Raw genomic sequence first — 1,125,236 nt, forward strand, 5'->3', positions numbered from 1 at the left:
TGGTTTGGCTGTGTCCCCACCCAAATTTCATCTTGAATTGTAACTCCCACAATTCCCATGTGTTGTGGGAGGAACCTGATGAGAGGTGATTGAATTATGGAGATGAGTCTTTCCTGCCCTGTTCCCATGATAGTGAATGAGTCTCATGAGATATGATGGTTTGAAAAATGGGAGTTTTCCTACACAAGCTCTCTCTTTGCCTGCTGCCATCCACGTAAGATGTGACTTGCTCTTCGTTGCCTTCTGCCATGATTGTGAGGCCTCCCCACCCATGTGGAACTGTAGGTCCATTAAACTACTTTTTTTTTCCAGTCTCAGGTATGTATTTATTGGCAGCTTGAAAATGGACTAATACAGCCCCTCTCAGGTCTTTACCATGAATCAGAAAAATACATTCTGAAAATCAATTCCTCAGGCATCTCATTTCCATTCTATTCCTTCTCGTATTAAAACTCATGTCCAGCCACAAAGTACTGTGAGCTTAAAAGTAAGCAGTAAGATAAGATGCATAAACACAATACATAAATTCTAATTAATAATGTCAGCTGAGATATTTCCCCAGTTTTAATCCCAGGCAATTTTCAAATTTCCTGGAAGAAATTAAAGGTTAAATATTTAAACATTTTTCAAGCTAAAATCTAAAGATAGAAAGTTTGAAGCAATTAAAATCAATTATCTTGTTTTTAGAAGTTTAAAATCTAAAATTTAAAATTCTTACGTTATAATTAAGTCAAAATATTATCCTCCCAAATTTCTTACTCAATTTCATCTCACTAATAGGCATTCTTGATGGCTGCCTAAAAGTGTGTTCCTTGCAGCAGCTAGAGACAGCTTTCGCATCTCTCATGCTAATGGGTATGTGTCCTTCAAGGCCTGAGAGATTAGAGATACAACAAACCTCTCAAGAGTTTAAATTTTTCTTGTTTTGTGTTTTACTTTATTGATTGATTGATTGATTTTTGTAGAGATGGGGTCTTACTATATTGCCTAAGCTGGTCTTGAACTCCTGGCCTCAAGCATTCCTCCCAACTCAGCCTCCCAAAGTGCTGGCATTATAGGTGTGAACCACTATGCCTGGCCAAGTTTCACTTTCAGTGACTTAAAAAGCATCCACAAAGCACATAAAATTATTAATTTACCGTATCCATTACTATACATTTTTAAAAAACATATCATTAGCTTTGATAACAATATTCCTAGGTATATTTACATTCCCATAACCTAGTATTTAGTTTTGCCAAAGTCCATAGCAGAAACTGAAGGAAAGGGGAGTCTGCAGAGATAATCTTCATGGAGTTATCCTGGCCAAAATGACGATCAGTTCATTCCTGTTACTCAGAATCCATGCCCTATAAATTTGCATTTGTTTGGAAGCAATAACCCTGCAAAGCAGTATTTTTCACACTATACAATCATTAAATCTGAAAGAAGGTTCATTTTACGCATCTATACACTGTCTTATACACTGGCATTGAAATGCTTCTAGTTTCTTGGAAGTCAAGAAAATTCCAAAGAAACAGGCATCAGTCAACAGGTAATATTTGTGGTGCTTTTTCTTTTATAATCAAAAGTGGTAATTGCTATTTATCCCAACTCCCCTATTTCTGCCCAAATGTTATACCAAGGTTATCATCTATCTGAGACAGCATCCACTATTTTCCTGAGCAGGCTTTTTCATTCCTGCTCTACGGCGGCTCATTCTACTGCCTCTTATTATGGGATAAATTAAAGCCTGTGAAACCTGCCTGTTAGTAATTGGCTCTCTTTCATCCCTTTACTTGTTTCAGTTGCAAAATCTCCTTCAGACTTCTGATCTGGAGCTGCTATTTGATGCTTTTGAAACCTGTGCCAAAAGGAACCTAACAGGAACTGATACCCCTGCTTGTTTCCTTTAAGTCATGGCCCTTTTCATCCACTTTTTCAATATTCCAAGACTTAAGGCACATTGTTTCACATTGCTACTCTTTTTCCTCTACAGTCCTGAAATGTGCTTCTCATGTTTAATTTCTCTGCCATTTCCTTATTCTTTTCAGGAGGGTTCAGCTGGATTCCCGTGAATACAAACATTTCTAACTGAGTAACATTCCCTCTCTAATATATGCAGATTGTTTAAATTTTAATTGTATATGTTTGTGGGATGCAATGTGATTTATTGATACATTGTGGGATAATTTGTTTTTCCAGAATGGAGACTTTCTTTCCTTTAACCTTTTGTGTGTTTTGTGCCCCATAAGTTTGTTGTCTTAAAATATTCTTTCATATTTTGTCCAGATAGTAAAAGGGTTCCAGATCTTTCTAGTGCTTGTGGGTGGTGAACCTTTGTTCAAACCAATCTTGTTTTCATCATTTCTCTGGGCTATGTAATGCCCTCATGCCATCATCTATCCAAGTCGGAACACAATTTGCCATTGCCTGCCTTCTCCCCTTTTCACCTGGTAGGTACTTTAGAGTATTAGTTCCATAAGCATATTAGGCAACTTGCTGAGGGCAAAACTGTATGCCTACCTTCAGTGGCTATACTCTCTTGAAATTACCTAAGAAGATTTTGACTCTTTTTCACTGATATTTCTGGACTTCTCCCTCATACCTGCACAGATAATTTTTGGCCATCACTTGGTAAAGCTGTCACAATCTTTGAGGGGCGGTTCCTCATTTGGTTTTCTTATGGAATCCCTGTTGTAAAGCCCCTTTTCAATGATGTCCTGAATGATTTGGCAAAGAGCCACTCCCACGTGTCTTCTTTGAGGACAAATAAGCCTTAGGTTTATGTGGGTCATAGGTGAAGTGTTTGTCTTCTAATAAATACAACACATATTTTACTAAATTTATCTAAAAGAGCGATTGGTTATGGGGGCTTTTTCCCCATATTTATGTCATCTCCTCTGGCCTTCAATATCATATCAGATTTTTCTCTTCAAATCTGTTGTCTTTATTTTAGGATATCTACCTATTTGCACTGGAATTTCTCTCTCTTAAATATATTTTCCATTGTTTCTATTGCTCACATTATGTCCCTCTACTTATTCTGATAGTAAGCATATTTCTCAAATTACTTGTACCCACAATTTGCATATTTTTTGCAGATTGTTTCTCTAATACCAAAATGAAATATTGCAAGGGTCCTTATTCCTTTCTATTTATGTATTAATAAAATCTATTATCTTTTTATCAGTGATCATAGTTGAAATCTTTTAAACCTGAGGAATTGGAACTGCTATAATTAACAAATCCCCAGACACTTCACTGTGGTATGTTTGCCTGTGTGTGTCTGTGTTGTGCAGGGGCGGCTACCACATAAATAAGACTAAGCATAGATCAAAACAGGATGTAATGGGCTCTGCCCTGGGGTCATTGCTTTGCTAATAATATTCTGACGTGTGGACAATGTTTGCTTGTTGGGTCAGCAGACACCAAGCTTCTCATAGGTACTGACAAGACTGCTGGGAAGCCCAACCCTAGCACCTCTCTGGTGGCCTGTCCCCTTTAGGAGGACATAGTGTGTTGTCCTGAAAAGGAGGCCACCCCTCACCCCATGGAAAGCAAAACAACATGGTAAACCGCAGTCACAGGTCCAGGTCAACAAGCAAATGGCTGATTCAAACCATTTCATCTAGGACACAGCAGTTGAAAGACCACTTCTCAATGCCAAATACTCACTTGACCTAATACTCTACAGATTATTTGGGTCAAAATACCCTACCTTACTCTGAAATTCAAGATTGCAACCTCAGAGCTCAACTCCAAAGCCACCCACATGACTACCATGGCCCTCTAGATGTTTAGAATTTTTCAATATTCTAGCCAATGTGAGTAATGCTGGGAGGCTCCAAAATGCTCCTCCAAAAGAACACCCTTCTTCTTTATCACTATCCTGAACAAACTTAAAAATGACATAAATATAAAAGAAAATATCTCATTTTTTCCCTAAAAGACGCTAAGTCAAGGAAGGTTGTCTGAGAGTACAAATCAGGTTTCACGGCATCTCACTTGCAGGCTTCTCGGGAGCACAGCAAGCAGCTCCTGGTGGAGGAGAAGGAGGCTGCAGCCCAAAATCCGCATTAAGTTCTCTCCTCTCTGTTAATGATCAGGTGAGTAAGAGGGCAGAGAGAAGCCCTTTGTGTCTAGGGAGAAGCTCCTGCTCCCGGAAGCCTGCTCTCCGTCTGACTCCACCTCAGAGGTGAGGAGCAAATGGATTAAAAGTTACAGTAGTATATTTAGACAAGTTCCAGACACATAATAAAGACTCTATAAAATCAAACTGTTTCTTTTGTTTGTTTCTATGTTCTGCAGCATTAGATACAAACTACCGCTTCTTGAAACGATAAAGTCAAGGTTAAAATGCTTTGGTTTGCTGTAGCTTTCAGGTGTATCTTTGATTACCTTTTAATTCCATTAACAGATCTGGCCTCTTTGAAATTTTGTCTTTTTAGCCTTATACAAGAGGGAAATCCTACCATTTGTGACAATTTGGGTGACCTGGAAGTTGCTACACTGAATAAGTCAGTCACAGAAGAACAAATACTGCATGATTCCACTTATGTGAAGTATCTAAAATAGCCACACTCATGGAAGCAGAGAATAGCATCATTGTCGCCAAGGGATGGGGCAAAAGGAAATGGTGAGTTGCTCAGTAGGTATAAAGTTTCAGTTATGCAAAATGAATGAGTTCGAAAGATCTGCTATAAAACATACGGCATATAGTTAACAATAAGAGATGGTGCACTGAAAATGTTGTTAAGAGGGCAGATCTCACATTAAGTGTTCTCACCATACACACAAACACACACACAGAGGGACACAAAGAAACTTTTGGAGGTAACGGATATGTTTATTAAGTAGATCGTGGTTGGATTTTATGGGTACATGCGCATGTCCAAACTCATCAAATTATATACATTAAACATGTGCACTTTTTTTTTGGTATGTCAATTATACCTCAGGAATGCTGCTAAGAGACAAAATAACAGAAAAAGATTCTGTCTTTTCTTGGAGCAAATTAGTAGTTTCTTAGACAATTATCTACATTCTACTATACTTAGACTTTCAGAGGCTTGACATTTCTTGTGGAGAGGAACTTTACAAGAATTTGCCTTTGGTCTATCAATTTTGTTTTTCTGTTGTTCATTTTACTTTTTAAAAATTGATATCTGTGCTTGTCTCTATTAATTTCCCCATTTGACTTCTTTACGTATTTATTTTGTTATTCGATTTCAAACTTATTGAGCTAAATTCTCATTGGTATTTTATTATGTTTTCTAAAAGTTCGCAATTAATGCAATCTATTTTCCTCTATGTATTGCTTCTATCACATAGCAATTTGTAAAACAATGTACTCTCATTTTATAATTTATATTGAAAGAGTGAAAACCAGTCCAAAACTAAAAGATTGAAGATTAGCTTGGATTGAAAAAGAAAAATGCAGTCCCATCATTAACTAGCCTTGGAGACAGACACAGACAAAGCCAGAGGCAAAGTCCACAGGCAGCTATGTACCTCCCAAATCACTCAGCGGCTATGAAATGGCATAACAGCCTGGAGTGAATATACTTTTATATCAATGATGCCCCCAGACACACTTTGCTGTTCCTATTTAGTGGAAGGAAGTCTCAACTGGTTGGAATTCTCTAAAATGTATTATATTTATTATTGCTTTGTTTTCACCCTAGCAATGCAATTGTCTTCCAAGTATTTCCAGTTTAAGAAGCATAAGTCCTAAATCAAAGTATTGAGTGAAAAAAAAGCTCATTTCAGAATGGAAGTTAGTGCTTGCCATAAAAACAAATGGGGACACAATTATGTTTGGTTTATTTTATTATGTGCCTAGAATTCATTGTTTAAAACTTACTAGTGTATGCTATATTTTTTATTAAAAAGAAACTTGTGATCCCTCATCTTGAAGTCCTGGAAAACAGCCCTGGACAGAATGGCTATTTCTTTACAATTGCATCGAACCCACTTATGGAATATAGAGGTAGAACTGTAAGCAGAGGTGAGGATGACGTTTCAAAAGTCTAGAGAGAGTTGAACTTTTCAGCTTAAAAACCAGCTGCAGCCTTAGAAAACTGCCAGAACAAATATTGCCAGAGGCTTCCTGTAGCCTCCACAGCAAGCCGATGGAGAATTCTCTCACAGAAGTCCGTATCTGAGTCACAATTCTGATCTGCCTTCCTATATTGAACCCACAAAAAATAAGGCTCTACCACACGCCCCCTCCCCGCCCTTTATTTTTCTTCAGAGTTGCTATGGCAATCTTTCAAACTCTAATTTTAATCCTAGTACATAGACTGTCATTATATACATTATCAAATTTGAAGCTGTAAATCCTTCAGTGAGAATCACTAGCTGGATGCCCAAAATGAAAGTTTGTAACATATATTCAAATTTTTGAAGAAATGAGCAAGTCTACTGGTAACATAGTTAATATCTGGGCTAACTACAGACCTGTACACAATCTACTCCCATCCACACTTCCTCCAAACCAGGGGTACCCAGTCTTTTGGCTTCCTTGGGCCATATTGGAAGAAGAATTATCTTGGGCCACACATAAAATTCACTACCTCTAATGATAGCTGATGAACTAAAGAAAAATGGCAAAAAGTCTCATAATGTTTTAAGAAAGTTTATGAATTTGTGTTGAGCTGTATTCAAAACCATCCCGGGCCGCACGTGGCCCATGGGCCACAGGTTAGCCAAGGTTGCTCTGAACTGTAATCCTGCTTCATTTGGTTATACATGAATTACCACATAAAGAACTGTAAACCATACTTTATTTTCTTCTCTTTTTGAGCTTCTTAATAAGCAGTATATTTTAAAACTACTTTGTGCCTCATAAGCATGTCTTTTTTACTCAATGGACATAGTTTTTCTGACTCAAGTTTTTTCTTATGATTTCTCTCTTCTTTTACCCTTCTTCCTCTCCACGTCTTTTCTTCTTCTTTGCTTCCTTTTCCATTCTGGTCTTGGACCTCAGTAGCAGCTAGCATTGCTTTATCCATAACAGATCTAGGGTATGTTCACCGACATTTCAGCAGAGTAGTATGAATACTACTGTCTCAACTTGCTCAAACTCAGGCTGGCTAGCAGGAAAGCCCATAGGAAATGGGGAGAAAACCATGTTACTAGTTGATGCAGATCAGCTGGAAAGACATTCTCTCATCTCCAGTGTGACAGTCCCAGTATGCTGCTCAGCATTAGACCTTTGACTGGACAAGTACATTCCCAGATACCTATACAAATGCATTCTGAAATCAATATCCAATATGTTGTAATAGCTGGCAATAATGGTCTTCTTGGAATTCTCTACCATCTTCCACAAACTAATGAACATTTTATTATTTTCAGGATGTCTTCTGTTTTATTAATTTATTTTCACTACAACAAAGAACTTTAGCATTAAACATCTTTGCACATAGCCTTTATTATCAGTTCTGTTATATCTTCATTTTCATACATAAAATAATGGGTCAAAGTGACTGTGTATTTTCAGTTTTGTCACTTGCAGCCAGATTGTTCTCTTCAAGTGTTAGAGTTTATCTCATTTCTTTTGGCAGGGTATCAGAGGAAGGTGGGGGGAGGGGGTGTTGTAATTAGAGGGAGATAAACCCAAATCATGTAAGAGACTTTGTAGGCCCACAAGAGGAATTCAGGTGGATTATAAGTTCAATATAAAAGCATTGAAAGATTTTAAACCGAGGAGTGAGACAATTTTAAAAATATTACAAAAGCACTCTGACGTAAATTGTAGGGGATGGTTTTGGGAAGGCAAAGGTAGCAGCAGGATAATATAAGTTTTGTCAGTCATCTGGATCATGAAAATATTTTGAAACGAGTTCATAATATTACAAGAGTCCTCTGACATTTTTATTTAGTTACACCAAAACTGCTGATTTAACCTGCATAATATACCATATGTTTGTTTTTAATAAATGGATTACAAAATAAATGTCTATAAAACATAAAATGTTAAGTTACACTAAACAAACAAAATGAAATGCATTTACCAGGGCTTTCTTGGAGGAATCTGTTCATGATAACTCAGTCCGAAATAAATCTTTCTCTGTGTTATGGTCTCATGTCAAGCATCCTGCTTTTATTTTACATCATGGCACTTCTCTGATTTTCCTTTGTCTTTATATTTTCCTCTGTTTTCCTTTGAGCCATTTCTGGGTCCATCCTCCTGTCAGACCCAACCTCCAAGGCTGTCTGTTCCCAGTGTATACACAGGATAGAGCCCAGTGTGAGTGCAGGACGCACAATACACACAGCTAAGCATTTGTTAAATTAATAAATCAATATTGGTATCTAAGAGATTAAACAGAAAATCCTATTTGTTTCATTTCCATAGCTCTTAGAGGAAGACATTGGTGGACACTTTTCAGATCTAAATGAAAGAAATTACAGAATCCATCGATTTAGAAATATATTTTAGGCAAATGAATGCATCATTCTTCTATCTCATAAGCTAATATATCAGCCTTGGAAAATGGCTAATGCAGATCTATTTTAAGCTGGCAACATGTTTATGGTATATAGTCATTCCCTTGTTATTATTTGAATATAGTTTGTCTATCAAAAAATAATTTATTTTCTAAATGACTTTTGCTTCCAGTCAGCATTCTTCTAAACAGCTTGTCCAAATGGTTATAAGAAGATAGGAAATTATTATTGCCTTTGAGAAGTAAATAGAAATTAAAATATGTTGGACATATATATGATTGAATATGAGGACAACGGAAGAGTTCCAATGAATTTTTGATATAGTTAAAATTAAAATAGAGAACTGGGGAATAAATACTTTGCCTAATAAGTCTATTGCTAAAATGTCGGAAAAGTTAGAATATTCATGTCTGTTGGCTGCTTCCTGATGCTTTTAACGAGACACCATGAGATAAGCTGAGGAGAGACTTGGCCAGTTACCGAGAAAGATGAAAGGAAATACTTTTGCTAAAAAAGGCTCTCTCTTTTCTAAGGAGCCGTTTAAAGTGACTGAGAAGCCAGTAATTTGCAGCTCACAAAATTGGAAAAACCAACTGTATGTTTAACCCAAGGAACAGGAGATATGATTCTAAAAGCCATCCCAATTGTACCAATCTAATTAAGAGTGTCTCCTTCTTGCCCTAGCCTCTTATTTCATATGACCTCAAGATGCATACCATTAAATCGAGAGGAAGAGGATGGGCAAACATAAAACCCAGTAAATAAGAGACAGGATTCATCAGGTTTAAGAGCTACATATATGATTAACTTGATGTAGAGTTTGCTAAAATAAAATAGATGTTAGCCCGCAAAAACTTAAAGTTTTATTGCCACAAAATAACAAACTTTTATAAATATTGATTGTTCAATTATTAACATTACCCTCTGCCCTATTTCTGTATCAGCACCCATGCATCATCTCTGTCATGAACTTCAGATTAGACCACTGAGGATCATGGATAAGGAAGAGGTTCTCAGAGTCTAAGGAAGACAACAGGCAAGTGAGTTATTCATACACAGCAAAAAAAGAGGAAGCTAGGGGAAATTCAAGAAGGAGGCAGTGATCGCTAACTGCCATAGATTGTGCACTCTTTCTCATTCTTCCTTTTTCTAAAAAGATGTGTGCTTGTTCCTATTCCATCATCATGTAACCAAGGCCATGTTCAGTTCTGACACACTGGTGTAAAACTCTTAGAGTTCATGCTTCCTACTGATGAGAACTAAATATGATGAACAAAATATGAAAAATTCCAACTACCTATAGACTGAAAAGTGAGCAAAAACAGATTGTGTTGAGGAGTCAGAATTTGGAGAACCGATTGCATGAATGTTAAATTTCTTGTTAGATTTTTTTGGTTTTGTTCTTGTGTTTACCCAACAGTTTTCTCCAGAGGTGGGTCCCATTAACATAGTGGCTGGCTGGTAGTGATGTCTAGAACTTCAGGAGAAGTCTCATGTCTGGTCAGAGAAACCAGCAAAGAAAGACCTTGCATTCCAGAGAGTACAGGAGAATCCAGAGCACTGAGAAACAAAGAAGGGCAACTCGAATTTTGAATATGAACATGCTCCAGTCTCAGTCTCACCCTTAAGCTACACATATATAAGACAGACACAAATCAACACAACGAAGGCTTTGAGAAGTGATGATTACTTGAACCTCAGGGCAAGTTAGTTAAATTAACACATGAATTATGCATGTATAGAACAGCACAAGCCAAAATAGCAAAAGTTAGTAGAAGTGAGATTTAAACCATTCATAAGGTCTCACATTGTTTTTTGGAATATACTAAACAGCAAACATTTTGAGAACTGACCAGAGATTTGAACTACCACCCACAAAATGCAAGACAGAAATTATGGTCTAAATTTGACCAGATTGGTTTCTGGCTAAAACTGAAATATCAACATTTTCAGAGGATTCTAACAGGATGCATCATCTTAACATAATATTCAAATGTGTAGGATACAACCCAAAATTACAGAACGTACCAAAAACCAGAAAAACACGACCAAATCCCAAGGGAAAAGACAATCAACAGATTTCAAATATGAATAATAAAGATGTTGAAATTGTAACAGCAAGATTAAAGAGCTTATCAAACTATGCCACATTTGGCTGGGCATGGTGGCTCAACCCTGTAATCCCAGCACATTGGGAGGCTTAGGTGGGCAAATCGTGTGAGCCCAGAAGTTCAAGACCAGCCTGGGCAACATGGCAAAACTCCGTGTCTACAAAAAAAAAAAAAAAAAAAAAAAAAAAAAAAAAAGCCAAGCATGGTGGCATGTGCCTGTAGTCCCAGTTACTTGGGAGGCTGAGGCAGGAAGATTTCTTGAGCCTAGGCAGTGGAGGTTTCAGTGAGCTGTGATTGCACTACTGAACTGCAGCCTGGGTGACAGAGTGAGACCCCCCCCAAAACTGTCACACTCAAAATTAAAAATAAAATAAGACTTTTCAGCAGAAAAATTGAAACTACAATAAACAAAATAATTTAAAAACTAAAAAATACAATATCTAAATATTTTTAAGTCTCTAGTGGATCTCAGTAGTACAACAGAACTAGCAGAGAAAAAATCAATGAACTTGAAGATAGTACAGTAGAAATTATGCAAACTGCATAACACAGAAAATGAAGAGACTCAGGGAACTGTTGGACAATATCGAGTAAATGTGTCATCCTTAACAAAGAAGCAAAATAGAAAGAAATTGGGGCAAAAATCTTATTTAAAGAAATAATAACCAAAGTTTAACAAATGTAGTGAAACATATACATTTACTGATCCAAGTAGCTCAGTGAATCTCAAAAAACAAAAATTTAAAAATCCTGCATATGTTATAATCACATTTCCCAAAACTAAAAATAAAGGGAAAAAATATTGAAAGGAGCCACAGAAAAAATGGCACTTTCTAAACTGAGTGACTGCGGTAAGAATGATCACAAATTTTTCATAAGAAACGCGGAGGCCAGGAGACAGTACCTTTAAGGGAAGGGGGGGAAAACACTTTTAACCCAGATTTCTGTATCTCATGAAAATATACTTCAGGAATTAAGGCAAAATTAAGGAATTAGATGAAGGTAAACAAAAAGAATTTGAAACCAATTGAGCCACTCACAAGAAATTCTAAAGACCTTCAGACTGAAGGGAAGCTATACCAGAGGTCTGAGGAGATCTTCAGCAATGGAGGAAAAGGAATAGCATTGATAAATATCTGCTCAAGTAAGGAAGCCTACTTTTTTCTTGCAAGTCCTTAAAATACATGAGCTTTGATAACAAAAATGATAGCATTGTCTGTGGGGGCTTCCCATGTGTGTAGATGTGATATTTATAAAAGCTACATGTAGAGGTCAGTGGGAGGGACCATAAGAGACTATATGGTTATAATTTGTTACGTTTTAATAAACTGATAAATTATTAATTCTAAATTTAACTGTGAAAGGTTACTATGCATGTTGTAATCCCTAAAGCAACTGGACAAATATAATATGAAGAGTTCTCAACAAAAGAAACAACAAATAAATTAGGATGAATCACTAAAAAAAATTCAACTAATGTAAAGGAAGGCAGGAAAGGCAGAATAAGTTTTGAAAAACAGAAAGTGGTTAATAAAATAGTAAAACTAAATCTAACCATATTAGTGCTTACAGAAATGTTAATGATACGATGAATAAAAGGAGCCTCGTACATGCTGCCTACAAAAAAAATTTGAATAAAATGAGACAGACAGATTGAAAGCCAATATCTGGAAAAAAAGTGTTTTATGCAAACCATAAGTGTAAGAAGGCCAGAGTGGTTGGAGGAGCTATACTCATATCACATAAAATGGACTTCAAGATAAAGTATATTACCTGAGATAAAGAATTTCATAATGATAGAATGGACAAGTTACTGAAGTATTATAACTATTTATAAATATACGTGCACCTACTAATAGAACTGCAGAATAGATTAAGCAAAAATCAACAGAATTTTGAAAGGAAGATAGCAGAAAGTTTTAACGCCCCTCTCTCAATGGTTGATAGAACAATTAGATTAAGAAAATCAGAAAGGACAAAGAAGAACTGACCACAACTATTGAGTACCTTAATCTTAATAGAAATGTATAAAAGATTTATACCTAACAATTGCAGAATACACATTCTTTTCATGGGTACAAGTTTTATTTGACTGACAGTAGATTGGTCATTGTCTGGGGATGAGGATAAAGGGAGAAACTGATTCCAAAGGTGTATATGGAAATCTTTATGAGTTATCAAAATGTTTGTTTTCTTCATTGCAGTGATAATTTCCTGGGGGTATACATATGTCAAACCTACTCAAATAGTACTAAAAATGTATGTCTGTTTAATATATCTCAATTACATCTCATGAAAGTTCTAAAAAATTTCCATCGTTGCATTTTAAATGTTGATTAAAATATTTAAAAGGTTTTTAAAGTTGTCTTATTAGTTGGCAATATATTTGTTTTAAACCTTTCCTTATTTTTTAGTTGTGATGATAGGATGCATACATATCCACTTTAAATTCCACAGTTTACACTCAAATACCCCAAATGTCTATACACTGATTGTACTAATGGTAGCCCATTTCCAAACAGAAAATTATGATGAATTAGATCAGGGTGTTGTCTATCAAGGAGGTGAGAAAATACCATTTCCTTGATAAAAATTGAGGGTATATATAACAAAATAAGATTTTGGCTTACATTTGAATTGCAAGAGATACAGAGGAGGCAGATTCTTTTTGTCTGAACAATGGGAAGAGTGAGTTTGCCATTTAATTTAATTTTTTTGAGAAACCTGGGAAAAACAGGTATGAGGAGCTCAGTGATTAACTTTGAGATGATTATTAGACACTTAAGTAAAGTTTAGAAGTATTTCCAGTCTGGAGTTGTTTGGGAAATACTCAATGTCATAAAATTAGATAACCAGGGAACTGCATTTACATAAACAAGAGTTCCGAAATCCAAGCCTTAGGGTCTCCAACCATTGAAAAGTTGGGGAGATAGTAACAACTGCAAACATTTCTAGAAATAACAAACAGTTCCAGTGTTCCTGGTTACACACACACACACCAGTCTTAACAATGGGTATTATTGTCATCCCGATACATTTATATATTGATGAAAAAACTCATGGTACACTATCATCTATGGTAGATAGTACCCTATAATCTCTTCATGGTACCGTATCAACTCTTACGATAGCTATGGTACCCTATCATCTCTTTATGAGAAAACGCTGGTCAAGATTTCTAGGAAAGAACCTTCCATGAAGACAGAGAAAAAGCAAGACAAAGTGGGGTCATGGAAGCCACACGCATGTCTGCTGGGGGAAGGAGGGATTGGGTAGGTCAAAAGTTGCTGATCGATCAACCGAGCGATGATGAGACCTGAGCATTAAATTAGCCAAGGGGAGTCGCTAGTGATTTGACACAAGCATTTTCTTAAAATAAATAAAGGCGGAGCGGTGATAAGGAATGAGCTTAGAAGAGATTGTGAAGAAAGATAGTAAAAGCAGAATTTGGAGCTCAGTTTCAAGAGCAGAGAAACAAAATGGCAGCTTGAGGGGGCTATGAGTTCAAGAAAAGGTGTTTGAAAGATGAAGTATATTACTGTCAGTTTTTGTGTTGATCAAAATTATGTAACATAAAGGGATAAAAGTATCAATGCTAGGAGAGAGTTCCATTGTTAGGGATTACTTTCCTAAGTGAAAGAGAATGAGACCTATTGCCCAAAAGAGTAGTTTGGTCTCAGATGGGAAGAAGGACAGCTCCTTCTCAGTTAAAGGAAGGAGGGTGGAGCCAATTATCTGGATTTCAGAAAGATCAGTGCTGTCAGAGGGAGCTTTTGCCAGTTCTCTTCTGAATGCTTCTCTTTTCACAGTGTTATAGAAAATGAGTTTATGGGATGAATATGAAGATGAGAGAGAATCTGTGGAATTTTGAGAAGAGAGAATCCAACAAATTGCCTCTGGTGAGTGTTAAAGTAATTTGAGTAGGATAATACAGTAGGATTCCTGGGACAGCACTTAAAACTCAATTATTAGTTATAAATTTACAGTCAATCCAGATTCCTATTGCTGCCATAACAAATTAGCACGATTGTAGTGATTTCATGTAACATAAATTTATTATTTTCCAATTCTGTAAGTCAGAAGACTAAAGTCTGATCAAATTCTAGGTGTCAGCAGGACTGCGCTTCATTCTATAAGCCCTAGGGGAGTATCTGTTTCCTAGTTAGTGAAATTGTTGGCAGAATTCAGTTAGTTGCAGCTGTAGGACTGAGCTCCTTGTTTTCTTGCTGGCTGCAATTTGACAACCATTCCCAGTTTCTACAAGTTGACCATATTTGTCTTGTACCTCTTTCCTCCATCTTCAAAACAAGCGAATGGTCAAGTACAATTTACATCCTTGCATCTCCCTAACCACAAGTGGGAGGGTTCTCTGCTTTTATACATTCACGTGACTAGATTGGGCCCACCCAGATAAGCCAGAATAATCTCTCCACCTCAAGGTCTCTAACTTTAATTACACCTACAAATTACCTTTGCCATGGCTCACATTCACAGATTCCTACAACTAGGATTGAACATCTTTGAGGGCCAATTATTTAGTCTGCCACATCCAGTCAAGATAACTGTGTGTTTTTGCAAGCTGCATTCATCTGCAGCGGTAGAGCCTGCAAAAGTAGGATTGTATACAATGATTTACGTTCAGATTACTGCTGGGTAGGTGTGTGGCAAGCAGAGTGAGTCCTGACAGAAAACAGATATGTTCAGCATTTTCTGGGAAAGCTTTATTATTGAAGGGGCTATTTGAAAATATGTAGGTACAGAGAAAAAAACCTCAAAGTATGCTGTAACTGGTGGCAGTAGAGTAATTCTACCTCTCACCCTGGAAAATGAAGAAGAAAAGATTAGCAGAATCTATGTTCCAGTAGAGTTGGAGCCCTTGAGAGAAACAGGGACCTTTGCCCAAGGGGTATAAACAGTTGAGCATGACATCCCAGGAAGTGAACTGGGAGATAAATACCTGACTTCACTCTCCTCTCTTCTTATGTTCTGCTGGGATTACCATTGGCTAAGCCCAACCATAAGCTAGAGAGTAGTAGAGGTTAACCTCCCCGTAGAGATTGACCTCCATGGCAAAAGTGGAAGAGGAAAAGGTAGAGAATGGGTCAACGTGGACAGAAGGTGCGTGTCCAAAGGGGAGATGAGAATATGAGTGGGATTAGGAGGGTGGGGTGAGGGACACTGACAGGGCGATAGATATAAAATGTGGGTCCTGGTAGGGCTAAGAGATTATTGGAATAAATCGGAAAGAAAGGCAGTGGCTGTTAGATAGTAGGATGCTTGAAGTGACCCCGTGTTTAACATAATCACATTTGTATTACACAATCAGAGTGCCATTCGCCTTTAACAATGGAAAATAATGTTCCATTCAAAATATATTCTGCATGTTTTTACATGCTAATATAATGTTTCAAAATTAATTCAGATTTTCTATATATTTATACTCATACAAGAGATTATTCTTGAATGAACCCTTACATTTTCAAGTATTACATAAAATCTCACCCAAAATACTTAAAAGCATTATGATTATAAATTTCGAAACGCAACAAGTGCAGCACTTTCAGACTGTATCTCTTCGGTTGCTCTGTTTCTGTGCTCAGTTCCAATTCCAAGACTCCTCTATCAGCTCATCTCTCCCTCCAGAATGCCTCAGGTCTTGTCTTCCCTAGATTCCATTTCTTATTTCTAATACTTCAACCTTTCATAGCTCTACAGGTGTATCTAGTAATGTGGTGCTATAATACCCTTCCCTCTCTTGCCATTAATTATTTTTATAATAAATTTACAATCATGATTTATTTGCCTGTACTTCTCTTTTATAATATTTCCAGATTTTCTTCAGCTTAATTTTCTCCTGTAGTCTTTGAAAGCACTCAAAATAGCTTATTCTAAAAACATAAATTCTTTGGTTGATAATATACATCTCAAAGGCTCAAGATGATGTGGAATGCAAAGTTAGTTCAGTTTTCCCCTTGAATCTTGGTCTCAGGACTTTAACACATATGCCCACTCTTAGAAAACAAATGTTTTTATATGTGCTTATAGTAAACATAAATGAATACAATTAGGAAATAATGCTTGCCATTCAATGTCAACCCCATAATTTAAAGGCTATTTATGAGGAATTTCCTATACCTACATATTTTCCCATGATGAATGCCTTGGCTTTGGTCCACTGCCTCTAGTGAAGAGGTGGGGCATTTTCTCTGGTGGATTCTTGATGTGAGAAGCTTTAGATAAATTTGGGATGGCTTCAGGGACAATTGGAAATATGATTAGAAAAGGACACATAATTTGAATACTGTTGCGAGTGTGAACACCTGCTTCATCATTTTGCTGAAAGATCTGATCCTTTCTTCATGACCTTTCCTGAATCCTCAGCTCAATAACTGTATCATCCCACCACTCCATCCCCTCACACTCATTCCTATAGTCATTCTCTCTCTCTCTCTCTTTTTTTTTTTTTTTTTTTTTAGAGACGGAGCCCCACTCTTTCACCAGGCCAGAGTGCAGTGGCACCATCTTGGCTCACTGCAACCTCTGCCTCCAGGGTTCAAGCAATTCTCCTGCCTCAGCCTCCTGAGTAGCTGGGATTACAGGCGCGTGCCACCATGCCCAGCTAATTTCTGTATATTAGTAGAGACGGGATTTTACTGTGTTACCCAGGGTGGTCTCGAACTCCTGGGCTCAGGCAAACTGCCTGCCTCAGCCTCCCAAAGTGGTATTATTTATCTTCACAGAACTCTTCCATTTATTATGGAGCCGGAGTTGCATGAGAAAGTATATTGTGGAAACTTTCCTTAAATCAAGGTGGCATTTAGAATTTATTTTTTATATTGACTGTGGCCAAAAGACATATATTGATTTTCATTGTAATACCGAAAGCTGGAATGCCTTCCTCCTTTTTATCATGTTTTCCTTTGGAAGAACAACAAGGCTAAATGCATTCACAATTTACCGCTCTCTTAAAGGAAACAGTAATGAGCTTTCAGAAACAACCTTCAGAGCACACTTAAATATTTAGCAACATTAAAGCACTCTGTTTTTTTCCACTATAATTTAATGTACCTACTATAAGAATTATCCATATACAAATGCTTAAATGTTGAGTACCTCTACATTAGTCATTGAATAAAGTTCAATTAAATAAATGTTTATGGAATCCTTATTATGTGACAGTATTCCAGGTGCCAATTAAAAGGTGTATAATTCATTTAAAAATATTAAAATTCAAGAAAGAACATGAAAAATATAATAAGAAAGTATGTATACTCCCCTTCACCATCACCACTATCACTACTTGTCTTACTGTCCTAGTTCATTACGGTTTTACTTCCACACCTTGGATTCTCCAATCATCAGATAAAGTGAGTATCAATGCAGGGAACCACAGTTGAAACACAGAGGTGGGGTCCTGACACCAGTGATGAATATTATTTGTGGTACATTTTCTCCAAAAGACCAGATGTGATGGCACAGTGGTTCCCCAAACCGCTGCAATTGACAAACAGGGTTTCAATCTTTAACCTATTTAATGAGGCTTACAAGGAGATCCAAGGCTATTAGAAGTCATTTAAAAGCCACTTTTGTGAAACTTAGGCTTTACTCAGCTTAAAATTTAACTGGGAAAAGATTATAAATTACCTTTTTTGTTTCCAAAGTGGATATTTTTCAGTTTTTCCTGATCACCATTCGTGCCCCATTTATAATAGCAAGCCAGTTTTTAGTGATGGAATTAACTGTCTCCTATCATATGCAAATCAAAGTGCTTCTCTTCCTTCATAGATGTTGAAGGGGTCAAATCTTAAAACTGGGCAAAACAGGCTGTAGCATAATAGCTATCTCAATATCTAGCAAAACATCAACTCTTGAAATAATGTTGCTCAAACCAAAGGAAAGGTGAATACCTTTCCTCTGAGGAGCAGAGCTTATGAGTGCTAGAACAGTGCTGTTCTTCATACTCCCTGCACTCCACGGTTTCTAACCAACACCAGGACCCCCAGCATTCCATGAGCTCCCCAGATTTTTCCAATAGACTATATTATTCTTGAGTTACCAAGAAAGAGTTTATGATGCTTGCTTTTAGCGCTCCTCATGTGATGCATCCTCCAGCACGGACGGTGGGGAGAACCCTTCCTGGAAGCAGACAGGTTGAGGAACAGCACTTGTGCACATGACCGGGAAAACCAGTGACTAAAAAGTCACTGCTTCATGATGCAACCACTTCTATGTCTGGATTTATCAATTTTTAAAAAATCTCTTCTCAATATTATACTGAATCTTCTTCCCTGCCACGTCTTAGTCAGTAACAGATTATAATACTGAAAGCAATAGGTCATTTATGACTTAGGAAAAATAGATTTCATGTAACTCCTGGGTCAGAAATCAAATGGCAAAGGGCTGGAGTGAGAGAGAGGTGTGGGTTTGGGAGGAAGTGAAGATCACTGATGAAGTAGGAGAGAGACATGACATGCTAGTGAAGATGGCAACCAATCACAGGATATATCTTCCAAGGCAGTGAAAGCTAGTGTGTTTTGAGGTGAATTAGATGGAGTGGATAGAAATCGGTTGAAGAACAGCAGGGGGATGAAGGGGATGATGAGGTTACAGAGAGAATAGAAAGCTCCTATGAGAAGAAAGCACCTTTGCTCATGAGGGTACATAAGGGATAAGACAAATGAAGACACAAGATCATCAAAGAGATTTGAGAAACCTATGTGAAATGTCTTTGATTCTTGTAAGGTTATTCATAAATGTATAGGTCTGAAAGCATCTTAAAGGCATCTAAAATAACCTCCTGACAAATGTATGCATTTCTTCCTCAACGTTCAGCAGAAAGAGTCAGAAAGTTTTCTCCTGAAACTTTTAGAAGTAGAGAAATACCATCTTATGAGATATTACTGGCTGTTTCTGTGTAGCTCAAACTGTACACTGTAGTAAATTGGGAAAAAATCCTCCCATTATACTTCTATCGATCTATCTCAATTTAATCCTCTGAGACCACAAAAATTATAAATATTTCTACATGAAGACACATGCACACATATGTTTATTGCAGCACTATCCCCAATAGCAAAGACTTGGAACCAACCCAAATGCCCTTCAATGACAGACTGGATAAAGAAAATGTGGCACATACACACCATGGAATACTCTGCAGCCATAAAAAAGGATGAGTTCATGTCCTTTGCAGGGACATGGATGAAGCTGGAAACCATCATTCTCAGCAAACGAACTCATCTGTTTTTCAGATATTCACTCCAAATACTGACTTACTTGAAGATAATTATAATTCTTACTTTGGTAAAGAAACTCATCCAAACATATCTTTTAAAATATAGCCTGCCACATCCAATCTGTTAACAGAGACACATCATCTGTTCATGTCATCTATTGTTTTCCACTGGACTGGAATAGCTTTAGAGTCTCTCTCTCCCTCCTACTCCCCCTTTCTGTCTCCCCCTGTCTCTCTGTGTCTGTATCTCTTTCTGACTCCTCATCTGTCTCTTCATTTCTCTCTTCTTCTAGTGTATTCTGCCATGCCTATATTTTTAAGTATGTGAACGTGTGCATAGTTAGATGATTTTCTTCACAGGGGAATCTGTAATGACCACATTTTTGGTCAGGCATGTTCCTTTTGAACAATGTGCATGTCTACATGCCAATATTTTAGATCTCAGGATTTAGTAATGTCTATGATTGTGTTTTTATACTTAGATTTGAATCTCAAGTTCACATTATCTCTGACCTAAATGTTGTACTATCCAAAGTCATGAACATGATATCTAATACACTTTACATTAGTTTCTCCCAGAAACTGCTGAAACTTCCTTCTATTGATTTTCTTTATCCCTTAACAGACAAGATGTCCTGGATTCTACCAATATTACAGATATATCAGATCTGTTTTTCTCTCCCTCCTTTTAAACTTACATTTCTTGTCATGAAATCAATAAAACTCAAGGAAAATAGATATATTTATTAAAATCTTCATAACAGTCATCTGGTGTCAAAGTAGAATCCATGTATTTTACATTAAACTATATACCAGAAAGCCAAATCCTGCTATTCACATTATACTTCAAACTTTGTCAAATCCCAGCTTCACATGAAAATAATAAATTAAAGTTTAATATTTAACCTGAGAACATTTTGGCTGTTATCAGGATTTCATAGACATATTTGATGCTTCTTTTTTATTGCTTATTCTCCTTTCTATAAAATGTTACCACACTGATTTTTTCTATAAATTGTGTTAAGTACTTATCATATTCAAGTCACTATGGTAAATTGTATGTGAAAAGGCAAATAAAACACTGTGATTATTCTAATAGGGTGCCCAGTATACTGCATTGGATATGTGAGTCAGGGATTATATTAGAAATACATTTATGCAATCATAACAATTATTTAATTTTACAAAATAAGAAATTGCTGATTTTTGTCTGAAGACATAGCGATGTCAAAAACAGTCTCAAGAATATGTATCATTTTAGTCGAGATCCCAAGAAGAGATGATAGTTAGATTTTTTTGTAATATTATATAGATTTCCCATCTGGAAAGAATGAATATCTTTGGATTGTATCGTGTTAATAAACAGCTACTTTCCATATCTTCAATAATGATTCTTCAGCCATCACAAAAGAAAGTATTTCATGAACCTATAGGAATACGCAAAATGCTCTTTCCCTAATTAGGTGCCTTAGATCTAATATATTATGGCATAAATGAAGAATATTCCTAAATCATCAGATACTTTCTTAAATATTTTCCAATTATTCTATTTTCCTTTCCTTGCCTAAATTACATGTTAAACACCTAATATTTCCCTGGCTTCTGATACAACTCTGTTCCAACTGATATTTAAATTTAGGAAACATGAGCAAGATAACCTCTGACAACTTTTCTGGCTGTCTTTTAGTTATTTGAATTGCTGTGGTATTGAGAGAGGTTTGAAGAAGGAAGACACTGCCGAATCACTGGGGTTTGTGAAAACTTGGTGAGAAATTTCTTCCTTGAGTCACGGCAGACCCAGGGAGTTGCCTAAGAATCTTCTATGATGCGTTAAGCCAGCCAGCCTGTCAGTGAGCCTTAGTGTATTTTGGGTTATCCTCAGAGGAAAACAAAGATCCTACCATTGTCTTTTTAAGGCTCAAGTATAAACTTCCCATAGCTCTTCTCTTTCTTTAAAATCGATATTCCTTTGATTTTAAAGACATGCTGTAAATACTCTCCCTAAGGTGCTTTTGCATACTTATATCCAATAACTATTTTCATTTCTTTATACAGCTATCTGTGTTCAGGACTCCATACTGGATGTGTTAAAATGTTTCTCCACATGAACAAGAAGATATCAGTGATATGTATCTGAGTCTGTTGTTAGAGAGTTAAGTGCAGAGTTTGGCAAAGTGAATGTTCTTTTTCTATATCTTCTAAATATTTTTTAAATCCTTTGTAATAATTGAGGTTATAGGTAATGCATTTTATATTTATAATGTGCTTTAGGGTTATACCGATTTCATTCAACTGTCATTTGATCCTCATACCAATTATATGGAACATTTTATTTGTATTGAATACCAACTTCAATTTTACCAAAGAAACCTAAGATTAAAACAGATAAATGACTTTCCAAACCTTCCCAGTTTACAGAGCTTGTAGGTTCCAGAAACAAATTCTAAATGAGAGCATGTGATTTCAAATCCTATAGCCTTTATTCAGTTTCGAGCTGATTCCTAATTGTATACATGGTCATTTTAAGCATAATGGAGCTCCATAATGAGCTATGATATTAAAAGCTGCATTTATTCCACTAGCACCAAATATATATATATATGTATATATATTTGAGAAGCTGTTAGAGACAGAACAGGAGTGTTAAAAATTGTATCATGGACAAGACAGATCTGCAAATACAGAGTCTACAAAGTCCTAATGTGAAGTCAGCCCTCAGGGGTTGTGGGACTCCAAGATAGAAGCTTCCCCCATCTATCATTCTCTGTCCATGTTTTCTGTTCTAAGAGATCCTGTGCATCTGCTTTCTAACAGAAAAAGAACTTTCCCTTATTTTGGTTCTCTTATATCTGCTATACCTCAAAATATCATCTCACATGGACAAATCACTGGATTAAAATAAAAACTACTAGAGGGTTGAACACGAACTACTGGTTTTATGAAATTAGATATCTGTAGCTAAAAAATAAATTTCTGCAATCCCATTTGACTAATTCTATTTCTCTTAAATTACATGTCTTATAAGTATGTCAATCAATATTATATATTATATATCAGTGAGGATGCCAATTTATTAACATAGATTTTTAATTCCAAATTATTTTTTAATAATTAAACATTACTTTTTAATACCTTGAACCTATTTGCTTGCTTTAATGGGAAATAGAAATAAGAGATACGAATATTTTCTTCCATGATAAGTAAAGAAAAAAATTATTATATTTAAATTATAATAATAAATCAGATCATAAATTTGAATAAAATGTCAAATATATCTTTGACGGAAAAAATATGTTGGAAACAACCAATTTACCACAAGTTATACTTTAAACCTTATTTAGATGGAGAGGGCAAGGAAAAGTTTGCTAAACCCTATCTTAAGTGGAGAAAAATCAAAGATAGTGTTTCAGTTTATCTCCTTCAATTATTAAAATATGTACCAAAATGCTTTTGAAATATTTGAAACAAGAAGTTATAATTTTATATATATATATATTTACATCTTTGGAAGATATATATATCTTCATGTATTGTGCATATTTATATATAATATATATTTCTATATATTATATATATCTTTATATATATAATATATATTTCTATATATTATATATATCTTTATATATATAATATATATTTCTATATATTATATATATCTTTATATATATAATATTCCTCAATATTTTGGAAGATGCTGTATTTTCTAAAATACTGATGAAGATAAAAGGAACGCATACCTAACCATCTAACAAAGCATTAAAAGTAACCACGAAAATAATATGAAAGTAAGAAAACAAAATATTGATGCAGAAAATAGGAGTAAAAATAATTATATTATTCATAAAAACAAAGGATTCTAGGATTAGATTAATAAGAAAAACCCAACAATGCAAAAAACAAATTTAACAAGTGCACCAAAAACAATGTGATCCACAAACATAAAAATAAAACAGAATAGATTAATTTAGACCTCTTTACAAGTATGAATGGGAAAAAAGTCTTAAAAAAAATCAAGCAAAGGGGAACTCAAGGCAAAATGTGTTACCACAGTAACTTTGTTAACAAGTGTCTATTTTAAAGGATAAAACAGACCCAATTTTATGCACTGAATTTCATTGCATCAAAATGTATATGGCAAAACAAAATTTAAAAAAACATAAAAATATATCTGGCATTTACTGAGTAAATATTATATATGATAGTCTTGGAAATATCATATAATACTCATAGACAACTGTGAAATATTAATACTACTTATATTAAGTACAAATATGTGAGGCTCAACAAAGTTATACAATCTCAAACGCCAATGTTTGTGTCCCCTTCCTCATGAAAAATCTTAGAGATAAATTTGTGTGGCAATACACACAAAAAAAATTGTCAGAAACAATAGTTGAAGTTAATACATTCAACTTTTTATGCCAAGGTAGACAGTATATGATGATATAAAGGGTTGAATAATGTAATTAAGATCAATTTGCAACATGTGCACATATTGAGAATTTGTTTTCTCAAAATAAATAAACCCATGGGAATATTTTGAAAAGTTAATTATACTTTCCTAAGAGAAAATATCAATCACTATTCATTTTATAGGATTATAACAATATAGGTTAGCTTATTTAAATAGAATTAATTCCGACAAAAATGCAATAAAAATTGAAATTCACAGCAAAGTGTCATCTAAGACTGAAGTTTTTAGGTTTATTAAATGGCTCTCAAATCAAAAAACGAATCAAAATCTTAACATCTGACTGTTTCTCAATGACTGTAATTGTAATGAGAACAATACGATATAGCAAATATGCACAAAATTGATCTTAGAAGAAAGTGCATAGCTTTAAATGGTTTCACCATGTAAAGACAAACAAACATGCCAAGCAAGGTAGTTCATGCCTGTAATTCCCAACTTTAGGAGGCCGCGGTGGGTGGATCACTTGAGCCCAGGAGTTCAAGACCAGACTAGGCTAAATGGCAAAACCCCGTTGCTACAAATAATACAACAATTAGCCAGGTGTGGTGATGAGAGGCTATAGTCCCAGATACTGGGAAGGCTGAGGTGAGAGGATCACTTGAGCCGGGGAAGTGGAGGCTGCAGTGAGCCATGCTCACAATACTGCACAGCAGCCTGGATGACACAGTGAGACCAAGTTTCAAAACATAAACATAGGTAGTTAAATAAATAAATAAACATGTTATTTAAGCATCTAATTTAAAAGGCAAAAATAGTAAAAACAATAAATTTAAAGAAATTTAGGAAAGACGAATAGAAAAAATACTCCTTTTCAAAATGATTAGCTATTGTCATCTCCATCCTTTTTCTTCTAAAATGAGAATAAACAAAAATATTTTAGAGGTAGATAGTCACAATAGTGAAGAGAGCTGGAGGGGAGCCATCAAGAGATGTTATCTGAGCACCTCTAGAATAAAGAAAGTGGACGGAAAAGAGCTGATGACTGAAGGAGTGCAGAGAAAGTTGCAGTAAAAAAAAAATTAAATAAATAAGGAAGTTGTTGCATTGGAGAAGAAAGTCAGTCGGCTTGGCACCATTCCTAAGAGGCTCAAGTTACAGGCTAGAGCAGAATCTATAGTAGAAAAAGGAAATAGAATAGAAAATAGTTGAAAGATTACATAGGGCAGTCATCACCTCACCCAGCTACTGACGTATTCCACTGAAATCTGGCAATCTGGCGTTTTCCTCAGGGGCAAAAATTCAGAGGGCTCATCTCTAAGGAAATCGAACTAACCGGGAGGAACAAAGCCAACCAGTGTGAGTGCTCCTGATTGAGTAAAGCTCTCCTCATTTTTCACTGGGAAGGTTGCCAACATAAAGGATGGCTCCCCATGCTCTAATCTTAAAGGTAAGTGCTGCTCACACATGCACATCTGCCAGTCTGCCTTCCTATTCATTAATTAAAATACATATATATATATGTCCACCAAGTGTCACTAATTAGCTGAAAATTATGTGAATCATGAACTAGAAAGACAAAGTTTAAACAACAACAAAAATCAGAATCAGATGAAACAGATAATGCAAACAGCAGAAGAGAACTTTAAAATGTAGTGGATGTCCCCAGAGAATAAGGAAAAAATTGCATCTAAAAGACTAGGCAGACTGCTTCTCGGAGGAAAAATCAGAGCAACAAAACTCTGATTGATAAGAAGTATCATGGCCAAAGTAAAAGTAAAATTATTACACAACAGAATGGATTAAATAAAACAGTCCAGAAAATATCCCAAATTAGAAAGCAAAAAGCAATAGATTAAAAAAAAAGAGACAAAATTGAATCAAAAAGTGTAACTTCTGAGTAGTAGGAATTAAAAAAAAAATACTAAGATAACAGAAGAAAATTTCTTATGGTTGCAGAGATTGCGGTCTTCAAATTCAATGTGCTCTAAAGTTCCCGTAGAGAAAAATGGGGAAAACAAAAGGAAAAACTAGAGGATTGGGGCTCTCTCTTTTGCTGCTTACTGCCCCACCTCATATTTTCTGAGTCAAATGGCTAAGAGCTAAGAGCCGGGTGCAAGTGGAGAAATTTTCTCCTATTATAGTCTAAAAAGATTAACTGGTTGTCACACTTTCCTCTGAGGTCTGAAAAACAGCAAAAAGGTAAGACTGGAAAGCCACTGATCAAGAAAGGTTGTGGTGCAGAGAGATCTACATACCTCAAAGGGAAAGGAAGATTCTCAAGATTTATTAATCTGCAACATCTAGACAGGAGCCAGTCCAAATAAGAAGAGTCCGGAAGCCAATGAAATATGGCAGAGCAATCAAAATAAACCACACGAAGCACAACTGATGGAGGAGATGAGTGAGTATCAATAAAATAATACAAAGAACACCTGAGAACATCAAAATGACAGCTTAATGCAGATAAAAGACTTTCAAGAGAGATATACATAATTTCCCAATTGTATGTTTAGAATATGAGTTAAGGGAGCAGAATTACTGTTGACATCTGAGTGTATGATCTGAAACATCAAGTGCAAGAAATGTCTCAGGGAAGAGAGCCAAAAACATAAGGAGACCAAAAAAATAATAAGGGGAAACAACAAAAAGCGTTCTGGATATAATAAAAATTCCAGAAAAAGAAATAGGATAATATATGTATGAGCAGCAAAAATTGAAGAAATAATACAAATAATAGAAAATATTTCTATAATATTAGTAACAAAACAAAAGTGTTAAGTTCCAGGGTGCCTTAATTAGAAAGCACACAGGGCTCTGTTGGTATATTTCTGGAATTAAAGGATGAAGGAAAAATTTGCAAGATACAAAGCAGAAAGAAAAAAGTTACATACTAAGGAAAAGTCAGTCAACATTGCATTTTTTACCTGCACACTGTAGATTGAGGACAATGAAATAACATATACAAATCACTGAGATATAGGACTGAAACCCAGGAATGTACACTGTAATTAACAAGTTATTCAATTTTCAGGGAGAAAGATGTTTAAAGAGGATGCAAAATTCCAAAGTCTATCAATCACATACCCACTTCAGGACAGACTCTGTTCAAAAATAGAGACAGAAGGCCACAAGAAACACCCAAATACCTACAATAGAGGAATATAAAACTGAGAGAAAAATATGCTGAGTACCTTAAGATATGAATGTATACGTGTATGTGCGTGCATGTGAGTGTATATATAAATATATGTGTATATATATTGATATATCATATTTAATATGAGATATATATCATATTAAGATGTAGGAAAAGGGCCTGGAAATCTGTCATACAGTGTTAGTTAAGGGACAAATTATGAAAAATTCATCTCAGAAAAAAATAACTTATAGTTGGAGGAAAGGAAAAGAGAAGAGAAATAACCACATTCTTAATCTCTATTGGGGGTAGGAAAAAAGAGAAGGTGAAAATAAAACTACTCTAAAATTATTTCTTTGGGACTTAAGGAAAAATAGAATATCTTGGTGGGGGGAAATGGTTTTGCTTGGGGAGTTAACTGGTGCATCCAGTAGATTAATCATATGTGTTTGCCTGAGAGGCAAGAAAAAAGATTCATTTCTAGAACAGAAAATTACATTTGACGTTCTAAATTAATGAAGAAAAATGAATAACTAAAAAACATGTCAATGCAACAAACACAGAAAAAAGTGAAAAACAGTTCAATCAATAATAGAAAATATATAGGAAAGGAATAAAATCTAGCATAGCCATTATTATAAGTGTGAATTAAATAAATTATGTGAATTAAATAAATTATCTCATTATCAGTCAAAAAATGTCAAGTTGGGTTAAAGTGTAAAACTTGTTTGAAAGAAATACACTTAAATTAAAATAAAGAAAATAAAAAGTTTGGTAAAGAGACATATGACAAACATAATAGGGAGCAGGAAGAGTACATATTTGAAGGGTAAGAGCACCAAAAGGTATAAAGGATATTAAATGACTTTAAAAGGTGTAATATATGATGAAGCTATAACATTCATAAATCTGGATGCACTAAACAAGAGTGCAGTTAAATACATATGCAAAATCTATTGAATTCTAAGAAAAATAAACAGAAATTAAGTTTTAAAGAGTTCAATTTAACTTTCTTGTAACAAGACATAAGAAAAATATAAACTCAATTTAAAAAATTAATTGTTGAATCTTCACCACTTAAGTACTTGTCCACATATGAAAACTTTATTTTTTAAAAATATTTTTATTGGTTGCATTTTCATAGCATAAGCCAAAAAAATCTATTATGAATTTACCAACTACTTTAGCATAGGTTAAGTTCCAGGCAAATCATAACATCTCTAGAAAACAATGGAAAAGAAGACTCTTTTATACTAATATATATATATATATATATATATATATATATATATATATATATATATAATTTCTTTTCTTTTTGAGACAGGGTCTCTGTCACCTAGGCTGGAGTGCAGGGCTGGGATCCTGGCTCACTGCAGCCTCGACTTCATGGGCTCAAGAGATTTTCCCACCTCAGCCTCCTGAGTAGCTGAGATTACAGGTGCATGCCGCTATGCCTAGCTAATTTTGTATTTTTTGTAGAGACTGGATTTCACCATGTTGCCTAGGCTGGTCTTGAACTTCTGTGCTCCGGCCATCCACCTGCCTTGGCCTCCCAAACTGCTGGACTATAGGCGTGAGCCACCACACCCACCTACAATAACATATTTCTAAAAAACATGTAAAATAAATCATAAGAAAAATTCTCAGATACTGACAAAATTGGACATGTGAAGGGCCTCAAACAATTTCCCCTCTAAAGAAATGTGTTGAATTCTGAAGTTATGCAGCACGGTTTAAAAGGTGAAGTCAAAAATTTCTGAAAAGTAGCATGCAACTTCTTCATAGTCTTACTGTTTTTTATGAGTCAAAGATCCATCAGGCCTTTGAAAACACAACAGATGAGTAAGTATTTAAAGCCACAGAGAAAGTGTTGACATCATGTGTAAGCAGTCATTTCTATTCTAAGAATATTTGGCTATATTGCTCTAACTGGAGACTGAGAATTTTTAGGTTGCTCCCATTGGTGGTCCATAGGTATGGAAATGAGAAACCAAGTGGAATTTTTGGAATGACATGGGGCCTAAGTAACCAACTGGAGACTTGCAAGTGCTTTGAACAGTCTCCTCCTCAATACATTAGCCATTTAATAACATTCAACCTCTATTCATATAAAGTCTACCAGAAAACCAGCAATAGAAATTTCTGCATAACAAAAGCTATTTATGAAGTTAATACCTTAATTAATGTAATATTAGATTTCCCCAAAGTAAGTGAACAGGCGAGGACATTCAATCTTACCAATTCCATTAAACTTTAAATAGACCCTAACCAGAGCAGGAAAAAGTAAAACTATTTTTATTCAGAGATGACATCATTGTATATGTAGAAAACTCAAAAGAATTTGCAAATCTACTACTAGATCTAATAGGTGAATGTAGCAAGGTCAATATATAAAATCAACTGTATTTCTATATAGTAAAATGAAAATGGTATTTCAAAAACATTACTTACATTAGCAGTAAAACATCACATTTAAATGTCAAGAAATAAATTTAAAGAAATATATGAAGGCCTCCACAGCCATAAAATATTTAAGGTAGCATAGTGTAGTAGTTTGCTAGGGCCACCATATAAAAGTACCAAAGACTGGGTGGTTCAAACAACAGAAATTTATTTTCTCACACGCTAAACAACAGAAGTCTTGAGAGCAAAGGATCAGCAGGGTTAGGTTTTTCTGAGGCCTCTCTCCACAGCTGGTAGACGGACATCTTCTCCCCATATCTTCTCATCATCTTCTCCCTCTACCTGTCTATCTCCAAACTTCCTCTTCTTCTGAGGACAACAGACATATTCAATTAGATCCCCTCTCCCCACCAATAACCTAATTTTAACTTGACTGCCTGTTTAAATACAGTCACATTTTACGGTACCATGAATTAGGGCTTCAATATATAAATTTTGAGTAAACACAATTAAGGCTATAATATGCAGTGAAACAATAGTGGAAATAAAGAGAGTGAAAGAAATAATATTTGAAGGAGGTAGGAGAGAGATAGATGTTCTGTGTGTGATGTCCATGGCCCAGGGGTTGGGGACCTCTGTGTTAAAATGTGTTTGACTCTAGGAAGTGGGGCTGTATCTAAGTAAAGACATAGCAGGAAACTAATTATACCTTTTGTAAAAGATTTTGGACAGCTATGTGTATGTGTAAAAGATAAATGAAAAAATGCAATTAAATAATAAAAATATGAGTTGATTAATGAGAAAAAGTAAACCTACTCCTGGTAAACATAATCAAAAAAGAAAGAAGAAAGGGAATACAAAATTTTAGAAACAAGAGACTACTACTGTAAACATCAAAGAGATTTTTAAAATTCTGTATACAACATGAAATATTAATTTTAAAATCCTAAAGATACTTGTGATTCTGTATTACATAAATCACTAAAATTAGCAGAGAAAATTGTTTGTACACCTGGAAGATCCATTGAATTCAGATGAGTTTAAAGCAATAAAAGAATTAACTTGTCAAATATATGGGGCCAAAAATTTTGTCAAACTTCTATAGACCAGATCATTTTTTATTTAAAATGTTTCTGAATATAAAAAAAGGAATATAATTTGCTATTTCTTTTTTAAAACAATACACAGAACACTTCATGGCAACTATAAAGTAATTACATTAATCACAGGTAACTTATCCCATCAAATTGAATACATTAGATTAATTATTAATCTTGATTAACCAAATTGTACTGTAGGAAATTGAAGATGGTCAACACAAATAAATACACTAATGTGCTTAGTTTATCAAACTTAAGATACAAATTATATTATGATTTTCATAGATACAAAAGACACATCTAGTAAATTTTTTTTTTTTTTTTTTTTTTGGAGACAGAGTTCTCGCTCTGTCACCCAGGCTGGAGTGCAGTGGTGCGATGTCCGCTCACTGCAAGCTTTGCCTCCCAGGTTCAAGCCATTCTCCTGCCTCAGCCTCCCGAGTAGCTGGGACTACAGGCGCCCGCAACCAGGCCTGGCTAATTTTTTTGTATTTTTTTAGTAGAGACGGGGTTACACCGTGTTAACCAGGATGGTCTCGATCTCCTGACCTCATGATCTGCCCGCCTTGCCTCCCAAAGCACTGGGATTACAGGCGTGAGCCACCGCACCTCGCCCACATTTAGTAAAATTTAATAAATATTTTGGTTAACAAGTACTTTATAAAATAAGATTTGAAAAGAAGTATTTTATCTGAATAGTTAACATTTTAATCCTTAATCCCTCCTCAAATTCTTATTTAGCAAACATGTTATTGAATGACTGCATTAGCAGTTGTTACTTCACATTGTTCCAGAAATTATATCCATTGCAAATAAAAAAATAAAAAATATTATAGTAAAAATATTGAACAGGAGATAAAATTATTTTTATTTGAACAAAAAATGCAAGAAAATCAATTTAAAATCAATTCTAAATAGTAGGAGCTTTCCATCAGACTTCTATAAAAGCATTTCCAATAATCTAATATTATCATCAGTGATAAAATTTAATAAAGGAAACAATATTATTTATGACAGCAAAAAATGTGCCAAAGAATAAATTTAAAAGAAATATGTAAACATGATGTATATTTTTAAATACTGCAATATGTTGCCAAGTAGTATGATTTATGGAAAAAGGAAGCAGACTCATAATCTAAATAGGAAAATTCAAAATTTGAAATATATGCATTTACTCAAATTTTAATGAAAAATAATCATATAATTGCAAGCAAATCCAATGGGAAATGGGAGGAGTGTGGGGAGGGTATGGGAGGGATTTATAGAATAAAACTTCAGTATCACAAATCTTGAAAAGAACAATTACAATACATACATTGGGATGGGAAAGGAACTTGCAGTGACAGATGTTAACCACCATTATAAGCATATGAAATCCACATTGTAATTATTATAAATGACTAAAATAAGTGGTTCTATAATAAAAATTGACTATTCTATTCAGCTGAATAGAAGGTACAAAAACAAAAGCAAATACATATTTATTTTTAGTAGATAATATATGGGCTATTCATATTAAGTAAAGATCTATTCAAGAAGTGTATATTAAACATTAACAGAAATGTAGTGATGTCAGTTTTCCCTCAAATAAGTTTAAATAAGTGGATTAAATATTTATGTAAAAATTTTCAATTGTAAATACAGTATCTTATAAAGATAGAAGTGGGTGCTCTTTAAGATGGTGTCAGTATGGGTAGCAAAATAATTTGAATATCTTAAATCCTGTCAAATAAACAAAGACAGCAACTGGGATAGAAAAGGAAAAACATTGATAGAACTTCTTAATTTAACTAAGTGACAAGATATGCCACAGAAGCTAAAATCAGGGTGGGTATGGCTAATCACCAACAGCAACAAGGATGTCAGGGGAAAAGTAGTTGTATAGGAGAAGCAAGAGGAAAAGAACAATCTATTACTGACCTAAGAATAAAATATATATATATTGGATATATATATATATTTTTTTTTAGTATATATATATATATATCTCCAATGATACACTTTCTAGAGGAAGATTTCCTACTTAGACTAAAGGAATAAGTAGATCAATCTGAGAACAATTAATAAAAAAAAAAAGTTTAAAGGATTGGGCTTCAGATGTCCCAAACTTCAAGTGGCTGTGTGGAGACTGTAGACAGAGGTGCAAGTGTATAGGAGTTGCTTGAGGATTAGCGCTCTGAAATATGAAGTCCCACATTGAGGAGGTAACTATCAGACATTAGAATAAAAATGAACCCGAACAGGAATCTGTCATTATGAGAAGAAGATCGAGATATTTGTGGGTGAGTGACCTGAGTAGGTTAATTTCAGGAGGTCTCAAAAGGCATACTCAGAAGCCGTATCTTTCGCTACCTCATGGTACAAGTGAAAACAGATGCTAAGGGTACCCTAACTCAGTCTCTCGCCCAGTAAACTAAACATCCTTAAAATACATTTTCAAAAAGCATAATTCCCTAAAAATGAGTGCCAGGAAAGATCTAGAGTGTATTTTTAGATTTCCAATATTTTGAATTAGAAACATGAACTAAATAATACTTTTAGATGACATTCATAAAGAAGGAGTATATTCATTTTGCAAACGAAAGGAAAAAAGGAGAGAGCAAGAGATACCTAGGGAATACACCCGCATTCTTTTGATAACCTATTCTTGAAAATGACATTCTATCACTTCTGCCAGACTGAGAATTTATTCAGTAGTCCAAGCCACACGCAAAGAGGGGATTGTAAGGAGGTGGGAGGTTGTAGACCCATCTTAAAAGCTGCTTCCCACAGGCCGCCCCGGACCCTCCATGCTTCATGTCTCTCGTGTGCAAAATATGCCAACCCCTTTTAAGACCTTCAAATTCTCACTCACTACAGTCTGAACTCAAAGTACAAAATTTTGTTACATGAAACAGAAACGAGGCTTCTCAAGTGTAATGCCTTGGGCACAGTTTTTCAACTGTAGATCTTTTCTTTCAAACCTTTGAAACTAAAGAGACAAGTTATCTGCCTACCATATATCCAACAATGGTGGGACAAGCATAATACAACCACTATACACATTCCTGTTTGAAAAGGGAGAAAACAGAAGGCAAACAATTACTGGTCCATGATAATTCTGAAATCCAGATGGGAAAATGTTGGAAGTTCCCGGACTAGTTCTCAGGGTGTGGGTATAATCCTCCAAGGTTCTTTGCTCTCCCTTCTAGGCTGGTGGTTCTTCCCTCTGAGTAATATTTATTTATTTATTTATTTATTTATTTATTTAATGTAGCATGTTTCTGCACCTGACCTGTTCTCTCTGCCTGCTTCCTGTCAGTAGAATATTGGGGATCCACGTGCCTCTCCTCATTGCAGACTATCTTTGTCTGGCAAAGCTTCAGCATATATAAATCTTTCAAGAATGTCGTGGGTTTCCTGTGACTCTCTTCATTAGATCAAATCAAGAGCAGTGCCATGACAATGTGGTGTAAGGATAAAGCCAAGAATGTGACCATAAAATCATTGATTTTCTGAAATCTTAAAAAATATATTTTGTTGTCACTCCCTTGACATTATTTTTACACTAAATATTCATGGCAGTCAGTGCCCAGGATGAAATCTTTGTTCAGCTGTCATTTATTAATTTGAGCATCCTAGTCTGAAGAAGGTGAGAATATTCGAAACCATCATCAGTTCTTGGCTCCCTTCTGTTCAACAGTCCTTCCCTCAGTGTATCTCTCTCCTCTCAAATTGTACTAAGTGGGGCCAGGCACAGTGGCTCATGCCTGTAATCTCAGCACTTTGGGAGGCCGGGGAGGCTGACATGGACAGATCACCTGAGGCCAGAAGTTCCAGAACAGCTTGGCCAACATGGTGAAACTCCATCTCTACTAAAAATACAAAAATTAGCCGGGTGTGGTGGCGCATGCCTGTAGTCCCAGCTACTCGGGAGGCTGAGACAGGAGAATCACTTGAGCCTGTGAGGCGGAGGTTGCAGTGAGCCAGGACTTGCCACTGCACTCTGCAGCCTGGATGACAGAGGGAAATTCCGTCTGAACAAACAAACAAACAAAAATTTACTAAATGGAAAGAAGAAACAGTTGCACTTCAAATACTGTGGTTGGAGATTTTCTTATCTAAATCAGGGAGTTTATTACATACATTTTCTAGTTTCCACATAGCTGCAAGGAACATTGTTACTAAATTTCCTGCCACTGAATAACCAGTATACTCCTCCTTCCAATTTTCAATCACATTTTCTTCACTTTGTTGTGTGAGCTTACTCAGTGCCCTCAAAGTACAAAATGCTACAAACAGCATGTTGAAGATATTTTCAGCCTTTACTAATACTCTTCTCAAGGCCACTCATAAATTCCAAAATCATTCTCAAATTTTAGGGTTTTTTGTTGTTGTTGTTAAGACAACACCCTACTTCCACATACCAAAGTCTATTTTAGTTATTAATTTACAAATAACTAAAGTTTCCTTTGTTGAAAAACAACTAGTAGCAGCATAGCTGGCTGGTTTTAGCTCAGGCTCTCTCAGTGACTGCCAGGGTGTGGTCACCTAAAGCAACTGGGCGGATGTATTTCTGAGTTTACTCGCATGGCTTTTGGAAAGCCTCAGATGGTCACCCTCCAGGCTCATTTGCATGGGCCTCTCCATAGGATTGCTCACACTGTGGTAGCTGGCTTCTCCAGGGCAAGCAATCCAATAGAAATGACTCAGCATATAAGAAGCCACAGTCTTTTTATAACTTAATTCAGGAAGAACACTCCATCACTTCTGCTGTATTCACTAGAAGTTGGTAGCAGAGTGGGGGTGGGGCGGGAAAGTCCATTCCACACTAAGAAGAAGGAATTACACAGGGCCCGATATCAAGTCTTAGGGCCCAATTTAGAGGCTGCCTACTGGACTAATAAAATGTTGAACAGTATGCTTTTCTTTTTTTTGTAAGAAAGACAAAAATAGGTACCCATATATGTCTTTCCTTATATTGTCAAAAAAAAAAAAAAGCAGTGAAAGGGCAAACCAAAAACTAATAAAAATTGTTTCTTACAAAGAGAGGAAGGGAAAGAAATGAGAGCTATATCTCTCAATGTGCCTTATTTGATATGTCTGACTTTGGAAACTTGTAAATATTTCACATAGTGAGTATCTCAAAGGAAAAGAAGCGATCCTTAAATATGGAATATGTCAACATTAATTTGAATTGAAAATATCCTTTGAAAGTGAGAATTTTTTCTTTTAATATATATTTCTGAAATTAAAAAAAGGTTCCTTGCTTTATAACTGAAAAGCATAAAACTAGTAGCAAAAAACACCACTAGCAACCAAATTATGGGAAATGAATTTCATTTCTCATTAAAACAAATGAAGGTTCCAAAAGAAATAATGAATTCCAGGTCTGCAGTTGGAAATGTATTAGATAAGCATGGGATACCTTGTTATTGATCACAGCCAGGCCAGTAAAGTTCATGGCTACCTGTTCAAAATGCAAAAATGTCTATGGAAGCAGCTCCTTCTCACCTAAGATGGGGTAGTTCAGACACCAAAAAGAATAATGACTGTGACGCCCTGAAATACATCAAATATACAAAACTGCATCTTTGAAAATGATATTCCAAAGGGAGCAGGGATTCATTTTGAGTTTGCTAGAACCCATTCAAGATTTCTAAAACATGGATAATAATGGTTAAGAATCAAGCCTGCCTTTCTTATAGGGTGTCTATTTCAGGGGAATTCTCTAATTTGTGAGGGAAAGAACTTTTGTTTATTTGTTTGATTTTTAGAAGAGGGTATATACTCATAAACTCAAGAATAAAGATAAATTAGAAAATCACAACTTTGCAATCCCTAATGAAATAATGTATCTAAGCAATGATCATCAGTGGCTGCAAAAACCACTAGTTGGAAGGTTGGTGGAGAATTTTATCATTCTACAATTTCATATAATTTATATTTTATAATTTTATAATGTACGGATGAGTGTTGACAACACTTTAATCTTCTAATCAATTGGACAGCTAAATATTTTGTTCCTTTGGTATGATTCAGTAGAATATACACAGCATCTTTTATTAATTATTTTGAAAAAAAGGAGAATGCAGGTAAGTTTCTAAGTCACATTAGTAGGAAACGTGGGACTTGGGTGAACATATTTAATTGATGCTATGCAAGCAAATCCAGAATTGGGAAAATTTACATGACAGATAATCTACTGCTTTCAAGAAGCAAATAAAGATCATAAAAAGAGGGACACACATACATAAAAATTGCTGTATCACAAATTTAAAAATAAAAGATAAATGAGAATATTGAAGTCATGCTAGGGTGTTACAAAGATGTTGATAAACATGAATGTAGGCACAGTGATCACATACATAATCATTAAAAGCTATGATTATTGATCACACCTGTTACTTATGTAAGCACTAAGATTGTTGCTGAGACAAAACTAATCCCTGACTTCAAAGAACTGATAATTGACTTGTGAAACAGATGATTATGTAAATAGGAGAAGGAGTCAGTGGTCATAGAAATCATTGCAGACCTCAAATCAATCTTGAAACGTGTGGCTCTGCAACTGAATATCTGTGAGCCTCAATTTCCTCTAGTAACTGGCAACCACATTTAACATATGTGGTTGCAAAGAGGGCTGAATGAAATCACTTATTTAAAGCATTTACAAACCTAAAGCAGTCTTTACATTTCTAAAAAAAATGGCCATGCAGTGTATGAAATAGTAAGAAGTGGGTGGAATAGACAAGCTGTGCCAGGTATTTAGAGGAAAGAATTACAAGGAGTTATCAGAGAGTTTATGCAAATTTTCTGAGAAGGTCAGAGCTTGAGCCCATTCCAGGGAGTTTATGCAAATTTTCTGGGAAGGTCAGAGTTTGGGCCCATTCCAGAGTGACAGCGGAAAGGATTTTACCATGTTATTCTTAGTATCTGATCTGCCCCAGCATCTGGTACTTTGCACGGCGGAAGGTTTTTTTATTTTAAAAAAAAAGGCTAGCCCACATTAATGAATGAATAGGAATAGTGTGCTGTTAAAGCAAGTAAGAATTTCCATTGGTTTACATGGGCTCTAGATGGAGATTTCTGCAAAGGATGAGACAAAAATCTCCCTCGGATGCTCAGCTGGTTGGAGTGAGCTACCTTGTCCTTCAAGTTTTTACATTCCCCCCACAACCCTATTCAAGTTAGGTTTCCTTACTTTCTATTATTGTGTTTCAAATGGGGTAGGAAATTTTAAATGAGAACCTGGAAAAATACTGCTCACTGAAATAAACATCATCTTTTGAACTTTTACTAAATATAACTCTTGCAGGAGTCACCTTAAAAATTGTCAATCTTTATACATTTTACTAATTAGAAACATCCTTAGAAGTAAGTACTAAATGTTCTAGCCTATAGTAAAAATCCGTATATTGCCTCCGGCCAAAACTCAATATCCCTCTTTTTCCTCGAATCTTTCACAAAAATATAATCCTAAAAATTAAAACATCTTTACAATAATGAAAAACCTACTTGTAAAATGCCATGTGTTTCTACATTAAGGGGAGAAAGTTTTTCATTTTTTGTTTGTACAAGTTGAGCATTTCAAGAAGTCATTGGTATCCATTGATAACAACCACGTTCTCCATTTTCCCAGAAGAGCCAGGAGCCACTTTCAGTCCTAGTTAACGAAAACGCATGCATAAATCAACCACTCGGGTCGGTCGGTCTTCTCCACTCCTTCAGCAGAGGACGTCGGCGCCCGGCTGCCTCGCCCGCCTGCCTGTCTCTAGGCTGCGGGAGGATTAGACACATGCGCACGATTGGTCTCTTTGTGTGCACCAGGAAGGGTCTGGCGTCGATTTACACTTCCTAACGGGGCAGAGACCTGGAACGGCCGCGAGTGCTTGGGAATAAAAATGTACTGTAAACAAGGCCAATGAAATAAGTGTCTCGCTCCCGCTGGCCTTCCGCGTTGGAAGTGTCCCCACTGCCCTTTCCCTGGTGCCCAGCTTGCGAGTGGAGATTTAGAGCCCGGGAATGAGGCGCCGTGTCCTTAGGAATCTCGCGCCCGGGGAGCGCTGCGGGACCGGGGAGCCGGGTGGGGAGAGGGCCTCGGGGCGCGCGGCGGCGGAGGCGCTCCCACCCGCGCGGAGAGGGATGGAGCGCGTCTTGCGAGCGTCTCCGAGCCCAGCCACCCCACGGGCCAGGGGGAGGGAGCGGGGCCGGCGCATCAGCCCGCCCCCCCCCCGGCCCGCCCCCTCCCCCCGCGCCGGGGAGCCGCGGTGGTGCGCTCCGGCCAGCTGTGCGCCGCCGAGCGAGGCGCCAGCCCGTGGGTGCTGCCGGGGGCGGCGGCGCGGTGGGGGCTCCCGCAGCTGGCGGAGGCGCGGGCCGCGGCGCTGGGCTCGCGGCGGGGAGCGAAGGTGAGCGCCGGAACGCGGAGGGCTGGCGCGGCTCGCGGCGCCGGGCCCCGTTCCCCGTCCGCGGCGGCCCTGCAGGCGACCCCGCGTCCCCACCGGCGAGAGTTCGGGGAAGAGCGGGCGGCGGCGCTGCTGCTGGCGGCGGCCGGCTGGATGCGAGACCCGCGCAGACCCGGCGGCGGACGGCGGCTCTCGACTCCGGAGAGCGGATCGCGGGGCGCAGGAGCCCGATCGCGCTGGCCATGGCCTCCAACTTTAACGACATAGTCAAGCAGGGCTACGTGAAAATCCGCAGCAGGAAGCTTGGGGTGAGTGGCTCGCTCGGCTTGCTCCTTCCCCGGCGCTCGTTCGGCCCGGCTGGCTGCCTGGGGGGGGCAGGGAGAGGTGACCCGTGCGGGTACAGGGCAGAGAGGGACCCGGCCCTTAGGCGGATGGCCCGCTTGTTGCTTGGCCAGGTGGGGGCCCACACCTGCCGGGGGGCTCTGCAGACGGACCTGGGGACTCCAGGAGCGCCTGAGTCCCCATCCTCGAGTGCACCGGGCTGTCTTCGACCGTGCGGGGAAGTCAGTAGACGAAAGGGGTTGTCAGTTCCAACGAGGAACGTGCCTTGGAGGAGGTTTCTTTGCGGTGCTATCCACGATGGTCTGTTCTCAAAAGTGTGCGCCTTTCGGGTGGAACTGCTCTGTGTGGCGACGCTCGCGTGTGTTTAGAATCACCATTTTCTGGTCTCCGCTTCCCAAGCTCAATTCGAAATTCCCGTCTGATGCCCTCCCAGCGCCGCGCGTCCCTGCCGGCTGTAGTTTAGGGCGCCTTCGCCGTGGCCGAGGGCGGCTCCCGCGCCCCGCAAGTGCTCCCCTACCCGGGGACCCGCGCCCGCGTACAGGCAGGTGTGTGCCCCGCGCCCGCCCGCGGTCACTGCTCCGTGACGGCAAAGTTGATGGAGACCTTTCCCTACTTCTTGAGAGATGCGCTGCCTGGCTTGGGAGGGAAACCGTGTAGAACCCAAGGGTTCAAAACTATTCTAGTGACCAGACGAGGCGGTAGGAGGGACTCACGGGAGGCAGCGGGACAGGAGGGGCAGTCACCTGGGCGGGAGCAGCCTAGACTTGGGACGCGAGAGGGAGGATGGAGGGACGGGCAGGAGGTCCCTGGGGAGCGCGCGATGTAGGGTGGCCTGGGAGGCTGACCCCGGCTGGCTGGTCCAGAAAAGCGAGGGGAAACTCGTCTGGGAAAGAAAGGGCCCCTGTTCCAGACTCTGGTTGTGTCTACCTCACTGTTCTCCAAGTTCCAGTTCTACCAGGCTCCTGCATCCCGGGGCAAAGGGTCCTTGAGCTAGAACCTTTGCTGTGTTCCCTGATGACTGGATGAATCCTCCAACTTGGAAAAGGGGAAAAAGAGGGGAGGACTTTGCTAATTTTTGTGTAAAAAAGAAAGCAAAAGAAGGGTAGTGTTAGAGGGTAGAAGAAAGATACGGTAGAATCCCCGAAAGAGGGCAGATCAGCAAGCACCAGGAGTCGCTTTGTCGGGAGTTGGCGGCGCCAGGTGTTGGGGACAGGAGGACGGGAAAGGCAGACTTGACTCTTGGTGCTGCCTCTGCTGGGTTTCGCATTAAAGGTGCAGACTGTACCCCAAGGACAACAGGGGCCCATTCTGGAACTTCAGCAGCTCTGTAGTAGGCTGGGAGGCTGCAAGAGCGAGTGCGGAGCTGGGTGACAGCAACGCCCCCCTTCCTCCAGCCTGGAGCCAACGTGCGCTGCCGTGAGCCCCACCAAGGCGAGAGAGAGCAGGCGCCAGAGTCGGATCCTCGGCCAGGTTTCAAGGGCTTTTCTTGGGTAGAAGAAAGCGCCTCATTCTTTTCCAGGGATATAAGGACGAACCCACGGGAAAAGCTGCGGTTCTCCAGGAGTCTGGTTGTTTCTCGCAGCCGGGACGCAATGCTCAAGTCTGTCACCACACAGCTGTCAGCCAAGGGAGGTGCAGAGCTGGAGGTGGAAGGGAGTCGTCTTCTTAACTTGACCTTTGAAGCCCTTTGCTTTACGACTGGATGCTTGATCATTTTTCTCGGCCTTTGATCTTCTTGAAATCGCAATTGTATCTGATGCCTCAGACTATATAAACTAACGGATGAGTTAAGTCCTAGACAAGATGTATGTCTGCGTTCACAGAGTCACCTGCATATGAAAATGAGACTGAAGAATGTAGCCTGAGCATCCCCTTCTTGCGCACTTGGCCCTGGAGTCTATAGGATTCCCCTCCACCCCATCCAAGCCTTCCAGGATTTCACACAATAAAAACTGAGTATGTAACCCAATTATAACATAGGGCCCAAGGAAAGTGCACTGAATGCTTCTTGGGTAACTATGGCATTCACAGCGTTTGAAATGTCATCTTGAACGCCATTTCTGCCTAACGATGTGTGCAAATGTATAGTTACACTTACAAAGCCTCTTTTGCTGTGTTCACTGTTTAGAGCTTTGCCTTTGTAAAGTGCAGCCTTCATAGAAAACAATAAAACTTTTATATGTGTTCATATAAAAGTTAATTGCTTTTGTCCTCCATTTCTACCTGAGAAATGTAAACTTCAAAGTTAGGTATTGAAACAGTTTTGTTTTAAATTAAATCAAAATATTAAATTCACCTTGACTATTTTGGGAACTTTTTTTTTAAGTCAGATACTTTTCTATTCAGAATATTCTAATATGCAGAAGAGTGAATTTAAATGGCAAAACTTCACATAGCTGGTTCTGTGAAGCTTACTAAGTTAAGTGAGTCCCATAAGATAGTAAAACTCTGAGCAAATATTGTGTGCCTTAAAGAGTGATAACCCAAATCATAAAAATTGAAATTATCCAAACATTAATATTTCATTTGCACAGTTAATAATACATATTCCTAATTTTATGGACTCAAAACTATGAACTTTTCCAAATAACATATTTTTTAACTCCAAGGACACGGTGAGTTTTGTATGATTTATGTCCAAAACTAAATTTCAAAATATAAATAATTATAATTGAACATGCATAGATATTTGATTTATTATGGACAGTACTCATGCTTTCAAAAATCAAAGTCTGTGATGTTCTAATGGAGAAAAAAAGGCCTGGATATGAGGCCGATTGCATTAGAGATAATTATTGACATGAAACATAATTTATGATGAAATGTTCTAATGTGCCCTTTGCTCTTCACAGATAAGTGCAATTTTGAATGAGGGCAGTAAGGCATTTCTTGTCCTCTAGGCAGCAAGTCAGCCCTTTCAGAGGGGCTTCCAGATTTAAGAGGTCAAAAAGGCCCTTGCCCTGTGTCTCACTGGGGAAGCTAGCAACCTGTTGAGTACAGTCCCTTACCCACTATTTGGGCAAAGAAGTAAAATTTAGTAAGCAAGGCATATATAGCAAAATATCCAGTCAGTGTTTGGTTTGCAGCCAAACTAAGAACTCAATCACTGAAAGCATTAATAATCTAACACTTTGTGTATTGACCCTAAATTTATCAAAAATAGATGCAGCTTTGTGGAGTGATCATCATCATCATCACCGTCATCACAGTCATTGTCATCAATATCACTGTACAAATTTTAGACTGCTGTACCTTGACTTATTCTAGACACAGACCTCACATCATTTTTTTCAAGGAATTCATTCAAATACATCAACATGACTATTCACAGACACATTGTATGCAGACAAAATAGTGTCTTCTACAGACATTTTTTATTTCTTACTCAAACTCAGGTGAGAGATTGGTGTTGGTATGTGTGGGTTCTGAAGGAGTGTCTCAGGATAGGGTGGTGTGTGTGTGTGTGTGTGTGTGTGTGTATTCAGGTACACACTCAAGTGATCAAATTATCTTGGAGTGCCCGCAGTTTAAGAGGCAGTGTACACTGGTGTTTGTGTGTGTATTACAGAGTCATATTGCGTTAAGCCTGAATTAGTTATAATAAAGAACCCCTGCATCATTGTTACTCAGAGTACATTGGGCCAGTCATTGTCACTTTGCACCAACTTCGCTGTAGGGGAAGCAGGGAAATGTGGAGGGACAGATTGCGAGTTTTGAAGAGCACTAACTTTATGAGCTGAGCACCTGTTGAGAATTTCACTTTTTGCATATTTTTGTTTTAACATCTTATTGTGGATTCACCTACCTCTTGCCCTTTGTCCCTTCTTGATTAAAACCTTAAGACACCTCCATTCCTGGCTTAAGGATAATTGATCTCCTTTCTGTAAACACTGTGAGTTTTCCTTTCCTCTCTCAACAGCTTTCCTCGGAGTATTTGTTCATGAGAGATATTTATGAAAATTTACCCTTTTATAGAAGCTCAATGATTAAAATAAATAGAAATAGCTGGACACGGTGGCTCACGCCTGTAATCCTAGCATTTTGGGAGGCTGAGGCAACATGGTGAAACCCCATCTCTACTAAAAATTACAAAAAGTCAGCGGGGTCTGGTGATGTGTGCCTATATAGTCCCAGCTACTCAGGAGGCTGAGGTGCAAGAATTGCTTGAACTTGGGAGGTGGAAGTTGCTGTGAGCCGAGATCATGCCTCTGCACTCTAGCCTGGGTGACAAAGCGAAACTCTGTCTCAAAATAACTAACTAAATAAAATAAAATAAAATAAATAGAAATGTGCATATGTGCATTTGTATATTTTGTCCTTTAGACCATGTTACAATTTCTTTGGTCTCCAAGTCTGTAAAAACTAGTTTGTAAAGAGAGATTATATCTTGCATGGCATGCATTACCAATTTCCCAAGAATTAGATGCAATAAATATATTTAAGGTAAAACATATAAATAACTTAGTCATTCTGACCATTTAAAAATTCTAAAGAAATTTCAGGATCATTACTTTGTATATGAATTTCTAATATATGGATTTATGGTGCAGAAGTTATAATGAGTGTGTTTCAGTCTTTACTTGTCTGGAATATTGTGAATCCTGGACATTGTTTTCTGAAATGGATCTGTGGTATCTATGTTTATTTATCATTTGTATATTTATCATTTCTCATTAAATACTAATTTAGCAGATGACAATTTCAATTATTTGAACTCTCTATTTGATTCCAGATTTTTATTCATGGTGACAATTATGCATATTCCTTACGCTGTGTGTAGATTTGCCACTTACTTCTGTATCTATACATATTCCTGCAAATAATGCTAGTTCTTAGAATTTTCCAGTAAGCAAAGATCTTATATATCTTCTACCCAATCCCTATATTTTGCATTATCTTCAACTGCATGTTCGTGTGTATGACATCTGATGTATGCTTAGAAACTCTATCTCTATTGGCAATTTTTTCCTTTTAAAAACATCCCTCTGTCTGCAAATGAACATGTCCGATGTTCTTTGAATTTCAAAAATTAAGCCAAAGACAATGAAAATTAAGGTAATTTTTACAGTAAAAACCAAATACAGACGTTGTGGCTGGATTTTGCTATTAAATTATTATGCCTATGTAAGACCTGGCAGAGGCGGGTAAATCAGAGAGAGTTATCAAGATTCACATCTCAGTTTTTATCTTGATAGATTTACAGATGACTGCTGGCAAGGTGAACTTTAAAAATGGCCTTCCTTTTCTTAGAAAACAAAGATAATACTCAGTACTTAAAGAGATCTTTCAAATGACTGAAATTAATAGACAGTGAGCAGGGAAGTGCTACAGTGGTCAAATATCTTTCTACGATCTACATTCCCAGTTTCCTTAAATGTCTTTCAAACACGCACAGTAATGGTGAATATTTTGGATCAGTATAAAATAGAATACGGAATAAAAAATTAGTTTAGGCTGGGTGCGGTGGCTCACACCTGTAATCTCAACATTTTGGGAGGCCGAGGCTGGTGGATCACCTGAGGTCAGGAGTTCGAGAGCAGCCTGGCCAACATTGTGAAACCTCGTCTCTACTAAAAATACAAAAATTAGCGGGGCGCAGAGGCCAGCGCCTGTAATTCCAGCTACTGAGGAGGCTGAGGCAGGAGAATCGCTTGAACTCGAGAGGTGGAGGTTGCAGTGCGCTGAGATCGTGCCACTGCACTCGAGTCTGGGCAACAAGAGCGAAACTCCATCTAAAAAAAAAAATAGTTTACTATGAAGTATATATATTTGACATAAATGTCATCTTTTTGAAGTATTTTTCTTAGGTAGCATTGCCCTCTTTGGATCATAAACCATGTAGAAACTGTTGAGTAGGACACTTAAGTATTTGTATCTTTGGACTGTTTCTATTTACATCAATTTTAGAAACTGTAGAAGATAAAAGGTATGCAATACAAACAAAATTGAAATTATCTGTAGTCCCACTATTTAAAGATAATCTCTAGATTCACATATTTTGAAATGCAGTGCTGGTTTTGAGGAAGACATAATTTCTATCAAATAAGATAAAATAATTAAAAGGGAGCATACTGTAATTTCTTTAGCCTCGGTTTTATTACTTGTACCTCACGTTAGTCACAGTGTTTTCTGTTTTTCTTCAAGGTCTTGTAACTTTGTCCACAGAGTCCACAAATTCTAGATAGGGAACATTTTCATTAACTTTCTGCATAAATCCTCTTTAGATTTATTTTAAGATACAGAGCAGTATTATCCTCTAAGTAATTCATTTTTATATTGTTACACTATTACTCAATGAGAATATTGCACCTGTCAGTCAAGGTGGATAGAATAAGAAATGATATTTTGCTATAAGCGAGAGCAGAAATTAATAAAGAAAACTATTGTTTACATGGTACTTGCAATGATTAGTGATGGTTGTAACCTTGCAACATGTGCAAAATATTTTGTCTGCCATTTTCCTGAATTATTTGCAACAGTTCTTGGTTAATTTTTATTTTTGGCTTAACAGTAAAATTACTGGGAACAAAGACATATTAATGCTTAGTTTGAGACTTCATAATGGTAACATAATCTCACTACATTTTGTATATATTGTGCATCTCACAACTTGTAAAGACTTATCACACATATTATATAAGTCTTATGGTAGGATTTTAAACATATATTCAAATTTTAACCCCCATTCTGTACATAAACTAGAATCCAAAAGAAGTAAGGCAAATCAGCTGGAGTTATTGAGACACAGCTTGGGTTTGTGTGTTTGTGTCTACAAACCTAGGTGTATAACTTCAAGTTCAGTGTAATAGCTGTTATAGAACAGCTACCACTTTGGAGTATATATAGACAAGTTCAACACAGTCATGTGTACCCTTCAAAGTCAAGATGCTTTCTTTGGTATCTTGGTTTAAAGCTGATACAATCATTCACTGTACTCAATGCTAAGTTATTTAGATTGCAGACAAAAATGCTACTTAGTGAAAGAATTTATGTCACAATAAGGAAGTACTATGCAGATACTTGTCCAGGCCACACTGAATTGACACAATTTCATTTTCATTGATACCAAACACAAATTCACTAACCTCTCCTTTCAAAAAAAAAAAATAGAGCACCTTTCAAAATTTACATGACAGTGTCTGGGTAGAATTTTACAAGTTATTTAAATAGTTAAATATCTTTAGTTTAGCATTACCTTTATTTATGGAAGATGATATTTTGTTTAACCTGGCTTTATAAAAGATTATGTTTAAATCAACTTAATGAAAGATGAGTTCATTTAAAGAAAACCTAAATATAAAAACTATACAGATTAATGGGGATCTGACAAATCAAAAAGCAGTATGTGGTGACATAGTCATGCCTCACATAGTATGACAGTGTTAGCTAAATGCCCAGGCATTGACAGTACTCAACCACAGCATGATCTCAACTCAAGAGACTGGATTATTTTGTTTGTTTCTTATTTTTGTTGCTTGCTGCTTTAAAGGGGGCCTAAATCAAAATAGATGTATTTAAATTATGTTCCTTTATTAAAAAACTATTAATTTTTTAAGTTGCCTATATGCCAATCTCTTATTCAAATGTGTACATTTATACATAAAATGTATTACACGTTGATGTGGTTTGGCTGTGTCCCCACCGAAATCTCATTTGAATTGTAGCTCCCATAATCCCCACGTGTCATGGGAGGGACCTGGTGGGAGGTAATTGAATCATGGGAGTGGTTTCTCCCATGCTGTTCTCTAGATAGTGAGTTCTCACAAGATCTGATGATTTTATAAGGGGCTTCCCCCTTCACTGGGTACTCATTCTCTCTCCTGCCGCCCTGTGAAGAGGTGCCTTCCACCATGATTGTAAGTTCCCTGAGGCCTCCCTAGCCATGCAGAACTGTGAGTCAATTAAACCTCTTTCCTTTATAAATTACCCAGTCTCTGGTATGTTCTTACAGCAGCGTGAGAATGGACTAATACACATGTAGAAACCTGTGTAGTAATTTTTTCCTAACGATTTTTCCATTGTAAATATGGAATTGCTTTTTTCTGATTACTCACTACCCTTTGGCATGTTTATGTGTGTATGTATATGTGTGTACACACATATATACATATATGATGTGCTATATATTGAATATGTATGTATTTCCAAATGGCACATTACTACCCATACACATGGAATTGCTATCTTTCCTGAGTGGATAGCAGAATGCACTCCCCACCTCTGCACCAGAAGAAGATGTTCATAAAATGCTTTTGTAGAATACAAGGAAAGTTTTTAATTCTATGAACCATTTTATGTCTACATTAGTCTTTACTTGGAAAAATAGATGCAATATTTGTCTAAAATTGGAAAGTTCGTATTTTTTCCCCAAAACTATAAAAACTATAACTTTAACACCATGGCAACTAGTAAATTTTATATTTATTTTTGTTTACATAATTCTAGTAAATTTTCTCACATGCTATGCAAAAATAAGAGTAAAATTATACTTTTCACATATGTCTCCTTGCTTTGAAAAATATTCCTTTTTGTTTAAACTTACTAGCAAATAGGAATACATTTTCCAGAGTGTTTTAAAGACCGTAGGGTAGTTCTGTAGAAAGCATCCATGTCATTTTACTCTTGCTTTCATAGACTTCACCACATATTTGGAATCCTTAAGTTTTAGCTATATAAGTCTTCTAAACCAAAGTACACCTAGTACCAAGTCATGATACTGAATTTACCTAGAAGCTACCAATTTTATGTATAAGTATGAAATATACTATTCTAGACATTTAAAACTGGACAATTATTTAGCACTGTGAAGGCCACTCAACACATTCTGTTGTTTTCTGATATTTTGAATAATTATCTATATTACCTATCCCTTTATTAAAAAACAATCACTCTCAACCACGACTGCATATAGGAGTGACCTGCAGAACTTGATCCTTCGGCCTGGGCTTTCCTCACTGAATTGGCCTGCCTGGAGTTGAGTGTGGGTTTGCTTTAAAGTTCCCTCAAGTGTTTTTAATGTGACACCAGAGTTGATAATTGTTGCCATAAAATGATACTTTTTTAGGAAACAGAAAATATGTAACATGCTAGACTCCTCTAAACTGCTAATTACACTGTTGTTAGTGCGAAGACCTCTGAAATATAAAGTTAATTATCCATTAAATCCTTTATGTAACACTAATTTCCTGACAGTCTATAATGCTTTATAATGTGAACACAGAAGGAATACAACAAAAAATTTCTTCGATGTACAGAAATTGACTTCATAAACAATGTAACGAACGTGAGTAAATCCTTTCTGAGAACTTTCCAGGCTCTCTTGATACATGACTGATGCTTCTACCAGCAATGTGGATGCTCTTGAAAGATTTCAATTGTCTAATTTGTGTATACTCATCTAAGTAATTAAGATACCACGGCTATTTAAATTGTACTTAATTTAAGACTCACTGAGTTCTGAACAATGCAATCACGATTTTCCCAATGGGAGATTCAGTGCATGAGGCTATATTTTAAAAAAAACCAGTAGCTCAGAGTCAGTTTTGTATTCTACATAAACCTGGGCTCATGGCTGTGAAAGACAGTTGCTACCCTGCAACACCTTGCTCCTGATATCTATGAGGTTTATGTTTTATGTTCTTTTCTTTGTTCTTTGTTTCCTACTTAAAGAGATAGGGCATAGATGGATAGATGGGGGGAGAGAAAATCGAAGCAATATATAGCACATACCTCTCGAGTTCATGCAGATTGTAGGTACCCTTGTGGTTTTTAGAGAAAGTGACCATCAAGCTGAGAAGTCGTGAATTAAGAAGGGTTTGTTAAAAAGTTCTATGCATAAGACACAACATATCCAGGTAACAATATGTGTCTAGATGAGATGAGTGTGGAGTAATGAGAAAAGATCCAGAATAAGGGTGCTTGTAGTGTTCTAAGAAGCTGGGAAGTTACTGATGTGTTTTACAAGAGGGGTTAAATGTTCACTGTCAAATTAACAAAATTCCTGAGCCTGGGGTGTAGAATAGATTGTAGTGAAATAGGACTGTTGGCAAGGAGCCAATAAGAAGTGAGTTTCAGTATCTAGGAAAGGTACTGCATGCTTCTACAGGCTAGCCAGGATGGAGAACCATTGCCACAGAAGTATTTTGTTTTTCTAGCTCTTGGGAAAAATGAGTCTTTCACCTACTATTGTTTGCATTGAGAAGCCATCTGGCAGTCTTATTTTTGCCTTTTGAAAATGATTAGTCTCTTTTCTTCTGTCTGCTTTTAACATGTTCTTTATCTTTGGTTTTCAGGAGTTTTGTTATGACATGTAGAAATATAGTTTTCATTCCGTTCATCTTTCTTGAGGTTTATAGGGCTTCTTGATTCTATGGCTTGATATCACTCATCAGTTTTGAAACATTCTCCACCACTACCTCCTCAAGTATCAGTTCTGTCCATTCTTTCTCTTTGTCCTTACTCGTATGTAAGGAAGCAGATATATGGCAAGTAATTACTACCTTATCTCAAAGTGTCTTTACGCTTTTACTCTTTCATCTCTTTGCCTCTCAGATCTTCAAGATAAATATTTTTCTTGCATTTCTTTCAGTTTGCTAATTTTCTATTCAGCTGCAAATAATCTACTGTTAAAACTATTCATTGCTATCAATTTCGATGATTTTATTTTCATGTCTAGAATTATCATTTGGTTCATTTAAAAATTATACAAATAAAGTATCAATTTTATCTTTGGTAGTTTTCAATGCCTTCGAATATATATACTTTTTGTATGTGTGCAGCATTTGTGATCATGAGCATGTGGGCTTTCTTGAATTACTTAGTACACCACTAACAGAAATGGAACTTTCTCACTGGTTAATGGCTTTTTGTGGAGGTAGAGGTCATGTGATCCTCCAGAACTCCGCTGAGAGACAGGAGAGTTGGCCATGGCTTTTCCTTCATTGTGGGACCCTCTACCTGTGATAATTTTGACTTGGAATATTCTCAAAACAAGTTATCTACCTCCATTGTAGCACTATGGCTTGTGACAATGACGGTGAAGAAAAATAATGATTTTACTTTTGAGGGTTATTTTTTTCTCTTTTGTTTTGGTAACAGCAGTGGCAAGACCGACTCCCAGAGATTCTACCTTAATTGATTTCTGGGCAAGAGAATTATTTGTTTCAGGCTTGGTTTTTATCTCAAGTGATTCTAGAATAAATGAAGTACATTTCACCAGAATAATTTTTAATGCAAGTTGTTTTTCACCATATATTTCCACTGAGCCCTAGAGAGCTAGGATAAATAGGTTAAAGTATGCCTCCGTAAGTAAAAAAATAAAATAAAATAAATGTCTATATCGGCTACTTGTCATTTCTTTATTTCAGCCAAAATTTGAGTCTCTTTCCCATATTTGGAAAGTACTCCCACATTATGAATGGTGAAGGTAGCAAATAAGGTCTTGCGTTATAAAAGATGAAATGCCCAAAATGCTTATCTCCCTTGCAGCTAGAGCACAAGAACATGAGCTGGCTTTTACAAATGCCAGGAACCTAGGACCGACTTTGAGTTAGTGACAAAAGAGGCAATTCAGTGGAGGAATCTTCGCAGGGGAGGAGAGAGTAGTCATTTCTACTGGATCAATGTAATGACACAGAAGTAGAAACAATGCAAATTGCTGCATCTATTGTCTCAAGTGAATACACACATTAAGCCACTTTAATAACTTTAGAGAATATTTATGGTTGCTTAGTCTTGAACCTGGTTCTCCAGTCCTCTATTCCTATTTTGAAATAATAAAAACTTTAATAAATTCCTTTCTGTCTAAATCAGCAAGTGTCAGCTTCTGTTGCTTGCAGCTAATACATATAATTGATAAAACAGCATTATTGGAAGTGACCCAATTTAGTTTTAAAATATCTTAAAATCATCAATGTTTTAGAGTAGTGAATATTAAATAGTTGTCTTTAGCAACAAGTAGATAGAATTAATTTCTCTTTTGTTTACTCCTAGCTTGGACATTAGAGCATCATTAGTGATTTATTCTGTTCAAACATGGGGATTTGTAGGAGCTTTGATATAAGGATACATCCAGATCATATAATTAAGAAAAAAGTTTGTTTTAAATAGGGACCCACACAAATACACATAACATATTTTAGGCAAAGGTGGAAAACTAATTTGATAAAGAGGAGGAATGCCTTTTCAGCAAATGTTACTGGAGTAATTGAACATCCACGAGCAAACTAAGTGAAACTTCACATAAACTTCACGCCTTGTAACTCAAAACAGGTCACAGACTTAAATGTAAAACATAAAGCTATAAAAATTTTTTGGAAAAACATTAGAAGAAAATCTAGGACTAGGCAGAATTCTTAGACTTGACAACAAAATCATGATCCATAAAAGGAAAGATTGACAATTTCATCTTATTGAAATTAAAAACTTTTGCTCTGTGAAAGACCCTATTAAGAGGATGAAAAGACAAGCCATTTACTGGCAGAAAATACTTAAGGACTATACATCTCTGACAAAAAACTAGTATAAGACACTCTAAAAACTGTACATTTAATTTTTAAAAAACCATAATTCAACCAGAAGACGGGCAAAGGACATGAACATACATTTCACCAAAGTTGACATATATACAAATAACCACATAAACAGGTGTCTGACATCATTAACCATTAGGAAGATGCAAATTAAAACTACAAAGAGATATCATTACACACCTATTGGAAAGGCTAAGAAAAAGTGACAACACTAAATGCTGACACGAATCCAGAGAAGCTGGATAGCTGGATCACTCATTACTGGCAGGAATATAAAATGGTTCAGACACTCTGGAAAACAATTTGTCAATTTCTTAACAACCTACATATGCAAAAATGAGACCTGGCAATTGCACTCCTGGACATTCATGTCAGAGGAATGAAACTTCTCACATACAAACCTATTCATGAATGTTCATGGCTGCTTCATTTGAAATAGTAATAAATTGAAGATAAACCAGATGTCCATCATTAGGTGAATGATTAAACAAGCTGTAGTTCACCAAATTATGCAATACTACACAGCAGTAACAAAGGACCAAACTAATAATAAATCTCAGAAAATCATGGTGGGTGTCTATAAAAACACCAATCATCAAATTTACATACTGTGCAATTTCATTCTATTAACATTCTTAAAATAATAAATTGTAGAAATGAAGAACAGGTTGGTAGTATCCAGAGGTTATGGACAGGAAAGAGGGTATGGGGTTTGTGTGTGAGGTAGAAATGGTTATAAAAGCAAAGAATGGCGAATCCTTTTGATGGTTGAAATGTTCTGTATCTTGACTGTAGTAATGTCAGTATTTTGGTTATGAAATGAGATGGTAATTTTACAAGAAGTTACTATGGGGAAAATTGGATAAAGAGCATGCAGGGTTGTTCTGTGCTGTTTCTCACAACTGCATGTGTAACAACAGTTATCTTAAAATTAAAAGCTAATTAGAAAATGTAAGAAGGAGCATCAAAACCTAGCCTCACTTTACAAACATGATAAGCCATCCAGTGGGGCACAATTATAGTGGAAGTAGCGTAGAAAAATGGAAAGAGTACGCTCTTTTAGAATCAACTGAGGGATTTAATTAATAACTTGTCAATTATGAATTGTGTAACCTATAGTAAGTTTCAAATATCTTTAAGTCTCACTTTTCTTAATTATGAATTGGGTAGAAGAACACCAACCTCATTGTTGAGTAAAATAATACTTTACAAGATCAAAAGAGTGCTTAGTCTATGATGCTTCAACCATTGAATGGTAGAATTGATTGACAGATACCAAAAGCCTCCTGGGACAGACCTTTGAAAAGGAACCTATTTCTTGGCAGCTCTTCTGAACTGGGGTTCCATGGGAGAAGAAACTCTTAATTCCTTGAGTCTTCCAATGTATGTAATGAGTTAACTTCCTTCCTGTATGGAAAATGGTAGCAACTGTTCAATACTTGTGAATTGAGGAAAATAATGACTCAAATCATTTTTTTGTAAGTCTTAATTCTCTCATGAAACTCAGGTTGAGAAAGGCCAAATTTTGATCGATGGGCTGTCAATTTCTGCATATCATCAAGAAAACAGATAAAGGGGAAAGGTGTCATTCTGTGATGGTTTGAATCATGAGACCACCCCCAACCTTCCAATATGAATTTTGAATGATTATTACTATCTTAAAGATAGGCACCAGATATTTATTTTACCACAGTTTTACCCCAGTAGCTAAACTCAAAGTCTGATACAGTGAGTTCATGTAGATAGCCGTATTGATATATTATGTAACATTTTGGCTTACTTTTTGCAAACATCTGTCCAAGGATGCATTATGTCATTTTCAGCACCTAAAGGTCAGTGCATTCATGAGATAAATTCTGATTTTGGAAGAAAAATCTTAAAAAAGAAAGCCATATTTTGAGGGTCACAAAAGAGAGGTCAAAAATATTTACCTCAACCTTACGATTCATATATTAAATCCCAAGGTTACTAAACATGTAAAAGATTAATCTATGGCTTACAGAATTTTAAGGGATTTTAGGTTGACTGTATATTCATATAAACATTTCCAGTGAATACACTCATCATTTACAAACCCATCATGTAGTTAGCTTATTTAACTCATAATTAAGGGCATATTTAACAATACCGTCTTCTGTAGCTACTCCATTTTCTTCTGCTTTCCAGATCTCTAGACAAATTTTTTGGAAGGAAGGAAGGAAGGAAAGGAGGGAGGAAGGGAGAGAGGGAGGGAGAGAGGGATGGAGGGAGGGACGAAGGAAGGGAGGGAGGGATGGAGGGAGGGAAGGAGGGAAGGAAGGAAGGAAGGAAGGAAAGAAGGAAGGAAGGAAGGAAGGAAACAAAGGGTGGGAGTGAGGAACAAACACGTCCTTAAAATGAATGAATGTGTTTTTGCTGAACAGTCTTAATAGGACAACAGTTATTCTGAAACTCAAGCCACCATGGCATAGAGAAGCTAAATTTGCATTTTTGCGTAGAATTTAACTATCTGTATAAATATGTGAATACACAAGTATGATTTAGTGGAATAACTCTCCACATTGTCACCTGTGAAAACATAAAAATGTCTTTTCTTTTGGAGACAGTGAGAATTGTTCCCTTCAAAGTGAGGACTTTACATCCTCTCCCACTGTTCTTCCTAGAAATGCAGCAGAAAGTGGGAGAAACATCTGCCTTCTGTTCTTAATAATTTATAGACCCCAGTATGGCCCATTTAGAAATTTCACCTATTTAAGAACATGCTCAAATCCTACTCCCTCCAGACTGTATCACCTATCATCCTCATCCTGGAAGTTTTCTACTGTCTCTGAGCTGATGGAGTTATTATTTGTAACCTAGGCCCACCTCATAGGGCTGTGAGGGCTGTGCTCAGCACAAATCCAAGGGACTGCATTTATATAGACTATGTTCTGATCACTTTGGAGTTGTATATATAATCCTGGCACTGTTTCAATATACTGTTTTCATTCTTGCATGTTTGTCTTTGGTCTCCTAAACCATTTTAGTTGTTGGAATGTTATGGCAATTATGCTATTTTTAATTTTTAAATTTTTTTATGTTTATGGATACATAATAGTTGTCCATATTTATGGAATACATGTAATATTTTGATACAATAATGCAATGTATAATGATCAAATCTTGGTTATTGGGATAGTCATCACCTGATTTTTCATTTATTTGTGTTGAGAACATCCAACTCTACTCTTCTAGTTCTTTTGAAATATACAATAAATTATTAACTTTACTATAGTCACCCTCTTGAACTATCAAACACTAGATCTTATCCTTCTATCTAACTGTATTTTTGTGCCCATTAACCAACCTCCCCTCCCTACTACTTTTCCTAGCCTCTGGTACCCACCATTCTATCCACTATGTCCATGAGATCAATATTTTTAGCTCCCACATATTGTGAGACACGTAACGTTTGTCTTCCCGTGCCTGGCTTATTTCATTTAACATAATGACCTCCATTTTCACCTATGTTGTTGCAAATGACAGGAGTTCATTCTTTTTATGGAGGAAGAACATTGTGTTGTGTATATATAACACATTTTCTTTTTCATTCATCCATTGATGAATACTTAGGTTGATACCATATCTTGGTTATTGTGAATACTACTGCAATAAATATGGCAGTCATGTATCTTTTTGATATACTGATTTCCTTTCTTTTGTATATATACCCAGAGATGGGATTGCTGGATCATATGGCAATTCTATTTTCAAATTTTGAGGAACCTCCATACTGTATTTTAGATGGAAATAATTTTTATTTCCATCAACAGTGTGCAAACATTCTCTTTCCTTTGCATCCTCGCCAGCATTTATTATTTTCTGTCTTCTTAATAGTAGCCATTCTAATTGGGGTGAGATAATATCTCGTTGTGGTTTCTATTTGCATTTCCTAAATGATTAGTGATGTTGAACATTTTTTTCATATACCTTTGACTATTTGGCTTCTTTTGAGAAATGTCTATTTAGAACTTTTGCCCATTTTTAATCAGATTGTTTGTTTATATTGCTATTGAGTTGTTTGGGTTATTTATGTATCCCGGTTATTAACCCCTTGTCAGTTGAATAGCTTCACATATAATTTTTCCTATTGTGTAGGTTTTCTCTTCACTTGACTGATTGTTTCCTTTGCTGTGCAGACGCTTTTAAACTTGATGTGATCCCATTTGCCCATTTTTGCTTTGGTTCTCTGCTTTTGAGGCCTTACTCAAGAAATCTTTGCTCAAACCAGTGTCCTGGAGCATTTCCCTAATGTTTTCTTTTAGTAGGTTCATAATTTTAGGTCTTATTTAAGTTATTAATCCATTTTGATTTGATTTATGTATATATTGAAAGACAGGGGTCCAGTTTCATTCTTCTGCATGTGGTCTAGATAGTTTTTGGTGTTTGTTTTGGACTTTTGGGATTATTTCACTTCATTTTATGTCAAATGCAAATGGATGATCTTTTATTATAATATCTGATAAGTTTTATATTTTCATCTAAGCCTGATGAATAACAGCTTTTCTCAGTGAATTCTGAGAAATATGTAAAGTAGAATTTATATTTAAATATTAAACAGCTTTCCTTTTTAGAGATAGGGCCTTGCTCTGTCATCCAGGCTGGAGTGCAGTGAGTGGGATCATGGTTCACTGTAACCTTGAATTCCTGGACTCAGGTGATCCTCCTGACTCAGCCTCCCCAGTATCTGGGACTACAGGCACGTGCCACTTTGCACAGCTAATTTCTTTTCTTTTCTTTTTTTTTTTTTTTTTGGTGGGGATGGGGTCTTGCTGTGTTGCCTATGTTGGTCTTGAACTCCTAGCCTTAAGCAATCCTCCTGCCTCAGCCTCCCAAAGTGCTGGGATTACAAAGTATAAGCCATTATGCCTAGCCTGAGAGCTTTAAAATAAACATAAAGGGAATATTTATTTAATGCCAGTCAAGAAATGGCTGCTTCTAAATTTCATATGAGAGTAATAGTTAACTAAGAAATAATAGTGAGGAAAAAACTTTTTTTGCCTAAGTACATGTATTTCAATTATTACCTGGGACTTTTTCATTTTATGGTTCTCTCTTTTGAATTGGGGAAAATATAAATGTTAATCATTTTGCAGTTGCAGTTTAGTGTTCTCTGTGAAATGAGGTTTATATAAGCTACATTTGCCCATAGAATACCTTAATTACTAGGACCCAAGTGGTTTGAACACTCCATTGACTTTAAAAACAAACAGCAGTGCAAAACTTCTGTGTCTTTGATGTTGAGCTCTAGAGCCATCTTGACTAAATTTTAGAAGACTTCATTACTTAGAAGATAAAGTTCAATGCCTTTTCAATGAAATTCTATTTTGTAACTGCAGTAAAAGAGAGATCACTGAGCTGCATTCCCATCCAAAACGCGCACATAGCTATCTTGATACTCATGGTTTTAACTAGTCACAACTCCCTTTTAAATGACAATAAAAGTGTGCAGAATACAAAATAAATAAAGTCCCAAATAAAGCATCCAAGAAGTTTAAGTCATTATGCTTTCTGCTGACAGCTTAATGTCAGTATCTGACTAGAATGTGAAGGGGAAACAGTAAAATTACTTTTCAAAAGAAAAGTAATAGCACCTAAAGAAATAGCACCTAATGCATTTGGATATTCATGATTTACCCAGGATTCGGAATTAAAGGTGAAGTAAATAATTGTTTTGCTCTGCAGTTAGAATCTGTAATGTATCTGGTAGGTTTTTCTTCAATTACAAATATTAAGGATGTGTTAGTATATGTTTAATATGTGTTAATTAAGGATATATGCTAATAGGAAATAACCAAGGATGAAGAAGTAAAAAGATGGCATTAATACCAACCCCAGCATTTACTATACACAGGAGGATACAATGATATGTAAGACCCTTTCTGGCACAAAAGAGGGCAGTCAATAAACATTCGTTAAATTGTTAAATAAGTTTACATTCGGAACTGCACCATTATGGTTTTGATTGATATGTACAAGAATATTGGCACCACCTTCGTAGAGGCACTTTGTAATATGCACCTTTGTAATTAGCTTCAGCAATATCAATCGATTGCAATGTAAAGCCTGTAATTGGAAATATGCCAGCGATAATATATTTTATATCTTACCTAAGAGGTGTTATTCGATGTTTAATTTTTACAAACTACATTTTATAACTTCAACTAAATTTATTTTTTGACTTTTTTTTGTGAACATACTAAAATTTAGCTTTTTAACGAATAAAACATACAAAAAAACACAGCAAAGTACATTGCTGTTTTGGAGGGAAGAGATTTTGTTTTAAAGGCTATCTAAATTTAAAAAAATTAGTCCTGCATTGTCTTTAGATGTATTTGTTATATTGTGATTTTTTTCAGTTACTATTTTGACTATTCTTTATGTATATATTTGTCTTTAAAATTTAATGCAAAATTTCAAATAGTATATACAATAAAATTGTGCAGCAACTTTTACAGCAAGTGAAATGCTCTATTAGGAATCATCCCAACAATATGAATTCTTACTGTTTTTTACACACAGTACACCTTTAACGCAGCTATACTGTTCCGTGGGCAGGTCAGATATCATTTTCTCTTTATTTATTTATTTTTATTTTTTTATTATACTTTAAGTTCTAGGGTACATGTGCACAACGTGCAGGTTTGTTACATATGTATACATGTGCCATGTTGGTGTGCCGCACCCATTAACTTGTCATTTACATTAGGTATATCTCCTAATGCTATCCCTCATTTTATACAGGAAGCCCATGAAGTTAAGGAAGCTGAGATAACACAAGAAGGCTCAGATCTGTTACACTGATTTCTAGCGCCTTCTCAGAACACCTGTTTCAACCACTGCACACAATTTCATGACAGTGTATTCCACCCTTACCCCAGAGAAGGTTGGAGTATCTCTGAGGATGCCGATTGGTGTGCCACCCTAGATTAGGACATGATACCCTTTTTCTATATAATCTACAGTAATTCTAAGGCTCCTATTTTATATAGTTTTTCCCCAATTTAATTGGAACCATTGGCTGTATCTATTTCAATTCACAGTCCCTGATGAGTGCCTCAACCAATCTCAAAGGTAATGTCACTAATGATTCCTCAGATCTCTTGATCACTTTCCCTGTTATGTGTGCAGTCTACCATCTTTGAAACCCTAAGATGCATGCATCACTTTAAATGTACTCAAAGATTAAGACAGGTTCTCAATTGTACTTATTTTAAAACCTGAAAAACCTTTACAAAAACATTCTGTATACAGCAGTATGATTCTGAAATGTCTTTTCTTCCATCTCATTGATGTTGGTTTTGATAACGTGATTTTATGACTTAGCTGGAGCTTATCAAAGACTACATTGTTTTTGTCTCTGAAAGAACTCTCCACAGACTTCTGCTTCAGGAAAATCCAGTACTTCAGATTATTAACATTATTTAAGCCCCAGCTCAAGAGTACCAAGTTCTGAATATCACCAGAGTGTAATGCAGACAAAGAACTTTGGAAATAGAGACATTTGGTTGAGGCTGTGGACTTTCCTTCTTCATACCTCATCTGTAAAATGGGCATGAAGTGTCAAATGGCCAACTCCCATAGGGTTATTGCAAGACGTAAATAAGATAAAATTTGCAAAATGCCAGGTGCATGGTAAGCCCTATACCATTTTACCTATTGATATTGGTATTTCTAAACAAGAAATACAGATTTGATTTGCCACAATGAAGGAGTATCTTTACATTTAATTTCACCTCTTTGGGGACGACTTCTTTTTTTGCCACAGGGAAAACAGTTTTATATCTGATACAGTCAAAGTGGAAAGCTATGATGTTTTAATCCGGAGAAATTACTTGATTACATGTGGTTTTAAACATATTCATTGGACAAAATTGTGTGCATGGATTGATGCATGGGAAAGACACAGAAACTGGTGTGGGGTTACCAGGCTGATGATGTCTTGACCACACTCTGCATTGAGGCATCCCAGCTTCCTCACCTGGAGAACTGGGCTTCCTCACCTTCACCTGACTAGCTCTTCCCTGCCATTAAAACAAAGCAAAGCAAAACAAAACAAAAACAACTTCCAGTTTCCCTTAAGTTTTTATCATCCACCAGAAGTCCAGCCAGAATCACTTAGAAAGCCCTCAATTTCTGAACCTTCCATCATGTGTACCCTAACGGTTTCCAGCCCTTCCTCTGCTTCTAATACTTGACTGTCCCATCTGTCTGGAAGGCCAGGGATCCACACATGTGTGTCTCCTGCTGCCTGGCCCACTGGACCGCCTTCCCTGTCTTCTCCTCCTCCTCATGCCCTCTCTCCACCCACCACTACAAGAGTTCTGCTTTTAAAAAAATCTTATCCTCTTTCCCAAAGAACTCCTCAAGTCCTGAGCCCTACAGTTTTATTAGTGCTTCTCAAAAGACTTCTCTGAAATATAATTTTATACTTCAATCTCACTTTCAGTGTCCAGATTGGCATACTCAAATTTTTATAAAATATTTTCTGCTTCCTACTCATATTTTACTCCAGGCCAATGAGTCTAAATAGAATATATTCTGTTCCCTCCTGAACCAGCTACTCTATCATGTAGAAACATATATTAAGTAGATATTTCTGTTAACACTGCCACTCTTTTCGAAGTTATTCAATATTAGACCTCAAAGGTAAAACTGTCTTGTCTTTATCTCAATGAGAACATCCAACTGAGTGCTGTATCTTATTGGTGCTGCCTCAGAATGTCTCTACCTTCTGTGGTCTCTCTCCAGTTGATATATTCTGTTTGTGTAACTTAAGGCACAAGTGTTGGTGTGACTTTCTAATGGTTCTTTTTACTGCTCACTCAATTATCCTTTTACTTCCTGCTAGATTAATTTTTCAAAATTTTGGTTTGAAACATAATTATTCCTCTTAAAATTTCCCATGCTTTTTCATTATCTAGACTAATAATTTAAACTTAAACTTGCAATTCAGAACTATTTGCAACATCTACCATTGTTACATTTAGATTTTTTAAATATAATATTTCAAGCATGATGGAAATTGCAGAGAGTCACATTACAAACCTCCAAGCGCACACTACTATATTTTAGAAAGTTCTTCTTTTCCTTTAAATTTTTTAACATAGAAAAATGTGGCCAGGCGCAGTGGCTCACGGATGTAATCCCAGGACTTTGGGAGACTGAAGTGGGAAGATCGCTTGAGCCCAGGAGTTTGAGACCAGCTTGGGTACATGGGGAAACCCCATCTCTCTACAAGAATACAAAAATTAGCCAGGCATGGTGGTGAACACCTGTAGCCCAGCCACGCGGGAGCCTGGGGTGCCAGGATCACTTGAGTCTGGGAGATCTAAGCTGTAGTGAGCTGAGATCATGCCACTCTACTCCAGCATGGACAACAGAGTGAGATCCTGTCTCAACAAACAAACAAACAAAAACAACAAAAAAATGTTGGGAATTGAAGACCCATTTGAACCTTTTGCTATCTTGCCATTTTCACACTGAAGAGTTGCCTTTGGTATTTATCTGTGTTACTACCTAAGACTAGTCTGTACACTTCAACCGTTGTATTGTCCTCTACTGCATAAGTTAATCACTCTTCCTCTATTAATAGACAGTATCAGGTATTGCTGATTTTGCTATTACAAACCATGCTTCAACAAACATGTAATTATCCTTGATTGCATATATACATGTTTCTCCAGGGTATGTGGATAGAAGTAGAAATACTGGTTTTTAAAATGTGTGTATGTTCACTTTACTAGATGTTTTCAGATTGCTCATGATTGTTTTAATTTATAAGCCTAGAACCAATGAAATGAAAACTTCTTTTGTCCTCAGCAACAACTACTATTGCCAGATTTTTCCAGTTATAAAATATTCCAAACATACAAAGAACATAAACTTTTCTTAAAACATAATTTGCTGTGTTTCAGATTTTAAAAAAGAAATAAAATGAATATAATTGAGGCCTGGTGTATATCCCAATATAGTTATTTCAGAAGAAAACTCATGTTTATAATTCTATGTACAGTTTTTCTACATTTATTAGATTTTTGTATTTCTTTAAATAATATTTCCTATTGAATTACGTAGCTTCAACTTTATATAATCAGAATTGTACAGAATGTGATTTTCTGTTTTTGCTCAAGATTATGTTTTTGAAATGTAATAGTTTTGATATATAGAGTTGTGGTTCATTCATTTTTACTTCTGTATACTATCGCTTTGTATAAATACCTACAATTTGTATTTTAATGCAAATGTGCAAGAGTTTGGTTAGGTTATATGCTTAGAGGTGGATTTGCTGGGCATAGATCGGCCACATACTTACCATCTACTGCAAGTTTGCCAGATGGTGTATCCAAATGCAGCCAAGTAAATTCCAGAACCTTTTGCTCTACCTTCTCAGCAATGACAGTGTGAGACTTTTTCCCCTTGGATAAATGAGTGGGTAAAAGTTGCATTTCTCTGCACTTTGAACATGTTTTCATATGTTTATTGACCAATAGATTTTCTTAGTTTTGAATTATTTCTTCACGTCTATTGATTAGTTTTCTATGTGACATCTTTTCTTAATGGTGTACAAGAATGCCATCTATATTTTAAATATTAGTTATTTACAGTAATACACAATACAGTTGTCTTATGTTATAGCTTGCCTTTAAACTTGCTTATAGTCTTCTATGTCTTACTAACATTTTACATTTTAATAAAATCAAATTTATTCTCTTTGTGACTTGTAAATTTTTGTCTTACTCAAGAAGGCTCTCTTTACAACAACATAAAGCTACTATCTTCTAGTCTAATGACACAATATTCTGTTCTAATTAAACCACATGTAGATCTTTAATCAATGTCTAATTAATCCTTATTTCAGGGTTTCAGTTTGGGATTTATTTGTTCCCATATAGGTAGTCTGTTTTTCTTCTCCATTTATTAAAATTCTTGTGCATGAGCTTGTTAAACATGCACAACTTTTTATGTTTTCATACATGTATCTTCAATATTGTGCTGGATTTACTCAGCCAAATAGAGCAACATGGGCAGGACAAAGGCGTAGGGGTCTCAGAATACTTGCCATCATGCTTCAGTGCCACTTGTGTGTAAAGTGTGCCAGATTAGGTCAAATTAGTTAGGTCAGAGTAACACAGTAATATTTTACATGTGCAGTCTAGATTATTGTGAGCAGGACTGGAAGGAGGAGTACTATATAGATGCCAGGCAAAAAGTGCAAGGAAGGGTTGGCGTGAGCAGCAAAAACAGAGAAGAATTTTGCTGTCGTAGTCAGAGTAGAGCCTTATGTGCATTGTATCATTGTGTAAATATGGATCGATAATTTGCCCACTTCCAGTTTTTTATTATATATATTTATATTTATATAATAATTTTTTCTTTTCCCACTATTACAGCTTGTCACAGTGCTACCTGCTACTTAGGACCATTTAAAAAGCCACCTTGTTTACAAGCTTTTTCTAGATGTCCTAAACACTATGTGGTTTCTGCTCCTCCCCCTTTCAATTATTTATGGCGCTCTGCTTGTGCCCTTAATATACCCTTTTTCCCTGCTTTTCAGTATATTTACATGTTCATGAAATTAATTTGTTCTCAATTATCCCACAATGATATATGTCCTTTTTAAGATCTCACTAAAATGTATTAACTGGAAATTTGAATGTATTATAAAATATTTTATTCATTGCATCATGACTAAAGCAATCATTTTTTAATTTTTAGAAAATAATTTAAAATAAAAATACAAGTTTAAAATAAACTTTAATCAGATATTTGCAATTTTAAATCAGAGTATTCTGATTTAAAGTGTTGAAAAAATGTTGCATTAAAATTTAAAAAATCATATAAACTGGTAAACATATGCTTAATCTCCTGATTGCTTATACTCCTTGACTTTATTTCACTAGCTGTATATTGAGTTGAAATATTTCTCTAAATATTAAGGAGTGGGCAAAACTGTTTTAAAGATTATTTTAACACTAGCATAATAGAGCTAGATATACGTATGCATATTATTTTTATTTCTGGAGAAATTTTTCACTGCCCTAAAATCACAAAGATATTCTCTTACATTTTATTCTAATTGTTTTACTTTTAATTTTTACATGTAAGGGATCCATTCACCTGGATTGTTATTGGTTGATGAGAGATTATGATCAGGTTAATTTTTTCGTATGTGTAGCTAATTTTCTCATCACAATTTGTTAAATAATCTGTCCTTTTCCATTCATGTTCAATGCTACTTCTTCATATACCACATTTCTGCATATGTGTATGTAGTATATGGGCTTCCTTATTCTGCCCAACTTGTTCATTTATGTATAATGAACACTGCTATTCCTCCCCATATCCAAACACATTTTCCTTCCTCTCCAAAGCTGTCCAGGATCTTCCTAATCCTTTACTTTGTCATTTGCATTTTAGGATTTGTTTATTAACTTGCATCAAATACTTTGCTAAGATTTGAATAAAAAATTCATTGACTTTTAAAATTAGAAACGTAATTATATACGCATTTCAGGCATTACATGGTTCAACTTAATTTACAAATGTTGAAATGGGATCTCAAAAGGGTAAACTCAGATCACCTATGAAAGTCGTTTTATTTCTAATTTTTTAGGGGAAGATATAAATGACTAAACTTTGGGCCATATTACTAAACATTGTAGATCATGAGTATGCCATTAAAACATAATAAATTGAGAAACACAGGAAAATCTACAAAGTTAGATATTCAATCAATACAGTGAAGTGATTTTAAAAGTGTCAGAAATGATTGTTTTAACAAACATTCATACCCATTTTTTCACTTTGTAGAATATGATATGTGTCACATTTTGACTATTTTCTCCACCTAGTCATTCTTCATCCCTACTAGTCTGATGTTACCCTACCTTTTATTCAGTTGTTTGATTTTTTTGTACTCTCCTTTATTTCTTTTTTTAACTTTTATTTTAAGTTCAGGAGTACAAGTGCAGGTTTGTAACACAGGTAAACTTGTGTAATGGGGGCTTGTTTTACAGCTGATTTCCTTACCCAAGCATTAAGCCTAGTGCCCATCAGTTATTTTTCCTGATCCTCTCTCCCCTTGCATCTTCTATCCTCCAAAAGGTGCTAGTGTGTGTTGTTTCCCTCTATGTGTCCATGTGTTCTCGTTATTTACCTCCAATTTATAAGCAAGAACATATGGTATTTGGTTATATGTTCCTGTGTTAGTTTGCTAAGGATAATGGCCTCCAGCTCCATCCATGTCGCTGCAAAAGACATGTGCTGTCTCTCTCTCCCTCTCTCCCTCTCTCTCTCTCTCTCTCCCTCTCTCTCTCTCTCTCTCTCTCTCTCTCTCTCTATGGCTGCATAGCACTCCAACAAAGGTCTAATATCCAGCACCTATAAGGAACTTAAACAAAATTATAAGGAAAAAACAAACTACCACATAAAAACGTTGGCAAAGGACAGGAACAGATACTTCTCAAAAGAAGACATACATGTGCCAACAATCATATAAAAAAAGCATAACATCACTGATCATTAGAGAGATGCAAATCAAAACCACAATGAAATGCCATCTGACACCAGTCAGACTGGCTACAGATGCTGGCAAGGTGGTGGAGAAAAAGGAACACTTATACACTGTTAGTGGGAGTGTAAATTACTCCAGCCATGTGGAAGACAGTGTGGTGATTCCTCAAAGACCTAAAGACAGAAATACTACTAGACCCAGCAATCCCATTACTGGGTATATGCCCAAAGGAATACAACTCATTCTATCTTAAAGACACATGCACACATATGTTCATTGCAGCACTATTCACAACAGCAAAAACATGGAATCAGCCTAAATGTCCATCAATGATAGACTGATTAAAGAAAATAAAGGAAATGTGGTACACATACACCATGGAATACTCTACCTTTTTTTTGAGATGGAATTTCACTCGTCACCCAGGCTGGAGTGCAATGGCGTGATCTCAGCTCACTGCAACCTCAGCCTCCTGGGTTGAAGCAATTCTCCTACCTCAGCCTCCTGAGTAGCTGGAATTACAAGTGCCCACCACCACAGCCAGCTAATTTTTGTATTTTTAGTAAAGATGGGGTTTTAATATGTTGGCCAGGCTGGTCTCGAACTCCTGTCCCCAGGTGATCCGCCCGCCTCAGCCTCCCAAAGTGTTGGGATTACAGGCGTGAGCCACCCGGCCTGGCCTGGAGTACCCTACTTTTAAAGTGACTTTACTTTCTTTATAGTTCCTCATGATCTTAACTTTGTCTTCATTGTACTGTACTAATAATTAAATTATAAAATATAGAGAATATGGTTTTTATATACAGAGAAAATAGATTATAAAATATAGAGCATATAGATTATTTCTATAGTAATCTGCACTTCTTTGTTTTTTGCCCACACAATGTGGGCTCTGTATACAAATTTGATAAATTAAAGGAAGTGTATTTAAAATCCTATCGTTTATGTCTTCATTCATTCATTCCATGATACAGATTTAGCATTTACTTGGTGCCAGATATGATTCTAACCATTCTCAGATATTTAAATTCTTACTACAATTGCCCTTTCAAGAAAGATTTCTTCTTTATTATCTGAAATTTGAGTTTCAAACAGAAATTAAATAATGTAAAAATATAAATTTTGGGCCCCAGTAAGGATTAATTCTTAATCCTTAAGAGGATAACTCTAGAGCTTCCTCATGAAAAATTACTAGGTTATGTAGGTCAAAGAGAAAGTGATTTAGAATATAAACCTCTGATAGCTCACTTGCTGGATAAAATACCAAAAATAATAAAATCCAAATAGCTTGCCTAGGATTGTCTAACATGTTCAAAAAGAAATCAGCTTTTTCCAACAACCTCTCTGTTCTCCTTTTATAAACTCTAATAAATTTTTAAAAAGTAAAAATAAAAGGACTTGCTCAAACAAACTCCTAGAGTGTCAGTGTGGTACTATATGTTACATCAATGATGAATAATCATCAGAATCATTGTCTTTAATTGTGAAATCATCATTCATGTTTATTAGTGTTTCTTTATAGGCACCTACGTGATATGTGGAAAAGAAATCTGCAGAATCAAAGGGTAGCTTTAGTGTCTGTTGCTTTTCACAAATGAATGTACTCATGATGAAAGGCCTAACATTGCTTGGACTACTTCGCTCTGGAATAAGAAGAAATATTGCCTGTTCAGAACAGCCACAGGAGAAGTAATTAATTGAGGGCTTTGGAATCAGTGTTTTATAGGAAATGATTTAATTAGTTGTTCTATCCATTGGCTTCAAAAATTTTGTTGTACTCTATGCTTCAGTTTACCCCTGTGACTCAGATGATTTCCTTATGCATATAAGGAAATTATAAGAGAATTTTAGTAGCATGGACATATTCCTGTGAATTGAAGATGTGATGAAAACTTCTAATTTAAGAATCTTTATTCTTTGGAGAACATGTGGTTCTGCCCTGTTTAACTGCACACTAAAATGATTTAATTTACTAAATTTTAAGATGATCTAAAATTCCAGAATTTAAAAATGATTGGCTTTTCCTTATTTACTACACATGGATATTTTGTATTTCTATCAAAAATATATTGGAAATAGTTTCTTAGATTCCTGTTTGTACTTGAGATTTTATGCTTAAATATATGTTGAAAACCACAATGTATTCAATCAAAGTTACATTTAATACAAACAACATCTATATCTATGTTGATTTTTCTGTAAGGAAAATATTGAGGGATATATATATATATATATATCTTATTAACACAACTCAAGGTCTTCCTTTTCTTCCATACCACCTCTAATGCAGTGTCTGTAATTTGTGATGATTTTTGCATTCTCACAGTTGTAATTTCTAAGCCTGGTATAACGATTTAAACCTGTTAGAAAGAGAGAAACTATTGTTTTCATTTAGATGCAAAGTATAAGATTCATTGCTCTTATCTCTGGAATTTTTCCAAAGATAAATTGGTTAAATTATTCATTATCATTATGAAACATTATTATTGATTATGAAATGCGGATAAATTAGCCGTTTTTATCTAATGAAATTTCCTTTTTATGAAAGTGAACCATAAAAACAATCTCAGTGCATAAAGGGTTATGCAGCTGCTTCTGAAATAAATTTCTAAGTGGGCATTTTACATCATTGATCTTCAAAACTCTTAATTATCAAAAAGCTTTTAATCTGTAGAGGGACAATTATAACTATTAGATCTACCTGTGTTGGAAGGTCTAGGATTGACTGATTACGAAGGAGAAGAAAAAGCCATCATTTCCAAAAAGTCTTAGGTTGTCTACATCAAAACTGTCATCTTTTTAACATCCAATTTTAGAATATTTATTATGCCTGTATCTTCAGTCTAAGCATTCAGAAAGGGACTGTAGTTAATGACAAGGAAAGTAGGTCATTTTTGGCTTATTCAGATTTAAGGTACAGGTTATTTCTTTTCACTTTCGCTTTTTTATTATTTTTTGAGAGCAAGGGACTATTCTCTTCAAAACATAAAAAAAGTATTTCATCATAAAAATGAGTTGCTCTTTATTAAAATAGCAATCACACAAAGTAGAAAACGATAAAGAAGTTAGTTGGACTTACCCAAAATCTCCCCCGCTTCCTCATTAGGATTAGTATCATTATTCATTCTTTGAATGAATCTACCTAGATGTTTTTCTTTCCCTAAGTGGAATACATACATAATTTTATTTTGCAAAAATAGCAGAGAGTATATGCAATGCTTTACAGGAATATTTTTCCTGCTTGAAAATAGATTACTGGCCAGGCACGGTGGCTCATGCCTATAATCCCAGCACTTTGGAAGGCCGAGGCTGGTGGATCACCTGAGTTCAAGAGTTTGAGACCGGCCTGATTAACATGGTGAAACCCCATCTCTACTAAAAATACAAAATTAGCCAGGCGTGGTGGCGGGTGCCTGTAGTCCCAGCTACTAGGGAGGCTGAGGCAGGAGGATCACTTGAACCCGGGAGACGGAGGTTGCAGTGAGCCGAGATCGCGCCACTGCACTCTAGCCTGGCGACAGAGCGAGTCTCCGTCTCAAAATAAGATTACTAATGTTTTCCCATGTCAATTTTCCTAGCTCAGTCAACATAAGACCACCATTGACAGCCTCTACTGTGACAAAATCAGGTTTATTACCTCAGTTTAATGAAGGACACTGCACAGCAGAGAAAATTTAGGAGTTCTCACCAAACTAAGGAAAAGAGATAGTTATTGCAGCGTCTAGGGAGTGATGGAGCTTAGGGGAAATGTAAATAAAACAGTACTTTCAGCAGGCACAAAGCAAGACTATTTAAAGGGATTAACATCAGTTCTGAACTGCAGTGTAAACTGAGAGTCCTTTTTCCTTGGAAACTACAGAGTTGAGATAATTACAGAGAGCTGTGTCCAGTTACCCCTTATCTGAATCTCTGCACCTGAGTTGTCAGTTGCTGTAGCTTCTCTGAGTCAAAGTAACTTAGCAACTCTAGGCAAGAGTGGGAGGTTTCATTCTTATTTACACAATTTCAAACATCAAAGTTTCTGACAGCAAACAAGATTTCTCAGTGAGTAGAAAAACAGTACTCATTCATAAAAGAGTATCCTTATGCTGCCCTTGGTTTTATAATAGCTTATCTTTGGGAGAAAGGGTGACTCCTGTTAACTTTGCATCTGGCGCTACCTGTCTCATTCCAGCCCAAGAATGGCAGGGCTGATTTTTACAGTCCCAATTAATTTTTAATTTCTCACCATAAATACAAGTGTACACAATTTTCAATGTGTATGATTTACAGATAATGCATAATTTGTTTAATTACTGCCTACTGTTGAAATCTCCCCACCCCATGGGTAAAGTCTTATAAGTAGAATTGTTGGGTCAAAGTTATATATTTTGTAACTTTTTAATTTGAGATGGTTTAAGGCTTACATAAAAGTTACAAAGATAGTACAGAGAATTCTACATACCCTTCATCTGGCATTCCGTTATGTTAATATCTTACATAAGCACAGAATAATTATCTATCTTAATTTTTTGTTTTGCAGGTATTAAAAATAGCATCCTACATTTAAACATCATACTTTAAAAAACTGCAGCTTAACCATAGGAACTGATGTTAAGTTTTAATAACCAAAAATAAAAAGAAAATTTGAAAAGAAATTACAATTAAACATTGATATTTCACAATATAGTATACAATTAGTGAGTTTTTTCCCCTAAAAATTATTAAACTAAAGAAGTTTATCATTTTGGCTGGGCATGGTGGCCCATGCCTGTATTCCCAGCACTTTAAAAGACCAGGGCATGAGGATTACTTGAGCCCATGAGTTTGAGACCAGCCTGGGCAACATGGCAAGAACCTGTCTCTACAAAAAATTAAAAACCTTAGCCAGGAGTGCTGGTATGCATCTGTAGTCCCAGCTACTTGGGATGCTGAGGTGGGAGGATTGCTTGTACCCAGGAGGTCAAGGCTGCAGTGAGCCGAGATCATGCCGTTGCATTCCAGCCCGGGAAACAGAGAGAGACCCTGTCTCAAAAAAAGAGAAAAAAGTTTGCCATTCTAATTATTTTGAAATGTGTAAAAAATGTGAAAGCCACTCATAAACTGAGTGAAGAGTGAACCTTTAATCTGATTGCTAATAACATAATGCTATTTTGAGAGAAGAGAGGGAACGAATATGCATATTTCTGTATTTCAACAAGGTTTCAATATGTAAGATTAATCTTTTTCACAGTTTGAGTAATTATATAATGACTACTGGCAACAGTGATACATTTTTGGTGGTGTTACTGCATAGGAACTTGTTTCCAAATTTTCCAAATTTAAATTCTCCCCTTCAAAAAAAAAGAAAAAGTGATTAATGAAAGAAAGTACAATTTTATTTAAAATATAAATTCATACAATTTTAAAAAGATTTCATTAGGAAACATTTATTTGTGTTGTGCTTGATATAAAATTAATGAATTAAGCTAAGGAGTCGCCCCCTAGGATTTCATTATTAAAGTGTGTGTGCATTATATTTTCTGGCACATTCCATGTTAATAAATCAAGGCTTTGAGGTTATGGACATGTCTGCTTGACCTCAAAGCACAGTGATTTATTTGTTTTGATGGTTTTGATTACTGCAAAGTCATAGAAGTGGAGGTTTGTGAAAACTGTGGTATAGCTAGAAACAGAAGCTCTCTTCTACCTTATTTAGTCTTATTTAAAAAGCTTGATTCTGTGTGTTCTAATGCATTTGAATCTAGTTTAAGTCTACATATTAATAAAGTTATAATTAGAACACATCCACAATTTTTAGGAGATCTGTTAGCATTTTATTTATTAGTGCTAATTGAACACTGCTTTTGCTTGAACTATCGATAGTAAAACACTCTTAGAAAGCAAGTTTCAATTTTCTTCCTGAATTTTTTTTCTGAGAACCAATGTAATATGTTAAAATATCTCATTGTTAAGTTGAAAGACAAAAGCATAATAGTTTTGACTACATATTGCAATAGAAATAGCAGGAAAATTAAGGATGTCTTTTAAGTGAGCTACATTTTTAAAAATTGTATCAAATTTTGTAAGTAAACTATAATGTAATAAAAATGCATTTAACCAAAATAGCAGCCAAAAATTATTCCAGATAGAGATAAAGCTCATATACATCTAAGTCTCATGCTGTACTTGAAAATGTAATACATTGAGCCACATTGCAGGGAAGAATTCAGGACAGTGAGACTCAGTGTGCACACAGTTTTAGAAGCTTTGCACTGTCTGTCATCTGTATATATTGCAAAAAAACAAAAAAACAAAAAACAAAACAGTTATTCTTCCCTTCTAAAAACCTGGATATAAGTAGTTTGGAAAGAAATGTAGACTGTTTCCTCTGAGAAACTAGTTAAATATATAGTCACTTTTATGACATGAAGTTCAATAGAGAGCACAAATATAGAAAGAACAATGTGCATTTCAGATTTTGAATTTTGTCACATACATTCCTATGTACTTTTTCACTACAGATTTTCTATATACTATATAAAGTTTTCCCAACGCATGGCTAATGTAAAAAGAAAACTACATGTACTAACTTTATAGCCTCAACTACAGCAAAATTTCCTGATCACACATGATTTTTTCCACTAGGAATAATCAGTTCCATCTGTTATCATACATTTTAACTATTTCTTACTAATTTTTAACTTCTCTTCCAAGCATAATTATGTGAGGTCAGGTTCAGTTTTGGCGTGAAAGCAATGAAAGGGTCTGGGAATCCTGGTGGAGCCAGTAGAAGCAAGGCTGACTGTCAGAGTGATGTTTGAGACGTGGTTTTCAATTTCTCTACCATTCCACAAATACCTATTGATTTCTGGTTCTGCTGGCATTTTTCTTGATTAACGTTTCTGCCACATGTTCTCCATGTGATCTTGGACAAGTTAATTAAACACTTTGCACTTTAAACTTCTCATTGAACAAAATGGGGAAAATAATTCTTCCCCTTCAGACTGTGATGAGTCTCAAAAAATAAATGAAAGAAGTAACAAGTGCCCTACATGTAGGATGCACATGGAGATTTGCATGTGGCATGTGTACTGGATTGTTCCTGGGAGATACATACATAAGAAAATGGAAAAGGTGGCCAGGCACGGTGGCTCACGCCTGTAATCCCAGCACTTTGAAAGGCAGAGGCGGGCGGATCACGAGGTTAGAGCATCGAGACCATTCTGGCCAACATGGTGAAACCCTGTTTCTACTAAAAATACAAAAATTAGCTAGGCATTGTGGCACCCGCCTGTAATCCCAGCTACTTGGGAGGCTGAGGCAGGAGAATCGCTTGAACCAGGGAGGCGGAGGGTTGCAATGAGCCGTGATCACGCCACTGCACTCCAGTCCGGCGACAGAGCGAGGCTCTGTCAAAAGAAAAAAGGGAGGGAGGGAGGGAGGGAGGGAGGAAGGAAAGAAAGAAAAGAAAAGAAAGAAAGAAGGAAGGAAGGAAGGAAGGAAGGAAGGAAGGAAGGAAGGAAGGAAGGAAGGAAGGAAGAAAGAAAGAGAAAGAAAGAAAGAAAGAAAGAAAGAAAGAAAGAAAGAAAGAAAGAAAGAAAGAAAGAAAGAAAGAAGGAAAGAAAGAAAGAATTAGCGTAGGGGATCCTGATCCACAATGAGGTTGCAGCTGCGGTCTTAGCCTGCTCCACAGTTGAGCTCTGGAACTGGGATGGGCCTTCAGAGTTCACAAATTGAGGCCAATGAAATAGTATTTGCACTTGCACATTGGCCAGTCACTAGGCTCAGGTTTTCTCCCTCTCCCCTCAATATCCTGACTTTTAAGTTTATTAATCATCTATTTATCAAATATTTATTTAAGCTGTGCACTCTACTGGAAATGTAAATACAGATAAAATCTGGGTCTTTCTATTAAGAATGCATTGAACTGGTGGGTTGATTTAGTAAACGGGCAAATGTTTGGAATCTTGTAGAGCCATAATAAAAATAGAGATGAATGCTGTGCTTCTGAGGGGAGACAGAAAGCGGCCTTTTCATTCGATTGTCGACACAAAGTGGGAAAGGATTCCTTAAACCTTTCTTAATTATGTGGATCTTGAAGTAGATCTTTGGAACAATAAAGTCAGGATGGATACTGAAGTGGTAAGGAGTTCAAGTTGTAGAATAGCATTAAATATCATTTTTCACCTTAATGGAATGTATTTTTAAAAATCTTTTTATTGGCTTACTTTTTTGGCCTAAAGTATTTGCAATTTATTATTGTTTTTATTTTCAAATAATCCATATTATGTGCTACAAGGAAAATACATAAATATATATTTCAGTGATATTTCCCCCTCCCTCTTTCATTTTTATCCCTTTAAAATGTATCCAGTGTTTCTCTTGGCTCATATGTGCTTTTCTTTAGATGTATAAAGATATTATTTAATATAATTTAAGATAATATCCCTTTATTCCCTGCTATGAAAACTGATAAAGTTAATATACTTTTAATCCTTCTTTTCTTTCTAATTTTTGTGTACTATTTTAACTGAAGGTTTTTAATATTTATGTCCTGTCTTATAATTACAGTTCTTACACCTTAGTTCTCTATTTAAAACCTTAGTTCTATATTAAAATCTATGTGATAAATCACCGCAGCCTCTCTATTCTTGAGTTCTTTATCTTGATACATATACAAATTATCTGGATTTTTTTTTTTTTTACTTTAAATTCTGGGATACATGTGCAGAACGTGCAGGTTTGTTACGTAGGTATACACGTGCCATGGTGGTTTGCTGCACCTATCAACCCGTCATCTACATTAGGTATTTCTCCTAATGCTATCTCTCCCCTAGCCCCCTACCCCCTCACAGGCCCCAGTGTATTATGTTCCCCTCCCTGTGTCCATGTGTTCATTGTTCAACTCCCATTTATGAGTGAGAACATGCGGTGTTTGGTTTTCTGTTCCTGTTGCTGAGAATGATGGTTTCCAGCTTCATCCATGTCCCTGCAAAGGACATGAACTCATCCTTTTTTATGGCTGCAGAGTATTCCATGGTGCATATGTGCCACATTTTCTTTCTCCAGTCTATCATTGATGGACATTTGGGTTGGTTCCAAGTCTTTGCTATTGTGAACAGTGCTGCAATAAACATATGTATGCATGTGTCTTTATAGCAGAATGATTTACAATCCCTCGGGTATATACCCAGTAATGGAACTGCTGTGTCAAATGGTATTTCTGGTTCTAGATCCTTGAGCAATTGCCACACTGTCTTCCACAATGGTTGAACTAATTTACACTCCCACCAACAGTGTAAAAGCGTTCGTATTTCTCCACATCCTCTCCAGCATCTGTTGTTTCCTGACTTTTTAATTATCACCATTCTAACTGCTGTGAGATGGTATCTCATTGTGGTTTTGCTTTGCATTTCTCTAATGACCAGTGATGATGAGCTTTTTTTCTATGTTTGTTGTCTGCATAAATGTCTTTTGAGAAGTGTCTGTTCATATTCTTCACCCACTTTTTGATGGGGTTGTATGTTTTTTTCTTGTAAATTTGTTCAAGTACTTTGTAGATTCTGGATATTAGTCCTTTGTCAGATGGACAGATTGCAATAATTTTCTCCCATTCTGTAGGTTGCCTGTTCACTCTGATGATAGTTTCATTTGCTGTGCAGAAGCTCTTTTAGATCCCATTTGTCAATTTTGGTTTTTGTTGTCATTGCTTTTGGTGTTGTAGTCATGAAGTCTTTGCCCATGCCTATGTCCTAAATGGTATTGCTTAGGTTTTCTTCTAGAGTATTTATGGTTTTAGGTCTTATGGTTAAGTTTTTAATCCATTTTGAGTTAATTTTTGTATAAGATGTAAGAAAGGGGTCCAGTTTCAGTCTTTTGCATATGGCTAGCCAGTTTTCCCAAGACCATTTATTAAATAGGGAATCCTTTCCCCATTGCTGGTTTTTTTGTCAGGTTTTCCAAAGATCAGATGGTTGTAAATGTGTAGCATTATTTGTGAGTCCTCTGTTCTGTTCAGTTGGTCTCTATATCTGTTTTGGTACCAGTACCAATACCAGTACCAGTACCAGTACCAGTACCAGGCTGTTTTGGTTACTGTAGCCTTGTAGTATAGTTTGAAGTCAGGTAGTCTGATGCCTCCAGCTTTGTTCTTTTTGCTTAGGATTGTCTTGGCTATATGGGCTCTTTTTATGTTCCATATGAAATTTAAAGTAGTTTTTTCTAATTCTGTGAAGAAACTCAATGGTAGCTTGATGGGGATAATCCAAACAAATTATCTGGATTTTATCATATCTTGGAAATATTGTTCATTCAGGCATATTTTTAAAATGTTATTGGTTCAGTTCTAGACCACCACAGTAAAGCAAATATCAAAAAGAGTCAAACAAATTTGGAGGTTTTCTGGTGCATATAAAAGTCATGTTCACACTCTGCTGTAGTCTATTAAGTGTCAATATCATTGTGTCTGAAAAACAATGTAATTCCTTCATTAAAAAGTAATTTTTTGCTAAAAATGCCAATGATCATCTGAGACTTCAGTGTGTAGTAATATTTTGCTGGTGAAGGGTCTTGCCTCAATGTTGATGGCTGCTGACAGATCAAGGTGGTGGTTGCTGAAAGTTGGGGTGGGTGTGGCAACTTTTAAAAACAACACAACAGTGAGTTTGCCATGCCACATCTATTAAGCCTTCCTTTCATGAAAGATTTCTCTGTAGCAAGTGATGCTATTTGATAGCATTTTATCCATAGTAGAACTTCGCTCACAACTGGAATAAACAAAGTTTACGTAATATTATAAATCCTTTGTTGTCATGCCAACCATGTTCACAGCATCTTCATCATGAGTAGATTCCGTGTTAAGAAACCACTTTATTTGCTTATGCATAGAAAGAAACTTCTTATTTGTTATTTGTTAAAGTTTTATCTTGAGATTTCAGCAATTCAGTCACACCTTTAGGTTCCACTTCTAATTCTAGCTATCTTGCTATTTCTACCGTGTCTGTAGTTCCTTCCTCTGCTGAAGTCTTGAACTCCTCAAAGTCATCCATAAGAGTTGAAATCAGCTTCTTTCAAACTCCCTGTTAATGTGGATAATTTGACCTCCTCCAATGAATCAGAAATGTTCTTCATCTAAAATGCTGAATCCTTTCCAGAAGGTTTTCAACTTACTTTACTGAATTCCATCAGAGGAATCACCATTTGTGGCAGCTACAAACTTATGAAATGTATTTCTTAAATAATAAGATTTGAAAGTCTAAATGACTCCTTGACTCATGGGTGGCAGAATGGATGTTGTGTTAGCAGGCATAAAAATGACAATTATCACCAGGTATAATGGTCACGCCTATAATGCTAGCACTTTGAGAGGCCAAGGTGGGTGGATCGCATGAGCCCAGGTATTCAAGACGAGCCTGGGCAATATGGTGAAACCTTGTTTCTACAAAAACTACAAAAAAGTAGCTGGGTGTTGTAGCACACGCCTGTAGTTCCAGCTACTCGGGAGGCTGAGGTGGGAGAATTTCTGGAGCCTAGGAGATGGAGGCTGCAGTGAGCTATGATCATACCACTGCACTCCAGCAAAGAGTGAGACCTGGTCTCAAAAAACAAAACAAAAACAACAATCACCTCCTTGCACATTTCCATCAGAGCTCTTGGGTAACCAGGTATATTGTCAATGATCTGTAATATTTCAAAAGGAATCTCTTTTTCTAAGCAGTAGGTCTCAACATTAGGCTTAAAATATTCAGTAAACCATGCTGTAAACAGATATGCTGTCATCCAGGCTTTGTGGTCCTGTTTATAGAGTACTGGCAGAGTAGATTTAGCATAATCTTTAAGGGCCCTACGAATTTTGGAATGGTAAATGAGCATTGGCTGCAACTTAAAGTCACCAGTTGCATTAACCTCTAACAGGAGAGCCAGCCAATCCTTTGAAGCTTTGAAGCCAGGCATTGACTTCTCCTTTCTAGCTATGAAAGTCCTGAATGGCATCTTCTTCCAGCAGAAGGCTGTTTTATCTAAATTGAAAATATGTTTTTAGAATAGCCACCTTCATCAATGATCTTAGCTAGATCTTCCGGATAACTTGCTGCAGCTCCTACATCAGCACTTGCTGCTTCACCTTTCACTTTTGTGTTATAGAGATGGCTTCTTTCCTCAAACCTCATGAACCAACCTATGCTAGTTTCAAACTTCTCTTCTGTAGCTTCCTCACCTCTCTCAGCCTTCATGGAATTAGAGTGAGGGCCTTGTTCTGGATTAGGCTTTGGCTTAAGGGAATGTTGTGGCTGGTTCGATCTTTTATCCAGACCACTCAAACTTTCTCCATATCAGCAACCCAGGCTATTTCACTTTCTTATGATTCATGTGTTCACTGTAGTAGCACTTTTCATTTCCTTCAAAAAATTTTCCTTTTGCATTCTCAATTTGATTAACTGTTTGGCACAAGAGCTCTTGCTTTTGGGCTATCTCTGCTTTCAGCATGCCTTCTTCACTGAGTTTATTTTTAGCTTAATGATTTATTAATCATTTGTACCTTTTGATTTGAAGCAAGAGATGTGCCACTTTTTGTTTCACTTGAACACTTAGAGGCCATTGTAGGGTTATTCATTTGCCTAATTTCAACATTGTTGTCTCAGGGAATCTGGAAGGTCTGAGAAGAGGGAGAGAAGTGGGAAATGGCTGGTCAGTGACATCAGAACACACACAACATATTTGTCAATTAAGTTTAGCATCTTATATGGGCATGGTTTATGGTGCCAAAAACAATTATAATAGTGATATCAAAGATCATTGATCACAGATCACCATGGCAGATATAATAATAATGAAATGGTTTAAAATATTATGAGAATTACCAAAATGTGACAAAGAGACAGGAAGTGAGCACATGCTGTTGGAAAAATTGAGGTGATAGACTTGCTTAACACAGGGTTGTCACAGAATTTCAATTTGTAAAAAATGCAATATCTGCAAAACACAATAAATTTAAGTACAATGAAACAAGTTATGTCTGTAGTTGTTTTCAAGAAGGCATTCGGAGTAGCCATGAGTCTGTTCTCTGTTTTACCATATATTTGGGAATGTCAGCCTGATGCTTTCTTACTTGCAGGATAACTTGAGCCCAAGTATATTTCCTGGGTTATAGTCTTTTTCACTGAGACCCTTGTAGACTTTTTTCCACTGTCCTCCAGCATTTACTGTGTCTGTGAAGAATTTCAGTCTCTCCAATATCTCACTTTTCTACACAAATTGCTTTTTCTTCTGTGATTTTTGTTCTTTTATACACATACAAACACACACACACACACACACAATTTCTTTGACTATGAGATACGTTGAACATGAAACAAAAAAATAATGGTCGATTTATGTAGAACTGTGATCCTGGGAGAGAAAAACAACTTGACATTATCTGATTGAAGGTTTAATACAAGTCCTGAGTGAGTAGGTAGTGAATTTCATCAGCTTCTTGAAGTATTTCAAATCCTACTATTTGATTTTCAATAGGCTAATTTAAAAAATTAGTTGACTTTTTTAAGCGTTTGAAATTACAAAGGCAGAAAGATATTAAAATTAAACTTTTCAAATTAATTCCCTATACCACTTAATTTCCAGTAAATTGTGTGTGTGTGTGTGTGTGTGTGTGTGTTTGTGTGTGTGTATGGTTTTGTATTCAGATTAAATCTATCCTTATAGCCAACAACCACCATAAAAATACTCCTTACATGAATACCAGATGAAGTTAAAGTAACATTTTATTACAGTTTTTATCATTATACTGTTACTGTAATGTCAAAAATAGTATAAAAGTATGATAAATATTATGAGTACTTAATTTTTGAAATTCAATAATTATTTGTTTCTTTTCTGTCCATCTTTCTCACAAAGGTTGTGTATATTTTTAGCTAGGCATTTTCCTTTGAGGATCTCAATTATTTTATACTTTCTGAAACATTTTTGCAATTTAAAACATTAGGAGACTAGAGAAGATAAATTTAATACAATAAACTTTGTGCATAACATCTGTTGTTACTCAACTTAATATGAATTACTTATTTTGAAGTATATTTTTTGTAAAGAAGAACTTTCAAGTCTATACTGGACCTACCTCCAATGATTCATTCAAACATGAGTGGCATAAATAACTTACATTTACAAGGTATTTCCGAATTAGATAATTATGTTCTTTGAGCCCACCAGAACATGCACTGGATAATATAGCAATAAACATAGCTGAAAATGTATTCTTCTTTTTTATAATATAAATATGAATAGCCAGGGGATGCACAGAATAACTGTTCATTCAACAGCTGTTGCATTGTGAAAAGCACAATAGGTGTTTTATGATATAAAGAGATGGCCCAGTGGTACAGGTAGAACACCGGTGTGCATAATGTTACACAGAATGTGATGAATGCCTTAAGGAGGAGACAATAAGGCATTTTGGATATTGAGAGAAAAGAAAAAAATGTTCAGGCTGGAAGGAAGGCAGAGTTCAGAAAAATACTTTAAGAAAGGAGATAACATTTAAGGTGGGGATTAAAATATAGTTACCCCGGAACATGCAGAGATAGAGGTAAGAGAACAGGGTAGTCAGAGGATTTGGATAATTCTAAATTGTGTACCAATCCTGAGTAATTAATCAGTCTGTCTTTTACCTTGTGTTTTTTTAAATTCACCATTAATGTTGTTTTTGACTTGCTTAATTCTCTCTTCTAAAAATAGGATCAATTTGTTCATTTTATGAATATTAACAGTATTTGAAAGCATATTTTATGTTCTTTTTATTTTTAAAGATCTTCAAAGACTCTTAATATGCTTTGTGTATTAGTCCATCTCACGCTGCTATAAGGACATACCCAAGACTGAGTAATTTATAAAGGAAAGAGGTTTAATTGTCTCACAATTCAGCATGGCTGCAGAGGCCTCAGGTAACTTACAATCATGGTGGAAAGGGAAGCAAACACATCCTTCTTCACATGGCAGCAGGAAAGAGAAATGCAGAGCAAAGGGGAAAAAGCCCCTTATAAAACCATCAGACGTTGTGAGAACTCACTCACTATCAGAGAACAGCATGGGGGAACTGCCCCCATGATCTAATCACCTCCCACGAGGCCCCTCCCGCAACATGTGGGGATTACAATTTGGATTACAATTCAAGATGAGATTTGGGTGGGGATACAGAGACAAACCATATTATTTTGCAAATTGTTTTTCAACAATAGACGTGGAATTTCTGTTTACTACTTTATACATGTTGCTTATTGTCTTATACTATACTTATATATGTTGCTTATTGTCTTATACTATACTTATATATGTTGCTTATTGTCTTGAAGACACTTCATTGCACATCTTTCATTGTATATCTGTGTGAATATTTTATTAGCGTTTCTCTACCTTACTGGGAGGTGCATAAGATTAGGGATCATTTATTTCTCACTGCATACTAATAGCACAAAGCAGACCCTTAGCAGATGCTCAATAAATGCTTGTTTAATTTATTTACAAATAATGGAGGGAAACGAATGTTGCTTCACACTCATTTTATCTAAAATAATGAAGATCACTCATTTTTTTTCATTTGGTATGCCAAAGATACAAATACGCCTATTTACCTTACAACAAATGCGTCAGTAGACTCAGAGCTTGAATTAATTTCTTTCAGAGTAAAAAGTTACATTTACATAGGATCTATAGATTTCTGAACATGATGTTCCAGGTTGTTAATTTGAAAATAGCTCTGTATGACTAGAAAGATTTTAGTGTTTGAATATGACATTTGACTACCTGATGAAGGCATAGCTCCTCTCAGCAAAAAGCTAGAGGCAGATTCAAGAGATCTTGTGAGAACACCAGAGCACAGTGGTCACGTGTGTGGAGCAAGACCATCTCAGGTTGAAACCCAGCTCCAGCACTTCCAGCAATGTGCCTCAGCAAATTGATCTTCTCTTTTTTCTGCAGTTTTCTGTTCTGCAAAGTGCTACTAGGTGGTGATTCAATGAGTTAAATCATGTAAATAACTTACATGGGAAAACCTGAACCCGTATCTTTTTCTTGTAGCCTATAAGAGAGTAGCAAACTGTCATCTTTGTTCTGTTTGTTTCCAAATTCTGTTTTCTGATATGACTGTGCTTGAGACAGTCTAAACTCCTTAGTGTGACTTCAAAACCATTCAGGAGCCGTCTCTTACTTGTATCTCCGGCACTTCTTGTGTTACTTTCTATCCCTTGTACTAAATGCTCTATCCACAAGGAATTACATGCCCTTGACTCTGTCTTGTTTGAAGGAGTTGCTGATAGTGGTATTTAGACATAGACCCATAGTATTCTTGCTCCTGCGTTTTGCTAGGATAGATCCTCAGATACCACCTCCTGTAGTCATCATAGTCCTCACGTTCAGAGTGGAGGTCAAGTCTGTGTGCTCCCTTAACCTGCTGTGTACACTCTATGCTTGTACTTACCACATTCCATAAACATAAACATATGTACACATACATAATCATATATATATACACACACAATACACATATACATACATTAATACATATACAGATATATGCATGTGTGTATATATATGTATATGCATGTAGATTATATACAATTTGTCTCTACTTGTAAAGCAATCAGGGAAGGTTATAAGACAGGATATTAAAATATGTAAGTTTTAAGATGGCTTTAAATGACTTTGAGGAAATGGCTGAGCTCATGGAGGATCAAGTACAGTAGGCAGTTTAGAATTTTTAAAGCCCTTTGATGTTTTGGAGAGCACGGCACTCATCATTGCAGCCTAGACTGGTTCACTTGCAATGTAGCTAAAGAAACTATTGTAGCATTATCTCATGATGGCTGAATATTTGAAGAGAACTAAAGAAAAGTTGTGGATGTATAACTCCAGGAACTCATTGCCTTAGTGACTGCACAAAAAGGGCACCATATGGAGTTGATTCAATTTGTGGTTGTTCTCCAAGAATGCATTTCCCAACCACCGAATCCCACACATGAGCTATGCCTGTTTTGTAAATGTTCCTCTGAGGTTTACTTGGATGAAAACTTCAGTGGGAAGAATTTGCCGTCTTTATTGCTGTCTCCTTAGTGCCGAATACCATATTGATTTTTATTTTTATTTTTAATTTATATAAGTTATTATTGAGGCAAAGTTAATATAAAATCAACCTCTTTTTTTTTTTCTTTGAGACAGAGTCTCATTCTGTCCCCCAGGCTGGAGTACAATGGCACGATCTCAGCTCACTGCAACCTCCGCCTCCTGGATTCAAGAAATTCTCCTGCCTTAGCCTCCCAAGTAGCTCTTGAAATTGAGAAATATGAGTCCTCCAAGTTTGCTTTATTTTTTACTATTATGGCTACTTACAATTCCATATGAATTTTGGATCAGGTTTTCTCTTTTTTTAATGGAAATTACATTGATTCTGTAGATCACTTGTGGCAGTGGGGTATTGTCATCTAAACACTATGAAGTCTTTGAGTCGGTGAACATATAATGCCTTTCTATTTATTTCTGCCCGCTTTAATTTATTTTGGCAATGTTTTTTACTTTCAGTATACAAGTCTTGCATATTCTTGGTTAAATGTATTGCTAAGTATTATATTCTTTTTGATCCATTATTTTCTTATTTCATTTTCATATTATTAATTGCTACGGCATGGAAATGCAACTGATTTTTTGTGTGTTGATCTTGTATTCTGCCATTTTGATAAATTTGCTTTTTAGTTTAATAGATTTGTGTGTGGGTTTTCAAAGATTACCTATGTATATTATTAGGTTTACCTATAGATATAACCAGTTTGAGTACCATTGATTTATTTTTCTTAACCGGTACTACTAGTACAACATTGAATAGTCCTGGCTAAAGTGTTCATCCTTATCTTGTTCCTAGTCTTAGAGGGAAGGTTTTCAGTCTTTCACTGTTTTGTATAATGCTAGTTATGAACTTTTCATAAATGCCTTTTATCAGGTTGAGGAAATTCCCTTCTCTTCCCAGATTATTAAGTGTTCTTATCATGAAACAGTTTGTTTGGGATTTTGTCAGATGCTTTTTTGGGGGGGGGAATTAATCGAGGTCATCATATAGATTTTTTTCCTTCAGTCTATTGTGGCATATTACTTTAATTGACTTTCATATGTTGAACCACTCTTTCATTTCTAAAATAAATCTCACTTGGTTATTGTGTATATATTTTTTAAATATGTTGCTAGATTCAGCTTAGTAGTATTTTTTGGAGAATATCGAAAATCTGTTTTCTTGGCCAGGCATAGCGGCTCATGTCTGTAGTCCCAGTGCTTTGAGAGGCTGACACAGGAGGATCACTTGAGCCCAGTAGTCCAAGGTTACAGTGAGCTATGACTGCATCACTGCACTCTTGGTGACACAGCCTTGGTGACACAGCAAGGTCATGTCTTTTACAAAATGTTTTTGGTAATATCTTTTATATTCCTTATTTATATAAGATCTGTAATAATGCCTCTACTTTCATTCCTGATTTTAGTAATTTGAGTCCTCTCTTTTTTTCGTGGTCAGTCTATCAGAAAGTTTGTTGATATTATTTATATTTCTTTTTTTATTTCCCATTTAATTAATTAATTAATTTATTTATTTATTATACTTTAAGTTCTAGGGTACATGTGCACAACGTGCAGGTTTGTTACATATGTATACTTGTGCCATGTTGGTGTGCTGCACTCATTAACTCGTCATTTACATTAGGTATATCTCCTAATGCTATCCCTCCCCCCTCCCCCCACCCCACAACAGGCCCCAGTGTGTGATGTTCCCCTTCCTGTGTCCAAGTGTTCTCATTGTTCAATTCCCACCTATGAGTGAGAACACGCGGTGTTTGGTTTTTTGTCCTTGCGATAGTTTGCTGAGAGTGATGGTTTCCAGCTTCATCCTTCATCCATGTCCCTACAAAGGACATGAACTCATCATTTTTTATGGCTGCACAGTATTCCATGGTGTATATGTGCCACATTTTCTTCATCCAGTCTATCATTGTTGGACATTTGGGTTGGTTCCAAGTCTTTGCTATTGTGAGTAGTGCCACAATAAACATACATGTGCATGTGTCTTTATAGCAGCATGATTTATAATCCTTTGGGTATATACCCAGAAATGGGATGGCTGGGTCAAATGGTATTTCTAGTTCTAGATCCTTGAGGAATCGCCACACTGTCTTCCACAATGGTTGAACTAGTTTACAGTCCCACCAACAGTGTCAAAGTGTTCCTGTTTCTCCACATCTTCTCCAGCACCTGTTGTTTCCTGACTTTTTAGTGATCACCATTCTAACTGGTTTGAGATGGTATCTCATTGTGGTTTTGATTTGCATTTCTCTGATGGCCAGTGATGATGAGCATTTTTTCATGTGTCTGTTGGCTGCATAAACGTCTTCTTTTGAAAAATGTCTGTTCATATCCTTTGCCTACTTTTTGATGGGGTTGTTTGATTTTTTCTTGTAAATTTGTTTGAGTTCTTTGTAGATTCTGGATATTAGCCCTTTGTCAGACGGGTAGATTGCAAAAATTTTCTATTCTGTAGGTTGCCTGTTCACTCTGATGGTAGTTTCTTTTGCTGTGCCGAAGCTCTTTAGTTTAATTAGATCCCATTTGTCAATTTTGGCTTTTGTTGCCATTGCTTTTGGTGTTTTAGACATGAAGTCCTTGCCCATGCCTATGTCCTGAATGGTATTGCCTAGGTTTTATTCTAGGGTTTTTATGGTTTTAGGTCTAACATTTAAGTCTTTAATCCATCTTGAATTAATTTTTGAATACGGTGTAAGGAAGGGATCCAATTTCAGCTTTCTACATATGGCTAGCCAGTTTTCCTAGCACCATTTATTAAATAGGGAATCCTTTCCCCATTTCTTTTTTTTTGTCAGGTTTGTCAAAGATCAGATGGTTGTAGATGTGTGGTGTTATTTCTGAGGGCTCTGTTCTGTTCCATTGGTCTATATCTCTGTTTTGGTACCAGTACCATGCTGTTTTGGTTACTGTAGCCTTGTAGTGTAGTTTGAAGTCAGGTAACGTGATGCCTCCAGCTTTGTTCTTTTGGCTTAGGATTGTCTTGGCAGTGCGGCTTCAAAGAGCCAACTTTGGGTTTTGTTGATTCTCTCTATTCTTTATTTCATTCATCTCCACTATAATCTTCATAAGTTTCTTTCTTCTATATTCCTTCAGTGCTCAGCCAGGCCATTAACAGCCCTGCCTTAGCTTTCACCTCCTATTTTCATGGAGTCAGAAGGTGAGCCCGTGATGAAAGCTGAGGTTATTTTCTGCTTTTAACAGAGTATGTGTATAGCCCTGGGCACGTAATTAGTCTTCTTGATATTCTGGTATAAACAGATATTTTAAAAGTCAACATATCTCTTTTCCTAACCTCTTCTTCCCTGGAGTTTGGTTATATTGCCTGTTATATTCCTTATCTCAGGTTTCCAGTGACCTTTAAAGACTTTTGGCAAATATTATCCCAGCCCTGAGAATGTATTGGTTCAGACAAATTAACTGTAGCCCTCAAGCTAGTCATTCAGGGAGCTTTGAAAGACAGGTCAAAACACAGCCACAGTTCTTTGATAATAGCAGTTGCATTGCTCATTTTGGCACTAGCAGCCTGAAGAAGGAGTGTGGTCTGCTGCTGTCTTTATCGCCATCACTCATCTGGAAAGTGGGAGATGGTAGGCAGACAACTTAAAATGCCACAGTGATTTCTTACACTGATGCAGCAAATTCTTTCTTCATTAAACTTTCACCAGATTGTTTTAAGTGTTTAACTAGATTTTAGAATTCTGAAAAAGTTGACTCTGAGACTTCTTGCTGGCATTGTAGTTGCTTTTGTGCAAGGAGGGTTGGGCTGGCATTTCTTACTCTGCCATTTGGGTGATGCCATCCCAAATTGATTCTTTTTTTATTTTTATTTTTACTCTTATTTTTGAGACAGAGTTTCACTCTTGTTGCCCAGGCTGGAGTCCAATGGCGCGTTCTCAGCTCACTGCAACCTCTGCCTCTCGGGTTCAAGTGATTCTCCTGCCTCATCCTTCTAAGTAGCTGAGATTACAGGCATGTGCCACCATGCCCAGCTAATGTTTTTGTATTTTTAGTAGAGACAGGGTTTCACCATGTTGGTCAGGCTGGTCTCAAACTCCTAGCCTCAGGTGATCCACCCGCCTCAGCCTCCCAAACTGCTGGGATTACAGGTGTGAGCCACCGTGCCCAGCCCAAATTGATTCTTAATAGTTGATTATACCATCCTTGGTCCTTAGTGAGAGATTATTAATTTTTGGAACATTGAATAATCAGAAGTATTGTTATATTTGTAAATAAATGTTAGTTGCAATAAAAGTGACATATTTACTATTTATTCTACCAATACTGAGTGCCATGTATATATTTGAAAAATATGGCAATTTTCTATTTCAGATGTGGCAATATATTTCAATTGTTACATTCTTCAAAAGTAGAATATATCAAAATGCATGTTATATAGAGTCGCCAAATAATTTGTCACCCAAATCTGGATACTTTGAAAGTACAAAGAAGAGCTGACAAGACAGGAAACTAGGGTTAAGGTATAACCAGGACTGTATTAGACTAATTTGTACATATGTTCATCCTAGAGATCTTTTGCTCTCTTTAGTAATTGATAATCCTGACTTCTAGTCTAGTTAGTTGTGGTCTTTAATTACTAGTTTTTGTTATTCTTGTATATTTATGCAAAGAGTTTATTGCTAAAAAGTTGGGTGCAAGATAAGTCTACTTTTGGTATAATACTATATGAACAGTAGTTTCCATTATCACTTAAGAATAATCAAGTTTATGGCAGATACAATGTGAGAAACCTTTGCTTCAGCATTGTAGAAATGTGATCTAATATGCAGAATTGAGGAATTAAGAGTTTTTCTCTTAGTTGTAAACTTTGACATAAATCTGTAAATAAGACCAAAGAAAGAAAATAGCTAGATAATAAGTTCATATCTCAATAGCATATGTTATCAAAATACCTTAGCATTTGAAATAAGGAATTTTTCATTAACTACTAATTTAATAGCAAAACTTTATTGGGTCTTAAATAATATATAACCATGTATGAAAATAGCTGTGGAACATTTTCAACTTTGTTTAGAATTCGCCTTTAGGTACTTTTACTGAATAGCTATAGCAAAAAAAGAGAAAAAGAAAAAAGAAAAAAAAAAGAAAAACCAAGCTGAAATTCATTAATGTGTAAAAGCACAGAACATCATGAAAGAAAGAATAGTAACTAGTAGGTATGCTTCTAGCAGTAATTGCAGTGACACACAGGATTGCAGAATAACACTGAAAGGCATTCTTGCAAGGTCAAAAGCCACTTGACCTACTTTATTTTTTAAGTCTGAAGAAAGCTTTTGATACACGGAGAGTCTGTAAGTTTATTTTGCATGTGTGTGTTTGTTTTTAACATATAAAATGAACATTGACTCAACTATTTTTAACAGAAATATATGTGAATAATTCATTCTATAAAATACCTCATTTTTTGTTTCTCTTTCACTCTGTCTCTGATATTACATGTGGCATATGCATTGGAATTGTGTGGAGTCACAATTGTATATTGGGAGATATTTTATCAATGTATCAGTTTGTTTTTACATAGGGATGGGAAGTAAGATACATAGAGGCTTAGGATTTTAACTGATGGCAGATGAGAAGAATGTAACATTTTAGGGGTAAATGCCACAGCATAAAATGTAAAATATTGGCAGTCCTTCTCCTTCAGTAAAATTACCTACAGCTGTATTGGCAAATAACATGTCATTTATATTCAAAAAGCTAAATGATGGGCAATTTGGACTCATTTACCTTTTTAAAATCCATACAAATAATGACAACATTAATCTTATTTCCCCCAAAAAACTATAAACTAGTTTGAAATGCCAATTCTCTAAAGAGACTTACACTGACTATAGTGTATCGAAATTAAAAATCATAATTTAAAAGAGGGATTAAAGACTTCAAATTTGTTTGAAATATACATGATACAAGATTACAAATCTGTTTCTGCCATATAGAAATAAATATTTAGCATTCACCCATTGTAGTCAAGAACCATATCTACTACCTCAAAGCACCCCTCTTTTTTCATGATATCAAAACATTGTTTTTATTCCAGGAATTATGTCAAAAATTAAGCCTTTTTTTCCTAAATTTCAACTTTTATTTTCTATACAAGGGGTACTTGGGCAGGTTTGTTACATGGGTATATTGCATCCTGGTAGTGAGCATAGTACCCAATAGGTAATTTTTCAACCCACGCCTCACTCCCTTTCCCCTCTAGTGTCTGTTGTTTCCATATTTATGTTCATATGTGGTCAATGTTTAGCTCCTACTTATAAGTGAGAACATGTGGTATTTGGCTTCCTGTGCCTCCATTAATTCTCTTAGGATAATGGCCTCCAGTTGCATCCATGTTGCTGCAAAGGACATGATTTCATTCTTTTTTATGGCTATGCAGTATTCCATGGTGTATATATATCATATTTTCTTTAGCCACCTTACTGCTGATGGATACCTAGATTGAGTCCATGTCTTTGCTATCATGAATAGTGCTGCTGTGAATATATGAATACATGTGTCTTTATGGTAGAATGATTTATATTCTTTTGGGTCTATACCCATGAATGGGATTGCTGGGTCAAATGGTAGCTCCGTTTTAAGTTCTTTGAGAAATTCCAAACTGCTTTCCACAGTGGCTGAACTAATTTTCTTTCCTACGAAAAGTGTATAAGTGTTCCCTTTTCTTCAAAGTCTTGCCAGTATCCATTGTTTTTTGACTTCTTAATAATAGCCATTCTGACTGGTGTGAAATGGTATCTCACTGTGGTTTTGATTTGCATTTCTCTGATGGTGAATTAATGATGACGAGCATTTTTCATGTTTGTTGGCCACTTGTATGTCTTCTTTTGAGAAGTGTCTGTTCATGTCCTTTGCCCATTTTTAATGGGATTATTTGATTTTTGCTTGTTGATTTGTTTAAGTCCCTTACAGATTCTGGATATTAGACCTTCGTTGGATGCATAGTGTGTGAATAATTTTCTCCCATTCTGTAGGTTATCTATTTACTATGTTGATAGTTTCTTTCACTGTGTGAATGTTCTTTATTTTAATTAGGTCCTACTTGTCAATTTTTGGTTTTCTTGCAATTGCTTTTGGGGACTTAGCCAAAAATTCTTTGCCAAGACCAACATTAAGAAGGCTATTTGCTAGGTTTTCTTCTAGGATTTTTAGACATTCAGATGTTACATTTAAATCTCTAACTTTTATTGAGTTAATTTTTGTATATTGTGAAAGATAAGGTTCTAGTTTCATTCTTCTGCATATGGCTAGCCAGTTATCCCAGCACAATTAATTGAATAGAGAGTCCTTTCTCTGTTGCTTGTTTTTGTTGGCCTTGCTGTAGGTGTGCAGCTTTATTTCTGAGTTTTCTATTATGTTCCACTGGTCTATGTATCTGTTTTTGTACCAGTAGTATGCTGTTTTGGTTACTCTAGTCCTATAGTATAGTCTGAAGTCAGGTGATGTGATGCCTCAAGTCTGGTTCTTTTTTGCTTAGGATTGCTTTGCCTATTTGGGCTCTCTTTTCATTCATTATGCATTTTAGAATAGTTTATTTCTAATTCTGTGAGGAATGTCACTGGTAGTTTGATAGGAATAGCATTGAATCTGTAAATTTATTTGGATAGTATGGCCATTTTAATGATATTGATTCTTTCAGTCCATGAGCATGGAATGTTTTTCAATTTGTTTATGTCATCTCAGATTTATTTGAGCAGCATTTGGTAGTTCTCCAGCAGCACATCAAAAAATTAATTCACATGCCAGGCGCGGTGGCTCACGCCTGTAATCTCAGCACTTTGGAAGGCCAGGGCGGGTAGATCACCTGAGGTCAGGAGTTTGAGACCAGCCTGGCCAACATGGTGAAAGCTGTCTCTACTAAAAATACAAGAATTTGCTGGGCATGGTGGCGCATGCCTGTAATCCCAGCTACTTGGGAGGCTGAGGCAGAAGAATCACTTGAACCCGTGAGGCAGAAGTTACAGCAAGCCAAGTTACAGCAAGCCAAGGTCATGCCATTGCACTCCAGCCTGGGCAACAAGAGCAAACCTCCGTGTTACAAAAACAAACAAACAAACAAACAAAAACTTTTTCACCACAATCAAGTAGGCTTTATTCCTGGGATGCAAGGCTGGTTCAACATATGCAAATCAACAAATGTGATTCACCACATAAAAAGAATTAAAAGCAAAAACATATATCATCTCAACAGACACAGAAAAAGCTTTTGATAAAATCCAGCATCCTTTCATGATAATAGTCCTCAAAAGACTAGGCATCAAATGAATATACCTCAAAATAATAACAGCCTTGTATGACAAACCTAAAGCCAATATCATACTGACTGGGTAAAAGCTAGAAGCATTCCCTTCGAGGATACAAAGTAAGGATGCCCACTCTCACCACTCCTACTCAACATAGTACTGGAAGTCCTAGCCAGAGCAGTCAGGCAAGGGAAAGGAATAAAAGGAATCCAAATATGAAATGAAGTCAAACTATTTCTCTTCACTATCAATATCTACACTTAGAAAACCCTAAAGATTATGTCAAAATGCTACTAGATCTGATAAACAATTTTAGCAAGGTTTCAGGATACAAAATCAGTGTACAAAAATCAGTAGCATTTCTATACACCAATAATGCCCAGACTGAGAATCAAATCAAGAACACAATCCCACTTACAGTAGCCAAAAAGAAAGTGAAATACCGGCTGGGAGCTATGGCTCATGCCTGTAATCCCAGCATTTTGGGCGGCCAGGGCGGGTGGATCACCTGAGGTCAGGAGTTCAAGACCAGCTTGTCCAACATGGTGAAACCTAGTCTTTACTAAAAATACAAAAAAATGAGCTGAGTATGGTGGCAGGTGCCTGTAATCCCAGCCACCTGGGAGGCTGAGGCAGGAGAATTGCTTGAACCTGGCAGATGGAGGTTGCAGTGAGCTGACATCACGCCACTGCACTCCTGTCTGGGTGACAGAGCGAGACTCCCCCCAACAACCCCCCCCCCAAAAAAAAGAAGGAAGGAAGGAAGCAGAAATACTTAGAAATACCTAACCAAGGAGGTGAGAAATCTCAAAAAAATATTTTGTGTGTGTGTGTGTGTGAAGGTGCCATGTACTGTATTGCATTCCAAACTCAATAAATTAAATTTTAGTAACCCCTAAAATTAGCCTTTTATACTTTCTAGGGCTCATACATTTCTGTTAATATTATGTGCTTGTTTCTTATTTAAAATCTATTCTCCAAGTTTTTCTGGCCCTATTTGTTGGTCCTCATGTTATGGAGTTGATAACATCAATAATAATTATTGACCAATCTTTATCAAGTATTTAAAATGTGTCGATGTTCTTGGCATTTCCATTTTAAAATAATTCATTGTTCACCTGCTATTACAGTTGAGGAATATCACATTTTAAAACAAGAGCAAATCCCAATCAGCATTGTTTCCAGGACTTGTGCTCAGAACAATGAAACTCACTGTCATGGTCATTGTTATAGAAAGTACTGCCTTCTGTTTCTGTATTTATATTCACCATCACTAAGCTTTCATCACTGTACTCAGAACTTTACTATTTTTAGCACAGTAAATAATATTTCATAATTCTCATTTAGGGAAAAACTCAAAAGAAATGTGAAAGCAATATATTGGTTACTTTTGGTGCTTGGCTTGAATATGCAGAGTTTAAAAAAATGCATTTCAGATGATATTTGCTAAATAACCCAACCCAATTTTGGTGTTATATGTGTGGGTAAAAGTTGTTGGAGAAACTACCTTCTTATTGTGTTATTTGTGTTTAAATATTACTTTTCCTATTTCTTTAATAGCATTTAGGAACTCTTTTATAAAATTTAATTTATAACCAATTTATCTCATTAGTTGTTTTAATACTTAAATTGTTCCAAATGTAGCCAGTGAGAGCTTATTTAAGCTGACTTCTGGGCCCTTTTGCCATTTCCTTGTCAGTTTTTAAGCACTTCTGTACTTTCTGGCACAATATATAAGGGATATAAGGGAGAGGAGAAAATTCCTCATTACTAAGGAATGACAAGTGAAAATGCAAAATGATTGCTATAAATAGAAAGACCAATTTTTCACAATTACTAAAGCAGTCACTGAACCACTCAAACATCATCAATCATTGGGTGAAAAACAGAAAACAGGATATTCACAACTTAATTAATAAAACTTATCAGCAATGATAGCTCAGATGTAATTATTGTACACTGACATGATGCAATAACAAGGAGAGATATATGTTAATACATCAATCATATATCAATAAAATATACATATATTGAGGTATATTAATATCAATAAGTTTTATGCAGGTGTAGCTAAATAATATCAGTCAGTTTATGCTTTATATAAAACTGTTAGATGAACTCAATCAATGTATTTGTACATGAATATATTAATGTTTCCATATCTATATAACATCCCAAAATAGTAATTAAATATTAAGTCATGCATACCCTTCATGAACACTGAAGAAATTGTAACAAATTGTTGATATCTGGCAAACTCATTGGTATGATGTTTATATAAACAGTTACGTGTTTTTATTATTTTGCAACTAAACCACTGAATCTACTACTTTTCAACTCATAAAGACGTGTTAAAATAGTGGCTTCTTGCCTTATAATTGTATTGCCCTCTTTCATTTTTCATAAGCATCATTTAAAAGCCTACCTCTGCCTTTCCTGCAGTCTCATCTTAACTTAGCTCATGCCCACTTTTTAACTGTCAGAGCAGGAACACTTTCTGCTTCATACTTGGTCTTTTGAACCTGTCTTGCTTCTCTGTGTGTGTGCACATGCAAAATAATATCGTACTATGTTTGAGGAAAGCACAGAAAAGCCTTAAACTGAGTTACATTTCCCAAAGTGCCTTTCCCATAGCCTTGCTCTTAGGAAGTTCTGAATATTTGTGGAATGGCACTGACATCTTTGTCATTATTATTAATTATTTTTAATAGTAGTAGTGGTATTGTAAAGCAAGCACATTCTTTTCTGGTTCTGATGAACACATATACTTCAGAAACACACACACATTGTCTCTCTCTCAGAAACACACTCACAAACTTATAAATGTATTTTATTAGAAGCACTTGCAATCTCATCTGGAACTCAGAAATGCTTCCCAGAATTACTTTTATGTTTTATGAGTTTATTTTTGCTTATTTTCAAGCCTCTTCTATTTCCTTTAGTTTCTGACCTGCCATATTCCTCATCACTCAAAGCAAATCACCTCACCTCCCACTCCACCATGGGAACAGCTGGCAGGGGCTCCTCAGTTCCTGATAAACACCTGGCAGTCTTACTGGCATCTATTAAATAAATTCCCTTTATTCATCTCATCTGCTTACAGTGGAGCACATATCCCTATTTGGTCTAAATTCCTCCCAGCTTTTCTCTGAATCATATCCCCTCTTGGAGGCCCTATTTAATCTATTAATGTTATGCTTTCCTCCAATCTTTATATTATTTATCTCACCCCACTTTTATTCCAGCTGTTATAAACATCTTTTCAAAACCCTCTTTAAACCTAAAATTAAAAGCATTTTTGATCTCATATCCTCCTCCAGTCATAGTCCTATTGTTGTTTGCTAAGCAAATTTTTGAAATGACTTCATATGTCCTTGTGTATGTGTACATGTGTCTTAAGAATTTGAAATAGAAATGGCAGTGCAGTTCATCATCTTCTTTGATCCCCTCTTACCATCTTGTGGATTAAGTCATCTTGTAAAACTCCAGTTTGTCTTGTCTCTTGTACCCTAAAACTTAAAGTATAATAAAAAAAAATAGATCATAAGAGCTACCAAAAAAAAAAAAAGAAAATATTATGTCATTATTTTGGGGACCAATCCAATGATCATTTACTACAGATAAATAATGATAACATGAATAACTATAATGATGACAACAATTTTAAACTAGTTAGGATAAGAATTTGTCAATTAAATTGTTGTTGAATACCTTCTGAATAGACGTTAAATTTGAGTGAACATGGAAAATGGCACATTATCTGAATTACATTTTTATTGGCATAGATAATAGTGTAACATTGCCCAAAATGACTAAGGATCAGAAGGCTAAACAGACCCAAGCATTAGATATGTGAATATTTAATAATTGCCTCCAATAAAAAGAGAGTTTAAAATAAAATAAATAAAAAAAAACTTCCCACACAGCTCAAAAGCCTTAATCCTTGTTGTCGCCTATAGGATCTTTCTAGGTGCTTATGCCTGTTCTTCCTTTTGTCCAGACTACTTTCCCTTGCATTTTCAAAAGGAAGACAAATTCCCTTGAAATTTCTCATCCTCTTGTCTGGTTAGTTGCTAATAATTTTTCAAGTAGATAGGATATCTCTTTTTGGATATCTTCCTTGAAATTCCAAAGTGTGTTACATTTCCCCTATGTGCTTTCATGCCATTGATTAGATCATATAATAATTGTCTATTTATTTGTCTGTATTTCCCTCTATCATAAGGTTTATGAAACCAAGCGCCCTGTGTATTTTTTTAACCATGTGCTTTCAAAATCTTGTAGGAGGCCTGTCAGATGGAAGCTATTCACTAACCACTGATTAAATGAAATCTTAGCTATTGGCCTTCTTGCATAGGCTATTAAGTGTAGTATATTTCTGTGTGTATGTGTGTGTCTGTGTGTATGTGTGTGTCCTCAAACTATTCCTTGTGCTATGAAGGTTAAGAATATTTACAAAAGTATCCTCAGACATCAGCTTTTCATGAATATTTTGATTACATTATTGCTTCTTTCAGTTTTGGTATTAAAAATTCTAAATGTCATGGGTATTTAAAGGTATATTTATTCAGCACATTGTTGTAAATGATAGAAAGCCCCTTTCCTGTTTGTGCCAGATTTTGGTCTTTATTTTTATTAAAAGCTTCAGTGAATTGCTTTGGCTTTAAAAAATGTTTTTATACAACATTCATGTACGGTACTAACTGATTAATCCTTCTGCTAGAAGATTATGAAACTCTCAAATCTGAACGGAATTCAACAAATCCAGATTAATAGCATTTAAGCATTGGAAAGGTGGTTTCTCTTGGGAGCTTGGGCAATTATTTTAAACTCTGTACCGAAGTAACTCAAGTCATTAAGAAATGTCCTGCCTTTTAAATTCTTTGAGCCCAAAGAGATGACTGACAACTCTGCCTGCTTTTCATTACCCTTCATCAGATCAGCCTGTATTAACAGACTAAAAGGAAATTGGAATTTAGTCTATGGCTAAGCATTTTGAAATATATTTAGTGACTGTCTTAGTCCATTTGGATGGCTGTAACAAAATAACATCAACTGGGTTGCTTAGGTACAACAGAAATGTGTTTCTCATGGTGCTGGAGGCTGGGATGTCCAAGACTGGTGTCTAGTGAGGACCTGCTTCCCGGTTCATAGATGGCACCTTAGCTGTGTCCTCGCCATGGTGGAAGGGATGAGGGGTCTCTCTCAGGCCTCTCCTATAAGGGCACCAGGCCTAATCATGAAGGTTCTGCCCTCTGTACCTAATAACCTCCCCAGGGCCTCTCCTCTCCCCAGCATCACCGTGGCGATTAGGATTTCCACACATCAATCTTGGGAGAACACCAAAATTCTACCATAGCAGTTTCTCCCTCTCCCTTCAGAGGGAGCCCTTGGGAGTGCTCTTCAGCAGCCCTTGGCGTTTGGAGATGAACAGCAACATCTGTTATATTGCTGTTTACTGTTGGCTTCTCCTGCTCCCTCTTCCATATCATCTCCCCTTAGGAATGTTTTCTTTTATGTAAAACACTAGTTTTGCCATTAAACTAACTGAAACACTAAGCTAACTCATTTCTGAGTAAGATACTCGAGAGAGAACTCCACAGAGCACTTCCAGTTCTATTGGCTACAAGACTGTTTCATTGACCTTTGTTGTGTGTGTGTGTATGTGTATCTGTGTGTAAATATGTGTGCATGTGTGGGTGTCTATGTGTGTGTGTCTATGTGTGTATGTGTATGTATATGCATATGTATGTAAATGCATGTTTGTATGTGTGTGTCTCTGTGCATGTGTGTGTGTGTGTGTCTGTGCAAATGTGTGTGTGCATGTGTGTCTGTGTGTGTGTGTTAATCTCAATTGCGTCCTCTTATTTAGATTTTATGGCACTATGTCTGTCAGGCTAATGCTTAGCATTCCATTGACACCAAATAAAGTTAAACTGTAATCACTGTAATTACTGCTACTTTTATTTGAAAATGATATTTACTATTGACTTTTGTCAATATTTTGTTACTTAAATTGCTCTCTCCTGTGTTTCCAGCATTCTGAACTCTGCACCTGACAGCATAAAGATCTGGACCGTCTAAAGATTTGGCAATTTTTAAAGTGCACAGTTTATCCTGGGCTTTAAACATAATTGTAGCACACTTAATGAGTATAATAACCTAACAGCATGAGTGTTGTTTTCATAAACATGTCTGCATAATGATAGACTCACTTCTAAGAAGAAATCATCTAATCAATGTGAATTCCAGTTATTTGTCCCATATCCTGATGTGGGATTGACATCCTGATGTGAGATTTTCTAAAAACCCTTCTTGGCAAAAGCTTGTCTGGGGAGATTGTAAACAATGGAGTGGGTATGTTTGTTTTTCTGTTTAAATTTCAGTTATTAGGGTCCACTTTCCTCTTCTCTAGGCAGTGGCCTATTCCGAACGTTCTTTGTATCTTCAGCTTCAGATATACTGAAAATTTGGTGACAGCAGTTTGATATTTATTTAATTGGACTTTATATTAGATTATGAGAAGAGGAAGCTAATACACAATGGTATTTTTATTTCACCATCTTCAGTCTAGGACAGAGATGTTCAGTGAAGATTTTTGCCCTGCAAAATTAATGAGGGAAAATAATCTATAAAATATTGTGTTGACATCATCTATAAAGTTCTGTAGCTAAAACACTGTGGATATTTTGTATTTTTCAATAAAATGTCTGCAATTTGCGCTAATTGTGAAGAAAGTCAGTCTTCACTATGAACAATGTAAACTACAGAATGTATTTAAAGATCTAGAACATTATTACATAAAATTAATCTGGGCACTTCAAATTAGTCTAGGAAAGTATTGGCAGTTGAAATGCTTGGAGGATCTGTTTCCAAGAACAACAATAAAGACAAAACCTCTATTTTAAAATTTCAGATCACACTTTTCAAAGTAAATCCTCTTTAAATGTAATCCTGATTAACTTGTATTTAAAATTATTTATCTCTCCTTGTAGCATCTTTACATATGGTAATTGGTTATTTAATACTAATAAACGAAAGAAGTTAGACCTTTGTTCATTCAATTTAGTTCCATGTTCTTCACACCTAAAGTTTGTTTAACCCAATAATGGGGGAAAATATTGTACATACATACACAACTGGAAGTCAGTTCACTAATTTTCTTGTATGGCATGTTTGATTTCTATCCATAATTGAAGGAGCTTTAGTTTTCTTAGAATATAAAATAATGGAAATCAGATGTGGATAAATTTGTATTTTCATTTACATAAGAAGATATTGAATTCTTTTTGTATTTATGTGATAGAACTATATAAAGTAAAATTTATTTTATTATTATTATACTTTAAGTTTTAGGGTACATGTGCACAATGTGCAGGTTAGTTACATATGTATACATGTGCCACGCTGGTGTGCTGCACCCATTAACTCGTCATTTAGCATTAGGTATATCTCCTAAAGCTATCCCTCCCCGCTCCTCCCACCCCACAACAGTACCCAGAGTGTGATGTTCCCCTTCCTGTGTCCATGTGTTCTCATTGTTCAATTCCCACCTATGAGTGAGAATATGCAGTGTTTGTTTTTTTGTTCTTGTGATAGTTTACTGAGAATGATGATTTCCAATTTCATCCATGTCCCTACAAAGGACATGAACTCATCATTTTTTATGGCTGCATAGTATTCCATGGTGTATATGTGCCACATTTTCTTCATCCAGTCTATCATTGTTGGACATTTGGGTTGGTTCCAAGTCTTTGCTATTGTGAATAGTGCCACAATAAACATACGTGTGCATGTGTCTTTATAGCAGCATGATTTATAGTCCTTTGGGTATATACCCAGTAATGGGATGGCTGGGTCAAATGGTATTTTCTAATAAAGTTATTCTATTGTCTTACATTTTTAAAGGTATAGTTGATACCTTAAACATTTATAGTTGATAAATAAAAATTATATATGGTGTATGACATGATGCTTTATACATTGTGAAATAGTTAAATTAAGCTTACTAAACTTTCACCTGACATACTTTTTTGTTGTGAGAACATCTAAGATCCACAGTTTTAGCATTTGGTAAGTATACATTATTATTAACTGTAGTTACCATGCTGTACAGTAGATTTCGTGAACTTATTCATCCTGTCGACCTGAAATTTTGAACCCTTTGACAAACATTATTCTATTCCTCCACCCCTCCCTCCAGCCCTTGGCAACCACCATCCTACGCTGAGCATTTATGAGTTTGATTTTTGTACATTCCACATATGAGTGAGATCATGCAGCATTTGTCCTTCTGTGCCTGCCTTATTTCACTTAACATGTTTTCCAGATTCATTCATGATGTCACAAATGTCAGGATTTCCTTCTTTTTTGAAGGCTCAGTAATATTCCACTGTACATCTATACTGCATTTTCATTATCCGTTCTTTCATCGATGAACACAAAGATTGATTTCATATCTTGGCTATTGTCAATAACGCTGCAGTGCATATGAGAGTGCAGAGTTATCCCCGAGATAGTGTTTTTATTTCCTCTGAACATATATCTAGACTTGGGATTGCTGGATCTTATGGTAGTTCTAGTCTTAATTTTTTGAGGAACATTCAAACTGTTAAATTTAAACTTACTATAAAATTTTACATATTTTTGTCTTTGAAAAATTTTTCAAAAACAAAAAAAAAAGCTGTATGAGATCATAAGGGAGAATCTCTAACTAATTCATTGATCAGTTAACAATGTGTGTGATATAATCTGAAAAATCCCAAAGACTCAAGGGAAAAAAAAGTAGGAAAAGTAAGAGGGAGGGAAAGAGGGAGGGAGGGAGGAAAGAAGGAAGGAAAAAAGAAAGGAAAGAAGAAGAGAAGGCCCCCTCTTCTGTGTCCGTAATGAAATATTCTTTTCTGTTGAATAATCCAAGTTACTTTTATATTGATACTGGGAGAAATAGTAACTTTCTTTCATTTTTGTTTTCACTTTTCTTTTTTTCTTAAATAGGAAGGAGGAAAGACCATGAAGGCATTCAGCACCTAGGAAGTAATAAATAAGTAGCAACATCAAAGAGATCAGAATGACGCATTTTAATGTTAGTAAAATTTTTGTAAGGATCAATTCTGTCTGCATAATATGATACAGGCAAGCTATTAGCCACTGCCTTATTTAATAATGTTGTAAACTAAAGAGGAGGATAAGATTAAGAAATGACTGAATAAGTTATGAAAACACGCCATATTCTATTATAGCTGCCTAAAGAGAAGAGGTCATTTGGCAAATACAGTACTTCCTGGAGTTATCAACAATTCATATATAAGATCATAGACCATTTTTAAATGATAAAGATGAATGGAATAAAAAACAATTGCTTCCTGTAACACAAATAAAAAATTCAACAGTGAACTAAATAAGAATTTATTTTGAATCAGGAACATGAGGTGATTCATTTTGAATTTTGAATCAGGAATATAGTCCTATACTATAGGAAGTATAATATATGAAAATATGAGTGGCTTTAGGTTTATGTGAAACATAGTTTATGTGGTTCATTTCATAGTTATCCAAGGAAATACAACTTGCTTTCCTCATCTATATTTGACTAATTTATATTTGGCTCATAATGTTGCAAAAAATAATAATTTAGCACGTTTTCTATAAAATCATCTAGATATTATCCAATCACGATGTCTTATCTCTTGTGTAATGAAAAAATCGGTGCTTTTTAGGAAACCTATCCTTTTGTGTGCCACCAGATAGTTACTTACTGTTAACATAATTACCTGAGGAGTTTGTGTAAATACGCAGTTTCCTGTATCATTTATTACTATGAAGTATGCATTAGCTGTTAGTCTTGCTATTTACAATTATTATTATTGTTGTGATATCTGTATTAGAAGTGACAGACAACACAGTTTCCAAAGGGACTTGAAGGGGTTATGATAGCCCCTGAATTGTATTGTAAATAATAGCATGGAGAGACAGCTTGCATTTTTTAAAAGCACTATGCCATGCAATAGGCAATGATTTAATTTTGAAGTTATATTTTCAAATGAAATGCAAATTCCCCTGTTTCTTACTGTGTTTCTCATTATTAATTCATCATTTATCCTCCTTAGGTGATTATCATGGTTCATGTATCATTCTTTGGCTTATATAATATACCTAGCTGACATTATATATGGTGACAATTTGATATTTCTCATTATAATGGAATTATTTTCTTTGTATACTGTAAAGGAGGTTCCTGTATTTCAGGAAACAAATAATGAATACTTATTTAACAAATAGAAACACGTCACTGAGCAGATTTTGCCATTAAATTCTGCCACACTTAGCAACACTTGGAAGTAGCCCAGTTACCTTAATTTGATCATTACATGTTATATGCTTGTATCAAAATGTCATATGTGCCCCATAAATATGTGTAACTATTATGTACCCCTATAAATTAAAAATAAAATTTAGTTAAGCTCAACGCAATAACGCACACTATAAATTCAACTGCCTACTATACACCAGGTCCTCTGTGAGGTAATTGGCAGTGTCTGTACCCTTGAGGAGTGTATGGCTTGGTATATAGATTTCCCACATAGTCTGTCAGTTTATCTGTGCTCTATTTTCTGAGATCTGAGAAGCAGGGATGTGGCTGCATAGAGAAATAGAAGTTGAAAGATCTTAAAAATATTTCATATCTCATATGATACACAATGTCATATGATATACAATCTCATAAGATATATACAATGTAGGGCAATTTTAGATTTCAAACTTAGATTAGGTGTGGTAATAGTCATAGATTTGAAAAATTTATTGCGGCTGCATGCAAGATGGACTAGAGCAGAAAGAATTTAGAATATAAAGACACAAACTTGAATACTACTAGAGAGATAGAGCTCTGGATAAAAATGGAGATTTTTAAAAATAAAAGCAAAGGAGGAAACTGTGACACACTTCAGAGTAAGCTGCACCCGGATTTTCTGACTACTTGGATATTTGGGACAAAGGAGGTGTGCGAGGAATTACTTTTGAAAATGATATCCTCTCTATCTGATAGGTCAGGGGAGAGGATGAAGATGGTGCCACTGAAGGAACTGCGGGTTTGCTTAGAAAGTGAATGACTTTGATATTGCTGATAGTGACTTCAAAGTAACATAAAGAGGAAGAGTGACACGGAATGGCAACCAGCAATTGTGGGGCAAGGGCCCAAGTAGTCAGAACTAGAAATACAGATTTTTAAATATTTAGCGTGTGCTGAGTACTGATAATTTCATAAAATAAGGAGATTTTACCTTTTTTATTTATTACTAGTAATTATTAGATTTATACAAGTTTAAATAAGAATGCTTTTTATTCTCACCCTTCACTTAAATAATAAACTATATCAAATGCAAGTCATTTTAACTTTGTGTGTTTGCTTTGCAGGATAGGGAAAGGTAATTTAAAAATTCATAGAGATGATAATTATGGCTTTTTGGGGGGGGGGTTTATTTGAAAACTCGTATGATCTATAAGCTTCGCCGGGGGTGATCTGCCGCCACTAGGGTGGCGCAGCAGATAGCCCAGGGGAGACTGACGTCATCTACTTACTCATCATCCGCCGGAAATCACAAACATCATGGTTCCCTGCGTGCTCATCTCAGGCTTGATGCTGCTAGCCTACTTCCTGCCGGCTGCCTCGCCAGAGCCTGGGCACTGCCGCCCCGGAGATCCACTGCTGTGGGGATGCCGTGAACTTCGTGGCCAAGAACATGAGAGGGCAGGACACGAGAGGCCAGGACGCCATCGGCGAGGTTGGACAGGAGCCAGAGGCAGGTGGAGCGCGGCAGAGGCGCCCCCACTGTCTCCCGTGCCACTGGCTCCTGCAGCTGCCCCTTTAAGGACTGTTTGTGCCGACCCTTCCCCAGGAAGTGACGGCATCTGCTTCCGGGTCGCTCGTGTGCTCTTCAGCCTGGGCTCCAACCTTATCTCATCGTGGCCTACTTGAACCGAGTGTCCGATCTCCCCTACCCGCTGGGTATCCAGCCTTAGCGCGCACCGACTACAACTTCAACTTTCCACCCATCTCCAGGGGAAATTGATTTTGAAAAAGCAGGCTGCTGCCACCACAGCATTATGATCCTTTCCGGCTGCTGATCAATCTGTATTTTGTGAACTTCACAAGAGGAATGGTGTGTGCCCATTCCTTGGCGTGTGTAGGTCTGGCCCCAAGTCCAGGGGTCAGCAGGAGGGAAAACGGTTCAAGCAGGCTCTGAGGTGCTAGTCTTCCAGAAAGCAAGGACTGTCCTTCATTCACCCTTGCTGACCTCCCAGCTTTTCTCAGGCCCAGCCCCACGTGACTCTGGAAGCTGGGAGCTTCTGAGCTATCTCTGTTCATCTCATAGCCAAACAGGAGACCCCTTTGCAGGACTTGCACATATGGAGGCTGGAGCCAGGAAACTGTCTCCTTTTCTGGCCTGGCCCTGCTGGAGTGGGTGGGAACCAAACACCTTCAGTGCCGGTGGCCCCCAGGCGCACCTGTTTAGAGCTGGGGATGCCCTGGCCCTCCCTCAGTCATTTATTCTAGGTCTTGTTGGTCCAGCACTGCCCATCCCACCCCATGAGACTCACTCATTGCAGATCCCACTCCACCCTGCCCCTTTCTTCCCCACCCTGGAGACTCTCTGCTTAGTATCCAGGACTGTGAGAGAAAGCAATACCATGGGGCCTGAATAGTGGGGTGGGAGGGAATACATATATATGTGTATAACACATATATGGCCTTCTCCAGAAAGTTGTGTGGAAAAGATGCTGGTAAACGAGCAGAAAACAAAGCGTAAGAAATTTTCATTCACTCAACATGTGGTTGTTGACTTTGACTTAGGTGCTGGGGATAAAGCAGTCAGGTCCTGTTAAAGTTTTCGTTTTAGAGGAGGGGGCTCAGAGTAAATACTTAACAGTAAACAAAAAATAGGTGAAGATAAATGCTGTAGAAGGATTTTTTAAAGTGCGATGCAGCCGGGCGCGATGGCTTGTGCCTGTAATCCCAGCACTTTGGGAGTCCGAGGCAGGCGGATCACCTGAGGTCGGGAGTTTGAGACCAGCTTGACCAACATAGAGAAACCCTGACTCTACTAAAAATACAAGATTAGCCGGGCGTGGTGGCATATGCCTGAAATCCCAGCTACTCGGGAAGCTGGAGGCAGGAGAATCGCTTGAACCTGGGAGGCAGAGGTTGCGGTGAGCTGAGATCGCGCCATTGCACTCTAGCCTGGGCAACAAAAGCAAAACTCCATCTCAAAAAAAAAAAAAAAAAAAGGGTGATTTCAGAGATGAAGGGCAGCGAGGAGGCCGCCTACTGGCTCCAGGCAAGAAGCCACCGGTGGATCAGGGAAGTGCTTTTGGAGGTTAGGGAAACACTTGGTGCACTTGAGGAACAAAAATGAGGTGAATATGGTGGGTAGAATTGAACAATGTGTTTGGAAAGGTCAGTGGGAGACTTAACTGAGTAGGGCTTTGTAAGCCGTGGCACGCTGCTTGGATTTTACCTGCAGTTCTCTGAGAAGACACTGGACAGTTTTAAGCAGGGATTTGTCCTTCTCTGATTTATGAGGTTTTTTTTGTTTTTTGTTTTTTGTAGAGAACACTGGCTGCTGTGTTACAACTGGGTGGGAGGTTGCAGGGAGAAGAGAGAAAAGGATCAGGGAGACCATTTAAGATGCTCTGGTGATATTACAGCTGAAAGAGACGTCTAATCAATAAATATCGAATGAGCGAGTGAGTGAATTGCCATTTGCTTCAGGAAAACTGTCACTTGCTCTATTAAATAGAGAATTGTTCTTGGTTGAGCCTGAAATATAGAGAAACTTTCAAATCACCTGATACAATTTGCCTCTACTCTCAGTGATGAATTCTGTTTTGCCCTATTTTTTATTTCAAGTTTCAAGCAATCTGGTTTCTTATCCCCTAGCACAGTTACTTACTTTACAGTGTTGGTTATGGAATAATTATAAGTAGTAGCATTACTGTTATAGTTTACATTTATTTCCTCAGCAGGGACTGTGGTCAGGGCTTTACATGCATTATCTCATATGATTTACCCAAACAACTCTTTAGTTAGGTAACATAAATATTCCCATTTTACTTATGAGAAAACTGAGACATAACCTCACCTAGGAAATAGTTCCTCCAATTCTTATTTACGAAAAGCCAGAAAACTACTTAAAATACCTGTTTCACTTGAGGTTAAAGAGATATAATAGAAGCAGGTGGGCCTACTAATGTATTTCAGGCCAGATTCTGAGTGTGAGCGCCCGGGCAATGTAAAGTTACCGCGCACACAGTGAGGTTCCCTTCTTCCCTGCACTGTACCACTCTCCCGAGTGTCTTTTTAATGAGAATACCCCCAGGGACCTGCAGACCTTAGAAGAAAAGGTGGCACATCATATTCTTGCCTTAGGGTCTCAGATCTCTGTGCTAAGTCCACTACGTGGGCTCTCCTAGATTGCATGTGCCTTGGAATTGTTATCTGTTCATTGTTGCAATAAACAGAAGGTGGCTTCCTCCTCCTCCCAGGTCTCTGGGCCCCACTCATCCCTAGTGCTCACTGACGCCCACAGGAAAGGAAGTTCTCCAACTATTTCTAGAATCTTTTTATTTGCCTTTTCTCCCAATCCCTCATCAAGAGAATTGAAAACACACACATACACACAAGCACGCACACACATGCATACATACATATACACATAAACATACACACATACACGTACAGATAGACACACACACGGGATCTCATTATTTCTGTAAAGAAACATTTATTTTTTCTTTTCATTTGACCTCAGTCACAAACTCTGGTCTAGAGGCAGACAAGTTATTCAATTCAAAAACTTCTTTATAAGAAACAAAGAATTTCAAACATAGGTCATTCATATCATGTTGTTGTATGTTTTGTTCTTATCCATGTTGAAAAATCTCATACTATTTGAAACCTCTTCAAAGACAGTTGCTGGCATTAGCTTCCCTTGTTTCATAGCAGTGCTAATATGTAAGTTAGAGAGAAAAACATATTTTACGTTTAGTTCATATGATGAAATACAAATGTTACAAGTATTAACTTGGTTGGGAAAAAAATTAATATTTTTTTTATTTTATGTAACTGATATAACCCTGTTTTCCAAAGATGAGAAGGAAGTTCATACTTGCTGTTTCATTATAAATAGGCTTGCCAAGTAAAATATGGGAATACTGTTAAATTTGAATGTGAGGTAAACAATGAGTAATTTTTGAAAATATGTCCAATGAATAATTTTTGAAAATATTGAAAAATACAAATAAAAGTTATTTGTATTTTTATTTGTTAAATATGGCAACCCTAATTTTTAAACAATTTTAAGTGAAAACTTAAATATCAAAAAGATGTTAAAAGGCCCCATCAATTTATATGATCACAATGGTGACATCATGTTCCCTCATATTCCCCCAGAAGCTAGAGTGGTTCCTGTCGTGGTTGAGGCTTAGTGGTCCCTGTTAACTCAGACTCACCTGATTTCTTTCAGCCATTGAAGATCCCTACATATCAGCTGTATTTTCTATCTGGAGTCTGTCTTGCACCCAGCACTGTCAGTCTATGCTCTGGGGACAACTAGACCCTCACCATAGTGGCTCGCTGGCAGACCAATCCCATGTCCTTGCTAGGTCATATGCAGGGATTTTTGAATCCCTTCCATGTTACAATGTTGCTGAGGGAAAGAGACTCTAAACCACTATTTCATGCTCTTTCTCAACCAAATAATCTATGTAATGATTTTAAGTGGCTTTGACCACATGTCTTGCTATGGAATCCACTGGAGGGAAACTGTCTTCTACGATTACAAATAGAAGCAGGATACGTTCCTTCTGTGCTGTCCCTCTTGCTTTTAGCTTCCTATCCACCCTATCTGGGTTTTTCTATCACAGCCCTACTGGAAGTGCACACCTTTCCCCCGTGCACCCAAGCTTTTAGGATTCAGTGAAAATTCAGGAAGGTCAGCTTTCAGACTCAATGACACATTGATTTCCTTCTGTAGAAGCCAAAAATCATGGAAAGAAGCTTCATTAAAGTAGAATTTTTAGGAAATGAAAATACATTGCAAAATATTTTTAAATCCCTCATATGTTAATATAGATTTTATTATATGTGTCCTTGGTGAGGGGGTCCTTCTTTCCTCCCTCTCCTGTTCTCTCACACACTCTCTCTCTGGTTTTTGCTCTGTCTTCTTTCCTCTCCTTTCTTCTGCCTTCTTCTCCATCCCCCTTCCATTCTTCCTTTCTCTCTTTCATTTTCCTTTTTTACTTTCTTTCTTGAAATCATGTGTGAACAATTATAAAAGCAACATGTCCCCCTAAGTATTGGAGAAGCAGAAGAGCTTTGAAAGATTGAATTACTCTGATGCTGAATTTTTCAGTTATAAGGCAAACTCTCGCCTGATTTATTCTAATATCAATAAGAATTGTTCATTTTAGACTCATCAGAAAATATGTGCTTAGATCTTTAAAATAAAAATTTTGCCTATAAGCAATTTGCATTTGACTTTTGATATGGTTTGTACATGGTTTAATGTATTCCAAAGGCCCATTCATTGGAAAATGTGTTGAAACTTCTTATAATGCCATTTTTCGATTTTGAACCAACTTATATAGCACTCCTTGGGGAACTGCCAGTGCCTTCTTTGGCAAGAAAATCTTTGGCTATAGGATAACTAAAATAGTTCAAAAGGTTTCCCAGTGCAAAATTTAACAATCAGTGTATTCAGAGCTAGAATAATTCTTGTCAAAACAAAAATGAATTCAGTTTTGTAATTCTTGTTAGCAAATGGATATAACCCCTTTAGAAATCCTACAGCCTGTGATTTTAATTATCTATAGCAAAAACTTGCACTAAATTTAACAATGTAACAGAATGTAATGTTTTAACAATGTATCCATTCTAAACACTTAAAAATTATTCATATTTAAAATTTATGTTCTTATATCACAAAAATATAAAACTTGAACCAAATAATTATTTCACTTCCAAGTTCCAGAAGGGTACATTTTGCATTGACTTTAACATATCAAGAAAAAAACTCACTAAATCACTCCTGAAGGGATGATGTAGCTAATAAAAACCAGTTATATATTTCAGGAATTTAATCAACTGTAGCGCAACAGAATAAGCATTTGTATAATATATTCCACCATATTGGAAAAAAGAAAATGTGGTTAGGTAGAGGAGAGTATTGGAATCTTACTTTCACAGAGTAAAGTTGGAAAAACAAAAGTATTGATCTTACCAGGAATAAGTAGTTTCCAAGGGCATGCAATAACACTGAGCATTAGGATTGGACCCAGTGGAAATGCACAAATATTAATTATAAATTCCCACTTAGAATTTAGAAATGTTCCCCTAATGAGACTGAAAAAATCAAGAAATTTGACATTAGAAGTATGAAACAAAGAAAAAATAGGAGAACATTATCACAGAATTGGCAAATAGTTTAACTTTTGCAGAGAGAAATTTGGCATTTTCTGTGCTGCCAAACATTGCTGAACATACTTTCCAATGTGAATCCTCATTTAGATGGCCCCGCCTTTACCTTGAATTGTGTTCCTGGAAACAAGAAAGCTCTATTTTTACTGCCATCATCCCAAGCTATGTATCTTGAAAATTCATTGTTCACTTTATATCTTGTTCATAGATATCTTGAAAAGTCATTGTTCACTTTAGATATTATCAGCTCTTCTAGTAAACATGCAACAACTATTCCTACTTGCTTTCACTAGAAAAAAAAATGTCATTCTATTAGACACAAGTTAACTTTCCGGTTTTACTAAACACACATTAAACAATATGAGCCACTTATCATAGCTATTTAATGTTTATTTTTTATTATTTTATTGTTTTAACTTTTATTTTAGATTTAAGGGGTACATGTGTAAGTTTGTTACCTGGGTATACTGTGTGATGCTGAAGTTTGGAGTATGACTGGTCCCATCACCCAGGCAGTAAGCATCGTACCCAACCATTTTTCAGCCCTTGCCACTCTCCTTCCCACCCCTCTCACCTCCAATAGTCCCCAGTGTCTGTTGTTGCCGTCTTTATATCCATGAGGCCTGGGGGTGGTGGAGGTTCCACTTCCTTACAAGTGAGAACATGGGATATTTGGTTTTCTGTTTCTGCGTTAATTCACTTGCTGCCCAACATTTTAAACGCAAGTCTTCACAGGCAGTTTTTTTGTGAGTTTATCATGTATTATTTTTTCCTAGGATATAAGAATGGGTTTTGTTTTCTGGATATACAGATATATGTGAATTTTTTCTACATGAAGAATATACATAAGAGTGAAACATTTTGTAGGTATTCCTAAATTCTTTGTCTAATATTGAATGTAAGTACCTGAGAACTCAGGAATTTTGTTTTTCTTTTCTCAAGAGCGGAAGAGAAATCAGAGGGATTCTTGGAAGGCATGCATAATCGTCACTTGATCAGTCAGAGTTCCCGGAGGAAATCGATGGCATTCTCAGAAGGAGGGATTACAGAAGCCTTACTCTGGACAAGGCAGTTAATAGACAGGTTAGGGAAACCAAAAAGAAGAGAAAGCAGGAGGTGGCCTCTGCAACCCCAGGTCCACAGGAGGAGAGAAGGGATTGGTGACCCTCATTGGAGTTGACCTTGAGAAAGGGGCCACCCATCCGGAATTGGGCTTGAGGAGAAGAGGTAGCAGGAAGCAGGTAGCAGGGCCGACTGCGGCCTGCAGAGAGGGAGTGAGAGAATAAGCAGCGCTCCTCCTTGCTTCCTCCCATCTCTTGCTGGAACTTTCCTTTGTCAGAACCCAATTGGAAGCATGGAACATACTCATGCAATCCATGAAGACCAGCCTCCAGGACAGCAGGACAGAGAACAATGAGACTGAAGGAATCTAAAGGGGCAGTGGAACTTATAGATCCCACGGTAATGGACACAGTAAAAGGTTACTTGGATTAGTCAGGTGATATATGATTTACCTGAAGTCTTAATTCTGTGAGTGCTGTGCACAACCCCATCACTGAATTTATTTATAAAATAGGCTACTTGTAGCATAAAAATAGTATTATTTTTAAAGATAGATTTGGTATATGGATGACTGCGTATTGTTGTGTGCTTTATATGATAATCCCATGGTGACAATGCTGTTTGAAATATGTATTTGACGTTTGAAATAAACTTTAGAACAACATTTATCTTTTGGGGGATCCTATCAGCCCACAGTGTGGAAGCAGGTTTTGAGATCCATTCTAAGCCCAAAGCATCAGTTCCACAGATGCTGAGACAAGTTTGTCCCATTGGAGGCTACAGTGGTAGTAGGGTGTACCTGGGAGCAAGTGGTCCTTAACTTTCATCAAGATCAAAAAGTGTATGTTTTAAATTTTTGATCAAATAAAGCTATGTCTCTAATTGTATTTCTTTGTTTGCCATAGCAATGGAAAACTTAAAGCAAGAGGGAGTCTAACTGTACCATTCATTTTTTTCAACAGCTATGACTTGAGCTTCTATACCCCCAAAAAATATGAAGTCCTGAAGATGCAAACAAACAGTATTTATTCCTCCATTTCTTTATATTTGAATAGAAGCTAATGTATATTTAGTACAGGCTACTCTATGCATGTTTTAAAATTCAAAGATGACCCAATTATTGTTTTTGGTTAGGTATACTGTGACTGTATAGAAATGTCAAAGAAAAATTTTTGAACATTGATAACTTTTAAAGTGATTTCCTGCATGATCAATATTCATTTATCAGTTTAACAGCCAAGAAGATAACTTACATATTAGCATGAATTTGACCTTAAAATCAGGTTTTCGTATCCGTTATCTTCCTTCTACATTTGGTTTATTGAAACCTAACTGTGAAAAGAACACTACTGTAGTATTTGAGCCTTTAGCTTTGATCTCATTTAGGCCGAATCTGTCACAAAATTTTTCAGTGGTGAATGAAATTTGAAAAAGTATTATCGTTAACAAATGGTAAGGAAAACTTATATTGTCTTTCTTTTAAGATACAGAAAATTACACTAATATTACCTTAAATTGAGTGTTCAAGTATTAATGTTCATTGCATTGATAAACTAATCTGTACTTCACAAAATACTTAAATACATGTGTGTTTATTCTATCTCCCCTTAGCTCAGTGTGGTGGAAGAGAGAAGAGGCTTTCCGAATCACGTTATTTTGGGCACTAGACTTAATATTTCATGCATAGTTTAAAAATCAGATTAGCAGTCTTATTTTAGCATAGGGCATTTGCCTGTTAAATTATATCAGCCATCATTTATTCTAAGGAATTTTCTTGTACATCGAACATAAATCCATGTTTTGGGGCTTGAATTTCTAATCTGACACCTATCTAATTTGGTTCTTCCTCCCCTCCCCTTCCTTCTCCTCCTTTTTCTCCTTTGTTTTATTTAAATCATTATTAGAAAGTAGTCACTTTAAACTTACTGTTTTATTTCCTAATCTAAAAAAAATGGGAAAAAAATAATTAATGTTCTAGTTTCCTAACTACAACCTCCTCAGTCAATTTGATCATTTTCTTTGAGAAACAAATTCAATATATGCCATTGTAAGATTAGTGTTGTTTTCTGATTCTGATAGTACACATTTATTTCATGATTTTTTGTTGGAATAAGTTTTAATTTACAGAAAATTCACCAAGATTATACAGAGAGTTTACTATTTATCCAATATCCTCTAAAGTTAACATCTTCCATTACCATGATACATTTATTAAAACTAAGAAACCAATATTGGTACATTACTGTTAACTAAACCCCACACTTTATTTGGATATCATGGGCTTTGCCACTGATGTTTTTTTCTCTGTACCAGGATCCAATTTATGATACAAAAATGCACTGAATAGTTCTTAAATTTAGTACAGGTTTTCAGTTACAGAAAAAGACCACCAGATTGTAGTATAGATTTCAATTAACATAAATTAAGACACAAATTAAGACATTTTCAGTGTACATCCAATTTAGATATTTTGTCCATTTCATTTTTGCTAAACTGTTTCTTGAGTGCTCAGCACACTGAAGGATGCTTGCATTGGGAGGTAAGGAAGCATGTAACTAAGAGATAAATGCATGTTGCCTGTTCTCGGGAACTAGTGGTTATTATAAACTAAAATAGAACAAACCAGGAAATAGGGTATTTGCCAGAGGGAGGAGAGGAATGGAGATATTAAGTTTGTGGTAAACAAGTTTAGTCCTGAAGGATTCCAGTGAAAAGTTGAAAATATGAGAATAAAAATCAAGGAAGGGTTCTTAGGTGACTCAGAGAGGATACAGTAACATGAGTTGGTATACAAGCTAGCAACATGTGGTACATTTCATGGTATGGGCTAGAGTAAGGGAAGAATGCGATTCCCATACCTAGCCCTCAATATAAAAGGGATGTCGAGCCAGTTAATACATGAGATGAAATGTAGAAGCATGTTTTGCAGGGTTCTGGGATTACAGGAATACAACGTTTTCCTCAGCTTTTACTTTGCTGCAGATGTGTTTTCGGTAATATGGTCATCATAATACACTTTTATAGGATTAATTCTGAGCTCCTTGAAAGGAACCAATTCATTAATACAAGTTAATATTATGTAACTTAAAATATTCTTCTCCAAGTAATCATTAACTTTGGCAAATTTTCACACAGAAAAAGAAATACTCCTTATCACCTGTGGTATCAGTTGGAATGGAATTATAATTTCTTACCATGAGCAGAAAAAAGGTATTTAACACTCTTGAGATATAAAAATAATTGAGCAAATTGCTTAGAATTTTATAAAGGGCTTTGAATGAAGGATGCCACTAATATGATTAAACATTTCTTTTGCGTCTGTTTAGTCTCTTGTGAGTGTGTGGTAGGGACCTGATTTTAACTTAATTATCAGAAGCATCAATATATTTAGACACAAATCAAGAGGGAAAAAGTCAATTTCAAAACTTATTAGTAAATTGGCACACTCAAAACTCATTTATTTCTCTAGCATCTAAACTAATGAGGTGTTACAGTCTATTTGTTGACATATTAATAAAACTGAATGCCTTTTTATTAATCAAATATGCACTACTTGAAATGGTAAAATAAATACAAGTTAGTAGTAGTGATAACTCAAAATAAGTTTAACTTTAAGGTGAATGATAAATTTTAGTTTTTAAAAAATATTTTATGGACTCTATCATTTTAAATATCCTTATTGGTATATAATTTAAAAGATTAAAGCTAATAAATGATACATGTGGGAAACTTTCTTTTTATTTCCCAAATGTCATCTAACTTTTGAGATGAAAAGTTTACCACTCATTTTGATATGATAAAATGAGTGTCAAAGATATGAATCTTGACTATAATATTGACAAGAACCAAACAGATTTTTTATTTGCTAGTTACATATCTGTGACTAAATTAATCTATAGAAATTAGGTGTCTAATGTGTCTAAAATATTTCTAAAATATACCTAAAATATTTTAAGATCTTCTGAAATATTTCTGTAGTCTCTTCTGTAATTAATATTCTCTGAATTTACATAAAACTACCTACCCCTAGTGACACATCTAATCTCTTTGAATTAAGATCTATTTGTCAGTTGAACAAAAGGATATTGTGTAATCCCTCTGCGTTCTGCTTTTTGAAGGCGTCTTGGTGTAGTGAGAAATGTCTTACACCTGTGGGGAAGGAGATATGGAGATATGACTTTGATGTGACTGAGGTCACAATACAGTGTGACGATTTTAAAATAGGCACAGAATTATAGGCTGAGGGACAATAATCCATGTATGTGATATTGGTTAGGGCAGGTTTTACTTTTCAGGCAATGGAGATGGGTGGATGTCCCAAGTCAGAGAACTGTACATGAGAAAGGCTCTGGAGGACCCTGTGAAGAATTCACATATGGTCCTGAGATGACTGGATGGCCAGAGAAGCCCAATATATCTACCTCCAAAGTGAGAGTGAAGGAAAGAGATATTTGCCCTTCTCCCACATTCTATTTAAATTCAGTGCCAGAGGAGTAAAGCTTTGGTAGAGGATTGGGAGACCCAGCCAAAACCAGCACACATCTTCTGCCGTCAGGCACTTGGAAGAGAAGGACAGAAATGGCCAAGCCTTTTCTCGTTCACATCCCTTGAGGTTTATATCTGAGAGTGGAGAGGAGCTGAGATATCAAGTCACATGTGTGATGGGGTTTTTTTTATTTTTTTTATTATTATACTTTAAGTTCTAGGGTACATGTGCATGATGTGCAGGTTTGTTACATATATATACATGTGCCATGTTGGTGTGCTGTACTCATTAACTCGTCATTTACATTACGTATATCTCCTAATGCTATCCCTACCCCCTACCACCACCCCACAACAGGCCCCAGTGTGTGATGTTCCCCTTCCTGTGTCCAAGTGTTCTCATTGTTCAATTCCCACCTATGAGTGAGAACATGCGGTGTTTGGATTTTTGTCCTTGCGATAGTTTCTGTGAATGATGGTTTCCAGCTTTATCCGTGTCCCTACAAAGGACATGAACTCATCCTTTTTTATGGCTGCATAGTATACCATGGTGTATGTGTGCCACATTTTCTTCATCCAGTCTATCATTGTTGGACATTTGGGTTGGTTCCAAGTCTTTGCTATTGTGAATAGTGCCGCAATAAACATACATGTGCATGTGTCTTTATAGCAGCATGATTTATAATCCTTTGGGTATATACCCAGTAATGGGATGGCTGGGTCAAATGGCATTTCTAGTGCTAGATCCTTGAGGAATCGCCACACTGTCTTCCACAATGGTTGAACTAGTTTACAGTCCCACCAACAGAGTAAAAGTGTTCCTATTTCTCCACATCCTCTCCAGCACCTGTTGTTTCCTGACTTTTTAATGATCACCATTCTAACTGGTGTGAGATGGTATCTCATTGTGGTTTTGATTTGCATTTCTCTGATGGCCAGTGATGATGAGCATCTTTTCATGTGTCTTTTGGCTGCATAAGTGTCTTCTTTTGAGAAGTGTCTGTTCATATCCTTTGCCCAATTTTTGATGGGGTTGTTTGTTTTTTTCTTGTAAATTTGTTTGAGTTCGTTTTAGATTCTGGGTATTAGCCCTTTGTCAGATGAGTAGATTGCAAAAATTTTCTCCCATTCTGTAGGTTGCCTGTTCACTCTGATGGTAGTTTCTTTTCCTGTGCAGAAGCTCTTTAGTTTAATTAGATCCCATTTGTCAATTTTGGCTTTTGTTGCCATTGCTTTTGGTGTTTTAGACATGAAGTCCTTGCCCATGCCTATGTCCTGAATGGTATTGCACGTGCAGTGATGGGGATTTTAAACTGGGCTTGGCACGAGTCTTCCAAATGGAAAATTATCAGAAAACTAGAGAGGGGTTCATCCAAGTGTTATAAATAGAACGGGACTGACAATTTTCTTACAGCATATTTTGGGGAAAGAATTGAAGAAAAATTAACTTCATGTATGTTTGTATCTCATGGAATTTAGAACATTAAGTGTCCTTATGACATTATATGCTGGAAAAACAATTCTGTTCTAGGCTGAAGCTGCCCATTACCAAAGTGAGATTATATAGTAAAATTGGAAATGACAAAACAAATTAATATTTCATGCAGCATAAATATGATCCATTTTAGAAGTTTTAGTTTGTGTATCTTATGTATATCTCTGCTATGCATCCTTATGTATATCTCTGCTAGCTAGGAGCTTCTGTTATAAAAATTATTCTATAAAATAAGAAACTATATGAAAAAGGATGAAATTAAAAAAAGTGATATAAGAAATATGAGTTCTGTAATTTAAAAGAACCTCTGCAGTAATTTACTAAATGCTGTTCTTTTAAAAATTATTTATTATTCTTTTTATTTTTTTAACTTTTAAGTTCAAGGGTACAAATGCAGGTTTGCTACACAGGTAAACTTGTGTCATGGGGGTTTGCGGTACACAGATTATTTCATAACCCAGGTATTAAGCCTAGTAGCCATTAGGTATATTTTCTGATACTCTCCCTCCTCCTGCCCTCCACCCTCCGACAGGCCCCAGTGTGTATTGTACTCTATGTGTTCATGTTTTCTCATCATTTAGCTCCCACTTATAAGTGAGAAAATTTACTGTTTTGTTTCCTGTTCCTGTGTTAGTTTGCCAAGGATAATGGCCTCCAGATCCACCCATATCCCTGCATGAACCTATATCTAGAAAACCCCCATAGTCTCAGCCCAAAAGCTTCCTAAGCTAATAAACTTCAGCAAAGTCTCAGGATACAAAAAATCAATGTGCACAAATTACTAGTATTCCTATACACCAACAACAGTCAAGCTGAGAGCCAAATCAGGAATGAACTCTCATTCACAATTGCCATAAAAGGAGTAATTGCTGTTCTTTAATGATACAGTGATGTTATTAGATGAAAGAGTTTTGAGGCCCCATCTATCTTAGAAGACTCATTCTCTTTACTCTGTTGAAAGCTGTTTCAGCCTCTTTGGAAGGAATGAGCATCTATCTTTCCATAGCATTGGGACAGACTACGAAGTACTCACTTGTCTGCTGATTTCCTCTCTAGTCTTTGCTTTTCTTGGCTGCTGCTTTCTTCTGATCCCTTGTAACACTAGAGTCCTTGTAACTCCATTCTGCTCAGTGAACTGCAGGTGCCATTCAAAGCTCAAGAAAGTCTTCCCTCCAGATTGTGATAATAAGTTTGCAGGATAGACTTGCTTAATTACAACAGTGCCTTAGCAGGCATGCAGGCTTTCCTCATGCTTGCCTAAACGAAATTTAGAAATGAAAAGGGTTAAAGATGCATTAGTCTTTGTGGTTTTTTCATACTGGTTGTGGCATCTCCGCTGTTAATTGCTTTCCTTTAGTGATTAATATAATTTTTCCATCCATTAATCTATATGCCAAACTGGGTTTGTTCGTTTGAATAATTTAAATATCTACATATTTTTATTTTTTAAATTAGCAAAGATGTTTAACAGTTTAACAATGAATCCTAACGTTTTATTTATCTGTTGTGTCAGAAAACAAGAAGTTGAGGGATCCTGCTCTTAGTGGATATCATTGTGACCCTAATATATATTGAATTATTGTTCACTTAATTTATAAATCCTAAGCCCTGAGCCTTTCCATAAAAAAAAATAATTAAATGTTCAATAGGTCTCTAAAATCCGAGACTGGCTGAAATGTTATTCTTATAAAGCATTTTGATCAACTGGTTTCTATGTAATACGTATATGTCTTTAAAAGACTCAATACTTTCTTTGCTTTAAGTAACTAAGATATTTATTTTATAGAAGGAATCCAAATAAATGTTTCAGCTTCATATGCCTGCATAGAGATACTCAGTTGATTTATTTTTGCTGATGGGAACAAAGCCTAAATTTAGAAGCTATCTTTCTTTTATAACACTGTCCCAAAATACTTTCAGACGTTTTCGAGTTTTGTATTTTGTATTTGTTCAATGAATCAAATAACTAATAAGGCAAAATCTAGAAGGGTTTTAAGCTTTATCATCAAGTAATACTGAACCATTGCTCCTAGAGGAAATACAGGGTTGGGTTCTCAGAGCCTCAGGTCACAACATTTTTACCCACGGATCAATACAGAAACTTGTTTTGAGTGTGTTTCTATTGAAAAACATCTTATGTAATACATATTCTTGATTCATTAACATTGAACTCACGGCCAGCAGCACTGTAACTCATGTCTGAGCTAAGCTTATCTAATCATATTTTCTCCGTAAGGTGCACCACAGCCTTCTCCTGCTTAGGAGTCCTGGACAGCACTTCAGCACTGTGCTTAGAAGTTATTTAAATGGTGACATCGCCAACAAAAAGTGCAAAAATGTGGAAATCATGACTAATAAATAGAACTCTGGAAAAGACACTTGTTTATAGTTAAGAGAGCTGGAACAGGAAGGAAGAGCGTCACCTGCTGGGCTTCAGCTGGGAAACTTGTGTGTTGGGTGACTCAGATTTCTCCCTTTCTCTTTCTGAGAAAGTGCAGTGAATATTGATTGGGGGGTTACGAATGCATTGTAACGAGTAGGAGAATTTGCAAATACAGAGTCCACTAATAGTGAGGGTCACTTGTCTCTTCACAGTAGATCGTTTGCACATCCCTTTGGGATTTGGTTTGGGATTTGTGGAATCAACTGTTCAGCAGATGATGCAACAGCAATGCTCCTGGATTCCCAGTGGTTCCATGGTGAGCACGGGCAGCAAGTGAGAGGGCATGCTGAAAGCCTTGCTAGAAATTTGTCGTGATTTTAGATCTGTTGGATCTATTAGTGCTGTCTATATCATATATATGTATTTTTCTTAGAAATATATTTTAATGTGCTTTATGAAGTCTCTTAACAGATAGGAGATTAAAAAAGAAGAAAAGATCCTTTACCCCAGACCATTGAAGGCATTGCCTCATTCAGTTGGCCATTTCACTCTGTCCCGTGGATGCAAAATAAAGGCAAGAGGGCATAGGATATCCTGCAGTTGAATCCCCTAATTGTTCCCTAATCCCAAGTCTGTGCTTGAGAAGTGAAGGCTTAATCCTTTTTTGTGCCATTTTGTTCTAAGATCCTTCAGAGGAGTGAAGGGTAAACATTCAAACATTCAACTCGGTTTGAGAAGAGATGATGTTTATGTCTAAGGGATTCTAGAATGCAATACAAATTGGTAGGAAATTTTGAGAGAATGTTTTCTAGAAAGAATTTTAACACAGACATATCCTGTCCATTCTAGTAAGAAGAAAATTTAGTCAAATCATTCTGAATAGAATTTTCTGTCTCATTGCAGACTTCAGACATTTAAGGCTCATATATGTATGTGTGTATATATCCATATATATAGTATACATATATATGTGTGTGTGTGTATATATATGTATATCTCCCAGTATCCCCTAAAACTAAGCTTTTTTATTAATATATGTTTCATTTATTGAAATATACCTGATCTTCCTATAAGTATTATTTACTCATTGTCTTTCGGTCTATAAATGCCACTTCTTGGATGAATAACACATATGAAGCAGGGGAAATAGGATATTTCATAGGTAAAAAGCTTTCAGTTCCTTTTTTAATATATAATGTAACATTATTATACTCATTATTATTATAAGTAATAATGTCTACATTCTTCTTTTGCAGAGTATAGACATTTCTTGTTCCTTTATTGATATCTTTAAACATTAGCTTTACTAAGAACATATTTATAATTAAGAGTAAATTAACACATATAAACTGATCAAGCTGTTGAAAAAATTCTACATGTTTAGTTTGTGTTTAATCTGAAGGTACTTTAGAAAACGTTAGGAGAAACAGTTTTAAAATTCATGAAAAGTCTTAGTAAGAATGATAATGGGACAATTAAAACAGTAGTGTGGGTTTTTGTTTTCTATTTTGTAGTTTTTCCTATTTCTCCTGTGTGAGGTGATGTTCACAGAAGTTCACTATTTCAACCTAGACAATAAATCTGCCATCCAGAATGGAGATCTAAAATGTATTCTGGAAACTTACACTGTGTACTTTCTCAAACTTGAAATTTAGTGCTTTTGATCAAATTGTAATGCCAGTGGCTGAACCCACATTTTGTTGAAGGTTTTATTTTATTCAAATCTATCAAATGAAACTTTACACAGAGAAGTCTGGAAATACTAATTTTTCACTCAACAAATGTGGTGGTTAGGTCTCTCTGGGCTAGTTTTTTATTCAATGAAGGAATTTTTATTGGTAAATCTTAAACCTACCACAACATACTTTTCTTTTTAACTAACAATGTTAGGGAAATTTACTTTAAAAATAGCATTGGTTTCATTTTAAAGTTTACATTTCTGTGAGTGTTTGCTATGGAAATACCATCTGCAGTTTATATACACCTATTTTCCTGTTTGACATTTTATATTTTTCTTCATCCTTATTTTTCACCTCCTTTCTTTCTTCTTTCTGTTGTATGTTAATAATGATCTACTTTCTGCTCCACTTTAGGGTTGCAAGTTTCCCAACCCTGCCTTTCCTGTCAGGGCCTGTTGGGATAGAAAGAGGGGGAAAGGAGGAGAGTGAAGGGAAGATGTACTTGTACGGTGTCAGTTGCTGTCTTTATCTCTGATTCAATGATTTCTGTCTACAATTAGCCTTGGCACTGATAGGATATGTGTGTGTGTGTGTGTGTGTGTCTGTCTGTGTGTGTGTCTGTGTGTGTGTGTGTTGGGGGGTATCAGCCCTCACTTTTCAATGTCCTGTTACAGTCTTTCAAATTACCTATTTTTCACCTTTTTCTATTTTATAAATCCAGTGGTCATAAATTAGGGATCAAAGACTGAAAAGGGGCATTTCTAGATTTGAGGAGGTCACTGAGATCACAGGCTTCATTGAGGACAACTGGGGCAAAATCTGCCCCCAATGTGTGAGGAGCTGGAAGGAATCTGATCTCTGGTTTACTTTTTCCAGGTTTATACTTTGATGTGAGTGGATTATCCTTTTATTATTTTCATTAATATGAAACAACCAAAAGTTCCTTTTTTAAACTTTTAGTGCTGACTTTAGATGTTTACCCCTTTGCTGAGGAATGTTCCATCGATGTTTATAGAAGTTATGCAAGGCAATTTCTGGAGAGAGTCAGGAAAGAGGCCCTGAGAAGCAGGTAACAGGTTATTTCATCAGCTGGAAAGCTTTGGACTCTGGATCTCCAATTCTAGAGCGGGAGATCTTAGCCCCTCCACGTTTTGAAGATCTCTGCCCTGCCTGACATCTTTCAGAGTTTCAGGGAGCATCTTGCTTTCGCTTTTGACCTCTGCTTCCCACTCATCTGGGTTACTCCCCAAATGCTTTCACAAAAACTCTTTCTGGTCTAGGCACAGTCTAGGTTCTCTGAGAGTCCCAAACAGCCTTGATGTTCCACTCACATCGAGCCCACATGTCTTAATCTTCTCAGAACCATGGTAAAATGCCATGGACTGGGCAGCTTAAACAACAGAAATTTCTTTCTCACAGTAATGGGAGGTAGACTGTCCAAGATCAAGGTGCTGGCCAGGTAGGTTTCCTTCTCTAGCCTTGTCCCTTGGCTTGTACATGACCACAATCTCGTAGTGTGTTTCTATGACCTCTTCTTGTGCTCAAGGAGAGAGAAAGGGGGTGGGCTGTCTTGTGTCTCTTCTTAGAAGGGCACTAATCCCATAATGAGGGCCCCAACCTCATGACCTCATCTAACCCTAATTGCTTCTTAAAGACCCAGTCTCCAGATACTATCACATTGGGAACTGAGGTTTCAACATATGAAACTGGTCGAGTGGGACACAAACGTTCAGTCTTAACAGTGGGTCTCCCTCCCTCTGGGCTGCTACCCACCATCAATGCTTCCTGCTCCCCACTGGTGCCACCAGCTCATTAGGCCATAGTGTTGCTGCCTCAACATTCTTGTCATGTGTTTTAGTCCATTTTAGTACTGCTATGAAGAAATACCCAAGACTGGGTAATTTATAAAGAAAAAGAGGGCCAATGGACTCACAGTTCCACATGGCTGAGGAGGCCTCACAATCATGGGGGGAGGTGAAGGAGGAGCAAAGTCCTGTCTTACATGGCAGCAGGCAATAGAGCAGTGCAGGGGAACTGCCCTTTATAAAACCATCAGATCTTGTAAGACTTATTCACTATCAGAAGAACAGCAAGGGAAAAACCCGCCTCCATGATTCAGTTACCTCCTACCGGGTCCCTCCCACAACATGTGGGGATTGTGGAAACTACAATTCAAGATGAGATCTGGGTGGGGACACAGCCATACCATATCATCATGATTCACTTATGTTATTATCTTTGTGTCACTTCCTTTTATGTGAATGTCACCGCTACCTGTACTACTACAGCCAGAACTCCTGTTTATTGATCTGTGACCATATTAACAGAGAAATAGGCTCAGGTTTCTGATTGGCTCAGCTCTTATGGATGGAGTCCATAGGGTTCACAGAGCTGTAGCTTAAGTTTTATACACATAGAACTTTTCTACTAAATGGAAGATAGGTGGGTGCATTGAGTGAGTTTCCATAAAGAACCACTGCTGAACTCAGAAACACAAGTTCACTAGTTAGATTGTTTCTAAAATGATCACAGCATATTTGGTGATTTGGCCGTAGGTTGATGCCCCACCCACCTTGTCCAGCTTAAATACTTGCATAGTTCTGAATCCCAACTTTTCAAAATCTCTTCCAGAAAACTTTTCAGACCCTGAAGAAATTGTCAGTACAAATACTAAAGGTTCATCAGCTCTTTTTCTACTTGCTCACATAGGGATAAACAGTCCACTTCCAAGTACTGAAGGTCCATCATCTTCCTACCAGTGATGGGCCATGGGCCAGGGCAGGGAGGGTAAGCCCGTTTCCATAGTGCTGTGTACTTGCAATGATTTCAAATTAATAGCTTGAAATCAGCCATGGTGGGGAAGTGTGTACACCATGGAAATTGACAGTACTACAAATCTAAGCTTTTTTGAGGGGAACGGGTCCAAAATACCAGTATTGTCACCATGATCGATTATAGGTTACCTCAGAAATTTGCCTGGCTTCCCCATTCACATTGGCATTACTATTTTACTTCATTTAGAGTCCTGTTTCTTTTGTTAATTACAGAATAAAATTTACATTTGTAGGTTTTTCCTTATCCTGCTCTTTCTAATGCATATGGAAAGCCCTGTTCAGATTTTCATGAATTTTGTAATTTTGGCCATACACGATTTGATATGTCTTAGGTTGATATTTTATTAGCTGACACAAGTTAATATTTCTTTAGAAGGTGATGGAAGAAAACAGCAGTATTTTTTTCCAATATGTTTCCTCTAAAATACATTAGGAAGAACAGTTTTGAAGTGGTGAATAGTTTTTGGAGACAAAAATTCTAAAAAAAAAAAAAAAATCCTATCTTTACATAAATACAGTTTTAGACAAATTCTGCCATATTCAATGCAACATTGTAGGCTGCCATGTCATCGTTTTACATATTCACAAGACATGCCAATTGTTCATAAGCTGAGATTGCTTGAGAATCAGATTTTGCAAAAGAATTGTCCTGTTATATTTTCTATTTTAAGAGTTTAAGAATGTCTGAAGAAAAAAAAAAAAGCAAAACAAACTTCTTGTTGTAATGGGTGAATGCTCTGCATTGATTCTGACTTCTTGTCAGTGGTGAAACGCCAGACCTCACAAGGATATCATTAGACAGCAGTTACAGCTCATGTCACCATCAGGAGGAACTCTAGTCCACATTGTTTTAACTGGCAAACTCAATTCCTCACAAAGGCCAGAAGCAGTTTGGCTAAATTTGAATTGTTATATAAATATATGTTGGATAGGATACTCAAAATTTAGAAAGAAAAAACTTTAACACTGGACTGTGGAAAGCTGAAGGTAATAATTATGAAAAAATGTTTCAAGTTAAGAAGGGGTTTTAATAAGTTTGTAAAATGGCATGCCTTTTACGGAAATTTGATTCATTAATATATGCCTGTTAGCATATACTTAAGCTAGAAAATACTTTTTTATTACGTAATACAAACAATTCACTTAAAAAAATCTTAAGATCAAAGACAAAAGTTATGACCATCTACATACTAATATAATAATTTCCCAAGTATTTGAATTCCCTCCATTATGTGCAACTAAAACAAGCAAAAACTAAAAATATAAATATAACTGATTCTATTTAGTTTTGTTTCTTTTAATTGAATAAGAACATTTTGAGATCAATGTAATAAAATTGTGAAGTGTTTTTATTTAAAGCCTTGTATTGGGTTTTATATCCAACTTTAGCAAATTTGATCTGCTAATTTCCAAGTGAGTTGAATTTTGCGTATGGGCGATATGTGTGTGTGCTTATTTCTGTCATGAATTTTACAAGAATCACTCATGTCTCATTGTGAATGCCCTCAGAAGGCCGCAGTCCCTGAGCGTTTGCTGCCGGCAGTGGAGGAGCAGATGAAGTTAATTAACATTAACCAATGGCATGGTATATACTAAACATTCAGTAAGTGTTATCTACATTATCTACAATGGCATGGTATATACTAAACATTCAGTAAGTGTTACCTATTAATAGTAATAATAAACACAATGAAAGGAAAATAGTTTAAATTAACCAACCAATGTTATCAGAGCAGAACATCTGTGGAGTTTGCTTAGATGATTAATAAATACTTTTACTGTCTTATCTAGAGGAAATGTGTAATTTTTGCACTTTTCCATCTCGATTGGCTAAAATGCCCTTCACAGCAGAAAGCTAACTATTGAAGAATAATATTGCCTGTCATTTTCTGATATAATAAATACATGTTTGTGTATATAATAAAATAGTTTCTTTTATGCATCATTGTATTCCTTCTAGCGAACATAGTTCTAGGCATTGAAATAATGTTTTCTAAAAAATCAGTAAAAGTACTTATGGCTAAATTTGAGATTCTGAAATGTTATCTCGTCACATTTGTATTATATGTCCTATGTATGATATGAGTCTCATCATCAATTTGCAAAATGTTTAGCTTGTTAGCAGTGCGTTTCCTAAGGAAGAAACAAGAATCTGTGCTGAATATTAATTCCAGGCATGACTGAGGGTTTTCCAAATTGCAGTAGTCATTTAGCAGGCTGTTATTTGACACAAGACTATGGCCTTGGAGATTGTTTATTGTATCTGCTGACTTGGAATTTGTTTAGAATAGGTTGCCCAGGAATGTTTCTGAACATGCTGTCTATAAATATGTAAATCACCTTTTTTCTTAACTATGCTATCTAAATATATAAATCATCTTTTTTTCTTAACTATCCTATCTAAATATATAAATCAAATTTTTTGCCAACTGGCTAGACATTACCGCTGAGTAAATGGCAATCAATGTGCAGAGAACCAAAAGAATATTAAATATGAGTATTTCCAATTAAGAATTCAGATAGTTTTATTATGGCTATATCTGTTACAAAGTGTTCATTCCCAAATCTGTCTCTTTGCAAAGCTAATTGTATGCCAGCAGCAGATAGAAAACTGAAGAAATGAGTAGTGTGAATCGACAATTCTAATTGTTATGTTATTTGCAGATAAACAACGCATGTAAAAAGACTAATGTACTGTATCGACTTATTGAAAATATACAATAGGAACCATAAAAATCACAATACTATTTATATGAAAACAAAGTGTCATACAATTAATTTTAAATTTATGGATATCATACACAATGTAAAATAATGTGAGGTGTCACCTTCTTAGACAGCAAAGAACAATATTGCTTCTGCAGAGACTGTACAATCTGTATCTGCAAGCTCCAATTCTAATAAACCCCTTATTTCTTTTAAAAATTTATTTTATTTTATTACTTTTCTAACTTTCACTTTAGGTTCAGGGCATAGATGTGCAGGTTTGTTATATGAGTAAATTGCCTGTCACGGGAGTTTGATGTACAGATTACTTTGTCATTCAGATAATAAGCATAGTACCTGATAGGTAGTTTTTCAATCCTCACCCTCCATCCTCAACATAGGCCCTGATGTCCATTGTTCCCTTTTTTGTGTCCATGTGTAATCGATCTTTAGCTCCAACTTAGAACATGCAGAATTTGGTTTTCTGTTCATGAATTAATTCACTTAGGCTAATGACCTCCAACTGCATTCATGTTGCTGCAAAGGACATGGTTTCATTCTTTTTCTATGGCTGCATAGTATTCCATGGTGTGTATGTACCAAATTTTCTTTACCCAGTCCACCATTGGTGGGCTTTTTTATAGCTTTGGATTTTTAAGGATGGTGTAAGAAATACTCAAAAGGAATGTTTTCTTTTCTTGAGTATTTAGCTTCAAACCCAGCTCTGTCATTTACTACCTGTGCTTTTTCCTTTTCAAATGAGAATAGTAACACTACCTGCCTTATATTTAAGAATCTTAAATGAAAATATAAACTTATTGTCACAGCAAATGCCCTCAAAATATTAGCTATCACATCTATATAAACATCATGATGATGTCATTGTATGACAGTCACCAACAATATTAAGATCTTTCCAAAACCTCCCAGGTGAAGTTTATAATCTCTCTATATCAACATAGAAGCACAGTATTCATATTCATCTTTGAGTAGCACTTTAAAAGATTATAAAATATTTTAAAAGACATTACCTTATTTAATCCCTTTTGTAAACTTACACGTTTGGCATGGCTAATTGTATAGTTTTTTCTAAGAAGTAAGGGAGGTTCAAACAGGCAGTAAACACAGCCTGTCCAACAATGCACCATGTTTAGTGGCCAAGACATGGACATCCATGCATTACAACAGTCATTCTCATAGTGTGGTCCCCAGAAAAAGAGCACTAGCATTGCCTGAAAACTTGTTAGAAATTCAGATATTCAGCCTCAACCAGACCTGCTAAATCACAAACTCTGGGAGTGGAACACCATAATCTGATTTTTTAGCCACTCTAGGGGATATTAATACATGCTAAAATTTGAGAATCATTGCACTAGACAAGGCAACTAAGGATAATATCTGAAATATGAGCAACATTCAATAATTATCATTTTTTTCAAAATCATAGAGATACATATATGAAATTAGTATGCCCATCTTTTAGAAACCAGCTATATATAAGAATTTTGATATCTCCTAAATTGATGAATATATTTACAAATAATAGAAAATCACAAGCAGCAAATAGGAAATAAATTTTTGTGGCTTTTTTCATGCCACACCCACAATGTTTTTATTTTATTTTATTCCAGCTTTATGGAGCAATCATTGACAAACAACACTGTATATATTTAAGATGTACAGTGTGATGATATAATATGCATATACATCGTGAAATGATTACCATAATCAAGCAAATTAACACATAATCATGCATTCAGATAGCAATTATATTCACACAGGCCATTTTACTTCAAAGGAGAGTAACCTGGGGTCTGTTTCAGGAATGTTAAAGTTCTACATAGAATGACTGAAGCCTAAAATCTAAATGAGATATTTTGTCTTCTAATATCAACAAATTTGGCAAATATAAAAGTATTTTTTGTCTTGCACAGTTTTCAGATTAGAGCTTCTTTCTTAACTGCAAGTTAAACCCACTTAAGATTTTTAAAGAAGATTTGGTAGGCCAGGCTTGGTGGCTCATGCCTGTAATCCTAGAACTTTGGGAGGCCAAGGTGAGCAGATCATCTGAGGTCAGGAGTTTGAGACCAGTCTGGCCAACATGGTGAAACTCCATCTCTACTAAAAATACAAAAATTAGCCAGGTGTGATAGCACACACCTGTAATCCCAGCTATTTGGAAGGCTGAGGCACAAGAATTGCTTGAACCCAGGAGACAGAGGTTGCAGTGAGCCAAGATCAAGCCACTACACTCCAGCCTGGGTGATAGAGTGAGATTCTGTCTCAAAAAAAAAAAAAAGTTTTACTACATAATAGGTTACGTTTTTGAACAATTACTGTCTATAGTTAGGCACAAGGGAGAATAGGGCATTTTATTTTCTGGAATTACTGATAAATTATTTCTTCAAATTCTTCCCTCCCATGATTTCTTCTTGATCGTGTTGTCTTATCTTCCTGTACTCATTAATTAAATGACTTGGTTAAATATATTGGTATGGGGCAATGTATAATCACAGTCTTATTACCTTCTCATTTTTCTCAAAAACTTAAATGATATAATTACCCTTATCTTCTTACATAGCTATTGATGCATTTATTTTTTAATCATGCTGTTGCAGGATCCTTGGGGTGACGCATTTCTGGACAGAAACCTCTGTGGCCAGTGGCACCTTTGTGTGAGTTTTGCTTGGGCCCAATGGGCTCATTGCACCCACTCAGCTTGGCAGGCTCTACTCGGCTCACACTACTGGCCTGGATCCCACACCTGCCAAGTGCAAGCCAGGTGTGGAGCAGCAAGGGGTGTGTGAGGGAGCAAGCATTGGGTCCAGCAACTGCACAGTCAGGCCTGCTGGCTGACACAGCGGGATGGGCACCTCCAGTGCTGGAACAGGTGCCTGCTCTCTGCAAGGCTGTGGCTGGACCAGGTTCACCACAAGCAGCTTCAACAGCTGCCCCCAGGGAACACAGTGGAAGCTTGGGGACTCCAGGAAATGCAAAGCCCCAAAGAGGGAGTCACAGTCTTGGCTTGGGGAGCTCCCAGGTCTGGAGAGGGCCACAGCTCTCCTCTCCCCTTCACCTTCAATGTGGCGAGCAAGGGGCATGTTTCAGCCCTGTATGTGTTACAGCTCTTTCAGCCCCGCCGTTCCGCATTTCTCGAGTTCTTTTCCTGCATCCAGGAAGAATGAGGTATGCAGATAAGTGGAGGGTGAGCAAGGTGAAGAGGAGCTTTACTGAGTGACAGAATACCTCAGAGGAGGCCCTGGAGTGGGTAGCTCCTCTCTGCAGCTGGTTGTCCCAGTGGCTGCTCAGCTCTGGCTGAGCCTGGGGCTTCTATGGGCATTCAAAGGGGAGGAAGTGCACACTGATTGGTCTATGGGCAGCTATAGGCGGGCCCAGAAAAGGCACCACAAGTTCCCACTCCCGTCAGTGGGACCGGTAGCCCTGCCTGCAGCCTTCAGGCCCTTCCCAGCCTGAAAGTAGGCTTCGACATCCCGTTCTGCCCAGAAGCCTGTCTGCCTCTGCTGCCATTCATGGCATCCAGGCTGTTCATGCCAAGAGGAGCCTGCAGGCCAGCACTGAACTACCTGCAACACCCCCTCAACTTCCGTCCTATGCTCATCAGCACCCAAAGTCCAGAGGGGGCCATGTGGGCAGGGGCTGGTGTGTCAGCACTGCCCCAAATGTGCACACACCCAGCCAGACTGGGACAGCACCTGGGCTCAGCCCCAACTTTTCTGAGATTTGAGTGGGTGCCGGGAATGGAGAGAGGGAAGGCAGCGAAAGCAGACACTTCTGAAACTTGCCGGGGGAGATGCCTGACTCTGCAGGGCATTGTGGCTTGTATGGCTGTAGCTGCACCCAGGAATGTGGGTCTCCTGCCTGCTCTGTGGGCTAGGAGGCCCAGATCCGCCGCCGTGACTTGGGCATCTGCAGCTGCTCCAGGAGGGCAGGTCTCCTGCCTGCTCCCAGGCCCCCCACTTTGAGACGTCACCGTCGACGAGGGAGGCCTGGGTTCACAGGCACAACCTGAGTGTCTGTAGCTGTTACCAGGAGGACAGGGATCCTGCCTGCTTTGTGGAGTGGGATGCCCGGGTCCACAGCCATGACTTGGGCAGCTGCAGCTGCATACCGGGAGTTCCCACCCCACCAACTCGGAAGGCGAGGGGCTCCCACTTGTCCCAGCTACCACCAGGTCTATGGAGGGTGCAGCCCCAGCGGGGCTTCCCGGCTGCAGCTGATGTGATGGCAGCCATGGTTCCAGACAGCCGCTGCTGCCATCAATGCTATCTCGTTCAGCTATTTTCAGTGGACCTATATACACTTAAATTTCACACAGTTCCCCAAATGGACAATGCTTTCTAGCACCCATGTTTTTGGACACTATGTTTTTTCTATCTTTTTTCTTGACTAATCTCCATTCATTCCTCTAAACCCATTTCATATGACATTATTACCAGAAAATTCTTCATAATCCTCTCCATAATGGGTAGGATGATTTTTTTTCATATTTTCTCATGGTATTCTCTGAATCCATCCATCATAGCACATATCATATCACATTGTAGTTACTTTAAATCTCTGCTTCCCCATAGAATGTGAGAATCTTAAAACATGAATTATATTAGTAATTTTCAGGCTTCCAGAACTCATTCTGTGGCACAGAACATTTATTGAAAATTTGTTGGATGCAATATACAGGTTGTAAATAATATGGAGTCAGGAATGATATGTTTAGTAGCAAGTACTTATACAGGCAAAAACATGAGTTAACACTGTTGCATTAGAATGTACTAGGCATTGTTCTAAGCATATTACTAATAAAATATTAGTTATTAAAACGGCCTTGTGAGGTTGGTATTGCTGTCAGTCTCATTTTGTATTAAACAGGTTTGAGTTAGTATTGACCATCCATGCCACAAAGACAGTAAGTACAAAAAAAGGCAGATTAGGGTAAATATGTAATCCTTCTAAAATATTGCCTGGAAAGCTACGCATAAGATTATTATCAAACCTTCTAAACAGCATTTGTCTGAAATATACATTTCTTAAACTTGAGCAAAGTCATTAGAACAGCAGTTTTAAGTAGTCCCTATTACTCTAATAGACAAGCTAAAGGGTCAGACTAGAGAAAGAACCAAATGTCGTCTGATGACACACATGCTGTGTCCAGCCCCAATCTCTGGAAACACCCCCCTCTCACACCACCCCAATGCCACGTTTCACAAGCAGGATCCTTGAAAAGGGAGAATCCTTCATGTGGCTGGAAATGGAGTGTTACTAGGTATAGGGGCCGACTTGGTCTGTGGAACGGTGATGTCCCAAGCACTGGTTATTCTGCTCACAGGTTGTCCTCTGAAAGGACGGTTACTAATTTATGAACTCCAAGTTGACAGTCATCATGTCCATCTTATTCCCCTGCGTGGGCCTAACACCTATTGGAAATAGAAGATACTAAATACATATTTGTTGAATTGCAAAATCAATGAATGGATATCCACTTTACTTGCTTGATCTGCAGATTCTAGGGAAATTTAGGTCGCACATCAACTTTTTATTTTAAAAGCTTTTTAAAATATATAACAGTGTTAAAATTAAAATGTGAGATGTGTTACTTTATTCTATGCCTTAAAAAAAGAATATTGGACAGGTATAGTTGCTCATGCTTGTAATCTCACTACGTTGGGAAGGTGACGTTGGAGGATCACTTGAAGCTAGGAATTTGAGGCTGCAGTGAGCTATGATTGCACCACTGTACTCCAGCATGGGCAACAGAGCTACACCTTGTCTCCAAAAAAAGAAAAAAGAAAATGAAGAAAAATAATATTAAGCTTATCTCTCTCTCTCCACGCACACACAAATACACACACACACAGACACACAAAAAATCAATACTTATGTGACTCTTAAAGAAAGAATGTTAATCTTACTATGTGCATAGGAGATCAGAATACTTAGAAAATTCACTTTGGGAAAATTAGATATAGTAAAATGAAATTAATTATTTGATTTCATTCCAATTAATGAAATAAAATAAAATTTTAATTTTAATTAATGAAAATAAAGTATAATAACAAGTTTGTAGATTTTTAACTTACTTTGTAGTATCGAAACAAAATAGAACAATTCTTCTTTGAAACCACAAAGGTTTATTTTAATAATGCCTAAAGACAAATCATTATAAACCCAGAAGATTTTCTTTGAAGAATAGAGTTGGGATGAGTCCCAGACAGGGCCATTCTTATTTTTTATGCAAATAATTTGATATGATAAGGAATACCAAATGATATTTTAAAGACTATAATTCTTTATTTTGGAAAATTCAATTACATATGCTCACATATAATTAGATATGATGACAGTGGCTTACTGAAAATATGAGTGTTCTCAGTGAGTTTTAATTGATAACTTAGTGTATAAGTTACCCCACAACTAAAAGGTCACAGTTAGCCTATATTGGGGGGTAAATTATAATTTTGTGGTGAATTGGTTTAAGGTGATTTTTATAACTATTTTCAGAGTCAAAGCATTTTGTACTTCATGGTTAATTCTTCCAGGCATGGAACAGGGCAAGGGCACTCTCTTGTACAAAGATGCAACTCCAGTGGGAAACATAGTGCCTGGCACATAGTAGCTGTTGAATAAACGTGTGTTGCCTGCCTGAAAACAAATTTTCCCGTGTATCAGGGTGAGTTGTTACATTGATTTTACAAATAAAAGAGAAAATATTTAAATTATTAGGCAAGAATGCCTAAGTAGCTGTTTGAAAAATCTTCCCTTGTTTTAAAGGCTCTGTAACTATAGAGATTCTCAACTGAGTCACTTTGAGATAATAGATTGATGTGTTTATTATTTTGTAATAATTTTGAATATTACATTTCGCAATGGTATATGCTGTGTGTAAATGCCATTATGCTGAACACAATTTTCAGAGACAGAAATGTAATAAAAATAGGATAAACAATGAAATAAATTTCTCTCCATAATTTATGCTTAAGGGTATATATATACATATATATGCGTGTATGTATATATACACATACATATATATATATATGAGATAATGAATATTGGACCAAAAGATGCGATGGGCTAAGAAGATTACTTGTTTAGTTTTTAAAATAATTTTTTATCCTGAAAAATAGAAAACTGTTTTTAACTCTTGAGTCAATCAATCAATAGATGTGGACTGAAAACAATATTCCTTACTGTGGAAAATAGGCTAGAATTAGTGTGATAGAATAAATCAAATCTACTTTTCCTTTGTAGACTGAGTAATTCACGCAAAAATGATTAACTTCAACAAAGGGCAGATTTTTCTCTGTTTTAAAATTTTACTCCCCAAAACACAAGCTAAGGACTTCTGAAAACAGTAATTTGGCAGGTAGATTTTATCTCTATTTCATGTAAATATAATTCCCAACTGTCATCAGTTTCTGATGGCTGACAATTCTGACGTTTGTATCTGCAGCCCAGACTTCGGCTTCCTACTCCATATTCTTTGGTCCTAGCCTGCTATGCATCTCCATTTGGAAGCCTAACAGGCGCTCAGACTTAACAAGTTCAGTTTCCAACATTTGCTTCATTTCATTAAACCTGCTCTTTCTGCACTCTTTCATTTTTATTAGTTGTAGTTATATTCTTCTAGGTTTTCTTGATGAAAGGCTTAGAGTCATTCCTAATTTCTATCTTTCCCTCACATTTTAATTCTTATGCATGAGAAAGTACAGTGCAGATCCTGAATGCTAACATTTTTCATGACAACCATTTGCCCAAGCCACTATTGGACTTCTGCATCATTGTGGTATATGTAGAATATGTAAATGGATAATATTACTACCAATCTGACTTCCTGGCTTCCCTTTACATCACTCCATCGACTTCAACCTCAGTTTTCTCCATATAACAGCCAGAACGATGCTTGATACAGGTACATGAGATTGTGTAAGCCCTTCTTCATGGCCCTCCAATGGTTTCCCATAATTGCTGTCAGTCTACTATTTTCCACCAACATACATACTGTGGGCTTCAAGGCACTGACGTTATCTTCTAGTATTCTCCACCTCTGCTTTTATACTTACTTGGACACATCAAATAAATATCCACATTTCAGATTTTGTACTTGCTCCCTCCTCAACCTTCCCATTCTTCCGCATGGACAAAGGACTTGACTTGTTTCCTTTATTCTTGCCATTCTCTTTCATATGTCACCTTCTCAGTGAGGTCTCTCCTGGCCACCTCTCCATTATACTGGCTCTCAGCTTCCTAACTTTACCTTCCATGTCCTTTTAGCTGTAGCCACTATTGGATGTTCAACTCCTCTGGAATATAATCTCCATGAAAACAATAACTCTGCCTCCTGGGTTCACTGCCTGTAGCCCCAGCACCTGACATAGTGCCTGATACAGAGAAGGCAATTAGTAAACATTTATTGAATGAATACTTTGCTGAGAGTTCAATCATTTAAGTAAATATTAATATATGTTACTGGCAATGTAAGTAACAACTAGTGGATACAGATAAATAGCTAGATAGATGTGTTCACCTTTATTAATAATATGTAATCTTATAATCACCCTGAAATATAAATTAATTTTAGTCAATATAGTTTGACAAATATTATAAATCATCATTTAGTATTTTAGAGTTTGTGTAAGGTGAGTGATCTAACCACTTTGTTTATAAATCTAACTGTCACCATTAAGACAGCTAATGTGATTTATAAACACATGTATTTTGGAATTCATATGTAAAATCTGAAATGCCAACAAACATTTGGTTTTGGGGTATGTGTTAGAGTATGTTAATGTTGCATTCCCTTCTACTTTTTTTGAAAGAGATCCTCGAGAGGAAAACAACTCTAGAAAATGGGGTACTGAACCAACACCAAAGATGGAAAAATAAGTTGAAATAATTATGGTTAATAGCATTCTCATATAATACCTAAAACGTCATATTTTCTACCAAAAGAAAGTACTTTACATTTGGAACACTATTTTTTTAGAACTTATTTTATGGTAGAGTTTTGGATGTTCAAATTTATCATTATCAGGTGATCTCAAACAATACTGAGTTCATGCTAACTTGACTCCACTGACAACTGATTAGTGAACTAGTTTGTCTATGTTGCTTACTAGGTAATCAAGCTCCTAATAAAAGAGTACAGTTTTCAAAAGTTATACTATTGCCAAAACAAATACTATGTGTTGGAACCCAATATCCTCAAATAATTTATTTTCCATGTAAGTGTGTAATCTCAGCTTGAGTTGTCTAATCAATCCAGCACCACAGCCAACATCAGTTCAATATCTTTTCTTCTCAAGGAAGAGCACGTACTGAGAGTTTCTGCTCTTGCAATGTGATCTTAGGTTTCCACGTACTTGTGGGTCAGGGGAGTGGTGTTTAGTAGTCTCCACATTCTTACATTTGCCTAATTAACATATAACAATTGTTGCAAAATGCCTAATTACAGTTGGGACACGTGGAACCTCTTTAGCTTTTCTGATAAGTCTGTAACCATGAACATCATCATAAGATTAAAATGAAACACTTATGTCAGTTCATGTAATGATTCATTTTTTAAATTTCCCACTGAGACACAGGGATGATTTATACTTATATTGGATCCTTAAATATATCTTTATAAAGGTTAGAATATTAGAACTTCAATCTAGAGATTAATAAATGCAAAAAATACAGAACATAGCTTTCATTGTTATTATGATCACATTCTTATTGTATTGATTGTGTGGGAAACAGAGACAGGAAACCCAGAACAATGATCTGTAACAGTGGAATAATATTTCTTCCTTAATGTCTTCAGAAGAGCCAGGAGAGCTATTATTTCAGAAGAGTTGCTTTTGTTTAATACATAGAATAGTTTGTTTTACTAAAATTAAACAAAGTAATTAGATTGACTTTTTAAAAGTGGTAAATTGTGGTTGCAATACCATTGGTAAGACACTAAGTGAAAGGCTACATAATTGGCTAACTTCTTGAAAAGCATGATAATATCATTTATCATAGAAGTCTGATAATTATTATTGTTGGAAGAATGACGAATTTGAATGTCTTTGAAAAATTTAGCGGAATATATTCAACAGATAAGGCTCAGGACTCTGAAACCAAGAAAACCATGAAACAGGAGAGGGTAATTCAAGAAAATACTGGGGAGAGAGACACTGTGGGCCAAGAACAGAATGAGGGTGGCTGCTAATATATTAAAAGTCGAGAAAGAAGAAATAATTCAAAAAACAAAGATAAAATGGTCAAGGAAATACAGAGACTCTCAGAAGAGGTTAGAGTCAAGAGTCCCAAGGAAATAAGAGTTTCAAGTAATAAGTGCTCAGCAGTGCTGAATGCAGAGAAGCTGTTCTAGTATCTTTAATTTGTTAGAAACTAGTAAAGTATCAACCACGTGAAATTCTGAGGTGGTTACTTTAAGCTACAATCTAAGGAGTGGATCAGTTGTCTTATCATAACCTCAAATCCCATGTTATTTAGTATGCCATCAGGAACCCCACACTTCAAAAGAGCATTCACATGTGCTTGACCTCGAGATGCCATATATGTGTATCAGTCAAACAGCACGCTCCTTTATAAAGTACTATGAATAATATTATAAGTAAGTTTTCATTACTGAAACTAATGGTCTTCAAGAGATGTTAGACTGACTGAGCTATTTAAAGATACTCTTAATAGGATAAGGATATAGAAAGTTCTGTAGTGTGCGCTCTTATAGATGGAGCCATTACATTTATCTCTAAATTGCCCTGTGACTGGCTGTGAATTTAAAGGATTCTGCTTGGTGTTAGCCTTAACTAAATCTTGACCTAAGAGTATTGTCACATATTTTTTCTTAAATGAACCTTTCATGCAAACTACAGTTACCAGATAGCTGAAATATCCTTGCATTTTCAAAATAGGTTGTATGATTTTATTGTGTGTATGCATGCTAAAAATATTTGTATAATAAATAGCTACATGTGTGACAGATTTCAATCTGAGACATTCTTTTATTAAACCTAAAAATATAATTATGGGAATAATATCAAACCTTAAAGCAGAGATAATTATCTTCTAAACAGGAACCAAGTGTTGTCCATAACCTAAATGTTTTCCAGTTGACATAGAGACCCATGAACTAGGATAATTGACTAGTGAATTTTCAACGTGGAAGCTGTTGTTTCTTTGTGGCAAGGAGAGTTCACTGCTACTGTGAAAGTGTAAATCTACCTGAAAGAGATTGAGAAGGAAATAAGAAAGTGCAGAAAACATCTAAATTAATAAAGTTCTCATTCTCATTGCCCGGTATATTCTTCTATTTTGGTAAATAGTAAGTATGGTTGAATTTTCCTTCATTGTAAGATTAAAGAAGGCAAAAATATTTAAAATCATAGACTTTAAAACAGTAAAACTACTAAACAATGTCTTAAAATACACAAATACTTGTTTTTCAGTTCAACATATGCTATCTTTAAAAATAAGATATTTTGCTTTAGCTAATATATCCTTATCCTGATATAAACTTAATAATTTAGAGCATGAAGAAAAAATTTTAATTCCAGTTACAAAAATAATTTTAATATATTATTTGACATATGTGTCATTTTATATTGAATAATATTTTAAACCAATATATTTCTTATTCAAGGACAGAAAAAGAAATGAATAGAGTCATTATTCTCTGGAACAATAGAAGAAAATGTTATATTCATAGGTCTCAAACATTGTTTCAAAAAAGGAGTACCTTTTGCAAACTAAAGAACTACCTTTTGCAAACTAAAGAACTATTGAGAATTCTGAATGACTCAGATAATTTTTTATAAGAGCATCCTCAGCTATATCTTCTTACGGATTCACGATGGAAAATTATAATACTGTAGGTTTCCATGTCAAATATTAAGCTAATTACCAATCTAGTTGTCTAGTCTGAGAGTTAATGGGATAAGTTTCAGATAGAGAACTGTCATTTTGTCTAGGCAGCTAGATGAGTAGGTAATTTAAAATAAAAGATAAGTCATTTTAGAAATATGTGAGGTCAACAAAGATCTATCTTTTTGTTGTTTAAAATCTCTAAGTTTTAAAGTTTAAATCTCTAAGTCTTAATTGAAACTGTCCCAACTACCCCATTCTATCTGACAAACTATGAGCAAGAAGATAACACCACAGTTCCTTAAAAAAAAAGCACCAGCACTTTCCACACAATCGCAATTTTTAATGGAAGTAACTTGACAAGGAAATAGAAAGTAAGTAAATTAATATTAGAACATAAACCTGATATTTTTCTGAGCCTGCTTCTCTAGTTAAGGCAAATATAATGTGTGCCATTATATAGCTAGCTGGGGAATTATATGTACTAGTAACATTTTGCATCCAACGAATATTACAAATGGAAAAAGTATATGATGAGCAATATTCAAATATAAAAATCTATCTTTATAGTTTTTAGCAGTCTATGCAAAAAGAAATCTTTTTTCTTCAATAAAAGTGACATTTTTTCCATTTGTTTAACATGTGAAATACCACTTTGTAATAGCTTAAGCCTACCACATGCTATCAAAAAAACACAGGAATAATTAAGAGAAATTATAAAGATTATTCAGAAATCTTGTGATCTAGGGCTTTTGTGATTCCACGAGAGCTATTTAAATATTTTTCCTATTTTCCACCAATATCTTAGTTTTGTTACAGGAAAACTAAGTCTTTGAAGAGTTTAAAGATGAGATTGTCTGTGTCTTTTTCTCTAATCAAAAGCTCCTACTGGAAGCTCTCCATTCTTCTCCTTCTTTACTTATATATAGTTCCCTCTGCACTTACTTTCATGTAATGTTTATGTTTGCGTTTATCCATATAACTGTTTGTAACTTGTGACTTCCTACTCCACTGGAGGACTGAAGAAAAGTTCTCTTTTCTAGTTCCCACAGTCCACAGTCACATCCCATCATGCATATGAAAATAAATGCTACTAAAATATTAACTGAAAAGTAAGGATGATAGGGTTTTCCTTTTGTCAGGTAAGAACTAACTTCTTTTGTCACCTTAAACTTGGAGGTGGAGATAATGATGTTGAAGGGACTGTGTTAAGCAAAAGTGGACAAAAGTGGAGTTTTATCTTCCCTTACCTATCAGTCTTTTTATATAATTGACCAAGTCCACTGCAGTAACTACTATCTAATTCCATTGACTTGTTTCCTGTGTGAAGCTCTGAACTGTAGAAGCCTTAAGGTTTCTAATGCTGTGGGAAAAAACCTATGGTGGAGTGGTTACAAATCATGGCTTCAGAATTAAATGTAGAACTGGATTCTAGTCCTGTCATACTCCCATTCTTTTTTTTTTTTTTTTTTTTTTTTTTTTTTTGAAACAGAGTCTTTCTCTATCACCCCGGCTGGAGTTCAATGGTGTAATCTCGGCTCACTGCAACCTCCGCCTCCCAGGTTCAAGCGATTCTCCTGCCTCAGCCTCCTGAGTAGTTGGGACTACAGGTGCCCACCACCAGGCCAAGCTAATTTTTGTATTTTTAGTAGACATAGGGTTTCACCATGTTCACCAGGCTGGTCTTGAACTCCTGACCTCAGAGATCCACCCACCTCGGACTCCCAAAGTGCTGGGATTACAGGCGTGAGCCACCATGCCGGGCCCATACTCCCATTCTTTACTCAGCAGCATGCAAGCAAACAAAACAAAACAAAATCCTATTTCTAACAACATAAATTCACCAAAATACTAGCAAAATTAAACACAAAATGTTAAAACTTCCTCAAAAAAAAAATGCTGGACACTTACCCATATGCTTTTTTTTCTCTCACATTAAGATAAAAGCAATTATACCTAACTGGTGGGATCAGTGTGACAGTTCCATGAAATAATGAATGTAAAGGTCTTAGCAAGGTGCTTGGTAAATTCTAGCAACAAATGAATGTAGCTGTTATGTTAAGATAATAACATAATACTCTTTGGGTTCAGCAATCTTTGACATTTATTTTCTCCAATTTATCTTCTAATGGACAAATAGATGGAAGTTATAAAGACTCTTTTTTAAAAAAGTATATAAAGTAGCACCATCACTCAGGGACAGGACATTTTTCTGTAAAGAAATTAAGGTATGTTTACATCCAGTATAATTTGCACTTTTAATGTAAAATTTTGTAAGCCCTTAGAAATGGGCACAGTTATTTAACCACCACAAGAATCAAAATACACAACAATTTAATCACTCCCCACAAATTTCCTCATGTCTTTTTGTCATGAACCCACCATTTATCCCTAACCCCTGACAACCTATGATTTGTTAACTGTCTCTGTAGTTCTGCCTTTGTAAGTGTCAAAGAAATGAAATCAGGCACAACATAACCTTTCCAGTTTGGCTTCTTATATTTAATATAATGCATTTGGGATTTATCTACACATTTATATTTATCAGTGGGTCACTTCTTTTTCATTGACAAATACTATTTCTTTAAATGGACCTATCACAGTTTATTTATTTACTTACCTGTTGAAGTATATGTGAGCCATTTCCACATCTAGAATTGTGAGTAAACATTTCACATACATACATAAATTGTGTGGGAACATATTTTAATTTTCTTGATAAATACCTAGACGTGGGGTTGCCAGGTTGTATGGTGTGTGTACATTCAGTATTATAAAAACTGCTAAAGTTTTCCTAAATGATGGCAACATTTTGAATTTGCATTGCCTCACACCTTGTTGAAAATGCACACACACACACACACACACATATATATATACACACACACACATATGTATATTTAAATATATATATTTTTGGATTATATTGTATTTCATTGATCTATATATCCATTCTTTTGTCAATATTTACTTTCTTGGTAATTATAGGTTTTTGTTTTTTTTGTTGTGTTTTGTTTGAGACAGAGTCTTTGTCACCCAGGCTGGAGTGCAGTGCAGTGGTACATTCTCGGCTCACTGCAAACTCCACCTCCCGGGTTCAAGCGATTCCCCTGCTTCAGCCTCTCAAGTAGCTGAGACTACAGGTGCGTGCCACCGTGGCTTGCTAATTTTTTGTATTTTCAGTAGAGAGGGGGTTTCACCGTGTTAGCCAGAATGGTCTTGATCTCCTGACCTCGTGTTCCGCCCACCTCGGCCTCCCAAAGTGCTGGGATTACAGGCGTGAGCCACCGTGCCCAGCCGGTAATTATAGTTTTAAAATAAGTCTTAATATCTAGTAGTCCAAGTTTCTCAATATTGTTCTTTTTAAAAATTGTTTTGCCTCTCTAATTCCTTTGTCTTCTCATATATTTCAGAATCAGCTCATTGATTTTTACAAAAAATGTATTATTTTGGAGAGAATTTACATCTTACTGCTGTTGAGTCTTCTAAAATATAAAGACTATACCTTAATTTATTTAAATCTTTTATTTCTTTCAACATTTTGTAGATTTCAGCATACTTATTCTGCACATATTTGGTAAGATTTAACGCCTAAGTAATTCATCTTTCATGGTGCTGTTGTAAAAGGAGCTTTTTAAAGTTTTTAATCTTCATTGTTAATATGTATAAATAAGTTTCTTTTTTTAACCCTTGTATGACAGTGCTAAACTCACTTGTTAGTTCTAGAAAGTTCATGCATGTTCTTTGGAATTTCATGCATAGATAAAATCCTATGTCTTCCTTTTCAGTCTTTCCAGTCATTATGCCTCTTCTTTCTTTTGAAGCCTTGTTGCACTGACTGGATGCAGTCAGTGCAACTCAAGGATGATGTTGAAGAGGAGAGGGAAGAGAAGACAATTTTGACCTTTTCCCAGTCTTAGGGGAAAAGTGTTCAGTCTTTCACCTTTATGTATGATGTTAATTGTAGGTTTTTTATAGAGGCTATATGTCAGATTGAGGGATTTTCCTTCTAGTCTTAGCTTCCTAGTATATTTTTTTCATGAATGGATGTTGATTATTTTCAAATATTATTTCAAAGATTAGTTGTGGGTTTTTCCATTATATAATCTTTTGATATGGTAAATTGAATTGCATAGCCTTCAATGTTGAACCAGCCTTGGTTACTGGAAGAAATTCCACTTGGTTATGATGGGTTGTGCATTTTGTATATTGTTGGTAATCTTTGCTGCTATTTTATTGAGTTTTTTGCATCTATGTTAATAGGGTACATTGGTCTGTAGCTTTATTTTTTCCTCTTGTGGTATCTTTTCTCTAATCTCAGCAACTGCTATCCTCAAGGACTTACTTGAGAAATATCCCCTCCTCTGTTTTGTGCAGTAGTTAGTATAGAATTTATATCATTCCTTGCAACTTAGTGGAATTTTCCAGTGAAATCATCTGTACCTTTCCAATTTTGTTGGAAAGTTTTTAATTAGAATTCAGTTTTGTTTAAAGTCACAGACTTCAGTGGAGATGTAAAGGTCACATTACGGAAACAATTAGGTAGTGAGTGTGAGGATGGAGGTGGAGATTGATAGCGTTTGGGTTACATGGTTCTAGGCAGTGATGTAAAGACAGGTTTATTAAAATTGGCGTGATGGGTCAAGTTTGGCACTAAGTGTATTTATGGATCTACAGAGCCACTGCATACTATAGCAGAGATATTTTTTTCTTTCATAAGGTCATGCCATGATGCTTATGCAGTCTGTCTCAGGAATTCATGACTGCAAACTAGAAGATCCAGATATGGTTAGGAAAAAAGAAATGAGAATGAGTGATATAGACAGAGCCTGGTGGAAAACTATAGGCGCTCTTTGACCACCGTGGAGGAAAAGGAAACACTTTTGTCGTGATTAAACCAGTCATGGCATCTTTGTTGCTTTTAAAAACAAATTATATATTTTGATAAAAATCTTATTTATATTGCTAAGGTATAGATAGAACAATGATGTGTATTCCACATTTGTGTAGCTAATATTACATATTTTAACAATCCTATTACATTTCCAACATTTACTCAAGTATAACCATCACCAGTGGTAAGACACACCCTGTCCACCTGGTTGTGCTTATGAGTCCCGAGTATTCTTTCCTTCATCAGAGAACCCTTTTTTCTACTCCTCAAAATTACCAAGTCCTGGTTCCCAGAATAATTTACAGTCTTAATTCTTTTTATTCTTTCTGTGTGTTTCTTCAACCTCATTTATATATGAAATTCAGCCACCTTTCAAAGTCTTAACAAAATGTTATGCCGATAATCACAAAATTAATTTTAAAGCCAGGATATGGCCGGGCGCGGTGGCTCACGCCTGTAATCTCAGCACTTTGGGAGGCCGAGGCGGGCGGATCACGAGGTCAGGAAATCGAGACCATCCTGGCTAACATGGTGAAACCCCGTCTCTACTAAAAAATAGAAAAAATTAGCCGGGCGTGGTGGCGGGCGCTTTTAGTCCCAGCTACTCGGGAGGCCGAGCCAGGAGAATGGCGTGAACCCGGGAGGCAGAGCTTGCAGTGAGCCGAGATCGCGCCACTGCACTCCAGCCTGGGCACAGAGCTAGGCTCTGTCTCAAAAAAAAAAAAAAAAAAAAACACAAGTCAGAATATTTGTACTTTCTGTGTCAGACTTTTGTTTCTCCTTACCCCCAATATCACTTTCCCAAATAAATTGTTCACTTAATATTTAAGCTGCACATTTGACAGCTCTCATTTAAATAAAACTGTCTCTAGATATTTTTATTCTAGGGTGAGCACAACTAAACTGTAATTGTGCCATCGTTGAGATTCTCAGGGTGCTATGTATTTATGCAAGAGCAAATGGATGTGAAATGCTTTCATTATTTCAAACTTCAATGCAGAAACAGCAGTGACAGCTGCATTTTTTTGCTAGTAATGTTCAACTTGATCAAACGGTCCAGTTTTATTAAATCAATGTTGCCGCATACAAGACTAATGGAAGAATGGAATTAGATGTAGCTTTTACCCTGAGACTACTTTGCTAGGAGACTAATGCTCAAATTTGTGTTTCAGAAACTTGCTATTATTTTAAAGTCATTTTGGCTAAAGTTTGAATATTCTTGAAACAAACGAATACTAACATTAAGCACAGAGAGCAATGAAATACAAGTTCATTATACTGAATTGGAGCTGCTGGATATTGCAGCTGGATAATTGCAGCAATTAATTCTTCATTACTTGTATATTCTTTTTGGTGCTATTGGAATCATACAATATTGCTTTTAGTTAATATTAACCATTAAGTAATGAAAACATCTTCAATCACTTACCAGGGTATCTTAATACTCACTGTTCAGGCCATAAATCTGCTTTTGTAAATATGGACTACTGATTTTATTAACTTCTTTACTAATTGCCTTTAAGACACTCATGCCCAGTATTTTTTAAAAGTCCAAGTGAGATGAATTGGAGCTTTGTTATTTAGCTTATTACATTTAAATACCAAACAGAGAGCCAATTGTTTTTAATTTTTTCTATGATTTTCTGAATGGCCATTACCAACGTGAATACATTGTGTCATGTCCAAAATGGTCTATATATCTGTATATTGGCCGAAGTACAAAGCATGAGCAAAGGTGAAATTGTCTTTACTAAAATGTATAAAACATCTTATGATTCTGAACTGCTGTGAAAAGGGAAGTCAGATTCAGTTTAGTCAATCATTTGGAAAAATGTGCTTAATAGCCAATTGTAACTTTAGTAAAATAACTTTAGTAATTTAAAATTTGTACTTTAGTGTACATTTATTTTTGCTCATTTCCTCATCATCTTTGTCTTCATCTTTGATCTCCTCTCCTCTTTTTCTTTCTTTTTGGCTAAATTATAATTATATGGAGGAAATTATAATGTTACCAAGTCATAGATGAAGTTAAGTGGTTGAACTGAGGAAGGATACAAATAATTCTGGCAACACTGTCTTATTTATAAGAAAATAAAATGAAACAAAATGAAACTTGTTAACAGAAGCAATGAATTTTGAAGAGAGAGGTGATTGGAGCAAACACATTGATTCCTGTTGCTACTGTTGTTTTCTTTACATTAAAAATTTCTTCCCTCATATCCTATGCACTCTATTATTACAGCATTAGCTGTTGACAGTTATATAGCTCTTCAAGACCTTGAACCATCTTTGTCCCATATCATCTGTTATTTTTGTATCTTGGCACATTGCTCTCACACATTAAAATATTGCTTTTTTGGAATGCAGTATATAAGATGAGGCACAAGGTACAGATTCATAACATTGTTATTATTTTAGAGAGAGAGCTGTAGTCAACTCTCTAAAACTGAACTTCTTTTAGGAGATAAGATCTAATAATTATTATACTTGCCTAGGAAATAAGGGTAAATATTTGAAGGACTCGTAAAACAAGGGGTAAGACATCTTCAAAATCTATAAAACTTTACTTCAATGTTATCATTCATATGCAGATATTAAAGGATATGAAGCCTGTTTTACACATAAGCATTTTGTCATTTTCCCAATATACTATGATTATTTTATACCACAGGAGATAGTAGCAATAAGTAGGATTAGGCCCATACTGTCATTGTTAATATATTAAAGATTTTTCATTTATTGATTTCCTTAACGGTTATTACAGACCAATCTCATCCCATATGTAAATTTATAATTAGCAATGTGTCCTGCAAAATATTAAACCATTTGCCTTGTTAATTATAAAATATGATACCTTACTATCACCAGTGAAACCATAGTTCTTTCACTGAATCTCTTCTAGAATCTGGCTCATTTAATTTTCATTCCAAATTAAGTATTCATTAGACTAAAACCACACAAAATAACACATATCAGACTGTTAGGTAAGCATGAGAAATATGCTGGGTTGGTAAGTATGAATGTGCAATGTAAAGGAGATTGGACGGATAATATCAGTTGGATTATGTTTGGGCAGATGCTTGGGTTGATCCTGACGATCACAATAATGGTGTTTCTAGTGGATTTCAGTTGTCTTTTCCTGTTCATCATCTCCCCACCCCGCCAACACGCACCCCCCTCCCCCACAATCTTTAGGTTTAAAATATATTTTATTTTTGTGGAAATTATATTCCATATTTGCAGATGGGTCTCCTTGTCTCGGTACTCCCCTCAACCTTCTCTTACAAAAAAAGGGCAAGAAACCATACTCAAGCCTTGTCAATCAATGCAATGGATGCTATCTTGAGCGTCATACTTTATTCAAATGTGGGCATTTAGGTCAAGCCAACCCCTTCGTCTTTGCTTTCTTCTTCTTTTTTTTTTTTTTTTTTTGTGTGTTTTTTTTTTGTTTTGTTTTGTTTTTGAGGTAGAGTCTCGCTCTGTCACCCAGGCTGGAATGCAATGGCGCAATCTTGGCTCACTGCAGCCTCCCCATTCCGGGTTCATGCAATTCTCCTACCTCAGCCTCCTGAATAGCTGGGACTACAGGCGCCCACCACCAAGCCAAGCTAATTTTTGTGTTTTTAGTAGAGACAGGGTTTTGCCATGTTGGCCAGGTTGGTCTTGAACTCCTAACCTCAGTTGTTTCGTCCGCCTCGGCCTCCAAAAGTGCTGGGATTACAAGCGTGAGCCACCGCGCCAGGCCAGGCTTTGCTCTTTAATCCAGCAAGAAATAGTTCGTTTTTAATAGTGGGGGTGGGGGAAGGAATCCTGAGTATTAGCCCTTCCTACAGTATTAAGCATGGATATCATCGTTGATAAATCAATCAATATCTCTGCGACTTAGTGCCCCGTTTAGATAATTGAGAATTGGTTTAAATCAATGCTTTCTATGATTATTCTCCCTTAAAAAATGGTTATAACTTTTAACAACAACAAAAACTGGTATGTGGATTGCAGCTATTCAAATTTCCTTTAAAATCTGGTATTTCAGATGTCACATTTCGTTAGTGTGAATATGTATCACTGGAGATGAATGTTAGCTAAATTTTTAACTTTATTTTATTATACACCACAATTAGCTGATTTTATTAAATATATGAGGTAAAATAGTATAGCAGATCGAATTTAATCTTAAGATTATTTTTCATTTTTATATCTATACTTAAAATAACAGTAAAAGCTCGTTCACTAAATGTAATGCATGTTAGTTCAATACTTTATGTTTTACCAATAAATGTACTCATTTCTGTTCACATATTGTTATTAAAAATAAGAAAGAAGAGGAATTAACTCTTAAGATTTATGATTGTTGCCATGTTTTAGAAACTATGCTTCTGTCCTTTGGTCAAAAGCTTAAGCTAATTAAGTTTCTAGCCTGACTGCTAATACTGAACTCAGACACACGCCTTTGAGCATGTGCATGGGTGTGCACACACATATACTCACGCACACACACACTCTCTCTCTCTCTCAGTACAATCTACCCTAATACACCTTGCCATACTTTGCTTATGAGAAGCTTCCAGTCACTCCAGATAATGAGGATTTCCAGCAATAAGTGGTTTCCAAAGAAAATGATAACCCTTTGTTTTCTAACCAACCTGACGTTGCTAGTGAATTGTATTTACCTGTTGGGTTTAAAACTAGATTTCACTGTCTGATAAAATACATAGGAGCCTTTCTATCATCTGAAAATCTTGCATAATGGAGAGATTTTTGGATAATTGTGCATTATGGTAAAATTCTTCAGCAACAAAGCAATATACAGGTGGTGTGACAGTAATTATAAAAAAAATTTCAGTTAAGCTAAATTGCTTAGCAGTGAATCAATGCATTTGTATTTGCCAAAGGATGAACATGCTTCTTGGTGTTATAAAACTGCAAATTATAATTTTGTCAAAGAAAAGATAAGTGAAAATACAATTTTTAATTAAAATATTACTATAATTTGCATTTCAAGTTAGTATTTGTCAGATTAAAATTTAATAAAATGTTAGGTATCTCTTAAGGTTTAAAATACATGTTACCTCTAGTTAGGTTTTATTTTAGCTTCTTGTCAATGCATGTAACTTATTGATTTTATATTTTAAAATATTATATAACAATAATTCAAAAATCAATATATGCAAAATGAACAATGTAAGATCCTTTTTCATTTAGATTTTTTCTCTTGAAATTTTCTTGAAATTATTTGATTACCTGTTTGTGTAAATACTTGAAGCCTGTAAGTATGCATTTTGATTTCTCCAAGTACTTTTTACTGATCACTTTGAGGTCAAAATATTGAATCAAATATAAGATAAAAATGTAAATGAGTAAAAAAAAAGAAAGGGAAACAATAAAAAAGGAGGGAAGAAGACATGAAGACGACATTTAAGAACACTTTTCTCCTTTGCCATCCTCTTGAAAAATTAACAAGACTTGCCTTACATACTATATCGATTTTCAAATCTCCCCTTTGTGCCAAATTTCCAAGTGGAAGAAAGTAACATTCTTGAAAATTTTAATAGGATATTGTGTTGTAAAATATTGTTTAAAAGTCAAACTAGTTGAATGAATCCTGAGCTGTAATAAATAACTCATCTGATTCATACAGGAACTTTAAAATGAAAAACATAGAGTACATATAATTCATATAGACAGTTTTTTTAACTATAAGCAAGTAGGTAGTTATTTTATTAATTTATATTGGGAACAAAATCATGATTAATGTCATTTAACCAGCAAGCATATTAATTTATCCCACATCTTTCATCTAAACAAATTTGGGTAGGTTTTTTGTTTTTAAGAATCTATTTTATTTTATTTTAAAATTAGGCTGTTGTCTTTGCCTATATTATTATACAACATGCTACCTCCTACTTTGTAGACCACTTCATGACTAAAGGTCTCCATATATATATATTTTTTTTTGAAGAAACAGATGCTTGCTATGGGCTTTGCAGGCATTGCCATTCAGCTCACTCAGTGTTGTCTTCTGTTCATAGCCTCAGACTGATTAGAGGCTCTGCTCAGTTAATCAGATGACACGGTGGACAATTTTTTAAATTATTGATGGTGAATCTTCTGTGAGTTGTGTCAGCTATTCATGTGCATCAGCTCTTGGCTAATATTAAGATGATGACAGCTTTCCATTTGTTTTAAGTGTTTAACCTATCTCTACTATAATATTTAAAACACACGAGATGAGACAAACATTCTTATATCGGAATGATTTATCCAGAGTGCTTAATTGTGTAGTTTATTGAGTTCTATGATTTCTTCCTAGGCTTCTTTTAGACCACAGAAGGATTAAATGAGGCATCGTGTAAATATTTATAGCCAAGAAAAATTTTCCATATGTTTGTGGGAGATAACCTTTCTAATGCATATGAAAGGAATTATAAATATTTTTTCCTGGTTCTAAGGTGAACATGATAATAAATTCAGCAGCCTGTGTGCTTCAGTGTTTTCCAATATTCACTAGATAACCTGCTTTTTACTGTTGCTTGGGCGGTCATCTCTCTTTGTTTTCCTTTGTTTCTGGGCCACCTGAGAGTGTCATTGCCATAAAGCCAGTGGCATACTGAATAAATGAGGGATTCAGGCATGAACTAACAAACATAAAAGCTATTTTTAATATTATTTCTTTCTGCTACAGCTCAGAAGAAACAAAAATAGAATAGACTTGAAAAAGTAAACAGCTTTCTAAAAAGAAACAACAGGAAACAAATTAGAGAAAACTATGAAGAAGTAACTTGAAAGTGAAAGATATATGGTTCCTAATCTTTCCACTCTCACTTATTTTAGTTGAGTAACTATTTTATGCCAATGTATTTGAGGGGGAAAAATAAGTTGTGTAACACTAACTTCATACAATAACAATATACACATACATGTACACACAGTCTATGATCAGATAAGTTTGGTAAATGTTACAATTGCAGGATGTTTCAGCATTTTCAAGCATGCAAACAGGTCTTCTGAATTTCTCAGATTTATGATCACGCATTTTTAAACTCTTGAGACCACAGATTAATTTCCACCGATATTCACACTGTTTTGATTTCACTATTTAGAAAATGCTGATCAGTTCTTAATTTTCTGTAACTTTGTAAATTCCAACATTATTTAAGTTTCTATTTCAGAGAAGTTTGTAAGACATTTGCAAGCATACTGAAAGCAGGGACCTTGTCTGGTCACCCTGGAGTGTCTGGTGCACCCTGGTGGAGTGCCTATAATGGCCCAGGTTGTTTTACAAAGTGTGCTATCTCCGAGAATGTTTCACATTCTAGGTATTGTACTATATTCTGGGAGTTAAGAAGATCCTTTTTTAGAATTTAAAATTATACGTTATCTAGTGAGAATAGCAGAAACACAAACACATAAGTATGATACAAATAATTAGTGGTACAAATTAGATTTTAATAAAATCCGATTATAAAATGAGAGAACAACCAACTCTGCCTGAGGGAACAGGAGAGCATTGTACAGTAAGTGAACTGAGTCTTAACTTTCACCAGGTGAAGACAAGAAGGAAGTGTTATGGAAGAGGGTGTATGCAAAGACATAGAGACATAAACGAAACACTTCATTTGCAAGAAACAATGAGATGGTCATTAAAATGTACTAGGCAAACATTTATCTAAAGGCAAAGAGATTTGTATATTGACTTTTTATTATGGAACAATATTCTATCATATTATCTTCTTTAATGTTGTTTTGGCTGCACTAGATAATCTGCATTTTCACATTTAAAAGTACTATACTTTTTTTTTTCTTTTGAGACGGAGTCTCACTCTGTCACTCAGGCTGGAGTGCAGTGGCGCGATCTTGGCTCATTGCAACCTCTGCCTCCCTTCTTCAAGCAATTCCCCTGCCTCAGCCTCCGGAGCAGCTGGGATTACAGGCATGCACCACCACGCACGGCTAATTTTTTTTTTTTTTTTTTTTTAAGTAAAGACGGCCGTTTCACCATATTTGCCAGGCTAGTCTTAAACTCCTAGTCTTAAGTGATCAACTTGCTTTGGCCTCACAAAGTGCTGGGATTACAGGCCTGAACCACCATGCCAGGCCTGAAAAGACTATGCTTCTTATCTCCTCTTTCTCCGTCTACAAGAATTTTGAGGTTGTATTATTTTAAACAGCAAAAGTTTGAATATTGAGATTGTAATTTTTGAATCTATTTCTCACAGTTCCGTTTGTGGATATGAACTCATAGGAGATTCTTGGTCAATAAGTGAGATGTTAAAATACTCTCTGAAGACCCCTAAGTCAGAAGAGAGTCAAAGCCAAGATTAACAAGTGGTCTTATTAAGCTTCAGTAGATGGATGCATTTATATTCACTGTCTAAATATAATGGCTGAGTGAATTAAATCTCCATATGACCATGTGAAACCACCTGACCTCTGCATAGGGGGAAAAAAACGTTTTGCTTATGTATTTTTTTAGATTTTATTCATATTATTAGCTCTTCAATTGGCAACTCTTTTTTCAAACTTATAAGGAAAATTATTGACATTGGTCATTAAACTTGAGACATTCTAGTCTCTCTTTGAATGGTTGATTGAACTATATAGAGCCATGGGAGTCTCTTCTATAATCCGGTCCTCTAGATGAATCATTTCTTGTATGTATGTATGCATTGACTGATTGTAGCTAGAAGTTGAGCTGTGTTGCTTTTATATGTTTTTGTTCATTATTACTTTCAGTTTTAACTTAGTATTCAAAGACCCTGTCTCTAATTCTTAGGGCACTTCATTTGAGATTCCTTTGAATTGTATACAATCTGTATTCAAGAGTTGTGCTATACAGCTTGGTTTTTTTTTTTAATTTCCTATAACCTTTTCTTAGAGATACTGTGTTCCAAGCAGCAAATGACGTGGATGTGCGGATATCAGTCATGGAATAGCATTTATTATATGGAACTGGACTGTCCTCTGTCCCAATTTAATCTTTGCAGGTGCTGTTTACCTTGTAGGCTAGATTTTCTCTACATCAACTTTCACACATTAAATGTCAGCAGCACTACAGCTGCCTCCCCTAGCCAAATTACATTTTTCTACATGAGCTGGAAAGGCATAGCTTTTAACTTCCCTTGGTGGCTTGCCTGCTGGCCGCTGGCAAATTTCCATTTATGCATTTCTTTGAGTCTCTTAATAATTTAGAGTATCATTATTACATGTCATAAATACTACAAGATTTACTTAGGATGCTTTTCAGAACTCCTTAATTTTGGGAAAGCATTGCCGGTCTGATAAATTGAAAATTTGTTTCCATAATATTACAATTTTAAAGGAATCTACTGGTAAAATTGTAAAGACCTGAATACCAACATTTCTAAAATTCTCTCCTACTTATCCTTCCCTTTCCTTCTTCCTCCTCTTCCTTCTCTTTTTTTCCTTCTTCTGCTCTTTCCTTTTCTTTTTACAATGTGCTGTGCCCTTAGTGTGGGCTGAACTCCTCTTTTGTCTGCCTCTCTTCTCTACTTATTATTCTGATCTTGCTTCCTCAACAGCCCCCTTCTTATGGTCAGTTATAAGGAAATACCTTGGTTACTTACAAAAAATATTGCATTGCAATTTAAATATTTTTATGTATTATTTAATAACCAAAAATGTTTGCCTGAAGACATCAGTAGGTTATCACAGTTGAGGTCAATGACTGAGTTTAGAATTTTTGTATCAAAATTACATGAGATGGTAACTGTGGGATATGCAAAAATATTTGGCAAGGTGAATAATATGTGGATAATCTTTCCATGGCATTATTTCTTTGGCTAAAGAGAAAACAAAAACAAAAAGAAAAATCTTTAAAAACATTTCTAAAAAATATGTATCAAAGTTAAAATCATGCTATGTAAAAGGAACATATGATGGAAGGAATCCAATAGCAGATATTGACCTGGTGTAGTGTCTTTAAATTATGTATTGACGTTTCACTGGATATAATGGAATACATGTTGGCAGGTAATCTTACCATTGACAAACCTGATGGTGGTTTTAAAAATTGTCAGGTACATAAAGTTATCTTCTACTGGTAGCATCTTCCTTAGTCACTCTGTATTTGACATGGAAAATCTTCCTTACGCTCTGTGTGTTTCATGTCAATTGCAAGAGGAAATGAAGAAAATTACCAACAGCATATTGTAGTTGGCTTTCAGAAATTTTCCTAAGAAAATATTAAAAATAAGATTAATGAGTATAAGAATGAGAATATTACTCATTTTTTGGCTCCACTGCACAGATTTTGTATTGAGCACCAGAGACAACTACTGCACAAATATTTATGCCATGAATCACTAGAATAGAAAATTGTTTTGAACATAATCACAAATTTTGACAGAGTGTATATTGATGCAGACTTTTGGAGGGTAATTTAGTAATTTATAGTGAAGAAAAAAACACAAACCTCAGTAACCAAATTATACTCATAGCCACTTACTAGTCAGACTAACATAATCAGAATACAGCAGCAGAAGACAGTAAGTCAGATACAAGAATGTTCATCACTGCTTTATTTTTGTTATTCACACATACAAGAAGAAAAAAACTGAAATGCCACAAATATGAAAATATCTAAATAAATTATACAGAATCATAAAATATTGAACATGAAGACAAGAGACTTAGATGTTGGCTAAAATGTTAGGTGTATAAGGAAAATTAAAAGAGTTCCATAATTATTAGAAACATATAAATACAATCAACCTGGAAAAACATACTTGAATGTTTTAAAGAGCTTCTTTGGAGTGGAGACTAAAATGCATTATTTTATCAGTTTTACCATCCTGAATCTTCAGTAGTGACATTATATTACTTTCAGAGTTATAAAAATTTTCTCTCAAAGTGTTTGAAATAATGACTGGTAAGTCACATATGAAATATGGCATGAGAACATGACTATAATGAAAAATAATGGCATTAATACTCATAACTGTATTATGCTGGCATTGTCAATAAACCCTTAAATAGAAAAGTCAGATACATTTAATACATAGTGTGTTTTATTTTTAATTTCCAATTTAAAAATGAAATGTTATTGTTCATGATTATTTTACCACACAAAATAATATTGCCTAAATGTATCTGAGGCACTGTTAGCCTGAGCAGCTTGATTTTAAATAATAGTAAGAAAAATAAAACTTCCTATTTTCTTCAGTGCAGAGGAAATAACTTTCAGGACATTGAATTCTAATGTTAAGTCACCATAAAAAAACTTGACATTTATTATTATTAAAGAGAATTTATGCACTTAATAGTTACTTGCAATTTTAGTTACCCTCAATGATGTTCCTGAAGACTCTTTAAAAAATAATGCTTTTTAAAGAAAATATATTTACTTATTTAAAACAATTTCTATTAGACCTAGTCTAAAATATACAGTGCACTATTGGATTTGGGTAAGGTGTTAGTAATATAAGCTAATGTAATTAAATCCTATTATCCTCTTTGTGTGATATTAAATATACTTGAATAGTATGTATGTCAGTGTGTATGTTTTTTAATCTTACTTCTCTTATTTCTTTGAATCACTGGTAGTTTTAGATGTTTTCTGCTGCTGTTTTGGAATACAGGTAGAGTATTCCTAATCCAAAAGTCTAAAATCGAAAATGCTCCAAAATTCAAAATTTTTTGAGCACCAACATGATGCCTAAAGTTGAAAATTCTACACATAAGTAATTAACACAAACGTTGTTTCATGCAAAAAATTATTCAAATTTACCTCCAGGCTATGTGTATATGATGAATGTAAAACATAAATAAAAGTTTGTGCTTGGACTTGGGTCTCATCCCCAAAATAGCTCATTGTGTACAGTATATGCAAATATTCCAAAATTCAAAATATCCAAAATCTGAAGCACTTCTGGTCCCAAGCATACACAACCTATACTAGGTAATAGGGTGGGGTTAGCCTGAAATTTTTCTTTCAATTCAATTCAATTCAGTTCCGTTCACATCTATGAAATATTCTAGGCTCTACCTAAATAGTTTGAGATATAATGATAAAAAGAGAGCCCTCTTAATTCAACTGTGCATGTTTGTCTGAGTAGAATATGGAAGCAATTAATGAAATGTGGAAAGTGTGATGGTAATAACAGTAAAGATTCTGATTGCTTAAAAGACATCAGTGTACGAATGCTTAGTCTTTAACAGGTGGTCATGGTAGAATATCTGTTGTACACAACAGATATTACTGTAGTTGCAAACTCATTTTCCAGATTTTTCTATTTTATGTAACCATCTATAAACATTATAGAATTGTTCTTAAACATCTAGCATCTCTATGAATAGATTATGGACCATGAATCCGAGTTTCTTATTTTACTGTTGCATGTTTTAAGTAATATATATTTATTTGTCATAGTATGTTAAACAGTTTAAATAATTTGTAATCTCGATCATCAAGGTTCCTGTATTTTAAAAGTTGAGGAGAATAAAGAACCAATCAAATCAAGTGACACCATTCTGGCAGTATTTTAACCAAAGTGTTTTTTTAGGAAGTATGCTGCATCCAATGCCTTAAATTTTACAGTCATTAAAAAAAAAACATTTGAATCAAAAAGTTTATTTCCATCTTTGCAACTTTTATGAAAGGATAGTTCAGTTTTAAGTCAACGCAGTATTTTAAGTCCATTTAAAAAAGACAATGAGTAAAAACACCGATGTTTAATTTCTATGAGTGGGGAATATCGATTTGAGGATTAAATTTTTCCTTAATTCTTCCAGTAGAAAACAGAGTAGAGAATCTATGGGTAGAATATCTGTCCATTATTTGCACATAGAATCATTTCTAATGAGTACAAAGGTACAATTAGGAGAAATAAGTTCTGATACACTATTGCACTGTAGAGTGACTATAGGTAATAATGTATTGAATATTATGCTCACTACAAAGAAATGATAAATGTTTCAGTTGATGGATATGCTAATTATCTTGATTTGATCATTATACTAAGTGTGCATGAAACGTCATGTTGTACCCCATAAATATATACAATTATTATGTGGCAGTTAAAATTAAAAAAAATTTATAATATAAAAAATAAAATCTCCCAAACTGTGTAGATTAATGTCTTGATTTATATTTAAATATGAACCTTCAGCAAAATAGTGAAAATTTCCATCTTTACTAAATAACTAAAAGTTCCAGTGTTTTTCTTTCATATATGTGTTGTACACACTTAGGGGAAGACAATAAAATCAACTGAATCCCTTAGAATGGACCTGAGGGATAATTTTGCACAGTGTCTTTATGTTTGCATGCCATTTACTAACAGTATATTGTTGGTTCAAAACAAACCACACACACACACACCCCCACACACATACACACACACACACACGAGTTACTCATTGCATTAGTAGGAAACAAATGGCACATGGCTGAAGGGATCAGTACTTCAACTTCGGAGGTCCCCAAACACAATAAAGCTTTATTTGGAACTTGTAAGACTTCAACTAGAACCAAATAGAATCCATTTTTTTCTGAAGAGAGTTGATAGCTAAGTAAGATTATAGACAAAGTACATTCAGAGTGTATGTTTGCAATGACTGTGCTATTTCTAAAAAATTTAAATCTATGCATATGGAGTCTTTACATACTTATGGATGGATAATATCTTGATTGTCTAAATTTTTAGGCTCAGTATACATGTATTGATTTAAAAGTTAATGATTAATTAAAGAAAAAGACAAAAAAGTAGAGACTCACAAAACTAAATTATTCTTTCTCAGAGAAATATCATTTTAAACCATACTTCTACATTCTGGATTTATTAGTTAACTAACTAGGTTTGGCTAAAACAAATGTTCCTCATGGATAATTTATAGGTAGTATTCTGTCCAACTTTTATGATATCTCCTTGTGGGACATTGATTACTGTTCCACATTATTGAACTCTCTTCTAGCTATTCAAAACCCAACAAATTATAGTTAAGTATGTGATGGAGAAAAGTATATCTATATTTTCCAGTCTCCTTGCTTCTTTCTTACGAGGGTAGGTTTTAGTGATCAAAGTGTGTCTTTTTCTGGGAGCCAGTTGTTGAGTGTGCTCTGTAAGAATGGAAGCATTAAGGGATAGCTATTTCCTGCCAGAGAAAGACAAAGAGAAGCTGGGAAGGAAGATCTAGAAAGTGGGACCAGAGGGAAGCAGATTTTCTAGGCTTCACCAGGGGAACTTTGGTGTTGTCGGAAATGTGTAATTTAAATTTCTTACCAAGTGACTCACTCTGTGGTGTGTGATGCAAAACCTGTCTGCATCCAAAGAGTATCCAGGAAAGCCATATTTCTGAATATTGATTCAATAAAGTTCTGCATCTTCCACGGATGACAGAGTGAACAATGGAAGCTGTACAGACACATACATTTTCATCTAAAAGAATTATTTTGTGAAATGTGTATAAGGAATAAGAAAAAGTCATAATAAATTAAAATATTTGATTGGAATATTTATACTGACATATTTTAAGTTTTATGTTCCACAAGTGGTTTCTAAACAGTTTTTTAAAGATAATTAAACAATAGCTATAACATATACTTCAGATTGAAAATAATTACCTTATCACCTGAAGAATCAAGTCTAAATTCAAACTCTCTCAAACCGATTTAATGTAAGATACATACAGGAAATCATCTATTGGATTTATCCATTTGTTTTCTTTTTTACTTGGAAACAAATGTTTATTCAATGGTTAAAAACATTTTCACTTTAATAGTTTTATCAAATACTGTAGAATTGATCTCCCACCAAAGAAACAATTTTTTTTTCTCTTGGAAGTTTTTTTCTTGTCTTTTTGGTGTTATTTATTTTGTTTATGTTGTGTTTTTGTAACTGTTTAGGTCTAGCTCAAGTAGCAGTGATCCAAGAAAATATTGCTTTGTCAGCACCAATAATGTGTGTCATGCTGATAACCCCATGAAATCTCTTTTACTTAAAGTAATGGTTACAACGATTTGACCTACAGAGAATGCATGAACATCATCTACAAATGCATTCTCAGAGCATGATCTAAAAGCTAAATATTGACTTGGAAATAGATATAAAGCTTTTCCAAGTTCGTATTTTTATAGTCTCAAATTTTCTTTCAACTTCCATCTGAGATTTTCAGCAATTGGATAGTGAAGAGTTATGTCTAAAACTGTACAGGTGCAGAACCAATTCTATTACAGGAGATTTTTATCCAAGCCTGTGTGCTTTATTCAATGACTTTTGTATTCTGGAGTGGATGAGATGCTTTGTGTTTATTTTGTGTTTGAGAAACATGTTAATTGTGTAGCTCTGTCACTGTTTTAGACAATTTGGACAATTTTGCATAAGAATTAAAGTTACATGGTGAATTAATCATTGAAAATTTAAAAACTGAACATTCTGTTCAATTACACAACCCAAACATAAAAATAAAATGGGCAATACTTCCCAAATGTTTTATAGTGTAGTTAAAGTGTGTCTTATTAAACATTCTTCAACTTTCATATGATTTATGCAATTTAAAGTTTTGTTGATACACTGAGCCTCTGTGTGAAATTAGAGTGTCACTTTCATTGTACTTATACTCCCTAAATACAGTAGTATGTACAGTGGCTTAACAGACTAGAGGAGTGTGGACAATAGCATGTAGTGACTTTTAGTTGGCTAAATAGGTTCTAATTAGAGTTTAGTTTAGACGATTACAATAATCACAAATATACAAAATAAATCTATGTCAGACCTATTCAGACCATTCCGAACATTAGTTCTTTATTTTATAAACAACTAAAAATGTTCATTTGAAATAGAAATGTAATGAAAAACCATTAATTTTGAAGCCACAATAAATAATGATTTTTATTAATATGTGGATTATGAAGGATTTCAACCTAATTTTTAAAACAAAGTAATTGTCCAGTAGTCTGTAATCATTAAACAAATTTTTGATTTGTTTGTTTATAGAAAAGAAATAGGGAGAGTTTTTTCTCTTTCCAGTCATGTATTCCTTCCAATTATTGGACCAGTCGACTTTAATTGCTATGCTTGCAAATTCACTGGAGAGATGAGAAATGCTTTTTCTTTTAATAAACGGATATTAAATGAAGATTTTCAGTGAAAAAAACATTAATTTTTATCTTGTATTAGTATATAAACTAGAATATAAAAATATTTTCTGAATTTAATCCAATCAATATTATATTTCTAATTCATTTTAGATGGATAGGTAGAAATGACTAAATCTTGTACCTCTTTAGAACTATGTAAGAAATGGAAAACGACTTGATTTTGCTAAGTAATCTTTGTTTATAGTTTTAGAGGTAATTATACTTCAGATTTTTTTCTTTATTATGCATAATAAAATGCAACTTTGATTGTTACCATTATCCTCAAATGTCAAATTATTCTATTCTAAACATTTAGATTTTCTTTATTTCAATTTAACTTGTATTTTTTCTTTGTATTTTAAAATTTTAATCCAAAACTCTACATAAATATTTTTGAAATGTGTCATGAATAATTTTGCACATTTCTGGGGGGTTTCTATTTTACATTGAAGGTTTGAGAAATGTCTAAAGAAATTGAAGGTGGTAATTGTTATAGAGAAATGATTCAATGATAAGAAGACTGAGGAAAGATGAGTGAGTAATTATTCTCTTGTCCTCTTTGTCTTAAATCCAACATCTCCTTTCATCTTTAGTACACTTGCCTTGGTTGAGATAGGTACTACTACACTTGCCATTTCCCTGCTTTCAAATACTCCCTGTGAGTGGGAAATTTGGCAATTTCTTCTCTGTAAAAGGCCAGAGAGTGAATATTTTGGACTTTGTGGATCATAAAGTCTCTTTTACAGCTACTCACCTCTGCCACTGTAGCATAAAAGCAGCCACAGACAATACATAAGTGAATGTGCTCCAATAAACGTTTCTTAATGCACATCGAAACTTTCACCTGCCATGAAGTAGTCTATCCTTTAATTTTTCCAACCATTTAAAAACGCTACAACTTTTCTTGGCTTTTGAGTCATGTGTAAATCTGGCCTGTGCCCTGTATTTGTATGGCTCATGAAACACACACAGTAAAGTTTGACAAGCAGTGATCTATACAATTTAAAAATTATTCATTATTAAGCCAGTATGTATATAAATATATTATTTTAAAATACAACTACACATACTCCTACATCCCTCATTAAATTGTTATTACAGCTTTATTAAAATATAATTCATATATTATAGAATTCACCCATTTAATATATACAATTCTGTTGTTTTTAGTGGATTCACAGAATTGTGCATCCATCACTACAATCAATCTTAGAACATTTTCATCACCATAAAAAGAAATCCCATAACCATGAGCAGTCATTCTCCATTTCTCCTCATGCTCCCCTAACCCTAGGCAACCACTGGTTACTGGTTTCTGCTTATTTGTCTATTACAGACATTTCATATAAATGGAATGTACACAATGTCAGCTTTTATAACTGACTCCTTTCACTTAGCATAATGCTATCAATTATGCTTTCAGTTAATCAGTATTGTGGCATGTATCAGTATTGCATTTCATTATATTGCTAAATAATATTCCTTTGTATGAATATGCTACATTTTAATTATTCATTCATCAGATTATGGACATGTGAATTGTTTCTACTTTTTGACTAGAATGAATGATGCCACTATAAACATTCATGTACAAGTTTTTGTGTGTACATATGTTTTCATTTCTCTTAGATATATCCCTGAGAGTAAAATTTCTGGGTCATACAGAAATATGCCACATTTCTTTTCTTAGTGATTTCTAATTTCTTCCCATTGTGCTCTTAGAACATACTTAGTGTGATTTCAGTTATTTTAAACATACTGAGATTTGTTTTATGGTCCAGCATATGGTTGTATTCTGTAGAATGTTCCATGTGAACTTGAGAAGAACAATAAGTGCTGAGAAACCAAGGAAATATATCTGTGTTCACTAACACATGTATATACATATATCCATAAATATTTTTACATGGAACCATCCGTATCTATGTTAAGCTAAATGTGAGTTCCTGCTTCTGTTTCCATAGATCATTTATTATCACATGGATCATTCGATCTCCTTCCCTTGCTTATCTGTAACCTTCTGCTCAGAAGAACAATGGGAAATCCACCTCCCACCATCCACCACCCATTGCTTGTTTAATTCCAGTACACATGTACAGTGGTTTAGCATTGTTAATGTACTCTTGTATAAAACAGCTTTATCAATTAGATTCAGCACATATGCATTGTTACTTCTGTCTTTAGTCTTACAGTCTTCATTCATTTGCAAATCTACTTAATTCAGCGCCAAACCCTCCACCCACTTCACTGAGTTTGTTTCATTTATTTGTAATGTGTATTAGTCCATTATCACGCTGCTATGAAGAAACTCCTGAGACTGGGTAATTTATAAAGGAAAGAGGTTTAATTGACTCACAGTTCTAAATGGCTAGGGAGGCCTCAGGAAACTTACAATCATAGCAGAAGGGGAAGTAAACATGTTCTTTTCACATGGCAGCAGGAGAGGGAAGTGCCAAGCAAAGGGGGAAAAGCCTCTTCTAAAACCATCAGCTCTCCTGAGAACTTACTCACTTTCATCAGAACAGCATGGGGGTAACTGCCGCCGTGATTCAACCACCTCCCACTGGGTCACTCCCAGGACACGTGGGGATTATGGGAACTACAATTCAAGATGAGATTTGGGTGGGGACACAGTCAAACCATAGCATAATGCAATTAGATTATTTGCTCCCATTCTGCATTCCATCTTAAATATACATACTTTCCACTGAAATTCATTTGGCAGCTACTGATTTGTACAAAAAGGAAACCTACTTAGAAAAGGCGAATGCTGAGCTTTTGTTGATTTAACTTCATATTTATAAAAACGACTGATTTTGATTGCTTTTTATAGCTAAATAACAGTCACTGTTGGTGAACTTTAAACCTAGTTATAATCATAAAGGTTACTTCCCAGTAAAAATGCTTCACCTGGCCGGGCGCGGTGGCTCACACCTGTAATCCCAGCACTTTGGGAGGCTGAGGCGGGCGGATCACGAGGTCAGGAGATCGATACCATCTTGGCTAACACGGTGAAACCCCGTCTCTACTAAAAATACAAAACATTAGCCGGGCGTGATGGTGGACGCCTGTAGTCCCAGCTACTCAGGAGGCTGAGGCAGGAGAATGGCTTGAACCCGGGAGGCGGAGCTTGCAGTGATCCGAGAAAGTGCCACTGCAGTTCAGTCTGGGCGACAGAGCGAGACTCTGTCTCAAAAAAAAAAAAAAAAAAAAAAAAAACAAAGCTTCACCTTACAGATGCAGAAACTAAGATGCATAAAGTTACATAAAGTAAATTATCCATATCTCTAGAAAGAATATTCTTTCCTCCATTCTTTCCCATGTTCTATCAGATGCAATTATTGTCACAAATATAACGGTTATATTCTCTAATCATATTGCCTTCAGGACTTAAAATATTCTAACGTACTTAAAGTTAGTAAAAGGAGGAAAACAACTTTGAAATAAGCAAGTATTTAACTCCCCAGTAGGTTTTAATGCGTATTTCACTTTAGAATAAGGGTGAATTAGTGCAGGGAGAACTTTGATTTCTGTGTTTGGCATTTATCCAGGAGATTCCCTGAAGTATAGCCTGACTCATTGCTGGTAAGAATACTTCTCCTAAGGAAAGCTCTAATCTTGCCAATTTGTATGGTGCCAGGGAACTCTAAATAGTCCTGCATTTCAGCATGTACTTATTTAGGCTTTCTGTTTAAATGTAAGGTTTAATAAAATGTATCTCCATAGACTGTATCCATCATCCATGACATAGCTCTATCTGGATCTCATTAATTAATCTTCAGCACAGTCATGTCATATGTAATATTACTCAACATCTATCTTGGTTGGAAACTATTTAAACAGCATCACTTTAGAGCAACTGGCTGTGCTTATGTTTTTACTGAGTCTCACCTTTTGCTAAACAAGGTGAAAACAGAAGTGAATTTTCCTTGCCCTGACAGGTCCACAGGGCAAAATAATATGGCTTTTCCAGTGTAAGAGGGATCAAGAACTGCATAAATCACCTGAAGGAAGTCAACGGCATTTCTAGAATTCCAGCCCTTTTGTAGGCAGACCTTGCAATGAATGCGGTTTCTTGGTTTAGTACTCTTATTCTCCCTTTCTCTTTGTGTGTGTGTGTGCTTTGTGCATAGATGTGTGTGCACACGACTGTCCTCACTACCTGCAATGAAAGGAAATTATTTAGTTAATTAAGTAATTTACTGCATAACCAGAATAGGAGTGATATACCAGGAATTATTGAAAGCATCATAATTTTTATTCCAGTCTTTATTTAAAAATTGAAACCCCTCTTACATGTCTTTTTTCCCTCACCCTCCTACCCACCTAACCAAGAATTCTTTTCATTGCTTTGTGAGGTTTTGTTCTGGCTACTTCTTTCAAATTCCCACAGTCAGCACTATTTTATATCTTCATCTCATATTTTTGACTCATTGTTCAGTGGAATCCAAACTGGGCTCTCCAAAAAGGGTTTTCCTGCCTGCAACCTCCGCAATCTTTATTTATTTGTGCATTTAATGTTTATTTAATGCACTGTGCCATCCACTTGGAAAGGTATACAAATGTTTGCTGAGTCTCAGCTTCTGCTATGTAAAACAGTAGTTGCAAGATAGCATAATGGGCACTCCATAACATAATAAATATACTCCCTGCACTGAATGCCTACTATATTTTCTTCCTTTAAATCTTTGCTCATTATTATTATTAAATTGGAAAGACCTCTTTTCCTACTTAGCTTATTAAAATCCAACACAGCCATCCTTTAACGTTAACTATTAATGTTGCCCTATTCCATGCAATCTTCAGTGACAATCCAAATCAGAACAGTACTCTTAAACTTCAATATTACTTAATTTTGGTACCCCTGTATTTCATATTTCACAATTCTTCAAAATTGTATCAAATGTTTAATAATGATATGTTAGGCACTTTACATATATTATCTCATTTTTGTAGCTTCAGTATAACAAATATGGAATCAGAAAGTCTTTAGTCTATATCTTGTTTCTGGCAAGTCCATTAACCATTACGCATCTATCAAATTAGACTTATGGTTCTTCATAATGTTGTTTTGAGGACAAATGAGTTTATGCATGATCCTATAAAAAGCACTCAAAATTATTATTGTTATTATTAATATTATTACCATCTTAGAGAGTACTAAACTGATGCCCAAAAGGTGCAGTGAACTGAACAAGATCATACCAATAACAAACAGTAGATTCAGGTCTCTGATTCCAAGGCACACCGCTTTTAAATACCACACTATGTTGACTGCTGGACACCTTTTTTTTTATTATTAACTAAAGGTTTGTTGGTAGAACTTTATATTGCAGGCACTGGGCAGACATTAGCTGCATCTTAAAGCAAAAACACTTTGTATGCCCTGTATGCTTTGGTTTGTGTAATATTGCACACCCAAAAATGACATCTACATCTATCTGAATCAACTAGTTTTGACTTTGAACAGGTAAAGTGTGGTTGTCAGCAGGGCCTGGATAGCAGATATGCTTTCAGTGATTCACCAAAGGTTGGAGAACCAAGAAACATGAGAAGTACCAAAGAATAATTAACCAAGAAAGATGAGAAGTATCAAAGAAAACCAAGAAAGATGAGAAGTATCAATGAAAAAAAAATGACTGGATTCAACACCAGTTTCTCATAGTCTTCTTGAAAAGGACTTTGAGAAGTGTTTTACATTTGCTGAGGAGAGCTTTACTTCCAACTCTGTGGTCAATTTTGGAATAAGTGCGATGTGGTGCTGAGAAGAATGTATATTCTGTTGATTTGGGGTGGAGAGTTCTGTAGATGTCTATTAGGTCTGTTTGGTGCAGAGCTGAGTTCAATTCCTGGATATTTTTATTAACTTTCTGTCTCGTTGATCTGTCTAATGTTGACAGTGGGGTGTTAAAGTCTCCTATTATTATTGTGTGGGAGTCTAAGTCTCTTTGTAGGTCTCTAAGGACTTGCTTTATAAATCTGGGTGCTCCTGTATTGGGTGCATATATATTTAGGATAGTTAGCTCTTCTTGTGGAATTTACCATTATGTAATGGCCTTCGTCTCTTTTGATCTTTGTTGGTTTAAAGTCTGTTTTATCAGAGACTAGGATTGCAACCCGTGCCTTTTTTTGTTTTCCATTTGCTTGGTAGATCTTTCTCCATCCCTTTATCTTGAGCCTTTGTGTGTCTCTGCACGTGAGATGGGTTTCCTGAATACAGCACACTGATGGGTCTTGACTCTTTATCCAATTTGCCAGTCTGAGAAGTTTTTTAGTGAGGTGATAGAAAAATCGGGAGGACATTAGGGGCAAGGTTGTCAGTGTCATTAGGCCATCTGTGTTTGCTAATTGGTACTTAAGAAGTTAGACTCCTACCTTCTCACAGAGACTGGGAGATAGGGGAGCTATCTTCCTTGATGATTACATATCAAATGGATGATTCCCAGGTCTTTGAGAAAGACATTCTTGTGTTGTAAAACTGTCCAGAGGCTGAAAGAAGATCTACATCTCAAAAAGGCAGGGAAATAATTTACAATGGAAAGGTTTCCAAAGTAAATTCTCTAGAGAAGAGAGGTTAGGAGCCTATAGTCAGGAAGAAGTCTGAAGCTTGGTCAAGCTGAAGGGAATGTTAATGCCATTTTGTTCAGAAGTTATCCTAGTCCAAAACCTATCCTTCAATCAGTGTACTCCATGTGCACCAGAATCACCTGGAGGGCTTGATAAAGCATATTGATATTAAACTTGATTTTTGAGCATGGTGGAGGAGGTGGGAATGGTTAATAGGTACACACACAAAAATAGAGAGAATGAATAAGTCCTACTATTTGGTAGCACAACAGGGTGACTATAGTCAATAATAACTATAAGAGTATAACTGGATTGTTTTTAACACAAAGGATAAATGCTTGAGGGGATGGATACTCCATTCTGCATGATGTGATTATTTCACATTGCATACCTGTATCAAAACATTTCATGTACTCCATAAATATATACACCTATTTTGTACCCACAAAAATTGCAAAAAATAATTAAAAATAAAAATTTTAACACATGTTGCTGAAACTTACCCCTAGAAATTCTGATTTATATAATTTTTATTAACATGTTCTTATGTGATCCTGAAACTTCTGATCTGTGGGCTACACTTATAGAACCACTGCCCTAGAAAATCGTGTGTCATATAACTGGTTCACTAGCTTACCTTCATCATTAGCAGTTTCTGAGAGATTCAGGCTAGACTATTAGGCCTCACTGATTATTCAAAGTTAACTAAAAAATTAATTGTTCAAGTACATTTTGAATATTTTCAATGAAAAATAATAATAAGGCCGGGCACGGTGGCTCACGCCTGTAATCCCAGCACTTTGGGAGGCCGAGGCGGGTGGATCACGAGGTCAGGAGATCGAGACCATCCTGGCTAACACGGTGAAACCCCGTCTCTACTAAAAATACAAAAAATTAGCCGGGCGTGGTGGCGGGCGCCTGTAGTCCCAGCTACTTGGGAGGCTGAGGCAGGAGAATGGCGTGCACCCAGGAGACGGAGCTTGCAGTGAGCCGAGATCGCGCCACTGCACTCCACCCTGGGCGACAGAGCGAGACTCTGTCTCAAAAAAAAAAAAAAAAGAAAAAGAAAAATAATAATAAAAGGTAAAAATACTATAACATTCTTGATGGGTTCTTATATATAGCTCTAAGTTGAAACAATTACTATATTAACTATTTTTATATAATATAATAAATTTCATATTATATAACATATATTATACGTTATATATTATATATATTTTAATGAAAGAAGGGGTATTTTCTTATTTTATAAAAAAGTGAAAGTAGAAATTTTCCCTGCCAATTTGCTGGACAGAATGCACTTACCCAGTCAAAAATCTAGTTGAATAATAATTATAACTGTCTAGTCTTTACAAAACAAAAATAAGTCCACTACCAAAAGATATTTTACAAATAAATGGGTGAGTCCACTGCCACTGTTTTTTTTTTCTGGTTTGAGAATTCCTTAAATGAAGGACGTGAACAGCCATTAAGAGCCAAAGCCACCTCTTATGAAGTCCAGACATACAGAACCTGTAGTTCACGAAATTATTTCCCTTCCTCCTCATTGTACGTTCATTCCTTTTGTTCTCATGAGATCACTCCACCATTTCAGAGTTTAAGCACTGGACATTACCCACTTGTATCTTTTTGCCCTCTTTTTACTGAGGCCATAATATTTTCATTCCCAAAGAAATATTGCCATTACCTTGAAACATTTAGATATTCCTTTTTAAAGGATATCTCCTACATTTTCATTAAAATTTAAAAATGCCGAAGAGCCCTGTTATGGACTGAGTGTATTCCCCACAGCCATTTGTTGAAGCCCTAATCCCCAGTGTGATGGTATTAGGAGATGGGGTCTTTGGGAGGTGATTTTATTTAGATGAGGTCACGAGGGTGGGGCCTCCGTGGTGGGATTAGTGTTCTTATAAATATAGGAAAAAACACCAAAGTTTATTCTCTCCACCACGTGAGGACACAGTGAGAAGACATCTTTCTGCAAGCCAGAAAGAAGGCCCTCACTAAGAACTGAATCTGCTCCGACTTTGACCTTGGACTTCCTGGCTTCCAGAACTGTGAGAAATAAACGTCTGTTGTTTAAGCCACACGGTCTATGGTGTTCTACTACGGCAGCCTGAGCTAAGATATGCCCTCTTGCCTATCTGAACAGAGCTCTGGTCCCTTCTCCCGGTTTTACTGCCAGTGTTCTGAGGAAGAGGAGCATTTATCAACAAACATTTGCAGAGCTCTCAATGTCATTTTTAGTCTACACAGTAAGACTTTCTATTTTTATGATTCTGCATGCGATAATATCTGTTAATAAAAGAAGGGGTATTTTCTTATTTTATAAAAAAAGTGAAAGTAGAAATTTTCCCTGCCAATTTGCAGGTCAGAGTGTACTTACCCAGTCAAAAATCTAATTGAACAAGTTAGGTAATGGTTTTCTAAATAACTTGGGTAATATTTTTCTTTCAGTTAATATTCACTGCCAGTAGCATTAAGATGTTTACAGAAGGCAGGTGTGGTGGCCCTTGCCTGTAATCCCAGCATTTTGGGAGGCCAAAGCAGGAGGACCACTTGAGGCCGCGACTTAGAGACCAGCCTGGACAACATAGGGAGACTCTGTCCCTATAAAAATTTTTAAAAATTAGCTGGACATGGTGGTCCTCACCTGTGACCCCAGCTTCTCAGGAGGCTAGTGTGGGCGAATTGCTTGAGCCTGGAAGGTTGAGGCTGCAGTGAGCCATGATCATGCCACTGCACTCCAGCCTGGGTGACAAAGTGAGACCCTGTCTGAAAACAAAAAAAGATATTTATGGAAATAAAACTGATTTAGAAATGAAATTTCAGTGGTGGACAAATTTTTGTCAAAGTAAACATTGTTTTCTCAGAAAACAGCTTTATGGAAAACCATCAATTTCAATGTCTGTTCTTTTGGGAACAAACAGTCATTTTGAAAAATGACAATTTTTGATACTCTAAAGGAAATAAGAAGGAATATCGGTGAAGTATCCTCTTAAAAAATATCACATTTAGATGTGCTAACCCAACATCCTTTGCACCTCCAGAAAAAAAAATGATTACTGAAACAAAACAGTTCTTTTCATTGTATGGAAACTGCTTCAAATTTATTTTAAATCGTAAACTACATATGTTCAAGCTGAATTCATGTATAGTATTGCTCACTAATAACATAACTCCAGTATTAATTCAAAATTAGTTCTGACAATTTTTCTCCTTTTTAAGCTATTTTAATTGTGTTCTCATTATCCCCCAAAAAATTATTTTTAGTGTGGCTTGTCATGTCCTCTATAATACAGAATAAGTCATGTCTAATGTCATGCCAACAGATTTTTCTCTTCAAATTAAATAAAAAGAAGATACTAGGCATTATCTCACTGAAAAATACAAACATGAAATGATTCATATTATGCAAATATAAGTATTAATCCGACAACTGCAGGAAAGGAACTTTAGTAATTGTTTTATTTAAATGACTAATATGGGAAACTCAGATTATAATCTATAAAATATGGAAAGAGTTATTTTTATTTCAGTATCCAATAGAAAACTTATGTACTTAAACTTAAGTTATGATATAATGAATTCTAAATGTTGTAAGTTTAGAGTTTTAGTAGACTGTATTATTTTCCTTTTTTATTATTTCCTCCTTGATTTGAAAATTCAGGAAATTATCCCCCTTTTTATAATTTCTAAATGATTTGGTTTTTATTCTTTGATAGAATTGTTACATTGGATTTTAAATGTCATTTATATCATTTGTTCTACTTGTTTAATTTTATATTTCTTTCTCTAAAGAAAAGCTTTTCCAATTCATTCTCTTTAGATAGAGATAGATAGATAGATAGATCAATAAATAAAGACAGATAAAATGTAGATATGCATGCCTACATGACCTCCAGTACTTTCAGACAATAACATTAACCTTTTTGGACTGCTAATATTGTCTCAGGCACTGGCACAAAAGTACATTACACGTATTACCTCATTAAATCATTGCAGCAACTCTTAGAAGCTCTTTTTTAAAATACATTTTTCAGTCTGCCAAATGGAAGGCTAGTAACTTGCCTGTAGTCCCACTGCTATTAAGTGGCAGTTTTAATGCAGGTCTCTTTGACTATGCTATATGTGTCTCATAGATATGGGTTCTATTCTATAAAATAACAATTTTCTGTAATTTAACAAAAATACTATAGTTCATCTTATACAGGAATTTAGAGTTATGAAATTGCAATTGCATGAAAGTGATAATTGAATATTTTAGAAGCTGACAACTTCACAATTATCTATGCATTTGCTACATGGGTGTCTTCTGTATATACATGTATGTGTTTTAGATATATAATTGTTTTCCATCTAAGAATTCCTTCTCAAGCCCAATGTAATACACTTATTATTCTATATTTGCTTCTAAATTTTTTCAAATTTTCTTATTCATATATACAATATTTATGCATGGGAACTGATTCTTTGTATGGTGTGAGTTTGGAGTAAAACTTATTCTTTGTTTTTTTCCATATGAATAGCCAGTATTCTCAGTGGTCCCTCACTCCATTTAAAATCCCAGCTCTGTCATGTATAAGCACTCCACAAAGGAGCATGCCAGCAGATGAGCTCCCTAATAGTTTCCACTCGTTCCTTTATCTATCGTTGCATCAAAACAACATATTCTTAATTCCAATACTTTTATTATAAGTCTTCATACCATAGGCAAAACTTCCTCATTCTTCTTTAGCATCTGCTATGATCATCTTGGATAAATTATATAAGACATAAAATTATTCACAAGGAATATTCCACTTTGATTTTCTAAAGACTTTTGAACCTTAGGCTCACTTCTGCTTTCTGGCTGTGATATTGTCTGATTAACTCAGTCTCACTCATGTCTTCTCTTCCCTTAAGCAAGTTTCCTTCATTTAGGCTTTTCTCCTCGGGCTATATCAATGTGCTTCCCTGTGTCTCAGTGCACCTTCATTCTTTAGCACCTGTTAAGATTTTAGCTTTGTAAAGTTGCACAAGAGATCTTATAAGGATTTTGGTTAAAATTGCATTTATAGATTGGTATGAGGGGAATGAATGTGAATCACTGTACGTTGTGCATGTATCTCTTCATTTCCTTAGCTCTTTCAAAAAATTTATATTTTCTTCATAATAGTCTTAATAGTTTTTCTTATATTTATTTCCAAGCTTTATATTATCACTTTCATTGTCATTGCAAAACTTATAATTTTCTCTTACATTTTCTGTATCTTTGTGCTGGTGGACAAGAAAGCAATTGCTTTCTGCATATTCATGTTACGGTTGGCTAGCTTCCTGAAATCTCTGCAATTCTAATAATTTTCTAGGGATTCACTTTTTATGTAGACAATATAATTTCCATAAACAATTATGGTTTGGGGTGTTTTAAAAAACCTTTTCAACCCCTAGATTTTTAAAAAAATTTTTCTAGGTTAATGAACTTGCTATGAATTTTTACTACTCAGTTGAATATATATATGTGATTCATATATATATGTGATTCATGTATATATATATGATAATGGACATTATCATCATGTTTCTGATTTTTAAGAGTATTACTTCTAATATTTTATTATTAAGTGTCTTTACTTAGGCTATAAAAATATAAATACCTAAAGTTTTCAGGTTTCCAAACAGAAAAGAAAATGACTTACAGCAGGATGATTTATAGGAGTCCCAAATTTCATTATGAAACTGTGGATTTCAGAAAATAAAAAAATATCTACAGAGTTCTGAGTCACAGGAGATGTTATGCAAAAAATATCATACTTGGCCAAATTATCAGCCAAATACCAACGTAACAAGTATAACTTCCTAAAAATGAATGGTCTTTGTAATTATAACAGCTTAAAAGAACTCTTGAAAACCAATTATGAAATCCAGAATTCTGCCAAAAAAGTAAATGGAGAGACATAGGGAAAAGACTAGTGCCAGATTCAATGTCCACATAATTAGCACACTGTCTACAAGGTCCCGTATAATCAGGCATTTACCAAGAAATTTAATCCAGCCAAATAATCCCTGAGTATAAAGAAAGCATATGGTCTTGTTCTTCAAGGATATAAGAAAGGACTCAAAGGATTACACCTACAAGCCCTTCTTGAAACACTTAAGGTGGCAGTAAAATCAGGTTCCACTGACACACATATAATTACCTCAGAAATGCAGAATCTGTGGTAAAAATGACTTGGTAAATATTAAATCCAGTAATATTCAGATAATTTAGTCTAGTATGAGTAGAATGCAAGGTAAATACTGTAGAATTTGCTCTGTAAAAATATGACTGATAAAACATAAACTGCTAAACATATATTGTTAAAACTGCAAAGTAAAAGGGAATGCTTTGTACTTATCAAGTATAGTTTTTATTAAGTATATCTTATCTTTATGAAATTAATTCTGAATATCCATTTACCCATGTATATAAACAAATAATATATAAAGAATTTTGGTTATTTTAATAATTATAGTTATTTCTGGTTGACAAAATGTTTGTGAATATCTTTCTATCTTTTCTAAACTTCTGTATGTTTGAATTTTTATTCTTGAGACCAAGAATAAAATCACTTTAATAAAACATCATCACTTTAATAAAAATTGTTACATATTTTCAATTATTAAGTTTAAACAATGAAAGAGATACACCCTGTGTAGTCACATGTATTGATATATCCACAATATATCACAACATTTTTTGTTTTAAAGGGACTTTTAACAGCGATTTAGTTCACCTGCTTCATTTTACAAGAGAGAATTAGAAAGTCTAAGTTGTTTGGTAAACTGGCCAATATCATGTAGCTGGTTAGTGACTGAAAGAACAAGTGCTCAATTGAATATTATGTTGAATTAAATTAATCAAAATTATCATACAGACACAAGAATGTTCACATTAACATACACGACAGAAGATTTATTATTATTATTATTATTATTTTATAAAATAGACACGAGGTCTTGCTATGTTGACCGGGTCGGTCTGAAACTCCCGGCCTCAAGCAGTCCTCCCACCTCAGCCTCCCAAGGTGCTGGGATTATAAGCGTGAGCCACCTCGTCTAGCCAATACGGAAGTTTTAAACCCTATTCAAGTAAGACATAAAATTATTCACAAGGAATATTCCACTTTGATTTTATAAAGACTTTTGAACCTTGAGCTCACTTCTGCCTTCTGGCTCTGATATTGCCTGGTTAACTCAGTCTCACTCACGTCTTCTCTTCCCTTTAAGTAGAGTTCCTTCATTCAGGCTTTTTTCCGCGGGCTATGTCAGGTGCTTCTCTTTGTCTCAGTGCACACTGAGAATATCATTATCACGGCCCTTTCTTCAGTGAGTTGGATTTATTTATTTGTATGCTGGTCTGCCCCACCAGACTGCCAGTTCCTTCAAGCTGGAATCCTTTCATTCTCATATTTGCCAGTGCCTAACACAGTGGAAAACATTGTTTCATGTGTACATTTATTTAACTGATTGAATTGCATTTAGCAATCTATACACTCAACTAATTATTGAGCACTTATTATGAGAAAGACATATTGAGGAGAGCTGGATTATTCCTTTGTTTCTAGATGAGTCGGTGAATTTTACACAAATATGCAAACTTCTACTTCAGTTCCAATTTTAAGGTTTTGAATAAGGAATCATTTATGATCTTTGCCTAGCAAACATATTTCAAAATTATCATCAATAGGTACCTGGCCAAAATTCCAGTAAAATCTCTTTTTCAGAGGACATTCTTTCTGTTTTTATATTATTTTAATAACACTATGTCTTAAAAGTATATTGACATAACAGTCCAACATGTCTAAGATGTATCAGAAATATGGTTTCCAGTAAAAATAAGCTCCTTAGAAAGCTTTTAGTATTGCTCTTTTTTTCTAGAAGAATGATGAAGGATTTTTAAAAAGGACTTGTATCCAAGCAGAGATTTAAAATAAAACTGTCATGTTCAATTTGATGCTTTATGATTGTGACATGCAAAAAATATTGTAAAGTTACAGGGCTATCATTATTTTATTGAAATCTATGGTAAATAGGCTCTTTTCTCATGTATCTATCTTCTTGTTCAGAACAACTGCATTTTGAGAATAGAAATGTTATGCTGAAATATGAGAACTTACATGAAAGGTAAATATGAGAAGAGTGAGAAGAAAAATAAGTCTTAGAGCAAGCCCTGTAGTATTTTGAATACTAGGGAGACCGCTTGAGGTCTAAATTTTAGTGTCTTTTTTTAAAGCATGCTATTCATTGTTAATATTTTTTCCCAATAAGAATAATTTAAAAGTTTGGGTGCCTTAGATGATCGATTTCTCCTTTTTTTTCCCCTCTGAGACTGGGTCTTGCTCTGTTACCCGGGCTGGAGTGCAGTGATGTGGACACAGCTCCCTGCAGCCTTGACCTCCTGGGCACAAGCGATCCTCTACCTCAGCCTCCAAAGTAGCTGGGACTACAGGCGTCCACCACCATGCCCAGCTAACTTTTGTATTTTTGGTAGAGATAGGAGTCTCACTATATTGCCCATGCTGGCCTCCAACTCCTAGGCTCAAGCGATCTGACCATCTAGGCCTCCCAAAGTGCTACTATCACAGGTGTGAGCTACCATCCTTGGCCTCCATTTCTCTTTACTACACCAACCTTTCTATTCCCACTGCCTTGCTCACCAGGATATTTCCTCCCTAGTTACTCTGGTCACCTCTCTGATTGTCTTCCTCAGAATCCCATCCCTTCATTTCCCTTTAAATGTCAACCTTCCTCCTCCTCCCTTCTTCCTGGATCCCTTTTTCCTCTCCAGCCTCCCCTGCAAATACTGCCCTTGATCCTCCTAGGCTATTGGATGGTTTATCTAAGTCTCAGTTGCTCTCTGTTTCTTCATCTGTAACGTGGAAATAATAGGAGTAGCTTTCACACAGAGCAGATGTGAGAATTGAGGGACAGAGTGCTTGGATATGCTCTCTCAAACATAAACAGAAATCGTGTAATGAGTATCAGCTGTTATTATAATAGAAGTAAGGTCAACTAAGAGATATCCCTGCCTTAGGCTTTTTCTTATCAAACTACACTACAGCACCAGAGTTAACCATCCTGAAATACAAACATGATCATGAATTCTTCATTGGTTGTCAATATAAATTTAAAAAAACAACACCTCACATACCTCTGTCAAACATTTAATCTGTCGTTCATCAAATTTAGTATTTATTACCAGATAGGCAAATCACTAGCACATGATTTGTGAATTGCGAAGTTTGTCTCCTTTCATTTTGGTAGATTCTGCCCCTGAATTCTGTAGTGGAAACTTATTTTTCTTAAATTCATTTTTTTGTAGTTCTAGAGTTTCTTTGTGAAGATAAAAGAAAGTGACCATACATTTTTAATTATTTTTCTTTCTCATACAAAAACAGCTTTTTTTTTTTTTTCACATATAGTGATCCTCCTGCCTTAGCCTCCCAAGTAGCTGGGACTACAGGCACAGGGACTCCAGGATATACATATATATCCTCCAGGAGATACATATGTATCCTGGATAGATTGTCATGTCAGCATATAGAAAGCTTTCTTATTCCAGTAAGTGCATGTACCATTGTTTATTTAATAAATTCATTATTAATGGCTAATTTTATTTTGCAGGTTTTGCTATATGAACAATTCTATAATACATAACTTATGCACATAACATTGTTATGAATGCAGATGTATCTAAGATGTACATTTTAGAATGTGGGAATGATGGTTCAAAGTCACATGTATGCAATTTTGATATATATTTTTCAAATGAAATATGTATTAGTTTGTTCTCTCAGTACTATAGATAAATACCCGGGACTGGGAAAGAGGTATAATTGACACAATTCTGCATGGCTGGGGAGACCTCAGGAAATTTACAATCATGGCAGTAGGTGAAGGGGAAGGAGGCACCATCTTTCACAAGGCGGCAGGAGGGAGAAAGAATGCATGTGTTGGAGGAACTGTCAAATGCTTATAAAACCACGCTGAGAACAGCGTGGGGGAAACTGCCCCCAGGATCCAATCACCTCCCACCAGGGCCTGCCATCAACATGTAGGGATTATGGGGATTACAGTTCAAGATGAGATTTGGGTGGGAACACAGAACCTAACCATATCAATGTTTGTTATACTTCCTGCATTGATTAGAGATGCCACCTTTATCATCATATTCTCTTTCTAGATTTTCTTTGCTTTCCTATTCTGATTACTCATCTGCCATTGCCATACTGTTTTAATTATTGAGGCATTTTGTTTTAATATATATTTGGTCTCCCTCACCATTGTATTTATTTTTCTGAGTTTTACTGGCTATTTCTTATTTTACTGCAAGTTAAATAATGTGTCTAGTTCCCAGGGACTGATTTACTGTTCGTTGCAATCAAAATTTAACTAATATGGGAGAATTTGCCGTTTGTCCGCAATCTTGGTGGATCCTTGTATTAAATCATAATCTATTTCCTCCATAAATGTCTTCTAATGATCCTTTGGTGGGTTTCAACATTCTCTTAAGTGTATTTCTCGACTTCTTCACATTTATGTGGCCATTGTAAATGAAGTTTTTTCTTCCATCATAGTTTTTCAATGATTATGGTATGTATATTCAAATTATAGACTTTCGATAATTAATTTTATTAACACTTATCTTAGTGAAATTAATTACCTTATGCTTTGTTATAGATTCAAGTTGATTCTATTGGGCTTTTAAATATATAGGCATTTCACCTAAAGTTATTTTAGCTCTTACTTTGTAATATTTCTCTCTTTCATTTCTTTCTCTTTTGTAATTGCATTGGTTAACATTTCTACTACCACACAAATCATAGTTCTGTTAAAGAATCTTTGTTGTTTTCTTCATTGGCAGAAATTCGCCATTAAGTTTAATGCTAATTCTTGCACTAATTTGAGTGGGGGAGGAAGAAAAGAGTGTGTATGTTATCCTACTAGCATATATTATAATATATAAAATGCATATCATAACACTTTTCTGAACCTACTTACTAGTATGTTTATTTGTTCCTTTGTTTCCCCAAACTGTTTGCTCCTTGAAGGCAACTATGAGTTTTATTTTACCCAAATATAAGTATGATGTTCCCCCATTGTCAACATGTATTTACTGTACAATTAGAATTGTAAGTTAAGCCACTAAAATTGCAGACTACTGTAATTTGCTCTCATGCTCTGGAATAATTCCTAAGTAGAAATATGTACTTGCTTGTGATGGGGAAATTGATGCCTTATTCATAATGGCTTAATATATAAGCCTTAAAGCAAGGAAGCAGCAGTGGGTGGGATCTGTGCATTGATGATGTATATATATTATCCACAAAGACTGAGTGCATTATTATATATTTTAAAAACCCAACCATTTCCAATCATTTATGAGAGATATTTTATTGGAGATAGGTATGAAAGTGTTATTAATGTATATAATTTCATGTATCTAGGTTTGAAATAATTGATACTGGTCCTTTATGAATCTTAGGCATGAGTTTATGCCTTCCATGAATATATACTGAGCCATGAAGGGAATACATTGTGCCAGAAGCTGTTTGACATACAAAGTTTTACCTTCCACAACCATGCACTCTCACAGGAGAAATGAAACTTCTATATGCTGATTTACAAAAACAGAAGAGTATGATAATGGTCATGTTTGTGGCAAATAGAGCATAGGAAAATGGAACCTGTAGGCATTACAATGAACAGGAAAGCTTGATTTGCCAAACAATTCCTTCCTTGAAAACTCTGTATTGATAGGAAAAAGTAATCAATTTGGCCAGATGTCAGGATACCTGGAAAGCACAAAGAAAGGGAGCTATCTGTGACAGACTCTGTCTCATAAATAAATAAATAAATAATTTTAAAAAGAAAGGGAGTTGACAAGTAGTTGTGAGTCCCTAGAGCTTAGTTTGAGTAAAAAGAAGTGGAAGTTAGTCCGAAAAGGCAGAATGGAGGTGGTGTGGATGGCCTTGTGTGTGGGATTTAGGCAGTTAGAATTTACCTGCTAGACAACTGGACGCTCTCAAAGGTGCCATGAAATTACAAAAGCATTAGTATGATTATTTTTATTGTGGTTTATAGAACAGTTTGGAGAAGAAGAGAAGGCTTAAATAGGAAACCAACTTAGCAAACTTAACAATAATTTAGTATTATGCCAAACTTTAAGCTACTTCGCTTTTCTGCCTAACCGACCCATTTTGTAAGCAGGAATAATGATATTGCCTGCCTTGATGGATTTGGGTGTGGCTTAAACTATGTTAATGTTTGTAAGTCACTTTACAATGGTGGGAAACAGAAGAAATTAAGATGTTAGTTATTATTACTGAAAGTCAAGATTGTTGCTGCTACCCTATGAAAGTGATGACCAAAATGTTGACCCAAGAGAAAAAGTTAAGTTAAGCCATAAAATTAAAATAATATTAAAACAAATATAGAACCCCTCCAAGTCCAGTTATGTAGCGCTACACGAAAAGCTGGTACATTTTACACAACAGCTAACATTAAATTTAGGAGAACAATAAAAATGAAAATATAAAGTAGGAAAGAAACACCGTGTACTTTTTGCAGTTTCAGAGATTGATTTTTTTTTTTCTGAGTAAAAACTCTTGCTTAAGACGTTTCATTTCAAGGGAGCTTTGTACATTTGAAATCAGTCATTCTTGAAGTTATTTCTTCCATGGGCTTTCGAGCCTCTGAAGCTTTCATGACTCGTTCATGCAATGAGGTGAAAAGCTTCTGTTCATACATCCAGCGTGGATTAGTTCCTAAGGCTGCAAGGTGCCATGGTCTCAAACATCATTTAGTTGAGATCTTGACATTTTTTTACTTTTGATTTTAAAACATACTTATTATTGCAGTTGATTTGTCTTCTTCAAATGAAAGGATAGAAAGATTGTCCAAAGGGGTATTTTCAAAGGAGTCTGCTTTGGGACAAAAATCTATTGATAACTAAGTACATGAAGTAGAGAGTTCTTCACTGGTTTAATCCCAAGCAGACCCCGTAATGGCCTTAGATTCCCTAGGTCTTAGAAGGAGGAAAGTAAGTTGTAAACCCTTTTTCTTTCTTTACACTCCTTTCAATTTACTTTTATTTTCAGCTGTCACTTGGGCTTTCAGACATGAAAAATTGCAACTGTGCTGAAATTTTCAGTGTGCCAGAATAAATGGGTGATTCTCCTTCATGACTGGTTTCCAGTTTGAGAACAAGTTCTTTTAGGGAGTTTGGATACACTTCACTCTCAGGCAGGTGAACAGAGAACAAGTGAGAAGCGATAAGTATGAGGAAAGATAAAGAGAGAAGACCTTTACCACACAAAGGTGACTTCACAAAGAAACAAGGATGAAAGAAACAGACAAACATATACAACCTCTCATTTCAACTACATCTCTGTTTCTTCCATTCTTTTTTTCCCCCCAAGTCCAAGTTCTCATTCTTGAAGAAAGCCAACCTGTTTTCCTTGGTGTTGTAAGTTTTCCCAACTTTTAAACCAATACATTAATATCTTGCTTAAGGCTCAAGTGTATAATGTATGAGGGAGTATAATTTTGTAATTCTAAATCCAAGCCCTGAAGCTAGACTTTCAGGGCTTGATTCTTGTATCTCCATTACTACCTTTTTAAAAAATATTTCTGCACCTTGATTTCTTCATGTGAAACGAAATGATAATAATGTAGCCTAATTATGTTGTTTTGTGGACGAGATTAATTTCAAAGACAACAAAGAACAAATGATAAGGGAAAACATTATAAAGCATGTACATTTTTAAAATATGGGAATTTCAGGTAAGAAATAATGCAAGCAAAGAAATGGAAGCAAGTATATTCAAGGGGTAATGATGACTAAACCAGTCCAATTTGAGGAGAGGATTTAATAGAGAAAGGGACAAATGTTCCACATGACTTTGGGGTTAGTTCATGACTGACAGTTCTTGTGGGGCTGAGGTTGGTGGATCAGGAGGGCAGGAGTTTGAGACCAGCCTGGCCAACATAGTGAAACCCTGTCTCTACTAAAAAAAAAAAAAAAAAAAAAAAAAATCAGCCAGGTGTGGTGGCCAATCCAAAATTTTACAAACATTTTTGACAGAAAATAATCATGGATTACCTAAGATTACTTATTTCTTTAATAACACATAAAGTTTTAAAATTCAACCTCTTCTGCATCTACAAAATTCTATTACTAAGAAGCAAAGTCATCATTTTTAGGTATATTTAAACAACAACCTTCCATACATTTTCAGGCACAAAAAAATGCCTGTATGAAAATGTTCCTGGAAAGTAGCACTGGTGAAATTTTCTGATTCTTTCCAATACCAAACAACTCTGGATAAGATAAAAGCACCCATGGGAAAAAAATAAAGCAAAACTAAAACAAAACAGAATAAAAACAAAGATGCTGTATTAATTAATTTGAGAAACAATATATATTTTTCCTCCTTCTCAATGCATTTTAAATGCTTCGAGATTCCCTGAGTAAACAACAATTTAACTTTGTTTAATCCAGCATTTTGCAGAATCATTTACACATGGAACCTTGGCTTCTTTACTCAGCATATACATCAGTATCGAATGGTGTTAAGCACAGTTTGAGAAAGCTTCTTTAGAAAAATATGAAGAAAATTATGAAGTATATGGAGAGCTAAGAGTTATTTTACTTCATGTATATGAGAACAAGTTACATCATTTTGTTTTCCCTAATATATATTTACAGTTTAAGTTTTTTTATTTGTTTGTTTTGTTGTTGTTGTTTCTTTCTTTCTTTCTTTCTTTCTTTTTTTTTTTTTTTTTTTTGAGACAAGAGTCTTACTCCCTCACCCAGTCTGGAGTGCAGAGGCACGATCTTGGCTCACTGAAACCGCTGCCTCTGGGGTTCCAGCGATTCTTCTGCCTCAGCCTCCTGAGTCGCTGGGATTATGGACATGTGCCACCATGCCTGGCTAATTTTTGTGTTTTTAGTGGAGACAGGGTTTCATCATGTTTCCCAGGCTAGAGTTTTTTTAAATCTTAACTTATTTACAGGAAGTAACATTTACTGTACTTTTAAAATATACTAATTTAATCAAAGCAGTAGAAAGGAAAAAAACATTAGTGAAAGGATGAAGTTGAATTTTTGAAGAAAGCTTTCCTTCTTTTATAAAGATATAGTGATAAGTGTATGGACAACAAATGATTCCTTTGAGAATGAGTTGAAATCATAAATTCATTTGTTCAAGAAAATAACACAGTTACAATAAAAAATATGTGTAACATTTCAAGTACTTTTTAGGCATCGTGAAGCTTGTGCCTCGGCTATCTAATAATCACTGGCTTAATATTTTTGTATTAGAATTCCACAGTTCGAAGAAAACAGTGCTGTGTATTTTTGAAATGTGGTGTTCTGCAATCAACAAGATGTAGGGGTTTTAATTTTCAACAACTACCTTTTATTCAATAAATATCTTGATTATCATGTAGTCATAAATCATTGACTTAAAAGTAGGGCAGGTAATATTTATACTGTCTATCAGATATTTGAAATACAAACAATAATTAGAAAAAGAATGGACCCATACGGTGTAAAATACTAAGGTTCCTCTGCTCAGGAAATCCAGGAGGATATGTCAATAAAAAAGGTAAAACATGTATATAGATTAGAAACACTACACAGTCAAAGTAATGGAAAGTCTTCAGTGGCTATGTAAAGAGAATCACAGTTATTTTTCATCTTATGCCAGTGGCTTTTAGGAAATTCATATATTGAAACAAACATCAAAATTTCACTCTTAGCAAAACTGTCTGATTTTAATATATGTGTATTGTTTTTAATGTTTCACTCTTTCCAAAGATGTATTTACATTTTGAATTTTCCAAATTGATTATTAATGTTCTTATGTTTAGAAAATCACTTCTAAAATGTATTGAAATCTCCATAAATAAAAAATAATTGCAAAATGCATTACCCCAGTTCACATACTTGGCTATTCAGGCAAGCCCAATCATGTTCAAGAAAGGCAAGTAGGTTTCACCTACATTTTGCTGAGCAAATTATATTTTGGATGATTGTTATATAAATTAGGAGAGGATTTTAAAAAATCACTTTCCTGGAACATAGTGAGGACTTACTGGACAAAAATGGAAAGGACACTGTTTCTACACTTTAGAAGCTCATTGTCTTGTGGACAAATAAAGCAGAAAAATACTTAGGGATTTTTATATATTACTCAAGATGTCAGAGCTCAGAGTGTTTTGTAAAAATAAATCTCTATGTTTTAAGAACTTGGTTTAGGATATTTGGAAATATATTAATAAGTAGATAAGCATCTTAAATATATAATCATATATTAAAGATGAATTTTAATACAGCAAGCATTATACTAAATATTCTATATTAAATTTATATTATCTATGTTTGCTCTATATTTTGTAGTGACAACATCAATAAAATTTGTATTTGTAAATGTTTTTCCATAGGAACCTGTTTGGAAATATTTAATACATAAATACATCCATAAGTTACCATTAAAATGATATTATACATGTGTATTTATTGATAAGGCATGAAGTTCAGAACATTTGCTATGTGAATAAGAGGATTACTTCCTCCAGGACTTCCACTTCCCATTCTCTTTTAATTTTCTTCATACTGGTTGTTCTTTATTATAATCTGCATGTTATTCAGTTATTTTTTATTTTGTCTTTGTGTCTGTACTGAGAGGTGAACTCCATGAAGACAAGGATGGCAGGTGTTCTTGTTTGTTTCATTCACTGCTTGACACTAAGCAACTGGAAGTGTACCTGGCAAATAGCAAATAGATGTTTGCTGAATGAATGAATTATGAAAGTGGAACTCTTTGAAAAGCTGTACTCATAGAGAAAATGTGTGTGTGTGCACATGCACGTGTGTGCACAGAGATACGGTGTGCTAATTTTAGAAGGCTATCAAAATGCTAGCAATATTTTTCACTGGATGGTAGTGGAATTTTAAAATATTCTTTAATTGGCTTTTTGGTATTATATGTCATTTTAACAAAAAGAGATAAAAATTAAGATTAGAAACCATAATATTTTAAGATTTAACATTGTGATTTTAAAATATCAATTTCTTCATCTCTATTCACCCCAAACATATTTTGAATGCCTATGTTGCTGCAGGTGGGAAAATAATTGCTATTTCTGCCCATAAGTCAATTAATAGCTTAACAGGAAAGATAATAAAACATTGACTGGAGAACAAAGTCAAATTGTAATGAAATCCATAACAGTTATGCATAGTGTAAGTCGATTCTAAAGACTAAGCATTGAAAATAATTTCATTATTTCACACAAGAACAAAGAGACATAAATCATGGCCTTCTGTCCGTGCATCCATTGTTGAAGTGTATGCTTAATTACCACCTCTGGTACAACACAGTTTAGATTAGAGATATTATGATGTGGAAATAGGCGGGCCACAGAGATGGGCTGAAAACAGAGGCTTTGGAGACAGACAAATGCATTAGAGTTTTCATAGCACTACTTGGTTTTGTGATCTTTGCCAAATTACTTGACTTAAGTGGATGAGACTTACTTACCCTTCTGTGCTGTGGCCAGGATTGCCTGACCTAGTATGTGAAGCCCCCAGCACAGTGTCTCCCTGCTCAACAGGTGTGGACTTAACACCCTACGCTAGGTAGAATCCCAGCTTGTCTCCCTTCAGAAGCCCCAGAACAACCACTTTCATACTCCAGACTCCAGTTGAAAATCCAGTCATTTACTTATTTCTTTTAACAGATAAACTAAAGATGTTGGGGCTCCTTAGAAACTTGAGCACCTTAGATGTCAGTACTTCTGGGATGCCTGCATCTTAACCAAAAGCTGTTTGATGTCCACCTGCTCCTTCACAAATTTCAGTCTCATAAGTGATTTGTTGTAACACCTTTTGTAGCACATGTAGCAGGGACTGCCTTCTGCTATCCTCGAAAATCCTAGCAAAGGATCAATTTGTCTGTCTCTATCTGCTCCTATATCACTTTTTCTTACAAATAGGGAGCAAAAGTAAGGAGAAAACCAAAATGGGTCTCATAACATCTGCATAAACTTCAACATGTGATATTTTTAAACTTAAAAAAAATTGTAATTAAGGCACCCATAGAGAAAATGACACAACTGGAGACTAAAATGACTAAATGGAGAGTTTAAAGCAAATACTAGTGTACATGCGAATTATATCAAGAAACAGAACTTTGTTAGTAGCCAAAAAGAAACCCCAATCCCAATACATTCCTTCCCATTCACACCAGGACCTCCCACTAAATGAACCACTGTGCTGATTACGATGGAAGCCACTTTCTTACTCTTTATACACTTGTCACCTAAGCATGCATCTTTGAACAGTGTAGTTGAGTTTTGGCAATTTGAGGAATTTATAGAAATAAGCCTTGTATCATGCTTTCTTTTGTGTCTGGATTATTTTATTCAACATAACGTTTTTGAGATTTGCACGTGAGGGTCTATGTAACCATAGTTCATGTATTTCTTTGATTGCTGCCTAGTATTCAACTATATACATCAATCACAACTTCTGCATTTGAGACTTATGTGAATAATGCTATAATGGCCATTCTTCTTGTGCAATGTACAGATATTTCTGTTGAGTACATAACCAGGAGTAGAATTGCTAGAGCCTGTGTAAATTGTTAGCAGAATTGCTAGATTCTGGGTGTGTATCTCCCGAAGTCATCCGGTGCACACTCTCTCCAGTAGAGTGTGAGACTTCCATTGCGCCATATCCTTACCAACACTTGGTATTATCAGTATTTTTATTTTTTTCTCCATTTTGTTGCAAATGAATTGATATCTTATTGTGCTTTTACTTCAGGTTTCCCTGAGTACGAATGTGATTGAGCATTTTGTATAAGCCTATTGGCCATTTATACAGCTCCTTTTTATAAGCACCTGCTCAAGTATCTTGCCCTTTTTAAAACAGGATTATCTGTCTTCTTTTGGATTCTTTACATATTCTGGATATGTATCCATTTAACAGTTATGTGTGTGGCAAGTATCTTCTAATCAATTCCTTGGTTTTTGATTCTCTGATAATTCTTTCCTAATATGTAAAAATTTATATTCTTATTTATTTCCGCTTATTTTATCTTACAATAATGTTTTGTGTCTTATTTTTCCCTACTTTGAAATCACTGACATACTAATTAACATACTATATTTTCTTCAAAAAGCTTTAATTACTGGAACTTTTACATGAATATTAAGGATCCACCAGATTCCTAAGACTGAAAATGTTAAGTGTCGCCATTTTGGAAAAGAGTAACATGCTTTAAAGAGCAAAAATCCTGTTGAGTGGGCATTGTAGCAGTTTTTTGAAATAGGTGTAGTCTTTTTTTCCGTTAAGAAAAAGAATCCGCCTGATTTTGGGATATCATATCAGGAAAAGGTCAATTTTCACTTTGTTTTCAATATATTTATCCAACTATCCCAGAGCTATTTATTAAAAAGTCTTTTTCCATTGCTTTCAAGTGCTCCTTTTGTCATAAATCAAATATCCATATATGTGTTTATTGATGGTTCTGTTCCTGATCTATTTGTATTTGTCTGATTCTACGGTGTCTTAATTACAGTGTCTTCTAATTGGTCTTGGTATTCTATTTAGCAAGTCTTCCCATCTTGTTACTCAATCTTATTTGAATCCTTTGAATTTTCTGGTTTGTAACCAAATATATAATCAGTTTCTCTCATGTTCCATGTGAGCTTGAAAATAATTCATATTATGCAATCATTGGGTACTGCATTCTGCAGAGGTCTATTTAATCAATTTGATAAATATTTTTGCTCAGATACTGTGTATCCTTCCTGATTTGTTAGCAGATACTGACATTTTAAACAAACAAACAAACAAACAAAACACGTTATTGTGGCCTTGTCGGTTTTTGTCAACTCTGATTTACAATTCTGAGGCTACATTCATGAATGCATATAAATTCAGAAGAGTTTACACATTCTGCTGAATTAACCTCTGATCATTCCAAAGTGTCTCCATCTCTAATAATACATTTTGCTTTGAAGTAGACTTTGATATTAATATGGTTACATCAGTTTCTTTTTGTTAAGATTTAAGTTCTATTGTGTTCTGTCACTGCTTAGAGCTTTTAATGGCATCAGAGAGTAAAAGCCAAGATCCCTTCCTGACCTGGCTTGTCCCTGTCTCTCTCAACTCCAGCCACCTTGTTCTGATTCCCTGCCCTCCACACTGGCCCCTTGCAGCTCTTGAAGCAGTTCAGAAGCTCCCACATCAGGGTATTTACGTGTGCAATTCTCTCTGGCTGAAATGCTCTTTCCTCAGATGTCTGCATCACTCTTTCTTTCATGTTCTCTAATGCTGCTCCTAAAAATCTCCCTGGGGGTTGAGCCTTTCCTCACCACACCCAATGTTCCCTTCTCCATCCTTGTGCATAATTCTCTCCATAGCACATAGCAAAAAAAAAAAATTAGAATAAAAAAAGCTATTTACAAATGTGCTTATTTGTTTGCTGTCCACCCATCTACCATATTGAAATGGTAGTTTCATGCAGCCAGAACTTTGTTTCCATAAGGGCAGAAACTTGGTTTTTGTTGTTATTATTTTATTCGTTTAAATTCTTTTTTATTACTCTATCCAGAGAATGTAAAACTCTCAAGTACTTTTTGAATAAATGAATGAATGAATAAGAGGAATTGTAGCATTATATTTATCTGTGTACCTATCTATGGATCTACCTATCTATTTAACAGCCATTAAATATAAGCTAGTATTAAGATAGAGCAAAACTCATTTCTCTATTGAAAAGATAGGGAAAGCTAAACTTATCAGTGCGTTAAAGTGAATCCTGTGCACTGACTACTTTTTTACACAAACCAAGTGTGTCTTTCAATAGTACTACACACGTTTTGTCAAAGGGCAAACACTTAAGACCAAGTAACTGAAATCACTCATAGCATAAACCTGTAAATAACTCTTCTGGATGGGCTTTGCTGATTTGTTTATTCATTTGTTGTCTTGATGTGTTTGTCTGATACACAGTTATAAATTAATAATAAATCTTATTCCCCAAGATGTCATTCACATGGTATCTTGCTTTCAGAACGGAACACAAACTTAGCCACTCCAGCTACGACGCTTCCTTCTATAATTTTTTAAATCTCAAGGAACAAACTTTCTAACACCCCCTTTAGAGCAATTGACTCTCAGGTTTGACAACTTCTGTAACTGAAAATTCTTCCGAGTTTCTAACCAAAATCCTACTTGAAGTGCAGACTTCATTGGGTCAACAGCTTGTGATAAAACAGGCCCATTAAATCCAACTTCTGGTTAAGGCAGAGCTTGTGAATGAGTCCTAGCTAAATAACGTAATTACGGCTATGAACTGAAGTCAAGAAATCTGCCACCTACTTCACAGTGAGTCTTAAATGGAAACAGGATATCCTTTGTGTAAAATCACCTTGAAAAGGAGAAAGAGCTAAGGAAAAGAGATTGCTATGCGGTAAAATGGTTTTCATCAGATGGAAGGGGATTAAGAAGGTATTTAATGATGGCATGCTGGCTGGCTGGTTAACACAGTGGAAAGCTGAGGGTGTGGACCAGCTGTGATCCTGGGAATTCCTGGAGTCCTAGCAACAACATGGAATTCTCTATATGAGAATCAGAGGGGCACCTAGGAGCCTGTTTGATGAAATAACTGGCATGTTTAGGAGATAGTTTTGAATGAGAAAGTGAAATCAGTTAATCCCCCAGGATAAAGTGGTACAGCATCCTGAAATGATGGGGAAGGAATGTCATCTGCCGTAAGACAGACACTGGGAAGGTACATTTTCTTGTAAGCAATAGGTTCTGTTGTTAACCAGCCAATAGTCTCTGTACCTTGAGATGCCCTTGAAAGCCAAGTAGTACCTGAAGAGACTGCCCCATCTCTTCCCACCTACTGCTAATGGAGGTCATTAATTTATGTCCCATTCTCATGAGAGACAAATAAAAATAAGGTACTGCATTTCATTTATGTGGTGCTCTTTCATGTACTCAAAGAATTTGTATCTTTCATTTACAAGCAAAATAAAACCTATTCCTTTATTATTCTTTTTTCTCCGAGGAGTGATTTCCTGGTCTCGGGCAGTCATTTCTGCTGTTCAGTCCTGGAATTTCTCCAACACTCTCACATAAGGCATCAGTTATAGGGCCTAAAGCAGATCCTAATGCACTAATAAAATCTGGTTCGACGAAGAGTACAGAAAAGGTGATCTCCTTGTACTTCTGCTTATTTTATACTTCTGGTACGGAGGTGGCTTTTAGTGTGCTGACTCATGCTTAATTTGATTTTACATTGACACAGAATGACACTTGCAAATTCTCCACTCCAGCGTCCTTTTTTATTTTACTCCTATTAAAAAGCAAAATACTTTGAAAAATCGTGTCCAAAGAGGGGTAGAAGATGGAACTCCTCATTTATTAAATGATTTTTTTTGCTACTTTAAGTTTAAAATTCAGCCAGAGATCTGATCAAAATATAACTAGTCCATAGCCATGGTGAATTCATATTTCCTAATAAATTATATGCTTTCATTATTTGATGAGATGTTTATTAGACTTTTAAAATATGAAACATAACTTAATTAAGACAAACAGAAATGAAGGACATTGTACAATATACCTAACCATTAGACTTCCAAACTGTTTAAGTCACGAAAAACAAAGTGTCACATATCAGAGGAGACTAAGGAGACAGAACAACTACATGCAACTTGGTATCCTGTGTCAGATCTTGAAACAGAACAGGACGAGAAAAATCTGACAAAATCTGAGCAGAATCTTTAGTTTAGTTAATAGTATTTGACCAATATTAGTGCATTCATTTTGAAAATGTACCATTGTTATATAGGATGCTATCAGAGGAAGCTGTATAGAGTATACAGGAACTCCACCATTTTTTCAACTGTTTATAAACCTAAACTTATTCCAAGATTGAAAAAAAATGATAACTTAAGGGCTTCAACTTGGTAAACAGTCTATTACATAGAATCTTTAAAAATCAGTCTTATCTCTGCGTGATTGCCTTTCTTAATGTAATAGCAAAGAGATAAGACACTGTCAAAAATATTAAATCTATTTTTTCCTTATTATCTATTATTAGGTTTATTTTAAAACAATATTGAGTGCCTACATAGAAATATGCCTTCTGGCTCATGTTTAACTCACTCTTTAATAGAAAATAACTACAGTAACATCAGATGGGGAATTACAGTCAGCAAGTATGTGTATTTACATATTTCCACGAATATTATAAGGTTTCATTTAACATCATGATTGTTCCCAAGCTATGAGTAACAAAGTGGCAGAGAGTACAGGGGAAAGCATTGCTCTGTACAAAAAGACAACAACTATATTACTAGAGATTTGAGTCTCAATTTTACTCCTCAATTAAGACTCCAAATCCATTAATGAATAGCTAAAAGATAAAATATTGATAATCTCTATACATCCCACTTTGCAGATATCTTTTTCTGTTAGTAGTCTCTCAAATCTTAGATTCATGTAACTGTTTTTTGCTTCCCCAATATTATTACTCTGACAACTACCACAACCAGCACTATCCTACCGTCACTGCTAGTTTAAAAAAAATATATCTAAAAGTATCTTAGTCAGTTCCAGCTTCTGTAACAAAATTTCATATAGCTAGTGGCTTGAACCACAGAAATTTATTTTTTCACAGTTCTGGAGTTTGCAAGTTTGAGATGAGGGTGGCAGCCCCATTGGGTTCTGGTGAAGGATTTCTTCCTGGCTTGAACATGACCACATTCTCACTGTGTGCTCATGTGACCTCTTCCTTGTGAGTAAGCAGAGAGAGAGAGAGAGAAAGCAAGTTGTCTCCTATGTCTTCTTGTAAGAGCACTAATCCCATTATCAAGGCCCAACCGTATGACCCAATGTAACCCTACTTACTTCCCAAAGGCCCCATCTCCAAATACTAGCACCTTGGGAATTAGGGCATCAGTAGATGAATTCTGTGGGATGCAGTTCAGTCATGGCAGTATCAGAAACGCAAGAGTTTCAGGTAAGAGTTTGTGGATTACTTTTCAAATTCACATGCCAGATGCTTTCTTCAGGCTATGTCTTGTAATCCTCAAAGAGCATCTTCATGAGGTATATTGATCTTAATTTAACTTCTGCAAGTGAAAGTGTTTAATGAATAGCAGAACCTGCACTAAAAATTAAACTGTTGTGACTAAAAAACTGTTTTTAGACATTACAATATCATATCCTGAATTCTAATACTAAAGTGTGAATTGTACTAAAGAATGAGCGAAATGATTTATCCTGCCCAAAAATTATTTCATGCTATATGGTGAAAAGAGTAATTTTAGGAAAACCAAATTTGATGCCGATTTTTTTTCTTTTCTTTTCAGTCATGTATTAGTGAATGTCACTATAAATAGTTATATTGCTTAACAAATATTCCAAACTACTGTGAAATATAGTAGGAACTCATATGTGTATTCAATGGAATAAACGGTTTTGTTTATTGATACTATATATAACATAATTCTCGTAATTATGAAAATCATTTGAAAACTTTAAAACTATACTGATGGAAGCAATAATTTGTAAAGTACATGTAAATACCCATAATGGTTATAGATGCGCTGAACAAGGTCTGTTGCTAAGAGCATTTTATCCATTTTGAATAAAAATACCCTGTGTTAATTATTGACTACCTTCTATGCACTGTGGCATGAGCTTTACATACTTAATTTTTTAACACTTAACACTTAATTGTCCATAGCTAATTTAAGGACACAAGCTCAGAGAGATAAATGCCTTGCCCAAAGTTATGTGGCTCCAGCAAGGGCTGAGCTGGAATTCCAAGTCCAATATTTGTAGTTTCACAGTCTGTACTTGGGAGATGATTAATATGCTTTCTATTTTAAAAAATTATATGGTGCTCTAATTTTTCTGGTTGCAAAATATTTGCATCTGAATATTCTGGAGCTGAATATTTATTAGAATTGTATATCATTAGGAAAAAAGTGTCCCTTCATATGGCTTTGTCATGTGCAGAAAATTGTACCTACTCTATAACAAAAAGGCGCTTGAGAAATGGCTGAGCCTTGTGGAGAGTATTCTGTGTACTAGAACACAAGCCCATCTTGGTAAATCCTCCGTCTGTTTCTTGAGGTACCCTTCTTTATCAGCTAAGACACTAAGTAATTTGTGTAAGGCTGCACAGCTAGTAAGTGGCATAGCCATAATGTAAACCTATGTCTGTCTGATTCCAGAGCTCTAGTAAGTTTCCACTACATCAAACTGTCTCTTCTTGATGTTTGCATTTCCAAAATCTCTTACCACTTGAAATGTAATTACTTCATTTAAGTTCAAAAGCAGAATTCTACAGCACTAAATAAATCTATGTAGAATTAAGTTAATTAAAGGTAAACAAACCATATGCTGATCATATTCTAATCATCTGTTTTTTTAAATACATTTCACTTTGGGAGTGTGGATAAGTAAGGGGCCAAATAAGCACATAACTACAACATTATGTGTGAAATACAGGAGCTGTATGTAGAAAGAACACCAGGAGCTCTAAAGGAGTAATATAGTTCATAATTTTCAGGTTCATGGTTAGGCAGTGTTTGTTAGGGAAGGTGCATCTGATCCAGGCAGAGGAGAGGCATGTTCATGTGTGTAGGAAATTCAGGGTTATCCTGCACATGCTTTTCAAGGCTCCTGAAGAGGATGTAAGAAAGAAAGAGTAAAATCAACTTATGGATATGCTTGGTTGTTCTACTTTTATAATGAGAGGCCTTTATGTGATTGTTGCAAGAATGCCTTTTAACGTGGAAAAGACTGTCTTCTAGTGAATAATAAGCAATGCACACTTCAAAGGAATTATATTATCTAGGCTATATTTGTAAAAAGAAAAATATGACAACTTTGCAATTTAAATGAAGACATAGAAGAGAAATATTGTGATCTAGATTTCAGAAGTTTCCTTCTATTGATTTCCTCATGGGCATAAAGAAATTATCCACCAGCAAAGAATACACTAGATTTTTAAATTTAAAAGTTGTGGCCAATTTGCATTTTTAGACTTCTTCAATTATTGGAAAGAAAGATTCATTTTATTACCTTGTCTTTAAACATACTTGTTGAGGGAGTGTGATATGGTGGAAAGTAGATAATGAACAATCTACAGGTCTAATATTAATCAGTCCTATAAAATAAAGGCAAGGTTGAGAAATTATGGTTTGTGTTAGTGTAATTAGTAGTCTGGGTTTTTTTTCAATCAAAGCATAAGATTCAGACGTGTCAGGTTTGTCAAAGATCAGATAGTTGTAGATATGTGGCATTATTTCTGAGGGCTCTGTTCTGTTCCATTGGTCTATATCTCTGTTTTGGTGCCAGTACCATGCTGTTTTGGTTACTGTAGCCTTGTAGTATAGTTTGAAGTCGGGTAGCGTGATGCCTCCAGTTTTGTTCTTTTGGCTTAAGATTGCCTTGGCAATGCAGGCTCTTTTTACTTGACAAAAACAAGCAATGAGGAAAGCATTCCCTATTTACTAAATGGTGCTGGGAAAACTCGCTAGCCATATGTAGAAAGCTGAAACTGGATCCCTTCCTTACACCTTATACAAAAATTAATTCAAGATGGATTAAAGACTTAAATGTCAGACCTAAAACCATAAAAACCCTAGAAGAAAACCTAGGTAATACCATTCAGGACATAGGCACGGGCAAGGACTTCATGTCTAAAACACCAAAAGCAATGGCAACAAAAGCCAAAATTGACAAATGGGATCTAATTAAACTAAAGAGCTTCTGCACAGCAAAAGAAACTACCATCAGAGTGAACAGGCAACCTACAGAATAGGAGAAAATTTTTGCAATCTACTTATCTGACAAAGGACTAATGTCCAGAATCTACAATGAACTCCAACAAATTTGCAAGAAAAAAACAAACCACCCCATCAAAAAGTGGGCGAAGGATATGAACTGACACTTCTCAAAAGAAGACATTTATGTGGCCAAAAGACACATGAAAAGATGCTCATCATCACTGGCCATCAGAAAAATGCAAATCAAAACCACAATGAGATACCATCTCACACCAGCTAGAATGGCAATCATTAAAAAGTCAGGAAACAACAGGTGCTGGAGAGGATGTGGAGAAATAGGAACACTTTTACACTGTTGGTGAGACTTAAACTAGTTCAACCATTGTGGAAGTCAGTGTGGCGATTCCTCAGGGATCTAGAACTAGAACTACCATTTGACCCAGCCATCCATACCCAAAAGATTATAAATCGTGCTGCTATAAAGACACATGCACACGTATGTTTATTGCAGCACTATTCACAATAGCAAAGACTTGGAACCAACCCAAATGTCCAACAATGATAGACTGGATGAAGAAAATATGGCACATTTACACCATGGAATACTATGCAGCCATAAAAAATGATGAGTTCATGTCCTTTGTAGGGACATGGATGAAGCTGGAAACCATCATTCTCAGCAAACTATCACAAGGACAAAAAAACCAAACACTGCATGTTCTCACTCATAGGTGGGAATTGAACAATAAGAACACATGGACACAGGAAGGGGAACATCACACACCGGGGCCTGTTGTGGGGTTCGGGGAGGGGGGAGGGATAGCATTAGGAGATATACCTAATGTTAAATGACGAGTTAATGGGTGCAGCACACCAACATGGCACATGTATACATATGTAACAAACCTGCACATTGTGTGCATGTACCCTAAAACTTAAAGTATAATAAAAAAAAAAAAGATTCAGATGTGTGTGTTCAAATCCTGACATTGGCACAAACTTTATCTTGAAATGAAAGTAATGCCTATTTTACATTAATCTCATTTCGAGTATTAAATATGTATATAAATTTTAATTTATTGCACATAAGTATTTAATAAATACTTCCTATTACAAAAGTTCAAAAGTGTGAGACAGATGTGTTCATAATAAAAATATATTTCTTGATGCTTTCAAAATTACTAATGAACATCTATTTCTAAAAATCTAAAATTCTACAAGATAAGTAAATTTTCAAATGTGATTTTTTTCAAAGATAGAAAATTGAGTATTATGTAAGTGCTTCACTTAACTTTGTTAACCTGCCATTGCACTAGCATGGAAGATGGAGAATTGTCTGTCACTAGGCTGGTGATAATAATTTATATGGTATTGACATCCAGATGATTTAGTTATATTAAAGACTACTAAAATCAGCCAGTACAGTGAAAACCTCAAAACAAAATCTTTTCACAAAAAATTATTTTACATGAAATATCATATTTAAAAATACTGTAATCTTAATTAAGAACATGTTTGTCAATCAAAAACAGTTCCTCTCTGTGAAGTACACCTAAAAAATTGATTAATTGAATAAACTCCTGATGTCATAAACTCATGTAAAAATATGGATAATGGGATTCCTTTATTTGCTTTCAGATTTTCAGACGATGCTGGTTGGTTTTCAAGAAGGCTTCTAGCAAAGGACCCAGAAGGTTGGAAAAATTTCCAGATGAAAAGGCAGCTTATTTCAGAAACTTTCATAAGGTAAGTCACAGTCCTGGGAGTCCCTGGGGAATAACTGGGCCCTTGAAGACTTGTGGAGATATTTCTTTGATAGATGAAATCTGCAGTGGCAAAAATTAATGGCTTGGGAAAAATGCCCTTTTCTTTTAAAATGCAAAAGTTATTTTTCTCCTTTAATTATCTGTTGTAAATGCCAGTGCTACCTCTGTGCAAAACCAAAGACTCATTTTTATTGCTACTTTGCAAAATGAGATGACTCATAACTCCACCAAATCCTTTTCTAAGGTGCTGAGTAGGTATTTTCTCTCTATTGAGGTTAATTATGCATTTGTTACTTGGCGTAAACTATGAACAATATTTACTAGATAAAAATTAGGGGGCTGCCTTTAACAGTGCTAATGATATTGTTAATATATATGGCATTTGCTGTTTTGTAAGCTCCTTAACAAGAAAATGATCATCGAATATGCTGATGTGTAGAGATAAGGCATAAATACTAGCAATAAAATATCAATTTCCTAAGAATTAAAAGAATGTAAAATATAACCCCAAAATGACGCTAAATGTATCTTTCATGATAACATCAAAACACAGCTAGGTATTTTATAGTAATACAAAGGATTCATGATCAAAACTCAGAGTTGTAGAACAGTGTTGCTTAATTGGTAGAATGCTCAGTAAAGATTTTAATTTCTCATTGTTCATACATGGAGTAAGTTTTCCTGGATAATGTAATGAATTTGTGGAATTTTATTTTGTGTAATATATTGTTCTAATTTCTTTTTTAAAAATAGATTATTTGACAATAACTAGTATTTATTATTATTAGTTATGAATATTAACTACTCATCATTTAAAATTTGAGCTTGTAAAACTCTAGGAACCATCTTCTGTCTCTATGTGTGTGTGTGTGTATATATGTATATACATAATTTTAAAAATATTTTAAATATAAATAGACATTGGTCTTGCTATGTTGCTGGTCTCAAACTCCTGATCTCAAACAATCCTCCTGCCTTGATTTCCCAAAGTCCTGGGATTACAGGCATGAGCTACCATACCCAGCCAAGTATTCCATACATTGATATAGATTTACTGCCAGAGAATACAACTTTCTGTCCAGTCACTTACTAGCTCATGTATGTTTGGTTTTCTCATGAGTAGACAAATTTTAAAATTGTTATATATCTCTAAAGATTATTTGATATATGATGTCATAAACAGCCAGCATAATACTTCTCAATCTCATTATATGCAATTATTTGAATTCTAAAGTCTTACTGATATGTTTGTGTTATAACTATGATTATGACTTTGGCAATAAAGTGAAACCTAACTTAATGAGGAACTGCCAGTTTGTAAAAATGTGAGTCCATGATATTTAGTTTGTGAGTAAAATTTTGATGGGCTGAGCATATTATATCTTATTTGGATGCCTGGTCAGAGTTCCTGCCTGCTGGTTAGTGACATATACTAGTTGGAGCTCTCTAGCCAGTACAGCTCGGTTTATTTATTTATTTATTTATTTATAGACGGAGTCTGGCTCTGTCGCCCAGGCTGGAATGCAGTGGCGCGATCTCGGCTCACTGCAAGCTCCGCCTTCGGGTTCACACCATTCTCCTGCCTCAGCCTCCCGAGTAGCTGGGACTACAGGCGCCCGCCACTGCACCCAGCTAATTTTTTGTGTTTTTAGTAGAGACGGGGTTTCACCGTGTTAGCCAGGATGGTCTCGATCTTCTGACCTTGTGATCTGCCCGCCTCGGCCTGCCAAAGTGCTGGGATTACAGGCGCGAACCACCGCACCCGGCCCAGTTTATTTTTACTTACAAATGAAACAGGAAAAATTGTCAAGAAGCATTATTATGTTATCTCTGGACTCAGCTATCTTTTATCTGAAAAAAATAGACACACTCTAGTACTCTAACCCCACTATAAGGATTGGTAATTTGGACACAGATGGGCATGGAGTGTCTGCTCTACGCTAGGCATTCCACTCCTGGTTGGGAATTCAAAGATGTGTGAGACACAGTCTTGCCCCGAAAAAGCTTGCATTCTAGTGGAAAAGACACAAATACACAAATAACTTCAATTCAATATAGCAAGTACAGATGGAGAAGTATTTATAGATTGCTGGAGAAAGAGCATTTTACCTAATTTGGAACTCAGGTAAAACTTCTCTGCAAAGATGATATTTGAATGGCCAAACTAATGGTGGTAATGTGTCAGCCAAATGAAGAGAAAGGGTCATCTCTAGGAGGCATGTGGAACAGCCCTTCCTCCTTATTTTATATTCTCTTGATTTTTACTACCTTGCCCACTCCTTATCCCACAGAGGCAATCACAGGCACTCCATGGCAGTGCTCAGAGCTAAGGAAAATGCTAACTCCTATTTATCTTACAGATTGCCTCTTTAAAAATCACTTAGCTTCCACTGTGAGCCGTGAATTTCAAGACAAACTTCATTCCTTGAGTTATTCTGTGAATTGTCAAAACATGGTCTATCCGTTAGCCTGGTATGGAACTCCAACTCATTAACATCATCAGACATGTTTACAGAGCCCTTACCATGAATGTGGCACTGGGCCTTGCACTGGGGATACAGTATTAGAAAGATGGTCCTCTAGTCTATCACTGATCTTCACTTCTTGATAACATAAAACAATGTAAATATGTAATAAATGTGTCTTTATTTTTTAAAAAAAATAGGATAATACAGAATTAATGGATAACAGCTATAGATATGAGTAGGCTAATACTCAACTGAAAAGAAAAAGACTCAATCCTTAACAAATTCAGTGATATAAAGAAAGATCATTCCAAGAAGAAAGAAAAATTTTTAAAAACCATTACCAAAAAAAAAACGAGGCAGGAACAATTCGGTGTGATCAAGAACCTGAAAGACATCTGTTGTGACTGGAGTGTAGGAAAAGAGGTCATAAAAACTGAATTAAACTACAAGTGATGAGAGTCAATGACAGGGTTTTAAGCCTGGGTCTGGCATTATAGTCTTAAAATAACACTTTGTGTTTTCATTTCCAGTACACAACAGTGATCCTCTGACAGTATAATTCTCCCACAGATGACATATAGAAACTCTGGATGTCAGGTTCAAGCCCCAGCTGAGGTCCAAGGGGAGTGAGTGGTTGGGGGTAGGGAGCTGGAAGAACACTCAAGAAACGACAGGTAGATGACACATGGCTTCACTCAGCAGCTCTCTCACACTGTCTGTCTCATCAGCAGCTTACTTACATTGTCCACCTTTATCTCAGCTGCTTTCTCCAGCTGTGCCCTTCTCAGCAGCTTCTGTGGCTCCTGCCGCTCCCACTCACAGCTGCATGGCCAGCTCTCCCTTACAGGGTCAGCAGCTTCACTCTCAGCCCAAGCTGGTTTCTGGCTCCCCGCTGCCTGCCTTCAGGCAACTGGCTCTCCCTTACAGAGTCAGCAACTTCACTGTCTCTCTGGGCACAAGCCCAACCTGTGTCCTGGCTCCCCCGTGTTCAACTGCAAAACTAACACATTTGCAGAGACCACTCTGGCTCTCTTTCTTTCTCTGGGCATGCCATATGCACAGCGTCAGCAGGGCAGTTAGACCTTTTACAAACAATAGTGGCTCCAAGCCAGGTAATGAGCCTTCCCGTGTTATGGCTACATAGCTGTGTTTACATAATGCATGGAATTGTGCACCTGCACTCCAATCCTGCTGAGTCATGCAGGATGTTTACCTCGGCCTTTACTTGACCAAAGCACATCCATTTACCTTACACTGGACAAAATACAAAAACAAAGAAGTCCCTGGGTCTCTGAAAAAAGCAAGTCGTTTGTGGGGGAAAGTCAGATCTGGAATCAAGGGAATGACAGCTTCTCCCTTTCTCCGGGTGCAGCTTTAGGCTGGGGGCAGATGTAGTCATGCCAAAGCAATATTGGCCATGGCAATGGGATGACTAAAACCAGCAGTTCCCAACTACCAGGGCATGAACCAGTGCTGGGCTGTGGCCTATTAGAAACCAGGCTACATAGCAGGAGGTGAGCAGCAGTGGGCAAGGGAGCAAAGCTTCATCTGTGTTTATTTACAGCTGCTCCCCATGGCTGGCATTACCACCTGAGCTCCACCTCCTGTCAGATCAGTGGCAGCATTACATTCTCATAGGAGCACAAACCCTATTGTGAACTACACATGAAAGGGATCCAGGCTGTGCACTCCTTATGAGAATCTAATGCCTGATGATCTGTCACTGTCTCCCATCACCCCCAGATGGGACCATCTAGTTGCTGTAAAACAACCTCAGGGCTCCCACTGATTCTACATTATGGTGAGTTGTATAATTATTTCATTATGTACTACAATGTAATAATAGTAGAAATGAAGTGCACAATAAATGTAATATGATTGAATCATCCCGAAACTGTCCCCCAGCCCCCACCAACCCCCTGGTCCATGGAAAAATTGTCTTCCATGAAACCTGTCCCTGGTGCCAAACAGGTTGGGAACCGCTGACTAAAACAACCACAGAAAGACTTGGCATCATTGTTCAGAAACCACGAGAAATCTAGGCTGCCAGAAAGGGAGGAAGAAACTCCACCAAAGAGAATGCTAGAGAAGAGGAGCTCTTAAATATGTACATAAACTCAGAACGAGAGTGTGGCTGACACTTGAACCAGTTATGAAGTGGCAAATTGAAAGCAACTCACAACTAAAGCTTAAGCATCTCACTGAAGTTTGAGCCACACCCCACCACAGGTGTAGCATTTGGCAATTCAGTCTGAGCAAGGTAATTGCTGGCTGAAACAAAACACTAACCATCTCAGATAAATGCAACAGAATCCAGAGGCTACACATGACAATTACAATGTCCAATGTAAAATCCAAAATTCCTCAAGATAAAAAAATACTATGAAAATGGAGTCCAATCTAAAAGGAAAAGAAAATCAGCAAATGTTCAACCTGATATGATTCAGATTCTGAATTATTAGAATGGGATTTAAAACCAGCTATTATGCCTATGCTTGATGAAGTGAATGAAAATATCATTACTCTTTTAATTTTAAAAAAAAGTATTTTTGGCAGAAAAACAAACATTTTTTTTTTAGAAATCCTAATATAAATCATTCTACCATAAAGGCACATGCACATATATGTACATCGCAACACTATTCACAATACCAAGGACATGGAACCAACCTAAGAAAATGTTGTACATATACACCATATGGTACCTATGGATACTATGTGGCCATGAAAAAAGAACAAGATCATATATAACATGGATGGAACTGGAGGCCATTATCCTTAGCAAACTAATGCAGGAACAGAAAAACCATATACCACCTGTTCTCACTTATAAGTGAGAGCTAAATAATGAGAACATATGGACAGAATGAGAGGAACAACAAACACTGGGATCTACTTGAGGGAGGAGGGTGGATGGAAGGAGGTTTCAGGAAAAAAAAACTGTTGAGTACTATGCTTAGTACCTGAGTGATGAAATAATCTGTACACCAAACCCCCAGTCACAAGTTTACCTACATAACAAACCTGCACATACACCCCTAGCCTAAAATAAAAGTTAAACAATATATTTTTTAAAAAAGCAAAAACAAAATTCACCTGCAAAAAGGAGAAAAAAGAGAAATCTTAAATGGAAATTTTAGAACCACAAGTAAGACATCCAAAATTTAAATTTCACTGGGTAGGATTAATAGCAGGAAGAAAATAATAGAAGAAATAGTGAACTTAAAGATAGAACAACAGCAAAAACAAAAAATCACTGGCTATGAAAAAGAGAATTTTTAAAAAAACAAAGAAGTAAAACCGCTTCTGGGACTTAAGGGACAATTTCCTAGTTAGTATTCCCATTGCAAAGAAAGAAGAGAATGAGGAAGAAAAAAATTTGAAAAAGATAATGGCTGAAAAATTCCCAAATTTGTTGAAAGACATGAATTTACAGATTTAATAAATTCAGTGAATTTGAAGCAGGATGTTTGGAAAAAGAATCATGCCTACCAGGTCTTTCATAAAAGAGAAAGAAAATCTTCAAAGCAGCCAGAGAAAAAAGCCATGACATACTGGGGGCCAGTGATTTGGAGGGCAGTGATCTTGGAAACCAGAAGAGTCTGTGGGACATCTTTAGGACGACAAAAAAAAAAAAAAAAAAGTATCTTCAACCAAAAACTCTGTGTCTGTGAAAAATATCCTTCAAAATGAAGGTGAGATAAAGTCACTTTCAGATTAAGAAGAAAAAACACCTAAAGGTATTTATTTCCTTCAGATCTATACTCCAAAAGTGTTGAAAGTGAGTTCTTCAGGCAGATTATACCAGAGGACTTGAATCTTCAGGAATAGATGAAGGGAATCAAGAATTATAAATATATAGCTAAATATAAAATACTAACTTTGTCATTATATATGTATACATGATTTATAATGTATGAATATGTAATATATGTGATAAATATAATGTAAAGATGTTGGTGGTGAGTAAAAGGGACTCATACCATTGTAAGATTTTCATAGCTTACATAAAGTGGTACAATATTAAGCATAAGTAGGCTTGGAAAAATTAAGGAGTTTATTGTAATCCCCAGAATAACATTTTTAAATTAACATAAAAATATGTAGCTCAAAAGTGAATAAACTAAAATTGAATTTTAAATAATATTCAAAAATTCCAGAAGAAAATAGGAAAGGAGAAAAGAGGTAAAACAACAACAACAAAAATATGCAAAAATGTAAACAAAGAAGAAAATAGTTTATTTAAAGCCAATCACCTGAATAATTACGTTGTGTTAGTAAACATTCCAATTAAAAAGGAAAAATTATTTGAATGGAAATAAATCAAGACCTAACAATAGGCTGTCTACAAAAGATGCACATTAAATATACAGATAGCCTGAATGCAAATGGATGGAGAAAATGATTGGCCATGAAAATAGCAATCATAAGAAATTTGGAGTGGCTGTATTAAATCAGATGAAATGGACTTCTGGACAAAGAGTATTACCAAAGATAAACAGGTTGTTTCATGATGACAACAGTATCAATTCATCAGTACAAATGAAAGTCACAAATTTTATGGAACTAATTACAGAACTTAAAAATACATAAAGCAAATTTGACAGATTTAAAGGGAGAAAGAAACAATTTCACAATCTATATTGAAGATTTTAACCCCCTCCTTTTCTCACCAAATGATAGACTAGCTAGAAAAAATATATATATCAGCAAGGATATGAGATCAGACTTAACACAATCAACCACTTTGACTTGATACTTTTATACCAATACACAAAACAACTATAGAATACAGGTTACTTTAAAGTGCACATGACATGGTCAACAAAGTAGACCAAGTTCAAGAATATTAACAAGTCCTAATAAATTGAAAAATATTGTGTTCTTTGACCATAGATGTTTCTAATGAGAAATCAATAACAATGTATTATCTAGAAAGCTCTAAATATTTGAAAATTAGCATATGCCAAGGAGCAACATGCAAAAGGGCTAAATAGATATCACAAAAGCAAATATTCTAAACTGAAAGATAGCAAAAATAGATTGCAATAAGCCTTATTTCATTGTTTTTGAGTAAAAGGACAAATTTTGGATATGGTGTGTAAAAACGGACAGGACTTACTTATGAATTAAGAGTCGGGTGTGAATGAAAGGTAGAACTCATGCATGATCCGTGGGTTTGGGCTTGAGCAACAATGTCAAGGATGATGCAGTTCATGGAGATGAGGAAGCCTAGAAGATCTGGCTTTGGGTAAAAATCATAAGGTTTTACTTTATATATGTTAAATTTCAAATGTCTATTAGGCATTCAAACTGAAATGTCAAGTAGTCAATTCGATAAATAGCTATGGGCTGAGGTGAGGGAAATGTCACTGCTAAAGTTGTTCCTTTGGTTACCTTTGGCATATTGATAGTACCTTATGCTATAGTTCTGGATAAAATGTCCTTGGGAAAGACAGAGAAGAAAAAGAAGATAATTAGCAATCCAACGTTTGGAAGACTAGTGAAGGAAAAAGGAACAGCATAGAAGTCTAGGGAAAAGAACAGTAAAAGGTGAGAAATAACATTAAGAGTAGATCATTGGAAACCAAGAGAAAACTATTTATAAAGATGAGCAAATGGTATTATGGCTAACACCAACAAGAGATTAAGTAATATGAAAGCAAAGAGACCATTGCATTTATGACACAGAGGTCCTTGATGACTCTGACAAAAGCTGTTTCATTCAAACATGGGGACTAAGTTTACTTGAAGGAGCCTATAAGAGAATGATAGATGAGAAAAAGACAGCTACTTAGAAAATGTTTTCAAGAAGTTTTGAGCCACGACATGTAGCAGGTATGTTTTCAAATATGACATATATGTTACCTACAGGTAACACACCTGTAGGCCTATGGGAATGATCTAGTAAGCAGGAAATGTGATGAGGAGAAAGTTTATGTGTGTAATTATACGGTTTTGTCCTTGACAGAACCCGGGATACTTCATTCATTCTAACAAAAAAGCTGGAAGAGAATATGAGTATTGATATAAGTAGGTTGAATAAAAATTAATATTGGAAAACTGTGATCAACATTTCAGAAACACACATGCTCTGTGTGTGTGATTTTTCCCTCCAATGTGTGAAAACGAAGCAGCAAAACAGCATGAAGAGCCCAATGAGAACAGGAACAGTTAAGGGAATCATCTTGTGATTAAAAACTACACAGAGTTTTTAAATTAAAGCTCCCTGAAGCTCTTTTGTAACTGTGTTCAGTAGATATGACAGCTAAAATTTACCTTTTTGTGGCAATGCTATGAAGAAGAAAGTTTTTATTATTACAACTTTCCTTTCATAGCGTTGGAAAGGTAATTCACTTTCCCAGTGACTTAAGTTTCCCTTTGGGAATTTTATTATTATTTTTTTCTGTGATGGATGGTGAACTGAAACAGCAAAGTTCAACCAATCCTGATATGGAAAAATAACATAGGCTTGATTCATCAGTAGTACAAATTTTAAGGTTTTTTTTTAAGAGTGTATGCAAGGCCCCTTTTCTGATTTTGATTTTATTTTAGTAAATATTACCTAAGGCTTGTGTCTTTGTATCAACCTTACTATGTCTCTTCTTTCCACTATCTTAACTAGTTCAATGATTCTGATTTCTGTTTTTTTTTCCCCCCCTTAGGACGTACATCTGGTTTTCTTCAAATCCTCTTTTACCATCCTTTCATTATTCTATAATGCCACTCTTTATCATTCAACTGTGATCTATTCTTCCTAGTCATCAAAATTATATTACTATTAAGCAACTCTGAATTGCTCAAATTAAGGTAAAAGCCATCAATATGAATATATGCACTTGTTGAGTGAGATAAGTAACATACGGGCACATCCATCTCTAGAAGTTGTTGCCTCTGTGCTACCAAGGAAAAGAGATCTGCCCTCTTTATTGGGGAATTGCTATTAAGCCCAATTCATATATGATGAATGCAGTATGATTATGAATGTAATCATATAATGTAATATAAATCTTTGTGAGACACTATGTGTAGTGACAATGCAGACCCCAAGTTTCAGAAAATGAAGATACTCTTCTTGTTTGTACACTAGGGATCGTAATTGTCCTAATCTTCTAGGACCAGGAGGAGACTTGAATAAGGTTCTACATATAAAAATGCTAAGAGTGTTTGGAGGAGTCAATCAACACTAAGAGTTATTGTCATTATTGTTTTGAAATTTTACAACCTGATGAAGTAAGGTTTATAAATAGCTAACTATAATGAAATATGATTAAATGTAGAGTGCAATGTTAAAAGTACACAGGAACAGTTAATTCTGCTTCTGGCAACTAGGACTTTACCAAGGACGTGACACTTAAGGGACTTCTTAGGTTTACTTAGTTTTGACAAAGTAAAATAATGGGGAAATGCACTATATGAAGAAAAATGTGACCACAAGTACTGAAAAGCTACATTGCACAATGATTTGAAGAGAATTTGAGTCATCTAGTGTTGTCAGGCTCTGAAAGGAGGCCTGGAGTGGGAAAGATGAGCCCAAAAAAAGTGCATGGGGCAATAATTGGGTATAAATACCTTACTATGAGTTTAGTTTTTATCTTTAGGCAGTAGCGAAGTTGTGAAAGGGTTAAAATGCTTTTCGTCATATTCTCAAATAGGTATTTCAAAAAAAAAACCATTTTTGTGGTGTCACAGCCAATGGATAGGGTAATACACTATGTAACAGAGAAACTAGTTAATTAAATATTATAATATTCCCACTTCCCAAAAATAGATGTCAGAGTCCTGAATGGAGAAAGGTACGTGAATGGAAAGGAGGAGATAGATTTAGGTGACGTTCTCCAGGCACAGTCAAGTAGAATTAATTACTTAATGGATACAGTGTACACCCTTCAGGCCATGGTGAAAAGCCTAGGCTTCCCCACTGCACAGCATATTCATGTAGCAAAACTGCACAGGTATTTCCTAAATTTATACAAATAAAACTTTTTAAAAAGACTTTGTAACTGACTGTGTATAGGGGAAATGGAAGAGAGAGGAATGAAAGTTCTGATCTTTTCAAGACAGGGTGGTGGATGCATGATTTTGCACTCACAGAAACAGTTACCATATGAGGAGCAGTTTTCACTGGTAAAGAAAAATGTCATCCTTGGCATGGTATGAGGCATCTATGGTATATTCAGGCATATATTTTCATTAAGCAATTAGAAGTACAGCAGATTGTAGTGAAATTGCCCAGGAAGCCTACTGAATAGAATTAAAGTTAAGGTAGGTGTATATCAAAGCCCATGTGCAAAAGCAGATCCATGCAAAATTAAACTTTATAATAAGCCCTTTTCTCTAAATGACATGGAGTTTGGTATCAGCCTTAGAGTAACATCCGTGGTATTTCACAGGTATTTCAATTCCAAGATTATTGAGAGCTACAAATAAAAAAAAAGTTGAGCCCTGACAGGAAAAAAGCTAATTTAAGAAATGCTTTTAAAAATTGCAAAGAGTGCCACTTAAATGAGTAGCTGTTAGTGGAATAAATGTTAAAAGACTAAACAGCAAAGGTTATAGTAATTATCAATACTATGTAACTATACTCCTAAGGAAATAGTAATAATTCTAAAGAGAGAATATATTTATTTTAACAAAGAGAAAATTGTTTAAAATATTTTATATTTACAAAGGAGAAAGCACATTATTGGAGGCCATGGGTGTTTCCTTGGGACAGGACAGGTGGCTGTGGGTGACTGCAATGTCACCATAGGGATCAGATGGTGTTATTTTGTCCAAGACCTAGACAATCAGCCATCAAGGCAAAAAAATCACAGAAGTTTTTAAATATTTTTATGCCCAAATATACTCTTGCTCTTACAAAATCATGGACTAAACCATAATTTCTCATGGCTTGCTCCATTTCTAGAATCATTAATCCTTTTTCTTCAGAAGTGTACATTGGCCAAGTTGTAAATTTGGTCATAGTTGCCTCTGAGGGTCAGGTAAATAAACGAAGCTCCTTTTATGAGAAAGGCAAGATGTGAAATCTTTGTTTTCTCTTAGATAATTAATGGTCAGTCCAAATATTGGATCTCCAGAATTGGGAAAAAATATTCATCATCAAGATGGCTTAGAGAAATAGACTAGTGTGGATTTCTCAAACTGTTCTATTTGTGAGTGTTTAAATATCTGGATCTTGTAACTAAGCAGTTACTTTGATATACCCTAAAATCAAAGTAACTGGTTAGTTACAAGTTTAAGATATTTATGCTGTAACACTCAATAGCAATAAATTAAAATAATCAATCAAATGAATGAAATGTTTGCAATCTAAATGAGAGATTTCTGAAAAAATAAGCCAACGATACAATTATTTCTTTACCAACTTTAACTTTGTGTTATGCCCTATCTGGAACATACATATTATAAGCTTATGAGTATTAATGGCCTCATTTAGACATTTGATATGTTTACTGTGAGAGAGATCTTGCAGCATAAATCAATTTTTATATGAAACTGCTATAAAATGGTATATACTTTTTAGAAGCTTCTTGGCAGAGAGAAATTTGAAATTCAAATCACTAGCTGCTGAGGGAAGTTATTAAAAATGCATTAGGGTTGAAAATGTAGCTGTATATAATTGTCATAACAGATATTCAAAACAAGTTTATCCTCAATGAAAACTGAACTAGAGCAATTTACATAGAATCAGCTAATAAATTTTCCTTAATTTTCTAAGCAGATGAAAAAGAAGCAGTTTATAGACATTTTAATAAAATAAATATGAGTTCTGTCTACAGGGAGGAAAATATAGATAAAATCCCTTAGAAGGATGAACGAAGGTAAAACAACGTGAAGTTCCATGAAAACTGCATGATGCCAGAAAAGCGATGCTTGTATTGGGACCAATCTCACTTCTAAATTCCCTGGAACCCAACACTGAAAACATCATTTTATTCTCTTTGTTTGGCCTTGGCAGTGTTTATCTTTAGGTAAAGCAAACATCTCAGAAAGTTGGGGAAAATAAAGGCATCCTTGTGAAAAACAGCCACCTATAAATAAACTATTTCTTCAAAACTAGAAGAAAAGGCATTGGTAAATGCAGAAATGGCACATGGGCATAATGTTCTGTTGGACACTCTACCCTCATTTTGATTCCACGAAGAAACGGCCCTATGCTTGGATGAGCACATATGTCATGCGATGTGAAAGCTGTTAAAGGGCTTGGTGTCTCTTGAAATACCTGCTGGAAGTTCCCAAAATGATCATGATTTGTTTAGATTAAGGTGTCTTATCTATTCATTAATGTATTCATCCATCTTCAATCTCTTATCTGGAAGAGGTCTCAATTCCTTGAACATTAAGCACTTACTAATATACACATCGGTTTCTAGGACAGTGACACCTCAATTCACAATCATTTACTGATTGATTTACTTATATTATCAGATGCAGGTGTCTCGGGGAAGACTCCAAGAAATGGAAAATGAAAAGTTCATTTTTATTTTGGATGAAGAGCGGGGAATATGCCCACAGACTGAGCACCATCTGTGTAGAGCATTTCTAGAGGGATGTTCTGGTTATGAATGGAAAACTCGAAACCAGAGATTAGCGAGAGGCACTAGGTGTTAAGACTTTCAGGTGGAGGGGATCTGTAACATTGTGATGTCTAAATTCTAGGAACCTTCCGGAGCTAAACTTGATTTTTGTAATAGTTGAATTAAAGTCAATTAAAATTTTACAAAATCTTAGATATCTATCGCCAATAAGAATTATTCTATGTGGCTTAATAATGCCATGGAAAGCAGATCACTCAGTACTTCGGATTTCTGTTTATTACCCATTTCTCTACAGCAGTTATGATTCAGACTCTTAGGAAACCACCATGGCACATATATACCTATGTAACAAACCTGCACGTTCTGCACCTGTATCCCAGAATGTAAAGTAAAATAAATAAATAAATAAATTATTTAAAAAGAAAAATACCTGTATCACTGATCTGGGATTGACTTAGAGTATATAGCAGCATGATTTATGTTCGCAAAATTACTGTCCTTATTCCACTTTTTGAATTTATCCATTTTTTCTTTTGTAAAGCAACCGTCTATAACGGTACTATATAGGAAAAATCATAATATAATTTAAATAACATATTTCCCTATTTGTAAAATGCAAGTAATAATAACATCATGGCACACAAAGTGAAGAGGTGATTGCGAGTAACATAATATGTAAAATGTAAAATAATTGTTGTGTAAAAGTCATTTCTGCCTTAGAGTTTGCATTTTTGAAATTAAGAAAATAATTCATATCAACTTTAGAAAGTTTTTGAGAGAAATTCGGATGATAATTTCAAACAAGTCATTCTACATGGGAAATCAGATAGTGTGAAAGAATGTTCGGTACTGCAACACTGTTATGACATTATTTCCATCATTTCTGGAGCATTTTTGCATTTAATTCACAGGTTTAGATCCAATGCTTTTCATTATTTCAGAGTATCATCAGTGCATTTTTGAATTTTAAAACTCTCCCTTTTTAATCTATCACCAAATTCTGCCTAATTGCATAATATATGACAGATGCAACAGGAGAAATGCTTACTGCATAATGTCCAATGAGAATAAATTGTTTCCTACAATTAATGGAAAGTTATATATTACACTTTGTTATAAATGCATATTTATTTAGAACTTACAATTTCAACAATATTTCAGTGAGAAATTATTCTTGAATAATACTTTGCACTTCACTATAAATATCTATCTAGCATCCTTTGAAATAAATAATAATGTTGCTTCATATTTACTTCAAATTTATATAGTATTTTAATATTTTTAAAGCTCTTTATTTACTTTAGTAAAAAACAACAGTACACTTTTAATTGACCTTTGAAGTATCTTAATTTGCACACTGAGAAAAAACACTAAACTGGTTTTATTTGAGAGCAGGTCCTTAACCTAGGGAACTGGGGGTTTTGAGACAGTGAAATTACTTGTTTTGATCATAACTGTTTAATTTCTCTACTCAGAATATCGTCACACATAAATTGATCTCCTGAAGAAATGGTTCAATTTCTCCCACACAATATGAAGGCAAACAAGTTTTTGTTCCCTGACTTATTTGGAAGTGGAGAGAGGAAGAGAAAGAAAGATAATAAATTTTTGCTTTTAAATGCAACTATTTCCCCATAGTTCTCCTTTTCTACTTTTTAGAATCAAGTTAATCATATTTAGATATCAAGTATACTATAATATTAAAATGTAACTGGATTTTCAATAGCCTGGAATTCTCTAATTGTTTTTATTCTTTCATAAAAGGTTTTCCTGGGTATAATGGAAACTGTCTTCCTATTTGATACTCTCTCATGCTGGAAGCTATCATGTTAATCTCCTAGTCCTAAAGCTGGTTTGTCCAACTCTCCGAAGGTGGGCCAAAAGAAGCCAACTTTTTTTTTTTTGAGACAGAGTCTTGCTCTGTCACCAGGCCGGAGTGTAGTGGCGCGATGTTGGCTCACTGCAACCTCCAGCTCCCTCGTTCAAATGATTCTCCTGCCTCAGCCTCCCGAGTAGCTGGAATTACAGGCACCCACCACCACGCCCAGCTAATTTTTGTATATTTTTGTTTGTTTGTTTGTTTTAGTGGAGACGGGGTTTTCAGCATGTTGGCCAGGATGGTCTCGATCTCCTAACCTCGTGGAGAGATTCTCTCACGAGGAGAGATCCTCGTGGAGCGGTCGATCCGCCCGCCTCGACCTCCCAAATTCCTGGGATTACAGGCGTGAACCACTCTGCCCGGCCAGAAGTCAATTTTTTTAATGTTTCATTCCAGTTCCATCTTCCAAGCAAACTGATCTGGTCAGTCTCACCATTATCCCAAATAATTGAATTTTGTATGCAGTTCAAATACTAACAATAATTGAAGTACAGTTTTAGTTTTCTTTTGCTACATAATAAATCACCACAAACTCAGGGGCTCAAAAATACTCATTTTTTAGTTCACAGTTCTGGGGTCAAAAGCCTGATTCAGACTGTTTCAGGGTTTCAGAAGGGAGATGTCAAGGTGTCAGGTGGACTGGGTTTTCATCTAGTGGCTGTAGAGAAAAATCTGCTTCAAAGCTCCTTCTGTTGTTGACAGGATTCAGTTCCTTGTAGCTGTAGAGCTGACTTCCTGTTTCCTTGCTGGCTGTCAATAACAAGCTGCTCTCAGCAACTAGAGGCTGTTGCAATCTGTAATTCTCTCCCTCTCCAAGCCAGCACGGCACATCAAATCCTTCTCGTGCTTTGGATCTCCGACTTCCGTTTCAGTGACCAACTGGAGAATACTCTGCTTGCTTTTAGAAAGCTTCCATGATGAAGCCAGGAATGCCTGGGGAATCTTTCTTTCATTTTCATTTCCTTTTTCTGTTTTCGGTTTTATTATTATTATTTTCAATTGGCACATAATAATTGTACATATTTATGGGATACAGTGTGATATTTTGATACATGTGTACAAAGTATAATGTTCGAATCAGGATAATTCACATATTCATCACCTCAAACATTTATTTTTCTTTGTGTTGAGAATGTTAATCATCTGTCCTTCTAGCTATTTGAAAATATATAATATATTGTTGTTAATTATAGTCACCTTATGGTGCCAGAACACTAGAACTTATTCCTCCTATCTAGCTGTAATCTTATACCGTTTAAAAAACAACTTCTCAATCTTCCCCGTCCCCTCAACCCTTCCCAGCCCCTAATAACCACAATTCTACTCTTCGTTATGAGCTCAACTTTTTAGTTTCTACATGCGGTGAGAACGTGTGGTATTAATCTTTCTGTACCTATCTTATTTCACTTAATCTCCTCCAAACTCATCCATGTTGCCACACGACAGATGTTCATTCTTAATAAATTCAGAATTATTTTCTTAATTTCTTGTTTATGGCTGAATAGTATTCCATCGTGTATATACGGCACATTTTCTTTATCCATTCATTTGTTGATGGACCTGGGAACCACTCTTTCTTAAAGTAAACAGTGTCATATGACATGACCTAACTTAAGGCATGCATAGCAGGGGTTGGGGCATCTTGGAGGACGTTTTAGAATTCTGCCCACCACCAATACGCATTTGACATCCTTGCAGGGCCCAGTGGTTGATAACTTGTTTGCTGTGGCTCATCACTCATGCCTTCCCAGCCTTGTGACAATACTTTCTCTAATTTATGGAAAGGTACTGGTAACAGTACAACTTTACTCAAAAAAGCTCAAAACAAATGGACGTGCTTACACTGTCATTTTAGGCTATTTGTTAAAGGAAGAAAGGAGTAAACCTTTAAAGTTCTGCATTGTGATCTAACTCTAGTGGCTACTATTACAATTTTACTTTAGCTTTCTAATGGGAGGGAATTTTTTAGGCCGACAAAATTAAGAGATCCACATTTCCCTCATGGACTGTAGGAAGTATACACCTATAGGCATCATATTTGAAGTGAAACATGATACAACTTTGGCAATTCAGGCATGGGATATAATTTAATTAGTTGCTAACTCAACTCCCATTTGTGACACATTACTTCCTCTCCCATCTCTGCTAAAGGGACTGAAAAAGCAGAATGATCACTTTTCTATACTTCCTACAGGTAGGGAGGTACATTTCTGGCAAATGAGATATAAATTAAAGCCTGATAGAAGCTATCAATAGGGCTTTATGTTTTCTGATATGGCCAATAATGCCCCCTTATTCTTTTTCTAAATTGAAATCATGATGGCTGGACATGCAGCAGTCATTTTGTGGCCACGAGGAAACAAGCCTGTGAGAAATGCTAAGAAAAGGACAGCCAGATGGGCCTGACATGCTGCCTCTTAACAGCATCAAACTGCTGAACCAACACCAGTAACTACCTACTTCAAAGTTCTAATGTGGAACAAAAAAGATCCTGTTTGTTGAAATTAGTCCTCAGAGGAAACTTTTTTTAATGTAAAGGGTCAGCTAGTAAAAAATGTATGCTTTGCAGAACATAGGTCTTTGTTGGAGCTTAAAGTCTGCCTTTGTAATGCCTGAAGCAGCCACAGACAACATGTAAAGAAATGGGCCTGGCTGTGTTCTGATATAACTTTATTTACAAAAACAGAAGGTAGACCTAATTGGTCCATAGGCTATAGTTTGCTTGGGTTTTCTATGATTTAAAGCTATACAAATTTCTAGCTGAATTCGTGAAAGTATAAAGAAACCTGAATATTATGAAATATGCCTAAATGCAATAAGTGTATAGGTGAACATCAGCCAAACATGATTGGCAGTTAACTTGTAGATCTCACCTAGGGTTGGTCTCAAGTTTAGGAAAGTGAAATTTCCTAGCCTTTTTGTAACAAAGAGTTGATATATATTAATGACTGCACAAATACTCTTTTTCATCTTCCTTCCTTCCTTCCATCTTTCTTTCTTTCTTTTTCTAGTGTAGTAAAGCTCAGCTGCACAAGTTGAGTTAATCATATTACTTAGTTAATGGATGCTATCATCAGTGGTTTCTATAATATTTGATTAATCTGTTTTATTCCTATTCCTTAATCCCATTCATCTTTCCATCTCTGTAAGCAATCATTACAGTGAGTTTGATGGAAACTTTGTATTTTATATAATTCTTATACATTTGTACTATTGATTTCTTGTACACTTACTGCATTGTTAACTCATGTACCTGCTATTATGATATAACCCTTATTCTGTTTCTTATTTTTACTCAGCTTGCATTATGGCTTTTAAGATCCATTCGCATTTCTATGTGTCCATTTTGCCAGTTGCTTCTAACTGTTACTTGATATTCCATGGTTTACCTTCACCATATTTTACTTTTCCATTTCTCCTAGTGATAGAAACTAGATTGTTTGCAACTTCTCATTATCTCAAACAGTGCTGTAATTAAGATTTTGTATCCTCTCCTTGTGACCCAGTGTGAGAAACTTTGGGGAATATATATAAGGAATGAAATAATTCTGTTAAATATATGTAGATAACTTACATATGTACTACAGATGGTTTTCCAGAATGGCAGTTCATTCTACGTATTCACCTGGTATGTGAGGATCTCTGTATTCTCACATTCTCATTGATGCTTACCCTCATTCATTAACTTTTCCAAATCTGATGGGTGTAAAGTCATGGTCAACAGTGTTTTAACACGCATTTGTAATTCTTAATGAGTTTGAGATATTCTTCAGGTGCATGGTTGCTTTCAGGTTTTATTAATCCAGGAATTAATTGCCTGATATCATCTGTTTTGTTTTTTTACTGGAGTTTCTACATTTTCCTTGCTGCTTTATAAGGTTTACTTGTCTGTTTTAAGCACTAGACTCACTTTAGTTTTACACATTGGAAATAACGTCTCACTTGTATTATCTGTCATTAACTTTGTGTATGGAGTCCTGCATTAAACAGAAATCTGAAAATTTGATATACTCAAATTTTTCACGGGTTGAGCTGCTGTAGTTTACTTTAAGAAATACTTCCCCATCCCATACACTGCAAAGATTTCATCATAGGCCAGGCATGGTGAAGCACATCTGTATTCCCAGCCCTGTAAGAGGCTGAGGCAGCAGGATCGCTTGAGGCCAGGAAATCAAGACCAGCCAGGCAACATAGTGAGATTCCATCCATACAAAAAAAAAAAAAAAGCGTTATCTTAAATATTATTCAATTGACCTTAAAGTTTTGGCTTTAATATTTGGGCTGGGCGAGGTGGCTCACGCCTGTAATCCCAGCACTTTGGGAGACCGAGGTGGGAGGATCATGAAGTAAGGAGATCGAGACCATCCTGGCTAACACGGTGAAACCCCGTCCCTACTAAAAATACAAAAAATTAGCCGGGCGTGGTGGCGGGCACCTGTAGTCCCGGCTACTCAGGAGGCTGAGGCAGGAGAATGGCGAGGACCCGGGAGGCGGAGCTTGCAGTGAGCCGAGATCGCGCCACTGCACTCCAGCCTGGGCAACACAGCGAGACTCCATCTCAAAAAAAAAAAAAAAGAAAAAGAGAAGAAAAAAAGAAAATTCTAAAGACTCCATCAAAATACTGTTAAAACAGTATCAAATGAATTTAGTAAAGTTATCACCATATAATTTTTAAACATTTTTCATATCTGGGTTTTTTTCTTTTCCTTTCACTTTTTTAAAATCAGCGTTTTTTGTTGTTGCTGTTGTTTTTTCGTATGAGATAGAGTCTCACACTGTCACCCAAGCTGGAGTGCAGTGGCACAACCTCCACCCGCTGCAACCTCCACCTCTGGGTTCAAGCGATTCCTGATTCTTCTGCCTCAGCCACTCGAGTAGCTGAGATTACAGCTGTGGCCACCAGCCCGGCTAACTTGTATTTTTCAATAGTGACGGGTTTTCACCATGTTGGCCAGGCTGGTCTTGAACTCCTGACCTCAAACAGTCCGCTCACTTCGGCCTCCCAAAGTGCTGGGATTACAGGAGTGAGCCACCGCGCCCAGACCATATCTGGTTTTTGCATCAATATTAAACCAGACTCAAATAGCTAAGCAGCTTTTGCTTTTTTTTTTCTGGACTATCTTAGAGAAGAGATTAATTCACTGTCCCCTAAATGTTTGGTAAATTCAATTATGAAACCATCTGGAAATGGGCTCTTGGAAAATGAATATATTGTTTTACTCAAGTTTTCTATTTTTTTTCTGCTGACAATTTTGATATTTTATATTTTCCTAGATATACAGTCTTTTAATTGATGTTTTTAAGTTAATTAATATATAGTTGTTTAGAAGCTGTTTATTACTATTTGGATTTTTCTTTGTTCAGTTTTCCCCTTTTCATCCTGTACTTGATTTATTCCTACCTTCTTTCATCTAGCTTGCCAGAGGTCTCTTATTAATCATTTCAAATGGAGCTTTTGTTTAGATTTTTTTTCATTTCATTGATTTCTGCCCTTATCATTATTATGTCTTTCTTTATGGAAATGCTCTGTTGCTTTATTTTAAATCACATTTTCAGTTGAATGTCTAAATTCTTTGCTGTCAACCTGTTTTGTTCATTAAAAATATTTTTAAAGCTACATGTTTTCTTAAATTGTAATATATACTGTTCAATTTTTTGTTAAAATCTACATGTTTTGTAATTTAACTTATAATTTCCTTTTAACTTATGTTTTTTTTAGAAATTTGCTATTTATTTTTATATATGTAGAATATTTAATTATCTTATAAATTTTAATTATATTGTATTATGGTTATAGGATATAATTTGTATAATTTTGTTCTTTTGAATTTACTAAGACTTTATCACCATCTTTTCAGTTTTCACAAATATTCCAAATGTGCTAGAAGGAAAGTGTCTATTTTGTTTGCTGTTGATAGTGGATGTGTGTATATAGGGCCACATAGATAATATAAAATAGCTTAACCATTTTTTAATTTCATATAACTTCCATATCTTTGCTTATGAGAGTGATAGGTTTACTGCTTAACTTCCTTGTCGGATAATTTTGTCACCTGTGATTAAATATAATGTGTCTTTTTTTTCATTGGACAATATAATTTACTGGACAAAAGTCATGTGCTTCCAAAACCAGTTAGGGTTGTGTGTAGGGATACACTGTACTGCTTTTAGCGTCTATGTAATCTTGCCTGAGAACTAAGTTGAATGTTCTCTTGAACATTCATGATTTGAACTTGAATAACATTCATAGACTGATACAATGTCATCACATGCAAGCAGTTTCTCCTAAGCTTCTCCATTTTTATTTCCACTTAGAACCCAGATTGTGACACTTTTAAAAGTTGATGTATGTCAGCAATCTGTCCCTAATCATAGCCTTGTATCTTTTGAACAGCTGCAACAACATTTTTAAGGCAATGATCTCTCAAGCTGTTGTCAGTGTTTTTCATGCCACCAGAACTTGATCTTTCTATATTTTCTGTCTTATATATAATGGTAGGTCAGCAATCCTGGCCAACTCATGGTAGTTCTTCCCAGCTGTCAGATGTGTGCAGTAAACAGCGAACTTCTTTATTAAACGAGTAAACAATCCTGTTTTGATTCCAGAAATGCCAACGAGAAGCAGTTACAGAAACCACAACTAGCAGAATGACTTGCTTAAATATTAACCACATATTTTCTCAAGATCTTTGTGAAAATCCCAAGTTTATGATGATAGACCACAGGAGTATAAAGGAGCTTTTTGACAAAGAAATGTTTTATCTGTTTGAAGAGGGTGACCCGGAGACTCCTCATAATTTTATTATGGGCAAGAGTGGACCTACTGGCTGTCTTCTCCAGGGTCATTCAGCCTAGCATCTCAGGTTGACAGCAGGCCCTCTGCCGTGCTACTCTTTTGTTCCCTGTTAATGTGCCCAAACCAGAAAAAAGTAAATAAATAAATAAAATAAACTAGGATTGGTTACAAAGAACAGAGCAAGCCATACCCTCTGAAAAATTCAGGACTTCCCATCTGAATGTTGGAATGACCTCTTCTGCAGGTGGATGTCCCCGGACCCTACTGGCTAGTTTCCCAGTGGAGAGGAGGTAGCCCCAGAGGGCAGATGAAGAGCTCACCAGCTCAGTAACAGGTCAGCTGTGCTGCTTGCTGCGGCCCCCATCAGATAGCAGTAAATTATTTTTCCAAAGAGAGGCTTTGTGCTTAGCTGCCTTTTCCCTGCATTTCCTCCTGGGGCCCCGATACTGACAGGGCTCGTTGACAAGGAGCTCTTGCCCGAATGGAACTTCACCTCCCACAGGCTGCCCATCAATCACCTGCCCAGCCTCTGGGGGAGGCACATTAGAGAGCTGTGTGGACTTCCTAGCAATCAAAAATAAATAATAAATAAAGAATTAAAAAAAGAAAAGCATATTTAATGCCTTCAGGTGACACTGAATAAGCAGGGATGTATCCCTTGCTTTTAAAGAAACAAATATCTTACTGGAGAAATGGGGCTATACAGAAAATTTTCGTGGTTGTCTTTCTATTTTACGTTCATGTAATAACTAACTCTAATACAGACGGCACTGCTTATCTTCTCATAATCTGTGTCATTGTAGTAATTGGGGCTGGCCTCACAAATTACCAAAAACTTGGTGGCTTAAAAACACAGAAATTTATTCTCTTACAGTTCTGGATGCCAAAAGTCAGAAATCAAGGTGTCTGTGGGGCCACACTCTCCCAAAGCTTCCAAGGGGGTCTCCTTGCTTGCATTTTTCAGCATCCAGTGGTTCCAGGTCTTCCTTGGTTAGCGCAACGTAACTTCTATCTCTGCCTCCATCTTCTCAGGGCCATCTCCCTGTGTCTTTGTCTCAAATCTCCCTCTCCTCGTCTCTTGTAAAGACACTTGTCATTAGATTTAAGGCCTACACTAAATTTAGAATGATGTCCTCTCAAGGTCCTTAATTACATCTACAAAGACCCCTTTTCCAAATAAGGGCACATACACAGGTTCTAGGGACTAGGACTTGGACATACCTTCCCAGGGCCCCCTGTGCAACCCATTACAATAATGAAGAGATTTAAGTTTGTCCATCTGCTAGGTAAAGCCATAGTAGCTGTATAGTATCTGATAATATCTGTGTGGTAAAATCGCAGCTCTCAAAGTAAGAGCGATGTTGTAACTGACTGAGTTGTTTTGTGAATTTTTGGAGTCAGTGGAGCATGTTATTAGATGTGGTAAATTTAAACACACACACACACACACACACACACACACACAGAGAAGAAGTAAGTACCAAGATTTTCTACTTCAGTGCCTATATTTCTATATACTGATTTTCTGTATTTCCCAGACTTGAATATAGATTGTCTTTCTGTTTTATCATAGACAATCTCATAATAATTTAGGCATAATAAGGTAATGAGGTTTTTCTGGGCTTCTTTTCATCATCCCTGCAATTTGAGTCTCTTTTATAGTTGAATTCTTCTCTGTAATAACTTCTTGTTTAGCTGATATTTATCATTGATAAATCACGTGACTTTCAGAATAATGGCTATTGCATGAATTGGTGGAAAAAGTGTACTAGCCTAAGAACTAAGAAATTTGGCCATTATTCTCTCTATGACATTAACTGTATGATAGAGACCAAAATCAGGATAGCCATTTTGCCATTTGTAAAATGAGGCAAGCTCCACTCTAAGCTTGCTTTATCAGTTAGAAATTTTAGGGACTGCGAATAACAGAAACCCAACGCAAACAAGTTTCAAATGTACATTATTACATATTATAGCAGAAAAAGAAACTGGCTTCAAGGTTGCTTGATTCAGTAACTCTTGCTAAACAGTTAAAACATGTATGTTTTTCCTCTATCTGTGTTCTTCCATCCTTAGGATTGCCTCATCCTCTTCAATCTAGTAGAGTGGCAGCTGTAGCATTTCTTAGTTATGACATTCAGATAGGGCAGCAGCACTAGAGAGGAAGGCTGGTTTTATCATGAAGCTACCACTAGGAGACTTCTATTCACATCACATTAGCCATGTGTGGCTCATATTCCCTTTTCTAAACTAATCACAGGCAAGGAAACTTTACCCTTGGAATAACGAGTTGTACCAAGATACTAGGGCTGAGAGATTCCCACCAGGACACACACTGGCTGCTTGTTGGAGGGGCAGTTAATGGAACAAAATCAGGTTCTGGTAAGAGTGAAGGAATTGGAGCTGGATGTTGAGTAGACAGCCAATGGAGAGAGTATTATAGTTAATTTTAATTCTAATATAATTATGCATATAATTATAATTATATTGACATAATTCATTTTTAGATGAGGCATTTCATAATGTAGTTTATGTCAAAGATGTAAAAGATTAAGCTTGTAATTATTAATAATAAACATATTGGGATAGTCAAGTGGTGAGCCATGGGAGAATTGTGTCAGAGCACATGTCTGTCACAGGTAGCTTTAAGAATGAATTAAATTGATTTCTTTTGTTGTACACATTCAATTTAATCAGCAACAGGAGGCAAATATAAGGAAGCAGCTACTGGAAAATTGATATAAATTTAGTTGGAAAAAAGCAATAGTAAAATTTCTATGCAAATTTCATGATCCAGATATTGAAGCATATAATGTATGAGGTAATACAAATATTTAAATTATTGTTATGAAAGCTTAGGATTCAAGCATAGAGAGATTAACCTATATTTATTGTAATAATGAAAATGCAGTAAAATTTTCATTTTCTTTTCTTAGTAGAAAATAAATATTTTCCATCCTAATAAAGTGAAGTTGTATTAAACTTGCTCCTAGAAGGCACTATTTTACTCTCAAAAGTAAAATCTTTGACTTAATTAAAACAACCATAGGAGATTAGTAAAATACCCAGATTAATAAGAATTATTAGTAAGATTAGTATGAAAGAATAGTAAAATTTATGTTCTAATTCATTTGACTCTACTTGAAAAAATCTAGAAAGTAATTTCACTATTCAAAAGATAGGTTTAAAGAAAGAATATTAGTGCTTTAATGGGCAGATAATCTAATCTCAATTATCATGATGCAAACTGAAAAGAGGCACATTAAAACTAATAATTATAGTAAATATGTGGTTTTGCCTATTTATGTATGTAGTAAATAGTGTAAATGCAATTGTAGTGAGTAAGATCTGCATTGAGTGGTAATATTCCACTTAATTTGCCCAGTTAGGCTAAAAGAAAAGATGCATAAAATAAATAGCATGATGTTTTTAAAATGCGCAGTTAAATATAAATTATATATTCCAAATTTTACCGAGCATGCAAATAAAATAACTGAAAAACTTGGGCTTAACTGGAGAAAATATCGCTATGTCCTTAAGCCCATATCATATACCTCCACTTAAGTGGTAGTAATGGTGGAACAGGTAAAATCTTATTAACCTTTTTGAACTAAAATTGAAGCAAAGTTTCTCTCTGATGTTTGTTCTTCTATTTATAACTCCTAAAATATCTAAATATGCCCTCCCTCTCACAGCATATACCCTAAGAGAATAAATCCTATTCTTCAGTCTTTGCTTCTCCCATAGGCTATGAAAGGAATAATCACTTAATAAATGCCTAGTGCTCTTCACAGTGAACAGCACACTGTCAAAACTCACAAATGAATAAGTAAATAAATCCTATGTTGAAGTCTAGATATGCAAAGAACTAAGTAAATGACATTAATGAATGAAAATTAACTATTTTTACTTACTGTGTCCTGCATAAGAACACAAACAGATTTCATAATGAGCCAGAGGCATCTGAGTTTAGATCAAATTGCCAAGTTCTAGAGAAAAGGTCTGTCCAGGAATGAATTATGAACTCTGCATGAGTCACTCAGGGAAGACCTGCCCATTGGTCTTGAAGAATGATTGTTAGTTTGATAGAAATATGCGAGATCAGCATACTCCAAGTGGATTATTTTGTGAAAACCTTCCTAACCTTTAAATACCATGCTTTTTATTCAGGAAAATTGAAAGACTTTGTATACGGCTGGAATTTAGCTTGTGTTGAGAGTTGGAAAAAGATGAGATTAGATGTGCAGGTAGCAACTAGATCATGGAAAGCCTTCTAGTTCTTGCTAAAGACTGAAAATTTCATTTTTAAGATGTTATCAAATAGGCTTAGGTCCTTGAAGGGCATGATTAAATGTATGGTTAAGAAATATTAGTCTGAAAACAGTGTGATCAAGATAATGAAAGGTGAGGAGCATGGAGGCTGATGGGAACATAATGAAAATATTTCGGAAGAGAAGGAGTGAGGGCTTAAATGAGTCACTAATGTGAAGAGGAAGGAATAGGTAGGAGAATGTTCAAGAAGTAGAACTGACAACATTTCATGACAGAACAGATGTTGTGGGTCCAGGAGGAGGTTATACATGGAAGAGTGGATCTCAGAGTGGTCCGTGAAAACAACACCTTTTCATCATAATGCTTCTGTGTTATTTGTCTTTTCTACTGGTTTTCATTTTCACTGTTTTGGTGCATTTGCAACAGTAATTAAAACTATAACATCCATCAAGGCCGTGGCTCCAAACAATAGTAGCAGTTATATTTTTTACAATCATGCAGTTACCCAAATAAGTAAACACACAAATAAACATGCCAATTTTATTTTCATTTTACTTAAGAATCTCCTTGATGAAGTAGTAAGAAATACTAATTTTACATCTAGACTTCCAAGTGTGTCTTTTTAATATTCTACTTGACAAAATAAATAGAACTCATAGGTCACTTCTGCTGTATACTGACATGGGATGGCTGTCTTGAGGAGGGCACATGTGTGATGGTTGAAGTCACAAGCCTAACAGTTACTTAAAGAAAAAAACAGCTCTTTTAATGAATGAATGACTGACAGACAACTGTGGTCATTCAGACTTTGGTATTTGTCACATATGTTCTCAAAAATGAACTAAGGGAGTCTCATCAAGGCAAACAACTGAGTGCTTACTGAAAATTTGAAAATTTAAGCTTGCAAGTAAAAATTAAAATTTGGAAATCTTGTATCTGCATTTTTCAACGTGACAACTTCTCAAAACTGGACTTTTCTGAAGAGACTAAGGTCGATATTAAATTTTTTTTTAAATATGTATAATAAAATAATGTCAATATTGGGAAGGTTTGAGTAACTGAGTAAATCAGTATTTTCCCAAAGATCGGTCCAAGATGAAACAAAACCATAATGGATAAAAGACTCATTAAAAGTTGAAACTAGACCTATGAATTTTAGGAGTAGGAAAAGCATGTGACATGGTATCAGACTCCCTGTTGCAATAACCTTCAATAAAACATTTGCTGAGCCTAGAGAAAGAATCAAAGGAGACTAATATAGGTTAGTTGACAAGTTCATATCTGTATAAGGCCTTATTTTCTTCATATGTTCTTAATCAAAAGAACATATTAAACAGATTAAATTCAGAAGCAGATATGAGTATTAAGCTGTGTTGTATTAAGCCAGATATTTGAGTTTTGGAAAAATGCAAAAACGTTGACATTCTTCATACTATTTGGGAATTATTTTCATTTTAAAATGCTATTTGTGTTGGTATTAATTCATTTATTATTTTTTAAACACATAATAAAAATATTTAAGAATGTATAAGTTCTAATATCTCTTATAGAAATCACTAACAGATATAACCCACATGAATAAAGTTGGGTAAGAGTAAGGTTTGGGAGTTGGTGGCTTTTGGTTTTTTTTTTCTTTTTTTTTTTTAAACTTACCCTTTAAAATCCAAGTGTCGTGTCTACAAAGAAGTGGCAGAACCCACAAATTAAAATAAAGATCTTTCTTCCTCTCTGCTCCCTTAATTCTGATTTTTCCTTCTTTCATAGGGTTTACTAGAGTTATTTTTTATTTTCCCACTCCAAATAAATTATGAAATCCTACAAAAACAAGATCATGTGTTTCATCTTTGTCTCTACTAGCACAGTGAATTGCTTAGGGATTTCTCTTTAAAATGACAATTAAATAACATCTGTTAGCAGTGTTGTCATTTAGGTAAATTTATACTTAGGCATTAGTCTTGTCATTTATCAGACCTTAATATTTTAAATTTTTCATCATGGAACGTATTGATTTGGATGTGAACAACCTGGATTATTTTCAAGTAATTTTTCCTTCAATTCAATTCAGTCGACTTCATATTTACTTAAAATAATTAAGTTTAATGCTTTTATTAAACTTTAATCAGTACTTTATGCTTTTACAACCATGTGAAAAATCAATAATTTAAAAGTACATATTATTTTTAATGATGCAATAATTTACCGATATTGAAAAGCTCAAGGATTTCACAATTTTAATAAATGTTGATAATTTTTTATGTTACATTGACAGGTTTTAGACTAATAAAAACATAATTTTAAAACATTTTAGAAATTTTGAAAGCTTTCTTTATGTAAGTAAATACAGAGTTTCCCATGATAGTCAATCCATATAGTATTGACAGTAAAAAAAGAAATGAAGATAGGATATTCAAATACATTAGATCTTGTCCTAAATTTTCATGGCTAAAATTTTTTTTTTAAGTGGAATTTGGTTAGGCACAGTGGCATGATGGATTTCATGCTTGTAATCCCAACACTCTGGGAGGCCAAGGCTGGAAGGTAGCTTGGGGCCAAGAGTTTAAGACCAGACTGTGTAACATAGAGAGAGCCCATTTCTACAAAAAAAAAAAATTAAAAAAATTAATTGGGCATGGTGGCACACACCTGTAGTCCCAGCTACTTGGAAGGCTGAAGCAAGAGGACTGCTTGAACCCAGGAGTTTGAGGCTGCAGTGAGCTGTGATCTCACCACTTCACGCCAGCCTGGGCCACAGAACAAGGCCCTGTCTCTTAAAAGAAAAAAAGAAAGAAAGAAAGAAAGAAAAAAGTAGAATTTGATATTCTTCATTATATTTTTCTTTTCTGGTATCTGTTTAATTTCTTAGGGTACACGCTGAAGTGGATAACATCACACTGTTGATCAACAATGAAAAACCTTGCATTATTCTAAAAACTACTGTAACAATGTGGGCTTGAAGAAGCTGTCTGCATTTCTAAATGTAAATTTTACAGAAGAGCAAACACTGTGTTTGACCTACATCATCTGTCAGATAGCCTAAGGCTCTGAAATTAGAAAATCCCTGGGGTTTGCTGCATTTTGCTAGGCTATCCATTAGCTTATTTTGTCAATTTTTATTATAAGAGGACAAAAAAACAGAAATCACAATATCTGTTCTAATATTCTTTTATATTTGCAAGTAAAAACCTTTGGAAAAGGTTCTCAGATTTATAAATGTTTTTGTAATATGGTACAGCTAGCTATTATATGTAATGTAGTTTAACAGTATATCATTCTTGTGTTTACCTTTTTATGTAAATTCTTAAGCCACACATAATTTTCATTAAGATCCTTTGTTCAGGTAAAATTAGTAGCGTTTGAAAATGGTATATCTTTTCAAACATAACTTCAATTTATTTTGTTGTAATAAAATTTGTTGTAAATATCGCTTGATTCCATTAATCATTTAAAAATTACAAAGTTAAGCTTTATTTCAGAACACGATTTAATGTGCTTAAAATACAACCCGTGAATCACTCTTCCTAAAAAACTTCATATTTCTCTCCAGGGTATTAATTCTCAGGAACTGTAAGACATTGATGTTTATTTTTTTTTTTTACTGAAAGGGAAAATGAATGTTTTCAGATAGATGGATGGACAGATAGATAGCAAATTGTATACACATACATGTACACACATACACACACATGCACATATATACACACACACATACATACAGATACATGCATATACAAATATATGTATTTTTATATATAAGCAAACCTCTTTAAGTTTATTTTACTTAAAATCACCCATATTACATATTTTAATTTTTCAAGATAATTTTAAATGATATAATTACAAGTAGGGAGAAAACAAATATAAATAACAGATATATTAAAACTAATTTTCTAAGCTAAAGCCTTTCCTTTAAGAACTGACATAAAACAAAAGAAAACCTACTTTCACCCCTCCTATTCTACATAGCACTAGAAGTCCTAGCCAGAGCAAACAGGCAAAAAAAAAAGAAATAAGAAATAAAAGGCATCCAGATTGGAAAAGAAGTCAAATTGTCAAACTGTCCCTCTTTGCAGATGAGATGATCTTATATTTTGAAAAATGTATATTTTGGCCTCACACAGTGGACCACACCTGCAATGCTAACACTTTGGGAGGTGGAGGCAGGAGGATCACTTGATGTCAGAAGTTCAAGAACAGCCTGGGTAATATAGTGATACTCTGTCTCTTACATGAAAAAAAAAAAGAAAGAAAAAAGAAAAAGGAGCACCTAAAGACTCTACCAAAGTGGATTTAGATATGATAAATTCAGCAAAGTTGCAGGATACAAAATCAACATACAAAAAGAAGTGGCATTTCTATACACCAATAATGAACTAGTTAAAAAAGAGATCAAGAAGGCGGTCTCATTTACAATACCTCAAAAAATAAAATAAAATATCTAGGAACAAATTTAACCAAGGAGGTGAAAGACCTCTAAAAGGAAAACTGCAAAACACTGATGAAAGAATTGAACAAATGCAAAGACAAGCCATGTTAATGGACTGGAAAACTTAATTGTTAAAATGACCGTACTACTCAAAGCAATCCACAGATTCAATGCAATCCCTATCAAGTTACCAATGTCTTTTTTTACAGAATTAGAAAAACAATTGTGCAGCTAATCTAAGCGCAACAGTTTCGGCACTCACTGAGTGGAAAATTTGTTCAACTTTAATTTTTCTGTCAGACTTGTATAAGCTGAACCAATTGAGATGTCTGTGGGTTTGGCTATTGTTCTGCCATTAATTGTTGGTCTTTCTTAAGGCAAGAACAAGATGATTTTTTTCCCTCAAAAATTGATGTGGATGATCTGCCACTGAGGGCTTCATCTTGAACATCATCTTGTCTCTTCTTAAATTGACTTATTTATTTGTAAGCTGCTGATTTCTTTGGACATTGTTTCCCATAAACTTTTTGTGAAGCATCAATAATTTCATTGTTCTTCCACCCAAGCTTTGCCCTAAGTTTGATGTTTGTCTTTGCTTCAATTTTAGCAGAATTCATGTTGCTCTGATAGGAGTTCTTTTCAAACTGATGTCTTATCCTTCTTAGTGCCTCAAACTAGAGTCTATTTAGATATGTTACAACAAAAGTTGATGAGTTTATGTGAATTTATGAGTTATGAGATTAATAATTTATTTTGGTGCAAAAAATTTTTAATCCATGCGTAGTTTTTTCACTATATGCATTCTCTATGAACCTTTCAAAGACCCCTCATATATACTATTCATTCTGTTTCTCCAGAGAAGCCTAACTAAGACACATGGCTTAGAGATTTTTGCCCTAGAAGAATAAAGCTGACCATAAAACAGAGTTCTCAGTCTCTTTCCAAAAACACCTGACTTCATTTTCAACAGGGTGTGGAAAAGTTTAAGCATAAGGACACTATACAAAAGCACAGAGGTTGTGATGAAAAGCAGTTGAGAGAAAATGATAGGTATATGAGAGATATAAGCTAAACGTTAGGTCAGCAAGTTTGCTGGACAGGACCTGGAACATAGACACCTGGGAGGAGCCCATCTGGATTTAGAACCAATGTAAAACAATGACCTCAGGAACTATCACTTTAAAAGATCCCAAATTGGATTGGCCCCATATGTGAAGTAATATATGCCCCCAGGATATTTTTTTTTAAAAATAAAGAAATCAGCCTGCAAATAGTGGAGCTAAATAATTGGGTGTGGTCATGGAAAGAAAGAGTGAAAGGTAGTCCTGATTAAACTACTGTCATTCCACATCCAGAAGCTCAATTAACTCAAAGTAGGATAAATGCAAAGTGATATACCATCAGGAATGTCATAGTAAAAATACTGAAAGACAAAGACAAATGGAATATCTTGAAAGCAGCAAAAGAAAAACTGCTCTTCACTTACAAAGGAACCCCAATAAGATTAACATGTGACTTCTCACTAAAAACACTGTACACTGGAAGGCAGTGGAAAGTATATTCAAAGTGCTTAAAGGGGGAAAAAAAAAACACACCCACAAAGAATCTTGTATTCTTCAAAAAATAAGATGAAATAAAGGCATCGTGAGACAGACTAAAACTCACAGACATGCCTTACAAGAAATAGTAAGTGATCCCAGTCCAACGGTACCAAAAAACAGTATCAGTAAGGTAATTATAAAAGACAGTATAAATGCATATTTATTTTTTTCCCCTGAACTGACTTAAAAGGCAATTACATAAAACAATATGTATATAATGTACTTTTAGGCCTATAACATATAGAGTTCTAATATATTTACCAATAACAACACAAAGGAGGTGGTGGGAGCAAAGTTGTATCGACTATGGAAATGACTTCAGATAGTAACTCAAGTCAATAGGAACAAAAGAAAAGATACAGAAATTATAAAGAAAATGTTAATGTAAAAAGCAATAAATATACACTTGATCTCCTCTCAGCTTCTTTAAAAGATATAAAATTATATAAATTAATTAAAATTATAAATATGATGTAATGTTGGGTTTGTAACATTTATATTAATAGAAGTAATATGTATAAAAATAATATCACAGTAAGGGAAAAAGCTATGTAGATATGAGATTTCTATATTTCACTGGAACACAATATCAATCTAAAGCTAATTCTGATATGTTAAAATATTTATGGTAAACCCTAGAACAATCTCTAAGGCATATAGTTGATTTTCATTATACACTGTAGTTATGGTCTATAAAACCTCTGCAAACATTCAGTTGCAAATCATGAATGAATTAATGAATGACCTCTAGTCACAATGCTTTTGTTAACTGATCATTATATTACCTTGTTTTATTGTTGCTCTTTAAAGATATCTGATTGCTAATAATGAACTTAGGGCAAACAGCACTGTACCTCATGCTGAATAAAGCTTATCTAACACATGTATTTTCTCCATAAGGGGTATCACAGTCCTCTTTAATTTAGGGACACTAGACAGCAGTTTAGGGCTGCACTTGGGGAGACATTTTTAAAAGTGTAGTCAACAAGAAAAATCACAAAAATGCAAAAGCCATGGCTCTACGCAGAGCATGAAAAGGACATGTGTCTACAGTATGACCACAAACACAATAAGACACAGCATCGCCTGCTCAACCTCAGCTGGAAGCATGCATATCTGGAGAGTCAAAGTTTTCACCCCTCTGCACATGCACATGTCTACAAATGACCACAGATGTGCCATGTGTATTTATGTCGGGGTTGTAAATACATTTTTGCAAGTAGGTGAATTCGCAGATACGGAAACCACAAATAAAGATGATCAACTGTAACTTTAAAAAATACCTGACGACTTGGGTGATTTTCCTTGACAAGTAACTTTCAGCCACTCTCTGTAGTCTCCATTCCAACATACTCAATTGCTCATTTCCATCCACATTATAGATTACTTGCCTGTGATTTTTAGTTTTTTTTGTGTTTTTATTGGGGATCTTAGTCTAGTTTACATAGTGTAATGTTAAATACAGCTATAAATGCTTGCTAAACTAACCACACTTAATATTAAAGACAATAAAATATTATTTCCTTAGGAAAATAGATCCTAAGGAATATTACTTAAATATTGATTATATTTGTATTATATATTAGATTATATAACTATAATATGCAAATGTGTATATAAATATGCATGTGTTTCATTATTGTGTTTATAAAAATATTAATCAGCAAAATAGCCTTGAAAAAGCTAGTTATATCCTGTGAAAATTCTACATTTGGAGAAGAGAAATTAAAGCATAGTCAAAAGGTAATGAATTTATTATAAGATCATATAATTATAGATATAATATCATAGGTTGTCATAAAAGAGGATATTAATTTACTGTTTACTATGCTAGTTAATCCTGTCTTCTTTCTGTTAACAGTATGGATCTAGAAATAAGAAATCTTATAAATTAGAAGAAAAAATTCAGCACCTTGATAAGTAGATGTTTAAAAATTAACTCATTGAATATTATCATTGCAATGTTGTGTTTGCAGAGTTGTTGAGGAAATATACATTTGTTTGTTTCTGTTGACTGTGGGGGAAATTAAAGATGCACAAGTTGTAGCAGAAGATCTTGTACCAATAAGGAGTCAACATCCAAAATACATAAGGCTACTAGATATTTATTAATTGCCCAATAAATAAAGTATTGTTAACCTGGGTGCATAAATCTTGGATGGGCTTTGGTGGGAGAAGTGGTGTATGGGTCTGTGAACACTATGAGCATTTTTCTGGAGAGCAAGTCTATTGCTCTAAAACATAACTTTTGGAGCAATGGACTTGCTTTCCAGTCACTTTTCTGACAGATATGTGTCAGTTGCCTCAGGACCATAGGCCTACAGGAAATTTGCAGGATAGGTGAGAATTAAGAGAGAGGAGATATTAAATACAACCAATATTCAGCAGATATTTAATGAAAATCCTCTGTTATACCACAACTGCTATTATTTGCCAGGTATATGCTTTTAATAAAAGCACAAAGTCCATAGAACCCTTCTACATAATGTGTAGGTCATTTCAAAATGCAGCGAACAATATAGTCTGTGACCAAAGTTAAGGGCATAATAGAAGACATTTTGTTTTTTTCTTTACTGTTTTTGGCTAAAGTCAATTCAAAATGAGTACAAATATCCCGTGGAAATTCATGTAAGACTGTGATAACTTATCATTTTGTTTCAGCACTCCAAAATACAGCATACATACTGTACACTAAGTTAAATATATTTTTTCTTTCAAGGTAACTGAACTGCACAATATCAAAAATATAACCAGACTGCCCCGAGAGACAAAGAAGCATGCGGTGGCAATCATCTTTCACGATGAAACGTCGAAGACATTTGCCTGTGAGTCAGGTAAGCTATTATTGGCCATCTACCCCTTGAGGAAATTGAGTTGCTTGTGAGACAATGGCCTAGGCAGATTAAGGTACACTATTGAACAGGATAGCTACTGTCATGAGAATGTGCTGTAGAAGACTTCATTCAGAAGCTCAACATATTGATTTCTACAGATGTTTTGGTGCCTGTTGTTACATGTCTGTGTCTGGATTTGGCTCCCAGGTGGTCTGCCTGTTGAGGTTTCCGTTCGAGCTTTGAGAATTAAGTAAACAATACCTGGCAGGTGTTGTTCGGGTGAGTGCATGACCAATATTCTGGTTCTTGCTCATTGTGTCTCTAGGCATTTTGTAGGGCAGGAATCAGGGTGCTGTGCAAAAGCATGGCAGAGCACAGCCCCAGTCCGCAGACACTACAAAACAGAACTTTGAGGAATTTGTTGCTTTCATGGATTCTCAGTACTACAAGTAAATACATTTCAGATTGAATTTTAGCATCTCAGTTCATAAAGCACTCTGACATTTTTGAAACACAAGGCAGTTTATAGTTTGAACTTGCAGTACTTTTCATGTTGGAATCCCTGTGGTGTGTAATATATTAGTTGGCTTATCACTTTGTAAAGATTTTGCTCAATGCAGTGGTGCATTCGTTTTATAATGGATGTTAGCAGAAAGTACCAAGGGTTTGCAAGATGTGAATTTAAACTGATGATTAGGTCTTTAGGAGAAATTTTATTCAGCATTTTAAAAAAGTAAAATGGTCCATCTAGTTCTGTATACTTTGTTTATGGATGTCATTAATATCAGGCTATATTATTCTAAAACTGATAATGTCCCTTTGCCTAACTGAAATTGCTCACACCTCTCGCCGACCTTATCTTAGTATGGCTAAACTGAACTGGAATTTATCTCCGTGTTCCTCTTTTCTTGCGTGCCTTTATCCATCTGTCCCGGCATATTTCTCTTCACTTGCCATCTGACCTCATTTCATCATTTAAAATCGACATTTTGGAGTTGCACATAAGCCTGTTAAATGATATAAATTCCCATTTTGTAATACCCCCTGTCCCAACCTTGCTGGTGTAATATAATATCATCCAATGATTTTTCTGCCTTCCTGTCAGCTGTCTTAAAATTGGTAAACTACTTTATTTTTGTCTGGGCTCTTAATCTCTCATATTAAAACTACTATTTAAAAAAACTAAAAAGTAATGTTTAATATTTAAATTTCTAATTTTCCCAATTACTGTACATTTTCAAATTGTAATGAGCAATATTTTGAATGTATAGGAAATACTGGAGCCTATTAATTTGTTAAAGAATGATATTTGGTTATATTTCTTTATGTGAAAATCTTATTTATGTTGTGTTTGGAAAGATATTGCCCTAAAATTCATGTTTAGTTAATAACTTAATCTTTCAATATATTGCTGCTTTCAATCTGATTACAATCTTGAATCCGATATTACAGTAGAAAGTCATTTAATGCAATTTTATGTATTTATACAGATGTTTTTTGATTTACATCATTATAATCTACTCTCCATTTAACTTTCTATTGGTTTTAGAATAAACTAGGCTTGAGAATATTGTAAAGCTTACAAGATTTTGCCTTTTCAAATTTCTATATTCTTGGAAGTTAGAGAAAATACATATTCGTAAAATTTTGTCTAAATATCCTTGCTGCTCCATGACTCTTTTCTACCTCATTTATCCTGGTATCGCCTGAATGTCCTTGCCCTCATAGATCACAGAATACATACCAATGGCCCAACTGAAAGCAAAGCTCTGATTTACATCCTGATACTTAGAGCATTTTAATAGAAAAGGTGTATTATTTGAATAGTACATTTGAGTTCTGTGCTCCCATCATCTCAAGTTCTTAGTTTATAAATGTCAGTCTCTATAATATATTGATATTGATCTATTAATTCAGAAACTCATATAAACATAGTTGAAATTCATCAGTACTTGTGTTTATATACTATCTGGAAATTCTGAAGTATGATTTGTTGAATTTTGTTGGTCTATGCCCAACAGAGGACCAGGGTGTTCAAGACGGGAAGTGTGATAACAGAGCAGCACCCCACTCCCAACCAGGGGCTGGAGTCAGAGCACCTCATCGTTACACAAGGTTCTGTGCAAACAAAACATTCTCCCCGCTGCATTGGCTTAACAAAAGCATTTAAATTTTAGTTTAAAGGCCATCAAGATTTAGAATTTTAAAATAAAACTCCCAAGTACACCTAGCATCCAGATCTTTCTTGGTTTTTAGTAACAGGAACCAGGGCTTCTTGGAGAAATGGTAGATTCTAGGACCGGGGCATGAAATACACAAGACGAGCCCAGAGCATCTTATAGTGCCAGAAAGTAAGGAAGTACCACACAAATGCTTCTGTATGTCAGAGGGACACAGGAGTTCCCAATGGCCAAAGATGGAACAATTTGAATGCTAAAATAAAGTAGCAAAGGATTATAGCCCAAATTATAAATGAATATTTATGAGTCCATGCTTTAGCAATGCTTGATGAATAAATACATAGGAGAGTATAGAAAAATATCCCATGCAGAAAATTACAAATAATTTATGTAGATGCTCTGTCCAGAGGAGGTGGAGCATGACTCCCTGTGCCTTAAGTGGGGGCTGTTCATAGTGACTTCCTCCCTAGGAGAATAGGATAGAAAGGGATGGGAGAAAACAGCTTTGTGGTGGAGAAAAGTGACAGACACTGCCTCAGCCAGGTGACCAAGGTGAAGATCAACAATGATAAATCATGCTGATAGACTCTACCCTTGATATGAAGTGATCAAAAATAGCACTTTACCTCTGTGGTCTTCATCCTAACAACCTATAAACCCATGAGAATAACATCAGACACATCCCAATGAAGGGACATTCTACAAATACCTGCCCAGTATTCCTCAAAACTTTCAAGGTCATTACAAAGAAGGAAAGCCTGGAAAACTGTCCCAACCAAGAGGGAGCTAAGAAGGCCTGATGAATAAATGTAATGTGGTATCTTGATGGGATCTTGAAACCAAAAGAGGACACTAAGTAAACACTAAGGAAAACTTAATAAAATGTGGTGATTAGTTAGTAAAAATTTATCAATACTAGTTCATTAATTTTAACAAATGTACCATACTAATGTAAGATGTTACTAATAGGAGAAGATAGATATAGGCTATTTAGGAACTCAGTATGATTTTTGCAATAATTCTTTAAATCTAAAACTATACCAAAACAAGATATTTTTTGTTTAAAAATAATGTGGAAGTGAATAAAAATATATCGATGACCTACAGTAGACTCAAGTATAATAGAAATATAGTGCATTATCAAGGATATATTAAAAATTAGTAAAGAAAATTACATCTTACAATAACTGGTGTTTGAAAAACTAAATTCTTACACCATCCTATTATAGAATGCTTTCAGAATGATGAAGTGATATTCATTATTTCTCAACAATGGAAATGACAATACTAAAATCATTGCCACTGTTCAGTGGCTTGATAGGAAATGTTAGATGTTTACCTAGTGTCATGAACAATAATGAAGAACCAGACTTAAAGTTGTATTGTGAGAGTCCCATTTTTCAATGTAGGTGATTCAGCAGAAGGCTGAGCCTACCACATGTTCTTTTAGCGAACTGAGCACTCCCTTCAGGGTCATTTTAGAATACCGTTTTATTGCTAACTTTGAAGTAATTATCGAGGCCCTGCTTGGTTTTCTCTGAAATGCTGCTGTGTGAGCTTACCACACATCTGTAGGACAAATGGAAAGGTTACAAGATGGCTTACCTTTTGACACTGATTTCATAGTGCAAAAACCTACCCTTGTAGCCCCTAATCCTACAATTCAGCCGGCCTACCTTACAGAGTGCCCTGTAGACATTTGTTACCAGTCTATACATCATGTAAAACCTATACCAGAATCTGCTCAGCACGGTTATTGCTCTTCCATAGATTTCTAGATACCCTAAAATATGGACATCTGCCAGGTGCGGTGGCTCACACCTGTAATCCCAGCACTTTGGGAGCCTGAGGCGGGTGGATCACGAGGTCAAGAGATCGAGACCATCCTGGCTAGCACGGTGAAACCCCGTCTCTACTAAAACAGTACAAAAAATTAGCCAGGCGTGGTTGTGGGCGCCTGTAGTCCCAGCTACTGGGGAGGCTGAGGCAGGAGAATGGCGTGAACCCAGGAGGCGGAGCTTGCAGTGAGCAGAGATGGTGCCACTGCACTCCAGCCTGGGCGACAGAGCGAGACTCCGTCTCAAAAAAAAAAAAAAAAAAATGGACATCTGTGGAAAACTTTACTCAGTTCTTGTTGAGCCAAAAAGTTGAAATTAAAATGCATGTATTTGTGAAGCATAACTTTAGGGAAACTACTTTGGATATTAAGTTATTATACGATTTATTCTCAGTGAAAAACATAAAGAAATAGGATCATAATTTTATTTTAACTAGGATAATTTCAAAATATAAGCCTCAAATTAGGGTCATTAATAGCATTCTTCATTCAAAATGACAAGTAGTGGTCTCAATAAATCACAGTGATAATTTGAATCCATAATTTAAACTGAACCCTGCAATTATTTTTAATATAAACAGATAATTTCTATATCTGACTTTGAACTTTCCCATTATCAATTAGCAGTGGGGAAAAACGGCTTATTTAGTATAGTAATTAAGGAACTAGGATTAGTATAACCACAAAAGACAAGGTTCTGTTTTTTAAAAATTTTTGAACACACAGAAACCTCTTGCTAACAAAGACTGTTTCTTCTCATGTCTGAATTTCACACGCACAAGTCTGAAACGTGAAGGTTTCTTAATGTTGGTTTTATGGTTCGTGTAAGATTTTTGGGAAATGAAGGGCTCTCTTCATTAGGATAAAATGGTCTTAACTTCCCAGAGAAGAATTTCCTGACAACGTGGCTGAAGTTAGATACAAATGTTAATATAGAAGAATGCTTTTATTTGAATTTCTAGCAAATGGTTTTCAACTACTTTAAATATGACCTACTTGAAAGTATTATTTCTTTTTTAAAACTACTTTTTGTGTATAGATCTAAGTCTGCTTGAAGCTAGTAGTTAAAGTGTTTGAGAAATAAAGGCAAGATTTTTTTAAATTGTCTCAACTTCATGACACACGCTGATCGGGATAAAAAAGAACTTGAAAATCATAAACAAGAAATTTTACTACTTTGTAATGCAAATTATTTTTAGATAAATGTTAAGCTACAGTAGTTTATATCTGTTAATAAAATTTTATTCTCCAAGAAAATGCTGTGTCAGGTAGATATTGTATAGATTATTAAATACTCAAAGGAATTGCCAAGTGATAACAAGAAATCCACTTTCATTTTATTTGTATAAATTTGAGGGTACAAGTGCAGTTTTGTTATGTGGGTACATTGTGCAGTGGTGAAGTCTGAAGAAACCCACTTTCTAAAGTTTAATAAGAGTGTCGCTTCTCCTTGTCGGAGAGAGTATCTGCACCATGGCCTCTGGAGAGAAAATTTCAAAAAATCCCTGTAGTTTTTTGAGACCCCTGTTAGGAGAGATCCCTGTGTGTGTGTGTGTGTGTGTGTGTGTGTGTGTGTGTGTGTGTGTGTGTGTGTGTGTGTGTTTCAGAATCAGCTGAGACCAAATCATTTTGCAGCATTCGAGAAGTATTGGTCATTTTTAAAAGCTTAAACATACAAAATGATAAAAAGTAACAGTAATTTTACTGAAACCTTTCTATAAGGTTAGGAAATGTATTAATAAGAGTAGGAAATGTATTAATCCAAAATGTCCTCCCTGCAGCCCCATGCGAACTGACCTGTCCGTTTAACCAAAGAAGAAACAGAGGTACTTTGAACCTCAGCACATGCTCTTAACAACTAGGTCACCTGTGCAAGTTTTCACCTAAGTCCTGATGCTAATTACCAAATATATATTCAGTTAACATAGATGACAGTCATATGCTGTCTTTTCCTTGAGGTCTCTCCTTAAGCACAAATTATTACTAAATCTAGGATAAAAGTTAGAACATCACTTTTTTCTGGTGGATGACTTGAGAAATGAAATGTAACAACAATAAAAGGTAGTATAATTTTCAATATTCAGGAAATAATCCCACTCATAATCTAAAGAATAAAAATTATATTATTATATTGTCACAGAAAAAGTATTTCACAATATTCAAAGACATTCATGATAAAAACTATGAGAAAATAAAAAATAGATGGGAACTTCCTCAACTTGATAAAGAACATCTGCAGAAACCTACGGCTACATCACACTTAAGATAAAAACTGATGCTTTCTCCATAGACTGGGAAGACGCAAAGCTTTCCTGCTCTCCTCTGTGCTGTGCAAGACAGTTCTGGAAGCTCTGTTGCCACAGTAAGGCAAGAAAGAGAAATAAAAGACATACAGATTGGAAAGCAGTGAATATAACTGCCCATTTTTTGAAGGCGACATGATTGTCTATATTTAAAAAATCCCGGCCAGGTGCGGTGGCTCACACCTATAATCCCAGCACTTTGGGAGGCCGAGGCAGGCAAATTACCTCAGGTCAGGAGTTCAGGATCATCCCAGGCAACATGGTGAAACCCTGTCTCTACTAAAATACAAAAAATTAGCCGGGCGTGGTGGTGCACGCCCGTAGTCCCAGCTACTTGGGAGGCTGAGGCAGGATAATTGCTTGAACCCGGAAGGCAGAGGTTGCAGTGAGCTGAGATCACGCCACTGCACTCCAGCCTGGGCAACAAGAGCAAAACTCCATCTCAAAATAAATAAATAAATAAATAAATAAATAAATAAATAAATAAAATTCCCAAGGAATTCTAAAATTATATGGAAAGAAAGACAACTCTCAATAAAATACGTATAAAAGGAACAAACTTCAACAGAATAATGGCCACTTACGAAAAGCCCACAGCTAACATCATAATCCATGAATAAAAACTGAAAGCTTTTTCTTAAAGATGTGGTACAAGGCAAGGATGTTCACCCTTGCCACTTCTATTGAACATAGCACTGTAAGTCCGACCCAGAGAAATTAGACAAGAAAAAGAAACAAAAGACGTCCAAATTAGAATTACCTCTGTTTGCAGATGACATGATCCTACATGTAGAAACCCTAAGACTCCATTTAAAAACTGTTAGGACAAATAAACGAATTCAGTGAAGATGCAGGATACGAGATCAACGTATAAAAATCAGTACCATTTATTTATACTGATAACAAAAGATTCAAAAAGGATTTTTTTTTTTTTGGAGACAGAGTCTCTTTCTGTCACCCAGGCTGCTGGAGTACAGTGGCACAATCTCGGCCCACTGCAACCTCCGCCTCCCAGGTTCAAGCAACTCTCTGCCTTAGCCTACCTCAACAAGGAAATTTTAAAAAATAAGCCTATCTATCTAAATTGTGTTAAAAATAATAAAATACTTATGAGTAAATTTAACCAAAGATGGTTTTATGTGTTACTCTTTCATGGATCCCAGCACATGACAAAAGATTCCTGGGTCAGATACAATAATTTTTTTTTCCCCAAGTCCCAAAGAGGCAATGTGATTAGCCCAGATGGATGCCTGCACATGCAATGGGTTTGTGTCACAGTTGCAGAACCCAGAACCAGAAACTAGGCCCTTTTTGAACAACCAGCACATATTGCAACAAGCAGCAAACAAGCCAACCCCCTTACCCCCAGGGGGAGTGAGCAGTTTCCTGGTAGTCGCACTTGATCTACTTTGTTGCCTTTGAAACAATAAAACTCATAAAGAAGGAATATGATCTAATTTATTTTATGAAGCCAGCATAGTAACATCTGATATTATTTTGTTTTAACATATTTTTAACTTTAAATTTAAAAATTAACAAAAAGCTACAGCAATATACCATAGCAGGAAAAAGGTAAATATTCAGGAGCGATTTAATTACTATATAAAGGAAAATAACAAGTCTTATTTATAAACAAAATAGATCATTTTCTTGGATATAAAAAAATATTAAAATAATAAACTTCTTCCAAAACACAATATTAAAATATAAACTTCTCCCATGTTAATACTGCATTTTAATATAGTTCCTACTTGGATGTCAACAAAATTTTACTTTTGGAGTAGGGAAAATTATTTAAAATTTATATGGAATAATATCTATGACTAACCAAAGACAATATGTTAAAGTCTAAAAAATTTTCAAAGAAAATTTGGAAAACTGTGTGCATAATCTAGGGAGAGACCTTCTTTATAAAGACAGAGCTCCAAAACTATAAAACACGACAACTGATACGTCTGAGCCTAAAAAATCAAACAGCTCTCCTACAGCAAAGGATTCACAAGCAGAGTCACTACACAAATTAGAGTTTTAGAATAATATTGGAAATGCAGGTAACAGATAAAATGTTAAAAACTATAATGTGAAATAACCCTTATAAAGTGATAAGGAGGAAATGTTAACAATTACAGTTATGCAAAGATTATGACTAGGCAATTCACATTTTTATAAATACAAATGGCAAAATTGTTTTTTTAAGAAGACTTAAATTATAAAATTGTTAGAGATATAAAAAATCAAAATGATAATGAGAATAAAACCAAGATTAAAAGGAACCCTCAGTTCAAGTTATAAATTTATTTAAAATCTTATAACAGCCTTTAATCTATTTTGATTTGATGTTTGGATGTAGTATAAGATAAGGGTCCAATTTCATTATTTTCTATGTGGATTTCCAGTTTTCCAACACTATTTGTTGAATAGCTTATCCTTTGACCACTATGTGTTCTTGGCACCCCTGTTAAAGATGAGTTGACTATATATGTGTGGATTCATGTTTGGGCTATTCTGTTCCATCAGTCTATATGTCTGCCTTCACGCCAGTATTAAACTGTTTTGATTATGGTAAACTTGTAGTATATTTGAAATCAGGAAGTGTGATACCTCCAGCTTTATTCCTGTTTCTCAAGATTGATTTGGATATTCATAGTCTTTTGTGGCTCCATAAGAATTGTAGAATTTTTTTTATTTTTGTAAAAAAAGTCATTGAAATTTTGAGAGGGATTGTACTGAATCTGTGGATTGTTTTGGGTAGGATGATATTTTAACAATATTAATTTTTCAAATCCATGAGCAATAGATGTTTTTCCATTTGTTTGTATCTTTTTGAATTTCTTTCATAAATGTTTGTATTTTAAAGCATAGAAATTTGGGAGGCCGAGGCGGGTGGATCATGAAGTCAGGAATTCGAGACCAGCCTGGCCAACATGGTGAAACCCCGTCTCTACTAAAAAATACAAAAATTAGGTGGGCGTGGTGGCAGGCGCCTATAATCCCAGCTACTGGGGAGGCTGAGGCAGGTGAATCGCTTCAACGCGGGAGGTGGAGGTTGCAGTGAGCCGAGATGGCACCACTGCCTTCTATCCTGAGCAACAGAGCAAGACTCTGTCTCAAAAAAAAAATAAAAACTTGCACTTAACTTTTATTTATTTAAGATTTTTTCTTAACTATTTTCTTAACTATTTTATTCTTTTTGGTGCTATTGTAAAACTCCAAGAAGAAAACTTAGGGGAAAAATTTTGTCTCCTTGCTCTAGAAAAATGATGTCATGGCTATAACAGAAAGCTCAGATAACAAAAGCAAAAATTGGCAAATGGAAATTGTGTCAAACTAAAAAGCTTCTAAACAGTGAAGAAAGACATCAACAGAATGAAAAGGCAATCTACAGAATGGGAAAAATACTTGCAAACTATCTACCTGATCAGCAGTTAATTTCCAGAATATATTAGGCATGTGTACATCTCAATAGCAAATAAATAAATTATCCAATTCCAAAACAGAATAAACATCTTTCCAAAGAAGACATACAGATGGTCAACAGGTGTATGAAAGGTGCTCTGAACATAACAAATCATTATAAAAATGTAGATCAAAATCACAATGAGTATTATGAAAATGTAAATCAAACCTGCCAGGATGGCTATTACAAAAAATAAATAAATAAATAATAAAATGACAACAAGTGTCGGCAAAGATGTGGAGAAATTGGAACCCTAGTGTATTAGTAACGGAAATGTAAATTGATGCAGCTTTTATGGAAAACAATATGGAAGTTCCTCAAAGCATTAAAAGGAGAATTACCATATGATCTGGCAATCCCATTTCTGAGTATTTATCCAAAAGAATTAAAACTTGGATCTTGAAGAGATGTTAACACTCCTATGTTTATTGCAGCACTATTCACAACAGCCAAGATATGGAAACAACCTGAATGTTGATCAGCTGCTGAATGGATTAACAAAATGTGGAATATACATACAATAGAGTATTATTCAATCTTTAAAAAGAAGGAAATTCTGCAATATGCAACAACATGGATGAATCTTGAGAGCATTATATTAAGTGAAATAAGCCAGTCACAAAAAAACACATGCTGCATTTCACTTATGTCAGGTATCTAAAATAGTCAAATTTGTAAACCCAAAGAATGAAATAGTAGTTACCAGAAGGTAGGGGCTAACCAATGGGCATAAAGTTTCAGTTAAGCAAAGTAAATAAGTTCTAGAGATCTTCTGTACAACATGGCACCTCTATTCATCAATAATGTATTGCCTTTTTAAAAATCTGTTAAGAAGGTAGAGCTCATGTTAAGTGTTCTTATAACAATAAAATAAAATTTTAAGAAAGGGGAAAAATGAGTTCTCACATTTATTTCCCATGAAAATGTAGGTAAAAGTATATTCTCATAATGGCTAATAGGAATATGGATTGTTTTCCTTAGGTTTTCAAGAAAACTGTCTATTGCTATTAAATAAACATGCGTACCCTTGATTCTATGAACCTCCTTGGGAATATATCTCATATAAGCATATACACTAATACATGAGGATACAGGTACAAGAACATTAAGTACATTATGTATAATGGCAAAAAAATTAGAAATATATGCCTCTCAAGAAAACAGTTGAGCATTTATGGTGTATCCTTATTCCATGAAGTATTTTGCAATCACTAGAAAGAATTCTAATTAAATCCTTTGAGAAGATTTCAATCAAACTTAGTTCTTCAGGCAAAGCAACCACCCAAGAAGTATATACAATGAAAACAGTCCGGCCTCCATATCTGCGGACACTGCATCTGTGGAGTCAACCAACTGTGAATTGAAAATATTTCAGAAGAAAAATAACAATACACCAATAAAAAACAAGAAATTAGGAAATACAGTATAACAATGATTAACATAGCATTTAAATTGTATTACATATTATAAGTAATCAGGATGTACTTTAAAGTATTGGGGAGGTTATATGCAATCACTGCAGCATTTTATGTAAGAGATTTGAGCATTCATTGATTTTGGTATTTGAGGGTCAGAGAAGGGGTTCCTTAAACCAATCCCCTACGTATGGATATTTAGGAGCAACTGTAATCACATATTTAAAGGAAACAGAGAGAGAGACAGAGTTTTAACAACTGCTACCTGAGGTAAGGGAGGATGATGGTGAGGTGGATGGAAAAGGAAAAGGGACAAAAAAGGCAACCAAAAAAAGAATTTTAATTTTTATGTACCCATAAAAATTAAAATTACAAAAAAGAAAGAGAAGATAAAATGAGCAAAAGAAAACATCAAGTATACAATTTATCACATTCACATGAAATTTTGCATTTGTGAATTTGTGCATGAATGTGTTCAGTATTTTTAAGTAAGTTAATCATCAGGAAATGCAAATTAAAACTGCAATGAGGTGCATAGTGCCACATCTGACAGCATGACTGACAGTTTTTAAAAATTAGCGACACCACCAAGTGCTCGTGAGGATGCAGAAGAACTAGATCTCTCATGTGTTGCTGATGGGAAATGTAAAATGGTACAGTCAGTTTGGAAAATCGTTTGGCAGCTTCTCATAAAATTAAACATGAAATTACCGTACAACCTAGAAATTACACTCTTAGGCATTTATCCCAAAAAAGGAAAAAGAAACAAGTACACGTACACACACACACACACACCTGAATGTTTATACTAGCTTTATTTTTAAGAGCCCCAAACTGGAAAGAACTCAGATGTCCTTCAACAAACTGTGGTATCTTCACACCATGAAATAAATACTCTTCACCAGTACAAAAAAGAACAGACTCAATATATGCAGCAGCCTGGATCAATCTTGAGGAATTACACTAACTGACAAAAAGCACGTCCCAAAAGGTTTTAGATACCATGTGATTCTGTTTACATATCCTTTCAATGACAAATTTTAGAAATGGAGGACAGATTAGTAGTTGCCAAAAGTTAGGAATGGGGCTGGAACCTTGGGGACAGGAGGGCTGTATGGTCACTAAAAAGTAATAGAGCTTGTATTGGAACTGTGCAGCATTGATTGTGGTGGTGCGTACACAAACCTCCACAAGTGATAAATTATATAAAACTTACACACCACACACACACACACACACACGTATAAGTAAAACTGGGGAAACCAGAATAAGATCAGTGGACTATCAATGTCAACACCCTGGTTGTCATATTATACTGCTCTTTTGCAAAATGTTACCACTGGGGGAAATGGGACAAAATGTGCACAGGATGTCTCTATCATTTCTCATAACTACATGTGAGTCTATAATCATCTCAGTAAAATTTTCAACAAAAAGTAAATTAGGTATATGTCTGTGATCTTAAGGTTGTCTATAGTGTATATTTAAGTTAAAAAAAAAAAAACCCAGGATGGGAAGACAGTTGCAGAAAAAATTGTTTTCCTTAGGTTTTCAAGAAAACTGGCAATTGCTATTTCATATAATTCTAATATGGTAAAAAGAAACTAACTACAAAACCAAAAACAACCCTCAACCTGTGCCTGTGTGGCTTGTGCATGTTTATGAGCACGAAGAGACTTTGTGTGCAAGGGCGCGTGTGTGCGAGCGTGCATATGTATTTCTTGCTCTTGTCTAACATAGAGGCCGTGCATGAGCTGCTCTTCTGCCTCCCCCAGCCTGGCACCAACACCTCACCCAACCGACTCCTACATTTCCTTCCATTTTCACCGTAAGGTTCTCCTGCTTTCTTCCCCCTCACGCTGCTTAGTGTCTTTGCTCCCCACTCCCACAGTACCCTAAAGCGGGGCTTCACACTGTTCACGGTCTCTCTACTCTGGCAGATTTGAACTCAGTGAGGACATGCACATATTGGCTTGCTTACCCCTGTATTCCTAGCACCACATGCTAATAAAAGTGTGTTGAATTATTAATTAATACCTGAATTAGTAAAATTTATACTTGTTTTATCTTAATGATATATTTATATTTTTTGGATAATTATTTTTTTCTTTTTTGCTTTTCTTTCTTTTTTTTTCCTTTTGAGACAGGGTCTTGCTCTGTTGCCCAGGCTTAAGTGCAGTGGCATGATCATGGCTCACTGCAGCCTCCACCTCCCTGGCTCAGTCAATCCTCCCACCTGTAGCCGGGACTACAGCTGTGTGCCATCATGCCCAGCTAATTTTTGTACTTTTTGTATAGATGGGGTTTCGTTATGTTGCTCAGGCTGGTCTCGAACTCCTGGGCTCAAGCCATCCACCCGTCTCGGCCTCTCAAAGTGCTGGGATTACAGGCGGGAGCCACCGTGGCTTGCCTATTGCTTTTTTCAAAACAAGTTTTAAAGACTATGTGCTTTGTGCTAGTGATGTGAGAGTGAACGACCAGCGTGCTGTGTATGTGTGTGTGTGTGCATGTGTGTGTAAAATTGGTTATGGCAAACCAGGCCTGTGGCAGTAACTCTGCAAGTAAAACATTGCTGTATACAATGAGAAATTCAACATTTTGCCTGTTCATTAAAAGGAGAGCCCTTCTTTCTTTTATTATGTCCCAGTCTCAAGGCAATGGCTAGTAAATGAAAAAGGAGATGACGTAGAGAAACCCAAAGTTTGGCTAATAGATTCTGCCACTGGAGAAATAAACCACTAATTATTTTTAAAATTAATAAATGAAGAGAAATAAAGGGAAATAAAATTAATACTTTGTCATTCCTTTCCTATGAGCGGTTCTATTGAGGATCCAAAAAAATAGATGAAGAAAAATTTCTCTTATAAAAAAAAAGATTATTCTTACCTTCATTAAGAAAAAGAGGAAAAAAGAGTATAACTGTGTCAGCATATGAAACCTAAAAACTTATCTTCAAATGATTTTGGACAAGTAAATTTTTAAGTCTGAATTACCTGTTTAATTTCCTAAATAATTACATGAAGCATTGAATGTATTCCAAATATAATGAGGATATTTTTATAGGTTCTTCCCTCTAAAATATGTAATGGAATATGTATTAATTGAATAAATTCTTCCACATGAAAAATTGTAAAAATGAATTTGGGTAAATCCCAGATCTCAATATATTTATATATTTATAATTAATTTTTTATTTTTTATTTTATTATTATTATACTTTTAAGTTTTAGAATATTTTTAAGTTTTCTGAGTATTACCTCGTACCTGAAATACCTGGTTATCAGCTTATCACATTGCAGTTTATTCAAATTTTATTTATCAAATTCTATATCTTTATTTCAAAGAGAACATCATTTACTAAAGTAACACCTTTTCCCCATAACAATTTGTGTTAGGCGATATATTTGTATCTTACAATATTATCACTAATTTTTCTGAGAATATTTTCCAGAGGAATCTCTGTAGTTTTCTGCTTCTCAGACTTGGCATAATCTTTCCTACCACAAGTCATCTAGAAAAGATGCTGTCAAAAATCATCCTTGAATTCAAAAAAAATCATCCTTGAATTCAAAAAAAATCATCCTTGAATTCAAAATGACAGGCAGTAGGCATACATTTCAACCTTTATTTTCATTAGCATTTTTCAGTTTTACTGCGGCATAGTTAGCAAGTAAAAATTCTGCTTATTTAAGGTATGCAACTTGATGTTTCAATATATGTATAGTTCATAAAATGGTCACCACAATCAAGCTAATTAAAATATCTGTCACTTCACGTAATTATCACTTTATTTTTTCTTTGTGTGTGTGTGTGTGTGTGTGTGTGTGTTTTGAACACTTAAAATCTACCCTGTTAGCAAATAGATGCTATCACAAAACCTGTATTGGTTTCAATATGTGGCGTAGAACCTGTAAATAGAAATTAATTTGTTTTGCATCCATGTTACAGCTGTAGACACTAAACAAATAATCCATACTTAGACATAGGTGAATGGAGCCTACTGTAAAGTCCAATTACTATTCATTAACATTATAATAAATAATATATATATACACACACACATATGTGTGTGTGTGTTATTTCACCAAAAATATTTTTACTTGATTTTTTAAGAAAGCATTTCTATTACCTTATTCGGAAATCCTTTTGAAGCATGTAGATTATTAAAGATTGGAGGGGCTCACTTTCTGCTTAAGAATAGAGGAAGGGTCCCTCATATAAAGGTTGTATAGTTCAGGTACTCATCCCAGATTATAGAACTTTTCATCTTTATGGCCACAAAGCTGATTTAATAAATGTAAGATAGTAAAACAACTAATAGATTTTATCGATGTTAGATCAGTGGTATAGTCAAATATGACTTTAAGTTGTTGCAAATATAGTATATATAACCCCAAATAATAGCTGGTCTGTATCCAGGACAAAGGAGAAAATCAATTTTATTGCATTTAAGAAGCCAACTTAGGGTATGACATTAGAAAAAATATTCACTAATGCTGCTTAGAGTTATATGGTCTGTGGGCAAACATAGTACTTCAGTTTCAAGTGATGTCAGTCCAGCACTTTTATGAACATTCCATTACTTTGGGGATAATGGGAAACATTTCTGTTTACTGATTGTTCAATACAAAAGACAACTTGAATAAAGCTGGAACAACTTATATTTCTAGCTGACTCAGTCACTGTGGAATAAAATTGCTGGTTTATAACCATCTGCTTCTCAGCCATCCTGCTAAGAGATGTGGAAGAAATCATTAAAAACAGAATATAGTGGCCTTATGTTATCTGAAATGTATTGAGATTTTGAAGTTAATTCTTTAGAGAATGTGGAAAGCTATATAGCAATGTCAGTGTAATGAGACTTTAAATTTTTAATACTCTTCACAATTTCACATTGAAGAAAAATACCAAACCTTAAGCTGCACACACCTCCACCAAAAGTTTACATTATTTTGGTGAAATTTGGGTATGCCATTGTCAGATTGGCATAACAAACCAGAGACAGAACTGATTTGAGCAAAGTTTGATGTAACTAAACTGCCCTGCAGTGTCCAGCCTCTACCGTGCATGGGGTATCAGAGAAATTGGTGTGTTCAGTTGAAAGTAGTTTCTCTTTGAAACCAAAATCATAAGCACGGTGAACTGATTTCATTTAGGATGAGTGTGGCTAATGCATTTTTTCTAAAAGAGGTGCTTGGATTTGGGACATTGAAAATAAGAAAGAAATGAGTTCCCAGTGGGAGAAAAACATATTGGCTGCTAAACAACTAATTTAAGGATAGACAATACAGTTAAGTGTGACATGGAAAATACTGATGTATCCTGGTGTCATCACTCACTAAACACTGATGAACTCTAGAAATTAATGGCATAAGAATAAAATCCAGAAATCCAGTACATATCCTGAGAGGCTTCTCTTCCTGTTCCCAGCTTCAGTGGAGTGTTACTATCACACTGGTGCTGCTTTGTTTCCCTGTCTTTGAACTTGATGAAGAGTAGAAAGAGCTACCACTCATGACTGTCTGCTCTGCGTCGGTGTCCGTGTGTCATCCCAGCACCCCTCACCTCCACCATGCCATGCTCATTGCTGGGCTGCCCAGGTCTGGGCTGCCGAGGCCTGGCCTTCCCATCACTTTACACAACGAAGCCCTAGCTGGCCCTGTGCTCCTTCTCTAAGTCAACCAAGCAGATTTTTCCAAAAGTCAACCAAGCTCCAGAAAGTAACTTTAGAACTAACTACTAGATGTGCAAGGATTTAGAAACTACTTTTTTTAAAACGTTTTATGAGCAATTAACATACAGTATCAGCTGGAAAATGGTTGCTGAAGAGTTGTCATTGCAATTCCTTATTTTTGTATGTTAAGAAAATATACTTCTGCTTTATTTGCAGAATTTAAATAAAGCATATTACCTTGCTATCTCACTTCCAAGTTTTACCATATGATACCCTGTTACACAGAATTGTGCTTTTTTAAGAAACTAAGCCCTCGATAATTGGGTGCCAGACTTTTTGAAATCTTTGTAGCAAAAAAAATGGTTTGAATATTTTTATGCATATATAAACAAAATCTTTCATTTGAAATGTTGAATGAGGACTTAAAAATATCTTTCTTACAGTAGCAATCTCTTAATAAGCTAACAAGAATATCTGAGACTTTTAAATTTAAACTTTCTAGCAAATGTTCTAAACAATTAATATCCAGTAGTACGATAGACCTCAGGACTGAGTTTACTTTTTGCCAACTTGTCCCTTGTATATCCATATATTTGTAAAAGAAAAAAAAATTCACTACAAACAGATTAGGAAGAGGTTTTTAAAATGCAATGTACTCTGGTATCACAAAACAGAGCCTTAGGCTGGGAGTGGTGGCTCACGCCTGTAATTTCAACACTTTAGGAGGTCAAGGTGGGAGGATAGAGTGAGCCCAAGAGGTTGAGGCTGCTGTGAGCTGTGATTGTACCACTGCACTCCAGCCTGACAGAGACAAAGAAAAGAAAAGAGAGAGAAAGAAAAGAAAGAAAGAGAAAGAAAGGAAAAGACTGAGCGATAGGAGAAAAAGAGAGAGAGAGAGAAAAGACTGAGTGATAGGCGAAAAGAAAAAGAAGGAGGGAGAGAGGGAGGAAGGAAGGAAGGAAAAAGACAGCAATAGGAGAAAAGAAGAAGAAAGAAAGAAAAGAAAGAAAGAAAGGAAAGAAAGAAAGGAAAGAAAGAAAAGAAAAAGAAAGGAAAAGACTGAGCGATAGGAGAAAAAGAAAGAAAGAGAGAAAAGACTGAACGATAGGAGAAAAGAAAGAGAAAGAAAGAGGGAGGGAGGGAGGAAGGAAGGAGGGAAAAAGACAGAGCGATAGGAGAAAAGAAAAAGAAAGAAAGAAAAGACAAAGAAAGAAAAAAGAAAAAAGGGGAAGGAAGGAAGGAAAGAAGGAAGGAAGGAAGGAACGGAGGGAGTGAGGGAGAGAAAAGACAGAGTGATAGGATAAAAAGAATTTGTAGTGGGTTGATTTGTGTCCCCACAAAACGCATGTTCAGGTCCTAACCTCCAGTACCTGTGAATGTGATGTTATGCAGAAGTAAAGTGTTTTAGATGTAATCAAGTCAAGATGAGTTTATACCAGTTTAGTGTCAGCCCTAAATACAAGGACTGATATCTTTGAGACAAAAGAGAGAAAGATTTGGATACAGAAACACACAGGAGACATGGAAAGAAGAAAGCCACGTGGAGATGCAAAGAGGCAGCTACAACCAAGGAATGTGAAGCCTTGCCAACAACCACTATGAGCTAGGAGAGAGGCATGGGAAAGATTCTCCCTCAGCCCTCCAGAAGAAGCCAACCATGCACTTAGAAATTCCATCCTAGAGAACTGTGACAGAATACATTTCTGCTGCTTTAAACCACGCAGTTTGTGATCATTTTTACGTCAGTCCTAGGAAACTAATATAGAGCTCTTCCGAATCAATTGTTCCTTGTGGAGGACTAAAGGGCTTCCAACAGGTAGGTGCATGGAAAAAAGGCAAGCTGTGTATAAAGGCAAACAAGAAATGATGAAATTCCTCTGTGTTTTTAAAGAAGCAGTTTTAGAGGCAGGGGCAGAAGAGTGGAAACAGCTGAGAAGGGTTTAAGAGTTTTGTATTAGTCCGTTTTCACGCTGCTGATAAAGACATACCTGAGACCGGGTAAACTATAAAGAAAAAGAGGTTTAATGGACTCACGGTTCCACGTGGCTGGAGAGGCCTCAAAATCATGGCAGACAACGAAAGGCACGTTTTACATGGCAGCAGACGAGAGAATGAGGGCCAAGCGAAACGGGTTTCCCCTTATAAAACCATCAGGTCTCATGAGAGTTATTCACTACCATCTTCTTATAGAAGAGTACAACAGTATGGGGGAAACTGCCCTCGTGATTCAGTTATCTCCCACCAGCTCCCTCCCACAACACATGGGAATTATGGGAGCTACAATTCAAGATGAGAGGTGGGTGGGGACACAGCTAAACCCTATCAAGTTTGGACTTTGTTTTGAACACAGTGGTCCAAATGAAAATTATTTCTCTTTAAATAAAAATAACGATTTTTTTTCTGATTGTCAAAGTGATACCGAACTTCTATCTCCAAAAATAAGGTCGACATTATGTACTAAAAAAAACACACACACAACACAAAACGCCTAAAAACAAGTCCTAAGTAAAATATAACAAACATTTAAATGCATAGTTCCACTTACAAGAAAGAAAAGAGATGCCACAAAAAACTAAATGGAGAGAACATTTTCAAGAGGAGTAGATTGGAGAGAAAGCAAGTAAAGCCAAAGACGAGTAAGTTGGACCTGGGAGCCTGGGCTCACCCCAGAAGAACGTGGAACGCAATACTCATGCATTTTCACGGCTGTGACTGTGGACCAGGAGACAGTGCCTGGGGCTTCTACAGCTTGAGGACACAGAACTGAAAGCTTTCAGTAAGAACTGATTGAAGAAAACAAATCCAAATGCCAGCAGAGCAAAATAACCAGACTGCCGTTTCCAAGATAGGCTCTGTGAATAGGTCAATCCCACACCTGCCCTGGCTGACATTTTTGTGCCGTCACACCACCTTCATGATCGTGGGTGTCCAGAACCATGTTAAGGAATTTCTCTAAAGTGACCCAGGATTGTTAATTCACCTTCGGCACTACATGCCTCTTGGAATTCCCATGTGCAACTTCTAAAATGTGGATTTGCCAGAATGAGGACCAAAATCGTGAGTAAACAAGCACCTTGGGTAAAAGTTAGAAAACAGACAAATTCGTGGCAGCGCTTGATATAAAATAGGAAAATAAATGAACTAATTGTCCACCAGTTTGTTATTGGCGTAAAATACAAAATAATTTGCATCAATTAAAACTGATGATGTAAATTGTATTTCTTGGCTGAAGAAGATGTACATTGTAAATTAAGTGAAAAATGCAATTGGCAGTGTGCACCATAAAGTTATCCTGGTGTTGCGAACATGTGTGTAAACATACACACACACACGTATACATATACACACAAGTATATATGTTCGTCATAAAGCACGAGGTACCAAAAATTTATGTTAATGATTGTGTCTTGGTAAGAAAATATCAAGTAATAATAAGTGATGTTTCCTTTATATTTTTACATTCTAAAAGTTGTTAAATTAGTATGTTTTGATTTTATGTATTATTAAAACATACATAAACAAATAATAATATTACAAACACCTGTGAACTTACCAACCACCTTAATATAATACAATATAAATATGTGATGTATGCTTTTAATACAATTATATCAATCCCTAAAATTATATTATAATGCTTTGCATACTTTCTTTAGTAGACACTTGTGATTATACTCACATAGTAATATGTATTTTTAAATTGCTTTGCATTTTTTGAAATTTATATAAACAAGTATTATACTCCATTATTTGGCAAGTTGCCATTTTTTTCCTCCAGATTGTATTTGTGAACATCTTCCACTTTGATAAATATCACCTACTTCATTTATTTTATATCATTTCACAATTACACAAGGCTATATTTTTGATAGCTAAAATATGTCAATTCACTCAAAGCTTGCATCCATCAGTATAATTACATGGTTCTTTTCCTTTAAGCATTTATATGATGAATTATGTCAATATGAACACATTTCCTGATATTGAACCATTTGAGAGGACAGGTCATGGGTAAGAGCATACCCTGCAGCCAGACTGAGTTCTAATTACCCCTCTCTACACCTCTGATTCCCCTTAGGTGAATGGGGCCATAGCAATCCCACCTCATGGGTTTGAAAGGAAGATTTAATATCAAAAGTACAATGTCTGGCATTTGATAAACAATAGTTAATAATAAATATGATTATATGTCAATAATGAATAATCGTAAGCATTATTCTTAACTTACTTGTAAATTCAAATTTCTGAAACTCATAGGTTTTTCACAATCATATTCATAATTGAGGCACGCCTATAAACCTTGTGTACTTTCCTAGTCAGGTTTCGGCATCAGGACGTTGTGTTTTATGTACAAGAAACTTCAAAATGTTTTTAAGCACAACAGCTGTTTAAATAACAAGTGAAATATTATTTTCATGTTGCTTTGAAACCATCTTAGCCTAGTGCATTTTTGAGGGGTGTTTTTTACAAAGTTCATGGTCACTCAGGCATTCTACATCTACTTGAATGCATTCTGGTTATCTACATCTACTTGAATGCATTCTGGTTATCTGTATCTACTTGAATGCATTCTGATTTTTCTGGAACACTGTTTCATCCTGAATTTAGGGTTCCTTTGTATAGTGAACTGGACAAGATCATACACCTAGCACCAACTGCCTAGGTTTAAATCCTGGCTCTCCATGTCCTAGTGATAAGGTTGGGAGAAAGTGACTATTTCCGTAAGGCTTTGCCTTGATATTTTTTAAAGGGTAATTATAGAATGTACTAAAATTGTTACTGACTGAGACTCAGTAAGTGCTCTATCAGTGTCAGCTATTATTACTATATATCTTATTATTTTAATTTCTTTCTGTTCATGTACCCTTTCTTATCTCATTACTGATATCATGTATTTCCTTCTCCTTCTCTTTTAAAATTATATAGGATCTGTAGGAATGTATATATTTTGCTGTTTTGTTTTGCCAAATGTATATGAGGAAACAAGAGGGATGACTGAGGAAGTTGACTTTGCAAGGAAGTGATTCTAATGGCTGACTAAGGAGTTTAAGCTGGATAAGGAGGGGAGTGAGGCCATGGGGGTGACTGAATTGAAAAGATCATGGGATTCACAATGGTTGGTGATCTTGATGGAGTTAAAAGAGTGCTGAAACAGACACTCAATGGAGTAAACTGGAATGACAGGAGGCATTTCGATGGGACTTTATGAAAACAGCTTTAATGAGAGATGTGAACTTTGATTATTTGGATATCTTTCTTTTGGAACATAGTTAATTCCTCAATAAAAAAAGATGGTGCCTTACAAATAAAAGACACACATTTATTGTTGCTGATCACAGTGTTTTGAAAAAGAAAAAAATGATCTTACAGTGTTTTTAAAATAATGTAATTAAAAGTTCATTCTGATATATTTATTGTACTTGCTTCTTGGGAGAATTTAATTTTTGGAAAGAAATATAGTAATCTAATTTCGTGACTTAAAAATACTGTACATATAGTAACAGATTTTGTGTTAATTTCCCTTTTGAATTTCAGTTTCTACAGATTCAAATGCCAGAAATACGTAATACCCAAAGTATCTGATGCTGTGCTAAGAAAGACCACATAGGAAATCCTGTTTAATTTTCCAAAGAAATCCTTCCTGCTTATTGTGTTTTCCAGGCACACATCTTATTAGCTTATAAGCTCATTGCCTTATCTTTATTACTTTCTCCAGCCCCATAAAGAGAGAAAATAGAAACTAGAGAATTATATGTAAGTTCACAGTTTGATAACCTTTGTCTCCTGTGAATTCAAGCTTCGTATTGTGGAAACACATCACATTGGCATCTGCAGTATTCTTTTGTTTTGATAACCATTATTTCTTGGGCAGAGTATGTCACAAAGCTGCCTCTTATGTCACAATGCAGCCAAAAGCATTTTTCTTTAGTGTGACACTAGAAATGCTGTGAAATAAGCAATAGGATTTTTTGTTTAAGTATACTGTTGCCATTTGCTTCAAGCTATATTTTTCTGTCTTTAAATGTACTACTTCTAAGAACATAGCTGTGGTTTGCTAAATTGTACTGACTTTGTTTATAAATAGTGAGGCAGATGTCAGCAGAAAATTAGATTTAATGCAGGTCACCATGGCCTCCTTAGATAAAGAACTTGAAGGTATTGAATGGAAATTGCAGAATGACACAAAGAAAATTGAGATTCAGAGTTCTGAACAACTGGCAGGTGCAACAATATTATTATTGTCTAAGGCATATAAATGTGAAACTTTAAAACAATTATTGATCCTCTTGAAAATTTCAGAAAGATAAGGATTTATAGGAATGTACCTGACTAGGAAGAAAAAAAGAAAATTGCTTGTGTTTACCAATACCATTCCTGAATCACACGGAAGTGAAATAAACCCATTTGAGTCGGAATTGCCATTTCACTATTTCCACGTGATATGGTTTGGCTCTGGGTCCCCACCCAAATCTCATGTAGAGTTGTCATCCTCAGTGTTGGAGGCCTGGTGGGATGTGATTGAATTATGGGGGGTGGACTTCTCCCTTACTGTTCTCATGATAGAGTTCTCGGGAGATCTGGTTTGAAAGTGTGTAGGCCTTACCCCTTTACTCTGTCTCTTTCTCCTGCTGGCCGTCTGAATATATGCCAGCTTCCCCTTCACCTTCTGTCATTATTGTAAGTTTCATGAGGCCTCCCCAGAAGCAGAAGCCTGTATAGCTCACAGAACCATGAGCTGATTAAACCTCTTTTCTTTACAGGTTACCCAGTCTCAGGTAGTTCTTTACAGCATTGCAAGAACAGACTAATACACCACACTTTGTTTTTACACTATGTTAATTATTTGTGGATACTTCATCCATTACATTCAATAAAATTTTCCAGCATATGAAATAAAAGATAAAAATCTACCTAAAAATTAACAAAGAAGGTAAAATTCAACTTCAGTCTAAATAATGATTGAACATCTATATTGTCTGGATGAAACTGGCTCATAATGTGCATAATCACCTTTTCAAGAAAAGTTATTTGTCTTCTGTGAAAGTAAGGCAGTGTAGGGCACTGGAAACAGAGGGATCTAATCCAGCCAACTGTTAGCTCTATGATGCTGGGCAAACTTCTAAATTCCTCTAATGATTATTACTACTATTTATTGAATGCTACTGTGTTTCTCTTACTGTGTCCTACACTTTGAACTCATTTGAATCTCATAATCATTCTCACAACACTCTTATAATGTCATTATTTCCATTTTAGGGGAGATGAAACAAAGACACAGAAACGTTATAATCACATAATTAGTAAGTGCTAGAACCAGGATGTGAATTGAGGGAGTATTACCTAGAACCTCTACTTCTAGCTGGTATACTGCATACATTTCAGCTTTCATGTTTTCCTGTGCAGAAAGGAGTAGTTTATAGTGCTTCTAACAATTAGACATGATAGACATAGAGCCTTTGGCACTGAGTGAAACCTTAGTGAATGGTAACTGCCAGTATTATGGCTCCACACAACTTGTCTTCTATTGATTTTTGACATAGAGTAGGGAACAATGAACAATATTTCATTATTTGAGGAGTTCTAGTGTTTAATAAATCTAAAAGCAATTCAGAAATGATTTATTTAATTTATTGGACCCTATAATTATCTTCTTCTTTCCAAAACCCATCCATAAAGAGATTAGTTTTAAAACATTTCATCATCACCATCATCATCGTCATTATCAATCAACCTTATCATCTGATTGTGCCAAATAGATTTAGTAAATCATAATCATTTTCATCCTATCGGTTAAAAATGGCAAATATCTAAAGTATTTTTAAGATATAGCAAAATTTTGCAGCCACTTCTATAAAACCTGCTAGCAGTATGTTTATGTTTCAAATTGTGTTCCTCTGTAATTTAAAACCAGCTAGTAATCCATTGTATTTTTCTGTAATCAGGTAAAGGAAAAAATAATTTTAGTCTCACTGCTAAAAATTGTTTAGTGGCATTTTTCACAAATATAAAATCTGTCACTTTAATCATTTGGCCATCCCATTTGATCTCTAAATGACATACAATTAGCTGAACAAAAGCTAAGCCAGAGATGTATCATTAGAGTATTACTTACTGGTTCTTTTTAGGAGCCAGATTTTTGAATTAATTAATGAATTCTTACATGTGTGGGGTTATTTTCTAAGTTAACAAAATCATTTTTATTTACTATTCAATTTATAATGAATCCTGGCTTTGGAATCATTTTATCATACATATTAGAAGCCAATTCTTTCCTAATTTTAAGTATAGGATAGTGTTTTGTATATTCTTTTACTTTACGCTGCAGGAGTTACACCTAAACCTATTAAACATCGTCTTTTCTTCTTTACATGTTTTCCCAAACATTTTGAAGATTAACATTATTTTAAAGTTCCTGTACATCCCACTCTACTAAATATCACCTAAAAATTTTTATTAAGTATCACTATGAAAGTATTTATGAAAATATATTGAAAGTTGAAACACATTCTAGAACAACTTGACTTGGCAACTCTAGTGAAGATCTGAAAACTAGTTCTCTTATTTTTTTCTGGCATCTTCCGTGTCCTTAATACATATGTAGTAAGTGCTCAAAATGCCATTTAAAAGGCTAGAAAGCAATGCAGTAGGTGACCTAAGAATGCTGTAAACTCTTTATTAGTGTCAAGACCAAATTAAAATTCATTTAAGGTGATAAGTTGGAGTTGTTTTATTACATTTTCATGAGTTAACACCCTAAGAGGAGCATGTTTTATGGCCAGAGAGTAATTTGTTATAGAATTTGTCAGGGAAGTAAATCTATGGTTTGCTTAGGTTCTCTGGTGATGCACCTTGGGAGGGTAACTTCCCTGAAATTACCTTGGTTGAGACTTCTGCTTTTAAAGATATGTTTTACTGTAGCCCATACACATAATAAGGGACCACCTATACCTAGCTAGCATTGCAGTCAGATACATCATGTCTATTATTGGTAATAAATATTTGTCTTTGCTCTGAAGGTATATAAGGTCAGATGCTCACATGGTAAGGTTCATGTGTGTAAGTTCAAATCAAGAAGCGTTCAAGTCTTATGAAGTCTGTAAAAGCAGGTATCTTAATTGCTTCAGAAAATACACAAATCATTTAAGTATTTCCCATGTCAGCAGTAGCAATGTTCTTACTATTTATTGTATGAACTCTTTGGGCCAGGCCCAGGACTCAATATTCACATAAAATATTGGAAGACTAAGAGAAGATGTTCGTAAACTCAGGCTTGATCATTCTGAAACCAGTTTTTTGTTTGTTTGTTTGTCTCAGTTGATGAGTCTGTGTTTTCATGAGTAGAACCAGGGGGATTCTGACATATGGAATAGATAGAAAAAATATGGTCTGATCCCTGTATTTCTGGACAAAGTAAAGATGAACACTGTATTAAAATTCACATCCAAGATGCATCTGACACCCTGACTTTCGACAATGACTGATAGCACTGCCAATTCCCAAGCAGAGAAACTTAACACTGCCTGTAATTTAAAACCAGCTAGTAATCCATTGTATTTTTCTGTAATCAGGTAAAGGAAAAAATAATTATAGTCTCACTGCTAAAAATTGTTTAGTGACATTTTTCACAAATATAAAATATGTCACTTTAATCATTTGGCCATCCCATTTGATCTCTAAATGACATACAATTAGCTGAACAAAAGCTAAGCCAGAGATGTATTTCATGAGAACATTCCCACATTCCCCTGACCACTTCAAACCGCCTCTCGGTCCATTCACATTTGCTTCTGTTAATGATTACCAGAGAAAAGAATATATTCACCTTTCTTCATTTCTTTATTCATCAAGTCAAAAAATACATACTGAAAGTCAACCTTGTAAAGTTTTCATTCAAGACATTAGGAATACAGCTGCAAACAAGCAAAGAAAAATCCATGCTGGCAAAAAGCTATAAGCTAAATGCCTATAACCTAATGGGAAGAGGCTAAAATATGCACAACAAATGAGTAAAATGTTTAACAACTTCCTGATAAATGCTTCCAAGAAAATCGAGGCAGGAAAAACTGGTCTTAACCAAAGGAAAAATAAACTTTCTCATAGCTTCATGACAGGAGATCGAGGTGCTCATCAAAGTTAGACCCTTACCCTGTCACAGAGACTGAGAAATAGCGGCACTGTCTTCTTGGATTACTGTATTTCAAAGGAATGGTTCCCAGGTCCTTGAGAAAGACATTCCTGGCATGCAAAACTGGAAAGAGGTTTTAAAAAGATTTCTGTCTCAAAGAGGCAGTTATAGTTACCAGTTTTCTAAAGTAAATGCTCCAAGGAAAGGAAGGGATGGGGCCTCTGTGGTTAGACTGCCTGGATCTGCAAGGACTGGGGAGAGGGGTCAGGCCTAGAGGTACCTAGGAAGTTTTTCTAAAGTATAGTCAAGCTGAGGGGAAGTTAAGACTCTTGCTGGCCTTATAGACCTGGGTAAATACTCTCACGCAGTGAGACAGGCAGTCATTGAAGGGCATGGAATCCTGCCCAGTCATGGCCTGATTCATATTTGTAGTACCCTGTTTAATCCAGCATTCACAACATTTTAGAAAAACAGCAGTGCCAAGAAGCAAAAGAAAACAAAAACAAACAAACAAACAAACAAAAAAGACCCAGAGAAGAGAAATGCCTTCTTCAGGTGCAGAGAGTCAGAGAGTGCTGATTGAGTGGCAGCCAAGGAAAGACATTTCAGTTGGTTGTTTGCAGATGGATTTAACCCAAAAGTTGTAGTAGTGTCCATGGTGCTTTAGGGGGATGTTTCTGCTGCTCAGTATGATACTGGTGTAATAATTTATAAATAATTCACCTTCCTAAACTTTTTTATTTTTATTTTATTTATTTATTTATTTTGTGACGGAGTCTCGCTTTGTCCCCCAGGCTGGAGTGCAATGGCGCCATCTCGGCTCGTTGCAACCTCTGCCTCCCGGGTTCACGCCATTCTCCTGCTTCAGCCTCCCGAGTAGCTGGGACTGCAGGCGCCCGCCACCACACCCAGCTACTTTTTTTGTATTTTTAGTAGAGACGGGGTTTCACCGTGTTAGCCAGGATGGTCTCGATCTCCTGACCTTGTGATCCGCCCACCTCGGCCTCCCAAAGTGCTGGGATTTACAGGCGTGACCACCATGCCCGGCCTCACCTTCCCAAACTTTTCTATGGTCTTCAAAGCACTAATGTCCTGGATGTCAAAATCAATCAAGTATGAGGATGAAGAGACTTTGAAAAAGTAGGAATCTTAATAACTTAATGAAATGAATCTTTTGGGACAGCACTCTTTTTCAACATCATTATCCACAACTTACCTTTGTGTGTAAAATACAGATGTCACTTCATAAAACTGCATAAAATAGAAAAAATAAAATCCTCATTTTATCCTTTAAATGAATTTTATGCATAATGTACAAAACAATGTTCCTTAAAATGATTCCTGTGGAGTCAGTTTTTACCTTTTACTTCTTTATAAATAAAATTTGAATAAATTTGTTTTATCATACAGTGTTTCCCCAAATTGTCTTCTGTAAACCATTCATTTTTTGCAAGGTAAATAGCTGGATTAAAGAAAGGGTTGCTGTGCCATCAAATGTTTGGGGAGGCTCGGTGTGGTGGCTCACACCTGTAATCTCAGCACTTTTTGGGAGGCTGAGGCAGGTGGATCACTTGAGGCCAGGAGTTTGAGACCAGCCTGGCAAACTTGGTGAAACCCCATGTTTACTAAAATATAAAACTTAGCCAGGTTTCATGGCCCATGCCTGTAATCCCAGCTACTTGGGGGGCTGAAGCACAAGAATCTCTTGAAACTGGGAGGCAGAACTTGCAGTGAGCCAAGATCACGCCACTGCACTTCAGCCTGGGTGACAGAGTAAGACTCTGTCTCAAAAAAAAAAAAAAATATATATATATATATATTTGGGAAATGTTAGAATAAACAGAGTAGGACAATTTTATCTACTACAGAACTCCTCAGAGCAGTTAATGTTATGATAAGCTATGTTCTTCCGGGAGGGATATGGTATGAAACTTTTCCTAAACTTTTCCTAAACATATATTGATTTTTGAATTTTATGAACATATTTGCCTAGCATATTTTGATTTATGAATACCTTTGTAAACATCTCTGAGCATATCTCTAAACTGGAGTTCTGAAGAGGCATCTAGAAACAATTGTTACATTTGTTAGCTTGGGAATGCCTTAAAACTAGATCCAAGTATGAGAGTAATTCACACCTTCATGTAGGAAAGGCTTGTTGGATGGATTGGAGTAGGATGCATGTACATTTAAGAGTTAACTGAAGGCTGTGTACGCTGGAGCTGGTGATGGAACAATATGCAAGCCACAAATATCAAGGCTTAAGTGCTCAGCAAAAGAGCCCAGCTTATCCAAGTTACAGACAGCACCTAGCTCCTGGCTGGAGAGATGATCATATAATAGCAAAAAGTGTCAATTTAGTCACAAAGGCTGAAATGTTCTAAGGTCTCCTAGCCCATCAGAGGGAATGTTGGGGGTTTGCCAGTCTGAGGATCACGGTTGCTGCCAAATTAACCTGGCAGCTGTTCTGAGAGAGTTCAGGCAGCTTCATATCTATGCAGAGGTTCATTTGTATGGTGTTGATAGCCTGGCACCCCTGGAGCAATCCAGAAGACTGTCGTGACCTTTAGTGACACAGCAAGTGGCAATGTTTCAGGAATTTGCTCAGTATATGAGAGTTCAGTTGCCGAAGTTTCGAATAACATATCAAATATTATAGCTGCTTATTTTTTTTCAATCATACTCAATGGCCATGAATTATACTTATGACTGACATGTTGCACATCCCACATATGGTGTCTAATTAAAAGAGCGGCATTCTGACAGGCTCTTTTTCTCTGACATCTTCCTCTCTTCCTGCATCTGGCACTTTTATTGAAAGAGAAATTTGCAATATAAATGTTTTCTAATGTTAATTTCTTTAGAAGTGGAATAAAAGCATTATTGAGACTTGGCACTGAAGAACTAGTTAATAGAATGAAAATAATGTTATATCTCCAATCATAACTCAAAGGACTGTTTTTATCCTAACAGGCTGATCATTTCCACCCTGAAGGACTGACTCCTCCCCCATTTCAAGAGTGGTGGGCAAGTCATCAGGATTCTGCTTCCCAACACAAACCCTCCTTCGGCCCTATGGGTTTTTGTTTGTTTGTTTGTTTTTGTTTGTTTGTTTGTTTTGAGATAGAGTCTGGCTGTCCAGGCTGGAGTGCAGTGATGCGATCTCAGCTCACTGAAATTTCTGCCTCCCAGGTTCAAGCGATTCTCCTGCCTCAGCCTCCCATGTATCTGGGATTACAGGTGCTAATTTTTAGTAGAGATGGGGTTTCACCGTGTTGGCTAGGCTGGTGTCGAACTCCTGGCCTCAGTGATCCACCTGCCTCAGCCTCCCAATGTGCCTATGGTCTTTAACATACCCTCAGCACTTCAGCACACTTCCAGCAGAAACTGTAATATACAGTCAACTCTGCATTTGATGGTAGTTTTTTTTAACAATGTGTTAATTCATAATGAAAACCTATTAGGTTATATAAGCCCACCCTGTACACATAGTCACCTGGCATGTATCTCTACATGCCAATAACAAGTAACCAAGAAAGGCCAGAAAGACCTAACACTTGACCATTTTACATGTGATGTTTCAAAAGCCAACTGGAAAATTGATTATGGGTTTTCTGATTCCATTGTTCCTTTTATTATACTATGCTTCCTTGGAATTAAAAAAAGGAATGTCCCACCTTGTCACATTTTAGTTCCCTTGGATTTTTTAACATTTAGTAGCATTTATGTTAAAATGTGTTTCACTTTAAAATTTTTTGCATGAGTGAGGAAAGCTATATATTTCTTCACTTTCTTTCATTCATTATTCATGAAATCAGAACATAAATAGACTGTCAGAATACAGCCAAAGGGCTGAGTGTAGAGTAAGAAGGTTGCTGTTACCATATAAAGTGCTATAAAAAGTCAAAACAATAATGGGGGATAGATGTATAATTCTTCTTGAGAAAAATGTGCCAAGTTTCACAAAGCATTAGTCATTATATTCATTTCTATTTTCAAAGCCCCAGGCATTAGTTTGGATTTATTTGTTCTTTGTTGAATGGTCAAATTATACTGTGACTGCATGTATTGCACTGTATAATACAAATCATTACTGAATTCCCATGAAATGCTTCTGTAAAATACTTCTGGTATTGCTGAACATTTTTTGTCTTACTCAGAAAAGTATAAATTTATAGGCATTTTCTTAAGATAGCTACTTCAGGCTATAAAAAGTAGATGCCCCAAGTAACTTGCCAATTTTAGAAATGCAAGTAACTGAGAAGTAGCTTGGCAAACTAAAGGAGTTCACTCAAATTATTAAATAATTTGCATTCAAGGTGTTATATTTCTTGTTGAATTAGGAGATACTTATTTGCCAGGATATTATTCCTATTCATAGCTAAAGATAAGGTATTTTTAGCTATGTCTTCTAAAAAAAAAAAAGCGGTTCTCATTTTTGCATTTCAGCATATTTTACAGTATTCTTCCTGGATCAAACATCAAGGAAATATATACAAAATGTACACAATATGAGAAGACATGTTTGCTAATTGTCTCTTTGTATGGGAAAGTTCTCACAACTCCATTAGGGATTTGGAGATGATGTAATTGATAATATATAAGCCCAGTGTCTTTTGAGGCTGCTGGATTCCTTAGAGTATTGCCAGCCAACAAAATCCAGACAGTAATTTGAAAGTGGAATTTGAAACACCATCAGATAACGTGTGACCAGCTGGGCCCAGGAGACCTTCAGTGAATAGCATGGTAATTCATGGCACCTAACATGAAACTCCAACTTTATCCATCTGTCACTGTTCAACCTCAGTTTGGTCAGCTGAGTCATGTACAGTACATCATCCTGCAAACAGACTAATCGATCTAACCTCCCCTCTTTCAGGGCTCTTTCATCATTACTGGGTGAAAAACTCACCCTGCCAAAGGAATGATCAGTATGAGCACGTTACTGTAGCTAGAACATGTCACAGACTGTTCAGATGTTCTCCACAATATTAGACGTTTGATACCGTGAATACATGCACAGGAAAAAGAAATTGTTCATGTATAAAACCATCTGACTTGAAAACTACTGCTAACAAATGGACATGTGTACATCCATTAGACAAAGTGTCCAAAAATCCAAGCGCTATCCTCTAGATTTCACAAACCTGTTTCCTGAAAATACATTTGTTTATGTAAGCCTGCTTACTTTCATCTCCAATTCTTTTTATCATAAGTCACATTGACTCTATTTGAAAATCTTTATGTTGGTTATGTGACTAAATTTTGATTCATTGTATGCCTTAAGCGTTCAAATATTCATATATTTTCTTGACTACATGACTATTGAATAAATGCCATTGTAAAAAACCCTGAATATTTCTCCTTAAAATTTAAGAAATATTTACCACTATTTGGTAATTTAATAAAATGCATTTGTATTTCCCTTGATGACCATGCAAAAACAGTATAAAAACTTGGTACATACTTTATCACTAACAAACCAGATTTGCTTCATTTGTCTTAGGAGACATATTGGCTCAGCAAATAGACGGTAGAGCCTTTGACAGTGGGAAATTGAGTGTAACATATAGTGTAATCAACACTTAGGTTTTCTTGCTGTGTGGGTTTGAAGAACAGTTTCATGCATTTTCTAGTTTTTAATATATGTAGCTCTCCCATTTTGTTCTGAGTTTTCCATTTGAAACTTATTATTTACAATTTTCCAAAAGTCTTGAGGTCCAGTATTTTTTCCCTCTAAAATATTAGAACAGACTTCTAAATTCTAGGATTAAGGGATTCTGTTATCTTGAAGATAACATCGGTGTATCAGAATACTGTATATAGGAAGGAACCTGGGTCCACCTCCCCACACGGGTACAAATTTTAAATATTTAAGTCACCTGGTGTCCTTTGACAACCAAGATGATTGTAGCAGAAGGTACTGTCCTCTTGATTGGTAGCAAGATGATTGAAAGTAAAGTCTCCCGAGGTATATTTCTATATTTAGAAATACACAATTTCAGTAGCCACTTTTCAACATTTTGTTCAAAAACATATATTGATCTATTTATATCTGCATACATCCTACAAATGCCCATGCAATAAATATAAAAAGAAGCATCATTTGGAGCAAGACAAAATAAGCATTAGAATCCAGCCAATTCAGGAAGCAACAGTAATCTAATATTTTCTTTCTGATGGCACTTTGTGTTGTCATCACTTGTAAGACACAAGTACCCATAGAAACCACTGTGATCAGACACCATCCTCTGTGGCCTCCCCTGAGTCCTCAGTTTGTATGGGGAACATCATGGTTTAAGCTCACAGCTGTGAATCATAGATTCTCCATGTCTGGTCCATGCATGGACTTTATGGAACCCGTGTATTCCCTGACTTTTCTCATTTATGTATCTATGGCTTTCATTGATTTGTCAAGAACTATTGTTTTAATTAATGGTTTTCTTCCTGGAGTACATGTAATGTCCTCATAAGAATAACAATAGCTAATAATTATTAAGTATATTCTATTTGTCAGTATGCCTGTAAGACTTGAATTAATTTATTTTTCTTCACAATAATCAGATGCAGCAAATATTGTTCACACCCATTTTACAAATGAGAAAATCATGGTAAGATAGTTTAAGAAATTGTCGAAGCTCATACATCTCATTAGTGACAGAGCAAGAATTCAAATGTCAAAACGCCTATGCAAAGTCTATACTGTTAACCAGAAAGCTAAGCTTTCTGAAAATGTAGCTGGTTTTATCCTGCAGAACATATTCTGCCTATGGGTTTCCATGTATCTTCTTAGTATACATATCTTGCAACCAAGGTCTAGCTTATAAGTTATTTTTGCCATAGTTTAAAATTATTTACCATATTTTTATTGAACGGGGATTTCAAATTTAGTAAAACTAATCAAAAATTTCCTATTTTGTTTTCCTTTAAAGCCTATTTTACACAAAGCAGGACCTATCTAAATACATTTTAACTTATGAAACAGAAGTTTACTTATTGAATGAGAGGAAAACATCTAATTACTCAGTGATGGTCAGGGTGCCCTTTTCACTCTCAAATTCTGGCAAAATATATGCTTAGTGGAGACAATAAGGAGTATACGTTGAATAAATGATTGTGAGACCATTTAACAAATATTTCAACTCAAAACAAAAAAATCCTGTACTAAGTACTGAGTAAGAGAAACAGAATTTGAAGTGACCTTTCCCTGGCTCACCAGTGGTTTTAGGATTTAGAGGAACAAGAGAGTATAAATATGGAAAAGTAATATTGAAAGTCTTATAAGAAAACATAAATGAAAAGAGACTATTAATTTAGCAGTGACTTTGATCTAATCATAACTAGAGGAATATAAGAAAGTTATCTCCCAAACCAAAAAATAAAGTACAAAATGGTTTCATATCCTCTCCTCTAAAAAATTAGTCCAAACATAAAATCTCTGAAAATGAAATTAATTGACTTGAGTTCAGCACTGTGTCTAGTATAATGGTAGTATGGTCTTGAGTAAGCCAGTTAGATTCCTAGGATTATCTCTCAGTGTGGAAATAATAATACCTTTTCACTCACATATCATGAAGGTCATATGAAATTTTCTCTTTGCACAGTTCTAGAACACTTTAAAACTTTAGTGTACTTTTGTACACCATTTTAAAGTAACCCTACTCCCCAGCAAAGACATTTAAAAACTGATCATGCTTTTTGCCATGTTAAGAAAACAAGAGTTGTCAAGATACTTGAATTTTAGTCCCGGTAACTTCGCAATCTAAGTTGTGACTTCAGCATGTCACTTAAGTTTTCCAGTTCACAAGCCAAACAAGTGAATTAGATAAGATGATCTTTAATACTCATTCCTTTTCTGTGAATTGAATACTGTGTAAGGAGAGGAGGAAATTTTCATTCACCAGAAATAATGTATTTGATAGTATTTATTTATTCAATAACTATTTATTGGCTGCTGACTCTTTGCTTGGACTTAGAGAACTGAACAAGAGAAATAAAGCCCAGACCCTGAGAGAACTTTCTAGATGGGGAGACAGACAACAGACAAGTAAACAAATAAATAGGTAATTTCAGAAAATAATAAGCACAATGAACAAAAACAAGGCAGGGTAAGAGTTTTTTTATTAGCAGATTCCTTTACCATATTACTGGTAAAATTAAACATCCTTGGTATTTTGTAATTTTTTTCCCTTTCTTAAAATGTCTTTCCTTCTCAGTAAACTCTTTCGACCTATGTGCTTAATTTCCTCCCCAAGTAATCTCCTTCTTAATTTTCTCCATGTTCATTGACTTCTTCCTGCCGCAGACAGCCAGGCACACCTGTTTCTTATGCTATTTACTGCCGCATCTGCCAGCCCCAGGTGGGCTCCAGTTGACACAATCCAGGTGCAAACATGCAGTGCACACACTCTGTGGCTCTTACTTCTGCTCCATGGCTTTCCTGTTGACACCGGGGCTTAGAATTCCATGTGACCCTGATGGGTACTTATGCATGGACAACTAGAAAGTGTAGGGATGTTAACGAGCCATAGTATAAACCTTTCTCTAATGCAAGGTGGAAACCAGAGATTCGATATTTCTCTTTTTTTTTCTCCTCTTATGGATTGGCTTGAGGCACAGTTTTGTGGCGTTTTACAAGACAACTGTGCAGGACGTAGAAATGTTTTGCTCTGAGATGTGTATAAGCTTAATAATTCATCATTATATTGGCTTTCCCTTTCTTACCTGTCCCTTGGTGCTCCTTCCGTAATTGTCCTATCTAATAAAGTAGTACCACTTATGCCTTTGCTTCAGGCTTTGCGTTTTCTAACTATTCGTGCTTCCGTGGAACCAGGAATGGCTTTAGACAACATACCCTCAGGACAGATTTTAGGAGTTGGATTACTCCCCTATGTGACAGCAACGAGGATCTGAGTTCTGGTTGTAAACACATGGTGATAACTCTAGGCATGTGGTAGCATCACAATTACCAACACTTCCTCTTGTGGTTAACTGAGATGTGGTGCAGGTGGAAGAAGATGTGTTGGGATCCTCAGTAGCCGCATACCTAGACTTCCCTACTCAGACAGAGGACTCAGTGTTACACTCAGCATCTCCAACCCTAAGAAAGAGGTGCAATGTTGGGGGTTTCTTTGGATTTTGGAAACAACATATATCATAATATTTCAGAATATTTTTTTCAATGCATTTATTGCTTTACTTAGAAGGTTGCCCGTTTTCAGTGGAGTCCAGAGCAAGAAAGGGCTCTTCAGCATGTGCTGGCTCTGCTGCAAGCTTTCTGTCCCTGGAAGTCTGTGACACAGTAGAGATAGTGCTGCTGATGTCTGCGGTATGGAAGAATGGTGAGTAGAGGTCTCCAGCAAGCCCCAATAGGAATTCTGTAATGCAGACACCTAGAGATTTGGAAGGAGTTCATGCCTTTTATGGAGAACTGTCCTCCATTGTAAAATTGTCTTTAGCATGATTCTGGCACTAGTGGGGACTGATTATTGGACCATGGGGTACCAAGTGCCTATGTGACAGAAGCCACCCTTTGTAAGTTGAAAAAACTGACCAAATCTTAAAATGAGGTGGACATAGCAGCAGTCCACTTTATAATGGAATATTCGGGATCAAGCCCTAACTAGTACAGATGACACAAGATATTATGTGGACAAGTGGCACAGACCCACTTGTCACATGTCATTAATTAATGCCCTGGCACCTTTCTTCTGTCTATGTATATGGCCTCATAGAGGATTCCCTGTGAACTACTGAAGAAAAAGGAAGCCATCCAGGCACATCCAGGCATGGCTCACAAATAGTTAACAGGGTAGTCTATGCTAGCGAAAAGTTGATTTTTGCTGCATTTAACTCCACTCATGAATGTCCCAGGAGGACAATAGCAAAGAAGAGTTGTCTTAGTGACCAGAGTTGTTTGCCTTGGGCTCTGCTTTCTGGGGCAACATTGGTTTGCTCTCTTCAAAGATCTGCTTATGTTCCCTCTCACTTCTACTAGCTGCTCTTCTTGCAGTTACTGTATCACTCCTTGCAACTGTCAGTATTTGCCTTAAACTTATGATCAGGGCTACCAGAAATACAATGATTATAAGCCACATTTTCGGTTCCAGTACTGTAGAGTACATTCATTCATGCAAAGGAAGTCTGGTTCAATGAAGTTCGAAGTCAGCTGAAAGGCCAAAAAATGGTGCAAAGGCAAAATGCAGACTGGGAAGTGAGGGTCTAAGTAAACGAGGTGAGTTGACTTTGGTGGAGTAGATGGTGTGTTTATAGGATGATTGTGTACATAGATGCCTTAAAGGAACTTTGTTTTAGTTCTGAATGGCAGCACCGTCTCCCCACCGCCATACCCCTCTCCTCACTCTGGGACCCTGGGTCATTACCCAGAGCAGTCAGCAGGGAGCTCCCCAAGCTTGGCCTCCGCTCTGTGTACCCTGTGATCTGTCTTAACCAGGTTATTCTTGTCTTCCACTTGTCATAAACCTACCTAAATGACAACCCACTGATCGTTATTATTTAAAGCTTATTTAAAGCAGTGTTTTCATTGACAAAGAGTTCACAAGAGATGTTCAGGAAAATAAATTTTCACGGTCACGTGAGTTTAGGAAATGCAATGTAACATGTCTCCCTTTTTTGAAAATTTGTCAGGCACATTTACATATTAAAAGGCCTTAAAAAGAGAGTAAAAGGCAATAAAAAGATACTTTTATCCTTATTTAATTCAGTGATTACCAAACGTATGAGCCTACATAATTCCATTTTATCTTTGTTTTAAATACCATCTCCACTCCTTCCCCCGCAAATGTTTCATCCCTCTCTCATCATTCAGGGAGAAAGAAAAGTCATCATAATAACTTTGAAGTATTCATGTGGTACATTAGTGTTCAAAGAATTTTGGAGTTGAAAAGGACCTTAGAGAATATCTAATCTATTGGGTCACAAACATTTTATCACCAAAAACCATTTTACTTAAATCTCTCCACATATATACAAGTTTTAAAAGACAACTTCTACCACTTAGAAAATTATAATATTCTCTCTCTTTTTTTTAAACCAGCAAAGGGGTAGACAGCTGCCTTCCAAAGCCTTTTATTAACGTTGAGTTATATATTTATTTTGGCAGTTTAATAATACTTTGAGCAAAAAAATCAAAGGACCTTGACATTTCGGTTGGCAAACTTTTAAGTTTTTTTTTTAATGACTTCTTATTTCTATGATCTCATAAGGATAGGAGATCTATATTATGCCCGTCCTCAACTATTTATTGATAACATACCTTGGTTTCGAAAAGTTGAGCGTCGTACTCTAGGCCCACTGCTGTTTGATAGAACTCAGAGCTCCTAATTCCCTGATCAATATTCTTCCTATTGCCTTTGATGTTTCTTTAGAGCAGAAGTTGGCAAACTTTTTCTGTAAGTCAGATAGTAAACATTTTAGCATGTGTGTCATAAAGTCTCTGTTGAAACCATTCAACCTCGTTGTTGTAGTGCGAAAGCAGTGATAGACAATATGTGACAAATGGGTATGACTGTGTTCTAATAAAACTTTATTTACAGAAACAGGCCACAGGCTGTGAGCCACAGTTTGCCAACCCTTCCTGTAGAGCACTTTGCCATACACTTGCCTGATTATAAGAATTATCTGGCCTATGAAGTAAAATATGGATTCCACTGTCTCTTCTGATTCTGATTGAGGATAAGGCTTATAAATCTGTGTCCTTTTCAAACACATCAGGTGATTTTTATTTTTGGAGGAACAAGTTTGTCAAACATTGATTTGGGTATACTTATTCTTTTTTTTTTTTTGTAATATTAGAAAACCACATGTATTTATTTCCAGGTTGAAGTATTTAGTATTTTCCAATTTGTACCAGATCAAGTTTGAGTCAAAGAAACGGAATATTTGGCTTCAGTTTGGTTTAACAGATTAATTTGAATCAAATCATTGGCTTGTGGTGCTTGTAGTTTAGTTTATGGTACTGCTTCTTATATGAACCCTTAAATGATTTATTCCTGGTTCATTTGCGGTTCTTCAATGGGAATAGCTTGAAGAAGGATCCAGAATCATTCTCTAAAGGATTTGATTCCTGTTTAAGAAAATATGTTAATGTACACTGTATATCATATACTTGTTTTTATATATACATACAGTATAACCTCACAAGAGAAATTATGGCTAGTTAGAAGTGGGGATTTATAAAGGAATTAAAAGTAATCAATATTAACATGATGTTGTACAGTTGAAAAAGTACATTTTTCTCATTTGATATTTATAATCTGGGAGGTCTTTTTGTTTTTTCTTGTTTTATAGCTGAAGAAATTCAGGCTGAAATCACAAAGCTGGTAAATGGAATTGGGACAGAAACTGAAGACTTTAAATCTCAAATTCTATGTTCTTTTTCCTGCAGTCTAGAAGATACAAATAAAAGAGGCATAATAGCAGAAGTTAGGAAAAACAGATGAACCAAGGAAAAGCTTTCTATGAGTGTCCATCTCTCCAGTGATCCCTGATCCAAACGGAATCCTAGACTCTTAAGAGCTACTTCTCCACTGTCTTAAAACAAAGCTTGAAAAAATATCTCTAAGTGTCCTCCCATCCTCTGCTCTCTTAGAGAAAACCTTTTACAGCACTGAAGGACCTTCTGCAGCTTGAAAAATCCAAATCAAGAGTCCACACTTGATAAGGCCATGGAGGGATTCTGTAGAGAGGAGGACTAGGCCGATGAGGAAGGGAGGGCTCCTGAGGATTTGGCAGAGCTGGGTCCTCACCTGCCTTCTCTATAAAGTCTTTCCCAGTTTTCCTTTTCATAGCTTTCTGAAAACCTGGTCAACTCTTCTTTGAGTCTTCGTGCAGCCTTTTCATGGTTCTTTTAATACTTTTCATACACTGCCCTCTTGTAAGGTGTTACAGGATCCTAATGAATGCCTTCTGTATTGTTGTATTCCACACTAGTTAGGGCCTAACAAAAGCATGGCATCGAATTGTGTAGAGGTGACTGATAAATACAAGAAGGAAAGAAGAAAGAGTGGGGAGGAAATAAGGGGAAAGGAAGACAGAAAGAAAGAGAAAGGAGAGAAAAAGTCAACAGAGCATGAGACATAGCATTACTAATTGGCTGAGGAATATCAAAGTTAGTATCTCTACCCTATTATTTTCCTATTTCTTTCGTGTCCCAAAACTAAGCAAGAGTGGAATTATCTCCCCAAAGTCCCTTGTCCTCCTCTGATTGTTACAGCTGGATCAGGGTCCTATTAATTGATGATGAGGGTCACTTGCCTGTTTCCCCAGGTAACCATGAGCACCTTGAGCTAAGTCCCCTTTCTTAGATACCATTTTAACCAGTTCCCCTGACTCCAGCCTTTCTGCTCATTTTATTGCATACACAAATGTCAGATTAACCTGCAGCGCAGTTGTAGTAAACAGACAAAGGCTTGCGATGTCTCCACACTGCCCAGGATGGCCTGCATACTTGAGCTGACCTACTAGCCCTTTGCAATTCACAATGATGTGCAAAATATTGCCTCAATCTGGTATTCCTCAATCTTTGTTAATTCTGTCTTTCAAAATACATTCTGAAAATACATCTCAAAGAGAATCTCACAGTCCTCAAAATCTCAAAATTTCCTGTTTCCCTGATATGTGGTATTCCTCTCATTCTTATTTCATGAGAGGTACAATTGTATAAAAAAAGTGCTTGCAAGCCTGAATGATGTACCCTTTGCCACATTCAGTTCTATGCCCTTAGGTAATTTGCTTAGCCATTAGGAATCTGTGTTTCCAAATCTTCAGAAAAGTGTCTTAGTCCCTTTTTGCATGCTGGCAACAAGTGAAAAACTACCCTGCTTGTAGCAGAAGCTTAAACTCCTGTGATGAATGACAGAAGCAACAGCATCTAACCCTGGGGGCACAGAGAGACAGGGACTGAGAAGAGTAAGGGACAGGGCAGTTGGATCCAGATGGGCTTCTGTTTTTGTACGATCATGATCCCTTCTTTACTTGTTAGTATGACCAGCAAGACATTAAAAAATATTTCCTTTTTCCAAGACCATATAAGGAAATAAAACTATTTAGCAATCTGATCTCTCTTCAGAATGCTTTTCATTAAATGATATGAGTATTTATTGCTTAATAGTGGACTCTTCAATGCCAGCATCCCCCAGTAACAAATTAGTATAACAGTATGCTCTTCCACTTGCTTCAAAATGTGCTTTCTGATTACTGTCATAAAAAACAGGCCAGGCATGGTGGCTCACGCCTGTAATCCCAGCACTTTGGGAGGCTGAGGTGGGCGGGATCACGAGGTCAGGAGATCGATCGAGACCATCCTGGCCAACATAGTAAAACCCCGTCTCTACTAAAATACAAAAAATTAGCTGAGCGTGGTAACAAGTGCCTGTAGTCCCAGTTACTCGGGAGGCTGAGGCAGGGTATCGTTTGAACCTGGGAGGCGGATGTTGCAGTGAGCCGAGATCATGCTACTGCACTCCAGCCTGGTGACAGAGCAAGACTCCGTCTCAAAAAAAAAGAAAAAAAAAAAAAGAACTCAACCTAATGATAAAATAAATATGAAGTAGTGCTAATGCTGTTCCACAAAAAACTTCCACTTAATCATTGACTAAACTGATTACAAAAATATTTCATGGGAAAATTTAATCAGATTTATTTTTTATATTTGAACAATAGCAATAACACCTTATGCCAGTTGCTTACAAAACCTTAGCTAATTAATGTTATTGGAAAAATTGGATAAAAATTTAGACTCTGGAGCCACCCACAGACTTTTTAATTCATTAAATCTGGAACAGGGCCCAGGAATTTACATTTTTAAAGAAGCAGATGCTTAAACTGTGACAATAATTTAAGCTTGTTTTCATTGTGGTTTCTTCCTGCACCTAACATAATCATTATTTGACTTATAAGCTAGATATCAGCTGCCCATACTAATTGCATTGCTTGAGAATCTCTGCAATGAGAATGCTGCCTCAAAATTACTATTATTTTAGAATGCAGTCTCCTGACTTGAATTTTCAACTAGCTCCTTAGTGATAACAGTGATATAGGATCTATATAGTGATATAGGATCCTAGTGATATAGGATCTAAATTTCCCAAACATCCAACTGCTACCACAGCCATCTTGCTGTGCACAAGCAGCAGCTTGGAAAACACAAAAAAAAGATTCTGCAGAATAATTATCTGAGATGTGAAACTGCATGTTCTTTCCCCCTCTCTCTCCAGCCACCCTCATTTAGACTGTTTAAAGCAAAGATGCCAGTGCATTTTTATTTCGTTAGGGGCATTTATAACCACTGGATTTGTTTTAATTTTGAAGAATTACAAATACAGAAAACTCGAAGAAATAGAAGTAGTAAAAACCCATTTACATTCTAACTCAGCAGTTAATATTTATCTTATTTACTTATTTCTCTTTCCTCTTCATGTCTCTGTCTACCTAACTGTACTTTTTTACTGGATCTTTGAAAGTGAGTCGCAGACATGATGATACCTACCCTATATATTTCAGCATCTCTTCTAATTAAAAAACCTTCACTTACGTAAATGCAATACCATGATCACAACCAACATATTTAATACTGATAAAAGAATACAGGTACATTTGATGTTTTCTTCTTCCACAACTGACCTATAGAGATTTTTATTTTATTTTATTTTATTTTTTGCTCCAGATTTCAGTCAAGAACCACTTATTTGCTAGGCATGGTAGTGGTACATGCCTGTAGTCCCAGCTACTTTGGAGGCTGAGGCCAGAAGTTCAGGGCCAACCTAGGCAACATAATATAATGAGACTTCATCTCTTAAAACAAAACAAACACTTAAACACTTATTGCATTTGGTTATCATAATCTCTTTAGTCTCCTTTGATTTAGATTAATTTATCTACCTGCCTTTTTTTCATTTTTATTCTTTTTTTATTTCAAAATATTGACATTCTGGAAGAGTTTAGAAACTTGTCTCTTATAATATCCTCCAACCTGAATTTGTTGTAATTTTTCCTCAAGTTAAACATCTTTCCAAGAATGTCTACATGTATCTGTTTCTCACAGCCTGACATGAGAAGGTACACGATGCCAATTTGTCCCCTTATGGGCAATGATAGTTTTAGCTACTTGGATATGGTAGATGTTGCCACATTTCCTTATTGTAAACATAACTTTCTTTTTGTAATTAATATTTTGTTCCTCACAAACTTAAACCCTATAGATTAAGTACCTATTAATGAACCTTGCATAGATCAAATAGCACACTGATGATTGCAAAATAGAGACTCTATCATTATTTCCTATTTTTAGATGGTCTTAGAAAAAAGTACATACATGTTGAGGAAAAGCTCTTTACATACTTTGTTTCCCAATCTTTGTATCATTATGGCCCTATGGATTCTTTTTATATTCACTGTAATAAACCATTACTATTCTTCTTTTGTTATTGCTGTTTTTACTGAAGTAGCTGTACATTCATATGAAGTTGTAGGAAATAACAGAGAGCCCAACGGTAATGTTTTGCAAAACTATAGTATAATATCCTCCTAAACAGGGTGTTGACATTGATGCAATCCACTGATCTGATTCAGATTTTCCTAGTTTTGCTTTTATTCATTTGTGTGTGTGTATGTTCTATACATTTTTACCACCTGGTCCGTTTGTGTATAAACAACACAGCCAAGATACTGAACAATTCCAACTCCACAGGGAGTCCTTGTGTTGCTTTTTAGAACCACATTCACCTTCATGCCATCCCACCCCATCCCTAACCTTTGGCTTGTATCTTCCATTTCTAAAATTTGTCATTTTAAATGTTATGTAAATTGACTCGGGTACTATGTAACTTTTGGGGATTGGCTTTTTTCTCTCAGTCTGATTCCCTTCTGACAGATCCACACATGTATCAGTAATTTATTCCATTTTATTGCTAAACATTCCATGGTGTGGTTACATCACAATGTATTTAACCATTCACCTACTGAAGGACATCTGGGGCCATTTGGGAGCCTTTAGAAATAAAACTGCTATAGATATTCATGTGCAGGATTTATGTGGACATGTTTTCATTTATCCAAGATAAATGCTCAAGGGGCTAATTGCTGATTCTTAAGGTAAAAGCTCATTTAGTTTTATAAGAAAGTGCCGAAATGTTTTCCAAAATGTATCATTTGACATTCCCACCAGATGTCTATTAGTAGTCCAGTTTTCACAACCTTGCCAGCATTTAGTGTTGTCACCATTGTATTATTTTTAATTTGGCCATCCGGATAGGTGCGTAGTGACATTTCATTTTTGACTTAGCTTATCTTTCCTTGGTGATAAGTGATTTTGAGCATATTTTCAAGTGCTTATTTGCCATCCATATATCCTCTTCATTCAAATGTCTGTTCATGTATTTTGCCCATTTTCTAGGTGGATATTGGTTTCATTTTTACTATTGATGTTGGAGAGTTCTTTATAAATTCTAGATATTTGTTCTTTGTCAGATATGTGGTTTGCAAATATTTTCCCCTAGTCTATAGCCTGTATTTTCTCTTTTCATCCTTTCCATATAGGTTTTTACAGAGCAAAATTTTTAATTTGTATGAGGTCCAGTTTATTAGTTTTTCTTTTTATGAGTCATTCTTTTAATGCCAAATCTAAGAACTCTTTGCGTACTCTTAATTCCTAAAAGTTTTTCTTCCACTTTTAAATACATTTTACAGTTTTTCATTTTGCTCTTAAGTTTATGATCCATTTTGAGTTTGTTACTGTAGAAGTTGTGAGGTTTAAGTCAAGATTATCCCGCCTATGGATGTCCAATTGCACCAGTGCCATTTAATGAAAAGGTTACCGTTCCTCCATTGAACTGCTGTGACACATTTGTCAAAAATCATTAGGACGTAATTGTGTGGGTCTATTCTGGGTTCTCTATTCTAATCATTAATCTATGTATCTGTGCCCTGCCGAGACCACACCATTTTGATTACTGCAGCTAAATTGTGAGCCTTTTTATTAGGTAGAGTGATTCCTCCCACTTTATTACTCTTTGTCAAGATTGTTTTAGCTGTTCAAGACCTGCTGATACTGATGCTAATTGCTGTGTCTTGAGTAATAAAGTTTTTCTCTGATCCAGGAGTCTTGTCAGCTGCCAGGATTTATGAAAGAGTAACAGGTGGACTTGTTATCTTCTAAGTAAAGCAAATCTCAGATCCTTCCCAATTCTTGCTGCATATTTCCTTTTCTTAGAAAATATTAAATGAATGCTTTGGAAGGACCAATATTAAAATAGATGTTTTAACTTTTTATTTAGAAATAATTACAGATTCATAGGGAAATTTCAAACATGGTAGAGAGAGCTCTTGTATACCTTTGATTCTCAAAGATATGCAATTTTTGTGTTGTATATCAACCCCCAGTGGTTGCCTCTTACATAAGTGTAGAACACCACTAAAACCAGGAATTTAATATGATACAATGTGTGTGTATAATTCCATGCCATTTATCACGTGTGTGGATCTGTGCAACCACTGCTGCAGTCTAGATACAGAACTGCCCCATCCCCACAGAGATGGGCTTATGCTACCCTGTGAGAGGTGCATGCACCACACTCCTCCAATCTTCCCAACTGCTGACAACCACGAACCTGTTTTCCATCTCTCTAATTTCATTATTAGGAATATTATATAAATAGAATCATGTGTCCTTTTTAGAGTAGGTTTTTCACTCAGCATATCTTCTGAATATTCATCTGTGTTCAATATAATACACACAGTGAATAAAACATAAATAAGATGACAAAGTCGGGACCAATTGTATCAGATATAGCCATGATTTTAAGGGAGTAAGCTCATCTATTAAAAGAAAAAGATTTTCACATTGGCTTACTGGGCAAAATACATGCTAGTAGGAATGTAAAATTGTAGACATAGTGTGAAAAACAGCTTGGCAGTTTCTTCATATTAAAAAAATGCATTCTTACTATATAACCCAAAAATGACATGCCTGAGCCTTTATCCCAGGAAAAAAAAAATGAATACTTAGGTCTACAAAAAAAAAACCCTGTACATAATTATTCATAGCAGCTTTACTTGTAATATCCTAAAACTGAAACAATCAAGTTGTTCCTCAGAAGGTGCGTAAACTTCTCAAGGAGATAAACAAAGACAGCATTTCCCGAGTTTTTCTTTTTTAAATGTATTTCTATGATGTTTAGAGTTTAAAGACCCTTAATAATTCTTTTGCCGATTCTTCTGGAATGCTCCACTACTGTCTTATTTTGTATTTTGTAATCGAGGAGTCTGATTTCAACCTTTTCTTCCATTATAAGTGACTTAGTCTTTTTACCTGGGATCTAAAAGGAATATATATTTGTTCTAGTATTTATTATATGTATTTATTCTCTGCAGTTTTACTAGAGTATATCTAGGAATTAATGATTTTTTTTAATTTCCCCAGTATATAATAGACCCCTTCAAAATGTAGATTTGAGTTCCTTGATTTTGAGCAAGTTTTCTTGGGTTATTGTTTTAAATATTAGTCTGGTTTTACAGTTTTGTTTTTTCTTCTTCAGGGATTCCAATTATGCATATTTTAGTTACTTTTCCTATTTGGATATCTGTATATTTTTTCCATATCTTTTCTAAGTTTTTGACATTCTGACAGAAGGTGTTTGCTTTCATTATGTCTGCAGTTGCTTGTTTGAGAGTATTTAATGCAGACATGAGTATGATGTTACAGTTTGCCTCTGATTTCTGGTTATTTTAGGGAAAAAAATTACCAGTTATTATGTATTCTCTTTTTAAAATTTCTTGTTAGTACATTGATTTTTATTCATTTTTAAATACTGTGTTTTTCAAAATCTTAAAGGTAAATTCAGGGATATAGAGTTTGAGGGGCTCCCTGGGTTTAATTCTTGAGGATTTCTTCCGTGGTGCCCATTTGGTGGAGAAGGGCTGGTAGCTAAACTTCTGCTAATTATAATTCTGTTTACTTCTTTAGGAGTATTACTTTTCACCACTTGCTTCCTTTTCCTTTACCACCAAACGTCTAAAGGATGCATCCCTCTGCTCTAGAGACAGGGTGTTCACGACCAGGCCCCTCCTGGTCTATGCACTTCCAAGACTCTTCCTTTTGATTCCCCAGTCAAGGAGGATCTGTCCATCAAGTCTCAACAGTATTACCTCTATTTCTCCCTCAGGGTGGGGCCCCTTATATCTGATCAATATCTTGATTAATTGTCCCACATTGCTAAGCATGCTCCTCCACTCTCTCCTTTCTTCATATGGTCTATCTATTTATCTATCTAGCTATATAATCTATCTAGCTATCTAATCTATCTATCTAATCTACTCTATCTCATCTATCCATCTGTCTATCCTATCTATCTGTCTATCCTGTCTATCTATCTACCCTATCCATCTATCCTATCCATCTATCCATCCATCTATCTATCTCCTGTCTTCATTATGTACTCCAAAGCTGGTCTTCTAGTTTCATTTTTTTTTCTTATGTACTTGTAAAGTGAAGTTTATATGTTTGTTATTTCTTGGTTATGCTAGAAGTACAGGTTATGGTGGTTTCACTGGCTCTTTTGGTTGAAAGGTATGATGTTGGAGGGTATGTAGAGAAATAAGGCAGTCATCATTATCCTACAGGACCCTGGAAGTCCCACAGCTCGCAAATTCTAAACCGCTAGTTGAAAGCACGTCACTTCCAGTAGGTGACCCGTTAAGTCCATGAAGATGCAAACAAACAGCCAAGAGATCTGAAAGTAAATGGATTTTATCAGGCTAAACAAGGTACTCAGTCCTTAAAGAGGGATCAGGCCTTGGGTTGTAAGCGTGTGTGATGTACTGTGCCCTTGTTTCTTGAACACTCTACTCCCCACTCTGCCCAAGCACTCCCCACTCCCTGGACTCCCCATAAACTTTAGAGCAGAATGTGGGAGTAGGAGAAATGAAAGGCACTAGAGAATCTGCTGGTGATCTGGAAACTTATGTCTCCTACTTAAAGGCTTTTCTGAAAATGAAATGCCATAGATCAACTCCATGTCATCAGGCTGGGGCGGAGGACAGAAGTGGTGATGTAGCAAATTGGATGAGAAGCAGAGAAATGCCTTTCTCTGCCCGCAGGCAGGGATATGTTAAACAGGACCCTGCTAGTGAAGGCTGCAGTTTTAGCTGCCCAGGGAGAGCCAGAATGAATTTATCTTTATTCATTTGTTTACATACTGCTTTATTTTAGGACAGGATTACAGTGACTAGAAGCCTATCAAATACTTGTTTAGCTATCATATAATCATCATGAAGCCTGGCACATCCTTGTTTCTCCTTTTCTCGTTGAAAAATACTTTCAAATTTTACTTTGTTTTTTACGTTACACATCCAGAAAATGAAACTACGGCCACATTCAGGTCTTCATTAATATTTTAGCTCCCTATAGTTATTTACTATAATTATTGAAGAAAATATTAAAAAGAAATCAATTCAAAATGTTATTGTGCTGAATTTCAGAATATTATTGGTAAGTTGGGTACAAACCAAGGTTACAGTGTATTTGTGTCTGAACAAAAGCAAAACAAAACCAAAGCCCATTTTCTAATCTGTACACCAAACCCCTGAGTCACGAATTTACCTGTATAACAAATGTGCACATTGTATTTTAGCTTTAGGTACCTCTGAACCTAAAATATTTTTTAAAGCCCATTTTCTTTCTCTTTTCCATTGAAAAGGATGTATTCACCATCCTATTAATGAGAGTTTATGTAAATGACCTTTACTGAGAATTTTAAAATCATAATAAAATGGCTTATTAGTATCTCTAGCATAAGGACTAGGAAATAGAGGACATGGCGATGTGAAACTAAGTGTACTAAATATCGTCTGTTAATTGATAGGTAGAACATCATTGCCCTGGACTCAGCAGTTCTGAGCACTCCAGTTTGCTTTGGCTACGTGCCAGTGCATGCTCTGGTTATGCCTAGGTGGAATTTGTAGAAAATAATCAGAACAGCCCCCTGTTCCCATCAGCAATAAAATAGCTGTTCATGCAACTGGGAACAGTAGTAAATTCTTTTTTATTTCCTAGTTCCTATGCAGAAGGTCAAATCCGTGGCCATTTTCAGATGTACATTATGTTAAACATCTATAAATTAAGAGCAAGAACATGAGCTGAATCTTACACTAAAAGAGAGACATGTTTTCTACTACAAAGCACTTAATCCCACTAGATACGATATTATTAGAGCATAGCATCCATATGGCATATTCTTGCATCCTGATCATTTTGTAGCAAAGAAGTGTTCTTGACTTCTCTTACCATCCACACAGCTTCCCACTGGAGGAGTCTGTGGATATGTCCATTCCCAAGAACACACTCAAACCTGAGGCAGGAAAGGGACACTAGTATTTTTTCCAATCACTATTTGGAAAGATCAGTATTTTTACCTATCACTAATCCAATTTAAAAGGCTCATCTAGTTACAGAAAAAGAGGAAGGCTATATCCTGTTCATTTTTTAAAATGGTTACAATAAAGCTTTTCTCAAAGTCATTTATTCTACAATGAAAGCTTCCTTTCTCAAAGAAATAATTTATGTCCATGTAAACGAAATCTCCTTGTCAGAGATCTAAAAAATGACACCCTTCATTGCATGGACTAGACTTCCACAAATCCATGCTAATGATGAAAATAGGGGTATTTTAGTTTGGGATGGATCCTAGGGTTGCCTCCCATTCACTGCCAGGGATTTGCGGCTTCTTTTAGGATAAATGAACGTAATTTATCAGCCTCAATAGATATTCCTAGAATTCATATTACTATGAACAACTTTTTCTGCATCCCCCTTCTTAAAGATAGTGGAGTCTTAACAGACTTTATAATTGGAAAATGCAAAACAAAATCAACTAAAAATGGATTTGAATTAATGAGATTAGTAAAGGGCCTGATATAAGGTCAATGCATGGAAATCAAGGACAAAGAAACATTGCATATTTAGAAAAGGCAATAGAAACATTATTTTTAATGACAAAATTCTAAGATTTTAATAGTAAAATATTTGAGAAATGTGCAAGACCTAAATAAAAACAAGTATATAAATCTTTATGAAATATAAGATTGTATAATTATTGAGATTGTAAGATATGATGTCTCTTATGCAATAATATTATGCAATTGCAATAATCATGATTTTTAAAAAGTAAAACTTGACCCACTGATCCTAAAATACATCTCTTATGGGACCCCTTCCCTTCCTACAGTCCTCTACATAAGGCTTAGACAGCCAAAAATCACCACAGAGCGACTTTCCTTTCCAAGGAAAGGACAAGGCAAGACTTTTCTTGCCTTGTCACCCAGTGAGATTAACACTTTGTGCCTACTGTCTATTGTTCTTAGGCCAGTATGATAGGAGGCATGTCTAACAAGAATTTGTGAAAATTTTAGGATTTTCTATGAAATTATCATCTTTAAAAAAAAACGTGGTTGGTTGATTTTATGTATTTGTAAAGAGGATGCAGGGAATACTACTGCTCTGTGGGTTGAAGACTTTATAAAGTAATCTTAAATGAGAGTTTCAGTCTCTGAGCTGGAAGTCATCCAAAGGTTCTAGATGCCTCCTGCTTTGAGTCAGGCGTAAGGTTCTGTTCTAGAGGATCTGCTACGAAGAGTGAGCAAAGCCCTAGACATCTTCCCTATCACATATGAGCCATGTCAGACCCGGAGTCCTAAAAAGGAAGGAATATGCAGGAAATGCCTAGATATTGCTTGGCATACTTTCATAAGAAATAAAACTGAAACTTTTTCCTCAAGTTTAATTATGTTAATTTTCCAACTTTTCAGAGCTATTTTGGTTCAAATAGATTAAAAACTATCATATCCAATGAAGGGAGGTGACCCTTGCTGTTCAACGGGTGTAAAGCTTCAGTTATGCCAGAAGAATAAATTCTAGAGATCTTCTGCACAATATTGTGCTTACCTTGAACAGTACTGCGTCATACACTCAAACTCTGTGATCTCATGTTCAGTGTTCTTACCACAATTAAAAATATATAACCAAGACAAGAAAAAATTTGTCTTCCAACTCCATCATTTTTTTCATGCTGCTATTACTTCTTCTAATTTCCAAATACCCATACTTTTCCTTTGACTGTTCTCTTTGGTATAATAGCCTGTCCATATTTTATTCATTGCAGCGTCTAAATGCCCTTCATCAAAGCGATGGTTAAAATTTAAGAACAATCTTGATATGGAATATGCTGCAGCCATACATTCATACATAAACATTTTAAAAAGCAGTCTTAGACTGTATGTGGAGAGATGTAGAAGGCATATTGTTGGTAAGCAAAAGGACTCTCTCTCCCACTTTCCAGAGGAAATAGAAGTCATCATCATAGCATGCTTCCCAGTACGAAGCATACAGACATCTGTGCCCGTCCTCCCCACTTGAGCCTCCTGTAATAACAGGGGAACCATAATAACGTCAATACCTCCACCTATAGTTTTGATCATTACCACCTCCTTGAAGCACAAATAATCTTCTCTGCCTTTTATCCCATGCATAATCCAATGGCTCCCTCAAGACTAGATCCTTCCCATGATATTTTAGATATAGTCCAATTTATGCACTTTTTTCCAAAACTTGTCCCTGCTTTCCCTTAAGATATTCCTTACCTTCTCACCTTCACAGCTGGACTTTTTGGTTCCTCCTTAGGGAACCCAATCCTTGCCCTGCACTGCATCATCAGCCCCCCGCTCCTTTTTTTTTTTTTTTTTTTTTTTTTTTAAAGACAGAGTCTTGCCTTGTCACCCAGGCTGGAGTGCAGTGGCGCCATCTTGGCTCGCTGCAACCTCTGCCTCCCGGGTTCAAGCGAATCTCCTGCCTTAGCCTCTGGAATAGCTGGGATTACAGACATGTGCCACCACACCCAGCTAATTTTTGTATTTTGAGTAAAGACAGGGTTTCACCATGTTGGCCAAGCTGATCTCAAACTCCTGACCTCAAGTGATCTGCCTGCCTCAGCCTCCAAAGTGTTGAGATTACAGGCGTCAGCCACCACGCCCAGCCCCATCAGCCCCCTTTAATCTCTTTTCTGCACTATCTCCTTGCAAAGCAGGCTGTTAAACATCTCTCTGACCTCCATTGGTTGAATAATACTAATATTTTAAGTCATTTGATTATTCAGAATCCTTTCGATACAAAATTTAAAAAGGAAACTAATTTAAGTTAGCCTTAAAAGTGAATTGATTTGATAACCAAAAGAGCAATGGGAGAATGGCCTTTGGTCAGCTAGTGTCCTTGTGCTTCTCTCTGCTTTAACCTTGCTGTGTGCTGGCTTCTCTTATGACAGCAATGGCTCCCATAGGCATTTACACACAGCTTGTGGAAAAATAAGGGTGTCCTTCTTTCATTACCAAGGAGCAATTGTGTGAGTAATTTTGCTTTCAAGCCAATCCATGAAACAGAGAGGATTAGGATGACAAGTGAATTACTAAATAACTTTCAGAGAAGTTGTTTTTTATACAATACACTAAAAATAATATAAAAAGTACCTATTTATTGAAATCTAGAATCAACTATTTTTAATTTTGTTCACACTTGTTTTAACTCCTGGTTTTAAAAGATGAATATTCCACATAAATATGAGATGTTGACTCACACAGGCTCCCTTCCTTTTACAAAGAGTGTGATGGGAAAATCCCAGGACAGTACAGAACATCCCTCAAAAACTGGGAAGGAGCTGAGAGACCAAAGAATGACTTGGGCAATTCCAGCTTGAGGAGTAGATGAGTTTATTAGGATTCACAAACAGGACATTTTCGGGCAGCATCAGGAGAACTCTAGAGATCCACCCACCACGCGCCTCTAAGCTGCTTTTAAGCTGATTTTGTGGCTCTTTGGCTGCCGCATGTGATGAAACTGTTTTCCTTGGTATGTTCCCAGATACACTCTAGGATGTTTGGGTTCTCAAGGACACCTGCTCCTCAGCTGAGCACCGTGGCCTTGGCTCATTTCCCAGCTTTTAGGGTTCAAGCAGCGGACATACAGCCTTAAGTAAACTGGTAGGAGAAACATCACCCTACAAAGAAACATATTATTTTTACTACATAGGCAAGCTTGAAAAAAGCATAGAGATTATTCTAGCTGCAAGAAATTGAAAATCAATTTCGAATAGTAAGGACAAACAATTATCTGACAGTCTATGTTATTTTCAGACCCACGTATATTCCCTGAGGGGATGATGTCTGTAGTTTGAAAGATTCACGATGGAATTCTACTTCTGGCTATGGGGGACTCACTTTTATCACACCAACACTCTCGTTAAAAACATGGGTAAATAATGGATATTTTTCAAAATCATCTATTTGAAAGTATCTAAGAAACATCAAAGCAACTGGATTTAGAGAAGCCAAGATTCAAGATAGAAAGCCACCATGTTTGGGTGAGTCTAGCCTTTAAGACCATCTATACCTTGAAGCGTTTGCCAATTCGTAAGTAACACAGGCTGCAAGCCCACCCAGAAAGAAGAGGCTATGGCAGATAGCTGAGAAGAATTTTAGGCAGTCTTATGAGACTGAGACTGGGACAGAAAAAAAAAAAAGAAGAAGATTTTAGCTAACTTCCGAGGCAGCCAGGACTTGGGGAGCTGAGGTCCTGGAGAAAAGGAAACACAGAGAACTGAGCCTGACGTTTGACTCTGTGTTGCTTCCCGAGGTACTTGCCATCTGGTAGGTAATCACTAAGGGACTGAAGAAGCCAAGCTGAAGGTGGTGGCTAAGAGAACTTCCAATTGACTCATGATATTGGGAGTCAAATTCAGATTTCAGAATCCACCAAGGAAGAGGGACTTCTGTAAATATCCCACATTTCTAGTGGGATTCTGAAGGGCTATACCCCAGAAATGAAGACAAACTGAACAAAAACTAGTCCTTACAAAAACTGAAACTCAGATTTGAATGAGCTGAGTCCCAGACTGGATAAAATTGATATATCTCTAACCACATGCAGTGAAGCGAACTGATAAAGATAACATCATTCAGACGTTTGTCATCTGGGCAGAGATAAACATCATTGAGATCCTCAAATTATCGCTATAATGTTTCAAACATACAAATTATCCCTATAATGTTTCAAACATCTCTATAATGTTTCAAACAAGCATTCAATTAAATATCACCAATCATTCCAGGAGAAAAAAAATGGTTAATAGAAACGGGGCCACAGATTATCCAATATGAGAGTCAAAATAGCTGTGATTAACATGCTCAAAATGTGAATGACAAGATGGAAAACTTCAGAGAATTGAGACGTCTAAAAAATGAATGAAACAAAGATTCTGAAATCCTACAAATGAATGTAAAATGTAATGAAGATTTGATATTGATTAAAAACAGGTGAGGAGGGTGTTAGTAAACAGAAATGGGTCACTAGAAATATACAGACTAAACACAGAAGAAAAGAGCAAAAAAATATATAAATGACGGATAAGATGCAGTGGAAAAGTCTAACATACTTGTAATTGGAGTTGCAGAAGTTTAAGAGAAAAAGAGATTGTGTCAAGGAAATATTTGAATGGAAATTGGCAGAGAATTTTTCCAATATGACAAAAGACATCAAGAAACAAATCCGGGTTGCTGTGTACTTGAACAGGGACACACACACACAGACACAGACACACACACACAATTGTAAACTTCTCTGGGGCAGGAAATTTGACATTGACATTGAGTCGGCATGAAGTTAGGGCTCTGGACTTGAATTTTTTGCATAAAATCTGGCTCTTCCCTTCTTTATAAAAGAAATAGCAAAATTTCACTCACCCTCAGAAAGTAATGAGAAAGGCTGACACATCTGTCTCAGAATTAAAATGGTGAATTGTCATCCAAATGAAGGCTTGCCCCTCTTATGAATATCATATCCCAATATAAACTACTTGCATAATAAAAGAATTCCAAGCTAATATTAAACTCAAAGTTGTTTAGAATTGCTGACTGCTGTAGGGCTTTGACAGAGGAAAAGATTAAACTGTTTTGTTGAGGCCCTTTAAAGAATTCTAGGCTCATTGGACACAGTGGTGCACGCCTGTAATCCCAGTACTTTGGGAGGTGGAGATGGTGGATCACTTGAGTCCAGGAGTTCAAGAACAGTCTGAGCAACATGGCAAAGCCCCACCTCTACAAAAGATACAGAAAATTAGCTGGGTGTGGTGGTGTGTACCTGTAGTCTCAGCTACTCTGGAGGCTGAGGCAGGAGGATAACCCAAGTCTGGGAAGTTGAGGCTACTACAGTGAGCCATGACTGCACCACTGCACCCCAGCCTGGACAACAGAGTGAGACTCTGTCTCAAAACAAGACAAAAAGAATTCTAGGTGTATGAGTTTTCTACAGAAGAGAAAAACCTTCTGAAGGTGAGCTTACTTTAAGAAAATAGCACCAACCACATAAATAAATCACAAAGAGGGAAATTCACCAGGTACAAGACAAAAAAGCAAATTAGCATCTTAAGAACTGCAAGTAATGGGAAAAGTTTTACAAGAATAGAAAATAATTTTATTTAAAATAAATATAAGAAAAAATAGACATTATATTGGAAGGGCATAATATAAAAGACAGAATATATGTAAAAGAAACAAATAGAACTTTAAGATATTTTAAAATGCCATTGAAATGGAAAGGATTAAATAAAATTAGTCTATCTGAGAGGATTCTCAATGCTTAGAAGATGAATCTGGATAAATCATCAAGAATGCAGCACAAAGGCTGGGCACGGTGGCTCAAGCCTGTAATCCCAGCATGTTGGGAGGTCGAGGTGGGTGGATTGCCTGAGCTCAGGAGTTTGAGACCACCCTGGGCAACATGGTGAAACCCTGTCTCTACTAAAAATACAAAAATTAGCCAGGTGTGGAGGCAGGTGCCTGCAATTCCAGCTACTCAGGAGACTGAGGCAAGAGAATTGCTTGAACCCGGGAGGTGGAGGTGACAGTGAGCAGAGATCACACCACTGCACTCCAGCCTGGGTGACAGAGCGAGACTCCTTCCCCCACCGCTCAAAAAAAAAAAGAAAAAAAAAGAACAAAGCACAAAATATGAAGATATAAAAACCTTAATCTAAAATATGAAAAATAAAATATGACATACGATAAAAATAAGATATGAAAGAGTGAGAATGTCCACCATACATCCAACATATGTCTGACAGGATTTGCAATGAAAGAAATAATGGTGAATAGGAAAGAGGCAAAAGTCAAAATGGTAATTGCTGAAAAAAATTCCAGAATTGAAGAAAGACTTGTATTGTTGAGAGTTACACCAAGTCAACAAGTAGACACATAATGGTGAATATGTAAAATTAAATATAAAACAAAAAGTCTTAAAAGCAACCCCAGAGAAAAATCAGACTGCTGTTAGAATGGAATGACAGAATGAATAGATGACTCAATGTCAGCAACAATAATAAGACAAAATACCCTAAAAAAATTCTATAATGCTGGAGAAAAGCAACAGTCAAGATAAATTAACACTGAATAGTAAGGGTAGCAAGAAGGATATTTTCAGAAACATAAAAGCAAAGAAAATTGATTAACCTAGATCTTTACAGAAAGGAGTACCAAAAACATATTCTTTAGGAAGAGGAAAGTAAAACAGAAAGGAGGGAGATGCAAAGCACAATGATGAGACGATATCACAAAGTGGTTTAGAGTGTAGGTGTTCTAGTCAGCATGCTGTGTGACAAAGAGTAAATTACTCCACCTCTCTGTGCCTCCATTTCCACATATGTTCAGTGGAAATATAAATAATAGTGGCACTTATATCATAGGTTTGTCACCGGCACATAGTATAAGTTCAATAAATGTTGATTAAAAATAAGTCAAAAAGTTGCTAAATTTAAAGTAATATTGATGTAAAATGCTAAGATAACTATTTTAAGAATTTAAAAACAACAGACTTAAAACAAAATATAAGTGTAATGTTGGACACTGATATGGTAAAAAAGAGGAAATTTGATTAAAGTATTCTAAGATCATTGTATTTTTTTCTTATACATGAAAAAGGGAGAAAATAAAGACAATGCAATTGATAACTGCAGAAGAGTGAGTGTGGGCTCCAGACCACCAGCATCAATATACCTGGGAGCTTGTTAGAATGCAACTTCTCAGGTTGCACTCCAGATCTTCTGAATCAGAAATTCCAGGGTTGGAGTCCAAGAATCCACTCTAACAACCCTCCAGGTATTTCTAATGCATAGTAAAGTCTGAGGTGCTCTGTTAGAGAAGATAGGAAAGGAGGACAGAAAAAAAGAAAATTCATGACAAGCGGAAAACACAAACTGAAATGATCGATAATAATCCAAGTAAATGCAAATACGTAGGTTTTTCTAAGATATCTCCAACTGAATTGAAAACCTAATTATATACTTTTTACAAGATAAATGCACATAAAAGAGAGGATCCACAGTGATAGAAAGTGAAAGGATGGGAGGGATGACTGCGATGTGTTGGGTTGGATTATTGTTCCTCATGCCTGCCTGCCTTTCTCTGTTAGAATATTAAACCTCCCTTTCCGTTAACTTGCGTCTGTCAGTGGAACCTCCAACAGTGACACGTGCCACATATGAATTTTAACTACATGACATGGCTCTGCCTTAGCTTTTATCCCCTTTGCCCTGAGACTGGGATGGAAGCTACCCCTTCAGCCTGGTCCCAGAATGAGAGAAGCTGAGCAGAGTTGAAGCTGACCAACATCCAACAAGGTCAGGAGTAAGAAATAAGCATTTTGTGATAGGAATCCTCTGAGATTGCAGGGCTATTTCTTACTACAGCATAATCTAAGTAAAAGTTGATTGATACAGAAAAATATAACAGGCGAAAGCTACCAAAGAAAGTTGATGTAATGAGATTTTTGATGTTAAATCATGTATTAGAAACAGAGGCTAATAATTCTTCACCCTTATACACCTCACAAAATAGTCTCAAAATAAAAATTAAGTGCTGATAACTTTTACAAGGGGAAAACTGGCCCAACACAAGAAGGAAATAGTAAATTCGTGAACTTGATAGGAGATTTTCACCTGTTTCATAAATTCTGGAATTAGGTCTGCATTCTACCAGACCTAAGGTACAAATTAACTGGAACCTTTCTGTTGGTTGGTTGGTGTGTAGGTGAGTGAGTGGGTTTTTTGTTTGGTTGGTTGGTTGGTTGGTTTTGGGTGGGTTTTTGTTGTTGTTGCTGTTGTTTTTGTTTGTTTGTTTGTTTGTTTGCTTTTGAGAGGGGCCTCCCTCTATTGCCCAGGCTGGAATGCAGTGGCATGATCATGGCTCACTGTAGCCTCCATCTTCTGGGCTCAAGCGATCCTCCCACCCCAGCCTCCTGAGGAGCTGGGACTAGAGGCACCACCACGCCCAGCTGATTTTTTAATTCATCATTTGTTGAGATGGGGTTTTGCTATATTGACCAGGCTGGTTTTACACTCCTGGCCTCAAGAGATCCTCCCACCTCTGACTCTCAGAGAGCTTGGAATACAAGCATTAAGCCATCATGCCCAGCCTGGGTTAAGAGCATAGACCGGGGCTGGATTGCTGGGTTTGACTCCTGAATCTTCACATGCACTTTAAATTCTTTGGTCTTGGTGACATCATCTGCAAAATTGTGAAACAGTGTATATTTCTTGTTGGGAGTCATACATAAGTTAATATATGTAATGTAAATTTCTTAGACTAGTGCCTGGCACACAGTAAATATTTTTAAAATAAGTATTGTTGTAATATTTAGTATGTTGACAATAATTACTACTACTATTACTATTGCTATTATTATTATACAAGCTTATTCCATTTGAAAGCAGCATGGGAAAGACATGAAAGCCAAGAACAGGCTTTTATTCACTCATTTTCATGATCAAAAATAAGGGGTCTCTCTGCTTCCTCAGTTCTGCTACTTATATCTGCCAGTAGCAGTTCGCTGTATTTCTCTATTTATTTCATAAACAGAAATGAATCTTTTTCTGCTGTCTTTTTCTCAGTATTCCAGAATACAGCACAAGCTAATATACAGAGGCTCAAAATGCTTTATTTTTGCATATATAACTCTCTTTTTTCAACAAGGAAAAAGATTAATTGGTAACTGGTTTTCCAATAATTCATTCCTCTCAATATTCCTGGCTGCAGCTTAGCACAGCTATAAAAGTAAGCCTGCACATAATAATTAAACACAATCCCTTCTCAGCCTGTAGATGGTAAAGACTAGCTCTTAAGAATTACAACACAATATTTTTGGTCTAGTTCCCTTAAGAAGGCTATTTTTTCTACTTCGAATATTTGAAAACACATTAAAATCAAATTCAGGCAAATTGAAAATTTCCTTAACACCCTGAAATCAAATAGTAGAACAATATAAACATTTAATCATTACATCTGACTTTGCTGCCACTGAATCTTTCAGGCGACAGGGGCTTCTGGCACCCTGAGCTCTGCATGTTCTCTGCTGCTCCAGCATTTAACCTTCATGGTCAAAGGATGCTGTCCTGGCTCTCTGGCCTGTTCAGAACAAACAAGCAGCATTCTGGCCTTTCATATTACATAAAACGATTTCAAAAGTCACTGCTGTGCACGTCTACGTGTGCCTCCAAATGGTTCAAAGTATTGAAACAATGATGTCCATTAGAAAAAGATAAAGTGACAAAGCAGCAACAAGAAGGTTACATGCTGTGGTTTTGCAAAACTAAGAAGATATCCAAATGTAACAGGTTATGTGTTTCTGCACAATGTATTTCATTCTGTTTGTATTTAGGAATTAATCCCCTGAGAAATTGAACATTGCTCACATTTGCCAGCTGAATCCGGTTAATTACACAGGCTGAGATAAAGTCAAGGGCACTAGGGACATGAGCAAACAGGTCGTTAAATGCAGTAACTGGAGTGGAGGATCAGGATGGAGAGAAGACACATTGACCAGTGTTTTACAGCCCTAATTTGTTTTGGAATGTCTTAGAAAGGGGCTAAAAAGGACGTTAATCTGACTATGCCTGTAATTATTTGCTGGGACAGTGTCACTCTGAACATTGAATAAATGCCAGATTTTAAATATTATTAGATGGCCATCTGAAATCCTGGTGTTTCTTTTTTTTTTCTTTTTTTTTTTTGTTTGTTTTATATATATATATATAAAGAAAATCACAAACCTAGTCACTCTATTGATGCAAATGATTTGGGGGTGTCTTCCTAGCTTCACAATAAGAGGAGGGACCTCTGCTGCACCCTCTGTCTCAGTTTCAGGGCAACATCTGGTCTCTTTGGAAGCAGCTTCCATGCATGACATAAGCAAACAGGGCCCCGACTTTCTTCCTGAAGGCCACTTTTCACACTTTTCAAACTAGTTTCTGTACGTCTGAAACAAACCCTCTGCATGGAGGCCTGCAATGTGCATAGATTGTTCATAACTCAGAAAATTGACTTTAATCAATTGCTAAATGTGTTACCTTTTGTTTGAAGAAAAATAGGATGCAAGTGTCTTTGTATATTCAAATAAAAGCTAATGAATGAAAAATTTCCAATAACATAAATTTCAACTCCACAATACAAGTCTCAATGAGGCTAACCACTTTCTCTCATTGTTTCTTTTATCATGGTATGTGCTAGTGCAGGATACTGACTTTTTTTTCAGATTGGTCTTAGCACAATTACTAAAATAATTTCATTTTTCTACTTGAAATGACAGATTTAGCAGGATTAACATCTCATAAGGGATACCTCCATAACCAAAACTGGATAGATTTTGGAGTTTTCACACTGACCTCAAGGAGCAATGCATTCCTTTTGCTATTACTTTTGAAGACATGAGACACCTATATCTGATTTTTTTTTGAGATGGAGTCTCGCTCTGTCACCAGGCTGGAGTACAGTGGCTCAATCTCAACTCACTGCAACCTCCGCCTCCCAGGTTCAAGCAATTCTCCTGCCTCAGCCTCCCAAGTGGCTGGGACTACAGGCGCCCACCACCACTCCTGGCTAATTTTTGTATTTTTGGTAGAGACGGGGTTTCACTATGTTGACCAGGTTGGTCTCGAATTCCTTACCTCGTGATCCACCCGCCTCGGCCTCCCAAAGTGCTGGGATTACAGGTGTGAGCCACCACGCCTGGCCTATACCTGATATTTCTTATGCTTTGATTACAAATTCAACTGAGGAGACAGCAGATGCTGAAAGTCTGAAGAAGTAGAAGGGACATGTAAAAACTCAGCAAATTATATCCTGTTTTTGTTCATTCAGGCTGCTATAACAAAAATACCATACCCTGGATGCTTATAAACAACAGAAATGTATGTCTCCCAGTCCCCGAAGCTAGGATGTCCAAGATCAAGTCACCAGCATATGCAGCATCTGTTGACAACCTACTACTTCTTGTTTCATAGGTGTCTCTCTTTTCTCTGTGTCCTCACATGCTGCAAAGGGCAAGGGATCTCTCTGGGTCTTTTATAAGGACGCTAAATTCCATTCCTGCTGGCAGAGCCCTCATGACCTAATGACATCAACAACGGCCTCACATCTTAATAGCATCACCTTGGGAGTTAGGTTTCCACATATGAATTGTAGGAGGACACAAACATTCAGTTTATAGCATATGCATAAGCAACTAAAGAGCAAAAAGAAGAGACTATGGGCATCTCCTAGATAGAAAATTGAAGTTCAGAAAGCATAAGTAACTCAGTCAGGTGTGAGAAATGATGGAGCCTCCTTCCTATTATACTCTGTAGGAACAATTTAAGGTTCCTTCATGTGTAATTGTCAGGATAGCAGCTCTAAATGTTAGATCATTCTTATCAGATAATATAAAAATGCAACATGATTCAATCTGGTCAATTTTGTTCTTTCCACCTAAAATAATTCTTCATTAAAATATAGTTTTAATTTACTGAATTAATTCTTTAAGCTGAATAAAAACACAGTTGCAATGTGAAGGAAAAGTAGAAAGCTTACATAATATATGTAATGTGGACTGTCACCAGTGACTCCTAACTGTAAATACATGCTACAGATGTTTTCTTACTTGTCTGAGTTGGAGCCCTGAACTGTACCCAGGTGTGTCCACTCTGAAAAGCTGTACTTCTGGGCTAGCACAGAAACAAACAGTAATCAGAAGGGGTGACTAACCTATTTCTCACCTTGGTTCTTCTGAATAAACTCAGAATTTAATCTCACCATCAATATATTGATGCAGATCTCGGCTCACTGCAACCTCCTCCTGCCAGGTTCAAGTGATTCTCCCGCCTTAGCCTCCTGAGTAGCTGGGATTACAGGCGCCTGCCACCATGCCCAGATAAGTTTTGTATTTTTAGTAGAGATGGGGTTTCGCCATGTTAGCCAGGCTGGCCTCAAACTCCTAACCTCAGGTGATCCACCTGCCCTGGTCTCCCGCAGTGCTGGGATTACAGGCATGAGCCACCACACCCAGCCTCCAGGAGCTACTCTTTATAGTCTTCTCTCTTCTGTCTTGTTTCTCCTGTGGTTCTGTTTTGAGGCTTTCACACTTTAATCAGGATGTGTACTTATCACAGCTACTTTTGGAAGGATTGCTGCTGATGTAATTTATTACTCTCTTTACCTCGATTTTTAATAAAGAAAGCTCTTTGAAAATGTTTTTCTTTTACTCTAACTATATTCTCAGGAGTTTAATACTACTTGCTCCAAATCTGGGTTGTTTCCCTTTTGTTCACTTTGGACTTTTGTCTAAAGACCTCTGTTAGTAGATGAATATTGCCTTTGAACAAATCAAAATATTTGAACACAGTTTTACAATGATCTATTTTAATGAACCAAAGCAAATTTTGCATGAGTGTGCAGTAATAGATTTCCAATGAGACTTTTAAAGTCAGTTTTAAAATCCACACTTTTGAAGATTCATTTCTTGTGCCATGCCAATGAAACACTGTCCCATTGCCAACTCCACAATGATGTTTAGCTTTACTAGACTTCCTCCTGTGAAACTGATCTTCAAGCCAAGTTAAACTTGTTTCCTTCATAGAAATAGTTATAGGGACAAACGACTTTAAGCAATAGGATGGATCCAGCCTTCCAGGTGACATGTATTCACCTTAGCTCCAAAGCCAATTAAGTAAACCAAAGGATCCTTTTTTTGAACTATCCTAAGCCATTCCAAAATTATTTGTTTTATCTCATGGAAAATGTTTTGAATCTCAAGTCCCTTAAAACGTACTGCAGTTATTAACAAAGTCAAGGAGTTAAAAGGCAGTCTGCCTGCAGAATCTGCTGAACAATGTGTCAACCTTAGGGATATAGTTAAAAACTGGAATGGATCTGGCCAGTCCCTTTGGTCTCATAGAAATTCCTAAACCACACTGTACTTTGAAGCAATTTTCCAGGCACCCCTCTTTGCAAGTTCTGCATTGCTTCAGGGTCCTGACTTCTGTGGTTTATTTTAAGATCTTCTAAAAAGGGATTAGAAATCGGAGGATGAAGGGTGGGAGGACGGAGAGAATACTAGGCTTAATAGCTGGATGGTGAAATAATCGTACGACAAAGCCCCATGACACCTGTGTAATAAACCTGCACATGTACCCATGAACTTCAAATAAAAGTAGAGAAAAAAAAAGAAATCACAAGTCAGTTGACCACAGAAAATCCCTTCAGCCTAAACCCCACCTGGAATATGAAAATGGGCCCCAATGACAGATAATAATTAAATGGTCCGTGGTTGATTATGATAATAAACACATTGGAGAACACTGTTAATCGGGAAAATGTTAACTAAGAAATTGTGGAGATGCATGGTTCTGAGAAGAATTGGGGAATTTTGTTATCCTTTCCCCACACCCTAGGCACAGTATTGTGTTTGGCATTAACTACAGTGGAGCTTTTAATAAAATTGAACAATATTTTGGAACCCACTGAAGGCAACCAGTGAAGGCAACAAGCCTATCCTCAAATCTCTAATTTTAGATACTGTGTGACTCTGGTGGCTGTCTTTAGAACGTTTGTGGAATGTGCGGCTATTTAGTGCCTATTGTTCTCAAGTGGTAGCTTTAGAGGGCTCCAAACACAAGAAGACAAATCCCATTCAACAATATTATAAAGTTTACTTTAATAAAATTTCTGATTTATAATAAAAATACACTCCTAATTTATCTCATTTCATAAGCCGTTAATTTTTTTTAAAGGGTGACTAGGCAACAAATACATTTTAAAATAAAATGCTGTGTGATGTTTGGATTGGGGTACAAAGCTACTATATAAAACAAAGGTTGAAATTTTAAATGTACTAATGCATTAAATGTTTGTGTTAATTAATTTCAGAATCCAATATTTGAAATTCTTATAGTTTTAAAAAGTAACCAGCTGGTTTATTTTCATACTTCTGTATGTTGTTTTCATACGAATTTCATCATTACTCAGAAATCATTTTTCAGACCTGTTAGTGCTTTTCCGCAAATATATATGATCTTTCATTCCAATGAATGGAAAATTAATCTGAATATTTATTATAGGTTCTCATTTGATACTGGCTTTTAAAAAGCCATCTTTATGAGCTGTACAATACTTCATATAACTGGAACATGTAAATCTTAATGATCATCTTTATGCAAATTATCAGAATAATTATACTTTTTATGCTCCTCAATAACTATTTGTATTTCAACATCAGTGGTCCTTGTGCTTTCTTCTTTTATGGATGTATGACTAGAAGGAAAAAAATAATTCCTAGTGGTGTAATGGTCAAAACTACTAGCAGCCCTCTTCTTGGAAATAAACAAAGATACTCATCACATTCCTCCCATGTACTAACTGCAAGCAATATCACCCTGTAGGCACTCAGGGCTTCTCAGACTGTGTGCATTTAAAGGGAAACATATGGAAAATATTTCACTTACTTTTCATTCACTCTCTGACTACCCACAATGTGCCAGGCACCTACATCCAAAGAGGAGAAAATGCCATCTTGCCATGTGCCCAAAAGCAGCAGCTCTAAATCCAGCTGAACAAGAAACTGTGCAAAGGATCCCACCAAGCATGCTTCTGCTCACTGAACATCATTTTCTTCCTAAAAACAAAATGTGGCCAGGCGCGATGGCTCACGCCTGTAATCCCAGCACTTTGGGGGGCCAAGGTGGGTGGATCACGAGGTCAGGAGTTTGAGACCAGCCTGGTCAATATGGTGAAGCCCCCGTCTCTACTATAAATACAAAAAAAATTAGCCAGGCATGGTGGCGCATGCCTGTAGTCCCAGCTACTCCAGAGGCTGAGACAGAAGAATCGCTTGAACCCAGGAGATGGAGGTTGCAGTGAGCCGAGATTGTGCCACTGTACTCCAGCCTGGGTGACAGAGCAAGACTCTGTCTCAAAAAAAAGAAAAAAAAAAATGCATGCACTCCTCCCCAAAAGACACTAACTCAATGTCTCATCCAGTCATGACTCCAGGATTCTGGGCAATGCCAGGTTGTCCCTACAGCCAGTCCAGATGTGACTCTTTATGAGCTAGAAACCTATGACCCAATGCACACTTGTGAAATGAGATGGGATAGACAGTTTCAGAGCCTCCTTGCTATGTGGAATGAGGTATTTGATTATTTGTACCTAATTATAGGTACCTAATTATTTGTACCTAATTATAGGCACCTAATTATTTGATTAGGTAGTAATTTTGCACTCTGGGAGGGGGCCACCAGTCCATTGTTATCTGAAGTGATGTCGTTTTCTGGGAGTTTTCCAATTTTCTATCGTCTGCCTTAACTCGACCTCTGAAGCGGGCATGGGAGTATACACTTTCTTTAGGAGCTAAGAAACTTCTTCAGATGCTTTCTGCTCTAGAAGCTCAAGGATGATTTATAAGCTCCAAAAGCGATTGACATTCTTAGAGAAGTTTTGGATTTCTTTAGCAGTTTAACTCTTTAAAACTTTGCAGTTTTGTGATCTATTTGATTTTACTTGGTTCCATGGGCCAGTAGTTACACCCACAGTTTTGATTTTTTTTTTTCTAGAAGTACTTCTCTTCAATCCTAAGCCTCCTGCTGTTTCTCTCTCAGACCTTATGCCCTCAGGTTTTGGTGGGAGAACCACCCCTTTGCTCTCTTTTCCCTGAACCATTTCTCTATTAAGCAAGCATATTGGGCTTCACCTTTGAGCTGACCTTTACTCTGACATGCTTTCAACCATTCACAGGCTTTAAGAAAGGGCATGTAGCTCAAAGGCTTATCATTTTTATTTTATCAGTATTGACTTGGAGTTGAGAAGCAGTTGCCTTTTTCAACCTTGAAAAGCTCCAAGTTTTAAATACACTCTATCTCCTTTTGATCCTGTGTGGAAACTGACCAATTCTTTTTCTTAATACCCTGCCAAATACAGCCTATGGCAACTAACATATGCTGATAAGTTTGTTAATATTCTATCTTCCAACTCCTTTTCCTAGGGTGGATATTTTCTAATCCATTCACCAAGTTACTACAGGTGACGTTTTAACCAAATATTTCCCTACTGCATAACATGGATCAGCCTCTATCCAACGCCCAGTTTATTTCCTTTCCCTTGCTGACTGAGCACCAAGACAGTGACACATAGCATCACCCTTCTCAGCTGACTTCTATTCTTTATTTCTTTTATTTTTTTAAATTAGACAGGAAATGTTAGGCATGCACCCATAACAAACAATCCCAAAATTTCAGTGTCTTAACCCAATAAATTTTTTTTTTCTCAATTACACAGTGAGTCTGCAGAATGGCTCTGTTAATCATCGACATCACATATTCAGACTGATGCAGGCACCATGTTGCTATTTGCTATTATATTGGCCCATTTATGGTGTTTTCCACATAGTGGAACTCAAAAACATGTTCATTGAATGGAATGGATGATGTGAGATGAAGGAATGGAATGAGTTAGATGACAGATGTCAAAAATGACCCCAAGGTTTGTTACATGGACTGAATAAGAAATAACTATCTGCTGACAACCCTGGGTCACCTCTGGCAAAAGTTGCCTGCAGGCTGCCATCAGCAGGGATTCATAAGCTGTGCACTCAGCATGAGACCAACTCAAGGAAGCTTTCCTCTGCAGCAATGAGGAAATAGCTTCGTTTTAAGGAAATAAGTCTGCCCATCTGCAGGCTCCACCTCTGTCAGTAGGAGCCACCAGGGACACTGTGCTCCCAGAAGGACCCCCCTATCCCCCGCCATCCCAACCTCCCTTTAGTTCTCATAATTTTCCACAGAGCATCAGCATGGGGCTGTCAGAATTAATCTCAACGTGCCCTTTATCTCTGTCCATGTCAGCTACATGCTCTTTCTCCTGCCTCTTTCATCTCTAGAATCTCATATCTTGGGCTTTATAATGGTCTTTCCAACTCCTTCTCACGCCCCTGCACACATCCTGATATTCTTTTTATGCTACTAGAAGTCATCATCAACCAAAATTCTTGATGTCACTTCCCTCAGCAGCTATTGTGCCAGATATTTCTCTTCTTGACCTAAAAAAAAATTACAAAATAAATAACTTCTAGATTGAGTTGTCTATTATTTAACTGTCTGCACTGACTCCAACTTCTGTTTCTCTTCTCTCCTGCTTTCTCTTGCACCTATTCAAGCTGTCTTTTGTCTTCCAACAAAGACAATAAGGGAAGCCTAACAAAAACTTTCCTTATTAAGGGAGCTAATGCTACCTTAAGAAAAAGGTAACAAAAACTTTCTAACAAAACTTTCCTTATTAAGGTAGCTATGCTCTCCAGGTTGGAAAAATCTTACAATCAATTTTTGGACTTCATTTGACTTGAGCTTTGCTAGCATGAAAAAGTCAGCTACTCTCTCCTCCTTGAAACATTTTTTGTTCTTGGCTTTCAGCATATTGCACATTTTTCTGGTTTCTTCTTCCTTAAATGTCTGTTATGTCTTAGTTGCCTTCCCTGTTTGTTTCCCAAATATCGAACTGTGGGAGTATCTCAGGTCTTAGCCCTTAAGTGTCTTCTTTTTTTCTACCTACTCAGACTTCTTGGTGATCTCATTTAGTTCCGTGACTTTAAAAGGAATCAATATACTGTTGACTCCCACATTTATAAGTCCGATCTGAATTTCTCTCCTGAATACCAAGCTCATATAGTGAACTGCCTATTCATCCATCCACTTCAATAACTAATAAGAATCTGAGAATTATTTCTAAAACTGAACTCTTGTTATTTTCCTCTAAATCTGCTTTTCTCATAGTCTTCATCATCTCACTACATGATAAATCCATTTTTCCAGTTGTAAAGGCTGAAAATTTTGTATTCATCTTTAATTTCTCTTTCCCTCATACCCTGCTTGCAAATCTTGTAGGCTTTCCTGAATATATCCTAAATGTGAATGATTCTCATCGCCACCATTCCCCACTCCACTGCTATATTGATCCTAGTTACCATTCCTCTTCTCCTGTTATCCATTTCTACTGCTTCTCCTCAACCCTTTTTACTTCTTTTTTAGTGACAACTTTATTTTTGTATTTTACTCAATGCCTCTTCGTACGTGTTCATTTGATGCTATTCTACCTTACATACCTTGTACTTTATTTTTCATTCCTAGGTTTGTCTTTTTTCACTTCTTTCATGCTATTCTTTTCATTTTTCCTATAGTTTTTGTTCATTTCCATTCTTAGTTTATGAATTTTTGATTCAAGTTTATACTTTACACCCTCAATGATTGAGCACATTCAACTATTTTTGGAGTGTACTCATAGTTTTCTTCTGCTTCATGTTACTTTTGGGGATTGAGGTGTGGTAGGAGTTTATTTTCCTTAATTTATTTGAATTTGTGTGAATTTTCTTGTCTTGAATTTCTGCAGTAGTTCTCTATGGACTTTTATTTTCTTTGCTGATTTTTATGATATCGGGATGATGTATAAGAGTCCTAGTTTGTTGTTTGGCTGGATTTGATCATTCCACAATGTATGTGACTCAAAGCATCATGTTGTACATGATAAATACATAAAATTTATATCTCAATCTTTATAAAATTAAATATTTGAACAAAAAAGGTTAAAACACAGCATCTGACTACTCAATAGTTAACAGAGTTTGTAATTAAAAGTACTTTGTCAATGAAAAAGTCCTAGTTTAATATTGCCCTTTTTCTGTCATTTTAATAAGGCCCAGGAAGTATGGTAGGATTTGTTTGCTTGCCTTTTGTGATAGGGATGGTCAGTTCCCTGATACTATGGCAACATGTTACTTACAGGACCCTAATCTTCTACTTTTTCTTCTTTTCCCTCTACCACCCAATTGCTAAAGGGTGTTTCTTCCTCTCTCTTTGCTTTTATTCTTTTCCCTTCAACTTTTATTTTAGGTTCAGGGGAGTGCATGTGCAGGGTTGTTACATGGGTAAATTGCAGATTATTTTGTCACCCAGATAATGAGCAAAGTACCCGACAGGTAATTTTTTGATCCTCTCCCTCCTCCCACTCTCCACCCTCAAGTGGGCCCTGGCGTCTCTTGTTCCCTCCTCAGTGTCCATGTGTACTTCGTGTTTAGCTCCCACCTAAAAGTGAGAACATGCAATATTTGGTTCTCTGTTTCTGCATTAATTCTAGTAGGATATTAGCCTCCAGCTGCATCCATGCTGCTACAAAGGACATCATTTTGTTCTTTTTTATGGCTGCGTAGTATTTCATGATGTAAGCTATACAACTGGAAGACTTGCTCCTCTAAACCCAATGTGTTTTTTAAATCACATGCTTGGCCTTTTATATAACACCCGTCCTTTATACCAGATGTCCTTCGAAATCTCTTCCTTCGTACATTTTCAGTACTTTCAGGTTACTGGTGGATCTAATCTTTCTGGCGGTTGCTCCAACTCTCCCTCGGACCCCTTCCCGCACCCCCCCTCTGACCCTCCTGGCTCTTGTTCTTGGTTGGCTTCTGGCAGATCAGCATTCTCTGCCTTGAGATTTTTTTTTCCCCTTCATGTTAATAATCCGGAAATTCTTATTTAATTTATTAAGCTTCAAGTAGATTTAATCACACCATATTCCTTATATATATTTCTAATTGTTTTCATAGATCACATCCCATGAATTAGCGTGCTTGGAAGCTTTCCTATTAGAAAGGAATAAAATATTTGGCCTTTATATTTGTTTTGGTGTTTTGTTGCTGACATAACAAATTGCCACACACAGTAGCAGAAAGCACTAAAAATTTATTGTCTGATAGTTCCGAAGGACAAAAGTCCAACACTGGTCCTCCTCAGAAGAAAATCAAGCTGTTATCAATTTGATTTTTTTCAACATATTTATTTATTTATTGTTATCAAATTTGATTTTCCTTCCTTTCAGGAGGCTCTGGAATAAATACACTTTCAGATTTGTTGGTGTCGTTTGGCCAAATTCAGTTCCATGTTCAATAGGGACTAACGTCAAAATGTTTTTGTAACAGATTTGGTACAGAGAAACAGTTTTAGAGCTCTGTATGATTTCAGACTTCCGGTTTAGATACTCATATCGTTGGCTATGTTTTCATATTCCTGCACACAGCTCCTCCTGTCTGTTTCTCTCTCAACTGCCAACCACCTCAGAAGAGTTGCACAGAAAGCAATTGCTTTTGGGGTCTTAGGAAAGTATGACTAAGATAAAGGGTCTTGATAGCACCTCTTCCTCAAAAAGTTGTCTGCTTGATTATTGTATTCTTGAGAAACCTAAAAAACTTGTGCATCAATTTTTTTTTTTTTTTTTTTTGGTCAGAGTCTCACTCTGTCACCAGGCTGGAGTACAGTGGCATGATCTTGGCTCACTGCAACCTCTACCTCCCGGGTTCAAGTGATTCTCCTGCCTCAGCCTCCCAAGTAGCTGGGATTACAGGCACATGCCAACATGCCCAGCTAATTTTTGTGTTTTTAGTAGAGACAGGGTTTCACCATGTTGGCTAGGATGGTCTCAATCTCTGGACCTCGTGATCCTCCCACCCCGGCCTCCCAAAGTGCTGTGATTATGGGCATGAGCCACCGTGCCCGGCCTATGCATCAAATTTTCTATTGGCATCTATTAAGAATTCTCCCCCAATGCTGGCTTTCCATCACAGAAATGCATTCATTCTCAAGGTGAGCTTCCAAGTTGTCGGAAAGGATCCTTTTTAAGCTCGTAATTTTTTAAAAATATCCAATTCCCATCTTTGCCTCCCTCCCCCAACACACTCACACACACACACACATACACACACACTACACCATTCTTTTCAGATCATTTACTGGTGTCCATTTCTGTTCTTTCTTGTTTTCTCTGGATTGTTTTAAGCTCTTGTGTCATTCACTAACCTCCGTATTAAAGAATTTTACAATGAATTCTTGTCAGGCAAAAAAGCAGCACATTTGATTGTTCTATCAATTGCAGGTGTTTGTCATTTGTTACTTTGGAAAATAGGTAGGGGCAATTTTCTCTTTGGCCATGTTCGAAAGCCTAATCTCACTCCTTTAATTCATAAAAGAAGTAGCAGAATAAGGTTTTCTCTATTGAGTCCAGAAAGTTGATGTATCAACCTGCTGTTAAATCAAGGAAAACAAGTCTTGATTATCTGCATCAAAGATTCATTTAGGTGGTAACACATTTCCTTGGCTCTAAGTTGACTTTTTCTAAGATTCCACTGTCATATCTATATAGAAAATAAAAATTTAATCAAGTGCTGATCACAAATAAAATTAGAAGAGTTTATGCAAAACCTTCGGGTTGCATAAATATTCCTAATGAGGTTGAAAGAAAAAATAGCCAATAAAATAAGAAACCTTTTTTGAATAGATGATATTTTATCATTACCTAAGTTCAGTAGGGAACCATGTCAGGTAGTGCTCTGTTTCTTTTTCTAAAGATCTATTTTATCTAGCTAAGCAAGACTTATAAACTCTACTTAAATGGAGACAATAGAGACCTCAAAATATCCTCCAAGAGACTACTCACCAAATTATTTGCATTTGGCTTTAGAATTTGTTTTGAATTTCTGGGAATAAACTGCAAATGATATAGACCTAATTGTTCCATATTTATGTATTCGTTTCCATATCCAGGTGCAGTTCTAGGGTAAAGGGTGACTAGACCAAGTAAGTTTCCTGCACTACAATTTCTTAAAGTTGACTGGGAAAGGCAGAACAATCGCTCATTGATACGTAGGGGCGTCTATGGCCATACCACCCTGAATGCACCCAGTCTCATCTGATATCTAGGGGCTATGATAAAATTCTCTACACTGTTATGGAAATATAGAGGAAAGGTGTCACATCTAAACATGGGTCTGAAGAGCTAAACTAAGAAGGCCATATTTGAACCACATTTTAAAGGACTATTAGGTATCAGTGAACTTTGTGGAAGGGAGGAAATGAGGGGAACTCCACAGAAAGGAAATAAATGCACTTCCTACTTAGAAAACTAATCGTTCCCCCATCTCTACACTGGTCAACTCTACAAATCTGACTTGAACAGAAAAAGCTTGTTCCTGTAGGCTAACCAGAGATCCATGCTTTTGATCTTTGCTGAAACAAGCATTTAGGTGGTTTTGTTTGTTAGTTTGTTTGTTTTGTTTTGTTTTGATGGAGTTTTGCTCTTGTTGCCCAGGCTGGAGTGCAATGGCACGATCTCAGCTCACCACAAGCTCCGCCTCCTGTGTTCAAGCGATTCTCCTGCCTCAGACTCCCGAGTAGCTGGGATTACAGGCGTGCGCCACCACGCCTGGCTAATTTTGTATTTTTAGTAGAGACAGAGTTTCGCCATGTTGGCCGGGCTGGTCTCAAACTCCTGATCTCAAGTGATCGGCCCACCTCAGCCTCCCAGAGTGCTGGGATTACAGGCGTGAGCCACTGCGCCCGGCAGTGTTTATGTTTTAACTGGTTTCTCGTCTTCCCACTATTAAAAAAAAAGGGGGGGTGGGTGGGGAAGGTGGGGAAACAAAAGTCCGTGAAACATCAGCAAGGCCAGTTAAGTAGAAAGTCACGCCAGTTTTCAAGAATGAAAGCATCATCAAAATGTCTTATATTTTAATAGTTCTATAAATTTTAAATGACAATAAGGGAGAGTTTTATATTCTCTAAGCAATAGCCTGTAAGGGAAACATTTTTCTTCACTTCACAGCAAAGCATGTATTTAAGACGTTAATAAATATGAAAACAACTTTTATCATCAAATCATAGCAAATCTGCACAGAACATAAAAATTAGATAGAATTAAGAATTTCTGCTTATGCTGAAGACAAAACAGGATTATTTTGTCTACATTTTCCAAAGATTATTAATAAAAGCTAACTCCAGTGGGAACTAGATACAATGATTTATTATTTTCACACAAAAAAGTCTTACTTGCATCTTCTAATAAAATAACATGAAACTGATGCAGTGCTATTTTTAATTCTGCCACGTAATTTTGGGCTGATAGCATATTTTCTGTGTATATATATATATATATATATATATATATGATGAAAACTTTTTCACTCTGTTTTCAAATATAGCTCATTTTGGATCATTTAACTTTAATGTCATTATCTTAAGGGCTAAATTTAGTAAAAGCAGTAAAGCTTGAATCTAATTACTTAGTCAATAGGCATTTATTAAAGGCCTTCTATTTAAATACCTCTTCTCTGATCCCCTTCGAATCAGAATTAAAAATAGCACTGCATCAGTCCCATGTCACTGTATTGTAAGACACCATACTTTCCCCAGAATTCTGTGGAGAAATGGAAAGACACTGAAACACAGGGAGGAGCCACCATCTTTGACTGAATTGGCTTTGGACTCCCATCATTTTCTCTGCAGTCAGTCAACCCATTTGTCACATAATTCACCATTTTATTTAATGTCTAGTCTCCATTTGTCTTATTATTCCCAAATGACTTTCAATTTTCCTTTTGGAAATTACCAAATTTCTTCATTTAACTAATCCTCTATATAATGAAAACATTATTTGTGTTTCTAGTCCAGAGAAAAAGTTATTTACTCAATTAAAAATTTGAACATAGCTGCAAGCTATCTGAAAAAGGCATCTTAATGAAAAAGCACTTCATCATGAAGAGAAAAATAGAAAACTTTATAGAACCCTTTAATGTCTTTATTCTCCCATAATGAAATTTAATTATTTACACAGTATGTGTAGACTGAAAAGTTTGAAAGATAAAGCAAATTACAAAAGGCACTCGGTCTATGGGAAAATAAACATTTTAAAATGCAGTGGGTGGGTTCAGATTATTGCATTTGTATTGAATCTCTGTTCTGTAAAAAAAAAAATAAAAATGAAAGGTGAAAGATAATTTAGAGAAAAACACCAATTAAATAGTGATAGAAAAAAATTAACATTCAATAAAAGATTAAAAGACTTCAATACATAGAGCTTGCCTAAGAAAGAAGAATTAAAAAGCATAGTTGTAATATTTGAAAGGTGGTGACTGTCCAAAACAGATTTATAAAACCAAAGCTTTGTCTAAAAGTCAAAGAAATTCAGCTTATGTGCAGCAAAACTGTTAGCTCCAAGTATACAGACTACAAAGGTTAATACTTTTGAGGTGAAGTTTTAGGGCTGATCTTATTGAGCCAGATACTAGAAAATCATGAAAAGAATGGACTGATACTGTTTCTCACATTTTTCTACATGAACTCAGAGCTATCTCCAGCTGTTACAGGATGTCACTCTTGCTACCCTGCAAATGTCTTTCCCTCTCCACCCCAGGCATCTCCCTCACTCCTCCCAGACTCCTCCAACACACACTCATACACTCACAAAATATGACTACAAATGCACACTCACACACACTCATCAAAACTGCTGTGTGCACACACACCCACACATTACACATACAGTGCTATGCACACTCACACCCACATACTCACACACACTGATATACACGCACACTCACTCACTAACACACACATCATCATTTTCTCTCTGCTTGCCCTGATACTTTCACTCTGCTGAGCCTTTGGCATAGTTCCTCAGTTACTGCCTAGCTAGGCTAACAGCCTTCCAGAGCACCATATACTAAACCCACCTGCCCATCCCACTAGACTCTATGATTATTGAGAGCAGAAATGGTGTGTTTTTCATATAACCTCCTAGCACAGTGCCTGGCATATGGAGAGTTCACAATAAATATTTGTTAAAGGAATGAGCCCTGAATTGTAAGAATCTCTCTTCCTCTCTCTCTCTCTTTGAAATAGTTTACAGTTCAGTCTTTAGTGTGACAGTATGTACTCTACTTTTATTATTCTTGCTATTCCTATTCTTATATGCTATTACACTACTAAAATGCTGAAGCACTGTCTGCAAAAGACATCTTTATCTGCTGGTAGGAGCCCATGAATACCTCTCATTGCTGTGATGGGAGACTTCTTTGTTCCAGCACTTACAGAAATTCTGCATTTAGTTCTGCTTGAAAGAGTCCACTCCAGTTTCATAGAAGCCTTTTACTGTATGATTGCTTTCTTCGTCTCATTAAACCCTGGGACAAAAGACTTAACACAAAGAAGGAGTGAATTATATATTTCTTAAATGTCTGGGCATGCACCGACTTACTGCTTAAAGAGAATATTGGCACCAAGGTGCTCTGACATATTTAACGTTCTAATTTTTACTCCCAAATAGCACATTAGGTATTTTCATCCTTATCTGTAGAGAACTGGAAATACTATTACAAAGAATAATGCAAAAAAGATTTTAATTGCGTGTGACTTCACATTATTTTTACATCGTAGAGTCTTCTGAAAATTTTAAAACATTAAAAATTTAAAAGAAAAACATACCTAATGTTAAATGACGAATTAATGGGTGCAGCACACCAACATGGCACATGTATACATATGTAACAAACCTGCATGTTGTGTACATGTACCCTAAAACTTAAAGTATAATAATAAAAAAATAAAAAAGAAAAAAGAAAAATAATCATAGTGTCTCCCTTGACAGAAATTTCAAACATTTCTTGATACATAGCATGTAAATTGGTTTAACCTATACTATTTTGATTGACTGTTAGAAAATATTTTAAATCTTGTATACATTTTATAAATACTTATATATCTAATAAAAGTACGTTCAATAAATGCTTTTGTTGCTCTATAAATTTTTTCTATGAAGTCTGGCATTTGCTTCCTAAAAGAAAAAAGTTTTGTTTTTGTTTTTTGTTTTTTGTTTTTGTTATTTTTAGTAGGCCATAGCCTCCACAAATGGTGCATTTATTATATTGGTAGCCTTGTGGCTGGAAAGGATTATTTTCTGGGTTCCTAAGGAAATGCCTGAGCAGCTAATCCCAGGCCTCTGACTCCACTCAAGTGAGGGAACCAGGCCCTCTTGAAAATCTTCCTGATCCTTGACATAGTTTGATAGTATGCCTTACATCAGTGAGCGGATGGTCCCTGACACATGCAAACTGTACTTTCATAAATAAAAGTGCTTCTCATGATAGGAACATTGGAACTATTATTTTTATTAGAACAGGATCCCATGGGGAACTACATGTTCTTTCTTTTGTTATTTTTAGAAGTATGTCATGGTCTTGAGAAAACTAAAAATAAATGATAAGTTTGTCTTCACATCTCATTGATGAAACTTATTTTTGCTGCAGCATGACTAAGCTCAGAAAGAAAACATTACCCAAATTTGATGGTGTTGACCATCAAGGAGAGCCCAGTGTTGGTATTCAGATCCCAAAAGTCAAGAAAACCTGTCACAGATAACTTTTCATGGGGAGTTTAAAATGCCAAGACAAAGGGTGAGGTGTCATCCACAGAGAGCAACAAGAGATTTACAGAGAATCCATATTACACTATTCTAGTACAGATTTATGCTGTATGGAAAAGTCAGAAACTTCTCTGGGCAGACGTCAATGGAAAGTTCTTATCCAATTTCTGTACAGTGATATTGGAGCTTGGCCTAAAATATGAAACCTGAGACTGCTTTTCAAATTTCTGCGTAGTAAAATAGCTGGAAGACTTGGTTGATTTCCAATTCTGTTTTGATGCTGACCAATGATTTGAGACACAGATATGATCCTAACCCTTGGCTACCTCACTCGCACGGGGCTTACACCAAAGTCAAATTCATTTATGTTTATGAAAGCCTGTGAATACTTTAGATATGACAGGATTTTGTGTTGATGTAACACATTCTAATGTTTTAAGCAAGAGGAAAATGTGATTATAAAGAAATTGGGAGGTAATCATAGGAAAAAAAAGCAATGATCTAATCAACGTCTTAGGTAATTGGAATTTTCCAAAGAGAAGAGATACTTTTAAATTCTACCCCAATTTTTTTACAAAATAAGAATAGCCTAATTTGTATTGTTTACAAAGAAAAATGATCACATTCTAGAGCTGATTTATGATCCATTACAATTCAGAATGACTTGGGGATCAGGTCTTCAACTCATACAAATCTAAGTCCCTTTCAGGAAAACGTTCATTTGTTTAATCTAACCTGACATTTTTTAAACTATTCACTTATATATTTATTTTCTATTTTATATTTACTTACTTAATTTACATTGACATAAAATTAAATGTATTTATTATGCAAAGCACGTTTTGAAGTATATGTGTATATATATATTATATATGTGTGTGTGTGTGTGTGTATGTATATAAAATGTAAAGCATGATGGCTAATTTATTATTTTAAGTAAATTTTCCTCCCCAAATAAAATCAATCTAAACTATGCTATATAGGAAACAAATATTCTCAGACTATTATTTGTAAATAAGGTAAAGTACTACAAATAAGATAAACCACTTAAAAATATAATGTCAAAGAGTAGGAAATAATTTTTCGGACTTATTTTCACTTCCTAAATACAGTTTTTTGTTGTTTTTTAAAGGCAGGTTCTCAACTCTTGCCAGTTACCTGGGAAAACGGTTAAGGGAATATTCTTCTTCCATCATTCCTAGGGAGCATTGCTTGACTGGTGATGTTGTGGTTACTTTCAGAGCTGGAGGCCGAGGAATGGTGCAAGCACCTCTGCATGGAGTGTCTGGGGACCAGGCTCAATGACATAAGCCTTGGGGAGCCCGACCTTCTGGCCGCAGGAGTGCAGCGGGAACAGAATGGTAGGTGTGAGATTGCCTTCCATCACTTCAGAATACCCTTGTAATTGTAGAACTTTGAAACTGGAAAGGATCTCAGAAATGTTTCAGACCAATCATATTTTTTAAATCAAAAAGGCTGAGTGCAGTGGCGCAAACCTGTAATCCCTGCATTTTGGGAGACCGAGGGTGACCCATCCCTTGAGGCTAGGAGTTCAAGACCAGCCTGGGCAACATGGTAAAACCTCATCTCTACTAAAAATACAAAAATTAGCTGGGTGTGGTGGCCTGCACCTGTAGTCCCAGCTTCTTGGGAGGCTGGAGCACGAGAATTGCTTGAACCTGGGAGGCAGAGGTTGCAATGAGCCAAGATCACGCCACTGCACTCCAGCCTGGACAACAGAGTAAGATCCTGTCTCAGAAACATATATATAAAATAAACTGAACAGTTCAAGTTATTAAGGAACTTTCCCACAATGGTGTAACAACTGGAGAAAATGCTAAGGTACAACCCGGGTCTCCTGGCTTCTTGTCTGTGGCATTGCCTTTTATCCTAATAACTAATAGGTTAACTTGTTCTTCAGAAGGCTTTTGAATGGCTAGCATCCCTCCAGTTTCTTCTTGGAGACTTATTATAGATTTAGAGTCTATATTAACAGATTTGGCTTATCAGGTTATCGGTAGCTTTTAGGACATTTGGCTAATATTACAAGGAAGAAAGTAGTGAGTAAAATCTCAGGGTTTCACAAAACTGAGGTTTTTGTTTCTAATGGTGTTTACTTACTACACTGTTCTCTAGTTTAACAAGCGTTTCTAATGTCTCATAACAATTTATGCTGCATGTTCTTGACTAGCAACTCTAAATAACAGAATTGGAGTAATATTATTCAGCCTGTCAGTATTCATTGATTGTGAGCTCATTTATAAAAATATGATCATCACCACCAGATGATTGAATAGTGTGAAAATAGAAACTTTTTAGTGTTGCTAAGTTTTGATGATCGGTGTTTTGAAAGGTTGAAGGATATTGAGGAAACTTGACATTATTTATTAAGAAGAAATTCTGGGCCGGGCGTGGTGTCTCACACCTGTAATCCCAGCATTTTAGGAGGCAGTGGTGGGTGGATTGCTTGAGCTCAGAAGTTCAAGACCAGCTTGCACAACATGGTGAAACTCTGTCTCTACAAATTACAAAAATTAGCAGGCTGTGGTGGCGTGTGCCTATAGTTCCAGCTACTCTGGAGGCTGAGGTGGGAGGATCGCTTGAGCCTGGGAGGCGGAGGTTGCAGTGAGCCAAGACTGGGCCACTGTAGTCCAGCCTGGGTGACAGAGTGAGGCCATATCTCCAAAAAAGGAAAAAGAAAGCAATTCTTGAATTATCTGTGGGTCATAAACTAAATAGCATAGGTAAAAGAGCACATGATAGCACATGATGATTATATTCTCATTATTACTAATAACAATACTGTCAACAGCCATTGCTAGCTCATGGCCCATTGTAGCACTATTTTTTATTTGTTGCTAAAATGAAAAAAGTTTTTTTCTGCTCATGGATCCAGAACATGTATAATAAGTTCCAAATATTGCTTCCATTTGAGTTTTTAGAAAGTCACAAAAGCATTTCTGTAGCTCTTTATCTAGCTTCTGGTTTATATTCCAGTTCCTCTCCCACACTCTCTCAAATTTCATCTCTGATTTGTTTTCTGAGAGCAGTGCTAAGCAGAGTCCATAATCGTGCTGTTTAAAATGTATGCTCTCCATTCACAGTTTAAGAAAAGGAAACACCTCTTACTGATAAAAATTTGTCAAGTACTACATAAAGCAAATATGAAAAAAGTGAATAAATTAAGCTTGTAAATAGAAATACTGTGCCTCTTGTAGCATGGACTGTATGCTTTTTACTTTGAAGATTTGGAGATATATATGGTTTCCATCCAAATGTATAATGTACTTCTTTGGTTTATCATAATTTTATTTCTAATTTGATAATAAGGTCAAAGTAATTTGTCTAGAACATAAAGAGAAATTTTTAATATAGGTTTATTTTAGAATAGGACAAACACAGAATAAAATGCCAAAGCTACATAAAAAGCAGAAGGTGACTTTAAAACACACACACACACACACACACACAACACACATACACACACAAGTCAAAATAAAGAGAAAAAATAATTCCTGCGTATACTTTACAGTGGACCTAAAATTATATCACCAATGCTATAAATGCTTTTCTTAGATTAATTATGTTTAATAATCCTAACTTCAAACAAAAGGATATATGTGCTTTAAAAATATAGTTAACAAATCTATGAGTAATTTAGCTGGAAAAGGTAATACTGGGTTTATTTAAATGGCCCACAAAGATACATGCTATCCTATAAGGAAATTTGCAACTTTAGTACACATGCTGGGAGACAGACATGTCCCCACTAAGACTCTTCAATGTTCAGCATTAAAAGAAAATTCCTGGATAGGGAGGATTTCCTGTCCCTGGGAATCTCCTTCCCCTTGAAGGAAGTTCCTTATTTGACTGCCAAGGCCACGGATACAGCCATTGCTCAGGGTTCGTCAAGTCTGCACCCCCTCTTTAAAGAACTTCCATAACTTTTGATGATATCCCTTTTCTGTGTTCCTCTTGGCCCATTCAGAGGCAGCTAGAACTTTTTAAAATTTGCATCAACACGTTAGGAGAATAATAAAAGGAATAAACATTGAGGCAATATCAAGATTTCAGACTCTACTCTTGCTAGCTCAATAATCTAGTGTGTATACACAGAGACAACTATACACACACAGAGATTGGCACAATTTCTTAGGTGTATACCCCAGTGTTCTCACTTTCTAATCAACAGGCTTCCCCCATACTTATGATAATTCCAATTTAGAATGCTCTCTCAAAAAATTACCAGTAGGCTATAAAACCTCATGGTAAAGACTAAGATATCTCAGCCGTCAATTTGGACCCTCCCACCCAGTCCTTGGAGTAGGTAGCTATTTCTTAGACAATATACTCAGTTATTTTACTTAAATGTGTAGGGAAAGCATTTTAGCTAACTAAAGTCTTTAAAAATAACATTGACTTTTAAAGCTGTCATTTCACTGACTCTCAGTCACTCTTCCAGACTCTTCAAGCATAACACCTTTTAAAATAAAATCATTAACTTCCTAATACATGGTTGAAGTCACTAATATATATAGATTGAATAATCTTTTATCAAAGAATTAGCACGATAGATTGTTTATTAAGACATTTTAGTATTAAATTACATAGCTGAATCTTCATCAGGAACATGATTTTATTATTTTGCCAATAGTGTGCTTGGATAGTTTGAACTTCTTCTACTAAGAGATATGTGTGCAGAATTACTGTAATTAATTACATTAACGTGGTTTGTGGTGATCTTGTGTATTCTATCAGTATCAAGTCACACCGCTTAGTCTTTACCACAGCATTTTTTTGACATTCAAAATTGCTACTTCTCTTCTTGTGTTTTCCTGCCTCTTCAGACAGCCTGGTCTTATTTACCCTGAGACTAGCTAAGAAGAGACATTTATGCAAATAATTTTTAAAGGTAAAAGATAATGTGTGTTGCTGAGATAAAAGTGGTTATTGATTAAATCCTTTGCTGTAATCATCTTTATCTACTGCTGTCAGCTGTTTTCATATCGACCCAGAATCCCACGTGGTATGGGGAAAGTTACATGAACACAAGTTCACATGCACACGTGCATAAACAGACACACACACACACACAGAGGAAAATGTGTTCTGATTTCAGATGACACTGCCACAGGAAAGTACATACTTGGTAGACATTTCAAAGTTTAAATTCTTAAAATTTCCAGGATCTCCAGGTCTTTCAAGTAGTATTTAAGATAGCCTATGCTGACCATAAAAAAGATTAATATATGGCATTACAGTTATTTATAAAGGATTCACAACACATAGTAGCAATCGTGGAAAACAAATGTTGCTTATTCATCATGAATAGCAAAAGTGAACGTCGTAACCAAGAAGCAATTCACTTGTAGGAAATTCCTGCAAATGCAGTTGGAAATGGACACAAAGGATAGGTCCAATTTGCTACTGATGCAAGAGATCTCCATCTGGAACAAAAATAGTGGAACCTCAGACTTTGCCATCTGGTTTATTCAAAGTCAGATTGAAGGGTTTGCCTTTCTCTGGGACCCAGTGTCTCTGCTTATGAGTGGGCTACATACATTTCTTCTTTTAGCCTAAAGACCTGTATAACTTGTCTCAGAACCAAAGCAATATGCTAGTGTTGTTTCTAAATTATTACCTGGTTGCCATGGTAAACATGCTTCCTACATTCAACTCAGACACCCTTGAATGTCATTCATTCATTCCGGACTCATCAAACATTGTGAGGACCTATGATATGTAAGAACTAAACAAGAAATGTAAAATTGAACAAAATGCTTAGAAGCTCACAAAGTAGTAAAGGAGACAAACATAAACAAAGTGTATCAATTAATGTTTTGTAAAATAATGTTGTGTTACCAGTCAACAAAAATCTCAGTAGTACAGACCTATAAGCAGATCTTCGTTGTTCAGGCACAGGTAAAAAGGCTAAAGTTGGGCTGAGTTAGACTGGGTTGTGCTGAGACTGGCTCCAAGCTGCAGACAATGCCAGTGTCTATTTCATCTGTCTTTCAACCTCCTTACACTTGCAACTTCCCAAAGCGCATTTCTCAAAACAAAAGATAACAGTAATGCATGATAGTATACCCAGATTTGCAACACAATTTGAGCCTTTGAATATTTCATGTCCATTAACATTCCATTGGTCAAGGCAAATCCTATTGCCAAGCCCAAAGTCAAGAAGCACAGTACACCCCATCTATGAAGCCACAATAGCAGTTAGAATGTATGACATATGGAAAGGAAGTGAAAAGCTGATATAAAAAATGATACAATCTACCATCTCAGGTATAATAAAACATATGCCGAAATAAAAACAAAAGGAAAGAACTGTGGTAGAGGTGAGATTAATTCTAATCAAAGTAGCTTGCACTTTCCTTTTTATAATTATTTTTTATTCCTCTAAATTAGCTTTCTCAATCAGGCAAGTCTGAAACTCTTGATGTCCATCAATGATTAAAGCCAATATTAGCAGCACCTTACTCATGTGGGAAATAACCAGTTAATGACAAAACAATGGCCACAGTAACAATAGGCCTCTCTCTGTTTTGAGGATTTTCCCCCAATATCTTACTAAGGATCTGGGGTAAACCATATTCACTTATATACATATTCTTTATAACCAAACAAAAGAGTTTTCCAGGGCAATAATTTTATCTATGGGATGACACTGAACAAAACCAACTTTTGCATCAGGAAAAAAAAAAAAAACAAGCATACTCACGTCTGAGTTTCTAAAACGCCATTCATATGCTCTAGCCTTACCCAAAGTGAGTTCCTGAAAATACTCCTCTGACAATGATGACGACCTGCTCTCTGCAGTGAGGGAATCAATCTGTTGAACTTAACACTGTATCACAATTGTGTCCCTTCCAAGAAGATATGTTGAAATCCAAACCCTCCATAACTTAGAATGTGAATTTATTTGGAAATAGTTTCTTTGTAAAGGCAATCAAGTTAAAATGAGGTAATTAGGGTTGGCCATAATCCAATGACATCTAATATGTCACTGTAAAGTGGGAAGGTTTGGACTCAAAGATAGATATGGACAAGTGAAGATGATGTGAAGATGCACAAGAAGATGGCCATGTGGCTGGAGTGATGACACGTCCACAAGCCAAGGAACATCAAGCATTGCCCATTAACACCAGAAGCTAGAAAAAGCAAGAAAGGAGTCTTCCGTTGAGCAGCCAGAGGGGATGGCCCTGCCAGTATTCTGATTACAAACTTCTAGCCTCCAGAACTGTGAGATGATATATTACTGTTATTTTAAGCCAACCAATTGTTGGTACTTTGTTATGATAGCCCTAGGAAACAAATACCAGCCCTGTATGATAGTCACAATATACATTAGTAAAGCTGTTGAGAAGTCCTATAATAATCTGTTTAACTTTGTATAACCCAACATTTCCCAAACTCACGTGACCTAGGTGCCTCCTTCTGCACCTAACATGTATTCATATCCTGTGGGACTTGTGTTCCATGAAACACATAGTTACAAATGCTGATATAATCAGCAAAGGTTATTATCTACAGGGAAAGCTGAAAGGCAATGATTATGGAAGCAGCCCCTCTAGAAGAAATAAGATGACACTAATAGATGCAACACAAAGTCTTGAATGGACCGTAGCAATTTTGCCTGCCATTGTGTTGTACCATTTTACTTTTATTATTTGATTTATATAGACACCACATATAAATTTGAAAAATACAAATTATAACCACCACTTTTCTCACTTGGTCTTCAATACACACTACACCAGAAAAAGGTCAAAGCTATATTTATTTCTCCCTATACTTTGCCACAGATGCTTCAGGAAAACAAAAGATGTTTTGTAGTGCTTCTCTTCTCACAATGTCAAATCTAAATGATCCATTTGTCCATGTCTAACTGTACTGTTATAAAGGAGGTGTATATGTGAAGAAATATCTTGAAGCACCAAAGGACCGATCCTGGTTCTTTTGCCCTGGGAACATGCCCTCTGTACAGTAAGAATAAAGATGCAGATTTTGAAAGTATTCACAGCTATGTAAGGAGAAAAGCTTATGGGGGAGAATACTGAATCCAGAATTACTGCTCCCAGGTATGTGCAACAAGATGAAAAGAGTGGCTTGAAAAGAAGAGTTTTATGGAAAATAAGAAATAGATCCCTTCCTTGCCTTTCCTCTTTTCATGGGAGGTCAAGTGGGTAGTGACACGTGCTTATATCATCCCGTATAAATTGGAGGTTTCTTCAAAAGAAGACTAGAATGTGATTTTCCCTGTTGGGTTTAACGAAAGGCATAGGACAAGTAGCAGACAATGTTATTGGAAGCCAGAGAGATTTAAGAAAGTAAAGAGCCTCAATTTTCTCAAAACTGAGTGTGGCATGGAGAGGGTGCTCAACTTTTCCTTAGTTACAGACTGGACCCCAGATATTATCTGGAAGCAGAAACTGACATGGCACAGGAAAGCAGGGACAAGGAACTTTATTGGCATACAGGCGCATACAAATGAGATAAGATGACCCATTTTCCTCTGCCAGCTCCTGTGACTAAATCACTTCTGCCAGCTTTCAATTCAGCCTAGAGGAAAAGGCAAGGGTGCTCAGGGATTGAACTTTAAATAACAACAACAAAAAAATGGGTTAAGTGAGTCCTCATTTGACAGAAAATTAACGCAATTTAACACAAAAAGAAACAATATAATCTTTCTAAATTCAATATATAATATTGGGATTTCATTTTTTGGTATACGTAAGTTTCGATTATCCATTTTTTTTCCTGCTGTACTAAAACAAAATATTGTATGAAGCTGGAAAGTCAAATACGTAGCCTGTCACAAAAAAGTTGACAACTTAGTATGTCATCAAGTTCTATTCTAGTTTTTACATGCTATGGGGCCTTGGTCAGATTAGTGAAATTCTCTTAATCTCTGCTTCCTACTCTGCACATTGAGGATAATGATAGTCCTTATTTCAGAGGATTGTTGTGAGGACTAAATAAGATATGACTTGGAAAGCAGGCAGCACAATGCCTGGCAGGAAAGTCAGTTTCTCTGGGATGTGCGTGAACATCTCCATCACATTCACATCGGGTGCACATTAAACAAGGGAATTCTGGGCTCACCCACACCTACAGAGTAAATATCTGGAGGTGGAGCCTAGACATTTCTATTTTAACAATTCCAGTGATGCTCATATATACATTAAAGCTTGAAATTTGGGGGTAATGTACTGTCAATTATAATTGGCTTTAAAAAATCTACCATTGATTTTAGGAATTTGCCCATTGCTTGAAAAGTTTCAAAATTACTGGCAAAAGTTTCATCGTAGTATCTTTGCATTATAATTTTAACATCTTTTTATAGTATGGTGGCAACCTTTGCATTCATTCCTTTTGGTCATGTGTGGCTTCTTTTCTTAGTCGGCATCACTAGACACGTGCCTATGTGTTAAACCTCTTTTCTGTATTTTGTGGGCTGAATTTTGTTTCACACAAAATGTATATGTTGAAGTCCTAACCCCTGGTACCTCAGAATGTGATAGTACTTGTAGGTAGTAGCTTTAAAGAGGTAATTGAGGCAGAGGTGAGCCCTAATCCAATATGACTGGTGTCCTTGTAAGAAGAGGAAATTTGAACACAGGCAGAGACAGAGGGAAAACCATATAAAGATATAGGAAGAAAATGGCCCAGTACAAGCTGAAGAGAGAGGCCTCAGAAAAAAATCAACCCCGCTGGCACCTTGATCTTGGACTTCCAGCCTCCAGAACAGTGAGAAAATAATTATCTTTCTTTAAGCCACCCAGTCTGTGGTACTTTGTTATAACAGCCCTGGCAAACTTTGTATATTTTTTTTAATTTTATTAATGTTTGCTCTCATTCACTATTACTAATAATTCAGTTGCTCTACAGTTTTGGGCTTAATTGCTGCTTATTTTTCAAATTTCTTGAGATAGATATTTCAATAACTAATTTGTAGCTTTTCACTCTAGTATATTCTATAAAGCTCCACATTTTTCTTTGAACATGGATTAAGACCTTAATAGCAACAATATTATTCCCAAATCCCAGATGATACTACAATAAATATTAAATTTGAGGGGGGATCTAGGGGAGGAAGAAATGCCCTAAATTTCCCATCTGCCATAATGGAAACATCAAAATAGTATCTTACAGCTCTGGAAAATAAAGCAATATATCATTTATACCTCAAAGTTCACTGGATGAAGATAATTAAAATATAAAAAAGGAAACAGGAACCACACATAATAAAACAAGATAATATAAGTAAGACACTAGTTTTAATAACAAATTTGAATAAATTATTTTTATTTAAACAGTTTTTCTCAGATTGAGTTAAATAATCTAATTTCATATCATTCAGTGGTTTCAAATTACACAATCTTACTCAAGGAGAAATAGAAAATCCAAAAAGCCCTATAACCATTTAAAAAAAAATGTTGTTATGCAACTTCCAATACATAAACTTTAGTTCCAAATAGTTGTTAAGTTATATCAAACACTTAAATAAGAAATAATACTAATGCTATGCAAAAGTATTCAGAAAACAGAGGAGGAGATATCATTTCACAACTCATTTTATGAGGTCACTATAACCCAGATACTCAAAACCAGACCAAGTTTATACAAGTAAAGGAAATTTCACACAAATATCTTTCATGAATCTAAGCCTAAAATTACTTTTAAAATATTAAGAAATTGAATCCAATATTATACAAAAAAGATAATACACCCTGACCGATGTTGGCATAGCCCAATAATGCAAAGAATCCCAGAAATCCATCAAAATATTTCCTTATGTTAATCCACGGAGGGTGAAAAATTATGTGATTATTATAATTCATCTATAAAAAGCATTTGATAAAATTCAAAATTCATTTATGAAATCAACTCTCAAAAACCTAGGAATAGAGGCCAGGCATGATGGTGGCTCACACCTGTGATATCAGCATTTTGGGAGGCTGAGGCAGGTGCATAATTTGAAGTCAGGAGTTTGAGACCAGCCTGGCCAATATGGTGAAACCCCATCTTTACTAACAGCACAAAAATTAGCTAGGTGTGGTGGCGGGCGCCTGAAGTCCCAGCTACTCAGGAGGCTGAGGCAGGAGAATTGCTTGAGCCCAAGAGGCAGAGGTTGCAGCGAGCCACGATCACGCCACTGCACTCCAGCCTGGGTGAAAGCTAGATTCTTTCTCAAACACACACCCACAAAACCTAGGACTAAAATGAGACACTAACAGACTGAAGAACATCATTGGAAAGCCCTCAGTAAACATCATTCTTGAGAGTAAAGTACTCAATGTTTTTCTCCTAAGGTTGGGAATAGGGCAAAGATGTCTTTCTCATTACTTCTAATCAACTTTTTACTGAAAGTCTTTATCTATGTAATATGACAAGAAAATAAACTAAAATTATAAAAAATAATAAAGAAGTATAATCTAGATTGTGTACTCGGAAAACCCTAAAATTCTACCAGAAAGTAACTATAGCTAACAAGTGAATTCAATGATGTTGCAGGATAACAAGTTGGTATTCAAATTTTTAAATATATACTTATATTTCATATAATGCAATTAATATTATAAAATTAAATATTAAAATACCTTTTATAAACCCATGAAAAACCATCACATACTGAGGGATAAACTAGCAAAGGATACACCAAGCCCCCACACTGGAAACTAAATATTTCTGAGAGAAGTTTTAAAAGATCTAGGTAAATGAAATGATAAACCACTTTAATGATTGGAACACTCAATATCATTAAGATATCAGTCTTCAGAGATTGATCTGTAAATCCAACATAATCCCAGTAAACCAGACATGTTTCTTTCTAGAACTTGACAAGTCAATTTTAGATGAATTTGGAAGGCAAAAGACCAACACGAGCCAAATAATCTTGAAAAGGAAAAGCCAAGTTGAAACCGGTGTCTTTCCTAATTATAGCACTTACTACAAGTGATAACAATTAGGACAAAGGCTACAGAGATCCAGGGAACAGAATAGACAGAAGAAATAGACACACGCATATGTAGACAAATAGTTGTGGTGGTGGTGGTGGTCGTTGTTGCTGCTGTTTGAGTCGGAGTCTCGCTCTATTGCCCAGGCTGGAGTGCAGTGGGCAATCTCAGCTCACTGCAACCTCCGCCTCCTGGGTTCAAGTGATTCTCCTGCCTCAGCCTCCCGAGCAGCTGGGATTACAGGCACCCCCCATCACACCCGGCTATTTTTGTATTTTTAGTAGAGATGGGGTTTCACCATGTTGGCCAGGCTGGTCTCAAACTCTTGACCTCAAATAATCCACCCACCTCAGCCTCCCAAAGCAAGGGCAATACTCTTTTTCATAAGCTTATTAGTCATTTTAATGAGAATAGTAAAACATCTGAAAATAAGTTGTTCTAGAATGACTGGATATCTGTGTGAAATGATGAAGCTGAACCCCTATGCACACCACAGTTAAACATCAATTTAAGATGGATGCAACTTAGAGATATATAAAGATTTCTTATATAAAACACTGGAAGCACAAACTATAAAAAGAAATGTTGAACTTCAACAAAACTCAAACTATTGCTCATCAAGAAAGTACCATCAAAAAATTAAAAATAAAAAGGGAAGTGACAGATGAAATCAAGTCATGATGTGCGCATATCAGTCCACAAGAACCTTGTAGAGAATAAGCAAAACTGACCTAAAAGTGTTAGAAATCAGATCAGTGGTGGTTCTGAGGGCCTGGACAACTGAAAAGTGGTGTAAGATAACTTTCTGTGGGGACAGAAGCATTACATGTCTTGCTGTGCCTTTGTCAAAACTAACAGAACATTATACGTAAGATATGAACATTCCATTATATTTCACAATATAGTTCACTCTTTCAAGAATGAAGGACTTATTAAAAAAATTAAAGAAAATTGTTTTCTAAATAATGTAAACAAAACCAATGAAAATCTGAGATGAAGTATTTGTCATAAACATCTAAAGAAAAGTTTCCAATATACAGAATTCTCACAATCAGGAAAACAAACAGTAGATGTAATTTTTGATAAATCTGGCAAAAGACACTTATAATGACCCACTCTATATGTATTTTGAATATTTATTGGTAAGGGATTTCTGGAAAGCAATTTGGCAATGTGTGATTCTTATAAGAGTTTATAGTATTTGCTCCAGTGATTCAGATTTTAGTACTCAATGTAAGTTTATAATCAAAGATATTAAAAATTATCTAAAATTTATATAGAAGAATATAGTACAGTAAATTCTATGAACCAATATAAAAGGACTGAATTATTCAGCAAATTAAGCTAAAAATTGGTTATTTTATTGCATCTTAATTTACATTAGATTAAAACTGGCTTACTTTTAATATTCATTAAACAGATAATTTAAATAAATTATAGCACAGCTATATAGTGTAATATTATGCATTTCTTAAAAATTGTGGCACCTTAAAATATTTAATAGTGTCTGAAAATGCTTATAAGTGCAATATACAAGGTTAAATACTTTCAGTGTCATAATAATTGTGTGTGAATATTTTTGTATATTAAGATACAGTATAACAGAAATCTCTAAGGTTTAACAGTTAAATTTTTAATTTTTAAAAATAATTTTCTATATTTGCTGCCATGAACATGCTTTACTTGGAAATGCAGATAAAATCCATGCAATAGTCAATTTTTGTAAAGCGAAAAAGAAATTTCTGGGGAATTTTAAAAAGATACTGTGGAATTTTTTTTTTTTTAAGTACTGCTGATTGTTCAAGAAATGTAAGCATTCCAATTCACAGTGATCTTCGACACTGAGCAGATGGCACCTAGCAACTAAATCTATTGCTATTTCCACATAATAATAAAATAAATTTTGATGAATTTTAGTTCTGTGGTAGAGATGGAGTCACAGTTTCTGAAGAGTTCTACAAATTTTGACAAGCATAAATCATGTTTTGTTTATTCGTGGTTTAATTGCATTATACAGATCTAAGGATGGGTCTAAATGTGTAAACATCTGCTTTTTCAGTGTGGTTTCAGCTTCTAAAGCTGCTAGAATTGAAGAGTGACCACTGCAATAATCGTCTATTATAGAAATTTTGGAGATAAGATTATAAAGAACAGAATGATCTTGAAATGTCTCATCTTCTGTGTAATATCTGGCTCTATTTAATTCCTTTAGCATTTCAAGTAACTATTAAGAAAAAAACAAAGCAGACTGGTTAAACAATGGGATGAATCTAGATTCCAAATTCATATGAAACTCAATAATAAATCCCAAGCATTAGTCCAGTTTTTCTAATACCAGATTCTTGAGGACTTACTCATCAACACTTAATATTAGACTAATGTCTCTGGTCTTTTGCCTAAATACCATTTAGTAGTTTTGGATTCTTACTAAAATTTCATGTTTTAATTGGTATGTAAAAAGTGTTAAAGAATATAGAATTGGGCTGGGCATGGTGGCTCACACCTGTAGTCCCAGCACTTTGGGAGGCCGAGACAGGAAGATCACCTGAGGCCAGGAGTTCAAGACCAGCCTGTCCAACATGGAGAAACTCACCCTGTCTCTACTAAAAATTCAAAAATTAGCTGGGCGTAGTGACAGGTGACTGTAATCCCAGCTACTCTGGAGTCCGAGGGAGGAGAATCACTGCCTCAGGAGGCGGAGGTTGCAGTGAGCCAAGATCGTACCATTGCACTCCAGCCCAGGTGACAAGAGCGAAACTCTGTCTCAAAATAAATAAATAAATAAATAAATAAATAAATAATAATATAGAATTGGACTTTCTTGTTGTCTCTGTATTGTGGCCACAGAGCTGTGGATAGTGGGTGAAAAGAACCAAGAAGTGTTAAGAGAGACGTCAAGATAATTCATTGAAAGTCTTTTATAGGAGAAGGGCAGAAAGGAGGGAATATTCACCCCTCTCAAGCCCCATGAAAGAGGAAGGGCAAGAGAACGACTTGTAGAATTTGGTTGTTTGTCAGGAGGACAGACTGGCTTCTCACCTCACCCATGCCGGTAGAACTGTAGAATCAAGTAGTGCTACCCAAGCTGGTACCTGGGCAGTGTTCAAGAGAGTTTGGGGAAGAACTTGAGTTTGGGGAAGTAGTGGTTTCAGTTTTCACCATGGTGAACCTGAGGTCAGGATGCAAGATGGGTCTGAGGCTGTTTGTGATAGCCAAACAAGGAGAATGGGTCAGCAACTGGACAAGATACACTGCCACATTCAGTGGGACAAGTGCACACCTTATAGTTAGCTGAGCTTGATTCCTCTTGAAAAGACCCACACCAGGACAACTCTTGCCTGTGAGAAGGAGCTCCAGCTGAAAGATGATAAAGGTGGAATGCAGAAAATAGAAGCTAAGGGTAATAGGCTCCATGTCTAATCAAGGCACCTCCCCTTCAGGGAGCAGGGGAGATATCTGAGGTGTTGGGATGGTTTTTCTGAGGTGTTGGGATGGTTCTTAGGAACATACCATATGCCTCAAAGACAGAGGTAGCATTTGAATACATCTTGTCATTAAGAATTCAAAAGTAAAGAAGAATTTTCAATAGTAACTATTTAGAAGGAATTTACCCCCTTTTCTTTTCATTATTCTTACCCTGGAAAAGTCAAAAGCAAAAGAAAGTGGGGTGGGGGGGAGTCACCGTGGAAAGACGGTGATGGAACAAGCAGGAAAGAGCATATTCTATCTTTCTCATTCTCATTGCTGGACTCTCAGTAATGGACTTGACCTGAAAGAAGAGGAGAAACTTCCATTTATTTGAGACTTTAAAATTATCAATTACACCAGTCATCTCATCTGAGACAAAGTTGACAATATCCTTATAGGCAACAGTGAATTAAACACTAATCTCTGCCTGAGATACCGCCAGGGGCAAGAAGTGGAAATTTCACAGTTGTGTGAGAGCAGGGTTGGAAGAAAAACCATTTTCCTAAATTGCATCCTACTAAATCTGGGTCTTTTAATGAATTAGCTACAGTAACAGATTTAACCTAAACAATGTCTTCCATAAATACTGGGTTTTTTATCATGTGATATTTTGAAACAAATTTGAAGCCTCCTGCCATCAGAGAATCTAAGTTAAATCTTTAAAGTAATTTTGACCAGTTGATTGTATATAGAAGTGAGTCTTAACTTTATGGAATTACTCGTTAATAGAAACAATGAAGTGAAATTCTCCTATTTAGGGTTGACATTTGCCATTTATGCTCAGATAGGCCCAGGCCATCCAAGTTTTGCCTGTGACTCTAGTTATGTACACTTATGGGAAAAACAATAGATGGATATAAACTACAGCAGAATGAAAAAATATGTAAACAAATTATCCAATACTTACAGCTATTTTAAATCATTATATAACCAGTTTACAGCTACTATATATATTTATGTAAGTATTAATTTTATTTATGTTAGTTAACTTAATAATGCCTAGATATTTTAATTAATAAATTTTAATAAATATTTAAGCCTCATGAGGGATAAAGGTTCAATTTTACACAAGGCATTGTTTACAGCCTAAATCATTATGTCACCAACGATCTAAATCAAGAATGCCTTTCCTTTTGTACAGTTTCTTCTTTTGAGCCATTTTTGGCTTTTAAGAGGAAGACAAGCTACAAGTATAAGGAGTTCACATCTACTTACTTAGCTGAAGATATTGTTAGATTTAACTCCTCTCTGTGGAAAACCTAATGAGTTAATATTTATACATCTCTTGGTTTCTGAATATTTAGGTATAATACTTTGTTCCATGTTCCATTGTTTTCTTTTGACCCAACCTTCAAACCCATGACTTCTGAAGCAGAGGAAGAAATAGAATACAGTGGAAAAAAGTCTTCTTTGAAGAAAAAAAAAAAAAAAAGAATCTATTGGCTTCCAGTAGACATTTTTCAAATTTCTTCTAACATACAAAAATGCATTTTATGTGTATGCAGTCACAATGCACTGAATGTTCACCATGTGCTAGATGCACACTTATTTAATACATAAATTCCAAAAGCCTCTTTATATATATATATTTCTACTTAGTATAAGGGAAATTTAGCTGAACAGATATGTCTGTTTTCCTGTACGGTTCTCCATTAAACATAGTTTTCCATCTGTATTCTTACAAACGGGAAATTATCAAGGGGTTGTTTGAAGGACTTCTCACCCGTTTGTTTTCTGTCTGTTACTTCTTGTCAGAAATCCCCATCTCTGATCCTTTGCTTCTCCAGGCAACTGCGAGATCCACTTACCTCCACCTGCCAGTCTCAGACTCACAGCTATACTTGGATTTGTTCCTGCATAAAATAGATCTATTTAGGCCGGGCGCGGTGGTTCACGCCTGTAATCTCAGCACTTTAGGAGGCCGAGGAGGGCGGATCAGGAGGTCAGGAGATCAAGACCATCCTGGCTAACATGGTGAAACCCCGTCTCTACTGAAAATACAAAAAAATTAGCCGGGCATAATGGCGGGCGCCTGCAGTCCCAGCTACTCGGGAGGCTGAGGCAGGAGAATGGCGTGAACCCGGGAGGCGGAGCTTGCAGTGAGCCGAGATCGCGCCACTGCACTCCAGCCTGGGCGACAGAGCGAGACTCCGTGTCAGAAAAAAAATTGATCTATTTAAAAACTCACTGGCTGACAGGGAAGATTTCAGTTCTTCTCGGCACTGATGACCCATTCAGTCCCCTCTCGTTCCACCTGGAGCCTTGCTGCTCCTTTTCCCTGAGTACACAGTCACCCTGTCTTGCCAGACCTTGATCTATTCAATTCGTCTAAGCCTTGTTTTGTAGCCCTGTCTAGACTCTTGTAGTTGTAGCCTTACCCCTGTATCTCAGGCCTTCTCTGGGCATGGTCTATTCCTTTGGACCTCATCATTCAGCCCCAGTGAAAAAGATGCCCTTGTAAACATAATTGCAAATTCAATACTAGCATCTTTGTTGGATGCAATATTTTTATTATTTATTATAATAAAATCATATACTTCATTATAGTATAATTATATATTTATAATATTTAATAAATATTCCACCCTTGGTTTTGGTTTCAATCATTTAAAATAAAATTATACTTTCTCACATATTAGCTAATATGGGACTCTAAATTTTACCAACATACAAATTCACGGGCAATGTGTTTGGGACTTTTTAACTCTGTAGTTTTAAATCTTATATGAATGAATACATTTTGATTTGGTATTTGTTTCTACATAACCTTTTCAAAAATTTGTTTTTTCCATACATTCAGCAGCCTTCACAGATTAGCAGAATATTTATGTTTTAGGATATTATTATCATTATTTAGACAATTAGTTTCCTTTTCAGTACTTTTGGGTATTTGGGAATGGGTTTAGTTTTCTTTAATAATGTTTTCTTGTTATTGTCAATCATCTGATAAGGAAAATAGTTGGAATACACATATCTTGATAAATTGTAAACCATCTTCCATATATCTTTCTTTCTATGCTCCTGTCTCTTGTTTTGTTCCAATTAGCCTAAGAACTCTTTCTTACAAAATCAGACATGAATCAGTTGAGATGGGATTAATTTATTTGGGCAGATATTAGATAACACTTTTGAAAAAAGCAAGTGTTCTTTTGTGCTGCTGGTACATGGCATCATTTTCCAAAGTCATTCCTCATGATTTCTCTAATACTGCTACTTCCCTGGCAATATTTTAAAGTGAGTTTCACAAATCAACAGTTCTCAAAGTGTGGTCCGCAGAGCAGCAGTGTCAACATCTCTTAGGAATAAACAGAAAATGTAAGTTCTCTGGCTCCCACCCAGCCCTATTGTACCAGAAATGATAAGATTGGAGGGGGCCCAGCATTCTGTGTTTCAACAAAGCCTCCAGGTAATTTTAGCACACTGAAGTCTGAAAAACCAACAGTATAGGAAATAAAAACCGAACATGGGTTCTTAAATTTAAAAAGCAGCATAATTAGAGAGTGATTTAAAATGCCTGCTTGATAGAATTGTTTCACAAAGATAAACATTTTTAAAAAATCATTTTGATGGAGCCAATTTTAACCACTCCATTTTGAAATGGTCTTTCTAGCAAAGCCTTAACAAATTTTTCAGTAAAACAAAGTGTATTATGCTACTAAGAGAATACACTGATAGAGTCATTGAAAAGGCAGAAAGCTTCCTTCCTCATTATAATGGAATTCGGTTAAGTATAGTTAGGTAACATAATGTGCTGCCTTCATCTTTTTGTGCCTAGTTTTCTGCTGGATTAAATTTGTTCACTTTTTAATTGAATCTGAAATTCTTAGAAATTAGCCGTTAGGAGAGAATAGATTTTGAATATTTGAAAATTGAAAATATAAATATAATCTTAGTATAATGTCTTTCTAAAGTTGCAAGAAATAGCATCCAAAGGAAGACTGGAGAGTTCTAAACCACAACAAGAAGGGTTGACTTGAGTTGCTGGGTAAAAAAGTATGTGAGGACAGGGAAAACAGAAGACAGGCAAGAGGGTAGGGGCACCACGGGTAAATTTCACCTGCTTGTATTGACTAGAGATGGACCCGGAAAAACTCCCTTAGGGCAAGTTGTCCAGTTGCTTTTTTTTAAATGGGCCTTGATGATATACATAGAGAGAGACAGAGACGGAGACAGAGATAGAGATTCATAGAGCCCTATATCATGTGAATCTTATTAAATTTACTTACTTGATTTTTTTCAGCTTTCTCCAGTGTCCAGTGTGATGCTTGTACTCTCTCCTTGCCTATTTTTCCTAAGCTCTATCTGCTAACATTTGAGCACACAAACATTTCAGTGAAAATGTGATGGTCCTTCTGGGTCCACTGTTACAGGTCATGTTTCATGTACCATCCATTGGAAGGACACTCAATGTCAAGATCCTTTTTTTAAACATTCTATGTTTTTAACTATCAAACTATGGGCATGAACATCAAGGGTCAATACAGCCATAAGCAACAATAATACTGGTTAATGATGTTTACTTCAATATTTTGGAAGAAATGTTATTTAGTGGCATTTTGGCAATTATTTTTTCGGTTGCTAATTCCGACTCTGGAATTGATGGAAAGGAAAGAATGTAAAGAAATGTTTTACTTTCCATTTCTATAACAGTATTTTCTCTATGCACAACAGGTGCCACTGACATATGATTAATTCCAAATGTAGGAGCTGAACTTTATCAAAAGCTTCTGGGCCAAAGAAGAGAAGATTGATGTTCGGGCATTGTCTATATTCCTGTGTAAACCCTTTGGGTCCAAGTTTCATTTATAGTTTTATATGAGATCATGCCCCCTTTGATTTACTACTAATCCCATTGGAGTGGGAATTATGATGGGAATGTTCCTGATGTGTTTAATGCTAAATGTTAATACTTCAGTTGGTTGCACATAAGAATTTTAAGCTATTGGGAATATGTATATATTTGGGCTTTTCATTGCAGATAATTAATGAGGCAATGTTCTTTCTTCAGCTTTCAGCCATAGAATTGATTGCAATTTGTCGTTTCTTAGGAAATGAATGTGAAATCCATATACATATTAGTTTCATGGGTCAATAATCTAAAAGACTGAATTATTAGATAAGCTATTGTCCAAAATATCAAGACACATGAGTATAAATATTGTTTGTATGGCTAGTAAATGTTAAGCTATCATGATTATGTTAATTTGTAATTCAAATATTTTTTTTTGGCATCAGAGAATCCTTACTAAGTAAAATATCTGCCAGAGAGAAGAATCTTTCTATTATACAATTTCAGCTCAGTACCAGCAAACATGTAGCATTTAAGATTATGCTGTTATGATGTATAATAGTACATTCCTAAACATATCAATCATTTTCCATCTGCAGCTGCACTATTTCATCTCTCAAAATAATTAATTCAACAGCACTGACTTTAAAGCACTATTCACAATTAAATCCTAACCCACAGAGGTATATCTGCCGGTAATTCTTAAACTTTTTCCTATGACTTTTTTTGTAATTCTTCAATTCTTGCATCTCATAATTCATCATGGCATAGACGTATTTTATTCATACAGTTATCAAATATTTCTTGGACACTTAATGTAAACCAAGGATATGGTGCTAGGAACTAGGGATACTTTATAGAGTATGTTGTAAGGCATACCAAGTTCTTTTTACTTCCTGGAACTTGCAAACTAATCTTATTTTTCAAAAAAAAAAAAAATCTATTTAATGCATCTAAATGGGAATCAAAGGCAGCATAACTTTGCAATAGCCTTTAAGAAACACAGACAGTTACAAAGTAAGGTTTGGAATGATTGCCTAATAATTATATTTTCAGCCATAGGATATCCAGGAATGAAAAAAGTTAAGTATTTTTATTTTGCTTACCAAAGCAATGTCTTAAGTTCTGCGGAAGGCTGTAATGAATATCTGCAATTATCATATGCTAAATTTGACCATGACTACAATTTGTTTTGAGATACAAACTAAATTATTTTTGCAGTGCTTAAGTAGTTAGTGAGTCAGTCTGAGGGTGCATTAAATACTTCACATCAACAAAGGTAAAAAATCAAATAAGATCATGCCTAAGGAGAGCAAATAAGACATCCCTCACTGGAATCGTATCTGTGATATCCACTTAGATTGTGTGAAGGAACAGACCATAAGCACAATTTGGGCAGAGACTCCCTTAACTTTTGCCCTTATTTTTCCATTGTACAATTTAACTACTTAATCCTCACCATAGACAATACATGCAATGAAAAGTTGTTGAGTGAGTGAATGAATTAATGATTCAGAACACTTTAATGAACTCCTTTTCTCATACAAATTTGGAAATATGTCATGTTCTGTAATGTTTATCCATATCACCTAGGGAGGATGTGGTCATGTTTCCTGCAGTCTGTAGATAAACAAATTAAAATCGTATGGCCATAGACGGTCACACCTCTTTTCACTTAACCTTCTCCATTCTTCGTTTCTTCACAGAGCGATTCAACGTGTATCTTATGCCTACGCCAAACCTGGATATTTATGGTGAATGCACAATGCAGATCACTCATGAAAATATCTATCTCTGGGATATCCACAATGCCAAGGTCAAACTGGTGATGTGGCCTCTCAGCTCACTGAGGAGATACGGTCGGGACTCAACGTGGTTCACGTTTGAGTCAGGAAGGTAAGATCTAGTGCAGCAGCCAAGTGCGGGAGTTGTCTGTATAACAGACTCTGTATAACAGAGTCCTGAAAGAAAGTGCTGTCCATCATTGCCCCCGGTGAGCACTGTTTTCATTCAGGGTAAAAGTTACCAAATACATAATTTCTTCAGATTCTTAATAACATGAATACAATTCTGTTAGTTTTTTGGCAGGCTAATTACCCCATTCAAAATAATTTCAGTCTCTTACACTACCATCAAACTCAAACTGGTTTTGTAATTATTTTAATAATGTAATATGTTTTGCAAGATTATTACAATACTATATTTTTGGTGTGCCTGTAGGCAAAAGGATCTCCATAAAATTAAAGGCAGCATGTCCTTGCTTGCATTGTTTTTGTGAGTGTTTTTTAATAAGCAAACAATCTTTTTTTAAAGTTTTAAATAAATTTAAATATTGCTTTTAGGCAAATATACTGCTTTCTTGATCATAGCATATGGTTGGAATCCATAAGTGTCTGAAATGAATCCTTGCTTCACAATCATTATTAATAAACACGGATTTAGACATAAATTACAACCAACCAAATCATTGTCTTTATGCTATGACCCCGTTGTAATATTGTCACACATCCAAGATAAGACTTAGGTTTGGGGATTTTATATGAGGAGATGTTTAATGCTTCCGTCTTCACCCAGGGGACATGATTTATCACATTCTTAACATGAATTCATGGTCTTATAAGGCAATTATAGTGAGGTTTTATTGCATTTGATATAATATTTTTAAGTTTATAACTTTCTTCTTAAAAACTGCTAAATATTTACTCAATGTCACATTCTAATAATATCTATCTAGCCAGCTAGGGTAGGTCCCATGTCTCTTAAAATTTTAAGGAGGGAAAAAAAAAACAAAAAACCTGAGCTGGAGTAATTTTACCAGTCTGGGGCCGTTTTGCACTACGGTAATATTAAAGTCTCTACCACACTGATTTCTCTGAAAAGCATTAGATCCTGTGTTTACTTAGTAGTTATGAGCTTGTTCAACTATTTCTGTCTACCTAGATATTGAGAGTGCAATAGTGTAATCACATTCCGATAGCCATTGGGAAATACAAATTCTAATAAGAAAATGAATATTTTTAAGATACGTTTACTATTTTAAAAATTATGACTATGAAAATGAGTTGACATGTTTTAGAGATTCACTGACCTAAAATCTATGATGCACCTTATTTTTTTACTGGCTTTAAAAAGGTAGTATATTAATCCATTTTCACACTGCTGATAAAGACATACCCAAGACTGGGCGATTCACCAAAGGAAGAGGTTTAATGGACTCACAGTCCCACGTGGCTAAGGAGACCTCACAGTCATGGCAGAAGGAGAAAGACACATCTCACATGGCAGCAGACGAGAGAAGAGAATGAAGCCAAGCGAAAGGGGTTTCTCCTTATCAAAACATCAGATCTCGTGAGACTTATTAACTACCATCAGAACAGCATGGGAGGAACTGCCCCCATGATTCAGTTATCTCCCACTGGGTCACTCCAACAACACGTGGGAATTTTGGGAGCTACAATTCAAGATGAGATTTGGGTGGGGACAGAGTCAAACCATATCAGTTAGTTTTACATATATATATATATATATATATATATATATATATATATGTGAATTGAATGTTGTTGTTAAGGTTTTGTCGGGGTTGGGGTTTTGTTTTCTTTTTTGCATCATTTACCAGCACTACCTCCAGGATCCCTTCCCTTGGATCCTTCTAGATATACCTATCTTCCTCTTTCTATGGAAAACAATTTAACTATTTTGTCTGTTACAACGTTTCAATAGACTTCCACTCAAAATTTTAAATAACAAGTCATTTTCTTTCATGAAGAATGGTTATTCAGAATTTTCACTCCATTTATACCTGTCCACATTAGTTTTTTAAGATCTTTCTATTTGATAGAGGAATTTGGTACCTATTTTTTTCCCTCTGTTTATTTCCTTGTCTTTGAGATTAGAAATCTGTCCTTTGGACACAGTTCAGTTGTGTGTTTCTCCTTCTCTGAATTTTGGGTGTCATTTGCTCTTTAGTGACTGAGAAATTGTCCATAATTTTGTGCATCTGTTTTGTAAATTCCAGATGACTTCACTGTTGTTAAAATGAGCCAGTAGGGGAAGGTCTTGCCCATACTTGATCTAGAGAAATAAAAGTGGGACATTGTGTTCCCCAGGTCTGGACTGATGGGGTCACTGGTGATGAGACTGGGGACAATTTAGAGGGCAGATTGGCAGGTAAGGCATGGCCAGTCATGCTAGCAAACCAAAGCCAAAGGCCAACACTTTCTAGGTTTTATTAGCTCATTGCCCAAGGCTTATCACTTGGTATAAATTTTAGCTATTTATTTATACTACTATATGCACTAATAGTAGCATTAGTACAAATAATACATATGAAAATAATACAATTGGATATGTCAAAATACTTTTTTCATTGACACACTTTTTCAAATGCATTGTTAAATTCTGCTGTAAACCTGACATGTAGACATGAACAGTAGGAATGGATATACATCGTTTATTCTGGAGAAGCATCCTTCTGTCACCCTCGTAATTATAATTATATGCCATAAGTCTCAAGGAGCACTCACCTAGTGTGGGGCAGAAGGAGAACAAGGAGCAGGAAACTCTCCGTGGTAATCATCCTCAGCGCAGCATGGCACCTGGGAGATGTATTCATAGTCTCACATCAGCTCGGAGCAATTGCTCTTTTACCATAAGGATCATAACTTTGCATTTTAAAGGTAGAAACAACCAATTTGCCGTGCAAGCATATTTTCTCAAGATAATCACAAAAAAATACCAGACCTTCAGAGGAAGTGATAAGATTCATGATTATGTACAATTTTATCCTGTGAAAGACAAAACTCCTTTATTTAACTGCTGACTTGACATTTTTACTTCGTGTTACCTCATAAATATTGTAAGCAAAAATCAAGATGAGTGCAAATGCCTGCATGGCCAAAATTCAGGCGAGCCCCTGATCTTTTGTATGAATTATTTTTCAAAACCTAAGCACCCATATTCAGCATGATGTTTACTAGTAGAAAACTGGTGCTTAAAATATGTGTCTCACTAACTTTGATAATATTGCTTCCATTTAGAAACCTGGGAAAAACCCAGTTACTAATTTTTAACAATTAGAAATGCAAAATAATACTTAAATATTGCAATATAGTTATTATGAAAAGGTGGTTAGTGGAAGCAAATGTTATATGTCATACAATTAAGGATTCTGTGATGTCATAGGTAGGCTTAATTTATTCCTAAACCTTCGTTGGTCAGGGATGCAAAGAGAAAGAATCTTTTCTCTAATGTATAACCAAGTGGTTAAGAGGAAAGATAAAACAGAAAGTTCTTAAATGTGATACAAAAGCATAAAAATATAATTAATACATAATAAATATGAATTATGTTATATACGCTATAAGGTCTAAGTTAGTTAAGGAATTTCTCACATATGGACTCCAACATTTCTGTACTAACCCAGAGTTATCAATGCCCTTCTGGGTTTGTTTGTTTTTTTTTAAATATCATTTGATTTGCCATCAAGGGTGTTCGTGGTACACATTTCTTCATAAAAGAGTGTACTGCTGGGACTCTAAGATTTTCTTCTGAACTACTGATATCTGTCCTGCAAGATTTTTATGCTTGTTGGCACAAACTTTATCTACCAGAAGGTGTACACAGTAGGTTTTTAGCCAACAAGGTCTCGTGTTTCTCTTTCAAACGGTCCTAAAACATTTCTTGACTGAAACATTGAAGAGTTGCAATTAACTAAAATATAGTCAAACACAAGACATGAAGTGCCAACATTGCACAGAGCTTCAATTGAAGTGAGGAAATCCTGAACCTGTACACAGAGGCAACAGCAGCCACATCACTACCACCACCTGGCAGCCATCATTTGGAGGCTGCTGTTCCATAGACGATGTCATAACAAAATATACCCCAATTTCAGAAATACTAAAATGTAAAAACATGTGCTTCTGTTGAATGAAGGAATTAATCAATGAATGGCTTCATTGTTTGAATAAAGCCAGCTGGGGGTGGTATCCTGGGATACAGAAACCTAGGAGTGAATGTGGTGACGTTTCACAAATCACGGGAGGAGATCAAACCAGAACTTCACAACTCTCTTGACTTTATCTTCTTGATTCCAGAAATCATTCTTGATTTAATGACTATGAATGAAGTTTAGGAACTTTCCGAATGAGAATAAAAGAAGCCTAAAAGGCGACCGAAACTGTCATTGTGATTCCTACAGACCAATTAGTAAAAAGCAATTCACATTAAAGTATGTGTGGGTTCAATACAAATGTATTGAACTTTAAAGTTAATTGAGCAATAACGAAGATCAGAGTCTCCATTTCTCGATAAAAACAGTTTCCTAAGTCATTTAATTAATGCTCTCTCCGAGGGGGAAAAAAAAAATCAGACCTGGTACTATCATAGCAAGAGATTTACCAGATTAGACACACAGAAGGAAAAGGCACCAGGTTCCTAAACACTTTGTCTTAGCATTACCTCTTTGGAATTAAAGCAAGGGTTTATGTAGACCTATGATTTTAAAACATTGAAAACATCACTGATGCAAATTTTCTTCATGGAGGCCTGTGCTACTCTATACTTCGTAATTAAAACCCAATTAGATATTATGATTTAAATCTTTTTGTGGCACCAGAAACCTCATTTATTCTCTGGGCTACTTTATTTCATTTATTGAACACTATGGTAAGAACTAGAGAAATAAAGATAGGTAACACATAGTCCCTTCCCTTAATGAGCACATAGTGTACTTAGTAAGATAGATCAACTAATGATTTCAATATAATATAGGAATTGTAATAAAATACATCCCAGGAGGGTTATGTATTAGGAACATAGGTTAAGTTGTATCATTTTAAAAACGTTAATGATGTCAACCCCCAATCTCAATAGCTCAATACAACAAAGATTTATTTCCCACTCAAGCTATGCCTGATGCAGGCTTGGACGGATCACCAGGGCACCTGGATTCAGAAACCTAGGATGCTGCAGTCTTGTGATTCAGACATCTTCATGCTAACCCACCTCATTGCCACGCATAGCAGGGGAAGAAGGTGGGAGCATTCTCCAACAAGCATACTATGGACTCAATTGTTTCTCCCCAAAATTCATATGTTGAAGCCCTAACCCCCAAACTTCTTATATCTTTATGGCAAGAGCCAGAGATGATAGGTCCTTTATAGATGGAATTAAAGTTAAATGAAGTAATAAGGGTGGGGTCCTAATCTGATACGATCGGTGGCTTTATAAGAAGGAGAAAGAAACCTCTCAGTCCCTCTTCTCTGCCATGCGGAGGAAAGACCTCAAGAAGGTGACCATTTCCAAACCAGGAAGAAAGCCCTCACCAGAACCCAACCATGCTGGCACCCTGATCTCAGACTCCAGCCTCCAGATGAGAAAATTAATTTCCGTTGTTTAAGTCCCCCACTCTGTGTCATGTTTTTCTTATGGCAGCCTGGGCTAATACAAAACATTTAAATACTTTAGTACAGTGGTAATGCATGTTATTTCTATTAATAGCCCACCACTCAGAAGGTGGCCTCCACAGCCCCCCCACCCCACATCTGCGAGGGGACAAGTGGGGAGTATGTGGAATGTTTGGTAAGTATATTGTCTCTGCCACAGTCATATCTTCTGATGAGCGAAGATCCCTTTTCTCTCTTCTTCCTACACATTCAATTGTTCCTTAAGGGAAACAATCCAAAAAGCAGTCCAGCAAGCCACTGATGATAGCTCAAAGTCCAGAGTCTGCAGGCGATTTGTAGCAGTATGTACATCAGGTCCAGATATGACTTTTTTTTTTTTTTTTTTTTTTTTTTTTTTTGGAGACGGAGTCTTGCTCTGTCGCCCAGGCTGGAGTGCAGTGGCGTGATCTCGGCTCACTGCAAGCTCCGCCTCCTGGGTTGACTCCATTCTCCTGCTTCAGACTCCTCAGTAGCTGGGACCACAGGCGCCCGCCACCACGCCCGGCTAATTTTTTTGTGTTTTTAGTAGAGACGGGGTTTCACCGTGTTAGCCAAGATGGTCTCCATCTCCTGACCTCGAGATCCGCTTGCCTCGGCCTCCCAAAGTGCTGGGATTACAGGCGCGAGCCACCGTGCTCGGCCGATATGACTTCTTATACTTCCAAAAGAACGATCCAGAAAAAGATGCTTTTTTTCCCCCCTCTACCCACCCTGGCCCAAGGAACAGTGGTTTAAGAGATGTGGGATGCCTGCCCCTGCAAACACTCCCATTCAAGGGAAAGTTTGGGAAGCAAGCAGGCAACAGTCACTGGTCCTGGTAATTCTGAATTGCTGCTTGCCAGATATCTTCAGGGTCTTTATCCAGAATTAACAAGGATATGCGGCTGGGCCCTCATTCTGCTCTTTGGGAAGAACGTGCCAATCCTCTATTCCACTTGGTTCTGCCCTCGGCCCGCCAGGAGGATTTTCCTTTATCATTATCCTCCTTGTCCATATTCGAACTGGACATTGGGAAAATGTTCTCTTTGAAGTGTTGCACGTTCCTCAGTCCACATTCTACCCTGAGAAGTTGTAGTAGAGATCTGAAGGTTACTGAATCTTAACAAGTTATAAATATTTTTTATTTACGGCCTGTTTTCCCTGTAAAACTTTGTCAAAATATTACTAGATTTCTTGTGTATTTAGTGCCAATCACTTGTACCAAGGAAGTGTTTTCTTGGTTTGTTTTTGTTTTGTTTTGTTTTTTGTTTTTTGAGCTCTATTTCTCAGATATGCTCTGATTGTTTATTTCTTCCCTCAAAACTGTCTTTTGATTTGAAAGGTGCCTTGACTTTGTCAGGTTCTTGTAGGAGCAGCACTCACTTAATTAGATAAAAATGACCCAGGGCAAAGAATTAACAGATTATAATGGGTATCCTACCCTTGAGCTGCTTTTTACCTTGACGCACCTTAATTGAAAGGTTTTAGCAATAGGTGTGGAGATTACACTTAATCTGCTCTTTTCCTTGAGACTGCTTTAGCTTGCTTTTGTCACTTAAAAACATTAAGTGTCTGTCTCAGAGTTCTCTTTTCCAATTTTAGAAGGTTTTGAATTTTTCAAATGCCTTTCGTTTTGCTTGAAAATTCTCAATTTCTTTCTAAGATCCTTTCTTTTTAGTACCTTATCAGTCAACAAACACTGTTAACATTTTGTTATCTAACCGTTTTCCCTAGATGTTGTTGGAGGAATAAAATTAAAAACAAAATCTCCCAATGCAGAAATCTTCTCCATAAATGTGATTTAAAAAAAAAAACACTCCGTTATTTCTGCTAAGAAACTGCAGACAGAAGGAGAATCCCACCCTTTGCTATAGCCAACCAGGTACAACTCAATACATGCAGGTTCTCAAGGTAAACAATTACTGGTCTCAAGCGAGAGAACTTGACAGCACTGTTTGTCACACATGCCTCATCCTTGTAACTGGGGTAACCATTTGTGTTGGCTAATTGGCTTTATGCAGAGGAAAAACAAACTTCTTGTATCTTTATGACAAGAGACAGTTTTGCAAGTTGGAGAGAAGTAGCACCTGAAGTTAGGCACCCTCTCTGTCACAGAAACTAGGAGATGGGGGTGCATCTCCCTTCAGATTTACATGTCAAAGGCACGGTTCATGAGTCCTTGAGAAAGGCATTTTAGGGTCTTAAAGCTGACAAAAGACCTATCTGGTTTTCAGAAGAATTATTTACATTTCAAAGAGAGGAGGAAGTGCTTACAACCCAAAGTTTTCTAAAGTTATATGCCCTAAAAAACAGGAAGGACAATTGCCCATTTTCAACAGGGAGAACAGAGCCTCTTATTTTTAAATTTCACATTTGTCCATACAATCTAGAAACTCTTTTTTTAATTTTATTATTATTATACTTTCAGTTTTAGGGTACATGTGCACAATGTGCAGGTTGGTTACATATGTATACATGTGCCATGCTGCTATGCTGCACCCATTAACTCGTCATTTAGCATTAGGTATATCTCCTAATGCTATCCCTCCCCCCTCCCCTCACCCCACAACAGTCCCCAGAGTGTGATGTTCCCCTTCCTGTGTCCATGTGTTCTCATTGTTCAATTCCCACCTATGAATGAGAACATGCGGTGTTTGGTTTTTTGTCCTTGTGATAGTTTACTGAGAATGATGATTTCCAGTTTCATCCATGTCCCTACAAAGGACATGAACTCATCATTTTTTATGGCTGCATAGTATTCCATGGTGTATATGTGCCACATTTTCTTAATCCAGTCTATCATCGTTGGACATTTGGATTGGTTCCAAGTCTTTGCTATTGTGAATAGTGCCACAATAAACATACGTGTGCGTGTGTCTTTATAGCAGCATGATTTATAGTCCTTTGGGTATATACCCAGTAATGGGATGGCATGAGTGAACTCCTATTCACAATTGCTTCAAACAGAATAAAATACCTAGGAATCCAACTTACAAGGGACGTGAAGGACCTCTTCAAGGAGAACTACAAACCACTGCTCAATGAAATAAAAGAGGATACAAACAAATGGAAGAACATTCCATGCTCATGGGTAGGAAGAATAAATATCTTGAAAATGGCCATACTGCCCAAGGTAATTTATAGATTCAATGCCATCCCTATCAAGCTACCAATGACTTTCTTCACAGAATTGGAAAAAACTACTTTAAAGTTCTTATAGAAACTCTTAAGACATGAAATTGGCCTACCAAGTTATCACAAGTTCTACTAAGAGGCAAGAACTTTACCGAATATCTCACTGCTAAATATCATTTTCCCAGCTTGCTTACTAGTTTCCTTTATCCCTGGCCCAGCCACTATTTCAGTGCCCTGTATCTTAGGGCTATTTATTCATTTACCACTGCACCACTATTAGGATCAAGTATTAGGATCATCACTTATCCTTAAGTGATGAACAAAGTCTCAGTGGTTTATGCAACTGGAACTGATCTCTCACTCATGCTAGTCCACTCTGATTCTGGGCAACTATCCTAGGCAATTAGGACAACACTCACATCAAAAAATAGATGCTTTGACTTCAGCAGGTGTCCCTTCTGTTCATAGCCCTTTCTTGGGAACTAGTGATAAGGTTTCCAGATTGTGCTGGGTGCAGGAAATGAAGGGGGGAGCATGAGACATTTGGAGAACAGTCCTGTCTAGGCAAACGGGCACCAAATTTAATTGTAGGGACTCAGGAAAAGCTTCCTGAAGAAGACGATTTGCACGGCGAATCATAAAATATGAGTTGGACTTCTTCAAGGTAGAGTGTGAGGTTGGCATGAGGATAGAGGGGTCAGGTTACTCTCCACGACGCACAGCACAGGCAGAGCATGGATGGTTCCTTCTTAGCGGATTTTAGCTGCTGGAGATTAGAGTAAGAATAAAGTGGGCAGAGAGTTTGTTAAAAGTCAGATAAAGCTCAAAACCAGGAGTGTTTTCTATGTCATGTCAAAAAATAAATTGGACTTTATCTTATAGGCAGCAAGGAGTTGTTTTTTAATGTAGCAAGTAAACATAGATTTAAATTTTAGGTATGTCTATGTGATGACTCTGTGGAGGATATTTTAATAATGAATCCTTTAGGTTAATAATTTATAATACGCAATGTACCTAGGGCAATATTGTCTGAGCAATCGTGGTTTGAAATGACATGGGAGAATGAATCAGACCGCTCAGACTCTGCTTCTGCATGAGCCAGCACTTTCCCTGTGCCTTCAGTTATATTCTATTAACCTTTCCAAGGCTTGATTTCCTCATCTGTGAGAACCTGATAAAAATATACTCTGCTATGTCCACCTTCAGTGCTGATATGAGGATCAAATGAAATAATGTGCTTTGAGGCCGGGTGTGGTGGCTCACGCCCGTAATCCCAGCTCTTTGGGAGGCCGAGGCAGGGGGATCATGATGTCAGGAGCTCGAGACCAGCCTGGCCAACATGGTGAAACGCTGTCTTTACTAAAAATACAAAAAATAGCTGGGCATGGTGGCGGATGCCAGTGTCCCACCTACTCGGGAGGCTGAGGCAGAAGAATCATTTGAACCCAGAAGGCAGATGTTGCAGTGAGCCGAGATCACGCCATTGCACTCTAGCCTGGGTGACAGGGCAAAAATCCGTCTCAAAAAAAAAAAAAAAAAAAAAGTGCTTTGAAACAAGGGCTTTGAAAGCTGTAACACAGGTATAAGAGATGATTAAATTCGGCAAACACCTATTTTTACCTGCACAGCACTGGACAGGGCAATATAGGGAATCAAAAACGAGCCTTTCCTTTGAAGAAATCAACATTCTTTCATGAAAAATGCTAAAACACCAGAGCATGATTTTGTAGCTTGAGCTGCAGGAGAGTGATTGTAAACAATGAACCGAGTATGAACTCACAGCAGGGCTCTGTCTGTGGGAGAGCAATGCCAATATCACTGCTTTGTCCTTATTTAGAACATTTCGTGAAATCTTCTTTAAGGAGACTTTTCAAAGCAAGTTCATGTGCCCTTCAAGAACATCCATCGTATGACTCTGGTGTCACTTACTTTAATGGTGGTAATAACCACATGAATTAGCCTCACAACTTGTGAGGCTTGAAATCTAAAGTGCTAGGAATGGAGTCCTGAAACTATTATTTTTAAATTAAATAGCCAAAGTCTTGTCAAAATTCCTTATAAATGAAAATATTTTTCATTCTTAATTAGTCAAATAGATTAACTTATCCTTGACACAAATGTTAATTTTTTCCCATTTTTTATTGCAATATTTTTTTAAAAAATATGTTGATAGATGTGGATTCAAGTCATCTACTTTTGTTGGGAAAATGTTAAAACTCTCACAACAAAAGTCTAGGAGGAGGGTCAAAATTATAGTTGCCCTTGTATTTACAAGATTTTTTTCTTGGTGTTGAATAAATTCTAGACAAAGATTATAAATTCGTTATTATCTTTATCTTTTACAGACACACATCATATTATATGTACTCGATCATGGTAATTAACTCACAATGTCTTATGTTTTACTACAATTAAAGAATTTAAAATTATCTGGGTTATTTAGCATTAGCAAAAGAGTAAAGAAAAAAGATATTTTTCTTGTTATAAATAAAATTCAAATTGTGTTAAAATCTGTTCTTTCAAAACTATTTTTTCTCTTATATTTCCTTCTAATATCTTTACTTGCTTAGATTTTTCACCATCTGATTATAACTTCTTGGCCACTTGATTTTTTAAAAAATTATAAACTTACTGGCTAGGCACCACTGCTCAAGCCTACATTCCCAGCACTTTCAGAGGCCAAGGCTGCCAGATCGCTTGAGCTCTAGGAGTTCAAGAGCAGACTTGGCAACATAGTGAGACTGCTTCTCTACCAAAAATACAAAAAATTGGCTGGGCATGGTGGTGTGCACTTTTAGTCCCAGCTACTGCGGAGGCTGAGGTGGGAGAATCACCTGACCCCGGGAGTTTGAAACTGCACTGAGCTATGTTCATGCCACTGCACTCTAGCCTGGTCAACAGAGTGAGACCCTATCTCAGAAAAAAAAAAAATTATAAACTTACTATTTTTAATAATTTTCATTACTGTAAATGAAGCACATCAGAAGAGGTTTAACAAAACTTAAAGGGGAAAAAACTGACTTTTTGAACACTGAATATATTCCAAACATTTTTCTAATTTTTACATATATTATAGCACAAAAGTCCTACAAAATAGGTATTATTCTCATGCTTCTCACAAATGAAGGGAATACAACTCAAGAATCAAAATCAATTTGCACACACATAGTAAAACCAATCCAAACCTCATGGTGCTGCAAAAACACATGTTCTCATGATAACATAGCTTTGCTAATATGTCTCAGGTTTTGTGTTTGGAGGTCAAAGAACTTAATTTGTGTGGTAGAGGTTCCAACAGCAATTACTAATAGATGGGAAAACATATTATCTTTTGACCGGAGGAGATATTAGATTACAAAAAGCAAAATTAGTGCTAATGTAGAACAAAATTAGTGTTAAGTGTAGAACTTCCAGACACTAGATTTTTTTCGTTAATATTTCTAAGTAGATCATGGATTCATAATTGTCTTAAAAGATAATGCAGTCCGTCATAAGATATTCTGCCATGAGAACAAAAACCGATTAAACTACAAATGAAATTGGGTATTTTTTGTTTGCTTATTTTACCATGAAGAGTTGACTTAGATGAAATAGGTAGCTTGGTTTATTCAAAACAAGTTCTACTTTCACTTGACCCAAGCAAGGCTGTGTCTTAATAGGAGATACAGAGACACTAGAGGTGATGGGAGCATAAGGCTCAACATTTGCTGCTCATCTTAGATCTGCCCTCTAGCTTTGGTTTGTCTGCTGTTACTCTTCAGGCTAGGTCTACAGTTCCAGAGAAATATTTTAGAGTTAATCAACCCTTCAAATAGAGGTGAGAAAAAGCTTTCAAATTTGTTTTCCATATATGGCACCTGGAACACCGGCTTTATAAGACACCTCCAATTCATATCATTAGAGGAGCAAAGAAAACAAATGCACAGAGATCCTGAGTCCACGATATGCTTTCCCTCAGACCTATTTCCAAATAAATATTTTCATTTATAAGTAAAATTAGTAGGCAATTAGCACCTATGGAATTCATTACCTTTGGAAATACAATCCCGATGATAGTGGAATCTTTTAATGACGAACGAGGTAACATATTCAAATAAAATCATCCTTAATGAAGCTGTGCTTAAAAACCACTGCAATTTTCATACCGTTGTTAAAAATTATGTTACTTGTAGAACTTTACTAAATTTTACTTTTCATGTTGATTAAAAACAAAGCCATTAGTTGGTATATTCTCTGAATCATTTCTTTGGAAAATCAGCATCTACTTGGATTACAATTAGTATATATGAAAAAATAATGCTACTCTATTCTTTAATATGAAAATGTATTTGCTCCTTGAAATTCTGAACAATCCATTTTCCTTTCACATTTGTTTGTCCAAATACTCCTCAGGGCATCACATGTTTATTTGCTCATCTATTGCCTGATGTGTTTCAATTATTTAATTGTATAATACATGAAAAGTGCCAAATAATTAATTTTATCCTACTTTGTAGGGCTGATGTCAAGTCAGTTAGGAAAATAAACAATACCACTTTGTATCAGAAGAAAAAAACTTTCCTGACTTTTAATACTTTGTGAATTCTGTAGGCGAAACCATTCGTGGCAGGCCCCGTACTTGTTTTCTGTTAGTTTTAGGTACTTGTCTTTTTCCTTATAGTCACCCTAAAAAACTCAAAATAACCAGACAATTGATTATTAATCATTCACTATACTGGCATAAAAAATGAACCTTTTCTGAATCACATTTGTGTAGAAAATCAATTCTGTGAAGGAACACTTTTATGAAAGAGGCGATGGATATTATTGTGTTTATTTTGAAGGGTGCAATTTACAACTCAGAATAAAATAGGAAAATACTAATTTTCAGGTGAAAGAACACCTAGACAGATAGTGTATAAATGTATATAATCCACCAAACTCTCTGGGCATGCCAATTATCTTTCTATAAATGTACATTGGGGCCTGGCAAGGTGGCTCATGCCTGTAATCCCAGCACTTTGGGAGGCTGAGGCAGGCAGATCACTTGAGGCCAGGAATTTGAGACCAGCCTGGCCAACATGGCGAAACCCCCCATCTCTACTAAAAATACATAAGTTAGCCAGGAGTGGGGGTGTGCACCTGTAGTCCCAGCTACTCAGGAGGCTGAGGCAGAAGAATCTCTTGAAGCCGGGAGGCTGAGGTTGCAGTGAGCCAAGATCACGCTACTGCATTCCAGCCTGGGCGACAGAGTGAGACTCTGTTTCAACAACAACAAAAATGTGCATTGGAAGCTCACTTCTCCAAAATCCCCAATAAATGAAGTGCTGAATATAAAATTATATCTTTCCTGATTTGATTACATAGGTGGAAAAGATGCTTGAAAATATTGCTTTCAAGATACACAAGACTGACCTTGAAATTACAGCTACAATTTAGAAACTCGGATATTTTTTGCATGCCAGATTATCTAAAGGGTATCAGTTACTCTCTCACAAATGATCACTGAGTTTCTATTATGTCAGAGATATTCAGGATGCCCAGATCACAATCTATCCCTAGCCAGTTGAATGAGAAAGCTATTATTTATCATTTTAAAATCATGATTAATCCAGTTGTGGGAAAAGCACAAAGAAATGAAAGGTAGAACTTGTGACAATTACTCAACGAGATCTGAAATTCGTGAAGATTTTTGCTGAATTGGGGAAGAAAAGATTTAGAAGTATGCAGGGTAGCTAAAAAGTCAGATATGTTTATTTCTGTCATCATTATACCAAAATAGCATTAAAGAACTAATACTGTGGGAGGTAGCATGGATTGTGGAATAAGCTTCCTGCATACCAAATCTCTTTTATTTATGTGTATTCCAGAGGTTCCTAGCAACTGAATGCAACTCTCTTCACACAAATATACTTCTGTACAGGCAGAATTTGCTGAGATACTAACGAGCTATGGCTTCAGGACCCCTCTGTTAAAGGTGACCTTGCACCCTGTTCACATGTGATCATATATTTTTGTCATTTTGCACATGACAATTATTTTTCTGTTCTTTATATTTAAGTAAAACAGCCTCTAAAATTGTATAAGCTTTCAGCCTCACAAAACTTGCATCTGTACCTTCTTACTCTTATATCTGTTTAATTATCTTACTGAAAGGGGTGCTGGATTTCTAGAACTATATCATACCTTTTTTACACCTCCTCCTTTTCAAGTGGAACCCGTGAAACTCCCAGGATGGTAGATCTGCATTGGTGTTATGGTATATCACCATGAAACGTGATGCTGCTGAATCACATAGGATTAAGCTCCCAGTCTTGGCTCTAAGCTCATCAGTACTCCCAGCAAAGTGGTGAAAATAAATTATAGATTCAAGGATGTGTCCCACTATGGTAGAGGAAGGTACACACCTAATCTATGATCATTTCTGTCTCGAGTACCACTAAAGGGACCTCCAGCGGGACAGGAGGTGATGCAGTCTCATCTCTTTGTAAACGTGCTGGTGAGAAAACTCCTGGTAAATAGACTACTGATCTTTACTAAAAAGAGACTCCCTATATACAGACTGCTCTTAGCAGGATGCTTCTAGTTTAGGATTACCTATGGTAAACAGACCTACAGCTTCCGGATTTAGGAGGCAGAGCTTTCTGGAGAATGACAAACTAAATAGTTGGGATATAAAATAGATTTCCTAACTCACACACTCCTTGCTGGGGGCACTAGTGCAGACCTGGTGTAATCTGAGCCAGACAATGCACACCCGAAGGCAGAAGCAGGGCCCTGGGAGCTGCCTGGACAGCCTAGACCTCTCCTGCTTTGTCCTGGGCCTCCTGATTCTTTCTGTCAGTGTTTCTATATTTAGATTGTTTCTAAATATCAGTAACTTGATATTTAGTAAATTCTGTTGATAATTTCATCCTTTTTATTGGCTCATGCACCAATATGCTCAAAAATGGTTTATGTGGAATAAGTAAAATAAACTTAGAACAGAAATTATGCTCTGTTAATGTTCTTTTATAAATGAGTAAGCCATAAAAATAAATATTTTTTAGCAATATATCTGCCTCAGAAGAAAAAAACTAATAAACGTTGCAAAGAGATTGTTTTAAATACCAATATACCACAGAAGCTGAATAAAAAGAATTTAGAAGGAAATTTTGCAAGGCAATTCACCTTGATCATTAAATATTTAGCAATATTTTCATAAAAGTATTTTTCATCTATGCAGTGCAAAATGTGATGAGTGTATTCATATAAATTTAGGTAAGTTGGATTATACTTTCATTGACTCATAGAATTACTCCAATAATACACGAATCAAGAAAGATTTGGCATGAACAATACGTATATGCAGAAATCAAATCATACCATAGAAACTTACTTTGTATATTTATTTAATGTGTTTTTTTGTAATAAATACAATATGAGACACTCATTACCTAGGGAAAAGCTCTAGAATGAAAAATCCTTTATATATGACTAAATGTGGCACTATTACGTTATACATGTCTCACATTAAGGCCATGTAAGGAAGTGCTTTGAACAAGAATATAAAATCTACAAGCCAAAATCTACAAGATTCTCAGGATACTTCACTTCTTTGGGGATTAGTTTCCTAATCTAAAACCTGGAGATTAATTTTGCCCAGGCCACGCAGTTGTTTTTAGAATTAAGTGAGATGATGCACACGTAAAGAAATGATGACATCCTGGCAAAATGTAAGCACACCATAAATGGAAGCCACATTTATTATTAATTGGACCCATTGATGTCTTCTTTAAAACTTTAAGACAGTAGCAGAACTTAAAGGGCACCAAGGTTTTATATTTTTAAAGATAAAGTAGAAATCAGGTCCCAGGGCAGGATGCACACAGGCTAAACTAAGTAGCATATGGTCTGGCAACTTTTCAGACTGTAGAGGCAGAGGCATCAGCTCTCGCGATCTCACGCACCCTGTTGCATGACAGAGCTGTCAGTCGAGTGCATTGTTAACCACAGGCCTGATGAGGAGTGGGAAGCACAACTTTTGACATTTGACTTTGCGGATGAATGAATTCTTCCAACTTTACAGTCTTTGAAATAAAGGACTCTCTCTCAAGTTTTGTGTGGCAGACTCATGCTCCATTACTCTGGAAAGAGATTGTATTTGAAACAAGTCAGATCAGGATCTGAATTGGTCTTGTTGGCGTTGAAAGTCCCCCTTGACTTTCTATTTGCTTTCCTATTACTGCTCCAAAACCATTCTACTGGTTCACTTAGCGATTTTTGAGGCTGATGAAGGAAGTGATTGGGGTATGGACTGTGAATTGGTTGGTTTGCATTTGAGGTTGCATTCATTATATCACTACTCTATTAAGATAATTGGCAAAACTGTTCATTCAGCAGAGAACTAGAAAACAAAACCATTCGTTATTCTGCTGGAATTAATTTTTTTGTAAACATGAAGTCTAATCAAAAGAAAAAGGAATGCTTTAGCAACATCATTTTAGCAGCTGCGTCCCAGATCTATTCAAATCAAGTCATTGATATTTTCTCCAATCGTGCTAAGCAGGCTAAGATACTGATACATATCTCCTATGGAGGTCAGAGAGCAGCATCAAACCCTCCCAGATAAAGCAGGGCCACAGTGAGACAGTATTCTTTTCTACCTACTGGATTATTGAGGGAATTTGTAATTTGAGGCTCATTTAATCCATGTTATTCTGTAAAGCCATACTTTGAGGCATCAACAGGAAAAATTTAGTTGAGAATGTCACCATGCAATGCGAACTATGAGGCAATTTAATATGCAATTATTTTAAGCATAATTAAAAGTGGCAAACTATAAATATGTTGCAATGATGTTCTAATACGAGTGTTTCAATTTCCTCTTCACTTTGGAAATGATGAAAACCTTAACCCCTGAAATAGCTCGGGTTTTATTTTGTCTTGTGTCTTCATTTGTACAGGTTCTCTTAATTCTATACCGTGTACAGCCTGCTTTTCCTGTGCTAATCTGCCTCAAAATGTCCCTTTGTTTCAGAACCCTTATTGCCATTTAAAGAAAATTAGACTGTGTCTGCAGTTTTCATAGTTGTTTTGGATAACAGATTCTCTGCAGAATTGACAAAAAAAAAAAAAAGTCTTCTGGTTACCTATAACCAGGAACTGGCTTTTTAAAAGAATTGTTCTTGCGCCCTGAAGTGGTGTTTCAAATTCTGCTCCTTTTCCTAGGAGTAATTTCTTAATTATTTCTGATTTCCAAATGGGTACCCAAGTGATCAAAGCCATCCACTCCACCTAGCACCTGAGTAACACTGACTTCATTTCTATCCCTATAGTCTTGCTTTGTACTAGAATGTCATTTAAATGCATGTCTGGCTACTTTCACCCAGTGTAATGCTTTTTAGATTCTTCCATGGTATTTCACATATAGGGGTTTATTCTTTTTTATTGTCATATGAATATACTATAATTCCTTTACCCACTCACCAGTTGAGAATTTTAAACATATTTTAGTTGATTGCTTTATATAAACTCGTGAAATCTGGTCTAAAGAATAATTCTGTCACACCCTTCCTGCAGCACAGGTGGAGAGATTGACTCGTTTTATTCCATAAACTCCTAAAATCCAATGTAGATATATTTCTGGGTTTTAATATCTATACATGTTATTTTTATGACAAAAGTTTTTGTAATATAAACATTAATGTGTAAAAGTATTCATTAAGCCTATTTATATTTCTCAGTGGGTAAAACACAAGCCTTGAAAAACTTTTAAAAATATGAAAATGATAGAATATGTGAAGAAATATATTTCATATGGTACCTAATAAGTGCTTATAAACAAATAAAAAGTTGCTTAGAGCACATGGGTGATTGTTTTAATGGGTTTTATTATTATTTAAGCATGATGAGGTCAATAGATAAGGACATCATTTTCTTTGAAAATATAGTTTGTGACTCTGTTCCCAAGAGGAGGGAGCATGCCATGGCTCCAAGGGGCCACAAAGAGAAGTACTGGGTTTAGTCACAGGCAGAGAGAGAGGGAAACTGGTTAAGAGCCTTCATTGTGTAACTGGCAAGCCAAAGTAAGCAGGTTAGGATTCCTTAGTTTGAAAATTTCAGCATGCTCTGGAGCGTAGAAGCTGTGCCTCCTGATCTGATCCTTGGCCCTGGGGTGATCAGGGAAGAGAGATAGTATCTTAGAGTTAAAGAGTCTGATGAAGAAGGTGGTTGTGAGTGTGGGCTGTATATTGGTTGGTTTGCATTTGAAAAGCCCCTTCAGGGAAGTTATTTACTATCTGTAGGACTTGACTAACCATGGTAGGGGCAGTCCTTCCAGTGGCATCGAGGCCTTAGATGTCAAAGAATCGGAATATAGAAAATAAAAAAATATTAATAGAGTAATATGTTTTCTAAGTATGTTCCTTTAAGGAGCTTAACTCTTAAATTGGGTTAATGCCCTTTTAATATAAGTTAGAAAGTTGCCTTGTTTAATCTTCTGTGGCAGGATTCCATATCCAACAGCTGATGAGGACAGCAACAGAGAATCTGTGGAATCCACATTGAGTCTTAGAGACATTAAGGGGTGGATTCGCCTATTCTTGCATTTGAAATTCCCTAAGCAACCAAAGTAATTTTGAATGGGTAGAAGGGGAGAGTTGGGAAGACCCATTCAGGAACCTCCCTCTGTCACAGGAGAGAGAGCTATTCTACTTTCTCTTTCTGTTGCCTATTAAACTCGGATCCTAAGTTCCCAACCCCCCAAAAGAAGCTGAGAGTTGGGGTGAGAGCACACAGCAGTTGACTGAAAGATGAGGGAAACATACAGTTTCCATGCAACAAGAAGTAACATTGAGAAATTTAATTCTTGATTCAGAAAACAGTAAACTCTTATGTGAGTTGAAAATAAAAATAGGGCACATTTTATCATGAAAGGAATTATGAGGCAGGGATTGGAAATAACAAGTTAATAAAACAGAGAAATTGTTTCTCTACCATTATGAGGCCCCTATTTAGCTTAAAAAAGAAAGGATATTATGCCATTCTCAAAGAGTGAGTAATCACTTTGTATTATGTTCATAGCTTTACCTCTCATGAACAGAGGACAACTTGCTTCATGTTTTATACTAGTCATGAATTCTACTACTAAAATAAGCCTAACAACATTCACTGTGAGCACCTACTTCATCCCAATCTGTTGGATCTCTATTTGCCCCTAGTTTTTTTAATGGAACCCACAAAACCATTGACCTGGATAAATACTGGAAAAGAGAATCAAGATGACCATGCAAATTAATATATGAGTATACTAGATTCTAACAAAAGGAAAACTGGAATCTCTGCTCTAAATCTAAATAAAAGCTAAGAATTTGGTAGTATAATATCACAGTTTAATATATTCTAGATCTCAGTAAGTCTATGATCTTAGAAGTAGAAAGAATAGAGCTGAAATAGTTGGAAAAAAATGTAATTATTACAGCCCAATGGGTTCTTGCTCTTGGCACAGAAATGCCAATACACTGAGACAGTCGTGTTGCAACAGAGAAAGTTTAATTATTGCAAATCAGCCAAATCGAAGGACAGGAGATGTTTCTCAAACCTGCCTCTCCAAGAGTTCCAAAGCTAGGGTTTTTAAAGAAAATTTGGAGGGCAGGGGGCTAAGGAATAGGTGCTGCTGATTGGTTGGGGATAAAAATCATAGAAGTATTGAAACTGTCTTCATGCACTGAGTCAGTTTCTGGGTGAGGGGTCACAGGACTGGTTGAGCAAGTTCCTTGGTATGAGTCACAGGTCAAGTGGAATCAGTTGGTCTGTCCTAATGCAAAGTCTGAAAAATACATCAAAGACTTAGGTTTTACAATAGTGATATTATCTGTTGGAGCAACTGGGGAAGTTACAGATCTTGTGACCTTTGGCTACATGACTCCTGAGCAGTAAGCAATTATAGAAAGGCAAACTAAGGAACAATGGCTGGTTATCACTTAACTATGCCTGCATCTTAGCAGATTTCAGGCCCCTACCATAATTCTAACCTTGGGCCTTTCATTCATTTTGAAAAGGTACTTTTAGTCCTCAAACAAAGAAGGGGTCAGTTTGGGGAAGGGACTGTTATCATCCTTGCTTTAAAGTTAAACTATAAACTAAATTGCTCCCATAGTTAGTTTGGCCTATTCTCAGGCATGAGCAAGGACAGTTATCTTAGGAGGTTAGAAGCAAATATGGTGTCAGCTATTTTAGATTTTTCTGACTCAATTTTGCAAAGACAGTTTCATAATCAGTACCTGAAAGTCCCAGGCCCCATGTGGTTGAGGATTCACTTATATTACCATTAATTCTCACCAATACAACAGGCATCGAAATCATCGAATCATGCACTTTGGGAAGCCAAGGCAGGCAGATCATCTGAGGTCAAGAGTTCGAGACCAGCCTGGGTTACATGGTGAAACCCATCTCTACTAAAAATACAAAAATTAGCCAGGTGTGGTGGCACACGCTTGTAGTCCCAGCCACTCAGGAGGCTGAGCCATGAGAATCGCTTGAACCTGGGAGGTGGAGGTTGCAGTGAGCCCAGATTGTGCCACTGCACTCCAGCCTGGGCAACAGAGGGAGACTGACTCAAAAAAAAAAAATTTTTTTTTTTGAAGCATGAAACCATGATCTAACCAACACAAGACTTGCGTTGATGTTTAGGCCAACTTTCAACTCATTACCTTTACCTCCCAATGTCTAAAAGGAAAATTTGCTAGGCAATAAAATTATAGCAAGTGATCACCATCAGGGAAGGTATGTTTTCATTTATGTTTGCATTCCCCTTTTGATCCTATATGCTAATTCCATATTTAAATACGCTTAAGACAATGAAGAAATTTTCAAAAAATTGCTCAGGTGATGAATAGAATCTTAATCCAAAATGCAGATCATTTAAGTTTAAGTTGTTATTGGCACAAAGCTTCAAAGTCGACCGATTTCCTAAAGGGCTACTCAGATATGAATTCATATAGTTGAAAGTCTTCATCAAATTTTTTGCCACGATTTACATGGATATAATGCTGACTCAATCCTTTTATCTAATCAAATAGTCACAAAAGTTCGGTTATTTTATTTTGGTTTTGCAATATGCTTAGCATAGTGATTGTATAATTTTGTCCCCTTAAAATACTTATTTCTTTTAGTAAGTCAGCTTCCCAGGGCACAGTGCCAGATAGACAAGTTTTATTTTTATCAAAATAAAACGAAAAAATTCTCTGTAAGGCAGTTCAAAAGTGATCATTTTCATCAAATGTAGCTACTTTAAAATCTAAAGAGATGAAATATATGGATTCCTATATAGAAGACTAAATACAACCGGAATGGAGGGAATTTTTTACTTTTGTACTAAAATGCCTTATATACAGCCCACCCAAAAAGGATATTTGTAGGTTAAATCTTGACTTTATCATTTTTATTATTAATGTTGTTTGTGTTCACTAACATAAAGCTTACATACAAATTCCAAGTCTTGCCTTCTTCAGTTTATAAAAAAGAAGTAGCTATCCTCACATACCCATGATTATATACAAATGTTAGATGAAAGGTTCCCTTTTGTATTATTGTCAGGAGCTCCCTGCGATAAAATGTTATAGAATATATACCTAACATCCTTCTCTGAAAGTTCTTTTCTCCTACTAGCATATGTGTTCCTGGCACATAATAGGCCCCAAGAAATATATGCTTAATTATTTGAAGACATGCATAGCCTAAGCTAACTATTTACCTGAAGAGCGAGAATTTTATTCTGGCTTACTCCCTCTTCAAACAGCAGGTGCTTGATGAAGTACTCAGCAGAGGTTCCAAGGCAACTGGCTATAGATCTTTAACAAAAAATAAACATCAAAATTTCCATAAAAATATGCTTATGACAATATAAATTATAAAAATAGGAACAATCATGTTTTAGTTGTCAAAAACAAAATTATAAGTTTAATTTATTTTCTTCAATCACATTGTGCTATTGTTTGCAGTACACATTCAGGTGCATTCTTTAACTGCAATAAGCATTTTCCTCTCTGTGTCTTGACACTAGTCATCCATCAGAAAATGCTAATTATATTAGTTCTTTCATAAGCTGTCTCCCTTGGAAGGAATTTTTAAAATGCAGTAGAAGCACTATTATGAATTTACTTAAAGTATAATATTTCATACATTAATGAGAATAAAAATTATAGAGACTTACTGAAGAATTATTTTTCTTCCAGTTACAAAAGACAACCTAAAAAAATAAATAATTTAAACAGGGCTGTCTTTTTAAATAGAATGAAGCTAAAGGATCATTGAAAGTTTATTCTCCATAAGGCAAACTGTGAATATACCATATAAAACCAGTTTGCTTTGTCTTTAACGAAAAGCCTTAATTAATAAGAGAAAATTTAGACTGCAAAGGGTCACTTCCAGAGTTTGTATGGATTTGGAATATTATGATAACTCGTGGGAAACCGAAACCTCCCTCAAAAAAGACGTGGTGTTATTTCCAACCTCTTTTCAATGGAAATCTTAATTCCATATTATAAAATGAAATCATATGTTTGGGTCTATGTGTCACTTTTGATCACTGTTTGAAGAGCTTTGATATTCTTAATACATTCTTCAGGGAGGAAAAGGATGCTAATACTATTCACATTTACACCTTTGAACTTTTAGTTCATATTTATAAGAGAGGGTATTATCCCAGTAAGTTATTCTTATCTTCAAATGAGTGCTTTCGAAGAGCCTAGCAACTCCTCATTAGTGTGGGGGACATCCTCATTAAGTGTAAGCCTACTGTTTCAGCCTGGACATGTTTTTCCTTTGATCTAGAACTAGAAGGACATTAATGACCAAGTTTTAGAGACAGCTACTACATCCTCTCCCCAAAATGCCCATCGCTTTGGTGCCTGTCTCAGAGAGGCTTGTAGAAGTCAGCTTCCCAGGAGGGAAGCACCAGATAGACAAGACAAGGAAGGACAGAGAATAGATATCAGGGCACAGTCAAGGTCAGTCAAGGTCACGTAAGTCATTATTCACACAACCCTGAATATAAACCTCTATCTATGGAAACTGAATCCAGTATGCTTTTGTTCAACTCTGAAATTTAAATTGTAAATTAGATTTTCTTTGTCATGTGTTTGCATTAACAGCAAAATACTTCATATCTCTAAAGTTAAATTCAGTCACATTTATGTTAATTTAAAATATTAACAAATAATCAGCACCAAAATCAAAAATAACAGCCCAGGATCCTGAGGGAATAGATAGCATTCCTTTAGCTACTAGTAAGACTGGTTTAAAATGAACTCTGCAATAACTCAAAAATACTAAAGAAATTAGAAATATTCTCTAAAAGAAATTATGTTTTCTTACTCTTTGTGTTAAGGAAAAGTCATGTTTTAAAAAGAGCCCCAGAGAAAAATCCATAAAGTCAGCCAAATGCAAAATCAGAAATTAAGTATTTTTTATTTATTCCAATCCTAATCAACTATAAGTATTTTTATACTGCATTTATATTAAATATGCCGAAAGCTGACAATAGGTATAGGAATGGGTTATTTTGCCTGCAATGCTAACTACATCATCTGCATGCTCTGCTGCACTAAATGTAATGAAACTTGGTCTAGGTGGAAGACAGCACAGCCCCTGAGAACAAGAATGAATTCAAGAAGGCAACATTACTAGAGCTATATAATCAACACCTTCCACTGCACAAGAAACAGGTTGAGAAATGACCTTTACATGAGCTAGTGAAATAGCAAAGTGTTCTTTGTTCCCTTCTCCATTGTTGTCTGTGTTGGTGAAAGCACAGGCAGGTTTCCTCCGTGGAAAGCTGCCACTTTACCAGGGGAAGCAGTTTTTCACAGGCAAACTCTCTGATGGGGACAATTGCTAGTCTGATAGAACACACGCTCGGGTGTGATTGGGCCTGTCAGGGGTATTCTGGGTCACAGTCTAAGAACAGGAAACACCATCTCTAAACATAGAAAATGCAACACCATTGGGGAAGGTGGCAGAGGCCAATGATATTCTAAAGCACAGCAGGAAAATATTTGCAAAGGAGGATGTTTTAGCTCTCTAGGCAGTGTAGTGCTCCTGTGAAACCATTGCTCATAATCACACTGATAGTATCTTTTATTTCACAGTGCCTGACGATGTTCAAAATGTGTTCATATTTTCATCCTCATAGCAACCCTCTAAGGTGTGAAAGGCAAACAGTTTTAGAGATGGGCAGCCACAGACTTGGAGGTCAGGTGACTTTTCCAAGGCATCCAAGCTGAGCCCAGGGCCTTCGATTCCACATTAGTGTGTTTCCGCAGGATGTCACCTGCCTTCAGAAGGCAGTGTTTGAACTTTGCAGGGTATCCTTTCCACTGCTCTGTGCATCCTAGTGCACCACAACCTTGTAATCTGGTCTCAAAACCTTTACTTCTTTCTTGACATAATATTAATTGAAAAGAAACACAGGAGATTTGCTTTTTAATTCTCTCATTTTCTACCTTGCTAATTCCATCTCCCCTTCAATTTGTAGGAATGCTTAATGAAAACAGCGAGAGAGATTATCATTGGGAACTGAAATGTGTAATCAATCCCTGAATAGAAAAAAATAGTGGGAATTATATAAATAAGATAATTTTATAGCTCAAGTACTTAAAATCAGACAACAGAGCAATACAAAATTTTATATGATGGAGTTTCTATAATTCATCCTTACATACAATAAGAAGCGAAACCCTATAGATATTACTTTAGATATTGCTTAGGAGCAGACAATCTTTTGTTCATAGAGAAGATAGCATTGGAAATGAACATTTCATGGAGCTTTAACAACTAGCAAAGCTGAAAGAAATATTTTTCACTAAGATTGCTTTGATCCATGATAGGTATTTACAATATGCAGCCAAGGGCTTTGACCATTAAGAAAAATAAAATAAAATATATAGTGCTTGAATTCCCATTAGGTCTTAAGGGTAAAAGAGTAAATTTCTCTCAACAACTTTCCTTATGACATTTTTATCCCATTCTTTATAACAGTTGGTGCTGGGTTGAGAAAAGTAGAAGAGATTCCAGTAAGCTCCTACCTTCTTTACTCTTCCATAGAATTTCATCTCACGCTGGGACCGGAGCTAGAGAGGGAGTGAGACAGCCAGCTCATTCTGTCTTCTCCCCCATCTTATGTCACTGCTCAAGAAGCGGGTGTTTGGAGTCCAGAGAGGATCCAGTTGTTAAAACACTTACCTGAGGCACTTAAGACCAGCTCTCTCCAAGATTATATGGAATGCTAAGTTGCTCTTGTCTGCTACTGACGAGTGCTGTCTCCTTTTCTCCTGACCCACCAGGACTCTGATGTTGTCATAAAGCCCAGTGGCTTGTAAAACCAACATTGTAATGGCTCTTACTTCTAAATATCTGAAATTACCCTTTCCAGAAAACCAAAACTCTTTCTGTATAAATACTTCTCAGTTATGTACATGATTCATTCATTTCTACCATGAGCCCCTGAATTCTCCTGAAGGTGTTAATAACTGAAAGTATTTTTGGAAATATGAAATAACTTTATTTGGGTCCAGTCATGGAGATGTGGTGATCTGGAGGTGGTAGACAGAGGATAAACTACTCCAAACAAGCGTCAGAATCTTACTCATTCGGGCAGCTTTCCCGATCACCACCCATCAGCCTGCAGTCACATACTTGGCTGGGCAGAGCGCCTTGCATGCAACGAGGGATGGATAAGCGTTTGTTGAATGAGAACAAGCTAATGAGACTCGGGTTCTGTAAGGAGGCTTTCTGCAGCCCTTGGTTCTTTCCTCATGTTCAAAAGAACAGGAAACTATCCTGGGCTTGCTCTAAAAGTAGTTTGAAACTTAAATATGCAGAAGTCACCTAAAAAGTGTGTTCATTTTTATTTTTATTAATTTTTAAATATGTATTTATTGAGACAGTGTCTCACTCTGTCACCCTGGCTGGAGTGCAGTGGCATGATCTCGGCTCACTGCAGCCTCCGCCTCCTGGGTTCAAGCAATTCTCCTGCCTCAGCCTCCCGAGTAGGTGGGACTACAGGTGTGAGCCACCACATCCAGCCAATTTTTGTGTTTTTAGTAGAGACAGAGTTTCACCATGTTGGCCAAGCTGGTCTCGAACTCCTGACCTCAGGTAATCGCCCACCTTGGCCCCCCAAAGTGCCGGGATTACACGCATGAGCCACCCCGCCCACCCCTGAAGTGTATTTAAAATACTCAGTCCCCATTATCAGAAAACTATGGAATCTAAATATATGAAACAAAGTGTGCCTTGCATCAGGCAAAACTGAATGGAGAGCTAACAATGGAGGAAGGGGCTGTGCACCCTCACTAAGGACCCATCATCTTCCTTTGCTTCTCTTTCACAACTGAACTTCTCTCGCTGGTGGTTACTCCTGTGTCTTGTAGACGAAGTCACTCAGCAGGGAGAATTTGATTGTCTCACCAGCCAGCAGCTTAAGTTATCAGGAAAATGCAGTCGGTACACCCAGCCAGAAGTGTGGGCAGCATGGAGAGAGGGATGTCAAGAATATTCCATGAGGATGAGACTTTGAAAATCATTTTTATAAATTTAACTTCACTTCCTCTGCTAGTTCAGATCTTCACTCCCCTCTTTCTTGCTTCTTTGGCCTTTTTCTGTCTTCACATTATAACTAGCTAGTTCACTGAATAACGCTCTTGTTTGAGTCGTCACTCTGGACTCAATCCTTGTTGATTTTTATCACCATTTGACTACTGACCTTTCCCATTCATCTTTTGTTCTTTAATCTTTTGTTTATTTGCTACTCTCTCTTTCTCAACCCATACCGTTCCTCCAGTTTCCGGCTAAGCATTAATCTCACTGGGGAGAATATTGTTAGCCTCCAAATTCAAACTGTCTTAATGTCGCGTGTGAATGACCACAGCAGAAAGGAGCCCAGTGCCTAAGTATGCCTTGCCCTAGTGACCTCGCTTTGTTGTTGGACTCTTAGTCCATTTGGACTGCTATAATAAAATACCATAAACGGGGTGGCCTATAAACAACAAATTGTGTATATATATAAACACACACACATATATGTACATATATGTATATATATATGTGTGTGTATATATATTTTTTTTCTCACAGTTCTCGTGGCTGAGAGGCCTAAGAGCAAGATGCCACCAGATTTGGTGTCTGATGGGAGCCCACTCCTCTTAGGTGGTGGTTTCATGCTGTGTCCTCACATGGTAGACGGGCAAACAAGCTCCTTTGGGCCTTTTTGTTTTGTGATCCTTTTTAAAAAAAAAAAAAAATTGAGACAGAGCCTCACTCTGTCACCCAGGCTGGAGTGCAGTGGCACTATCATAGCTCACTGCAGCCTTGACCTCTTGGCCTCAAGTGATCCTCCCACTTCAGCCTCCCAAGTAGCTGGGGCTACAGGTGGATGCTGCCATGCCTGGCTAAGTTTTTTTATTTCTTTGTAGCAACAGGGTCCTACACTACATTTTCCAGACTGATCTCGAACTACTGGGCTCAAGCAATCCTCCTTCTTTGGCCTCCCAGAGTGCTTGGTTAACAGGCATGAGCCACTGCACCAGGCCTGGGTCTCTTTTATAAGGGCACTAATCCCATTCATGAGAGAGCTCTGCCCTCATGACCTAATTACCTCCCAAAGGCCGCACCTCTCACTACCATCACATCAAGAATAGGGTTTCAACATATGAGTTTTGGGGAACACAAACATTCAGACCATAGCAGACTGTTCTGTGAAGTGGCTGAAATCTAAGTCATTGGAGCCTGTTCTAGCACATATCATTCTACATGCTCAACATTTAAGAATACATTTTTAATTTTGGCTTTTTGTGTGTGGCTTTCTGACAATGAAAAGAGCCTCTTTAGTGATAATGTGAATCAAAATAAAATATATTCAGTTCACTCCATACCCCCAAGTGATTGTAGAAGGCAGGAATGAAGTAGTGGAAGAATTTGAAAGATGTGTGGGCAGAAACTTAGAAAAAATATTTTTCCCCAAATTTAGGGAGAGACTGTAAATCTGGCCTGATGACTATATAAATGTGAGACCACGGTAAATGAAAACCTTTGCCAATTAATTTTCACAGACAAGGGAGTAAAAGTTTTGCTATTTGAAATTGCAGATGCTTTACAACTGTAGCAGGTTCAAGAATTTAACACAACCTGATTCAGTTAAGAAACTGTAAATTCTTTGTTTCTTGTTGAATATTTCTCAGGAACCCCTTCTCACTGGGAAGGGGATAATTATAGCTTGCCATTTCAAATCACCTCTTTCAAATGACTCACCTTGGTGTGATACTATTTTCTGCCCCTTCTTCCCAGTTTTATGTAGTTTGATGTTTAAACATACAAAAATCTTACATGACCTTATGGAATAAAAGGAAACCCAGATTCAAGCCTCATCTGGTCTGGTCTGTTCCAGGCTGGCATCTGCTGTAGTAAATATAACTGAACTGATTTGGGCTTTGCAGGGATGCGCTGTCACGCTCCACTGAAACCCCTGATCCTGACCAGTTTCCTCGATCCTAGATTTCTCACACCCTGCTCTTTGACTCCAGTCCTCCACACTGGAATTTTTGGATGCCCTGAAGCCAGATGTAGGCACTGGGGAGTCAGGAGTGTAACCTTTAGCTCACCTATCTAGAGAGCAATTTATTTCACATTCCTGCATTCTCCAGAATTTTCACTCAGATAAGAGACATCCAGATATACAAGTCTCACCCAATGCTTTCTAACTTTTTTCCCCACAGTCACCCAGGTCCAGATGGAAAAAAGTTGCCTCTTAAATCATGTTCTAATCTCCGTCTAGCTCTGATTTATAGCAAAGCTGACTTAATCATCTAGATTTGGCTTTTACAAATTCATCAAAGTCTGCCTGGCTAGTGACTCAAATCTTACTCCGAATCTCAGAAGTGAAATGTTGACTTCCTATTTCTTTTGCTGTAATAATACTTTCCATAGCAAATCAAAGTCCTTGGTAGATTAGGGGAAAATGTCCACAATAATTTCTCAGTGGAGAAAATTCCTTAGTATACTGAAAAAAAAAAAAAAGTAAAGCCATTGTACTACAGTAACTTCCTGCCCCCCTTTACCCAAGTTCTGCTGTGTCTGTAGCTGTTTGTGGAAGAGAAAAGGTCTCCTTGGATCTACTGGGCAGCATTTTTCTTACCTTCTCAACTACAAGCTGGTTCAGAGAGTGAAAGTCTACCTGGATCTCAGGAGAAAGACAACTTGAAGAGTAATGTCTATAGTGATGCAAACACAGAAACAGAAGAAACTTCTTCATTTAAAATACAATTTTTCTTTATTCTTTGATCTCTCAAGAACCACCATGATTTTTGTGACATCAAGGACAGCCCCTGCAGTGCATCCCACTCATCCTACTCACCCCTCACCTGACCAGGGCCAGGATCAGATTTCCATGGGGTTAGCAGAGGGCTGAGAAGTCAGAAGACAAAGATCTACAAGCTATGTTAATTAGGAAGCCTCTAGAGAAACAGACCAAAATAATATGCATATCATATGTTATACATATACACACAAACACATATACATATATATAATACATATATACATGCACATATATACATGTGCACATTCATATATGCACAGACATACATACAACATACAAATACTAAATACAGGTCAATTCCCTTCAACCAAAGATTCTGTATTCTGTGAGTTAAACCTCGCTTTGTTATTTCATTTTTTCTTTATTCTATTAAAGGACTCAAGTTTTGTATTGTTTCTGCTTTTTTACCATTACCTGAATTAGCGTCAATTAAGAAATTATTTTTCCTTCATTATATCTTTCCCAGTTGTTCTTTCCTACCAACATGTTTGTCTTTCTAGCAAGAAGTGAAGGTTTTATTTTCAAAATATTAACTGAAATCAGCTTGACCAGACTTTAGTATTTTTTTTTCTTTTACAGTTAGAATCACGAAGTCTAACAGCAGGAGGTGGGAAACTATCTCAATTCCATTCCCAAAATGAGGTAGATGGGCACCAGTAAGAAATGAGGATTCGGAGCAACTCTGTGCATGTTGGTTGAGACTCCAACCAACCAAAGAATAGGAATTGGCTGTCACCGAAGTGAAAAATACACCCGCCAAGGGAAATTCCCACACACAATCTGTTCAAATACCAAATCTGGATATATGCCCCCAAATGTGAGGGCAGATAAAAATGTAAAAATGGGATCTAGGAAGCAAACAAATCAGATAGGTAAAAAAGACATCATTCTCAAATTTAAGAAAATGGAGTGGCTCTAAAAGTTTTATTGTAAAATCTAATAAAGGCTTTCAAAAAGAAGAATCTTTAAAGGTCAAAGAAGGAAGCCATAGGAAGAAATAAGAACAAAAGAAACATATGTTAAGATGATGGGAAGGACAAATATGACAAGGTTTTTCAGAAAGCTTAGAGAAAGGATAAATCAATACGGAAGGAAAAGAGGAAGATAATCCATAGGGAAGATACACTACATAAGAGATACAGCCAAGTAAAAAGCTAAAACAACTGGAGTCAAAACAACAATTAGGAATGCTCCTGTTTTTCCAGCCACCAAGCAGCCTGCTCTGACATCTGCAGGATCCTGGGTGGAAACCCACCACCCTGTCTCAAACACCAACATCCTCTTTCATGGACTGAGTTGCCAGCCTCTATAGGTTTTATTCTAAGTTTTATTTTCCTCCCTATCTACTTGTATTTTCAGGGGACAAGTCTAGTTGGGAAAACATCATGTAAAAATAAAGATAATGAGATATTAGAAGTACTATAATACAGATTTATACTTAATTCAGCAGGAGAAACAGAAGTGGTTGGTCCATTCCTAAACTAGAATTTGTTAGTATGAACTATAATGAGACTAATACTGTATAGCTAAGAAGATCAAAGATATCAAGGAACAATACAAACTGACTGATACTTTTATTTTTGATAGGGAGATATTTACTCCACTTCTTAGCTTCTACATTGAAGGTGATTCAAGCTATCTATTCACTAACATTTTCGATGAAGATTGTTTTAAGAAATACAATCTAATGTGTTAAAATAAGTTAAAATTTTAAGGTTGAAAATCCACTAAGCTGAAATGAACATTTGACATTTGAAATTATAGAACATCTAGGTGATTGCATTTGAAATTATTTAATGTTTAAAACTTAGATTCATTTTGTTCATGATTTCAGTAAATTTTAATTTCTGTTTCAAAATGAATTAAAAATTGGTAGTTTAGGCAGGATGTGATGGCTAACACCTGTAATCTCAGCACTTTGGGAGGTGAGAGAATCTCCTGAGCCCAGGAGTTTGAGGCCAGCCTGAGCAAGAGAAACCCTAGCTCTACAATAAATAAATATATGAAAGTAAAATGTTAAAAATTTAAAAAAATTCAGTAGATCAAACATATGCCTACATCTTTTATAATACCAGTCAGTATTTGCCCTGAGTATCTTAGAATGATTTGTGTTTTGTTGTTTTACCGGGTAGCTTGTTTTGATAATCCCAACTAAAAAAATGTGGTACTTTATCAGTGATCTGTCAACTGAAAATCTCTAGAGAAAACTGTAACACAATAAGGTAATAAATTCAAAAGTTCTTAATCTCCATATACATTTATGTAATCATCTACTCACTGAGTTTTTAAATAAAAAGTTAAATGCATATATATGAGAACAAATATAATTCATAAAATAATGGTAACTATGTTTTTAAAAATATGATTTTAAAAAATATTACATCTTCCATTGAAAAAAGTAATATGGTTATCTCTGAAAATCTAAAATCTAATACAGTGCCTGACAAGTAGACAAGTGGGTAGTGCCCAAAAATATGTTGACAAATGAATAATTATAACCTGAGAAGAAAAGTCAATCCTTAGTCAAATCAAATCCAGTCTTATATTTATTTTCTATTTGGCTATGATACTTCGTCTTTTTTCTATGGTCAGTTGAAATGCTGAAAGGATCTTTCACCTAATTAAAAAATTATCTTAACTACATTTAAAGCAAAAGAGGAATATGAATATAATTGTAAACCCTGATTACACATGATTACACATGCTCTTTTTGCTCTGAAGAAATATAATTCTTATTGATAGGTTCTCCTCAAAATGGTGAAAAAAAGCATAACTCTTCTCTAATGCAGAGACTAAATACTATTAAAATTTGGGACAAACTAAAAACTGTCCCAATCGTAACATGGCAGTTAAATTCACGTTAAAAGGAAAGTATACTTCATAAATGACAGAATTCAAGTTTCTGCTTGTCTTCTTTTGTTATTAGCTCTTCACCACAAAAATAGGTGTGAGTATAGATCAGTAGCTGTTCCATGTGATACACACAGATGCTCTCAAACAAGTTTAAAGTAGAACAAGTCTTCCACCCAGGATAAGAACGTATCACTTCTCTGTATTTAACTGTTTTATCTACCCCATTTGGAAGAGCACACTAGCACCAAGGCACCATTCTTCAAAACAATGTTTCTTTTATAATTTGTTTTGCTTTTTTTCCTATCAGAAACTAGAAAATCAATACTTTTTATTTAGCCATTATATTGATAATTTTCATTTGCTTGGGTCAACATTTAAGGAGTACACGAGGTGCTTTTTGTGATTAACATTGGGAGTTAAAAATGTTAAAATTCCTGATTGTCAGGGAATATCTGATATGTTTACAATAATGCCTCCAAGAGCTATGTATATAGGGCGAATATAAAATCATCTGTCAATCTTTTAAAATTTTTTTCCCATTAAACCCTCATTAACGTGTAACCATATAATAAGGATAATGGTAATTTGTGATCATATATTGAGGTAATTCAAGTCTTATGACTTACATCACATCTTCACATGGTGGGTTTTTTTGATTCTGAATTTTTGAAGCATAAAGATAAATAGAAGAGCATCTTATATGTATATATTTTCAAAGATTTACTAAAGCCAAACTCCAGAGTGTTCAAGGAGACTCAACTAGTCATCTTATTGAGTTAAAGTAAAAGAAAGAAAAGAAAAAATAAACAGAATAGGGTAAAATGAAAACTTTGGAAAGATGTGAAAAGATAGATTTTAACTAATGTGATTGTAATTGTGCCATCACTGAGTACACAGGTGGAAGAATTGTAGAGTTTGAGTACAAATGTGTACCTTAGATATGGTTTATGTTCACTCTTTCATTTAAAAGCTGAATTTTAGAGAGGGTTAAATGGCATTTCACAAAGCTACTTGGCAGCAGAGCCCAGACTAAAACCAAGATTTCCTTGTAGGCATGTGTATTAGTCCATTCTCACACCGCTAAGAAGAATTATCCGAGACTGGGTAATTTATGAAAACAGGTTTACTTGACCCACAATTTTTAACAGGCTTAACAGGAAACGTAGCTGGGAGGCCTCTGGAAACTTACAATCACAGCAGAAGAGGAAGTAAGCATGTCTTACCGTGGTGGAGCAGGAGAGAGAGAGAGAGGCATGGCAGTGTACGCCTGTACTAACAGCTACTCAGGAGGCTGAGGTGGGCAGATTACTTGAGCCCAGGAGTTCAAGGCTGCATTGAGCTATGCCTCTGCACTCCAGCCTGGGTGATAGAGTGAGACCTTGTCTCTATGGGAAAAAAAAATCATTTAATTTACTTTAAATAAGTCTATAACTTTCCTTATTATTTATGTAAAGATTTATTAGTGAAAATGTTCCTTCTATACTTAAACCCCATCTGCTTCACTTCACGCCCAATAAATAACAGTTAGTAGGTTTTGTACATTCTTCCAGAGTTTAATGTACATACATGCAAAGATGCATATAAATTCTTCCCACGCACATTTTTACAGTGACATAAAATTGTATTTATTGTGTACAACCTGATATTTTGAAGTATACCAACATGTGGAATGATTAAATCTAGCTAGTTAACATATGCATCACCTCACATAGTCATCATTTTCCATGGTGAGAACAGTTATCCACCCACTTTACATTTTTAAGTATACAGTATATTTTTATTAACTATAGTCACCATGTTGGACAATAGATCTCTTGAACTTATTCCTCCTATTTAACTGAAATTTCGTCCCACACATCTTTTTTACACAAACATTAGCACGCTCTACATATCACTTTCACCTGAAAAATACTTTTCGTAATTTTTTCATAGAGTTCTTTGAGCATTAAAAAATTAATGTGTGTAAACCCTAAAACCCTGTAACTTATCATCCTTCACTGTATACTACTATTATTACGACTATTACTGAAAAGTAGTAGTCTTCAGTAGTTGAATTTCTAAAATATGTTGCTAGATGAAACAAGAGAAATTAGTGTTTTGAGTTTCAATCTTTTTCTTGTTTTTGTCTTATGATACTTTTTAAAAATAATAGATATCAAAAGATATTTTCACTGGCAAATTCATCTATCTTTTCTTCTGTGACTTTATTTGAATCCTCGCTTGAAATCCCTTCTCCTTTCTGAGTTTATGTAGAAATTCTTCGATATTTTCTTGTAGTGCTTTTTTTACCCCATTTGCTTTCTCTGAAATTTATATCAATGGAGGAAGATACATGGATTCAAATATTTTTTTTTTCCAAATGACTACCATTCAACAGTTTATTGAAGAGGTCAGCTTTCCCTAACTGACTTGAGACTCTACTTGGACCATATATTTAACTATTATATGAACTGGGTCTATTTCTTGACTTTCTGTACTGTTGCTTTACTGACTTTTCTGTACTGTTGTTTTTTACAAACTGTCTGTCCATTTTGCCTGGAGTTTCTTAGATTAAAGTCTGACTCAGAGTAACCAATCTTTTCATAGCAGCAAAAAAAAAAAAAAAAAAAAAAAGAAGGAAAATTCTAGCATCGTTAAATGACAATAAAGATTAAACTGTTAACAGAATAAAAGTGTTAATTGGTTTTAACTGCTCTGTGGAAAAGCTGTGCTTTGAAGAATTTCATTATGTTCTATAATTAAACGTTAAATTTTAAATACTGAATAGAAATACCACTGGGTTTTTAGGAACATGCTCCTACTCTACCCCATTACTGAGAGTTTAAAATTTCTGTGTTCACAGAGACTAAATATTTGGTTATTAAATATGTACACAATATTGCAAAACTTACAGTGACAATGAAATTATACAGCTGTGAAGATGGACAAAATTGCCAGATGTCAACTAATTCATCTGCAGCAAAGTTAGACCCACAAAAAATTATCTTAAAGTATCTACACTTACTTTAAGTAAAATGTCTCCATAATTTTTGACTTGGTAAATTTCTTTCACACATCATGTGGGAAGAAAGAGTGGCATTTCAAAGTCACGCCTTCATAGAGAGCCAAGTTTGAGAGTTACAGACAAGAAAAAGAGGGCGTGGTCTAGTAGTTCAATGCTAGGAATATTTTCTCCAGAAAATTCCTCCACGCACCATGTTAGGGCTAATTCTGCCCTTGAAGGCAACTAAGAGAACCTTGAATAGTGGAGCACCTCCTCTGGAGTTCGGTTTCCTTCAAATATATACATCCACATGATCCCTGGTTATTTTTTATTTGTTAGAACATAACAGAGATAAGTCTGACAGTACTGTTATCTCAAGTGATTCTGGATGCGAGTGGTGAGGCTGGATAAAGAGGATATTCTCTTAGATTCCATAGAGGAATGTAATTTGACAAACAGACATTTAGGGAAAAGACTAGGAATTTTACACTCTTACTGCATTATTGACTCCTTAGCACATGCTGTCAGTGTCAGATGGAAGGGTTCCCAAGGCCACCCTCCAGCTCAATACTCCTCTAGAAGACTCACAAGACTCAGAAAAACACATTATGCTCACAGTTTGTATCACCACAGTGAGAAATAAGATTAAAATCAGCAAAGGGAAAAGTCACAAGGGATAAAGGCCAGGAGAGACCAGGCAAAAGCTTCCAAGGCCCCTCCCAGTGGGGTTGCATGGGGACACCCTTAATTCTCCCAGCAATGACATGTGACAACACATGCAGTGCCATAAACCAGAGAAGCTCCCCTGAGCCTCGATGTCCAAGGTTTTTATTGGGGGTCAGTCATGTAGGCATGCAGCACCCCCAGGACTGACTCAGCTATTCAGGCTCCAGGCTGCATCAGAGTAAAAACAGGCATCCCCGCTAGGCTGTCCCTTGTTGGGATTAATGTATCTGGTCAAATGGGTATAGCATGGCCCAAGGTCTCAGACTTACAGAAACAGGCAGAATATTCCAAAGGCCCCAGAAATCAAATCCCAGAAGCCAGCCATAGGCCTATCCTAAAAATGGGAATGGAGAATGTGCAGGGTTTGAATAACCAACTGGTGCCTACTAAATTAACCCCTTCCTGCCCACTATCACATATATTACTTCATTTAATTAAAAACAAACTGATAAATTCTTGTTGCCGATTTTATAGGTGAGAAGTTAATAGGTAAAATAACTGGCTCAGATTGATCCCCAGTTGTCCTCCTCATGGCCCTGTACTTCTCCCTGGTAGCACATATCACAGTAAGTTTGTGATTCTTGCTGGCCTTTCCTGACTACTCAAAAGCCTCAGAAGCAATAGGCCATATATATTTTTCCCTCCTATTCAGTTCCCAGGCCCAAAACAGTGCCTAGGTTATAGTAGCTACTTGAAAATTATATGATACATTTATATGACAGGCTAGAGCATTGTGGTTGAAATCGGTGCCCTAGTCTTTTGAATCCTATATTGTTATAATTTCCCTATATCACAATGTCGAAAACAAACAAAAACAAAGAAAATTCTGGAAACAAGTGTGCCAGTTCTGTTTACCTCTTAGAATTTTTATGAGGCCCTAGAATATTCCTCAGAGCTGAAAGAAACCTTAGAGATTATATTATCCAACATCCTATTTTAGATAAGAAAAAAACATTCATTTTGTACAAAGACATTGTTAGATATAAAGAGATTACAATTGCAATTGTCTACAAATATCAATAGAACTCTAGTTTGAAGTCAGGACAAACACACGTCATCCATATTTTCCCTGTTTCACAAAATAAATGCAATTGAGGAATATGCATCTTGTTGGCAAGGGAGTTGGGGGTTCAACTGTAACACCTATGTTTTAGCTTTTCCCAAGTTAAGGAAATAATTCTTTGCGTTCATTTGCCCTTTTTGACATATTTCTTTATAATATTAATTTTATATATCACAGTCTTAAAAAGTTGTGCAAATACGTCTTCTAATATGTCCTCCTGTGGGTCTCATGTGTCATCTCCCACTCATCTTCAATGAAATGGTGACCTGTGAAGAAGGTTCCAGAGTCTAGTCATCATCAAACATAATGTGCATGTGAGTCACCTTGGGGTGTGTTAAATGCAGATTTAGATCTGATGGTCTGGACAAGCTCCCAGGGAGGCAGATGCTACTGATCCGTGGACCATGCTTTGAGGAGCAAGTCAAATGCCATCTAAATTATTTCCTCTTTCTCCTAATTACATTCTCTAGTATTGGCTTGTTACCACAAGACTGTTTAGACAGATATGAAACAGTCTATCTGTTCCCTAACAGCCCCAAAAGAACACATTTTAAATAATAAGGGAAACCTAGAGTATTAGTGCATTTTCACACTCCTACAAAGAAATACCCAAGACTGGATAATTTACAAAGGAAAGAGGTTTAATTGACTTAGTTGCACATGGCTGTGGAGGCCTCAGGAAACTTACCATCATGGCAGAAGGTGAAACGGAAGCAGGGACCTTCTTCACATGGTGGCAGGAGAGACAAGAGCAAAGGAGGAACTTCCAAACACTTAAAAACCATCAGATCTCGCGAGAACTCACTCAATATCAGGAGAGCAGCATGGGAGAAACTGCCCCCTGATCCATTCACCTCCCTTCCTCCACATGTGGGGATTACAGGTCCCTCCCTGGACACATGGGGATTACAATTTGGGATGAGATTTGGGTGGGGACACAGAGCCAAACCATATCACCTAGCCCATTTATTCCAACATGGCTGACAAAAAATCATAAATATGACCTTCATCTAGGCTTAGGTACAAACACTGAAGAAAGAACATCTTCTACCTAAAGTTTCTTTGCTTTTTATGCTGTTTTAAATGCCTTATTTCATGATCAAAGGATGAAGTTTACAGTAGTTTTTACTTCAGAGACAAAAATCCCTCCTGTAAGCATGCAAGCTCTTGCGCGGGGCAGAGTCAAATCACAGGAAGTGGACAAGCACTCGACCTTTACATCTCAATGACTGAGTGTGAAATAACAATTTGTGTCTTCATTATCTCATTTCCAAAGACTAATAAGCACTGTTTTTCAGATGACTATGAACAAAGCTCAACCTCAAACAAGATGCACTCGCTACTTATCAATGGTTTTGTTGCTGCTGCTCCTTACTCCTCTGAATCAACAAAGAAAGCTCATTTGTTTCACTTTGTGAAAACTCTTCATTTTCCCCCCAGACTTTCCATTTCACGCTGTGTGAATTTTATTAAGATCTCTTTCAGAGAAGCTAAGTGCTGGCTCTATAGGGCCCTAAGGGATCACAGTTGCAGCCTCTGTAATGTCGGAAGCCTCTTGAGACATTTCTTTTCTATTGAAAACTTGGAGAATCATAAAGAATCTAAAATCTTTTTGGTGCTTAAAGAAATAGTTACCCTCATGAATATTTTTATGTTATAACTTGAAAATCGCTTGATGTTGTAATCTGAAAAATCAGCAACACAGAAATCCAATTAATATCCAATATCCAAATATTAACATATTGATATTGGGTGGGTCTTTCTGAAGACTTTCTTAAAAGCTAGCTTAAAATATTAAAATATTTTCCATTTTAGAGTTAGCCTTTGTTAATAAAACTTACCTATAATCCTATTGAATAACAACTTGTCAGTGGAGTTTTCCTAATTAAAAAAATGTTTTTAAAAAGTAATTCTAATTAGATAGTTGAAAAAAGAATTTGCATTCTGATTTTTCCCTGAATTGACATAAGAATTTTAATATTATATGCTCTCAGAAATGACATGGTGATAACTGCATAACAGTTTGCCCATAATATTGTATCATAACAGTCTATGTCATAATGGCAGATAAAAACACTAATTCATTTAAATATTGGAAAGCATCCACTGTCATTGCCTAAATCACCTTTTTTTCTGTTCCTTTACACTGTTGTGAATGCTTCCTTTTTAAACATCCAAATACACATGGATTTTTATTTCCATTTTCACGTACCATTTAAAGATGCACTTTTTGGTTGGTTTGGTTACGGCTGAATCAGCCTCACTAACTCCTGTGGAGGTCAGGAGGAGGAGGCACAAGGGCAAGGGCTTTGTCTACGTGGAAAACTGTTACGCACTTGAACACATGGAGACCCATCTCTTTCCCTATCTCTATTCTCACAGAATGTGTGACACAGGAGAAGGACTATTCACTTTTCAAACAAGGGAAGGAGAAATGATCTATCAGAAGGTTCATTCTGCGACACTGGCCATAGCTGAGCAACATGAAAGATTAATGCTAGAAATGGAACAGAAGGCCCGGGTAAGGCCCCTTCCTTGGTAACCTATCAGCTTGGAAATGAATGTCACTGGGATCTGATGTACACCGTGTATGTGTGGGGCCATTCATGTCAGCGCCTGGGTGTCCACCCTGCCCTGATCCTGAGGGCTTATCCTACCCTGTCATCTCTCTAATACCCTATTCAATATGTCAAAAAAGAAGTTATTGTGGCCACCAACTGTGAACCCTGCACTTCTGGCATCTACCTATGTAAGACCTGTTGCCTTGGATGTCAGAGAGTGGATTGCATGAAATAAGAAGCAATGCTGTCTGCATGTCCCCACATACAGTTGGACAATCAGATTTAAATATGGGCTCAAAATAACTAGGAAAATTAAGTTCTCACCAGGAAGGGTTCCACTTTTTTTTTAACCTTTATGTTTATCCTAGGTGCTCTAAAACTTCTAGCTCTTCCTGTATGTATAATAAAATGTTTACAGAAGGAGGTTATGCTGGTTGACAATAGAATAATTTGTCTATCGTCTTGTCCTGGAACTGTAGTCCAGTTTTAGGATCAAGCTAAAAAATAATCTAGTAAAGAATCTAAAGTAGTAAATTTTATTAATATGACAAGCTGAAAAATAATTATAAGCTTTATTACTAATTTGCTTGAAAAAGCAAACAATGAAATGACTATTGATTATGATCTTAAGAGATAAGTATTTTTTCTCTAGGATTTATAAAGACGCATCAGAGTTCATCTATAGAAGGACAGGTAGTGTTTGGGAAGCATCTATAATTCTCTTTGTGAAACATCAGTAAGTCTATTGTAGTTTAAGAAAGTTTTATATTACTATTATTTTAGTTTTTATCTCTAAAATTCTATGAAATATTTTGAAGTATAAAATAAATATTTTTAAAAGAAAGAACAGAAGTAGCTTAAAATCATATTTTACTCTTATTGCACTTTTAACTTTCTCAATACTATATTTATCTCTCCACCTGGGGTACGGTTAAAAAAGAGCCTTCCTAACACCTCAGGAGGGAAAGGGCAACACAGGACATTGGACTCCCCATGGAAATGAAAGAGTAGCTTCAGCATTTGTAGGATGATTAGGATGAGACTGTGGGATTGACTGAAGAATCATCAATTAGAGAGGGCTGGTAAAACAAACTTCTAGAAAGATTTGGGTTAACTTTAAACCATTGTAACAAGTATCTAACCAACGTGATGTTTTTCTAGCGATTAAAATCAAGTGGAAAAATATAACTATCAAATTTCAAATTATTTCAGAGTCATGCATATTGATCATCAGCCCATATTTTCAATCTGCTGGTTTTTGTTTTCAACCAAGATTTACCATGGGGCTAACCATGATGTCACTTGCTATTAGTTAACCTCTGTACTTCTTTACTTATAGTTGTTTTAAACAAGCAAAAGCTCATAGAGTGATTTAAATTATATTTTAATGATGGAAATTCCAAGAGCTCTTTCACATACTGTAATTATCTGCCATAAAGAAGAGTACCCCGTTGGTGCTCTGGGCTTGCATCCCAACACCACCACTTACTGGCTGTGTAATCTTGGGCAAATTATTTAACTCTGGTTTTCCTTTATCTGTAACAAGGGCATGTAATAGTTCTACTCATTTGGTTGTTATGAGGTTTCTGTGCATTCATCTATATAAAGTGCTGAGAATCAGACCAAGCACATAGAAGTACCATGAAAGCATTCATTATGGATGACGGTGATGTCGGAGTGACATTGAACAGTTATAAGAGTTGCTGTTATCGCTACATAATATCCTTCACAATCTTTCAAGTATTTCTAACAATGTTGTGCCAAAATATTTGCTAAACAAAACTTAATTCACTTTTGTTGTTGATGTTGTTGTATGTTTCTCGTGTCCTGTGCCACTGAGAAGCAAGTCAAAGGAATGGAGCCAAGTAATTGCTTTTAATGGCTCAGTGATGAGATAATGGATCCAGTCAATGTAACCACAGGCAGTCTAAAACTAGGGTGTACACCACAGGCGTGGGTGCCAATATCAGTGCTGAGACAGAGATAGAAGGGAGAGCGCAACAAATGTTTAAACAGCAGGCTCAGCAAGGCTCAACAGAGAAACAAAATGTTTCTAGAAATTACAAAATCAGAGACTCCATCACTTGGCCCATACATGTCAATAGAGTGTTTGATTTAATTCAGAAATAATTTCCCAACTATGCTTTTCTCTGCAGGTTAATGCTAGTAAGAACTACTCCATGGCTAATTTGTTCTTCAGAGTAAACTGAACCAATCCTTTTCAAGTGCAAGCTGCCTCAAGTTGATAAATGCCTAAATTTCCAAAATACTACAACCAAAAGCAAAGTTTTCCAGTTCTCCAGATACAATTTTTTTTATAGATACCTCAACATGCACAAAACTTTTCTTTGTTGCTGCTGTTTTTTGAGACAGGGTCTCGCTCTGTCACCCGGGCCAGAGTGTAATGATGTGAACACAGCTCACTGCAGCCTCAACCTCCTGGGCTCAAGCTGTCCTCCAGCCTCAGCCCCCAACTAGCTGGTACTACAGGCCTGCACCACTATTCCTAGCCAATTTTTGTATTTTTTATAGAGACGAGGTCTTACTGTGTTGCCCAGGCTGGTGTTGAACTCCTGGGTTCAAGCAGTCCAACTTCCTTGGTCTCCCAAAGTGCTAGGAATACAGGCTTGACCACCATGCCTGGCCACAGAAAACTCTTTTATAAAAATTTCCAACAAGTATGAAAGAATGTTTAAATACTCTCTAACTCTTCATTTGCTATTTAAAATAACAAAATTGTAACTTGAAAGTTGGATAAAAAAACTCAAATGAGAAATAATGTCTCAACAACCGTTTCTTACTATGAAAGAAAATTCAATATGATCTTTTCACATCATATAAGACCTTATTTTTGCCCTTGTTTATAACCTTCTTTCTTTGGGGGGCCACATGAATAAACATATTTAAGATATATCCATAGTCTGAATTAGGACATTTCTATTCTTGCTTGAAGAATTTGATGTTTAGAAAAATTTCTCAGCATTGGCCAGGCACAGTGGCTCATGCCTGTAATCCCAGCACTTTAGGAGGCCGAGGCAGACAGATCAGCTGAGGTCAGGAGTTTGAGACCAGCCCAACCAACATGGAGAAACCCTGTCTCTACTAAAAATACAAAATTAGCCAGGCATGGTGGCACATGCCTGTAATCCCAGCTACTCAGGAGGCTGAGGCAGGAGAATCTCTTGAACCCAGGAGGCAGAGGTTGCCGTGAGCCGAGATCGTGCCATTGCACTCTAGCTTGGGCAACAAGAGTGAAACTCCATCTCAAAAAAAAAAAAAAAAAAAAGAAAAGGAAAAATTTATCAACATTGTGAGAAAACATTACATTTGCCACTCAACAGTAACTGGACAAAAGAACCACTAAATTGGTAAGATAATTAGAAGTGAATGTCTTGATTTCCTTCACTGAGAAGAATAAAAAATTAATATTAACTGACAACATATTAAGGAGAGGTTATTGGTTTATTAACCATTCACAAGATTATAAAGTGCTTGCACTATGCTAACTACCCTGCACAGTGGTATAGGGAAATACAAGAGGAGAGCAAGAAAGTTCCTTCTCAAGTAGCCCAGAATTGTGTGGGATCAAATAATTTGTACTGCTCAGAACAAGATTATTGCATGTCCTTTGACCCCTTGAAATATCAAAAGTTTTCCATACCTCAATGTATGTATGGGTAAGACATCACCATCATTGAATTTTGCTACATGATAATAAACACACCATTTGAGCTTGTTCATATTGTCATGGCAGTAGAACCTGACAGATTATTTGGATAATCAACTTATTGGAGTCAGCCCTCCATAGAATGATCTCTGTATTAGAAGATGACATGCTGGCCATTTTGCATTCAGATGTACGGCAACAGCTTCTCATTCCTGCCTCCAAGTGAGAATCAGAAAGTGGTCTTGGCAGAAAAGGAGACAGCAATCTTAAGGAGTCTCTATACCTTCTTCATTTTCAAACTACAAACCAGTCTAATTTTAAAAGAGTTTTAAGATACATGGGAGAATTAAGCTAGGGTAATACATATTAAACTGGAACTATTTTTGAGGAATATGTTTCAAATATTTGAGAAAATGATTAAAGCTAGATATTTGAATACAACATGTTCATCTCTAGAAATGTTTCCATTTCACAGAGATCATTCTTGTTCTTAGAGCTAGCAGAGTTCTTTGGATTCCATTGCCAAAAGTATCTGTAGATGGTTTGACATGCATGTGCAACATTATCAAAGAAAGTTTTGACATTGTGATAGAAGCCACTCATCAGAAACTGTATCACAAATGCACCCATGTGACTTAGCCTGTTAAGGTTGAGTACAGGCTGAAATCATCATGGACACGGCCTCAACTGGATTGAAATAATTTAATTTTAGATTTTCATGGATCTGCTTTACACGCACACACATGCACATTAAATGAAAGGTGCTTTCTTTTAAAATGTACCTTTTATGTTCTAAAGCAATTTATTATAAAATGCTCACATGTAAAGAGCAGTTGAGAAGACAAGAATGAGAAAAAAAACAGATTTTTTTTTTCTGCTATATCCAAAATAAGTAAGCAAAAAGAAGTGTGGGGGGGATTGTCAGTAATTTCCAATCTTCTAACATTGCAAGTAATTTAAAAACATTTGTATACAAACACCCTCACAAAATGAGAATTTCAGTGTATTAAAAAAAAAAAACAGCATTTAGGATGCTCCTGTTCTGTAATCCCCATCTCCTGCTCACCAGAAAAGCTCTGTATACAGTGTAAGGACAAATAGCATGAGTGCTGATGAAACGCCAGGAAGATATCAAGACTTTGTCTAATGCCTTAAAAACATCATCAGTGGGACTTGTCAAATCGGCTGCCCTCCAGAGCTATCAATCCTGTGATTTTCCTAAGCTCTGGTGGACAGAAAAAGAAAGAACATTGGGAGGCCAAGGCGGGCGGATCACCTGAGGTCAGGAGTTCAAGACCAGCCTGGCCAACATGGTGAAACCCCGTCTCTACTAAAAATACAAAAATTAGCTGGTGTGGTGGTGGGTGCCTGTAATCCCAGCTACTCAGGAGGCTGAGGCAGGAGAATTGCTTGAACCCGGGAGGCGGAGGTTGCAGTGAGCCGAGATCGCGCCATTGCATTCCAGCCTGGGCAACAGAGCAGGACTCCGTATCAAAAAAAAAAAGAATAACTGCAAATAAAGTTATTATTCAGAGTTCTAGTCATGATTTTATCACTCAGTATTATCAATGTTAATCATAAGATTAGAGCTTTTGATTGCTGACAGTGATCACATTTGCATATTTGTGATTTTTTTTCTTTTTTTACTGATAGTCATGGATTGTGATGAAACAACACAAGCTGAATTAGAACAAATTATTATGGTTGATAACGAAAATGTGAAAATGGATCTGTGATCCCAATTAATCAATTCACTTACTGTTGTTCAGTTTCAGAACGCTAAAGAAAATTTAGTCTAAACAACAACAAAATCTCACTTGGCTGGGCGGAGTGGCTCACGCCTGTAATCCCGGCACTTTGGGAGGCCGAGGTGGACAGATCACTTGAGGTCAGGAGTTCAAGACCAGCCTGGCCAACATGGTGAAACCCTGTCTCTACTAAAAATACAAAAAGTTAGCTGGGCATGGTGACGGGTGCCTGTAATCCCAGCTACTCAGGAGGCTGAGGCAGGAGACTCACTTGAACCTGGGAGGCAGAGGTTGCAGTGAGCAGAGATCACACCATTGTACTCCAGCCTGGGTAACAATAGCGACACTCCACCTAAAAAAAAAAAAAAAAAAAACACCCACACATACACATGCCCAAGGAGAAACATGTATCTCTGCGTAAGGACACAAAGGAGGTGGAGATAGTGAGAAAGCAATGTGTAATTTATCTAACCAGTGGTGTTCTTGCATGATGTGAGTAAAAATTAGACTATCATGTTCTTTTTTCTTAAAATTTGTTTCCTTAAAATTGATACTTTAGATGTCACTTCAGAAAATGCATTTCATTTATGTATGTATGTACATGTATGTACTTCTCAAATGTAAATCAAATAGATCAGAGTTGGTTCTGTGTAAGAAAAATCATTGCCTAACACAAAATATTGCAATTTCTGTGTTTAAAAAAATACAGTTTTGATTCTTTGCTTTGCTGGAACTGAACAATATAAAGAAAGCTGCACAAGGATAGTTTTCTTAAATGAAAATAACAGATTTCAAAAGGTTCATCAAAATGACCCAACAGACAGACATTATGACAACATACACACATATAACCCAATGGCTCAGACTATCTTTTCTTTGGAACAATGCTATAAAACAGAAGTATTTTTTAAATGTAGGCCACGAAAATCTAAGGAGTTGATATAAGCATTGCCTGGGAGGATAATGAAGGCCACATCCAGTGAATGTGATAGGAAGTGTCAGTTCCTGGGATGTGTTCAGTGAACACAGATGCAGATTGTAGAAGAAACACAGTAGGATTTCGGAGATTGATTCCAGGGAAAGACTGCAACAGAGCTATGTGACCTTGGGCAAGTTACGTTCTCTGTGCTTCAGTTACCTGTACTTAAAAGGTGTTGAGTGAAGCACAATGATATCATAATATGTACTTCACAGTGTTAGAACACCACGTGGTCTTTAGTAAAAGCTCAGTAATTATGAGCTAATTCATAAGATGGCTAGCAAGAAAATTTAGCTTTAAGTGGGAAAAACTGTTTTAACCATCACTAAAGATTCATCCCAGCTTTCATTACGTGCAGATATTGGAAATTAATTTTATGAACTTAACGATAGCCTCTAGATATTTACATTTTTTTAATTTAGAAAGAGCCCAAAATTTGATTTTAAATCACTAAGAAATTTAACGTTTTATGTGTATTTATCATGTTCCTTATATTCAAAGAGCAGCTCTGTAAGTGTGTCTTACTTACAAATAGATAAACAGAAATAGAGATAATAGAGATTAAGAATATACATGTTGTTAAATGCATTACTGATTGCAGACGGAAATGATGTTGAAAGTGAACGACAGTTTCTGCTGTTATTCCCAAACTCAGCTTATTTTCAGACTTCCTGAAAGTATTTTGGTCCATACATGATTTTATTTATTTATTTATTTATTTATTTATTTATTTATTCATTTAGAGACAGAGTCTCACTGTTGCCCAGGGTGGAGTGCAGTGACATGATCTTGGCTCTCTACCTCCTAGTTTCAAGCGATTCTCGTGCCTCAGGCTCCCCAGTAGCTAGAATTACAGGCACATGCCGCCACGCCTGGCTAATTTTTTGTGTTTTAGTAGAGAGCGTTTTGCCATGTTTCCCAGGCTGGTCTCAAACTCCTGAGCTCAGGCAATCTGCCCAGATCGGCCTCCCGAAGTGCTAGGATTACAGGCATGAGCCACCGCACCTGGCCAATACATGATTTGAAATATACAATAACACTCATTTCTTCAGGTTTAATGAAAATATCCTACAAAGTTCAATTAAATGACATCTAGCAACTTTCATTCAATGACCATGTAAATATTGCCTTTTATTTGTCATTCTGGTTCCTTTCCATTTATCTTGAATAAAATGGAAGATTAAGGGTGAGGTGTCACTTATTGAAAATTAAGCCAAGTCTGTGATAAGCCAATTGGTGTTCTTCTTGAACATGAGAAGGTGTTCTGTCTTGAACATGAGAAACAGGCACTCGCATTCCTGCTCTGGTTTTGTGAAATTTACCCAATTGGTGTAATTCTCATCTTATCTGTATCCTGGAGAAGAGAGATCCAGTAATTTATTTTACAGTGAGTCATGGGGAAGAGGGAAGAATATCAAGACTCTGAAACCTCAGAGCCATCTCTCATTAGCCGTGTCACCATGAACAAATTATATTATCCCTCTGTACCTCATTGTCCTTGTCTGTAAAGTTCAGATGGCATATTTGTTGACAATTTATGTGAATATTCAGTAGTATAATATATGAAACCAATTTGCACATTGCCAGGCACATAGAGAATGGCTCATAAATGTCAATTTATAAATGCTGAATTTCTTCTCTCAGTTGTATATAGATTTGTCTCAACTGCTAATCCAATTTTTTAATTTTTAGGCAATCACTAGAGAGATAAAGAGCAAAAGGAAAGTCAGTTAACAGTTTTTTTATACAAATGAATTGTATGTAAATGAACACAAATTAGCATCAATGTTCATCACAGGGGGAAGAAAAGCCTCAAATCAACAAAGGAAAAAATTTCAGAGACAGTAAGATTACCTAGGTCATATTTTTGGTAAAAGCATGAAGAGGTGTGGGTTGCCAATACCTTCATAAAATTCCCAACATTTGTCAGCCCCACCTTCCTAGTAACTTAGGTCTTCTCAAGGGATAAGGGTAGAATGTCCACACTGCAATATATTAGGGAGGAAGCTCTTTCCGCTCCCCCCACCCCCCCACCCCCCCCCCCACCAGAAGATATCAGCATCAAAGTCTAAAGAGCAATGGGCTCAGAGTCTAGAGAACTGTTTTCTATTGGGAGCTCTGTAGTTGAGATTTACCTTGAGCAAATTCTTGAATTTTTCTGCATGTTGATTTCCCATCTGTAAGAAAATTGCTAGGTTTTCTAAGAAGGATTTAAACCTTGAATTGCATGACTTGTCCACATAGTTACTTGAAGCTTCCTCACTCCATAGCAGTCTTACATGTATGCAGCCTTACAAGGTGACTCAGAAGTGAGAGGAAGAGGAGCTGTCATAAGGGTCTTAGAAGTCATGTCCACAGCAGACATAATGTCACACCTACCATATGTTACACTAGTCAAAACAATCACCAAGAAGCTCAGATTAAAGGGAGGGAACAATCTTACATGCAAAGACACACATAGACTCAAAATAAAAGGGTGGAGGAAAATTTACCAAGCAAATTGAAAACAGAAAAAAGCAGGGCTTACAATCCTGGTTTCTGACAAAACAGACTTTAAACCAACAAAGTTCAAAAAAGACAAAGAAGGGCATTACATAATGGTAAAGGGGTCAATTTAACAAGAAGAGCTAACTATTCTAAATATGTACGCACCCAATACAGGGCACCCAGATTCATAAAACCAGTTCTTAGAGACCTATAAAGAGACTTAGATTCCCATGCAATAATAGTGGGAGAATTTAACACCCCGCTGTCAATATTAGACAGATCACCGAGACAGAAACTTAAGATATTCAGGACTTGAACTCAGCTCTGGATCAAGTGGACCTGATAAACCCACCCACAAAACAACAAAATATGCATTCTTCTTGGCACTGTGGCACTTACTCTAAAATTTATCCCATAATTGGAAGTAAATCACTCCTCAGCAGATGCAAAAGAACTGAAATCATAACAGTCTCTCAGACCACAGTGCAATCAAATTAGAACTCAAGATTAAGAAACTCACTGAAAACCACACAACTACATGGAAATTGAACAACCTGCTCCCAAATGATTTCTGGGTAAATAATGAAATTAAGGCAGAAATTAAACAACAGATGCTGGCAAGGTTGTGGAGTAATAGGAATACTTTTACACTGTTGGTGGGATGTAAATTAGTTCAACCATTGTGGAACATGGTGTGGCAATTCCTCAAAGATCTAGAACCAGAAATATCATTTCACCAGTCATCCTATTACTGGATGTATCCCCAAAAGAATAGAAATCATTCTATTACAAAGATACATGCATGCATATGTTCACTGAAGCACTGTTCACAATAGCAAATACATGGAATCAACCCAAATACCCACCAATGATAGACTGGATAAGGAAAATGTGGTATATACATACCATGAAATACTATGCAGCCATAAAAAGGAACAAGATTATGTCCTTTTCATGGACATGGATGAGCTGGAAAGCCATTATCCCCAGCAAACTAACGCAGGAACAGAAAACCAAATACCACATGTTCTCACTTGCAAGTGGGAACTGAACAATGAGAACACATGGACACAGGGAGGGGGACAACACACACTGGGGCCTGTTGGGGGTTGGGGTGGGGAGAGGGAGACCATTAGGAAAAATAGCTAGGCTTAATATCTAGGTGATGGGTTGATAGGTGCAGCAAACCACCACGGCACACAGTTTACCTATATAACAATCCTGCACATCCTGCACCTGTACCCCAGAACTTAAAAATGAACATTTAAAAAAATGAAGGAACATAGGCGGTTTCTAAGTGCCAGCTTTTAAACGAATTTGCAGCCATCTTCAATCTTTCACAAAATAATGCAATATTTAATACTATTTATGATGTAACATTATGAGGAAACATTATACAGAATCTCTTGATGATGAAAAAAAGGACAAAAGCATAGAGCAGAATCATGATTCCAGTTTTGCTTCCACAGGATATATGGTCTTAGGAATGTCGATTGATATTAATCAATCAAAGCTTCAGCATCCTCTCATTTTAAAGAGGGATACTTCATCCCTTTCTTATCTTACAGGAATTTTATGAGGATTTAAGTAGATAAAAATCAATGAGTTGGCCGGGTGCAGTGGCTCACGCCTGTAATCCCAGCACTTTGGGAGGCCGAGGCAGGTAGATCATGAGGTCAAGAGATCGAGACCATCCTGGCCAACATGGTGAAACCTGTCTCTTCTAAAAATACAAAAAAAAATTAGCTGGGCGTGATGGTGCACACCTGTAGTGCAGCTACTTGGGAGGCTGAGGCAGGAGAATTGCTTGAACCTGGGAGGCAAAGGTTGCAGTGAGCCACCAAGATTGCGCCACTGCATTCCTGCCTGGTGACAGAGCGAGAGTCCATCCAAAAAAAAAAGTTCTGGGTCAAATACCGGGTAAAATGACTAAAGGGATATAAAAGTGTAGAATACTTGAATTTGGCTGAAAATAAGGAAAAGGCATTTTATATATATAATATATATATATATATAATATATATATATATATATATAAACATGTATGTGTTAAAAAGCTCAATAATTTCTACTAGAACAAGTGCAGATGAAACAAAGAAGATATTAATGGATGATGAACAACACTATTTCTTGAAAGGAAAGCCCAGACTTCCTAGGAGAAAACAGAGGAGATTCTTATTCATTTGGAAGGGTAGGGGCTAGAAGATGGAGGTGAGGTTGAACATTAGCCTGGGCAGAACTTTTAAAGGAGAGTTTAATAAAATAGCTAAGGAGGAGAAATGTAAGTTATAGAACCATAGAACAGTCAGAAAGCTTTGTGAATTAAATAAAATACCATTTTCATGTATAAAATAGTACTTGAAAAATGGGCAAGGAACATGAGCAGACATTTTTCAAAAGACATAAAAATGGCTAAAAAGGTTCATAAAAATGCTGTACATTGCTATTCATTAGGGAAATGCAAATAAAACCACAATGAGATATCTTCTCACACGCGTCAGAATGGCTATCATAAAAAGATGAAAGGTAACAAGTGCTGGTGAGGACATGGAGAAAAGGGGACCAGGACCCTGAACACTGTTGCTGGGAATGCAAATTAGTACAACCATTGGGGAAAACAGCATGAAGTTTCCTCAAATATTTAAAAATAAAACTACCCCATAGGCCAGCAATTCTATGTCTAGGTATGTACCCAAATGATTTGAATCAGTGTCAAAGAGATTCAATTCTCTTATATTCACTGCAGCATGTAAGTTTATGGAATCAGCATAAGTGTTTATCAACAAATGAATGGATTAAAAATGTGGAATACATACACAGTGGAATAGTACTGAGCCTTAAAAAGAAAAACTCATTTGCAGCAACATAGCCTTACAAAAAAAGAAAACTGACATTTGCAGCAACATAGACGGAATTGGAGAACATTATGCTAAGTTAAATAAACCAGACACAAACAGACAAATACCATGTATTCTCACCTACAAATGGAATCTAAATCAATCAACTCATAAAAGTAGAAAGTAGAAATGTGGCTACAAAGGCTAGGGGCTCGGGGACAACAGGGAGATGACGGTCAAAGGGTACAAGTCTCAGGCAGGAGGAGCATGTTTTATTTTGATTTTGAGTGTTCTATTGTGGCAAATATAGTTAGTAATGCTATATTGTACATTTCAAAATTACTAAGTAAATTTCAAATGTTCTTATCACAAAAAAGATAAGTATTTGAATTAATGGTTATGTTAGATTGATTTATTTCACTTGTATTCATAAATTATAATATCATGTGCCCCACAAATATATATAATTATAAATTGTCAATTTATAGTACAGTTAAAAAGTACTTAAAGATACAAGAGGAAATGGACAGAAACATGCTAATCAGTCAGTTGAAATTAACACTTTCATATCTTGATACAGTAGATTAAAAATTGAACAAATATATATAGAGCAGGAAATGCAGAGTGAATAGTGTTTATTATGTGTATATTTGAGTGTGTGTAGAGATTCTACATCAGTGTGTGTATCTTTTCAAGTACTTATAAGATGTACAGAAATTGGCCATATTAGTTAAAAATGAAAAATAAATTTTAATGTACGGAAACTACTCAGTGCATGTTCTCTACTACAAAACATTAAATAAAAAATAAAATTTGCACAAATGGCCGGGTGCAGTGGCTCACACCTCTAATGGCAGTGCTTTGGGAGACTGAGGTGGGAGAATTACTTGAGGCCAGGGTTCCAGACCAGCCTGGGCAACATAATGAGATCTCGTCTCTACAAAAAGGAAAAAAAAAGTGCACAAAAAATCATTACCTTAAGAAAATATACACAAGCAATACTTTATGTAAAAAAGGAAATAAAGCTACAATTTACAATTATGTAATTTTAGGAGAGAATACTTTCTGTTCTACTTCATTCAGAAGCAAATGCTTTTATTAAACAAATACAATTTTAATTAAAAATACTTAACTTGAGAAGGTAAAAAAAAAGATCAAGAAGATAACCTAAGAAAAACAGCAGGTGGAAATTAATTAGTGCAAGCACAAAATATAAGAAGAACTGAAAAGTATAAGTTATTTAGATAAATGAAAACACAAGTCTCTCTAAAAGATAAATATAAAAATATAGAAACATTATCCAAAGTAAAACCCAAATATATAAATTCAACATATGAAAGGACTTATAAAAACATGCATTTTTTTAAAAATCCTACAAGAATTTGATGGTTTTGTATTAAAATGTGAACACCAAATAACCTTAGGAGAATTGATGACTTTTTAGGGGAACAACGGTCATAATTCTACTTATACATACATCAGATAAAGTCCCTAGATGGCATAACTAACCTAAATGTTTAAAATTTTTCTCAAAATTTTTTAGTTTTGAGATTTTTTAGTTTTTAGTTCCAAAAGAGCAGAAATAAGTTAATGCCTTTCAGTATGGATATAGTGAATACATTTGGGGCATAGCAAGGTAGTCCTTTGTATTATTCAGGGTCCACTTAAGTAAATGGAGCCTGTGATAGAGTTCAATGAAGGAAATTTAATACAGTAATTTAGATTCAAGAGATAGGAAGAGTAGAGACAATCAAAGATTAGCAAAAGCAGGAAAGATGCTACCAGCCCTGCTTCCCTTGCCTATTAGTTTCATGGATGTTGGCAGAAAACACAAAAAACTCCTGAGTCAGAGACAGAGGACTTGATTCCTGAGGTACAGCGAGCATCATGAGTTTCACGCTTCCATAGGTTTTCCTGGTCCCCCCGTCCCACGGGGTCATGTGGAGCAGCCAGGGTGGATGGTGCTGCATATTACCACAGCCAAGGGATCTGAGTTAGCAACTCCCCATCTTATCAGGGGACTGCTAGCAACCCTGCCCAGCCTTTGCCTTGGAGGAAAATAGGATCTGTATTGTCCTGGTCAGGAAACAAATCTGCCCTCTGCCTGGAGGCTGTTTGCTGTACAAACATACTTGAAAAGATAGTAACAAAAGAGCAAAGCCAGAGTGACACAGGACTCATTGTTTCCTAAAAATGACCTTTTCAATGAAATGTGTTCAAAACAATCTTCCGAAGTTTAGGGGAGGAGAGAGAGATGAGGATTGGAATCTCTTCGATATCATCTGCGAATCTCAAGTATTTACAAATAAAAGATAAGTGTATTTATATATTGCCTAAATGGGAAAAACACAAGGAACCCACCCCCTTGTTTCTATCTTTACAAGAGCCCTCTAAATCTAAACTTCTTTTCTGGTTGGGGAAAAGGGTCTATTCTCATCAACTTGAGGACAGCATAACTCTCATCTGTGTTATACTCAAACAAAGGTATCAATGCAGTCTCCATACAGCACACTTGGGGGCTAAATTATTTTCTTAGAATGTTGGCTTTGTGATGAGATGTGTCGGTTGTCCCTCTCAAATAAAGCACAAATGTTTTAACTACTCTCCAGGCTTATTTGAGCTGTGATCCCTACTCTTTCTAGATGCTAAGTAACTCCTGATTCATTGCTCATATCCTAGAAAACTGACTGCTGTTTCAAAAGAATAGAAGGAAGAGAGAGTTAGAACCAAAAATGGCAAAAAGTGATGGCAAGTATATCAAGAACTGAATCAATGCTTCCTAATCTAGTTGACTTCTGCATGTATGCTAGAGCATCCTTTCTAAATCCTGACCCTATGCAAAAAGGAGAAGCATCGCCTACAGGAAATAGTCTTATAAATACCAAGGGAATTCTGGCACAAAGATTGCAGAATTTTGTATGGCTGTTTGAGACATTTTTTTACTAAGTCCACTGAAAGAATCAGTACAGCAGACCCTTGCAGAGAAGGAGTGAAAGAACTTCAAACACATGTATCCATCTTGTTTAATTTCTTAAAATACATTGTTTAGAAATAAATATTTATATAAAAAATTATATTATGAGATTATTTGCAATATAAGTTGTCTTATATATTTTGTTGATATACATACTTTTATGATCCTAAAAATCCTCCTGGTCAAATTGATGCATTGCTTTTTCAATGAAGGCATTACTATAGCATTTTGTTTTTTCTTAATACTTTTAATTGAAGCACTATAATATGAAAATAGTTAAGGATGAGTTTTAATTAAATAGTTAAGGATGTGTGTCTTCTTTGTTGAAGCCTGTCATCAAAAAAAGTTTTACACCTGTAATCCAGGCTACTCGGGAGGCTGAGGTGGCAGAATTGCTTGAGCTTGGGAGGCGGAGATTGCAGTGAGCCAAGATTGCACCACACTCCAGCCTGGGCAACAGAGTGAGACCCTATCTCCAAAAAAAAAACAAAAAAAAATTATCAAGAGTGCTTGAAATACTGTCTTAGTCACTGCACAGATCAAACAGGTCAATTTCTAATACATTGCTTAAAGTTCATAACAAAATTAAGAATTGCTGGTTAAATCAGACAGATTCTGCATTTCTTAGATTCCCCATGAGAGTACTCATAATAGTTTGCTCAGCCTGCTATAACAAAATACCACAAACTGGATGGGTTAAACAACAGAAATTTATTTTCTCAGTTCTGGAGTCTGGAAGTGCAAAAACCAATATACCCGCAGGGTTGGTTTCTCCTGAGGCCTCTCTTCTTGACTTTCAGATGGGCACTTCCTTGCTGTGTCCTTAATAGCCTTTTCTCTGAATATTTATCCGTGTGTCTCTTCCTCTTCATCTAAGGGCACAAGTCCTATTTGATTAGGGTCCCCACACTTACATCTTCCTTTAACCTTCATTAAGCTCTTTAAAAGCCTTGTCTTCAAATACAGTCATTTGGGGGATAGTGTTTTAACATATGAATTTGTGGGGGAACACAGTTCAGTCTACAGCAGTACTCAATACATAGGTACACATGGGGAATGGACTCTATTTTAAAAGTCCAGGGGAACATTTAGACATCTGAGAAATGGGGGACTAGATTTGTATCCCTGGCAAAGATCCCAAGAAAATCCATGATCAATTTTTTAAATACAAATTTTCCATTTTTCAGCAATAAATTATGGAAGTAGAATAAAGAGAAACCTAAAGAAATAGAATATCATTAAAAGCATCCTAGAACACGAAAACAATGAAGAGGGAAGAGTAGAGAAACATGAGGTGTAAAACAATACAGGGTGATTCAGAAGTAAATCATGTGGAAGAATTATTATCCAGTGGCTTCCAATTATATTTCCAGCAAACAAAAAATGCTTACTCTATTTCCCTGATGCTTAAAACTGACCATTTGGGAAGAAAAATGTCTCCCAGAATAAAAAAAGAGAAGAAAAAGCACTTTCATCACATTTTGGAAAAATTAATTTACCATCAATGATCTACTGTATGCTGAGTAATAAACAAATTATAATACATTAGAAAAAGGAATAAAGAGTAGACAGTAGGCAGAACGGTGATTAATATGAGACTGAATCTATGGATTGTTGTTATTAATGGGCATTGCTGACGTGAATTGAAGATTTATGCGTTTAATTAAGTTTATGCCTCATATGGGAAATTGGCTTTAAAGACGAAAGTCCTATCTTTTCTCCTAATAATCCTTTCATAAAATGAGCCTTGCCTCTAGTTCTTTATGGTGGTGGATGATGGACTTCCATCCATATGAGGGTGTAATGCACGTTTTTAACGTGCATAGCTCTACCTGCAGAGTCCCCCACTGTTAGGTCCGGGGTAAAACTGGAGGCCTCCATTGTTGATGCAGGATTTTTTTGCTCCTTAGTTCAGCTAAATCCAGGTTCTTGTCTCACAACCAGGAAAAATTAAGCATGTGAACACATTGAAGGGTGAGGAAAGCGGAATTTATTAAGCAAAAGGGGAGCTCTCAGCAAAGAGAGGGGTCCCCTGCCAGCCAGCTCCCACCTCACAGATTGAACACAAGGCCACCACACAGGACCTGAAGGGGCCAGGCTCCTCCCCTGCATCAGGTGTGATTTCCTGGTAGCTCCGCCCCATTTTTTCCAGTGCACATGTGGGCCCTTGGTCTGAGCCACCCCAATTCATTTCCTTTACTACGCATGTGTTAAGGGACAGAATATTTTTTACGTGGGCTTGTTTAGACAAGTCCCCTATGAACAATGACCCGGGTGGGTCAGAGGTTCCCCGGGGAGCCTTTCTTATCTGCCTAGGCATTTCGCCGTCTCCTGCCGTTATTATTGTTACCAAACCACCCAAAGATTCTGAAAGCACTACTCTATGATAACCCAGAAACTTGTCTCCTTAGAACCCCACCCCTATAAACACCAACCACAGGATGTGGATGTGGATAGTTCACCTGTTTATGTAATAAGCAGGAAAACTTTGAAGTCTACCAAATTTTGAAAATCAAAGAATGGCTGCAAAGTTACCATTTGGAGCCATCTTTAAAAAAAAAAGATACCTCAACAGTGCCCGACTTTTAAATAGACTGAGTATGGCACTTCTGTGACAAGACGTAGCAGCTCCAGAAATGCCTTACTACTAAGAAAGTAAAATGAAATAAGTAAGTTCAAGCTCTATAATTCCACTTTCTATTAAAATGTAAGAACCTCTTAGTTTTATGTGGCCTTGAACGACCCGGTGTGTCATATCAGGTACTTTCCTGATAGCATCTTCTATGAAGGGTGGTAAGAGTCAAATCCAATGCTGGATGCAGAAGTATGTGACCCATCCAAGCATCGAGGACCAGGCACGGGGTGTGCAGGTGCACTGTGGGAGGTACACACCACAGTAGCAGAAAGGCACGCAAAGCCTAGATTTGACAGAGATGAAATTGCAACTCAGTTTTGCCAGGAGTCAGGCATTACATAAAGAGAAAATGTGAGATTTTATTCATTAGAGGATTGCTCATTGTCTGTCAAAAAGTAAACATTTCCTCAGGTTGGGTCAGAGACATGTGTGCCAAGACTAAATAAAACCATTTCTGCATGCTTCTTGAAATTTCTTCTGCATTAATAAAAATAAAGCTATTTCTTGAAAGTCCAATGTAAACTATTATTTTCTTTGAACTAATCATGTGCCGGAGCACGTGATATTGTGTGAGTCTTCTCAGCAATCCTTAAAATGTATGTTTCGAACAAACATGCCACAATTTTATCACAGTGTTTCTCAGAGAATACCTTTTTTAATATGTACAAGATTCTATAACAGGGGCAAGGAAAAAGGTCTATTTGAGAAAATATCCATTGTGTAAGGTTGGGAGGAAGTGTAAGGAAAAATGTTTAGCGATTGAAATGGGTAAAAAAAAAAATAACGGGTATTCTGTAAACCTTTCATGGGTCTCTGCTTCTGAAGCAGCTGGCACCTTTATTTTTTGAGTTATTTTACAACTCTGTAAATTGTGGAAAGCTGAGAGTAATGCAAATAATTCTTGTCCATAGAAATGTAAATAACTTTGTCAGGTGGAGTGAGTACAACTGATCATGCCCTGAGTGTTTGCCAGCATTCCCCATTGCTACAAGTCATTGGAATCATTCGTACCATCTTAATGTTCTCTTCTTAATTAATGAGTAAAATTGTTTACAAGTATTCCTTTCATATTTTTGAGTAATGATTTTACTTTAAAAGTTATCCTTACACCGGGGATCATGCAGGTATCTATAGCAGATTCTATCTGTCACTCACATTTAACCCTGAATATTTAAAAGAGCAGATTTCAGTTTAATATTTTAAAACAAGGCCTAAAACACATTCTTTTCTCTTTTAGCTTCAGACAAGCTTGACTGAACCAATGACATTATCCAAATCAATATCTCTTCCTCGCAGCGCGTACTGGCATCACATCACTCGTCAGAACAGCGTTGGTGAAATCTACAGTTTGCAAGGCAAGTCACTTTAAAGTAAGAAAGCAGTGTCTCCATTAGCTTCCTCCAGGTGGACTGAGTCATGCAAATTGCTTTGTATTTGCATTGCTTGCTTTTCCTCCCATTCCCATTTATCAGCTGTCACTGGCCGCAGTGGGAGCTCTGAGATTTACAGTGGCTTTTTAAAAGCTATCATTTCATATACTCATGGTAAAAAATATTTCAAAAATTACTGTGAGGGCTAAGGACCCCATTTGGCATGAGAACTTGACTAAAACATTATACCAAGCACATTATCAGAAGCTAAAAGCTAATGCTGAGGTCTGCTTCATGCTGTTGTTTTATGAAGGATTTCTTTTTTCGCATCTTTTTTCCTTGAAAGGATTCAATATCAGTTCAGGAGGCTGACTTCAGGCTTTAAGGCTCTGCCATAAACTGGTACATAAACCTACCCATGAAAGTCTTAAAGTTTAGTCAAAGCCTTAATATAGAAACCATTCGGAGAGGGTGCAGGGTAGAAGGGGCCACGTGTAGATACTTTGCCTTTGTACTTCTTCTAATGATAAACGGTCAATTAGCTAGCATAGGAATAGCTTGCCAGATGAATCAAATTAATAGCTAGCAGATTTTTTGACTAACAGCAGCAAACAACCCAGCTTCAGCAGTTGTCTTCCTGTTCCTTCCCTTTTGTTTTAAACTGAATAATCTTACCCTTCAAATAAAATATTTGATTGGCTACAAGCAACTGACTAACAGCTAGCCAACACTGGAGGAAGCAAGAAACTAAGAAAATAAGGCTGAAACACACACAGCCAAGAGCATTTACTCATCCAACAAACATTTATTGAGCACCATAGGCTTGAATGTAATAAGCATCCAATAAATATCTGGGGAAAGAATGACCAAGTATGACCCTCTAGTAGTTAGACATTCAGACTGTTTTTCTTTCACACGTTAGCTTTTGCTCACAATTAACAATGCTGTAAGTTTTGACAAAAAGAAATATTTCCGTTGCAAGCAAACTGAAGTAATGTGTCTTTTTATAGCAATATTTGCTTGCCAGGGTTTCCAAACTAGACTAATGGAGTTCGATCATGGAAATTGATGGTTAAAGATACGTTCTACAAGGCAAAGCAGTTGGAATGGTTTTAGTCAATTACTGAAGGCAATTACATTTTATATTTTAAAGGGACTCTCTTACGGCCAACTTGACTGCCTGTATTTAAGAGTTATTATCTTTGTTATTTGTATGATAAAATATTTAATAGAATAAGGATTAGAGGGTTAAGAAAAGTGAGGAGTGGGGACTGGTTTGGCAGTTTCAAGAATCGGAAAGAGAAAACGAGTATCTTATGCTTTTATTTCCCTGTTCAAATGCCAGCAGCCACACACTCAAATTGCCTGAGTCATGATCATGCAAAATTAACCTTGCCTATTTCTGGGATGAAAAATAATTTGAAAGTATGCTTGTAATATAAGATTTTTGTCTAAACATAATATATGTGTAAACATTGATATTCACTTGAAAACAAACTATAAAATGTTTAAATAAAAAAACTATCAAATTTCTAAGCAATAAAAGTGAGATATTAGTGCTCTTAATACAAAAAACGTGGGAATAGGTCAGAAGTAGTATAATAACTCTAGTTTTTGTCAAGGGTTTGGCCTATAATTCCAGAAAATAAAAACTCTTGTTTTCATGGTAGTATGAAGGAAACGTTTTCTGAAGACAGAGCTAAGATTTAGACTGATACACAATTTCTGCAATGATTTGTTTTGCATCTGATAAAAAATTAGAATGCACTGGAATACCCTAAAACATTGCCAGAGACTTCTTGAAGATGTTGATTTATGTTGTATAGATATAATAACTGATCGAAATACTCTCACTGATGTTAACTTCCAGCAAAGTCAAAGGCTTGACATGCCTTTTCAATTACAATTTAATCTCAGTATTTCATGTTTCTCTGGTTGGTTGGTGGTGATTACAGAGTAAAAAATATGCATTGACTAAGGTAATTACTTAAGTCAAATATTTATAAAATGTATTCAACGGAAGTTACGTTTCACTATACTGTGGGTTTACTTTTTGTACTGTGTGCTTCTTAGAGCAATACAATTTACCACCCTGTATACCCCTCAGTGTTATAGATATAAAAATTTAAGTATCCAGATAAGGGGATAGAGGTTGATAGTAGGCAGTAGGCAGGCATATAATATAGAGATGAATAGATAAAGTTGTTAGTTATACTTTGATAATGGTCGCGTATTTTATTCTTCCTTTGTTCGGTTGTGATAGTCAAAACAAGTAGAGAGCAAGGAGCCTCAGTAGTTTACTAGGTGCTAGTCCCTAATGGAATCCGGGTAGAATAAAACTATTGAAAATAAGGAAGAAATAAAAAGAGAAATTCAGAACCTCAGCACCCTTCCACGAACACGTACGTTTTTCACAAAACTACATTTAGAAGTCTAGTTATCCACTGAGTACGGTGGCTCATCCCTGTAACCCCAGCACTTTGAGAGTTTGATTTTTTTTTCCCCCCAGAGCAGAAGCAAGAGTTTATTAAAAAGCCTTAGAACAGCAAGGGAAAGAAAAGAAGGAAAGTTCACCTTGGGAGAGAGCAAAGCAGGCGCCTTGAGAAACCAAGTGCGCGGCTTGACCTCTTGAATTCGGGTTTTATACTTCGGGTTGGCTTACTTCCGGGATCTTGCATTACTTCTCCCTACTCCTGAAATCTTATTGGGAAGCTGCTGATCAGTTTCAGGTGTTTTCTATCTAGTATGAGCCTGCCTTTCCCGGGGGCTGGCTGTGACCAATTATTACTACTCCTGAAATCTTATTGGGAAGCTGCTGATCAGTTTCAGGTGTTTTCTATCTAGTAGGCGCCTGCCTTTCCCGGGGGCCGGTTGTGACCAATTATTACTACTCCTGAAATCTTACTGGGAAGCTGGTGATCAGTTTCAGGTGTTTTCTATCTAGTAGGCGCCTGCCTTTCCCGGGGGCCGGTTGTGACCAATTATTACTACTCCTGAAATCTTATTGGGAAGCTGCTGATCAGTTTCAGGTGTTTTCTATCTAGTATGAGCCTGCCTTTCCCGGGGGCCGGTTGCGACCAATTATTACTACTCCTGAAATCTTACTGGGAAGCTGGTGATCAGTTTCAGGTGTTTTCTATGTATTAAGAGCCTGCCTTTCCCTGGGGCTGGCTGCGACCAATTATTACTTTACCAAAACAGTTAACAACCGCCTGACCATCAGCTGATTGTTGCCCAACACTCCTGGTGTGTGTTGGGAGTGGGGCTTCTCTCTCTTGCCCTGCTCATACATGACTAGCTACCTGCTGTAACATTTCTCACCTCAAGAGTCCAGGACCTCAAATCTTTGGATGAAGGTCTGTCATCCAAAATGGATGACTTCTGTCTTCTGTAACTGCTTCCTGCTGACAGAGGGGTGGTCGTGGTCGGGTGGATCTTGGCTCCTTGCTACCCGTCAGGGCTGAGTTGGCTGCATCAGTTGGTGAAAGTGGTATCCAGCCAGGTCCAAGGGAGACAGGGGCAGGATTTCACCACTGTCTTGTCCCACTGATGGGAAGTGCAGAGGTCCTCTCTAGAAGGGTGACTCTTGAATATTGAGAGGATGGCTTTCCTCATTGAGGATTGTCTGGAGCTCAATGGCCACTAGGAAGGTATCTGAGTCATGTGGACCAAATATGTTAGCAGTGGCAGATATCCGAGTTACGCAAGTTACCGGCGGCGAATCCATACGGGTCCACAGCAACCTCAGTCCTTGTCTCCTCAGAAGAAAGAATTCTACTGAGGGGCATAAGGCAGAAGGAGAGACCTAGGCAAGTTGCAAAGCAGAAGTGAGCATGTATTAAAAAGCTTTAGAACAGTAAGGTAAGGAAGAAAAGAAAAGAAGGAAAGTTCAACTTGGAAGAGGGCCAAGCCGGCAACTTGGCAGAAGGATTGCTTGAGCCCAGGAGTTAAGACCAGTCTGGGCAATATAGTGAGACTCCATCTCTGCATAAATAAATACATACATACATACATATTGCAGGGTATGATGGCACACGCCTGTAGTCCTAGCTACTCTGGAGGTTGAGATGGGAGGGTCACTGAGCCTGGGAAGTTGAGGCTGCAGTGAGCCATGATCACACTACTGCACTGTAGCCTGGGCTAAACAGCAAGACTCTGTCTTAAAAAAATAATTTTTTAAAAGTCTAGTTCTTTTGAATCTCGCTTTTTCAGCTATGCTCCTTGAAGTGGCATTACCTCTTCTTTACAAAAAGGAGAATATCGTCAGCCAACTGTCATCACTGATTTTACCAAATCAAAATAAAAGTCTGGCAATGTGGGAATATATCATTGTCAAGTAAACCGCAGGTAGCACTGAGGAATAAAAATATATCTTTAGAATTTTCAAATATTTTTAGGTGAAGCTGAGATCAATATGAATTAAATTTAGCAGACCTCATTCAGAAAACAGAAGCAGAAAACTTTCATATATTTAAAGTTTAAGAGATTAAGATTCATTAATAAGCAGCACATGTACTCAAATTTTTTTAAATGTATGGCATGGTAACAAATTCATTCTATAGTAAGACACCTATAACTTCAGTTGTCTGTCAGCCTCAAAGCTTTGACTTAGCTCAGTTTTGCTGTATTCATTTCTCTCATCCATTGCTAGATACATACGTAAAGATTGACATAGCAGGACAGAGATCCTGCATCTACCTTCATCTTTGGAGAATGTCTAATGGTGATTAAAAGTCAAGGTGAGAGCCCTAAAGTAAGAAAAAGTCAGTAATCTGATTTCCTTGTTTTTTGTTTTCTTTTTCTTTCTTTTTACCCTTTCCTGTGCTCCCCTCCTCAATTGGAGAATAAGAATCTCCAACACAATCTGCCTCATCTTTCCATGCTACTCCCAGAAGGGTGCTCTCAAAGAATAAGTTAATGTGATTTCCCCATTGTATTCTAGTAGTCTGGAATCAAAAGAGTGAAAAAGGGAATAATTAGCTTCTAACAAGCACATGTTGTACTAAGTACTTGGCAGCCACTGTTTAAAAATCTCTGTCCGTAAGTGGTTTGCAGCAGGTTGAGTTATGCCACCTCTTCTTGCAGAAGTGGCAAACAGACATTACTTTTCTTTTTTTGCCAGATTATCATAAGGATAGTTGATTTGTATTTGAAAGTAATTTCTTATTTATACTTCTCTAACTTCCTCTGTGCTTATGAAAAATGTTTATATCACGCTCATACTAGAGATGTTGTCTCTAGACTGAGAGAAACCTAAACCGTAAAGGGATGAACGTGATTTTAAACTCACAACTCTGAAGTGAATACATACTATTTGTTTTAATATTCATACAATTGTATTTCCAAGGCATTGGGAAATGTAGTAGGAATGTTTTGAAAGCCCTGAGGAACAATCACTTAAAAAAGAGAAAGAAAGAAATACAGAGAAGTTGAGGAGGGGAGCACAGGAAAGGGTAAAAAGAAAGAAAAAGAAAACAAAAAACAAGGAAATCAGATTACTGACTTTTTCTTACTTTAGAGCTCTCACCTTGACTTTTAATCACCATTAGACATATTTAGTTGACAGGCTATACAGCAGGGTTTTTAAGTCAGGATTTCTGAAGATGACAAAAGCATTTATTGAAAATGAAAAATCAAACCAGTAAAAGCCATTGACGGTACCAGGTGTACTGCAGGCACTCAGTAAAGCCTATTGAATTCTAAAGTGAATTAGCAATGCATTATAAAGCATACATGGAGATATGTGACATCAGGACCACATCCTCCTCCATGAGGGTGGACCTGAGAAAAATTCTCTTCTATATCAAGGAATCATGTCTAGTCCCACATGTGAGCCCCATGCTCTTCTTGTGCAAGGTGAGGTGTTTGTTGGCATTTCTGCTTTTTGCTTTAGGATCATTTTGACTGAGCACAGATACTTGCTACTACTAGTCTTTATTTTCATGAACACAGGGAGGACTGTGAAATGCTAGATCTGCCCCTTTAACATGATGGCTCAAAATCTGTCTCTCTGCACCTGCTGATTTCTCTCCGGTTAGTTCACGTTCTTCTTTTATAAACTAATGGTGAGAACAAGGGCCAAGAATATGAGCTGAACACAGTGCCCAATGAGCAGGTTTATGGGACTGCACGTGATGACTAAACTTTCTCTGATGTATGATGATATGGTCTGGCTCTGTGTCCCCACCCAAATCTCATCTTGAATTGTAATCTGAATTGTAATCCCCACATGTTGGGGGAGGGACCTCATGGGCGGTCATTAGGTAACGGGGGCAGTTCCCCCCATGCTGTTCTTGTGATAGTGAGTGAGTTCTCATGAGATCTGATGGTTTTATAAGGAGCTTTTTCCCCTTCACGCTCCAATTCTCTCTCCTGCCACCATGTGAAGAAGGATGTGTTTGCTTCCCCTTCTGCCAGGATTGTAAGTTTCCTGAGGCCTTCCCAGCCATGCAGAAGTGTGAGCCAATTAAACCTCTTTTCTTTATAAATTACTCAGTTTCAGGTATTTCATAATAGCAGCATGAGAACGGACTAATACATATGATAATCCCTTATTTTCACACAAAATAATGTGGAATATACTTTGACTGCTTTTTTTTAAACAGCTTGAACAACTACACTCTTTGAATCAAGAATGATTGTATATACCATTTGTAAAGGTGGTAGCTTTAGGAGTTCTGCTTTCAGTAACACTGATTAATATCCACAGGCCAGCTTTGCCCCTGTATATCCGTAATTAAGCTACAGACCACCAATGTCAGCACGGACGCATACCTAATCACCAGAAGGCATTTGACGCTCACGGAAAGGGTGTCTGTGGCTTCATTTTCTCAGAAGGACAGGATGGAAATAGGCAATTAGAATTAGAGATAACCTTCAGAAAATGGTAAATAGAGTTCTGCCATAGATTAAGGAGGTAAATCAAAGCCTTTGTTTCCTCTTTGCTCAGCAATGACCTTCTGTCCTTCTCTACTGTCCATTCAAACTGCATTGTATATAAATTGCTTCTATTGAGATTTTCTATTTTGTTTTTCAAGTTCAAAGCTAATAAAAGCCTCTGATAGCCAGTTTTAAAAAATATAGAAATTTGCAACAGAAGTAAAATGAAGCCTGGTAGCTGTTTGGCAACAGCCATTAAAACATGAGCCACTTTCTAGAAGCAACACTTCTGTCTATTAAACCTTATTTATAAACATTTATTGTATGCCCATACCTTAAGAAAGGTATGTCAAAGGCAGGAAATGTATCCCTGGATGTCAGTTTTTAGAGATAAATGAATCGGTTATTCCCTAAAGCAGACATCATAAAAATGCACAAAATATTCCCACTGTGAAATGATCCTCACATCCTGCAGTCTTAATTAATTGCCTGCTTTTCCGTGCTCCCAGAGACATTTGTGTTTAACTTTATTAAATGAATGTGCTTATTTACAAACCTGCTTATTCCACTGGATTGTGAGGGAGTAATTTTGTGAAAGATTTTATCAAACAAATTTTGGGGCTCAATTATCTTGAAGATGTTACCCCTAGAGGTTAAAATCTTGAGTTCTGGAGTCAAATATACCGGAGTTTGAATATTAACTTTACCACTACTGACTGATGTGATTTTTGGGCAATTTACTCAACCTTTCTAAGCTTATTCCTTGATATCTAAAAGAAGATAGTATTATCTCCCATGATCTCATTAAATGAGATCATCAACATAAGATGTCAACATTCAATAATTATTAACTATTATTAATATATTAAAGTACAGTTGACCCTTGAACAACATGGGGGTTGAGGTGCCTACCCTACCCCTGCACAGCTAAAACCAGTGTATACAATAGCAAAGACATGAAATCAACCTAGGCGCCCATCAACAGTGGATTGGATCAAGAAATTGTGGTACATATACACCATGGAATACTACACAGCCATAAAAAAGAATGAAATCAGGTCCTTTGTAGCAACATGGATGTAGCTGGAGGCTATTAGCCTAAGCAAATTGAACAGAAAACCAAATACCGCACATTCTCACTCATAAGTGGGAGCTAAACATTGGTTACGCATGGACATAAGTACGGCCATAGTAGACACTGAAGAAGGAGGAGGGCAAGGGTTGAAAACTAACTATTGGGTACTATGCTCACCGCCTGGGTGATGGGATCAGTCGTAACCATAACCTCAGCATCATGCAGTATACCCAGCTAACAACCCTGCACATGTACCCACTGAATCTAAAAGAAAAGTTGAAATTGTTTATTTAAAAAAGAAAATCAATGTACAACTTTTGACACCCCCAAACTTAACTACTAGTAGTCTGCTGTTGACCAGAAACCTTTCCAATAATATAAATAATCAATTAATGCATATTTTGGTTTACACATATTATATACTGTATTCTTACAATAAAGAAGCAACCTAGAGAAAAGAAAATGTTATTAAGAAAATCATAAAGAGGAGAATATATATTTACTATTCATTAAGTGGAGGTAGATCATTAAATTGAGTAGGTTGAGGAGGAGGAGGAAGAGGAGAGGCTGGTCTTGCTGTCTCAGGAGTGGCAGAGATGGAAGAAAATCCACACATAAATGAACCCATGCAGTCCATACTGTGTTGTTTAAGAGTCTGCTGTAAACCAAACTCTCACTATGAAGTTTCTTTTTTCTGGCAGAGGCAGATAGGCTGTCCTACTCTTATTTATTCCAGTGTTGATTTGGAAATATTATTACAGAGTTCTTACTGTGCTTGGGGAAATTTGTTTGGTTCTAAGGACTATGAAAATCTAGCTTTAGGCCAGGTGTGGTGGCTCACTCCTATAATTCCCACACTTTGGGAGGCTGAGGCAGGCAGATCACTTGAGGCCTAGAGTTCGAGACCAGCCTGGCCAACATGGCAAAACCCTGTCTCTACTAAAAATACCAAAAAAAATTAGCCAGGCATGCTGGCTCACACCTGTAATTCCAGCTACTCAGGAGGCTGAGGCACAAGAATAGTTTGAACCCGGGAGGCGGAGGTTGCAGTGAGCCAAGATTGCACCACTGCACTCCAGCCTGGGCGACAGAGTGAGAAAGTCTATCTCAAAAGAAAAAAAAAATCTAGCTTTAATAAATGGTTTCTAGTTTTTAAGGTTTTAGAAAAACTAAAGCTAAGCTTAACTCTCACTCTAAGTTTTTAATACAAGGAAAAAAAATTCAGTCTGAAGTCTTCATTTAAGTTTTTTCTTCTCATCAGTGAGTATAAACAAGACATGGCACCTTAAACAGATAAACCACCTCTCCCATGCCTTATATTGCTCAGTCCAGGTAGCCTAAGGCAAACTAGAGCCTCTTTTCCAACCCAAGGTTTGCAGAACTCATGGAAGGACTGTGTTTAGCTCAGCCCAGTGCAGAGGAGATGCCCCCACCCAAACATACTCATCCACACCCACCCTACTACTTACCCTCCCACCCCAAATCAGTTCTTACTAATTAGCTTACCCTAACTGCCCAGAAGCCTTTCAGAGACCTTTCTTCCTCCATGAGGCCCCAGCCTCTTTCCTAATGTGGACTAGCTTTGTCGAGCCAATTAATACTACACTGATTCTCTCTCACAGTGCATTCTACTGGCTGGACTAGAGGCGAGCAACAAGATTTACATTACTAATTGAATTCTTCTGCATCACCCAAATTAAAATCCGAAGAGGATTCACAGTGCAAAATATACCACATCAGCCATTTAATCACTTTTTACCAGATATGTACAAGTAATTACTAAAAGATAAAAGATTAAGAGTTTCCAGATGTTACACTGGATTAGTATAATCCACCAATGGTTTTATTAAAATGAATTGCTTCACTCTCTTTAATTCAAATTTGGTGGAAATTAAAATCTCTGTTCAGTCTCTATATTTTTCTCCATCAAGCTTCCCCTACTGAATTTTTTAAATAAAAGAAGTAACATACTGAGTTCTCTATTAATCAAATTTTGTGGGGAATATATATTAAAGACATGTCAAATAAATTATACATATATATTCGATTTTATTCAGAAGGGAATAAACAGTACATAATATTAGTTCAGGGAAATGTCAATACAACCAGATCAATTAATACAGACAAATGTTAATGCAGACAGATTTTAACACAAACGGATGCTCAACTGTCTTTGTCATATATATGTATATACACACACAAACACATATATACACAGAGAAAGAGAGGAGCATCTGGTTCACCATATATGGCTTCTCATATACTTCCCTCAAACATGTATGTATTAGGCTAAGCTTCACAAATTGTAAACTACAAAGAAGAACCTAGAGGGAAAAATGTTCAATTACTTTTTTTCTTCTTGGTCTCTATTTCTTGTTTGATTTTTCTTAATCTCATCTCTGTCTCTGGCCCTTCAACTAAATGTTCCCCATCCCTAATTATAGGTTCAATACATGTATTTTGAACAAGTTTTCCTTTATTTTCCTCTGCCTGCCAAGCAGAATACGGCAGAGACTTGATAATGATTGAAAGATAATAAAAGATGAGAAACATCAGGAAATTAACATCCTTAAAATTACACTTGCCAGAGAATAAACTGCAGAGTTGATGTTGATTTAACCCTGGATATGTCCTTCACATCTAGCACAGTGGTGGGCAGGTGTGAAGAACCTCTTTGAAAGTTCTAGCACCTGCCAGCTATCCAACAATTAATAGACACTAATTGGAAATTTGTTGCTTCGAACTTCGAACCACCCAATATTTTGAAACTCAGGAGCATGGTTATATGTTTATATAAGAGGAATTTATGCTAAGATTTGAAGCGCATGTGTGTGTGTGTGTGTATGTGTGTGTGTGTGTGTGTGTGTGTGTGTGTGTGTGTGTTGAATGCCTGTATTTAATTTAGGAAGAAGAATAGAGTTTGGGAGTGCTCTTAGAAATTTTTGGTTGCCATTGCTATATTATGTTGGTTTGGTAAGAAGTTTAGAACTTTTGTGTTATTTTTTGTTTTACTATTCATAATATTAGAAAGAGGAGTTTGATATGAAACTCTCAGTGACGTAGTATGTCATTTACATATATGATTAATGATAAACATTATCAATGTCTTTTACATATATGTAAAATTATTTTAGAACAAAATTTCTTACTGACAATTACAACTCTAAGACAAAAGCTGTACTTAGGTTTTATTCATCAGGAAAGTTCATTCGTCCAGATAAACATGGAAAGTTTCCTCTCTAGTGTATATTTGAAGAGTAGCCATTGTCTGTGGCTCTATCATTTCCAGTTTAGGATTCTGTATGTGCTCAAAAAAGATGTTGTCTAAGAAACATCCTGTGCTTGTATCTGTAACTCTAATATGATGAGTTGAAACTTTTCTTTGAGAATGATTTACTATTTATAAATTTCTTTTTAAAATATTTTTAAAATTGTCCAAACTTCTGATAGTATAATTTAGCATTGTTCTTACATTTACCAAAAACCCACATTTTGTGCAAAAACAACAATAGAAAAAGCAAATTGTAGAGCATAATCAGTTTTACTGTTTGAGGATGTCTCTACATTCATGTCCCAGCTTCTTTAGAGGCATGTCTAATAAACTGATGTATGTAAAATTAAAAATCCCAATAGTTAATTTCCTAATCTACTACTTATTTCCTGGATCTCAGCACTGAATTCATCCTTCTGAAAGCAATGAGACACTAAGAGTCAGGAAGCCAGAGATCTCACTCCAGTTCAGAATTTAACAGCCATTCAATGTTCATTTAACTTTTCCAATCAGTAAATGGGTGGGAGTGAACCACTTACCAGAGTTCAAACAGATTGCATGGTCTGAATAGCAAGAGACGAGGTGTAACATGTTTGAAAAGTTTTGTAGGAAGAAGAAGGGTATTTTATTGAGCAACCTTCTATGAACAAGATATTATGCTAGGTGTTATCACAAATATAATTTCATGTAAACCACAAAAACCCCTGAAAGGGTAGATCGTTAGGAGTGGCGTTTTTATAAATGGAGAGAGGTGGTGTCATTTTCAGCTTGGCTGATATTTACTCAACACTTGACAGTTTCATGATATTTAATCTTCCCAACAACTCTCCAAGGTAGGGGCTATTATTGTCCCCATTTTACAAATAAGATAACCGTGGCACACAAAGATAAAATAACTTGCCAAAGGACAAAGAGTGGGATTATCAACGCAGGCAGTCTTGATTTTCTAGCTAGATTGTCACTTGGATAGGAAAGTTACATAACTACCTTGAGGCAACAGAGTTTAAGCAGAGAGAAAGAAAACATGTATAATCTCTACCCTTCTGCCCAAGGACGTTCTCTTTGAACTATAATCAAGGTTTACAAGAATGATTCTTCTGAAAAGCAAGCAACAGCTCTTCTCAAATGTGCTTTAAATGAGACAACCCAGATGGAAGCCATCTAAGCAATTTGTGTAAAGTCCGTGGTGTCCAAAGATGACTTGTATACAGTTTGGGCACTGCTTTTAAAAATCTCGTATAACAGCCTTGCTCCTTTTGTGGAACAATTTAAAGCACACCGTATATGTAAATTAATGGGTTTAACTCATGAGGGTTAACATTACTTTTCATTATTGCTTTTCAAGCTTTTTAACTAAGCTTTATAGCACATTCAAATGTGTTCCTCCCTCATTTCAACTTCTTTAGAAGTGTCTTATTTTGGAGATTTCAGAATCACTTTTCCTGTTGCAAACCCCTTCTATTTCTTAAACTTTCCACTCTCCTAAATATTTCCTTTTCTTTTCTTTAGGCATTAATGCTGACATATGGAGCCTCCCTGTTGTTATTCTCTGTTGTTAGTTCATATGACTTCCATAACAAAAGTGTAAATGTCTTCTTAGACAAGCTTTATTTCCCTTAAACAATTTCTGTACCTTCCATTGAAAAGTAACTTTTTAAGTTAAGGCAGTATGATATCTGAAAATCTGATGGAATTCCAAGGTATAAATACATTAAATTTAGCTGAAATTAATAGTCAAATTTATAAATTGCAAAATAAATATAGCCTAGTTGAGAAAACTCAAGACGTGAAGAAATATGTGAATAAAAAGGTAAAAATCATCACTACCATATATTAACATTTTTAAATATGGGTATAGATACATAGATAAAAGTATAGGTCAAGATAAAATTCATATATGTATTTATAAAATTAAGATCATACTACATATGCACTTACTTGCTATGTTTTTGTATTCTGGTAGAATTGAAACAAAGTCTAAGTGGCAATTAAGGGCTGCATAATATTCTACTGCAAACTCTAGTTTATTTAACCATTACTCTATTGTTTAGCATGCTGTACCTTATCCTTTGCTTTTTACTATTATAAACAATGTTTCAGTAAGCACATGTGTATATAATATTTTACACATTATACATATTATATGTGTATAATGTTTATAATAACATTTCTAGAAGTGGAATTGATTTTTTTTCAATCAGAATTTATAGTGCTGTGTCAGATCCTGGGGATGTATCTCATTTACAGAGCACAAAATCACTGTGGTCACCAGCTCTATGTATATTACCATCTTATTTTTTAAAAAGGCACATAGCTAACTACAGCAGATTTATTAATTTGTTCATTTATCCATTTAACACCTATGCATTGAATTGCTTTATGTCCTATTTCTAGATAGCTGGAGACAGAGAGGTGAAGAAAAGAAATTAGGTATTTTACATGAAAGTAAATACCAAAAAAATTAAGTAAAGAAAATAATATGTGGGATAATTTCAGACCTTGATGAATGTTACGAAGAAAATATATCAAAATGATGACAAAGATAAAGGAACACTTAGGAATAAATTTAAGGATGTGAAAGACTGGTAAACTGAAAACATAGAACATTCTAGGCAACACACTGAGACCTCAGTAAAAAAAAAAAATGGTTTTTAGGTGAACACCGTAGTCCCAGATACTCGGGAGGTTGAGGTGGGAGGATCACTTGAGCCCCGGAGTTCCAGACTACAATGAGCTATGATTGTGCCATTGCACTCGAGTCTGGGTGACAGAATGAGACCCCATCTCTAAAAAATAAATAAATAAAACAAATATTGAGGAAGGAAAGTAAAATAGATACAAATAAGTGGAAAGACATCTTGTATTCACGAGTTGAAAGAGTTAATATTGTAAAATGTCTATACTACTCTAAAGCATCCATAGAGTCAATGCAATCCCCAACAAAATCCCAAGGTATTTTTCACAGGAATAGAAACAATTAGCAAATTCACGTATCACCACAAAAGACCTCAAATAGCCTCAACAATCTTGAGAAATAACAGAGCTAAAAGGATCACACTCACTGATTTCAAAGTATATTACAAAGCTCCAATAATTAAAGCAGTATGCTTAAAACAATAAAACATAAAGATAGACAAATAGAGTAATGGAACATAATAGCCCAGAAACAAATCGCAACATTATAAAGCCAACTGATCTTCAGCAAGAGTGCCAAAAATACACAATGGGGAAATGATAGTCTCTTGCTGGGAAAACTGGATATCCACATGCAAAAGAATGAAATTGGACCCCTATCTTACACCATGCACAAAATTCAACTCAAAATGGTTTAAAGACAAAGGTTAAGGCCTGAAACCATGAAACTCCTAGAAGGATAAGCTTCAGGCAGTGGTTCTGGCAATGGTTTCATGAATCTGACACCAAAAGCACAGGTAACAAAAGCATAAGTAGGTAAGTGGGATTATATCAAACTAAAAATCAACTGCACAGTAAAGAAAACAATAAACAGAGGAAGCAGTCAACCTATGGAATGGAAGAAAATATTTGCAAACTGTATATCTGATAAGGAACTAATTTCTAAAATACATAAGGAACTCCTATAACTCAATAGCAAAAAACACCTACACTAATAATTTTTTGTTGTTGTTGTTTTTTTTTTGAAAAGGTAAATAAAGGATTTAATTAGTATAAAATTTCCAGTTTCATTTCAAGTGCAGTTAGATTTTTGTGATTCCACTTTTAAACTGTTCAAAGAAAATTTTATTTTCATGGACATTTTACTTACCTTTTAACCCTTTACTATTAACTAATTTCTCTTGTAATATTTATATGTCCATACTTCTTCGCATTAGGGCATTGTAGTCAAAATATTAAAAAGCCAAGAAATGACAAAACAGTATACAGAAAACAGGAAAATTTTGATACAACTCTAAAATTATGCTAAAAAAGCAACCACATTTTCAACAAAATGCTTTAAAAAATCATTTCTGAGTGTCAGAACTGTACACTAATAATTTTTAAAACAGCAAAGGACTTGAACAAACATTTCTCCAAAGATATACAAATGGCCAATAAGTACATGAAAAGATACTCAGCATCACTAATCAGCAGGGAGATGCAAATCAAAATCACAATGAGATATCCCTTCACACTTGTTAGGATGGCTAATTATCTAAAAAACAAAAAACAAAGTATTGGTGAGGATATGGAAAAACTGGAACTCTTGTACACCATTGATGAGAATGCAAAATGGTACAGCTGCCATGGAAAACAGTATGAAGATTCCCAAAACAATTAAAAATAGAAACACATAAAATCCACAACTCCACCTACGGGTATTTATAAAAAAAAAATGAAAGTAGGATCTCGAAGCGATATTAGCACTTTCATGTTCATTGCAGTAGTATTCACAATAGCCAAGATATGGAAACAAACGTTCGTTGATGGATTAATGAAGAAAGAAAATGTGGTATAAACATACAATTGAATATTATTCAGCCTCAAAAAAGTAGAAATCCTGCCATATGCTACGTCATGGATGAGCCTTGAGGACGTTATGCTAAGTAAAATATGCCATTCACAGAAGGACAAATATTACATAATTCAATTTATGTGGAGTATATGAAATAGTCAAATTCACAGAAGCAGGGAACAGAATGTGCTTGCCAGGAGCTGGAAGAGGAAGAAATGAGGAGTTGCTGTGCAACAGGTATAAAGTTTCAGTTATGCAAGATGCACACATTTTACAGATCTGTGCTTAGTTAACAGTACTGTGTTGTACACTTAAAAATGTGTTAAGACTGCTGGTGGGAATGTAAACTAATACAACCACTATGGAAAACAGTCTGGAGACTCCTTAAAGAACCAAAAGTAGAATACCATTTGATCCAGCAATCCTACTATTGGGTAGCTACCCTGAGGAAAAGAAGTCATTATACAAAAAAACGATACTTGCACATGTATGTTTATAGCAGCACAATTTATAATTGAATGTGGAACTAACACAAATGCCCATCAATCAATGAGTGGATAAAAAATTTGTGAGAGAGAGAGAGAGATATGATATATATGATATATATATAGATATATATATATAATGTAATACTACTCAGTCATAAAAAGGAATGAATTAGTGGCATTTGCAGCAACCTGGATGAGATTGGAGACTATTATTCTAAGTGAAGTGACTCAGGAATGGAAAACCAAACATCATATGTTCTCACTCATAAGTGGGAGCTAAGCTATGAGGATGCAAAGGCCTAAGAATGACATCAATGGACTTTGGGGACTCGGGAAAAGGGCGGGAAGGGGGTGAGGGATAAAGAACTACCAATTGGGTTCAGTGTATACTGCTCAGGTGATGTGTGCATCAAAATCTCACAAATCACCACTAAAAAACTTACTCATGTAACCAAACACTCGTTCCCCAATAACCTAGGGAAATAAAATTTTTTTAAAACATGTGTTAAGAGGGTAGGTCTCATGTTAAGTGTTCTTACCACAGTTAAATTAATTTAACATTAAAAACTGAATGGTGAAAGTGGTAACTTAGTCACAAGTGCAGAGAAAATGAGAGAGTTGTAGGATAGGAGGAAATCATTCAGCATGCAACAGAGAGATATTAAGGAGATGGGAAATATAAAATATCTTTAGACATACAGAATAGAGTATGAATATTGAACACAGATTTAATAATCATTCCTAAAGGAGATGATACAGCAAACGGGGATGAGGTAAATATATAATAACTGGTAATTCTACAGACTAGACAAATGGTATGACTTGTCAGATTGAAGAAGTACATTGAGTTCCAGCATGAAAAAAATAAAAAGCAACTCATACTTTGAAACACGAGGGTAAAATTGCCCAATTCTAAATGCAAAAGGAAGTTTTAAAATCAGAGAGATGAGACAGATAACCTACAAAAGAACAGCAAACCAGATTGACATCAGATATCTCAATAGCAATGAGATAGAACAGGAAGTGATGAAATGAAATCCCTCGTTGGCCAAGAATTTTATAACCATTCAAGAAATGAGGCCAGATGCAATAAAAGCCAGAAAATAATGAAAACCATCTTCAAATAACTAAAAACTCTATCACCAACTGAAATATGCAAGAATAAATACTAAATTGATTCATCTTTGGAAAATGCTGAGTTTACCAAACAAAAATTCCCTAAAGAAAATAAATAATGGATGTACTTAATGGAAAATAAATTTGAACTCACAAAGAAGAACTGGAATACAAGAAGTAAAGATACTGTTAAACGTGACCAAACCTAATATACATTAACTTTAATAACAGTGATGGTAATAAAGAGTAAGTTTTAGATGTTTAAAAGAAAGGTAGCATTAAAATAGTTGATAGCAGTAATAAGAAATGGAAGGTAATAAAAAGAGAAGTATGGATACGTTTATATTTTACATTTGATATTACTTTTTGGTCAAGCGGGCACATTAAGTAAAATACTAAAAGATTATAAATACATCTAAACAAGTAAATAGGAGAAAAGGGGAAATTTTTAAATTAATGTAATTAGAAGTAGAGAAAATATAGAAAGAAAAAAGAGTAAATAAATATTATAACAGACACTATAAGAGAGAGAGAAAATATAAATATGTAGAATCAAAAGAAACAAAAATGATTACATTTGTCTGTTATAAAAGAGAAGGAAGAAAACCTTAGATTGAGTTTTAAAAGCCCAACTTTGTGCTGTTTCTAACAGAAAATATCGAAAGTTTAAGATACAGGAATGTTGAAAGTAAACTGAAGGCAAGGCAAAACACAAAGTTTTGGGAAAAGAGGGTCATTACATGTTATCATTAGAAAAAAATGATTCATCAGCAAGATGCAATATATCTGAACTCTTGATAAAATATTCCCTTCAGTATATTTTAAGATGGTACACACACAAAAATGGACACAATCATTAGGTGGAACCAATTGAAAGTGCCATAATTGTAGGTCAGTACTGTTAAATAACAACCATTTCATATGATTCAACCAAAAAAATTGAAAACATGACAATTATAATGAGACTTTTAAAAAGGTACAACTTATAAATATTAGACTGCATGAAAAAAGTTTCTAAGGAAATAGAAAATTAAACAGCATAAAACAAGCTTAAGCAAAAACAAAAATCAGAGACTATACATTGTTTTTAAACATTCTTGGAACATTAACAAAATTTGACAATATAAGATGCCACAAACACATCTTAACGTGTATAAAATAATCAGGAGCCTATAGAACATGGGCTCATGTTTTCGGATCATAATGCAATACAAATAAAAGCCAAAAAGCCTATACTTTTAAAATTAAGAACACGTCTGTAAGATCTTTAATAAAAGACAACACAATAAGGGAACTTATTACATATTGGAACTACACGATAATGAAAACACTACATCAAAATTTATGAGATGTGGCTAAGTTGGTAGAGAAAATTTTATAGACTTAAATACACGTATTTAGAAGAAAATAGGGATGGAAAATTAATCAGCTAAGCACTCAACCTTGTAGGTTAGATGAGGACAATACAAAAATAGGATAAAATCAACTAATCTCACAAACATCAATACTAAAGACATCATCACAACCTAATTATGTACAGTCCAGAAAGTAAGGCTACTTTAACAATAAAATATCAATAAATGATTTTATGTTAGGAAATGGAAGCTAAAATTATGAGATGATCTCTATAGCTACAGAAAAATATTTGATAAAATTCAGTATTCATCAAGAGGTATCAATATATTCTAAAGAAATGTAGGCATGTGAAATCTATATTAGACATGACATCAGTTTGCCTCACTTCTACTTTAATTATCATAGTTCTTTAAAAAGACTGCATGTTCTTACTCATAGGTGGGAACTGAACAATGAGAACACACGGACACAGGAAGGGGAACATCACACTCTGGGGACTGTTGTGGGGTGGGGGGAGGGGGGAGGGATAGCATTAGGAGATATACCTAATGCTAAATGACGAGTTAATGGGTGCAGCACAGCAGCATGGCACATGTATACGTATATAACTAACCTGCACATTGTGCACATGTACCCTAAAACTTAAAGTATAATAAAAAAAAAAGACAGGATAAAAAAGTAAAACTAACTTTTTCAAAGCCTCAGCATTCCATCACTTACATATCAATTTTTTGTAAACAAATTTTCCTTAAGATAATTATTTTCATTAATATTAAGAAAAATGTCTTACTGTATTGATGGAGATTTCTTTAAATAAATTATTCTTAAAGTTTCAGATTTATTTAATAGAAATAAAATTTTGATGAATTATATTAGAGGTATGATATTCTCAATAAGTCCTATTATTTATGCTAAAAATACCCTTTGGGTTTATACATAAAGTGCTTGGCAAAGCAGTTTTTCACTTTCACTTATAACTCCTTAACAATGTTCCTGACATCACCACCAACCTCTCTTTTATCCAGGCCTGCAAAATGACAGCCATCCTTAGTTTTTTTCTTATCCCAGCAATTGACTCAGTTCTATCAATACACATTAACAGACCTATCACAAAGGACTACCCAGTTTGGCCAGAGAGTTCTGAGATGGTATATTTAATTCAAAATGGCCTCCTTCCCAATCTCCCACCTCTTCTCTCTCCTCAGCCCCTACACTTCACAACAAGTATTAGGTCTAGACAGGACTGTCCCATTCACTGACAAAAAAAAAAAAAAAAAAAAAGCAGAAAGAATTCAACATGATATCTGTTGGTGGATGACAAAAAAATTTTAAAAGAGAAAATCAACAAAGGGAAAAATGAAGAAGAAACAAAATTTAAAAAATATTTATCTGTACATCCAGGAAATCATGAAAATCGGCACTCCGATTTAACAGGTTGAAAGAGTTGCAAGAAATCGGGGAACAGGTAAGACAATGGGAAGGATATAAAACAGACTAAAGTGCTCATCAAAGTAAATTGAAAATAATGATAAATGCTTCACACAAATAAAACAATTTTTATAAGCACTTAGAAATCCAATAATTGTAGCTGAAAAGAGACTATAGTAGCTTCAGAAAATAATAGGTATTAATAAAGTAACAAAGAAAGAAATTCAGTCAGAGAGACGGAAAATACATGGGTATGTGCACAAGTCAAATAATGGATTGAACATACAGGTTTTCCTGAAATAGAGAATAAATACAAGATGTATATAAAAGTCTTTCCTGAAATAAAGGAAGACCTATGGCTTAACTCAGGTCCTCCGAGAAGCAGATGCCGAGATGGGTTGAGATGCACGAGAGTTAGCCAGTTAGGGGTCACCAGATATTTGAGGAAAGTATGAAACAAAAAACAGAGGCCACAGCAAATAAATTGCGTCAAAAGGAACCTCGAAGAGACCGAGGCAGTGCAGAAAGCAGAATAAAACCATGCACACAAGCAGGCTTACAAACAAGGCAATAAACAACTCACTCAGAAGTTAACTCAGATGTTTGAGAAAAACAGACATGAAACCACTGTAAACTCCATGGCTGGCTTATAAATCATAACTGGATTGGTGATACTAATGCAAATGCTAAATACTGCTTTTGAAATGTACTTATTCTGAGCATGAAAGGAGGGAAGGTGTGTGTGAGGAAGGGAGTGGTTCAGACCACTAAATCATCATATTCCATAGTAGGAAGAAAATCTATAACGTCTAAAAATGAAAAATCAAAACCCAGCTTTTAAAACCATTTTCATTTAAGAATATGAAGGTCCATATCTGAAGAGATAGCCTAAAGGATTGTGACTGCTAACTTCTGAAAATATAGCATAGTACTGCCGTTGTTAGTATGTTTGTCTTGTTTGTTTTTAGACATGGAACTTCAAACTCCAGCCCCCTCATGAGTGGAATGGGGATGGAAGGAGCAGAGTGGTTAGAAGAATTTTACCGGCTCACTTCTGCTCTATTTGAATCTTTTACAAAAATCAAGTTATCATTTGTAATTTGGAAAATGATTTTAATATACAAAATACAAAAAAAGAAAGCATTAGATGCTTATTGCCATCAAGATAATTTCTAGATTTTTCTTGATATTTACGGTGCTTCATATTCTGACCTCATCTTCATGCTGTTGAAAGGGCTCTTTCCAGCGCTGTCTCCCTCAATAAATCTGTTGCCCAGGACTTAACTGTCCCAAATGGTCATGTACTTTCCCATTTTTACTCTCCTTTTATACCATTGCTTTCACTCAATGCCTTTTTCACAATCCCTACTTGTGATGTGGCTAAACGTACTTAGATGTCTGGATAACAGCGGATTAATTTTACCCTACTGCATATATGTCCCTGCACGCTCACTAGATATCAAAGCAGAGACTATCTCCACCTCCTCCAGTACCTACTGAGCATAGTGCCCTACACAGCTTTATGGCACACACACAGTCTACACACACACACACACAAAAACAGTATGTTTCTGGCAAGAAATGTCAGTGTTGTTAAGCTTGCTATTTATTAAATTCTTGTAATTATGTTGACTTGTAATAGAAATTGTAAATAGAGAGAATATGTATCCCAAGTTACTACTCTTTTGATTTGTAAGGAAAAAAATAAAAAATATTACGAGTGCTTAAAAGATAATTTAGCTGTAACAATAGGAGAGGTCTCCCTGCCCCGTGTGTGTGTGTGTGCGTGCATGTGTGTGTATTTTTGTGTTCTTAATCTGCCACTGTATCATAGTCCATTCAACTTCATATGCAGGGGACTTTTAATTGGTCTTCTTGGCAGAAGATACTATTGATCATGCAACACCTCTGATGCCCTTCAAACCTGGACTTACCCTTTTCTATACTGTGAATAAAATATTTGCCATATTTTTCATGTTTTCACAGTTTCATGAAAAAAATAACTCAAATTCATAGTATCCTATTTATTGTGTTATTACTGGAAAAAGAAAATATTTTATTTAGAATTGTACAAATAACTATAATTATATAAATAATAGAGCATGAAAATATGGTCCTACCTTCACATTTGAGAAAACAAAAATTTCTGAAAATATAATTGTTTAAAAAATTCTAAAATACAAAAGAATAAAAGCATTAGATACTCACTGCCATCAAGATAATTTCGGATTTTTCTTCATATTTTTGGTGCTTCTTATTCTGAGCTCATTTTTGTGCTGTTGAAAAGGCTCTTTCCAGCATTGTCACCCTCAGTAAATCTGATGCCCAGGATTTACCTGCCCCAAATAGCCATATATTTTCCTATTTGAAACATTGGCTAGGCGCAGTGGCTCATGCCTGTAATCCCAGCACTTTGGGAGGTTGAGGTGGGAAGATCACTTGAGGTCAGGAGGTCAAGACCAGCCTGGCCAACATGGTGAAACCCTGTCTCTACTGAAAATACAAAAATTAGCCATGCATGGTGATGTGTGCCTGTAGTCCCAGCTACTCTGGAGGCTGAGGCAGGAGAGTCACTTGAACCCAGGAGATGGAGGTTGTAGTGAGCAGAGATTGTGCCACTGCACTCCAGCCTGGGCAACAGACCAAGACTCCGTCTCAGAAACCAAACAAACAAAAAGAAACATTGAAACATTGAACATTATGTTTCAGTAATATAGAATATAAAGCTTTCATGGACACAATCTCTCTTTCTATACGGAATACAACATTAAACAATCAATTATCTTCTGCTATGTATGCGAGTATATTCATTATTCAATTGAGACCTTGGTATTGGCAAGTTACAAAACTGAGCTGAGATTTTAAGTGAAAATCATGTGACCATGTTATATGTGTCTGAAGGTATACAGGATGAAGAAAGCTCTGTGTTTCTGTTCTCTTTGTTTTTCAATGGACACCAAGATGTGGATATTTATGGGCTGTCTGGTAGAGCCATGTGTAGTAGCTATGGGATTTCTTAATTTAGCCTGTAGATCTCCACTGATTTCTCTGTTCACTGGATGATAGACGGCCATTTGTCAGAAATATTATGGTGCACACTGTGTCTTTGCAATCCCCACAAGCAATTTCAGCTACCAAGAGAAAACACTCTGAAAATAGATTCCAAAATTCAACTGATCATCTGCTTGTCTCCCTTTAAATTTTTCAGAGGAAACTGTCAGAAGACAGTTTTTTCTAGACTTCATCTGCACTCTTAAATAAAAGAGGATTTTTTTCTATAGTGCTATAAAAATAAGAAGGTTTGCCAAAGGAAGAGTGAAGATTGTCTAGTTGGTAAGCCTGACTGATGTTTTCTCCCATGACATTCCTAGATTTCTTGAAGAAAATGCACCCTTGGTTATGTATGGCATCACTCACCATCTGTTCATGGATACTTCTACATGCAAAGTTGTACATGACTTGGAATAAACCAGCTCTAGTTTTATCATCAGTGTTAATTGTAAATACATTATCTGTAATCAGAAATAAATGTTAGTGATACCATGATTTATTTATGACATGACTTACCACCTAAACATATGAATATGCCAAGTAAGTGAAATTATAGTGGGTAAAGCTTATGAAAAGTACTCTATTACTAACTGTATCTGCATGGAAATTTGTATATTCTAGGAGTAATTGTCTCAGCTACAGATTGAAAAGCTAGGTTTCAAAGTAGATTTAAAATGGTGTTATGCAGGATTATATAACATTCGTTATTTTAATTAACATTTTCATATATTGAAATCATTTACCATTTTATGCAAATGACATCATTTGGAAGTTTAATTTCTAAAATTGTGAAGTTTTTCCTGTTAAATAAAAATTTATCAGGGTAAAAGTGATCTTTTCATCCAGACGAGTACCTTGACTTCATAGTTACCTTTGAAATAAAACTTTGTTATGGTTATAAACAAGTAAAATTATATATTTTCTAGCAAAAGAGAGATTTCATTAAAGAAAAATAATTACTTCTGGAACTGGGCAGTTTATAATTCACATTTGTAATACAGAATTAGCTTAGGGCAACTAAGAAATAAGAATGAAAAATATAGCAGTTCTATTACAGCCCATGGTTAATAAAATAATTACTGTGAAAAAAGTGGAAAGATTATAGGAAGATTAGCTATAGAGACTGCAGAAAGAGTGGATGTTTTGAAAAGTAAGTTCCTTTTTTTTCTGTCAGTGACTAGAGTTTTTTAAATCCAGAACTAACTGGAAATTTTATGTGTTCTAAGATTTTTTTTTTTTTTTTTTTTTTTTTTTTGAGACGGTGTCTCGCTCTGTCACCCAGGCTGGAGTGCAGTGGCGAGATCTCAGCTCACTGCAAGCTCTGCCTCCCGGGTTCACGCCATTCTCCTGCCTCAGCCTCCCGAGTAGCTGGGACTACAGGCACCTGCCACCATGCCCGGCTAATTTTTTATATTTTTAGTAGAGACTGGGTTTCACTGTGTTAGCCAGGATGGTCTCGATCTCCTGACCTCGTGATCGCCCTGCCTCGGCCTCCCAGAGTGCTGGGATTACAGGCGTGAGCCACCGCACTCGGCCGTGTTCTAAGATTTTCTAAAGCTTCATGCATCTTCCTGAAGAAACTATCTTAGAAGTTAGTTCCACAAAGACAATAGAACAAGTTGTGTTTCATTAAACTCTTGCAAGACAGGTGCAGTGGCTCACACCTGTAATCCCAGCACTTTGGGAGGTTGAGGCAGGAGAATCGCTTGAACCCAGGAAGTGGAGTTTGCAGTGAGCTGAGATCGCACCACTGCACTCCAGCCTGGGCAACAGAGCGAGACTCCGTCTCAAAAAATAAAAATAAAAAACTTGCAAGAAAATTCCTATTTTAAAAACATATCAAAACAGGTCACATGTGATTTAAAACACAAGCTTGCTATTCACTCCTACTATCCTCTCTGAAGTGTGACCCATCCTCTTTTTCCCTCTCTGTGGGTTCCAGATTGTCATTTCAGTAGCCAGCATGTGTGTGCCCTGTAGCCCACGAACTTTGGAAGAAATTGACAGCAACTCAATTCCAGGTGTGGCCACACTGGTGAGCTTAGTTGGTATATTTTGTTTGCTTGATCAGAGCCATTGATTCAGGGATAGACATGACCCAGGCAATGAAAGAGACTTGCATCTCAGCCTTTTGTTCAAAAGTACTTCTCACCCACCAGGCTTAACTGAGAGAGCAGACAGCTCCTACTGTGGCTGTGGCCAACCTCTTTCCAAAGGAGTGGCCACGCGACAGTGAAGCCAACACTAGCACTGTGCAATAACCAGTACAATAACCATTGCCACACGTGGCTGTTGAACACTTGAGATATGATTAGTCCGAATTGAGATATACTATAAGAGAGATACACACACCAGATGTGAAGATTTAGCATGAAATAAATGTATCTCATAATTTTTATATTGATTACATGTTGAACTGATAACATTTTGGATACATTGGGTTAAAAGATGTTACCAAAATTAATTCCACCTCTTCCTTTTTGGATTTTTAATGTAGCTACTAGTAAATTTAACGTTACATTGGTGTTTTATATACTGCGTGCATTGGGCAGCATTGTTCTGGGATGATCCAGGTGCTGATGGCATTCTTGAGTGGCCACATCAACCAACTGTGAGTTCCGCATGACCTCTGGATTTTCTAGAGACAATTCAAGATATTTCTTTATTTTCTAAAATCACTTTGGATTTGGATTTTTAATTATTTATAATTAAAAACATCCAAATCAACGCTCTGGTTTTATATTTAAGCACTTGATTTATCTGTACAGTTATTTGAAAAATACGAAGGCCTATACTCAATTTTTCTTTAAAATTCTTATAATTTTCAATGAATATCATTTAATTTTTCAAAAAGCATAAAATTTTAGTGCATTCATGTTTCTAAATTTATATTTAAAATATTAAATGTTCAGCAAGTGATATTTAAAGATTTTCTGCCCTTGGCTGGACGTGGTGGTTTATGCCCGTAATCCCAGCACTTTGGGAGGCAGAGGCGTGTTGATCACTTCAGCCCATGAGTTTCGAACCAACCTGGGTAAACCCCATCTCTACCAAAAAATACAAAAAATTAGCCAAGTGTGGCAGCACGCATCTGTAGTCTCAGCTACTCGGGAAGCTGAGTGGTGGGAGGATCACTTAAGCCCAGGTAGAGGCCGCAGTGAATTGCCATTACACCACTGCACTTCAACCTGGGTGACAGAGCAAGATTCTGCCTCAAAAAAATAAAATAATAAAAATTTTCCACCCTTTTGTTAATATCATTACCATCATAACGAATTACAAGTTAATTTTTGATATAAAAATGATAAATGTATGTGGGCATAATAATATTTGTATTCTAAAGTAAGAATCCCATAATTCTTAGGCATGAAATATGGACTTATCTTTAATTAAATTGTTAGCTTTGCCCTAGACAAAACATCATGGTTTTATATGGAGTTTTTTATATATAAATAAATTATTCTCATAATATTACAGTATCAAAAGAGCACACTTTATTTTATAATTTAATATAAAAAATATAAAATTTAATATAAAATATGATGCACTTGTAATTTATTATGCAAGTAAAATTGTGATTAATTTCTTTAAAAATTGCATAAGATTAAGTGAAAATGGCTATCCGTCATCACTTTATGTTGGACTACATTTTATTCCATCCAAAAAAATTCATTAGTTTAATTTAATTCCTAAGATATTCCTAAGCACTTATCAAATATGGCAATGTAGTTATTCCATAGGGAGAAAAAAATCTATTTCCACAAGATAGATAATTCTTGTTTTTATATAAGATTTTCATGCTGTGTTTTTCAAAAGTTAATGAGAGATTCATCAGATTTTCCATTTTCTTGGTCATGGATCATTAACCTTAAAGAAATGCAGGTAAAATTGACTTTACTATGTTTTTTATCATTGTAAATCTCAAAGTCATAGAGACTGTTTGTCACCCATGCTGGTGCTGAAAATGCAGTTCATAACCTGATTCCATAAACACTACGGCAACACTTTAAACTGAGAAGCATAATCTCATGCTACACGCTATAATTAAAGTACACTCAGTGTCCTTTTGATGGGATGGCAAATGACGGTCTGTGGTGACTTGCTTTTCCCATTATTGCTGTCATATAGGACACATAATTCAGCAAATGCTTCCATTTCTCAGAACTTTTATGTGTGTAATGACAGCCCAACATCAGCAATGTTCTGTTAATATAGTAAAGAAGATAAGATTGTCTGTTTGGAGCTGGACACTAAACAGATTATTTGGATGATGTCTTACTGAGCATCTTATTCATCAAATCTAGAATTTAATTCTAAGATGTAGGTTTGCAATTATGCATTTGGTTCAGCAAAACATTTTTATATACTGGGTCTTGAAATTCTGTTCGTCCTGTTTTTCCCAGACGTCTATAATTATCTCCTCAAATTATATAACTATGGTGGTCTCCGTTTCAATTCTAATAAAAACCTATGACCCTCGTTCTGCAGCCAAGGCCATGGTGGTTTAACAATAAAAAGGGATATTAACATGAAAAATATCGAAGAGCATCAAGACATTAAATCAAGGCAGGTTTTTTTTTCCCCTAAATTGTACCAGTTATTGGGAATCTTCTTTTAGGAATAGATTTGTCATTAGTTCATGGGTATGCAGATCTAGAAACCTCAAGAATTCTTTTTGTTCCATTGCCAGATTTGAAACTCAGTCACTGCCTTTTTATCTCAATGTGCTTTGTTGCCATATTTCTGATGTTTCTTTCCTCATTCCTGACATTACATTGTCCATTATATTATTCATTTCTCAGTTGCTTCCTTTCTTATGATTTATGCTATAAGTTACCATAATACTTTGTGGAAAGTCTTGGTATATAGTTATTAAATGTGAATGCTAATTAAATATGATTAAAATGCTCTTCTAGCTCTCTTTGTTAGAAAGGTAATGCTCTCTCAGAGTTAGACCTTCAAATTAAGTCATACGTACTCAGCTATTCTTAATGCCATTAAAATATCTTCAGGATTATAGAATTGGGGAAGTTATACTAAGTAAAAGACTTTTGCATATTTGGTTTGTTTATTAATTGTGCTTTCCTGTTGTATGTGTTTGATATTTAAAATACTCTTATGAGGAAGGGGAAAGAACACCTATATTTATTTCTTAATGGTTTCCACATGCTTGAAAAAATAAATCAAAACTTGACATGGAGACCATCTAAAAATTCATTGACTTACGCTTAATATAAAATCTGAGGCCTATATTCTCAGAAAACAACCAAAGCACATGATAATAATCTAGCAAAAAAATCCTATATTTGATTTTTGAAATATGTGTTGGTCTTAAAAATTATATTTTGATACAAGCATATTTCATATGTTAGACTGCTTCCCTTTATTTTACAAGTCTGAGCTTTCAATGAATGAGTCACTTGTGGCTTAACCTAATTCCTATTCTGAATATAATCTTTAATATAAAGAGTCAGCCTTATGGAAAAAAGAGATTGATGTAGAGTTGAAATAACGGTAATGTTATATTACAGAAAGTGTTGGGGAAAATTTGAGTGGTGAGATCAATTAATTTTCCTCAGAACTTAAACACAAGAGAATCTTGCACAATGAAGTGCTATTTCCTACTAGTAGCAAGTGTTCATTTTCTGGCTTTGACATACAATGTACAGTTTCAAAAATACTCAGAAGTTAGTGCCTTAGCACAAAGCTTGCAACAGTTGCAAAAGGCACCTAAGGAACATTTCCACTGTGATCAGTAAAACACTGAGACATGCACAATAATTAAATACAGTAAACTTTGACATTTTGCAGACATTTTGTTATATAAAATTCATACATATGGGTACATTATGTTGAACCATGTGATTCCTAATTTTGTAGGTCAAAAGTGATTAAGTACCAGCAATTTCAGATTGTTTGACCTAATTCAAAAATGCACAGATCCCAAGTGTACAATTTGATGGCCAGGCTTGGTGGCTCACGCCTGTAATCCCAGCACTTTGGGTGGCTGAGGCAGGCAGATCACTTGAGGTCAGGAGTTTGAGACCAGCCTGGCCAACATGGTGAAACCCCATCTCTATCAAAAATACAAAAATTAGCCAAGCATGGTGGTGCATGCCTGTAAACCCAGCTAGTTGGGAGGCTGAGGCAGGAGAATCGCTTGAACCTGGGAGGCAGAGGTTGCAGTGAACTGAGATCACGCCACTGCATTCCAGGCTGGGCAACAGAGTGAGACTTGGTCTCAAAAAACAAAACAAAACAAAACAAAACTTGATGAATTTTCTCAAACTGAAAATATTTTTATAACTAGCATCAAGATCCAATATACTTTTTTTGGTCATAATTATGTGTCTTTGTCAAAATAGGACAATATAACATATTTCCTTTTACAGTGTGTTAACTTTATTTGTAACATACGTATTTAGACAGGTGGCATGTCCATTCAGATTCTCACCTTGGGTCCACCTCTCTGATAGTGGAAGAGAAAATGGAATCAATACATTATAAGGAAGAATCATGAAAGTCATTTTATTTGTTTTTTTTCTGTCAAGGGTCACAGTCTTGTGCTGCCTGTTGTCCAGTGTGTGAAATCAATTGTTTTATATGTTGATACAGTTTTTTTAATTCTTTACAACCAAAAGGGAAAGCCAGCTCATTCCTAGATATTCCATTATGACCAGAAACAGAAATCTAGGGCACACTGCTAAACAACCTCAAAGTTAAAAGTAGTTCTAGTATGATACAGTACCTGTTTTCAAACTTTTTAGCTAAGACAGATACATGAAGGGAAGGAATATGTGCTTCTCTAGAGCCTGGGAGAAGACCCAAATGAGTTCCGAAAAAGACAAACTATCTTTATTGTCATACTTAAAAGGTTGCAATTAATCTGCTTTCTCCTCCATGCTCTACCTTTAGACTAAATATATATGCACTTTAGACTAAATATATTCAGCCTCGGCAATTAGCTTACTTTTGAGGGTGTCCATACCCAACAGGTGCTACCACTTATAAATGTATTTCTGCAGAAGTTGCTGAGTCAGCAGCAGCTCTAAGATATTATGAAATCCTCCAATGCCCTTCTGGAGCCACTTGGGGGACAAGGGTTTTAAATGGCAGAGAACTCTTGCGTGGAATCCTCAAGTCTCCAAACATCTGTACTTTGTCTAGAAGTCAACTCCCAAGTGCCTAAAGGAGTATTAAATAACCAGGGGTAATCTAGGTCTCTTCTGGATTAAACTGAGTGCCCTAAAGTTCTCCTCACAAAGCAGGATACACACCCAACAAGGTACTAGAACTGGCACATTACTAGTTGTGTGTGTTAATGTCTTTAGGAATCTAGAAATCTCCTAAGTCGTCTTCTCACTCACTTAAACAATTGTATAGTTCACAAACATGGAGGGATGACTAACTTCCTGCAGAATGCAGCCACAATTTGTAAGCATAAATGGGCTCTTTGTAATGAGAAGAAATTAGAGGGTTCTGTTCCATTTTTATTATGTAGAATGGAAGTTTTCAATGATATGTAACACATAAAAATTAAGGAGTAGGTGGAGATTCCAACATTAAGGTAATGTTAAGCATATGATCTATTTAAACTTGGCACTAAACGAACAGAGAGTAAAGCTATCCAAGGCGTCCTAACCGATCATTTGGAAGACTGGCAAAAGTGTTCGGCATAAAACAATATGCATTAGTGTAATCAGAATGTGTAAATTGTAATCATAATGCCTCTTAAATGTACCCATGTCAGTAACAGAATCGCTGCCAGGTAATGAAGACAGACTACTTGGTGAGAAAGAGCTATCTCATTTACTTTTTGTTATGTCCCAATCTGTAAATTAGGAGCACAAAAAATTGGTCCAGCTGCCCTGTGTTTTCACTTTCAGCAACACTATCTCATGAAATAATGGAAATGTTTTCCCGTAAATAACCAAAGAACAGAAATAATGGAACTCATTAAAATACAATAGTGTATATGACTTCAACTCGTCTTAACAAGGTTGTTATTCCCAATAAACAGTTCTGTAAAACAGAAAATTAGTGGGCATTTATGGAAGTTCTTTAAAGATAAATGATGTTTTGTTATTACTTTTTAAGAAATTCTTTCCAATAATAACCAAGACCATGTATTTGAGTTACAAACATCACCATGATTCAAAGCGACAATTGTGAAAATGATGCTAGTACAATTTTGTCTCCCTAATTCTGAATTTCTTCTTCCATAGTGATTAGTACTTATTCATAGGCTTAATGGAAATTATTAAATATTTGTTAAATAATATATGGTGTATATGCATATAAAATCTGTCTTTACAAGTAAACTAAATACCTCTTATAGGACCTTTTACTCTTATTTCATTCAGTTTGTTCTTTCAAACCAAAAATTAATGCTTGCATTATATTGATAAATCTCCCTAAATGTTCCCAACTCAACTATAAATAAAGTGGATGACCCATTATATTGGGTCAGGTGTGTGTATGCGTGTGTGTTTGTGTGTGTGTGTGCGTAAGTAAAATAAAAAAGAAATTCAACAAATAAAACTAAAATTATTATCTCTATTTTATAATACCACAAGAAACTGCTGGTCACTGTACTCCTTTTTATAGTGGGGTGGTAAGCAACTGAGAACCTGAGATTGTTTATGTTCCCAAAGATGACATTAAAAAGAAACTTTTTACAAACATTCTTGGCAGTATTTCTTTTGCCAAAATTTGTATCAATTTATTAACTACATGAAACAGATTAAATGTATTAAACCTAGTATTTTCCAAACCTGTCCATGGCTAACCATTAAGATACCAGCTGGAACTATTTGAATATCATCTTCAGAATAAATTTGTAAACACTTTTTCTTCTTTACTTGATTATCCAGCAAGTTTTCTGCCACTAAGTCCTCCACACAACAGTAAGCACATTAGGGGAGGCTGCAGTGTAAGTCTGTGGTGATATTCCACTATTTCTGAAACACAAAGACACTTTTGATCCCCTATGACTTCACATGCACGTTACTGAAAAGGCATTATTGACTTCCCTTTGTTGCTACAATGGAGTAACAAGATCAAGGTCCTCAGAGTTGAACAAGAGGTACAGACTAAACCCCAAGTCCTCTATTATCTGTGACCAGAGATTTTGTCAAAGGAGAGGATGTCTCTTAATCCATCAGGAGAGGCACCAGGCACCTGTGCAATTTTAAAAATTGCTGTGTTTCACCATGTTTCACTCATAAGCGGGAGTTGAACAATAAGAACACATGGACACAGGGAGGGGAACATCACACACTGGGGCCTGTCGGGGGGTGGGGGGCAAGGAAGGGGAGGGATAACATTAGGAGAAATACCTAATGCATGCAGGGCTTAAAACCTATGATGGGTTGTTGGGTGCAGCAAACCACCATGGCACATGTATACCTTTGTAACAGACCTGCAGGTCCTGCACATGTATCCCAGAACTTAAAGTATAATTTTTAAAAAATTGCTGTGTTTCTGAGAACCACTAAATTATAAAGTCTAGAATGTGTTTATAATTAATTATGCAATCTGAAGCGTGCGCTAAATAAGAATTTTTATATTCTTAAAATACTATATGGACAATATTAAGATCTTGGTTTTCTATATTTAGTAATATGTGCAGTAATGCAGGGTTGCATTGCTACTGGGCTTTTTTCTTTTTAGAAATTTTATTTTATTTTTGTAGGTACATAGGTATATATATTTCTGGGATACATGAGCTATTTTGATATGGGCATACAATGCATAACAATCACATCAGGGGAGTATTTATCACCTGAAACATTTATCTTTTCTTCATGTTACAAACAATCCAAATATACTCTTCTAGTTATCTTTAAATGTTCAATAAATTTTTGTTGACTGTGGCCATCCTGTTGTGCTATCAAATACTAGATCTTATTTATTCCATCTAACTATATTTCTGTATGCATTAACCATCCCACCCCACCCCCACCCTTCCCATCCTCTAGTAACCACCATTCTACTCTCTATCTCCATGAGGTCAATTGTTTTAATTTTTAGCTCCCACAACTAAGTAAGAACATGCAAAGCTTGTTTTTCTGTGCCTGGTTTATTTCAGTTTAAATGATGACCTCAAATTCTATCCATGTTGTTACCAATGACAGGATCTCATTCTTTTTTATAGCTGAATATGTCTTTATCCATTTGCCTGTTAATGGATACTTAGGTTGCTTCTAAATCTGGGTTATTGTCAATAGGGCTGCAATAAACATGGAAGTTCAGCTATCTCTTCAATACACTTATTTCTTTTCTTTTGGGAATATACCTAGTGGTGGGATTGCTGGATCATGTGGTAGCTCTACTTTTGGTTCTTTGAGGAACCTCCAAACTATTCTCCATAGTGGTTATACTAACTTACATTCCCACCAACAGTGTGTGAGGATTCCCTTCTCTCCACATCCTCACAAGCATTTGTTATTGCCTGTCCTTTGAATAAAAGCCATTTTAACTGGAGTGAGATGATACCTCAATGTAGTTTTAATCTGCATTTCTCTGACGATCAGTGATGCTGAGCAGCTTTTCATATACCCGTTTGCCATTCGTATGTCTTCTTTCGAGAAATGTCTATCCGGATCTTTTGCCCATTTTAAAATCAGATTACTAGATTTTTTTCTATAGAGTTCTTTGAGCTCCTTATATATTCTGGTTATTATCCCTTATTGGATGGGGAGTTTGCAGATACTTTCTCTCATTCTATGAATTGTCTCTTTACTTTGTTGATTGTTTCCTTTGCTGTAGAAGCTTTTTAACTTGATGTGATCCCATTTGTCCATTTTTGCTTGGGTTGCCTGTGTTTGTGGGGTATTACTCAAGAAATATTTGCCCAGTCCAATGTCCTGGATTGTGTCTCCAAAGTTTTCTTTTAATAGTTGCATAGTTTCAGGTCTTAGATTTAAGTCTTTAATCCATTTTCATTTGGTTTTTGTACATGGTGAGAGATAAGGATCTAGTTTCATTCTTCTACATATAGATATTCGGTTTTCCCAGCACCATTTATTGAAGAGATGGTCCTTTCCCCAATGCATGTTCCTGGTGACTTTGTCAAAAATGAATTCGCTGTAGATGTATGAATTTATTTATGGGTCCCCTATACTCTCCCATTGGTCTATGTGTCTGTTTTTATGCCATTACCATGCTGCTTTGGTTACTATAGCTCTGTACTATAATGTGAAGTCAAGTAATGTGATTCTTCCAGTTTTGTTCTTTTTGCTCAGGATAGCTTTGGCTATTCTGTATCTTTTGTAGTTTTAATAGAATTGTCTTTTCTGTTTCTGTGAAGAATGTTATCGGTATTTTGATAGGAATTGCACTGAATCTACAGATTGCTAGGTAATATGGAAATTTTAACAATATGGATTATTCCAATCCATGAACATGGAATATCTTTCCATTTTTTGGTGTCCTCTTCTATTTCTTGCATCAGCAGTGTTTTATGGTTTTTGTTGTAGAGATCTTATCACTACTTGTTTAATTCCTTTTTCAGATTGTTTGCTGCCGACAAATAGAAATGCTACTGCTTTTCATATGTTGATTTTGTATCCTGCAACTTTATTACATTTTTAAATCAATTTTAATAGTTTTTTGGTGGAGTCCTTAGTTTTTTCCAAATATTAGATTATGTCATCTGCAAACAAGGATAATTTAACTTATTCCTTTTGAATTTGGCTGCTCTTTATTTCTTTCTCTTGTCTGATTGCTCTAACTAGGTGCATTGCTACTGTGACCCAAATTCCAGTATGTAAGAGAATCTCACCCATCAAAAATAAGAACAATAAGTCCTTTGAACCTTGTAATTACAACATATTACATGCTTTTCCAGGTTTTGCTGTCCTTGATCAATTTGCTAAATCGTCCTTCAGGAGATAATAAAAAGTGATGCAAATTATAGAAAAACAAGAAATAATAGTCTCCATTGAAAATTAGTAATGATCTATTGAAACAAAGACTGACATTGAAAATGAAGAATAACTTAGTGACAAAATGCATTCAAATTTATAGCCAGTCATCTCTAAGAAATAGATAAATATCCATATTAGAAACAATTATTTGCAGCAGAATTTTACTTTTATTGTATTAAAATCTCCTAGTTTTAATAAATAGTACCAGAGGATCTGGTAAACTGTATCATTTGTATACAGCCTGAAAGCTGTGACCAGTAACTCAACAGATTGACTTATAGTTTTCTGGTGAGTTTTCGGACTTTGACCATGATTTTCAGGTTATAGAATTTTTGAAACAGTAACAAAAACAGACATATCCATTTAATCTAGAATAGCATCCACAAATAGTTATCTACAAATACAAGGCACTGTCCTAGGCATATACTATTTTTACCTATCTCCAAGGAATTTGTGTCCAACTGATGATCCAAACATAAAGAAAGTGTTGGCTAATGGTGAGATCAAGGTGTTGACAGAAAGGCCAGCTAGTTGATTACTGCACCAGAGTTTCATAAAGTGACAATGCTTTAGTTCCACACAACTCCAGTGCCACTTTACATGTGTAATTATGGTTGCACTGACACCTATAAAATAAAAGTTTTATTTTAAATACAATCTTTTTTAAACAGGGGAACTTAAGACTCCTAGGGATCTGAGGAAAGGGTTCAATGTAAAAATTTTCTTATGTTTAGGAAACATTGAATTAAATCATATAACTGGAACGTGACAGAGCCAGAATTTAAACCCAACTTTTCAGAGTTCTTTTCACTACCAGAGAGAAAAAATTTCTTAGAAGAGCTAGCACTTTCCCAACATCTTTTGCACATCTAGAGAGAAAGAAATAAGCACTATGGGAAAAATAAATGGTATTTTCATTGTTCCTTGAAAAAAATAACCCTACACCAAGAATTATAGGACAAAAGCCCAATGGGATATTAAAGTAAAAGCCACACTCAATGAAACTGAGGACTCTTTTCTTGTTTTGTTGAGATGCTGTGATATCATAAACATTAAGTTTAGCCAAATACTCCTCTTCCTATTTATTTTTATTTAACATCCCTGACAGAATTATGAAGCTTCAGATGAATACTCAGAGTGATAAATGACAGACCGCTCTCCCAACACCCTGAATGGGTATTTTTCATTTTGCTCAGTACATTTATGGAATAATCCTGTTATGTGTCTTATGGTGGTCATCACTTGGATCCTGCCTACTTTCCATGTCATTGGGGCCCCATAGTCATGTCTTCCTTCCCAAGCATCCCCAGTACTGTTCAGCTATACATAATTCTATCAAATACTCAAATTCCTTTTAGCTAGCTTTCTACAGAAGTATCTGCCTGTTGCACTGTTCTAGGGTAAGCACCCTGCCAGAGGTCTGCATTGATGTCATTAGCGAAAGGAGAAAGTAATTAAATGGAAAATGAATGCCTATTTTCAATTCCACCAAAATATGTTTTTTTAACCATTATGATTTTTCAGCTATAATATCCATTGTTTCTGTTTCGTTAAATGAGGTAGTACTTTCCCTTAGGAATACTGGCAGTGGGAACATTGACAATGTCTCTTATTTCACAGAATGGGATTTCAGAACAGATATGCCAAGTAAGTTGAGTAAGATTCCACTCCATCACCATACTCATCATATTCTACTTCCAGATAGGATGCAAAGCAGGGGTCCCAATCACCAGGCCAAAGACCAATACTGGTTTATGGCCTGTTAGAAACCAGGCCACAGAGTAGGTGAGCAGCGGGCAAGCTAGTGAAGCTTCATTTGTATTTGCAGCCGCTCCCAACCACTCACATTCCTACCTGAGCTCTACCTCCTGTCAGATCAGCGGCATGAGATTCTCAAAGGGGCATGAAGCATGAACCCTATTGTGAACTGCGCATGCAAGGGATTTAGGCTTCGTGCTCCTTATGAGAACCTAAGGCCTGATGATCTGTCACTGTCTCCCATCACCCCCATATAGGACTGTCTAGTTGCAGGAAAACAAGCTTAGGGCTCCCACTGATTCCACATTATGGTGGGTTGTATAATAATTTCATTATATATTACAATGTAATAATAGAGATAAAGTGCGAAATAAATGTAATGCACTGGAATCATCCTGAAACCATCCCCCACCCTGATCCATGGAAAAATTGTCTTCCATGAAACTGGTCCCTAGTGCTAAAAGGTTGTGGGCATCTGATATAACTTCATTTACAATAACTCCATTATTCTTGGAGTTCGGACACCTGGGTTTTCAACCCAGTTTGGTCACTAACCTCTTAAACAACCAAGACAAGCGGATGATCATCTCTGAGCTGTACAATTCTCATACAAGATATACACCAGATGATGGCAAAGGCTGTTTAAGCTTTAAAGTGCTTAGCCCTTCCATTTTTTTCATTCAGAATATGTTTTACAATGGGCATAGAAATCTTTCAGTCTTTAAAAACGTGATGAAGGATATGAGACTATTTCTATAGAGCTAAAAATATATTTACATTTTGAATTATGAAACAGTGTGTAGGAACATCTTACAAAACTTAATAGTAATATATTGAAAGACAGCATAACCCAGTTGCCTGAGAAAGCAGAAATCAAGACAAAGATCTTGGAACAACATTGTTTAATGTGAGAACAAGGTTCCAGTTCTCTGACGCCTGTATTCATTTAACAAATGTTTACTAAGCACCAACTGTGTGCTAGGCAAAAGGCCAGGCCCTCTTTATAATAAAGTTCGTTCATGATACACACTGATTGATTTAATGACAGCCCGTTTGGGAATTTTCTCCATTTGGCAAGCAGGATAAATGGAATGTCTTGCAGCACTCACAGTAAAGGTCTTTAAGGAGAAGTTTTATCTGCTTTTAACCACCTCCTAACAAGCGGGAAAGAAGAGAGAAACAACTCTATGTGTCTGTTCAGGTTTATTTTTCCTCTGAGTAATCAAACTGTGGAAAGCAGCTTTGACCACGTAGGGAAAGAGCCAGCCACTGAACTGTGATCCGAGCTCATCCTGTAACAGAGGGCCTGAGGCACTTTCTAGAAGAATGAGTTTTCTGCCTGAGTGTTTCAGAGAAGAGAGAAATGAAATGTCACAGCAATTATCTGGGCAGCGGCAGTGCAGGGAAGGCTGGCTGTGGCCAGAGTCCCAATTACTGGATTAGGCAGAGATGGATCCCAGCAACTCCTGTTGCTTCAAGGTGAGCTCAGTAACAGCGTGATGGAAAGGATGAAAATTCCAAAGAAGGGTCCTGGAAACTCACAAACGAGCCTGGCTTGCTTTTGTGAGAAGGCTTTGGGATCCACATTTACAAACAATTTCTCTAATCCCGTTCTGCCATTCCACATAATGAGAAACTGTTACCAAGGATCTGTCTGCAACAATAATAGCAGAGTGCCCTCCTTGTCCATTCCTTCCATTCTAATTAACTTCTTATTAATATACATAAGCCTAATACATGCTGGCCACAAGACAGCAATTTCTATTCACTTTCACCTGTTTGCCAGCCTTCTAAGAACATGAGACAGCAGCATCTTTGATGGTACTTTGTCAGTAAGAGTTCTGATAGAGTCCTTAAAAATAGAGTGTGCTGTGCACAAAACATAGCACACACCAATTTCAAAAAAAGACCAGTCTTTCTCATGAAATAAAGTTTATGGAAAGATTAAAGTCACTGGCAATGCCCCATCATGAATGAATTTAAAAAGTGTACCTGTCAAATGAGCTCATGTGTACAAATACTAGACAAAGCACACATGTCCAGAAAAGAGGCACAGTCAATCTCCACAACTGTGAAGCCAGCTGCAGGACTCTGTGAGGCATTGGCTTGTAATTCTCATATGCTTGTTTCTTGAGTAGCCTAGAATATTGAAGTTATTTGATGTTACATAACTCCTCCTAAGGCTGATGTCTTGAAAAGAGGGTAAAGTTTAGATGAAATAAATCCTGAGTCTGATTCAATGTTTTTCTTTAGTAAGATTCTTGAAAAGAGCTTATATTTGATGAACTGACTAAGCTGGACTGTAGTGATAACTCTTTCTAGAAATTGTATCTGTCAATCTACTAATTTCTTTGAAATTAATCGATTATTTCCAATTACTAACTTACCTCCTGATAGATGAAATTGCCTGTATTTATCAGGAAATAATTAGAAAGCAATACTTTACACCTGCACAAAACCTGCCCCAAATGATAGGGCTTCTCACCAACCGAAAGGAAGAATATAAATGATTTTAAATTTAATTATGTGTTGGCATTGCTCAGATATAACTCGTCTAAGATTCTTTGAGAAGAGTTACATCTTTTTTATGGTAATGAAATGCCACCATCACTGTAGTCGGATAATTTTACCCACTGAAAATGCATATTAAATGTGAAAAATATAAAGTTGTAAAGTTGTTAGAGTGTTGCCTCAGGAAGTTAACATCTTGAGATTATATTAACCTTTACAAAATACCCTCATACATTAAGGCAGAATATAAACAAAAGCAGAGGCAGTAATCCTCTATTTTAATAACACAGGAAAAATAATAGCCCAGTTTTTAGTCTACTAATTTTTAAAATAATATACAGAATAAATTTGACATAAGTAAGTATTATTGCAAATCAGATGTCTTCTACTTATTTTATTAAGACTTTATCACTGTTTTCCCAATGAGATGTAATTTTTCCTCTTTTGAATTGCCATAATATTTTTTTCCTTCTTTTCTTATTTGGCACTTACTGTTTTCTATTTGGTGTTACAGATAACATTGCATAGAGCTCTTAGGTTGTAATATTTTCTTACTTCCTCACAGTGCTATCACTAAGCCTTCTATTGTATTCATTTCTTCTTACTATTCGTTCTTTCATCAAATATTAAGGCAGGCAGTAGTGCACTAAAAAAAGTGATTATTGCCTCTTTGCAATGTTCTCTAAATAGCAGTTGTTAATATCAAAGAAAAGGAGTGAAAACCAGACTGTGTGCCCCAGGTGAAAGAATCTAGAACTACCAATAGCCTTGACAAAGATTCAAAGCCGAATCTAATCAAGACTCTATATCTGCTACTAATTTTCAGGAATATAGAGAGGAGAAAGGAATATAGGCAGCAAAAGTGTGCAACAGCAAATCTAGTCTGTGGACATATCCGCAAGTTAGTCAGTCTGGGATCTTTGACAGATGAATTGCAAGGAAAATAAAGGGATGAAGAGGGAACCTGTAGATTAAAAGAGACATGCAAGACATATAAATGGGTCTAGGGATGCACACTTAGGTGGTAAAACAATGGAGAATTGCAAGGAAGTGATTACCATAAAGGTCAAGACTAGTTATTTTGGAGAGAAGAAGTCTATGATAAGGATGGACCTACTGAAGGGCTTCTGGGTAGGAGGGCAAAGTTCCATGACTTATCGTGAATGATGGTTATACAGGCTAAAGGATTGTAAGAGTTACAGACGCTTAAGATAATTCATTAAGCTATCATTTAATGTGGTTTTCTGTATCTGTGTCTTATTTTAAATAAAATGGTTAAACTCTTGTATGTGTAATACCAAATTATACATACAACAGTTTATCTACTGTTAAATCTTTTTTAATTTTAATCAGCTGTATTTATTGTATAGCATTTGTGCATTAGATCGTGTTTTCAAATCTCTGTGAAAGTTTAGGTTATCTGAAATGCCAGAAGTTAATCTTACCAGATTTGGGGAGAAATAAAAAAGGTTTTTGTTTTCTGTTTTATGTTATTTTTAGAATCTCTTAAATAAATTAAATCAATTGTATCATATGTTATTTTAAAATTATTATTATTATTTAGAAATAAATGTTCTGCATATTACCATTTACAAGTTTTTATGTTATAGAGACAAGCATTTTCACTTCATGATCTGTTCTTTAGCTTCAACTTATTCCTACTGTTATCCTTCATAGCAGAGAGGATGGTTTTGAGATGAGACCAACTTCACTGGAATCCTCTGTCAAGTACTAGCAATACAACTGCAGGCAGGACACTTAACAACTGTATTGTCTCTGTTTCTTAATGTACAAAATAGAACTAAAAATCGTTTTAGCAAGTCACTGGATTGTAAACAGAATTTAATATAATTATTGAAAACATGGACCCTAGTACATAAAAAACTTACATTCAGCATTAACTGTCATCATTTTTGCTATTATTATTACCAAGCATTACTATTATTACTAGTATACTGACCTATAAGAAAAAAAAATGGAGTCGTGAGCTAAAAGGAAATACTTCTTCATTTGACATTTTAAATGTGTTCAGATTTTCTATAATCGATTAAGATGTTTCAAAATTAGAAATCCCTATTCTTTAAGAAGTTTATCGTCAGCAGCAATATGCTGAAGACTAGCTAAAAAAGATTAAATATTTGAAATTTAGGAACACCTAACCTCATTTTGTAAATGAGGTTATTAATCTTGACTCGTCTTTAACCTAAAAACTAACAGAATCAACTATGAAAAGCACCTATCATTCTGAAATCACTAAAATTGTCCATTATTGGAAAAAAGTGAAAAAAAGCATAAAATGTTTCTTCGTTAACTCCGTATAAAAAGAAAGGTGCATATAGTTCTTCAGCATTGCTTATCTCCAATATTTTCCTGACAAGCATTCAAGATCATAAAATGCCCCTAGCAAGTCAGTAAACTCTATAAAGAAAACTACTTCCACAACAAGTTTTGGCCATGGGTTATAAATGTGATAGCTTTATCAAGCAGAATCAGTGTCTTCAGTAATCAGACTGCTTCAGCCATTTGTGGAAGATACAGCATAATAAATCTGAGGTGTGGTTCTATTCCGAGAATCAATCAGTTTTAGGGTGCCCTCAATGACCGAGGCATTTTATTACAGTTATCTCACACTTCAGTGTCTCCAGTCTCAGATATCAGCTGAGCAACTCTAAACTTAACCGCACAACTTGATTCTCCAAGCCATTTGACTTTAATATAAAAGCAAATAAATTAATTATAATAGCTGTCTTTCAAGGGGTGGGAATCGGTTCCCAGCATATACAATTTTAAGGCAACAAATTGAAATCAGCAGGAAAGAAACATTTGCAGTTCAGCTTATTTTTATGGAGTTATTTTTACTATTTTTAGTTTTTCTTTATTTCTCTACGTTCTATTAAAAAAACACACACACAAAAATGGAGCCATTCAATTTGGCTTATTTTTTCTATTGCATTGAAACAGTAAATGAAATATAAAGCCACTAATCTATGGATTTACCTAATTTCAGAGTATTTTAATATTTTCCTTTAGATACTCTGCTTACCAAATGGCTTCTCGTTAAGTGGGATTTAAAAATTTTCCTGTATTACAGTTAGTTTCTTCTCTTCCCCATTATATTTTCAAATTGCTTATAACAAAGAAGCTAAATCATCCTGCACTTATTTTGTTTCTTTTTAGTTCTTCTTTTCATAAATCACTTATGCTAGAGAAATTACCCATTATGCCTCTGGAAAAGATATTAAGTGCTATTATTAAACATGATTCATCCAATGTACTTTATCAGTATACAATTGCTTTAACACAATACAATTGCTTTAACACAAAAAGCTTTGTTAGTTTATTTTGTCAGAACTGGTTATTTGGGGGGGAAAGGGTTCATGTGACTATTTTGCCTTCTTCAGACTTTTTCTATTTCAGTTCTATAATAGTTTCAGAAAGATAGATTGTTTTTCTTATTTATGAAAGTGACCTCTGAAAAGCATGGGACATCATTTTTACAGTGGTTCATATCACGTGCCCTTATTTAACCTGGCCTCTCTGAATCAACCACTGAGCAGTTTGGACACTGCACAGATTAGAAATGTTATCACTATCATTTTGATGAATTTTATTCTTCAAGAAATGTGTGACTTTACATTACATTCTTTTCAGATAATGTGATACATGACTTCTGAAATATTTCTTTAATGATTTTTCTTGTTATAACAAACAAGTTTATTTTAAAGCACATGTTCTTCTGAGTAAAATAATGCATAGCCACCAAAGAAAGTTTGGAAAAAGAAAAGAGCACCAAGGATAAAATGAATTTTTTTATTTTAAAATTGATTCATATCTCCCAGAGACAATTGTATTGGTATTTGGGTATAAACATATGCCCAGCCTTTTTCTTTACTTTGATTTTCTTTTGTTTTGTTTTGTTTTGTTTTGTTTTGTTTTCAGTGACTCATGGCTTTAAGACTACTTTTTAATCAGCCTTTTCCTTAGCAACATGCCTTGGGCATTTTCCCCAATCATGAATGTTCTTAAACAACATCATTTATAATGGCTATATAGTATTCTAGTCCATATGTCTGTAGCATAATTAACATAACCAACACTCATTGTCAGGCATCTAGGTTGTTTCTTGATCTTTTGTTTGTTTGCTTGCTTCTGCTATTAAGTGCCAAAATTAAAAATCATTAATTAATTTTTAATGAATAGTTCTAGTTTTAAATGATAATTTCAAGGCCACCAAATATCGGAAGATTATGTAAACTATTAAAACAGCCACATAAGTGGTTTCCCAAACTCGTCTCCTCCTCTACAGCCTGCTTCAATCCATCCGTTGCTTTGCAGCAAGCATGATCTCAGTAGAAATGACTGCTGTGGTCCCATTGTAATGACTCCCTTTGGTCATTGTGTTAAAGTCTAAACTGCTTTCCAGGACTTTTAAGGCCCTTTACACTGGGGGCTGTATTTTCTCTCCAACCCCTTTGTCCCACCTCTTCACACGGTCCCTCTGGGCTGCCAAGTCAGCCATACTGATGTTTTAATTACCAAAAGTTACTGTTCTTTCTCTCAGATTAAAACCATCTTATGTGCTTTTCCCTTGCCTGGGCAACCTAACCCAGGCTCCTTATCTCTGCTGTAGGTAAAAATGATCAGAACTGTTCTTGCAGAGTGTTGAGTAAAAGAAAGTAGGGCTTATATAGGAAACAATTTCTGTTAGCTATTGTCAATACATATTATAAATAACATTGGCAAAGGAAGAAGGAAAAATTCAAATTTCAGTCCTCTTCTTTAACACCATCACTTTCAGTGGCCTTTTATGATGCTCTAGTTCTGGGAACCCTTTTTCCTCCATCCTATGCACTCCATGGCCCACCCATGCCAAGGGTTCTTTCATATCATCTGAACCCCACCCTCCCATGATAAGGCACATAATGTTTTATATGAATATATGTTTAATGGTGCAATCATCTCTTTCTACAGTAGATCACAAGCCCCCTGAGAACAGAAATGGTGTCTTTTTTCTCCTGGTAAAGAGTGCCCACAACAAATAAATATACATAGTGTCTGATTTACCATGGTTCAACTTGAAGATTTTTCAACTTCATGATGGCAAGAAAGCCACATGCATTCGGTACGCTCCTTGACTGATAATGGAGCTACATCCTCAAACTTTTCCAGAAGTTACCCCATAGTAAGTCATGGAGCATCAGTACTTGTTACAGAAATAAATCTTATCTCAAATTTCTAAAAAGAATTATGTCTTTCTTATTAAAATTAAAATGCAAGATGTTATGGTTTGGATGTTTTGTCCCCTCCAAATCTCATGTTGAAATGCAAGCTCCAGTGTTGAAGGAGGGTCTAGTGGGAGATATTTGGATCATGGGGGTGGATCCTTCATGAGTGTCCTGGTGCTGTCATCACCGTAATGAGTGAGTTCTCACTCTGTGAGTTCACACAAAATCAGGTTATTTAAGAGTCTGTCATGGCCTCCCTGTCTTGCTCTCTCTTTCTCACCATGTGATATGCTGGCTCTCCCTTGGCCTTCTTCTATGATTAAAAGCTTCCTGAGGCCTCACCAGAAGTCAAACAGATGCTGGCACCATGCTTGTACAGCCTGCAGAAATGTAAGCCAACTAAACCTCTTCTTTTTTTTTAATTAAATTACCCTAGTCCTAGGTATTCTTTATAGCAACAGAAAACTGACCAACACAGAAGATAAATTACAATATTTTTCTATAAAATTTAAGCCAAAGAAAGTAGGAATTGATATAAGAAACTATCTCCTTTAGCTCTTATTTTTAATAACATTAAAAATGGAAGAAATGATAATTAGTAGCTATTAAATGATATATGAAAGATAGATTGAAAGTCCATTATTAAAAATTTGTTTGATTTTATGATGTTACATATACTATTTTTGTATTGATTTATCTGATTATAAAGCCTCCATTTTCACCTAACAAACACTTTGCAGAAGCATTTTACCATATTATTAAATAATTATTGAATTTAAAAGTAATTATGTTGTTGAATTAAAATTTCTAAATGTAAATCTGGTAATTATAATAACAATTTTATGAAATGCTCTTTTGTTAATATTAATTCCTAGCAATATCACAGACATTTGATAATGGTTTCCCAATCACAATATAGTAAGGCAAGAAAAAAGGAAAATCCATTTTGTACAACATTCAGAAAATTCTTCTTAAATAAGATGCAAAACCACCTTCAATAAGAGGTTAATATGTCAAATGCAAGAAAACTGTATAAAAATGCACCAAGCAGGAAATAAGATGACTCACAATTTTATAGAATTCATTTACTCTTGATAAATCTAATGAAAGAAATTCCAAAGGGAAGATTTAGTGAGTAACAGAGATTTATTTTTTAAAAATAGCTATGACCAGGTGGCTCACGCCTATAATCCCAGCACTTTGGGTGGCCGAGGTGGGTGGATCACGAGTTCAAGAGATCGAGACCATCCTGGCCAATATGGTGAAACCCCATCTCTACTAAAAATACAAAAAAGCCGAGTGTGGTGGTGGACGCCTGTAGTCCCAGCTACTCGGGAGGCTGAGGCAGGAGAATCACTTGAACCCGGGAGGCAGAGGTTGCAGTAAGCCAAGATCACGCCACTGCACTCCAGCCTGGGCACAGAGCAAGGCTCTGTCTCAAAAATATATATATATAGCTATGACCCACACTGTAGAAGAAGTATAGTGCAGAAAACTTGAAGGAAGAAATAGAAAGTCACTTTAGTTTAAATTACCAAAAACTCTACCTTATTTCTCTATTTCACATGAGTTTTGGTTAAATATAAACCAAAAACAATTCAGCCAAATGAAAACAGAGGTAATTCAAACTAGAAATGTCAGAAAGAGGATTGATTTTCCCTAAACAAAATTTTTGAGGTTAATGTCTGGGTTCCCAGAAGAGAGCAATACAAAGAGAAAAATGACCTGGGGGAGAGCATGTTTGTCTGTTGTTTTAACTTGGTGAATAAAGATTTAGGTTCAGATGACTTGAGGAGTCTCATTGAAAACTTGTTTTCACTGAGACAATGAAAAAACAAGACTTTTAACTTTATCATTCATTATCCCAAAGTGGGCTTATGATTTCTAAGAAGGTCAGTTGCTCAGAAAAATGAAGACATTTTGTGCTGTTGAGGTTTAGAAAATCTCCTTTCAATTATATTGACAAATGGTTTAATTCTTCAATTTACTATGTGATGACAGAGTTTTCATAATCTGTAAGAATAGAATATACACATATATACAATCATCAATTATTCCTTTTAACTCTGATTTCAATTAGAAACAGAGATACTTTTTAAGGAGATACTATGATAAATTATACACATTATATGAACTGTCCATGTTTTCTAAGTCTGTAGGCTAGAAAATCGGTGGCATGTATTAACAAAATTGTTATTTATCTGTGTTTATGGATGAACACATTAACACATTTGGGACAATGATTTTTGTGACTGTTATTTCTATCTTCATTCTATGGCCAGAATTATGCCATAGAGGATGAGATTCAGGACCAAACCAGTTCAGCCTTCAACGAAACTACTTAAGCTTCCTCAGAAAATCTTAAGTCAAATGTTTTCATATTAACACATATGCTTGTTCTGCAGCCTCAGTTATGGACACAGACTACCAATTGGTATTGGTGTTGTGTAGTCAAATTTTCCCTGACTTTGACTTTGGTGACGAGTATCTACCAAAGGGAGTATATGCCCTGTTGGATAAATAACGTATGAAGGAATATGAACAGGGGAAAGGTCAAAAAAATTTCTGCTCAGAGAGTAAGGTGGAGTCCTTGTACTGTGGAAGCAAAGGCAGTAATTCCCAGCAAGCTACATTTAAAAAATTTCATGGCTGAAACGGAGGCTTATGATGGAGAGATTCGAAACCCACTCACTTAGTGATTATTATGATTAAGAGCTATGAATAAATCAGGAACTACACAGCACATAAAGAGATAAGCTCCTGCATTTATGGTTTATTCTCTAACAGAGGCAAACATACTGTTGAGACAGTAAACTCATCATGAAGAAAGTTTTTTTTATCTCAAAGGGTAAAAGTTCATGAGCATGTATAGGTTGGTTTTATTTCACAGGTTGTGTCCTTTTATAGAGGGTGGAGATGGGGGACAGGGTGTGAAGGTGCTCTTGAAGGCCCTTGTGAAGTTTTATGAAAGCAGTGAGTAATGAGAAATAATGGCCTGAGATATATTGATTAACTAGTCTATGCAAAATAAAATACATGTAATCCTTTTTACAATACCTATTTCTGTATTCTGGATGTGTTCAAAGTAATAAAAAATAAAACAATTAAACTGCAAAGTAGGTGGTGCTATAATTTTACTTGAACCTGTTTCTACAGTTTGATGTTCTTCACTTGATATTCCATAAAACCATAACACTGTTAAGAGCCGTCTCATGCATATGTGGGGAAACAAACAAAATAAACCAAACAGACCATAGTATTTCCAAATAGATTTCTCACCACAAAATCCTGATCTAATGCAAAGCATATATATGATAATGTTTGAGAACTGTCAATTAACAAGCAATACACATTTTCTTGAAATACTGGCTGAAAGTTTACAAGCTTAACTGAAACTTCTTGCAGTACGAGTATACAAATAAGCAGTTAAGAAAAGTAATATGAATGGTGCCTATCCTTTCAAACCCGTTTTTTACTTTATTATGAAGGTAAAGTCTATTATAATAATTTATCTTAATTATTAATTATATGGTTTTTGGAACTAAGATTATGTATGCATATGGGAAGTACATGTGTGTATTTAAATTTCTGCTTGAAAAAGTATAGGTTTTTTGCTTTCTTGTTTTTTCTTCAAAGTTTCTTGGACACATTTTGAAGTTTTAAACCGAAATTTTTATTGTACCCATTTAAATCCCTTTCTTTTCTGGGATCATTTTTAGTCTTCTAGCCTTGTATAGCCCCAGCCATAGAGAAGTACTTGTTCTATTATAATTAGTATAATAAATGATGTCATTAATGGTATCCACATAGCTTAGAAAATTAGTTTTACTTATGTTTTCTTAAATGGTTTTGCTGCCAAGAAATTCTTATTGGAAGATAGTTGAACAAAATATAAAAATGTTCAGAAGCATGCTAATTCTATTTTTGGATTTGTGCTGTATGTTAAATTTTGGCACTTTCTAACTTTTAATAATGTAAAAGGTCAAACACTCAATGCAAATATATTTTAGAGTATCTACACTAAATGCCACATTAATCTCAGTGTAATTAATGAGCTTACCCTGTATGTATTAATCAGGAAAATAGGATTATTTCCCTCAGAACTCATGAACCTAGCAGAATAACAGATAAGAAAAATAAATTTTGCAACTTCTGTCCTGACTAGAAACAAACTAGATGGTCCATAAATGCATTTTGATTTAATTTTCTGAGATACAGAAGTACAGTATAAATCTCATTTATCCATCACTATAGTTCCATTATCATCAGCCTAAGGGATCAATATTTTACAAGGAAGGTTAGGTAATCAGAGACTCACACCACTGGGCAGGTTATAATATAATATCATTATGTTAAATGACAAGCTCATTTAGTAATCAGATTGCATGCAAATTGACTGTTATGTCTACAAATTTCTAAAATGTAAACACGATCCAATCAAGTACATCATGTATTCAGATGGAAAGTAGAATCAATATTGGACTTACATGAAGTTTTATACAGACCTTGTCAGGAGATGCTGATGAATATATTATGGGCAAACTATATCTTAGTTGCTTATTATCTAAAATGTCAAGTTACATAGTTTTATTGTCAGTTTATTGATAATGACCACTATTTGTTACTCTCAATCACAAAATGTCAAAGCCTATAGAAATTTAGAAATGTTCTAGGTCAGTAGTTCTTAGAGTGTGGGCCCCAAATTAGCATCATCAGCATCACCTGGGACCTGGTTAGAACTGCAAGTCCTCAGTGTGGAGGTTTTTTTTTAATGCAATCAAAGTTAAGCTGTTATCAGCTTAAAATAACCTGTTATAACTATAAGATGTTTTATATAAGCCTCACAGTAACCATAAAGCAAAAACTCCTATAGTAGATACACAGAAAACAGAAAGTAAGAAATCAAAGTATGTCACTGGAGAGAATCGTTTAATCACAAAGGAAGACCACAAGAGATGAAGAACGCAGCAAATGATCTACAAAACAACCAAAAAACAATTAGCAAAATAGCAGTAGTAAATCCTTGCTTATCAATAATTACTTTGAATGAAAATAGATTAAAATTGTCCATCAAAAATATGGAATGGCTGAAGGTATTAAAAAGAAAGACACAACTATATGCTGCTTATAAGAGACTCACTTCATTTTTAAGGACACACATAGACTGAAAGTAAAATGATAGAAAAACATGTTCCATGCAAATAGAAACCAAAAGAGAGCAGGGGTAGCTATACGGGTATCATATAAAATAGACTTTAAGTCAAAAACTGTAAAATGAAACAAATAAGATCATTATATAATGACAATGGTGTAAATTCATCAAGAGAATACAATTGTAAACATATGTGCACCCCAAATTGGAGCACCTAAATAAATAAAGCAAATATTAATAAATTCTTGAAGGGAGAGATAGACTCTAAAACAATAATAATAAGAGACTGCAATATCTTACTTTTAGCAATGGATAGATCATCCAGAGAAAAAAAATCAATAAGGAAACATTGGACTTAAACTATACCTTAGACCAAATGGATCTAACAGACATATACAAAGCATTCCATACAATAGCAGCAGAATATACATTTTTCTAAGCACACATGGACCATTCCATGTTAGATCACATGTTAGGCCACAATACAAGTCTGAACAAATTTAAGAGGATTGAAATCCTGTCAAGTCTCTTTTCTGACCACAATGGTATAAAACTATAAATTAATAACAAGAGGAATTTTAGAAAATTCACAAATACATGGAAATTAAGCAGCATGCTTTTGAAAAACAAATGGACCAGAGAAGAAATTAAAAGAGAAATTTAAAAATACCTTGAGACAAATAAGGGACACAGCATACCAAAATTTATGAGGGGCAGCAAAAGCAGTTCAAAGGTTAGCTAATACCAATAAATGCCTACACCAAAAAAGAAGAAATGTTTCAAATGACCTAATGTCACACCTCAAAAAACTACAAAAAGAACAACAAAATAACCCTAAAGTTAGCAGAAGGAAGGAATAATAAAGATCAGACTCAAAGTAAATGAGTTAGAGACAAGAAAAACAATAGAAAAGAGCAACAGAACTAACAGTTGGTTTTTTTTGAAAGATAAACATAATCAACAAACTTTTACCTAGACTAAGAGAAATAGAGAAGAGACTCAAGTAAATAAAATGAGAACTGAAAGAGGAGACATCACAACTGATGACATTACCACTACAGTAATGCAAAGGATCGTAAGACACTGCTAGAACAATTATACACCAACAAATTGGATAACCTAGAAGAAATGGAAAAATTCCTAAACATATACAATCTATCCAGACTGAATCATGAAGAAATAGAAAATGTGAACAGAACAATAACAAGTACAAAGATTGAATCAGTAATAAAAGTCTCCCATCAGTGAAAACCCTAGGACCTGATGCCTTCACAACTGAACTCAGCCAAACATTTAAAAAATAGGGAACACTAGTCATTCCCAAACTCCCGTCACTTCCAAAACACAGAAAAGAGAAAATACTTGCAAACTTATTTTACAAGGCCAGCATTACCATGATATCAAAACCAACGACCTACAAGTAAATTACAAGCCCTTATCTTTGATAAACATAGATACAGAAATCCTCAACAGAAAACTAGCAAACAGAATTCAACAGGACACTAAAAGGGTCATTCACCATGATCAAGTGGGATTTATCCCAGGGATTCAAGTGTCATTCAACATAGGCAAATCTTATACTCACAACATATGCAAATGTAACATACCACATTAACAGAACGAAGGACAAAAATTATATAATCATCTCAGAATGCAGAAAAAGCATTGGACAAAATTCAATGTCCTTTCATAATAAGAAAAACCTCAATAAATTAGGTATAGAAAGAATATACCTCAACACAAGAAAGGCCATCTATGACAAACCCACAGTTAACATCATATTCAAGAGTGAAAAGTTGAAAATTTTTCTCTAAGATACAGAACAAGACAAGGATGCCCCACTTCTCTGTAACATAGTACTGGAAAAGCCTAGCCAAAATAAGCAGGAAGAAAAAAGAAATAAAGGGCATTGAATTGAAAAGGAAGAAGTTAAATTGTCCCTATTTGCAGACAACATGATCTTATATATAGAAAACCCTAAGACTTCACACATACACACACACACACACACACACACACACAAGAGAGAAAAAACCAGACAAAACTGTTAAAAATAATGAATTTGGTAAAGTTGCAGGATACAAAATCAAAAGTCAGTAGTGTTTTTATACACTAACAAAAAAATCAACAAAATAATCCTATTTATAATGGCTATAGAAAATTAAATAAATCAAATACTTAGAAATAAATTCAACCAAGGAGGTGAAAGACCTGTACACAGAAAACCACATAACATTGATGAAAGAAATTGAAGAAGACACAAATAAATGAAAAGATATCCTGTGTTTATGGATTGGAAGAATTAATATTATTAAAGTGTCAGTACCATTCAAAGCTATCTACAGACTCAATGCCATATCTATCAAAATTCCAATGACATTTTTTATAAAATTGAAAAAACAATTCTAAAATTCTGACAGAATCACAAAAGATCCTGAATAGCCAAAGTAATGTTGAACAAAAGGAACAAAGCTGGAGGCATCACACTACCTGACTTCAAAATATACTACAAAGCTAAGTAATCAAAACAATATGGCACTATTGTAAAAGCAGACACACAGACCAATGGAATAAGAGAGCTCAGAAATAAATCCACACATTTATGGTCAATTGATTTTTGACAAAAGTGCCAAGAACAGTTTCTTCAATAAATGGTATTGGGAAAACTGTATATCCACATGCAGAAGAATGAATTTAGACACATCTCACATAATATACAAAAATCAACTAACAATGGATTAAAGAATGAAATGTAAGACCTAGAACTGTAAAACCACTAGAAGAACACATAGACGAGGAGCTCCATGATATTGGCCTATGCAATGATTTTTTTGATATTATATGACCCAAAAACCACAGGAAATGAAAATGAAAATAGACAAATGGGATTACATCAAACTAATAAGCTTCTGTACAGCAAAGGAAACAATCAACAGTCTGGAGAGACAACCTACAGAATGGTAGAAGATATTTGCAACCATCCGTCTGATAAGGAGTTAATATCCAAAGTATATAAGGAACTCAAACAACTAAAAAGCAAGAAAACAAATAACCTGATTTTTTTTTAATGGGCAAAGGTCCTGAATAGACACTTCTCAAAAGAAGAATGGCCAACAGGTACATGAAAAATGCTCAACATCACTAATTATCAAGGAAAAACAAATAAAAGCCTCAATGAGATATCATAATGGTTATTGTCAAAAAGACAAAAAAGAATAAATGTTAGTGAGGATATGTAGAAAAGGGACCCCTTGCACAACTGCTAATGGGAATGTAAATTAGTAAAGCCATTATGGAAAACAGTATGGAGGTCATTCAAAAAATTAAAAATAAAACTACCATAGGGTCCAGCAATCCCAGTATTGGTTATTTAGCCAAAGGAAATGAAATCAGTATATCAAAGATATATCCATACTGTCATGCTTACCATAGCATTATTCACAGTAGCTGAGATAAGGAATCAACCTAAGTGTCCATCAAGAGATGACGAATGGATAAAGAAAATGTGGTACATACACACAAACGAGTAGAGTAGTATTCAGGCTTTAAAAAGAAGGAAATCCACCATGTATTACAACATGGATGAACCTGGACAATATTATGTTAAGTGAAATAAGCCAGACACAGAGCAGAAAAAAATACCATGTGATCTCACTTACGTACGGAATCTTAAAAAGTTGAACACACAGAAGCATAAAGTCCAGTGGTGGTTACTAGAGGCTGGTGGGGAGCTGAGGGATTGGGGAGAGGTTGGTCAAAAGATACAAAATTTCAGTTACATAGGAGGAACAAGTTCAAGAGATCTATTGTACAATATGATAACTATAGTTAATAAAAATGTATTCTTGAAAATTGCTAAGAGAGTGGATTTTAAGTTCTGTCTCTATAAAAAAATGTTAAGTATGTGAGGTAATGCATATACTAATTATCTTGATTTAACCATTCCATTTTATATATATATATATATATGTATATATATATATTTCAAAACACTATGTTGTACACAATCAATATATACAATTTTGGTTAACTAAAAGTGAATTAACTTATAAAAAGAAATGTAAGTGCCACCCAGACCTCCTGAGCCAGAAATTCTATGGGTAAACCCCAAGAATCTGTGTTTTGCAAACCCTTTGGGTGATTCTGATATATGCTTAAATTCCAGGCAACACTGTTCACTTCTTCCAGTTTTGTGAGAAAAACGCAGAGGTACTGGACAGCAAAGTCAGAAGGAACCTCAGATCTCCTGATTTCCCTAAGAATATCCCACTGCCATTTAAGTTACCTTGACTTGACTTTGTTATGGCTCAAGACAAAATAAATGTTTAGTGAACATCTTCTATGTGATATATATGATATACAAAGTCTGCCTTCATGGAGATATATTTGCAAAGAGGAGGCAGGCAACAAACAAAAAATATGGAGACTACAATATATTTAACAAATACATACATACTCGAATAAATTTAATAAATTATATATACACAAGAATATATTTAATAGAATGTTAAAGAGTGCTCATGCCATAAAGACAAATAAAGCACAGTGAAGGGAAAATTAACCACAGAGGGTGGAATCTTAGCGTTGTCAGAGAGACCCTCTCTGTAAAAGTAATTTCATGTTTGTTGTTCCAGAGTTACATACTCTCAGCCTGTATCTTGGTTAACTCAATTCAATTGCAAGATACTTTTACCCTGTACTGTGTGTTCCAGTTAATAGGAAATATAGTGATAATACTGTACTGTCTCCGCCATCCAACACCCTTTTTTGTGATAATAAATTATATCATTTTTCATATATTTTTGAAAAATCTTTAAGAACAAATTGCCATGCAAAACTGAGGAATGGTACATCTCCTAGATCGGACAGTTGTCAGTGGCAACAAACGGGCTGCTGTCAGCTCCTGAGGATCTGAAGGCAAATTGCAGATGTGCTGTGATGGACAGCTCCTTACCAGAACCTACCTCTTGAGGGGATGCATAGTTGAAGGACAACACTACCGGGTTTGAATAATCAGCATGAATGATCCTGACTTAATGAGTCAAAGCATCCTACATTCTTCATTCTCACACTGCTAAAAACCTGAGATTGGGTAATTTATTTTAAAAAAGAAGTTTAATTGACCCACAGTTCTGCATGGCTGGAGAGGCCTCAGGAGACTTAAAATTATGGTGGAAGGTGAAGGGGAATCAAGGCACCTTCTTCACAAGGGCAGCAGGAAGGAGAAGTGCTGAGCGAAGTGGGAGGAGACCCTGACAAAACCTTCAGATTTCATGAGAACAGCATGGGGGAGAATGCCCCCACGATTCAATTACCTACATCTGGTCTCTCCTAGGTGGGGATTATGGGGATTACAATTCAAGATGAGATTTGGGTGGGGACACAAAGCCTAACCATATGAACGTGACACGTAAAAAAATAAATTGCAAGATACCAGTATAGCATCAAGCACGTTTCACCTGATTACTAGAACACAGTAGCTTCATCTTACACAGATAGACAGTGTCAAGACTCTACTTCATGCCTACCTGACTTCCAAACTTGCACCTGACAAGGGCACTACTTTATTTTACAGATGAGGAAACTCAAGCCCAAGAGACATTAAGTGACTTGTGAAGTTCCAAAATTTGAGGTGCCCTTATCAGCCATTGTTTTACATAGTAATGAAAAAGGATCATACCAAGGGAAAAATATACATGTAATTAATTGAAAGTTGTCACTGTGTGGGAGTTTCCAGGTTGAACATATGTCCTTATGGGGATGTTCAAAATAGTATTTAATAAAAGGCTGTGAGAAGGCTAGATTGTTGTCCTGCAGTGCCCTGGGAGTATAAAAATGTTGTCCCTAATGTTTCTATGCTTACTGATCCAGTGCAGTATGATTGGGGAGGCCCAAAGAGAAGCATGGTTTATGCCAAAAACAAGAAATAAATAAATTAGGAGAAAAGGAAACCCTCTAACCTTGATGGGCATTTTCTTTAGGTGGAAATTAAATAATTTCTAGAGATTGCATTTTTTTTAATAAGCAAGCTGGGTTTCATCTTGGGGGTTAAGTGATGGGATAGGGGAACCTAAGGAAAGCTTTGTCTTTAAAAGGATCATGGTGTTTCAGAAGCTACAAAGCACAGCACAGAGGACATCTAAAGCATGGTACACAGGAGCAAATACACAAACTAGGAATTGGGCAATCTGGGTTTTAGACCTTACTGTAACCTAACAATCCTAGCAAAGGCACTAGCAAAATCATGCAAACTCCTCCAGGTTCAGTTTTTCCGAGTGCTAAGTAGGAACAAGGCTTACTCTCATTTCTCAATGCTATTTTCAGAATTAAATGAAGTAATTATATGTGAAAATATTATGAAACTTAAAAGCAATATACATACATGTTACTACCTCGATTAAGCATGTGACCTGCCACCAAGAGGATGTAGTGCCAAAGGGAGGAGACACCAGCAGAAGAAGGCCAGGAGTGGCAGGTGTCTGAACCAGGGAGGGCTCTGGTAGCAGAGTAGGGATGGGAGAGACACCCAGGGAGGAAGTCAGAGAAAGCCCATGGCCTGGAGTGTGTGACCTTGAGAAAATCAATAAAAGAAAATCCAAGGAAAAATACAGAGGCCAGTAGTCAGCAGCAAGAGCCAACTGGAAAGAGAAATGAAAAAGGTCGCCTAGACCAGATACTCCTGATCAGAAATCTGCAGTGCAACCAAAGTGTATGTGCACTTTTCAGGCTATGTTGGCCCTGAGTGAGGTGAGGGAGGCAAAGTGTGTTGCCGTGTCATTTGAGGCAAAGGCCCCTTCAGGTGGATAGATGGTCCCATCTGGAGGTGATGGGAGACAGTGACAGATCATCAGGCAATATATTCTCATAAGGAACACACAATCTAGATCCCTCTCCTGCATAGTTCACAGTCGGGTTCATGCTTGTATTAGTCCATTCTCACACTGCTATAAAGAACTATCTAAGACTGGATAATTTATGAAGAAAAGAGATTTAGTTGACTCACAGTTCCACAGGATTAACAGGAAGCATGACTGGGAGGCCTCAGGAAATTTACAATCATGGTGGAAGGTGAGGAGGAAGCAAGGCACGTCTTCTCATGGTGGCAGGAAGGAGAGAGAGTGCAAGGGGAAAGTGTCACGCACTTTTAAACCACCAGGTCTCATGAGAACTCACTATGATGAGAACAGCAAAGGGAAAGTCCACCCCCATGATTCGGGTATTTTCCACCAGGACCCTCCCCCAACACATGGAGATTACAATTCAAGATGAGATTTGGGTGAGTACACAGAGCCAAACCATATCAGGTGTCATGCGACTAGCAGAGTTTGAGCATCCAGATAAGAAAAAAAAGGTAAGATGGAGAGGTGGCGAGGTAATCCCTCTTCTCTGATATTTTTTTTCTGAGGTCATTGTGGTCAAACCTGACACCCATAGGAATGAAAGGGGAAGGAGCTGCGTGCTCTGTTCCCTTTAATTCCTACCCCCAGAACAATAACTTGCAATGCAGTAAATCAGGGGAATCAACACACTGCATCAAGAAAAGCAAGGCAACAGTTAATGGGAAATGAAAGACAGCACAAGGAAGAAAGAAGGGAGGGAGGTGGGCCACACATCCTCCTGTGAGATAAGATTCCCCTAAGGGAAAACTAAATAGAGATGTAGAGATACTTCAAGGCTGACATAGAAGGAAGGGAGGGCAAGGAGGGAAGATTCACTTTGCCTTTGTTCACCTTTATATTGTATTATCTCACTTGTTGTGACAAATGTGCATTCCTTCTGTGATTTGGAACTCATCAGAGGAAAAACGTTAAATACAAAGCAGTAATATACGATAGAGATAGGTGCTAAAATTTGCATTGTGGCAATTACTTGGGACTACGAATAAGGTTAGACCCATCTGCAGTGTCAACATGATTAGTGCTGCAACTCTGTTTATATTACGATCATGCTTTCACATAAGAATGAAGCTGCAGGAAAAAAATAATTTAAATAAAAGCAAATGAAATGACAAGTAAGAGAAAGTCTTATAATAACCACCTAATTCTTTATTCTGTCTATGTATTTTAAGTTGAACTGTGTGAAATTACTTATATTTTACAGTAGAGGTGTGATCCACTGTAATTTCATAGGATTCAATTTTATTTTTTTATCTAGACAGACCGATGGGTAGATATAGATAGTAGATACATACATACAAGCATACATGCACATATATATGTATATATACAAACATATATGTGTCATTTGAGGCTTTTAATATTTGCTTAAAATTGTTCGTTTTGGTCCTACTTTCTGTTTCATTAAGTATATTTACATAAAGATCATCCTGCCAGTTATATGCTTATCCACTTGCACTTTCTATCCTACATTTTATGTCTTCTAGGATTTATGGAAATCACAAGTTTCTGTGGACATGATTATGTTTTCCAAAAATAACACACTGTGACTTAAGAGGAGAAATGGAGCAGAGCCAAATATATTGATAATAATGACAATGTTAGAAAAAGACCAAACATAGCAATTCATCCTCTATGTAGTGATATTTTCAAAACATAAAATAGGCTCATGAATCCATTAGGAGGCCCTCTCCACTCCCACTGCTCCTATTTTGGGTTATTGAAGAGTCAAATTCCAGACACGAAAGGCCTACGGCATTGCCAGGCCCCTTTCCAAATCTCCTGATCTACTGGACATTGAAACGACAGCAGCTGCTCCTATATTTTTCTCTGCCAATAGACTTTACCCTTTTATGTCTCTTGTGCTATATGTTCCTCTTCGAAATAATAGGAACTATGCGTAATGACAGTCGTGACCACACATCTCATTATACATAGACCACAGTCCCTATGAGCAAATTAGTGAATTAACCATACAACCTTAAAACAGATTAGCAGTAAAGAGACTATGTTTTCAGACCAAAGTCTGGAGACTTGTTACTTTGGAGTATTATATCTTCCTCCACGATAAACATAAATATTATGTATGGAGCATTTACAGGAGTAAATAAATACTATACTTTTTACTTAGCCTAAGCCATGAAGTAGGTATTATTATCCCCTGTTTTAAAAACACAAAACCTGGAGCCTTTCAGTGACTTCTCATTAAAGGCAAATTAGGGTTTAAACCAGATTAGTCTACATGGGAACCCTGTACTCTATCTTAGACTTTGACTTGGAGGTTAACTTCAGAGCCGCTGGTGGTGGAACTGTTCTTGACCATTGAATGAAAGCAAATAGGACACACGAGGAGAAGAGAAGGTCAAAACCATAGCAAATTTTAACAGCAAAAGCTTCAACAGGGTCTTAGCAAAAATTGCAGCAATATCTACCAGTAGGAACCTGAAGAAAACCCCAAAAGGAAAACATTCTGTATTTGGTGCTTCATGTGAAGAGGACAGCAGCATTCTCACACATTTCTTTTTGCCCATGTAAGTAGTAAGTAGACACATACCTTCAATAAACACCAAAGGATGTGCATGTTAAACTGCTAGAGGTGTTATCTTTTGACTATTCTTGAAGAGTAAGCTTTAGTTCCTCGAGTATGGAGCCCAATTCATCCATTTCTTTCTTATTCTTTCATAAAACATTTTTATACAACTATGGCAGCTGTTCAGTAAATGTTTACGTCTTGAACTGACTCTTCATTTGTGATCAGTACCATTGATCATTTCAGATATGTTTCAACTTTATTTAGTGAAAGAAGTCCATTTTTCTTCTTACTTAAAAAAAATGAAAATAATAAAAATAATCCTTAAGGTTATTTGACCCTAAAAGAGGTATCTCCAACATTTACCAAAGTCAGTCTTTGTCTTGCTCTACTCAGATTGTCATAACAAAATACCACAGACTGGGTGGTGTAAACAACAGAGATTTATTTTCTCACAGTTCTGAAAGCTGAAAGTCTGGGGGCTCTCTTCCTGGCTTGCAGACAGCCGCCTTCTCACTGTGTCCTACAGGGCCATTCCTTTGTGTGTGTCATGGAGAGAGAGAGGAGAGAGAGAACTGCATTCTCTCTCTCTCTCTTTCTCTGCTTCTTATAAAGCCATCACTTCTATAGCCTTAGGACCCACCCTTGGGACCTCATTTAACCTTAATTACTTCCTAAAAGTCCTGTCTTCAAGTACAGTCACATTGTGAGTGAAGGCTTCAACATATGCATTTTGGAAGGAACGTGATTCGGTCCAGAGTCATCCTCTAACAACGGAGTGTAGTCCAAGATGCCAGTAGTCACACGCTAGATGCAACATGAGCATCCAGAGACCAGTTCACCACCAGCTGCAACATCTCAGAGAAACTGCCTGGCTACACTTAATCCAATTATGGATTTTATTTCTAGACTAAAGCAAAGGCCCATTTAAACTAAGAAAGCTTGCCAAAAATCAAAATTCTGAGGTTTGGACTTTCTTAGAGAACTGAGAAACTCAGGAAGATTCCTTGGGACTCCAAACAAAACATACACCGTACACCTCCTTCTCCTACAAATACCTATGGAAGGAAGGATCCCCTTCAAGTTTAGAACCCATGAACTTTGAGTACCTTATAAAACCACCAGACTCCTGACACTTGCCCAAGATACAAAGCATCCCTGGCCTGCGAACAGGGGGCATTTTGGCAGCAGGGGCTCTCCCAGAATCATTCTCCTTTGCATGTCCCATTCCAGTGCAGTTCCTTCACATCTTGGGACATCTCAACCAGGAGGGAGTGGTGAGAGGAATGTGCTCTGAGATGGCTGAGTTTGTTCTCAGTGGACACCCCTGTGCACCAGGCATGGTTCAGGCAAAGAAGCAGAACCAATAGAAGATAAATATTAAGAGGCTTATTTCAAAGAACTGGCGTATGTGATTGTGGGGTAACACTAGGCAAATCTGAAGTCCAGGGGCCAGGCCTCCAGCAAGTGTAAGCTGGATATGGCCTGACGTTGCTGTCCACCTGAAGGATTTCTCCTTCACCAGGAAATCCTCAGCCTACTTTTCAGGACTTTCAACTGATACAATCAGGCTCGCCCAAATGACCTAGGATAATCTTCCTCATAATGGACCTTAATCACCTACAAAATACCTTCAGAACAACACCTACATGAGCATTTGATTGAGTAACTGGGGCTGTAGCCTAGCTATGTTTACACATCCAAAGACCACCACAGCCTGTATACAGTCCCGTGACACTGCTGAAGGCTACCAGGCCCCAAGCCAAAAACTGGAGCCACGTAGAGATGATAAAGGCCCCCTAGTTAGATCCTGAGAAGCAACGAGAAAAGCCACAGTCATAGCCCTGGGATTTGGCACAACCACCAATAGTCACACAAGCCTCCCACCATCACCAGAAAAACCTGAAGGATACTTCCCATTGGGCTTGCCTTCAGCAGGCTATTGTAAGGGTTAAGTGGAAGAAATTTTTTAAAATACGGTGAAAACCAAAGTTTTACATACATATAAAGGAGTGCTGTTTTTACTATTATTATTTTTTGCTATCAGAGAATGTTCACTTTTCATCTGGAACCTAGGAATGTCCTCACAAGCACACAAGGGTATTAGGCAGTATCATCTCCATAAGAGTAAACTCTTTCTCTATTGTGGAGTTCCATATATTTCTTACTTTTAACCAGTATCACTCCATCTAATCCATATCAGTATCTTAATCATAGGATAGTAGCCATCTCTTTTAGCATGTATTTCTCTCAATGGATGAAGAGTATGCATACAATCAAGAAAAAAAATCCCGAGTAAAATGTCATTAATGCACATTTTTAAACCCAAAATGTTTTGCTGCTCATCAAACAAGCAAGCAGCTCCTCACAATTCTGCTATCCTGGCTGCAAGAATATGTGAATATCTCTCCTGGGGGAACTCATGCAACTTGCCCAGGATTCATTTTCATTCCAGCATGTACAATCCCAGAAATTTAATAGGATTTCAGGCCATCTTTTTGCTTTCTAACTGTGGTAAGAACACTTAACATGAGATCCACCTTCTTGAGAAACTTTTAAGTGAACAATACAGTGCTAAAAGGACAATGTTATACGACAAACCTCTAGAACTTATTCGTCTTGCATAACTGAAACTTTAGACCTGTTGAACAGCAACTCCCCACTTCCTCCTCCCTGTAGACCTTGAAAAGCATCATTTTACCCTGTTTCTATAAGTTTGATGATTTTAGATACCTCATATAAGTGAAATGATGCTGTATTTGTCCTTCTGTGTCAGGTTTATTTCACTTATTATGATGTCCTCCAGATTCATTTGTGTTGTAGCACAGGGGTGTCCAATGTTTTGGCTTCCCTAGGCCACATTGGAAGAAGAAGAATTGTTTTGGGTGACACATAAAATACACTAACACTAACGATAACTGATGAGGTTTACAGAAATTGCAAAAAAAAAAACTCATAATGTTTAAGAAAGTTTATGAATTTGTGTTGGGCCACATTCGTAGCTGTCCTGGGCTGCAGGTTAGACAGGCTTGTTTTAGCAAATGGCAAGATTTCCTCCTTTTTTAAGGCTGAATAATATTCCATTTTGTGTATATAGACATATAGTGTGTGTGTTTACTATATTTTCTTTATTCATTCATCAGTCAACAGACAATTAGGTTGTTTCCATATCTTAGCTATTGTGAATAATGTTTAGGCCATGATCTTACCACTACCTAGTATCCTATACTAATACTTAACACTAATACCCCAATCACAAATACTTTAATGAACAAAAATTATTATGCTTGTATTTTCTGCTACATAGATTTTTATACATGCAAACTTAATCAATCTCTGTAAAATAGCAAGTGTCAGAAGAAAGCAAAAAGCAGAATCCCAAATAATTTTTCCTAGTAATACACACCAGTGGACTTCAAGCAAGAATCAAGCTGCCTCTGTGCATGGGATCATCTCCATAGGGTGCGTAGATTACTACTAAGAATGAAAAGTAACAGAGACATTTGGCCTTAAACTTGCTATTTTTATATCATGTATCTTCCCATCCAGAAACTTAAAGCAGTATTAACATATAAATTTAAACATACAGCAGCAATACGAAAATATCATCAGAATGTATTGTTATTAAACTAAAAAAAGCTAATTCACTCAATAGTTTCTAAATACCAAAATAACATACTCTATACACCATGGAATACTATGCAGCCATCAAAAAGAGTGAGATTGTATCCTCTGCAGGAACATGGATGGAGCTGGAGGCCATTATCCTTAGCAAACTTAGGCAGGAACAGAAAACCAAATACCGCATATTCTCACTTATAAGTGGGAGCTAAATGATGGGAACACATGGACACATAGAGGGGAACAACAGACACTGGGGCCTATAGAAGGATAGAGGGTGGGAGAAGGGAGGGGATCGGGAAGAATAACTAATGGGTACTAGGCTTTATACCTGGGTGATGAAATAATCTGTACAACGAACCTCCCCATGACAAAAGTTTACCTATATAACAAACCTGCACATGAACCCCTGAACTTAAAATAAAAATTAAATTTTTAAAAAATATTCATTGGCCATTACTTGATTATATTATCATATTTTTGTTAATACAATCATGTGAACCATGCTATGAAAATTATATATATATTGGTTAAAATGGTCTAGAATCCTGAGAAAAGTCAATAATTGAAAGTTACCGATAGGACATACATGTCTGAGTCTCGACTTGCTGCTCATACTCCCTGCATCACACTTCCTATGTGGGCCCACATTTCTCTGCTTTCTATTGCACATTCTAACAGCCAGTACCAGATTTCCCTAAAATACATTATGTCTGCATCTTTTAGGTTCAGTTCAACTGTCTGTTACGGGGGTGGCAGTGAAGGGAATAAAAAGAAGCTCTCTTAACAAAAGAATTCTGATAAGAGATATATTCTCTAGTGAATCATCCCCTGAATGTTAACCATCACAGTTTATAGGATATTTACCCCGTAATCTCTTTATTTTCCATCTTTAAAAGTACCCTATTGTGGTATAGCAGTAGACTCTTAGAGCAATTTTATGGGGCAGCAAATCTTTGAGAACAATTTTCTATATTCAGAATTAAAACACGCTTCACTCTTTTTAACAATGGCTCTAACAGGATAAAAGCTTGATTCCAAAACCACAGGAGTCATTCATTTTCTCTTCTTTGTGTCGGTCCTAAAATAATTTTTCCCCTGTGAAAATCACATGAGCTCTCTGATTTTTTTCCATTTCATATTTGTTGATAGCATGCTATTGTTTTTTTTTTTTAAATCCTTTGAAGACTCTTGCCATCAAAACAATAGCACCAACAAAACTCTATGTGTCTTACGAGAAATAATTTAAACAACACTTCTCAGGTAACTGAACTATCCTTACCAGAAATTAATTGTGATTAATAGTTTAATTCAGTTCTCTGAATTTTATTGGTAAGAGGGCCACTTACCTAATTTTCTCTTCTCTAGTGAAAAAAACATTGTCTGTATTCATTCTTTCTTTCTCATATATCACGAGGTTATTCAGCTCTCCCTATGAAACTATCCAGTTGGTCACTATTACATAAATTATCTCATCAAGACTTGATATGCATTTCATATAAAGGAATGATGGCACTGAAACTTACCAGAGTCTTACTAAATAATGGGTAAATGTCAAATCCAGCAAAATTTTGAAGCCTCCACCTTTAGCGTGGGAATTGTTAAATATCACTCCTTATTGACATTGTCAAGAACTATGAAGGGCCTGAAATTTTACCCTACTTACAAGCTAACAAATTAGCCTGCCACAGTTTCATGGATGTTGGCAGAAGACATGAGACTGCTGGGTCAGAGACAATGGGCAGTTTATTACTCATAGCAATTGCATTAACAAGAGTATTAGCCTTTTTGATGGCTAATTGAATCCCAATTCCCAAAAGATGATGTAGAAAGGTTCAGGTGGCACCTGCACATGAAGTAGCTTGTGTCACAGGAGGGAAACTACAAGTTTGGGGAACCCCAGTGTTTTATAATAGGCAATAATCCAGCCTGACATTTCCCCAGAAAGAGACATTATCTTTTTTGTACTGGAATAAACAAATCTTCCTTTGGCTTCAGAGGAAGACCTTTGAAGGCCTATGTTTCTTGACATATCCTCAAAAAGATAATCCAGAACAAGGCAGTCATTGCCTTTGCTCACAAAACATGCAGAAATGCAAAAGACTCACGGAGAACAGTCTATCAAAAAACGTTCTTCATTTTCTCACTAAATCTGCATCTGTTTACATTTTTTAAAAATACTTTAAATTGTTATACTTGTTGGGACCAGTGTGTTATAATGAAGTTATGAAAGTTTTTTTAAAAAGGAAATAGTAATTTCCTTATTCTCATACCTATAGCATACATTGACAATCACATTTAGCTTTATAGTATTTTTACATTTTTATTTTATAAAGGATTGTCATTTCCCCATGTCAGGACCAGGCTAAATAATTAAAGTACTTTGATTCAACAGGTAATGATTAACAATCAAAAATGTGCAGGGCAAGATGAGACATCTGTACTTCATTTTGTGTTCCACTCTATCTGTGTACACAGGAGTGAGCTGCTGCATCCATTTTTCATAATTTTACTCATTAATATTTATTGAGTGCCTGCTGTGTGCCTGGCATTTCACAAGGCTCCAAAGACACAAAAGTAAATAAGCTTCCTCTTCTCAACTCAGTATAATCTTATAGAGGAGAGACAAAAGCAAGGAGATGAGAGATGAAATAGAGGTATGCAGAGGATGCTAACAGACAGAGTGAAGTGGCTTCCAACTCAGGCCGGGCAGGATGGTGGGGAAGAGCGTGTAAGCCTTCCTAGATAAACTCTTAAGGAAAAAATGGTAATTAGCATGGTAGGAGTTGAAGTTCAAATGAGTGTGAGGGCGAGCATTCCTAGTAAAGAAAGAAGCCCATGCCACAGCTCAGAGAGCCTGCTTTTTCTGGAAACTGTGTAGTTTCTAAGAGGGCCATTAGAGCAGAGGGTGTCAGGATGGTACCGGAAAGCTGAAGCTGGAGAAGCACATTTCAAACCACAAAGAGTCCTTAGGAGAAGGAGAAGTGTGTGTGTGTGTGTGTGTGTGTGTGTGTGTGTGTGTGTGTGCGTGTGTTTTAAAGACAAAGGAATTAATTGTGAAGCAGGGGTATTCTCCATTCTCTTATATCAGCATCTTCCTGGTGCCTTCCTTCTATGACTCTGTACTTTTAGCTCCCCTGAGACCCGTTTGCGTTGCTTCACTCATCTCTATCAAGGTTCTTCTATGATCATTTCATAGGATTTATATTTGGAAAGAACTGTCTACAAAAAAAATAGCATTTACTCTAAAAATACAATTTGTATTTCATTTGCACAAGTCAGAAACTTACATGTTTGAAGATCAAAAGTTATAATCATTAGATGATAGTGCTACCAACCTGACCTGTGTGTGGTATGTGTTCCAAAAAAAGCAAACAGAAACTTACATCAGACAGCCTTGTTATAGCAGTTATTTTTCTTTTTTTTTTAAATTATACTTTAAGTTTTAGGGTACATGTGCACAACATGCAGGTTAATTACATATGTATACATGTGCCATGTTGGTGTGCTGCACCCATTAACTCATCATTTAACATTAGGTATATCTCCTAATGCTATCCCTCCCCCCTCCCCCCACCCCACAACAGGCCCCGGTGTGTGATGTTCCCCTTCCTGTGTCCATGTGTTCTCATTGTTTAATTCCCACCTATGAATGAGAACATGCGGTGTTTGGTTTTTTGTCCTTGCGATAGTTTGCTGAGAATGATGGTTTTTAAAAAAAAAAAAATTTTTTTAAGACAGGGTCTCACTCTGTTGCCCAGGCTGGAGTGCAGTGGTGTCTCAGCTCACTGCAGCCTCAACCTCCTCCTGGGCTCAAGCAGTCCTCCTGCCTGAGCTTCCCAAGTAGCTGAAACCAAGGCACGTGCCACCATGCCAACTAATTTTTGTATTTTTTGTAGAGATGAGGTCTCACCATGTTGCCCAGGCTGGTTTCAAACTCCTAAGCTCAAGTGATCCTCCCACCTTGGCCTCCCAAAGTGCTAGGATTACAAGTGTTAGCCACTGCACCCAGTGTCCTTTAAATTTTTAACAAAAATAGTTTACAAACCACTTCAAACCCATTCACTGTCATGACCCCTTGTGAATCCAGGCTGAAGTGTTAATGAACACCCAAATGGTAGTTATTAAAGGAGATTGGTACCGCCCTGTCCTGAGAAAGCCACTTTAAATTGAGGCTCCGCAGGACTGAATGAAGTGAAGACTGAGAGGAGTTATACCCAGGGTATGATTCTTTTAGTCTTAGTCTTGAAAAATGACAAATGACCATTCATTTCAACTTCAACTGCTTTTGTACTTAGAAAAATCTCACAATTCAAACTATTTTTCTAAATTTCTTTCTAATGTTACTTAATGCTTATCTACTTCCTTATTTCTCAAGGTCTTTGTAATTTCTTTTCATCTATAATGTAGAGAGAGAACATAAACTAATATGTTTCTCCAAAGAGCTACCCAAATTTCCCAGTACCGGAAGTTTTTTTCAAATTTGATAGAGGTATAGAGACTTGTGTGTAGGCTTAGAGACAAAAAGACTCGAACAAACATAAACTGTTTCTGTCTTTGATTTAGTAAGATTTAGAAAAACTTAATTTATGTGACTTACCAATTTCCACTAACTCAATGTTATTAATTATGTAAACATAAATGGTTTACATTAAAATACTCTTATCTTCTACTGCAGTAGTGAGAGCACAGAGTGAATTTAGGAACATTAGCCAACCCATTGTCACTGATGTAATCCAAGAATCCAAGAACATTGCAAATGGTTTATCAATCATAACTTCTTTTTTTTGTTTTTGAGACGGAGTCTTGCTCTGTCACCCAGACTGGAATGCAGTGGCGCGATCTCGGCTCACTGCAGCCTCTGCCTCCTGGGTTCATGCTATTCTCCTGCCTCAGTCTCCCGAGTAGCTGGGACTACAGGTGCCCACCACCACGCCCGGCTAATATTTTTGTATTTTTTAGTAGAGACGGGGTTTCACCGTGTTAGCCAGGATGGTCTCGATCAATCATAACTTCTATTCAAGATTTAACTTTCTATTCTATTAAATGATTATTACTCATAAAACAAAACAGAAACACTAATGTTTCTGACTTTCACAATTATGAAACGAAAGTAAAACGTAAAGAGATAACAAATGTTTGGGAAAAAATATTCTCATAGTCAAGTACATACAAAATACAAATAATTCAGATTATGCTGTGCTCTTTTGAAAATCTTGTAACAGTGTGGCATTAAAAAAAAAGCACGATGCTTGCCTTGCACCTTTGCCTGTAAAATATGCTTTTATTTGCAAAATATTGTCCTTTTCCCCAATCACTGTGCTGTATGGCAGTGTTAACATTTTGGAGGTCAGTGAAGAGTTTTGAGCTGGTGGCCTGAGTTCCACCATTACTGTCTGTGTACTTCAGTGTCCTCATCCAAGAATGAGCATAAGAGCACCTCTCCTGTAGGCCTATCAGGTCTATTAAGTAAATTGACATAAATGGGATGTCTGACACTGTTAGTGCTCACTAAGCTTTCAGTATTATCGCGAGCCTAACACTCTGCTACCTGATATGTGATTATATTTGACCCAAAGTAAGCTGGTAAGTGCTAGGACTGGCCTTGGCATCTGTACTCTCAGCCTTTTCCATATCCTGCAGGCTTTCAGTTCCATCAGAACATGGACCAGAATATTGTAAAGTAGCAGTTACTCTGAACATACATTTTTTAGCCAAAAACATTAGTATTTAATATGAAAAATAATTCATAAAAATATATCTCAAATATATTCTTCCAATTAATTAAACATTAAAGACTAATAAGGGGTTAAGATGACAATTTTTATTGCTGCCCACTGGCAGAGTGGTACTATGCCTAATAAGAGTTGCTAAACCCACCTAGAAAAGTGTTCTCCTAAAACATGAGGAATGTCAAGAAAATTCCTTCTTTCTCCTACAATCTTGACTCCATTTTCATGAATCTCTGATCTCTTACTTTCTATTGGGATGGTTACAATACTAGTAGAAACATATTGCAATATCCAGTCCAGTAGGTGTTACTAACTAGAAAATTATTTAGATTTCAGATTTCTAGGCTCTGAAATTATTGCATGGTTTATTCATTGTATAATTCAGACCTTAGAATCATGAACTTAACTGTAATAAATAATTATAGATTTTTCTCGGTAAGAATAAACTTTTTCAATTCCCTATCATACCCACCCCTTCTGGTCCCATTCTTATATAGATCTGTGTCCACAATTCTCAACTCTCCTATTGGATGCTAGAGGATTATAATTTGCTGCAGAAAATGGGGAATTGTTACTAAACCTTGGGAAATGCAAATAAAACCAGAAGCTTCTTTTTAATCTCTGTACTAGTCTTGCATAAAAACAATTGTTTGATCTAGGGATAAATTGTTACTCATCAGATATAGTATAGTGGAAACAGAGTTGAAAGCAGCTACTTGGTAGTCCCATTGAATGAGCTTCCAAACCATAAATCTGATCCAATCACTCACTTTCTTAAAATCATTCAAAGCTTCCTATCACCTATTAGAAAAAATTATCCAATCTGTTTGGTAGAGTATAACAAACTTTCCATGACTGATTCCCTCTCCATTCCCAATCTCATCTGCTACTACTTGCCATTTGGATTTGGGTATAATTCATAATGGTGAAACATAAAAAGTTTTAAAGCCATGACCATTTGGACATTGTAGCCTTATAAGAGTGACAAAGGGAATATTTACAAATATGAAAGTCAAAATTTTGTTCCTGATGATCAGAATGCTTCCCAGATCTCTGAAAATTAATCTAATCAGTTATCAGAAAGAAAAGCCCTAGGCAAACTTCTTCTTTGGTAATTCATTTTGATAATTACATATTAAACTTCTAGAAAGTAAGACGAAAATTCAGATCTTTATCAAGTTAAGCAAATTTTTTTAACACATATCATCGAAGTCATTTCAGAAGCCCTTGGACTAAATGCAAGCTTAACCTTGTATCCACCACAGAATAAAATTGTGCTACATTATATGAATGCCAGATAGTAAATTTTAAATAATTTCATGATGTTTCTTATATGTAGCCTGAGCTTTCTGCATACTGACTCCTCTGTAAATGTACGTAACATTCAATAATTTTGTCTATACTATTTCTTTTGTAACAAATCTTTAAGTATATATTGCGCAGAGAAGTCTCATTCTCATGAAAATGTGTTTTCTTGCATTCACTTAAATTTTTAGAAAAGAATTGTAGCAAAATTTTCAAGTTTTTTCTTAATATATCGTTTTAAGAACTATAAACTTACATGTATTATTCTTGTTATTGATCTGTAGGACATTAATGTGTTGTTTCAGTAAATTTCTTTAAATAGCTCACTTTATAGTTCAGATCTCTATCTAAACCGGGAATGCTGTACTTCATCATCCTAAGTAGTTCCTTGATTATTAAAACTCTCTAATAATATGTTCAGAAATTAAAACAAAGATACTTTAATATAATATTCTTTATAACTGAGCCTTTGAAGATAGCAATGAAATATTTATAGTTTAAAAACTAAATACCTGAATTTTTCATTATGATCTATTTTCCCATTCCTCTTGTTAATCAACATTAGTGAATTTTTATTTCATGTATTCTCCAGTCTTTATATAATGTTTTCACTTAGATTATGCCATTTTAACATTTACCATTTTACTGGCTGTCACAGATTGCTTATAAACTTCATAATTATTCAAATGAATTATCTATTTGCTAATGGTAAAGAATTCATCTAATCTTTGCAAAGAGATCGCAGTTGTAGAAAATTAATATCTCACTAGGTAATTACAATAATTAAAATACAAGAGAAATTAAATGCAAGCAACAGAAACAAATGAATGCTACATTGACTAAAATAAGAGATATAAGACTATTTTTATTATGGAGAATTTATAAAATAGCTATGAAAATATAATTCTATTTGAATCAAATTAAACCATCTTCAAGACAAATCAAATTATTATAAACTACATTATATTCACTATATTTTAGTGTTTGGATATTGTTGTTAACCTACCAGTCTTTTTATAACTGTGGGCTGAGCACTACATAAAATTAAATGATAGGCAGTTTTCCCACTCAAATATTTCTATCTAAGGTTTAAAGATATAAGTAAAGAATAGTTGCATATCCACTTATGAGATAAACAAAAAAGAACCACAGCTTTGAGATGAAAATCCCATTGTTAATAGCAATACATTTATGTGTGTGTACGTGTGTGTATATATATAATGTATGTACGTTAGAGAAAGGAGAGGGAGAGAGTGAAGGGAGAAGGGGAATAAAAGCCTTTATAAATTAACATTTGGGTAATAGAATGTTTTTTAATTCTGTAAATCTCAAAGATGAGGTTAAGGAAATCACAAATCTCCCACATAGTAAAGCGGCAAAAAGGAGAGTGAAAATAGACAAGATTAGAAAAGTACCAGATCAGTACAGCACTTGAACATATAATTAAGAAATGATCCAGAAAAAGAGAACAGAGGTGGAAAAGAGGGAGAGAAAACAGAGAAATGGAAGGAAATAATTAACAGGAAATTATTTTAATAATTCTAAATATTTCTTGGAAATGAGAGACTTTGGTTCCTTAATTAAAAAAAAAAAATACAGCTTTTCATCCTGAAGCTTAAAATACTGGAAACAAAGAGAAGTTTCTAAAAATTCTAAACCGGACAAAAACTAAAACAGTTGTTATCTAATAGTATCCTGCACCATTATGTACTAACTCATTTAATACATGATTCTATTAGTAGAAACTATTATGATTGCCATTGTACAGCTGAGGAACTTGAGGGAAAGAGTAAAGAACTTTCTGGATGTCACCCAGCTGGTAAGTAGTGGAGCTGGAAGTCAGACCAAGTAGTCTTTTAGAGTTTATACTATTAACCATTACACAATATAGGAATCCTTAATTTAGGGTGAGAGCCAAGATAAATTCCCAATGAATTAAAGAGCTAAAATTAGAAGAAATTTATGAAAGTATTAAGAAGAAAGTAGGAGAAAATATTTTAATATTACTGCAATGAAGAAAGACTTGTTATCAAGACAAAAAAACCCAGAAAACACAAAGACAGATTGACCACGAGAAATGAAATACTTTATATAGGAAAAAAAAAAGAAATTAACAAAACAATGAGATGTAGTTTTTTGTATTCAACTTGGAAAAAAGATTTTTAAAAATCTAATAATATTCATATCTAATGTTAGGAAAGAAAGTACTTTTATATCTGTTAGGTGGGAATGTAAATTAGTGCAATGCAATTTGACAGTTTATATCAGAAACCTAGTGACATATAACAGCCATTAAATTAAAAATAATTTTTTTGACAATTTGAAGAATCAGAAATTACATGCCATATTTAATCATTGTATGTAATTTTAAGCCAAATTATATAATTTCACAAACAAGTGCAAATACCTCCCAGAGAAAAGGCCAAGAAAATAATTGTTCCAATGTCCAAACCCACTAAATTATGTACATTAATTATGTTCAGTTTTTGTTACCAATTATACCTCAATGAAGCTGGAAGAAAAAAAATCCCTAGAAAAAGAAAAGATGTTATGAATTAATGTATCCTGATTCATTTTGATTTTTATAGCTTGTTATAGACTGACTTTATCCCCCCAAAAATACATAGGTTGACTCCCCAAACCCACATACAACTGTATTTAAAGATAAGATCTTTGAAGAGATAAGTAAGGTAAAATGAGATCATATGGGTAGAACCTCATCTGATACAACTGGTGTTCTTATAAGAAAAGGAGATTAGGACACTGACATGCTCACACACAGAGGAAAGGCCGTGTGAGGACACAGCACAAAGATGGCCATCTGCAAACCAAGGAAAGAGGCCTCAGAAGAAAGCAACCCTGCCAACACCTTGATCTTGGACTTCCAGCCTATAAAACTTTGAGAAAATAAATGTGGCTGAAGCTACCCAGTCTGTGGCATTTTATTATGGCAGCCCCAGCAGACTAAGACATAGCTTTACCTGTTTGAATTGTTTTTTGTTATTCAGCAACACACTTCACAAGTTTGAAGGAATGTGAATCAAGTCTTAAGCCATTGAGTTGTGAAAACTGACATTACTTCTTCTCTGAAGCTGTACTGTATCCTAAAGTGACCCATGTGTTTAAAGAGCTTCTGTAAGGAAAAGGAGAACATGTTCAGGGCAATGCTTTGGCTTCTGTTTCCAGGAAACCTAGGTCTGACTTCTTCTGCACTATCCAGCTTGGCAAGTTGTTAAATACCTCTGGGCTTCTAATTTATTTTTTTTCCACATGTAAAATGAAGATATGTGTATGAGTAAGGGTTTTCCAGAGAAATAGAACCAGTAGGATACATATAGATATATAAGAGGAGATCTATTATGGGAATTGGCTCACCTTATTATGGAGGCCAGGAAGTTCCATGATCTGCCATCTGCAAGCTGGAGACCCAAAAGAGCCAGAAGTGAGATACGGTCCAAGTCTGAAGGCCTGAGAACCAGGAAAGCCAATGGTGTAAGTCCCATAGTCCAAAGGCCTGGAGCTCTGATGTCTGAGGGCAGAAGAAGATGGATGTTCCAGCTCGAACAGTGAGAAAATGTGCCATTCCTCCTCTTTCTGTTCTATCCAAATGGACTGGATGATGCCCGCCCATATTGGTGAGGGCAGATTTTCTTTACTTAGTCTACTGATTCAGATGCTAACCTGCCCTCAAATACCTACACAGACACACTCAGAAATAATGTTTCACCAGCTATCTGGGCATTCTTTAACCCATTCCTGTTGACACATAAAAGCCATCACAATATGCAATCTCACTGTACAGAGTTGTTATGAGGATTTTTAAAATATGATTTCTAAGGTACTTAGCACTGGATCTACATGAAATACATGCTCAATGAACAGTGGTTATTATATTATGGCTTTTCTACATCACTGTCTTTATGGATTGAAACCATTGATCTTCATTCCCCATTTCTCAAATGTGCTGAACATGAGCCTGGACACCCCCAACAAATCTACTTAAGGTCATGAAGCTACTGAGACCCTGAGATCTCCAAAGGAATTTCAGAAGCACTCTAGGAGAGCACAGTGATCAAATCATAACCATACTAGTCTGGTTTGACTTATAATTAAAACAAATTGAGTAAAATTCAGACACAGTTTATAGAAAAGATGTTGGCAATAAGTCCTAGTATTGCTAAGCATAATTAATATATGGTATATTGATTTTGTATCCTGCAACTTCAGTAAATTTGTGTACCACCTCTAAGAGTTTTTTAGTGGAGTCTCTAGATTTTTCTAAATATAAGATCATAACAACTTCAAACAAGGATAATTTGACTTCTTTTACAATTTGGATGCCCTTTCTTTCTTTTGCATAATTGCTCTGACTAGGGCTTCTAGTACTATGGTGAATAAAAGTGGTAAAAGTGGGCATTCTTGTTTTGTTCCAGTTCTTAGTGGAAAGGCTTTCAATTTTTCCCCATTCAGTATAATACTAGCTGTGGGTTTGTAAAAAATAGCCCTTATTTGGTTGACATATGTTCCCTCTATACCCAATTCGTTGAGGGTTTTTATAATGAAGCAATGTAGAACTTTATCAAGTGCTTCTATAGCATCTATTAAAACGATCTAGTTTTAGTTTTAGTCCTTGATTTTGTTGACGTAATGTATCATGTTTATTGATTGTTAAACCATCCTTGTATCCTGAGGCTGAATCCCACTTGATTAAGGTGAATGATCTCTTTAATGTGTTGTTTAATTCTATTTGCTACTATTTTGTTGAGACTTTTTGAATCTATGTTCATCAGAGATATTGGCCTGTAGTTTTCTCTTTTTTTCTATATTTTTCTGGTTTTAGTATCAGAGTCATACTTGCCTCATAGAGTAGGTTTGGAAGTATTATCTCCTCTTCAATTTTTTGAAATAGTTTAAGTGAAACTGGTATTACTTCTTTACATGATAGGCAAAGGTTGGCAGTGATTCCACTAGGTCCTGGGCTTTTCTTTGGTGGAAGACTTTTATTACTCCTTCAGTCTCATTATTCATTATGGCCTGTCAGTAGTGTTTCTATACACTAACAGCAAACAATCTGAAAAAAAAATAAAGACAGCAATTTCATTTACAATGGCTACAAAATATAAAGAAAACAATTTCATTTACAATAGCTATTAATACAAATATAATACCTAAGAATAAATTTAACCAAAGAAGTGAAACATCTTTACAACAAGGGACAATATAAAATACTGATGAAAGAAATTGAAGAGTACAAAAAAATGGAAAGATATTCCATGTTCATGGATTGGAAGAATAAATATTGTTAAAATGTCCATACTACCCAAAGCAATCTACAGATTCGATGCAATCCCTATCAAAATACCAATAACATTCTTCACAGAAGTAGAAAAGACAATTCTAAAATTCACACGGTACCACAAAAGACCCCAAATAACCAAAGCTATCCTGAGCAAAAAGAACAAAGCTGGAGACATCACAGTATCCCAATTCAAATTGAACTACAATGGTATAGTAACAAAAGCAGCATGGTACTGGCAAAAAACAGAAACACAGAACAATGGAAAGAGTTGAGGACCCAGACATAAATCCACGTGCTTACAGCCAACTCATTTTTAACAAAGATGCTGAGAACATACCTTAAAGAAAGGACAATCTGCTTAATAAATGGTGCTGAGAAAACTGGTTATGTATACACAGAATTAAACTAGAGTCCCATCTTTCACCACATATAAAAATAAACTCAAAATGGAGTAAAGATTTAAATGTAATACCTAAAACTTCAGACTATTAAAAGAAAATATTGGGGAAATGCTACAGGACATTGGTCTGGACAAAGATTTTGGGGAGTAAGACCACAAAAGCACAGGAAACAAAAGCAAAATAGACAAATGGTATTATATCATGCTAAAAAGCTTCTGCACAGCAAAGGAAAAAAAGCTAACAAATCAATGAGACGACCTAAAGAATGGGAGAAGATATTCCTAAACTATTGATTTGACTAGGTATTAATAACCAGAATATATAAATAACTCAAACAACTCAGTAGCAAAAAAAAGCAAAATGTAAAAATAAGCAAACTCCTGAATAGACATTTCTCAAAATAAGATATACAAGTGGCAAACAGATATGTATATATAAAAGCTCAACATAACTAATCATTAGAGAAATGCAGATCACAACTACAATGGGATATCATCTCACCCCACTTAAACTGTTATTATCAAAAAAGACAAAAAATAACAAATGCTGTCAAGGATGTGGAAAATGGGAATGCTCAAGTGTTGTGGGAATATTAAGTAGTACAGCTATTATGGAAAATAAAATGGAGATTTCTCAAAAAAACTAGCAATCCCACTTCTAGGTACACATCCAAAAGAAAGGAAATTAGTATGTCAAGGAGATATTTGCATTCCCATGTTTATTGCAGCGTCATTTACAATAGCCAAGATAGAGAATCAACCTATGTCCATAAACAGATGAATGGATAAAGAAAATGTGGTACATATACACAATGCAATGCTATTCATTCATAAGAAAGAATGAGATCCTGTCATTTGCAGTGACATGGATGGAACTAGGGTCATTATGTTAAGTGAAATAAGCCAGGCACAAAAAGACAAATATTACACGTTCTCACTCATATGTGAGAGCTGAAAAAGTGGATCTCCTGGAGATAGAGAGTAGAATGGTGGTTTCCAGAGGCTTGGAAGGGAAAGTGGAAGAAGGAGATAAGTGAAGTTGGTTAATGGAAACAAAAATACAGTTAGATAGAAGGAATAAGTTTCAGTATTCCATAGTATAGTAGATAAATTATAGTTAACAATAATTTATTGTATTTTTCAAATTAGCTAGTAAAGAAGAACTCCAATATGTCCAACACACAAAAAGAGATAAATGCTTGAGATGATGAATATCCCACTTACCCTGACTTGATCATTACACATTCTATACATGTTTCAGAACATCATGTGTTCTCTCAAAATATATGCAACTGTAATATATTAATAAAAAATATATAAACCATACATTTAAATAGTAAGTTTATTTATTACAAGATATTGTAGAGAGCCCTGGGTTGCTTCTACTTCCATCTGGTTTTCACATTTACTTAACTGCCCAATTATTAGATACTCTGTATGTATTAGTCCATTTTCACACTGCTATAAAGACATACCCAAGACTGGGTAAGTTATAGAGAGAAGACATTTAATTGACTCACAGTTTTGCATGGCTGGGGAGGCCTCAGGAAAGTTACAATCATGGCGGAAGGGGAAGAGACACATCTTCCTTGGCCTCAGGCAAGAGAGAGCAAATGATCAAAACAGGAACTTGCCAAACACTTATAAAACCATTAGATCTCATGAGAACTCACCCACTATTGCAGGAACAGCATGGGGGGAACCAATCCCATAATCCAGTCACCTCCCATCAAGTCTCTCCCTCAACACCTGGGGATTACAATTCAAGAGGAGATTTGGGTGAGGACATAAAGCCTAACCATATCACCATAAGAAGCTTCTGGGCCGGGCACGGTGGCTCACGCCTGTAATCCCAGCACTTTGGGAGGCCAAGGCGGGTGGATCACGAGGTCAGGAGATCAAGACCATCTTGGCTAACACGATGAAACCCCGTCTCTATTAAAAAATACAAAAAAAATTAGCAGGGTATGGTGGTAGGCGCCTGTAGTCCCAGCTACTGGGGAGGCTGAGGCAGGAGAATGGCGTGAACCCGGGAGGTGGAGCTTGCAGTGAGCCAAAATCGCACCACTGCACTCCAGCCTGGGCGACAGAGCGGGACTCCGTCTCAAAAAAAAAAAAAAAAAAAAACAGCTTCTGGCCCCCAATTCATTGCAGTAAGAGCCTGTGAAATAAAAGGGCTCTCTTCTGTACCCAAGTCGTTCCTTCCATTCTGTCCTCCACCATCCATCCATGCTTACATCTGCAGCCTGCCTGCTCCTTTTTCCTCTAATGGCTACAAGCTACTTGTTAAAGGATGACAGCGTCTCCTCTGTGTCTATCTAGGCCCATCTGTTAATGCTTTGACTCTGGGCTGCTTGTGTCCTCATCAGATGACTTTGTTATTTATTTATCACATTGTTTGTTGTTTTCTTTGTTATTTATGGGGACAGTACCCTTTTATCTCCCCCAGATTCTAACAAAGTAATAAAACACATAAATTCAAACTATTAAATAGCTTTACCAGGCTCATTGTCTTTTACCAATTAATACTGCAAGTTTTATGCTTTGGGATCTTTCTGACTTTCTACAAAAACAATTTCCTTCATAGTGTATATCAAGAATAAAATCAGTGTTATTAAGGTAAAAACTCAGAGACTAGCCAAAAGGGAACCCTTGTTGGTCATTCTGTGTCAGCAACAATGCATTTCTTAATTCCTCGGGAAGGAGAGGATATTCACAATGTGCTGTCAGTCTCCATCTTTTCTTCCATTCATAATGTGAATCTCTGGTCTTGCATTTCAATTTGATTGTTATTTTCTACTGAATTTGTGCTCCTTCTAGTTCATTACTGGTTTGGATTTTTTATGATACAGCAGGGAAGGTTCTTTTTAAGGCTAGAGTGGTTTTGCTTTTATTGTGTGATACTCTTGAGTTCCTGGAATTAGAGAGAGGGTCATATAATTTTGGCAGAATAAAGCAAATGTTTTAAATGTCTCTGTAGCCAATATATTTTCTTATTTATGGAATGGGACTACATTTCTAGGGCATGTATACATACCCTAGTGAGAAGCTGGCAAGTAGTGGTAGTATGAATGTCATTTCAGAGTATACTTGAACTACGAGATAAATGTGATATGTTTTTTTTTCCCCCAGATTGTCAACATTACCTAGATATATGGGTAGAAAATAGTATTTTCTATTAAAACAAACATGAATACACAATAGATTAGAAAAGGTAAGAGGACTTTTAAAATAAACCAATAACCATTAGCAATTTTATTGCTTTTAAATTGTAGCATCCCTTAGATTCCAAAGGTACATATTTGCCTTATTTGTCTTTAGTGAGTGATCTGGAGGAAAAGTTTAGGAAGCATTTAACTAGAGTCCTTGTATAGTGTGATGAGCAAGGCTATTGCATCAGGTTTTTAATTTAAGCCACAGAGTTGATTTTTATTTTGTTTTGCTTCCATCAACACTGTCTAGGGGCATAATTCAAATGAACATTGAAAAAATGCTTAATTATTTCTTTTTTATTCTCATACTCATTGTTGCCAAAATCAGACAGCATTTACAAAACCTTCATATATAGAGTACTGACTGAGGTATGCTATTTTTGTAATATGTATTAAATAGCATCATTTGTGAATTATCTGTAAAGAAATGGTTGCAGTAAGAAAAATCATAATTTTATTTCTAATTAGACTAGAAATTCTTCACAGAGGAGGTGAAGAAAGCGATGCTGACCTTGAGGGGGAAAATATTCTAAGTATTTCATAGTGAATGTCTTAGTCTTTTTTGTGTTGCTATAACGGAATACCACAGACTAGGTAATTAATAAGAAAAGAAATGTATTTGTTACAGTTCTGGAGACCGGGAAGTCCAATATTGAGGGGCCCACATCTAGTGAGGTCCTTCTTCTTGCATTATCCTATGGTGGAAGGCTGAGGGGCAAGACAGGATGAGACAGCAAGAAGGAGCAGAACTCACTTTTATAGCAAAGCCACTTCTGTCATAATTAACCCACTTCGGTGGCAGTGAAATTAACCTATTCATGATGACAGAGCCCTCATGACCTAATAACCTCTTATTAGGCCCCACTGCCCAACACTGTTGCATTGAAAATTAAGCTATCAACACACGAACTTTGGAGGACAAATGTGAACCAATTACCAGTGAGAGACAGCATATTGAGATGGTGGAGAAAGCACAGGTGTTGAGCAAAAAAAAAAAGTGCAAGAATATCACCCCTTTAGTGCAGAAAAAAGAAAATTAACATTTATTCCCTATCTATCATACTAGGTGTCTCCTATATGTTGTTTCATTTAAATCCTGAAAATACATTGGGAAACTATATTCTCCCCATGCAGAAAAAATGAGGCTCCAAAAGGCATGGAAGAACTCAAGTCTGTCTGTTTCAAAAGCCCATGGTAGTGGGGGAGTTTGCACACTGTGCAGGGGAAGTTATTTGTGATTATTGAAGTGACATGTACAGTTTTATAACATGCTTTTCTAAGCCCCATTGGCTTTCCTCTGTGACCCTGTATAGCACTGGCTGTATGGACTCTTGATTTGATGTTTATTGTTGTCTGTCTTTGACCATCATTCAAAACGGCATGTGGACTCTAAAAGTCATACTTCCACACTTTGCCTTTCCTGTGGAGCCCGGAATTTTTTAATAGATGATGGTCAATATTAATCGCATGATTGACTTTTTACATCTAAGATTCTAGGATTTAAAAAAACGTGTTAATAAGCAAAGTCTAATTTGAATTTTCTTTTTTAATTTTTTTATTATAACTTAAGCTTCAGTTCTCAGCCCACAAGTAGTGTGAATTAAAGCTGCCTCAGCATTTGTTCTCTTTCAGATACGTCTAAAACTTTAAAAAAAAAACAGGATAAAACCAAGGCCAGGAGCATTATCTTAATATTATACTTTCCAGCTATCTTATGCTGATAAATGCCAGTATCCCCAATTACAGAAACTATGAATTATCATCTAAAGTCAATGGTAAGATGAGACAAAATCATCAAAACTTTTAAGTGCTTTTTCCCATATCAGCTTAGTGTATCAGAACTTTGTCATTTCATCATGCCAAAATGCCACCTCCTTAGGGAGGCCTTTGCTGACCTCCCTAGTTACCAATCCTATTTGGCGACTACCATGACATGGTGGCAGCACTTAGCATGGATTAACTCATTGATTTAATACTCAAAAGGATCATATAAGCTAAATGCCACTATACCATCCAGAATTTTTAGATAGGGAAACAAACCCAGAGATGAAGTAATTCCCTTAAGATGGGTTACAAGCTAGGAAGTAGCAGAGGCAACATATATACCTGGTGTTCTAGCTCCAGAGATCCTACTTCTAACCTCTAACTACTCCCTTAAAATCTCCCCTAGCCCCTCCCCTAGAGCCTCCCCAGCTCCTCCCCCTTCCCTAATCCCTTCCCTAGCTGCTCCCCTAACTCCTCCCCTAGTTCCTCCCCTAATTCTTCCTGCAGCTCCTCCCCTAGTTCATGACTGCTTCTTTCCCTAGCCCCTCCATTAGCTCCTCTTTCCCTAGCCCCTACCTTAGTTCCTTCCCTAGTCCCTCGAACTCCTCCCCAAGCCTCACCCCTAGATTCTCCCCTAACTCCTCCCCTAGATGTTCTCCTAACTCCTCCCCTAGCTCCACTCCTAGTCTCTCCCTAACTCCTCCTCTAGCTCCTCCCCATCCCCTCCCGTGTCGCTCCCCTTGTCCCTCACCTAGACTCTCCCTAGCTCTTCCCCAATCTCTCCCTAACTCCTCCCCTAGCTTCTCCCCGAGCCTCATCTCCTTAGCTCCTCCCCTAGTCTCTCCCTAACTCATCCCCTAGTCCCTCCCCTAGTCTCTCCCTAACTCCTCCCCTAGTCCCTCCCCTAGTCTCTCCCTAACCCCTCCCCTAACTCCTCCCTAGCACTTCCCCTGGTCCCGCCCCTAGTCTCTCCCTAGCTCCTCCCATAACTCTTCTCTAGCACTTCCCCTGGTCCCGCCCCTAGTCTCTCCCTAGCTCCTCCCATAACTCCTCCCCTAGCCCCTCCCCTGGTCTATCCCATGACACCTTCCCTAGTCTCTCCCTAGCCCCTCCCCTAACTCCTTCCCTAGCCCCTCCCCTGGTTCCGCCCCTAACTCCTCTCCTAGCTTCTTTGTCAATCACTACCTTAAACCATCCTTTAACTCTCTTAACTCCTCCCCTCCTCTGCCCTGCTGCATTTTTCCTTCACTATATCATCAGCGTCTTGCAGGAAAGAAGATGGACTCAGCTGAGATTAAAAGAATTTGATGAGGAGGCTGCTTCAAGAGCTGGGGGAACCGATGAGAAAATGCAGACATGCGCAACAGCAGGAAGCATCACCACCCTCAGGCCTGCGGGCCAGGCGAGGAGTGCGGGGCAGGACCCTGGGAGCGAGGGGAGGGAGGGACTAGTAGAGCCTCCAGGCGCCGTGGGGCAGAAAGTTCTGGAAGCTCAGAGGACTGGCGGCGGCAGAGCCAGGGGCGTGGGACAGGAGGTGCGAGGGAAAAGCCCCTCTTCTCTTTGATCCCCTCTTCCTGAGCCTGGTGCACTTTCCTTGACGTGGACAGCAACAGAATCCAGGACATAGTGAATCTAAAACAACTTTTTTTTTAATGCAAGATTTTTCTCTCAGTATTTTGACATTTAAGTGGTTCTACCGCTAAGTGGTTAGGTGGTTCCGTTCTAATTAGCCTTTTACCACCCAGTTCATCTGAGTTTCCTCCCTGCATCCCAAGCTTCCCACAGTGAGAGAGTATTTTCCACGTCGCCAAACACACCTGGCAATAAAACAGGCTGAAAGCGAGTGACATTGCCAAGGACAGAGCCACCTGCGGAGCCTGACACAGAGATAGTCGGTGCTCGGCGTTAACAGATGGTCTTCTCTGTGTTCCTCGCCCAGGCGATCAGATGACACACAAATCAGACTCAGCACAGCCCCTCCTTTGGGTAAAATAGAAACTCTGAAAGAGCATGACTTACCACATCTATTTTTCTTCTCCCTCTAAGCTCATCCATTAGATACAAGTCATTCTCAAGTATGAAGAATAATTGCTGGCTTAAAAAGGATGAGGGGGAAAAAACAAATAAAGATGAGGAAACGACTGGAAAGTTCATCAGAAGCCTTAGTTAGCATGCATGCGTTTCTCTGTACATTGTTAGCATTCTGAAAAGTTTTCGGTAATCACTTCTGTTTTTGGTTTGCGATAGACTATTTCTCATGGCAGGGGTGCAGCTGAACAACCGAAAGCATAGACAGAATTTTCTTTAAATGTATTTTGTATGGAATTTAATTTTTGGCCATTTTGGTAGCCATCGAGCTTAATTGTTTGGGTTAACCATATCATGAAGTGAGTTCAGTGACGGTGACTCACACACCGGCTAGGATAAGTCAGAATCTCTACCTCTATCATTGTAAAAGCTTTCTTCCTGATAATTCATGGTTACTGGTTAGGGTAAAGCACAGCTTGCCTGTTCCCAGAGATTTTAAGAAAGTGTGTAATTTGCTTTTATATGCTGAAATTGAGCATAAAGGAAAAGAAAGCAGCTTATAGGCTCTCCATTAAAAACAGCTTTTTCTGGGGAAAAGCTTTTCTGCTTTTATTTCAAAAGTTGAAGAACAGCAGAAGTTTCAGATTCCCTAGAAAATCTACCTAGCTCTCTGGCATCCAGAATTTTTGGCAAAGTACATTTGGAGGAAATATTGAGCTCTGAATACATTTTAACTCATCAAGGATCGAGGCAACAAAATTGCTCAATTTTTACCAACTTATCTTGAGCTCAATATTGAGGATATGAAAGCTGCCTTGTTTATTGTTCTTAAAAATATAGATATATAGATAGATAATAGATAGATGATAGATAATGTATCTTTTGTGCTTCTGAATCTGTTTCTCAGTAGAGCTCTCCTTTCTTCCTCTCTAGGTCATGGGTTTGGTTCGTCAAAGATGTCTCGTGCACAGACATTTCCCAGCTACGCCCCAGAACAGAGTGAAGAGGCCCAGCAGCCGTTGTCACGGTCCAGCAGCTATGGATTCAGCTACAGCTCCAGCCTCATCCAATGACACACAGAGAGCCGCTGTTGACTAGAGAGACAGTCTGTCCTGGACCCGTCTGCGGGGTCATTACCCTCTGCCTCCTGGAAGACCAATTGCAGTACAAATTGAAATGGGTCGGCTCTAGCCCCAGTCCCATTGGAAGGTTAAAAACTGGAGTTCTGCTTCCTTGATTCAGTGGCTAAGTCCTTTATTTATTGAATTTCTTTGGGGGAATCTATGTTTTACATAAATAGAATCCAAATCGTATGAACAGTTATTTAAATAAACAAAATTCTTTGGGTCTGACAGTAACAGAAACCTCAGCACTGGGAAAAGTTGCCCACGCTGGGGTATGCCTGGGTGATGGGCAACTCTCACTGACCTCACAGCGCAGTCCGCCCATCTGAGCACAGGGTCTGTCCTTAGACATAATGGTGACCCTCCACAAGCTCTGTGGCTTTTAAAGTTCTGACAGGGATAAATACAGTAAGCTCTGCAAATGACATCATAGCTGCATATAAATAAACCCAGTGACAATTAAAGGAACATGAAATTCAAAACACACTATTAAGCAGGGCCCTGTAGCTCTACTCGTGTGTGTGTGTGTGTGTGCGTGTGTGTGTGTGTGTGTAGACAAATGGATATTGCTATATCCATCTATATATAACAAGTATATATCAAACATGTGCTGAGGGTGACAGGATATGCTCACTTAAATTGTTGAAAACCATAATTTGGTGCATTAAAATTAAGATTGTTATGTTGAATAGCTATTTTTAAAATAGTGCTGTAAAAAAAAAAAAAGGCTTCTTATTAGCAAAAGTATATGTAATCCAGTCTGTTCCTAACAAGTGTAAGCAAAAATGTGAGAAGGGGAACATTCAGAAGCAAAAGAACCAGTCTAGCTGTCCTACACATCATGTCATACCCTGTCTTTCTGGTGAGCGTTTCCTTGTTGTTGACATTGTTGCTCCCTGTGGCCATCCATCTGAGCTACGTGAGGAGGATTCCATGTGAACGCCGATCAGCTTCCATTTAACCTTGAGAGAAAAGAGAGGTTCTAAATGAAGAACTCTTTAAGAAAGAAATAATACACCCATAAAGAACTCAGCTATTTTGCAGTAAAGAGAAGAACAAAATGGACACAGGATTGTGGATATCAATATTTAAAATGTCATAGATGCTGTTCTCAGACAACCACTGGGGGCTTGTAATTTACTGTGTAACCAGAACTTGCAGGGCTTTATTTTTTCTTTTACTGGACACAGGTGGTCTGAGATTATAAGAAATAAAATAGATCAATAATTTTCATCATCCCTGACACTGATTACAAACCTACAGTGTTTAAAGGGAGGTAGTGAATTCCACGGAAACTGAAAGAGTTTGGCTAATTCAGGTCAACAAAGATATATTTGCCCTTAATTCTGGAGTTAAGTAAAAATAAAAATTATCCTGCCTGAATCATCTGATGCTTTGTGCCTAAGATGGTTATCTCTCAAATACTCTAGGGTGGGTTTAAAGAACAGTGAGCTCAGGTCACGCAAGATGAAAACCCAGGTTTTTTTTTTTTTCTTAATAGGAAAATTTTTTAAACTATCCAAATTAGTCTGTTGAAAGGGTACCATTTTTGCTGATCTCTGATGAGTTGTCTTTTCATCCCTATCTGTAGCTTGAGTGCAGATTGACAATTCATTTCAGTGAATTACTACCGAATAAAAGTGGTTCCGGATCCCTCCTAGATAAATGTGCACTTACAGCAACTACCTAGGCTCTCCAAATCACTCCACTAGGTATGAAAACCCCATCAAGATACTAATCATAAGAGTTAATGTGGCTGCAAAAAACAATTATCCTAAGCTTTCAGGGATAAAAAGAAAATTACCCAGGTTCTCTGCACTGTGAATTTTGCTGACACAGCGGAGGAGCAGATGACCAGTTCCTACAACTGTACAGCCTTCCTTGAAATCACAGCTTTTGGGGTTAAACCTTGTGAATTTCTTTTGCACATGGCATTTGCTTTTGAAATGCCTTTAGTCAAATACACCAGAGCAACTCCCAGCTGAGACCATTTGAGCACAGTTCCTAGTGGGGCCACATTCAGAGCAAGCCTCTCGCCGGCTCACTCAGTTGAGCTGTTGCTTAGACACCACAAGTTTCTACAAGGGACTTATGGGGAACGGCCCTCAGGGGTCCTGGTTCACATCTCAGCTTTATTCATGTGCTGGAAGCACAAACAGCGAGTCCAGGGAGGGATTCTGCTAATTAGATGAGTCTGCTCTTGTGTCTCTTTCTTAGGAGACAAATACCTGTATGTAATTGCTTCAAGAACTCCATTTGGTTCTGATCATTACCAATGAATATAACTGAAGGAGCACCAAAGATCAGGCATAACCTCGGGCCAGTTCATTCTGAAAATGATGTCGTAAAAAGAGTATGTGTGAGAGAAATCTACTTCCGAAGTTTTTAACCAGATCTCATCACAATGAGGAGAATGCTATAATCTATCTCATGGTACATTTTTGGAGCTTAATTCTAGCATACTCCTCCAAGTACACTCACAATTGTAGCTGAGTCAAGACTGCTAAATGAACAGATAGGAGAACTTATATTAGACTAATATATTTGACATGAAGCAGGGTTCATTGTAATAAAAATGGCAAACAGATAAATCTTCTACCAAAACCAAAGATGGAAAGTCACTGCACCAGTCTCCTGGAACTTCATAAAATCAATTTCACTGGAGCAACCAGAAGGGTCATGGATATGTATACCACTCGCTTGGGCTCGTAGGTTTTTGACTGGGGATGCCTCTACACTTTGTAAGTCATTTCTCCCTTCAAAAATTGTATTATATCTTTCATATACGTGTATTTTTCAATGTGAGGGAGGAATTACTACGAACCAAAGATATCTTTTGGCTCCTTCTGAAAGTGACTCAGTTTGAATTCCATTCAGATTTGTACAGATAAATAGATGGTCACCATTTCTGCATCAGGTTGGAAGAGACCAATGATAAAGGAACCCAACGTAAGGAATAGCAGTTCTGAAAACAGACAAAGCCTAGAGGAGGTATCCATTTCACTGAGAGATTACATGAGGGGACTTATTTTTTATGTTCCCAATTTTTTCTTCTGATAATATTAATCAATGTACACATGATTGATGCATGCTTAAAATGCAGGAAAGTACAAAACAACCTTGATCCAATAGTTTCCTATTCTGGGGGGTGGGGGCAGAGGCGGAAAAGAAAACACATCTTTCACTTACTTATTGAACAAACAATAAGCACTCAGAACTAATTTATTTATGCAGGTTGCAAATATGTACGAAGCAATAGGTTCTGGCCACTGCCACAATTTGAAATCAATAAAATAAGAAATATATATTTATATATGAGGGAAGATGCTGTTTGATAGAGCATGTGAAATCAATGGAAACATATTTATTAAACGTAAACCTCACCTTTTTCACCAAATAGTAACTAGAGAACTAGTCCTAGTATCTTGCGTAATTCTTCTCCGTCTTCATTGGGAAATTATGTTTGAAAATCTTTCATCACCTATAAAATGGTGAGCCTCTTGTACTTTCTATTCAGTATAGAAACAATGGACTGATAAATAACTTTACATTGTTGGTAGTAGTTTCTACAGATCCAGTTTATTGCATGTCGTATCTTTATTGTAGATATTAAAAACACATGATAAAAATTGATGTGTGCCCCTCCTTGTTTGGCCAGTATCTCAGAAAACTTTGTAAAAAAGCATGGGGACCCTACTCCCTAGATTATTTGAGCCATTTACTAAAATTGGCCATTAGCGATACAGTGAAAACAAGCTAAGGAAATGATATTCTCCTAAAAAGTTATATTCCAGTTTTGATTATTATAACACAGCACAATAAATGGGCAGTATACATCTAATGGAACTGAGATTTAAGGCTTTAACAATTCGTGTTTTAAAATATTATATTGAAGACTGCACAAAGAGAAAATTATACATGTTTCTCCAATCCTGTGATCATGTCTGTAAATACCTTGCAATTTCAAATTACTTCATCCGTCATTAACTATATGATCTCCCAAACACAGCCTTCTCAAAATCGCTAAAAATTTGCCACTGAATATGCATTAATAGCTATAACAATGGGTGACATGCCACACAAATTTAGCTTATGAAATTTATGGGGTGTGTGTTTGTAGACTATGAAATTTATGAAGTGCAGTTTCCCATGGAGAGAATAGAGAGGAAGGATGGCAACTAGTCATGAAAGCAACAATTTAGGTTAAATGAAAAAGAATACAATGAAATGTCGAGAGTAACACTTGGTCTCTACCTTTCTAACATTCTAACCCAAGGCCGGTGTCATGGGCTTGGCTTTCTTCCCTGTCGCCTCATACTGAGTATGCAATTTACAGAGGACATCTGTTGCTTTATGTCTTAAGGCCACTAGAGGAAGTCACTACATTCCCAACAAAGATGTGTCTTTCGGCTTAGTGAAAAACATTTAACAAGAAAGAATGTGTAACCAAGTCCCCATAGTAAAATGTGTCTTCAGAAACATGAGAATCACTTTTATATAGCCAACCTCATTTGAACTTTATCATGAACATAAATTATCGGTGAGACTGGTGTGCGGGGCTGGATCTGTGAGACGAGCTCACACTCTCATGTGTGCATTCTCTATAAACATATTTGGAAGATTACCCACATTTTCTCTGTGGACCTGCCACAAATCCTTACCTTCTTACTGAAGAATGTGAATATTGTAGCATTCGTGCAATTATGCCAGCAGAGGAGGCACTAGACAGTTTATAGACTCTTATGGAAGTTGGGCACATTTCCCAGGCAGGTGGAATGCTAGCTAGATCTAGAAGCACCCTTAAAGGTCATGTAGAATCAAGGTCCCACTTTATGTTTCCCTTGGGAGAAAACTGAAACCCATGGATGCTGTAATTTGTTTAATGGCAAAGAAAGAGCCAAGAATTGTTTCTCGTAGTTCCAGGCTCCTGATCTGGGAATGTTTCCTTGGCTCCATGGCATCTCCCAGTTTGACATAGTGGGAGCTGAGAAATGCCATATGGCCTCAAAATAAATAAACCCTTGTACATGTAAGTGTTTTCCCAGATTTTCAGATGCCTCTACTCTTGCTGAACTCATCACCAGCTGTATCAGTAGAGAGGTGTTATGGGGCAATTCATTAGATTTCTGGTAGGTCATGAATGGTTGGTATAAGCTTTATTTACTCGTATATTGTCATCCAGTTCTTTGAAATTCAATCTTATCCTAAAGTGGTAGTCAAACTAAAACACATTAAGTAGGTGTTTGTGTTTAGCAGTCCTACTAATTCATCACAATCACATAGTAATTGTGATTATAATTTTTGGAATCTTTATCACTTTCTAGCACTTTACGGTGTCATTATTTATGGCATTTTTAACAACTTTGTTGCATAATTGATAACACCAGGGCTACATTTTTTTTCATGTGAGCCTCAAGAAGCTTCCATTATCAACAAGAATTGGGGAAATGACTTTTTTACATTATAATACCTTATATATTAGGTTTTTCCTGATAATCTTCAGTAGACAATGATTTAAATTAACTGAAGTTTAAATAAGAAATATGTTAAAATTACTAAATAATATGAAAACCACATTATACTTGTAATTTTCAGACACTTTTCTCCTACCTTAAGATTTTAACATCTTGTAAATATTAATATTTGAAGGGGAGAGGAAAAATACATTTCTAGTAGAAATATTCCCTCTAACAATTCTGTTTAACTAGTAAGTTTTTTTTAAGTTATCTTCCATGCCTGCTTCCCTAGTCTGAACTCCACATTCCAGTTGTCAGAAGAATGAATGGATTTAAATTTTCTAATCATTATTTTGGGCCCATGTTAGCAGTTGAAACAATTAAGTTCCTCACTCTTTCCTGCTTTTAGGATGATTTTAGACTGTGAGCATAAAATCAACCCTTTCTGTCAGCACAGAATTGAACATCGAATGGAGCAAGGTCTACACTCTCAGCCTGTAGCAGTGCTAATGTTAGGATTGAATTGTTATATTAATTCCCTCAAGAGACCCACAGCCTCAAAAGAGTTGCTTATTATCAGATGTCCGAAATTCAGAAACCCAAAGTCAGGCAAAGAAGGAAACTGAGATAATGATTTAATTTTTTTAAGTCACTGCAGGATTTCTCTCAAAGAAAACATCTGAAAATGGTTGAGAAAGTAGTTCCAGATCATTAACTATTTTACAGAGGGACTGAAAGCCAGGGAAAATAAAGAACAGAATGATAGTAGTATCTTGATATTAAATTTGCATCAGAAATGAGCAAAATATAAGTCAATATGAAATAATTTGAAATCAAATTCAGATTCACATGTATAGTGATAGTTCAAGAAATAATGCTTGCTCTTGCAAAAAAAAAATATATATATATATATGTATCAGCGGGTAGAGCGGGGGAGCTCCAACTTTGTTGTGAAAACTGATAACAGAGTATGATTCTTTCCAGTTACAAAATACTGTATTACTTTAGTTATAGCAAGCAGTACATAGATGACATCAACAACTCAGGCTGCTCCCTGACATAAAAGCCAGTTCCATCTTTACTGCAGATGACAGGAGACTTTCCAAGACCTGCAGAGGCCCCCTCCACCCCAACCTTAGTGCATGCTCACACACACACACACACACACACTCACACATACACACACATTTTTTGGCTTTTCACCCACTCTGTGTGTTCCACTGAAGTTATCTTTTCCTTAATAGATTCACACAGAATTACCCCATCCTGCAAAATCCTTATCCCTATGAATCTCTAAAATATATTAAATAATGTGTTATATATTTGCTTTTTGTAAATCTTTATTTAATTAATTTATATATACTTTGTGAAGTCTTATACTGTACATCATAAAGCAATGTCATCTGTAGTTGGTTCAATATAATGTTTATGATCATTTTGATAAGAAATAACTTTGGACATTAGGCCCTTGTTAAGAAATAAAACACCCATTATAAATTTGCTTCTGTTGGAAAATACATGATTTGGCATACTTCATTTTTAGTAACAATCTATTCTAGATAAATGATAATTTGGGGACATCTGTACTTAAAAACTAGCTGAACTACGTTTTGGGATGAGATGCAAAGCAACAGCTGTCCCTGGAACTGAAATGTGAATTTATGGCAGAACAGAAAATATTATAATAATGAGGCAATAATAAAATTAGGAAATTAAATTATTTTTAAATCTGTCTGTGTGATTTTTTTCCCCTTGGTAAAAATACATGAAATACATAATTGAAAAATTACCTTCTTCTGAAGTCATAGTTTTTATCTTAACCATCAATAAATAAACCTAATCTATTGTTAACAATGTCTTATTCATAATTCTAAAAAATTTACAAATGATATTGCTATGAGGTTGTGCACTATTAAAGTTTGCTCCATCACTTAAAGGTAAAGCAGTTCAAAAATACTACTTTACATCACAACTTTGCATGACTGAGATTTTGAACAACTAAATTGATGGTTTTACCCACAAGTTATTTCATAAAGCTAACACTGTAATATTACTTGGTTTTCTTATATTTTTGTTATCATGTGATGAAATGTAACTATGTAATTAAAGAAAATTCTGACAATCATATTCTGCTAATGTTTAAAATGTTACTTATTCCTTCACTTATTAGCTTGCTATTTTGAAAATAAAGTGAAAGAAGGCCCTTTATTAAATGAAAGGTTACCGATAATTTATTATGTATTTCCAATGTTTTCCTAACTCCATCTTTTAATATAATTGAATTTTTATTAGGTTGACTCTGGTTTGAAGGAATTATAGAATTTAACATGGAAAATGACACTAGAGATTAACACTTTTGGATATCCAGGCCGGGCGCGGTGGCTCACACCTGTAATCCCAACACTTTGGGAGGCTGAGGCGGGTGGATCACTTGAGGCCAGGAGTTCAAGACCAGCCTGGCTAACACGGTGAAACCCCGTCTCTACTAAAAATACAAAAATTAGCTGGGCACGGTGGCAGGCGCCTGTAATCCCAGCTACTCAGGAGGCTGAGGCACGAGAATCGCTTGAACCTGGGAGGCGGAGGTTGCAGTGAGCTGAGATCGTGCCACTGTACTCCAGCCTGGGTGACAGAGTGGGACTCGGCCTCAAAGAAAAAAAAAGATATCCAGAGAGCTTAACTGGCTTGCATAATGTTGCACAGCTAGACAATGGCTTTTCCTACAGAACTCTGCTCACTCTCTAATAGGCAAAAAAAAAAAAAAAATTTGAAAATAAACATCATTTGGTAGATAAAGATTTAACTTCAAAAGTGAAATGCATGCAGCTGTGACTATCATGCTGTTATCAATGGCTTCTTTTATTTTTCAGCCCATGATTAAGGAGCCTTTGCCACTCAGATTTAGACCTGTTTAGAAATACACTTACAGAATCTGTTTTTCAAACTTAACCTTTAAATATTAGCTGGGCATTTCTTACGGGCTTACTAATTTGTTATGAGTATTTTTCCTTTTAGAGAATAATGCTTTTAAAGAGATTGTGAAGCTCCAATAATATCAGAGAAATCAAACTAGGTGAGAGAAAAGGAATCAAGCAGTCAGTACTGTTAAAAATGCCCTTCAATAGGTAAGTCTGGGCCAAATTCATGAATTGAAGAAAACAATGAAAAATGTATGAGACCTTTTCATTTTATGCAGCCAATAGAAATTTGAAAAATGTTCAGGGGTGGCAATGATGATGAAATCACCCATTCTTTGTCAATATTGAATGAAATACAGCTTATTCTGAATATGAATTTTTAGTGATACATTTTCGTAACAAATTGGTTGTACGAACTTGATGAATTTTCTTTCCTTTTTTGTCACTATTAAAATCATGGAGACTATATTTACTTGTGAAAATGTATTTAGAAATAATGTAAAGGTTTATATAAGCTTAGAGCTAACATCAAAGAAGGTATTTAATAAATATATGTCACGAGGCACAGCTCAATAGCAATTATGCTGCTATTTTCGTAATGTACAAAGAACATCAACTCTTTCTACTTCCAGTTTAGTCAAGAAATATATTTTTAAAAGATTTATCTAATTTTAGCATCCATATGGTGAATTATTAAAATAAATATTTGAGTAAGAGCTGCATAGAATATCAAAACATTCATGGAAGTATGAATTACACTAATATGTAGGTATCTCTAGGATATTAGCCTGCTGATTTCATCTGATCTCAAAGGCCAGTCAATCACTACTTTTTGAGTAATTGCTACCTCCAAAACATGAGTGGAGGACAAACAATATCTCCTGATCTTTGTTCTTGCCTCCTTTTAATTCCATTTGATATGCATCAATGACAGTATGGAGCTGTGACAGCAAATATGTACATGGCTTTCTGTAGGAGACATGAAAATGGATAGAAGTAAGGAAGGAAGGAAGGCAAGAGAGACCATCCTCACTAGCTCCCTAAATTCCTTTTTCAAAGCTATGTCTGAACTTCTCTTTCCTTCTTCCTCCTCCTCCTTCTCCTCTTTCTCTTCCCCCCCGGCCACCCCACCCAACAAATAGGCTGCATTTTAATCACAAAAAAATTATTAGACACACAGTCTAACCTAACTCCAAAATTGTCTCTTGTTATTTGAATTGTATAAATGTTTTAAAGCCTCTTTTTTTAAAAAAAGAAAAAATTTATTAGATGCCATAATCTAACAGAACTCCAAATGTATCTGTTGCTACTTGAGCTCTATACATTTTTAAAACCTCATTTTAAAAAAATCCTCTATTTCTTCCTCTCTTGACACAAACTTGCATATAAGACAAACATACACTCATTGTAATTTTTTTTTTTTTTTTTTGAGATGCAGTCTCCCAGGCTAGAGTGCAGGGGCACGATCTTGGCTTACTGCAACTTCCACCTCCCAGGTTCAAGCGATTCTCCTGCCTCTGCCTCCCAAGTAGCTAGGACTACAGGCAAGTGCCACCACAACCAGCTAATATTTTTGTATTTTTAGGAGAGCCGGGGGTCTCACCATGTTGGTCAAGCTGGTCTCGAACTCCTGACCTCAAGTGATCCTCCCACCTCGGCCTCCCAAAGTGCTGGGATTACAGGCACGAGCCACCACTCCTGGCCTCATTGTTACTTTCTATTCATGTGTGAATTACAGAGATCCATTCTAAATATTCAATACTCCCTGAATATTTGCAAACTTTGGTTACGAGAAAGCCAAAGGGGGAAAATGTTATTCCGAAATTCAATTTTAAAAGCATGAGCTGAATGTTCTAATTACTGGGAATTCAAAAATGGGTAAGATTTGGTCCCTTCTGTAAGATTTGGCTCACCATCCGGAGAGGAAGTGTATTCCTCAAGCCATGAGGCAGATATACTTAGTCTAATCTTGCTTAATGACTGTCCTTTGAGTACCATTTGACTTAAGAAATTCCTTTCTTGTTCCAGTATCTATTAAAAGTTACAGATAACCTGCTGTTTTTAGGTAACCTGCTGTTTTTGAGGCTTACGGTTTTTAACAAATCCAAGTACATTTCAAAGAACCAAATATAGAGCTAGAAATTCATGCTACCCCCCAAAAAATAAATTATTAAGACCACTACTCAGAAATAACCCATTTTACTTACTGTAACTAGTCACTTTACTCTCATCAGAACAATCTAAAGAAAAATGTTACAAGAAATAGATTTAAAATGTTCTACTCAGCTCTCCTCTCCTCCCTCCCTTCCTCTCCCTCCTCATATCTGACCCTTTTTCTCAATAGTGAAAAGGGATGGCATTCTAAATTCTAAAATGCATGGATCATCAAGAGATCTGACTAGGAAATGTAACTAAAATGGAATTGTTGTAAGTCTAGAATTTGTAAGTGGGATGAGTAGGCATTTAATGGGAGATAATGTCCATTGCACTTTTAAGATTATGCACAACTTAGACTGATTTGGGGTGACAATTGATATCTCAGGTAAAACCAACATTACATATAGTATAAAATGTTCTCTAAATTCATGAACAAAACATAACTCCATCCTTCATGTGACATTTGTAGTGTCCAACTCTTTAATGGAGATGTTAAACACATAGGTATCTAAGAGACACTATACGCCAAGAGATGTTACATTATGGTGTTTTACCTTGTAAATGATAACATGTTGATGGTATATTTAACCATGTGTTTAACTTAAGCTTATGGGTGGGGTTTGGGACATTATTTTTAATATATAAGAACACTGTGATCTCTCATGTAGTTCAGATCATTACCGTTCACTATTTAGTAAAAGAGATCGCATTTGACTTTTTTTGTTTCTATCTAGACACAATATTCTTCCTGAAGCTAAAATGCCATGTGATTCTTACTGGTCAGTTATTATTTAAGCTTTTTCTTAACCTGGAAAAGATAGTAACATGTTTTGGGCAGTATTGGGTTTGTTTGTTCATTTGTTTATCTATACTAACAGAAAATATTCAACACTACTTCCACTAAACTGTAGAGAGAAAAGGGGTTCAGCTTTAAGAAATTATTAAATGATCTGTTTATAAAAGCTTTGCACTATTTACATATGACCATATGGAGTGAACAAACTATGAGGCAAGTCTGTAGACGTAGGTCTTTATTTCACATTAAAATGACTCTCACACATTCTTAAAAAACATTCCACAAACAAACATTGCATAAAAGGCCTCAGGACGTATAGACCTTCTGCCCTCTGTTCTGTTCGTCTTCCTTCCTATTGTGTTTTTTTCTCAGAAGCCTAATATTTAAATATATAGACATAGAACCCTTGACAATGCTTTACTTCTGTGGCTCCTCTTACCCATGGAGTCTTCTAATTCTCATTTACCTTTTGTGCAACTAAACCTTAAAATGAATTAATATTGAACACATATGATGAGTGAAACACCACCATGTGTCTCATATTTCATTTTAACAGAATTTCCCCCAAAAAAAAGCTTATGAAATCTGGTGCTTTAGACTGAGCTCTGTGATGAGTGCGCATCCCCAGCAGTTCATCGTTAGTTTATTTCCAATCGCATAGACTTGACATGTTATCTCCTTGTGGCTTGTGCTACAAATTTTCCTTATTACCTTTTGCCTCTGGACTTGAATATTTGTATAAGGCCTGATGTTGATCCAAGCACAGACAGTGAAACTCAGTATGATCTACTCATCTTCAGTTTGATGTCTATACTTCATTTCATATTTATTTAAAAAATAAATATGTTCCTCATTTTGGATCATGATTTATAAAGATGAGCCAAAGAGCAGCCTAGGCGAGAGCAAGTCATACGGAATGGAGTCCAGCAACAGGAACCCTAGTGCAGTATCAGAAAGTCAGGGCAAAGAGACAGGTCAGAAACCACGATAACAAAAAACATACGTGTTAAAATGTTTATACATGGAGATTGACTTCTGCCTTTAGTGTCATCATGTTAAGAGCATGGAAGATGTTGCTGCCATGCTTATAACAAGACAAAGCTGGAAAGCTGAAAATCAATGACTTTTCTTAGACCTATTAGAGAACCAAGGTCCTGAGCAAACTGCCACCCCAAAATCTGGAGATACAGATACATCCAGAGAGATACAGCAACCAATAGCCATTTATCTGGAGTCAAAGCACTGGAGCCATAAACTAGTATGAGCCTTTATATGGTAAGTTGGGTGAATTGCTGGCATCTGTTTGTGGACTGGTGCGAGCAAGAAACCCATGGGGGCTGTGCTCTTGAGGCACTCCACACATTCAAGGGCTTTTCCAGTAGGAAACTCCAAGGTTCTCATTATGAGGATCCAAGAAAAATTTCCTTGTGGCTCTGGCAACAGATAGAGAGGTACATCCATTGAGAAACAAGCCATGAACCTTCTTGGTAACAAAGATGGAAAGGACTCTGCCAAGCACGATTCCCAAACCTCATCCCAGCCCCTGAAGTCTCCCTGTCCCACTTAAGGAAAGAGGGAAAATAACAGTCAACAGGGGGCAGGCCTTCAAAGAAATACGTTGGGAATGCTGCAGCCAGGAAAGGGAGTTGAGGATGAGGAAGCAATACCACTGGAGACGCTCTGTGAATGTCCCAGACACAGACCCACTAAAAGACTGAGATTTCACTGTAAGATTACAGAGCACTCTCCTTTCCCACAGCTTAGTACTACACCAACAGGGCTCCAGTATAGTAACAGTGAATTGCAGAGGAAAGAGCTGCAAGACAGAAAGTCTCTCTGAAGAGGAGCACTTAGGGAAGCCTGAACTCATGAAGGGGAAAAACACATAAACAAACAAAACAAAGACACTAGAGGAATTTGAAGAAATTTAGCACCTATGGTTATAACAGACTTTAAACACAGTCTAATAGTTAGTCAGATTAAGATAAGTCTGCAAGCTAAAGACCTATTTACCTGTTCCTATTACATAACACACCAGATCTGGCTTGCAACAAAAAATTCAAAAGACATGTCAAAGAACGTCAAAAGGCAAGAAAAGTCATGCTCTGAAGAGATAAAGCAATCATTGGAACCAGATAGAGACATGACACGTGTCAGAATTATCAGACATGGAACTTATCATTAATATGTTAAGAGCTCTCATAAAAAAATAGACAACAGATGGATAATGTAAGAAGAAAGATGGAAACACTAACAAGGAATAAAAAAGAAATGGTAGCAATAAAAAACATAGTAATAGAAAGGAAGGATATCTTTGATGCAATTATCAGTTGACTTGGAACCCCGAAGGAAGAATCAATGACTTTGAAGCTAGGCCAATAGAAACTTTTCAAACTAAAATTCAAAGAGTGGGAAAAACCCAGAACATTCAAGACTATGGAATAATTGAAAAAGAAGAAAGAATGGAGCAAAAGAATGTTAGAAGTAATAATGTCTGGGAACTTGCCAAAATTAGTGATAGACACCAACTCAGGTAGCTCAGATAACACTAAATAGAATAAATACCAAAAAAAAAAGAGGGGAAAAGGAGAAAAACCTAGGTTGATCAATGAAAGATATGCCAAGAGAGAAAATTAAATCATGTAAAAACCCCAGTTAAAATCAGAGAACACAGAAAAAGAAGCGAGGTTAAAAAAGAAAGAACGAGTGCAAGGATAGAAAAGTTACAAACATAGTCGATATTAATCCAACTATATCAATAATCACTTAAATTTGAATAATCTAAATGTACCAATTAGAAGTGGTGGGTTTAAACACACAAAAAAGATGAATGTTAGAGGTGATAGATATCACGATTACCCAATATGATCATTACATATTGTATACAGATATCAAAACATCACATGTACCCCCCAAATATATACAACTCCTATATAACATTTTTAAGTAAGAAAAGTGGGGAAATTACAAATAGACGCAACTATACATTGTCTATAAGAAAGGCACATTAAATATAAATATTTAGATAATTTAAAATTAAAAGGATAAAGATGTGAGATGCTAATGTTAATTTTTTAAAAAACTGAAAGTTATGTTAATATCAGAAAAAGCAGACAGAACAAGAAAGATTATCAAGAATAAAAGGGACATTACATGTGGTAAAGGGGTCAATTTTCCAAGAAAACCTAACGATTCTGAAAGTATATGTACTAACAAGAGTATCAAGATACATGAGACAAAAACTAACAAAACTGCAAGGAGAAATAGAAAAATCCACTATTATACTTGCAGTCTTTAACGAGACTTGATCACTTGATCTGTCAGTATGTGATAGATCAAGAAGAGGGAAAATCAGAAAGGATATAGATAATCTGAACAGTGGTATCAATCAGTTTAATCTAATGGACATTTGTAGAATATTACACTCAACAGCAGAATGAACATTCTTCTTAAGATCACATGAAACATTCTGCAAGACAGACCATATTCTGGGCCATAAAATACACCTGAAAAATTTAAAAGAATAGAAATTATACAAAGAATGTTTTAAAAACATGATGAAATTTAGAAATCTGTAAGAGATATAAAGTAGAAAAATTCCAAAATATATAGAGATTAAACAACACATTGTAAATAATTCATGGCTCAAAGAAGAAATATCAAAAGAAATTTTAAAATATTTTGGACTAAATGAAAATAAAAATAGAGCTTACCAAAACTTGTGGAACAAAGTGAAATTTATAGCATTAAGTGCCACTATTGGAAAAGAAAACAACATATAAAATCAATAATCTAGGCTTCCACCTTAAGAAACTAAAGAGGCCGGGCGCGGTGGCTCACGCCTGTAATCCCAGCACGTTGGGAGGCCGTGGCGGGCAGATCACGAGGTCAGGAGATAGAGACCATCCTGGCTAACACGGTGAAACCCCGTCTCTACTAAAAATACAAAAAATTAGCTGGGCGTGGTGGTGGGCGCCTGTAGTCCCAGCTACTCGGGAGGCTGAGGCAGGAGAATGGCGTGAACCTGGGAGGCGGAGCTTGCAGTGAGCCGAGATCGCACCACTGCACTGCAGCCTGGGCGACAGAGCGAGACTCCGTCTCAAAAAAAGATAGCTATTCATTAGACATTGAAAGAATTATAAAATAGACATACAAAATTACAGAAAGGTTAGAAGAGTAATCTATATCTCCAGAAGCTACTGAGCCATTACATTTCTTTGTACATTTTTTATGTGAGCTAAAAAGAAATCAAAATTTGCTTCTGAGGACCATTATACGATAAAAATAAAGTGTGGGATAAATCAGCTCAACTGAAGCCACATCCAAAGCTGTTACTCAGAAAACTTAGTATCACTAAGAGTATATTGGAGAGCTCAAAGTCTTACTCAGGCAGCTGATCAAAGAATAATGCTCTGTAAGTACTTTTGGATACCTGGCATAAAGGATGTAATGAATACATGATTGAAAAAGGATATATCTTAAGAATGCATTTTCATAAAACCATAAAATCAGTTGAGATTATGTAAATTTTGAAGAATGAAGAAAGTAAGTTATCATAGCCTCTTCTCAAGTTTTATTTTTATGTCTTACAAATATGGCTGGGCAATACAACACAAGGCTTCCTTTTCAGGAATTTGGAGAACTTATGCTTGGTATTTTAAACTCATGAGAACTTAGTCTACAAAGGGCCTCCACTTATTTGACCACAGGTAGAAGATTGGCTCTGCTTTCTTCCTGTAATAATATTGGTTTCTATAGGTCAAATGATACACAGTATAATTTTGTGGCATTTTGATTACAAGTTTTCCATTTAAAAATGGACAAAAATCAACTTCTTACTTGAAATTTTGGAGGTAGTATGTTACCAAAAAAAAAAGGTAGTTCTTGTAAAGGTACACCTGTGTCTAGACATAAGTTGCAGGTTTAAAAATCAATAGATTTTAATAAAGTTAAAGTCTAGAAAAATATGCAATGTATACATGCAGATGATTAGTAAACCCTAATATCCAAATGCAATGTCAATAGTGTTACTAAAAATGAACTATCGGCCATCATTGCAAAACTGCCAATTGAGAATATTGATATAGATACTAACTGTATTTATTTGTTTCTTCAGCAATTTATTTTAAAACAATCCTGGATATATTTAGTTACATCTGGAATAAACTCAGGTATTACACAGGGCCTTGAAACATTTATAAAAGGGTATATTAAACCCTGCCTTTAAGAAAACTATCATCTGGTCGAGTAGGGACATTTGTCAGCTGAAGTTCTTCAACGAGCCTGGAGGGAATGTTGCAGTGTGTTCTGTTTGGAAAGTAAGTTGTACCCTCACTGCCACTATGGAAGCTGAAGGGGGAGATACCAGCTGCTGCCTTCCAGATATATTTAAGAGACACTGATTTTGGAATAAGTCAGTGAATAAAAATAGGGGCTCAGGACTCATCCGAACGTGGGGTACTGATGCTGCTCAGATTCACTGCCCTGTGTTCTAGGGAGGGTGTTGAAGCCCAAATTGTTGTTTTCTGCAGGAAACAAGTGTTTCCTGCCTCGTTTCCCACTGGAGTTGCCACATGTTGTATTTTGCAAGCCTACTCCATCGGGCGTCCTGGGAATTCTATGAGCCACCCCTATGTTCAAATACTTAACTTTTTTTTTTTTTTTTTTTTTTGAGACAGAGTCTCACTCTGTTGCCCAGGGTGGAGTGCAGTGGCGCGATCTTGGCTCACTGCAACCTCTGCCTCCCGGGTTCAAGCGATTCTTCTGCCTCAACCTCCCAAGTAGCTGGGACTACAGGTGCGTGCCACCAGGCCTGGCTAATTTTTCTATTTTTACTAAGACAGGGTTTCACCATATTGGCCAAGTTGGTCTCAAACTCCTGACCTCGTATTTTTTTTTCCTTCAACAGTCAATATCTGTTTTCGTGCTTACAACCAATACCCCCAACTTTTACAGACACAAAAGCAAACATAATAGACTTATTATTCCTTGTTATGGGCACTTGTTAAACATTTACAACGTGGAAACACATGTCCTTTTGTTCTGGAAAATGTTTTAGAGTGGATTCTAGGTTTCATATATTCCTCCCCCTTTTTCTGGATGAAGGGAGACACCAGGATGGCAGTTTTGTGCCTCTCCTTCTAGCCCCAAGTCAAGCTTCTAATGGAGTCTTTCTAAGGAAGTTGACATTGCTAGAATTCCTGCTGCATCACTGAGGAGTTTCAGGTCAATTTATGGTAAATACAGAAAAAGTCAGTCCCCAGAATGACAATTATTAGCTCTAGGTGGAAAAAAAGTTATGTAGGAGGGAAAGCAAAATCATTTTTACCATGTAGTTTAACTAAGAGCACTGGCAAGGTCATAAGAAATAAATGCCAAATATTGATATAATCATATTTTAATACAAATATTTCTGAAAGAGACATGAGAAGAGTATTTTATGTGGTGAGTCTGGGGAGAGAAAGACATCTAAATGAATAATGAATGTCTAAAATTGAAAAAAAAAAGTATTAGTGTCATAAGCATGCTATTCAGAAAAGTGAACATAAATAAAATAATGAGTTAGAAGTAGTAAAATTTGTTGTCTCAAGGTAACAAAAATGAGGAAGGGCAAGGGACTACTATGTTTCGGGAAAAACAAACAAACAAACAAAAACCTGTAAAGCCCTTTGATCCTTTGCACTACATGCACTTATAAAATACAAAGAACAAGGCCAGGAGTGGTCGCTCATGCCTGTAATCCCAGCAATTTGGGAGGCTGAGGCAGGTGGATCACCTGAGGTCCAGAGTTCAAGACAAGCCTGACCAACATGGAGAAACCCCATCTCCACTAAAAATACAAAATTAGCCAGGCATGTTGGCGTATGCCTGTAATCCCAGCTATTCAGGAGGCTGAGGCAGGAGAATCACTTGAATCCAGGAGGCAGAGGTTGTGGTGAGCCGAGATTGTGCCATTGCACTCCGGCCCGGGCAACAAAAGTGAAACTCCGTCTCAAAAAAATAATAATAAAATAAAATACAAAGAACATTGCATTGAGATAAAAATTACAATGTATCATTGATTTGAATTTTTTCTGCATGTAATTCATCAGTTAATTTTATTCTGTAGAAATTTTTCCCTGCTATTTCTCTATGGCAAATGAAAGTAGTGAGCGTGAAACATTGTGTTTTATTCATTCAAAACAACAGAATACAAGACATCGAGGAAAATATTTCTATACCCTACAAGAACCAAAAATCCAAAAGTACACACTAACACTAGAAAAAGTGTTCTGAACAGGTTGACCATATAACTTATTCTAACAAGGATAATACGAAATAAACCAGAATTATCCCAGACATTTATTACTCATACTTCCAAATAGACCTTTTCTTACATCTTACAACATAGTTAGTGCTCTGAATCTGGAAAAATATGTGTAAACCGACCTTGAGGATTTATAAAATTTCCTTAGAAAGCATTGCAGTTAATTCTAGAAGCTATTTTTCTACCTATTGAATCACTAGAAATAGAGAAGCTTTCAAAAAAATAAACCTGTTTTTAGTTTTCAGATACATGTTTTAAGAGCCCAGAGTCTTGGCTGGAAGAATTCTAACGAACAGATCAGTGAAAAAATATACTTATACAGAAGTCTGAAGGTGGAGGTCAGTACTTTCTAGATGTTACATTTTAATAGTAGCTAAACTAATGATGACATGTTTATATTGTCTTATATTTTTTAAAGATATTTTCTTATCACTGTTGTGAAAAAGAAACTTTGTACTCACAATTTAGCGTCTCCGCTTACACTTTATAAGCATCTTTATAATATCGTCAATCTTGCTGAAATTTCATATAAGCAGTACAAAATACAGTACATCATTATAAATCAAGGAGAAGCATTTTGGTCACAGTGATCTCTAATTACAATGTGGACTCTCTCAATTTAGAAAACTACAGTTATACAGCTGTAATTTTTACTTCATGCCGTTCTATACAAACCAATATAACTTGGATGTTCACAATCAAAGAATGCCTACTAAAAGTATTTTTACTTTGTCTTTTAAATTGATAACCCATGTATTTTAAGTTTATATATATAGTATTTTAGTAATACACTGAATTACTTAAAACGTAAATTGGAGTTTTTACTAAAAATTATATCCTCACCTACCTGCCTCCCATTTTAAGCATGATTACAAGTAAATGAAATTTCTATTTTATTTTCTCAACATATTATACCTAAAGTTCTTTAAATAAAGTTTGAATGTATCTCTTATAATAATATAGTCAATGCATTAGTCATCATAGTTCAATAAGATGTGCTCTTTCCCTGACAAAACTGTGTACTCCATTAACAAGTCTCCCTATCTTATTATAACAAAGTAATTTCCTTTCATTGGTTACTTTAACATAAATATTAATGGCATTCAAAGGAAGCATAGATTCTTAATGTATTATCCATCAATATAAATTATATGTGTATATATATATATGTATATATATATATATATGTAAAACTTAAGAAGCATTTTGCTTCCAAAGCAGCAACTTGTAAAAAGTATCTGTATTTAAAATATAATTTACTGGAATTCTGATCTTTTATTCTGTGGATCTGTTTTTAATCTGCTTTCTTAGTAACAATCAGAATCATAGGTGCAAAAGAGTAGAGGGGGAGAAACATATACTAGGGAGAGTTCCAAAACTATCACGAATTAGGGATGATGTTAAAAAGATGACAATGAAAGTGCTTTGGTAAGTAAAGATGTCCAGAGAAAGAAAATGAATGAATGGAATTTCACAAGCATTACCCCTGAGGGTATAACAGGAGCATCAGAAGAGGTCAGAGAATTTTCGGGAGGACTTAGGATGGCTCCAAATTCCTGAAAAAATCCTACACTCTGTAGAGGAAGAATATATAGAGAAGAAAGGACAGAGTAAATAGTTCTCACCAATATTTTGAATGAGAGACCAAAAACACAAACACACACAAGGAAAAAGAGACAAGTTCCAAATGTTCTGGAGGCTTTGCAATACTGCAGTGGTTTGCTACAAAAGTCTTTCATGAAGTTCCCAGTAAAAACCACCATGACAATTGTATCTGACTATACTGTCCCTTCCACACCCAGTCATTATTTTCTCTCTTAAAATTGGATTTATATGTCCCCATACTACAACTGTAAAAATGTTTTCCTGCTCACATACACTAATCATTGAGAATTTGGTTATTGGAGTTTTCCAGAAAGTAATATTTTGATTGTCTTTACCATTCAGAAAAGAAATTATTTACCTTTTAATTGATGTTAAGCTTGCTTCACCATGCAAACCAATAAATTCACTCACGGAATCTTTGATTGATCTGATAGTAGTGTGCTTTCTTGTAAACTGCCTTTCAAGTTTGTTACACTAATATATTTGTGGAAACATTTCATGAATCCAGGTATAAAAAGATCTTTAAGCAAACATAATAAAAATGAGAGTTTACCCTTCTTGCATATACTTAAGTACAACCAGGAAATGGTCGTTTTTATTTTTTCACTCCTGAAAAGTGTTAAAAGAAACTCACAAATTTTATAATTCACAGAAATGTGGGCACTTACCATTTCTGTAATTCACAAAACAAGTGCATTATTTGGCATACATGGTATTTAAGGCTAAAATCATAAAATTCTCACTAATTAGCTTAAAAGTGTAAATTACATCTTAGAATCTGTCTAGGCAACAGGAGAATTTGGATTTGCTTCATTTAAGATTATCATGAAGTCCACAACTTTGATATTTAAATACAGCCTTCATAATGCATCTTTTCTAGATGGTGGTCTTTAGAAATCTTTAGAGATAAATAATGAATCTTTTAGACATGAATGATCACTATATTTAATAATAACCATTGTCCTTTCAAGGTAACCATGACAGTTTTATTCAGTTTGGCAAATACTTTTCATTGTTTGCCTACATCTAGAATTTAAACAATATTAGGTATGGTCTCTAATTGCTTTGACTGTTGGTGATGTCATTAGGGCTGTCTTTGTCTGAATAGTGAAGCAGAAGTCTCCCTTTGTATTTTTCTGTGGTTTGACTCCTTTCTCCTGTTGCCTGTACCCTCCCAATTTCTTTTTTCCCTCCCAAATTTCTACCCTACCATCCTATGCCACCACTTTCAACTGTCACTTTTAGTGGTATATTATATTCAACTTTCACATAATCGTTAAAAAATAATAACTAGGTGCCTGACCCTTTTGAGAGAATTTACATATTAAAAATAATTCTCAAAAGTAGACAAAATATGTCCAAAACATTAAGTTATTTATTATTGGACTATCTACTACATTTGCTCCTAAGGCTAGACCTGGGATGGCGGCAAGAATTCTATACAGAATGAGAGATAAATATATATGAGAATAGTAAGGGATTGCCCTCTCACATTTATCTTTCTCTTGAATATTCATTTCTTCTATTGCCAGGTACTCTTCTGGACTATGCTGATAGAGTGGATTCTAGAAGTATGGACAGAGATACCCCATTTCTAGAATCCATCCCATATTTCACTTTTTAGTTAACCAAGAATGTCTTGGTTAATCACTGCAGTCAATATTTGTCTCCAGTTTTGAGACTCCCCTTCCCTCTTCTAACCATGCTCCGAATTGCCCAATATTGTGCTTTGACCCTGCTTCTCAGCTCTAGAAGTGAACCCTTAGTTTACTTAAGCCATTCCATCCTTTCTGGTCATGATGCCTATTTAACAATGAAAAAATAATCAAATTTGTTTGCTCCATTTGAGAAGCAAACTCTCTACCAGACAGAAACAAGGATGTATGAATTGCCAAGAGTTGGCAGCCATCTTGCCAACACAAGAGGAAAGCCTGCATGAGAGTGAGGCCAAGACCAGGGAAATGGATCCAACACTCTGGAAAGGGATTCAGAAGCCAGTTTATGCCCATACTTAATTCTAGACACAACATTTAAGCCCTGGTAAATAGCCCTTGCCCAAAGCTTAATCTCCCCTGGATCATTCTGTTATATGATACAGTAAGTTTTCTTTTGTATATAAACAAGTTAGAGTCAGGTTTTCTGAAACAGTTCTATGAAAAATGATTTTAGGTAATGAAGTATTTTTCCTATCAAAGGAACTCAATTCAGACAACTAGTATCTAAGGTAGACCTTGGGTAGTGGAAAAAATTGCATAAAGATCCATGCATGAGTACATTAAGAGTCATTACTAATGCACTCATGTCAAGAATAAGCTTAAACTCTAGTCTTTGGTCTGCGAGAGAAGGTTGGATAGTTGACATAAATATCCTCTCTTGTATCATCCATGGATTGATTGGTAGGTTGACTGGTAGAGATGGGACTTCTATAGTTATTGGGTGCCTAGAAAGACAAACAGCAGAGAGTGTCAATAATTCACTGCATTTCAACAACTAATGAAGACATTCAAAACATATCTCTCATAAATGCAGGCATGATATGGGACAAGTTTCCATTATAATTAATTTGATAAAACATTCTCATTGTATTGAACTTCTGTTAGAAATCATATTCTTGACTGAGATGCAACAGAAATCTAGTCTAGATTAATACTTGCTGTATTGTGCTATGAATTACCTGTTTCAATGTAGAACTCCCTCTCCCAATGTTAAGCTATTTTGATAAGAGCAATTATTACCATTTTTATATGGAAATTCTAACACAGTGTCTGAACTTTAAAAAATTAGCAACTTAACATACAAAAAGTTAACAAAACAAAACTGACATCAAGATGATATTGTATAATCATTAATCTTCTCTACCGTAATCAAGTCACTTTGACCACATATGTATGTATGTAACAGAAAATATGCAGGTGTGAAAAAAGAAAGACAAATTAAGAGACAAAAGAAACTAGAGAAAGGTCTTTTGATGAGTAATTTAAAAATTTAGATTGACCTTAGTGTTGTTGGTTTTTTTTGAGTCAAAGTCTCGCTCTGTTGCCCAAGTTGGAGTGCAGTGGCGCAATCTCGGCTCACTGCAACCCCCACCTCCCAGGTTCAAGCAATTCTGCCTCAGCCTCACGAGTAGCTGGGATTACAGGCAAGCACCATCACGCCCAGCTAATTTTTGTATTTTTAGTAGAGATGGAGTTTCGCCATGTTGGCCAGGCTGGTCTCAAACTCCTGACCTCAGACGATCCGCCCACCTGAGCCTCCCAAAGTGTTGGGATTACAAGCGTGAGCCACCATGACCAGCCAGACGTTAGTGTTTTTAAGAAGAAAGCAAAATGAAAATTCAAGTGCCATGATTCCTTATACAGGTTATCTTTTAAAAAAGAGAATGAAGTAGTTCTAATGTCTTTTTTTGACAGTCCAACCTATTAACTCTTTAATAATCCTTCAAAATATTATTCTACAAAAACCTGAAAAAGTTGGATACCTAATATAGACAGTTGCAAAGCTCCCTTTCATTCCCCAAATTCACAACAATAAATGTGACTGGATTGGCATGAGTAGACAAAGGCTAAGGATGAAGAAGGGAATCCCAAAATTGTGTATGACAGAGCACCAATTTATTTCTTGCTGAAGTGGCTGATGAAATAAAGCAAGGTTTCTTGATTCTACAGTTGGCATCAAGAAGCAATCCATGTTTTTTGCCAACAAACAAAAAAAATATTTTTTGCAAAAGTAACTACTTAATAAACAAAAAGTTAAACTGATAAATTATGAAGGCATCTGATGAACACATGTTGGATTGTCAGAACCTTTTTAGTACTTGGCTTTTGGCCATGTAGAATTCCATTGCAAATAGTTAAAATGAAAAGAAATTTATATACTTTTGGCTAGGAATTGGGGAATTTTTTGTCTTAGTTTGGGCTGCTGTAACAAAATACTGTAGACTCGGTTGCTTAAACCACAAACACTTATTCCTCACAGTTCTGGAGGCTGGGAAGTCCAAGATTAAGAGAATATTTTCCTAACTTGAGAAAAAAAAAGAGTCCAGTGAGGGCCTGCGGGCCTGTTTCTTGGTTTGCAGACAACTGTCTTCTCAGGATCCTCACATTGCAAAGAGCAGAAAGAGGAAGCAAGCTCTTCTGTCCTTAAAAAGGCACTAATCCCATTCACGAAGATGCCACCCTCATGATCTAATTACATCCCAAAGTCTCCACCTCCTAATATCATCGCATTAGGCATTAGGATTTCAACATATGAATTTTGGGAAGACATAAATGTTCAATCCATAGCAACTTTTTTTGCGAAATTTCATAAACAGGATGCTATGCATTAAAGAAAGAGATCTGAAGTATAGTGGGGATAATGAGCATGAAAATACATATCCCTCTTATCTGCAAACCCAGAAGGAAGTTTCTAGTCTTTTAGTTAAACACTAAGGGGCAGGAGCAAGGCAGAATAAGGAAGAAACTTTTACAGCTCATCAAACTCCTGCAGCCCATAAGGAAATAAAAAAGTTCTTTGGCTGTATAACATAAGTATACACTAATTAATAACTTAACTCCAAAGATAATAATAATAATGAATATCATTACGTTCTTCTACGTGCTTGCTACGTTTCTGGTTCTTTTATGCAATTTAACCATCACAATAACCTTATGACATAAAAATATTATGTCCTCTCCTGGGTTGGATACTGTCCCCTGCAAATTCATGTCCTCCTCAGAACCTCATAATGTGACCTCATTTGAAAATAGGATCCTTGTAATTAGCTAAGCTCAAACAACGCTGTGCTGGAGAGGGGTGGGCCTTTAAGTCCAAGATAACTGGGGTCTCCATAAGCAAAGAAGGAAGGCAGATACACACACACAGCTGAGAACAGTGATGAGAGGGGCAGAGACTGGAGCGATGTGTCTACCAGCCAAGGATCGACAGCTCCACTAGAAGCTGGATAGAAGCATGGGATGGATTCTCATCCCACGAAGAAACCAGTACTTCTGACACTGTTTCTTGTACTTCAACCCTCCAGAATTACGGAAGAATAGATTTCTGTTGTTTTAAGCCACCCAGTTTTGGTAATTTGTCATAGCAGCCCTAGAAAAGGAACAAAGATTTAGGGAAGGCATAGTGTTGATTGTTATTACGCCAGGGTAATTGCTCCTTTATTTATATTCATATAAAAAACTTAGTTTCAAAGGGTATTAAAAATAGAATAGTTCAGAAAATAACTTTCTCCAAATAGCCGATATTTAAATTACAGGCAACTGCATGGTCAGGTTACTGAAAGGACAATAAAATATAAGATTGCTAACTGCAAAAGAGACTGACTTTGCATCTGTAAATTACAAAAGAAAAAAATGACAGTTCCGTATAAACTTACCTTCTGTGTATCCCAGGACTCTGTAAATAGATCTCTTCTCTCTCTCCTTCTCCTTCTGGAATGCATATTCAATAAAGGATATAAAGATATGATATTCCAGCACTAATATTATTTTGAAGACTCTATACCTCACTGTACCCCTAGCCCACATGCACTTTCTAATATGTTGAAGTAGCTTTATGCACATTTATCCAAAATTCTGTTACCCTACAGTTTTTTTCATTTTCCCTGTCTTCTCCAAATTGCTCCCAGATGGTGAGGGCAACTAAATGGATATCTAATCACTGTGCATTAGTAATTAATCTCAGTGGTTTTACTAAAGAATGATTTATAGTGACTTATTACATAAATGACTTATAGCTTTCTCCAAATAACCTCACATTTAAGACATTTTCCACAATTAAAATTTCTTTTAAATGCCAGCAGTGTAACTTCTTGGATGACAATATAATGAAGCTTTATAAAATCTTTTGGGTGTTATTCTAAATCACTCGTATGGATTATTTTATTAAATCACTTATGTAGATTATTTTATTAAGATTTCATATAAACAGGTTTAGAAACTAAGGTGTGAAGAGGAAGAGTAACTTGCCCCAAATCACATGATCGGTTGGTGTAGTGCTGGAATTTAAATCCATCGCCCTCCCTCTTGACTATTAAGCTCTACAACTTCTGGAATCACTTCGCCGTGGCTGAAAGCACCACCTGCAACCACAGTATTCAATAAACTCTCCACAGTTCCAATGAAACCCATAAAAACCTAACCAGAGGAATCATAGAAGAGAAAATACCAGAGAAGAAGAAAAGAGGCTACTGTAACTGAATGCAAGAGCTGATATAACTGTATCCAACTATATAAAATAGTTATTATAGGGAGATGGTGACTCTTTTTATCTCCCTAAAGAAAAGATTCTTATTGAACAACAGACTCCTCTGTTAGATACAGAAGATACAGAAATGTAATGTTTTGGGAGTTCTCTTTAAGGTGAGGTTGTAATTCCTTTGTGAATATCTTGAAAATAAGATGGTCTTTCTCCAGGGAAAGGTTATGCAGGAAATGGATATTGACTCCAATTGTCTCTTCTAGTTGCTTTGAAATCTTCCTATCATGTCAATATAATCTTACCTTATTCTATGTGCATTTATTTATTTTCTTATTTATTATTTTGACCAATTATTCATTAATTAATTTATTTATTCTATGTGTAAATTTACTATACACAAGGCATATGGCTAGGTGTTTTATATAAATTAGATAATTTACTCCTCAAAATAAATCTATGATATAGATGCTATTATTATCCTCATTTTAAAGATGAGGAAAAGATCTATGATCTTTGACCTTTTGTTAAATTGTGGTTCACAAGGCTTGCTATCTCACAACGTGCAGTTAACGTTCCCAACCAGGTCCAAATGCATGCACACGCACATGTGCACACGTGCGCGCGCGCACACACACACACACACACACATTTAAATAAGCCTGGAGCATACAATGTGATGAAACAAAAGAGAACATGGAACTTAGAGTCAAATGATCTATGTTTAACTTGCACTCTGCAATTTACTAGCTGAGTTATTTATGTCTTTAAAGTTCAGTCCTCTCATCTGTATTATTAAAAAGTCAAAAAATATTAGATGCTGGCAAGGTTGTGGAGGAAAAAGAACACTTTTACACTGTTGGTGGGAATGTAAATTAGTTCAGGCATTGTGGAAGACAGTGTGGTGATTCCTCAAAAACTTACAGACAGAAATACCATTCCACCCAGCAGTGCCATTACTGGGTATATGCCCAAAGGAACATAAATCATTCTACCATAAGACACATGCAAGCATGTGTTCATTGCAGCACTATTCATGATAGCAAAGACATGGAATCAACCTCAATACCCATCAATGATAGACTGGATAAAGAAAATGTGGTACACATATACCACAGAACACTATACAGCCATAGAAAGAAATGAGATCATGTCCTTTGCAGGGACACGGATAGAGCCGGAGGCCATTATCCTTAGCAAACTCATGCAGGAACAGAAAACCAAATACCACATGTTCTCACCTATAAGTGGGAGCTAAATGATGAGAACACATGGACACATAGACGGGAACAACACACACTGGAGCCTACTGGAGGGCAGAGGGTGGGAGGAGGGAGAGGATCAGGAAAAATAACTATTGGGTATAAGGCTTAATACCTGGGTGATGCAATAATCTATACAACAAACCCCATGACACGTTTGCCTATGTAACAAACCTGCACATCCTGCACATGTATCCCTGAACTTAAAATAAATGTTAAGAAAATAAAAATGAAAATAAAAAAATAAAGAGAGTAAACATATCACAATTGGATTTACGTTGACCAGCCACTCTGGTTTGCCTGGGACTAAGGAGTTTCCCAGGATGAGAGATTTTTTTTTTTTTTTTTTTTGTGAGATGGAGTCTCGCTCTGTCACCCAGGCTGGGATGCAATGGTGCAATCTCAGCTCACTGCAGCCTCCGCCTCCAGGGTTCAAGTGATTCTCCTGCCTCAGCCTCCTGAGTAGCTGGGATTACAGGCGCCCGCCACCATGCCTGGCTAATTTTTTTTTAATTTTTAGTAGAGATGGGGTTTCACCATGTTGGTCAGGCTGGTCCTGAACTCCTGACCTCATGATCTGCCCACCTCGGCCTCCCAAAGTGCTGGGATTACAGGCGTGAGCCATTGCGCCCAGCCGAGAGATTTTCAATGCCAAAACCCAGAGAGCCCTGAAAACCAAGGTTCCCTATCCGTTAATGCCAGTGTTCACAAGGAATGTAAAAATATATATCTAACATTTTTCTCCCTAAATATTAAATTTCTTCCTACACTCAGGTGCACATCTATAGAACACAGTTTGGCTCCTTTTTTTTTTTGGAGACAGAGTCTTACTCTGTTACCCAGACTGGAGTACAGTGGAGCAATCTTGGCTCACTGCAACCTCCATCTCCCGGGTTCAAGTGATTCTCCTGTCTCAGCCTCCTGAGTTGCTGAGACTACAGGCGCCCACCACCACGCCCAGCCAATTTTTGTAGTTTTAGTAGAGATGGGGTTTCACCATGGTGGCCAGGCTGGTCTCGAACTCCTGACCTCAAATGATCCACCCACCTCATCCTCCCAAAGTGCTGGGATTACAGGCGTGAGCCACCATGCCTGGCCATATTTTGGCTCCTTTCACACTTGCCAATGCGAGGCCCTTTCCCTAGCCATGGTCACTTAGTCATGTTACTGTTGCTATCTCTGCATGAAAACAGCACAAACCAGGAGCAGAGAAGCTGCTGCCAATTCCTCCAACACACAGGCTACCAGGCACTGAGTGTGAAGTATTCAGTTTTGTTCAGGGACACTGTCTGATTTATGTTGGCTTCTATCCAAGTCAATACATCTGAAGCTGCAGGATTATTTTAAACAGTCAGTAAAACGGAGTTCAGAAGGTCATTGTTGGAGCCCTTGGGTCATCTTTTGAAGCATTTCTATTGGAAGTAACAACCACAAACAGATACTAGTGACAAGGCAGAAGGAACAAGTGCTTTTCCCTTGTGGTGTATATCCATGATTACAAATTCAAGTCCACTAATCTCCTTTTATCACATTTAACCAAGTGGGACAATATATTCTACCATTCAATTTAGCTATTCATGTAAAAGTAATGCATAATGCATTTTCATGAAGCAAAATTTTTCATGAAGCAAAATCTATCATGTCCAACATCTGTGACCCTGTGGAGGTTTGTCACCACTCACTGTCTCTTAGTCACATTTGCCCGGTTCCCATGTGCTCCCTCTGCCATCTCTGCCCCCAGGATGTGTCCCATTGCCAAGGTGAAAAAGTGGAAGAGTCCGTGGTGCTACTAACACCTCGGTTCCTTACTTCAATTTGCTAATTTCTGTTCAGGGAAAGACTTAAGGGCAGTCCGTGATGGGGAAAAAGGTGAAATGACCTGACCTCCTGTTTCAGTTTAATTAGACAAATGTTTATTGAGCATTATTTGGACAGATTAGTGCTAAACGCTATCAAATGCTAAAAAATGAATAAAACACAAACTCTGCCATTATGAATAAAAGGGATGGCAAGCATGAAAGTGATTAAAATACAAAGCAGGATGTGAGGAGTAGCAGAGACGTACACGATGATTCCAGATGGTGACATCATGTCTATTTGCAGGGACGGAGAACAGCACAGAGCTCACAGAGGGGACAGGTGGTTCACACCTTGAATGATACATAGGAATGCAGCCAAATGTGGGGAAACAGCACTTTGGTAGCAAACCAGATGGGGAGAGCAACGGGTGTGCTTCAGTTTCCACAAAATTTATCAAAATCCGGGAGATTAAATAAAGTAGAAAGTATGAATAAAAATTAGGCTTCAGTCAGAATATAGGGCAACTTCAATGACAGGGTTAATGAGTTTTAACATTATTCTGGTAGGAGTGGGAAGATAATCAAAGATATTGAACAGGAAGATGACATGCCAACCCAGCTTTCCGAAGAAGACCCAGGGAAACTGGATGGGTTAGAGAAAGAGGCCATAGCTGAGAGCAGGCTGGAGACGTTACCAAAATCAGGGAACAGTGATGACAGCTGCTAAAGAGCCAGAGGTCAAGGATGAAGAGACAAGATGGAGAGACACTGGAAATCCTATTAACAAGGGGTGTGTGTGTGTGTGTGTGTGTGTGTGTGTGTGTGTGTGTGTTGCATTTGGTAACATTACTGAAGGAGAGGAGTGCAGATGGACATATTCACTTACCCAGCAAACATATATTAAGTATCTATGATATGCCAGACATGAAAAATATAGACGTCAAAAGTGTGGTCCCTTCCTCCCTTAAGAAGATAACACTTTAGCTGTAATACATTATAAGGAATAATTTCAACCTGCTGTGATTACAGCAAGGATATGTAACAAATACCTACACAAGTGAGTTGATAAGCACAGGAGAACTAGAAGGGGAAGAAAAACTCAGCCAAGAATATCCTAGAAAATTCCCAACTGTGCTACAATACAGTAAAAGGTTTTTTTTAATTTTTAATTTTTGTTATTGACAGGGTCTTGCTATGTTGCCCAGGCTGGACTCGAACTCTTGGACTCAAGCAATCCTCCAGCCTCAGCCGCCTGAGTAGCTGGAACGTCAGGCACATATCACTGTGACCAGCCAATAAAAGATACAAAAAAACTTTAGTATAGGCCAAATGGCTCCCTGCTGTCTCTAAGGCAGCACCCTCCAATTCCTTCTTCTCAGTAATTTTAAGCACCTAGATTTCTTGGTTCTGAGAATATACAACTATTTGAAATTATGCTGTTTGCTTATTGGGATGTGAGCTTCATTATGTCTTGTTCACTGCTGTGCACAATAAATATTTGATGAATGAATAAACGAAGGCTTTATCACTGTTAAACCTTCTTCTTCCCCTTCTCAGAATCTGTATCCATCTCGCGCTGTGTCATACATGCACACACACACCACCCCCTCGCTGTCAGCTTTTTCCTTGGAGGAGGAAGACAGGGCAGGATAAAGAGCAGAGGCATCAGGCAGAATATAACAGGGGCAGACCACCAGCTTCTACCAATTCTTAAATGAACTATTCCAGCTCTCCCTGTAACATTACCACAGCTACTTCTCCTCCTTTGTGTTAGAACGGTACTCACAAAAATGTATATGTGAATGCTGAGACAGCCTGACAAATTACTGGGTTATTAATAGAGAATCTCTAACATGCTGAATAAGATTCAGGATAAGTTGCACTACTCACCTGTTAAGGAAAATGACAATGATGGTGGTAATTGAGATAACAAACAACAACAATAAAACTGTCCCTCCAGCCACAAAGAGGGTATATTGGTTATCGGTTTTACCTAGGAGAAAAAAAAAATATTGTAGGAATTAGGAATTCAGCCAAAGGCAGTAAAAAGTAAGGCAGGAAAATAAAGAAAAGATACATTAATTATTGAGTAACAAAAACAAAGAATCCAACGAAAAAAATAGAATGAGTTACAGGAAAAAGAGAATTTTTCTTTTAGAGTCTCCTAAATATTTCTAACTCCTAATAGATTTTTATTTGTTTTTTGATTAAGCTGAGTTTTACACATTAAGAAGAAAAAAAATATAAAGAGCATGTGTTTGCCAAAGACCCCATTCAAATAAGCTGCCAATCATATACACAAAACCTTTTGTAGAAAAAAAAAACTATTAAAATAGTAAATAGGCCAGGTGTAGTGGCTCAGACCTGTAATCACAGAGGTTTAGGAGAGTGGATCACTTGAGGCCAGGAGTTCAAGACCAGCATGGGCAACATGGTGAAACCCCATCTCTACTAAAAACACAAAAAGTTATCCCAGTGTGGTGGTGCATGCCTATAATCCCAGCTACTCATTAGGCTGAGGCACGAGACTCATTTGAACCCCAGAGGCGGAGCTTGCAGTGAGCCCAGATCTTGCCACTGCACTCCAGCCTGGGCAACAGAGAGAGACTCTATGTAAAAATAAATAAAATAGTAAATAAACAAAGATTATCTTTTATGCCTGATATATTAAGTACATTCAACATACAACAGAATATAACTTTGATGTTTATAAGTATAATTTAAGAAAACTAGATATTTTCTATTCAATTTGGTAACGATACAAAAAATCAGAAAAAAAAAATGTTACTCCAACTCAATGTCTGAAAGTTTACCATGGTCCAGTAATCTGAAATTCTCATCCTAAATCTTTCACAATTCAACTGACCGACTCCAGCAAATTCCTTACTGTGTATGTGTCTCTTCATTTGTCAACTGATGGCAATGGCAGCAGCCCTAATTACATCACAGAATTGTGATGAGACTCTCATGAGTCAATATTCACAAGAACAATCAACTGCGATTAGAGAAATGTCCCCTCTGGAGTGTGAGCCCAGTGAGGTCAGAGAACATTTTATCTTTTTGTTACATCCTCCTGCCCACAACACACCTCTCACCCCCCAACCCACAGAGCATGTTGTGAGCGCCTCCCACAGAGAAGAATCCCATCAACATCTGCTGCTGGGAATAGGACTGAATTGAAACCCAATGGTCTTCATTGCTGTCTCTCTTCGGGAAAGCGAACCTGTCCATCACCCCACCATTAGGATGATGCCAGGCTCTGAGAGGGCAGCACAATTTCCCTCCCTCCTGAAATCAGAGCTTGAATGTTTGTACTGTGACACCCCGGCTGTCTGGAACCCTATTGCAGCTTGAAAACCATGACTTTCAACCAATTCTTCCCCATCTTTTCCTCAGATAATTTCTTCTCACTTTATCCACTATGTAGCTGCATTTTTTTCATAAGAACTCAAAGTATAGGCCCACCTATTCCTTTACAAACTTTACTGCAAAGAGAAACTAAGACAAATAAGCAAACATTTTATTTTTAAACGTTTTAGACCTAGATTCCACAAATAAGTGAAGTCATACAAAATTTTTTCTTTTTGTGTCTGGCTTATTTCACTTTTCATAATGTCCTCAAGGTTTATCCACCTTGTCACAGATGATATGATTTCCTTCTTTTTTAAAGGGTTAATAGTACTACATTGTGTCTATGTACCACATTTTCTTTATCTATTCATCTGTTGATGGACACCTAGGTTGCATCCACATCTTGACTACTGTAGACAATGATGCAATACATACATGGTGCAGGTATTTCTTCAAGATACTGACCTCATTTCCTTTGTATATAATACCCATCAGATTGCTGGTTCATATGATAGTTTTATTTATTTTACTTTAATTTTATTTTATTTTTGAGACAGAGTTTCGCTCTTGTCACCCAGGCTGGAGTGCAGTGGCACAATCTCAGCTCGCTGCAAGCTCCACCTCCCAGGTTCAAGCAATTCTCCTGCCTCAGCCTCCAAGTAGCTGGGATTACAGGCACCTGCCACCACACCCAGCTAATTTTTGTATTTTTAGTAGAGATGGGGTTTCACCCTGTTGGCCAGGCTGGTCTCGAACTCCTGACCTCAGGTGATCCATCTGCCTCGGCCTCCCAAAGTGCTGGGATTACAGGCATGAGCCACCGCACCTGGCCTATTTTTAATTTCTTGAGGAACCTCCAACCTGTACCAATAACGAGTGTACCCATTTCCATTCCCGCCAACAGTGTACAAGGGTTGCCTTTTCTCCACATCCTCACCAACACTTGCTATCTCTTGTCTTTTTGATAACAGCCATTCTAATAGGTGTGAGGTGGGAGCTCACTGGGGTTTTGATTTGCATTTCCCTGATGACTAGTAATGTTGAGCAGCTTTCCATATACCTATTGGCCAGTGTTATGTCTTCTTCGGAAAAATGTCTATTTTTGCCCACTTTTTAATTGGGTTATTCTTTTGCTGTGAAATCCTGCCATTTGCGACAGCATGGATGAATTTGGAGGACATTATGTAAGTGAAATAAGCCAGACATAGAAAGATAAATACTGTATAATCTCACCTGCATGTGGAATCTAAAAAAGTCAAACTTATAGAAGCAGGGAATAGAACAGTGGTTGCCAGGAGGTTGGAGTGCAGAAAATAGGGAGACGTTGGCTAAAGGGTACCAACTTTTGGTTATAATGGGGACCTACTATACAGTATGGATGGTGATACATGAGTTAATTAATTGTGGTGATTACTACACCATGTTTATATACATCAAATAATCACATTGTATGCCCTGAATATATTCAATCTTTATTTGACAGTTAATTATTTAAAAAAAAATTTAAAGCAATTGTTTTCTTTGGGATTTTTTATATTTTCCAAATTTTCTAGACAATGTGTTCATTTTGTGATCAGGCAAATACAGTACCAAAAAAAATAAAGATCTGCAGGCTTAAAAAAGAATATTTTATCAAATCTTAGTGGTTAAAGGACAGGACGTAGAAATCTTTTCTTTAGAAATAGACTCAGAATACTTAACAATTAAGATGGCTTTCTTTATGAAGGTCTAATTTATATGAATTTAACAGTATAATCCCCTTGAAAGTACGACCACTTGTGACACACTGTTCAATTATAAATCCAAATTTCAGATGCATTGTTTCATAGGAAATATGTTACCTATTTGTAACCTGTTTTTAGTAATGTTTGGCCTCTTGGATCAGATCCATTTATTCACTCAGTCTTTAAACACAAAGTATTTCAAGGTGTACTGTATGCCTGGTACTATAGACAAAGTGGTAGGTAAAAACAAGTTTGACACCTGTGTAGAAAAAAACTCTCAAATTGTGTTTTTCCTCTGCTCTCACACTACCACAGCAATCGTCAACAGACTTCTGTGACCAAAGGTGTGGGTGGTTTTCCCCCACAGTAACAGGCACCAGCTGAGTGTCCGCCAATTCAATTCTGACACGATCTACCCAAGGACAGTATCAGATCCCACAGGTTGGGGGCTCAGTCCCAAAGACATCGCACCCCCTCCTCCATTGCCAACCCTGCCCTTCAGACACCAATTGCAAGTCCAGGCCTCTAGAACTTTTTTTTTTTTTTTGAGACGGAGTCTCGCTCTGTCACCCAGGCTGGAGTACAATGGCAGGATCTCAGCTCACTGCAATCTCCGCCTCCCAGGTTCAAGTGATTCTCCTGCCTCAGCCTCCGGAGTAGCTGGGATTACAGGCACCCGCCACTACGTCCAGCTAATTTTTGTATTTTTAGTAGAGACGGGGTTTCACCATGTTAGTCAGGCTGGTCTCGAACTCCTCACCTAAGGTGATCCGCCCTCCTCGGCCTCCCAAAGTGCTGGGATTGCAGGCGTGAGCCACCGTGCCCAGTCCCAGGCCTCTAGAACTTCTGACCAATGGGCCTCAAGCTGGGGTTCCCAAGACCCCTTTTTCAGGTTTGGTTAATCTGGTGGAGCCAGTTATAGAGCTCAAGAAAACACATTTGTCAGTTTAATATCAAGGATATTGCAAGGGATGCAGATGAAGAGATTGGTAGGGTGAGGCATGTGTAAAGGGGCACAGAGTTCCCATGCCCTCCCTGTCCACATCACCCTCCAGGAGGCTCCACATGTTCAGCTGTCCAGAAACTCTCCAAACCCCATCCTCTTGGATTTTTATGGAGGCTTCATTACGTAGGTATGACTGACAACCTTGTAGAAATGGGATTGGGCAAAAAGCGTATCATCTAAACCCAGCAAGGCCTGTCCAGACTTTAGGTATGGGGTGGGATCCTCTCTGGAATGAGGGTCTTTTGACCCATATTCAGATTAGAGTCTTACCTTGGTCAGGAGAAAGGACAGGAGAAGGTCAGAGAGAACTTCTGTTTCCTGAGGCCTGAAGTGCCCCAACATTATAACAAGGACCATGTGAATTTTGAGCCAGGACCCGTGGATGCAAACCTATAGATCTGCATATCCTAATACCACAATACCTGATTTAGTGGAACATATATTGTTTTGAAAAGTCCTAGACAATTTAAAAGTAGTTAGGGAAAAAGGATTTTTTCTTAAGAAATAAAGGTGAAATAAAGCATGGAGTCAGGTAGAAATTCAATCCAGAGACATTTCAATCTAGAGTGGCCCAGCCTGTAGCTGACATGGCTTCTCAGTCCATTCCCTGCCTTGCCTGCAGCTTCCACATGAATGACCACTGGCCCATACAGGGCTTGCACCTTGCTGGGCCCTGTATGGCTGGGGAAAATAAAAAGGAAAAGCAAATGGGTATGGATGCTTTGGGAGTTAATCAACAGTTCATAACATTTAGTTTTTTAAGTTTTGCTAATAGATCTCAGATTGAGTAATGTCAGCCCTGAAGCCCTTTTCTTTAAAAAGGAAGCCCTTTTCTTTAAAAAAGAATTGTTTCCAGAAGCCATTTTTTTGCTAACTTTTTTCACTTATATCCCAATGCTGTGTTGATTCATAGGAGGAGAAGTGTCTTGAACTGTAAAACCATTACTTTTCCTTACATCACAGAAGATAAATACAGTTAAAACAATTTAAAGCAAGTCAGTGAAATATATAAATGAATAATTTACTCCAGGATTGTGACTCTCTAGGCTAAGTTTCTGGCAGTGACAAGTATTTATGGCTGAGTTATAAACTCTTAGAAAAGGCTCATGATAGAAATATTGCCAGTCCCTTCCCTCAGAGTTCGGGAGGCAAGAGTGGCCATTAATGTCTATAGTTTATCCTCTATTAGGGTGGGGGTGGAGTTAGGGAGTGAAGAAAGCAAGTCACTTAGAACCTAAATAACTGGGTCAAAGACCATGCCAGGGAAAACCCGCAGGTCCTGACTCTCTAACATCAAGCGTTAGGCTGGAAACTGCAAATTAAAACCACAGTGAGACCACCTCACACCTTTTTGAATGGCTTTTCTCAAAAAGATGAAAGAAAACACGTGGTTTTTGCCGCCATCATGGTATGTGTGGTTGACTCCATTCCTCACCACGTCTTCTCCCAAGACTTTCAGGGTCAAGCAATTCCTGGCCAAGAAACAAAAGCAAAATCATCCCATTTTATCGGGGGAACCTGCCCCTGATAATTCAATGTAGGTTCTTTTCTATTTTCCCTAAGTGTTGGCCAGTCTGAGAAATAAAGGGAAAGAGTACAAAAGACAGAAATTTTAAAGCTGGGTGTCTAGGGGAGACATCAGATGTCGGCAGGTTCCGTGATGCCTCCTGAGCCGTAAAACCAACAAGTTTTTATTAGCAATTTTCAAAGGGGAGGGAGTGTATGAATAGGGTGTGGGTCACATAGATCACATGCTTCAAGGGCAACAAAAGATCACAAGGCAAATGGAGGCAGAGCGAGATCACAGGACGGGGTGAAATTAAAATTGCTAATGAAGTTTCAGGAACACATTGTCACTGATAAACATCTTAACAGGGTTCAAGAGCAGAGAACCAGTCTGACTAGAATTCGCCAGGCTGGAATTTCCTAATCCTAGCAAGCCTGGGGGTGCTGCAGGAGGCCAGGGTATGTTTCATCCCTTACCTGCAACTGCATAAGGCAGACACCCCCCCTGAGGGGCCATTATAGAGGGCCCCCCCCCCCCGGGAAAGCATTCTTTTCCCAGGGCTGTGAATTATTAATATTCCTTACTGGGGAAGGAATTCAGCGATATTTCTCTTACCCGTTTTCGATAATAAGAGAAATATGGCTCTGTCCTGCCTGGCCTACAGGCAGCCAGACTTTAAGGTTATCTCCCTTGTTCCCTGAAAATCACAGTTATCCTGTTCTTAAGGTACCCAAATTTCATATTGTTCAAACACACATGCTTTACAAACAATTTGTGCAGTTAACACAACCATCACAGGGTCCTGAGGTGACACACATCCTCAGCTTATGAAGATGATGGGATTAAGAGATTAAACTAAAGACAAGCATAGGAAATCACAAGAGTATTGATTGTGGAAGTGATAAATGTCCATGAAATCTTCACAATTTAAATTCTGCTGCCATGGCTTCAGCCAGTCCCTCTGTTCAGGTTCCCTGACTTCCCACAGCACCATTTCCCAGTGGATTCAGATGAAAGCTGGTAATAAAACCAGGTACAGCTCCAAAACGGAGCCACTGAAGAAGAACCAAGCTGGGTTTATACAGAATTGTACGTGAGATGGCACACAGGTTTACGCTGTGTCAAAGTCATGATCATGTCACCATATCGATCTGTGAATGTCACCACTATCTGGACAGTAGAACATGTTTTATTGGGAATATGTTTTTTCTCTTTGTTTATATGCTCTGCACTAGTAGGTAGGTTCAGTAATAAATATGTGAGAACTTTTGTTTCAGAAAAAGAAGAAAGAAAGAAAGGAAAAAGAGAGAGAGAAAGAGGAAAGGAAGGGAAGGGAAGGAAAGTGGGGGAGGAAGGAAGGAAGGAAGGAAGGAAGGAAGGAAGGAAGGAAGGCAGGCAGGCAGGGAGGAGAAAGAAAGAGAAAGGAAGTAAGGAAGGCGGAAAGAAGGAAGGCAAGGGAAGCGAAAGGAAGGGAAGAGAAAGAAAGAAAGAAAGAAGGAGGGAAGTGAAGGGGAGAAAGAAGAAAGAGTTGGCAAGGGTATGGAGAAGAGAGAACCCTCGCACACTGTTGAAAGACAAATACCACATAATCTCACTTAAATATGGAACCTAAAAAAATTAATGTCTTAGAAGTAGAAAGTAGAATGATGGTTACCAGAGGCTGTGCAAGAGAATGGGGAGGGAGATAATGGGAGTTGTTGGTCAAAGAGTACAAAATTTCAGATACACGAGGGGAATAAGTCTTAAGATTTCTTTTTTTTTTTTTTTTTTTTGAGACAGAGTCTCGTTTTGTCACCCAGGCTGGAGTGCAGTGGCACGATCTCGGCTCACTGCAACCTCTGCCTCCTGGGTTCAAGCGATTCTCCTGTCTCAGCCCCCTGAGTAGCTGGGACTACAGGCGCCCGCCACAATGCCCAGCTAATTTTTGTATTTTAGTAGAGATGGGGTTTCACCATGTTGGCCATGCTGGTCTCGAACTCCTGACCTCAAGGGATCCACCTGCCTCGGTCTCCTAAAGTGCTGGAATTACAGGCGTGAGCCACAGCACCTGGCCAAGTTTTAAGATTTATCATACAGCAGAGTCTCTATAGTCAATAATAATGTATACTTCAAAATAACTGAGTAAATTTCAAATATCTCACAGTAGAAATCATAGGTAAATGAAGTGGTGGATATGTTAACTGGCTTGATTTAATCACTCTACATTGTATACATATGTCAAAATATCACAGCGTACCCCCAAAATATGCACAAATATTATTTGTCAACTAAAATAAAATTAACTTTTTTTAGATTTTAAGAAAATAAACTGAAATATTAGACCCTGTTTTGTGTACAGATGGACCATAGTGAGTGAGTTCACACAGAGCAGATGTGGGTGAGCTGACAGATTCTGCATTATCAGGTCATTCCAAGTTTTGACTTTCTATATAATGTAAACAAATATTCAACCTTTGTCCCACTTTAGACATTGGTTTATTGAAAACAGAGATTGAGGAGAAAAGCCTTGGGGCCTAGTCCTGTCTTCTAATTCTTTCCCCTGGAAGACTTCACATAGGACACTTAATGTTTTAAACAGTTTTTTTTGGCAACTGCATAATGATGATAAAATTAACCACAAGGGTAGCTATGAGATTTAAATCAAGCATGCAGAGGTGGTTTCAACATTTTAAGCGCCAAACGATTTAAGTTATTAATCATGCATATTTAATATGCATTTATATTTTACGTAGACACATTCCAAATGAGGGTTAATCAGATAACTTGTTTCTATTTTTTTCATGTTGAGATGTCACACTGAAGTAGTCATGTACAGCAGAGCATGCTTGCTCCTGCAGCTAGACTCACCTTCCTGGGGAAAGGCACAGGTACTGTTGGTAAACATCTATACAATAACTGTCGCCTTGGCAGACCACCGGAAATAATAGTAGCACAAAGTGTGTTGAACTTTCCTGTATGCCTGAAATACACATCACGTGGATATTGGTATGGTAATATTATTCCAAGTTTTCAAAGGTCAACTTTCTTTGTCCAGATAAATCAGTTTTATACTCTGTATTTCAGAAACCTTTCTGTGTTTTATAGCTAGAAGGTCCTAGAGCGTAAATTATTTTCAGAGAATTAAAGGGCCATGGCTTCAACCTCTAATCCTTCTTCTGAGTAAATAGCAACTACTTTTCCTCAAAATAAAAGTATTATCAGGTTTTAACTAAGAAACATAAGGCCCAGAGAATCTAAATAATTTTCCTGTCATTACAGAGCAAACCAGTGAGGGAAGCAAACTTCCTACCTGATGTAGAAATTTTGCTACAATTTGCCTCTCTTGATGGCAAATTATAGCAAAATTAGTATATCAGGTGGGAAACTTTCTTTATGTTGAAAATACTTGTCCCAAACAGTTTAAACACTAAAGGTTTATGTCAGTTGAGAAACATATACCCTAAGATAGCTTGTGTGTACGTTTTACCTACACAATATAGAATGACTGTATTAGCTACTTCTTCTGGTGCGATAATGTAGCATCATTCAGTACTGTGGGCCATAAGTTCTCTACAATGATTGGTGTATGGCAAGGATATTTAAGTCAGCACATGAGGACAAAGAGATGGGAACATCTTCAAATTGACACATTTATTGAGAAAAATGTTACGGCTGACTCCTTTGTATTAGATATCTCATACTTTTACCCAAATATTTCTGAGTCTTATACTTCTTGCACATTTACCTCAATTTTTATGAACATATTATTTAAAGAGACTATATAGATGCTTCAAAAGTCAGAATGTCAAGAGCTGCACATACCTTTCTCACTGTCTTAGTGAATTAGTGTGCAGAAAAGAGTTCATGTAGCAGGCTTGGATTCTGAGTGATCCTCCTGCCTCAGCCTCCCAAGTAGCTGGGACCACAGGCACATGCCACCAGGCCCAGCTAATATTTTTTTAAATTTTTTGTAGAGACAAGATCTCGCTATGTTGCTCAGGCTGGGGTTGAACTCTAGACCTCAAGCAGTCCTACTGAATTGGCCTCCCAAAGCATTGGGATTACAGGCAGGAGCCACCACGCCTGGCTCCAAGGGATTATTATGGACACTTGACTCTGAGTCAAAGCCTAGCCAAGACTGTTTCTGTTTAGCTTTATTTCTAGTGCTCTTGTGTTCATGACTGTAGACATGTCTTGATTGAAATCAGGAATTAGAAATTAAATGCCAAGTCCATAAAAAAGAAAATGAAGTAGATGCAACAAGTTCTCTGCTTGGATAAGCATAGCAGTGAGACTGTCATGTAGATGCTGTCACCTTTGACTCATAAGGTGTCTCTTGGGAATCTGGCTTCCTGTCATAACAGAAGTTATTTTTTAACTTTAACTTTAAAACCATTGTTTTTTATAACAATAAAAAACTAGAAAAATGGCAAAAAATAGACTATGGAATATTGAGGAAAACAAACGAGGTAGGTGAAGCTTTGTAGTGAGCGAGGGGACCAAATTCAACCAAACAAACAAACATACAAGAGTATAATGGCACAAGGTAATTTAAAGCGGGGATTAACCATCTTGCTTCTCATTATAGCCCACCACATAGAGCAAAGCGCAAGACTTGGTGCTCAGAGGACACCAGGACAGCCACAGGATGGTTATATCTATTGTCCTCTGTTTAGTAAGGCAAAGAAACATGCTATCCAGCTTTGAATTCTTTCCATCTAAAAATGATAATTTAAAAACTTGGTACATAAAAGGAATAAGCTTTACTAAACTTAGAAGATGTATGTATATAAGACATGTCATTACTTATTGCCTACAGAAATAAGGCCTATTGTATATGTAAACTGTGTTTCAAATAAAACAAGTATGAGAATGTATATGTTCTTATAACAATAGAAATATCATCTTAAAATGAGCCATCAGTATTAAAAGGCAACCAACACACTATTTCACAGTTGTGTTCAGGGTGCTCCCTCCCCAGGATCTGGGATTTGCTGGAAGGACACACAGCTTTCAGCCTGTAGCCACGTCACAGCTCAGGTTTATGACAGCAGAAGGATCCAAAGCAAATCAGCAAAGGGATAAACTGCCTGGGCAAAGTCAGAAGGACTGGCTGATGTCCCTGAAGAAAAGCAGGTGTTTAGCATAAACCACATGGGTTGTATAAACATTTAGACAGAATAAGCCACCCCAGCAGTCAGAGAATTGTCGAAAGCCTCCAAAAATCCAAGTTCCCACATGCCCACAGAGAGCCAACCTTGCAGGCAGGCTGTCCTAAGGACTGTAGTCCCAGGCCTGGATGACAGAGCAAGACCGTGTCTCTAAAACAAAACAATACAAATGACCACATGGAGCCTTGTGGAATATCACCCTGATTCCTAGGCCTGGGAACAAGTCCCAGGAATCCATGTCTTTCAGCAAGCACACCAGATGATCCTGATGTTGGTGTTCCACAGAACGGCGTTGAGAAACACTGCTCTACTCTAGAAAGCACCTTCCAGGGGAGCTCCAGCTGCTGAGCCCCAGCCTGCAGTGGATTTCTCCTCCCTCCTTTCTTAGGGTATTGACTTTAGAAAACTTGTAATTGGCAGTTCTGTCTCTCTCTCTTTGAAAGACATGCACATCTTTTTAACAGCCAGATAAGTCTCTCGTCAGCTTTTGATGGAGAAATGTCTTTCTCGAGGACCTGGGAGCCATCCCTTTGAAATGTAACCATCAAGGAAGACAGCACCCTTACCTCCCAATTTCTGAGAGGGTAGAAAACTACCACAAGCACCTCACTCAAGGTTCAAAAATACCTCCTGTCATAAAGATGTGAGAAGTTTGTTTTTCCTTTGGATAAAGCCAATTATTAGCTAACACACACAGTCATCCCCAATTACCAGTTGAATCTAGGATGAAGCATGTGTGACAAATGTCTGACAAGCCCTCTTACTTGAAGACTAGTTATCATTCATCTTTAGAGCATGTATGTAATGGGTTGTATCTACTTGGCTGTATGAGAGAGTGAGATTTCTTTGTCTTTGCAGTCTCTTAGGAGGTTGCCTGTGACATGCATTACATTCTGATTTAGTGCTTATTCAATAACAAAATTATTTTGTTTTTTACCTTTGTGGAGCAGTTTTCTGGGTAGGGAGGAGATTTTGCTTCTAATTATATTTCTCCGGCACATTTTTATTATTACTGTTGTTTAATCAGGTATAACTCTACATTACAGTGTTACCATTATGCTTATCCTCAGGAAATAGGAAATTTTCCAAATGCTGTAGTGAAATCAAGATAAACAACCTAGTGTCTGCAGGTTGCAACAAGACACACAATAGGCATACCATACCATTTAAATATATTATGTATTTAGCTGTACAATATAAACTACATAAACATGAGAGACCATAAGTGTTCAGAATGTTTTAATATGGAAAATAAACTTTTGTTTTTGGAAGGGAGATTTTAGAGGTGAAGCCCTCACTGTCCCTAAGGAAGGAGGGACTAGTATTCTGATTACTCCAGCTCTGGTTTCAAGAAGCCATTACGGTCTGGGCACAAGAGCAAGAGAGCAGGATTTGACAGGAAGAGAAGAAGGGAGAAGCCTCAGAAGGAGGAAGGAAGGGCGTGCTTGGGAACTTCTAGCAGATTCCTGGAAAGCTGTTCAAGGGAGTGGACTTTCCCACACAGGAAGCGTCCAGTGGGTGGATCTGGTGAGGCCATGAGAACAGGTGCTTTGTAGTGGCCAGAAGCTGTGCCTATGAGACCTGAGCCATCACCAGGTCTCCTTTGCCCAGAGGCTACTCCTAAAGTTCCCCTAATCTGTTCCTGGTGTGGATTTGACTTCACCAGCAACCAGCACCTCCCCTCCAGGCCTTCACACCTGCTACCTGATTGTGCCTGTCCCTCATGGCACTGTGTGGACAGCCTGCCTCACGTGACTCCATGACATGTGCACAAGCCCCTAGAAGGAAGACAGGAAGGAAGGGGAGAAGGTCCCCTCATAGCATTGGCGTCAGCGAAGGATCCCGAGCTGAAATAAAGTAGCTGGAGACCACGCACCACCCCCGCTCCCCGACTCCTTTGCCTAAACTCGCTCTAGACATTGGTTCAGCCTGAAACCTATCACTTGTATAAACCTCTTGAAGAAGGACGCTCTGTAGCTCCACCGTCACCAGCTTCTGTTGTGATGAGTCTCCTGATGAGAGTAGTTTTTCTCTTCCACTTTGAGCAGAAAAGTAGTGCTGGGGCCAAGAATAGGAACTCTGAAGCCAGTCAGCCCGGATCTGAATCCCTGCCCCTCTATTTATTAGTTACCAAGCCTGAGATAAGTCCCGTCAACTCTCCATACCTCACTCTCCACAGACGTCAAACGTGGGCAGTCAGGGGGCTGTGACAAGTAAATCAGTAACTACGAGTAAATTCTCAGAACAGCCACTGGCACACATAGAAACATGGTATGTGTGTTTATCATATAGCGACCAAGACAAAGCCCTGTGACACGTAATTCTTAGAACAGCTACTTATAACTTTTTCCCTGGGTCCTTAGAAAACTTCAAAATGTGACCAGGTGCAGTGGCTCACGTCTGCAATCCCGGCACTTTGGAAGGCCGAGGTGGGTGGATCACCTGAGGTCAGGACTTCGAGACCAGCTTGACCAACGTAGTGAAACCCCGTCTCTACTAAAAATACAAAAATCAGCTGGGCATGGTGGCAGGTGCCTGTAATCCCAGCTGCTCGGGAGGCTGAGGCAGAAGAATCGCTTGAACCCAGGAGGAGGAGGTTGCGGTGAGCCGAGATCGCGCCACTGCACTCCAGCCTGGGCAGCAGAGTGAGACCCTGTCTCAAAAATAAATAAATAAATAAAAATAAAAGTAAAAATAATTTTTTTAAAAAAGGAAACTTGACAATGCAAACCATATAGCATTTACAAAGACTTATATCTAAAGGGGTTATAAATGTTGTACAGATCTTTTCAAAATATGAAATTCAGCAAGCCTTAGGCTGAATACCTCCAAATAGTCTATCCAATTTTAAACCATTTTATGAAAAAAATTCCCTAAGTGCTCTACAAAACATGAAAGCCTATGCCTGGCTATAAGAAATAATAACTAGGAATAATTTCAAAATCTGCTGCTTTATGCTCTAGAGTTTAACAACCCATCTCATCTCTCTTTTTTAAAAAGAGCCAATAATTTAAAAATGAATTATATGATTAGATTTCAAAACTGATACCTTTATTTGCTGGATCAGGACGAGAAAATAGTCAATATAAAAGCAAAATGACTTGTCTGGATTAAAATATATGGGATTTGGCATGTGTGCATATGGTAAGTGTGGTTATAAAGTTGCCCACACAATCGTGTGTATTTGTTGAGTGTTTACCATATGGCAGGTTGAAAAATAAACTTGTTACTCCTCCTAACAAATATTCATAGATATCTCAGTTCATACACCTACACATACACACACACACACACAAATTAAAAGAATGAATAATCAATCCTAATGCTCCACATAAGATGTGAAAAACTGAAGACACAGTGACATCAGGATAACTGTACTTGGTGACCCTGTATTTTTCTGTATGAACTTCCCTCCCATGGGTTCATTGACACATTGCGTCCCACAGAAAATACCCCACCCTTTGTTAATGAAATCTTCTCAACTCAGCATCTACTTTTTATTTTACCCGTGTCCATCATCATCACAATAAGGTTTTTTTATTGTTTCACTCACTGTCCAACATAGCTAAAGCCAATTTCACTTTCCACCAATCCAACTGAGAGTATTAACATTTCAACTTGATACTTGTGAAAGAATCTCTCCCTGTGAGTTAATTAATTAAAATGCCACTCATATCTAAAGGATTGTGAACACCATGGCCTACCTTTGAGTTCTACCAAAGTTAAAAACATTGAATTAATCCTGGAAATGAATTTTAGAGTGCTCAATGAAGATTGCAAAATATTTATTTTATAAAAGTTGTACCAAAAAAACTTATATTCCTCTGTTGAATAAATGTATTTTTAAAATCCCTGAATCATTTTAGTATAAATAATAGCTTAAAGATACAAATTGGGGTTCAAAGATATACCTCTACTTATGACAGATCTGTTTATTCTTCATTTTCCGTCCTCTTAAACAACATAGTCCTCCACAAACCTAGTACATCACCTTTGAATATTTATCAGGAGCCATGTCAATAATGTTTGAAATACTTCAGATGAAGTTCAAAGTAATCGACTGATTGAGTTGTAACACTTAAATTAGAATTTCTATTAAGAATGAAATGCTATTAATCTTATAAGAATAACTTTTTTTTACATTTTAAGTAATTTTCTACTTGCCTTTGGAGAAATCTTTGCACAATCATTTATGTTCAGTTTTTAATAAGGCTCTAAGAGACAACCTCAAGCTGTTAACAATTCCCAGGTGCTTTTAGAATGTAAATTCCATATACGACAATAAAGTATAAATGGTTATTTCACAGTCGGAGTCATTTGAAAGGTCTCAAATAAATGTAGCCATGCATTGACTATTTTTTCCTTTCTCTTTTTTTTTTTTTTTTTTTTTTTTTTTTTTGGAGACAGGTTCTGGCTCTGTTGCCCAGGCTGCAGTGCAATGGTGCAGTCATAGCTCACTGCAGCCACTAATTCTTGGGCTCAAGGACTCCTACCGCCTCAGCCTCCCAAAGCACCATGTGTGAATTTTAAGTAGGAAGAAAATCAGTACATTTGTCTGAATTTGAATCCTGACTTGCAGTCTAAGTTCCCAGGGAGAGAAAAACTTTATGAAAAGAGTTGAAAATTCAATCAGAAGATAAAGGTCCACCTGTAGAACAGCAGTTCCTAGGATCAACTGCTTTCTAATTCTACAAACTTGCATTGTTTATAGTGGTGTTCTGTTAGAACTTACTTTATGTACATGAGGTAGCAATGTACAGTCAACAATGTTCTTCAATATAATAGTGTCATCAGATAAATTCAGCATGTAACCTTTTAGAGTTTCATTCCCTCTGACAATGACTTATCACTATTATTCAATATCTTACTTATCTATACAATAATAGTATGTATAAAAAATGACTTCAGGCAAACATTCTAGGTTTTTGTGTGTTCAAAAAATGAATAGATCAATAGTACGGCTTACAAAACAAATTAACTGACCGGTTGCATTTTTCTGAATGCAATAGATCATTAAAAAAAATGATCTGGGCAGAGGCAACAGTAAAGTAAAGATTCAACCACATAATAGCCATGATTAAGTAATCAACTCACTTGTGATGCTGGAAACTATGTTTCATCTGGATACCCAGTTTCACCGAGAAAACTAAATTGGGCTGAAAATTGTGGTTGATCTGTTTGAGTAGAGGTTATTTTAGCTTTTGAGCAGTGACACGGTGCTCTGGGATTCTGGTCATGTTGCTCCATCATATAAATTAACTGTCATGGACATTTTACTTTCCATGTAGGTAAAGATAATAAAAGGCTGAGGTTCACCACACAATGTCATGGAAAGGGACATATCTGTCAGCCCAGTGCACACCAGCTCAGACAGTCCTCATGTCTACAAGCTTTATATCTATTCTAAATTCATAGGAGTGGGACAGAAGGTTCTGGATTAATGGAATCCTTAAAAAAAAAAAAAACTGTCTTGTCTACAACCTGAAACTCTTCTGGAATCCAAATGGACTGGGAGCAAACTGGTTGGTTTTTGACAGAAATAAAAGGCCAAGGAAATAAGCAAAATTTATTTCCTTTCTTCAATAATTTTATAATCCAACTCAGGAGCACAGAGTCTCAAAGTCAGTAACCTCCCACAAGCCATCTACAGGCAAGATTTATAATCTGTATAAATAAGATGTATCATCTATATAGGGATGTATTTATAACTTACAGCACTCTATTCCCCTGTCCTTCCTCCTTGTCAATCCTATACCTCACATCGTTGCAGAGGAAATATCTGGGAAGATTCTCTTAGCTGTGGCACTATGATTTCCTAGTGAATAGTTTTGTAATCTTAATTTACTAATCCCATCCTTCTATTCAGATGACCAGCAATTATGTGCCACTTATATTAAAAATTCAAAATAAGAAAATGAAAGTTAAAAAAGTAAATAGCCCTATCTGAAAGTTATATATGTAAACAAGAGTTCATGAAAGTTTTTTCTCCAATCATTGCAGTTGATCTTTTGAAAGTTTAGTTTCTTTGATCAAGAATCAGTAAACCTCAAAGGTTAAACATTGAAGGAAAAAATCTGGAAAGAAAAGAGGTAGAAAACTTAAAATTAAAATGGACACAGTCCCTACTAGAATGAATAGAAACATTAACATAATCAGTCAAGAACACTTACTGGGCATATTCTGAAAAGATGCTTTGACAACTTTAAGCAGACGCCATAATCCTTAATCTCAATTAATTTCTGATAACCAGAGTTTGGAACATTACAAATAGATGCAGGCCAGGTGTGGTGGTTCACACTACCAATCCCAGCACTTTAGGAGGCTGAGGCAGGGGGATTGCTTGAGCCCAGGACCATCCTTGAAACCCCATCTCTACCAAAAATACAAAAATTAGCCAGTCTCATAACCCGGTCTCAAAAAATAAATAAATAAATACAAATAGATGGAAGTTAATAAGTCACTTGAGGGTAGCAATTTTCAGACTATAAAAGTTTGAGAAATCCAAGATGCTTAATATTTCAATGATGGGGAAGCAGTTTGGTCTGATGTGGAAAAAAACATAGACATTGAGACCTGGCTGAAACTCTATAGGAAAGAAAGCAAATGTGGTGGAAACTTAGTCAGTTAGAAAAAGGAGAAAGTAGGAAAGTGTGAGTGTTTTGAGGCAGTGGAAAGCACAAACTGAGATTCAAATCATGCTGACAGTATCTCTCTACCCTGTGTAGGACACCTTTGTGCCTACAAAGGTAGGTGGATCAGGGGCCTATGACCCATCACTGATCCCAGGACCAGATGGCTTCACAGATGAATTCTATCAAAAATTCTAGGAATTAATGCCAATCCTGAGTTTAGAAACAGTTCTACATTATCATGTGTAATCAATAAATGATTTAATTTTTTAAAAAAAGAAGCAGTTCTAAACTCAGTTTATGAGACCAGCATCACCCTGATACCAAAACCAGACAAAGACACCACAAAAAAAAAAAAAAAAACTACAGGCTGACATCCCTAATGAACACAGATGAAAAAATCCTCAACAAAATACTAGCAAACTAAATTCACCATCACATTAAATGGATTGTATATTCTAATCAATTCTGATTTATCCCTGGCATGCAAAGATGGTTCAACATACGTAAATCAATCAATGTAATACACCACATTAACAAAGTGATATAAAAAGGCCACATGATCATCAAAATAGAGCATAAAAAGCATTTGACAAATTAAACATCCTTGTGTGATTAAAAAAAAAACTCTCAACAAATTAGGTACAGAAGGAATTTACCCCAACACAATAAAGGCCATCTATGAAAAGCAAACATCATACCAAGTCATATAAGACTGAGAACTTTTGCTCTAAGATCAGGAAAAAGTCAAAGGTGGCCACTTTCAACACCTCTGCTCAACAAAGTACAAGAAGTCTTAATCAGAGCCATTAAACAAGAAAAAGAAAACAAAAGGCATTCAAATCAGAAAGGAAGAAGTAATATTATCTCTGTTTGCCGATGACATAATCATATACGTATAAAACCCTAAAAGTGCCACAAAAAAACCTGTTCAAACTAATAAATGAATTCAGTTAAGAGGCAGGATACAAAAATCAACATATAAAATATCAGTCAGGTTTCTGTACACAAACAGCAAACTATCCAAAAAAGGAATTAAAACAAAATCCCATCCCCAATAACAATAAAAAGAATAAAGTATTTAAGAATAAACTTAACCAAAAATGTTAAAGACTTGCACACTGAAAATCATATAGCAACTTATTCTTTCTTGATTATTGTTTTGCCATCTTTGCTCAAGAACTAATGGTAGCTTTGCTTGACAATTATATGAGATGCAGGTTTTCACTGTCATCACTTAATTTAACCTACCTCGTCCCATATTAATACATAACTTAGACTCTCCATACCAACCTAGTCATTTGACTACAGTCTCCCATGCACCATCTCCCCATTCCTCCTGCATATTTGGGGTTACTCTTCATAACCTGTTTCATGTCATTCCTCAGCTCTAATCATCAATGCCTCATTTGAACCTTGATGGTCCCACCTGACTGGTCTCACTGGTGGAAGACGATTATACAAGGACATGAGTAATTATACTTATCAATGGCAAACAGAAGTTTTTTCAATATTAGCCTCCTCCAGAAACTTTCTGCAAGAGCTGATTTTATTTCTTTTGCCTTCATTCTTTTTATAGCCAATAAGGTCAGTTTAAACAATAGTAGTCTGCAAATCATTCAGCTAATATTAAAATATTTGACAAACTATTTTAGTGGCACCTAAAATACTTCTCTTATGACAAATGAAAATCGAGAGGATGTTAAGGGCCAAAAATAACTGTAGTCACTGTCAATAAACAGACATTCCCCTGTGCTCCCCCCGTCCCCACTTTCCTTGCCCTTCAGTTCAGGCAAGTTTCAAATTCAGAAAAGTCAGTCTGGAATTATTTCATTCTACATTTCAGGACATAAGTGCAAAGGACAAGAGAAATGTATTTCTTTTCATTCAGCAAAGAAAGTCAGTGGTAAATGTGAGTTCAGTTCTTGCTTCTGCCATTTTCTCCTCTGTTCAAAACCAATCAAGGCCTGGATACTTGACCTGCTGGTTGGCAGGGGTCCTCTGTTGAGTGACCTGGTACTTGTCTGAAGATGAATGCAGGCAGGTAGGAGTCAGAGGAAGAGCCCCTCTCTGTGTGTGTGTCCATGTCTGTGTGTGCGTGTGTGTGTGTGTGTGTGTGTGTGTGTATGAATATGAGAGTCCTAAAAATCTCTCTTTTAGATCCAATACTATGTGCTATAAAAGAAGTCATTGAGAACTAACAAAAGTATGTACAGCAATTTATAAAATCTGCCACAATCACCTTTCCCTTGGCAGTTGAAATAAATTAAATCTGTCCCACATCTTATATCTGTCTCTCTGCTTTAATCTCCACATTGATTTTTGACCAAAGAGCCTCAGGACGTGAAATAATCAAATTGCACCAGAGAAAACACAAATGATCTGTTTTGCTTTGCATCTAAGTTTTATATTCAATCTCTCACTTATAAAAATTGAAAAAAGGAATTAAACTTCAACATACAGTCAATGGCTGTCATCTTCTGTCAATGATAACTCTTTACTAATGGATACAAGGTCCAGTTGACATTCTTTCAATCTGTCAACTGAATGTCAAAAAGCCATTTGCAACTGTTCAAAACACACGGACACTAACAATACTGACCATTACATTTAGTCATCTTCATTTCATTGGCAGAGTTTGACACTGTTTATAATTTACATACAAAGAAATAGTTTTGTGCAAGAAACTTAGTCATCTTTGGACAGATGAATGACATTTTTATTAATTAGTAAGAGTTAAATAACCATATCTCCTAAAAATCTGTTACCTTCATTTTCTCTATAATTTAAGATGTTTACAATTACTTTTTCAGCATATAATGGGCAAAATCTTATACGTGTTTGAAAGTGATTCTTTATAACACTTTTCTGAATAGAACATTTTTTTCTTGCCTTGGTCTCTAATCTGTTTTCACTGTTTCTTTTTCCTGACCAGTTTCAAAAAATACTTCCGTAATGCAAGGGATTTTTAGGTAAGAAGTACTTTTTGTCTGTGTCTGAAGGAACAGAGTCAACATTTAAAATGAGGAGTCTCTGCTAATTTTTCCTCCCCCAAATATTTCACCAACCACTCATCATTTTCATTAAATTCTAAGTCCAATGTATGTCTCACCACAGTTCCTAGAGGAACAAGGGAGGCTTGATGTGGTCCAAGGTGATTGTGTATGAAAAGATGCTATTCCCTGAAAATGCTCTCCTTATTATACACAGAGCTATAGTGGAGGCTTCTGTTTATACAAAACCTTTTCTTCTTCATTTTCAACACAGGAAGAAATATCAGTTTGCAATATGAGCAAAGTCTATAAAGGGACAGCCAAAGCCTAGCAAGCATTGGCTCTACAAGTCTAACTAAGTCAAAGGTAAATTAGCTGGCTGAAAGCATGTGGAAGGGAGAAGGGAAGGAAGAAAAGAAAAGGGAATGGAACAGAGTGAAAGAAGGAAGGAAGGGAGGGAGGGGAGGGAAGAGAGGGAGGGAGGGGAGGGAAGGGAGGGAGGGAGGGGAGGGAAGGGAGGGAAGGGAAGGGAGGGGAGGGAAGGGAGGGGAGGGGAGGGAAGGGAGGGGAGAGGAGGGGAGGGGAGGGAGGAGAGGGGAGGGAAGGGATGGGAGGTGGGGGGAGGTGGGGAGGGGTGGGGAGGGGTGGGGAGGGGAGGGGAGGTGGGGAGGGGTGGGGAGGGGTGGGGAGGGGAGGGGAGGGGATGGGGGCAGGGGAGGGGAGGGGAAGGGGAGGGGAAGGGGAGGGAGACGGGAAGGGGAGGGAGATGGGGAGGGGGAAGGTAGGGGAGGGAAGGAAGGGGAGGGGAGGAGGGGAGGGGAGGGAGGAAGGAAAGGAAGAAGGGAGAACAAAGTGAAAGGTTAAAAATAAATTATTTTCTCTTCCATGTCCCGACAGTGAGGAAGCTGGCCCAGAGGCAGAGCTGGGAGAGCCTCGGATGGCCTTCCTCTCTCTCAACTGTAATACAGGCCTCTACACAGACCTCTGTATGGGCCTCTCTATATTAGCACTTCTGTAAGTGAAAGAAATTACTTTTTCTCATACTCATGCAAAGTGGATCTAGGTTTTGCAGGTCCTGAAACACAATGAAAGGCTTCATTGTGACAAAAAAAGACAAATGCCTAATACACAAATAGTGTGGTGCCTTGGAGGAGGCCTTGGAGGAGGTGGAAGCCCCAAAGGCCAATTTCACCAGCACAAAGATTATACTCAGTAATGGTCACCAAAGATCTAAGTCAGTGGTTCTTATAGTGTGTTTGGGGGTCCCTGAGGATCCCTGTGTCCCTTTTGGGGATCTGCAAGGTCAAACCTATTTTCCTAGTAATATTAAGATGCAACATCAGTCTGTTTCTGCATCCACATCTGAAAAAGACTGAGAGAAAAAAAGGCACCTGTCTGGCAAACTGGCAACCACATTCTCAAACACCTGCTGAATTGCACTCAACGCAGCCCTGATTCAGCCATATCAACCTAGCACTGTCTTGTATTGCTGGGGTATGTGGGGATTCTAACACCTTATCACCACCATCAAAAATATTCATGTAATTGGGAAGATAGGAGTTCTACAGCTGAAACCTGAAGGCTGGTAATACCATATGTTTTTCAGCCCTTTACCAATTTCTTTTTAAGTTTCAGGATGGTGGCAGATAAGAAAATTCGAAAGATTTTTATCAATGTATCTGTGATTGATGGATTCACAAGATAAAGACACCCTAAATACTAGAATAATGGCCAACTCAACTAAATTCAGCCATTTAAAAAAATGCTGAATATGCGCATTAAATGAACATGTTTACCATAAATAAAAACAGAGACCAGCCCACGGGGCTGGCTTTTTCCATGTTTGACACTAGAAGATGTCTGGTGCTCACTCACCCTCGGCTACAGTCAATCTCATCACGAAGGTTTCATTTTCTCCTGCGCTGGCCTTCAAGTGGCAGCGGTAAAGCCCCGAGTCTGAGGCCGTGACATCAGGGATGACGATGACGCTCCACCTTCCGTGGCTGCAGTTGCTCACTATTTGTCTTGGGAACTTGGAGGTGAAATTTCTGCCATGGACCAAGTTGCAGTAAGTTAAGAGGTCGATCTGACGGGGCTGGATCTTTTCCCACCTCACTGCCTGCACAGGCCATGTCATCTGAGGCTGACAAGTGAGTGTGACATTCTTTCCAGGTTCCGAGACAATGTGTCTATTTGATGGCACAGCTGCCTCAAAACTATCTGAAAAGAAGAAGCAAATGATTAGATCCAGGTTGTCAAATTTTGGGACACCCAACTGGAAGATACCTAATCATAAAAATAATTGGTGATGTTACCTAACACAGTTCTTCCATTGTGAATGACCTCTTTATACTACTTTTTTTTTCTTTTTTCTGAGACAGTCTTGCTCTGTCGCCCAGGCTAGAGTGCAGTGGTGTGATCTCGGCTCAATGCAACCTCCACCTCCCAGGTTCACGCCATTCTCCTGCCTCAGCCTCCCGAGTAGCTGGGACTACAGGCGCCCACCACCACGCCCGGCTAATTTTTTGTATTTTTAGTAGAGACGGGCTTTCACCGTGTTAGCCAGGATGGTCTCAATCTCCTGACCCTGTGATCCGCCCACCTCGGTCTCCCAAAGTGCTGGGATTACAGGCGTGAGCCACTGTGCCCAGTCGTGAATGACACATTCTTGTAAGACAAAGGGTTTTTTTTTGTTTTTTGTTTTTTGTTTTTAAGTCCGGGAGATAAATAGAAAAGAGGATATGATTGTTCACACATAGTTCCGTAAGTGTTACTTGGTTAACCATGTAGTGAGAAACACAGCCAAAACCCCTGGTGCTTTTCTTGGTATCATATCAAGAGGCTGAATTTTACAAAGAGACTGTTAGACAATAATGCTGGGCTGGTGTCTCTGACACTGACCTACAGTATCAAATGTTCAGGTTATAATCATTCTGGCTAAGACTCTGACAGTTATAAAAAAGATACCATATCATTCTCACTGAATATACACATGATCTCATTCTTCAGATATACAGGGTTGTCTTACACATGAGTAGTAGGGCCCCACATGTGGTATCAATTCTTGATACCGTGAAAGTCCACCAGTATTCTCCCACCTTCCTCACACCATTTCTGGAATTCCTAGCATAAAGTACTCAGTAATTGTCACTAAATATCTAAGTCCATGGTCCTTAGAGTGTGTTTGGGGGCCCTGGGCATCTCTGTGTCCCTTTAGGGGATATGCAAGTTCAAATCTATTTTCCTAGTGATATTGAGATGAAATTCCCCCTCTTCACTCCAGTTCTCTCACAGGTATACAGTAGATATTTCCAGAGGCTCTGCCAGCTAGTGGTATGCATGCTTGAAAATTCTTGTGTTTTAAATTTTGCTCAATATTGATTTCTAATACAGTAAACATGACAGATATAGCCTACATAAACAAACACTCCCCGAGGGCCTTTATAATTTTTAAAATAGCATAAAGGGGTCTTGAGACCAAAAAGTTTGGGAATCTGATCTAAAGAATAAACTGTGGTAATTATTTCTTAAAATTAAGATAACCCAGCAAGGTAACAAGTGGATCCATTTATTAGTGATGAACACCTTCTTTCTTCTGATGGCATCACTAATGCCAACAAATCCTGACCTGCTATTTCAGTAGAGTGAGGCCTGGGCAGTAATGATGTCACAAAACTCTCTGGCACTAAGGGAGAAATGCAAAAAGTGGGAAGTCATCTGTCACTTCAACTATGTGACAGTTACACTCAGGACTGGCCCAGGAGCCATTGTCTTGGCATACAAACAAAAGAAAAAAGAAATAGAGAAAGAGAGAAAGGAAGGAGGGAAGGAGAAAAAGAAGAGAGAAAAAGAAAAAAGGAGGGAGGAAGAAAAAAGGAAGGAAAGGAGACAGAGAAACAAGAGATGTCACATTTCGAAAGAGAGAATGAAAGCAAGTCTAAAGTGCAGTAAGATTTGCCATCTATTGAACTAGAGTATCATGTCTACGATAGTTTCAGCCGCACCAAAAACTAGCTTCTCATCTTCAGCATGTGGTTCCATGTGTCAAAATGTTGTAAAAAGAAAACCACAGCACTCCAGCTTTCTCCTCTGTACAACCGTTTACCAAAGGTAGCAATTTACCCACATAACACACACCCGGAAAACATTTCGTCTCTAAGTAATAAAGCAACACAAGAAAAGGGGAAGAAAGAAAAGCAAAGGAAGAAAATTCATTAAAAAAGGGAAAAAAGGAAATAAAAGCTTAAAAGAAACAAAAGGAAAATTAAAATAAAAATTAAAACAGGGAAAGGAAGATGTGAGAAAAGAAGGAAATGCGTGACAACATAAAATCAGATGCTAGCACACCATGTGGAGAAATGAAAGAACATAAAAGAAATGAAAAAAAGAAGGAGAAATCGACTTTCATGTGAGCCCTTCTGGTCCCTGGGAAGTAAGAGGCAGTGTGGATGCGTGTCCTCAGTGCTCACACGCACAACTGTTTTGTGTTTTTCTTCTTCTTCTCTCTGGATGCCGCCCCGTCCAATCTCAGGAGCTTCCTTTGTCTGCCTATCTAACCAAAACCATGCTCTCAGGCCCCCGTGAACCTGCCGACTCAGGTAGAAACAGGGGTCTACTCATAGCCGTGTCTGCATTTGCACAAAGGACAATGCAGGAAGCAATGGGGAAAATCCTAGAGGGGATGCAGCTGTCTTTGGGGAGCAAAGTGCAGGGAGGTTACAGCAGAGGCTCCATGTGAGGACCTAGACCCGCCTCTCAATAGACTCAGCCTGGAGGTGAAAGAAGCGGTTCCCAACCCTAGAGCCAGGTGGTTCAGAAGCTCAGAGTAGCCCCTGATTAAGCTTTCCTGACAAACAGAGTAACTGAGTGGTGTTAGATGAAAATCAAGACCTATTACGAGGTCGGCCAAACCTGCCTTGCCTCAGATATTGCTTGTGGCTTCTCAGACCACAGGCTCTTCCTGCAAAGCTCAGTGGAAGGCAGCTCAAAATGACCTTGAAAAGAACTGCCAGAAAGAGCCCACACAAACAAGAGAACCCTGGGATCCTGATGAACTTGGAATTGGAAAGTGGATTCACGTGAAACAGAGACCAAACTGTCGTAGTTAATTGGGAAGAAAAAAATTTGATTTCAATAAAACAAATACAAATAATGAAAACCAGCTTATACTTATATGTGGCTATGTATTAATACTTAGAATAAACATTGAATAGACTGTGTTGTTTTCCCATGATTTTTATTGCAGGATATCATGATTAAATATTCTCTATTTTGTATGTGGCTTCTCTGGCTTGACCACAAATCATCCTTGGAAATTATTTCAGTGCTTCATCACTTTTCCAACCACTGCTCATGCCCTGGGTACCCCAAACATTGCTGGGTACATCTTCACATCATGCCACTGCCCCTGCCCACTAGCACCTCCCTGGCTACTGACCTGTCCTCCTCACCATCCTCACTGGTCAACAGTTCTGCATGCAGTTTGAGCAGCTCTGCAAAATCCCTCACCAACTTCACAAAACCCTGAGTCATTTTACTGTCAGCTTCGTAAACCCAAGCCTTTGTATAGCTAGACCATTTTATACTACTCTGTACTTAGCACCTAGAACCATGCTTGGCATAAAGTAGAGAAGTCAATCAATATTTTTTGGATAAAAAATTTGCCAACCTAAAGAATGGGAGGAAATATTTGCAAACTATGCATCTGACAAAGGTCTAATATCCAGCATCTATAAGGAAGTTAAGCAAATTTACAAGAGGAAAATGACCCCATTAAAAAGTGGGTAAAGGACACAAACAGACACTTCTCAAAAGAAGACATATACGTGGCCAACAAGCATATGACAAAAAGCTCAATATCACTCATCATTACAGAAAGGCAAACCAAAATGACAATGAGACACCATCTCATACCAGTCAGAATGGCTATTACTAAAAAGGCAAAACATTACAGATGCTGGTGAGGTTGCAGAGAAAAGGGAACACTTATACACTGTTGGTGGGAGTGTAAATTAGTTCAACCATTGTGGAAAGCAGTATGGCAATTCCTCAAAGAGATAAAAGCAGAACTACCATTTGACCCAGCAATCCCATTCCTGGGCATAAACCCAGAGGAATATAAATCATCCCACTATAAAGACACATATGTACATGAATGTTCACTGCAGCACTAATCACAATAGCAAAGACATGAAATCAACCTAAACGTCCATCAGTGACAGATGGGATAAAGAAAATGTGTTACATATTCATCATGGAATACTATGCAGCCATAAAAAAGAATGAGATAATATGTTTTGTGGGAACATGGATGCAGCTGGAGGCTATTATCCTCAGTAAACTAATGCAGGAATTGAAAACCAAATACCACATGTTCTCACTTTCAAATGGGAGCTAAAGGATAAGAACTTATGAACATAAAGAAGGAAACAACAGACACTGGGGTGTACTTGAGAGTGGAGGGTGGGAGGAGGGAGAGAAGCAGAAAAGGTAACTATTAGTTACTGAGCTTAATACCTGGGTGATGAAATAATATGTACAATGAACCCCTGTGACACATATTTACCTATGCAACAAACCTTCACATGTACCCACAAACCTAAAAGTTTTTTTAAAAAATTTTCTAATAAAATAAAACTGTATTTTTGACTTTAAACACTTGAAAAAATTAATTTGCAATTCACTTTGCACTCAATGTGATTGTATTTTTACTGATTTTGGGGGAGATTTACATCTATAATAACCCTAATATTAAGAAATATATTTAAAATAGTATTAGTCATGCCTAAACGAATTGATAGTTCTAGGCAACAATCCTCAGTGTCTGCAAATTCACAAATGCCATTTATGTTCCCACAGTACCACCTTGGAAGCCATAGCCTTGTCAAAATAATCAAACCTGATGCTAATCAAGCCTCCAAATCTAACCACCAACTTACAGAACTGCAAAGAGCAGAGAAACGTATCAAATGCCACCATGGGAAAGCAGCCCATGGGAATATGAAAAACTCAAGGTGACAACAACAACAAAAAAATGAAAGGTGGAGAGGAATAAACCTACAGGTTAAAGGGAGGTATTACACAGTAAAAATGTGTGGAACTTAAAAAGGAAAAATTTATAGAATCGGAGAAATGCAAAGTAGACACTTAATAATTTTAAGAAATTATTGCTGTTTTGTGAGGGGTGAAGGTAATGATGGTATCATGTTTATGTTAAAAAGAACACTCATCTTTTGAGATTCAGGCTAAAATATTTATAGATGAGATGACTTAATGGCTGGAATTTGCTTCAAATTAATCAAGGGAAAGAGAGAGTGTGAGAAATAGAGAACAATAACACTGACCCAAACTTGATAGTCGGCGAAGCTATATAGTGGTCACAGGGGAACTGATTATGCTATTCTTTCTATTTTTGTATATGTTTGAAACTTCCATTAAAAAAGCTTTAAAAGTATTTGTTTGTGGCCGGGCACAGTGGCTCACACCTGTAATCCAGCACTTTGGGAGGCCGAGGCAGGCAGATCACGAGGTCAGGAGATCAAGACCATCCTGGCTAACATGGTGAAACCCCGTCTCTACTAAAAATACAAAAAATTAGCCGGGCATGGTGGCAGGTGCCTGTAGTCCCAGCTACTCAGGAGGCTGAGGCAGAAGAATGGCGTGAACCTGGGAGGCGGAGCTTGCAGTGAGCCAAGATCGCACCACTGTACTCCAGCCTGGGCGACAGAGCAAGACTCTGACTCAAAAAAAAAAAAAAAAAAGTATTTGTTAGTACAAGATTTGAGAAGCAAGAGAAGGAACCTAAATTGGAGTCCCTGCCTGTGAAAGGTACTTCACACACCCAATCTCTAATCTTAACAATAACATCCAATCAGTATTAATGTGCCTGTTTCACAGTTGAAAAAATATATATACTGAAGTAGCTTTCCCAAAGAGCTGAGCTGGCAAAGAACAGAATCAGAAACGCGACAAACTAATTTGGTTTTAAAGCTCATACATTTTTCATGCCAGAACACCACAAATGCTAAACTCTCCTGTATCTTTAACCTCCAATTCTAAGTGGACTGTTCTCTCTCTCACCTCTAAACAGGATCTTTCTCCCACTCCTGAAAACCAACTTTGGACCTTTTGGCGCCATCCAGTCCTTGTTTCTTCTTCCCTATTCATTCAAAATTCCAGGAGTGGGTTCCCATCCTGCTCGGCCTCATCCTTTCCCATGTGTGCTTCGACACAATCGAGCATCCATTTCCACCCTTCTACCAAGACTGCAAATGTCATCAGTGTTCTTGACCTGAATGCTGGATGTCCAGCCCTCCTGGAAATACTCCACCCCTTGGCTTCTGTGACATTGCACTTGCCTGCCTCTCCTCTCTCCTTTCTGACCTCCCTCTGCTATCTCCTTCATGCTTTCTCTTCTTCTGCTTGTCCCTAAAAAAAAATGTGTGTTGTGCCCCCAGGAGTCCACTGCCCTTCCCTGTCTACTCACCATTGCTGAGTGAGCCTATCTACTCTCCTTGTTCAACCATCTCTTAGGTGCAGATCAAGTGCAAATCAATAGCGCCTGCTCAGTCAGACCTCTCCCCAGGGTTTCTAAAGCATGAGACGATAACTTGTTCTTACGATGCTTCAAATAGACTAAAAATTAAACAGCCCAGCATTGCCCTAAGCCATCTGCAGGAGCACTATTATTACACTAGCTAATTAGAAATGATGATAGTAGTAGCTCCAGTAGCTTCACGTATTCCCAACTGTGCCTAGACTATGAATATGCTCAATTAAGAACTTTTCTACAAACTCTTACTAGTCACCCAAATAAATGCAAAATGAAATGTTGACTGCATGATGACTAAGGAGGTCTCCTAAAGTGCCTGAGATAAAGTTCTCAAAAATAAGCAAGCAAAAGAAATAGAAAGGCAAATTCCCAGTTACAAGCAAGCAACAAAGTCCAGAAAGTGGAAAAATGGCACTTTTGAAGCTCATAGGGCATGCAGTGTGGGAGGACGTACTGAGGACAGAAGGAGAAACACAGACACAAAAGGCAGAATTTTCCAAGGATGCCTTTGCCTCCCTCATAGTTCTGGCTGTGACAGCCAAAAAGTGAAAAAGACAGTCGTGGTGGACACTGAACTGAGCTGTCAGGCAGCTTCAAGCAGAATAGAAACAGAAGCCTCTTCCCTAGAACGCATCAGCATTCCCAGAAAGAGAATGCAAGCTCCTGCCTACACTGTAGACTCCCTATGTGCATTCATTTCAAACACAGACAGCAATGACAGTATTGGATGGCATTTCTCTAAAAAGCTGCAATGTTCCCAGATGGCCAAGTTTGGGGATGTTACAGGTGGAATTGTCTCCCCCAACATTCCTATGGTGAAGTCCTAGCCTCCAGTACTTCACAATCTGATCTGATTTGGAAATAGGGCTGTTGCAGATACAATTAGTTAACATGAAGTCATCCTGGAATAGGGTGGCCCCTAATCCAATATGACCGTGTCCTTATAAAAAGGGGAAATTCTGACACAGGCATGAATACAAGCAGAACGCCATGTGAAGATGAATGCAGAGATTGGGTTGATGCTTCCACGGGCCAAGGAAGGCCAAAGATTGCCAGAAATTGCCAGAAGCTAGGCGAGACCTCTCCTTGCAAACCCCAGAGGGAACCAACCCTGTTGACACCTTCACTTCGGACTTCAAACTGCAAGACAACACATTTCTGTTAAGTTACCCAGCTTTTGGTATTGTGTGCCAGCAGCTCTAGGACACTAATAGGGAGTAAGGACCATCAGGATGACATCTTGGGTACAGTCTGGGCCTCGCCAGCACCCACCAGAAGCAGCAAGTCCACCCTGCTGAGAAAATCGGCTGTCTTCACAACACTGCTTCCCACGCATTGCCATTTCTGTCTTTCATCGAAAGTGCAGATAAAAGGGAAAGGACCAAACAAGATAAAAAATAAGCTAAAAGACCGCTTAACTGAAAGGCACAGATAAAGTGGGAAGAATGAGTTACAATAAAGAGATAAAAACACAACCCGACAAAGCCATCATGAAGGAAAGCCAGGCAAGGCCATTTGTGGAAATAAAAAAAAAAGGGACTAGATTCAGGCTGCGTGTCCTGCATGGCAAATCAGGATTCAGCCCAGAAAATCCATATTAAGAGATGATTTGCAGTATGTCCAAAGAACGATTCCCCTGTCTAAGCACTGAACAGCAAAGGACTTGCAATGCAGGCCCCGGCAGGTTTGTGATTCAGATTACCCAGGAGTCAAAGCAACTGCTGAGACCACCTGCCTCCCCAGCTTCAGAGCCCAGGCTGCCTCCAGGGGCAGCTCCATGGAGCTCCAGAATCTTGAGATTGGCTCCTGAAAGGTAACCGTGGGTCCCCTTGGTGTAATGTGTGTTCAGGTTCTAATTGTTAAAAAAAATAACTTTCAATCTCTCCACCACGGTACAATGAGAATGATGCTTTTTATTATAGTCAGTATCATAAGATTTGCTGAATCACATGGAAAAGTCAAACTTTGGAGCCATTCTGCAGTTTCTCTCAACCAGAAAAATTACTGACTAATGGGATATAAGAATTTTAAATATAGGTAGTACATCTCTGAGGTCTCATAAAACCAAAAAAAATAAATAAAATGCCCAAGAGCATTGGTCTGTTTTCTACTAAAATGTTACCAATTGGCCCCCCAGGTTAGACAATTTAATGTAGACTTTCTGCATGGCAGGTTTTTAACAGAAAAAGACATCAAGAGATTAACACCATCTCTAATGATTCCCTACTAGAGAATAGATTGTTAGTGATGGTCCCTGGAGACTACATTAAGCATTTTGTCCCATATACTTAAAAATATTTTCAGTATATTTTTAAAGTAAAATAATAAGGCTTGAACGAGTCCTTACTAAGTGCCAGCATTAAATGCATTACCTAAGCTAGTGCATTTAGTCCCCACAAATAAGTCACCCAGCTGTGAATGGCAGGACATTCTTACCTAGGCAGGGCGTCTAGGGAGCCAGTCTCAAACCAGCCCTGAGAAGGGACTCCAGTGACAGCCAGAGTTTTCTTTTCTACCCTGCAGCAGGGCAGGATCTCAGAGGCAACATCAGCTCCAAGGACGCCTCTGCTCCTAGATAGCTTATTTTCTGATGCCTTAACTCTTATAATTAGAAATCAATTTCTGCACTTGTCCTTGTTAAAATGCATATAAAATTTTCAATTCCTGGCAGGCACCAACACATTAGTGTGAAATTGTCCATTAGATTGTTTTCCAAGTAGAAAGCAAGGAAGATGTTTCCCACAGGAGAGTGGCCAGCAATAGACTTGCTGTGGCAAAGGAGAGACAGGAGAGCCCAGAACTAGCCTTGTCCCTGCCAAGGTGAGTGCACCACGGGGCAGAGGGCGGAGAAGGAGAGTGAGTGGAAGTGCGGGATTGGTGGGAGACTCATGCAGAAAGATGGACTGCAAACCAGAGGCGGTGAAATTTTACCTCCTTTATTTTTCCTTCCTTTATTCATTCAACATTCATTCCTTCATCCACAAAGATTACTGGGTGTAAATAAAACACAGACTGGGTTAGGGGGGAGACACACAAGCAGATAATTGCTGTAAAAAGACGATAAGTCCTCCAAAGAACAAAGTGATGAAAGCACAAAGAGAGCCTGTAGAAATTCCCCACTAACGCCCTGATGGCATCTGCAGAGATCCAAAGAGACGGAGCTGTGAGTTTCAGAAGCAGCTATTGCCCGACGGTGCTCACCAAGGTCTGTCAAAGATTCTCTCACCAAACACAAGGGTATTTGCCAGAAGAAAATCTATTTAGGACTCCAAACTTAAGCTGTTCGATTGCATAAGTTTGATGCCTTCAGAGCATCTACTCCGGGTTCAATTTCCTTCCTCTTCTCATATTTTCTGACCATGTCACTATTTTAGTATCTACTTCATTACATTTCTTTGGTATTTCCAGATGGCTTTGTGGAGAACAAATAAGTACCATTTGTGATGCATGACATATGAAAAATGACTAAGAACCAACTGATATAATGTTAGAAATGGGAAACCAAGAAACAGTACCTGCACACCCTCAGAATGTACTCTACACATACTATATATGCCTAGATGTGAACTTACATATTTTGACTTCCACTGAAAAAAAAGATGTAATAAAATTAATTCTAAAACTAAGTTTTAAAACACACTGCTCAGAAAATCAGAGGTTCACCATTGCTAACAGTGTGATTCCTATCCAATTAAAATTGCTCTGAAAATTGGAAGATAATTTCTGCAAATTTCTGCAGGCAAAAGACATGACCTATGAAATAGAAGCCATTTTCTGTAGGGAAAGGAGAACACAAGGTCCTCTGGTCTTGCTCAGCGCTGCAAAAATCTCCAGTCAGGAATAGCAACAGGACTTAAAGAAAAGCAAACTAAAAATTCACCCTTACAGCTCTCTCCTGAAAATGTGAATATGAGTCCTATTTTGCCTAGCAAAATATTTCACGCTGTAACTGGCCGCAGGCAAGAAAGGTGAGGATTTCTTGGAGGACTTCGAGTTTCAGACAATATTCACGTTCGTTGTAAGGGAAAATGGCAAATGACGAATGGGAAGAACTGAAAGATGAAATCTTTGCTTGGGTTTCGCTAAGCAGTAAGTTCCAAACACCCTGCAATGCAGGGAAGTCCATAAAAATGGAGCAGGAGCCAGGCTTGACTCGGACAGTGAGCAGATGCTGTCAAGCTCTATGGACACCTCCTGGGACCTTTCTGCCTTCTTGAAACACCCCAACTTCTGTGCTCTCTTCTCCCCTAACAGCCAGCACCTGCCCCGCTAGGTTGGAGCACTGCCCAGGGTGGCTGGAGCCTGCCTGAGAATGCACACACTGATCAAGGGACCCTGATCCAGTGACTGACCCTGGTAGAGTTTGCTTTTCCTGACCAGGCAGCTTCCCTAGACTTCACTGGATCCTGTGCCCTTGCTGGATCTCTCCTTCCCTTTCCAATCCAGATCCCCTGATGGGTTTCCCTGCGAACACTTCCTAATGGGTCCTTTTCACATTTATCCTCTTCTCAGGGACTGCTTCTGGTGAATGTAATCTAAGGCAAGTACAATTGTAGAACTTTACTAAATTGTACTTGGAGCCTAGAATCTAAATTTCCATCAGTGTGCCTGGAACCACATTCCTAAATGTCTTTTTTGTTTGTTTTTCAGATGGAGTCCCACTCTGTTGCCCAGGCTGGAGTGCAGTGATGGTATCTTGACTCGGCACCTCCTGGGTTCAAGCAATTCTGCTGCCTCAGCCTCCTGAGTAACTGGGATTACAGGCACGCACCACCATGCCCAGCTAAATTTTTTGTGTTTTTAGTAGAGATGGGGTTTTGCCATGTTGGCCAGGCTGGTCTCGAACTCCTGATCTCAAGTGGTCCGCCCACCTCGGCCTCCCAAAGTGCTGGGATTACAGGTGTGAGCCACCACACCTGGCCCTTGAATGTCTTCTTGATAACATGACCTGAGTCAATGAAATCTCTCTTATAGAAGCAGGAGGTAGGATGGTGCTTACAGTGGCTGGGGATTGGGAGAATGAGGGGATAACGGTTAAGAGGGTACAAAACCTCAGTCAGACAGAAGACATAGGATTCTTCCTTTTTTGAGCTCCGTCACACAGCTTGATGCATATAAATAAGAGAGTATTGCTCATTTCAAAATTTCTAGAGAGTGAATTTCAAATATTCTCACCACAAAAAAAGTTAAGTATTTGAGAGGATGGATACGTGAACTAGCTTGATTTAATTATTACACATTATATTTATAAGTTATAACCTCTGTTTGTACCCTATAAATTTATAGAATTATAAATTGTCAATTTACAATTTAAAAATTAATAACAAAACAAAACCGACTCTGTCTTTGACTCTCTGTTTGGCTCTATCACTCTCTCAAGTCCCAGCTTGACCTATCTCTCTCCCAGGACTTACCCACAGTAATCTCTCAGCCACTGAATCCTACGGCTCTCTCTTTCCACACTTTTGTGTAATTGGATATAACAAAGTACTGCACTTGCAAAATATAAACTGTCGTGTTTTCTATTTCTGTGGCTATGTCTTGCTTTTCTCAGTTATGCCAAGCTCCTTGGAGGCAAAAATAATTTCTAAAATATTTGTTTGTTTCTTGTTACTCCACCATGTTTCAAAAGCTTGCCAGTTAATTGTAGGGTGAATTGTACTCCTTCTAATCTCAGGAAAAACCTTATATAATAGCTTGTACATATTGGATGATTAATAAATACTTGAGAATTCATTTACTACCTCTGTAGGAGTTAAGCACAATCTCAAAGAAATCTGCACAACAGCAAGAATGACTAACACAAAGATGATGAACGGTGTTCTTAACCAAACAGAATGAAAATTTGAGATATGGTTATTAGAGGCTTCCCTACATTTTTTCAACTGGACTATTAAAATAGTTGTCAAAATGAACTCTAATTGTAGCCCCTTTTCCCTCCAATTCATATTGCATCAAAGACTATATAACTAACATATAAATCTTATCAGGCGACAGCTGTACTTTGAAAGGTTCAGATGTTTCCTATTCCTACTACAGGACAAAGCACATGTTCTTTAGCAAAATCCTATATGATTTTATTCTTGCCTTTGTCTCCATTCTCATCTCCTACTAGAATCTGCCATATACTCCAGTTTCCCCAAGAACAATATTCACCTTTATGATCTTGCATCAGCTATCTCTTCTTCTGGAATGCCTTCATATAATCCTTCCACTTCATTCCAAGAACACTGCTATTTATCCTACAAAATTTATCCTGTGATGCCACCTTATCCTGTGATATCACTTATTCTGTGACATCACCTATTTCAAGGAAGTATTTTCTTACTCATTTCAAAATAGGCTAACTACTCCCTCCTCTGTTTTACCTCTACCTTCTATTGTGTTGTTTTTTATTTGTTGTCATTTACTTCCTGCCCTAAGAAACTATCCACTCCTTAAAGACATTGTACCTTCAATATGTCTAATCTTAGCAAAATGCCAGGCACATTAAGTCTCCCAATAATTTTGGGGGGACTAAATGGACGAGAAAACATCTCCAAAGATGATGTGTTGTAAATTTAGCGAATGATACCAGGAACTCAGAGCAATATTTTCCACTCCAGGCCCTACATGAGTTTGGGTCTCCATTCCCACTTTTGCCAAATGGAAACCCACACAGCAGATTTCCCTCCTGGCACCACACACCCCTGAGCATCAGCCAGCACTGCAAATTTATGGTTTTAATACCTCCTCTCCAAAGAGCTCCAGGTGCTTTTCAAACCACAGAAAGATCAACAGTATTTCTCACAACTCCCTGAGGTAGAAGAGGCTGAAATTATTTAGTTCAAACCATAATGAAGTTAAAATGAAAAATATAACAATATTAAAAAACCAGTGTGAGTACAGCTATTAGCAGGGATAGTTGTAATCATCACATCGATTCAGAAAAGCAAGTAGCCCAGAAAAAACTAACAGCAAGAGGGAAACAAGAGTGTCCGTGGTATTTATTTTGGATTTGCAATGAAATTTGGGAATTAAAGGAGATAATAATACATGTATTCAGCATTTAATTTGTGTTCTTTATACGTCAGAGGAAATGTCTGCAAATTAATCCTACGCAACAATAATTCTTTAAAGCATTAAATATGTGAAGATGACTACACCAAGCATTAGTTGAAATAGAGAATACTGGAAAGAATCTAAATGTCCAGAAACTTAACAAGGTGAAGCAAATTATGAAAAGTAAAGATCAGTCTATCAGTATTGGAAATGCTTATGACATAATGTACAAAAAAAATTTATCAACAACATGTATGTACACTTTGCTAACAGTTAGAACATGTGTGTACTCTGAATGAGAGTTGAACAGGAAATGGGAAGAGGAAACACAAGAATGGCAGCCTGAACTTTTTTCATTTATTTCTTTTATGCATTTTAAAATTTCTGTAAATGTTTTGATACTCTTGGTGCACTGTGTTAGTAGTTTTCTAAAGAAGGAGGCAGCCCTGTGAGGATGGGCACACCTTGGAGACTTGAGTCCAAAGACTAGAACACAGAAAGGAAAAATAGGAACTTCACTTCACAGTGGGAAAACGTGGCAAACACACCTTAACCACATGATGGAGACCAACATCTCAGTGACGCTGCGTGGATATGAGGTACCCCTTGATATGATGTGATGAGAAGGGGTTCATGACTCTGGTATTCTTTCCAAAATTCCATATTCCCAGTCTAATCATGAGTGAAACATCAGACAAACCCTAATTGGGAGATGCTCTGCAGGACACTGGGCTAGTATTCCTCAGGCCTCACAGGGTTGTGAAAAGCAAGGAGAGACAGAAACTGTCACAGATCAGAGGAAACTGGGGAGAAGTGGCAACTCAATGCAATGTGGTGGCCTGGTGAAGGAGACCCTGGAAAGGAAAGAGGACAAAACATAAACACTTTGGATCCAAATAAAGTCTAGAGCTGAGTTAACGGTAGTATACTAGTTTCAGTTTCTTTGGTTTAACAAACATACCGCAACAATGTGAGATGTTAACAATGGGGGAGACTGGATAAGGGGTATATGGAAACTATCTGTACTAGTTTTCCCACTTTTCTGTAAATCTAAAAATATTCTAAAATTTAAAGATTATTAGAAGGGTAAGAGGGCCAGATTTGGGAGTCTATAAAAGAAAAGAAACACAAGACAGATGGTAGAGCAGAAGGAATGTTTTTGCAACACCATCTTGAGTGGTACAAGGCAATGGAGTAAACACCACGAGACGTTGGGACTACACTGCAGTCGGTTAGGAAAGAGGAATAATAATGAGTTCTCATGGGTGGAACCGAGGCCATAAATAGCAAACTGGGTGTTGGCGAAGTGAGTTAGCTCAACATACTGGTGCACAAGAAACAATGTTAATTGAAATGGTCCAACATTTTGCTAGCTAAAAAGTATAAATTTCTCTGTCTTCCTTGAGATAGGTCTATGTTGGCACATGTGAGTTAATCTTATTTTTTAAAGTGAGTACTGTCAAAAAATTCAGAGAAGGCTCAGTGGAACAGGTTTGGGGTGCTGGAGATTGCCACAGAGCCCCATCTTTCCCTTGAGGAAGGGCAATAGAGTGGATTAGCAAAGAGCAACTGAACACCGGCATCCTTTCTCCAAATGCTGACATTTATCCAACTAGAATATTGAGCTATTAAAAGTCTATTAGCCTAGCAAGCCCTGGGAACTGCCTTCTTCATTTTTGGAAGTTGGGACCAAAACAAATTGAAAATAAACCCTAAACAGATATTGCTACAAACCACATATGAAGAGCGACCTTAAAGTCCATGTTCATAGAGTGGGCACAACTGATGCGGCCAGGCACTCCACTTCACCCATCCCCGCAGGTCGGCAATCCTCACACACACGAGAATGCTAACACTCATATAAGTTTGGAATAACACCCAATTGACTCAAAATGAGGCCAGAATTCTCAACTCTAATCCAAAGCAACTCTTTTCACCACACTTATCTGCCCCATGTATTACTTTTTCATGTATTTTCTAATCACTTGATTAAAATAAAGAGGTAAATACTTTGGTATACATTTTTAACTGTGATTTTTATTCTTTTCTCAAAATAAAATAGAATATGCTCATTTTACATGTGTGTATGTGTGTGTGCATATGTGTGTGTGTATTACTAATAAGCATACTGAACTAAGAGTCTTTGCCCACAAAAATATATCTCTTAATCATATTTCTTGGCTGTGGACTTAACTTTTTGTTCAACTGAATACAGTAAATTCTTCATTTTCTTATATCTATTCAAAGTGTTTCTTTCTTTTTATTATACTTTAAGTTCTAGGGTACCTGTGCACACATGCAGGTTTGTTACATATGTATGGTGCTGGGAAAACTGGCTAGCCATATGTAGAAAGCTGAAACTGGATCCCTTCCTTACACCTTATAAAAAAATTAATTCAAGATGGATTAAAGACTTAAATGTTAGACCTAAAACCATAAAAACCCTAGAAGAAAACCTAGGCATTACCATTCAGGACATAGGCATGGGAAGGACTTCATGCCTAAAACACCAAAAGCAATGGCAACAAAAGTCAAAGTGTTTCTTTCATTTCTTCATTTAAACATAAAATGGTTGAGCCTTCTTACGGGAAGAAATTTGTGAAAACCCAGAAGACATCAAAATCTGCAATGTTGTCATAAAGTGAGTGGCTATTTTTAAAATGATGCCTCTTCTATGTTTTTGTTTGTTCGCTTATATCCACATATCTTTTCCTTCCTGAGTTCTGAGAAAGGGTATACAAAGCTCTGTACATTTTGAGATTGAGATGTCTAGACTACAAAATTCTTTAAATTTTTGGACACAAAATTCCTCTCTACTGAGGGCTAGAACAAATGTCACCTCTGATTTGCTCAGGGATTTGGCTATATTTCATGATCCTTATTAAGAAAGATGATAATAATCTAGTCTTTAGGTCTGACTAATAATAACAGCTATAGTTTGAGGACTTATTATCTGCTTGTGACTATATTCAATGCTTTGCATATGCAGTACTATTTCATTTTCACATTTACAATTCAGTGAAGTATGGATTATTGTATCATTTTACAGATGATGAAATTCAGGGTAGAGAAGTAAAGAGAAGAATCAGTCTTTGGATCTAATCACTTGTAACAAATGGGATCTGTTTCTCTCTCTCTCCTCAGCTTTAGGAAAGGAACCACACAGCACAAGCAGGAGCTAGCAGATAAAAAGCATTTAGGGAACTCAGTGCAATAAACAGTTTGTCTCAGTGGTTTCTTATAACTAGAATAAGGTACTCTCAGATCTAAATGACACTCTGCTTATTATGAATAGGGACAATAGAAAAGATCACTTCTGATGGGCAGATTCCTCTAGCACCAGCACCAGACAGTGGGATAAACGGGCTCTGGGATGCGCCGTCATACCTGCCAGCCCAGCAACCACAGCCATCTTCCCTGTCTCCACCCCCTCACCTTTCCCAATAGCAGTGGATGACAGAGAGAGACATCACCAGAATACCAAGGATATCATAGAAAGAAAAATGAACGTGGAAACATTTTAGAAAATAGATCGCCAGAGCTCTGAAAACCAAAAAAGTCCTTATTGAAGAGATAAGTGTGCCTAAAGGATTTGTTATTGTCACAGAGCACAGATCAAAGATGGGATTATTTAAGCTTTTTATTTCTCAGAGTGAGAAAAGGACAGGTCTGGTCATAATTAGAAAACAAAATAAACTTTTTATTTTCTAAACATGTGCTTTTTTCTAAATGAAAAACTGCCTAAAGCAACTCTAGAATTTTATTAATCTATGTTTATGCATTACATGTGAACATTATTTAAAAAAAATAGATCATCTTAGAGCGAACTCAGTAAACATATGCCATACTCTTAGAGTAACAACCTTTGTAAATTACCGTTTAAATTACAAGCGTGGGGTAAGTTGGTGCTTAGAGTAGTTGGGAAGGAGGCAGGAGAAGTCTCTGCAGGATGGACCTCACGAGCAGTCAGGAGTTCAGTGTGCGCAGAGAACTCTTTTTGCAGGGCTCAAGTGTCCTAGTGAAATGCTAAGCCTGCATATTATGGAGTAAGGGACCAGCCCTCTGAAAGATGGGCTTCAGATGTGCTAAAAGAATTGGAGAATTATAGACAACCTCACAGGAAAGGGAGAAAAAGGAAGAAGATGTTTCTTATTAAAGTGTGAAGGGGAAAAAATGGCATCCCATGACTTCTCTATCATTCTATTGATCTTAATGAGGTTTCTGGAAACAAAATGAGTTGGGGGAAATGCACTACTTCTATTAGAGAGATTTCCAAAATTTGGAAAGCTGTCTCACTGTGATCATATTTTCATAGCATGATTTTGGAACAATAATCTAAAATGTCCAGTATTTATACTACCATCTATGAATTCGGTTTGTATGTATTATGTCAGAATGTGAAAAATCTCTGGCTCTGAAATTCTACCTTTCTATATAATATTTCAGATCACACCTGCAAAACTACTCTATGACCTTGACATTTTTGATGAGTTTGATGAGATCTTCTTTGACTGCTTCAAGTCAATCACCTCATATCAGTGCCATTGGCAATTCGAGGAAGACAAAGAGGAGCTTGGTTCAAGCTGATTAGCACTACCAGAAAAGAAACTCACAGTGAACACCATATATCAATTATTCCATTGAGTTCATGGACCAAGAGGAGAATATTTATTTTCAAGTTTTGTGGTTAGCAATTCCTTGTGATAGTTCTGCCAGTTTCCAATTTTCTCACTGAAGGGCTACAGAGTTCAGCATTTGTGCCAAGTCCTATATATTGCTCCTTTACAAAAGCATTTCTACTGAAGTAAATTGGAAAAAGAAGAAAAGGCAAGATAGACTAGACTTTTGGCCCTCCTTCTAATTGAGAATGACAACCACAACCATTTCAGTTGCATTCAGCTGTCATTCTGTTACTCCCAATAAAACAGAAATGTTCATGCTCTAAAGTAACTAACACACAAATAACCATCAATTGAGGACCTACTATATTTAAGACAATGTCCCAAATTCTGAGCCAAATCTCAAGGAAATTGCAAAGGAAAGTCAAAGGAAATAAAATCAATAATGCAATAGGTCCTCACTCGCCTGAAAGTAAACTGGCACAAGAAAACACCCAAAAAAATATTTTTTTACTATCTTAGCATACTCTGATTTTCTAGAAATTCTACTCTTGTTCAGTTTAAAGTGAGGGAAGATTTTACTTTGAAGTATTAGAGCTTTACCAGAGTTGTTCATTTTGGAAACAGTATCGTTAATGATTGACAATGCCATTCAGGGTAATCACATCTTCTAGTCATAGTTCACAGTGATTCTAAATGGAGGTGAACACATTTCACCATTTCATTTTATCCCTCTCACACAATAGCACCTGGACATGATTTCAAAATGGTTAAGGAGACTTATAAAGTATTTATTACAGAAGAGAACATTGGATCTGATAGGGTTGATAATCATTGCTATTTGCTTTATTAGTAACAGAATGAGTAAAAATATGCAGAAATGCATATACACTTTAGCAAATGATCAAAGAGTCCATATGATGTATTTTTAATCTAATAAATGAATTCAATGTTAATGTAACTAACCAAAGGTCCCCAGGTACTTTGTATCATGCCATGGTTCTCCATTTGCCAGAATTCATCTAACAGCCCCATTAAAATTGTAAACACTGGAAGCAAAGATGAAATGGAGAAAACAAACAATTCTTTTCCAGATTACAGTTAGTTCTCAAATATACCGTTGGAAGCTAGGTCAGAAAGAACTTAGATAAATATACTTCCTATGAATTGGTATATGTCCTATTGCTACGTGCCATTTTTTAAATGCAGAAACTAATTGAAATAGTTGCTTTGAAATATTTAAGCTCAGTGTTTGCCATTCTCCTTGGCTCTTTTATCTCACTACACACTCTTTTTCTAAGTTAGGGATGACTTCCATTTCCCCTGCATAGTACGCACTTTCCCCAAAGTCTGCAATTTAATTTCCACCTCCATAATTTTAAATATTTTAAAGTTATCATTTTACACTCTCAATTTTCCTCCACAATTGCCTTCAGTAATGGCTTCCTAACTCTATTGTCTTGGAATTACATTTTTCACATTTATAGGTTTGTCTTTTAAAAGCAAAACAAAACAAAAAAGCCATAAAATTTGGGGATCAGAATCAAATCACAGGATGTGCCAGAGCCAGTGGTAATGATTACAGATATACCCTAATGTGAGGTTTATTGCAGTTGTGCTATTTCATTTCAGAGGTATATTACTGTAGAATAACAGTTAAGAGAACAAAGCATATTTTTTGCCTGTGAATAGATTCAGTTGCATTTTACAGCAAAAATAATTTACTCGCAGGTTTAAATTAGACATCTAAGTGATGCAAATAAATAAATCACTGATGATTTCACCAATCAGAGATAACCACACAGATACTGATTTGTGATTTATTTGTAATATACCACAAACAAAACTAAAAACTTCAATGTATATTTCAGGAAAAGATTAATTTGGTGTGTGGTTACTTATAAAATCATGTAAGAGTAACAAGACAAAACCAATTTTAAATAATAGAATTTAAGAATGCTCTAGCCCTAAGGAATAATTTAGTATGACATTGACCATCTAACCATCCCTCTATTTCCTCTCCCAAAATATAACTCAGATGCTGAAAGTGAAATACATCTTAAAAAATAAAAGGTAAAATATAGGCTGTCAGACTAATCTGTACTGAATAAAATATCCTCCAGAAAGCCATGACTCAAAACATTTATCATCTCAACAAGAAACAATGATGTGTTTGATTCATAAAGTAATACAAAAAGTATATTTGTTTTCCTGATGTTTAGACAAGCATCAAACCACACAATATTTTTTAATGAGTCATTGGACTAGAAATCTTAGCTTTATTTTTCATACTGAATACATGGTTCATCCACTAGGGTATCAACCTACTAGGGGCACGAACTGTCCTTTTTATACATTTTGTACATAAGGGAACAGACGAGATTCTTATACTCAATATGAGCACCCAATGGGCACTCATTATATGCTCATCAAGTTTGCTTTAAGGGATGTTGAGAGAGCAGTATAACTTTCTGCATACGAATTCTCAACCTTTGTGACATGGTATCCTTCTGACAATCTCTATCTCGGTTAATACCATCTCCCCACATGACCTGCTATCAAGATTTGAAGCCAAGCTTCACTCCTTCCTTTGTGCATCCCTCCCATTTCACTCACACCCAAATCCTGTCACTTCCTCCTCCTTAATAGCCTTACATCTGCCTACTTCTCTGCTCTCCCACTTGAACAGGTTCTTATCATCACCTCTCCCCAGGTGGTAATGACAAGCGCCTTGTCATAATTCTCTATATACATTACATAGTACAGCCAGAGTAATCTTTGTAAAACAGATCTGGCCCTGTTAGTCCCTAGCTTAAAATTCTATGTATCCCCAAAGCCTCCAGGATAAAATTCAAACTTCTCAGCACATATTCTAAGGCCTAATAGAAGTAGTCATGGTTTCTCCAAGGGTCAGCTCTGGTCCACCACTCACCTTGCCCCTGGGCTCATTCTCAGATCCTCCAACTCACCACATACACTCCATCTCACATCTGAACTCTGGACCAGGCCACTCCCTCCCCCAGCACCGTCTTTCCTTCCCTCCTTCTCCTACTTTCTGCCTCTTCCATTGAGCTTTCCTGGGTTGCTCCTCCTCCTCAAGCTAGGTTACACACACCCCCAACACACGCACTTTATGCTCATATTTTAGCCTATATGCACCTCTTCATTTACAGTGCTGCTCCTAAGATATGCCTCTTGTGCAGCTGTTGACTTTTTAAAAATAAAGCACAGGAATTTATATGTTCTCCTACCTGATTTTAGTGTGTTAGCGCTGTTAGTTTAGTTTAGTTGTTAGTTTGAGTTTACTTTTCCAAATGGGTGCTTTCGTCTATCATTGAGAACTTCAGGTATGACCTGAGTTATGTGTATAAATATATCTTTAACTCTTCATACAGCTTCTTGGACAAGGGGGGAGTCATTGAAAAGGATCAAAGATTGAGTCTCCTGTCTAATACTTAATCCATTGTTGATTATGCTTTGAGATCACAGAGGGAAGTTATAGTGAAGGAAAATGAGTGGTTTGAATTCACTCCAAAGAGGAGCAAAAGAGCTTTATAATGACCAAGAGCCCCTGGCTCTAAAACCTTGAAAACAAGTCAGTTACCCACTGAACCCACCTACCCAAGGCCATATGAGATGAAATTTGTGTCTCACCAGCCACACCAAGCAAGGAGAAGGGGACAGCCAATTTAGTCTTCAACATGGAGATGAGTTCATCTCAATTAAACAAATCTACTCTTAACGGTCTATTGTAAAATATGTGTGAGGCAATGTTGATGGGACAAGACCTATCATGTCCCTGAAAGAGCTTACAAAAAGAGTCACCTACTTCAATTACAAATTCAGTTCAAAAATATTTGGTAAGGGCCTAGCACATGAGAAGTACTAAAGAAGCTATTAGGGCCAGGCACGGTGGCTCATGCCTGTAATCCCAGCACTTTGGGAGGCCGAGGCAGGTGGATCACCTGAGGTCAGGAGTTCGAGACCAGCCTGGCCAACATCGTGAAACCCCATCACTACTAAAAATACAAAAATAAAATTAGCCAGGTGTGGTGGCAGGCACCTGTAATCCCAGCTACTTGGGAGGCTGAGGCAGAAGAATCACTTGAACTTGGCAGGTGGAGGTTGCAGTGAGCTGAGATTGTGCCATTGCACTCCAGCTTTGGTGACAGAGTGGGACTCTGTCTCAAAAACTAAATTAATCAAAAAGCAGCTATTAAGGATAGAGTGGATAATACCTCAGGCATGGTCTCGGTCCTCACGGGGCTTAGGAACTAATAAGGAAGCCATAAAACTAAACAGATGATTACAACGTAAAATGCACTGTGAGCTCTGTGCAGGGGCACAGTAGGAAAGGAGCCAGATGCAGAGCAAGGAGCAATGTCTTGACTTGGGGCAGAGCCACAGCCATCAGCAGGCATCCAGGGCACTTATAGACACCCCTGTGCAAATAGGGGAGTCATGGAAAATACAGATGGAAAGTGGAAGGCCTGGACTGTTGCCCAATACGCATCTGTATAATTTCGTGGACTGAATGTGTGGGGCAGGCTAGTGATACTTCAGGAAGGGCTGAGATTGTTGCTGTACTGATACAGACGTGGGATGCAATCAGAGGAGGCGGGGGCCATGGGCCCTCCCAAGGCCTAGAAATGGAAAGATGAAGAAGTATTTAGGAAATAATGTCACTGCCAGAGGACCTGGCAGCCAAATGAAGAAAAAAGAGCTGAAAGGAAATAAATGGCAAACTGAGAAAAAGGTTAACACTTTAAACAGAAAATGTTCAGACAGTTGAGGCTTCAAGCACTGCATCCAATGAGTATTGGATATTATCTCAGCTAATTTGCCACTTCGTTTCTCAAGGATAACCAAGAACTGGTTGTGGCCTCTCTGTTTCCATAATGCTCAAACTGAAGAAAAATAACGGAGCAACCCAGGCAATTAAACATTCCAGAAACGCTGTCAGGGAGCTTTTTTCAAACATAGGAAGGAAAAAACTGACCGTTTACATAGCTACAAAAAAATATCTAAAATATTGTCAAAAGAAGTCTTGAACCAAGGAAATTTATCACATAAGACAAACCATTTCATTTTCACCATAATATTTAAAGGGTCATCCAGGAAGTAGACAAAACTCTTCAAACAATGTCTAGTATCAAAAGAAAGTGAATAACTCTACTTTCTGAAAGAACTGAAGGCAAGGAGATTACCTAAATTTTAAGAGTAAATAAATGCTGAAGAGACAAAACATAATATCTGTCTGTGAAGTAAATGGCACCAGGCAAAGCACATTTTCATCTTATTTCTCTGAACAATGCAGGCCAGGGTTATTAAGTCTGACAAGGCAAATTGTTTATCATGACTGAGTCATAAATACTAGTACCAAGACATGTGATTTACTAAACAGTACCAAACACCGAATGAGGATTTTTTAAATGAAGTTATTTCAAAAAAGAGTCAGTTACTATAAGAAGCATGAGTTATCCTCTTACTTTCATCTACTTTTGTTGTCACTCTTTTTTTTTTTTTTTTTCAAAGACAAGGTCTCGCTCTATTGCCCATGAGCAATCACAGGTCACTGAAGCCCCGACCTTTCAGGATCAAACCATCATCCCACCTCAGCCTCCTAAGTAGCTGGGACAACAGACATGTGCCACCACACTCAGCTAATTTTTATATTTTTTTGTAGCAACAGGGTTTTGCCAAGTTGCCCAGGCTGGTCTCGAACTCTAGGATCAAGGGATCTGCCTGCCTCAGCCTCCCAAAGTGCTGGGATTACAGGTGTGAGCCACCATGCCTGGCCTTGTTGTCACTCTCTACACAGGCTCAAACCCAAAAATAGAAACAGGAAAAACTGAAGATATTTTTTAAACTGCTTTGCTTTCCTGGGGAAGATATTACAAATGAACTTACTTCTCTACTTCCATTTGCTTTGATAAAAAGAAGACTAGAGGTCTCTTTGTTCTTCACATTATGAAACAGGAATTTTCCATAGAAAATCCATCCCCTACTGCCTTGAAATGTCCATTTATATACAAGATAAAAACAATGCTCCATGGAGTTTATAATATAGAATCACTTATTGTCTCACCAATGCATTCATTTCATTTTTATATAAGAAAACTTGACACTTCTCCTTTTTACTTACATGAAAATTCATTCCTCTGTATTTTTCTTTATACCCAGTAGTACTTATAATTACTCCTCAAAAGAAAAATAACTTTGCTTCATTCTTCTTTATGTTGTTATTTGGGCCAATTAATCATAATAAAAAATTTAATATATACTAAGTATTTATAATGAGGCACGATGTGTGATAAACACTTTGCAGCGGATGTTTACTGAATCTCACCTTTCACTTGAGGCACTGTTATTATGACTCTCATTTTAAAGATATTGTAACAAGGGTTATGGCTAGCGAAGACAGAGGCAGTATTTGAACACAGAAATTTGACTGAGTTTCTTAAAAGAACAAAAATAAAAACTTATGTACCCAAATAGTAGATGAATAGCATCTAGCACAACATGTTCCCTAAAATGATAACTACAAATTATTAATTCTGGAATCCTTTATACAAAAAAGTCATCTCGCTTATGCAGCACAACTCAGCCCTGTGTATTTGTCTTTTTCCCATCTGCAGGTCACTGCCGTCACAGGATGCAATTGCTCAGTTCTTCATGCCGAGGCAATGAAAACTTATACCCAATGTTTCCTCTGGGAGGGCAATTCTTCCCAAATGTAAATCTGATCATGGACCTCTCTGCTTGCAAACCAGTTTCAATACTTGGAGCTTCTTAGACTCATGCAAGTATAATCTCTCTCTAAGCCTCCTTCTCTCTGCCCTCACCTCTCACCACATCTGTCCATGCCCCACAATCACCACCATTAATCACCACCACTCCAGGCCCTCATGTGTTCACCTCTCTTGTCCACACCTCCATGCCCCGTGCAGGTTGTTCTGGCTGCTGAGATCCTCAAACCCTCAAGGCCTCCTCACATGGGATCATCTGGGAAGCTTCGCCAGCTTTGAGTGTGCAGTTTGCATCCTATCCTATCTGCACTCTGGCCATCTCTGTGAGAAGCTAACACATCTTATTGGGCCACTGGATTGTAAGCATCTCCACAGAAGGAATGACTTCTTAGTCATATAAGAAGGCACCACATCTTTTAACCTTCCTACCCAATCTCTTTAATAAGGTGGCTGTCCTCCTCCCCCCAGGCCGAGCCACAAGGCAGAACATCACACCTGCCTTGTGGGAAGACCCATGAGGCCCTTCGTGGATTGGTCTTATCTTTTGAATATTATTTTAAATCACTTGTCTCCTTGTTAGTCAGTTTAAGTAACTGTAAGTCAAAGGAAAGGATGCAAATCTACACACTCCAAGTTTTATCCAATGCTCTTTGGCATAATTTGCCTCCATGATATTCTTTATTCTTAGTCTTATTGCTCTACTGACTTCTTTCCTCCGGGTTTTCTGTTTTGATTTACTTTGGGCTTTGTTTGGGGATTTTAGGGGTTTTTTTAATTTGAATTTTTGTTTCTTTGTTTCTTTTGGTAGAAATTAAAAACAAGCTCCCATTTTTGTCTTTGGAAAACTCCACTTGAGGAAGTACCAAGAATCTTCACTGTTTTAGGGACCTCGTTATTACCAGTCACATCAAGCATAAGATAAGCATAAGAAATCCCCATGATAAAGGACTAGTTACACTTACTAAACGGAGCACTAAGGTGTACAAAAGGCTGGAAAAATAAACATGCAGGAGGTTTTTCTAACAGCATCAGAAATGTGGCAAATGTATTGCAAATGTTTTTATTTGTTCTATCTAAAAAGCATAAATATTATTTTAAAAATATTAATATAGGCCTAATACAAGGAATGGCAAATGATTTCATTGTCAAGAAGTAAGGCCTTGAGTATTTGTTGAATGTCTATAATTTTTGTTTGTTTATTTTTTGAGATAGGGTCTCACTCTGGCACCCAGCCTGGAGTCCAGTGGTGCGATCATAGCTCACTGCAGCTTCAAGCACCTGGGCACAGGCAGTCCTCCTGCCTCAGCCTCCCAAGTAGCTGGGACCACAGGTGCATACCACCACAACTGGATAATTTTTTATTTTCAATCGAGCCACAGTCTACTATGTTACCCAGGCTGGTTTCAAACTCCTAGGCTCAAGCAATCCTCCTGCCTCAGTTTCCCAAAATTCTGTGATTACAGGCATGAGCCACTGTGCCCAGCTTTGTATAATGTTTTACACTAAAATCAGACTTCTGTAAATAGAACAATTATGGAAATGCTGGACTTGAGAAATGAGGACTCATCTCTCCACAAATCTTATCTAGTCAAGAAACAGACCAGGCCATTGTGAGGATGCACAGTGCTGAAAATGAACCCCCTGGGAATGGGGCCCTTCGCAGTCTACCCAATTCCACCCTCATACAGCTTTCAAGTAGTGAGAGCTGATAAACACTGGCATGAGAGCAGTTTTGAAAAGCAAATCTTATAACTGGCCAGGTCTGGTGGCTCATGCCTTGTACTCCCAGCACTTTGGGAGGCCAAGGCAGGCAGTTCACCTAAGGTCAGGAGTTCGAGACCAGCCTGGCCAACATGGTGAAACCCCCATCTCTACTAAAATTACAAAAATTAGCCAAGCATGGTGGCGGGCACCTGTAATCCCAGCTACTCAGGAGGCTGAGGCAGGAGAATGGCTTGAACCCAAGAGGCAGAGGTTGCAGTGATCCGAGATTGCGCCACTACACTCCAGCCTGGGCAACGGTGAGACTCTGTCTCAAAAAAGTCAAAGAAGAAAGAAAGAGAGAAAGGAAGGAAGGAAGGAAGGAAAGGGAGAAAGAAAGAAAGAGAGAAAGAAAGAGAGAGAGAAGGAAGAAAAGAAAGAAAGAAAGAAAATCTGATAACAAAATAGCAAAACATGGCATCATAATGTTGGAAGGCAAGTGTCGTGTTGCAGGAAGACAAGAATTGGGGGCCAGGAGTGGGATCAATGCAGGGCTGAAGTTCTCACTGGTTAGAATCCTGCCCCCTCCTCAACACCAACTGCGAAAATGTCCTCTTTTTATCCCTGCCTTACCCCATCAGCTCTGGCCTTTTTAAAAATATTTGTTGTTCTCTAGTGAAGCCTCTATCACCTTCTCTATCTGAGAACTGACCAATGGAAATTCATAACTTTATCTCCAGAAATCCCAGAGGCCTAAAAAAATTAAGAGGATTAATGGGAAACTTGCAAGAAAGTGACAACCTCGATAGAAGTGACACATCTGATTTAGGATGGAAAAAGGTTAATCAATAAAAATCAATGGAGTATTGCGCCCTCAGACTTCAAAATAAAAACAGATGCAGCATCATTTATCGAGGATGGCTTCCACAAAACTCATACCTAAATAGCAACTGCCAACAGAAACCTCAAAACTTTACAAGGGAGAAACGAGCTTCTTGAATTATACCATAGACCACCGAGCCAACGTCATAGAAGAAAATATTATGCAAAATGAGACAGATGGAAAAATTAAATTAGGAAGGACTAATGGACTACTTCCATTATCTGCATCGTATCTTGAATTCCACCTCTGAAAAAGCTATAGACACATTACATTTGTACTGCACATAACTGGCTCCTGAATTTATAGGAATAAAAATATATGGAAATTTATATTGCATTGTGGAATGAAATAGATATATACAATATGCACTTTGAAGCATCTGTCATGATCAAATGACAAGAGGCGATTCTGACTAGAAAGGCAAAGTCAAAAGTTCATTGGAAATTTTTGCATAATTACAAATGAAAACTACAATAAAATGCAAATATTCTGGTTAAAAAAGTAAAAGTATAGTTGAAAAGGTAAAAATCCCAAAGAAACCCCTAGACTTACCAAAAAAAAAAAAAACCAAAACATGTTTTTGAAAGTCCAGGGAAAATATGTGCCAACAGATCTAAAGGGCCAAGTGCTTCAAATAAAACCCCTTATGGCTGAACTGACAAAGTCAAAGGGCAACAGTAGGATGAAGGTATTGCCAAAAAAAAAAAAAAAAGAATCATTCAAACTGGGGAGAACTGCAAAGCCCAGAGGTACAAATAAGCAGTGAGGCCGGAAGAGTGTTTGAAAACTATCTCACATAAGACTCCAAAGTAAATGCTGAAAAGTTTTTCAGCACATCAAAAAGAGAAAGAGAGGGAGAGAAACTGCATGGCATTTGAAAACAACATACACAACAAAAGTTTTTCAGTGAATAAAAACAGAGTAACAAGGACACTAAAGGGATTCCTTTCATCTTTTTGGAAAAAGTGATTAGAGAATTCCTGAATTTTCCATTAGAACAGATAGGCAACATATATTACTTTAAATAAATAAGCCTTTGACCTAACTCATGAACTGAACAAAATGTTCTCACCAGGAACAAAAATCCTCCACTCAGCTTGCTTTGCAGGTGCTACAAGACAACCTGTTGGACAAAATGCACTTCCGATATTTGCAAATGGCCACCATGCTTCAGAATGAGTGCGTTTTCAATGGGTGCCATCCAAAAGGGGAACTCTAGGTAGGTCATGAAATTAAAGCCAGAGAGTCTCACTGCTATGTCTAAAAAACTGAGAGAATGTGCTGGGACAAGTACTTTGTGCATAACCAAATACAAACTAGGATCAGAAATGCAGAATGATCTCTGCAAAGAAAAAGAATGCAAATTCACCTGCTAGAATTTCCTGAGTAGATAAATCACGTCAAAGGAGAAACAAAAGAAAAAACTCATTTAGATTTTCAAGCTCTTTTTTTTTTCCACTTTCTATTCACAGATATTCCAAAACCATATTCCCCTCTCCAAACTGGCTCCTTTTTACTCTCCCCACTGTTCAGAAACTGGGTATCCTTCTTAACACCTCTTCCCTTTCTCACTCATCCAATCAGTTGCTGGATCCCGTCAACTCTACCTTTGAAACACCTCTCATACATGGACCCTACACTCTCTATCCAAATTGCCCTATTCTGCTCCATCCCTACTATATTACTAAAATAGACTCCTGCCCAGCCTCCTTCACTCCAGTCTTGGTCCCATATGAACGACGGTCCACGATACCATCAATCTGATCTCTCTCTCTCAAGACATTAAAACCCTTCAATAAACTCTCAGTCCCCTTATGGTGAGTATGCACTTCTCACCACAGCACATAGCATCACTTAGCAGGCTGGAAACAGTGGATCCTGCCTGTAATCCCAGCACTTTGGGAGGCCGAGGCGGGCAGACCACCTGAGGCCAGGAGTTCGAGACCAGCCTGGCCAATATGGTGATACCCCATCTCTACCAAAAATACAAAAAGTAGTCAGGTGTGAGGGCGCACAACTGCAATCCCAGCTACTCGGGAGGCTGAGGAAGGAGAATCACTGGAACCCGGGATGTGGAGGTCGCAGTGTGCCAAGATTGCGCCACTGCACTCCAGACTGGGCGACAGAGTGAGACTCCATCTCAAAACAACAATAACAACAAAGAACCACTTAGCATCAGGTCTTTGCCTACCTCTCTGCTTGTATCTATCCCATTCCCCCACCTCATACATTATGTTTCAGGATGATGGGCTGCTTTTCCATCCTCTTACATCTCCCGCTTTGTTTTTATTCTTGGGACCTTTGCACTTGCTATTCCTACTGCAAGGACACCCTGCCCTTTCTTTGGCTAACTCCTACTTCTTTAGTTGTCAGATGTGTTTTCCATCCAACTTGAACAATGAGGAACGACAACAGTCATCTTAAGGACTCTGAGAGTCCCCTTTATGGCATTATCCCCATGAGAGCATTATTTCATACCATCATGTAATGTCTACTTACATATGATAGGGAGGAGGGCAGGAGCTATAATATCTCATTCATCCTAATATTTCCAGTTCCTGATGGAATGCCTGGCAAGTGGTAACAGCTAAATATGTGTTAGTTGAAATGAGTTGAAGTTTCAGACTCAACAAGATATCTAATTATTCAGGGAACATGGAAAGGGAATTCAATGGAACCACCACGTGCTGAGCAACTTCCATGTGCCAAGTATTATATAGGATCTTTGTATATTACCTCATTAGCTCTCATGCCTCCCCTAAGGTACATATTATACATGAGTACTTTCTATACATGAGTAAACTGAAGCTCAGAAAAATGAAGAAACTTTTCAGACATCACTAGATGAGTTAGGAGCAGGACGGAACTCAAAGCTCTGTGTCAACAAATCCTTTTTTGTTTTTGTGTAATAAAGACAAGAACCAAAACAATAGATAGCAGGAATTTCTCTAAATAAAGAATTGTTAACAATGAAATTTCCCTTGAAATAATCCTGGAACTAAGCTCACTGCTATGATCTGAATGTTTCTCAAATTCATATTGAAACCTAATCCCCATTGTGGTGGTATTAAGAGATGGTGCTTTTGGGGACATCATTAAGTCTTGAGAACTCTGCTTTCATGAATGTGATTAGTGCCCTTCAGAAAGATGTTGAAGGGAGCTGCTTTGCCCCTTCCACCATGTGAGGACGCAGCAAGAAGGCGCCGTCTTGGAAGCAAAGAGCAACCCCTCACTAGACAGTAAATTTGCTCGTGCTTTGGTCTTGGACTTCCTAGCCTCTAGAACGGTGAGATATACAACTCAATTATTTATAAATTACCCATCTAAGGTATTTTGTTATAGCAGCCTGAACAGACTAAGACACTATACACACACACACACACACACACACACACACAAACACACATACACACACACACATATACCATCTTAGCCCTTTTAAAATGTACAGCTCAGTAGCATTAAGTATATTCACATTGTTGTAAACCCAATTTTCAGAACTCTTTTTATCTCGCAGAATCGAAATCCTTCCCATTAAACAACTCCCTGCTCTCCCATCCCCCACCCCCGACAACTACCATTCCACTTTCTGAATCAATGAATTTGACTACTCTGTGTACCTCATATAAGTGGAATCATAAAGTATTTGTTGTCTTGTGACTGGCTTTGTTCATTTGGAATAATGTCCCCAGGGTTCACCCATGTTGCAGCATGTGTTCAAATAGTCCTCATTTTTAAAAATGAAGAATATTCCATTGTATATATTCTACATGTTACATACATTTTATATACATATACGCATACTAGATATACACTGTAGATATTCTGCATTTTGTCCATTTATTCCTCCGTAGACATTTAGGTTGCTTCTTCTTTTTAGCTGTTGTGAATAATGCTGTTATGAACATGAGTGTACTAAGTTCACATAATATGTTTACAAATAATGTGCTAATAAATATCCCTATCAAAAACTTGCAAATGACACTAAACCATTCTGAGTGGTAAAATAACAAACTAGTGGGTGAAATACTGAAGAATCTCATTAAGCTATGAAATATGCAGAAAAGCGGTAGATAAGTTTCAAACCATTTGGAAAGACAAATTCACATCCAAATACACTTCAAACCATGTTTCACATATGATGAGCTATAAACCTTTGTTACCACCCAGGGGAATACTTTTCACTTACTCAAAAGTACTCATAGGCAGCTGTTCTATTCTACTTAATTACATATGGAATTGATACGTTTCCTATGTACAGATCAGCAATTGGTGCTGATCATTTTCTATCACTCCCCCTACTTCACCCCAACTCTTTTGCTGTTTTATTGAGCATGTCTCCTAAGGGCAAAGCTCTGTTCCCAACATTATTGAGATCATAAAGAGGGAAATGGGATGTGGCCTGCCCTCATTCAGGACAGGAGGCGGTGAGGGAGATGGCAATGGTAATCACTAGATGGAATGCAAGGAAAGTAAAATATGTTCAATGAAAAGGTGGCCACAAACAACATCTGGGGGAATGCAGGAAACATGGATTCCTGTTTTAGGGGTGGGACAATGTTTCCTTAGCTGAAGGATGAGTACAGGTTGAGTATCCCTTATCCAAAATACTTGGGAACATAAGTGTTTCAGATTTGGGATTCTTTTGGATTTTGGAATATTTACATCATACCAGCTGAACATCCCAAATCCAAAAATCTGAAATCTAAAATGCTCCAATGAGCATTTCCTTTGAGCATCATGTTGGCATTCAAAGAGTTTTGGATTTTGGAGCATTTCAGATTTCAGATTTTTTGATTTGGGATATTCAGTCTGAAGTACACAGAGTTAAAGAGTATTTAAGGGAAAGAAAAGGCACAAGCAAAAATACCTACAATTCAGAAATGCAGAGGATGCCTAGGGAATTTGCACTTAACCATGTTTGGCTGAAAAAAAGGAATGCAAAGGTGACTTTGGAAGGTATGCAGGGACCAAGCCTTAGAAGACCTTGAACAGCACTTGTAAGAATCAAGATTAACCACGTAGGTGAGGGCTGCAAAGACAAATTCCCAGAGGGTCCAGGAAGATCATGGAAATGTCCAGAGCCAAACGTATTACAATAGGGAAGAGTGGGGATTGTGGGTGACTCAGGAATATATTATTTACAGAAAGGTTGCTGCTACCCAGCCTAGAAATGCTGCCAAGCAGAAAACTTATGGCAGTATTAATAGTCCATCCAGATGTGTATATGAGTGTTTCTGATCTTCCAAAAATGTGTTGGTCAAATGAAATGGGTGTTACAGGCCACTTGTTTGCAAACTCTGGTGTGGATCGTGAGGACACCCTGGATCTAGTAACATCCCTTCCATCTTGATTTCTTCATGTACTTGTAACATCATTTTATCAAGTCACTCTCACGTGCTAGGTCCTTTTTCTCCCTATATGCTCCATAGTCTATCCTTACTTTTTTAATTTTGCTTTTTAAATTATGTATTAATAATACTATCTCCTTCATAGGGACAGTGTGAGGGTTAAATGAAATAATCAATGTAAAGCCTTTAGAGCCCTGCCCAGGGCTGCCACATAATAAACATTCAATAGTTATGAATGTGAAGGAAGGCTAGCCAAAGCTCTCTGTGCACACTTGTACACACCCATGACTTTACCACATTTGCATCTCCAACCCAAGTTCTCTCTTGGGTTCTGATTAAAAAATCCTCCTGCCTACTAGAGAGCTTCACTTGGATGTCTAAACCTAAATGATTCAACCCCACTCCGGAGCTTCTCATCTCATTCTCCCTGATGCAGTCAATGACAGCACCATCTACTCAGGATCCCAAGTAAAACCTGGTGCCACTCTTGAGTCCCTTTTCTATTTCACACGCAACATTGAATATATTATGAAATCTGTCATTTCTCAATTTCTCTCTCTGTCTCTGTGTGTCTCTCTCTAGCCTATTGTCTGAGCTCATTCCCAGAAATATGGAAATTCCACAGGCTGCATGCCATCTCTGGAGGTGATCGAGAATGAAGGAGGTCTGGCATCTCTCCTGTGCACCATGAGCACGGGCAACTACCAACAAAATCCTACTGGGACTGGAGAAGAGTCCAAAAACTGGGGTATTTGATACATCATTTCTGGGAAGATGATGGGCTACATTATTCAGATCAGACTTTCAGGTAAAAGCATCTAGATGACAAATACTTTTTAAAAAATACAAAGAGGTAAAAGATGAGTGTTTTGAATGAAGGCTGTTGCAATATGGTTTGAGATAAATGGATATGAGGTGTCTATTTTGCAAGTCTAGACACTTAGATGTGAAAAATGAGGCAAAACAAACCATAAAAGATGACTTCTATGTTTTTAAGATGTGGGAATATTGACTCAAATGAGAAAGACTGGGAGCAGGACAGATTTGTGAAAGGAGCAAATGTATTTGTGAAAGGAGCAAATGTATTTGTGAAAGGAGCAAAAGCATCAAATCTCTGAGAACACAGGGACCACCAGAAAAATCCAGGTAGAAGTGAAAAACTAGAGACATAGGGACGTGGAAGCCACTTCTGCCCTGAGCACACATGCCAGTCTAAGCAAACGTGAACTCTGATTTTTGAACCTCATACAACACGAAAGAAATAGGTGTCAAAACCCAGGACCTACCTGAAGTGAGAATTAAAAAGAAGACCTTCCTCTTGTCGAGACTCTAAGTGATACTCCTTCATGGTAACAATGACCTGGAAATAAGCATGCGCTCACCCGCATCCCCAGGTGAATAAGGGAAAGAAAGAAAATCCTTGAGTAGTTCTAAGCACAAATCAGTCCTCATGTGGATTTATAGCCTAAATTCCCATAGTACAGGTGCTCCGTAAAGCTCAGGCTGAAAGTAATCCAGGTTTCGACTCCTCTGAGAACAAAGGTCCCTTCATGTTAGACTTCAGAGAATCCACAGAAGGCTTTATCAAGGACTATGAGCAGCACACAGTGAAAAATAACCACAAACTTTGCGGCACTATTCACAGTAGCAAAGACTTGGAACCAACCCAAATGTCCAACAACGATAGACTGGATTAAGAAAATGTGGCACATATACACCATGGAATACTATGCAGCCATAAAAAATGATGAGTTCATGTCCTTTGTAGGGACATGGATGAAACTGGAAACCATCATTCTCAGCAAACTATCACAAGGACAAAAAACCAAACACCTCATGTTCTCACTCATAGGTGGGAATTGAACAATGAGAACACATGGACACAGGAAGGGGAACATCACACACCGGGAACTGTTGTGGGGTGGGGAGAGGGGGGAAGGATAGCATTAGGAGATATACCTAATGCTAAATGACGAGTTAATGGGTGCAGCACACCAACATGGCACATGTATACATATGTAACAAACCTGCACGTTGTGCACATGTACCCTAAAACTTAAAGTATAATGATAATAAAATTAAAAAAAAAGAAAAGAAAGTAATGACAGGAAGAAAAAAATCTGAGTAAAGAAGAAAAAAAACAGACAATAGAGATAGAACTACTTTAATATTACAGCATCAGACATAGATTACAAAATAACTAAGTGTACTAATTCTGGGAAAGATGGTGTGTGCACTGCAAAACACAAATTTTTTTTTAATTATACTTTAAGTTTTAGGGTACATGTGCACATTGTGCAGGTTAGTTACATACGTATACATGTGCCATGCTGGTGTGCTGCACCCACTAACTCGTCATCTAGCATTAGGTATATCTCCCAATGCTATCCCTCCCCCCTCCCCCCACCCCACAACAGTCCCCAGAGTGTGATGTTCCCCTTCCTGTGTCCATGTGATCTCATTGTTCAATTCCCACCTATGAGTGAGAATATGCGATGTTTGGTTTTTTTGTTCTTGCGATAGTTTACTGAGAATTGGAAATCATCATTCTCAGCAAAACACAAATTAAGGTAGAGAGACAGACAGAACCATGAGTGAAACTTTGACAAAGCAAGTAGGCGGGGAGCAGTGTTCCAGCAATTTCTGAGCCAAAGCTCTGGCAGTTGTAATAGTTTTTTAAAATGTAAGACCTGAATCTTCAAGAGGGGAAGAATTCAGAATAATGAAGAACACACTAGGAAGAAAATTCATCCTGAATATGCCCCATCTGCTTTATCCCCACTTAAGCTGCCTCAGTTTAATTCTTTTTCATCTCTTGTCTGACTTATTCCCATCACCTCTGCATTAGTTTGCTAGGGCTGCCATAATAAAGGACCACAGACTGGATGGCTTAAACAACAGAAACTTATTTTATTGCAATTCTGCAGGCTAGAAACCCAAAATTCAGTTGCCAGCAGGGTTGATTCCTTTTGAGGCCTCTCTCCTTGGTTTCCAGATGACCCTCTGTGTCCTAATCTCCTCTTCCTATTTGGAAACCAGTCATATTGGATTAGATCCCACCCTAATGACCTCATTTTAACTTAATTACCTCTTTAAAAGCCTCATTTCCAAATAGTCACCTTCTGAGATATCAGGAGTTGCGACTTCACCAAATAAACTTGGGGATACAATTCTCCTGACTTGTCTTTCCTCTATTCTCTCTTACTTCCGATCTCTCTTCTAAACCCTGTCTGAGTGCTCTTTCTAACTGCAGACTAATGGAAATCCCTTGCCTAAAGCCTAAAGTCAAAATATCTTAGAATAGTGTACATTTGTGACATGACACGACAATGTAACTAGAGGGAAGTAAAGCTCCTACTCCCAGCCCACTGCAAAGAAAATGCATCTAAGTAAGCATGTGGGTTTGCTGTGAACATGCAGTTCCAAATCAAGTGTTCTGAATGCCCCCTCTTCTAAGCAAAAATCTGGAGCTCCTGCTGATCACACATCAAATTTCTTTATCACCACTATCCACCCCTCCAAGTTCACCACCTGGCACCTCTACCCACTTAAATTAGCTTTTACTCAGGCTTTATGATCCATCCTGCAATTCCCAAGCACACCAGCCTCATTTTGCTTTTGCGCCATTAGCATGATTTCCCTCCAGCAGGAATGCCATCCAGCTAACAGCATGACCACCCTTCAGTCCGTTCTCATCTTCCCTCATGAGTAAGCTCTAGTGTCTTCTGATCTCTGAAGTTCCTTGAATGACCCCTTCCCTCACTCCACAACCCTCCTTCCCACATGCACACACATACTGTCACGACCCACTCCTAGCTCCACCAATTCCCGTCCTCTGCACACGAACAATGTAAGCATCAAGTCACACAGTGCCTTGAGCTTGAGATGAGGGACTGGGACATTTCTCCTATATGCCTCCAACCTCACACAGGCCCAGCATATGACAGACATTCAATAAACATTTATAGAATTAAAGAGCGGGGAAATGGGAAGGAGAAACTTGCAGCAGGGGAGCTTTCCTGGTGTGTAATTTGGAAAGACTGCTCTGGTGGGCTGCACCATGGGGGCAGTGTCCTCCCTCACTGCAGGGCCACAGGCCTCCCACTTTCTTGCCTGCTTTTGTGCCTCCTATCTGCCTGCTTTCGTGCCTCCTATCTTTCTGCCTTCCTACCTCTACATCATCCTCCATGCTGTTGGTAGGGTCATGGCTCCCAATCATGGCCAACATGAGACTTTCACTATTTGAAAACTTTACTAACAACCAAATGAAGTCCAAAATCTGGACCTTCCACCCTCCGACCTTCCCCTAAGCCTCTGGCCAAATTTGTTTTTCATGTGCCTCAAACACAAAGAGCATCTCCCTGGTATGCGATGTTTCTTGTGATGCACTTTCCTGTTTGAACTTCCTCCCTCTTCCTGCCAGCCCTTGTCTCCATTCATCCAAATTACACCTATATTTCCAGGCCATGGTTTCCCCAAACCAGAAGTAACCTCTGTCACCTCCAACTCCCCAAGCCTTGCTTTAAGCTACTTTCCAAATTCCACCTTGCATTACAGTCACTTGGCCCATACGTTTACATGGCGTATAGGCATACATTCTTTCTTTTCCTCACAGCAAACAATATTATCTATTCAACAGATTTAGATAAGATTTACAGGGATTTTTAAATTACTGTTATCATCCTTCATCCAATAAAGCAGATTCAAATACCTCTGTGTCATTTGAGCAACAACAAGGTTTAGCCATTTTCCCTTTAGTTCAATTCTGCTATTTTCACTGAAAACAGAATAATCAGACCATGTTAAGAATGAAAATTCAAACACTGTGTCAGCACAAAGAAACACAATGCGAGTAGTTGAAAATATTTTCATCTTATTAAATGTTTGCTCTTTCCGGAAACATTTATAGGATTTAAGGAGAATAAAAGGAAGAAGTTACAAGCCCTATGTTAAGTATTCTTTATTTCACTTAAATGAGCAACTATGTTTCTTAAAAGATAATAAAGAGATATTTTGAGAAATCTGATGTCAGGAGTTAATGGGACTTTACAAAGGATCTCTTTTGGAGACATATACTAACATTACCAATACAACAACTGATTTCTTTGGCTGTTTCTCACATGAAAAAGGTATACATTCAACTAGAGCTTCCAGTTTGCAAAGAGAAATAAATGTATCCTATTAGTGAAATAAATTAGGTAAATGACTTAAAATTTGCTATAGTCTCCAGTTCTTTATATATCATGAAGGAAATGATCCTGTCCACACAGATACACACACACACACACACACACACACACACACACACACGCACATGCCTTCACTAAGCAATTCTGGAAATATCGGTGTTGGTAGCATATAGAATTTTATGTAGCTGGCCAAGAATTGGAACAAGTATGTTCTTAAGAGCCTGTCTGCTAAAACGAAAATGTTAAGTTTCTTAGGATTCTGCTCATTAAATGGTGCACCTAAATGCTCCCAGAATTAATGCGCAGATTTTATTCTGTTTGGCCACGGTCATCACTGTGTGCAGATATGATGCACATAGCTATTTACAACAGTAGTAAGTATGAATATTGTGTATTACACCTCCATCCTTGGAAGTCTTCTTATATCAGTATTCTACGAAACATGGCTCTTTCTCTCGAGGCAGATTACAAAGAAGATTTTTTTAAAGTGTAAGTTGGTTAAATAGCTGAAGTCAGGAAAAATTTTCTCACATTGAGAGTTATTGGATTGTGAATAATCTCTCAAGGGAAGTGCCAGAAGCCCCATCAACTGAGTTATTTAATTAAAACTGCTCAGGAGTAAGTAGAAGAGATGTTGCCTGAGGGAATAATTTCACACTGATCCCTGAAGGATTGACTTGATGGTCTTGAAATTCTTAACAGTTTCAAAATCTTAAATGTCTTCAGAAATAGTCTCCTACCATTTTCTCCATGGAAAGAAAAAGCCATTCTGCCTGCAACCTCCTCTCCCTATAAAACCAAACAAAAACAAAAACCAGCAACAAAAACCGTAACTTAGAAACCAGATCTTTTTATCGACTCTACCTAAACCATCACAGGACAGCATTAACTCAAAGAGAAAGCCACAGAGGAGCTCCAAGCATCAGTAAAAACTGAGAGCTTTACCAGCCAAGAGCTTTTGGACTTTCTTCAGTTACTTATTTTCTTTTTATTTGCTTTTGAATATCTCAAATCTCACATTTTTTATTTTATAAAATGCAATTTATAATGTTACTTTCAGTTAATAATGTGATCTGTTAAGAGGTAAAGTCCTATAAGGCCTTTTTGAAGGTCACTCACACCTACTCGCTAATCCTATAAGGAAGTTTCCCAGAGCAAGTGCTGGAGAACAATGCCCACTATCTGCAGCTCTCAACCTTTGAAGTGAGGAATTTTTTAAAAGATCACTGAAGCCGAGAGATGGTCTGAGGAGGAGTCTCAACGTGTGTGGGCTGAACATGTTCCACAGTTATTTGACAGGCATTGAAGGCTATAGGACACCAGCTCTTACTCATGTGTGAGGCCACAGTCCCCACGCTGCATTGGCACCCACACACCACCAACACCCATTCTGAAGAGGAAATGTATTCCTCATGTTGTGGTTGGCAGCCGCCTTCAGTGCTGGGTAAACAGCTGTTGTGGTAAAGGTGTGAGTTGTCTTGATCACTGAGAGTTGAAGGAGGAAAAACCAAGAACTGTGTAGTTTCCAGCTATACTCACAGAATGTTCTGAGGTCACAGGAGAATCAGTGTCCGAAGCTTCAGCTGTAGCCCATTCTCTATCAATTCAGCCAAGCATACCCCTACTCTACAATCATCTTGAAAATATAAATACCTACAATAAGAAGGGTACAGTTTCAAGTTTACATAGGCAGTATAAATAAACAAAATGGCTGCACACAAAGATGGCAGCCAATTCCACTCCCTGCTCTGGCTCGCCTGAGTGCATTTGACAACAAGCCCAAAGTAAAAGTTTCCTCTGGATTTTGCTACAGCTTAGAAGTGTCAAAGACTGGGGTGTCTCACGGGGCATAAAGGAGGTGAAGGAGGTAGAGAGAAACCCAGGCATCAAGACAGACAGACAATCTCACTCCCCAAAAATCCAAGCCTGTACCCATGCCTGTACGTGAATTCCACTGTATCAGCCATTCGATTATTGAATTCAATTGTGTACATAAATTTAGTATTATCTTGCTTTAGAGAGTTTTTAAACTTTCTCTTTTTTTTGATTTTTGATTACAGAGCTTTACCTGAAAGCCTGAGGGTTGATTCCCACAGTGACATGTGTTCTTGTGCCTGTTCCTTCCTGGGCTTAGCACAGGGAAAGCACGTCGATAAAAACAACCTTGGCACACGTTCTGGTAACCATCCACTTTCAGTTTCCCATTTACTTCACCCTTGAGAAGTGCAGTGACCATAACCTTGCTTTCTGTGAGTCTTAAAATGTTTTTTATCGTCTGCCTTCTTTATATACTATTTTATTTCATTACGGAGTGAGATTTTTAAGCCTTTAAAATGTTTCTGCTTCATCCCTTGTGGATTCCTTGTAGGTACCATTTAGTATTTTTTTCTTTAAATGAAAAACTGCTAAAATGTAACATTTTTTAGTCTTGTGTGTGTGCATGCATACACACACACACGGATATATAAAACCTTTATGACTTATTTCTAATCTCGCCAGAATGGGCCTGAAGAGAGAGCTTATGGCTTCATTCTCTAAACAGTTGACTTGAAATGACATTTTTTCATATTTCTCCATCTGACTTAAGAAAATTAAAAGTGATAGATCACACTCTGGGGACTGGGAATATCACACTCTGGGGACTATTGTGGGGTGGGGGGAGGGGGGAGGGATAGCATCGGGAGACATACCTAATGCTAGATGACGAGTTAGTGGGTGCAGCGCACCAGCATGGCACATGTATACATATGTAACTAACCTGCACAATGTGCACATGTACCCTAAAACTTAAAGTATAATAAAAAGAAAAAAAAAAGAAAATTAGAAGTGATAGAGATACATATGATAGACAAAACTGAAAAAGGTCTACACAAGGACTAAGGAAGCTAGCAGGAATTGGTGACCCTTATAACAGGAGAATAAGAAAGACTCTTTCTCTGTGGCCTTCTTAACCTTGTTTGAAATTTCCTTTGACAGGCAATAGCCTTTCAGACCAAATCTCCTCCTCCATCACTTTCACCTGTCATTAATAGATATGATAGTGTCATTTTCGTATGTTTTCTTTCTTCCTTCTGAATTTGGGATAGGCAAAACAAACGCCAAAATGAAAGTGTGCAAATACCGTTAGATAGGTTGTAAAATACAATTGCATAGTGCATCTGGCTTCCCTTGCCTTTTGAAGCAGCAATTCAACATGTCAACCAAGCCATGAATTGTAAACCGGAATAAATTGCATTAATTTGTTGATCAATTCTATGTGTTGGTTCAATTTTAGAGGTTTTTGTGGTTTTGTTGTTGGGGTCTTTTTGAACAATGAAAATTATCTTCCAAAGTAGGTTACGCTGGAGCCATAGACGTCTATTTTCTAGATAATTTTCTAAAGCAATTCTCCTGGAATAGTGCCTACTAATCTCAACATCCAAATTTTCTGGGTTGGAAGTTCAAATTCCACTTTTTCAGGGACTCTGCCCTGAATTTCCTAGGTAAAATAAAATTATATCCTCTAGACTACAATGCGACTTATTTTTTTGCCTCAAATAATAATTTGTGATATACAACTTTTCTCTCTCCCAATATTCTGCATCCTATTTAGAGCTAAGATCTATGTCTTTCTGTCTTCCAAACCACTGAACATTACATTGCACATTGTAGATTCTCAAGAAAGACTTGATGAGTGAATTAATGGGTAAGTGGGTTCAGCTCCTGCAAATCAGCACACCCATTTATAAAAGCCAGATTTGAGACACTTCCCTCTCCCCAGCTTTAAATCAAATTTAAAGGCTGAGATTATACCCCAGCATTAGAAAAATGTTGGCCATGCTGGCCTCAACTAATATATAGGCCAGCATGATCTTTAGTATCCCTTTCATCATAGGATTCCTCAGAACTGCCATCAATTCTGGAGCCCTTAATATTAAAGGAATCTCTTTAGTGCCACTAACCAGCAGATATATACAAGAATGAAAGAAAACTTTGGCTGCTATGTCAGCTGCTGGGAACCTGGACAGAGAACACTTGTCCCTGAAGGGTATAGAGATAAGAGCCTTCTAAGAATGTGCATGGATGGCATATAAGGAGCCTCATCCCACCTGGGAGAGAATGAGACTCTTAAAGGGAAACAGTGAGGAACATCTCTGTGCCCAGTTTGAGATAAATGGACTGGAATATGGGAGATCACAGAGTCAGCAAACATACAATACAGCCAACACAAAGTACCTGCATGTGTGGAGCAAGAAAATCTAACCCTCTACTATAAATATGAGTTCTATGTGTCTTCTGCTCTCACATCAATAATTCGCCTGTTCACTTTCCTCTCCCTCCCGACTCTCCCTCTCTTTTCTCTATGCCCTCTACATTCTTTAACGTGAACACCTTCTTTAACACACTACAATGTGACCATCCTCCAAGCCACAAGCTATGACCTTAGACTTCTGCCCCCATCCATTGGTACTTTCTTAGTTAACCCTCTTGTTCACATGTGCTGGATGATCATTCGGATGACTTCAAATTGGATATTTTCAATCCTGGTTTGTTGTTCCATAATTTCAATTGTCAGCTGGTCAAAGGCTACTTTACAATTTAATACTCCTGAAACAGACTTAGTTCCACTCTTGCTAGCCAAGTTGGTCTCTTAATTTCACATGTTTTTCACTAAAATCATCATTTTTTAGTCCTTGGATCATAAAAATTTGAAACCATTGCTGAAACTTACCTCTACCTGGCCCCCAGGCCATATCAGAATGAAGATTTCATCCTTACCTTAGACCTTTGAACTGCTCAAAAATTGCAATTGCATCTCTTTTCACCATTAGAAATCAGTAGATTTGGCCAGGCAAGGTGGCCTATGCCTGTAATTCCAGCACTTTGGGAGGCCGAGGTGGGGTGGATCACCTGAGGTCAGGAGTTTGAGATCAGCCTGGCCAACATGGCAAAACCCCCATCTCTACAAAAATACAAAAATTAGCTGGGTGTGATGATGCAGGCCTGTAATCCCAGCTACTCAGGAGGCTGAGGCAGGAGAACCACTTGAACCCAGGAGGCAGAGGTTGCAATGAGCTGAGAACATGCCACTGCACTCCAGCCTGGGCAACAGAGTGAGACTCTGTCTCAAAAAAGGAAAAGAAAAAGAAATCAGTAGATTTGAAAGAAATCTTGTAAAACATTTTGAGACAAATGCGAAATAAAACACCTGTATAAGGAAAACACCCTGACTATGAGCCTTAAAGACCCTTTCAGCCCTTCCTGATTCTATTCTATCCCCCACCTACCATGTTTCTGCACTTTGCTTTTCTTTATGGTTTTACCACGTTTGTATCTATAAATAACGTATTGTTTAATTATGCATATTTCTAAAACTTTTAAAGAAAAGGAACCCTAGTTTGCCTATCTTTTTGGTAACTTGCTCTTTTCTTTCAACACAAAGTTCATGAGCTTCATCCATGTCGGCGAGCAAGTGATAATTCACTCATTTTAGTGATGTAGAGTATCCTAATGTGTGAATAGACCTCAGTGTGCTTTTCTGTTCTACTGTTGATGGGTATTTGGGTTGTTACCAATTTTTTGCTGTTGCAATCACTGTTGCTATAAATATTGTCAGGAATTTTCCCTATAATGAGAGAACTCTTGGATACCAAACAGAGTAGAATTATTGGATCATAGGATTTGGGGTTTTTAACTAGCTAATGCCATATCATTTTCCAAAACAGGTATGATGGTTAATTTTACGTGTCAATTTGAAGGGGGTTTTGGGATGAGATTAACATTTAAATTGGTGAATTTTGAATAAGCAGTTTGCCTCCATAATGTAGGTGAGCCTAATTCAACAAAAAGACCAGCCTCCCCAAGCAAGAGGGATTCTGCAGCAGATGACCTGGGCTTCATCTGTACCATCGGCTCTCCTGGGTCTGCAGCCTGCAAGCCCACACTGCAAATTTGGGCTTATCAGTCTCCATGATCATATGATATAATTTGGCCGTGTGCCCACCCAAATCTCATCTTGAGTTGTAGTTCCCATAACCCTCACGTGTCGTGGGAGAGACCAGGTGGAGATAACTGAATCATGGGGGTGGTTTCCCCCATCCTGTTCTCATGATAGTGAGTTAGTTCTCATGAGACCTGATGGTTTTATAAGGGGCTTCCCCTGCTCTGGGCACTCATTCTTCTCCCTGCTGCCATGTGAAGGACATATTTGCTTCCCCTTCCACCATGATTGTAAGTTTCCTGAGGCCTCCCCACCTATACTGAACTGAGAATCAATTAAACCTCTTTCCTTTATAAATTACCCTGTCTCAGGTATGTCTTTATTAGCAGCATGAAAATTGAGTAATACAGTAAATGAGTACAGCAGAGAGTGGAGGGTTGCTGTAAAGATATCCACAAGTGTGAAAGCAACTTTGGAACTGGGTAACAGGTAGAGGTTGGAACAGTTTTGAGGGCTCAGAAGAAGACAGGAAAATGTGGGAAATTTGGGAACTTCCTAGAAATTTGTTGAATGACATTGACCAAAACGCTGACAGTGATATAAACAATGAAGTCCAGGCTGAGGTGGTCTCAGATGGAGATGAGGAACTTTTTGGGAACTGGAGTAAAGGTCACTCTTGCTATGCAAAGAGTTTGGTGGCATTTTGCCCCTGCCCCAGAGATCTGTGGAACTTTGAACTTGAGAGAGATAATTTAGGGTATCTGGCAGAAGAAACTTCTAAGGGGCAAAGCATTCAAGAGGAAGCAGAGCATAAAAAATTTGGAAAATTTGCAGCCTGATGATGTGACAGAAAAGAAAAACATCTTCTGGGAAGAAATTCCAGCCAGCTGCAGAAATTTGCGTAAGTAATGAGGAGCCAAATGTAAATCACCAAGACAATGGGGAAAATGTCTCCAAGGCATGTCAGAGACCTTCATGGCAGCCCCTTCCATCATAGGCCTAGGAGGGAAAAGTGATTTCCTGGGCCAAGCCTAAGACCCCCTGCTCTATGCAGCCTCGCTGCCCTGCATATGGTGCCCTATGTCCCAGCCATGGCTAAAAGGGGCCAACATACAGCTCAGGCTGTTGCTTCAGAGGGTGCAAGCCCCAAGCCTTGACAGCTTACACGTGGTGTTGGGCCTGCGGGTGCACAGAAGTCAAGAACTGTGGTTGGAGAACCTCTGCCTAGACTGCAGAAAATGTACAGAAACACCTGGGTGTCCATTCAGAAGTTGCTGCAAGGGCAGAGCCCTCATGGAAGACCTCTGCTAGGGCACTGCAGCAGGGAAATGTGGGGTTGGAGCCCCCACACAGAATCCCCACTGGGGCACTGTCTAGTAGAGCTGTGAGAAGAGGGCCACCATCCTTCAGACCCCACAATCTGAATCTGATCCACAGACGGCTTGCACCATGCAAATGGAGAAGCCACAGACACTCAACACCAGCTTGTGAAAGCAGCCAAGAGGGGAGGCTGTACCCTGCATAGCCAGAGGGGTGGAGCTGCCCAAGACCATGGGTGCCCACCTCTTGCATCAGCATGCCCAGGATGTGGGACATGGAGTCAAAGGAGATCATTTTTGGAACTTGAAGTTTTAATGACTGCCCTACAGGATTTCAGACTTGCATGGAGCTAGTAGCCCCTTTGTTTTGGCCAATTTCTCTCATTTGGAATTGGTGTATTTATCCAATGCCTGTACCCCCCTTTTATCTAGGAAGTAACTAACTTGCTTTTGATTTTACAGGCTCATAGGCAGAAGGTACTTGCCTTGTCTCAGATGAGACTTTGGACTGTGGACTTTCAGTTAATGCTGGAAAGAGTTAAGACTTTGGGGGACTGTTGGGAGGGTATGGTTGTATTTTGAAATGTGAGGGCATGAGATTTCAGAGGGGCCAGGGGCAAAATTACATAGTTTGGCTGTTTCGCCACCCAAATCTCATCTTGTAGTTCCCATAATCCCCATGTATTGTGGGAGGGACCCGGTGGGAGGTAGTTGAATCATGGGGCCAGTCACCTTCATGCTGTTCTGGTGACAGTGAGTGAATTCTCACAAAATCTGATGGTTTTATAAGGGGCTTTTCCCCCACCTCACTCTGCACTTCTCCTTCCTGCTGCCATGTGAAGAAGGACATGTTTGCTCCCCTTTTCACCATGATTGTACGTTTCCTGAGGCCTCCCCAGCCATACTGAACTGTGAGTCAATTAAACCTCTTTCCCTTATAAATTACCCAGTCTTAAGTATTTCTTCACAGCAGTGTGAGAATAGACTAATACATCATGTGAGCCAATTTCTTATAATAAATCTCCATGTATATACACATTGGTTCTCTTTCTCTGGAGAAGCCTGACTAAAATAATAGAGGTACCAATTAATCCTCCTGCTAGCAGTATGTAAGGGTTCCAATCCACAGATGCCTATTTGCTTACCTTGCCTGCAAACTCTTACTCTCCTACAAGGCTGCAGCTAGTGTAATCTTTTAGGTGGTGAAAGAAAAATCTGGTTTTATTTTGTGTGTCTCTCTAAAAACTAGTCAGAGACGTCCCCTGGTCTGCATTACAGACGGAAGTCAAAATTCCATTAGGCACATCAATAACTTTTCGGGTTTATTTCTGACATTCTGCTGCCCTAGTGAGCTGCAACTCCTTTTTCAAGCACAGAATCTACTGTACTAAAGCTTTTCCTGAAACTCTAAAGTATCATAAGCTGAGCCCCTTTGCTGGTGCAGGCAGGGAGAGAGTCTCACTCTCACAGTGTCTTCCTTTCCTGGGAGGCTGCCTCTCAGGCCACCTCTGTGGGTGTAGAGGGCCTCAGAGCCCAGGGTGAGAACCACATCTTATCCAAATCCAGTGCCCTAGTCAGAGAAGGCCAGGCTCTGCCTCTTGCATGAACTTTACACCTCCACTGTGCCCTTCTTTAAGCCATCAGTATCTCCAGGACACCCTTCCCTCTCTGTCTTCTCTCTTCCCCAGACCCCGGCCTCTCTAATTAAAATATTCCTTCCAATTCTTCAAGGTCCAGCACGACTTTTCTCTACCATGGCCCTCCCTGGTTCATTCCGCTGGAGTTAAGATCTCTGGCTCTTCAGAAAAATCAACTGGGGTCATTCTGGTGCTGTCACTTGGCAGCTTGATAACCTTGGACAAGTGAGTCTGCCACCCTGAACCTCAGTGTCTTCTGTTGTATTACGGGAACACATTACCTCCCCATACTCCTTCATAAAGATTAAATGAAATGACACTCAGTTGCATCCTACAGAGCAGGCACCCAGTAAACACTAGGTGGCAGAGCATTCTGAGTGGGTCACTCATTTTGGGGGTATTTCTGTAAATGCAACTATATTTGCTTTAACTGACTAATAAAGCCAGAGACACGTAGGTGACAGTAGTTTTCTCCATGACCTCACAAACTCTGCTAGAAAGGGCTACCTTGAAAATGTGGTCCCCCAAGTCATCTCTGCATATTTTCTCACAAACTAGGTAAAAACAAATGCATTTATTCTTACCATCAGAGTCTCTAAATCAATTGCTAATGAAGAAATGCCTGTTCTGGAAAGAACACATATTTTCAAATAACTTTGTATTAGTAGTACCATTTATTCAGAATAAGATGTCCTGTTTGCTCCTAAACTCTAGGCTGAAAGCTGGAGAGGGGTAGCATTGATAGGAGGTACAATGGCCAAGGTCTCCTTCTTCAAGGGCCCTGGTGGGTTCCCATGTCCCCCAGGCTGACAGTTACATCAATTTGCAACTTTATCTGCTGGGACATATGTGAAACTTAGGGCCTTGGAAAGACTACTAGACCTCACTGCACTTCAATGTCATCATCTGTAAAATCAGGCAATACAAACGTTCAAATGCACACAGGAGATTCAAGGAGGAAGTCTATGAAGATTCAGACTATGTAAAATTCCGCACATAATAAGCTATCAATAAATAGCAAAAAATCAACATATTTACAGAGCATAGGGCCCAACTCCTTCATCCTTCTGAAGTTCTTACAATCCATTATACAAACTAGGATTTCTAGATTCCAAGTCTGACTTTTTTTTTTACTATTTAATGTATTTTCAACTCCCCCTTTACAGTATACAAAAGTACAATATTTGCAATCCCAGTATGTTGTTACTGAAGTACATAAGAAAATTTTAAGCACACCTAAGGTTAATTTTGAAATACAACTAATATTTTTTAAACTCACTATCATTCTTAGTTTAAAAAAGTGAAGCTCTGAAACTCTCAAAATAGGGTAGAATGCCCTCACTAGCCCATTGCATCAATCTGCTCTTTAAAATACAAATAATCAAAACAAGAGCAATGGATCATGGCTAAGGATACCATCATGAAGAATTCAAACTAGATGGACAGCTGGTATTCCTTCCTCAGACTGATAACTGCTGAAAATCTCCACATTGTATTTTTTTAAGCCCCATGAAGGGGACAGCTCTCTTTTCCTAACCTCAAAAACTAGCAGTAATGACAAATCTGGATGAAAACAACAGGAAATATTCCTAAGACTATTCATATGTGATGTTAAAAATCCTACCTTTGCATAACAACCATCATTTAGTTCTCTACAGGTTAGCTCCATCCTCTATCCTGAAAGGTTGAGCTGTTTTCAATTGGTTGTCCTGTGACAGAAACCAAAACAGCTAATTTGGAACCCAAACTTTAAAGGCACACCACACAAGGCAGCAGTGGGGAGTGCATCCTGTTCTAGCTTTGGTGGCTCAGGCCTTGTTTCCAATGGCTCACTCTACGTTAAAGGCTTTGCCAATCTTCTACTTTGCCTGCCTGACTGATTTATAGCGAACTACACAGTAAAAACTTCCAAGCAGGATTTAACAGGTGTCTACATACAACAGCAAATGAGGACTTGTATGGTGAAACAGAGTCTTTAATAAATAAACATTTAACTAAAGAAACATTGTAAACTGACACTCTATAAGCCTCAGCTATATACACAAAATTAGTCTTCACCCTAGCTACACCTAAAGAGAAAGGGAAAACTAAATATATGAAGATGTTTCTTACCTCCTGACCATTTGATATTCCTCATATAATTCTGTACTTGTTCTTTTAGAGCACAGATCCCTTAAAAATAAAGCACTATTATGTCAGATGTCATAAAATGTTCTTCTCTGTACAGCCATGAGTATAATTTGAGAGACACCACACAAGAAACACACAGTTCCAAAAATATTCCCTTCTTTAGATTGTCACTAATATCTGAAAATTTCATTATTAGTCCTTTTGGATCACAAGCATAGGAAATAATAATAAGATGTATCATTCTCTGACTACCATGGACCAAGTTCTTCAAATATATCGTCCCTCAGCCATTCAACAAGTAGAATGGCACTACCAACCCCATTTCCTCTTCAGGAACCTGAGATTCAGAGGGATCGAGCAACTAACACCAGGTTGATGGAAAGTGATGACTATAAACCCAAGTGTTTCCAATATACTACAACCAGTTCATGTAGTCATCACTAGAAAGACAAAACCACAATCTCTGGTAGATAAAGCAAAAAACACTCCAAGGGATCATTGGGTTCTTTCTGACACCACAGCTCACAATTTATGAAGAAAGTGTCCTCTCTAGCTAAACCTGGATGAGGTGAAAGATAGAGCCAGGGCCAAACTTGGTGGTTCATGCCAGTAATCTTGGCACTCTGGGAGGCCGAGGCAGTTGGATCACTTGAACTCAGGAGTCCAAGACCAGCCTGGGCAACATGTTGAAACCTCATCTCTACAAAAAAAATAGAACAATCAGCCTGGCATGGTGTATTAGTCTGTTTTCACCCTGCTGATGAAGATATTCCCAAGACTGGGCAATTTACAAAAGAAAGAGGTTTAATTGGACTTACAGCACCACATGTCTGGGGAAGCCTCACAATCAAGGTGGAAGGCAAGGAGGAGCAAGTCACGTCTTACATGGATGGCAGCAGACAAATAGAGAGAGCTTGTGCAGGGGAACTCCTCTTTTTTAAACCATCAGATCTCATGAGACTTATGCACTATCATGAGGACAGCATGGGAAAGACTTGCCCCCACGATTCAATCACCTCCCACCAGGTCCCTCCCACAACACATGGGAATTCAAACCATATCACGTGGTGGTGCACGCCTGTAGTCCCAGCTACTTGCGGGGCTGAGGTAGGAGAATCGCTTGAGCCCGGGAGCTGGAGGTTGCAGTGAGCCAAGATCACGCTACTGTACTCCAGCCTGATGACAGAGCAAGACTCCATCAAAAAAAAAAAAAAAAAAAAAAGAAGGAAGGAGAAAGAAAGAAAGCAAAGAAAAGAAAGAAAGAGAGAGAGAGAGAAAGAAAGAGAAAAAGAAAGAAAGAAAACAAACTTAGATTTGGTACTGTAGGAAGAAACCTTGAACACACAGGGGTTGATGTGGGTGCTGAGTGTCCAGCAGAAGGGAATGGTGCTATGTCACTGTGATAAAACCCTGAAAGGATCCTGAACCCATGTGTTGCCAACATCAGTTTAATCAAGGCTCAGGTTATCATTAAGACAACATAAAACCTGTGCTTTCTTCTACTACATTCAAATTTGAAAGGCACTTCTACTCGGACACAACAGCACAGTCAGAAAAATGAAACAGACTCCCAAGATTGCTCCTTCAAAGCAGTAACATCAAAGCATCTAGAAATGGAATTGGAGAATGCCACAGAAATACGAGAAGACATTCTATAGCTTCTACTTGGGCTTTATAGAAACAAATGTTGTAGGTGGATAAAAAGGGATTTAAAAAAAAAAAAAAACTTGCCCTTACCTGACTGAACCACCCGTATCACCTTCTGCCAAGTTCCCTGTGGGTAAGTGTAAAGAGAGCAGGAATAGTAGCCAACATCATCTTCAGAGGCATTCCGAAAGAAAAGAGTCATGTTATTGGAAGCCATCGTTGAATTCAAAAAATAAACCCTCTCAGCATAGGGCTTCCTTATGACCATGCCATGAGTAGGGCTGAAAATGGCTATGGAATCCTTCTTGGTCCCGATCTTGAACCACTCCACCTGTGTTAAGATGCCCATTGATGGATACACACATTCTAGAGACATGTTCTCGGCAAAGGGAACTGATGTATGCCAAAGCACCTCTTCACATAGAGCTGAAATATACAACATCACATTAATCGTTAGCCTTGATGATGGAAACACCAAATCAATATCTTAAGCTTTTGAAGACCTAGTGCGTTGAGATCACAGTAAAGGCTGACAGTTTCTGCCTTTGTCTAAAAAGGTGTCCTGCTGATAATTGGAAAATGTAAATTTAGTTTTTCTGAACAAGTGAGAAATTATCCTAGCCAACCAAAGAACATTGTAAATTCTGGATATGCCACAATGTACAAACAAAAACAAGAGCAAAAATTTTAAATGAAGATATCAAGATCATCTTTACCTCTGTATACATGAAGAAGAGCCAGAAGTAAAGTAGGATAATCCATCTCTGGAAACTGTTTGAAACGCTGGTCTATTAAAAAAAAATTGCTTTTTATAATGTGACATGCAGATCCCCGGCACAATGCAGTTTCCTTCCTCTCAGATGTTATCAGTCGTGTCTTCTTTTTCTAAAGTATGAACACAGGAAAAAGGCCTTAGCTTAAAAGACAGGTTTGCTCCTTTACGAGGATGGGCAGATTTGAGTTTCTTCTCTCTCGGGGAACCAGTCGGCTTATTTTCAGGCTTTCATTTTCTACAAGGAGTCATTCATTCAACAAACATGTGCTGCACGCATTCTCTGTGCCTAACTCTGCTGTAGGCAATGAGGATACAATAATACAAAAAAAAAAAATATCGCCATGATAGAACTTACATTCTATGCGGAGGAGGCAGAAACTAAAATAAAGATGTAAAAATATAAATAATAAGTGAAAGGTGGTGCATGCATGGAGCAGAGAAGTCCTCACTGAGAGCATAAGATGAGGCAGAGGCTGAAGTGGGTGGAGGGAGCCTACGCCCAGCGCTGACAGCCCATCCTGTGGCCTTCCTTTCACCTCTTCCTCCTTGCTGATCTCAGGCATTTGCTTTGATGAGGACCAAAAAACAGATCAAAAGCCCATCAGATACAAAAGTATGGTGGCCCAGGGCATATGCAGATCTACCATTATGAGAGATTTAACTTTTGATTTTGAAATAATTATAGTCACAAGAAGTCACAAAGAGAGTACAGACAGGTCCCTGCGCCCAGGTTCTGTCAGGGGTCATATCTTACATAATTATAGTACAATATCAAAACAGGATTCATTTTTCAGGTTCATCATTGCTCTCTTCTTTCTCTTATAAAATACAAGTTCCAATTCTTAAGAACTTGTTAGGTACAAGTTCCAAGTCTTAAGAACTTGTTAGGAACATATCAGCATGTCAGTATAAAAAGTATACCCCTACAAAAAGAGGAATTGTATAAATGCATTTGACCCTGGTAAGACTGTCAAAATAGAAGATGAGTAAAAATTGGGAAAAGTAGGAGCAGAAACCACTGAAGACAATTTTATCTAATGCCGACCCTGAACTTGTTTGTGACTCAGTCTCAAAGTGTATCAGCAAGTGTCGACTACTCAGCATGAATATCTAATGTGGGAACTTTCTCAGGGAACATAAAATCAACAATGTAATGATAATCAGAACAAAATTGTAATGTGTACCTATAATCAAGCACGGTGTCACCTTGTGTTTATACGGCATTATATTTTCTAAAAGTTTTCACACCTATGATATTATCTGTGCCTCTAGTTGTTTTGTGATGTAGTCAAAAGAGGTATCTGTTATCTCTGTTTTGTAAATCAGTCAACCCAACAATTCCTCCAAATTGTACTGAGTTATGTCAGGTCCTCGCTTAGTCCCTTGGAAATACAATCATAAAGAGGACACATCTCTGCTCTCAGGTTATGCATAATATAGTGGGTCATATTAATTTTAAAAGCAATTTATTGTAGCAAAACATGATCATCTCTATACAAGTCATTTTCTAAGTTTTATGAAAGCCACAGAGAACAAATCATTCTAATGGATTGTGGAAAAGGTTTTACAGAAAAAGTGGGGGAAAGCCAGAGGCGTGACTATGCGGGTGTTTCAGGAAATGGTGTGACTACAGTCTAGTGGGTGGGGAAGTGACCGAAAATGAGACTGAGTCTGGACTGAAAAGTGACCTGAGTGACACACACAAAGGAACTGAAACGTAGCAATCAGAAACCGTGGCGTCATGCTAACTTCTGTAACTCCAGCACCCAGCACAAGTCCTCAGGCAAAGCAGGCTCTCAGTAACGCCTGTGACGTTAACACATTCCTGAGAGGAACATGGAGCCGCCGAGGAGCTGATGGAGAAAGCGGTGCACACAACTTCGCGTTTTGGAAAGATAATCTTGGTCACTGTACAGAACAAACTGAAGTGGCAAGGACATGGAAGACTTCCATCAGAATTGGAAAAATTAATTTCATCTATTATGTCCTAATGACAAGATTTTCCCCTGACAGGCACCAGCAAAAATGAAACTACAAATCCCGGGCTAAACCAAGTCCAGAGAATTCCTGACGTCCTGAGGACAGGGTCCCCCTAAGTACTCCTCCTGCACTCATATCTTCTGTCTCAGACCTGTGTCCCTTCACACACACACGGATACATGCACACACTGACACACACACTCACGTGCTCAAATGCATGAACCCACACATGCTGTCTCCCAAACATGCATGCACTCACACACACATGCACAGTCTCACATATGCACTCACACATGCTCTAACACACATTCACACACACAACATGCACGCACATACACATACACCCACACACACATGCTCACAGTCTCAGACACACAATCACATGCATGTGCACACATACTCTCACATCCACGCACACTCACTCATGCGCTTACACGTTATCACACTCACATATGCACACTCACACACTCATACACTATCTCAATCACATGCATGTGCACATATACTCTCAAACACACATCCACACACACACGCATGCACTTACACATGCTCTCACACTCACATATGCACACATTCACACTTTGTTTCTCACACACTCACACACTATCTCACACACACAATCACATGCAGGTGCACACATACTCTCAAACACACGTATACATGCACTCACACACATGCACACACACACGCATGCACTTATACATGTTCTCACACATGCTCACATATGCACAATCTCACACAATCACATGCATCTGCACATATACTCTCAAACACACTCATACATGCATACACTCACATGCACGCACACATGCATGTGTTTACACATGCTCACACACATGCATGTGTTTACACATGCTCACACACATGCATGTGTTTACACATGCTCACACACACATTTGCACACACTCTCACACACTCTGTGTGTCTCTCTCTCTCACACACACATACTGCATCTGGCGTGATCTCAAAACAGAGTGTATGGCCGAAGTCTAACATACCACCTGCTCTTTTACAGAAAAACTTTTTCATGCCCCTAGTCTAGTTGGAAAGACAGACATCAGACGAACATACAAATAAATGCACAGTTATGAAGTGCATGTCACGTTATGAAAAGGAAGAAACACAAACAGGCATGGGAGAGAATGGCTGGGGCTGCAGCCAAGCAGAGGCTGTGTCAGGTTGGTGGTTGGGAAAGGCTCTCGGGCAGTGAAGTGTGTTCTGGAATCTGCAGAAGCAGGAGGCTGTGGCCACAGGCAGGGTGTGGCCAGGTGTGTGAACGAGCAGTCCAGGTGGATAGGAGAGCAGGTGCACAAAGTCAGAGACTTTGTGGAAGTTTTTCAATCATTGTAGCTGGATACATTGAGGGGAGATGGAAACAGAAAGATGTAGAGATGAGTGGGGTGGGAGTACATTTGCCTTATATACTTCCTGGTACAATTCTAAGAGCAATTGGAGATTGTTAAGCACCAGAATGATATGATCAGATTTCAATTATTAGAAAGATAACTGACCATCACCCATTTCACTTTCCTCACTCCTAGCAGTATTGTACCTGAGTTTGAGTATCCACCCCTTTCCACAGGCCACAGAGATATTATGACAAATCGAAGCTATTGTACTGAAAACTATGATTGTGTGTGTGTGTGTGTGTGTGTGTGTGTGTAGAGGTGGGGACTTGCTATGTTGCCCAGGCTGATCTCAAACTCCTGGTCTCAAGTGACCCTCCCACTTCAGCCTCCTGGGTAGCTGGGACTATAGGCGTGAGCCACCACACTCAGCTAATTTTTTAAAATTTTTTTTTTTTGGAGACAGGGTCTTGCTACATTGCCAAGGCTTGCTTGGAGCTTCTGGACTCATGTAATTCTGCACTTGTACATGTTGGCCTCCTAAAGTGTTGGGAGTACGGGCGTGATCCACCATGCCCAGCCTGAAAACTATGATTGATTTGAGGGGTCAGAGAAGCCAACTATGGCCTGAGTTGGCCCATCAAAGTGAAGGAAGTTATTCACATTCCATGCCAGAAAAACAGCATGGAATGTGAACAATTTCTCTTCTCTCCATCCCTGTTTCTATCTTTATCTCCTCTCATTATGCATGAACAAGAATGCTGTCCTGGTTACCACAGGCAGCCATATTGAAGGAAATCAGCCTGAGGACAAACAGGGTGGTAGAGAGAGACAGAACGAATGTGGGACTCAGATGGCATTACTGAGCTACTGAATCCACCAACTCTGAAGTCTGAACATATTACATAGAATTGCAAGGGGTCCTGAATAGCCAAAATGGTATTTAAAAAGAAGAAAAAGCTGAAAGACTAACATTTCCCATTTCAAAACTGTAGTACACAGCTACAGTAATCAAAACAGTGTGGGTATTGGCATATACATAGACAAATAGACCAAGGAAATTGAAATGATGATCAAAACAGATGTTAGGTAGGATGTGGAGGAAAGAGAACATTTATACACTGTTCATGGGAATGTAAATTAGTACAACGTCTATGGAAAATAGTATGGCGATTCCTCAAAGAACTAAAAATAGAATTACCATTAGATCCAGCAGTCTCACTACAGGGTATCTACCCAAACGAAAAGAAATCATTATATTAAAAATATACCTGCCCTTATATGTTTATTGCAGCACTATTCACAATAACCAAGATATGCAATCAACCTAAGTGCCCATCAATGAAGGGTTAGATAAAGAAACTGTGGTATATATCCACAATAGAATACTACATAGCCCTAAAAAGAATGAAATCATGTCTTTTGCAGCAACATAGATAGACCAGGAAGCCATTATATTAAATGAAACAACTCAGACACAGAAACTCAAAAACCACATGTTCTCACCTATAAGTGGGAGCAAAATAATGTGTACCCATGGACATATAGTATGCAATAATGGACACTGGAGACTTGGAAGAATGGGAGAGTAGAAAGGGGTGAGGGATAGAAATTACTTAATGTGTACAACATATATTATTCAGGTGATGGTTATATTAAAAGTCCAGACTTCACCACTACATAATAAAACTGCCCTTGTACAAAACTGCCCTTGTACCCCTTGAATTTATACAAATAAAAATAACAATAAGCCCATACATCTATGAACAATTGATATTCAACAAGGTGCCAACCCCACTGAGTGGGGTAAGAATAGCTTCTTCAATAAATGGTCCTGGGACAACTGGATAGCCACATGCAAAAGCATGAAATTGGATCCCGACCTCCGTGAAACACAAAAATTAACTCAAAATGGGTTGACCTAAATATAAGACCTCAGACTGTAGAAATCTTAGAATAAGCACAGGGGTAAATTTTTAAGATCTGGAAGTTGGCAACGGATTCTTAGACATGACACCAAACCTATGGGCAACAAAAGAAAAAAATAAATTGGACTTACTAAAATTAAAAACTTTTGTGCATCAAAGGACATTTTCAAGAAAGTGAAAAGTCACCCTACAGAATGCAAGCAAATATTTGCAAATAATCTATCTGATTATGGTCTAATATCCATAATATATAAGGAACTCTCACACTTTAACATAAAAGAAACAACCCAATTTTCAAATGGGCAAAGTACTTGAATAGACATTTTTCTCCAAAAGATGCTCAACATTATCAGTCAATAAGGAAACACAAGTAAGAACCACAATGAGAACTCACTTTATATTTACTAGGATGGCTATAATCAAAAAGAGAAAAATAAATATGTTAGGGAAAATGTGGAGAAATTCGAACCCTTGTGTACTGTTGCACAAGCGTTGTAAAGAAATGTAAAATGATGCAGCTGCTGTGAAGAACAGTTTAGAGATTCTTCAAAACACTCAACGGGATTACTGTATGACCCAGAAGTTTTACTCCTAGGTATATACTCAAAAGAATATACTCAAACCAATACTTGTAGACCAATGTTTATAGCAGCATTATTCACAAAAGCCAGAAGGTGGTAACGATCCAAGCGTCTGCCAACAGGTGAATGAATGAATGAAGAAATTGTGATCAAATCCATACAATGGAATATTACTCAGCCATAAAAAGGAATGAAGGGCTAATGCATGCTACAACATGAATAAGCCTTGACAACATTATGCTAAGTCAAAGAATGCAGAAACAAAAGGCCACATTTTGTAAGAATCCATTTATATGAAATATCCAGATAGTTAAATCCATGGAGATGGAAAGCAGATTGGTGATTTGCCAATTGATTGACTGTTGGAAGGAGGGAATAGGGAGTGACTGTTTAAGGTATGGGGTTTTCTTTAAAATGATGAAAATGTTTTGGAATCTGATAAAAGTGGTCATCACAGAACACTGTGGATGTACTAAATACCACTGAACTGTATATTTTAAAATGTTTAATCTTGACCTGGTGTGGTGGCTCACACCTGTAATCCCAGTACTTTGGGAGGCCAAGGCAGGTGGATTGCTTGAGGTCAGGAATTCAAAACCAGCCTGGCCAACATGGTGAAACCCCGACTCTACTAAAAATACAAAAATTAGCTGTGCGTGGTGGTGCGCAACTATAATCCCAGCTACTTGGGAGGCTGAGACAGGAGAATCGCTTGAACCCGGGAGGTGGAGGTTGCAGTGAGCTGAGATTGTGCCACTGCACTCCAGCCAGGTCAACAGAGCAAGATTCCATTTCAAAAAAAAAAAAAAAAAGTTTAATCTTATGTTGACTAAATCTTAGGTGAACAATGTTATGTGAATTTCACCTCAATTTTAAAAAATTATTACTAGTGAATAGTATGAGTCCACATTCACCCCAGGTCTTACCAATGAATGAGGCCACCCCATCTTGCTGTTGGCCACGTATTAACTGATTTCATTTGATCCCCCAACCACCCCGGTCCAAAGATGCCAAGTACATTCTAAGAATACAGTGCATTACCATAGTACAGTCTAAGCACAGAGTCCACAGACACACTCTGTCACAACTTTGTGATAACAGCTGGAAATCAATAATGCAAAAGATCATGATAGTCGAGGTTGTCAGATAAATGATTTAAGATATTTTAAAAAATCATTATGTGCTTATTAAACAAATGCCAAAACATATATATTTTCGGAGGGAGGGGTCAGGGTTGGGTAAAGTGGGGTAGAGGTGCAGGTAGAGAGGTAGAAGGGCTGAGGGCCAAGCAGGCATCTGCAACACCGTGCTGCCTCAAATCCTAAAGGAAATGAGATGAAACCTAGCATCATCCACTCTCAGTGGCTTCTATGATCAGGCCCAAAGTGAACTTCCTCACCCAGGATAAAGAAATGAGGTTCATGAGAGGAGGATTGGAAAAGGGGTATTAACTGGTAATAACTTGTACGAACTCCTTATTCCCAAGGCATCCAGAGCCAACTAGTCAAGAGAGGAAGAGAACTTGTGTATTTGCACCCTGGAATCGAGGGTCCTAGAGGTCAAGGATTCGAATGAAAGGGGCAGAAAGACTTGCAGCTGAAGACAAAGTCCAGCTGTTACGACTTTGCTAGAGATGAGCCCTATTTATCAACATCTAACCAAAGACAAATAGAGACAGCGCTTGAGCTATTTTTGTTGTGTCAGCAGCCATTTTTTGCATGATTTATGAAGGGATTTTGGCTTGAGGTTTTTTTTCTAATAGAGCTGTCTGTATAAAAGAGCTTTGTCCTCAAGGAAGTCATTAATCAAAATATTACTGGATTTCTCTACTATTAAAAATGTCTCAGCTAACCACATGAGCATGAATTCATCTCACTAGCTTGCCTCTGAATGCAGACTCCTAGGTGGCCTGGGTGGTTGGGGACGGGGAACACTCTTCAGCCACACTGTTCTTCTTCCCGTAGGCTGTCCACGCAGGTAGAACCTTCCCTGTCACCTCAGTTTCGTTGTTTCTGCTACCTACAATATGTCCTGCTTCCCCAGATGTCTCTATGGTTTCTGAGCATTGGGAGGAGTCTCCTAGTGTCTACTCAATGACCCCACCTTCCCCAGTTTATGCAAAAACACCTGATGTGTGTGATGGAGAATCTGCCCTGATACCTTTCGACACTTGCTTGGAAAACTATTCACATGTTGGAAAGCAGAGGACTGCAAACAGAAAATCTAGCTAAACTCAGAACAAGTGACTGGGGCTGGGAAGATTATAGTGTGAGAGGTCGTTTGCTCCCTCCACTCCTTCTCAGATGCGAGGGTTTGCCTGCCTTCTGCTGGGATGCCCCAGCTGTTAAGAGGCTCATACTTCCAGTAAGATTTCCACAGGAGGCCGGGCGCGGTGGCTCACGCCTGTAATCCCAAAGTGAAGGCCGAGGCGGGCGGATCATGACGTCAGGAGATCGAGATCATCCTGGCTAACACGGTGAAACCGCATCTCTGCTAAAAATACAAAAAATTAGCCGGGTGTGGTAGCGGGCACCTGTAGTCCCAGCTACTCAGGAGGCTGAGGCAGGAGAATGGTGTGAACCCGGGAGGCAGAGCTTGCAGTGAGCCGAGATCGCGCCACTGCACTCCAGCCTGGCAAAGGAGCGAGACTCCGTCTCAAAAAAAAAAAAAAAAAAAAAAAAAAAATTTCCTCAGGAACACAATAGTCTGGGTTTCTGCTCCCTTCCTCAAATAATCTCATTAAGAGAACCTTTCCAATGTGGGCCACATGGTCTCCTCTAGACCATGATACCCTTAGAACCTTGGCAAGTCATACACAAGTCCCCAGGAGTGAGGCTACTGCTGAGTGACCAGTAGAACCCCACTTCCAGTCAACGCAAAGACTCCAGTTGGGGTTCAGCAGGGATCCTCTAAGACAGGGTTCTGAAACTATGGCCTGAGGGCTGAGCGTAGCCCACTGTCTGATTTCCATAAACAGTTTGGTTGGTGACAGCCATGCTCATTTGGTTACATACCATCCACCGCTGTTTTTGTGCTGCAATGCTGGAACCAAGAGGTGTTAGGTCACAAATGACAGACACCACACAGCCCACAAAGCTGTAAATATTAACTATCTGGCCCTTTACAGAAAAAGTTTCCCAACACTTGAGTAGGATAATAAATCTTTGGATCATGGACATTTATTATTTAAGTTCATCCTTGTTCAGTCTTGCTGGAGAGAAGGAAGATTTAGCTTGGCAGACCAGATGCCGGTAAAATTAGCTCAGTTTTCTTATTCTCAAGAACTTTACGATCAGATCTATTATAAATACAATTCTAGAGACAGACTGAGAAAAAGTACTTAACTGGCACCCTTTTACTACAAACTGCACCCCTCATTAAACTAACAGTTCACAGAACACCGAGCACTTAACTTACTCCAGCTTTTTCCGGCAACTCTCTCGTCCTGCTGCATCAACTTGCCATGGTTTCACTGGCAGCCCCCACCCTTTCGCGCACGATTCATTTAAAAAATTGAGCTCAGACACATCCAGTCTTTTTTCTGAGAAGGTTACTAACCTTGAGATGTGAGTGCTGCTTGCTCTAACGCTTCTTCCCATCTGTGTCTTGGTTAAGGGCTTTTATCGTATCCTGTTTATCGTGGCCTCTTAGCCTCAACCCCCTCTTGGTCACTGCAAGCTCCCCGCTGCTCCTTCCCTTAATTAGCACTGCAGGAGCTGAGGGGAGCGTTCAGCCCACTCGGGAGCTGACTCTGCCCATGCTCTTGAGCTCTTCTCTCTACCAGAACTTCTTCAGATAGCAACTGAAGTGAATCACTAATATTTCGTGAAGCGGGGTTTTTTGAAGTCAAGTTTACCTGCTTCTGGAAACAACTTTACTATTGCAGCTACTCAGACTCATTCCAAACTCAGATAAAGTTCTGTCCCTCTTTTCCCCCAAAGAATCTATAATTTGAAAGGACGCACTTCTCCTTTGTTCTAGCTCTAAATAGAAACTACACTCCCCACCGAAATGAGTTTGTTTCTTTGCCTTTTCTTCCCCGTTTCTTTTCCTGCCAATCAAAGCACATTAGATTCAGCCGTCTCTTTAAGTCAAGAAGCTTCCTTATCTCTGCCCATATCTAAGTATGTTTCGGTCTTACTTTCTAGATACTCTTTTTTTTTCTTTGTCTCCCATTCTCCGACAGAAAAAGTACACAAGTCGGTGTTTCCTGAGAACTAACCCTGCATGTTTAGCAGCTTTTGTCTCTTAGAAACACTAGGTTTTTTGCTGCACCAGGCCATGGCAACGTTAGTTTTATTGATTCCTTTGATTTATTAGGTTATGGAGGTTCCCTGCTGGTTAAACCACCATGAAGGATTGTGGCTGAGGCTTTAGTGTGTAAAATTCATAGAAAGACTAGGAAGGAAGGACCACGTTTGACAGGTGAGAAGGCACTCATGGGGCTGCCCTACCCTGCACATTTAATTATGCATCGCAGGTACAGGACTGGTCTCTTCTGCTGGACCACTGCATATACGAAAGCAAGGGAGAAGAAAGTGCAGTACGGCCTCTCATGACACAAGTGTTTACTGAGCCTTATTGTGGGCCAGAGGTAGCCAGAGTAGCCTTCTCAAACACCTGCCTGACTCTCGTCACTCCCTTCAATGCCTCACTGTCCCCAAGAGAATATCCAAATGTCTTACTGACTTGCAAGGCCTGCGTCATTGATCACTGCCATTTTCCCAGGGTTATGTCTTATAAGTCTTCTGCTCACTCCTAGCCTTTATTGCTCATCCAACTTACATTGTGTAATTTGAGGACAATGCTCTAATGGGGCAGGGCCTTTGCACGTGGAGTTTCCTCACCTCTTATCCCTCTCCCATCCAGCAGGTCTCAGCTCCAATGTATCTTATACTCTCCCTGGGGCCCACATCTGTCCTGTGAGTTTCCTGAGAACTCCAAATATGTCCTCACTGAAATACTTGCCACATTCTATTATGCCTATTCACTCGCTGCATTTTTTACTAGAGCCTGACAGGCACTTCCAGGCCCAGGTAAAGTCTCTTATCCCTGCTCTATCAGATCCTTGCACAGGGCCCTTGACCATGTCAGGTGCTCAGTCAGCACTTGTAGAATAGGACGAAGCCATGCAATGACTTCCATCTGTAAGGTTTCCATATTGTGATCACAATCCCAATTCCATCTTGTTTCCAATCTGCCATCGTTGGGGCTGCTTTTTTGCCTCAATTTTCGATTTTCTCAAGGAAAAAGACAAAAACAGTCTTGACCCAAAACACCCACTGATTTTTGCAGGACACACCCAAAGACAAGTTTTCTTTTGAGTCAAAACTCTTCCTCAAAATTATTCAGTGGGCCCTGAAGTGAACCTCACACATCGGCTGAAACAGTCACCGTCTACCCACATGCTTCACAACAGGGTGAATGCAAATCCTATCTATCATGACAGTAGCTGCTGCTCATACCTACAGGGACCTGGCTTGAAAGTATCTTTTGCTTACTCCCTGACTCACAAAATCCAGATTGATACAGGCTGGGGGGTTTTCCCAAATTACTTTTTCATGGTCACTCCCTAATTCAGTGTTCACAGGCAAACACACACACACACACATACACACACACACACACACATCCTTCTCCTTCTTATCACCCATAATAAAGCTATTGCTATTTTGTTTGTTTTTTATTTTTATTATTTAGCTATTGCTATTTTTAAGGGAGGCACAATGGAGATATTTTTTGTTGTTTCTCTGTAGAGGTTTATCCTCTCTGGTTTATTTAGCTTCCTCTTGGAAGCTCTCGAAATCTTGTAATAAATACAAAGAACCCAAGACTTAGCTTTGAATCATTTCCAAAGAAACACAGGCATCCCAAGATCTTGGCCCCAAGGATGCAACATTGTTCCCCCAACATGGAACTACAGAATTTTACTCAGCAAACAGGGGAAATGTTGAAATATCACATGATCGATAATAAATTACAAAACAAACAATAAAAATAACCTGAGACAAATTAAATTGCCCTATCCCTCCAGAGAATAGATGTCTTAAATGTTCTAACCAGCAGAACAAATGGACGTAAAGACGGAAAGTAGTGAGATAGAATGAAGATTACCACTCAGAGATCAACAAGAGCCCTTTCTCCAACATTTTTTCATGACCCTTACAAAAGGCTTTTTGAACAACTTAAAGCAAAGACACTCTTTAACCTTACCAGTTGTTGACAGAAGCAGGAAACAGCAAAAGTCATCACATCCCTAGTTGCAGCAGCGCATCAGCTACCTCCTTCCTCTTTTTTTCTAAGGTCACCAAGGCACTAACTTGCTGTTCTAACAAAGGGTAAGGAAAGAAAGAATCAAGCATTTACTCTGCCTTTCCTGTACAAATTATAATTCAAGGTGACCCGAGTTTCTCTTTATAGGAAAATTCAGCTACTAAGTGGAAAAAACAATCATAGTTATTTTTTAAGTCACCATTTTGCAACCCCTATTAAAATAACAGATGGAGACAATTGTTAATAGATGCTAAAACCATGAGGTGGAAGGTTAATGGGGAACCTTATAATGAAAGGTGCTGCTGATTGACAATACCTGAGCCCTCAGATCAGCTGTAATCTTGCTAAATATGGCACAGCCAGGCATGAGGGGGGACTCCCAACACGATGCAGGAGGAAGAAAGCAGCGCCACCTAGGAAGTCCTCTTCCCCGAGTAGCTGAGCCTGAATGCAGCCAAGCCTCTAGAAGTAACCAGCAGTGCACAGAAAATACAGGCAATGGCTGGGCACGGTGGTTCACACCTGTAATCCCAGCACTTTGGGAGGCCAAGGCAGGCGGATCACATGAAGTTCGAGACCAGCCTAGCCAATATGGTGAAACCCCGTCTCTACTAAAAATACAAAAATTAGCCGGTTGTGGTGGTGCACGTCTGTAATCCCAGCTACTTGGGAGGCTGAGGCACGAGAATCACTTGAACCTGGGAGGCAGTGGTTGTAGTGAGCCAAGATTGCGCCACTGCACTCCAACCTGGGTGACAGAGCGAGACTCCATCTTAAAAAAAAAAAGAAAAGAAAAGAAAAAGAAAATAAGAAAAATACAGGCAATAAAAGACTGAGTTAAAGGACAATACGAGACCACAAGGAAGCAATGAACTGAACATAGAAAGCAGGAGCTACTGCAGAACAAATATCTCAGTTTCCTCCAGCAACAAAAGGCAATTATGATGAACACAACCAGTAAATGCCAAAAAGATACTTGACAATTTTCGTTGTTGTTGTTGAGATGGAGTCTTGCTCTATTGCCCAGGCTGGAGCACAGTGACACGATCTTGGCTCACTGCAACCTCCACTACCTGGGTTCAAGTGATTCTCCTGCCTCAGCCTCCCAAGTAGCTGGGATTACAGGCATGCACCAACACGCATGGCTAATTTTTGTAATTTTAGTAGAAACAGGGTTTTGCCTTGTTGGCAAGGCTGGTCTTGAATTCCTGACCTCAAGTGATCCGCCTGCCTCGGCCTCCCAAAGTGCTGGAATTACAGGCAAGAGCCACTGTGCCTGGCCAGATACTTGATAATTTTAAATATCCTTTCCTGGGAAAGACTCATAGCAATTTTACAATTTCATCAGCATGATAAAGAAAATTTATGAGAAACTAACAGCAACCTTGATAGTGAGACACTAGAAAAATCTCAATTCAATTTTGAAAGAAGACAAGGATGGCCACAATCACTGTCAATATTTAACATATTCTGGAGGTTTTAACTAAATGTAATGGATTTTAAAGAGGAATAGGAGCTGTAAACCTTGAAAATTATTTAAAATGTAGGATTTGTAGGTGATCCACCTAGAGAACATGGTCAAATAAAACAGAAAAGAATTTAATAAGCTGCCTAGCAAAATAATTTTATAAGACTCAGTAGCTTTATTGTATATCCTATCCAAAAGAACAGCAAAATTTACACATGTGTATGTATATGTAGGTATAAATGTGTGCCTGTGTGAATATATATGAATGTACCTCAAGAATTTGTAGGATTTAAACAAAGAAATTTACTAATTTATCAAAGGAAATAAAAGAAGTCTTGAACAAATGGAGGTATGTCCTATGCTCCTCTATGGCAAGACCCAATTTTGAGAATGCATCAAAAATATTTTTTTAGTTACCTGGAATTTTATACTCTTTTACATTATTAAGCAGGTCAGGCTATGAATGGCTATTCATGAGGCACTTATCGACGGCACTCTGCAAAAAGGTCTTCACCTAGTATATTGTGGAAATGTTATATGTTTGCACAATCAATCACTGAAGACCTTTTACAACACACATATCCCCATGAAAGTAAGCAACGGATGAACTGCTGTGAAAGGTGCTCCCTGGAGCAGAAATCCACACCCTGGTTCTTACCTGGTTTTAGCATTGCCAAGGGACCAGCAAACTTCACCCACGACTCCCTTAGCCACTGTTCTTTACTTCCTCCACTGTTTTTAGTCCCCCTCTCTTGAGGGTCTCAAGGTTTCAAGGAAATAAGTACTTACACACACACCTTAAGGACTCCAGACCTCAAGCATCAGGCCCGGGTAAGTGCTAAGTTCTTCTTTGGGAATTTTTCTAAATGACACCAGGAAGCAGCAGCCAGCAGTACAGCTATATGGACAAACAGGGACTTGCAGATACCCACTATCTCTTTCCCCCAGTCCCAGTTCCCTGACAAAGCTCATGCCTTTCTCCTCTGCATTCCACATCCCTTTCTGCTGCAACTATTTGATAACATTGCACACTGCATTGTGGCTACTTAGTAAAGTGGGCGAGAGCTGCCATCCTGTAAGTAAAAGAGTGTGAGCTTTGCAGAGAGACTTGGGTTCAAATCCTGTTCCACGCCTGGCTAGCTGTGGGACCTCCAGTCCTCAGCACATTGATGGCAGCGCAGATCCCAGCTAGGCCACGGCTGATCGTCCAGGAAGGCAGCCCCCACCTCATGTTATCCGTGGCCCAGTGGGCTCCACTCTTGTCGGGATCCACTGAGAGTCTTTTAACACTCTCAGTGTCAAAAAGGTTGTTTTGCCTCCTGAGTTCTCAATACTGCTGTATCTCAGATTATTTAAAGAAAATTTCATTTTCCAAAATGGCAGAAACCTCATATTGTTTAAATTAAGATATATTCTTTCTAGAATATTTTACTGAGAACATTTTCATCTGCAATTGGACAATGTAGCTTATATCTGAACTGCTTAGTTAGCATCTACAGAACAGTCACTGTCCCCAAAACCCACCACCTTAGCAAGGTGCCTGAATGAGGGAGGGTCTCCAGCCTCAGCCACACATTGGCTGCACCTCCCTGGAATCTGAATCTGGTACAATGTTATCTAATGTGGTTAAGATCACATCTCTCGGGCTCCCTGAATCCAGTCCAATATACACCTTGTTGTATGTATTAACAACCTTGCATTTCACTCTCCAAAGTGTCTTGTTTTGGGTGACAAACTCTTTGGTCACCCTAAGAGCCACCAAGGGGGCTGTGGGTTTGAAGGAAACCCCTCAGTTCTAGGAAAACCAGGACAGTGGGTCATCCTTGATATAGCAGGGACCAGGAATCCCTGGGTCCAGCCCACATTCCCTCATGGCCAGCTCACTTGAGGGGATGGGGTGTGTCTTCTACCCACTCCTCAGTAAGGATTGCCCTCAGCCATCAGAAAGCGTCTAACAATTCTGGCTCCAAAAGGGAGCAGTGCCAGAGTCTCACCCTCCTCTTCCTAGGACATGTGGCCTATTTGAAAAGTTGCCTCCTTGGCCCCAAAGACTACACGGATTCAGGAAGGGCAGGCTGCATCAGCCGGAAAAGGTCCTTCCATAGACTTACCCCAGGCAAGGGCATTTATTCACCCTTACCTGCACCTGCTTGAGGCAGTCAACAGTGGTTCCGAAAACCAAAGAGTGTGCTGAGGGAACCAGCTCTTTCATCCACTGGAGAAAGAAGAAGACAGCTCATTTTATAAAATAAACAGATAAACCAATATACATATAAATACTTTAAATTCTTCCTAACCTGCTGGCACACTCCATGTAAAGTTGTGCCCTTTGTCTTATGTTTGTATTTTGTGTTCGTCTCTGGACCCTCCAACTTGAATATGTGTTCCTTGATGTGAAGACTGCCTCATTCACCACTGTAACAAACCAACCGTCTGTGTTTGCCTGGTGCCAGGTAGTTTCCCAGGACTCAAGACTTTGAAGTGCTGACTCCAGGACATCCCCAGGCAAACCCAGACAGCTGATCACCCTAGCTGTATCCCCAGTGCCAAGAGCAGTGCCCAGCATATAGTAAGAGCTCACAAAACAATTGCTGCCTGGCTATGATCATAACTCTTATTTTGCAGTTTTGTTCTTAGAATTTAAAGAGCGGAGAAAAGAACTGAAGGAGACAGAGACACAAAAAACTATTCAAAAAATCAATGAATCCAAGAGCTGGTTTTTTGAAAAGATCAACAAAATTGATAGACCACTAGCAAGACTAATAAAGAAGAAAAGAGGGAAGAATCAAATAGATGCAATAAAAAATGATAAAGGGGATATCACCACCAATCCCACAGAAATACAAACTACCATCAGAGAATACTATAAACACCTCTATGCAAATAAACTAGAAAATCTAGAAGAAATGGATAAATTCCTCAACACATACACCCTCCCAAGACTAAACCAGGAAGAAGTTGAATCCCTGAATAGACCAATAACAGGCTCTGAAATTGAGGCAATAATTAATAGCCTACCAACCAAAAAAAAGTCCAGGACCAGACAGATTCACAGCCGAATTCTACCAGAGGTACAAGGAGGAGCTGGTACCATTCCTTCTGAAACTATTTCAATCAATAGAAAAAGAGGGAGTCCTCTCTAACTCATTTTATGAGGCCAGCATCATCCTGATACCAAAGCCTGGCAGAGAGACAACAAAAAAAGAGAATCTTAGACCAATATCCCTGATGAACATTGATGCAAAAATCCTCAATAAAATACTGGCAAACCGAATCCAGCAGCACATCAAAAAGCTTATCCACCATGATCAAGTGGGCTTCATCCCTGGGATGCAAGGCTGGTTCAACATACACAAATCAATAAATATAATCCAGCATATAAACAGAACCAAAGACAAAAAACACATGACTATCTCAATAGATGCAGAAAAGGCCTTTGACAAAATTCAATAGCCCTTCATGCTAAAAACTCGCAATAAATTAGGTATTGATGGGACGTATCTCACAATAATAAGAGCTATTTATGACAAACCCACAGCCAATATCATATGGAATGGGCAAAAACTGGAAGCATTCCCTTTGAAAACTGGCACAAGACAGGGATGCCCTCTCTCACCACTCTTATTCAACATAGTGTTGGAAGTTCTGGCCAGGGCAATCAGGCAGGAGAAAGAAATAAAGGGTATTCAATTAGGAAAAGAGGAAGTCAAATTGTCCCTGTTTGCAGATGACATGATTGTATATCTAGAAAACCCCATCATCTCAGCCCAAAATCTCCTTAAGCTGATAAGCAACTTCAGCAAAGTCTCAGGATACAAAATCAAAGTGCAAAAATCACAAGCATTCTTATACACCAATAACAGACAAACGGAGAGCCAAATCATGAGTGAACTCCCATTCACAACTGCTTCAAAGAGAATAAAATACCTAGGAATCCAACTTACAAGGGATGTGAAGGACCTCTTCAAGGAGAACTACAAACCACTGCTCAACGAAATAAAAGAGGACACAAACAAATGGAAGAACATTCCATGCTTATGGATAGGAAGAATCAATATCATGAAAATGGCCATACCGCCCAAGGTAATTTATAGATTCAATGCCATCCCCATCAAGCTACCAATGACTTTCTTCACAGAACTAGAAAAAACTACTTTAAAGTTCAAATGGAACCAAAAAAGAGCTTGCATTGCCAAGTCAATCCTAAGCCAAAAGAACAAAGCTGGAGGCATCATGCTACCTGACTTCAAACTATACTACAAGGTTACAGTAACCAAAACAGCATGGTACTGGTACCAAAACAGAGATATAGACCAACGGAACAGAACAGAGCCCTCAGAAATAATACCACACATCTACAACCATCTGATCTTTGGGAAACCTGACAAAAAGAAGAAATGGGGAAAGGATTCCCTATTTAATAAATGGTGCTGGGAAAACTTGCTAGCCATATGTAGAAAGCTGAAACTGGATCCCTTCCTTACACCTTAAACAAAAATTAATTCAAGATGGATTAAAGACTTAAATGTTAGACCTAAAACCATAAAAATTCTAGAAGAAAACCTAGGCAATACCATTCAGGACATAGGCATGGGCAAGGACTTCATGTCTAAAACACCAAAAGCGATGGCAACAAAAGCCAAAATTGACAAATGGGATCTAATTAAACTAAAGAGCTTCTGCACAGCAAAAGAAACTACCATCAGAGTGAACAGGCAACCTACAGAATGGGAGTAAAATTTTGCAACCTATTCATCTGACAAAGGGCTAATATCCAGAATCTACAACGAACTCAAACAAATTTACAAAAAAAAAACCAACCCCATCAAAAAGTGGGCAAAGGATATGAACAGACACTTCTCAAAAGAAGACATTTGTGCAGCCAAAAGACACATGAGAAAATGTTTATCATCACTGGCCATCAGAGAAATGCAAATCAAAACCACAATGAGATACCATCTCACACCAGTTAGAACGGTGATCATTACAAAGTCAGGAAACAACAGGTGCTGGAGAGGATGTGGAGAAATAGGAACACTTTTACACTGTTGGTGGGACTGTAAACTAGTTCAACCATTGTGGAAGACTGTGGCGATTCCTCAAGGATCTAGAACTAGAAATACCATTTGACCCAGCAATCCCATTACTGGGTATATACCCAAAGGATTATAAATCATGCTGTTATAAAGGCACATGCACACGTATGTTTAATGCGGCACTATTCACAATAGCAAAGACTTGGAACCAACCAAAATGTCCATCAATGATAGACTGGATTAAGAAAATGTGGCACATACACACCATGGAATACTATGCAGCCACAAAAAATGATGAGTTCATGTCCTTTGTAGGGACATGGATGAAGCCAGAAACCATCATTCTATGTCACATGATAAAGGAAAAGGAAATAAAATGAAGATATTTTCTTAGTACAAGTGTATACATGCACAAACATGTTTTTAACAAAAGAAGGAGGAAATATGACAGTTACAGTCCTTGTTTCTGCAGCTGGTCACGTGGTTGTTGCTGGTGTTGATGACTACCTTCTTCTACTACCCATTCCGTATTCCCTTTGCCTTCAGCAAGGATCTCAGCAGGTCATGGCTTTTTTCCTGGTGAAGTGACCCAAACCTTCAATCCTGAGGAGTCTGGACCATTTGTAGCTCTGCCTGGATTGGGCTGTTGTAGTTTTCCATTGACCTTAATCACAGGGCATGGTAATCATAAGGGATGCCCTAATGGATCTGCTGTATTCCATGCATACTCTTCCTTACCTCCATCGAGGAGAAGTAGACTGATTCGACCTTGATAGTCCAGGTCAGCCACCCCGGCCAACACTGTAATTCCCTTCTTAGCCTGTTGACTTAAAGGTAGGAGGAGCCCAAAGTGTTCAGGTGGCAATCTTAACTTCCCGTTTAATGGAATTGTTGTTGTATCTCCCTCTGGAACTAAGACTTCTAGGCCAACAGAATGTAATGTTGTGGGAACAGGAAGCAAAAATTTTGCTAGTGGATCACTAGGGGTCATGGTGAGTGGTGCCACTTCCACTTCCACCCCTTGATTCCTGGACCCATGAATCCTGGCTATAGGAGACACAGTACCATATATTGGATGCTGATTCAGAGCACACACGGCCTTCTGGAGAATTTTGCCCCAGCCCTGCAAAGTATTGTCACCTAGTCGGTATTGTAATTGTGACTTCAAAAGGCCATTCCACCATTCTATCAATCCAGCTGATTCAGGATTATGGGGAACATGGTAAGACCAGTGAATTCCATGAGCATGAGTCCATGCTGCACTTCTTTAGCCATAAAGTGAGTGCCTTGGTCAAGAGACAATGCTGTGTGGAATACAATGACAGTGGATAAGGCATTCTGTGAGTACATGGATGGTAGTCTTGACAGAAGCATTGTGTGCAGGATAGACAAACCCATATGTGGAGTAAGTGTCTATTCCAGTGAGGACCAACCTCTGGCCTTTCCATGATGGAAGAGGTCCAGTATAATCAATCTGCCACCAGGTAGCTGGCCAATCACCCCAAGGAATTGTGCCATATCAAGGGCTTGGTGTTGGTCTCTGCTGCTGGCAAACTGGGCACTCAGCAGTGGCCATAGCCAGGTCACCCTTGGTGAGTGGAAGTCCATGTTGCTGATCCCATGTGTAACCTCCATCCCTGACACCATGGCCACTTTGTTCATGGGCCTATTGGGCGATGACAGGGGTGGCTGGAGAAAGAGGCTGAGTGGTGTTCACAGAATGAGTCATCCTATCCACTTCATTAAAATCCTCCTCTGATGAGGTCACCTATTGGTGAGCACTCACATGGGACACAAATATCTTCACAGTATTTGACCACTCACAGAGGTCCATCCACATACCTCTTCCCCAAATTTCTTTGTTACCAGTTTTCCAATTATGCTTCTTCCAAGTCCCTGACCATCCAGCCAAACCATTGGCTACAGTCCATGAATCAGTATATAATTACACATCTGGCCATTTCTCCCTCCATGCAAAGTGCACAACCAGGTGCACTGCTCAAAGTTCTGCCCACTGCGGAGATATTCCTTCACCACTGTCCTTCAGGGATGTCCTAGAAAGGGGCTATAGTCCTGCAGCTGTGCACTTTTGGGTGGTGCCTGCATATCGTGCAGAATCCTCTATGAACCAAGCCCTAGTATTCTCTTCATCTGTCAATTGATCATATGGAACTCCCCATGAGGCCATCAGTGCAGGATGGGGAAGAGAAGGCAAGGTGGCAGAAGTGGAGACCATGGGCATTTGAGCCACTTCCTCATGTAACTTACTTGTGCCTTCAGGACCTGCTCAAGTCTGATCACATATATACCGCTTCCATTTGTTGATGGAATGCTGCTGTGCAAGATCTACTTTATGGCTAGGCACCCAGTTCATGATAGGGGTCCAGGTCACACGGTGACCTGATGACCCATAGTCAAATGTTCAGTTTCCACCAAAGCCCAGTAACAAGCCAAGAGCTGTCTCTCAAAAGGAGACTAGTTATCTGCAGAAGATGGCAGGGCCTTGCTCCAAAATCCTAGAGGCCTCCACTGTGATTCACCTATGGTGGCCTGCCAAAGGCTCCAAACAGTATCCTTATCTGCCACTGCCACTTCAAGCACCATTGGATCTGCTGAGTCATATGGGCCACGTGGAACAGCAGCTTGCACAGCAACCTGGACTTGTTGCAGAGCCTTCTCCTGTTCTGGACCCTACTTAAAACTGGCAGCCTTTCGGGTCACTTGACAAATGGGCCTGAGTAACACACCCAAATGAGGAATGTGTTGCCTCCAAAATCCACATAGGCCCACTAGGCATTGTGGCTTCTTCCTGGTTGTAGGAGGGGCCAAAGGCAGCAACTTATCCTTCACCTTAGAAGGAATATATCGACAGGCCCCACACCACTGAACTGCTAGAAATTTTACTGAGGTAGAAGATCCCTGAATTTTAGTCGGATTTATTTCCAATCCTGTGGCACACAAATATCTCACCAATAAGTCTAGTGTGTTTGCCACTTCTTGCTCACTGGATCTAGTCAGCATAATGTCATCAATGTAATGGACCAATGTGATATCTTGTGGAAGCAAAAAGTGATCAACGTCTCTCTGAATGAGATTATGACACAAAGCCAGAGAGGTGGCATACCCCTGAGGTAGGACAGTAAAGGTATATTGCTGGCCTTGCCAGCTGAGGGCAAATTGCTTCTGGTGGACAGGAATGGAGAAAAAGGCATTTGCCAAGTCAATGGCTGCATACCAGGTACCACGAGATGTGTTAATTTGCTCAAGCAATGAAACCACATCCAGCACAGGAGCTGCAATTGGAGTCCCCACTTGGTTAACCTTACGATAATTCACTGTCATTCTCCAAGATCCATCTTTCTTCTGCACAGGCCAAATGGAAGAGTTGAATGGGCATGTGGTGGGAATCACCACCCCTGCATGTTTCAAGTCCTTGATGGTGGCACTAATCTCCACAATCCCTCCAGGAATGCGATATTGTTTTTTATTTACTGTTTTTCTAGGTAGGGAGTCAAATGGCTTCCATTGGGCCTTTCCCACCATAGTAGCCCTCCCCCTATCAGTCAGGGAGCCAATGCAGGGATTCTGCCAGCTGCTAAGTATGTCTATGCCAATTATGCAAATGACCACAGGATGAGTCTGGGGGCCCACTGGACCCACTGTTAAGTCAGACCTGAGCTAAAACTTGGAGAAGGATGGGAGAAAGAGTCACTGCATAAATTTCTGGTAATATAGTGGGGTCCTTCCTCAAGAGCACCCAGCTTCCCTTCATTCAAGGGGTTCTGGGTGTGTAAACTGGCTCAAGTCTGGAAACTGACTGAGGGGCCACGATTTTCTGTTTTTATAATTCAAATTAGTCTTTTGTCCACTCAACCTAGAAGTTTTCTTCCTATATAGATTAAGTAGAAATGCAGTAGGCTTCCTACCCATTTTACTTCTAGGAACATTGTGATTAATTAGCCAATGCCAGAGCTCTACACAAGTCAGACTATTCTGATTGCTGCTTTGTCTCTGCTGTCCCTTATAGTATCTATGCCTGCCTTGCCTTTGATGGTTGAGTGCTGCCACTTGGCCCCTGCCACCTCAGGATCCAATTATTCCCATTGTATTTAAATTTTCTAGTTGAGTGACTGTGGTTCCCACTGTTAGATCTGACATACAGAGAAGAGCAATTTCAGGGCTCTTCAAAGATGAAGGTGCTGCACTCAAAAATCTATGTTGCAAGGCATTGGTCAAGGGTATATCTTCTGGACCCTCCTAGCTGGGATGAGTAAAACTAAAATGACTAATCCACTCCACCATCCCGATCTCCCTAAGCCTTTGGATCCCTTCCTCTACATTAAGGGAGATCAGGCATTTCCAGCTTACCCACAGTGGGCCATCTTTTAATCCATATTTCAGCTAACCAAGCAAATAAACTATTAGAACCTTTTTAAACTCCCTGAGCTGCAACATTAAATGCAGAGTCCCTACTTAGTGGACCCAAATCAATAAATTCAGCCTGATCCAACACCATGTTCCTCCCACCATTATCCCATACCCTTAATATCCATTCCCATGCCTGTTCTCCAGATTTCTGTTTATATAGATTAGAAATCTCAAGGAGTTCTTATCGAGTGTAGCACACCTGCTTATGGATTACACTCTCAACCTCACCTCTAGGGGCCTGCGAGGAGTTTAGTTTAGTTATAGGTCTAGAAGCAAACAGGGGTGTTGGGGGTGGCACCTGAGGAGAATCAACATTATTTTGCCTGGCAACTGCTTCAGGGGAGGCCGTCACTGTTGCCTCAGGCAGTGAAGGGTTTATCTCCTCAGACAAAGGTGGAAAGGCTGATGGCAGCATGGTAGGGGAGAAGGTGTTGCCACTACTGGGGATGGGGAAGCTGTTCCTTCTGGCAAAAATGGTTCATCAGAGTTTACAAAGTCAGGGTTCTCCCACACATCCCCATTCCAAGTTGCAGGGTCCCATTCTTTCCCAATCAAGGCCTTCACTTTAACCGTAGACACCTGGGGAGGCTGTGCATGCACCTTCCATTGCAGGTCAGCCACTCACATGATAAAAGTTTGTGTCTGTTTTACCATAATTTCAGCTCAGGATAATCTTAGCAGATTTGCGGCTCAGTATCTGCTTCTGAAGCCAGAAGACAGAATCCCTGAGTTCATCATTTTCTCTCATCACTTTGTCCACTGAACTGAGGAGCAACCAACCAGCTTCATTATGTTCCTTGGTTCCCCACATATGGTCAAAGATATTACGTATAGAGTCACTAAACTCCTTGCCTCTCATGAGCAGTGAAGCAGGAGTGTCATGTCAAATGCATTTATTTTGCATAATTCTCTAAACAGTTCACACCAAAGACTATCAGTGTTTTCCACACTATTAGAAGTACTTAGCATTTTTTATATATATATATAATATATAATATTCCTATATAATATATATCCTATTATATATAATGTATATAGGTGTATATATAATGCCTATGTGTGTGTATATATAATGTATGTGTGTGTGTGTGTATATATATGGGAGTTTATTAAGTATTTACTTACATGATCACAAGGTCCCACAATAGGCCATCCGCAAGCTTGAGGAGCAAGGAGAGCCAGTCTGAGTCTCAAGACTGAAGAACTTGGAGTCCGATGTTCAAGGGCAGGAAGCATCCAACACGGGAGAAAGATGTAGGCTGGGATGCTAGGCCTGTCTCTCTTTTTCACGTTTTTCCACTTGCTTTATATTTGCTGGCAGCTGATTAGACTGTGCCCACCAGATTAAGGGTGGGTCTGCCTTCCCCAGCCACTGACTCAAATGTTGATCTCCTTTGGCAACACCCTCACAGACACACCCAGGATGGCTACTTCGCATCCTTCAATCCAATCAGGTTGACAGTCAGTATTAACCATCACAGAACTAAAGTTGTATCTGCTTGTCCTTGGTAATAGCACTCATGTAGTAATTCTGAAAGCACTTTGTTCAAATTGCATATGACAGAGGAAATGAGTAGATACATTTGACTCTGGTATTACAAGGAACCAGGGTTCTCACTATGGGTAAGAGATACAAATATGCAGTGGGGAAGGGAGAAGAACTCTGAGTTACTGGACTGAAACTGAAGTTATCGGTGGAAACGTATGAATTTTAAAAATGTATTTCTAGTTCTGGTTCTAGTTCCACTAAAAGGGTCTAGAAGTAGCATAGCCCAGTAGCAACACCCACACCTACCTACTTCCCATAACTTAGTTGGTAGATGCCATCTCCCACTAACCAAGCCAGGGCTCCTTGGGGAAATTCTGATTACAATCTGGCATGGGGAAATACAAGACCACAGTGTAATCCTTTGTGGGCACAGACAAAAACAAAGTCCTTGTGCTACAGCCATCACCAAACACTGCCCTCTCCCAGATAACCTGAGTGACAGCTGCTTCTGCTCAAGCTGCAGCTTTAGCGTCACTCTATTTCCCTACCTCCTCTCACACCACACCTGATCCAGAACAAACTCCTCACCTCCTCAGCACCCCACTATCTCCTAACACAAGTTAAATCCTCACAACCAGGCCAGGTGCTGCCCCACCCTTTGCCATCGAGAGTGTGTGTGTGTGCGTGTGTGCGCGTGTGTGTGTGCGCACGCACTCTCCATTGCTGTTGCAAGCATCAAAAAGCCTAACTTTGTTGTGGCTGTGGTCTTGACCGAAGGGTGTAAAGCCTTGTGTATGTATATGAGCTGAGAGGCTTTTTGTCCACAATCGTGCTGAAACTCATTCCTAGAACCTCCTAGAATAATGCAGCCATAACGGCATTTCAGAACCTTACTCCACTCTGCACCTCTCTGCCTTGCATTTCTGCTCCTTAGAAACAACAACTATCAAATCCTTTGGCTGTTTTTCTTACGTCATGTTTCTAAATAATATGCTCATTCTGTTACTTCTGGATTTATCTATTTTATGCATTATTGCTTGCCTTCCTTCAGTATATTATTTCTCTTTCACAGACCAAATAAAAACTTATGCAAACTGAGAGCAAGACAAAATGCTGATTTCCTGATTGTTTTGAAATAAAAAAGGCATTTTCTCCTAAAACTGTTTGACCCTCATCTTATACTCTTGGGGAAGGTTTTACTTTGTTCAAAAAATATTTGATTGGTAATTCACAATAGATGAGGTGTTTCCTTTTACACACATCTACATTCACTTCCTCCTCCCCCCATCTTCCCAATACATGTTAATTGTGATTTTTAAAATACTGATTATCAGTGTTGACATCATTATGGCTATATAAATGCTGATCATTTCTTTCCTGAACAATTTCTTTAGCCAAACACCACCTCTTCTCTTCTCAAACATCAAAAATCCTCGTTTGGGCCATGGCGTCCTCACACAATGCACCATGCTCTTGATCCCTCCTGAAAATATCTCAACTTGGATTTGTAGTAATGTACCATAGCTGGAAGGGTGTGATTCCCTGCAGACGACAAAGGATCATGGGCTTCCCTATGATGCACATGGCATACAATGAATGGTGTCTCTGCCAAGTGGTCTCAGGCACCCTGGACTGGAGTCTGGTAAAAATCTCTCTCTTATCCATCCATCTTTGTTTGGTGGATTGATTGAGGAGAAGCTGGATTTAGATGATCTGGCCTCATTATTTAAGTACATTTGGTATTAGATAGAATGTCACTCTTCTCTCTTGTATTATCAGTAGGTGAAAGATAAGAGCCGACACCAGTTCCATGTGGGTTATGTAGATAAGATTTTATCTTTATCTTGCAGAGCTCCAAGTATATTAATAGCATCCTATATTTGATTACATAATTGGGTACTGAGGCTCCTTTTACTTCCACAGGATAAGGTTGAATTCATTTTCTGAGACTAATTAATCTGAGACCTTTGAAGAGGAAGTGGGGTTGAACGTGAAGAAGGAACCATTATTGACAGTATCCCAGGAGCTACGCATTGCCAGGCATATTCAATTATGCTATAGTTTTCATAAGGTCAGCAGATATGAGAGCAAAACTGTTGCCCATTTAAGATTTGGAAACATTTCAGAACAGGGGAAAAACATGAACTTCTAGTGGTATATTTTATTCTTTTTTCCAGCTCAATCATTTATCTCTTCATTGTTCCTTAATTCCCATAACTTCTTTTAAAATATCTGTGACAAGAAGATCCAAAAATTCCTTCAAATTTCATTGAGTGATCTGTTGCAGTCCCTATACCTCCTGCTGTGGCTCTTTGTCAGGAACTGTGGTTGTGTGGTTGCTGCTGTGTCAATTTGAGCAAACTGTACTTTCAGGGATAAAAGAAAATGCTAACACCTGGATAATTCTTAAAGTTATTGCATGGCATGTGGAGGAAACTGAAATCCTTCTGCGGGGAGGGGATTATTTAGATCTAAAAGGGCTTGAGAAGTCAGTCATGGAGGAGGCAGATGGATAGCGGGAAAAAGCAGTGAGGAATTAGACAAACTGTTTCCAAGTAAATCTGGAATCTTCCCAATAGAAGTAATAACTAAAGTCAAAAGAGGTAATGCGACTTCCTGGGGAAAGCACATACAGGAAAAAGAACTGAAGAAATTTACAATAAAACTAAACCAAATATAACACAAACCAGATCGTAAACCTCAAATTTCTAAGGGGTCCTTGAAAGTTCAGAAGACAGGTTTTACAGTGGGTTCAGGTTCTCAGAAATGAGAACTAGTTCATAGCTGAATAGAAGTAAAAGTGAAACATCACATCTTGTCAGAAATGTTTCAATTTAGCTATCATTCTACAATGAACAAGAAATAATAATATTGTTCTTCTATAAGACAGAGTATCAACCAGGTGTGCTAAATAAGATCTGGAGAGTAAATTATAGAAATTTATCCATTCTAAAATGCCAGAATAATATTAAAGCGCCACAAGACAGACAGACAGACAGACACACACACACACACACTAAATTCAAATATATGAAATGTGTTACCTATATCCAAGGGAATAGGTAAGCCAAGGGAATGAAATTAGTGGCTGTTTCAGAGCACCTAGAACCTACAATTCTAAGTATTAAATAAAAACAGATCTGCAGTCATTTTCTTTTTAATTGAATACTTGCATTGACTTGATCTATGCCCTTAGCTCTAAGTAGGCAGGAGACAGACCTTTAACTCTGATCCAGCTGTAGAATAATGATTCATAATTCAGTTGTTCCAGGAAGTGAGATGGGTGTACGTGTGCAGGTTGTTCTATAGATAAATTGCGTGTCATGGTGGTTTGGTGTACACATTCAACCAAATTATTTCTCAGTTTCTTTCTGTGTTCTGCATGAAACAGTACTTTATTCCTGTGCTATTCATATGTAACTGGAATAACGAACTGGGCAGTGTTCAGTCAAGCAGTATGCTGAAGGGACTTGCAGGCCCTATCAGTATATATTATCAAGGTTTGTTCTGTGAATTTGTGACATGTGAACTTTTTCAAACCCATTACTACACCATTATATAGCTTGAAAAGGTAAACTGAAGGGATTCTACAAAATCAATGAAATAAAAAAACTACAAAATCAACGAAATAAAAAGTACGAGTGACTACTTTTATAGTTCGCAATGCAAAAGGAAAAGAGAAACTTCCACTGTTAGTACACACATATCCACTCTCACCTAGAGACTGAGCAGCTCCTGCAGACAAGGGGATGGGGCACATGATCAGCACATTTGGGTCACAGGCCCACCCCTGTAGCCACTGGAATTACTATGGGAGGAGAGAGAAGGAATTGTTTATACAAAAGGGTGCTGAGACAATCTAAACAAAAGGCGTTCTGCAGACACCTTGTTGTTGGAGGTTAGAATGCTATTCAGTCTTACTGGCCTGGAATTTTCGAAAGGTTAATATTGCAAGTTCTTCCTACAAACCTGTATGCCCCCTGGCTTCCTATTCACCCTACCTACATAGCAGTTCTATTGTCCATCGTAACAATGGCTCACCAAAATTTACCTCTAATTCTCATATGCATATTTCAATACCTCCCTGCATGGCATAATTAGGCAGCAATTAGAAGAAACTTTGGAATATAAATTGGTACTATTTTCTAACAGCAACTTTACTGAGTTGTATTTTTTCTCTGTTCCTCAGGTGTACAGATATGGTTTACTCACAAGTCTTAAGTGAGGACATATTTCCATCACTGATTCATACAGTGTCGGTTTTTTTAATTAATTACTTAATTGATTACTGAAAGTAGTATAATAAGTACCCTGAACCCGTCACCCTAAACAAAAACCAGGATCTTGGTGCGACCTACATTTACTTGCGTTCTCCCCATGTCAAAACATCCCACTGCTATTCCCCTGCTAAAGTCACCATCGCCCTCTTGATTTGCCTTTTTATGTAGTTTTTGTGCACATATGTGTGGTGAAATTGTTGTTGTTGTTGTTGTTATTGTTTTAGCTTTCACCTCTATGAAAAGAATATATAAATATTTAAGACACATTTTTCTTCATTGAATATTCTACTACTAACAGTGATGGGAATGAGATGGCAGAATAGGAAGCCCTAGACCTCCTTTCCTCCCCACTCCCCCACAAGATGCAACAACTATGCATGGATGAATTTGAGAATTCCAGAAATGTGAGAAATAAACAAGACGGGGTTCCCCGTCTTGTTCTGTGCTGGGCGGCAGAGTCTACTTGAGAGGCTCCTGTACCCTGAGCAAGCGTGAAACCAGCGGTCTTGAAGCCAGCAGAAAAATTGGTGGCACCCTCGCTCCATAATCCTTTCTCTGGCACCTCTCACATGATTGGGAGGAAACCCCAGGTCATAACTTCTCCCAGGGGAGGGAAGGAGGGGACTTGACCATATGTCCCATGTTCTGACATTCTGGGGGGCTTCCCAAGGGACTGATTTCTGTCTTGCCTGAATCTGAGAGTTGACAGAAACTGCCCTAGGTTGGGAGCCACTGAGAATAAAGGACATAGTTGACACTAGTATGCACTCACCAGTCATACTTTCAGCAGCCCAGCACTGAACGAGAGGGAGAACCCCCAAATCCTGAGTTCTCCCTGGGGTGGGACAGAGCTGCAGCAAGTGTCCGATGTTCTGGACTTTCCGGGGCTGCCTGGAGGACTGGCTCTGCATCACCTGTCCTGGAGGAGGGACAGGTTTGGCATATTCTAGACACCTGGGGCTGCTGAGAACAAAGCCACCATCTGGACTAGCACACACTCGCTGCCAGAGCCCCTCACCTGTGCTCAGTGTTTCTGTTCACCTGTATTGTTCCAACAAAATACCTTAGACTGCGGAATTTATACTAACACAAAAATTTATTTCTCACATTTCTGGAGGCTGTGAAGTCCAAGATGAAGGAACTGGCAGATCCAGTGTCTGGTGAGGCTCGTGTGTTGCTTCCGAGAACTCTGTCTTTGTTGCTGGGTCCTTACATGGCAGAAGCCAGGAGGGCAAAACGCACCAGGCACTCCCTTCAACCTCATTTATAAGAGCAGCAATCCATTCATAACAAGCCGTAACGCCTTCATCACTTCTCAAAAGGCCTCACTTCTTAACACTGTCACATTGGGCATTAGGTTCCAACATGTGAATTTTGGAAGGCCACATATATTGAAACGATAGCACTCCACCTCTGGCTCCCCAAAATTCATGTCCTTCTCACGAAGGACAAAAAAATGTGTTCATTTTATCACAAAAGCCCCCAAAGCCTTAACTTGTTCTAGCACTTAAAAAGTCTGAAGTCTCATCTAAATATTGTTTAAATCAGATAACGGTTGACACCCTACGTACAATTTATTTTTTTATTATATTTATTATTTTTTTGAGATGGAGTCTTGCTCTGTCGACCAGGCTGGAATGCAGTGGTGTGATCTCGGCTCACTGCAACCCCCGCCTCTGGGTTCAAGCAATTCTACTGCCTCAGCCTCCCGAGTAGCTGGGATTATAGGTGTAAGCCACCGTGCCCAGCCAATATACCATTTATTCTGAGGCAAATTCCTCTTAAGTCGTAAGACTGTGGAACTAAACAAGTTACATTTCCAAAATACAATGGTGGGACAGATGTAGGAGAGATATTCTCATTCCAAAAGCAAGAAATAAAAAGGAAGAAAGGGGTAACTGGCACCAAATTAAGTCCAAAACCCAACAGGGCCAAACCAACACTAAATCTTAAGGCTTCAGAACAATTTTGACTCAGTGTTCTGCCTTCCAGACATACTGGGGCAAGGGTTGGGCCCCCAGGCCTGGGCAGCCCCACTCCCACTCCCACTCCCACTACTTTGCTAGGAGCAGCCCATGCGGCAGCTTTCACACATTGCAGTTGCATGCCTATAGCTCTCCCAGGCTGGAGTCGTCTGCTGGTGGTGCTACAGTTCTGGAGTCTCAGGGGCAGCCCCAACCCCATGGCTCTGCTGGCCATTGCCCTAATAGGGGGATCTCTGTGGCTGTGCATGCCTGTGGCAGTTCTTCTTGTGTGCCCTGAGGTTCTCTGAGGTAACTTTTGAGAGCTAGAAAGCCATGTCTCCACACCTTGTGTACTCTGTGTGCCTACAGAGTCAGCACCATGTGGATGTTGCCAAGGTTTATCACTTACACCCTCCAGAGTGGTGGCCCAAGCTGTACCTGGGCCCACTTGACCACAGCAGGGAGCTAAGGAGCTCTGTGCTGGAATGCATGGAGCAGAGACTTGAGGTGACTCTAGGCAGTGAGCCTGAGGTCCCAAAGGTACCTGGGCACTTCCCTTGAAACCATTCTGCTCTCAAGGTCATGGCACTCTGGCCTGTGATGGGAGTGGCCATGATCTCCAGAATGCTTTTGGGGTCATCCTTTCATTGTCCTGATGAATAGCATCTGGCTCCTTTCTATCCATCCTAATCTCCTGACAGTCACTGGGCCACACCCCCTGGACAGAACTTCAATTCTCTACAGAACATGTCTTTTTATTCTTTACAAGTTGGCCAGGCTGAGAATTTTTCAACTCTTAAGTTCTGCTTCCTTTTTAATTAGAAATTCCATCTTTAATTCATTTCTCTCTTCTTACATTTTACTATAGTCAAAAAAGCCATGCCACACTCTCAATACTTTGCTTAGAGATTTCTTCAGTCAGATATCCTAGTTCATTTCTTTTCAGTTCTGCCTTTCACAAAGTACTGGGACACAGAAACAATTCAGGCAAGCTCTTTGCCACTTTGTAACAAGGATGGCCTTCCCACCAGTTTCCATTAACATATCCCTCATTTCGGTCTAAGACCTCATCAGAAGCACCTGTACTTGACTGAGCATGGTGGCTCATGCTTGTAATCCCAGCACTTTGGGAGGCCAAGGCGGGACAATTGCTTGAGACCAGGAGTTCCAGACCAGCCTGGGCAACAAGGTGAGCCTTCATCTCTACAAAAAACTTTTTAAATTAGCATATATAGACCCAGCTGCTTGGAAGGCTGAGGCAGGAAGATCACTTAAGCCCAGGAATTCAAGATTAGTCAGCTGTAATCTCACCAATGCACTCCAACCTGGGTGACAGAGTGAGACCCTGTCTCAAATAAATAAATAAACAAACACCTTTACTGTTCACATTTTTACCTATATTCTGATCACAACCACTTAATCTCCAAGAAGACTGAGACTCTTCCTGCAGCTCTCCTTTTCTGAATTCCCTCCAGAATCCCCCTCTATGGTCCACTCATGGCAATATGGGCTTTTTCTAGTCTGCTCCAGCTTCCACCCATTACCCAGTTTCAAAATTGCCTCCACATTTTTGGATATCTGTTATAGCCACACCCTACTTCTCAGTACCAATTTCTAAGTTCATTCAGGCTGTTACAACAAAATGCCTTAGACTGGGTGCCAGCAGATTCAGTGTCTGGTGAGGGCCTGCTCTCTCTGCTTCAAAAATGGTGTCTTGTTGCTGCGTCCTAACATGGCAGAAGGGGGAAAAGGGACAAATGCTCTCTGAAGCCTCTTTTATATGGGCATTAATCCCATCCATGAGGGCAGAGCTCTTGTGACCTAATAACCTCCTAAAGTCTTCCTCTTCTAAATCCATCACCTTGGTTGATGAGGCTTCATCATATGAATTTTGGAGGGCCACGTACATTGAAACCATAGCACTCAGCAAGGCAAGATCATGGAAACACACAGCCCCTGGCTTCTCCCTTAGGATGGAAAGAGAAGACTGAAACATACTTCCAATGTTCAGACTTTTTGGAAGGCTGTTTGAGGGACTAGCTTCTGTTTATCCTGGCTCAGAGCACTGATGAGACTTGGCAAACTTTAGATATCTGAGGGCTTCTGAGATAAACAACAAAAAAAAGAGCTGGGTAGTATGCTAGTGCTTCAGAGGACTGCAGTACAGCAGACAGGCAGCAGACAGAAAAGAGATTATGAACTTCTAAAAAAAGAAACTGGGAAATCCTTCTACTTATGATCTATATACAAAAGTCCAAGGAAGTCATACCCATAGAAAAGATTTAAGAGGACCACAGAATCACTAGCAAGGCTGACTGGTGAAGGTCATCACCTATACAAAGCCAGGCTGTAAAGACTGGGAGAGGCAGCTGATTTTTCCAATACACAGACCCTAATATAAAGGGTTAAGAAACACAAAGGAACAGGAAATCATGGCCCAAACAAAGGCACAAAGTAAATCTTCAGAAATGAAGGTGAATACAGAAATGAAGGACCATACACCATGAACAAGTGAGATTTATCTCTGGGATGCAAGGATAGTTTAACACAGGGAAATCACTTAATATGATTACCTGACAAAGAATTCATAATTATCATCATATATATACTCAAGTAGCTTAGAAAAATGGTGCATGAACAAAATAAGTATTTCAACAAGATAGAAAATTGAAGAAAAAAATCCTAAAATTTTGGAGCTGAAGAATACAATAAATGAAGAAAAAAAATCACCAGAGGCCTTCAACACCAGACTTGATGTAGCAGAGGAAAAGAGTCAGCACACCTGAAAATGGGTCATTTGAAATTATTCAGTTAGAAGAGCAAAAACAAAAAGAATAAAAAAAGTAAAAACTTAAGGGGACCAATGGTACATACTATAATATACATGGTACATTGCAATGGCACCTCATAAGGACAGAGAGAAAAATGGCAGAAAGCTTACTTTAAGAAATAATGACTGAAAACTTCCGAAATCTGAAGAAGGAAATAAACAGCCAGATTCAAGGAGTTCAAATGTCTCCAAATAGGATGACCCAAAGAAGTCTACACAGAGACACATTATAATCAGAGTCATGAAGGAATAGAAAATCTGAACATATCTATAGCCAATAGGGAAATTGAACTAGCAACCAAAAACCTCCAGAGAAAGCTCAGGACCAGAAGACTTCACTGGTGAATTCTACCAAACATTTAAAGAATTAATTTCAATATTTCATAAATGCTTCCAGAAAACAAAGTAAAGGAAGAGGGAACATTTTCAAACCTATTTTCTAGGGCCAGCATTACCCTGATACCAAAGCCAGACAAAGATATACAAGAAAAGAAAACTATAGTTCAATATCCCTGATAAGCATAGATGCAAAAATCCTCAAAAAAGAAAAAAAGAAAAAAAACTTGCAAACCAAGTTCAACAGCATAATAAAAGGACCATACACCACAACAAAGTGGGATTTACCCTGGGATGTAAGGATGGTTTAATGCAGGTAAATCAATTAATGTGATTAATAGAATGAATAATGAAAATCACACAAATATCTCAATAGACATAGAAAAAGGATTGGATAAATTCAACACTATTTCTGATAAAAACAATCTCAACAACCTAGGCACAGAGGGAACTTACCTTTACATAATAAAGGTCATGCGTGACAAATCCACAGCTAACATCATACTCAACAGTGAAAAACTGAAAGCTTTTTTTTTGTCTTTACTTTTTGAGATGGAGTTTCACTCTGTTGCCTAGGCTGGAGTGCAATGGCATGATCTTGGCTCACTGCAACCTCCACCTCCCAGGTTCAAGCAGTTCTTCTGCCTCGGCCTCCTGAGTAGCTGGGATTACAGGTATGTGCCACGATGCCTGGCTAATTTTTGTATTTTTAGTAGAGACAGGGTTTCGCCATGTTGGCCAGGCTGGTCTCAAACTTCTGACCTCGGGTGATCCACCCGCTTCAGCCTCCCAAAGTGCTGGGATTACAAGCATGAGCCACCGCGTCTGGCCTGAAAGCTTTTTTTTCTAAGATGAGGAACAAGAAGAATGCCCACTCTCAGTACTTCTATTCAACACAGTACTTGAAGTCCTGACTAGAGAAATTAGGTATGAAAAAGAAATAAAAGGCATTCAAATTAGAAAGGAAGAAGTAAAATTGTCTCTGCAGACTACATAATCTTATACGTAGAGAATCCTAAAGACTCCACACACACAAAAACGTTAGAACTAATAAATGAATTTAATCCAGTTGCAGGATACAAAACAAACACATGAAAATTAGTAGTGTTTCTATACACTAGCAATAAACCATCTAAAGAAGAAATCAAGGAAACAACCCCATTTACAATAGCAACAAAAGTAATAAAACACTTAGAAATAAACTTAACCAAGGAGGTAAAATATTTATATACTAAAACTACAAAACATTAATGAAAGAAACTAAAGAAGATAGAAATAAATGGGAAAATATACAGTGTTCATGAATTGGAAGACTTAATTAGTGAAAATTTCCATATTATCCAAAGCAATCTACAGATTCAATGCTATCCCCCTCAATATTCCCATGGCATTTTTTTTTTACAGAAAAAAAAAATCCTAAAATTCATATGGAACCCACAAAGGTCCTGAATATTCAAAGCAACCTTGGTAAAGAAGTACAAAGCTGGAGGCACTAAACTTACTGGTTTCAAAATAGATGTATTATAATGTTACAGAATCCATAAAAACAGACATATAGATCAATGGAGCAGAATAAAGAGACCAGAAATAAACCCATACATATCTGGTCAACCAATATTCAAAATGGTGCCAAGAATACACAATGGGGAAAAGTTAGTCCCTTCAACAAATGGTGCTGAAAAACTGGATATCCATATGTAAAAGAATGAAATTGGAATAAATATTTAAAGGTAAGATATGAAAATGTAATGCTTCTAGAAAAAAATCGTAAGAGAAAAATTCCATGACATTGGTCTAGGTAATGATTTCTCAGATATGACAACAAAAGCAAAGCAACAAAAGCAAAGAACTAATAATAATAATAAGTGGAATTACATCAAGCTGATAAGCTTCTGAATGGCAAGGAAAAACAACTAACAGTGAAAAGGTAACCTACAGAATGGAAGAAAATATTTGCAAACCATATATCTGTTAAGGAGTTTATATCCAAAATATAGAAGGAATTCCTACAATGCAATAGGAAAGAACCAAAAAACCCAATTAAAAAATGGACAAAAAACTGGAATAGACATTTCTTCAAAGAAGACATACAAACGGCCAACAGAAATAGGTGATCAAGCAGCATTAATCAACACAAAAATGCTAATTAAACAATATCACCATTCCATTAGGATGACCATTATAAAAAAATAGTGCTGGTGAAAGTGTGGAAAAATTGAAACACTTGTGCACTGTTAGAGGGAATATATAATGATGCAGCTACTACAGAAAACAGTACAGAGATTTCTCAAAAAAATACTAAAATAGAATTATCATATGATCCAGCAATCTTACTTCTGGTGTTTATCCAGAAGAATTGAAATTAGGATCTCTAAGATATTTGCACTCTTATGTTCAGTGCAACATTATTTAAAATACCTAAGATGTGGAAACAATCTAAATGTCCATCTACAAATGAATGGATAAAGAAAATGTGGACCAGATGTGGTGGCTCATGCCTGTAATCCCAGCACTTTGGGAGGCGGAGGCAGGCAGATTGCTTGAGCTTAGGAGTTTGAGACCAGCCTCGGCAACAGGACGAAGCTCTGTCTCCACAAAAAATACAAAAATTAGCCACGCATGGTGGCACAGCTACTTGGAAGGCTGAGGTGGGAGGATTGCCTGAGCCCAGGAGGCCGAGGTTGCAGTGAGCTGAGATCACACTACTGCACTCCAGGCTGGGTGACCATAATGGAGTATTATTTGGCTTCAAAAAGGAAGGAAATTCTACTGTATATAACAACATGAATGAACCTTGAGGATATCATGCTAAGTTAAATAAATCAGTTACAGAAGGACAAATACTGAATGATTACACTTTTATGAGGTATCTACAGTAGTTAAATACATAGAAAAAAAGCAGAATGCTGGATGCTAGGGTCTGGGGGGAGGGAGAAGTGGGGAGTTGCTATTCAATGGGTATAAAATTCTAGAGATCTGCTGTAGAACATTATGCTTATAGTTAACAGTACCACACTGCACAATTAATTATTTAAAAGGGAAGGTCTTACATGATTTTTTTACAATGAAAGATTCTACTATTACAATCCATTCATACTGTTGAAAATTGTTATTGTTCATTCATTTTGACTGCTGCATAATGTTCCACTGAGTAAACTGAATCATATAAACTGCTTATTCATTAACTATCCGATTGATGGGCTTTTGGGATGTTTCCAGGTGGTCATTACTGTAAAGAATACTGCTATTAACACTTTTTTACATGACTCTTGATGCTCATATTCTCTTGAATATTTTGGGGATGCATACCAAGGACTAAAACTGCTACATCATAGTGTATGTTAATGTTGAACTCTAGAAATAATGTCAAATTGTTTTGCAAAGTGGTTGCAACTACTTCCATTTCCACCGGGAATGTATAAAAACTCCCATGAACTTATATGCTCTCCAACATTTTTACCATCAGACTTTTAACTTTTTGTCATCATTTGAGTGTAAAGGTAACTCACTGTGGTCTTAATTCCTAATTCTTACTTTCCTAAATAAAAATTACATTGAAGACCTTTTTATATGCTTATTGGTCGATGAGTTTCCTTTTCTTGAAAATGCCTGCTCATGATTCCTATTTTTTCCATTGGGTTATGTTCCACTTATTGATTTGTAGAAGTTCTTTATATGTTGTCGATATTAACTCATTGTCAGTAACATATATTGCAGATATTTTCATCCAGTTCATAACTTAACCTTTTTAAATTTCTTTATGGGTGTTTTCCAATTAACAATGTTCCTAATTTTTATATATTGAAATTTGCCAATCTTGTCTATTATAGTCAATGCATTTTTTAAATTCTAGTTGAAAAAAATCTTTCCTAGCCCATGGTCTAAAATAAGTTTTCTACTAAGAGTGTTAATATTTTGTTTTTGACGTATATGTCCTTAATCGTTTTGAATTGATTTTTGCATATGTTGTAAAGAAGGAATCCAATTTCATCTTTTCTCACATGAATAATACTTTTTCTCACTCTATTGATCAAGCAGTCTCTCCTTTCTTCACTGATTGCACACCATTTTAGTCATATATTAAATTTCCATGTTTTGCTTATCCCTGCCCCAATATCAAACTGTTTTAATCACCATAACTTAATATTGTTCTAAAACCATTGCTCTTCAAAATTCCTCTTCTAAAATGTCTTGGCTATTCTCAGATATTTATTCTTTCATATAATGTTCAGAATAATTGCATAAAACTCTATAGTAATATCCTGTTGAAATTTTGACTAGAATTGTGTTAAATCTATCAACCAGTTTGGGAAGAATTGACATTCAATGATGTAAAAGAGCAATCATTTTATGATGCTCAATGATTTTGTGGGCCATGATTGAGCAAAAGCCCAGCAGCAATGGTTCTCAATTTACCATGACATCTGGGACCTCAGTGGGAAGGCAAAGGCTGGGGTGACTCAATGACTGGGAGCTGGAGTCATCTGAAGGCTCATTCACTCATGTCTGGGGTTGAAACTCAGCCATGACTGTCATGCAGAACTCATGGCCTCCTCGTGTGGCTGCATGGCTTTCTCACAACACGGTGGCTTGGTTCCAAGGGAACCAGTAGGAAGCTGCATCATCTTTTATCATCTAACCTTGGAAGTTATATCATATCACCTTTGCCATAGAATTACAGACCCCACCTCTAGAGTGGGGAAGCATCAAAGTCACTTTTTAAGAAAAGTAAGTGGGATAGGAAATACTGTCCTGGCTATCTTTGGAAAACAAAATCTAAGTAAGTCTCCCTCTCTATTCACACAAAGCCTAACCATATCAAAAAACAATCTGTCTTGTTTTTAATAGGAAAATTATAATCATGACGTTGATTTCTTTAATAGCTATAGGACTACTGAAGTTTATTTTTGAGGCCATATGTAGCAAATTATATTTTCCCAAGAACTCATCCATTTCATTTATGCTTGCAAATATTCTAGTATAGAATTGTTGATAATATCCTAGTAGTATCTCTTTAATCTCTATCTGTATGTATGTCCACATTTACCTTCATTGTATTATTTGTACCTTTTTGCTTTTTTAGTTGATCATTTTTGGCAGAAATTTGTCTAATTACTGCTCTTTTTTCCAAATAACTGATTTTTTTTTGTTTGCTTTGTTGATTTCCTACATTGTGTCTTTGGTTCTATTTCATTGACTTCAGCTCTTGTTTTTTCATTATCTCTCAAACTTAATTTAGGTTTAGTCTTTCATTATTTTTCAAACTTCTTAAAATAGACAAAAATGTAGCTCACTAATTTTGAGACTTTCTTCTTTTATATCATTTAAAGCTAAAAATTTCCCACAAAGATTTTAAAAAGGGAGAAAATTTTCACTTTTACTGCATCCCACAGGTCTTTAAGTGCGGTGTTTTCATTATCATGCAGTAAATTTCCATTGTGGTTTCTGCTTTAACTTTTGGGTTATTTAGAAGTGTGTCTTTTAAACATTTCCAAATATGTGAAGATACTATCTTATTGTTAACTTAATCACATACTGGTAAGACTTCTTCACCTATATGGACCTATTCTTTGGAATGTATTGAGACTCTGTTGCCTAATACCTGATAATTGTAAATTCTTCATATGAAAAAAGTAAAAATGTGTTTTCTTTAAATTTTGGTTGCAGAACTCTGTATATACCCATTAGATCAAGGTTATCAATTGCATTATTTAGATTTTCTATATCCTTTCTGAGTTTTTACCTGCTTAACCTATGAGCATGTGCAGAAATCTAGTCCCTGTGATGGCAGGTTTATCAAATTATCCTTGTATTTCTACCACTTTTTCCTTCATATACTTTGAGGTTATTTTATGAGATGCATGCATGTTTAAAATTGTTACATCTTCTTGGTGAATTGAATAGTTTATCATTATAGTGGTCTTTCTCATCTCCATTTCAAAAAAATCTTGAAGTCAATTTTATTCATGTTAGTATCAGTTGACAGTAACTTCCAATTTTATTTGGGTTACTTTTTTTCACTCTTTTATTTCACCCTTGTAAATAATATATATTTAGATTTTAAAACTCTATCTTTCAAGTAAGTTTAGTAAATGGACTAAACTCATAAAATCAAGTTAATCTTTCATTTATAAGTTTAGTCCATTTACTTTTACTAATATGCTTTTAAGTTTCTGTCATATTTATTCTTTTAATTTGTCTGTTTTTTTCATCTTTTCTTAAAAAAAAAACCCACCTCAATAACAAGGTAGCATTTTCTTACATCCTTTGTCCTTCCCTTACCAATGTCCATCATGCTGCTATCATCTAGTTAATTTTCTTTCAGTACCTTATTGAATAATGTACATATAACATGCACAATTTTAAAGACATTTTACATATGCATACACCTGTGTTACCATAACCTGAATCAAGGCATAGAACATTATAAGTCAAGGTATAGAAGACATACGGTTGCTTTGTACCTTTGGGTCAATACTCCACCTCTAAGTTACCGTTATTATGACTTCTGTCACCAGAGATTAGTTTTGTCTGTTATTGAACCTCATATAAATGAAGTACGTATAAACTTTAACATCAAGCTTTTGATCAGTTTCTGATTTTTATACATAATGTTGTATTTCTCAGTATTTTATTTTTCATTGTTGAACAGTATTTCATTGCTTAAATATATTGCAATTTATCTATCCATTCTTTTATTGATAGGCATTTGGGTTGTTTCCCAAATCTGGGGCTTGGGACTATTATAGTATCATTTCTATTTAGTATATATCTAATTCTCAGAGATTTCCTCAATCTTGTTTTCTAATTCATTAATTCATAACTCAACTGTATCTATTCTTAGTTCTACCTATTGTAGTCTTTCAACTTTTATATTTGTTGCACATATTTTCTGCTCTTTTTATGTTTTCTTGTTTGGGGTTCATATTTTTAATTTCTTTCTCATCTCTTTCAATGACTTTGACTAATTTTAAATTTTTGTTTCATCTGTTTTAATGTTTCTGCTTCTTTTTGAAAACCTATTTTCAGCATGTTGTTTTCCTCAAATGTCCTGTTATTTTGCCCGATAAGTTCATTTTCCTCTGGAGTATCAGGCAGGTACAGTGGAAGGCCAGCCCTTAGTTGTACGAGTCCAAGACAGATCAAGGGGTGCATAAGCCTATAATAGATAACTAGATCTAGGCTTCAATCAGTCACTCCCCACTCCCAAAGCACCTTCTTCTCTGTCAGGTCCTCACCCTTTGCTCCCCCAATGAGAAGCATTAGGAAGAAATGTTTTGAAACTGTAGTGTCTATGTCTGTGGGGGTCTGAAGTGGCAGAGAACAGAAGAGCCTAATGGAGATCAGGGAGACCCACCCTTTTTCCCAGCTCCTCACAAGCACACAGGTTGTGTTGCTGCCCAGAGTTTGCTCATGAGCACACTTGGACCAGAAGTCTAAACTGCCAGGGGCAGGCATTGTTTTCCCCAAGGCAATGGATGGGAGAAGTAAGAACAGCTCCCACTACTGCCTACCCCCCTTACACCTGTCTTCCCTCTCATAGTCTTGCTGGGCTGTCTGCAGCCCCTGAACAAAGATACATCCCCCACCCCCAACACAGCAGTTCCAACAGCTCCCCCATGACTCAGTTGGTTTCTTAAAATTCTCTCTCCATCCTAAAGAAAATTTTGGGAGAGGGATCAGCAGTCCTGATAGGTCAATGTCTTGGTCAGCACTAGCCCCATTTCCCTAACCATTTCAAGGCTTTAAATCATACCTAGCTCATGCTATACATGTTGGATCTACCAATTGTGAATCATACTTTGTATTTAGAGCTTCTTAATTTGGGTCAAAACTCAGAATCACCAAATGAGAGATGCAGTATCCTCATTCTTCCACATAGCAGCTGCTGCTAAGAAAGATTTAAAGTGATACAATGAGAGATGTTATTCCCTATTGTGATGGTACCAAGAGAATATGCATTTCCACCAGTTTTCATTAAGTCAAGTTACTACGTTCCCTTTCAGCCTTTACTGCTGCCCCGTCCTCTCTTTCCGTGCAAAGAAAATACTGTCACATTTATTTTAGTCAAAGTCAAGTTCTTACAGTGCCTGCTGCTGCACACTAAGCAGGGCCTGGAAGGAAGCTGACAGGTGATCTGTTGATTTGTACCTTTCACACAGCATGGGTAATGCAAATTGCCTGCTTCTGTTTTCCCACACTGCTGGAGTCGCAGCTTACACATTTTTCAGAATTTACTGTTGTTTCAAAAAGCTGATGCCTACACTCTATTCCCCAAAAGAATGTACAAGTAAGATTCCTAGTAAAAAAAAAAAAAAAAAAAGGATCCTTAAAGTTTAGATTGGCATCTGTTTCATGTGGGTGCTAGTTTTCAAATCCTAGCAAAAATATTGTTTTTTTCTCCCTCTTCATTGAACTAAAAGATAGTTTAAGAATTTTAAGTGTTTTAAGCTGTACTTTTTTTTTCAGTAGACAGAAATCTATTCCATAAAAGAAACACTTACGGTTCTGCAAATTTTGAAAAAGTCAATAAATTTTGAACCTAACTTACAGGTGAAATTCTGTAGCTTTGCCTAATAAAGTCATATTCATTCATTCGATATATATTGAGCACCTGCTTTGTGCAAGGCGCCATGAGAGGTGGGGAGTTACAAGCTCAGTCAAAGGTCATGTCTTTATGGAGATAATGGGAACAATGTATGAGAATCAACATAATATGAGGGCAAAAGGGCTAAGGGACATAAAGATTTAAAACAACAACAAAATTAAAATCTAAAAGAGTTGTGGAAACTCAGAGTGAACCATTTCTTCCCAGGTGGGGAATCTGACACAGCTTCATGGGAGAGGTGACATTTTGGCCTTTTACAACAGGCAGAAAAATGTAAATGTGAAAGTGGGTGGAGGTGCACTCTGGGGGAGGAAAGTTGAACAATTAAAGAGGTAGGAGAAGAACAGGCATAGGATGAGCAAGCCAGAGAATCTGAAGAGGGCATGAGGGTAAAAGGTGAGTTGAGAATAACGTCCAGGCAAGTACACATATCCTCGGGAAAACTTTGTTCTAACAATAGGGAGCCAGGCAAAGGAGTAACCACGAAAACAAACAAAAGGCAGTTCAAAGTTTGAAGAAATCTCAAAAGGTCATAGAATGGCATAGCCTCTCTTACTTGGCCACCACAGAACAGGTTTGCTCAGATTAAAGAATTCTCTCCATTCTCCCAACAAAACATCCTGGCTGATGCCAGAGCACATGAGCAGGGGAGGGACAAAGTGGGTGGGCATTAGTGCCACTCTCTCTGGCTTCCCTTAGGTGAGTTTCATGCTTACAGAGATTTGGCTGTGCTTGTTCCGACACTATTTACATCACTTAGACTTGTTATTGGAATTACAGAATTTGGTGAAATATTAATGACAGAAGTGATCAGAAAAATAATTGTTACTGTAAGAACTAAGTTGAATGTTTTGCAAAGAATTGGTAACAAGGAGTCACTTAAAAATTGCTATTGAATCTGGTGTGGCAAGTCAACTACAAAATAAAGTAAAAAATGGTAGAAATCTGGAAGAATTCTTATAGGAAAGAAAAAGATCTGGAAGAGGTTAGTTTGGGTTGCTTTAATATGTGCCTTATTATTTGCTCCACTTTCAGAAACTGAAACTGGAAATTGTCCAAATGCATTAGGTGTGATTTATGATAAAAAAAAAAAAAACAGTATTAACACCAATAAGGGAACTATACTCTAAAAAGGCCTCAGCCCTTAATCAAAAGTTTGTGGAATGAATATATATTTACATACATAAAATATATATATTTAGATACATACATATGTATGTAATATATATTTAGATACATATATATGTATGTAATATATATTTAGATACATATATGTAATATATATTTACATACATAAAATAAAATGTTAAAGGTACATATTTAAAATGTTGCAATTAATTTTATTTTTCAATTAGCCAGTTTTAAATTACTGTCTGTGAAAATGCTGGCAATCTGTTCACATCAACCATTCTATTTCCCAGCCTCATTTCTCCCTGAGGAGAAGGTGGATCCTGACAGCTGATGGCTGCATTTCATAGGCATAAACTCCACAGAGGGCATTTGGCTTTACACTGGAAAGGCAACTGACTTCTTTCTCTGACACTAGTATTTTTAGCTCTGAATGCAGCTAGAACTAATCACAAAGTCTAAATGCAGACTGAATAAATTCAATAAGCATCTAATCTTATTTACTTGGGAAGATAATATGTTTTTTTTTTTTTTTACCCCTAATTACATCAGTTTTCTCTCAAATCAGGAACACTGGTGGACACTGGTGGTTGCTGAACCAAACACCACCTCCCCTTCTCTATTAGCAGTGGCCTGTGCTACTGGATCTGGTGATGTGCCCAAATGAGGGACTACAATTCTTGGCCTCTCTTGAAGCTTTGAGTGACCATGTGCTGTTCTGTCTGAGATGTGAGCTCTAGTTATTGGACCTGTCTTTTGGGAAGGCTCCTTAAAGGGAAACACAGCTGAGGAAGTCCTTTTCCAGCCTTTCTCCTTCCTGATGTCCATGAGGTAACTTCCTAAAGGAAACGTGCAAAGACAGAGAGAGCAGAAAAGCAGGCAGTTGAGTCCCTGAGGACACTGTTAGCTATAGACTGCCCATGTGTGCATTTCCTGGGACGCAAACAACAACAAAAACAATAAAAATAAAAAGAAACTCCTCTCTTAGTGAAGCCATTATTATTTTGGAGTTTCTCCTCAGTGAAATGTGGCTATTCCTAGCAGATACAGAATATAACTTTAAACCAGGTATTATACCCATAAACTGATTCTTTGCAATTTGATCTTTATGAATATGACCAGAAAACAATTAAAAACAGTAAGTTCCCATTTTATAATCTGTTTACTTCCATGGTAGGCCAAAGAAAGAATGTTCCAATAAACTGTTTGAAGAAACAATGATTTCAGAATTTACACAGAACTGCAAGCAATCTGCTACCAGACTACCAAGTTATCGCTGCCCAGAAGAACCCAAATGGGTGCAGATACTCCAAAGGCACAAGCATTGGCAGAGGCCAAAGTGAGGTAAGGATGCCACTGAAAAGTAGAAATGTGTCAAAGAACATTACCTTGGAGTCTGTACTAAAACACTTTTTTTTTTAGCTTTCATGCAAAATTAGTTAAAAAGAAATTTATTGAATGTTATTACCATATGGGTATTTTGTAAAACATGGATTTAAAGATTTATTTTTTTCTGAAGCAGATTCCTCCAATGTGGAAGGAGCAAACAAAATGCAAAAACGAACGTTGTTGGACACATTTAAAGTAGGATCACACTGAGCTCCTTCTGTGTTGCTGCCAAATCTCAGACTCCCGGGGTCTTGGCATAGTCTTTCGTACATCTGAGCCTTGAGGCCCGGCGAAGTCCCACACAGCCCTAGGTGCGGGACTTGAGTTGTATAAGGAAACTTGAGTTGTATAAGAATTTCCTAAGAGAAATTTTAAGTTAGGAAGAATAAACTCCACATTCCCCAAAACTAAGTTTCCTAATTGACCAAAGCAATAGCATTTTATCATCCATGCCGCTTAGTCTTTGGATAACAATGATCAATGGGAAGAAAAAAAAAAATAGCTACTCCCAAATTGAAGGATTTTTTTTTTAAGCTAAGATTTTGTTTTGGTTACTAAGGTTATAATTTTTAAATCTTCCATTTACATAAGTCGGATGGAAAAAGAGCAAAATTTTGCCAACTGACACTCAATCAAGACAATATGACAAGCAGAACAAAATGTGCACACCCCAGGTGTATATAATGCCTGTATGCAGTGCTTTGTGAGACTCAGGTTCTCAATGGCGCCTTGCCAAGTGTCTGGGCAATCAGTCATCCCAGGACTGTGGACATGCACTCCACCAGGAACCAACAATCCTTTTGGGATGCTGGAACCTTAGTTTTCACAGCCCAACTCACTTTCCAGCACATCCCCTCCCAGAGGGGAGGAAAGTTTGCAAGGACACAAAAGATTTAAAGTTTTTGCTTAAACAGATGTTTTTGAGAATTTTGTAAGAATAAAAAATCACTGATAACATCTAAGGGATAACTATGTACCAGGCTAAGCACTCAGTCCTCTCACCAACTGCACAAGGTAGGTGTCCTCAACCCCAGTTAGCCTTGAGCCTGTTCCAGGTTTCCAACAATTGCAGTGGTGAGGCCAGGGTTGATTCCTGGTCCACAGGACTCAAGAGCCCTCTACTCTTAATCGCTCTATTATGCTCTCTCATTCACTGAGATAACTGCAAGCAGATCTTAATGCAGAAGCGGGGATGCCAGTCATTACTCTTACCCATCACTCTGGCAAATCCGAGGAACATCACGGGTCAAGAAGCAGACTTGGGGCTCTGGCAACCTCAAGAAATGGGGAATACACAAGGTGCAGCCCCAAAGACTGATGATGCAAAATGACACGGATGATGAGTCCATTTAACACTACAAAGGAAAATTGGTGATCTGGAGTTAAATAGGCAAAATTCTGTTTTGTTTTGTTTTTTTTGCTCCATTCTTTACAGAACACCAAAAAAAGAGGTACATTCAGCTATTCATTTCTGTAAGTGTTTTTAGGAAGAGTGGGAAAAGGGTCTAGCCAGGTCTGCTAACACCACTTTCCTACTAGCTTCCTGTTTTCAAAACTAATGGCTGCCTCCTCCCTCAAACTGCTCAAGTCTTAAGCCCAGAAGCCTCAATATCAATGTCTGCACTTCATGTGTGACGTGGCACTACCTTTTTGTGCTTCCATAGCGCACATACACTAACTCAGCCCACCAAAAATGCTAGGATATGGAGAAATTGGACACCATGAAGTATGAACTAGTCCCCTGCACCTATTTCCTGGATCCTTGCTTAAACTTGGGCAGGTGTGAAAGAAAAAATACTTGGTTCACATTCAAGACACCCAGATTCAAGTCCTGATTTCATCAGGCAGCAGTTAAGTGATATGAAATAATTTTCGTGTTCTAGGCAGTTTTCTGTAATCATGGGGATTAATCAGTGGTTCTCAAACTGTGGTGAGCAGAACCTGGAGAGCTTGCTAAAAATTCTCCTAGACACAAGTCTGCCTCATTGAGCCCAGGAATCTGCATTTCAATGCACACACCTGAGGATTCTGATGCTGGTCCGCAAGGGAGAGGCAGGGCAGCTGCTACAGCAGTGGGCCAGTCACCTCAAGGCTCCTGCTGAAACGTCTTCCCCACTGGCTGACGGGGCACAATCCCAGGAGACCCAGTTGCAAGGACTGTCCCCCAGGATCTGGACCACAGCGTGCACCCAAGCTTCACATTCCTGGACACGAAGAGAGGCAAACGCAAGTTCCCCCAAAGCCATGGCCCCTCTCCTTTCTCCAAGGTCTGCAGTCCTCCTGGGCTTTGGCAGGTAACATTTCTGGGTAGTTCTGACTACTAGGCTACAAATCTCCCTCTGGTACTACTGTGAACTGCTAGGGAAAATGATCAGTTACAACAATTCTTCCTGGTTCCAAGAAGATGAGGTAGTGCCTACTCTGATATGTGAATCAGTCAATCAATGAACCGTAATATAATTTCCCTGAAGAGAACAAATTTTTGTTGAAAAATGGTGTTTATAAGATTCAAACACAAAAAGAGATATTTCAGTGGGGGTGGTAGAGGGGCAGAATAAATGGTTTATAAAGAAAAGTGGTTTATAAAGAAAAGCCAAACTTCTTCGCAGTTATCCTGGGTTCCAACCTCCACTTCACTGATAACCAGCCAGTCAATGAGCACATTACTTAACCGCTCTGCGCCTCCGCTTATTCACCTGGAACACAAAGACATTAGTAGTATTTTAGAAAAAGATAGATTAAATGATAAAAGTTCCGAGAATAATAGCTGGGACATAGAAGGAGAAGTTATAAAGGAGTTATGAAGGGAGTTAGAAATTCATTTCATTTATTTATCAGTGAGGGCTGATTAGAGAATTCCAGAAAAATGGCAAAAAATATAAGACACCGGGAGAAAAGGGAAAAATAACTCCCAAGATTCCTGCTCTCAGAATTGACGAGTTTTCCGCTACGCATTAACTTGGGCGGCTCAGAAACTTCTGAGCTTCCTAGATTTATTTTTCAGATCTCGAATCAATTAATTCTCAGACATTACAAACTTAACTGTTACTATTTCTGTATTTAACATAAATTTTGTCATACTTCCAGCTTAAATAACATCATTGCTTATTTTATTGCTGTTAGCAATTTAACAGCACTTAAAATGATTTTCTTTCAGTTTTTCTGAAAACATTATCCTAAATGAATATATATGTATACATGTATATGACATATATGTATATACAAACATATATATTAATACTTCACCTTTTATTTCTCTTACACACAATTTTGTCACTTTCAAAAGTGTTGGGAAAGTTGCTGAAAGTGATTAGTACTTGATTTTGGTTTAAGTGCGGAATTCAAAACTACAGGTTAAGTAAGATTATGTAATAGAGTATAGAGCTTGTTCCTCCTGCATTTTTTTTTTTTTTTTCTTTTTTTGAGACAGAGTCTTGCTTTGTCACCCACGCTGGAATGCAGTGGCATCATCTCAGCTCACTGCAACCTCCCTGCCTCCCAGGTTCAAGAGATTCTCGTGCCTCAGCCACTGGAGTAGCTGGGATTATAGACGCTTAAGACCAGGAATGGCTAATTTTTGTATTTTTAGGAGAGATGGGATTTCACCATGTTGCCCAAGCTGGTCTCAAACTCCTGGCCTCAAGTGATCCACCTACCTCGGTCTCCCAAAGAGCTGAAATTATAAGCATGAGCCACCAAGCCCGGCCATCTTCTGCATTTTTCAGTCTTACTCTATTCTTCATGATGTTTTGGGCTGAGCTAAATTTGAACCCAGGCTTATACAGCCCCAACTCTATTTCTTTCTTCTTTATTACACAGCCTTGCAGAAGACAACGGTGAAGATTATAAATCTAATGATTTAAGAGTCATCTAGAAAGAAGATTACATCACTAAAACTTGCCTAAGAAAGCTACTTACAAATCATGTACATTTACTTCCACACAGCCCTTTAAAAATAATGCACACTTACTTCTACATAGCCCTTTTCCAGTGTGGATGCTCTGGATAACAGAAAGTTTTGAAAATAGGGATTTGCACTGACAGAGCCAAATTTTACATCAGTTAAAATTTAAAAAAAAGAGAGAAACAACCAGGACACAATGTCTTATTTCAACTCCTAAAATTAATATTCATGAGACTGATAAAAGTCTGTAAGCAGCAATTATTAGTCAATTTTTAGTTTCTAAAAATATTGTTTTATTAAATAACTGTTAAATAGGATTTTTACAAAATAAATGGCATAGAAAAGGGTAAAAATGTTTATGTTCCCAGAACTTTCTGTGCCTTTTCAACAGAAAGGAAAAGGCACAGAAAGTTGTCAGCTGCTATTACTTCTGGAGAGCTGCCACAACTGGACGGTGTTGGAGTATCACCAGTTCTCTCTCTCATGGGAAAGAAGGGGATCAACACTTTGTAGAGAGGTAGCACATCTTCAGGTAACAGCTGCTACACACAGCTGGCTTCAACTTTAGCTCCCCTGTTGATGACTGTCAGCTTCAAGGTGTAGCATCCCATGGCACTCAGGAAGAATTAAGGAGCTGCACGAGGTTTTCAAGACATTTCAAATAATAGGCATTTAGAGGGTTTGCTTCTGAGTTTGGGAAAGCTGAGATAGAAAAATAAGAGTACAGAAATACTAGTTTATGAAACTTGGTACTATACTTAAGAGGCACACACATAAACAAATACATATGAACAGGATTTATATATAATTTAAAGCTCTAAGTTCTTGATGTAATAGCATTCCAGAATATTTTGCATTTTTAAAAAAATAAACAAGTTACAAAATTAATATTTTTAAATTAACAGCTTACCAAGAGCATTTTTTAAAAAGTACCCCCCATAATGGATACCATTAACTATAATTCCAAATGAACGCCATTAATCTTTTTTTATGTACCATCCTTCCTAAAGCATAAACTTTAACTTCACTAGCTCCAGAAATTCATGGTCACAGCTAAAACAAACTAAAACCTCCCCTGCTTAAAAAAAAATCAGACTATAAAAACACAAATAACCAACAGATGTATTACAGTACAGGAAAGACACAATTCAGTGTTTTAGCATAAAAAATGTTCAGAGAATAACGCTCACTGAAATTTGGTGTCACTAAAAATTAATAATGTGCTTTGAAAAGAAAACCGTCTCTAGTATTGTGACCACATCACAGGGAAACGTGGATATAAGGGTAACAGGATCAATTCTTGGAAGACTGTCCTCCAGCTCCCTGATGTTAGATCCAGGTTTTCTGCTCACAGTTAATTCTAATTGGGCCAGTTCTTATCACTAAGAACATACTTCAGCACAGTGGTCACTGTTGGCAAAGAAAATTTAGTACAAAAATAAGATGAAGATCACAGATGCATTTTTAGAAGCAATCACATCTTAAACCTTCATCTATCTATTTTATTATTTTTAAAAATGATATAATTAAAGCACATACTGAATATTGGCACATTTTACAATGCCATTTTGCTGTGGCCTGTCCAAATATCTCATTAATCGGAAAATCCATTTAACAGCTTCTAAGTTTAACTATAATCTCTTTCTTATTGCAACTTACTTTTCTTTGCTAAGGAGTATGCTTCATCCACTCTTCTTTTTACTGATGGGCTTTTCAAAGCTGTTTTTGCCTAGAACAATCCATTAATTAGGTTTCTTGCCATGTGTTATGGATCATGATAGCAAAACACTAATTCTGCCCATTGCTAACTACAGTATTAAACAGAATATTATGAAATATAATAATATAACTAGAGAGTTCTATCTTAGCATAATACATCCTATTGAGCCAATCCCCTTGCACATTCTGAAGTCTTGCCCATATCCTCTTAACTAACTTGATTCTTTCTCTATTCCCATTTTCTTTCTTCCCTTCTCTTTCACTCCTTCTCCCCTAATCTCAATTTGCTATTTTAAACTAGTCATCCTTGGTTTCAGTTTTTCATATTCCCTCGAACCCCAGATTTCTGATCACATATACCAAATATTAGCAGTTGGCCAACAAATATTTACAGAGTGACTACAAAGTGCCAAATCCTGTGCTAAGCTCTGGGGATACCCAGGTGAGAAAGAAAACAACACCCTCTTGTCCTTGTGTACGTGACTCTGGCCAGCAGGGAGAAAACTAGCCCCGGCAGAGACAGTCAGCTGAGAGAACACCATTCTAGGATGGCTGTCTATCCTGACACTGTCACTTGGCTACTATTTAATCACTAGATACTTATGGGTATTTCTCTTGGGAGTGAGATGTCTGCAATAAAGTGCAAGTCCAAAGGCCAGAGAAAGACTAGAACACAAATCTCCACGTTGCCTGCCCTTTTCTCAGAGCAGGCTTTGTGCTGCAGTCGTACAAGAACTGAGCTAGATAAAGGGGAATTGTACAATTGGATAAAACTTTTGTTACTCAGTTTTACTTTAAGATGTGTTTTCCCTTGATACATCTTTTAGAAGAAACAATCTATACTAAAATTGCAATAATACAGTAAATCAATTTAAATTAAGAGGAAAAAGTCAGTTCAGAGATTCTCTTCTAAACTGAGACATTCTGTTGAAATGATTAAATAAAAAGATTTCAACTGATGGTTTACTAATTGTATGAATCAGCAAAGGGAACATGGGTCTTTGATTTTGTCTTTTTTCTTTTGCTGTAAATCTTGACACCTTTGGATGTATCCTAAGAGTTTATACCTGGGTTATACCTTGTTGTTTGCTCCCCAGGTGTAACAATGATTTTTAAAACTGACCTTCTGATAATTGTAAATCAGAGCCCAAAGGGCAGCTGCTCCAATCCTCTGAGCATTTTGATTCTCACTTTCCAGACAGGCAGCAAGCACAGTAATGACTTTTTCTAAAAATGAACATATATATTTTAAAAGTTCAGTCCCAGACACTGCATTGTATTCTTATCTTGGCCTAGTCAGACACCCTCCTCTTTTCCCATTAGAATGCATACATAAAGTTGGTATCACTAGACTATGGCAAAACCAATCTTTTATGCCATGTGATATATGGGAGGACAACCTCAAAACATTGTTTTCATGTCAGGCATAGAAGGGTCAAAGACACTGAAGCTGCTTCATTTTTTGGCCAGAATTCAAGAAAAGGCACATTCATTTAAAGACCACAAGTGTGCAAAAATAAGTATACAATTAGTTACATTAATGAGTTACTCAATTACAGCTAACATTCTGGCAGGCAGAAAAACAGATCTGCTTTCATGATAAATTATAAAGACTATCATACAAACACATCAGTAGCATGAGCTACTATATAAAAACGATCATCAAATATCACACTGGTTGATGTTTTTTAAAAATGACTAGGGTGGCTGGCAAGATGGCTCAATAGGAAGCTCCGGTCTGCAGCTTCCAGTGAGATCAATGCAGAAGGCGGGTGATTTCTGCATTTCCAACTGAGGTACCCGGCTCATCTCACTGGGGCTGGTTAGACAACGGGTGCAGCCCATGGAGGGCGAGCCAAAGCAGGGTGGGGTGTCGCCTCACCCAGGAATCACAAGAGGTGGGGGAGCTCCCTCCCTTAGCCAAGGGAAGCTCTGAGAAACTGTGCCCTGAGGAACGGTGCATTCCGGCCCAGGTACTATGCTTTTCCCATGGTCTTTGCAACCCACAGACCAGGAGATTCCCTTGGGTGCCTACACCACCACGGCCCAGGGTTTCAAGCACAAAGCTGGGCAGCCATTTGGGCAGACACCGAGCCGGCTGCAGGAGATTTTTCATACCTCAGTAGTGCCTGGAATGCCAGCGAGACAGAGTTGTTCAGTCCCCTGGAAAGGGGGCTGAAGCCAGGGTGCCAAGTGGCCTAGCTCAACAGATCCCACACCCATGGAGCCCAGCAAACTAAGATCCACTGGCTTAAAATTCTCACTACCTGCAGAGCAGTTTGAAGTCAACCTGGGACGCTCGAGCTTGGTGGGGAGAGGGGTGTCCACCATTAATGAGGCTTAAGTAGCCTGTTTCCCTTCACAGTGTAAACGAAGCCACTGGGAAGTTCAAACTGGGCAGAGCCCACCACAGCTCAGCAAAGACGTTGTACCCAAACTGCCTCTCTAGATTCCTCCTCTCTGGGCAGGCCATCTCTGAAAGAAAGGCAGCAGCCCCAGTCAGGGGCTTATAGATAAAACTCCCATCTCCCTGGGACAGAGCACCTGGGGGAAAGGGCGGCTGTGGGCGCAGCTTCAGCAGACTTAAATGTTCCTGCCTGCTGTCTCTGAAGAGAGCAGTGGACCTCCCAGCACAGTGCTCGAGCTCTGCTAACGGACAGACTGCCTCCTCAAGTGGGTCCCTGACGCTCATGCCTCCTGACTGGGAGACACCTCCCAACAGGTGTCGACAGACACATCATACAGGAGAGCTCCAGCTGGCATCTGGGGGGTGCCCTCTGGGATGAAGCTTCCAGAGGAAGGAGCAGGCAGCAATCTTTGCTCTTCTGTAGCCTCTGCTGGTGATACCCAGGCAAACAAGGGCAGGAGTGGACCTCCAGCCAACTCCCAAAGACCTGCAGCAGAGGGGCCCATTACAAAGAAAACTAACAAACAGAAAGGAACAGCATCAACATCAACCAAAAGGACATCCACACAAAAACCCCATCCGATGGTCACCCACATCAAAGACCAAAGGTAGATAAATCCATGAAAATGAGGAAAACCCAGTGCAAAAAGGATGAAAATTCCCCAAACCAGAATAACTCTTCTCTTCCAAAGGATCACAACTCCTCACCAGCAAGGGAACAAAATTAGACGGAGAATGAGTTTGACGAAGTAACAGAAGTAGGCTTCAGAAGGTGGGTAATAACAAACTCCTCCGAGCTAAAGAAGCATGTTCTAACCCAATGCAAGGAGGCTAAGAACCTTGATAAAAGGTTACAGGAAATGCTAACTAGAATAACCAGTTTAAAGAAGAACATAAATGACCTGATGGGAGCTGAAAAACATAGCATGAGAACTTCGTGAAGCATACCCAAGTATCAATAGCAAAATCGATCAAGCAGAAGAAAGGATGTCAGAGATTGAAGATCAATTTAATGAAATAAAGTGTGAAGACAAGATTAGAGAAAAAAAGAAAAGGAACGAACAAAGCCTCCAAGAAATATGGGACTATGTGAAAAGAAGAAACCTATGTTTGATTGGTGTACCTGAGAGTGATGGGGAAAAATGGAACCAAGTTGGAAAATACTCTTCAGGATATTAAATGCAAGAGAACTTCCCCAACCTAGCAAGACAGGCCAACATTCAAATTCAGGAAATACAGAGAACACCACAAAGATACTCCTCGAGAAGAGCAACCCCAAGACACATAATCATCAGATTCACCAAGGTTGAAATGAAGGAAAAAATGTTAAGGGCAGCCAGAAAGAAAGGTCGGGTTACCCACCAAGGGAAGCCCATCAGGCTAACAGCAGATCTCTCTGCAGAAACCCTATAAGCCAAAAGAGACTGGGGGCCAATATTCAACATTCTTAAAGAATTTATCTTTTTTTTTTTTGTGGGGGAGGGGGATGGAGTCTTGCTCTGTCTCCCAGGCTGGAGTGCAGTGGTGAGATCTAGGCTCACTGCAACCTCCGCCTACCAGGTTTAAGCAATTCTTCTGTCTCAGCCTCCTGAGTAGCTGGGACGACAGGTGGGCACCACCACACCTGGCTAATTTTTTTGTATTTTTATTAGAGACGGGGTTTCACCATATGGGCCAGGCTGGTCTCAGACTCTGGATCTCATGGTCCGCCCACCTTGGCCTCCCAAAAGGCTGGGATTACAGGTGAGAGCCACCGCGCCTGGCCCAAGAAAATAATTTTCAACCCAGAAATTCATATCCAGCCATACTAAGCTTCATAAGTGAAAAATAAATAAAATCCTTTACAGAAAAGCAAATGCTGAGAGATTTTGTCACCAGCAGCCCTACCTTACAAGAGGTCCTGAAGGAAGCACTAAATATGGAAAGGAAAAACCGGTACCAGCCACTGCAAAAACATATCAAATTGTAAAGAACATTGATACTATGAAGAAAAACTGCGTCAACTAACTGGTAAAAAATAACCAGCTAGCATCATAATGACAGGATCAAATTCACACGTAACCATATTAACCTTAAATGTAAACGGGCTAAATGCCACGATTAAAAGACACAGACTGGCAAATTGGATGAAGCGTCAAGACCCATCGGTGTGCTGTATTCAGGAGACCCATCTCATGTGCGAAGACACACATAGGCTCAAAATAAAGGGATGGAGGAAGATTTACTAAGCAAATGGCAAGCAGGGGCAAAAAAAAAAAGCAGAGGTGGCAATCTTAGCCTCTGATAAAAAAGACTTTAAACCAACAAAGATCAAAAAAGAAAAAGAAGGGCATTACATAATGGTAAAGGGATAAATGCAACAAATAGAACTAACTATCCTAAATATATATGCACCCAATACAGGAGCACCCAGATTCATAAAGCAAGTTCTTAGAGACCTACAAAGAGACTTAGACTCGCACACAATAATCATGGGAGACTTCAACACCCCACTGTCAATATTAGACACATCAACAAGACAGAAAATTAACAAGGATACTCAGGACTTGAACTCAACTCTGAGCCAAGCGGACCTAATAGACATCTACAGAACACTCCACCCCAAATCAACAGAATATACATTCTTCTCAGCACCACATTGCACTTATTCTAAAACTGACCACATACTTGGAAGTAAAACACTCCTCAGCAAATGCCAAAGACCTGAAATCATAACAAACAGTCTCTCACAGCACAGTGCAATCAAATTAGAACTCAGGATTAAGAAACTCACTCAAAACCACACAACTACATGGAAACTGAACAACTTGATCCTGAATGACTACTGGGTAAATAACACAATTAAGGCAGAAATAAATTAGTTCTTTGAAATCAAAGAGAACAAAGACACAATATACCAGAATCTCTGGGACACAGCTAAAGCAGTGTTTAGAGGGAAATTTATAGCACAAAATGCTCACAGGTGAAAGGGGGAAAGATCTAAAATCAACACCCTAACATCACAATTAAAAGAACTAGAGAAGCAACAGCAAACAAATTCAAAAGCTTGCAGAAGACAAGAAATAACTAAGATCAGAGCAGAACTGAAGGAGAGAGAGACACGAAAAACCCTTCAAAAAATCAATGAATCCAGGAGCTGGTTTTTGGAAAAGATTAACAAAATAGATAGACCACTAGCCTGACTAATAAAGAAGAAAAGAGAGAAGAATCAAACAGACACAATAAAAAATGATAAAGGGGAGATCAGCACTGATCCCACAGAAATCCAAACTACCATCAGAGAATATTATAAACACCTCTATGCAAATAAACTAGAAAATCTAGAAGAAACGGATAAATTCCTGGACACATACACCCTCCCAAGACTAAACTAGGAAGAAGTTGAATCCCTGAATAGATCAATAACAAGTTCTGAAATTGAGGCAGTAATTAATAGCCTACCAACCAAGAAAAGCCCAGGACCAGATGAATTCACAGCCGAATTCTACCAGGCATACAAAGTGGAGCTGGTACCATTCCTTCTGAAACTATTCCAATCAATAGAAAAAGAGGGAATCCTCTCTAACTCATTTTATGAGGCCAGCATCATCCTGATAAAAACCTGGCAGAGACACATACAAAAAAAGAAAATTTCAGGCCAATATCCCCGATGAACATCAATGCAAAAATCCTCAATAAAATACTAGCAAACTGAATCCAGCAGCACGTCAAAAAGCTTATTCACCAAGATCAAGTCGGTTTCATCCCTGGGATGCAAGGCTGGTTCAACATACGCAAATCAATAAAAGTAATCTATCACATAAACAGAGCCAACGATAAAAACCACGATTATCTCAACAGATGCAGAAAGGCCTTCAAAAAAATTCAACACCCCTTCATGCTAAAAACTCTCAATAAACTAGGTATTGATGCAACATATCTCAAAATAATAAGAGCTATTTATGACAGACCCACAGCCAATATCACACTGAATGGGCAAAAGCTGGAAACATTCCCTTTGAAAACTAGCACAAGACAAGGATGCCATTTCTTACCACTCCTATTCAACACAGTTTTGGAACTTCTGGCCAGGGCAATCAGGCAAGATAAAGAAATAAAGGGTACTAAAATAGGAAAAGGTTCAAGGCAGGGTCTGTGAGCGTAGCATCTGCTCACTGGTATTGGTTAGAGGGCAGTGTCTGCTCACTGGTATTGGTTAGAGGGCAGCATCTGCTCACTGGTGTTAGATAGAGGGCAGCGTCTGCTCCTGGTATTGGTTACAGGGCAGCGTCTGCTCACTGGTATTGGTTACAGGGCAGCATCTGCTCACTGGTATTGGTTACAGGGCAGCGTCTGCTCACTGGTATTGGTTACAGGGCAGCGTCTGCTCACTGGTATTGGTTACATGGCAGCGTCTGCTCCTGGTATTGGTTACAGGGCAGCGTCTGCTCACTGGTATTGGTTACAGGGCAGCGTCTGCTCACTGGTATTGGCTACAGGGCAGCGTCTGCTCACTGGTATTGGTTACAGGGCAGCGTCTGCTCACTGGTGTTAGAGGGCAGCATCTGCTCACTGGTATTGGTTAGAGGGCAGCGTCTGCTCACTGGTATTGGTTACAGGGCAGCGTCTGCTCACTGGTGTTAGATAGAGGGCAGCGTCTGCTCACTGGTATTGGTTAGAGGGCAGCATCTGCTCACTGGTATTAGTTACAGCACAGTGTCTGCTCACTGGTACTGGTTAGAGGGCAGCGTCTGCTCACTGGTATTGGTTAGAGGGCAGCATCTGCTCACTGGTATTAGTTACAGCACAGTGTCTGCTCACTGGTACTGGTTAGAGGGCAGCGTCTGCTCACTGGTATTAGTTACAGGGCAGCATCTGCTCACTGGTACTGGTTAGAAGGCAGTGTCTGCTCACTGGTATTGGTTAGAGGGCAGCGTCTACTCACTGGTATTAGTTACAGGGCAACGTCTGCTCACTGGTATTAGTTAGATGGCAGTGTCTACTCACTGGTATTAGACCAACCACAATGCTAGTGTATTTTAGGAGCTCAATAAATATTCGTTGTGTGAAAGATTCCAGAATAGAATAAACAAAAATTTTGTCTACATAATTCAATTTTTTTTATTTTAAGGGATTTTAAATATTTAACAAAAACAAAACAAAAAAAGTTGCTCCCTAAAGTGAACTGGAAATGTGCATCAGGACAATGTGAAAGGCAGGTGCAGTGATGTTACGGGCACGCTGCAGCCGACTCCCTGAACACCTCATCTGCACTATCTGATGCCCTTTGGTTGTCATGTATCATAACCTACCCAGAACCAAGCCATGTACATAGCTTGCAGATGCAATTTATCACGTGAGGTTATGGCTGCAAGTGCTACTCATTAGGGCACATCAAATGTCCCCTTATTAAATGGGAGGGTGACTTCCTTATGTTCCATCTGAGTAGCATCAAGTGATGTTTTTAAATGTTGTCTCAAACACTCAGAATATATAACTCCTCTGATCTAAGTAAGTTTATAACTCCTTCAACCAGCTGCTATCCCTTAAAGCATTTTTAATAAAGTACTGTGTGTGTATGTATATATACATATGTGTGTGTGTGTGTGTGTGTGTGTGTGTGTGTTAATTAATGTGGTGGGCCCCTCTGATAATGCAAGTGGATCGACTTTTTTAACAAAACAAATGTTATTGTGAAACATGCATATAACAAAGCGATAAGACAATTTTGAGTTTAACAAGTAGGTCTGAACTCTCATATAAACATTTAAATAACCTAAAGTGAATACACGGTAGTAAAATGTAAATAATGAGAAAGTATTTTTGAATATTTGAACTGAATATTACCTTAATATAATAATTGAATATTACCTTCTTAATACAATTGGTTTAATTATAAGTTTAGGGATGTCGGTTTGGTAATTACAGTGAGTTGTCAGTTATGGTGACATTAATGTCTTAGAAAAGTTCTTAAAGTTTTTACCCATCATTTCTTCAAATATTTCCTCTCCCATTCTCCTACGACACTTCATTAAACACAAAGACTGTCTTGATATATCTGCTGTGTCACTTACCTTTGATTCTTTTAATCCTTTCTCATCTTTTTAGCTTTCTCTGCTGCATTCTGGACAATATTTTTCTAATCTATCTTCTAATTCCTAAGTTCTCTGCTATACCTAACTTGCTGTCAGACATGTATATTAAGTTTTCAATTTTGGCCACTGAAGTTCTAGATTACTGTTGTAAAACAGAACTTCCTACAATAATGGAAATATTTATATCTTGCTATTTAATAAGATAGCCACTAGCCAAATGTAGTGAGTACAACTGAATAATTTTAATTAGTTTAAATTTAAATAGCTACATGTGGCTGATTATCATACTGCACAGTAAAGTTCTTGAAGTTCTGTTTGGTTCTTTTCAAATATTTCAACTTTTCAGTTTCCCATTTCCTAAAATTTTCAAGCTTGTCATTTATTTATCTAAATATGGTATAATTAAAGTTATTTTTAAACCCATGCTTTGTAATTCCCATATTCAAAGTCTGGGCAGATAAGCTGGTATTTTTATTCTTCTGCTGTTTCTTACTACATGTTGCCATGTCTCCTAATATGCTTGATTATCTCTAACTTTGTACTGGTTAATGCTTTTGAAAAATTATTTGTAGAGGTTCCCTGAGGCCCAGTATGAACTTGTCTTTCATCCATCACCAAGGCAGTTTGCTTTCTGCTAAGTACCCACAGGCACCATCAATCGAAGACACCTCAAGCCAAGTTTACAGCCAACTTTGGGTGCAGAGCCCTATCAGAAGCAGTCTGTAGTACCCATTCTCACATTTTTTTTTTCCTTTTCTTTAGAGTCCCCTTCATGAAGTTTGGGAAACCAACTTATTTTTGACTCATCCATCTATTAAGAGAATGGTTCTTTGGAGGTCCAGCTTAATACAAGCAGGATAGCCAGTAAGAATCCCCACTTTGGGGAATCGCAGCTTCTGTTCTCTCACCCCTCGATACTCCTCAACAAAAACCAAGCATACAACCTTGGCAAATGCACTTGGGGCAAAATAATTTTCTATATAATTCTTCCTTGTCTGGGCAAGACTTTCAATCAAAACTGGACTGGAAGTTTCTATCTTTTCAGTTTTTTTGATTATTTTGAGGTGCATTTTAATACAGCCTGTCTAGCATGTTACTGTCGTTTTCAGAGACTTAGTCTGGCATTACCAGAAACAAGGAATGTTCCAGATCTTTTTTTTTTTTTTTGGAGACGAAGTCTCACTCTGTTGCCCAGGCTGGAGTGCAGTGGCTCGATCTTGGCTCACTGCAACCTCCGTCTCCCCAGTTCAAGCAATTCTACTGCTGGGGACTACAAGGTGCCCGCCACCATGCCTGGCTAATTTTTGTATTTTTAGTAGAGGCGGGGATTCACCATGTTGGCCAGGCTGATCTCAAACTCTTGACCTCAAATGATCCACCCACCACGGTCTCCCAGAGTACTGGGATTACAGTTGTGAGCCACCATGCCAAGCCCCAGATCTATTTTTACCAGCAAGGTCAAGCTCCACTGCACACTCCACTCCTGACCATTTAAACCAGATGTGTGGGTGCTACCGATCAGAGGCAGCCTTTCCTGGGAGACTTTTAAGCTGGCTGACTCTGCTAAGGCCTCCTCCGTAAATCCCCAAGTGGAAAGCGAGGCATAGCCTGTGACATCCCTTTATAGTTCCACACAGAAACTGCACAGCTGATGTCTCTTATCTTACTCCTGCCTGAAAAGCCCACTGATCTCTAGTCTGTGGGCTAGGGGAAGCTTCTCACCAAAGTTTATCCATCTGCTTTAAGCTAATGAAGGAGAAAAAGCATTGCTGACTACAAAGAAATGCTAAAAATAATTCTAGAGGGGTCTAGAAGTGGAAAATGCAGACTTCTCTCCTTCACTTCTCAAAAAGCTTGACCTTTTTCCAACTCTCAATAATAAACTGGAGTAAGTAGTCCCCAAAGAAAAAAAAATCATTCTAAGAAAGGTGAATAAACAATAACAGATGTTACTAAGTAGCTGCTATATACCAAGAATGGTCACAAACACTTCACAGGCTCTCTCATTGCCCTGAGGAGGGATTATCATCACCCTCATTTTACAAATGTGAGGGCTGAAGCAGCTACAGTGGGAGAGGATGGAAATAAAACCAGTGATGTACATCACGCAGCAACAGAGAACGCAGCATCAGCACAGCAGCCACCGGAAGGCAGAGTGCAAAATCCACAGTAAGGTTAGGTCTGGTACAAGCTAACTGAACTTTAAACATCTTTCTATATCATATCTAGCAGTTGATTATCAGAATGCTTATCAGAAAAATAGAATCACAACTATATACACCACAAAATGTAAGAAGAATCATTTTCGTACACTTAGAAAACCCTTGATTTCACAGAAAAATGCTTCTGAGAAAAGTTTAAGTGAAAAACATGAAAGAACAAGAGAATGAATCTATCTTAAACATTTATCATGTACCAGAAATAGTGCTAGGCACTTTATGTGTGTTTATAAACTGATTCTTACCAAACCAAGAAGAGTGGGCTTCTTTTATAGATGAAGAAGCTGGGCCCAGCGAGGCTGCACCAGGCGACGCTGGAGTGATGCCCTGGTGCTGGCATTCAAGACCAGGTGTGTAGGGGTCTGGAGCCCACCTTCTGTTTTTCACTAGAACACATGTCTTTTATAAAACTCACTCCCCACGAAATTCACATACTCCCCACAGAGATAACACATGGTTGCAGAAAAAGATCTTTCCGATTCTTTTTGCTTCAATTTTTTTCTGAATCCTTACCAATCCTCGCCTCCATCTGTCCTACATCTCAGAGAATGAAGTCTCTGCGAGGCTAACTGCACCATCTGATCTCAAGCCCTTAACTCTCTCCGGTCTGCTTGGGATCTCTCTCAATCATCAAATATTTATTGAGTGCTCGCTAGTTGCAGGCACAATTCTAGGTGCTACACATAAACAAAGCAGACAAAAACCTCCTGACCCCATAAGAGCTTACCTTCTAGTGTGGGAAGACTAGGAATAGACAGATACATGAAACACATAATCTACCAGATGGTGATAATACTACGGAGGGAAATAAAACCAGGAAAGGAAATAGTGAGTAGGAGGAAAGAGAAGGCCCCCTGGGTGCGGGGCTATTATATTAACACGTGGTTCCCGAGAGGCTTCATTGACATAGTAGCATTTGCTTGAAGATGCAGAGGAGGGGAGCTTGAGTTAGAGGAAGAGCAAGGAGAGAGGAGAGGAAGCAGAAGGTAAGGCCAGGGAGCCCTCGTCCACGGCTCCCCTTCCTCCAGGTGTCCAGTATGTGCACTGGAATGACTTGATTTGCTAACCTCAGGAGACTCCTGGAAGCCCACGGAAGGCTGAAGCCATGCCTGATTCATTCCCATGCCTTCCACAGTGCCTTGAACACAGTGGGTGCTTAATAAATGCCTAGAAAATTATTTATAAAATTATTTGGTGTTGACCTGAACAGTCTATGAATAACTACATATATAAATGTATGTGTGTGTGAATACTTACCATTAGCCAGGATCTTGGGTTTATTAGAAGGACTGAAGCAAACATTATGAAAGATAAGAAGAGGCAATAAAGGGCTGCTCTTGTGCTTGTATTTGCTCATCTCTGTTAGTAAGTCTAGACAGCCATCAAGCCTCAGAATCATTTGTTGCCCATCTTCTCCAGATGATATATTCAGGAGTAACTTCAACCAAAGAATAGTCAGATTACTTAGATGTTTATTTCCTCCTTTTGGCAATGCTAGAGAGAGGAAGTTCTGTAAGAAGTTACTCTGTGGATAAATAGAGAGAATATTATTTTCTTCTCATCTTTTTCATTATTTTCCTAGTCCCTTGGTGACCAATTAACTAACATTCTGATATACTCTTCCCCTACATTAATTTCTCCTTCTTTCTAATAGCTTCTGAATACTCCATCTATATTATTTCCAAGCATAAGTGAAAAAGGTAAGAAGAACAAAATAGTGCTCAAGTTTTAATTCCTGCTAATTATTTCCTCATGATGGATGAAGTATACTATAGTTAACTCTTAATTATTTAGAATTGGTAATTAAGTTTGGAGATTATTTCAGGGCTCTTGAGTTTTCTCTTCTCTCTGCCTTCTGGTGATTTTGCTATTCATTAAAAGCTACCCTATGGAAGGAAAAAAGGCAAAAATCCAAATCAGTCTTGAATACTAGTTAACAACTCTGGAAGTAGTGAGGGTATTTTGAATTATTGTAGCTACAGGTGTTGTTGTTGTTTTTATCAAATCTATAGATACATCTTACATTCACTTTATCCCGGGTACTTATCATTACAAGTAAGAATTTCTGATGGCTACACGTCATTCTATTATGCTTACAGATGAGAAAGCTCTATTATTTGAACTGTAAGAGTCTTTTCAACCTCCAAATAAAGCCCCTTCCAAAAAACCCCACCAAACCCTTAACTATAAGAAAGATAATAAATTATTGCTTAGACTAATCTATATGCAAAGTATAAAAGTGCTGCATCAAGCTGCAGCCCATGGCAGCATGGAAACCACAGTTAGGTGGACATTTTAGAAATGAAATGCAATCACTTAACTTTTATGATTGCACAGAATAACTCTTCTCTCTCTCTGTTTAAATCTACTCCAGTTTATCTCTTAGGTTTTCCTAGACCAAAATCAAGATGTTGGCTTTAATCTATAAAATAAACTTAACATTTTTATACAAAAGGACTCTGAGTGTTAAGAATGAAATGAGCTACAGAAATATTATCAACATTACCCACACAATAAGTAAACTGTAAAATTACATGCCCACTTTCAGCTGCATTTGCTGTCACTCACACCTACTCTCAGCCAAATTGACAGTTTTTAGATTCAACCCTTGCTGGATTTGGGACTGACAAGGGTGATAAAGTAGATGTCAGTGCTCTCAAATATAAATGTGCTGTGGGCACTCCTTTTTTTTTTTTTTTTGCTGCTTCTAAGGATGTTTTCAGACAATTTCCTACACCAGGTAGAATATGTAGAGATGTATACCATGGTAGAAAAAAAAACAAACAAGCAGGATATTTCGGAGCCTGAGTTGTACAATAGCACCTGCTGCATTTTCTACGTCCTAGAGATGAGTAATGAAGAAGTAGAAGTGTTAAGTGTCTGGGCTCATTATTACTTAATGCAGCAGAGGAAGTCTCAGGCATTTCCTAATTAGAGCAGAGGAAAAAGACTTGATTAATCCATCCCTGGAAAGAGAGTCTGATCACACTTCATCAAAATATTCTTAAGTATAGCACTAGAATAACAGATTAGGAGTTGAACATATCTTAGAGATTATTTTGTTTAACCCAAATGAAGCTGAAAGAGAATAGGTCTCCAGCTCAAAGTCACAGACCAGACTCGAGATTGGCACTTACATTCCTTCTGGGTGCTCCCACTTAGCTTCCCACCAACATGCTCTATAAGGAAGTGGTGGAAAGCACTGCCCCCGCTCTGCTCTCAGATTCTGCTCTGCATATGCAGAATCTCTCATTCTTATGGATGCTAATCACATATATCCAGTTCAAGAGAATGTCTCATTTTGGAAATGATGCATGTATATGAATACATATATGAAGAAAATATATTCAAATATATATACATATATGACATACATGAACATATACATGAAGAAAATATCCAGCCATGTGCTGGTAAATAAACAACTGATTGTGGTGAGGGTAGAAAAGATCCATGATTTGTACAGTTCGCTGAATTACGTGGTGTGATATGCCCACTGTGGCTGATTTCAAAATAACAATGTAACATCAACTGGAACTTTTATAAAATTCCTGCAAATTTAAGATGACACTCATGAGTCAGTAGGAGGCTGGCTCCAACGTGCCACTGAAAACATCTTTCCTTGGTAAGACTGATCTTTCCATTTCCTTAGAAAGACCGATCTTTCTATTTATGTGGTGATAACAAAGTATCTTCTGAGGAGTTCAGGGAGAAGAAACAGTAGAGGAAAAGGAGACTCAATTCTTATAAATGCTCTCAACTTTTGCAATTTATCTTGGCCTTCAAGTAAAAGAAATGGAAACACTCAAATTACAATACTAGTAAGTAATACATAATCTGAATACATTCAAATTTGAAGGGATTTTCCCAATTAGGGATTCTGTTTATACACATCTAAATACAGAATATAAGTGCACATGTGTACTAGAATTTATTTAACTCATTACATCCCTTTTAAATTACCTTAAGTTAAAATCAGTGATGAGAAGTCTAGATTGGGAACTGGAATCCTAGAGAACTCATAAAATTGCTTAATATGCCATAAGGAAGTTAAGTCTAACTGGGGGAAGTGGGCTGTGATTTCATAAACCATTTTGTCAATGAAATTAAACTGAAATTGTTACTGCCCAATTTGGTCTGTTTAAAAACCAATATATTACTTTTATTATTTCCAATAAATGTAAGACGGCTATCTTTCTAAAACCCTCATCTTTGAGAATGATAAAATACAACCCAAAAGCTAAGAAGATAAATGAGAAGGAAATGGTATGACTCTACTCTAGCTCCTGTCCCTCTGCACATGTCATCTATCAACTGATGAACAAAGTGAACCTCTTAACCCTTTTATAAGCCTTTAAAATAAAATGCCTCAAAATCATAATATATTACTCTTAGAAATTGAGTTGTAAACTTTTGATTGGAAAGATTATTTCACTGAGTACCCTTTTAAGATATGTGGGGAGTTTAAGTGCGTACCTTCTGAATTACTCCTTTACAGTCATGCGACAAGGCCAGGTTTGAAAGAAGCATAAAAACCATCTGCTGAACCGTGGTGTTCTCCAGTGGCATCTGGGAAGCCAACTTTAGGATACACAGCATCAGAGAGTTGCTCACGGCTCCTCTATGTGTAGCTTGAACAGGGTGTTGTCCACAACTTGACCAACAAAGAGAACTGCAACCTTCAAAAATAACAGCCTATCACAATGTCTTCTCAGTTTCCCTGTTCAGTTTTTGAAGACACTAAGTGGCAAAGCATATCTGTCTAACAAAATGACTTGGCCATTAACCTGTGAACTGCAAATTAGCAATGGAGGCTAATGTTGGTGTCTACAGTCAACCTAATAGATATACTGTCCTCACTGAGGGCCTAATTATCTCACTAAAGCACTTTAAGACACCAGGTTTATTTTTAAAAAAAGAATAAAATAAGCATACTAGGGTTTTTAATAGTTGCTAAAGAAAACATCTAAATAAGGGCCTGTGTAAAGGAACAGAATTTTAGAAATGGGAGATAACTTGTCTAATGCCTTCATTTTACATAACATACAAATAAGGAACATAATATCCCTGGGAAAGCGGACAAAACAAATACTATTTTCTATATTTGGTCAACAAAGATATGGAGCTCAGAAAAGCCAGTTTGTTGTTCAAGGTCATACAGCTTAGCATGGCAGGAGCCAAAAGTGGCATCTACAGGCTTTCCAGGGTTCAGTGTTTCTCAGGAAATTAAGTAACTGAATGAGACTTATTGAGGGAGAAAAAAAAATTAGAAATACATTTTAATGTTAAATCAATAAGACTGTATTATACATAAACCTAAGGTATAATTGACTTATGAAAGTTCATACGAGGAGGCCAACTTAAGTATAAACTGATCAGAATCAAATACATTCTGTAAAAGAAACTCATAAAAGATGAGTAAACAAACAAAAGATATACTAGTGGAGCTGGAAAATGCACTGAAAGGAGACATTCCCACCAGACCTAAGGAATGGAGAAAGTTAACAGCACAGAATGAAGGCAAGGACAATCCTGTACACATATGCTTCAATGACAGTTCAAGTTCAAGAGCTTGAAGGTCTATTTATATATCTCTTTGTGCTGACTGGAGACAACCTGAGTTGGGTATCGAAATGGACAGCTCCAGAGATGTCAGATTATTCAAAGGAATAAGCCATCATCAGCATCTGGCAGATTATTCAAGGAATAAGCCATCAACAGCAACTGGCAGTAACTAGATGGGCTCCTTAACTGTTTTGAGTTCCAGTCCCTTCTCTGTATAACCTTTGATATTCAGAGACCCCAGTTGCTGGGCTACTGAGTGTTGTTAGAAGAAAGCACAAAAACTTGCTAGTCAAATCTTAAATTTATGACCATAAATTATGACCATAAATTCTAATTTATTTTCTTAAATTTATGACCATAAGTGGTACTTAACACTGCCAGCAATCCTACTTTGCTTCTCTAGTGTGTTTACTTTCCTTCCTCTAAAAACAGCTGCTTCACACTTTCTCCTCTTCTCACATCACCTCTACTCCTTGTCTTTGCTCATTCTTAGTGGTCAGTGTTCTCTCCTAAATGAAGAAAGCAGAAGTATTCAAAATGGGAATTTTCTCATCATTCCCATCAAGTCTACCAGCCCTCCTAAATCCACATCCTTCCTCTCAGCCTTCCCTCTGCTTCTGTTGTCAGCTGTGCTCTAGCTCTCACCATTCTTACCCACTCAGGCTGGGCTCTTACCTACACTCTTTCCTGCACCTCATTCTCCCAATCCCTTAAGTTAATAAACATGCCTTAAAAACATACATCTTTAAAAACGAGCAAAAACTCCTCCTTTGACTCCACATCTGTCTCTCGCTGTTGCTCCATTTCTTTGTCCTCTTAAGAGTAGAACATTTTGGAAAAGCTGTCTTCTCTACTTCTTCATCTTCTCTCCTCAACTCACACTAAGTAGATTTCTGTTCTGGCACTGCACTAAAATTACCCTCAAGGTCCAAAAGAACATCAATACTGCTAAGTCCAACAGCCATTTTTTCTATCCTCACTTTAGCAGAATCTTCGATAGCATTCCACACAACTGAGCATGCCCTTCTCTGACTTTCTGTGACTGTGTACTGTTATCTCATTGGCTGCTCCTTCTCTTTTTTTTCTGCTGGTTTCTCATCTTTTGATTAACTCCAAATGTTGATGTGCCTCAGAACTTGGTCATGGGTTTCTGCTTCTCCATCTACACATTCTCCCTGGGTAATCGCAAACAGCCACATGGCTTTAAATACAATCTACATGACAACGACTCCTGTGGTAGCCAGCCTCCAAGATGGTCCCAGTGGCGCCTGCCTCTGTACCAGGGTTGGTATGTGTGACCCACAGGAGCTAGGAGTGCTGTTCAGTTACTTCTGAGACTGGATTATAAGAGACTATAACTTCTGCCCTCAGCCCTCTCATTCTGGGTCATTTGAGACAGCCCTAAGTAGCAAGGAATTGAGGCTCCCATAGTCACACTGGATCCTCTATCCCAGTCAAGACTTCAGATGATTGCAGAGACTCTGAGCGAGGACCACCCAGATTAGCCACTCCCAGATTCCTGAGCCACAGAAGCCGTGGCATAATGAAATGATTAATGTTTGCAGATGCTAAATTTTAGAGTAATTTCTTTTGTAGCAATAAATAACTAATAATATTCGCAACATTTTAAATCTTCAAACTTACCTCTACACTCCATTGAATTCAACTCCAGCTTACTATTTTCACTTGAGTGAACATCAACACCTTAGACTTAACAAGACCAAACAGAACTCTTGATTCCTACTACTTTCTCACTTCAAGTCTGCTTCTTTTAAATCTTCCCCATTTTAGTAAATGGCACTACTGTGCACTCAGGCTCATTTCTCCAAATGAAGTTCACCCCGGACACCTTTTTTTCCTTCCTACCTCCCACAACAGGTATCCTTGACTCTACCTTTGAGCTATATACTGAATCTGTCTACTTCTCTCAATCTCTCCAGCTACCACTCAAGCCCAAGCCACCATTATATCTCCATGACAAGTCTCCCTGCTTCTAGACTTGCTCCCAATCATTCATTCTCCACATACCACCCAGGGCAATTTTTCTTTTCTTTTCTTTTCTTTGTGAGACAGAGTCTCACTCTGTTGCCCAGGCTGGAGTATACTGGCGTGATCTCGGCTCACTGTAACCTCCGCTTCCTGGATTCAAGTGATTCTCCTGCTTCAGCCTCCTGAGTAGCTGGAACTACAGGCATGCACCATCATGCCTGGCTAATTTTTGTGTTTTTAGTAGAGACAGGGTTTCCTCATGTTGGCCAGGCTAGTCTCAAACTCCAGACTTCAAGTGATCCGCCTGCCTGGGTCTCCCAAAGTGCTGGCATTACAGGCATGAGCCACCGCACCCAGCCTAATCCTTCTTAAACACAAATTAAATCATGCCACTCACCAGCTTACAACTGCCCGTGTCATCCTGTTACACTCACATAAAAATCCAAACTCCCTACTCTGGCCCCTGAGGCCCTACATGACCTGTCCTCCTATCTCATTTCAGATCACTCTCACCAGAACTCACAATGCATGGCCCACCACAGGCTCTTGATAAAATGTCTATCAAGTGCATGAGCGAAAGAGGAGCCCTAGTGATATCAAGTATCACCAGACCAACTGTTATGAGAACTAACTTTCAACATGCCAGTCTCCTGCTCTAGAATCTATGAGAAGTTCTAACCTTCAAGTGGCTTTTGAGGTCTTACATCATAATTTTTATCCTCTCAATTTTCCTACTAAACTCAATTTCCCATTGCTAGATAATCAGACCAGTCCTCCCTCTCTATTCCCTGCACTGCCAACGACTCTCTCATGTCAACAAACACACTAAAATATCTGTCTGCTCTCATAATACCTACGAGAAAGCTTGCCTTTGCCCATCATATCCTCAATAAATCAGAGAAATACTTCAAAATATGTATTAGTTTTTCCAGTCCACCTTAACAACATTTATAAAACTAGTATTTTGGTATATTATTGAAAGGCAGTATTGGATCCTATTACCATTTGGAAAATTTGCAGTATAGACACAAAGGAGCTGCAGAGAAATTTGCATCAATGAATCATCCATCAAAATCCAAGGCCAGAGAGAGTGCAAGACAGGGACAAGGTGAGCTTCAAGAGCTGCTTCCTGTTGAAGGAAGGGAAAAAGACAGCATTAGTCTGAATATATGAAAATATAACATTAAAATCAAAACAACAACAAAAAGCCATCAACATAAGACCCAAGGAGAACCCTGTGGATGGCTTCAGCATCCTGCCCCAGCCCCACTGGGCTCCACACATGGCTGCCCTGACCACGAGCCTGACCAATCTCAGGACGTCACTTCAACACCAGGGTGGTTAAGATGTACCACTAAGGTAGGAAGCATAGAAAATAGCCTGTGTAACATGTAAATTAAACAGCAAAGTGATATCTCACAACACTGAATACATTCCTGTAAATGCTATGAACTGGCCAAGAAGTGAGAATTTCTGGTTAAGTAAACATTCTGATCAACTCTGAGTCCTCTTTGCCCACCCTCTCTCCCTCTCCTTCTCTCTCTCTGTGTGTGTATGTGTGTATATACTCAAAGTAAATTACAGTTTTTGAGTAATTTGAATATATAAAATTCAGTCTAAATATTATGATCAATTGATAAATTATGAAGTAACTCACAGTCTTTATTACAAAGATCAGTTACCCCAGGATAATATTGCAGATAAAATATAGCTGCTTAAGTGCAGCAATATCTATTTTAAATGAACAAGAATTCCGAGGTAATTTGTAGGCCCATGTTTATGCACGTGAGCATGCACATAAATACACACACCCTATACAATTTCACATAGCATCAAGTGGCAGAAGAGGAGAAGTGATTCCCAATGTTCAACACTCTCCGTAAGCACTGAAGTCATTCCCAGTGCTCTCCCTAAAGTTCTTCCCTTGTTCACCACTCTCTGTGGCACACGGCCCTCCATCTGCAGCAGATGACCTTGTTTACTATTTCACAGAGAAGACAGAAACGATTAAGTACAAACTCCTTTATCTACTCTGCCATTCTGTCCACATAGTTTATCTGTATTTTCATCCATTCATCCTTCCTGTCTGCCTGGTAGTGACAAAGAGGTGTTCCACTTCTTGCCTGCCAGAGATTGATACATCCATCTGTGTTCTGAAACACAGCTCTTCCTGCCTCCTCAGGGATCTTAATCCACCAGTTAGTTCTCCTCTTGCTATCTCTTAAACAACTCATCCCCAATTTGCTCATTTCTGTGCCTGTATTCAAGTAGTTTACATGTTAAGAGAAACACACTCATTTCCTTTCATCTTATATGTCCTAAATTATTAATGCCACTTTTCAAGACCAAACTTCTACATTATTATTGCTGTAATTTCCCTGCCTCACATTTAATCTTTAGCTCATTTCCGTTTATTTTCTGCCCTGATGATTCTATTGAGGCCACTTCTACTTTTGTGGTTGCCAACAATGCTTAAGCACGGTGGCATTTGCTATATGTCTTTTAATTTCCATGCTGCTGCTCTATCCTGGATCATTTCTGATAGAGTCTGGATATTTGTCCCTGCCCAAATCTCATGTTGAATTGTAATCCCCAGTGCTAGAGGTGAGGCCTGGTGGGAGGTGTTTATATCTTGGGGGTGGATTCCTCATGGCTTGATGCTTTCCTCAAGACAGTGAGTGACCTCATGAGATCTGGTCATTTAAAAGTGTGTGGCACCTCCTCGCCAGCTCTCTCACTCTTGCTCCAGTTCTAGTAATGTGATGTGCCTGTTCCCATTTTGCCTTCTTGTCATAATTGGAAGCTTCCTGAGGCCTCCCCAGAAGCAGACGCCACTGTGCTTCCTCTATACCCTGCAGAACTGTGAGCCAATTAAACCTCTTTTCTTTAATAAATTACCTAGTCTCAGATATTTCTTCATAGCAAGGCAAGAACGGCCTAATGCAATCTCCAAATTCCTTCTCCAGTATTCCCTTCTCAGTTGTTTTCTGCCCCCTCTTAAATGTTCCTATTTTCCAAAGATATGACCTTGGTTTTCATTACATACTTTCTTGGGAAATTTCAACAATAGTGAGGACCACAAACACCATCTACACATTGATAACTCCTAATATCCCCAGCTTGTATCACTCCTTAGAGTCCCAGACCCATAAAATCTATAGGCCACAAGCCATTTTTCACCTGGATGCCTCAAAGACTCTTGAGGCTAGCACGTGCAAGCATGAATATCGGGTCTCTCACACCTGCGATCTGCTCTATCATGCACTCTTAATGCATGATAATGCAGCGGCTTAAACTGGAGTTTGGAAGTCATTCTACATTCCCCCTCTTCTCAATGCCTCAAATTTACTCCCTACCCTCCTTCTCCTTTCTACCTGCTCAAGTTAAGGTGTCATCATCTCTTGTCTGGACTATGACAGTCCCCTCCGTCTAACCTTGTCCACTGTTTAATTCATTTACCTCACAGCCACCATGCTCCTTCCAGTATGAAAACTGCTTAATGTTATGCATATGCAAACAGCAGGGTGGGGTGGCAGTGGGTGACCTGGTGAATTACCCAATAGTGGCCAACTATTAATAATGAGAACATGCCATACACCTGATAAAAGCTGAAATTGAAATTAACAATCTCTACCTCCATAATATTATATTTATACTCAAGGATAATCTTAATATTCTTTGGATTAACTTCTTATTAAACAACTTAGAAATATAGAAATACTTTGACTTATTGAGATATTACACTTTTATAAATGGCTAATGTGATACAAATTGAGGACAATATTTATAACTAGTAGCCAGGTTAACACTTCATAAATCTTTATAGGTAGATCCCACATGTAAAGTATTCCAGAGTATTTCCCTGAATAAGGTGTCATGAATGAATATTAACTGCACATACACATGAAATTTATATATTTAAATTTACACACAAATACTGACTGTACATCCAGTCACAAGCATAATATCATAAGCATGAAGGAATCATTAAGTTTATTAATGGCACTTTTGTCTTGAGAAAAAGTTCATATAAATTCATATATAGGGAATTTTAATAAATTGCATAAATAAATACTTAATTTCCATCAAACTACTTTGAAATATAAATTGTGAGTCATGTATCTGGCTTTTTAACATCGCTTAAGGAATAAGTGTGTTCAACATGTCCATTTTCCAGATGTGGTATAGTTTTTCCAGCTGTGCTCTTACCACAAGTAAGAGCAAAACAGGTAAAAATTTATAAGGCAATAAAAGCTTCTATAATTTATCTTTGCTTTCTGTATTAAAGCTTTAATTTAGTATTTTTTAAAATTTTTATTTTCGTGGCCAGATTTTATAAAGAATAATCTAGTATTTCTGCATTAAAGCATTAATCTAGTGTTTCAAAAGTGTTGTAAAACTATAGACAAAGCAAATCAGAGTGTTCAAAAGATTATATCCTCTATAGTAGTGCTGATACAATGGTTTAAAACATCATCAATGCTTACAGACGAAGCAAAACATCTCAGTGATTTTTAGACAGAAGGGCCATGTAAATGGTCACAGGGAGTCAGCAGAGCTAGAAGAAACTTCCTCTCGGTGGATGTGGCCACACTAGGTAGCAGCACTAACTATCTTCTCCTTTGAAGCAGGAAACTCTTCATTTTCTTTCCTTATAGATACAGATAGCTTCACTTATTTCCTTGAAGAGTTGTTTTGACAACCCGTTTTGAAAGAATCTACCTTATAAAACACATCCAGCCATTCATTCCATATGTAAAACATTTAAAATACCTAAGAGTACAGAATGAGGCTGAAGTTTGCGAAGTTAAAGTTTCAATGATAAATCAAAACACTGATATACACAAGAAATGTAATCAGTGTTGATGAGTAACGATTAGATACACAAATTTCTGACAATTAACACTGAGTTTAAGGACCAATCAACTGTGTGTCTAAAAATTTAAAAGTCAGAGCTTTCCATTTTTCCTACTACATTATCTCACATAAAAATTAAACTGCTTAATACCAGTACTCCTATTAAAATTTTGAAAAGTAGTTCTACTTACTTTACATTCCTCATTTTGATAAAGACAGTTTCTTAGGAGCTGCATGGCAATGCTTAACTCTTTAATAACACCATCCTCCTATTTAAACAAAAAGCAGTTGAAAACTGTGAATGCAACAGCATACTTCACTTTTTGTGTATAGTAATTCCCTCCCCTTTGGGTCACGGGACAATGCAGGTGTGCTCTAATCATGCCCAACCACTGTAACTTTGAGGGAACTGACAGGCTAACGATCTCTGAAAGATGACCATATCTCAAGAAGCACATTCACCATGAAAAAGCTATTTCTGTTCTATCAAGCATGGAGGAACTCTGTTATATGATAGCCTCCATGTTTCATCTCAATAAAGTGAGGCAGATACTGAGAGATTTTCAATCATATCAGGTGTTGGCTGACTTTCTCAATGATGAAGGGCCTTTGGCTAGGGAGGAAAAGAACTGATAAACATACAATCAATCTCCTGCATCAATTACATTATTAAATAAGACTTTGTCTTGGTTTCTTATTAAATGCAGTAGAAACAAGTTATTACATAGAGTGCTGCTATAACGGCCTTACCTACACACATATATGTATATTTATATATTTATACTATTCACACACTTTCATTTGTTGAATAAGTGGGTGGCAGACCTTGTTAACCACAGTAGTTATTGTTAATCATAGCTACTATATAATAACCATGTTATTTTCAGTTTACCTGAGCATGCAGTTTAAACATGAGTCCAGCAGATTCAATGCTAGAGGAGATATTCAGAAGGCACAGGAGGAGATAAACAGAGATGAGGAATACCAGCTCTGCAACCACCCAGATTTGGGGCAAATATTCGCTCCATCAATTACCAGTTGTGTGACTATGCTGTAATGAGTGTTTGTTCATGAGATAATAAATATGAAATGTTTCAATAGTGGCTGACATATAGAAAACTCTTAATAAATTATAGTTGTTACAGATCTCATTCCTAGTTAACCTATGCTTGTTTTGAGATAAAGATTTTCTTTTTGTAGTATAAAAAATTTATCTGGCATAGTATCATGTATATGTGGATATTTCCAATGTTTATAATAACAACAGTACATAATAGACAGATGTTGTCTAAAGATCTTCAAGTAAGAATTAAGACCAAAAAAAGCCAACAATCTGCTAATGTAGAAGTCTCATTAATTTATCCATCTGTACCTTTCTTCTAAATGAGACACTCATTTCAAGCTCGTGCTCATTTCTAGGCACAAGAGGACTGGAGAATGGTCTCTATATATAGCCATTCATTTATCCCAGAATGTTACCTTTTTTTTCAATGCTGCTTTCCCAGGCCTCAGAGAATCTAGGTTCAGTTGTGCATTTATGTGTTTCATCTGCTCCATGCAATTGTCTATAAGATTGGCTGAAAGACAAAATCTGCAGTAGTCAAAAGGATATTCTATTTCCAAGCAAGTTATAACCACATATACCAATCAGATTCTCAAAAAGGTAACATTTTCTATTTCTGACCCACTTCATTTTAGAATTTTCAGTCAGAGATTAATGAATCAGAGGGGGGAAAAGTAAGAGGACTAAAATGCTGAAGTCCACTTGTTTTCAGTTTTTAGTAAGATACTACCCAAATCCAATTTACAACTTGAGGAATACATCATTTGTTGTAGTCGCAAATCACAATTGATATTAATGGACTTGATGTTGCCATTATTCTCTTTTAATTCTCAGATCTACATTCTCCGATTCCCAAATGAGAAATTACAACACTCAAGAGGGAAATTTATACGAAAATATGGAATCATCTGTTGCTGTTTTTACCATCAAAACTATGTGGGTTTTGTTCAGGTATGCAGTGAGTGCTTCTGGATAGTAATATTTAATTATAATGAAACTCAATGTGTTATCTTTTAGCTTGCCTAATATTTACATATAGGTTCTTTAGAGCAAGAACCATCACATATTAAACAAACAAAAACAAACTATGTCTAATCTTTTTATTTGAAAAGTAATGCATATTTACTGCTTCTGTATGGAAAAAAATTATTTTTAGTGACACTGAGATTATACTATATGTTTTTTACATTTTGAGTCCAAAGAAAATTAACTTGAACAAGCAACAAAACATATGAATTGATAATGCCATCAAAACACCTGATGTGTCATGTGGCTCACCTTTCAAAGCATGTTTCTGTGCTCTTCTACTGACAGCCAGCAGTGACATCAATGCATTTGCAGCTACTCTTTTCAGGATATCTTTGGAGGATTTCCCTTCATAGCACTGCAGAGAATATAAATCAAACTGCCTTGAAGAAATATTTAATCTGGAGCAAAACTGTTGTGAATAAAGAACATTTTCCACTTAAAAGATATTGCTAGGTTTCAACTATCATGTGAAATTCACTGGATTTTGATAAATCATTAATATTTGAGAATGTTCTGCGTGGATAAGACTGTATAAGTTGCTTATAATATGGAAAAGAACAACAATCATTCTTAAAGACTCATCATCTACAGAAAAAATCTTTATTTAGCTTTCACGTAGCAAGCTCATATACTGACTCAAATTCACCAGCGCATATTGTATATATATGTGTGTACCTTATTAAAATGGGTCCTTGTAAAACTGCTGAACAGGAGAACTGTCATCAATTTCCTCCTTTCTCCTTCTGGGGACACATTCCCCTCTCTCCATTTCTATCTAAACTACCCCTATATCTCAGGTGATTTGGTTCTTTCCATCTTTCGTTTCTATGGTAACATGCACCTGTCATATAACATTTTCTCAAAAAATAGTGCATAACTTTTTTGACTTTCAGAGAAATGGAAAATCATTTGTAATTCCGAAACTACTATTTCTGTATATTTCCTTTATACATTTAAATTTATGAGCTAGAAAAATTTTCACTTAAAAATTTCTAATACGTACAAAAGTAGACACAATAACAGATTCCATACATTTTTATTAAAAAACAAAACTAGAAATTTCTGCTCCAAGATGGCCAACTAGATACAGCCAGGAGGAACATCTCCCACTGAGGGACTGGGACACCAGGAAGACTGGCACACTCCTAGCAGATCTTCAGAGGGAGGGCATCGAGAGCAGATGGAGGGAAAACACAGAGCTGGGGCTGAAGGGGGAGGAAGCTGGGGACCCTGCTCGGGGCTACCAAGCACCACAACTTGTTCCTGGCCCCCAACAACTCCTGCAGAGGGGGAAGTTGAAAAGGCAAGGAACAAAATTCGCTCTCCCCACAGGCCTCTGGAATCCTGGTAGGAAGGAACCCCTGGACCACCATGGACATTTGAGTTGTCAGGGAAAGCTGCTTAGGGAAGCAGTGGAAGCAGAACTCCAGCTGGGGCAGAGCCCAGAGAGTTTGGTATGGGAGTGTCTACAGCGGAGCACAGCCAAGGATGCCCATCCCCTTAGGCTAGACTTGCTCCCATAGGAGACTTTATCCCTAGGGGAACTGTGGGACCTCAACTCTGCAGGGTGGTCTTGCCCATGAGATGGGGCCAATCTGGTCCACCCTTTGGTCTGCTGGCTTCTCCCAGAGCCCGAGCCTAGCCACACCTGCTTGGAGTGAAGCTCCCAGGTACGGGCCCACACGGTAGCTCCTGCACTGGCAGACTGCCTGACTAGCAGAGTGCTCCAGCAGAGTGACCCCAGTGGACACGCACCAGCATTCTTCCCCCACTGCAGCCTCCTTCATGCTGCCTTGCCTGCAGGCATTCACCCATCTCATGCAATGACACACATAGACTCAAAATAAAGGGATGGAAAAAGGCTACCAAGCAATGAAAAACAGAAAAAAGCAGGGATTGCAATTCTAATTTCAGACAAAATAGACTTTAAACCAACAAAGATTAAAAAAAGACAAAGAAGGGCATTACAAATAGTAAAGGACTCAATTCAACAAGGCAACCTGGCTATCCTAAATATATATGCACTAAACACAGAAACATCCAGATTCATAAAGCAAGCTCTTAAGAGATCTTCAAAGAGATTTAGACTCCCATAGGGTAACGTGGGAGACTTCAACACCCCATTGACAGTATTAGACAGATAATCCAGGCAAAAAATTAACAAAGATATTCAAGACCTGAACTCAACACTGGACCAAATGGATCTGATAGACATCTACAGAACTCCCCACCAGAATACGACAGAGTATACATTCTTCTCATTGCCACATGGCACATACTCTAAAATCAACCACACAATCAGACACAAAACAAATTTCCGCAAATTCAAAAAAATCAAAATTATACTGATATGGTTTGGATCTGTGTCCCCACCCAAATCTCATGTTCAACTGTAATCCCTAATGTTGGGAACTGGATCATTGGGGTAGATCCTTCATGAATGGTTTAGCACCATCCCTTTGGTTCTGTTCCTATAACAGAGTTCTCATGAGATCTGGTTGTTTAAAAGTGTGTGGCATCTTGCCCCTCTCTCTTCCTCCTGCTCCCACCATGTGAGATGCCTCGCTCCCCCTTCTGCCATAATTGAAAGTTTCCTGAGGCCTTCCCAGAAGCTGAGTAGATGCCAGCACTATGCTTCCTGTACAGCCTGTGGAACCATGAGCCAATTAAACCTCTTTTCTTTATAAATTACTCCGTGTCAGGTATTTCTTTACAGCAATGTAAGAATGGTCTAATACATATACCATCCACACTCTCAGACCATAGCACAATAAATACAAAGAAAATTGCACAAAACCATTCATTTACATTGAAATTAAGCATCCTGCTCCTGAATAACTTTTGGGCAAATAATGAAATTAAGGCAGAAATCAGTAAGTTCTTTGAAACTAATGAGAACAATGATAACATACCAGAATCTCTGGGACACAGCTAAGGCAGTGTTAACAGGAAAATTTGGAGCGCTAAATGCCCATATTGAAAAGTTAGAAAGATCTCAAGTTTGCACCTAACATCACAACTAAAAGAACTAGAGAAGAAAGAGCAAACCAACCCCAAAGCTAGTAGAACACAAGAAATAATCAGAATCAGAGCTGAAGGAGACTGAGACATGAAAAACCATTCAAAAGACCAATGAAGTGAGGACCCAGTTTTTTGAAAAAAATAATAAAATATATGGACCACTAGGCTAGATTAATGAAGAAACGAGAAAAGATCCAAATAAACATAAAGAGAAATGACAAAGGGGATATTACCACTGACCCCAGAGAAATAACCATCAGAGACGATTATAAACACTTCTATGCACACAAACTAAAAATCTAGAAGTGGATGAATTCCTGGCCACATATATCCTCCCAAGACTGAACCAGGAAGAAACTGAATCCCTGAACAGACCAATAATGAGCTCTAAAATGGAATCAGAAATAAATAGCCTGCACACCATAAAAGCCATGGATCAGATGGATTGACAGCCAAATTCTACCAGATCTATAAAGAAGAGCTGATACCATTCTTACAGACACTGTTCCCCAAAAAAATGAGAAATAGGAACTCCTCCTCAATTCATTCTATGAGGCTAGCATCATCCTGACCCAAAACTGGCAGAGACACAACAACAAAAAAAAGGGTCAATATCCTTGATGAACAGCAATGCAAAAACCCTCAACAACATACTAGCAAACTGAATCCAGCAGCACATCAAAAAGCTAATCCACTACGAACAACAAGGCTTTATCCCTAGGATGCAAGGTTGGTTCAACATACGTGCAAACAAATAAACATGATTCATCACATAAACAGAACTAGAAACAAAAATAACACGATTATCTCAACAGAGGCTTTCAGTAAAATTCAACATCTTTTCATATTAAAAACTCCTAACAAATTAGGTATTGAAGTAACATATATTAAAATAACGAGAGCCATCTATGACAAACCTGCTGTCTACATCATACTGAATGGGCAAAAGCTAGAAGCATTCCCCTTGAAAACTGGCACAAGACAAGGATGCCCTCTCTCACCATTCCTATTCAACACGGTACTGGAAGTTCTGGCCAGGGCAATCAGGCAAGAGAAGGAAATAAAGGGCATCCAAATAGGAAGAGAGGAAGTCAAATTATCCCTGTTTGCAGATGACATGATCCTATATCTAGAAAACCCCATCATCTCAGCCCAAAAGCTCCTTAAGCTGATAAACAATTTTAGCAAAGTCTCAGGATACAAAATCAATGTGCAAAAGTCACTAACATTCCTATATACCAACAATCAAGCCGAGAGGCAAATCAGGAATGCAATCCCATTCACAACTGCCACCAAAACAAAACAAAATAAAATAAAATAAAATGCAATACGTAGGAATACAGCTAACCAGGGAGGTGAAAGATCTCTACAAGGAGAAATACAAAACACTGCTGAAAGAAATCAGTGGTGACACAAATGAATTGAAAAACATTCCATGAACATGGCTAGAAAGAATCAACATCGCTAAAATGGCCATACTGCCCAAAGCAATTTGTAGATTCAATACTATCCCTATCGAACCACCAATCACATTCTTCATAGAACTAGAAAAAACTTTTAAAATTCATATGGAACCAAAAAAGAGCCCAAATCGCCAAGGCAATTCTAAGCAAAAAGAAAAAAGCTGGAGGCATCAAGCTACTTGACTTCAAACTATACTACAGGGCTACAGTAACCAAAGCATGGTAATGGTATAAAAAATAAACACATAGACCAATGGAACAGAATACAGAGCCTAGAAATAAGGGTGTACACCTAGAACCATCTGACCTTAGACAAACCTGACAAAAACAAACAATGGGGAAAGAACTCCCTGTTCGATAAATGGTGCTGGGATAACTGACTAATTATATACATACATTGAAACTGGACCCCTTCCTTACATATATACAGAAATAAACTGAAGATGGATTAAAGACTTAAATATAAACCCCAAAACTATTAAAACGCTGGAAGACAACCTAGGCAATACCATTCTGGACACAGAAACTGGCAGAGATTTCATGATGAAAATGTGAAAAGCAACTGCAACAAAAGCAAAAATTGACAAATGAAATCTAATTAAACTAAAGCGTGTCTGCACAGCAAAAGAAACTATCAACAGAGTAAACAGACAACCTACAGAATGGGAGAAAATATCTGCAAACTATGCATCAGACAAAGGTCTAATATCCAGCAACTACAAGGAACTTAAATTTACAAGAAAAAAACAACCCCATTAAGAAGTGGGCAAAGGACACGAACAGACACTTCTCAAAAAAAGACATACACATTGCCAACAAGCACATGAAAAAAACCTCAACATCACTGATCATTAGAGAAATGCAAATCAAAGCCACAGTAAGATACCATCTCACACCAGTCAGAATGGCTACTAAGAAGTCAAAAAATAACACACGCTGATGAGGTTGTGGAGAAAAGGGAATGCTTATACACAGTGGGAGTGCAAATTAGTTCAACCATTGGGAAGGCAGTGTGGTGATTCCTCAACAAGCTAAAAAAAGAACTGCAATTCAACCCTATAATCTCATTACAGGGTATACACCCAAAGGAATATAAATCATTCTATCATAAAGACACATGAATACAAATGTTCACTGCAGCACTATCTGCAATAGTAAAGACATGGAATCAACTTAAATGCCCATCAATGGAAAACTGGATAAAGAAAATGTGGCACATATACACCATGGAATACTATGCAGCCATAAACAAGAGTGAGATCATGTCCTCTGCATGAACATGGTTGGAGCTCGAGGCCATGATCCTTAGGAAACAATGCAGGAACAGAAAACCAAATACTGCTTGTTCTCACTTATAAGTAGGAGCTAAATGATGAGAGCACCGGGACACAAAGAGGGGAACAATAGACAACGGGGCCTACCAGTGGGTGAAGGGTAGCAGGAGGGAGAGGATCAGAAAAAATAACTATTGGGTACCAGGCTTAGTACCTGGGTGATGAAATAATCTATACACCAAACCCCCATGATACAAGTTTACCTATATAACAAACCTACACATGTACCCCGAACCTAACAGTTAAAAAAGAATCGGCTGGGTGAGTGCAGCAAGGTGGCAGAGTAGAAGCCTATACTGTTTGTCCTCCCCCGACAGGAACACCAAATTTTAACAACTATATGCACACAGAAAAGCACCGTCACAAGAACCAAAAATCAGGTGAGCAATCACAGTACCTGGTTTTAATGTGTACGGCTGAAAGAGGAACTGAAAAGTGTTGGAGATACAGTCTTGAATCACCACCCCTCCCCTATCTATCAGCAGCAGCTGCCTGGTATGGCGAGCTAACTTGCACACTTGGAGGAGGGAGAGAGCAGCAACTGGGGGACTTCACACTGAATTCAGTGCTGCTCTGTCACAGTGGAGAGCAAAGCTGTGCTGGGCTCAGCCAACACCCATGCATGGAGAGATCATTTAGATCAACTGCCCAAACCAGCAGTCAGAAGTGGAGTTTCTTGGCAAGCCTTGCCACCGTAAAGCCAGTGCTCTGGGGTCCTAGGTAAACTTGAAAGGCAGTCTTGGACACAAGGCCTGAAATTCCTAGGCAACTCCTAGTATTAGGCTGGGCTTAGAGCCAGTGGACTATGGTGGCATGTGACACAGGGAGACAACAGCCAGGGCAGCTAAGGGAGGCCTTACACCATTTCTCCCTCAATCCCAGGCAGTGCAGCTCGCAGCAACAAAAGTGACTCCTTCCTTCTACTTGAGGAGGAGAGTAAACAAGACTTTGTCTTGCATCTTAGATACCAGCTCAGTCACAATAGAACAGGGCACTGGGCAGAGTCGTGAGACCCCCATTCCAGGCCCATTCCTGGATGACATTTCTAGACAAAATGTGGGCCAAGGGAACCCACTGCCTTGAAGGGAAGAAACCAGTTCTGGCAGGATTCATTACTTGCTGACTAAAGAGCCCTCAGGCCCTGAATAACCAGCAGCAATATCCAGATAGTACACCACAGGCCTTGGGCTCTGGGACGTGCTGACTTTAGGTATGACCCAGCACATTCGCAGCTGTGGTGGCTACAACAAAAGACTCCTTCTGTTTGAGAAAAGCAGAGGGGAAAGTAAAGGGGACTTTGTCTTGCATCTTAGGTATCAGCTCAGCCACAGTGGGTAGAGCAACAAGTAGGCTCTTGGGCTCCCTGAATCCAGGCCGAGGCTCTTGGACAGTATTTCTGGACCATCTCTGGGCCAGAGGGGAACTGACTGTCCTGAAGGGTGAGCCCCAGGTCTGGCAACATTCGTCACAGAATGATAGAAGTGCCCTTGGGCTCTAAGTGAACATTGGCAGCAGCCTGGTAGAACTCCCATGGGACCGTGGCATTGGTGGCCAAAAGGAGAGTCTCCTTTTCCTGTGGAAAGGGGAGAGAAGAGCAGAAAGGACCCAGTATTGTGGTTTGAGTGCCAGGTTAGTCACATTAGAATAGAACATCAGGTAAAATTCTAAGGTTTTTGACTCTAATCCCTGGCTCACAGATAGCATCTCTGGACCTGCTCAGGGTCTGGGGGAACTTACTGCTCTGAAGGGAAGGACAGAAACCTGGCTGGCTTTGTCACCTACTGATTATGAAGTCCTAGGGCCTTGAGTGAACACAGGTAAGCAGGTAGCGACTGCAGTGGGCTTGAGAGAAACCCAGTGTTGTGTTGACATCAGGACTAATCCAGCGCAGTTCCAGTGGTGGTAGCCACAGGGATGCTAATATCACCACATCCCCAGTTCCAGGCTGCTCAGTATATAGAGAGAGACTCTGTTTGTTTGGGAGAAAGTAAGGTGAAAGAACAAGAGTCTTTGCCTGGTAATCTGGAGAATTCTTACAGATCTTATCCAAGACCACCAAGGCAGTACCTCTACAAGTCTGCAAGAAACGAAGTGTTATTGGGCTTAAGGTCCAATTCCCTTGGAATGCCTGGAAAGCCTCCTCAAGGAGGACACACACAAACAAGCCCAGACTGCAAAGACTAAACTAAATACCTAACTCTTCAATGTCCAGATACTGACGAACATCTAAAAGCATCAAGATCATCCAGGAAAAAATGACCCCACCAAATGAACTAAAATAAGGCATCAGAGACCAAGCCTGGAGAAACAGAGATATGTGAACTTTCAAACAGAGAATTCAAAATTGCTGTGTTAGGGGAACTCAAAAGAAATTCAAAATAAGAGAAGGAATTCAGAATTTTATCAGATAAATTTAACAGAGAGATTTAAATAATTAAGAAGAATGAAACAAATTCTGGAGTTGAAAAATTCAATTGGCATACTGACAAATACATCAGTCTCATATTAGTAGAGCTGACCAAGTAAAAGAATTAGTAAACTTGAAGGCAAGCTATTTGAAAATACAGAGTCAGGGGAAGGAGACAAAAGAAAAAGGAGAATGAAGAATGAAGCATGCCTATAAAACCTAAAAAATAGCCTCGAAAGGGCAAATTTAAGACAAAGAGATAGTGGTAGAAAGTTTACTCAAAGGGATAATATCAGAGAACTTACAAAACCTAGAGAAAGATCAATATTCAAGTACAAGAAGGTTAGAGAACACCAAGCAGATTTAACCCAAAGAAGACATTTAAGATATTTCATAATCAAACTCCTAAAGGTCAAGGATAAAGAAAAGATCCTAAAAGCAGCAAGAGAAAAGAAACAACATACAATGGACCTCCAATATATCTGGAAATGTTACAGGTCACGAGAGAGTGGCATGACATATTTCAAGCACTGAAGGGAAAAAAAATAAAACAAAACAACAAAAAAACTTTACCCTAGAATAGTACATACGATGAAACTATCCTTCAAGTATGAAGAGAAATAAAAACCTTAGACAAACAAAAGCTGAAGGATTTCAACAACACCAGACCTGTCCTACAAGAAATAGTAAAGTGAGTTCTTCAATCTGAAATAAAAGGATGTTCGTGAGCAAGAAGAAATCATCTGATGTTACAAAACTCACTGGTAATAGTAAGCACGCAGAAAAACAGAGACTACTGTAACACTGTAATGCTGTTGTGTAAACTACTCTTAAGTAGAGAGTTTAAATTATGAACCAATCGAAAATAATAACTACAGCAACTTTTTAAGACAAAGACAGTAAAATAAGACATAAAGAGAAACAACTAAAAGTTAAAAAGCAGGGGAGATAAAGTTAAAGTGTAGAGTTTTTATTAGTTTTCTTTTGCATGTGTGCTTGTTCATGCCATCAGTACTAAGCTGTCATTAGTTTAAAATAATGGGCTATAAGAAGGTATTTGCAAGCCTCATCATGGTAACCTTTTACCAAAAACGATACAAATGGAGACACAAAAACTAAGAAGAAATTAACATACTACCAAAGAAAATCATCTTCACTAAAAGAAAGACAGAAGGAATTAAAGAAGAATGAGATCACAGAGCAATTAGAAAACAAATAACAAAACGGCAGAAGGCAGTCCCTATTCGTCAATAACAACATTCAATGTAAATGGACTATGGACTAAACTCTACAATAAAAACACACAGAGTGGCTGAAGGGATGAAAAAACAACGCCCACTTATCTGTTGCCTACAAGAAACATATTTCACCAATAAAAATATATACAGACTGAAAATAAAGGGATGGAAAAAGACATTCCATGCCAATGAAAACAAGAAAAAATTGGGAGTAGCTATACTTAGACAAAATAGATGTCAAAACAAAAACTGTAAGGACAGACAAAGAAGATCATTATATAATGATAATGCAGTCAATGCAGCAAGAGGATACAATGATTGTGAGTATATATGTACCCATCACTGGAGCACTGAGATATATAAAGCAAATATTAGAACTAAAGAGAGAGCGAGATCTCAAGACAATAATGGCTGAAGACTTCAACACCCTACTTTCAGCATTGAACAGACAGATCTTCCAGACAGAAAATCACCAAAGAAACACTGGATTTAATCTGCACTAAAGACCAAACGGACCTAATAGATATTTACCGAACATTTCATCTAATGGCTGCAGAATACACATTCTTCTCCTCAGCATATGGATCATTCTGTAGGATATTCCATATGTTAGGTTCACAAAACAAGTCTTAAAACATTCAAGAAATTGAAATAATATCAAGCATCTTCTATGACCAGAGTAGAATAAAACTGGAAATCAATAACAAGAGGAATTTTGGAAACTATACAAACGTATGAAAATTAAACAATATGCTCCTGAATGTCCAGTGGGTTAATGAAAAAATTAAGAAGAAAATTGAAAAATTTCTTGAAACAAATGATAATGGGGCCAGGTGTGGTGGCTCACGCCTTGTAATCCCAGCCCTTCGGGAGGCCAAGGTGGACGGATCACCTGAGGTCAGGAGTTCGAGATCAGTTTGGCCAACCAACATGCGAAAAATATAAAAATTAGCTGGGCACGGTGGCAAGCGCCTGTAATCCCAGCTACTTGGGAGGCTTGAGGCAGGAGAATCACTTGAACTCGGGAGGCAGAGGTTGCAGTGAGCTGAGATCGGGCCACGCTGCACTCCAGCCTGGGTGACAGAGTGAGACTCTGTCTCAAAAATAAATAAATAAATAAAAATAAAAAATAAAATAAAAATATATGTAGCAATTGGGAGCAGGGTTGGGTCGGAGTTAAGACTCCTAAGGAAATAGTTGTGTGCACAGATATGTCTTTTATTCCCTCCTGAAATCCCATTAAAATGACAAAAATGGGATTGCACACACACACACACACACACAAGCCTGAAAACGAGGAAGCAGATGGATGAGTGGCAAGTGTATTAGGCTTGGGAAACCTGAATTCTAAGTGGTGAGTGGGGAAAGCTGAAAACTACCCCAATCTATCCACTGAATTGCCCAAGGCTGAAGAAATTTAGCACCAGGTATCCCTGGATGTGAGGATGAAGGATTGCTTAAAGTCTCTAAAACGCAGTTACATGCCCAGATCCTGCCTGCCAGCCACCAATTTCTATGTAACTAAGCCACTCTTCCTCCCAGCCCTTGCAAAATCCTGGATGTTTAGTCTCTGGAGAGGATAAATTAGGATTCTGAACTGGCAGAGACGGGAAAATTTGTGGGCAAGGGTATTCTACTAAAACCTTTGAAGGATTAAGTGAAATTGTGCAAACTAAATTCTGAGACCTCAGCTGTCGTCTCCTACTTGGCTACATAACATTTGGCAGTTGGGTTTTCACCTCCAGGAAAGAGATCGGAAGACCATTCTCCAGGGAATCTGATAAGCCCCAGAAGACAAGCCTACAAAATAACCCCCATTGGTTCCCCTGGACAGCAATTGACAAGTTGCACTCATATGCTCAGGGATGTCAATCTGCTTTGAGTTTCCCAGTCTTAAATACAGCACATAATCAAGATTACCAGACACCAAGAAAAGCTGCCAAACAGAAAAGAGAGACTAAAATAAATAGAGGAAAAGACAGCAAAGAGAGATTACATAGGGAAAAAAAAAAACTTCATAGGAGTTCCAAATGTACAGAGCATACAAAGTACAGGGAATGTCTCTGAAGTAATTTAGAAAGCATGAGTTTATAGATGGAAAGAATCCCCAAGAGAGCCCAGTACAATGGCTAAAACAGATCCACACCTGGATGCTTCATCTAAACATTTTAGAATACGAGAAAAAATAAAGATTCTAAAAACTTCCAGGAAGAGAAAAACCAGGAATTCTAAGGGCTTTGGAATTTTCTTTTTTTTTTTTTTTTTTTTTTGAGACGGAGTCTCGGTCTGTTGCCCAGGATGGAGTGCAGTGGCGTGATCTCTGCTCACTGCAAGCTCCGCCTCCCGGGTTCACACCATTCTCCTGCCTCAGCCTCCAGAGTAGCTGGGACTACAGGTGCCCGCCGCCATGTCTGGCTAATTTTTTGTGTGTTTTTAGTAGAGATGGGGTTTCACTGTGTTAGCCAGGATGGTCTCGATCTCCTGACCTCGCGATCCGCCCGCCTCAGCCTCCCAACGTGCTGGGATTACAGGCATGAGCACCGCGCCCAGCCAAGGCTTCAGAATTCTCTATAGTAACGTTTGGAATTAAAAAGAACAGACTATGGCTTCTAAATTCTGAAGTAAATGATTTCCAATCCAGAATTCTCACTAGCCTAACTATAAATTATATGTAAGGGAGATAAAGACTTTCAGTCATTTAGATCTCAAAAGACCTCCTCGGTACCTTTTCCCTGAAAGCTAAGGGAGAAGAGACGCTACGCAAAAATGAAGAGCATTAACCAGGAGAGAAGGCCACGGGAGATGGGAGACAGCATGCGGGATGCAGGAGACTGCACATAGCACAGAGGTAAAGGAATTCCTGGAACCAGGTTAATGGATATCCCAGGATGACAGGAAACTGCACCTAGCACAGAGGTAAAGGAATTCCCAGAAACTGGTGAACGGATATCCCAGGATGAAAACAGGCACCAAGTAGGTTAGAAGGAATTGGGAAGAGATTTCTTCCAAAAGATGAAGCGATGAAGTTCTGACAATTCTGAACACACTGAGAGGATATTTAATTCTGGCAAAGAGCATGGAGCTTATAAGTGATAACAGGAAAGTCAGCACATTTTAAAATAATACAATAATTACCTCTAAGGCAAACAAAAGCTGTGCAAGAAAAGAAAAACACTCTGCAACACGGTTCAACTGTGTATAACACTGTCATAAATTTAATACCGTTCACGCTGCCTATTCTCTAATTGGCATTATGGTGTATCAATATTAGGAGAATGAGAAGGGAACCCATTTTGGCAGGGTAGGTGGGTGAGGCATGAAAAAAAAGCTAAAGTCTCATTTTCCATAGTAGGAATTCAACAGATAATATCTATAACTGAATAATCAAGACAAAAAAATATAAGCATGTTATTTAGAAACATGAAAGAGAAGCTATAAAAAGTAGCTAAATGAGGTGTAAGTGGTCACCTCTGAGAAAATGAGGAATGAAGGCAGAAATCTCCTACTTTTAGTAAAAACTTACAGATACAACTGTTTGGTTCTCTAAAATGTGTACGTGGTAAAACTAAAATCAAAGCCCCAAACCAAAACCAAACAGACAAAAAGGAAACAAACAGGATTAACCTATGGTAAATTCATATACTTTCCAACATATACTGAAGGAAAGGCTGGAGTGAAGAACTGACTTTCTATCAGTTTGCATACAGTACTTACTGCAGACTGAAAAGCAGTCTGAGCATCACTGCAAAGAGCAAGTGGACACGACTGGAAGTGTGAGGAGCCTGGAGGCAGCAAGGCTGAGAATAAACTCGAGCAACAGATAACTAGCTCCTAGATGATGCAAATACACAAAAAGAGAAAAAGAAATCAAGACGATACAGAGCAAGACATAATGTCTTTTCATCAACCAAAATTCATTTAAATGTCATGCTCTTTCTAGATTAATCCCTTCTGTACATTTAAGTGATGTAGGGTATTCTAGGTCAAGACTTTCTTGCTTTCTTTCCAAAAGGTACTTAATGTAAAAAATAGGCTTTTTAATTACAGTGAACATTCATCAACACAACGGGATCTTAAATATATAAGCCTTTCTTTCAACAGATTTACCCTTGAATTTTACCATTCACTAAATGTGAGCACAAAATACATCTAAAATAAGGCACAAGAGTTCCTCATTTGCATTACTACTTTTAGATATCAGATCAAATATAAGGAGCAAAATTAATTCATTATCTCAACTGATTATCAATTATAGACGAAATCTACTACATATAGAGAGATTTTCATTGATCTTGTTATCTACATGTATTTGCAAATAAAACATATTGAGCACAGTAGCCCCCTTATCCTTGAGGGAGCCATTCCAACACCCCCAGTGGATACCTAAAACCATGAATAGTACCCAGCTCCATATATTCTAAGTTTTATTCCTATACATATGTAACTACAATAAAGTTTAATTATAAATTAGGCAGGTAGGAGATTAACAATAATAATAACAGAATAGTATAATAAAAATTATGCGATTGTGGCCTCTCTGTCTCTCTCTCTAAAATATCTTACTACAATGCACTCATCCTTCTTCGTCTTGTGATTCATCAGTCTGATAACCAAGATTGCTATACTAAGTGATGAATGGGCACGTATCATATGCAGCACGGGTAAGCTAGACATAGGATGATTCACGTCCTGAGGGGAGACAGATCATATTTCATCATACTACTCAGAATGGCATGCAATTTAAGACGTAAGAATTGTGTATTTCTGGAATTTTCCATTTAATATTTTTGGACTACAGTCAACCATGAGTAACTGAAGCCATAAAAGGCAAAACTACAGATAAGAGGAGACTACTGTATCTTCATAAACTAGGGAAGGTAAAATCTCCGCTAAGTCAAATGTGTTCAGTATTTTATGGACAAAAGACAGCTGAATATTTCTTAGAAAATGCTCAAAGTCTGAAACCACCTCAAAATGGACTTAGAAAAAAACACTTACACATGACTAAAGATGTAAGTATGAATACTTTCAACATGTATCCCCTATGGGATAGTGCTATAAAGCACCATTTAAAAGATAACTCTGACCAGACATTTAACTGAAGTTCCAATACAGTGATTTGTTAGGAGGATGGAGATTTTAGAGGCAGCTGAAACTTAGTAATAATGTAATAAAAGCCTATCATTTTGCACTTGAAGAACTGAATCCCAAGAAGTTAAGTGATTTGCCTAAGGTCCCACATCAAATGTTTTTTGAGTATGACTTTACAGAAAACTTAAATAGACCTTTGAAAGACATCAATTTTAGAATATAATTTCTTCAGATAATTTAAAGACTGTAATTTACTTTGCTTCATACAGCACCTGGCCCAAACCACAGCCTCCATGGACATATAGTAAGCTACATTTATTACTTATCAAAACGCGTTGCTGTTGAATGTATTCTAATAATATTTTAATTCACATATCCTATTTCTATAAGGCAAAGAAAACAGTGTTTGTAATTTAATAGGCCCATTAACTGTCCCAACTTACATTAGGTACACATTTTGTCATGAGTGTGCCAGGAGTATACTTCCTCTCTTCACTTTCTTTGTCTTAAACTTGCCTGTGCCTTTCTAACAGATGTCATGTATCCAAATTCTACTGCTTACACGAACACAAAGAGTATGATTTATTAGGAAACATGGTTTAAATAATTGGTTAATGTATCCATACCCTCACAAAATACGTGATTTGTAATTTAGAGAAATAAAGAGGAAAATTAGCTAGTCATTAGGAAAACCATTGAGATATTCTGTGACTGTAGGCTATCTCATTTTCTTTGTCCAAAAAGGTAACAAAAAAATTATAAACAAAAGCTTTTATAACGAATAATATTACAAAGTATTAGGTAAAAATAAGGACAAGGTAAATTTCACAAATTCCTCTAGCACAGATTTTTTTTTCCTGTGTATACTATTATAAACTGATTCATTACCCTACAAGGATCCATATGTATCATGACTCTCATCAGAGACCCTTCAAACACAGCACCACAAACAACATTAAAGAGTTGGGAAATAAAATAGCCCTGGCTTTGCCTGGCTGGAAGTCTTTAAATTTCCCAGGTCCAGGAGGATTGGTTGCAGGACACCCACAGTCATCCATGCAGAGCCAGGCTCCCACAGCTATTGCCATTTTGGCTTCAGCAGGGAGGGCAGGGCCCAGCACACTGCTCTCACTGCACTCAGTCCTCTGAGTGAAGTCACTGAAATTCTCTGACGAGCCAAGTGTGTCAGCAAGAGCAAAAGCCTTTCCCCAAACAGTACCGTGCTCCAACCAAAGCCAAAGTTGGGAAATTTATAATTAAATTAGATAGGGGTTGTGGTTGGGAGACTTTTGAAAAGGTTTGAATTTTCCTCCTTACAACATTCTTTAAAGTGCAAAACTGGAGACTCAGTTAATCATTGGGAAATAAAGTCTGTTGTTCTGACGGGGAATGAGAAAACTGGAACAACGTTCAGTTTTTGTTTTCAACTAAGAAAATTTGAGTGAACTGACAGTGAGGTAGTAGGTACAGGAAAGCTATGGCCTCCCAAGAATAAGAGGCTTTTAGAGAAATGCTTTGAGGAACGCTTCTCCCCTAGAGCTCTATCCAGGCTTCTGAAGGCACTGCTGGAGATGGATGAGAAAATGGGGGATGCCTTAACAGTCTTCTTATCTATGCTGGAAAGACAACCAGATTTTGTAGCACAAGGGAGACAAAGTCCCCTGAGGACCCTGTGACACTCTCCACAGGACAGCTCCTGGGTGAACCAGAAAGCGTTTTCTTCTCTCTTACTGGCAATCCTTTCTGCATCTCAACATCATCAAGCCTTGTGCCCAAAATGCACAAGCAGTCATACCAGAAATATCTGCATGACCATGACTCTCACACGCAAAGAAGTGGGTAAAAATCTCCAAATTCTAAGCAACAAAGGGACTATAACAAATCAGCACAGGAACAATCTTCTAAGCAACAAAGGAACTATAACAAACCAGCACAGAGACAATCTTCTGTCTTTGCCAAACGTGGCTGGCTGATTGGGAAGCTGAAGCAAATTCTTCAATCAACAATTCTACTACTTTTCTGCCTTTCAGTGAGAAGACAAAAATCATAAAACCACATGATTAAAAAGAATAATTCTAAATACTGAAAAATCTAAAAATATTCCTATTTGTAAAAAACAATGTACAACTTTAACTTAGTAAACACACAGTTTTTAAAAAATTACTAATCTACTTATAAAATAATACTTTAGTGATTTTAGAATGTTTTCTGATTAACAAAATTCTTGATTCACATTTTAGACTGTAAACATAATTTTATAAGATAAAACAGGCAACAGGGCTTGGAAAGGGGGCATTTTCTTCCAAATGTGCCAGACAGGTCCACTTACCTATACATGTAACCAACCCCAAAAATCCGTGGTCCATTTCTAGAAATCAAATGTCACTTAGAATATATTTTCAGAGACGTAGATATATCTTTAAAATTACAATAAATTTTGAACCATAACTGCATTCCTGAAATATATCCATTTTGGTCATGATATGACACACTGTTTTGATCAACTGTTAGATTTAGATTAGTAATATTTCACTTCAAATCTTTACATCATATTCACTGAAGAAACTGGTCAACATAAGCGGGTGGGGCTAAGGAGGAGATAGTTAATTTAACTTTATAAACTTTTGTATCATTTAAACAGTCATAATAAGCATTACTATTTCTTAATTTAAATGACTGACACAGTTTTTAACAAGACCATGACTGAAAGTCAATTTATTTAAACGCTAAATAAAGTTTTTGAAAAACCAAGAAATGACGTACCTGGAGGATTACATCACTAAGTCGTTCTAGAGATTTCTGATTTTCCTGACAGTCATCAAGAAGTGAAGCCACTGTTGGACTACAGCATAAATGTGTTTTGCTCTTAGCCTGGAGATGCCCTTTTGCTTCTTCGGTCAAGAGAATAGAAAGGAATTGCAAGCTGGCAGTATACAGGGCAGGACACGTGGCAGACAAGCCTGCACATTTGCAGAACATATCTAAAGGAATAATTTCAGATGTGAATGTTTGAAAATTTCTTCAAAATTCAACAAAAAGGAAATCAAATTGATTTTAAAGTAACTATACTCTGGATCATCTAGATTACCAACTTGTGTGATTGTGTTGCAACTTTTAAAGGAGCTGGTGCCAAACAGAACTTAAAAGCAAGACTTAGTATGCAGTGTTGGCACAATGTACAAACAAATATTTCATAGCAGTTCAGACAGCACATGAGTGATCACGAACTGATTCACAAACTTAATACAGAGTGGAAAGAACAGACCAAACTGAAAGGAATTTACATTGAAACAGTCATTATTAATTTCCTGTTGTGAGAACTGATTTTGTTTAATCAAAATTACATGTGTTGTTTTACATTTTATAAACTTGAAAAATTGGATTCATAATTTTGTTTGATTTTATATTTTAGATTTATGCTTGTGTGATAATTATAACCATAAAAATTTTTACTTAGATTTTGGCTTGTAAAAATTAAAGTTACATAAGAAAAATAAAGTAGTCAGCAGTAGGGTTTCATGAGAATTATGTTCATTTAAATGATGTCCAAATATTAGTCAAGTTTGAGAAAAGACTCTTATAGATAACACAAGTTACGGAGTGACCACGAGATGTTTTAAATGTATATGGGAATATGAGATGGAAATTGATTTAAAAAAATAAAAATAAAAATAAAACCATGGCAAAAAAAATGATAATTGTTATTAATGTTTTCATTAACATTACTATTATGAAAACCATTTATGCAGTAAGTTACTTTTGATTAGTACTATTATTACATAAAACTGTACACTTATTTTGAAGGAAGGTTTTGAATTTAACATGTATTTATTTTATCACTAGAGAAATAGTGTTAGATAAATAAGTTTAAGTCAGAGGTCAGAAAACTTTTTCTGTAAAGGTCCAAGTAGTAAATATTTTATACTCTGCAGGTAACTGGCTTTTTCACAACTATTCACCTCAACTTTTGTAGCATGAAAGCAGCCATATGCAATATGTAAGTGAGTGTGGCTATGTTCCAATAAAACTTTATTTACCAAAACAAGCTGCAGGCCAGATTTATCTAATGTGGGTAGCATCATGCTTTCTATTGATATTATCGGTGATTCAGGTGATAAACTAATTTTCCCCCAATAAATACAAGAAGAAAATCCCAACGTCTTAATCAGTCAATCTCTTTCAATTATTATATTTTAAACAAAATAATGATATCCTACGTGGACACTGTACTCCATGGTAGACTCAGAACTCCTACATCCAGAAAACTAACAATTCTGTTCCTTCTTAAACATGCATTTGCCATAATTCTTACTATCGCTTTGGTTAAAAATTGTATCATGCATTTAAGTTTACTGAATGATCAAATGATAAAGTAAATGTCAAAAAAAATCGGTCAGTTGAATTAGCAGGTACTTTGGAAGCTTAAAATAACTCAATTTTGAGTACATTTAAGCAGGTTGTTTAAAAAGGTTACATAAATGTCAGTTATGAATATTTATGTTAAAAAACAGCTTTTTTCTATGCTAAAATTTAGGAGGCTTCATGAAAAATTAAAGATTAGTTATTTTAAAATAATCATGTTTATTTTAGTGGGCAACTATCATGAAAAACATCTTATAAAAATAATTATACTATACTCTTGGCATTTCTGCACTATAAGAAAATTCTGATGTGATGAGAAAGTTATTTTTATCATAACTTTCCATGTTATCACGTATACCAGATTTTATATATGAAGATGTATCCACATACAATGTACATATGTCAGAAACGATACTGGTTTCCATACCAACACAGTAAAATTTATCTCATTATTTTATAATCATATCATATGTACCTTTATAAAACCACAGGCTTACAACTGACAAATGGGATCTAAACTAAAGAGCGTCTGCATAGCAAAACAAACTATCATCAGAGTGAACAGGCAACCTACACAATGGGAGAAAATTTTTGTAATCTATCCATCTGACAAAGGTCTAACATCCAGAATCTACAAGGAACTTGAACAAATTTACAAGAAAAAAACAAACAACCCCATCAAAAAGTGGGCGAAGGATACGAACAGACACTTCTCAAAAGATGACATTTATGCGGCCGACAAACATGAAAAAAAAACCATCATCACTGGTCATTAGAGAAATGCAAATCAAAACCACAATGAGATACCATCTCAGGCCAGTTAGAATGGTGATTATTCAAAAGTCAGGAAACAACAGATGCTGGCGAGGATGTGGAGAAAATAGGAACACTTTTACACTGCGGGTGGGAGTATAAATTAGTTTAACCATTGTGGAAGACAGTGTGGCAATTCCTCAAGCATCTAGAACCAGAAATACCATTTGACCCAGCAATCCCATTACTGGGTATATACCTAAAGTTTTATAAATCATCCTACTGTAAAGACAAATGCACACATATGTTTACTGTGGCACTGTTCACAATAGCAAAGACTTGGAACCAACCCAAATGCCCATCAATGACAGAGTGGATAAAGAAAATGCAGCACATATACACCATGGAACATTATGCAGCCATAAAAAAAGAATGAGTTCATGTCCTTTCAGGTACATGGATGAAGCTGGAAGCCATCATTCTCAGAAAACTAACACAGGAACAGAAAACCAAACACTGTGTGTTCTCATTCACAAGTGAGAGATGAACAATGAGAACACATGGACACAGGGTAGGGAACATCACACACCGTGTCGGGGGATGAGAAGCAAGGGGAGGGAGAGCATTAGGACAAATACCTAATGCATGCGGGGCTTAAAACCTAGATGATCGGTTGATAGGTGCAGCAAACCACCATGGCACATGTATTCCTATGTAAAAAACCTGCACATTCTGCACATGTATCCCAGAACTTAAAGTAAAATTTAAAAAAACCAACAGTGGCCAATATAATGTTCTCAATAAAACAGAGCTTCAGGGATGACATCTTTAAAAAGCTTAAAAAATAATAAAACCACAGGCTTTCCTAACTCGCTTTTATGTTATCTGAAAATGTGTTTCAATTTTTCAAAAATGCATTTTTGGGGGGCTAAAGAACACTGCAAATTTTTCAAAGCAAGCACCCTGATACCTCTTTTATATGCCATGCTATAATTACTTAACTTTAGTGAATTTACATACCTAAACAGGCAGAATCATTATCTCATTTTATTAGCAGAAAGCCCCCAAGATGATGCAAGTATCTTCTTACCAATCGCCGCTGTCCAGTGCTTGGCCAGGGCCACGGTAACAGACGGGAGTGTGACGGTACCAGCTTTCCTCAGGAGCATGGCCAGAAGATTAAATAAATGTGTCCATGTGTGACAAAAAGCTGATATTAACTCTTTATCTATAAAATTAATCAAAACACTTCAAGTTATTAACACAAAGAAGGAAAAGAACCTTTCAAGATATAAAACTTACCACAGACACTTCATTACACTTAAAATGAGGGGTGTGCACTTATCAAATGAAGACAAATCTAATTCAGCATTATCCAAAATTTATTTCAATTAACTTCTTTTCCATTGCTTCTTAAGATATCTCCCCTCCACCCTCCTGCATATAAAGCCACACTCACAAACTCTCCTCTTATTAAAGCATACTCAAGAACAATCAGAAGGTGTGACAAACTAAATATTAAGCCATGACTGCAGAACTACATATTGGCACATTATAAAAATATGTCATTGTTTGTGCTACTTTTGTCAGAGTAAGTTTTCCCCTATTTCCTTTATCCCCTCCAGCAGCTTTGGGCAGGGGTGAAAGGAAAGCACAGTGTGCCAAGGTCAAGGTAGAAAAGAAAGAATTTCTTTGAAGAACCAAGAAAAGTATCATCCCACAAAGAAAAGTATGACACAAAAGAAGATTCTGCAGCTCTTCCTATGGCTAAGGATGCAGCAATTCTAGGATGAGGACCCATTTTCCCTTCTCTCCACTCAGGTAAATGGAAGCTGGAGAGCAGTCGCTGAGGACTCTCTCTGACCACGCCATCAGAAGGATCTGTCATCTTTTATCTAATTCCACTATAATGTAAACTTTATAGGACGTTAACCCCGAGGACATCCATCTAGGTGTACTTCAGCACCTCTGAGGTACTTGAAAACTGCACCTTCCCCAGGGCAATCCTTGGTGTTTCTCAACCCTTTTGTCATTAGTGGCTCTCTAAAGAGTTTATTTTAGAAAATGTTTCCTCATTGCCATCCCCACAAGATTTTAATTCCACACATATACTGTATATCTCTTTATGTACTATATATATATCTGTACTTTGTACATAAAAAGGCTAAGTATAGAGCTTACTGTTTTTATTCAATACAGGCTTCAGAATAGCCGAATAAAACATTTAAGCTGAAAATTAAATTAAAAATTAAAGACCTATTAATACCAAATTTAGCTTTGCACCTATACTTGCTGAATAACTTTTCATGTAATTTATTTACTTATATATATATATCATCACAATGTGTCAATTTACATACATAAATTAGCAATTCATATAAAAACATAACAGCAATATAATAAATTCTTATAAAATCATTTAAAACTTTTTTCAGAAAAAAATTTTTAAAACTTCTTTAAAAATATTCTTAGTGAACTTTTAAAACTTTTTGCTAGATATGAGAAAACAATTTTTAATTTAACCAGCTAATAGATGTACATTCAGATATTGACATTTTTTCCTTTCAGCGCTTGATATAATTAATGATGGGTTAAACAACTTTTATGTAATTAAATATATACTACTTTCATTTAATTTTCAAAGCTCAAATCATACAGAAAAGCAAGAGGATCAATAAAAAGCATTCACAAGGCAGCCAATAGCAGCCAAGATACACAGACCACCTTTTGCTATATGACCTTGGGATCAAACAATCAACCAAAGGTCCTCCAGCTGCTGTCATCTATTCACCACAGTTTTGTGGCACTAGTCTTGCATACATCTTGTGTATCTTCCATGAACTCAATGTCAATGCTTCTCAAGGAATTCTCAAGAAAAACCAAGAAGAGAAATAGTAATAAGATTGTCTCGGGTAGAGTTGAGCTTTGGAAGCCTACAAACCATTCTAATTTCTAAGATGTTTTTGCCTCACCCTCTTCTCCCCAGAATCAATTTTCACTCCTTAGAGACTGGGGGTGATATCACCTTGTTGAGCTTGTCCAGTCTAACCTAATAAGCTTAGTTAGGGTATCACTGCCACTTGTTGAATTTCTAAGGAATTACTATTCCTTTAACATCGAGATCATTTTAACACTGATGAGATGCTGAGAACTGGCTTTGCTGGGTATCATAACACACTTCATTTTCCAGACCTAAAACCAAGTAAATCCATAGTTCAAATAAAACTGAAAGGCAAAGAGAATTACCAAATGGTCAATTACTTCATTATAAATGATTGTTTCCATTTTTAAAACAATTATATTAGATTTTCACAAAGATCCTACTTTGCTTTAATTTTCTCCACTAAGCATTACATTCGACTTTTCATCATAGAATATTTTCCCCTGGAGATAACATTAGATCACAAAATATATATACATTTCAATAATTTAGGACCTTAGGAAATTTTTGATATATTCTAGATTGGCTTATACTTGTTATTGGGAATGTTTTATTAAGCTTTTGGCCTTAGCCATAGTTTATAAGAATAATTAACACCCAGAACTCACTGTACTTTCTAACATCATACAGAGAGCTTTGCCCTCATTTAAACTGAAAACTCAAGGGTAGTCCTTGAGTTTGGTGCCACTTAATTGGTACCACTAAAAGGCATCCAAACTATAAAACACATTATCAAAGCCTTCCAAAATACTAGCAAAAAAGAAACTCAAAAAGTAACCTTCAAGTGAATATCTGAAACAGAGTAAGTTTTTTTTTTCTCAATATTATTCACTTACATTCTAAACTAAAACAATTAAGCTTACCTAATACATCTTTGGTACATATGGTGAGAATTCCAATGATATTGGTGATAAGAGGTTTCACAAGCTCATCCTGAATCACAAGGTCAGGCTCCACCAATAAACACGACTGCAGAAGCCTGGACAAAGAGGATAGGTATTCCAGGAGAAAGGAAACCTGTTTGAAAAGGAGACAGGGTCAAATCAAACATGCCATATAAAAAGCCCATCTCAGTGATACAGCATTTTACTTCTGTAACACAATAAAAAATAAAATATTAACCATAATTTTTCAAGATCTGAAATTAACACATAGCAGACAAAGCATTATTTTTCTCATAAGCATGTCATTAACAGCCATATTAATACTGTCAACTACACACCAAACAAAGCAATGTTTTCAAAGTCAAGTTTTGAATTCCATTTAAAGAAGTAAAGTCTTGGCCAGGTGTGGTGGCTAACACACCTGTAATGCCAGTCCTTTGAGAGGCCAAGGTGGGCAGATGGCTTGAGCCCAGGAGTTTCAGACCAGCCTGGGCAATATGGCGAGATCCTGTTTCCACAAAAAATATAAAAATTAGCCGGGCCTGCAGTCCCAGCTACTTGGGAGGCTGAGATGGGAGGACCACTTAAGCCCAGAAGGTAGAGGCTATAGTGAGCTGTGATCACACCACTGAACTCCAGCCTGGGTGACAGAGTAAAACCCTGTTTCAAAACAAAAAAAAAAGTCCCATATTTTTCAAGTAGTCAAATTATGAAATCAATATTATGGAAGAAGTGGAAAAGTGTATAACAAAGCCATAAAGTCTATAATTTTGTAAAGAAAGAAAGATTACAAAAACACCCTTCAAAGTGCATAAGCAGGGGTGGGGGGAAGCTAGCCTAGTTACTGCTACAAATAAAATGCAAATATGTTCTATTTTTGCCCTCAGCATAAAAATACTATTATTAATTATAAAAGAAAAAATTAAATCATCTTCAATATTACCAACAAAACCATCTCTGGAATTTGCCCTATGCTAATACTGTTAAGTATTAACTGGCAAAAGTACTTTTCAGAAAAATAATCCTCTGAATATGTAACAATTAAAGAATGAGCTGTGATGTCTCATTTGTCCACTACCCTCAAGCAATGAGCCAGTTACATATAAATGAATTTTATAAAGATATTCTGAAATCAGTCATTCTCTCTCTCTGTACACACACACACACACATACACACACACACACACACACGCTTTTTTTCCTCTCACCTTATTCTGGGGTTGTAAGAGTGTAATGAAGAGTCGAGAGCCTGTTGTAAATTTGTGGAGTATGTGTCTCTGAGGTCAATGGTCTCAGACTATTTACAAATAGTTCTGTCCTACTTCTCCTGATGAATACGTCCTCCCTTTATCTAATCTGCCAACTTACTTTATATAAAAGTGTAGGTGGCTCCAGGCTTCACAAACTCTTCAGTTTGTGAAATTTAATTTGTTTACTGCCGTGAAGTCTTGAGACTTCATATTACATTCATACTCTACACTACTGAAATTATAGCAAGTCTGACCTCTGGATGTATGAAATATTACCATAAATAGATAAACCGTGCCAGGTGAGGCAAGAAGAAGTGTTATAGAGAAAAAGCTGAATTGCTAAAGATTCTTTTGTATATGATCACATTCAAGATTAAATAAAATATTAATATCTTAAGAGTAGTTGATAAAGTAACTCTTTTTCTATGTATGGCCCTCTTAAAAAAAAATACCAACCAACTGACCACAAACTTTAATACATCATACGTTTAGCAGAGTATCACCTCACCAGCAGGGTTCTGACCACCCCACCTGCCGCAGGCACTCGCAGCCTGCTCCCTCACCTCCCCAGGTTTCTGCTTAAGTGTCACCTTCAGGAGGCCCCTCCCCTTGCTGACACACCCTTTCACCCATCCTCAATTACTTTTTTCCATACCATTTGTGACTATCTGATACAATGCATTTTATTTACTAGTTCACTGTCTGTCTCCTGCATTTATGGCACAGACTCTATGTGAGGAGAGATGCTCATCTGCTTTGTTCAAGGATATATCACTAGCACCTAGAACAGAATCTGGTAAAGCAGAGGCTCAAGAATTTTCTGAAATGAGTGAATGATCTTATATAAATACCAAGAGCCCAGAAGCATTTAATCTACATAAGGCCAGCTAGTGCAGTGGTTAAGAATGTGGGCCCTGGAACTGACCTGCATGGGTTGGAATCTATGTCAGAGACCTTGGACAAGTCACTTATCTCTCTGGGCCTCAGGCATTTCCTTTATAAAATGACATTAATGATAACTTCATGATTCTTGTGAAGATTACATGAATTAACAAAAACAAATGCCCATAAATGTTTGCTACTGCTATTATTCATTCATCCCACAAGTATCAAGTGAGCACCTGTCATGAGACAAGCCCTGCGCCAGACACTCAGAACACAATGGAACATAACAGCCAGCAACGTCCTGACTCCATGGAGCTGACTGTGCCCCTCTGGCCTCATCTTGCCCTCATAGATTCTGCTCCAGCCACTCCACCCTCCTTGCTGTCTCTTGGATAGGCCAAGCATACCCCAACCTCAGGGGTCTTGCAATGACCATAGGACTAGCTTCTTCACTAACTTTGGGTCCCACGACATGGCCTAATCATCCTAAGTGGAATAGCCCTACCCTTCCAACTCTGACATCACTTCCTGTCCCCTGCTTTAGTTTTTCTTCTGAGATGTCTATCATCTTCAGGCATATATGGATTTTCTAATTATCTATTCTCCCAACTTGAGGGAAGGGTCTTTGTTTTATTCACTTGGAGAAGATACAGGCACACAGCAAGTACTCAACAAAGATTTGCTGGATGGAGAGCAGAAAAATGGAGGAGACAGTCATTATGCAATAGGCATGCTCAGGTGAAAACACTGCACCAGGACAACAGCTTCAAAGACCATGTGTGTAGCATTCCCAAACTTTGTAATGGGGTCCGTCTTATTCAGCTCAAAGAACACATCTCAAAGCAAGAGATATTGGTCTACTTCACCTTTAATTCATCACCTCCTAAATAAATCTTGTAGCCCTTCTTAAAATTTGATTTTGAAATAAAATTTCTGTTAGCAACAGCTACATGAATAATTGTTAAGCATGTTTTATAAATAGATTCTAGCTATAGGCAAGAATTTAAAACAGTAAATATCTGTGAAGGAACAAGAATAAATCATTTTTATCAAATTGGGTTTTGAAAATACACATAACTTAGCCACCAAATATTTTAACAACTTTAACTTTGGTGTAAATAACAGAGCTAGCCTAAAATCACAGAAGCAGGAAGTGAACTATACCAATGTCCCTCTTTATTAAAGTGGTGCTCCAAGATATCCAGACACTTGATCATACATTTAAAAGCTGGTTAATGATGGAGTCAAGAATAGAATCTAGGTCTTCAAACCCCACCTCTCTTTTCTAACATCCAAACATGTCCCATATTAAAATTTTAAGTAACATATTTCAAATAATCTCATCATACCATGTATATTTTGAGAGGTTTTCATCCTTTTCCTATGACTAGTATCTCCTCAGCAAGATTTTTATTTTTGACACCTAACGTAAACAAACCCACAAACAGACTTGAGATGCTTACCTGAGCCTGAGTGTGTTCAGCTGGAGGTGATGAAGGCAGCAGGGCTCTGAGTTCCTGGACACATGTCTGTATGAGGGTAGCATCTGCAATGCTGTGACGATCAGAAAAAGAAAATCCTTCAGAAGATTAGTATACTTTTTATTAAAGATTAAGAAATCAGAATTTGAAGTTTAAAGGTAACTCGAATACAATTCAAGAGAAAGGATCTTTATAAGCAAAGAAAATGTTTATAAAAAGATATCTCAAAGAATTTCAAATTGTATCCTGGGTTACCTTCAAACAGGAAAATATCTTGTCAGAGAAAAGTGAGAAGCAAAGAGTTGTGAAGAAAATATCTAAGGAAACCTAATTAAAAGCAGAATAAAATATAATACAGCCCATTCGGAAAGAAAGCAAATGAGTAACAGGAAACTTGGTGGTTATTTTCCTAATAAAATAGCAAAAATACTGGCTAAAATAGCAAGAACACTGTTCATATTTAGAAAGTAAAAAACAAAATAAAGTAAAACAGGCCGGGTGCGGTGGCTCACGCCTGTAATCCCAGCACTTTGGGAGGCCAAGGTGGGTGCATCACCTGGGGTCAGGAGTTCAAGACCAGCCTGGCGAACATGGTGAAACCCCGTCTCTACTAAAGATACCAAAAATTAGCTGGGTGTAGTGGCAGATGCCTGTAATCCCAGCTACTCAGGAGGTTGAGACTGGAGAATCGCTTGAACCCAGGAGGCGGAGGTTGCAGTGAGCCGAGATCGCGCCACTGCACTCCAGCCTGGGCAATAAGAGTGAAACTCTGTCTCAAAATAAATAAAAATAAAAAAATAAAAATAAAGTAAAACAAGTAGGATTTTTTTAAAGTCAAAAATGAAAAACAGGTATGGAAATATGATAAGCCTTTGCCATAAAAGGTCTTTTAATGCCCCTGTGGCCTCAATGCCACATCAGACTCTTAGCTGACTCATAAGAAGCAAAGAAGATCCTATCCCTAGAGCTCTATTTTGGTCATCTTCAGGCAGGAGCATCCAGGAAGGAAAGCCAACTGACTAGCAGTTACTTTTCCAATCCGAGTAGGTACAGTAAAAAAATGACCAATAAATATTAAAGCCAGAACAAACTCATAGTCCACTGCGTATCATACACGTTAAAGGAATAATTACAATTGAATGAGGTGAAACAAGGAATACTTCTTTTAGAGTTTATATTTTTTAGAGTTTTCTTAATATTCCAGAAAGAAAGAGAAGACACTATGATTTGGCAAAAAGACGCAAGACATTTCAGATGGTGTATGTTCAAAGGTAAAGGGACAGAGAGACAGAGAAATGCAAATAAACATGTGGTCAAAAGGAGGTGGGTATGGTTGGCTAGAATAAACTGAACACCAGAAGAAAAGAGAAGTAATACTTAAGGGGGTATCCTAGATACCATCACTTTTAATTCTCACACTAACCCCATTAAATAGGTGTTAATGACACACTAGGGAGTAATTTCCCAAGGCTGCAAGCTACTGAGTGAATGAACTATAATTAGACCTTAGGTCAACCTGAATTCAATATCTAGTCCTTTTCTACTATACCTTACTAGAAATTCAGAAAAACTATGTTACAGACTGATTAATATCAAATAAATGAGTAATAAAAATTCAAATAATTTTTCTTTGAATTTAATTTCCCTAAATTTTATCAGAATACTTTTTGATGAAAAGTTTAATTTCCCTTAACAAAATAACTCCAAATGAATTTAACCAATAATTTTTCAACCCAGGGACATTATTCTGATATGACCACTAAAAAGATGAATTCCCAAAGTCCCTCACATCCATTAAGAACAGGGGATAGCACCATATTCCTTAAGTGTGCTGGAGGATAAATAAGGTTTAGAATCCATGAATTTTAGAAAGCAGGAGTTTTTCTTTGGCCTTAATGGTCGAGATAACAAACTAATACAAGTGCTTTAATAGATGTAAAATAAAAACCACCAAGACAATTCTGGCAAAAGCAAAATCCTAGAGTTCAATGAGCCTAAAAAAGAATAAAGCTGTATTCCCAGGTCACATGAAATCTTGTATCAAGTCATGAATACAGTTTGTGTAAATTTATCTCAACTAACATGCCTCTCTAGGAGTATTTATCTCTTACCTACAGAGAAGTTCTATGAGATGAGCTTGTCGAAAAGCCTTTGCAGTGTCTCTGGGAGCAATCGTCAAGAGGTTGTCCAAGAGGCTGCACATTGCTGAAAGAAGAGATGGAGTAACAAAAACACACAGTTTGGGCAGGGGAGCAGAAAGAGATGAATCATGAGGTGGCCGTGGTGATGTACTTTCCTGGTGACCTATTATTGAAAATAAACATAAGAATTATTATTTTATTTACCTTACAGCTATGTACAATACTCAAAAGTTCTTATAATCATACAAAAGTTCCTGAAAATGATAATGTATAGTTGGGGAATTGCCTTAGCTGCTTGGCTCATCTTAACCTTGAGGTTAGGGGTCAGGCTACCCCTACTACTCCTGACCTCCACCCTCCACCATGTGTGGATGTAGATGCGTAGATGTGTACACACGGACATTGTCGTATGCAGAAGAGACAAGTCAGAAATGGCAGAACATGACTTCATGCCCCAAGTATTCAGACACTGAGGAACAAAAAGATGATTTACAATCCTTTTTCTGAAACTCGAGGGGCCAAAGGTGTGTCCAAATTCAAATAATCTTTAGGTTTTTTTCAGAGTAAAATCTTACTATTTTTATTATTTTTTAATTTTTAATTATGGATATATAATCATTGTACATATTTATGGGGTACACATGATATTTTGATACAGGCATACTATGTGCAATGCTCAAATCAAGGTAACTGGGACATCCATCACCTCAAACATTTACCATTTCTTTGTGTTGGGAACATTCCAACTCCATTCTTTTAGTTATTTTGAACTATACAATAAATTATTGTTAACTATAGTTACCCTGTTGTGCTACTGAACACTAGATCTTATTCCTCCTAACTGTATTTTGTACCCACTAACCATCCCTTCTTTATCTCTGGCTCTCCACTCTTTAGCCTCTGGTAAGCCTCATTCTACTCTCTATCTTCATGAGTTCAACTTTTTTTTTTTTTTTAGTTCCCAAATATGAGTTGCAATATTTGTCTTTCTGTGCCTGGCTTATTTCATTTAACACAATGGCCTCCAGTTCCATCCATGTTGCTGCAAATGACAGGACTTCATTCTTTTCTCTGAGTAGTATTTCATTGTGTACATATATGGTTCATTTTCTTTATCCATTCATTTGCTGACGGAACTTAGACTGATTCCCTATCTTGGCTATCACGAATGGCGTTGCAATCAACATGGGAGTGCAGCTATCTCGTCGATATACTTTTTTTTTCTTTTAGATATATACTCAGCAGCTGGATTGCTGGATCAGAGGGTAGGTTCTATTTTTAGTTTTTGAGGAACCTGCATACTGTTCTCCACAGTGGTTCCCAAAAACACTGTATGAGAGCTCCCTTTTCTCCAAAATACTTTTAGACTTTAGAACAGTAATAAGGTACCTGCACCCTACATTAGTGAACACCTCCATTAACCTTTGAGCATTCCCTTACTTTCTGGCACAGCAAGATGTTCCAGGTTCATCTTGTTCTTTCCTCGTCCAAGCTCTAAAATTGGATATTTGTTCCAAAGTGTCGATTCCCTAAAGTGGAGAATGGAGTTTGGAAAGCAAGATTTGGGCACTAAATGTATACATTGCTATTTAGAGTGTCACTGTTTCTAAGCTAGAAAACATGTGTGTATATACGTATGCATGCACATACATACCCCTGGGCACATAAACATATATTTTATCTACGAATTAAAAATCATTAATTTGCCTGTAATTCCAGAATTTTGTGAGGCTGGGGTAGGAGGATCACTTTAGGCAAGGAGTTCAAGATCAGCCTGAGCAACATACAGAAACCTATCTCTACAAAAAAATTTAAAAATGAACCAGGCATGGCGGCACATTCCTTTAATCCTGGCTACTCGGGATGAGGTGGGAGGATTGCTTGAGCCCAGGAGGTCGCAACTGCAGTGAACTATGATCACAGCACTGTACTCCAGCCTGGATGACAGAATGAGACCTCATCTCTTAAAAAACAAAATAATTGATTCATACTGAAAGCTCCAAATATAATCCAACACTCCAAATATAATCCAACATTAAACATCTTCCTCCTTCCATATTTGTAATTTCCGTTATGTGAACGTAAAAATTCTGGCTTTCATTGTCTACAATATATTTACTTATTTGCCTTGCCTTATGAACACAATAAGTAGTTTCAGAATTTCTAACTAATAATACTGCAAAAAATAAAACTAGTAACTAGAGTTCAATGCTTGGTTACAGTTCTTTTTGCCAATAGTGTGAGGACTAAAGTCCTAAAAATATGTCTGAGAGTTACTGGGGTTACTTCCTCTCTCACTTCAATGCTATTCATGTGAAATGTAGCTGGATTAATTGGTTTGTATTCCATGTTATTGTTTCCCATTTTTGTTGATTTTATTTTTCTTTTCAGCAAGTAAAACATACATGGTTACAAAAGTCAACCTATACAAGAAGATACATGCAGAGAAGGGTCACCATCCCACCCCTCAATCTCTTCTACACTGTTCCCATCCTCTCTTATTTCCTAACTAACTCCCACCCATTCTCATAATTAATCTCATTCATTTCCAGCTGTTCCTTCCTGTTTTCTTTCTACAAAATAGATATACGTATGTTAAATTTCCCCTTCTTTCATATGCAAAAGTAGAAAACTGTAAATATCATAAACTATAAATACTCTTTTTCATTGTGCTTCTTTCTGCAGTTGACAATATTTCCTAAAATTTGTTCCATATCTGTTTGAAGATATCCTCCCCTCTCTCTTTTTTTTTTTTTTTTTTTTTTTTTTTTTTTTTTTTTTTTTTGGAGAAATGGTCTCTCTGTTGCCCAGGCTGGAGTCTGGTGCAATTATGGCTCACTGAAGCCTCAAAGCCTGGGCTCAAGTGCTCCTCCCACCTCAGCCTCCTGAGTAGCTGAGACCACAGGTGTATGCCACCATGCCTGGCTAATTTATTTTATATTTTGTAGAGATACAGTCTCACTATCGTGAGAAGTATCTCCCACCTCAGCCTCCAAAAGTTCTAGGATTATTGGTGTGAGCTGCTGTGCCCAGCCCCCTCTTTCTAATAGCTGTAGTTCTCCATTGTTATTTTAAAAATAAATTTTATTTATAAATAATTTTGTTATATGTTTATCATTATCTATATATTGTTATATATCTATCAAAAACTATCCTTCTACTTACAGGCATTTGTGTTGTTTCCATGTTTTATAATTACAAACAATGCTTGCTAAATTATCAAGTACATATGTATTTTTATATTGCTGGAGATAAATAAAAGAGAATTCCTAGAAGTGGAATTGTTTAATCAAAAGTAAATACATAGTTTTGTTATCTATTGCCAAATTCCCTTCCAAAATTATACTAATTTGCATTTTCTCTAACAATGTATGAAAGTGCTTATTTTCCACAGCCTCGCCAAAAGAATGTACTGCCAATACTTAATTGTTGGCAATTTAATAAATAAAAAAGTATCTTCGGGTAGTATTAATTTGTATAATATTTTTCCAAAGATAAAGGCTACTTTTAGGTCCTTTGTGAATTATCTTTTCATGTTTTCTGCTCATTTTTACATGAGAGTTTGTGTTCTTTTCCCCTCAAATATTACGCCTGTAATCCCAGCCACTTGGGAAACTGAGACAGGAGGATTACTTGAGTCCAGGCGTTCGAGACTACAATGAGCTATGACCATGCCACTGCACTCCAGCCTGGGTGACAGAGCTAGACCCTGTGTCTTAAAAAATAATCATAAATCTTTGGAAATAAAAATGGAAAAAATTAAATTGAGATAATTCTAATGAAAATTGTCCAAATGATTTCAAGGGAAATCTTTCAGTATTCATAAAATATGTATTACATATCTTCAGCACTTCTAGAGCAAGCATATATAGAAATCTTTTTTGAATTTTTCTGTAAAGAGAGCTAGTTCAGAATATAAATTGATACATATTTTTTCAATTTTCTTGCTAATTTATTTTGTAAAACTAAGGAGGATATTTGACACCCTGATCTCTTATTTCCAAGTTTTGAAAAAAAAGGAATATACCTGATAGTGTCATATATCACCAAAAAATTGTGAGGATTAATCCTCTGTTCATGCCTCCCCTTTCTGTGGGTATTCTTTCTTTTATATGCTTTTTTTTTTTTTTTGGTCATATATATGTCCTGAAATGATTGGCAAAGAGTAAAATTGCATAAATATACCTTGAAAGCATACTATTTGTGGACGGGCATGGTGGCTCATGTCTGTAATCCCAGCACTTTGGGAGGCCAAGGCAGGTGGATCATCTGAGGTCAGGGGTTAGAGACCAGCCTGGGCAACATGATGAAACCCAAGCTCTACTAAAAATACAAAAATTAGGCAGGTGTACCGGTGCACCTCTGTAATCCCAGCTACTCAGGAGGCTGAGGCAGAAGAATCTCCTGAACCCAGGAGGCAGAGGCTGCACTGAGCCAAGATTGCGCCACTGCACTCCAGCCTGGGCAACAGAGTGAGACTGCCTCCAAAAAAAAAAAAAAAAAGCATAATACTTGAAAATAAAATAAATTTAAAATCAAAGGTAATCCAAACAAAAAAACAGAAAGCCTGTATATCCACACAAATGCCTATATCACGTGATGAATGGGTAACTGTAATATATTCATACAGTGGAATATTATTTGTCAATAAATAAATGAAGTTCTGATACATGCTAGCACATGGATGAACCCTGAAAAGAGCACACTAAGTGAAAGAAGCCAGTCACACAAGACCATGTTATATGATTCCATTCATACAAAATGTCCAAAACGGGCAAATCTATAAAGAAGGAAAGTAGATTAGTGATTCCGCAGAGTGCCAAGAATGGGGGAGAGAGGGAGTGACTGCTAATGGGTATAGGGTTTTTTTGCAGGATGATGGAAATATCCTAAAATTGATCGTGGTGACGGTTGCACAACTCTGAATATACTTAAAACCAATAAAGTATACACTTTAAACAAGTGAATTATATGGTATGTGAATTATATCTCAATAAAGCTGTTAAAAATCAGAGTAAGGCAACATGCTTTTAGAGATAAATGTTCATGAAATTCATGATCCAATTTCATTTCATGCCCTATGTCCTGAGCCATTTAAATAATCTGAGTTTGCTCCTTTTGTTCTTAAGAAGATCAAATGAGTATTTTCTACAGTTAAATAATTTTATATATAGTGAACATGAATTACTAAAAACCAAAATGGAACACTGTTTAGGAAATTATTGGAACAAATATTGTAATGAAAGTTCAAAGTTTTAATTCAGCAAGTTTTTCTTAATGTTTCAGAAAGTATTTTTTCTGCATATGCTTATATGTATGCCAGTGTTTAAAATTACTTTCTTTTTAGATAGTATAGTCCTTTCAAGTCAGGAATTTAATGCTACTGAATAAGGCTTATATACTCTCTAGAATTTAAAAAAAAAAAAAAAAGCAAAGTTGCAAATTTGAAGCACAGCAGGGTTGGAAGCAGTTCCCAGTACAAGGAGCAAAATTTATATATTACCATTAATAAAAATAAGTCCCAAGTTGTGTATTGTGCATTTCTAATAAAATAAAGACTCAATACATTTTATGTGCCTTTAAATGGAAGCATAGCCTTAGAAAATACTTAAAACCAGAATCGCTTTACTTTCAAGTGGATTACTTGTAGCAAAGTGTTTTCTCAAAAGAAGGGAAAAAATAAAGTTAAGTTATACCCATCAGTTCCCAAATTCAAATGTCAAATACCTACGAGCGTCTAATAAGGAGCCACACAGGAATTGGACTATTTATTTAAGAGCCAAATTCCATTTATTAGTTAAGAGCATTTATTTTATTAATTTCTGATATATTGGTTCTAAATGTATTTCATAATGGTCTATAACTTATTTCATTAACATTTTGTTCTTTAGACATTTACTTTCAAAATATCTGTCTGGACCAACTTGTCACTTTTCTTTTTGAAGGTAGAATGTCTTCACTAAAAGGATACCTTGAGCCACAAACTGGTCATGGGAGGCTTCAGGTAGAAGTGTTGTTGACTGCACAAGTGGCTGAACTTCAGTACTCTCCAATGAAGGTGCCACCTATGAATGAGTAAATCCTTTTACTTATTAATGTTACAGTACGGAAAATGAAACACAGGCAACATACACACAAGATATCCTTAAACAAGGAGGTTTAAAACAAAATTATACTAGTCAGGACAACTAGAAAAGATTCCATATCTTGGGAGTTACAGCAGTTTTTTTAAATGGCATTTCCACTTCTTAAAGGAATTGTTATCATTTACGTAAATCAGTAACTCAAAGGAGCAGTATTGACTTCAGGCCCATTTAGGAGTTTAAGGTTCCCACAAGGCCAATTCCCTCATTGCCCAAATGTTAGAAAGGCTAAAATATACCACCTTAACTATAATTTATTGTGATATTTTGCATTTCTTGATTCACAATAAAGATATTTTTAATGTTCCAAATGGCACATATAAATTTTAATAGTGCCTAAAAAATTAGAAGTATTAAAAGATTTTTCTCTACCTCACCTCCTATCAAGGAAGAACACTAAAAAATTGTGCCAGTTTGCTGAGATTGCTTCAGAATACAACATTAAATATAACAAAATCCGTGGAAAGCAAGTACAATTTCACTTACAGGTTTATAATGAGCGGACCGACCTTCTAAGACTGAAAAAGCACAAAGTGATGTGTCTGGCACCTCTTAGGTGAAAAACACTTACGTGGTGAGGTCAGATAACTCTTTTCCTTACCATCAATTTCTCTTCTGTGAAGTAACACGAAGTGCCCATACCTGGGTAGCCTCCGTATCAGTACATGCAACACAACATTAGCTATCCATAGAAGTTATAAACCATCATCCCAGACTCAGATCCTATATAGCTCACAGTATTTGTACATTGATTGTGTATGTATCTTAACACTTAGAGTACCTTAGAATTACCATGATGAAATGAAAGCAAAAACTAAGGTTATTTTCATTTGCAGTTTCTAATAGTAAAGAGAATATAAATTTGAAGAAATTACTAAAAATGGAATATACAGTTTTTTAAATCCCCCTTTTAACTTGAGCCCTTAACCATCTTTCACCACATTAAGTAAGTATAACAGTCATGATGCCAAGAAATAAGTGAGAAAGCTGCAGCTAAAAAATGTAAGCTAAGCACATAATCTAAAAAGTAAATCTGGAAAAAAGTTCAGTCTAAATAAGTCAATCATAAACAAACATCGAATGCCTTATTTTATATAGTATTAAATCCAGATACTAGGTAAAAATAACCTAAAGCTTGTTTATTTTTTACTTTTTTTTTTTTTTTTTGAGACGGAGTCTTGCTCTGTTGCCCAGGCTGGAGTGCAGTGGCGCGATCTCGGCTCACTGCAAGCTCTGCCTCCCGGGTTCACGCCATTCTCCTGCCTCAGCCTCCCAAGTAGCTGGGACTACAGGCGCCCGCCACCACACCCGGCTAATTTTTTGTATTTTTAGTAGAGGCAGGGTTTCACTGTGTTAGCCAGGATGGTCTCGATCTCCTGACCTCGTGATCCACCCGCCTCTGCCTCCCAAAGTGCTGGGATTACAGGCGTGAGCCACCGCGCCCGGCAAGCTTGTTTATTTTTAAAAATATATTTGCCTACAATTTGGCAATGAGAGGTATGTGAAAAAATGTTCCTGTCAACAGATATCAAGACAACATTTATAGTTCTGTGAAGAAAATAATCCTATGCCAAGACTGATATCACAAACTATGCACAAGCTAATATATCTGGCTCCTGCCACAACTCTTTTGGTTGTATAAGAAAAGTTAAGGGGATAATGATGCTGAAATCCTTTATCATTTCACTGAACATTCTTTCAACTGATAAAGACTCAAGAAGGCCTTATTACTGATATAAATAGAATAGGTACCTGGTTTGTGGTTTCAACAATCGGTGTAGGAAAAGAAAGCTTATAACGGCCCACTAAATACCTGGCTCATTAGAAGAAAGCAAAGTTGTGATTCATGACAAAGGTCAGGCATTAATAAAGATGTGATTTTCCTTAGTATAGTCCACAGAAGGGATACACAAGTTTACAAAAGATGGTTTTAGAAAGTACCTTATTGTATTATAACTTACCCCATGTGGTGGGGAAACACAATGATTGCTTTATATGGTGCTTTAAAATTGATTATGATTTATATTTCTACTAGCCTCTACTTTTTAAGTGTGCTAAACTAACATATTGCTATTTTAATAACTAAAAGCAAAAAAGTATTAAAGCAAATTGTCCCAGTTCTATGCTCAAATCTTTGCTTGTTTAGATATAATCTCCAATCGATAGTATTTGGTTACATTTGATAAAGTACATCGATATGTAAATATGTTACTTTTCACCTTAAAATCCAAGTAATAACTAGACAATTTTGGCATTAAGTATTAGCTACTGGAAGGTGCGGTATGAGCCTACGAAGCTACAGGCAGAAAAAGCCTGACCTAGTCCACGTCCTCATTTAGAGAAAACGACCACAAGTTAAGGGATTTGTCCGAGTTGAGACTAATTAGGATTCTCAGTCCGGAACTGCATTCATGACAGCATAAATTCGTTAAAATCAGAGGAAGTCCTCAGATGTACCTCTTGAGAAAGCTGGCCGGCCTTGTTTGAGAGGAGAGGCTTGCTTCTTTCTCCCTGATCCCCCTGTGTCCCCGTGGAACTTCAGTTAGACTAACTTCACCTGCCCCATCCCAGGTGAAGGAGGAGGAATTGGCTTAGTTTAAGAGCAAACTTAGTCTGCTGAAGTCATCCGTTCCTGTCAAGCTTCTCGTTGCTCTGTACCTCACAGTAAGTAGGATAACTAGGGTTGTCCTCTTACAACAGCGAGAGTCTAATTCTTGTATCTATCACTTGCTTAATTCATTAGAATGGTCTAAGTGCAAAATCACAATCTAGACTTTTCCCTCGCTTTCACATCTGCCACATGACATATCCTGAGATCTTCAATTTATAATCCCTCGGTAAGACAAAAAAAATCTGAATCTGAATATATTTCTAGCCTTATTACTTTACAGATATTACAAAAGACAATACAAGCTTTTTAGAGCAGGCTGATGCTACTTATAGGTACTGTCCTAAAACAGACTCAGATTAGTGTAATGATGTTGCTAGGGGATAGGAGCTGGGGAAAAGGGGAGATGTTTGGTCAAAGAGTGCAAACTTTCAGATAAGATGAGTATGTTCTGGGGATCTAATGTGTAGCATGGTGAATATGGTTAATATGGTCTAATGTGTAGCATGGTGAATATGGTTAATAACACTGCATGCACAGTCTACTTGAAAGAGAGTAGTTCTTAAGTGTTCTCACCACAAAAAAAAAAAGGTTAACTCTTAGGTGACAGATGTGTTAACTAATTTGACTGTGGTAATCATTTCATCACATATACATATATCAAGTAATCTCACTGTGTATCTCAAATATATACAATTTTATTTGTCATTTTAGCTCAAAACTAGGGGAAAATATAAAATAAAATGGACTCAAATCTTGCTTATAAAAACTGAAAAAAATTGTTCTTCAATGTGTTTGTAAGCAGATTTGGTAACTAAACAAAGTTTCTAAATTATGCTTCAGTGTAAAATAAGCAGCTAAAATTAAGAAAGTCCCTTTGAAATCACTGAAAATAGCAGAGTCATTTGCCACATCCAAGTAGAATTGGAATGTAAAAAACAATTTCTGTCATATAAGCAAAAATGCATCAATGTACAAAAATGATTTTCTTTGTATCTGCCTTACAGAAGCAAGTGATTTCACTAGACACTTTAACTTTTTTTGAAAGTTAATTCAGAACTTGAATATTGTATTTGCCAAAATGATCTTGTAACAGTTTCATCATCTTCCCTCAAAAGCAGTACTGGTGCCAAAAAAGTTTATTTAATTGTTTTAAAGGTACAAAGGGAGAAAAATAAGGATTGTAGTGTGAAAAAAATAAAGTACAAGTCTAGCCACATTTTGAAAACATGGAAAAATATAAGATATGAAGGGTTTCTAAGAGATTCTAAGCTTCATGTGCTCATTTTAATAAATAATACCTTTCTCTATATGCCCAAGAGCAGGAAAGCTTCGGCATGCTTCTCAATTTGTAATCATTAATTCTAACCAAATTATAACAAGAAGTTTAAATTATTTCAACTAATAGATTCATAATTCAAATGGATTATGTACAATATATGTAAAAAAAAGAAAGCTCAGAAAAGTCCTCTGAAGGAATGAGCAGAAGATGATAGACGATTCTTGCATGTCTAACTAAAGGACCACTTAAAGAGACAGATTATCACCACAACACAGTCACAGTTCCTGTGCCGTCCTGTGTGTAATCTAAGAGCACAAATTTCCAAGAGCTTGTCTCACTTGTATTTTCCTCCTAACTAAATATAAAAGGTTGTTAGACTCTGGATAATCCACAGGTAGCTGAAATTTATTTAAACAGAGTATAACATTTTCTTTCTCTCTCCACCATCACACAAACTGCCACCTCCTCAAGTTTTCCTGGGGTCACCATGCTGGAGGTATTTGTATGTCCTATCAGTGATGCCTATGTCAAAACTATTTTTCTTTTAGAAAGCCTCTTGGATCCATCCCTGCTTAAACTGTCCTCTGTCTACTCTTCCTTCTATAAAACAATATTAACTACCATCAAATGAGTGTCAATACGTTATTTCTCTCATATCAGTTGTAATGTTTCATGCCATTCCATGCTGCTGAAATATCCTTACATCTTTATCTTTATAGCTATTATATCTTACATCTTCAAATCCAAAAGCTGATTCAACTTTCTTAACTAACTCCTATCTGATTAGTCAGGTCATCAAACTTTAGCTTTCCGTCCCACATTCTACTCCAAACAACCTCTTGCATTTTCTGAATGTTAATGCCTTCAGTACAACACAACTTCATATTTAGTTAGGAAGTCTAAGTATGCTTTATGTTCTCAAGTAGACTTTTGTCATTTGTTAAGTGGTCACTGAATCCTAAGGAATATTTGAATCTTTTCAGTCCCTTGCAAATGTTTGTATGCATATAAAAGAAAGGGGATAATATTTTAAAGCCCATTTCAGTGGCCAGTTCCTACACAAAATCACTTTTCTTTTTTTTTTTTTTTTTTATTATACTTTAAGTTTTAGGGTACATGTGCACATTGTGCAGGTTAGTTACATATGTATACATGTGCCATGCTGGTGCACTGCACCCACTAACTCGTCATCTAGCATTACGTATATCTCCCAATGCTATCCCTCCCCCCTCCCCCCACCCCACAACAGTCCCCAGAGTGTGATATTCCCCTTCCTGTGTCCATGTGATCTCATTGTTCAATTCCCACCTATGAGTGAGAATATGTGGTGTTTGGTTTTTTGTTCTTGCGATAGTTTACTGAGAATGATGGTTTCCAATTTCATCCATGTCCCTACAAAGGACATGAACTCATCATTTTTTATGGCTGCATAGTATTCCATGGTGTATATGTGCCACATTTTCTTAATCCAGTCTATCATTGTTGGACATTTGGGTTGGTTCCAAGTCTTTGCTATTGTGAATAATGCCGCAATAAACATACGTGTGCATGTGTCTTTACAGCAGCATGATTTATAGTCCTTTGGGTATATACCCAGTAATGGGATGGCTGGGTCAAATGGTATTTCTAGTTCTAGATCCATGAGGAATCGCCACACTGACTTCCACAATGGTTGAACTAGTTTACAGTCCCACCAACAGTGTAAAAGTGTTCCTATTTCTCCACATCCTCTCCAGCACCTGTTGTTTCCTGACTTTTTAATGATTGCCATTCTAACTGGTGTGAGATGATATCTCATTGTGGTTTTGATTTGCATTTCTCTGATGGCCAGTGATGATGAGCATTTTTTCATGTGTTTTTTGGCTGCATAAATGTCTTCTTTTGAGAAGTGTCTGTTCATGTCCTTCGCCCACTTTTTGATGGGGTTGTTTGTTTTTTTCTTGTAAATTTGTTTGAGTTCATTGTAGATTCTAGATATTAGCCCTTTGTCAGATGAGTAGGTTGCGACAATTTTCTCCCATGTTGTAGGTTGCCTGTTCACTCTGATGGTAGTTTCTTTTGCTGTGCAGAAGCTCTTTAGTTTAATTAGATCCCATTTGTCAATTTTGTCTTTTGTTGCCATTGCTTTTGGTGTTTTGGACATGAAGTCCTTGCCCACGCCTATGTCCTGAATGGTAATGCCTAGGTTTTCTTCTAGGGTTTTTATGGTTTTAGGTCTAACGTTTAAATCTTTAATCCATCTTGAATTGATTTTTGTATAAGGTGTAAGGAAGGGATCCAGTTTCAGCTTTCTACATATGGCTAGCCAGTTTTCCCAGCACCATTTATTAAACAGGGAATCCTTTCCCCATTGCTTGTTTTTCTCAGGTTTGTCAAAGATTAGATAGTTGTAGGTATGCGGCGTTATTTCTGAGGGCTCTGTTCTGTTCCATTGATGTATATCTCTGTTTTGGTACCAGTACCATGCTGTTTTGGTTACTGTAGCCTTGTAGTATAGTTTGAAGTCAGGTAGTGTGATGCCTCCAGCTTTGTTCTTTTGGCTTAGGATTGACTTGGCGATGCGGGCTCTTTTTTGGTTCCATATGAACTTTAAAGTAGTTTTTTCCAATTCTGTGAAGAAAGTCATTGGTAGCTTGATGGGGATGGCATTGAATCTGTAAATGACCTTGGGCAGTATGGCCATTTTCACGATATTGATTCTTCCTACCCATGAGCATGGAATGTTCTTCCATTTGTTTGTATCCTCTTTTATTTCGTTGAGAAGTGGTTTGTAGTTCTCCTTGAAGAGGTCCTTCACATCCCTTGTAAGTTGGATTCCTAGGTATTTTATTCTCTTTGAAGCAGTTGTGAATGGGAGTTCACTCATGATTTGGTTCTCTGTTTGTCTGTTGTTGGTGTATAAGAATGCTTGTGATTTTTGTACATTGATTTTGTATCCTGAGACTTTGCTGAAGTTGCTTATCAGCTTAAGGAGATTTTGCAAGGAGGAACTGGTACCATTCCTTCTGAAACTATTCCAATCAATAGAAAAAGAGGGAATCCTCCCTAACTCATTTTATGAGGCCAGCATCATTCTGATACCAAAGCCGGGCAGAGACACAACCAAAAAAGAGAATTTTAGACCAATATCCTTGATGAACATTGATGCAAAAATCCTCAATAAAATACTGGCAAACCGAATCCAGCAGCACATCAAAAAGCTTATCCACCATGATCAAGTGGGCTTCATCCCTGGGATGCAAGGCTGGTTCAATATACGCAAATCAATAAATGTAATCCAGCATATAAACAGAGCCAAAGACAAAAACCACATGATTATCTCAATAGATGCAGAAAAAGCCTTTGACAAAATTCAACAACCCTTCATGCTAAAAACTCTCAATAAATTAGGTATTGATGGGACGTATTTCAAAATAATAAGAGCTATCTACGACAAACCCACAGCCAATATCATACTGAATGGGCAAAAACTGGAAGCATTCCCTTTGAAAACTGGCACAAGACAGGGATGCCCCCTCTCACCGCTCCTATTCAACATAGTGTTGGAAGTTCTGGCCAGGGCAATCAGGCAGGAGAAGGAAATAAAGGGTATTCAATTAGGAAAAGAGGAAGTCAAATTGTCCCTGTTTGCAGACGACATGATTGTTTATCTAGAAAACCCCATTGTCTCAGCACAAAATCACTTTTCATTTCATCTTTCCCTCTAAAGAAACCTCACTGTCCCTTGACTACACCATCTTTTATGGGATCAATCACATCTGGCCTTAGAGTGAAGGAGGAAGCAAACATACTTCTGGACTCAAAAGAATGGTCTACCAGTTACCATGCTAGGAACTTGAACAAGCATGCACTCCATGGAGTGGGACCTCCCTCCATGCCCTAATTTCCTCTTTTGCAAAATAGTAACAATGCTTTTCAGTTTTTTTAATACTATGAAGTGTAAAAATTCTCTTTAAATGTTTAGAAAAACTAAAATCAGTTTTCTTTAAATCTGTGTTCCAGAAAAAAGTTTGAAAGTATCACATATTTCACAAAGAAAGGCTCAAAAAGAAAGGAATTACATTTCCCACACATTTTATTTTGACAATTGATAAATTTAAAAAAATACAGACATAGTTCTGCTCAGGAACAACAGAAGAGACCAAATTTTGGTCATAAAGCTGTTGCTGCACACAGGTGTGTAAGAGGCACAAACAGCTATCCATCTTGGATATAAACGTGATTTTGAGAAGAAAAACAACACCTAATGGCTGCATCCTCCTACCCTAGAGGAGGAGAATACTGAGTTCGATAGAGGCCACTCCTGAGGAAGCATTTACAAGGGTGATGCCCCAAAGCCAACAATGACACTCTGCTTACTCTATCTGCAGTTTATCAAACATACAGGACCCAACAATCCTTACGAAGCTTGCCAAACAACAGAACTAATACACATTAGGTAACAGCATGAAAGTCCCTAACTTGGCATTAACAGCACAAAATGGATAGTGACCCAGGAGAGCATGCTGGATGACATGACCCAAATCAAAAGATGATGCTTTCCTTGGAAAGATAAAATGGAAAAACCAGCCAACTAACCAATAAAGGATTGCATTTTTTCTCAATTCTGAGATAAACAAAACAAAGATATAAATAAGCAGATAAGCTGATTAATAAGATTTACATCCACTCAATTTATACCTCAATTTGTAACTTCAACATTTTCTTATACATAAGAAAGTATGACTTGGTCTAAGTACTGACAGCTTTGGTTTAAAGTAATACTGGCAGAATGAAAACACTCTCCAGATTTTTCTCCTGTTGGGACAAAGATACACATCATCTTGGGTATGGTAAAGAAAATATAACTAGTAGAATTAGGGTACGAAGACTATTTTTGTAACTAAAAGTCACCCATTCTAAAAATTCTGTTTGGAAACCTCCCGAAAAAGAAAGTAAAAAGTAAACTCTACAAAAATTCTAACAGAATACACTAGCCTTTAGAGAAAATAATAAGAAATAAATTTTACACATATTACAAAATTCTTTAAAAAAACTGAAAAGATTCCATTGGTATATATTTCTAAAAGTCTGTGTTACATTCAAACACAAACAAGTTAAAGACCTTCACTTTAATTGGGGTGCTTCTTTCTTTAATAATGACTACAATGAATAACGTATTTCCAAATTTTCTCAGAAAATCTAGTATTCTAACCTGTAAGATTAAATGTTATTACAAAATAGAGAAATTCAAAAGGTTGATATGCTTTTGCTTTTTGTATTTAGGTTTTCTTGTATAGGATAAATACGACTTCAGTGCTCACCACAAAATAGCTAAGATAACTCAAAGTTAATTACAGCAATTATTATTTACTGAGTACCTACTAAAAGCAAAAAAACTGAAATATGTACAAAGATTTCAAGGCTAGTCTATAGCCCTTTTGACAAATAGGCTAACAAACAAAATTTACTTTTAAGCACACATTCATGCTGTCCTTCTGTGAACTAAATAACCAATTAAGACAATTCAGTTTGGCATTTATCATATTACTGCTCTTGTTGAGACAAAGGTATACACTATCTCCACCTTGGAAAGGAAAGCATGACATCTAGTGGAACTCGGGTAATTATCTTACTTTTCCATATGAAGGTCCAATGTAGCACTACACACAAATACTTCTCTTGAATCTAGGGAAAAAAAGACTTAAAACTGTAGCAAAAAGTATCAGTCTTTTGAGAAACTAGGAGATAGATTAAACATAATCTTTACATTATAATGTCTGTATAATAATTATTATTCTCATATTATTTTTGTTCCTGGAAACAGGTATATCAAATCTTTGCCTTCCTGATATGTTGTATAATACACTATTTCAAAAACACTTTAAAATTAAAAGTAACGTTTCCCAGTTGAGAATAAATGATTCTGTATGTTTGTAAATAACTGAAACCTAGTATCAATCATTCCTTATAAATACTCAGTGTTTCAAACTTTTCTGCAAAAAAAGCAACTAATGCACTAATGAAAGGGGAAGGAAAGAAGGCATGCAAACAGGCATATATAAATTTCAGGTATTCCAGATAAACTTCTATGTGATGCAAGTATTTAGAAGTGTGTTTAAAGTTGTCAGCACCACACTAGAATCATTTGAATGTTCTTCATATTGCCCTGCCCTTAAGCACAATTTCAGGGTAATCAACCATTTTTAACATGTAGGATTTGTTCTCTTCTAATACTAACGAAAAACATATTTTCACACTTTCGTACTATCAGAAAAGGTAGGAAAGAGAGGTTGAAAATTCTCAGCTAAAGGGATATTCAGTGTAGCTATACCGTAACAAGACACACGCTGGTTCAAACTCCAGTTCTGCTACCTATAGCAGTAATGATCACAAAGTTACTTTACTTCAGAGTGGCTTGCGCACACAGAAAAGCAAGACAAGTATCTATAATGTATGACTGATGTGCAGCTTGAATACAATAATTTAGCAAAATTCTGCAGACAGCACTTCGAATAAATCATAGCTGTTACAACCTTACACTTTGTATTCTTAACTCTCCCACTAGGCAAACTCAAATTTTTTCAGAGATTCAAAATAAAGGACTTATGCATTCTTTGCAAGTACCGTTGTTTCTGAAGTGGAGAGAGAACTTGGATCTCGATCCTGACTTATCCTAGATGGAGCCCTCCAAAACTTGAATGAGTCATCTAAACCTGCAACAACGAGAAAACTGTTAACATGGACACCCTCCTAGGAACTGTAACAATTAACTAAAAGGGTACTCATTACAGGAAACCAATTCAAAACTAAAGAAAGAAAAAAACTTATATGGATCTGGCTTCTGAGATAGACCACTATTTAAAAAAAAAAAAAATCTAAGGAGAGTTTTTTTTTTTTAATGTGCATAAGAATCACTGAGAGCTTGCTAAAGCAGCTGCTTCAGCCCCAGCCCCAGAGGCTCCAATACCCCAGGTCAGAGTGGAAGCCCTGAGTGTTCACTTCTAACAAGTTCACAGAAGATGCCAATGCTGTTAGTTTAAGGGCCATGCTCTAAGTAACTGATCCAGAGAAATCTAAACAATTAAGTGAGTCACTTTTCTAAGAGGGATATTTAAAATGTTCAAAACTTCATCAAATCTCATTTTCTTGATTCCTCCAAGAAGTAAACAGAAAAGTGAATCACACATTCACACTTAATTATTTGGGGATAAAGGAACTTCATGTCTTCAACTTACTCTTAAATGGCTCAAAAAGAGTATATATAGATCATACATATCCGTTTATTTATACACACATACACACACATGTGGCAGGATGTAAATACAGTAAAATGTTAACATTTGAGAATTTTTTTATACTATTCCTGAAGCTTTTCTGTAAGTTTGAAACTATGGCAAGATTCTAAAAAATTATTATAAAAATGAATTTAAAAATAAAAGCTATTTATATTATTAAATTACTATTACAAGATATAATTATTTTTATGCGCTCAGATCTTATACTTAGCAAATCTACAAGAACCTACAAACAAAAGGAATAAAAAGGTTTCAGGAAAATATTGTGACAAATAAGTAACATACTAAAATAAATAACTTTTTGATACATGAGCAAAATGAATTAGAAAATATAGTGGGAAAAAGTCTCATTCACAAGAAGGATAAAAAAACTGTACATTGCCTAGAAGTGAAAGTTCCAAAACAGTTTGAGACGTTAATAGAGAAAGAAACTATAAAACTGTACTGATGGGCATAACTTATAAAGTATTAATAAGATGTCAAAAATAATTTCCATGAAGAATTTATAACATAGAAAAATGCTTGCAGAATATTTAGTGAAAGAAGGAAATACAAAAATGTACACAAGATATGAACATAATTACATAAAACAAACGAAGGCTATACAGAGAAAGAAGACGGGAAGAAAATACATCTCTCTGGGTGGTAGAACTGGAAATGAATGTTTTCCCTGTATACTTTCATTTTTCAAATTTTAAAAACAAATATATATATTTTTAACAGTTTTTACAAGTTACATATTACAAAAATAAAAATATAAAGATATCGTACTTACCATTTAAATCATTGCTTTCTGAATTTCTATCAAAAGCAGAAAAATTCAAATCAAACATACACCGTCCTAGGTAACAATGCTTTACCATCTGATTCAAATGTTCATAAAAATGGCAGTGATATAAAAGAGCCTGAAGGGCAGGTTTTCCAATGAGCGATAGGCCAGAGTCCTCATCATGAACACAGGGACCCTGTAGGAAGAGAGGGAAAGAAAAAGGAGACACTGATTTATCCAACAATTTCCTTAAAAAGATCCATTGTCTCCTCTCGAGGAAACAAACGGGTCCCAGATGCTCCCATCTCCTTCCACTCTGCTTTTGTCCTTACACAGTTACAGCAGCCTGACCTAGGACAAATTATTCCATAATACTCTAGGTCTTTGCTGCCTAAACACCCCCGTGAAGGGACAAAGCTGATCTTTCTCTTGAGGGGCCATTTCATTTAAAATGTTTCTATGGAATGATCAGCTTTAACCAAGAAATCATATACTTGAGCCAAAAACACAATAAAAGCAGTATTTTTCAACCTACATATAATAGTAAAATAATAGGTGTTAAAATATATGAAGGTGGTCCATATATTATGTTCAGAATTATTTTTTATACCTATCACTAAGCCAGGTAAAATGAAAAGGTCCATCAATATCCATATGGCAAAATCTGTCACATTACTTCCCACTGAATTAATCCTGACAAGGAAAAAAACACACACATGTATACATACACACACATGAACTGCCACCAGGAGGCTGAAAAGAATCTGCTATTACACAATTTTTCTCTTTGCATTTTTCCCAAACAATTTTTTGCATTGTCACTTACTACTTTTCCTGGAGTATCTAATAGCAAAAAGCAAGCAATAAGGATTGGTTTGAAGTTTGCAAATAATCCTATCATTAGTTTATAAATATTTCTATTTTCTGGGAAATTATAATAAAGTTAAGATTTCAAAACAGGCCATAAGAGAGAGAAAAATAGAAGACAGCAAACAGAAATCTAAGAGCCAACAGGAAAGATATGTTCAAAACATATTGCAAGTTGACCTTTAACCATAAGATTTGTATGTGTGTCTGTTCTCTCACCCTCCCCATCACCAAAAGAAGACGGATATTTTAACTTACTCTTCAGGAAGACAAAGGAATTCACAAGTTAAAGGCATGATTACACTAACAAGGTTATTTCTATTAACACTTCTTTTTAAGGACATTTATATACATCATTATAATTAAACCTCTTCAATATTCAATGTCTTTTATGACTATGAAGTTGTTATTGCTGTGTTGTAATAAATCTACCAACACTGTGAGCTTACTCGTCCTAAACAGAGCAATTTATATAAGAAATAAGACTACTGTAATGAACAGCCAGCACATGGTGGTCACTGTCGTTATTTTAAATGCAGAGGTCTAGAAGAATCCGGTAAAATAGAGAGAAATACAAAGTGAATGGGGTTATGTGGCTCCTGTTTATTAACCAAGGTATATGTGACAGGTACTGGCACCCTTTAATACACTACCTTATTTTATTATATAGAATGAAGTATTCACCCAAAATCACAGAGTCAATCTTAACATTCACAGCTTCAAGAAATTCTTTTAAGCAAGTTATAACATACTTGAACGTACAAAACATGCCAAACACCCAAGAGATTTGCAATAAACTGCTTAACATCACAAATTAGAGTCCTCATTATAATAATATAGGGAAGGAATTAACAAATAAGACAAGAATTGTAGAGGGTTTACTAGCTTCACTCCATCTAAAAAATTCAATAAATCAAAAGTGATTAATCAAAGTTGTACAAAAACTATTTTTCAAAATATATTTTATGATACAAAGAACCACTTAAAAATATTTTGCCATACAGATTATATAAAATTATGCAATTTTTCATATTTTTGCAAAATTCTGTCTACATGAATGCTTCCTCTATCAGTTACCACAACCCAAAATTCACAAACCTTTAATGAAAATAGAGAAGAGAATGTAAACTGTATAAATCTTAAAAACAGAAAAAAATGACATCTACAGCTCTTTGAGAGCTCTTAAATCTGCTGATTCTTTATTCTGTTCAAGGCCTACTGAGGCTGATGGCTATACCAACTGTTAGGAAGACAAGAGTTACAAACCCACTGTCTTCTAAAATCTAACATTTCTTTAGTTTTTAAGTATTTTAGAAGTGAGAAGTTATACATGTAAATATGATATTAGAACTCTTGCAATTATTCTCTAAATATGTAAAATTGTCACAGTGATAAAGAACCTAGTTCAATCACATTTTCCCTTCAATAAATTAAAAATTCTTTTCTAGTTCCTATTAATATAAACACAGACTTAGAAAATATAGGTAAGAAAGTCATAATAAGAGACACAAATTTATAACTAAATCTATCTAATAAAGTTTAGAATCTGTTCTATTTTTCCTCTGTTTATAAATCATGGTAAAAATTATTTAGCCTACCAAGATTGAAGAAGCTAATTTAGCTTATGAACAAAAAATTTAATATCATAGAAAATAGTGCAAAAAGGTTTAAGATATAGAAATACAAAAGGAAATAAGAGAAAATAAATTCAAGAGGCCTAATAAGGGACTTACAATTTCTGGAAAGATAAAATATAACACAAAAAAAAGGAAATTCATCTTAAAAGAAATAAATATGAAAAGATTTGTCAGAGCCAAAAAAATATATAGAAGATCCAAATCTTCAAATTAAGGAGCTTAATAAATGTCAAGCAAGAAAAATGGAAAAAAAGATACATAATAAAAAAATTCTAAACATTGAGGACAAAGAGATGATAATGAAAGAAAACATCAGCCATGAAGAAGTAAAAAGAGTCAGATGAAAATTCAACTTCTCATCAGTAGCACTGGATGCTAGAATACAGTGAAGCAAATTCTTGGGAGGAACAATCTTCATCAAACATATGGTAACTAACCACACTATCAATCCAGTGCAATTTAAAGACATTTTCAAATATGCAAGAACTTGTGATATTTATCTCTCATGCACTTGTCACTAGTTACCAGTACAATCATTTTGAGAATTACGACTAGGAAAAGAAATTCTAACAGAAGAGAAAGGATGATTAAGAGCTTAGAAAAACTTTAGACATTAGACATGATATGGACCCACAATATAAGAAAAAACAAACAGGAACCTCAAGGGAAAATAAATCACCCAAATCAATTTTTAAATTATATTTTTATATATACATATATACACACACACATATACATGTATACATACATACAAATACCAGAAAACTTTTCCTCTGAGTATTAGATGAGTTGGTCCTGGAAGCCGAGATAAGAAAGTGTAATCACAGCCCACTAAGTGTCTCTGTAGTGAGTTACGGTTTTCAACTTTTAGAAGCAACCTACAGATAAAATTGAGACTGCAGATGAGAATGTAAACATAATCAACGCTCACAAAACAAAAGTAAAAATAAAACTATTAAAGATGGGTATTAGAAATGGAAGAGGAAAGACTGAAGAAAACGACAGGTACATCTCAGCCATGTCTTATTCATCTCAAAATGGGTTGGGGTCAAAAGATATGATGCATGGGTGACAAAACCAGGAAGAGCAAGTGTGACCAGTGGAGAAATAAGAGCAGTAATACCACTATGGTACTATGAGATACTGTGGTATCTGCAGGAAATTGTGTACATGAGCTAAATCCTTAGGTACTAAAGTAGTATATGAATAAATATATTATTGCAAACATGCTATTTAGATATACAGTGGTAACTCCCTGAAGAATTAAAATCAAAGGTAAAACTGTCCCAGTGAATGGAGAGGGATAGTGAATTTCACTATAAGCTCTATTAGCTTTTTTTTAACCATATGTATTTATTACTTGAAAAAAAAATTTCTTCTAAAAAGTTCAATTAGTGCATTCAAAATATTCTTGAACTGCTCAAAAGAAAACCGAGTAATCTGAAATAGGCACATATTACATAAAAATTATTTTATTTTTTATTTAACTAAGCATTAAGCCTGAATCCCCATTCTCTACACTTATTAAGAGAGCTTTATAATGGAGCCAAGCCCAGGATATGCACAAAGGATGGCCAGGCTCAGGCTTTCACAGATAACTAATGGTTCAAGGGCCAGAACAATGAAGTCTTTCATGCACAGACTAGGCTCTGCTCCATACATCCATCAGTAATTGATGGGGTTACCTTCTAGCATAGTGGGGAAATTAGCGCAATCAGGTCTAATTGCTCTGTCTCAAGACTTCTGTATCATGACTAGCCTTGCCCTCAGGTGAGTTCTGGGGCTGCCAGATCATCTGCCGAATTGCCAGAGAGAGCTGAGAAGGAAAGTAAGAAAGCTCTTCAAATCACCAGAATGCCATTACAAATACATTTACAAAGAAAACTGCAAATTAATTATGTCATATCAAGCTCCAATTAATTTGAAAACATCTTTATCAAGAATGCAATAAATCAGAATACTAATTTTAAAATGCATATTATACTCCTAGTGTCAGTGCTAATATACCCGTTAGCTATAATTGAAAAGGTACTAGAAGCAAAGAATAACATCTAAGAAGATATAATATTTTCAAGGAGAAAAATGAATTATTGTCATATATAACAAAAACGCTATAATCCAAAGACTGTAGAAATGACCCTAAATACATTAGAAATCCGAAACTACATGTAAAATATGAATATCATTACAATGATACCAGTTTACCAAGTACTCATGGTCTTCTGGAAATACTCATGATGCTTCATAACAAACATATTAAAAGATAAAAATAATACATATTAATCATATCAAATATCAAAATAATATACAACTATAAATGTGTTGACTATTTAAAACATATACACAGACAATTACTAACTTTGTTCACTGACAGGACATAGAAGCAACGACACCCCAGGAACAATGAATACATCGAGAACGCAGATCTTGGTTTCTAAATACCATTCTCCATGAAAAGAAACCAGAGACCTTGGAGCAAATATCTGATTCCAGGATGGAGCTGGACAGTCTAGAACACTTTGCTGTACCAGAAGTAAGGAAATGGCTCAAATATTGATAAAGACACAAGAACCATTATGAAGAAATTTCCCCTGGCCAAAGCAAGAATGATTTGAACATTGAAACAAATAATGATAGAAACAGATTATAGCCCATTAAACAAACTTAAGAATCTTCAATCCATGCTGGTGCAAATAAGTGAATCACTAAATAAGCAAGGAAGAATGAAAAGTTCTTCCTTACAGTAGCATGTAATAAACATAGAAATGATGGAATTAGGAAATCATTTGGCAACAATTCTGTAATAACTGTTTCAGGTAAGAATCATGAATGGAATTTAAAACTAGGAAAACAGTGTGGAGATTTCTTAAAGAACTAAAAGTAGAACTACCAGTGGGATTCAGCAATCCCACTACTGGGTATCTACCCAGAGGAAAAGAAGTCATTATACAAAAAAGATACTTGCACACACGTTTATAGCAGCACAATTTGCAATTGCAAAAATGTATAACCAATTCAAATGCCCATCCACCAATGAGTGGATAAACTGGTGTGTGTGGTATCACACACACACACACACACGATGGAATACTACTCAGCCATAAAAAGGAATGAATTAATGGTATTTGCAGTGATCTGGATGAGATTGGAGACTATTATTCTAAGTGAAGTAACTCAGGAATGGAAAACCAAACATCATATGTTCTCACTCATAAGTGGGAGCTATTCTATGAGGATGCAAGGGCTTAAGAATGACACAATGGACTTTGGGGACTTGAGGGAAAAGGGTGGGAAGGGGTGAGGGATAAAAGATACAAACTGTGTGCAGTGTATACTGCTGAGGTGATGGGTACACCAAAATCTCACAAGTCACCACTAAAGAACTTACTCATGTAATCAAACACCACCTGTTCCCCAATAACTTATGGGGGAAAAAAAAGTAAAACAAAACAAAACAAAAAACTAGTGAAAGAAAGTTTGATGAGAAACAGATACTTACAGTCTCAGAGCACCTCCTTCCAAAAGAAAAAACTGTAACTTTCCAAAGGACAAAACAGGCAGATTCTATCTTTACTAAGTAATCAAAGTTAGTATCACCAACAATGGGAAAGAGCGATATAATATCTCTTGCATTATGCACTGAGAACCCATCACTTCTATGGTTTTTCTGCCAAAAATGCGTAACTCAAATCTAAACCTGGGGAAAAGGACAAATCTAATTGAAGTATATTACAAAAAATAAGTAGCCTGCATTCTTCAAAAATGTTAAGATCATAAATATTTAAAATTTTGAAACTATTTCAGATGAACGAAAGCAAATATGTAAGACAAGTATATGCAATGTGTATTCCTGAACTGGATCTTAGATCCAGGATTGGATTTTTTTTCTTTTTTTTTTCTATTAAAAACAGCAGTGGGACAACTGAAAATCCTTGAGTAATCTCCTAATTTTGATAATTATTATTGTGATTATGTAAGAGGATATCCTTATTTTTAGGAAATCCACACTTAAGTGTTCAGAGGAAAAGAAGCATTATGTCTACAACTCTCCAATAGTTTAGAAAGAAGACACTAGACAGAGCTGAAGTAAATGTGTAAAATAACATTTGGGGAATCTGTGTGAAGAGTACATAAAAATTGTATTGTTTCTACAAATTTCCTATAAATCTAATTTTTTTCAAAATAAAGTTTAAAAAGTCTGTGTACCAATTCAAAGTCCTGTCACAAACATGGAAAGCAACTACAGCATGAACAAGTTTATTTAAATCACAAACTGACAACCTATTATGTTATTTAAGTGCATGAAATTACCCTTTACATTTAAATGTGAGATCATTTTCAAGTGGAAAGAACTGAAATATTATTAAAATTGTGCATAAGCTACCATCATCATACATAACATGATTATAACAATGTTTCCTGGGTACATGTCATCCCCTGTAGGCCATAAGCCCAAGAATACTAAATTGGATTATCTGTGAATCTCCAATATTTAGACACTCAACAAATGTTTACAGAAATGAACTGAGATAAATTACATCAATAATCCATCTCTAATCAATAGATTTCTTGTTATAATCAACTCTAAAATTGGTTGTTAAAGTTTCAGGGATACGGATTTGTGACATTAGTCTTCAAACTAAACCCAGTTATGAAACCATTCACATTCAGGAGTCTTAACTCCTAGTCAGACTGTGGGAAACTGGTCTGAAAAACACTGGACAGTTGGGAGCCACAATACAGTTTCGTGTCAACTGAATATTGGCTCTGTTTTCTCTTCTTGGCAGAGAATGTAGTATGCAGGGTTTTTGTTTTTAGAGACAGGGTTTTGTTCTGTCACCCAGGCTGCAGCACAGTGACACAATCATAGCTTACTGTGGCCTCAAACTCCTGGGCTCAAGCAATCCTCCTGCCTCAGTCTCCTGAGTAGCTAGGGACTACAGGTGCATGCCACCATTCCAGGCCAATTTTTTAAATTTTTTTTTAGAGATGGGGTCTCACTATGTTGCCCAGGCTAGTCTCAAACTCCTGGGCTCAAGTGATCCTCTCACCTCAGCCTCCCCAAGTGTTGGGATTACAGGCATGAGCCACCACGCCCAGCTGGGATGTAGCTTTGAATGAGGCTGAGTTTGACTCAAGAACAAGACCAATGCTTGTAAATATCCCTCTGAAAAGTTAGTGTCCTGAATATAAAAGAGCTGTGACACACCAAAGACTGACACAGCAGGAACTGGGTTCTCATATCCAGCAGGGGCCTGGTATCAAGGCCCCTGGTAGGAGTGCTAGATGCCAAGGGAAGACAGGCCGAGATACTTCATCTGCTCCTCCTCTTGGTGACCACCCCACTTCCAGTATGCTTCTGCATCCACAGAAAAATAAAAGGGGACTTATGCTATGAAAATTAAGGCTTTATTTCTAACTGTATTTACTTATGATATTAAGACCAAAAGGATAACTCAAATGTTTTGCACATTTTAATGAATCAGTCAAGACAGATGGAGCACTTACTTTCTCTGTGGTAGGGGTTGGGAGAAACATTTTTAAAAATATAAAAAATGTAGCCCTGTCAGAAACAAACATTCTACACAGGAAGATTAAGTTAAATGGTAAGAAATAATGCAAATATGGAAAATAACCTAATTTAGTGGTAAGACATTAAATGTTAGTGTCTTTAAAAGGAAGGCTAAAATGGGAATTGCAGTGGTTGGTAAAATGATTTAATACTTTAAAAAAATCAATTGTTTTAAATTATTTACTTCCTATCTTGTCCGAGAAAAGATTTAAGGCCCATTACAAGGAAAGGTAAATTGTAACATGATAGTAAATGCATACCAGGAATAAAAGAAAGAAAAAAGCCAGAGATATGGAAAAAGTGCAACCATGAATAAAGCTTAGAAGGTAAGCTGGGTGTGGCAGCATGTGCCTGAGTCCCAGCTACTCAGGAGGCTGAGGCAGGCGTTATCACTTGAGCCCAGGAATTCAAGGCCAGCCTGGACAACACAGTGAGACCCCATCTTTTTTTTTTTTAAGTCATACAGAAAAAGTCACAATTGATAAAAGGGCTCTACTTTCTGGCATCTAACAATAAAAGGGAAACTCGGCTATAATATTATTCATAATTCATATATGCGTATTATTACTATTCACAAGTACAACAATTCTATGTCATGACATGAAGTAGGAATTTATGCTACTGTGCAGAGGAAGGAGAGGAAAAGGAGTAGTAATTATAAAGAGAATGCTTCAGAAAGCCTATGAAACAAGAGCACTAGCGGGCATTAATTTAGACTGCAGGCAGGAAAACAAAGTGCAAAGCAATAGAAGCAATTCTCTTTGTTAAAAAAAAAAATCAAATATTTACCTCAACCAAAATAAAATTTTAACAAAGCTCCTAAACATGCTGTTTCATGCTATATCCTCCAAAATACTATGAAAGGTACACTAAAATAAGTAAATGAAACATTTTGTTGAATAAGATTATTACTCATAATTCTACCAAAGACTGTTTGAATTTTAAAATACTGGCTATGTGGCCCCTTTTTCATGGTTGCAAAGGACCATGTGCCCCACTAGCTGCACCCAGAGACAACCATCTTGTTTCCTTCTTGCAGCAGCTATTTCTACTTTGGAATTTCAGACCCCACTAAACTTTCTGAAAATTGGATAACAGATATACTGAGTTAACTATTTTCACTGCCAAGGAAGGACACTTACACAAACAAAAATAACCAAAAAAAAAACTGAAAAGAGAGGAAGAAAATCTGAGTTTATTAAAAAGCATACAAGATTGTCCTTATTTATCTAATTTTTCTTAAGACTAGCAAAAGTTGTAATGAACTATTGTTTGAGACAGCAGTGGCTCTCCAACTTTTTTTATTTTGGCCAACGTAGCAAGGCCAAAACTCCAAAAGCTAACTTAAATCACTGTTTTCCACTTTTTAGTAGAAAAGGATTTCCATGATGAAGACTGGAGAATAACAAAACCAATAAACTGCAGTAAGCATGCCACCAGCAACAAACAGGAACTTTACTATTTAATTTCTAAGAGAAAGATATGAACAGCTACATACGGTTCTGTATTATAACATAATGTCCCAGGAACTTTAATATACTCTGCCTTTATACTTATTTCAATAATTAAAAATTCATTGGTAGTACATCATCAAGTATATCCATGTACATGGGTCACTAGTTTAACAATGGGAGTAGAGATGATTTGTATTTGAGCCAAAAACAACATGTTTTAAAATGTAGTCTCCAGATAACAGGTACCAAAACTACTACACTATTAATATAACTATTAATCCTGCATATTCCCTCCAGTTTTGTCTCCTGGTTTTATTACAACATGGAAAGTAGATAAGCAGCCATTATCAGAAGGCAATGTTAAAGAAATTATGAGCAAATTACAAGCTTGGGATTTACAATGACTGGCAGGGTTACCCTGGGTTTGTAAAGTTTGGAGAGGTAAGCCTTCCAAGAGTTAAATGCTACCTGGGCCTTGACAACCACCTGGATTCATGCTTCGGGTCATGTGCGGAAACTTGCCCTTGCTACGGCTCAGCTTGTTTCACTAACTCCTCTAAGAGTATAGTCTAATTAAAACTTAAAAATAAACCTTAGATTTATACAGGATTCTGAGGAGTGAGGTGTAGCAATATGATAAATATATCCCTATAAGGTGGAAATATATGGATAGGTAAAAGGACAGAAACAGCACATCTTATATCCCCAATAAGTGTACTTTTGTATCTTCCAAATTACCTAAAACTGCAGCAACATGGATGGAGGTGGAGGCCATTATCTAAGTGAACTAACTCAAAAATAGGAAATCAAATATTGCATGTTCTCACGTATAAGTGGGAGCTAACCAATGAATACACATGGACATAAAGATAGAAATAACAGACACTGAGACAGACTCCCAAGGAGGGAGTGGGGGAGGCGGCTGAGGTTATAAATTACCTAACTGGGTACAATGTTCAATATTTGGGTAATGAGTACACGAGAACCCCAATCCCCACCATTACGCAATATACTTATGTAACAAACATGTACATATATCCCATGAAGCTAGAATTTTTTTAATGTAAGCTATAAAAATGTTAGGTAACCATTTACTGATGTGATATTCAGAACATGAAAAAGAAAGTTAACCCAACAGAAATCAAAGCAAGATAAACTATAACCCGCACTGTGCACTAACCTAGAAAAGGAAAAAAAGATGTTAACATCAACACATATTTAACTATCTACAAATTTGTTTATTATTACTAAATTAGAGAAGTAATACAGCAAAGTGGGTAAGAGACTGCCTAGACTCAAAGCAAAGGCGTACCACTGACTAGCTGTGTGATTTAGGACAAACTATTTAAACTCTCTATGCAAAAGTTCCTAAGCTTAGAAAATAAGGATAGTAACAGTTCACAATTCAAACAATTATACAAGTTACTATGTCTTACATTTCTAGAAGGGTGCCTAAAACATAGTAAACATATGTTAACTATTATTATTTGCTTTAAATTATTTTGAACACTATAGAGAAGAATTTTTAAGTATGGTCAGCATAAGAAAAAATTCTACATTCTATTTTAAGAGACCCTTGTTGTCTTGTATATAGTTTCATCAATAATGAAATATACTACTTATACTGAAAATTTATCACCAATTAATTTGAAATATCTACTAGGTTGATAATTGTTTAAAATCACCCACCTGCCAAGTATAATCCTTTATAATTTCTGTAGGCATTGGAATTACAAGGAGATTCTGAAGAATAAATGCCGCCTGAAAATGTAAAAAAAAAAAAAAAAAAAAAAAAAAAAGGTCAATACTGCCATCTTGTGGTCATCTCTGAAATAACCAATATATTGTAATGTAATAGCAAAAGACATCTCTGGTCAACTGCACATACTGAGAGGTCATTATGAGAACTGTCAAACTGTATTTCTTGTTAGGTGATGACCTTGTTAGGTAATGACCTAACGGTATATGAAATTATTTCATCAGGAAATATATCTTTTCCTATTTCAGAATTCAGCTTTATTAAAAAATGATTTGTATAACATAAATTCTTCTGGTAGCATTTAAGAAATATAATTTTAGGTTTCTACTGTCCCCTTTCAGATTACACACACACACACACACACACACACACACCCCTCTGCCCCACTTTCTCCCTTCTCTTATACAGACTCCTTTCAATAAAAACTTGCTAACTAGAAATACAAACCACAAATGTCCAACTTGACTACATCCTGAAGATGATCAAATTAAATAATCATACAAATAGGAGCATTGATAGTCTGCTTAATGAAAGATGAAATAACCATAATGGGAGAATGACAGGATTAACAAGAGGATTCTAAGAAACTGACATTTCCAACCATGATAACTAGAAGTGATGGAAAAGCTTTAAAGTTGATAAATCAAGAAGCAGCCATAAATATAAACATCACTACTTAAAAACATGAAGGCAAATAGCAACAAAACTAGCCTTTTGAGCTTGGAGCTGGCAACTGCTAATGGTGGACCCAGGAGCTGCTGTTTTTTTTCATAAGCCTCTAAGTACAATTTGATTATTGTTTTAAAACCATTTACATGAATCATTACTTTAACAAAAGCAGCAATAAAAAAAAACCACAAGCTATTCAGAAAGAATTAAAATAGGGTTTATTTTTCCCTCTCATGTTATATGATAAATACTACAAAGAGTTATTTTGACAGCCTCTTATCTATACTAAAGCTTCATAAATATCAGAGACCCATAAATGCTGAGATAATATAAAGTAATTTTTCCTGTGAACTACCTTTCAACGCATAATAAAAAAAGTTCACATTAAAATATAGTATATTCCGATTTTATCTTATCAGAAGGAAGGACTCCAGTTTTTCCTGTGCATGAATACCTTTTAAATCCTCTACTGTCATTTTGTTTGGGTGTTCACAGACAGAAGAGATCATGGTCAGTGGTCAGTCCACCATGTTGAGCAGGAGTCAAGTATCGCTTACGGATACCATCACAAAGAATTTCTAAGGAAAAAAAGGAGAAAAGACAGACATACCTCCCGGCGCACCATACTACATTCTGACTGGTCCAGAAGAATGTTCACCACAGTTCCCCACAGCCCACCGGAAATGTTCTGACAACTGTTTGCTAAGGCCACACAGCCAGTTTCAAGGGTGGTCAGTGCTGATCCTAATCCCAGTGAAGTGAATCTCACCTGTTCAAATTAAAGAGAAAGTTGTTGAATCAAATAAGCCTTTTTCCTAACATGAATTCTTAGTTTTTCTGGTACATAAATATCATACTTTAAAAAAATATGCCATTGGTTTTATGATCCTAAATTATAAGAGACACCTATAGAAGACACTGTCCTCCATTCCATGATTCAAGAAAGCAATAATATAGGAAAAATTAAATATAAGCAAATTTCAAAGCAAACTGGGTATAAAAAGATGCATAAAAATTATAGTTTGCAAGCCTTTTTCTAAGGAAAGCATAGGGCACTTACATTTTATGAACACAATTTCAATTTATTCTTCATTCTTAAAAAAGGTAGCTATTCTTTGTTCTACCTTTCTTAATTTTTTAATGTTTCTTCCAAATAAATGATTTTAACTTTCTTAAAACTTCTAAACAAAGAGGTAATTATCATTTTACAAGGCATTTCGTATTTTCCTCAAAAGTTCTTCAAGAGAAAAACGTTCCCAAATAAAATTGATGTGGTATATAATATGCTTGCTGTAGAACCACTGCTGTTCAAGCCACACGTTTTGGTAAATTTCTGAATTCCAATCCAAAATATAGTTTCAATGACAGCTATAGAATTTTTAAAAAATGCAGTCATAAAATAGTCAAGTCGTAAGTCCAAGTTCAATGTGACTAAAAAATGTATTTCAAATATTTCTATAAATTTTATCATAATAGCATATTTTGCTTGAAAAAAGTAAACAACTGGCTAAAACTGGAAAGAAATAATACAAAATTTTGTATTGTAATGCAAATGCAATTTTTTGCATTTAATTTAATTTCATTACATGACACTTAAGTGTTGCATGTCTATAATTTCCAGATCCTTTTCAAATGTTTCAAAATCGCTAAGCTTCTCCAATAATTTTCCACTCTTCTGAAGGTAATAGATACTATAACATTTTCTCTTTTATATTTTCAATCTATATTCGAACAAATTTGACTGAAAATGAGGGTGCTGTGTACTGAACTGTGTCTCCTCAAAACTCGTATGTTGAAGCCCTAATCCCCAACCTGTATTTGGAGACAGAGCTATTAGGTGATTACAGTTAAATGAGGTTATAAGGGTGGGACCCTACTGCACTAGGAATGGTGGCCTCAGGAAGGAGAGAAATCTTTCTCCATGTGCATGCTCCAAGGAGAGGTCATATGAGCACACAGTGAGAAGGTGGCCCTCTGTAAATCAGGAAGAGTGCCCTACCAGAAACCAACCATGTTGACACTCTGATCTTGGACTTGCAGCCTCTAGAACTGCAAGAAATAAATTTCTGTTTTTAAGCCACCCAGACAATGGTATTTTGTTATGGAAGCCTGAGCACACTAATACAGATTTTTGTACCAAGGAGTGGGGATGCTGCTGAAACAAATGCCTGAACACATGAAAGTGACTTTGGCACTGGGTAATGGGTTACAGGCTAGAAGAGTTTTGAGGTGGATGCCAGAAATGTAGACATGGGTAATTCTCATGAGATCTCAGACAAAAATGAGGAAAGTGTTATTTAAAAAAGGTTATTTGAGGAAAGGCAATCCTTGTTATAAAGTAGCAAGAAAACTGGTTAAGCTGTGGTCATGTTCTAGTGTTTTGTTGAAGGCAGAACTTGTGAGCAATGAAATTGGATATTTAGCTGAGAAGATTTCTAAGCAAAGTGTTGAAAAATTGGCTTGGTTCCTCCTGATTGCTTATAGCAAAATGCAAAGGGAGAGAGATGAATTAAAGAAGGAATTAAGAATGGGTAAGCAAAAAGAAACAAGAACAAGATTTGAAAAATTCTCAGCCTATCTGTGCAAAAAAAATGAGAAAGCTTGTTCTAAAGAGAACATGGAGGGTGTGGCTGAATAACTATTTAAGAAAAAGATCACGGGTGCAATTCATGGACTTAATCAGACATCTCAGCAGAAGCCAGGAATAGAGATGGGATTATATCAGCAAAGACATTGCCAGTTTGAACTAAAGAGGATAGAGAAAGATGCAGAGAATGAAGGAAAGCTGTTGGACTTCCTGGATTCTGTAAGCGAATATGTGCTACAGTGGTCCCTCCCTTATCCATGGGGAATACATTCCAAGACCCCCAGTGGATGCTTGAAACCACAGATAGTGCTGAGCCCTGTAACTACTATGTTTTCTCCTACACATACATATCTATGGTAAAGTTTACAAATTAGGCACAGTAAGAGATTAACAATAACTAAAAATAAACTAGAACAATTACAACAATATGTTATAATACAAAATATATAAATGTGGTCTCTCTCAAAATATCTTACTGTATTGCACTCAGCCTTCTTATATTGATGTGAGATGATACAATGATTACATAAAGAGATGAGGTGAGGTGAATGATGTAGGCATTGTGAGGGAGGGTTTGGCTACTACTGATCTTCAGGCTGCTTTTGGAAAATGAAACCTCTGATAAGGGAGGACTACTGTATTCTTCAATGAAAAGTAAGAATGACCCAAAAAATGATTCAGAGATCACCACGCTGCTAATCCCACCACAGGACTCGAGCGTGGCTTTTCCTCCTTGGTTTCAAAGACCTCTGATTTCTGTGGGCCAGAATGATAACCCTGCCCAGTGCTTCAGGAACATGGCTGCCCTTGAAGACAGCTTTATGGGCGGGGCTCTTGAAGACAACCAAAGGGGTGGGGTCACCCCACAGAGCCATCTAGATAGATGCTGTCACTCTGGTGGGCCTGTAAGGCACAGCATCAAGCCAAAGAACATTATCCTTGAGCATTAACATCTAATGAAATTTGTTTTGCTAGGCTTTGGACTTGCTTGGGACCCATCACTTCTTCCTTTTTTCCTATTTCTCTCTTTTGGAATGGGAATGTCTATTCTACCATCATCTTTTGGAAGCACATAACTTGTATGGGTTCACAGGTTCACACCTGGAGAAGAATTCTGTTTCAGGAGGGTTTATATCTGGAGACTTACCCAGATGTGGTTTAGATGATATTTAGATGAGATTTTGGACTTTAGACTTTACAGTTGATTTTGCAATAAGTTAAGACTTTTGAGGTTGTTGAGGGAGAATAAAAGCATTTTGCATAGAAGAAGAACATGAAGTTCAGGGGCTCAGGGATGGAAAACTATGAACTGAATTGCGTCCCTCCAAAACTCATATGTTGAAGTCTTTATGCTCAAGTGACTACATTTGAAGATAGGGTTTCTAGGAGATAATTAAGGTTTAAAGAGATAATAAGGGAGTGGTCCTATCTCAATAAGACTGGTAACATTATAATAAAAAAGACAAATCTGTCTCTATACCACCCCTCCCTCCCCTGCCCCACATGCATGGACCAAGGAAAGGCCACGTGAATACACAGCAAGAAGGCAGCCGTCTACAAGCCAGAAGAGCCCTCACCAGAACTTGACTATGCCGGCACCCTGATCTTGGACTTTCAGCTTCCAAAACTTCTATGAGAAAAGAAGTTTCTGTTGTCTAAGCCACCCGGTCTGTGGTATTTTGTTATGGCAGCCTAAGCTAAAACAGGGCTTAAATAAAACATAAGGTAGAGTCACTACAATAATCCCATAATATAACTATGTATATGTATATATGTTTTGTATCTTTCTTTTTTGTTTTTTGAGACGGAGTCTTGGCTCTGTTGCCCAGGCTGGAGTGCAGTGGCACAATCTCAGCTCACTGCAAGCTTCACCTCCCAAGTTCACACCATTCTCCTGCTGCAGCCTCCCAAGTAGCTGGGACTACAGGTGCCTGCCACCACACCCGGCTAATTTTTTTATATTTTTAGTATAGACGGGGTTTCACTGTGTTAGCCAGGATGGTCTCGATCTCCTGACCTCGTGATCTGCCCACCTCAGCCTCCCAATGAGCTCGGATTACAGGCATGAGCCACTGCACCCGGCCCCATGTCATTTGTTTTTTAATCTAAACACAATACACTTGATTCTCCTTCACACTCACCTCTGGGTCCCGATCAACCCATAATGGAATCAACCAAGCCAATCCTTGTTGAGTAGGAATATGTTCTTCACTATGACTACCCAAAGGCAAGAACCAAAGTGACATCCACTCCTAGAGGGAAACAAGGGAAACAGAAATACTTTAGGTAAGTTTCTAAAAATAAAATGCAGGAAGGTTAAAACAAGAATTTTTAATGAAAACAATGTGAAAATGTATTTTAGACTTGGTTTTAATCCATTATTCAGCCAAAAAAGGCAAACAAAAAAATCTGTTTCTCTTTAAAAAGTTAAACATAACAATTTTTTGACAGAAGCTATTTTTCCCATAATGTAGACAAAATGTAGTTTTTCAGTGAATGCACATTTGAATCAATTTCAAATAAGATTCAGATTTGTTAATATACAACTTCTAAGAAATATTCTAGTCAAAAACCATTCTTGTTACCTAAAAAGAAAAGTCAAAAGAGACATTTTCATGTGGCAAGTTTATATGCTTGAAATGTGTTGGACACAGCACATTCCCTTTCAAGCAAATGTTCAGAAGATAGACAGCTTTAATGCGCTCACCGAGCTCCCAGCCTGGGCCATCATCTCATGGGATAAGTGAAGCAAGCAAAGAATTGTGCTCTTTGTAACACCTTTTCCCATGAAGGACATAGCATTTCCTCCACGCTCCACATAAAAAGAAGTAATGACCTGAAAAACAAATGTAAACAATTTCATGGTGGCTTTATTCTCAATGGTATATAAAGATAAATATATAACTGTCTACTGACTTGTATGAATTGAATCCTTACCTTATAAAGTTGTAATATTTTTAGTTTATATACTTATAAATGAATAAGATGGTAAATTTTATGTTATGGGTATTTTACCATTGTTAAAAGAAAATATTCTTCAGCCTACATAACATAGCAAGACCCAGTCTACTTTAAAAAAGAAAAAAATTAGCCAGGCATGGCAGTGGACACCTGTAGTCCCAGCTACTGGGGAAGCTGAGGAGGGAGGATCATTTGAGCCTGGGAGCTGGAGCTTGCGGTGAGCTATGATTGCACCACTGCACTTGGCCTAAGTTACAGAGTGAGATCCTGTAATTTTTCAAAACAAAAACAAAAATTCTTAGTTTCAATATTTTTCCTTTTAAAGTCTGTAAAAAAAAAAAAAAAAAGATGTGTGGTGCCCTCCTAGTACACAGTTGTAACTTAGAATATGCTTATAATGTTTTTAAAAATGTTATAGCATCCTTTTAAAGAGTTTATAAATAATTTGTGCTGGTTTTCAAGGGGAATGCTTCCAGCTTTTGCTCATTCAGTATAATATTGGCTGTGGGTTTGTCACAAATAGGTCTTATTATTTTGAGATATGTTTCATCAATACCTAGTTTATTGAGAATTTTTAGCATGAAGAGATGTTGAATTTTATCAAAAGACTTTTCTGCATCTATTTAGATAATCACGTGGTTTTTCTCACTGGTTCTGTTTATGTGATGGATTACATTTATTGATTTGCGTATGTTGAACGGGCCTTGCATCCCAGGGATGAAGCCAACTTGATCATGGTGGATAAGCTTTTTGATGTGCTGCTGGATTCAGTTTGCCAGTCTTTTATTGAGGATTTTGCATTGATGTTCATCAGTGATAATGACCTGAAAATTTCTTTTTTTGTTGTGTCTCTGCCAGATTTTGGTATCAGGATGATGCTGGCCTCATAAAATGAGTTAGGGAGGATTCCCTCTTTTCTATCATTTGGAATAGTTTCAGAAGGAATGGTACCAGATCCTCTTTGTACCTCTGGTAGAATTCGGCTATGAATCCCTCTGGTCCTTTTCTTGGTTGGTAGGCTATTAATTACTGCCTCATTTTCAGAGCCTGTTATTGGTCTATTCAAGAATTCAACTTCTTCCTGGTTTAGTCTTGGGAGGGTGTATGTGTCCAGGAATTTATCCATTTCTTCTAGATTTTCTAGTTTATTTGCATAGAGGTGTTTATAACACTCTCTGACGGTAGTTTGGATTTCTGTGAGATCAGTGCTGATCTCCCCTTTATCATTTTTTATTGTGTCTATTTGATTCTTCTCTCTTTTCTTCTTTATTAGTCAGGCTAGTGGTCTATCTATTTTGTTGATCTTTTCCAAAACACCAGCTCCTGGATTCACTGATTTTTTTTGAAGGGTTTTTTGTGTCTCTTGTCGCCTTCAGTTCTGCTCTGATCTTAGTTATTTCTTGTCTTCTGCTAGCTTTTGAATTTGTTTGCTGTTGCTTCTCTAGTTCTTCTAATTGTGATGTTAGGGTGTCGATTTTAGATCTCTCCCCCTTCCTCCTGTGGGCATTTGGTGAGATAAATTTCTCTCTAAACACTGCTTTAGCTGTGTCCCAGAGATTCTGGTATATTGTGTCTTTGTTCTCTTTGGTTTCAAAGAACTAATTTATTTCTGCCTTAATTGTGTTATTTACCCAGTAGTCATTCAGGAGCAGGTTGTTCAGTTTCCATGTAGTTGTGCGGTTTGTAGTGAGTTTCTCAATGCTGACTTCTAATTTGATTCCACTGTGGTCTGAGGGGCTGTTTGTTATGACTTCCGTTCTTTTGATTTTGCTGAGGAGTGTTTTACTTCCAATTATGTGGTCAATTTTAGAATAGGTGCGATGTGGTGCTGAGAAGAATGTATATTCTGTTGATTTGGGGTGGAGAGTTCTGTAGATGTCTATTAGGTCCGCTTGGTCCAGAGCTGAGTTCAACTCTGGAATATCCCTTTTTTTTTTTTCTGAATATCCTTTTTAATTTTCAGTCTCATTGATCTAATATTGACAGTGAGGTGTTAAAGTCTCCCACTGTTATTGTGTGGAAATCTAAGTCTCTTTGTAGGTCTCTAAGAACTTGCTTTATGAATCTGGGTGCTCCTGTATTGGGTGCATATATATTTAGGATAGTTAGCTCTTCCTGCTGCATTGATCCCTTCATCATTATGTAATGCCTTCTTTGTTTTTTTTTATCTTTGTTGGTTTAAAGTCTGTTTTATCAGTGATGAAAATTGCAACTCCTGCTTTTTTTTTTCTTTCCATTTGCTTGGTAAATCATCCTCCATCCCTTTATTTCAAACTTAGGTGTGTCTTGCATGTGAGATGGGTCTCCTGAATACAGCACACTGATAGTTCTTGCCTCTTTATCCAATTTGCCAGTCTGTGTCTTTTAATTGGGGCATTTAGCCTGTTTACATTTAAGATTAATATTGTTATGCGTGAATTGATCCTGTCATTACGATGTTAGCTGGTTATTTTGCCCGTTAGTTGATGCAGTTTCTTCATAGCATCAATGGTCTTTATAATTTGGTATGCTTTTGCAGTGGCTGGTACTGGTTGTTCCTTTCCATATTTAGTGCTTTCTTCAGGAGCTCTTGTAAGGCAGGCCTGGTGGTGACAAAATCTCTCAGCATTTGCTTGTCTGTAAAGGATTTTCTCCTTCGCTTTTGAAGCTTAGTTTGGCTAGATATGAAATTCTGGGTTGAAAATTATTTTCTTTAATAATGAATATAGGCCCCCACTCTCTTCTGGCTTGCAGGGTGTCTGAGAGAGATCCGCTGGTAAGACTAACAGGGATGGGCTTCCCTTTGTGGGTAACCCGACCTCTCTGGCTGCCCTTAACATATTTTCCTTCATTTCAGCCTTGGTAAATCTGATGATTACATGTCTTGGGGTTGCTCTTCTCGGGGAGCATCTTTGTGGTGATCTCTGTATTTCCTGAATTGGAATGCTGGCCTTTCTTGATAGGTTGGGGAAGTTCTCCTGGATAATATCCTGAAGAGTTTTTTCCAATTTGGTCCATTCTCCCTGTCACTTTAAGGTACACCAATCAAACGTAGGTTCGGTCTTTTCACATAGTCCCATATTTCTTGAAGGCTTTGCTCATTCCCTTTTGTTTTTTTTTTTTTTTTCTCTAATCTTGTCTTCTTGCTTTATTTTATTAAGTTGATCTTCAATCTCTGATATCCTTTCTTCTGATTCATCGATTCGGCTATTGATACCCATGTATGTGTCACGAAGTTCTGGTGCTGTGTTTTTCAGCTCCATCAGGTCATTTATGTTCTTCTCTAAACTGGTTATTCTAGTTAACAATTCCTCTACCCTTTATCCAAGGTTATTAGCTTCCTTGCATTGAGTTAGAACATGTTCCTTTAGCTTGGAGGAGTTTGTTATTACCTACCTTCTGAAGCCTACTTCTGTCAATTCACCAAACTCATTCTCTGTCCAGTTTTGTTCCCTTGCTGGCAAGGAGTTGTGATCCTTTGGAGGAAAAGAGGCATTCTGGTTTTTGGAACTTTCAGCATTTTTGCACTGGGTTTTCCTCATCTTCATGGATTTATCTACCTTTGGTCTTTGATGTTGGTGACCTTTGGATGGGGTCTCTGAGTGGAAGTCCTTTTTGTTGATGTTGATGCTATTCCTGTTTGTTAGTTTTCCTTCTAACAGTCAGGCCCCTCTGCTGCTGGTCTGCTGGAGTTGGCTGGAGGTCCACTCCAGACCCTGTTTGCCTGGGTATCACCAGCGGAGGCTGCAGAACAGCAAAGATTGCTGCCTGTTCCTTACTCTGGAAGCTTCGTCCCAGAGGGGCACTGCCAGATGCCAGTGGAGCTCTCCTATATGAGATGTCTGTCAACCCCTGCTGGGAGGTGTCTCCCAGTCAGGAGGCACAGGGTTCAGGGACCAACTTAAGGAGGCAGTCTGTCCCTTAGCAGAGCTTGAGTGCTGTGCTGGGAGATCCACTGCTCTCTTTAGAGCCGGCAGGCAAGAATATTTAAGTTTGCTGAAGCTGTGCCCACAGCTGCCCCTTCCCCAAGGTCAAAAATTTAAAATTTTAAGTGACTACTTGAAAAATAAAATATCTAAATGATCAGGTCCTTATTATCTTCCTCTAAGTCATCTTTGGAGATATCTAACATCTGTGATCTGTGTAATGATTTTTAATTCTAGCTTATAAATGACAAGCCAAGACCTTTGCCAGTATTTTCTTTCAACTTGATATTTTTGTCAGACCTCTGGAATTACACATCATGTATCTGATTTAAAGATTTAATTATCATAGTTTATTCACCTATCATAATTAATCATGCTTAGTTAAAAAGTCTCATTTCACAGCTACAAAAAGCAAATACTCATATTCAAATTTCACTGTGCAGAAACAAGCTAATCTTTTATTAGAAATATGGCTCCCTTCCAAAAAGGAAACAGCTTTAATTACTAAGAAACTATGAAGCAAATCATTTGGACCAACAATGACTTGTTTCAATGTTCTCTCACATAAGCCTTACTTTATTCTTTAAAAGATGAATTTAGTCATTAGTAGTACAACAGGGATACCTGTTTATGTAATTAATAAACTAAGCAGATAGTCCCAAGATTAAATGTTACCCTGCTACAATTTTTAACAAAAGTGACGGATTCTTTCCTAATATTTGCCTGCCATTTAACATAAAGTCATAAAGATTTTCTGCTCGAGATGTTTTATGAAGCACAAAACGACCTCCTTTTTAAACCAAAGCAAGATTGGCTAATCAAATTTTTTATAACTGCGAAACATTACATAACAGGGACTGTGCTTTTTATGTATCCTTTAGCTAACAAACTGTTACTAAATTTTATTACCTCAAAGACAACTGAACACAGAATGGACTACTGCCTTTTTGCCTACACTTCTTACCTAAAACTAAGCCCTTTTGTTCTCCAATACATAAACAGTTCATTTCAATTTCTGGTATTTGAAACGTAGGTGTGATCTAAAGTCTTTGCATGTAATTTTAAAACAAAAGCACTTCTGATAGTTTCTAAACATAAATGAGGCAACACTTCACTTCTTCTTTAGTTACCGCTACAGCAGGTCCTCATCTATTCCTGATTTCAAAGAGTAAAACTCACTTTCTAGAGGAGACTGACTCTGTAAAAGGTTGATAAATAGAGTATTTATAAATCACATTACAAAAAATGCTATAAACTAGGTACTTATAGGTTCAATTATATATTTTTTTAATTTTTAAACTTTTAGGTTCACGGGTAACGTGAATGTTTGTTACACAAGTAAACTCATGAGAACAAAGTTACAACACATCAGAATCTCTGGGACACAGCTAAGGCAGTGTTAAGAGGGAAATTCATAGCACTAAATGCCTCCATCAAAAAGTTAGAAAGATCTCAAATTAACAACTTAACATCACAACTTAAAGAATTGGAGAAGCAATAACAAATCAACCCCAAACTAGCAGAAGACAAGAAATAACCAAAATCAGAGCTGAACTGAAGGAAATCAAGATATGAAAAACCATTCGAAAGGTCACTAGATCCAGGAGTTGTTTTTTTGAAAAAATGAGATAGATAGGCCACTAGCTAGACTAACTGAATTATATTTTAAATGCACTAGAGGAGCTGACTTTCTAAGAAATATTATCATTAACTCTTTAATATATCTGTTTTTTAAAATTTTTACATTTCTAATAGACAGCAGAAAATAACTAATTAGTATACTGACAGTTGAACCTTTTTTAATATTTATAATTTAAAAATGAAGTTTATTTTTTTTTATATACTCTAAGTTCTAGAGTACATGTGCACAATGTACAGGTGTGTTACATATGTATACATGTGCCATGTTGGTGTGCTGCACCTGTTAACTTGTCATTTATATTAGATATATCTCCTAATGCTATCCCTCCACCCTCCTCCTACCCCATGACAGGCCCTGGTGTGTGATGTTCCCTACCCTGTTTCCAAGTTTTTCATTGTTCAATTCCCACTTATGAGCATGAACATGCAGTGTTCGGTTATCTGTCCTTGCGACAGTTTGCTGAGAATTATGGTTTCCAGCTTCATCCATGTCCCTACAAAGGACAAGAACTCATCCTATTTTATGGCTGCATAGTATTACATGGTGTATATGTGCCAAATTTTCTTCACCCAGTCTATCGCTGATGGACATTTGGGCTAGTTCCATGAATATAGCAGCATGATTTATAATCCTTTGGTTATATACCCAGTAATGGAATGGCTGGGTAAAATGGTATTTCTAGTTCTAGATCCTTAAGGAATCACCACACTGTCTGCCACAATGGTTGAACTAGTTTACAGTTCCACCAACAGTGTAAAAGTGTTCCTATTTCTCCACATCCTCTCCAGCACCTGTTGTTTCCTGACGTTTTAATGTTGCCATTCTGACTGGTGTGAGATGGTTTCTCGTTGTTTTGATTTGCATTTCTCTGATGGCCAGTGGTGATGAGCATTCTTTCATGTGTCTGTTGGCTGCATAAATGTCTTCTTTTGAGAAGTGTCTGTTTATATCCTTTGTCCACTTTTTGATGGAGTTGTTTTTTTCTTGCAAATTTCTTTAAGTTCTGTATAGATTCTGGATATTAGCCCTTTGTCAGATGAGTAGATTGCAAAAATTTTCTCCCATTCTGTAGGTTGCCTGTTCACTCTGATGGTAGTTTCTTTTGCTATGCAGAAGCTCTTTAGTTTAATTAGATCCCATTTGTCTATTTTGGCTTTTGTTGCCATTGCTTTTGGTATTTTAGTCATGAAGTCCTTGCCCATGCCTATGTCCTGAATGGTATTGCCTAGGTTTTCTTCTAGGGTTTTTATGGTTTTAGGTCTAACATTTAAGTCTTTAATCCATCTTGAATTAATTTTTGTATAAGGTGTACGGAAGGGATCCAGTTTCAGCTTTCTACGTATGGCTAGCCAGTTTTCCCAGTACCATTTATTAAATACGGAATGCTTTCCCCATTTCTTCTTTTTGTCAGGTTTGTCAAAGATCAGATGGTTGTAGATGTGTGGTATTATTTCTGAGGGCTCTGTTCTGTTCCATTGGTCTATATCTCTGTTTTGCTACCAGTACCATGCTGTTTTGGTTACTGTAGCCTTGTAGTACAGTTTGAAGTCAGGTAGCATGATGCCTCCAGCTTTGTTCTTTGGCTTAGGATTGTCTTGGCAATGCAGGCTCTTTTTTGTTTCCATTTGAACTTTAAAGTAGTTTTTTCCAATTCTGTGAAGAAAGTCATTGGTAGCTTGATGAAGATGGCATTGAATCTATAAATTTCATGATATTGATTCTTCCTATCCACAAGCATGGAATGTTCTTCCATTTGTTTGTGTCCTCTTTTATTTTGTTGAGCAGTGGTTTGCAGTTCTCCTTGAAGACGTCCTTCACATCCCTTGTAAGTTGGATTCCTAGATATTTTATTCTCTTTGAAGCAATTGTGAATGGGAGTTCACTCATGATTTGGCTGTTTGTCTGTTATTGGTGTATAGGAATGCTTGTCACTTTTGCACATTGATTTTTGTATCCTGCGCTTTGCTGAAGTTGCTTATCAGCTTAAGGAGATTTTGGGCTGAGACGACGGGGTTTTCTAAATATACAATCATGTCATCTGCAAACAGGGACAATTTGACTTCCTCTTTTCCTAACTCAATACCCTTTATTTCTTTCTCCTGCCTGATTACCCTGGCCAGAACTTCCAACACTGTTGAATAGGAGTGGTGAGAGAGGGCATCCCCTGTCTTGTGCCAGTTTTCAAAGGGAATGCTTCCAGTTTTTGCCCATTCAGTATGATATTGCCTGTGGGTTTGTCATAAATAGCTCTTATTATTGTGAGATACGCCCCATCAATACCTAATTTACTGAGAGTTTTTAGCATGAAGGGCTGTTGAATTTTGTCAATGGCCTTTTCTGCATCTATTGAGATAATCATGTGGTTTTTGTCTTTGGTTCTGTTTATATGATGGGTTACGTTTATTGATCTGTGCATGTTGAACCAGCCTTGCATCCCAGGGATGAAGCCCAGTTGATCATGGTGGATAAGCTTTTTCATGTGCCGCTGGATTCAGTTTGCCAGTATTTTATTGAGGATTTTTGCACTGACGTTCATCAGGGATATGGTCTAAAATCCTCTTTTTTTGTTGTCTCTCTGCCCGGCTTTGGTATCAGGATGATGCTGGTCCTGGACTTTTTTTGGTTGGTAGGCTAATAATTATTGCCTCAATTTCAGAGCCTGTTATTGATCTATTCAGGAATTGAACTTCTTCCTGGTTTAGTCTTCAGAGGGTGTATGTGTCCAGAAATTTATCCATTTCTTCTAGATTTTCTAGTTTATTTGCATAGAGGAGTTTATAGTATTGTCTGATAGTTTGTATTTCTGTGGGATCGGTGTTGATATCCCCTTTATCATTTTTTATTGCATCTATTTGATTCTTCTCTCTTTTCTTCTTTATTAGTCTTGCTAGTGGTGTATCTATTTTGTTGATCTTTTCAAAAAACCAGCTCCTGGATTCACTGATTTTTTTTGAAGGGTTTTTTGTGTCTGTATCTCCTTCATTTCTGCTCTGTTCTTAGTTATTTCTTGCCTTCTGCTAGCTTTTGAATGTGTTTACTCTTGCTTTTCTACTTCTTTTAACTGTGATGTTAGGGTGTCAATTTTAGATCTTTCCTGCTTTCTCCTGTGGGCATTTAGTGCTACAAATTTCCCTTTATAAACTGCTTTAAATGTGTCCCAGAAATTCTGGTATATTGTGTCTTTGTTCTCACTGGTTTCAAAGAGCATCTTTATTTCTGCCTTCATTTCGTTATCTACCCAGTAGTCATTCAGGAGCAGGTTGTTCAGTTTCCATGTAGTTGAGCTGTTCTGAGTGAGTTTCTTAATCCTGAGTTCCAGTTTGATTGCACTGTGGTTTAAGACACAGTTTATCATAACTTCTGTTCTTTTTCATTTGCTGAGGAGTGCTTTACTTCCAACTATGTGGTCAGTTTTGGAAAAAGTGTGATGTGGTGCTGAGAAGAATGTACATTCTGTTGATTTGGGGTGGAGAGTTCTGTAGATGTCTATTAGGTCCACTTGGTGCAGAGCTGAGTTCAAGTCCTGGATATCCTTGTTAACTTTCTGTCTCATTGATCTGTCTAATGTTGACAGTGGGGTGTTAAAGTCTCCCATTATTATTGTGTGGGAGTCCAAGTCTCTTTGTAGGTCTCTAAGGACTTGCTTTATGAATCTGGGTGCTCCTGTACTGGGTGCATATATATTTAGGATAGTTAGCTCTTCTTCTTGAATTGATCCCTTTACCATTATGTAATGGCCTTGTCTCTTTAGATCTTTGTTGGTTTAAAGTCTGTTTTATCAGAGAGAGGACAGCAACCCCTGCCTTTTTTTGTTTTCCATTTGCTTGGTTGATCTTCCTCCATCCCTCTTTTTTGAGCCTATGTGTGTCTCTGCACGTGAGATCAGTCTCCTGAATATAGCACACTGATGGGTCTTGACTCTTTATCCAACTTCCCAGTCTGTATCTTTTAATTGGAGCATTTAGACCATTTACATTTAAGGTTAATATTGTTATGTGTGAATTCAATCCTGTCATCATGATGTTAGCTGGTTATTTTGCTCGTTAGTTGATGCAGTTTCTTCCTAGCATCGATGGTCTTTACAAGTTGGCATGTTTTTGCAGTGGCTGGTACCGCTTGTTCCTTTCCATGTTTAGTGATTCCTTCAGGAGCTCTTGTAAGGCAGGCCTGGTGGTGACAAATCTCTCAGCATTTGCTTCTCTGTAGATTTTATTTCTCCTTCACTTATGAAACTTAGTTTGGCAGGATATGAAATTCTGGGTTGAAAATTCTTTTCTTTAAGAATGTTGAGCCTGGCCACCCCATCTGGGAAGTGAGGAGCGCCTCTGCCCAGGCGCCCCGTCTGGGAAGTGAGGAGCGCCTCTGCCCAGCTGTCCCGTCTGGGAAGCGAGGAGCGCCTCTGCCCAGCTGCCCCGTCTGGGATGTGAGGAGCGCCTCTGCCCAGCCGCCACCCCATCTGGGAAGTGAAGAGCGCCTCTGCCTGGCCGCCCCGTCTGGGAAGTGAGGAGCGCCTCTGCCTGGCCGCTGTGCAATCTTCCAAGCATGAAGTGACAGCCTTTCTGCAGGTGTACCCAACAGCTCTGAAGAGACAGCGACCATCGAGAACGGGCCATGATGACTATGGCGGTTTTGTCAAAAAGAAAAGGGGGAAATGTGGGGAAAAGAAAGAGAGATCAGATTGTTACTGTGTCTGTGTAGAAAGAAGTAGACATAGCAGACTCCATTTTGTTCTGTACTAAGAAAAATTTTTCTGCCTTGGGATACTGTTAATCTATAACCTTACCCCCAACCCCGTGCTCTCTGAAACATGTGCTGTGTCAACTCAGGGTTCAATGGATTAAGGGCGGTGCAAGCTGTGCTTTGTTAAACAGATGCTTGAACGCAGCATGCTGGTTAAGAGTCATCACCACTCCCTAATCTCAAGTACCCAGGGACACAAACACTGCGGAACGCCGCAGGGAACTCTGCCTAGGAAAACCAGAGACCTTTGTTCAAGTGTTTATCTGCTGACCTTCTCTCCACTATTATCCTATGACCCTGCCACATCCCCCTCTCCGAGAAACACCCAAGAATGATCAATAAATACTTAAAAAAAAAAAAAAAGCAAATCATAAAAAAAAAAAAAGAATGTTGAATATTGGCCCCCACTCTCTTCTGGCTTATAGAGTTTCTGCCGAGAGATCCGCTGTTAGTCTGATGGGCTTCCCTTTGTGTGTAACGGGACCTTTCTCTCTGGCTGCCCTTAATATTTTTTCTGTCATTTCAACTTTGGTGAATCCGACAATTATGTGCCTTGGAGTTGCTCTTCTCAAGGAGTATCTTTGTGGCGTTCTCTGTATTTCCTGAATTTGAATGTTGGCCTGCCTTGCTAGGTTGGGGAAGTTCTCCTGGATAATATCCTGAAGAGTGTTTTCCACCTTGGTTCCATTCTCCCCGTCACTTTCAGGTACAACAATCAAATGTAGATTTGGTCTTTTCACATAGTCCCATATTTCTTGGAGGCTTTGTTTGTTTCTTTTTATTCTTTTTTCTCTAAACTTCTCTTCTCGCTTCATTTCATTCATTTGATCTTCAGTCACTGATACCCTTTCTTCCACTTGATCAAATCAGCTACTGAAGCTTGTGCATATGTCATGTAGTTCTTGTGCCATGGTTTTCAGCTCCATCAGGTCATTTAAGTTCTTCTCTATACTGTTTATTCTAGTTAGCCATTCGTTTAATCTTTCTTCAAGGTTTTTAGCTTCTTCGTGATGGGTTCGAACATCCTCCTTTAGCTTGGAGAAGTTTGTTATTACCAATCTTCTGAAGCCTTCTTCTCTCAACTCGTCAAAGTCATTCTCCGTCCAGCTTTGTTCCGTTGCTGACAAGGAGCTGTGTTCCTCTGCAGGAGAAGAGGTGCTCTGATTTTTAGAATTTTCAGCTTTTCTGCTCTGTTTTTTCCCCATCTTTGTGGTTTTATCTATCTTTGGTCTTTGATGATGGTGACGTACAGATGGGGTTTTGGTGTGGATGTCCTTTCTGTTTGTTAGTTTTCCTTCTAACAGTCAGGACCCTCAGTTGCAGGTCTGCTGGAGTTTGCTGGAGGTCCACTCCAGACCCTGTTTGCCTGGGTATCACCAGCGGAGGCTGCAGAAGAGCAAATGTTACAGAACAGCAGATGTTGCTGCCTGATCCTTCCTCTGGAAGCTTCGTCTCAGAGGGGCACCCGGCTGTATGAGGTGTCAGTTGGCCCCTACTGGGAAGCGTCTCCCAGTTAGGCTACTCAGGGGTCGGGGACCCACTTGAGGAGGCAGTCTGTCTGTTCTCAGATCTCAAACTCTGTAATGGGATAACCAGTACTCTCTTCAAAGCTGTCAGACAGGGACGTTTAAGTCTACAGAGGTTTCTGCTGCCTTTTGTTCAGCTATGCCCTGCCCCCAGAAGTGGAGTCTACAGAGGCAGGCAGGCCTCCTTCAGCTGTGGTGGGTTCCACCCAGTTCGAGCTTCCCGGCCGCTTTGATTACCTAGTCAAGCCTCAGCAATGGCAGACACCCCTCCCCCAGCCTCGCTGCCACCTTGCAGTTCGATCTCAGACTGCTGTGCTAGCAGTGAGCGAGGCTCTGTAGGCGTGGGACCCTCCAAGCCAGGCATGGGATATAATCTCCTAGTGTGTTGTTTGCTAAGACCATTGGAAAAGCACAGTATTAGGGTGGAAGTGTCCCAATTTTCCAGGTACCATGTGTCACGGCTTCCCTTGGCTTGGAAAAGGAATTCCCTGACCTCTTACGCTTCCTGGGTGAGGCAATGCCCCGCCCTGCTTCTGCTCACAGTCCGTGGGCTGCACCCACTGTCCAACAAGCCCCAGTGAGATGAACCCGGTACCTCAGTTGGAAATGCAAAAATCACGCGTCTTCTGCATCGGTCATGCTGGGAGCTGTAGACTAGAGCTGTTCCTATTTGGCCATCTTGGAACCTCTCCGAAATTTATTTTATTAAAGGGACTCCAGTGAAATTCATATTAAATTTTATAGTACAGCAAAGAGTATTTATAATCTTTAAATTTGTTTTAAAAACAATATGTGCTTTTGGGAAAAAGTTCTAGATAAGACCAGATAAAAATATATATATACATTATTTAAATCATTATTTAGTAATAAAAATACAAAAATAAAACATATTTTTATAATCATTTATGCTACATTTCCAAAATGTTTTTCAAACTGTATCTTAATTTAAAAACTATACACAATATATATGTATTATGTAGCACATATATTAATTAGCTGATTCACTAACCACTATGTAAAAACCATGGTGCTAGGTCAATGAAGTAGCCATGGGATAGTAGAAATAGCCCAAAGATGATACTTATAAGCTCATAGTCTACTAGAGCAATGCAGAAAACAAAATAAAGGTCCAGGTACAGTGGCTCATGCCTGTAATAGCAGCACTTTGGTAGGCCAAAGTGGGAAGATCATTTGCGCCAAAGAATTCAAGACAAACCTGGGCAACATAGTGAGACCCATCTCTACAAAAAAATTAAACCAGCCAGGTGTAGTGGTGCACACCTGTGACCCCAGCTACTTGGGAGGCTGAGGTGGGAAGATCACTTGGGCCCAGGAGGTTGAGGCTGTAGTGAGCTGTGATTGCGCCACTGCATTCCAGCCTGAGCAACAGGGTAAGACCCTGTCTCAAAGAAATAAAGTAAAATAAATAAAAATATAATGTATTAAGTAATAGCCACATATATAAATTGTTACAGGTATATAACCTACAGGAAAGGCCAAACAGTATTAGGTAAGTATCCAACCTTGGAAGAATAAGAAAAGGTTTACTAAATGAAGGTAAATAAGTAAGTTAGATCTTAAATTTTTTGTAGATATTGCCATCCGTAAAAGAGAGGAAACTATGTGAAACAAGCAGTCTTTTTAAAGTGCATTTTTATTTTGGAAAAACAGCCAGATATAACTGAAAATTCAGAGACGTGGGAAAAAACTACAATGGAGGCAAATCTCTAAATGCAAAATATTGAGTCTTATGCTCTTGAAAAAAAAAAAGACGTTTGGATTGAAAAATTTATGTTTCTGAAAAATAATCTGGCAGTAGGTAGAGATTATATGATGGCAAGAAGTCACCCACAGCATGAAAAAAAACAGGAGGTTATAGATACAATTTTATCAGAAAATTCCATGTCTAGAATGTCTATTGCTATCATTATCAATTTACTTATCTTTCAAAATCTAACTCTGCAGTGCTTCCTACAAGAGTCATTCTTGAGGTCCGAACACAGTTAGCAATCAAAACAAGGCTGACAGATTTGTCCAGTAAGAAAACAATGAGTAATTTTTGGATTCAGACAGTTTATTACCTACATAAACAGCAAAAGCAAGAATAGTCAAAGGTGCCAGCTACTAGTATCCCTTGCACAGGATGACATTGAAACAAAGGGGCCAGATGACTGTAACAAAGATATAGGACACCCTGTTGCGGAGAAGCCCATGCCGTGTTGCAGTAAAGCAGTTTTATAAGCTGTAGCTATGCCCAAAGGAGAGCAAGGCAGAAAGCCCAGTGCTCGTCGGAACCTAGGAACCAATAAGAAACGGGCTCCTAACTGACTTCCTAATAGACTGTGAAGTAAATGAGAATCAATCTTGCATAGTCAGCTGCTCATAAGCCTTTCATATTCTCATGTTCCAGAAGGATCACAGGAAATTCTGCCAAGATTTAGATTGGCTGTAGTTAAGCCTTGTCTATGAAGCCCAAGGGCAGATATGCAAAATTGTCAGGCCACTGTGATGAGGCTGTTCTCATAGAAATATGTACAACCATATCATTGTCATATTTATTATATCACAGTAGAAATATTTTGACCTAAATGATGATAAAAACATGGCATAAGGCCATGCTTAGAGGATTAGAGCTAAAAACACTCATTTGAGAAAGACTTTTAAAAAAATCAATGACATAAGCCTCTACCTTAAAATATTAGAAAAAAAAGAGCTGTAAACTAAACTAAAAGTAGAAGGAGATAATAAATATTGGCAGAAATAAAACAGCAGAAAAACGTTAAAGAGAGGCTCAACAAAGCCAAAGGTTCATTCTATTAGAAAGATAAACCAAGAAAAATTGAGAAAGGAATAATTAATGTCTGCAATGAAAGGGGACCTCACTACAGATTCAGCAGACATTAAAAGTGTAAGATGATTTGATGAATACCTTCATAGTAACAAATTTTAAAAATTAGATAAAAAGTTTTTAAGTTCTACAAAAACATAACTTACTAAGGCTGACACACATAAAAAGAAACTCTGAACGATTTTAGATCTATTTAAAAAGTCATTTCAGGCCAGGCGCAGTGGCTCACACCTGTAATCCCAGCACTTTGGGAGGCCAAGACGGGTGTGGATCACCTGAGATCTGGAGTTCGACACCAGCCTGGCCAACCTGGTGAAACCCCGTCTCTACTAAAAATACAAAAATTAGCTGTGCGTGGTGGCAGGCGCCTGTAATCCCAGCTACTTGGGAGGCTGAGGCAGGAGAATCACTTGAACCCGGGAGGCGGAGGTTGTAGTGAGCTGAGATCACGCCATTGCACTCTAGCCTGGGCAACAGAGCAAGACTCTGTCTCAAAAAAAAAAAAAGTCATTTCATTTCATAATTTACAATCTTCCCAAAAAGAAAACTTCAAACCAAGATTGTTTCACGATCAAATTCTACCTAACATTAGAGAACAAAATCACACTAATGCAAATCAGCTATTCCAAAAAAGAAAGTTATATAAAGGAAAAAATTTAAAATGGTTGAAAAAGTCACGTTCTTACAATCTCACATTCTCCCATTTTAGTCATAAGAATGGAATGATTTTGATTATTAAAAACCTGACAAATTCTTTAAGAGAAAAAAGATGCAAAATTCAAAAAACTTTTTTACATGAGGAAATAGGTAGAATAAGTCTAAAAACTTCAGAATTCTAAAAAATTGAGAAACGAAATCCACTAATATATAAAAAGACTAATACATCACAACCTAACTGAAATGTTTCGAGAAATGCAAGGTTGTTTAACATTTTAAAATCAATCAGTAATGGAATATAAGCGAAAAATCATGTGATTATCTTAAAAGATATAGAAAAAAGCAATATACAATTATGAATTAAAAAACAAAGCTCCTAGCAAAACAGGACAAAAGAAAACTTCCTTAACTTGATTTTTCTTAATTGACAAAAAAAAACTATAAACAGCATACTGAAGGGTGAAAAATTAAAGGCTTTTGTTTTGATATTGGAAATAAGCATTGCTGGATACATGGTCAACATATAAAAATTGGCTATATTTACATATTTCAATAACAGAAGATAAAACGTCAAAAAAGATGCTCATTTTCACCAAAAGATAACAATGTTCATAGCAGTAGCATCTAAAACTGCACAAACTGGAAGAAAAAGAAAAAACAAATATCCTTTAACATTGTACAGCCTGAGTATGCCGTATACAAAATGCTTGGGACCAGAAGTGTTTGAATTTTGGAGTTCTTTGGATTTTGAAATATCTGTATCATATACTTACTGGTTGAGCATTCCTAATCCAAAAATCCAAAATCTGAAATGCTCTAGTGAACACTTCCTTTGAGCATCAAAAGTTTCCATTTATTTCTTTTGAAAATGAGGGTATTTATAAAAGTGACCTTCCTTACTTAACTATTAATAAAAATCACTAAAACATTTCACTATTATGACTTATATAAATAATGTATAATATTCTACATTGAATAGAGTAACATATAATGCACTTGTGGCCTGGCATAAAGTAAAAGCAACTAATAGTAAATAACTACCATATGCTATTTTTACTTACCTCAAGGAGACCTGACAAGTACTTCACACAGATATCTAGAGGGTTTGTGAGAGGAGAGTGTGAGCTCCATCCTGGAAACGCAGTGAGGTTAGCCATCCCTCGTAAGGTCCGCTCAAGGGACGGCAGGCCATAGAAATGAGGCGCATCCGTCACTTTCAGACACTGGAGCAGTTTCAGAGCCAGCTGCGTTTGAAAAACGTAAAGAAGTTCCGAGCATTTCCTATGTATGCAAAAGAGGGAAAATCAACCACCAAGGAAGTATAATGGGCTTAATGGGCTATCTTACTGGCTATAAAAGGTTACTTAAACTCATAGTAATAGAAGAAAATGAACCAGACAAAATGGCAGAAAAATAGTCTCTATCAAAATGAGACTTTTCAAGGAAAGCATAAAATACCAACTAGAGAATGTCATATAAAATACAAGTAACAATTACACTGGGCCGGGGCTGTGGCTCACCCCTATAATCCCAGTGCCTTGGGAGCCTGAGGTGGGAGGATTGCTTGCGGCCAGCTTGGGCAACACAACACAGTGAGACCTCATTTCTAAAAAAATGAAATAAAATAAAATTAAAATAAAAAAAATTAGCCACGTGTGGTGGTGCACACCTATAGTCCCAGCTACTCAGGAAGCTGAGGCAGGAGGATCTCTTAAGCCCTGGAGCTTGAGGTTACAGTGAACTAAGAATGTGTCACTGCACTCCAGCCTGGGTGACAGTGAGACCCCCATCTCTTTTTTTAAAAAAAAAAAAAAAAGGTTGGGGGGATTGCTGGCAAGATGGTCAAATAGGAATAGCTCCAGTCTGCAGCTCCCGGCAAGATCAACGCAGAAGGCGGGTGATTTCTGCATTTCCAACTAAGGTACCCGGTTCATCTCACTGGGACTGGTTGGACAGTGGGTGCAGTGCACAGAGGGCAAGCTGAAGCAGGGTGGAGCATCGCCTCACCCGGGAAGCGCAAGGGGTCAGGGAATTTTCTCCACCACCCAAGGGAAGCCGTGACAGACTGAGCCTGAGGAACTCCTGCACAGATACTGCGCTTGTCCCACGGTTTTCGCAACCTACAAACCAGGAGATTCCCTCAGTTGCCTACCCTACCAGAGCCCTGGGTTTCAAGCACAAAACTGGGCGGCCATTTGGGCAGACACCAAACGAGCTGCAGTAGTTCTTTTTTCCCATACCCCAGTGGCGCCTGGAACAGCAGCGAGACATAAGTGTTCACTCCGCTGGAAAGGGGTGCTGAAGCCAGGGAGCCAAGTGGTCTGGCTCAGCAGGTCCCACTCCCACGGAGCCCAGCAAACTAAGATTCACTGGCTTGAAATTCTCGTTGCCAGCACAGCAGCAGTCTGAGATTGACCTGGGACGCTAGAGCTTGGTGAGGGGAGGGGCGTCCGCCATTGCCGAGGCTTGAGTAGGCGGTTTTACACTCACAGTGTAAACTAAGCCACTGGGAAGTTCGAACTGGGCAGAGCCCACTGCAGCTCAACAAGGCTGCCATGGCCAGATTGCCAGATTTCCCTTGTCTGGGCAGGGCATCTCTGAAAAAGTGACAGCAGCCCCAGACAGGGACTTATAGATAAAACCCCCATCTCCCTGAGACAGAGCAACTGGAGAAAGGGGATGCTGTGGGCCCAACTTCATCAGATTTAAACATCCCTGCCTGACGACTCTGAAGAGAGCAGTGGACCTCCCAGCACACCGATCAAGCTCTGCTAAGGGTCAGACTGCCTCCTCAAGTGGGTCCCTGACCCCCATGTATCCTGACTGGGAAATACCTCCTAGTAGGGGCCAACAGACACTTGATACAGAAGAGCTCTGGCTGGCATCTGGCAGGTGCCCCTCTGGAATGAAGCTTCCAGAGGAAAGATCAGGCAGCAATATTTGCTGTTCTGCAGCCTCTGCTGGCGATACCTAGGCAAACAGGGTCGAGAGTGGACCTCTAGCAAACTCCAGCAGACCGGCAGCACATGGGCCTGTCAGAAGGAAAACTAACAAACAGAAAGGAACAGCACGTCCACTCAAAGACCCCAACCGAAGGTCACCAAGAAAGGATATCAGTGATTGAAGATCAAATTAATGAAATAAAATGTGAAGACAAGATTAGAGAAAAAAGAATAAAAAGGAACAAACGAAGGCTCCAAGAAATATGGGACTATGTGAAAAGACCAAATCTATGTTTGATTGGTGTACCTGAAAGTGACAGGGAGAATGGAACCAAGCTGGAAAACACTCTGCAGGATATTATCCAGGAGAGAACTTCCCAATCTAGCAAGACAGGCCAACATTCCAATTCAGGAAACACAGAGACCACCACAAAGATACTCCTCAAGAACACAAAATCATCAAGACACATAATCATCAGATTTACCAAAGATTAAATGAAGGAAAAAATGTTAAGGGCAGCCAGAGAGAAAGATCAGGTTACCCACAAAGGGAAGCCCATCAGACTAACAGCAGATCTCTCGGCAGAAACCTACAAGCCAGAAGAGAGTGGGGGCCAATATTCAACCTTTCTAAAGAAAACAATTTTCAACCCAGAATTTCATATCCAGCCAAACTAAGCTTCATAAGCAAAGGAGAAATAAAATCTTTTACAGACAAGCAAATGCTGAGAGATTTTGTCACCACCAGGCCTGCCTTACAAGAGCTCTTGAGGGAAGCACTAAATATGGAAAGGAAAAACCGGTACCAGCCACTGCAAAAGCATACCAAATTGTAAAGAACATCGACGCTATGAAGAAACTGCATCAACTAATGGGCAAAACAACCAGCTAGCATCATAATGACAGGATCAAATTCACACATAACAATATTAACCTTAAATGTAAACGGGCTAAATGTCCCAATTAAAAGACACAGACTGGCAAGTTGGATAAAGAGTCAAGACCTATCAGTGTGCTATATTCAGGAGACCCATCTCGCATGCAAAAAACACACATAGGCTCAAAATAAAGGGATGGAGGATGATTTACCAAGCAAATGGAAAGCAAAAAAAAAAAAAAAAAAAAAAAGCAAGAGCTACCATCCTTATCTCTGATACAAAAGACTTAAAACCAACAAAGATCAAAAGAGAAAAAGAAGGGCACTACATAATGATAAAGGGATCAATACAGCAGGAAGAGCTAACTATCCTAAATATATATGCACCCAATACAGGAGCACCCAGATTCATAAAGCAAGTTCTTAGAGACCTACAGAGACTTAGACTACCACACAATAACAGTGGGAGATTTTAACACCCCACTGCTAATATTAGACAGATCAACAAGACAGAAAATTAACAAGCATATTAGGACTTGAACTCAGCCCTTGACCAAGCGGACCTAATAGGCATCTACAGAACTCTTCACCCCAAATCAACAGAATATACATTCTTCTTAGCACTTCATTGCACTTATTCTAAAATTGACCACATAATTGGAAGTAAAACACTCCTCAGCAAATGCAAAAGAAAGCAAATCATAACAAACAGTCTTTCAAACCACAGCGCAATCAAACTAGAACTCAGGATTAAGAAACTTACTCCAAACCGCACAACTACATGGAAACCGAACAACCTGCTCCTAAATGACTACTGAGTAAATAACGAAATGAAGGCAGAAGTAAAGATGTTCTTTGAAATCAATGAGAACGAAGACACAATGTACCAGAATCTCTGGGACACATTTAAAGCGAAAAACAAAACAAAACAAAAAAGGAAAATTTCAGGCCAATATCCCTGATGCACACTGATACTAAATCCTCAAAGATGTTGAATAGGTATTTCTCCGAAGAAGATACACAAATAGCCATAAGAACATGAGAAGATGCTCAAAATTATTTTTCACTGGGGAAATGCAAATAAAAACCAAAATGATACCAGTCTACACCCATTAGGATGCTATAATAACAAGCGTTGGTGAGGATATGAAGAAAATGAAACACTCATACATTGCTGGTGGGAATGTAAAATGGTATAGCTGCTGTGGAAAACAGCTTGGCATTTCCTTGAAAAGTCAAACATAGAGTTACCATTACAGTTACCATATGAACCAACAATTCCACTCCTAATTATATACTCAAGAGAACTGAAACACATGTCCACACAAAAATTTGTATATGAGTGTTTACAGCAACACTATTCATAATAGCCAAAAGGTAGAAACAGCTCAAATGTCCACCAATGAATGAATGGATAAACAAAACATGGCATATCTATAAATAGAATATTATTCAGTCATAGAAAGAAGTAGTGATATTTGCTACAGCATGCAAGGAGCTTGGAAACACGATGCTAAGTGAAGAAGCTAGACGCTAAAGGTCACATTATTGTTTGATTTCATTTATGTGATATATCCAGAATAGGCAAATCCACAGACATAGAAAGAAGACTAGTGGCTGCCAGGGCCCAGAGGAATGTGTGAATAGGGAGAGACTTTTTCATGGATACAAGGCTTCTCTTGGGGGTGATTAAAGTTCTGGAATTAGGTAGTGGTGACAGTTGCAAACATTGTGGATATACTAAAACCATTCAAATGTACATTTTAAAATGGTTAAAATAGTGACTTTCATCTTAATATTTTTATTTTTAAAAAACAGAATTCATAACTAGAGATATGTATTTGAAAGTCATCAGTGTAAAGATAATCATAAAGTCATAGGCATAGGTATGACTGCTCAAGTAGATTTGTAGATAATTAAGAGAGAACCAGGAATTAAACCCTAGAGAACAAAACACTGTGTGTGTGCATATGTGAGTGCATGTGTGTAGTGAAAGAGACCAAGCAGGTACAATCAGGCTGTAACAGATTAAACTGAAACAAAAACAAACAGAACACTATAACTGATTATTATTTAAGTATTTGAAAGAAGTATTTCTTAATTTGAAAGAAGTACAAAGTAAAACTTTGAAAATCAAAGAAAACTTAGGTTCTATATAAATGCACCTAAACCTGCAATGTTACAAATGGTACCTGTCAGTAACTTCCATGAAATTGAGCAGCAAGGTATCAAAAAGAGCAATCAGTTCTTTCTGAAGTTGTTGCCTGACAGCAGTCCGGATATCATCTGTTTCTTCTCGTGCCTGTGACTCTGTCAGAACCAAGAGGTCTAACAGTGGGTTTGCACTCTAAAAAATGAAATTTGTAAAAAATGTATTTACTAATTGAACTATATATTGTTTCCTATAAAGGGTTTGGTTGCTAAGCAAGTTCTAGTAAGAGCTATATTACCTAACTAGTAGGTGTAGGCCTTTACTGCATTAGTAGAGATGTTCTAAATTCAAAAGATGTTTAATATGTTCTCAACAAAAGAAAAACATATTTATCATATAAAATAGAAAAAAAGGACGAGAAAAACAAAACCACACATAATCATGCCACACAGAAATTGCCACTATTATATATTGATATATAACTCTCCTTTTTGTTTCTGAGAATATAAACAGAATTAAAACTGTACATTTTTCACAAACCCGTATCAAGTGAAAAAAATCACTACTGTAACCATTTTTTCCTACTTCCTGTTATTAACAATATTTCTGCAAAAACATTAGTTTAATATCTGATTGTTTTTCAACAATAAGGATTTACCCCACTAACTCCTGGATAATCAATGATGCATAATTTCACTAACCTGCAACACACAGTGTACTCAAGTTGGATTTTATCTTATGTATGAATTCTGCAATAAAATTACTAAATCAAAATATTATAGTAGTTTTAATTTTTTGATATATATTGCCAAATTGTCCCTGTAAAAAATGTACCAATACATACAATTACACAGGACATGAAAAGACCCACAGCACCCAAGCCAGTGCTACGTGGATTATTACTGCAATAATCTTTGCCAACTTGATAGGCTAGTAAACAAATACTAGTTCTTTCTAAAGTTTTTCCTCTTTTCCCAACTAAAAAAAAATAGATAAAGGAATATAAGAGGATTATTTCTAATAATATTGACAAAAGAAAATGTTACATTAATCAGAAGCATTAATAGAGATATGGGATATTTATTAATCATCTATGATGCCTCAGGCACTGTGCTAAAAAAAAAAAGTAAGATTTCATTTGACTTTTTGAATAAACTAGAAGATTTGCATTTTCATTCCTGTTTTACAGATGGGAACACAGATTTATAAAGAGGTTAAATAATTGTCTAAGTCTTAGACAGACAAGGGCAGAGCAAGAAGCATCTTACTCCAAAGCTAGTTAATATTCCATCCTCAGCACAGTGTCACATCACTAGTGCATGTAAAAACATACAAAAAGAGATACAATAAAATGTAACTATTGTTCTTATAAAATCCTTCACCTAAAAGAGCTCAACTCAAAATTAATTGCATTCTCTTTAGGGAAAAGAAATGAAAATATGTAAAGAAACCTCTAAATTGCTTATAGTATATAGAGATATATACAATTATAAATAATATAACTGAGAGCTTTTGGAAACTAGTATTGACATTTTGCTCTTATTTTACAGTGTTTTAATATCTAAATAGTTTCTTTCCCAACTTTTTCTTTTATCTTAAGCAATATATGTCTTTGGATAAATTAAAATTCAATAAGACATAACTGCAACTTTTATGTTTCATACATGAATAAAAGAATCGAGATACACATTTAGTAAATCATAAAAATAAATAAATTTTCTATAATGTTCTGAGCCCTAAATATCCAAAAGCTGACTCACATTCACGTGCCTTGTGACTCCCAAAACTACTGACAAAATGAACAAATTGTTTATACCAAGACGCAAACTCCATCTTGTAAAACAATTTTATTATTAGGAATTATTAATTCTGATATGCTGATAAAAATTAAGTAGAAGCTACTATTAATACATGAATATACTGAAACAGTATGTGTATACCTAAAAATTAAGATTCTCCCAAAGAATCTCATCCTATTAATAACTTGCTTCCACTTGAAGATTACTGAAGTTTTTTTTTCTCTTTTCACCTTTGATTTACATGTTAACACTGAAATTCAGTGAACCTCAGCAATGCCAGTTGTAAAATATAGGGTGAATTACCATTTCTCAAGTACAACAGAGTAGATTATAAGATGTCTCTACTGATGCCTACAGATGTCAAGTGCTTAATCATATCTGAAGTTTTTGTCTTTAGACGTTAGGATTCAATCCTAATTTTAAACCAACTACTTGGGCCATTATTTTGTCACTGTTGACCTCCAAAAGGCAACCATTTCTATAATGATGGCTCATTTTGTTTACACACACAGTTACCACTCATCATATCCAACTTTATATCCATCAGCAAGCTATGCCAAAAATAATTGCAAGACCCTCAATAATGTCTGAGTGCACATTGAGCCTGTTACGGGAAAGTCAGCCAAGGAAAATATGTATGCTGTGTAGTTCTGCTGAGCTTCACCAAAAGAAGAAAAAAACTAACAGCCCCACATTTGTGAACTTCCATAAAAAAAAACGCATTCCAAAAAGAAAGGTATTCAAATTCAGCACTTCTAGGTTACTATAAACAAAATATCATATTCAAAACAGATTAGAGGTGCAATAAACTCCTAAATTGCCTAAGAATTACAATATGTTTGTAATAAATGAATGTCTTGATAAAACACATGGAAAAAAATTTCACAAGTTCCTAAATCTTCCCTCAGGAAGTTAGCTGATTTTTCTTTTCACTTCCTCTTAGCATTCTTCTGACTAATCAGGCGTTCATATCTGCCTAATTTTGTTTTTGCAACCACAACTTTTGTATGTCTTTTCATGTATGTCCATACATTCAAAGCAATTTACTTGGAAATGTTATTTTACTGAGCTTCTTAAATCATTTCTCACTTATTTTACTCACTTCAAAGGATAAACTTTAAAAGGTACTTGATTTTCTATTTCCAGGTTCCCTTTATCCTAAACATTGGTAGTTATATAACATATATTAATTTATCTTGTAGCATAATATTTAGGGAGCAAACCCAACTGATAGTGAACACTTAAGTTCACTTTTGTGCACTCTTAAAAGTAGTATTATTTATAACACTTGTGGTGATAATATATGAGATAAAGTAGAAGCTTTCCGAAGAAAGGTTTAATACCATACAAAACCAAATAAGTAAATGTAACTGTACCAAAAATCCTTTTCAAAAACTGCATTAAAATTATAGTACTATCATCTAGAGTCTTGTAGGAATTTAATTTTAATTTCATAACTATGAATAAATTATAAAATATACATAAACCTTATGACATACTACAAAATTAACAGTACATGTATGGTGTTACAAGTCTTAACAAATATAACAAGACTGAAATCATATCTAATATCATTTCTGACCATAATGATAAAAAACTAGAAGTCAACAAAAGAAGGAATTCTGGAGTATTCACATATACATAAAAATTAAGCAACACGCTCCTGAACAATCAGTGGGTCAAAGAAAAAGCTAAAAGGGAAATTTTAAAATGTCATGAGACAAACAAAAATGGACACAAAACCAACCAAAACTTATGGGATACAGCAAAAGCAGGTCTAAGAAGGACATACATAACAATAAACATCCATGTCAAAAAGAAAGATATCAAGTAAACAACCTCAAGGAACTAGAAAAAGAAGCATAAATGAAGCCAAAACTTAGTAAAAAGAAAACAATGAAGATAAGGGCAGATACAAATGAAATAGAAACTGCAAAAACAATAGAAAAGAGCAACAGAATCAAGAATTGAGATTTTGAAAAGATGAACAAAATTGACAAACCTTTAGCTAGACTAATAAAAAAAGAAGACAAAATGAGAAACGAAAGGGAAGACATCACAACAGATACCACAGAAACACAAGGAATCATAAGAGACTATTACGAACAATTTCATGTCAACAAATTGGACAACCAAGTGGAAAAAATTCTAGACACATAGAGCTACCAAGATTGAATCATGAAGAAACAGAAAATCTGAACAGACCAATAATAAGGAGATTAAATCAGTAATGCAAAGTCTTTCACCAAAGAAAAGCCCAAGACCTGATTGATGGCTTCACTGCTGAATTCCACCAAACATTTAAAGAAGAATTAATACTAATCTCTGTACTCTTAAAACCAAATGAAGAAGGAATACTTCCAAACTCACTTTATGACGGCAGCATTACACTGATACCAAAGCCAGACATGGGAACTACAAGAAAAGAAAATTACAGGCTAATATCCCTGATAAACACAGATATAAAAATCCTTTACCAAATACTGGCAAACTGAAACCAAGAGCACAATAAAAAGATCATTCACTATAATCAAGTGGAATTCATTCCAGGGATGCAAGGATGGTTCAACATACACAAATGTGTAAATGTGATACACCAAATTAACAGAATTAAGAACAAAAACCACATGATTATACCAACAGATGCAGAAAAAGCATTTGACAAAATTCAACATCCTTTCATAATAAAAACTCTCAATAAATTAAGTAGAAAAGGAATCCCAACACAATAAAGGCCATATATGAAAAACCCACAGCTAACATCATTCTCAATGGTGAAAAGTTTAAAGCTTTTTCTCTAAGATCAGGAACAAGACAAGGATGTCTACTCTCACCATGTCTATTCAATATGGTACTGGAAATCCTAGCCAGAGCAATTAGTATATAGAAAGAAATAAAAGGCATCCACATTAGAAAAAAGGCAAGTTAAGCTGTCCCTCTATGCTGATGATATAATCTTAAATCTAGAAAAACCTACACTCCACCAAAAAACTTTGATCTTAAAAATGAATTCAATAAAGTTGCAGGATACAAAAATCAACATATAAAAAATCAGTAGCATTTCTATACACTAACTGCCCACCCCCCCAAAAAAAACCTCATTTAAAATAGCTACCAAAAAAAATTAAGATATTTAGGAATAAATTTAATCAAAAGGTGAAAGATCTCTACACTAATGTCCAAGTTGCAGGTACCAGAATGAAATCATGCTCCAAGGAAAGGGGAGGGGAGGGAAGAGGAAAATGGAAGGAAAAAGCAAAAGAGAAAGGGAAGGGAGAAGGGAAGGGAGGAAAAGAAAGAGGACAGGAAAGGCAGGAAAGAAGAAATGAAAGGAGACTAACAACCCAATTGTGGCGGAGAACCAGCAAGGACATCAAGATACAATTCATGAAAAGACCGAATATGAAAAAAATCTCCATCTAATTCAAAATAAGTTATCTATTTATAAAACTACAAAAACCTCAGCACACATGCACCTCTACAATTTGACTCAGCAATTACAATTCTAGAAATTCAGTCTATAAATATACTTGCATATATAAGTAACCTTGAAAGTAATACATGGTTTCCATTTTTGTTAAATCTTAACAAGTTATAAAATTAAGGTTGTGTGTGCTTCTTGTAATTAACTACATAGCTTATTACTGAGTTAATAAATGTTTATTGAGAGCTCACTATGTGCAAGGCACTATAGTAAATGCTGGGTATGTAATAATGAACAAAACAGTCCCTACTTTCACCAATCTACAATAAAGGAAAAGATAATTACTATGGTTTGAACGTTCCCTCCAAAATTCATGTTGAAATTTAATCCCCAAAGTAACAGTATTGAGAGGTGGGGCCTTTGGAGGTGACTGGATCATGAAGGCCCTACCCTCATGAATAGACTAATCCATTCATGGATAGTGGATTAATGGGTTATCATGGAAGGGGAACTGATGGCTTTGTAAGAAGAGAAAAACCAGGAGATAGCACATTAGCATGCTCAGCCCCCTCACCACATATAACCTGCATCACCTCGGGACTCTTCAGAGAGTCCCCACTGCAAGAAGGCTCTCACCAGATATGCCCTCTTAAACCTGGACTTCCTGCACCCCATAACTGTAAGAAATAAATTTTGTTTTTTATAAATTACCCAGTTTCTGATATTATGTTAAAAACAACAGAAAACAGCCTAAGACGATAATAAACCTCTAAATAAGTTTTATATACACACAAACATTCATATCAGTTAGCATTTCTGACAACACAGTAATTCATATTTTTACATAAAATTATCTCTAAGTTTCGCAAATGTGTTAATATATAATGAAACATATTTGCCTTATAAGATCCACTATGTCCTATATCAGTTTAGGCCCTCTTTTCTAGTTTTGTTTTGTTTTTCTTCTTATTTGTGTAAAGCTTTATCTTAGCTAAGTTGAGTAAATTCATACGGTATTTGCAAATAAATACATAAAGAGACAGATAGACCAACAACAGGGACCTGGCTTCTTGGGTTCTTCACACGCTTCTCAGAATAAGAAATCTGAATAGCCAAAATTTTTAGAATAGCTATTTAGAAAATGTTAGAGCCAGGCGCGGTGGCTCACGCCTGTAATTCCAGCACTTTGAGAGGCCAAGGTGGGCGGATCACCTGAGGTCCGGAGTTCAAGACGAGCCTGGCCAACACGGTGAAACCCTGTCTCTACTAAAAGTACAAAAATTAGCTGGGCGTGGTGGCAGGCACCTGTAATCCCAGCTACTCAGGAGGCTGAGGCAGGAGAATCATTTGAACCCGGGAGGCGGAGGTTGCAGTGAGCCAAGATCGCACCATTGCATTCCAGCCTGGGTGACAGGGTGAGACACCGTCTCAAAAAAAAAAAAAAAAAAAAAAAATTTAGAATTTTTAGAAGAGCTAAAAATCTGAGAGTAGTGGGGGCTAGAAGGGTAAATATTCCAGTAACCGTTATTTAAGGCCTGAACGCACTTTATCTTTATAACTGCACCATCACTATACCCCCTCCTGCCTCCATCTGGCTTTGTTAGCTAACTCTCAACATGCCTATCTGGACATCCACCCTGTCCCCTGCCACCTGAACTGAAATCCCCACTTAAAAATACAGTTGCAGCGGAAAGTTCACATGCAGAACAGGTTTTATTAAACACAAGACTGTAGGTCCCATTCACTGTACAGAATTTTAATAAACACATTCACAATCGTATCAGGAAAGTCATGTTGTTATGAGCCATTCATTACATGAAGACTACTTTACCAAGCATAGACAATATAAAATTATCCTTTTCCATAATATAATGTTAATGATTTCTACAAATAAGTTATTTCCCAAACTTAAAATCCAAATTCCTTAACACCACTTACATGTCTAAGAAGTAATTCGAGAATCCAGTTTAGAAGTTCTAGTGAAGAATTTTTTCTTTGTTCCTTTATTAATTTATTTAAAAAATGTACGATATCTATTAGCAGTTTCTCATCTTCAGTACAAGCAGGAAGCACTTGTAAAAACCTATAATGAAAAGACAATAATCATGGTTTCTGGTGCTTTAAAATACACAATACCACTGTTCATCATAGATATGTGGACTTAACAGATGTCTTGTGAGGATGCTATTTTATGAGACACTGTTTTAAATGCTTTGGAAAATGCAAAGTTGAAACAAACTGGGTATCTGCCTTCAAGAACATGAGCTTATAGTGGAAAAAACATGTGGACAAGTAACTAAAATAACTAGAAGTGACAAATATCACATAAGAGAAAAATAACAAATTCAGAAAAAGTACCAAAAAAATACCAAGGGGAAAAACACTGACTCTAATAACCGCCCAATGAAACTTGCTTTTCATACTGGGAATGTCATGTTTCACTGATAAGAAGAATTAGTACTTCAAACCTAATTCTGACCAACTCGAAAAAATAAGGTAATAAAGTGAGGGGGAAAAAAAGGCCTGCAACGACGCTACTAGAGTTTGTAACAGGCAAGGAAAACACTGAAGGTAGACTTAGGATGAAATTTCTTTTTAAGTTCAGAGCAAAAGGATATGAGCCAATTTTCTGAGATTTCTTTAAAAAAAAAACTGGTTTAATAAGAGAGCTAAAAGATTAGTAGACAATAAAACTTTTATTTAAAAGGCAGAAGTAGTTTGGAAATCGTTTTTTTAAAAAGCAATCAGGAAGAGATATGAGATCTAATTTTATCTGTAATGTTTTATTTTTTATAAATCTAAAGCCATTGCATCAAAATATTAATAAGAGTGACAATAATACGAATCTTAATACTCAGCATTTATTGAGCACCAACCTTGTGCCAGCCTATGTTCTAACAGCAGGGTTTCTGTCAAACTTCATAACAACATTATGAAGTAGGCACCTCTATTTCAAAGACAAGAAGACCCAAGCAAAAATATGGTTAAGTCGTTTTTCCACAGTCACACGGCTAGCAAGTTTTAAAACAGGAATACTAAACTAAGCAGTCCAACACCAGGGATATATAATGCTGTATTTCTTAGTAATGTGGTGTTTGTCTCATTATTTTTCCTTACTTAAAATTCTCACATCCCCAAAATGACATTCAGCTGAGTAGGATGGCAAGTGCCGGATTATGAAAATTGAGAGGTGATTCTAACAACCATAGATCTTTAGGAGATTTATGATTTAACAATCACAAAGATTATAAGAAGTCCTCCATGATATCCAGTGTAACATTAAAATATCACCTCTGTAACCCCATTTTATAACCACCCTCATATCCCTTAAATCTAAGTGTACTATCCTCTTTTCAATTCCTCTTGAAGACACAAGACACTCTTTCCTAACTCAGGGCCTATCCCTTTGCCTGGCATTAAAAAAAAAAAATTAATTTGTATAATATTTGTTGAATATGGCATTTTAGTCTAGAGGAGAAATAATATATTCTGCAAGTGGTTGTGAGTCAACTGACCATCCATTTACGGATTCAAAGTATCAAATTTCTGTCACATAACATGCACCAAACTATATTCCATTTATTTGTTTTATTTTTAACTGACAAATAATAATTGTATGTATCTTTAGGGTACAATGTGGTGTTCTGACACATGTATACATTGTGGAATGATCCAATCAGGCTAATTAACATACCAATCACCTCAAATACTTATTTCTCTGTGGTGAGAACATTTAACATCCATTCTTTGAGCTATTTTGAAACATATATTATTATTAACTATAGTCACTATGCTGTAAGAGATCACCAGAACTCATTCCTCTTGTCTAACTGGAATTTTGTAACCTCTCAGCAACGTCTCCCTTTTCCCTACCCATATCCACCTGCCACTTGTCTCTGGTAACAATTCTACTCTACTCCTTTGAATTCGACTTTTTTAGATTCCATATATAAGAGAGATCATGTGGTATTTGTTTCTCTGTGTGCCTGGCATCTTTTCGGCTTCCAATCCCATAGACTTTTAGCATCCTTCTACCTGTTATGCCTTGGCTTAAGCTTCATTCTCTGAACCACTTTCTCTCTACTGAAGAGGGATAGGGTGCTCCTCTAATGCAGTTTCCTAATAGTCTGCTTGGAAGCATTTCTACTTTTGATTATACTTTTAGCTGTCTTGATTCCCAGTTCCATGAGAGCAGGACCCTATCAATTTTGCTCACTGCTATATTTCCTACAAGAGTGACACCTAGTAGGTGATCAATAAATGTTTGTTGAATGATGGAAAAGCAGTAGGAAAAGAAAGGCAGTAGCCCCTTTCTTCCTATTCACCCCATGCCACAGCACCACACGCATATAAGGTATCATGTCCAGATCTCACAGAGAGTCCTAAGAAACACAATACCCTTGTAAAATAGCATGAACAAATGAGAAGTCTGGACACTGTGGCTTTTAAAGTCTATCTAAAAAAAAAACAAATCATTTAAAGCAGGGTGGGGGGAATAGAGAAGAAATTATAGTTATGTTTAAATGAAGAGTTGTCACATGTGAAGACAGTATTTATTCTGTGAGTTTAAAGGACAGAATAACAGGTAGAAATGATCAGGTACAGTCCAAAAGAACAAAAACTTACGAATAATCACAGCGCAAAAACAGAATGAATATCCTTCAAAGGAGGTGTTCACGCTGAGGCTGCATGGCCAACTGTATACCATGACTTATGCCATATGTGAGGGATATAAAAAGGAATGTAATAAACCCAAGGCACATGAGAAAACAAATATTTAAACAACTGTAGAAGTAATGCAGGAAAGCCACATGACAATCATGGTAACTACAATTCCACACACATTACAGAGTAAGAAGACCTTGGAGCTCAAGGAAGAGTAGATATTCACAAGGCAGCCAGGGAGTTAACTATGTAAAAGCAAGGAAGTATAAAACAGAAGTGTATGCCCTAAAATATCAAGCAGTTTCATAAAACCCCAATATTTGCACTTCATAGAAACACAGCATATGTTAGAGAGAGAGGCGGAAACTGCAGCTGAAAAGTTAAGCAAGAGCCAGATCAAAAAGAACTTTCTACAGCATGCTAACAGGTTGGAATTCTATTAACATCTAGCACACCATGGAAGAGAATCCACAGGTGACATGTATTTCAGAAGGATCATTCAGGAAGCAACATAAATGAGTGGCATAAGGTTAAAAGCAGAAAAACCAATTCGCTAGTCAGTCTACAGTCTGGTGAAAAATGGAGAAAAACAGTAGCAATAGGACTTCCAGTAGGAAAGGAGTAGAGAGGCATTAAACATGCAAACTCAAAAGAAACTAGTTGAAAGAAGACTCTAGATACCTCTAACAACTTGTAATCCTACTGAACCAAGACTATCATCTGTTTTCTTAAGTTTCCAAAATGACATTAGATTATAATTGTATGCTTGTGTGTTAGCATACACATATAAAAACATACACATAAATTAATGTTGGACTGTTAAAATAATCATCTTGGAAAGTTATGTTTAGAAGCCATAGTACCGTAAGTAAAAAGATTTTAGAAACCATTTTTTGTTGTCAAACTGAAATATACTTTTGTTAATAGTGACAAATAGTCATGGTTTAGGGTGGTGTTCATTTTGGTATATATGTAAAAATCATTTTTACCCTTTTCTGGATAGTTGAGTTTGCTAATATCATTTTTTGGTAAAAAATTAAATATAACTTCAAAATATAATAAGACTTCCTTACATCTGTTGTTTAAATGACCTGAGAGGACAATTTCAAAATATCTGAGCAAAGCCAGAATTATTCTAACATACACACTCACTCCTAAAAGGACCCCTTTTGCAGAACATTCATTTGGATATATCATATATTTGAAAAATTAGCCTCAAAGTATATTTACTGACATGGAAAATGTCTAAAAAATAACATTATTTTTAAAATACAATAAAAAACCATTCACACAGGTATGAACATGCTTCTCTATATTTTGTTTCGTCTAGAATGATATAATTTGAAATAGCTGTATTTAAAAAATATTAATAATGTTCTCAATATCTCAATACTTTATACAGCCATAATTTATGGGAATTTTCTATCTCCAAGCACCCTTTAAGCTGTTGGTTCATCTTATATAATCAGTCAAAAAGATAATGTTCCTTTCTATCATTAAACTGAATGAAAGCAAAACTAAAGTTTCCCAAAGCCTCATTAGTACATACATTTCTGGAAGTAAAGTTTTTAAAAAGTTTTCATGAAAAAAGGTGGATTCTGTGATATATATTTTTGATACATTCCTTAGTGAAACATAATACAGCAGAAATACATGAATATTTATAAATTAGGCAGTAGTGTCTGTGCTGCCATGATCAAACACAGGCCTAAAAACCAAATACAAGATGAATATTATATATGCATGTGTGTATATATTAAACATATACACAGTCTATACTCTCCACTTACACTAGTCCTGAGGAAACTAACCATAAAAATGTGATGCTCACATACAGTTACTGCTATTGGGCAATTTGAAATACTCTAAAGGCTCCCACTGGCCCACAGTTTCAGAGTCTTTCCTGTAATGTGGTATTGCATACTATTTCTATGGTTTTAATTCACAAGAGAAAGAAAACTTAGTGCAATGAATTCAATCAGCTTTTATGTTAAAATTCCTTTTGACAAATAGGGACATATTACATTTATTTAAAGTGAAGGATTTATGCATTCTTCAACTGGCGAGACTGTTTAAATGCGGGAGTGTGCTGATAAATATGTAACTGAGAGTGCTGACTTATTGTGTTTGTCAATTTCCATGGTGTAAATATACTACTCTAGACAATTTGGAGCTACCATGTAACATGAAGTTGTGAAGAGATGCACAGTGGTACTCCATTGTAGTTATTTCCATAAAATACATACCCCTGTAGTGCATATGTATGCATAACCTCAAGAACAAAGATAACAGTAAAATGTTGCCACATAATTAGAAAGTGATGTTTGCATATTCATTACCTTTTGTCTTCATATAATTTATTTAATTGTAAGTTTATATGGTTAAGAATGGCTGTGTTTAACAATCACCTTACAAAAATCCTGAAAATTCAACCATCAGCTCTCTCACAAGGCTGTATTAGTGGGCACCAGCACACCACTGGAAAGCCTAATCAGATAAACTAATTTTTAAAGCTAAACTAATAAAGGAATTCATATTTTGGAAACTCATTTAACCTAGCAGCTTAAAAACTGCACATTTTATGTTAAATAATAAAGTTACACGTTTTATACTAAAGTCACATGAAGAATAAAATGAAAACCTGCTTACAGTGGTTGCTTATCAGTCTTGTTGCAAATGCAACCATCTGCTACAAGTTAAGCATGTTAAATTGACAAGCTAGAGCCTTCTCAATTAACTGCTATAAAGGACCTCCACATGGCAATCAACTTCATGAAATTGAGAGTAAAAAGAAAAATGATATAATTTACTTAAGAACAAAACAAAAGCAAAACAAAACAGCCTGTGGCAGGTGTATCACACCTATTAATCAATTCACTGATGTCTCAACTCATTTATAACATGGATAGAAATAAACATTCAATTTGTTTCATCCATGTCTTATCCTAATCATTTGCTTTCGTGAGGTAAAATTTTCTAAGAATAAATTGTTACAAGTTTATTAATAATCCCTTCAACAATGCAATAACTAAATTAAAAATTTCTCTTTGGCTATTATTACAGATGATAAAAATCCTGGAGTTTTTCTTTCTATGATAGCAGCAGTAAGGGCATAGACTCTTATCTTCAAAGGTTAGGAGATGAACACAATACAGTGCAATCCAGGTCTTTGAAACTGGCAGCCTTGACCTTACACTGACCTGTTTAGTGCGGTGTGCCAAGCCAAGGACTTCAAGGTAACCCCACATGGACCAGGGCAACCCTTTAAAGACAATCTGTCATTCAGAAGATAAAAACTCATCCTGGTGACAGCAGCCCTAACTTCCCTGTGGGTTGCAGCCTGAACAATGGAATGGAGGCAGTCCTGCAGCCCACTAGCCATGTGTGTTATCTTCAGAGTGAGGATGTCCTCTGTAGATAACTTCAATGCATCTAAAATTCTAGACAAAAAGAAAAAAAAAGAAGGAGGAACATAAAGCTATTTAAATAAAAGCTCACACTTATTTCTATTATAAACTCTCCCAAAAGCTGTTTCATCTTCATTTTCTTTTAACAAAAGGTTGACTTACAGCCAAAAGAAAAACTGATACATATCTGTCAATATTAGGATTTTACATTGGCATCCCAAATGTTTATATTGACTTTTCCTCCTTATAAAAATTTTTATTCACATAAGACAGACAGGTTAGAATATTAAGATACTCAAAAGTAATCACCATCACACTAATGATAACACTCATGCATATACTTACTGAGATTTTGTTCTAATCCAGAACCCTTTTCCTAGTGATTCACATCTATGAACAAATCAGACTTTAACCTCTAAAACAGTACAGAGTAAAATGCTTTTTCATTTAAAATTTTCCCGTATGACAGATGGTTAAAAGTAATAAACACATGTAATATTTAAAAGAAAGTAAAAATTATAACTGTTAAAAAGCAGAATCAGGTGATACCAAGGGAAAAAGCTACTGGACCTAAGGAAAAAGTGAAACTTAACTAATTAATTACAATTAATTAATTGCAAACGCTTTTTAAACTAATATAAGAGCTTACTCTTGCGTTTTAGTTTCAGAGTTCATTTGCTTCAACAGGTTATCACTTCCATGATACCATGACAGGTTCCAAGCTATTCTCAGCATATCTGACACCGGCTTCAAGGCCAAACAATCAGCAGATAAGGGCAAAACTATGGAGTAAGGACTCACAGCATGGTGTCCAATTACATGAACAGGTAGATGATACCTAAAGAAAATGTGTACAAATAATTACCAACTTTCAAATTCTTAAATGCTACTCAAAAAGATGAGCCACAAATGAGGGCTAGTTCAATGCCTCCCAACCCACAATAATGCAAAGGTTTCTCTTAGTCCCTATTTTAAACAATTATCATAATTTATACAGTATTTCAATTATTCTTTTCATCTCCTCTAAACTCCCCAGAACACTTAAACCCTTTCTTGAGGACTTACCACATTCTATGCTATATTAGAGTTGTTGTGGAGATAACTAATGCTCCTTGAAGTCAGGGACCATGAATACAGTGAACCAAACATAAAAGGTGTTCAGCTAAAACACTGATATTTACTTTATGCCAAACACTGCTTATTTTGTATCATTCATTCACAGTTACATGGTATGGCACTATGATACCTATTTTACAAATGATCAAAATGAGGCTTAAAGCTGATAAATGAATTGCCTATGATCATACAGGTCACTAAATGACTGAATTCCAGCTTATTGTTTTCACTTGAGAACATGGTTTCATCATCAATAAATTCAACAAGAACCAAGAAACATGTTTAGAAATAAAAACAGATTCAATAGCAGTATCTTTTAAACCAAAGTTAATTTTGTTCTACCATAAAGACACATGCATGTGTATTTTGTCTCAAGTTTTTCCTTTAACATGGTGAAATAATCTAACATGCATGTAAATTTGCATCCTAAAAGGAACAAAAAGAAATTTTAAAACTCCTAAAATGTATATGGAACAAAACATGGTCCTAAATAGCCAAAACAATCCTGAGCAAAAAGAACAAAGAGGGAGGTATCACACTGCCTAACTCTGAATTATGCTACAAAGCTATAGTAACCAAAACAGCATGATAGTAGCATAAAAACAGACACACAGACCAATAAAACAGAATAAAGAATGCACAAATAAATACACATATTTGGTCAATTTTCAACAAAAGCACCAAGAACATAATTTGGGGAAAGAACAGTCTCTTCAATGAATGGTACTCAGAAAACTGGATATCCATATGCAGAAAAATGAAACTATATCTCTCGCCACATATGAAAATCAAATCAAAATGAATTAAAGACTTAAATGTAAGACCTGCAACTATGAAACTACTAGAAGAAAACATTAGAGAAATGCTTCAGGACATTAGCCTGGGCAAAGCAAAGATTTATTAAGTAAGACCTCAAAAACACAGGCAAGCAAAGCAAAAATAAGTAAATGGGATCATATCAAGCTAAAAAGCTTCTGCATAGCAAAGGAAACAGTCAACAAAGTGAAGAGACCACCTACGGAATGAGAGAAAACACTTGCAAACTATTCAACTGGCAAGAGATTAACCCACCAAAATATATAAGGAACTCAAACAACTTAACAGCAAAATAATAATAATAATCCAATTAAAAGCTGGGCAAAAGATCTGAATAGAAACTTCTTAAAAGACATACAAATGACCAACAGGTATATGAAAAAATTCTCAACATTACCAATCATCAGAGAAATGCAAATCAAAACCACAATGAGATATCTCACCCCAGTTAAAAAGGCTTTTATCAACAAGACAAAAAAAAAAAAAATAACAGATGCTGGCAAAGATGTGGAGGAAGGAGAATGCTCATACACTGTTAGTGGGAATGTAAATTAGTAGAGTCATTATTGGAAACAGTATGGAGTTCCTCAAAAAACTAAAAACAGAACCTACATATGATCCAGCAATCCCACTGCTGGGTATATATCCAAAAGAAAGGAAATTGGTATGTCAAAGAGATATATGCACTCCCATGTTTATTGCAGCACTATTCACAATAACCAAGATATGGAATCTACCTAAGTGTCCATCAACAGATGAATGGGTTTTTAAAAATGTGGTATAAATACACAATGGAGTATCATTCAGACGTAAAAAAGAATGAAATCCTGTCACTTGAAACAACATGGATGGAACTGGAAGTCATTATGTTAACTGAAATAATCCAGGCACAGAAAAACAAACATCACATGTTCTCCTTTATATGTGGGAGCTAAAAAATAAAATAAAATAAAATAAAATAAAATGATCTCATGGAGATAAAGAGTAGAATGATGATTACCACAGGCTGTAAAGGATGGTGGGGAAGGGGGGAATTAAGAAGGGATGGCTAATGGGTACATAAAAATTTAGATAGAAGGAATAAGATCTAGTGTTCAGTAGCACAATAGGGTAAAAATAGTTAACAGTAATTTGTTGTATATTTCAAAATAACTAGAAGAGCAGATCTGAAATGTTCCTAACACAGAGAATCAATAAATGTTAGAGGTAATGGACATCCTAATTACTCTGATTTGATCATTATACATTGTATGCTTATATCAAAATATCACATGTACTCCATAAATATGTACTATTATATACCCATAAAAATAAAATAAACTCCCCCAAATAAATAAGCAAGCAAGCAAAGTGCTGTGGGATATAGCTGAAGGAACTCCTAAGAGAATGGGGAACACAGTTCCTTCAAAGAAGCAACAATAAAACTGACAGCCAATGTTCCTACAAAAAATGGACTCCAACTGCCAACCTAGAATTCTACACCTAGTGATAACATTTTTTAAAACAGAAAGAATTTTTAGATTAAAAAAAAAAAAACCTGACAGAAATCATTCCTAATGTAAGTGCACTACATTAAATAATAAAAAACTCTTAAAAAAAAATTCTCAGATGGAGGCAGAAAAACCAAAAAAGCAATAAAAAGTAACAGAAACGACCAAGGTATACAAATCTAAATGACTACTTACTGCATAAAATAATTATAATAACATCTTATAGAATTTAAAATACGTATAGAATTTAAATACATGACAACAAAAGAAAAAAAAAAGAAGAGCAAATAAATGGAATTAATGTGTTCTAAGGTCCTTGCATTGTCTGGGATGTGGTAAAAATACTAGTTCACAGTCAAGGAAGTAAATTATAATCTCTATATTATAAAATAATAATCATCTGTATAAAATATATAGAAATAATGTATATAGAAGAATACTTAGCTGGGCACAGTGACTAATGCCTGTAATCCCAACACTTTTGGGAGGCTGAGGTGGGAGAATTGCTTGAAGCTAGGAGTTCAAGACTAGCCTGGGCAACAAAGCAAGATCCCAATCGCTACAAATAAATAAGTAAATAGAATACTTAATGTACATATAACTACAAGTTAACAGCTGGAAAACATGGACTAATTTTAAAAATTAATCAAGAAAAGCCAGAGAGGAAAAAGAAAGAAAAAAACCACATTGGACAAATAGAAAATAGCAAGCTAATAATCTGTATCCAAAAATATTAGTAATTCTAGTAAATGTAAAGTGCATTAAAATATTCCATTAAAACTGTAAATAATGTCAGATTGGACAAAAAAACTCAACTATATACTTCTTTAAAAAAAAAGTACATTTAAGGACAAAGAACAGCTAAAACTACAAGGATGGAAAAATACATATCATGCTAACCACTAACCAAATAAAAGCTGGTGAAGCTACAGTCATAAGAGATCAAGTGAATTCTATATGATGAAGCACTGCTAGAGATAAAGAAATAATTTCATAATGATAGAGACAACCCAGCAGCATGTTTACAAACTAAATTACATGGCCTCAAAATACATTGTCAGCCAGAATGACAATGTCATAGTGGAGATTTTAACATGCCTCTCTGCTACCTGAAAGAACTTCACACACATATAATAAAGTAGACACAGGGAAGATCTGAACACTATCAATAAACCTGATATATTTTAATACTTATAGAACAGTATATCCAACAACTACTACATATACATTATTATTTTCAAGTACACATGGAACATTTTAAAAAGCTGACCATATGCTGGGCCATAAAGTAAAATTCAACAAACTCTAAAGAATTAAAATCATAGAAAATATTTTCTAATGTCAATATTAAGCTAAATATTAATAATAAAATAACTAGAAAACCTAATAAACTAAATCTTCACTAGTTACCCCCAGTAACTCTAAACAACCCTTGCATCAATGAAAAAAATCACAAAACACTTAGAAAATATTTTGAACTAAATAATAAAATATGGCATATCAAATTCGTGGAATATACCAAAAGCCATACTTAGAAACACTGATAGCTTTAAATGAAAGGGCGGCTAATAATCAACAGCCAATCCTCCAGTAAGTTAGAAAATGAACAGCAAATTAAGTCTGAAAAACATAGAAGGAAGAAAATAATAAAAAGCAAAGAGTAATACATCAGGACCACTTTGAGATACCACTATACATCCATCAGATGGGCAACAATTTTTTAAATGCCAACATTACTGTGAGTAAAAGAGTAATAAAACCCTTTCTCCTCTTTACGGACAAACATGATATTGAGGTAACTCTCTGTCCCTTTACCCAGTAAAATCAGATAGATATGGAATGTCAAGAATTACTAAGCTGCTTTGCTTATGATGAAAATGACTCCCCACATCTGGACTGAGACATCTAGGAATAAACTATAAATGCATGATAGGATGTCACAGCTCTGAGCAATCTTGAGTGCTGTGGCTCTTATAAGCAACCTGGAAACTATGCCTACAGCACACTTACTAGAGAACATATTTTCTATTTGGGACATGAGGCTTCCAAGGCAAGACAGATCCCAGCACCCACAAATGTGATCTCATTCTAAGCATGACTACTGCAGTCGTGTGAGTTTCATTATTTAGCCAAACTAAACACCATTAAGACTGGTAATGCAAATACCAAAGGCTAGTGAGGATGTGGGGCAGCTAGTACTTTTCCACTGATGGTAGGAATGTAAATCAGCACAACAACTTCGTAATACTGTCTGGTAACATCTACTAAAGCTAAACATAAATATCCTATATTCCAACAATGACACATGTTCAAGAATGTTCTTAGCAGTCATTTATTCATAATAGCCCAAAACAGAAAACAAATTAAACATCCACAAATAGAATGGTAAATAAAAGTGTTGTATATTCTTAGAATACTACATAGAATAAAAATGAACCAACTATTGATTGCTTCATGCAGCAACATGGACAAATCTCTCCAAGTTGAGCAAAAAGCCAATATAATAATGCACTCTATTTATAAAGTTCAAAAACTAGCAAAAATAATGTACAGCAATAGAAATTAAAATAGGATTACATTTTGGGGTGGTAGAAGGTAATGAGAAAGCACAAAAAGGGTTTCCAGTCTGTCAGTAATATTCTATGTCAATCTGTGTGAGATAAATAAGTACGTTTACTTGGAAAAATTCAAGGGCTGTACCCTTATGACTTGTATGCTTTATGTACGATATATGTCAATAAAAACAATTTACTTTTTACAAAAGTCTAAAGAGTCATGAAAACCAAATACAATGCAGAACCTTAACTGGTTATTGCATTCTGAAAAAATACACACAAAAGATACTTGGAGATAACTGGAGAAACCACACCATGTTATAGAATTATTTTTAATCTTGTTAGATGGGATCATATTGTAGCAGTTATGTAGAATAATGTCCTTAACTTAAGGATGTGCATGCTGGAATATATAGGAAAGGAGTGAATTTATGTCTGAAACTTATTTCCAATTGGTGGGTGAGGGAGAATTAAATATAAATAAAAATATATATTAGGAGAGACTCATATGTAAATAATTGATGACTCTAGGCTGAACGACATACAGGTATGCACTGTATAGCTTTCAACTTTCCTGTAAATTTGAATGGTATCAAAATAAAAAATTGGTGGTGGGGAGATATACTTACTGAAATCTTCAAAGCACCATTGTGAAGGAACCATGAAAGCCCAAGTTATGGGATTTAAATGCTAAATGAAAATTGTGACAAATTATAGATTTTGATTTCCCTTTCTGTAACAACATTTCTTCCTTCAAGAAAATCAGAGAAATAAATCCTTTACCTTCTAAAAACGGAAACAGGCAAACTGAAGACCGATGGCAAAGAAGGTTTATTGGAAGGATTAACAGACCTATTTCATAAAAGAAAAACAAAAACAAAGAAACAACTGAGTAGACCAAGTTTTGTCTAACAAATACAACTTAACTCACTTCGTTGACTGCAAATGAAATCAAGCAGTGCAACTGAGTCTATCATTTAGTATAGAAACAACATGTTTGCTACTTCCTAGATTTGCTTATGAAGAGTAAATTATGCTTTAAAAAAAAAATTCCACATAACAAATGATTCATACAATGCAGTGGTGGGACAAGCAGGTAGACTTTGTGTGTCTCCTCCCACGGATCCTGCTCAAGATCAGTGCTAATCATATACTATCGTCCTAAACATCTTCTGAGGTTTTTTAAAAATCATGAAATATTAAGAAAAAAACACATAGTTCAAGGTATGTACTAAAAATGTATTAAAGACAAAAATTACTGCAGTCATTTTAAATTTTATATTTAGTAATGTTTAAAAATAAAATTTGAGATAGACTTTCTGAGCCAATAGGCTTTTGAATACTGTTTATTCAAATCAAAATTCATACCACATATGTGTAGCATGGACAGCATAAGCTTCGTAAATCAGAAATTTCCATGCCTTGCTATAAGATTACACCAGATACCTGAGATAAATAGTTAAGAGTAAAAAACTTATAAATTCTTATATCTCACCACATATCCATTCTTGATACTTCATCAAATAATAGAAGACAAAATAGTGCTCCAACTTCAGTCACGACACTACAATCTTCATGAAATATTAAGGAAACTGAATAAAAAGAAGCACAACTTTATGAAATATTTGTACGTCTAGAAAGAATGAACTTCAAATTTAAAATATCTTGATTTGAAGAGAAAAGAAATGCAACATTAACCCAGATAAGGTGACACTAAAACACAGGCTTTCATCTCAAACTTGTGGATGTACAAGAATCACCTGGAAGGCTGGTTAAAACAGTTTCTGATTGGATAGGTTTAGGGTGGAGCCTGTGAATGTGAATTTCTAATAAGTTCTCAGAGGATGCAGATGCTGCCAGTCCAGGAGCCACACTTGTAGATACACTCACTAGACACTGTCTAGTTTTAGGTAATTAGAGAAACGAACTGATACAGCCTCTAAGAAGGTTATGCCGAGTCAGGTAATTCTAGCTAAAGTTTCCTCACCAAGAGATCTTATTTTATAACTTTTGCCCTTTACTACAAACATGTGATCACAGAACTTGGATTTGACTTTAAAATGTTATCCTTGGGCTGTGTCATTGTTTTGGTTCCTTTTAATTATGACAGGATGATGGAAAAGGGAAGTGCTCTGAATGGACAGACTTAACACTAGCTCTACCACTTACTACTTAGCTAAGTGCCCTGGTGAGATTCTTTAACATTAAGTCTTAGTTCCCACTTCTGTAATGATCCCAATGCTACAATTTCCTTGAAACCTATGAAATTCTAAACAAAGAAGTACGATGTTATCTCACAGGAATAACAACATAATACACAGTTAGCAAATTCAGGGAAGCAGCAATAAGAAGTTTTGAGAGAAGAGATTTTTCCTAACTGCAGGAAAAGAAAATCATCCTTATGTAATTGGCATGATTAAAAATAGCCATAAACCAAAAAGTAAAGAAACAGAGAACATGTAAAAATTAACTTATACTAAAATAGACATTTCACATCAGTGATGAATAGGATGAACCATAATATTTCCAAATAAATAAGAAATTACAGCAATGCCTTTGCCTGATTTAAAATTTAATTTTTTTAAACAACACTCGAAACACAGGAAAAGTGTTTTCAATCTGGAACTAGAGAAAGTCCTACTTGAAGAGCATGATAAAAAATTGCCCAACTGCCATAACAGAAAAGTTCTATATGTTTCCATAAAATATTTAAGTTTAAGGTTAAAAATATAATAATAAATAAATTTAAAGGATAGAAAAGTTGAGAGAAAATATTAATCACATAAAATCAAGCATAAGGATTGTGCCTATCTTATAATAAAAAAACCCTACAAGTCACTAAAAAGAAATTAAATACAACAGGAAAATAAGTAATCCATAGATTAAGAAATTTGAATATATATGAAAAGATAACTTCACTAAAACTAAAATAAGAAAATAAAACAATTATATATTTTTACCTATAAGATTAAAAAAAATTAATGAGACATATTCAGTGTTGGCAAAGTTGTAATGAAAATAAGCATTTTTAAACACCTTTGGTGAGAGTGACTTGGAAAGGAACTTAACCATTATCTTATAAAACCTCTTTGACCTAGGAATTCCAACACTGAATGCACAAAGATGATCACACAACATGATTACTGTCATGGTGAAAAATCTAAAACAAATACCCAATAACATAGCAAACTGAAATTCTGAAACACCAGTGCAGTAGTTTTTAGGGTTTTTTAAAGAATGTATACTCACATGAAATAATATAGAAAGATATTCAAGTTACATTTCCAGTTGAAAAAAGGAAGCAACACAATACTGTAATATACAGAATGAAAACTACATGTGTATGTAGAAAAAATCATTCGGAAAAATACATTCCTAATGATAACTAGAACAGTCTTCTTTGGGGAAATTGAGAACGAGAAGAAAATGAAAACTTTTAGAATTTGTATAGTTCTATATTGCCTGAATTTTTACAATGGGGATGTATAGGTCTGTGATTATTTAAAACAGAAACAAACAAAGGTAAGGAAGTTTCGATTCTCTCTCAGTAGCAAAGTAAATAACCCAATAACCATTTTTTGGTTATAGCCTTGGCCAAGTTGCTAAATCTCTCTAGACCTCACACTGAGATGGTATAGTAAATGATTTCTAAGTTAATTTCTAACCCTGAAATACACTATAGAATTCTGTCATAACATAGTTTATAATTCAAAGCAGTGTTATCTGAGAAGTTATTTATTGTACTCCTTTGATCCACTATCCATGCTACAGAAATAATCTTCCTAAAACACATACTCCCCTGTTTAACAACCTTAAACGGCTCTTCACTGCTGTTTAATAAAATCTCCCAGGCCCTGCACGAACTGCCCTCCCTGCCTCATCCCATCATTTCCCCTTCACTCCACACTCCCCAAATCCAGCCAGCTCCATCTCAAACACATCAATTTCTCATACACACAACCACGGCTCCATCTAGAAGTCAATCTTGCCTATTTGAACTCCAACTCATTTCTGAAATTCCATGTTAGATGCCACATTCCCTAGAAACAATCTCTGATACTTTTCACCAACCAATCTGACCAGCATGTCCTCTGGCACCAGGAATCCCCAATTACAAGTAGTACTGTGGTGTACTGTATATTTACTTGTCAATGTCTCCAACTCTACTGTAAGCTCCATGAGGGTCATTTACCATGCTCATCAATATAACCCAAGGGCCTAGCATTGCACATAGCACAAAGCATGTGCTTAATAAACATTTGCTGAGAAATGGGTTTTCTTGGTTAAGCAGCTGGTTAAAAATTAATTTTTCGGCCAGGCACAGTGGCTCACGACTGTAATCCCAGCACTTTGGGAGGCCAAGGCAGGTGGATCACATGAGGTCAGGAGTTCGAGACCAGCCTGGCCAACATGGAGAAACCTAGCCTCTACTAAAAATACAAAAATTACCCAGGCATGGTGGCAGGCACCTGTAATCCCAGCTACTCAGGAGGCTGAGGCAGGAGAAATGCTTGAACCCAGGAGGCAGAGGTTGCACTGAGCCGAGATTGTGCCACTGCACTCCAGCCTGGGTGACAAGAGTGAAACTCTGTCTCAATAAATAAATAAGTAAGTAAGTAAAATTTTTCCTGAAACTAAATCCATTAATGGAGGATACCATATTCATTCTCAAACTCATTGAAAGTAATTTCCACAAACAGCAATGAAATAGAAAAACTGAAATACTGAAAAGGGTATAGATTATATTGCCTTGAAATGTGCTTTTGAATCCAATAGGTGTTCATAATAAGTTCCATGCTTGAATAATTTAAATGAAAATTATAAATGAAAAGGTAAACCAGGAACTAAATTCAAGTGAATGAGGTTAATAAGAAGACAATTATTAACAGGATTAAAGAAAACTAAAAATCCGTAACTGCTGCTCTTTCAGATGATCAGTCTATACAATCTTATAAAAACGTTATAGTCTACTCAAAATGTTATGAGCCTAAACACACTGAATCTGTTTAGAGCTTTACCTGGTTTTAGGGCTGCTACTTAAATAAACTGCATCTTACTCACTCGGCAAGCAGAAGCCAACAGGAGGAAAAAATGTTAAAATAAAATGACTACATTATAACAACATATTTTGAACATAAATCTCACTTATCTCCTATATGCCTGATAATAGACAAGATGAAGCACATTCAGATGCTTGTACGTGACTCTTCAGCACATTCAGATGATTCTACATGACTCTTGCAAAATATTAAAAAGCAGTGGCCTAAGTCTCTAAGAAAAAAAATAGTACAAAATGTTACCAAGCTCTCCATTGAGAAAAAAAAAAACAGAGAAGACAGGAAGGACAAAACTACATGAAACGTGTTCATCTAACACCTTACTAAATTAGAATCAAATTGAAATGGGTTTTTAAAAACCACATTTTATAGAATATAATAAATTTAGGCTCAGAGTCATTTAGGATGGTCTAGTTTCTACCCACACAGGTTGAGCCTATACCCTTAACATCTGTCAAATGGAATAATCAGACAAAATGTACCAAGATCCAAAGGTATAAGCAAAACAAGAAAGATGAAAGAGATATTGGAAAGAAGATAGTAATAACAGCAGCTGCAACTTTCTCTCTTTATAGATAATAGTTTACTGTCTGAGCACCAGATGACATCTACATCAAGGTACAAAGAACAATCAGAGGTTTCAGCTTTTCTCAGCTCTAGCCTCCACTCAGCAACAGGATCATAAAGCAATTTCCACAAAAATATTAAACATTTTCCATTTACGTTAGTAGTGTATTCACTAATAAATGCTGTTGTTCTAATAGTAAAATAAAAAGTAAATGTGACTTACAATTAAAGAAGAAACACTTAAAACTTAAGAACAATCTAATTATTAGCAGATTTTCTTTTATTTACCTCTGAATAACACGGTCAAAAGAGAAGACTGTTGCGAGAGCGAAACACGCATGACTGGATCACCACATAAAACCTTCCTCAAGAGTGTGAGGCATGGTTGTACCAAACATTCTACAACCTGGGCCAGGAAGAAAAACACAGCTATTTCATTTTCACCAATTATCAGGTGAGATCAAACAGACCATAATATTATCTTACTCTAAATTTTATGCGTTTTCATCAAAATTATCTGAAACTAACATGTAAATAAACACTAGGAATTACTTTCCACTGAAAGTAAGTTTCGTATATACTTCTATCATCTATCTTATGGAAATTTTAGGATTAGTTTTCCTTTATAGAGACTCCATTTTTCGAATTAAAAAAAAAAATGAATGAGATATGAGGTGTTACTTAGAATTTAAAATCCAAGTACTCATCCAAATTCTGCTCAGTTCAATTTCAGATCTGATTAATCAAAACAGCCTGTAAAACCATGTCTAGATGCACATTAGCCTTACCTTGCCATCTTGACTCACACATTCATTTAAATACTCAATTATTTTGTCAATTAAGCATAACTTTTTCACCACAGCATGCATTTTAATATCTGTAGATAAAAAAAGTTACTAAAAGTTAAAGAACATTTTTTGTAGTTTAAAACACGTATTTTGAAATACTCAGAACTGATATCCACACAACCTTCAAACTATTAAAAATACTTAGACCTGGGGTTGACATTAGAGTATGAAACTTTTAACTTTTTACTTTACGTACACCTGTCCAATTTGAAAATGTTTAAGTAAAAAGCATATCTTACTTCTGTCACATAAAATACAAAACTATAAAAAAAGAATTATGGAACTAGTTCAGACTCTGAAAACTACGAGAATTTAAGTGTACAAATGAATGCTTATATGTATACATGCAAATTATCTTCTTTATATTATTTCATTGACTCTTCCAAATTTATCACCTTCAAATGTTTATAATTCTCCACAAGCTCATGTGTAAAATATGACTTACAACATGAACATTTTTCTATCTATAAAAAAACTCTAACCTCAAACTATTAATAGCAAATATAAAAGGAACAAGATTATAATACACTATATATTTCTGGAGAACATGAGCTTCTTTTTAATAAGCATATATTCACATATTATGTTTGTAATAAAGAAGTTTTTGTATATACATAAAAAAATCTTATATGTATAGACATGCACACACGCACACACAAATGTTACCAGAACCCAAAACTGTAATTGCTTATATATTCATTACAAGTATTTAACAACTTGCAGACAAATTTTCTCCTATATTCTCATTAGGAAAAACACATACACTCACATACTGATATTGAAGTGGTAGCTATCACTGTAACAATCTTTAGCTGCTACTTAAAAAAAAAAATTTCCATTGCCCCCCAATATAGTGCATACCAAAATTATAAGGCATACTTTTGAAATGTTAGCAATATTGAAGGAATACTCTTTAACGAGTTTTTCTTGATCTTTTTTTTAACCAGGGCTTTCCACATTTTCTAGTCTTCTTTTCTGTAGTCTGTGTGATTGTTGTTAAAACTACAAATACATGGAACATGTTTTTTCAAATAACTCTCTCATTCCAGTTTCCACTAATGTCAAGACAAGAAGTGCTAACCATAAAAATCTTTTTACATAAACTCAAAGTTATCACTTCTCATAAATATTAAAGTACATACATCACATATGGGGAAAAATTCAAAACTAACCCAAAGAACAAAAGCCTATGGAATAACAACACTACAAACAAAGCTAACAGTGTATTACACTAGTTGTTTTTAAAAATAAACATTTATACACCATGGAATACTATGCAGCCATAAAAAACGATGAGTTCACGTCCTTTGCAGGGACATGGATGAAGCTGGAAACCATCATTCTCAGCAAACTATCACAAAGACAGAAAAACAAACACCGCATGTTCTCACTCACAGGTGGGAACTGAACAATGAGATCACTTGGACACAGGGCAGGGAACATCACACTCCCGGGCCTGTCACGGAGTTGGAGGCCGTGGGAGGGATAGCATTAGGAGAAATACCTAATATAAATGAGTTGATGGGTGCAGCAAACCAACATGGCACATGTATACCTATGTATCAAACCTGCACGTTGTGCACATGTACCCTAGAACTTAAAGTATAATTTAAAAAAATAAAAATAAACGTTTAAAGAAAAGGCATAGCTACAGTGTACTATTTTTCTTTTACCTACCACAAAAGTATTATTTGATTAATTTCCCTAAGCAAGATGGTACAGATTGAAAATATGATGCATGCACTCAGTAAACAGAGGAAGGAACATGCACTTCACTATTGGAAGTACACTAATATTTTAGAAAGAAGATAATTCTATCAAATGGCATTTTACAGGTCAAATAATAATAAGGCATTAGCAAACTTCTTCTGTAAGGAACCAGGTAGTAAGCATGTTGTTAGGCTTTGCTAGACACACACATATGGTCTCTCGCATATTCTTTGGTTTTGGTTTGATTTTGTTAACAACTCTAAAGATGCAAAAACCATTCTTGAGGGCTGTCAAAAAAAAAAAGGCCACAGGCTGGATCTGGCGCATAAACCATAGTTGCCAACTCCTGCCAGTACCATATGGCAATCTAAAATTCTATTATCAGCAGTACAGCAATCATTTTCCTTAAAAGACATTACCTTGCATAATCACAGCTAACTGTTCAGCAGCTGACTTTCTCAAAACGAGATCAACATCATCTGAGGTGAAGATTTCATATACCTTTTCAACAGTCTCCAACTACAAACCAAAAAAAAAAAAAACCCAAAATTACGTTTATCTGCTTTCAATTCTCCAATAAGATTTTATAGTTTGTGCCCTATGAACAAAAGCTCAAAAAGTCAACTTATTTCAACAACCAACATATTTACAGGTAAATTCACACAATGCTGGGTTAAGTAGCAGTTCTGTATTTAAGTCTTCAAGGAATTGCCACACTGCTTTTCACAATGGTTGAACTAATTTACACAGTCATCAACAGTGTGTAAGTATTCCCTTTTCTCCACAACCTCACCAGTATCTGCTATTTTTTGACTTTTAATAATAGCCATTCTGGCCGAGTGCGATGGCTCACGCCTATAATCCCAGCACTCTGGGAAGCTGAGGTGGGCAGATCATCTGAGGTCAGGAGTTCAAGACAAGCCTGGCCAACATGGTGAAACCCCATCTCTACTAGAAATACAAAAGGCCAACATTGTGAAACTCCATCTCTACTAAAAATACAAAAATTAGCTGGGTGTGGTAGTACACACCTGTAATCCCAGCTACTCGGGAGGCTGAGACAGGAGAATCGCTTGAACCCAGGAGGCGGAGGCGGCAGTGATCCAAGATCGCACCACTGCACTCCAACCTGGGCAACAAGAGTGAAACTCTGTCTCACAAAAAAAATAAATAAATAAATAGCCATTCTGACTGGTGTGAGATGGTCCCTCGTAGCAGTTTTGATTTGCATTTCTCCAATGATCAGTGATATTGAGCTCTTTTCCATATGCCTTTTGGCCACATGTATGTCTTCTTTTGAAAAATGTCTGTTCTGTCCTTTGTCCACTTTTTAATGGAGCTGTTTGTTTTTTTCTTGTAAATTTGTTTAAGTTCCTTATAGATGTTGGATACTCAAAGAAATACAAATCATTCTACCATAAAGACACATGCATGTGTATGTTCACTGCAGCACTATTCACAACAGCAAACACATGGAATCAACCTACATGCCTATCAATGGCAGACTGGATAAAGAAAATGTGGTACATATACACCATAGAGTACCACGCAGCCCTAAAAAAGGACGAGATCATGTCTTTTCAGGGAACATGGATGAAGCCGGAGGCCATTATCCTTAGCAAAATAACACAGGAACAGAAAACCAAATACTGCAAGTTCTCACTTATAAGCAGGAGCTAAATGATGAAAACACAAGGACACAAAGAGGGGAACAACGGACACTGGGGCCTACCTGAGGGTGCGGGGTAGGAGGCGGGAGAGGATCTGAAAAATAACTATTGGGTACTAGGCTTAGTACCAGGGTGATGAAATAATCTGTACAACAAACCCCCATGACACGAGTTTACCCATATAACAAACCTGCACAGGTACCCCTGAAACTGAAATAAAAGTTTAAAATAAATACATAAATAAATAAAATTTGCAACAATGATGCAGTAGGTCAGGAAGGAACTTAAGATCTAAAATAAAGAGTCATCATGTCAAATAAGTTTTCCTTTTTTTTTTTTTTTTTTGAGACAGGGTCTCACTCTGGTCACCCAGGCTGGAGTAAAGTGGTGCAATCTCAACTCACTGCAGACTCGACTTCCTGGGCTCAGGTGATTCTCCTACCTCAGCCTCCCAAGTTGCCGGGACTACAGGCATGCACCACCAAGCCCAGCTAATTTTTTGTATTTTTAGTAGAGACAGGGTTTCACCATATTGCCTAGGCTGGGCTCAAGTGGTCCACCCATCTCAGCCTCCCATAGTGCTGGGATTACAGGCATGAGCCACTGCGCCCGGCCCCTCTCTTCTTAATATACATTTTTGCTAGGAAGTTATTCATAACCCATTAATCCATTAGCAACCTTACAAAGGTAACAGAAAACAACCATGTTCCCTAACATCTTTACAGGTAGTACCAGGCTAACCTGAGAAAAGTGACCCAGACCTATGACTCAAGATTTCCCTGTTGCTCCCAGAAGCCACTAGCTGGTATTCCCGTGGACCTCTCCATTCTTTCTTTTAGAAGACCCCAGAGCAAACAGCACTCTGGGACTTGCTGTCCAGCACCCCTTCAAAGCTACCCCCCAGACAAGTCCCTTACTGTCACTTCATGCTAGAACAGAATCTGAGGTGGCAAAACCAGCATCAGGAAAAAGGGACAAGAAAATAACAAAGATGAAGCTCCTTTCTCCCACTCACTGCTATCTTCCAGTCCTAACATGGACTCACAGAAGACGTACTAGAATGCCCTCTCCCCACCTTCCTCCATACATCAGGGCACAGGAGTGACTACCAATGGCTTAGTACTCAGGGAAGTCCCAACCAGACCTGGTATGTGGCCAGTGGAAGACTCTCCAATCCTCCTGCCAGCACTGTCATACAGCCCTGAACATTCAGTTTAGAAGAACATAATGTGTTTCCCCATTAAAAAGCAAACAAACAAACAAAAAAACCGACTGTATTACATGTGGCTCTACCATACCACTACAGGCCTTGGCAAGTTAGTCTAAAATAAAACAGACAGATTGCAAACTTGAGTGAAAGGAGAAAGTACAAAACACAGGAATGAATCCATGAAAACAGTGGACTAGTGGACAGCTTTCTTTATAGAATTCTCCATCAGTCCAGTATGCTATAGGTACAGTCCTAGCTAAAGACAGGAAAATGTATTTACAGCCGCTGCCCATTGCTGCCATTACCATCTGAGCTCCACCTCCTGTCAGATCAGCGGCGGCATTCAATTCTCATAGGAGTGCAAACCGTATTGTGAGCTAGGTGTGTGAGGGATCTTGGCTGGCTGCTCCTTAAGAGAATTTACCTAATGTCTGATGATCTGTCACTGTCTCCCATTACCCCCACATGGGACTGTCTAGTTGCAGGAAAACAAGTTCAGAGCTCCCACTGATTCTACATTATGGTGAGTTGTACAATTATTTCATTATATATTACAATGTAATAACAATAGAAATAAAGTACACAATAAATATAATGCACTTGAATCATCCCAAAACAATACTCCAGCCCCGATCCCTGGAAAAATTGTCCTGTGAAACTGGTCCCTAGTGCCAAAAAGGTTGGGACCACTGCAATAAATCAACGTATCTAGAAGCCAGATAAAGCCAGAACACAATTTCAAACCAGCCCTGAATCCCCATACTTCTCTCCCTCCCCAGGACATACACAAACTGAAGAACGTCACATAAAATACATGATATAAAAATGTATCAAATTACCACACAGTAATAAACTCAAAATTTTAGTCACCTTAATAACCAGCTCTCTTCTGTCATCCAGTTTGAGTTCAATAGGTTTCTTCACAATGAATAAATTAGTAACTCTGGAGAGAACTCTGGAGTCTATTAGAGGACGCTTTGTATCAGCCCCTTCTTCACTGGTAAGATGGAATGCTAAAAGCTTTAATGCTAGTGAACGGACCCTAAGAACACAAAGTACTTAAGTTGAACTTTCGTGATATACAAATGTCTATTTTAAAAGGGCTTGTAATTACAAGTAATTATATATCAACAAAGTACAATAAGTAGTCACAATTATACTGCCATTACTAGTAATAATATACTTTTTCTACTAAAAATTCTTTGATATATAATTATAATGATTTATTCAATGTAATAGTTATAAAATAAACATCAGAAACAAAAAATAATAACTACAAATGAGACAGACTCCCTGAGATTAAATATCAGTAAACTTCAATAAGTACATCTGCGAATTAAATCAATAACTCCTGTCTTCAAATCTAGTGAACTATTCTCAACCATAAAAAGTATCACAGACCGCTGACCACAGTCCAAACGTTAAGTTGAACCCACAGGAGAGTAATGACGCTCATAATGGAAGTGTGATAACACTACAATGTATCAAAATCTTCTCATATTAGGGGTCAAACAGATTCCTGTCAAATATGAAAATACAAATACTTTTTCCTTATCTGGAAGGGATTAGGAATAAGGTCAGCTGAGTGGGGAGGTGGGAGACTTTTCAAGAAAAGAGTAAATACTGTATGCCACTAAACAATGAAATAGAGAAACAGAAAAACCACTGAGTGGACAAAGGTCACTGAGGCAGCAGATATTGAGACAACCATGTATCTGTCACTCCTCTGACAGGTTCTTGAACTACCTGGAAACTGGACAGATTTTAAGCAGTAATACAAGTTGCCAGGTTTTAAGAACTACCTATAAGACAACAATTAAAACATGCATCATTAGGGTGGCCCTCCTACTACAGACTAGAGCAGGTTGCCTTCTGTATGCAGGCCTGCCACCTTGAGCCCCTGTATCATAACTTTTATCTCACTTTATGACAATTAATAATAAAGAATAATTGATAATAAGAGCTGTATTTCCGGTTACACACTAAATGCTGAAAGCGCAGGGCCCATGTCTGTGTTGTGTGCTGCTACGTTCCCACAGCTCATAGATATATAGTAAGACACCCAATAAATACTTCCTGAATCTAACACAAAGTAGATATTTACTGCAATATTGTTAACTGATATCATCTCCAGAGGACTAATAAGTCACGCAAACTTTCTCCCTCTCCATTTCCTGAGTTACCTCAAGAGAGCTTAGAAAGGCTAAACACCTACCTAATAGTTTTCCTTTGTTCCTTACATTCTAAGCCAATGGTATCTGTATTCACATCTGGGGTTGTCAGTTGAGAGACAGGTATAAACCCTAGCAAAGGTGGCTAGAGATGAGATATGTAAAGCATGTATTTATGCATCTTGTTCTCTGGTATATACATTTAGCATCTTTTTAGGTTTAGCATAGGATGCCAGAATCCGGTTATTCCTATACATGTATGTAATTCTTTAAAACTTTTGAGTACAGTCATGTACTGCATAACAATGTTACAGTCAACAGTAGATCACATATACAACAGTGGTCTCATAGGATTATATTACTATATTTTTCTAAACCTTTTCTATGTTTAGATACACAAATGCCACTGTGTTACAACTGCATATGGTATTCAGTACAGTAACATGCTGTACAGGTTTGCAGCCTAGAAGCAATAGGCTATAGGATATAGCCTAGGTTATGTATGTAGTTAAGTTATTATTGCTTAGGTTTGTGTAAGGTACATTCTATGATGTTCACACAAGGACAAAATCACCTAACAAAGCATTTCTCAGGATGCATCCATGTCATTAAGCAACGCATGACTGTGTATTTATGTATAAGGTACACTATGAAGTTCTGAGAATATAAAGATTAGCCAACGGACAGGGTTCCTGTCTACATGGAGTTTATGGATGGGTTGATGGGATGGGGTAGAATTAATACAATAAGGAAAACAAATATGTCACTTGAATTGTTTCAAGTTCTGTATAATAGAGACTTATCTTACCCAAAGAAAGATCTGGCCTTTCCTTGCACTATGCTCCTGGGGGTGTCCTGCCTTAGAATGTCTTTATTAAACTGAGGACCTTGGGCCCGAAAAGCAAACAAGAAATGCCCCCTATTGTGTTAATTCTCCAAACTGGGGGTTTGTTCAAGTAAGGAGTACCACACTAGCATGTTAATTAACAGGGAACAGCTTTCCTGCATGTGTAGAAGACAACCCCTGAGAACACAAGCACATTAACTCCCTCTGCCCTACTTCTTCCTGGATCACCCACAACATTACTCTCTACAATACAGAGATATTTTAAAGACTATAATTTTCCTCCTTCCATTCTCTTAATAGTTTAGTTAACTTCCACCTACTTCCTTATTTTTCAGTCCAATGATCTGTCTATAAATAAGCTGCTGTATTTTCCTGATGTAAGGTTTGGGAAACACAAATCATCCATTGTGAAAAGAATGTCTGTCCATTCTTCCTAGCCTTTTCAACCAACTATTCCTCTTTATCCCTGCTTATCCATCTCGATTCAGCATTTTTTTCTTTTTTCAGTAAGGGAAAATCTAACCACTGTTACCTAAAAATAATAATAGAAAAGATTCATGTTGCAATGACAGAGAAGGAAGAAAAACAGTATCATTCTCCTTCTTTTCATTAATTAAACCAATGCTTATATTAATGGCAGTCAAAGAAAGGATACGTTTTCAGTTTCCCAAGTAAGAACACAGCTATATGGGATTAAAATACCTGCATAACTCTGGTATTTGACCTCAACTGGCCTACTATACTTATGAAAAACTTAATATTCAGAACAGATGTTTACAAAAGGATCACTCTGGAAGGCTAACAATTTCTAAAGAGAAGATGGGAATGCACTATAATTTTTACCATCTATTTATCTCCATGGCTCTCCAACTTGCCTAGGGCACTACTGAGCAGCACTTAGTAGCAGTCCTATAACACAGGCTGATCTGGCAAGGAATAACTTGGCTGTAAAGTGGATGAAACGTCAGCAAGTACATAAAAGACCTTGTATCTGCTTAGTTTCACGCATTAGTTTCCTCTAGTAATGGAATAACACCCTCCCTAAAAATTCTTTAGTTTTGTTTCAAATTATATATAGTTACTATACTTTCTTAGCATGTTTCCATTAATCTTTGATGTTCACAAGATTACGTTGTACTCACGATGGCTTTTTCACTAGCAAAAGTCGCAGCATGGACTTTAACCGGGTAGTACACGGAAGAATCTCTTCTGTGTCAGAACTTGCTTTGCTTAGAAGGAGAATGCAGTTACCCAAAGGATCTTCTGTGTCGGCATAGCCCTAATAGATTTGTTTTTAAAGAGAAATTATTGTCTAATTGTATACATAACTTTCAACTTGAAAATAAGAATTGTATTGTCCTATCAGCAACTCATAAATGTCTTTGGATTCAGTTGAATAAAATCGTTATTTTTTAAAATAACCTCTTTGAGCCAAGGAGCCTAAATAAAACTGTATTTAAAAGAAAATACACATACATACAGGAGAACTTCAGGAAAACATGCCAACCTTCTTGACACTTGCTGATTTTTCTATTTTCTAAGATTCTAATAGTGGCACCTCCCCTCGGTGAAGCACCTCACAGATCCTCAGCCCATCCCCACCCTAAGAAGATGGAGTGCTCTAAATGCTACATGCATGGAATAGGACCCTGTGAGTCTCAAGGCACAAGGCCCAGGCTCTCTCTTCTAAAAGAGGACTGTGCTTATGATGGCATTTCTGAACTCCACCTTTTCATCCAAAAGAGACAGGAAACTGACTCCTTTAATGTCCAGAAGGATTGCTTTAAAAAAAAAAAAAAAAGCTGTTTCTAGGAGCATGTTAATTACGGTATCACTCTAATCATACATATGCATGGATAGAACTCATGAGGCAAGTTAGTTATGTAAGGTCTCCTTAAAAAGCACTGTTAGCGCTGCCTAAAAGCCTTTATATAAGGTTGAGTTCTATTTTTCACAGTCAATGCTGTGAATGCACCTCACTTTTTAACCTCCCACCCAGATATATAAAATATATACAGACAAATTAGCTATCCTGGTTTAACTTTCTGCCAGAAACAAGACAGCCACCCACTTCCTGTTCACTTATCCCCAGCGCCTTCACAGCTTCTCTTCATTTCTCTCACAACTTGACAGTTTAGCTGTTTGCATGCATTTAAATCAATCACACCCAGCCAAAGATAAATGGTATCATAAAAAGTGAATTTCACAGAATACCTGTAGTACTGGGATGACAGGACAGAGAGATTCAATAAACTTGTTCCAGGTCAATGCTGTCATCATCAATCGTCCCTGAAGCAGGTATAACAGAATGGCCTTGGCAGCAGTGTTCACCTGCTCAACAACACAGACCCGATAAACCAGTCAAATGAGATGTCCCGCTAGGTCACCTGACACACTTGGAACATTTTATAGCATGTGGAAAGATGCTATAATTAACATCTCTTTCTTTCAAATGTTCGTACTTCCACAGCATCATCTTACATTCTGTTCTGTTTTTCTTCCTTAATATTTCTAATTTTTTACCTTTAATGTACATTTGTCCCTTGAGGAAAAATTTCCCTAACTGAAATAATCTGCTTACTACCTATACTGTATAGTTCTCTACATCTTAGATGAAAAATGTAAGTAAACTGATCTGAATTTTTTGAAATCACATGTGTCCTGTATTTTTATTCCCACATTTTATGTAACATTTATTTTTATTTAAATAACACTTCAACTGAACCAATGCACCAAAGACAGGTTTCTTTTTAGTTTCTCACCATGCTATCTAAACTATATTAGAATATCACCTTGATTTAGCTGAGTATCTAAGTTACTGTAATATTTTCACTCATGTTTAATGTCATACCTCACTTTTGGGCTCTTGAATGCCAAATACAGAGATTTCATACAGAACTTTTGGATGAAGTAGAAAATGAATTCCATTGCAAAGTGAAGACACGGGTTTAGTGACATTATGGACACCTAAACATTCCTGTAAAATAATATTAAAAAGTATTTTTAAATTAGCAACACTGATTTTTCCAAAAGATCCATCTTTCTTCCGTTTATAATCCCATTTCTATTTTAGTTTTTACTTCATTGAAACTTTTTTTAAGAGAGAATGAAAAAGATTCTCCTGTCTAACAGTTTCTTAGTTTGTAGGAGATACATATTATATTACTTTCTGCCAACAAGCACAATCATGATAAATTAAGTAAACAAACGGCTGAGACAACCATAATCTCTTAAAGTTAATTCATCATGACAGACGCAAAGGACATAAACACAGTAAGAAACTTATCCCAAGGTGTTTGCATTTTACTTACAAAGGTTGGGAAAGAAAAATTCAACATGAAAAGACTTCAAGGACTTCAAGTTATGGGAGACATAACTTTATATACTATATATATTTATATTCTATATATATATAGAATATAAAGAATACATATTTTATATATAATATACCTATTATATATAATTTTTTATGCTACATATTTATATTCTATATATGTGATATAAAGTTATCATCAATACAGCTACGTACCTAAAATACAATTACTTTGAACCAACACTTAGAGTAACTATCAGGAATTTCTTTCTCAATATGTGATAGAGAATAGTATTTTGTTAGCAGCTATTTAAGGTGAGAGGGGAAAAAAAGCTACTTGAAATATTAATGGAATTTAAATACAATATAGAAGGTAAAAATACAATAAATAATGAGTTACATGAATACTACTTTTTTTCATTCTGCAAATTTCTACTTCCTATTATCAACAATTCAAAGGTCAAAAAGTTACACATATACACTCACATATGTATCTGCATACATTATTTTTCTTTCAACTGTTAACTTCATGCCACAGACAGCAACTTCGTTCGTATTACAAGCTTTTCAAAGATCTAAAGCCTCAGCCCTAAACAATAGCTGTCACCTACTTCCTTAAGATACTTATCTACCATCTAAACTGTGACTATCCCCTTCTGAAACCAAGATTTACTTCCTAAAATTGTCTTATTTTTCTCCAGCACCTTTATTTTTCTTCACATGATTATTCTAATCACCATATGAGATATTCTAATGTGTCTATGGCCCTGGCTTTCTCCTCTTGATAACAATTCATTTTTCAGCTCTCCTTCCCACCACGAGTCCTCACAAGAGTTCGCTGTCCTCAGTCAGTACTTCCTCATTTGCCAAGCCCTCTTCAATGCACATCAGCAGAACTTAGGTTCCTACCATTCCACAGGAGCTTCTCATAGAGGACACCAACAACCTCAGCGATGCCAAATCCAACGTGTTCATCTCTGTTCTCATGTGACCATGTGACTCTTCCTTCTAACCTCTGTCTCCACTTCTGGCTCCCTCTGTTCCCAACTTCTAACTGGTTAGATCCTAGACAGCCTTCTCTTCCCTAGTCTCTCAGTAGTTGATCCTATCAAGGCTTGTGGCTTTAATATCATCTCTAAGCTGATGACTGAAAATTTTATACCTAATCTGGGCTCCACACTCCAAAGGTAGTGTGGTGCAATGCTTAAGAATATGGGCTTTGGAGTGAGCCTATAGGGTTCAAAGCCCAGTTTCACCACTTTTAGTTGAATGACCTTGGACAAATTCAAAGTATCTCTGTTTTCAGAAAGAGGTAGTACCTAGCTCACAGAGCTGTTAGGAGGATTCAGTGAGATAATATACTTATAAAAGTACTTGATACATAAGAGTAAATGCTCAATAAATGTTAGCTGCTATCATTATCAATGAAATTATTAGCATTAGCATTATTATATTTAACAGTCTACTTAACATATGCACTTGATATAAAAAGGCATGTCAAACTTAGGTTCAAAACAGAATTCTACCCAATCCACAATCCCATATGTGGGACATCAATCCAACTGCTAAATCCAAAACCTTAAAATTCATCCTTGATCACTCTCTATCTCCTACTCCCATTATCAGCAAGACCAATTAGCTCCACGTCCGTAATACCTCCTAAATTCATTTCCTTCTCTTCGTCTCCACTACACCACCACATCTCATCAGGGCTACTACAATGAAACTGGTCTTCTTGCTTCCATCCTGACCCCCTACAATCCATTCCCCACAATGGGAGAGTGATCTTTTCAGAAAGATCATCAGATCACGTTAAAATCATTCATAGCATCTCACTGTACTTAGAATACAATTCATAGCTTTATAATGTTTGGCACCCTGCCTACTTTTCAGACCCAATCTGGTACCATTTTTCTATTATCTCATTATACTGCCCTTATTTTTGTTCATGAAACACGCAAAGTACATTCTCATCTGAAAAGCAGAGGCTTTTCACCTGTTGTTTCCTCTGGCTAGAAATTCTCCCTCCCTCCCTAGCCAGCCTACATAAATTTAGTCCACATTACTAGTCATTCTCTAGTCCTTTATCGTTTCATTGTCTTTACAACACTATTTTATTTAAAACACTATATATATTGAATGTATATGCAGTGTTGTAAACTATATATATACATATTCTATACATATAGTGTTATAAAGAAAACTATATATACATATATACACACACACATACACATACATACTTTTTATGTATTTAAAGAATTTTTTTTAATTATTACATACATCTCTCTCTGTCCCCTATCAGAACGTAAGCTCTCTGATAAGGCTCTTTTCTGTACTTTATATCACTACAGTCTAGCATATGGTAAAGTGTCCAGTAAATATTGCTAAATGAATGTTAGATGTAGGTAACATGGAAGTGGTGGCCATTTAATCATCCCTAAATTTAAAAGCTATTTTACCTCTTTACCATACCGTCCTCAAAGTTAAGTCTTACAATAAAAAGCTAACTTGCCTCTTCAGAAAAAGTAACCTCCACATTACTAGCACGCTCCTACATTTAGGTAGGTAAAGCTGCAGCAATGCCTTGGAGATTTACCAGAAGACACTGGAATAATATCATCTGACAGACATAGCCAATTAAAGTGAAATGCCTTTACAAATCCTTATATCCAAACCAAGATACTATATCTTTATGACACAGGGGCTAACCACAAGAAATCTCATCATTTGGAGCTTTTGACTTGGATTATTATAACTCCCTGATAGTAAATACACATGAATTTTTTAAAACCACATTGCACTATACAGATGATTACCTTTTGTGACAAAAGAAAAATCACAATATTTTGCAAGAATAGTGTCAACTAATATAAATTTCCAAATAGTTAACAAGAAAATAAAACATTAAATGAAAGTTCACATTCTTTTATTTTATCTCCTTCTACAACTAGGATAATAAGGTGAGTTTTAACAAAAAATATTCTTTCAGTTTAAATTTTGCAACAAAATGTATGACACTTGGTTATAAAAACTATAGTATATTACAATTTAGAATTTTCAAAATTACTAAAATTCAGTGCATTTTTTTTAAAAACAAATTCGAAACTGACACATACATATTTATTTCTGACATTCCTTTTTTCCTATCATTCTATGACAGGAAAAATTATCTGGATGTTAATTTTTTAGAACTCCTCTAAAAAATTAACATCCAGATTATTCCTACTTGAAATTCATCATATACCAAAATGATCATATACATCAATAACTCAATTTACACCAAATATTTTCCTATCTGCAAAAATTTTTATTTCCAATAATTATTTAAAATCTGCCTCAAGAAAGATATCAAATCGTATTCCACCATTTTAAAATTCGGGGTATAATAACTATCCCAAATACAGTGATCTTAGTTTCTTGACCTATTTATCTCAATGATACTCACCTGCCCTATAACTGAGGAACCCTTCTCTTTTCACTTGTTCTACCTCTAAAATCATAAATGTAGGTTTCTAATCTTCTTACTCAACTTGAAATATGGTCCTTCTTTGACCTCCAGTCCATAAACCCTTCTACTTTCTTCCCTGTAGTCTTTACAGCCTTTGGTTCTACAGTCGACATGTCATTTCAACTACTCAGCTCACTTGCACCACAGGCATTCCCTCCTCCCTGACAGCAATGAAATAACTCAACCCTTGATCGATCGCAATGTTCACATTCCCAGAAACCACACCAGCTAGCCAAAGATAAACATGCAAAGTAGAAGAGTCTCCCTATTAAGATTATAGACACAATTGACTAAGCTCTTTATGCAGCCCAGAAATGCTACTATTTGATATTATCAAATATCTACTCATATTAGTCATTTCACACACTCAACATCTCACTTTCAATCTCAAAGAAAATACAGACTCCTGCATAGAAGGAGGCTCCTGCAACTTCCTGTGATATCTAAGCCCACCTAACCCCAATTAGCCATCACGTTCAAGGTCCCACTGCCTTCAACTTTCAAAGGCACTAGCTTCTTTTAATTAGCTACTTGCTACCCACTATCTTCAATCTTTCCTCCTCTGATTCTTTTTATTATTTCAACATACACAAATGAAAATGTAACTTCATTACAAACCCCTTCCAAGGTGCGTCACCACTAACTGTCAAAACCCTAAAGGCAAGGCAGAAACAAATATACAACCACCATCTAGAGAATACAAGATCACAAGAAAAAGCTACCCTGCCAAAGAAGACCTGAAAATCAAAATAACAGTATCTGCTAAAATAAACAACATAAGGAAGATTCAATAGCCATAACAAGTGGGAGGATTCTAATACCATAATCTAAACAAGATTATAAAATAAATGTGTTTAAAATTCACAACAACACAAAAGAAGAAACTAGAGGACTTGTTCCTGGCCTTGAGCAGCTCTTAGGGAAGTGGCAAGTGCAACAGGCATGGAGCAGCCCACTCTTGCAACGATCCTCTAGGATCCTAACTATGGGAGACCCCATGACCTGCACAGACCTTTGAGTTGCAAGGGAGAACTGCCCAATGAGGTGCCAGAGACAGAATGCCAGTCTGCACAGAGCCCAGAGGGTCTGGCACAGTAATGGCTGCAATGGGGCATGGCCATAAGTGCCTGTTGCGGGAAGTCAGGAACCTCAAACGGAGGGACCAGCTGAAGCCATGGGAAAAGAACGTGGATTGTGAAGATTTCATGGGCATTTATTAGTTCTCCAAATTAATACTTTTATAATTTCTTATGCCTGTCTTTACTGCAATCTCTAAACATAAATTGTGAAGATTTCATGGACACTTATCACTTCCCCAATAAATACCCTTGTGATTTCCTATGCCTGTCTTTACTTTAATCTCTTAATCCTGTCATCTCGTAAGCTGAGGAGGATGTATGTCGCCACAGGACCCTGTGATAATTGTGTTAACTGCACAAATTGTAGAGCATGTGTGTTTGAACAATATGAAATCTGGGCTCCTTGAAAAAAGAACAGAATAACAGCAACGTTCAGGGAACAAGAGAGATCACCTTAAACTCTGACCGCCGGTGAGCCGGGTGGAACAGAGCCATATTTCTCTTCTTTCAAAAGCAAATGGGAGAAATATCACTGAATTCTTTTTCTCAGCAAGGAACATCCCTAAGAAAGAGAATGTGCCCTTGAGGGTGGGTCTCTAAAATGGCCCCCTTGGGTGTGGCCGTCTTCTATGGTCGAGACTGTAGGGATGAAATAAGCCCCAGTCTCCCATAGCGCTGCCAGGCTTACTAGGAAGAGGAAATTCCCATCTAATAAATTTTGGTCAGACCGGTTGCTCTCAAACCCTGTCTACTGATAAGATGTTATCAATGACAATGGTGCCCAAAACTTCATTAGCAATTTTAATTTCGCCCGCGGTCCTGTGGTCCTGTGATCTCGCCCTGCCTCCATTTGCCTTGTGATATTCTATTACCTTGTGAAGTACGTGATTTTTGTGACCCACACCCTATTCGTATACTCCCTCCCCTTTTGAAAGTCCCTAATAAAAACTTGCTGGTTTTGCAGCTTGTGGGACATCACGGAACCCACCGACATGTGATGTCTCCCCCGGACACCCAGCTTTAAAATTTCCTTCTTTGGTACTCTGTCCCTTTATTTCCCAACCCAGCCGACACTTAGGGAAAACAGAAAAGAAACTACGTGACTATTGGGGCAGGTTCCCTGATAGGTGCCCATCACCCAAAGCTTGATATACTCCTCTAGGTGGCTTTAGCCTTAGTTCACTGCCAGAAGTAGAAAGAGCAGGGCTATCTTTCCCACAAGACTGGGCCAACCTGATCTGAATGCCACCCTGTCTGCCAGCCTCTCAAAGGGTCCTGTCTGTCTCACTAGCTTGCAACACAGCCTCAGCTGCCCTGCCGAAATGCTCCCCAACAGCCACCCCATAGGTCTTTTGCCAACAGCCTCTGCCTTCCTGTCAGAGCGCTTTTGCAAGCACACACCCACCCACAGCCAATCCCTACTGGTGTGCACTTGCCTGCAGCCTCCCCTGCCAGTGCGCACTTGCCCATGGTTACCCCCACCACAAGTGCACTCTCCCAAAGCACCGCCCCACACCCCACCAGAGCACTTTTTCGGGCAGTCACCATCGGAAAGTTGTTGCCAGCAGTCTGGGAACATCTCGGCTCCTCCAGTGCAGCAGATGCTTGACCTCAAGGGACCAGAAATCAAAGCCACTGGCCTGTTCAGTGCACCCCCAGGGTTAGAGCACACAGCCCAGGAGTGCTGAGCTGAGCTCTGGCCCTGAAAGCACACAGAAACCAAGCCAATTGACTAATCCCAACTTATACCACAGTAAAATCCTCAATGGCATCAAATAATATAAAAGCAAAAGGCCCCATCCAAAGTACAGCAACTTCAAAGATTAAAGGAACATCTGCCCACACAGGTAAGAAAAAAACAGTGTAAGGATTCTGGCAATTCTAAAGGCCAGAATGTCTTCTTACTTTCAAATAACCACACTAGCTCCCCAGCAATCGTTCTTAACCAAACTGAAATGGCTAAAATGACAGAATTCAGAAGCTGGAAGGCAAGGAAGCTCAACAAGATATAGAAGAAGGCTGAAGCCTCACCCATGGAAACCAGTAAAATGGTGGTTTGATCCATGATCGGATCTGACACAAACATTTTAAGTAAGAACAAAACTGAACTTCTGGAAACAAAAATTTCATGATAGGAATTTCATAATGCAATTGGAAGCATTAATAACATAACCGAGGAAAAAAATCTCAGAGCTCAAAGACTACTCCTTTGAATCATCACAGGCAAACACAAATAAAGAAAAAAGAATTAAAAAAAAAAAACTTCAAGAAATATGGGATTATGTAAACAAAACGAACCTAACACCCATCAGCATTCCAGAAAAAGAAGGAGAGAGAGCAAGCAACTTGGAAGGCATATTTGTGGATATTTTCCACGAAAATTTCTCCAACCTCACTAGGCAGGTCAATAAGCAAATTCAGGAAACTCAGAGAACCCCAGTGAGATACTATTCAAGATGACCACCCCCAAGACACATAGTCATCAGATTCTCCAAGGTCAACAGGAAAGAAAAAATCTTAAAAGGAAGCTAGAAAGAAAGAGCAGGTCACATATAAAAAGAACTCCATCAGGCTAACAGCAGACCTTTCAGCAGAAACCTTACAAGCCAGAAAAGATTGGGGACCTATAATCAGCATGCTTAAAGAAATTCAAACCAAGTATTTCATATCCAGCCAAGCTAAGCTTCATAAGCAAAGGAAAAACAAAATTATTTTCAGAGAAGCAAACGCTAAGGGAATTCATTACCATGAGACCTGACTTACAAGGGGTCCTCAATGGAGTGCTAAAAAAGGAAGCAAAAGACCATTACCTGCCTCCACAAAAACACACTAAAATACATCTCCCACTGACACTATGATGCAACTATACAATCAAGTCTACATAACAACCAGCTAACAACATGGCGACGGAATCAAATCCTCACATATCAATACTGACCTTGAACATAAACGGGCTAAACACCCCGCTTAAAAAGCACAGAGTGGCAAGCTGGATAAAGAACCAAGACCCAACTACATGCTGTCAAGAGACCCAACTCACATGCAATGACACCCACATGCTCAAAGTAATAGAATGGAGATAAAGATCTATCAAGCAAACAGAAAACAAAAAAAGAGCAGGAGTTGCTCTTCTTATTTCAGACAAAACAGACTTTAAACCAACAATGATCAAAAGGATAAAGAAAGGCATTACATAATGATAAAGGGTTCAATTCAAGAAGAAGATTTAACTATCCTAAATATATATGCACCCAGCATTGGAGCACCCAGTCATAAAACAAGTTCTTAGAGACCTACAGAGTTTTAGACAACCACAAAATAATAGTGGGAGACTTCAACACCCCACTGACAGTGTTAGACAAATCACTGAGGCAGAAAACTAACAAAAATAGTTGGGACCTAAACTCGACACCTGACCAAATGGACCTAGGAGACTCTACAGGGTACTCCACTCAACAAAAGCAAAACACATTCTTCTCATCTGCACACAGCACACACTCTAAGATCAACCACACACTCAGTTGTAAAGCAATTCTCAACAAATTCAAGAAAACTGAAATCATACCAACCACACTCTCAGGCCACAGTGCAATAAAAATAGAAATTATTACCAAGAAGATCTCTCAAAAATGATACAATTACAGGGAACTTAAACAACCTGCACCTGAATGACTTTTGAGTAAAGAATGAAATTAAGGCAGAAATCATAAAATTCTTTGAAACTAACAAAAACAGAAACACAACATATCAGAATCTTTAGAACACAGCTAAGGCAGTGTTAAGAGGAAACTATACAGCACTAAATGCCTATATGAAAAAGTTAGAAAGATTGCAAACTAACAACGTGACACCACACTTAGAGGAACTAGAAAAGCAAGAGCAAACCAACCTGAAAGCTAGCAGAAGAACCAAAATCAGGGCTGAATTGAATGAAACTGAGACACAAAAATTCACACAAAAGATCGACAAAACCAAATTTTGGTTCTCCAAAAGAATATACAAGATTGATATATCATTACTAGATTAATAAAGAAAAAAAGAGACAATCCAAATAAACACAATCAGAAATGACAAAAGTGACATTATCACTGACCCCACAGAAAGACCCTCAGAGACCATTAAGAAAAACTCTATGCATACCAAATAGAAAGCCTAGAAGAAATGGATAAATTTCTGGAAATATACAAACTCCCAAGATTGGACCAGAAAGAAATTAAAACCATGAACAGAACAGTAATGTGTTCCTCCAAAGTTGAATCAGTCATTAAAAAATAAAAAAAGCCTACCAACCAGAAAAAAACACTGGGCCAGACAAACTCACAGTCAAATTCTACCAAATGTAAAAAGAACTGGTACCAATCCTACTGAAATTATTCCAAAAAATGAAGGAGGAGTGACTCCTCCCTAACTCATTCTATGAGGCCAGCATCATCCTGATACCAAACCCTAGCAGAGACACAACAAAAAAAGAAAACTTCAGGCCAATATCTCTGATGGACATAAATGTAAGAATTCTCAACAAAATATTGGTATACTGAAACCAGCAGGACAGCAAAAAGCTAATCCACCACGATCAAGTATGCCTTATCCACTGGATGCAAGGTTGATTCAACATATGCAAATCAATAAACATGATTCATCACATAAACAGAACCAAAAACAAAAACCACATGACCATCTCAACAGACACAGAAAAGGCTTTTGATAAAATTCAACATTCCTTCTTGTTAAAAACCCTCATCAAACTAGGCACTGAAGCCTCAAAATAATGAGTTATCCATGACAAAGCCACAGCCAGTATCATACTGAACAAGCAAAAGCTAGAAACAGTCCCCTTGAGAACCAGAACAAGACAAAGATGCCAACTCTCACCACTTCTATTCAATATGCTATTGGAAGGCCTAGCCAGATCAATCAGGCAAGAAAAATAAAAGGCATCCAAACAGGAAGAGGAAGTTAAACTCTCTCTCTTCACAGATGATTCTATACCTGAAAAAAAAAAAAAAAAAAAAAAACAACCATATTCTCTGCCCAAAAGTTCTTAGAACTGATAAATGACTTCGGTGAAGTTCCAAGATATAAAATCAATGTACAAAAATCAGTAGCATTTCTGTACTCCAATAACATCCAAGCTCAGAGCCAAATCACAATGAGAATTGTAAAACACTGCAGAAAGATATCAGAGATGACACAAATAAATGGAAAAACATTCTCTGCTTATGAATAGGAAGAATCAATATTGTTAAAATGGCCATACTTCCCAAAGCAATTTACAGATTCAACACTATTCTTATCAAACTACCAATGTCATTCTTCACAGAATTAGAAAAAACCATTCTAAAATTCATATGGAACCAAAAAAAGAGACCGAATAGCCAAAGCAAACTTAAGCAAAAAGAACAAAGCTGGAGGCATCAGACTGCCTGACTTCAAACTATACTATGGGGCTACAGTAACCAAAACAGCATGGTACTGGTACAAAAACAGATACACAGGCCACAAGAACAGGTTAGAGAACACAAAAATATAGCCAGACACCTACAACCATCTGATCTTTGAAAAGACAACAATAACAAACAACGGGGAAATAACTCCCTACTCAGTAAACAGTGCTGGAATAACTGGTTAGGCGTATTCAAAAGATTGAAACTGGACCCCCTTCCTTTCACCATATATAAAAATCAACTCGAAATGGATTAGACTTAAATGTAAGACTTAAAACTATAAAAACCCTAGAAAAATACCTAGGAAATACCATTCTGGACACAGGCCTTGGAAAATATTTCATGATGAAGTCTCCAAAAAAAGCAATTGCAACAAAAACAGAAATAGATAAGTGGGACCTAATGAAACTAAAAAGTTTCTGCACAGTAAAAGAAACTATCAACTAAGTAAAAATATCAACTAAGTAAAAAGCCCACAGAATGGGAGAAAATATTTGCAAACTATGCATGTGACAAAGGTCTAATATCCAGAATCTATAAGGAACTTAAATCAACAAGTAAAAAACAAACAACCCCATTACAAACGGGCAAAGGACATAAACAGACACTTCTCAAAAGAAGACATACACACGGTCAACAAACACATGAAAGAATGCTCAATATCACTAATCATTAGAAAAATTCAAATCAAAACCACAATGAGATATCATCTCATACCAGTCAGAATGGCTATTATTAAAAAGTAAAAGAATAACAGGTGTTGGCAAGGTTGGAGAGAAAAGGGAACACAGTACTATAAGCCCTATACACTGCCTGTGGGAATTTAAATTAATTCAGTCACTGTGGAAAACAGTTTGGAGATGTCTCAAAGAAATTAAAACAGAACTACCATTTGACCTAGCAATCCCTTACTGGGTATAGACCCAAAAAAATATAAATCGTTCTACCAGAAAGACACATGAACCCAGATGTTCACTGCAGCATTATTGACAATAGCAAAGACATGGGATCAACCTAGATGCCCATCAACAGTGGATTGGATAAAGAAACTATGGTACATATACATCATGGAAAACTACTCAGCCATTAAAAGAATAAAATAATGTCTTTTGCAGCAACATGGATGCAACCAGAGGCCATTATCCTAAGTGAATTAACACAGAAAAACCAAATACAGCACATTCTCACTTAGAAGTGGGAACTAAACACTGCATATACACATGGATACAAAGATGGGAACAACAGACACTGGGGCCTACTTCACAAGGGAAGGTGGGAAGAGAATGTATTAGCCTATTCTCACACTGCTATAAGGACATACCCGAGACTGGGTAATACATAAGGAAAGAAGTTTAATTGACTCACAGTTCTGCATGGCTGAGGAAGTCTCAGGAAATAATCATGTCAGAAGGCACCTCTTCACAGGGCGGTAGGAGAGAGACAGAATGCCAGCAGAGACAATGCCAGATGTTTATAAAACCATCAGATCTCATGAGAACTCACTCACTGTTAGAAGAACAGGATGGGGGAAACTGCCCCCATGATTCCAATTACCTCCTCCCATTGGGTCCCTCCCACGACACGTGGGGATTACAGAATTACAATTCAAGATGAGATTTGGGTGGGGACACAAAGACAAACCATATCAGAGGGTGAGGATCAAAAAACTACCTATTGGGTACTATGCTCACTACCTGGCTGACAAAATCATTTGTACACCAAACCCCAGCAGCACACAATTTACCCATGTAACAAACCTGCACATGCACCCCCAACCCTAAAATAAAAGTTGAAAAAAAAAAAAAAAACCAGAAACTAATGAAAGATTACATGAAAAAAGAACAAGTCAGTTAAAGAAAGCAAAGAAAAGGTATAGACATGAAAAACAGTGTAAGTGATAATCAAAACTTGATAAATTTAAAAAAAACTATGATGGGAAATGACTTGGCACCCATTAGGATGGTTACTATTATTTAAAAAAAAAAAAAAAAAAAAAAACAAGGCCAGACAAGGTGGCTCATATTTGTAATCCCAGCACTTTGGGAGGCCGAGGCGGGTGGATCATGAGGTCAAGAGATCGAGACCATCCTGGCCAACATGGTGAAACCCCATCTCTATTAAAAATACAAAACTTTGCTGGGCATGGTGATGCACGCCTGTAGTCCCAGCTACTTGGGAGGCTGAGGCAGGAGAATCACTTGAACCCGGGAGGCAGAGGTTGCAGTGAGCCAAGATCGTGCCACTGCACTCCAGCCTGGTGACACAGCGAGACTCCATCTCAAAAAAAAAAATCCAGAAAAAAAGTATTGCCAAGGATGAAGAGAAACTGGAATCCTTGGCACTGCCAGTGGGGACATAAAATAGTACAGTCACTATGGAAAACAGTATGGCAATTCCTCAAAAATTAAACACAGAATTACTGTGTGATCTACCAATTCCACTTCTGGGTATATAAACAATTGCAAAAAGATGGAAACAACCCAAATGCCTATCAATGGATGAATAAACAAAATGTAGTATAGGATGAGTGTCCCTTATCTGAAATGCTTGGGACCAGAAGTGTTTCAGATTTTGAAATTATTTGGATTTCTTAATATTTGCATTATACTTTCCAGTTGAGCATCCCTAATCTGAAAATTCAAAACTGGAAATGCTCCAACGTGCATTTCCTTTAAGTGTCATTTCGGCACTCGAAAAGTGTCAGATTGTGGAGCCTTTTAGATTTTGGATTTTCAGAATTGGAGTGTTCATATATACAGACAATAGATTATTATTAAGTCTTAAAAAGGAATGAAATGTTGATACATGTTACAACATGGATGAGCCTTGAGAAGATTATATTAAGTGAAATAAGCCAGTAACAAAAAGACAAACACTGTATGATTCTACTTATATGAGTTACCTAGGGACCTCAAATTCACAGAGACAGAAAGTAGAAAGGTGGCTGTCAGGGGCTGGGAGAAGGGGAGAATGAGGAGTTATTGTTTAATGACTGTAGAGTTTCAATTTGGGAGATGGGTAATGGTGATGATGGTACAACAATACGAATGTACTTATGCCACTGAATTGTACACTTAGAACATAGTTAAAATGGTAAAATTTTTTCTTTTTTTTTTTTTTTTTTCCAGAAATGAAGTCTCACCCTGTTGCCTAGGCTTGAGTGCAGTGGCATGATCACAGCTCTCTGTACCTCGACCTCCCAGTCTCAAGCGATCCTCCTGCCTCAGCCTCCCAAGTAGTTGGGACTACAGGCACATGCCACTATGCCCAGCTATTTTTTTTTTTTTTTCTTGTACAGATAGGATTTCCCTATGTTGCCCAGGCTGGTCTCAAACTCCTGGGCTCCAGTGATCCTCCTGCTTTGGCCTTCCCAAATGCTGGGATTACAGGCATGAGCCACCACACCTGGCCTAAAATAAATTTTATGTTATATATATATATCACCATCAAAAAAAAGTAAATTAGACAAAGCTGAGGAAAGAATTAGTGTTCTGAAAGGACAACACTGAGAAATTCTACCCAAATAAAACCTAAAAAGATGTGGAAAATATGAAAGAAGGCTTAAAAGACACAAAGGGTAAACTAAGAAGGTCTAACACAGGTCTAATAAGAGTTCCACTTGGAGAAAACAGCAAGGATAAGAGAAAAGCAATATTCAAAATAAGCATGACCAAGAATTACACAGAAGTGAAGGCAGATGGAGTGTTCAAAGCGAAAAGTCCTAAGCAAGATAAATGGAAAATCATGTATGCATGGAGACATATTTTAATGAAACCGCAGGGCACCACAGAAAAGGAAAATATTTTAAAACAAACTAGAGAAAAAAATTAAAAGAAATCATAATTAACTGATATCAGACTTCTCAACAATGATAGAAGCCGAATAAGAATTAAGCAATACTGGCAAAGTGCTAATAAAAACTAGCAGTCAACCTGTATTTTATATGCAGCCAAATTACTATTCAATATAAAGTGAAATCATGACACTTTCAAACGTATGCACACAGTCACAGACTGTCACTGAAAATACTGAAAAACTTACTTCAATAAAAAGGAGACTGAACCTAAATATTTATCATTCAATAAAAGGAAGTATATTCAAACTTAATAGCAGTTAAGGTGAATGAACTAGGCAAATCTCAAATCCTGCTATATATACTAATCATGCTATATATAAAATTCTTTATATTATTTAAAGATAATATCTATATATAAAGATACAGCTTTATAAATAATATACACCAACTGGATGGGAAGAATATACACCAGCTGTGTAAGAGTGGCTAGGCTATGCCAGTGGGAGAAGAGAAAGCAAAGAAGCTTCCTCTATAACTAGTATTTTTCTTTGAATAAAAATGAATCAGAAGTAAAAATGGCAAAATGTAAACACTTATTATAACCAAACAGTACTTACAAGAGTGTTAAATACAAAAGGACACTTTCAAGAGTACACAGTAATATATATACTTTTAAATATTGTCCTATGTACAGTGTTCTTTTCAATATTGAAATATTTAATATTCTATGCTGAAATATTTTATCATTTAAGAAGACAGAAAAATAAATATTTCAAAAGAAAAGAAAAATAAAAAATAACATTAAAAAAACAGAACTAAAACCATAAAATCTGGGCCATAACAACCTAAAAGGTTTCCTGGGCATAGAAATCACTTTTGAATACCTGGAAATCAATTTTCCTTATAATTTTTCCATCATTAATACAACATAAATGTAATTCTTAATAAAACTTCGAATAAAGCAATTCAATTGCTGGACTTACTAAGTTAAGAGAATTTAATAGTACAAATTTTCCAGAATTGACTAGTAATTATCATCTACTTTTATGGGATATAGTTCTTATATCTCATACAAAAGGTCAAGTAAATTAAGTTTGAAGGTATAACAAGAGAGTCTACTATTTGTTCTCAAAAACAAAACATACGAAAAAACAAAACCTCACCTCCGTGATTTCCAGACAGCGGTGGTAAGTTTCAGCTTTCACTTGTGGCAACGGGTGAGACAACATATGGAGAAGCACCTTCTGACTTTCTCCTTGTAGTAATGGACTGGCCTGAGCAGATTTCCAGCTGGTGAAAAGGTAAAACAACCAAGACATCTGAGGCAAGTAAGTTAGTAAGCAAAAGACTGCAAAGCATACTGGAAGGGATTTCTTCCTACTCCAACTCCTCAAACTGAGATATTATTAAAAATAACCAGTATTAGCAAGTACTCACCTAAGCACTTATTTGTTTCAGGGCAGAGGAGGTTCTGTCTTAAAGAGTATTTTTAAAAACCCAAAATGTCTTTAAAATCCCCTACTCAGTTAATGATTATCACATCACAGAATTTATTCTTTCCAAAAGCAATAAAGACACTAAGTTCTAAATAGAAATTTGCTGATGTCCTCAAAATAAATTAACCAATACACAGTCTTTTCTAAAAATCCACATAAGAAAAAGGTACAAAGTAATAAAAGTTACAAAACTCTCAGTTTAAGTTATTAATTAAAACTTTAAAGATAAATAAACAATGTGTGTGAATAGTCTGGATGGATACCAAAAACAAATGTATAAAAATCCAAGGATTATTCATTTTGATTGTAGGCATGACATTTTTGAAGTTTAATCTTGAATATAACAGTTAAGTATCCTAATGCAGCTGTACATATACCCTTTAAAAATCAGACACATATAAAAGCAATTAAACTAAAAAATAATAACAAAGATATACAGTCAGTTTCACTTTCACTGTTTCTAAGTTTACACACACCCTAAGTGTCCAATAATAACGTAATCACATTAAGAAAGAAAATATTACATCTTTGAACAAATGCTGATGATTTCCTTTATTAGGGGGAAATGCTGATGATAGGAAAAGCTACGCAAGGCTTGGTCTGCCAGCTCCACTAATTCTAAGAGATTCTTCTCTCCCTACAAAAGAAGCAGAATGGAACAATAAATGTCAAGTTCATGTGCAATGATATTCTCAACAGCTAACTAAGCAGCTTCAAGAAATTAGACTATTCAGAGACCATGAGACTGTTTACATTTGTTTAAGTCCACTTTCTCATCAAGCAACCTAAAAATGTCAGCCTAGGTGGAGAAATGTAGGAAAATTCCCTAGCTAAATGCCACATGAGACTTTCTATTATTTAACTCTGAGTAAGCTTAAAGTTACAATCAAGTTGCCTGGTTCTTTGATTACTTCTTTGTAGCTCTACCTCCCCTAATAAAAGTAGGGCTAATGTATTTATTTTATTATAAACCTGCCTCTTGTAGCAGCCTGACCACTAGAAACACACAGGACATTGAACACATGTGTGATTAACTGACCACACAAAATGCCACAGAGGCCAGACCCAGTGGCTCCCTGCACTTCGGGAGGCCGAGGCGGGCAGATCACTTGAGGTCAGGAGTTCAAGACTAACCTGGCCAACATGGCGAAACCCCGTCTCTACTAAAAATACAAAAAATTAGCTGGTTGTGGTGGCACGAGCCTGTAATCCCAGCTACTTGAGAGGCTGAGGCGGGAGGTGGAGCTTGCAGTGAGCCAAGACTGCACCACTGCACTCCAGCCTGGGAGACAGAGTGAGATTTCGTCTCAAAAAAAAAAAAAAAAAAAAGCCACAGAACTACTTCAACTTAAAGACACAATTCAAAATTCTATCACAGAGAAAACAAGAAGACAGTGGTACTAACATGGCAAAAGGAAAGGAAAAAAAAACAAACTATAGTGGTAAGTAAGAAAAATCATAAATATCAAGTTCAAGGCCAGGCACAGTGGTTAACACCTTTAATCCTAGCCAAGGTGGGAGGACAGCTTGAGGCCAGGAGTTCAAGACCAGCCTGGGCAACACAGTGAGACCTCATCTCTACAAAACAATTTAAATATTAGCCAGGTGTGGTAGCATGTGCCTATAGTACTAGTTGCTTGGGAGGCCAAGGCAGATGGATTGCTGGAGCCCAAGAGATCAAGGCTGTAGCCTAGGCAACTGAGAAGACTGTCAAAAAAAAAAAATTCAAAGAAAATAAATAGGTTCAGATAGATTCTACTGTAGGCACCAAAATGAGTAAGAATTTTATCCCTAATTCTTCAAGATCTTCAGGATCCATGTCCTTATTTTCAAACAATAAACAACTCTCGTATCAATGTCTGTCTCTAAGACCCATTAACCCTTTCATTGATAACATACTAATATTCTAATAGTATTTTTAAAAGGGATAAATACTGACACATAATTATTGCTGTAACACTGCCATAAAGTCATCCTAATACATTATAAACAATGTAGTTCATCACTGTACTTAATATATTTCAAAAATCAGGCTTTATATATATGTAATAACTATCTATAAAATATTGAGGCAAAAATATGTCTACAAGTAAGCACTAAAATAGCCCTTATAATTTTGGTTACATCAACTGTCATTCAGTTCATATCAGTAAGTCACTTAATAGAGGTACTCATTATTAAATATTAAGACATTTGTAATAACCACTGCTTGTTTGTAAATCACTGATATTAGGAATATACACCATTAATTAAAGTCTTCGTTTTACTTCTATACAAATCATATCCTTACTTTAACCTGTTAAATAACAGGTTATGTATAATTGACCCACTCAGGAATAATGTATCCCACCTGTGACAATTCAACTATATGTCCATCAATTTCAAAAGTATAGATTAAATTTTCAAAATATGTCAAAGGGATTTAAAAGAGATGTTGAAAAAGCTTTTTACCTCTTTCCCAATATCAGACAGGAAGTTACAGGTGCATTCAATTGAATAAACGGCCTCTGCAGTTCGTTTATAAATACTGTAGTTTTCAGAATTCAGCTGTTCCAAATAGGCCACAACAGCTTCATGAATATTTGGATATTCCAAAGAAATAGGCATGTCCAAAGAAAGGAGAAACAATGCTGTTGACATAGGCTCTGATAAAAACTCGCTTGCCTTGGTGAATTAAAAAAACAAAAAAATTAAAACTTTGTTTAAAAAAACTTATTTTAGAGAAACATAGTGGGCTATAGTCTTAATCTAATCCAACTTCCTTTTTAGCAATTCTTTGTCAAAAAACTGAAGCTTTTTCCAAAGAAAATCCCATTTCCCAACACATCATCTACCTCTACCTCTATGTCTTTGTTCAATACAAAATGTCTCAAGTCCAAATATCAACTCTTTCTCAAAGCCTAAGATACTAACTACTTTCTTCTTCCCCAAACCAACTTCTTCTCTCCCTGAGCCCTGCACCTTGTATATACCTCTGCTATTGAACTAAGGCATGAGGCCTTTTTCTCTAAGTATTTTCTGTACATGTACGCAAATCTCCCCAATAACCTGATAAACTGAAGACAAGAACACTTCCCCATCCCATAGCTGAACATGACAGAGCTTATTAATGACATATTAATAACACGAAATCAAGTATAGCTATAGATTGATTTGAACAGAAACGAATTTTTTTCTTTGGTTTTGTCTTTTAGAGGGGATAGTGGAAATTCAATATAATATTTTAAATAGTTCTAAAATACAGAAGACAGCCCCTTAATTAGTATAAAATCAATATGCCCAAATGAAATATTATACACATTATAACCTTAAATCAATAGATTTAAAACTGAAAGAATTATGGTTTTTAAAAAAACGGTTCTAGTTTTGTGACGGGATTCTAAATATCAATTAAAGGAATAAAAAGGACTAAAAATTTGACGTTCAGAGAAAATCTCTTGACAAGACCCACTATTACGGCTGAAATGCTGTCTTTACAAAAGTGGGTTTGCTCATGATTTATTTCATGGATAACCTATTTCAAGGATAATCATTAACTACCTGAAAGTCTAAGAGCTGAATCAGCTAAACAACAATACCTTTAAATGAATATAGTTGCTAAACGAAGATCAGAAACTACAGAAATCAAAATTTTAGATTACACAGACATGACAAACCTCCAGATTAGTAAAACAGCAGCTATTAGAAAGTAAAGAGAAATTTCATTATTCTGTGAAGAACTATCCTTTTTTTTGTGGGCAGGGGAGGAAAAAGAGAAACTCAATTATCTGCTCACCTATTATTCACTCACTCGGCGAATATTAATTAGGCCTTACTGTGTTCCTCCACTATATGCCAGGTACCTCTCCAGTCCCGGGAACCCAGCAGAGAGCAAAATAAAACCTCTGCCCGCATGAAGCTCACATCCCACTGAAGAAAGTAGAGTGTAAATCGATATACTTCCTAAGATGTTAGGTGTGGCTAAAAAGTGTTTTAAAACAGGATAGGAAAGATGAAGAGGAACAGAGAAGTAATGGGGAGTGCAGGCAGGGAACTGCTATGTCTCCAAAGTAGTAGAGGAAGGCCTCGCTAATAAGATGACATTTAAGTAGAACCCTGGAAGGGTCAGGAGCCACGTGGCTATCTGAGGGAAAGCATTTATAGAAGAGGGAAGAGCAATTACAAAAACTATTATTTGGTAGCAAGAAAGCCAGTGGAGCTGGTTCTGAGGGATGGAGTCAGAAAGGAGTGGTGGGCCAGATCAGTTAAGGCTTTGGGTCATCATAAGGAATTGTCCTCTGCTGAAAGCCACTGGAACATTTTAAACAAGTATCAAAATTGGTCTGTAGAGAACTGATGGTAATGTGCAAAAGTGGAAGCTAAGAGACAGAGGACTTTACTGCAGTAATCCAGGCAGGACAGAATGGTGGGCTTAACTCAGGTATTCAGATTCTGTATAGGTATTCAAGGGAGAAATGACAAATTTTGCTCAGGGATTATATCTACATATGAGCAAAAGAAAGGAATCAAGGCTGACTCTAAGGTTTTTGCCTGATCAACGATCAACTTGAACAACAAAGTTGACATTTACCGAGACAGGCAAGACTATAGGAAGAACATATTTGGAAGGGGAAACAAAGAATGAAGTTTGGGACATGTTCAGTTGGAGACATTTATTGTCACCCAAGTGAAGACATCAAAAAGGACACTGGATATAGGTAAGTTCAGAGTTCAGGTTATATGTCTGGTCTGGAAGTATAAATTTGGCAGGCATCAACAAATAGATGGCATTTAACAATCACAAATGGGATGTATTTCATGAGGGCTACTGTCAGTCCTGGGGTTCCACTCCTGAAGAGTTAGGAAGATAAAGAGAAATTAGCAAAGGCGATTTACACTGTGCTAAGAGAGTAAATCCTAATGGATCTAACTCTAAAGGCACTGTGTTCTAGTTTAAGAGAGTTCTCTCTGACTCTAGTCAGAAAAATAACAGCTGCTGTGAGAATTAAACAAGCATTAAGCAGAGCATATGGCATATAGCACTCAATAAATATCAATTTCCTTTTCTCGCTTCACCACAAAGGAATTCCAATGTTTCACCCTGCGTACTTGTATTTGAAAGTCTTGCTATCTCAGCAACTCAAAGCCCCATGCTAATGTCATTAGCTAATCTTTACATGGCCCAATGGACTAATCACAATTTACACCCCTAATCTAAGATAGCTGTCCTGCATATATAAGCATTAGTCACATGCCGTCGGAACTAAAAGTGAAGATGTTTCAGTGCAAATCCATCACCCCTATTAGATAAAAAATAATCAGCAACATCACCTCATGTGCATTGGGAGGAGGGGCTATAAATGTTTCCTGTAAACTAGTCACTCAGCAGCCATGGCATAATTCTATGAGTCTGTTAGAAATGCCAGCTCTCAGGCCCTACCCTTTACCTGATGAATCAGAATATGCAAGATGTGATTAACAATATCTCTAAGTGATCTGTTTGAACATTACCCTTTGAAAAGCACTGCTCTCAGTCACTCAACTGGCTTCACCAGGTCATTAGATCTTTTTATATACCTCCCTGAAAAACTAAAGACCTTGTGTTACAAATTCTTCCTTAGCCTTGGTGAGCATCACTAGCTAAGAGTAACAGCAGTTCCTAGAATGCTCTGTGCTTCTGCTTCCAGAACAGGGCTAGTACTTTTAGCTCTTACTTCCCAGATGTTTCCCCAAATGAAATTACCTTCATTTGTTTTACCAATTTAGTTTACTCAACCACAATATTTTTCACAAGATTACCAACGTATCATTTTAACCTATACATGAGTATTCTCCAAAATCATTTAAAATCACCAAATATCAGTTTCAAAACAGGCATCAGAGGACATTTTGTTAAACTTAAGAAATCTCTACATAGATTCATATTTATTTTCCAACATCCAAATTACCTACTTGGTCAGTGGCAACTCAAAAAAACCACTTTAAAGGCAAAAAGTTTCAGAGTCCAAATTCTACTTCAATTATTAGTGGGCTAGCAACAGACAGAGGGCAGCATAACCTTACATTTATATAAACCAAAGAAGAAATTTAACATCAATGAAATAGCATTTTTGTTTAGATCTCATTTTAAAGTACTTAGTCAATTAATCAAAATAAATATAATCATCTAAAAACAAATACCTTAATTACAATCTCCCACAATGATCAAAATTGTTTTAACAAAGTTCCAAGTTATATATTTAAAATAACTACCAAAAATTAGATAATTGATTTGTTTTTAAAAACAGAAACAATAAAACAATAACTACCTTTAAAAAAAAAAAGCATGGAAAATTAACTTTACATTATTCTGGCACTAAGTAAAATAAATTACTGATTTCTTTTTGGTTCCTGTCCAAATAAGCACATAGATGAAAAAATACAATCAAAAACTACATGATGCAACTGATAGGGTAAGTTTTCCATCAATACTTCGACCCATAGATAGATTGACCATTTGCAATACTTAATAGCAAGCAATTGTAGCACCACTAATTTTTCATTTATATAATATTAAGGAAGACACCCATATTTTAAATTCAATTCCTGTCTTAAGAGACTGGAATTCTTCCATTCTTGATGCTTATGCCTTGAAAAATTGTCACTCTTCAAAACAGAAAAGGACTTCAGAAACATAACGACTAGTGAATACAACTTAAAAATTAAAAGTAACACAAGTGATGTTATTTTCCTTAAAGCAAAATACTATATTTAAAATGCAGTGTTTTATCCGTTTTCCTGGATCACCTGATAATACATTGTGTATGTGATACTTAGAAAATGGAGTTTGGGCCAGGTGCGGTGGCTCATGCCTATAATCCCAGCACATTGGGAGGCCAAGGCAGGCAAAACAAGAGGTCAAGAGATCGAGACCATCCTGGCTAACATGGTGAAACCCCATCTCTACTAAAAATACAAAAATTAGCCGGGCATGGTGGGGGACACCTGCAATCCCAGCTACTCGGGAGGCTGAGGCAGGAGAATGGCTTGAACCCAGGAGGCGGAGGTTGCAGTGAGCGGAGATCAAGCCACTGAACTCCAGCCTGATGACAGAGCAAGACTCCAACTCAAAAAAAAAAAAAAAAAAAAAAAAGAAAAGAAAATAGAGTTTGGACTATATGCTCTACAGAATTCTAGGAAACAAAGCTGCAAATGTTTAATAACTAAGGGCAACAAAGAGGCATAAGGAATAGTTTTCTAGTTTTCATAATTTCTCCCATACCTGCATTTTAGTGTGCCACTCCTTTGTTTTTGTAATAAGTACACCACGAAACACTGATGTCTGAATGATCTGAGATATTTTTACCACTAACATTCAAATTCAGAGATAACCTCACGTTTAAAAATACAATCAGTAAGAAGATTTTAAAGAAATATTTACACATATTAAAATCACTTTTAACAGACTTCATACAATGGAATATTTTGTAATAAAAGTTAACAAATTAATGCTATAGGCAACAATAGTTATGAACCTCAAGAAGGAGTTGAGAGAGTACATACTTTATAATTTCATTTAAACAACATTCAAAACAGGCCAATTGATCTATAGTGACAGAAGTCAGAAAGGAGTGTGGCTTGGAGAAGGATGGGAAGGGGTCTTTGGAATGCAGGTAACATTCTATTTTCTGTTATGGGGGTGGTCACTTTTTAAAGACAGATGCGTTCACTTAGTAGAAAAAGCACTGAACTATGTACTTTTCTGAATGTATATGAAAGTTTAAAAAAAAAAAGCCTTTATACAATTAATGTTTTTTTCTGATAGCATTTTAAAAATCATTTAAAAATTTAAGTGTTCTAGTTAAACTAACAGTGCACAATTTCAGAAACTGTAATTGGCAAACACACAGAAGAGACACCAGCCTTAGGCACTTTCAAAAAGTGCTTCTTTTTAGTAATTTCCCGGCCATATATTCTCACAATTATCTTTTCCGTGTACTACTCTTTTTATCCATTCTTTAGTTAAAAACAATGAAACTCGTGAAACTACAATATTTTTAAATTATGCTTATAATAAAAACATGTTTAAGCATTCAGCCTTTGAACTAGTAATGGCACTAGGAATGTAAGAATCCAAAATATGAGTAAACATGTGTAAGTAGCAATTCAGCATAGTGTTATTTATCAAAATACCAAAAAAAGAAAAAAAGAAACCTAGAAGCTTAATTTCTGGAATCCTTGTGGAAATCATAGAACATCTTGCTGGTAAAATATTAGTACCCATTAAAATTTATGAAGTGTTTAATTAAATGGAAAATGTATGTTAGATAATAAGAAATGGTTAAAAAAAAAAAAAGAATAAACAGGCCAGGTGCAGTGGCTCACGCCAGTACTCCCAGCACTTTGGGAAGCCGAGGCGGGCACATCACCTGAGGTCAGGAGTTCAAGATCAGCCTGGCAAACATGGCGAAATCTGGTCTCTACTAAAAAAAATACGAAAATTAGCTGGGTGTGGTGGCTCACACCTATAATCCCAGCTACTTGGGAGGCTGAGGAAGGAGAATCACTTGAACCTGGGAGGTGGAGGTTGCAGTGAGCCAAGAAAGTGCCACTGCACTCCAGCCTGGGTGACAGAGTGAGACTCCGTCTCAAAAACAAAAACAAAACCAAATAAAAAAGAATAAGTAACTTTTATAGATGCTGTCAATTGGACTTAAAGCAGAAAAGAAAAAAGCCTCAAAACTAACTTGAAATTATAAATGAATTTTTATTCTTCTTTGTACATCAAAATGTTTTTTAAATGAACATTTTATTTTCTGAATAAAAGTTAAAAACTGAAAACACCAAAGCTTAAGAAAAGAAAGGTCTAGGTAAAATAGAAAAGTAGGAAAAAGAAAAGTACTAGAATAAAGACTAGCACAGAAGATAGTTTATTGCTATCATGGGCAGAAAAGCAGCTTTGTGAAAGACACCTAAAGCAACATGTTAATTAAAAAAACAACTTTCAAAAGACATACTAAGGTATGAAATCATATATTACGTAACTCAAACTACAAATATGGTTTAGACATAAACCAAGTTACCAAATATTAACTAGATGAATCAAATAAAAATCAGGATATTTAATCCTACCAAAGATGACTTCTGAAATTCTTTTGATCAGGTGCTAAAATAAAAATATTAAGCAATTAAGTTGCTGACAGAAAGGAAATAGTGGGATACCTTCAAGAGAAATGTATGGGACCAAAAAAAAAAAAAATCCCTTAAGTTACTAAAATATGCAACACACCAGCAATATACATAAAGTACAACAAATACAAGAAATAGGACAGTCCTCAGAAACCAACTTGACCAACACTTAGAAACTAAAGCACTGCTAACACTATTTTGAATAGATAAAACAAGAAAAAGAAAAGGTTCCATGACATTAAGATATGCTAACTATAAAATAATTTCTGGAGCAGCAATGGAAACTATTGTTTGTATTCTGTGTGTCAAGGAACCTGGGAAATAGTGAATAAGTAAAGAACTCTGACAACACGTACCTAGCTGAAGAGAAGGAAAGGCTACTCTTGATATTAATGATAAGAACCAAGACACACACCGCAGAGATAAGATCAGTAGGCTTTCAATGCCCTCCAATCAATTAAAAGATACAAGTGTACCAATTATATATGTATATATGTATGGAAAAATGTATTCGTATATTAAGAAATAATCTCTTCCCTCAAGTGATCCCAAAGTTATTAAAGAAACCAAAGAAGTCAAACATATACATGTATATGTATATGTATATGTATATGTATATGTATATGTATATGTATATGTATATATAACAGCCAAGTCTTGTCTTTTACAAAACTAAGTTCCATGAGGCCAGGGACTAATTCTAACCTATTCAGTTTTACATCCAGCAAGTAATACTGTTAGTCCACTGTAGGCAATCAATAAATTATTCACTGAATGAACAAGGAATAAACAAACAAATGTACAGACTGCAATAAAACATATGCAATAAAAGCAACAGCAAGATTAAAAAATAATTTCCCATCAAATGATTTGTCAAAATTATTCAAAATGTTAGCCATTTCTCAATTTCTACATTTCCCATATAACCTGTTACACTTATTTTGAAAATGGCCTAAAGCACAATACCTTCACACCATGAAAAGAGCAGAAGAAATTTACAACAGAGCATTTATTTATAATAGTCTGTAAAGTACAAATGAGCAGCATTGCCTGCCTTACCTTTTCAACAGGGAGAAGCGTTTGTAGCAGTCGAACTGCAAACAGGGAAATGCTGATAAAGGCCATTCTGTGGTGCACAAGCATCACCTCTGGTTGCTCCAAACTGATACTACTTTTATGGTAGCACATGGTTTCTCCAAGGGCTCCCAACACCAGGAGTAGTTTCTCCTTCTGAAAACATTTACACAACATGAAACAGAAGAAAACAACCAATTTTAGGGGCCAGTATACAAAAGCCATGGAGAACAGTTTAAAATATTATCATTTTCATTAAATAGGAAAACAAATCAAAACAGAATTTATTCCTCTGAGAATTACCAATGCCTGCTGACATAATTTAAAAAGCACAAAAGAATGATAAACCACCTACATTTTAAAAATACAATAATCTTTAAGTATTTAATATGATGAATCTTAACAATGAATAAATACAAACAATAAAATATAAAAGGTAAATGAACCATAAATTCCTCCTAGTTTCTAGTGCCTAATTGTTCCAATTTGGAACACTAACACGCAAACCCCTCGTCAAGTATTTCTTATGCTTACTATACGCCTAACACAGTGGCAGGCATAATGAAAAAACAATGCATTAGTACAAGAGACATGAGGATCTCTGTCCTCAAATTGATACCAACATTTCTAAAGAAATGCATCAAGGAAAGTCAAATAATTAAAAAACAATTAAATATCAAATTTTATAAACTCTCTTTAGATAATAAGGTTTCAAGTGGAAAATGTTATGCCATCATAAATTTAAATAATTTACTACTTCAAGAGAAATCATATCTTTTAAACTAAAAGGTATACATTAAATATGAAGAAGAATCTATGCATAGTAGACTGTCTTGTAAGTCACATCAATATAGACAAAGTATATCCCAGATATACTGATATGCCCCCATAAACTAGCAGGTAAAAGGACACCCTCAGTAAGAAAGAAAAAAAAAACTGAAGTACTTAACTTTCAATTTTCCATTGAAAACATATGAAAAGAAGAATGAGAAATACCTGCAAACTAAGAACAAAAATCTGATATACCAGAATTTTTTCAATTCAAGGATGACTATACAGGGAACAATTAAAAGGTATGAGGCCCAAAAAGCACAAGTCGTTGGCAAGAATATGGAAAAAATGGAAGCCTTGTGCATTGCTGGTGGGAATGTAAAATGGTGCAGCCACTGTGGAAAATATAATGGGCAGTTCCTCAAAAAAACACAGAATTATCATATGATCCAGCAAATTCCACTTCTGGGAATATACCCAAAAGAACTGAAAGCAGGGTCTCAAAAAGAGATGTATACACACCCAGGTTAACAGCAGCACTATTCACAACAGCCAAAAGGTGGAAACAATGAAAGTGGCCACTGACCAACAAATGCAGAAACAAAATGTGGTATGTTGTATATACATGCAAGAAAAGGAGGCCGGACGCGATGGCTCACGCCTGTAATCCCAGCACTTTGAGAGGCCAAGGCGGGCACATCATGAGGTCAGGAGTTCAAGACCAGCCTGACCAACATGGTGAAACGCCATTTCTACCAAAAATACAAAAACTAGCTGGGCGTGGTGGGGCGTGCCTGCAATCCCAGCTACTCAGGAGGCTGAGGCAGGAGAATCACTTGAACCCAGGAGGCAGAGGTTGCAGTGAGCCAAGATCACACCACTGCTCTCAGGCCTTGGCGACAGAGCAAGACTCTGTCTCAAAAAGAAAAAAAGAAAAGGGTGTTGAGCATTCAAAAGGAATTAAATTCTGATACATGCTACCACATGGGTGAACCTTTAAAACATAAAATAAAATAAGCCAAATACAAAAGTAAAATAAGCCAGATACAAAAAGACAAATATAGATTCCACTTATATGAGGGTACCAGGGGCTGGGGGATAGGCAGAATGAGGGGTTATTGTTTAATGGGTACAGAGATTCCATTTGAGATGATGAAAAAGTTGCATAGATAATGATAATGGTTGTACAATAATGTCACTGCAGAAGTAAAAGGAAGACAAAATGATCTACATAAGCAAAACAAGGCAAAAACTTTTGAGAGTAGACCAAGCATAACTATACTATAAAAAGTTTAAATTTTCCTATAAATGAAACAATTTCATATTGAAGTAAAAAACAAAAATTAAAATTTATATATAAATCCTTAACTGTCATGGGATTATAAGTAAAAAAAGAAAAGAAAATTCTAAAAAAACTTTGTGAATAAAAGGTTAAAAGTTCAATGAGTAGTAGAATTAAAACAAAAATTCTAAGCAATATGAATAGTGAATAATTTAGGGCAAAATAAATTAGAGTAATTTTCTACTGATGACATGTTTAACAATAAAGACTCAATAAAAATGAGTGTAATCTGAATAACACAGGACATCAACAAAACATGTTATTGATATGGACTTATAAATTTTAACTCAGTCTTTTTGAACGTAATTAAAATTAATAGACATAAACTTTGAACACTGCAAAGAATATAACTTCTCTTTAAGTTTCCAAGAAACACTGACAAAAATTAACTTTAAACATACTTTACCACAAAGAAAACTTCAATGTATATTTAAGGCTATATTTCTCTGATCCCCAAGAAATAAAACTAAAAAGCAATAAATATTTAAACCGAAAGTAGAACAATCCTTACAAAATTAAAACAGAAAAAGTAAAACGCCCTCATACAAACAACTACTGGTCTAGAGAAAACAAATTGGAAATACGGTGACAGTCTTATTATACTGACAGGCAATTAATTCCTCCATACAGTATTTCTCCATGAAAACAGTACTAGGAACAACATCTCTATTATTCAAGTCTATTTACTTGTGAAATTGTTTAAAATAATCTTGCTAATTCTAATGATGAACTGAGTACTTCTCAAAATATCATAAAAAGAAAATACTTTAAGAATGAGTTTTACAGTTCTATTTCCAACATTTCTTCTAAGCATAAGAAAATGGCTTTTTGTATTGTTTTGTTTTGTTTTGTAGGAAAGGATTGAAAAACAATAGTAACTGGCCCACATTTTTTAATTCTTTGGGCTAAAGATGTTTAAGCAACAACCTTAAAGGAGTTGACGGTGGGGGAAAGACCAGTCCTCACAGGATACTCATAGTTTTTACAACAGAAGGTACAAAACTGAAATACCAGGTTAGCAAAATGTCTTAAATATTACCAATAAAACAGATTTTATAGTGTAAACACAACTTACACACTACCTCTGCAATATACAATGGGTTGTGGATTCTACAAGGCACCTGGAGTAAGAAACTGCAGCAGGCTCTGCCCCTCACATGCTTCCAATGGACCTTCCACACTGCAGCCAGTCACAGTTCCTCCTGCCAGTCTCACAAGGCACTTCTCTGATTAAAAGCAATCTCATCATGCCTTCAGAGGAAAGGCAGGACTACTCAGCATCATGCCAAAAGACCCCTACCAGCAGACCCTCATTTATCCCACCAGTCTCTCTCCACTATTTGCACCTCACATTTCATGCTCTAGGTGCTTGTGTTCCATCTACTACCAGCCCTATCCTTTATCTCCGATCAGAACTATCCATGCCTCTTTGTCATGGCTCATGGTTCATTCTCACGCTCCGCCAGATTAAAAAAAAAAAAAGCTATTTTATTTGCTTGGCCAAATCCTACTTATAATTTAAAACTCAGTTCATTCAGATCTACAAAAAGCCCTCACTGAGGCCGGGCACGGTGGCTCATGCCTCTAATCCCAGCACTTTGGGAGGCCAAGGCAGGAGGATCACTTGAGCCCAGGAGTTTGAGACCAGCCTGGCCAACATGGCAAAACCCAGTCTCTGCTAAAAATACAAAAATTAGCCAAGAGTGGTGGTACATGCCTGTAATCCCAGCTACTTGGGAGGCTGAGGCACGAAAATTGCTTCAATCCAGGAGGCGGAGGTTGCAGTGAGTCAAGATCACGCCACTGCCCTCCAGCCTGGGCAACAGAGTGAGACTCTGAGTCTGGGGAAGAGAAAAAAAAAAAAAAAAGCCCTCACTGACATCCCAAGTTCATAGTTCATAGTGTTTTCAAAGCACCATTGGCAATAAAACATAATGGCTATAAATACAAAACCACAAGTGACCCTGAAAAATAAACTGTGCCTCAGTTATGGAGTTTGCAGGGTCATGATAATTAAATGACTTCATAAATAGTGCTTAGTGTCTGACATATAGTAAGTGCTATATTTAAACTATCTTAGTTTAAGTGTTATTCCTTTATGCTTATCTCTGTTTTACTAATGTCATATTAAAAGTATCTATCACCCACAGGCATAAAAAGCACTACATCTTATTTGATATCCCAAGTGCCTAGCATATATTAATAACGGGCAATCAAGAAATGTGAGTTAAAATAACTGTCTTTGGAATGGTGGCAGCAGCAGGGAAGGTCTATGTAATTAGAGATCCCACTACACCAGTTATCAATTCACAATCTGGTCCAAATATCCTTAATGAGCCCTTACTGGATACAAAGATCTTTAGTTTCTTTCACAATCCTCTTAGCCCCTCTTGAAGTCCTACCGACATTCTACAATTCTACCAACATGCCTTGATGTTGAAGTTACCAGTTCACAGCAGGTCAGATGGGAATTTAGAAGCAATGAGTCATAAAGATGAAAAGACTGCTTTCCAATGACTGCAATGACAGGAATGACACAGAAGAAATGCGGAAAAGAAACAGAATATGGACCTAAGAGTCTAGGTTATCTGGCAGGAGGTGAAAGCTACTTTCTCCTTGCATCTTGAACCTGACTTAGCATGTAAATAGGGAAAAAATAGACCTGATTTGATGATGGAGGACTAGGGGGAATGACATATGACATACTTTAGGTCAGCATAACTAATTTTGGTGAAAATATTTTTTCTTTTATTTACTTCGAGTAATATAAAAATATTCAATTAAGGGGGGAAATTGAAATTCCCTTCCATGCTGAGTTACAGGATTCCAGACATGATTGATGTTACTGATATTAGTACTGTGTGGAAATACCTAGAGATTTGATTATATATCCTCAGGTACTTAATTTCTAAATTGATAGCAACATTTATTATTTTGTTCCTTTAATGACTCAACAAAAATACTGCTTCTTTCTTTTGAAAACTGGCAAAAGTATGAACATTAAGAAATTTTACTTGTTTGCTTCTTTTAAAATATAGCCAAAGAAAAGAGACATTTATTCTTTTTAAACAAGTAAAAGTAAATCAAATATAATTTGAAGTACTTCTGTTTTATTTAGCATTTGTAACATACCAACTGGCACTTGTACAACAGAATTAACCTTTAAAGTAAAAATAATTCATTGAATCATAAAGTACCAGCAGCCAAAAGTTAAAAGTGAATGACTAACTTTTACAGATAAATGTTCTGGCCAAGAAAATTTAAGTTAAGAAACAACTGATAAAGCATTCCTCACACTTCAAAGGAAAAATTTACTTGTTGAAAATCTTCAATATGTGAAAAATCTCCTAAAAGTACTACAAAATAGTGTGATAACCTTAAGGACTAAAGAAAAACCAAGATTCAGAACTATTATCAGAAAATGAAAGACTTGAAAATATACCCATTTTAAAATATGCAATTTGTTTCTCTTTTTAAGAGGTTCGTGTTATGAAAAAAATAAAAGTTTGGGTTTCTTTCTTACATGGGTATTGTTATTCTGTAAATATCTGTAATTTATTTTTTTTTATATTCAGACCTCTATTCACAAGGATTTCAGACAGCCTGTAATAATGTTTAATTAAATATAGACCGACTTACATCAAAATAGCATAAAGAGAAAAAAACTGATAAATGTAAGAGTCAATATATATTTTTATGACTAATAAATTTTGATTCTACTGCCCTGACAAGGCAGCAAAAGGGAAGGGAGGAAGGGAGAGGGGGAGGAAGGAAGACCAGACATTAGGAATTCACATTAACAGAAGAGATAGAATGCCAAATCTTCAAGGAAGGCAAGGTTATCCGATGACAATTTCAAAATGAAAGATATTAAATGACAAATGATTTATGATATTTTGAAATGTTAAAAAAGATATGGTTTCCAGTTACATGGAGACATACTCTGGTATTCCATAGATCTCTTAAATATTATGTTGTAATATAACATTCTTAAGGCTACTACTGTACACATGTTGATTATTCATGCAAAATATTACTTATCAAAACACTTCTTGCAAAAAAACAAAATTTAATTCCATATTTTCTAAAATTATCTACTCTACTGAAATACAAACAGCAAAAAACAAGGTATCCTGAACTCTCCACACTTTGAATGATTATTCTAAAGTTGATCCAGAATTTTCACTCTAGATAAATGTACATTTAAGCTCCTAATAACTCACAGATAGGCCAGTTGCTTAAATGACATAATTAAAAACTTTACATAAAACTTCCAATTCTGGCCATGAAATAATAACAAGGACATCTCCTGTCCTTCCCCAGAAATCAACTAGAAAGTGGCATAGTGTCATTGCAGGACTGTGATGCCAGAGAGAAGGAAAATAAGCAATGAGAGTCCTACTATACCTGAAAACAATTACTGTACAGCAAACACAGGCAAGAGAAATCCAAAGAGTCTGACAGTCTCGATGACTTTAGGAGATGAAGATGCCCGTGGAAGCTGATATGGTTAGGAATTATGGGAGAGCTATGCAAAGAAAGAATTTCAGAGACCTAAACAAGTTTCCACCCAGACCATGCTGAGATTAGATGGCTTAGATTATAGGTAGATACTCTGTAAATACAGGCCAAAGATGATTACTGAGATTTAAATTGAACAACTCCCAGGGCTCACACAAGACAATAAAACTCTATCTTCAACCAGGCAGAGTAGACAGTCATCAATCGTCACTTTGGACATTCAATAGAAGTCCCAAAGGATCACATCTCAGGAGCAGAGTTTAACCCCAAGCAAAGGTTCTTCTAGATCAGGGTTTCTCAACCTTAACACTTCCTCAAGGTTTTTTGACATCTTGAGCTTTAGCTCAGTCATTCTTTGTTGTGGTGAGCTGTTCTGGCTTCTATCTACTAGAAGCCAGCAGCACCACTCCAGGTATGACAATCAAAAATGGCTCCCGACGTTGCTAAACATCCTCTGGGAAGCAAAATTACCCCCCAGTTGAAAACCACTATTTTAGACCCATTCTAGCAAAACTTTTTTAAGTCTTGAGAAAATGAAACTGCTCTACAAGTAACATAACCACCTGTCAGCCTCAAACTTCTGGGTTCGAGTGATCCTCCTGCCTCAGCTTTCCAAATAGCTGGGACTATAGGTATGCACCTACATGCCCAGCTAATGTTACTAATTTTTGAAGAGACAAGATCTTACTTTGTTGCCCAGGTTCATCTCAAGCTCCTGGCTTCAAGTAATGCTCCCATGCTGGCCTCCCAAAGTGCTTCAGAACCCTCCCAAAGTGCTTCTAAAAGGGTAAAATAAAAAATCAAGACACTCAACATGGTAACATTGAAAAGGTCCAGCATCCAATCAGAAATTACTACACATATCAAATATTAAGATCCATAAAGAGAAAAGTCAGCCAGTGGACAAGACCCAAAACTGAAATACTCAAATGTATAAGACCTATACACTGACAACTTCAAAACAATGCAGAGACAAATTAAAGAGCTAAATAAGGCTGGGCACAGTGGCTCATGCCTGTAGTCCCAGCACTCTGGGAGGCCAAGGCAGGCAGATCACCTGAGGTCAGGAGTTCAAGACCAGCCTGGCCAACATGGTGAAACCCTGTCTCTACTAAAAATACAAAAAAATTAGCTGGGCATGGTGGCACATGCCTGTAATCTCAGCTACTTGGGAGGCTGAAGCTGTAGTGACAGTCACTTGAACCCAGGAGGCAGACATTGCAGTGAGCCAAGATCATGCCACTGCACTCCAGTCTGGGTGACAGAATGAGATTCCATGTCAAAAAAAATAAAAATAAATAAAGAGTTAAACAAGTGAAGACATATATATGGTATTCATGGATCAGAAGATTCAATACTATTAAGATGTCAATTTTTCCTGAATTGATCTACAAATTCAACTCAATTCCATTCAAAACCACAGCAGGTTTGTGTGTGTGTGTGTGTGTGTGTGTGTGTGTGTGTGTGTGTGTGTGTGTGTGTGTGTGTGGTGGCAGGCACCTGTAGTCCCAGCTACTTGGGAGGCTGAGGCAGGAGAATGGCGTGAACCCGGGAGGTGGAGCTTACAGTGATCCGAGATGGCGCCACTACACTCCAGCCTGGGCGACAGAGCGAGGACTCCACATCAAAAAAAAAAAAGAAAAAAAAAAACAAGAACAAAGTTGAAGGACTTATACTACCTTATTTCAAGACTTACAATAAGCTTCACTCTAGCTACACTATAAGCCTTCACTATATGCTACAATAATTAAGTCAGTTGGGTATTGGCATCATAAGAGAAAACCGATCAAATAGATTCCAGAAGTAAACCCATATATAGTTAGTTGGTAAGGAATTCAGGAAAGAAAGGATAGTCATTTGAACAAATAGTGCTGAGAAAATAATTGTATACCCATAAAAAAAAAAGTTCATTCCTTACCTCGCACTAGATACAAAAATCAACTCAAAATTAATCAAAGATATAAAACCTAAAACATATGTAATAATTCTAAAAGAAAGCATAGGAAACATTCTTTGTATTCCAGGTTAGGCAAAGATTTCTTAGATAAAATATCAAAAGCATGATCCATAAAAGAAAAACTAAGAAACTGAACCTCATCAAAATTAAGTATTTCTGCTCTTCAAAAAGCTAAATGATCATCTCAATAGAGACAAAAGATTTGGCAAAATACAATAATCATTCAAGATCAAAACTTTCAACAAACTAAGAATACAGGGAACTTCCTCAACTTTATAAAGGCATCTACAAAATACAAATGTACTAGAGCTAATATTGTATTTAATGGTGAAAGATCGAATGCTTCCCTCTAAATCATGAAGAAGGCTCTCACCACATCCATCCAACATTATACTAAAGCTTCTAGCCAGGGCAATTAGGCAATTTAAAAAAATTAAAGGTATCCAGAGTGAATAGAAAGAAATAAAACTGTCTTTATTCACAGATAAGATGACCTTAAAACTGTTTTTATTCACAGATAACAAGATTTTATAGGTAGAAAATCCTAAGGGATCTACCAGAAAACAAAACAAAACAAAAAAAACTACCAGAACTAGTAAGTTCAGCAAGGCCACCAAACAGACGATCAATACACAAAAATCAATTGTATTTCTATATACTAACAATGAACAATCCAAAAACTTTTAAAATTTTCATTCACAATGGCATTGAAAAGAATACTTAAGAATAAGTGTTTTTTTAAAAAAACCTAGACTTGCTCTCTAAAAATTACAAAAGATGCTCATAATCATCAGTCACTACGGAAACGCAAATTAAAACCCACTAAGATACCATTGCACATCTATCAGAATGCCCTCTCCCCCACCAAAAAAAAAAAAACTGAACGTAATAGATGTTGAAGATGTGGAACAACTGGAATGTCCATAGGAATGTTATTTGTAATAACTAGAAACAACCCCATTGTCCACCAACAGGTGAATGGATAAACAAATTGTGGTATGTCCACACAATGTAATACTACTCAGAAATAAAATGAATAAACTACAGTAAGCCTTCACTTAACTTGGTCAACAGGTTCTTGGAAACTGACTTTAATGAAACAGCATTACAAGTTCCATGCCATTTCACTAAATGCTGATGAGAAAAAATAACCGGGTTTGTTATAAGTCAGTTTGCTTAAAGTCACAGTTTCCGAAAACCTATCTATGATGCCAAGTGAGGAACTTCTGTACTGCTACATAAACAACATGGCTCAGCCGGGCGCGGTGGCTCACACCTGTAATTCTAGCACTTTCGGAGACCAAGGCAGGCAGATCACTTGAGGCCATTCTACCATAAAGACACATACATGTGTATGTTCACTGCTGCACTATTCACAATAGCAAAGACATGGAATCAACCTAAATGCCTATCAATGGGAGACTGATCAAGGAAAATGTGGTACATACACACCAATAAATACTATGCAGCCATAAAAATGCATGAGATCATATCCTTTGCGGCAACATGGATGGAGCTGGAGGCCATTATCCTATGCAAACTAATCCAGAAACAGAAAACCAAACACACATATTCTCACTTATAAGTGGGAGCTAAACAATGAGAACACATGGACACAAAGAGGGGAACAACAGACACAAGGGATTACTCGACGGCGGAGAATGGGAGGAGGATCACAAAAATTACCTATCGGGTACTATGCTTATTACCTGGATGACAAAATAATCTGTATACCAAACCCCCATGACACACAGTTTACCTATATAACAAATCTGCACACGTACCACTGAAGCTAAATAAAAGTTTTTTAGAAAAACAGCATGCCCACTTAAATAAATCTACCCTAGAGACATACCTGCACATTTATGAAATAGCATAAGCACATTATTCATTGTACATAATTTATATTAACAATAATATCCATCAAGAGACTGAGTTAACAAATACACAACGTAGCATTTGCTACCTATAAAAAAGAACGAGAAAATCTCACGTATAGATAGATAGGGAATAATCCCCACACCTACTATTCCATGCACATAAGACGTATTTTTAAGTTATAAAAACAGGGTGCAAAACAGTGTCTATAATATACCACCTTTTATGCAGGATGGGGAGAGGATAAGAATCTACATACTTAGTTGCTTACATTTGCAAAAATAAAATAAAAATAGAAAAAAATAGCCAGAAAATAAAAATGACTACCAATAAGGAAAACATCTTAAAGGTAACTGGATGGGAGAGAGGCATCTCTGAGCTACATTTTTATGAAGAAAAAACAATTCCCAATAGTGAAAACAAACAAAAAAAATCTAATTGTATGCTGAATGGGTAACGGTAGCTTTAAGGCACAGTATTTTGACTGTATATCCTTAGTGAGATTAGTCTATCTCAAAAAGAACTGCCAGGAAATCTTGAACTTTTCATTAGAGTTGTTCATAGTAATGCTAATATTGCTGTTCTGAAACTATCTTATGTATGTTTAAGGTCAAAGCTAATAAGCAATTATGCTGATACTGCTAGGAACGAAGACTTTCTACAAGCGCAAGGATAAGAAATACAAATTTAAAATAAGAAAAATAGCAATATAAATTCACAATCTTTAAAAATACGTATTTCCTAATTGTTCCTGAAAGAAAAGAATGATATCGCAGTAGCTATAACCACCTCTAATGGCCTGGTTTTGGTCTTAATATACCTTCCCCTATTAGAAGTAACCAGAACCTTTGGAAAAATAGGCCTGTTCCGGGCTATTTATAACATAAGCCTGGGACATATTGAGTCAAAAAGAAAAAAGATTTTGAACACGAATGAGACAATGAAACTGGCTTAAAAGATCCAAAATCTTAAAAAATACTATTCCCTATATCCCAAAGAAAACATTGATTCTTACCATATCTATACCAAAAAGGCTGCTGTCATCCCAGATATCTGTTGAAATTGCTTCACCAATAAGTGTCATATCCTCTGTAAGCAATTCCAGAACTCTTATTATCACTTGTCTGCTACCTAGGAATACAAACAGAAAAAAGTAAAGGAGAAGAAGTTACTTAACTTTAAAATAATCAGCTGAATATCATATTGCTCAATTTTCTAGTTAGTCATGCTCCAACATTTTCTCTTTTTTCTTAATGTTCTTAGAACTGTAGAGAAATCACAATTTACAATCACACTGAAGGCTTCTGTTCCAGTCACAGTACTACTTTACTATATAACAAATCAAATACATTTATAATTGGAAAAGATATTGAAAGTAGCAATAATCTAACAAGTACTGTGAGATAGATTAAAATAATTTTTCGAATTTAAGGACCATCCATTTTACATGTAATATGTGACAAAGCACCAGAAGGGTTTAGAAAACGTATTCCAATAATTTCTACTTAGTACTAGAAGGCGTGAGCCTTCTCATAAATTATTATTTTCCCACACAGGAGTTGCCTGGGAAGCTAAGCTTGGACTGGAGCAACTAAAGGAATAAATGAACACGCTGACATTTGCTAAAGAAACTATTTGTACTCACCTTAAACTCAAAAAAACTTCCCAAAGTCACACCCACCAGAGCAACCTCCTTTCTCCACAGAGACAGAATAACAAAGACTCCACTTCCATTATCCTGTGTGAGATGAACATTCACACGAGACTTTCCCACCCCGCATCCCAAAGGTTAAGTTCTAATGAATCAAAGTAAAACAAACTACCAGATTGGAAGGATCTAGATTAATTTTTTCACTAGAACAGCTGGACCAAATTCTCTTACAAATCTCTTACGATATTGAACAGTTACAAATCATGCCATAATTTACCACAAAAGGGCAGGAGAACATCTAGTTTTTATGTACCAAGATATAGCTTTATAATTATCAATCTGACTTTTTAAAGCAAATTAAGGAAAGGTTAAATGCAAAATCATTAAAGTCTAAGACTGTTCTTCTCAGCTTACCAGACAGATAAACATATGTACTTTACGATGCCAAAGTTCAGATCTTTCTTCATTTCACATTATTAGTATATGAATTAATATATAGTTCCAGCTAGTAGAAGCACTTACTGAGTAAAAAGTATGAGTACAGTTTTCCTCAGGATAAAAAGATTTTAAATGTTTTCCAAATATATACCTTCCTGCTTCTTTCTCCTCCATCACCTCCAAGTGGCAAAAAATAGACATGGAACTTAAAGAACCATTAACTTGGAATATATATTTTTACTTTGCCAGTATAAAGTAAAAAGGGCAAAACTTGCTTATCTTATTTATATCCTGATGAGTTTATCAAACATTGAAAATGTATAGATTTTGAGAATAAAAATCATGACTGTTTTCTTTCTAAAACTTTCTTTACACCTTGCAAAATGCTAAAGTATTTAAAAGCATGGACTTTAGATTCAAAAGAATTGTGGTTCAAGTCCCTGCTTTTAGCCGTTTGACTTCAGGCAAGTTTCTAAACCACTCAAAAACTCAGCTTCATCCTTTGTAAAAATGGAGATAAAATTAGTTAACTACCAGTGAAAAAACAAAATGGGTTGATATGAAAAATACATGAAATAATGCACACAAAACCAAGTATGAAGGCAGAACCCAGTAGGGACACATGCTAACTGTTGTTTCATTACTAGACTCAGTAGACATCTGTCATATTGTTATTGCTGTTACCGTTGTTCAGTACAATTACAATTAAATGCCAGTGTATACTTCAGTAAACCTCTTCAAATTTTCCTAGTACATCTGAACAAAAATGGGATCTCAAAATATTTGCGGCTTTTTTAAGAAAAATTACTACAAAGGTAAGAATCCAGTTTTGGAGTTTTGTTTTTAACATGTTAAGTGGCTTAAGTAGCAAGAAATGAATGGGAAGAGTGAACAACTGACAGCTAATCAAAAAGTTTCCAAAGAGCAAAAGCCAAAGATTTTTTTATTCTGGTCTATTCATGCCAGTCCACCTTTTATACCTTATTCCAGTTGCTGTATGTTATCACTGCTCCAATTTAAAATAGCCATACAATCCAAAAAAAAAAAAGAAAAAATAGATGACACCAAGAATAAATGCAAAAAATAGATAAAAATTCTAAAAAAAAAAATAAGCGTGAAAGCCTGTGCCAATAAAAACTCATAAAATGGAAGGGCAAGCTGAATAGCCCTCCATGGCATCCACATTTAATTTAAAAATAATAAAGACCTTATTAGGTTTTTAGAAATTTATATCCCAAAAGATAAGTAAATACAGATTCCAAAGGCCCTAACATAGAAGAGAAAAAAAGGAAAATCCTAACGAAATACAAAACAGACACAAATTATATCAGAATTACGATTTCAAAAACAACTAACCTGTTCTTAAGAGAGGAACAGCTGATTCCAGAATGGAGACACAAAACTGGGGAAGACTGAGCTGCTGGAATTGCAGTTCCAATGTGTCTTCAGTTTCCAGCTCTGGCAGATCTATGTGTCCCATATCCAAAGGTGAATGAACGGATATCCTGGAGTTTACATGAGCATGACTACTACTTCCACTGCAAGATAAACAAATGATAAACCTTGCATACAGAAACAATCCCCAAACAGATTTACTGCATATCTGCTGCCTGGCATATTAGAAGCCTCATACAAGTCACAACTCTATTGCTTCATTCAACTCTGGTCAGATTTGTAGAAACTTTGACAAATTTACGAAATTAAATTCCATAAAGACGACTCAAGGCCAGGAGTGGTGGCTCATGCCTGTCATCCCAGCACTTTGGGAGGCCAAGGCAGGCAGATCACCTGAGGTCAGGAGTTCAAGACCAGCCTGGCCAATATGGTGAAACCCCATCTCTACTAAAAATACAAAAAAAAATTCACTGGGCATGGTGGCACACACCTGTAATCCCAGCTACTGGGGAGGCTGAGGCGGGAGAATCTTCTGAGCCCAGGAGGTAGACGTTGTAGTGAGCTGAGATAGCGCCACTGCACTCCAGCCTGGGCGACAGAGCAAGACTCCATCTCAAAAAAAAAAAAAAGACTCTAAATTGTAAATGAAGCCAAAAATGCATCTATATTCTGCTTGTCAGGCTGATATCTCAAAACATGTCAACATTCCTATAGTAGCAATCAATATTAGCACTGATAACCCATTCATTTCCAAAAGAAAACAAGCAGATTTATAGGAAAGCTCTTCTGTAATCAACGTGTAAAGACCAAACCAATAGTTCATACAGTTTCCTAGATTTTCTGAGTTTCACCACTGTTCTGAGTAAGCCAGTGTTAGTAAATGAAGGATGTTTCTAGAAAAACATCATGGGAAATGTATTACTTCATTTAGTACATTCGACATCATGTAGTGACTTCAAAAATGCACCCAAAAAAACAGAACATCCCATTGTCCTTGGCTTTCTTCATTAAAAAGTTCTTACCTCAGATGTAAAGTGCTGGAGTAAGGATTTAAAAAGTGTAGAAAGGCTAGAGCCTCACACTTACAAAGAGCCTCAAAATTTTGTCTTTTGATGTTATCCACAACTGAAGCTGGATCACAAGAGATATATTAATGCTATGGAACATTTAAATCTGCCCAAATTATAAACCAACTTTGTCGTTTCTTCAATTTCAAGATACCAAGCACCCCAAAATATGGAAACAACTCGGGCTTCTCTGTAACTCTGAAAGGAAGTTTCAGTGAGGAAGCTGTTCACTCAGGAGTGAAAACTTAGAAGCATGAAGCACACCAGAGAATGAGGCAGAAAGGCTTCAGGAGAAAGAGAAAAACATGGCTGAACAACCAACTACAATATAAGGACTAAGAGCATAGACTCTCCTATCATTTTATTTAACCCTAGCTCTGCTCTTTACCAACTGTTATGCTCTTAACCTCTCTAAACCTCAATGAGGATGATAATAATAATACTAATCCTATATATAATATCAATCCTATTCTAGGACAACTAAAGGAGACAAAGTATGCAAAGCACAGGGCATAACACCATACACACAGCAGGTATGAATTGGTATTAGCTTGTTAACAGTAGTAGCAGTATTGCAAGAAAATAATTAAGCCAACAGACCAATGCTTAACTTAGTGAACATTTTTTAGAATGACACTAAAGAGACTAATATGTTTCTAACACGTTTGCACCCAAGGATAAGGTAACATACAAATACCACACCAATCCTTTTAAGCAGAGTTGGTGTATGAAAATCTGGGTGCCAAGCACTGGGGGCCAAGCATGGTGACTCATGTCTGTAATCTCAGCACTTTACAAGGCCAAGATAGGAAGATCACTTGAGCCCAGGAGTTCGAGACCAGCCTGGGAAACATAGTGAGACCCCATCTCTACAAAAAATAAAAGGCTTAGCCAAGTGTGGTAGTGCACATCTGTGGTCCCAGCCACTCAGGAGGCTGAGGCGAAAGGATCACTTGAGCCCAGAAGTCAAGGCTATAATCGTGCCACTGCACTCCAGCCTAGGCAAGAGAGTGAGACCTTGTCTCAAAAAAAAAAAAAAGAAAAAGAAAAAAATCTGTATTTACACAAACAAATACCATAAACTGTTCACCTTGAAGGAGTCCTTATTTTATAAAATTCTCCAACCATTCCTTTTAACAGTAAACACTTATCCATTTGTTATAAGACTTACAAAAATATGTGTAAAATACTATCAACAATGTATCTATCATTTAAAGCTATGCTTTTAAACTTGATCATATTCCGTTTGCGGCTGGTAAAAACAATTTATTGGGTCAGAATCATTTCTTTTTTAATGAAATTGGAACTGAAAATATAGTTCAGTGTGTCAAATATAGCATCAGAATACTATTTTGTGAACATTTTGTTTTGGGGGACACATACACACACATATATACATAAACAGAGTATATGTTCAACTACTGAGCACTGAGTTGCGATGTAATATTTATCTGTCCTTACCGTGGATCATGGTCAAAAAAAGTATGAAGCCAGGGTTTAACACAAGGCCTATACCTGTGTTAATGTTTCAAAAAAAAAAAAAAAAAAAGGACAGAAAAATAATTATCTCCTTCTGAAATTAACACACACACAAGTTAACCGGCATTTCTAATTTCCCCAGAGACACTGCTAGCAGTCACCTAGAGGACGCTGCATCCCAGTCCTGGCCATCTCCTCTGGGTCGCTGGCCTGTGCGCCCAACCACAGAAGGCCGAGGGCTGCTGCTTCCTGGGGAAGGATTCTGGGAATGATGAGTACCTCTTGCTTCATGACAATAAGACAAAGAAGAATTTTGGGAAACTGTGTCTGGGGAAAAAAAGAAAAAATAAAATTATCCCTTAGTAGAAACAGACTTCTGACTATGTGGTATTTATGTATCATTCTTCCAAAAACATTAACAAATTAAGATAGTAGGAATCCTTCTACAGGGGTAAAAACAAAAGCAAAGATCAAACTTTTCTATAAGTATTCACTTAGCACATTTAGGTTTATATCTAACTGACTTGATTACATGGGACCTTCTAGTCAATGGCATTCAGTTACAACATTAGAGACTACCAAAGCAGAAAAACACTAGATCATGCACTCGTCTGCTTAAAACTCTCCAAGAATGGCTACCTCATACTGTACATAAAAATTAATTCAAAATGGATCAACAACCTAAATATAAAAGCTAAAGCCATAAAGCTCTTAGCGGAAAAAATAAATCTTCATGACCTTGAATTTGGCAATCGATTGTTAACTATGACATCGAAAGCACAAACAACCAAGGAACACACAGATAAGCTGGACTTCATCAAAATTTAAAACTTTGGTACACCAAGGGAACATTACAAGAAAGTGTTAAGATAACTTACAGAGTGGGAGGAAATACTGGCAAACCATATATCTGATAAGGGTTTAATTTTCAGAATATATAAGTAACCTAAAACCCAGCAATAAAGAAACCAGTCCAATTTTTAAAATGGGCAAAGAACTTTAATAAACATTTCTCCAAAGAAGATATATATGAACAAACAATAAGCACATAAAAAGTTATTAGAGATTCATTGGTCATTAATCATTAGGTCTTTAGAGAAATGCAAATCAAAACCATGAGATACAACTTCACATCTACTAGGATGACTACGATTATTTTTAAAAAAGAAAAAAATGAACAAGTTAGTGATGATGTGGAAAAACTGGAAGCTTTATATATTGCTGATAGAAATGTAAATGGTATAGCTGCTGTGGAAAATAGTTTGGCGATTCTCCAAAAAGCTAAAGATAGAATTTCCATATGACGCAGCAATTTCACTATTATTCACTAGGTATTACCCAAAAGAATTGAAACCAGGCACTGCACAGATACTTGCATGACAATGTTCACTGAAGCATTATTCACAACCGCCAAATGTGGGTACAACCCACATGTCCATCGACAAATGCATAGATGAATAAAATGTGGGATATACATGCAATGGAATATTATTCAGCCATATAAAGGAATGAAGTTCTGATACAAGCTACAATGTGGATGAAGCTTGAAAACATTACAAATAAACCAGACACAAAAGGACAAATACTGTATGATTCCTCTTAGATGAAGTACCTAGAATAGACAAAATCAGAGACAGAAAGTAAATTAGAGGTTACCAGCTTTGGGGAAAGGAAAAATGAGGAATCACTGCTTAATGATTAGAGTTTCTGTTTAAGATAATGAAGAGGTTTAGAAACAGATAGTGGTGATGGCTGCACAACAATGCGAATGTTATTAATGTCACTATATTGTATACTTAAAAATGTTTATAATGGCATATTTTATATTATACCTATTTTACCCCAATTTAAAAAAAGAATTAGGTAATAAAAGCATTTACAGTCAGAGAGAGGGGGAAAAAAAACTCTCCAAGAGCTTCTCACTACACTTCAAAGAAAATATAAAATCTTTAAAAAGATCTGCAAGCCCCAATATACTCTGGCCCCTAACTACCTCTCTGATGTCACCTCATTCTCCTCTTCTGCCCAGCTCACTGCAGTCCACTCTCATGGGCTTTATTTCAGTTGCTCAAGGACATCACCCTCAGTGCTAACTTTGAGGCCTGGCCTTCCCTGGAACACTCTTCTTGCAGCTCTTTGAGTGACGATTCCTTGTCACCCTTCAGGTCACCTCCTCTGAGGGACTTTCTCTGACTATCCTAAATGAAGCTATGTTTACCCAACCACATTGTGTCACATCACCCTTTTTATTTCCTTCAAGTACTTCTCCTTATCTCAAGCAGACTTGATTGTTTATCACCTGTCCCCAGCCTTTTAAAATAGAAGCTCATAAGGGCTTGGATCTTATTCGTTTGTTCAGTGTTATACTTCCCTAGAGGCTAGAATATCAGGGGCATAAAACAGGTAACAAATACATACTTATTAAATACGTTAACAATTCTTCAGAGATATCAACTTTTTAAATCAACATTGTAACTCTTTTTCTGTTGAAGTATGGGGTACCCAGACGTCCTCTATTACCAGTCATTTGTACAATGCCATACCCTCTAAGATCTAGAATAAAACCAAGGTAAAGCATAAATATTCAAGTAGCACAGGATCAGTGAAACTCCCAATGAAATAGGGATTAACTATGAAACACGATGACAAATGACTATAATATTTGACTTTCGATGCAGGTTGCATTAAGCACACAAAAATCCTAAATGGTACTGTTTTGTCGAAGCCAGGCTGGTACTCTATTTGGCCATTAGGTGGCGCTTTTTCTCTGAAAAGTCTCACATTGCTGTAACACTTGACTACATCACAAGTTGCATAAAAATACTTTTCATAAAATTCAAATCAATATTTTTCAAACAAAACAATGTATTAACACTATATGTAACTTGCTAAATTGTCCAAAGTCCTACATGAATAGCCATACCAAATATCCGAGTCACTACGTCCCAACAACACTATATAGAATCTCTGCAAGTTTGGGAGAAAAAAGAAAAACACCTTGTAAATCTCTCTTATCCAGAAAAAAAAAAAAAAAGCCTCAAGAGATCATGGCAGTTTCTGTCATTCACGCAATCTGTAAAGATAATCATTTGAATACATTTAGGAGTGGGGAGTTTATGTTGTGAAAATGCGTACACAATAAACCCTAACAGTAACTATAATGGAAGATTCCCAGAAGAATCTACAAATAACACCAGTGGCTAATGAACAGATAAAAATAAATACCGTGTTTATTGGAGAAAAAACCTGGATCTCGGTGAAAGTTAAGTCTGTTTCTTAAATACATGCACAGCTGCTGCAGGCAGGACACTGACTGTAATGCCAGGCGATGCTTTCCATCTCCTCCAAAGGCCAGTTTCAACAGAGATAAAAGGCTCTGAAATCAAGAAGAGCCGTGAAAATGATTAAGGGAACAAAGAGCTCAACTTCAAAGCAGAATATGGAGCTTAAGTAAGTAAGCCTAAGTGAATAATCAAGAGAAAATAAGTTGCCAAATATTTGTAAGACATAAGAAACTGAAATGGGCAAATATGACTTGGCATAAAGCAAGGAGATGGGTCAAAATAAAATAAGACAACAACATTTAAATAGAATAGTCAGTGTTTCCTATTTCTAAAATCTGTTAGTTGAGTAACCATTCTGAGAGAAGACAGAAATTATTCCCCACTCAGGACATTACATTACAGAGAACATTTTAAAAATCACAGCAAGCCCTTTTCATCTCAAGCATCTAAACCATTTAACCACATTTTAGTAATTAACAGCTTTCCTCTGCGATCATTTGCCAGCTTTGATCCTAGGTATTAACAGTTGGCACCCACTGGAGTCCATTTCAGCCCTGGGAGTGTGGAGCGAGAATGCTGAGCCATTACTGGCTGCTGTGAAGATGCTGCAATTCCCCACCCTGGATCCCTCTCTCTCTACTATATAAGCAATAAACTAGAAAAAAAGAAAAGAATCCATCTGTGTTACTCACCGCTACTGTATTTTCCCAGCATGTAGCACTGTGCGTTAAATAAACGAGATACTCAAGAAGCAATGCTATTCTTACTTTTAATAAGGGCTCCTGCACAACCTCAATGTCCGAAGTCTACTCTACCATTTAGGTGATCCATAAATGGTAACTCAAGGTGGCCAAACTGGACCGCAAGTGTCAAATGAAACTACTACTATTGGAAGAACTATATCCACCCAAGTTAGCGAATAAGTGCTTTACATAGCCAAATACTTCACTTTTTAAAAACATGAGTACAAAGTTCCTTCCCAAGAACTCCTACTCTGCAAAATTTGCTTTATTGCAAAAAGTTCTCTAGTTCAAAATCTAAAACAATTACAGAGGGCACTGACCTGAACAATTTTTGGCCTTTGAAGGAAAATCTCAGCAGGAAAATCTTGCATGATAACATCCTTCAATAGTTCACAGGTGTTCCAGATTAAAGTGTGGTTACTACTTCTTAAAGAGCTACAAAACATAGCGTTAATCATTTTTAAGAAGAGTTCATCTATTCCAGATTCTAAGTAGCCTACTGACACAATGACTCCATTAACAATCTTTTGGGTCTCAGCTGAGATATCACTTCTCCAGAAAAGCCTTCCTAGATCTTTTCCCTAACCAATAAACAACTCTAGGGCAGTGCTTCTTCCGTTTGTCCATTATTTGTGATATTGTAACTGCCTGTTGATTTTGCATTCCCCACTAGACCCTCTCAAGAGCAGGAACGACATCATACTAAACACTGTACCCTCAGAGATTATCATAAGTCTGCAAAATGAGTTCAATGAGGTCAAAGAGCACACAATTCTAGGAAATCTGCCAAATAAATTAAGAAATGAGACAGAACAAAAGTACAGAGGCAAATTCTAAGAATTAAAGTCCTTACTGATCTTCCCCACTCAAGGTGAATCAGATTAGGACTCCCCTCTTATCCCATACGGAGGATACCTATCAACTTCTGCCCACCTAGGATTGGCAGTTGTTCACTCCCCACCCCAAAAAAATCACACCCCTTCTCTCAGCCCAGTTCCATTACACTATCCACCATTCACTATCTAGAGGCATGCATTAGAAATTATCGCCATCTCTGCCTTTGGGACTGACTCAAAGCTGAGAGATCATACAACCTCCTAACCCTTTCCCATGTGCACTTTGCCTCTTGAATATGTTGTTCCAAGAGAATTCATGTCATTATTAAAAATCATTTAACGGCATCCACCTGTAATCTGGACTTAGCCCTAGTAAATTGGTCTTTATTTTCCAGATTTATACCCCAAAAAAGCAGATAACTCATGTATTGTGGCATTTATGAAACTGCACAAAGTGAATCTGGACATTAAAATACTCTCTAAATTTCTATATATCAGCTATTTACTCTTGTGGGTAGCAATCAATTAACAGTCATTACATTAGATTGGATCAGTGGTACCCAACCTTATCCATATGGTTTAATTTGTCTCCTAACGAAGCCCAAATTTTGAAATATATTCTGCCAAAAAGACTACATTTATGTTTAATTTTCCATTTTTATTAATCAAGGGCATAAGCAACGGCCAATAAGAGAATCTGGCCAATAAGAGAAAACTCCTGTCATCAAGGACTACACAAGAGTCCAACCACAAAAAGAAACGTGGGCCAAATGCAGTGGCTCACACCTGTAATCTCAGCACTTTGAGAGGCCAAGAGGGGCGGATCACTTGAGATTAAGAGTTGAAGACCAGCTTGGCCAACGTGGGGAAACCCCATCTCTACTAAAAATACAAAAATTAGCTCAGCGTGGTGGTGCGTGCCTGTAATTCCAGCTACTCAGGAGGCTGTGGCACAAGAATCGCTTGAACCCAGGAGGCGGAGGTTGCACTGAGCCAGATGGTGCCATTGCACTCCAGCCTGGGTGACAGAGTGAGACTCTGTCTCAAAAATAAATAAATAAATAAAAGAAACTTGATGTGTAGATTGATTAAAAGCAAATAGGAATTTTTTTCTGGCTAGCTTTTTGAAAAATAAAAATCATTTAAATATGACCATTACTACCTTTCACTGCCACTAGTATCTTTTCCTGGTAAAACATATCGTAATAACTATCAAACTTAATGACTATAAGTGAACAAAAATAACTGAAAATACATCAAGCACCGTACCTTTCATTAGAGGAGAGGACATGTCTGTCTGTGGTGGTCAGGGGTAGCCAAGGAAATGTAGAAAACTTCAAGCACTTCACAGTCTGATTTACTGTCAATGAAAGAGCAAATCTTATGGTATCAAAGAATAAAGAGATGACAGATTCACAATGTTAAGAGTAAGTTTTCCCTTTAAAACAAGTCCCAAAATAAAGGCTACATCTTACAGTAACCTAAAATATACCAAACAAGGTCAGCTGCAAATTTGTTCTATCACAGGATAAATAAAAGAGTTCTCTTTTCATAATTTAAACAGAACTCATATGATATCAAAATAAGTATTAGAAGAAGAGCATTAAACACAATCCAATACAGACTGACATATGAAGTTTCCATTAAATTTTCTGTTTTACTCTGTGGCTGACCAGAACATCAAACTTAAATTCAACATAAAAGGAACTGACATTTAGGGAAAACCTTAACTTTTCAAAATTAAAAATGATAAAACATAATGATATACCGTATCTAGCCATGTTCAAATATCCTATATGGTGTCAGGTGTTTTAAACCTGTGTGAAGATGACTTGAAGACCGTAAGGTCAAAAAACAAGTATCAGTGTTCAAACAAGATTAAAAGAAATCTGAGAAAGCAACAGTTTTAAACTATCCCCATGCAAGTTATTTTTAACAGATCTTATATAGTACAAGTTAAGGTGGCAACACTGAGAAATAGCATCTACATAAGTCCTTCCAAATGGCAGTCTTTCTGCCAAGTGCTTTGAAAAGAGCATGGAATCGCTAAATGTGGATAGCAGTATTATTAAATTCCCAAACACAGCACAGTTACTTCTTTCAAAATTGCTAACATAAAAGCAGGATTTACTTTCTAAGGAAATAAGGAGAGGTGGGTGGAGGGAAGGACAGGCTTACACCACACAGTAAAAATGTGTCCAAAATAAGCCAGACCCTCAATCAAGACAAACTGCAACTCACATAAAAGTGTAACAATCTCAATCCCCCTTAATGTTTTCATTGGCTTCATTCAGACACCCATCCTTTACCAACCCTAGAGATTCCCCCTCCCTTCAGATGTCTCTCATCTTGATGGAATTAAGCCTCTCAGCCATCTGGCCTCAAAAACAAAGCTTGCTAAAAGCCTAACAATGAATGAAAAGGTAAAGTATTCTAATGGCTTAACAAGTTTTCAGTTCTTTCTTGTTATTCCACCTGTGAGTTTCCATGAAAGCTTTTTAATAACAGAGGCTTCCAAATGGAGTTCATTTGAATATGTGACATCAGCAGATATACTCTTGAACATATCCTTTTCAACTTAACTGTGCAGGCAAGAAAATGGTAAGTACGCGATTACTTAACTACTTCCTAACTGCCTCACCAAGGACAAAGTTTTCAACCTTTCTAATCTCAGTGTCTTTATTAGTAAAATGTGGTCACTAATAATACCAATCTCAAAGACACTCCAGGAGGATTCATTCATTCCTTCAAAGAATATATACTGAGTGCCTAATACATTTTTTGGTATTGTTCCAGACACTGAAAATAATGCAATGTTCACGGCTATTATCAAACTTAAAACAAAAATAATAAAAAATAATGTGTCAGGAAGAAAACTACACATAGGAAGTGATCACTGGCTAGAATCACCAGGAAGGTCTCTGATGAGGTGGCATGTGAGCTAAGGCTGAACACAGCCAGATACAAAAAGATGGAGATGAGATTCCAGATTCCAGAAGCCGGGTTCTAAATCAGAACTTTTTAATTAACTGGGTGTTGAGGAAATGGGAAAAGAAACTAAAATGATCTTCAGCCTCTGGCTGGCGTAACTGGATAGATGGGGCCATCGTTAAGCTGGAGAACAAATGAGATGACATGTGTAGTGCAGGCCACAATGCCTCAAAAAACTCATGTTCATTCAGTACGACATACTACTGCCATTAATACCATCCATCTACACAGTTGTTCAAATATGGTTAGAATAACACAAAATTTTATCATTTCTACTCGATATCCTAAACTAACTTGAAACAACTAAAACATTTAATGGTAGTTTGGTGCTGAAACATTCAAGTTTAGTAAAAATACATCTTCACAATAACGAAGAAAGTACATTAATTTTCAACTTCCCAAGTCAACAGGATTTACTTCCCGACATATACACACCCACTGGTCGTAGCGGCACTTCCATCTGCTGGAAATTACTTTTGTCTTGGGGAAAATATCCTGTTAAGATTTCAGGGTTTTTTGACAATTCTGAAAAGGAAATAAACATTACTGTATTCTCGATTCCTTATTTGCTACAAGTGAAACTTACTTTCTTTAAATGGTAATGTTTTCTCTTAAGTATTGGAATCATTTTAAAAATTAAAAAAAAGTCCAGTTTTTTTTCTGAATGATCTATCTTCCCAAAGAGGAAAAAATGTGCACATTGAGCCCACTTCCAGTTAAGAAGCTTTTTCCCTCTCACTTTTACTGTTAGCCAAACACAGTTATTTGTTAGAATGTACACGACGAATCTGCTACAAAGTATTCAAGGACTATCCCTCTCTACTTCCTAATCCATCTCCCTCTCCCTTGACTCCAATTATATAGTTCCTGATCACTTCAATTTTCATTCATACCTTAAAAAGAAAGTTGTCAAAAACAAAGGAGTCAAATATTATCCTTCAATACCTTTACAATTCCCTGTAACATGCGATTATATGTTCAGCAGTTCAGCTGCAATGAAAATGAGGAAAAGGCTAAAACTATAGTTTGTAATTTTAAGTTTTCATGGCAATAGTTCCCAACACTAATAAAGAAAAATAACATTTAGCCCTAAACCATTCCTCTACTTTCACCCGCAAGGAATCAGATTAAAAATTCACAGTGTAAGACTCTACTTTATTTGTGATGTCTTAGAAACTGTAAAATACATTTTTAAAAAGCACAGGTTTGGGAGCCAGATAAAGCAATGTTAGAATCCTGCATCTGCTACAGGTTAGAAAACTTGGTACTGGGGGGCAAGTTACTTTATACTTTTATTCTCAGCTATAGAGTAAGACTAATAACATCTCAGTCAAAGGGCTGCTTTAAGATTTAACAAGATGATGTGTTTAAATCAATGTATTCAATGCCCCACAACAAAACTGAATAAATGACAGCGGCTATTGTTGTTGTGAACCGCAGTACCCACAGCTGAAGCTGTAACAGTACTGGCAGAGAAGAAAATATGGTCTAACAGGTTAAGCATCAAAACTTTTTTTTTTTTTTTTTACTTTTACTACTCAGTCACATAAATTGCATGAAGATGTTTTTCTTCAAATCAATTCAAATGCATTCCCTGTGCAAGGCACTATACTAGGCATTAACAACAACACAACAGCAGCAGCACAGCAGCCAACAGCCACATTTCATACATGCTCGGCCCTGTGCTTAGCACTTTACAGACATTGTCTCATTTAATCTCATGACAATTCTATGAGAAAGTGTTCTTTTTTTTTTTTTTTGAGATGGAGTCTCGCTCTGTCACCCAGGCTGGAGTGCAATGGAGTGATCTCAGCTCACCGTTGCAACCTCCACCTCCTGGGTTCAAGTGATTCTCCTGCCTCAGCCTCCCTACTAGCTGGGATTACAGGCGCCCGCCACTATGTCCGGCTAATTTTTGTATTGTATTTTTAGTAGTGACGGGGCACCATGTTGGTCAGGCTGGTCTTGAACTTCTGACCACCTGCCTCGGCTTCCCAAAGTGCTGGGATTACAGGCGTGAGCCACCATGCCCAGCCCGGTGTTCTTTCTTATTATCCCAGTCTTTGAATGAGAAAACTGAAGCCTGGAAGGGTTAATTACCTTAGCCAAGGTCACACAACTAGCAGCAGAACTGAGACTTAAATCCATGTCTCTTTGACTTGGATTTCAACAAGTATATCATGATGGACTGCAGCATATAAAAATACTTGCATTATGTCGTTTTGATTGGTCCCCACAACAAGATCATGAGCTAGGACAGATATCATTATACTCCAATATGACGAACAAGGTCAAAAATACAAATATAAAGCACTAAGAACAATGAGCACTCATGTGCTCAATAAAAATACGTTGTTATTGTCAAAAAAATAATCTGTCAAACTGGTCTCATAAAAGCAAAGTCACTGGCATCCTTTAGGCCTGACCCAAAAAGCAATTAATGCAAATGTACCATCCTTTGACTAACAGTAGAGGAGGGGAAAAAGGTCAAAATCATGCAAGTTAACACAAGAAAAATAAGTTTGAGGGAGGTGGGAGAAATCCTTTTTAAAAAAATCTAATCTCCCTTTCCTTAAAATTTACCATTAGAATTAATATATTTATATTTAACAGATTCCAAAGAGTTACCAGTTTGATTGGTTTGGTATGACGCAGAAGATAGTGCAGGAACTTCCGAAGGAAGAATAAAAAGTCCATCCAGAATGCCATCAATTTCAGCCTGCAGATTTGGCTCCACATTAGACCGAAGCTTAGATAAGAACTCTACTGCACCAACGTCAACCAAATGTTGGACTGCTGGGGGATACTAAAATAAGAAGAGGATGATCTTGAGAATAACTGTATCAAAATCTCTATAATTTATGGCAATCAAAACATAAAATTATTTTTGGTATATCAGATGTTCCTTTTCTGAAAAACAAATCCTTCATGGCTCTGCCCCGAAGTAAGGCACTTCCATGAGGAGCACATACACCTATAGAGACATACATCCAACACTTGATAACATTTATGAAAGATGAGCCAACACACTGAACGCTAGAAATGCACATTATCAATCCCTACTCTTATTTTTTTAATGGGTTACTTTTTTCCACTGACACTCACCTTATGGTCCCAGCCCCAACCGGTCAACAGGATGTCAAAGTAGTTTAAGATTCCTCTACCATTGTACAGTGATTTAGTTTTGAAAGGTTAAACTTACACTTTGATATCTGACCCTGACAACTAACTACTCTTGAGGTAGGCATAAGAATACCAATCTAAAAGCATATGGGCAAGCAACTTAACATTGGTATTTATGAATCACGGTTATGTAACGTTATTTTTAAAGTGCTCCCTTTCATACTGACATATCTAGTTTTTAAGATGTACATGTCAGAAAATAAAAACAGAATACAAATATTAACCTCCAAAGATAACTCAAAAACAAAGAACATACCAAAACTCAAAAGAAGTTCTGTGTTACTTCTGAGCACAGCAGAGACCATGTGGGATTCAGTATCACAAATAAAAGATGAACCATATACCCACATTAATTAAAATTAAACATCTCTGGTTGATTAAAAAAACTTTTAACCCCAATTATTTAACTTTCAGTAAACGCTACAATTAAATGACTGAGAAACAAGTCACTCGTCTGATTATTTTCTTTATTTCAAAATGACCCTACCTTAACCAATCTGCTTAACAGGTTCAGAACCTCTTCCTTCATCGGAACGGACGGGAAATTGAACCATTCCAGCAAATGAAGAAAAAGTTGCCTCTCCTGAATGAGATCAGCGTAGCAGATTAAGTTGTGTTCAATCTTGCAGAGAATACTCTTGAGAGCGCGCTCCCTGATCTCGGCCAGCTGATGACCTGTCAACGAACGGCACAAAACTATTTTATTTCCCGACTGCAAAGAGACTACGTTATTTATGCTGTGGGCAGGAGCGGCGTGAAGACGGAATAAACCAGTTTTTTCAGAAGCAGGCCACTGGTGCCTTCGGGACGCGAACCGCGAAGTTTACACAAAGTCCGAGATGGGTCCCCGGGGGCTATCCTGACAAAGCGGGGGTGAAAGAGGGAGCGGTCGCGGAGCGGCCGGCCGCGGAAACGTGACACGACCATTCTCAGCAAGTGGCTAGAGCGCGGGGGGTGCCTTGGGTGAGGGGCAAGCTGACAGTTACCGAGTTTCCTGATGAGCCCCGCCAGGACCATCTCGTCCCGTCAATCTGCAGCCGCCGGAGAATTAAACTGCCGCGCCACTGCGTCCAGCCACAATTAATGTACCCCGGAAACACGTCCTGTGGGACGGTGAGTTCCGCAACGCCTGCGCTCACCAGGAATAGGAGGCATTACGTGAGCCCTTCGCGGCCCCAGTGTCGCCAGGAGAGCTTCCAGCCTCTCTAGAATCACTACTGCGCACTTCCTGGACAGCAGTCTCCGTCGCAAGAAGCGGAGGGAAAAAAAAAAGCAACAAGCAGGGATAGAACCAGCGTTGGCCGCCGCGCACGTCGGGAGTTGTAGTTCTGGCTCGGCCGTGCGTCCTGCGCCGATCTCCGGGCCCGCCGCGGCGCCCGCTGGCCTGGGGTTCCGGCTTACAGCGCGGGAATTCGGGAACCCAGCGCGGGCTGCAGAGGCCCCAGCAGGAGCCCCGCCTCCTGGCTCGGCGACGGATTCGTTCTTGGCCCTGCCAGTCTGATTCTCAGCTCCCAGAACTTCACGATTTAGAATGTAGACTTTTGCTTTGTGACAGTTCTCCCCATCCTCGACTACTAAATGACGAACCCTCTTTAACTGTGAAATGTACCTGCAAAGTCAAGCAGTGTCTTTGGATACCCAAGTTCAGATATGAACAAGCAAGCTACAAAAGCGGGGTGGGCGGGTATGAGTGAGCAGAAGAGAGGAACCGGGCTGCAAAAAAGGAAAATAAAGGCGGGACGTGGGGGTATGATTTGCTGAATGGCACCAAAGTTGATTTTTTGCACCGTGCACAGTGATCGAGCTGAGCAAATCATTTTTTTTTTAATTATAAGCAGCGGTAAGAACAACAACAAAATTACATTTGGAAAATGATTTGCATTTTCTCGCTCTGATCATTTCACTTTCCCTGGGAAAGGGATGTCAAGGCAGGTAAAGTGGGCCCTCGGTATCCCTAGGTAATTGGTTCCAGGACCCCCGCAGATACCCAGATCCACCCATGCTTAAGTCTCTTTTATAAAATGGTGTAGTATTTGCATATAACCTACACACATCCTCCTATATGCTTTAAATCATCTCTAGATTGCTTACAATACCTAATACACTGTAAATGCTGTGTAAACAGTTGTTACACTGTACTTTTTATTCATATTATTTTTTAATTGTTGTATTGTTATTTTCAACTGTGGGGTTTTTTCCCGAATATTTTCCATCCCGTGTGTTGAATTCTCTGTGTGCAACCAGTGGACAGCAAAGGCCTACTGTATTCCCATTCCTATTTTGCCAAAGAGGAAACTTAGAATCACAAAAGTACCCCCACACAAAGTCACATTAACTAGTAAGTGACAGATTGAGGAGCTGACCTGATGTTTCTTTGTTCTATTTAGAGTGCCTTGCTGCCTCCTCATGTGTGTCAATAGGAGAGTGATGATATTTGAGTTGGATCTTAAAGAGTAAGTAGGAGTTTGCCACACAAAGAAGTTGGGTAAGGAAATTCCTGCAGGAGAAACCTGTATTTGCAAAGGCAAGAATCCAGACGGAGTGTGTCAAATTCGGGAAAAGAACAAAATTCAAGGTGGCCATATTATCTCTGAGAAGAAGAGAGGAAGGGCAAGAGAGCTGCTAGCATGCTGGATATTCTCCATTCCACCTTCTAGTGGTTCCTCCCAGCTCTTCCAGCTCTGCATCAACTGACCTGAACAGGCAAAAAGACTGCACTATCCAGGCTGCCTGGCCCTCTGGCTTCCAGTTGGCTGCCGCCGATAGGAGGCATCAGCAGGAAATTGGAAAGTAGGAGGAAAGAGATACGGATATTAAACCAAGATTCCACTAGCCCATGCCTAAGGCTGCCTGGCCAGGATTGTAACAGTGGCTGAATTCCTTGACCTAAAGACCTCATGTCCTGATGGATAGCATACCACAGTGGACACTGCAGAACCAGTTACACCAACTCAGAAGTGTCTGTAGTTATCCAGGAAGGAAGGTGTTAATTACGGATTTGAAGTGTCAAGGTCAAAAAACACATGACAGTACAGAAAAATAATAGAAATAACTTGTCAGTGATGTTTCTGAGATGAACAATCTTAGATGATGAGAGACTGTAGATGCAGTGGGGTAAGGGGCGATAATACTGTAGAAGAAATATAAAAAATCCATTGACCTAAAACAAGCATGTTACAAGTAAAATGGGGGTCAAACTATGAAAGGGTTTTATTTATGTTGCACCCAAGGTCAACATAAACATTTTATTTTATTTTCATTGTTGAGCATATATTGCTCCTGTAATTAGACAAAAATAATTAAATCCCATTCATTACATTCAAAGCAAATAATCTATCATTCTCCTATTAGACTATTGATTCAGCAATTTTTCCTAAAAAAAAAACCTTCGATTTATTAATTCTACTATTTAAAAACACACACATATATTCTAGTGTATTAACTGTATTATTTTTTACCAGTTACTTCAATCTGTCGCCCAGGCTGGAGTGCAGTGGTGTGATCTCCGCTCACTGCAACCTCTGCCTCCTGGGTTCAAGTGATTTTCCTGCCTGCACCTCCCACATAGCTGGGATCATAAGCGTGAGCCACTATGCCCAGCTAATTTTTGTATGTTTAGTAGAGATGGGTTTTCGCCACAATGGCCAGGTTGGTCTCGAACTCCTGACCTCAAATGATCCTCCTGCCTCGGCCTCCCAAAATGCTGGAATTACAGGCATGAGCCACTGCACCCGGGCTACATCCTTCTTTAAGTGTGTTTTGCTGTTCTTTTTTTAACTTCTTAAGCTAAAGGTCTTGTTTACATTCTTCCTTTTTTAGTTATAGAGAATTTTAAGTCCATGAATTTGCATGTAAAAAAAGTTTTAATCATGTATCATGAGTTTCAATTTGTAAGGTTTTGTTCTCAACCAGTCTGAAACTGCTGTTTTGATACTTTCTGTTTCACCCAAGATCCATGTAGGAATATGGTCTTTAATCACCAAGTCTTTCTTACATACACTTTAGTTATTAATTTCGACTTTTATTATATCAGAGTCAGCAACAATTACAAAAGGTCAGGGCCTTTTGTAATTCGAATGCTAACGTCAAAGATTTTAGGTGAACTTGAAAAAAATGGGCAATAGATGTCTGCGTGGATGTATAGAAAACTACATAATTTTCTTCTTGTATTTACAGTGGTTTTTGTTGTATTTATTTAAATGCTATGTATAAAAACTTATGTTGAATTTTACACGATGATAAATGATGGTCACTCAACTGGTGATATATACATGGATTGGGAAGGGGTCATGGGTAGAGCTATTATATGTTGAGATTTGCTATGATCACAAGCCACAGGACATTCAGGACACATGAACCCAAAGGCGGAGGTCAAATTCTACTATCTAATTATCTACTGATTCTGCTATTTCCACTTGAATCTGATTCATCTTCGACCTCTTGATCATACCTGTAAAATCACTGGCAGTCATTGCCTCAGTGTGCTGAATCAGATCACTTAGATTACATGATATATTTATACCCAAAGTCACAGGAAATAGTTACTCTCCTAAGAACTCATATTACTATCTGTAGGAATTGATTCTAGGGGGAAATGAAATGCTTTTTTTCTCTTGGAAAAGACATACATTTTTGCTCTTCCTCACACTTTGGACATGAGTTTTCATATTTGGGGTTATACATGGTGGGTCTGTCAGTTGTGATCATGTGCATTTTACACTCTTTCTTTCTGTTAATATTTGACGAAATCTGGTTCATATCAGTATAAGCTAAAATATTGTATAGAGCACAAGCTTTGGAGGTAGACAGACATGGATTTAAAAGCAGTGTTTCGCCTTCCCTAATCACACAACTGTGGGCAAGCTGATTAACTTTCTCGGTTGCAAATAACAAAGCTGTAAGTCAGGCAAGTAAGCAAAAATGGGTTATCTATTATCTCACTCTAGAAGTGGATGTAGCCTCAGAGACTCAAAAGAATACCAGTGTTTCTTATTCGTCTCTCGGCTTTGATTTTCTCAGTATGTTGTATGTTTCTCTTCTATTACAGGCAGAATTTCCTCAAAATGTAGAGGAGGAGAAGATTGTGGTCCAGACTTCCATCTTCCCATATAATGACTCCAGAAGAAAAAGAAAGCTTCTCTCTGAGCATCCAGATACAAAATCTATGATAAGAACCCTAATCAGGATTACCAGTAGGAGATTACCTGATCCTAGGTTATTTGTTCATACTCTCTGAACAGCAGGGCAGGATATTATAATTATTAAAATTAGAGTTACAGAAAGTGGGGCAGAAGACTTCCACTTAAAAAGGTATGTTATTCACAGAAAATGAGGGAAAAGAATCTTGCACAGAGGGAAGAAAAAAATGATATCTCTATACTCACTAAGCCTCAGCTTCCACAAGTAAAAATTAAGATTAATAATAATACCTACTAATAGGACTGCCTGGGGGCCAAAGAAGATGATTTAGAGAAAGGATTTGTTCCAAGACCTCCCATAATAAGTAGTTACTACAAATAATAGCTCTGTTTTAACACCTGTCAAACTTGGAGGTACCTCCCTTTCCAGGAATCAAATGCAATGTCAAACCATGTTCATGTACTGTCTGTGAGTGTAACTGCAAGTTAAACGCTCCCTTCATCAAAGGGATCTTATGCCCCAGAAAGAACTTTGCTACGTAAGTGATGGAGGCTTGCAGATTGGAGGCGCCCACAACCTTACTGCCATTTATTTGTGCAGCCATATCGAAAACATTTCCAGCAACAGAAAAAGGGGGAAGGAAGCACTCTGATACTTTTTTTCTTATTCTTCGGAGGGGACAGATTATTGGCCCAAGAGGGAAATCCTTTTACAACCTACTTTTACATTGACTGGGATCATAATTTATTTATGAAAACGTCATATAAAAAGAGCAAGCAAGCAGGATTCCTAAACAAAGGGAGCTCAAACCAATATATGTGTAGAAGTTATTCATTGTCCCCAGGGCAGGCATACGTTTCGTGTGTCTTCCAGGAAAGTCACTGGCACCCCAGCCTTCCTTCTTGCAGAATAAAGGTCATGATTTATTAATAATTCTGATCTCTAGGAAGGAAAAATGACCCCAGGTTTCATCCCTCACTTACGAATTTTCCTAATCATGCCCCATAACTTTGTCCTATGAATTCACATATTTAATTTTGAAGGGCATCATCAAATTCTAATTTATTCTCTCAATACCAAAATAGAAAGTTAATATATATTTTATGCCATTTTGAAGTGGAAGGATTGAAACAAGATGTATTCACTTTCCATTTCAATTAGAGCAACATGATTTGAGCCCTGCTTTCTTTTCACAATTTAATAAATAGTTGTCTTAATTATAAAAGGACAGACGCAGATAAAGTTGTCTACTTTCACCACATCCATTCAGCACTGTACTGGAAGTGTTATCCAGGGTAACTAAACAAGAAAAAGAAATAAAAGGCATCCAGATTAGAAAAAAAAGAAAATTTATATATGTAATCGACATCACCTTATATATAGAAAATCCTGACTGGGTGTGGTGGCTCATGCCTATAATCCCAGCACTTTGGGAGGCCAAGGCGGGTGGATCACCTGAGCTCAGGAGTTTAAGACCAGCCTGGGCAATATGGTGAAACCCCGTCTCTACCAAAAATACAATAAAATACAATAAAATAAAATTAGCCAGGAGTGGTGGCATGTGCCTGTGGTCCCAACTCCTTGGGAGGCTAAGGTGGAAGGTGGGAGGATTACTTGAGCCTGGGAGGCAGAGGTTGAAGTGAGCTGAAATGGCACCACTGCACTCCAACCTGGGTGACAGAATGAGACTCCATCTCAAAAAAAAAGAAAAAATAATCCTAAGATATTCACAAAGAAACTATTAAAGCAAAGGAGAGACTTTAGCAAGGTTGCAGAATGCAAGATCAATGTACAAAATCAATTCTTTTTCTATACCCTAGCAATAAACAATCCAAAAGTCCAATTTAGAAAATAATTCAATTTCCAATAATATCAAAAATAATAAAATACTTAGGAATAAGTTTAACACAATAAAGACTTCTGCACTAAAAATTATAAAACATTATTAAAAGTAATTAAATATTATTTTAAAAAATTGAAGACATCTGTATCATGCACTGGAAGATTTAGTATTGTTAAGATGGCAATACCCCCAAAATTGAACTACAGATTCAAAGCAATTTCTATCAAATACCCACCTGCCTTTCTAGTAGAAATTTTTAAGATTGTCCTCATATTCATGTGGAAATCAAGGGAATCAGACTGACCAAAACAATCTTGAAAAGGAACAAAATCAGATAATTTATACTTCTGAATTTCAAAACATATTTCAAAGCTACAGTATTCAAAACAGTGTGATACTGGTATAAGGACAGACAATGGAATAGAATTGAAAGTCCAGAAATAAACCCTCACACTTCTGGTCAATTGATTATCAACCAGTGCATCAAGGGAAAGAATAGTTTTTTCAATAAATGGGATGACTGGCTACCATATGCAAAAGAAGGAATTTGGATCTGCACCTCACACCATATACAAAATTAATTCAAAATAGATCAAAGACATAACTGCAAGAGCTAAACTAGAAAGTTTTAGAAAAAACATAGTCATAAATCTTTGTGAATTAAGCAACGGTTTCTTTGATCTGACAGCATAAACACAAGCAAAAAAATAGATGAACTGGACATCAACAAAATTAAAAACTTTTGTACTTCTAAGTTTTAGCAGTGGGTCTCTTCCAAGCACACCTTCCTTTCTTTGCTGTTCTGAGGCCTTTTTCAATAAACTTCCATTCCTGCTCTGGAACTTGCCTTGATCTCTTTTTCTCCTTCATGCCCCTCAGTCAAATTCTTTGTTCTGAGGAGTCAAGGACTGAAGTTGCTACGGACCCGTAAGGGTAGGTCGCCAGTAACTTGAGGTCTCTTCTACTGTGCACATAAGGACATGATCAAAAAAATTAAAAGACAATACACAGAATGGGAGAAAATATTTGCAAATCATATATCTAGTAAGAGACTATTATCCACAATACGTAAAGAACTCTTACAACTCAAAAATAAGAAGGCAACCTACAGCCTGGGAAACACAGTAAGACCCCATCTCTGTAAAAAATAAAAGAATTAGATGGGTGTGGCAGAGCAAACCTGTAGTCCCAGCTACTCAGGAGGCTGAGGTGGGAGGATCACTTGAACTGAACCCAGGAGATTAAGACTGCAGTGAGCCATGTTCACACCACTGCACTCAAGCCTGGGCAACATTGTAAGACCCTGTCTCAAAAAAATAAAAATACAAAAATACAAAAGACAGCTCAATTTTAAAATGGGCAAAGGATCTAAGTAGTCGTTTCATCAAAGAAGCTACATAAATGGCCAATACACACATAGAAAGGTCTTCAGCATTATTGGTCATCAAGGAAAAGCAAATCCAAAGCCAGAACGAGATATCAATTCATACCTACTAGAACAGCTATAGTCAAAAATAAGGGAAATAACATTATTGATGAGGATTTGGAGAAACTTCAAGTTTCCAATTTGGACAAATTGGAAATCTCATACATTGTTGCTAAGAATTTAAAATAGTGTTGCCACTGTGGAAAACAGTCTTGCAGCTCCTCAAAAAGTTAAACACAGAATTATCATATGACCTAGCAATTCTGCTCCCAGGTATATACTCAAAAGAAATGAAAACAGATGTTCCAACAAATGAATTCATTGCCCATGAATGTTTATAGAGGCACTATTTACAATAGCCAAAGCTGAAAACAGCAAAAATGTCTATCGATAGAGGAATATAGTAGTGAGACATGATACAGAAAACATCATGCTAAGTGAAGAAACAAGTCACAAAAGACCACATATTGGATAATTCCATTTACATGTCTATTAGTCTGCTTGGGCTGCAATAACAAAATATGATGGTCTCATTGGCTTAAACAACAGAAATTTATTTTCTGACAGTTCTGGGGGATGGGAAGTTGAAGATTAAGATGTGGCAGGTTCAGTGTGGGGAGGCCTCTCTTCCCAGCCTTCACATAGCTACTTTCTTGCTGTGTCACGTGGTCTTTCCCCTGTGCATGTGCAGAGAGAGAGAGATCTCTGTTGTCTCTTCTTATCAGGACACCAGACCTATCAGATGAGAGTCTCCCCCTTATTACCTCATTTAAACTTCATTAACTCCTGAACACCCTTATCTCTAAATACAATCACACCACACTGGGGGTTAGGGCTTCAACACGTGAATTTGGGAGGGTGAGAGGACCACAATTCAGTCCATAACAAAATGAACTAGTCAGAATAGGTAAATTCATAGATGGACAAAGCAGATCATTGGTTGATAGGGACTGGTGGAAGCCGGGAATGGGAAGTGACTCCTTGGCTTTGCTGCCTTCTTTTGGGGATGATGAAAACGTTTTGGAACTAGATAGAGGTGATGGTTGTACTACATTGTGAATGTACTAAATGCTATCGAACTGTACACCTTAAAATGTTAATTTTTTGTTCTGTGAATTTCCCCATTTAAAAAATGAAACTCTAAAAAAATAGAAAATAATAAGTGTTGACAAGGATGTGAAGAAATCAGAAAGCTCATACACTGCTAGTAGGAATATAAAATGTTACAACCACTTTGGAAGAGAGTTGGGAGTCCCTCAAAAGTTAACAGAATGTTACTATATGGCCAAGCAATTTCACTTCTAGGTACTTGCTCTCCAAAATGAAGGCATAAGTACACACAAAAGCTTGTCTACAATTGTTCATAGCAGCATTATTATAAGAGCCGAAAGTTAGAAACAAGCCAAATGGCCATCAATTCATGAACAAACAATAGACTTATGGAATAAATAAACCATATCTATACAATGAAATATTATATAGCTAAAAATGGAAGGAAGTACTGATTTATGCTGCAATGTGGATGAACTTTCAAAACATCGTGCTAACTGAAAGCTAGCCATGAAAGTACACCTATTACAGTATATGGTTCCATTCATATGAAATGTCCAGAAAAGGCAAATCTATACAGACAGGAAGTAGCTTAGTGGTTGATTAGATTTGGGGGTCATTGGGGAAATAGAGTGGTAATAGCTGAAGCATAAGGGATTTCTTTTTGAGGTAATGAAAATGTTCTAAAATTGCCTGTGGTGATGGTTACACATATCTGTGAATATATCAAAACCTACTGAGTTGTACACTTTAAATTGGTGAATCTTGCAGTACCTGAATAGTATCTTAATAACGTAGTACACAAAAAAGCAATAGGCTGATATTAAGTTAAACACAAGAATTTATTTTGTAAAGACACAAAAACTTTGCTAAGGAAAATCATTGTCTTTTCTTCGGGATTTATGAGAGCATTATTTTCCATTTACTGATGACGTTTAGATGTAGTCCTCCTACAGTGACAGATCAGATGGCTGGCCCTTTTGTGAACCTTAGAGCACCATTGCCAGTTATCTACATTATTCAGCAAATGAAAGATGTTTCTGCCCCATTTCCCTTTGTCCTTCAGGTTGGGGTTACTGTTCACTCTACCATTTAACCTCTCAAAAACATTCTTTTTTGGTAAAATGAGGTAAGTATGTACTTTGATTTCCAAATTGTGAGATTTGATTAGCAAGATGAGAAAGTCCTTCCATGAAGAGTGCAGTATAAGTTCAAGGTAAGATTATTATAATGTTAAGAAGTTTTTTCAACAGATAAAGACATATAACTTCATTATTACAGTCAGATATATGATTCTGGGCAGGAAATATTTCCAGGAAAAAGAAAGAAAGAAAAAAACCAGCTCTTTAGATATGTAACACAAAGATCTAGTTTCTTGTGATCTTCAGGCAGCTCCTACGAGCAGCCCCACTCAACTTGAACAATAATGGTCTCCTTTGGGGCTCCAGCTGAGTCAGATCTATTTAGGTGAAGTTCAGAACCTGACCCTGACTTTCAGCTCTATCTTGGCTAGTGATACATCTATGCTGAATGTGTGTCAGGTCTGTAAATAAAATACTGATTTCAGTCACTTCTGCAGAATGTATTTTGATGCTGTGATACTTTTCAGTGGCAGCTCCATTTTAAAGCCAGTTATCACTAAGGGGAAAAGTCAGTTACTCAGTTAATCTAAAAAAGCAGTGGAGGCCTAACACTGGTCATTTTGTTATAGAAGTGTCTGAAGTCCTCCCTTAATTTGGGAAGGTAACCCTGCACAGCACTCAGATTTAAACGCTGTCAAACGAAGACAAAAGCCTTGGAATTCTAAAGAATCTCTTCTCATGAGGCCAGTCTCCACCATCTAATAATAATGTTTTTATTTATAGCAATTTTTGCACACCTCATGTGGCCCAGGACAGGCTGGCCCTCGAAGGGGCCTACAGCTGGTCGCTTGAAGACCCCTCCATCTTTGCTTTGCTATGAGACTCCACCCATGTCATCTGCTTCATAATTTTTTTTTTTTTTTTTGAGACAGAGTCTCGCTCCGTTTCCCAGGCTGGAGTGCAATGGCACGATGTCGGCTCACTGCAACCTCTGCCTCCCAGGTTCAAGTGATACTCCTACCTCAGCCTCCTGAGTAGCTAGGATTATAGGTGCACGCCACCACACCCAGCTAACTTTTGTATTTTTAGTAGAGACGGGGTTTTGCCATGTTGGCCAGGCTGGTCTCAAACTTCTGACCTCAGGTGATCTGCCCACCTCGGCCACCCAAAGTGCTGGGATTACAGGCATGACCCACTGTGCCCAGCCCTGCTTAGTAAGTATTCTGATTGAATAAATGAACAAACTTCCAGGTGATGCTTAAGATCATTTCTGTTGGGAAGTGAGTTATTAAGTCATGAATCAGAAGAGACTTAATCTTTTTAAAAGAGATTTTATGAAATTGGAAAATAAGTTGAATTGTTTTAATATGTGTTTTCTCTAAATCCTAGCACTAAGGGTAAATCTCCTTCACAAACCAGTAATCTTGGAAGTTCTGAAATTCTCAAGCCGGGGCCCATGCTATTTGCTCTCACTCCCTAATCTCATTCACATTTTTTGTTTCAGTTAAAAACAAACACAAGCAACTTACACATTTATTTATATCTCCATTTCTTTCTTTTGAGATCCAGACCAGGGTACTCAACTGCCTGCTCAGCATCTTCAGTCTGACATCTCAGAGGCATCTCAGACTCAACACACAAAAATCTAAACACGTGGTCTTCTCTCCCAAACATCATATTCCTTCAATGTTTCCTGTTTCGGTGAACAGCTGTGCTGGCTCCCTGTTTCTGCAAGCTAGATACTGGAGGAACCCTCATGCTTCTCCTTCCTTACTCCTATATAGAAAATATCTCCAAAGCCAACACAGGTTGAACATCCCTAATCCAAAAATCAGAAGCCAAAATGCTCCAAAACCTGAAACGTTTCGAGTGCCAACATGACACTCAAAGGTTTTTGCTTGAAGGAAATGCTCATTGGACCATGTGGGATTTGGGAATTTTAGATTTGGGTTGCACATATTCCAAAATCTGAAAAAATCTGAAATTTGAAACACTTCTGGTGCCAAACATTTGGGTACTATTTCAGGGAGCATCTATCCTTCTAAATTATCAATTTACATAAATACACATGTATGTCCCCTCAAATCGATTTTCCGCAGGCAGCTAGAGCAATCTTTTCAAAATGTAAATCTGGTAACATCACCCCTCCCCACTTCACTGCTTGATATACTCTGTGGCTTCCAATTACTTTTAGTGTAAAGAAAACACTAAACATGATGTTCAGGGTGTGGAACAAATCCTCTCTCCACCTCATCTCACGCCACGCCCCCATTCACTCTCAGTGTTCCACCCACTCTGGCCAGATTTACAGCTCTGATGTTTTTTTGTGTTCCTTTAAGCCACGGAGCTTTTGAATATAGTTTTATTTCTGCTTGAAATGTTTTATTCTCCCTTATTTGACTCATAAACTCCTCTCTACCCTTTATATTTTCATAGGCTCAAGCATAACCTCTTTAGAAAGGCCTTCTTTGACTAAGTTCAAAAACCTCTGTTATACACTCCTGAAGCACAATATTCTTCACCTTTGTGACATATTATAATTCCAATTTTACATGTATTTGATTAGTATCCATCGTCTCTTCTGGAATGCAGATTCTGTGAGAGGAAGTTTTCTGTTTTTGTTTGCTACTTTATACCTAGAGTGTAGCCAAATTCTTAACTTATAGGAGACAATAATAAGTATATTTAGTGCATGAATGAATAAACTGAATGCTATTGTCCTATAAGAGCGCATGGCTACCGTATTAGTCTGTTCTCACACAGCTGATAAAGACATACCTGAGACTGGGCAATTTACAAAAGAAGGAGGTTTATTGGACTTACAGTTCCATGTGGCTGGGGAGGCCTCAAAATCACGGTGGAAGGTAGAAGTCACATTTCACATGTCAGCAGAAAAGAGAAGAGAGCTTGTGCTGGGAAACTCCCATTTATAAAACCATTAGATCTTATGAGACTTATTCGCTATCATGAGAACAGCACAGGGAAGACCTACTCCCATGATTCAATTACCTCCCACTGGGTCCATCCCACAACACATGGGAATTATGGGAGCTACAGGATGGGATTTGGGTGGTGACACAGAGCCAAACTACATCAGCTACCAATGGGTTGCATTCTAATAAGAGAGTTATTTTAAGGGGTATTTTCCCTAAAAAAAATCCATGATTTTTTCACACCACTTGGAAGAAGAGAGAGTATGGAAATAGTGTGAGCAAGCTGCTAGACTGAGGATGACCTTTCTTCTGGCTTAAAGCTGGCCATCTTCTCTCTGTGTCCTCAGGCGGCAGACAGAGAGAGAAAACTCATTGGTGTCATTTTTTTTTTTTTTCGAGACAGAGTCTTACCCTGTCACCTAGACTTGAGTGAAGTGGCACAACCATGGCTCACTGCAGCCTCACACTCCTGGGCTCAAGTAATTCTCCTACCTTAGCCTCAAGAGTAGCTAAGGCTACAGGCATACACCACTATACCCAGCTAATCCGTTAACTTTTCATAGAGACAGGGTCTTCCTCTGTTGCCCAGGCTAGTCTCAAACCCCTGGCCTCAAACAATCATCCCCCTCAGCCTCCCAAAGCTCCAAGGTTACAAGCATGAGCCACCATGCCTGGCCTGTCTTCTTATAAAACCACCAATCCTATAGGATTAGAGCCCACCCTTGTGACCTCACTTAACCTTACTTACCTCCTAAAAACCCTGTCTCCAAATACAGTAACATTGAGGGTTAGGGCTTCAAAATATGAATTTTGGGAGGACACAAACATTCAGTCCATGGCAAAATGTAAATGTATTAATTGAAAAGAGAGAGGGCAGGGTGCAGTGGCTCACGCCTGTAATCCCAACACTTTGGGAGGCTGAGGCAGGCTCATCACTTGAGGTCGGGAGTTCAAGACCAGTCTGGCCAACATGGTGAAACCCTGTCTCTACTAAAAATACAAAAATTAGCCAGGTGTGGTGGCGCATGCCTGTCATCCCAGCTACTTGGGAGGCTGAGGCAGGAGAATCACTTGAACCTGGGAGGTGGAGGTTGCAGTGAGCAGACATCGCGCCACTGCACTCCAGCCTGGGCAACAGAGTGAGACTCCATCTCAAAAATAAAATAAAATAAAAATAAAAAGAGAAAAAGAACATGAATAGATATTTCTCCAAAGAAGATGTACAAATGACAAATAAGTACATGAAAAGATGCTCAGTGTTAAAATCATTAGGGAAATGGAAATCAAAACCACAATGAGATACCACCTCACACCCATTAGGATGTCTTCCATCAGAAAGAACGAAAACAAAAAGTAACAAGTGTTCTCCAAGATGTGGAGAAAGTGCAACTTTTGTGCACTGTTGGTAGGAACGTGAAACAGTGCAGCCATATGGAAAACAATATGATTATTCCTCAAAAAATTAAACCTAGAATTATCATGTGATCCAGTAATTCCACTTCTGAGTATACACCCAAAAGAATCAAAGGCAGAGACTTGAACAGATATTTGTACACCATTGTTCATGGCAGTATTATTCACAGTAGCCAACATGTGGAAGCAGCTCAGGTTTCTATTGACAGATGAATGAATAAACAAGATGTGGTATATACAATTAATGGAATGTTACTTAGCCTTAAAAAGGAACTAAATTCTGACACATGCTACTACATGAATGAGCCTTGAGGACATTATGCTAAGCAAAATAGGCCAGTCACAATTTTGGTTGGAATCAGACAAATACTGTACGATCGCAGTTATACAAGGTACTTAGAATAGTCAAATTCATAGAGACAGAAAGTAGAATGGTGGTTACCAGGAACTGGAGAAAGGAGGAATGGGAAATTCCTTTTTAATGGGTACAGAGTTTCAGTTTTCCAAGATGAAAAGAGCTCTGGAGATGGATGGTGGTGATGGTTACATAACGATGTGAATGTGCGTGATGCCATTGAACAGTATGCTTAAAAATGGTTAAGATGTGCCAGGCACAGTGGCTCACACCTGTAATCCCAGCACTTTGGGAGGCCAAGGCGGGTGGATCACCTGAGGTCGGGAGTTCGAGACCAGCCTGACCAACATGGTGAAACTCCATCTCTACTAAAAATACAAAATTAGCCGGGCGTGGTGATGCATGCCTGTAATCCCAGTTACTCGGGAGGCTGAGGCGGGAGAATCACTTGAACCCGGGAGGCGCAGGTTGCCGTGAGCCGAGATCATGCCGTTGCCCTCCAGCCTAGGCAACAAGAGCAAAACTCTGTCTAAAAAAAAAAAAAGAAAGAAAGGAAAAGTTAAGATGGTAAATTTTATGTTATGTATATTTTAATCACAATTTTTAAAAACAAATTTTTTAATAAGAGAAAAATTTCAAAAGTGTAAAGAAATGCCTAATGGTAGAGGAGTCCTATAGTGTCTCATCGCAGTTTCATGATTTTGCCCAAAGGTGACCTTTTCCAGTTAACTAAGAGGAAACCAACACTTTGACGATGTCACAGGAATGAGGCACGAGGGACTCATCGGTGCTGAGGACTTTCTGAGTCAGGTCAAGAGCCTTGACAGGGAGGTTGGAATCACAGACTATAAGGCTTCAAAATGAATTTGGAGATTGTGTTCATGGATCTGCTTGCTTTTCTGTTTTTGTTTGTAACTCAGTGCATATGGACCTCCAGAGTGTCAGTCAATCCCCAACCTGTTCATAATTGTTTTATATATTTGCACGTGTGCGCTATTCTAAGGAGAATGTCCATGGCTTTCACCAGATTCCCAAAGCATTCTGTCAACCTGCACAAAATAAAGAAACGGATCTAGTCTGCTCTCACCTTTTTCAGATCTGGAGACTGAGATTTGAAGAAACGTGGCTTCAAGTCCTAGAACAGAGAGTCAGTTTTAGCAAATTCTGCTTCTCCCTTTCATTGAGGTATTTTAAGTTTCAGGTGGCTTCCCCCACGGGAGTATTTCCGTTTTTAAGAGAGCGATGCTGGAACTAGCTGTCCTTAGAACAATGGGAGGGATTGTATCTCAGCCCCTTTCTCTGCTGACCCTGCCTTTAGTGATTCCAACAGGAGTTCTTTAATAAGGGAAAGAGGAGGGTGACTAGAATAGAAGCAGAGGAAGGGAACAGGATTTGCTGACAGGGCCGGGTGGAGGGGGAGGTGCAGACTGTAACTCTTTGGATGTCCTTGGACCCAAACGACTCCCCTGAGATGGTAGCAGGAACTAGAACCATTGTGTTCGTATCACAGCACAATCTAGATGCAGGGCTGGGCACAGCGCGATCTGGCCTCCAGGAGGGAGAATGGAGAGCGATTCACAGCAGGACCTTCCCAGAACAAAAGGAGAAGGAAGAAATTTGGGCTAAGCACAATGACTACAAAGACCAAACAGGCAGCCTGATAAAGCATCAAGCCAGCCAAAGAAATTTAAGCCCTTTTCTTGGCAAGAACTAGCTATGTTTTAGTAATAAGATCTTTTCACAGGAAAGCAGGTGCTTTGTAGACAACTGGTCTTAATGAGCACACATCAATAGGTTTGGCTGAAAACCTTGTAATACCAAAGAGCAGAATACTTAAATCAAATATGAAAGTACCATAGTTGTTCAGTAAATTAAGGCACACTGCCCGGAAACTGTGCACTTTTCTGTTGTCTTAAAATGTTGCGCCAAGTGGCACAATGCTCAAAAGAAGAGTTAGTTAGGTTAGTAGATTAGAATTATCCACTAATTAAATTGTGGCACATAGTCTTCCAGCATGAAGCAGTAGTCAGCAGCAAAGAGCGTTTTTCAATTAATTAGAGAGCAGTGGCATTTACCAGATCAGACGCCACGTGCTCCAGGCTCTCCACAGCATCAGCTCCACAAATTCACTCAGTGACGACGAGAGACAACTTTTCAGATGTAGAACATTCTAGAAATAAATCATGTTCCAATACAGAACTATAAAGCTGCCCTTTTTAGGAGATGTGGACAACAAATAGAGATGCTGGTTTGTTCTTTCTTCTATCCATGAGATGGAACAGCCAGGAGATGTGGGGCGTAATAGAGACACCATCCTGATAAAGACTTGTGTGCTGCAGCCAGAATGTGAATTGTTAACCCCATGAAAAATAAAAATCACTTACAAAAATTATTTAAAATAGCATCAAGAAGAATTTTATCATAAAATTCTTAAGAATAAACTTAACAAAATAAATGTAAAACTTGTACACTGAAAATTACAAATCTTAGTGAAACAAACTTTAAAAGAACCAAATACATAAATGGAAAGATATCTTCTGTCATGGATTACAAGACTAAATATTGTCAAGATGGCAATACTCCCAAACTGATCTGCAGATTCAATGCAACCCCTATCAGAATTCTAACTGCCCTTTCTACAGAAACAGACAAAGGTGATCCTAAAGTTCATATGAAATGCAAGAGAACCATAATAGCCAAAACCATCTTGAAAAAGAAGAACAAAGTTGAAGGACTCACACTTTCTGATTTCAAAACTTACCCCAAAGCTACAGTCATCAAGACAGTGTGGTGCTGGCATAAGGAATAGACGAATATAGATTAATCAAATAGTATTCAGAGTCTAGAAATGAATCCATAAATATATCCTCAATTGATCTTTGACAGGCTGCCAAGACCATTCAATGGGGAATAAAATTAGTCGTTTCAATAAATGATGTGAAGACTACTGGATATCCATATGGAAAGAATGCAGTCGGTCCATACCTTGTGCCATTTACAAAAATTAACTCCATGGCGAGGGAGAATCAAAGACCTAAGCATAAGAACCAAAAACATAAAACTCTTAGAAGACAACATAGATGTGAATCTTTGTGACCTTGGATGAAGCTGTTTCTTAGCTATGACACCAAAAGCACAAGCATCCAGAGAAAAAAATAAATGTGAAAAATAGGACTTCATCAAAATTTAAAACTTCTTTTGTGTCAAAGGACACCTTCAAGAAATGAAAAGGCAACCCACAGAATGCAAAAAAAAAATTGCAAATTAAATAAAGATCTAGAATCCATAATACATAAAGAACTTTTACAACTCAGCAATAGAAAGATAAATAAACCGACTGAAAAATGGCAACAGATTTGAATAGACACTTCTCGAAAGAAGATATACAAATGACTAATAAACACGTGAAAAGATACCCAACATCACTAGTATTTAGGGAAATGTAAATCAAAACCACAATGAACACTTGTAGTCCTAGCTACTCTGGAGGCTGAGATGGGAGGATCACTTAAGTCCAGGAGTTCAAGTCCAGCCTAGACAACATGTCTCTTAAAAAAAAACACAAAACACAGTGAGGTATCACTTCACACTCACTATGAGGTCTATAAAAAATGGAAAATATAGTAGTCCCCCCTTACTCACGGTTTTGCTTTTATTCTTTAACACATTCTGTGAGTTTTGTCTATAACTCATAAGCTACTACTTTAACACTTACACGTTTCATCCACCCATTTTTCTCTCTTGCCTTCTGTAGCAGAATTGGATATTTGTAAATAAGACAGCAAACTTACATTACAAGAACTGAGAAAAGCTGCTGGATTCAGCCAATTTTTAAAGTACTTTCACATTACCTCCCTCTTCTTAAAATATTATAAACAGCCATTTGATCTTCTAAATCAATATGGTTCTTTGTAAAATTCTAACCCTATTATTTGACTAATTTTTGTAGTTGAGTTGTTTTGATCCCTTTTCTCCTATTATAATTGTATCAGCCAGTAGACAGAAATCATATGAGTTATTTTAACAGACACAATTTAATAAAAAGAATAAATAACTAGGTATGTGAAATTGGTAACTACATTTCAAAGTGCCGAAAAGATAAATAGAACATTAAACAACCACCGCCCTAGAAACTGTGGGAAGCAGAGGGCCCTCCTCTTTGGGGACTAAAGTGAAGATTGGAGCGGGGTGTAGTTCCAAGTACTCAGAAGGATGAGGTGGGAGGATTGCTTGAGCTCAGAAGGTCAAGACCATCCTGGGTAACATAGCAACACCCTGTCTCTATGGGGAAAAACAACAACAACAACAACAAAGCTAGTCATGGTTGCATGTACCTGCAGTTCAAGATACTCAGGAGGCTGAGGACATAGGATTGCCTGAGCCCAGGAGTTGGAGGCTGCAGTGAGCTATGATTGTGCCACTGCACTCCATCCTGGGCAACAGAGAAAGACTCTGTCAAAGAAAGAAAGAGAGAAACAGAGAAACAGAGAAGGAGAAACAGAGAAAGAGGAAAGAAAGAAAGAGAAGAAAGAAATTAAGGAAAGCTTGAAGCCCAGACCTCTGAGAAGGGGATGCTGCTTGGTCCTGGTGACTCTGAGCTCAGAGTTGGGCTTCATGGCACTGGAATCTGAACTTCTGAGAGCTGGCTGATACTGGTGGTTCCTGAGGAGATACATTGAGTCTAGCTCTTCTAGGAGAAGAAAAACTGCAAACTGGATTCAACTGTGCCACAGGAATCAGCTGCTGCTAATGAAGTGCAGCATTACTGCTGAGGTGATGCTCACAGTGACGGGGCAGACATGAAGGAGAAGCCCTTTCCTTGCCCAGCCATGGAGCCTCCCTTCAAGCCTTCCCAAGGACAGGACCAACAGCCAGCAGACCAGAAGTGTGGGTTGTAGACACTCGGCCCCAACATCACCAAGCCCAGTACAAAGGGTGGTTTGAAGCAGAGGAGCAGTGGCTTAGTAACTGGCAGAACAACCCTGAAAAATGCAGTGACACCTTTTGTATGTGCTATTATTACTGACAAATGGGTGGCAACTTCTCACTGGCATCAAAGCTCCAGTATGAACCGAAGCCGTGAGGGCCAAGTTTTATTTCCATATGCAACAAAATGGCATTTTATTCCAGGTGAAGCCTAAGCGGATATCTTTTCTCTCTTGAATGGGGAATCTATTCTGAATTTTCAGCAAATAGTCAATACTTTATTCACCTGCATGTTTAATTTATGACTCATACTTCTTTCAGCCTTTCAGAATGGTTTACTAGTTGGTGGTTCCTGCTAGGGTATAATAATACAATATTTATAAGCATTAGACCTCGGGTAACTGCCTCATTTCCCTACAAATCTATGAAGAGTGACTCGATTGTCCTGTGAACTTTTATCTCTATTCCATAGGATGCAAAATTTGGCTGGAAATTCTTTCTTCAGTCCCATCCCCTACTGAACTTAAACTATAATTGAAAATGAGCTCAATCCAAAGTATATTATACTGGTTATGTTTAGTTATTTCTGAAAAGCAAATCTCAGTTTAACTATCAAGGGAATTATCCCCATATCATTAATCACAGATATACAACTTGAATTGTTTTTAAACATCAGTAGAAATTCAAGCCTATATTGAAATTTTAATAATTAATCAGAAATATGCAATATTAATGAAACCCAATATATTCTGTATGACTTGTAATAACACAGCATGGGCATAGAAAAGCATATCCCTAAATAAGACCACAGAGTTGAGGAGCACCCACTACTTGAAGTAGCATCTTCCCTGTTTTAAGTTTAAGCAGGTTTGCATCATATTATGAAAAGCAAAGTAAAAATCATACATGGGATTGAACACAAAGAGCTATTAATGAGATACTCTAGTTTTTATAAAATGCAACCAAAGTAATATTATTAATATAAATAATTATATTAGTTAATTTTATATATCTGCTAACAAAAAAATTTAAAACGTTTTCGATAATAGAAAATATGCAAGAATGTTAGTCATGGGAAGAGCTTTTTTTTCATGCAGCACAGTTTTAATAATGATATTAAATAATGGTAATTTCTTTTTTTTTTTTGACAGAGTCTAATTCTGTCACCCAGGCTGGAGTGCAGTGGCATGATCTCAGCTCACTTCAACCTCTGCCTCCTGGGTTCAAGCAATTCTTCTGCCTCAACCTCCCAAGTAGCTAGGATTACAGGCACCCACCACCACACCCAGCTAATTTTTGTGTTTTTAGTAGAGATGGGGTTTCACTGTATTGGCCAGGCTGGTCTCGAACTCCTGACCTCATGATCTGCCCGCCTCAGCCCCCCAAAGTGCTGGGATTAAAATGTGAGCCACCACACCCAGCCAATAATGAAAATTTCATTTGTGAAAATATTTTTATGATACATCTGAATGTCCAGATTTTAACTATTTTGTGTGTTTGAATTAACGATCACTCCACACTTATTAGCTCATCCATTCAAAACATCTTTTTGAAGATATATAAAAAAAATAGGTTATTGCCCATGCCCTAATGGAACATAGAGTTTAGTAAAATCTAGGATTTTAGCTCTGTCCCTTTTGTGCATTCCTTTTTTTAATGCCATCCTTGAAAACAATTATTGGCCTGAGAAATTCCTTGATTTCAGATGGAAATGTAATATTTGCTAATTTGTTTTACAATGGCACTCATCTGGTTTTAGCTATAATATGTTATTATTTAAATGACTTGTTTAACCACTATTTATGGAATATACACACAGTTATATAAAAGGTGAAAGTACTTTTTCAGGCAAGTAAAAGCGAACAAGAATCTCTTGATCAGACTCTATTATTGATCAAACTCATCAGATCACATCCATCAGATCACATCCACCAGATAATTTATTTGATAATACTACTGAGCCACAGAAAGAAAGAAAGCTTTTCTCCTTTTATCCCTTCATTTTAATTAGCTTTTGGTTATCAAAACCACCTTTGCAAAAATTATGAAAGTGAGAGAAATCTGACATAAATACTCCCATCTTGCTTCCAATAGGACAAACTAACTGACTTTGTTAAAGATGATAACAATTCCTTCCTGAAACGAACTCCTTCCTTGCTCAGGGACTGAGACTGCCTTTGTAAGTCTCATCAAAGTCTACAAGGTTAGGATTATGGGAGGGGCCTGAATCCTGCTAAGATGTAGGCACAGTTAAACAAAAACCAGCCATTATTCCATAGCTTGCCTTTCTATAATTGCTTACTGCTTGAGAATCACATAGTCAGGGGTCACAGGATTAGTAACTTCCCCAATTTCTCCTATAAATAATGTCACTATTGTCAAACCTATGATTGATCTTTGAGATGTATTTCAGACCTTTGCATTGGTGCAGGCTCACCGACACCACCATGACCCATCCAGACCCATGACTCAATCAGTCCTGTGACGTCCCCCACAAGAAACTGACACCTGCCAAATTTCCTAAAAAACCATAGCCTCTGAGCTCTCAGGAGGTGAATTTAAGAAATATTTCCCATCCTCTCACTTGGCTGCCTTGCAATAATTAAACACTTTCTCTGCTGCAACACCGCTGTCTCAGTGCATTGGCTTTATCTGTGCAGTGGGCAAGAAGCACCAGGCTGGGCAATTACATTATTTCTAGGAACTTCTAAGACTGTATTACTGCAGGTTGCAGTAACTGAGTCTAATTAAGTTTTAGTTTAAAGACATAAACATACACAATGATTGTACCAGCAGTAGAGAAAGATTTATTTTGAATACTTTAAATACTGTATTTATCTTACAATCAGAAATTTCTTGCAAATTTTAGACAGCTGATTGTTGTGCAAGTTACTCAATCATAATAACACAGTGAATGCATAAAATATATTCTATTCAGTAGTGGGGCATTAGGATTTCAAGATTATGAAATGATTATTAAATTTGCAAAAAAGAGTATCCATTTTGAAAATGCTTATTTTTAATAACTACTATGACTTAAAGTTAGTATATGTGTCAGGTACATCTTTTAATCTCTCACTTAATAGCCAGAATGTTATAAGGAGGTTGTTATTAATCTCCATTTACAAATAAGGAGAATGAATGAAAAGGCTAAAGGCATTTGTCTAGGATCTCACAACTAATAAATGACAGTTTCATTCCTCCCATTGAGTTACCAAAGACCTGGTTTTCCTGAGAGCAATTTTATTTTCCCACAGTATCCAGGGGACATTGCATAAAGTTAAAACAGTGTAAAAATCTAGAACCTGAAGGAGCAAGAGAATCTCTTGCTTCAAAGCTGGTGAGCCTAAATTCAATAACCTGCAAGACCAAAATAATTCATGCCTTTTATCTGGCATCTCCAGTGGCAAGAAAACTCCATTCATTTCTACCCATAACCTCCTGAGATGTGCAATTCAGGCTCGCACTAAAGCCCTTTCCATATAGTTGTTCCCTTTTATTCTTCTTAAATTCTGAAGCTAACTCTCATATGTCCAATTTCCCTTTCATCTGCTAATATAATCTCTGCTAGGGTTTCAACTGTATTGTTTAGTATTAGTTATTATTGGCTCATGAAATGAACTCATTCAGAGATCTAGAAAGTTACAACCAAAATGGCTGATGAAGGCAGGTTTCTCAATCAATTGAGGTTTATTGAACCAGCTTGAGGGTGTGCCTAGGAAAAGCATGAGTCACAGATGCCCTCTGTGGCTGTTTTCTCCAAAGAGCTTCTTAGAAAGTCTAGTATTTATGCATTTTCATTAAAAGGGAAGTGAGACAAATTGTTACATACTAGTGAGACTTTAGTTAGTCCCCAAGAAATCTGTATTTTACATAGGTGAACATTTGAAGAAAAAGAGAATAGAAGAGGCAGGTGTCTCAGCTAAGGGTGAAGGAACAATTAATCTCATCTTGTCTTTGTTCTGTGCCTGGGAAGATAAGCTGGTAATTGACATTATCAATGTGAAATCTTTTGAAAAGTCTAGCTTCTGTTTCCCCTTAGGGAAGAGACCCTAATGGCAGTTTTTGAGGGAGTGGGTATAATAAGGTGTGTCTGACCTCCATCCTGTCATGGCTGGAAATTCAGCTTCTAAGGCATTTCTGGGGTCGCTGTGGCCAAGAGGGGGTCCAATCAGTCATTTAGGGGCTGAGAATTTTTATTATTTCTCAAAAGTCTAGAAACTGGATAAGCTTTAGATGTATCCTCAGTGTCAACCACTGGCACCTGACACAAAGCAGAATGTGTTAATGAATAAATAAATGAATAAAAGACAATGTGTTACGATGACAAGGGAGAGGTTGATATTTGTAAATTTACTCTAAGTTTGCCCTGGCAATCAAGACTAGAAAAATATTTAAGGGGTGTGTGTGTGTGTGTGTGCGTGTGTAAATATATATATGTTAAATGACAGGGAGGGCCGGGTACAGTGGCTCACTCCTATAATCACAACAGTTTAGGAGGTGAAGGTGGGAGGATTGCTTGAGCCCAGGAGTTTGAGACCAGCCATAGGGAGACCCCCTTCTCTACCAAAATAATAATAATAATAATAACCATGGTGCATGCCTGTGGTCCCAGCTACTTGGGAGGCAAAGGTGAGAGGATCACTTGAGCCCAGGAGGTTGAGGCTGCAGTGAGCCATGATCCCGCCACTGCAGTCCAGCCTGGGCAACAGAGAAAGATCCTGTCTCAAAACAAACAAACAAACAAGTCAGGAAGAAGGGAAACAGCATTTCTATTGCATTGTTGTAACTGCCCAATGGGTTCACCTTACCCGCTGCCTAGACAGAGCTGATTTCTCAAGACAGGGGAATTGCAGTAGAGAAAGAGAAATTCACTCAGAGCTGGCTGTGCAGGAGACTGGAGTTTTATCATTACTGAAATCAGTCTCCCTGAGCATTTGAGGATCAGAGTTTTTAAAGACAATTTGGTAGGAGGTGAGGGGCAGTGAGTCGGGGAGTGCTGATTGGTTGGGTCGGAGATGAAATCATGGGGCATCACCGTCTTCTTGCACTGTCAGTTCCTGGGTAGGGGTCACAAGTCAGATGTGCCAGTTTCTCCATCTGGATGGTGCTGGTTGATCCATCAAGTGCAGGGTCTGCAAAACATCTCAAGCACTGATCTTAGGAGCAGTTAAGGGAGGGTCAGAATCTTGTAGCCTCCAGCTGCGTGACTCCTAAACCATAATTTCTAATCTTGTGGCCAATGTTAGTGCTCTAGTCCCCAGGCAAGAAGGAGGTTTGTTTTGGGAAAGGGCTGTTATCGTCTTTGTTTTAAACTATAAACTAAGTTCCTCCCAAAGTTAGCTCAGCCTATGCCCAGGAATGAACAAGGACGGCTTGGAGGTTAGAGGCAAGATGGAGTCGTTTAAATTGGACCTATTTCGCTGTCTCAGTCACACTTTTGCAAAGGTGGTTTCACTATTACTATTCATCTCCTTCTGGTCATCTGCTCAGTGTTCTGCTGGGAGCCCTAAGACAAATAAATCATCTCCAACTCTCTCTCTTTTGCCCACCTATCCCCACAGACACATACTTCTAGTATTTAGGGAGTGTCTTAGTTTGATCTGGCTGACATAACAAAATACCATAGGCTGGGTGGCTTAAACAACAGAAATTCATTTCTCAAGTTCTGGAGGCTAGAAGTCCAAGATGAAAGTGCCAGCCAATTTGGTTTCTGATGGGAGCTGTTTTATGGATTGCCACCTTTTCACTGTGTCCTCACACAGCAGAGAGAGTGAGCTCTCTAGGGTCTCTTCCTACAAAGACACTGATCCAATCAAATCAGTGTTCCAGCCTTATAACCTCCTTTAATTACATACTTATTCCACATACAGCCACATTGGGGGTTAGGGTTTCAACATAGGAATTTTGTGGAGGACACGATTCAGTCCATAGCAGGGAGTTAGTACAAAAATCAGCAAATCACTTCTAACCAGTGATGGCTAGAAAATGCTTAACAACTGGCAGGGGGTAATAAGGGCATAGTGAGGGCTGGTGCAGACTGCGGAAGATTCCTGCAGGAACAGAAGAGCCTAAAATTTCAGAACTAAATGCCTTTGGGCATTAGGACACATTTGAGACACAGAAGGTACTTTCCAGTACCTTCCATGTCTTACAAGAAGAACCTGAGATCCAGCAAGAAGTGACTCCTTTAGGTCATAGAGTTAGTGGCAGAGCTAGGACTAGAAACCAGATCTCCTCATGCCTTCTCTTTATTGGTGGTTCCCAAAGGTTGGTCTGTGGATATTTTACATAAGAGTTATCTTTCGATATTGATATGGTTTGGCTGTGTCCCCACCCAAATATCACCTTGAATTATAACTCCCACATGTCGTGGAAGGGACCCAATTGGAAGTGACTGAATTATGGGGGTGAGTCTTTCCTGGACTGTTCTCATGATAGTGAATGAGTCTCATGAGATCTGATCATTTTAAAAATGGGAGTTTCTCTGCACAAGCTCTCTTTGCCTGCTGCCGTCCATGTAAGACGTGACTTGTTACTCCTTGCCTTCCACCATGATTGTGAGGCTTGCCCAGCCATGTGGAACTGTAAGTCCACTAAATCTTTTTCTCTTGGAAATTGCCCAGTCTTGGGTATGTCTTCATCAACAGCATGAAAACAGACTAACACATACAGCATACTGTAAAAGAAGGTAAGTGTGTTTACTTATTTTAACTTATTTAGGACTTCTTCCCCTCATGAATAACATCAGATTAAAATGTCCCATTCCTTTCACATTGGAGAATAGTCTAATCCACACCGTCATGTACCACGCCTGTCATTATTCTTCTAATTAAAACCAATACTAGGTCTGAGAGGAAAATCAATTGCCAAGGTGGAAAAAGAATAAAAATATTCTTTTTCTCATAACCATAACTTCCTTTGACTTTAACTCATCTAAAAGTAGGCCCACATCTGATATTTTGTTGCTGTTGTTGTAGAGGTAGGGACTTCCTATGTTGCTCAGGCTGGTCTCAACCTCCTGGCCTGAATCAATTTTTCCTTCCACGTTGGCCTCAAAGAGTGTTGGGATTAAAGGCATGAGCCACTGTCCCCAGCAGGTATGACAGTTTTTAAAACTCTAAGATAGTTTTTAGGCCTTCACCAGAGAAGATAAGGATCTGTAGGGGAGACAAAATTTTCCCTCTACCATCATAGGGTTTTTGGCTAGGTCTGAGAATTAAACTGACATAAAACTGATTAACAGAAGAAAAGCATACAAATTTATTTAGTAAAAGGTTTGCATGACACAGGGGCAAAGGAAATGAAGACTCAACAAAGCAGTGAGAGTCAAACATTTAATACTGAGTTGGACAAAGGGTAGTAGATTGTAAAAACATGACAAGGCAAAGGGGCTTGGGGCAGGGTAATTAACTGGGTGGTGAAGTCACTGGGAAGATAAGGGTTAGTTAATTGAACAAGGTTTGTTTGCACGGATTTCTCTTGGCTTTGCCTTCCCATCCTTGATAACAATAACCTTACTTTCTTCCTGGTATAGGGATTTCCTCCTGGTGTAGGGAAAGCATCTTCCACATGAGAATTTTATCTCCTGCTCACAGGAAGAAAGAGGGGGGTCACAGTGACCCTCTTGCACCTGCTGCTTTTTCAAGTATTTTTAGCTCAAAATAATTCTTATGCCTAAGAGACATATTTTGGGGTGGTATGTCCTGAACTCCTTTGGACCAGCAAAGGTAGGTATCTAAGTTCCAGATGTTCTCTCATTGCCTTCCCCGTCAAATATTTACAGATTAAGAAAGAAACTCATATATTCACTTTTGTTCTCTTTGTTAACATTCCTTCCGGTCAGACGCACAGCTGCTTATTTAAAAAGACCAGAATCCAGGCATGGTGGCTCATGCCTGTAATACCAGCACTTTGGGAGGCCAAGGCAGGTGGATCACAAGGTCAGGAGTTCAAGACCAGCCTGGCCAACATGGTGAAACCCTGTCTCTACTAAAAGTACAAAAATTAGCCAGACATGGTGGCAGGCATCTGTAATCCCAGCTACTTGGGAGTCTGAGGCAGGAGAATCGCTTGAACCCGGGAGGCAGAGGTTGCAGTGAGCCAAGATAACACCTCAGCACTCCAGCTACTGAAGTCAGAAGATCTGAATTCAAGATCCGACCTCTGGGCTGGGAAACAGTACATCTCTGCACCTCCATATCCATCCGTAGAGTGAAAATGATAAGAACTCCCCTTGTTTTCCAGTACTCAAAAGGACTGATGCATGAGAAAAGGCCTGGTAAACATAGTGCTTCAGTATTTACCAACGTATCTTCCAGGGAGGAAAAGTAATAGTTTAAAATAGACCAGTAGAAAGAACAAGTCAAGACAGTTTTGTTGATAATCTGCTTGCAAAGTATACTAATTTCCAGTTTTGAGAACTGATCATCACAGAGAAGATAAGCAAAATGTGATATATCTGTCTGAGTCTAAGATCAACATTAGACCGATTCATTTTGATTTTGTCATATATAGGCAAATGGTAGTAACCTTCTTAGATGCTTCTGGATTTCCCACAGATCTTAAGAAAATAAGTTTACCAAAAATTGCATTGTTTTTGACAATGGGATTAATTTACTGCTTTCTCCACAATATTATAGTTTTAGACTTTTTTTAATCACAGAAAATATCTCAAGAAAGAAAAAATGACTTTAAGAATTTTAAAACTCTGAGTAAATATGTATTGAATAGTGCATACATTTTTTCATGGCAATATCTATAGTTTGCTCAGTGTCACTTTACATTAAAGAATTGAAACCCATGCATTTTCTACTCACAGTCACTAAAATCCTGTGGCTATTTTCAGATAAGCTTTTCCTGGCTTATTCACATTTCTGCACACAGAGTCATAAGGTAACGAACAAGTGTTATTCTTAATTGAAAAGTTGTCTTCAAAACAGTATTGAATTCAATACTCTCAAAACAGTATTGAATTCAATTGCAATTAAGTAGTTGTTGATGGGTAATGATCTTCTTTTTTAAGTTTCAGTGACCCTATTTGTTTCACTAAAGTAGGTTTTCCACTTGGAAGTATTTATCAGTTTGGGTGGGGAAACTATTGTGGTAGTGTGTTTATTTTACTGCAGGAAAACACATTTTTCACTTGGAAATTGTTAGCCTTTTTGCAGTAGTAAGCTAAATTTGGGAACACATGGTAAAAATAAAGTAAGTTCATTGTGTGCAGCTGGCTAGGTTTATGCATGCTGTATAAGACTTAATCACTGTATATTCTAATGACCTTCCATATTTTGTCTACTGTAGGACCTTAGCACTACAGTGTTTAGCTAAAAGGACATATCCCATATATATTTGTTGAATGAATATCAAAGCTGATCGGTCTCTGTTAAAAATATTGATATATTCTTTTTACTGGATGTAGAATTGCATAAACCACTGCGGCAAATGGTGTTCAGGCTGCCCCCTCACCCATTCACATCCTGCTGCCTGTCCTGCGGTTCTGTTTGGTTCTCAGGAAGATAAGTCCTCCACGGTCCTAGGTGAGTGGGGCTTGAACCCTGGTAGTCATTCTGCTGGTGGAAAGGCTGTGATGCGGCTCCAGCCCATGAGACAGGAGGAGGAAGGAATCCATAGGGGACTGATTCTAAAACTAGGGCATGAGCAGGAATGTGCTCCTCATTGTCCATCCTGCCGCTGGATATTTTCGTGTGAGCACATGATGTCTGAAGCTGCCACAGTCAACTTGTGACCACAGGGAGGTGGAAGGAGGTGGCTCACATGCTCTGAGAGAGGCGGAGCAGAAAGAATGGGAAATCTTTTCCCTCGATAATGTCTTGAGCCTTTCACTTAATGACCCACAGACTCACCCTCTCTTCCAGACTGCTTGTTGTAGAAGAATTTCCCCCTGACCTTTCGAGCTGGGTGTTCTGTTATTTTCAAGCAGAAGTATCATCGCTGATAACCGACACAGACTACAATTAGTTGATGGATTTTTGGAGCTGACTGCATGGTTTTTGGAGTTGACTGTCAGAATGCTCAGAGTCAAATTTAATGATAAATCATTACCTTATGCCAGTCCGAGTTCTAACAGAACATCAAACTGACATTAAGTATGTTCTTTTCTTCTTTCCAGAACCCAGTCTAGACAGACATACACCAGGAACCTTTACCATGCAGTAGAAGTAGAAATGGGTGTTTCTCTTCTGTAGCTTGCCAAGTATCCCCTCCAAACCTCGTCAGTCCTTCATGCAGGTAATTGGGCAACTCATGTGCTACTGACAGCCCCAGTCCTAGACAAGGGGAACTGCAGGCCTCTGTCCCCTGAGCGAGGCCTCCTGCTGGGTGCCGACTCCTCAGGCACACAGCTCACAGCACTAGTCCTGACATTTCGATTTATCTTTGTCTGTTTCCAATGGGAATCCTGGCTCATCTAGCATCTGGTGGACACACAGTTTTCACTCTGCAGTTTCACCTCCTTTATCTGGATTGGCTTTCTCTTCTGACCCTGCTTATTGGAGCTACCGATGTAGGTGAAGGAGTTTGGGTTTCATCTAAATGGAGTGAAAAGCCACTGGCGGTTTTCAACAGGAGACCCGGCCCAGAGGATCTGCTGATTTCCAGGGCTCTGCATTCCCCAGCCAGCTGCTTCCATCCTTTACCTGACCGGGGCCTCCACGCCTTGGAGGTTCTGAATCCCAGTGACAAGAAGGCCTGGGCAGTCACACCAGGCTCAAATCAAATGTTCATGCTAAAGCACACCAGCAGTAGTAACCTGGGCAAAATTATGGAATGCCTTTCACTCACAGTCCCCATTTAGGCCACATGGGGATGAAAAGGAAGTGTAGGCAGAGGAAGGAAACCAAATCACAGAATTCTCAATAAAAAGTGAGTGGGGAAATTAGTTGAAAGGAAAAAACACACCAGCAGTAATCGAAAAAGACATGACTTCCTGATGAAGAGTACAGTTTAATTCATAAGCAAATCCTGGAGAAACTCCTGATCCCAGCTGGGTCATCCAGTTAGTAGCTGTCTCATTAATTTATCCCAATTGTGGAAACTGTATTCTGGAGTAGCTTTGTCTTTCTTCTGCTGTGTGTTTGTGTGTAAGTGACAATAGCCTTTGGGTGGAATTCATAAAACGATAAAGGAGAACTAGGGGGCTGGCTCTCTCTGCCTGAATCAGAGATGAGAGGGTTTTTTGCTGGTGTGAGGGAACCACCTGAATCCTGAGATGTCTCCCCATGGGCTACAGCACATATCCTGCCCACCCTCTCGACGTTAAAGGAACAATAGTGTAGCACAGTTCACATTTTAAACCATTCTACTTGGCCATCTTAAATAACCCCAACTTGTTAGTTCATAAGAAACAAAACTGAATCTAAGATTTAAAAAAATAAATCTCAGGATTCCTGGGCAAGATGGCCAAACAGGAACAGCTGCAATCTGCAGCTCCCAGAGAGATTAACGCAGAAGGCAGGTGATTTCTGCATTTCCAACTGAGGTACCCAGCTCATCTCATTGGGACTGGTTAGACAGTGGGTGCAGTTCACGGAGGGTGAGCAGAAGCAAGGTGGGCTGTCACCTCACCCGGGAAGTGCAGGGGTCAGTGAACTCCCTCCCCTAGCCAAGGGAAGCCATGAAGGACTGAGCCGGGAGAGACAGTGCATTCCGGCCCAGATACTGCACTTTTCCCATGGTCTTCGCAACCCGCAGACCAGGAGATTCCCTCGGGTGCCCTGGGTTTCAAGCACAAAACTGGGCGGCCATTTGGGGAGACACCCAGCTAGTTGCAGGAGTTTTCTTTTTTTTTTTTTCATACACCAGTGGCACCTGGAATGTCAGCGTGACAGAACCGTTCACCCCCCTGAAAAGGGGGCTAAAGCCAGGGAGCCGAGTGGCCTTGCTCAGTGGATCCCACTCCCACAGAGCCCAACAAGCTAAGATCCACTGGCTTGAAATTCTCGCTGCCAGCACAGCCACCTGAAGTCGACCTGGGACATTCTAGCTTGGTGGGGGAAGGGGCATCCACCATTACTGAGGCTTGAGTAGGCAGTTTTCCCCTCACAGTGCAAACAAAGCCTCCTGGAAGTTCAGGTTGGGCAGAGCTGACCACAGGGCCACAAAGCCACTGTAGCCAGACTGCCTGTCTAGATTCCTCCTCTCTGGGCAGGGCATCACTGAAATAAAGGCAGCAGCTCCAGTCAGGGGCTTATAGGTAAAAGTCCCATCTCACTGGGACAGAGCACTTGGGGGAAGGGGTGGTGTGGGCCCAGCTTCAGCAGACCTAAACGTTCCCGCCTGCTGGCTCTGAAGACAGCAGCAGATCTTCCAGCACAGTGCCTGAGCTCTGCTAAGGGACAGACTGCCTCCTCAAGTAGGTCCCTGACACGTGTGCCTCCTGATGGGGAGACACCTCCCAGCAAGGGTTGACAGACACCTCATACAGGAGCACTCCGGCTGGCATCTGGCAGGTGCCCCTCTGTGACGAAGCTTCCAGAGGAAGGAGCAGGCGGCAATCTTTGCTATTCTGCAGCCTCTACTGGTGATACCCAGGCAAACAGGGTCTGGAGTGGACCACCTGCAAACTCCAGCAGACCTGCAGAAGAGGGGCCTGTTAGAAGGCAAACTAACAAACAGGAAGCAATAGCATCAACATCAACAAAAAGGATTACCACTCAAAAACTCCATCCAAAAGTCACCAACATCAAAGACCAAAGGCAGACAAATCCACAAAGATGAGGAAAAACAAGCGGAAAAAAGGCTGAAAGTTCCAAAAAGCAGAACACCTCTTCTCCTCCGAACGATCACCGTTCCTTGCCAGCAAGGGAACAAAACTGGATGGAGAATGAGTTTGACAAAGTAACAGAAGTAGGCTTCAGGAGGAGGTAATAACAAACTCCTCCAAGCTAAAGGAGCATGTTCTAACCCAATTCAAGGAAGCTAAGAACCTTGATAAAAGGTTACGGGAAATGCTAACTAGAATAACTAGTTTAAAGAAGAACATAAATGACCTGATGGGGCTGAAAAACACAGCACGAGAACTTTGTGAAGCATATACAAGTATCAACAGCCAAATTGATCAAGCGGAAGAAAGGATATCAGAGATTGAAAATCAACTTAATGAAATAAAGTGTGAAGACAAGATTAGAGAAAAAAGAACGAAAAGGAACGAACAAAGCCTCCAAGAAATATGGGACTATGTGAAGAGACCAAACCTATGTTTGATTGGTGTACCTGAAAGTCATGGGGAGAATGGAATCAAGTTGGAAAACACTCTTCAGGATATTACCCAGGAGAACTTCCCCAACCTAGCAAGACAGGCCAAAATTCCAATTCAGGAAATACAGAGAACATCACAAAGATATACTCCTCGAGAAGAGCAACCTCAAGACACACAATCATCAGATTTACCAAGGTTAAAATGAAGGAAAAAATGTTAAGGGCAGCCAGAGAGAAAGGTTGGGTTACCCACAAAGGGAAGCCCATCAGACTAACAGTGGATTCTCTGCAGAAACCCTACAAGCCAGAAGAGAATGGGGACCAACATCCAACATTGTTAAAGAAAAGAATTTTCAACTCAGAATTTCATATCCAGCCAAACTAAGCTTCATAACTGAAGGAAAAATAAAACCCTTTACAGACAAGTAAATGCTGAGGGATTTTGTCACCACCAAGCCTGCCATACAAGAACTCCTGAAGGAAGCACTAAATATGGAAAGGAGAAACTGGTACCAGCCACTGCAAAAACATACCAAAAAGTAAAGACCATTGACACTATGAAAAAACTGCATCAACTGATGGGTAAAATAACCAGCTAGCATCATAATGACAGGATCAAATTCACACATAACAATATTAGCCTTAAATGTAACTGGGCAAATGCCCCAGTTAAAAGACACAGACTGGCAAATAGGATAAAGAGTCAAGACCTATTGGTGTACTGTATTCAGGAGACCCATCTCAAGTGCAAAGACACACATAGGCTCAAAATAAAGAGATGGAGGAAGATTTACCAATCAAATGGAAAGCAAAAAAAGGCAGGGGTTGCAATCTTAGTCTCTGATAAAACCAACTTTAAACCAACAAAGATCAAAAAATAACAAAGAAGGGCATTACATAATGATAAAAAGATCAATGCAACAAGAAGAGCTAACTATCCTAAATATATATGCCCCCAATACAGGAACACCCAGATTCATAAACCAAGCTCTTAGAGACCTACAAAGAGACTTAGACTCCCACACAATAACAGTGGGAGACTTTAACTCCCCACTGTCAATATTAGATCAACGAGACAGAAAATTAACAAGGATATTCAGGACTTGAGCTCAGCTCTGGAACAAACAGACCTAATAGGCATCTACAGAACTCTCTACCCCAAATCAACAGAATATACATTCTTCTCAGCACCTTATTGCACCTATTCTAAAATTGACCACATAATTGGAAGTGAAACACTCCTCAGCAAATGCAAAAGAATGGAAATCATAACAAGCAGTCTCTCAGACCACAGTGCAATCAAATTAGAACTCAGGATTAAGAAACTCAGTCAAAACTGCACAACTACATGGAAACTGAATAACCTGCTCCTGAATGACTACTGGGTAAATAATGAAATTAAGGCAGAAATAAATAAGTTCTTTGAAACCAATGAGAAGAAAGACATAACATATCAGAATCTCTGGGACACAGCTAAAGCAGTGTTTGGAGGGAAATTTATCTCACTAAATGCCCACAGGAAAAAGCAGGAAAGATCTAAAATCGACACCCTAACATCACAATTAAAAGAACTAGAGAAGCAAGAGCAAACACATTCAAAAACTAGCAGAAGACAAGAAATAACTAAGATCAGAGCAGAACTGAAGGAGATAGAGACACAAAAACCCCTTCAAAAAAAATCAATGAATCCAGGAGCTGGTTTTTTGGAAAGACTAACAAAATAGACAGACTGCTAACCAGACCAATAAAGAAGAAAGGAGAGAAGAATCAAATAGACGAAATAAAAAATGATAAAGGGGAGATCACCACTGATCCCACAGAAATACAAACTACCATCAGAGAATACTATAAACACCTCTACAAAAATCTAGAAGAAATGGATACATTCCTGGACACATACACCCTCCCAATTGAGGGTGCATGTTCCTCAATACACAATTGAGGAACATCGATGCGAAAATCCTCAATTAAATACTGGCAAACCAAATCCAGCAGCACAGTAAAAAGCTTATCCACCATGATCAAGTTGACTTCATCCCTGAAATACAAGGCTGGTTCAACATACGCAAATCAATAAATGTAATCCATCACATAAACAGAACCAATGACAAAAACCACATGATTATCTCAATAGATGCAGAAAAGGCCTTCGACATAATTCAACACCCCTTCAGTCTAAAAACTTTCAATAAACCAAGTATTGATGGAGCGTATCTCAAAATTATAAGAGCTATTTATGACAAACCCACAGACAATATCATACTGAATGGGCAAAAACTGGAAGCATTCCCTTTGAAAACCAGCCCAAGACAAGGACGCCCTCTCTCACCACTCCTATTCAACATAGTATTGGAAGGGCAATCAGGCAAGATAAGAAATAAAGTGTGTTCAAATAGGAAGAGAGGAAGTCAAATTATCCCTGTTTGTAGATGACATGATTGTATATTTAGAAAACCCCATCATCTCAGCCCCAAAACTTAAGCTGACAAGCACCTTCAGCAAAGTCTCAGGATACAAAATTAATGTGCAAAAATCACAAGCATTCCTATACACAAATACACAGAGAGCCAAATCATGAGTGAACTCCCATTCACAATTGCTATGAAGAGAATAAAATACCTAGGAATCCAGCTTACAAGGGATGTGAAGGACCTCTTCAAGGAGAACTACAAACCACTGCTTAAAGAAATAAGAGAGGACACAAGCAAATGGAAAAACATTCCATGTTCATGGATAGGAAGAATCAATATCATGAAAATGGTCATACTGCCCAAAGTAATTTTTAGATTAAATGCTATTCCCATAAAGCTACCATTGACTTTCTTCACAGAATTAGAAAAAACTACTTTAAATTTCATATGGAACCAAAAAAGAGCCCGTATAGCCAAGACAATCCTAAGCAAAAAGATCGAAGCTGGAGGCATCATGCTACCTGACTTCAAACTATACTACAAGGCTATAGTATCCAAAACAGCTTGGTACTGGTACCAAAACAGATATATAGACCAATGGAACAGAACAGAGGGCTCAGAAATAACACCACACATCTACAACCATCTGATCTTTGACAAACCTGACAAAAACAAGCAATGGGGAAAGGATTCCCTATTTAATAAATGGTGTTGGGAAAACTGGCTAGCCATATGCAGAAAACTAAAACTGGACCCCTTCCTTACACCTTATACAAAAATTAAGTCAAGATGAATTAAAGATTTAAATGTAAGACCTAAAACCATAAAAACCCTAGAAGAAAACCTGGGCAATACCATTCAGGATATAGGCATGGACAAAGACTTCATTACTAAAACACCAAAAGCAATGGCAACAAAAGCCAAAACTGAAAAATGGGATCTAACTAAACTAAAGAGCTTCTGCACAGCAAAAGAAACTATCATCAGGGTGAACAGGCAACCTACAGAATGGGAGAAAATGTTTGCAGTCTATCCTTCTGACAAAGGGCTAATATCCAGAATCTACAAGGAACTTAAACAAATTTACAAGAAAAAAACAACCCCATCAAAAGGTGGGCAAAGGATATGAACAGACACTTTTCAAAGGAAGACTTTCATCATCACTGGTCATTAGAGAAATGCAAATCAAAACCACAGTGAGATACCATCTCACGTCAGTTAGAATGTCAATCATTAAAAAGTCAGGATACAGGCCGGGCACTGGAGCCCAGGAGTTCAAGACCAGCATGGGAAACACAGGGAGACCCTGTCTCTACTAAAAGTTAGCTAAGTGTGGTGGCTTAGCTAATCTGTAGTCCAAGCTACTTGGAAGGCTGAGGCAAAAGGATGGATTGAGCTCAGGAGGTTGAGGTGGTCAAGGCTGCAGTGAGCTGTGATCATGCCACTGCACTCCAGCCTGGTGACAGAGTGAGATCCTGTCACAAAAAAGCAGCCGGGTATGGTGGCTCATGTCTGTAATCCCAGCACTTTGGGAGGCTGAGGCAGGTGGATCACAAGGTCAGGAGTTTGAGACCAGCCTGGTCAACGTGGCGAAACCCCGTCTCTACTAAAAATACAAAAATTAGCTGGATGTGGTGGCAGACACCTGTAATTCCAGCTACTCGGGAGGCTGAGGCAGGAGAATCACTTGAAACCAGAAGGCGGAGGTTGCAGTGAGCTGAGATCACACCACTGCACTCCAGCAACACTTTTACACTGTTGGTGGGAGTGTAAATTAGTTCAATCATTGTGGAAGACAGTGTGGCAATTCCTCAAGGACCTAGAACTAGAAATACTGTTTGACCCAGCAATCCCATTACTGAGTATATACCCAAAGGATTATAAATCATTCCACTATAAAGACACATGCACACGTATTTTTATTGCAGCACTATTCACAATAGCAAAGTCTTGGAACCAGTGCAAATGCCCATCAAGGATAGACTGGATAAAGAAAATGTGGCACATATACACCATGGAATACTATGCAGCCATAAAAAAGAATGAGTTCATGTCCTTTGCAGGGACATAGATGAAGCTGGAAACCATCATTCTCAGCAAACTAACACAGGAACAGAAAACCAAACACTGCATGTTCTCACTCATAAGCGGGAGTTGAACAATGAGAACATATAGGCACAGGGAGGGGAACATCACACACTGGGGCCTGTCAGGGGGTGGAGGGCAAAGGGAGGCATAGCATTAGGAGAAATACCTAATGTAGATGATGGGTTAATGGGTGAGACAAACCACCATGGCACATGTATACCTGTGTAAGAAACCTGCACAGTCTGCACATGTATCCCAGAACTTAAGTATAATTAAAAAAAAAAGAAGAAAAAAAATCTCTTTGAAGGGCATGTTCAGTAAATAAATGAAGGTATTTGGCAACGTACAACTCCTATTTGAATATTTATAGCCATTCTAGCCATTTTCAACAACTACTCTTTCATTAGAATAAACAAGAAATTATTATTTATTCACCATTGCTTTACTAATTGCTTAAACAACAAGCGCATCATTTGCTCAGTGGTAAGATTGTACAACGAGGAAAAAGTGACAGAGCGTGCTGCATACTTTTCAGAGGCGTGCCTTTGTTGTTGAAATGTGGCTAGGGCGTGGCAGGACCCACAGTTGGAATGAAAGCAAAAGCTTAGAAAAACTCAAGCATCTGAGGGCACCTCATTCACCGACAATGGAAAAACTCACAAATTAGTGTGATGCTTACGCTGATATTCAGACTGGAGCCAGGCACAAACAACAAAAAATAGTCGTATTAAAAGTTTCGGGGTAATTCTTTCTGAAAGGTCTTTTTTTCTCTATTTAACAATGATACATTGCTTTATACAGATTTGCAGAGCACTACAATACAAAACAAAACATTGGCGGGGCTTAAAGGAGCATGGAATTCCAAATAATACAATTACTTGAATTTGTAGAAAGACTGATAATTAGCAGTGAACAGCAACAAACGACATCATTTGCTATTTGGACAAGCAGGAAAACGTAATGGAATCTGGCTCATGATTGTAAGAGGAACTGCCCTATTTACCTTTCCCATAGCCAGAAACGAAAGATCCACACACGATTTAAAACTGTGGTTACAAATAAAATAGTTGGTGCTTTAGTTGTTTGTTTACTCAAAACTATTTTTTCTCAAAATTTAACTACAAGGGTACATAAGGCCATGATCTACAACATAATATTCCCTCCCCTTTGCCCTAGCAAAGAATTTAAAAAAAAAAAAAAAGAAAGAAAAGAAAAAGAAAAGACTATCGCATGAATTTCTGACAATGTTTTGAGGGAAAAAAGTGACTTTTTTTTCAGTAGCAATGGAATGTTTTTTTAGTGGGTGGAAACAGTAACAGCAGACACTTCGAAACATAATACTACTTTTTTATTTAATGGAAAAAATACTTTCAAACATATTGCAGTTTATAAAAATGTCTGTGTACAGAAAAGTGAAATGTATTACTAGTTTTCAGAATTATAAAAATCAGACAAAAACTCAAGAAAATTTACTTACATGAACAATAGAAGATTTGTTTTGAAATCTAATATAAATAAATATTTTCAAATAGTCATTGTGTTAAGGTGGTTAGGTAATTAGTGCTTTGCTTTTACAAACAAATTCTGTAATGTATGTGTGTGTATGAAAAAGAAACAATATAGATCAGTATTTTTTCATATGGCTATTTTAAGTATGGGGGTGCATTTAAGACAATATCATTTATTTAAGTTAAAGCCATATTGCACCATATGTAGTCCTACTTGTTTAGATTCACAGGTAAAGTATTGATATAATTATCAATATCTATTGGATGTCCACAGTACTCTATAAAACAAATACTCAGGATGGGCACAGTGGCCTGTAATCCCAGCACTTTGGAGGCTGAGGCGGAAGGATCACTTGAGCCCAAGAATTCAAGACCAGCCTGTCTCTACTAAAAATTAAAAAATAAACTGGGTGTGGTAGCATGTACTTGTATTCCCAGCTACTGTGGAGGTTGAGGCGGGAGGATCGCTTGGGCCAGGGCGTTCGAGGGTGCAGTGAGCTGTGATCCTGCCACTGTCCTTGAAGTTGGGTGACAGAGGGAGACCCTATGTCAAACAAACAAACAAACAAACAACAACAAAAACTGAGACATTTTTATACCAAAAATGCCTTAAATGAAAAACAATCCAAGCTGACCATTTTCTTTGTGCACCACCCATGTTCCCACAACCTCATACAGGAAGACTTCTGTCGAATTCCTATCATTTGGCCATTCAGTCTTTGCTATCATTTTAATTCCAATATTCTGCTGAGAGAGGAACACAGAAATAGACAGTAGCCAGTGATTCCAAGTCTAGCTGAGCATCAGAATTACACCGGGAGCTGTTTGTGAGAAACATTATAAAGTTATATATGGTCATTCAGGGGAAGAGTAGAGAATTGTAAAAATTAAAAATTAGAAGTTCTTTGTTTCTTTCTTTTACCCCACAACCATTTCCTAGAGTTAAATCCTGTTAACAATTGAATGTACAGTTATGCATTACATAACCACATTTTGGTGAGCAATGGATGTAGTACAGGGTGTCCCATAAGATTATAATGGGGCTGAAAAATTCCTGTAGCCTAATGATGTCATAGCTGTCCTAATGTCATAGTGCAATGCACTAATCATGTTTGTGGTGACGCTGGTGTAAACCTACTGTGCTGCCGGTTGTACAAAAGCATAACATGTACAATTATGAATAGTACATAATACTTGATAATGACAATAAAGGACCATTACTTGTTTATGTATTTACTATACTATTTTTTTTATTATTGTTTTAGAGTGTACTCCTTCGGATAGGGACAGGCAGCAGAGAAATTCTAGGCAGAAAAAGGTGAGTCCCTGGCAAAGTCCCATACTCAAGCCAAAAAGCCTAAGACCACAGCCCAAGGTAAAAACTTACATCCCTGTTTCTGCTCAAATGTTGCCTTTTCCTAAACTACCCGTGGCCCACCCCGCCTCCCACCCCACACTCAACCGACAGAGAGAGGAGAAGCAGCTGGACATCGGACTGGGCCCCTTTGGATTGGTTGCTGTTATTCTCCTCCTGTTTTGGAAACACCCATTTCTAAGTTCAGTTTGATTACCTGGCACTTGGCACAAGTGACCCATTCTGGTTCGGTCTGGTCCGTCGGGGTCTAGTGCAGGAGCTCAGTCCAAAACAATAGCCTCCCATAAACTTTATTTCACAAAGCATATAGGAGGCATGTGGAACTGGAATGCACGCACACTATTTTAAATTATGTGAATCTTATTATGCATATACTGTTCTGCAACTTTTTTTGGAACATTTGTTTTCTCACTTAATCTGTGGCAAAGACTTGGTGGTTTATTCATTGAATACACTGAACCAGAGGGGCTCTGGACAAGAGATTTCTGGCACAGCCAAAAGCTTATCAGGCAGGTTCTTGGCAGGAAACAGATGGCACACTTTTCTTAAACTGCAATGAGGGAGAAAACTGGAAGTCTTCATCATGACAAGTGTGTCCCAGTTTCACTCCCAAACACATAGACAGCCACGTATTCATTCCTTTCTAAGGAAACTGACCACCCAAAAAAGAAAAAGCAAATGTAAAGATAGACCTTGTCACAATATCCCCACATGATACTCACAATACAAAAAAACGCTGCCTGAACACACACAGCTTCCAAATTAGTCTTTCAGAGCCTCATTTTAAAATAGAAACAGACCATGCGGGATCACTGAACATTTGAAGAAACCCAGACATGAAAGAACAAAACAAAGAAACTCACAGGGACAGAGAAAGCTCAGGAAGCAGGAGGAAATATACATATATAGATAGATATTCTTAAAGTTATGAAAAAAATTTCCTCCATGAAACAACTGATCTTAAAAAAAATAGGAGCATTCAGATAACTAAAACTACTCTGGGAAATTAATATTATGATAGCAAAAATAAAACATGCAATAGAAGGATTGGAAGATAAAGTTGGGGACAGCTCTCAAATAATAAGGTTAAAAAGCAAAGAGATGCAAAATAGGAAAAAAAAAAAAAAGGATACAAAAATAAAGTCAGAAAAGAGATAAAAATTTCCTTGGTAGGAGTTCCAGAAACAAGGAACAGAGAAAATTGAAAGAGAAATATCAAAGACATAATGTAGGAATATCTCTCCAAACTGAAAGGTAAGAATTTTCAGAGCAAAATTTCCTGTTGAGGGCACAGCACAACGAATGGGAAAAGACAAGTATCAAAGAATATCTTTGTAACATTTCAAAATAACACGGATAAAAAAGAAGACTCTAAATGTTTCTACAAGGAAAAAATAGGTCATATGTTTCCAGAAGGAGAATTCAAATACCTTGAAGACAATGGGGCAAAGCTTTCATGCTTTTGAGGGCAAATTATTTCCATTCTAGAAATATAAACCTAGTCTGAAATTCAATTAGAAATGAAAAGGAGCTAAATGCACTCTTCCCTAGGAGTTCTCTAGGCTTTCACTGCAACCTCACCTGGAGTTGCAAAACCCTGTGTGATATAGGCTCTGCTTGATGCACTGAGAAGGATGGCAGAAATCTCATCTCAGAAGGCCCTGTGAGCTGTCTAGAGATCAACACCAACTTTGCAAGTCTGAAGTTCATAGATGTTACCTTACATTTTTGAGATGAGAATATTTATACATGCCCAGCTTTCTATTTCTGTGTTCTCCTGATGCTTCAATAGTAAGTCAACATTGCTATTTAAATATAAACTCATTAGACTAGACCAAGCCCCAGAGGAGACGGGGAGATGTGGCAAGGGGACAGTGCTCCTTCACAGGAACCCAGCACAGCGTCTCACCCACTCAAAAAACGCCTATTGGGCCAGGCATGGTGGCTCACGCTTGTAATCCCAGCACTTTGGGAGGCCGAGGCAGGTGGATCACTTGAGGCCAGGAGTTCGAGACCAGGCTGGCCAACATGGTGAAACCTCGTCTCTACTAAGAATACAAAAATTAGCCGGGCATAGGGGTGCATGCCTGTAATCCCAGCTACTTGGGAGGCTGAAGCACAAGAATCACTTGAACCTGGGAGGCAGAGGTTGCAGTGAGCCGAGATCGCACCACCGCACTCCAGTCTGGGCGACAGAATGAGATTCTGTCTCAAAAAAGAAAAAGAAAAGGAAAAAAAAGTCTATTGACTGGCCAAGTTAATAACATATTCAAAAGACTTCTACTCGAGAGGCTGAGGCAGGACAATCGCTTGAACCCGGGAGGTGCAGGTTGCAGTGAGCCGAGATCGTGCCACTGCACTCCAGCCTGGCGACAGAGCGAGACTCCATCTCAAAAAAATAAAAATAAAAAGACTTCAGCTTGGTAAGGGCTGTGAAGTGAGCACAAGCTAGATTCTCTAAATTTGCTCTAAAATTCTGATTTAATAATGTATATTTGTCTTATCTTTTCTAGTCTGAGAATCATTCTAAATGATAGGGAAAACATGTACAAACTTCAGTGGATTTTTTTAAAGGAGGGTTTTCTGATATGTTGGCCTATGCTATTTAAAATTCTTCCTTCTTGTATCTCTCTTTTTTTGGGGTTTTTTTTTTTTTTTTTTGGCGTTTGTTTGTTTGAGACAGAGTCTCTCTCTGTCGTCCATGCTGGAATGCAGTGGCATGATCTTGGCTCACTGTAACCTCCACCGGGACCGACCACAGGCATGTGCCAACACACCGGCTAATTTTTGTTTTCTTTTGTAGAGATGAGATTTTGCCATGTTGCCCAGGCTGGTCTCGAACTCCTGGGCTGAAGTGATCCACCTGCTTCAGCCTCCCAAAGTGCTGGGATTACAGGCATGAGCCTCATGCCTAGACTTGCTTCTCGTATCTCTAAAAATGTTTTTTTATTTTGCTTTGTTTTCAGACTTATTGCAATTTAGCACATTCTGAATATTGGCCTTTCTAACAATATTTTTACAGGCCTGGGCTATCCTTCTAAATCTATTTTTGATTAGGCTTCCTTTTTTTTTCTTTGTTCTATATTCATGCTTTTAAAATGTGAGCTCACTGAAAACACATTCACAGTTTGGGGGACTTCTGGCTATTCTCTTATCAGAATCACTAATGATTATATTGATGTAATTTTGGCTTCTGAGAGGTTCCCATTCACTGTATTTGTCAGCAGAAGTAGAAACAAAGAAATGGTTAATAGCGCTCTGCAGACTCTCTGTAACCTCATGCAGGCTGTAGGATGTAGCAAACCTCCTGATGGCTGGTGACAAGGGCACGTAATTGACCTCCAGAACAACTTTTTTAAAAAATTATATTTATTTATTTAGACAGGGTCTCACTCTGTTGCCCAGGGTGGAGTGCAGTGGCATGATCTCAGCTCACTGCAACTTTCGCCTCCCCAGGTCAAGCGATTCTCATGCCTCGGCCTCCTGAGTAGCTGGGATTACAGGCGTGCACCACCACGCCTAGCTAATTTTTGTATTAGTATTTGTATTTGTATTAGTGAGACTGGGTTTCATCATGTTGACTAGGCTGGTCTTGAACTCCTGACCTCAACTGATTCAGTGCCTCAGCCCCCAAAGTGCTGGGATTACAGGCGTGGGTCACCGAGCCCAGCCCAGAACAGTTTCTATTTTTTCTGTTTTTTTCTATGCATCATAGCCTGCTGCTTCCCAGAAGTTTAGGATCTACCCTTTGTGGCAGTGGTTCACAACCCTGCCTGCACATTTTAATCACCCAGGCAGCTTTTAAACTATACTAGTGCTTGGGCCTCACCTCAGGCTAACAAAATTGGTATCTCTGAGGGCTGTGGCTGTACTAGAATGCCAGACAGACCATCATCCTGATGGCTTTGTGACTGAAAGAACACCACCCTAGGAAACGGGCGTTATTTGTTGTAACTTTAGTTCTGCTGCGTATGAACCATGCAACCGTAGACAAGTTCCTTACTTAATAGAGTGGAATGGCTAATAATATGATTCCCAGAATCCAGTAAGCCCAGAGTGCATCCTGGCTCTGCCACTTACAAGCTGCATGACCTTGGGCACGTGATTTAACCTCTTCCAAACTGTGAGCGTTAATAACATTATCTACTCGTTGAAGTTTTGAAAGGATTCAATGGGATAATGTATGTAAAGTACTACAGTGACTAAGTAAATACTAAATGTTAAAAATGTCTTAACAATTGTTGCTCATTTACTTAATCTATCTTCCTTTATTTTCACATGGAAGTGAGAATAATAATAAAACCTACCTCATAGGGTGGTTCCAAAAATTAAAGGAAATGAAAGATTCCCAACATTATACGTAGCCCATAGTAAACACTCAAAAGGTTGCAGTTGTGATTACTCATGAGCATATGAAAAGCAGCAAAATGCGGCCGGGCGCGGTGGCTCACGTCTGTAATACCAGCACTTTCGGAGGCCGAGGCGGGCGGATCACGAGGTCAGGAGATCGAGACCATCCTAGCTAACATGGTGAAACCCTGTCTCTACTAAAAATACAAAAAAATTAGCTGGGCGTTGTGGCGGGCGCCTGTAGTCCCAGCTACGCGGGAGGCTGAGGCAGGAGAATGGCTTGAACCTAGGAGGCGGAGGTTGCAGTTAGCCGAGATTCTTCCACTGCACTCCAGCCTGGGCGAGAGAGCAAAACTCCGTCTAAAAAAGAAAAAAAAAGAAAAAGAAAAGCAGCACAACAATACCCGTCTGGTCTACAGCGCCGTGGTGTTGTGATGTTACAGGCGATGAATCCATACGGGTCTGCAGCGACCTCCGTCCTTGCCTTCTCATAAGGAAGAATTCTACTGAGGGGCATATGGCAGAAGGAGAGATCTAGGCAAGTTTCGGAGCAGGAGTGAAAGTTTATTAAAAAACTTGAGAGCAGGCCGGGCACGGTGGCTCACGCCTGTAATCCCAGCACTATGGGAGGCCGAGGCGGGCGGATGACGAGATCAGGAGATCGAGACCATCCTGGCTAGCACGGTGAAACCCTGTCCCTACTAAAAATACAAAAAATTAGCCGGGCGTGGTGGCAGGCGCCTGTAGTCCCAGCTGCTTGGGAGGCTGAGGCGGGAGAATGGCGTGAACCCGGGAGGCGGAGCTTGCAGTGAGCCGAGATCGCGCCACTGCACTCCAGCCTGGGCGACAGAGCAAGACTCCGTTTTAAAACAAACAAAAAAGCTTGAGAGCAGGAACAAGAGGAAGTAACGTACACTTGGAAGAGGGCCAAGCAGGCGGCTTGAGAGAATGTGTGCAGTTGGACCTTTGACTTGGGGTTGATACGTTGGAGTACTTCAGGGGGTCGCTTCCCTTCTGCCCTGATTCTTCCCTCGGGGTGGGCTGTCCGCATGCGCAGTGAGCTGCCAGCCCTTGGGAGGGGCCACACGCGCAGTGTGTTTACCGCAGCTTTGCACATGCTCTGTTGAGGCGTTCTTCTCTTACCAAATGTTCCTACAGGAAGATCATATACAAATTAAACTCTGCCATTTTTCTCGTACTGTTCATGCTTGGGCCCACTCTCCCAACTCCTGAGATCTTATTGGGAAGCGGCTGATCACCAGTCTCAGGATTTTCCTATCTATTGGGAGATTGCCTTTCCCTGGCGCTGGCTGTGACCAATTATTATTCTAGAAAGACAGTTTAATAACCTCCTGAGCATCTCCTGATGGTTGCCTGACACCCCTGGGGGTGAGGGGCTGTCTCCTGGCCTGTTCATGTCTGCCTCACTACCTACTCTAAGAGTAATACTCAAATTAATTCTTGGAAGTGAAAAGCACTGCGGTTAAAAAAAAAAGACTAACACTCTGTAAATGTAAGGTATGTGTGTACGTATATAATTGATTTATAATACAGATGTAGAAATGTATTGTGAGTTTCAATTTGCCAATCCCTTTCTATGGTAGGTTGAATAATGTTTCCCTAAAGGTTCACATCCTAATTCCCAGAACCTGAGTGTATGTCACTTTATATAGTAAAGGAAACTTTTCAGGTGTGGTAAAGGAAACTTTTCAGGTGTGGTAAAGGAGATGGTGAGATTATTGTGGATTATCTGGGTGAATCCAATATAATCACAGGGGTCACTGTAAGAAGGAGACAGTGTGATCAGAGTAAGTAGTAGGAGATGTAATGATGGAGCACAAAGTTGAATTGGAATAAGGAAGGGGCTTTGAGCCAAGGAATACAAATGGCCTCTACAAGGTGAAAAAGGCAAACAAATGAATTCTCCCTGAAACCTCCAGAAAGAACCAGCCCTGCCAACACTTTGATTTTAGCCCCAAAAGAATCATTTAAGGCTTCTGACATCTAGAACTACAAGAGAATAAATTTGTGTTCTTTTAAGCCACTAAGTTTGTGTACTTTGTTACAAACAGCAATAGGAAAGGAATATATTTCCCTTGAAGTCAAGGAAAATGAAAAGTAAAAATCAAGATGGTTGACCTGCTGACTGCTTTGGGGCACAATATGTTCATGACCTTTATTTACTGGTATTTATTTTTTTTCTGAAGTAGAGACATAAATTGACGGAATGGATTTTTAGTTTTTAATTCTTCCAAGAAAGAAAGGAGTTGCAAATTAATTGAATATTTGTTGAAGACTTAGTCTATGCAGAATTGTGTGTACATACTATCTGGTAGAAATAAAATTGGATAGCAAATATTACACATTTTTATACAATGGGAATTTGAATGGATATAACCTGATTATCTCAACACAAGGTCAAAAATACAAATCAATATTGTTTCCTGGTACCTACCAATATAGTTATTTAAGAGTACCAAAATCCTCAAAAACATATTTTTAAAAATGATTCATTGTAATAAAGGAGATCTTTGTTGATAGTAGGGAATTATGTGGTTGTTTTGACTTTGTTACTATATAGGTATGGTTGCCAGATTTAGTACATAAAAACACAGAGCACACAGTTAAATATGAATTTCAAAAAAAACAAATAATTTTATATATAAGTATGCATATAATATTTGTAGAATATTTATACTGAGGAAAAATAATTGTTTATCTGAAATTCAAATTTAATGGGGCCTCCTATATTTTATCTGGCAACCCTAGTTGTATAGCTATTGGTAAAACCAGTATGTTAACATTTATGAAAATCACATCAGAAGAGAGAACTGTAAAATAAAGATCACTTTAATCCTACTAAACATAAGCTTCTGCTTAACCAGAAATGACCATTTATATGATCAGATACCACTGTACATTTGGTCAATTAAAATGCAAATTGAGGCTATTTTTCCTGATGAACATACTTCAGAGATGGATGAAACTCATGAATAATGGATTAATGGTGAAAAATGATATATGGGTTTTAATGACACTGTTACATAAGTAAATCAGTGAAATTTGAAGCAGGAAAAAGAATGAATGGTTGTATAACTATAAGATGTTCCATGGATTATGAAACAGCACGACATCTCCTTAGGGGAATTTGGCCCACAGGGTCATTTCTAGGAAGTATTGGGGCACACATAACCACATTATATGCTTCCTTCTCTTCCTAACCATCCATTTTATACAGCTGAAATCTAGTTAAATAAATGTCCAAGGCTGTCTGGGGAAAAAAGAAAGGTCACAAAAAGGCAAAGGAAGAATAGCCTCCTCATTTGCTTTAGAAATTTGGGGGAGAGACTGTAGAGTGAGGGTATTGTTGTCCAATGTAGCAATAACCAACAGGGAGAGGAAGAGAAAAAAATTTGAATAAACCCCTTTATTTTCTCTTGCATTTCTCCGACAACGAGCCCCTCTAAGACAAATGACTGATGCCATCTATGGTCTAGAGATGGCTTCAAACATGAAATCAAGAAACTGTAAAGTATGACCAGCTGTAGTTTTTAACAGATGTCAGAGTTCCAGTAGTTACAGATTTTAGGGAGCAAGAGACCAGTCAATTGGTAATTTGCAAATAATAGATATATCTTGACCATCAACAATGTTCAAAAGAATTATTCCAAGATGTTTCCAAGCATCAGTTCATAAAATGCACTTGTTTTCATGTGCTTTTTGATGTTCTCTCCTAACCTTCTCCCCCTTCACCCTCAGCACCCTGGACACAGCAAGCACATGTCAGGCCCAAGTCATAGCCCTTTCTCTGGAGAGTGCCTTTTTAAAAGCCAGCCATGCTTCCTACTACTTTCCAATTCACCATCACCAGTACTGAGAACCTAGAGCTAGTCCTCATTTGCATTTTTTAAAATTATTCTTCTCCATAAAAATATAATTTTGCTCAGGTCTGTGGCTCTATGAAACAGATATCAAATGAATTAAATGAAAGTTTTGCTCTTAATAAATACATTCGAATGTAACAAACTGTCTTATAATTTTGATATATTGGTCATCAATTTTCAAGTTTGAGAGATAATCATACTTAAATTGTCTCAGATTGATGAAAATAAAATGTGCTTTTCATTCACAGAGGAAACATAAAAGATTAATGATTTGAAGGAAAGCTAAAGCATAGAAAAAGCAAAACCCTACAAGTGGTTAAGAGTTAAACAAAACTATGAATGACCGCAGTGTGATTACAGTTTCTCATACTTGGTTCTAAAGCTGAAACGAATGTAAAATTATATAATAGATGCCACGTTATTGATATTTTCCCTTAATGAGGTAGTCTTTTTTACTGTCAAAAATAATCTTATATTAAAAGCTTGAAATTGTTTTACTTAAACTTCTATGAGAGTAGTTTCTTTGACGTAATCATTTGAGAGGAGGGTGTCTAAGGAGCAAAGAAGTAAGGGTAAGGTTAATATATTATTACTCAAGAAAAGACCAGAAGCCATAAAGACTTCCCAATGTGTCTCTTAGAACTAATATTTTATACAAACATATTTATAGATATTGTGTTTGTTTTACTTTAACAAGTTCTATGAAAAAGTATTTGCTCAGCCGGGCGTGGTGGCTCACGCCTGTAATCCCAGCACTTTGGGAGGCCGAGGTGGGTGGATCACCAGGTCAGGAGTTTGAGACCAGCCTGGCCAACATGGTGAAACCCTGTCTCTACTAAAAATACAAAAATTAGCCAGGCATCATGGTGCACACCTGTAATCCCAAGCTACTTAGGAGGCTGAGGCAGGAGAATTGCTTGAACCCAGGAGGTGAAGGTTGCAGTGAGCCAAGATCACGCCACTGCACTCCAGCCTGGGCAACAGAGCGAGACTTCGTCTCAAAAAATAATAATAATAACATTAAAAAATTTAAAAAGTATTTGCTCACTTTTTCACAGCAATGCTGTGGTTCCTCAGAATACCCTTCTCACCGTTATAAGTCATTTTATCATCTTAGGCTACACATAAATAAATCATTTCTTTGCTTCATTGCCTTCGATTACAATTCCCTGAAGTTCATTATCCAATGGAGTGGTGCTATATTTTTTAATAGCAGGCATTTTAATGTTGAGTTGTCAGCAATTAGTCTATTTTTTTTCCAGTTAACAAATCTGGATATATATCTCATACAAAATTTACACAGATATTTCAAGTAGGAGTAGACCACAAAAATTACATTTAACCTGAAAATATCGTTTTACTAATATCCCTTTCCCAACACTCTCATTCACTTTTTAATGATATCTTAATTAATTTTTCAACTATTTATTTATTGCTAAATCTTTAAAACTTAATTTTAAAAAAGAATAGTATTGTGAGCACCCCCACTGCACACATTAGGATATTTTACCTTGATTTTAGTAAGCATCTCCTAAGAAAAGGATATTCTTCCGTATGATGATGATACCATTATCATACCTAGGAAAATAAGCAATAATTCCCTATTATCATCTAATGCTCAATCTATTTTCAGATTTCCTTAATTTTCTGCAAAATTTTTTCATCACGTTTTATTTTAGTTCTTATTTTCAAATTTAATGTAATATTTGTGCTAAGTGAAAATTCTGAGCCAATCCTTTATGTGAATATATAAATATATATCCTATTTTGTTTATGTATAAAGTCTTGATTATATCCAACTAAGACATTTCTGGCCGTTTTATAGGTTATGTGTGTACATCATATTGCATCCCGTCAAGAGGCACGTAATGTTAGATTATTGATTATTTCATGTAAGGCAGATACAGCAAGATCACTCTATTGTGGGTGCTTGTAAACTTTGTGATTAGCAAATACAGTGAGTCCACTATAATTTAGCAGATGTGGTACTAAAAATCATCAGGTATGAAAAATTGCAAAACAAAAACCACAGGGTTTATGGGGAAAATCAGGTTAAAGACACAACACAAAAACTTCATCAATTACACATTTTTTTAAAAAAGCAGGAGCCCAATAAAAATGACAGCACAGTTTTACACATGTTAAATGGTAAATAAATACATGTAAACTATATAAATAGGGCACTTTCCCCTGAAGAGACCTGAAGTTTGCATGTAGAAGCGGGTGACAGGATGACTCTTCTGGATTAAATCAGGTATAAGCAAGTGCAAAATCTGCATTATGTTCAAATTGTTCCCTAATATATTTATATAGAAGTAAATTGTGGTATTAAAACAAGCTGTAGAAGAACATCATCTGTGGGTTAATACTTTGACACCTTATGAATATCCTATTTCTCACCACCCTTTCTCTTATTGGTTTTAGCATCCATTGATTATCCCTGTCTGAGTCAATTACTGCAACGGCAGTTGCAAAATGGTGACTTTCTAATTCCATCAATCCTTCTACATTTATGAGCTGACATTGGTCTGCAGAAAGAGACTTTCCACTTCCGTATGGGGGATGGTCTCAGTATTACCCTTTGTACTAGGCACAAGTCTAGTCCTTCTTCTTTTGGGGCTGTCCTTGAAATGTTTTAAAGCCATGATTTTGGATTCCCTCAGTCTTCTTGACTCCCAATTTCTTTAACTGTTCCTCAGATCACATGCTTTAAAATTATTTCACTGTCCTGATCACTTTCGTTTGAATAACCTCCGATAGCACATAGACAATATAACTTTTCAGATGGGATTTGATGGAACAGATTGAGAAAGCTGCCTTTCTCACTCTGGACATTACCCTTCTTTTCTTGCAGCTCAAGGGCAGCGTAGCTTTGCTAAGAGTCACATCTTGCTGTTGACTTGTATTTTCACTACAATTGCTGAGCTACATTTCCTCCAATCTCACTTGTTCATTTTTTTTTAGGACCAAATATCATGAACTTACTTACTGTGTTAAATCTCATCATAGTAGATTCAACCCAATTGTGCAGATCTTTCTGTTACTCAGTTTTCTATGCTGGCTATAAATCTATGGAGCTTCATATTTTCATCTAAGCCATTAATAAATTTGATCAGCAAAGGGCCAAGGACAGAGCTTGCCCTTGATTATGGTCATTTTGACATGTGCTGATTATGGTCATTTTCACATGTCCTGATTATGATCATTCACCGAGGGCTCAATCTATCACACTGTTCTTGCCTCCAGCTAACATTTCTTCCTTTAATCCTCAAAGATATCATATGAGAGACGTTGTCACATGCTTTGCTGAAGTTCAAATACCCTGAGTCTACATTTTGCCCCTTAATTACCCCTTTAGTCACACTGTCTAAAAAAGAAATAAGACTACTGTGGCGTCACATGGTTTTGGTGAAGCCATCGCACAGCCTGCACAGCCCTGTGATCCTGGCTTCACTTTCAAGGAGCTTACAAACTGCTGAGTATCAACCAACTCATTCATCAATGCAACAAAAGCAACTGTTTTCAAGAAGTGAAAATGAAATATTTTTAGAAAGAATTACCTTAAAATTAAAATAAAATATGAATTTCTAATGCTTGCTTATTTAAAATTTTTTAAATTTTGACTGTGCTTTGACCATGGATGAATGTTACAGAATTATGAAAACATAATAAATGGCAGTATGCCTACTTGATTCTAAAAGAAGACCTTTCCTTTAAGTTTTTGATGCACTGTCTTAAGTTTAATTTTTTAACATATTTTGAACAAATTCCCATTATTGTAAAGGATTTACAGTTTTTTAAAGGATAAAATGTTGAAGTCAGTTTTATTCCCCAAACCTGCTTTTAAAATTTTTACATCATTAGTTTGTAACACTAGCTATGAAGCCTCATTAAATAACATTTCAACATTACTGACTTTATGTGATGTTTGCTAGGTCTATAAATCTACCTAAACAGAGAAAGGAGAAATCAGTTAACAGAGTTCAACCAAAGGGATCAATCAGTAATTTTACGGCAGGCGATCCTGAAAATGGATCGATCTGTGTTAAAATTCTAGCATTGCAGTTAGGGAGAAATTCGTGCAGTTGAGTCTATGTAGCATTATTTCATAAAACTAAAATATGAGTGAGAAAAAGTGTGATGACTAATTTTGTATAAACTTAGAACTCTAAAGAAGTGTTTTTGGCAATACATTTTACTAGACCTACGACAACACTATCTTTGTCTTTGAATTGATATAGGAAAATCAGTCTGTAGCACAATTCTCAGATTTCTCTGGTGAGTTAGTACTTCTGAAAACCAACAGAAGAAGTTATGTGATTAAAATTTTAGAGACATATATATGTACTCACTCTGATGCATCTAAGTGTTTGTTCTGTTTATTTTAGGATGTTAAGACAGTTAAAGAGCTAACACCCAAGCTTAAGAATCTTGAGACATAATGTGACTATGTAAATCACTTAGTAGTATAATATATCATATGTATAATATATAATCCTTTCATAGTAGAATGTCAGGCATCTAATCCAAGAAAAATAATATGCTTAATGTTATCACAATATGTGGAAGCATAATTTCAATGTTACAAAGTAGAAAACATTGAAATCAACTTACATCAATTCAAGAACTAATAGCATCAACCCTATTTAAAAGAGGATAATTTAATTACTTTGTTTCCTGGAAAAGGAAACGAGCACTTTACCTTTGATTTATTTCATGGAATTCCACAAGGGATTCTGAATCTAAATATTACTTGGTAATTTTCTTCTTATGTTGAAATATCAATCTTTTTTCTAAAATGTCCAATAGTGTAATTGTTACATTAATCAAGAAATAAAACCCATAAGGCAAATGATTTCCTTCTCTTCACATTGAAAACAGAATATAAATCATCTGCTTCTTTTCAGTGATTTTTAAAAATCTAGATAATCACTATATATTTTTAAATCGAGACAATATTCTAGTATTATTGTTTATCATGCTAACCTATATTTTAGGGAATTATGGGATATATATTATACAAATGAAACCAATTGGTTAGTAATAAACTACACAAAATATATTTTATTATGGAGAGTTTAACATTAATTTCAGCTGACCTTCCTATGAATTTATTTATTTCTCCTCCCTTCCTTCACTCCATCTAAATAAACTCTATGTTAATTACAAACTGAGCTCTGGCTCAGGAAATTACTGATCCTGCTTTTTATCTATTTGTAGTGAGTTACCTAGGACTATAAAATTAGTACAATAGAGCACTGTCCAGGTTCCATGCCAATTACTTTTAAAATAAACCTCTTTTAAAATGAACCTGTGCTAATATGTGTATTTGATTTAGAAAATGATTTGTAAAATTAGAAGAAAATCTCGGCTTAGCTTTTGTAATGCCCTAACAATCCAAGTCCATTATCTTCCTCGGATTGATGAGTTCCACTGTGAATGGCATTTAATTAAATAAGGTAATGCATGTTCTTATTAATATGAATGTTCTTATTTATCTTATATGAGGGCGTTCACATAGTAAAGAAAGTCAGATTATAATGGTTACATTAAAAATATTTTTCAGGCTGGTGAATTCGAAAGGGTTTTGAAATGTAATTGCTCTCTATACATTTTTTTCTCATAACTTTTTTCTCATAATTATCTCATAATTATTTGGTTCTAAATTAATTTCATAAATTGATAAATTAAGCTTCTAATTTTTTTCTCATCTATTTTTAGATAAACAAAAGGTATTTGATTCTTAGATATGCTGGTCATGTTTGTTTTACTTACTTTTACAAAAATAAACTTCCCCCCTTTTTAATATAAACATATTTGTGTATAATTCACAGTATTAAGTGATCATAAAAGCAAAGACATTCCTGGAAAGGAAAATCCTGACATAATTTGTTCTGAATGTTAACATCTAACATTATGTCACATTTTCTATCAGAAATAGATATCAGATAATGCATATACTCTATGAATTAGAGTCTTAGCTTTGACAAGTAAATTCCAAATAAGAAAGAAAATAGGAATGTAGCCATTTCTGGAATATAAAAAACATTTAGATTAATTAGTATCCTTTCACATACACAGACACACACACACACACACACACACACACACATGCAAAATAAATGACATAATAATGGATTTCAAATTATGGAAAAATTTATATTAAGAGAACATGGAAAAAATGTCTATTTGCAATAAATGTTACAATAAAAAAATGGGCTCAGGTGGAGGGGATTTTTATTGGCCCAATGAAAGAAGGTTTTTACTTTCCACTGATAAACAATGGAAAGAAAGGAAGTTGCTTACTAGAAGTAGTTTATCAGAAGAATAGATAACAGAAGAAGTTTTCTGACCAATTTAGACATTCATTTAACTAGAAAGAAAAAAGAAGAAAGAGAAAGGGTAGTTAAGAAAAAAAAAGGAAAGAATGGAATTCATGGATCAGTGAAATGTACAGGTCATTTAAAATTATAAGTTGAACAATTTTTAAATATTTTCACAGAAACGTAATAATTATTATACAATAGTTTGAGAAATAACAGAAAAGCCAATTTGATTTTAGTTTAATTTACAAATCATAGCCTCTGTGGGATGCTAATGGCCTCAAAGCAGGCATCCAGATTGATGTTAATTAGTTAATTATGTTCTCAAAGGAATACAATTTCAGAGTGTTATTTCTAAGATATTTTAGAAGGTAATGAGGCTCTGAAATTATAGTTGAAATGGCATTAATAAAGAAGAAAAACCAATGGCAGAAAGTATTAAAACATCTAATGTACATATGTGAAGATAAAAGAATGATGGTATAAGTAAGTATGTCAGAGTTTGATGGGAGACACAGACCCACTCTACATATTATTTATTATACAAATATTGTGTGTTACAAGAATTGACCTAATACCACCATGGGAAAGGGTTGGGCAGTCGCTGTAGGACTGTAGTCTTTCTGTCTGGTGTTTGACCTTCAGTCTGCAGGGCCACAGCAGGAAGGGAAAACAGATGGAAAGTGGAAAAGAATAAAGGAAACTGGAACACATGGGCATAAGCTGGAGCCCACAGAGACAGACTGGAGCCTGGTGAGTCTTGTGTCTGCCAACGCCGATGACGTGGGTGTCCTGCAGGGGAAGCTGGCATTTTTATTTTGGAGCTGAACACACATGTGGCCCAAGCATCAGAGAAGCTATGGGAGGATCTGGGGTTGACAGAACAGCTGCAGGCCCAGGTACTTCCCACACCAGTGAGGGCAGCCAGCAGGCAAACGCCAATGGGCACGAGTCGCCACAATATCTGGTGCCTCCACAGATCCTCGAGCCTAAAATTTACTCTACTTCCCCTTTTCAAATATATCTGTGACCCACACTAACTAGAAACATACAGGGACGAGAATTTTGGAAACTGTCATCCAGCTTAGCCAAGGTAGCATATTGCCAGGCCATCAGAGTATGCTTAGGGATTAACCAGGAAATGAGATGACAGCATGGTTCTAAGATGTAAGCTCCTATTAAATGCCTCCAAGCTAGAGACTTGCATCGCATCCACTTGCGTGCCGTATGAAGAAAAGGTGCTGTGTCAATCAGAGTGCTGGCAGAAACAGAAGGCAGTCCCAAAGGGTTTAACCAAAGAAAGCTTGGGAAAGCAGCCGACCACAGAGTGGTGAGCCAAAATAAAGACACTAACTAGGGATAACAAAGCACCCATGAACTGGCAACAGTGGGAAGCCATTACCACCCACAGGCTCCAGGCAGCAAGAGGAAAGAGCAGCTCCAGTGAGCCACGGAGGGTGACAGAGGGAGATCTCAACAAAGCCTAAAGTGGAGGAAGGCAGCCTCTGTCCAACCTGCACCTAGCAAAGAGGGGGCAAAGGGAATCAAACACCCCAAATTCTTTCTGCTCTGGATCTTCCATCACATACTGTTTACCATCAATGCTAAACCCACATGGAAGCCAGCAGGCAAGGAAGCCCCAGGCAATGCCATCCATAGACAGCAGCCTCCTAGACCACAGAGTATAGTGGAGATGAGTGAAGGGTGGATTGGAGTGAGAAACAGAGTAAGCAGCACACACAATCGATCTCAAGTAAAATGACCTCCTTTCATAAGCACACATGGTTTTTAAGTGACATTTGCTGCTTCTGCTGAAAACCTTACTAGTCAATAATGCAATTTTGTAAATGTTATTTAGGGATCAAATTTCTAGGAAATACTAAATCACTCAAAATGTAGTGTTGTTCCAAAGAGTCTGTGCTCCACCAGTTTCATTGTTTTTTCTTTGCTGTTTAATGTCATGCTCTCTCAGGCACCAGGATAATACCTGTGAGCAAGTGCGGACTCTACGAGTGCACCCTCCCCACTGCTTGATGGGCTTGCAACTCACCAGCTATAGGGTCCCAGCTCCCTTTCCCACTCTCCAGTCCTCCACCCACCAAACCCATGTCCCCTGCCCTATCTAAGGATGTTAAGTTGAGGCAACATCTCCTCTTCCCATGGGCCTGGTGACACCACCCACAGTGGACCCATGATCCCTAAGGCTATTGCAACTTCCATTCAGGAACAAGTGAGTTACCTGGAAAGAGGGTGGGCAGATCTCTCCTCCCCTCCAGTCACCCTGAATGAACCATGAAGCTGACTGTCCAACGTGGGGGCACGATATGGTTTGGCTGTGTCCCCACCCAAATCTCATCTTGAATTGTAGCTCCCATAATTCCCATGTGTCATGGGAGGGAGCCGGTGGGCGGTAATTGAATCATGGGGCAGGTCTTTCTCATGCTATTCTCATGATAGTGAATAAGTCTCTTGACATCTGATGGTTTTATAAAGGGGAGCTCCCCTGCACATGTGCTCTTGCCTGCCACCATGTAGGACATGACTTTGCTCCTCATTTGCCTTTAGCCATCGTTGTGAAGCCTCTCAGCCATGTGGAACTGTGAGTCCATTAAACCTCTTTCATTTATAAATTACCCAGTCTCAGGTATGTCTTTATCAGCAGCATGGGAACAGACTAATACAGTATATTGGTACTAGGTAGTGGGGTGCTGCTGTAAAGATACCCAAAAATGTGCAAGCAATCTTGGAACTGGGTGACAGGCAGAGGGTGGAACAGTTTGGAGTGCTCAGCAGAAGATAGAAAAACGTGAGAAAGTGGAACTTCCTAGAGATTTGGAGGGCTCAGGAAACAGGAAGATGTGGGAAAATTTGGAACTTTCTAGAGATTTGTTGAATGGCTTTGACCAAAATGCTGATAGTGATATGGACAATAAAGTCCAGGCTGAGGTGGTCTCAGGCTGAGGAACTTGTTGGGAACTGGAATAAAAGTCACTCTTGCTATGCAAAAAGATTAGCAGCATTTTGATCCTGCCCAGAGATATGTGGAACTTTGAACTTGAGAGAGATTATTTGCGGTATCTGTTAGAAGAAATTTCTAAGCGGCAAAGCATTCAAGAGGTGAGAGTGCATAAAAGTTTGGAAAATTTGCAGCCTGACGATTCAGTAGAAAAGGAAAAACCATTTTCTGGGGAGAAATTCAAGCCAGCGGCAGAAATTTGCATAAGTAAATAGGAGCCAAATGCAAATCACCAAGACAATGGGGAAAATGTCTCTAGGATATGTCAGAGACCTTCACAGCAGCACCTCCCATCACAGGCCTCAGGCCTAGGAGGGAAAAATGGTTTCCTGCACTAGTCCCAGGGTCCCCCTGCTCTGCACAGCCTTGGGACATAGTGCCTTGCATCCCAGCTGTTTCAGCTCCAGCCATGGCTAAAAGAGGCCAAAGTGTAGCTCAGGCCATGGCTTCAGAGGGTGCAAGCCCCAAGTCTTGGCAGCTTACATGTGGTGTTGGGCCTGTGGGCAACTATGACAGCCCAGGGTAGGGCTTTAGAGTTGTTGTTTTTTTTCTAAAAATTCTCTCAGTGATTTAACCATAAGTAAAATGATGCCAACTTCCTGAAGAGATGCTACCCCTTGTTATTGGAAATTTTTGTGAATATTCATGAAATGGAACATAATTATTGAATATCATAGGCCTTGAGATAAGGATTGTTTTTGGTTTGCTTTTATTTTTCTCTAATTTGGTGATGGGATTTTCTATTTGTTAATTAGGCATTAAATGATGTTTTCTTCTGACTATATTTCCAGTAACAAGATATGTCTAATACTGTCATAGGGTGACAAGGACTCTTGTGAACCAAGCCTGGCTCTGATAAAAAGTTGGAAGATATTTTATAGAGTTAGAGTTTTTATTCCTGTTCTCTAAAAAAGCCACTATTTCACATCTTTCCAGATGTTAAGGTGTGGAACTTTATCCTGACACTGATAATGTGAATTACTCTTAGACAAATGTTAACTTCCCTTGCCTTTTTTGGAGGGATGGGGTCTCACTCTGTCATCCAGGCTGGAATGCAGGGGTGCCATCGCAGCTTCCTGCAGCCTCAACTGTCCAGGCTCAAGCGAACCTCCCACCTTAGACTTCTGAGTAGCTGGGATCATATGTGTGCACTACCATGCCCGGCTAATTTTTTTTTATTATTTGTAAAGATGAGGTCTTGCCATGTTGCCCAGGCTGGTCTCGAACTACTGGGCTCAAGCCATCTTCTCACCTGTGTCTCCCAAATTGCTGGGATTCTAGGTGTGAGCCACCGCGCTGAGCCAATCTTAAAAAAAAAATTAAAAATTAAAAGTAGAAGAACTCATGTAAGCATTTTTACAACCTACCTATGTTTCTCATAGCTGAGCTATTGGTACCAATTAATTTAATTAGAACTGAATGTCAATTTGAATGTGTCTATTTCCACTGGTTTGACAAACCGAAAGTCAACAAAATTTTGCCTAGTCATAAAATTTTTTTATTTTTGGTTAGTTAAAAATTAACATAAAAGCTCTGCTCTTGGCTTAAAAGTATTAATTAACATAAAATGATTTGAAAATTTTCTTTCTTCCCTTGGAGCAGTTACTTAGGAAATACATCATTCCTTTAATAGTCCTGATTTACAAGATGGATTTTTTTTTAATCAGGTGATTGACTTAAAAGGAGAAACTGAAAGATATAAATAAGATTTGGGAGGAAAATAATGTTGGGATTCTTCTATTCCCTGATTTGAAAAAAATAAAAATAAAAATTCAGCCAAAATATTTTGAGACAATGTGTCATTCTGATGTAAACCAAAAATAAAATTCTAAGCTTCTCAACCATCCAAATGGACCACTCCTTTCAGCCAAGGGCATTCCAAAGTTAACCTGAAAAAACTAGTTCAGGCCATGACAGGATGGGGGGAGTTGAGCACGCCTCATTATAAACCTTTCTCCTTAGAATTCAGGCCCAGCTTACCAGCATTTACATCAACACAGACCTTAAGACTGATAGAACAGACTCTTTAAGTCTGGTAAGAAACATTTATAATCTAGTCTCTGTGAAGCATGTTACCTGGAAGCTTCATATGCATGATGAAACCTTGGTCTCCACAAACCCTTATGGTAACCCAGACATTCCTTTTTATTGATTCCATGTCTTTAGACAATAACTCAACCAACTGTCAATCAGAAAAATCTTTTTTTTTTTTTTTTTTGAGATGGAGTCCTGCTGTGTCACCCAGGATGGAGTGCAGTGGCGCTATCTTGGCTCACTACAACCTCTGCCTCCTGCATGCAAATGATTCTCCTGCCTCAGCCCCCCAAGTAGCTAGGATTACAGATGTGTACCACCACGCCTGGCTAATTTTTGTATTTTTAGTAGAGATGGGGTTTTGCCATGTTGGCCAGGCTGGTCTTGAACTCCTTGCCTCAAGTGATCTGCCTGCCTTGGCCTCCCAAAGTGCTGGGATTACAGGTATGAGCCATTGCACCCAGCAGAAAAATCTTTGAATCTGCCTATGACCTGGAAAATCCCACACCTTTCAATTGTCCCAGCTTTCTGGACTGAACCAATGTACATCTTACATATATTGATTGATGTGTTATGTCTCCCTGAAATGTATAAAACCAAGTTGTAGCTCAACTGCCTTGGGCGCATGTTCTCAGGATCTCCTGAGGGCTGCGTTACAGGCCACTGGTCACTCACATTTGGCTCAGAATAAATCTCTTGAAATATTTTACAGAGTTTGACTCTTTTTGTTGAGACTAAATAGGTAGCATTAACATTAAAATGTTTAATAGTAATATTTCTGAAGATTAGCTGTAATTTAAACCTTTCTATTTATTAATTTTACTATATGAACCCTCATCTCTTCTTTCAACATAACAGTAACCAAAGTGTATACTAACCAAGAAGCATTAAGTTCTAGAAAACATAAAGGGAATTTATTTCATCTCACAGAAAACGTCTCCTGTTTTATATTACATCTGCTTTAAAATTTGGAGGGTAAACATTTTTGCATATTCAAGCATGGCTTTGAAATTTGAGACTCGTGTTACTCGTTGGTATGACAGAGCAGAAGTAAAATGTTTGAAGGTATCTTGGCCTTGCTCTCAGAAACATCCTGGGACAACCTGGGGCCAAGCTGAGAATCTCCTATTCAGATCTATCCTTGTCTGGTTCCTCAAGATCTACAAACTTGGCTGGCCTATCCTTGGCCTGCCTGAAAGTTAAACCTATTGCTCTGCACCAACCAGCAATAAAGACTAAATATTTTATATTCCAGCCATTTGTCAGGAATCAAGGGATTTATCTGGGTGCCACTCAATACTTATCAGCAACTCAGTTGAGAGATAGTATCTTTACAGAGATAACCTGTCTGAAATCCAGTGAGGTAGTCCTCTGAAAAGCTAACTAATTGGACTACAGTTGTTTCCTCCAAGATCCTCCCTGCCCAACCCTAAAATTGTTTTCACACAAAATTGAATCTGCAAATAGCTAATGACAGAAGGAAATCTGAATCACACTAAATAGCTCCCTAATAGTTTCCTAAATAGCTCCCTAGGTCTCTCTTTGTTGTTTTATCTTTTCGAGTTAAATCCTGGGGTTGCCAGATTTTTCCTGAGTTTATGCAGATGCACCAATATTTTTAAAGGAGAATCCAGATTCTATAGAATCTATAGAATAGAAGACTATTCCAGAAGGTACTGGTCAAAATTGCTCATTGGCCATTTTTGATAGATGTTAGTTTGCTATTGTGATGAACTATATACTATATGCCAATAAAATATAATTTTCCAATAGGTATTTACTTATTCCTTTAGGAAATGAAGACTTGTCTTTTGCCAAGTACTTTTCTTAAGTTGGTGCACAGCCTATTGACTGTGTCTGGGTCTCATCTGAAGCAAACTTTTTCCTAATGACAACGTAGGGATAATGAAGAGAGTAGAAGGAGGTGCATAGGTGGCTGACTTAGCATTGATTGTTGTGACAATTATTAACGAAAAACTCAAAGTTAACTCTTCCCTAAAGCTCTCTTGCCTGCCACCATGTCAGACATGCCTTGTTCTTCCTTCACCTTCCGCCATGATTGTGAGGCATAAAGTTTAGGGATGAGACAGCAATAAAAACTGGTTTAGTCCCCCTTTCTCATGTAATTGGTGGGTCACTTCTTCCCATGGACATGGAAAGATGATTATTTTGATGTCAGAAGTAAAGAGAAAACCAAGGAGATAAATTAGAGTGTAGGGGCAAAGAGAAAACATCCCCTTTACTGTGAAGCTGAAACCCCGTCTCTACTAAAAATACAAAAATTAGCTGGGCATGGTGGCGAGCAACTGTAATCCCAGTTACTTGGGAGGCTGAGGCAGGAGAATCACTTGAACCCAGGAGGCGGAGGTTGCATGAGCCGAGATCCCACCATGGCACTCCAGCCTGGGTGACAGAGCAAGACTCCATCTCAAAATAAATAAAAAATAAAAATAAAAAAATTATCAGCTTCTGAGTAAATTCAAATATAAACAAAGGGTTGATGACTAAAAATAATATGTAAATTCTGCCCAATTTTGCTATGAGCCTAAAACTGCTCTAAACTCTATGTAAAATTCTGGAAAACAAAATAATAAAATTCTGCCCAATTTTGCTATGAGCCTAAAACTGCTCTAAACTCTATGTAAAATTCTGGAAAACAAAATAATAAAATTCTGCCCAATTTTGCTATGAGCCTAAAACTGCTCTAAACTCTATGTAAAATTCTGGAAAACAAAATAATAAAATAAAATTCTGCAAATGAGCATACTTATGTACCTATCGGCCACTTAGAAATCCTCTTTGTTCCTCATGCTGAACATCATGCCTCACTCTCTTTAAGCGGCAGAGGCATAGGGTATGATGGTTCAGGAGGGGAGCCAAACCAGACAATGTGAATTCAAATCCTGGTTTTGCCACTTTTAGCTGTATGATACTGGGCAAGTTACTTAACCTCTCTGTGACTTATTTTCTTTATCTATAAAATGAAATGTATTGTCTACTACTGCATAACAAATCACCCCAAAACACAGTGGTCAAAAACAATAAATACGTATTATCCCACAGTTTCTTTGGGTCATGAATTCAGAAGAGGCTTATCTGGGTAGTTCTGATTTGGATTCTCTTCTGAGGTTGCAGTCAAAATGTGGGCTGGGCTTCAGTCATTTAAAGACTTGTCTGGGGCCAGAGTTTCCAAGGTGGCTGCTATCAGCTTGAATTTCTCCCCAGAAAATGGGGTTTTCTTTTCTACTACATTGTCAGGCTGCAAATTTTTCAAACTTTTATGCTGTCACTCATGTGGTGAGTTTCTAACCACATAAGCTACTCCACGAGCTGCTTGAGTTTCCTCACAAGATGGTGACTGGCTTCTTCCAGAGCAAGTAATTCAAAAGAGCAAGATGGAAGCCACAATGTTTCTTATGGTCTGGCCTCAGAAGTCAGGACACTAAATCACTTCTGTGATATCCTATTGGTTACACAAGTCAGCTCTCCTCACTGTAGGAAGGGATGACACAAGAGCGCAAATACCAGACGATGGGGATCATTGAGGATCGTCTTAAAGTCAGGCTACCAAATGGGGATAATAATAGTATTTGGACTTCACAGTGTGATGTGTAACATATTCACTAATTTAGTATGTAAGGCATTTAGGGCTTATCTAATATGTAAAGCACTCAGCATCTATGATCTATTATTATAATTTTAACCTTCCCTCATTCTTGCTTTTCCTTTTTCACAACTAAGCCTATTCAGTCAGAAACTCAAATATCTTTCCAATTAATTGGCATTATTAGAACAAGAGCATGCTACACTCTTACATATTTTATTCATGTCTAATCAACTGCCTATTTAACATTTTACCTAGAAATGGCAAAAGAACTTAAACTCAACCAAACCAAGAAAATGATATTATCCCTGACGAGCCAGTGTCTCCTTTCTCAGCAAAAGGGACCACCATCCATCTACCCAGTTACATGTGTAACCCATCTTCTTCCAATCCCATAACTCCCTTTGTTCATGTAATAATCATCTCATTTGTACTAATGCAGTAACTTTTAACTTCCTGCTTCTGCTTTTGCCTCCTCTTAATCCATTTTTCAGTCTGAAGGCAGCACAGTATTTCTTTACTCTATCCTTTCTTGACTAGGTTAAATCTGCTTATTATATGCTCTCATAGTACTTACCACCCACATTTATTTGTGTGATTTTTTTTTAGGATAGTGACATTGTATTAGTTAGGATTCTCCAGAGAAACAGAACCAATAGGATATGTGTACTTAGGTGCATTTATTTGTGTATATTTGTTAAAGAGTATTATAAAGAGTTTACTCACACAATTATGGAGGTTGGAAAATCCCAAGATCCACAGTCAGTAAGCTGGAGACCCAGGAGAGCTGATGGTGTAAGTTCCAGGATGGCAGACTCAAGACCCAAAAGGGTCAATGTTTCAGTTTGAGTCCAACTTTAAAGTCAGGAAGTAAAAAAAAAAAAAAAAAAAAAAAAAAAAAAAAAGATATCCTAGCTCAAGCATTCAGGCATCAATAGTAGTTGTCTTGACTTTTTTGTTTTACGCAGGTCTTCACTTGTGATGGTTATTACTGAGTGTCAACTTGATTGGATCGGGGGATACAAAGTATTAATCCTGGGTTTGTCTGTGTGGGTGTTGCCAAAAGAGATTAACATTTGAGTCAGTGGACGGCAGAAGGCAGATCCACCCTTAATCTGGTGGGTACAATCTAATTAACTTCTAGCAAATATAAAGCAGGCAGAAAAACATGAAAAGGAGAGATGGGCTTAGCCTCGCAGCCTACATCTTTCTCCCGTGCTGGATGCTTCCTGCCCTCGAACATTAGACTCCAAGTTCTTCAGTTTTGGGACTCGGACTGGCTGTCCTTTCTCCTCAGCAGGCAGATGGCCTATTGTTGGACCTTGTGATCATGCAAGTTAATACATAATAAACTCCCCTTTATATATATATATCCTATTAGTTCTGTCCCTCTAAGAGAACCCTAATACATCACTTGATTGAATGATGCCTACTCACATAGAGAGAGCAACCTGCTTTACTCAACTGATGAATTGAAAAGTTCATCTCACCCAGGAACACCTTCACAGACATAGAATAATGTTTGCACCATTTGTTTCAGTACAAGTTGACACGTAAAATTAATCATCATAGTCATCTCCCATGATGTCCAGGAAAACATGCCTGTGTATCCCCAGTACCTAACACAAAATAGACTGTCAATACATAGCTGATCAATGGGGGAAATCTTCATTTTCATCATCTGTAATATATTCATTGTATTAGTCTGTTCTCATGCTGCTAATAAAGACATACCCGAGGCTGGGTAATTTATAAAGGAAAGAGGTTTAATGGAGTCACAGTTCCACATGGCTGGGGAGGCCTTCACAATCATGGCGGAATGTGAACGAAGAGCAAAGTCACGTTTTACATGGTGACAGGCAAGACAGAATATGCAGGGGAACTCCCTTTTATAAAATCATCAGATCTCGTAATACTTATTCACTATCATGAGAACAGCACAGGAAAGACCTACCCCCATGATTCAATTACCTCCCATCATGTCCCTCCCATGGCACGTGGGAATTATGGCAGCTACAATTCAAGATGAGATTTGGGTGGGGACACAGCCAAACCAGATCATTCACTTTTCTTTTTTTTCTCATTTTAACCACAAAAAAACATAGTTGACAATGTGTGGTACTAAGGAATTCATGTATGTAAACTTAGGCATCTGTTAAGAAAGAAAACATTATTCTTTTCCAACATCTCTCATCAAAACCAATTAGTGGACATAAATGTTCCCACTCCTGACTCCAGGCATTATCAGATAGTAAAAAATTATCTCATCACTTCTAGATTTAAAAAAAAATCCAGTCCTTGGTCATATCAAAACTCAGAACCATTATCCAATGTCAAATGTCTCTCTACTCCTCTAAGAATCAGAGCTTCAGGTTTGGAGGACAGGATTGTGGTCAGCTTCTGAGTCATTTCCTCCCTCCATGTCAACCCACATTTTCTAGCTACTGTCTTCAGACCTACTAGCATAAGAAAAAATAATAATAATTATTATTATTGACAGAAAGGTCTTGCCAGAGATAAAGTTGTCACCTGCCATTAGTGAGCTCAATGTAGCAGATCCCCAGTGCTGATTTTTTTTCTCATGAGGTACCTTTGTAAAACTGCCTTTGCAAAAATTATAACAATGAGAAAATTATGAACATGAACGAGATCTGACTGAACTGTCTTCATCTTGCTTCTAACCTCCAAGCTGTCCTTGTTCATTCCTGGGCATAGGCCAAACTATCTTTGAAAGGAACTTAGTTTATAGTTTAACTTTGAAGCAAAGATGATAATGGCCCTTTCCCTAAATAAATCCCCTACTTGTCTGGGGACCAGACTGCCTTTGTAGGAATGACAAACTAGCCACAAGATTAGACGTTATGGTTTCAAAGTCACGCAGCCAGAGGCCACAAGTTTCTAAATCACCCCAGTTGCTCCTAGGGATAACATCACTATTGTAAAAACTAAGATTGGTGCTTAAGATATTTTTGAGACCCTGCACCTGATGGATCAGCTGGCACCACCCAGATAGACAAACTAGCCCTCTGATCTTACAGCCCTCACCCAGGAACCAACTCAACACAAGAGGACAGGCTTACCTTCCTAAGATGATCTCTGACCTGATCAATCAGCACTCCCCACTCCTTGGTCCCCCTGCCCCCCAAATTATCCTTAAAAAACTCCAGTCTCCAAATTTTCAACTTTGGGGGAGACTGAGTTGAGTAATAATAAAACTCCAGTCTCCCATTCATCTGGCTCTGCAGGAATTAAACTCTTTCTCTATTGCAATTCCCCTGTCTTGATAAATTGGCTTTATCTGCGCAGCAGGCTAAACGAACTCTTTGGGTGGTTACATTTGTGGTTCTTTAGAGACATTTCTTCCTTCCTCTTCCCTTACTCAACTGGGTTCGCTCACCTACAGTTCTCCTGATTCATTCGGGGCGTGCCTCTACCAACTGACCTGCAGACTTGCACTCAGCTCCTGTCTTTCCAGACAGGCACTGAACTGCTCCCCATCTGATACAGCTATTTCAAGTCCTGGCAAATAAAAGAGATCCAGACTTAGTGAAGAAAGACTTTATTCAAAAACATTATTGAGAATGTGGGGGTATTACTGGGAAGTGTGGGGGTCCTTGATTCTTACCTTCTTGAAGGAAAGAATTCAGCCAAGAAACCAATTAGTAAAGTAAGCAAAGAGGTGTACTAAGGAAAAAAAGAGTACACTCCAAGAGCAAAGTGGGCTGACCTTCCCAGGAACAAACCTGAGAGTTCTGTGTTGCAGTTTTTAAGAGGTCAGACATTTCCTTTAAGTTCCTGCCTCTGTCTTAAGTCTTTGTCTAGTTTCCTGCTTCTGTGTTAAGTCTCTGCCTTTGACCCCGCCTAATTCCCTGCTCAGGTTTGTGGGATTCTCCCTTACTGCCAGTTGATGCACATGTGTGGGACCACGTGATCAATATTAATCCTACCTACTGGTGGTATTGCTCATTACCACCACCCCAGGAAGGTTGTATAGTGGTCAGATCTGTACTTATCGCGCACACGTATCTCTTATTAATTTCCCTTTTTGCCCTTTTGCCCTTCTTATCAACATGTAGCTAGCTAGATTCTGACAATTTTATCTGCAGAATGAGCATCGACTGGACATCCTAAGGGGTGTTTCAGGGTGTTTCTCTCTGTGTAGATATTTCTCCTCTTCTCCGCTCATACTTAGTATGCAGGTTTCAGGTGGTCTCTGGGGCTTGAGATTTCCCAGAGCTTCCTCCCCCACGGGCTTCCTTTCCTGTTCATGTCTAACTATCTGCCTACTCTAACAGGGAGAGTGACTATTGCACCATGGGAGACCAACTATTACAATGGATTTAGATATCTAACATCAGTCTCTGCACCACTCAGACACCAAGGGCATAGGTCAAGCTCTCAAATTTGTTTCTCTCTAGCCTTCTCATCACTTGCCTTAAAATGGGGAGGAAACAGTTCCACCTCTCCCTCATTACAGGATGAAACACACAACTTCTGTTTTCTATGGGAAGCTAGGCAGCTGGGCCAATTCAGGCAGAACAGGTTGTTGAGCAAGCCTTCTGCAAAGTCTGGCAAAGATAGCCAAGCACTTAATATAAAGGTACTTAGCACCTATTATTCCCAATCTCAGCCAAAACTCTGAGCCAACTCTGACAATAAAATGGGTCCTGGCAGGGGAAAGTCACACACACTGAAACCTCTTGTACAGTACTTAGTTCAAAGAGAGTGACTTTTGATCTTAAGTCATTTGGTGAGCCACTACTAAAATGTGACTCAGGATGGGAAATTTATATATACCAATGTCTAAGGTATGTTTATTATTGTACAAAACACTGAAATGACCAGCACTTTTACCTGACCTAGCACAAATGTCATACTTCTTAGATACGGATGCTATTAATTGAAGAGAGTAAAGTTACTTCTACACAAATTATACTATTAATCTAAGTGCCTCAGTAATCATCGATTGGCCTATGTATCACTATTTACATCCTATATGTTTGTTCTGGGTTGCTCACAAAGTGAAATAACACCACACTGCTCCATTTTCAATATCTGCTCCTTTCAATAGTTCTTCTTTCCTCTCTTAATGAAATAAATCTGACTTTCATTGGATTTAAAGTACTTCATAATCTATGACTGACTAATTTCATTCTCAAGAATGTGTCTGAGGCTGGGTGCGGTGGCTCATGCCTGTAATCCCAGCACTTTGGGAGGTCAAGGTGGGCAGATCACGAGGTCAGGAGATTGAGACCATCCTGGCTAACACAGTGAAACCCTGTCTCTACTAAAAAATACAAAAAAATTAGCCTGGCGTGGTGGCGCATGCCTGTAGTCCCAACTATTCAGGAGGCTGAGGCAGGAGAATCGCTTGAACCTGGGAGGCGGAGGTTGCAGTGAGCCGAGATCACGTCACTGCACTCCAGCCTGGGCAACAGAGAGAGACTCTGTCTCAAAAAAAAAAAAAAAAAAAAAACCCACAAATCAAAACAACAACAAAAAAAGAATGTGTCTGAATTGCAAATCGTAGGACAACTACTTTAAAATAATTATTGACAATGTGGGAGACCGGAATATGACACTCCAAAATATGAAAGATTGTTGAGCTAAAGGCAATTAAAAAGAAGCCCATGTAGCAAAGCTCCCTGTGCTCCCCGTATTCACCTAAAAGCAGGACATAGGCTTGTGAAGACAAAGGGTATCCCGCCTTCCTTTCTACCAGGGAGAATGAAGATTAACCACTGAACTCAACCATCTGGAGATGGTGTAAGAGGAATCTACATGAATAAGCTTTTCTAACTAGCTTTTATCTATCATTTATTTGCACTCAACCCCGTTTGCCACCCCTACAGACTAACAGTGCTTTTCCTTTGTCCTGTCACTTCTCTCAAAATTTACTGTGTTTTGGTGGAGATGCTGAAGGAGCTGGAATTCAAAGCCACCTCTTTGAGAAGTACTCACTCCCTGGGTTTCCCACATGTAGATGTGAATTATACATGTAAATAAAACTGCTTTTTTCTTCTTAACCTGTCTTTTGTTACAGGGGTCCATTCCAACTAAGAACCTAGAAGGGTTGAAGAAAAAAGTATTTTTCTTTTACCTACACCATTCTAACAATTTGTAACTTTGGTTTAATACCTTCTGAAAAATAACAGTGGAAAAATAAAAGGTTTGTTAGTGATGGAAACTCTCATCTTGACCAAACTTTAGTCAAGCTCCTCTAAATTCTGTTCTTGACAAGCCTCCATCCTTGTCAAACCTGCATAGCCCAGTTTAAAAACTCCCATTAAGTCAATTTAGAGAGAATTCCCACCCTTGATATCTGATCACTTCCCATATCTAATCCACTTCCTCATCCCCACCATCCCGCAAGTCACGTCTGATCACCTTGGCCATCTTCAGCAAGAATTCTATCAAGTCTGTTTAGCCAGAATCTCCCCTTACCCCGTATGTTTCCTCTTAGCAATTTTCTATCCACTGGCCCCACCCTGCTCTTTGCTATAAATCTCCACTGATCCATGCTGTACTTGGAATTGAACCCGGCTCTATACTGAGGTCTCTTTTCCTCTATTGCAATAGCTCCTGAGTAAAATCTGTTTCATCACTTGCTATGGTCTGAATGTTTGTGTCTTCTCAAAATTCTTATGTTCAAATCCTAATCCCCAATGTGACAGTGTTGGGAGGTAGAGCCTTTAGCAGGTGATTAGCGCAAGAAGGCGCCTTCACGAATGGGATTTATGCACCTATAAAAGAGGTGCTGAGGAGCTCCCTCACTTTTTCTGCCATGTGGGGACAGAGCAAAAAGATGGTTGTTCACAAACCAGTAAGTGAGGACCCAACCAGACACTGAATTTGCCGACGCCACAATCACAAACTTTCAGCCTCCAGAACTCTAAGAAATACATTTCCATTGTTTATAAACTATCCAGTTTATGGTATTTTGTTATAGCAGCCTGAACAAAGATGCTACTTGAACTACTGTCACTTTCTAGTTCTCTTTAACGTAAGGAATTAGGCTTTGTAAAAGTCATTAGCCTTAGGCCATGTGTGGTGGCTCATGCCTGTAATGTCGGCACTTTGGGAGGCTGAGGTGGGAAGATAACTTGAGGCCAGGGGTTTGAGGCCAGCCTGGGCAACATTGCAAGACCATGTCTCCACAGAAAATATTGAGCCTGTCATGGTGGCAGTACCTATAGTCCCACTACTTGGGAGGCTGAGGCAGGAGGATCAGTTGAGCCCAGGAATATGAGACTGTAGTGAGCTATGATTGTGCCACTGCACTCTAGCCCGGGTGACAGAGGAAGACCCTCTCTAAATAAATAAATAAATAAAAGTAAGTCATTAACCTTGAACATATGTTCTTGTTCTAATTAAAACCTTATTTATATCTAGAACCTAAAAATCTTTCTGAGTGGGACTTTACACATGACTTGAGATAAATAAACAAAAATCTGATTTGAAAATGTGTTATAAAGTTTGTTAAAGAGTGACTAAATTAAAAGCAACTGAAAAGTTTGGCAAACTTAGTGACTCTTACATAATTAGTTCCATGTATGATCTTCGAATAAATTACTCATCCAGATTCTCATTCACAAACTGGCAATAATTTTACTAAGCACATCTGGAAATTTTGTGAACGGAAATAAAAACACTGTGAAATAAATTTATCATCAGTCTTTTTTCTATCATCCATTTGGTCCCACACAAAATTAGTATTTTCACATATATTTTTTAAAAACCAAATACGATGACATCATTAAATCCTTCATTTATTCAACAATGTTTCACTAAACACCCACTGAGTACCAGCCCACTCTCAGGTGCTGAAGATACAGTGGTGAATGAAGAAACCTCTGTCCTTTCGGATTTTGAAGTCTCCCATGAGAGAAAGACTTTACCAAACAATCATGTGAACAATTACATGATTACAGTCATCATAAGGCCCATGAAAGAAAAGTAATAACAGCTGCCATTTATTGAGGATTTACTCTCAGCCCACCTCTGTGCTAAGGGTATTATATAATCATTTAATCCCCTGAGAAACCCTTGGAGGTAAGATCTATTATGTCTGTTGACAAATACTCTCTCCACCTAACTCTAGTCAGGCTTCTCTTAGCCCTCTAGCCCTCAACAATCAGTGGACATCCTTGGTTTCTGTCAGTCTGCATCACTCAGTTGTAGCAAGAATCCTGTTAAGTCAGTTTACAAAGGACGTTCATCCTGAATATCTGGTCAAATTCCTTATCCCCACCATCCCCCAGGTGATGTCTGATCACCCTGGCCCGCCTTCAGCAAGAATCCTGTCAAGTTGGTTTAGCCAGAATCCCCCTTACGTCTGATGTTTCCTCTCAGTATTTTTCCAACCACTGACCCCACCCTGCTTTTTGGCTATAAATGACCACTTGTCCATGCTGTATTTAGAATTGAGCCTGGTTCTATACTGAGGTCTCTTTCCACTATTGCAATAGTTCCTGAATAAAATCTGCACTCACAGCGTTAACTCCTGCCCAGCTCCGGTTTTATTTAACTGTGACTGGCTTCCATTTTTTTTTTTTTTTTGGCTTGCCCTGTGCCACTGCCATCTTTACCTTATGGGAAACCCATTCCCTAGAGTTTAAGTGGACTGCTCCATGCCTAATTCCACAGACATGCATGGACACAGGGCCCAGCCTGGCCAGCCAGAGAACCGCATTTCCCTGATGACATTTATTATTCAAGTCAGCCAGTTAGAACCTTCCCTGCGGGAAAATTTCCCTCTCTCCTCTGGCATCACAAACAGATAGAGTCAAAAGCAGAAATGGCTTCTGGTCTCTGAATGCAGGTGTGGGTTCGAATCCCAGTTCTGACAGAAATGACTAAAGACAAGTGCAACGCTTCAAAAGGCAAGAAAAGAGTGGGCTGGACCTCAAGCTCCCAAAACAGCAAAGAATCCCACCTCCAAGCCTGCTCTTTAGGGACCACTTAGACCTGATTAATAGGATGTCAGGGGAACCACGAGGAGAGGAAGATGAGAAGGCCCTGGGCCTGCAGGAATCACATTAGCAGATTCATGTGTAAACCTAGAGAAGGAAAACAAACCCCATTTTCTTTTTCTTTTTTTTTTTTTGAGATGGAGTTTCACTCTTGTTGCCCAGGCTGGAGTGTGATGGCGCGATCTCAGCTCACTGCAACCTCCACCTCCCAGGTTCAAGTGATTCTCCTGCCTTAGCCTCCAGAAAGTAGCTGGGATTACAGGCGCCCGCCACCACGCCTAGCTAATTTTTGTATTTTTAGTAGAGATGGGGTTTCACCATGTTGGCCAGGCTGCTCTCAAACTCCTGACCTCGTGATCCACCCGCCTCAGCCTCCCAAAGTGCTGGGATTATAGCCGTGAGCCACCATGCCCGGTTCAAACCCCATTTTCAATAATAGTTAAGTGTTGAATGTTTCTGCCAAGCCAGTAAGATAAAAGCTCTGGGCTGTATTTCACCTGATTTAAAGCAAATAAAGAAAAAGAGCCGGGCATGGTGGCTCACGCCTATAATCCTAGCACTTTGGGAAGTCGAGAGGGGCAAATCATTTGAGGTCAGGAGTTTGGAACCAGCCTGGCCAACATGGTGAAACCCCGTCTCTACTAAAATACAAAAATTAGCCGGGCATGGTGGCACATGCCTGTAATCCCAGCTACTTGGGAGTCAGAGGCAAAAAAATCACTTGAACCTGGGAGGTAGAGGTTGCAGTGAGCTGAGATTGCACCACTGCACTCCAGCACTCCAGCCTGGGTGACAGAGCAAGACTCTTTCTTAAAAAAAAAAAGAAAAAAAAAGAAATAGGACTTTTCCCGCTCACGTGTATGTGGTTGCCAATTCGTAACTTCTTTAGCGGCAGAATGGTATTTGAGTACTAGGAGCAGTAGAGAAGGGGTTTGAATTTGGGTTTGACTTCAGAATCCTCACATAAATTTTTTTTTTTTTTCAATTTCAAACATGCTGAAAAAACACAGACTAATAGAATGCACAGCCACGTACCCACCACCGAAATTTAACAAATGTTCGCATTTCACTTTGTTTACTTTTGGGTTATTTCTTGAAGGAAGAATATGTCCTTCCCTTTTTAAGGAAAAATCCCCTTTGTATGCCTCTCTGATGATTCTCCTGTCTCTGTCCCCAAGGATAACACCTACCTTAAAGTGTGTATCTTTCCAATTCATGTTTATATACTTTTGCTTTTTTTAGACAGAGTCTTACTCTGTCACCCAGGCTGGAGTGCAGTGGTGCTATCTGGGCTCACTGCAACCTCTGCCTCCCAGGTTCAAGAGACTCTCCTGCCTCAGCCTTTCTAGTGAATGGAATTACAGGTGCCCGCCACCACACCCAGCTAATTTTGTATTTTTAGTAGAGACAGAGTTTCACCATGTTAGCCAGGCTGGTCTCGAATTCCCCACCCCAGGTAATCCACCTGCCTCAGCCTCCCAAAGTGCTGGGATTACAGGCCTGAGCCACCACACTCAGCCTTGTACTTTTTCTATATATGCATGTACCCATAACATTGTATATTATTAGTTTGAATGCTTCAAACCTTACATATATGGTTTGGTTTTGTATGTATCCTTCTAGAACTAGTTTTTTGTTTCACTAAATAATGTCTTTAATATATATACATGTTGATACATATAATCTAGTTTACTCATGTTTTTGTTGAAATGGGAGTCATTTGGTTTATCCCATTATCCAGCTGTAGACATTTGCATTGTCGTCACTGTGTTGTTTTGAGGTTTTCACTACCACAAACAGTGCTTCATTGAACAGTTCTTGTTTTCTTTATTATCTTTTTTAAAACAGGGTCTCTCTCTTTTGACCAGGCTGGAGTGCAGTGGCATTACCATAGCTTACCACAGTCTCCAATTCCTCTAATTCCTGGGCTAAAGTAATAATCCTGCCTGAATCTCCCAAGTAACTGGGACTACAGGCATGCGCCACCATGCCTGGCTAGTTTTTAAATATTGTATAGGGATGGGCTATCACTATGTTGCCAAGGCAGGTCTTGAACTCCTAGGCTCAGATGATCCTCCTGCCTTGGAGTGGGATTACAGGTGGGATTACGGGTATGAGTCACCATGCCTGACTCATTTCTTGTTTTCAGATCTTGATGGCATACATCTAAAAGTGTCAGTGCTTGGTCAAAGTGTATTTACCCTTCAAATTTACTAATATTTCAAGATTACTCTCTAAAGTAGTTAAACCATTTTGTAATTCCATCAGCATTTTTTAAGTTGTAATCCCACCACTAATTTTAATATGAGGCCTCATCTTTTCCTTACATCCTCACAAACACTTGGTATTATCTGACTCTGGGTTGTATCAATTTTATTCCCAGTTCCCTAGTTAGGTTGAGGATATTCTTATAAGATTTTTATCATGTTGAGTTTCTGTAAGTTGCCACTCAAGTGATTTTCCGGTTTCCTAAATAAGTTTTTTGTCTTTTGTATTTTGTGTGTGTACGTGTGTGTGTGTACGCACATTTGTTTTTTGATATACAGTTTAGGTGTCTATGGCAGCCTCAGGCCATTTGGATGTGTGGCTTACACGTCAGTTTAGGGATCCAGAAAGAGTGATCAAGCAAAATAGGTAGCAGTCACATCCCCTTTTATGACCTAACCTCACAAGTCATAGAGTATCATTTTTACAGCATTTTATTGGTTAAAAGTGAGTCACAACAGTAATCCTAGATTCAACGGAAAGGGACATAGGGTATCAAAGAACTTCTGGGCTGCTTAGCTTCTTCCACCTATTGTTACTTCTTGATGATTATATGTTAAACAAGGGGTGGATTATTCATGAGTTTTCCAGGAAATGGGTGAGCAATTCCTGAAACTGAGGGTTCCTCTCCCTTTTTAGACCATATAGGGTAACTTCCTGACTTTGCCATGGTATTTGTAAATTGTCATGGTGCTGGTGAGAGTGTCTCTTAGCATGCTAATGCATTATAATTAGCCTATAATCAGCAGTGACAACGACCAGCAGCCACTTTTGTTGCCATCTTGGTTTTGGTGAGTTTTGGCCTGCTTCTTTACTGCAACCTATTTTATCAGCAAGGCCTTTATAACCTGTATCTTGTGCCAACCTCCTATCTCATCCTGTGACTAAGAACACCTTAACCTCCTGGAATGCAGCCCAGTAGGTCTCAGCCTTACTTCACCTAGCCCCTATTCAAGATAGAGTCACTCTGGTTTGAATGCCTCTGATAGTCTCCCTGGGAGGGAAAGCAGTGGTGGCAGTTCAAGACCCTGAGCTGGTCATAGGAATCCTTGTGTCTGGTTATTGTAGAGAAGAATTCTAATACATTCTTCCATTGTTGGGTTAATAGGGGGAATTGTAGATGATATTATCCTCTATCATAGGACATACCTCCTACATTTTCTAAAGTGGCAAATACATGCTGTTGAGTCGTAATAATGGGTATTTGCTAGATTTTTGCACTAAATCTATAGGGTTACTGACATGGTTTGGCTGTGTCCCCACCCAAATCTCATCTTGAACTGTAGTTCCCGTAATCCCCATGTGTTGGAGCAGGGACCTTGTGAGAGGTGATTAGATCATGGAAGCGGTTCCCCCATGCTGTTCTTGTAGTAGAGAGTCAGTTCTCATAAGACCTGATGGTTTTATAAGGGGCTTTTATTCTCTTTGCTCTGTACTTCTGTCTCCTGCTGCCACATTAAGAAGGACATGTTTGCTTCCCCTTCTGCCATAATTGTAAGTTTCCTGAGGCCTCCCCAGCCCTATGGAACTGTGAGTCAATTAAACCTGTTTCCTTTATAAATACCCAGCCTCTAGTATTTCTTCATAGCAGCATGAGAACCGACTAATACATTACCCTACAGTGAAAGGTTGAGTAAGCAGTCAGATGGGACCCTGAATCCTAGAAGTAAAGAGGGCAGGCAAGAGTAAATTAAAGCACTTTGGGAGGCCGAGGTGGGTGGATTGCTTGAGGCCAGGAGTTCAAAACCAGCCTGGCCAACATGGCAAAACCCTGTCTCTACTAAAAATACAAAAATCAGCTTGTTGTGGTGGCGGGTGCCTGTAATCCCAGCTACTCAGGCAGCCGAGGCAGGAGAATCACTTGAACCCAGAAGGCAGAGGGTACAGTGAGCCGAGATCGCACCACTGCACTCTAGCTTGGGCAACAGAGTGAGACCCTGTCCGAAAAAAATAAAATAAATAAAATAAAATAAACTTATCTACAAGTGAGAGTCTTTGATCTGAAATAGAGAAGAATGTTAAGCTCAGCTAACTGTACCAGGGACTAAGTGGGAAAAATAGTTTGCTAAATACCTTTGTTTACCTTTCTGAGTAAACAAACAGGTACCCACACAAACAGCACCACATATTTTCTGCCAGGTCTTAAAAATCCTCAGAGCTCATTGTTCAGGGTGGTAGACATTCCTTTGACTCTGGCTTGTTCCCATCTAGCAGAATCTAGCTGATTGAAACAACAAAGACGCTTTCCCTCAATAATTATGCTCTGGAAAGCAGGCATTTGTCGCTGCCCGAAGGACAAACCAGCCACACCTATATCTTGAAGTGGAGCTTTTAAAGGATTTGAGAGTCCATTTCTCACAGGGATGCTCTTAAATAGATGCAGAGAGGAATGGTATACTCATATTTTTTCATCAAATATTTCTTGAGTGTCCATTGTGTGAAAAATTATCTTTCAAGGTACTAGTACAAATAATATAAAGAGAAATAAGACAAAACATCTGCATTCAAAGGAGGAGACATAAGAAATATTGCAATTCAGGGTAGAGTGTGAAGTGGACTCTAAAAAGGACTGAACCCAAGTGAGGTTCACAAATGGGATTACATCATTTCTGATGGGACAAATCTGAACCTTGACTGATGATGAGTAAGATTTTCTATTTATAAACATAATTAGGTGGTAGGGAGTGAGAAGGAAGAAAATTCTAGGCAGACAGAAAAGTATATATTAAGATACATGGCTGGATCTGTCTAGAGATTGAGTTACCCATCTTGGCCTGGCAAAGTGAAGCAGAAAGAAGCAGTGAATTGTGAGCCTGGAGAAGCAGGAGGGGGCCACTTCTCCAAGAGCTTTGGATGTCAGGTCAATGTGTCATGATCTTACCCTGAGGTGGAATTTGCTACATGAACTGGGATGATTTCGAGATGAAAGGTGGCATGATTAACAGTTGTGCCAGAACAACAGTTATGACCTGGTATTGTCCTGAACAAACTGGGATCTATGGTCACCCAATCATTGGAAAATTCTTCGAAGAGAAGTTTTGATTGGGAAGTGCCATGGCTTGAATATGGTCTGTCTGCACCAAAACTCATGTTGGGACAGCAAGTTCTCGCTCTGGGAGGACTGGTCTAGTAATAAAGTGAGGCTGCCCATCATGTTGGGTCTTTCTCACATGGACTAGCCTCCTCTTCTGCTTCTCCGCCATGTTACAATACAGCATGAAGTCCTTACCGGAAGCTGACCAAATGCAGCTGCCTGATATTGGACCTTCAGCCTCCAGAATCATGGGCTAAATAGGCCTCTCATTTATGTTTTTATTTTATTTTATTTTTCCCAAGATGGAGTCTTGCTCTGATGCCCAGGCTGCAGTGCAGCAATGCCATCTCGGCTCACTGCACCCTCTGTCTCCCAGGTTCAAGCAATTCTCCTACCTCAGCTTCCTGAGTAGCTAGGATTACAGGCATGTGCCACCATGCCCGGCTGATTTTTGTATTTTTAGTAGAGACAGGGTTTCACCATCTTGGCCAGGTTGGTTTCAAACTCCTGACCTCAGGTGGTCTGCCCATCTCAGCCTCCCAAAGTGCTGGAATTACAAGCATGAGCCACCACACCCGGCTGCCTGTCGTTTATGAATTACCCAGTCTCACATATTCTGTTATAGCAACAGAAAAGGGACTAAGACAGGAGGGGACTGCAGTGAGTTCATTACAGAGAACAGGCACCAAAGGTGGGCAGGCCTAGGAGCACTGTGGTCATTTCCTAGAGCTACCACAATAAAATACCTTCAGCTGGAAATGGTGGCTCACACCTGTAACCCCAGCACTTTGGGAGGTTCAGGCGGGCAGATTGCTTGAGTCCAGGAGTTTGAGAGCAGCCTGGGCAACAGAGTGAGACCCCATCTCTTAAAAAAAATGAAAAACAAAACTAGACAGGCAAGGTGGTGTGCCTGCAGTCCCAGCGACTCAGGAGGCTGAGGTGGGAGGATCGCCTGAGCCCAGGATGTGGAGGTTGTAGTGAGCTGAGATCCTGCCACTGGGCATCAGAGTGAGACCCTGTCTCTAAAATAAAATAAAATAAAATAATAAAATAATAAAGTACCTCCAACTAGGTGGCTTAACACAGTAGAAATTTATGGTTTCACAGTTCTGGATGTAGGAATTACAAAATCCAGGTGACACCAGGGCCATGCTGCCTCAGAAGGCTCTGATGAAATCCTTCCTTTCCTCTTCCCAGTTTCTGGTGTTGACAGCAATTCTTGGTGTTCCTTGACTTGCAGATGCATTGGTCTAGTCTCTGCCTCCCCAGAGTTCTCTCTATGTGTCTTTACCGCCTCTCCTCTCCTTGTGTGTCTGTCTCTGTGTCTCTTGTCCTCTTATAAAGACACCAATCACATTGGATTTAAGGGCCCACTCTATCCCAGCAGGACCTCATTTCAACTTAACAGTGGCAAAGATCCCACTTCCAACAAAGTCACATTCTAAGGTTCTGGAAAGGACACGACTCTTTGGAGGACATTATGTAACCCAGGACAAGTACCATGCAAGGGAAATTTGTGTGTGTGGAGTATGGCGCCTAAACCATCAAGACAGGAAGGCAGGAACAGCAGAAGGGCAATGGGAGGGAGGGAAGGAAGTGGAGGGTGGTAAATTTTGCTTGCTTTGCAGCTTTTCACAGGGCCCCGAGAGTGCTTTTAGCACTGAGGATGTACAGTCACGCACCGAATAATGGTTTGGTCAACGGCATACATGACTGTGATCCCATTATAAGATTATAATGCTGTATCTTTACTGAACCTTTTCTATGTTTAAATATGTTTAGATACACAAATACCATTGGGTTACCATTTGCTTACATAATTCAGTACAGTAGCATGCAGTACAGGTCTGTAGCCTAGAAGCAACAGGCTATACCCTATTATTCTAGGTGTGTAGTAGGCTACCTCTAGGTTTGTGTAAATACAGTCTATCATGTTAGCACAAGGACGAAATCACCTAGTAACGCTTGTCTCAGAACATAGCACTTTCGTTAAGCGAGGTATGACTGTACTTGAATCACCAGGACTAGGATGGAAGGCTGCACACTGTAACCCACCCAGCTTCCACCCAGTTTTCTCAAGTCTAGACTTCTCTTTTTCCCCTTTTAGATGAAGGGAAGAGGTTTAATATTAGAAATCAAACAAGACTCAAAATTGGGAAATGTCAAAACTTTGTCACTTTGGGCAAATCATTTGATCTCTCAGTCTGTTTCCTCCTCCTTAAAATGAGGATGTTGGACTGTTTTCATGTCTGTAAAAAGAGGATGTTGAGGATGATCAGTAAGGGTGCTTCTGGCTCTATAAGCTATTGCTCTAGGAGGAAGCAGTGGAACTATGCTCCCCTGTCACTGTTAAGAGGATAGATTTTCAATATGACCAGTGGCTATCCCCATTTTTTAACAAGCACATCTATCAGACAGCATTTGTAACGGTAAACAACAGAAATTGGTTATCTTGAGCAAAACAGGGATTTATTAGAAGGCTTTGGGGACTGGCACCAGGATCAATTTGGTGCAGGTACCTTATTACAGTAGATGTGATCCCATCCTCTTCCAGGAGCTTTCCATGATTATATCACTTGCACAACATTAAGCATCTGGACAAGAGTTTTTTTTCTTTTCTTTTCTTTCTTTTCTGGTTTCTTTTCCTTTCTTGCTTGCTTGCTTGTTTATTGAGATAGAGTTTCGCACTGTTGCTCAGAATGGAGTGCAGTAGCATGATAGTGGCTCACTGCAACCTCTGCCTCCTGGGCTCAAGCAATCCTCCAGCCTCAGCCTCCTGAACAGCTGGAACTATAGGCATGCGCCATCACGCCCAGCTAATTGTTGTATTTTTAGTAGAGACAGGGTTTTGCCACGTTGCCCAGGCTGGTCTCAAATTCCCTGGCTCAAGCAATCCACTGGCTTTGGCCTCCCAAAGTGCTGGGATTACAGGTGTGAGCCACTGCGCCCAGCCTGGTTCTTTTTGTAGACAGAGTCTTGCTCTATTGCCCAGGCTGGAGTGTAGTGGCATGTTCATAGCTCACTGCAACCTGGAACTGTTGGGCTTAAGTGATCCTCCCACCTCCATGCCACTACGCCCTGCTAATATTTTAATTTTTTGTAGAGATGACATCTGGCCATGTTGCCCAGGCTGGTCTCAAATCACTGGCCTCAAGTGAACCTCCCGCCTTGGCCTCCCAAAGTGCTGGGATTACAGGTGTAAGCCTCCCTGTCTGGCCTAGGCAAGAGTTTAAGTAGGTGAGTCATGGGCACATATCTTAGCTGTGCTGGGTGTTGGTAGGGCAAAGATAAGATTTCCTCCAAACGGAGAGTGAGTGCTGATGGAAAAAAGGGTTCATTGGCAGACAGCCAAGAAGATATCACATGTTTATGGCCAAGAAGTGTTTGGAATTCAGCCATGCATGGAGATTTTAATAGTATATCTAGACACTAATATCTCTACCCTGAAGTTGTTGCTATGTTATTGTTATCACTATTTAGTGGTAAAGGGCTCATATTCTGAAATCACAGAGGCCTAAGCCTGAATTCCAACTGTGCCCCAGAGTAGCTGTGACTTTGGGAGAGTAAATTACTACTTTCACACTGCAAGTCTCAGTTTCCTCATCAGAAATATGGGGGTGATGTTAATACTGACCTTATAGGATTGATATGAAAACTGAAGGATATGACATATTCAAAAGAGCTGAATGCAAGGCCGGACTCATGAAGTTTTATTACCTAGATTAGGCCCCTAGGGGTTTTTGTGCATTATTTCATGTAATCTTACAACTATTTGACATAATTAATATCGAGCCCCCTCACTCACCCTTTACAAAAGTAGAAACTGAGGTTCCAACTGAGAAACTTGTTTGAGGTCACACAGCTGTATGACCTGTCAAAACTGTGCTTCTGCACCAGCTCTGCCAGACTCAGAACCCCAGGGTCTGAGTAACCATACATTTAAGTGTCTCCTAGAAGAGTCAACACTTCCCCATCCTGCACAGCCCCATTGCTGCGTGAAAGGCTCACTAACCCCCTGCTGCACAGCTCCTACTGGTTGTCATTTTAGAAAAACTAGGGAGACACTGGAACCCCGAGGCAGTAGGATTGAAACGTTTGCTTCTTTTTTTTTTTTTTGAGACGGCATCTAGCTCTGTCACCCAGGCTGGAGTGCAGTGGTGCGATCTCGGCTTACTGCAACCTCCGCCTCCCAGGTTCAAACGATTCTCCTGCCTCAGCCTCCTGAGTAGCTGGGATTACAGGCAGCTGCCACCACACCCAGCTACTTTTTGTATTTTTAGTAGAGATGGGGTTTCACTGTGTTGGCCAGGCGGGTCTCGATCTCCTGATCTTGTGATCCGCCCGCCTCGGCCTCCCAAAGTGCTGGGATTACAGGCATGAGCCACCGTTAATTACTGTTTGTTGTGTTTCCCACTAACTTCTCTGACAATTCTGTTTCAACCTACATTCTCCAACCACTGTAATTAGATATTTGAGAATTGTGTTGCATTTCAATCACGGTAACAATAATGGTAGTATTTTATTAATAAATTCAAGTAAAAACTGAAGATGACAATGATAGTGTATGATACATGACATCAACTTTGTATCACCTAAAGATCCAACTTTTCTGTTATGAATCTAGATTTCTTGGGGAAATCTAGATTGTATATTGGACATAGGAATTAAGATTACTGGACTTGAACTTTTTTGTAACTAACAACTTTATTGAGATATAATTCGGGTACCAACTCATACCTGAACAACTTTTTAGACTTTTTTTCTAGCCCTTTTTTCTCTGTACTTTCGGTTTTCTTTTAAAAAGGTCCATACTATTCAAGAAACACAACTTTTAAAGTCCACAATAATTCTCGTTAGATTTTAATAATATTTATCTCCCCCAAGCTTTATTGAAATACTAACGATACTCATTTTTTTAACCACTTTTCATCGTAAGAGAAATACAAATTTTCCTATTGATTCTTATGGACAAAAATCAAGTTTTTGTGGTACTGCTATACATTAGTAGTATGTTCAGCCAGTTTCCAAAGAAATTAGTCAAGATCCCAACATGCAACTTGTATACCACACTACCTTGGAATTCGGCGGCACAAACAACTATTCCTTGTACAAAACCTCCCTGAAAACGACTAAATGGAAAAGTAGATGGCTTGAAACAAGGAATGTTTGGTTTTTTAAAAAGCATTTTTCACAATTTAGTCGAGGTGTGGGGAGGGTTTCCCCACTTGTGGCTCTGCACAGCGTGCGCGCGCGTCTGTCCTGGGGTCCCGTCCCTGCGGGGACGAGGCCGGGGTCCCCGCGCGAGCCCAGCGGACCTGGGCAGTGCGGGGGTCCGACCGCCCGCCACGGGGGGACAGGGACCGCAGCCGCCAAATCCGCGGGGCCGGGGGCCGAGGAGACTTTCCTTTCCGCGTTAGCCGGGGCCACCCCCGCCAGAGGGAAAGCACCAAAGGAAAAACCAGGACAGGGACACCGGGGGCGGGAGGAGCGGCCGCCTGCAGGCACCAGCGGAGGGGCGCGGGGGTGGGGGAAGGGATCAGGGCTCCGCGCTCTGTCCGCCCCACGACCCCGGCCCGGCGCCCCTCCCCTCGGAACCCCCACTTAGTGCCCGGCCCCCGCCCCGCCCCGCGCGGCCCCCGGCCACAGCCCCGCGCGCCCCGACGCCCCGCCTGCGCCGCGGGCCCGAGTAGTGGGCGCGGGGCGGCCCGCTCGGCTCCTCCGCACCCGCTCCCCGCTCGGGCCGAGGCGCCGCGGCCGCGCGCCCCTCCTGGAGGAGGAGGAGGAAGGAGGCGGGAGGAGGAGTTGCCGAGAGGAGAAGGCGAGCGCGGCAGTCGCGCCGGCGCTGGGCGAGGAAGCGGAGCCGGGCCGCCTCCGGGTAAGCGTCCGGGGAGCTCGGGAGGGAGGCAGGGGCAGGGCTTCGCCGTCCGCCTCCGGCTCGCCCGCGGTCCGGGGCACCGTCCGCGGGGCTGGTTTTCGCCTCGGAGTGCAGGGGGCGGATCCGGCGCGGGCCGGGCCAGGAAGGCCGCCGGGCGCGGGGCTGCAGCGGCGGGTCTGGGTCAGCGCGAGGCCGTGCGCCGTCTCGGCGGGTGCGCGGGCGGGGGCCAGGGCCGGGGAACGGGGGCCGGGGCCAGTCCCGGGAGCGGGGACGCGGAAACCGGGGAGCCGGGGCCGGGGCGCGGCGGCCCCTGAAGGGCCGAGGCCTGTGCGGCCGCGGGCGGCTCTTCTCGACCCCTCGGCCTCTTCGGCCGCGGCGCGCCGGCCTGGGCCGCCGCCTTTGTTGCCCGCAGCTCGCCCGGGAGAGGCCGGGGCTCCGCGAGGCCTGGGCAGCGGCGCGGGGCCTGCGCGGCTCTGCGCCCCGGCCGGGTCCCTCCTCGGACCTCCGCGGGCTCGGGCTCGGGCTCGGGGTCGGGGCGCGGCGAGGCCGCAGGCGCGAGGGCGGGCCTGGGGCGCGGCGCTGGGACTCGGGGACGCCCCCGCCCCACCGCGAGGTCGCGCCGGCGCTGGTGGAGGTGCAGGCCGGGGCTGCTCTGCGGCTGAAGCTGCCGCCGGCCGGCCGCGCACTCACCCGGGTGTAGGGACGGGACGATTGTGGAATTTAAACCGCTCCTGGGACCGACACGGGCCTGAATTTTCAGTTTGCTTCGGGAGTTGGCAACTTCAGGTACACCCTTGTGGCTCACGGAGCAGAATTATGGACGTTTCTCAGGGGCAGATCCTGGCACAAAACTTGGGATATGTGCAGTAGTGTGTGTGCCAACTTAACGTTCAGTTGGAATGTGAAATTGGGGTTCCCATCCCCACTGTTTGGAATGAAGGGCCAGGTGGGAATATGTGGCGGGACTCAGTCTTCCGGTAGCAAAATAAATAATGTTGAATTCATTTCAACAAATGTTTCTCCAACGTCTGCCCGGATAAGGCAGCATGCACTGTGCATGAGGACAGAGAACCCAGTAATGACAGAAATAACGTGAATTACACACTGAACGTCTCCCAGAGACATTTTAAATTTACTGTGTTCCTTGGGATAAAGATATATTTGGAATCAAACAAAAGTAAACGTTCTACTTCAAGATAAAATATCCGACATCTTCTCAACCACTGAAGGTAGCAATTTATCTTGACTTGTTTTTAACCAACTACCACAACATTAAATCCATTTAGCTTACTTGAATGAACGAATCTTAATTGTAATATTTAATGCTGTGGACAGCCTTACTTAAAAAATGCGAATGGCATTGCTCACCAGGTTTCACAAAAACCGGAAAAAAAGTCTGCAATACTTTTCCGTGGGCTTTCTAATTTCTCCTCCTAGTGGGTTTTGTGCACGCGTGGATATGGTAAGGTCTAGGATCCATTCAGCTCTAAATTAAATATGTGGCCTTAACCCTTTTGTTCAAACACCCTCCCTAAGCCTGCCTTGGTGCCTTGGAGGAACCTGGTTCGTGGACAGTGGATGTGATAAGGATTCCTAGAAGAACTTCTATCTGGAGTTTGGCCAGGGCTTTCCGCTTGTGCCTGGGTAAGGGTCAGCCAGGTATTCACCCGAATCTATGCTTTTTTAGAACTCCATTCAGCATCTCTTTTGAAACACTGTTTCTCTCTTACCTTTATCATTATCTTCTAAATTACCCTCTAAATTGGTAGTCTTGCCCCTTTCTCTTCAGCAGGGCCTCCCACCCAAGCGCACACCCTCGGGTCATCCCATGACCCCCTCTCTTGGTGGGCCCCCCCCCCCCCCCCCCCCCCGCAGGGAGTGGCAGGGAAGGAATTCGAGAGCCATTGACTGGGCGTAGGGTGGAAAATGGTGCTGTACTGACTGGGTTTCTAGTCATTTTGCCTTCCAGTGTTTTTCTTCATTCTTGCATTAGAACTGGAAAAGGTGTTCTTTTTAATGGCCCCTTTTTTTTTAGGAAACAGAAAGCAAGTATCTTCTTTTTTGTTTTTCCTCTGTCACCCAGGGTGGAGTGCGGTGGTGCAATCATGGCTCACTACAGCCTTGAACTCCTGGGCTCAAGTGATCCACCTCCCTCAGCCTCCTGAGTAGCTTGGACCACAGACATGTGCCACCACACCTGACTGATTGTTTTTTGGAGAGGTGGGGTCTTGCTGTGTTGCCGAGGCTGCTGTCAAACTCTAGGCCTCAAGATCCTCTCACCTCAGCCTCCCAAAGCCCTGGGATTACAGGCACGAACCACCACACCCAGCCTGCAAGTGTCCTCTTAAGCCTTCTTGTGTAACTACACTCCTTAGAGAAAAATCTTGCTAGTTTTCTCCATTATGGCCAGTTTTCAGGAAACTTTTGGGTTATTGATCATATCTTTTATTTTGCTCATAGAGGTGTGATCTTATTTAAAAGTCCAAACATATAGATGGTCCCCAATTTTGGACTTTTTGACTTTTTGATGGAGCAAAAACGATACACATTTAGTATGCACTTCGACTTACATCCAGATAAACCCACTGTGAGTTTTGACTTTAAGATATTTTCAATTTATCATGGGCTTATTGGGACTCAATTATTGTTATTCTCTTAAAAATATGCACTCATGACCTCTTCCAATTCTGGAAATTATATTTACATCTGTGGTGCCGAAGTACTTTTGTAAAATTATTCATTTTATAAGGGAGAAATTCCAAATACTAGTATATGTCATAAAAAGGAGAAACTTTCTTATATGGCTAGATTGATAGAAATAATTGTTCAGCTGTTAAAAGAGGAACAACGTAAGATGTGTTTGATATTGTTTTGAAGTGAAATTGTCATTAATGTTTTTATGGGTAATTTATTATGCTGTTTGGCGTGTTGGTTTAGCTAATAAGTCGTGATGGTTTTAGGACTGAGGACACAGTTTACTTAAACTGATTTCAGGTCTTTACCCACCCATACAAACCTTACATTTTACTTCGTTGGGGCAGTTGTTTTTAGGTGGCCGTTGGTCTTGATGTTTCGAGAACAAACATACTTAGAGAAAGTCACGTAAGATTTCAGTTCTCACCTTGCACACTCTGGACATGTTGGGGCATCCGTTTACCCGCTCTGTCACTTTGAACACGTTCTGTATGCCCTCTGAGTCTTATCTGGGGCTAAAGTGGGGACAATAATTTATCTCACAGTTATAATGAATATGTATTTATGGTAAAATCCAAACTCTTGTTTTGTTTTGAGATGGGGATCTCACTCTGGTTGCCCAGGCTGGAGTGCAGTGGCACGGTTAGGACTCACTGCAGCCTCGACCTCCCAGGCTCAAGCGATCTTCTTGCCTCAGCACCCCCTCTGCCAGTTTTTGGGACCACAAGTGCATGCCACCATGCCCAGCTGATTTTTTTTAATTTTTGGTAGAGATGGGGTCTCCTTATGTTGCCCAGTTGGTCTTGAAATCATGGGCTCAAGTGATCCTCCCACCTTTGCCTCCCAAAGTGTTGGGATTGCAGGCATGAGCCACTGTGCCCAGCCAAAAATCCAAACTCTTCCTCATCGACTATAACATTTCTGCCTAGTTCTGAAATGTGTTTTCATTTCTCCCTAATTCTCATCTTGAGCAACCATCTCTGCCTTACCAGGGTTCTGCCCTAGCCTTTCTGTTCCTCAACAATCTAAGCTGCTTCCTGCTCCGCCACCTTTGACACAGTAGTTCTGTTTGCCTACAGTGTCCTTCGGTGGCTCCTGTGGTTGGTTCATTCTCAGATCTTAATGCCAGTGGCACCACCTCAGAGCATCACCGCCTCAGAGAAGACTTCCTTGACTACCTTACGGCTCCTTCAGTAATCCCAAGTAATTGACTTGTATGGTTCCTTCATAACCTCTATTATTGTCTGTAATTACTTTGTTTACTTGTTTCTGCTGTTCCCCCGCCCCCCCCCCCCCCCCCCAATAAGTTCTGTGAGGGCAGAATGTCTACTGTGGTCCTTCTTTTCTGTGTCCCTGACACATCCCAGGGGGCCTGGCCACTGAGTAGGAGGGGTGTGGGTATGAGGTGTGGCACCACTTCAGAGCATCACCGCCTCAGAGAAGACTTCCTTGACTACCTTACGGCTCCTTCAGTAATCCCAAGTAATTGACTTGTATGGTTCCTTCATAACCTCTATTATTGTCTGTAATTACTTTGTTTACTTGTTTCTTCTGTTCCCCCGCCCCCCCCCCCCCCCCCCAATAAGTTCTGTGAGGGCAGAATGTCTACTGTGGTCCTTCTTTTCTGTGTCCCTGACACATCCCAGGGGGCCTGGCCACTGAGTAGGAGGGGTGTGGGTATACAGAAAGTACTTGCGGTTTTCATGTTGTTATCTACACCTTAAAGGCAGAGACATGCTGTGTACATGTTAGAAAGTTGTTGGTATTTCATGTCGTTTGTCCTTTTCTGAGCTGGTCTGCTTGCCTGGCTGAGTAAATCATAGCACTAATAAAACCAAAGTCCTATCATTACATGGCCCCAACAGCCCCACAGAGAGAGAACTGTCACTTCCTGTAGAGCTATGATGTGTGTCTGAGTGACTCAAGTACCAGACTGACTGGCAGTGTAGACGCCCAGATCTCTTTCACTTCTGGAAGTATAGTCATGTATAGTGTATAGAAAGTCACCATCCCAAAACCCATTTCTCCTGCTTACATAGCTTAGTAAAGTGAAACCTCAGTTATCTGAAACCTGCTGGTATCCTCAGTTTTCTGCTGTAGAATTAAGCCAGAAGGAAAAGCTCCTTTGGAATTAGAAAAGCCAGAGACTTAGAAGCCCTCCATGCTAACTAAGGAAGACAGTCTCTCATGGGGATGCAGATCTAGGTTTGAATTTCAGCACTTAAATTTTATAGGGTAGATTAAAACAAAAAAAAAAATAAAAGTTTTTGTTCCTTTACGTATATAATAACAATGATGTTTCTCTCAGAGCTGGTGTGATAATGGAATGAGATAGCCGGGCGCGGTGGCTCGCGCCTGTAATCCCACCACTTTGCGAGGCTGAGGCGGGTGGATCAGGAGGTCAGGAGTTCGAGACCAGCCTGGCCAACATAGTGAAACCCCGTCTCTACTAAAAATACAAAAATTAGCTGGGCATGGTGGCACACACCTGTAGTCCCAGCTACTCGGGAGGCTGAGGCAGGAGAATCGCTTGAACCTGGGAGGTGGAGGTTGTGGTGAGCCGAGATTGTGCCACTGCACTCCAGCCTGGGCAACAGAGCGAGACTCCGTTTAAAAAAAAAAAAGAAAGAAAGAAAGAAAATGGAATGAGATAATGCATGTTAGTGTATTAAGTGCCTGAAATATAACAAGTGCTAATACTTTAACACTAGTATTCTACTCCTTTATCTGACTGCTTTTGACTAGTCAGATTATGTTTTAAAGTAGTAATAATTCCTATTTAAAGTAATTATTACCATTAATAATTCCTATTTAAAGTAATTATTACTATTAATTCTTTTCTGTGTCCCTGACACATCCCAGGGGGCCTGGCCACTGAGGAGGAGTCCGTTTTTCTTGTCAGTTTTTTTTGTTGTTGTTCTTTGGAGGGGAGTTCCCTCAATTTTTCTTTTATTGGATGTTTACTTTTTGGCTGTGGGAGTTTTGTTTTCTAACTGTTCTCCTCACCCCCTCTTTTATAATATATAATAATGGTAATAATTCCTATTTAAAGTAATTATTACTATTAATTTAAAACAATCTGACTAGTCAAAAGTTGTATTCTGATTAATCAGCCACACACCTGTGTTAGACTTGAGTGTTTTTGTTAAGGAAGCCTAATGTGGGAAAAGGGTTTGAGACCAAAGGAGCAAGAGAAATGGAAATGAAAGCGGTAAGTGAATGGGCGCCTTCAGAAGGATTGCTAGTGCAAGCTGCTATACTGGTGAGGATTACAGGTGGTCACAGTGTTAGCAGCAATTGCCTGACCTGGCTGTGGGGTCATTGCAGTTCATTGGTGGGAGACCGAGAACAAAAAAGATGCCGCACTTGCCTTCTCTGCAGAGCCTTCTGCTCTGATTATGTTTGTTCTGATACTGTTTTATCACTCCTAACAGCGAACACACTAAAATACTGTCTAAAATTGTTAAAAGGGCATCACACTTGGAGACTAGGGAGTGATGATTATCTTATTTTCCATAGCATCGGACTCTTGAGTATAGAGAAGAAAAGAAAGAAGACAGGATATATCTGAAGGCCTGGAAGGCAGGCAGTAATCTGAACATCAGTAAGTCCTAATGGTGTCATTATGCCATCCTGAAATTTTCCAGCAGATAAATTTGGTCATCTGGAGAGGCATCCATTTATATACAGCAGTTTGTGACAGTCTGAGATTATACTTAATATACACACTTGCGCTTAAAATACCTTTTTGAAGACAGGAGTGTATGGCTCCTATTAGATAAGATTTCCATCAAAAACAATTTCAATAGTTCAGTGTTAATCTTTAGACAAGGTATTTTTACCCAGCGCTCTGGGTAGCCGATTATTTGGTGGTGTTTATGGTGGCACTTACAGTGATTTTTGTGGTACACATTGTTCTGACCATATCAGTAATATGGTAGATGGTTGAAGCAGCTGGGTTAGCGTGCTTTGAAAGTCAGATGAATTCTTACTGGTAGATTTTTACTGTATCTGTATGTTACTTGTTTAAAGTTTGTTGTGATGTGTATAATAATGGTGTTTGTTTTTAAAGCTTAATTTTGGTTTTCAGTAATGTATTACCATCCCTCAGACAATAGTCATTTTTGTTTGTTGACATTGCTTTTAAAGTTAAAAAAGAAAAGTGACATATTTAGGAAATATTTTATTGCCAAATATCACAGACTGGCAGAAAATGTAAGCAAATACCAGTGCAGAGAATTTCAGTAGGATTTTAGTGATTTTATACATTTGCAGCAGAATTACTGCATTTTAGAGCTAGAAGGAACTGCTCTGATTATAGATTATCTTCGTCCTTGCACAGATGAGGAAATTGGGTCTAAGCAGGGTGTCATCTGCCCAGAGTCACACACCACATTAGTAGTCGATTTCAGAGTGGACTCTGGTGTATGCAGCCCTTCTTGCTGTTGATGCTTAAGGTTTTAATTTAATCCTGGGAACTGGGGAATTTGGATTTGTGTCTTCCTGGAGGATGTTACAGTTGAGCTGGCTCTTGCAGGGTGACGTGTGTGTGATTGGAGAAAGATACAGAAGGCAGGAACAGTATCTAAAACAGGACGAATCACAGGAGCCTCTACCGTCAACTTAGAAATTCTTTTCTCCTTCCCAAGTGGGGTTCCTTGTTTTCAGTTCCTTTAGTTTACCTCCTTGATATGATGAAGCTCATCCTCCTAGTGACTTCCTGTGAAAGGTGATGGAGAAGATGATACTTTTTTTTTGAGCCTTGTGTGTCAGAAAATGTCTATGTTCTAAGTATTTGGTGTATGCCTGGCTGTGTATAAAATTTCAGGTTAATATTTTAGTTCAGATCAAATAAGTTATTTGGCAGTGACAAATTAACTCTGAAATCTCAGTGCATGAATAGAGGTCTGTGTCTTGCTTTCACAAAGTCTGCTGTGGACGCTGCCTCCCTTGGCCTCTTCCTTTGGGTCCAATCTGCTTTCACCTACAGTTCCTGTCTGTTGTCCCCATGGCGGATGTGGGTGTATCTGCAGGTCGCACGCTGGTCACCATAGGCCAGAACCAGGCCTAGTCCCTGCAAGAATTCCAGACGCGTGCAAGGGCACAAGGAGAGTCATTGAACTGTCAGTGGGGGTCATAGTTGTAAGTGTGTTTCCTCTTGGAATATTGTAGGCGTTGCTCCGTTGTCTTCCGGTTTTCAGTGTTACTGTTAAGTCACATGCCGCCAGTTTCCCAGGCAGTTGTAAGCCATTTCTTTACCCCCTGGAAGCTTTTGGGGGATTTTTGTGTTATTGCCTAAATACTAACATTTTACCATGGTGGGTCTGGTGATTGTTCTTTTCTACTTTGGATGTGCTGAGCATTCCACAGAGCTTTTCAGTCTATAAACTTGTGTTTTTCAGTTCTAGGAAAACTATTAAAATGACTTTTATAATTTCTTCCCTTTCATTTTCTCATTTTCTTTCTTTTTTTTTTTCTGTCTTAAGCTCTTCTTCATTGGACATAGGAACTCCTAAATCCGTCTACTTATTTTCTTAGCTTTTTTCTCCATTATTCTTGTCAGTTTGTTGTCGTTGTTGTTGTTCTTTGGAGGGGAGTTCCCTCAATTTTTCTTTTATTGAATGTTTACTTTTTGGCTGTGGGAGTTTTGTTTTCTAACTGTTCTCCTCACCCCCTCTTTTTTAAACAAATAGCGTCCGCCTCTCAGTTCAGATTTGTGAAACCTTTTCTCAGGCTGGTTTTTCGTTGTCTTCCTTTCCAGCAGTCTTAGATTTTGGTTTACTCCAGTTTGTTTTAGCCACTTAACACTGTTGTCATCTGCCATAATTCGCTTTGTGATTTTCTTCGTTCCTGTGTTTTTGGGGAATGATGGAGATAAAGAAGTGTATGTTTAATCAGGAGGGTTTTTTTTCCTTGTTTTAAACAGTTTTTGTTTGTTTTGCTAGCATCAGTGAATATTAAACCCTTCTTTTTTTGGGAAAACCAGATCTATTTTTTTCTTTAAATAAAGGTAGTGTTTTCAGTTAGTGCTCTCATGAAGCCGCATCTGTGTCACTGAGTTCAATTAACTTAGTCGATGAAATGCCTGCTGATCTGTAGTGGGTGGTAACATAATTATTTTAATTTGGACTATTTTAAAAGCATCAAGAGATCGCATCTTTGGGAACCCACAATAAATGGTTACTTTTGGCAATCAGATTATTGTTTTATAATACAAGTAATCTTTTCATTTTGTAAGATTTTTCTATTATTTGCTTAATAGGGATATATTATTAAATTGAATAATTATTGCTTTCCAAGATTCCCTTCAGCGCTAATGATCAATGAATGAAGTTTATGTTGGCTCTTAATGTACATTTAATAACAAATTTCATGTGGATTACTTTTTGTTCCCCAAATCTGCTATTTAAAACTCCATTCTTCATTTGGATGTACTTTAGAAATGGGGAAAAGATTATTTTAACTGAAAACTCAAATTCTCTACTGCAAATTGAATGACAAAATCTTGTATGTTCTATGTGAAAGCATTTGAATAATGGGCAAATTGCTCTTTAAATTAGAGCTTTTGTGTTGATCTGAAAGCGCTGAGAGCAGTCATAACAGTTGTGTTATTTTTCAGTTAGTTTTACATGCATGTTGCCTTTCACAAGTTAGATATTTTTGCTTTAGTAGTTCATTACATTTAAGATATTTTAATATATAAACAAATTACTTTTAATCTTAAAAAAGCAATGAAGAAACTATTAAAACACTTTGCTACAGTACAGAATAAAAACAAAACATCTTTGCTCATAATTTGTCAAATTCTGAAAGAATCTTACCTACTTGGTAGTTTATAATTCATGAGGTCATTCTTTTTCATAGACAATTAATGTGGTGAGATTTTTAGGGAATTTGCTATATTTTTAGTTAAAATAATTTTGTTTACATTAAAATGTTAAATAATTGTTTTTTAATTTGTCATTGTCAGCTATGATCATATATAGGTGAATGGTATTAAAAGAACTATATATAAGATAGTATTTTACATTTATCATTCTGGAGGTCAGGATGTATTACATATATATCAGAAAGTATTACAATAGCTGTTTCTAAGCCACCAACTGTAATTATACCTTAGCCAATAAGGTTGCAGATGTGGACATCATTAAGGATCTTACTAGTAGTAAGTTGGGGGCTGTCTTTTCAGTGTGCAAATGATTTCCATTATCAATGTTGCCCAGGTCTCCACTGATTTAGAGTTGATACCTATATTAATTTGTTGAAAAGTGTCATAGTTATTTCATAGGAGTCTCAGGCCTGATACACACAGTGGTAAAGATAAAAGGCTGATTTATTTCTTGAGATGTGTTTCCAACACCAACAACCACTTCTTCATTGTGAAAACTGAGTGTCCAGGCTGGGTGCGGTGGCTCACACCTGTAATCCCAACACTTTGGGAGGCCAAGGTGGGTGGATCACTTAAGGTCAGGAGTTCGAGACCAGCCTGACCAACGTGGCAAAACCCCGTGTCTACTAAAAATACAAAAATTAGCCAGGCACGGTGGCACATGCTGTAATCCCAGCTACTTGGGAGGCTGGAAGGAGAATTGCTTGAACCCGGGAGGCGGAGCTTGCAGTGAGCCAAGATCATGCCATTGCACTCCAGCCTGGGCAACAAGAGCGACCCTCCGTCTTAAAAACAAAAAAAGAAAACTGAGTCCAACATTTCAGTTAATTCAGACCCTACCCAGAGTAAGTACAGTCCCCACAGGCAATGGGCTGAGTCCCATAAGACTGCCCTGTCCTCAGATGCCAGTCACAAGTCCCAGGCCTCTCATACTTCTGACCGACTGGCTACAAATCAGGGGTTCCCACTACCTCCTCAGATTAGATAATTTGCTGGATAAAACTCAGGAAAACATTATTAAGGGCACAACTCAGCAACAGCCCAGTAGAAGAGGTGCACGGAGCAAGCACGGGGGGACGTGGAACTTCTGTGCCCTCCTAGGGTGGCCTCCCGCCCAGCTCACCCTTGTGTGCGCAAGGTCCCTGAATCTTGTAGTTAGAGTTTCTGTAGAACTCAATCTCTAATCCTTTCCTTTTCTCTTCATTTCTCTTCAGGATAGGGACGGGGGGTCGGGGCTGAAATTTCCACACTCTAGGCACTGGGTCTCTGGGTGACCAGCCCCATCCAGAGGCCATGTAGGAGGGCTGCTTTTAATCACAGCGTTAGCATTAACAGTTGTGATTGAAAGGGGCTTGTTTTGAACAATAAAAAATATTTCTATCTCAGGAAATCCCAAAGATATAGGAACTGTGCCAGGAACTAGAGACAAAGATGAAATATGTCTTATATCACATTTCTTTGAATTGGTTAAGTGCAAATAAGACAACAAAAAATAATATAACCATTTATATAACACTTGTGTTAGGTGTTATAAATAATCTAGAGATGATTTAAAGTATGGGGAGGATGTACATAGGTTATATGCAAATACTATGACGTTTTATATAAGGGACTTGAGCATTCGTAGCTTCTGTTATTCCTGGAGCCAATCCCCCGTGAATACTGAGGGATGACCGTATACGTATAAAGACAGTGATGAATTGGCATATATGTGTACTACTTTTTAAATGCAACTTGTTAAAATCTGAATTAAAAAATTAAGGAGAGGTGTGCAGTCATTTAATCAATTCTTTATTTTTTTTTTTCCTTAAGACTTAGTCTCTCTCTCGCCCAAGCTGGAGTGCAGTGGCATGATCTTGACTCACTGCAACCTCTTGTCTCCTGGGTTCAGGTGATTCTCCTGCCTCAGACTCCCAAGTAGCTGGGATTACAGGCACCCACCACCACACCTGGTTAGTTTTTGTATTTTTTTAGTAGAGACAAAGTTTCACCACGTGGGCCAGGCTAGTCTCAAACGCCTGACCTCAAGTGATCCGCCAGCCTCAGCCTCCCAAAGTACTGGGATTACAGGTGTGAGCCACCGTGCCCAGCCTCATTAATCAATTCTTATAAGCCAACACAAATAGCATTTTTACATGATTGACGTTATGAATATTTGTTTCATATTCAGTTTAATAATTGAATAAGAATGCATTGAATACAATTACAGTGAAGGATGCTTAGAGATGCTCATGGGAAAGTTGTTCATTGCTGGTTAGATATCTAAGTCTGTACATATTTTTATTTTTCATTGAGTCAGAAGCTTTTAGAACTGGACATGATTTAGAGATTATCATGTATTTTATGTGGAGATTCACTTAGTATCCCCCTGCAAATTTAAGCTAGTGCTACCCCATATTTTTGTGTCAATAGCCTATAAAGTAGGAGTGAATCACTTGAAAATTTATTAGAACTTTTGTTGTAAATATAAATTTATTCTTAAGTTTAAATTATTTGGCAACTTTAAATTCATTTTTCTTAATTTGGCTATATTTAACTTTTTTTAATCTACCTTTGTAGCCATGCAGTGTTCCTATTGCATTTCAATTAGAGGTTATTGTGGTAAGAGCTAAGGGCCCTGAAAGAAGTCAAAGCAACTGTATTCCATTTATTATGCAAATGTAATTCTGTTTTTATATAGTTGTAAATATTTATTATGTTTGAATGTAGTTGCCGAGAAGTGTGAAATGTCTGAGATTTTTGCCTTCAATACAAGCTCAAAGGCAGGCTCACCAGTTAGCCAGCTACCAGTTGGATGCTGGCAGAAGACATAAGACTCTTGGGTCAGAGATAAAGGACCTTATTACAGTAGTAGCCAGAGTGTCAGCATCTGTCCCAGTTTGCTGAGACATGTTGAGAATAGAATGGGGCAGGGGAAAGAAAGCAAGGAAACTTATTAGGAGGTATTGCCATAATGCAGGAGAAAGAGGATGGTAGCTTGGACTAGTATAGTGGCAAAAAGTAGTTGGATTCTGCATATGTTTTGGAGGTAGCTGAAATTGGGATTTCATGACATACTGGATGAGGAATGAGAGAAAGAAAGGAGCCAAGGGTGATTCTGAATGTTCTGATCCGATCATTGGAAGAATGTAGAGTAGCCGGAAATGGAAGTAGGATAGAGAAGATTTAAACCTGCAAGTGGGGCCGGTGTGGGGGTGTGCTGGGAAACAGCCCGAGTTTAGTTTTGAACTTGTGAAGTTTCAGATATCTGCAAGACATCAAAGTGGCAGTGTCCTGAAGGGAGCTGAATATAACTGGTCTGTAAATGAAGAGAGAGAATTTGGGAGTGTAGGGCACATCGATGCTATACAGTGTCATGAGCATGAGTGAAATCACAGGTGGAGAAGAGGGGACCAAAGTCTTGAGTGCTGGGGTACTCCTGTTAAGACTCCAGAGGGAAACTAGCAAAGGAGGCAGACTGAGGGACCGTGAGAGTGTGGTGTGCTTAGCAAAGAGGTAAAATGATATGAAAGGAAAAGGAGTGGTCAGTGGTCACACAGTGCGTCTAAGATTAGGACTGTGAACTCACGCTGGGCAAGGGCTGCTCTGTGCGATGATTGGTAGAGAAGGCTTTGGTGTGGGTGTCAGAGAAGATTGGAGAGGAATCGTGGGCATCAGTAGACTCTTCTCCTAAGGCATTTTGCTGCAAAGGGAATCAGAGAGATGGGGCTGCAGCTGGTGAGGAAGGTGGGGTCCCCACAAGTTTGTTTATATATGAGAAATAACATTTTCAGGAATGAGCCAGTGGAGTGGGGAAATTGTTGGGAGATTAAGTGTGCCAGCTGACGGTGGGGGCCCTTGAGCAAGGTAGCAGAATGGAGTAGATGGAAACATGGTGCTGAGTGGGTAGATGGGGGCCGAGTCCAAGGTCTTCTGATGTCGTTCCTTTTCTCGGTGAAATAGGAAGTTGGGCCATCTGCTGCGATATTAAATGAGGGAGTGTTCCAGGGGTAATGGGAGCGTTCCAGGGGTGGAGAAAAGAGAGGGAAGGTGTGAAATGGTAGGCCGGGAAGGAGAAGAATGGACCAGGGAAAAGTAGTTGGATTTCCAGACAGCATTAAGGACCCACCTGCGGGTCATGGCCTTGACTACAAAGTCAGACCCATCAGACCAGTTCTCTTTGTCTCCAGCCTTATTTAGCTCTGTGGGTGCAGGCGTGACATAAGCGGAGTTGAATTTACTAATATGGTGTTACCAAGAGAGTTTTTCAGGAGAGTAGTGGAAGGGAATAGAAGTATACACAAGGAAATGATTACAGTGATGAACTGTGGAATATAAGCTGAGTAGGAAGGGAAGAGGGTCTTGAAAAGCTGGTAGGCTTATCACTCTTGTCATTTAGACTTTGAATATTCAAGGCCGGTTCCTAACTGTATATATATACACCAGTATAAAAAAAAATTTAAGTCAGATTTGCAAAAAGTTATTTTGAGCAGGTAAAGAGGAGGAGGCTGTCTAGGTTCTACCAAAGCCAAAGAATAATAGTAAAAACAAAAAGCTACAAAAAAACCCAATAGTCTCATCTTTTGATTTATTTTTTGTTTGGCAGTCATGGTATAACTGAAAGCCAAGAAAAGGCCCTGCATTTTTAATGGATTTACTCAACCATTTCCTTTTAAAAAAAGTAAGAACAAACAAGCTCACAGGTTTTATTCTTATAAAAACACTGCATGTTCATTATAGGATGTTTTGAAAATAATGTTTACAAAAATTCTGCCATCCAGTTAACAGTTCTGCTGTACTTTGTGGTCCAGTTTTCCTCCCTATTCTTTCTATGTAATTGAACCACATACATATAATTTTGTTTCCTGTGTTTTTGCACTTAACAAACGAACAATATGAATTTTCCCCTCATGTTATTTATAACTCTGTATAAATATCAATTTCACTGGTTCTCTAAAGTTCCATTGTGTAAATGTGCCCGGATTTTGTTTACTCATACTGTTGGAAATTAGGATGTTTCCAATTTTTTTAATTTAAATTTACTTTTTGTCATAAATAATGATCCAGGGAATATTTTTATGTTTTTTTCTTTAATATTTATAAAAACAGCATTATTGGGTCAAGGAGTATGGTTATTTTTCAATTGCCTATTGCCAAATTAATTTTTATGGCTGTATTAAGATCCTTCAGCTGGGCGCGGTGGCTCACACCTGTAATCCCAGCACTTTGGGAGGCTAAGTCAGGTGGATCATCTGAGGCCAGGAGTTTGACACCAGCCTGGCTAACGTGGTGAAACCCATGTCTATGGGTTTCAATACAAAATTAGCTGGGAGTGGTGGCATGTACTTGTATTTCCAGCTACAGGAGGCTGAGGCAGGAGAATCGCTTGAACCTGGGAAGCAGAGGTTGCTGTGAGCTGAGATTGCACTACTGCACTCCAGCCTGGGTGACAGACTGAGACTCTCAGAAAACTAATAATAATAAATTTTTTAAAAAAGACACGTTCAGGCAATCAATACAACCATTTAGAAAAATCTTTGCTGATTTGACTTTTGGAAAATCATAGTGTTAATAGTTTAATTTGTATATCTCTGATTCTTGTGAGGGTTAATATTTTTCCATAAATGTGTTGAGTGAATTGGTTGTATGTGTGGAAAAATGTAAATCCTTACCTACCTCACACATAAATCAGTACTAGATTAATCAAGGACTTAAATATGAAAACCAAAACTTCTTTACAGCAAATACAGGAGGATATATGATCTCAATGTCAGATGAATTTTTTTAAGACAATAGAAGGGGCAGATAGTAAAGGTAAACTGATAAATTTGACTAAAATAAAATGGACAAACTTCTGATCCTCAGGTACTAGAAAAAGAATAAAAAGTCAAGATACAAGGTCAATGCAACAGTAAAGAAAAAAGAGAAAAGACACAGGATGATCTGTATGAACTGATACAGAATGATTTCTAGGGGTCTGAAGTTTACCTGCCATATGATAAATTTTTTTGTTCTCTATATTTAGCCACACACTTCAATCATCACTTTCCCGCAATCGGGGAAAAAAAAACTTTGCTTAAAAGCCAACCCATCTTACATTCCCACCAGCAGTGTATAAGGTTTCTGGTTTCTCTGCATCCCTGCCTTTGTCATGATATTGTCATGATAGTGGTTGTGCAGTGGTATCTTTTTGTGGCTTTAATTTACATTTTGAATGACTAATACTATTAAGCACCTTTTCGTGTGCTTATTAGCCATTTGTGTGTTGTCTTTGGTCAAAGGTTTGTTCACATCTTTTGCTCATTTAAAAAATTAGGTTTTATTTATATCTTGGTATCATCTCTTGTCAGTTACGATACACAGATATTCTAGCCTGTGGCTTAGAAGATATGATACACAGATATTTTCTTCTAGCCTGTGGCTTATCTTTCTTTTAATGGTTTGTTTTGAAACACAAACACTTTTAAATTTTAGTTATTAAATTTTAATGATGTTTAACTTAGCAGAGTTTTTCTCTTATATATTGTGCTTTTGGTATTGTGTCCAGGAACTCTTTGTCCAAACTAGAGTCACAAAGTTTTTTTAAAGAAGTTTTATAGTTTCATGGCCGAGCACGGTGGCTCACGCCTGTAATCCCAGCACTTTGGGATGCCGAGGTGGGCGGATCTGAAGGTCAGGAGTTCGAGACCAGTCTGGCCAACATGGTGAAACCCAGTCTCTACTAAAAATACTAAAAAAAAAAAAAAAAATTAGCCGGGCGTGGTGGCGGGCGCCTGTAGTCCCAGCTACTCGGGAGGCTGAGGCAGGAGAATGGCGTGACCCAGGAGGCGGAGCTTGCAGTGAGCCGAGATCGCGCCACTGCACTCCAGCCTGGGCGACAGAGCGAGACTCCGTCTCAAAAAAAAAAAAAAAAAAAGAAAATACAAAAGTTTGCCGGGCATAGTGGCATGCACCTGTAATCCCAGCTATTCGGGAGGCTGACGCAGGAGAATTGTTTGAAGCCGGGAGGTGGAGGTTGCAGTGAGCCGAGATCGCGCCACTGCACTCCAACCTGAGCAACAGAGCAAGACTCCGTCTCAAAAAGAAAAAAAAAAAAAGTTTTATAGTTTTAGTTCATACATTTAGGTATATGATCCATTTTGACTTAATTCTTACCTATGGTGTGAAGTAAGAGTTTACATTTTTGTTTTTAGTTATTCAGTTGTCCCAGCACCATCTGTCAAGAAGACTTTCCTCATTGACTCGTCTTGGGACGTTTCTTGAAAATCAGTTGACTTTAAGGATTTATTTCCAGACTCCTTTATTCTGTGATGTGTATGCCAGTCTCTATGTCAGCAGCACACTGTCTTGATTCCTATAGTTGTATAAGCACTTTCGAAATTGGATAGTGTAACTTTGTTCTTTTTCAAAACTGCATTTCAATATAAATTTTAGGAATATTGTATCAATTAATATAAAAAGCTTACTAAGCTTTTGATAGGGATTGTTTGAATCTATAGATCAATTTTGGAAGAATTGCCATATTAATAATATTGAATCTTCCAGTTCAGAAACATGGAATCTCTAATTATTTAGAATCTCTGTATTCTCTTAGCAGTGTTTTGTGGTTTTGACTATGAATCTTGTACTACATGTGTTAAATTTATTCCTCAGTCATTTTATATTTTGTGAACAGAATTGTTTTCTTAATTCACTTTTGGTGTGCTAGTCGTTTTATTGTTGCTAGGTTTGTAGGCTCGTAGGGTGGGTGTGTGGGGGTGTGTGTGTGTGTTATGTGAGTTCCTTGGGTTTTTCTACGTATAAGATTTTGTCAGCTGGCCAGGTGTGGGGGCTTATGCCTATAATCTCAGCACTTTGGGAGGCCAAGGCTGGAGGATCCCTTGAGCCTAGGAGTTTAAGACCAGCCTGGGAAACATAGGGAGACCCTGTCTCTATTAAAAGTTAGCTAAGTGTGGTGGCATGCATCTGTAGTCCAAGCTCCTTGGAAGGCTGAGGCAAGAAGATTGGTTGAGCTCAGGAGGTCGAGGCTGCAGTGAGCTGTGATCATGCCACTGCACCCCAGCCTGGTGACAGAGTGACATCCTGTCACAAAAAAGCAGCCGAAGTGGGTGGATCACGAGGTCAGGAGATCAAGACCATCTTGGCCAACATGGTGAAACCCTGTCTCTACTAAGAATACAAAAAATTAGCTGGGTGTGGTGGCGCACGCTACTGGGGAGGCTACTGGGGAGGCTACTGGGAAGGCTACTGGGAGCTGAGGCAGGAGAATCTCTTGAACCTGGGAGGCGGAGATTGCAGTGAGCTGAGATCGTGCCATTGCACTCCAGCCTGGTGACAGAGTGAGACTCCATCTCAAAAAAAAAAAAAAAAAAAAAAAAAAGCCAAAAACTAAGATTGTGTAGATTATGAATAAAGATGGTTTTATTTCTTCCTTTCCAATTCATATGCATTTTTTTTCTTGTTCCACTGGCTCAAACCTTCAGTACAGTGTTGAGTAGAGGGGGTGAGCGCAAATGTCCTTGTCTTGCCCCCAGTCTTAGTGGCAAAGCATTCAGCCCTTCAGCATTAAGTATGATGTTAGCTGTAGGTTTTTCATAGTTGCCCTTAATTAGTTTGAGCGAGTTTCCTTCTATTCTTAGCTTATAAAAAGTTTTTATCATCAATAGGTGTTGTCAGTGCCTTTCTGCAACTATTAAGATGATCATGTGTGTTTTTTTCCATCTTTATTAGTATGCTGTAGCGCATCAATTGGTTATTGATGTTAAACCAACCTGGATAAATCTCATTTGGTCAAGGTATATAATGCTTTTTATATGTTGCTGAATTCAGTTTGCTGATGTTTTGTTAAGAAGTTTTGGCCAAGCATGGTGGCTTACGCCTGTAATCCCAACACTTTGGGAGGTCTAGGCAGGAGGACTGTTTGAGCCCAGGAGTTCTAGACAAGCTTGGGCAACATAGGGAGACCCCAGCTTTACAAAAAATAAAAAAATTAGCCAGGTGTGCTGGTGCGTGCCTGTAGTCCCAGCTATTTGGGAGGCCATGATGGGAGGATCACTTGAGCCTGAAGATGGAGGCTGCAGCGAGCCATGATTGCATCACTGCACTCCAGCCTGGGCAACAGAATGAGACCCTGTCTCTAAAAATAATAAATAATTTTTCTATCAGTGTTCATGATGGATATGGATTTGTAGTTTTCTTGTGATGTCTTTGGCTTTGTTATCAGGGTAATACTGGCCTCACAGAATGGCTTGTAAAGTGTTCCTTTCTTCTCTATTAGCTGAAAGAGTTTGTGAAGATTTGTATTAATTGTTTAAATCTTTAGTGGAATTTACCAGTGAAGCCACCCGAACCTGACCTTTCTTTATAGGAAGGTTTTTAATTATCAATTCATTCTTTACTCGTTATAGGTCTATTTAGATTCTCTCTTTCCTTTTGAGTCAGATTTGGTAATTTGTGTCTTTCTAGGATTTTGTCCATTTTCTCTTAAGTTTTCTAATTTGTTGGTAAAAGGTGATTTATAGTATTCCCATATAATCCTTTAAATTTCCATAGGCTTGATAGTGATAGCCTCTCTTTCATTTCTGATTTTGCTAATTTATGTCTTCTCTCTTAATTTCTTTGTCAGTCTAGCCTAAAGTTTTGTCTGTTTTTTATCTTTTCAAATGACTCACTTTTGGTTTTATTTGTTTTTTCCCTCTTGTTTTTCTGTTTTCTATTTTATTAATTTCTACTCTAACATTTACTATTCTGCTTTCATTGGGTTTAGTTATTTTCTTTTATTTTCTTTTTTTTTTTTCTATCTCTTCATTTTATTTTATTTTATTTTTTGAGATGGAGTCTCGCTCTTGTTGCCCAGGCTGGAGTGCAATGGCGCAATCTTGGATCATTGCAACCTCTGCCTCCCGGGTTCAAGTGATTCTCCTGCCTCCGCCTCTTGAGTAGCTGGGACTACAGGCGCTCGCCACCACACCTGGCTAATTTTTTGTATTTTTAGTAGAGATGGGGTTTCACCATGTTGGCCAGCCTGGTCTCAAACTGACCTCAGGTGATCCACCCACATTGGCCTCCCAAAGTGCTGGGATTACAGGTGTAAGCCACCGCACCTGGCCTATCTCTTCATTCTTTTTTTTTTTTAATTTTTTTTAATTTTTTTTATTTTTTATTGATCATTCTTGGGTGTTTCTCGCAGAGGGGGATTTGGCAGGGTCACAGGACAATAGTGGAGGGAAGGTCAGCAGATAAACAAGTGAACAAAGTTCTCTGGTTTTCCTAGGCAGAGGACCCTGCTGCCTTCCACAGTGTTTGTGTCCCTGGGTACTTGAGATTAGGGAGTGGTGATGACTCTTAACGAGCATGCTGCCTTCAAGCATCTGTTTAACAAAGCACATCTTGCACCGCCCTTAATCCATTCAACCCTGAGTGGATACAGCACATGTTTCAGAGAGCACAGGGTTGGGGGCAAGGTCACAGATCAACAGGATCCCAAGGCAGAAGAATTTCTCCCAGTACAGAATAAAATGAAAAGTCTCCCATGCCTACCTCCCTCCACACAGACAAGGCAACCATCCGACCTCTCAATCCTCTCCCCACCTTTCCCCCCTTTCCACTCCACAAAACCGCCACTGTCATCATGGCCCGTTCTCAATGAGCTGTTGGGTACACCTCCCAGACGGGGTGGCAGCCGGGCAGAGGGGCTCCTCACTTCCCAGTAGGGGCGGCCGGGCAGAGGCACCCTTCACTTCCCCGACGGATCGGCTGGCCGGGCGGAGGGCTGACCCCCCCACCTCCCTCCCGGACGGGGCGGCTGGCCGGGCGGGGGGCTGACCCACCCCACCTCCCTCCTGGACGGGGCGGCTGGCCGGGCAGAGGGGCTCCTCACTTCCCAGTAGGGGCGGCCGGGCAGAGGTGCCCCTCACCTCCCGGACGGGGCGGCTGGCCGGGCAGGGGGCTGACCCACCCCACCTCCCTCCTGGACGGGGCGGCTGGCCGGGCAGAGGGGCTCCTCACTTCCCAGTAGGGGCGGCCGGGCAGAGGCGCCCCTCACCTCCCGGACAGGGCGGCTGGCCAGGCGGGGGGCTGGGGTTTAGTTATTTTCTAATTTCTTAAGGGTGAAAGCTTAGGTTATTGATTTGAGACCTTTTTTGATATAGGCATTTAAAGCTGTACATTTTTTCCTAAGCACTACTTTAGCCACATCCCATAAATTTGTGTATGTTTTGTTTTAATTCTGTTCAAAATATTTCTTAACTTTTTCTTGTGATTTTTAGTCTTTGGCCCATTGGTTATTTAGAAGTGTTTTGTTTCATTTAGAAATATTCGGTGTTTTTCCAGATTTATTTCTGTTGTAGATATATCATTAATTTACTTCCATTGTGGTCAGAGAACATACTTGGTATAATTATAGTATCAGTCTTTTTAAATTTATTGAGGCTTTTGGAGACAGTCTTGCTCTGTCACCCAGACTGGAGTGCAGTGGCGTAATCATGGACAAGGTGCAGCCTCAACACTCCTGGGCTCAAGTGATCCTCCTGCCCCAGCTTCCCATGTAGCTGGGGCTACAGGCATGCGCCACCATACCTGGCTATTTTTTTTTTTTAATTTTTTGCAACAACTAGGTCTCACTATGCTGTCCAGGCTGGTTTTGAATTCCTGGGCTCATGTGATCCTCCTGCCTTTTCCTCCCAAAATTCTGGGATTACAGGTGTGAGTCACCACACCTGGCTGTTGAGGCTTGTTGTGGTCTATCTGGAAAAATGAAGCCTTGAATAAATATTAATTAGGTCAAGTTAGTTGATAGTGTTGAAGTATTATGTACCTTGCTATTTCATCTTTATTTGTTCCATCATTTATGAAATTGGCTTTTTGAAATCTTCAGGTATTATTGTTGAATTGTCTGTGTCTCCTTTCAGTTCTCTCAGGCTTTGCTTTATGTATTTTGGGGTTTTATTAAGTGCATATGTGTTTACAATTGCTGTGTCTTCATTACGTATTGACCCTTTTATCATTTTGAAATGCCCCTTTTTGCCCCTGGTAATACTAAAAGTCTATTTTGTCTGATATTAATATAGCTATTCTAGCTCTCATGATTATTATTTACGTGGAAACTTTCCTGTCCTTTTTAAGTGGTTTGTGTCTTTCTGTGTTAGGGGAGTCTGTTGTAGCCAGCACATAGTTGTTTCTTTTTTAAAAAAGATTTAGTCTGACAATTTCTACTTTTTGAGTAGAGTGACATCAGCAAACTTTTTCTGTAAGGGTCAGATTGTAAATGTGTTAGGCTTTACATGCTTTGTGGTCTCTTAACAATGCAACTTTGTTGCAGTGAGAAAGCAGCCATAAAAGATATGTAACAAAGTAGGAGTGGCTTTATTCCAAACTTTTATTTATGAACATCGAAATTTGAATTTCATATAATTTCCATTTGTCACTTTTTTGTTTTTTTATCATTAAATAATAAAAAAACATTTTTTAGCTTATGAAATACACAAAAAGGATGATGTGCTGAATTTTGCCTGTGAACTAAAGTTTGCTGACTCCTGGAGTAAGGGTTTATTAGTCCATTCGCACTTAATGTGATTATTGATTCCATTGGATTTATGTTTATCATTTTGCTATTCTTTTTAAAATTTATTTTTGTTTATTTGTTCCTCTGTTACTGCATTCTTTTGTGTTAAGTGCATATTTTTTGGTGTGCCAATTTAATTCTTCTCTTGACGTTTTATTTTTTAAATAATATTGTCTAAGTAATTTTATTTGTGATTGCTCCACAAATCACTCCATGTATCTTTACTTACCACAATCTGCTTCAAAATAATGCTACCTTAATACTGATAAAATACAGACACTTGGCTTCATGTCTCCTTTTCCTCCCCTAACTTTATGCCTTTATTTTTATTTTTGAGACAAGAGTCTCGCTTTGTTGCCTAGGCTGGAGTGCAGTGGCATGATCTCAGCTCACTGCAACTTCCACCTCCCAGGTTCAAGTGATTCTCCTACCTTGACCTCCCGATTAGCTGGGATTACAGGCATGTGCCACCTCACCCGGCTAATTGTTTTGTGTTTTTAGTAGAGACAGGATTTCACCATGTTGGCCAGGCTGGTCTCGAACTCCTGACCTCAAGTGATCCTCCTGCCTCAGCCTCCCAGAATGCTGGGTTTACAGGCATGAGCCACCACGCCCAGCCTGTGCTATTATTTACGTAAATTACTATATGTTGTATGTTATAACCTTAACACTACTGTTAACAGTTATTAACTTAAACAATCTCATGACCTTTGAAGAAGAGAAGAAATGAAAAAATACATTTATAGTATTTTAAATTGACGTACACACTTACCATTCCAGTTGTCACCAAATGTGATGAATTCAAAGTACTGAAATGGTTGCTATTGACAGTTTAGTCCAGCTTCATAGTTACTTTTGGGAAAGGAGATTTATTGGCCTCCTCATTCCTTTTTTTAAAATATAGTTTTCATAAATGATTTTTTTTTTGAGACAGGGTCTCACTCTATTGCCCAGGCTGGAGTGCAGTGGTGCAGTCACAGGTCACTGCAGCCTTGACCTTCCTTTCCAGGCTTGGGTGATCCTCCCACCTCAGCCTCTTTAGTAGCTGGGACTATAGGTATTCGTCACCATGCCTGGCTAATTTTCTAATTTTTTGTGGGTTTTTTTTTTTTTTTTTTTGCAGAGACAGGATCTTCCTGTGTTGCCCAGGCTGGTCTTGAACTCCTTGGCTCAAGCAGTCTGCACACCTCGGCCTCCCAAAGTGCTAGGATTATAGGCGTGAGCCACCAAGCCCGGCCAACCACCTCATTCCATCATGCCAGAAGTGAATCCCCTAGGTATATACTGCTTTTATCCCCACTTTCACATGAGGAGACTGAGACATGGATGTCCAAGGTCATTAGGAAATAGTAGTTGCAATGTGGACTCTTGTCTCCCGTCTCCTGTTATGCTCTTAATCATGAGGTTCTGTGTTGCCATGCCTGATGTTAAGTGAGTGCACATTCAAGTAACATGACAGTTTCTGAATTATGCACCAGGGGTTCAGCACTTGTATCCATTACTTGGTAACTTCTTTTGTGACTTTGGGCAAATTATTAAACTAAGGTTCAGTTTGCTCTTCTATAAAACGGAGATAAAAATAGTGTCTTCCAAGTAGAGCTCTTATGAGGATTCAAGAAGATAAACATAACATTTGTTAGTGCATAACCTCCAAGTGAGTGGCGGTTGGAGCAGCAGCAGAAGTAGCAGCCTTAGTGATAGAAAGCCTTCCCTCATTCCTCCTGGTCTGAGTTAGGTGTGGCTCTGAGTGCTGATGGCATTCGGAAATATGTTTCTCTTAGAGCACTTCTCACAGTCTCCTGCAGATGTTCCCCAATGTATTCTACACTAGAATCTAAGATCCTAGAAGGTAATGAGTTCATCTTTCATCCTTGTGTTTTTGCTATTGCTTGAAGAGGGAAGCAAAAGGCTGAAATGAGGTACTTGGAATGAGGCAAGGCATGAGGCTGACACTTTGCTTCATGAGATTAAAAGCGAGGAACAATTCCAACAGTTTGGGAAGGCTTATGGGAGATGGATTAAGGAAAGTTGTTTATACCTTTGGCCCTGAGAGCATCACAGACCTGCTTTTCATGATAACCGAGTAACTGAAACACAGAGACAGGGTTTTTTACTTAGAGTGCCTTATTTTACCTTAAATTGTACCTGAACACTTGATGGGGTGGAGTGGTCATTTTGTAGTAATGTAAAATCGGCTCGATGGTTACAGAAAAGTCTAATACAGAAAATAAAAGTCAACTTCCTGATCCCTTTTACTGTTCACTAGAGATGTAATCACTGTTACTTGTATATTTTTTGAAACATTTATTTTGCACTTTAGGCATATAAATATATATACAAATGAGATGATCTTTGCATTTAGTTTTATAGCTTCTTTCCCCAATAATGTGTAGTGGACATCTCGCTTTATCTCTACAACATTCCCTTGTATTGATTATCATTTATTAAACTAGTCTGATGATTTTTTTATGGTTACTGTTGCTTCCTGACATTTAGGTTCCACATTTTTGCCAAAATGAATTATGCAGTAAATGTTTCGTGTAGGGAGGTGAGCTCTAAAATCAGTTGTGTGATTTTAGGCAAGTTCCTTAACCTCTCTGTATCTCAGCTTCCCCATCTATACATTGAGAATATTAGTACTACTACTTTTGCTAGCTGCAAACATCTGTGTAGCCTAATATGAGCCAGACATTGTTTTAAAAACATCACATATATTAATGCATTTAAACCTCACAACTAGCCTGAGTGATAGGTACTGATATTTCTAAGATCACAAAATTATTCAGTGGTGGAGCCAGAATATAGTACGTGAACTTATGTAGTCTGGTTCCACAGTGCACAGTACCAAACTTACAGGGTTATGACAAAGACTTGGCACATAGTAGGCCAATATGTGGTCTGTATTTACCAATATTAGGTCAATGATCAAGTAATGTTTGCTTTTTGTTTTGTTTTTTTTTTCAATTAATGCAATAAGGAACATTGTTGTCCATATGTCTTTGTTTTTGGCATGAGTATATATCCAAAGAACAAATCATTAGTAGCATAATTACTTGGTTAGGTGTATATCAATTTAAATTTTTGATAAATATTTTCAAATCATCTTTTACAAAGTTTTACCAATTTACTTCAATCATGAGTTATGAGTGCTCAGTTCAGGATGCCTTTCCCAACGTTAAGTGTTACTAATTTAAGTTTTTCAGACTCAGATGAAGAGGTTATCTTGTTTTGGTTTGAATTTCCATTTCAATGAATTTTAAAAATTGAGATATAATTTGCATACAGTGAAATCACCTTTTTTAGTTGTATTTTGTTGAGTTTTGACAAATGCATTCAGTTACGTAAACACCACCACAATCAAGATATAGAACAATTGCCATTACGCCAAAATTCTTTGGATTTTTTTTTTTTTTTTTTTTTTTGAGATGGAGTCTTCCTCTGTTGCCCAGGCTGGAGTGCAGTGGCGTGATCTCGGCTCACTGCAAACTCCGCCTCCCGGGTTCAAGCAATTCTCCTGCCTCAGCCTCCTGAGTAGCTGGGATTACAGGCAAGTGCCACGCGCCACCATGCCTGGCTAATTTTTGTATTCTTAGTAGAGACAGGCTTTCACCATGTTGGCCAGGCTGGTCTCGAACTCTTGACCTCGTGATCCACCTGCTTCAGCCTCCCAAAGTGCTGGGATTACAGGCGTGAGCCACCACACCGGGCCCATGGATTTTTTAATGATGAATGAATTGAGAATATTTTAGGTTATTGATTGGCCACTTGAATTTGTGTTCTCCCTCTTGCTTTTGTGATTTCTTTCTTATTCTTACCTTTCTTTTTCCTTTTCATCATTCTTTTTGTGTGATGTTTGTTTCTGTGCTTTGCCTGTTTGCTTATAGAATTGTTTGCCTTTCTCTTACTGATTTCTAACAGCACAGTTTATGTTACAACATTAATCCTTTGTCATATATGTTTGCAGTTTTTCTCTATTTTTTGCTTTCTTTATGCCAATTTTTGGTTATCAAGAAATTTGTACATTTTGCATTGTCAGATTTATTCTTTTATGGATTCAAGGTTTTATGTTATGTATTAGAAGGCCTTCTGCAGTGCAAGCCTTCTAAAAAATATTTTTCTCCAACTTTTATATTTTTAAAAAATAAATATGTATATATTTGATGTTTCTGGAATTCATTTTGATACAAGAAATTAAGTAAGACCCACTAGTCTCGAAAGTTTCTCCCACCTACTCATCATCATTCATTGATAGTTCACCTATCCCTGGTGGTCTTAAGATGTCTTCTTAATGACAGACTCTTCCCATATGTCTCTTGGTCTATTTCTTGACTTTCTATTCTGTCATTTCCCTCCTCCAGCGTTAAGCTGTTGCAGCGTGTTTTAATATGTCATGTAGCTCATTCTCCTTCAGTTAGTCTTTTAGAATTTTTCTCTTTTCGTTGTTTGCATAACAAAGTTCACTGTCATTTTGTTGACTTTCTTGAAAAAGCATTATTGATGTTTTCTTGGGATCTCGAGTCAATATTTTGACAGGATTGGATTGTTTTACCTGAGAACAAGATTTGTCTATGTATATTTGATCTATTATGATTCTCTGAGTTTTAAAGTGTTTCATGTAGTTTTACATTTGCTATTATTTCACCTTTTTTGAAGCTGTTACAAATAGGATCTAGTCTTTTATTATGTTTTCTTATCTGCTTAAAATTATAGAATCCACAAAAATTAGCCGGGTGTGGTGGCACACACCTGTAATGCCAGCTACTCGGGAGGCTGAGGCAGGAGAATCACTTGAACCCGGGAGTCAGAGGCAGGAGAATCACTTGAACCCGGGAGTCAGAGGTTGCAGTGAGCTGAGATGGCACCACCACACTCCAGCCTGGGCGACAGAGTGAGACCCCATCTCAAAACTAAAAATAAAAAAGTTATAGAATTTCTAGTGACTTGTACATATGAATTTTGTAATTGGTCACTTGACTGAGTTCCTTTTTTTCCCCCTGATACAGTCATGCCCTGCAAAATGACAGTTTAGTCTATGATGAACCGAGTGTGTAATGTGGTCCTATAGGATTATAATACCATATTTTTACTCTACCCTTTCTTTCTTTAGATATGTTTAGATACACAAATACTTACCACTGTGTTACATTGCCTACAATATTTAGAACAGTAACATGCTTTACAGGTTTGTGGCCTAGAAGCAATAGGCTATACCATAAAGCCTAGGTAAGCTGTACAATCACGGTTTGTGTAAATCCACTCTATGTTTGCTCAATGACAAAATCACCTAACGACATATTTCTCAGAACATACTCCTGTTCTTCAGCTGCATCTATTGAAATTTCAGGTGTTTAATCATTTCATAAGGATAATTTTGTCTTCTCCTTTCCGATATTTATATTTATTTCTTGTCTAATTCATTGGCTAATATGTTGGGAATAAGGCTAATTAATAATACAATTGATGTCCTCGTTGCTGGCTTTCAGCATTTCTTCATTACAGCTCTGATTTTGTGTGTGTGTGTGTGTATATATATATATATATATGTCTATCTATTCCTATTTTACAATGGGTTTGGGGTGTCAGGAATTGATGTTTAGTATTTTTTCAGATCCTTTTTGTGACTCATAGCTATGATCATATTATTTTACTCCTTTGATCTAAGGTAATATATATTAATAAACTTCCAAATTAGAGCCACGTTAGCAATCCCAGGATATACCTTATCTAGTTGAATTGTTTTCTCCCTACCACTCCCAATGTTTGCTGGTATTTACGGTTTGTACTTCAGTGTTCATAAGTGAGATCAGTTTGATTTTTTTTTTTTTTTGTCGTCTTTGTCAAATTTTGGTATCAGTATTCTTTTGACCTCAACAATAAATTTGGGAGCTTTCTGTTTTCTGTGTGCTCTGAAGTGTGTTGTGAATTTTGGACCTATGTCTTTATTGTCCTCCCCTTTTTTCTTTCTCCTGAAGGAAAAAGAGCCGTGGTAGCTCCTTGATCACTTTCTCAGTTTCCTTGACAATTATTAGCTTCTTTTGGATTTCTATGTCTTCTGCTGCAAATTTTGATGATATATATTTTGCTATAAAATTATCCTTTTCATCTGAGTTTCAAATTAATTTTCACAGAATTTTCAAAGTAGTTTTACACATTTTGATTCCTCATGCATGTGTGGTTATTGCTCTATTTCTGATTTTGTATAAGCACATTCCCTTTCTTGATTATGCCAGCTAGTTGTTTACCAATTGAGTTTTCTCTTGTATAATCAAAGAATCAACTCTTGTAATGTTTAATGCTGTTACTTTTTATTTTCTAATTCATTAATTTGTGCTTTTATCTTTATTTTTTCTGATTTTTCTTTTGCTGGCTGGGGGTTTATAATTAGTGACTTCTTGAATGGAATGCATAATTTATTTCTTTTAATTCCTTACCAGGTAGTTTTGTAAGTGTTTAAATCTTTGAATTTTTCTGTGGACCCAGTTTTAGGGTCTTACAAAATCACATAGATTTTGATATTTTTTTTTTTTTTTTTTTTTTTTTGAGATGGGGTTTCGCTTTTGTTGCCCGGGCTGGAGTGCAGTGGCGCGATCTTGGCTCACTGCAACCTCCGTCTCCTGGGTTTAAGCGATTCTCTTGCCTCAGCCTCACTCCTGCCACCACGCCTAGCGAATTTTTTATTTTTAGTAGAGACAGGGTTTCAGCATGTTGGCCAGGCTGGTCTTGAGCTCCTAACCTCAAGTGATCCGCCCGCCTCAACCTCCCAAAGTGCTGGGATTACAGGCGTGAGCCACCTCGCCCGTCTGATATGTAGCGTTTTCATTATGTTAGTATACATTTTTGTTCGCTTTGAGATTTTGTCTCTGACTTGAGTTATTTAAAGATGTTTGATTTTAATTTAATTTACTTAATTTTTTTTTGTTTGTCCTATTTACTTTTATTGCCTTGTGGTTAATTAAGGAGATCTCTCTGACTTTTAAAATTTATGAAGGTTTTCATTGGGGCCTTTAGTAACTATTCCATAAGTTCTTGAAAAGGAGATGTGTTCTCAGTTTTTAGGGTACAGAATCCCGTATGTCTAAAAGATAAATTAATTTTGTAATTTAAATTTGCTATATTCTTCATTTTTGTTTACTTCATTTTCCTGGGCTGAAAGAGACATTTTAATGCTGTTCCATTTTATGTTCAAAGATTTTTGGCAGATTTTTTTCTTCATTATATTATGGAGTATACTTTTCATAATGTGCCCCTTTTCATTTTGTTTGACCAGTTTATCTTGAATGCAGTGCCATCTTACCATTGTTACTCTAGCTTCCTCGTTGCCAGCCTATGCCTTTTTCCATTCTTTTCTGTTAGAGGACTCTTTTTTCTTCAAAATTTTTCAGAATTGAATTTTTCAGTTAATTGAAAAACTTCACTAAACTAGGGACTCGTGTACTTTAAACATTTTATTTTAAATTAAAACAAGTAAATACACTCTTTCATTAATTTCTAAATGTAGGACCAGTGTGTTTTCTTTAAATGTCTATTGACTCTCTGTATCAGTCTAAATGATACACTCTATATCCTTACGTAATATGTCTAGGATTTCTAGTTTAGCACTTCTTTTAAGTATAATTAGAAGTTTAATTGCCTTTGCAAAGCAATCTTTGTACAAAGGCCCAGTTATTTTTTTCAAGGTAGCATAGTGGAATTTACTTATTTTTTATAATGTATTTTTTATTTCAATAAGTTTTTGGGGAACAGGTGGTTTTTGGTTACATGGAAGTTCTTTAGTGGTGATTTCTGAGATTTGGGTTCAGCCATCACCTGAGCAGTGTACATTGTACCGAGTGTGTAGTCTTTTATCCCTCACCCCCTCCCTGAGTCTGCAAAGTCCATTGTATCATTCTTATGCCTTTGCATCCTCATAACTTAGCTCGCACTTATAAGTGAGAACATACGATGTTTGATTTTCCATTCCAGAGTTAGTTACTTCACTTAGAATAATGGTCTCCAATTCCATTCAGGTTGTTGTGAATGCCATTCTTTCATTCCTTTTTATAGCTAAGTAGTATTCCATGGTATGTGTATATATGTGTGTGTGTATATATATATATACACATATATACATACATATATACACATATATACATACATATATATACATACATATATACTTATATATACACATACATATATACATACATACACACAGACACACCACATTTTCTTTATCCACTCATTGGTTGATGGACGTTGGGCTCGTTCCATATTTTTGCAGTTGTGAATCGTGCTGCTATGTGTGTGCAAGTACAATTTTTTTTTTTTCCCCTCTGGGTAGATACCTAGTAGTGGGATTGCTGGATGAAATGGTAGATCTACTTTTAGTTCTTTACGGAATTTCCACAGTTTTCCGTAGTGGTTCTAGTTTACATTCCCACCAACAGTGTAGAACTGTTCCCTTTTTACCACATTCACACCAACATCTTTTTGTTTGTTTGTTTGAGACAGGGCCCTACACTGTCGCCCAGGTTGGTGTGTGGGTGTGCATGGTGTGATCCTGGCTCACTGCAACCTCTGCCTCCAGGGTTCAAGCAATCCTCCCACCTTAGCCTCCTGAGTAGCTTGAACTGCAAGCGCACACCATCACACCCAGCTAATTTTTGTAATTTTTGGTAGAGATGGAGTTTCAGCATGTTGGCCGGACTGGCCCTCGAACTCCTGACCTCAAGTGATCCACCTGCCTCAGCATCCCAAAGTGCTGGGATGACAGGCGTGAACCACTGTACCTGGCCTATTATTTATTATATAGTTTTTTTTTTAAAGGAATGTTTCCCTAGTCTTTTTGCCTGTACCTGATTCTGCAGAAAACATTTTTAGCCACCGCATTTATTTATTATTTCTAAATCAATTTGCACTATTTTTATATAATTTTCAAAAATATTCTTATTTGTTCATATGTTTAAATTGCATAATGAATTTAAATACAAAAAACCTTTGCATCTGAGCATCACCCATGCCCGGGAGCTGTCTTTGGTGTTGGAGATACAGTCATGACCACTACTGAAAACATTCCTGATCTCAAGTAGAACACACTTAGTACAACTAGCTGGTAGCATAAGAAAATCGCAGGCACAGTGAAGAAGAGAATAGTTGGAAAGAGTGGAAATACTGGAGAGATTTTATGATATTTTGAAACTTTCTGAGATAATTTTAGTGTGTCCTTTCTATATATAACATACTGTTGTTGTTGTTGTTTTTTAATCAGATCTTAAAATGTTTTTCTTCTAGGCCGGGCGCGGTGGCTCACGCCTGTAATCCCAGCACTTTGGGAGGCCAAAGCGGGTGGATCACGAGGTCAGGAGTTTGAGACCAGCCTGGCCAACATGACAAAAACCCTCTCTACTAAAAATACAATAATTAGCCGGGTGTGGTGGTGGGCGCCTATAATCCCAGCTACTCAGGAGGCTGAGGCAGGAGAATCGCTCGAAACTAAGAGACAGAGGTTTCAGTGAGCCGAGATGGTGCCATTGCACTCCAGCCTGGGTGACGCGAGCAAGATTCCGTCTCACAAAAAAAAGAAAAGAGAAGAGAAAAGAAGAAAGAAAGAGAAAATTTTGTCTAATAGTTGAATTTACTCCATTTATATGTATTGGTATAACAAACATTTTGGAGCCTACATCTTACCATATTTCATGTGGTATTTGTATTGTAATTCTTTTTTATTATATGGTCTGTTCTATTCTTTCTTTTTCTATTCTCCCTTTCTGGGAAGACTTTGGTATCTCTTTTTTATTTTTCCTTTTTTTCCTAAGGGAATGGCAAATAGTGTTCTCACAGGTTTAGGAGCGGTGGAGTAGAATCTAAGAAGCTGAGATGAAAGTACATGAACCATGCAGGTTCAGAAATTGACAATGCAGCTTACAGTGTAGAGAGATATTTACAACGCTATTAACTTTTTATGTGGATTCTTTGCTTTATGTTAAAGTCTTTCTTTTTGTTCTCTTAAATTGCCTTCACAGATAATTTAAGCCTGTGGCTCTGGTCTGTGGATCCTCTTTCATCGTAATCCTGAAACATCATTTGTCTTTTTCACTGATGGTACAGAAAGCAATGATGGATGATAAAACTGATGATGCCTTACCATGAGTCAAGGCAGCGGCACCAAACTGTAATAGTAAATGTAGTAATAGTCGTATGTTCTTTAGTAAGAACCAAGCACTTCAGTAAAAAAAAAAAAAAAAAAAAAAATTGGTTCTACTTACAGATGCCATTGATGAAGCTATAAAAATTAATTTTATGAAATCTTCACCCTGAGCTTACATCTTTCTAAAATTCTTTTTATGAAATGTGAATATTTCAAAGACACTTTCCAGTACATACTGAAGAAGGAAGAGTGTCTCCAGGGGAAGCGCTTGTTCGAATTGCTGGCTACACTAGCTAACTAGCTCCTTTTTTTCTGTGAAATAACCACTTTTACTAAAAACAACGATTGACAGACACACATGATTATTCCATGTGTTTTAACAGATATTTTCCCATAAATAATCAACATGAGTCTGTCACTTCAATAAAAACAAATGACAGTATTATTGCCAGTGATAAAATTCAAAGTTTCTTTCTTTTTTTGAGATGGAGTCTTGCTCTGTTGCCCAGGCTGGAGTGCAGTGGTGTGATCTCAGCTCACTGCAGTCTCTGCTTCCTGGGCTCAAGTGATTCTTCTTCAGCCTCCAGAGTAGCTGGGATTATAGGTGTGAGCCATAATGCCTGGCTAATGTTTATATTTTTAGTAGAGACGGGGTTTCACCATGTTGGCCAGGCTGGTCTCGAACTCCTGGCCTCAAGTGTTCCACCCACCTCGGCTTCCCAGAGTGCTGGGATTATAGGCATGACCAGTGGGTTTGAATGTTATAGAGTAAAAAAATTTCGTGTTATGGTTTCAGATTTTACAGGGCAATTTATCATTAAGAAACTATCATTCATTGAGTTTTGATATAGTATCAAAGAAAAATATCCGTAGTTATATGAAAAGGTTATTAAATAAAATATATTGTTCCTTTTTCCAACTATGTATCTGGAGGAGGCTGAATTTTCTTCTTACAGGTAGTCCCCTATGCACAGTTTCAATTACCACGGTCGATAGTCATCTGAAGACAGCGAAGTGCAGTACAGTAAGATATTTTGTGAGAGAGAGAGTCCACATTCTCATAGCTTTTATTACAATATTTTGCTATAATTGTTTAATTTTATTATTAGTTATAGTTATTAATCTCTTACTGTACCTAACTTAAAAATTAAACTTTATCATAGGTATGTGTGTATAGGAAAAAAGCAAAGTATACTTTATATAGGGTTCTGTACTATATGTGGTTTCAGGAATCCACAGGGGATCCTGGGATGTATCCCTTGCAGATAAGAGAGGGCTACTGTACTGTAACAGATTCAGTGCAGAAGTAGACATGAGAGTCTAGCTGTCTTCCTTTAGTCAGGCAGAAGAGATTTACAGTAATGTCATGTGGTACCACTTTCACTGATTTTTATCATTCATGAAAATATTATTTATGTTAACATGTCATGAGTATATTGTCATTTTAAAATAAATATAAAATTAGGCTGGGCATAGTGGCTCATACCTGTAATCCCAGCACTTTGGGAAGCTGAGGTAGGAGGATTGCTTGAGGCCGGGAGTTCAAGACCAGCCCGGGCAACATTGACCTCATCTCTACAAAAAGTAGACAAAATTAGCCAGGCGTGGTGGTGCGTGCCTATAGTACCAACTGCTCAGGAGGCTGAGGTGGGAGGATCTCTTGAACCCAGGAGGTTGAGGCTGCAGTGAGCCGAGATCATAACACTGCACTCTAGCCTGGCCAACACAGCGAGACTCTGATTCTGTGTCTTCAATAAATAAATAAATAACAAATTTTCTCAGTTTTTTTTTTTTTTTTTTTTTTTGACAGAGTTTTCGCTCTTGTTGCCCAGGGTGGAGTGCAGTGGCGCAATCTTGGCTCACTGCAACCTCTGCCTCCCAGTCTCAAGCAATTCTTCTGCCTCAGCCTCCTGAGTAGCTGGGATTACAGGCACACGCCACCATGCCCGACTATTTTTTTTTTTTTTTTTGTATTTTTAGTAGAGATGGGGTTTCACTGTGTTGGCCAGGCTGGTCTCGAACTCCTGACCTCAGGTGATCCGCCTCGGCCTCCCAAAGTTCTGGGATTACAGAAGTGAGCCATCATGCCCGGCCTCTCGGTTTTATTTTCTAGTAGGGCACATTTCAAGAGATGCAACCCACATAAACAATGCTTCTTCCTGTCTTCCAATAATTTTTAAGAGAATAAAGGGGTTCTGAGACCAGAATGTTTGAGAACCACTGATGTAAGCAGTAGAATGACAGGTAGAACAGGTTGGCATAGGGGAAGAATGTGAGCTTTGCAAATAAACAGCCAGGTTCAGATTCTGGATCTGCTGTTGCTAGTAGCAAATTGTTTAACTTTGTTGGGCAAATTCCAGTCTCTCTGATAACCAGTTTCCTCATTTTATAAAATGGGGATAATAAAGCTGTTTTGTTTATTGAAGGTTAAGTAGTTGTTTGATCTTTTTAATTTTTTCATTATGTGTTATGATGACTGACAGACATGACTACCTCAAGTCATTTAAGAAAAGGTTGAAATTATTTGAAGAAGTTATCCTTTACCCATATGGATAAAGTTTATGTCTAAAGCTTTTTCCCTTGAAACTTTATATACATTTTCAAGTATATGTATAAACTTAAAATTTTACAATTAGAAAAGCAGTAAAACTAATTCAGAACATTTACTTAGGCACGAGACAGATGGTAATCCTATAAAAAGATGGCATATATTTTTGGATGTGCAAACAGAAAAACAGATACTCTTAAAAATTTCAGAGTAATCTTTGCCTAGAATATGAAGGGAAGAGATAAAAGACCATATGGCCTAATAGAACTTTTATAGTTTGTAATGTCTAGGATTGAATTTTGTTTCTTTAATATTAGTATTGATTAATAGCTTACTAATATGGATTGGTAGTTGAAAAAGGAATAATTTTCAAGCAGGTAATTGCCAAGTACTTTTACCGTGGTTGCTAGTCTCTCGTGTTTTGGGGTATGGGTGTGATAGTGGGAAGCACAACTATTTGAATCTCACATTTAGTAGGGTTAATCAGTTACTGATTCTGGCAGTTATAATAGTTCATTATGCTTGGGTAGAAGACATGCTACTAAGACACTGAGTTCACCTAATATACAACTTCATTTATTATTTAAAAGTAACTGGTGCTTCAAATATTTTAAGTTTTTTATTTTTTACAACTTATTCAGAAACATAGTACATGACAGTAGACTTTTAAAAACTGCTTCTTCCTTTTGGGGACATGATAGTACTGATCCCCTGATAGGTTGTCTGATCTGAGTGGTTTTTAGTAAGAATGATTCCATCTGCACACCACCTGAATCCTATCTGTAACTAAAAGGGGGCAATTGTCAGATTCTCTCTCTCCTGTTAGTTCCCACCTTGTGTACCATTATATTACTGAAGGGTTGATACTACAGTTTATCTGTTCATGCATCTGTCTCCTACTGGATTAGGTGACCATCAGTTATTCATCAATCTGTGTATTGCCACACAGGGCTGAGCCAAGCTGACTCAGCAGAGGCCGAGTAGGGGCTTAGTAAATGCAGAGTGAATTCATGAATGGGATCAAAGCTAGAGCCGTAGTCTTGTGCCAAGAAACTGAGTGGTGCTAAACTGCTGATTTGGGAGGCCAGAATCTTGTTCTGGGCTTTATTAGCATTTCGCTCAAGTCAAGCGAATCACCTTGTCAAGTCATATGCAGAGAAGGCAGAACATGACGTTGGAGGAAAGAAAACATTCTACACAATTTAAACACAAGGCCTTTGTAAAGTAGTGTTAGGATCACTTAACGTGGTTTATGGAACCAAGATTTTTTGCTGTGAAATGACTTTCAGAAAGTCTTTACAGAATTGAAATCCTGTCATTTCAGTGTAGAACAATGTACAAAAAAAGTTTAGAAAATATATTTCTGGATATAGAAGTAAACATTTGCCATGGGAAATTGCAAAAAAAGAAGAGTAAGAAATAATAATTCTGGAAATATGTTTCATAATCTTCCAAGTAGATCAAAACTAGACACGTGGGTTTTTATGGGTGTACTTCAGAGATGAAGCTTTTCAACCCGCGCGCGTTGAGCTGCTTCCTCCTCTGTGCATTGGGAACTTGAAGGTAAATGATTCTTGTTCTCAAGGAATTCTCGAGTATAGAGGAACATCTCTAGATAGTTTATTACAGATAATGAAATTCTTTTTGTTTATTTTGACACATGCTTAAGTATTTAAAATATGCATCAGTTGTTGAGTTAGGTTTGTTATTGCAGTTCTATGGAACGCCTTTACTGTCGTGCCGGGACACAGGCTGGGACATGGCGGGCAGCGGAGGAGCAGTCGGAGTCAGTGCTGAAGGAGTGCACAGGTCTAGCTAGAGTCCAGCTGGGAAGGATGTGGACACTGGCCCACACGTTAGAGATTATACCAAAAAGCAAGGTGCCAAGAGAACAAAAGGTAGATGCAGGCTTGTTCTTTATAAACATCATCGGGCGGGGCGTGGTAGCTCAGCCTGTAATCCCAGCACTTTGGGAGGCCGAGGCGGGCGGATTATAAGGTCAAGAGATCGAGGCCATCCTGGCTAACACGATGAAACCCCGTCTCTATTAAAATACAAAAAACTTAGCTGAGTGTGGTGGCGGGCGTCTGTAGTCCCAGCTACTTGGGAGGCTGAGGCAGGAGAATGGCGTGAACCCGGGAGGCAGAGCTTGCAGTGAGCCGAGATCACGCCACTGCACTCCAGCCTGGGCGAAAGAGTGAGACTCATCTCAAAATAATAATAATAATAATAATAATAATAATAATAATAAACATCATCAAATACTTGCCAAATGCTCATTGTGTAGTAGGCAGTGATCTGCTCTGCTGGGTGCAATAGAAAGAAATCCCGGTCCTGACAGAGCTGACATTAAGAAAAGACTGGGGTGTTCTTGTTCAGAAGTTAAAGGATTAAAACTGACTAAAATAAAACTTTTGTGGAAATATTTTTTAATATGACTCTTTTTATATTTTTATTTTTTAGAAAATGGCTCCAAAGGTTAAATGAAGCAGGAAAAATACATAGATGCAGCCTTGCAGCCTCTCCAGATGTTTGGGGATAATATTCCAGATAGAAATATTGATCCCTTGGATTAGGTAACTAGTCATAATGAAGAAAATTAGTCTTAAAACCTTACGGAAATCTTTTAACTTGAATAAAAGTAAAGAAGAAACTGATTTCATGGTAGTACAACAACCATCGCTAGCCAGTGACTTTGGAAAAGATGATTCCTTATTTGGTAGCTGCTATGGTAAAGATATGGCCAGCTGCGATATCAACGGTGAAGATGAAAAAAGCGGAAAAAACAGATCAAAAAGCGAGAGCCTGATGGGTACGCTAAAAAGGCGGCTTTCTGCAAAACAGAAGTCAAAAGGCAAGGCGGGCACACCCTCTGGGAGCTCTGCCGATGAGGACACCTTCTCCTCCTCCTCAGCACCCATAGTCTTTAAAGACGTGAGAGCTCAGAGGCCGATAAGGTCCACCTCGCTCCGCAGCCATCACTACAGTCCCACGCCGTGGCCTCTGCGGCCCACAAACTCCGAAGAGACCTGCATCAAGATGGAGGTGAGAGTCAAGGCCTTGGTTCACTCTTCCAGCCCGAGTCCAGCCCTGAATGGCGTCCGGAAGGATTTCCACGACCTCCAGTCTGAGACCACGTGCCAGGAGCAAGCCAATTCACTGAAGAGCTCGGCTTCTCATAATGGAGACCTGCATCTTCACCTGGATGAACATGTGCCTGTCGTTATTGGACTTATGCCTCAGGACTACATTCAGTATACTGTGCCTTTAGATGAGGGGATGTATCCTTTGGAAGGATCACGGAGCTATTGTCTGGACAGCTCTTCTCCCATGGAAGTCTCTGCGGTTCCTCCTCAAGTGGGAGGGCGCGCTTTCCCCGAGGATGAGAGTCAGGTAGACCAGGACCTAGTTGTCGCCCCAGAGATCTTTGTGGATCAGTCCGTGAATGGCTTGTTGATTGGCACCACGGGAGTCATGTTGCAGAGCCCGAGAGCGGGTCACGATGATGTCCCTCCACTCTCACCATTGCTACCTCCAATGCAGAATAATCAAATCCAAAGGAACTTCAGTGGACTCACTGGCACAGAAGCCCACGTGGCTGAAAGTATGCGCTGTCATTTGAATTTTGATCCGAACTCTGCTCCTGGGGTTGCAAGAGTTTATGACTCAGTGCAAAGTAGTGGTCCCATGGTTGTGACAAGCCTTACAGAGGAGCTGAAAAAACTTGCAAAGCAAGGATGGTACTGGGGACCAATCACACGTTGGGAGGCAGAAGGGAAGCTAGCAAACGTGCCAGATGGTTCTTTTCTTGTTCGGGACAGTTCTGACGACCGTTACCTTTTAAGCTTGAGCTTTCGCTCCCATGGTAAAACACTTCACACTAGAATTGAGCACTCAAATGGTAGGTTTAGCTTTTATGAACAGCCAGATGTGGAAGGACATACATCCATAGTTGATCTAATTGAGCATTCAATCAGGGACTCTGAAAATGGAGCTTTTTGTTATTCAAGGTCTCGGCTGCCTGGATCTGCAACTTACCCCGTCAGACTTACCAACCCAGTGTCCCGGTTCATGCAGGTGCGCTCGTTGCAGTACCTGTGTCGTTTTGTTATACGTCAGTATACCAGAATAGACTTAATTCAGAAACTGCCTTTGCCAAACAAAATGAAGGATTATTTACAGGAGAAGCACTACTGAAAGATTGAGAACCCTGCATCTTGCACTTTGGGAATAAGAACAAGAGATTGAAATACAGTTTACAAACTTTTCATTGCCATCAAAATCTTTTGCTGCCATAACTATTTCAGTTTTATGTGTAAAAGAGTCATCAGTTTGTTTAGGGGTGGGGAAGTGTCAGCAAGGTGTCTTGGGTTTATTTTGGTTCTTTAAAAAAGGGAAGTCTTGAGGTTTTAGAGGTGTGAATTATGTTTCATCAATGTGCAGAATAATCACAATGTGAATTATTAAATTCTCCTCAATGCCCCCCCGCCCAGTCCTTTGCTGCTATCCACTGTGATTTTTATGCATTAAAAGCACATTTCATGTGTATTCAACCCTAAGTAAAGTTGAATGAAACTTAACAGAATGGAAATTGCTATGTCTTTTTAAATGGTCCATTTTCAAAAGACAGTGTTGAATAAACATACCTGCGTGATAAAACACAGAATTTACATATACACTGAAGATGAGTTTTTAATCTCTTACTTTAAAAAGATTTATTTAGAATCGTGAATTGACATAATCTTGGGTAATGGAACGGAGATCTGCATCATATCTTTTAACAACACTTTTTTCTAAATTATTTCTAAGGTTGTGCTAATTCTTTTGGTTGTGAAAAGTTGAGTTTTTCTGTTGCCTTCGTTTTCATCTTCTAGTTTGTCTATTTTAATAAATGGCCTTACATTAAAAAATTGTAAAGAAGTGTATACCACCAATTTAGAAATTGTTGCCTTTTCTGTAATTAAACTTGGGTACAAATTGGCATAACATGAAAACCTATGGAACTAGAATTATTATTAAAGAAATATTAGATGATCATAGCTTCCTGTGATAGCATTTTTTTGTGTGTTACCTGTCCTTTTGGTAAAATGTTTTATCTGTGATTTCTTTAGCTTAGTCAACATTTTCTTGGGTGAACTTGATTGTCAACTAATTTTCATAAATGAACTGGATTCTCTTGCAACATTAATGTTTATAAAAAGTTTTAAATTGATTTGAATAGAAAGAAAATGGTTTTAAAGTTGGATTTATATTTTTCTTCTATGTAGTTACTATAAAAGTGTGCTGGATTTGACCAATCCTTACCCCCACTATAAAGAGAACCCGTGATGACTTTAGTTTAAAAATTGTGGAAATTGTGGAGCAATTTTTCTCACAATGTGAGAAAAATTCTAAACCATATTAGATAATGTGGAAGTCATATTGTCTATCATATATACTGCCATTTAAAAATAGGTTTTTAAAATTTAGCTAAGTCTTAAGTAATTTGCTGTTGCTAATAATTTTATCTCCTTGAGTCAGTTGTTGGGGAGGGATGTTATATTCAATAATTTTTAGTTATTTTGAAACACAGAGTGTTTATTCATTTCACAGTTGTGCAATGGATGTAGTATTTTGGGATTGCCCTGTCCAGAAAATTTTCAGCTACACACCTTTAAAGGAAAATGTTTCTATCTCAGATGAAACATATAATTTGGGATGGTTCTTCCTTTGTCACTTAAAGGAAGAGATAGGAAAAGTCTCTTACCCACTTTAAACATGAGGGTAAAGGTTTAGGTCAAACTTACTGGCTTTGTCATTCAAGCATATCTGAATCCTCACTTTTTTCTCTTTGTTTTTTAGGGTCAGAACTGAGATATTACCAAGAAAAGGCACAATGCCATAATATTATGGTGTTATGGTATTTTGACTTAAAGGGGAAAAGGTACTTAATTTTGGTGGGATGTTGATTGTACCTTGTTACAGAGACTCTCATTTTCTCATATGTTTTCTCCTAATAAGATGGAATATGGAGTATACTGTAATAATATAAGTGTTCATTATAAGCTATTTGGATTAAGAACTATTGCAGAGTTGTAAGCTTGTTATCAAATTAATGCAAGACATTTAAACTATTTTTTTGCGAAACTATTTATTTTTAAAACAACTTAAAGTATATCTAGGGTGAGTTAAAAGTCCCTGTGCATCTATATTAGATGGCAGGTTTTGTCACAGAGTCACTGTGTATTAATAATAAATGTTGAAATGGCTTCTCCGTGTCTCCAGAAGCATTTACATGTCCTCCTTGTGAGATCATGGTGCACAGAGGTCTTTGGACTGCCCTGAACCCGTCTTATGTGGACATAACCTATTCCCTTCGTTTTCTCATCATGCCATGTGTTTAAGATCTACCCGCTTAGTGTCAAGATTATTGAGATTTTCATCTAAATGTTTTTAAAATTGTATTTTGTGTTTTAGTGGAGGACAGTCTTGATACTGTTCTAATTCAGAAAGCCAAATTTTGATGCGCTTTTGTATATTCATAATATATACTTTAATATGCCCTATTCTAATCTAGTTTGAAATTGTTAGATTCTGATAGTATAATGATAAAGTCAAACTATTTGCCAAAAAGTTAAATTTACAAGCAGAAAGATGTTTTGTGATATTTTCTACTTTTGTGTAGAAAGATAACCATTTGGGGTAGGCAGCACAACAGAATGTGAAAGATTGGCTTTATATGATACTAACACAGTCCGGTTAAAAGTGGAAACAGGGAAAAGAGAGAAAACTCATCATTTAGTTTGGTCTAGACACAATTTGGTTAAATTTTAGGATTCTATTGGCAGTTAACATAGATGACATGGACACAGCCTATGAGTGCTTTTTAAATACGTGCTTCTAAAACTCTGAGCTCAAAGCAAGAAAAAGAAAACAGGAAAGCTGTATCCATTTGCCATAATAGATGAATCAGAATTGTTTTCTATTAAATATTTCATCACGAAATATGATGGAGGCCAGAAGCTATTTTTAGGCTTACTATAACACTATTATGCATTTTTATAAATAAGAAGAAGGCTGTAGAAAGTACTTGAAAAATATCTAATTCTCTTTCTGTCTAAGGAAAACTCTTTCTACTTGGTGCAATAATCTGAAAATTTAGAAGGTCAAAATATGTCACAGGAAATGATCATAGAACTAAAAATAGTTTTTAAGGAAACCAGCTACACGGGGCAACCAACCATCTTGCTGTTGAAGAAAACAGTTCCAAAAGGCTAAATCATTGGCATAAAGGAAACAAAACCCAAAGTATGCGTTGTAATTCTTGAGCCAGTATTACTGAAACAGGATAAAAGTTATAAAATCTAACATAGGTTAATGCAATGTCTCTGCTAGTGCTACAAGTCTAAAATATCTTTGTAACAGTGCTTTCAGAAATGCCAGTTTTAATTACTGTACATTTCACATTGTATATGAGAGATACTGCTTTATGAATGAATCAGAATAATACATTTTCATTTAAATCTTAATTGCTTTTCATTAAATGCGAAGTCTTAATTTCAAAATGAAATCACACTACCAGCAATAGACAGTTTTCTTGAAAACTCTAATAAGGAACAATAGCCAGTTCCGTAAATAACTTTAAAATTCTAAAAGTGTTGGTACACTAGCAATCACAAATATGGTTTCTTTTAATACTTTTTTAATCCTGTAAAGAAGGGTTTTTATAAACATTCTTTTTATTAATCAGTCATAACATGGCGAAGTGTGTAGTTGCTGTTTCTGAAAAGTGATCCAAACTCTACATCCAGAGATTATGAAAAATTCTTATAGAATTTTGTAATAAGTATTTACATGTTGGGTGAAAGAAATTTCATAGTCGTTGGAGTGCCACGAAATTAATACTTGCAATTCAGATTGCAGTAGTTTACACTTTTTCTGTATGTTTCAAATCAGGTGTGTACCATTTGTACTGAGAACACCACAGAATGAATTATCCAAAGTCCATTGATTTTAATACGTGTTTTGGTTTGTAAACAAATTATAGTAATTTCTTGCACATTTTTGGAAATTAATTGTATAAGAATTTATGTATCTGCTTCTAGATACAGTGTGTAAATAAAAAATTTCATTCACAAGACCTGCCTTGTAGTCTGCTTAATACCCTGAGAGGTGCCTGATTTTAATTAGTATGGGGTTAACGAGAAAATTTCTGGGTGTCCCAGGAACTGTGCAGGGGCTGGAGGATGAGAACCAGCAAATTTTAGTAAAAATGGGAAAGCAGAATCATGTCTCTAATAGAAGATGTCAGCTAGTGGTGCTAATCTATGAAAGCCTTCCCGGTGAAGGCTGGAGTGAGTTTGGAGAGCTTGTACTAAGCAAAAAGACTAAAAACTGACACAGTAATGAAACCTCACTGAAAGAAGGCTAGGCTAAATGATACAATGTTTGGATTGTGACATTAAAAAAGCATATCACTGTTAATATTTCATTGAAATAGAACCAGGTCATTAAAGTTTATATAGGGGTCATTTAGAAATTTTTTCATAGATAAGAAAGAGTTCTTATATCCACTGTATTGTGTCAGAGTTCTTAAACATGGGATTAAACACCCACTTTATTTTGTTTGAATACTTTGTAAACAAATTCTTTTTTAAAAAAACCATGGCTAATTCAAAGATGAATTTTAAACTGATCTTGTTTAGAATGTATCACAAATTTTCACTTCAGTGAAAGCCAATTTGGAATCTGTGATGATAACGTTATACTTTGCTGATGATGGTGCTAACGAAATACTATATTATGAGATTATCGTGGGATCAAGAATTGTGCAAAAGAACAGACTTCACAAATGTACACCATTACCAGGTAAACAGACTTTTAACTTTTTTAGAAAATGTTTCATATTCATCTACCTCTTCTCTAGGGGTATTCATTTAACAAGATAGAGGAACAGGGAAGTTTGTTGAGGCCAAGCTGCATTCCCTGTAGGTGCTCGTGGTCCTGAAAGGCCACCTGTGAGGAGGGCGAGGGTGAGAGCAGGCAGATGCTCTCAGAAGATGAAAGACCTGCTGCTAGGCTGCCAGATAACACAGAAAATACTGGCCCTGCATCAGAACTTCAATAATAACATAATTTTGTTTGCTATAGCCAATTTTTTTTTTACTCCCACCTTTAAACTTTTACCTTTTTTTATTTTTTAAGCTTCACAGATTTTACTTATGCTTTTCTTAGGCTTTCAGCTTTCTGGGTCAAAAATAGTTTAAACCTTTATTTCTGTTTAATTTAGCTTTCATGTCTGCTGTTTTGGCCTAGTGGCTTTTCTGCTTTCAAATCTTCAGCTTCATTTACAATTCATTGTTGTTGTTGTTTTAATGGTTGTTTAATTCTTTTAACTTTTTTTGTATTTCAGTTTCTAGTTTTGGGATTACCTAACCTTTTGAATCCTCTTTTTAGCAAAATGTGACTCTTCTCTTCCTTCCCTTTGTGTATGGCTCATTTTGCTGATGGATTTACAGCTGCTTTGACCCTTGCGGCTCTAGTCAGGCTCCCCCTCATGTTGGAATTTTCCAGGACAGTTTTCCTAGACCTTCACCTGTGAGACTTTATGGTTCCATAGGGTCTTTGTGTTCCTTTGTGGAAACGGCAGATTGGATGGAGAAGTGTTGGTTTATGACGTTACGTAATTCAGTCCTAGTAGGAAGATCAGTCATAAACCCCAGGAAACAGCCAGTGGATTTGAGAGTGAAAAGGACCTTTTGCTTGTTAAGATTTGATTACAGAAGTCAAATCCAGAGACCCCTGGGAGTGTCCCAGGACTGACGCTGGCAAAGAACCAATAATAGTGAATATCTGGGTGGGCATTCATCTCGGAGCACAGCTGAGTTTTGTAGCCAGATTCCTAGAACACTTTTATGCCAGCCTATATTCTTCCCTCTTTAATACCAGGCAGTCTCACCTTGACCAGTTTTGGAGGAGTCGTAGGAGGGAAAGGCTCCCTTCCATAGTAAGAGCCAAGCAGAGCTTGCTAGATCAGGGTTTATGAATAGGGCCAATTATCTTGCCTAGAGAGAACTGTGGGCTGTCAAATCCTGTCCTTGGTTAACTATGGCTTACAAACAGGGTAAATATTAAATTGAGCCGGGCACAGTGGCTCACGCCTGTAATCCCAACACTTTGGGAGGCTGAGGTGGGCAGATCACAAAGTCAGGAGTTCGAGACAAGCCTGAGCAACATGGTGAAACCCCGTCTCTACTAAAAATACAAAAACTAGCCATACATGATGTTGTGCACCTGTAATCCCAGCTACTCAGGAGGCTGAGGCAAGAGAATCACTTGAACCCGGGAGGCAGAGGTTGCAGTGAGCCGAGATTGCGCCACTGCTCTCCAAACTGGGCGAAAGAGCGAGACTCCATCTCAAAAAAAAAAAATTAAATTGAAAAGGAAGACTCACTTTGTAATCACAAGCAATGGATTTCCCCACACCAAGAAAGCTCTAGGAAGCACAGATAAGGATATAAGGGTTTTTCCGGATCTCTCACTCGGTTTCATGGGTCTAATATGGTGGCATCCAGGGGCACTAGGATTTAATTACACTAGGTCACAAGGTGAATATATAAGCGTCCCTGCGTATCTGCAGGAGATTGGTTCTAGGACCACCCTCTACCCTCCCTACCCCCCACCACCACCTGTGGATACAAGATTCTAGCGATGTTCAAGCCCCTGAAAGGCCTCTAGCTCTGTGGATTCAAACCAGCAGATACAGAGTCAATAGTAACAAGTGCTTTGCCTTCCCCAAAGTAAGGGATAAAGAAGTATGAACAGTAGTGGCTGCCTGTAGGCTGCATATTTACTTTGCATAATAGTGGCTTGAGTAATCATGACTTAGCCACCCAAGCAGAGTCAAGAAAAATTATTGCATTTATTCATCTGTCTTTATTCAATCTTTCCCATCCCACCCAACCAGACACTCAATACTCATTCTCCAAAGGTAATTCAAGACTTATCTCACAATGTCATCTCTCCTTATCCCAAATCAAATTGATTAACCTCTCCTCCTTGAAATTCTCATAAGCCTTAGAAAGAAGAAAGGAAGGGAGGAGAGATACAACCTGCTTCACTGTTGAAAATGAGGAAGAATATGTTCAGTGATCCCTATAAGGATATATGTCCTCATAGGACAATTTAATTTTAAAGATGACAGAAACGCACATGACACTGTTCAGTTTTTTCTTTTTCACACCCCATGAAAACCTTCAGGTTTTACACAGAATTGTTGCTATGCTTCTTACACAGTTCTCCAAATTTTCTAATAGAGACTCTTAAGCTATCCCATAATTCTGAATCAATAAAGCTGATGCAAAAGGGATGAGCCAGCAATGTAATACCCACTCAGTGCATCAGGTTTTTTGGTCATTTTGTTAAATAGGATTTTAGAGTTTCCCTGTGGGTATGAGATTATGAAATCTTCCAGTTGAAGCTATCAGTGTAATAATAAGAAATACCTTTCTTACATGTTACTCAAAACTGGCAGATTTGTGAGATAATGATTGTCTCAGCTTTAGGTGTCCACATTTGAAAAATGTGGATGTGGCGCCCTAGGATTCCTGCAGGTGGGGAGCTGGAAAAGGTCTTTTTAAAGTCTTTCCAACTTGAAATTTCTAATAAGATTTCTAAGACAAAACCTAAATAGAGGAGAAGAATAAAAGATTTGGAGGAAAAAAAAAAAAACTAGAAGGAAAAAAAAGTTCAAATTTGTAACATAGTTGCAATAGGCTGAGTCCACAATGAGTCCATCGGTTTGGTATGCCCATTTCATTTAAGTTCCTGGGATAAGAGCCTTGGAGTCATGATGTAACCAGGCAGTGCATAGAGCACTTCTCCAGCTCTGTTTAAATACACCATTGACTTGTTGCCTATGACACCATCAAGAGTGTTCCTACAGACACAGCCAGACAGCTAAGTCAGGCTGAGCCCAAAATAGGCCACCCATTGACTCAGAAGCTGTTTTTCAGCCTTGAGTTCAAATTGTTTCCAGGTTTAGTCAGGGTTGAGGGGCCTTGGTTCTAAAGGGTAAAGCCAAGGTGCTCAGACAGTGTAGCAGGGAAACACAGCAGTCCCAAGATGAATCCCAGACCCCTTTGACAATCCAGTGAGTTTTGTCCCTCTGAAGCTCACTTTACTATCCAAATGGACTGAATGTTTAAGTCCTTCCAAAATTCAAAAGATGAAATCCTAATACCCAAAGCGATGGTATTAGGAAATGGGGCCTTTGAGAGGTAATTAGGTCATGTGGGCTTTGCCTTCATGAATGGGATTAGCACCCTTATGAAACAGGCCCCCGAGAGCTCATTGGCCCCTGGAGAAGGTGCCATCTATGAAGCAAGAAGTGGGTTCTCAATGGACACCAGATTTCTGGTGCTTTGATCTTGGACTTCCAGCATCCAGAACTATTAGAAATTTCTGTTGTTTATAAGCTACCTAGTGTATGGCTTTGGGTTACAGCAGCCCAAACAAAGACACAGATCTTTACTTACTCCCACACCCCAAAATAGAAATATATGTAAAATTGTGCCTATAAAATAAACTTCTTCTCAAAGGTGAATGAGTAAGGCTGCTATTACTTATTGGAAAAACAAAATAATATGGTAGATCAGTTTTTGATATCTAATCATTTTGGCTTACGTTTACTATGGCAATAGATGTTGAAAGTGATGACTAACAAATGAAATCATAGACACTACACTTTGCCTGGCGATGATGGGTGTGGTGTACACTGCTAGTTGCTGAGGCAACATCATGTCTCTATTTCATCCTCATTAAGAAAACTGTAATTTTTACAGGAATGTCAGTGTGCCCAGTGAAAAAACTACAGTTACCAGACTCTCTTGCAGCTAAAGGTGGTTGTGAGATGTAGTTCAGGCAAGATATGCATTTATTGGGGTTTCTGGAAATGTTCCACTTCCTGCTACAGCCACTTATCCTCCCTTCTTCATCTTTCTTCTTCTTCTCCTGGCTTGCTAATGTAACTCTCCGATGCTCAGCAGTTACACATGCAGGACAGAAAAGCTGAAAGGTCAAATGAGCTGGCCCTGGAGCAGCTGCACTGGGCCCTGAAATGAATAACTTCATAGTGTTTGCAAGATAAATAAACCTCTTATTTGTTTAAGCAGCGTCAACGTTTCTGTTACTCTCAGTTAAATCAATCCCAATCAGAGAGTGCAGATTGAGAAACATCACAATTTTCCAAAATTCTATGGGTTTTATTCATATCAAGTTGTCATCTTTACTTTCAGATGAAGGAGAGCTTTAGAAAGATGCGTTTGTTGTCTGCATGCTTCATTGCAACAGCCCTGCCACACTAGGAGGAAGACAGGTTTTGGGTCCTGTCTTGGTGATAAAGGTAAAACTAAAGGACAATCAAATCTCATCAAACTTCTCTCTGAGGTAAGCTGTTGAATACAATATTTTATTGAATATAATAAAAGCAAAGAGAAATGTCAACAATAATGATACCAGAATGCATCCTGTATTTCCATTAATAAGGAAACTGTTCTGGAATTAATACATAGAATTGATTGTATGGTATATTGCCTATTTGCAGTGTCATCCCATGCCATTATCTAACTATTTACAGAAAAAAAAAAGAAAAAACTTCTATGTAAAAGCAAGGAAAATGAGAGAAAGAATAATTTCAAAGGGGGATCTAATTTCAGATGATGAATGCCAGCTGTCAATGAACCTATACCGACTGTGTTTTTGATAAAACTAATAGTCCAAGCACCTAGAACTGTTACCCCTTTAATTGTTGATCCCTCATTTTTTAAATCATAAATATGAGTGGCTACCTGCCTCCTTCACAAGGTCGTGGTGAGAAGCAAATTGATGCCAGTGCCATTTTTTCCACCTCAATTCCTTGGGTTGCACAATTTTGTGGGAATTTCCTGGGAAAACTTCAAAGCAATTTAAATAGATCTGTCCCAACCATGCAATTACAGGAGCTGATGACGTTTCAGAAACAGTGACAAAGTTCAGAATCCCATTCTTCCATCCTAGATGGGAAACATCAACTTTCCTGATGGTGAGTTTGTCAGAGTCCATTCCCAAGAGTGGGGGTGGGGGCTGTTGACAGGCAATGATTTCTGTGGAGTAGAAGAGAGGAAAAAAGAAAAAGAATTTGTTAGCTGTGACAGACACTTTGGTTAATTGGTCTTCATCCACCTTTTCCTTGCCTGCCTCTCAATGTAGATGCTGAAAAAGCAAGATACTCATTTTTTCCAGCCACCCTTGCAGAGCCAGAAAGCCCATGAGATTCAATAGATGTAAGACAGAGAGATTTTCATTCCTGGATGAAAGGAGACAGGCCTGGGAGAAGAGTTTTCTCTTGCCATCTTTGCAGTCTCTCCACTCCTGATGTGTACAGGGTCAAGTAAAGACTTGCTGTCTAGAAGTGTGGCAACAATTGGGTGGCCATGAATCATGAAACTTAAAGACAAAAACTAAACATGCTGCAGATTTGGAGTGGAAGGAAAAAGAGCATGGGACCCATGACCAGTCTGGGAAAATCTACCTCTGAACATCTTATTAAGTACACGTTGAATGTCCTTCCTTAGCAAGTAGGTTGTTCCTGCCAGGTCTCGTATCCCTCAGTCTTGAAGAACATACACTGACACAGATGAGTGGGATGCACAAAATCATAGGGATTCAAGAAAGGTAACCCCAAAGAAACTCAAAAACAATACAACTCTAACAGTTAAATTATGAATAACCCGTCTCAAACTTAGCATGTTAGTTCTTGGAAATATTTACCTGGCGGAGTAAGAACCCACTGGGACAATTTCAGGGTTCTTCAGCCACTGAATCGATTTTAAATCAATTTCTCTCTGGGAGAAATTTGGAATATCTCCTTCATTGAGAAGGGGCACAATAAGCACAGCTATAAAAATCAAGGAAACCACGAGAATAGTTTCTTATATTAATACAGCAAACATATTCCTGAAGGGATTGATAATTTCATTTTGTTTTTAATAATAATTAATCTTTGCAATATCCTGGTGGAGAGATGGAGAGATAAAGGATGATTACTACCACTTTAGAGGGGGAAAGATAGAAAGAACATGACATTAAATGATTACCTGTAAGCCACAGTTAAAATGTAGCCCCATGTAGACAGCCAGTAAGACAGCAGAGGTAAGATTCCAGATAGCTTAAGTTGTAGTCTGGCCTCTGTCCCTCAGGCACTCTCTCTAATGACTCAGCAGGTCCCAATGAGTCACTCAGTGCCTTGCACCTCCCAGAAACTAGGCTAGGATATAAAGAGAACACAGATTAAAAAAGAAAACCAAACTAACTCATTCAAACCATTGTAATTAAGGCAATCTAGTCATTTTTTGACTCAAACCTTTAGAATAAAAAGGCAGCAAAGGAGAAAAAACGAAATAAGGAAATCACCAATATAAAGAAATATACAAGAATACTTAAATGTCAGCAATATTGTCAAACAACTTCTACAAAGTAAGCAAAAATGGAGTAACTAGAAGTAGCAGAGGAGAGAAATATCATAAATATGTTAAGCATTGAGAGTTAGCTAGGGTTGTCAGCAAATAAAACTTTTTGTTTGTTAATATGGCATGCTATAACTCTTTCAAAATAACGTAAGTGGCTTGAAATAAAGTCTACATAAGCCACATGGCCTTTAGAATATAAATAACACTGCCTGAGTGCAAACCCTTGCCTTACCACATACTAGCAGTGCCATTTAGCTTCTCACTGCCTTAACTTTACTGATTAAGTTTATTGCGGTAGTAGTAACAGCTCCAGCCTCAGAGGGCTCTCACTTAAGAGTTAATTTATCTAAAATTTCTGAAACGGCACCTGGCCCAGAGTGAATACTATGCAAGCGTTTATTATTACAAGAATTGAATAATGTAATTAGCAGGTATTTTAAAACATATTCATATATATATTTAATATAAACATTTGGAAGATGTAAAGAACTGATCATATCTTAGGACTTTAAGAATATCTCAGGCAGGGTGCGGTGGCTCATGCCTGTAATCCCAGCATTTTGGGAGGCCGAGGTGGGCGGATCACCTGAGGTCAGGAGTTCGAGACCAGCCTGTTCAACATGGAGAAACTCCATCTCTACTAAAAATACAAAAAAATTAGCCAGGCATGGTGGCAGGTGCCTGTAATCCCAGCTACTCAGGAGGCTGAGGCAGGAGAATCACTTGAACCTGGGAGGCAGAGGTTGCAGTGAGCCGAGATGGCACCATTGCACTCCAGCCTGGGCAACGAGAGAAACTCTGTCTCAAAGAAAAAGAATATCTCAGCAGATTCTAAAAATTACAAAATATGAAACCCACATTCTCTGGCTACACTGCAATAAGTAACCAATAATTATTTTTTTAACGGTAACATTTAAACACACCCTCTTTGCCTCAACCCTCCACCACTGAATAAGGCATGTTGTTTTACAGGGGTGAGAAGTTGGTTGATTATTGGTGGTAGCATTTTTCCTACCATGGGACCACGAGAAATTTCCCCTTTTTCTTTGTTAAGCAAGATAGCTGGTCTTGAAGTCCTTGAGTTCTGGATATCCCTGACCTAGAGGAAAGCTAATATTGTTTTATGAGGCACATTAGGGGAAACAAGTTTTGTTCTGGGGGTGCAAAAAGAAAGTGGCCCTTCCTGGGGAGATAGTTGGATTTTATGAGACCAAGAGTTGGGAGTGTCTTCAGGTACAGGACCTTGGTTGGGGACCGGCTCCTGTCCTCCAATAGAGAACCAAATACCATGGCTTTTGGAGCTCAGCCAAGATCCCCAAGGCCAGATTTGATGTTAAGGGTGTGAAAGCCATGATCAGAACCTGTCCTCTAATAAAATTATATTGTAGGCATCTATTGTTACATAGCAAACTGTCCCAAAACTTTAAATTGTTGACTTACAACAATTTATTACATCTCCTGATTTTGTGGGTCTGGAATTTGGATAGGGATCAGCTGGGTGGTTCTTCTGTTCTAAGAAGGGTTGGCAAAGATCATTCAGTGTTATTCAGCTGACAGGTGGGCTGGGCTGGAGGGTTCTAAGATAGTTTCCTACACAGGAAGGCTTTGTGCATGTGTCTGGTCAAAGATGGCTGAAGAATCCACTTAGGAGGGTTGGTTGAGCAGAGCACCTACATGTGGCTTGTGCAGCATGACGATCTCAGTGCAGCCAGACATTGTAGATGGTGGCTCAGGACTCCAAGAGTGAATGAGACAGAGCACCATGGTCTTTTATAACCTACAACAGAAGTCCTCTACGGTCACAGGTACTATTTACTGGTCAACTCAGTCACAAGCCAGCCCAGATAAAAGGGAAGGGCTCATAACCCCCTTAATAGTAGGAATGTCAAAAACTTTGCAGCCACAACTTTAAACCACCACAGCTATGTCAGTATAAGCTTAGGGGAACATCAGAATGAACTGGGAATCAGGGTCCTTTCTCCCATTTCATGGACTGCATAAGCCACCAGAATTCATGTGTAAATGTACCTGATGGAAGAGAAGCCAGAAGGAGGCTGATGGTTTTAATTAAATATATTTAATCGCATCAAGAAAATATCCATAAATTCTTACTTTACTGAAGTTTTAAAATTGTTACATATTTAAAACAAATGTATTCATGTAAAAAGTACCACAGAATTTAAAATATCTCTTCTTCACTGTACCTCAACAGATTTCTGTTGGCTGCTGTGGCAAATGTCACACACTTAGTGACTTCAAATAACACAGATGTATCATCTGACAGGGTGGAGATGGTAAGTGCAGCATAGGTCTCATTGAGCTAAAATGTACATGTTCAAAGCACTGAGTTCCTTCCTAGAGACTCTTGTAGAGAATCTGTTTACTTGCTCATTTAGGTTGCTGGCAGAATTTAGATCTTGGAGGTTGTAGAACTGAGATCCTCATTTCCCCATTCCTAAGTTCCAAAGGCCATCCACATTCTTTGGCTCAGGGCCTCTCCTTCATCTTCAAAGCCAGCAATGGCAGGTCCAACTCTTGTCAGACTTCGCATCTTTCTCCCTCTTCCTGACTTCAGCCAGAAAAGATAACCTGCTGTGAAAGATTCAGGTGATTAGATTGTCTGCATTTAGATAAATCCAGGATAATCTCCCCATCTCAAGATCCTTAACTTAATCACACCTGCAAAGTTCCTTTTGTCAGAAAAGGCAATACACAGTTTCTGGGGATTAAGATGTGGATATGTTTGGGGGCCATTTTTCTGCCTATCACACTCAAAGCTCCCTATCTGATTTCTAAAATCTTCTTGCTCTATTACCAGTGTAATATATATACATATATATATATTAGAAACTTGCATGGTTCCCTTTGAAAGATATGAATTTAAGATATATATGCATTTTAGATTTTTAAAAAGACATCTTTTTTTTTTTTTGGGACAGAGTTTTGCTTTTGTCACCCAGGCTGGAGTGCAATGGCACAATCTCAGCTCACTGCAACCTCTGCCTCCTGGGTTCAAGCAATTCTCCTGCCTCAGCCTCCCGAGTAGCTGGGATTACAGGCACGTGCTACCACACCTGGCTACTTTTTGTATTTTTAGTACAGATGGGGTTTCACCATGTTGGTCAGGCTGGTCTTGAACTCCTGACCTCAGGTGATCCATCTGCCTCGGCTTCCCAAAGTGCTGGGATTACAGGCATGAGCCACCGCACCCAGCCAAAAGACATCATTTTTAAGAATTCAAGTTAAGAAGGAAAAGAAAGACTTCAATAATTTTCTAATCACCTGTATCTTTGTTGTGAGCAATTTTGGCATATGTGCCTGCTAACGTCATACTAAAAATTATGATTAATTTTAGAAACATTTTAAAGGAAGTAATTAAGTCCTAGAGACTAGGTATTATGGCAGTGTTATAACCTTACGCTAAGTTTTTTATTTTTTTTTTATGTTGGCTACCACTTATTTGTGTGTGTGTATATGTTTTCTTTTTTTATTATTGTTATACTTTAAGTTCTGGGGTACATGTGCACAACGTGCAGGTTTGTTACATATGTATATATGTGCCATGTTGGTGTGCTGCACCCATTAACTCGTCATTTACATTAGGTATATCTCTTAATACTATCCCTCCCCCTGCCCCCACCCCACGACAGGCCCCAGTGTGTGATGTTCCCCTTCCTGTGTCCAAGTGTTCTCATTGTTCAATTCCCACCTATGAGTGAGAACATGCAGTGTTTGGTTTTTTGTCCTTGCGATAGTTTGCTGAGAATGATGGTTGCCAGCTTCATCCATGTGCCTACAAAGGACATGATCTCATCCTTTTTTATGGCTGCATAGTATTCCGTGGTGTATATGTGCCACATTTTCTTAAGCCAGTCTATCGTTGATGGACATTTGGGTTGGTTCCAAGTCTTTGCTATTGTGAATAGTGCCGCAATAAACATACGTGTGCATGTGTCTTTATAGCAGCATGATTTATAATCCTTTGGGTATATACCCAGTAATGGGATGGCTGGGTCAAATGGTATTTTTAGTTCTAGATCCTTGAGGAATCGCCACACTGTCTTCCACAATGGTTGAACTAGTTTGCAGTCCCACCAACAGTGTAAAAGTGTTCCTATTTCTCCACATCCTCTCCAGCACCTGCTGTTTCCTGACTTTTTAATGAACACTATTCTAACTGGTGTGAGATGGTATCTCATTGTGGTTTTCATTTGCATTTCTCTGATGGCCAGTTATGATGAGCATTTTTTCATGTGTCTGTTGGCTGCATAAATGTCTTCTTTTGAGAAGTGTCTGTTCATATCCTTTGCCCACTTTTTGGTGGGGTTGTTTGTTTTTTTCTTGTAAATTTGTTTGAGTTCTTTGTAGATTCTGGATATTTGCTCTTTGTCAGATGAGTAGATTACAAAAGTTTTCTCCCATTCTGTAGGTTGCCTGTTCACTCTGATGGTAGTTTCTTTTGCTGTGCAGAAGCTCTTTAGTTTAATTAGATCCCATTTATCAATATTGGCTTTTGTTGCCATTGCTTTTGGTGTTTTAGACATGAAGTCCTTGCCCATGCCTATGTCCTGAATGGTATTGCCTAGGTTTTCTTCTAGGGTTTTTATGGTTTTAGGTGTAACATTTAAGTCTTTAATCCATCTTGAATTAATTTTTGTATAAGGTATAAGGAAGGGATCCAGTTTCAGCTTTCTGCATATGGCTAGCCAGTTTTCTCGGCACCATTTATTAAATAGGGAATCCTTTCCCTATTTCTTGTTTTTGTCAGGTTTGTCAAAGATCAGATGGTTGTAGATGTGTGGTATTATTTCTGAGGGCTCTGTTCTGTTCCATTGGTCTATATCTCTGTTTTGGTACCAGTACCATGCTGTTTTGGTTACTGAAGCCTTGTAGTATAGTTTGAAGTCAGGTAGCATGATGCCTCCAGCTTTGTTCTTTTGGCTTAGGATTGTCTTGGCAATGCGGGCTCTTTTTTTGTTCCATATGAACTTTAAAGTAGTTTATTTTCCAATTCTGTGAAGAAAGTCATTGGTAGCTTGATGGGGATAGCACTGAATCTATAAATTACCTTGGGCAGTATGGCCATTTTCATGATATTATTTCTTCCTATCCATGAGCCTGGAATGTTCTTCCATTTGTTTGTGTCCTCTTTTATTTTGTTGAGCAGTGGTTTGTAGTTCTCCTTGAAGAGGTCCTTCACATCCCTTGTAAGTTGGATTCCTAGGTATTTTATTCTCTTTGAAGCAATTGTGAATGGGAGTTCACTCATAATTTGGCTCTCTGTTTGTCTGTTATTGGTGTATAAGAATGCATGTGATTTTTGCACATTGATTTTGTATCCTGAGACTTTGCTGAAGTGGCTTCTCAGCTTAAGGAGATTTTGGGCTGAGATGATGGGATTTTCTAAATATACAATCATGTCATCTGCAAAGAGGGACAATTTGACTTCCTCTTTTCCTAATTGAATACCCTTTATTTCTTTCTCCTGCCTGATTGCCCTGGCCAGAACTTCCAACACTATGTTGAACAGGAGTGATGAGAGAGGGTATCCCTGTCTTGTGCCGGTTTTCAAAGGGAATACTTCTAGTTTTTGCCCATTCAGTATGATATTGGCTGTGGGTTTGTCATAGATAGTTCTTATTATTTTGAGATACATCCCATCAATACCTAATTTATTGAGAGTTTTTAGCATGAAGGACTGTTGAATTTTGTCAAAGGCCTTTTCTGCATCTATTGAGATAATCATGTGGTTTTTTGTCTTTGGTTCTGTTTATATGCTGGATTACGTTTTTTGATTTTCGTGTGTTGAACCAGCCTTGCATCCCAGGGATGAAGCCCACTTGATCGTGGTGGATAAGCCTTTTGATGTGCTGCTGGATTTGGTTTGCCAGTATTTTATTGAGGATTTTTGCATCAATGTTCATCAGGGATATTGGTCTAAGATTCTCTTTTTTTGTTGTATCTCTGCCTGGCTTTGGTATCAGGATGATGCTGGCCTCATAAAATGAGTTAGGGAGGATTCCCTTTTTTTCTGTTGATTGGCATAGTTTCAGAAGGAATGGTACCAGCTCCTCCCTGTACCTCTGGTAGAATTCGGCTGTGAATCTATCTGGTCCTGGACTTTTTTTGGTTGGTAGGCTATTAATTATTGCCTCAATTTCAGAGCCTGTTATTGGTCTATTCAGGGATTCAGCTTCTTCCTGGTTTAGTCTTGGGAGGGTGTATGTGTCCAGGAATTTATCCATTTCTTCCAGATTTTCTAGTTTATTTGCGTAGAGGTGTTTATAGTATTCTCTGATGGTAGTTTATATTTCTGTGGGATTGGTGGTGTCATTTTTTATTGCATCTATTTGATTCTTCTCTCTTTTCTTCTTTATTAGTCTTGCTAGTGCTCTATCAATTTTGTTGATCTTTTCAAAAAACTACCTCCTGGATTCATTGATTTTTTGAAGGGTTTTTTGTGTCTCTATCTCCTTCAGTTCTGCTCTGATCTTAGTTATTTCTTGCCTTCTGCTAGCTTTTGAATGTGTTTGCTCTTGCTTCTCTAGTTCTTTTAATTGTGATGTTAGGGTGTCAATTTTAGATCTTTCCTGCTTTCTCTTGTGGGCATTTAGTGCTATACATTTCCCTCTACACACTGCTTTAAATGTGTCCCAGAGATACTGGTATGTTGTGTCTTTGTTCTCATTGGTTTCAACGAACATCTTTACTTCTGCCTTCATTTCGTTATGTACCCAGTAGTCATTCAGGAGCAGGTTGTTCAGTTTCCATGTAGTTGAGCGGTTTTGAGTGAGTTTCTTAATCCTGAGTTCTAGTTTGATTGCACTGTGGTCTGAGAGACAGTTTGTTATAATTTCTGTTTTTTACTTTTGCTGAGGAGTGCTTTACTTCCAACTATGTGGTCAGTTTTGGAAAAAGTGTGATGTGGTGTGAGAAGAATGTATATTCTGTTGATTTGGGGTGGAGAGTTCTGTAGATGCCTATTAGGTCTGCTTGGTGCAGAGCTGAGTTCAATTCCTGGATGTCCTTGTTAACTTTCTGTCTTGTTGATCTGTCTGATGTTGACAGTGGGGTGTTAAAGTCTCCCTTTATTATTGTGTGGGAGTCTAAGTCTCTTTGTAGGTCTCTAAGGACTTGCTTTATGAATCTGGGTGCTCCTGTATTGGGAGCATGTATATTTAGGATAGTTAGCTCTTGTTGAATTGATCCCTTTACCATTATGTAATGACCTTCTTTGTCTCTTTTGATCTTTGTTGGTTTAAAGTCTGTTTTATCAGAGACTAGGATTGCAACCCCTGCCTTTTTTTGTTTTCCATTTAGTTGGTAGATCTTCCTCCATCCATTTATTTTGAGCCTGTGTGTGTCTGTGCATGTGAGATGGGTCTCCTGAACACACTACACTGATGGGTCTTGGCTCTTTATCCAGTTTGCCAGTCTGTGTCTTTTAATTGGAGCATTTAGCCCATTTACATTTAAGGTTAATATTGTTATGTGTGAATTTGATCCTGTCATTATGATGTTAGCTGGTTATTTTGCTCGTTAGTTGATGTGGTTTCTTCCTAGCATGGATGGTCTTTACAATTTGGCATGTTTTTGCAGTGGTTGGTACCGGTTGATCCTTTCCATGTCTAGTGCTTCCTTCAGGAGCTCTTGTAGGGCAGGCCTGGGGGTGACAAAATCTCTCAGCATTTGCTTGTCTGTAAAGGATTTTATTTCTCCTTCACTTATGAAGCTTAGTTTGCCTGGATCAGAAATTCTGGGTTGAAAATTCTTTTCTTTAAGAATGTTGAATATTGGCCCCCACTCTCTTCTGGCTTGTAGAGTTTCTGCTGAGAGATCTGCTGTTAGTCTGATTGGCTTCCCTTTGTGGGTAACCCGACCTTTCTCTCTGGCTGCCCTTAACATTTTTTCCTTTATTTCAACTTTGGTGAATCTGACAATTATGTGTCTTGGGGTTGCTCTTCTCAAGGAGTATCTTTGTGGCATTCTCTATTTCCTGAATTTGAATGTTGGCCTGCCTTGCTAGGTTGGGAAAGTTCTCCTGGATAATATCCTGCAGAGTGTTTTCCAACTTGGTTCCATTCTTCCCGTCACTTTCAGGTACACCAATTAGATGTAGGTTTGGTCTTTTCATAGTCCCATATTTCTTGGAGGCTTTGTTCATTTCTTTTTACTCTTTTTTCTCTAAACTTCTCTTCTCGCTTCATTTCATTCATTTGATCTTCAATCACTGATACCCTTTCTTCCACTTGATCAAATCGGCTACTGAAGCTTGTGCATTTGTCACGTAGTTCTCATGCCATGGTTTTCAGCTCCATTAGGCCATTTAAGGACTTCTCTACACTGGTTATTCTGGTTAGCCATTTGTCTAATCTTTTTTCAAGGTTTTTGGCTTCTTTGTGATGGGTTCAAACTTCCTCCTTTAGCTCGGAGAAGTTTGATCATCTGAAGCCTTCTTCTCTCAACTTGGCAAAGTTATTCTCCGTCCAGCTTTGTTCCATTGCTGGTGAGGAGCTGTGTTCCTTTGGAGGGGGAGAGGCACTCTGATTTTTAGAATTTCTAGCTTTTCTGCTCTGTTTTTCCCCATCTTTGTGGTTTTATCTACCTTTGATCTTTGATGATGGTGACGTACAGATGGGGTTTTGGTGTGGATATCCTTTCCGTTTGTTAGTTTTCCTTCTAACAGTCAGGACCTTCAGCTGCAGGTCTGTTGGAGTTTGCTGGAGGTCCACTCCAGACGCTGTTTGCCTGGGTATCAACAGCAGAGGCTGCAGAACAGCAAATGTGGCTGAACAGCAAATGTTGCTGCCTGATCATTCCTCTGGAAGCTTCATCTCAGAGGGGTATCTGCCCATGTGAGGTGTCAGTCTGCCCCTACTGGGGGGTGCCTCCAAATTAGGCTACTCGGGGGTCAGGGACCCACTTGAAGAGGCAGTCTGTCTGTTCTCAGATCTCAAACTCCGTGCTGGAAGAACCACTACTCTCTTCAAAGCTGTCAGACAGGGACATTTAAGTCTGCAGAGGTTTCTGCTGCCTTTTGTTCAGCTATGCCCTGCCCCCAGAGGTGGAGTCTACAGAGGCAGGCAGGCCTCCTTGAGCTGAGATGGGCTCTACCCAGTTCAAGCTTCCCGGCCACTTTGTTTACCTTCTCAAGCCTCAGCAATGGCAGGCGCCCCTCCCCCAGCCTTGCTGCTGCCTTGCAGTTAGAACTCAGACTGCTGTGCTAGCAATGAACGAGGCTCCGTGGGCGTGGCACCCTCCGAGCCAGGCACAGGGTATAATCTCCTGGTGTGCCGTGTGCTAATATCATTGGAAAAGCACAGTATTAGGGTGGGAGTGGCCCAATTTTCCAGGTGCCATCTGTCCCAGCTTCCCTTGGCTAGGAAAGAGAATTCCCTGACCCCTTGCGCTTCTGGGGTGAGGTGATGCCTCGCCCTGCTTTGGCTCATGCTCGGTGGGCTGCACCCACTGTCCTGCACCCACTGTCCTACAGGCCCCAGTGAGATGAACCTGGTATCTCAGTTGGAAATGCAGAAATCACCTGTCTTCTGCGTCACTCACGCTGGGAGCTGTAGACTGGAGCTGTTCCTATTCGGCCATCTTCCGCTTTAAGTTTTTTATAATCTTTTTGGGAAGGTAAGACAGTTATACAGTGAACAGTTAAGCAGTCTATGATTAATTGCCAAAATGAGTGCTATAAAGATATAATCTCTGATTCAGTATCAGGAAAGACCAGGGCTGTTAGGGAATTTGCCCCAGAACTTTATTTTATAATCTATTTAGATTTTTAAAAAAATCCTAAACTATCAGGTAGTGAGAAACGCAATCGAAAATTTCATACTAAAATTTAGATTTACCTTAGTTATATTCTTAACCTCTGGGTCCAGACATATTCATTTCTACAACAAGTTCTGAATAGAAATAAACATTAAGATATTAAAATTGAATTTTCACCCTAAGGCTAATATGGAAATGAAATTGAAAAAAATACATCTATTGCTTTTACACAGAGCTTCCTAAGAGATTTTAGTTATATGAACATTTATATGTCTTGCATTTTAACTTCCTGAGGGAACAATAGAAATATATTCCCACCCTGCTCAGGGCTTACCACCCAGTTCCTATAGAGAGGGAAATCCTTTCAACTCAAATAGTTTAACAACAGTGTTACAGTTTAAGGCTCTATCAATTAGTGATGAAGGATAACAATTTAGTAGTTGATAAATATTACATATTTGATGTCTGTAGATGAACTCTTTCATGCCCTTGAGCTAATAACACATATTAATTAAGTTAAATGCAGATTTCACACTTAATCTTCCCATTACATGGCAAATGTAGATAGCTTGAAAAGTCACAAATGACTTGAAACACTATAATTGTGTAGGTATTTCAGTATATAAGTCACAAAGGAAAAAAATATTCAGTTCAAATTGTTCTAAAGCTCAAGTTCAAATTTCCCTTTCTAGTTGACATTTGCTGAATTTCTGGAATCCACCAATTGTCTTTAAATTCTAAACAGGGAAAAACTACTTCCTTAGGAGTAAGGAAAAAAAAACTGATGAAAAATCACTTTTTAAGGCAATCACAAACCAACCATCAACTATCATTACTAGGGAAATATGTAGTTAGGATTAGGAAGTGAGAACTCTTTGAGTGGGACCCTGAAGGCATATATATAAATATAAACTACACACCACACCTTGGCTGTACTTGCCAGCTGAGGCTTCAAAAATTACATGGTTTCTAATAAGTAAATTACATTCATATTTTTCCCATAATCAAAGGATATAGATCAAAGTTTGGCTTCACAATCTTGTTGCCTTCTGAAGAGGCATTCTCATATGAAAAAGAGGTCATTGCCTAGGTAAATCAAGAGACCAGCTTAGAAAGTGATCAAAGCCATGAAAAACCCATTTTGTTAATTATTCAGGGACATGCAGACACACTTATTGAGAGCTCCAAGGTCACAGCAAAGCAAAGTATTGGTGTACATTTCAGCCTTGTGCCTTGGCATTTTTTTTTTTTCATTAAAATGGCTTCATTTGGAAACCCATAAGAAAAAGCACTGCTGTACCAGAAGAAGAAAAAGAGGTTGTAGATTTTAAACTTCAATAGAATTTGTTTCAGCAACTTACATATATTTTTTACCTTTAACCTATTTGAATGTGACAGCTGTAGGAAATACGTTGGAATTGAATCTTTAACAACTACAAAAGTCTTGTTTTTGAAAGAAAATTTTGTTAGATACTGGAACAACCTGAATGAATGCAACACAGAATTATTAAAAATGCTATTTCTGGAGATAGAAAAAAGCTGTGCTAGGTTTGGAAGACTTCTGGATTTAAGGTGGCAAGAGCAGAGCAAAAACAAATTAACTGCAGGAATGTTTTCCATTCCAGAGTAAATCTGCCTGCTCAGATAATAAAAGAAAACGAAAATCCTCTTGGTTATGGTTGGGTTTGTGCACATTTTGTTGTTGTTGTTGTTGTTGTTGTTGTTGTTGAGATGGAGTCTTGCTCTGTTGCCCAGGCTGGAGCACGGTGGTGTGATCTCAGCTCACAGCAGCCTCTGCCTCCCGAGTTCAAGCAATTCTCCTGCCTCAGCCTCCTGAGTAGCTGGGATTACAGGCACGTGCCAATGCACCCTACTAATTTTTTATATTTTTAGTAGAGATGGGGTTTCACCATGTTGGCCAGGCTAGTCTTGAACTCCTGACCTTAGGTAATACGCCCACCTTGGCCTCCCAAAGTGTGCACAATTTTTAAACCACTAAAACATCATATACACCATGCAGAAATATTACAACTAAATATCTAACCGAATGGGAAAAAAGAGAGGAGTTGGGGGCTACACAAATAGGACAAGAGACCTCAGGTTAAAAAGCTGAGGTGGCCCACCCAACCACCAGCTGGGATCTGATCCACCCTCACTGTTATGAACTGAATGTTTGTGTCCCTCTAAAATTCATATATTGAAGCCCTAACACACCCATGTGATGGTATTTGGGGCTGGGGCCTTTCAGGGGTAATTAGGGTTTGATGAGGTCATGAGGGTAGGGCCCCCAATAGGATTAGTGCCCTTACAAGAAGAGCACGGGCCAGGTGCAGTGGTTCACACTTGTAATCCCAGCCCTTTGGGATCCCAGGCCAAGACAGAGTATCACTTGAGGCCAGGAGTTCAAGACCAGCCTGGGCAACATAGTGAGACCCTGTCTCTATTAAAAATAATAATAAAAAATAGCCGGGCATGGTGGTGTGTGCCTGTAGTCCCAGCTACTTGGGAGGCTGAGGTGAGAGGATTGCTTGAGCCCAGGAGGTCAAGGCTGCAATGAGCTATGGTCACATCACTGTGTTCCAGCCTGGGTTTTAGTGCAACACCCTATCTTTAAAAATAATAATAATAGTAATAAGAAAAGACACCAGAGTGCACTCATGTTTGTGCATGGGTGTTCTCTGTCTCACTTGCTTTGTCTCTCTCTCTACCTGCATACACTAAGGAAAGGCCATGTGAAAACATGGCGAGAAGACAGTCATCTGCAACCCAAGGAGAGAGACTTCACCAGACACTGACCCTGCTGGCACCTTGATCTTGGACTTCCAGTGTTCAGAACTATGAGAAATAAATTCCTGTTATGTAAGGTGCCCAGTCCATGGTATTTTGTTGTAACAGCCTGAGCTGTTGAAGATGGATTTTCCTTTCAAGATCAGGTCTTGGGCCTCAGAGTCAGCCTCACTATAGAAAGCAAGGGCTAGTCTCAGCTTCCCACAGAAGACTTGGTTTTATTAGAGGCAGGTTTTGTCTTGCTTACATTGAGGTTATACAAAGCATAACAAAATTCACATTTTATAAAGTGACTACTATATGATCACTCTGAATTTTATTTTACCTGTCATTTCTCGGTATCAATAGGTTTTACTTCCCCTTGTTCTGGATTTCAGTGATAGATGACTGAATACAATAAATATTTATTGAGCGCCTTTTATGAGGATATATTAATTGAACAAAATGCCTGTCCTCACAGAGCCGACATTCTGACGGAGGGTGCTAGGAGAAGAGAGGGAAAGACAATAAACATGTAAACAAATAAACATGGCATACCCAATGTCAGATTATGACTTCCACTTCTGGCTGTGAAAAGCCATCTTGTAGCTGATTAACCATCCCACCTAAAACACTACATCTGAAACATAAAGAAAACACTGGGGAGCAGCCAACTTAGGCAGGCGGGACTTGATGGGTTACAGTGCTCCAGACAGAAAACCCAGGGAGGGAGCTCCACGATTACCCTGGTTTTTCCCCGAGCACATTTTCCACATTGCAGCATGCATGAAAAGACTCGAAGCTGCAAGTGGCAGTCTTAGCAGGTAAAGGGACAACAGCCAGTGTGTAGAGCTATCAAAGTATCTTGAACTTGAGGGACAAAACCTTAGAAAGTGAGGAATCACAAACAAACAACAACGACAAAAAATAACAAAAAACAAGGAACTTCATACAATTTCCCTCAAGCCATTGTTGGACACTTTTTTTTTTTTTTTTTGAGACAGAGTCTTGCTCCCATCGCCCAGGCTGGAGTGCAGTGGCCAGATCTCGGCTCACTGCAACCTCCACCTCCTGGGTTCAAGCGATTCTCCTGCCTCAGCCTCCCGAGTAGCTGAGACTACAGGCGCCCAACACCACGCCCCACTAATATTTGGTATTTTTAGTAGAGACGGGGTTTCACCGTGTTAGCCAGGATGGTCTCAATCTCCTGACCTCAATCCGCCTGCCTCAGCCTCCCAAAGTGCTGGGATTATAGGCGTGAGCCACCGCGCCTGGCCATTGTTGGACCCTTAAAATATTCATGCAAAGAGTAAAACTTCAAGAACCTTAGAAAGAAAAAAAGCCTAAAAAAAGAATCTTAGAAGAAAACAACAGCAGGGAGGCTGAAGAGCCAAACAGAGACATTAGCAGCTATGAAATGCTGGGGAGACAGTTGCTGGAGTTCAAGTAGAGTGGGGTGGGTAAGCACTTAAGCTTTAAATCAAGACCTCAGGGTGGCTGTGCCAGAAGAGTAAGGAAAACCTAAATAGGCCAGACTTAACAATGCCTACAACCAAGTTTCAAAGGAATCCATTACCTAGCCTTCCTTCAACAAGAAAACTTAACCCTCTTTGAAGGAAGGTAATAATAGTTCAGAGCTTCTAAAATTTTTCATCCACCATGTTCAGCATCTAGTAAAAAATCATCAGTAATGCTAAAAAGCTGGAACAAGGGACCCCAGGCCAGACAGTAGGAAAAAAGAAGACAATAGAAGTGTGCCCAGATGGGAAATCTCAGCTGAGAAATGGAAACTCCCAAAAAGAATCAAGTGGAAACTCTACAACCAAAAAATACTCTATCTGAAATTTAAAACTTGATTGCATAGGTTTAACAGCAAATTGGAGACTGAAACTGTCAGAGTTGGTCAACTTGAAGGTAGATCAATAGAAATTGTATTCTGAAGACCTACAGAAGAAATGGTTGGAAAAAATTAGGAGCCTCAGTAATACTTAGGAAGTTATCAAACAGTCTAACATAACTCAAATAGGAGTCCTACAGGAAGAGGAGAGCAAGAAAAGGATAAAATATTTGAAAAAAGATAAAAAATTACCTAAAATTGGTGAAATAATAATTTACAAATCCCAGACAGCCAACAAACCCCAAGCAGGATAAATGCAGAGAACTATACCTAGGGACATCATAATCAGACTATTTAAAATAAAGAGAAAAACCTTATAAGCTTCTGGGAATGAGAGGATGACACATAATTTCCAGAGGAACAACAATACAATGACAGCTAACTTCTCATCAGAAACAATAGAGTCCAAAAGACAATGGACTTTTTTTTTTTTTTTTTTTGTGATGGAGTCTCACTCTTGTCATCCAGGCTGGAATGCAATGGCACAACGTTGGCTCACTGCAACCTCCACCTCCCCAGTTTAAGAGCTTCTCCAGCCTCGGCCTCCCGAGTAGCTGGAATTACAGGCGGGCGCCACCAGGCCTGGCTAATTTTTGTATTTTTAGTAGAGACAGGGTTTTGCCATGTTGGCCAGGCTGGTCTCAAACTCCTGACTTCAGGTGATCCTCCCACCTCGGCCTCCCAAAGTGCTGGGGTTACAGGCGTGAGCCACCGTGCCCAGCTGACAATGGACTATCTTTAATGAGCTTAAAGAGAAAAAGTCAACTCAGAATTCTATTTCCATTAAAAATAACTTTCAAAAAGAGGGTAAAATAGTTAAACAAAAGGTGAGAAAACTTATTTACCCTCAGACCTGCATTATGAGAAACATTAAAATGTATTTTAAGTAGCAGTTAAACACCTTCAGTTTTCCTTAGTTGCCCTAATTCCCTAAGCTGCCCAGGCCTATCACATGTGCTGATAAGGGCTTAAGACAACTATTTCAAGGTTCCTAATAAAATGATTGCCTCTGTTTTAATGATGTTGAGCTAGGTATAAAATAAATTGCCATTTTCCAGAACAGAAATGGGGAGGGAAATTTCCTTTACATTTATTATGACAACTAGCCATATGAACACAGGTGGTTAACTTTTCTACCCCTTAAGATGTAGGTAGAGAAGCCAGTACATCCAGTATATTTAGTGCAGCTAGGCCTGCTTCTATATGGAAGTTCTTGCTCAGCGTGTGCTTACCACTAAATGACAGAAAGTGGAAAATAATTGGCTGAGCAGGAAAGTTAAAGGAAAAGGGCAGAGTCTCTGATCTGCTATAAAGCATAAAAGCTTTGCTCCTCGTGAAACAGCACAATGACTGTCTCAGGAATTGACCAAACACATTAGCAAAAAAGCAGAATTGGCACTTTTCCTCCTGTGCCAATCATGGAGAAGTCTGTGTCCCAAGAGTTATGATTGAACTTTACCAAATCTTATTCCGATATTAGTATATGAAGCAGTTTTCTTTTTAAGTAAATCTTTATAAGGCCATACAAAGGAAAGCAGTGTTCCCCTTCCATATTAATAAAAGATGAAGCCCCACAGCCAGGCTACCAGTCAGGCATTCATAAATGGTTACCTTGTCATCGCTTATGTAGGGTATCTTATTTTTTTTTAAGCTACAGAATAGTCCCATTGAGGAGAGAGTAGTTGGTAATTTTTTTATGCTAATGTTTTTTCCCCTGACATTCATAGAAATAAATGCCTTAAATAATATAAAACCCTAAGTAGAGGAAGTGTAGCATACTGGATAAGAGCATAGATTTTAGAAGCAGACTGAGTTTGTAACCTGGTTCTGTCACTTGCCTTTGTGACCTTGGGGGAAGTTCACTTTTGTGCCTCTGTTTTCTATCTATAAAATGAGGATAATGTTGCCTGCTTTGCCTGGGGCTGTTGTGAGTATGTGAGTTATTTCTGTTAAGTATCAGTGGCATATATTAAGCACAATTCATGTATTTGCTGTCATTGTTAAGAGACAAGTGGTGTAAGATCCAGCTCTCTAGTTTCATCTGTTGATCTCACTAACTGGATTCCAGGAGAAACTCAGTTTATTGCAGAGCAATTGATTCTATTTTGTTCAAAAATATAGGCACCAACCCATAGATGCGTCAAGTTGAATACTCAGTGGTCCTCAACATTTTTCGCCTGGAAAAGCACAGTATAGACGACCTTCTCGAACAGGGAGGCACAGTGGGTTATATGCCATTCTAGGCAAGCTACCTGTAACTTGATCCCCTTCTCTGTTAGAAGCAGACTGCAGTACAAAGGAGTATGGAATTACAGAGAAAAGAAATGTAGGCACTGTATTTGTTTTTGAAGAGTTGTCACAACTGATTTCAGTTAAACATGTAGATGACTATAGTTGAGGAATATCAAAAGGATGAAGATGCCTGTTGAGTTCATCAATGGCTACTTATTCAGAGCTTACTATAGCAAAGGAGTGAGCTGCAATTGCAAGGAAGGAAACTGGTAGAGACTCAAAGAGATTTGAAAGGACGGTGGGTTTTGCAGAATAAAATGAGGAAGGCTTAGGCCAATATTTGGTTGGTCAGTGTTCTATTGGGTGGCATGCTCTCTTCAGGTAGGACTTTTGGAAGTGATGTGGAGGATATGGGAGTGGGTAATGGAGCTTTCTGATTGGCTTTTCAATCAGTTGTTCAAAGTCTTTGATTGGCTCACTATCAACAGGCACATAACTGGGGACCCTCACCCCTGTAGGCTGGGTAGGCTCAGAGGGGTTTTCCTGTTTCAACTAAAAGAATATATGGGCAAGGCATGGTGGCTCATGCCTGTAATCCCAGCACTTTGGGAGGCTGAGGTGGGAGGATCACCTGAGGTTGGGAGTTTGAGACCAGCATGACCAACATGGAGAAACTCTGTCTCTACTAAAAATACAAAATTAGCTGGGCGTGGTGGTGCATGCCTGTAATCCCAGCTACTTGGGAGGCTGAGGCAGGAGAATCGCTTGAACTCGGGAGGCAGAGATTGCAGTGAGCCAAGATCACGCCATTGCACTCCAGTCTGGGCAACAAGAGCAAAGCTCTGTCTCAAAAAAAAAAAAACAAAGAATATTTGTTCCTCAGCTTTGGGTTCCAAGTTCAACATAAGCCAATTCTGCAGGATTGTTGCCTTAAACTGTAAGCTCCTTTGCCATCATATACCAGTGCCTGGTATACAGCAGGAGTTAATAAATATCTGTAGAATATATGATAAATATTTTACAAAGGAGATTTTAAACATTTTACTTTAAAAACGTTCAAATTTAAAAAGTTGAAAGAACTATACAGTGAATATTCATATGCCCATCACCAAGATCTACAATTAAAATATTACTATATGTGCTTTATCAAATATCTGTTCATCCCACAAGAATAATTTTCACATGGCATATTTGATTAAGCTAATAAGAAAAAAATGAAATTAAACTGTTTATAGCCTTACTAACTTACATGAGGACAGATCTAGTCTGAGGGAATAATGAAAATAGTTCTGGAGATTTCTCAATTACCCTATAAACCAGGATTGTTTGGCAAACATAGGCGGGACTCAGATTCTATCTGAGGCTGTTGGCATCCAAGGGCTGTAGGCAGTTGAAGTATGGATATGCTAAAGGTTCATTTGTAGATATTATTATGGAGCCTGTATTTACCCACACCTTTAAAAAATACATTATTAAACTTGTAAGGAGAAATGTAGGAAGTTTAAGCTTAACAGAGCTACAACAATCAGTGTTTATAATATGATTTTTTTAAAGATTCAGTGGAAGTCATCTTCATTCACAGATGAAAGTCAATCCTGTAGGTGAAATGAGGCAAGTTAAAGTTGAATGAATATGCCTGCTGCATCAGAAACTATTTAAGAGATTAGTCATCAAAATATCTTTGCTTGGCCGGGCACGGTGGCACATGCTTGTAATCTCAGCACTTTGGGAGGCCGAGGTGGGCGGATTACTTGAGGTCAGGAGTTTGGGACCAGCCTAGCCAACATGGTGAAACCCCATCTCTATTAAAGATACAAAAATTAGCTGGGCGTGGTGGTGCATGCCTGTAATCCCAGCTACTTGGGAGGCTGAGGCAGGAGAATTGCTTGAAACCGGGAGGCAGAGGTTGCAGTGAGCTGAGATTGTGCCACTGCACTCCAGCCTGGGGGACAAAGACTCTGTCGCAAAAAAAAAAAAAAAAAAAAGAAAAAAAAAGTTGAATGACTACGCCTGCTGCATCAGAAACTATTTACAAGATTAGTCATCAGAATATTTTTGCTTGGCCGGGCGTGGTGACTCAGGCTTGTAATCCCAGCACTTTGGGAGGCCGAGGTGGGCAGATCACTTAAGGTCAGGAGTTGGAAACCATCCTGGCCAACATGGTGAAACCCCATCTCTACTTAAAATACAAAAATTAGCTGGATGTGGTAGAGCGCACCTGTAATCCTACCTACTTGGGAGGCTAAGGCCAGAGAATCACCTGAACCTGGGAGGCAGAGGTTGCAGTGAGCAGAGATCGTGCCACTGCACTCCAGCCTGGGTGACAGAGCAAGACTCCATCTCAGAAAAATAAATAAATGAAAAATCTTTGCTTGTTTTTTTCGTTTTTTTCTTGAGTGTTAATATATTTTCACATTATTACTGGCTAGTGTCTTATAATCCTACCAGCTGAGGTGTTCTAAGATTGAATGAGATGATAAGAATAAAACACAGTACATAAAGCTGCAGCATATAAGTTCCCCATTCCCATTATGGTAGCTACTCTTAATAAGATAGGAAAAAGAAGTGGAGAAGGAGACAGGAAAGGAATTTTAAAGGAAGAATACTTTCCCTAATTCTCATAATAGATCATGAAAAGCTTGAATGCTGAAAAGACCATGGTACCACGTTCAGGTCTAAAATGATGATGAAGTTAGAAAAAAAGAAGAAACAAAGTAGAAGAATGGAAGATGGAAAGAAGAGGAGTAGAAAGAAAAAATGCTGATGGAAAGAAATTGATGGTCATCAAGATTTCCGTTTACTTCTGGGGGTTTATTGGCTTTGGCTAGATGTAGAAGACCACAAACATGGTGCAACTGGACTGCACGCAAGGTCTGGCTTGTCCACACTCAGTTTTCTGCCCTCTGTCTCACACCTGTGCCTGTGGTCGCTCTCTCTTGTCTCCTACCTGAGTTTAACTTTGGGCGTACTCTGATGTAAAATCATTGTCCCAGAGGGGCCGCTGTTACAGAGCATCAGAGCCAGGAAGTATGTAGGAGGTATTTGGGTTCCATGATTTCATTTCACATCTAGTGAAAAGGTCCTATAATATAGCAAACAATACAGTGCTTCCAGCGAGTCACAGATTACTTACACAGGCTCTGGTCAGATGAAATACATTGAGCCACGATGTGGGTCGGTGATTCTGCGGGAGAAATGTAAAGTTGTAAGCCATAAGAGTGCAAGAGAATATTTGGAAAATAATTTTTTAGTAGTTAAATTTGCCTGTAATAATCATGTCTTTCTACGATCTCGTGGATTTGTTCCACTGGAATGGAGCATTGCCCCATTGTGGTAGGCACCGGAGAATTCACTCACATTATTCAAGTAGATTCTCAATTTTTAATGGCAGGGAACATGTTTCCTGTCTGCCACCTTTGGTATGTTGTATTGAATAGGTGGGTAAAATGTAGGCCTTAAGTAAACTACTTGTTCAATAGAAGAATGAAAAATTTTTTTAATTTGTTTTGAATTCAAGGGAAACTATGACAATAGACAGGCAAAGTAGGTACACTGCTAGAGTCCACGAGGCAGTAAAGTGTCATGGTTAGGAGCACAGACAACAAGGCTTTGTCTATGCCACTGCCGTCCAATAGGACTCTCTGTGATGATGGAAGTGTTCTATATCTGTTCTGTACAATAGAAGCCACAGGCCTCATGTGGCTGTTGATCTCTTGAACTGTGGCTAGTGCAACCGAAGAAGTGAGTTTGTAATTTTATTTAATTTTAATTAAGCTAATTCAAATTTTAAATATGTGCACATGTGACTGACTAGTGGCTCCCATATTGGGCCATGCTGAACACGGAATGTAATAGCAGAACACAGACACTGTACACATGGCCAGGGTTTGCATCCCAATCCTGTCATGTTGCTACTCTTGACTGTTCATTGCATGGTGCTGTCCTCTGTAAGAGCTGTCATCAATACCATGAGTCAATATATGGAGTCCATATATGGAAATTCATATATCAAGCCAATATATGGAATAAGTAAATACATGGAAAAGAGAATCACTATGTGGAAGGTACTTAGAACAGTGCCTGGAAAATACATACAACTTTTAATGGCAAAAATTGCAATTACTTTTAAGTAGCAAAAACTGCAATTACTTATGCACTAACCTAACATATAGGTGTGTGTGTATATATATATATACACACACACACATATACACAAACACACATATATATATAATGTATATGTTGTCAACTGAAGAATCATGAGATTTATAAATTTGGAAAGGAGAGCTTTATTCTTTTTTTTTTTTTTTTTTTTTTTGAGACGGAGTCTCACTCTGTCACCCAGGCTGGGGTGCAGTGGTGTAATCTCAGCTCACTGCAACCTCCGCCTCCTGGGTTCAAGCGATTCTCCTGCCTCAGCCTCTGAGTAGCCGGGATTACAAGCGTGTGCCACCATACCTGGCTAATTTTTGTGTTTTAGTAGAGACGGGGTTTCACCATGTTTGCCAGGCTGGTCTTGAACTCCTGACCTCAGGTGATCCACCTGCCTTGGCCTCCCAAAGTGCTGGGATTACAGGTGTGAGCCACTGCGCCCGGATGTTGTAAGTTGCAGGCTGACCATCTGGGAAGCGAAGTCTCCCACAGAAGCCAAAAGCAAGCACTTCAAAGAAGGGAAGGATGAGACAGGACTTTATGCTGAATGGGCTGACCACGTGTGCATATTCAACAGGTTACTGGGGAAGATATGAATATTCATGACGGGGGTACACACGTGTAGTAAGCAAATAAGCATGTTACCTGCATCCCATGTTGATTTTGGGATGGAGACTTAACACTTAAATGTATTATGATTAGGCCCTATGTGTCCAAAGGTGAAGGCATTTAGTGCGCTCACTGGTCTCTGATCAGGAAAGAATGCTGGTCAGTTGCTGTGCCAGAGTTCAGCAAGTCTTTAGAAAGGGCTGGTTTCTGTTTAACCCTTAGGAAAGAAAGTATAATGGTAGTTACTGAGGAACTGGATATAACTAGGCATGTCCTACCTCCTACCCAGTCATAGCTGGGAACTCAGTTTTTACATTTTTTCTGGAGTCCCGTTGTCCAAGAGGGGGTCTGTTGAGTCAGTCGAGGGACTTAGGATTTTATTTTTGTTTCTCAATGTATATACACGCTTGCTATTATTATTGCTTTTATGAAGAGGCTATGAGACCTGTTTTAAATAACTAGGTCAGTAAATAAATATTTGGCCTGATGTTCGGCCTCTGTTGACTTTCTGGGCCTTAATAGTTGTGTCAGTTACACACTGGGGTTAGTCAGTGTGTTCTCTTTTGGCTCTGAGAATTAATGTTCCTATGGATTGTCACTTTTAGCTTGTCTAGACAATTGATACAAGGGAATTTGGATTTTCTTTTTTTCTTTTTTGAGACAGAGTCTCACTCTGTCGCCCAGGCTGGAGCGTGGTGGCACTGTGTCGGCTCACTGCAACCTCTGCCTCCTAGGTTCAGGCAATTCTCCTGCCTCAGCCTCCCGAGTAGCTGGGATTACAGGCACCCACTACCACGCCCGGCTAATTTTTTTATATTTTTAGTAGAGACGGGATTTCACCATGTTGTCCAGGCTGGTCTCAAACTCCTGACCTCAGGTGACCCACCCGCCTTGGCCTCCCAAAGTGCTGGGATTACAGGCCTGAGCCACTGCGCCAGGCGGGAATTTGGATTTTCTTTTGCCATAGTGTTACCTCTATTGGTATGTTGTCTTCTATTCTCAGTTTTTGCATTTGATAAATGAGGAAGGTTCTACCTCAGTTCTCAGCTATATACATTTAGAGTCATGTGGGGGTATTCAGTAACTAATGGCTGCATTTCAAGTATTTGGAACACATTTTCTATGAATTGTTACAACAATAGCAACAATTTTTTTTTTTTTTTTTTTTTTTTTTGAGATGGAGTCTCACCCTGTCACCCAGGCTGGAGTACAGTGGCGCTATCTCGGCTCACTGCAACCTCCACCTCCTGGGTTCAAGCAATTCTCCTGCCTCAGCCTCCTGAGTAGCTGAGATAGGTGGCATGTGCCACCATGCCTGGCTAATTTTTGTATTTTTAGTAGAGATGGAGTTTCACCATGTTGGCTAGGCTGGAACAAATATTTACTGAATGATTTTTCCAGACACTGGACTAAGTGTGTTACAGGCATTGCTATTTCAGTTGATCTTCATGGGAACCCTTTTAGGAAGATATTGTCACCAGCATTTTAAGGGAACAGGACAGAGGTTAGGCAGTTAGCTCCAGCCTTATAGCCAATGAGCAGCAAAGACAAGATTCGTTATCTGATTCTGAAGCTTGATGAATGGCCTTCTCTCACGGTATGAGAACATACTTGTTAACTCTCAGCGTGTCTGCCACATGCTATAAAAAAGTTAATAATTGAGAAATCAGTTTTAAACTTGGAACAATTTTGGAAACAGGAGGCAAGATAGCTGTTGTAGAATCTGGAGATGGAAAATTTGGGTTGTTTATACTCCTTTGGTGGTGAAGCTCTATTCATTTGGAATTTGCTCTGGACAATTTTTCCTGAGAAAGTCTCTTGCTTTAGGATGTCTTATGCTGTTGCCAACACAAAGAATTTTTCCTATGAAAATGAACTCTTGATTATCCTGATTTAACAAATAAAGAATTTCTTGTTGACTTGACAGAATTTCAATATATATATTTTTTAAGTTGTTGATCTGTACATGTAGAAAGTAAAGTGCTTGTGGTGGTGGGGGAGGGGGTGAATATATTACTGAATAAATTATTTCAGGTAAAACTGGCACATTTTAGCTGGGTGAAGTGGCTCATACCTGTAATCCCAGCACTTTGGGAGGCCAAGGCAGGCGGATCACTTGAGGTCAGGAGTTTGAGGCCAGCCTGACCAACATGGTGGAACCCCATCTCTACTAAAAATACAAAAATTAGCTGGGCGTGGTGGTGGGTGCCTGTAATCCCAGCTACTCAGGAGGCTGAGGCAGAAGAATGGCTTGAACCCAGGAGGCGGAGGTTGCAGTGAGCAGAGATCATGCCACTGCACTCCAGCCTGGGCGACAAAGCTAAACTCTGTCTCAAAAAAGAGAAGAAGAAAAAAAAACCTGGCACATTTTATAGTCGTCTTTTGCCAAGAAAACCCTCTCCAAGAGGCCTGGGGGTTTTCACACAATCCTAGTGTCTTTAGTACTTTCTTCCTTAGAACGTGTTGTCAAGGTGGTCCTTATTGTCTTACTGTCTTTCTGAGTAAATGCTGCAAAGCCCTCACGGAGAGTGCAGTGCATGTGGCCACCTCTCCAACAATCATCTCTTCATTCTTTTTTCTCACAGAGAGCCATGATGGTGGGATTGGCCCCACCCAGTACCCAGGGAGGGACCCTCAGTGGTTTAGAACAATATGTGTTTATCATTGTTAAAAAAGAAAACTGCTAAGCCCTAAGCTTGCACATGGTAAAGTGCCACATGAGCCAAACAGAGCCTGAAATATCTCACCTGAGATCTCTTTGAAAACCAGTCTCTTTGATGTGGCACTCTGTCACATCAGTTTTAAAAATGGATCACATCAAAAAGAGGAATTTTCAATGTTCTCCTCTACCCTTCCAAAAAACGATTGGTACTTAAAGCCTAGAATCCTTTCTAATGTAGAATAAATACCCTCTTGGTTCTGTAGATCCATTCTTTTTTCTTTTAGCCATGCTTGAATGAGGGACTCTCTTTTGCTGGGCAAGGAAATAAATTTAGCTTTGCTCCTTTACTTTTTTTTTTTTTTTTTTTCACATTCTCCTCCTGGATTCAGTGATTCATTTTATTATGGTGAAATACCAAAGTCAGCACAGTAAAGGTCATCGGTTATCACTTCCTGGACTTTGAGTAGGCTACCAGGGACTTAAATGAGGAAGTTTGTAGCTCTAGAAATTACTGGAAATCATCTTAGGAACAAGAAGAAATCAAGTCATGGGTCAAAGTTTTATAAGAAGAACAGAATTGAGGCATGAAAAGAAATTGGGTCCTTGCAGACCAATCTTTACCTGAAGTAAAATCTGCACTTCTTCAGTCAAATGGACCAATAATTCCTTTATTAGTTAGGTGAGTCTGAGTCTCATTTTTCTTAATTGATAATATGAACCTTCCTAACAGAAGCAGTATATGGGCTAGGAAGCATAATAATTACTGTTCTTACAAAGATGAATAACACATAACCCATGCCCTCAAAATCTAGGAGTTCATAATTTAAGAACTTTCTTTTCCACATCCAATGCTTCCTCCATAGCATGGGCAGGCAGGAGTTTTTTTTTTATCATGCTATTAAAATTTTTTAATATATGTATTTAATTGAGATGTTCACATGCCATAATATTTACCCTTTCAAGGTGTATAATTTAGTGGTTTTAGTATATCGTAAGGTTGTACAAACATATGCACTAATTTTAAAACCTTTTTATCACCCCAAAAAGAAACCCCATAGCTATGAGCAGTCATTACCCATTCTGTCTTCCCCACAACCCCTAGTAACCACTAATCTCCTTTCTTTCTAATGGATTTGCCCCTGCTGGACACTCCATATAAGTGGAATCATTAATATGTGGGCTTTTATGACTTTCTTCTTTTATTTAATGTAATATTTCAAGGTTCATCCATGTTACAGCATCTGTCAGCATCTATCGGTACCTTCTTATGGTGGAATGATATTCCATTGCGTGGATATACAACACTTTGTTGACTGATTCAACAGTTGAGGGACACTTGAGTTCTTTCCTCTTTTTGGTTATGAATAATGCTGATATGAACACTTACATACAAAGTTTTGTGTGGACATGTGTTTTTATTTTTCTTAGGTGTATGCTGTGAGTGGAATTGCTAGGTCATATGAAAACTCCATATTTAACTCATTGAGGAACTGCTAAACTGTTTTCCAAAGTAGCTACACTATTTTGCATTCCCACCACCAATGTTTGAGGTATCCAGTTTCTCCACATCTTTGCCAATACTCGTTATTACCCGTCGTGTTCGTTAGGCCATCCTGTGGGTATGAAATGCTATCTCGCTGTGGTTAACGGGCAGGGTTTTGAGAAGATCTAGCCTGAACTCAGCCAATCCTCAGATAACGTGCTGGAATCACAGCTCCAGGAAAGTGGTCATGGCATTCTTCCTGTTCTGTTTCCCCCATCTGGCCTGTTTTCGTTCCTCAACCTACCCACTCTTGCTTAGTGAAAAATCAAAAAGTATAGGGATGGAAAGGAGATTCCTGGTAGAGCAGGTCTGCGTGGATTCTTTGGAGTCTTTCTTTTTGTGAAGCTCTGTGACAATTCTGATGAGAAGCCAAGTTCTGGAACTATTGCTCTGGACTTAAGCTCCCTTTGGGCAAGCAGTGTTTTCTGCTCATTACTCATATCTAGAACAATTTCCAGTCCAGTGGATGCTAAATGTGTACTTATTAAATGAATGAATGAAACATTAGGATACTGAGGATTATGATAGAAAGATCTAAAACTCCGGAGAAGTCCTTCTATTTTGTTCACTAACAAACTGGTTATAAAATGAGCAGAAAGCATTTGTTCAGAGTTGCAAAGAACTTGAAAACACTCCATAAAATCACAAAAACCTCCCTCTTAAATATTTATGCCTCATGATATGCATGAGAAATACTGGCCTTTTATTTTTAAAATCAAGGCTCTGAGGGTTGGCACTTGGACATCCTCAGCAACCAGGCATTTGAGGGGGAAGCTAAAGAATTGGAACCCAGATGGCATTTGAGGTCACTCTGCCTTCCAGATGTTGATAAAATAAGCTGTGATTCCCTATCCCAATTTATTAAAAGGCCAAGTTTTCTGCCAGATCCTGGATGTTTACATTATCGAGACCACTCTGCCTCACAGGTCCTGCTCACCTGATTGTGGATCATTTTACATTTACGACTCATTTTTCAATGCCTTGGCTGTTCTCTTTTTCTACCACCCCACCTATAGAACTTAGCCTCTGTCTCTATCCTTTGCTTTATTTTTTAACTCCATCATCCTGCATTTGGTAGTTCATTTCCTTGAGGGTACATGACCCAAGGCAGGCAAGTTTCTTTGCAGCCGACCACTGAAGGTTTGGGGATGCAGTGGGGAGGCTTATGCCACAGCAAAGCATGGGGATTAAAGCTGAATAGTAGACATTCTTTCCAAAGGCTTTCAGCCTTCCTGCTGTTTGGAATTTCTCACAGGAAGCTCCCTCCAGCCTCCTGCATGTTGGCTAGACTTTCCTCTCTCTTCCTTTCTCGGTCATTCCTTCTACTTATCCACATGCCTCTTTCTTTCTTGTGCAGAAAAAGTTGGCAACCCATTTGTTTCTCCTTCTTTGTTTTAACCCAGCTATCTGGGCCCACCTTTCACACCCTAAACTTGTTTATATTCAGCAAAGATAGTACTCTGTGACTAGTGATTTATCTCTGTCTCTCTCTCTCACACACACACGCACACACATGTACACACACATACACATGCATGTATACACACATGCACACAGAGTTTTCTTCATTGTGTAGCTAACTGGTAAGTGCTTAGAATCCAGATTCCTCAACTTACATGTAATATTCTGCTTTCAAAGTTCACACAAAGATGTGAGTACATTCCAGCTGCCATGGTCAAGCCCATTTGTAATTGGTTGCCCGTAAAATGCAAGTAGCTGGACTTGAGATAATCACAGTCTCCACTCACGTGCCGCCTCCTTGTCTTGTCCCTCTCTTCTCTGGCTCTTACCCACCGATGCCTAACAATCAGTGAGCCTACCAACGTTCATCGCATACCTACTATGACCAAGCCCTGTGTTAAGCACTGAATAAGATAAAACACTAAACAAGAAAATTATGACTTCTGTTTTCAGGAAGTTTATAGTTGAGGACTAAACTCTGATTTTTTTTATTTTGCTCAGATTTCTATTTAAGGGGTCTGGAGACTCATGCCCTCCAAACCATAAATTCTCATCAGATGGGTTTTATTTAACCCTATATATCATGACTTTACTTTCCAATCTGACTCTGGCATAACATTATGTGACAAAGAAGAAAATAAAATTATTTTACCCCGAAACATGTTGCTTTGCCATATTTTGAAGTGGTCCTGCAAAGCCCTCCTTTGTGAGGGAAAATGTGCACCTGTAAAGAATCTCTAGTAACATAGCTAGATCTTTTTCTTCCAGGCCCTCCCAATCCTGAAGAGATTAACTGAGAGTCTAACACCTTTTACAGGTCTGATTAGGAAACATTTGTCATCTATTCTCTAAGGGCAGCCAGTATGAGACTTCAAAAGAAACTTGATCTCCGCAATCTTTTATTTATTTATTTTTTTTGAGACAGAGTCTCACTCTATTGCCCAAGCTGGAGTGCAATGGTGTGATCTCAGCCTCCTGGGTTCAAGGGATTCTCCTGCCTCAGCCTCCTGAGTAGCTGGGATTACAGGTGCCTGCCACGATGCCCGGCTAGTTTTTGTATTTTTAGTAGAGACAGGGTTTCACCATATTTTCCAGGCTGGTCTCGAACTCCTGACCTCGTGATCTGCCCACCTCAGCCTCCCAAAGTGCTGGGATTACAGGCGTGAGCCAACGTGCCCAGCCTGTCTCCCCATCTTAACCTGAACTTTTCCTTTCTATTAATCCCAGGTCTTTAGACACTCAACCAATTGTCAACCAGAAAATATTTATTGAATTTACCTACAGCCTGGAAGCCCCCACTTCCCTCAAATTGTTCTGCCTTTCTGGACCAAACCAGTGTATTTTTCAAATGTATTTGTTTGATGGCTCCTGCCTCCCTAAAATGTATGAAACCAAGCTGCACCGCAACCACCTTCGGCACATGTTCTCAGGACCTCGTGAGGGCTGTGTCACGGGCCATGGCCACTTACATTTGCCTCAGAATAAATCTCTTCAGGCATTTTACAGAGTTTGACTCTTTTCATTGACATAGGTAATAATGTGTAATAGATTGTGAGTATCACCTTTGTGTAAAACTAGAATAGAAATCTGTACAGCATTCTGTGCACAGTAGCCTTTAATACAATAAAAACTTCCTCCAGAATTCTTCCTATAAAATAGAGATTTGGTCCCCTAGTAGCCCCTGGGTAAATAGTGATGTGTAGTGTGTTTTTCCCATTATGACACTAAAAGCCTTTAAATTGGGTGTTTTTTATTCTATCACAGCTAAAAAGTTAGACTTTTATAAATCCTGCTAAGCCCCTAAACAAGGGTGTATGTATTATTACAGTGGAACACTGCGGAGTTATTAGGTCAATAAAAACCTTAAAATTCTTTTAAAATTTTCATAGAATCAGAAATGAAAAATATTAGCAGCATTCTTTGGATTATAGGAACCAGAAAGTGTAATTAGTGGAACTACAATATGTAAAATGACTAATACTGCTCAAGGAGAATATAAAATAAAAGCTCCAGAAAGCATATGTGACCCAGTTCACATTTACTGTTTACAAAAAAGTTTTTATTGCAATAGCTAAGGTGTGTTAGCTTATCTGTGGTACCTCATACATAGTGATTATCACAGGGTAGACATTAAAAACACAACAAACAAAACACAACTTACCTTCACAGCTTCATTTTATGATAGCTATGCCTTTCCTAAAAGATAGTTGAAGTCATTTTATGATAATTCAATTGTGACAATTAAAAAAAGACTTGAGGAAATGCTAAGGAAATTTTTGTACATGCTATAGACTCCTTCATCCATTCACTGTCTTACTATAGTTAGGATACAAAGGGGTATGGAAGAATTACCCTCATCTTACAGAAGCTAATAGCTTCATTAGACACACAACACATTATTTCATAACAAGTTAAATCAAAGGCAGTAATTACGCCAGTAAGTGATGCTTTGGTTAGGCAAAGACAGGTTACATCACTGGGCTGTAATGAACTGGATGGCCTTGTGGAGGAAGTAGTAGGATTTGAATCAGGTCCAGGAAAATGAATGAGTTTGAGACAGGCATAGAGGGATGAAGAGTCAGCTGAGGTGAAGGCACAACATGAACAAAATTAGGAAGTAAAGGCACCATAATGAACATTGGGTTAATTTCCTTTCCTGTGGCAGAAGATTTGGGTTGGAATTATACAAAAATAAAGGATTGTAAATCGGATAGGAATGTATGGTGGAGAAATCTGACAACCGGGGAAGGAGATTGGGTTTTATCTTGTAGATCGAGAATTCTTACCCTCGTAGTATATATGAGGATCCTGAAGGGAGCCCGATAGGAATGCAGACTTGTGGGCTTCTCAGTGACTACATCAGAAACTCCATGAGGTTTGAAGCCCTAGAACCTGCCATATTTTAAAGTTCTTGAGATGGTCCAGCCTGTGGACCAAAGTGTGGGAGCCACTATTGCAGATGATAAAGAAATGCAGGATGTTTTTGAGGCAGAAGTTTTAATGTGAATTCCAGGAAGCTTCGTTTTGCAGAAGGGAGCGTCTAAGTTGACTTACTGGAGAAAAATATACCTGAGTTCAGGAGGCTAGCTGAGAAGCTGTTTCCCAGGCCTATTCATTAATATTTCCCAACAATTATTTATTAAGTACCTTCTATATGTGAGACATTGCTTTATAATATAGTCTCGAGGCTTCCATCCTTGGTGCCCATCAGAATCATCTGAGGTTTCTTAAGAGCCCAGTACCCCAGGCTGCACTCAAGGCCAATTCTCTAGGGGTGGACCCAGACATCATGATTTGTAAAAGCTGCCAAGTGATTCCAGTGCAGAGAGACTCTCTGCTGAGAGGAAACAGATGAATAAGAATTAGCGCTTCTTCCCTTCAAAACTTGCAGTCTTGTAGGGAAAATTAAACATGTGCAGAGAAGTGAACATATTTATCTGCAACAAAATGTAATCATTAGAGGAAGATTGAGATTCTGAGTACCACTTTGAAATTTGATAGACTTCATCTCTGGGTCAAAGTACTTGTCTGGGTCTAGGGGGAAAAAGAGGAATCAAAATAGAAGTGGGAAGAATTATTGCCCTAACAGCCCACACTTGGGTCCAAAAAATATTCTCTGAGTGCTCTGCAGGATCTTACACCCTCAGACTCCTTACTGCTCTCCCTTCTTTGTTCCATCTTAGCAAATCCAAACCTCCACTTACTTCTACCTACACATTTACAGCTGGCCATGGCTGGAGAAAAACCTGCAACCAGTTGATGGGTCTTATTTCACATTCTTGAGCACACAGTGCGAGTGGTATTGCACTCCTGCCTGGAAAGTCATCCTATTTATTTATTTATTTATTTATTTATTTATTTTGGAGATAGTGTCTCACTCTGTCACCCAGGCTGGAGTGCAGTGGCGCGATCTGGGCTCACTGCAACCTCCGCCTCCCAGGTTGAAGCAATTCTCCTGCCTCAACCTCCCGAGTAGATGGGATTACAGGCACCCGCCACCACACCTAGCTACTTTTTGTATTTTAAGTAGAAACAGGGTTTTACCATGTTGGCCGGGCTGGTCTCGAACTCCTGACCTCAACTGATCCACCCTCCTCAGCCTCCCAAAGTGCTGGGATTCCTTTTAAAACTTAGGTCCTGTTACTCCTGTCCTTGAAACCCTACAATGGCTACCTAGTTAACTTAGAGCAGCAGTTCTTACAGGGCGCACATGGCCATACTGTTCTCCACTGTCCCTATGTCCCCGGCCTCCACCACACTCAGGGGCTCCCTTGCAGGGCTTGGCATCAGCTCTTCCCTTTCCCTGGAGCATATCCACTTGGCCAGCTCTCTCACTTCCTGCGACTCTTGCTTAAATATCTCAGAGAGGTCCACCCTGACCACTGACTTAAAATTGCAACTCCTCCTACCCCCAAAGGCATTTCCATCCTCTTACCCTGGTTTACTACTCTTCATAGCACACGTCTTTTAACATACTATGTATTTTCTTTATTCTTATATTTATTACCTGACTCTTTACTAAATGAAAGCTCTTCAGGTAGGAATTTTCTTCTGGTTGTGATCACAAATGTATCCCCAGGGCCAGAGTAGCAAGTGGTACAGGGTTGGCCCCTGGATGAATGGATCAAAGGGGAAGTGCTTCTTCTGGCCACTTTGATGCAGCCGCCTGGGGACAGAGCAGGGAATCCTGAGCCAAGAAGAGTCCTGCTTTAGGTGGGGAGGGGGTGCCTTGCCTGAGGGAGCTGCTGACAGTAGGCTCCATTGTAAGTACAAGTGGTTCCTTTTTTGAGAACACCTAGAAACACCTGGAGGTACCTCCAGGGCTGGAGGATAGGAGTAGGTTATACCAGACTGAAAGTAAGAAGTACTCTAAGAGATAAATTGCTACAGGAGCTCAGATGATCAAAGAGAGAGTGAGTCATCACTTCTGAATGACGTCTGGATGTGGAGGCAGGTGAACAAGGTAGCCCAGAAGTAGGGGAGATGGAGGATGTTAAAAGAAAAGCTTCAGCCACGTGTAGTGGCTCACGCCTGTAATCCCAGCATTTTGGGAGGCCAAGGCAAGTGGATCACCTGAGGTCGGGAGTTCAAGACCAGCCTGACCAACATGGAGAAACCCCGTCTCTACTAAAAATACAAAAAATTAGCTGAGCGTCGTGGCACATGCCTGTAATCCCAGCTACTCGGGAGGCTGAGGCAGGAGAATTGCTTGAACCTTGGAGGCGGAGGTTGCGGTGAGCTGAGATCGCGACATTGCACTCCAGCCTGGGCAACAAGAGTTGAAACTCTGTCTCAAAAAAGAAAAGAAAAGAAAAGCTTCAGCCAAATTAAATTTAACAGAGTGTAATTGAGCAAAGAACAATTGGTGAATCAGGCAGCCTCCTGAGCCAGAAGTAGGCTCAGGGACTCCAGCACAACCACGTGGCAGAAGACTTACGGACAGAAAAAGGAAAGTGACATACACAAAATGGAAGTGAGGAACAGAAACAGTGGGATTGGTTACAGCTTGGTGTTTGCCTTATTTGAAGATGGTTTGAACAGTTGACCACATTTGATTGGCCGAAACTCAGTGATTGGCGCAAGAGTACGCTACAGTCTGTCTGTTTACACCTCCACTTGTTATAGTTTGCAATGTACAGAAAAACCTTTAGGGCAAACTTAAAATATGTAAGGAGGCAGCTTTAGGCTAAACTTGATTTAACAAGGAAGAGAGGAGGCTGCAGGAGAGTCATGTAAATTTCAGGAACTAGTGCAACAATAGAAAGATACTTGGGTGCTGGGCTCAGGAGTTGAAACGCAGGTTTTTGGCTCAAATTCTAGTTTTATTTTTATCAGCTGTGTGATCACACGTGACTTTTTAAGCTTCTTGCTCCTTGGTTTCCTCATCTGTGAAATAAGAATAGTAACAGTGCCTTCCTTATAGGGGCTTTTTGAGGATTAATGAACTAATATATAGCAAATTTAGAACAATGCCAAACATATTGTAAACACTCAAAAAATTGCTTAAAAACGACACTCAATTTATGTTGCGCAAAAGCACTGATGGAGACAAACTATCCTGCTTCAGACAGAACGTTCCAGGATCAATTTGGTCCCAGTCAATTTACAAGGGAGTTTTCCTCATTTTTCCCCCTCATTTTCCTTCCCTCTTCTCCCCTTGTCTTCTTATGGAGCCAGTTAAAATAAATATCAGGCAAAATGCAGACTCAGATGAGCAAAGGAGGAGGCTGTGCAAAGGAGAAGGCTGGGTTGTGAGCTCTGGGTCTATTTTGGAGTTCTCTGCAATAATTGCCTCTTTCTGACTTCCAGAGTCATTATATAGAAGCAGCCACCCCTTCAAATTTGTTTAAAACTTAGAGAAGTTTTGGTAACAGTAGGAGTTGAAATAAAGAACCTTATTATGAAAGAACAGACAGCCAGGCTTTGACGAGAGACTGAAAGAGGATGAAGCAAGGAAGAGCTGAGAGCCAAGAGCGATTCTGAGGTTTTGAGCCTTTGTCACTAAGAGCATGATATATGTGGCCACTGACGCAGATTAGGAAGTCCAAGGGACAAACGATTCCCTGAGGATAATGACAAGCTTGCTTCTAGATATGTTAACTATGAAATGCAGGTGGGTAATACAAATGGCCTGGGGTCATTGTGCAATAAGAAACTAGATGTGAATGGAGAGAACAGAGGAGACAGCAGTCTCTTAACAGTTCCTCCTCCTCTCTAGTTTATTCCCAATGCTGCATCCAGCCTCATCTTTGTAAATCACCAATCTGGTCAGGTGACACCTGTGTTTATCTAGAAAACGTACTACTCTATCTGGCTTTGTTTCTTTGGTAGATTACTCACAGTTCCCTGCAAGTCACAGTATGGATGAGCCTGAGTTTGCTTTCCTTTTTCCCCCCTAATCCAGATAGGCTGCAGGTTTATCAGAGAAGATGAATTTAATTCATTGTCAACATGATGAGTGTAGATGGATGTCACAAAAACAGGTTAACAAACTCCTTGTTAGGGTAATTGTGAGGATTAAATGAATTGAAGTGACATGATAACATAATGGGATTCTACAAATTATATCTTTTATTATTTATAGCTTCCCTAGAATGAGACAGTTGCTCAGTAGAACAAACACAGCCTGGTTTTTGTCTCCTGGTAGATTCAAACCCAGTGCTGTTTGGGTCACACAGAAAAGCAGAATCTCAGAGTGTCTAATCATGTCCAGAGGAACTTTTGTATATGTACTCATCCACCTCGAAGCTTTAGTACCCTAAGTTCCCTCTGATACTGAGGCTTCTCTCTTCCTTCCTTCTTCCTGATTCACCGGAGATAAACAATCAAGACGGCCTTTTCAAAATGTCCTATTTTGCCCAGAGATAGTGCAGGTCCATAGTGGGCCTATGAAGCTTAGACATCAACTTAGTTCATCGTCTAGGATGTTGTGTCTGAAATGCCTAGTAGAGGTGTCCTTTTTTGTTTGTTTGTTTTTGTCTTTTCTGATAGCGAGAGTAGCTTGTGCTCTGATTTTGTCTTCATGATCCTGGAATCCTTGCTATCCCTGATTTTGAACAATTCTATTGTAAATATGACTGGTTTGAACATCAGTTGTCTGATTGGTATCTAAGTGAGATCACTTGAGGTTTTTCTGATGATGGAGGGAATCATGGAATTTAAGGATAGAAGGAATATTAAAATTTTTTCAGAGTAACATCACACACACACACACATAAACACAATTACTGGAGTGACAGCTTTGTGACAAGGTTAATCTCTGGTTAAACATTTCTGTTCTGGCCAGGCAAGGTGGCTCATGCCTGTAATTCCAGCACTTTGGTGGGAGGCTGAGGCAGGAGATCAAGGCTAGCCTGGCCAGCATAGTGAAACCCCATCTCTACTAAAATTACAAAAATCAGCTCGGTGTGGTGGCACGTGCCTGTAATTCCAGCTATTAGGGAGGCTGAGGCAGGAGAATCGCTTGAACCTGGGAGGCAGAGGTTGCACTGAGCCAAGATCATGCCACTGCACTCCAGCCTGGGTGACAGCAAGACAAGACTCCATCTCGAAAAAACAACAGCAAACGCAACAAAATATTTCTGTTCTGTAAGCATAAAGATATAATAATTACAGCCCCATGTGCAATACCAAAACCTCAGGAGTAAACAAAATATCTAGTAGAGAAATAAGTCACCATTATACAAGAAGTAGAAATTATATCTGTGGATATTTGTGAAAATATTTGTTATGATTTCAAATGAAAAAAAGAATATAAACTTGGATTTATATGACTCTTGAAACTAACCATGGACAAGAAGATGGGAAAACATGGAAAATAAAAACATTGTTATGCTTGGGCTATAAGGGTAATTTTTATTCTCTTTTAAACATTTATAAATAATCTATAATTGTACATATTCAGGGTTCATATATCAAACTAATAAAAACAATAAGTTGGTCTTACATTTTCTTTTTTTTCTGCTTGAAAACAGAAAAAGTAAAAAGGAGATATTAATTTACAGTGGAATTCTCCAGGGGTCAGAGGCAATGATTAAAAAAAAAAAAAAAGTTTTAAGTGATTAGCTTTTTGCTTTTTTTTTTTTTTTTTTTTTGAGACGGAGTCTCGCTCTGTCGCCCAGGCTGGAGTGCAGTGGTGCGATCTCGGCTCACTGCAAGCTTCGCCTCCCGGGTTCATGCCATTCTCCTGCCTCAGCCTCCCGAGTAGCTGGGACTACAGGCGCCCGCCACCACGCCTGGCTAATTTTTTTTCGTATTTTTAGTAGAGATGGGGTTCCGCCATGTTGGTCAGGCTGGTCTCAAACTCCTGACCTCAAGTGATCTGCCCACCTTGGCCTCCCAAAGTGCTGGGATTACAGGTGTGAGCCACGGCGTCTGACCTCTGATATTTCTTAAGTAGCAAATGTACATCCTATTTAGGTGCTGAATTAAGTAAAGTGCAAGTAAAAAAAAAAAATTAGTTTTAGTCTAAATTGGTTGTAAACCTAGGCATCTAGAAAAGTTGTACCAGAGAGTACAACTCCGTACCCTTCAGAATAATTCAACGTAATTTTATGAACACCCTCTTGGCACTTGGTTAATTGGATAAATGAAAAGAACTTGTAATCTCCACTGTAAAGTTGTAACCAATGATTTGGCTTTTCCATTTGGTTAAACTTTGCTCTCATCTTAGTGCAAATTGTCACTCTGCTGTGTATTCCTGTTTCCTCTTTGCTGACATTTTCCTTGCTAATGATACAGGAGTTAAAAAGAAATCACTTAGGCAGATAACAAAGGTATGGGAGTCCTCAGTAAGGCTTTGTTTTCTTTTTCATGAAAAGCAGCCCCAGATCATTTTTTAATAAAGAGCAGCCTATAAAGTCGAGCTCAGGGTATAGACCCCAGACAACGTAGCCGCTTCACTGGGGAGGTGACCAGTTCATGGGACTGCTGACTTTACCCTTTGGCCCAGAGGGACAGGCAAGTGAATGCCTGCAGGAACTAGGGAGTAGACATGTTCGAGATGGCGGCGCCATCCTACCTTCCCTTTGTCAGTCACATGTGCAGTAAAGACCAGATAAGATGGCACCCATCAACTGGAAAGCCCATTTGCATAATAAAATTAGCGTGGCGCGACCAGCCTTCCCCACACGCTATCTAAACGTCTTACCTGATCAAACCAATCTGTGAACCTTATGTAAATCAGACACAGCTTCCTCAAACCTGACTGGTCCTTTCCACTGGGAGACCCCCTTGTCTATGGAGAGATCTGTTTTTCTTTCTCTTCTGCCTATTAAACATTTGCTCCTAAACTCCTTGTGTGTGTCCATGTCCTAAATTTTCCTGTCGTGCAACGACGAACCTCAGGGTATAGACCCCAGGCAACGTAGCCGCTTCACTAGGGAGGTGACCAGTTCATGGGACTGCTGACTTTACCATTTGGCCCAGAGGGACAGTAACTGAAAGGGCTCTTTTATCCAGTGTCAGCTGGTGGATACATCTGCCTACAAAAAATGTGAAGTCAAACTGAATCTCTTTGAGGTGACTAGAGCAGAGCTGGGAACAGAGAAGTAGAGCATGAAACGTTTTGAAATAATTTGAAATTTTGCCACTATGTTTTTTAATAAAACTATTTTAATAAAGACTGTTTTTAAGTAAAAAATCCAACAATCAAATAGGCTTAAAAATATCAATTCATTCTCTAAAGGCAAATGAATTCGATATTTAAGGAAATGCAAAGGAAACGGCACTTCAGACTACACAGATATCCAAGCATATAGGTGGCTGCATGTTACGTTATGGCTTTAATGGCCTGGTTTAAACAGTCCTGGATAATGATTAACCAAGAAAATGGACTTTGGGCCTGAACCTAACTCTCCTAAGGTTGTGGGCATTTGTACTGATGTAACAGTGTTGCTAGATCAACGGGAAAAACATTTCCAACGAGACAGAAAAACACACTTACTGCTGTCTCCACCCTCTCACTCCAGGGTCCATCTGTGTGTTTGGAGAATGGAAACACTTAGATTGGTTGCTACCGTCTTGAACATGTCATTTAGATTTCCTTGATAAAAGAAAACTAATTCCTCTTCTATTTTCTCTTCCCAAAGTGCATGGTCCATGTGCTTGCTCTTCCTCCCTCCCCACCACACCTACTCCTTTTGATTTGTTCATTTATTTTTATTTATTAATTTTTTTAACTTCCATACTTGGTATCTGGTACAGCTCATGCAACTACACTGCAACATAGCTGCACGGTGTGGCTGACACATCTTCCCAGTGAAGCCCCTTCTACGGCTTCAGTCCTGATCTTTTCAGTGTTTGGTAAATGAGGCAGCCTGGCATAAGGTCCTAATGTCGAAAGAGTTCAAAAGGAAAGTTATTTGTGCAAACATCCTCCCTCTTGCAGAGGATTCTCCATAGCCCGCCAGAGCCCTGGCATGTAGGGATGATGAATGTGATGTCAACAGGCCTCAGAGCCGGAAGAACCCCTGTGCCACTTTGTGGACTGTGTATCGCCTTTTGCTTGTCTCCTGCCAGATTCCTTCCCTGGTCCTCTGAGACTCCAGAGAGTGTGTGGGAAGCAATTTTTGTACACAGACCCAGATTAATGTGTCTGTCTGATAAAAGCATGAGGCTTAAGGTGACTCTAGCATTTTCCTTCCACAAGGTTAGCAGTTTTGTTAGTGGAAATACATCTATACCTATCAATTAAGTTATAGCCTGGAAGATACGTGATGAAATGCTTCTAAGTGAGAATAGCCTCGAATTCGACTGGAGAAAACCAGAGATCCCATTCATGATTAGGAAGCACCAAGCCAGGTCAGCTTGGAGGTGAATTGATTTCACCACGTCTGTTAGTTTACTAGGCTGCTGTAACAAAGTACCATGAACTGGAAGGCTTACAACAACAAAAACTTTTTTTCACATTGCTGGAAGCTGGGAAGTCCAAGATCAAGGCAGATCTGGCGCCTGGTGAGGGCCTGCTTCCTGTTTCATAGACGGTGCCTTCTCATTATAACCTCATGTGGTGCTAGCAAGGAGCTCTCCGTGGGCTCTGTTATAATAAGGGCACTAAGCCCATTCACAAAGGCTTCACCCCCATGACCTAATTACCTCCCAAAGGCCCACCTCGTAATACCATCACCTTGGGGGGTTAGGATTTCAGTATGGGAAGAACTAAACATTCAGACATTCAGGCCACAGCAATAAGATGTCCATAGCAATCCACGCCTTCATTCTCCAACCCCCACTGCTCCCTGAGTGCATGTACGTCTGGGCATCAGTGCTCTTTGGAAGTGTTTAGCTGAATGTAAAGGTTAATGGCACCTTATCCAGGGAACAGCTGTTGTAGTCCCTGTCAGCCCGATTCTGGAGAGAACAGATAACAGATAGTGTTTAAGAAGTAGGATGGTCTCTAAGTTAAATGACTGTCTCTGTCCCACAGCATCCGTGTGTGACCAGGGCTCACACCCTTTTTTTTTTTGAAACGGAGTTTCACTCTTTTTGCCCAGGCTGGAGTGCAATGGCACGGTGTTGACTCACTGCAACCTCCGCCTCTCGGGTTCAAGCAATTATCCTGCCTCAGCCTCCAAAGTAGCTGGGATTACAGGCGCCTGCCACCATGCCCGGCTAAGCTTACACCCTTTGAATTTCCCCTTTTCCGTCTGCTTCTATGAGAACTTGGCTAACTCCTGATAGATTCCATCATCCCTGCACCAGTTCTTAACTTCTGACAGATTCCACAATGCCAGGTCTTGAGAAATGGGAACCTATATCTCATCAGGTTTCCTCCTTTAAAAGTTCAGATCGGCATTTTATCTTACTTTTTAAAAAGATCAAATTTGGTAATGTTCAAGAAATAAAAAACTTTTAGCCAATTTATGCTGATCAGTATACAGTTGTGTTTGATTTACAATAAATGTTAAGTTAAAACATGCTATCAAGCTTAAATATAATCATAAAGGTTTTAAACATGAGAGAATACATATATTTTGTAGAATAGAAAGTTATCTTTGTATACCAAGTCCGGCTTCATACATATTTGAATATATATTTATGTGCACGTGTGTATAGATGTTTATATACATCTACATATTATAATGATATTTTGGGCAGGGTGAAAGTTATCTCTGTATACTAAGTCCAGCTTCATATATATATATATATATATATATATATATATATATATATATACACACACACACACACATATTCAAACATATATAGATGTATACACACACACACACACACACACACACACAGAGACAAATATATATAGAGAGTCTACTTGACCTGTCAGTTTGAGAGAAGTATATAATACAATACTGTAGACCAGGGCTTCTCAGTCTTGGCACTGTTGGCATTTTGCACCATGTATCTCTCTGTTGTGGGGCTGTCCTGGCATTTCAGGTGTTTGGCAGCATCCCTGGCTTCTACTCACCAGCTGCCAGTAGCACCTTCCTCCACCCTGTCCAATTTGTGAGGACCAAAAATGTCTCCAGTTGTTGCCAATGTCTCATAGGAGGACAAAATTGCTCGAAGTAAGAACTACCAGTCTGCAGTGATCACAGTTACACTAAATTATCTGTGTATTCTCAGAGTTGTTTTTTTTTTTTTTTTTGAGACACGGTTTCACTCTGTTGCCCAGGCTGGAGTGCAGTGGCATGATCTCAGTTTACTGCAACCTCCGCCTCCCAGATTCAAGCGATTCTCCCACCTCAACCTCCCAAGTAGCTGGGATTACAGGCATGTGCCACCACGCCTGGCTAATTTTTGTATTTTTAGTAGAGATGGGGTTTCACCATATTGGCCAGGCTGGTCTCGAACTCCTGGCCTCAAGTGATCCACCCACCTCGGCCTCCCAAAATGTTAGGATTACAGGCGTGAGCCACCAGGCCAGACCAGAGTTTTTGTCATATATATTTACCACTCTGCTATTTAGTACCTAAAGGTTCATCACTATAATATTTTTTTCATGGCTTTTTTTTTTATCATTACCGAGTCACTCTCTGACGTTTTAAATTAAATGCCATATTATCTTTTCATGAATATTGCTATTTCCACTACTTCTATTTGCATTTTCCTGAATAAATTATGGCTCATCCCTTTATTTTCAACCCCTTAATACAGTTCCTAGTTCAACATTTCCACCACTACTGCCGCACATAACTTAGCCTTCTGCAGATGTTGTAAAGCTGAATCCATTTCAACCACAGTTCTTTGTAAGCACAGGCAGAGTGGTGCTGTTAATAGGGAAAGCACCTTTTTTGGCCTCTCATCTTAGTCAGTTTTGGCTGCTATAACAAAGTACCCCAGGGTGGTTTATAAACAATAGAAATATATTTCTCTGATTTTGGAGGCTGGAATTCTGAGATCGGGGTGCAGCAATGTCAGGTTCTGATAAGGGTCCTCTTCTGGCTTGCCAGCCAGTTGTGCACTCACAAGAGGAAGGAGGGCATACAAGCTCTTTAGGGTCCCTTTGGCAAGGTCACTAGTCCCATTGACAAGGGCTTCTCTCTCATGACCTAATCATCTTCCAGGGGCTTCACCTCCTCATACCATCGCAGTGGGGGGTTAGGGCTTCAACATATGAATTTTGGGTGGACACAACCCTTCAGTCCATAAGGCCTCACCTTGTGTACTGATATTGAGCTGTATTACTGAAAATCTGAGAATCTTGTATCCTACAATTTTCTGCTCTTAATGTATTTGTTGGACTTTAAGTAGAACACATTAGGTATAATATTCTTTTCAGTGGAATTATTTCTGATGTTTGATGCTGCCAAAGGAAAAAAATAGACTCTTTCTAACCCCAGTGAATAAGACACTTGATTTTTGAATCTGCTCGTCTGGGAAACAGGATGGGTACAGCAATGCTGCACTCAGGTGCAGCCCCACTCCTCCTACTTGCCTCTGATTTTGTGCTTAGGGCGAAAAGCTTCTGAGAATGCAGTCTCTAGAAATGAACATGGCTTCCGTGCACTGAAAATCTTACTGAAAAGCTCCTTTTGTTTCTGGGATATACCAGATGGAGTGTTCTCTGTACAAACAAACATTTAAAATCCTTGAGAAGAGATATGTAGGTTACAGTTTAACATTCACTATCTCTACTAGGAAGGGGACAGATTCCTGAGGCAAAGGAGTTGCAATAGAAATTCTTGAAATTTAGGTCGGGCATGGTGGTTCACACCTGTAATCCCAGCACTTTGGGAGGCCGAGGCGGGCGGATCACCTGAGTTCAGGAGTTTGAGACCAGCCTGACCAACATGGAGAAACCTCATCTCTACTAAAAATACAAAATTAGCTGGGCGTGGTGGCTCATGCCTGCAATCCCAGCTACTTGGGAGACTGAGGCAGAAGAATAGCTTGAACCCAGGAGGCGGAGGTTGCGGTGAGCCGAGATTGCGCCATTGCACTCCAGCCTGGGCGACAAGAGCAAAATTCCGTCTCAAAAAAGAAAGAAAGAAAGAAAAGAAATTCTTGAGATTTAAAGAGTACGGCGAATGTTCCATTCATTTAATCTTGGGTAATGAATTGGAGGTGCCCTTCCTGGTCCCGCCCCAAGGGTCCACCCCTTCTGCTAGGACTGGTTTCCGCCCACTCATCTGTCATCTTGCTCAGTTGTCACCTACACAAAGCCTTCCTTTCTTCTCCGCAGGCAGTGCTGACGGCTTCCTCTTCACTGTCCCCAGCTCTTTTTGTGTGCTACATTTAGAATGAAACAAATTGTTCTGTAATGATTTGTTTACATATCTGTCTCTCCCAGTAGGTGATGAGCTCTTTGGAGTCAGGGACCACATCTTCGTCATTTGCAGACACCCATCTCCTTTTGTTGAAGAAATCTTTGAGTCTATTTTCAGATCTTTCTGAACTCCTTTTAGAGATTCCCATTGTCGGTAGCATAAACTCCAAACTTCGCTTCTGTGCCTTGACACCCCCGTCAGACTGAATATTTACAGCTCTCCGAAGACTCTGGGCTCTCAATCCCCTTTCTTCTTTTACCAATAATATTCCCTTTGCTTGGAATATATCTGCCCAAACACTAAACATCAACTACCCTTTCTTTGTTCTGGGTTAACTCTTCCTCATTCTCAAGATGGGTGAGAGCACACCCTGGGTGTTGCGACAGTATTCTGTGATTTTCCCAATGTATCATTTAGCACTCGCTGTTATGATCACCCACTTACGAGTCTGCCTTGCCCTCGAGGCTGGATGGTGCTGGAGTTGCTGTATGCAGTTTCCCTGCCTCCTAGCAGAGGGCCTGGTACTCAGTCAATGTTAGTAGGATTATGTTTCTTACAAAAGCCGCATAAAATATCTTGAAACTTCATAGTAATATGGAAAGAGTGTGTAATCTGAAATAGAAATGTTGAGTTCTTGTCCAGATTCTGCTATTTACAACTGGGGAGGAAAATAAAATATAAAAGTTTGTCTACGTTTAGAAGAGCAGACATAAGTAAAGAAAACAGTGAAGAAACAGACAGGCTAGCTTAGCAGCAACTGGGGTTAGCAAGGTACAACAGGAGAGGCCAGGCGCGGTGGCTCACGCCTGTAATCCCAGCATTTTGAGAGGCCGAGGCGGCGGGTGGATGGTTTGAGTTCAGGAGTTCCAGACCAGCCTGGCCCACATGGTGAAACCACATCTCTATTAAGAATACAAAATTAGCCGGCAGTGATGGTGCACGCCTGTAATCCCAGATACTCGGGAGGCTGAGGCAGGAAAATTGTTTGAGCCTGGGAGGTGGAGGTTGCAGTGAGCCAAGATCGTGCCACTGCACTCCAGCCTGGGCGACAGAATGAGACTCTGTCTCAAAAAAAAAAAAAAAAAAAAATACAACAGGAGGGAAAGGGGCATCAGCTCCTCGTGTCACCAAATGGCCTGGCAATGCAGGAACAAGTACAGGCCTCTGGCCCAGGCAGATGGGTGACACCAAGATGGCCCCAGGGAAGAAAGGAAAGAAAAGAATTGGATTTTGACTTTGGATAAAGAGAGGATCTCAAGCCTGAGGTTTATTTATTTGTACCTATGCCTGCTGTTTATTCCCTGGTGAAGCTGCTGGAACAAATCTGCGTCCGCCTCGTGTGGCCTCGCTGCATGGAAGGGAGACAGCAGAGCTCATGCTTTGGCGAGGCTTTCCACATGTTGAAAATGTGACAGCTGCCTGGACTGCTCGTCCTGGGCTTTGGCAACACTGACCACCTGTGTGTGAAGCAGCAGGTCATTCAGTGTCTTTGAGCCTCAGGATTTCTCTGTAAAAATGAGGATATATATTCACAATATGAATCTCAGACAATATTAGCTTTGAAGTTTTTAGATATAAAATTGTTTATGCCATCTGTCCATGGCCACTCATAGAATTAAACGAAGATCTAGGAGGGCAGGCGTGTGTCTGAGGCCCTCTGTGTCCCCATGGAGCTGTCCAACCTTGCTGTCACACACAGTCAGTGTTTTAAAATGGAATTTACTCCTTGACGATGTGCTGCCATTTCTCTTTCAGTCTCTCTCTCATGGTTTAGATACCTCAAGCCTAGATGGCCAGGGCAGTGCATTGCATGCAGTGCAGACAGATGAGCATTCAAAAGGTGGCACGGTGGGGGCTCCTGGACATTGCATGGGCTCTGGAGTCAGAATGAATTCTGTCCTTGCTCTGTGTGACCTTCAGCAAGCCTTGTATTACTTCTCCAAACCTCGGATTACTATCTGCAGTATGAAACTAACAAAGCACCAGTCGGAGTGCTGTGGCTCATGCCTGTAATCCCAGCACTTTGGGAGGCCGAGGTGGGTGGATCACAAGGTGAGGAGATCAAGACCATCCTGGCCAACATGGTGAAACCCCGTCTCTACTAAAAATAAAAAAATTAGCTGGGCATGGTGGCAGGCACCTGTAATCCCAGCTACTCGGGAGGCTGAGGCAGGAGAATCGCTTGAACCCGGGGGGGGGGGGGGGGGGGGGGCGGAGCTTGCAGTGAGCTGAGATCCTGCCACTGCACTCCAGCCTCCAGCCTGGTAACAGAGTGAGACTCTGTCTCAAAAAAAAAAAAAAAAAAAAAAAAAAGAACAAAGAGCCTACCTCCTGCGTGATGTGGGGAGTCTCTGGGCCGATGCATGTAAAGCACTTCCCTGCAGGCAACACCCCAGCATAATCAGCAGGCAGTGGATGCCGGTAACCCTGGCTCCTCAGTGAGTCCTGATGTGCACATGGGAAGTGGTTATTGTTATCCCTGCTTTGCATGTGAGGAGAATGAGCCTTTTCATTAAGTGGCTGATTTGGGATTTTTTATTTTTTTTTCAAGACAAGGTCTCACTCTGTTGCCCAGGCTGGAATGCAGTGGTACAATCATGGCTCACTGCAACTGTAACCACCAAAGCGGCTCACCTTGCCCTCTGCCTAGACAGAGCTGATTCATCAAGACGGGAATTGCAATAGAGAAAGAGTAATTCATGCAGAGCTGGCTGTGCAGAAGACTGGAGTTTTATTATTACTCAGATCAGTCTCCCTGAGCATTCGGGAGCAGAGTTTTTAAGGATAACTTGGTGGATGGGGGAAAGCCGGTGAGCCAGGAGTGCTGATTGGTCAGAGATGAAATCACAGGGAGTCGGAGCTGTCTTCTTGCGCTGAGTCGGTTCCTGGGTGGGGCAGAGGGGCACAAGATCAGATGAGCCAGTTTATTGATCTGGGTGGTGCCAGCTGATCCGTCAAGTGCAGGATCTGCAAAATATCTCAAGCACTGATCTTAGGAGCAGTTTAGGGAGGGTCAGAATCTTGTAGCCTCCAGCTGCATGGCTTCGAAACCATAATTTCTAATCTTGTGGCTAATGTTAGTCTTACAATCTCGTCCCCACACAAGAAGGAGGTCTGCTTTAGGAAAGGGCTGTTATCGTCTTTGTTTAAACTATAAACTAAATTTCTCCCAAAGTTAGTTCAGCCTACACCCAGGAATGAACAAGGACAGCTTGGAGGTTAGAAGCAAGATGGAGTCAGTTAAGTTAGATCTCTTTCAGTGTCTCAGTGTCTCAGTCATAATTTTGCAAAGGTGGTTTCAATACCTCAGCTTCCCAGGCTCAAGTGATCCTCCTGCCTCAACCTCTCGCATAGCTGGGACTAGAGATGTGGATTACCACACCCGGCAATTTTTTATTTTTTGCGGACATGGGGTTTCACTATATTGCCTGGGCTGCTCTCGAACTTCTGGGCTCAAAGGATCTTCCTGCCTCAGCCTCCCGAAGTGGTGGGATTACAGGCATGAACCACTGCGCCCAGCTTGATTTGGGTTTTGAACACAGTTCTGTCCGACCCCTTGAGAGGAGCACTTTTCACCGTGCCATACTGAATGAGAAGTAATCCTTAAACTTAAGGGAATTCTTTTCGACTGTGGAGAAGCCATTGCCCTTCTTTTCTTCTTCCTTGCCTTCAAGGAAGTTCTTTTGTACTAGAACCCCAATGTGATCAGGGCCTTTTTTCCTATCCATGGCCAGGTTCTCAGGGACAGTGATCCTATTTCCCCCAAGCATAAGTCCTGGTGAGTTTAAGTCAGCTGTAATGATAATGATCACATTCTCTCTGGGGAACAGGCTCATGGCAGTTCTGGGGGAGTTGAGAGATAGGAGGAGTCTTTGGGCCAAAAAATAAACACAGCTGGTAATGACCCAACAGAATGGTGGAGAGAATCTGAGTCCTTGAAGTTGCTGTGGATTTGTTTAATAAAACCATTCTGCAACCCACTACCCCACCTATTTTTATGTCATATAATAGGACTTTTTGTTAGGTGAGATAATACAATTCACTTAAAGTTATTTTATTATTATCATTATTATTATTATTATTTTTTGAGACAAAGTTTCACTCTTGTTGCCCAGGCTGGAGTGCAATGGTGCGATCTCGGCTCACCGCAACCTCTGCCTCCCTGGTTCAAGGATTCTCCTGCCTCAGCCTCCCAAGTACCTGAGATTACAGGCATACACCACCATGCCCGGCTAATTTTGTATTTTTAGTAGAGACGGGGTTTCTCCATGTTGGTCAGGCTGGTCTTGAACTCCTGACCTCAGGTGATCTGCTCACCTCAGCCTCCCAAAGTGCTGGGATTATAGGTGTGAGCCACCACACCCGGCCAAAGTTATTTTTAATTAGGATTTATTTTATATTTATTTGTCTGTCAGTATCCACAGGGGATTGGTTTCAGGACCTCCCTCGGATTCCAAAATCCACAGATGCTCAAGTCCCTGGTATAAAATGGTGCAGTATTTGCATATAACGTACACACATCCTTCTGTATACTTTAAATCATCTTTAGATTATTTACAATGCCTAATACAATTGCTATGTAAATAGTTGTTATACTGTATTGTTACAGAATAATGATTAAGGAAAAAAAGTCTGTACATGTTCAGTACTGTCACAACCATGCATTTTCTTTCCCAAATATTTTTGATCTGTGGTTGTTTGAATCTGTGGATGCAGAACCCATGAATATGGAGGGCTAGCTGTATTTACAGCCAAAAGTATCTCAATGGATTGATCATCACAGGAATCAATCAGGAGGGCTGATTAATGTCGTCAAATCTTTGAGGGATTTGTGAACACCAGAACCACCATTTCAGATCTGCAATAGGCGATCTGTGAGTGAATTATGGCCTTTTGGGCTTGGAGGAATGAGAGGTCATCAAGCCTAGTGTTTACCAAATCTTTTTTTTTTTTTTTAATGATCTAGACTCAGAAGTCATAGAGCCTCCATTGAGCCATGCTTTATTGGTAAAGGCAGTCATAAAGGTCTATTCAGGCTGAACGCAAAGAACACAGACCCTGCCACTCTATGGGAGGAGAGTTCATGTCACACTGTAGAAGAGTGTCTGCCACAGTGAACAGATTTTTACCGATTTATGGTTGGATGACAACAATCAAATCAAATTATTTCTATTCGGAGGACAATTTAGAGGACAGTCCATTATTCTGAGCTGAAGTTTTGGTGCTAAAATATCTATATTTAGTGAAATGGTGATAATTGTATATCATTTTGTGATTCATTTTGTAAATGTACTTAGTGTGCAAACATAAAATGCTGGTGACTTCAGGTCAGTCCCCAGGGTTTTGTGAAATTCAGAATTTGGCAATTTGATTGCATCCACTTTTCTACTGAGTGTTGTGAGGACATTTGCAGCATTCCCCGTAGTGATCATTTATTCTCTGGACACTCCTGGTGACCTCAGTCTCCCCTCATTGAAAGATTTATCACTCTCATTGTCAACAATCCTTACCAGTGTAAAGTTCTTACTGTCTGCCCTGCTGGTCTGAAATCTTTCCTCTATTCATTTAACAGCCTTTCTACTTTCAGCACCCCACCATTAGGTCTCCCTTTTTTAGGGTGAACAATCTTAATTCCTATACATATTCTTTATGTGACCCAGTCAGTATATTGGGTTCCAGGTAAGCTTGTGTATAATGGTGATTATATAGCTTGAATGTTCGTCCCCTCAAAAGCTCGTGTTAAAATGTCATCCCCAGTGTTGGAGGTGGGGCCTGGTGGGAAATGTTTGGTTAGAGGGGTGGGTCCCTCACAAATGGCTTGGTGTCTTCCCCCTGGTAATAAGTGAGTTCTTACTCTTAGTTCACGGGAGAGCTGGTGGTTTAAAAGAGCCTGGCATCTCTCTTTGGCTCCTCTCTCACCATGTGACATACATGCTCCCCCATTGCCTGCTGCCATGTTTGGAAGCTTCCTGAGGCCTCACCAGAAGCAAATGCCGGCACCACATTTCTTGTACAGTGTGAAGAACCATGAGCCAAATAAACCTCTTTTTTAATAAATTACCCAGTCCCACGTATTCCTTTTTAGCAACAAACCCCAATAAATACAGGTAGTATTACTTCAGTCTTATAGGATCTCAATAGTCTCAATTTGTTTATCCTGGAATTATGATCTTCAGGGTATCTGTTGGCTGTAAATCTGTGTTTTTCAATGCTGTCGATGCACTTCTAGAGACACTACAGTTTGGTAGTGTTCTTCCTTAGCAGGTGATTACAACAGAAAACACGTTCTGAAGAATACTGAATATAATGACTGTATACTACCTTTAACAAATATACCATACTTCTTCTTTTTTTTTTTTTTTTTTTTTTGAGATAGAGTCTCAATCTGTCACCCAGGCTGAAGTGCAATGGTGCGATCTTGGCTCACTGCAACCTCCGCCTCCTGGGTTCAAGCAATTCTCCTGCCTCAGCCTTATGAGTAGCTGGGATTACAGGCACCCACCACCATACCCGGCTTATTTTTGTATTTTTAGGAGAGACGGGGTTTCGCCATGTTGGTCAGGCTCGTCTCGAACTCTTGACCTCATGAGCCGCCCACCTCGGCCTCCCAAAGTGCTGGGATTATAGGCATGAGCCACCGCACCCAGCCAATAAATAAACTATACTTCTATGAATATATCCTAAAACTCTTACTTCGAAAAAAACTACGTATGACATGGAGATGGTACATATTAAATAGGTAGTTAATTTTTTAAATAGCAAAATGAATAGCACATATTTTTATTTAATATAAAAATTAGAGCTTCCCATTATTCTGCTGTTTTCTGAGGAGTCTTCACATTAAGCTAAAGGTAGATTTTTTTTTCCATAAATTATTGGGGTACAGGTGGCATTTGGTGACATGAGTAAATTCTTTAGTGGTGATTTGTGAGATCCTGGTGCACCCATCACCCGAGCAGTGTATACTGCATCGTATTTGTTGTCTTTTATCCCTTGCCTCCCTCCCACTCTTCCCGCCAAGTCCCCAAAGTCCATTGTATCATTTTTTTTTTTTTTTTGAGACAGAATTTCACTCTTGTTGCCCAGGCTGGAGTGCAATGGCGCGATCTTGGCTCACCGCAACCTCCAGCTCCCGAGTTCAAGTGATTCTCCTGCCTCAGCCTCCCTAGTAGCTGGGATTACAGGCATGTGCCACCCACGCCCAGCTAATTTTGTATTTTTAGTAGAGATGGGGTCTCTCCATGTTGGTCATGTTGGTCTCGAACTCCCGACCTCAGGTGATCCACCCACCTTGGCCTCCCAAAGTGCTGGGATTACTGGCATGAGCCACCGTGCCCGGCCCATTGTATCTTTCTTATGCCTTTGTGTCCTCATAGCTTAGCTCCCACATATCAGTGAGAAGATACTATGGGGTTTTTCATTCCTGAGTAATATGTAGTTAATTTTAAACCTACATTAAAAAAAAGTAAGTTTCTAGTTTTCTTCAAGTTTTGTCTTTATGCAATTGAATATTTTTACCTTAAATTTTCTACTTTACCTTTATTCCTATTTTAATTACTAATATTTACTATTCTTATCACTACTATTGCTGCTAAATATTAATAATAATGCATTTCTATTGCTAGTTTTTGTCCCTCAGTTTCTTCTCTCCAGGTATAGTTGGTTCGGGTGCCTTCCTCTATACTTCTCTCTCTTTTTTTTTTTCTTTGAGATGGAGTCTTGCTCTGTCACCCAGGCTGGAGTGCAATGGCATGATCTCGGCTCACTGCAACCTCCACCTCCCAGGTTCAAGCGATTCTCCCGCCTTAGCCGCCTGAGTAGCTGGGATTACAGGCACCCACCATCATGCCTGGCTAATTTTTGTATTTTTAATAGAGACAGGGTTTTACCATGTTGGCCAGGCTGGTCTTGAATTCCCGACCTCATGTGATCTGCCTGTCTCAGCCTCCCGAAGTGCTGGGATTGCAGGTGTGACCCACCGCGCCTGGCTTTTTTTTTTTTTTTTTTTTTGAGATTGAGTTTCACTCATGTTGCCTAGGCTGGACTGCAATGGTGCGATCTCGGCTCACTTCAGCCTTGCAACCTCTGCCTCTTGGGTTCAAGAGATTCTCCTGCCTCAGCCTCCCAAGTAGCTGGAATTAAAAGTATGTGCCACCACACCCAGCTAATTTTGTATTTTTAGTAGAGATGGGGTTTCACTATGTTGGTCAGGCTGGTCTCGAACTCTTGACCTCAGGTAATCCACCCGCCTTGGTCTCAAAGTGCTAGGATTACAGGCGTGAACCACTGCGCCAGGCCTTGATTTTTGCTTCCTTTGCAAATTTGACATAATCATCCTGTAAATCTTCATCTAAGTCATTAACTGAAATTCTGAGCGGGATGGGCTTGAGTACAGAATTCTGGCTCACTTCTCTGGCTGATTAACACTAACTGAGTGGATTTGTCCATGTGGCTTTAAGTGCACCTTAATGCATTACCGTGTTAAATACCTTTTTGAAATTAAGACGTCCTAGGCTGGACATCCTCCAGATTCTACCTGTCTATCTTTTCGTTGCCCAGAAGCCATAATATGTGAACTGGCTGACTTGTTTTTGGTGGTGATTTAAGGTGCCAAGCAGGAGTTTCAGAGCCAAATGTTGCGCATGTAATTCTAGAATTTGGACAGCTAAAAATTATCGGCAAATGTTTAACAACACATTTAACCGCCAAACATGAAATGAAGTCATGGATGTTTGGGTTTACAAGTGAATCAACCCACGGAACAGCTTGAAAAAAGAAAGAACCTAGTAATCCTAGTAATGTCAAGGGCAGGAGACAGAGGTGGGGACAGCTGAATTTTATTATTCCTGTGCCTCCATGAATGTCCATGCTGATATGGTCTAGGGAGACATAAAGACTTAAGTAGCTCTAGTTTGAACTGTGATATTCTGATATGACATTTTCACGTTCATCTTAGTATTCCACCATGTTCCTAGTCCCAGCTTGTTCTGAGTCACTCAGAATTAATTCCAGATTGATGATGGCTTTACTATGTTTTCAAACATTTGATTGATGAATTATCTTCACGGTATTTCTTAAGGCATGTCAAGTATTTATCAGAGGTTTTGCTTTTAGAAAAAAATGAATCTAATGGTTAAAATTTTTTTTCCGTGAATTGTATCTTGGCACTTTATACCTTTTTTTTTTTTTCTGTAGAGACAGAGTCTCACTATGTTGCCCAGTCCAGTCTCAAAATCCTGCCTCAAGCAGTCCTCCTGCCTTGGCCTTCCAAAATGCTCGGATTATAGGCGTAAGTCACTGCAGCTGGCCCAGCCATTTTTGTGATTTATTGGAAAAATATTGTTATGTATTTATAATAATAAGGTAAGAGGTCTGTCAGACACTGCTACAGTCACTTGTCTGTCTCTCTTTAGCACTAGCCCAATATTCTGCATTGTTTTTGCACGCACCTGCACGTTAGAATATTGCTCTCTCTGTACTTTAGCACACAGTATTACTTTAAAATTCTTTCTTCTTTTTTTTTTTTTTTTTTTTGAGATGGAGTCTTGCTCTGTCACCCAGGCTGGAGTGCAGTGGCACATCTCGGCTCACTGCAAGCTCTGCCTCCCGGGTTCATGCCATTCTCCTGCCTCAGCCTCCCGAGTAGCTGGGACTACAGGCGCCCGCCACCACTCCCGGCTAATTTTTTCCATTTTTTTTTTTTTTCTAGTAGAGACGGGGTTTCATGTTCTAGCCAGGGTGGTCTCGACCTCCTGACCTCATGATCCACCCGCCTCGGCCTCCCAAAGTGCTGGGATTACAGGTGTGAGCCACGGCGCCCAGCCTCTTTCTTCCTTTTTAAAAAATTGAGTATATACTCTTCCATTTCTACATTCCAGAAAGAAGTAGCAGATACTCAGTAAATTTCTGTTAGCAATTCTCTATTGTTTAGCAAAACTATAGTTTCATTATATAGCTTTATATAATTTTAATAAGACTGCATTAGTTTTGGCCGGGCGCGGTGACTCACGCCTGTAATCCCAGCACTTTGGGAGGCCGAGGTGGGCGGATCACGAGGTCAGGAGATGGAGACCATCCTGGCTAACATGGTGAAACTCCGTCTCTACTGAAAATACAAAAAATTAGCCGGGCGTGGTGGTGGGCGCCTGTAGTCCCAGCTACTCCAGAGGCTGAGGCAGGAGAATGGTGTGAACCCGGGAGGCGGAGCTTGCAGTGAGCTGAGATCGCCCCACTGCACTCCAGCCTGGGCGACAGAGCAAGACTCCGTCTCAAAAAAAAAAAAAAAGACTGCATTAGTTTTTAATGTAGTTTGCTATAGTTGCAAATTTTTTTTTTTGCTGACTTAATGTGTACTTCAGTTTAGGTGAGGAAGAGCTCTTTTTTGGTACCACCCTGTTTTTTTTATTTATTGTTTAAATTTTTTTTATTTTTTGCACAATTTGTTTTTCCTACTTTGGATAAATTCACATCTACATGAATTTTTCATTTTTTTGTGTGTGATTTTCACGGTTTTTTTCTGCTATTTGGATATTTCTAAGAGTTGAGTCATGTCCCTTAGGTTTTAAAAATTTATTTTTGAGGTTAAGTGTTTTCTTTCAAAAACACTTTATTTAATTTTAATCAGTCTCACGTGGGTTATCTCTAGGGGCCATTCTCAGACCTAATGCCATAACAAAGTTCCATCAGCTTGGTGGCTTAATACAACAGAAATGTATTGTCTCACCATTATGGAGTCCAGAAATGTGAAATGAAGGCATTGGTGGGGGCATGCTCCCTCTATAGCCTCCAGGGAAGAAGCTTTCTTTGCCTTCTGTAGCTTCTGGTGAATCCTGGCGATTCCTGGTGTTCCTGGCCTGTAGCTTCATCACACTGATCTCTGCCTCCGTCTTCACAGGGCCATCTTCTTCATGCCTCCTCCATATCTCTGCATCCAATTCTCCCTTTTTTTTCTCTTCTGAAGATGTCAGTCATTGGATTTAAGGCCCACCCTAACCAGGATGACCTCATCTTGATTACATCTGCAAAGACCCTATTTCTAGATAGGGTCACATTCACTGGCACAGGGGTTAGGACGTCAACATCTTATCAGGGGACACAGGTCAAGTCACTACACTAAGTTACTTCATGCTAACTTAGTCACTACACTGTTACTTCATTAAAAAAAAATATATATATATGTATATATGTATGTATTTGTTTGTTTTTTGAGACAGAGTTTCGCTCTTGTTGCCCAGGCTGGAGTGCAATGGCGTGATCTTGGCTCACCGCAACCTCCTTCTCTCAGGTTCAAGCGATTCTCCTGCCTCAGCTTCTGAGTAGCTGGGATTACAGGCATGCACCACCATGCCTGGCTAATTTTTTGTATTTTTAATAGAGATGGAGTTTCTCCATGTTGGTCAGGCTGGTCTTGAACTCCTGACCTCAGGTAATCCACCCACCTTGGCCTCCCAAAGTGCTGGGATTACAGGCTTGAGCCACCGCACTCTGCCTGAAAGTATTTTTACATAAGCTTTTAATGAGTTTAATGAACTAAGCTTGATGATGAGACTATACTAAAAACAAAAACAAAATAAGAAACAAAGCAAAACGAAAACACACAATGTGGATGTAATCGATCGTATCTCCCTGTGTAGTTGCTGCCACAGTTAGGTCCCTAAGTATGTCATATGTCATATGACTTTTCACGTTAGTTTTACCTCTTATGTGGGTTTTTTTGAGGGTAGAGGCTCCATCTTCCATTTCTTTTGTAACCTTTTAAGGATTCTTGCCCACTGCTTAGCACAGAGTAAATTCTGAGAAAAAACACCCACATTTTGATTAGTGGGTTGATATTTTAAAAAATGGGTGACCATTTTCTTTGTGCTGCAGGGCAAGGGATTTATGTTTCCTGATATTGAAAACAGTCCAGTGCTTAGCTTAGGGATGCATTCTATGCTAACTCACTGACCCTGAGAAGTCTCCATTGTAAAACACATTGTAATTATACGTATCACTAAGAAGGAAAAAATGTTTTCAATTATACTTGCAAGGCATTATGAACATAAGATGCATTGTAATTTCAATTAAAAATAAAAACAAAGCCAGGCACAGTGGTGCGTGCCTTAATCACAGCACTTTGTGGCACTGAGCTGAGGCAGGTGGACTGCTTTGCCCAGGAGTTTGAGACCAGCCTGGGCAATGTGGTGAAATACTCACTCTACAGAAAGTACAAAAATTAGCCAGACATGGTGATGCACACTTGTTGTCCCAGCTACTTGGGAGGCTGAGGTGGGAGAATCGCTTGAGCCCGGGAGGCAGAGGTTGCAGTGAGCTGAGATTGCACCACTTGCACTCCAGCCTGGGTGACAGTGTGAGGCCCTCCCTCAAAAGAAAAAAAAAAAGGAGACAGAAAAGAGGGTTGTATTAGGCTGTTCTTGCATTGCTGTAAAGAAATACCTGAGGCTGGGTGCAGTGGCTCACGCCTGTAATCCCAGCACTTTGGGAGGCCGAGGCAGGCAGATCACAAGGTCAAGAGATCGAGACCATCCTGGCCAACATGGTGTAACCCCGTCTATACTAAAAATACAAAAATTAGCTGGGCATGGTGGTGCATTCCTATAGTCCCAACTACTCAGGAGGCTGAGGCAGGCGAATAGCTTGAACCCGGGAGGCAGAGGTTGCAGTGAGCCGAGTTCGTGCCACTGCACTCCAGCCTGGTGACAGAGTGAGACTCCATCTCAAAAAAAAAAAAAAGAAAAGAAAAGAAAAGAAAAAATCCTGAGACTGAGTAATTTATAAAGAAAAGAGGTTTAATTGGCTCACACTCCTGCAGGCTGTACAGGAAACATAGCACCGGTATCTACTTCTGGTCAGAGCCTCAGGAAGCTTCCAATCATAGCAGAAGGCAAAGGGGGATCAGGCACACCACATGGGGGAGTAGGCACCTCACATGGCAAGAGCAGGAGTGAGAGAGGGTGGGGGAGAGGTGCCACATATTTAAACAACCCGATCTGATGAGAACCTACTCATTACCGTGAGGACAGCACCAACAGGATAGTGCTAAACCATTCATGGGAAATCCATCCACCCCCATGATCCAGTCACCTCCCACCAGGCCCCACCTCCAACAATGGGGATGACATTTCAACATGAGATTTGGGGAGACAAGTATCCAAACTGTATTAGTCTGTTCTCACACTGCTATGAAGAATTGCCCGAGACTGGGTAATTTATAAAGAAAAGGGGTTTAATTGACTCACAGTCCAGCATGGCTGGGGAGGCCTCAGGAAACTTACAATCATGGCGGAAGGTAAAAGGGAAGCAAGGCACCTTCTTCACAAGTCGGCAGGAAGAAGTGCCGAGTGAAAAGGGAAGAGCTTCTTATAAAACCGTCAGATCTCGTGAGAGCTCACTCACTATCATGAGAACAGCATGGGAGAAACCACCCCCATGTTTCAGTTACCTCCACCTGGTCTCTCCTTTGACATGTGGGGATTACGGGGATTACCATTCAAGATGAGATTTGGGTGGGAACGCAAAGTTTAACCATATCACAAACTATGTCAAAGGTGAATCCTAGTATTGATGAGATATGGTATTTAAATAGAAAATAGTCTCTTTTTGTCTTTGCTACCAAAAGACTGAGGAGGCCTTTGGGCAGGATGGTGGTCTTTCCTAGGCCCCTGAGCCCACGGTGTGTTGGAGCCTAGGATTTTATTTGCAGTAGCCTGGCGTATTGATTGAGCAAGGGCTTTGCAGTCTGAGAGGAGTGTATCAGCATTGTATCTTTAATGCTTGGAATCTCCATTTCTTTATCTGTGAAGATGGGACAATAAAATAATTGTTACAGGACTTTCTGTGAGGATTCAATGAGATAATCTAGGGGAAGAGTCCCATCTCAGCTCTCAGTACTTAGGAAACACATATGAGTTTCTCCTTCCCTTCCCCATGCTCTCCTTGCCTCCTTCAAAAGCTCACAATGAAAAGGTGAAAAAGAACTTAGAGTAGATCATGACCTCAGAAATTTTAAATTCAGAAAACTTCTTAGGATGCTAAATAGAATCCTGTAGGTCTCATCCCTCTTGGGTATTGTGTTGGTTTCCTGCTGCTGCTGTCATAAATTACTGTAAGTGTAGTGTTTAAAAACAACACACATCTGGCAGGGTGTGGTGGCTCACACCTGTTATCCCAGCATTTTGGGAGGCTGAGGCGGGCAGATCACTTGAGGCCAGCAGTTTGAGGCTAGCCTGGCCAACTTGGTGAAACCCTGTCTCTACTAAAAAAATGCAAAAATTAGCCGGGCATGGTGGTGTACACTTGTAATCTCAGCTACTCAGAAGCCTGAGACAGGAGAATCGCCTGAACCTGGGAGGTGGAGGTTGCGGTGAGCTGAGACCGTGTCACTGCCCTCCAGCCTGGGTGACAGAATGAGACCGTCTCCAAAACAAAGCAAAACAAAACAAAAGAACCCCACACATTTATTATCAAACAGGTCTTGAGGACAGAAGTCCAGGCCACGTTCATTTCTGGGGGCTATAGGGGAGACTCTGTCTCCACTGTGTTTCCAGCTTCTGCATGCTGCCTGCATTCCTTGGCTCGTGGCCCTTTTCTCCATTTCGAAGGCCAACAGTCCTGCCTCTCTTTGTGCCTTTCTTTCATAGTCATAACCCTCTGGCTGACTCTGACTCCTTCTGTCTTTCTCTTTCATTTTTAAAGATTTTAAGGATGTTTACATGGCCCTAGCTGGATAATTCAAGATAGTCTTTCTAATTTAAGCAATCTGACTGGCATCCTTAATTCATCTGCAACCTTAACTCCCTTCCGCCGTGTACCCTAATATATTCACAGCTTCCAGAGATTAGGACATGGACATTTTGGAAGCCATTGTTCAGTCTATTACAAGTACTTAAAAAAAAAAAACCACTATATATCTCCCTTGCTTCTTGTTTGATTGAAAATGTGTTGTGTATGGATTTTTAAAATTCCGTTATTTGAATACTTACAATTTCAACTGATGCCTCTATCATAGCACTTGTGCATTACATAGAAATGTTCTATTTAGCCCTCTCCCTCTCCCTCTCCCCACGGTCTCCCTCTCCCTCTCTTTCCACGGTCTCCCTCTGATGCCGAGCCGAGGCTGGACTGTACTGCTGCCATCTCGGCTCACTGCAACCTCCCTGCCTGATTCTCCTGCCTCAGCCTGCCGAGTGCCTGCAATTGCAGGCGCGCGCCGCCACGCCTGACTGGTTTTCATATTTTTTTGGTGGAGACAGGGTTTCCCTGTGTTGGCCGGGCTGGTCTCCAGCTCCTAACCGCGAGTGATCCGCCAGCCTCGGCCTCCTGAGGTGCCGGGATTGCAGACGGAGTCTGGTTCACTCAGTGCTCAATGGTGCCCAGGCTGGAGTGCAGTAGTGTGATCTCGGCTCGCTACAACCTCCACCTCCCAGCCGCCTGCCTTGGCCTCCCAAAGTGCCGAGAGTGCAGCCTCTGCCCGGCCGCCACCCCGTCTGGGAAGTGAGGAGCGTCTCTGCCTGGCCGCCCATCGTATGGGACGTGAGGAGCCCCTCTGCCTGGCTGCCCAGTCTGGAAAGTGAGGAGCGCCTCTTCCCGGCCGCCATCCCATCTAGGAAGTGAGGAGCGTCTCTGCCCGGCCGCCATCCCATCTAGGAAGTGAGGAGCGTCTCTTCCCGGCCGCCCATCGTCTGAGATGTGGGGAGCGCCTCTGCCCCGCCGCCCCGTCTGGGATGTGAGGAGCGCCTCTGCCCGGCTGCGACCCCATCTGGGAGGTGAGGAGCGTCTCTGCCCGGCCGCCCCGTCTGAGAAGTGAGGAGCGTCTCCGCCCCGCAGCCACCCCGTCCGGGAGGGAGGTGGGGGTCAGCCCCGTCCCCCAGCCAGCCGCCCCGTCCGGGAGGTGAGGGGCGCCTCTGCCCGGCCGCCCCTACTGGGAAGTGAGGAGCCCTTCTGCCCGGCCAGCCGCCCCGTCCGGGAGGGAGGTGGGGGGGTCAGCCCCCTGCCCGGCCAGCCGCCCCGTCCAGGAGGTGAGGGGCGCCTCTGCCTGGCCGCCCCTACTGGGAAGTGAGGAGCCCCTCCGCCCGGCAGCCGCCGGGTCTGGGAAGTAACGAGCGTCTCCGCCCCGCAGCCACCCCGTCCAGGAGGGAGGTGGGGGTCAGCCCCCCGCCCGGCCAGCCGCCCCGTCCGGGAGGAAAGGGGCGCCTCTGCCCGGCCGCCCCTACTGGGAAGTGAGGAGCCCCTCTGCCCGGCCAGCACCCCCGTCCGGGAGGGAGGTGGGGGGGTCAGCCCCCCGCCCGGCCAGCCGCTCTGTCTGGGAGGGAGGTGGGGGTGTCAGCCCCCCGCCCGGCCAGCCACCCCGTCCGGGAGGTGAGGGGCGCCTCTGCCCAGCCGCCCCTACTGGGAAGTGAGGAGCCCCTCTGCCCGGCCAGCCGCCCCGTCTGGGAGGGAGGTGGGGGGGTCAGCCCCCCGCCCGACCAGCAGCCCCGTCTGGGAGGTGAGGGGTGCCTCTGCCCGGCCGCCCCTACTGGGAAGTGAGGAGCCCCTCTGCCCGGCTGCCACCCTGTCTGGGAGGTGTACCCAGCAGCTCATTGAGAACGGGCCATGATGACAATGGCGGTTTTGTGGAATAGAAAGGGGGGAAAGGTGGGGAAAAGATTGAGAAATCGGATGGTTGCCGTGTCTGTGTAGAAAGAGGTAGACATGGGAAACTTTTCATTTTGTTCTGTACTAAGAAAAATTATTCGGCCTTGGGATCCTGTTGATCTGTGACCTTATCCCCAACCCTGTGCTCTCTGAAACATGTGCTGTGTCCTCTCAGGGTTAAATGGATTAAGGGCGGTGCAAGATGTGCTTTGTTAAACAGATGCTTGAAGGCAGCATGCTCGTTAAGAGTCATCACCACTCCCTAATCTCAAGTACCCAGGGACACAAACACTGCGGAAGGCCGCAGGGTCCTCTGCCTAGGAAAACCAGAGACCTTTGTTCACTTGTTTATCTGCTGACCTTCCCTCCACTATTGTCTTATGACCCTGCCAAATACCCCTCTGTGAGAAACACCCAAGAATGATCAATAAAAAAAAAAAAACAAGAAAAAAAAAAAAACTGAGTTTTGGGGCCAGGCATGGTGTCTCATGCCTGTAACCCCAGCACTTTGGGAGGCCAATGCGGGATGATCACTTGAGGCCAGGAATTTGAGACCAGCCTGGGCAACATTGTGAGACTCTGTCTGTACAAAAAACTTTTTAAAACTAGCTGACTGTGGTGGCATATGCTTGTAGTCCTAGCTACTTGGGAGTCTGAGGTAGGAGTATCATTTGAGACCAGGAGATCAAGGCTGAGCTATGATCACACCACTGTACTCCAGCCTGAATGACAGAGTGAGACCCTGTTCCCCCTCCCCAAAAATCAAAAACACAAAAACCTGATTTTTTGGGGCCAATCTAAGAGATGATCCACTAATTGGTCCACTTACCACATACTTTTAGATTTGATACCTTTCATTAATAGCCTTTACTTTGCACTCTTTTCTTCCATTGTTTTTTTTTTAATTGATTTTTCTGCTCCTAGCAATCAACATTCTTCATTTCCACAATCCTTGCCAAAGTAGCATTCCCTTTCCCTTGGGAAAAGTAGGCATAGACCTGCCTCTAAATCAAAGGCTTCAAGTACCAAAGGTAACCTCATGGCTTTTTGTGGGCCAGTGAAAACACACAGTCATTACCACAAATTGAATTCTATTCTCAGAAGAAAGATTTACCTATTCCCAGCGATCTGCTTCTAGTTATACCAGCCTGTGTTCAGTGACTTTATATGAGCTAAAACTGGTCAATGGGATAGGTCCCTAAAGCATGTGCTTCTCTGGTAGAAAATTCTATCATTTCTAGTGATACTACAAATTTGAAATAAAATTGGAGTAAATATTAGAACCGTGCTTTCCTCTAATGTACAAAAAGGGAAAGGAGATGTAGAAATATATTTCTGTGTTTTAAAAGCATTATTTCATTCTTTATTTCAAAAAGAATCCATACAAATACAGATTTACAAAAGAAAAAATATCTATAATCTCACCAACCAGGGGAGAGAGTTAACATCTTAGTGGTTGTTCTTTCCAATTTTTATATAAATATGATGTATGTGCTTTTCTATGTATGTACCCTTTTATTTTTAAATAACAAAAATGTCATCATATACACAATCTGTTCCCCTCCTAGAATGAACTCACTTTGGGGACAGGGACTGCCTTTCTAATCTTATTATCTGCTCTATTCTCATTCCTAGAAGAGTGTCTGGCATACTGTATGCTAATCCAACAGGACTGTGGTCTTATAAGAAGAGGAAGACTCTCTCTCCACCATGAGAAGACACAATGAGAAGGCTGCCATCTGCAAGCCAGAAGGAGAGCCCTCACTGGGAGGTCAGCCATGCTGGCACCCTGATCTCAGACTTCCAGCCTCCAGGGTTGTAAGAAAATAAACATCTGTTGTTTATAAGCCACCTAGTCTCTGGTATTTTGTTATGGCAGCCCAAGCTAATACAGATGAATAGCCTTGTTCAAACGTTTTTCTTCCTCACTTATTTACTTAGGGTATATGTCTAGAAGAAAAATCGTGTTGGTTAGAGAGGATGAACAGTTTTAAGGCTTTTGATACCAGATGGTAAATCGACCCTAGAAAGGTTAGATAATTTAAATGTTAATGGCAGTGTATGATGATGGTCCCTTTATCTCCCTACCTTCTTGCTATCGCTGGGAACGTTTGTTGATTTATTTTTAATTTTGATCAACTTTATGGGGAGAAAAAGGTTTATTATTGCTTTCACGTTTGTGGCACATTGATAACTGCTAACATTCAACATGTTTTCATATCCCTATGGAATATTTGTCTTTCCTCTTTTGTTAATTTTTTATTGCAGTCCTATGCCAATCTTTCTTTTGAGGGTTATAAATTAATAGAAAGAAAGTCTAATTGTGTGTCTACAGACTATTTTTAACCTTTTCTCACATTGTCAGTTCTGGTCTGTATTTTTACTTTATTTTTTTTTTAATGTAGAGAAATATTTATATTTTTGTGGTTAAATCTGTCAAACTTATCAATCTTCTGCATAAATTTTGCATTTTGGAGTTATGCTTATAAAGTCCCTTTGTATCCCTTGAGTGTACAACCATTTAGCTAAATATTTTTCGAATGCTTTTTAATACAAAAGATGTTAACCTATTTGGAATTTATTTTGCCACCAAATAGATAATGTAAACTGGTGGCCTAGATCGGATTGGGCCTGCAGATTGTTCTGCTTGCGTAGTGGGTTCGTGAGCCCCAAAAGAATATGTTTAAGTCCTAACCCTTGGTACTTGTGAATGTGACCTTATTTGGGAATAAGGTCTTTGCAAGTGTAATCAAGTTAAAATAAGGTCGTACTGGAATAGGGTGGGCCGTAACCCAAGGACCACTGTCTTCATAAGAAGAGGGAAATTTGGACACAGATGACACAGAGAGGAGAATGCCACAGGATGAAGGAGGCAGAGACTGGACTGACGCGTCTACAAGCCAGGGCTACCGGCAACCACGAGAAGCTAGGAGAGAAGCAGGTAACAGATTCTCCCCCAGTCTCCAGGAGGAACCAACCCTGCCAATACCTTGACTTCTGACTTCTTGACTTCAGACCATAAGAGAAGAAGTTTCTGCTGTTTGAAGCCACCCAGTTTTTGGTCATTCCCTATGGCAGTGCTGGGAAACTAAATACAGCTCATTTCACACACTGTTTTAAAAATATTTGACATGGTTGCCAACAGCTAAAATTTGGAAGACTTCATATAAAAATAGAGATTTCTCTTAAAAGCATCCAAAATTACGAGCCCTCATGTTATTGTGGCCCCTGCCTAGACCTCCTATTTATTTTCTCTGTATGGAGCAGAATTGCCATGTTTCCCTATGCCTGCAGGAAGGTGGGGGACAGATACCTTTTAATTTTTTTTCTTTTTGTATCTTAACGGTAAACATATCCCAACACCATTTATTAAGCAACCCAACAAATCTGTACAGATATGCTTTTTATCTTCTACTATTTGCTCATATAGCACTTGAGTCTATTTTGGGTCTTTCTATTCTGATGCTCTAATCTGTCTAAAGAGTCTCTCATCACACTGCACAGTTGGACTTATGACAGTTTAAAAATATGATGTTAAATCTCATAGAACTAGTAGGTGACCAGAGTTCCTTTAACACTCAAATTCTATCAATTAGGATAAGTGAGCTTAACAGCAGTGAATACAGATTCTGCTTAATAGGCTTAAAAGGGTGACACCAACCGCTTAAATAGGACTTCCCACTGAACATGTCAGCCATTTGTTTTCTGACCACAAGTTGGTTTTCCACTTCTGATTTCTTTTGTCTGATAAAAATAATGTGAGTAAGAGCCATATGATTATTTTTGCAATGGTGAACATCACTTCTCATCTGAAAAAAATGAGGCATTAAAATATGGAAGACATTTCTCAGTCTTGTAAACTTCATTAAAACTCATATGAATGTCCTTTTTCTTGAAGCACAGTGTCACCTTCTTGAATTTTGTGTGTGTAAAATGTGAATTAGTAGAAAAAGGAATACCTAAGAGAATGATGTCTGTAGAATCCATAAAGGTGTGCTTAGAGTGATTAGCTTATAATACTTAGAAAATCCTTTTATTAAATTTTTCATATTTTAAAAAAATGATTATAGATTCACAGGAGGTTTTACAAAGAAGTGAATAGGAAGGTCCTCTGAACCCTTCCCCCCAGCCTCTCCCAGTGTTAACATTGAATGTAAGTACACCAGTACCATTCATAGAATTTACTTGGATTTCTCCATTATATATATATATATATATATATATATATATATTTGTATGTTCGTGATGGTGAATTTTAGGTGTCAGCTTGACTGGGTTAAGGGTTATCCAGATAGCTGGTAAAGTATTATTTCTGGGTAGGTTTGAGAGGATGTTTCCAGAAGAGACTGGCCTTTGAATCAAAGGACTGAGTAAGGAAGAACTGCACTCACCAGTGTGGGTGGGGACCATCCAATCTGCTGTGGACCCAGGTAGAACAAAAAGGCAGAGATAAGCCGAATTCATCTCTCTCTCTCCTGGAGTTCGGACGCCTACTTCTTCTGACCTTGGACAGTAGAATTCCAGGTTCTCCCACCTTTGGGACTTGCACCAGTGGCCCCCTGGATTCTCAGGCCTTCTGCCTCAAACTGAGAGTTATACCATCAGTCTCCCTGTTTCTCAGGACTTCAGATTTGAACTGAGCCATGCTACCTGCTTCCCTGGTTCTGCAGCTTGTACAAAACCTATTTTGGGACTTCTTAGTCTCCATAATCACATGGATCAATTCCCCTAATAAATTTCCTCTCTCTCTCTCTCTCTCTCTCTCTCTGTCTTTTTCTCTCTCTGTTTGCAAGCCAGGAAGCAGTCCCTCACCAGACACCAGATCTTCAGGGGCCTTGATCTTGGACCTCCCAGACTCCAGAACTGTGAGAAAGAAATGTGTGTTGCTTAAAGGGCCAGCCTATGTTAATTTCTTTGTTTGTTTGTTTGTTTTTGAGACGCAGCCTTGCTCTGTCGCCAGGCTGGAGAGCAGTGGTATGATCTCGGCTCACTGCAACCTCCGCCTCCCGGGTTCCAGTGATTCTCCTGCCTCAGTCTCCTGAGTAGCTGGGACTACAGGTGTGCGCCAACACGCCAAGCTAATATTTGTATTTTTAGTAGAGACGGGGTTTCACCATATTCGCCAGGATGGTCTCAATCTCTTGACCTTGTGATCCTTCCGCCTCGGCCTCGCAAAGTGCTGGGATTATGTTAATTTTTTATAGCATCCTGAAGTAAGATACATTTAGCATGAATGCTTGTTTATTGTCCTATGTCACTTTGTTTTTTTTTTGCACTTCAATTTCTCCCTTCTTTTGTCTTTCCACATTTTTTCCTTTATGTAGCCATAACTTGTACCCATTCTTTTCACTCAATTTTGCTTTCTTTTAACATTTACATATACATGTTCCTGTTTCTTTCTTTTCTCTGTCTGTCTCTTTCTCTTTCTCTCTTTCTTTCTTTTTTTTTTTTGTCTCTGTCGCCCAGGCTGGAGTGCAGTGGTGTGATCTTGGCTAATTGCAACCTCTACCTCCTGGGTTCAAGTGCTGGGATTACAGGTGTGAGCCACCGCACCCGGCAGAAGTAATTTTATTTGTGAAAATTATTTGTGTAAAATGCGGATTCCTCTTTTGAAACGTGCTGTAATTAGATACATGTTAACTGTCAAAACATTCCTTCACATTTTTGAGGTTCCTTTCTTCCAAAGAGACCCAGCATTAATTTTGAACACTCCTCTGGTGACTCTTCTAGGAGGCAGTTTTGCATTTTCTTACATTATTTCTAACTAGGTAATTTATTTCAAAAAGTGTGGGCCTTGCAAATACCAGCCAAGAGGCACTGATGCTGTGTCTGTAGAGAATCCCAGTGGTAATCTCATGTCTTAAAAAGTTTTCCAACATCATGGGAGTAAACTACTTCTTTTTGGATAGGTTCTCCACACTCCTACCCCAGAGACTGTTCAGCTTTTGAGTTTCTCAGTTAGACCTCAAATGGCCTGGAGGTGAGTACTGATGGACAGCTGCAGCAAGGAGCTTAAAGCTTTCTGTGTCTTTGGAAGAATTTCTGCAGAGAAGCTGGGTTAAACTCAAGCCAAAGGTCCAGTCAGCCTGGGCCTGGAACAAAAAATTCCTCACAGGGGTTTTAGCCTTGGAGGTAATCTTTCAGGTAGTCATAGGCAGTTTAGTAAAATTGAAGAGGCTATTAAACTCACTGGCGTGCTTCCTAAGGGTTCCTTGGCCATGCAATGATTCTGTTTTGGATGAAAGGCAAGTGTTCTACAATATTTAAATTAGCCTGACCTCCCAGAGTAAGCTGCAGATGAAGGCATTTTAGGAAATTTCATTACAGTGGGAATTAACTTCAGGTTCATGATAGGGTTGAGGCATTTATGAAACCACGTTCACATACATCCTGCAAAATTTGCAGTTTTCTGGGATAAGGGGCATATGACTTCTAAGAAAAATAATAATTAACCTGCTTTTCAAATTGAAAGTTATGTTTTTAAGGGATATGCAACATTATGTTTATTTGTATAATAATTGGATGTCGAGTTAATATTCAAATACTTGAATAATTTATTTGGATAATGTTTAAAAACCCATAGACTTGTTCATGATTATCTGGGTGACCTCTTTATGTCCCATTACTACTATTCAGTTTTAGCTTCTGTGTTTTTTATTTTTATTTTTTTGAGACAGGGTCTTGCACTGTCACCCAGATGAGAGCTCAGACACCATCACAGCTCACTGAATCTCCCAGGTGCAAGTTATCCTCCCACCTCAGCCTCCCGAGTAGCTGGGACCACAGGCACATGCCACCACTCCTGGCTAATTTTTAAATTTTTTTTTGTAGAGTTCGGGTCTTGCTATGTTGCTCAGACTGACCTCAAACTCCTGATCTCACGTGATTCTCCCAACTCAGCCTCCTAGAGTGCTAGGATTGCAGGTGTCAGCCACCACACTAGGCCCTGTGTTTCTATTTTTTTTGCGGGGTGTTGGGGGGGACAGAATCTTGCTCTGTCGCCCAGGCTGGAGTGCAGTGGTGTGATCTCGGCTCACTGCAACCTCTGCCTCCTGCGTTCAAGCGATTCTCCTGCCTTAGTTTCCTGAGGAGCTGGGATTACAGTCATGCACACCATGCCCAGCTAATTTTTGTATTTTTAGTAGAGGCGGGGTTTCACCATGTTGGTCAGGCTGGTCTCGAACTCCTGACCTCATGATCCGCAAACCCCCCCCCCCCCGTTGGCTTCCCAAATTGCTGGTATTACAGGCGTGAACCACCACACCCAGCCTTTTTGTGTTTGTATTTTTAAACAGTTGAACTAATGCTCACTGATCATTTAAAGTGATGCTATGTAACTTGAAGGTAGCATTTCCCACACTAGGTATAGAGAACAGCAGTACTCTACATTGGCCTGTGAATTCTCAGGTATGAAAATAACTGCTCTAGAGATTGATTAATTAGCTCAATAATTGTTTTAAAAGTTGACTATGTCACCCCAATTGTTTCTATTATTGAAATACAAATATGAACAAGGTCCAGTCTTTATTCTCAAGGAGTTTATGTTCTAATGGGGCAGAGGGATGAAAAACCAATGTTTGGGATATAATAGTTCCCCTCTATTCTCGAGGGAGACGTTCCAAGATCCCCAGTGAATGCCTGCAACTGTGGATAGTACCCAAACACATATATACTATGTTTTCTCCTACACATACATTACATACTTATGAAAAAGTTTAATTTATAAATTAGACACAGTAAAGGATTAACAATAAATAAAAGTAAAATAGAACAATTATAACAATATGCTGTAATAAAAGTTATGTTAATGTGTTTCCAAAATATCTCATTGTACTATATCACCTGTTTTTGGACCAGGGTTGACTGCAAGTAACTGAAACTGAGGGAAGCAGAGCCATGGATAAGGTGAGACTACTATATTTGGGAATTACGGCAGGGTAGTAAGGAATTCCAGAAATGAACTATGAAGGAGGGTCATCTGCTCAGTTTAGGGCGGTCAGAGAGAGACATGGGAGGGCTTCTCCTAGATTCTCCTAGAAGTGTTACTAGCATGAGCTGAGAGCGATGCATAGGTGAGTGACTCAGAGCAGAGCAGGCATGGGGCAGAGAAAACTGTGTGCAAAGCCACAGAGGCATGAAGAGCCCGGTGCACTGGGAAAGGATTCTCTTTTTTTTGAGACAGAGTCTTGCTCTGTCACCTAGGCTGGAGTGCAGTGGCTCAATCTCAGCTAATTGCAACCTCCACCTCTTGGGTTCAAGCAATTCTGATGCCTCAGCCTCCCAACATACCTAGGATTACAGGTGTGCACCACCATGCCTAATTTTTTTTTTTTTTTTAAGTAGAGACAGGGTTTCGCCATGTTGCTCAGGCTGATCTCGAACTCCTGGCCTCAAGTGATCTGACTGCCTCGGCCTCCCAAAGAACTGGCATTACATGTGTAAACCGCCGTGCCTGGCCGTCAGGGATTCTATTTGGATGAAATCTCGGGGAGGTCATACAGGTAGATTGGGAGGGAAAGTGGAAGACAAAGCCAAGGGCTGGATGATGAAGGATTTAAGAAGTTTGTAAATGGTGGAACACTGATGAATAATCTCAAACACAAGACTGGCAGGATCAAATTTTTTATTTTATTTTATTTTTTTTGAGACAGAATTCTCACTCTGTTGCCCAGGCTGGAGTGTGGTGGCGTGATCTCGGCTCACTGCAACCTCCGCCTCCCAGGTTCAAGCCATTCTCCTGCCTCACCATCCCGAGTAGCTGGAACTACAGCCGCCTGCCACCACGCCCAGCTAATTTTTTTGTATTTTTAGTAGAGACGGGGTTTCACCGTGTTAGCCAGGATGGTGTCGATCTCCTGACCTCGTCATCTGCCCGCTTTGGCCTCCCAAAGTGTTGGGATTACAAGCGTGAGCCGCCGCGCCCGGCCTTAGGGTCAAATTTTTAATCTTGGAAGATAATTTAGAGCAATATGGAAGACGGATTCTGGAGTCATGAAGATGAGTTAAGAAATTGTTGTTTTTAAATGTTTTCAAAGATAATAGAATAAAAATAGAAATAAATGTTCTTGTGAGAAATGGGGAGATGGAGGGATGGGAGTTGATAATTGGTGTGAAATCAGCGAACTAAAAAGGAGTAATTTTAGAAGGACACAGCTGAGTCAGCTTGTCTTGATTTCAAGTCTTTTATTGGGGCTCTGGATCAAAATTAAGTTCAGCTGTGACTGATTGAAAGCACCAACTAACAAATCCTAAACAAGAGCCACTTTCCCATGAATGTAGGTTTGTCTAGGGCTCCATGGTTGCCCCATACCATCCTTAGAGACCCAGATTTTTCCATTTTGTTACTCCAGCATCCTCAGCACAGCGTCTATGTTACAGGCAGGATGGCTGTTCCAGCTCCACCTTCATATGCTCAGCCTGGAGGAAGAGAGTGGAGGGGGCCTACCTCCTGTCTTTAAGGCCCTCTCCTAGCCTTAATACATTCCACTTTTACTTAAACCCTGTGCTCTAGCATTTAGCCTAAAGGTCATACTTACCTACAAGCAAGCTTGCAAAGCAGTTTTAATTCCGGTTGTCTATACACCCAGCTAAAACATAGGAGCTGCATTACAGTTTTCTAACTGACAAATCATTATTATATGCATTTCTAGGGTACAATGTGTTGTTCTGATATATGTATTCGATGTGGCATGATTAAATCGAACCCATTCACATATCCATCACCTTGATTACTGATTTTTTTTTTACAGTGAGACATTTGAAATGTACTCTCTTAGGTATTTTGAAATAGATAATACATTATTATTGACTATAATCAGTGTGTTGTCCAATAGATCTCAAAACCTATTCTTCCTTTCTATCTGAAACTTTGTACCCTTTGATGGGACATGAGGAACAAATGGCAGTTTTTATCACAGTCCCTCAGTAGCATTTAAATTTGTTTTATTTTTATTTTATTTTATTTTATTTGAGACTGAGTTTTGCTCGTGTCGCCCAGGCTGGAGTGCAAGGGCGTGATCTCGGCTCACTGCAACCTCTGGCTCTCAGGTTCAAGTGATTCTCCTGCCTCAGCCTCCCGAGTAGCTGGGATTACAGGCAGGTACCACCACACCTGGGTAATTTTGTACTTTTAGTGGAGACAGGGTTTCACCATGTTGGTCAGGTTGGTCTCAAACTCCTGACCTCACGTGATCCACCTGCCTCGGCCTCCCAAAGTGTTGGGATTACAGGGGTAAGCCACCACAACTGGCACATTTAAATTTTAAAAAAGAATAGGCCTTGTATATCTCTTGTTAGGTTTATCACTAGATCTTTCATCTTTTTTTGCTGCTGTTGCAGAAGCGAGTCTCTTCTTCCATCATCTTTTTTTTTTTTTTGGAGACAGAGTCTTACTCTGTTGCCCAGGCTAGAATGCAGTGGCACTATCTCAGCTCACTGCCACCTCCGCCTCCCAGGTTCAAGTGATTCTCCTGCCTTAGCCTCCCGAGTAACTGGGATTACAGTCGTGCGCCACCACACCTGGCTAATTTTTGTGTTTTTAGTAGAGACGGGGTTTCACCACGCTGGTCAGGCTGGTCTCGAACTCCTGACCTCAAGTGATCTGCCCACCTCAGCCTCCCAAAGTGCTGGGATTACAGGTGTGAGCCACCTCGCCTGGCCCGTCATCTTTTTTAACTTGGTGTTGTTTACTTGTGGGTAAGTGACTTTTAAAAAAATTAATTCTATGTCTTTTCTTATTGCTTGTGATAATTCTTAGTCAATTCTGTAGGTTTTATTTGTATACAAGCCCATCATCGGAAGATAATTTTGAATGTAATTTATTTAAAATTTTTATATTTCATATTTCATTCACTTGCCTACTTTCATTGGTTAATAACTCCAGGACAATTTTAATAATATTTATACTACTGATATCCTTGCTTCTTTTTTTAATGCATTAATTTATTTTTTAATTGGCAAATTAAAATTATATATTTATAGTATACATGTTTTGAAATATGTACACACTGTAGAATGATTAAATTGAGCTAATTAAGATATAGTTTACTTACATACTTATTTTTTGTGATGAAAACATTAAAATCTATTCTCGGCCAGGCACGGTGGCTCACGACCGTAATCCCAGCACTTTGGGAGGCTGAGGCGGGCAGATCACCTGAGGTCAGGGGTTTGAGACCAGCCTGGCCAACACGGCGAAACCCCGTCTGTACTAAAAATACAAAAATTAGCCGGGTGTGGTGGCATGCGCCTGTAATCCCAGCTACTTGGGAGGCTGAGGCAGGAGAATTGCTTGAACTCGGGAGGCAGAGGTTGCAGTGAGATGAGATTGTGCCATTGCACTCCAGCCTGGGTGACAAGAGCGAAACTCTCTCTCTAAATAAATAAATAAATAATCAATTCCTCTGTTTTTGGACACTTAGGTTGATTCCATATCTTAGCTATTGTGAATACTGCTACAGTGAACTTGGGGGTGCAGACATCTCTATGACAGACTGATATGGATGTACTCCCAGTAGTGGGATTGCTGGATCAGATGGTAGTTCTGATTTTAATTCTAATTTTTTAATGAGCTTCCATACTGTTTTCCATAATGGCTATGCTAATTTACATTCCCATTAACAGTGTACAAGAGTTCCCCTTTCTCCGCATCCTTGCCAACATTTATCTTTTGATTTTCAAGTAATGGCCCTTCTTACAGGTGTGAGATGGTATCTCATTGTGGTTCTAATTTGGATTTCTCTGATGATTAGTGAGATTGAGCATTTTTCATACATCTGTTGGTCATTTCTATGTCTTCCTTTGAAAAATGTCTATTCCGCCTGGCATGGTGGCTCACGCCTGTAATCCCAGCACTTTGGGAGGCTGAGGTGGGCGGATCACGAGGTCAGGAGATCTAGACCATCCTGGCTAACACAATGAAACCCCATCTCTACTAAAAATACAAAAAATTAGCTGGGCGTGGTAGCATGCACGTGTAGTCCCAACTACTGGGGAGGCTGAGGCAGGAGAATGGCGTGAACCCGGGAGGTGGAGCTTGCAGTGAGCCGAGATTGCGCCACTGCACTCCAGCCTGGGCGACAGAGCCAGACTCTGTCTGAAAAAAAAAAAAAAAGAAAGAAAAGAAAAAGAAAAATGTCTATTCAGGACCTCTGCCTATTTTTTAAGGAGGTGGTATTATTGCTATGAGTTGCTTGAGTTCCTGCTTTGTTCTTCATTCCCACCTTGTTAGTGGGTCTTAAGGTCAGAGAAAGAATGTGCTAGATGACTAGACACAAAAGTGCATGAAGTCAAGGGGATATGTTGACTCCTTTAATCCTTATAAGACTGTTGAGGAAACAGGCACAGCGAGGTTCAGAACTCCTTCAGGGTCACATAGCTAGTGAGGGAGAGCTAGGATTTGAACACACATTCCTAACTCCTTCATTGCTGACACCCCTTGTCTTGAAGTGCAAAGTATGTGTTATTAACTACCATTATTATCACCTTGATCTGAAGAGAATGTAGACAGCTCAAGTTTCTCTTCTTGATTGTAAGAATAATCTTTCCACAGGAAACTGATTCTAACTCCCAAATATCTCCCCCTTGCATTTGCTTATTTCTCTGTCAGTCATCGGGTAACACTGCAGTCCAGGCTACCATTATTTCTGACCAGGATTGCAACAGAACGCTCTCACTCTCCATCCTGCCTCCAATCCTGCCTCATCCCATCCTTTCCCCAGGGTGCAGACAGCCATCTTGCTAGCCTGATTTCATTTGCCTAATTAATCAAGCACCAACAGACAATCAATAAATAATTATGAAATGAACGAATGAAATGTAAGGCTTCATTGGCCATATTCCCTCCATGTAAGCAGTGCATGAATGAACACTACCACATTCCACTGTCTCATTTTTCCCCCAGCTTCCTTTGCTCACAGTTCCTCTTTTAAGCAGTTAATTCTTTCAATATTTTTTCAATCCATCAAGTGATGCCATGCGACTTAAAAAGTACAATCAAGAGTAATAATAATAGCGTGGTTTAACTGGGTGAGGGTACTTTATACTCTTCTTTTTCAAATTGCACTACAACTTTAAGTAAATGACTATTCTTAATACTGGTTTTAATTTCACATGGCGAGATCAAAGCTGTAATTTTTTCCTCTCAATTTTGTTGCTTAGCTAATATCTGTGAATTTTCACCACGACCATCATCATCATTGCCCTCAGCATCCTCCTCATTGTAGTCATTGCGTGTTAAAGTGAAAGTTTCAAGAATCTGACTCCTGAACCCGTGGTGCCTTGCCCAGAACCTCTCCAGTTCGCTCACTGTTAGGGGTGGAATGTTTCTGTTCCCCCGAATTCATATATTCAATCTCTCTTTTTGTTGTTGTTGTTGTTGTTGTTGTTGTTGAGACGGAGTCTCGCTCTGTCACCCAGCTGGAGTGCAGTGGCAAGATCTCAGCTCACTGCAAGCTCCACCTACTGGGTTCACGCCATTCTCCTGCCTCAGCCTCCTGAGTATCTGGGACTACAGGTGCCCGCCACCACGCCTGGTTAACTTCTTTTGTATTTTTAGTAGAGACGGGGTTTCACTATGTTAGCCAGGATGGTCTCGATCTCCTGACCTCGTGATCTGCCCGCCTCGGCCTCCCAAAGTGCTGAGATTACAGGCATGAGCCACCGGGCCCCGCCTCAATCTCTAACTCTTAATGTGACTGTATTTGGAGATAGGATTTTTAGGGAGGCAATTAAGGTCACATTAAGTCATAAGGGTGGGACCCTAATCTGATAGGACCACTCTCCTTAAGAGAAGAAAAAAAGGCCAGGTGAGGTGGCTCATGCCTGTAATCCTAGCACTTTGGGAGGCTGAGGCTGGTGGATCACCTGAGGTCAGGAGTTCGAGACCAGTCTGGCCAACATGGCAAAACCCCATCTCTACCAAAAATACAAAAAATAGCCAGGCGTGGTGGTGCGCACCTGTAATCCCAGCTACTCGGGAGGCTGAGGCAGGAGAATCACTTGAACCCTGGAGGTGAGCTGAGATAGTGCCACTGCACTCCAGCCTGGGCAACAGACTCCATCTCAAAAAAAAAAAAAAAAAAAAAGAAAAAGAAAAGACTACCAGAGAGCCTGCTTGCACCCTCTGGTGTACTCTCATGCTCTCCCCATCTCTCTCTTTCTCTCTCTCCCGCTTCCACCCTCCCTCTGTGCAAGCTCAGAGGAAAGGCCCTATGAGGACGGAAGTAAGAAGGCAGCTGTCTGCAAACCACAAAAAGAGGCCTCACCAGAAACCAGCCCTGGCACCTTGATCTGGGACTTCCAGCTTCCAGATCTGTGTGAAAATGGATGTCCAGCCACCAGTCTGTGGTGTTTTGTTATAGCAGCCAGAATAGACTAAGGCACTCGTGGTGCTGGGAGGATCAGCAATCCAGCATCTTTCTCTTTCTTCTTCCTAGGACCCAGGGCTGTTTCCTGGAGCCTGGCATTGTAATTGCTGGGCTTGAAGGGGAGGAAAGGGACAAGAAGAGAAAAATGATGCCTGGATATCCAGCACCTGGAGACCTTGGGCTTTCCAGTATTGAAGAGGGAAGAAGGTTAAGTTAATGGAGGAATGTGAAGGAAAAAAGCAGATAGTTTAGTCTGGAAACAGGAGGAAGGGCCACTCATCCTCGGACATGCTGCCCTGAGTGCAGGCTTCTCAAGACCATGGGCTGCGGCATCCCTCCCTGGGAGGGTCTCCTGAGCAAAAGACCGGCTGCAACTCTTCTTTCAGATATTTCTTCTGATTGCCTTAAAACACACACAGAGAAAGTGAGGGCTCTTGAACTGTTTAGGAACTTAAGCTTTATGTAGGTTTGATGAAACGTTTTCATGAGTTGCAAAAAGTTGAACGATTTTTACACGAATTTTAAGTCAGGAGTGATTTTGTACAGAATACTTGGCAGTGATCCCAGAAGTTGTTTATGTTGATTTCTAGAAGGAGATACAGAATGCCATGCTAGGTTTAAAACTCCTGAGAATGTTCAAGCAGTAATAAATGCACACGCAGAAATTAAACAGAAACACTGCTTGAAACTCAAGGTCCTTCCTGGTGGTCAGAACAGGCATCACCGGGAGATTTCAGCTGATAGACAGGCCCGACTTGATCAGCCTCAGGAAAAGCTTGCCAAAAGGCACTGAAAGTTAATCACTAAAGCCAAAAAGATTAGACTGGCAAAGACTCGACAAGCAAGTAAACACATTAGATTTTCTGAATATGACTAAAAACAATTACAGTTCACTTGTTAATATTTCACTGGATACTCAAACTGTTCTTAGGAAATTCACTTTTGTTGTGGCAGGACTGCATAAGAAATGTTTCTGTCTCTCTCTTTTTTTTTTTGAGATGGAGTTTTGCTCTTGTCACCCAGTCTAGAGTGCAATGGCACGATCTTGGCTCACTGCAACCTCCGCCTCCCGGGTTCAAGCAATTCTCCTGTCTCAGCCTCCCAAGTAGCTGGGATTACAGGCCCCCACCACCATGCCTGGCTAATTTTTGTGTTTTTTAGTAGCAAGGGGGTTTCACCATGTTGGCCAGGCTGGTCTCGAACTCCTGACCTCAGGTAATCCACCCGCCTCGGCCTCCCAAAGTGCTTAGATTACAGGCATGAGCCACCGCGCCTGGCCAAGAAATATTTTTCTAAAACCTACATTTAACTAAAAGGAATACTTTTGTTCCTCAACTGATAATTAAGACTTATTTTTTTTTTTTTCTAGAGACAGGTCCATTGTATACTATAATTTTTCACTATACGTTTTATTTGTTGAAATTGTCTTATATAAGTCAATTGAAAGTGATTTAGTAAATCAATGTGTTTTGAACATTAAAATCAAACAAACAAAAGAATGCACACACAGATATTCCTTTAGAGCCACTTTTAGGCCTATGATATTATCAGTAATAAGCTTGGCTTACCAGTAAGCTTGGTTTATACTTCTAAACAAGAGGCAAAGGGAGAATTTTGCATACAAACAAGTTTCATTCAAAGGTCATAAAATGTATCTGTTTTTTCAAAGCGCAGGGTTTAGTAAACAGGAGTGACTGGTGAAGATGAAGGAGTTGACGCCAGTAAAATGGTAAAAGGAGGCCCGGCACAGTGGCTCGTGCCTGTAATCCCAGCACTTTGGGAGGCCGAGATGGGTGGATCTCTTGGTCAGGAGTTCGAGACCAGCTTGGCCAATATGGTGAACCCCCTTCTCTACTAAAAATATAAAAATTAGCTGGGTGTGGTAGTGCATGACTGTAATCCCAGCTACTCAGGAGGCTGAGGCAGGAGAATCACTTGAACCCGGGAGGCGGGCTAAGTGAGCTGAGATCATGCCACTGCACTCCAGCCTGGGTGACAGAGCAAGAGTCCATCTCAAAAAAACAAACAAACAAACAAACAAACAAAAAACGGTAAAAGGAGCAGAAAGTGGAGGCTTTGTCCAAGCTCCCACACTTACATTCACTGGGACATGAACAAATACAGATGGGGTAACAAGGAATTCCTGTCTTCTTGGTCAAGCAGAACTGCAATCATTAGTTGGGAGAAGAAAAAAAGAAGTGGACACATTTTCTTCATTCTTCATGTTCTCCCTGGATTTGACAAAGGGTGTCCCCAGACTTGCATACCTAAGGCCCTGGTCACACAGCACATCCTGGCTTTTCAGGCCAGCCATTGACCAGGGCCACCTTTTGAAAGGACGGCCACTTGGGCTCCAACTCAGTGTTTCAGGATCATCCTCCTCGCCTTCAACTCACAACCCTTTAACCCTCCTCTTAGCTTTAGGCTCCAATTCTAAAAAACTTTAAGCCACCACCTAAGGACATACATGTGGACTAGGTCTTCAGCATGTTTTCATGTAAAGTCGAGAAAATGGGAGCTTATCCCTGAAAGGTAAGGTTGGGGTCTGTGGAGCCTATAAAATTCTATTGGTAAAGCAGTAATGATCATTCCTTTTTCTCAAGAGCTCTAGGAATTCAGGATTGTCTCTGGTGTTTTCTACCCAAACTCCATCAGGGTCTTGAGTAATTCACCACGGTCCCTGGTTGTTCTAGATTTGGCAGCAGATTGCCTCAGATATGTGGGAACCAAGGAGCTTTCCAGAGTCTATGGATGCTGATGTGAGTCTCTTCCCATCCTCTGCTTGGCCTCTCTTCCATCCGTCTAGACTGGGCCCCCGCCATCGGGGCAGGATGGATTGCACTCGTGTTGGTGTCAGGGGTGCCTCGCGTTGGTGTTAGGGGTGCAAAGGTCGCTGCTGCCCAGCCTGCAGTGGTTGATTTCTCCCACAGAAATACTCAATAGGCGTCACTGACTGAGCCTTTCAGTGCTGCTCTCCTAGACAACTGAAGGACTGCAAGAACTTTTTTTCCTTGGAGTTACCAGAGAGCAAATCCTGCACTTCTTTTATCTCTTGACATCATTTCCTAATCAGGTTTAGCTTCGTTTTGTGCCCAGGCTTTGAATAAAAATAGCACACTTGCTAGTGCTCTGCAGGCTTTGTGTGTGTGTGTGTGGGAAAAAAAAGTTTATTAGAAAAAACGAGTTGTTTCCAAATTCAATTAAGATGGTATGTTAGCTGCCAAGTATATATCTTAGATTAACTGAAAAATGGCATTTGTTTCAGTCAAGATATTGAAACATTCACAAATCCCTCATTTAAAGACACCAAACTACTTAAAACTTTAACTCATTCATTAACACATTGCTTCTCATAAATATGTGAACTAAAAAGTATATGAATGAAAGTGGCTTTTCAAATATGCAAAGAATATTATATTGGTTTTCAGCAGATGTGAGCAATACAAGTTGGTCTAACTAGAAAAAAAGAGAAGTTTAGGGGGCAGAATGGTTTTGTACCTACCATAGTATAAACAGTTTTTTTTTTTTTTTTTTTTGAGATGGAGTCTTGGTCTGTCTCCCAGGCTGGAGTGCAATGGCGCAATATCGGTTCACTGCAACCTCTGCCTCCTGGGCTCAAGTGATTCTCGTGCCTCAGCCTCCCAAGTAGCTGGCATTACAGGCACGCGCCACTGTGCCCAGCTAATTTTTGTATTTTTAGTAGACACAGGGTTTCACCATGTTGCCCAGGCTGGTCTTGAACTCCTCACCTCAGGTCATCCACCCGTCCCGGCCTCCCAAAGTGCTGGGATTACAGGTGTGAGCCACCGTGCCCGCATAAACAGGATTTTCTTCAAAACATTGAAACATTAGTAGACATGCCTCATGAGCTCTTGGAATGCTAATTAAAATCTAGTCAAAAAGGAATTGAAATAGAAAAATATTATCTTCTGAAAATACCATTTAAAAGTTTTTAGTTCATATGTCTTGTTTTGTGTATTTATGTGCATATTTTTATTTGCAAAACAGCCAGAGATCAATCCAGTATTCAGCGTTGCAAAGTATGTGGGTGAAATTAATGAAAGGATTAATGAAAGCTATTGCTATAAAGTTTACATATATGAAAACGAAGTCATGTTTCTAAGTCACATGTAAAGACAATCATGATAAATATATTTAAAAATCAGCAACCAATTCTAAATTAGCTAATTTCAAGGTTAAGAAGTGATGTAGCAGAACTTAGAGCATCCCAAAATAAAATTATTTTCACTTTACTTTCAAATTTTAATACATTTAATGAGTTCCCTAATCAAGTCAAGCAGAATAATAAACATTGAGCAGAAAAAGTACACCTATTACTAGAATACTTATTAGTCTGTATTCAGAGTACTTATAAAATAGAAAGCTGAAAGCATCAGGGTAACAACTCAGCTTCATTTTGTTATTGTTCCCTGCTTAGGTCTTCAGCAAACTCTTCAACAAAGCAGTCAGGCTGAGGAGGTGAGCCTCTCCCTAGAGGGTGACTCAGGCTGGCGAAGCTCCTGCCCGGGTAACCACACCCCGCAGGAGGCGGGTCTCATCCTGGGCGATGGGGAGCAGGAGGTGATGGTGGTGGTGTTATTTGAAATCGTGCTTCATTCCACTCCAGGTGTGACAGTGACAGTGATGGTGACAGTGAAGCAAGGATAGAAGCGTGTTTTATAATCAGGGCTGCCAGGTGATCAGGGAACGGGGAGGGAGCCAGGGCTGTACAGGGCGGTAGCAGTGAGAAAGGCAAGGGCTTGGGCCGAGGCGGATTTAAAGGAAAACAACCAGGCCAGGCCAGATGGCTCACATCTGTGATCCTAGCACTTTGGGAGGCTGAAGCGGGAGTATTGCTTGAGGCCGGGAGTTCAGCCCAGGCAACGTAGTAAGACCTATCTCTACCAAAAAAAAAAAAAAAAAAAAAAAAAAAAAAAAATTGGCAGGTGCGATGGTGTGGCCTGTAGTCCCAGCTACTTGGGAGGCTGAGGCAGGAGGATTACTTGAACCCAGGAGGTCAAGCCTGCAGTGAGCTATGATCACGCTACTGTACTCCAGCCTGGGCAACAAAGCAAGAGCCTGTCTAAAAAAAAATAAGATAAAACAAAAGAAAGAAGCAAACGCCCGAAGGCACGCTCAGGCACAGCCTTCCAGTGTGACCTAGTTAGTGCTGGGCTGTGGGATGTGAGGGGCAGAGGCTCGGCACAGCCCTCGGAGACTCCAATACTGTAGTTTCTCCTCTCTTCACTTCCATTTGTTTTAGCTGCGTTCAGCTATGCAATGATGATCAGACAATGACGGCCAGACCTACCCTACACACGATGCTCCTGGTGACAGGCACATTCTGCTTCCTTCTTATTTGATTCGACTAATATTTATGAAGCATTTATCAGTGCATGGCATCACGGTGTAGGCAAAAATATATGTGATGCACATTCACTGAGAGCTTGCTTTACATAGAACAGGAATTGGAAGTTTGCAACCTGCGAAAATTACTTTTTCTGGTTGCAAAAAATGTATGTGTACTATGAGAAAGTATATTATCTCTGAAAGAAATTCAAACATACAAAATATAGAAAATAAAAAAGTAGAACTAATCCCATAATCTCTCCCTCCGGATGTAGCCACAGTTAAAATTTATCTTCAAAACTTTTTAAATATCCTTAAGTCTCTGGGAGTGTTTTATTTTTGAAAATTAAGAGAACAGGGCCAGGCATGGTGGCTTTGGGCTGGGCACAGTGGTTTATGCCTGTAATCCCAGCACTTCAGGAGGCTCAGGCGGGTGGAACACCTGAGGTCAGGAGTTCGAGACCAGCCTGGCCAACATGGTGAAACCCCGTCTCTACTAAAAATACAAAAATTAGCTGGGTGTGGTGGCATGCACCTGTAATCCCAGCTACTTGGGAGGCTAAGGCAGGAGAATCGCTTGAACCCGCGAGGCGGAGGTTGCAGTGAGCCGAGATCATGCCACTGCACTCTAGCCTGGGCGACAGAGTGAGGTTCCATCTCAAACAAAACAAAACAAAACAAAAAAACCAAAATAATACTACTACTAAAAAAAGACAATTAAGAGAACATTAAAATTATACAGTATATGAAAGCATTGGAATTCTGGTTAAAGAAAATAATCTCAAAAACCTTCCCCAATTTTATTTTGTTATTTCATTAAAATGATTTTATGTTACTGGAAAAAATGTTATTGGTCAATTCATCGATGAAAGTCCCATGGAGCGGAGGCTCGCGAGATGTCGGAGGTGACACCTGCTGTCCTGCCACCTTGGAGCTGTTGCCTGAGCTGAGTTCTGGAGACTCTGCTGGCCCCACCTTCCTCTGAGATTACGGATTCAGGTTCAGTGCAACACAGTGCAACATATCTTTCTAGAACACGACTCTGCCCAGGACCCTTAAGCTTGAAATTGAAGAGCTAATTTTCCCCAGACAAATAAAGCAAATACTTGATGTGATAGCATCTCATTTCCTGCAGGTCTGAGAGATGGATCATGATGCTGGGATCTAAAGGCAACGCACTTATCAGAGGAGGCAATGTGTTTGCTCATCCATTGAGTTGGCTAAAAAGGATGCTTAGGATACAAGGGGTGCGTTTACTCAAGATGCTATCTAAGTAATTGTCTATTGGTAATAAAAAAAATAGCTAGAAATAAATTAAAATTCATTCCTCCAGGAATATCTTTGGTCTGAGAGCAATAAATGTGTCAAATTACCATCTGTAGTACAAATGTCAGCGATCTGTATGTACTGTTATTGGTGGATACTATAATTCCCAGACCCAAGTAGAAATAGGGATTTTGCAGCTGGCTAGGTGCAATGTATTTAAATTTGTTTTGGGGGTTAATCTGGAGAATAGGTGTATTGTTCTTTGTAAAACAATTTAATGGTAATAGGCAAAATGGCAGTGATAAAGTAAGGAACACAAGAGGACACAAATAAAAATAGGGAGACCTCGGTCAGGCATCTTTGCTGGGATGACTCCACATTACAAGTATAGAGTTACACACACATACACACACACACACACACACACACACACACACACACACACAGAGTTGCCTGATGTAGCAAAGAAAAATCCAGAACGTCCTTCCCTCTCTGAATTGTTCCTCCTATGTGCTCCTTGGGCTCTCATCACTCTGTCTGACCCTGTTCAGTTCTCTTCATCCGTCAATGGACTGTAAGTTCATTCCACCAGTTTATCCCCAGTGTGTTTCACTGCGCCTGGCTTAAGTCAGATATTCAGTTAATATCTGTTGACTGAATGGATGAAAGAGTGAGTGGCACAGAAAACACACTCACGCTTGAGGATCGCACAGCCGTGTGAAGTTGACTGTGGATTGCACTGAAGAACGAGGCTGGGATAGTAGAGAGGCCCAAAGGAGGAGACCGTGAAGGCAAGCCTGGATTCTGCCCTGCAGCCCCTAGATACCAGGGCTGGTCCTGGGCACAGGAGAGACAGGTGAGCATTGATGTTTCAGAAAGAATATTCTTCCAGCAGCATGAAGGGCAGCTTATGGATAGGTGAGGCGGGAGGCACGTGGGAGATGAGACAGAAGGGTTTGCACTTTATAATCTGAGTTGGAAATGTGGGTGTTTCTTTTCTGTGGTCTGTGGGTTTCAATATTAGTTATATTCTGCAGTTGAAGATGACAGTGATTTAGAGCAGGGTTAACCCTAAGTCTCCCCTGCCACCTCCCACACCAGAGCCATATTGTTACTGTTATGACCCCCACCGTAGGAGGGGCAGGAAGACTTCGCAGGGTCTCAGCTGAAGGAGGTTTTGGGTGGAAGCGGCCAGAAGGCACCTGTGTTAGAGCAGTTAATCATTAAAAACACACACTAATGCTCCCTTAGAATATAAATGGTGTATGTTAGTGTGAACAGCTAGGAGGGCAGAGAGTGAGTTACCTGAAGAAGAGGAGGACACAGAGGAAAGAGCTGTGACCCCAGTGACTGAGAAGAAAGGTGCCGAGACAGCTGCGGCCGGCAGAGCCCGCGGGTTCCAAGATTCCTCTCCACTCAGTTCCTAACTCCTGCCCCACTCCCCACCTCCCACAACAAGAAAACATTCTTCAAGAGTAGCTGGTGCCTGTGATTTCTTTCATAAGAAGCAGAGTCTTTAATTCTGCATTGGAGATTAGAGGTTTACTCTAAAAGGTCAGCTCAGGAGACTCTTGAAAACAGCTCCAATCTAAATGCAACCAGTTAATAAATTCCTGTCCTATGGAGATAAGTTATCGCAGCAAATCCAACCACAGGCAGTACAGCTCCTGAATCATCAGGGAGAACTAAAAGGAGATGATGAAATGGGTAGCTTTTAGATTAATACAACGGTATAAAACCCAGGGAATAAGAGAATCTTGGGACTGTTATTTTCTGTATCTGACATGACAAACATTCCTTAATTCTTTAAACACTCATTAAAGAAATGAAAATTACTTTCTCATTCTCTAAAAACAATTAACAAACTTGCAGAGGGGAGAGAGTCTGGGGTAATGGGAATTGAAGATGAAGGGACGGGGGAAACGTCCGCTGGAGAAAAGCGAGAGACACACTTTTTACCAGAAATTGAGTGCTTAGGATTTTTGGCATTGCTGTTATGAAGACAGGAAGTTCTGATGGACATTTATTAGGATTGCCAGATAGAACACAGGACGCTCAGTTAAATTTGAATTTCAATTAAACAACCAATAGTACATGAGACAGTTGCATTCCATATATTTCTTGGGACTAAAAACATCATTCCCTTCCAGGAGAGAGTGATGTTGCACCATAGCAGGGGTTAGCAAACTATGACCTGTGGGCCAAATCCAATCCTCTTCCTGTTTTTGTAAATAAAGTTATATTGCAACACGGCCTGCTCATTCATTTAAATATTGTTCATGGCTATTTTCACAGCATAACAGCAAAATTGAATAGTTGTGAGTCAGACCGCATAGTCTTCAAAGCCTGAAATAATTACTTTCTGTTCTAGTGGAAATCAGGAGTTTTCTAGGTATAGAAGTTTAGGAAAAAACTGTTTCTGGTCCTGAGGTTTCAGAAAACATGACAAATAGGAGGATGCAAGAAGTTTGGTGAGTGGGGAGAATTATAAGCAGGAAATTTAAGTGGGGATCAGCTTTTTTTGTGTGTCTGAGACAGATTCTTGTTCTGCCACCCAGGCTGAAGTACAGTGGTGAGATTATGGCTGACTGTAGCCTTGACCTCCCAGGCTCAAGCAGTCCTCCCACCTTAGCCTCCCAAAGTGCTGGGATTACAGACAATGAGGCACTGTGAGTGGTGAGGTCAACTTTGGAAGGGTTTTGTAAACCATTTTAAGGAATTCCTTTGCTCTTTCTGTTTAATCTTCCTAGAATAGTTTTCCTCTCAACATGCCTGTTAAAATCTTATCCGTTCTTTGAAGCAAGCTTTAATCTCACCTTGAGCATAAGATTTTTGGTAAGAATATTTTTGCTCATTGTTCTTTTTATTTATAAATGCAATAGTACTTATAGTGGGTTATCATTAGCTGTTTCCCTTACTTAACAGAAAAGTTCTTTTTTTTTTCTTTTGAGACAGAGTCTCACTCTTTCACCCAGGCTGGAGTGCAGTGGCATGACCTCGGCTCACTGCAACCTCTGCCTCCCATGTTCAAGCAACTCTTTTGCCTTAGCCTCCCGAGTAGCTGGGATTACAGGTGCCCGCCACCACGCCCAGTTAATTTTTATATTTTTTGTAGAGACGGGGTTTCTCCATGTTGGCCAGGCTGGTCTTGAACTCCTGACCTCAGGTGATCCACCTTACCCCCCAAAGTGCTGGGATTACAGGCAGGAGCCACCATGCCTAGCCAGAAAAGTTCTTAAATGCAGAAATTATTCATCTCTATAGGTACTAAAGTGATTAAGGTAGTTATGTATAAGTAGATGTTCAGTAAATAAATATTGAATAAATATATATAGCGATGGCCCTACAAGAGTGTAAGAATAATTACAACATTGTTTGACTACAACAGTTGAATGCTTCCGCAGGGACAATTTCTCCGGCATGGTCCACATCTTCCAATGTTCAGTGCTATCATTTACACCTGCTTCTTTACACTGCTGACTAATGGGGCAAATCCTTTCTACTTTATTATTGTTTTTGCCTTTCTTTATTATGACTAATAACCCACTGGCCAACCTAAATGTCAGTCGTCATCTTCTTTGCTCATTTCCTTCTCCTTCAAATTGTGCTGTCAAGCATTCTAATTTTGGCTGGCTTAGGTGGGATTAATGCTCCTGACTGTAAGGCTATTTTCCCCCGCTTTGCACAAATATTTCTTTAAGCAATGATCATACTTCTTTGGTAGCTTTGTTACAATCCGGTAATACCTGGGCATCTATTTTCTGTATTGAAAAAAGAGCATGGTCAAAGGATTCAGTATCGAGCTCCATGTTTAATGACTAAAGAAGACATTTAATTTGAAATACCATTTGTCTCCAAACTGACATTTTATATATGAGAAACCTGAGCTCCACACAGAGATCAAATGACAGACAGCTGGTTTTCATGGAAGTCCAGAGAAGCACCTTCCAGCAGGTTGCAAACTTCTCCCTTTAGAAGATAACAGCTAAAATCTTTCTGTCTCCCACTCTTGGCTCTAATTTGTTTATCAGACAACCAGCAGTTTTGTCATTGTTTCTTCATTTGGAGACAGAGCTAGTAAGTCTTGGTCAAGCCCAGTGATTCATTTCCTTATTTTTTTTCACTGCAGTTCCCATTCAGGGTTCTGCCAAGTGCTCTTTTGCACGGGGGAGGGGGGTGCAGCCTGTGCCCTCTTGCCCTAAAAGAGCTCTGGTTGGGCGGTGAGTCATTAATTCCCTGATGTCTTTTCCAACTGTAGATAAAAATCACAGTTGATTAAATGATGGGGCAAGGTGTGGAATGAAGGTTGGCATGGGTCTAGGAAAAAAAGTACATTTCCTTTTCCAAAGTACAGTATTTATTTTAATTGGCTCACAATAAATAGTAGGGGTAATTGTAACTCACAAAAGAGAAGTGCCCTTTGGAGAACTGGCATCACATAGAAAAGAACAAAAGGACATAGAAAAGTTTTACAGCAATCCTGATATTTGTGACTTAGAGTGATTTTTATAGGATTATAAAATTTGCTGGAATTAGTAGCTCTGTAGAGAAAATAGGAATCACAGAATTTCAGAGCCAGAAGGTATTTTACAAAGTGAGTCAACCTCAACCTCCTTAGATTGCTGATAAGAAAAATGAGGCAATGAAGTGCTCAGAGGTAGGATTTGTCTTGCAAGTCCTTGGGGTACCTTCATTTGCAAAGCTGCAGATGAATCACAAGTTCTGATGACCTCTGACCTCTAGAATCACCTAAACACAGTGAAGAAACTACAGCTGGCTACAGGGTATCCAAGGTGGGTTAAGGGGACAGCCCTCTTTCAGACATGCTGTACTCCCAAAGTCTCATCACATTTAGCGGGACTTCTCCCATATATGTGGGGGTTCAGGCTCCCCAGACCCCTCTGTGTCTCTCCATTAACATTTCAGTTTGGTATTGGGCTTCCTGGGGCTCTAACAATGCTCTGAGAATTCAAAATGTAGTATAGAGAGGATGTGTGAGATGAATATTTCTAAAACATAATGATGTTACTCTTTTGCTTAAACGTCTTTGAAAGTCCTTTCTTGCCAACACCAGTATTTTAAATTGTAGTTTTATTGTTACTGAGCTATGGTAAGGCCAACAGGCTGGGAGATGATTGGTATGGAAAAGACAGTTTGTTACTAACAGTTCCCAAGAGGAGGGGGCAAGTGTCCCGCTGGGCCCCACGAGGAAGCACCAGGGTGTGTCGGGAGGCAGGAGAGAGGTGGGGCAGAGTGTGGGCAGGAAGCTTTATTGTGGCTTCCACAGGAAAGGCAAGGCTAGGCAGGCTTAGGATTGGTAAGCCTGAATAATTTCAGTGGGTTCTGGGCTAGAGAGGCTGTCCCTAGTTGTCCGGTACCTGGCTCTTGGATGATTAGCGCAGATGAACATTGTCTCCGGGGTATGTGTGCCAGGTGGAAGATGTGGTGGGTGTTGGCTCTGGATTGTTAGTTTCCATATGAAGGATGGGCTCCCAGGTGAGTTGTTTGCTATCTCTAAGAATTGTCAAGCCCCCAGAGAGGCAGTCTGTCCCCTGTCAGCAAGGCCCCAGATGCCAGAGCATCAAGAATGCAGAAAATATAGATAATACAAGCCTCATTTGCAGGAGTGTGCACCTCGGAACAGTTTTCCTGGGAGATGCTCTGAAGCCAGAGGATTCTGTCCTCTATTTTGGGAACTGCTGCCTGTGGGTCCCCTCTGGCAGTGTGTTAGCAGATTAAGGTCACTGGGGGAAATCCTGCTTGAAAGAAACCTGTTAGTCTTTATTTAACCCTGTTTTCCAAACTTGTTTAACCATAAAATCCTTTTGAAAAACATGAACTGTCATTTTTAAGATTATCTTGAATATGTGGTTTAGAGGTAGAATCCAGGCTTTGCTTTGTTCAAAATCTGGCCCTCACCTTCTCTCCTGGGGATTCTAGTAAGAACCATTCACGGCAGGCAGGCTGGTTTAATTAGGGTTACTATCACAAGCTTTCTTCCTTCCTGCCTCCAAGCTTCGCTCAACCGGTTTGCCCATGATTCAGGATAGTACCTCGTGCTCCCTCCCCAATCCAAGTTTTTCTAGCATCTCCTCCTCTGTGAAGTCCTTGCCAGCTTCCCCAGCCCACAAAATAGATGTTGCATACCACATGTCAGACTATTCTAAGCACTTTGGAAACCTTAACTAACTTAATAATCACTGTGGTCCTACGAGGCTGGCACAATTTGTAACCCTATTTTACAGATGAGGAACCTGAGATGTAGAGGTGTTGAATGACATGCAGAGTCATTGATTTGGTTTGGATCTGTGTCCCCACCCTAATCTCATGTTTACTTGTAATCCCCAATGTTGGAGGCTGGGCCTAATGGGAGGTGATTGAATTGTGGGTGTGAATTTCCCCTTTGGTGCTGTTCTCCTGATAGTGAGTGCCTTCCCGGTGAGATCTGGTCATTTAAAAGTGTGTGGCACCTCCCCTCCCTCTCTCCCTCCTGCTCCACCATGCGAAGTGCTTGCTCCCCCTTTGCCTTCCGCCATGATTGTAAGTTTTCTGAGGCTTCCCCAGAGGCAGAAGACACTGCTTCCTGTACAGCCTGCAGAACTGTGAGCCAATTAAACCTCTTTTCTTTATAAATCACCCAGTCTCAGCTATTTCTTTATAGCAGTGCAAGAAAGGACTAATATAGTCATAAAGCTGAAAGGTGCTCAGGATGTCATCGGCATTCAGTGAATGCTGTTAGAATAAATGAAAATATGGGAATCATGTAGGTCTCTTCTAAAATGTGTGTGTGTGTGAATACCTGCTTTAAATCAAAGAGAAGGTGCATCTTTCACTCTCTCCTCTCTCATTTAACATTCTGCAACTTTATTAAGACTCCACTCATTCATAATTTGTTCAGATGGAATTTACATTTAGAGTTTACTTGGGCTTAGCAAGATGATTTTCTGAGTCCTTCCTCTGAGACAGTGTAAGTTCATAGGTAAATGGGAACACAGGGAAAAATTTAAAACCACTTAAATGTACTAGCTTTTATATCAGCACAATATACTACTAATTCATCCTTATACATTAATTACAATAACATTTTAACAACTGTATCAGGGTTCAGCCAGAGAAGCAGAACCAGTAGGAGACAGATATTAAGAGGCTTATTGCAGGGAATTGGATATTTAACCATGGGGCTGGATAGTCTAGTCTGAAATCTGCAGGGCAGTCTCCAGAAGGGGCTGGAGTTGCTATGCACTGGCAGAATTTCTTCAGAGAAGCCTCATTTCTGCTTTTAAGATCCTTCAACTGACAGAATCGGGCTGCCCCAGATTATCTCGGATAATCTCCCTTAACAAATAAAGTCAACTGACTATGGAATTGACTGACATCTACAAAATACCTTCCCAGCAACCCCTAGAGTAGGGTTTGACTGAATCACTGGAGACTGTAGCCTCACCAAATTCACACATCCAAAGGCAGTTACAAGAACCTTTACTAATTACCATGTTTTTAGTCTATTTTATGTTTCTATTTGTATTTTAAAATAAAAAATAATTTATCTAGAAATAAGCTATTGAATACCTAAGATGTTTTAATCATCCGAATGGACTTCCCTTCAGTTGGTAGGGAGGTAATATGACACTAGTTACTGGTATTTCCTTGCTTTTCTGTTATCTTCAGATTTCTATTTATTTCTGTTTCTCTCTCCCTTCATGTTCCAGGTGTAAGTATCTCCAGTTGACATTAACCTTGAGCCTCAGTCACCTTACCGGAAAATGAGGATGATTACAAAGTACTGACGTCATAGGGTGGACTGGAGGATGAGATGAATTAATGAAAGCACCTGGATGAGGGTCTGGTAGGCAATGAGTGGTGCCCTCTTTGTAGCAGTAGGAATTGCTCATTACCCTCTGGTTAATTTCCTCTGGCCATGACCATGCGTATGAGTGACAGAGGTCTTTCCAGAAGACATCCAGAGACTGTGGCATCATGTGTTGAAGAATTAAAACATTAGTATATACCAATGCCTTCCTAATGTAAAATGTGTCATTTTCAAAGACCTGTTTTCCATTACCTTTCTGGGGTGCTAGAGACTCACGCATTCCTCCCGGCTGTCAGCTGGACTGGCTTTTGAAAATTCATGGCAGCTTTGCTGTCAGGCCAGGTGGATGGTCTTTCACAGGGAGGGACTTTCTTGCCACAAAATTTGACATGGTCACACTGCTCCTCAACACTGAATGTGTTCAAAGACCCTGATAGGCAGCAAGACAGTTTTACTAGGTAGCTCCCTCTTGAGGTGGAACTCACTATCAGGAGAACAGCAAGGAAGAAATTCACCCCCATGATCCAATCACCTCCCATTAGGCCCCACCTCCAACACTGGGGATTACTATTCAACATGAGATTTGGGCAGATCCAAACTATGTAAATAAGTAAGTGTGTTTTATTGTCATCTTGGGTTGGAGGAAGATACTAAGACGCAGAGAAAGGGCCTTTTCCTCTAGCCTCAGCTCTAGAATTAGACAAAGCAGGCCAGACATCTAGGCCTTTGCCCACCAGCTCTGGGTAAAACTTGACTGTTACTGAGCACTAAACTCACTCTTCTTTCTAGGTGGGTACCAACACTCAAGCATAGGTGAGGTTGTGGGAAAAAACCCTGATTTTCTTCCCCAATTCTTTTTCCCTGGCACTGCTGGCAATGGCAGGAAGACACATTCAATTTGCCAGCGGGAATGCTTTCCTAATTTGCTTTTCGAAGAGTACAGCAAAATTTCTTCTGAAGAGTGACAGTCACTGCCATGTAAACAGGAGGCAAGGACTTGTGGCACTACCAGAGCCTCCTCTTTGCAGAACGCTCTGAGCTGCTTTGAGGCTTGTGAGGGGAGGGGTGTGAGTGGTGAGGAGGATGTTTTCTTTACACATCCACCTCCATAAACTGTCCGTGCCATCTGGTAGAGACTGTATATGCTGTTGTCCCAGACGCAGGAAGAATCATCTCTTCTGCGATGATGTCTTGACGGAGAGCTCCTGTGTCAGAGCTGCTGACTGTGTACCTGCAGCCAGCAAAGCAGGTCCCCTTCCTTTATCTGCTTCTTCCTGTCTGCAGCCCCTTGCATTTCCACCTCAACCTGAGACGGTGAAGCCCTCACTCACATGGGAGAATGCAGACTTGCCCCTGCGTGCATTGCCATACTTCCTAGAGGAGAGCTCAAAGCAGAGCAGGGGCTCAGCAAATGTTGGTTGAATAAATGAATTAATGGATTTACTAAGGTGTTTCTAGGTTCACCCAAATGAATAGTTTACGAAGTTTCTAAGGGTCAGGTGTGGTGGCTCACGCCTATAATTCCAGCACTTTGGGAGGCCAAGGTAGGAGGATAACTTGAGCCAAGGAGTTCTAGGTTAGATTGAGCTGTGATTGAGCCACTGCACTCCAGCCTGGGTCACAGAACGAGACCCTGTCTCTAAACAAGCAAACAAACAAACAAACAGAAGTTTCTTAGGACCCAAAGCCACTAGGAACAAGAATTCAGCCAGGTGCAGTGGCTCACGCCTGCAATCCCAGCCCTCTGGGAGGCTGGGGCAGGTGGATTTTTTGAGCCCAGGAGTTCAAGACCAGCCTGGGTAACATGATGAAACCTCACATCTACAAAAAAAAAAAAAAAAAAAAAAAAAAAAATTAGCCTGGCATGGTGGTGCACACCTGTTGTCCCAGCTACTCAAGAGGCTGAAGTGGGCGGACTGCTTGAGCCCAGGAGGTCCAGGCTGCAGTGAGCTGAGATCATACCATTGCACTCCAGCCTGGGCGACAGAGCAAGACCTTGTCTCCAAAAAACAAACAAACAAACAAAACCTGAATTCAGAAATGGTTGTCACAGATGAAGTATGTAATAAAGGGAAGAGCATTTCTGACTTAGAAGAACAAGTACCTAGAAACAATGTCCATGTTACAAGGGAAAGGCACTGCTACTGTGGTGATGGATTTTGGTGGCATTAAAACCAAATGATTTATGTATTGAGATAATGAGACTGTATCATCCTGCTTTTCATTTAAAGGCTGTTATTTAGTTTAATGATAACTTCAAGCTAGAAGGTAGGACTAGGAGTGCGGATTAAGTATTGAGCAATGGTTAAGAGAAGAGTTGATGGTAGGTACCATGAAGAGTAATCATGAGATGAAATTTTCAAAGGTCACTCTAATTCTAATCTGAACAATCAATGCGTTAAATTATCTCAATAATTTATTTAAATCAACACTTATATAAATAGGGGTGAGTACATCGATTTTGACCATTTCCTGAGTTCCAATTCACATAAGTGCTTGTGGCCAGAGGTAGGTAGATGGAGAAAATATTTTACCCTCTTCAAGAGCTTTAGCCTGAATACTAGCACAGGTGTTTCAGTGGTGTCTGAAAGTCAAAGTGAAACTGTATTGCTTGTGGCTATCTAGTTCCTGAATTATAAAAGAAACTGCTGATCTTCATTGCTCTTTTTTGAATATTTTGTTACTGACAGATCAAATATTCACTAGGCTTTATCAAGTATGCCTGTGTGTGTATTCACATCATTAAACTAATATTTACTGCACACTCCTCTAAGTACTATATGTGTGTTGACTTATTTATTCTTTCAACAGTCTGTGAGGAAGTCCTTATCATTCTTTATGTTAAGATAAGGACCAGCCTGGCCAACATGGCGAAACCCTGTCTCTACTAAAAATACAAAAAATTAGGCCCAGCGCGGTGGCTCACGCCTGTAATCCCAGCACTTTGGGAGGCCGAGGTGGGCGGATCACCTGACATCAGGAGTTTGAGACCAGCCTGGCCAACGTGGTGAAACCCCGTCTCTATTAAAAACACAAAACAAAATTAACCGGGTATGGTGGCAGGTGCCTGTAATCCCAGCTACTCAGGAGGCTGGGCAGGAGAATCGCTTGAACCCGGGAGGTGGAGGTTGCAGTGAGCCGAGATCACACCACTGCACTCCAGCCTGGGCGACAGAGCAAGATTGTCTCCAAAAAAAAAAAAAAAAAAAAAAAGATAAGGAAAGGGAAGTACCGGGAGGTGATCACACAGTCCTAGTTCCACACTCAACACTGACTGCCACAGCCAGTGCTGTACAGGGAGGGCCACTGGCTGGCCTGTCTACACGTGTTCTTCCAGGGAAATGATGCAACTGTCAGACGACATTCAGACCCTGATAGGGTATCATCCACAAACACAACCTGGAGGCACAGTGTACCCGCTTCAGCTTTTGAACTCAGCTTACAGTATTATTGGAGTGGTCAAAATGGGGATGGCTTCTACAACAAAACCTCTGAAACCAAAGGAACAGGATTTGTCACAACTCCTGGTGTCCTCAGGGACAAATGCACCTTGGTGATGCTGAGGGCTGGGACCCAGGCTGCGCCTGTTCCGCTGCTGCAGCCTCACTTTGTCCCGTCCCTGACTTGGAATGAAATACTTGCCTCCAGCCGGGATGTAAACATTTTGGAGTCTTTCGATATTTGTTCCAATTTAGCCAGTCATCATTGACATTTTCCTGGAAATTTGCACAATATTCTTTCATTTGTTTTAACACTGGGATGAATTCCAAATGAAGAAGGCTCACTATTCTTGTGTGTTTTTAAAAAAAATGTTGAACCTCTCCCTCCATTTTTAGATGAATAAATGTGAAGAAAGAGACGAAAGAACATAGAATTTAGAAAAATGATGTGGATGTATTAACTATGCCTAAGTTACCAAACCGAGCCTCCTGAAGACTCTACGTTGGTCACACCCATCCATGTCATATTCAGGCAGGGCGGCCGCAAGTGGATGCCGGTGTGCTTCTGACTTCAGGTTTTCTCTGAAAGCCATTAAGAACAGGAAACAAAGGATGTTACGTCGTGATGACGAACATAGAACAGCTTCTAAAACAAACAAGTTACATAGTGATGAGGAACATAGAAGAGCTTCTAAAACAAAGGAATACGTAGCGATGAGGAACATAGAAGAGCTTCTAAAACAAAGGATGTTACGTCGTGATGACGAACATAGAACAGCTTCTAAAACAAACAAGTTACATAGTGATGAGGAACATAGAAGAGCTTCTAAAACAAAGGATGTTACGTAGTGATGACGAACAAGAACAGCTTCTACGTCTTCTCTGAGAAAACACCAAATGGCGGATAACGCCGGTGCAGCGGGGGCCGGAAGCCCCGGGGGACCCTGGGATGGGGAACTGTGGTGGTTTCCGCTGAGGTTTCCGCAGTGGCATCCGGGCCGGGGTCGCGGCTGTGGATCTGGCCGTGGACCGGGCCAGGGCGGAGGCTGCGGAGCTCGCGGAGTCAAGGCCAAGGATAAGGGGTGGACACCCATTACCAAGCTGGGCCTCCTGGTCAAGGACATGAAGATCAAGTCCCTGGAGGAGACCTATCTCTTCTCCCTGCCCATCAAGGAATCTGAGATCATTGGCTTTTTCCTGGGGGCCTCTCTCAAGGACGAGGTTTTGAAGATTATGCCGGTGCAGAAGCAGACCCGCGCCGGCGAGCGCACCAGGTTCAAGGCATTTGTTGCCATTGGGGACTATAATTGCCACGTCGGTGTGCGTGTTAAGTGCTCCAAAGAGTTGGCCACTGCTATCCGCGGGGCCATTATCCTGGCCAAGCTCTCCATTGTCCCCGTGTGCAGAGGCTACTGGGGGAACAAGATCGGCAAGCCCCACACCGTCCCTTACAAGGTGACAGGCCGCTGCGGCTCTGTGCTGGTCGGCTTCATCCCCACGCCCAGGGGCACTGGCACCGTCTCGGCGCCTGTGCCCAAGAAGCTGCTCATGATGGCTGGTATGGATGTCTGCTACACCTCAGCCAGGGGCTGCACTGCCACCCTGGGCAACTGCGCCAAGGCCACCTTTGACCTTACAGCTCTAAGACCTACAGCTACCTGACCCCCCGACCTTTGGAAGGAGCGTGTATTCACCAAGTCTTCCTATCAGGAATTCACTGACCACACCTGGTCAAGGCCGACGCCAGAGTCTCCGTGCGGAGGACCCAGGCTCCAGCTGTGGCTACAACACAGGGTTTTATACACAAAAAATAAAGTGAATTAAGCCTGTGGAGGAAAAAAAGAAAAAAGAACAGCTTCTAAAATAAAGATTGATTATAATAGGCTGGGTGAGACTTCTGACAAATCCAGACATCAGGCAATAGAAATTCTCCCTGAGTTGAGAAATACAGTCCTAACTGTTTATTCAGTCAAGGAGGATTACACAGCAACACGCTAGAAGAAGATTTAAGGATGAAAAGTCCACGTGATGAAAGAGGAAGTGTCACCTTGGAGGGTTTGGCATTCAACATTGGATTAAACTGAAGCCCAGGAATTCCTATAAAACATCCCCCCACCTAGTACTAAGTAATCTTCACTATCTGCCTGACAATGGAATGTAGGAATTGTGTCACACCCAGAGGGTGCAGGTGGAGTTTTCTCAGGATGCCGCAGTGCAGGGTCAGTGTGGGATTTAATAATATTTTGAGTATAAGAAGAATCAAGTTGGGAGGTTTTATGAATAGTGAAGTTACCTCCCATAAAGTCCGTTTCCCAAGATTGCAGATATCATCATGTACTTAACAAAACCCTACTAATCAGAGATATGTATTGTACAAATGAAACCTTGAGTGGACAACAAGAAGTGTGAAAAAAGTTGAACTCAGGTCGGGCACGGTGGTTTACGCCTATAATCCCAGCACTCTGGGAGGCCAAGGCAGGCAGATCATGAGGACAAGAGATCAAGACCATCTTGGCCAACATGGTGAAACCCTGTCTCTACTAAAAATACAAAAATTAGCCAGACTTGGTGGCGGGTGCCTGTAGTCCCGGCTACTTGGGAAGTTGAGGCAGGAGAATTGCTTGAACCCGGGAGGTGGAGGTTGCAGTGAGCCGAGATCGTGCCACTGCACTGCAGTCTGGCAACAGAGCAAGACTCCGTCTTAAAAAAAAAAAAGTTGAACTCAATAGAAACCAAAGAAAGGCAAATAAAAATGTCAAGTAATTTTCCACTTGCCAATTTGGCAGAGAGTAGAAAGGAACAATAATGACCAGTATTTGTGAGGGTATCAGGAAATGGCAGCTCATACTGCTATGGTAAAAGTATAAACTGATGTGATCTGTCATTCATTGCCTTTTCAAAAAGTATAATATATAAATACATATAGCAGTGTTTAAAACTGTAACATTATTTTTATTGTCCAGGAAGTTCAAATAAAAATAAACATCTTCATAGTAAGAAAATGGTACAATGGGCCAGGTACAGTGGCTCATACCTGTAATCCCAGCACTTTGGGAGGCCGAGGTAGGCAGATCACCCGAGGTCAGGAGGTTGAGATTAGCATGGCCAACATGGTGAAACCTCGTCTCTACTAAAAATACAAAAATTAGGCGGGCGTGGTGGCGGGTGCCTCTAATCCCAGCTACTCAGAGGCTGAGGCAGAAACCTGAACAAACATCTTTCATTAAAGGATATTCTTAGGTAAGCACTTACAACTTTTTAGTATATTACAGGGACATAGTTTTTACTATTCCAACTGTAAAACATTAAGACATGACAGTGGTGATTATAACTATTTTGTAGGAGCGTTGAAATAATGATTATGCTTTGTTTCATGAGAAAGCAGAGTGAAAAATTCCACATACCTCTAATTACATAACTTAATAAAGTTATTTATTTTGGTTACACCTATCAATATAATTTTCATGCAGTGCAAGTTATGCCATAGGGATTATGGTTGTCAACTGAAGAATGACACGGCTTATAAATTTGGAAAGGGTTGCAGCCTGCAGGGTGGCCATCTGACAGGCTGGGAAGCCAGAAACAGACATTTTGAGGGAGGGGCAACAGGAACAGGAATATATGCTGAATGAAGTGGCTGAATATATGTGTTTAATAAGCTACAGGAGAAGTCATGAATCTTTATGAAAGAGGAAACGTGCATGAGCAATAAAGCTTCCTGCTTCTCCAAGGGATCCGTGTTCAGAAAATGGCCATGTTAGCATGATCGGAGAGTGGAGTGTTTGGCCTTCTGACTTCAAAAGGTGAACCAGAGGACACAAAAATTCCAACTGCACATTCCTTGTAGACTCCATGGTCCATAGTCTCTTATCAGGCAAAAAGGAGGGGCGGGCAGTGTCAGGTTGGTCAATAGCGGTGGAATCATTTGAAAGACTGGTTTCTGTTTTGCTCTTAGGGAAGAAAGCTTAATGGTGGCCAGCAAGGGAAGGGCACATTGAGGTGTGTCTGACCCCATCCCATCATGGTCAAGAACTCAGTTTCCAAGGTTACTCTGGGGTCCCCTGGACCAAGAGGGGGTCCATTCAGTGAGTTGAGGAGCTTAGCATTTCATTTTTATTTCTCATGGGTTTTTCTGTCAGGCCAATAAAAAACAACAAACATGCACGGAAGAAGTACTGTGGCTGCCTTTTTTTTTTTTTTTTTGAAATGGAGTTTTGCTCTTGTTGCCCAGGCTGGAGTGCAATGGCACAATCTCAGCTCACCACAACCTCCACCTCCCGGGTTCAAGCGATTCTCCTGCCTCCGCCTCCCTAGTAGCTGAGATTACAGGCATGAGCCACCACGCCTGGCTAATTTTGTATTTTTAGTAGAGACGGGGTTTCTCCGTGTTGGTCAGGCTGGTCTTGAGCTCCCTACCTCAGGTGATCTGCCCGCCTCGGCCTCACAAAGTGCTGGGATTACAGGCCACTGCGCCCAGTCCTGTGGCTGCCTTAAAATATCTGATACTAATATTACCTAGGTATTACAGACTGAACTGTGTCTCCCGCAAATTGATATGTTGAAGTCTTAACCCCCAACTGTGACTATAATTAAAGATAGGGCCTATAAGGAGGTAAATAAGGTTAAATGAGGTCAGAAGGGTAGGGCTCTGGATAGATACAGTATCCTTACACCAAGAGATACCGGAGAGCCCTCTCTCTTTCCCCACAGGCATATAAGAGGCCATGTGAGCCCACAGCGAGAAGGCTGCCATCTGCTGGCCAAGAGAATTGGTCTCCGAATGAAACCACCTTGTGGCCACCTTGATCTTGGACTTCCAGCTTACAGAACTGTGAGAAATACATTTTTGTTGTTTAAGTCACCCTGTCTATGATATTTTGTATGGCAGCCTGAGCTATGATATATGGAATGCCTATTTATTATTTTTTAATATCTATTTCAATCTTATCAGGTAGCTACTTCATTAGCCCAACGTTGCACATTGAGGTTTACGGAACTAACTTGTCCAATGTCACACAGCTGATCACTGGAAGAACCAGGAATTAAAGTCTTCTGATTCTAAATTCTAAATTCGTTTCTTTTCTTTTTCTTTCTTTTTTTTTTTTTGAGACAGAATCTTGCTCTGTCACCCAGGCTGGAGTGCAGTGGCGTGATCTCAGCTCACTGCAACCTCCACCGCCAGAGTTCAAACGATTCTCCTGCCTTAGCCTCCCGAGTAGCTGAGATTACAGGTGAGTGCCACCACGCACAACTAATTTTTATATTTTTATTAAAGACATGGTTTGGCCATGTTGGCCAGGCTGGTCTCAAACTCCTGACCTCAAGTGATCTGCCCACCTCGGCCTCCCAAAGTGCTGGGATAACAAGCGTGAGCCACCTCACCCTGCCTCTAATTTTAAATTCCATACTATCATGATTACTCAGATTAATTTTTTAAATAATGTGATACTTTCATCATTGAACCTCATAAATAGTTGTATAACTTTTGGTTTTCCCATCACCTAAAATAAAACAGCACATTACTAAAACTGCTGTAGCTTTACTTTAGCTGTTTATTTTTCAAAACATGAGTAATTATATTTCAGTGGATTGTCTTAATTTTATATGGCTGGGTATAGAAAGAAGAGTAATTCCACTTTAGAGATGGCAGTGGCCAGGAATAATCATGGTTCCCATCATTTTTGGCTGGAGAATTTTAAAAGAATATTGAAAAAAATTAGTGCTTTAGAGGGGACTATGCTAATTATTCTGCTATTGGCAGGTCACCCCAGGAGAAATAAGTCTCAGCCCATCAACTTGCTGATGCTACTTCTCTGGGAGAGGTGAGGTTGTTCTCAAAGAAGGCAAGAGTACTCATTATTGTAAAGATAAAACATGATTTAAAAGACTCATGAGAAAAGTTGTTTTCTAGAAGCACAGCAAACATCACGAGGAAGCCATGTTGCTTATCTGCAGTCTTTGCTTTGATATTTCTGTGTTGGATTAGTCTTTGACATTTGGAAATCAGTTCATCATTATTGGAGCAGTGGTGTTCTTAATAAGAAAAAAAAACATCTAAAGCAAACTAAATGGTGGAGAGGAAAGGCTGTATATGTTAAGAGGTGAGTTGGGAAAGCACGGAGGAACTCTGACTTGGAGCCGATTCAAATAGGACTGAGAGAAGTAGTGGATAATACCATAGATGTTTAATAACAGCTTGCAGACAAGGTTCAACAAGGACCTGTCAAAAGTAACTCTTCCAAATACCATGATAGAGTTAAGGCAGAGGACATCTTTGCATTGTTTCATTATGAAATATTTCTTAATTATAAAAAGTTACAGAGAAAATCAGCCAGGCACAGTGGCTCACACCTGTAATCCCAGCACTTTGAGAGGTCAAGGTGGGTGGATCACCTGAGGTCAGGAGTTCGAGACTAGCCTGGCTAACATGGTGAAACCCTGTCTCTACTAAAAATACAAAAGTTAGCCAGACATGGTGTCAGGCACCTGTAATCCCAGCTACTCGGAGGCTGAGGAAGGAGAATCACTTGAAGCCGGGAGATGGAAGCTGCAGTGAACCGAGATCACACCACTGCACTTCAGCCTGGGCAACAGAGCGAGACTCTGTCACAAAACAAAAAAAAGAAAAAGAAAAAGAAAATTTCAGAGAAAATCATGGCCAACAGGTGTGTGTCTGCCCCTCAGCCCTATCAAAGCTCAACATGTTGCTATATTAACTGTAGATTTAAAATGCCATATTTGCTCCAGGATTAAAATGAGAACAAATTACAGAGACACTTTCCCCCTCTGTAATACCTTCCTCTTCTGTTACTCTCTCCCTCCTTTCTTTCCCAGGGGAGGGTTTAGTGTTTATTATTTCCATGAGATTTTTTTTAAATGGCTTTTCATTACTTAGGTAAATACCTGTAAATTACCGCCAATATTTGTAGAGGGTTGAATGCTGGTCCTCCCAAAGGGTATGTCCACATCCTGACCCTCTGCAACCTGTGAGTGTGCCGTTATTTGGGAACTGTCTTGGTGGATATAGAAAAGACATGATCCTCCACCATCCGGTGGACCCTAAATCCAACAAGTGTCCTTACAAGACAGAAAAGAGAAGACCATGTGAAGATGGAGGCAGAGACTGGAGCGATACGGCCACAAGCCAAGGACGTCCTGGAGCCACCGGAAGCTGGAAAGGGCCAGGCAGGAACCCCTAGGGCCTTTGAAGGAGTGCTGCCCTGCTGGTCCCTTGGATTCCAACTTCCGGCCTCCAAAAGGGTGAGAGGATACATTTCTGTTGTCAGCTACCCAGTTCATGCTTATTTGTGATGGCAGCCCTAGGAAACTCATGCAGTATTGATTTGCATCTTTCAGACTAATGTAATGGTACGTTACTGTATCAGTCTACAACCTACTTTTTCTTACGGTTTGATATTTATCCATAATGCTACATATAATTTTATTTCATTCCTTTCCTTTGTTCTGTAGTGTTCCACTGCATGACTTTATTTCTAACCAGCTGAATGACCTTGGGCTTATTTCTGTGTGTCTTAATATCCTAATCTATAAAATGGGGAAAATAATCACTAAAAATAGTGGAAGTATTAAAATTCATAAAAACCTATCTATCTTATAGAGTTCTTTTGAAAGTTAAATAATTTAATATTTTTAACGTTCTTACAATAGAACATTCCTGGCCGGGCGCGGTGGCTCACGCCTGTAATCCCAGCACTTTGGGAGGCCGAGGCGGGTGGATCATGAGGTCAGGAGATCGAGACCATCCTGGCTAACAAGGTGAAACCCCGTCTCTACTAAAAATACAAAAAAATTAGCTGGGCGCGGTGGCGGGCGCCTGTAGTCCCAACTACTCGGGAGGCTGAGGCAGGAGAATGGCGTGAACCCCGGAAGCGGAGCTTGCAGTGAGCCGAGATTGCGCCACTGCAGTCCGCAGTCCGGCCTGGGCGACAGAGCGAGACTCCGTCTCAAAAAAAAAAAGAAAAACACACACACACACAAAAACAAAACAAAACAACAACAACAAAAAATAGAACATTCCTGAAACGTAGTAATTGCCCTGTGTTAATTAAAAAATCTATTTTTCTATTTGATTGTTGATGGATTTTTAGGATGGTTATGCTTTGCCATCATCATAAACAACAGAGCTATGAGCTATATGTATCTTCTGGTCTACATGTGCAAGAATTTCTCCATGGTCTAGGCCTAGAGGTAGAATTTCTGAGTGTTTTGGAATTTCTGAGTATACCTTTAACTTTATGAGATCTTACCCAATTGTTCTCCAGAGTGGTTGTAACCATGGTCTTTCCTCTTGAAATAAATGAAGTTTGTCCATGTCTTTGTCAATGCTTATTATTATTAGAGTTCGGATTTTTTGCTTCTCTGATGGATACAAAGTGGTTTAATTTCAGTATTCCATTTAACTATTATTTTTCATATTACTAGTGAAATTGAGCATCTTGTCAAATGTTTCTTGACTCTGTTTCCTATTCTGTGAACGGTGGGTTTGTACCCCCATCTCTCTTTATATTGGATAGTTTATCTCTTTCTTATTTATTTATCACCCTTTGTGGATTCTGGACACTCTCTTTAAGTATTGCATATATATATATTTTTTGAGATGGAATCTCACTCTGTTATTGCCCAGGTTAGAGTGTAGTGGTGCAATCTCGGCTCACTGCAACCTCCGCCTCCCAGGTTCAAGTGATTCTCCTGCCTCAGCCTCCCAAGTAGCTGGGATTATAGGCACCCACCACCAGGCCTGGCCTTGCATATATATACATATATTTTTTTTTTTTGTAGAGATGGGGTTTCACCATGTTGGCCAGGCTTGTCTCAAGCTCCTGACCTTGGATTAGCCCCCTACCTCAGCCTCCCAAAGTGCTGGGATTATAGGCGTGAGCCACCGCACCTGGCCAACCCTTGCCTTTCTTTAAGTATTGCAAATCTTTTGTACCAGTTTGTGCTTGTATTTTCACTTTGTTTGTGGTGTCTTTTGTTTCATGAAAGTTTTAAAAATTTTTTATGTTGTCAAATACACCTTTTTTATCATTTGTTGTTTTAAAGAAATCTTGTTTGAAAAATCATTTTCTACCATAGTCATAAAATCTTGCTCTTATAATTCTTTTAAATGTTTTAATGGATTTGATTTTCATGCCTGGCATTTTAGTAGGCTTTGAATTATTTCTTTATATGATGTAAGTGAGGGATACAATATTTTCCATACGGATGACCAATTTTCTCAGATTTATTGAAAAGACTGGTATGTCTCCAGCCTCTCTGAAACACTGATCTACTTAGTACTGCAACAAACTCCCTCTCCTAATTGACTATGGTTTTGTAATAATCCTTATTATCTAATAGGCAAGATCTTATCCTTCCCCGCCATGTTTTGTCTTTAGAAATGTCTTTGCTCTTCTATATTAAGAATAGGCATGTTCAGTTATAAGAAAAACCTTGCTTACAATTTTTAAAATTGGAGTTTCACTGATTTTTTAGTAAAATTCTAATGTATCTATGTGTCTTACCATTGAATAACATGGATTACATCTCTACTATTCACAATCCTTTATTGTGTATCCTTCAATGATATTTTTAGTTTTTTCTATAAAGGTCTTGTCCACTTTTAAAGAGATTTATTCATTTGAATCTTATAGTTTATGTTATTTCTTTTTCCTCCTTTTTTTCCTATTATAGTTCATGCTTAGTTATAAAATAATTATGTTTAAAAAATAAGCTTAAAATAAGCTTAATTATAAAATAATTAATTTTGTTATTTATTGATTTTTCATTTTTGCTTTTTTGAGACAGAGTCTTGCTTTGTTGCCCAGGCTAAAATGCAGTGGTGCAATCATGGCTCACTGCAACCTCGATCTCCCAGGCTCCCAAAATCCTCCCACCTCAGCCTCCCGAACAGCCAGGAGTACAGGCATGTACGACCATGCCCAGCTAATTTTTGTATTTTTTATAGAGATGGGGGTCTCGCTATGTTACCCAGGTTGGTCTTGAACTCCTGGGCTCCAGTGTTCCACCTGCCTCGCCTCCCAAAGTGCCAGGATTACAGGTTGAGTCACCGCACCTGGACTATTTGTTTAAAGTAGTTGCTGAACTCTTTGAATGGTTTTGCTTGCATTTTTAATGGTGACACATTTTCTACAAATTAGGAATTTTATAGAAATGTTATCTCCAATCTTCTACTTTTTGTACCACTTATTTCTTTTTCTCACTTTAATTGCATTAGTGAGGTTAAGTAGAAATGTTATTAGGTATCCTTCATATGGGGCGTTCTTGCCCCTGAATTAAGTGGGAATGTGAGTTAATCTCTTTCGTAGTGACGACTGAATGGGAAGGATCTTTGTACTCTTCCCATCCTTGCACTGTGGTGGTTAGAGATGTAGGAAGATATTGGAGAGACAAATAGAAAACATACCGTGAATAGGGCTTCTGGCAAAATTCCTCTTGGCTCCACCTGAGCTGGTGATCTCAGGCTTCCTGTATAGGACAACACATGTTTTTTCATACTCACTAGTTGTTCATTCATTCATGATTTTATAAGATTAATAAATGAGCAGTTTACCTACAAAAAATGGCAGGCAGTGTTCATGAACTTGGAGGGAGGGGAATGACTACAGCCTACCCTGTGGGGAGGGAAGCAGAAGCTCCTGTGTCTCACAGCTGAAGGGAGCTTGGGATGTAACGAGGGATACTTGCTTCTCTCTCCTGGCTTAGTGGCCAGAGGTAGCAGTGTGTAAGTAGTTAAGCTCATGGCAGTTTAGGGTACTCAAAGTTTCTCCTTTATATTTGAAGCTGAGTTAAACTCAGATAAACTGCACTCTATTGCCTAGGCCAGAGTGCAGTGTCGTGATCATAGCTCACTGCAATCAGACTCCTGGGCTGAAGGAATCCTTTTACCTCAGCCTCCTGAGTAGCTGAGATTACAGGTGCGTGACACTACACCTGGCTAATGCTTTATTTTTTGTAGAGACAGGGTCTCACCATGTTGCTTAGGCTGGACTTAAGTGATCCTCCTGTCTTGGCCTCCCAAAGTGCTGGGATTACAGGAGTAAGCCACGGTAAGAAGTAAGCCTTGGATCTTAAATGTAGTTTTAAAAAGCTGAACTCCGTGTACCTTTCCAAACTTCACAAGGAGCATCTTTCAAAAAATGCTGATCTAAGTCCGTAATATAATTTGAATATTTACAATAGAAAATTATTCAATTAGGCTACTATAGTCATTTTTCAGGAGAAGTTAGTGATAGTATGATCAATAAAATTTTTGTACAGGATGCAATGTCCTGCTGAATCTATTATGCATTACTGTCTTTCCTTTGAATATGCAAAAAGTAAACAAATAATATCTCTTTGTGTCAGAAATTTAGATGTCCACAAAACCGCGTGGCTTCCTGGGGAACTCTGCAATTTTTGCTTCATGAATGGGCAGGAGCCCAGCAAGTCCTGCCTCTTTGCTTCTGTCCACACTTAACAGACTGGCACCCTGAGGAGTTATTTAATTTAGAAAAGTGCTGCCAGTACTGCCTTCTACTCTTTATCTTAAATAGGCAAGTCTTCCTCCTAAGAAAAGAAATCAGAAAAAGCTCCCTGGTGAAAAGAAAGCTTATCAACCACCGAGTCCCCGGGAGAAGCTGTTTCCTGCCTAATGGTAGGAATTATCTTTCTGAGCTTTCTGCTGTTACTGCAAGGACCCTTGGGCACACTCAAGCTTTCAAGAAGCTGTGTATCCTCTGCCCTGTCATGGGAACCTGATTTGGCTGTTTTGCTGAGTCAAAGCATTGGACACTGCAGTCAGCTCCTTCAAGTCCCTGGCTTTCCCCTTTGGATTGTTTCTTTCATCTTTACCCTCAAAGTCTCATCCATTCTTCAGTCTGTGCTCAAATATACCTTTGTCCTTGAGACCTGGGAAGTCTTCCTGTGTCCCCACTTCTCTCTTCTCACATTTGCTCTGTGTTATCTGTTTATACCTCTTGTTTTCATGGAACAAAGCTTGGGCTTTGGAGGTCAACCTTGGTTCAGATCCTGGCTCTGTGTCTCACTGCATGAAGACGCTCGACAGATTTCTTCATTTTTATGATCCTGTATTTCCTCATTTATAAAATAGAGATAATAATGCCAAATGTCATTAAAAATGACACCATATTTGTGTAAAAAATAAATAAGTATATAAATTGTTTGACATGTTGTCTATCAAACACTCGACCATATATTGTATTCTTCCTTCTTCCTGTTACAGGTAGTTACATATGAGCAGGGCAGGAGAGGGCTCTCCTTCGCCCCTACCCACTGGGAATGTCGGGCGATGGTTTGGCAATTATCACATTGCCTCTTTAAAAATGATAATTTGGCAGCCAGGGAGAGGCCATTTCCTGATGGTCCACACCTGTTAACATCAAAATGTTAACTGAATGCAGACCCCAGGAAGAAGCTACTGGGCATGCCTGTTAAAAGACAATAATGGCGAAGTACCATGTTCTGGGTGGGGTACACACCATTGGAAAAGGGAAGAGAGCCTCAGATGGGCATGCGCATAAATCCCTAAACACACTGGGATGTGCTCAAGTCCAAAGGGTGAGGAAAACACTGCGCATGCAGGAAGCCCACCCTAAGGGGAGAATCATGGGAAAGAGGCGAGTCTGTAAAGTCCCAGGATCAAGGTTAAAGTGCTGTTTGTTGTTCTATTTTTTTTTTTTACCCTTCGAGACTGAGTCTTGCTCTGTCGCCCAGGCTGGAGAGCAGTGGTGCGATCTCGGCTCACTGCAAACTCTGGCTCCTGGGTTCAAGCGATTCTTGTGCCTCAGCCTCCTGAGTAGCTGGGATTACAGGTACATGCCACCACGCCCAGCTAATTTTTGTATTTTTAGTAGAGACAGGGTTTCACCATGTTGGCCGGGCTTGCCTAGAACTTCTGACCTCAGGTGATCTGCCCGCCTCGGCCTCCCGAAGTGCTGGGATTACAGGGATGAACCACCATGCCCAGCCTTTTGTTCTTTTCTCTCTTGGACTTTCAGGGGCTTACTTGGGTCTCTTCCAAGTGAATTTTCCTTTCTTTCCTGTTCTAAAGGCTTTTTATGTTTAAAATTTATTTATTTATTTACTCATTTTATTTTTTATTTATTTTTTCTATTTTCAACAATGTTGCATTTTTATTGGTGACAGTTAATTTGGAATATTATATAATTACAGTCTGGAATTACATAATAAACCACTCTAATAATATAGTGCAGTCATTCAGTCAGAACTTTCCAGAAAACCTGAAATTCATTTCTTATAGATTTCTTTTCAGCATAGTTACTATGAAGAAAGTCTTCTTGTTTTTTCTTTTTTAAAAAATTCTTATTTCCATAGGTTTTTGGGGAACAGGTGGGATTTGGTTACATGAGTAAGTTTTATAGTGGTGATTTGTGAGATTTTGGTGCATTCATCACCCAAGCAGTGTACACTACACCCAGTTTGTAGTCTTTTATCCCTCGCCCCCTTTCTACCCTTCCCCCTGCCCTGGTCTCCAAGTCCATTGTATCATTCATAAAGCCTTTTTAAATAAACTTCCATTCCTGCTCTGAAAATTGCCTCAGTCTTTTTTTCTGCCTCATGCCCCTTGGCCAGTTTCTTTCTTCTGAGGAGACAAGGGCTGAAGTTGCTGAGGACCTGTATGGATTCGCTGCTGGTAACTTGGGGTAACTTGGTTCTCTGCCACCATTAACCTTACTACTGTTAGAAACAGGTGCTCAGTGCCACAAGGAAAAACCAGCACTTAGAGAATTTCTCAGCAAGGCACATTTATTTCTGCAGAAGGATGCTGTTCGCATCTGTCCTGACCATAAGAGCACACAGAACAAAGGAAGGAAGGGATTTTTAACCTTAACACAGTTCCTGTCCCTGTGTCATTCCCTTATAGGCTAGGGTTGGACTGCACAATCTAAACTGATCCTGGTTGGCTAAGACTTAAACTTTTCTAAATAGGGTAAGTGTGTGATTTGTAAGAGAAGGAGGGGGTAGGAGTTGTCTGTCCATTATAGTACAAGGCATGTCTGGACATGTCTGGGTATGTCAGGGTGCAACAAGAGTGGGAGGATGGTTTGCAAGCTAGAAACAAGAGACGACAAGGAGGTTGGGCTTTTCAACAAAGAACAAAAACATTACACAATTAAACCTTTTGAAGAGGAATTTATCATTCCTAACACTACTATTTCATTTCTGTTTAGTTACTGATTATTTAATAACATTTTGATTCACAGGGGTGTTGGAACCACATCTTATACAACTCTCTATCCCCCAGAACTAAAGATATTTGTTGGGTGTATCAGGCAGTCTGTGAGGAGTTGCTGCATTAAAATAAGTTGGTCAAAAGAGAAACAGAGAAAAAAACAAAAGGCATATAACCAACATTCTATGTCCTCAATTTCTCTCTTCAGTTTAGAAAAGATCAGCAGATGTCCATGTCCTAAATACCAAAGGGTATTTTAGATCAGGACTGTGGCAGACTGGGTCCTAACAGTTCTTGTGGTCCCTGTTACTGGACAAGGTCTCAGAACCATTGTGACTCCACTCAAAAGCCGTAAAACACTGTGTTTTCTTCCTTTTGCTACACAGGACATTTGTGGGACAATTGGCATAAGATCTACCTGCTAGGTAATAGTAGTATATCAATGCTAACTTCTGATTTTGATGATTGTACTGTGGTTAGTAAGACAGAAATATTTAGGAATAGGAAAGCATTATTATGTCTGCAACTTACTCCTCAACTGTTCAGAAAAAGACCCATTAAGACACAGAGAGAATGATGGAGCAAACATGATACAATGTCAATATTTAGGAATCCAGTTGAAGTTTGTATGGGTATTCATGGTACTTTTTTTGCAACTTTTCTGTAAGTCTGAAATTATCTCAAAATAAATATGTTTTTTTGTAAACTGTTTGAGATCATGCTTGCATCTTCTCTGACTTGTAGCCAGATGGAGGAGTTACCAGACCAATTTACAGTCCTCTTTCCCTTCTCCCTAAATTAAGACGTGTGCTTGCATACATGTCACAGCCTGGGAAATGACACCAATTACCTAATGGGGTAAGCCTGATGGAGAGCTTTTGGGACAGTCAGAGCTGCAAGTTTAGAGGCATTTCTGATGCTTATCTGCAACTGGAAGCCTCACACTCCCCAACTCTGCATTCATTAATGAGATGTTAGCCCAGAGTTTGCCTCTCCCACAGATATCAGGAATAAGTACAGATGTTGCTTGACCAATAATGTCTGACATGGGTGCCTACTATACTACAGAGCCAGGAGACATGCCACTGACAAAGAAGGCTTTATTGACACCCTTTCTTTCTTTTTTTTTTTTTGCTTTTAGAGGTGGAGTCTCGCTCTGTTGCCCAGGCTGGAGTGCCGCGGTGCAACCTCGGCTCACTGCAACCTCTGCCTCCCAGGTTCAAACGATTCTCCTGTTTCAGCCTCCCAAGTAGCAGACACCACAGGTGCGTGCCACCATGCCTGGCTAATTTTTTGTATTTTTATTAGAGACAGGGTTTCACTCTTTTAGCCAGGATGGTCTTGATCTCCTGACCTCGTGATCTGCCTGCCTTGGTCTCCCAAAGTGTTGGGATTACAGTTGTGAGCCACCGCGCCCAGCCTGATACACTTCTGTGTTTTTTTTTTTTTTTTTTTGAGATGGAGTTTTGTTCTTGTTTCCCAGGCTGGAGTGCAATGGCGTGATATTGGCTCACTGCAACCTTCACCTCCCGGGTTCAAGTGATTCTTCTGCCTCAGCCTACCTAGTAGCTGTGATTACAGCATGCGCCACCATGCCTGGCTATTTTTGTATTTTTAGTAGAGATAGGGTTTCTCCATGTTGGTCAAGCTGGTCTCGAACACCTAACCTCAGGTGATCCACCTGCCTTGGCCTCCCAAAGTGCTAGGATTATAGGTGTGAGCCACCGCGCCCGGCCCACACTTTGTTAACAGACCTGCATGGTGGTCAGAATTTTTTAACTCCATGACAAAGTTGTCGTTGAGTAGAAGAAGAAGGGGAAAAGAATACCAGTATAGATTTATCACATGTTTATGAAAACTGAAAGATAAATATTGGAACAGTTCTTTGTATGTAAGGGCTAAATTACATGCTTAATTGTAAATAAAACAGGTTTTCCCATAATTTTTCTTATGATATTACTGGCCTGTCAGATTTCTCTCCCACGGCAAATCAGGGACAAATCCCACATCTGCAAGGGTAGGTTTGTCAGAGGCATGTGAACCAGAGCAAGTCCATCTTGAATAGGAGCTGGGTAAAATGATGCTGAGACCTACCAGGCTGCATTCCCAGATGGTTAAGGCATTCTAAGTCACAGGATGAGATAGAAGGTCGGCACAAGGTACAGGTCCTAAAGACCTGGCTGATAAAACACGTTGCAGTAAAGAAGCTGGACAAAACCCATCAAAACCAAGATGGCCACGAGAGTGACCTCTGGTCGTCCTCACTGCTACACTCCCACCAGCACCCTGAGAGTTTACAAATGCCATGGCAACGTCAGGAAGTTACCCTATATGGTCTAAAAAGGGGAGACATGAATAATCCACCCCTTGTTTAGCATATCATCAAAAATAACCATAAAAATGGGCAACCAGCAGCCTTTAGGGCTGCTCTGTCTATGGAGTAGCCATTCTTTATTCCTCGACTTTCTTAATAAACTTGCTTTCACTTTATGGACTCACCCTGGATTCTTTCTTGCGAGAGATCCAAGAACCCTCTCTTGGGGTCTGGATTGAGACCCCTTTCCTAACAGGGTCACAGCCTAAACTCACGTTGTGGTCATACTAGAACTCAAGCATTTCTGCCAGACCCAGGGAGCAGCCCTTTCTAAGGAGCAGCTCCTGACAATAGGGAGGAGCAGACTGAGCCAAACGAGGCAGGACAGAAACGCCCCAGGTGTCAGCTGTCCCTCAGCCCTCTGTCTCAGCCCTTCTCACCCTCTTAGCCTCAGATCTTCTCCCTCTGTCTACACACTCATCCTTCACATGAGGTTTTCAAGTCTGGGGACTAAAAACAGATACAGCTAATTTTATAAAAATCTTGGAGAGGCACTGGGAGTGTAAAGAAGCACTTTTGGGAAACCAACACAGAAATGAAGCCTAGACGGGGAGGTGTGTGTGGCGGAGGGGGTGGGAGATTCTCTCCACATCACTGCGTAACACAGGATATCGCAGCGCTGTGTGCACCCAGGGGCCAGCACGCAGATCTCAGTGACCTTAGGGCCAGTGCAGTGCAGTGGCTTTGGCTCCAAGCGAGGACTCCATGCCCTGCAGCACTGGCACTGGGATCTTAACTGGCATGGATGGGTGATGGCGCTAGTGGCAGCCAGGAGCGCTCACACACAGCAGAGGCATTGGAAAGGGGCAGAGATACAGAAGTTGCCACACTGGTAGATGGGAATGTGTTTTTGATTACCTGTGAGATGCCTTCTGGAGAGACTTCCAGTTTTAGGGGGGAAGCAGAGATACAGAGGTACTATAGTAGTGAGTGACAGGTGAAGCAGAGAAGCACAATCTATATAGGGCACAGCTTTTTTTTTTTTAATCCATAGAGAGGTATAGATTAATTGATATCATTTGCATTTCTTAGCTTGCTAATTTAGAAAGATTGTTATCTTTTTAGAATATCAATGTATATGTGCACATTAAAATAAGTTATATCCATTTAACCACTACCTTTGTACTCTTACCTAATATTCACAAAAGTAATGCAGTGATGTTTTTAAGCTGAGGTGCACATCGGAATTACTAGGGAGTTGAAAAAACACATATGCCTCTATCCCACCCTTAGAAAGTCAGATTTAAGGATTTGGGATAAAGCCAAGATAGCTGTAGTTAAAAAAAAAATCTTTTAAGGAGATTTTAGTATTCATTTCTTTGTTGAGGACTAAGAATAAACAATCTGTACTGTTACACAATATAAAATTATAGTTATATACCTATTCTATACTTAGATAATAAGGTCGATAGTCATAATACAATGTAACAGATCAATCATAAAAAAACATAATTAATTATAACGTCTTGCATTTCTGTTGCACTTTTCATCTTTTCAAAGCACTTTGCAACCATTATCTCGATTTACTCATATAACAATCAAGAAAGAGAGGCGTGAAGAATTATTGGGCTGTTCCTTAGAATAGAGACAGTGATGTGGACAAGGCAGTATACAAAGTATGGGCATAGAGAGAGTCTTATGGGACCAGATCCAGGTAAGTGTTATGTGAACCAAGCTTAAAGCTTAAATCAAGTTTAGAACCAGGGGTTCTAAACGCACCCCTGGCATTCAACAGAGACTGCTCAGTGCCTTGTTTGCTTTTTGTGCTCAACTCATCTACAGGAAAATTGCAGTCATTATAGTTAACTGCCTTGTTATCCTTATGTTCTATAGTTTAAAAGTGCCCCAAACCCCCACACATTGAAGTCTCCACCTGGCACCTGCCAGGAACACCTTTGGAAATCTATTCACTTGGGTTGGACGTGGTGGGTCATGCCTGTAATCCCAGCACTTTGGGAGGCCGAGGCAGGTGGATCACGAGGTCAGGAGATCGAGACCATCCTGGCTAACACAGTGAAACCCCGTCTCTACTAAAAAAAATACAAAAAAATTAGCCAGGTGTGGTGGCAGGCACCTCTAGTCCCAGCTACTCGGGAGGCTGAGGCAGGAGAATCCCTTGAACCTGGAAGGCGGAGGTTGTAGTGAGCCGAGATCACCACTGCACTCCAGCCTGGACAACAGCGAGACTCTGTCTTAAAAAAAAAAAAAAAAATCTATTCACTTGGCCGATCATGGTGGCTCACACCTGTATTCACAGAACTTTCAGAGGCCGAGGTGGGCAGATCACCTGAGGTCAGGAGTTTGAGATCAGCCTGGCCAACATGGTGAAACCCCGTCTCTACTAAAAATACAAAAACTGGCTGGGTGGTAGTGACTCACGCCTGTAATCCCAGCACTTTGGGAGGCTGAGGCAGGTGGATTGCTTCAGGCCAGGAGTTCAAAACCAGCCTGGTCCACATGGTGAAACCCCGTCTCTACTAAAAATACAAAAATTAGACGGGAGTCGTGGCCTGTGTCTGTGGTCCCAGCTACTTGGGAGGCTGAGGCAGGAGAATTGCTTGAACCCGGGAGATGGAGGTTGCAGCGAGCCAAGATTGTGCCACTGCACTCCAGCCTGGGCAACAGAGGGAGACTCTGTCTCAAAAAAAAAAAAAGAAAAAAAAAAAGAAATCTATTCACTTAAGATTCCAGGCATAAGAGTTGACAATCTGGTTCTGCTTAGTGAAAACCAGCTTGCCCAGGTAACTTCCATTTTCACTAGAAAGTCCAGAACTAATTTAGGAGAGCAGCTTTGCCCACGTGAAGCATCTTAGTTCTTGTACTTTAGATAAGATTTAGAAGCATCCACAGACACATCATCTCCCCTGTTAGTCGCCTGGCTGAGGAAGATACTCTTATCACAGTGCTTGCACGTTGTTGAAAATGCTCTTGTAGGATGGAAATGAAATGTGACTGTACAGATTTCGAGGTGAATATTTTTGAACCCAATATATTCATTTTCTATGAATATTTCTAAGAGAAAAAATCAACAGAGACTTTGAACAATGGATATAAAATCAGAATGTCAAAGGAATAATAATCTTTTAATCTTTTCTTTATTAAACTTTAATTGTAAAAGCATTTGGCTGAATATAATTTTGTTTCCATTATCATTAAAAAGTCATAGCATTCAATTGATATTATTTTATGTACATAAATCAACACAATCACTGATTTATTATTTGATACTTCTTTGTATAAACTGATCATTTAATAATTTTACTTCTAAGAGGAAAGGTTAATATTTCTGTAGGTTTCAGCAGTAGAGGCAGAAATGCATACACTCATACGGGGTGAGCAAAAATATGGCTTCTCTCATCTGTCCCACCAATAAGAGTTTCTGGTTCTGCTTTTAAATGCCAGGAATCTGTTTGCTTTCTTCTTCCCAGGCATCATCTTCCTGGACAACCGCACTAGCTTCCTAAGCACATTTGCGTTTCTCCATTTCCATTCTTGCTGAATCCCCTTCCCATTCACACACACAGCAGCCAAAATACTTTGACATTTAATTAATTTATTTATTTGAGATGGAGTCTTGCTCTGTCACCCAGGCTAGAGTGCAGTGGCAAGATCTTGGCTCATTGCAACCTCTGCCTCCCTGGTTCAAGTGACTCTCCTGCCTCAGCCTCCTGAGTAGCTGGGACTACAGGTGCCCACCACCACACCCAGCCAATTTTGTATTTTTAGTGGAGACAGGGTTTTACCATGTTGGCCAGGCTGGTCTTGAACTCCTGACCTCATGTGCTCTGCCCACCTTGGCCTCCCAAAGTGCTGGGATTACAGGCATGAGCCACTGTGCCTGGCCCAAAATACTTCTTAAAAAGTGTGTAAATTAGATCACATGATTCCAGTTTCATCCAGTGGTTTCCCATTGCATTTGGGATAAGATTGAAACTCCTTGAGACCCAGAATTCTCTCTCCCTCTAATTCACTGTGCATCAGTCACGCTGGCCTTGGGGTTTCAAGACCTGCAGTCTGATCCCCATCTCTTGGCCTGAACGTCCTCAGGTCTCAGCTTAAATGGCATTTCTTTGAAGAAGCCTTCTCTGATCACTCTGCCCTGTTCTTTCAGAGCCTTTATCACAAGGTAGAGAATTGCATATCCAGGAATTTGTCTACTCACTTAACACAGCTCCATGATGGCTGGGCTTTGTTTGCTTTTGTCCAAACTTTGTCTAGAGCAATGAATGAATGAATGAATATCAGAACGTTTCAAATAAGGCTGGAACTTGGGCAATGTGTGTGATTCCATCTTACACAACATCCCCAAATGCTGGTCCAATCATCCCCACAAGATCTCAACAGGCTACTTATAATTTTTCACCCGTATGTTCACAGTGATCCAACTCTCCTTCCCTCTGTCATGTCTTTACTTCTCATTTCTCTCAATCTTATAATGAGGACATTGCAACGATTCAGTCAATACTATTCTCTACCATCACTGTCTACAGTACAGCATTTATTTTTCATTTTTGTATTTTTACCAAAAGATGTCATGAGTGTGTATCTGACCTCTTCAGTTACAAAGTGAGAAATTGAAGACGCGGTTCTCATTTTTCCTTGGCACTGAGCTCTGTGTTGAATTGAACACATGCATCCTCTCTGACATATATATAATTTTCTCCCTTCTCTTAATTTCTAGGATTGCTTTTAAATGAGGAGGCTCCAAGTTCAATTTTGCATGAAATACATATTTTTAACAAGTTGATTTTTTAACAAGTTGATATTTTTTCACATGCTGTAACCATCTGTCACTCAGTAAAGCCTAGAAATCAGACATATCAAAAACTAACCTTTTTTTTTAAGAAGAAAATATAATCATTTTTTAAAAGACCATTATGCCCCCGGAGATTTAGGGTAATTTTGTTTTGAAGCAATACTGACCTCCTGTGGCCAGGAGAATCCTTCACTTTTTTTTTTTTTTTTTTTTTTTTAAAGCAAGAGGGTTTTATTTTTTACATCCATAGAGAGGTATGGATTGACTTATTTGCATTTCTTAGCTTGCTAATTTACAAAGATTGTTATCTTTTTGGTATATCAATTTACATATGTACATTAAAGTAAGTTATATCCGTTTGACTACTCTACCTTTTTACTCTTGCCTAATATTCATCAAAGTAATGCAATGACTTTTTCAGCTGAGGTGCACATCGTAATTACCTAGGGAGTTGTAAAAATACATATGCCAAGAGTTTTTCTTGTAATACTTTCCCTATCATGACAGTATTTATTTTTGGCCCACAAAATTTACTGTAATTTAGTAGTGTTGATATTTTCAGTCTGTAATTCTAGTCACAAAGGCAGTACTTAGCAAAGTAACGTCTTGTTCTCTATCAATTGTGGGGCGGGGGTGGAAATGCAACCCGATGTTGTAAGACCCCGAAGTCCAGAAGATACAGTATTTCAGGTGCATTCACTCTAAGTATGCGGTTATTTCTCCCATTTGGGGCACCTTTCTCCTGTTCCTCCCATTTCTATAAACAACGCCATTTTATTAACGTCACATTTTATTTGGGGTCAGCTGCTCCTTATTTAGCTATAGCTCATTGTCCTCACCATCAATTTACATTTCAAAATACCTTACTTGTGACTCTCTCCGCCATCTGCATTTCACCACCTTTGTCTTCTGCTTCCCTGAAGATGGCGGTGGCCTCCTGGGCACCTTCTCTGCTCCTCTCCTCCTCTGCCCTCCCTGCTAGGCTCGCCCTCTCCTCTTCAGGAGCCCTCCGCCATGGATTGTCTTCTGACCAGTGGCTCCTCGTGGGTCTGTGATGATCAGGCAGAAATTGGGATAAGAGTTCAAAAATGTTTATGACAATTAGAGCAATGTTATGTATGTTTGGATCTAAGAATACAAATTTTGGCTTGTATTTTTGTAGTTGGTCTTGTTTCCATTTCGTGTTCTAGAAATTATTTCTACCATCTATTACAGCAGCACTGGTCAGTGATGGATTGGAAGAAAACTCGCCCTTCACAACGGAAGGTTTGAGGAGCACAGCTTTACTCCTTCCTGCTGGGTTCATCCTTCCTAAGCATCCTTGTTTTGTGAATTATTCCCTTACTCAACGATTTTAATGTCTTCTCGTTTTCCATTGTATCATGTTGTATTAGTCCGTTCTCATGCTGCTAGGAAGAAATACCTGAGACTGGGTAATTTATAAAGAAAAGAGGTTTAATTGACTCAAATTCCGCGGGGCTGGGGAGGCCTCAGGAAACTTACAATCATGGCAGAAGGCACCTGTTCACAGGGCTGCAGGAGAGAGGATGAGTGCCAGTAGGAGAAATGCCAGGTGCTTATAAAACCATCAGATCTCACTCACTATCATGAAAACAGCTTAGGGGAAACCACCCCCATGATTCAATTACCTCCCACAGGGTCCCTCTTGTGACACTTGGGGATTACGGGGATTACAATTCAAGGTGAGATTTTGGTGGGGACACAGCCAAACCATATCCCATGTCTAAACTCGCTGTGGAGTTTCTAGTGAATTTAACTTCAGCCCAGCTGTCCAGCCTTCTTCTTAATTCAGCTCACCAGGCTCTCCAGGGCCTTTGCTTAGGTGGAGAGGTCCGCGCATGCATGCACACAGCGTCTCCCACTCCTTTCTTAGGTTCCTGAGCCAACCCCGCCCCAGATGCCGATCCCTCTCTGTGACCCATCCAAATGGAACCATTGCTTCAAGGTCCACTTCAGGTTTTTTCTCCTACGGAAGCTTCCTGCTCATCCCAAACCTTACTGGTCTTCCGGTCAGCTCAGTTCCCACGGCGGTCACCATGACAACAGGTCAGCACAGGCAGCTTACATGGGCCGAGGGCCTCATGTGCCCCGCCCCTGTGGTCTCTGGGCAGCATCTCCCGTACTTCTCACGCCAGCCTACGAGGTAGCTGCTATTTTCACCTCCATTTTATGGATGAGGAAACTGAGACACAAGATGTTAAGTCTCATGCCATTGGTCAAAGAGGCTGTAAGGGGTGTGGAGGGGGATCACAGCAGTCTTGACTGTTTTTTTGATTTCTCTGTGAGGTAGCTAATAGGAACTCTAGTTTACAGAGGAGGACATTTAAAGTTCGATGCTCTGGGCCACAGGCTGGGGAAGCATTGATTTGAACCCAGGTCACCTGTGTTAGTGTCCTTAGGCTGTGGTAACAAATCACTACAATCCAGGTGGCTTCATACAGCAGATTTATCATCTCACGGTGCTGGAGGCCAGAAGTCTGAAATCAAGGTGTTGGCAGGGTTGGTTCCATCTGGTGGCTCAGCGAGAGAATCTGTTCCACGCTTCTCCCTCTTGGAACAGCTTCTGGTGGCTGCCAGCAAGCCTCAGCATTCCTGGCCTTGTAGCTGATTCACACCCATCTCTGTGTCTGTGTTCACAGAGATCTCCCTCTGTGACGATCTGTGCCTAAACTCCCTCTCCTTTTCGTTTATAAGGAATGCATTTAGGGCCCACTCTAAACAGAGTGATCTCATCCTCGAGATCCTTAATTACATCTGCAAAGACCCTATTTCCAAGTAATGTCACACTCACAAGCCATGGAAGTTAGGACTTGAACGTATCTTTCTGGAGGGTGCTACTCAATTTACATCAGTCTCACTATCAAGTCCACATCCTTTCCACACTGTGCTGTCGTGCAATCACTTTGTGCCATTAAGTTTCCTATTCGATCACATACTCTCTACGCGTAGGCTCAGGGTTGACAGGCTCAGGATTTATTTAAGCTGTTGTAGTTAAGGACCATGCTTTATCCATCATCGGCAGTCCCTCAGTGCGATAAGGCATCCTCGGATGGGAGAACCTTCCAGAATTCTCCATCACAGCAAGTAGACAGTTAGGTAACATCATCTATGGATAAAGCCATTCTTATGTGTAGGCAAAAGAAAATGTATTCCTCCACACAAAAAAGGATGCCTATTGGGAGTACCGGGAAGGAACTAATGATTATTTAGCTTCCACTACATGCTAGGCCCTGTCATGCATTTTGCTTTATTCTTAATTAACATTTTGTCCATTAAAGTTCAGAGCAGCAAGAAAAGAAATGAAGTACCCCAAATAGCTAAATTGTAGTTGGTTTGGGCATAGCAGGTTAGGTTAGCAAGATGGAAGAAAACAACTTTTGTGATTCATTATGAAAAACAATTATTGAAAAATAATTGAATCTTGAGGTATTGTGGGTCTTACTAACTGAATATGCTTTCATTGAAAAGACAAAAACCCAGTGCTGTGAGAGAACCTTTGTTTTTGTATTGCCATTCACCGGAAAAGCTTTTTAAGCTCAATAATAAAACTGTGAATAACTTTTCGTACTAAAGTTTCAGTCATTCTTTCTTTGGTGACTTCACTTGAGGGAAGTTAAAAAAAAGTGGCAGTAATTCTGAGCACAACAAAGACTTAGAATTTCAAAACTCGATTTGCATCTTAAACATTCAGGAGTAAGGACTTTTGTTTGTGTGCATTTGGTTTTTTTTACGTAGCCCTTGAGGATGCAATGTTAAAAGACAGCACTTTTAGCTGAAAATGATGGCTCATGTAATCGGAGGCTGGCTGGGTTGGTGGTGGGGGTCCGCAGGAAGGACTCCCCCAGGATATTCCACTTCGGAGTTGTTTTTAAGTGGATTGTTCCTCAAAGAGAATGAAGAGTAAATATATTTCGAGTTTAATGCTCTCTTGAAAAGCAGCAAAGATTGCTTTTTAAAATAACTAAATCTGTGATGAGGGATAAGGGAAAAGGCCTGGTATTCTCTTCTGTTTGCCCCTTGATAACTTGTTTTTGTTTGAAGCTCTGTTTTGTGGATCTATGTTCTTGAACACATTTCTGTTTTAAAATCTCTCCTCTCCTGCTGTGAATTGTCTGACTTGGTTTTGATAGTGCGCTAGGCTGGAGGTTTGAGGACTATTTAGTCATGAGAATGGCCAAGGAAGGGCTGTTGTTGGTTTATCAGTAGCACCCCCTTGTGGCGATTCTATGCATTTCCTAATTCTAAGTTGCTGAAACGTTTCAAGGACAAGTTTAATTTGATTTATAAACAATATTTTCTTCTATTTTTCATGTTGTTAGTTTAATTACTTTTCTCTCTTACTCTAACATTTAGTCCAGCCTAAGATCCATTCTTTCCACTTTAAATTTAGGGATGAAGCCTGTGGCTTGGAACAGACTGGGGTTCATATGAGGATTGAAGGCATTTTAATAACACTGAACACCAAGTCACTGCCAAAAGTCTGTGCCAAATCTTCGCACTTGCTTGATTTTAAACACTTGAATATTTAATTCTAAAATACACTTTTCTCAAAACAAAAGTATTTTAAATTGCTGTTATTGTTACTTAATGGTATAGTATTCCCTTTATCTTTATTCGTACTCAGAAAATAAATTCTGAGGGCTTTCTTATTAACCACTAAAACGTATACTGTGTGCAATACCTTATACAGTCTACTCAAATGCTGGATGAAATTATTTGGAAATTAAGTTGCTTGAGTGAAAATCTCATATGGGATAGCTGCGGATACCTTAGAGCAAATTGGAGCTGCATAGGCTTTACATTTCTTTTAAAACCTCCGTATTTCAATCAGAGAACTAAAACTGAGCATTAATGCATTTCACATGGGCTGAATATCTGGTTTTTGAGCTTTGCTATAACTCTAGATATTTTGGTATGGTAATTAAACTAATGTTAAAAGTGCTTCTTGACAACTTCTTACTTTTTTGCCATTATAGTCCCCTATTTCTGTAACCACTTTTCCACACGCCCCTCGAGGTTTTGCCTTGTTTGAATAATTCAGATTAGGAGGTCATTCAGAGATCATTTAAAATACAATTTTGCCCAGACTACATTACATATTACTTTTGGAGGACACTAAATGAATGCTTACTTGTAGAAATAATCAGGGCAATTGGTTTAGAGGCTCAGGGCCTCATTCTTTATGAACCTCAAATACTGCGAGTACCAGGGTTGGGGGAGTAGGGCAGTGACTCACAAGGCAGCTTCTGGGAGGAAAGAAGGAAGTCAGGTGGTGCCCACAAAAGTACTTTGCATTATACTCAATCTATCATACTCAACTATTCTCCATGCAGAGCACATTGATCCTATGCCACTGATTGATATAGCTTCATGATTTTTATGAATGCTCCTTCCCTTATATTCCCACAGGACTGATTTTGTTGACTTTTTAAAAATTCAATTTCATACATTGGGGAAGTCCATAGTGTGATTTGTGCTAGTTGGCTTTGATTATTTTCAAAACTTAAATCCTATATTTAAAAGAACTTTCTACGAGTGTTTTTGAAAAGTATATGTATATATATACACATTTAATACATATGTATATATGTATTACATATATACATGTAATACATATATACATATGTATTACATATATACATATGTAATACATATATACATATGTATTAAATCCTGGGGCCTGATAAAATAAATTTAGGTATTTTTAACTAATTAGAAGAGGAAGGTATCTGAGGCAGGAAAATAGGGTATAGAGGCAGGGAACATAAGGGCGATTCACACTTCAGCTATGACAGGAAATATTCTATCCAGTTACATAAGGCGTACGCTGAGTAAATGACTTTATTACTTCACTTCATCCTCTTCATTTACATAGGGCGAACACCAAGTAACCAATGGAAACCTCTAGAGGGCATTTAAACCCCCCACAATTTTGGAACGGGGCCCTTGAGCCTCTGTGCTTGGGCCCACTCCCGCACTGTGGAGTGTACTTTCATGTTCAATAGATCTCTGCTTTTGTTGCTTCACTCTTTCCTTGCTTTGTTTGTGCATTTTGTCCAATTCTTTGTTCAAGACGCCAAGAACCTGGACATCCTCCACTGATAACAGTATCAGGGACACGGGCTGTGCTTATTCATATACGTTTGTCAATGGTTAGAGGCTACTGCCCACCTCTGTGATCACTCTGGAGAAGAGAATCTTGAAGATAATTGTAATTTGGATTCCCTTCACTCCAAAGTACTGTCTTGTCTTGAATTGGGACTTTAAAGAGGCAATGGAGAGGATGCATTGAGAATGACCAAACTCTGTAATCACATAAGGAGCCTAACAGCACTCTGCTCTACACCTTTCTCTCTTTTTAGGCAGGTTCTGGCATCAAAATGTCTGGATTTTAATTCAGTGTGCCGTTTACTACCTCGATCAGTTATGTTGCTATGTAACAAATTACCCCAAAACTTAACAGACCAAAGCAGCATACCGTTTTGGAGAGAGAGGGTTCCTGTGGCTCAGGAATCCAGGTGTAGTTTCCTTGGGTCCTCTTCTGGCTCAGGGTGTCTCACAAGGCTGCAGTCAAAGTGTCAGCTTGGGTTCTGGCTTCGTCTGACGGCTCAGGAGGGGGAGAATCCACTGAGAGGCTCACGCAAGTGGCTGTTGGCAGGCCTCAGGTCAGGTTGGCCAGAGACATCAGTTTCTTGTCACATGGGGTGCTCCACTGAGCAGCTCTCAACATGGTAGCTGGCTTCTCCCAGAGTGCGTGAGAAAGGGAGTGAGGGTGAACAAAGACGGTCAGAAAGGTAGAAGTTAGAGCCTTTTTGTAACCTAATCTTAAAAGTGATATCCCATTACTTTTACCACATTTCATTTGTTAAATGTGCGGCACTAGGGCCAGCTCACATTCAACAGAAGGCAACAGTGGGATGTCGGGGGTCCTGAGGACACCTCGGAGGCTGCCGACCACACTACCAGGGTCATTGTCTCTGTCACTAATGTATCTGGCATTGGGTTCTCTTGTGTCAAATGACTAAAATAATGATTCCTAATTTAGTGAGCATGGAATCACCTAATAAGACACTTAGAGCTGTACCTGGCCTATAGTTAGAGGCCACTTAAATTGTGGTGTTAACAACATCCCCATTTTATAAAGGAAGAAGTAAGATTACACTGAATTTACGGGACTTATCTAGAGTCCTGCAGCTCAGAAGGAAGGAGGCTGCTGGGATATGAACCCAGGGCTGCCTGACTCCAAAGCCCATTGCCTTAACCACTGTTCTGTCCTAATCACCACGGAGGCTTGGATGTGATTCCATCTCCATATGTGTAACAGGTAGTCAGAGTTGCAGTCCTACTTGAATATTGTTTTCATCAATGACTTCTGTGTGGATAAGGCCACCAGCCAACTTCCTTTCTTTATCAAATTTGAGAGGCCGGGCGCAGTGGCTCAGGCCTGTAATCCCAGCACTTTGGGAGGCTGAGATGGGTGGATCACCTGAGGTCAGGGGTTCAAGACTAGCCTGGCCAACATGCCAAAACTCCGTCTCTACTAAAAAAATACAAAAATTAGCCGAGTGTGGTGGCGGGTGCCTGTAGTCCCAGCTACTCAAGAGGCACAGGCAGGGTGAATTGCTTGAACCCAGGAGGCGGGGCTTGCAGTGAGCCGAGATCGCACCATTGCACTCCAGCCTGGGCAACAGAGCTAGACTCTGTCTCAAAAAAAAAAAAATTGATTTGATTTGTCAGTGTTAATTAGCGCAACTGACTACCTGCTGCCTTGGGAAACATTTTGGTTTTCCTAGTACTGTCTTTTTCTTCATGTCTCTGGCCTCTAAATGTTGAAGTACTTTTGGCTCAATTCTTGGGCTTCCCTTTTTTAAAATCTGTGCTCCTTCTTGCTGCTGCGATACAGTCTCACGGATTTAAATATAATCTTTCTGGAAATGACTCCCAAGTTTATAATTTAAGTCCAGGTCTATCTCTTGATTTTCATACATGCTTATCCAGCTGCCTACTAGGATCTCTGCTCAGGTGATCTCCACTCGTCTAACGTGTCTAAATCGTGTCATGTTCAAAATGAATTCCTGGTCTTCCTTCTGAAAGCTTTCAGTTTATTTTTTCCATGTTTTAAATTTTTTTCTTCATTGCTTTTAGCACCTTCTCACATATTACATATTTTGCATTTAAACAAATTTTTAACTTATTTTTATTAATATATTTCACTCGTGTTTACTATTGCTTGTCTCTACTCCTGGAATACAAGCCCCATGAGGGCCAGGAGTTTTTTGTTTGGTTTCCTGTTTTGAGCAATATTATGTCTTATTTAAGTACCTGGATATGGCTGACCATATAGCACCAGTCAATAAATATTTGTTAAATGATTAAATGCAGAAACAAAAAAGATGACTTCCATAACATCAGTGAAATATGCTTTGGAGAAAGAAATCATAGCCCCGTTCTTGTTTTTGGTGCAAAATCGGAAGCTGGAACTCCGTGTCTCCTCTCTCACCCCATTTTAAAACAATAGCTCTAAACAATATATCTGAATATGCCACTGAAGAAATGTCACTAGGTGGAGTAACTCTAAAAATTGGGGGCCTCTCAGTGGGTGGCCGAAAACCATCAACAGGTGGGAAGGTAAGTCCTGCTTCCCATGCACCAGGCTGGCTCCAGTAACTTCCATAAACAGAGGACGTGGGAAGGGGAGGTGGGCAGGAAATTGGGAGCAGAGCAAGAGATGACAGGAAAGTGAGAAAAAGATTGGTTTTTATTGATTGAAGAACCAGAATTATTGAATAAATGTACAGAGCAACGTGAGAATCAGGCTTCTTGGTGGTGCTCATTTAAAAATAAGAGTAAATTACTCCATTCAACAAAAATGCTTTACATATAGAAAAAAAGTCCAGCAAATTGAACAGAGCTTTTTTCATTCTTCTTGTGAAAGGTCAGGGCAGTTCTAATTCCAATGTCCAATTACCAGGCATAATCAGCACAGCAAAGTAGAATCAACTCAATTTCAATCTCAGGCATTTGTCTCACCTTTAGCTGGCTTTGGTATGACTCACTGCAATTTTCTCATCAGAAAGCTAATTTTAGGAGCAAAATGTCAAGAAAAGATGAAAAAGGAGAGCCTGGTTTTACAGAGCCTGGGATTTAAAAAAAAATCAGGGCTGCACTCATAAGCTACTTGTCAAATCAGTCACCCACCGAGGCCTCTATGATGCGATGGCTGGGATCCAAGGGAATAGAAAGTAAGACAGAAAGAGAAACATGTTTGTCCCATACTCTAGTCTCAAATGTAGGAGGACGTTCTGTTCCAGATGGTCCTAAATTTTAACCTGACTTGATGATTTTTGAACAAATTCCAGTTGCGTGAGCAGACTTGACAAAATGAACAGCGAGTTGGTGGCCCCTTGGGCAGCTGCAGTTGTCTCCTTAAAAACAACAACAACAACAACAAAAACCAAAAAACAAAGCCATTATTCCAAGTGAAGTAACTCAGGAATGGAAAACCAAGCATGGTATGTTCTCACTTATAAGAGGCGGCTGAGCTATAAGGATGCAAAGGCATAAGAATGATATAATGGATTTTGGGGACTTGTGGGGAAAGGATAGGATGGGGTGAAGGATAAAGGCTATATTTTGGGTACAGTGTACACTGCTTGGGTGACGGGTGCACCAAAATCTCAGAGATCACCACTGAAAAACTTATTCACATAACAAAAAACCACTTATACCCCCCAAAACTATTGAAATTAAAATAGAAATTAGGCCGGCCGTGGTGGCACATGCTTGTAATCCCAGCACTTTGGGAGGCCGAGGCGGGCAGATCACTTGAGGTCAGGAGTTCAAGACCAGCCTGGTGAACATGGTGAAACCCCATGTCTACTAAAAATACAGAAATTAGCCGGGCGTGGTGGCACATGCCTGTAATCCCAGCTACTTGAGAGGTTGAGGAGGAGAACCTCTTGAATCCAAGAGGCAGAGGTTGCAGTGAGCTGAGATCGTGCCACTGCACTCCAGCCTGGGTGACAGAGTGACATCTGTCTCCAAAAAAAAAAAAAAGGAAATTATAATAAAAATTTTATTTTTATTTTATAAAAATAAAACCCAAAATTCTTTGTAAGGGAAACCGATGAAAGGAGGGAAAAAATAGATTTTTCTAGGCTATTTCCACTTTTTTTTTTTTTCGTAGAGATAGGGTCTCACGTTGTCACCCAGGCTGGAGTGAAAGGCAGTGGCACCATCAGAACTCACTGCAGACTCGACCTCCCAGGCTGAACCAGGCTCTCACCTCAGCCTTCTGAGTAGCTAGGACCACAGCCGTGTGCCACCATGCACAGTTAATTTTAAAACAAATTTTTTTTGTAGAGATGGGGTCTCACTATGTTGCCCAGGCTGATCTCAAATTCCCAGACTCAAGTGATCTTCCTGCCCTGGACTCGCAAAAGTGCTGGGATTATAGTCAGGAGCCACCGTGCCCAAGCATTTTTCTATTTTTTGCTACAAGAAAAGGAGTGCCTGTTTAGTTCCCTGAGTGATTATAATGAAACTGTCAGTAAGTTCTGTGTCCATTCAGCGTTGCCGGGTCGCCAGTGCGGGGCGGCCTCCCCGAGGCTCTTTGCCTGTGTTCTGGCATCAGCAGCACTCTTTCTGGTAACATATTCTCTGGGTCCACACCAACTCCCTTCTGCTGCAATTCTGCAAAAGCCTATTTATGAAATCCATATGAAAATTACGGAACAGTTATCCCATCACCTTTCATGGTCTTGAAAAGTCAGACTTCTAATCTAGGAGCCACAGGGCCTATCCTTTGAGTGCTTGTGTCTTTCTGGTTTTTCACCACATTTGCTCTCCTGCCTGACTCTGTGTTGCGTCTGCCCTTGACTACGAGCAAGGATAGGAGCTGCCCTCGACTGTTACGTATTTTTGCCACATTATTTCACGAAATGATTTTTACTTACCACTAATCTATTCTGTGGAGGTCCCAGAGAATGGTAATTTAAAAAAAATCCAAACATTTAATTTTAAAAGCATTTGAGACATTTAAAATTCATGTTATTTCTTTGGCAAAGTCTTTCCCTTTGCAAAGGTGATCCCAAACCCAGGATATGGTCAGCAGAGCTCTTACTGATTCCTTTTCCTGGAAAAGGCTTTCTCCTCTAGGAAGGCATGTTCATGTGTGCCTATGTGAGTGGCTGTGTTGATTTTGGGGTCGGGTGGTGTGTGGGGAGGAGATTGCCTGTGTACTTTGCCTTTCTGAGTTTCTCCAGAGTGTGTGAGACAATAATCAGACAAGGGGATTCACCATAGCTTTCGGTCCTTTAAAATTATCTATATAACAGAATACGTTTATAGTCTATGAATTCATTGTTTCTTTGAGGAAAAGGGAAGCAGCCAGTCCCATGGCTTATTATTTTAGAGAATGTTTTACTGCCATGCAACAAAGCTAAAAGGAAAAGAAATTTGTCTTTTGTGAAGAGATGAAACTTATACCTTAAACACAAACACCCAACTTTGCCAGCTTTATATTCTTATTGCTCAGACATTTTCTCGTAGAGTTGGGGATGTTTCACTTTGAAATGGAAACTTATATAATCCCCCCTCCCAAGAATTGTTTCCCTGAACCTCACACCATGATGCATTATTTACGATATGGGTTAAGAAATGAATGCCATTCATCCTGCTTCAATGAGTTCAACATGTTTTAGCATAAAGTGCCAAGGACAGAGATACTTTTGGTGGGAGAAAATCTGAAAGCATACTGAGCTATTTTGCCAATTATTTCCCCAAACTCATTTGTTTTCCATGAATTCAAGGATATTTTGAGTTAGAAATAAAATAAAACAACATAGGAGTAATATACTAAATGGATTAAAAAACCAAACAAAAAGTGAGAAAGTATTTGACACCAATTTAATAGACCAAGTGTGGGTTGCCTCAATATGGAAAAACTCGTATAAATTGACTAAAGCTTTGCCTTAGTCTTACTGCTCTTTCTACAATGATAAATTGCATAACTGGATCAAGTTGTGGATTCTCTCACCCCCAAATATTAGATGTTTTTGCAGATGAGCAAACTAAGACCTGGATGCCTTTTCTCACCATCACCAGATTAGTTAGTGGCCGTTTAGGGGGACCTCAGACGTGTGGCTGCATAGTGTCATTGTCATCGGAGAGCTGCAACTCTCCCTGCGCCGTAACAGTCCTCTCCTGCTCATGACTGAAATGCTATTGTCCTCATTGTTCATGCCAAGCATGACCTTGTCTGGCCCCTTCTTTTCCCATGCAACTATCGGGATGCCCAACAGCATTTTAAGAGGATTTGTGTGAATCAGTGGGTGAGACCAAGAAGGCTAGAAAATATTAGAGTGCCAGCTGTGGGTAGTGGCTAGACGTAAGAAGAAGGAGAACAATTTTTAAGACTTGAGAACATAAAAATGAATTGCCGCCATTCATAACTTTGATTATAGATGGGCCTTGCACTATTGATTTCAATGACAAGTCATGTCTAAAGTGTCAAAATCTCTCATGAAGGAAAAAGCGAGAGGTAATAATTATTTTTTTGGTCTCAGAAAAGTTTAAAAATGTGACCATTTGAGGCAGATTGATTTCAATTGTTGTTTTTCAATCCACTCTTAATTTAAAATGAAGACTCCTTCCAAGGGTGGTGTGAGAAATCCACTAACTAAATTGTAGGATCAGAGCAGCTTTCTTTTAGCGTATTATTCCTAGTTAACAAATTAGGAGATCTTGGCCATATTAACACTCAAACATTATTCTAATGAAAATGTTCAGATAGTTCTTAGTACTAAGAACCTACAAATAAATAAATAATTCTCAGCTTGTTGCCTTGGAAAATTTTATTTTAATGAACAGACACAGCTCAGAATGTCTGTTATTAGCATACAAACGCTCCTAGGTTCTTTTCTTTTGAAATATGCCTTCATTTACAAAAGTTTAATGTTTTAATATGAAAATCCTACATTAAATCTTCATCAGCATTAATAAATCACTAGATCTTTTAATACCAGGCAAGGCACTGAAGAAATGCAGCATATAATACTTACAAGATTTTTCTTCTTTTTGTGTGCTTTTGAAAAATTCCTATGAAAAGTATATTCAAAATAAAATGTTATACATCTGTATGACGCTTTTTAGTAACCCAAATGTTTGCAGTATATTACATCACTTGGTCCTTACAACACCACCATATGTCTTGGAAGGAAAGAGGGGTATATTGCTTTACAGGTGAGGACTTGGTCAAGGGTACGTGAGTAGAAAGTGGACATTCAAGGTTTTGCATGAAGGTTTTTATAGAGCCTTGTTCTGTATTCTTCCCATGACATTATGGTGATGCTTTTACACTTTTATCCATAAACTCTCTTTATTTGTTTGCAAAGTATTCATGGTGTTGGAGTGCTTGTCGCTCTTGGGGATATAGGTTGTGGCTTCCCCTTGGATCTCAAACCGTGTAAGTACAAACAATACCACGTGCGCTGTTCTCTTGTCCCCGTCCCTGTGTTCAAGGTAGCAATCAATCACTGTGAATTAGTAGTAATGCCGATTTTATCTGGAACATTTTTACAGTACTGTGAGCCTATGAAAACAGTAAAATAGTAAAAAAAAAAAAAAAAATTAGAGACTGGTAAAGTTTTATTTTATCTGCAAGGCTGTCATAAAAAGTGTACTTTGGCTTCCGGTACTCCCTTCTCCCAGGAATGAGCAATTTACGTGCATTCAGTTTTTGTGGAGGTGACCATTTTCCTTTGAAAACTGCCCAGTCTATTTATTTTAGCACTTGGTTTGGGGACAGGTGTTAAATGCCGTTGCTGGCATCGCGCCAAGACAGTAGGCCAGCAGAGGCCGCTGGGCTGAAGCCTGCAGGGGTGCCTCCTCTGCCGGATCTGGCCAAGCCTCCTGCCAGTCGAGGCCCTTTACCTTCCAGTCACACCAAGAACTAAAACAGGATCAGCCAAAGGTACAATGTTTTCCCAAAGCGTTAAAAATCGATGCTTGGCTTGAAATACAGTCTGGTCTTTGATATTCTGCCGTGGTGATCAGTGTTGGAGCTCAGGAAGCTGAAGTTGTACGCAGCCTGTCCGTGCAGAGCTGAGGCTGTGACGAGGGAAGCCAGCAGCGAACGGGACTGCAGGGCCATCGGAGCAGCGGGGCGGGGGTCGGGGGAGCCCTGCGGCGCCCGGCGTTTGCAGAGTCAGCTTCTGATTGGCCTCGCAGGGCAGAGCGCACACTCTCTGCACTGTTTGGCCTCCCTAGAGGCCACGAGGAAAGCCACTGGTTTTAGGATTGGGGAAGGAAGGCACCAGGCGCTGCGGGAGGGCGAGAGGGAGGTGGAGGCTGCCGGAGTAATGAGCGGCGAGAGCTCGTGAAGCGGGGGTGCAGGGCGAGTGCAGCGGGGGTGGAGGGCGGGTGCAGCGCGGGTGCAGGGCTGATGCTGGGTGGGTGCAGGGCGGGTGCAGCGGGGGTGCAGCGCGGGTGCAGGGCGGGTGCAGCGCGGGTGCAGAGCGGGTGCAACGCGGGTGCAGGGCTGATGCAGGGTGGGTGCAGTGCGGGTGCAGGGCAGGTGCAGCGTGGGTGCAGGGCGGGTGCAGCGGGGGTGCAGCGTGGGTGCAGGGCGGGTGCAGCGGGGGTGCAGTGCAGGTGCAGGGCTGATGCAGGGTGGGTGCAGCGGCCTGGCCACCTCCCTGCTCCCAGGGCGTCAGAGGCATTGCCTGAGTCCCTCTGGCAGCAATCAGGTGTGCTCTTGTTCAACAGGGGCTGCAGTCACCCCAACCTGTCCCTCCTGCCCCCGGCTCTTCCTGGAGCCCTGACCAGGGAGATCAGCAAAGTCTCCTTTTGATTTACTGCCTCTTCCCTCCATCCTGGCATCCAGGAGGGGCGGAGTGAGCAGTGGGTGAGCTCTCAAGAGTGGGGCCTGGAGATGCAAGGAGGGCAGATGGGCCGGCGGGGGCAGATTTCACATGAATAGATTTTACTTTGCAGCGGAGTGAGTGGCACGAATGGCAAATTGATTCTTAAAATATTTTGAGGGACTGGTATTATACCAAGGTGTAGGACTGACCACAAACATCGGGTTAGTTACCAGATACTAGACATGTTTAGAGGAAGTTGTAACATTCCTACTTCCTGATATTACTTTTACTAGGGATGTCTTCCATAAAAAACAAACAAATAAGCATTGATTTTTCCGATTACAAAAGCAATACATGCTTATTACTGAGTATTTGAAAAACACAGATGAATATAACCAAGCAAACAAAAGTCACTCAATAGTCCATGAAAGAGAGGTAACAACTGTTAATATGTTAGAAGTATTCTCTTCTATTATTTTTGGAACACATATTTATACTTAATATAATATTTGAGATATAGCACATATTGAGATTTTAGATCTTTATTTTCATTAAACAATTTTATTAAAATATGATTTACAGGCTGGGAGCGGTGGCTCATGCCTGTAAGCCAAGCACTTTGGGAGGACGAGGCAGGTGGAGCACCTGAGGTTAGGAGTTGGATACTAGCCTGGCCAAAATGGCAAAACCCCATCTCTACTAAAAATACAAAAATTAGCTGGGCACTGTGGCAAACACTTGTAATCCCAGCTACTTGGGAGGCTGATGTAGGAGAATCACTTGAACCCCGGAGGCAGAGGTTGTAGTGAGCTGAGATTGCACCACTGCACTCCAGCCTGGGCAACAGAGCAAGACTCTGCCTCAAAAAAAAAAAAAAAAAAAATATATATATATATATAATTTACGCACCACAATATCCACAATCGTAAATGTACAATTCAATTATTTTTAGTAAGTGTTTGTTTAAACTTGTGCAACCATCACCACAATCCAGTTTGGGACAAGTTTGCTCCTCCAAGTGTAACCTCCTGCCCATTGCAACCACACTCAGCCCTAGATAACCACTGATGTGCTTTTAGTGTCTACAAATTTGCCTTTTTTGGACATTTTAGATAAATGTAGCTTTTGTGTCTGGCTTCATTTGCTTAGCTTATGTTTTTGAGAATCATCCATGTTGTAGTGTGGATCGGTAGTTTATTTTATTTTATTTTATTTTATTTTATTTTATTTTATTTTATTTTATTTTATTTATTTATTTTTTATTTTTTGAGACAGGGTCTCACTCTGTTGCCCAGGCTGGAGTGCAGTAGTAAGATGAGGACTCACTGCAGCCTCTACCTCCTGGGCTCGAGTGATCCTCCCACCTCAGCCTCCCAAGCAGTTGCAATTACAGGCATGCCACCAGGCCTGGCTAATTTTAAAATTTTTTGTAGGGATGGGTTCCCTCTATGTTGCCCAGGCTGGTCTTGAACTCCTGGGCTTCAGCGATCCTCCCTCCTTGACCTCTCAAAGTGTTGGGATTACAGACATGAGTCACCGTGCTTGTCCTCATTTTTATTGCAGAATAGTATTCCACTGTTTGGATATGACACATTTTGCTTACCCATTCACCTGTTTTTGGTTATTATGAATACTGTTGCTATGAACATTCATGTACATGTGTTTGTATGGACACATATTTTCATTTCTATTGGGTAAAATTCTAGGGGTTGAATTGCTGGGTTGTATAGTAAATTTGTTTAACTTTTTAAGAAATTGCCAGACTGTTTTCCAAAGTGGCTACCCCATTTTACATTCCCACCAGCAATGTACGAAGGCTCAAGTTTCTCTATATCCTTGTCAACACTTGTTTTTTTCTATTTTTTGATAATGGCCATTCCAGCATGTGTAGTGGTTCTCAGTGGGGTTTGAATTTGCATTTCTTTAAAGAGTAAGAATATGAAGCATCTTTGTAGGTGCTCATTAACCATTCAGATGTCTTGTGAAATGTCTGTTCAAATCTTTTGTCCATATAAAAATGGAATTGTTTTCTTATTATTGAATTATAATTCTTTATTCTGGATGCAATTCTTATATGAGAACTGATTTGCAATTATTTTTTTTTCCCAGTTTGTGGCTTGTTTTTTCATTTTCTTAGCACTATCTTTTGAAGTGCAAAAGTTTTTAATTTCAATGAAGCACAATTATTTTTTTCTGTGATGGATCATGCATTTGGTGTTATATCAGAAATTTTTGCCCAACCCAGGGTCACTGTAATTTTTTCTTATGTTTTATTGGAGACATTTTATAGAGTTAGATTTTATAGTAAGATGTATCAGTGATTTTGAATTATTTTTTACATATGGTATGTTTTTGGGTCTCTGTTCATTTTTTTTTTTTTTGCATATGGCTATACAATTATCCCAGCACCATTTGTTGAAACGCCTTGGTACCTTTGTCAAAACTCAGTTGGGGGGCTGGGCGTGGTGGCTCATGCCTGTAATCGCGGTGCTTTGGAAGGCCGAGGTGGGCAGATCGCTTGAGGTCAGGAGTTCGAGACCAGCCTGGCCAATATGGTGAAACCCTGTCTCTACTAAAAATATAAAAATTAGCCAGGTGTGGCACATGCCTGTAGTCTCAGCTACTCAGAAGGCTGAGGCAGGAGAATTGCTTGAACCCAGGAAGCAGAGGTTGCAGTGAGCCAAGATGGCCCCATTGCACTCCAGCCTGGCCATGGCAGCATGTATCCATCTCAAAAAAAAAAAAAAAAAAAAAAAATCAGCTGGACATTAATGTAAAGGCTTATTTCTAGATTCTCTTGATCTATGTTCCTAGCCTTATGCCAGTACCACCCTCTGTTGTTTCTGTGAATTTATCATCATTGTGAAATGGGGTAGTACAAATCTTACAACTTTTTTCTAACCTTTCAAAATTGTTCGGCTGTTTTAAGTCCTTTACATTAAGAAAATATACAGGATCAGCCTGTCAATTTCTACAATATAACCTGCTATAGTTTTGATAGGGATTTCATTGAATTTACTTATTTTATTGGAACATTTTCTCATGTTTTTATAATTCTGATACTTTTAACTGGGACAGTTTTGGGACATTTATGGTGGGAAGAAGGGAGTTGGGATAAACTTTCAATTTCCCTTTTCATCTCAGCTTTCACTCAATATTTGCTCTATGATACCTATGCAGAGAAGATGGGTCTTTGCAATTGAGAAACCTGTGGCTATAAATTTCTTAGCTGTTAAAATGTACTGAGTTCTCCCTAGGAGATCCACAGGGTAACCCAGACAAGAACGAGAGGCCACGGAAATCCTGGAGGGTGGCGATTATGCTGATGGTGCAGTTCATACCAGGAGTGACGACTCCTTATGCCACCAGCAGTGCAGGTTGGCAGGATGACCCTCAGCATGACATGGACACACGCTGCATTACTCGGTGGGCTGGGCAGGCAGCAGTTGCCGTCAAGAAGGCATCTGCCAGATGTGGGGAGGAAGAGCGTTCCAGCCATGACCTGACAAGAAGAAACGTGGGAGGCCACGCACAGCCAAGTGCCCATGGGGTGCTGCACACGGAGCCCAGGAATCGACTCTGGCTTCTTCCGGATCACATGGTTCAAGGTGGGGTTTACAGCCCTCGTTTCTGATGTTATAAGGTTAGAGGCAGTGACCTTGGGAGAGTTTACACTCAATTTAATTTTTATTGTTTCATGAAATGGAAACTGTTTTCTGCCAGTCAATAAAGCAGCGGGGCTTCTGCTGTATAGTGGATGTGGATAAGCGATTGCTGTTTGTTATCACCGTTTAACTGCAGAGAAGTCTTATTCGTGGTGATTTTGGAACTCCAGGACTTTTACCAGCCTCAGGGCTAATTCTTTATCCATGTCAGCATCAATGTTGTTACATATAACAGGTTACATATAACAGGTTATGGCCACTTCAAAAGGAAGGGAAAGTTCAAAGTCTCTAAAGTTTAAAATGCACTAAAAAGCAAATGAGCTGAGAGAACTAGAGATCTGAACTAGTGGTCTGAGCCATCAGGAGTTTCAGTGAAAACATGTCTGAACAATCAGCTGAGCAATCAGATGTTCCAGGAAATAATGGCAACCCTAACCTATCAGGTGAAAGAAACATCATCTTAGAACTCAGCTGCATCACAACAGAGAAGGATAATGCTTATGGCAATAATCACTAGTAGTTTAGAGATGGAAAAATGATCGAATGTATTCCTTGCATGTTATGAAAAAAATCCTAAATATTCCCAATTCCCATTTACCCGTTCAAATTGAGCAGAAGTCCTGTTGAAGTTTACATGAAAGAACGGGATATAAAAGAAATTATAGCTTGGTTTTCGAAGGCCATAGACACTTCCTCACTATACTAGTGTGGTATAATAGGAAAGTGGTTTTGCATTCTTGATCAAAGGCCAACTAAATGCAGAGACGTTGGCCTCAGAAGGGATGAGGATGAGGTCAAAGGCTTTTGAATAGAGGAAGCAGAAAATGCACAAAATTGCTTCCTCAAAGGTGACATGTAGCTTTGAAAAAATACTTTGGGTAAAGAAGTCTGGTGTGGCCCAGTGTGGTGGCTCATACCTATAATCCCAGCACTTTGGGATGCTGAGGTGGGAGGATTGCTTGAGGCCAGGAGTTTGAGACCAGCCTGAGTAACACAGAAATACCCCATCTCTACAACAACAACAACAACAACAACAACAACAACAACAACAACAACAACAACAAAATTAGCTGGGCGTGGTGGTGCACATCTGTAGTCCCAGCTACTCAAGAGGCTGAGGTGGGAGTGTTGCTTGAACTCAGGAGTTGGAGGCTACAGTGAGCTATGGTCGCCTTACTGCACTCCTGCTTGTGTGACAGTGTAAGACCCAGTCTCAACAATAACAAAAGAAGTCCGTGTGTGTGTGTGTGTGTGTGTGGATGTGTCTACAGTGTGTATGTGTGGTGTGTGTGTGTATGTGTGGTGTGTATGTGTGTATGGTGTGTGTGTATGTGTGTATGTGGTGTGTGGGTGTGTATGTGTAGGGTGTGTGTGTGGTGTGTGGTGTGTGTGTATGTGTGTGTGTGGTGTGTATGTGGTGTGTGTGTGTATGTGTGGTGTGTGTATGGTGTATGTGTATGTGTGGTGTGTGTGTATGTGTGTATGTGTGGTGTGTATGTGTGGTGTGTGTGGTGTGTGTGTGTATGTGTGTATGTGTGGTGTATGTGTGGTGTGTATGTAAGTGTATGTGTGGTGTGTGTGTGTGTGTGTGTATGTGTGGTGTGTGTGGTGTGTGTGGTGTGTGTGTGTATGTGGTGTGTGTGTGGTGTGTGGCTGTGTGTGTGTACGTGGGGTGTGTGTGTGTACGTGTGGTGTGTGTATGTGGTGTGTGTGTGCTGTGTGGTGTGTGTGTATGTGTGCATGTGTGGTGTGTGTGGTATGTGTGTGTGTATGTGGTGTGTGTGTGGTGTGTGGCTGTGTGTGTGTACGTGGGGGGTGTGTGTGTATGTGTGTTGTGTGTATGTGTGTATGTGTAGTGTGTGTGTATGTGGTGTGTGTGGTGTGTGTGTATGTATGTGTGGTGTGTGTGGTATGTGTGTATGTGGTGTGTGTGGTGTGTGGCTGTGTGTGTGTGTACGTGGGGTGTGTGTGTATGTGTGTATGTGTGGTGTGTGTGTGTATGTGTGTATGTGTGGTGTGTGTGTGGTGTGCGTGTATGTGTGTATGTGGTGTGTGTGTGGTGTGTGGCTGCGTGTGTGTGGTGTGTGGCTGTGGCTGTGTGTGTACGTGGGGTGTGTGTGTATGTGTGTATGTGTGGTGTGTGTATATGTGTGGTGTGTATGTGTGGTGTGTGTGGTGTGTGGCTGTGTGTGTGTACGTGGGGTGTGTGTGTGTGTGTGAGAGGGAGAGAGTAAATGAGGAAGAGTCTCCACTTATTCTTTATGCCTTTATTCATAAGCTGAAGTTAGGCTCGGACTAATGATGATTATTATAATAGATCCCGCTATTTTTATACTGCTTTATGGTTTAAAACACATATGGGTTAAGCATCCCTAATTCAAAACTCTGAAATCTGAAATGCTTCAAAATTGGAAAGGTTTTGGGCCCCGACATGATGCCACAAGTGGAAAATTCCACGCTCGCTTCCTTTACTTTCCAGTGATTCAAAGGACACAAACTTTGTTTTATGAACAAAATTATTTAAAAATATTGTATAAAATTATCTTCAGCCTGTGTATACAAAATGTATATGTATTTTATTTTTATACTTGGGTCCCATCCCCAAGATGTCTCATTGTATATATGCAGATATTCCAAAATCTAAAACAGTTCTCATCCCAAGCATTTCAGATAAGGGATATTCAGCCTATGGTAATTTGTGAGATCTGCGTAACTAGTTTGGGTGGCCAGGTTGGTCACTTAATTATAGGACTGACTGGAGACCTGGAACAAGGTCCCCTATATCAGGGGTCCCCAAGCCCCGGGCCACAGACCAGTACCGGTCCATGGGCCGTTAGGAACAGGCTACACAGCAGGAGGTGAGCGACGGGTGAGTGAGCATTACCACCCGAGCTCCATCTCCCGTCAGATCAGCGATGGCATTAGACTCTCACAGCAGTGCGAACCCTATTGTGAACTGGACATGCGAGGGATCTAGGCTGGGTGCTCCTTATGAGAGTCTAATTAATGCTTGATGATCTGAGGCGGAACAGTTTCATTCCTAAATCATCCCCCTCAACCCCTGTCTATGGAAAAATTGTCTTCCATAAAACTGGTCCCTGGTACCAAAAAGGTGGGGGACCACTGCCCTATACGAAATCACATTCCTTTCTGGCCCCGACCAACTCCCTCCTGCATTCCTAGTCCTTCTAACTTTGTTCTACATTTTGTTTCTTCCCTAGCACTTACCACCTTCCGATATGCTGTATAATTTATTGATGTATTATGTAGGTTGTCTGTCTCTCCCTCACAAGGATGTAAGATCCTCAAGAGCAGGGGTCTTGCTTTGTTTTATTCACTGATGTATCTCAAGCACTCTGACCAGTGCTTGCCACAGGACACTCAATAGGCAATTGATTGAATGAGTAAAAACCCAACAGAAAAGAAAAGAAGGATTCTTAGCCCAGTATGGAAGTAAAGGGTTATAACTTCTTAAGACGGATGCAAGGCAGAGAAGGGAGGTGGGAGTTGTCCCAGCAGTCCACAGACCTCTGGAAAAACTGGATCTTTCCTGCATGGAACAAGAGAGAAGCAACTCTTTGAACAGTGGGTCTTAATAGTTCAACTGCTACAACATAGACTGGGACAATCCATGTGCAACTCCATAATTTGGTGAGCAGGCCTGAGCTGGGTATTTTTTTGTGTATGTTTTCGTTTTAAAAGAATATATAGGCATTGGCCGGCGCAGTGGCTCACACCTGTAATCCCAGCACTTTGGGAGGCTGAGGCGGGCAGATCACAAGGTCAGGAGATCGAGACCATCCTGGCTAACATGGTGAAACACCGTCTCTGCTAAAAACACACAAAAAATAGCCGGGCGTGGTGGCGGGTGCCTATAGTCCCAGCTACTTGGGAGGCTGAGGCAGGAGAATGGTACGAACCTGGGAGGCAGAGCTTGCAGTGAGCTGAGATCGTGCCACTGCACTCCAGCCTGAGCGACAGAGCAAGACTCCATCTCAAAAAAAAAAAAAAAAAAAAAAAAAAAAAGAATATACAGGCATTAAGGGACTGGAAGGGGAATCCAAGAAGAATAATCCATCTGTCCTTTGACAATATATTGCTAAAACCCAGTCACAATGCTAGCTTTAACCATAGCATTTATTCTTATTTCCAAACTACTAAATTATAACAAAGTTCATTTTGCCAGGTCTATATTTAAAATCTATAGGTTTTAAATAATTTAAGAAAAGGTAAAAAAAAGAGTGGCAAGTGTAAAGTAGATCTATATATCAAAAGGGCATGATTCTGGAAAGCCCTAGTGCTATAAGTGGGCTTGTTAATAATAGATATGTGTTTTGCTTGGAAACTAAGGATCAGAGGAGGCTGGTAATTTATTCAAAGACGCACAGTTACTAGTTGGTAAAACACTGAACTTCTAGTTTGAAGGTTTTTCCAAAGAAGTGGTTTGAATCAGAGGTGCAGTCATTATTCAAATGTCATTGACTATACAAATAAAAGGGATCTTGAAGATCAACTGATGTTATTTCCTTATTTTACAAATTAGGACACCTGATCACTGATACGGTTTGGCCATGTCCCCACCCAAATCTCACTTTGAATTCTTTTTTTTTTTTTTTTTTTTTTACCTTTTTTTCTTTTCTGTTTGTTCCCATAATCCTCATGTGTTGTGGGAGGGAACCAGTGGGAGGTGATTGAATCATGAGGGTAGTTACCCCCTTACTGTTCTCATGATAGTGAGTGAGTTCTCACGAGATCTGATGGTTTTGTAAGGGGCTTCTCCCCCTTTGCTTGGCACTTCTCTCTCCTGCTGCTATGTGAACAAGGATGTATTTACTTCCCATTCCGCCATGATTGTAAGTTTCCTGAGGCCTTCCCAGCCATATGGAACTGTGAGTCAATTAAACCTCTTTCCTTTATAAATTACCCAGTCTTGGGTGTTTCTTCGTAGCAGCATGAGAACCAAGTAATACAGTCGCTGTATTAGTCTGGGTTCTCCAGAGAAAAAAAAGAATGCTTATGTTTTACTTCATTTTGATGGAAATAGTCATCTTTAACTTTTATATATCTAATTCCTCTAGCAGAGTATACTTAATATAATTTTTATATGAAGAAAATATACTGCAGCGTATGTAAAATTCCTGAAATCAAAACAGTTAAAGACAGTTAAGGAATGGCCTTCTAATCTAGCGGGCCTTAACCATGGCTGCACGTTGCAATCACCTGGGGGCTGTGAAAACTACTGATGCCTGGGTCTCACCTTCAGAGGGTCTGATTTAATTGGTCTGTCATGTGGCCAGGGCATAGTGAGTTTTAAATGCTCCCCAGGTGATTGTAATGTGCAGCCAAGATTGAAAACCACTGTTCTAAATAGAAGGCCTGAAACAAAGACTAGGGATCATCAATGTTAAAATGCAAAATATAATTAGGAGCAGCCCCTTGGAGAATGACTTCTTTTCTTAATTCAAGACTTTTGATGTACACATGACTTCTATTAGTATGAGTTTTGTTAGAAATCAACCAACCCAACCACAATGAAACACCCGTATATGCAGGGAGATTGTCTTTCCAAAGGTGTAGCTGTCGGGTTGTGAGAGAGTGAGAATTTCCTCGAGGTCTGAAACTACAACTGTGTGTTTTTTCTACTTCTCTGGGCTGTGTCAGACACAAGCTTGAAAGATGTGTGAACATACTCCCTTTTCACTGCATGAACTGAGGGGAAAAGGCACTGGGCCTCAGTGGAGAAGGAAGGAGAAGGCAGGGGGTGGCTCATCTGCTAAGGCCAAGTATTAACTGGGCGTAGATAAGAAATTAGTAGATGATGAAAGAAGAATTGGAATAGGGATGGGAGAGGGTGGCCCTTGGATCAATCCAGTGGTACAAGACATCAGTGATGCCAATCTCAGATTGCAAGCCAGGCTCTTGTGGAGGTCTATGTTCAAGTGGACCGTGTGAGCCTCCAGCTCTACTACCTTCTCCCTGGAAGTGGCTCGAGTTAGTTACCAGACAGGCAGGCTCCACGTTAACTGCAATCCTTAGGCATGGTTTGTATCCAGTTCTGACAATGGAGGTAAATAGGACAAAGGAAGGTTTCCGGGTCCTTTGGATGGGGCAACCCTCTGAGAGGCTCAGGCCTGTTTTCCTTAGGTGGAGGACAAATGCAACTAATTATACATCTGGTCACAAAACTTTTAGAGATTGAGTTATACCCTCACAGTGTTGTACATTTATGACCGTTTACTTGAGGATGTGGAGAGGGGGAGGGTGAAAGTGCTCTTCCTAATACCATGTGCATGAAAGGGCCACTGATAACTGGCATCTGCTCCCATACACATTGTTCAAGGGACTGCCTCCCTGCAAGCTCTCAAACTGGGCAGAGACATTTCATCATTCCCTGGTGATCCTAAGAAGAATGGCTCTTTGTTCTTTAACAGAGTCAGAATAAAGTAAAATGATGGAGATTCAAAACTACGATTTTGTAAGTATACATTAGCATGCATACTAATGATAAAGATAAGTTATCTTTATTTAAAATCCATTTTGCAGGCTGAGATGTTTTCCCCAATTTCCCATAAGAATTTTTATTGAAATTTGGTCTGAATGATAAAGCAGGAAAGATTTTATTTTCTCTCCAGCTGATTCTGATGGAGGTAAAACAAAATGCCTATATGTTTATACCTGACATGAACTGAGAATTCCCCTGAGAGTCATAGATGGTTTGCTAAACTTTGGTCGTCAGGAAATCCTAGAATGCCACCTTACTCCAAAATAGTTTGCTATTGATGATCACTATAATATCATGAGAGTTGGTGATAGTGAATGGTCAGTTTGTCAAGAGGTCCTGGCCAATGGAAGGGAAGCTGCTTCCCTTATTTAAGTCCCCACTGTAAGATACAGATGGAGTCTGGCACAGCTCCAGGTGTAATTACAAGACTTGATTCAGTTAGGGGCCTGAATGGAGGAGAAGGTCAAGCTTGTCTGCGGTCTGGATTCAGAGTAGCGAATTCCCAGAAAGCTCTGATTCAATTAAGTGGGGGAGGCCTCTGCCAGTTCCTGTTCTGTTATTGCATTTTTAAGGCTCCTGTCCACAGCAGAATGCCTGCTGGCAGTTACAGTTGATAAACTAAGTAGGAGTTTCCTGCTCCAGAGGGAGTGAAGGCACTGGCAGGCACTGCTGGCACCTGGAACTCCCAAGCTACTCCACCACGCGGGAGGTTGCCTGGCAGTCGGTTTTGATGACCAGGCCTAGGAGCCACTCTCAAATCCAATTCTCCCTACTTTTGAACCGATTCAGAAGACTCGGAGACCTTGGTAAGTTTGATCTTAACGATGGCAGGACTCCTTGGGAAAATATCTTTGGCATATAAAACACTGGCAAATAGAACAGGGAATGGTCATTTAAATGCTGGTCACATTGCACTGATATCGATTTGAAAATAAAAAGAGGATTACAGCTCTCAGGATTAGTGTAGGATTAATCTAGTTCTTTCTTCAACACCAAAGACACAAATGTCCTGAAGGAAAAATTGATGCTCACTTAGAAAAATAAAGCTAATAATTCCATAGAATTATAATTCTCATAAGGAGATCATCTTTTGTGTCCCAGATGATTTAGAAGAAATGCATTCCCTGATCAGCTTATGTTCATGATTAATGTAAACGTTTTTTAAACTGCCACTAATGGCAACAAGGCAGCCCTAATTTAAAGAGCACTGAATTCTGGTTGATGAGCAATATCAGAGTTAGGGAAGTAAGTTTCATGTTTACAACTCAGAGTTACCAATGAAATACTAGCTTGGAAGTGTTCCTGGTTATTAACCTTTGAAGAAAGGAAGCTCATCAACATTTTATTAAACCTATTTTCTGTAATGTGGCCATCTTATTTACTAATCATCGTTCAGCTTACGCATTTTACTGCAGGCAAATGTTGAGGCGCATTTTGTGTCTATTCTCTTCTCCATCTTAACAAGCAATCATCACTGATATTTGAGATGTTAAAGTCTACAGAGAGAAAGAAATATTGTAGTCTAAAATCTCTATTATTTTTGGAACTAGCCTCTAGGTTAAAGAAAAAAAGATGGTATCAATTTATAGGCTTTTTTTTTTTTTTTTTTTTTTGAGATGGAGTCTTACTCTGTCACCCGGGTGGGAGTGCAGTGGCATGATCTCAGCTCACTGCAACCTCGACCTCCTAGGCTCAAGCGATCCTCCCACCTCAGCCTCCCAAGTAGCTAGGACCACAGGTGTGTGCAACCACATCTGGCTAATTTTTCATATTTTTGGTAGAGATATGGTTTCACTATGTTGCCTGGACTGGTCTTGAACTCCTAAGCTCAGGCGATCCACCTGCCTCAGCCTCCCAAAGTGCTGGGATTACAGGCACGAGCCACCACACCCAGCCTAGGCACCATTCTTGATTAAGATTCTAACTGTAGAAGTTCAGGAACCTGAATCTTGAAACATGTGGCCAGGCTGGTCTCGAACTCCTGACCTCAGGTGATCCACCTGCCTCAGTCTCCCAAAGTGCTGGGATTCCAGCTGTGGGCCACCGTGCCCGGCCTCAGAATGGCTACTGTTAAAAAGTCAGTAATTATGGGGGGTAATACGGAGAGGGAACACGCATGTTGGGGCAAACTGAAGAAAGCACCCCTGAGCAGAATCATATGGGACCACTGGTATCATAAACCAATGTGCAACATTTTGAACTTTGGAACCAGACAGACTTGGGTTCAAATTTTGCTGCCACTGTATGTGACTTTCTGTTACTGCATCATCACTCCCAGCTCTGTTTCTTTATAGCATTTGTTTTATATTATAATATTTTTTGTTAACTAATTTACAGTTTTGTCTCAACTACCAAATTATCCATCTATGACAGCAAGAACACATCTGTTTTGTTCACTCCCTTGCACTTAGACCCAGGGCTTGGAACAGTGCATGTTCTACAGTGTATTCAAGTATATGTCGAATGACTGAATGAATGATTTGACAACTGATTGAATGTGGGAAGAAGGGATTCTATGGTTAGAATTCTATGGTTAGAATTTTTAGGAGCCTCTAGGGCTCCTAAAAATGCAGCCTTCCCAGTGTTGTGCTGGTAAACTGGGTATCATCACAGCACTCCCTCACCCCGAAAAGTCTTAGTTTATAGTGATTGGGCATATTCAAGGTATAAATGACTCCACCATGGCCAATTTCAAGCTATCAGTGAGATTGATGTTGCAGAACTTGACATTGGGAAGGGATGTCCACATCTGGATCTCCAGCACAGCGTTTAGTTTTCTCGACTTTCAAGGTCTCTTGTGGACTAACAGTTGTGCTGCTGGTGGTTTTAGAGGAAAAAGTTTAAAAACATCCTATGAACATTTTACATATTTGTAATAAACGTTTCATTACGATTTTCATAGAAATGCCATTGCATTCTTAATAATACTTTTACTCTTAAAAGCTGTGCATGAACTCTATGGATTCCATTGGTCTGTCTTATCTAACTTCCAATTTATAGGAAGTTATCTCAACCAGCATATTTTTATATTATTTGCATGGTATTATTCGGATTTGTTAAATTTGCATGTTGAGTTGTTAGTTTTGTGTTGTATCATACTCATAATTCACAAAAATGGATCAAAGGCTTAAAAGTGTTTCATTGAGGAATAAAAATAGTGAGGAAAATAGCAATGCATATATTAAAATCAAAATAATTTCATAAATGCAAATAGTAACTGGGTTTCTGGGTAAATATAAAATGTGAATCTATGTATGCTCATAAATGTTGACTTTTTGAGTGTGAAGATTTTGAACAAGCAGTCGAAAGGCCATGTGTGAATGCCCTAACAGTAGATTTTTTAAGATGTAGAATCCATTTATCCCTGTTTATTGTGGCATGATGTCTGGGCTAGAATTCTTTCAAAGTGTGGCACCAATCCATACAAACTTTGAGGCGTTTTAAAAACAAAACCCCATTACCTTTTTTTGGTAAGACAATTGCAGATATTTAGAATAACAAAAAATTAAATATTTTCAATTTTTAAAATGGACTTTTTTTTCTCCCTCAGTAGTGGTAGAGAAATGACCAGTGCTACAGAGAGATTATGGAAAGGTGAATTCCTTAAAGAAAAATGGGTGCAATTTACAAACTTGATTGACAAGATGCTTGTAAAACCAGCTATAAAAATTGATTGGTTTTCATCCAGGGAACATGGCAATCAAGCCATTGACAAAATTCCATGATCAAACATTAGAATCAGTGTTGGAGGTTGCCTAGTACCAGTGGCTGACACTGGAAAATCAAGGACTGTCCTGCACGTGTGCTCATAGATCTACGCTTTATGTCTGACATGAAGTGCCAAGTATAGATGAGGGGAGAGAGCTGGATAATTTTTGTTTGTTTTTTCTTTTACTGAAAATATATACAATAAAAATTTTGTTGTTTAGTTAATCATTACTTTGTGAGCTGTGCTGGAGCCTGGAAAAGGATCAGTGGCACTAGTATTTTTTTTTTTTTAACTTTTATTTGGTTCTTGGGGACACGTGGAGGTTTGTTACGTAGGTAAATTTGTGGCATGGGGGTTGTACAGATTACTTCATCACCCAGGTATTAAGCCTAGTATCCATTAGTTATTTTTCCTGCTTCTCTCCCTTTTTTCACTCTTCACCCTCAGGTAGGCCCCAGTGTGTGTTTTTCCCTCTTTGTGTTCATGAGTTCTCATTTAGCTCTCACTTACAAGTGAGAACATGTGTTATCTGGTTTTCTGTTTCTGCGTTAGCTTGCTAAAGATAATGGCCTCCAGCTCCATCCATGTTCTCTCAAAAGACATGATCTCATTCTTTCTTATGGCTTCGTAGTATTCCATGGTGTATATGTACCATATTTTCTTGTTCCAATCTGTCATTGATAGGTATTTAGATTGATTGCATGTCTTTGCTATTGTTAATAGTGCTGGAATGAATATATGTGTGGATGTATCTTTATGGCAGAATTATTTCTATTCCTTTGGGTATATACTCAGTAATGGGATTGCTGGGTTGAATGGTAGTTCTGTTTTTAGCTCTTTGAGGAATCACCATACTGCTTTCCACAATGATTGAACTATTTTACACTCTCACCAACAGTGTGTAAGTGTTCCTCTTTCTCTGCAACCTTGCCAGCATCTGTTATTTTTTTGACTTTTTAACAGTAGCCATTCTGAGGCCGGGCACGGTGGCCCACAGCTGGAATCCTAGCACTTTGGGAGACTGAGGCAGGTGGATCACCTGAGGTCAGGAGTTTGAGACCAGCCTGGCCAACATGCTGAAACCCTGTCTCTACTAAAAATACAAAAAATTAGCCAGGTGTAGTGGTGGGCACCTGTAATCTCAGCTACTCAGGAGGCTGAGACAGGAGAATCGCTTGAACCCAGGAGGCAGAGGTTGCAGTGAGCTGAGATTGCATCATTGCATGCCAGCCTGGGCAACAAGAGTGAAACTCTGTCTCAAAACTAACAAAAAAATAAAATAATAGCCATTATGACTAGTGTGAGATAGTGTCTCATTGTGGTTTTGATTAGCATTTCTCTAATGATCAGTGACACTGAGATTTTTTTCATATGCTTGTTGGCCACATATATGTTGATATAGTTTGGCTGTGTACATATCCAAATCTCATCTGGAATTGTAGCTCCCATAATCCCCACATATTGTGGGAGGGGCCCAGTGTGAGGTAATTGAATCATGGAGGCAGGTTTTTCCCATGCTGTTCTCGTGATAGTGCATAAGTCTCACAAGAACTGATGGTTTTATAAAAGGGCAGTTCCCTGGCACATGCTCTCTTGTTGCCTGCCATGTAAGATGTGCCTTTGCTCTTCCTTCACCTTCCTCCATGATTGTGAGACCTCCTCAGCCATATCAAGATGTGAGTCTATTAAATCACTTTTTCTTTATAAATTGCCCAGTCTCAGGTATTTCTTCTAGGCAGTTTGAAAATGGACTAATATAGTAAATTTGTGCTGAGAGTGGGATACTGCTATTAAGATACCTGAAAATGTGGAAGTGATTTTGGAGCTGGGTAACAGGCGAATGTTGGAACAGTTTGGAGCCCTCAGAAGAAGACAGGAAGATGTGGGAAAGTTTGGAGCTTCCTAGAGACTTGTTGACTGGTTTTGACCAAACAGTCCAGGCTGAAGTGGTCTCAGATGGAGATGAGGAACTTATTGGGAGCTGGAGCGAAGGTGATTCTAGCTACGCTTTAGCAAAGAGACTGGTGGCATTTTGCCTCTGTCCTAGAGAACTGTAGAACTTTGAACTTGAGAGAGATGATTTAGGGTATCTGGTGGGAGAAATTTCTAAGCAGTAAAAAGTTCAAGAGGAAGCAGAGCAAAAAAGTTTGAAAAATTTGCAGCCTGATGATGCAATAGAAAAGAAAAACCATTTTCTGGGGAGAAATTCAAGCAGCAGAAATTTGCATAAGTAATGAGGAGTAGAATGTTATTCACCAAGACAATGGAGAAAATGTCTCCAGGGCATGCCAGAGACCTTCATGGCAGCCCCTCCCATCACAGTGGGCCTAGGAGGGAAAAGTGGTTTCCTGGGCCAGGTCCAGGGCCCTCCTGCTATGTGCAGCCTTGGGACTTTGTTTTCTGCATCCCATCCACTTCATCTGTGGCTAAATGGGGTCAATGTACAGCTTGTACTGTGGATTCAGAGGATACAAGCCCCAGGCCTTGGCAGGTTCCACGTGGTGTTGGTCCTGTGGGTGTGCAGAAGACAAGAATTAAAGTGTGGGAACATCTGCCTAGATTTCAGAGGATGTATGGAAATGCCTGGATGTCTAGGCAGAGGTGTGCTGCAGGGGCGGAGACCTTGTGGAGAACCTCTGCTAGGGCACTGTGGAAGGGAAATGTGGGGTGGGAGCCTCTACACAGAGTCTCAACTGGGGCACTGCCTAGTGGAGCTGTGAGACGAGGGCCACTGTCCCCCAGACCCCAGAATGGTAGATCCACTGACAGCTTGCACCATGTGCCTGGAAAAGCCACAGAAGACTCAATGACAGCCATGAAAACAGCCAGGAGTGGGCCTGTACCCTGAAAAGCCCCAGTAGCAGAGCTGCCCAAGACCATGGTGACCCACCTCTAGCATCAGTATCCCCTGGATGTGAGACATGGAGTCAAAGGAGATAATTCTGGAGCTTGAAGATTTGACTGCCCTGCTGGGTTTTGGACTTGCATGGGGCCTCTAGCTCCTTCATTTTAGCCAATTTCTCCCACTTGGAGCAGGTGTATTTACCCAATGCCTGTATCCTCATTGTATATAGGAAGTAACTAACTTGCTTTTGATTTTACAGGCTCATAGGGGAAGGGACTTGCCTTGTCTCAGATAAGACTTTGGACTGTGGACTTTTGAGTTAGTGCTGAAATGAGTTAAGACTTTGGGGGACTGTTGGGAAGGCATGATTGGTTTTGAAATATGAGGACATGAAATTTGGGAGGGGCCAGGGGATGAATGATATGGTTTGGTTGTGTCCCCACCCAAATATCATCTTGAATTGTAGCTCCCACAATCCCTACATGTTATGGGAGGGACCCAGAGGAAGATAATTGAATCATGTAGGGAAAAGAAAGATCAGACTGTCACTGTGCCTATGTAGAAAGGGAAGACATAAGAGACTTCATTTTGAAAAAGACCTGTACTTTAAACAATTGCTTTGCTGAGATGTTGTTAATATGTAGCTTTGCCCCAGCCACTTTGCCCCAGCCACTTTGACCCAACCTGGAGCTCACAAAAACATGTGTTGTATAAAATCAAGGTTTAAGGGATCTAGGGCTGTGCAGGACGTGCCTTGTTAACAACATGTTTACAAGCAGTATACTTGGTGAAAGTCATCGCCATTCTCTAATCTCAATAAACCAGGGGCACAATGCACTGCGGAAAGCCGCAGGGACCTCTGCCCTTGAAAGCAGGGTATTGTCCAAAGTTTCTCCCCATGTGATAGTCTGAAATTTGGCCTCGAGGGATGAGAAAGACCTGACTGTCCCCCAGCCCGACAGCCGTAAAGGGTCTGTGCTGAGGTGGATTAGTAAAAGAGGAAAGCCTCTTGCAGTTGAGATGGAGGAAGGCCACCATCTCCTGCTTGCCCCTGGGAACTGAATATCTCGGTGTAAAACCCGATTGTACATTTGTTCTACTCTGAGATAGGAGAAAAACTGCCCTGTGGCGGGAGGCGAGACATGTTTGCAGTAATGCTGCCTTGTTATTCTTTACTCCGCTGAGAAGTCTGGGTGGAGAGAAACATAAATCTGGCCTACGTGCACGTCCAGGCATAGTACCTTCCCTTGAACTTAATTATGATATAGATTCTTTTGCTCACATGTTTTTTGTTGACCTTCTTATTATCACCCTGCTCTCCTACTACATTCCTTTTTGCTGAAATAATGAAAATAATAATCAATAAAAACTGAGGGAACTCAAAGGCCGGTGCTGGTGCAGGTCCTTGGTGTGCTGAGTGCCGGTCCCCTGGGCCCACTGTTGTTTCTCTATACTTTGTCTCTGTGTCTTATTTCTTTTCTCAGTCTCTCGTCCCACCCAACTAGAAATACCCACAGGTGTGGAGGGGCAGGCCACCCCTTCAAATCATAGGGGTGGATTTTTCCCATGCTATTCTTGTGATAGTGAATAAGTCTCCTGAGAACTGATGATTTTATAAAAGGGCAATCCCCTGCACATGCTCTCTTTTGCCTGCCACTGTGTAAGATGTACCTTTGCTCTTCCTTCGCCTTCCACCATGATTGTGAGGCCTCCCCAGCCATGTGGAACTGTGAATCCATGTGAGTTACAGGTGCCTGTTTTTCTTTGTAAATTACCCAGTCTTGGATATTTCTTCATAGTAGTATGAAAATAGACTAATACGTATGTTTGCTTTTGAAAAGTGTCTGTTCATGTCCTTTTCCCACTTTTTAATGGGGTTGTTTGTTTTTTCTCATAAATTTAAGTTTGTTATAGATGCTGTTAGACCTTTGTCAGATGCTTAGTTTATAAAATATTTTTCCCATTCTGTAGATTGTCTATTTACTCTGTTGATAGTTTCTTGTGCTGTGCAGAAGCTCTTTTGTTTAATTAGATCCCATTTGTCAATTTTTGCTTTTGTTGCAATTGCTCTTGGTGGCTTCTTCATGAAACCTTTGCCCATTTCTCTGTCTAGAATGGTATTGCCTCGGTTGCTGTCCAAGGTTTTTATAGTTTTGGGTTTTACATTTAAGCCTTTAATCTATCCTGAGCTGATTTTTGTAAATGGTGGAGGGAAGGGGTCCAGTTTTAATCTTCTGCATATCACTAGCCAATTATCTCAAAACAATTTATTGAATAGGGAGTCCTTTCCCCATAGCTTGTTTTTGTTAGCTTTGTCAAAGATCAGATGGTCATAGTGTGTGGCCTTATTTCTGGGTTCTCTATTCTGTTCCATTGGTCTGTGTGTCTGTTTTGTACCAGTACAATGCTATTTGGGTTACTGTAGCCCTGTAGTATAGTTTGAAGTTTGGTAACATTATGTCTCTAGCTTTGTTCTTTTTGCTTAGGATTGTTTTGGCTATTCTGGCTTTTAAAAAAATTCATATTATTTTTTGAGATGGAGTCTCGCTCTCTTGTCCAGGCTGGAGTGCAGTGGTGCAATCTCGGCTCACTGCAATCTCCCACTCCTGGGTTCAAGTAATTCTCCTGCCTCAGCCTCCCTAGTAGCTGGGACTACAGGCACGTGCCACCACACGAGGCTACTTTTTGTATTTTTAGTAGAGACAGGGTTCCACCATGTGGGCCAGGCTGGTCTTGAACTCCTGACCTCGGGTGATCCACCTGCCTTGGCCTTCCAAAGTGCTGGGATTACAGGTGTGGGCCACTGCACCCAACCTCCACATGAATTTTAAAATAGTTTTTTCTAGTGCTGTGAAAAATGTTGTTGGTAGTTTGATAGGAATAGAATTGAATCTGTAAATTGCTTTGGGTAGTATGGCCACGTTAATGCTGTTGATTCTTCCTATCCATGAACATGGAATGTTTTTTCATTTGTTTGTGTCATCTCTGATTTCTTTGAGCAGTGTCTTGTAGTTCTTATTGTAGAGATCTTTTACCTCTGTGATAAGCTGTATTTCCTAGGTATTTTATTCTTCTTGTGGCAATTGTGAAGGAGATTGTATTTGACTTGGCTCTCAGCTTGGCTGTTGTTGGTGTGTAGCAATGTTAGGGATTTTTGTACATTGATTTTGTATTCTGAAATTTTGCTGAAGTTGTTTATCAGCTGAAGGAGCTTTTGGGCTGAGACTATGGGGTTTTCTAGATATAGGATCATGTCATCTACAAACAGGGAGAGTTTGACTTCCTGTGTCCTTATTTGGATGACCTTTATTTCTTTCTGTTGCCTGATTGTTCTGGCCAGGACTTCCAACACTATGTTGAAGAAGAGTGGTGAGAGACAGCATCCTTTCCTTACACTGGTTTTTAAGGGGAATGCTTCCAGCTTTTCCCCTTTCAGTATAATGTTGGCTGTGGATTTGTAATAGATAGCTCTTATTATTTTGAGGTATGTTCCTTCAATACCTAGTTCATTGAGAGTTTTTAACATGAAGGTTTGTTGGATTTTATCAGAAGCCTTTTTTTTGCATCTGTTGGGATAATCATGTGGTTTTTGTCTTTAGTTCTGTTCAGGTGATGAATCACAGTTACTGATTTGCATATGTTGAACCAACCTTGCATCCTGGGGATTAGCCTTTCGATGTGCTGCTGGATTCAGTTTGCAAGTTTTGTTGTTGTTGTTGTTGAGGATTTTTGCATCAATGTTCATCAAGGATATTGGCCCAAAGTTTTCCTTTTTTTTGTTGTGTCTCTGCCAGGTTTTGGTATCAGGATGATGCTGGCCTCATAGGATGAGTTGGGGAGGAATCCCTCCTCCTCAATTTTTTGGAGTAGTTTATGTAGGAATGCTATTAGTTCTTCTTTGTACATCTGGTAGAATTTGGCTGTGAATTCATCTGGTCCTGGGCTGTTTTTGGTTGATAGGCTATTTATTACTGATTCGATTTTGGAGCTTATTGATCTCTTCAGGGAATCAATTTTTTCCTGGTTCAATCTTGGAAGGGTGTATGTGTCCAGGAATTTATCCATCTCTTTTAGGTTTTCTAGTTTGTATGCATAGAGGTGTACATAGTAGATTCTTCTGGTTATTTTTATTTCTGCGGGGTCAGTGGTAACATCCCCTTTGTTATTTCTAATTGTGTTTGTTTGGATCATCTCTCTTTTCTTCTTTATTAGTCTAGCTAGTGGTCTATCTTATTAATTTTTTTCAAAACACAAACTCCTGGATTTGTTGATCTTTTGAATGGTTTTTCGTGTCTCAATTTTCTACAGTTCAGCTCTGATTTTGGTTATTTCTTGTCTTCTTCTCACTTTGTAGTTGGTTTGCTCTTGCTTTTCTAGTTGTTTCAGTTGTGATATTAGGTTGTTAATTTGAGATTTTTCTAACTTTTTGATGTGGATGTTTTGCACTATGAGTTTCCATCTTAACACTGCCTTAGCTGTGTCCCAGAGATTCTCATATGTTATAGCTTTGCTCTCATTAGTTTCCAAGAACTCTTGATTTCTCCCTTAATTTCATTTTTTATTCAAAAGTCATTCAGGAGGATGTTGTTTAATTTCCATGTAATTGATGGTTTTGAGCAATTTTTTTTAGTCCTGACTTCTATTTTTATTTTGCTGTGGTCTGAGAATGTGTTTGGTATGATTTTGGTTCTTTTGCATTTGCTGAGGATTGTTTTATATTTGATTACGTGGTCAATGTGCTATGTGGTGATGAGAAGAATGTATATTCTGTTGTTTTTGGTGGAAAGTTCTGTAGAGCTCTATCAGATCCATTTGGTCCAATGTTGAGTTCAGCCTCTAAATACCTTTGTTAACTTTCTGCCTTGATGTTCTGTCTGATACTGTCAATGGAGTTTTGAGGTTTCCCACTATTATTATGTGTGAGTCTATGTCTCTTTAAAGGTCTCTAAGAACTTGTTTTATGAATCTGGGTGCTCCTATGTTAGGTGCATATATATTGGTGATAGTTGGGATCTGCTTTTTATGATTTCCATTTGCTTGGTAGATTTTTTCTCCATCTCTTTATTTTGAGCCTATGGGTGTCATTATGTGTGAGATCAGTTTCTTGAAGACAGGATACCATTGGGTCTTGCTTTTTTATTCAGCTTGCCACTCTGTGCCTTTTAAGCGGGGGCATTTAGCCCATTTACATTCAAGGTTTGTATTGATATGAGTGGTTTTGATCCTGTCCTTGTGTTTTTAGCTGGTTATTATGTTGCTTTATAGTGTGACTGGTCTGTGTATTTAAGTGTGTTCTTGTATTTGCTGGTAATGGTCTTTCCTTTCTATATTTAGTTCTCCTTTAAAGATCTTTTGTAAGGCAGATCTGGTGGTAACAAACTCCCTCAAAATTTGCTTATCTGAAAAGGATTTCTTCTTCACGTAGGAAGCTTAGTTTGGCTGGCTATTCTTGGTTATTTTTTTTTTCTTTAAGAATGTTGACTATAGGCCCCTAGTTTCTTCTGGCTTGTAGGGTTTCAGCTGGGGGGTGGACTGCTAGCCTGATGGTGTTCCCTTTGTAGGTAATCTGCCCTTTCTCTCTAGCTGCCTCTACCATTCTTTCATTTCAACCTTGGAAAGTCTGATGATTATGTGTTTTAAGGATGATCTTCTTGTGTAGAATCTTGCAGGAGTTCTCTATTTCCTGAATTTGACTGTTGGCCTCTCCAGCGAGACTGGGGAAGTTTTCATAGATGATATCCTGAAATATGTTTTCCAAGTTGTTTGCTTTCTCCCCTTCCTTTTCAGGGACACCAGTGGTTGGTAGATTTGCCTTCTTTATATAATTCCATATTTTTCAGAGGTTTTGTTCATTCCTTTTCATTCTAATTTATTTTCATTTGACTGTCTTATTTCAGAGAGGCAGTCTTTAATTTCTTAGATTCCTTCCTCAGCTTGGTCTATTCCACTATTGATATTTGCAGTTGCATTGTGAAATTCTTGTAGTGTTTTTCAGCTTTGTGAGATCCATTAGGATCTGGCTATGCCATTTTTCAGCTTCTGTATCATTTTATTGTGATACTTAGTTTCCTTGGATTGGGTTTTGCTATTCTCCTGAATCTTGAGGATCTTTGTTCCTATCCATATTCTGAATTATATTTCTGTCTTTTCAGCCAACTGAGCCTGGTTAAGAACCCTTGTTGGGGCCGGGCGCAGTGGCTCACGCCTGTAATCCTAGCACTTCGGGAGGCCGAGGTGGGCGGATCACAAGGTCAAAAGATTGAGACCATCCTGGCCAACATGGTGAAACCCCGTCTCTACTAAAAATACAAAAATTAGCTGCGTGTAGTTGTGCGTGCCTGTAGTCCCAGATACTCGGGAGGCTGAGGCAGGTGAATGGCTTGAACCTGGGAGGCAGAGGTTGTAGTGAGCCAAGATCACACCACTGCACTCCAGCCTGGTGACACAGCGAGACTCCGTCTTAAAAAAAGAAAAGAAAAGAAAAAAAAGAACTCTTGTTGGAGAACTACTGCATTACCTGAGTTCTTGCATTGGTTCTTTCTCATCTCTGCATGTGGGTGTTCCTTTAACTGCAGTGTATATTGAGTACAGTCAATAGACTTCTTTTCTGGATGTTTTCACAGGGATAAGGCTTTGTGCAGCATCTTTATTTGTAGCTGACTGCTTGTCTTTGGTTTCAAAGCAGGGTATGTTAGTGAGGTATTTTGGGGGTTGAAGCTTTGGAGTGTGATTCAGTAGGTGGTGCTTAGGCATATCGGTCAGTTGTTAGGCTGTTGCTCAGTTGTGTGGCTTCCCTATATTTCCTTACTGTTGCAGCCATGCTCCCTCTCAGTGCTCTGAAATTTTGGGCTCTTCTCTCACTTGAGTGCTGGCTGTAGATTGCAGCTTGGCACTCCTGAGCTACCCACCACAGCTCTGGGGTGATCTCAGGGTTTATGTTCCCTCCCCAACTTGGAGGCAGCAGAGGAAGGGACATTAGTAGTGGTTGTGTCCAAGGGTCTTTTGCTTGTCTCCTGGGGACTCCACCCCAGAGAAATGCAGGTCGTCAATCACTCAGTGCAATCGGTCCAGGATGGAGAGTCTGTGCTGTGGGCCCAAGCCAGGGGTTCCCTGCATGGGGACTAGTATTTTTAAGATGGCTGAAATATGTTCAATGAACAAGGGCTTTTATATAAAAATAAAGTGATTCCACCAATAGTCAGTGTTTATTCAAAGAGAAAGGTTCATAGTCAACAACATGACTCTGGTTGTTAAAGGAAATAGTGAAAATTGCGGAGAAGATAAAATCTTAGACATAAAGTGTTTTTTATTTACAGTATTTTGAGTGAGGGAGTGGGCTATGAAACTGCATTTAATAACACCAAAATACATTGCTAATAGAAAAGCTGTTTGCATAAATTTACACGGAGGTAAAATCACTTCTTCATGTTGTTGATAAAACCGGTAAAGATGATTTTGTGATATGTGGTGGTTTGGAAATATATTACTATTTGGCCTAGCCTGAACCTGTCACCTACAACTGAATGATTACAGTTTTCACCATTGAGGTTGTAATATTAGGAATTATTAGAGACCAAACTTGGGCACACTGGGAGCTTAACTCTTTTCTATACTTGATGATTTTCTCCACTACTCAGAAAATGAAATCAATGAGGTGTTACTGGGAATATTTATAAACCACATCCTAATGCTGCCACAGATAATGAAAGAATACTTTGCAGAGTCAAGTCAATCCAAGAGAGGATGAGGAATTTATTTTCCATGATTTCCTAAATTTACATAACTCAAACTTCCAGCTTTTGAATCTGAGAGGCCTTCCATTTAGCATCTCTCCAATCCTGTAAGTGATTTTTCATAGCAATTTCTGTACAACTTCTGCATCCATGATCATGATTAAGCTGAATGTATAGAACTTGCTGAGAGTCACCAGTCACTGACTCCCAAGAGGACCATGAATTTGTATCAGAAGGTTCTATTTACCAAATGTAGAGTAACTAGCTGTCCTGTGAATCGGGCAGTCTACTGGACTGGATTTCATGCTTTTCAATGGCAGGAAAGAGAGATTATTTCACAATTAATGTTAGTCTTAAATATTGTTATAACTTTTCTTAAGATTGTACTAAACATGGCAGTCCCCATATGCACCAAAAACCCATTAACAGTGTGCAGATGTCTGAAGTGTGAGAAGCACCGTTCACAGCTGTTATTTCCAAACGGTGAGTATGACAGCAGGAAAACTATGGTTTATATTACACTTTAAGCATTTCTGTTTTGTATTTTATTTGTAATGTGCACAGTATTGAGTACAGTGATAAGTCTATACGCTTATGTGAATATACATAGAATGCAAGTACATGCTTAAAAGTTTTTTTATGGTAGGGACCCATAATCAAAAAGTTTGAACACGTATAGGGTTTGCAGGTGTGTCCCCACCCGAATTTCATATTGAAATGTTATCCCCAAGGCTGGAGGTGGGGCCTGGTGGGAAATGATTGGATCTTGGGGGTGGATTTCACATAAATGGTTTAGCACCACCCCCTTTGTGCTGTCCTCGTGACAGGTGAATTCTCGTGAGATCTGGGTGTTTAAAAGTGTGTGGCAGCTCACACTCTCTGTTGCTCTTGCTCCTGCTCCTGCCATATGAGAGGTCTGCTCCTCTTTCGCCTTCTGCCATGACTATAAGCATCCTGAGGCCTCCCCAGAATCTGAGCAGACGTCGACACCATGTTCAATCGTGTCCTCTACAGCCTGCAGAACTGTGAGCCAATTAAACCTCTTTTCTTTATAAATGACCAGTCCCAGGTATTTCTTTATGGCAATGCAACAATAGCCTAATACAAAGACTGCTGATAAACTCATCTGAAATAATTTGTGTACACTCCTATGTTGTCAGCACGGTTTGCTTCTTTTAAATCATTGAAAAGTGGTGCTCAAACCTCATCAGTTTTTCAGCCCATCTAACTTTGAGTTTTACCTGGATAGAGACACCTTTAGGAAAGACTCATGCGCTGCTGGTCACAGGTATCCACAGGTGACCAGTGCAGCTGTTCCACACCCCAGCAGTGGCCTCACGGGCTTTCAGGGGCTTCTCTGTAAGCCGTGCTGGAGAAACACTCTCCTCATTCTCAGGAGGATCCTGGGTGTTTGCTGAGTGTAGTGATCTACCTAGGAGCAAACGAGGATGTCTGACCCAGAGTCATTGTACTGCCTTTCAAGACCCCTGATCAGGTTGGCACCTCTGCTGAGAAGGCTCCACTCCCAAAGGAGTAGGGGCAGGGAGGGGCGGGCAGCCTTGCCTAGAGTCTAGGATCCAGTTCTCATTCTCCAGTCACCACGAGCCCCTGCGTGGGGAGCCAAGTGCTCATCTTCTCAGTCCGAACATCCTTGCACCCTCTTTGCTGTGTCTGACAAGTTAGAAGCTAGACAGAGGGACTTTATTGTTAACTGCACATATGCAATTCACATTGTAGATGAAACTGCTGGAAATGTTTATTTTTAAATATAGTTTTGTTTTTAAATAGAGACAGGGTCTCAGCATGTTGCCCAGGGTTTTTTCCAGCTCCTAGCCTCAAGCCATCCTCCCATCTCAGCCTCCCAAAATACAGTTTTTCAAATTTATTTTTGAAACAGTAATATAACGATATGGCCAAAAATGAACAAGAAGTGCCAGAGTATATTCTGTATAGTGCCTGTAAAGTGCAACTCAGTCTCCTCCCAGCCATACTTCCCAGAGGTCATTCTACACTTTTCCAGAGTGAAGCTGTTGATAAACAAACAGATATATGTTCTTTATAAACCCAAGATGAGAGTGTATGATCATCTTCATTCTGCACATTTTTCCAATAAACAATGTCTCAGCAATCTTTCTGAATTAGTATATATAATCCTACTCTCACTTTAAATGTTGGTACACTGTAAATATTGGTGTACTATTATTTCTTTCTCTCTCTCTCTCTCTTTCTTTTTTTTTTTTTTTTTTGAGAGAGAGGGTCTTGCTGTGTCGCCCAGGCTAGAGTGCAGTGGCACAATCTCCGCTCACTGCAATCTCTGCCTCCCAGGTTCAAGCAATTCTCCTGCCTGAGCCTCCCAAGTAGCTGGGATTACAGGCTCATACCATCATGCCTGGCTAATTTTTGTATTTTTAGTAGAGACAGGGTTTTGCCATGTTAGCCAGGCTGGTCTCGAACTCCTGACCTCAAGTGATCCACCTGCCTTGGCCTCCTAAAGTGCTGGGATTACAGACGTGAGCCACCGTGTCCAGCCCATGATTTCTTTATTCAGCCTCCACTCATGGACATTTAGGTTGTTCCCAGATTTTTTTTTTTTTGCTATTAAAAATGAGAATGCTATGAATATCCTTGTACCAATGGGAACAGATGTGTAGGGAGAATGCCTAGACATGGCTGGGTGTATGCGTAAGGTGCATTATGATAGATATTGCCAAACTGTTCTGTGTGAAAGTTGTAGAATTAAGTTTTCTTGCCAACAGCATATTAGAGGGGTCATTTGCTTTAATACACAAAGTTTATAAAATGTTTTTAGTTTTACCTATTTGATAGTTGTTAATTAGGTATAATAGTTGCATTTTATTATTAGTAAGGTTGACTATATTGACACGTGCTTAGACACAATCTCCTTCCTCTCTTGAAAATTGCTCACGTGTGTCATATTAGGTTGTTAGCATTAACTTTCTTACTGGTTTGTATAAATACTTTTTACATAGTAAGGACTGTAGCCTTTCCATATGTGTTGCAGATACTTTTCCCAGTTTGTTACTTGTATTTTGACATTTAGGTAATGCTGTTTTGCAGAGTAAAGGCTTGTTATTTATTGTAGTCAAATTGCACAATTTTATCTTTATAATTACTAGGTTTTGTTTATCACCTGAAAGGCTTCCTGGTATATTGCTTAAATATTCATTGACAAAGATTTAGTTAATCTTTCTGTCTTCCCAGTGCTCTTACAGCACTTGGAAAGATGTGAATTTCAAGGATTTATTAAAATGACTGCTTTTGTTTTACTCCAGATAAAACCGAATCAGTTTGAACCCTACAGAGGAGCCCAGAATGATTTCTCTTTGTCTCAGAGGCCTGCCTTCCTCTCTCTGTCTCAGAGGTTTGCCTCCACCTCCCCCGAACCTTGGCCCAGAAGTTTGCCTTCTCTCTCTTACTTCCCCCTTCTTAGTGGCCTCTGAACCCAAGAATCTGTCCTGGAAGCCAGATGGAAATTCTACAGAGAAGCCCGTCTAAGTCTTAGCAGCAATGTTGTACTCGTTTTCTTCTTTAAAATTAATGAATACACAGCCAGAGGTTTATTATGCCACACACATTGTGTCCACCACTCTTCATGATTAAAAATCTCACTTCTGGGGTCCAGGACAACTTTCTAAATTCATCACTGGGAACTGCATTGCAACATAGCTGATTCTGGCCCTATGATTAATTCTACAGCTTTTGAAGAAACCCAAACTGGACAGACAGTTAATTTTTGTAATGTCTGAGGCTTCCAGGAGGAGTGACACATATCTCTGCTGGATGAGTTCACAGTTCCAATGAGAAGATACAAGCTGAAAGATTGCAGCAGAACTGGGAAGTGAAAGCACGGAGAGGCTGTGGGACATGGAGGAGGGGCGGTAAGATTGAGAAAGGTAACAGATGGGGTGACTTTGGACCTGAGACCTGGGCAGGCATAAGAAGTCTCACTCTCTATTCCATTCTTGGCAGGGGATGTTTCTTTGTACCAGGTAGCTTTGTGCTTGTTTTGTTCCATAAAAGTAAATCTCTGTTCACTAAGGAATTATGATAGTGAATGTGACTCTCCGGAATTATAGGGCTAATTCCAAAAGAATCTTAGTTTTATTCCCCCACATTGTAATATTAACACTCGGGAATTTTGTTTATCGCGATGTTTAATAATTTGGCCAGCAGAGGGCACTGCATGCTGACAATCTCTCCACACCAGTCGCTCAAATCCTCAAGGGTTCCCGAAGTGTTACGGCTTAACTCAGGGGTGTTTGCAAGTGCTTTGCTCTTCTGTTTCAGACATAAACATATGTCAGAAATTAAAAGAGGGTTGTGAAGCAGGAAATTAGATTAACAGTAGCATATAATTTCCCTCTATTTGTTAATAAAGATAAAAAATATTGGTATGTACACCCATGTCTACAGGGTTTTAAATGTAGCTGTATTAATTAATGTATTAATAATATGATACCACTACTTCTTGCATAAATCAACATAACTTCTAAATTCTCTTTGAAAATATTTTTGGTTTTATATTGTGGTTTAATTCTCAATCATAAACTAAAAATTAAAAAAACCTGATGCCTAATGTTATACTTTCTTTCAAACCTTAAGATAGATATTATTGTTTGAATAGTATCAAAATATTGTGGTTCTGCACAAATGCTTTTTATAACTTCTTACGATGATATTTTAATTTCTATTTCCACATATGGATATGAGTATTCAAAAACATTTGACGCACAATTTTCTTCTCTTCATCTCCCCATTATAAAAATGTAAAGGTGTGTTTTAAAACCCGTTTGCTCATGGTTAAACTTGACAATGTGGAGACCGCTTTGTTAGCTGGTCCTATTAGTTAATGCACAGGATTTGTGTTTTTCATTTAAGGAATAAACTAAACTGGTACCATCCAATGCTACTGACTTGATTTGCCATAGCCCATCTCTGTGATGTAAATATGGATTCCCTGGCATTTGCAGAGTTAAGACAGTCTCCTGGGATCAAAGCCTGCATCACATAAATACAGGAGAAAAGCTACTAAAGATTTCTTACAGTAGGAAAACACTCAAGAAGGTTTTTGTATTAAAAATCCCTTATCCCAAAAACTGTAGGCTGTGTTCTGATGATGTATTACTAATTTATCAGATATATTTAATGACAGTTTGTAACATGTTCCTACTAAGTGAAGGAACGGTGCTCTGATAAGCACTGGGCAGAATTGAAGAAGTATGACATTCTCTGATCACTTAATCCATGCTCAATTTGACTAGCAATTTTATTTAGGTTTATTGCTTGCTATATAATATACTTAGTTGTATAAGTAAGATACAGATTAATAGTATTTAAATATTACTTTGGAAGCTTTTAAGGGAAATAATTCTAATTCTGAATAATACTAAATAGCTCTGCAGCATGTTGGGATTTAAATATAGATTCAGTCACTACTGTAGATTAAGTCATGATTTGTCTTTTAAAATTGGAAAGCGAGTTAACTTTTGCCCATTGGTTCTCTTTGCAGTGAGTGACCGCCTGGGTACCTGTGGGCATCTGCATTCCACATTGTGTCTGCAGTGCCCTCTTGTGGCCATGCATCTTTATGCAGATAGAGTCTTCCTCTACTACTATCTTTTGGGGCTTCTTCCATTTCGCTTTGCATTGGTGAGGCTACTGGAATAGGACTTACTTGAGCCCGGTTCATTATCTACAAGTAGGATATTGGTACCAGACAGCACTAGGAAGACTAATACAATCTTGGAGGAGGTACATCATAGCTTGATGTTCTAAAGATTAGCTTTAAGCCATTACATTTTTGGTCATTTATTTAAAGTGATTATTCCTCATAAAATATGGTTATTATCAAAGAGCCTTTCTCCATTTGTCCCAGATCAACAATGACTGGTAAGAGGTTCAGTACAGAAGAGTCATCATATACAGTCCTAACCACCTCTGGCCTGATCTATTTTACACTGGGGCATGACTGGCATTCACTCCAGTCTTCCATGGCCTAAATAAGATTAGTACTCTGAACACAGTAAGAACTTCATGATTCCACCTCAGTTCCACCCAAGGCAAGGGGAATACTTCCCCCATTTCACAGACGTTTATATAGTGTCTTTTAGGGAAGAGGCAAAACACAGATTGTTATGGTTAAGACCTGAGTTCTGTAGTCAAACCTAGGCCAGCCCATAGCAAACTTTGTGAATCCAGGCAAAGAATTCAACTTTACTGCCTTCATTTTATCATCTGCTTACTGGGGAGAGTAACAGGTTGCTCTGAAGATTAAGTGCCAACAGGCCTGTGAAACATTGAACAGTCATTATTAGTTACTGGTGCTAAAATGCAATTGGTGCTAAAATGGGACTTTCTTATACATTTTTTGATTTTAAATTAATAGACTTTAGTTTTTAGAACCATTTTACGTTTACAGAAACATTGAACAAATAGTACAGAGATTTGTCATCTATCCTTCCTTGTACAGTTTCTTCTATTAACATCTTCCACTAATATGAGACATTTGTTATAATTCATGAACAAATATTAATACATGGTTATTAACTAAAGTCCATAGTTTACTCTGGGTGTTGTATACTCTGTGGGTTTTGACGTGACTAATGACATATATCCACTACTGTAATATTATACAGAATATTTTCATTGCCCTAAAAATCCTCTGTGTTCTGCCTGTTCATCCCTGCCTCTCTGCTGCTCCTGGCAGCCCCTGGTCCTTTTACTCTCTGGATAGTTTTGCCTTTTCCCGAATATTGTACAGTTGGAGTCATGCAGGATAAAGGCCTTTCTGGCTGCCTCCCTTCATTTAGAAATTTGCATTTAAGTTTCCTCCATGTCTTTTCATGGGTTGATAGCTAATTTCTTGTTATTTTTGAATAATATTTCATTGTCTGGCTGTACCACAGTCTGTCCACTCACCTTTATTCCTATAGTATTTTAACTGCTTCCTTTCCTGTGTCGCCCACTACTGTGAGCCAACGGAGGAAGAATGCTGCAGTACGCCCAGTACTATAGCCTTAGAATCTGGGACAATACTCGTTAAATAATAGCTCTTCAATAAGTATTTGTCTAAGTAAGAGAAGTTGAAAGAAAGAACTTTTGAATTGACCACAGTAGCATTTATTTTGGTAGTGGTGCTAAGGGACAGGGCTTCCAAAGGGCTGTCAAAAGTGATTCCCGTTATTAGTCTGCTTTCTTCTTGGAACCTGAAGGGCTTGGTGGTCCTGGGAGCACACTCCCTGCTGCGGAGCCTACGGTGCGGCAACACACTTCCCAGGGAGCTGCACTGGGCCACGGACATGCGTCAGTGGGCATGCCAGCTGGACGTGTATTTCCGGCCGTTCTAGCAACTTCTGCTGTCAGGAGGGACCCCTGTGTTCCCCGGAAGATGGCTCAGTGGTGACTGTCATATCTCTGCCTAGAGAAGAGTTAGTGTGGTCGGGGGATGTGGAGAAGAACTGGCATAGGATGTGATCAGTCATAGTTCCCTGGGGATCCTTATAAATCCATCTGTAAACCATCGAGTGTTTATGGATAAAATCATGGCAGTAAAGTATTTATTATTTAATGACTGCTGCAGGGGAAGTTTTAGAATTTTCACTGGCAAGGTAAGGGAGTATAATTTGTGTTGTAGGTGGTGGTGAAGGTTACTCCTAAAATCAACATTATAAGCTTAAAAAAAAAGAGAAAGGAAGAATAGTGTTTGGTATAAAAGTGACCTGAAAGAAAACTGTCTGAAAGGTTTTTGTTAACAGAGGAAAAATGTTTCTTCCATGGACTCATGTGTTCAGAGAAATTGTTCAATTCAAGGAGAGAAAAAGATTCAATATACAATTCTTCTTACTCAATTTTTTTTTTTTTTTTTTTTTTTTAGAGACACGGTCTCACTTTGTTGCCCAGGCTGGAGTGCAGTGTCATGATCATAGCTCACTGTGGCCTTGAACTCTTGGGTTCAACTGATCCTCCTCCCTCAGCCTCCTGAGTAGCTGGGACCAAGGCATGTGCTACCATGCATGGCTAATTTTTTTCTTTTTCTTTTTTTGTTTTTAGAGATGGGGTTTTGCTTTGTTGCCCAAGCTGCTCTTGAATTCCTGGGCTCAAGAGATCCTCCCACTTTGGCCTACCAAAGTGCTGGGATTACAGGCGTGAGCCACCTCACCAGGCCAATTTGTTGTGAATTGAAAAACAGAGGATCAGAGATCCATTCTGTGGCAGGGCATCATAAGGTGAGGCCTGCCCTTGAAAGACCTGTCCCAGCAGCTCAGAGTTTATGTGGGGAGGGCTCAAGGCAATTTTCAATCAATCAGTTATGAACTGGGTTGTTTTAGGCACCTCCTCCTATTTACCCTGGTGGTGATAGAGGGTTTCCCACCCTAGGGTTGTAGAGATGGCCAAACCCATGGCACCTGACACCGGACAGGTGTCCAGCAGGGGATGGGGGAGGTAGGCTTTGTAGTAACAAGAGGAGGAGGATGTGATTGGCTTGTTTGGATAACTCCATGGGTTGGCAGGAAACTGAAGCCTGCTACTCAGGGATATGTGTGGTCCCATGGTAAGGAGTGTCCTTTAGCTAGGGGATCTTTCCCACAGGAGGGAGGGAACTTGAGGTAAGGCCATTGAAGGCCCTTCTAGTTTCCCAGATGTCAAGACAGCATACAAAACTGCATCTTAATTTTAGGCCTTACACCCATGTGTGTAGGTTAGGGATGTCAAAGGGAGAGTAGCATGTGGAGGCTAATAAATTAAAAATAATTAAATGAGCCAGGCGTGGTGGCTCACACCTGTAATCCCAGCACTTTGGGAGGCCGAGGCAGGTGGATCACGATGTCAGGAGATCGAGACCATCCTGGCTAACACGGTGAAACCCTGTCTCTACTAAAAATACAAAAAATTAGCCGGGCATGGTGGCAGGCGCCTGTAGTCCCAGCCACTTGGGAGGCTGAGGCAGGACAATGGCATGAACCTGGGAGGCGGAGCTTGCAGTGAGCTGAGATCACACCACTGCACTCCAGCCTGGGCAACAGAGTGAGACTCTAAAAATAAATAAATAAATAAATAAATGGCTAGCCAAAGTAACCAGATTACCTTTTTTCCTCCTTATAAGAGGCAGCCCACATGTAAGGAACAGTTCCACTGTGCTCTCTGAGTCACTTTCTTTGAACTTCATCACGGAGTATTCATAAGAGGCACACAGCTCATCCACCAGGGCAAATGAAGGGAAAAGTTCCAAAGAGGTGCTTCATGCCCCATAGCAGGTAATTTCTGAGCAGTGAATGTTTAGCGTCCCAGACATGAAATTTTAAGTTTGGTTTTATACAAGGGTCCCAGGTACCTTCATACACCCACATATTTTTTAGCAAGCTTGTGCATGTGGGCCACAAAGCACAGAATGATTTCTTTCTGCAGACTAGATATGGAGTTTTCATTTATTTTTAATAATTTATTTTATCCTCTGGTGGGATTTTGTATATACTAGTGGATATTCTCTAAAGGCACATACACACAGAGGACATATTTACATGATAATTGCTCAGGTAGACAGGTGTGATGCTTGTACTCATTGAATATGGTGTGACTAATTTATTCCATCATGTCAAAGATCACTGTTGATATGAAGTTCTATTTATTGTCTTTGAGTGTGTTTTATACTATCATGGGTTATCGGATTTTTATTTTTATTCCTGGGCATTGCTCTATTTTCTTCCAAGGGCCCACCAAATGAGATAGAGGTGAGATGTCTAGGTCTGTATTCTCAGATTTTGCTACAGAAAATTATGTATTTTCTAGATTTTCTTTCCAGAGACCCTTAAGACCCAAACTGTGGTTTCTAATTGCACCACTTGTTCTTAATGTTTGGCCACTCATTTACTCCCATAAGGGTTTCCCTCTTCACTGAGAATAAATAGCCAAGCCCTTGATTTGTCTCTTTCTTGCAAAGGTGGGTTAGAGTGGGGAGGTCCAGTACACGACTCTAGGAGTGAAGGAGCTGGCCTCACTCTTAACATTGCAAGTTCTTTTTCCTATTTCCACTCAGTGGCTATGAGATCTGCAGCTCTCAGCCCCTGCCTGTCTGGCACCATCGTGACTCTGCCGAGCGTTCCCATCCAGTGTGGGGAAGGCAAGATTTAGGCCAGTTGTTAAAATCCTGATGAGAGTTAATGCATGCCGAACAGGGATTTACATTCTAGCTTGAGAGTTATTAAAAATGAATGCTATGCTGAGCTATTTTATCTTGGCTTTTGGATTTGGAAAAGCCTCTAATAAAAGCCTCTAAGAAAGACTATGAATAACTTGAAAGTCCCTTCATATTCATAATAGATATTTTGCAGCAACGAATTTCCAATGTCCAGTTATAATCAGTGACCAATAGTCAGCCACCAGGGTGGGAATTATTACTCTCTGTGACTTCTCAGGCATCTGCTTAACCGGGGTAGGCAGAAAATGAGAATGTTTTATGTCAGTAAATTAAATCTGTTGCAGACAGATCAGCCATTTATGGTAGATGACAAGCCTTAGTCATCACTTACTGTCAATAATAATATTGTAAGTATGTAGTGGGGACGGTGGGGGCTGTGATGTGTGTCAGTATCTCTATAATAGACTTCTCTCTAAGATTCAAGTATCCAGAGATAAGTTTGGCAGATAATAGGTTCAGTTTTATGAGCTTTATTGTTATCTTGGTGATGTGCTAATACCTAAAATCTCAGCATAGGCATAGCTGTAGCAACTGGAACTGCCTGGGGTTATAGATTGCTAAATGTAATTATTCAAGCACAGTTGTGTTGACAGGCGACTTCAGAAATATAGATTCTAATCATGGCTCTGCAAAGTTTGGTGGAGATTGCTCCTTGAATAAATAAAATATAAAATTTATACTGATATCATGTAAATGAGCTTCTAAGAAAGAGCCCTATTAATGAGAAGAAAGCACGTTGCATTAGAGGTCAGATGTACTACTTTTAAAATATCTGAGACAGAAGAAGAATTTAGCAAGCATTCATGGAGAGCATTTTTTGGATGTCACTTTATGTTACTGGTGAGCACTGAAATAATTGAAATCCATTTCTGACTTCACAGATTGAATGAAATTACTTAAACAACACACATGTAGACCAAAAAAAAAAGCCTCTGATTGAATATAAGCCCTATGTAAACAAAGAATGTTAGTTTAGGAGACTAGAAATTCATGTAAAAATATTCTTTTTAATCCTTGGGCTCATTAAAGGGAGCTAAATTGTGGCAGGTTAACTGAATCCGGTATTTGGGGTATCCAGGCCATCTAAATCTCTCCCTCTACTCAACTGGGGCTTCCGCCTGCTGAGGAGGGGGAGTAGGGACTCAAAATATATCCAATATATTAAATAAAATATTCATTATAATTTATATAACTTGGAATTTAGTGCTCTTCCAACAGAGTTGCTAGATTTAGCAAGTAAAATTACAGGATGCCCATTAAAATTGAATTTCAGATCAACAAAGAATATTTCTTTTCACTTTTAATAAAGTTTATTTTTTAGAGCAGTTTTGGGTTCCCTGTAAAACTGAGCAGAAAATACAGAAGAGTTCCTATGTAACTCCTGACCACCCTCCTCCCTCATATCTGCATCCCCCACCAGCAGAGTGGTACATGTGTTATAATTCATGAAACCATATTGACACATAATTATCACCCAAAGTCCACAGGTTACATTACGATTCACTCTTGGTGTTGTACTTTTGGTGTTGTATGGGTTTTGAGAAATGTATAATGATATGTGTCCACCATTATAGTATCATACAGAGTATTTTCACAGTCATAATGATCCGTGAATCTCTGCTAATTCATCCCCCTCTCCCTTAAACTCCTGGCAACCACTGATCTTCTTACTGCCTCCATAGTTTTTCCTTTCCCAGAATGTTGTAAAGTTGGAATTGTACAGTATGCAGTCTTTTCAGATTGGTTACTTTCACTTAGTAATGTGCCTTTAAGTTTCTTTCATATCTTTCTATGTCTTCATAGCCCATTTCTTTTTAGCCCTGAATCCTATTAATATTCCATTGTCTAGATGTACCACAGTTGACTTACTCATTCACCTGGTGAAGGACATCTTGCTTGCTTCCAAGTTTTGGAATTAAGAATAGAGCTGCTATAAACATCTGTGTGCAGATTTTGGTGTGGACGTAAGCTTTAAATTCATTTGGGCAAATGCCTAGGCGTTTGAATGCTGGATTGTATGGTAAGAGTGTGTTCCCCTTTGTAGGAATAATTTTTTTCAGTTTAAGTATGTCCCTAGTATTGCATGACATCCCTCCCTGCCAAAGATGGAGTGGCTTCCTGCAGTGCAGTGTGTGCAGAAGTCACAACATTTCTAGTCATGGTTGTGACCAATAGGGTAAACTTTTACATTTCTATCTGCCCCTCCAGTTGAGGTAACTCACCCCCACCCACTGGCTGGATACCTTGGCAGCCAATGGGGCTAGAAGGAGCCAGAGACCCCAATCGAGGATGGCTGGGCCAAGACACATTCTTGATCCTGGTTGTGCCAGCCACCCTTAAAATCCCTACTGGACTTGGTGCTGTGGGCTTAGAGGTGCCCTAAGTTCCAGAACTGCCTCTGGGCTTCTTGCCTTTTCTCT

At 38.1% G+C, this 1,125,236-nt stretch overlaps 5 protein-coding genes, 3 long non-coding RNA genes and 1 pseudogene across 14 annotated transcripts; 5 read left to right on the forward strand and 4 right to left on the reverse strand.

Moving 5' to 3' along the window:
- Positions 1 to 39,096: 39,096 nt before the first annotated feature.
- On the forward strand, positions 39,097 to 476,871 carry DOK6 (docking protein 6). Of its 2 annotated transcripts, none has more exons than XM_019014250.4 (8): positions 39,097 to 39,530; positions 192,996 to 193,103; positions 227,823 to 227,937; positions 305,815 to 305,934; positions 326,503 to 326,692; positions 366,700 to 366,838; positions 385,443 to 385,560; positions 469,007 to 476,871. In XM_019014250.4, the coding sequence occupies exons 1-8, from the start codon at positions 39,465 to 39,467 to the stop codon at positions 469,144 to 469,146; spliced, it is 996 nt and encodes a 331-aa protein (XP_018869795.1). In that variant the 5' UTR covers positions 39,097 to 39,464; the 3' UTR covers positions 469,147 to 476,871. The 2 variants fall into 2 exon arrangements, with proteins under 2 accessions (XP_018869795.1, XP_055224302.1); XM_055368327.2 differs by having other exon boundaries at positions 385,443 to 385,575; positions 469,007 to 469,087.
- On the reverse strand, positions 342,784 to 389,349 carry LOC129528322 (uncharacterized). The gene is made up of 3 exons (XR_008673562.1): positions 388,897 to 389,349; positions 349,073 to 349,169; positions 342,784 to 343,463 (listed from the first exon to the last, which is right to left on the reverse strand). It is a non-coding gene; the product is annotated as an uncharacterized lncRNA (long non-coding RNA).
- Positions 476,872 to 480,361: 3,490 nt separating the features above from the next.
- Positions 480,362 to 599,103, reverse strand: CD226 (CD226 molecule). 3 transcript variants are annotated; one of them, XM_055368328.2, is made up of 7 exons: positions 598,726 to 599,103; positions 574,502 to 574,670; positions 573,876 to 574,211; positions 522,924 to 523,268; positions 500,579 to 500,681; positions 494,807 to 494,861; positions 480,362 to 491,875 (listed from the first exon to the last, which is right to left on the reverse strand). In XM_055368328.2, the coding sequence occupies exons 1-7, from the start codon at positions 598,834 to 598,836 to the stop codon at positions 491,750 to 491,752; spliced, it is 1,245 nt and encodes a 414-aa protein (XP_055224303.1). In that variant the 5' UTR covers positions 598,837 to 599,103; the 3' UTR covers positions 480,362 to 491,749. The 3 variants fall into 3 exon arrangements, with proteins under 3 accessions (XP_055224303.1, XP_063555377.1, XP_063555378.1); XM_063699307.1 differs by lacking the exon at positions 598,726 to 599,103 and adding an exon at positions 583,954 to 584,420; XM_063699308.1 differs by lacking the exon at positions 598,726 to 599,103 and adding an exon at positions 574,916 to 575,002.
- Positions 599,104 to 623,797: 24,694 nt separating this feature from the next.
- On the reverse strand, positions 623,798 to 911,235 carry RTTN (rotatin). 4 transcript variants are annotated; one of them, XM_055368332.1, is made up of 49 exons: positions 911,138 to 911,235; positions 826,811 to 826,998; positions 825,769 to 825,946; positions 823,576 to 823,665; positions 821,419 to 821,509; positions 819,634 to 819,748; positions 818,512 to 818,662; positions 815,448 to 815,613; positions 812,702 to 812,883; positions 810,272 to 810,387; positions 798,773 to 798,943; positions 791,018 to 791,230; positions 789,091 to 789,203; positions 788,234 to 788,360; positions 772,779 to 772,904; positions 772,142 to 772,258; positions 771,070 to 771,206; positions 767,780 to 767,951; positions 764,449 to 764,548; positions 762,260 to 762,348; positions 761,760 to 761,877; positions 757,343 to 757,439; positions 756,631 to 756,699; positions 750,520 to 750,708; positions 749,664 to 749,903; positions 743,737 to 743,881; positions 736,616 to 736,770; positions 731,666 to 731,885; positions 715,033 to 715,161; positions 714,467 to 714,577; positions 710,349 to 710,507; positions 709,000 to 709,071; positions 697,787 to 697,976; positions 696,341 to 696,429; positions 685,673 to 685,766; positions 679,672 to 679,864; positions 677,543 to 677,633; positions 673,924 to 674,077; positions 671,210 to 671,347; positions 667,768 to 667,985; positions 650,700 to 650,805; positions 649,838 to 649,935; positions 648,550 to 648,627; positions 644,504 to 644,630; positions 640,424 to 640,626; positions 637,205 to 637,472; positions 626,371 to 626,474; positions 625,188 to 625,257; positions 623,798 to 624,230 (listed from the first exon to the last, which is right to left on the reverse strand). In XM_055368332.1, exons 2-49 carry the CDS (start codon positions 826,850 to 826,852, stop codon positions 624,145 to 624,147), a joined length of 6,507 nt encoding a protein of 2,168 aa, XP_055224307.1. In that variant the 5' UTR covers positions 826,853 to 826,998; positions 911,138 to 911,235; the 3' UTR covers positions 623,798 to 624,144. The 4 variants fall into 4 exon arrangements, with proteins under 4 accessions (XP_055224307.1, XP_018869779.2, XP_055224308.1 ...); XM_019014234.4 differs by lacking the exon at positions 911,138 to 911,235 and adding an exon at positions 827,310 to 827,808; XM_055368333.2 differs by lacking the exons at positions 749,664 to 749,903; positions 911,138 to 911,235 and adding an exon at positions 827,310 to 827,788.
- LOC129523560 (collagen alpha-1(I) chain-like) lies at positions 882,426 to 950,284 on the forward strand. The gene is made up of 4 exons (XM_019014267.3): positions 882,426 to 882,614; positions 909,772 to 910,095; positions 910,178 to 911,233; positions 947,709 to 950,284. Exons 1-4 carry the CDS (start codon positions 882,426 to 882,428, stop codon positions 947,730 to 947,732), a joined length of 1,593 nt encoding a protein of 530 aa, XP_018869812.3. The 3' UTR covers positions 947,733 to 950,284.
- Positions 947,709 to 950,284, forward strand: SOCS6 (suppressor of cytokine signaling 6). The gene has a single exon (XM_004059535.5). The coding sequence runs from the start codon at positions 947,835 to 947,837 to the stop codon at positions 949,440 to 949,442; it is 1,608 nt and encodes a 535-aa protein (XP_004059583.3). The 5' UTR covers positions 947,709 to 947,834; the 3' UTR covers positions 949,443 to 950,284.
- Positions 950,285 to 958,531: 8,247 nt separating this feature from the next.
- On the forward strand, positions 958,532 to 973,419 carry LOC129528323 (uncharacterized). Its single transcript, XR_010131255.1, has 3 exons — positions 958,532 to 958,670; positions 959,222 to 959,304; positions 973,230 to 973,419. It is a non-coding gene; the product is annotated as an uncharacterized lncRNA (long non-coding RNA).
- Positions 973,420 to 1,001,361: 27,942 nt separating this feature from the next.
- Positions 1,001,362 to 1,005,806, reverse strand: LOC115931465 (uncharacterized). Its single transcript, XR_004067952.2, has 3 exons — positions 1,005,688 to 1,005,806; positions 1,004,335 to 1,004,560; positions 1,001,362 to 1,003,665 (listed from the first exon to the last, which is right to left on the reverse strand). It is a non-coding gene; the product is annotated as an uncharacterized lncRNA (long non-coding RNA).
- Positions 1,005,807 to 1,052,813: 47,007 nt separating this feature from the next.
- On the forward strand, positions 1,052,814 to 1,056,737 carry LOC134757406 (small ribosomal subunit protein uS5-like; annotated as a pseudogene).
- The last annotated feature ends 68,499 nt before the right edge of the window (positions 1,056,738 to 1,125,236 follow it).

The sequence above is a fragment of the Gorilla gorilla genome, chromosome 17 (assembly GCF_029281585.2).
Source record: "Gorilla gorilla gorilla isolate KB3781 chromosome 17, NHGRI_mGorGor1-v2.1_pri, whole genome shotgun sequence".
Taxonomy (NCBI): domain Eukaryota; kingdom Metazoa; phylum Chordata; class Mammalia; order Primates; family Hominidae; genus Gorilla; species Gorilla gorilla.

What these genes read in the sequence shown, in the direction of transcription:
- DOK6 (XM_019014250.4), top strand. Translation starts at nt 39,465, where the DNA reads ATGGCCTCCAACTTTAACGACATAGTCAAGCAGGGCTACGTGAAAATC. An exon ending in GACATTTGCCTGTGAGTCAG is followed by an intron (nt 227,938 to 305,814) that starts GTAAGCTATTAT and finishes GGTTACTTTCAG; the next exon opens with AGCTGGAGGCCGAGGAATGG. An exon ending in TGAAATCTACAGTTTGCAAG is followed by an intron (nt 385,561 to 469,006) that starts GCAAGTCACTTT and finishes CTTCCTCTCTAG; the next exon opens with GTCATGGGTTTGGTTCGTCA.
- CD226 (XM_055368328.2), bottom strand. Translation starts at nt 598,836, where the DNA reads ATGCTTCCTGCCCTTGAACATCGGACTCCAAGTTCTTCAGTCTTGAGA. An exon ending in TCTTCTTCATGTATACAGAG is followed by an intron (nt 574,212 to 574,501) that starts GTAAAGATGATC and finishes TGTATATTTCAG; the next exon opens with CTCTATGTGAAGAGGTGCTT. An exon ending in ATTGTCATTTTCCTTAACAG is followed by an intron (nt 494,862 to 500,578) that starts GTGAGTAGTGCA and finishes TATGCATTCCAG; the next exon opens with AAGGAGAAGGAGAGAGAGAA.
- RTTN (XM_019014234.4), bottom strand. Translation starts at nt 827,340, where the DNA reads ATGGTCCTGGCGGGGCTCATCAGGAAACTCG. An exon ending in CGCTTCTCCCTGTTGAAAAG is followed by an intron (nt 791,231 to 798,772) that starts GTAAGGCAGGCA and finishes TAATTCACCAAG; the next exon opens with GCAAGCGAGTTTTTATCAGA. An exon ending in TGGCCCAGGCTGGGAGCTCG is followed by an intron (nt 714,578 to 715,032) that starts GTGAGCGCATTA and finishes GTTTCCCTCTAG; the next exon opens with GAGTGGATGTCACTTTGGTT.
- LOC129523560 (XM_019014267.3), top strand. Translation starts at nt 882,426, where the DNA reads ATGACGTGGGTGTCCTGCAGGGGAAGCTGGCATTTTTATTTTGGAGCT. An exon ending in ACGAGTCGCCACAATATCTG is followed by an intron (nt 882,615 to 909,771) that starts GTGCCTCCACAG and finishes TTCACAATTTAG; the next exon opens with TCGAGGTGTGGGGAGGGTTT. An exon ending in TCGGGAGTTGGCAACTTCAG is followed by an intron (nt 911,234 to 947,708) that starts GTACACCCTTGT and finishes TTTATTTTTTAG; the next exon opens with AAAATGGCTCCAAAGGTTAA.
- SOCS6 (XM_004059535.5), top strand. Translation starts at nt 947,835, where the DNA reads ATGAAGAAAATTAGTCTTAAAACCTTACGGAAATCTTTTAACTTGAAT.